This window comes from Trachurus japonicus, chromosome 12 (assembly GCF_045865225.1).
Source record: "Trachurus japonicus isolate A0001 chromosome 12, Traja_1.0".
NCBI lineage: Eukaryota > Metazoa > Chordata > Actinopteri > Carangiformes > Carangidae > Trachurus > Trachurus japonicus.
The window spans coordinates 25,567,566-26,669,652 of NC_140918.1; the positions used below are offsets into that span (position 1 = coordinate 25,567,566).

General features: G+C 41.4%; 29 protein-coding genes and 1 long non-coding RNA gene across 51 annotated transcripts; 17 read left to right on the top strand and 13 right to left on the bottom strand.

The window, feature by feature from the left end:
• The first annotated feature begins 3,902 nt into the window (after window positions 1–3,902).
• Window positions 3,903–5,287, top strand: LOC146977604 (uncharacterized). Its single transcript, XR_015037213.1, has 2 exons — window positions 3,903–4,064; window positions 5,168–5,287. It is a non-coding gene; the product is annotated as an uncharacterized LOC146977604 (long non-coding RNA).
• A 76,643-nt stretch (window positions 5,288–81,930) lies between these two features.
• LOC146977605 (uncharacterized) lies at window positions 81,931–87,425 on the bottom strand. The gene is made up of 6 exons (XM_085794333.1): window positions 87,103–87,425; window positions 86,080–86,266; window positions 85,873–85,968; window positions 85,536–85,647; window positions 83,593–83,597; window positions 81,931–83,494 (listed from the first exon to the last, which is right to left on the bottom strand). Exons 1-6 carry the CDS (start codon window positions 87,331–87,333, stop codon window positions 82,170–82,172), a joined length of 1,956 nt encoding a protein of 651 aa, XP_085650459.1. The 5' UTR covers window positions 87,334–87,425; the 3' UTR covers window positions 81,931–82,169.
• A 13,987-nt stretch (window positions 87,426–101,412) lies between these two features.
• LOC146977606 (uncharacterized) lies at window positions 101,413–104,189 on the top strand. The gene is made up of 4 exons (XM_085792446.1): window positions 101,413–101,969; window positions 102,095–102,295; window positions 102,463–102,573; window positions 103,869–104,189. The coding sequence occupies exons 1-4, from the start codon at window positions 101,664–101,666 to the stop codon at window positions 103,923–103,925; spliced, it is 675 nt and encodes a 224-aa protein (XP_085648572.1). The 5' UTR covers window positions 101,413–101,663; the 3' UTR covers window positions 103,926–104,189.
• Window positions 104,190–107,759: 3,570 nt separating this feature from the next.
• On the top strand, window positions 107,760–122,797 carry pip5k1ba (phosphatidylinositol-4-phosphate 5-kinase, type I, beta a). 5 transcript variants are annotated; one of them, XM_085793956.1, is made up of 15 exons: window positions 107,760–107,971; window positions 110,373–110,417; window positions 110,500–110,571; window positions 111,411–111,541; window positions 112,224–112,341; window positions 112,480–112,632; window positions 113,845–114,141; window positions 116,211–116,395; window positions 117,097–117,177; window positions 117,746–117,794; window positions 117,921–118,005; window positions 118,085–118,225; window positions 118,324–118,411; window positions 119,491–119,587; window positions 121,767–122,797. In XM_085793956.1, exons 3-15 carry the CDS (start codon window positions 110,500–110,502, stop codon window positions 121,767–121,769), a joined length of 1,500 nt encoding a protein of 499 aa, XP_085650082.1. In that variant the 5' UTR covers window positions 107,760–107,971; window positions 110,373–110,417; the 3' UTR covers window positions 121,770–122,797. The 5 variants fall into 5 exon arrangements, with proteins under 5 accessions (XP_085650082.1, XP_085650083.1, XP_085650078.1 ...); XM_085793955.1 differs by adding an exon at window positions 108,160–108,280 and having other exon boundaries at window positions 107,869–107,971; window positions 117,746–118,005; window positions 121,767–122,497; XM_085793957.1 differs by lacking the exon at window positions 119,491–119,587.
• Window positions 122,798–124,442: 1,645 nt separating this feature from the next.
• tjp2a (tight junction protein 2a (zona occludens 2)) lies at window positions 124,443–162,808 on the top strand. Of its 4 annotated transcripts, none has more exons than XM_085793962.1 (25): window positions 124,443–124,740; window positions 133,869–134,004; window positions 141,068–141,121; window positions 144,870–144,994; window positions 145,663–145,765; window positions 146,553–147,339; window positions 147,697–147,800; window positions 149,210–149,363; window positions 150,619–150,730; window positions 151,592–151,722; window positions 151,819–151,903; window positions 152,047–152,197; window positions 152,340–152,448; window positions 153,316–153,535; window positions 153,837–154,024; window positions 154,122–154,217; window positions 154,884–154,963; window positions 155,048–155,258; window positions 156,359–156,459; window positions 156,614–156,838; window positions 156,955–157,059; window positions 158,928–159,134; window positions 159,861–159,938; window positions 160,933–161,018; window positions 161,121–162,808. In XM_085793962.1, the coding sequence occupies exons 2-25, from the start codon at window positions 133,999–134,001 to the stop codon at window positions 161,275–161,277; spliced, it is 3,675 nt and encodes a 1,224-aa protein (XP_085650088.1). In that variant the 5' UTR covers window positions 124,443–124,740; window positions 133,869–133,998; the 3' UTR covers window positions 161,278–162,808. The 4 variants fall into 4 exon arrangements, with proteins under 4 accessions (XP_085650088.1, XP_085650084.1, XP_085650087.1 ...); XM_085793958.1 differs by lacking the exon at window positions 124,443–124,740 and adding an exon at window positions 131,127–131,319; XM_085793961.1 differs by lacking the exons at window positions 124,443–124,740; window positions 133,869–134,004 and adding an exon at window positions 136,859–137,169.
• Window positions 162,809–163,464: 656 nt separating this feature from the next.
• LOC146977609 (uncharacterized) lies at window positions 163,465–184,949 on the bottom strand. 2 transcript variants are annotated; one of them, XM_085793964.1, is made up of 14 exons: window positions 184,507–184,744; window positions 177,152–179,122; window positions 175,905–176,069; window positions 175,668–175,874; window positions 175,145–175,184; window positions 174,725–174,870; window positions 169,278–169,310; window positions 168,871–168,957; window positions 168,415–168,615; window positions 166,080–166,259; window positions 165,098–165,310; window positions 164,379–164,498; window positions 164,065–164,205; window positions 163,465–163,980 (listed from the first exon to the last, which is right to left on the bottom strand). In XM_085793964.1, exons 2-14 carry the CDS (start codon window positions 179,045–179,047, stop codon window positions 163,909–163,911), a joined length of 3,501 nt encoding a protein of 1,166 aa, XP_085650090.1. In that variant the 5' UTR covers window positions 179,048–179,122; window positions 184,507–184,744; the 3' UTR covers window positions 163,465–163,908. The 2 variants fall into 2 exon arrangements, with proteins under 2 accessions (XP_085650090.1, XP_085650089.1); XM_085793963.1 differs by having other exon boundaries at window positions 175,668–176,069; window positions 184,507–184,949.
• Window positions 184,950–190,575: 5,626 nt separating this feature from the next.
• LOC146977610 (MAM domain-containing protein 2-like) lies at window positions 190,576–208,930 on the top strand. Its single transcript, XM_085793992.1, has 15 exons — window positions 190,576–190,812; window positions 190,946–191,056; window positions 194,045–194,322; window positions 197,735–197,819; window positions 198,094–198,231; window positions 199,388–199,662; window positions 201,192–201,285; window positions 202,113–202,259; window positions 202,943–203,062; window positions 203,195–203,334; window positions 204,204–204,300; window positions 205,671–205,829; window positions 206,426–206,679; window positions 207,936–208,020; window positions 208,585–208,930. Exons 1-15 carry the CDS (start codon window positions 190,782–190,784, stop codon window positions 208,629–208,631), a joined length of 2,061 nt encoding a protein of 686 aa, XP_085650118.1. The 5' UTR covers window positions 190,576–190,781; the 3' UTR covers window positions 208,632–208,930.
• Window positions 208,931–210,615: 1,685 nt separating this feature from the next.
• Window positions 210,616–220,291, bottom strand: slc30a5 (solute carrier family 30 member 5). The gene is made up of 16 exons (XM_085793965.1): window positions 219,748–220,291; window positions 219,156–219,278; window positions 218,940–219,006; window positions 218,757–218,842; window positions 218,486–218,573; window positions 218,283–218,370; window positions 218,087–218,163; window positions 217,788–217,958; window positions 216,296–216,584; window positions 215,953–216,161; window positions 215,516–215,673; window positions 215,280–215,409; window positions 213,235–213,511; window positions 212,916–213,142; window positions 211,058–211,186; window positions 210,616–210,881 (listed from the first exon to the last, which is right to left on the bottom strand). The coding sequence occupies exons 1-16, from the start codon at window positions 219,816–219,818 to the stop codon at window positions 210,711–210,713; spliced, it is 2,361 nt and encodes a 786-aa protein (XP_085650091.1). The 5' UTR covers window positions 219,819–220,291; the 3' UTR covers window positions 210,616–210,710.
• An 819-nt stretch (window positions 220,292–221,110) lies between these two features.
• LOC146977612 (annexin A1-like) lies at window positions 221,111–227,962 on the bottom strand. The gene is made up of 11 exons (XM_085792447.1): window positions 227,746–227,962; window positions 227,497–227,602; window positions 227,292–227,386; window positions 226,067–226,180; window positions 225,667–225,757; window positions 225,271–225,407; window positions 224,433–224,526; window positions 223,317–223,412; window positions 221,914–221,972; window positions 221,374–221,496; window positions 221,111–221,288 (listed from the first exon to the last, which is right to left on the bottom strand). The coding sequence occupies exons 1-11, from the start codon at window positions 227,815–227,817 to the stop codon at window positions 221,232–221,234; spliced, it is 1,044 nt and encodes a 347-aa protein (XP_085648573.1). The 5' UTR covers window positions 227,818–227,962; the 3' UTR covers window positions 221,111–221,231.
• Window positions 227,963–230,236: 2,274 nt separating this feature from the next.
• On the bottom strand, window positions 230,237–242,398 carry tmc2a (transmembrane channel-like 2a). Its single transcript, XM_085794334.1, has 20 exons — window positions 242,389–242,398; window positions 240,943–240,981; window positions 240,362–240,839; window positions 239,975–240,127; window positions 239,772–239,862; window positions 239,580–239,661; window positions 239,380–239,486; window positions 238,967–239,065; window positions 237,461–237,603; window positions 236,956–237,103; window positions 236,609–236,797; window positions 235,565–235,744; window positions 234,895–235,053; window positions 234,511–234,639; window positions 233,874–233,941; window positions 232,852–233,091; window positions 232,652–232,777; window positions 231,368–231,446; window positions 230,654–230,769; window positions 230,237–230,357 (listed from the first exon to the last, which is right to left on the bottom strand). The coding sequence occupies exons 1-20, from the start codon at window positions 242,396–242,398 to the stop codon at window positions 230,237–230,239; spliced, it is 2,757 nt and encodes a 918-aa protein (XP_085650460.1).
• A 4,131-nt stretch (window positions 242,399–246,529) lies between these two features.
• On the bottom strand, window positions 246,530–254,780 carry zfand5b (zinc finger, AN1-type domain 5b). Of its 2 annotated transcripts, none has more exons than XM_085793966.1 (6): window positions 254,584–254,780; window positions 251,329–251,513; window positions 251,046–251,187; window positions 250,363–250,466; window positions 249,852–249,980; window positions 246,530–248,223 (listed from the first exon to the last, which is right to left on the bottom strand). In XM_085793966.1, exons 2-6 carry the CDS (start codon window positions 251,483–251,485, stop codon window positions 248,075–248,077), a joined length of 681 nt encoding a protein of 226 aa, XP_085650092.1. In that variant the 5' UTR covers window positions 251,486–251,513; window positions 254,584–254,780; the 3' UTR covers window positions 246,530–248,074. The 2 variants fall into 2 exon arrangements, with proteins under 2 accessions (XP_085650092.1, XP_085650093.1); XM_085793967.1 differs by lacking the exon at window positions 254,584–254,780 and adding an exon at window positions 253,239–253,358.
• A 1,350-nt stretch (window positions 254,781–256,130) lies between these two features.
• On the top strand, window positions 256,131–459,176 carry ccnb1 (cyclin B1). The gene is made up of 10 exons (XM_085794009.1): window positions 256,131–256,276; window positions 256,527–256,661; window positions 257,039–257,155; window positions 257,262–257,453; window positions 257,541–257,699; window positions 257,798–258,034; window positions 258,113–258,253; window positions 258,419–258,529; window positions 258,676–258,844; window positions 459,158–459,176. The coding sequence occupies exons 1-9, from the start codon at window positions 256,256–256,258 to the stop codon at window positions 258,778–258,780; spliced, it is 1,218 nt and encodes a 405-aa protein (XP_085650135.1). The 5' UTR covers window positions 256,131–256,255; the 3' UTR covers window positions 258,781–258,844; window positions 459,158–459,176.
• pmchl (pro-melanin-concentrating hormone, like) lies at window positions 280,771–281,299 on the bottom strand. Its single transcript, XM_085792448.1, has one exon. It carries the CDS (start codon window positions 281,252–281,254, stop codon window positions 280,862–280,864), a length of 393 nt encoding a protein of 130 aa, XP_085648574.1. The 5' UTR covers window positions 281,255–281,299; the 3' UTR covers window positions 280,771–280,861.
• spag8 (sperm associated antigen 8) lies at window positions 291,141–296,500 on the top strand. 2 transcript variants are annotated; one of them, XM_085792449.1, is made up of 6 exons: window positions 291,141–291,296; window positions 293,278–293,437; window positions 293,649–293,748; window positions 295,122–295,236; window positions 295,867–295,929; window positions 296,320–296,500. In XM_085792449.1, the coding sequence occupies exons 1-6, from the start codon at window positions 291,228–291,230 to the stop codon at window positions 296,437–296,439; spliced, it is 627 nt and encodes a 208-aa protein (XP_085648575.1). In that variant the 5' UTR covers window positions 291,141–291,227; the 3' UTR covers window positions 296,440–296,500. The 2 variants fall into 2 exon arrangements, with proteins under 2 accessions (XP_085648575.1, XP_085648576.1); XM_085792450.1 differs by having other exon boundaries at window positions 291,144–291,296; window positions 293,703–293,748.
• npr2 (natriuretic peptide receptor 2) lies at window positions 301,041–365,318 on the bottom strand. Its single transcript, XM_085793990.1, has 22 exons — window positions 364,299–365,318; window positions 354,845–355,026; window positions 351,253–351,366; window positions 350,731–350,866; window positions 348,649–348,743; window positions 344,943–345,078; window positions 341,788–341,872; window positions 333,680–333,800; window positions 332,816–332,890; window positions 331,751–331,828; window positions 328,717–328,821; window positions 326,856–326,927; window positions 325,901–326,060; window positions 325,644–325,799; window positions 320,846–321,014; window positions 309,388–309,534; window positions 307,679–307,802; window positions 305,657–305,725; window positions 305,377–305,551; window positions 304,010–304,108; window positions 302,440–302,531; window positions 301,041–301,639 (listed from the first exon to the last, which is right to left on the bottom strand). Exons 1-22 carry the CDS (start codon window positions 364,996–364,998, stop codon window positions 301,577–301,579), a joined length of 3,153 nt encoding a protein of 1,050 aa, XP_085650116.1. The 5' UTR covers window positions 364,999–365,318; the 3' UTR covers window positions 301,041–301,576.
• Window positions 368,913–375,253, bottom strand: alad (aminolevulinate dehydratase). The gene is made up of 12 exons (XM_085793968.1): window positions 375,204–375,253; window positions 374,045–374,170; window positions 373,841–373,891; window positions 373,228–373,324; window positions 372,801–372,936; window positions 372,601–372,684; window positions 371,355–371,443; window positions 370,797–370,852; window positions 370,614–370,701; window positions 370,435–370,521; window positions 370,108–370,237; window positions 368,913–368,973 (listed from the first exon to the last, which is right to left on the bottom strand). The coding sequence occupies exons 2-12, from the start codon at window positions 374,161–374,163 to the stop codon at window positions 368,915–368,917; spliced, it is 996 nt and encodes a 331-aa protein (XP_085650094.1). The 5' UTR covers window positions 374,164–374,170; window positions 375,204–375,253; the 3' UTR covers window positions 368,913–368,914.
• Window positions 375,540–378,433, top strand: tmem203 (transmembrane protein 203). The gene is made up of 2 exons (XM_085793969.1): window positions 375,540–375,639; window positions 376,209–378,433. The coding sequence occupies exon 2, from the start codon at window positions 376,471–376,473 to the stop codon at window positions 376,885–376,887; it is 417 nt and encodes a 138-aa protein (XP_085650095.1). The 5' UTR covers window positions 375,540–375,639; window positions 376,209–376,470; the 3' UTR covers window positions 376,888–378,433.
• Window positions 379,660–411,790, top strand: tprn (taperin). Of its 2 annotated transcripts, XM_085793971.1 has the most exons (6): window positions 379,692–380,087; window positions 380,124–382,054; window positions 404,973–405,174; window positions 406,878–407,002; window positions 408,135–410,795; window positions 410,857–411,790. In XM_085793971.1, exons 1-5 carry the CDS (start codon window positions 379,850–379,852, stop codon window positions 408,195–408,197), a joined length of 2,559 nt encoding a protein of 852 aa, XP_085650097.1. In that variant the 5' UTR covers window positions 379,692–379,849; the 3' UTR covers window positions 408,198–410,795; window positions 410,857–411,790. The 2 variants fall into 2 exon arrangements, with proteins under 2 accessions (XP_085650096.1, XP_085650097.1); XM_085793970.1 differs by having other exon boundaries at window positions 379,660–382,054.
• ssna1 (Sjogren syndrome nuclear autoantigen 1) lies at window positions 412,259–415,086 on the bottom strand. Its single transcript, XM_085792452.1, has 3 exons — window positions 414,811–415,086; window positions 413,687–413,886; window positions 412,259–412,497 (listed from the first exon to the last, which is right to left on the bottom strand). The coding sequence occupies exons 1-3, from the start codon at window positions 414,860–414,862 to the stop codon at window positions 412,405–412,407; spliced, it is 345 nt and encodes a 114-aa protein (XP_085648578.1). The 5' UTR covers window positions 414,863–415,086; the 3' UTR covers window positions 412,259–412,404.
• ehmt1b (euchromatic histone-lysine N-methyltransferase 1b) lies at window positions 422,062–452,353 on the top strand. 3 transcript variants are annotated; one of them, XM_085793989.1, is made up of 26 exons: window positions 422,062–422,115; window positions 433,194–433,281; window positions 433,372–433,913; window positions 434,727–434,967; window positions 435,085–435,221; window positions 436,515–436,670; window positions 436,808–436,879; window positions 437,044–437,146; window positions 438,150–438,290; window positions 439,984–440,252; window positions 441,049–441,281; window positions 441,372–441,587; window positions 441,667–441,749; window positions 441,899–442,005; window positions 442,158–442,280; window positions 442,537–442,638; window positions 444,496–444,600; window positions 444,700–444,854; window positions 445,681–445,851; window positions 446,005–446,149; window positions 446,247–446,324; window positions 446,547–446,662; window positions 447,384–447,470; window positions 449,811–449,889; window positions 449,983–450,158; window positions 450,981–452,353. In XM_085793989.1, exons 1-26 carry the CDS (start codon window positions 422,095–422,097, stop codon window positions 451,168–451,170), a joined length of 3,936 nt encoding a protein of 1,311 aa, XP_085650115.1. In that variant the 5' UTR covers window positions 422,062–422,094; the 3' UTR covers window positions 451,171–452,353. The 3 variants fall into 3 exon arrangements, with proteins under 3 accessions (XP_085650115.1, XP_085650114.1, XP_085650113.1); XM_085793988.1 differs by lacking the exon at window positions 422,062–422,115 and adding an exon at window positions 429,644–429,853; XM_085793987.1 differs by lacking the exon at window positions 422,062–422,115 and adding an exon at window positions 429,644–429,853 and having other exon boundaries at window positions 434,727–434,948; window positions 435,063–435,221.
• On the top strand, window positions 454,751–631,629 carry cacna1bb (calcium channel, voltage-dependent, N type, alpha 1B subunit, b). 6 transcript variants are annotated; one of them, XM_085793986.1, is made up of 51 exons: window positions 454,751–454,864; window positions 455,437–455,755; window positions 459,384–459,677; window positions 461,951–462,056; window positions 465,941–466,080; window positions 526,661–526,752; window positions 527,441–527,593; window positions 532,399–532,586; window positions 550,846–550,949; window positions 552,917–553,032; window positions 553,142–553,231; window positions 556,032–556,121; window positions 557,751–557,972; window positions 558,081–558,193; window positions 558,357–558,469; window positions 560,281–560,412; window positions 567,065–567,094; window positions 569,393–569,465; window positions 569,791–569,908; window positions 570,557–570,624; window positions 570,718–570,824; window positions 573,218–573,280; window positions 575,985–576,716; window positions 578,747–578,952; window positions 579,666–579,795; window positions 581,196–581,325; window positions 582,174–582,233; window positions 582,744–582,850; window positions 589,969–590,065; window positions 593,657–593,817; window positions 593,984–594,121; window positions 595,334–595,535; window positions 596,075–596,239; window positions 597,746–597,856; window positions 599,585–599,668; window positions 601,708–601,824; window positions 602,600–602,665; window positions 604,822–604,913; window positions 605,020–605,170; window positions 605,951–606,078; window positions 608,827–608,923; window positions 613,428–613,533; window positions 613,659–613,766; window positions 614,367–614,476; window positions 615,604–615,776; window positions 618,158–618,287; window positions 618,398–618,508; window positions 620,869–620,907; window positions 623,170–623,431; window positions 627,375–627,598; window positions 628,699–631,629. In XM_085793986.1, exons 1-51 carry the CDS (start codon window positions 454,804–454,806, stop codon window positions 629,266–629,268), a joined length of 7,599 nt encoding a protein of 2,532 aa, XP_085650112.1. In that variant the 5' UTR covers window positions 454,751–454,803; the 3' UTR covers window positions 629,269–631,629. The 6 variants fall into 6 exon arrangements, with proteins under 6 accessions (XP_085650112.1, XP_085650108.1, XP_085650107.1 ...); XM_085793982.1 differs by lacking the exons at window positions 454,751–454,864; window positions 455,437–455,755; window positions 459,384–459,677; window positions 567,065–567,094; window positions 608,827–608,923 and adding an exon at window positions 607,221–607,317 and having other exon boundaries at window positions 461,955–462,056; XM_085793981.1 differs by lacking the exons at window positions 454,751–454,864; window positions 455,437–455,755; window positions 459,384–459,677; window positions 567,065–567,094 and having other exon boundaries at window positions 461,955–462,056.
• A 2,655-nt stretch (window positions 631,630–634,284) lies between these two features.
• LOC146977625 (uncharacterized) lies at window positions 634,285–753,522 on the top strand. The gene is made up of 68 exons (XM_085793972.1): window positions 634,285–634,701; window positions 666,132–666,279; window positions 667,257–667,415; window positions 669,309–669,501; window positions 672,688–672,822; window positions 673,175–673,255; window positions 689,129–689,830; window positions 690,991–691,035; window positions 691,425–691,544; window positions 697,063–697,101; window positions 697,195–697,248; window positions 697,345–697,398; window positions 702,449–702,556; window positions 702,674–702,727; window positions 703,486–703,539; window positions 704,237–704,281; window positions 704,752–704,805; window positions 705,006–705,050; window positions 705,140–705,193; window positions 706,310–706,354; window positions 706,446–706,499; window positions 706,606–706,650; window positions 706,924–706,977; window positions 718,527–718,571; window positions 718,656–718,709; window positions 718,931–719,038; window positions 719,297–719,350; window positions 720,305–720,358; window positions 720,506–720,550; window positions 720,896–720,949; window positions 721,711–721,755; window positions 722,633–722,686; window positions 726,441–726,494; window positions 726,579–726,632; window positions 727,162–727,215; window positions 727,490–727,543; window positions 731,670–731,714; window positions 732,482–732,526; window positions 733,351–733,458; window positions 733,627–733,680; window positions 733,793–733,846; window positions 734,617–734,670; window positions 735,386–735,493; window positions 736,469–736,522; window positions 736,615–736,722; window positions 737,226–737,279; window positions 737,443–737,496; window positions 740,024–740,077; window positions 740,250–740,303; window positions 740,659–740,766; window positions 740,933–740,986; window positions 741,108–741,161; window positions 741,368–741,421; window positions 741,734–741,787; window positions 742,107–742,160; window positions 742,254–742,307; window positions 742,530–742,583; window positions 744,519–744,572; window positions 747,082–747,135; window positions 747,255–747,308; window positions 747,943–747,960; window positions 748,235–748,288; window positions 748,644–748,706; window positions 748,816–748,981; window positions 749,551–749,660; window positions 751,195–751,275; window positions 751,590–751,772; window positions 752,646–753,522. The coding sequence occupies exons 1-68, from the start codon at window positions 634,497–634,499 to the stop codon at window positions 752,793–752,795; spliced, it is 5,595 nt and encodes a 1,864-aa protein (XP_085650098.1). The 5' UTR covers window positions 634,285–634,496; the 3' UTR covers window positions 752,796–753,522.
• A 5,692-nt stretch (window positions 753,523–759,214) lies between these two features.
• On the top strand, window positions 759,215–776,930 carry man1b1a (mannosidase, alpha, class 1B, member 1a). The gene is made up of 14 exons (XM_085793973.1): window positions 759,215–759,479; window positions 761,135–761,272; window positions 764,474–764,582; window positions 765,552–765,757; window positions 765,956–766,101; window positions 766,315–766,427; window positions 766,981–767,172; window positions 768,355–768,503; window positions 768,675–768,863; window positions 769,378–769,568; window positions 770,094–770,214; window positions 770,782–770,976; window positions 772,279–772,410; window positions 772,805–776,930. The coding sequence occupies exons 2-14, from the start codon at window positions 761,171–761,173 to the stop codon at window positions 773,012–773,014; spliced, it is 2,055 nt and encodes a 684-aa protein (XP_085650099.1). The 5' UTR covers window positions 759,215–759,479; window positions 761,135–761,170; the 3' UTR covers window positions 773,015–776,930.
• Window positions 776,931–797,437: 20,507 nt separating this feature from the next.
• Window positions 797,438–951,674, top strand: whrna (whirlin a). 2 transcript variants are annotated; one of them, XM_085793975.1, is made up of 12 exons: window positions 797,438–799,175; window positions 868,972–869,190; window positions 876,231–876,356; window positions 908,799–909,007; window positions 914,906–914,942; window positions 930,913–931,125; window positions 932,943–933,164; window positions 937,343–937,417; window positions 938,874–939,480; window positions 940,445–940,611; window positions 943,353–943,475; window positions 950,961–951,674. In XM_085793975.1, the coding sequence occupies exons 1-12, from the start codon at window positions 798,432–798,434 to the stop codon at window positions 951,141–951,143; spliced, it is 2,925 nt and encodes a 974-aa protein (XP_085650101.1). In that variant the 5' UTR covers window positions 797,438–798,431; the 3' UTR covers window positions 951,144–951,674. The 2 variants fall into 2 exon arrangements, with proteins under 2 accessions (XP_085650101.1, XP_085650100.1); XM_085793974.1 differs by having other exon boundaries at window positions 797,534–799,175; window positions 908,724–909,007.
• An 8,472-nt stretch (window positions 951,675–960,146) lies between these two features.
• akna (AT-hook transcription factor) lies at window positions 960,147–982,006 on the top strand. 2 transcript variants are annotated; one of them, XM_085793976.1, is made up of 25 exons: window positions 960,147–960,267; window positions 960,662–960,771; window positions 965,816–966,440; window positions 967,338–968,013; window positions 968,146–968,449; window positions 969,940–970,014; window positions 970,812–970,874; window positions 972,239–972,395; window positions 972,636–972,700; window positions 972,787–972,846; window positions 972,931–973,049; window positions 973,155–973,326; window positions 973,720–973,898; window positions 974,137–974,268; window positions 974,978–975,227; window positions 976,145–976,251; window positions 976,487–976,731; window positions 976,906–977,056; window positions 977,740–977,889; window positions 978,061–978,200; window positions 978,542–978,670; window positions 979,507–979,623; window positions 979,735–979,830; window positions 980,092–980,215; window positions 981,619–982,006. In XM_085793976.1, exons 3-25 carry the CDS (start codon window positions 966,056–966,058, stop codon window positions 981,872–981,874), a joined length of 4,152 nt encoding a protein of 1,383 aa, XP_085650102.1. In that variant the 5' UTR covers window positions 960,147–960,267; window positions 960,662–960,771; window positions 965,816–966,055; the 3' UTR covers window positions 981,875–982,006. The 2 variants fall into 2 exon arrangements, with proteins under 2 accessions (XP_085650102.1, XP_085650103.1); XM_085793977.1 differs by lacking the exons at window positions 960,147–960,267; window positions 970,812–970,874 and having other exon boundaries at window positions 960,317–960,771.
• A 1,065-nt stretch (window positions 982,007–983,071) lies between these two features.
• stxbp1a (syntaxin binding protein 1a) lies at window positions 983,072–1,015,303 on the bottom strand. 2 transcript variants are annotated; one of them, XM_085793978.1, is made up of 20 exons: window positions 1,015,124–1,015,246; window positions 1,002,662–1,002,711; window positions 1,001,950–1,002,031; window positions 1,001,772–1,001,848; window positions 1,000,523–1,000,601; window positions 1,000,131–1,000,234; window positions 997,656–997,804; window positions 996,952–997,036; window positions 996,733–996,863; window positions 996,546–996,653; window positions 996,365–996,425; window positions 995,276–995,341; window positions 995,116–995,196; window positions 994,822–994,960; window positions 993,709–993,818; window positions 992,791–992,892; window positions 992,271–992,356; window positions 990,517–990,671; window positions 989,053–989,210; window positions 983,072–985,035 (listed from the first exon to the last, which is right to left on the bottom strand). In XM_085793978.1, exons 1-19 carry the CDS (start codon window positions 1,015,158–1,015,160, stop codon window positions 989,101–989,103), a joined length of 1,812 nt encoding a protein of 603 aa, XP_085650104.1. In that variant the 5' UTR covers window positions 1,015,161–1,015,246; the 3' UTR covers window positions 983,072–985,035; window positions 989,053–989,100. The 2 variants fall into 2 exon arrangements, with proteins under 2 accessions (XP_085650104.1, XP_085650105.1); XM_085793979.1 differs by lacking the exon at window positions 989,053–989,210 and having other exon boundaries at window positions 1,015,124–1,015,303.
• A 1,151-nt stretch (window positions 1,015,304–1,016,454) lies between these two features.
• Window positions 1,016,455–1,049,454, top strand: niban2a (niban apoptosis regulator 2a). The gene is made up of 14 exons (XM_085793991.1): window positions 1,016,455–1,016,871; window positions 1,021,673–1,021,803; window positions 1,025,376–1,025,504; window positions 1,025,600–1,025,705; window positions 1,025,895–1,026,062; window positions 1,036,233–1,036,348; window positions 1,039,218–1,039,322; window positions 1,039,420–1,039,582; window positions 1,041,491–1,041,678; window positions 1,043,586–1,043,741; window positions 1,043,996–1,044,109; window positions 1,045,240–1,045,347; window positions 1,045,752–1,045,863; window positions 1,046,731–1,049,454. Exons 1-14 carry the CDS (start codon window positions 1,016,817–1,016,819, stop codon window positions 1,047,591–1,047,593), a joined length of 2,514 nt encoding a protein of 837 aa, XP_085650117.1. The 5' UTR covers window positions 1,016,455–1,016,816; the 3' UTR covers window positions 1,047,594–1,049,454.
• On the bottom strand, window positions 1,049,445–1,055,671 carry slc31a2 (solute carrier family 31 member 2). Its single transcript, XM_085793995.1, has 4 exons — window positions 1,055,504–1,055,671; window positions 1,052,555–1,052,621; window positions 1,051,355–1,051,583; window positions 1,049,445–1,050,816 (listed from the first exon to the last, which is right to left on the bottom strand). Exons 1-4 carry the CDS (start codon window positions 1,055,507–1,055,509, stop codon window positions 1,050,651–1,050,653), a joined length of 468 nt encoding a protein of 155 aa, XP_085650121.1. The 5' UTR covers window positions 1,055,510–1,055,671; the 3' UTR covers window positions 1,049,445–1,050,650.
• A 984-nt stretch (window positions 1,055,672–1,056,655) lies between these two features.
• arrdc1b (arrestin domain containing 1b) lies at window positions 1,056,656–1,096,252 on the bottom strand. The gene is made up of 8 exons (XM_085793994.1): window positions 1,096,106–1,096,252; window positions 1,074,179–1,074,289; window positions 1,067,817–1,067,867; window positions 1,062,904–1,063,058; window positions 1,062,353–1,062,535; window positions 1,061,794–1,061,970; window positions 1,060,492–1,060,954; window positions 1,056,656–1,059,371 (listed from the first exon to the last, which is right to left on the bottom strand). Exons 1-8 carry the CDS (start codon window positions 1,096,221–1,096,223, stop codon window positions 1,059,307–1,059,309), a joined length of 1,323 nt encoding a protein of 440 aa, XP_085650120.1. The 5' UTR covers window positions 1,096,224–1,096,252; the 3' UTR covers window positions 1,056,656–1,059,306.
• Window positions 1,096,253–1,101,354: 5,102 nt separating this feature from the next.
• On the top strand, window positions 1,101,355–1,101,714 carry LOC146977633 (histone H4). Its single transcript, XM_085794005.1, has one exon. The coding sequence runs from the start codon at window positions 1,101,397–1,101,399 to the stop codon at window positions 1,101,706–1,101,708; it is 312 nt and encodes a 103-aa protein (XP_085650131.1). The 5' UTR covers window positions 1,101,355–1,101,396; the 3' UTR covers window positions 1,101,709–1,101,714.
• The last annotated feature ends 373 nt before the right edge of the window (window positions 1,101,715–1,102,087 follow it).

The following is a 1,102,087-nucleotide window of genomic DNA, read 5'->3' on the forward strand; positions in this document are numbered from 1 at the left end:
TGCTAGGGACTCCATGTTTGTGCTGCACTGATCAGAGCGGCGTCCCTAGCAACGGTCTAATTTTACATGAATAAAATCTCTTTTTATCATTATTTTGTGTTACATTATTGAATGATTTAGTTGTAGGCCGTGTTCTAAGCGGGATAATGTATAGTTGGTCGGTTGTTACGGAGAAATAAACCCCTTCAGGTTGTATGGAACTGTCGGGGTTTATTTCTCCATAACAACCGCCGAACTATACATTATCCCTTACATAGAAATGACAGAACACAAGTTGTCTGAGTTGTGTAGTTATTGAATTTATTGTATATGTATTTATTTTCCCATATGCTTGTGATTAATGATGATTATTAAATGCGGTCACCTGCAGTGTGGCATTGTGTGAGACCTTCTCATGTTGTTGTGCTGTTGCGTATTGTTGGTGCACATTACCTGCCCGACCAGGGAAACAGAAAAACAGGTGTGCATCATTAGGTCGACCTGGCAGTGAGGCTGCACTGAACCTGGCTGGGTAAAAGTGCAGCCAGTGATATTCATTAAAAGTGTGTGCACTCGTGTAAGAGCATGTGTGTCCGTAGTAATTGAGGGATCTTAAACTAATGTGACTCCTTTGTTCTCCTGTATTATATTAGTGATTTGGCTCAGCTCATCTTACTACCTGAACAGGTGGCTGGTTCCAGGAAGGTTAGATTAAGAGAGTGTAAAATCCCAGCCGCTGTTTGATAGTAAGAGCGGGGCTGGCAGCTTTCTGTTAGACTGTGTGGGTTCTTACATGAGTGCAATTTCACTTACAAAATTAGATCAGCCACTTTACTTTGCCTTAAATGAGGGTAACATGAAAATTAGGTGCATTACTTCACTTAACAATAAAAACTCTTTACTGGTCGCTCTGATTACAGTTAAATAGCTCATAAAATCCAGATGCAGGTTTTTAACAGCACGCAGTAAAGATGTGGTCATCCCGTCCAAGGCTACACTAAGTGATGCAATTGGGTTCATTAACAGAGAGAAGTAATCCTTGGTACACAACAAGGAAATAAAAGCAACATGCAGCTCAGACAGTAAGACAGACAGTGGCGCCCTGCAGGCAACATTAAGATTACTGAGGATACTCGTCATCAGATAATTCAAATAATTTTCCCCTTAACTTCTCACGTGGTTTCATTTCAATAAATGTGGAGATTGGTAGAGCACGTATCATTTTGGTTTACTGCAGTAACAATGGGTTCAAATCTGACCTGTGGCCTTATGCATATTAGTTTATTATAGATTCCCATTAGGGATAAATAAAGAAATAAAATGTCCAAATTATCCATTGTTTAAGACTTAAACAGATTCTGTATCAGAACTTCTTTTTTCTCCTTTCCTTTCATGTGCAATGTCACACAACAGCTCACATCATGTCACAGGTTATAAAACTGCATACACAAAAGTTCAAACGAGTTCCACATCCAGCAGCTGCTTATAAGCTTCAATGTTAAAATCTAATGACATCATGTATAATAATATATTAGTCATATGGACAAAACCAGATCTTTCATTTTAGATCTTATACTACATTTTGCTGCTATAGGATGTACGTATGCCTGTTTTCCAGACCCTCTAACATACAGGTTTCATCAGTGAAAAAAAGGCACAAGACTTAACAGCAGCGGTATTAAGTGGCTCTGAGAGTGGATTCACATGTACAGTACAGAAAAAAACCTGCTTATTCCTGTTAATACTGGCGTTAAAAGGATAAAACTCAAAAAGGATTTTCTTCCTCAGGAGCTGTAATGTAGTTTTTACTGCACTGATACTTGAATTTACATAGAGGATCTGAATCCTCCCACCACCGCAGCTATTCAAAGTCGTATCTTTCTGTCACAATCCAAGTCTAGTAGCTGTCGTAGCAGTCATGCCTCTATTCTTTTCCTCCTCCTCTCTCTGTTTTCAGCCTTGCACACCTGAAGGCTTGAAACTTTCCATTATGAAATAATTTTAGCTAATGATAACTGAAGTTTCCCTGCAGCTGAATCATTCCAGCATTTCCCATCAGTCAGTCGCTGCTACCTCCTGGACTTGAGCTGACTGATGTACAGTTGCACATATCTGCAACATCTCCCACCGCCAGTGTCAACTGACAATTCAGGGGACAGAGTATGTTCATGATTTTTATTAAAAGGCTGTTTTGTTGAAAATGTCACTACTTCAACCATGACAAATAAAATTAGGCTCTTGCGGCGCCCCCCTGACAATTTCCTCCGTTGGCCAAACTGGCCCTGCAGCAACTTGCTGTAATTATCAAAATGGATTTTCAGGGAACACATGAATGGAGACTCAAGACTACCAATTATTATTAATTTCCCCGGTTTTATAAGGATGTTACATCACATTTTAAAAGACCATCCTGTTTCCTGATGTGCCCCTGGTTTTCTGATGCAATTACTTAAAAGTTTCCAGTATTTTATTAGAAAATTTGATTTCTAAAAGTAGATCTAAAGTGAGAGACTGTGTATCTGTGTTTGTGTTTTTTAGCAACAAAAGTCATCTCTATCTCCTCTCAGGTTTCTCTCAAGACTGAGAGAAGTTTAAGCAAGAGCAGGTCTCGGAGGCTTTGAGCCTCTCTTCTGATTGGTTGACTGATTCCTGAGTGGTGCACTCAGTGATACAAGGTCAACCATTGGAAAAAGATGGGAGGCTACTGCTCTAGCTTGGTAAAGCTCAGAGGTAAATACCAATGGTCAGCCAGAGCTGAAATGAGCCTAACAGACGGTCAAATTCAGACTCAAATGCTGTGGGTGGATTCGGTGTGGAGCTGAACCCTGGAGCACTGGGCTCTGTTCAGGTAGTAAATGTCAGAGTGTCCAAGACTTTGCTTTATGAACAAATACCAGCTAAACTAATGGTATGTCCACATTTAGAACGAATTAGCATGCTAACACACTGTGAAGATTGCAAATATGGCAAACATCCATGCTAAAGTGAGGACTTTCACAAATTATCTAATTTTGCATGAATGCTTGCACACAGTATACTTTCTGTAACCTTCACCTATTCACCTACGTCAGCCACTGCCTAACAACACATTCTGCCTTTTATGTCGGGTGGAAGCAGCACTTTATTTGAAAACACCGTAAGGAAAATTCATCAGGGAATTTTCATTGCCGTACCCAGTTGGCAGCTGGGATGGACTGGCAGCAGCAAGGGTGAAAGTCCCTGAAAATGAAAATGAAGGAAACAGCAGGCTACTTTTTGATCAGCTATTGTAGACATTTGCTACCTAGCACCTGCAAAGTATTTTGTGAATATGTGTCTCTTAAAACACATGCTGTGTCAGGGACAAGCACATTTCACAGGCAGGAACTATGAAGTACCAGGACTGCAGCAAAGTTCATTCAGTCAAAATTAACATACAGCTCCTAGCAGATATTTTCTCGCACTCTCACTCTCCCCATTGAGGCTATTTGCCCTGAGAGTGTGGTGCATTTGTGTGACAGATGAAACAAGCCTAAACACAATGTAAACACCCATTACTGGCCATTTTCTGACTTCTGAAAGCTGTATGAGCAGAACTGTCATTTAGGCTTACTGACTAGATTTACATAATATTCCTTTAACCCCACAGTCTGCCCCACAAAGCTCTGCAGCTTCTCACCTAACTCCCCTCCTCGAACCAACTTTTCACTTGTCCTTTTTCCGTCTTTGCTTTGTTGTCGCACGCGCTTCGCCTGCAAATTCTCCCCCTTATTACACAGGTTTCACCTTACGAGCTACTTAAGTCTGACTGTCTGTCACGCATCCATATTCAACGCCCATCTTGAATAATCTCTTTTTTGAATCTCGGCCTCTCTGAGTGATGCTCGTCTCTCTTTCCTCCTCTCACCGCAGCCGTGGTTTTGGCTGGCGTGGCTGGCAGCTGAGGTACCCAGGTGTGGTGCTGGAGGTACCCAGCTGTGAGGCCACCAGCCCAGGCATGACTCGGAACAGCGTCCCCCTGTCATCCTGTCAGTCACGGCTGACAGAGGCCTCAGCAGGACACACAGCATGGAGGGTGACAGGGTGTCTGATGGCAGGTTTGAGATGTGAGAGGGCCACGTGATTTCTGTGTGTGTGTGTGTGTGTGTGTGGTCCAGAAAGTACATTCAGGATGTCGTGTGCGTGACTCAGAAAAGAAGTGTAGCATCAGGAGATGTCAGGAGAGGTGTGTGTCTCCAGACCTGCAGTGCATTATGGTTGTGAGTTACACTATCGATGCGTAACCAGGGATGGAGAGAAATTGCCTGGTCACTCTCAGCGTGAACACTTATCCCTCCTGTTCTCGTCCTCTTAATCTCTGAGCACAGCAGAGCTCAGGTGTGTTTGGTCCTTTAGAGAGAGCCACTCTGTGCACCGTCGTTTCAGGCAACAATTTCACTTTCCTGACTTTTACTGTATTATAAAACAGCAGTTCATATTCGTTACCATGGAAGCAGTTTGGACCTTTACTTGTCTGTTTCTCTCCATCCTTTTTTCCAAAACTGTTTTCTAATTTTATAAATCTCTATGTTCTAAAGCGCCACAAGGTCAAAGTTTTACTTTGTCACATGCTCACATATCTGACCACACAGACACCACAATAATGGCTTTTCTGTCTGTTTCAGTCCGATGTTTATGCTAAAATTGTGAAAACTATAAAACTATTAACAACGGCTGTGTATATAATATAACTCAAATGTTATATTTGAGTCATTTATTTTAAAAATCTTACAAAGACAATTAATCCTGATTTTTTTCTTAAAAATCTAATTTCTATTATAATTTATACCAACATGTATGTACAAAGCCACTTTAAAACAGGATAAATTACAATTTGTTTTATGTAAGTCATCATATTTAAGTTATGTAATGTAATAATTTGAGTTTATATGGAATGTCCTATAAAACAAATGAAACAAATTTAAAATGATGGATTTGTGATCAGCAATCAGTAATCAGTGAAGGCAATAATTGTGTTATTCAATTATATTTTTTCATGCTTTTAAAAGTAAAAATAAAAAATAAAAATAAAAATAAAAATGCATGCAGTGTGAGATTAAGCTTAACATCTATTTATTTAACTTACTCGCCTAGACCCTTGTCTGTCTCACCTCCGCTGTCCCTCCACCTACTGTATCTCACCCCTCCCCGTGTCATTCATCGTGTCCAGCCATGTGGAAGTGATGATCTGTGAGCCCGGCTCTGAATACATGTACTGTGGGAACGACCCATTATTCCACACTCGGGCGAGCAGCACGAGACCATATGAATAAAAGACTTCTCACACTGATACAAGAGGTTCACACCCCCTCTCCTCCTTTCACCTCTTTATTTCCTTCCTGTCCCCCTGTCGTCTCACACGCCCACCTCTCTGTCAGGGCAACACTGTAGAAGTGCCCCTTTCCAAGTCATTACTAGTCTTCACATAAATGCAGTTTCACTTATGAAAGTGAATCAGTCTTTTCACTTTTTCATTAGATGCATTATTTAACACTTACCAGTAAAAAAAAAAGAAAAAAAGAATAATGGTCAAAATAAATAAATAAGAACTTGATCATAAAACCCAGATGTAGGTTTTTACAACATGCTGTAAACTTAAGTAAAATCTGCATTAAATACATACAGCACTGACAGCAAAATGTTTCCCTTTTAGCTTCAATGGACTTTGATTGTGATAAGTGTGATAACAGGTGTTGTATTGATCCACTCAACCATTTAAGTTCATCAAATCAGTCCTATTATCTCCCTGTTGCAGTGTTGAGATGTAAACGGCCCTGAACTCCACAGTTATCATTTCATTTTCAAACTTTTGTGTTGGCTCCTATAATTTAGTGCAGTCAAAGTGTCACTGTAAATGCATTTGACAACAAAGAGCTTTCAAGATGTTTTTGTTGCCCCTCAGTTGGTGGACAGACTGTGTGACTCACTCTCACCGAGCACCTCACCGTACGAATGCTGAGCGGGGACCGACTTTGATCTAGAAAACAGTTTCAGTTCTTCGTGGCAATTTGACAAATTAAAACTTGAACTCCTTGACCGGCTCGAGTCTGTGACATAAACATCGGCTGACTCTTGCTGTCCTGGTGATGGGACATCTGTCTGCTTTTCAGCAGGTGACTAAGGTCAAGTTGCCGACTTTTCTGCTTAACAACAATCCATGGCAGTTAAATGAAACTTTAGCTGCAAGTTTAAAATCATAGCATGTGTTCAGATTGATTAAAAGTGGCTGCTGTGCAATTCACAATGTCTTTTTAATGTTCTCAGTCAGAACTTTAATCTCGGGCTTTGTTGCATTATCAACTCCAGTGCAGAATACTTCTGTAAGTACTTACAGTGCTAAGCAGGTCCACTTGGCTTGTGCCAACTTATCCAGGTGCAGTCACAGTTAGCCGTCGTAGTCCTCCTTGTTGGTGGGTGAGTGTGTTTTCATATCCCTCCATACAAGGCAAAGGACAGTTCTTACTTAGGACATACAGTACATACCAAACCAAACTTATTTTATGTGCCACAGGACGACCTGAGTGGGACACTGATCAAGCACCGCCACCCATCATGTCTTGTACCCAGACATTTCTTGGAACAAACTTTATTTTGTTTGTTCATGCATGCAAACCCAACAAAACCATGAGGCAATCAGCTCAAAATATCCTTGTTAAAACAGATGTAGAAGGCAAAAGAACTGGAGCTCATTGTGTAAAATCACACCAAGGGTGCAGGTGGTGTTCAGACACGGTGTAATGACTCTTCCTGTCCAGTACACTACAAATGTTAAATTGGCTTTGTTGAACTCTTCTTTCAAAAATATGTGTGTAACTGAACTATACGTATAAATACATACTGTATACTGAATATTGCAGCAAATTTCCAACATGACAGAAATGTATTTCAACAATTCCTTGCAAATGAATCATAGTTATAAATTTACCTTTATAACTGTATATTTCTTTTTAACTCAAGAACTCATCTCATGAGCACTGGGGAAGCTACTGACACATGTTTTTGTTTTTCTTTATTAGTCTCGACTGCTGTCTGATTTAACTAAATGCAGAGAGGATGGCTGGCAACAGGTGAGGGGAGGAGACAGGAGGATGTGAGGTGGCATAATTAGCTGATAAATAGAGCGGGAGCATCAAGCACAGACAGATATGCTAAAAGAAAAAAAAGAGGCATCTGAGTCTCATTAAGGAGATGATGATCATTTTCTACCGGCCTCATAGGTGCTCCTCAGACAGCTGCAGTCTGTTACTGTACGACTTCAAGCCTCTTAGGCCACAGACCCTAATACACTCAGGCGGAACATGAAAAATGAAAGATGGACGTCGACAAAAAGACATCGGTTTATAATATTCTCAGGTCTGATAAATATAACAACACACGTATAGGCTGACAGCTCGCTCGTAAATGATTTCACCCTGAATATTATAATTTACGACAACAAGCGGTTACAGGGGTTTGGGCTATTAGCACAAAATGCCAATCTAATTATGGTAGCCCATTATATGCCAGGTAATCCAGGAGCAAGCTGTCCTCTCTCTGACATGCATGAGACGCCACAATGCACCACAAAATAAGGTTTCAAGAGGCTTCTTTGTGGAGCGCGCTGCTCGCTGCTTTGAAAGAGGCTGTTCGGAAAAATAAATTGGAATCCTGAGTTGGTTCTTGAGGATGTGCAATTGCACGAGATATTTTCCTCCCATTTTTTTTTCTTTTCTTTTCTCAAAGCCTCATTGACAGGAAAATTAATTATGAGTAAAAAGGTTGTGTCTGCTCATTGCACTTTGATTTTATTGTCCTGCCGAGCCCCATTACAGGTAGATGGATGGATTCTTGAAGTGGCAGATGGAAAAGAAGGTTTCCACATTTTGAACACGAAGTCTGCACATGCACCCACCCACACACATCCACTTCTTCATTTTTCAGTTTCATCTTACATCAAAAAAATTGAATTCATTTGTGATAATCTTGATTGAGTGGTAGAAACCAGTTTATCAAATGGACCATAATATATCAAACAGCCTCATCTGCAGAGAGACCTTTTTGAAGCAGGCTTTTACGTATACTATAGAATCATGCACTCACAGTTTCCCCGTGAGTTATATCTTCTATCTTCTCATCATATTTCAATGATTCATTCCCAGTATTGTGATTTCTTTCTTTTTTTAATTGGTGTTATTGTTTTCTATTAATGCAAACTCAACATGTCGTCCATGTTTACCTGATTTGTTGATAAATGAGATTTTAATTAGATTAATCCACATTACAATTGCACTATTTCCAACACTTTAAGCACTGAATGACCACCCAGCACTCCTCACACTTTTTATTCACCACTTATCTCCAATAGCCTACATTTAAACAAGCTTTTGCTGGTGTAAGTAAATGCTAATTGTGCAGATATTTCACAGTAACAGCGTCACAGCAGGTCAGAGAGTGTGACTCCTCCCATTCCTGGTGCCATTCTAATATGAAACATATTCATCTTCAAACATCTGAAACCTCTACTTTGCTGCTTTTTCTGCTTACAGTGCTGAATCTCTTTGCATGTTTCAGCCATCAACAGTCAATCAGTGAAATATAGTGAGTGAAGATCAGAATGTGGGATTCGTAATATAATCACACTGTAAACAGTTTGATTCAACTCTTCCTGTGTCATTACCATCCAAAAAAGGTGAGGTTCCATAAAAAGCTTTGTTTCGCCAAATATAACGTGACTGTGAATAAAGCTGATCTGAAATTGTGTTTGTGTGTGTTTACTGCTGCTGCCCTGCGTCACAGACACAGTGTTCGCCAGATTTCAAATTCAAAATGCTGCAGACTTCTTTGGTGGGAACTCTTGATTTTGAATGTGGATGTAATTACAAGCTCCTTCATGGATTAGTTGTCAAATATTACGTGTCATGAAACAGTGCAGATTGGCCTCAGCTCTGGGAGAGGCTTGCTGAGGAGGCAATTAAACCCTAATCTGACACAGCTTCAATTTACAGAAAAGCTCAGCCCAAAATGAATTCACTAAAAGATGTTGTAATTTATGAAAACTGAGCACATGCACTCCTTAATTGTATCTGTCCCCCTCCTCTTCCAAACCAGCCTCGCTGAAATGATGAGTTTAGGTGCTGATCTTAAATGATAAATTCCATCTGCTTGGCTCATTAGGCTGGACATTTGGACATCTAATGATTAAGCCCTCCACCTGTTTTAAAAGCAGCAGAAGAATAGCACCTAGCTCGAGTCCTCAACATAATCAGTGGAGGTGTTTGAACACAGGACCTATTCCACCAGAACTCCTCCTGGTCCTCCTGACAGCTCTGCCACTGCACACCATACCTCCTCATTTCATTTCATTTTATTCTGATCCTATAGCACAGAGCATAGGATTCCTTCTCTCCTGCTTTGACATCTGGGACCCGTCAGATGTGCTGAGAAATACTGTGCTGTTGTTACAGTAACTCACCTATTGCCATTCCATGATGTACATGTGAATAATGTTCCCACTGTAGCTGAGAAAGGTCAACAAGCTACACATGAAGATTTTCATGTCCTGCACGTCAGTTGTACCTGGCGTACTATGCAGAGGTGGGTGGTGGTGGTGGTGGTGGTGTTGTCCTCGTTGTATAGGAGGATGTTCGCTGTCTGCTCATGTTTGGTGCATTTTTCCGTTCTGAGTCCATAATCTTAATGGTCTGCATAAAATTTGTTCTGATTTCATCAAGTGGTAATGAGACTCACAAAGACAAGTGGTGGAAAATTATCTTATTCAATGTGAAATAAATAATTTCTGAGTCAGGTTTTAGCCTCATTCAAGTTTTATCTTAAATGTTAAGCCTGGTGCATCAGTTCAAATCAGTACTACTAGATTGTTCTCTAATGTAAAAATGACAGAATTAAAGAAGCTATATGTAAGTTTTCTTATTGCTTTTATGTTACTGTGGTTTGTCATGTCCTCTATGTGTTCTTCCTGTGTGGTTTTCCTCAGGTTCTTGGTACCTGTGAGTTCTTGGTTTCGTCTTCTTTAGAGTTGCTCTGTTTTCCTTTGGATCCTCTCATTTTGGTTGTACCTTTGTGTTTGGTGTGTGTCCAGGACTTGGACCCACTGACCTTTTCTTTGATACTTTGGTTTTTGTTTAGAGACTTTTTGGCATCTGGTAGTCACCCTATGTTATTTGGGTCCAGTTCCTCCTAAATGGTGACAAGTTAACATGTTAACCACTGTAGCCTGCGACTTTCATTCATTCATTCATTCATTCAAACTTCATTTTAACTCTGAAGTGACCTCATTTATAATGTAGCTGAAGGAAGGATTAGGTAAATTATCAGAAACACAAACACAATGAAATAAGAAAAAATATTACGAATACATAAATAATTTGATTTGAACATATTATATATAACATCTTGTTTTATTTAGATAATGGTTCCTTAAACCTTTGTTAAGCAACAAGACCACCTGCTCTAAACAGCCCCAGAGAAATCTTACAAATAAGTACTTTCCAGCTCTGTGTCGTCCATGCTAAATGTGGCTTCACTGAGGGTAAGTATAACAGAAACCTGATGTAATATGCAGTTCAACTGCTTAATGTCATGTTTTACTTGGCAAGCAGTACACAGCCGTTCAACCAACAGAAAATCATTCTCATCTGGAAAGTAAGTAAGTTCGAGGGTCGCCTGACCTCTTGACCTCAACCTTTCAGCACAGGTCCCAGTTTCCTCTTTAGTGTTCTTTACACAGTGTGAGGGACGCAGGTGCACTGGACACTTTTCAAGAATTAACTTTCACCCTCAAAAAAGAAATTTCATGATCCAAAGACCATAGACTGCCAGAAATGCAGCACAAAGTCACTCTGTAAAGCAAAAGCAGCTATGTAACACTTTCAAACTATTTCTATTCTACATACAGTTGTAGAAGACTGATACATACAGTACTTGCTGCATTCCTTTTCATTTGCACATGTTGTTTAACATGCGTCCTCAGTGATCCAATCACAAATGGACAACTCTAAATCCAGCACTTCACATCTGGTATTAGAATGCTTCTCCACATGCGTCTCCAGTGCCCACTTGTGATTGGATATAACCTCCCTGCTCTATATGCAAAGAAACATGTATGCGTCGTTTTAAGCCGGTCTGACAGTGACTGACAGATCTGTTCTATTATGTACGTGGCAAAGAGAGAGAGCAAGGACAAGAGCTCTGTAAGGTTTCCTCCATTTGAAATAGTATTTTTAGTTCATTATGAAACTGGTGGGACTAATTAGACTGTGGCAGAGGGTGTCAGTATTGCAGGCGGTCCTTCGCCGTGGCCCAGGACACATTTGCAGTCAGACAGCTAAAGAACATGTGGACCTGACATACGGTGGCCCTGAGAGCTCAACACACTGCAACAAGAAAACACACAAAAATAAACAAAACACAAAGAACCTCAGAAAACATCCTCATCAAGTTGACAGCATGTGCTGCTAATGACTCTATAGTGCCCAATGCCCATATGCATGAATGTGAGTATGTGTAGTTACGAGACAGAGTTGTTTTCTAGGTAAATTCATGCAAAACTGCTGATGCGCGTTCCTCTCAAGGGCAGTTTTTCATCAAGCAGTCTCTGCATTTGCCTCAAAAACAACTCTGTCTTGCAATGTTCCGTTATTATCTCATAGCGTGGTGAATGTGCAGGTCCCAACTTGTCTTTGGATTTTGGAGTTGTTGGATTGTGTATTTGATGAGTTTGATGAGGGAAACCAAGAAATCCCATTAGCCTCCATAGCGTAGCTCTGATCAGCTCGCGGCTGCGCTCTGCCATTCTAAAAATAGCTTGCACTGACAATTAAAGGTAACGAACCTACTGCTACTGTATGACTATAGGGATAATGGCAATGGGCAATTTGTCAAAATGTTGAACTATCCCTTTAAATGAGCATGTGTGACATTTTAAGTTAACCCCTTTTCGCTCCTATAAATTCTGTAATATTGAATCCAAGGCTCCTATCCAAGGCGTACCCAAATTAAATTGAATGCTGTTCTTGAACTGTTTGGGGAATATGGATGGGCTTGGTCTCTTTTGAAAGGTATCACTCTGAAGCTTTTCCCTAAACTGAAATAATCACTATAAGTGCTATTATCATTGAGTAATCTAAGTTGGAACACACTGAATTAGAATGTCTTTATTCTCGCCTGAATTTTTTTGTTGCAATCAGATGCCTGAAGATGAGTGTAGCTGAGAATTTTAGCTGGAAAACACAATGGGACTACAGCATGAAGCCTTACCTGCCCCCAGTTCAAATTTGATAACAATTCTGCTAAAAATGAGTATTTTACACATGTTTTTCTAAGTGTATGTCTAGGCGTTTTCCTAAAGTTGCCATTGAGAAACAATACATGCGCCAAAGTGCAGCATTTGCACAGTTACGCATGAAGATGGCAGTGCTGTCTTTTCCCAGGGACCGTGAATGCAGCATATCGTTCGTTTCGTAATGTCATTGGCTATTCAATCCATCAGTTGGCATCGGGATCGGTCCCTATTGGCTGAAGCCATTCAGCGCTGTCGGAGGGGATGTTCCTCATGAGACACAGCTAGTGATGGGCAATCGAGGCTTTGTTGAGGCTTCAACACCTTTTTCGAGTAATGATTCATTACTCGCGAGGCTTCACTGACACAGTGCTCCAGTACGACATCTAGTGTTCAATAAAATGAAGTGCAATTGAGACGTGTCATTCATTGGTTCATTGATTGTTTGAGATTTGATTTGCCATGCACACTCCTATTCAACAAACGTTTCATGGTTGTATGGTTTCAAGCTGACACAATGAAAATAAAAATATAAAATAAACATGAAGTTTCTCATTTGGCATATGATTGTGATAGGCTTTCGGTATTGACTTAGCCTGATATAGCTATTAGGCTCTGCTATGAATTACATTCTCCTCTGAAACAAGTCTAAACAGTCTATGGCTTTATACGATGTGAAATGGTGTAGATGGCAAATGTGATCTCATTTCAAAATAGAAAAGAAATATGGCAAGTTCGGCAAAGGATTCGATCTCACGTCTGTGAGGTGAAAGCCTGATGTAATCACGGTGCGCCACCGTCAATTTCACGATATGTTACGGGACGTATTAAATATTTCTCAAGCCCATACGGTCGTTGACGCTTCAATTGTTACAAACATGCGTGTTACAACGCTTAAATAAATTATTTTTCCTCTGCTCCACATATCATGTTATAGAATTCCTGGTACTGAATGCTACACTTTCCAACCAAATCTCTGCCGCCTCAGTTTCTATGTGCTTCGAAGGCTCAGCTCAGCTCTCACAGAGAGCCGAGACAACCAAAACATTGACGGTGCTTCATGAATGACTGAACCACTCAACTGCTTCAAACGTCATCCAAGTGGTTCATACGTCACAAGTCACGTGACCAAACCACGCCTCAGCACACTGGTTCGATACAATTTGCTTCATGAGCTACGGCGCATGTGTCGGAGCCTCGGTGTCAAAGGACCATCACTAGACACAGCCACTCATTCGCTATTGCAGGCGGCAGCCGGGGACAGGGAGCTTGTGATTGGTCGAGTGAGCTGTCAATCGAAAGGTCAGAGTGCGCGGCCATTTTGAGAAGTGAAATAAACATTGTTTTCATGTAAACGCCGGACTTATGAGGAGAAATACACGGATTTACTGGATATACAATGCGGAATTTCATAAGATGCAGCAGCGGGATGAGGCTATCTACCGGTACAACCGTGTGTTTTGGACTAAATACTTTTCTGGATTGGATTTACTGGACTTTTCTGAATGTAACGACACCAAGTTTGTGGGGAAACCCTGTGATCCTGAGCCTGCCCTGACACAAATCGTGAGTTATATCGGCTTTTTACGAACTTTGTTAGCATGTTTATAGTCTGATTCGAGTGTTGCTGTGATGATTATATTTAGGAATGGTCGGCATATCTTTAATCACAAGAGTTTTAGCTTTCCAACGATATGTGGCATGACTATTTCAAGTGACTGGTGACATCCTCTATGACGCCTCCCTGTTTAAAACCCCCCCGGGGGCCCGTGGGCGGGCCGTTGGAGCGAAAAGGGTGGTCCATCACTTTTTTTTTCTTCTTTAGCCCTTCTGACGGTCAGAGTGAGACAGAGACAGGAAAGTCAGGGAGAGAGGATGATATATGGTGAAGGGTCAAAGGTCAGACTCTTTCTTGGGCCACAGTGGTCAGAACAACACTCTCATGGTACCATTGTGTTGTTATGAGTACATTTTCAAATTTTACATTCTGTTTGTGTATTTACATGGCCTGTAGTTTTATACTTTCAGGCCACCTCCAGATGTGGTCTGAGTGATCTGATCTCAGATAGATCCCTGTTGTGTCTTGGGTGTGTTCGCACCTGAGCTCAGAGCAGTCCACTCATGACAGAAGTCAATACAGTACCAGGTCTGAACAGGGCCAGAGCATCTCTCAGTTTGAACTTCAGCACCCAGAAACAACAGTGTGAACAGCAGCCATGTTTGTGCACACGCAGTTCTCAGAGTCCAACGAGGACGGGTCTCAGCAGATAACCGCAGAGAGGAGGGGGGTCAATGGGAAATTGATTTTTCACTGCTGTATTTCTCCTCAGAGGCTGACTGTCTTCAGAGACAGACTGTACTGTAGATGAGCTTACCTGCTCTGTGCTTTTGTATCTCCATCACAGTGTTCAGGGGACACCTGGGAAGGATCAGGAGGTGGGAGAAGATAGACCCAGGGGAAATCAATGTCACGTGACTAATAGAGGATTAGTTCACCTGAAAGTATAAAACTCCTTATATCATGTCAAACTGTTACTGAAAGGAAGACAAATGGCTCAGCCTCTAAACTTCTGGGAGGGTGGCTGATGTAAAAACCTTGTTAAGATCAAGTTAAAGGGCAAAACAAATGTCAAGGTTTGTCTCTTGTTAGATTCCTGTTTTATTTTGAAGTTATGTGTCTTGTCTTCCTGTGCTTGCCCTTCTGCGATGACCTCATGTGTCTCACCTGTGTTTGATTACCCCACTTCTGTCTTTTTCCTCCCTTGTATATTCTCAGTGTTTTCACATTGCCCCTTGTTAATTTGTATTCATTTCTGCTCAGTGTTCCTGCTTTCATCCTCAATGTTTTGGCTACTTGTTTTTTTTGTTTGTTTTGTTTCCATAAGAAAAATAAACCAGTTTTTCATCGTGCCATACCTGTCTACCACATCTGTCTGCATTTGGTATCCAGTAAGTTCCTCCAAAATCTTAACACAGAATACAGGCTCCCGTGCTACTCTTCATGCAACTGTTAAAGGGAACAAAACTGTAAACTGAACAAGTCCACAGTTTCCCTCTGATGTTTAGCAGTCTTAGTATCACACACACACACACACACACACACACACACACACACACACACACACACACATGCATATACACGTGTGTGTGTGTGTGTGTGTGTGTGTGTGTGTGTGTGTGTGTGTGTGTGTGTGTCTGTGTGGCTGTGTGTCTGTGTGTTTGTGTATCTATCTATATATTTGTAGGCCCTATAAATAAATCACCGTTAAGTAAGCTGGGTCATAGGCTAATTAGCATTTACCCACTTGTTGCCTAGCTTGTTCAGAAGTCCAAAGGGTAAAATTAAACATGTATCCATCATATTTTTCACACATGAACTTCAGAAGTTTCCTTTCACACATCAACTACCACAAGAGATTCATATGAGACACGTTCTCTGACTGGAAATACTGTGTTTAGTTGAGGCTTGAAGCTGTGTAGGCCTTTACCTGAGGAGAGGATGCAGGAGAAATGATGGACCTGTCGTCAACACAATCACTTGCTCTATCAGTCCTCTACACCAGAGGTCTTCAACAGGGGGTCTGTGACCCCTAGGGGGTCCACAGAGGTGCTGCAGGGGGGTCGTTACATTTTTTGGTTGATTAGACAATGTTTTATACAGTATCTTTTAGTTTTCCACATTTATGTTTCAAATAAAAATGTCAATTTGAAGAGCTTGTCTGCATGATTATAATGCAGTTGACAGACATAGTTGATATTGGCATTGGCATCAGTGAAAATGGCAGAGGGACGGCCCCCTACTCACTGTACCTTGTACACTTTTAGAAAAATACATGAATATGTGTATATTTGAAAAGCTTAGTATTGAATGCACAATAACAAGCTACATTTATACATGGTACTGGGTCCAGTTTAATATAATACACATTTTTTTAATATAGGGGTCCCTGCTCCATCTCTCTGTCAGTTTGGGGGTCCTTGGCCTGAAAAATGTTGAAGACCCCTGCTCTACACAGTGACCTGCTCTGATGCTCTCTTCACACATCTGCTCAATCAGACATTAGGTACTGGGGAGCTGGTGGGATGAAGTCTGCTTACTGTAATGTCTGGGCTGATATGTCCTGTAGCAGGAAAATGAAAAGAAAATCTTTTCATTCTCTAGTCTGGACATGGACTCAGTTAGCGAGGACATGAAATCACTGATTTTGGATTTTGCTGTGTTGAATAATGTATGATATTTAGATACAGTATGGCAGTGAATTGACACAACTCTATCAGTGCATAACTCCAATGGTACTAACATGTTGTATTCGTGTTTGTTTGAATGCAAATGTTTGATAGTGTGTGGGAATTTTGGTTTTAGTTAATAGGAGTCGTCTGTTGGACTGAGGTAACATTTCTACATTTCTTTTCTTTCGCTTCAACATACGAGAAAGAGAGAGATTTGGAATAATTGTGTATGACAGAGAAAAAGACAAGTTAAAATTCACACCTAGAGTTAAGGAACAAAAGTGTCATGTAGCTCTGTGAGTTCTGACAGTACTGACAATCTGCATGTTTGCAGTCTGGGTTGTTTGCTTCCAGTACTGCCACTCACATTTACCCCTGTACCCTGTCTTGAAAACTTGCAGTAAGAAATAAATGTATTAAGAAAGTTTTCCTGCAGTTGTAGGTGTTCTTCTCCGACGCACCTGTCAATTCAAAGAGCTGTGAAAGTTCTGCCTCTTGTAGTTCACGTTCGCCAAATTACTCTTTTCACATACAAGTCCAAAACACATCACGGCTGGAGAGCAGCAGTTCAATTTCTCCACAGAATGTCAACACATGATGACGCAGACAACCCAAACGTAGTGCTTCAACATTTAATTCAATTACATTTTTCTCAGGTTATAAGCTGTCTCAAAAAGCACTGGGTCAGCAAGGAGAAGCTGAAAATAATACATTTATGTAAATGTAGGTGGTAGGAGTATGTAGGAGGCTTTGAAATGGTTTTGGCAAAAAACTATGACAGGAAGGTCAGTTTGTACCAGGTGTACTTTGTTCCTGCATCTTGTCAGATTACAAATAAATTAAGTTGACAAAATGATTTTTGTATTTCTCATTTTGTTTAAAAGGAAAACTGGGATGTGCTTCTCTTTGTAGACAGTGACATGAAGCCATCCTCTGGTGGAACAAGACAGGACAAAAATAAAAGGTTGGAGTTTACCAAAGATGAAAAGATGCCTAGCAGCACATCCTTCGGTCAGATGAAACCAATAAATCAGTTCAGATGGGGTCCAGCACACTCACTGTGGACGGTGCCAGGAGTCACATCGTGACCGACTGTGAAACATGGAGGTGGGAGCGTGTTGGCATTGGGAGGTGTGAGTGCAAGAGGTGGAGGGGAGGTGGCATTTATGGAGGTCACGATGCAGGGTTGTTTACACAAATGCGGAATGAAAAGATGACTCCTGGTCTCAAGACACTCACAAGACTTCCTAGGGAGATTAAACCACAGATACTCCAAACATGTCCCCTGACCTGGATCCAACAGAAAACCTTCTTGAGTATTTTAACAAAGGCATTGAGCAAGGAGTAGCTGAAAAGAAATGCTGATGTAGAGCAGTGGCCATCTCTCCACATTCATGCAGTGTTATCGTGGCTCAGGAAGATTAAAAATAAAGACGGGTAAGCTATACAAATTAGTAAATAAATTTTTTTTTAAAAGAAAGAAAAAGACTCCAACAAGCCCAGTTTTTCTGTTTACAATGCATTGAAGGGGCTATTTGTACATTTTGTCTGCTACCAAATGCTGTGATACATCCTCAGGGTAAATTGGAGGTAACAGTGAGTCGCTGCTGGGGCTAGCAGCTTTAGCATGCCAACTTCAGTAGAATAAAAGACGTGATAGAGACAAGCTTGGTGTCTCCACCTCTGGGGACAGCTGTTGGTAAAGGAATGAAATTTGATGGCGAAGCAACATTTCTTCAACACGGGTGATGCTAACAATAGCTATTTAGGACTATAGCAAATGTCACAAATAGCTTTGGGTGACCAGACGTCCTTGTTTTCTCACTGGAGCTGTCCCCTGAAATGTCCTAATTTTTCTCCAACCAGAGGTTAAATTGGACCACAGCAGGTTACTCACAACATATTTCCTCTTGTGAAGAAACACAATTATGAGAACAGACATTCTGTGGTCTCACAGGAGAAAGTCTGGACATCAGAGTACAGTTGTTTTGCACTGCAGGAGATGCACTTTTAATTTTGTTGTTGTGGAAATGACAATGACAATAAACGTATCTATCTATCTATCTATCTGTCTGTATAGAGTCCTTGACCTGAGATACTGTTGGTTAAAATGATCTGTTTTTTAAGTTATAATTAGTGATTCTGTATACAGTAACAAGAAGCATAAGCAGCTAGTGGAGTTTAGCTGCAACAAGAACCGCAATAAAATAAAGACAGATCAGTTTTTTTTCTTGAAACAGGTTGTCAGAATTTGAAGACGACCTTGCGGGTGTTGAGAATAGCAACCCTCAAGTTTAATCACCCAAATCATAGACATGTTGTAGTTGTAGTGTGACTATTTCATTCAGGCTATATTAGATTTTTGTCTTGTTTGAGTTTGAATAAGTTCTGAAATTGGTGGCCTGCAACCTTCCATTTTAAATAACATGGTGTCTTTATAAACATTTTCAAATGAGACAGAGCTTCTTCTGATCCAGTAACAAACTGCTCCTGATGCATTCATGGTTTTCACAGCAACCCAGTCTGTAATCTAGAGACCTCTGCAGGGGGCAGTTCCTCAATCCACCACATCCTGATATAACCCCTGTCTCTTATTATCATGGTCAGAACATGAAATCAGGACTGTCTCCCTCTTTATTTTATAGATAAATAAAATATTTGATATTTTAATGATTCATTCACCAGCAAACTGCAAACATCCCTCGGTTTCATATCAGAAATCTTACAGTAGCTCCTCTGGCTGCTGAACCCTAACGAATACAACCTGACAAAAGAAAGACTTGAGGTTCAGTAGCCAGGATGCAGCTCCACCGCCTGCATCCTCTCTGTTCATCATGTTCAACAGTTGCCTTTATTTTATTTTTTGTAAGTTTGGTTTGTGAAAAGTGGGACCAGGTGTGGCCAAGAATTGTCACTGTATGGAGCCAATTTCTGCCTCCTCTTGTGGCTTTTGCTGTGCCTTCCTCTTCCTGACAGGGGTGCTTGTCAAACCCTCAGAAGCACACGGCTGTTTCCCTGTTTCGCCTCTTTCTGTGCTCCTGCAAACGTAGGAGGATGTTGCTCTGTTCAGAAATCAATTTGTCCACTGCTGCTGTATTTCCCATCCCCCTGCAGTCCTCATTAAGTCTTGCTTTTACTGTTGAGCCGTTAATGGTTGTAATTACGTTACTTTCAGAGCAGAAAGTTTGGGTTTAAAAGTGTGTGGTAGCTTTAAAATGACCGTGAAAAATGCTCATACCAGGAAAAGAAAAATCAGATTTGCATTTCTTGTTCCCTTGCATGTCACTATCTTTTGTTTCAGTGCCTTAAGGTAATCTTTAAATAGGAAAATAAACTATGAAATCACAGTGAGCCGTTTCACATGCAGTATTCAGAGATTTTCAGGTTAGAGGAAAAGCCTTTGGCAAACATCTGGCTTTCTGCATGAATCTTTAAAGTGAAAAAGCACGGCGGAGTTATTCAAATAAGTCCTGCACTCAGTATTTTTGGCACAGGAGAACAGAGAAGAGCCTCCGTCTTTGTGCTGCCACTCAGTTCTGTCATTAGAAAGCACTCTGCAGTACTCCCCCTCCCCTCATCACGATTCGAGGACGGAGCCCCCCTGCAGGTGAAAGCGACACACGGGTCCATCTTTGACATTCCCGTGGATGCTCCATTGCACCCCGGTTCTGGAGGCAAGATAGAGGAATAGTGGCAGCGAGGGGAAGCGCAGGATGACATCAGAAGGAATTACTGAAGGGGAAGAGGCAGGGAGGTGGAGAGTGTCACCTTATTATAACCTGACCCTAGGGCACTGGATTCCTACCAGCAAGAGCTCACGAGCTGGTCACTCATGTAACACACACACACACACACACACACACACACATACATGAATCTCTGATCAAGAAGGGAAAGTCTCGATGGGTAAAGTGAATTCTTGAGTTGCCCTTAAGCAAGGCACTGAACTCCATGCTGTTCTATTGAAGCTGTTCAGAGGCACTGAAAGTTAGAGGAAGGATTTCAACCACTGTAAATGGTTTGTTTAAACATGAGGCAGGACCGGTGTGAAAATGAACAAATACCCACCTAAGATTACCTACTTGAAGGGCCGATATTCAGTAGTAAAATAGTAGCCTAAATAAATAAACAAAAACAAATAACTCTATTTTCACAGCTTTATTGACAAATCACCAGTAGCCTAGGCCTATTCACAGAGATTACAACAGGCATGTACAGTATAGTGATGCGAATAATGGCATTATAAAATAATGGCGTTAGCCTACTAACAGCGTTATTTTTTTAACCAACTCATTTCTGTCAGGACCACTATGTCAAAATAATATTTAAAGCAGAAGTAAGTGGTCCGGTCGTTTTCGCTAATGCTGCGTTCCAGGCAGGCTTTTGAAATCGTAAATTACAGCTTCAAGTCACAACTTACGACTTTGTAGCGTTCCAGGCAACCCACTCGTGTTTCTCCGACCTGTTTTACCAGTGAAAGTCACTATAACGGCCACTCGTAACTTCCGACCGGTGAACTCGTACCAGATCGAACTGGTACCACTTCACGGTCGGAAAAATACGAGTTTCCTTGAATGCACCATAACAGTCCTCGTCCCTACGTCGCCACATTCACGGCGTTCCTTGGCTGCACACACAGCCCTGCATGCCGTTCTCTCTCCTCATTGGATAAAAACTGTAGGATACGATAAATGTTTTCTCTTCGGCTCAGAGCAGAGCAGAGGGACTGAGAGACCTGTGTTTCAGACCAAACACTCTATGTAAGTGATTGCTGTCGGAAGATATAACTATTTAAGACTTATATTAACACAAATATATCACTTACTTCTGCTTTAATTACTTGCACAAGTTTTATTTGGCGGTATGGTACTGTTCTGGGACCCCCTGCTCTTCCACGCGCTTGCATGGAAAGCCTGAGGCAGGAAGAGCACCTCCCTGCCCTTCACGAGCCATCATGAACGGCATAAGCAGGGAGCGCAGCAGCCAAGAAAACCCAGACAGAGCAGAGCAACCAACATGTACAATGACAGGAGGAGCTGGGGTGGAGGTGGGTTGCAAAAAGCCGGCAGAGGAAGCAGCAGCAGCAAGGGAGGTGACGTCGGGCTACAGCAGTTTAAATAGCGCGCTCTGAATGCAATTCCCCAATAGGAAGCAGCCACGGAGAGTCAGCTGAGCCATCAGCTGATCTGCACCTGTGACGACAGCTATGCTGTGCTGATTAAGAGCTTGACGTCATGGCCTGCCAGAACTAACGCTACGCTTAATTCAGTATTCTTCCGCACAGGCAGGCTTCGTGAAGGGCCTGTCTGTGCAGAGGAATAGGCTAATAATTTGACATATTTAAACATTTAGGCCTAATAAAAAAGTAGCCTAGCCTAATTCAGTTAGGCTACCTTTGGGGGAAAGTAACTAGTAACTATAACTAATGGGCTCTATGCACAGCTCCGCTACTTCCTGAACTTAATGCTGCTCCTTTCTTTCCTGTCTTACATTATTGGACAAACTGATTAATCCAGGTGTGTCTGAGTAGTCACAATGGTCAGACACACCTGGATTAATCAGTTTGTCCAATGAGCAGCATTAAGTTCAGGAAGTAGTGGAGCTGTGCATAGAAGCCATTACTTTTTAAGGTAGGTATAGGTGTAGGTTATAATAAATAAAAGATTGTAATAGTCTTCAGCCCCTTCCGCCGTTAATTGACGCCCCGTCACACCTGCCGGAACAGGAAAGATGGCGGCCGCTGTGGCATGGCGTGGCGAGGCGAGGCAAGGCAAGGCAAGGCAAGGCAAGGCAAGGCATCTTTATTTATCAGTCCCTCCAGGAATTCGCGATGTTGCGATCGCAACAATTAACGCAAATTCAGCCAATCCCCGCGAATTTTTGCGATCTTGCAATTTTGTACAATCACCGCAACTTTTCCGCAAATTGGACCAATTGTCGGTGCTTTCCGCGAGTTACACAGCAGAGGGTGCGAGTCTGGACGGAGTGGTTGAAAGTGAGTCCACGGAGGAACAGCGTGGCTGGGCTGACGGCAAGAAACTTGATACAATGTGCACAAAGTGATAAGTAAAGGAACACAAGCTGAGTTGAACGTATTGAGTGTGTGAGTTGTCCTGGTTGACCACCCGAGGCTGTGTCAACCCCGCAGCACTCCGAGGGGGAATCCAGTGAGTGCGCCACTGCAGGGCCGGAGCGGAGCAGCCGGCGGCCAGGTGCCCCTTCCCCCATCCTAAAGCCCTGGCCCTGGACTTGAGTAGCCACCCTCCCCTTTTTATTCAAAAACTGGACTGTTTTAATAAAACAGTTCTTTTACCACGATTTTTAAACAGACATTTTAATTAAAAGTAAAACAACTTTCAACTCTATATAATTTTCCTGTGCCTTTCTTAACAAGTGGAAAATTGCTGGTATAACATGACATCACATTAATTTGTGACATTTTAAAATTTTCAATTTTCCTTTGATTTTTAATTATTCAGAACAAAACTGCAACTTTTTTTTGCAACTTTCGCTGTCTCCCACAATTTAATCGCAACAAAAGGGCTTAAAACATCGCAACATTCACCGCAATTTTTTCAAAATGTGGCCGCGAAATCCTGGAGGGACTGATTTATATAGCGCATTTCATACCAAGGCAACTCAATGTGCTTTACATAAAGACAAACCATTAAAAAAAAGAAGCATAAGACAGAATAAAAACAAACAAAACACTAAAAACAGAGTTAAAAGCAAGAGCAAATAAAAGTAAAAGAAAGAAGAAAAAAATAGATAGAGTTTTAAGTTCTCAGCTATAAGCATGTGAAAAGAGAAATGTTTTAACCTGGATTTAAAAGTGCTTACAGTTGGGGCTGATCTCAGTTCTGCTGGTAGTTTGTTCCACTTGTGAGCAGCATAACAGCTAAATGCTGCTTCACCATGTCTGGTCTGAACTCTGAGCTCCACTATTTGACCTGAGTCAGTAGATCTAGGAGCTCTACTGGGTTTATACTCTACTAACATGTCATTCATGTATTCTGGACCTAAACCATTCAGTGATTTGTAAACCAGTAGCAGAACTATAAAATCTATTCTGTAGCTGACTGGGAGCCAATGTAAGGTCTTAAGAACCGGGGTGATGTGATCTGATCTCTTTGTTCTGGTTAAAACTTGAGCTGCAGCGTTCTGAATGAGCTGCAGCTGTTTGATGCTTTTTTGGGGGAGACCAGTCAGAAGACCGTTACAGTAGTCTAGTCTACTGGAGATAAAAGCATGAATCAGCTTCTCCTGATCAGTTTGGGACATAAAACCCTTAATTCTGGATATGTTCTTAAGTTGATAAAAGGCTGATTTGGTGACTGATTTGATATGGCTGTTGAAGGTCAGATCTGAGTCTATCAGCACGCCAAGGTTTCGGACTTGGTCTTTATTTTCTAAAGACAGTGACTCAAGGTGTTTACTGACAGCAACCCTCTTCTCTTTATTTCCAAAAACAATGACCTCAGTTTTTTCTTGATTTAACTGAAGGAAATTTTGGCTCATCCAATTTTTGGCTTGCTCTAAACAGTGACATAATGACTCTATTGGACTGCAGTAATCTGGAGACAGTGCAAGATACAGTATATCTGTGTGTCATCTGCATATATGATAGTTGACATTAGAGTTCTGTAGAATTTGACCCAAAGGCAGCATATACAGGTTAAACAGAAGGGGTCCAAGGACTGACCCCTGAGGAACTCCACATATAGCCACTCGATCGGATTGATAACTACCAATGGTCACAAAATAACTCCGTTCCTCTAAGTAGGACCTGAACCATTTTAGGACTGTCCCACTGAGTCCTGCCCAGGTTTCCAACCTGTCCAGCAGTATACTGTGATCCACAGTGTCAAACGCAGCACTGAGATCCAACATGACCAGAACTGACACCTTGCCTGAGTCAGTGTTCAGCCTTATTTCATTTAACACTCTAATAAGAGCTGTTTCTGTACTGTGGTGAGGTTGGAAGCCTTATTGAAATTTGTCAAAGAGTCCACTGGAGTTCAAGAAGTTGCTGAGTTGATTAAAAAACACTTTCTCAACGATCTTGGCTATAAAGGGAAGATTTGAGATGGGTCTGTAATTGGTTAAAATGGTAGTATCCAATGTTCTCTTTTTTAAGAGTGGCTTGATGGCAGCTACTTTCAGGGGTTTAGGAAATGTGCCTGATTGAAGTGAGCAATTTATTATTTGCTGCAGATCTGTTTGGACAGAGCTTATAATAGTTTTTTAAAAAAGCGTCAGTAGCGTCAGTGTCTGTCTCGCCGTATATCCATTTCCTCAGCCCGAGACTGTCTGCGGCTTTACAACACAGTCCGTGGTCACCCGCTTCCTGTGGAATATCAACCTGGACCCACGATGGATTACTGGAGCTACAACCCGGGTCGGGGGAGCACCTGGTGGACAGCAGTGAGCTAGCCGACTGACCGGCATCAAGGTAACAGGCCAAATCTTGCAAATTGCTAGCGGTAGCGGAGATCCTCTATGTGTTTGTTTTGGGAAGAGGAGTTACTCTTTTTAAAAAAACATGTAACTGACCTGAGCTGTAGTCTTTTTGTTGAGGTAGAGGGCTCACTTGGAGGGTTTTTTAAGCAACTTTCTGTTGGCTGAATTAAACTGCTTCTGTTGTTATTTCTGGTGTGGGACATTTTGAAGATTTTGCTTTGTGGTTACACTTGAAAAACACATTTTTGTTTGAGATTTGTGCTCGGACATTAGGATAACTGTGTCACATTGTCATCTGTCTTGCTTGTCTTCTCATGCTGGGTCTTGGTGGTTTGATTGAAGGGTCACAAGTTGCTGAGTTGTGTATCCATGTGGGGGACTGACCTGTCTGTAGCTCAGTTCAAATTGTTAGATGGAGGTCCGGCCGGCTCCTCTTCTAGATAATCTGCTACAAGCTCAAGGTTCAGTCTGTCACCGGCTGTGTTCCATTGTGTGTTATTGTTGTGACTGATTGGATCTAGGCCTTATCTGTACCCTGCTGAAGGGTTCATATTGAAGAAACAATAATTTGATGTGGAACTTCATCTGTAGTTACAATTGTTAGATTTTAAAGGTACAATATGTAAAATCTAAAGCAACTGGCTGTAAAATCATCCTAATATGTCACAGAGAGTCAGGAATAATGTTCATATAACATAGGCTACAGAACTCACCAACAACAATAGTACAGCCAGAATATTCGCAATGAATTGTTTTTTTTTTCAGACCTCAAATCATGTTTATGTTTTGAATTAACGTGTTGGCATGTTGCGCCACCCAGCGCTCTCTCCCAATCACAGCGTCAGTGGCATTTTGCCAGTTAAGCTTCCACTGAGCTTCAGCTACGGCTGGGAGATAAAACGAGATCGCGAAAAAGAAAAAAAAGATTGTTTTCTATTATCGGCTATTATGGTCATAATATTGCCTTGATATCACACGGTAGAAACAAGCGGATTGTCGCTCTGCCGTTTGAAACACAGCTTGCTGTTGTGAGCATAGCCTAGTTAGTTCGAGCAGCTAAAGGGAAGAATTACAAAGTGAAAGTTAGAAAAGAGGGAGGAAACGTGGCAAAATGGATGGATGAGATGAGTCCGGCCCGGTCAGGTCGCCTGTCTCTGCTCGTCATGTTTTATGATCCGACGTCAGAAAGTGGAGGGCTCATGTCGTTTATTCAGCAGTAAGGCGTCTTACAGTTATATGTTGGCTCATCTACGGCGTGAAGAACACGCACCAAGTTACTGAAATGTAACAATAACTTGCAGATCACCTGAGTGATGTGAACTCTGCTCGTACTGTGAGTCAGAGCAATAAAACAGTGAGGTTGTTGATGAATATTTAGCTTTTTACTCAACTTTGAGATTGACTGTGAATGACTGAATGAATGTCTGGCAACCTCGAGTCTGGAGGGTAGAGGAGGGGAAACAACGCACTGCTGTGTTTTGGCCACATTCTTTCATACCGATCCTTTAAGTCACATAATTGAAACCTATTCACCTGTGAATGAATTTATTTCGAATGTGTCTAAAATAAAAAATATATAAAAAACATCATCACGGTTAGACATATGATCAGAAAATCTGTAATGTACTTTTTTGTGCATTTGAATATATCCATCACGCTACTTATTATGTTAAGCATTCATGCGCAGGCTGGTGGTCTGCTGATTTCAGGGCTGCCGGCTCAGTGTGTGACTAATTATGACTGAAGTTACAGGCTGAATACGGCTTTCAAACACCACGAGCAGCTCACAGGCCACAGCGCAGGGTACAGTGAGCTCCTGTTGTGAACACAGGTCTGAGGTCACTGCATCAGAGCTATGTGCTGACACCGAACTGTCAGAGTTAGTGTATGTGTAATCTGTGGTGTTAATGCGAATCACACACACACATACACACACATTACTGCAAGTCACACAAGGATTATCGGTTTCTGTATTTACAGTACAGTGATTTAGCTCGAGAGTGTTGGATGTGATGGGCACTCACACTTAATGTGTAGCTGTCTGTGATGGGAACTGGGATACACAGAGTTCAAGGACAAAGTAACATCTTGCCATTTTACACATGGTCCATGCATGTCTAATTATTAATTTATTTAAAGCAGAAGTAAGCGATATTTTTGTGTTAATATAAGTCTTAAATAGTTATATCTTCCGACAGCAATCACTTACATAGAGTGTTTGGACCGAAACACGGGTCTCTCAGTCACTCTGCTCTGCTCTGAGCCGAGGAGAAAACTTTTCTCGTATCCTACAAGTTTTATCCAATGAGGAGAGAGAACGGCATAAAGGGCTGTGTGTGCAGCCAAGGGATGCGCGTGAATGTGGCGACGTAGGGACGAGGACAATAGATCCATGACGAGGGCGGGGGCTGCTAACTCCATCGGCTGACAAGACGTTATGGTGCGTTCAGGCAACCCGTAACTCGTGTATTTCCGACCTGTGAAGTCGTACCAGTTCGATCTGGTACGAGTTCACGGGTCGGAAGTTACGAGTGGCCGTTATAGTGCACTTTCACAGGTAAAACAGGTCGGAAAAACACGAGTGGGTTGCCTGGAACGCTACAAAGTCGTAAGTTGTGACTTGAAGCTGTAATTTACGGTTTCAAAGGCCTGCCTCGAACGCAGCATTAGCCAAAACGACCGGATCGCTTACTTCTGCTTTAACAAATCATAATATAGTATACAGGAAACAAAAAAATAATGTAATTTTAAAAATGATTTACCAATTAATGCACTTGCATAATGGAGTGGACAGTACTGGAAAGAAACAAAAATGAAAAACAACTGCCTCTAACAGACAATGATGATTAAATTGATATTTGTCATCACCTTAGACAGCTGAAATCTGTTGCAAGAAAATGTAGGTCACATGTAGCCTATAATGTACATCTTGGCGTCTTGTTCTGTAATACTGTCATTCTGAAGATTTGGCTAACAAACAAATGTAATTTAAAAAGAATTTCAAAAAATTTGGCTGGTCAGTTTCTGTACAGCTGTACAGGCACTCACTGATTGGTCTGAATTCACAGTTTCAGCATCACAGCTTAACTATGGCAGCACTGACAGCACTGTTGAAAGTCATTCACTACAGCAGTGGTTCCCAACCTTTTTTGGCTCGTGACCCCATTTTGACATCACAAATTCCTGGCGACCCACGTCAATCAAAATACGCCGGCTCAGATACTTTTATATTGTGAATTTTATTTGAACTTGATTTATATTCGAGAAAGTAAAAGTATAGAATACAGTTGTTTAAGATTGTGTGTGGTGTGGTGTTTTTATTCATAATTTTAAAAAGAATAATCTTGTTTTTTTGTTTTTTTTAATCAATTACTAGACATTTCAGGCCACCCCATTTGAATTCCAGGCAACCCCAAGGTTGGAAAACACTGAACTACAGTATAGAAAGTTTATGAAGCTGGATGACCACATAGAGGCTGAGCAGATACACCAGAGGAACCAGTCATATCACAACATGTTTTTCTCACTGAGGTTTCAAAGCCCCAGAAATGGGATTCGGGACAGCTAGTGTACTTTAGTACTCAAACTCAAGTGGGCCTAGTTATTTTGATGACTATTCTCACTTCAAATGGAGTACTTGTTTTTCCAGACTAACCATTCTGTGGCTTGAGCTCAGTGTTTTACCCCTCTGCACATCTCTCTGCCGCTGGAGCACAGGGCTGTGCGCTGATGTAGCTACTCGATTCAAACTGCATCATGTTTTTCCATGGACTGGAGCATCCTGCAAGGACATCAGCTAAAAATAATAAATGAAAAAAGCTTTGGTCCCACTAACAAAAGCTGCACAAGGACTTTTGAAAGGTGAAATTATCCTTGATTATATGAGTGTGGAGCAGGCTTTAAGAACAGAATGACATTCATCTGCCTGGAGAGCAACAGTGAATGAAGAATGAGAGAAACACTGGGCGAAAGCGTTGGGTGCAAATCCCTAAAAAATACCCCCAAAACCCTCCTTTTTCTCTCCCCTCTAATCCCTGAAGCTTCTCCTTTAACAACAATAGCTTGTGCCCACACAGATACACACAGAGGGAAAACACACAAGCAGACACTCACATGTGTAAATACGTAAACGCAACTCTCATACGTGCACAATTTCCTGTCACTTTACCACACTGCTCGCCATTAATCTCACCCTGCACGCCTCATCTCTCCCTCCAGCCGCCGTGTCTGAATGACAACCAGCTCGTGCGATGCAGTAATACGGAGGCTTTGAGCCCAGAGGCCCCTGAGCTTTATCTCCGGTCTGAGAGAAACTCAGGCAGCGGCGATGATAAAGCCAGACCTTAAAAAGCATGCATGTGCACACAGATGTGCGCGCAAACACAGCTAAGGCGTGCACACTTTTTTACAGACACACACACGCAACAACATAATAGAATAAATTCACCATGGCTGTGCCGCGTGGAATTGTAAAGTAACATCCATGGAAGACTGTGTGGCTGGCTACGAGTGAAAGATAATGGCACATTGCTTCTTCTTCTTCTCTGCTGGTGATTTACAAATGGCGTTGGGGGGGGGGCGACTCTCTCAGAGCAGCTGCATGTTTGTTTGACAATACTGTTTTATTTTCATTATATTGTCAAACCCCAACAGGACTCCAGACATGTGTACGCACGCTCTCCGAATACCAACAATGGGCAAATATTCATTTCCGTAAAGAAAAAAACTACATGTGCGCCATGTTTGACATGATGATTAATCGCGGATGAAACGGTCGCACTGCCATTTCCAGTTCACTGCTACCCGTCAGACCAGATGAACTCCAGATAGGAAATTCACATTCTGTCCACTCATGCACTAACGCCAGCGTCCGTCTGAATTGTTGCAACGAAATGAGAAAAGGGGGGAGAAAGTTGTGTTTAGAAGAAAATAGCGCTTGCTCTCATTTCTTCCGCAAGCGTCACGCGCCATCAGCTCCTCACCCAAAGAAAGCAGTGGAGAGGAATTACAACCGGGCCTGTCTTTTCCTACTTCCACATATCCTGAGGTGCATGGAGGTAATTGCAACTCTTGTTCCTGCTTTTATGTGAGTAATAAGAGACTCAAGTAATTTCCGACCTGGTCCTGCTCCCTGACTAACACGCCGGTCTGAAGGGATACAGCAGCTCCTCGTCATTAGTCATGTAATCTGCCGGAGAGGCTGACGGAAACACAGCAGACACTGTGGGTTCAGAGAGAACCCAGTGGACATCGGGACCGGGCCAACACCAGCAGGATGTGGAACCCCGGTTCATGAGGTGTTGCTGGACGGGGACAACAGGCTTCTGCTCATGAGGTCACCCCGCCGCGTCATGTCCTCGGCAAGTCGGCCTAGGAAATCTTGGCCATGGGTTTGTGGTCACAAGTGGTCCTGGTTTTGGAAATGAGTGCATAAATGACTTTTCCTCCTCCGCTGGTATTTCATGATTGAGCTGAAATTCTCCCCCCAAGGTACATGTGGGAGACTTTATTTTACCACGGAGGAGCATTAAGACATTTTCTGAAAGGTTCTCCGTCAACCTCCAAAACACCCGGTGAGCGGGGGTGGATGTACGGTGCACATTAGCGGGGCAACTGCCGACACCCTGACTTGGCTTGGCTGCTCTTGGCCCCAAAACAGATGGAGGGAAATACACACAGTATACTGTAGCTTCAAATGAAGAATCAATTATATTCATCTACAGAAGATAGAACCAAATATATCTAATAAATGTATGAAATGAGTCAGTAATGTACTACTGTAAGTGGCTGTGTGAAAGGTGGTGTTGTATGTTGCAAAATTAAATGATGTGGTGTAAGGAATGGATGGTCTTACAGTAGCTAGTCGGGCTTGACAGGTGAACCAGCTGCACTAACAGAGACTCCACCTGCCGGGTCCAGACCAGAGGCAACAACCAAAGACAAAACCATCCAAGAGCCGGGGGGTTAAATCTAATTGTCAGTCCTCACTTTGTTCCTAAGAAGTCAATACATAGAAATAACAATACAACACTGTGAGAACACTGTAGAGAAGTGATCAGTACAACTACTTCAAGTATCACAGTGCAGGCACTTGCTCTGCTGTCAAGTGTTCCTCTAATATAATTAAATACTACATTAGACTGTTTGTTGTGGAGCTTGTTTTTTTTCACGGCTTTACTGTATAGGCCCCTTCGAAGAGAGATATTTTAGATTTTTCTCTTTTTTTATGATTATTTGGCACTTTTGCCCTCATAATGTTTTTTTTCTCAATAAAGAATCTGAGGAGCCTGGAAGGAACGTACCAACAACTCATACACATCTAAAGGAGTAAATTAATTAATGATAATTATTGATATGTTTGTGAAGTATGACGTGTTTTACTCTAAAACACTACTAAATAGAATTTTCCACAAAGTTTGGGCTACATCGTCTGATAGATAAGTTATTACACTGATGTTAAGACCCATTGTGGGCTCAAAATCAATTTTCTTTTCTGTATACCTTTAAAATTAAAACATTTTTTGAAATAAAGACTGACTTGTACCTTTCACTGTAATAAGGCAGTGATAATAACTTTTATGTTGTTGTCAGATTGTGTCAAATGGCCCCATTGTCCTACTTGTTTTTGTGCTCTAACAGATTACATCAAAATCAATAGCTGGTAAACAACAGGAAGAACTAAAAGGAAAGTCAAAGAGAGCCAAGAGACGGATGATGAATTGACAAGCGTGAAGCAAAATGAAAAATTGAGCTTCTTCCTGCTTTCAGCGCAGTCCTGAATGTTTGACTGTTATCATTAAAACATGAAGTGCTCAGGAAACATGTTATTAAACTGATGTAATATTATGGGGTTAAGTGTGGGTTGCCAACATTTTTTGACAATTTCAAGTGGATGATAAGTTGGAATAGTTTGGAAACCACTGCTCGACTCTGTACTTAGTTACTTTTGACCACAGCGCTGCATCAGATGTGCACAGCTGTGTTCACTCACTGACACTCAGCCCACACACACAACAGAGCGTACAGGGCGTCTGAGAACTGCTGCTGAGTGTGGAGGTGAAGTCAGAGTCTGTGTGTAAGGCTGAACTCAGACCTGCCTCACTAATCAAGTTTCAACCACTTCATGTCTCAGTCCGTCATGTTCAGGATAGGCTGATGTTGGCAGGTCATTCTTAGGGAGTAGACTGGTGGTGTTGTAGTGGTGGGACCAGAGGATTCACTTCAGAAAAGAGAAAATATAATGTGTCATTTCTTTCAAAGAATATGGAGAGTTGTTAGTTTTTTGTTTTTGTCGTCAGAAACTATGTTGCAGCTGTTAATTTATCTGGAAAGAAATTGCATTTTTCTGTCTCCTTGTCTCTTTCTCCATCACCTGCTACTCTCTCAGATTCTGTCCCATCTTCCTTCACCCATTTGTCCATCCCTCACTTTCAGTTTTTCTTCACCTCTCTGATTTGTCTCCTTTCTTTATTTTTCATATCTCTGAGTCTTGTTGTTTGCTGGCTCTCCCATCAGTTTCTCTCCTTCCCCATTTCAGGTTATTCCCCCTTCCTTGCCCTTAGCCTCATTTTCACGATTTTCAATCAGATCAGCATTTTGAAACATCTTTTGTTTAAGATTTGAGTTGTATTTAGTAGGAGCATGTGATGAGAGTTATGAGTGAGCGTTAATGGGAGGAGTCTCCAAACAGCAGGGCACAGTTACAGGAGTTGGTTAAGTTGAGTTGAGAAGTTGAGGGTGTGCAGCCTGTCCTCTAACCGCTCACTGTGGCTGCTCCATGTTGTTGTTCCATTACTCTGCAGTGTTTCAAACTGATCCGCTGTCAGAAATCTGAAAATGACTCTTGAATGTCGTGTACATTTTTAATGAACAGGAGCAACTCAGCTCACTGACAAACACATTGCATTTCCTGTGACTGTTTGACATAGACACTTGCTGTAGTAATAAAAGTCAGCTGTGTTTCTCCAGTTAAATGCTTACAGGAGACATATCATGCCCCCTTTCCAAAAATTAAAATAGTTCCCAGGTGTCTTAAAGACATGTCTGTGACATGCTTTGGTCAAAATACCCCAAGGATCAAACATCACAGCTCTTTTCACCCTCTCAAAACAGCCCTGTTCAGAGCGGCTGGTTTCAGAGCCTGTCCCTTTAAATGCAAATGAAACACTGTTTGCCCCGCCCCCTTCTACCATCCCAGGTTGGGGTGGGGTTATGCAAATTTGAATCCTAGTTAGCTACATCGATAGACTGTATAGGTTATTGGAAGACAACTGAGGGAACAGTTCATAAAACCACGTGCTAGGGAGCCTGCACATGACAGATTTTTCTGTCAATTCTTATATTTTGGCAAGACAAACACCCAAATATCCACAAGTTTCCGAACGTCCATCCATGCATTTACCGCAACTAGGCTACTGAAACCATGGAAACGTAAACATAAAATTCCACCAGAAGAGCAAAACCGGCTTATGTTTTTTTTATTTCCATAATATGTCCCCTTTAATGTGAAGCTGCAGCAGGAGGAAATGTTCTGTTTGCATTAGTAGCAACTTTATACTTTCTTCTTTTTTCAAAGATGTTGCCATGAACAGTTCATAACAATGCATACAGTATGAATATTGTAATTCTTTGATCGGCGTCAGTCATAACTGAAACAAAAACTTCCAACTTCAACAATATGCTGTGTTTTCAAGACTTTGCCCATAAGTTTCTCCTGAAATAGTGCCTCTATGGTGGTAGGTGTACCAGACCATTATGTCACAATTATAATCATAACAGGCTGTAGCAAGAATCATGGTGTCGCCTAGCAACAAAACCTAACTATGGGTCCTAAAAACCTCCTGTATAAACAGCCTACAGCCAATATTGTTTTGCCTAATTTGTTTGATATATTTAAAAGATTTTTGCCTCAGTTGTTTCTATTGGGGAGTTTTAGATTTTCTATAAGAAATCAATGGATGTCCAAAATAAGATGCTGCTATATTTTATTGTAACCCATCACAATACAGAAGCCTTCGATGTGTTCACAGGCAGATACAACTAAGCACTGTTTTGTCAAGTAGGCTACATGTGAAATTTTTAGCTAATAAACAGACTGGGAAAACACTTCAACTTTGAATTTAAATTTTATGAAAAAGTCAAGACACTTAGTTTAGTGTGAAAGCACCTGAGCTGCAAAAGAACAAATCATTTAGAAAAATTACATCTGCTCTTCGTTTGCCTCACAAATTGCTGCATGGGGCTTTTAACATCTTGTCCAACACTGAGGTTAAGATTCTGTGGACAAAAGGGAAGTTTTTGTCAGCAGGTGTCTCATACTACTGCGTTATGACATAATGTACCAGTAGTATTGGTCCAATACGTCTGAGTCTTAATATTCTCTGACATTGTTCCCCTGCTCGACAATGACATTTCGGTACAAAGAGGGTTGTCACTTCACTCTGAACGCTGAAAACAACTCAGACTGTCAGACTTCCATTCAAGTTATGACATATTTTTTTTAGCTGCATAAACACTGCAGACAAATATGCTTTTGTCTTCTGAATGAAAACATACAGCGACATAAAACAAAAGGAAAACTCCAATCTGCACAAACGTCAATAAAAGAGGGACACTGAATAAAACATGAGTGAGGACGACAATGTCGGCTTGTAAACTGTAGTCACTGAAAAGTAAATTAAAGGAAATTATAATTATTATTATTATCACAATTATTATTTCATTATATGTTTTGTCAGATGACATTATCATGAAACATCAAAAAAGAAAAATCAGTCACTCAGGCAACAATCAAATCCCTCAGCGTGTGCCACAGAAACCCATTTCCCTAATTAGATATCAGCCAATAAAACAGCAGAGAGATCGAAGAGCAAGAAACATGACGAGCCTAGGTGTTTGCTTTTTTATGATAACAGTGACTATGAGAGACAGTTTTACGAGACAAAGAAGAATAACACATCTGTAGTGTATTCAAAGGTCCCCAGGAGTGTCCAATTAGACAAATATGAAGCTGGGCACGTTTAGAGGTAACAGTGTATGACACTGAGCCACCCTCTGTCTCAGGGAAATGAGAGAAAAGGTGTGAAACAAACAGCCAATTAATTTAATTGGATCTTTTGCACTGTCAGGTGCAAACGGCCTAATTTATCCCTTTTGACTGAAATACAAGGGTGAGAATGTGATTTTTTTTTTTTTTTTGGTTTCAACTGTAATGATGTTCAGTGAAGGTATTAAACCCATTATTCTACAGTCACCTTTAATATGAACAGAGTGGAACAACTTGCAGCTGTGGGGCCATTTAAAATTCAGGTCTGTCATATTATTATTATCTGTTGCAAGACATGCATTTTTGAACACTGTGTACCCTCTGGGTCTGTTTTCTTTAACATTAATGCACTGAGGTTGTGATAGTGTGGTAGGAGTTATGAGCTTGATAAGGATTAGCATCATCAACATTACAGACATTTTTGCGTATGTGCCTAAACTAACCAAACCTTTCTAATCATATTTTGTCAGGGTGAGAAGCTAAGCACTCTGGGTCTGAGTGATCAGACTGTTATGCAGCAAGCGAGATAAACCTCTTTGGTGAAGAAATGTTTTAACAAAAAAAAGTACAAGTGGCAGTTCTGATCCTTATCACACATGTTGTACTCTGTCAGATGAGGGTGAACTGTAGTGAAGACTTTGGACACGTCTGCAATAAAACAAGCAGCAACATCCAGAGCAGAAAAAATAAGCTACTAGCCTATTGAAATAACCGAAAACTGCAGTTCCTCTCATGGCCACTAGAGTCTGACTCCAACACTAAGCCAATCCCCATAGACTCCCATTGAGACTGGTGCTGGCTGCTTTGAGCAACCACAGGGTTGGCATACAGTCTCACCCTCTTTGTATATACTTTGTTGTTTAATTAGGTTTTGTGAAGCACTTTGTGACTTTGTGCTGCGAAAAGTGCTATATAAATAAAGAATTATTATTATTATTATTATTATACCTGCTACAAACCAGCATTCACCGAAGTCAAAGCCCCAATAGCTTTTAGCCCATTTTTAGGATTAGTTGCAAGTTTGGTGAAGTCGGTGCTAAGATAGCTCTCCATCAGAAAGCCAATTTTAGTCTATGGAAAGAACCAGGTTTATTATATTGACAAGTTGATAGAAACTGAATTTAAACAATAATAAAAACTTGATTTTCCTGGATGGTGGGTAGTTTTATTGTAACTTTCAGTTTAGTTTTTGTTGTTTTTAGAGAATCAGCGGAAATAGCCTTTGGCTTTAGGACTCAGACTCCAGTGGTCATTAGAGAAACTGCAGCTTTTGGCTTCATTTTTCAGCCCTTGATGTTTCTGTGTGCTTAATTAATCTCAACTGTCCGCATCCTCCGGAGCCTGTTTACTTCTGCTAAGAAATTCTGGGTCCTATAGGGCCCTATTTTCCTGGCGCAACTCAGGGGGGCGCAGCGAGGCGAGCCCTGACGCAGCTGGCGAAGTGGTATTTTCCTCCAGTGCAACAAGGTGCGCAGCGGATTCGGTAAATTGGCAGACTGCTGTGCGCTGAGATGGGAGTGGTCGCGCAGCAGGGGGAGGTGTCGACAGATTCGCCATGGCGCAGTGACAATTTGTTGCCGATAGACCGCGCGGAGAGTGCGCCGAAAGCTCGCCAGCTCCAACCTGGTCTAATCTCAGCGCAAGGCGAAGCGCAGCCAGCGGACTGGTATTTTGACTGCCCAGCGTGCAGTGCGTACACGTCACCAAGACCCCACAGGCAGATTTCCACACTTCCAGGCACATTTAAATGCAATTAACAACAATAATAATAATCATCATCATCACAATAACCCCTATTTATTGTATCTGAATCAGCACATACACCTATATCTATATAGATTGTCCCGTCACACTGATGGCAGATCAAAGGCTTGCGTAATGGAAACTCAGCCTGACTGAATTAACACAGATGAAACCAGGGAGGGACTGAGACAGCCGTGGATGTCCCAAGAGCAGGTGTTGACACTACACACTGTGTCGTTGCAGATTATCAGCTATTTATTTATTTATTTACTTATTGATTTATTAGGGGCCAGCGCCGCATCGTCACGCGACCATAACAAATAAAACTGAAATGCCTCCGTTACGCACAGCTGTTTGTTTATGCTGTGATCTGTGCACACGTGTTTAAATATAGGTTAGATAGATAGATAGACCTGGATAACATCAGTAACCTCCTCCCTCCCAGACTACTTTTGCATCATCAGCCCGTGAGGTCTGTTCGCGCGACCGGACACTGCCAGCTTGGACCGGACCAGAACATCAGTTTCCTCCCGTCTCACTTGCTCTGACAGATTGAGAGCTGTTGCCCAGTAAAAAAAAACAAAAAACAAAACACACACACCCCTTTTCCATTAATAAAGACACTCATATTTAGTAACCTATATTTAAACACGTGTGCACAGATCACAACATAAACAAACAGCTGTACGTAACGGAAGCATCATGGAGCGTCTCTCCTTTTCTTTTTTCTTTAGAATTTACCTGAGAGGGGAGTTGTGAATATCTGCTCACTATGATGCCGAGGCTGATTGTGGTTTGCTGTGAGAGATGATAGTTTATTTGTTTTCAGTTTTATTTGTTATGGTCGCGTGACGATGCGGCTCAATAAATCAATAAGTAAATACATAAATATAGCAGATAATCGTGTAGTGTCAACACAGCAGTAATCCATCCTCATCTTTCATCTGTGCAGCCTTTGATCTGTCATTAGTGTGACGGGACAGTCGATATAGATGTGCTGAATGTCTATGCTGTAATCTGTATGTGCTGATTCAAATCTTCTCTTCCACGGTGAAATCAAACGTCCGCCTTGTGCGCGCGGCGGATTTAAAGGCGAGGAGAGGAGCTCATTTGATTGGTGAAGATCTGACTCGGCTGTGTCAAACCCACTCCACGCCTTCTCTCCTCCCTCTATGCCATTTGCGCCGGTGGGAGGGAAGTAGGCGGGATGCGCTCCGCTGCGTTTCGAAGGAAAATTGCAATTTGCTCCTGACCACTCCCCGTTGGCAAAGCGAAGGCGAGGCGCAGGCCTGATCCGCTCCGCCTGCAACTAGTTCACGAAAATAGAGCCCAAAGTGTCCGTAGAAGTTACACATGTGTAAGTCATTATCGCTTGCAAATATTTTTTCATTGGTGGCTGCAAAGAAAACCAATCATGCAATTATAGTGGAGTTTCCTTTGGTTATCAACAGGCTTTAAAGTGATAAATGGTACCAATGTTGGTCCACGTAGATAGAAGATACTTTGTTTAGACCATTAGAGGAAACTTATAATGTGTGTATGATTACATAGTTATAAGAAAAGCATATAAGAATGTGTGCCAATCAGTATCCTCAGTAATCCCTCTGTGCAGAAAGCACTTCATATATTCAGTTGATTTACACAGGCACTGAAATAAATGCAAAGTAATGGGGTTGAAGAAAAAAATGATATTTGATATTTACTGACTACCATGTTGATGGATGTGCATATACAAATGTAATTATGTGTTTATGTTTTAGTTCTCACTTTGGAGTAAAATACCCTTCCCGCTGTTTAAAATAATTTTCAGTAAGGTCAATGCACAGCACAGTAATAATCTGTTGCTGACCCACCATCAGTATAAATGTTTGGATCAGAGTTCTTTTATTAACCTTTATGGCTCAGCTACATGAATAAATAATAATGATAACAGAGAAACACTGCATTGATTAAATCAAGCAGCAGGATGCAGCTGTCAGGTCACATCGTTTCTATGGATGTAAATACACAGGGGAAATCACTGCGGGTGAAAACCACTGCCGTGTCCACTGTCGCTCGCTGTGGGTAAAAACCATACGGGTGTGTGTGTCATGACCTTTGGATGTCAAAACAGGCCTTGATAACTGAGGAATAATTCTGAGAGCACCCTCAGAGAAGAAAATGATTTCATTCACTGAAAGAATTACATTAGCAGACGTGAGAATTTGACCACGAACAGCAAAAACTAATTTAGCCTCTGGACTGTATGAAGGCAGAATTGGAGTGGGCGTCTGTGGAGAGTATAAACCTGAAGGGAGCCGCAGTGTGTTTGAAGAAGCTCTACAGTAACGGGTCAGGCAGAGTCAGTCACAGAACAATGCCAGTCTGAAAGTTTCTGGAGTTCTGTGAATCGTTAGCTTCAGATTAAAAGTGTAACAAGAAACTTTGCTTCACTCTGCCTTTTAAATTATATTCATAATATAATAATAATTTAGATTATCACACATGAGCTCCTATAGGTCAAGCTCTCCTTGGTTTGAGTTAAACCATGTTAAAACATTATAACCATTGCAAGTGTTACTGTAAAATCCCAGTGTTCCTTTCTGAATACCTGCAATATGTGAAGTTGGGGCGCATACATACAATATTTGAATTATGGGCAATATGAGCAAGTTGTGTGTTATTGTGTAAGATTTTTGTAGTTTTTTTAGTTGTGTCTTTATACCATTTTTGAGCTACGAGAAGTCAACAGGTGTTTTTTGTTCCAATTCTTGTGAATGTCTCATTGCTTCATGGTTTCAGAACATGTGCTGTATTTAAACCATTAGCCTCACCAGTCATTATATTCGCCACTATTCCAACAGCATAGCTACTCAACCAACTGATGTAACATTTTGTTCAGATATTCATCATCCAGAGAGATTTTTAAGTTCTCTGACCTTTCTTTGGTGACACTTGTATTTTCCGTAGGCTACTTGAAATATGCTGTATCAACAAATGCAGATTACCATGAAATTTGTTGCACATATAGCCTATATCTTTGGTGCCCATAAGATGAATTCCTATGGTGGTCAACTACTTCTTGTACGACCAGCAGGTTAAATTTTGGACTTACATATATTCATGTTGCAGTGTAGCCAGAAAGAGGGTAATAATGGTTAGACCTAGAAACTTGGCCTTGATTTTTCTTTTAAAAAAAAACAAAAAACAATTTTACAGTATGAATGAAAGTGTACAAATATGAAATAACTAGGCAGAGATGTTAGTTAGTTAGTTAGTTAGTTTTATTTGTCCACGATGTGGAGATTTGTTTTTGGTCTCATAAAAAAAAAAAAAAAAAACAACAGGCAAGACAATAACAACAACAACAAGCAGGACAACAACAAAAACATCAACAACACTTACACACAGACATCTTCATGGCAAAAGCAGGACAGCAGTGGCAGTTACATTACAACACATCATCGCATCAACGCATCAACGGGGCATGGTGTTCAGTGCCCCAATTGCATTAGGAATAAAGGAATTTTTAAAAATATTACGATTTGCCCTTGGTACTTTATAACGTCTACCAGAGGGAAGAAGTTCAAACTCCCTATTGAGTGGATGAGAGGGATCATTTGCTATTTTGACAGCTTTTTTCCTTAGCACTTCCTCGTAAATACAACTTAATTGTTTCTGTCTTGTCCCTATGATTTTTGAGGCAAGGTTTACTATTCTCTGCAACTTGCTTCTTCCTTTAATATTTAGATTACCGTACCACATTGCCATGTTAAAAGTTAGAATGCCCTCTATCAGGTTCTTATAAACTGTTTCCATAATGTGCTTACTCACTCTAAAGGAGTTGAGCTTGAGAAGAGAAGAAGAACTTTATTTAAATTAATTAAATTAAATTAATCAAGGCTGTTATGGAAGTCAGTTCAATAATAGAAAATGTATTGCAATAAGTAAAAAGCAGCCACTTGATTGGTCTAGACAAGAAGAACCAGAGCTACACTGAGTTGTTACAGCCTGTAAAAAAACAGCCAACAGTGAGGTGGTGCAGTTTATCCAGGATCATGAAGAATAGAATGAGAGTTACAACCACACATATTCATTTGTTTATAAGAAATGAAAGCGCCTCATAAATTGTGAACAAATAGTTTGTCTGCGGGGTGTAAATAACATGTTACTGTACCACTGTCAGCTTACTTTCAGCTCCTCCTGCTCACACTGTCAGATTTTGCATAGATACAGTTCAGCCCCTCCAAAAAAACACACCCAGACAAACGCTCTGCAGATCAGTCAACATGTGGTCCAGATAGAGCTGCTGCTGATAGTCACACATGGTTCAATGGAGACTGAGAAGAAGGTGATGTGGTTTGATATAAGATTAAAAATGCACCGAAGGGGAGATGGAGCCCTATCAGTCTGAGCCTTTGGCCTTAAATTGCCTGTCATACCAGGATCCCAGCGACGCAGAGGCGGCTGCTGAAGTTTTGGTTTGGGATCCTCGATCAGTTGTTGCCAGGTTACAGACACTTACAGTCCGGCATGACGCATGGACTTCTTTAACTTCTGCCGGCTGATCAATGGCCTTCCTCCCTGTTGCTGTTGTTTCTGCAGCACCCTGGGCAGACTGGAATGAGGTCAAGTGGGATCGCTATGCAACTCTGAAGTCCAGGCTGTCTGAGCCATTAGATGTTTCAGATCAGTCCCTTCACCTTTGCCTTTTATTCTACTTATGTGACATTACCCTTTGAAATCACTGCTTATTACATGCAATGAAACTTTAATGTTGCCCAAGGGGGAAGCCGAGAGTGAGGGAAAAAAAGTGACACATCATTTCCTGCCGCTGTGATCAGGAGAAAACTGAGGAGAATATTACAGTTTTAAAGAAACATGAATTAAGTATGGAATAATATGGATTTAATGACAATATTTAAGGGATATTGCTTTTTTTCACTAAGCTATCAGCACTTGATTGGCTTCATTTGAATTGGCAAATGCTTTAGATGAAGGATGTCAATGTCTTTCTCAAGTTTTAGGAGGTCATCACCATCAAGAGCTGAGACTATGGAACGAGACGGCAGTCTCACACAGCGAGACTTTAGGTTACTTTGACTGATTCCAGTTGGAGAAAGAAGAAAACAAGTCACCATTTCTGCAGTGTATCACAGTTGTAAAACAATACAACAGATGTAATGTACGTATATGTATGTGTAAAAAAGAAAATCCCAATGAAAAATATGAAATCATAAAACATAATCATTAAAATACCACTGCAAGAAATAAAATCTAAATCTAAATTTAGCCCAGCATGACCACTGAAGAATTAAAAGTGTGTGGTATTAATTGTTTCAAAAATCATCAATCGTCAATTAATCGTCTTCAGTCTGAAGTAACAAGCCTTCATTGATATTATATTTAATTTCAACAATACAATACAAGAGGAATAAAAGAGTATGAGGAAGTAAAATGGAATTAATTTTGAAACAGAAGAGATACACTTTGGTGCTTTTACCGCTGCAGGAAGTGGATCAACCATAGGTAACAGAGTGAGGTGATTACACAGGAGCCTTGACACTGACTTTGGTGATGAGGAGTGGAGCTCGAGGTTGGGAATAGTTCAACATTTTGGCAAATTGGCCCATTGCCATAATCCTTATAGTCATAGCAGTAGGTTTGTTACCTTTAATTGTCGGTGCAAGCTATTTTTAGAACGGCGGAGCAGAGCCGTGAGTTGATCAGAGCTACGCTACGGAGCCTAATGGGATTTTTGGTTTCCCTCATCAAACTCATCAAATACACAATCCAACAACTCCAAAACGCTCTGGTGGACAAGTTGTGACCTGCACATTCACCACGCTATGAGATAATAACAGGACGTTACGAGACAAAGTTGTTTTTGAGGTAAATTCATGCAAAACCGCTGATGCACAGTCCCGCCGGGGGCAGTTTTTCAGCAAGCAGTCTCTACATTTACCTCAAAAACATCTCTCGTAACGTCTCATTCCGACAATTAAAGGTAACAAACCTACTCCTAAGACTATAGGGAGTATGGCAATGGGCCAATTTGCCAAAATGTTGAACTATTCCTTTAATCAGCCAGCTTGAATAGCGTAGATGGAAATAACAGTTATTTTTTAAACAGCAGTAGGCGACCACACCATTTATTCTAGTTGGTAAAAAAGGTTACTCAAGTCATGCAGTGACTCTAATAGGAGAGTCTAGCATCTACAGTAAGCCATGAAGGCCAAGGTGCGTATTTTTCTTTTTTTGTTCCAGTAGTTGTGTATCTCACTGAGGTGCTCATTCTCTTATTAACCTGTAGTCTAAGGATACCCTACAGTATAACAAGCTGCCCCAAAAGTGTTGCAGGAAGACGGGGGCACAACTCATCACATGTGTCGCTTCTGTTCTTGAGTCTTGTATAATATGAAGAATTCCCAGCCATCACCTCACATCCAGAGAATGACTCCCCTGCCAGGGAACATGGTCGACAGCGCTCTCTCACCTCGCTGAGTCCGAGCTGCCTTGTTTACAGAGACTCCACCATACATCGCAGCGAGGAGAAGGCAAGTGGGACATATTAAGGGGATTGTTAGAGATGCAGCTTGCATCTGATGGGAGGTAACAACACTTAAACAGCACTTCACTTCGACCCATTACATCCTACACAACTCTGAAGACCTGGTCAATATAATGAGAGCAGCACGGAGCTCAGCACTCAACACAATATTTATGGGCACATCTGAAAAACCAGTGAGCCATTATTATAGATAGCAAAATGCAGGGTTGCTTTACTGACCTAATGGCAAAAGCCAGTGTACTGTTACATTAGCACTGAATTTAATAAAGAAGAGTTGCTGAAAGCATTGCCATGTGCCAATTACTTCAAGGCCTGCTGGTCAGCTCACTGTAATTGAAGGTAATTTTCCAGCCTGTGGGGACAATCAGGAAGTGAAAACTACCATTGGACCTCTCTAGATTACAGCCTCCATCTACACAATCTGACATGCAGCGTGTCACGTAATTCACTTTCTTTGACTTTTTTGTGTTTGGACTGGCTTCCCATCCGTTTTTCACTCCACACCAAAGCAAAATTGGACCCCAGCTGTACACGTGTGATCCCTATGAGAGCTCAATGTGACGTAAAACGGGGGCATTAAGCTCCACAGTGGTCCGTGGTCCATTTCTGTCTTGCAAATTATGCTCTCTGCTTGACTCTTCTTGTTCTGGCCTCCACCGCTACATCACTGTAATTTCTCCCGTAATGTTTTTTTTTTCCACCCCTTTTCTTTCCTCCTGCCCATGCCTCTAATCATGTTTGTGTCATTCCTCTTTATTTCCCTCCTACACAAAAGGCAGCTTCTTGTGCACCCACCAACCACTCGCTCCTCTCGGTCTGTTTATCGTCTTTCACCCTGCTCCGTATCTCCTCATCTCTTCCTCCTCTTACCTTTTCCCCTTCTCGATCTGACGTATCCTTTCCTGCTGATGGACCCTAATTACGGTGTCCAGTCCGTCCGTGCTGCCTAATCAGCCCCAGGCACATAATGAGGAATATATTTAAAGAACAGGTTTGTGCACCAGGATGGAGCTGCCCCAAATGAGTTCCAGTATCCCAGGGTCTTGTTCATGAGTATAGATAAAGTCAACAGATTTCTGTCACGGTGAAGAGAAATATTTGTATTACCTATTGATTCACCAGTCAATATACTTTCTTCACCTCTGGTCATGACCTCTGTGTAATGAACAACACAACAACATCACGGCCATAAGCAGCTAAAATATATTTCCTCCATAATGGCCTACTGTACCTCCCTAATTAGCATTCTTTCCTGTGGAGTAATTTCCAGGACTCCAAAACATGCTGATGGTCTTCTACATCCTATCTGTTGTGAGGGCGCCTCAGGGTGCATCAGGAGGAACTGGTGGATGTAGGACTAAAGGGATAGTTCAACATTTTGGCAAATTTGCCTATTGCCATAATCCCTATAGTCATAGTGGTAGTTTATAACCTCCGTGGGGAAGAGACGCAAGCTGCTCAGCGAACACAATGGAGGTGAAAACTCATCATGCAAAATCCAACAACTCCAAAATGCTCTCGTGGAGAAGTTATGACCTGCACATTCACCACGTTATGAGATAATAATGTAATGATGAGACGGAGTTGTTTTAGAGGGAAATGCATAGTTGGAACTACATTCCAGTGATTTCAAAAGTGCAAGTAGTTCCAAGTATTTGCTTCATGTGTTGTAACGTTACATAATTATACATGATTATTTCATAGCGTGGTGAATGTGCAGGTCACAATTTGCACAAGACCCTTTTGGAGTTGTTGGATTGTGTATTTGATGAGTTTGATGAGGGACAGGGGACTTGTACCGTTCACCTCCATTGTGTTTGCTGAGCAGCTCACGTCTCTGCCCCGCCGATCTCAAAACAACATGCACCGACAATTAAAGGTGATGAACCTACCACTAGGGATAATGGCAATAGGCGAATTTGCCAAAATGTTGAACTATCCCTCTAACCCTGCGACCACCAGGGCCCAAACCTGGATCAGCAGATGGATGGAGCTGTAGCCACTACCACAAGTTTTTATGTCTTTAGCACCTGTCAATCAAGTAAAGACACCTCATAACATACCACTCTTTTTTAGGTTGTTTTTCTGACTTTTCATCTACCGAGTGACAGGAAGAGAGTCAGATGGATGATATCAGATAACTCCCCCAGAGAGAGCTGTATCAAGAAAAACACATATTTACACTAGTAAAAACATCACTTTTGTCAATAGCAACATTATTGCGAAAGGCTCCTTGCGTCATCTTTTCATTCTTTGACCAACAGAGGACACGATGAGCCTTCAATGCCTGTCATAACGTCTGTCACATTGTGATTGAAGCTCTCATTGGTCTTGCATGGATAATCCCTCGTAACTCAGCTTCTCCTGTGGTATAGTGGACATTAGGTATTTCTGTGTGTTTAACTTATCTTTCCATTTCCAGATTAACCGTATATAATCCTAAATATATCACATCATTTAATGAGGCTATGGTGGGCTGTGCGGTAAGGAGCTGTATGAAAGCGACTGAGGTGGTGTTATTGATGTTTTCTTTGAAAAATGGCCCAGCAGACACCCTCCGCACGACATGCCAAAGTATTATAACAGGGGTAGATTGTTGCAACTTGTTTTATGAAGTATCCCAGTTTAAATCTTAAAATCATAACAGAAAACACCTCGAACTTACCCCTGATACTGAAAAACAGAGCTGCTGCAACTTCATGGTTCCACAAAGAAATTTAGGACAAACAAACCGTCTCAGCTCCTCTTAAATAGGTCAGACTACTCTACTTTAAGCCAAAAAGAAAAAAGTATCCTCCCCTCCTTGGTTTTCTGACCCTCTCTGATAATTTTGGTACGGTCCCAAAGGTTTACTGGCAGTGCGGGGGGAGTCATATTTTAAATGGTATGTATTAGAGTACATATAATACATCTTCAGGTATTTTAAAAGAAATAAACACAAGGTTAAACCAAGGCCGGGGAAGAAAATATGAGTGTCGGCACAGCAGGTGAAAATCTGCACAGGATATGAAGCTTCCACTGGCCGAACCTGGGAGATCTGTGGCTCTCACAGAGCAGAAATACTCAAACTGGCCTGGGATGTTCAACAGTCGGTTCAGGGCGGATGTTTCAGCATGTGTTATTCCAAAAGGTGGTCAGGTCACTGTCATTTGACAAAGAGAAGTACCAGATGATCACATTCGAGAGGAAAGAACTAGTGATTTTTTCGATTCCTTGCTTGAACTTGACTATGAAGTAGTTGTAGATCTGTTTTCTTATTAGTTTCTTGTTAGTTTTTTTCTGAATGATCAATTAATCGACTGATTATTGCAGGTCTCTTTGATTTATGTTAATAATATTTATGGCCCTCGACTTCTGAATGACCTTGTCAACTAAGAAGTCAAGAAATTCATGAGTGACAGTAGAAAAACATCATCTGTCGTCTGCATCACTCTTCATCCTCAGAGATGAAAGGTCAGCTCAGGCTTGAGCCTTGAAGCTATTGTGCAGTCCAACACACTTTAAGCTGCACAGAACCCAGTGTAGAGCAGCGTCATTTGCACTGCAAGGCCAACCTAGTGTTGTGTGTGTGTGTGTCTTTTTTTTTTTTTTTTTTTGTACGGACTCCATTGCAGGAGACAGTGTTTAATGGGAGAAGTAGATTGCAGCAAGCAACACTGTGTAGGCCCCAAGTATTGAACGATTTCTATTCCTCACAGGCCCGTGGGAGGGCTGTTATGTATGGGGGGAGTATTTTGGCTTTTATTGTAGTATTTGAATGGATTCACAAAGAGATTGGAGGCCTTGAAAGAGGGATTCTCCCCACAGTAAAAAAAAAATGCTTTCAGTGCCTCGCAGGTTTTGGTGTTCTGAGGGAAATGGCTGCATCGATTTAACCAGGCCTGACTGAATTCAGGGGACGGTCCCAGTGGTCTGTCCTTCTACCACTGCTTTCATCTGCATTTTCCCCTCTCTGGCTGCATCTGCATGCATTCTGGGTGAAATTAGCCCAATGTGACGAGTGATGTGCCACTGGGACCCCGCTGATAGCTGCCAACCACCTCACCTGGAAGCAAGATGCCCAGACGGGAGGCAGCAGGCTTCCTTCCCAGCAGATAAAAACACAAACATGAATTGTTATTATTATTATCCTATCTCCCGTCTCTCAAATCGGCCGCGCATATTCAGCCACCCTTCCCCTGTGGGTTGTCAATAGAAGAGCCAAGAGCCTGCAAATCTGTCTGTTTATATACATCACATCAAGAGCAAATATTAATGCTCAATTTCCTAGCAGTGGGCCATCCCATAATGCATTTATCCTCTGCAAATAGCAATGTCACGGCAACTCTAGGGAGAGGCGTCAGCTGAAATGTTATGAATAACTTGATCAAATTACACAGTCAGAGCAAGAGGGGAATAATAAGGCTGGTGCTGTGGTGCTTGGCAGCCCTAAAGGGCCCAGCCAGGTTACGGCACCCAGCCAGACACCATGCCTGGAACTAAATGAAGCTGTTAGGAAATGCTACAGGTCGTTCAGAGGTGCACAGTGTGTTCCCCCAGGGTTCGCCATCTGCTGACACACAAAATACCAGGAAAATAAAAGTACCTTAGAACTTCTAAAGAGAAGTTGGACCATGGTCCTTACCTTTGATTAAAGCAGAAGTAAGTGATATATTTGTGTTAATATAAGTCTTAAATAGTTATATCTTCCGACAGCAATCACTTACATAGAGTGTTTGGTCTGAAACACGGGTCTGTCAGTCACTCTGCTCTGCTCTGAGCCGAGGAGAAAACATTTATCGTATCCTACAGTTTTTATCCAATGAGGAGAGAGAACGGCATGCAGGGCTGTGTGTGCAGCCAAGGGACGCCGTGAATGTGGCGACGTAGGGACGAGGACTGTTATGGTGCGTTCAAGGAAACTCGTATTTTTCCGACCGTGAAGTCGCACCAGTTCGATCTGGTACGAGTTCACCGGTCGGAAGTTACGAGTGGCCGTTATAGTGACTTTCACCGGTAAAACAGGTTGGAAAAACACGAGTGGGTTGCCTGGAACGCTACAAAGTCGTAAGTTGTGACTTGAAGCTGTAATTTACGATTTCAAAAGCCTGCCTGGAACGCAGCATTAGCGAAAACGACCGGACCACTTACTTCTGCTTTAATCTCTAATAATACAGGGTTAAACAGCCGGGTATTTCTCAAGACAATTTAATAAATCGTTATCGTTATCTAACCATCATACTGTCCCTCAGTAAAAACAATCCTGTATTTCAGGGGCTGCATTAATTGGGTGGTGAAACGCTGAACTACAATGGCTTGAAAAAATACATAGACCTCTTTGCACACTTTTCTTATGGATTGTGCTTTGTCATAGATGATCTATTTATAAATGGATATAATTGCTATTCTGTCCATCAGGCTACATTCAATACAACCTGGTAATAAAATCTAAATAAATAATACAAAATTATTGTAAATAATGATAATATATCAATTTTCAAACATGGATAACAGTGAATTATAATAGCCCAGAGGTACGTGATATGGGATTAAAAAGCCAAGAGTTTAAATAAATTAGTGTTAAGCATAATCTGACCTTTTGATTTTGATAACACTATACATTTCAGTCATGTGAAACCAGACAGATGTCCACAGGCAAAGCTTTACGAATGCCGTGGAGATTTTTTTTTTCTTTTACTGAAATGGAAAAAGGAGGGGGAGGGGGCACTAAATCATTATGTTTCAGCAAAATAGTTCTCTAAAAGTTTTCCCCCCCCTCACACTAATTCAATTATAAATCCAATATCTTTTCTCCCTATGCCAAATGTCAAGCTGTGCCTGAGTTATTCCTGACTACGTGCAGAATCAGTTGGTTTTGGCCAGAAAGATGTGAACTGAGGCATGCTGGGATACGGCTGGCCCAGCTGTGTTTCTGCATGCAGATTGATAAAGAGATTATCAACCCCCTACATCTGACCTCAGTCAAGGTCGTCCAGGGCAGGTCTTCTACTGTACATAAACTGTGGTGATGGTCTGCATGTCCTCTAACATCCCTGACTGATTATGTACAGAAAACACAAGACTTCTTCCCCTGTGGCAACTGGGAAGTGTTTAGGATTACTCCCTTGGAATGAGCGCTGATAAAAAACAATATTTAGAGAACAAAAATCAAAAGATTATTTTTTTTTAAAACTGCTTCCGAACCAGCTGGCTCCATATGAAAGGAATGCTTTGTTTGGAAGCGGCTCCAAAAGCCTGTTAATAAGGCTTTAAAGGGGAGTGGCCAGGGAGCTCGGCTGTCAGAGACCTCTTTAATTTCCTGTGAGTCATCACTGGACAAAATGTGCAGGGGTGCCTATCACACCATCTCATTAAACATCAAAGATATTTGCAGAGGATTTTATTCACTGTCTGGGTTATAGCTCACTAATCTCTGTCATATTTATATCACAAAGTGGGAGATGTGAGGCTGAGAACTGCTCTGAAGTGAACCTTTGCAACTTGGCATTTACTCGTTTGATGCAAATGACAATATACACCATCTAATATTGTGTTGGTCCCTTTTGCTGCAAACAAACTGCGCTGCGTGTATTCTGACAGCTTTCTGTCAGAACCAGCATTGGATGGGACCACATGGGCCAGCCTTCTCGCCCCACATGTATCAATGAGCCTGTGGCCGGTTCCCCACTTTTCCTTCCTTGAACCAACTTTTGATAGATCCTGACCACTGCAGACCAGGTACAGCCCACAAGAGCTGCAGCTTTTCAGATGCTCTGACCCAGTCATCCTTGTCAAACTGGATCAAATCCTTACCCTCGCCCATTTTTCCTATTTCTAACACATCACCTTTGAGGACAACATGTTCACTTCCCACCCACTAACAGGTGCCATGATGAAGTGTTATTCAGTGTTATTTACTTCACCTGCCAGTGCTCATAACGTTATGCCTGATCTGTGTACAGTACTGTATATTCATTGAAATCTTGACAATTCGAAAAACATCATCACTCATGTAAAAAGTCTTGGATGAAAAGGAAGCAAGTGTCGTCTCTCCTCACTCAGCCAGGCTGAGTTGGATGTGTTTTTGAAAGGAGTGAGGAGGTCACAGGTCAAACACAAAATATTTCAACTGCTAATTCTGCATTCAAATGATAATCTGCTCCACATCAGTTGACTAAATGAACACCCAATATTAACAACAAGTGGATCTTCATATTAGAGCTGTTGATCAGGGCAGTGTCATCTCTTCACCCAATGTTGAATTAATTTTTAATAAAACATCTGATAATCTAATGACCTTGTGCCCATTTCATCAAATTTGCAGCAGGGGATCATTGACCCTTACTCATTTTGATTCTGCATCTTCTTTTACCAGCTTTTATAATTGTGGAAATTTAAAGTATTCCTTTCTCCTCTTCCATGTTTTTCTGTCAGTTCAGAGAACAGCTCATTGACTAAAGTGAATTCCCTGAAGACATAACAGAGCCTTGACCAGAACCGCTGCAGGCCTAACCACAGTCCTTATACTGACCCCAAAGTGATGGTTTGGGTTGTTAAACTTGGCACAGAAGTTGAGCGATGTGCTGCTGCGGACAGGGACGGTAGAAAAAATGTGTTTCGAATTAAGTGTGCACTTAATTTTGAATATGATTTGATCACTGATACTTATCTCCTGCTGACTGAACAGCTCATCAATAAGATAATATTGCAGTGGAAATATTTAAAACACTGTGTGTACTTCAACTGATACTGGCCTTATTTGGTGGGTATTTTTTAAGTGGTTAACCTCTTAACCACTTCTTTCATGACATTTCTCCAAACTAGGAGTGCACCGTTCTGTATCTGCTACAGGTAGACTGTGTATCAGTGCCTCATACAAACCCATGGCAAATATCCCGACCTATCCTTTTTACTAATCTCACCTCAGGGACAAAAACCTGGTCCAGGAAATAAATATGAAATGACTCGATAATCAAATAAAAACAAATGATATATAGTTATTGCTAGGTTTTCTGTCATATAATTGATTTGTTCTGGTCATTTCTGGTTTATGCACTATATTACATTTTATGTCCCTGTAGCCCTGTTATTCATCTGCGTCTCTTTATCCATTCAGGCTGTTTTATTATTTTGGATTTCATATAAACAAAGATAATAGGGTAATCAGTTCAGTTATAGCACCTGCTCAAACCTGAGGTCTTCTGATCCCACAAGATCGCATGCCGATCACTGATTCGTGACCTCTTGACCTTTGATGCTCAGCCAGTCGTGCGCTCACTGATAATTATCTGTGTATGTGTGTGAAGACCAGAAAAGACAAATGAAAGAGTCCCATAAAGACTTCCTCCCCTTCCCCATTGTTTAAGACTCTGTCACCCTGATTATGTGCTGCTCCTCATTGTTATTCATGGGCTGTCTCGACATGTGTGAGGATGCTTTATTGCTACTCTGCCATTCTGGCTGCAATGACTCTGTGATGAGGCTGTGTAGCCTGTAGTCAAGTTCAAAGAGTAATTTGCCTGAGTGTTATTTCAATGGAGTGAAATGGCTTCTCATCACGGGCCTTTTCCCTCCCAATAATGCCAGGCCGGCAAGCTGCCGCGCTGCTAGGCACGCGCCTGTACCTCACAGAATGGTGATGAGTTGGCTGTTTAACACACATGATTACACATGCACAAACAAAAGGGTTTGTATGAGCTGGCACAAGCGCACGTGAAGCCCGAGTGGCTCAGCACAGTCGGCGTACGCAGCGGTGACATTGTTCACACAGAGATGCAAATGTGAGTTCTGACATTTATCACCGAGAGTTGGAGGTTTGTTGTTTTTAATCCTCTTGTTCGCCTTATCTTCAGCGAGGAGATATCAAACAGGAGGCAGTGCTGCTAAATTTATGTCTAGAAATGTAGAGAAGTCTCCTGTTGAGTTGGTGAAAGCCTCTTTGCTGCTACCTGCTAGCACACCGTGTAGCACCATATCAGTAGTATGTAGCTCTGAGCTTCTTCCTGTTTACTCCCCCAGCATTTTGTATTTAGGATTGCACATAACTTCACTTGATAAACAGTTTTATTGAAGAGGGTAAAGAAGCGCTTCGGGCTACCACGCTTGCTAGCTTTCTGAAATAAGCTTTCTAACTGTCAAGCTCCTTTCCTAGGTTGCTAATGAGACAATAATTCACGCTGTTTATTCATATGACGATCCCTCTTTTGTAAATCAATTTGAAAGCGGATGGAGCAACGCGTTCATAAGCCACAAAAGCTTTAGTCGGGGTGCAAAAACATGCCATTACAGACTGCATCCCAGATTTCTCCCCATCGTACAAATGAGATTTCTTGAAATCCCTAATAATGTTGCATTTGGTTGCACACTTTAGCTGTAACCCAGAGTTTAAAGAAGCAGTCCTTCAAAACTCTCTTCTTCTGTTAGCCCTTGAGTGAACTGTAGATCAAAAATCATTCCTTCGGGCTTCAGAATAATTCACTTATTCTTTGGTTTGCTCATCCATCCTTGAGCTTCTTATGCCTCTCGCTCTCTGTGAGCCACAACCGAGTTCATCAATCCCATGTAACAAATGATAAGCATTCACTTTGCTAGCAACAATGTACTGTTTATATTGCATGAAGGTGGTGAGCAAAGTAGTGGATTGCGTTGAAGTGGTGATAAAGGAGAGTTCTTTGGACAGTTTGCTGTTGGCGATGAGCAATGAAACTTTCCAAGTCCTTCAACACAAACTGTTATCAACTTTCGCAATAAGTCTGTTGTCCTGTTGTGAATCACCCTTAAAGGTTCCATATTTAGTCATTTTTCAATGTTTTATTGAAGTGTTGCTATTCATGAAAAGATATATTTGTGGATTTAAGGACAAAAATGAGAGCGCCATTGAATAAAAGTACAGCAGTTTTCAGATAATGAAAATCCTACAAGGTTGTATGATGGGTCCATGTGGACTGACAGCAGTAACCGTGTTGTCATGACATCAACTCAGTTTTTGAATACAGGCTGTGTGCATTTCTGTGTGGACATCTACCAACATGAGACCTTTAAGTATAGAGATGTTTATTTTCCTGTTAAACCATTTGGGCAATTTATGTTTCCATATGTGTGTTAATGTGCAGAGTGAGACGAGTTTCACTGTCAACTGCAGGTCAATACACAAACAGACAGATGACCTTTCACCTCAAGTGCCAGTGAAAGAGTGTTTCCTCCATACAGACTGTCAGCATATAAGTAAAGCTAAAATCAGACGGATAGGTGGCAGGAAAAAAGAAAATGCAGCGAGGCAGAAAAGTCAAAAGAATGAGAGAAAGAAAGGGGAAAGCATGTCTATGAAATCGCATAATTGCACCACAGGGAATTTTAATCAATTAGAGCTGCAGAGCTAATTGAAGGCGGCATTGTGTTTACTGACTCAGAGCGGAGAGCTCAGGGGGGAACAAACACAGCAACACACACCAACACACACATACACTTCCTATTGACTCAAATATCCCAGGCACATACTGAACCACGTACTTGTATGTCAATTCTGACTCACACCATTTTGTCATTTGTGCCCCAGTCTTTCCATTAAAGCTCACATCCGAAAGGCTTTTAAAATGTTTAAAAGCACAACAACACACAAGCGAAGGTGAACACACACACACACATACACACATTCACACAAATACACCTGCATGGCCATGGGCGGCCGGATCCTTTCATGAGCACAAAGCCTAGTCACGCTTTATCTGTCAGTGTTGAGCTAAGAGAGTTGACCCTCTCGAGCAGCCAGGCGCTGAATGTCTAATGGTGTCTGACAGTGTCCAAATGGACTCCCATACAGTTCAGAGAAGGTCATTTACATCATTTAGTGCTACTGATGAGATGAATAATAAATGAATTAGTGCCCTGATGGAAGAGCAGGGGGAAAAAAAAAGAATGGGTTGATTGAGACAGGAAGCTCTGCCGTTGGCTGTGAATTAGGGCGATGCAAACAGGTGCTGTGTTTACGGCACGTGCTCACCGAGGGGGCCGCTCTCTCCAGCTGTAACATTTTCCTGACATCCTCCAGAGTGAAGGTAATTTCATTACCCAGCATCCAAACTCTACATGCTTGACTAGTCGAGGGGAGAAAGGAAATCAATAGACACCATTACCATGGTTCTCAGTTGAGGTGTAATGGATATGCACATGGCCGGTTTGTGTGTGGGTGCTCCTTTTTGTGTCACAGTTGTGTGTGTTGCAGTGTAAAACAAACCTCATTTACCATTGACTAATGAAGATTTAAGAACCTACTGTTTGTCTTTTTGGGAGCAGCTGTCAGGGGTTGATTACATCTTCACATCATAGACCGGTCCTCGCCCAAGTAGAACGGCGTCGTCTTACGTTTCACGCCTGTCTCCTCCGTCGAGAGCCCCGGCTAAAGGATGGGGCCCGACCGCGATCCTGTGACCCCGAGGGCTGACAGGAGATAGAAGGAGGGGGAGGAGGTGTGGAGGGAGGAAGCGGAGGAGTCAAGACAGGTCAGTGGAGTGAATCGCACCAGGTTGGGCCACCACTCCTCCATCTGCTATCAGAACTACGTCTGACTGCTTGGTAATTAATAATAATTACCAAAAAAACCGAAGAAGTGCAGGCCCTGCTTTCCTCTGTGTCACAGCCTGCTCATGCAGATACAAGTCAGCGCAGACACACACAATACAAACAATGTGCTGCTGACACTCCTCACAAAGCTCTTCACTTATGACACCGTCCTTGATAGACATCGTGTCTGCTCCCTCATTTGTTATCCGTACAGCTCATCATCGTGAGCGTGTGGTGCCGCCGTTGTTTTTGTTTAACAGGCTTATCTGGCTCCTGCTAAGGCACAGACAATTTGTCTTTTAATTTTTGAGACAACATCACTTTGCATGTCTCATTTCAGAGACAGTGGGGGACTGTCTTTGCCTCTCTTGATGCTTAGCACCCGTCCTCGTGTCCCACTGTGATGTATGGATTTGCAAAAGCCATCCTGACAGTCAGCAGCACAACCAAGCGAGCAAACATCCTTGTATAGCCACTCACCACATGCTGGCCTTTGTGTAAAAATAAAAAACAATCTCCATAAAGTTCTACCAATGGGGGAAAAATAAGTGACTTATCTTCAAAGAGACTTTAGTGAAATTACCTCAATAACAATTTCATAAAAAGTTGTTGATGTTGTTTTTTCCCCTTCTTTTTCCTTTTACAGTCCTGGACTTATTTTCTACTTTTTCCGTCATTGCTGACAACGTTTCCTTCACTAAGAGCTGAATCTAAGGTCACAGGCACTCAAGCAAATCTTAGGTCATCTTACAATACAGTTTTTTCAATGTATTATAAAGTTGCTTGCAGTGCAGGACTGCAACTAGTGAATATTATCATTATTGATTAATCTATTGATTTACCGTTAAGTTCATAAAATGTTAGAAAATAAGAAGCCTACTGAACATCCATAGTCTCTCTAACCCCTCACTCCCCCTCTAAGTTATTATTATTACAAAAAACAGAACAAACAGAAACAGAAACCAAACATGGTGATATCTTAAATTACTGAATTACTGAAATACAGTAATACAGTATTTAAATTGATTAGGTGATTAGTGCAGTGCAGAAATAGAAGTCACTCTAACATTCAACTTAACTTTGAACAAAAAAAAGTTAGTCATACTACAATAGAGACAAAATCTATTAACTTGAATTTCAGTGTATTTGTGTTTGTTTTCTACATGAATGTCACAGTGACGTCACCACAGCATCTCATAATAATACAACAGCAATACAGTATACTGTACTGAGTCTGAGTCAAATGGTCAAACATTTGTTTACCAGTTGTGCCAGGGCTTTCCACATGACTCTAGTCCAGAGGTCTTCAACAGGCGTCCGTGACCCCTGGGGGGTCCGCGGAGGTTAAGTAAGTAAAACTTTATTTATATAGCACCCATCATAGTACGTGTACACAGAGTGCTTCACATTATGTAAAAACGACATTCAATCACACAAACAGTACACAATTGGAACTTAAACAATATAGATATGTACAATGCACAGTGGTAAATCGGCAGTGGCTCAACACTTAAAGGCTTGTCTGTACAGTATAGGTGTGTTTTTAATTGACCCTTGAAACTAGCAACAGACTGGGCTGATCTTAGATCGGGTGGGAGCACATTCCACAGCCTAGGGGCCACTGCCCCAAAGGACCCGTCCCCCTTTGTTTTTAGCCGGGTCCGGGTCCGGGGGACTGACAGCTGCTTCAGGGGGGTTGTGGAATATTTGGTTGATTAGACAAAATTAGTTAAATATTTTTTAAGTTTACGCATTTATGTTTCAAATAAAAACGTCATTTTTGAATAGCTTGTCTGCATGATGACCATGCTGGGATGGCTACTCTACTCACTGTACATACACGTTTAGAAAAAACATGAATATATCAACCTGTGTGATATTTCAAAAGCTTTGTATTTAATGCACAATATCAAGCTAAGTTTATACGTACTGGGCCTATAGTGCAACTTTTTAATATACAGTAGTAGGAGTCCTTGCTCCATGTCTCTGTCAGTTTGGGGGTCCCTGGCCTGAAAAACGTTGAAGATGCCTGCTCTAGTCTAATATATATGCTGAGCTAAGCTAACCTTCTCCTGGCTTTAGCTGAATATTTCAGATATGTGACTACTATTCTCTTCTGACTCCCAGAAAGGAAGCAAATAAGTATCTTTCCAATGTCAGATTGTTGTTGTTTGTTGCCTAGTGTGAAATGCCACATTTCAAAGTGTAAAAATCAAACTGAACACCATAAAGATGAGTCATGATGAATGTGAGCTGTCTTATGTTCTCACTTCCTGTTCAGTGCTCAACTTTAGTACTGTGCCCGGCATCATAGATTACTGCATCCCATATAAATTGCTTTAACTGTTAATTAGTTTACAGTACAACATGCTGCTATTACGCAAATGAGTTGTTGTGAACTAATTCAAGCAATAAAATCATAGTGAGAAAACAATTTACATTTATTATCAAGAGGTTCATGTGTCACTATTTTATCACTTGGGTAGAGTGACAGTCACCAATCATTCTGAACACACATAATTATTGGATTTACAGGCTCTATTAAAGTTATTTATAGCCTACATCATTAACAGTGTTACAGTTGTTGTGACAGTGTTGGAGTATCTGGGCATTAAAGCCTGTGGAGAAGGATGGATTGGATTCATAAAGATACGCTGAGGAACCATTCTCCAGACTTCTCTGAGAAATTCTGTGGTGCAGAAATTTGAAAAGCTCTGTGGTGCAGAGCTTCATCTTGACAAACGGTTTTCACTGTGAATCAGCAGCGATGACGTCAAATAAATTCACTTGGACGGCAATCTGTGTTGTGACCTGTGTGTCTGGAGCTGCTGCAGTGATTCAGATGTTGGCAGATTTGTCTAAAAAAAGGACAAACATTCATCACACTACTTCAAGGGAGGGTGACAGTGGGTACTAAGCAGAGCATCTGTTATCTGGTTAATTAACGTGTAATTATGGAAGCATGAGTGGACAACAGTAAAGTGTGACGCAGTCTGCATAAAGTGAAGAAGGTTATACTGTAAATTATAGGTCGTATTGAATGTGTTTTTTATTATTATTATTGTAACAGCAGATCCCAGAAAGAGATGCTCCCTACCACATCCATGACCCCTGGACAAAAATGTCCACCTATAGAGACATTTAGACATCAGTTACTCCCAAAATATTTGTGATAGGGCTGGGTCTTGACTAAACATGGAAGTCACTTTTGACATGGGTTTCAAAAATTTTAACCCCTTCCTGACCAGTTGTCTTGGCTGCAAAAACACATGATTTCTCTGTTGTCATGTTTTTATTTTATTAGTATTTATTCTTGTCTATATTCTGAAGGTTTTTGCAGAGGGGATTGTTGATATATCATTCATATAATATTTTATTCTAAAAAACATGGCAAAATTAGATTTTTTTTTTTTTTTTTTTAGGGCTGGTGACAGTATTTTTTCATTTACAGAGTGATAAAAAGAGATATCCAAAATCCCCTCTGTAAAAACTTCTGACTCAAATATGTCAACAAAATAAAACAAGAATTTTGAAAGGGGCTTTATCCATGTATGCAAATTAGCGCATATTTCATTAGATATTGCCTCATTTACATATTTAAACATAAAGTTTGACAAAACTTGTAATACAAAAAATATTTGTCTTAATGTAAGTAATAAACTTGGTAAGTTTCATGGTGATATCTGTTAGTTAACATTTTTACCTCAAAATACATTAAAATACCCATAGGCGGAGATGGACATTTTTGTCCACTTGAAGGGTCATGGGTGTTGTTAAAATGCATTACGAGTCCTAAAAATTGACTTTCATTCTGAAACTCGGGACATCCAGAGTTTACCCACAGATACACCTCCTTGCCAAAAGATCAGGCCCCAGTGACCTTTCATTTGACCGTGGGGAGTTGGGAAAGTGTGAGAGGGTGTGAGGGTTCTCACTCAAGTGTGTCCAGATTTTTGACAGGTGTTGTATATGAGCATCCACATGACCAGACATCTGTGGGTTTTTTTGTTTCATACAACCTACTGTAACGTGGAGTTGGAAGGAGGCCTATAGCCACAGTCACAACGAGCTGAGCTCTGGCAGAGAGGCGAGAGACGGAGAGAAGTGGAGGGATTTCCCCACTGTAGGTTTATTTAACAGATAGCCTATCGACCATTCCAAGCCAGTTCTCATACCTGTAACACTACACGGTAAATAAAAGAAGGCACCACCCTGTGATGTTAACTAGTATACTTATTTGATAATACCCTGGCTGTTACAATACCTACAGTAATAATTATTAACTTTTGTATATTAAACATTTATGTGTATTTATGTAAATTCAGGGGTCACCTGATCAGGATCATAGACTGTATATATTATTTGGACAGGATGGGATGGAAGCAGGAATACTAAAGCAACTAAATGCTCCGACTGCGAAATGGGGAGTGGGTGTTGTTATTTCTCAGACTTAGGTTTGATGTTAGAATATTTTGTTTCCACAGAATGAATATTTATTACAACCTACACAGCCCTGTCTGTGTAGGCTATGTGTTATTAAAGGTGTTAAGGTGTAGTTTGTTTTCCCCTTTTGCGTACAACAGATCAACCAGTATTTGTTTCTTTGTTTTCTTTGAGCCTCTGAGAGGTCATTGTTGCTCTGTTAGATGAGTTTGTTTGTTGTGCTTTTTAATCACATCCTGAATGTAGTTCTGTTCGTTTGACCTCCACCATGATCCCACAGCTTATTTGCTTGTTTTTTTTATATATATGAATTTTTCTTTGGTAAATAAAAACCTCATTTGCAAAATACACCTGTGACTCCTCATACCTTGCAGCCAGTTTTTGCTATTTGAAGCCAGACTGCGACTCAGCTATGGTTCGCCTGATGTTATTGTGGGTCATATCTTGAGTGCATGTGTGTCTGTGTAATCACAATAATGAATGAAAACTATGTTTGGGTTGTTGTATTCATGTTCAATAAGAATAAGCAGTATTGGTAAGTAAGCATGTGCTGTTGTGAGAAAAACAAATAGGCTATGTGGGTATAAGTTAATTAGCAGTAGAAGTCATAGTTTATTGGCAGGAATTCCTAAATCAATTGTGTGAAAATAATCATTCCTGCTTTGCAACAAAAAAGACGTTTTAGAAGTTAATGTTTAACAAGTTAATACATGTTATGTGTTGAGGGAATATAAAGGTTAATAAGCATTTAAGGTGCGTATTCATGTAGGGGAGAGTGGGGCAATGTGAGACACCGGGTAATGTGAGACACCCCCTATATCTAGAAAACGGAACACATTTATGGTCATCTGACCATTATGTTTTCAAGCCCCTTCCATTTCCCCATGGTCATGAAGGAGAGGACCTCATGATGCTGTGGAAAGCATGTTTTTTTCACAAAAATATGATTTTTGCATGTAAAAGTAAATTTTCTTGCGGTCAACTTAATCAACTGTTGTGCCAAAGCAAATTGATTCAGGTAGAAAAACTTCTATGATACATGATGATGAACTACCAACACATAAAACCATGTGATGATGCTGGCTGAAAATTAGCCTGAATTTCTAAGAGAGGTCGTTTTTTCTAAAATGGGGGTGTTGGGGTAAAGTGAGACAAATGCTGCGGGGTAAAGTGAGACCATGGATGCATTATAATAAATCAAAGAGTGAGACACTGTGAGCACCACACACAAAGATTTACACTAGAATCTCGTCCCCCAAGCCAGAAATCTTGCGTGATCAATGATCTGTAGCCACACTGCTTTGTTATGCTATGTGCTCTCAGTCAGCTCACTTTTTTATTGGTTATTTAACTCAATTTTAGTCATATTCCACTTTGTCGGCTCCCCCCACACACAAGAGACTTTTGATCAAAATGGTCACCATTGTCAGGGCCTACAATCTGACCCCCAGACTATCTAACTGGTTCTATCTGTCATTTGAATGTTAATTAAAACATTTTGTGTTGTATTTGATTTTGGTTTTGAGTCACTTTGCGTTGAGAAAACAAAAGTGCTTAATTGACCAATCCCCATGATTCTGCTACTAGTCCGACATTAGTTCTGGAAAGTGTGGTTGTCAAGCTAGCTGTCAGAATTCTAACTGTTACAACATGTGTTGTTATGGTAGTTTCAGAGTGGAAAAAGTAAGTGGATCAGTTTACCCCATTGATTTCTCTGGTTTGTCTCAGTTTACCCCTGACCTGGGGTAAAGTGAGACATGAGACCACTTTTTTTTAAAACAATCATATTTTCACTGTCCTTCATCCTAAATACATTCTGATAATTTCCATTGCTAGGCAACATCCTGAATTAATGGGAAATGTGTAAATTTTACTGATAAATCATTTTAGCTCGCTTAGAGGGGAGCAAATGTAAAAAGTGTCTCACTTTACCCCACTCTCCCCTAGCCCAAGAGAAGAAACCTGGCTGAATACAGTGTAAACTCTGAAATCTATCTACTTTTAGCTGCACGTCTCTGTGCTCAAGGCTGTTGACAGCTTCGCCCCACTGTCTAAATCAATACAAGAGGTTGTTTGAGTATCACATACACATACACAGAGCTGCAGTCAAGGGATGACCTTGAGACGGACCCCACGGTGGTGCAGGAGAAAGAGTGGAAAAGTGTGAGGAAAAGAGAGACGACGTGCGAGTGTGTTGGGGAGAGACGCAGGGGAGGCCGAGAAACAAATGGCTTTCCCTCCTGTCCGGCTGCTCTCCAGGCTGCACACACTCCTTTATAGAACAGCTGGTCGATCGTGGCCAGGGAGACTCTTCCAGACAGTAATGAAGCAGAGGAGTGAAGTGCAGGGAAACAAACTAAGAGTGTCCTCCAGCATGCTTGCACAACAACAACAACGGCTCTGAGGCTGTACGCGGACACACAAGTGCTAAATGCTAACTCAACTCAAACTCCAAATAACTTTGTATGGGTTAGAAACTTTATTTGTGTAAAAGCATCAGTGCAAATCAAAAACAAGTAGAAGTGGAAAACTACTGTAACAAGTGCAACTTAAAGGAGTCATCACCCGGAAATCGCATTTTTCCTTGTTAAAACATGTATACTGGTGTTGGACCTCAGTGGAAACTTGCCTGAAAACCTGGGGTTTGAAAGTGGCTGAGTTTTTTCGTTTGGGCTCTTTGTTTAAGCCAGAGCAGCTCATGAGGCTGCACACCACAACATTACGAGATTTCGATTCTGCGCCTACGGTGACGTCACCGCGGCGCCTGCTTTCATAAACACACCTCTCTTCCACCACCCCGACTTCTGCCGCGCCGCCATTACGGGTTGTTTTATTTCCCACTGTAGCGCTGTTATTTCGTCACTTTATTAAGTTTTAATAATTTTTCATGCGAGAAAGTAAGGGTTTAGATCCCCAATGTGCGGTTAGTTTATCCAAATGACGGCTGTTTAAAGTTTCCTCCGCGTTGGGAGAAGTGAGGTGCAGCCAGCTGCAGCCAGCACCAGAGGAGCGGAGGAGGAGTGACTCCTCAACCCGCCTGCAGCGCTCGTTTACCTGGCCGAACGACATCGTCATGCCGCCGAAAGAAACTATCGTTAATTTATTAAGTTTTAATATTTTTTCATGCGAGAAAGTAAGGGTTTAGATCCCCAATGTGCGGTTTATCCGAATGACGGCTGTTTAGAAGTTAGCTCCGCGTTGGGAGAAGTGAGGTGCAGCCAGCTGCAGTGAGCACCAGAGGAGAGGAGGAGGAGTGACTCCTCAACCCGCCTGCAGTGCTCGTTTAGCCGGCCGATAACAACGTCGTCGTGCCGCCGGAGGAAAGGGTCGTTAATTTATTAAGTTTTAATATTTATTCATGCGAGAAAGTAAGGGTTTAGATCCCCAATGTGCGGTTAGTTTATCCAAATGACGGCTTAGAAGTTTGCTTCGCGTTGGGAGAAGTGCAGCTCCAGCGAGGCAGAGGAGCGGAGAGTGACTCGTCAGCAACCCGCCTGCAGCTGCTCGTTAACCGGTCAAACTACGTTGTCATCCCCGCGGAGGAAACGGTCGTTAATTAACTTACCCGCAGGTTTGTAGAGGTTTACCGCCGACTGGTTAAATTCTTTTTAGGTGATAAACGTTTGTCTCACTGATGAAATCTAACAATTGTGGCAGTCGTATTAGTTTGTTTGAATGAAAAGTGAAGCTTCACGCAGAGCAGCAGCAGCTTTGCACCGGGGCTCTGTAGCCTACGTACAGAAATCACCACATTTGCATCAATAAATACATGTTTTACAATGAACCGATACAATTTTGTTTTATTTTATGAAGTTATAACATGGTTACGGTACATGACAGAGCAGCATAGGTATGCGGTTTCCAATACAGCCTGCATGTAGCCCACAGGGCTAGCCACCATTCCGGCTCTGTCCTCCCTGCGTCCAATCAATGCGCGCCTCATTACATATTAATACAATGAACATCCGGACCAGTCAAAACCTCGCGCCTACTCTCACGAGAGAAAGTTGCCATATGAAAAAGTGTCAGAACAAGCTCTATGTTTGAATTTAAAAAAAAAAATGTTTCCAATAAGTTTTAAGAACTGATTCAAAGCAATTAAAGGGGGATTGGATACATAAAAAACCAGGTGATGACTCCTTTAACAAGTACTCTAGTCTTGTGTAACAGGTTTACTATTTACCATCATTTATGTTAGCATGCTAATATTTACTAATTAGCACTTAACACAAAACAAAGCTCAGGCTAATGAGAATGTCATTAGGCCAAAAACCAAGTATTGGACAAATTAATATTGAGGCCTGAATTAAAGAATAGATGGAATCAAGTGATACAGTGCAGGTGGCACTCACCTCTCCATCAAATAATAATAGTCCATCAAATAGTTGAGACGTTTCAGTTTTGAAAAAAGTTTCTGTCTTGTGTTTGTCTGCCTCCACTTCTCAGATTATTGTTTCAAGTTATAGCCGTTATCTATTGTCACATCAAATATTTAAAGGGACTATGAGGAGTTTCGGAAAGTGAAGTGTTTTCACACGACATGAGCCTCCACGCGCACTGTGAAATTCTTGGACTGGCGCAAGATGGACAAAAGCGAAAACATTTGCCGAGAATGTTTTCATTAATCAAGAATAAAAATCAGAGGTTTGAAGACAGATACCGTCGTAGTTCCAACCATAAACAATGCCAATGGGCGAGTCAACCACTAATATCAAAATAACTATAAAGACAAGACGATATTTTTATTGAAAATGGACCCATTAACAAGTATGGGTTATGTAGATTCATCCACATTAATATGAGACTCTTTTATAACCAAAAGCAAACTCCTTGGGGTCTCTTTAACATTTGTTTGATATTTATAATAACTGCTGTGTGAAGGCTTCAGTAATGGCTGAAAAGTTTTTCATGAGTTCACTGTGAACTTTCTGATCACCAAAGTCTTATCAGTTTGTCATCAAGTCCAAGTGAATATTTATGCAAAATTTGAAGACATTCTATTAAGGCGTCACTAGGAGTGGAAACCAGAGGAGTTTGTTTGATAATTTGGAAATAGTAAAAGTTTATTTTATGAATACAAGTTTATCAGTATTGAAATAGCCTATTGTGTCATTATAAAGGATAGTCCTAGATACTATGATAACATGACTCATGGCAACCAGTGTGATGGAGAAGCAGCCAGTGAGAGCCTCAAATCAGACGTGCAGCAAATTCAACAAGTTTATTGTTGCAGTTAAAACCAAAGCACAGCTCCATTACTGAATTCATCCAACACTGACCCAGAATCTGAAAGTGATCTGACAAACTGCTGAATGTTTAATCGTGTTTCTACACAGCGCTGTGAAAAGACGTGTTAGCACTCACATGCAGCTGGGAGTTGTTATAACTTTTCATACACACACTTGTGTCTTTGATGGGTTTTCATCATCTGTATTGATGATCGAAGCAGCAGAGAGCTTCCACGTCCAACCGAGGGCTCCACCTGTCAGGCACTTAATATCATCTCAGTAGAATATCAACGGCATTTTTCACTTCACAACACACAAACAAAAAGTGTAATGAAACACCTTCAATCAAACTCCAAGCCTCTACAAACTGATTGATTCATGAACTTGAACTTAAGGAAGAAGGACGAGGATAAACACAACAACACTTCTGTATGATGACGAAAAAATGTGTCAACTTAAAGGAAGGTGGAAAACACACCCTTGTCCATGTCCTTTGTAGAAATTCTTATTGTGATTCTAGATTAAAATTGATGATGATGATGGTGAAATTTAAGTGATGAATCCAGCTGAAGAACTCACATGTCACACTTGTTCAGTGATTTCAACTCCAAACATCACACAGCACTGAACAACAGCAGGTTCATCTATTTTAAGTGTCTTCTGGAAGTGTTTACTTACGGTGGCCCTGAGAGCTCAACACACTGCAACTTGGAACTCATGCCAAGACACGAACACGCTGCAAATTCAGAAAATATCACATGTGCAGCAATAATCACAAAGCCCTCAAATACACAAACACAATTCATTCCCACAACACAACGGACTTGTTGATCAATGCCTACTAAATAACAACTGTGTCCCACTGCTGTGGCACTAAGATAAAGATTATACATATTGTTAGACTGAAATTGCAGTGTGTTCATCTGCATGTGTTGTGAGTTTTTTTGCAGTGCATGTGTGGTCAAATTGATCAAGATGTTTTCTGAGATTGCAGTGCATTGAGCTCGCAAAGCACTGATCAACTCCACATCTTGTCAGACTGGTGAATGTTTCGTTCTGAATTTGTTTGGTTTCATATCTGTACTGTGTTGTTTTTATGAATGAATAATTACTACATTATTCGGACGATGCTTTACTCTGGGAAGTTGCTCTGTTTATCGCTGTAAGAGTGATGACAGTATGGAGCAGAGGAGGACAGACTGGCTGGTCAGGGTTCAACCTACAGCAAGATAATGAGCCAAAACATTAGTTGGCTTCACATGATGAAGAGCAACACAAGTCTTCTGACTTAAACCCCGATGGAGCAGATTGAACCAGGCAGAAGGCGAAAGCAAAGTGCAACACATTAGTGGGAACTTCTGCAACAGTCCTCTGAACAATGTTTGATTTCAACTGTAGAAACTGTGTTTGGCTGCTCAATGAGTCAGAAATAGTTTATTTGTACTATTTTTTTATTTCAGAAACACTGAGACGTTTGAATAAAAGCTGAAAAAATTGAGCTGTTCTTTAACTTTTGGGCAGTGGTAAAGAGAAATATATATAAAGAGAGAGGTTTTCTTCATGTTGAAAGAGAGGGTTATGGTTCTCCATGAAGAGAGTCTTAATTGTTTCCTTGGAGATGAACAGAAGCTGCCCATGAGTTCAGGCTCTGACATCCATGCTTTTCTCATTAACACAGTACCTGACATCCGGAGCAGGAGAAGAAGAAAACAACTCTCTCCAGCGACTCTCCCTCACCTCTGAATCCTCTCGACAGTCAGACTGACAGAAACAGAAACGGCTTCTTCATTATCCTTTTGTAATTCTTTGTTCGTCAACTGAGTCAACAGTATTTATCTCTCCGCAGTAAATGGGTCTCTTTTATGTCTCGGCGTTTATGTCAGACAATCCCTGTTCATCCGGTGGCATTTTGTGGACTTTTCTGACAAACAGAACACAGAGGTGATTCTCAGCCGTGGCATCAGCACGTCTCGCCAATTAGGTTGAACATACAACTGTGCTGCAACCTATTTGGCTGCCATATGACGGGAAGCATCCATGGTTACCTTAAGATTATCTACCACATCAATCTGCTTCTGCTGTGTGGCGCGGTTGTTGTACAAAGGCCTCAGTGCAGTTCAAACACAGAGGTTCACAAATCATCTAAGAGTGTTTGGACTTGGAAACAGCTGGAGTTGTTTCCTACAGTGTCAATGCAGAGGAAACTCCCCTGATTAGCGCTTTTTTTCCCATATGAAACAACTGCATCATCATGAATGTTTCTGATGAGACACCTCCTGGTAGTTATCCCTATGGTAACATGCTGACACAACAAGATCCCTCCATCCATTGTCTAAAGTAATCTGTGCCGGTTCGTGGGGTGAGCCAATCCGAGTTCACACAGGGTGAGACCGGGGTACACCCTGGATGCCAGTCTATTGCAGAGCCCACAAGAAAATCAATGAGTTAAACAAAATTGTTGGGATGACAGTGGTTGAAACCCTTGATGACGGTTGAAACTGTGATGATGAGATATGCAGTGTGCTCTTCTGCTCACCCCGACTGACAGGCACACAGAGAGGCCTGATGCACTCTACAAATGACTTTTCTCCATGTCGTTTGGTCGCCCGATAATGACACATTGTGGTTGCCTGTCAGAGGCTCAACGCTGTTTTTGTTTTAAAGGGATAATTCAACATTTTGGCAAATTGGCCCATTCCGTATAGATTTGGGAGTAGGTTCATTACCTTTAATTGTCGGTGCAAGCTATTTTTAGAACACGAATTGCTACGAAGGCTTATGGGATTTCTTGGTTTCTCTCATCAATCTCATCAAATACACAATCCAACAACTCCGAAACGCTCTGGTGGACAAGTTGTGACCTGCACATTCACCACACTACAGTATGAGATAAGAACGTAATGTTACGAGATGGAGTTGTTTTAGAGGCAAATACAGAGACTGCTTGCCGAAAAACTGCCCCAGACAGCAACGCACATTAGCGGTTTTGCATGAATTTACCTTGAAAACAACTCTGTCTCCTAACGTTCTGTTATTATCTCATATTGTAGTGAATGAGCAGGTCACAACTTGTCCACCAGAGCGTTTTGGAGTTGTTGGATTGTGTATTTTATGAGTTTGATGAGAGAAACCAAGAAATAAGCGTAGCTCTAAGCAGCTTGCGGTTCTGCTCCACTGTTCTAAAAATAGCTCGCACCAACAATTAAAGGTAATGAACCTACTCCTAAAACTATAGGGATTATGGCAATGGGCCAATTTGCCAAAATGTTGAACTATCCCTTTAAGCCACTTGTTTACGTAAGATACTTTTTACACCATTGTCATTTTCAACTATATACTTCACTTCGTCTGAATTTAGTCATCAGTCATCTCAGTCTTACGAGTTACGTTACATAAAGAGAAAAAAGCAAGAAGAATGTAAAACCGATCCGCTCCAAGATATCCTGTTTCTGCCAAAGAGTGCTGCTTTTTAAAGTTTTAACTACTTTATTCAGCATTTCTACAGGTTTTAATCCTCTTGTCAGTTTGTTATGGAGAGGAGGACACCTCTGTGGATAATTCAGCTCCCAATAAAAACCTGCTGGACATCTGTTTGATGAGTTTCAGAGAAACAATTAAAAAAAAGGTTAGCAGTCAAACTCCCAGCTCTTCCCTGACTTTACTATCTTAAAGGTGATCCCCCTCTTCTGCATCTCACCGATGCACATGCAGCAAGTTAGCTGCTGTGTGGTTAGTGCAATGCTACAGTCATTTGACAGGTACTGAAACCTTTTATTGTCTCGCTGTCAGCACCTTCCTGGACACAAGGTTTAAAAATCATGGAGCTCTGTGAATGTAGAACAGATGAAAGCATGACTCTTTGCTGAAATGCAGTTAGTGAAGAAGACCTCAGCTCCTGGGCCTGCCTCAACAATGGCTCCTTTCTCTCTCCTCTGGGACTGTCGTATCCAACCTCCAGCAAAAAAGTGGGATACGAGCAGAATCTGATACTCAGGCGCTCGTGTCCCAGATGCATCGCACGACTGGCACTGCGTCTTGAACAAATTCTGCTGTTCCCAGAAGAGAGGGTAATTCCACAGGATCAAGACCCTCTACTTGGAAAAAGAGTGAACAAACATCTCCTTCTCTAAGAAAATTTGCCAAGAAATAATTGGGAGTCATTGCATCATCTGCAGAAAGGATTTTCTGAAAGGCAGGACACTTGGTAAGCCAGGGGAGAAGTAGAGCGGCGCACAGGAAGGGAAAAATGTAAACCTGTTATCGTCTCTGAATGAAAACCTCGAACTGAGAGGGTCTCAGCAGAGGGAACCAGGCCTCGGGGAATAGTTCCCTGTCTGAGGGAAAGAAGAATGGTTGAGGGTAGCTTCACTTTTGTTTAGTCATTTGCTCTTAAAAGAAAATGTATTTTTTGTCTCTTTACTCAAAAACATTTAATTCATGTATGTACATTTCCATTTCCTCTGGTAATAGAACATCATTACAATTCTTGATTTTCTTTATTCGCAATTACGTAAGTAATTACGTAACAGTGGCAAGCAAAAAACAAACTGACTTGATTATCTTTTGTTTTTGTGAAAGTGCGTTCAGCACTTACAAATTGTATGTAAGTGATGTTTCTGGTTATCTGGCATGTGGGGAACTTAGTTATGTAAAGTGAAAAGCTTTTTGTTTTATTTTTGTTTTGTTTTTTTGATAATGCAGCACATCACTCTCGTTGTTGGTGCTCTGGGCAGTACACTGACTTTTATCTACTACAAGTGATGACTAATGTGATGACTAATGATAGATAGATAGATAGATAGATAGATAGATAGATAGATAGATAGATAGATAGATAGATAGATAGATAGATAGATAGATAGATAGATAGATAGATAGATAGATAGATAGATAGATAGATAGATAGATAGATAGATAGATAGATAGATAGATAGATACAGTAGATAGATAGATAGATAGATAGATAGATAGATAGATAGATAGATAGATAGATAGATAGATAGATAGATAGATAGATAGATAGATAGATAGATAGATAGATAGATAGATAGATAGATAGATAGATAGATAGATAGATTAGGTCTGTTTGCACTTTCATGTGGGGTTTTTTTCTTGCTCCATCATTGAAAATAAAACCATGCAACACTGACATCACCGGCGCCTATCTGCTCTCCTCGGCCAGCTTCCACGTGTCCATGGCAACATTTCAGTTTAGTATTGATTTTACCATTTGAACACTTTGCAGATCTTGTTATGCCTTATTATTGCCAGAGCAAAATGTCCTCCTTCAGCCACTGGACTGCGCTTTCGGTTTAGAGACGGGCAGGCTCCATTAAGAGCAGGCCTCAGCCTATTTGGGCCTCGGTGAAACACTTTAATGGCACCATTAAAGCAGGTAGATTAGTCACACATGCAGGCACTCTCACATCTGCTTGCAGCAAGTTGTATGTTCATGCTGCGAGGGAAGTCACAGACACAGACGGAGGAAAACATGGACTTAGAGGTATTCCAGAAAAAGTCCTGTTATAGGTTCTGAGGAAAATGTCTTTAAGTGTTGTGGTGATACAAGTGAACTTGACAGTTGCTAATAATAATAATAATTGAGGCTGTGGTAATGGAACAGTGGAGGCAGAGCAAACAAACAACAAGATGACTCAGAGGGAAGAAGAAGAGGAGAAGGAGGAAGAGCTCTATTAGCACCACTATAGATAGAAGCATAATTAAATAAGTGCAGACAGATTTTAGAGAGGGATGATGGTGATTCCTCAAGCTTCTGCTTCTGAGCGAGAGCAGGTTCACTGAGGGCAAAGAGCCAAACAAGGAGCCAAACCTGCTTCTATGTTCTGTCTATTTTTAGAAATAACTTGTGGTGTGTGCCTGTGGACAGACTCAGTGCAGCTCGTATAGATGAAACACGCTTGAAAATGAAAGGTCAAACTGTGTTAAAAGAGGAGGATTACAGTTCTTATGTATGAAGGGTTATTTCAGCTCGCTGTAATGAGAAATTATCCAGTAACTACAGGTGTGACTTTAATGCTTCTACTGTAATACATTTATGGGTCAAAAAGAAGTGGTTATATTAAGACAGAGTAAGGAATATAGGATAAAGGTATCTGTGTGAATAAGAGCTCTGTTGAATTATTCTCTTCTCCTCTTGGCTCTCGGTGGATTACTATGACTATAGTACAGATTCTGTCTTTGGCATCATGTTTCACTGGTCTGCACCAGCAGTGGCAGCACTACAAATGTCAGTATCACTGACTGAGAGATTAAGTTAAAGGTTCAGTGTGTAATATGGGGGTAAAACTGTGATATCTAGCGTTCAGATTCTACTGTAGTTTGCAGCTCGCACTCGCTCAGAGGTGGCCTCTAAGGACAAAAAAAACTTGTTTACCACGACTGGGAGAGTGAGCTTTCCACATAGCACACATGGAAGAGCTGCAACTTTTCTCTGAGTGACTGAAATCAAGTCAGCAGAGACTTTGTCTTAAACTTCTGTGTATGTAACAAGATACTAGCAGCAGGTCTTGAGTAAATATTGGATTCATTTTTCACATCTCTTCTAAACATCTTGACGGGAAAGTGGCAAATTTCAGATGGATGAATCAGGAGAAAATGAACTTGAAAATGACCTGTCTCTGTCTCAACAACACTCTAGCAAGATTTGGCACACATCTCCTTGGTAACGTCAACTAACATTTGCAAACATCCATGCTAACTAATTTTCATAGTGCTTAATATGAATGTTAGCTGTGTAGATATTTAATGTTGTCATAATCCTCAACCAACAACTTTTATATGTCCACACACACGTACACAACATGAGGTGGGGTACGGGTGACCACGCCCACTTTGGAGACAGGAAATGGACCATTTCATATCATTGGCGCAGCTTGTAATGAGCCATCTTGTCATAGAGTATCTTTGGTTCCCCTTCAACATCAAGCATCAGAAGGGGGCAAATTTATGAGGAAGGATTGAGGGAGAAAAATTACTTTTTTTTTCAATAATTAGAACATTTTGAACATTTGAACAATGCTCAAATGAAATATTTCAAAATAATTTCCCACCACAAACTAAGTGGTTTTCAGTACTAACCTATATATGTTTTTTTATGTTCTAATAATTTGGTTTTGTATGCCATATTTTACTAACTTAATATTTATTCCTCTTTAATATTTAATGACTGAAGTTCTGCAAATACACAAGATATTTTTATCTGTAATGAGGATTTCCTACAGCCATTAATAATGTTTTTATATTTGCTTGCATAACAGATGAAATGTCTTCCACAGGTAAGCGGAAATGTAATGCAAGTGGGAAATCGCCTTAATGACAGTCAGAATGTCAGACTTGATCCCTACAGCTCTCGTTTCTGAACAAGCCTCATTTTTTCTTCTTCTCCTGTCAGTGGTGCAGCTGGGTCTCTGTTCCCCATAGGCTCCATTTAGAGGCCTTGTTTTGATTTCCTCACATGAAATATCACTCCATCTTTAAAGGCCCAGGGGTGGCATTCCCCCATTCTGACCTTTCCCTGTCAGTCAATAAAATGAGCCCTACTTTCATCAGAGAGACCCACAGGAAAAATTAATGCATCATTTGCTGCTGCATTTTGCGATAAAGCCATTGATTCTGGGCCATTTCATCACTGCTGTTTGGTTATTATTGGTTTCAGTGCAGTGCATGGAAGTGCAGATTGCATTCAAGATGACAAATGTTTCAGGATTGCATCAAAAAACATCCTTCTTTCAGTTCAAAGGCCGACTTTCTTTCTTTGCTTTTTCCTCTCTTTCCCTCTCTTAGTTCATTATTTCTTCTTTCTTGTGTTCCTTATTTAATATATTTTATTCTTCTTTAACTAAAAAAGCGTTTGCTCTTGATGCCAGCCAGGCCCAGGGTGTCAGGGGAGTCCTTGACATTTCTCTTTGTAAAGTCCACAGGGCTGAGCCAGCTGAGATGACCTGTCCTGTTCTTGCACTTTATCAAACTTGTAGTCCCTTAAGACTGGATATCACTTGATCCAAAGTATTCTCATACTCATCTTTATTCCCTTTTTTTTGGACTTATGAACATCAGGCTTTGTTTTGTGCACAAACTGAAATCCATGTCTGAACAACACCCTGGATTTCAGATGACAAACTGTAAGGCTTTGTTGTGGCAGGCCCACAGTTGATTGATTTTCGCCCTTCCTGCAGACTCAGCATTGATTTAATGTGTGCGAGCTGTGAGTCCACATCACCACTGACACCGGTTCAGCTCTGAGCTCGGCCTGCTGCTGACAATTTGAACCACATATGTTTGATAATGTTGCATAATGCAGTGATGTTGGCGTGTGCAATGCTTACATTACTCCTGCTCGGTGCTGACGGCCAGCTGCTGTCGCTGACTGATGGCCTGTCCACGCGAAGGGGGAGCAGCAAGTGATAAAGAGCTCGACTGAGTTTTAATTAATAGTGTCTATCCAAGGTCAGAGTCATGGTGTCAGTGAGCTGTGCCCCCCCCCCCCCCCAACTGATTGATCACACTCTGCTCCCACACTGTCACATGCCCAGTCAGGTGACACTCATTGATCTGCCGCTGTGGTCTGTGCCAGTTCTTCACAACATCCATCCATCCATCCATCCATCCATGCATCCATCCACAACCCATTGATTTGTTATCCATCCATTGTTTTAGCGGTTGTATCATTCTTCCATTCTCATATCTGTTTTTGTGACAATTCCACCATTCATCATCCATCCATGTCCATCCTTTACTCATCCGTCCACCCATCCATCCATCCATCCATCCATCCATCCATCCATCCATCCATCCATCCATCCATCCATCCTTCCAACCAACCAATCAACCAAACTTACCAGTTCCATTCATCCATCCATTCTTAACCCATTTGTTCATTTATTAATTTGTTTACCAATCCTACTATGCATTCATCCATCCATTATTTTACTCCTAAACACATAGTCACACTTTATTTTACATGTACAATCATCCATCCAATAATTTATCCATTCTACTATCTAACTGTTTATTCATTATCTTTTTATTTTGGCATCCAACCATGCATTATTTAATCCATACATCCATTCACCATCTATAATTTCAACCATCCTGCCAGTCATCCGTCCATACTGTACATCATCTATTCATTCTCCCATCCACTTATCTGTTGTTCCAGTACCATGAGCTTCTTATAATCATATTAAGGTTTTCTACACCAGTAATAAAATTAGACCAGAGAACTAAAACACATTTTTTCATGACAGAAGTAGTCGCAAATTTAATTCACAGCCTGTCTTGGCTCATGGTTTTGTGCTGCCTGTCTTTCCTGTGCTGGCAGTCTCTCTCCTGCATCTCTGCTGTCTGCTTTCACCTTTCTGCACTTCTTCCTGTCTAAGAAAGGATTATGATTATTCTTTTGAACTGACAAACATATCAAATGTGTAGTATAGAAGAAGGATATCTAGAAATCATGGTAACTTTAAAATATTTACCATTCAATGACAATGACTACAGTGACAATGCAGAATTCTTTATTTTCCAGTTTCAGACCAGCTGTTGATCTTGCATAAAGAACCTTACACCATGATTAACAGAAAATATATCATTACAGCATTCACTAACAAGAACAGAATTAGTTTTAATATTCTCTGCAAAATGAGTCATTGACTCTTTGTGATTACACATGTTGACCAAGGTGATTCATGAGAGACTGGGTGTTATAAAACAGTGTCATTTGCTTGTTTGTTTGTGTGTATAATATTGCATGCAATTACATTACTGAGTCAAGGGCAGGTTATCAAGGACACTTACCTGTAGCTAGCAACAGCTAGTCTCTCATCAAAGATCCCAGCAGTTTGCATCACTGCTTTCAGTGCTTTGCCTTACAGGCTCATTATCAGGTTTGTATTGGTTTGGGGCGGCAGTGGCTCAGGCAGTAGAGCGGGTCGTCCTATGATCGGAAGGTCGGCGGTTCGAATCCCGCTCTCTCCCAGTCTCTGTCGTAGTGTCCTTGGGCAAGACACCTTACCCACCTTGCCTCGTGTGAATGCGTATGAATGATCATGGTGGTGGTCGGAGGGGCCGTTTGGCGCACATTGTGCAGCCACGCTTTCGTCAGCATGCCCCAGGGCAGCTGTGGCTACACACGTAGTTTACCACCACCGGTGTGAATGTGGTATGAATGAAAGCGTCTTTGGGTCATTGAAAAGCGCTATATAAATTGAATGAATAATAATAATAATAATTGATAGGAACCCATCAGGCAGAAGAAAAAAAGTGGAGTAAACAATTAGTCTTTTAGTGTAATATTACAGAATGGTGTTGAACAGGGCTGGTTATGGCTATGAAGGCAAAGCAGGTAGATAGGTGAGGCAAACAAAATCAAAGGTGTCAAGATGGAGCTGTGTGGAGCATGTAGGAGGATAGCAGGAGTGTGGATGTGAGGCACAGTAACAACAGGACTGAAAAAAACATAAGAAAAGACACACAGGTAGCAAACTGAGCAAGTTTGTATCGATAGCACGACTACTGTATGAGAAAGAAGGTGAGTAGAACTGGTCCTTTGTAGTGCATGTTGTGGTGTTGGTTGCATCATGAGCACCATTGAGCCACACACACACACCCAAATACAATGAGTAAGAAAGAGGACGGAAAGAAAGGGACCAATATGGTGCTAATCCATAGAATACGCCTTCCAAGAGAGGATAGATGTTATGACTGATAGTCAACTGAACTATAGCCACAGGAGGGCAGTGGATTATAAGATGCATGCAAACAGGATACAGTTACTAGATGTAAGGAGAGAATTTTTTTTCCACTTTGGCATCGTTCTAATTGACGCCTGTCTTGAACTTTGAATGGTCAATTGTTAGTCTACTATATGTAATGTCATACAAACACATGGAACCAGTAAAACAAGTGTATCTGTATCAAATGAGCTTACATAGAGAAGAGAAGACAATACACACTAAAATGTGGACAGGTAAAAAAGTTTTTTAAAAAATAAAAGAATATTTAAAAAATACATTAAAAAAAAATCACAAAGAAAAATCCCCTGATTTGTAAAACTGGGTTTTCAGAAGAGCTGTGATGAAGAAACAGTATTTTCTACATCTGGATCTGCACAGACTGATCCCTCCAGAGTCCAGCAGCTCTGACAGTGAAGTTATGATTACCTGTAAGACTGAATCTGGACCATGGATCGAATGATTGTGGGGAGAGTATAGCTCTGCATGCTGATCGTCTGTTCTCTGTCTCTATGGTTCATCACTCTCCACTCAGTGACTTTCTGTCAGCACACAGCTCCAGCTGGACATCAGGGTAGTGACCCCTGAAACTGTCTTCTATTAATCACAGTTAGACAATGTACAGGGAGCTGGAGTTATTGAGAAATGAAAGCTGCTGGAGGTCGATCTGTCAGGCAGCAGGAGGTTCATTTGAAGGTATCAATTGTGTTGCTGTTTCTGAAATGAACTAAAGCAATAACTTATGTCTTTATGCAAACAGATCAATAGAGCAGCGCAGTCGACTGTGGGATCAAGCCCTCACAAACAGGCAATTTTGGCATAGTGGGCACAGCAGGACACGTGTCACCTACTGGGTGAAAAAGGTCTGTGTATGGTGGATGTGTGAATGGGGCATTATCAAAGAAAACACGATTCAGTTCTTGTGATGCATCTATGCTCAGTATGGTGCTGTTTGAAATTCTGAGATTTGATACTTTTTGTGGTTTAAGAACAAATGTTAAAGTTGATAGATGAACTTACTAGGAAATAACTGTTTATTTACAGATCCAGCATTACAAGTGCTGTTTCTGGCCACCTGACAAATACTGTACACTGTAAGTCATATATTGATTCTCTTTTAGCTTTGTTTTTGGTCTTTGCTGACTGAAACATTGCCTCTTGTTCACTAAATGTTTATTTTGTCTGTGGAAAGGAGCAGAAAAAAGCTGAATGCTGCAACACAAAATGATGCAGTGGGAGTGGAGTGTGATCACACCAGAAAACCAACAAGTTCTGTCAGGTGGAGGAGACACTGCACACTGCATTATTGTTGGGTTTTATCAGTGATCCCTCTTACATACAGTATATGCGTTATAATCCATTGTTATTACTGTAAAAACAATCATTAAAGATTTAAGAAAAGCTATGGGAATTTTAACAATGAAGTTCTCACATGTTAAATATCTAAATGCGATAATCCATACATTCAATATGATTGAATAATCTATGAACGAAAGCACAAAAGTCACCAGACACTTGATGCCACTTTTTAGTTCCAGAACAAATCCTGTCCCCAGGAACAGATTTGGGACTAGTTTGATTAACATTTTTAAAGCCTACACATTCATTATTCAGTATAAAAACTTTAAAAAAAGATAATAGTTCCAATTTATTTCATCGGTGTTGGAGAAAAAGTCACCATCACTTGATGAATTCCAGTAAAATTTAATTTGTTGCAAAGCCGTTGCATAGTGGCATTGTAAAAAAAAAAAAAAAAAGTACAACATGTTGATAAGCCTCCCACTGTTGCTGATATAAGTGGTCGGCCAACTAGCAATGACGTGACACAATAAGTAGCATGCTCCATTCAAAACACACTGAGCATGGATCAGGAATACTACAAACCATGGTAACCAGCTCCAGTTCATTCACGAAATTCCAACTATTTACCAACAAGAAGCATAAGACAACTGTCCAGGGATCTGATATCGGCGACTTTTCACTCTGAAATTACATTTAAGGAAAACATCAAAGGGGGCATTTTATTTTCTGCCAGAGCTCCATCTGTGTTCCTCCTGATATTTGCTGTCCTGTCTTTACATGATTATTTTTTAGCGGGTTTTTTTTATTTGTTTTGTTATATATATATAACAAACTAAATGACTAATCTTTTGAATGTCTTACAGAAGTGCTTTGAAAAGGCTTCCTGCAATGCGAGCCTCACCCCAGCGTGAGTTTAATCTCCATAAAAACACTGAATTCTTAGCAGCATTAAGGGCGGCTAGCCTAAAGGTTCAACTAAATGCAATAAACTGGCATTAGAAGTGTGTGACCTGCTTAGTGCAGCCTGAGACAGAGTCATGCAGGGCGGTTGTCAGTGCAACAGTAAAGCTCAACACGTTTCACATGAGGATGAAGGTTCGAGTTTATTTTTCCTAGAGTTAGAACTCTCCACGCACAGAGGAGGAGATGCCTATCAATCACATATAATCCAGTTTCAAAGGTTCTGTTTTTGGAAGCATTTTTTGTGATTTGATTTTTGAAAAATTGCTTGAAATTCTCTGTTTTTCAGATTTTGTTTTGCTCACATGATTTCTTTTGAAGCGGACTTTTATATATATATAAAAGATTCTATTATTTTCACCTCCCTGAGTGTAAAAGTTGATGGATGACTGAATGAGTAACACAAATTATATGAACACCTTAAAATTCAACATCAGTCTCTCATTCAAATCTATCACCAGCTGCATAAAACAGGAAATAAGGTCTCTTCAGATTCCCTTGAAAAAGAATTTGAAGGCAGAATCCATCCATCCATCCATCCATCCATCAGTAAGATATACATACCTGTTGATGACTTGTATGTGAGGTTTCATCCTGTAGCACCAACAGGAGTTGAGTATTGATATTGCCGTTTCACAGATGTTGATCCTCCAGCACCATCTAGTGGCAGCTTTAACAGAGTACAGTAGGTTTATGTTCTTGTCTGGAGCCACAGTCACATTTCTGATTGACAGAACAAGATGACACTCACATTCTCACCTGTACATGATGGAAACAGGTTGGAGATCATAAAGATGATAAATATGATGAGAGGAAGCACAGGACGTTCAAGTGTAATTAAGTGAAAATGTGAAAGGTGCAGGCGCACAAACAGGGAGTGTTTCTTTATAATGTGACTGAAACCAGCTGTACTACTCTGATATAGTGATGTAAATATACATATAAAATAACAGTAAATATGTACAAATCATATATAAAACCTATTGGGATTAGAGGAATTTCATATATTACTGTAACATGTATCTTGAGCCAAGACAAATTTTCATGTTTATGTATGGGTGCTATATGGTATCCCCAGGGATGGGATGTAGAAACAGGGAGGGTCATCACTTCCTTTTTTAGTAACTAAAGTAGATGTTACAACATATTTATTTCAGTATTTGTACATTATACATGGGTAGTTCACATTATAAACATGTTTTCATTTTATCCAGAGGCTTTGTGGCAGTATATCCCTAATAGGTAAAAGAGTCTGTGTTGTTGGTTTCATTTACAGTAATACATTTTAACAGATTTAACAGTTTTTTCTTGCGTGTTAGTTCAACACAAAAGCAATGACAATGTCAAAGAAAGTGTGATGTGTTGTACCGCCTCCATTCTCATTTCTTTACTCCAATCTTAAGATATTCCTCTGGTTTAATTCTTTACACTATATGTGTGACAGTGTCTCTGTGTTTCTCTAAGTCACTGTCCGTCCAGCTCTTTATTACAAGTCTCACAGTCTGATGAAGTGTTAATTATGTTGGGTTATCTGCCAACTTTATTGACCTCATTTACCTCCTCCTCCCCTTTTTGTGTTTAATGACAAAAGCAATTATCCACATGCAAGTCATTTGTGTGATTCCAGTTAAACCAGTCAAGTGGGGAAAAAAAACATTAAGTTGACAGTGAGTACAGCTTTAAGACAAAGCAATGAAGTTAAGAGCTGTTAATGAAGAACAACCTTTTCAGACATGTTGAACTTTTGAGTAGTCACTGTGAACAACAGGACACTTTATTAATATTCTGAGGTTATTAGCTTATTAGTTAAACTGCAAAATATTGAACAAATCTTTATTTTTCCAGGAGAAGCTTACTTCAACTTCACAGTCCAGAACAGAGTATGTTGATTCCCATAGTTCGGCCAACTACCAATGACATGACACAATAAGTAGTATTCCGCACGAGCATGGATCAGGAATACTAACCACCTCCAATTCCAGTTCATTAGTGACATTCCAGACATTTACCAGCAAGAAGCGGTAAGACAACTGTCCATCACCACTGATCTGACATCAGAGACTCTTCACTCTGAAATCACATTTAAGGATTTGAGTAGTCACTGTAAACAACTTAATTAATATTTTGTGGTTGTTATTACTGCAAAAATATCAAACAGATCTTTCTCTTCCAGTAGAAGCTAAATAGTGGGGCAGATAAGCTCATATATGGAAGGAATTGTGCGTTTTAATGACTAAAGCATGAAACTTTCAGCATTTCATCTACATACCCCAAGGTTTAATTTCAGACGTGGAACCACTTTGGTGGCTGACCTTTAGGGGTCTTAAGGGGTCTCTTTCCACATTATTCCATTATTCTCCATTGGAAACCTATGGAAATCTGGGAAGTAAATCATTACCAATAAATTTCTTCACCATTGTGTTTAGGAGGGTGTGTAATATCATGTAATAAAATGTTGACATTCAACTCCAGTGGGAAACCCCCTAAAAAACTACTCAAAATTGGGGTACCGTAACCAGATTTTGCGAAAATTCCGAAATGTTAAATTTGGCCTAAAGTAACTTGTGAGGGGTCAAACTAGGGGTTTTTCATGATTCTGAGTTGATCACAAACATTAGTTTTACACCCAAAGCATTCCTTGGTGGAAAAAAACAGCCACACCCACTTTTCCTGCTCATCGGAACCCCCACCACCACCAATAGAATGTATTACAGAGAAGCCATTCCTTAGCATGGCAGAGGCTGTGTCACATATTACTACTAAATACTCAATAATATAACTTATATTCTAGCCTTTTCTTGTAGGACATTATACAGACCCTCCAGGATTTTGTGATGTCGCTAAATTTATATAAAAAAAATAATAATAAAAATAAGAAAGCAACCTTTTAATTTACATGTAGGCTACCCAATAGTGAGAAGGGTGTGTGTATGTTTCAGTTTTTACTGGTATGTGAAATCTGGTGTGCACCTGATGTCTTTCCTTCTCTCTCACTCCCAATCTGCATAAAACTTAATGTTATATGAAAACAATAACTAGTAATAAAAACATAGACACGCAAAAAAACATGTAATGGAAACATTGTGACCACAGCGGTCTATGACAGTAAATTTGCAGAAAAGTTGCAGTGGCAAGGCCAAAGAATTCATAAATGAATTTGCATTAATAGTTGCAATCATGACATCACAAAATCCTGGAGGGTCTGTATAATGTCCTACAAGAAAAGGCTAGAATATAAGTTATATTATTGAGTATTTAGTAGTAATATGTGACACAGCCTCTGCCATGCTAAGGAATGGCTTCTCTGTAATACATTCTATTGGTGGTGGTGGGGGTTCTGATGAGCAGGAAAAGTGGGTATTAAAAACAAAAACACAAGTGTGGCTGTTTTTTTCCACCAAGGAATGCTTTGGGTGTAAAACTAATGTTTGTGATCAACTCAGAATCATGAAAAACCCCTAGTTTGACCCCTCACAAGTTACTTTAGGCCACTGTCCAGAACAGAGTGTGTTGATAAGCTTCCCACTGTTCAGCCAACTAGCAATCACATGACACAATAAGTAGCATGCTCCACTCAAAACACAATGAGCATGGATCAGGAATACCAACAACCATGGCAACCAGCTCCAGTTCATTCATGAAATTCCAGCCATTTACCAACAAGAAACATCTATGAGGCAACTGTCCGCCACTGATTTGATATCAGAGATTAATTATTTTGAAATAGCATTTAAGGATTTGAGAAGTGACTGTGAACAACATGGAAACTTTATTAATAATCTGTGGTTGTTAGCTTATTAGTTAAACTGAAAAATATCAAACAGATCTTTCTTTTTCCAGGAGAAGCTAAATAACTTCAACTTTTGTCACGGTCCAGAACAGTGTGTTAAAGGGATAGTTCAACCATTTTGACAAATTGGCCCATTGCCATAATCCCTATAGTTTTAGCAGTAGGTTTGTTACCTAATTGTTGGTGCAAGCTATTTTTAGAACGGCGGAGCAGAGCCGCGAGCTGCTCAGAGCTACGCTACGGAGGCTAATGAGATTTCTTGTTTTCCCTCATCAAACTTATCAAATACACAATCCAACGACTCCAAAACGCTCTTGTGGACAAGTTGTGACCTGCACATTCACCACGCTATGAGATAATAATGGAACATTACCAGACAGAGTTGTTTTCGAGGTAAATTCATGCAAAACCGCTGATGCTGATGGGCAGTTTTTTGGCAAGCAGTCTCTGCATTTGCTTCTGTCTCAAACAATTCCATCTCGTAACATAGCTCTGCGCAGCTCGCGGCTCTGCTCTGCCGTTCTAAAAATAACTTGCACCGACAATTAAAGGTAAGGAACCTACTCCTAAAACTATAGGGATTATGGCAATGGGCCAGTTTGCCAAAATGTTGAACTATCCCTTTAAGGATTTGAGAAGTCACTGTGAACGACATGGAAACTTTATTAATAATCTGTGGTCGTTAGTTTATTAGTTAAACTGAAAAATATCAAACAGATCTTTCTATTTCCAGGAGAAGCTACATAACTTCAACTTTTGTCACGGTCCAGAACAGAGTGTGTTGACAAAGTCCTTTAAAGATTTGGCTACACTGTCTGATTGTCTAACGTTGACTGGCTCTGTGGAGAAAGTGAGTGTTCAGGTTTTCACTGCAGCTCTTCCAGACTTCCGACGTCCTGCCTCCCCCGGCAGATGACCCCTCTGATGTTTCTTGAGGTCGCTGCCGTGGAGGAATCCTTTGTTGCAGACCAGGCAGTGATAGGGCCGCTCTCCCGTGTGGATGAGCCGGTGCAGTTTGAGGCTGCCAGACTGGGTGAACCTCCTGTTGCAGATGTTGCAGCCATACTTCTTCTCCCCAGTGTGAATCCTAATGTGCAGTTTGAGATTGCTGGGGTTGCTGAACTTCTTATCGCACTGCTCGCACGAGTAAGGCTTCTCCCCCGTGTGGATGCTCATGTGATATTTGAGGTTGACCGTGCAGCGGAACTGCTTCCCGCACACGTCGCAGACCGGCTGCTGGCCCGGCTTCTTCCCCGTGTGGATCCTCATGTGGTTCTGCAGGGCGCTGGCGTGGCCGCAGCGTTTGCCGCACGTCTCGCACACGAACAGCCTCTCTCCCGTGTGGGTCAGCATGTGGTGCTTGAGCGCGCTCTGGTGGCTGCAGCCTTTGCCGCAAACCTCGCAGGTGAAAAGCTTTTCCCCGGTGTGTTTGCTCAGGTGAGTTTTGAGGACGCTGGCGTCGCTGCACCCGACGCCGAGGACCTCGCAGCAGTTTTCCTTTTGGTTGTGGGTCACCCGGTGAGTGGCCAAGGACGAGGACGAGAAGAAACGCTCGCCGCACATTTCGCAGACGAAATCTCTGTCCCCCGTGTGTTGATTCTCGTGATCGGCCAATCTCTGTCTGCACTCAAAAGTCTCCGGACAGAGCGAGCAGACAAACGTCTTTTTCAGAGCAGAACACCTGTGCCTCTGGAGCGCCAGGTCCCCGGTGAACTGTTTCTCGCACAGCGTGCACGTGTGCGTGTTCGGCCTCCTCAGGCTGTGCTGACGCATGTGTCTCTCGAAGGTGCTCTTGTAGGCAAACTGCGTCCCGCACTCCGCGCATTTGTGCAGCTTCTCTCCGGTGTGCTGCCTTGAATGAGCGGTGAGCCCCGGGAGTCCTGCGAAACGTTTGCCACAGTCAGAGCAGAGGTGAGGCTTGGAGTGAGTCAGGTAGTGGCGGTCCATCAAACACTTGAGAGCAAATTTTTTGTCACATGAAGGACATTTGAATGCCTTCTTCTTCTTCTTCTTCTTCTTCTTTTTGATCTTGGTAGTTGAAGTGTTTCTGTCCGTCTCCATGACAGCCCTCTCAGTGACATCCGAGGCCGGCCCAGCAGGCCGCTCTGAGCTGGGCTCTGTTGACGCGGCTGTAGGTTCAGACTGGGAACCAGAGTTACTCTTTGTCTGTGTGGTCACATCAGCTGTAACAAAAACAACACTGTTTAATGGATCTGAAACTAAAGAAGAAGAAGCAGCGATCACAGCCTCTCAGTTTCTTTTTTGTTTGTGCACACTGCACAGTCACTGGAGTATATGCACACATCATTTCACTGCAATGATCTTATATTATTGTATGTGACAAATAAACTCTCTTGAATCTTGAATCTTGAAACTAATATTTGCTTTGGAAGAAAAAAACTGTGTAAAACAGAAAAACTTGTTTCTGTTGAAAGAGCCTGAAATCTCCTCCTCCACTCAGTCTCATTTTTAGATGGGCTAACCTGTTTATCAATAGTTATATAAAATATTCATGATTTGTGTGAAATTATGTTGTAATTGCTGTGTGAATTCTTGACAGGCCAGTAGAGATAGACAGGAAACTGGGAGGCAGAGAGGGGGAATGACATAAAATAAAATATATAGGCTATAGCCTACTATATAATGAGCTCCTGACGCTCATCTCAACGGGTGAGGAGAACAACTGTAGGCGGAGACAACACTCGGCGGAGACACTCAGAGAGAAAGTCAACAGCAGCGGATCAGCGTGATCTCTCCCTCTGTACAAACGCTCCGTTCTGATCCAGCTCTGGACTGTCAAAGTAAAGGTGACGCAGCTGTAAATGAGTTAAATAGTGAAACAGCGGCGCCTTTATCAGTCCCTCCAGGATTTTGCGGGCTTTTTTTGTGATTGTTGCGGCCTAAAATGCCTGATTTTGCGGCCACATTTTCAAAAAATTGCGGTGAATGTTGCGATGTTTTAAGCGCTTTTGTTGCGATTAAATTGCGGGAGACAGCGAAAGTTGCAAAAAAAAGTTGCAGTTTTGTTCTGAATAATTAAAAATCAAAGGAAAATTGAAAATTTTGAAACGTCACAAAATAATGTGAGGTCCTGTTATACCAGCAATTTCCCACTTGTTAAGAAAGGCACAGGAAAATTAGAGTTGAAAGTTGTTTTACTTTTAATTAAAATGTCTGTTTAAAAATCGTGGTAAAAGAACTGTTTTAAAATGCCATTAAAACTATCCAGTCTTTGAATAAAAAGGGGAGGGTGGCTACTAAAGGGCCAGGGCCTTAGGATGGGGGAAGGGGCACCTGGCCGCCGGCTGCTCCGCTCCAGCCCTGCAGTGGCGCACTCACTGGATTCTCCCTCGGTGAGTGCTGCGGGGTTGACACAGCCTCGGGTGGTCAACCAGGACAACTCACACACTCAACACGTTCAACTCAGCTTGTGTTCCTTCACTTATCACTTTGTGCACGTTGTGTCAAGTTTCTTGCCGTCAGCCCAGCCACGCTGTTCCTCCGTGGACTCACTTTCAACCACTCCGTCCAGACTCGCACCCTCTGCTGTGTAACTCGCGGAAAGCACCGACAATTGGTCCAATTTGCGGAAAAGTTGCGGTGATTGTACAAAATTGCAAGATCGCAAAAATTTGCGGGGATTGGCTGAATTTGCGTTAATTGTTGCGATCGCAACATCGCGAATTCCTGGAGGGACTGCTTTATAGCCGATTTTATGATTAAACTCTGAACATAACCTGGTCGGGACCAGGTTATGAGCTAAGCATAAGTTACCATGGTGATCTAGCCGGGTTAAAAGAGAGCCACCTTCATAGTAACAGGAGAGCCTGGCTTTAGACTCAACATACCTCGCTAACCCACTAAACTGGCTTTGCAGTACAGCCCTCTGCTCAACCCAATGAACTATCAGCGCCCCTTGAGTAATGTCTTTGACCATCAACATGTAATCAGTTGAAACTGCTTTAAATCGTTCTGAAGATGCTGTGTTCACAAGGCCAAACAACATATTGTGTGAGGTCACCATGATCTTGATCTTCAACCTTTGAACTTTAGCCACCAAAATCTCATCTGTTACTCAGTGAACTCTAGTGAATGTTTTGAAATTTAAAGATCAGCATTAATATCAATGGTAAAAGTCACTGGAGTGCACTGCACATGCATTGTACCTCACTACATGGGACTGACCCTGTCGACTATTCTATCGCTATCACTGACTCAAACTACAGTGGCAGATTACCTGGCTCTGGTTCAGCTGCTGCTGCTGTTGATGTTGTTGTTGATGGTGTTGTTGTTGTTGTTGTTGATGTTGTTGTTGCTTCTGCAGTCTGTTGCTCCTCTAAGGACATAAAACACAACATGAACTTCAGTCAATTTTGTGTCACGGTTTAATTTCAAAACAAGATTTGCTCAATGCCGCTGATGTGATCACATTGTATAGAGTGAGTGTTGTTTGTTGCTGTCTGAGAGGCTGCAACGGACAACTAATGGGCCTCCTCTATCAGAGTACAGCTTTTTATTCCTAAATGCAGCAATCATCATTCAGCAGCAGCTGCTTTAATACCTCGGTTACACATGTGGTTGTTGTCCTCTCTTATTTCTGGTTGAAGTTCTTCTTGTTTCTTCCTCTGACCACGGCTTCTGGTTACTGGCCCTGAGACTGACGGGAACATAAAATCATGTTAGACGTACCACAAAAAAAAACCAGGGTGTGAAGATTTGAAGGGTGTGAAGAAGTGTTTCCTTCGCTACTTGAGCTGTGCTAACTCACGCTTTTTGTTCCTGGTCCCTCGCCATGCTGTCGGCTTCTTACTCGTCTTTTTAGCCTCGCTGTCCTGTGCGGCGCTCTGCTCTGCAGCAGGACTGTCCTGAGCTGCACACACGGTCACTTTCAAGATCATCAATATTTTTTCCACTGCAGCTTTGGTCAGTGCTTCCATCAGCAACGTGAACTGTTTCTGTGAAGTCATGGGAGAGGAAGAATGAGGCCAGGGCACTATAACTAGTAGTTATAGTAGTAGTTAACTGATTTGTGTAACCACAGAAAATTAAAAGATAATTATGATAAACCAATAACTGTTTTAGTCAATTAAACAAATAATTTAAAAAAAGTTAATAGTTGATGTTCCCTTTCTGCGGGAGTCTGGCAAACTGAGCGAGATGGAGACCAATTTTATCAAAGTGATAAAAGAGGAAATTTGCAGCAAATACCTTAGGTCAATTAAAAAAGACATTTGACACAATGAATATTAAGTACTTTCTGTGAACTGTGAGTCCCATATGAGTCTCTCATATTCTGCATCTTTTAACTCACACCTTGTTTTTCTCTCTTTCTCTTTTTCCCATTCTCTTTTTTTTTTTCCTTGTAAATATTATCATTATTTATTTGAAATTGTTTTCTCTACATGAGTAACTGGTAGTATCAGGGTGGACTAGGACCTCACCCGCACATTCCCTTCTACTCTACAGGAACTATTTACTGTTTGTTTTTTTAGGCATATGTGCAAATAAATAAATAAAACATATATAAATAAAACTGCACTTTTCAATAGCAAGGCTATACAAATAGCACCTGGCTACAGCACATACAGAACCTGTGCCATGTTCTTTTGAATTTGGTTAACTTCTTCCTAATAATTTAACCTTCTCTTTTAAACTCTATGCTTTTAACACAGTTCATGGTAGCTGCATGGTAAGTTAAGCGTGTTTCCTAACTTACAAGAAAAAATGCTAACTACTGCTCCCCTAACTTTAGACGATAGTATATGTGTGCGTGCGTGCGCGTGTGTGTTACCGTTACAGCCGTGTGAGGCTCCTGTCTCTCCTCCGGTGGAGTCACTTCTCTCTCCTCCTCCTCCCGCTTCACCTCCGCCTCAGCAGCCGGAGCGGAGCGCTGCCGGGCGGCGGCGGCCATGGCTTCAGCCCAGTGGCCGTGCAGCAGTCCGCGGAGCTCGGACACCGCCGTGTCCACCAGCGCCTTCATGATGGCGCACGCGTGTTTCTCAAACAGCTCCATGCTGAGCATGTCTGCCTGTGTGCGGAGTGCGGACCGCTTTTATTCAGTTTGTCAGAGCGCTCGTTAAAGGAAATCCGCCTTTGGGTAAGTTGAGTTGAGCAACTGTCATGTTGTGGTTCCTCTTTCTTCTTCTTCTTCTTCGTGTGATAATAAACACCAAGCCAGTTGCATTTTGGGAAGACTTCTGTCCTCCACGTGAGGTGCAGTAACAGTACTACTACAGTACATATAATACTCCTGCTCCCATGTTCTTGTTCAACCGTGTTTTTGAACCCACACTTTAACAAATTATGTTCAGCACATTCAAATTCATAATGTAGCTGTTTATACAAGCATCATCCGTGGTTTGCTTGTTAAACTGTTTGCTGCTTCATTTTTGTTGGTTGTGTGTTTTCTGGTTTTCACCAGGACACCACAGAATATGTCACTGTCTAAATCTGAATATAATCGACATTTTGCTGTAACAGGTAGGCTATTAATATTGTGAAGTTGTACTCCCTCATTATAACCAATAGGAGGCAGCAAACACTCATAATCTGAATTGTGAACAACCATCAACTCCATCACATTTGGGGTTTTATATTTCTCTTTAGACAATCTTATAATAAATATGTTAATTTTAGATTTGTACATAAACTACCCTCGAATAATATAGGCTATATATAAATCACATTCAGTTATGTTGTCTTCACTTTTCCCCCTCAACATGTCTCCACGGTTCATCCCCTTGATATGAATGACAAAATGCTGTGTGTTGACTAGACTCCTGTTCCTGCTGAACTGAGCCAGTGTGTTTAATCAAACTGCTGTCAGTTCAGAAGGCACAAGAGGGAGGCCAGATGTTTCCTCAGACTAATGTCAAAGCCATGGTCTAGAGACTGCACATGTTGCATGAGGGAAATGAATTTCTATGTAATTACTCGCAGACAAGAGTCCTTTTTATTTCCATTGAACCCTATTTCACATTATACGATATTAGTTTATCCGCTGACATCAGCCCTAAGGAAAAGTGCAAACTATTGCCATTGAACGTGATTTTCTAATTGTTAAACAGGGAAAAGTTCAGCTTGAAATCACCCAGAACAACAAAGAAGAAAAGTTACAAAACTTAGAGTAAATATCAGATAGATGTGTTAATGCTTTCTCCGTCTCTCTCTCTCTCACTTAGATTAAAATAATTATCTTGAAATTTTCTAGTTTAAGCTTGATCTCATTTTTCTTTCTTTTCTCATTACCATTAGGACTGGTGGCTCTTTAAACTCTTTTAACACACTACAGTAATAATTGATGGGGGGGGGGGGGCGGTCAAAACTACAGTCAAAACTGGCACTGATTCCCTTTTGTTGGCATCAAAGGAAAATGTCACACCAATTCATAATCCTATTTTTGTGTTAATTTTACCACACAGCAGTAGCCTATGGAGGTGTTTTACCACCCATCATGACTGTAGGCTAATGTTACGTAGGCACCATAAGGAACAATTCCTTAAATACATTTACAAAATATACAGAGAAACTATATGTTATCTTTATTCATCTTTATTGTAGTAACAGGCATCCATTTCTGAATGTGTTGAAAAGCATACAGAGGAAAGCTATTTAGATTGGAATAATTCATTCCTCTTTTCAGCAATAGTTGATGGATTGTTGAGATCTTTTTGTTGTTGTTGTTTGAATGTTTTCCCCTCAGTAATTTCTAAACAAAATAATGAATTTTTAGATTAAAAACATTATTTTGTCAACAGGTTAGGGTTAATATAAACCCTAAAGTGGTTTTCTCTCCATCTCTCCTGATCCTGTATTATCCTGTATTAACTACTATATTGAGAGATTTAGACTATACATATACAACACAACACAAGTCTCCTTTCATTGACAGATCTTGCATCTACATCCCTACTTTTACAGTAATTAACAATGTACTCCAGTTGAAATTAGGATTTATAGTATGTCACACCTTTAAGTGTGTTTAACCTGACATCATGGTTGAATGGACAGTGTATATGACAATGAGGAACCTTTAAGGGAGAATCAGTTTTCTTCTTCTCAATCAATCAAAACTTTATTCATAGAGTACTTTTCCTACATAGCCATGTAACACAAAGTGCTTATCATAAACAAATCCTGTAATAACCGGTGATTAAAGATTTTGCAATGATACACAGATGGGCTCTGCAGTTTTTTGCAAACCTTACTCAGACAGTAGATTGTGAATGAAGCCAAAGCATTGTTGGCTGTATGTTCGAAAGCCTCATGTGCCAGTAAATTCTGCATCTGCCAGGAACTATTTTCAGTCATGGATTAATCCACATTTAGTCCTTTAGTGAGTATTTATAGCAGCAGGATGGTTTATGTGGGAATGAAACAAAATCAACAGTGTGTGTTTATAATAATGAAGGGACGCATCACCCAGTGTGTAGTGTGGCTTTGATGTGATTACAAGATAGGAATGTCTATTTGTACACAGGTGATACTAGTCACAGGGCATGCTACAATATTTGGCTACTCATGTCTGTATTGAACACGCCGTGGCTCCATAAGCTCTTATGTGCTGGTTTTAGTTGTGTTGTTTTTATTACATCCGCCCCATCAGCTTACAGATGTAGTTTGGTTAGGTTTATGGAAAGATAATAGTTTGGGTTAAAATTCACATTTCAAACCCAAATGCTGAAAAGACTTTCTGCCAGATGTTGCCTGGTGCAACTCATTGAAGATGTCCATGAAAGCCTAAAGCCTAAGTGTAAAAAGTCACACTGGCTGTCCACTGCAGGTGTAAATAACATTGTTGGCTGCTAACAGCATCGTTATCTCCAGCCTCCAGGGTGAACATAGTATTTTTTGGCTTCATATACACCTGCTAACAAATATAATCTGCCATTTCAGAATTTTTGGATCACAGTAGAGCTATAGATGTTGAAATAAATAACAATATACTAAATATATTGGCTCTAGACAATACATGTTTGTAGAATCAGTTCATCTTTTTCATTTCTTTAGAATAAGAAAACATTACCACTTTCACAACAAGAGAATAATCACAAATTAGATCAAAGACTTCAACACATTAAACAGAAGCAAAGAAAAATTCTCATAATCTCACACCTGATCATTTGAAGACACTATCTCCTGATTTTGGAGAAGACTTTAAACGATTACACCTATGCTGTATGATAGCAAGTAAGGACCTACAGGTTTCTTGTCATACTTCCTCATTATCTCTGTACAAGTGAAGAACTTAGCCACTGTGAACAAACTGGTAAGACTCCCTGTTCAGCAGTCGACTAAGCTCTGCACCTGATCAGAAACAGCAGATACACACATGACACAAGACATACACACTAATCCGCTGATCTTGCCTGAGAAGTTTCTCACTCAGTGAGATCCACAGCCTGATGAGCTCCCTCCTCTTATAAAATGTTTAATAAGAGCGGGACAGGCTAGAAAAGAAAAAAAAGTCTGATCACTGGTCTGATATGAGAAAACAAGTACCTGCGTATCCTCCTCCAGCTCCAGAAGCAGCTGTAGCAGACACCATAGCAGTGTAGTAATCCCTGGCAATGTGATTTTCATTTTCTGTCCCAAATCATCATGCCAGAGACCCACACGGCCACGGCAAAGACACAACCCTCCGTCCTCCAGGAAAACCCACAACTCTGCCCCTTCTTGTCATCTCTCTCCTTTCTCCTGCTCCTTTTTTCTCACGTTCCAGTCTCTCCGGACCTCCCTCCCCCACTCTACCCTCTCAGGCTCCCATGCTCGGTTTAACTTTGGGTATTTCCCTCATTAACTGCTACGCCTATATCAGGAACTCCGGAGAGGCCCGAGGAAGTCTGGCTCTGAAATAAAATGACAGCATGCTCCTCTGATAGTAACGAATGATAATCACCTCCTTGCTCTGCTGGGGTGGTAAGTCAGCAGGTGTGAGGGCATTTGGGGACACAACGCTTAAGAAGTCACTGATTACGCAAAGTGAGAGAACCGTTCATCTGCTGTTTACTGTTTCAATGCAGGAGGGGATTTAGATATGGGTTTCATAATGAATTCTTTAACTCAAAATAGATCCTTCAAAACATGTTTTGACAGTGGTGGGATCCGGAGTTGCTGTCAAAGTTGCCGGTGAAGATGCCTGTATATACCTGTAGTGCAGATCTTGAAGGGATAGTTCAACATTTTGGCAAATTGGCCCATTGGCATAATCCCTATCGTTTTAGGGGTAGGTTTGTTACCTTTAAATGTCGGTGCAAGCTATTTTTAGAACAGCGGAGCAGAGCCGCAAGCTGCTCAGAGCTACGCTACTGAGGCTAATGGGATTTCTTGGTTTCCCTCATCAAACTCATCAAATACACAATCCAACAACTCCAAAATGCTCTGGTGGATGTTGTGGTTGTTGGATTGTATTTGATGAGTTTGATGAGGGAAACCAAGAAATCCCATGAGCCTCGGTAGCGTAGCTCTGAACAGCTGCCGGCTCTGCTCTGCCGTTATAAAAATAGCTTGCACCGACAATTAAAGGTAACAAACCTACTGCTATGACTATAGGGATTATGGCAATAGGCCAATTTGCCCAAATGTTGAACTATCCCTTTAATTCAGATCAAACACACTGACAGCACCACAGTCCTACATGGACATATCACATGTAATCCCATCTTCTCCTGCTTTTATTGTGTCCTCCATAGTAATTGGACTTTTTTTCTGTTTTTCTTGGACTTGATTTACTGTATGCAGCTTCTATTTTACTTCTTCTTATCACAGTGACAGTGCAAAGGCTTAGATGTGTCATACTGAAAAGCAGAAGATTAAGTCTGTCTATCCCGTTTAAGCCTATGGGAGGATTCCCTTGTCCTCATCCCTCAGTCTCCATCCTGACATGCACTTACATTTTTAAGGTGTGCATCCTTAAGCAGCTACATAGCCTAATACAGTAATGTATGTAAGATACTAACACCTTAACCCTTTAACAACTATAAATCAAGATCATAGTCTTTTTCGGAGCTGAAGCACCATAGTAGGAATCCCTCACAATACCTTTGCGTCACCCCACAATGCATTACCTCACATTAGATTAATGGCTTCCTTGCAACATTTTCTAAAATCCCCCCTGGTCCTTAGGAAGAGTTAATGTGTTGGCCCAGTCCAGTTGTAATAAACTGCTATTTCAGTTTACATTTATCCTTACTATGATATCATAATCATAAATTAATATCCAAATGGTTAAAGGTCAACTTCACTGTGACCATGATGTTCTGTGAAAACACTTGTGGCCATTAACCGATGCTGTAACTCAGGAAGGGGAGACTGTCGCCATAACTTTGCTGGTTAATAGAAACATGCGGCAATGAGGTGCTAATTCCAGTTTGTACTGCTGCCTGCTGTGCTCTTTTGCACTTGTTATGATCATTTACATTTCTATAATCATCCCACCTGCCAAAATGAGCAGTCGGTTTATTCTGTCTTGATGTCCCAGTGAGAGGATAGCCTACTTGTACATTATGCTTGTAAGATAACACATACAGTAGCTACTAGCTACATGGGAATATGTACACAAAGTTAAGCTTCCCTCATTTTGTCTTTGGAGCACACTGTCATAAATTGTGCCATGTATTCAAGATAAGTTAGTGGAGGGTTTGAGTTGCAGACAGCATACTGCTCCTGTTGAGGGAATGTGCTTGTCATTAAGAAGGCGGTGATTTGTTATAGAGACTTGGCCTCGCACTTGAGCTATGGGCTACACAAGTCTTAAATGATATGAGACCAGACAACAAGCGTATGTCCCAAAATCCTGGATTGTTTATACAAACATGATGAGATATGGAGTGACAGCGAATAGAGGTGACTGTTCACTTAATGACAAACAGGACAAGATGCACTGCCAACACGACCGACACTGCTGCCACATACCAGCAATAATTCATCACGGAGTCAAATCCATCTGTACCTCCTCCTGAGTTCTCCAGCGAGAGGAGAGGCAGAGTGACGTGTCATGGTGTCCCTGGCTCCCATCACAGCCTTTTATTGGTGCTGACAGCCTGGGGACTCGCAGTGTAAAAGAGCCATAGCCACGCCACCCAATGAGAAATGCCCTCGTATAGCAACACATGTCTCTGACAAGAGGTTACTCCAGGCTGCAGAAGAAGAAGAAGATGATGAGGAGGAAGAATCGTCAATAACTTTCCCATGAGGGCATCCAGGTCACTCGCTATTTGAAGTCTGCGTGAAAGGAAATGACTCACTAGATACACGCCTGTATCTAGAATTTGCCAAACAAAACACATGCCCAGCAGAAAACAAAAAAAAGTGGTCATGTTTCAGGCTCTGATACTTGTTTTAGCTAGCTGTTAAATATGGTGGCTGCTGCTTTTTGCTCCCAGCTCAGTTCAGGTTCCTGCTTGTTGTTGAATTTTAGATTTTCTGGTTACGAAACCTGCAGCTCTGTGAGACTAAAGCACCACAAGTAAAATGCTAACATGACTTTAAAGGGATAGTTCAAGATTTTGGCAAATTCGCCTGTTGCCATAACCCCTATAGTCAAAGCAGTCGCTGCATGTTGTTTTGAGATCCGCGGGGCAGAGACGCGAGCTGCTCAGCAAACACAATGGAGGTGAATGGTACAGGTCCCCTGTCCCTCAAAACTCATTCATCGAAACAACAGTACGACACATGAAGCAAATACTTGGAACTACTTGCGCTTTTGAAATCACTCCACCCAGCAACCCTGTCTGAAATAGCTATGTATTTGCCTCAATAACAACTGTGTCTTGTAATGTTTTATTATTATTTCATAGCGTGGTGAATGTACAGGTCATAACTTGTCCACGAGAGCATTTTGGAGTTGTTGGATTGTGTATTCGATTAGTTTGATGAGGGACCAATACCGCATATACAATATATGCAAGTAGTGAGACTATATAGAAACACATGTGTGATTGTTGGATCTTGCAGGCCGTAATCATTTTTATCACTTGAGCCTGGAGCTAAATTATATTATGTGAAGATACAGTATGAGCGCACACAGTACTGTGCCAGCAGTGAGTAAGTCTCTCCTCAGCTAATCACTGATGATTTATAGTCAATGGCGGCTCTCCACAGACAGCTGCCTCTTAAAGCTGTCATCATCCCGGCTTCTCATGTCATATAAACACTTTTCAAAAGAAAGTCTCCGTTCTTATTCAACCCCAGTGACACATGATGGCCACAGTTTGAGCGTGCATGGTCCAGATAAAAGCGAACACAACATGCTAACCTTTAACATGGCCCTGCTTCATGCTGAATGTGTAGCTGTGTGTGCGTGTGTGTGTGTGTGTGTGTGCACTGGAGCTGACTTAATGGGAATCACACTACAATAACATGCCCGATCCTGCTTGCTGGGGTTTCAGTTTTTACATGTTTGATCCACAGAGGCATGGCATACCAAGCATGATCTTGGCATGTGACCCCCACCAGCTGTTCAGCCAGTCTACCTCTGACCTCCAAACCCCTGGGAGTCAAAGGCAAATCATGCTTGACTTGGTGGGGCCTTTAAGAGGTGGACACCCGGTGACTCAGAGACCGTGTTATCAGAGCATTAGAGCAACTTGGTGGAAGAAGAGGTTGAAATTCCTGAATTTGCACACCACCACCACCCCCACCAATATAAGTTTATGGTTAAAAACCAGTGTTGCAATCACAGTTGTTTCATTATTTATATGTGAGGCTACACGTGTGTATAATTACCCAACAGATGCTTACAAAATGTCACAGTGACATTTAGGGTTTGTTCTTAACCACGGACACAGCAGTTGAAAAACAAATATCCACAATTTGACTAAGCAAACTCTCTCTGCTGGTGATGATCATGTGATAGGATTGAAAGCTTTGTTTGATTGCTGTATCACAGTACAGTACAGTATTAATCAATGATTGGCAATCTTTTCATTATCAAAGGCTGGGGGCCAGCTTCATCCTCAGAGATTCTGACCAAAAAGCACATTAAAGAAACTTTTCTTCCTTTTTTTTCTTCCAACCATCAAAGGTCAGTTATCCTCACTGTGTCCTCCCTGACCTCCACACCCATCTGCACACCTGCTCCTGATTTCCTCATCAGCTCCCAGGTACACAGACCTGGCTCTTTGTCCCCTGGCAGCTGTACTGTTTCTCTTTATGATCAGTTCCTGCCTGTTTGGACGTCTTACGTGTTGCTTGTGCCATTTCACTTGATTTCACTCACTGTTGCCAAACCCTGTTTTCATCCTAGACACAGTAAACCTTGCTCCTATCTCACAAGTCAAACTCTTAAAACTCTTTTTGCATTTTATGGAACATTTTATAGAATATGGAGGAAATGGATTTTACAGTACAGCACAGAGCTGTGATAGATATTGTGTTTTTTGATTTGATTGATTTAAACATTTGTATGTGAGAATAACACAAGGGTTTGGGTTAAAGGAATAGTTCAGCATTTTGGCAAATTGGCCAAATGCCACAATCCCTATAGTTTTAGGAGTGGGTGTGTTACCTTTAATTGTCGGTGCAAGCTATTCTTAGAACAGCGAAGCAGAGCCACAAGCTGCTCAGAGCTACGCTAGGGAGGCTAATGGGATTTCTTGGTTTCCCTCATCAAACTCACACAATCCAAAAACTCCAAAACGCTCGCATTGCCTTCAAGGACAGTTTTTCAGCAAGCAGTCTCTGTATTTACCTTGAAAACGACTCAGTCTCTTAACGTTCTGTTACCTCCTCCTCCAGGTCACAACTTGTCCACTAGAGCGTTTTGGAGTTGTTGGATTGTGTATTTGATGAGTTTGATGAGGGAAACCAAGAAATCCCATTAGCCTCCATTGCGTAGCTCTGAGCAGTTCGTGGCTGCACTCGGCAGTTCTATAAACAGCTTACCTCGACAAATAAAGGTAACAAAACTACTGCTATGACTATAGCGATTATGGCAATGAGCCAATTTGCCAAAATGTTTAACTATCCCTTTAAATATTTGGAGGGGTTACGATCTCTGCCCATGTAAGGATTTCTTTAAGCAAAAATAGTTAGCATGTATCTTAGTGTGGTTGCAAAAATGTACTTTGATAAAAGGACAAGCCTAATGTCCTTCTTTATTTTGGCATTCCAAATGTAATCCTACCAGCAGATTGATTCTTTTTTTTTGGGGGGGGGGGTTATAACCTCCCTAACCCCCCCCCCCCATAAATGACGCCCATGGAATAACACTCTTTTCTCCCTCTCCAATCTGAACACAAGACACTGCCCTGCACCCATCATCAGCCCCTGTGGGCAGCGTGACATCGTGTGACAGCTCTATTACCAGTGCAGTTAATACATGCGTGCCGGCCTCACTGCTCTGCACTCCATCTCGCTCTGCTAATGTTCACCACACAGCTAGCCTGCGACATATACACACTCAAACATGCACACACATAAATGGATAGATTCACCAGGCTAATACACATGTAAGCATGCCTTTATGCATGAACACGCAGGATATTTATTGTGCGGGTGTTCTGGCCAAACTGCAGCAGTGCTCAGGCGTTTGTGTGTGCTCCTCCTAAAGAATCACAAATTGAGCATCACTTCCTGTGTGGCTAACACACTAATTTAATCCACTTCCTGTGCTCTGCTTTCAGATTAAAAAGTCACCACCAGCAACAAAGCAAGTATCATAAGATGCTATCATGGAATTAGATGGTTAAAGTGCACATCCACTGAGTCATGTCTGTAAAGAGATCATCACTGCTGCTGCTGCACGTCAGCAGGATGGACGACACATCTCCATAGCTGTAGAGTAGCCTACTTTACTGTACTGTAAAATGAAGTCAAAAGGCGAAAGCCAAAATATCAAGCGTACAGGGGTTGCAATCTTGTGTTTTGGTGCAGTTGCTGGATTCAGGAGAAACTGCAAGTCAATCACAGCTGTCAATCATGACATCATCTTTTTTAGCATTATGACAGAACATCAGACAAAAAACAAACATACCTACATCTGTATGATAAGAACTAAAATGATCGAACTCATCTTTGGCATCTACATCTACAGTATTATGCAACAAGCCATCAGGGGGATAATAAAGGTTTTTTGGAGCTGTCTTATCATGTTTCCAATTCTTCCTTCAGCTAAATTCTGTTAATGCAAATTAGCCGACCTTTGGCTGCACTGTGAAAATATCAGGCTCATTAGCTTCTAAATGTTCTTCCCTCTCCAATAGATTTTACGAAATTTGCATATCTGTTTTTTGGGGCTGGGCAGTAGTTATATATATATATATATATATATATATATATATATATATATATATATATCTAGTGTTTTTAAAAATATATATATATATATATATATATATATATATATATTGTTAAACACAGCTGTCTGTTGTTGCAGTCAAACTGAAAGTCAAGACACAAAAGTTTTCCAAAGAATTGAAAAGTTGGTGATAATTCTTGGTGGATTCGTCACCACAAGGGACACGGATCGCATTGCACAGTCATCGCTATTTCCATTTCCATTTCATAAACTTGCCGCAAAGCTGCTCTGCCCGTGGAGATGGCAGCAATAACGTAAGCACAACAGAAAATATTCAGAGACAAAGAAATAACAAATACATTTCCAAAATCATTTTCACTTACTGCAGAGCTTCAGTCTCCAGATGTTGGTCTTCATGCTCTGCACTGTTCCTCCCTTCTGACTCACCAGTGACTCAGAGAAACTAAAAAGTTATAGTTCAACCCCTCTACACACACTCTCACACACGCACACACACACACACACACACACACACACACACACACACACAGAAAGACCATCTGATGGTCATTTTGAAAGGGCATACATCTGTAGTGTCCTTTTTCATAGAAGACCAAGTGTCACTGATAATATTCGCCATGGCTTTGCTCTGCAAGGCCGTCGTGACAGTGTGACTATGAGTCAGCATGGGTTTTATGTACTGAACCTTTTTGCCCTCTTCACAGAAAAGTACAGAAACATGTTCCAAAGAAATACTTGAGAGTTCATTGGATGAGTAATCTGTCTATTGTGTGATGTCGTAGGAGAGCACCAAGGAGCAAACACAACACGCCACAGACAGAGCAGTTTATAAAGCTGGTTAGCATGTCGGTCGATGAGTCCTATCTTCCAATTTTCATGTAAAAGGTCACTTTAATTAAAAGTGAGAACAGCTGCCTCTGTCACAGGATGCCAACTAGCCCACACTACACCAGCCACAAGAGAAGATCTTGGAGACTCGTAAGATGTGTCCTCACTCGTATGAAATCCATCTGCCTGACACAGTTTTATAAACAACAGAGTGCAGTCAGCGTGCACCACTATCCACAATTGTACAACGGATCAAAGCTCACTTTCACCAAAATAGGTCTCCAACATGGTTAAACAAGACATTGTATGGATTATTTGGTTTGAAATTAACCAACTAGACAACTCTAAGTCAGACAGACATGATCAGGACATACTGTGGATATCTGCGGCAAATTTCAGGTCAAATGTCAACTGTGTCAGTCATTTTCACATTCATGCTCACATAAGGATGAAATCTTTTTACTCTGAAGCCTTTTGCTGAGATTATGGGAAATGGACTTATTCCATTTTGATTCCTTATAGCCATGGAAATACATTGCTGCAGCACACAACTTGTCAATAAAAAAATAAAATAAAAACTTGCATGGGCTTGGGGAAATTAATATCAATCCTTTCTAACTCTTAAAAATGAAGAAAAAAACGAACAAACATATTCCCCAAAGTGTTTAACCATTCCTTTAAATTAATAAAAAATGCACCAATGAGATTATTTTCTTTCTATTTTTTATATTTCTACATTGACCGGTCTAAGATTTGGTCACACATTTAAACTAAGAAATTTCTGTGATGTTTTGGTTTACTAAACCAAGCATTGGTTACATGACTCAACAGCTAAGCACATTAGTTTGTAGTGATATAGAAAGTCGCCTAAAGCATGAGGTAATATGTTGGCAGTCAATCTCATAACAATTACTGGTTTATCTTTAAAGAATTGTTATGACATGTCTTTATGTAAATGCCGTCACTGCTTTGAATCCATATCAGAAAAAATGCAAGGACAAAATCTTGATGACTTACTGTACAGTATGACATGGTCCTGTGGTCCCCTGTCTCCTGCAGTGACCCTGTGACACTGACTTCCTGCAGCTCTCTTGTGTATCTTGAATGCCAGGAGGAAGGAGTGGGCTGAGACTGACGCCTTTCTCTCCTTTATAAATCAGGCTTTATGAGTTGACATAGTGTCGCTTGTGCATTGGGCCGGCCCCAACTCCAAAACAATTCAAAGAGCAGTTTGTTGGTCTGTCCCTCAATGGCACAAAGCAGCTCATTCAGCCTGAGTCTGAGTGTAGGAAGTCATTTACCCCAATGCTCTCAATTTATTTCAATTTAATCCAACAAAGCTATATTGGCATGACATTTTGGAAAAAAAAATATAATAAGTGCATTTACAAAAAACAACAATTCACATTGAATGCAGACAGAGCACGAGCCAACCGCAGATTTATAAAAATAAAGAGGTGTCAAACGTGTGCACTAGGCTATATTTCAACAGGAAATGGTCAAAGCCTGGTGTCTGGCACGACTGTGTAAGGTCAGAGGTCAATGTGCTAAATCAAGGACGTAGTTGAAAACTGTTGTGGAACCACTGTAAACAACTGACATCATTGTGTCATAATTACATTCTGCCCACTGTCTGTCTTCAGCTCGTTATGTATTCACTTCTCTCTGTGTGCTCACATGTGCTGTCAGTTAATACTGGTGGGTTCCCAGTAGAGCTCCTCTATTGTACATGTTTTTCTGTTTCTATTGTCAGACAATGGAGCAACTGACAGAGGACATTACCAGAGTATCTTCTCTAAGTGGCTAAGGTTTGTCCAAAAATTTGCCATGAGAATGTTTTTTTTTTTTTAGTTGCTGGGTTAATGACATGATGCAACCCGATGTCAAATGGTGTAACCAGTATTTTTTCAGAAAAATCTGGAAAAGATCTGGACTTGAATGTGGAATAAATGTAATTCACTTGTGTTGGCTGCAATGCCAACACTATGTTTCTTGACAGATTTTACATAATTTTTAGGAAAAAAAAGTGGTGTTTTTAGGATATGTCCTGCTAAGTTACCCAAAATAATGTATATACAGTAGAAACTCTATTTCAATGTATTGTTTTAAAAAGAAAGTATACTTTTTACTTGAATTCACTGTAGGTGGATAAGATATTTAATATTTCTCATTCTTTGGTGGTTTTACCATTGGACATTTTCAGGGGCATTCAGTCTAACTTTTGTCGCAAAAAAATGCTTCAAATGACAGAAAACCAACATAAGTATACAAAATATACATTTTAACAAATCTGATGCTTTTCTGAATTGCTCATCTTGCCAACCCTTATTTGTCACTGACCCAGCTATAACACCATACTTTGGGAACAGAAACCAAAACAATAGAGGACATTTTCTATGTCTGATGAGGGGAACTGCAGTCATTTTCTGTGGCTGTCACAATAAGCAACTCCTTTCACATACAAGTATCTGATCTACTGGTAATTCAGCAACTGAATTTATTCCAGGTTATCTGACCCTTTTTAACACGTGGTAGGAGCAGAAGTGTTGCTTAGTCCTGGTGAGGGGAGGACTGGATTAAAAATAAATCCTTCACACTTAAAGCATTCCTGGGACAAGAAAGGAGCTTGTTGCAGCTCCTCAAACAGCCAGCAGATGTCTCTCTTGCTTCACTTTATTGTATAAATCTATAATAGCCTCATATGCCTGAGGAGAATCATGTGCAAAGTTGAGCAGTGTTGAATTCTGTTAATCTGCAGATTTCACTTCAAATTATGTTTTTGGTGAGGCATTTATCATAAAAAGAATTTAGTTGAACATTTCTAATCATTCAGTAATGTCTTGTGTGCAGACAATAGGATATGTGCTGTGCATGTGTACAATAAAGGAACTTGATGCAAGTGTATCATTATTATTTTATTTTTTAAATTGCATTTTATGATAGAATTTCAACACATTCCTGGTTGTGCTTTTGAATTAAATACTCTGAATTCACACTTTTCCTATTTTATAATTCATACGTCAGTCTGGGAACTGCCCCCTTGTCTCCGTCTGCCTCTCCTCCCTCTCCTCATCCCTCTATCCTTCACCATTCTGAGCCCCAGGGAACATCTGAGACACATCAGGACACTTGAAGTGGACTCATCTCTATACGACTTACGAGCATTCAAGCGGCCACCGCATACCGATCTGGTATGTGATCGAATCTGGTTACTTGGGCTCCCGAGGTTTAGGATCTGGATCTTAAGACCCAAGACTTTCCACCTGATGAAATCCTGGAGTACGAGGATGAGCCGAGTGCTGCAGCTGTCCATTTTGCTGGTGGGATTCTGTCAAATCCACCACGGCCTGTCAACAGAAGAAGTCCCCACATCGCAGGAGTCAGGACAGGTTCCCGTGTCCCAGCTGAGGATGCTCTCGCTGGGACTGGCTCACCTGCTGCAGGGGGTGGAGAGGAACGCCGAGCAGCTGAAGCAGCAGGGGGAGCAGGTGGCAGCTGAGCTGGATGGAGCTACCAGGGGTCTGGAGAGCCTTCATAAGAAGAGTTTACAGGCAGGACGGACCAACAGGCAGGTGAGGAAAACTTTAAAAGTACACCTTTCAGAACCAATCAGCAAAAGAATAGTCTAAAAGATTATTTTAAGATGTCTGGAAAACACCAGAGAGGACATTAGGTAACATATTGTGCTGTCCTACAGGTGAGGAGTGACCTGCAGATACTGAGTGCCCGGGGAGACAGGCTGTGGGCGGCAGTCAAAGAGCTGCAGAAGGGACTGGAGGATCTGGGGACGGAGCAGACCACCATGCAGCAGCGGATGAACCAGATCCTCCAAAGAGTGAAGAGCCTGACGAAGAGCTGGTCAGGAGGTCAGACTCAGCTCGGTGTCGGCTTCATGAAGGTGAGAGAAAACAAATCCCATGCCTTCCTCAAACTTTTGTTCAAGTGAATCCTGTAGTGTTAAGATGGTAAATAAGATCAGTGGATTCTGTTGTTATTGTCGTAGAAGCATGTTTGTCAGTGTCAGATTTCATAGTGTTTGTCCTTGATGTATTTGTCGTGTCGTAGGTTATAATGAATAAACAGGCCCAGCAGCTTGCCACTCTGACCTCAGTGGTTTCAGCCCAGGACAGACTGATCGACAGACGCCTGCAGCGCATTCAACATCTGGAGAAACAGGTTAGTGTCTTGTGTCTTATTCTATACGGCACTTAATCCAAAAGGGAAACAAGGTCAAAGAAAAACTCTGTGAGAAGTGAGGAGTTTCACATTGAACTGACTGTTATTGTCAGCAGAGGTATTGGTCGTAGTCAGTGGTGGACAGTTCGTGCACTTTAGTGCTGTAAGTATATTTTCTCTGTATTGAGTATTATTTCTTTTGGAAGCTCAAGTTTTAGGGTTAGGGTTAACTCCACTGTATTTATTCATCCTCACTTTGAAACAGAGCATTTAGTCAGTGGGATTAATTTTCTTTTATTTTGAAAATATGATGGAATCATACTTTTACAAATATTCAGTTTAGATGAAGATTCCCTTCATCTAAACTTCAAGAGACAGAAACATGAAAACAACATATTGTTAGGTCTTTTGGTTTTACAGTAAGTCAGTGACTCGTTAAGGTGTTTTTACGTCATTAAGTTATGTACAAACACAGTGGAACAGCTACATGTGTTGACAAAAATATACAAGAATACTTAAGTGTTTTTAAAACCAACCACTCCAGTAAAAAATGAAAAAAAAAAATGCCTGAGCCTATTGAAGCAGTATCTGACCAAGAGTATCTACACTGTCACTCAAGTGTGTGTGTGTGTGTGTGTGTGTGTGTGTGTGTGTGTGTGTCTGTCTGTCTGTCTGTCTGTCTGTCTGTCTGTCTGTCTGTCTGTCTGTCTGTCTGTCTGTCTGTCTGTCTGTCTGTCTGTCTGTCTGTCTACTGGACAAGCACACAACCTCAACTTGCTTAAATTTGTATGAATTCTGGTCCAATCTCTTTGTAGTCCATGTTAGAAAACAAAAAAATCAAAAGCAGTTGAATTTGTCATTTCATGAATTAGAGGAAGTAATTACTGTTTAATTCATTGTTTAAAGTTTTAATTCTAGTATTTCTAATAGTTTTTATGTTGAAAAGTTAGAAGGTAAAAGTTTGCCATGACTTCTACAGCACAGTTGTTTCAGAGTCAGGGGACACAGAATGGAGTCAGACGTTAACACTGAACACAGTGAACAAAACCCTAGGCCATGAAATGATCAAAAGAGCACTTTAATTAGTATTATAGATCACAGTCAGTCAGAGAGTTTAATTTTCTGCTCAGTTTACTTTTTGTTATACTTCAAAATGAACCCAGTCAGTGTGCATCTTTAAATTATGAAATAAAGTTCCTTCTTTTCAGTTCCGTTCACTGATAACAAGTGTGCTCAGGACGCTCCAGCATGAGTATTTTCTGACCGGTCTATGTGTGTGTGTGTGTGTGTTTTAGGTGTCTGACAGCGACCTAGCAGCACTGAGGGCGGATTCTGACTCCAACTGTGTCTGATGAGCACAGCTGCAACAACACACACACACAGACACTCAAAACAAGTTCACTCACAAGCAGCAGTGAAGATGAGTTTGTACAGACGACAAAGCCTGGACCACTGCCAGTTAAGTTCAGATAAATAGATATTTGGGTGACTTTCTAACATGACCTGTCGCGTGCAAAGAAAGAGAAAAGTGTTACAGTGAGAACTATTGTGACTACTATCATGTGTCCTGTCCTCAGTGAGATACGGCTCTGCTTATAAAGGGTTCCAAAATAAAACTCTCCTGGACTTGACTCATGTTGTGGCTCTGACTTCCACAATATTGTGGTTGACAATGGTGGTGAAATAGTAGTTTGCCCATACACACCCAAATTAACAGACACACACTGAAGGCAGCAAAACCTTTAGAGTTATTGTGTAAAAATGAATGATCAAACAGAGTTATAAGTCAGAATTCAAACCTGCAATATTTCATTCTTTCATAAAGAGTGAAAATTGTAAAAATGCCTGGTAATTTGAAAATTAAGACCGTGGAATAGTCTTATATAACATCACAAAAGCAAAAAAAAAAAACTTCTCCAGTCCTTCAATTGTTCTTAAGTCTACATAATATGACATGACATAAAGGTAACTCTTAACCGTTACTACTATACCAGCAATCTAAATGTAACTTAAAGGAAAGTTACTTGTGTATTTCAAACATAAATGCAATTCAAGCTACGTTGCATAATATAGGCTAGTACGAAATATGAAGGACAGTGGTGTGCACGGGGAGTGGGTTGAAAAACATGTGCTATAGTGTCCTCTTCAGTGGTGAGGACGTGCTATATGTGCCCTTTTTTCTTTTCGCCCCTGCCCTTCAAAAAGTCTGTTCACACCACTGATGAAGGACAAGGCCTACATGGAAATTAAATGAACACTTTAGGAAAAAGAGTAAAAAAAATACAACATCTAAGTGGAATATAGTGCCTTTTAAGGTTCAGTCAAAGGCAGGAAGCCACTCTGGCAGCCATTATATCAGCAGGCTGATCCATTTGATTTTCTTCTCACCCATCACCACTATCAAATTAACATTTTATTGCTTTGGAGTTTGACCAAAAAAAAACACGGTTCATGAAATTCCCATTAGCTTCATTTGTTCTTCCTGTTTAATGCTAATTAGCAACTAGCATGCTATTATGCTAACATATGATGCTAAAAGTCAATATGCTGGAGACCCTAGTCTGAATTCAAAGGATGTCAGGTTGGGCAAGTCATACAGAAAGTATCCTGTATACAGCTTTGTGCTGCTAAGAAGCTGCCTTCCTGTGTGAACAGTTAGCAGGCCACCATCAGATGACCTCAGAGGGCTCATACAGCAAAAGACAGTCAGATATAGGCCTACTACTCTGATGTCATCATAACACACACTACCCAGTGTTTTGCTCACTTTGCTTCTGAATAGCTCTTGTGTATTTTTCCTTCTCTGCCTATTGAACTGCTATCACCTGCCCCTGCTAATCAGCAAACTGCTCCACCAGTTGTTGTTGTTGTTGTTGTTGTTAGGAATAAAAGCTACAAACCCAAGAGCCATGGACTTACATAATGTTAAATGCTTACATTCCTTAACCACTGAGGCTCGTCACGCAGTTTTGAGCCATACTGAGGGGTACAACCAGGAACCCTGATGGTGTCAAATCCTAAAGCGGCAGCTCTGTAACTCCACAGCTGTGTCACAGCCAAATGTGGCAAAGGTTGTGTGCTGAATCTTGGAGGACTGGGCTGATATCTGATGGCCTCAAATCAGTGTCTTGCACCGTCTTGCAGGCAGTCTGTCCCCTCTGGTGTTCCCAAACAAACCTCCAACAACTTGAACTCTGGCCCACATAGAGGACTAACGACAAAGACCTGCGCAGGGAAAAAAAAAAAAAAGAGGAACAAAGACAAAGTGAGGGTGAAACACAGAGAAACGTGTTCAAGAGTGTATAATAAGGTGACAATAGCATTTGCAGAAAAAAAGAAAAAGGAAGTTAAAGAACAAAATGAGGGAAGAAAAACAACATGGAAATGTGAACTTACATGAAGGTAACAGGAACATGGCGCAGAGCAGCTCAGATTATTACAGCTCATTAACATACAGTGGTGTAAGTTTACAGTAAGACAGTAGGTGTGTCAGAGCTGCAATAGCACCGCCTAGAGGTCTGAGTGATACACTGATGTTTAATTCTCAGTCATTTTCTTCTTCTTCAGTGTTCTATTATTTTTGCTTGTTTTGAGTCTAACAGCTACATCTGATGACTGACACTTCATTAACAAAATAAAGATCAGAATCTATCAGGTTTTAGTAGAGATAGTTACTGTCCTACTATACTGAACTATAAACCAACAATAACCAACCAGGTATCCTATGTCACAGATGTGTGGTTTAGCTGACACCGATAGCATTTTTGGCATCTGGGTTTATTGGTCAGCATGTCATGGTTTCACACTGTGGCTTCTCATCATGTTTTTTTTGTTTTTTTTTACTTCACTGCTTCATTTTTGCTTTCACAGTACAGCCAGCACTGCAACAGCCATTAACAGTTCACTCTGTGATAGCCTACTAATCGTTAGTTTCAAACATTCATAGCCAAAGGTTTTGCAATGACGATGATTTGCTGCATGAATAAGATTAAACATAGTAAGCTGGTAACACATAGCCTGTGAATGAGCCAGTGATGGTGAAGCGCGAATGAAACAGCGTCGGGGACTCTGGTTGATGTGCTCTATTCAAGTTAAACTGAGGTGAACAGAGAGAGTAGGTAAGACAGAGTGAGAGAGAGAGACAGAAGATGAATGATCGACAGACAGAAACAAAGAAAAGGGGGAAAGGGATGTTGATGATGGTGGTGGAGTGGCTGACTGTTGAACAGCAGCTTTGATCATAAAATTAATAATTAAGTTTCTATAAGCCTGACAGCTGGTAAGTTTAACAAAAACAGACAGACAGGCAGGTTTAAACATTGTCTCATGTCAGTGAAGAGTAACTGGGCTGAAAAAGGCAAATGTGTGATGTATGATTAAACTGCTGTACAGTAGTACAAGTCCTGCATTCATAATCTCACCAAGGCCTCTGTAACATATGATCATATATGACAGTACTGGCTTCAATACAAACATATTGATGTGAAGCTATTTATTTAAACTATATACACTTTAGTTCACCAGTTCACAACCTCAAGGACTCCGTAATTATTTCCTTTGCGAAGGGTTTTGTGAAGGTTTATAGTTTGGAAGGGAAATCTCAGTTAGACACACTGTTTTTTCTGTATGGAGTCACAATCCAAACAGGTTGTGAACCACTGATTTAATCTGTAACAAAATGTTGTACTCCATGTTGGTATTATATGATGTTTTCATGTTTAAGATTTATTAGCTGTCAGGTCAATGTGATTTGTGCTGTGCATATTTACTGAAGTACCATAAAGTAGTAGAGTGAATGTTGGTAGTTATTATTACACCACTGCTGGGTCAGGTCCAGGGAACTGATGATGTCATTTCCTCTCTCCCTCTGTCGCCTCATTTCCTACCATCTACGGTAGTCTAAATTACTGTACTACTGTACTACTACCCTAACCCTGTATAAAGATATAAACTCCCTTTCAAAATCAACAGTTGTAAAAGCATATTCTGCTCATCATTATCATCTTGACGATAAACCATATAACACCATAAAGGCGTTGAAATAAAACAACATAACAAAAACAAAATGAAAAACCAAGTAAAATGTAATGGTCTAAGTTGTCCAGTAGACCATGAATCATGTGCAATACAACTGTACCTCAGCCTGACTTATAGGTGCCATGGAATAATACAACAGGTAGGCGGAGAGACAGAGACCTACACAGACAGACAGAGAGAGAGAGAGAGAGAGAGGGAGGGAGGAAGTGGTGAGGATGCTCTCCAGTCGTTGCAGCACTTCATCTCATCTCACCACAGCCAGTCAGTCTGCCAGAGAGTGTCTATCACACAGCATCTGCCTGTCATCGCCGTCCCACCGGGCTCCATTCACCACCATCTGTGAACGACCATGTGTGTTCAGGTAAGAGGTCCTGCTGAGCGTTGTTGCCCCCTGCTCCTTCTTACACTACTGTATGTGACTGAGAGGAGGATGGAGTCTGTGTCCGTGTCTCTGCACCGGCTGCTTGTTTGTCACTGTTTATCTGCCGTTGTGAGGAGTAACAGTTGCTGTCACGTAACCTCTGGGCCATTTTCGTATGTGTCGCTCAGGGGGAAGAGGAGCTCGGTGATAGCATCTGAAGAGGAAATCAGCTCCACTTCCCTTCACTTCAGTCAGAGAGAGAAAGTAAAATGTCGGCAGTGAGCTGGATGGGGCTCTCATCGTTTACATGTATGCAAAGAAGTAGCCGCAGCGTGCTTGCTGTGTGAGAGTGTGCATGTTTATGTAACTCAGTCTCAAGTAGGCTACACACTGTTGTACTGAATATGTCTCTAAAGTTAATGGAGCCCTATGATCCGGCCTTACAGTGAATCCTACTGAACCCATCCTGACTCTATTATGTTCACTTTATGTTGTGTTTCAGAGGTGTTACCTTTGCTTGTGTTGACTTTTATTATACTGAGAGGCGCTTCTAATGTTTTTTCTGGTGTATCCCATTGACAGTGTTACTATATTAAGAGTATACTGTATTAAAATGAAAGACTGTGGTCTCCACTGAGACTGGATGGAAGTAAAAGTAAAATTTCTAAACAGGGATGGCAATCTTAGCATTTTGCTTGGTCCTCCACTTTGGTCCACATTAGATATGTATTTGGTGGATTGCTGTGTTCACAGTCACACATTCACGGTGCTGGTCAGTTTGGTGATCACCTGACCTTTCATTTTTGTACCACCAGCAAAAGTTCTGACTGGTGACATGTCTTCAAATTGTGTAGAAACATCTACAGTCCTTAGATGTTGTGTTCAGTGACCTTGCACCACAATGAGGTCTACATCTGTGGTTTCAAGTTTCACATCTCAATAATGAGCATCCTCATTCTGATCGCAGCCTCCAGTCCTGAAGACCCTGCTCAGTATTTCAACCTATTGCATTACTATGTTCAGCAGCAGAGAAAACTCTGACTGTTTACATTTACTGTATCATTAATCTGATTTCTCATTAGTTCCACTGATCAGTAGTTAAAATTAATTCCTTTCAAGTGCTGAATGGAAAGCCGTGAATCTAATCTCTTTAAATACGCACAACACAAACTTGTGTATTTACAAAATACTTAATCCAACATGTTCTTGCCCACGTTGTTCTGTTATGTCACTCAGTGTGTTTTCAATAAGTGCTGCAGAGGAGACCTGAAATAACCCGATGAAGACTCTGTGTAATTAACCCTGTTCATTACTCAGACCACTAATCACTAAATCTTGAATAAGAACAATCTTTAACAAGTTCCCTGATCTCTTGAGCCCCTGATTCAAACAAACGTTCTCCATGAGTCAGACCACAAGACCACATCCTGAGGCAGTGCTTAAAATAAACAGGGGGCTCGTCTGGTGAGATACGTGCTTAATGTTGCAGGTTCACTCAAGACACTAAATGTTTTTTTCCAAAATATATATATATTTTTTTTTTTTCTACAGGCCATAATAATTAAGAATACCCAGAGGTGCAGGCAAGAATAGCAACGGCTTAGAGCCCCAGGCTGCTGACAAAATTCACTCCATAGTAATGTTTCATAATGTCTTTTTAAGTTTAAGTCCAAAGCTGCTCAGGATGGGGCTTTTTGTGTCGATGAGCAAATGGCCTTATAATGTGGGCTATTTGATAAACATTAAAATGTAAGTTATTTAACTTTCATTTAAATTCTTATTGTTCTTGAATATGAATATTGAAATGATGATGTTTTTAAAAATATATATATAACAGACACAGAAACTAATTCAGTTGTTTTTCTGATTAATTCACCAGAATGCTGCTTTACCACAATTAAAATACCACAAATACTCCTCAGTGAGTTATTTGTTGTTTCTGTGTTGGTCAGCATGTTGGTCATCACTGTGTCCCTTTTGGGAGCTGAGGGCCACATGTGTGTGAGAAAGCAGTGAGTTTCGTCTGTGTGCTGTTATAAAACAGGGGGATTTGGTACGTAATGGTTTTCCAATCCGTCTTAATTGGGATCAAAGGTTTTTGTTATGAGAGATTCTGGAGTTAAAGACTCACACAAACACGGGAGGTCCCTCAGACATTAGCAGCACCCCAGACAGACAGGTCTGCACATTATACAGGTCTGTACCTTACAGGGAGTAGAGATAGACAAACTGTTGAAGTTTTCTTCACTCGCTTCGATTGCTTTTAGCCCTGAGGAACATTAGTCATTTGTATAATCAGTCATGGTTGTAATTTTGTGATTTCTTACCAGCTGTGTTTGCATTGACATTCATGCAAATGCCACACACTGTGTAACTCCTCTTTCCTCTAACCCATCTGCAGGAGCAGTGTACCTGAAAGATGCAGTTTCGGTAAAGCCCATCCAAGGTAAATCACTGCGTCAGATCACTGGAAAAAAGGAACTCATGCGTCTGAGCTTCCGTCTAATCAAGTTCTCTTTGTCCAAAAGATGTCAACTACCACCACCGACCTTGTAGGAGGAGGAACCAAAACCTCCAAACCGTCAAAGGATAATAAAAAGGTAAGTGGATGTTACTATTTATCATCAAATCATTTTCAAACCTCAAACATCCTCTGTTTGCAGTTGATTAAACTGGACTTCCTAGTGGTCACCGCATATTTCATATCAACTGTATCTTACCATTAGTTTTAGTTTGGATATTCTAATGTGGGTCTTTTATTAGTTTTTTCCACCCAGGGTGTTTAATTCAGTAATCCAATGCTTTGTTTTCCTGGTGCTAAAAAAAAATCTGTTTGGGGACGCTTGGGTCATAAAGGACAATGGAAAATCAGTGAAATCCAGTCTAATCCAAGTTAGAGCAACACTGGAACTGCAAAAACATATTTGCTAATGTTGTTGATTGTCGTTGTTTTTGCTGCCAGCTAAAGATTCCAGCACATTTCTTTTTTCAGCTTGAAGTTTTACACTTCATCCAGTCAGTTGATTTATATTTATACTACTGTGCATTTAACGAGCCAACATGCAGGATCATACTTGTCTGAGTTAAAAAAGACCCAAAATGAGGAAGAAATGCTATTAAAAGTTTGCATACTTCCTCCACCACAAATGTTCTGTTTGTTGTGTCTGTGAAGTGATGCATGAGCTAAATGCTAATGCTATCATTCAAACATACTCAAATGCTAACACTTACACAATGATGTTCACCAGATAATATATAATTTGGGTGTAGCATTTGCATTGATTGTAAGAAGTGCTAAATGGTTGAGCTGGATCTGATAAAACTGCTCTTTCCATCATGAACCCAAACATTAGCAGACTGAAATTTTGACATGAATGGGCGGCAAATATTTTTTTCTATAATGAATGTGTTCTTTCTTTTTCTCTGTTTTGTTTGTTAGCCCACGGCAGCCACCCTGAGAGGAGCCATCCAGCTGGGCATCGGTTACGCTGTGGGAAACCTCAGCTCCAAACCGGACAGAGATGTTCTCATGCAGGACTTCTCTGTGGTGGAGAGCGTCTTTCTGCCAAGGTACACACTCATTTCAATATAAGTTTTATTTTTTCATTCAAAGTGTGCTCCGGATTAAGAATCTTAAAGGCTTTGTTTGCCCAAATTACAAAAAAGATGTAGGCTTTAACCCAAACACCCTAAAATGCACTGTAGTAATTTATTTTTCCTCACTGAGCTATCAAAAATGAATTTTAAGAAAGTCAACAACAACCAGCAGACATCACAAAGCATATTTTGTGCAATTTCAGGAGGAGTTGACTCTCAGATTGACCTCGATTTAGTCTCTACTGTCCATCCAAAACACACAAGTAAATGAGCAATTGTTCAGGGCGTTATGGAAACTGTTCCAGCCCATCAAAGAGCAAACAATATAAACTTTATACAAGTTTAATGTTCGATTTTCTGTAGTTCGACAAAGGAAGTCACTTTAGGAAGTGTACAACTTGAATATTTCCTGTTTATCAAACCACACATTGCTGCAATAGGCATTTTTGATCAGACATTTTGACACAAAAACTAGCAACATTAGTGATAGATCTGTTAAGCAGGGAAACAACATTAACGCAGCTAAATGGAATTCAGCCCACATTCATTTCTATTATTTATAATTTTGTAGCTTTTCCTTCTATGACATGCATCACTATTGTGACATTATATCTTGATTTACACAATAATTTGTTTACATTCATATATTCTCAAGTGACGGCAGCAACCTGACCCCAGCACATCACTACCCAGACTTCCGGCTGAAGACGTACGCCCCGCTGGCCTTCCGCTACTTCAGAGAGCTGTTCGGCATCAAACCAGACGACTATCTGGTGAGTTCAGGGACTCTCAGACACACGTCACATGCATCCATACCATCACTCTGTCAGCACAATTCAGCTCAGTGCGGGGAAATGTTTCCTCGTGGTTAAACAGCAAAACTGAAAGTGTCACATCATTGTGAATTTCAGTACTCCATCTGCAACGAGCCTCTGATCGAGCTGTCCAACCCCGGCGCCAGCAGCTCCTGGTTCTACCTCACCAGCGACGATGAGTTCATCATCAAGACCGTGCAGCACAAAGAGGCAGAGTTCCTGCAGAAGCTGCTGCCCGGTTACTACATGGTGAGCTCAGCTGTTTCCACCAACACGCACTCTCTTCTCAAAAGCACCAAGGCCGATATTTATCAATGTGCTACAAGTACGTGACTTAAAAATGCTCCGTGTGAAGTTCATGTTCAGTATCAGTATCACCACCACACACTGTGCTGAATGTTTGTGGTTCTCTATAAATTGCAGATGTTGTGCATAGTTTACATCCTTGTTTACTTATTTGTGGTCTCTGTTGAGATGACTGTGTGTTACTGTGGTCAGTTGACCAAAGACCTATCTATTTTCATTTGGTGGTAGTTGAGTGCCTTTTTTGATTAACTTCCAGCAAAAAACAGTTTTTGTTTTTTTAGCACACATACGTATGTGTTTGTGTATTTATCAGACGTGTGATAATCATCATCATCGTGTCCAGTGTATACTGAGAAACATCAGGCTGTGTCATCATATCTTATATCTGAGAACATATTCACATGTTGGGTTACTTGAGGGTATTAAGTCTCCCTGCAAGTTCATCTTGTTCTTCATAAATCCTCATCCTGTAAAGCAGTGGTTCCCAAACGGTGTGCCGCGGGACACTGGTGTGCCGTGAGGCAAGTCCAGGTGTGCCGTGGGATTTTGTGACAACCATACATTATTATTGCAATATACAACTACACAAAAAAATAATTATTTTTAATTTACTATCAGTACTTTGTATGCGCTCATTTCATAATACAGAGGCAAACTCTATACCTAAAAACAATTCTTAAAAAAAAAAATCCTCAGAGAGAACCCCATATTTCGCACGTGTTTCAATGCTGATCAATCTGTAGGACCATGGACGGTTATTGTGACCTGTATGGTTTAAATGGTTGTATTGCTGCTTTGATGAAGCCTAATTTGATAAAGTTTCAAATTAATCTTTGAAATATTTTGTTAATAAATATGATTTTGTGAGTAATGTAGCCTTTTCTTTGTCACATTTTATTTGGCATTATTAAATAATTATGCACATTTACAGATATTTTACATGATATAAGTGATAACACGTGTTATGAAGGCTATTTTGAACAATAGGTGTGCCTTGAGATTTTTACTTGTCCTTTGGTGTGCCTTGGCCACAAAAGGTTTGGGAACCACTGCTGTAAAGAATCCAAAGAATCAGGTTTCTCTTGATTTCATGTGAAGCATCTCTCTGTGTTTGATACTTTATTACTAAATAAAAACCATTTGTCCTTGTTGTAGAACCTGAACCAGAACCCGAGGACGTTGCTGCCCAAGTTCTACGGCCTGTACTGCATCCAGTGCGCCGGGATCACCATCCGCGTGGTGGTGATGAACAACGTGCTGCCGCGAGCCATGAAGATGCACTACAAGTACGACCTGAAGGGCTCGTCCTACAAACGCCGCGCCTCGCGCAAAGAGCGTGGCAAGTCCTCTCCCACCTTCAAAGACCTGGACTTCCAGGAGATGCACGAGGGCCTGCACTTTGACTCGGACACCTACAGCGCCCTGATGAAGACTCTGCAGAGGGACTGTCGGGTGTGTTGACTGAAAGATCTTACATCTATTAACATGGCCGTGATGTTGGTGTTCTGGGTTGTATGAAGCATTTCCAACATGTGGACCACTTGAACATGTTGCTAGTCTTTATCTAAATAAGGCTGAATACACAGAGTCTCCACAGTGGCAAATCACAATTTCCAAAGTAAGAAAAGTGAACAGATTTTAGGTTTTAAGCAGAGTTAAAAAATATATGTCATAACTGGAAAGGTCATTTGAACATCATAACTTCCCTATTTATTTCACAAGCAAAGTCCTAATAGATATTTAAATTTATACTGCTGCCACAACCAAACTCCATGTGGCTGATGATCAGGATGATTTTTAGAGTTTTTAGTAACACTTTACAATTAAGCATTAGTTAAGCATTAAATAATGAACACATCATTTATAACACATGGATACTCTCATTAGTATTCAGTTTATAAACACAGTTAAAAAAGTTTTACTCATCATTGATAAGCACTAACTGTATTTATAAACTATCATGCATTATAAATGAAGAATTCAGTATTTATTAATGCTTAACTAATGCTTAATAGTGTGTACCTATTATAAAGTCTTACTGTACCGAGTTTTTATTCATTAGTAACTCAAAATAGCAACTTTGTCCAGAGGATAGTACCAATCACCCAGATAGGAGCCATTACAAAGGTGCAGCATAGTCGCGTTAAAAGGAATTCCATGGCACCAAAATTCAACAATACTAAAATAAGTACAGATTACCAACATAGCTACTAAAATGAGCCAAGCATTTGCTGCAGAGACGTGGCTTCCTTTTTATGTTGAACATTATCTATTCTGATCCCACATATGAATACAATTCTTTTAGCCACTAAGAGAAGGAGGGAGGGTCTTCACTGCTTCAATTTAGTAATTAACTTACGGCTACAGCACTAAGGCCACTCACAGAGGTTTAAATCTTTCTCCATCCCAACCTGAACTGAACCACGCGGCTCCACCCCTCGAATGACTTTATGCAACCATGACAAACTCCCCTTCGTTCAGGCTGGAGCATGTTATGATGATCTCATTAATGGCTGCCTGTTATTTCATTAATGTGAAACAATAGAGGCCACTTGATGGAGGATTAACCCCCAGCATAGCGAAGCACCTGACTGGTGTAATCGGGCTGAGCAGCTGGACTCGGCAGCACAGCACAGAGAGGCCTGTCTGTGTGTAATGTGCTCTTATCAGGGCTCGGTATGTGACCTCAGTAAGTGTGTTATGTAACACAATGGAAAGTAAAGGCCTCTTTGTTTACAGGAGCTACTTCAGGATATCAGAGCCTTTGTCGGAGGGATTGTACTGTACATTTGGTTTGCAGATCCAGGTTTAGTCCCTTTGACTGGAATCTGTTGTTGTTGGCGGGAGAGGTCATTTTACAGCCTGACTAAGCAAAGTTAATTGTAGATTTCTGAAGAGAAGAAAAGTGCATTGATGTGTTATTTGACCTTATAAATTTCATGTTTTATTACAGTACATTCATTCAGATGCCCCTGAATTATAACTAATATCTATGGGTAAATGAGTTAGAAAAATACTTACCAACAGTGGTGTGCACAGAGGGGGGGCAGGGGGAGGCGCCCCCCCTTGTGGCCCAATTGTTGAAAAACACTTGCAAAAGTGCCCTCTTGGGAGCCAAAATGTGTGCGAAAGTGCCCTCTTCAGTGGCGAGGACGCGATGTGCCTTTTTTTTCTTTTCGCCACTGCCCTTCAAAAAGTCTGTGCATGCCACTGCTTACAGAATGACATAATACCCCCAAACCATGACCATTAGAGAACATTTACTCCCATAGAGAAGTTTTCTTTTGTCTTGTACTGCATTGCATGGAGGTCAGAGGTCATAGTTGCAAAGCTGTGTCCTGAGCCTGTACTGAACCAGCTACAGCGAGAAGTCTCACTGTGCCAGTATGATTTACAACCTCCAAATGAGCACAGGGCATTATCTTCCTGTATATCACTTTAACATCCCTTCCTTTTTCAATTAATCCTTCACTTTAATTGCTTCCCATAGTTATTTACATCCAGTTTCTGCCTCTCACCAGGTCCTAGAGAGCTTTAAGATCATGGACTACAGTCTCCTGCTGGGGATCCATGTGTCGGACAGGAAGCCCCTGGGCAGAGGAAGTCGATGTGACAGCAGGAAAGGACAGAAAGTCCTCTACTCCACCGCCCTCGAGTCCATCCAGGGGAGTGTGAAGGACCCTGAACCAGTGGCTGATGACGACACGTGAGAAAACCTCCCTTTCCATCTCTGTGAAGATGATCCCTCTGTTTGCTGTTTGTGTGGCATATAATGTAGATAGACAGTTCTCAACATCTCACTTGGTAGCTTTAGTTTACATCTTCTTGGCTAAAAATAAGAGTCAGCCGAACTTTTCTTCAGCATGTTTTGTTCCACAACAACTCTCAGATCTGTTTACTTTTTCCTTCTGTGTGTTTCTCTTATTTCTCATGTCGTGCGCTTGCTTTTATTGAGTCTCTTCCTCTAGTCTCTCTAGAGAGACTTCTTCTTTTCCATTTGAAAGTTTGCACAAAAGAGCAACAAGTGCAAAGTATAAAATAAACCTCCACCTTCTCACTCCTACACAGTAAGAAATACTCAACGTCTTATTTGTGTAGCAGTGATCTGACCTCAGCTGTTTATACAGGTACATGTGTGGTATGGTTTACCACCACGTATGCTAATCCTGGCTTATAACTGAAATGTGTTTGTTGTTTGGCCCATATTAAATGTCAAGACTATTTTAATGTACAGTAACTGTTACATCTACAAACTATTTGGGGCTATGCACGCTGCTGCTCACTGTATTTCTCTACTGATGTTGTTTCGAACATTTAAAACCTTAATAAGTAAAGTTGACAAGTCTGTGTTAATAAAACAGTCAAATTCATTCAACCTGTTTTTTTGTTTGTTTGGTTTTTTTTCAGATTGGGTGGGATTCCTGCCAAACATAAAGATGAGAGCCTGCTCATCTTTTTAGGAATCATCGACATCCTTCAGTCCTACAGGTAAGCATGCACACACACGCACACACACTGAGATCAAAAATTAGAGTTTCGGGTTATGTCTGCAATCACTCACTTATTCACTATTTCCTGCACAAAGTCTATGGAGCGCTATGTAAAGGACTATAAATCAGCACAATGAAAGAAACACTACACTAATTTAGAGTTGGACTGTATTTCACAAAGCTTCTTTAATTAGCTTTTTAGATTTTACTTAAAATGTGGAAAAATAAAATCTTCTTTAGACTTCAGATGTTCTTTGTCACCTGATTACATAGACTGTCAGGTAACACTTTATACAGTAATACATCCACACTATTAAGCATTAAATACTGAATGCATCATTTATAACACATGAATACTCATTAGTATGTAGTTTATAAACACAGTTAAAAATGTTTTACTCATCGATAAGCACTAACTTTATTTATAAACTATATACTAATGAGTATCCATGCATTGTAAATGAAGAATTCTGTATTTATTAATGCTTAACTAATGCTTAATAGTGTGTACTTATTATAAAGTGTTACCAACTGTCATTAAAGATTGTACATATTGATATTTGCAGGTTCATTAAGAAGGTGGAGCACTCTTGGAAAGCTCTTGTACATGATGGGGTATGTAACTTCACTATCTTGATGTCTGTAGTCTCTTATAGTATGTCCAACTACACAAATATGCAGCTGTATAGGTGTATGCATGTGTATATGTGTGTTTGTCTAACAGTTTTCTCTGCTTTTCAGGACACAGTGTCAGTTCACAGGCCCAGTTTTTATGCCGACAGATTTCTGAAGTTCATGAGCTCAACCGTGTTCAAAAAGATTCATCGTAAGTTGTTTCACCGCTCGACTCCTGTATTCTGATCAGTGAGGTTTTTATTTTAACACTGTCTTTCTTTGTCTCTCAGCTTTAAGAGGAGCATCTTCAAAGAGGAAGAGGGGTTCCCTCTACGCTCTAAAGTCGGCCTCTCAGGAGTTTCTGTCTCCACAGAAGGAGGAGAAGAAGGAGGAGAAGAAAGCTCAGAGCATGGACAACCTGGATGGAAACTGTAAGCCTGAATGACTTTTAAGATTCTATTTTTGGGGATTTCTTTGTTTCTTTGTCTTTGATGTGTTACAGTGATTAATGAACTTGTTGTTCCAACAGTTTACAGTTCCTCCAAACAACCAGATCTTCTTCCAAGGACTGCCGTTTCTTTTGAGTCCACAAGAAATGAAGAGGATCTAGAAAACAGGTAATGTGTGTGTGCAGCTCTCAGATCTAAGCCGAGCATCTATCTAAGCGAACTATTGCAGGATTTATAACATTCAGGCAGAGTTCCCAAAAGTCTAAGGTGCTTACTTGGGAAAAGGTTTAGAACACATAAAGACAAATCCAAAAAGACTGGAACCAAAACTCACAAAGGCTGGAGCACAGTTTTGGAGAAAGAAGATGAACTAGCACAGAGAGAAAGGACCCCAGAGATCAACACCAGTGTTTGTCCTTTAGGTCTAAACCCTGAACCCTCACAGACTAGCTGACATGACCGAGTGCAAGAGGCTCAGCAGCACTTTGTTATATATATCACGTTGCTGTCACAACGCCAAAACGTGCTGTGTACAACTGTGGGTTTAGGACTTTTGATTTTGCATTTTCTTTATTTCCTCTCTTTACTCCCTGTTTGCAAACAAAAAAAGTAACATTGGATAAGAGATGATGAAAGCAGATTTGGAACTCATCATCATGCCATCACAGTGGACTTTATGGATTTAAAGTGGGACAGGCCTAAACCCTTGTGGACTTAGCGGGAAGGCGCCTCGAAGTCTGTGGGTCTGAACATTGGGACTGGGCCTAAAAACACTGGGCGAGGGGACACAATGAGACACAGGTGCAACAACTCAGGGGTGGGGCAGAGGGCAGACAATCCCAGGGGCGGGAAACACACAAAGGCAGGAAGAAGGGATCTGAGAGGAGGGGAAAAGGTGAGTGGCCCAAAAATAAAACAGGAAATGGTCAGCGAAGCAGAGATATTATGCACAGAGATGTGGGGACATGTGCAAATAGTGTTTTGTCTTCCTGAGAACTGACTTCTTGCGGCTGCGTGACTTGTCTCTAAAGAGGAAGTGCTGCTTTTACATCAGCGCTGTAGATCTTGTTAGGGAGGGGGTCAGGGTGGAGGTTATTGCATAAAAGGCAGTCTGTCGAACTTGGAAACTAAATTGAGTGAATACACTCAAAATTTGAGACACAAGCTGAAACCATTTGATGTACTCAAATACATCACAGGACTTTTTACTAGTATATTTTATATTTACTAGTATTTCTATGTTGCAGTGAGGACCGACGAGCCTCCAGTTCAACTATCGCTCTGGACGATCCTCTGCCGTCCCTCAGCAGAAGCCAATCAGAGTCTGAACTGGACGTCTACTTGGTATGAAGTAAATCATACCAAAACAATCTGCAAAAAAAAAAAAAAAAAATCAGTTATAAGGTCTAAAAGGATGAGGCTGGTGTTACCCTGTATTTATCTTTCTTTTTTATCAGCAACACTTGCAAAATAACCAACAAAACAAAGTAATCTTCCATATTTTACTGCTTTTATCTGACTTTTACACTTTGTGGCTCTCAGTCCCAAGAAAAGTATGAAATATGCCCAGCCTTATTCTTTACAGTCCAATTGATCTGTAACCATTAATTTATAGATTCATTCAGTATTAACAACGCCATAATTTCCGCCAAAACTGCAATATGGTTAGTTAGTTAAATAATATTAACATGAAACCGTAATGTGTTTACAAAGACTGATGATGATAATGATCATTAAGACTATAACAACTCTTTAATTTAACTCTAACAATTTAAAGTGTCAAACACTGTGGCAATGATTTACGTGGAAAACAAACAAGCAGAAACACAATGTGGCAGCATATCTCTCCTTAAAAAACCTTCAATTGAACTACTCAGTCAACAAATAGCTATTGAGACCATAAAAAAATATTTTTTGAAGGGTTAAAAAAAAACAGTTTGCTTTCTTCAACCCTCTCTTTTGGGAATGTCAGACATTTTGGTAAATACACTGTGCCTGTTAAATTAACTTAGCTGAGCCAAGGGTAGTTTAGCACAAGACTGGATTCAGTGGGAAACAGATAACCAGACTACCCAAGCTTAAATAAATCCAGCTACCAGCAGTTGTATAGACCCCTGTTTGTCAACTTACTATGTGTTTAGTCTGTACTACAACCGAATGTTGTACAGTAAAATCATGGTCATAAGCCTCAGGAGGTTAACACGCCAGGTCAAGAAGCACATAACAACTTAACATTTTTGGGCAGCTTAAACAACAGTATATGACTTATGTAACTAGGAGAAAACTTTAGAGGTTAGTTGTTTCCCTTCTCGCCATCTTTATGCTAAGCTTCCTACTGTGATATAACATTACGTAGCTACATACTCAAGAGCAGTTAAATACTGTTTGCTCAACTGAGTTTATGACTAAAATTAAGTGATATAAATAATGATAGTGTACATTAGCTACAGGAGGCGATAACATTGCTAATGAGGAATTTATTCAATCTTCACCAAAGTATAAAGTCATAATCCTCCATTTCCATCACTTTCACATGTGAGCATATAGGCCTATAGGCTGCTCTGATGTATCTGATGGTTGGTCAACCCGTTCAAACTTTTCTGACACAATTCATCAACTCCATTCTCATTACTGCTGTAATCAGGTCAGACCATAAACTCAGGGGGTCACTGGTTGTCTCTGCATATTCAGCCTCACCCAGTCGACCCAGTTGGAGTTAATCATTGGTGTCCTTGGCTCCTAGAGGCCCCTTCTGTCCTGTGATGTGCACACTGTATGATGCAGCTATGTCCTGCACTTCTCTGTCAGACCTTACTGTACATGTGAGTCAGGCTGAGAAACCTCCATGAGTTCCCTTTTCTACAGAAGTTCTCTTACATAAGCACAAAATCCTTATTCGGGCTTATACGAAGCCGTTCTTCAGCTCACATTAAGCAGTCCTACTCTTTAGGAAGCCTCCCGACGTCACAGTTAATCTAATCTCAAAGCCTCTGACAGAAAACAGTGGGATTCATAAACTATAGTGACATTAAAAAGTAAGATCTAGGCCTTGAATTTATCTGCCAGCCTCCATTTGTCTCCTCAGCAGCCTTTTTTTTTGTTTTACCTGTTAGCTCCCATAGATGATCACCATGTTCCCAGTGGTTTTTAATCTTTAGCCACTAAATAATCAAGTCGTGACTGTCAGTAAGACAGCGGTGTCCTTAACTTGATTGAATTGATTAATGTAAAGGATCCTGAATATTTGCCTTGATAATTTGTGGAAAGAAAAAAAAAGTGATCTTGTCCTTTAAATTACACAACAATAAAATGCCAACAAAACCTATTTCTATAGAGACAGAAAATATATAAAATAATAAAAATGGTGCATGTGAAGCATTATGTAAACATTAAAATCCTGTAAAGATGTAATGCCTCATAGATGGATTATGAGACAATGGTCTGATTGATTTCAACTGTTTACACCCTTTTGTTGACCTTTGTTACCTAAAATGGAAAAAGTAATCTATTCTCTGTTTCCTAGTGAGGGGAAATGAGTGATGAAGTCTTCTCCAGCCACCTGGACTTCTGCAGACCCACTGCATCGAGACATCAAGACCTCACCACAGCGTAAATGTGACTCAAACTATGGGCAGTAACATGTTGATGTCAGTTTCTCCACAGTGAGCCTCACTCTGTGCCTCTGGCTTTCCCCTGGAAGTCAAACTAAATGTGCCAAAATACGTCAGTAACAGATGAGGAAACAGTCAACTGAAACACATAAACAGTGTGTGTTTGTGTGTGTGAGGTCACTGAACCCCTGTGTTAATATAAAACACTAGATTGCTGCCCATGCTGCTAACAAACAAATTGAGTTTCGGAGTGTCCTCTCCTCTTGGACGTCTGATTTTCAGTAAAAATGTTCAAATTTCTCAGTGGCTGGATCCCTGAGGAAATAAATTTATGTCTTACGTCTTGTTACCTAATCTGTTAATCTGTTACTTTACTGTTGTTTTTAAATCATATGTATATATATAAATATACATAACACCAGACAAACTTTGAAAAACCCATGTCTAAGTGGTTTTTAAAATCCCACTTTGCATAAAACAATAATATATTTATAGTAAGAGTTAAATCTCTTATTGTATTCTGATTAGAATACACAAAACCTGCTGCCGCCCAACTAGAAATATTTGTCCAGTTCACATCGCCATCACCATCATTTCTTTCATGGTACGATGCCATACTATAGCATGTAAGTTGATAAATGCCAAGCTGAAAAAAGAAAAAAAAAGCTACAATCATGTGTTCAATTCTTGACTTTTCACGGATTCTTATGTCGTTTCTCTAGAGAATGTACATTTGTCTTTATTGGGACTGAAACTGTTATAAACATCTGTAAACTCTGAATCTTTCTGGTAAATAACGACCACCCTGTCCACTGTCTTCTTTTTGTCCATGTGCCTTAAAAATGACAAATTGTGTGCTTTGATGTGATTATAGGCCTACAACTGTACTATAGCAATATGTTTAACTTGTATCTATGAAATAAAATAATATTTAATGTCAAAATGACCCTTATATCCTTTCTTGAAAATTATGAGTATTATTATCATAATCTACAGTATACTTAAATAAATAAAAACATATATGGTAAGTGTAATGTAAGTGAAAAAAGAAATGGTTATAGTAGGTTATGATAACCAACATGCTCTGTTTTTAATTATCTAGATGATTAAGTAAATGATTAATAGAAGTGGTAAAGGTCATAGGATGTGGAGAAAGTATTTCGAGGCAGAAGGCCCACATTTTTTGTGCGAGACGTGTCCACATCAGTTGTTGTATTTTATATAGACACAAGGGGGCACAGCAATGATACTGTCATACTCTGCATTAGGAGGTTACAGTGAGTTTTGTCTTGAGTGCCCTGTTCTCATTATTAAAGGATTATTAATTTTTTTTTTGCTGGTGAGTTTACAGAGTGATTGCACCATCTCTCTGGATAATATCAACATTTATGAATGTATTTTGGGCATTTAGTTTTTTGAAGTGTGGATCTGACCGCTTTCGTGAGTTTTCGCAGTAATACTGTGTATTAGTGTTCACTCTTTTTTATTGAGCTCAGCAGAGAGTGAAACCAACATTGCACGTGTAGAGGACTGAGTATTTCAACTGGAATTTAACTATGAAATTTATATTTTGTAAAAATCAAAGATATTACCAGAAGCAGATCCATAAAAAAAAAGCTACAACTGTCCATATCCATCCATGTCAAAAATTAAACATATCACAGATGAAAACCATCAGTGATCTACTTTGGCTTTTACTGTATCAGATGTGACAGTTGTTGTGAGTTGTTGAATGTGTGTTTATTCACCTCTTGGGCCTGACAGCCAGTTAACAGCTTCTCATTGGCTACTCTCTATGCCAGAGGGTCTCCACCACAACAGGTCTAACCGGTCAGACAAGAAGGAAAATTATAGCCCCAGTGTTGTGGTTCTGCGGTCATGTAGCTATAGGCTGCCTGGTTAGTGGCAAACAATGTCTAATGTGAGCAGAGGTGGTTAATGGATGTTGTTGTCACTATTAGTCTGTAATTACAGTTATATTAAGACAGATTTAAGAAAGAAAAAGAGCAAGAACAACAACCGATATGATCCTGGACTGTATTTCACATGTGAAATGTGAGACAACACATAGCCTACAAAACAGCTCACATGGGAACAATTTTCATAGGCTTACAAACATATTCTAAACCTGTTTCAATTTCAATATCAGTTGATTGTTTGATTAATTTCAAAATTGTAAAATCCTTTGGTTATTCCTCTTCCTATCGTCCAGTTATATACAGTATTAATCATAGAGAGCTTTATTATCATTTTCATGACACTTGTTGTCCTCCACACATGAAACACATTTCCCATGAGAAATTATTGTGACATAGCCTACATTTTGCAAAGGCAGTTAGGCTACCTGTAGTGATCTTGACACTAATTGCTATTTTATATGTTCTTTAGATGGACATTATAAAATGAAACATTAGGAAACAGGTAGCTATCACCTCTTAGTCATTTCTGGGATTAATAATAAACAGAGGACATTAGCCTGTCATGTTCCCTCACACTCACACTCACACTCATTACCTTTTCTGGTCAGCTCCTGATTTCCGCTTGGTTTACTACAGTCGTTAGTGAACTGAGTCATGTCACATTTTAGATTACAGGGTGAGTGACTCAGGAGTGACACCGCCTCTGCACCCACAGGGAGGGAGCCGCTGCGGCCTGCGCCACCAACACACCTGCAGTTTCTAGGCCACGCCCACATACCTGCGAGAACCAGGAAATCGCTTCATTGGGACCTGGCGAAATCAAAAATACTCACTAAAAATCTGCAGTTGGTGAAAAAAAAAACATCATCGTCCGCGTCAACCTGCTCACGCGCCTACCTGTGCTGCCACCACCTGTGTTGTCTCGCGGTGGTCACGTTCAAGCAGGAAGCAGACGGAGTTTCACCTGGTAAGTCGAGCCGCCGTGTTTCGCCCTGAATGTCGACATGTTTTCTCCGTGTGTCGTCGCGCTCTCTGCCATATTAGGACATTTCACTGACTACAGGCGACAATATCTGATAAACAACTCTATCTGTGTCTTATACACTCGGTCCTTTTCGTTGTTGCCTGAAAGTTTCTTTGGAAACAAACCCGAAATATAATGTACGGTCAGGTGTGTTCAGGCCCCAGTCTTTATGTTGTAGTTTCTGCTTGGTGTTCATGCCTTGCACCAGACCTACTACATACAGTACACGAGCTATTGTGTATTCCCAGTGTGTGTTGTATGTGTTCAGAACAGTATTTTCAGCCACTGAAACTGACTAACTCCTAAGAGCTGTAATAGTAGCTAATACGTCTTTGCTTAAGTTACTAAATGTATTGTTCTGGTTGGACTATTTTCCCTCCATTGTACTTAACAGGACACTATTGTGGTCAAGTGAAACTGGTTCAGAGAGGCTCAGCTGTAGGGTCATTGTGTAGCCTGTGATGCACTGAAGGCACCACCCTCATGTGGGGTAGACAAAATAAGAGAAACAATGAGTCTGCAACACAGTTAAAGGAAACTGAATGAGGTCGAAAGAGTTTAAACAAGAGCTGAACACAATAACCCTTGCAAAGGTAGAATTTATTGTGGAGCTGTTTATTCGATTCGATTCGATTAGAGATGTTTTAGCTGGGTCTAAACTTGCATCAGGGTGCATTAAATTATTTTTTCCCTATTTACATATTTGTTGGTATTACAGTGTAGTTGCAGTCAGGGCTGTGGGTACAATTTTATGTCAGGATTACAAATTCCTCCAAAGAAACCGCATATAGTACATATTTGACCTTTTTTGTTTTGTTTTTAATCAATTTGGCTGTTACACTATATTTCCAGCAAGAATAATGGTCTTAATGGTTGCTTAAAACCTTATCTGCAACTAGTATGTCTTCATAACAGACATTTATACTTCTCACTGCAGAATTGCATCATAGGTGTTACTCATAACATTTATAATGGCTCCTTTTGTAGGGTTTGGACAGATTACATTTTAAAGGTGAGCCAGTCTGCACAATACCAGTAACGTTCAACCGAAGTAGCTAAATGGAATTCCACCATCCATAAAAAGCCCTCTGTCCCTGATCAGTGTGTCCCACTAATAGCACGGTTTGACTTCTCCTGACCACAGGTTAAAGCGTCCCTGACCAAAGATCCTCTGAGTGACCAGGGAAGCTCTGTGTGTGACAGCTCCACCGTCTCTGGTAAGTGTGTAAATAAGAGACAATGCAAATCACTTTGTGCTTCCGTCTTATTTTCTAACGCTGACTCAAATCAGCATTTAAAAGTCACCTTGTGTAATTTGTGTGTAATTGTAGAACATAAATGCTACTGCATGTTGTTATAATCAACACCCAAGAAACAATAGAGCTTTTTTTTTTTTTACAGGCTGGCAGACATATTCACTTCTATGCAGGGTTAGTGGTCGGAGAAACAGTTTTCAGCAACAAAGGCTCTGTTCTATTCATGTGTCCCAGTTAGGTTCACTGGTGTGGCAACATGCAAAAGGTCCTGGCGCTAATTCACCTAAATGGAATGTGCCATTATTAATGTCATTAGTTTTACCTGCAGGTTTTCCTGCTCTGACGAGCCAAAACGTCTGCTGTGGAAATAAGTTTAGAGACTTAGACTGAGTAGCTACATGTGCTCACTCAGCTGTGGTGTTCAGCCAGGAAAACCTGCAGCAGTAGAATAAACAGGCTTTTGTTTTCCTCATGTCTTTTTCATGCTTGGATAGTGGGAATTTTTCAGTTTGCCTCTCTAGGTCACTTCCTGTTTCCTGACTCATACCTGGGTAGGGCACGTGCACACACTGATTCTCCTCAGTGTTTGTCAATCTCTCTCTCTCTCTCGTTCCTCCTCTCTCTCTTCTTGCTTATCACAGATTTGTGAGTGGCATGTGTCCCCTCCATCTGGCTTGCACATGCATTGCATACGGACATTGCATAATGGCCTTGGGCCTTGTAATGCAGCGTTGCAGCGCTACTCGCAACACGTGGGGAAGTGACAAGGGGCAGAGAAAACAAACTGCTTATGTAAAAGCATTAAGACGACCAAACAACTCCAGCGACATTTGCTCACCCTGCAGAAAGAGGGAGAAAATAGCAGGCCTCCTCAGAGTTCATTAAAAAGTGAAAACATGCAGTGACAAAGGGATTAGCTGCAGGAGTGAATCACTCTCTGCCTTCTCTCATAATTAAAATAGGAACCTCTGTCCCAACCTGCAGGTCTGATGGAGGCCAACCAAAAAAATACGCAACTGAATAATTTTGTCACAGTTTTAAAATAGGCTTTAACGTTTGCTGAAAGGGCACTCTGTAGTTTCTGTATCTGCACTGATCAGGCTACTGCTTCGGTGGGAGTGTGTATGCTTCGGGAGAAAAAATACCAAAAGATTAAAATGTTTCATGTTGCAGTTTATGAAAATGCAGCAGTAGCTGAGCCAAAAAAAAGCCAAGAAGCTTAACATGGTGCTCTTGATAAGTAAGATATCAGATCTTGGCCAGGATATAGCTAAAACTATCTATCATGCAACCATCTGTGCAAAGCTAAACTGGATGATGTGAATGTTGATATTGGTCAATCAGTGATTTTATGAGGTCTGATGATGGTACTTGTGTGGTAGCTGCAGACAGTTCTGGCTGTGTTTAAGTGCCTATAAAGTTAGTGTTAACATTAGCACTGAACAAGTAATCAAAATATCAATATAAAGCTAAAATATGTCAGAAAGAACATATCATAAATTAAGTGTTGTGCAGCAACTGACCTGCAAAATATTTAATCTATACTGAAAGGAATATTCTGTTTTGTTTTATTTTGTTTTTTGAAAATATATTGGAGAAAAAAAATCATCCCAACTGAGATGTTACTCATATCACAGTGGCTAATATCTGCCAAAAATAATCACACAGTGATATTTTCAGTCCGGATTCATCAGACACTAAGCAGCATTACAACCTGTTGAATGTAAATCCACCAGTGTTCTCTCCTTTTTGCTTCAGTCTCCTGCAGCTCCTGAGATTGTCCTGTATTTCTGTTCAGTTAAAGACAAAATATTGAAAAATCTTTTGTAGTTGTAGGAAGCAAAAACCGAGGCTTCACAGATCTATAGACTCTGGGTTGTTTACACTTTTGGTTTAAAAAAAAAGTGGACAGATGTGTGCACACACCAGATAGTACCTATGTTGTGTTTAAGCTTAGTGTGTGTAGTGTGGTAGCCCAGCACATTACACATACACACTCCTCTCTGAATGCAGTTTTGGCTGGATGAGTGTGCAGTGTGAGATTAGTGTAAGGTGTTGGATTATGATAAAAACCGCCTGTGAATGTCATGCCGCTGTGTGAATTTTGCAGAGCTTAATGGTTTGGTGTCCTCACCGCTCTCAGCCCAGACAAGGCTCCTAATCTCAGCTCCTGTGACAAAGACGACACACCAGGGTGAACTCAGAGAACCTCTCTCTCCTCCTTCCTTTGTACCCTTTGTTTCCCTAGTGTTTTTAAAAATAGACACTTGTTATTTTTGTGTCTCCTCCGCTTTCCTCCTGGTATTTTGCCCCCCCTCGCCTCCCACCCCTCCCTCCCACCCTCTGGAGTGCTGAGGGATTTCTGCTGCTCAGTGAAATCTGCAGCAGCTCTCATGGCACGACCCTCCAGAGCCGTAATCCAGACGTCCAAGCTGCTGGAATATAAATCCTGTCCAGAGTTTGCATTGGCTGGCAGCTCGTCAAGAGGCTGCAGAGATTATTTATTTATTTTCAAACCTCCCAGGACATGGCAGCCTGCTGTCAGCTGGTGACTCGGGGATGACACGATACAGACATTTAATCTGTGTGCCATGCACGCTGGGGGTTTTGTATAAATGTAACAGCCCAGGGTGCAACTCCCTCCTTATTAGGTGGGAAATTATACGGGATGCACCGTGGGAATTCATTAATGACAAAAACGTCAATCATAAACAAAAAGATATCAGTCTGTAAATCCAAGTTTGAGTGTGTACAAGAGATCAGATTTGGCCTGAAGTGGTCATCCTCTTAGAGACGGTCCTCTTAATAACATCAGGCTATTTTCCAGTGTGGTTCTGCAGGGTTTTTTTATGCCCCCCCCCCCCCCAAAAAAAAAAAAAAAAAAAATTGCCCTGAAAACTGACTAGTGTCCTGTTTGTGGGCATTTGTCTGAGTCAGAACGGCACAAAAATGCGATGCAGATTGGTTTTGATTGTGTTGTAGGAAGTTCTGAACCAGGTCCAAGTCTCTGGGGCGGCAGTGGCTCAGGTGGTAGAGCGGGTCGTCCAATGATCAGAGGGTTGGCGGTTCGAATCCCGCTCTGTCCCGGTTGCTGCCGTAGTGTCCTTGAGCAAGACACCTTACCCACCTTGCTCCTGATGGGTCGTGGTTAGCGCCTTGCATGGCAGCTTCCACCATCAGTGTGTGAATGTGTGTGTGAATGGGTGATGTACTGTAAAGCGCTTTGGGTATCGTTAAGATGGAAAAGCGCTATATAAATACAGACCATTTACCATTTCCCATTTATCTGGCGGGCCACCCTGTGTGTTGGCTGGAGCCTTTTGCATCCACCCCCCTGCTGTGTTATCTCCCTGGCCTTGTTGAAATGAATTAGGTGACAGCAGTTAAAGTCCCATTTTTTGTTAGTTTGTAGTAAATTGAAAATGTATTCTACTACAACATCTATATAACAGTCATAAAACAACCATTAACCACTAAAGATCAACTGTACTGGACACATATTGAAGCGACTTTGAAGAAAACACATACTGAGCCCTCTGGCTTCTTATTTACTGTGTTTAACTGTCATGACAGCCTCTCCTGTGTAGGAAAATATGAAATACCTTCAAAAATAAATACCAAACCAGACTTTTTAGTGTACGAGTAGATTAACAAAATGAAAACACACAGTGCCAAGAGCGCTGCAATGAAACCTCCTCCTCCTCCTCCTCCTCCTCCTCCTCCTCATCAGATAAAAAGTTTACTGAAGTTGCAGTCATATTTTTTAGAGCTTATACAATAACAGCAACTGAGAGACCGGTTCAAATGGTCCTGATGTCCCAGGATTAGACCATAAACAGTACTAAAATATTGTATCACAAAAACACTGCCCAGAATGATTATTATGTTAAAATGCACTCAAAATGTAATGAAATGACCTGAAATCATTTCACTAAGTGGATGTTTGAATTTAAACATTAAAATAGTAATATGTCAATGCCACAAGGGACCAATAGCAGCACTGGGTTTGCCTGCTACATGCAACAAGGGAATACAAAGAATTATTATTTTATTTTTCAAGAAAAGTTCTAGGAAACCATATTTCTTGGTCCTGTAAATCTACAACAACCAAACTATGAGCTGATCTAATACAGTTGCCTGATTCCTTTAATGTCACTGATCTGTGAGTGAAACCATGAAGCTAAGCTACACTACATATTAAGTTTTTAATCAAAGAACTATAACTCAGAATGAACATGGCATGAATAAACACGCATCAACCACAACGATGAAAACAGTAATCTGTTTTCATGTCGTAGCTGATCGATGTAGAGCACTGATGTCCAGAAACCATTAAAAACACATCAGTGAGCACTTAAACTGCGAGACCTGTCCGTACTTTATCGATTTTAAGTCAAGCAGATTTTAAGTGAAGCGTCCACAACGTCGGGACACCACTCCGAAAAACGTGTCTTGTACAGATCCGTCCCTGTGCAGAGCGATTACAGCTTAGATTAGTTTTGTCGTAGTTTTGTCATTAATGAACCTCCGCGATGGGGGCGAGACCCGGGGCGGAGGTGTGAGGGTATGTGAGGGTGAAGTAGATGGGCTCGTCTGGGTGTAAATGGCAAGAAGACTAAGCTTGGATGGGGGGATTATAGGAGAAGGGGCGGGGAGCATCCATGATCTGTCAGGGCTTAGTACCACAATTATCCCAGCGGCTACAGCTGCAGCAGCAGCAGCAGCAGCAGCAGCAGTGGTGGCAGAGGCTGCGTTTTCATTAATGTAATGTCCAGAGAAGATCTAGAATTATGTAAGAGTGACGTGGTGTCATCCCCGCTCGGCCGGCCCACCGCCTGACAGGAACGTGCCCGTTTGTTTTCCTCTTTTATCCTCCCGCGCTCAGAAAAGCAAAAAGGACATCTCAGAGTCAGGAGCTGTAGTAGCCGTACCACAGGGACCTCGCACCGCCTCGCCACACACACTCAAGCTGTGGCTCACGTGAAGAAACGCTGGTACACTGAGGCGGCGCCAAGAGAGGACAAGTTTTTCCAGCGTGATGTTGCCGAGGGAGATGAGCAGATGTGGAGATGCCGAATCTGCCTCTGGTCTGGAGCTTTGTTAGAAGATGAGATGGAGGTGTAGCAGCAGTCAGGAGCGTGCTGGGTGAGAATTAGAAGATGAAGTTCAAGAAGTTCATCACAATCATGCAGGCAGCCATGGGGATCGTACCCCTCAACAAAAGGGAGCTCCTGCCACCCGGCAGGAAACTGTGGAGACCCCCGGGGTGAGTTAGACCCGCGTGTGTGTGTATTCATCCATCACCAGCACAGTGGCAGTGAAATAGGTTTTTTAAATTGAATCAACACCAGTGTGAGAGGCAGTTGCAAAAAAATGTTGACACATTGTTCGACTTGCGACTGCAGGGAGACACCATGTATTTGAGGTGTCAGTTGTGTGTTACATGAAGGAGAAGTCTTTACATCACATGTCCATGGCGACAGTGTGCTACTACAGTACTATGCTTTTCATAGTACCAGCGGTGTCCTGTGATTGGACAGGAAAATGTTAGAGCAGTGAACCGATCTTTAGGCAAAGCAGTTAAGTTATATTTGATTTACTGATTATGTGACTTTTAGACAAAACAAATAACAATCTCTTTTTTTTATCCCTATCACCAGCTGTATCTTTTTTCCTCATTGTGTATCTTTGATACGAACACTTCCAAATACAAAAAGCCTAATTTCAGTTTCAGGTAGAGAACAGCAGCTGGACATGTGTCATCTTATTCAGCTATATTCCTCTTCTTTCTTGTAGTGGGTTTTAATTTATTCAGTTTTAATATTAATTGTGTCACTCATGTTCTTTTTTTTTTTTTTTTACACTGGTGCAGTTTATCACAGTGCTGTTTGACCACTTACATCTTTTAACACTCCACAGAGCTTGTTGTTTCTATAACATTACCTTGACTCCACTATATATTCTTTATATCGGTTCTATCCAAGCTGTGCAAATCATAGCTTTATCCACCCATACAGTACATTTTACATGTACACTCAGTTGACCTCAGCTCAACCTATTGCAGTCTAATACAGCAGTCCTGCAGTAAAGCCTCTTTATGAAGGGTATCATTTTTCATGTGTTGTCGAAACTACTACAGTCTTTTTTTTAAATGGTCAAAATACAACACTAATACTTACCTAACAAATTCAAGCGGCCGTGCCCATTGGCCAAGCCCAATGAGATCTAAACCTTTCTTTTGTCTTGGGATTATTTCAGTTATTTGTGAAGATACAAAGCCCTTCCTCCGGTTTCCTCCGAACCTACAAGTCTGTGCTTAATGTGTAAGGGGCAGCAGTTTTAGTCATGCAGAAACAATTTGCTTTCTTCACTCTAGGCACAGTATCACTGCAGTAAGTGCTCTGTGCTCTGTGTTCATTCAGACTGAGGAGTGCAGGAGAAAAGTCATATCTGACTCATCTCTGACTCGCTGCCATGAAGTTGCCTCTGCTCAGCATTGATTGCCACATGTTGGGACATGTTGTTAGCTGACAGGTCAGAAATAATGCACTTGAAACGAGGCTGCAGATTATAGTATTATAGTGAGTAGTATCCGTGTACAGGTGAATCTGGCTTTAGCGAGCTCTACATGGGTGGCTTAGTTTTGGAAAAACACGTGGCTGGTTTTGCTCACCGTTTATAGCCCTGCTTTTTTACCATCTGAGCCTTTGGTCTTTGAAATATTTGCCCTATATTTCCACAACAGCCTGGGTTGTATGTGTCATTCTGAGTGTTACGCAAAGGCAGGTTGTTACAATCTGTAATGGGAGTGCATGGAGAAGGTAGGTGGAGACATGTGAACAAAGGGTTTTTGAAAAATCGATTGCAACATCTCAGAGACGGGCAGTGGGCAATCTGAGGACATCTCTTTACGTGCTACTTTAAATATGACCAACTGTCGACTTTATTATCAGTTTACATTTCTATATGCATCACACACTGAATTTTAGAATCAAAAAATCCTCTGCTTGAACTGTCACAACAATTTTCACTGCCTCTGTCTGAACCCAGAGAACTGCATGCATCACTCTTCTGCTGATCTTTTTTTTGCTTCCATTTAGACATTTTCATTTATTTTTACCTCCAGAACTTTGGTTCTTTTTTGCCATAAAATGAACATTTTATAACGGTCTTGAAACTTGCTACAGTTGTATATCATAAGAGTGGTTTATCTTGTCAGTAAATGGTAACAATGTTTTGTTCTGGGAAAAAATATGCATTTATCAGCTAAAATGTTAAGCTGTGAATTTTCATTGTTTTTAATAATTTTCCTTCAACATACCATATAAAAAAGTATTGTAACATTTTTTAAAAATTAGTTGTAAACCTGCCTGTTGTATCGCTGTCCGCATCTATTGCATTCTATATTTCCTATATAGCAACAACAGGATAGTGTCTGTCATTATACCCTCTCTATGCCCCAAGTCTTTTAAACACATTTTGTAACTTTCTATTTTGTAGTCATAAGGCCCGAGCTGAGGTAACCCTGACTACATCAATCTGACATTATTACGGTTTTTTTGTATAAATGCTATGACTATTTTTATGTGTTTTTTTATTTTCTATCTCAGAGCTACTGCAAGTTAAAACCATTAGGAACATGCTTTATAAAGATGGCCTGTTTATGGGCAATAAAACTCATTTCATCATAACATCTCACACCTCCTCTTGACAAAAACCTCTGTGTGGATTTCAAATGAACTTGTTGAATTGAACGTCCAATATGATTTAGTGTCGAGCTATCAGTTAAATGTGTGTTTCTCTCTGTGTGCACAGGGACCAGCCTGGCTCTGACCAGACCAGCACTGACCTGCTCAAGTGTACCTCCAGTCGCAGATTCTGCTGGTCCAGAGAAGCCCAGTACTTGTATCTTCGCCGCCTCTCTTCACGCAGCTACTCGGCTATTATGATGGTATGTTGTTCACATGACGCTTGATGTGACATCGACTCTGGTTTGGTGCCAGCTTTGTCTGTACTGCACTTGTTGTCCCATTAGCCCCATACTGTGTTTAAACACGTCCACACTCACACTTCACCAGTTCTAAATATATTATGCTCTTACAGCGCTAGCATTCATTATACAGTAAACTTTTTCTCCCACTGTGCTGGTGACAGCCGTGGCCAGAGGCAGTGTGTTTTGCGACTGTCAGTCCGTATATTTTACATCCCATTTATGTGGGACGCCTCGAGGGATTTTCCTCAGATTTGGTACAAACATCCACATCCATGTGGTGGCCAAAGGTCAGAGGTTAGTGTAACCTCATAAAACGTGATTTTGGCAGTAACTCATTATGCTAATTATGGCACAAATTCCCAACAAATGTCTCATTGGATAAAATGAGTAAGTGTTGACATTTTATACCCAAAGCTTAAAAGTCAACTTCACTGTGAGATCAAAATGTTCCACAAAAACACTTTTCTGGGCGTTATTCAACCATATCTCACATTTGGTCAGATACTAAACCGGTGGTTCATTTTGTTACATGAAACTCGACAGGTGGATATAAAGTGAAGCTTGGCTGGTTGGTGGAGGTACACGGTCACGTAGCAGCAATTACCTCTGCCAAGGAGATTATGTTTTCACTCATACTTTTTGGTTTGTTTGTTTAATTGTCAGCAGAACTATGTAAAAAGTAGTACTCATGGGGTGGGTTGGGGCATGGGCTAGGAAAGAACACATTCGTTATTGCCTCTGATGTGTTTAAAGGGCGGATCCAGGAATTTTCTTATCACTTAAATTTGCAAGATTGGGCGTTGATGACATTTTCATCAATTTGTCAGGAAATAATGTTTGGATCTTGATATACAAAGTGTTGAGATCTATGACTTTATACTTTATAGGATCTCCCAGGTACTGTAGGCTACATAGGAGTGTTTGGCCTTGGCTGAGGTATGCAGCCTACTGAGTGCCATTTAAGCTCTCTTATCTTGTTGCACACAAACGAATCTTTCAGTAAAAAGGTTAAACTTTCTGTTAGAGGTTGTACATTGTCAGTTGCAGGATTTCAAAACCTCAGTTTAATTCAAAGAGTAATTTTCAGTCTTTGATGTTTGTATGTTTCTCCTTTGAAAGTTCTTTGAAACTCTTTCATAACCCAATCATTGGATAAGATGAAAAATGCATGCATTCATCTTTTTTTTAGTGGATCTAAAAATAGTTGTTGTGCTGTAAACAAGACTGCTTCTCCCATGACACAATTGTTATTGTGAAAGTATGAGTCACTCTGTGTCTCCCGAACTTCTTTCCTGTTTCCTAATTTTAATACAACTATGCTTTAGTGACGCGTCCTGCATCCAGGAAGATGATTAACATGGGAGACATGTCATGTCCCAGGGACTTCATTGTTTTAATGACTTGGTTGCACAAATTATTCAGGCCAGTGAAGCTGTTTTGCATTTGAGCGGCCTATTTTAAGGTCTGTTTCTCATATTTCAGTTAATGTGAAATGTGCTCATTTGAACTAATTGACCTTAATTTTTCTTAAATTGTCATCGTTTCATTCTCGCGTCATTGCTTTTCTGAAACTCCAAGATGTGGATAAAGTGTTTCACCAGCAGACGTTATTGTATCATTTGCTAAAATGGTGGTTATTGAAAGAAACACTCACATTTTGGTGGTATTAGGGATTTTGGAAATTCTCAGGGTCAGCTGGCGTTCTTATCTGTGATTTGTGTTGTGCTGATAAAATACCAGATAAAGACAGGCTTGAATGGATAGTATTACCCCCACACATGCGCACACATGCACTAGAACAAGAAAACAACAATAGGTTATTGTGGTCCAATTGCACATGTCTAGTTTTTCCAGACCTTTGCTTCAGCTGCTCATGTATTAGAGCCTCACATATTTCACATAGCTCTACAGTGCAGAACCACATACCTTGTTGTGCTTTTCTTCTGGTCTGTTACAATGAAAGGAAATCACAGCATGCAGTGCTAATTTAGACAACAGCATCTTCCAACTTTGTGGAAACATTTTGAGGGAGACACTGTTTTGTACATGATGTGTATCTTTCTGCTTTTGTTTTGTTAAACAAAATCCATAATAGTAATTAATGGCTGTAAATGTAAGTAAGAAAGATAAATCAAAAACTATCTAGGCTACTTTGCTCTTTTATAAGTAGGCTTATGGGCAGTTGCTTAAAATGAGGTTATGGATTTGAACTGTGTGTGTGTGTGTGTGTGTGTGTGTGTGTGTGTGTGTGTGTGTGTGTGTGTGTGTGTGTGTGTGTGTGTGTGTGTGTGTGTGTGTGTGTGTGTGTGTGTGTGTGTGTGTGTGGTGAGGTGGGGGATGGAGGGGTTGGTGAGACTTATCAGTGCTATATTTTATAGGCTATTTAAATTTATACACTAAACTATCTTTGTTGTTTCCTTTGGAAGGCAGTTCAAGTATGGGCCACGTTAAATGATTTATACACACAAATTGCATTTCCCGTTGTTTCCCTCCGTTTACACGCTACATGCTTTTATCTTTTGTCTTTCTCAGAATTATGAACTGCAGTTTGCCGTATTAAGTCTGTTTTTGTGTGTCTGTCTGGGAGCCTCACAGCAGGCTTCCTAAAAATCAATGGGAGTTTTGGACTGATCCATCCCACCGGTATCAGAGGTGTAATCCCGTCTATACTTAAACATAATGTAATGTTGTCAGTGTTTTTTTAATACTGATAACTAAGTAAGTTGTGTTTTAAATAAACCAGGGTGAGGTTATTTAATGTTCTGTCACTTCACTGGTATGAATCAAAGTTGATAAATTAAAATCGCCCCTCGCTCTCTTTTAGGACAGTCTGAGCCAAACAAGGAGTAGTCGGCGCTAATTTTTGCCCTGAAAGTCCACTCTTCATGTTTTTATTCTGGAAAGTGCGTAATTTAACGACAAGAAGACGATACTTTTACACTTTTTACACTCGGAACTTTTCCATTTCGTCACATTGTTGGTCTACATCCGACTGGAATATATTTAAGGACACAATTTAGCTGAAAATCTTGAGTCCAAGTCCCGGACAGTTCAAAGTGCGTGATGCCAGTGAACGGAGGGGGGCTGCTCTCTCTGAGCAGATATGCCACTCAGTATTTCGCCGTAAGTAGCCTACAGATACATTGAAACTATTGATAAATATACAAGACGTTATAAAGTAGCATTTACATACTCCTTTCACTGTGTTAAGTGTGTAACGTGGTAGTTTAGAGGGAAATAAGTTTATCCGGAGTCTCCCAGTTGAAGCCTGTTGCATCCTGCTGCACCTGCTGCTGTAGCTGAGCTAACGGGACACCGACGGAGGAAACACGTAACTTACAAAGTTAATAAATCCTGCTTAAAATGGTGTTTTTCCGCTTCTCCTTACTCCTGCTGATATCTCGCGTTTTAATTACAGTAATTGTGTGGTTTCTTTACAGTTCGCTGTTTGTCCGATGGGCAAAATAGCCTATTTGAGCTGCTTCTTTTTTATTTTTTATTTTATTTTTTTTTAACTTAATTTATCCTCAGAAATTTTCTAAACGATAGTCACAGCGGTACCAGACTAAAGGCTGCACATGTCCAAACTTAGATAATGGCCTTTGTGCATTGACGTGTTGTTGATCTTTTTTGTTTCTCACGTTGTAATGCAGCTCTGACACCAGTAGGGGGCAGACTAGACTAGTACAGGATTTCTGTTATCAGCGCCCAGCAGTGATCTCAGACTGCACGGAGGATTGAGTGTGTTACTGTTAAAAATGTTTTAATATTCTTTCTTTTTTGTACATTTCCTGGTTATATCAATATCATATCTTTGAACTATTATAACTGGAGATCAGTATCTTAGAATGTGAGAGCTCAACATTGTTGTTTTTCTATACAGTTTTCCTAAACATACTGGCTCTATTTTCTTTTTTGTACTTTCACCTGCTGTGGTTCACCTGCTGTGGTAATTGTGCTGTTTGTGTCTCACACACAGAAACCCTACCGAGGTCTGAAATAAGACGTGCTTTCTTGATGGGCAGAAAATAGTGTTACAATAATTTTGATAAATCACTAGTCATTTTCACAAATTCATGCTTCTACTCTCTGTAAGAGAGTGGCTTTTGGATTGTTTTCCTTACAAAACAACATATTGAGAGACTTTACTTAGGGCGTTTATTGACGTATTATGGCTAAAAAAATAGCAGTATTTGCAGCTCTACTGACTACGGAGACACAAACATCATATTCTGCATAAATATCACCACAAACATACAGCAATATAATGACATTTTCCCTGAAAGATTGTGTGGGAATGAAAGGGAAAATATTTAATAGACATGAAAATACAAAAGTACATGTCTTTTTCTGCTCACTAACTCCTATCACCATCATTTCTCCATGCACCACTGAGAATCACTTATGAAACCAAAGAATTAGAAAAAATAATTACTTGAATTTTGTATTGTGCTTGAATTTGAATGTCACTTGAAGGGGCTTTAATCGCTGTGTAGTTCACACAGCTTTGACTAAAATCTGCCCAGACATTCTGTGTTTCTGTAGTCTACCGTCTCTAAATAATTTGTTTTTCTAAGTCACGTCCTGGGAGGATGACCCAGTATTTCAACCTCCCTCCTCATTAGTTGAAATGTGCTTGTGTTTTGTTATGTAATGGCCCACACTCAGGAGACTTGGACTTATCCAGCAGGCCCTGCCTGTGAGCAGCCATCACAATCATATCACATCCTACAAGAAGGCGGTGTGATTAGAACTGGTCCGGCCTTGGCAGAGCCACTTTCATTGGCTGCTTCTGAGTAATTTATCTTCCATCCATGAGCTACATGTTTCTTCTATTCACACTTTGCAGTGTTCACCTCTGCTGCAGTTTTTTTTTGTGTGTGTGTGTCTTGTGAAGTCGCAGCACTTACATGCGTGTTTTCTTCATCAATACAGCTTAAGAGTATCGGTTTATGCATGGCTCTCAATCTGTCACTTGTGACAGAAAAAGGTTGTAAGATGAAATATAAGATGAAAGATGGAAGATGAAAAATCCTTGTCTCTATAGGTAACATCTGCCCTGTTTTCAGTCACACAGTCCTCTTTGCTCTCTGCAGAGACTCTGCTGCTGCCACTGGTCATCTGGTTTTCCCTTGTAGGCCAGAAGATCAAAAAAAGTGGGTTATGATGGGTGAGCTTCCAGCCTGAGTCGTGCCCCCATTTCACTAAGCCCGGGCCCGAGATGTCAGCAACACACAGATTTACCAAAAAAACCTCTGCAACTTAAAATCCCGTCCATTGTGCTGTCAGTGACATAAAGTTGCACTCTGGTGGTTTTGTTGCAGATGTGTAAATCGCCTCTAAAGCTTCTGCAAGTGTCTGTTTATAAAGCTCGACATCTGAGCAGGAATCAAACCAAAAAGAAAACCGTGTTGTGCGATTTGTTGTTGCGTTTGTGGATGAACACTCAGGAGTTTAATCACCGCGTGTCTGCGCAGGAGTTGGTGTGTCTGTATGTTTACACTGCAGACGGTGGGATTTGTGCTGAATGTAGGCCAGCAGAATCCCTCTTACGTCAAAGGCAGGCAGGCGGGCAGATGCAGGGAGAGAGCTGCTGGTGGTTGTGCAGCTGTGGCCATGGAGGAGGCTGTGGCGCACATCAGTCTGCCACAGCACCGCTGGCGGTGAACAGGGAGAGACGCAGATAGGAAACAACGGAGAGTGCCAACGATGAAGACCGTCCTCAGCCTGCACAGGAAATGGGCCCACGCGGTCAAGACCATTCGCATCCTGCAGGGACTCGTGAGTGCAATTCTGCGATCGCGGCTTAGATTTGATCTCTGACTTGGGCAACTTGACCCAGCTGGTGGTGTTAGGGATCTGAGTGCTTGTTTTTAATTTAGACCCAACTGGTTCTCCGAGGGATCTGAGAGTTTGTTTTGTTTCCTCTATTTATTTCTTCTACAAAGTTGTGTTGAATTTTATTGTGAAATTAGGAATCTGGAAGTGCAGTAAAGATGTAGCAACTGTAATGTAGTAGATACTTGGGGTGAAAATTAATAATGGTATTTTTAGAGGGTAGAAAATGATGCAAGGAGTCAGAATCAAAACTGAACTATGGTATTTTTAGGAGAATCTGTGGTGTGGTCTGTGGATTAGGATTTTGGAAATCAGCTTTTCACCTGGTTGTAAATGATCTCTGACAAAAGTTAGGTCTTAACTCCATTAGGACTGACTGGATTAGTTAATTTGTTGCTTATCATTGGTCATTAGGTCATGTAGCAGTGTGGTCACAAATTTCCAAACTGTGGACAATAAAGATTATTGTTGTATTATTATTATCATTATTATTAAGAAGAAGTGTCAGAATTTTTAGTTTGTTTTTCTCTGCTTCATGTGGTTGGAAGTTTGATTAACCATATGAGGGATTTAATTTTCAGACAGTAAAAGCAATTTCCAGACATTGTTTTAAGGTAAAGGTAAAGGTACTTTATTAGTCACATATACAGCTAGTACAGTGAAATTCTTTCTCTGCATTTAACCCATCCCTGAGGAGCAGGGACTCTTGTTAGTCTTGACAATTAATCAGGAGGAAAAAATGAAAAAGGGTAAATTGATATTGAAATTAATTGTTATACTTGCTGCCCTTACCCTTGCTGAGTCATCGTTTTTTTTTGGCTGTTAACTGTCCAGAGGTTTAACAGATGTGTATCTTCCGGTTGATTTAACCTGTTGATGGTTTCATTGAACCGTCAAAAGAAGAAGTGCTTTCACCCTGAAGTATTTCAAAGTGCTTTTTAAAGAAAGCCAGTGGATGTTCAAATGGTCTCATCAATATTTAATCAACAAGAGTCAGAAGTTTCTTAGTCAGACTTGTAAACACGCGGGCAGAGGCCTGTCATTGTTCTACTGGGAACCCCCCGTTGCCTAAGAACAGCGTAGGCTAATGAACTGGCTCTGTCGTTACATCATGTGATACATTATTAATCTGTTCAGTCAAACGAAACCAACCACCATGCTAATCTTTCCTTTCCTTCCACAGAACCCGGTCATGGAGGAGACTGTGTGGGAGCAGTACACCGTGACCCTGCAGAGGGTGAGTCCACCACATTTACAGTATGTGTGAAACAGGCATAAACCCAGGATGGTATTTCCACTGGTTCTCGAGGTATTTGAATTACCGGCTTGACACATACCAGTCAGCAAAGAGCGCCCAGACATGTGTACATGTAGCAGACACTCTTTTGTCGCCTGAATGAGAGCCGGGGAAAACGAAAATATCTGTAAGAAATGAGTCTTTGTTGGGCCACCTGGGACACATGAGTTATCCAGGGTCATAAATACCACCACACCAATCTCATGTCATCTGTCATATTTCTGGAATTCTGAAGGTTTATTGTCTAATTAGTAATTACACACACAACACATTCATTTAAAGGGATAGTTCAACATTTTGGCAAATTGGCCCATTGCCATAATCCCTATAGTCTTAGGAGTAGGTTTGTTACTTTTAATTGTCGTTGCAAGCTTTTTTTAGAATGGTTGAGCAGAGCTGCAAGCTGCTCAGAGCTACGCTATGGAGGCTAATGGGATTTCTTGGTTTCCCTCATCAAACTCATTAAATACACAATCCAACAACTCCAAAACGCTATCATGGACAAGTTGTGACCTGCACATTCACTACGCTATGAGATAATAACGGAATGTTACGAGACAGAGTTGTTTTAGAGGTAAATTCATGCAAAACCGCTGATGTGCGCTTCCGTCTGGGACAGTTTTTTGGCAAGCAGTCTCTGCATTTGCGTGCAGCCAACATTCGTGGCTCTGGAGAAGCTCACTGTTACAGGAAGTTCCCCAGAGACAGTTTTGAGTGGCATGTGTTTATATGCTTGTGTGTGTTGACAGAAAGCGAGAGTTTCACAACACTGCAAGATACAGTCACAGGTTTACTTCAGACTGAACTGTTACAGGTGTGTAGGTGAGATAAGAACAAAGGCAGAGTGGGTGAGGTTAGAGTAAGGGGGGTGGAAGGTGGGGGTTAGGTGTTGTTGGAAACCTTGTCGTCACTCTGTTGTACTCTCTGTACCTCAGTTTCAATCAGCCTTGAGAAAACTAGAAAACTGTTTGGCAAAGTGACCACACCAGTCACTACGCCTGTCAGCGAGTTCAAGTTCTGAACCGTGTGAACTCGTTTGTCTGCCTGTGGACAAATTCTGTGGTGGTATCGCAGCCATGCAAGATTGAGTCAGAAAACTTTACAGGTGTGTAGTTATCATCAAAAATAAGACTGAGTTCAAAAATAGGTGTGATCTGACTTAATGTACAAGTACTGACTGAGTAGTTATGTAATAATGTACCCTAGTCCTGATTAATGACTATCATGTCAAAACAGACAGAGATCCAAACATGTACTTTACTCATCCCTTTAGATATGCAGTATGTCAACACAACAACTGATGTGTGGTGTGGCTGCTGGTAGGAACTAGTCAGAGAACATGGACACAAGAGGCTCAATTAGAATATTCCTCTTTAATCAATGTGCTAATCAAGCCACTGTTTGCTGACAAATTTTTAAAATTCCCTTTTATAAGGTGATCGACACTTTCAGCTGTTGGTATTTAACAGCGGCTTATACTTAGTGATAGGTTTAAACTTGTAGTACAGTAGACATATTCACTGGTTCAGTCGTGCTGCTGCTTCACATCTGTAATGCTTTAGATATGTTAAATTTGAATATGTCATGTTTGCACCACATCTGGCCCGTCAGCTAATTGAACCGGGATCTGCACTGTTTGCTGTTGTTTAACACGTGTGTGACTGTGCGAGCAGAGCAAACCAGTTGAGCTTAGATAATCATTGTGATAAGCTCATTGTTTCGTGCTGCAGTTCGCCAGAGCCAGAAAAGCAGATTTAGAGCAAAAAGGTCCACTGCTGCAGGCGTGTGACCCCTGACCCCCAGCCCCTCCACAGCCAGCTGTCACACTGCCTCCACTTTTTATTCTCTTCTACCATTTGGCAAATTAGGTGCTCTCTTTAAATATGTCCTGTCTGCTGCTGCACAGCCGCAGACCCTCATGACAACTACTGTACCATCACAACTGCTACAGTACATAACACCAGTGACGGGAATGGAGTTATAAAATAACGGCCTTACTAATGGCGCTACTTTTTTCATTAATGAGTAATCAAAAAAAAGTTACTATTTCCCCCTTTATAACGCTGTTACCGTTACAGACTATAATGAGCCGTTACTTGACTCAAGAAGTCCCGTCACAAAATAATACACCCGTTAAAGTTTTTTAGTCCCATCAACTAGTCAGAAAAAAGCCATTTATCTGGATCTAACCAACTCACTCGGAGGGATACTGAGTGAGTTGGTTAGTTAAAATGGTAACACCACTGTCAGAGTGTGTGGTTGCAGCTTTGTCTGTGAATGTGTTTCATACTGAATGAAAGCAAGGACGAACATGAGTCTTTCAAGTCCTCCATGTTCAGAGGATTTCACAGTTTAATTGGCAAAGAAGAACTTGGTGTGATAAAAGTGTTTGTGGTTGGCACAGTGGAGTAGGTATTAGCACTAACACACTAATATATGCAGTATGTGGACACATCTGGGGGAGAAGAGATTTGGCAATCTGCTGCTTTAACTTCCCACAGACTCTGGGAACTGGAAACACGCCTGACAAGTCTGATCTGACTGATGAGAAAAAAATACAGCCAACATCCAACTCTAAAGATACACTGTTTATTTAAAAAAACGCACACAGATACAAACTGTTCCACACCATTAAATCCCATCATCTCTGCCTCAGCTCCGGCGGAAACAATAACGTAACGCAGTGGCAGGTTTTCCTTGGCCTTGACTGTTTCTGCTGTCACATCGAAGCCCATTTTGCGCCGCTGTGGTTATTTTCTTGTCAAGAAACTCTGTGTCTGTTTTCCCAGCGGGAGATGGGGAATTCACAGGCCTCTTGGGCTCATAAGACCTTTTCAAAATTCAGATAATGTCAGACATGCTGTACCGTCGAGCTCAAATCAAAGCTCAGCTTGAAAAGTTGACATTTTGAGGACATCTGACAGTGACGATCCATTTCTCTTTTTTTTCTGTGTGATAATTATTTAATCCGTCTTTTAATATTTTTTATGGTTTCTAATATTATTTCACAGTGAAAGAGCCTTTTATATGTGCTCCTTCATCTCGCCTGCGTCTCTCTCTCTGCTTGCACTTTCTCCCTCCCTCTGCCTCCACGGCCATCTGCTAGAGACAGAGGGAAGTGGTGAATATTGTGTGTGGTGGTTTTTTTTTTTTAAGTACAGATGGAAGGGAGGGGATAAAGAGAGGGGGTCATCAAATCTCTGTCCTAATCTCATCTGTGAAAACTGGAGCAGGTAGAATCACACAGAAATGTGTCTACATTTCCAAAGAAGGAGCCTTTAAAAGCAGTTATATGTAGATTATAATCATAACAGGAAAAGAAAAGTTTAGTACATGCCAACATGCACAAACACACACGTACTCGATGCTGATAAACCCCAGAATATTATCAAGCTAAGGATTAGCATCGTTGTTAAACACACACTCCAGCTGAAGCTACAGAAGACGGACACAGACACTGAAGAGGAATATATGACTCCAGTCAACACAACTGTAATTACAATCAGTGTGATCTGACACACACCACAGGGATTACAGGACTCTCTCTCTCTCTATCTCACGCACGCACACACACACACACACACACACACACACACACACACACACAGGCAGAGATAAACCGTCACTGTGACACGGAATAGACCCCACATGATTTACATGATTTCTCTCTTTGTCTCTTTGTTCTCAGGATCCAAAGATGGGCTTTGGCATCGCCGTGTCGGGGGGGCGGGACAATCCCAACGAGGAGAGTGGCGAGACGTCCATCGTAGTGTCTGACGTCCTGCAGGGCGGACCTGCTGACGGCCTGTTGTTGTATGTACTGTTGTTGAAATTCATTTCGTAGTTACATTCATAAATTCAACTCACATACTTTTAGTCTGGACACATTTACTTTTATGCTCTTTGTAGATATTCTTGCTGCATTATTTACAGTTGCACCTTAATTATCTCCGTCTGCATTAGATCATGAGCGACAGGAAACACTAGGCATTTTCTGTCACTACTGGATTTGGACTGAACAGACATTTCTCTCAGTTTCCTTCATTGTCCAAAACGCAATGTTTTATATCAGAATACAACATTAGATTAATTATCCAAGTCACACTAACTCTAAGAAAACAAAGTAATTCATCAGTAAAGCAGTTGTGACTTTCACATTAATTCATTTCACAAAGTTCAACTTAATCCCATAAATTCTATGCATCAAAAACACAGATTGTTTGAAATCTAACCAGGATAATTTTCTGGCTCAAAGGATTTCTTTGGCTTCTTGCAGCCTCATTGAGCCTCCAAGCAAAAGAGGCACAGTCATTATTGTTTATTTGTCATTTTAGATTTATCTGAATGAGGAAAATGCATTTACAAAGATTATGTCCTCATTGTTGGAGTGACCATTCACATGTAACCTGAAATAACTCTGAGTTCAGCTCATCGAGGTCACATCACTGTGTGTGTGTGTGTGTGTGTTTGTTTGTGTGTAGTGAGAATGACCGGGTGGTGCAGGTGAACGCCATCCCCATGGACGGGGCCATCCACTCCTTTGCAGTCCAGACCCTCAGGAAGTGTGGCAAAGTGGCAAAGATTGTAAGTAAATCATAAATAATGTGCAATGTGATCATGATGTTTTGTTGTTATTCACTTGTTTGATTTGATTCACCATTAAAAACCTGACTGCAGTTAATTTTGAAGAAAAGAAAAAAAATCTTATAAAAAATATTTTTGCTCTGGGCCAAGATGGAAAACATCTGATCTGTTTTTAGTGATTAGGAAACTCCAACCTCAAATAAAGAGTCATATTGTTACTGTTTGTTTGAGGTCTGGTGCATTCTCACTCTCCTGCCTTCTTCTTCTTTAATGACTGAATGGCCCCTGAGAGGAGAATTAGCATCACCTGCTGCTAATCCAGATGAACAGTGGCTGCATTCATTTATGTTTTCTTCTGACATTATTGCTTTAGTTGGATTGAAAATGATCTTTCTACTTTTAAGTCAAAGCCAAAAACTCAGAATAGAAAGACAGAGAAATTAGTGCTTCTTTTGGAGGGGGTGCTCTTTGGTACAGGGAAGATAAATTCCAGAAAAAACAAAAAAGGTGGCCAAGGCGCTTTTATGGTCCAAAAGATAAAATGCCTTTATTTGAAATGGCTACAAGGTTAAAAACTGCACCTGTGGCACATAGCCACATAGCTGTCTGCCGCTTTAACTATGTAGCCACTTCCAATAAAGGCTTTTTAACTTCCTTTTTTGCTCCAAAAACTCAATATTTTGTAATATATGCAAGAAATCTATAAAGTAGGATGTTATAGTTTGTGACGGTGACCTCTGACCTTTGTGTTTTAATGGAAACCTTGTTTGTCTGTGTTCACCCACAGACAGTGAAGAGGCCCAGGAAGGTCCCGGTCAATCTGCTGAACCGTCCGCCATCCCCCGATGACAGAGTCTTCAACAACGACTACAACGATGACTACAACTACGATCAGGACCGCCGCAGCGTGTACAGCGCCCGGAGCGGGCGTGACCACAGCCTGGAGAGGGAGCGAGGCGGCGGAGGCTACATGGATTCCGGCTACCAAACACGTGAGCGCGACTACGACAGGGACTATGACCGGCGGGAACGAGGCAGGAGCACGGAGCGAGACCTGAGCCCAGACCGGCCGTACAGGAGGGACGGCAGCAGAGGGCGCACTTTAGACAGAGAGCGCAGCCCCGACCGCCGCTACAAGAGCGAGCACGCGCTCGACCGGGAGAACAGCCCGGACAGGAGGTACCGAAGCGAGCGCGCCTTAGACCGGGACCACAGCCCCGACCGCCGCTACCGCAGCGAGCGCACCCTCGACCGGGAGTACAGCCCGGACAGACGCTTCCGCAGCGAGCGGACGCTGGACCGCACCAGCCCTGACGCGCGTTACGGGCGCGACAGTCACAGCCCAGGAAGAGGCCGCGGGCGTGACCACAGCTTCGAACGGGGGCGGGAACGCATCCTCAGCGACCCGCGGAAGTACGAGGAGCCAATGAAGCGGAGCGGGAGCAGAGATCGCCTGGACCGCTCGCCGTCACCTGCGCCCATGCCCATCCCCGTGGCCCGGCCCGCCTGGAGGGACCTGGACCCCCTGGAGAAACCGCTCAATGTGCTGCTCCTGAAGAACCGGCCCAACGAAGGTGAGGAACTTTAATTTCAACCCCACAGACACAAGTGAAAAAGTGACATTAACAAGAGCACGGAAACAAGAACTAAGTCACTTTTATGGAAGGATAGCGATAAGTTATCTTATAAGTTATAAGTTTTGTGCTGATAAAGTTGTATGTGCTCAAAGATTGATGCTCTCCTGCTTCAGCAAATCCTTGTTTTAAAAACAACATCCTATCCTACCTCTAACCCTAACCCTTAATGTGGAGGTGAGACTCCCTTTCCACCCAATCAGAGCTCAGTCAGGTAGAATAAATGTAGTTTTTATAACCTGTGTTGATACGACATAAAAGTTATGTTTTGTTTGTATTTTTTTCCCCTTCTTTCAGAGTACGGCCTTCGTCTGGGCAGTCAGCTCTTCATCAAGGAGATGACCAGCACAGGACTTGCCAGCAGAGATGGGAACCTGCAGGAAGGAGACATTATACTGAAGGTAGTGTCGACATAGTTCCTGTGTAGAGTAGTGACAAACTAGTGGAAAATGCTAAAGGTTTATTAAAGGTTTTAAGAAGCTCATGTTTGCCTGACCAATAGTTCAGGACTCAGAGATATTCAATTCACACTGATGTAAAATGAAATAAAGCAGAATAAACCTTGCATTTGATATGCTGCAAATATTTTAGGATTTTGTTGATCACCATTTCCATCAAATCAATCAATCGATGACCCTGTGGTTTCATTCAGATTGAGTCGTCTGGATGCATTTAGTTTGTCCATCAGTTCCAACCTTGTAAATAGTAACATGGACACATGGACATCAGGATGACCTTATTTGACCAGAATTTTATGGCCAAAGGTCAAAGGTGATCCATATGATGAGAGTGGTGGTGGTGGTGGTGCTATGAGCAAGCAAAGACGTGAGCGTTGCTCATCACGCTCACTGTTGTGACATAGTCATGTTGTGTCCGTCTGTCTATCAGTCTGCTCTGCACTGTTTTATTACAGCAAGAAACCTACACACAACAAACAGCATGTGTGTGTGTATGTGTCCGTCCGTAATTTAATATTACATCGATTTTTACTATTAACTTAATACTATAAACATGATTAACATCACCCCACCACAGGCGTAAGCTCTCAGCAGTTGCTGTCATGACTGGCAATCACTGAGCTCATCATCCATCAGCTCAACCCGAGCCACATCTCTCTGTCCTGATCACTCACTGTCTCTGTGTTAAAGGGATAGTTCGACATTTTGGCAAATTGGCCCATTGCCATAATCCCTATAGTTTTAGGAGTAGGTTCGTTACCTTTAATTGTTAGTGAAAGCTATTTTTAGAACGGCGGAGCAGAGCTGCGAGCTGCTCAGAGCTATGCTACGGAGGCTCATTGGATTTCTTGGTTTCCCTCATCAAACTCATCAAATACACAATCCAAAACTCCAAAACGCTCTGGTGGACAAGTTGTTTTCGAGGTAAATTCATGCAAAACCGCTGCTGTGCGTTCCCGTCGGAGGCAGTTTTTTGGCAAGCAGTCTCTGCATTTGCCTCTAAAACAACTCTGTCTTGTAATGTTCCGTTATTATCTCATAGCGTGGTGAATGAGCAGGTCACATGTCACTTGTCCACCAGAGCATTTTGGAGTTGTCGGATTGTGTATTTGATGAGTTTGATGAGGGAAACCAAGAAATCCCATTAGCCTCCGCGCAGCTCATGGCTCTGCTCCGCCGTTCTAAAAACAGCTTGCACCGACAATTAAAGGTAACAAACCTTCTCCAAAGACTATTGGGATTATGGCAATGGGCCTATTTTCCAAAATGTTGAACTATCCCTTTTACAAAACAGTTGTGACCTCATGATGCTCCTTCGATAAACATCTGACCGCCTCCTCTGTCTCCATCAGATCAACGGGACGGTGACAGAAAACCTGTCCCTCAGCGACGCCGGGAAGCTGATCGAGAAGTCTCGTGGAAAGCTGCAGCTGGTGGTGCAGAGAGACAAACAGCAGGTGCTGATCCGAGTCCCCCCGATGGTCGACAGTGACTCGGAGCTCGATGGTGAGAGACAATCGAAACTGAAAAGCAGCAGGTCCTATCCTGTGTAAAGGCACACCTGGCGAGTGGCAAATCATCCACATATATACACCCCACTGCATGTAAAACTTCATATGAATCAACTGTGGAAATGTTGTTGTTGTTGTTGATGTTGCTGTATTTGTCCATCAAATCTGTTTTCCCTTCATAAAATAAAGGTTTTACTCACTCATCAGTTTTTAGTTTTGATTTAAATATTTCATTTGTACAAATATCTTTACAAAGCAGGGAAACACACAGAGGTAACAGCAGACTCACAACCATTTTTCCTCTTCCTCCACCATCATGATCACTCACTCTTTTATACCTGTTTTTAATGTCACATGACTACACGGTGTGCTGTGATTGGTCGGAACCAATCTAGATAAGTGGTGTGAGTGGATTGTTCACTGACCAAATGTTTGTAGGGAGGGGGTAATAGCCGGAAGACTTGTGACCCACTTTGTCTGGGTTTTGGACTGTGTGTGTGTGTGTGTGTGGGTACATGTGTGTGTCTGTACGTGTGTGTCTGCATGTGTGAAAGTGCCCACTCGCCTTTGGCAGGGTGATCTAATCCCCCATCATAATCCTGCTATTGAATTTGACAGAATTTCATTATGTTAAGGTTTGCGCCGCTGCAGCCGTCTGCTTTCTGCCGTCCACGATCCGTTTCTGTGAAGATCTCTGGATCTGACTGTGTGTGTGTGTGTGTGTGTGTGTGAGAGAGAGAGTGTGTGAGACAGTTTCCACCTTAGTCAGAACCTCAAGTGTTTCTGCTTCATTTCCCTCTTGAATGGTATCGCACTGCACTCTTGTTGTGCACAGAAAAGCAGGCTTGCCCCCTTTTCTTGTAAATACCAAAGTTTAATCAGTGTTGAGTTTCCTTGTTCCTTGTAAATGATGAAGATTTTTTTGGAGCTGGTAGTGAATTTAAGCAGCAGCAGCAGCAAACTCAGATGTGAGTCATGATCTGACCTTCATATGTCCAGGTGTGTTTTTCTGCTCTCATGACCTGTGGGCACTTTGAGTCATGTAAATCCCATATTACGTCATTTAAAAAATTACGTCATTTTACACCTCTATTTGTGTTTCATTATTATTTCGTTTTTTTGTTTTGTTTTGTTTTGTTTTTATTGCCCGTCCCTAAAGATGTAACAAAACCGAAAGACCCACCCACTCCCATATTTATGGTCTTTTGCTGGATCAGAGCGGTTACAATATATTTGTTGTTGTGTTGTAGATATCTCAGAGATTGAGTCCTACCGCTCCTACTCGCCACAGGATGACAGGCGGGGCCACCACTCTGACTTGTCGTCCCACTCTTCAAATGAGAGGCTTAGAGAGAAGCCCAGGTAAGTTTCCGTTACAACCTTCAGTTCCCTACTAGGACGTAGCTGTGTTTAGGAACTACAGAAATCTTCAGAAGTTTAAATTCCCCCCTGAATTACCTGCTGAAATATCCTCTTTAATATGATTTTATAAAATAGAGCTCACAATATGCCGAATTTGTTTAACCGAACTGTCAACATTATGTTTAGATGATGAAAGCCACAAAAGAACTGAGTCCAGCTTCAGTGATGTTATTATCTGCACATCGTTAAATACAGCAGGAAAAATCAGGATAATGCAGGATTATGCTGATTTATGCTTCATGAAGCTCAGTCAGTCCATCATACTAAATTAAATTATAACAATTCCAGTGGTGACATTTTTTTTTTCTCTCTCTCTACACTTGGATTTAAATTTTAGGGGGGATTTCTCTGCATTGGTTGGGCCTGGGCCTCATATGAGTCCCCAGGATCTCTCAATAGAAACTAGAAACCCTAATTACGTCTGTTAAAATGTTAACATTTCTACACATGACTGCTCAGTAGCTGTTATTTCATTATTACATTGTAGTAGAGTAGTAGTAGTACCCATCTGCCTTTATTTTGATCTAAACAACACATGTACCGAGTACTCAGCACCGGCTCTGTTGTACTTCCTGCTACAGTGGGACCACATTTTTCTATGATGACGCATGCATGCACACATGCGCACACACCTAACCCTCATGCATATAATGCATCTTAACCATCACAAGCATGTGTGAAGCTCCACCCCTAACCCAGAGGAAACCAAGCCCACACACACGGTGAAAAAAAAAAAAACATGCATGCAGTTGCAGCAGGTTAGTCAACATATTCTGATTCCTGTATTTGTGTCCCTCCCAGAGAGGAGCCACCCAACCGGCTGGCAAAAATGGGCGCCATGCCAACACCATTCAGACCTCCTGACAGAGCCGTTGAAGACACGCCCCCTTTACAGGCAGAGAGGGAGGAGCCGCGAGCAGAAACGCCACCAGGTGAACACGGCTCTCCTTCTGCGTGAACGAGCCTCCAGTTCTGCACCAGTTGACTTTAGATCACTAACATGTTGGTTCACTGTTCTGCTTCTGTAGCTCCAGTTGTCACTCCAGCCCCAAAGGTTCACGCTCCTCCCAAGGTGCCGCTGAAGCCAAGCCTGGAGGACCAGGACATTTATGGGTCAGTACATCACCAGTTATTCACCGTCCAGACTGGACACGCATCTGTTTGTCCAGCTTGCGCTGGGTTCTTACTCTATACAACTGTATAGTGACCTGTTTTTTCTTTTCTTTTCTGACTGAATTGTTGTTGGCACGGTTCAGCCCGAACACAGTGATGGTGCGCTTCCAGAAAGGTGACAGCGTGGGCCTCAGGCTGGCGGGGGGAAATGACGTGGGCATCTTCATCGCCGGCGTTCAGGAGGACAGCGCTGCTGAGCAGGAGGGACTCCGCACTGGAGACCAGATCATGAAGGTGAGACATGCTGAATGGTAATTTTCACTTGGCTCACAGAAACCACCGCTTTCTGAATTGATTAACTGTTATGTTTTATCACATGTGACTGTTGTGAGTAATCTGGTGTTTGTTTCTCATCTGTCTGTTTTGTGCGATTCAGGTGAACAGCACAGACTTCAGAGGGATGGTGCGGGAGGATGCTGTGCTCTACCTCCTGGAGATGCCCAAGGGAGAGACTGTTACCATTCTTGCTCAGAGTAAACCTGAAGGTACCGTGCTTTATACAGAATGGCTGCTAATAAACAATGATGTTAAAATGGTTCCAAATTAAAGTAAAACTTCTGCTGTGCTAAAATACTCCAGCTGCACATTAAAGACGACAAACACCGGTGTGTTTGCTTAAAGCAGAAGTAAGCGATATTTTTGTGTTAATATAAGTCTTAAATAGTTATATCTTCCGACAGCAATCACTTACATAGAGTGTTTGGACCGAAACACGGGTCTGTCAGTCACTCTGCTCTGCTCTGAGCCGAGGAGAAAACTTTTCTCGTATCCTACAATTTTTATCCAATGAGGAGAGAGAACGGCATGAAGGGCTGTGTGTGCAGCCAAGGGATGCGCGTGAATGTGGTGACGTAGGGACGAGGACTGTTATGGTGCGTTCAAGGCAGCCCGTAACTCGTGTTTTTCCGACCTGTGAAGTCGTACCAGTTCGGTCTGGTACAAGTTCACGGGTCGGAAGTTACGAGTGGCCGTTATAGTGACTTTCACAGGTAAAACAGGTCGGAAAAACACGAGTGGGTTGCCTGGAACGCTACAAAGTGGTAAGTTGTGACTTGAAGCTGTAATTTACGGTTTCAAAAGCCTGCCTGGAACGCAGCATTAGCCAAAACGACCGGATCGCTTACTTCTGCTTTAACTTGATAATGGTAAAACAAAAAAAAGTTATGGATGGATTTCATCAGCACACACCTCTTCACTGGTGGGTTTCAGTAACAACAACAACAAGAGCTATATTCATTCATGCATCATAGATAGATAGATAGATAGATAGATAGATAGATAGATAGATAGATAGATAGATGCCTCATGATCCAGAATGATGACAACATTTTCTCATGTGTTGTGTATTTCAGTGTACAAGGACATTCTAGCGTCTGGCAGAGGCGACTCTTTCTTCATCAGGATGCACTTTGAGTACGAGAAGGAAGCTCCACAGAGCCTTCCCTTCTCCAGAGGAGAGATCTTCAAAGTGACAGACACACTTTACGACGGCAAGCTGGGAAACTGGCTGGCAATCCGCACTGACAAGGACAACCAGCTGCTGGAGAAAGGAATCATTCCCAATAAGAGCAGGTGAGTGTTAAAACTGACAGTTTTCATTTTCACATGTGAGTAACATTGCGGGAAATTAATTGAAACAGAGAGAAGAAACATTTGTAGATTCTTTCACATGAAAACTAGTCAGAAACTGAAGCCACTGCAGAGCTGGAGAACCACCCAGGATGTGGAGATGAGACTTTCCAGGCTTCATTCACTGTCTTAGTAGCATTTGATCAACAGCACCATTAACAGTCATTAACAGCATCTTAAATTGAGACATGATCACATGAAGCATGACGGTGACCGAGGCTCCTTTTTTCACTCGGTCTCACAGAGCAGAGCAAATGTCCAACGTCCAGAATGCAGCTCGGGCGGCGTCGGGCAACGACAGAGGAGACTTCTGGAGGCTGAGAGGTCAGAGAGCAGCCAAGAAGAAAGATCTCCGCAAGAGCAGGGAGGACCTGAGCGCCGCCCCCGTTAGCACGCGCTTTCCTGCCTACGAGAGAGTGGTCCTACGTGAAGGTACCAGATAAATGAACCATCAGCCAGTGATTGTTGCTGTGTTGTTTTTTTCCAGGAGGTCTGTGATTGAATGTGCTGTGTTTGATGTTTTCTTCAGCTGGGTTCAGGAGGCCTGTGGTCATATTTGGGCCCATTTCTGATGCAGTCAATGAAAAACTGGCCAATGAAATGCCCAACGACTTTGTCGTCGCCAGTAAGTGCTTACAACTTCACTTTTTTGTTGTTGTTGTTTCCTCGTGTTTGTATTATTTTCTACAACACAAAGGTGCCAGTAGCATTACAAGTTACATTTTTGTGTCAAATTGTGTTGTAAGAAAAGACATCACTGATATCAAAAGAAAACTAAACTAAACACAAATTGTACATGTTGTTAACCAAGTAATCATTATATTTAATACAAAGCCACAAGATTAAATGAAAAAAAAAAAAAAACACTAAATAATATAAACCCACTAAAGGTTCATTAATGTGGCAGGAGACATCACGTAGATTAAAGTTGTTACTCTGGATAAGGTTCAGAAACCAAGCTCTCAGCATTTCCAAAAACAAACATCACACTGTTTGACAATTGAACCATTTACAGCTCATGATTTTTTTAACCCATTTTGATGAAGTAAAAAAAAAAAAAAAGTCCTCCCAACTGTCGACTTACTGTTGATTTCTAACTGAAGATGGTAACAAAAGTTGTCAAATCTGCCTCACATTCTTGAACCTGCTGCGATTGCTGTAGGTTCATCCTGACAATCTGAAACTGCGTTAAAAATTCAACGCCACAATTCATCACCACTGGAAATGTTTAAATGATTCTTTGGACTGGAGCCAATAAAAGCAGCTTGTTGATCATGAACCCTGTTTTCAGAAACGGAGCCTAAGGATGCAGGAAGTGAGAAATCTTCTGGAGTGGTGAGACTCAACACCATTCGACAGATCATTGAACAGGTATGATACTACAGGAGCAGACGTAGCTTAGTGACGACTCTGGTTCACCATCTAACGTTTGACCTCTTCCCATTGTTTCCTCAGGACCGCCATGCCCTCCTGGACGTGACTCCCAAAGCCGTGGACACGTTGAACTACACCCAGTGGTATCCCATCGTCGTCTTCCTGAACCCAGATAGCAAACAGGGCGTCAAGACCATGAGGAACCGCCTCCTGCCGGGCTCCAGTCGCAGCGCACGCAAACTCTACGAGCAGGCGGTGAAGCTGAGGAAGACCTGCACACACCTCTTCACCGGTGGGTTTCAATGTGGCTGCTGCTCTGCAGCTGTAATAACAACAACAACAGTTATATCCATGCTGCATCTCAGTTAATTACTATGGTGCCATGCATTGGTAAATCAAGATTCTACAATTAGTGATTCAAAAAATAAGTATTGTTGCAACGCATTTTCATGTTAACCTTTTATGCTCATACTGATTAGATGTATGTTTATATCTGATTTGCAATGTGCAGCATGCATCACCTCTGTTTATAGACATTTAATTAGGATAAATAAGAAAACCTCCCTTACAAAACATAGATGAGACACAAATGGAATAAACCTCAGGAGGGATCCCTGTTCCTGGACCGACATGCACTGGATGTTGTGTGTACAGAACAGATCAACACAGTAATATAATACAATAATAATAATACTATCTTTATTTCTATACTACTTACCGAAATAAAAATTACAAAGTGCTTCACATTTAAAACAATAATAAACAAATAGAACAATAACAATTTAAAAAAGAGTACAATAAAATCTGAAGCAAATACAATGCAATCAAATTACAATAGGAAAAGGGAAAGCCAATCGATAAAGTGAGTTTTAAGAAGGGATTTAAAAGAAAATACTGAGGTTGCCTGCCTGAGATCCAAGGGGAGAGAGTTCCAAAGTTGGGGAGCACAGAGTGCAAAGACCCACTCACCCTTTGAGATAAGACAGGATTTTGGGACCGAAAGTACAGTAGGCCCTTACTGGAGGATCTCAGGCAGCGATCAGGCTCGTAGGGAGATAAAGGTCATATATGTATGCTGGAGCCTGACCATTAAAGGTTTTAATAACAAGCAACAAAATAGAATAGAATATAAATAGAATAGATATAAAGTATAAATAATAATGACAACATCCTCGGTAGATTAACGTAAACAAAGCACTGTTAGACTCAGCAAACCACAGTGTAAACAAACCTCTCATTCCTAAACACAATTTCAACTCTATCAACAGAAAGTTGGATCAAATAATCAGCTGAGGAGGAAAACAGAAATCCAATCTATAGGACGCACTGTTGATGTGTCAAAAATGTCGACTCAGCCTAACTCGTTGCTCTTCATTCTGTTTCTGTGTTCAGCCACGGTCGACCTGAACTCGACCAATGACGCGTGGTACGGCAGCGTGAAAGATACCATCAGGGAGCAACAGGACAGAGCTGTGTGGGTGTGTGAGGGCAAGGTGAGTCTCATTATCTGTGCGACATATTATCATCTTTACTGTCACAGATCGTGTATTTACAGGCAGCTTCTCCAGTCAGTTTATCAGACACAGTGTTGCTAGGATGCGGTTGCTACAGATCTTTTCTCCCTCTCTGTCCCCTTCCTCCCCTCAGCTCGATGGCTCAGAGGAGGACCTGGATCTCCACGACGACCGCATGTCCTATCTGTCAGCGATGAGCGCCGACTACCTGAGCATGGACAGCCGTCTGACCAGCGACTATGACGACACGGCCGACGAGGGCGGAGCCTACACGGACAACGAGCTGGACGAGCCGATGGACGAGCATCACCCAGTGTCGGCCATCAGCCGGTCATCAGAGCCCGTGCTGCCGGAGGAGGTGGGAGCGTCCACAGCACCACGTTCACATTCATGTCATACAATGACATGCAATACAATGTTATACATTATATGTATGTGTGTGTGCAATCTGACTCTGACTCTGTGTGTGTGTAGAAGCTTCACCCTGAACCGCGTGCTCGTATGAGGAGGACAGGGAGCAGAGAGGTACTGAACAGGGAGCCCAGCCCTCCACCTTCATTCGTTCCTGAGCCCCCGAAGGTGAGAGCAGCTCAAGTTTCAAGTTTCAAGTTTCAATACTTTATTGCCATGTCAACAACATTGTTGATTGGGATTTGTTTCAGTGGGCTTCCCACACTGACATAAAAACACAAACATACACCCAATACAATACATAAAATCAGAGTAAAGTGCACAATAACGGTAGTAATAAATAGATAACAATACCCTGCCCCCCAAATGAACCATGGTACCGGTATTTAAAATAATATTTCTAAGGTGTTGAGGAGTCTGACAGCTTGTGGGTATGTACTGTACTGTTCTGGAGTCGGGTTGTTCTGGATTTTATGCTCCTCAGTCTTTTTTGTGAGAGCAGGAAGTTAAAAAGGCAGTTGGCTGGGTGGGAGGGGTCTTTTAAAATCGCCTTTCTTCTGCAGTCTGGCCTTGTAGATCTCAGATGTGGATGAAACCTCACATCCAGTGATTCTAGATGTAGTGTGTACCACCTTGTTCAGCTCCTCCTTCATCTTCTGAAATACTCCTGAGATGAATTAAACCACAATGTGTCAACGTGAGAAAGGGAACTTGAAGAAGTATTGATTTGAAATGTAAAAAACAAAAACTTGTACTTTTGAAAGTGTTGCTTCTGTTGCAGAGTTATTATTGGTGATATGTTAGAGTTCTGGTGTCTGAATTATTCTTTTCAGTTCTGAACTCACAGAAAAACACAACTTGTCATCAACAAAAACTAGTCAGACTTCTCAAATGTGTTGAAGTCGTCTGAAGTTTGGGACGTGGATTAGCTCAGTGGGTAGAGCAGGCGCCCCGTCTGCAGAGGCAGTTTAATTCAGGGTTCCAACGCGTCCTGGAAAACCTGAGAAATGGTTGACCAGTTTACCAGTCATGGAAAACACATGGAAAAAGTAAAATGTCCTGGAAAAGCTTGAGTTGTCCTGGAAAATGATTTATCACATCATGACATCAGCAACCAGAGCCTTGTTTGACTTTTTCAGACCCCACCAAGGATTTCTTTTCCAAAGAAGTGCCTATAGCCAGAAAACTAGAGACTTTGACTTGATGAGTGTGTCCAGTGTTGGACCTATTGCTCAGTGACAGATAGAGGAGCAGCACAGAGCTGTAGTGGGTGTGGTTTAAAAACAAAAACAACATGTTTGTGTTGTTCTATGATACATTTGTCATAATTTCTAAGCACAAAATAATGGACATCGATGGAAAAAGAACACTTCTCCAACGGGACAGGGGATTTATTACTGTATGGCGTAATAACACATCTGTCAGACTGTAGCAGCTGAAAAAGTCCTGGAAAATGATTTCAAGAAAAGAGCGGGAACCCTGCAACTCCATTGGTGGCCATTTGCTGCATGTCATTCCCTATTTCCTGTCTCTCTACAGCTGGTCTAATAATTAAAGGCCTAAAAGCCCCAAAATATACTTTAAATAAGAAATTGTCTGAAGTTTGTGCGCTTTGGATTTGAATGTTTACTTCTGAGCAGGCCTTTCATACTGATTCACTGGACTCAACAGTTTGAGCTGTGCTACAGACAAAGTTTGTACTTTGTCTGTAGCACAACAGACAAAGTTTGTACTTTGTACTAAGTTTGTACTTTGTCTGTAGCACTTTTCAAAAAGTGAGAGATGCAGTCACAGATGACACAGTCTGAAAATCCGAAGCTGTGAATTAGTGAGGATACTTTTGATATTTTTGTTACACTTGACTGTTTCTCTCTGTGGTGGACGTGGCTGGATGTCTGGACTGTGCTGAGGCTGCAGCTCGCTGGTGTGAGGACGTGTTTTAACTTGAAGGAGTCGGATGCAGGAGCAGATCCTCCTTATAAAAAAGCCAAGGTTTCACCTCATCCATAATGTCCATCGATAATATCCTCCGACAGGTGCGGACTCAGACTCGGACCGACTCGTCGCGCAGCTACGACTCCCACTCCAGCAGCACCATCAGCAGCGACGCAGCAGGTGGAAACAAGCCGCTGCCTCCTCCCGTGGCCATGAAGCCCACCATCCCCCGCCTGAGCCATCCTCCAGAGGAGCAGAGCCCAGAGAGGGAGGGGGAGGACCCGGCCAGCAAATCCTTCCTGGGAAAAGTTAGAACCACTCTTTTTCTCTCTCTCTCTCTCTTTGCTTTTCCATAACTGACAAAATCTCTTCAGTTTTTGACATATTTCTGGCTCTTGCATCATTTAGAATCTATGACTCAGTTATTAATTCATTTTTATTTCATTTTCTTCTTCTCTGACTTTCATTGCTTCTAATATGAAATAGAAAATGGGTGACCAGGTAACTGAACGTGTCATCTTCAATGTTCTTCAAACCCATCATCACTCTGCATCCATGGTGACACTGTCCTGTGATCTTCATGTCATCACACTTCATTGACTGATTGATTGCAACCTTTATGTATCCCCATAGGGAGATTCAGGTGTCTGGAACAGCAACAGTTAAAAAAGGAGAGGCGGAACACAGTCATTTAAAAGAAAAATAATTGTCTAAGGAACATACGAAGACAAAAAACAACCTGTTCAAGACAAATATACAAAGACAAAGTGCAAACAGTGCTGTACATGTTTGATGTTGTGGTGGAAGTTGGTCTGTGCTTACTGTATGTATATGTTGTTTTTTTTTAATACTTAATTTTGAAGTTTTGAACGCATCATCACTCAGCGTCCATGGTGACACTGTCCTGTGATCTTCACCTCATCACACTTCCTTTAACAGTCACTTCCTGATGCATGGTGCCGTGTGGACGTATGACAACTGTTACCATGGAGTAAATCAGACCGGAAGTTAACACCAGTTCTGTTTCCTCCCAGATTAAAGCATTTGAGAAGATGGACCACCTGGCCCGGGCCCAGAGGATGCTGGAGCTGCAGGAGGCGGAGAACGCTCGGGTCAGTGCTGATGCTCTTATTAGTTATTTGTTTGTTGTAAAAGGGACAGTGCACGCCTCTCAGCCGTTCCAGAATTAGCTCCAGATAAATTTCATCTGAGGTCCCTGGGCAGGAAACAGAAAACATATCTGCTAAGACAAACACAAAACAGCATCTTCAATGACAACAACAAGATTTGACAACATTGAAAAACATTGCAACTACAGCAATGCAGTTTGACATGATTAAAGATAACGGTGACAACAATCACAATGATGACAACAATAACAACAAGATTACACTACAGTCAATGTCCAGTGTTTGAATGTACGATTAATAGGTTGATTTCTGCCATGATTTCATCTTGGTTTTATTTCAGTAGATGCTGACAGATGAAACTGAAGCTTCTTTCACAGCTAAATGTTTGGGAGTGTTTCTGCAGCAGCAGACTGACTGCTGGCTCCGCCCTCGTCCCTCTTGTGGACTCACAACAAACGCCACATTAGTTTTGTTCACCAAGCAGCACTCACAAATAATCTTTTAAGCCGTGTCCTTTAAGAATGTTAAACCCACGCTGACATGCACATGTGTCTAGTTCATACATGCACAATGTATAAAAACACATTATCACCTCAGTCAGCCGAGCTGAATGAGCTCCAGATTTGGTCGTCCATTAGAGAGAGGTGAGTTCAGGAGCAGTACACAGCCAGAACTGACCTCAGTTCAGCTGCTTGAGAAACACTCGCAGCCTCTTTTGGTTTGTGTCGATCAGCCATTCTCAAATATTCTCAGACCAAGGACGTGACCGCTGAAACAAAACTCTCAGACCACCTGACTCCCCGTGGTCCTGTGGTTATTTACAGACACATACAGTATCATATCTAAATATGAAACGTCCTCTCTTTGACAGAGGAAGTGGACTTCAGGAGAATCTGGTGGAGGGTTTGTTTGTTGTTGTTATTTAGTTTACATATCTGGCTCTTGATCTCTTGCAATATGTTCTCTACTCTCACAGCTGGAAATTGCCCAGAAGCACCCGGACATCTACGCCATCCCAGTGAAGCTGCCAAAACCCAACCTCAACCGTCCTCAGCCAATCGGGTGAGAGCATCGCTCCTCTCTCTAACACGATGCAACAATTTGAAAAGGATTAGTCTCATGAAGGCAAAAGCTGAACTGCTCTGTTTGTGTGTGTGTGATCAGATCCAGCTCCAACCCCGAGGCCCAGACCCCCTCCAGGCCACCGTACTCGGAGACCAGAGGACACGACAGCGAGGAGGCCGACTACCGCCGGCAGCTGGCCGACCAGACCAAGAAGGCGTACTACAACCCCCAGAAGTACAAGGACACGGAGCTGTAGGCCGCAAGACCAGGACCTGACATCATCATCATCAAGCAGTCAGAGCTCACACCGCGTTACCTGGATGTAAACACTTATTAGACTTATTAGACTTATTAGAGACACTTCTCAACACTGTGGTCTCACTACACGTCTGTACAGAAGGGACTTTCACACCCGTCCTGGACTCTCACACGCGATGCTTCAGTGTCTGTGTATATACATACATATATATATACATATTGTTTTTATGTGTCTGAGAATGTTTTTGTTACAAACCAGTCTTTATTTGAGTCCATCACACCGACACAGCCTCAGTTTGTGTCTCTCATGTGCTGCTGTTACATTCAAGACACCCATGACCGTTCAGGTGGGAAAATATTTATACATACATATATGTCGTCCACAGCACAATAAATAAATAGAAATGAGATGAATAGATAATTGAGTGTTAAGCTGGAGATACCATTTTTAATTCTCTGTTGTGTAGAAATAATAAAAACAAACATGACTGACAGATCGAGAGAGGACAAGCCACATTTATCTTTGTTGTGGTGGATGTGACGGTGACACATGAGAGACAGAACCTGGAGCTCATGAACATGGTGCACCCAGACCGTGGGTATGTTTCTGTAGCCTTTTTTTTTTTTTTTTACATCCTATTAGTGAGTGGTTGTGTGTGTGCACCACTAATGTTACATCAACCCCCAGCCCACACTCTCATAACCAGTGTGATTCAGACACTGAGGTGTAGGTGTTTGCTCGTCCTCTTCTCGTCACTCTCCTGCCAGATTCGCTGATTCACGCTTCTACATTCCTCCTGTCTGAGCACTGCGCTGTGTTTTTGTGTGCGTGGTGCTGCATGCAGCGTCTTCTTAAGTGCCTTGCAGCTCTGGATTCATTTCAGACGGAACAAAGAAAGCTCCTGACACACAACACAACACAAGCTTCTTAAAGTAACAAAAAAACAGCCTGGTGCTCCAACCGACAACGGCGCACGGTGATCAAATCAGAAATAGAAACAAGTTTTTAGATTTACACACCTGAACATTTCCTTCCTACTCTGTTTTTATTTTCCCACTGGTTCAGGAGACAAGCTGTGGAGGGAAAACTTGTCCTTGTGTTTTTTGTCGAAAGCGGTTCACTTCACTGCGTTTTAAGGAGGTTGTGCTGGTGGCTGGAAAACATCAGTGTTTACATCAGCAGGAAGACACACAACAGGTAAATGATGTCATAGATTTCACAGTTGAAAACGTCCACAACAGCACTGAGAGGTTTGCAGGCGTCAGAAGGAGCAGAGCCTCCTCACAGCTGTGTGTGTGTTTGTCTTCAGCTGCTCTCAACACAGAGACAATCACATTTTTAATGCGCGTAATGTTTTTATATTGAATATAAAAAGTCTTTGTACACAGGAGCGTTGGAAAAGTGGTGACGACAATCATGTTGGTTGATCAGTTTCTTTGAAATGTCTGTTAGTTTGTGATTTTCTTTTTCAATTTGTCTCCTGAGTGTTACAGGATTCTTAAAAAACAATAAATAAATCTCTTTTTTTACATCATGGTTTGTTTTTTTTATAAATCTCAGGTTCCTTTTTTTTTACCCACTGAGTATCAGTACTGTTTCTAACTGAGCACACAAACGGGTAAAATCGTGGGCATCACTCGAAAATCACCTTTCATATACAGAGCAGCATGTTTTTTCACTCATCCCGTCTGTGTGAACTCATTACCTCTGTATCGATCAAGGCCTTTACACTAGTTAGAGACTGAGTGACAGAGCTGCAGCTGTGATCAATGAATTATTTAAAACAAAGCTGTTTTCTTCCTGTGCACTTTAACTATTTTTGACCGTCAGATTTCTGATGTAGCCGGCGTGTGTTTGATGTTTTTAGCACAAAGACATTTTCTGAGGCTTTACTGTAGGTCAGGTCAGTAATCTGTACACACTAGTGACAGCGATTTTTTTCCCCAAGTTTTATTTTTGTCTATTTTTTAAGCATGAAATGATTTTTTCACCATCCTCTTGGGGGTTGTTTACCCAGATGAAAAAAAACAACTAATCCCAACGAAAAAGAAATCCTTTTACTATGAGTTGTTTTTTTAAAAATCAATGAAAATGTTTTATACAGACGTGTTCTTTGTGAAGCTCCATGCTCAGTGTTTTCTTGTCCTAAATCCTCTTGAATCAAACCAAACACAATGTTCCAGCCTTTTAGTTAAGAGTTTATTCAGCAGAACTGTACATGCATTCCTCCATTGCTTCAGTGTAGAAGTTGTTTATCACTTGGGTCGCCCTGACAACGTATAGGTCCAACATGATTAGAGTACATTCAGATATTACAGCTATTTAACCAAAGGTAATATTTACTCTATATTTTGCCACCTAAATATGCACAATAAAATCCACAATTTTTCTCTTTGGTCAAACATAACACGTCACATTAACACTCGGCCTAGTGAGATAATCTGCTTTCTGCTGTCATACTGTAGATGTACATGTTGACATGACAGTGCACTGTACAGATTAAGGCAAGTCAAGTGATATCAAACAGGATACAGAGAGGAGAAAGGTATTAAACAAATCAAAGGTGGTGGACTATCAGTAGTAAAGGTAGACTGAGTGAGTTGGTGGTGGGGGGTGAGAGGTGTGTGTTCAGATGTAGACGGGTTGTTCCTGTGCAGTCAGCAGACGGTACATGGCAGCAGGCATCGTCTTCATGTGGATCTGGAGCAGAGAGAAACAAAACTGTGAGTATTTAATTTATTTGTGTCCGATTGCTGCATCTCAACATGTCACTGAGAGCCTGACCTCTCCCATGGCGTTGGACAGGATCTGGACGATCTTCTCGTGAGGCGTTGCCACAACGCTCTGACCGTTGATCTCGATGATGCGGTGACCGACGCGGACACCCCCTCTCTCTGCGATGCCCCCCCTCATCAGGCTGCAGATCTGCACACAAACAGGAAGTGACGGAACTTGAGCGTCATCTAAACGACCACAGTAATCTGTTGCTAAGGAATTGATACTGACGCTGGAGAACTGATAACAAAATAAAAGCCCCTGGTCTGTATGTTATCTGGGAAGATCACCGATTCATGGTTCTCATCCGTCCTAATACTCACAATGCCGTTCTGGACACTGAAGCCCAGTTGGTATCTGAGGTCCGGCCTGCGAATGAGCACCATGGTGACGGGAGGACACCGGACGATGTTCATCTTGATCCTGGACTGAGACTTCAGACCCTGAAAGAAGAAAGTCAGGTTTGTTATGACAGAATACAGAGAGTGGAAACCTGAAAGTTTAAAATAATTTGTATTTTATCTGCTACAGTTCAACTTTGATTCAAAGGATATTATTTAAGTAAAATTTTGTATTTTTCAACACTTATTGGTATTTAAATTGATTGATTTAGATCAAGACTAATAAAGGGGACATATTATGGAAATACAATTTTCTGAAGGTTCTTTAACATATATTTGGGTGTTTGTCTTGCCTTCCGGACCCCAAAGTGCAAGAATTGACAAAAAAATCTGTCATTTGCAGGCTCCCTAGGTTGAAATCCATTTGCATTTAAAGGGACAGGCACTGAAACCAGCTGTTTTGAGCAGATGAAAAGAGAGCTGTGATGTTTGATCCTTGGGGTATTTTGACCAAAGCTTGTCACAGACATGTCTTTAAGACACCTGGGATCCATTTTAATTTGTGGAAAAGGGGAATAATATGTCTCCTTTAATGAATGTTTTTGTCCAACCAGACTATATTTCATCTTATTGACTGAAATGAGGAAAAAAATACAGCAAAAACTGAATAATGAAACAATCAGTAAACCAGACTCAAATACCTTGATGATGCTCTGGCAGGTGCTGAGTGGTAAACCCACCAGACTCGTCCCGTTGATGGTCATGATCTGGTCTCCAATGTTGAGCCGCCCGGACTTTTCTGCCGGACCAGCATGCATCATGCTGGCGATGATGACGGTGGGGAGGATGGACCCCCAGCCCGACTCCACTATCACCACCCCCAGGATCTCTCCTTTCTGCTTCTCGATGTAAACCTGCAGCGAGACACGGTCGAGCTTTATCACCTCGTTAACTTTATTAACTGGATTTCCCGTCCACACAGGTGAGATCTCTGCCAGCGGAGCAACACACACTCGTCCAAACAATGAGCCCGACTGCACGGCTGTGAAAGATGCGAGACGACAGGAGGCGTTCAGCACAGCAGCGAGAGGAAGAGAGGGGGGGGGTCTGGGGTCGGACCAGGCTGAGCATCTCAAATTCACCTTCACGCTGAGGATCTGGACTTTTGTTTTGTTTTTTGGGACGTTTTTTCAGGACAACTGTCACGCAGCTGTTACTCCAAGGCCAGATGCTCATTTGAAACCACTGGAAGGCAAAACTAACAGACCGAGCTGACACATCATGGCACTGGCTCATTCACTCAATCAAATATTAACATTACTGTCCTGATCGGAGGAGAGCTGTGGTTCTGTATCAGACCTACAAACTCGAGTAGTGAAAAAGGTGACAAGTTATAAAACTAAAACCCTCGTCATTCACTTCTACTACCCTGGTTGACATAAAAAAGGTGACTGTAGCCAAAAGGTGACCAGTTTGCAGGTGTGTATGGACAGAAGTCAAACAGTTCATACGACACATCCACGTCTATCAATATCTAAAGTGTGATATTCTTTTAAAGTCTATCAGTAGTTTATTTCTGGAGGTAAAACTGTCCCAGTGACGATGACAAACTAAAGTCAACATCGGTAAAGGCGGTGAATGAGGAGCGGCTGTGACTCTGCTGCCCCCTGCTGACACACTTACGTCTCTGCAGTTCTCGGACTTGGAGAAGTGGATGAGGTCGTCGTTGTACATGTCCTGAGTGTTGAGCAGGTCGCTGTACTCCCTCTGGCTCAGATCCTCGGGGTCAATGCCGTTGGCCCTGAGGAACTCCTGGTAGGCGACGCTGAAAGACTGACCGATGGACTGAGCTATCAGCTGAGCCTGAGAGGGAGAGAGAGAGAGGGAGGGAGGTAGGGAGAGAGGGAAAGAGGTCAGGACTAGAGCTTGTGAGTGACACTAACTTTTATATTTCCTGTGGGAATAGGACCCATTTACATATATATTTACATCCCTATAACAGACTCACACACTCACATACGGGTGGAGATGTGCAACATGATGATTAACTGTAACATTAGCCCAATAATTATGGTTTGATAAAACAATTAATTGTTGCTTATATTTTTGACCCTTAAAGGGATAGTTCAACATTTTGGCAAATTGGCCCATTGCCATAATCCCTATAGTTTTCAGGAGTAGATTTGTTACCTTTAATTGTCGGTGCAAGCTATTTTTAGATCGGTGGAGCAGAGCTGCTCAGAGCTACACTACGGAGGCTAATGGGATTTCTTGGTTTCCCTCATCAAACTCATCAAATACACAATCCAACAACTCCAAAACGCTTTCGTGGAAGTTGTGACCTGCACATTCACCACACTATGAGATAATAACGGAACGTTACCAGACAGAGTGGTTTTCAAGGTAAATTCATGCAAAACCGCTGATGCGCGTTCCCGTCGGGGCAGTTTTTCGGCAAGCAGTCTTTGCATTTGCCTCTAAAACAACCAAGAAATTCCATTAGCCTCCGTAGCGTAGCTCTGAGCAGCTCGCGGCTCTCCTCCGCCATTCTAAAAATAGCTTGCACCAACAATTAAAGGTAACAAACCTACTCCTAAAACTATGGCAATGGGCCAATTTGCCAAAATATTGAACTATCCCTTTAAGATTTCTTGTAGAAACATCACCATGATCCAGGATGTCAGCAGTTCTTATTACAGTAATATGATGTAAAATAATTGTGTAGTTTGTGTATAACAGCCAATGTAGACAAATAGGAAGCAGACAGAGAAAGCTTAGTGTCTGGACAGGTGTCTTCTAACAACCTCAAAGCTACATTAATATGTTTTTTATTTGAGACCTTTTAGAGCAGAAATGAGGCTCTGTGACTTTCTGTTGCTGTTCACTGACCAACAACTACTGGGACTGTGTGTAGCATCAACAGCTCTGTCCTCAGTGTAAAGTTCACTGTCTCACTCTCCCCAAACGTTTCACTTTATCTGGCTGATTCTTGGACATAGTGGGGAGTCGGGACCAGTTGGATTTCCAGTGTTTCTTTTAATATATCCTAGACAACAAAACAGTGTTATGTCACTGACAGAGGCAGGTCACAGAGAACTGCAGTGGTTTCTATTTGCTCCCTCACTCCCCACATGTAGAATTTCTGGTTTCACTAAGGGCCAATAAAACAGCAGACAGTGAACCCAAACACAGTGTATTATTTATAGGTTACCGTAATACGTGGTTTCTGCAGGATTCAATAAGTTACGTTCAAGATGTCTTCAAATTGTTTCCATCCTGCACAAGCTAAAATTTAAATCATCCATTTCATGATTATCATGCACAGCACTCCGCAGCAGTATTAAAGTATGTTGGAAAACAAGAGAGGATGACCTGATTATTTCTTATAAAACAACAATTCCTCATGATCAAATTTGTTTAATTAACACAACAGGGTCCAGATAACAAGCAAAAAAACAGATGATTAAAAAGAATCTCTTTATTTACTCTCCTATATGTTTCTGCTCAAATCAACAGTCAGTGACCTTGCTAGCTGCTGCAGTTAGCAGCAGTGACAGTGTTTGCTACAGGACTGATGATTCAGACTTGAAACTCACAAAAAAAGGATTACAGAGCCTCCTACGCACAATCCACCATCACAAGAATCCTTCTGTCACTTTATAGGTGTGTAATGACTTCTGACAGTCTGATACTGGATACAAATACATCTCATCCAACATCAGCGCCTGCAGCAGGCAAGAGGAAATATTTGAGAATTAAACTAAATATAGGGCTTTTTAATATCCTCTAGTCTAGGGCTTTGGGAAAAACAATTTGATGGTTTTTTAAATTGGAAAAACTTGAGATGAATTGACTGTAATTATAATGAATTGTGTAAATATATTTTTTTATGTGAATTTGGTTGGATGTGATATGTTATGTTTTTAGTGTACTTGTTTTTCGAGGCTGCGGAAGGTGAAAAATAACGTATTTTCTATTCTGTTCTATTTTATGCCAACAGCGAGGATCGAGAACTCACATCCTCGGACTCAAAGACGTGACAGATCATCCTGTACAGCCGTCTGTCGTCGTGCGTCATGGTGGTCTGCTCAGCTGTGTGCTCCAGGTTCTCCTGTGCGCTGCGGGACCGGACCATCTTCCCCCGGGCCATCAGCACCACCATGTTCCCGATGTCGGCGATGTAGGAGATGGTCCTCAGCGGCAGGTCCATTAACGACTCCTGGGGACAAAAAAGACATGAGGTGCTCACTTAATTGGTTTTGCTATGATTCCCCATGTAATAACTCTCCACTGTGGTGTTAAATAGAGACGATGTTAATGAGGTTTGGAGGAGCAGCTGGTGGGGGGGAGGAAATCGAACTTGTCATTTTTTTCTTTTTTTGGGATTTTCTCTCTTAGAATAATGACACTGCCCTACGGCGCTGCAGAATTTAAAGTCATTTTAACAAGGTGAGAACACATGTTATTATTATACCTGAGTGTCTGCATTGAGGACTTTGATCCTCTGTGTGGACATGAACAGGTCGACCTCGGCGGTGGACGGAGCCTCGCCGTCGGGGCTCTGCGCAGCCACGGGGGAGCAACCAGAGAGAACAAGTGAGCGGAGGAAGCGACAGATTTGTTAAAGCACAGCAGGTGTCACAGCTGTGGGAAGGCTTCAGATCTAACAGCAACAAACAGAGGATTTCAAACAAAGACACAACATGTGCACTGTGGCGGATGAACAAACACAATAAAAAGGTGCTAAATGCCAAACAAAGGCTTCTGCTTTAAAAAAAAAAAAAAAGCTTTTTATATAAAGACAGATGTAAAAAGGTGTCGCTGCAGACCAGTGGGAGTTATCTTTATCTACAGAGAGCAAAACAAACAAAGAGAACTCACCTTTTTCCTGTTCTTCGCCTGCTTCTGAGCAGCCTGCAGAGAGCAGAGAGCACAACACACACTCACACAGAGGCAAGGCAAGAAAACAGCATTTCTGGTGCGTCGACAAAAACTCAATCTCCACGGCTGACTGTCTCCATTCCAAATGCCAAATTAATGGACACGAGAACCTCAAAGGTGTATGGCGTGCGTGCGTGTGTTTGTTTTTGTTTGTATGTGTGTAAATGTGTGTGTGTGTGGGAGGACAGTGATGTTATTGTCTATCACATCTGACAACAGCGGACTGCTGGAGGCCTCTGCAGCAAACGTCATCAAAAGTTTGGTCTTCATCGATGTGACACCGGCCACCCTGAAGCCAGACGGGCGACCTCGTGATTGTGGAAGACGTGTCGTCACGGCTCAGGGTTTGTGTTGCCAGATGTCGGTGTGTGGCATCATTTCCTCTCTAAAATCTGTGCGTTAAAGGGATTAAATCTGTTAAAGCACAGACGATCATACTTCCACCTGGATTCAAACTAGTTTATTTTATCTCGGCAGAAGCAGCACTAATGTGTTGCACACTTTGTTTACAGCTATATTTAGACTGGTTCTATTAAAATCATACGTTGGAAGATGCAGTTTTAAAACTGCAACAGCTGCACACAGTTGAACTGTGCAAAAGGTTCTTGCCAGCAGCTCGATATAACGACCTGCAGATTTACTCAGACACAGCCAATCACTGTTGAGTATTTAATTCAAAGGTCTGGGAGCATTTTACTGACTTTCCTTTTTTTTTTTTTTTAATTGATTAACACTTGATAATAGTCTGCAGATTAATCAATATTGAAAATAATCATTAGTTACTGCCCTCAAGCTATATGTTAGCAGCTGGACTGTTAGGGTGCCATGTGTTCACTGTGGACAGCAGTGTTAGAGAACAGTAGGTGATAAGATGATTTTCATTCTTTAACTCTATGTAGCACAAACACAGGCCTGGAGGTTACAGATGAGAATCACAGTTCTCACAGTATTTTCCATAAATCCTTCAGCCCTGACTATATATAGACAAATGAATATGCAGCTTTTTGGAAACTAGGCTCACAAACCAAAAACAAGTTGCTCCGATCAAGTAATCCAAACCTCTTCTTTATTTTATTCAAGCTGTTTTCTTCTCAGGATTAGAAGCAGCACTGTACTGAACTCTAAAGACTGATGAACTGCACGTTATGAAACGTTTAACTGTGTGTAACTATGTGTGATTAATTCATCTGATTGTGATTAAAGGTCCCGTGTGTAAAATGGGGGTAAAACCGTGATATCTAGCGTTCAGTTCTAGTTTGCAGCGCTCACTCACTCACACTCACCCCTGACGTCGGCAAAGTGACAGTGGCCTCTGAGGACAAAAAAACATGTTTACCACGACTGGGACGACTGGGAGTATTTCAAGAGCATGGAGCAATTCTTTCCTTTCGCCTTCTTCTTCGAAACTCGCGAAACACGCTCTCTGGCTGGCTGGATTTTCCGTCCGGGCTTCCGTACAAACATGGCGGCGCAAGATGGCGACACTCTCTAAAGCAAAACCCTTGCTATGTGTATATATATATATAATAATTACTGTATAAGGCTACGAAAACCAAACAAATTTTATTTTTTATCGATTATACACTTGTACTAATACATGTATATTCATGGGTAGTATATTCAGATTTTGCCAATACACCTTGCCAATTATTACACACTGGACCTTTAAGAGTAAAGTCCCGACTACGGCTTTGTGCCAAAACACCGTGGTCGTGGTTGACTGAGCTGTAATTCTTCAAGCAGATAAATTAGTGCTGTTGAATCACTGTTTGTTTCAAGTTCAGAAATCAAATGACCGTGATGACGACTTTTTCTTGAACATTTCTTTGTGACATTTCTGTGACTGATGTAGCAGCCTCCTACTAACTAGTATTTATTTACTCTTCTAACAACATGTTTGTCTCTGTGGGGGCAGGGTTGCTGTAGAGACCCTGGAGCGATCTCACATCAGTCCGTCTGCTCTGCCTTGTTTCACCCATGATGCTCAGCGGCTCGTGTGGCTGTGCATCACATCATCGTGAGTTGGAGTGTGACCTGTGCTGAACGTCACTGTGTGTCGTTCCGTTAACCGCAATCACATCCACTGTGCTATTTTGGATCTGGGCAGACAGCTCCTGTAATAGTCAGTGTCCATCTTGCTGTGCCCTCCTAAACAGGCCTGCCTTCGCACTTTAGGGTGCTGAGGTCACTGAACATACACTGAAAAACTTGTTTTTCTTTAGTTTTCCTCATTATCTTATTGTGTGTTTGTCATGAGAAAACGTCGGCATCTGTCTGGACTGTTCAAACAGCCCATGGAGGTGGCTTCAGACTGACCCGACTGTGTGAGTTTTTTTGTTTTGGTTGTTTTTTGTTTTTTAAACTTCACTCTTCTATGAAGGATGATTTCTGATGTGCCTGTGCTCTTTTGAACTCATGAATATGACGAATAGTTCTGAAACTATAACATATTACTTTTATGTTTTATCATTACACAGTGTTGTTTTTTATTAGCATGTGGTATGACTGAAAAAAACAGACCATTAGCATATTAAAGGGACAACGAGGAGTTTTGGAAAAGCGAAGCGTTTTCACACTACATTTATGAGCCTCCGCACGCACCGTAAAATTCTTTGACCGGCGCAAGACGGACTCATGTTTTCCTTCATCAAGAATTAAAGTTTGGAAGACGATCACATACCCTCGTAGTTCCCACCATAAACGGCAATTTGGCGGCGTTATTCTCATGACTCGCCACGAAGGAAACGCTGGTCGGCTCGCCCAGCGTTTCCGCCACCACTAATAATAACAAAATAACGATAGAGACAGAACGATATATTTATCGAAAATGGGCCCATTAACAAGTGTGGGTAGCGGAGATTCATCCACATTAACGTGAGACTTTTTTATAACAGAATAGAAACTCCTCGTTGTCCCTTTAATGTGACCTATTATAAATTCACTTCATATATTTACATCAAGTTTCAAAGTAAAAGACATTCTACAACTGATTCTTTATGAGCACTTCAAATATTGAAGGTAAATAAATAATGAAAAATATATGAAAACATCATAATCTGCTCATAAATCCAATCCACTGAATGGATGTTGCGTCACACTGACACCAAAACAACACCTCCTGTATGTTCCACGTAATAAAGCAACATTTCAATGTGAAGTCGATCTTACGTCTTTCCTTGACCTCACTAAAGTGTCCAAATCGTAGCGCAGTTGGTGTCTGATCACTGTCAATCACAGTAGCATTGCTGTTTGTCAGGTTTGTCTCACAGCATCACTGACAGTGCAGCATGAGCTGTGTGTCCGTGCATTAGACAAGCTGAATGTGACAGTGGTTCTGCCAATATGAGTTTGCTGCACTGTCACAAGACAAATGCATAAACCTTCTAAACAACTGCTAGTTTTAGTAGCAATAACATTTGCAGAAATTGTTGGTGCACTGGTTAAGAATGATGTGTGGATAGATGCAGCCTGACATGAATTCATCCAGAGAAGATGAGTCTTAATCAGCTCCACACTGAGGTTAACAGATTTCCACATTAAGCAAAGATAAAGAGCACTGGTGTCAGATCAGGACTCTGCATCAGCCAGAACCCCGAGTCGGATCAGTGCATACCAACAACAAGTGAGATGTCAGCTCCCCCAGCCTGTTTGACAGCGAGCCTCCTCTTTCTTTGCCATTTTTGAGAAAAAAAAGAAGTATTCCCCTCATCATTATCCAGCCTCCAACCTTCTCCTCCCCTGTATGTTTCTCAGACCTTAACGGAGGCGATGTCCTGGAACTGTCAGTCAACCGTCCAAAAAGCAGAGTTCGCCTCGGCTCCTGTCCTTTTCCTGCCTCTGACTTCCTCCGCTCGTCTCCTCTAAATGGCAACATCTTACTGCTCGTCTCTCGCACTCGCGCACAGTCCTACATTGGAATGCCACGCTGTCGCTGTAAGACATCTTTCTCACCAACTCCCTGACACAACCTGCCCTCGACTCACTCAAAATACGACAGATTTTTGTGTGTGTGTGTGTGTGTGTGTGTGTGTGTGTGTACCAGTATCATCTCTGGAGTTCTCTCCTCGTGTCAACAGAATAAAAGCCCCCACCCTAAACCTGCAGACAATAAAAGCCAGATTTCTTTGTACTGCTGTTCTCTGATTGCTGTGATCAAAGTTAAAAGTATCTTCCCTGTGTGCCACCGATGTTTGACATCAGACGCTGTGATCGGAGCACAAAGTGGGGGTCTGCGGTCTCCAGGGTCTCACAGCCCTGAACAGCAGTTTATATAACATCCAGTGGAGCTGAGGAGAAGAAGCCTGTATGACTGGATCAGGGGCAGTGATCTGTGGATGATGCATTGTGCACAAACGCAAGGACTTTTTGCCCTCTGGCTGCGTCGCCTGCTGAGGATTTCTGACTTTAAGAGACCCAAATACGAAGTGAACCTCAGTTACATCACTAACGATGTGTCCGAGCCTGTTAGAAAAATGTAACTGTATCTCCAATCCAGGCTGCAGCTTTGATCTTTTACAGTAGCTCCTTCTTATCTGTTGTAAGTACCATTATTAATTCTAAACAGTGCACTCTTAACATACAGTTGAGCTTTCAGGCTGTTAAAACCATCTTACTCCACACTGTCTGGCAGTAACACACACTGTACATCTTCCACATCAGCTCAAAGCCCAACTCCAGTCTGTACTCTTCCTTTAGTATAAATATTCTAGATGTCTCATGCATCATTTCAGACATAAAATCCACCTGATACAATGGGTTATTACAGACTGATATAACATATCTTCATCTGTCCAAACAGAGACTACGTTGGACATCCACATGTTTACTATACAGTATCATCATTTAAAATTTAAAAGGGAACTATGCAAGTCTGGTCGCTTTTCTGCTGTGTTGCTAACCCTCTTCTTGGCCATGTGCATTTGTTTTCAACGACGCCTGCGAAAAATCAACCAATAGAGCGGTAGATAACGTAATAATAATAATATGGTAATCATAATATATGATGTTACAATATGTATATTTGTGTAGTCTTATCTGTCATAAACAAGAGATTATGATTACGGGGCACGTTTGTGTCACAGTGCCGCTGAGACGAGAGCTGGAACACCGGAGCAGAGGCTCTGATCTTGCAAAGTTGTTTTTCAGCCAGTGGAAGGCAGAGAGCCTCCATTGTTCCTCATAACAAGTTACATGTCATTTATGAAACCATCACAATTACTCCTAAGCTGTTTAATTAAGGTAAAAATGTAGCATAGTTAAGCTTAAAAAAAATCCTGCATAGTTCCTCTTTAAATTCATTTTTATTTACACTGTCAGACTGGGTGAGTGTTAACATATAATCTCTTCTTCATCATCACTAAATCAAAGAAGCCGTAGTTTGTTCTCACCCGGACTCTGTTCATGGCCTCCTGTGCCTGCTGCATGCGGGCGCTCTTGGTGGGCGTCCTCTCTGACAGCAGGTGGGTGCAGCCCAGGTAGGTCGCTGCAAAGATGATGCCGTCAATCAGGTCTTCGGGATCACATGGTCCTGGGACTGCATGAAACAAAAAGCACTCTTTAGACACATGTACACACATGCTTCCACAAACATAATATACTGTAGATTAGAAAAGGGAAGACACAGAAATAATCATGCAAACTTACATCCACCATTTAAGACACTGTACATTTTGTAACTATAAGCACAGAGCTGAGCATATGCAGTATAATACTAAACTAAACACATTGATAAATTACTATACATATCCTGTCCACAGATAAATACAACAGAGGGCAAAAATATGACTTTCATATGTGAGTCCACTCACCATCCACAAATGTAGGAAAGGGGGGAAGAGATCTGCGAATCTGAGGAGGCAGAAAAAAAGAGAAACTACATCAGCATCCTTATTATTTCCACTCACATACTCCAGGTCTCTCCTACCTCATCTAAATTCTGCAGGACTTTTACTGCTGTCAGCCGTTTGGCTGCTGGCAGATAAACACCTTGGAAAAAGATGCCTGCCTTTGCAGGATTTATCTGGGTATGTGAGTGTCATTCTGAGAAACCCGAGGCAGAGATAGTTTAAGGAAAGATTTATTCTATAGATTTCAGAAGGGTTTCACAGGAATCGAGGGTCAGAAGAGTGTTTGTACTTGAGAGGGAGAGTAAGAAGTGTGCTGCATTAGTGAATGTTGGTTCCAGTTTGAAATGTGCCCCTGGATGTACAGACAGCTAACACTGGATTTCTCTTCTACTGATAAAAACTTTTGAAAACATGATGTCTCCTGGGCGAGTTCTGGAGGAACTTTTTTTTTTCTTCTGTGAAATCCAAGCAGGAGTTATCTCACCTCCTGGACAGAGGGCTGCTGTGGAGGCGTCTGCGGCTGAACCTGTGGCCTCAGCTGTTGAGGTGGAAGCGGCGGCTGAGGCGGTTGCTGATGTTGAATCTGTTGTTGACGCTGTTGGTGCTGAGTAGGCGGCATGTGCCCGTACGGCTGCGGCTGCGCGTATCCCTGTGGCGGCCTGGCGCTCTCCCTCTGCTGAGGCTGGTGGGCTTGGTGGTGGTGGTGATGTTGGTGTTGGTGTTGGTGGTGGTGATGGTTGTGTTGGGGCGGCGGTTGGTGGTAATGTTGGGGATGAAGCGCCCGGGATGACTCGGCTCTCCGCGGACTGACCGGGTCTCGAGGCGGAGCCGAGTTGTAGCAGGACGGAGGTTCGGGTGCCGACTGAGAGGGGGACTGAGGAGAAGACTGAGAGAGGGAAACAGAGAGAAGAGAGAAAAAGAGGAGAGCATTTTTTTTTCAAATCACCTATTTGAAACTGCAATGCAGCAACTGATGCTTACACCTTACTCCAGAGAAACATGATTCAGGATTTAGGCACCAATCCAAGTAACTCAAAATGAAATGAAAGACAAGGATGTAAATCTTGCTGTAAAACTTCCTGGAAGCAATAAAGTCAAATCTAATTATTGCAACACTGCAGACCCTGGACAGAGTCACCAATCAGCACAAGCCCTATAGGAACAGGTCAGCATTTAGAGAAAGAGGTGAAAACAGCACTATAAATATTTAGAAATAACTCTGATACGTAATCCTAAAACTGACACTTTTACCTTTCTGTTCAAGTGTGTTACATGAGATACAAAAAAATGAAACTGCTTTTGTTCCCAATGCATTTTTTCCACTTTGGACAGAGCACATTTAGTTGTTTCTCTCTCTCTGCCTCCAGTCTTCATGCCAAGCTGCAGTAAATTGGTTCTGACTCCCGAGCTCCATACTGGGAAGTGAATAAGCATATTTCCCCAAACGCTGAACTCTTCCCAAATTCTTGCCTGATGCTAAACAACAACAATATTTAGCAGAGTCGTCGAAAAGTACAAGAAGTAAAGCTCAGCTATTTGTTTGCTTATTTTTAAAGCTGACGATCCAGGGATGCATTGTGAATGTTTAAAAAAAAAAAAATCCATAGGTGCACAAATATTTTGTCATTTCAACATTTTAATTTCACTATATCTCACTGTACCCATTGCTGCTCTCCTCTTTTCTCTTTGTTATTCAGTTCAGTATCTGTGCCTGTAAAACTGTGTATCATAAAATAACTGTTAAAAATCATCTAATCTTTCTAATAATCTGAGTATGAAAACACATGAATGCGTTCAGGTGCTGAGTTCAAAAATGCTACAAAAAATGTCTTATTCTTTACTCACTGAGGAAAATTGAAACATTTTCCAATTTGAGACATTTTCACAGAAGTAGAATTGTCAATCTTTTGGGAGACATTTTCAGCAAAAAATATTATACAAATTGATAATAAGTAGAGTCATACTAACATGGCCAGCTGTAGTCTGCAGTGGGAATGCCTCCTCTGTGGGGCTGACCTCCTGCCTCATCACCCATATCGGCTCTACGGGATGGTCGGGTGTGTAGGGGGAGCGTACCGTCTTTGTCTTCACCTCCTCGATCGCCTCCTTGATGTCTTTGATCGCCAGGCTGATGGCGTCGCCGGAGCCCCTCGGCCCGTCCTCTCCCGGGACGCCCGCCACGTTCCGCTCCTCCTGAGCCTCGCCTGAACTGCTCCGTCCGGATGAGGGGCTCTTGTCCTGGGCGTCTCCTCCGTGTCTGTTTCCATGCCTACGACTTTTGGAGACGGGGCTCTGGATGCCGCTGTCCCCCTCGCCGTCAGACTGTCCGTCGTAGTGGTGCAGCCGGCAGCCGACGGAGCGGTCCAGAGGGGAGTGATGCGGAGCGCGATCTCTGATCTGCCTTGGCAGTGCGTGATAGGAGCCCTTGGTGGGGGAGGTTGGAGCCATTTTCTGTGCACTCACCTCTCTGTGGCTGGTGAAGGGCTCTTGGCGGTACTCCTGCTCATTAGTGTCGGTCCTCCGATTCGGCTGCCTGCATGGTTCTCTATGTAACTCAGGGTAGGAGGTCTTCAGGGGTTCGGGGAAAGAGCTGGGATGCGATTTAGACTCTGAATAGGTCTCGTAGACGGGATCTGGGTAAGACTTTTGGTGGGACTCTGTATAAAAGTCTGCATAGGTTTTGGGATAAGACTCAGAGCAGGAGGTGGAGTGGGACAGGGAGCATGACTCGGAGTAATCCTCGTCGTCATCTTCAGGTAGGTCATTGTCAGGTACGGGGCTCATGCTGGCGTCCTCGCTGAAGTGGTCCAGCTGGGGGAAAGGTGGGACGTCTGGGGACGAAGGAGGGGTCGGGGACTGGAGCGGCGGCGGGCTGTGGAGAGGCCCGTCCATGCTGAGGGAAGCAGCGCTCTCCGTGTCGGAGCAGAGGTCGGTGATTTCACTTCCCTGAGCGGCGATGTCCTCCCCTACCTCATCCAGAACTTCCTCCTGATCCTCCTCCACCATCTCCGCGCGTTCCTCCGCTCCGTCATCGACTGTCTGCATATCGTTATGGTTACAGCCGGGGTGACCTGGGGGCGGGCGGCGGTCTAAATCGTCCTCCGTCTGCTCTTGTTCTTCATCCTTCTCCTTAACTTCCTCCGGTTCCTCCTCACACTCTGCTTTGTGGTCCTGGAGGTCTTCTTCTTCTTCTTCCTCAGGCGGAGGAGTGTACGGGAGCTGAGGTTGGATATTATGGGTTGTGGGACCGGGTGAGAGGTGGGTGGGAGTGACAACAGCAACGGGAGTGTGATGAGGAGACCCCCTGTCCTGCGACTGCTCTGTTACAGACTCATCGGCTGAGCGCTGCTGCACCTGCACCTCTGCCGGACCTTCTCTGTCGTCCACGCCGTCCTGCGCCTCTCTGCTCGGTGGCCTCTGTCTGTGACCTCTGTGCCTGGGGTTGGGGTCACCGTGGCGACGGTAGCGAGCGACAGCAGGACGGGGCTGCTGGACGGGATGATGTTCGGCGATGTCCCGGCTCTCCCCACAGTCCTGCGTGGAAGAAGAAGAAGCAGCCGGCGCCGGACCAGGACTCTGAGCCTGGACTTGACCTTGCCCCGACGGAGGGCGACGGCGTTGCCGAGGAGGTCCACGACCTGCTGGCGCATGATGGTGGTGGTGCGGAGGGTGGTGATGATGGTGGTGGTGATGATGATGGGGATTCACTTCCCCATCCTGGTTCATCATCTGACACGGCCTCCAGGACCGGCGGACAGGAGGCTCGCCGCGCGCCGTCCCGTTGGGCTGCCTGTTCCTCCGAGGCGCCTTGTGCTCCTCACCTGCCTCCCCCATCATCTCCTCTCCCTGATACTTGTGGCTCATCGCTGGGGGCGTGATCTGTTTCCGATTTTCAGAACATGCCTCTCGTCTCCAAGGAAACCCAGCTCATAGCGCAGCCTGAGAGAGACAGAATAGAAATGGCAAAAGTCAAATCACAGAAACAGTGGATCCAAAGGGAGATGAAGAGAGAAAAACTGAAGTGCTACTTGAGCTGCATATCAAACATCAATAATCAAAAACACACTCAGATGTTTCCATAGAACAAGGGCAACATTTATGTAAATTTGCTTTGTGTTAATACAATTAAAGGGATAGTTCAACATTTTGGCAAATTTGCCTATTGCCATAATCCCTATAGTCATAGGAGTAGGTTCATTATAGACGTGAGCTGCTCAGCGAACACAATGGAGGTGAATGGTGCAGGTCCCCTGTCCCTCATTAAACTCATCAAATACACAATCCAACAACTCCAAAATGCTCCCCGTGGAGAAGCTGTGACCTGCACATTCACCACGCTATGAAATAATAATGTACCACTACACGACAGAGTTGTTTTCGAGGCAAATATGTAGCCGGAACTACATTTCAGACACGGCTGCTTGGCGGAGTGACTTCAAAAGCGCAAGTAGTTCCGAGTATTTGCTTCATGTGTCATAATGTTACAGAATTATACATGATTATTTCATAGCGTGGTGAATGTGCACATCACAACTTCTCCACGAGAGTGTTTTGGAGTTGTTGGATTGTGTATTTCATGAGTTTGATGAGGGACAGGGGACCTGTACCATTCACCTCCATTGTTTTCGCTGAGCAGCTTGCAAAACATGGTAATGAACCTACTCCTATGACTAGTGATTATGGCAATAGGCGAATTTGCCAAAATGTTGAACTGTCCCTTTAAGGATTCAACCAATTGCTTGGTTATTATTTCAGTCACTGTAAATTGGTTATCTTTTGAGTTTTGGATCGTTGGTCACACAAAACAAGCAATCTAAAAATGCCCCTGGTGGTCTGACTTGTTGTGATTACTGTGACAGGCATTTTGCACCAATTTCTTACACCTCACGAAACACAACCCTGAGGCCTGAGCGTGCTGAAAAAAACTCTGGGTCCACCTATCTAGCAGCTGGTGGAGGTGAGAAAGTGAGCAGAGTTGAACTCCTCTTCAAATGCACTTCATTCATTATTCATGCAGCTACCTCCCCTGTGTCCCCATTGTACGCCTGTCTATTTAAATTGGGGGGGAAAAAGCTACAAAAGACAAAGATCTAACTGACAGTGTCCATTCAGAACAGTTTTAGCTCATTCTTGGAAAACAACAGACATCAATATCTTGTTTGTACCTCTGTCTGTAAGTGGATACGGACACTTACCCGCCCAACATCTCTACACACAGAATAATGCTAAAAGGAAATATTCCATTATCATGTGGAGTAAAAGGCCGGGGAGTCCCTGTCTCCATACTGATAATAGCCAAAACCTAAATCCTCTGGGATTCATCTGAGTATGCAGTGCACTTTAATCTGCACCACATTCATCCATCCACCAGCAGCTGGCAGATGGCACAGCACAGGACAGGACAGGAGAGAAAAGGACAAGGAGGAGGAGGAGGAGGAGGAAGGGCAGAAGGACATCTCTTCAGCAACAGATAAGACCTGACTGAGAGGAATGGATAGGGTAGCAACCTAAATAATTAATGCCTTCTGTGAGTGAGAAGCCCAGTTTTGATATTTATTTAATATGGCGAGGCTATCAGGGCATCCATCAGCCATCTCCTATCACAGGCCTCGGTGTACCTGAGGTCAACGAGCAGAGAAACCACACCAGAACACAACCCTACTGGATATTTCAGGAATAAATTAAGTGGTTCCAGAAAAGGTCAGAAATGGAGAAAAATGTAGAGCCTGGAGGGAAAAGAAAAAAGGAGGCTAAATCTTGTTTAGGAAGGTCTATATGAAAACTGAAAAGCCTTTTTCAGTATTAATACTCAGTATACTTCAAGTTATTTATCTGAGAGTAATGATCAGGGGAATCCATAAATGTCTGTATGTATGCATGAGAGGACCTCCCCCAAACACAGCTCTGTATGTAAAGAGGATTAAACACATCTATCTATAAACTACGCTGAAATAATCTCAGTTGGCATCCAGACAATTATTGTTATATTAATATTTTTTCTGCCATCATTAATGGTAAGTAAAACAAGAAACATTTTATTCATAGTAGATTTAAGTTGAACTAATTGGTAAACAAATTATTAATAATCAAAGAAAAAGTGGTAAAGTCCTGTCTTTTAACATGTTTTCCAGCAGTATGTGTTGTTGTGCAATGGAGAATTGTCTTTAAAAGGAGATATGTAAGTTTTCTCTGCTGCTGAATGTTGATCCTGCTGGGAGTGGGTGGTGGTGATAGTTGGTTGCCAGGAGCTTCAGTCATCTTTGAATCTACAAGAGAAGAGGTTATAATACTTCGATTTCTCCAGGGCAGTCTGGATGCTACAGTGTGACTAACTTTATGAGAAAAAAAAGAAGTGATAACAAACAACTCCCTGCACTAACCAGCTGTTGAGGGTGAGATGAGAGCATGGGGTGTATAGAAATGGCAAACTGAAATAACTAATTTAAATCTGCAATAGCTGTTTAGTTTGGTTTGTTTTTTTCAGCTACATGGAAGCAGCGAAAACAAGTGAAAAACAGCTTTTGGTCTGCCACCTACCATCTTGTGTGGCTCTAAATCGTGCACTATACGCTCACCAGTTAGTTTCTAACTGTCTCTCTCTGCTGTTTCTTGCTGAGCACGTAATGGCTCAGTGGGTTCTCAGAGCTTTTTCTCTGAAAATATCTGACTGCTGCAGAAAAACTGCGCTGTGAGAACGCACCAAAGCAGTCAAGTTGGGAGTCGGGCAGCAAAACAATGAGCTGAGACTGAAGCTCTGTAGAGCTGAGAGGAGTCAGATGAAGATTCTCGTACATTCATCATTAGTAGGAACTATTTTTTGACACTGCCGCTTGCTACAGTTTTGTATCATATCATTTTAATACCAATTATCGCCTTATGCTTTAACTGAGCATATAAAGAAAGAAAAGAGAAAAGATTATTCATGTTCTTTATAAGTATACACTAATCCTTTTTATAAGTTAATTCATGGTGAATATCCGATCCATTGCATCAGTGTGAGTGAGCGTGAGTAAACTCTTGAATAAATGAATATGAATATGAATAAATTTCATATTGGATTAAGAGACAACAGAAGGTTTACTAATGTGTTTTTCATCATACACAGATAAATTCTAGACGGGGAAATCAAATATGGTTGACAGAGGGAAGACACAGAGGGCAAAGGTTAATGCTGATCCTGTAATCTGAGCACAACCACAACTGCCAGGGAGTGAGCGCGAAGGGCCGCAGCAGGAGTGAGGGCGGGCTCCCAGGGTGGCTAATGTCTTGTCTCTGCCAAGAGTTTAAGACTGGGTGGCAGCAGCCGGGTGACTCGGAGGGGGAAGTCAGAGTAGGAGGAGTTGCCCAGGTCACAGATGGCCACGGGAGCCACGGCGGAGAGCCGGACCGCAGGCCTGCAGAGCTGTGAGCGCTGCGCCTCCATCTGTCAGGCTGCAGTGAAAGCTGCGGGGTGGAGGATTTACTAGCCCATTAACTCGCTGATCTTATACTGACAGACAAACAAACAGTGACAACAACACACGTGTGTTCTACGGACACACATGGACCTTCACTGGTTTATCTCTGCTCGCTGACAATTAACTACTACGTGCCTAAAATTAGGGTTTAATGATGGTGACAAGCAATTAGCACAACATTTATAACTGAATTAATGTTACCCTTTTTATTTTTCATTATGGGCGTACCAGTTATTTTATCAACGACAGACATAACCCTCAAAATTTCCCAGAGCTCAAGGCAATATCAATAATGGGATGATATTTACTAGATGAATGGTCCTTTTAGAAGGTATTTACACAAGCAAATAATCAATAGTGGTATTAATAGACATGATGACCAGACACGTAGAGCCATCCACATCCACTCAATAATAAGTGAGCTCAGAAAATTGTCAGAGCAAACGAGTTTTTTAAGCTTGTTGATTGAACAATCAGATCTGAGTTAGCTTCTTTGGGCAGGACACTTGCCGCCATAAATGTGACTCATACACAGTGTCTAAAATGGCAATTCGCAATGAAAATTAAAAATCCTCCCAGCCAATCAGATTAAAAAGTAATTTTGAGAGCAAATATTTAATATAATTCTGGACATGATTGTGAGAACTTCAGGCAAATACTTTAAGATGATGACAGTATTGCAGTGGAAAAGGCAAGATTTGAAGTAAATCCATTTCATGAACAGCCACATGCATTACACAGGTGGTATCGAGACAATCCAGAGTTCAAATTTCACTTTAAACCCAGACCCACTGCGCTAACCTTAAAATGATTACTTGATTAGTGATTAATCAACAAGTATAAAATCACACAATGAACATTTAGATAATAGATTGAGTATGGTAAGCAATAATGTGAAACATTACCTCACTCCAACTTCTAAACTGTGAGGAATTTCTGCTTCCCATTGAATTATGTAACACTGAACTTGAGTAAACTGAGAACTGCTCAGATTTGTTGTTGTTGTTGTTGATCAAATATAATCTGGAGAAATCGTCTTGGGCTCTGAGAAATTAAGAAAAGGAGTATTCACTATTTTCTGAGATGTCATGGACAAAACAATTAATCAAGAAAACATCTGACAGATTAATCAATCATGAATGTAATCGTTTGATGAAACTGTCCTCACTTTGGGAGATGCTCCTCATCATTCACGTAATTCATTCTCTCCCGCCCTCTCTCCCCCCCTCTCTCCCTCACACACGCACGCACACACACGCCACAGTGACGGATCCACTCACTCCACTCTGCAAGCATAAGGTCCCCGTTTGGCTGCATCAATAGTCGTATTGCTTACATTGTGTACATGTTGACTACGCCATTGCTCCAGAGGGAGACGATTAATCCATGTACATGTGCCAAACTGGCAAGTGCTTTTACTTTGAAGGCCACTGACTTCTCAAATCGCCTTCCATGGCCTTGAACGATGATATTATGTTAAAAGGCACTATCAGTTAGTGATCAGTCTCGCACTTGTATCGCCTCTTTGAACACAACCCGTTTACAACCCGGGAGCTTCTTAAATGACAGTGTCACTCTGGATACGATGGGCATTTATGATAGAAATAACAAACTGTATTTCATTGTATATCAATGTGTAAAATTATTTACATGTAACTGGAAATAGTTAATAATGTACAGTAAACTGTCAACTGTCTATATGCTCCCACCGTTCCCTCCTGACAGTCCAGATTAAATCTCTATAGGTATCGGATCCGCCATCAGCGGAAAACGACCTGAACAAATTCTCGGTCCGCCGTCCGTCCTGCCCCGCACTAAACCCGGCCTCCGGTCACCGGCTGCCGGACATGACATTCACTCATTTACCTGCATGTCAGTGGCGGAGAGGCCCGGGTCCGGCTGCTGCAGTACACATCGCCCCTGTCCCGTGCCTACTTGCCTGGTTCAGCTCAGCTCGGCTCGGCTTGGCTCTCGCTTGTCCCTCCAGACAACTTGCACGGATTAAAGCGGAGAGCTCAGCCCCTCCTTCTGCACCGTGACATCAGAGCGGATTAGCAATGCACAAAGCGCCTTTACAAACACTGCTGATGCTCGTAGCTCAGCGTCGTGGTCCCACCTCCTCCTCCTCCTCCATCAGCAGCAGCAGCAGCAGCCTGCGAAGAGCTGCTATGGCTCTGACTGCCAGCCCGCTGCACCACCGTCAGTTGTCATCCTCCTCCACTCCACCGGTGGTGTCGCTGTTATCTGCCTGTTCAACATACTCCCGGACTAGTGGAACACCTGTAAGAGCCAGACAGGTAAAACAAAGTGCTGTATAACCACGTATCTGTTGGTCTGTCCCCACGCCCCAGCCACATGTTAGCCTATCTAAACAATATTGACTAGCTCACGTTTAACCTATTAAATTACGTTAGCTAACTTACTTGTACTTTGACAGCTACGTTAGCTAACGATTAGCCGTTACAAGATAGCTACTGTTACACAAAAATATTTTAAGCCACAACAAAATGAATGAAAATTTAGAAAATAAATAAACATAGGTCGTTTAATGGCACCTGCCGCTGTTGCCTCAGTGGTCTCTACAGCTGAAACAACAAATATTCCTCCTGCTTTGGAATTAAATTCATGACTGGTAGCATCTCGGTAGCAGCACTGCTAATCAAAGACGGCGGCTCTTGGTTCCATAGCAACAACAGACCATTAGCAATCGCCAAGGAATTAGAAATAGGCTACCATTGAATATCATAAATTAAAATTGAAAAAAAGGGGGAAGGTTTAAAGTGCTGTTTGCTTAAGTTATTGGTAATGAAACAGGTTGTTTTTTGTGTTTTTTGTTTTTTTTACAGAGCTGTTTCTTACTGGAACACCTGAACCCAACAGCCATTGTTGAAATTAATAACACTTTTAGTAACACCTTACATGAAATAGAACCCGAAAATATATTTATGAAAGTGTTAGTTCTATCTCTTTTGTTTTTATATGTGGCAGATATGGTTCAATAATGTTGGGAGCCTATGAGCAAAAGATTAACCACACAGGGAAAAACAAAATAATTAAAAAATTGATGAATATTGCACTTGACAATCTACAATATGAGCTTGGAGCAACCACAGGCTTCCATCGAAAGTGAAAACATTGGGAAACAATAAGTCTATAATATTGTGCTTTTGGTGGAATACCCTCCGATTAATATTCAGATATTCACTCTTCAGCTGGCACTAATTAGATATATTTTATGACAGACACTTAAACATTTTAAGACAAAAATTACAATTGAAATAGGCATATTATTTATATATTTTATACAAATGACGCTCTGACAAAACTGTAAATAACATCACACAGCTGATGCTCAGATGGTTATTACTACTCTGTGTAAATTTTATCGAGGCACTCCTGTGCTTATTATTACAGTAATGTTTCATCATAATCACCAGGGATGTTTTGAAGTAATGAACTATACTCATTACAGTAACACAGTGGTTACTGACTATAAACACATTCACACAGAGGTAATATAACATTGATTTGTGTTTTAAGGCATTTTAAAAAGACAGACAGGTGAGAGCACTGTCAATAAGATCAGATATCCCAAAATTCAAATACAAATGTATGCTGAAAGCTTCTCTTTTTTGTTGTTGTCTGCTTTGTTTTGTTTTTTGTGTGTGTAACCTTTTCATCCCAGACGTCTTCATTGATAGTCGATATGAAATTCAGTCAGGGTGTGAACTGTGAAGGTGGCCCATGTGAGCCAGGCTCCCTGGCATAATAATCTAGTGTCACTCAAACCCTGGAAGAACAGATCAATAGCACTGTGTATCTACACAATCTTTAGCCCCTGTAACGTAGTCGCACTAAGTCACGTGCACCCATCCACTGAAGCAGCCGTTACCGTGACAACAATATGTGACGGAGGATGGTGATGCTGCGGAGTAGTAACCATGGCATCCAGTCTGTTATTGCCCTCTCTGCAGCCAACCACACATCTCTTATCCCACACAAACAGCACGCATGCTTCTGTGAAGTACAGGCTGTGAACGTGGAGGCGTGTATGACACATTTTAACGACCCGGGCCAATCAAACGCCTGCGAAATATAGTGCAATGTGCAGAATGAGGTCATCAGAGAGTATCTGAGGTAGCGTTATCACTGCACTGCTGGCGTTAACTCATGTCACCATATATTTCATGCCAGTCCAGTTCTCTGCTGCTCTATTTACTGAGAAGAAGACATCAATAATTTGTGGCCCTCCCTCTCCCTCCGCATGGATGAAGGTATACTGTACATGTTCTGTCAGTTGTATGGCATACAGCGAGCACAGACCGAAGCCATTACTGGAATTAAAACACATTAATGTTTCATCGTTTCCCATCACAGACTTATGATAGGGAATACCAGTGGCCTCGATTTAAATGCACACTGCAGACTCCAGTATGTTCAGGAGACTGTCAGGATCCACGTTCACCTGCCCACAACCTGTGATGTCAGCCAGTCTGCAGGTGGCGCTCAGCAGCAGGAGGATTGGAGGAGGTATGACACATCATGACACACATCCACACATTACTGTCACAAATGCCCCATAGGATCAACATTTAGAGATTGTAATTATGATCTTGTTAGTGTTCTCACATTAGCATTCAGCTACGTTGCCTAAATACAGCCAGTAGAGCTGCGAGCATAGCTATGTTGAACATGGTTAAAAAAACATTAGAGGGCGTGTGGACTTAAGTATATTCTAATTATAAAATCTAACAATAATTTATAAACTTTTGCTGCATCAACAATTTGTATATGATTTCTGACATACTGCATTTTCAACTATGCACATGCATGTCACAGTGTATGTATCAGTTGTTTTTCTTCTTGTCTTTACAGAAAAGGGTATAGTCCAAACATCTAGATCCCTTTTATGTAATATAGAAAATTACAAATAGATATTTTTTATTAATAAACCATAAATACATTAGTGATGAATCCTTGAGTAAACATCTGGTGAAATGGACTAGAATAAAATTAAGGAAAAAAAAGGAGAAATGACTCGAATGACAAGAGAAGCAAGGTGAAATAATGATGCACAATGTTGCACAAATACATCGGATTATTTTACAATTTTATTGTTATTACAGATCTTTATTTACCATGGAACTAGTAGGGTTTCCATAGAAAAAGACAGTAAGATATCAGTACTATAGGCTCTTTCTGCTACCAGAGTAAAACAATAATATCTGAGGCAGGTTTGTGTTCATGAAATCGTTTAAAGGTCATTCTCATCTCTGAAAAAAGAGTACATCAGTATTCGATGTGTGAAATATAGATTTATGCTGCAGTTGGATATTCTCAGTCAGAAAAAAAAAAGCTTTTTCTAGGATGCTTGTAGAGTTCTGGGCTGAGCCAGTGGTCTGCAGGGTTCCCAGAGGAAGGGTGGAGGGCCAGAGGAGACCAGAGCTGCTGCAAGTTACATACTGAGGAGGTACTGTCATAACTGTGTCATGGTCAAAACAATACTCTGCATGCGCTGCACATGACACATTCTGGTGCCCTTCGCTTATTTATTGAAGCTTCATATTGTTGTTTACACAGACACAGGCAACCAGGAAATTAGACAGATGACTGATGGTTTGTGAGAAATTTGAACTTTGTCTTTGGAACTGAGTGAATGCAGAAATCATTGGACATAGACTAAACCCTAGGAAAAAACAGGTAAGACTGCACTCATCTTCTCACTGACTGAGATCCTTGTTTGCTACACTGATGGCTGCAGTCTGACCATATGGACAAGATCATTTACTCATCCGGTTTGAAAGCGCCTATGGTGTCCATAGTTCCCCATTAAAATGCTGACAACTGAGTGAAGTGAAAGTAGAGGAACGGCCATGTTCGCTGCAAGACAACTGCAGAAAGGGAGAGAAAGAGAGAGGCAGCAAGTCGAACAGATGGATCACAAATGTGGATGAGAGAAAAAAATTACAGCAAAGTCTAATCTTCCATATCCAACATGGTACATTCTTTTCTTCTCTACCTCTCATTGTCATTCCCTTCTGCATTGTCACTACAAAGCGAAGGCGTCCAGAATTCAGATTCAATTTTTTTTTTTGCCAATAATAATCAAAAGCTTTTCTATTTTTTTGCATTTGGGAAGGACACAGTGCTTATGCTGTGATGGTTTTTAAATTCCCATATGAACATGTGTGGTCATTGTTTAAGTAAAAACTGATGTTAGCTGTATGTTAGGTGCTTGTGTAGGTGTAAACTGCCTGATGTTCATATTCAGAAAATGCAATCTATCGAAGCCAGTCGCAGTTTACATCATTTGTGTATTCAGGCCTCTCCGTAATCAGTGAAGCGCTTAGACACGCATGATTTTGTGCATACAGTACACACAACAGTCGATGATATATTGTACACTACTCATCTCAAAAGTATCCGCATATGTCAGACATATGTGGTTGTTGAACATGTCATTGATTTAAAGAAACGGATGTTAAATGCTGGTAGGAAACAGGGAGCACACAGTGATGTGTGTTGTCAGAGTCAGACCTACCCCAGCACCGGGCTCTCCCCTGAGATGTTTACTGACCATAGGACAACATCCTGCTGCCTCTGCCTTGGTGTTTGGGAGCACTGATATTCTTGTGGTTAACCGTTGCCTGGTCCCAATAGAGAGAGTTATTTAGTAAATGTGGGCTCAGAGTAAATGGCATTGACTTTCTGTTATTGGCACCCTTTAGCAAGGCACTTAACATCCTAACTCAGCAGAACGCCTGCAGGTCCGATTGTCACTGGAAAAGATTCCTGGCTGAACCTCTGCACACTATCATGTATAGTCCCTCAATCAACGAGTTTGGGTGCTGAGTGTTAGGGTCCGTTCTAATGAACACCAAGCAACGTCTTCTCTACCACTGCATGTCATCTACTCCTGGTTGAGACTCCGTCATTGTCAGTCTCTTCCAGGAGGATTTTACTCAAAGCTCAATTATCGGTGGAGATCTCTGTCTCCAAAACAAACAGACCCAGTGATTAGAGCAGAAACACTGAATAAAGTGTTGAGTTGAAGATCACTGTTTCTCATACAGGAGGGGATGGAAACCAGGCTGCCACTAGTATTTGCTCAACCTGTTTATATGATGACTTATGATCTAGACATTCCGATGACTAAAATCCTTCATCTGGCTAAAGGGATAGTTCAACATTTTTGGCAAATTGGCCCATTGCCATAATCCCTGTAGTTTTAGGAATAGGTTTGTTACATTTAATTGTCGGTGCAAGCTATTTTTAGAACGGCGGAGCAGAGCCGCAAGCTGCTCAGAGCTACGCTAATGTTGAACTATCCTTTTAATATATATCTGAAAGTGCATCTTAAAATGGGTCTTAAACCTGGATTTTAAAAAAGTTTGTTTCATCAAAACATAACTTTGATTAGAATTACAGATTTCTATAGGCTTGAAAATTGAGGATAACTCTTGAGATAATGTAAAAAGGTATTTTTTATACCTTTTAAAATGAATCAAAAACCTGAAATTTTGCACTGGCAGTGTGTCCAACATCACAGTTCCCACCCATTCCCCTCTCATCCTCCTCCTAATACATTACTGTTGTAGTGTTTGTTCTCAGCTGCCTCTCAGTAATTACTGCCTCGGCCATAAGAGGCCGTGCTCAAGAAATGTAAACATAATTTGCTTCAAGTGTTTGACAAAATGATCACACTGTTTTTTTTCTCTCAAGGACGCTTCCTCCTTCTCCTCCTTTCTAACTTTTCTTCTTCAACTCACTTTGGTCTCTCCTCTTCACACCTCCCACTTCTTCCTCTCATCAGCCATCCCTCCTCTCCTTCTCTCCCACCAGCCCATCACTCACCTTCTTTTTCCTCCTCCCCCTCTCCGTCCCAGACCTCCATTCCTCCTCTTCCTCCTCCTCCCCTCTCTGCTATCCAGACACACACTTCCCAGTGGAGAGTCTTGCAGTGTGCTGCCAGTCAGTGAGCTGGAGAGACACTCAGGCGACACTCACACCAGAGAAGTCTTCAGCAACAAACTTTGGTCGCAACTTCTTGTCTTTTTCCAAACTGTGGATTGAAGACCTACTTTTGCTTTTCTTATTTCATCTGAGAGCGAAGGTTTTATTTTTCTCCACAGAAAGCTGCGATGCTTCCATTCTACCTCTTGACTTTTGCTGGTGAGTAGGTTTATTACAGTAATGGTTGTGCCAGTGCTGGTGTATGAGGGCATGTTTCTGTTAATGCCAGTTGCTATGTACAGTATGATTCATAGTTACCGTTCCCTCTCTCCTTCTCTCTCTGTGCTCAAAGCCACCATCCAAGCCCACATCCAGCTGTTGCCAGGCTCCTGCAACTTTGAATCCAACACCTGCGGATACACGTCAGATGCAGACTTTGCGAGCTGGACCCTGCACAAAGATGGTACTGGAAGACTTTAATGGATGCCACACATACCTCATCTAGTTCAGGGCCTTTTGCGATGAGTCTAGACTGTATCCTGACTCTTTTTGGTCGCCGTTACGTTGTGATGTTGCAGTTGTTTTGGTGCTGACTGCGCCCGTACCACTGCACTCTGGTGCAAAGAAACCCATCTGGTCTTCATTGATTCCAGCATCACAGTGAACATCTGGAGTCAGTGAAATAACACATTCAGACTTTCTCTTTGGTTTGGTGGAGCAGCTGATACAGATGTGTACGGAGCACACCCACATCTTTGTTATGTCATGGTCTACTCATGTGATGTTACCAAAGCCGACACATGTCCGTAGATCGGATCATTCAAACATGATTTAATTAATGCCATGACTCTGTCGACAACATAGACAACATAACGTATTTAAGACTCTTATTTGCTGTATCTATTCTCTACTAATTAATATTTATTACGCATGTAGATCGTTTTTGGATAACAAAGCCCTTGCAGGAAGGGAACGGTCTGACTGCAGGTGTTTTTCAGGAGGTGGAGAATGAGATTTTGTTGATGTTACAGAACATTCTCAGATCTTAAGCCCAGTCTTAATCATTTAAAGCCTATCCCTAAATTTAACCATCATTCACCTGATATTTCTAAATTTGGAAGGGCTTTCGTGCCAGACCCATATGCCCGCTAAATCAAGTTGTAATCAGGCAAAAGCCAGAATACATTTCATCCCAGAACATATCTGGGTGCGCCAAGCCAAGATAAACTTCCATGTGTTTCAACTGAAGCCAGAATCATCATCAGTTTAGTGGTTTATTGTGTGTTTAATGTAGAGATGCAGTCAGGAAGTGATTGACTTTAACACAAAGACTGAAAGCCAGTGGGATATAGCCAACCGCACTCAAAAACACCAAGTAGAGTTTTTATATTTTTCTTAAAACAAGAAAGATAAAATGTGTTTATATCAACTCTAGAGGTGTCTGTGTGAACAAGCTGCGAGTCCTCGCTTCCAGTCTGTATGCTAAGTTAGGCCAACAGTATTCTCCAGCTGTGTACATAACCCACAGGCATCTAACCCAGTGGCACAGGAGCAGATTTATTCAAGTCACTGCAAAGTAACTGCAACCACACAACCACAGTCATATTCAGTAAATTTGTTGATCAATTTACTGATAAATCAATCATCACTTAGGTTGAAATTGTATTTAATAGTTAACAGAGTCCGTTTATTTAGTTTGAACAGCTGACATACTATAAATGTACAATAATTTGATAATTTGAGAAGACTGAACTGGCAAATGTTTGATAGTTTTATTCCTGCATTAAATGAATTGGACGAGTGTGGATCACTTGATTGACTTTCAGCTCAGATGTGCGCAGCTCACTTGGACATACCCTGCACTGTGGTTTATACTGTATGCCCAACCAACTGTCCTCTAAACCCTTTTGATTAGTGCAGATTTCCTCCAAGCATGGCACTGTCCTGCTGCTCCAATAACGACAGTGTCTGCAGCCAGGCTCTACTGGAAAAAACTTCCTAATAAGACTTATTTTTTTTCTTTTTTCTTTTTTCCACAGTTTCTTGCTCGTACTTGTCTAAAAATTGTTCTGCTGGTGCAGCCTGTCTCACTTTCTGTCTTTCCCCTGGGAAATGTCAACCACTTTCTCTTTTCCTGTTTCCATCCTTGTTGCCGTTGCCGCCAGCTTGTTAAAAAGATCAGGGTAGTTGGTGCGTTAATGGTGTGCTCAGCTCGCGCTCATTTATTCTCATCTCTCAATCCTCTTTTCCTTCCCTGGGCCCAGTGCTGCACTGCTGAAACTATGACAGAAGTGAAGTCATGTCTTATATATTTTCTACACATACACACTCTAATTAAACCAAGGAAGCTCATCAGTCTGAGTGTGAGTCAACGTTATAATTTTGTAGCTGTAAATTCCAATTCAGTGTTGGAGCACAAACATTTGCAAACAATTGTAGTTTACTGACAAAGAAGAAAAAAACATCTTGAAAGTAAGGTGAAATGTGCTCGGCCGTGGTGTGTGTGTGTGTGTGTGTGTGTGTCAGTGTATTTGAATACACATGTGTTGGTCAGGATATAGCAGCCTTGGGGCAAAGGGGCATTCCACGGGGACAAATAATAAATGACAGACCAGTAAGGAGAGCTCAGAGCCCCCTGGAGCAGAAAAGAAACTGAGATTTGCTGTTATTGTGAGAGCTGAGGTGGATTTCATGTTGCACCGAGAGGATTTTGACTAAAAACAAACATCCTGATGCTAAATGTCTGCTTATGTCAAAATGTGTAACAAATTTCATTCATATATTGTTTTAGAAAAATCTACCAGTAGAAACAAGGTCCTAATTTGGAAGACGTTGTGATTTTCTAGCATGTTAAGATTCAGCCCCACGCAGCTCTGAGCCTGCAGCCTCACAGAGCTGCTAGCAGGGCTGCAGAGGCACTGGTTGGCAATGTAAGTAAGTTGCTCATTAGTAATAATTGTGCAAATAAGCAAATTATGACTGACTAAATTAAGATGCTGACTGGTCGACCTCTCTGAAAAATGCTGCTAATTGGTATTCAGCAATGATGTGAAAATCCTCCTGTGTATTAGGATGCAGAAACTGATTAAAATAGATGCGGCGATGTACAGTAGTGTAGTAGAAAAAGGCCATATTTGGGCATGAAAAAGTTTTACTGCCTCATTAGTTTACAGGTAGGAAGACACAATGTTTCAAAGGTTTCACACAAACCAGGATTATTATCAGAACAAAACAAAAAAGTCTCTTGATGCACAACATTTATGTTATCAAATATTTTTATAACCCTACATATCAAAGTGAGTGGAAACTAAAGGCTACCTAAAAGATAGAAAGATGTTTTCCAGCATCCAGAATCCTTTTGATGTACCAGTGTTTGTCTTTCATAGGAAATGGGAAATAAAGTCTGTGTTAAACTAACTTTTCTAGCATCCTACTCACCTTTTTGTTTCAGGTCGTTTCGTTGCAGTGGACGGAGGCGTGGCCGATGACATAGGTGCAGGCGACAGGCCGCAGAGAGAGGTCACAGGAGTCCTGCTGAGTCCGGCCCTGGACCAGGACGAGTGGAGCTGCCTCAGGCTGGTCTACCAGATCATAGGGTCAGGAAGCCTGGAGGTCCTGCAGCGCATGGAGGGAAGGAGCTTTGACAGGCCACTGTGGAGCAGCCAGGAGCCATCTGACAGCTGGGTCATCTCAAGCATGGACCTGCAGAACAACACTGAGCCTTACAGGGTAAAACACTTTCAAGAGTTCAATCCTTGTTTAGGAAGGAGACCAGGTTAAGATAACAAGGCTTAAGTCTAAAGCTCCTGCGATGATCCCTGAAGGGGTTTTTTTATGTCAGATTTATTCCACAATATAAAAATGTTGGATGAAACAAATGGCATTCTGACAGTTTAACTGCTCCTACAGCCTCAACAGTGGCACTAAAAAATGTCATGTTTATGCTGATGATAGCATTAAAGAAAAGGTCATTCTAAAATGGAAAGTGTTGCAATTGAAAGTTTTGACTTTATGGCCAGAGAATGTCAGAGACGTTGAATAAATAGCAACAGTATGATGTAAGTCAGCCTCTTTTAGAGATATGGAGGAAAATAGATGAAAACCAAAATGATAAGAAATCAGACAGATGTGCATGTAGTGTAAGGGTCAGTGTAAGAAAACAAAAACTGAGAGTTAAGTTGAAATATTTTGAGAAACAGGCCATAATGTCAAGAGAAAAATCTATCAGTCATAGCATCTGTAGAATTTTTGTAATATTTCAACAAAAAGTAAATAAATCACAATTTCTCTTTCAGATAACTTTCTCACAGAAGTAGTTAACTAGGAAAACTGTATGGGCATCACAGTAATTTACTACTTATGTAGGGTTTATTGGATATAATCAAACATTAAACTGGACTGTGTAACAACAATGTATATGATGTTAACTTTCCAACCCTCTTAGTAGAGAGAAAAAAAGCAAAAGCAATATTTCATGCTGTTGTTAGAAGAAAGACAGATATAGGTTGACGTTACACATGCAGGCCCTCATTGAGGCCCAATATGAAGTGTGTTGAGTAACACACACACCTAAATTATCTAAACACTGGGTGGGAACAGTACAGCACATGTTTATATTATAAGCAGCGGCAGAGCTGACTCCGACAGGGTCATGGCCTACATGATTGTAAGCCAGGTCTCTGCTCTGTGAGGGCCCCTCAGCACATAAACATATTTCACTCCAGACCTCTGTGGAAAAAAAATCAATAGTTCAGACTTCACTCCGACTGAGAGAAAATGTTCTGATGTTTACTTTTACTGGATACAAACCCACCATTAGTTAATGCTCTACCTTTCAAATTTCAAATGACTGTCACAGAAATGTCCATGATTAGACTCTGCACTTAAAGAGAAACTATGCAGAGTTTGGAGCTTAAATATGCTACATTTTTACCTTAAAGGGCCCATATTATGCAAAATACACTTTATACTGGTTTTGTTGCGGTTATACAGTTTGTGTTCCCATGGCCTTTCTATGACGCCTGGAGGTAAAAAAAAAAAGTCTGTTCGCTCCCTAAATTGATTACTTGACTTTTTTGGAAATCTTGTGGGTCAGATTGATTTGGGGGCAATATGCTACGAATACAATGTGGTTGGACCACTTAGACCTATGTGAAATGGTTGAAAAACAGCATAATATGGGACCTTTAATTCAACAGCTTTGGAGTAATTTTGATGATTTAATAAATGGCTTAACTTGTTACAAGGGAGAATGGAGGCTTTCTGCCTTCCCCCTTTGTGTCACTTATTGCCTCTTGGTTGAAAATCAACCTTGCAAGATCATGGCCGCCGCCCCGGTGTCCAGCTCTTGTCGCTGCAGCACCACAACACAAACGTGCCCTGTAAGCCATAACATCGTATATGATATATGTAAGGGATAATGCCCGACGAGGTGTCCATTATCAGAAATTAATGGACGACGCGGAGGCGTGAACCGTCCGACGCTTTGCGTCGGACGGTTGCTTCCGCGAAGTCCATTAATCTCTGATAATCGGACACCTCGAAGGGCATTATCCCGCTTATACCATGGTCACTTACGAGATAAATACATATTAAATCAATTACTTGTAATTGAATGTTGTTTTTACCGTTAAAATTTTGTTTTTACCGTTAAAATCATACGTCTTTAAGCGGCTGAGCCGAGCGGACTATTTAATAAACTCGTCGGCGATAAAAGAGAAAAAAAGAGGGACTCGCTGTGACCGCAGCGTAACGTTACAGCCAGTGACTCTGCTACAGCCTGATAGTTGATCAGTGAAGGGAGGTGAGGTGACGGCTTAAATGTTACGTGACACAAAGTTTTTCAGAGGTCCAGTGCACTTCTTACCGCTGGTGTGTTTACAGACTCCAGTGCCGTGATGCGCTGAAAAAAAGTTGTTTTGGTCCGAGTGTCCGTTGCCGTGGTTACCAACAAGCGTTTGAGCCAGCGCAGTAATATTTAGAACGTAATCAGGCTATTTTACCGGAACATCTTTATAGGTGTCCATTATCACTTTTTAATGGACACCCAGCAGCCAATCAGAATCGAGGATTCACCCAGACCATGGTATAAATAACGTTATCCACCGCTCCATGGATTGATTTCTGGCCGGCTTTGTTGTAAACAAATGCACATGGCCGGGAGGAGGGTTAGCAAAACAGCGGAAAAGCGACCAGACTTTCATAGTTCCTCTTTAAAGGAATAGTTCAGCATTCAGGGACGCTAGGTGAACTTTTCTCCCTGTTTTCAGCCTTTAACTGTGAGTGACTTTCTTCTTAAGACCTACAACAAGAGGATTGCTCTTGTTGTAGGTCTTAAGAAGAAAGTGTAAGAAACAAGTGTATTTTCTGAATGTGTGTGGGTATTAAATATTGAAATGAAAACTAGCCACGGCTAAACCGTGTACAAAGCATCTCTTCCTCTCATTGCTTGATAGATGGTTTTGTACATAACATATGACAAGCTCTTAGTGCTACGGAGCTTTTGGCCCTTTTTAGATTTAGCTTGTGAGCTAGCCTTTAACATATAACACATGTACTAGATAGATCATTGTCAGTGTTCCTTAATTTTCTGATACTTAACCCAGTTAGTAATAATTGTGCAAATAACCAAATTATAACTGACTAAATTAAGATACTTGACTCAACATTTAGCAAATATTGTTACATTGGAGGAAAGTGGAACCTCTATTAGACAGATACTTTTCTCAGTTCAAAGTTCAAAGGAAGTTAATAAATGCATCTTCTTGATTTTGAAATAGGTAACTGTTTGTAACTTTGACATTTTTTGCTGTAGAAAATGTCTAATTTCAAACACATATATTTATTATCTAAATAAGTGCAAATGAAATCACAGATTGGACCTGATCTCCCACGCACACACACTCACATGTCCAAGCCCTGACCCTGTGAAATAACAAGTGTGTTTTCTCTCTGTGTCATTTCTTCTTTTGTAAGTCGCGTTGTAGAAAACCTGCTGCTCACAAGAGCTTTGAGTGTAAATTACACATCATTACATTTCATACATGTACTCTTTGCGACCTTCCATAGCATAGCTAACTGTCTATGATGTCACTCTGAATCAGTGGGTTCAGGTTGTTACTGAGCATGTGTTCCTCATTAGGTTGTCGTTGAAGGTAAACCGGGCCGGAGCGAAGGGAGCAGCGTGGCTATCTTTGAGATCCACATCAGCCCTGGATTCTGCCTGGGTCGGTGACATCACACATCCCCTGATCAGCCTGAAAATTGAAACCAGTCACTGATATTAATGTTTTGGCCAATCATTGTACATCATTCACATATTGTTATTTAAACTTAAATTTAAAAAAAGAAAAACATCCATGTACAGTTACGTATGGCTAGATAGATACCATCTGTGCCTGTTCCTTGAACTCACACGCAGACTCACATGAACCTATTTGATCATAAAGCATGAGAGCCCCACACCCTTAACAACTGACTTTTTTTTTCTCCTCTGTCCAGATTGTGATTTTGAAGAGTCCCATCTGTGTGGATACAGTAACCAGTGGAACGCCAATGTAAACTGGTATGTGGGAGGCGGTGGGGTCCAACTCATTCACAACAGCATGCCAAATGACCACACGTACAACAACAGGACAGGTGAGTGACAGTTACATTAAATTCATACAAAGGTGTTTGCAGGTTTTTATTTTGGATGAAGTCTGAGAGGTCAAGGCGACTTTATTTCTTCTTTTGTCTCTCTTTTTTATAGTTACCACCATTTATACCCCATCTAAAAAATATAAACAGTGTATCATCAGCAAATCCCAACAGTGCATTAGTTTATGTCTCAGTGCTTTCTGACTCAACCCTCTCTGCAGCCTCATTTGTCCTCACTTAAAGGGCAAATATGAGATTTTTTTCCCACCTTATTGGCTGTAAATGGTTGATGGGACAAAGATCAATATTTGTAATCAGTTCACTTTTTAGTAAAAATTGAATACTGCTAAAAAGTAGTGGTTTGCGCCTGTGCAAATCAATATTGGCAGTGTCAGGCTACATCCAGGTGCAGACTGAGAGAGTGTAGCTATTGGCGATGTTTATCACTGTCAAAGATCATGGGAAAGTGAATCGTGTCTGTGCAGGCTTCACTTTGTGTTGTGGGCTTCCTCTCAGTCTTGAAACCACAGAATGGTTATGGAGTAAATAATGAAATAAATAAATGTTCCAAACAGCTATATAAAGCCAATTTAACATAATTGCATTGTATTTTATGTATTTTTTCAAATGATGATAGCCCACCTATATTTCCCTCTCTGAACATATAAAGCTTTTGAGCAAAGTATTGATGTAGTATTCATATCAATGACACCAGTCTGCCTATTACTTGGTATCGGATCAGAAAGGAAATGAATGGTATTGTACATCATTGCAATGCAGTGTGTGTACATCCACCAAAAGTCCATCTTTTTTTGCCTCTGACAAGTTCCGATTATTATTATTAATATTAAACAACGTTATGGATAAGAATCCTACAAAGGTAGACCTCCATGTTAAAGAATAAGATCATATCCTGTGTTCAAAACCAACAACACACCAACAAGATTAAAGAAGATACTATGTTTGAACATGCAACCAGGACCTGCTTCAGATTGATAATATATTGTTTTAATGTTGTTGAAACAACAGTTACATGTAATCCAGACCTCCAGTATTGATTTTAAGACGCTGTTGTCCTGAAAATCATGACCTCAGTTTATATACTGAGTATGAATGAATAACTTCTACATCCTGATCATATTTCATCTCTCCTCAGGCCACTTCATGTACGTGGACTCCATCTATGCTAAGACCTTCAAAGAAGTGGCCAAACTGGTGTCGCCTATGACGACGGTGCCGCTGTCCGGATGCCTGAATTTCCAGTACCAGAGAAGCGAGGAGAGAGGGAACCTGTTCTCTGTTTTCACCCGGGACCGACTGGGCCAGTACCAGGAGCTGTGGAGGGCGGGCTCAGAAAACCAGACTGACTGGACGACGCTCAGGGAGTGGGTACCGGTGCAGGTGGACCTGAAGGCACCATACTCTGTACAGGTCAGCATGAATGAGTCATTTTAAAGGTCTACATCATGATTTTAACATAAACATATTATAAAGTAAAATGATGCACAGAACTAATATTAAAGACTCACACTAAGTAGACTTCACTGTCTGAATGATTCTTCCCTACCTATGCTGCTGTTGGACTATGATTAAGCTCAATCCACTCACCTAATGAGGAGAATTCAAGACTGACTCACAAGAATTATGGGACATGTAGGAAAACACAGTGTGGCGGTTCTCTGTAATTTCCACTTGTGGGGACAGTGCTGGCTGTTTGGCAAAAAATCTGTCAAATGCCACACTCACTTCCATGCAGTAGACTGTATAAACAGTATAGTTAATAGTGAGATGGTATCCATCAATAATAAGAAGTGTCTGTGGTTTTACACTCACTTTTGACCACTTCATGTGCAGTATCTAGATACTGATAGTGCCCCACATGTTGCCATTCCTGTTAAAGGGATAGTAGCATTTTTTTTAAAGTGGGGTTGTATGATGTACAAATAGCCCCTAAGTACTTTAATTGCAGTAGAAGACTCTCTGCACTCCTCCCGTTAGCAACGCCAGCTCATAGCCCTGCCCAGAGATTTACATCATACATTGTTGTGAATGGACCCAAAGAAATGGCCTGTTTTCGTGGCCTGCACTTTGAGGGGCTGGAAAAAATTATATTATAGCGAACAATGGAACTGTGTTTTTTTTTTTTCAGGTAAAACCTCTTTTAGGCCACGAAAATAGGCCGTTTCTTTGGGTCCATTCACAACAATGCATGTTGTAAATCTCTGGGGAGGGCTATGGGCTGGCGTTGTTAACGGGAGGAGTGCAGAGAGTCTGCTACTGCAATTAAAGTACTTAGGGGCTATTTGTAGATCATACAACCCCACTTTAAAAAAAATGCTACTATCCCTTTAATGTGAACACACTTATACACTCAAAATAGCAAGTATGAGTATGGAACTATGTGAATGAATTCCTGCTCTAATCATGATTTATTTACCAGTGTTGTATTTTATAGTCAAATGATTTCACAAACCACTTCTGTCACCTGAAGATATTTGATAATCTGATCTCTGTTGTGCTGGTATAAACCTGTTGCAGAGGAAGTTATCTGCTGCAGTGCTGTGTGGTTCTAACCCACCAATGATCATGACCTGATTAGATGACCTTTTGACCTTCTGTGTAGGTTGTTGCTGTTGTTGTGGTAACAAGACAAAGCTTCAAACACACAGTGGTTGTTGTCTTTTTAAGGTCATGCTAACTTCAATTTGCTCCCGTTTCACTTCTTTCTTATAGAAACATGTTGTTGGGTTCATTTTTTACACTTTTTCTCCCACCCAGTTACGCATCATGATTCAATAAAATACATGAAATAAATAGTGTTAGTACCATAAAATGACAAATTTAGATTTACATGTGTGTGTGTGTGTGTGTGTGTGTGTGTGCATCTGCATGCCATGCACTTGCTTGCATGCAGCTTTGTTAATGAGCGCCTGTCTCCATGTGTCCGTCTGCCCCTCTAGGTGGTCTTTGAAGTAGCATTTAACAGTCCAAGAGGCGGAAGAGTTGCGCTTGATGACATTTCCTTTTCTCCAGAGTTTTGCAGCACAGACACTGGTGAGCTGCAGCCACACTCACTCTCTGTTAGTTCTAAACAGGACCGTCTCAATGCCGCCATTAAAACTGTCAATTTTATGACAAGATGCTTTCTGGGTTAAAACATCAAGCCTTCTAATTATCATCATTTTAGAGTGAAGGGAATGAACTAATAGAGAGCACAGAAATGCCAGTCAGAGCTGCTTGAGTGAGTGAAGAAGAAAAGAAAGAACAAGGAAGGGAGAAAGGAACAAACAAAGGAATTAGTGAGAGACCTAAAAGGGGAAATGAAGGGATGAGTAAAGGGAGCAAAGGAATAAATAAGACAGACAGAGATGAAGGAGCGGAGAACTAGATGAAAGAATAACAAATAAATGAATAGATGAAAGGAAAGATCAGATCAGCTGAAAAATCTTTACCAGATCAAACAGTGAAGGTTAGAATGCAGTTTCAGTCCAGACAGACACATCACATGACTGCAGTCAGTTAAACAAAACGTTTCATCCCTAAAGATGAGTGTTCACCTAACAGTAACTTCCCTATGTGTGGTACAGTAGTGCAGCAGGTGGAGGAGAAGTCAAGGAGTCACTAAATATAAATATAAATGGTAAGATTGATCATAGATAGATAGATAGATAGATAGATAGATAGATAGATAGATAGATAGATAGATAGATAGATAGATAGATAGATAGATAGATAGATAGATAGATAGATAGATAGATAGATAGATAGATAGATAGATAGATAGATAGATAGATAGATAGATAGATAGATAGATCGATCGATCGATCGATCGATCGATCACCGTGGAGCCACAAACTGATTCCAGACATGTTGCTCCACAGAGCCGACCTTCGACCCCTCCATCGCCAATTGTGATTTTGAGTCCGGTTTGTGCTACTACACCCAGGACCCGGTGATCGGGTCGTCATGGAGAAGAGTGTCTGTGAAGCCAAACATATTCAGGAATGGAGACCACACCACAGGGGCAGGTGGGAATACAACCACTGCAAATGAATTTTATAACATTGAAACCTACATTAAAGTTGCTAAATAGCAGTGTGAGCATTAACAGGTTTTAATGTTGCAGGTTCATCATCAGACTTCACTCCTCTCCATCACTTTCAGAGAGCGACTCACTGCAGCCTCAACTCTGTTGAAGATGTAGCAGAGGATGTATTATCACATGTTGTATTATAAAGACACTAACTGCTAAAGCTTTTGTCAAACAACAATCGTCATCACCCACTTGCAAGAAGAAATAATATTTGGTAGCAGATACGACTAGTGTCAGCTCCTTCAAACAGCTAAGATAAATAGTTTTGCTATAACTTTAACCAGAAACAATGTGAAAGGTTTGTCCCAGAACCTTTTTTATTGGGAGTTAGACACTTTAAAAAAAGGACAAAGGACAGCTCAAAGTCCTGCTAACATGTCGTCCAAGTCAACTTTGTAGGCGGGTGGAAACTGGAAAGTGTCAAAAATAAAATTCACTGTTTGCACATTTTGAATGAAATTGGGGTTAAGTGAAGCAGGGACTCAGAGCTGGAAAACATTTGAAAACTGTTAAAGTTCAGATCGGTGCCCGATGTGAGTGGTGAAGGGAATATTCATGGGAAGCAGATTCCGAGGAAGTGAGAGTTTCTCAAGAAAATAAGCTGTGTTCTCCTTCCAGGGTCTTTCCTGTTGGCTCACTCGTGGCTGAGCCCGCGCAGTGGATACATGAGTCGGCTCATCAGTCCAACTCTTCCCGGGAACATGAAGTACTGCCTGAGATTTCACTTCTCTCTGAGGGGTGAGCAGCACCCTCACCCCTCCACATTCAAGGATATTCTGTCGTGTGGTGGTGGTGTTTGAATCGGTGTGAATTCTTCCCTGTGATTTGTTTTCCTGACTCACCGACTACAAATAACTCTGGCATCTGTAGGTTTCAACCAGACGGACCAGGCTCTGGCTGTGTATCTGCAGCAGAGCAGCAGCCAGGAGAAGATCTGGACTCAGGGGGAGAGGTCCAGAGGAATCTGGATCGGCACCGACATCACCTTCCAAACATCGCAGCCTGCCAAGGTCAGAGGACAGGAAGTGTAACTCTGGAAGGTCATCAGTGGGTGTGTGAAAAATATAAACAAGGGGATAAACAAACAGAGTGGGAAGAAAGGAAGAAGGATGGAAGGTGGGGGGAGAGGGAATTAAGGAAAGGAATGAAGGAGGATTTAGAAACTGGATGAATGAAGGAAAAACTGAAAAACAGAAGGAGAGATGACAAGAAATAAAGAATAAATGCAGGAATGAGAGACATGAGGAATTAATTGAGGAACTCAAGTAAATAAAGAAACAAATGAATAAATAAATAAAAAACAGAGGAAGGAGGAAAATTAAATCAATAAAGGCAAATATGAAAGAAGAAAATGTGAAAATTGATTATTTCTTTAAGAATAAAAAAAGCTAATAAAAAGTTAGAGCGATGGATCAATGATATGATGAGGAAAGAAAACTAAAATGATTAAAGAAAAGACAGAAAGAAGAGTCTAGACAGGAAACACATAAACTGGTCGTTCATTTAAAAGCATCACTGTCTGCTCTGATGTGTGTTCGAGCCTGTTTTCCTCACTAAGCAGCCGCTCGTCAGGGGACACAGTGTCACTGTCGAGTGCTGCATGACGACAATGATTGAATTTATGTTAAAGCCTTTCCCTGCAATTATTAGTTTCTCTCAAAGACTCAGCATTTGATTGATGCCCTCTCTCCTTCCTCATGAGGGACCACAGAGCCTCACACAAACATCAGAGCAGAGAGAAAACAACCACAACAAAGTATCAGATGCTTTCGTTCAGCGTGAGGCTGGTCTGTGAAGCATTAAAGGTCATAAAACTGATGTATTCCTGTTTGCGTTGGAACTGATGAAGACGCCTCTGCTCCTCTGTTTTGTTCCTCAGCTGGTTTTCATCAGCACCTGCAGGAGCTTTTGGGACTGTGGCTCCGTGGCTCTGGATGACATCAGTGTGAGTCTGGGAGACTGTGAGCTGACGGCAGGTAACAACATGGTTAACTCCCACATTGGCATATAGTCATGGATATATGAGCTTTGGAATAGAGCATCACTCCTGTGGTACTTGTTTATAGCTGCATTCACCTGTAAATAATACAGTTCTGTCTGCGTGGGTACTAGCGGCATTTCATGAATGAAATTAATCTAAACTACTATTTTGGTAACAGAGTCTTTTTTCAAATATGTCACACTGCGGTTGGTGTCATGCACATCAGCTGATGGCAGCCATTCATTCTGAAGAAGACCACGGTCTTCAAGGTTCAAGGTGTCTTTATTACCCCCTATGGGGCAATTTGTTGTGCAGCCAGCAGACAGAAGAAGAACCATGTCATACATAGTACAGTACATAGAATCAACATGAAAACTCACCAAACAGTGGACATAATAAATACAGCATGAGAGCATGATACAAAGAATAAAATACAGCATAAGAAACATGATAGAATAAAATTAAAAAGCAGCATAAAGATAAAAAGAGGAGCTGGTTAAAAGACTCACGTGATACAAGGAATTCTTGTATCTGTTGGTCTTCTCTTGGATACAAATCTCCGGCCAGATGGAAGCAGTGTGAATTCTGGGTGCAGGGGGTGACTGGGGTCATCCAGAATCGACCGGGCTTTCTTAAAGGCTCTGTGTTTATGTACGGATGGCAAGTTATTTAAAGCCATTCATTCTGGAGAAGACCACAATCTTGCTGGGGAATCCAGGCTGGACAAATGATTATTTATTATTATATATCATATTATTATAAGGTACCATAAGAAACAAACACAGTGATTAAAAAAAGCCAAAAGTTACGGAATGTGCACAACTAAAGTTTATCATCAACTACAAACGTCTTGTACCGTGATGTGTTTGGGAACAATAACTGTGCTGTGAAGAGAACAGCCACAGTGCTCGGGGTCAGAAGGGGAGGGGTCAGTGGTGGCTTAAAGTAAAGGGCCCCACTTCCAAAAAAAAAAATGAAGAGACATGAAGGGCCAGTCTGAGCCTGTTGTTGGCCCTCAGCAGATTCTGCCTCCTCCACACACCCTGATGGCCGCAGCACCCTGCAGCCAAATATGGATCATCCAGATGTTGTGGTTTGAGCAACACTTCAACTGTGAAGGAGGCGAAGACAAACTGATAAGAAAATAACCCAGACTGGCGGTTATCAGCTTGGATCAATGCCACTGCTCCCCTGCTGGTTTCCAAGGATACAGTATGGATTCTGAGTTCCAGGGAAAGGAAAATTAAAGAGAAGCAAGGAGTCAGAGGAAAAGGATTAAATAAGTTCAGATACAGGTTACAGGCTGCCTTCACATGATGGTTGTGTATTAACAATAAAATCCTCTCTTTTCATTTGCTGTTGCAGGTCTGTTGTCTTCAGCTCTGCCGGGACACTGCGACTTTGAGTCAGGCCTGTGTGGTTACACTCAGGACAAGCAGACCGATGCTGGGGACTGGGAGTGGAGGAGAGGACCCACCCCGACCTCCTACACGGGGCCCCGAGGGGACCACACCACAGGACTCGGTGAGAGTCTCCTCCTCATCAACTCTACCCTTACTGAATGAAAGGAAATATACATTAATATCCTCATTTTTATTTTATTTTAACTACACAAACTCATGTTTTTCAACTCAATTCAACTTTATTTGTCCCCGAGGGGCAATTAGAGGCAAGTAGAGCAGCAGTTCAACATTTTGGCTAATAGGCCATTGCCATAATCCCTATAGTTTAAGAAGTAGGTTCGTTACCTTTAATTGTCGGGGCAAGATGTTTTTAGAACGGCGGAGCAGAGCCGCAAGCTGCTCAGAGCTACGCTACCGAGGCTAATGGGATTTCTTGGTTTCCCTCATCAAACTCATCAAATACACAATCCAAGCCAGGCCCTGAGCAGCTCACGGCTCTGCTCCGCCGTTCTAAAAATAGCTTGCTCCGACAATTAAGGAATGTAAGGAACCTACTGCTATGACAATGGGCCAATTTGCCAAAATGTTGAACTATTCCTTTAAGTTAAAAAGGAATACAAAAACAGGATAAATATTTAAATGTTGTTTAGATGTTTAGATGTTGTGGAGACAGAGTGACCGTGGCTGTAACCAAAACCCACTGACTTTGATTGACAGGTTACTACCTGCACATGGAGGCGTCACCTATGCTGCCCGGTCAGAGTATCCGGCTGCTGTCCCGCCCTCTGAGGGGCTCCAGGGGGCCTCAGTGTCTGCGCTTCTACTACCACATGTACGGCTCGGGCACAGGCCAGCTCAGCGTTCACCTCGACAAGGACGGAGAGGACGTGTCGCTGTGGCAACGCAGCGGCGAGCAGAGCATCGCCTGGCTGAGGGCCAGAGTGGAGTATCAGTGTGACAGCCAGCACCAGGCAAGACTGAGAGCACTTCTATCCAAGCTGTTCTTTTATTATAGACTATTTTAGATTTTAACTTGTTAAAGTGCAATTTAATGTTTTATTTTGCACTAGTTCTCCCTCTGTTTGGCCCATAATCTGCTGCTGTTACGTAACAAACACTACAACTAAAGAACGTAGCTTGGACCAAGGCTGCATTGAATTTATAACTTAGGCTATAAAAGTGTCAGAGAAGGAAGCTACTGACTTTTTCAGAGCGTCTTTATCTGAAGAGGAATCTCAGTTCTACAAAACTCAAGTCTTCACCACTCGGCTCCACTGATATGGTGGGTGCTCTCCATTTGCTGCATTAGAATCTAACTAATAAAAAAATACCTAATAAAAAACATCACACACATTTAAACTGTGTGTGAAAGACTGAATGCTGTCTTGGTCCAGGCTAGATATTTTGGGACTACTAGCTGCTATGTGAAATATTAAGAAATATTAAGTATTGGAGCAAGTTTTGTTCTGGATGAGCCAAAACCAACTTGGAGCCAAAGATTAAACAAACAGAAAAACAGAGAGCGGGGGAGAATTCAGAGGAACCAGTAAAGAAAAGTTGGAAAAAGCAAAAGTGGTAAAAGTACATAACCATTCAAGAATTCTTATCAGTCAACAGCATGATTAGCCAGAAAGCTGCTGTGCTGTTTTTGTCAAGATTGTAGTTTCCACAGAAATCTGGCTGCTTTTACTTAAAAAAAAACATTTGCACAGGATGCACCTAATGATGTCTCTGTCTAAGCTGCTCCAACAGCCTCCTCTCAGTGCAGCAACAGGAATGTACTTTGTGAGGTAAACCTGGATCTGTTCACTGACTGAGGAGCAAAGACAGAGTTAAGCAGAAGAAGCAGAATGGAGATCAGCCTCTTAGATGCTGCCACAACAATAGCTGCTTTGGTTGTTGGTGGACAAACTGAGGCATTGAGAACCTGTTGATTTTGGGGCTTCACTCACCAACAACTTCAGTTTTCCCATAAACACATTACCCTAAACTCTAAGTGGTAAACATTGAGTGTTTGCTTTACTCTCTCATGCAGCAAACACAGCTTCCATGACCTTCCCTCTACTGTAGAGCCACTGTCAGACCTCTGTGGAGGTTTGTTCTCCACTGCTTTATGAACAAAATGTGTATTGTGTAAATGCACACGGGAGAAAAAGTGAGTTTTATCCTATAAAACCTTCTACACTCATCTCCATTATATTTGTTTCTCTTTGTGTCGTTGACCCAGATTGTGTTTGAGGCAACCAGAGGTTCCTCAGTGAGGAGTGACATTGCCATTGACGACATTGTCTTGGAAGGTGGACCTTGCCCAGGTAAACTATTTATTGAACCCTGCGTAGGTGTAAAAGAAAGAAAAACAAATAGGAACCCTCACACCCATTCCCTTCTATGGAAGAGGATTAGAGCCACTGTGGGAAAAAAAAGGGAATTCTGACTTTTTTTCTCAGAATTCTGACTTTAAACTCAGTATTTTGAGAAAATAGTCTGAACTTTTCACATTGGTCCTAATCCTCTTCTGCACCCTGCAAACAATTTACTTAGAATGATGTGTATTAAAAAAAAGTTGCCTTTAAGAGCGGGGAAGTTGAATAGATATGGGGATGGGATTGAGGGAGAAAGACAAATGAGGTAGGTTAAACATCAATAATAAGAATGATAAAAAAGAAATGAAGAAAAAAATTGAATTAAATTAAATTTAAAAAATAATTAGGCTCCTATTTGTCTCTCTGGAAAAGTGAAAACCCATATCTTCACATGTTACATGCTCTGTAATTCCTTTAATAAGGACATATATTTAAAAAAGAAGAAAAACACACACACACAGGAAGTTGTTTAGGATGTGGAGCAGCTCTCTGATCTCTTTACTCCCCCTGCAGAAAACGAGATCCGGGCCACCGTGGGAACCTCCAACGAGATCGAGTAGAGGGGAAGAGGACAGCTGCTGTGTAGGATGCATGAACCCTGTTTCTTTTTTGCACATTACAGATGAACCAAAGCATTGTCCACTCCCGACTCCTACATGTTAATCTGAACATGCAGGCATGAATTATGGGTAAACTTTTCACGTAGTTCTATTTTCATGGAGCAACACATATCAGTTGTGTCATAGTCAGCATTCCTCCGTGCACTGTAGCGACAGAGGGTGTTAAACTGTGTTCGTCTTCACATTTATATGCATTAGATTAATGCTCATTGCTCAAATAAAGTGAGACAGTTACTCAACATGTCTCTCTGTTTGTCTTCTCATCGCTAACTGCAAAGTCAGACACAAGACACAAAAAATAACGGTAACACTTTACTTGACTGGTTGGTGCATAGCACATTCATAAGACCTTTCATAAGGTGTTCGTAATGCATTCATGATGGCTTTATCACGCATGACTCAGCATTCATACATCAATTACATTGCTATGGAATAACAAACTGGGAAATTTTATCAAAATAAAAGTGCCCTAATTGCACCTGGAAACGCAACTTTCATGGATGGTTTATGAATGTTACTTTGCATGTCACTGTACTATACAGGTGGTGAAGCCAATTACAAATGGAATGGTTTGGTGTCAGGGCAACTTTAGGTGACAGGAACAAAGCAAACAGTTTCTGCCGTACATGACTTTAATGAAGCCTTTGTACGAGTTGGTACTTTGTCCCAGTAGGCCTACTTCCAGGTGAGATAAAGGGACTTTGATGAAACATCTGGGTAACACACTATGCATTTGTGACTGTTTTATGTGGCCTTCATGAACCATTGCAATAAAATGCTGAATAGGGGTATTTTGTTCTTGTATTTCCAGGTGGAATTAGGGGACTTTTATTCTGAAAAAATAACCCACCCGTCAAGTAAAGTGTTACCAAAATAACTTCACATCTTTATCTTCTCATCTGTGTGTGCTGCACTCTACAGAGGACAACGCTTAAATGAATAACTAGGGTAAACTCACCCTCAAGACCTTTTGGTAGCAACCACAATGTGTCAGTAGACCAAAATGTTCTTAAAACTATAATCAAATAGTGACTCATTTTCCTATTTTCTTTTTCTTTGATCTGTTTTTAACGTGAATTTGAATTTTGCATGTTTAGACAAAGTCCTTTAATGGCTGCTTGTGTTTAGAAAATAATGGTTTAGTGGGAAAAAAAACATTGTTTTGGATTACTGGAATCAAGATGTTGTGGCTTTAAAAAACTTCAAAAAGTTTGGACCAAATTACGCTGAAAAATGGCAGAACACATGTTAATACCACATCTGTTATTAAGATAACAAATAAATTTGTACGACAAAAACACTGCTTTGGTCAGGAGTCTTACCTGCAGGTATTGTATCTACAGCCTTCAAGGAGCTGCACGGTGGCTGAGAAAAGATTAAACAAGCAGCATCATGAATTGAATAACATTGAGTATGTCAACCCCAAAGAAATTTAAATCAAACGCAACTGGACTTGGTTATTTGTCTAGGAAGCGTTTGATTTAAATTTCTTTGGGGATAACGATGACCTGGACAAATGAGAATATTCACAGGCTGATTAAGTATGTCAGATATTAATCTATATCAAAATGTGGTGATATTTCACAGTTGCACAAGGAAACGTGTCAGTCCTGCCTGGTAGAAACAGTGTTGGCACCTAGTTTTATTTCTGGGATTTCTGTCATTAATTTTCTTGTTATTTACTGGCCGACACACTGGTCCCAGCTGCTGTCATGGTCCTCACAGCACAGAGATGAAAAAATAAGTATGAAAAAGAACAGATGGCGGACTAATGAGGAAAATGTGTGAATTTTACGTGATCAAAAGTAACTTCTGTTGTAACTTAATGCTAAAGTCAAAATGACGGAAATGCAAATATGAATGTTTAAAGGAGGGAAACATGTTGAGCCCTAGATCTCCACACAAACACACAACGACAGGGTGATAAAAGCAATATATTCAGATTTATTTAAACCACATACATACACTGTACATTTCCAAAACAATTAGTAAAGTTTCATTTGGTCCCACAGGTAGACGTTACATGATGCATGTCCCATCTTTCAGGTATTTCATTGACTCCATCTGCTGTGTCATCGCTAGAACTTCATGAAATCCTGTGCTGAGTCCTGACATGTGCTGGAAGTATGCCTCCTTCTCCACCTGGACTGACAGATTGTTCACCCCTGCGTCTTTCAAAATTGCCGTCACCTATGAATGAGGAGAATTACACAGTCAGACAGATCACAGCTACACTGAGGAGAACTTTTAGGGAGAAAGAATAATAATAAGTCAAAATTTCAAGGCGCTCCATCCCCACAGACGAATCAGACTGGTATGGACTGTGACAGCTCAGTCTGAATCGTGACTCCACTGTGTGTACCGACCTGCTGGATGATCCTCTGCTCCACCACATCAGACATGATCTGCAGGTGGATGGTCCCTGCGATCATGTTGGCCGAGTGCCTCCAGAAGTGAGGGTCTCTGTACGACAGAACTCCTTCAATCTTCTCGATCTGGAACAACAAAAACCGAAGTGTAAATGTCGGCGGATTTTATTTTCTGTGACAAAAGTTAAGTGTTCCTGAACGAAACTACTGTTTAATGTTAACTATGTGATTGACTCTGGATCAGAAAAATGGGAACTTTACAAGTTAAAATTCATAGTGCAGACTTCCACTAAAACTGAACACCCCTGTAAATCTGTCAGATAAAAGTGTAAAATTCTCGATCCAGATCAGAAGTCATGAGCAACCACTGGGCCCATGACATTTTATTTGTCCGAGTTGTCATCCACAAAATAGAATATACAATTTGTATTACAGCCTCTATAGCAAAGTAGTCATCAATACCACTGACAAAAAAAAAACACCCAGATTGAAATTAATAATATGCAAAGTTATGCAGAAAGATGCTTCAAAATTTAATGGTCAAACTATTCCACAGAGGTCTGTGTGTCTGCAGGTTTTTGTTCCAACCAAGCAGCAGAAACACCAGACTTGACTCATTTAAAGCAGAAGTAAGCGGAATATTTGTGTTAATATAAGTCTTAAATTGTTATATCTTCCGACAGCAATCACTTACATAGAGTGTTTGGTCTGAAACACGGGTCTGTCAGTCACTCTGCTCTGCTGTAAGCCGAGGAGAAAACTTTCCTTGTATCCTACAACCTTTATCCAATGAGGAGAGAGAACGGCATAAAGGGGCGGTCCTCTGTGTGTGCAGCCAAGGGATGCGCGTGAATGTGGTGACGTAGGGACGAGGGCGGGGACTGCTAACTCCATCGCTGACAAGAAGTTAGCCAAAACGACCAGATCACTTACTTCTGCTTTAATCAATTGATCTCAGACAGTTGATTGGTCAAACCACTTTCTCTTGATTGGTTGGAACAAAACCCTGCAGCCACACGACCCTTTGTGAAATAGTTTGGACATGCCTGATCAACTATATATGAGGTCTCTGAGGTAAAGTATGAAGTTTCTATCATGTATCTTTCTTGAGTTACTGTGTTCACACTGTTCAGTTACAGGTGTCACCATGTTTTGTATTATATTAGAAATATTCTGAGAGCAACCAAACAGGACTTAAAGGGATAGTTCAACATTTTGGCAAATGGCCAAAGTTTTAGGAGTAGGTTCGTTACCTTTAATTGTCGGTGCAAGCTATTGGAATGGCGGAGCAGAGCCGCGAGCCCTGCACATTCACCACGCTATGCGATAATAACAGAACGTTACCAGACAGAGTTGTTTTCGAGGTAAATTCATGCAAAACCGCTGATGCGTGTTCCCGACGGGGGCAGTTTTTCAGCAAGCAGTCTCTGCATTTACCTTGAAAACAACTCTGTCTCGTAATGTTCTGTTATTATCTCATAGCGTGGTGAATGTGCAGGTCACAACTTGTCCACTAGAGCGTTTTGGAGTTGTTGGATTGTGTATTTGATGAGTTTGATGAGGGAAACCAAGAAATCCCATTTGACTCACGGCTCTGCTCCACCGTTCTAAAAATAGCTTGCATCGACAATTAAAGGAAACAAACCTACTCTTCAGACTATAGGGATTATGGCAATGGGCCAATTTGCCAAAATGTTGAACTATCCTTTTAAAACACAAAAGAGAAAAAAGATTCACTTCTCCCAGAAAAGTACAACATAATTTTTCTCACAAATGTTTTTGTGAGCAGTGTCTGTGAAAAGTGCTATTTTATATCAGCTTTGCTTGCTCCTGTACTTTAATGTTGTTGTCTCACCTTCTCCAGAGCACTGTTCAGGTCCTTCTCCTGTTCTGGGGGAGTTCGCAGGAGAAGAACTTCACAGGCATCCTTCAGCAGAGGGATGACACTCAGGAAAATGAGTACGGCAATGAAGAGCGAGCAGATGGGGTCAGCGATCAACCAGCCGAATTGTCTGATGAGGATGGTGGAGATGATCACACCGACGCTGCCTAAAGTATCGGCCAGGACGTGAAGGAAAACACCTGGAGGAAAAAAAAAAACACGTCAGGACTCCACCTGGTTCATGCTTCCTCTAGGCCGGGTTTATTTCTTCCCGTTCCCTGAGCACACACACCTCTCATGTTTGCGTTCATGCCTCCGCCCCCCGAGCCGTGGGAGTGTCCGTGTCCACCGTGACCGTGGCTGCTGTGCCCGTGTCCGCCGTGGCTGTGCCCGTGTCCTCCGTGGGAGTGGCCGTGACCCCCGTGGCCGTGCTCGCTGTGGGAGTGGCTGTGGTGCGAGTGGCCGTGGCCCTGGTCGTGCGATGAGCAGCTTTTGCCGCCGTGGGAGTGGGCGTGACTGAAGGCGCAGATGCCCACCAGGTTGACCAGCAAGCCTCCGACAGACACCGGCTGCAGGAGACAAAAAAAAACGGACGTTACCCGGACGAGTCAGGCAGCTGCTGAGGCCTCGCACGCTGACTGATGTGTAGTGACAGGAGCTCAAGACACAAAACAGAAGCCAAACAGTGTCTACTCTACACACACGACAACCTGTACAGCTGATGCATCGCTTTGAAATAAGAATGAAAAGTGTTCCCTCTGGGGTGTTTGATTAAATGTTGATTTTAGCTCAGTGGGTGTTAAATTACCATCAATTCATGAGGATCTGCATGTTTAATTGGCTGTGTCTGATACTCTGTTCTCAAGTATTAAGACACACAGCACACTGTGTTTTTCTTGCTTTGCCCGTTCAGTTTATCTTGGCTGCAATATGAGTTGAGTCTTTTAATCTCCTGTTTATTCCCCTTCATTAATTCTTAAAGGGATTCCCTGGTCATTAGTTAGACCACATGTATTCAGCCGGGGGGACTTGTGAGAGAGAGTAAACAGAATGGTCAATAGGCCAAGAAACAAGGGCTTTCAGTCCCTCAACTGGGTCCATTATGCAACTCTGTGGTTGCACTACACCCACAGTTAGGAACACAGGCTTTTTGTTAAACATGTGTGGTCTCTAAGACGACGCAGACCTGATGACATTAGAGCTGAAAGCTCCAGAGCCACATAAAGTACAGTGCCAGCACCAAACACGGGTAAAGTGAGCTGCATGGGGACAAATGGTGGAGTAATTCTATTTTTTTTCTCTCAACACAGAGCTTTTACTTTGGAAATACTGCTTAACTCAGGGCTCAGGACTTACTGTTTTTTTACTAGGAGCACAGTGACTCCAAACTTAAACGTTTAGGATATTATTCACATTTCTGTCATTCACCTTTTCATTCATGGGGCAAAATGGCCCCATTTAGGGGCAGTCTGGAGCCCTGGCTTAAAGGGATAGTTCAACATTTTTGGCAAATTGGCCCATTACCATAATCCCTATAGTTTTAGGAGTAGGTTCCTTACCTTTAATTGTCGGTGCAAGCTATTTTTAGAACGGTAGAGCAGAGCCGTGAGCTGCTCAGAGCTACGCTACGGAGGCTAATGGGATTTCTTGGTTTCCCTCATCAAATTCATTAAATACACAATCCAACAACTCCAAACGCTCTCGTGGCACATTCACCACACTATGAGATAATAGCGGAACATTATGAGACTGAGTTGTTTTTAAGGTAAATTCATGCAAAACCACTGATGTGCGTTCCCGTCAAGGGCAGTTTTTTGGCAAACAGTCTCTGCATTTACCTCAAAAACAACTCCGTCTCGTAACGTTCCATTATTATCTCATAGCGTGGTGAATGTGTAGGTCACAACTTGTCCAGGAGAGCATTTTAGAGTTGTTGGATTGTGTATTTGATGAGTTTGATGAGGGAAACCAAGGAATCCCATGAGCCTCAGTAGCGTAGCTCTGAGCAGCTCTTGGCTCTGCTTCGCCATTCTAAAAATAGCTTGCACTGACAATTAAAATGAAGGAACTAACCTAAAAACTATAGGGATTATGGTAATGGGCCAATTTGCCAAAATGCTGACCTATCCCTTTAACTAAATAATTACTGAAGTGTGCAAGAAGCAGCTCTATTGTGTTTGACTGGTGAGAGCTGTATTAGCAGATACTCAGCGTCACATTTTGGACTGATTGTGAATACATGATCGGGACACACTGATTGAATGTGTGTTCAGTGTATCTGAGTAAATCATTTTAGTCACAGGGCTTTACATGAAAAGGTGACAGTGGTTCACTCACAGTCAGCATGTCTGTGTTGATATTAGGAGGGTCCAGTAAACGGGTGACCGACTCAACGAAGACAAAGAAGGCGATGACCATCAGGAAGAGGCCGTTGATGAATCCGGAGAGTATTTCAACACGTCCATACCTGCAAACAAACAAGAGTTCACTTTCCAAACATCCAGCTGAATTTCAAATAGTTGCCCCAGCATCTTCCCATCAAGGCCTTTTCACAACTTTTTGATGGACTTTACCCGTAGGAGAAGATCCTGGTAGCTTTCCAGCGGGTCATGAGGGCAGCAAACAGGCCCAGCACCAAAGCAGAGCAGTCAAATAGCATGTGGAAGCCGTCGGAGATCAGCCCCAGGCTGTTGGTCCAAACACCGTAGAACAGCTCCACAAAAGTAAAAGCCTGAAACAAGCAGAGCAACACATTTTTACAAAATAACAACAAAGTAGAAGAAGTTACATCCAACACTAGTGCACACCAGTCCCAAGTGTGAAAAACTGAACAGTTTCTCCAAACAAAGTTGAAGCTTCGATCGAGTTCTTCTTTCTCCCAATATGATCATCTCTAAGGGTTCTCTACACCACATGAAGGTTTTATGTAAAAAGATCACATTTAAACATGGTGCCGACCCTCCACCTGATGTCTAGCTGTGTGGTTTTCTCTTTGTGATCCTTAACATACCAGGTTGAGACACAGGAAGTAGAAGATCTGTCTGGAGTCGTATTCCTCCAGGATTTGTTTGAGTGAATCTTTGATGAATCGTGGGAGGGACTGCGATGTGTGCTGCAGGGCGTCACCCATGAAGTTGTACAGAGGAGTCCCTTCAGGAGAATAACCCACCAGGGTGCCCTTCTGACCTTTCTTTGATGGAGATGAGAGGATACTGGATGCTGCAGAGAGAGAACATGAGGAGAAAGGCTGATAAGTTGTTGACTGCAACCTTATACCATAAAAGATTAATCTGTACCTGTGTGGCCAGTCTATACTGTATATTAAATCATGCTGCTGACTCCCGCCTACTTACACATGATGAAGAAGACGGCGCTGACTAGCACTCCTCCAGAGAGCACATGCTCCGTGCTGACCTGCTGGGGCGGTTTGCTCATGGATCGTAGCTGGTCTGTTAGTGGGTGAGTCCAGAAGTTGGCCAGCAGCAGAGCGCTGAGGAGGAGGGCGATGGTGCCGTAGCGGGCGCACCTCGGCGTCTCCATCTTTGCGCTGCAAACGGCCTCCACGTAAAACTCCAGGATCATCACAGAGAAGATGATCATCCCGAACGGCAGGATGAGGGACGACCAGGATTCTACTTTACTCTGGTGATGAGACGGAGAAAGTCCAGTCAGGAGGGGGCTCAGACAGAGGCAGAGATGATTATGTGTTTTTAGCTGTGAAATCATCCAAGCATAAACCGACACAACTGAGACTGATTTACAGTAATTACAGGTCTGTTAGCTCTGGAGCTGAACAAATTAGGATGAGCTATTTCATCCAACTGGAATGAAAAAGCATCAATCTGCTGCAATCTTTTTTGGTAATATCAAATGTCCCGTTCAAATTCAATAGAAATCTAGATATAAGATAAAGATATTCTTTGTGTTGGACAAGGGAAATGTTTTATTCGAAGATATCTTTAAACCAAAACATAATGTTGTTATTAGAATCAAGGAAATCATCATAAATATCCACATTCATGGCAATGTGGATCACATTGTTTTTTTCTATACATAATTTTCACCTTTGTTGTATTTTTGTTGTTGTTGCTACTGTTTTTGTTCCATTGTTGTTGCTGTTTTTGTTTGTCGACTTGCTGTTGTTGTTTTGTCCTTCCCTTTTGGTTTAATTTTGCATGTATACCATGATGACCATATTTATTTGTTTATAACTATGGATTTGCATCAATGATTTTGATTTTTGTCTAATTAAATATGAAAAAAATAAAAATGAGGATCACAGTGTTGGACAGACTGATGGACAGCTATATGCTAGTGTTTTGAAGGGTGTTTACCATGTTTATATGGCATCTCACCAATGGTAGCATTCTAACATTTGAAAACTGGCAGCTGAGGCTGATGAGGCTTTCATTAGTTTTGCAGGCACTTTCCAACCCTAAGGTTCTTGACAGAGTGAAAGTGTGACCTGATTTTGGTGAAGAATATGAAGATAAGAACAAGGTTATTAGCATTCCTCTTGAGGAGAATGAACGTGAGGGACCAAATGTCATGATAACCTCCCAGTCATTGCCGAGACATTTCAATAAAAGCCACAAAAGCCAAACTTGTAGAGGTGGCAGATGAAATCTCACCGAGTCATTAAGTCACACAATCACACATGAAAGATGTCATGGCAACCCGTCCACTAAATGTTGAATTACGTCTGGTCTACGTGACAAATAAACTGGCAGACAAACGGTGACAGACCAACAGTACCATGGCCGAACCTCCTAAAACAGGACTGATGCCACATGCAGGTAAACATTAGAAAAGATTTGTCATGTTGTCACGTGGTCTGTCACTTACGTCTGTGGTCGCTGAGAGCACTATGACCCATGGCAGCAGCACCATGGCAGAAACCAGGTTGTCCAGGGCATAGAGGCGTTTTGCACCACCAATTTCCACTGATAATTTCCTGGAGGCCGTGTGGAAGGCCACCTTCAGACACAGTGAGGCCACCAGCAGAACAACTCCACCCTGACAGGATCAACAGGAAAATAGAGGGCAGTAATTAATTTAGAATCCAAAACTAATATGAAACTATTTTCTCTTTAGGCAGCAGTCAACATTAAATTAAATGTGGGGGCATCATAGGTGTTACTTACTTTGTGATCTGCAACCCCTAAAAATGCTATAGCAGTGTAGAGGAAGTGAGTGAGTGCACTGTCATGGTGTCCCTCAGCTTTAAGAAGATGAGTCAAGGCAAACACAGACATATAATAATGAACAACACAACCAGACTGGGTCAATAAACAGTGAAAATATATGTAGGTGTTTCGCATTATAAGGAAGAAAGGATACGGTGCTCAGCCATCTTTGCCATGAGATCATCATTGTCAAAGAGGAGGAGGCAGATCACAGCGATGATGAAGAGAGCAGCGCCTCTGGTCTGCAGACAAACCAACACAAATCCATGTTAAGTCAGATATAGTTTGAGGGAACACATCTTTAGACAAGTCTCTGACCACAAACTAGTTGCATGAATTTTTGTGTCCTCCTCCTACCTTGGACGGCCCACCTCCTGAGCTTGTGAATAAGACACCTAGGAGAGCGATGACCACTACGTCACTGTGCTCAAAGAGCAACAATGTCCTGTGGAAAGACATGAGCCAGGATTGAATTACATGCTGAGTAGTGTCTGTATGAAAGCAAGATGCAGACACATTGACACACAATCAAAACTACAAGTACGTCACATTCACATATAGACATCTCTGACAACTAAGGAAAAAACACAGTCTGACACAAATACAAGGTTATATTAAAAGATTTCACCTTAGAGGTCCACAGAGGGTTAGACCAAAGAATCCCAGGAGAGATATGACACAGCTGAAAACAGCATGCTTTAGTAACTTTATCCACTACGAAGAAAACAGATTTACAAGACATTAACACAATGTATTTCACAAGAAAATTACTCAAATGCAGGAGTAAGAAGAAGTAAGAAATCCAACAAACCTGTCTTTTTGAGATGACTTTGCCAGAGGAGAAAGGCTTTTGAAAGAAAAGCAGAATAACAGCAGTCCTGAGGAAGGCAAAAATCAGAAATCTGTCAGCATATGTCATTATCCATCGTTTCGGAAACACAGAGGAATAATAAACAACACCAAGTGCAGTTTCAATAAAATGTTTGAGATGGAATTTCAGCAGGTAAATAAGCTCAGGAGTACTTACCCTAATTTTAGTATGAAGATGAACTGGACAATGTGAACTACTTTTAGTATATCATACGACTCAAAAATCCCAAGCGCTTTGAGAACCTTTGAGACGACCAGTAAAACTATGTACCTGGTTAACCTGCGGAGGAAGAGGAGAAAGAAGAAGCTATATTAGTGATAGAGTTGGATGATCAGAAAAAAATCTTGTTAAACCTGTCCTCACCCATTGAAAATTAGATTTTTCTTTGCAGTGTTACATTAAATGTGAACTGAAATAATTCAATCTATACTGGGTCAGTTCACATAAAGTCAATAATAATTTCTAATACTTTGATTTAAATCATCTAAATTATCAATCAATCCATGATAGTGACTTGTTCTAGCTTCTCATATGTGCTTCTTATTTTGTTACATAACTGTAAACTGCATGGATCTGGTGTTTGAACATATTTATCACAGTTTTAATCAGTTTGCAGACTAAACAACAAAGTACATGTGGGCTCCAGCTCCAGTCAGCTGACCTTTCTCGCCCAGGGGCAAGAAAACAGTCAATACCTCACACACAGTTAGATGAGATTACAACACAATACACTACATCAGACACACACCTTGAGTTGGGCACTTCCACCATGCCCAGTTTGCCCCCTGACAGCACGTTGCTGCTGTATTTATCCTCCATGTTCAAGCTCCAACACTCGACCACTTACAGTATTTATGTTTCCGCTACCTCGTCATCACTGCTACCTTAACACTGGGACTGAACCGCGGTCCATTTACTGCTGTTGAATGTGAACAGGCTTCCCCTGCCCCTCACACACCCCGCGTTTTAACTTAATACCAAATATAAAGTGAGCTGTGTGTAAGTTAAACATGAGCCAACAGTCAGCTGGTAGCCTCTTAGCCTCTTAGCCTGCTAGCTTAGGAAGCTAACCATCCGGCATGTCAGTTTTTATCCAAAGTTTCCAGGAGCGACGCGTCCTGTGTGCGGTGGAAGTCAGACAAACACACGTAGTCCCTTCGTTAGACTAAAGCGGTAGTTACTGTTTCAGGTTTCGCTGACAACAGTTACCGGTAAAGTCCGTAATGAAAGAGTAAAACAATAAGCTGGGAAAAAGAGTCACTGTACTTCCGGACACGGTCAACATTCCACGTATCCACGTCACGTACGTGCTTACGTTCATGAGCGACGCTCCTGCGCAGTTCTGCGCGTGGACGTGTCACTCAGCAGCGGTGCTGTTCAAAGTGACCTGCTCCCATAATACAGCCATGCCTGCTCCAGGTGAGCATGGATCTATTATAATACATCCATGCAGGTGAGCTGTGTTTTTTAATAACCATTCAGTGTCATGACATTCATTAAAACATTTCAGACTGAACTCTGTTTCACCAGCTTTCACTACCCTGGTTTATTTATCATATATTTTACACTTTGGGGATAAAAAAAAATCATAAAGAGCTACGTCCAAGGATTTGTCATATGCTAACACAAACATTTTTATATTTCTCTTTCCGAATCTCTCATTTTATTTTTATTTCCATGGTGAAAATTAAATTGGCTTTCAGAGTTTCACTTTGGACAGTATGATTTGACCACCTCATTTAAAATTAAAACAACATTGCTGCAGTATTATAGAAGAGTTATAGCCTAGTATAATAATATCGTGATTATGTTATGAATTTATTGTAAAGAAGATACAAACAAATGAAGGCAAAAAGAGAAAAATTAAATAAAATATCAAAATAATATCAAACTCTTCACAAGAATTCAAAACAACTTGTCTTTATTGGTGTGGTATGATGTGCTTTGTCAGTCAACTGCTGAAAAGCCATCACTGAACCATACACAGAATCATATGAAACAAAAAAACATGTGCATCTGACTTTGAAGCCTGCAGAAAATGAATCATACTCCCTGTAATTTGCATCTTCTTCATCTTCAGAAGACAAAAAAAATCTTCAGAAGGCCTTTTTTAAGACCTTTATTGGAGCATCAACTCAAATAAACAGTTTGTTTGGGTTACACCAAATGACAGATTTCATTTGTATTAACAACAAGACAGTGTTGATTTCCAGGACAGTGGCAGAGAGAGACTCAGTGGGGCCCACACAGGCCTAGCAGGACCGCCTGATAATGCTCCTTAGTGTCTTTCTGTGAAACAGAGACAAATATGTGATCAGCAGGAACACATTGTTGATGATAGCCTACGTGATATTTAATCGTCGCTGCTGCTTACCAGAATGTGTTCCTGTAGAGTGAAGTCATACATGGCCCTGTATTCCTCCACAATCTTCTTCAGGTCGACCTCGGAGCGGCTCACCAGCACCCTGGTCAGCGTGTCCTCACATGTGCCATGGCCCTGAGAGCGCAGAGCATGTCTGGTTTAGTTAAGTGTTCCCATTCAAAATCACCCAGAAACAGTTTGAATTACTTAACATTATGTAAATAAAAAATCTGTCACACATTTTTTGACAAGATACTTTCCCCCATAGCTATGCTAATCCCAACCATCACAATTGGATGCCTAACCTTAATCCTAATCTAAACTTTATTCTTACTCAAGCCCTAAAACCAAGACTTAACCCTCAAAGTGTTATCTGAAGCTGTGTCAGAAAGTCAGGACTGTACAAAATGCCCTCATCTGTTAGGAATAAACCCTTTTATCCTCTCTCTGTGGCATTTACAAGTAGGTGTGTGCACACACATACATACACACACACACACACACACTCTGACATATGGTGGGAGACTGAAGCAGAGAGATATTCATACACACCTTCATGGCCAGATGGAGCTTCTCAGCAAAGAAAGCTGGTGTGTTCCAGGCACATTTCACTACACATCAAAGAGACACAGACACACGTCATGCAGTGTCCAGATGTACACTTCACACTGCTTCTTCATTCAAATCTCTGTCTGGTACAGTTTGTCTGGTAGAGTTTCCACACACCACACATTTTAGATTGTCTCTGTCCCCATGATTCATACACTTCCCTCCTTTCACTCTTTTTTTTCAAGGTGGCTTTAAGATATTTTGCAGTCCCTTAATGCACTCCCCCTACACTGTTTCCCACTAGACACTGCATTAAAACCATTATAATTAAAGGGTTTAGAAAGTTCAACTCTTAAAATCTTTTTCTTTCCTGTTAGTAGAGGTTGCATCCATCAGTTGATCCACCCCATCCATTAGAAGATGAATGTGAAACACCTTGACAACGACTGGCTAGATTTCCATAAATCTGAGAGTGGATGTTGAAGTCTTGAGTTTGGTGACCCTCTGATCTTTCCTGTACAGTCATGTTGGCGCCAAATTTATCACCCACAGGAAATATGAATCATATCACCATGAAATTCACTGAGCTCATTCATGCTCCCTAGAGGATGAATCCTTTTGATCTGATGATCTTTCATTCCTCTTCAACCACAGAATAAACCTTGACAGTTTGATCTTGCTCATATGTCCCACTCTTCCTCTTCAGTTGGCTGTAGTGTGGGTGACCATTGCAACAGATCCTCAACATCAGCAGAGTAGCGCTATCCCTGACAAAATACGGCTTTTAGAGTCTCTGACAGTATTTCTCTATACTATTAAATATAGGGATGCCGATGCACAATAACTATCAGTACCAATAATTATCAGCCAAATATTGGCCGATAATTATCAGCCAAAATACATAGATAAGTCAGTTAATTACATTATTAACGTTGCCTTGATTTGGCTCATTTCAGTCCATTTGCACCCTAAGTTGATTTGAAACAATAATAAATATTGTGAGTCAACTGTTCTTGTTTTGATGTTAGTTGTATTAATTTTATTATATTAGTCAGATTCAGAGTTCTCATGTCAAATTCATCTTTACTCACTACATCTTAGTCTTTCTTAACCTCAGGTGTGCATAAACTATTAAAAATGTTATCGGTTATTGGAATCTGCATTGGTTATTATGAGAAGCAGGAAGTTATGGGATATCAGTAATGGTGAAAAAAAACATATCGTGCGTCCCTAAGTAAATATTCATTAAAGGTGCAACCATCAAAATTAAAGTTAGGAAATTTAAGTTATATCGCTAAATCCTAATTGATGTATAAAGTTATGTGACATCACCATGCCACTACAGAAGCATCGCTAACTTTGGCAGACAGTGTTGTGTTCAGGTGGAGGGATGACCTCAGCCTTACCAATGTCAATGAGACAGTCTTCAATGTCTCCACTCAGCTCCATGTCCAGGGCTTTGGGTAGAGTGATGTCACTGACGCAGGCGTACTGCTGGAATGCTAGCCGGTAAACACACAAACAACATGGATTTATGGGTAAATGGGCTGTTGTCATTGTCAGACAGAAACCAGGCGTCTCTGCAAAGTGTTATTATCGTCAAGGCATGAGATTGTTGCATACACCGCTGAGCATCTTTGGAATTTAAAAGAAAAAAACAGTCTTTGGCTGCTTTGAAATGATGTTTGGACGTAAACATGCAGAATTCATAAGTCAAGCTGAACCACAAAACACGAGAAACTACAATTTAGCAGTTACCACACAGCATCTCCAAACAGACAACAGGGGAACCACTGGTTTTTAGACATTTTTCTTAAGCAGGCTTTGTGCTAGAAATCCAAACTAATGTTTTGTCTGTGGTTTAAAGTTATTTTTGCTGTATTCATCTTGTCATGTCAAAGTATGTGACATAATTAATCTCTGGTCTTTCTTGTTTCCACCCCTGCTGTCACCTGTGCTGCCTCGACCCTGTTCATTTGGCCCAGCACCTTCTGCTACACTCCATCCACCCACCACACGTTCTCTGGACTTTTCCCCCTTGTTTTCCACATAAGTGCTCCACCCATCCTCACACCTGTTCCCATCAGCCCTGCACCCACATGAGCTCTATCCACCTGCACTATTCTCTAACCTTGATCTACATAGGTCATTTCCTTTGTTCCCTTCTTGTCAGGCCAAGTCAAGTCAGTGTTGTTTATATAAGTTATCTCAAGGCAAGGAGAAGTAATAAACAAGTACAGGCAAAAGTTTTGTAGCAGGCATTAGACAGGATCAGATCTATGTGTCTCCCTCTGAAGCTGCTACCTGTGTGTAGTATCCTGTGTTTGCCAACTCGTCCTCTTCCCTCTCTCAGCACTGTACTGCTCCTATACTACTGGGTGTGTCCCACCTGTTGGCTGGAGGAGTGTGGTTCCACCTGTTTGCCCACATGTGTGTTTCTGTGTATTGTCTTCATTTAGCCTATGACTTTAAATCTAACATTCAGAGCATTCACAGATTCCACACGTCTCACACACACTCACTCTTAGAGAGCTGCTTCGCATTTCGTGTGGTCAGGATGTTGATGAAAGCGGTGATGTCGATTCCTGAAGTGTTTTCACCTGCCTCAAACAGAATCTACAAACAGAAAATAAAAACACTGTTAACCTGTGAAGGGTTAAGAGGGTGTGTACGCTGTGTGAAGTGTCCTCTCTTCTGATAACTGTTTTCTTTTAGTGAAACATGGCAAGTGGAACAAATGTTCAAATGGACTAAATGTTGCAACCATTCAATAAGGTTTGGCTACTTGTCTGTGCAATGACAATTTGTTTCAGTCAGTTTTGTATTATTTCATTCATAAAGTTGGGGCATGGCTGACTGAGTGAATGCGCTTTTCTAGTCTCTAGGACCACTCACAGTGCTTTACACTGTATGTCGCATTCACCCTTTCACACACATTCATACAGCACTAGACACAGTGGTTGAAAGCTACCCCATTCACACACCTCTCTTTGCCTCCCCATTTCTTGTCTCTCTCAACTGAACTATTTGATAAAGGCATGAAAAGCCAAAAAACATACTTAAAAAAAAGAAGCATTTTATGGAGCTAATTTATTCCCTCGTTCTAGGAAAGATGTGCTGGTGTGGGTGGAGTTGTGTTTTGTTTAAATGGACATATACTTTTAGACATTATGGGACCTTTAAAAACCGCAGCGCTGTAGAAATCTACAGAGCCCCTCTAAAAGTTGAGACAAATATCTGCGAGTAATAACCAGTGAGCTTGTGAAAGAGCAGACAGCTAGGATAGAGAAAAGAGAGGGGTTTTTTTGTATTTTCAAGAGATATTGTTGACAACAAAAAAAGTGATTTTCCTGACTTTACCTCTGCGTCCTTTCGGGCCAGATCCAGGTCCACTTCAGTAGTCTCGTCTTTGTTTGCCTTCAACATGGACAGAAGAGCTGTGGTGAAGTCGCCTCTGGTCTCATCCTCAAGAACCTGCTCCAGGTCCTTTCCATATTCTGATGGATCAAGAATATTTCAACACAAAGATGGCACACTGCGATAATGTAATGGAACCAGGTGTAACTGGTTAAAGCTTCTGCTTAGCGGTCCTCAATGATTACAGTTCAGCACTGTCAAAGAATTCACTGCTACACTGCACAACTATAGACACTGTCAGAGTCTCAGTTACACTAAGATGTTACATAGAGCTCTCAGGTGATTAGAACTGATGTACACCTACTCATAGTAAAGCAATGGAAGTGAAGCAAGGCAAACCTTCTTTGAAGACCCTCTTAATCTCTCTGATCTCTTGGTTTGATCTGGTTGCCAGAATCTCCACCAGGACATTCTCATCTGTGCCAAAACCCTGTTACAAAAGAGTGAATGTCAGGAGTGAGTGATTCAAGTGCAACAGCAATTCAAGGGTAAAATTGTCTTTATACAACCCCCAGTGTTATACAGGCTTTGAAAATATTAGTCAGAGAAATGATGTGTACAGAAAAAACAGCAGCACGGCACCAAGCATCCAGTTTGCCAGATACAACAAGCATTCACATCTTCTTTCTGTGTTTTTACTGATCTACACACACAAAACCATGCAGAGGACAGATCCAGGAGGAATTCACCGCTGGTAGAACAACAGAGAGAGTTACACAAATAAACCTCTGATATTTACCTTCGTGGCTCTCCTCAGCTCGGAGGCATCAAAGTGAGCTGGCGTCTTGAGCAGAGCCATAGAGACGTCCTCTAGGTCTGAGCGGAGAACGTCCTTCAGAGCTTCATCCAGCCTCTGCAACACACAGGGAGCAGCCACATGAACACACAAGGACGCCACTGCTCGTCATATTTATGGTATTTCAGAACTGACAAACTGTTGCAGAAAGTTAAAGCCATCATGTGGTGGTGACCTCCACTTTATAAAAACAACATTTCTTTTGAGGTATGATGCGTTTACTTGTCTACATCAGGATGTGACGAGTCATAGAGGCAACAAACTGCTAATCAATGTCAGTTTCACAGCAGTGGAGCCATCAGAGCCTTCAAGGCCTTCAGCGATGAATAAACATGTCAGCATCTCTTTAAATGATTACTGTCTTCTATTCAAATGCATTCCTCATATTTTATTAAAGGAAAGGTTTACTTTCCTAAAAACCAAGGCCTGAACCCCCCACAGCTGCATGTGTTTGTTTAAAGTGGCAGTGAATTAAATTAACCAATCACCTTTTGATTTACAGTGAGTGAGATCAATATCTGGCCAAGGCCCTGCTGAAAGTTCAGGGACAGAGCTTCTGCACAGGGGAAATCATTAATGGCTTTTGAATTATTGCACTTCCTGTCTTCACACTTCAGCTCCAAACCACAGATCTTCACTTGAGTCAGCATTAGCACCTCTGTTGAACACCAATAGCTGTTCAGTTAGCCACCGTGATGCTGGTCATACTGGTTGTTACCCAAAGTTGTAGCTGAGTGTGTTCAACAGATACATGTGAAGGACAATAGAATAGCTGGGCTGTCTTACAATTAAAAGACTCATTCTTTGGAAAGTTTCGCAAACTGGGTTGTTTCACCAGAGAGTCATGGGTTGGTGAACTTTTAGATCTCCTGAATATGGAACTGGCAGCGTGCCTGCTAAAAGACTTTGACAAAAGACCACTGGGACATTGTCTACAACAGCCTTATGAATTCATTTGTATGTCTTTCTTTTCTTTTATATGGACACTGGATGACACTCTTGCAACCCCCAAAATGCTCCAAACACTTTACATATATAGGGAGGTCAGACTGATGGCTGACATGAAATGTTTCAACATTTTAAAGACGTTAACTTAAGTTTTGTTTATGTTGCATTCATGTTTGTTACCTGTTGCTTGATCTCACTTGATATGACATAAACAACTCACCTCCCCACTGGATGCTTCATAAACCGCTTTGATCTTCTGCCTCTGCTCATTGTTCCTCCTCACCAGGACTGAAACAATCACATCCTCATCCACTCCTGTGAAGGACAAGTTGCACTATACTTGAGAGTGAGAAACATTTCACAGCATCCTAACCGTACGAACATGAGGTCATCGTCTTTCAGGTAACACGAGTGGGTGCACACACCTTTGCTTTCAATGGCACTCTGAAGAACTGAAGCATCACTGCTGGCATTGAAGTTGGGGTACGGGGAGACTGTTCCATAATACTTAGGCTTTGGCTTTCCCTTCACCTAAAAGAAACAACCAGAGGGACAGACATCTCACAAGTCTGGCTGATGCAAACCATCAGCAATTCAAAACAGTAGAAATTTTCATGTCACTTTTATTCAAATAAAATCCGATGACTGGTTCTTAAAGGCGAGCTGATACTCACAGTAACAGTGTCATCATCGTCAGAGTCTTTTTTGTCGATGATATTCTTGAAAAATTTCTTAAAGATGGACATTTTTTCCTTGTCTGGAATTTCTTTTTTTTTCTTCTTTTTTTAAGAAACAAAGACTGCAGAGGGGAAAAAGAAAAATAATAAGTTAGGGTGATGTAAAGTGGACTTTATAATATCTTTTTTTTTAAAAAGTAAAACTCACCTGTGCGGTCTGTGGATCTCTGGAGGTTAGTCACAGTGTTAAGTTCACACTGCAGTGTCTCCACCCAACTCTGTGCAGATGCTTTTCAGGCAGGTTGGCTATGCGTGCAGAGGATCAGCCAATGGTGTGACACCTCTGAGCACAGCATTCCTGCAGGGTGACAGTCTGAGGGTTGGACACCCGTCTGGTTGGGTGACTCTTCCGTTCAGACTTGTGTTGTAAATGTTATTATTCACGCAGACGTGCAGCAACCAGCGGCTACACAGATACAGGTCTGAAGGAGGTGGTGAAGTAAACTCACCGAAACATTGAGCTGAGACAACGTGTTATTGTTTTTGTACGGTTGCATGACTAAACCTGTTGTTCCACATTTTTCTTTTGGGCTGTGAAGAGGGAACTTGGCAGATTTTACACAAAGCCTGTTTAAAGGTCTTAAGGAGTTTAATTTCATTATCATTCATTAAAGAAAAGTTTATGAAGCCCTTTGTGGCACCATGAGGGAACTGCACACTTTTATCAAGCTACACCAGCTGCTACTATGTATTAGCTTCTGAATCCAATATACTTGGTGATCAAGTTGCTTTGTGGGCAACAGGTTAAAAGAAAAGAAAAGAAAAGTGATAAAAAATGATGTAGGATAACAACGTAAACCAGTCCGCTACAAAGATATTATTAAAAGATTTAAAACTTTATTGCAAAGTCAGGATTTTAGCATGGATTACAAAGACAAAGTAAAACAAAACAAAACAAAAACTGAGACCTCAGATGTGACCACACCATGTTTACACAAAGTACATGAAGAAAGTGTGGTAGTGGTAAAGAGTGATAGATGGATGAGAGAGTGAAGCCACATTCGGAATCAATCAATCAATGTAACAGCATGAAAAAATGACGAACCAACACAATTAAAGGTCCCATGTTGTAGAAAGTGAGATTTTCATTATTGATAATAAAGCTGGAAGAAACAAAAATCTTCGCACATCTATTTCTTAGGCAGGTGCGTCGGAGGGTGACAATTAAGTCCAAATTAGAAAAAGAAGAGTTCCCGCACACATGGCCAACTTGCAGAATTTATTGTATTGCAACGTTTCGGTGCTAGACCTTTTTCAAGCATTGCTTGAAAAAGAAAATGCAAATTCGGTCTAGCACCGAACGTTTCGGAACGTTGCAATACAATAAATTGTGGGAACTCTTCTTTTTCTGATTATAAAGCTGGTCAGGGTGCTACATAAACACTGTGAAAGAATTAAAGTGCTCAGTCAACAGAGAAATGCACACAGCCTGTATTCAGAAAATGAACGTTAAAATGAGCCGGCAGTGTTTGTGATGTCACAAAAAACAGAAACCATCTCCACCCTCAGCGTCGCCGAGTTTAAAGTTCAATGAGAAAAATGTGTCTATTTCTGGGTGTTTTAGCATCACTGAAACTACCAGTACTGCCAGTCAAACATGTTGGTGATTCAGCAAAGGTATTCCAATCAAGTCTAGTAACTGGGCTGGTGTTTGAACTCGATTTGGGAAATCTATCACAGTGTGCCACAGGGGGGACTACATGCAGACTATGTAGTCCCCCTGTATGTGTGCACTATTTCTACTAGAGACTCCAAATGCTAACAAAAGTCTGTTGGCCTGAACTATGTTTGGGGTGTCTTCATAATATTAACTTGTTGTCAGTTCGTGTCTGTGGCGACTGCACATATAACTAAAAATGTGTCGTACTCATGTAGAAAAATAACGGACGTCATCCATGTTTCTGTGCATACGTCATGTATCTATAATGGTAATCATAAACCATAGTAACCATTACTGTTCTTTCATTTATGTGTTGCACTGTCATTTGTACTGTAACACATGTCTGTGGTCTGTAGTACTGTGCTGCTGGGCCTTGATAAAGGTGACTCTGTCTCTGAGTCATCCCTATCCTGTGTCAGAAAACCAGTATTATAAGGTGCCATTACATAAGAACTATAGGGAACCGACAGGACCCACCATGGTCCACTCCCATGAGACCCTCAGGGCAGAGAATACTGATGAACAGTCCTTCATCATGAATTATATGTTGCTCAAGACAAAACTGAGGTTTTTGCAGTTCCAGTTTCCAGTTTAGATGCTTTCAAAACTTTTCAAAAATGACTTCTGACACATTTCAAACTGTTGATGTCAGTAAAGAAGCATGAAAGGAAATGAGGGCTCTTGCGAAACACCACTCTCTCAACGCTGATGAATGTGTTTGGGCTTTGAGCTGAACAGATATCTCCTGGGGGAGGAGGAAGACAGCCTTCAGGGAAGCAATGCTCTCACACTGTTATCTTGGAGGGCCCCCTCTTCCACGGCCTCGGCCTCGGCCTGGCCCTGGTCCTGGACCTGCTCCTCTCGGGCCTGGTGGTCTGTTGACTGGCCGCTGGGCATTGGGGTTAGGTGAGGCAAGAGCTACATCTTTCTCCAGGTTAACGCCTCTACCGGGTCTCGTCTTAGTTGGCTTTGGTTCTGGCTCTGCATTTTTTTCTGTTTACATGAAGAAAATCATAGATTGGTTGTTTCTCTAAACTTTCAAGTGTTTCTTAACCTCAACACTTCATCGGATGCAACTTCAAACACCCTTTTTGCATTCGACACAAAGTCAAGAATGGCACATTGGTCCTCCATAAACAGAAAGAATAGCATGTATACATGCAGAGGTTCAATGTGTCTGTGTACTGACCAGGTTCTGGTGGGGGGGCCAGGGAGCGGTTCGGCAGCAGGTCCTCCAAGTCTTTCATAACCTGGTTGGTGCTGTCAGTGTTGTTCCTCCGATTCTTCTCTTCATCTCGAGCCTGGACAGAGAGAGAGAGACAACATGGTAGACAGATACAGAAGGAAAGAGATGATAGATGAGGCAGACAGATAAAAGAGCGAGAAGGAGCACGATCAAGGAAAGAGAGAGAAGATAAAGAGAAGATACAAAGCAGATATGTTCAAAGTGATGTTAATTATATTGACGATGTGTCAAGAGGAAATTCAATATTTTTGTTGTTGTTAACAAATCTCTTTGAAAACAGGGAATGTTTATATTTCATTTCTTTAAAAAAACTCCACAATTTCTTCCTATGTATGGGAGTAAATAGTCAGTAAGACAGATGCATTGTTAGTTCCTTTTGACTTGTTTAGAGAAATTAAAATATAGAATCTCAGTAATTTCTCCTGTTAACAGCATCATCAGTGAGATATTTGACCCAAAAAAGGAAGAAATAGCGTGGATCTGCACATGACAACAGATGGTGACATGAGATGATGAGATGAAAGGAGGAAGACTCATTACAAACAGACTGACATTATACCAACAAATGATTCAGCTGTCTGTACGTCTGTGATAACACCCTGTGTGCACACATCCCACTGTGCGCTCCACATTTATTTCCATCCTCTATTTACCATCTGCATCTTCTTCTTCAGCTCCATGTTGGAGTTCTTGTAGGCCTCAGACACTGAGTTCAGATAGTAGATGGCAAGTCTGCAGGAGAGAGGACAGGGTGTCCTGTGTTTAGTGGTAACATAGGACAGTTTGCAGCTTTTTTAGATACAACAACAGACACAACATTATCAGCTCATTAGTGTGTACATTCATTGTGTCTCTGCTGTCCAAAGATGTGTATGTATGAATGTTAAATGTGCACCAATATGGAGGTATTATTGCTACATTATTATTTGCAAATGCGTATCTGAATCTGTGTGTGCGTAATCACATCCAGATTCTGAATACACATTTGCAGATTCATTTACACAAACACAAATGTCAAATAATTTAGTAAACTGAAATAAAAAAATAAAAAAATTCCAAAAACGAGAACTAGCTAAATAAAAACTACAATGAACAATGCAAAACTAACTTAAACTAAACTGCCGCCCCATGTAGAGGCTACAGTCCTCGCCGCAGGCGTCCCCGGTTCGAATCCCGCGTCGGGCAGACCTTTCCTGCGTGTCATTCCCCCTCTCTCTGCCTCCCCATTTCCTGTCTATCTCTACTGTCATCACTATCAAATAAAGGCAAAAAATATACTTAAAAAAAAAAAAAAACTAAACTGAATGTCAGATAACATCAGCTTAGTTTTAGTTTTCTAAGAGATGGCTAAAGCTGCAGGAAGAAAACGCCACGGCCCAATATGGGACGACTTCGAGTACAACCCACAGGTTGATAAGAGTGAATGTAACGGGATGAGGACTGATGGGAACATTTATGGGATGCAAAGGGGAAAAATCCCACAAATTTGGAAGTTCATCTTCAGAGGTCTAACAGAGGTTTTCTCCTAATACCTGAAAAACTGAAACTAAGAATAAATAAAACTAAATAAAAATTCCTCAAAAAATAAAAACTAAACTAAAACTGCTCAATCACTTGTTGAACTAACTAAAACGAAAGTGAAATTTAAAAAGCAAACTCAAAAATGAAAAAAAAAAAAAAACTACCGGTAGTGAAAATTTTAAAACTATAAAAAACTTGGTCAGTACACATTTACAGATTGTTTTTCACATCAACAGATCTGATTATGCACACAGAGATTGAAATATACATTTGCAAATACTAAAGTAACAATAATACCTCCATACATCAGTTAATGGAACCTCTTAGCACAAAGTGGGATCAATAATTAATATTAGCGTGTGTGTGTGTGTGTGTGTGTGTGTGTGTGTATGCATGCGTGTCTCTTCTACACTCACACCATGAGCAGCACAGCTGGTATGATGAGGCCTGGGTTGGCTGCATAGCTGAAGAGAGTCCCCAGGAAGGCTGGCAGGTCCAGGTCAATCGTCTCCATGATCACATCAAACATCTTGACCTTTCCACTGCAGACATCAACATGGTCAATACGTATGTTCATCATATTTCATATTGTATATTGTTAGTGAATTGTTGTTACCTGAAGGGTCCACAGTCAAACGAGGGTGGCAGGGTCATGATGGTGTAGACAACAGGTAACAGGCTGAGGAAGAGGATGAGGAGCAGCAGGCCCATGTAGAAGTTGTTGGACTTGGAGGCCTTGAAGACTCTCTCATGGGGGACGTTGGTGGCCATGACGGCCCAACACTGATAATACATGGAGCTGAGGAGGCGGAGCACGTTGATGCCGACCAGCCCGGGAGCATAAAACGCACCCATCCTGAAAACATGACATCACAAGGTCATTAAACATTGAAGCTTTTCTTTTAATTGATAACATTTTAATGTAGTTTCTGACATGTTTTTTCTGCCTTTAATGTATCATGTAATAACACACACGGGGCGATGCATGTGACACAGCACAATGTGATGTAACCTACTACTGCACACAGATGATGAATACAGAGCAGATCCAGTGGCAACCTGAACCCAAACACTGGCTGTACATTATACCATCTATTCAGGGATATTGGATACATTCAAAACACACCCATGTATTCAAACTCTCACACACATGCACATAAACATTAGGGCTGGGCCGATATGCTTTTGTGCCGATTCGATTCTCTAACGATTTTTGGGCCCGATTCGATTTAAATTGCGATTCTGATTAAAGAAGTATTGCGATCCGATTTTACCAAGCGATTTTATATTTCAATTATTGTGATTTTCTTTCCTTAAACAAGAGCAGGTTGAACCAAACACTTGATAATACATCATAAGTCATATTTTAAAAAAAACAATACACACATCACATCAGTTTGTGTGTTGTGTTCGTTTGTTCACATAGATATCTGTGAACAAACGAACAGAACAGGCCGGTTGGACTTTGTCGAGTGTAATGGCACAGAATGCATGATCGTACAATAAAGGTTGGTCGTCCCAAAAAAATAATAATAATAAAATTAAATTAAATAATTAAAAAAAATTAAAAATTACACACTACTGACCCCACACATGACTGAGTGTGAGCATGCCAGTGTATACAAATCAAGTTGGTACCAGATCATCCCTTGATTGAAGACTAATCCAAGAACATTGCCACTGATGTCGAATTCCCCATATGACGGCTAACAGAGAAGATAAAGAAAAAAAGGTTTACTGATACAGTCACAGTGAACTTGAAAGTGGTGCTTGGAAATCTATTTGTACTTTGTCTCATTTTGTTGTGCCAATAACAGCCCCACAAACATTATATACTGTATGCTTCATTTTGTCTGATCAGAACGTGGAACAGGGACTGTAAATAGGGTCCTATTGGATGTGAAATCAATGTGTTATGGGATTTTCTGCACAGAAAAGACACTGAACCTCCATTGCACTAGAATTAGATTTAAATACTGTTTGTCTATACACATGTAAAATACACAAGCTGAGCTATATAAAATCAACAGTGAACAATGAAATGCAAAGGTGCAAAAAGCCAGAACAGGCTTCAGGGATCTCTGCCATACATATTTACTCAATTTAAAATGTAACAGCAGACATCCAAATGCACAACTACACAAAATAATACAAATTAAAATTGCTCCATCAGAGAACAATTGAACCCCCGTGCTTCTCATCACTCACTGAGCTATGTACTTTTCAGACACATCCTGTGTAAACAGTTTAATTTAACCTTGAACCAGAAACTTACAAATCCGGCCTCCAGGTCCCAGCACCAGCAGTAGTTCAGGAAGCGCACGATGACGGCTCGGGCAAAGTCACCAATCAGGATGGTCAGATAGGTCACCTGGATGTCCGACACGGTCAGCTTTACAAACTCCTGGGATGGAGAAGAGTGGAGTGATGAATTAGTTTAAATAATTTCTGATATAAAAGAAGGGTTTTTCTTGTGTAACTCTTTTTCACTGTGTTAACACTTTGTATTCACTATGAAATTGGGTGATTCTTTGACCTGAAAAATCACTTTTTGTCAGATCATCACTGATGATGTCATCTGGTGAGGTCTAACAGAAAACACGTCATTTATACAAATGTATTCCAGGCGTATGTATGAAAGAGTTCTTATTTTCGTTACTATGCCAACAGCGGTTTCCCAGCACGGTCCTCTGATGACATCAGCGGGGCTCATGGGGGGTGGGGTGACCAGGGTGTCGTTGATCAGACGTGTGTAGTTGGCGTAGTACTCCTTCATGGCCCAAATGGAGGCGTTCATAATGGACTGCTCCTCCTCCAGCTGACAGCCAGAAAGCAAAGATTGTTGTTGTTTTTTTCACGTCAGCTTTTGATGTTTGAGCCGATAAACATTCACATAAAAGATTAGTCCAGACACAGCCACATACCAGCGCGTGATAATAACATTACCCGCAAAAATAGGATTTAATTGGACCTCGAAAAATGGTTAATCCTCTGTGGCATGTGAAAGAGCTCAGTGAATTGTATCACAGTGTGAGTCTTTGATTTGTTTTTTGTGCAGAAGTGGGATTTTTTTTTTTTTTTTTTTTTTAAAAATAGTGGTGAGAGAGGAAAGGTCAGCAAGGGTCAACATAACATGACATATGATAGCAGGTTTTTCACCCAAGGGCGAACGTATGGATATATTGACTGACTGACTGACGGCTGACTACCCAATCAACATGAAAAGAATAAGGGGGGGTTGGTCAATTCATCTTGATTGAGGTCAACTGTGACTAATGTGGAACCATGAGAACAGCATTCACACACACACACACATGGTGGAACCATACCTTAGTGTTGACCTCATCGAACAGGGCAAACAGAAACGTGTAGAGGTTTCCCAAGAAGAGGGCGAAGATTCGTCCCAGCTGCCACTTGAGGGCGATACGAGGGTGGTAGTCCTCCAGCTCAGCGATGGTCTCGAACAGAGGAGGACACACCAGACCCAGCAGAGACATGATGATCTCCAGCTGCACCCAAACAGCTCAAAATCACCACTGACATCATCAAGTCAAAAGACTCTATTCTATCTACTATATTTTTTGGTTTTCATTTTTCATGTTTTCATGTGCTGCATCCTGATTTCCCTTTACTGAGAAATTTTGTGAGAAAATAATGCAAATTGTTTTACTCAGATTAGACGTTAGATTAGTGGTTCCCAACTTTTTTTGGCTCGTGACCCCATTTTGACATCACAAATTTAATTTCTGGCGGCCGTCAATCAAGATGCGCCAGCTCAGATATTTTTATATACTGCATTTTATTTGAACTCAATTTATATTCGAGAAAGTGATAGTATAGATAAAGTTGTCTGAGATTGTGTGTGGAAAAAAGAACAATAATTAGTTTAAAAAAATTATCAGTCATTTTTTTTATCAATTACTAGACATTTCAGGCGACCCCATTTGAATTTCAGGCGACCCCACGTGGGGTCCTGACCCCAAGGTTGAAAATCACTGATTCACGCAGGAATGTGACAGTTACTGCTCTGTGTGTTTGGATTTCATTTGTAACCTTGGTTTAGTGTCCTATAAACCTGCTTGTATCAGAATTAATAAAAGCATACAGTGCTGTCAGCAGCAGTTACGGTAGAAGGTGTAGCAGTGGTAGCAGCTACTAATCCCTGTAACAGTTATAATAATAATAATAACTTTATCTATATAGCGCCTTTCAAAAACAAGTTAAAGGTGCTGTACAACAGAAATAAAACATCAAATGCAACTGCCTTTAATAAAATGCAACAACATAATAATTATTAGCAGTAGCCTACGTTCAGCATCACATCATCATCACTAGGACCTTTTTCCCTGGAGACACATGATGACCATTGTTACCTCGTTCTTCTCGTACCAGCTGAGGTCATCTCTGGTGGCGAACTCCTGAGACCTCTTAACCACAAAGTAGATGAGGTATCCACTGCCGCCGAGGCTGCAGATGATGAGGACGTTAGCCAGGACTCTGAGGAACCTGCGCAGGTGGATGTTCTCATCCTTCTGGTTCTCCTGCTCGTCCACGATGGACTCCTGTTCTTGGCAGGACGGGAACAGAGAGGATTTATGGTCAGTGGGGAACTTGGTCTTAGTCACTGATTGCATTACCAGTAACCTCAAACCACAGATGACCTGCAAAAACACAGGCATGAACGTACATTTGTTCCCAGTGAAATGGTTGCTGTGGTTACCTTAAAGCTGGTGGTAATGGAGGCATATTTGTTGTCAGCTGTCTCTGAGTTGCCGATGAGGTAATCCCAGCTGGTGAACATCTTCCAGGCAAAGGTGAACTCTCCGTCTTCTCCGTCTCCACCACCAACGTCCTGGTTCTTGGCCATTCTGGAAAATAAAACCAATGTACGTATGGGCAGACAAACCTGGAGGTTGTAGAAATAACTCTTCATGTTTCATATTCACAGTCATTTTCTTTTAATGACATTCACCCTGTGTTTGTTTAAGTCAAAGTTTATGTCCTGTGTTCTCACATTTAAGAAACTACATTTAATTAAATCAAATTAAAGACAAAAATTTCCAATTCAAATCTGGTGCTTAATGACAAGTAAGTCTTACATTATCATTAAGAATGACATTGCTCAAGGGCAGGTGGAGCAGGTTGGTTGAGCAGGTTCCGAAGTAAATGCTTATTAAAAACCAATCATACAAAGGCTCCTGAGCTTTGTGCTGCTTCAGACTCACGTGCGGATCACGACCATCAGGCTGTAGCCGAAGGTGCCGATCCCCACCATGAGGTAGGACAGAGGCAGCCTGAACTTGAGCAAGCCGATGGTCCTCTGGTTGTTGTAATATCCATAAAACAGAACTGAGTATTTGCAGTATCCCTGTCAAAAGACACAATGTCAGTAAAGGAGATGGTTATTTTACTAATGTCTGGGAGAACTGCCATGTTTTCCAGGATGCTTTCAAAACATAGAACACTGTAGTCAAATAAAGCACCACAGGGGTTTTTATTACATAATGAGCTGCTAAATATGTCACCGAACATTTATCTACAATCCAGTGATCTTAAGTGCCACAGCTAAGACTTGATTTTTTTTCTCTCTCTCTCTGAATCTTGTAATTGACCGATTGATAAATAACCAGGAGGGAAACAGACAAAGAAATGGAAAAGTCCTATTTCTGACATAACAAAGTTAACAAACAAAACGCTAAAAACTACTGTGTGCAGATCCTAAAAAACTTTTTTTTTAAAAAGTTTTTATGTTAACACATAGTATGTGTTAACGATTGTCTTTTCTACTTTTCTACAGTAATTTACTATCACATATGGTGTTACATAACCTATGATTGCATTGTAAACATGGAAATATGATTATGCAAGATATAGAAAGCTTTTTTTGTACTATAGTATTGTTTAAAGGGATAGTTCAACATTTTGGCAAATTGGCCCATTGCCATAATCCATATAGTTTTAGGAGTAGGTTTGCCTTTAATTGTCGGTGCAAGCTATTTTTAGAACGGCAAAGCAGAGCCGCAAGCTGCTCAGAGCTACACTACGAAGGCTCATGGGATTTCTTGGTTTCCCTCATCAAAGTCATAATCCAACAACTCCAAAACGCTCTGGTGGACAAGTTGTGACCTGCACATTCACCACGCTATGAGATAATAACGGAACATTACAAGACAGAGTTGTTTTCGAGGCAATGCAGAGACTGCTTGCCGAAAAACTGCCCCCGACGGAAACGTGTATCAGCGGTTTTGCATGAATTTACCTCGAAAACAACTCTGTCTCCTAACGTTCCGTTATTATCTCATAGGGTGGTGAATGTGCAGGTCATGTCTGATGAAGGGCAGACGCCCGAAACGTTACATGTTGTGTGACTATTAAATTCAGTCAGGAGCTATAGTCCAGTGTGTGGACTCCTTTCTTTTCATCATCGAATGTAGAGGTCACAACTTGTCCACGAGAGCGTTTTGGAGTTGTTGGATTGTGTATTTGATGAGTTTGATGAGAGAAACCAAGAAATCCCATTAGCCTCCGTAGCGTAGCACTGAGCAGCTCGCGGCTCTGCTCCGCCTTTCTAAAAATAGCTTGCACCGACAATTAAAGGTATTATGGATTATGACAATAGGCCAATTTGCCAAAATGTTGAACTATCCCCTTAAATATGTATGTCTTTAATTCATGATCCAGTTTATATGGCATTGTAGTGTCTGGCCATCTTCATCATTTGTCAAACTCACGTTGAAGTCCATGAGGACAGAGTAGTCCTGAGCGGTAGACTGCTCTGCTCTGGGGACAGTTTTCCTGGGAATGGACCCATAGGGAAGTCCCATCAGGACCTGCAAAATTAAGACATGGATATGTAAAGTTGAGTTTCCCCATCAGCAGCCTGGAACAACAAGCCTGGAGAAATAAGGCTGAGTCAAAGTCATCATTTGAATTTCTTTCTTCTTTAAACTTTTTCTCAAGGATCCAGATTTTACTTGATTAACTTATTTGCTCTATTCACACTTTATTTTTCATCGCATCTATTTGAACTTACATCTTAATATTAAAAACAAAACAAAAAACAGTTCTTCATTTCTTCTTTTTGATAATGAATGCAATATGGATCAGTTTTCTTTGAAGCAGAAACAGGACTACATCACCTCACCTCAGGGATAACCACCAGTCCAAACGTGAAACCAAAGAGGACGAGGTTCATGCCGTACATCCAGCGCAGGAAGATAAAGTAAGACGCCACAGATGACCCGAAGTGACCTGAGGACATTGAAAAGGTTTTTAAATTCAGCATCTGTCCACAAGGAGTCACTGTTAATCTGAGAGACAGCTGCTCCTTCAAACAAGACTTACTCTCCACCTCTTTGATCTTCCTCTCCCAGGGGATACAAGCTGTTCTGAAATTCTCAAAATCTCTTTGAAACTTGATCCATTTCTGAGATTGAAAAAGAAAAGATCCAAAATAAAATAAAAACACACACACAAACATACGCTCAAGCAACAAGCTACAAAAATAAGAGACTAAGTTTGCATTTTGGGTCTAACCTTTGTCATCATCACTTTGTAGGCGTACCACTTCCTGCCTTTTCCTTTGCCCAGGGCTCCTTCAAACTTGTCCACAAACTGTTGAGCCTCCCTGAGAAGAGACACAGTCACATGAGACAAACAAATTCAAATGAGCTGAATTTGTGTTTTTACATGTTAATTGACTCATAGATTCCCAACATAAGGACAAGGCAGACAGTTACTTCAGGTGTACGAGCCTTCTCTTCATCCTCCATGGCTTGTTCCTGATAGTAGCAATCAGTTTCTTCTTCTCCTCCACCTCCTCCATCAGCTGGGCCATCTCCCCCTCCGACATGGAGTCGTCCTCCTCAGAGTTTGTGTTGGAGTCAGATGAACTGGAGCAGAAAAAGAGCACAACGCTGGTAATTCACTTTGTGTAACAGCGAGATGTTTCTCTTAATGTGATAATGTGAAAATTAGTGTAATATACAGATTGCCTCCTTTGCCATGGACCCCCACATAGGAGACGAGCACGATACATTTGAAAGGCTGATAATATGGTGATGTAATCATGATTTATTACATTACAGAACTGTCAAAATAATCTGGCAGGTAGTTTTGCCTCCTACCTGTCGCCCTTTTTCTTCTTCTTCTTCTTCTTGTCGTCATCCTTGTCTTTTCCCTTGTCTTTCCCCTTGTCTTTCCCCTTTCCTTTGGCGTCCCCCTTCTTACCCTTACTGTCCTCTTCATCCTTCCCTCCTTTCTTCCCTCCTCCCCTCCCTCCTCCCTTCTTCCCCTTCTTTCCTTTTCCATCGTCGCTGTCGTCATCGCTTTCCTGAGCTTTCCCTCCTTTCTTCTTGTTGGCGGCTCCTCCTCGTTTCCTCTTGGGAGCTTCATCCTCGCTCTCATCATCCTCATCATCGTCACCGCCGTGTTTCTTCGCAGGCTTCTTCTTGTTTGCACCTCTGCGTCCCTTGGGGGCTTCATCTTCCTCCTCATCTTCATCATCCTCGTCCTCGCTGGCTGGTTTTTTGCCCCGGCCTCGTCCCCTTGCACCTCCTCTTCCAGCTGCCTGCTTCTTGTTCGGTCTCCTCCTCGCACCACCATCTACAAAGACATGAAATGAAACACACATGGCGTTTGTATTTGGTCACTCAAAACTACTGACTACTTAAGATCAGGGTCAAGAAATTCAGTTTTATCCACTCACCATCACTGTCTGACAGATCCCCGTCTACCTCTATCCCAACTGAGGAGGAACACAAACAACAGTCATAGGCTACTCAACAGACCATAAACACATCCAACACTTATACATCTGTTGATTGGCAATTTTACGAGTTAGTGAATGACATCAAAATCTCCACAATGACATTTACTACTCACTTAACTTTCTGTATTTGTTGTCACCAGTGTTGCCACCGTCTGTTTAACATTTGTGGTTTTGTGGTTTCACAAAATTACAATTTCTCTGGATAGCTACAAATTAAACTAATGAAACTTCCCATCAGCCTCAGCTATGCTCTGTTTAAAGCATTACTGAGCAAATGTTAGCATGCTAATCACGCTAACCTAAGATGGTGAACATGGTAGGCTAAAGTTTATGAGACTTATGAGACTATTGGACTATTGGTGGGTTTTGAGAGCGTAGCTACCTATGTTCCCCGGGTCCTATGTTCCCCGTTTTTTTCCAAAAAGGATGTTTCCCGGTCGCAATACATTCTGGGAAAGGACCCTTTTTCTGAAAAATGGTCCTATCTGGACTCTATGTGGCCTGTCTAGCCTCTACTTGGTCTTTTTTACTAAACTTAACCAACTCCTTTCTTCATTGCCTAAACTCAACCAATGGGACAATTACACTTATCACTCAAAGTCACAACTCAACTTCTCACTCAGAAATAGTCAAAAATCGGCAAAGTCACAACTCCATTTCCAGGTATGGGGCCAAAAATGACATGTTCCTTTTCAGGAAAAGTGGGGAACATAGGACCCTTTTTCTAATAAAGGATCCTATGTTCCCCAGTCACATATACAAAGTGGGGAACATAGGAACCTTTTTCTAAGGTCACATACAAAGGGATACATAGGGATGACCCCGCAGTGAATACCCAAGACCCAAGACCTTAAGTCTTGTTCAAGTTATTCAGGTCAGAAAGCCTAAATTAAGTTACAAGGCACATTTATCATCACTAATGTTTTGATCTTTTTAGTTGGAGGTCATAAAATGTATCACTAAAATTTGTGCCCAGTCATAGTTGGAGGAGCTCAGCCCAACAACAGGCAAAGAGCAGTGGAAACAAGAGCAGAACCCATGACAATGACTGCACGATAGGTTGAGCTTCATTACGCTCCTGTCTGTGGAAAGGAGCCATGTCACATGACCTGACTCCACACGTCTTGTGTCCTGGATGAATGTCATCAATTAAAGGATTAAACTGTACTTAGTCGTTCAATCTGTAAGTAGCCTATGAGTAGTTTTAAATCAATCATCAGCCAGTTGATAAAACATACATTTTTCAACACAAATTACTTTGACACATGTAGGAAAATGTGTCTCTCATATAAAATGACCCTGCTGCATCACACCATTACAACCTACACAGCAAATCCCAGTCCACAACAAATGACTCCTCCACTTGTCTAACCTTCATCTCACCTTCATCCATTGTAGCTGCATCAATTTTTCTAGGCATGATGGAAATAACAAGCGTCCGTCCTCTGCGTCCTCTGCAGCGTTTGACCAGTCTACCCCCCCAAAAGAAATTGGCTGTCCTCTGCCTCGGATCCCCGCCAGCACCCAACTCAGGTATCTGACGGTGCCGTCACTATGACGACTGCTGCATGTGACCCGCTCTCAACAGGTGTTCTTTGATAGGGACTGTGAATTGTGGAAACCAAAGGCGATGCACTGTGGCTTATCAAGCAGGAAGGATGTTATTCTCCAGTAGCTGGGACATTTATATTTTATTATCACTACATGGAGGTGTTGTTGTGCAGCTGTGGTTCGTGTCAGGCCCAAACTGATGCTTAGATTAGAGGTGAAAGAGCATTTTAATGTGACTCAGTCAGCTTCCTCTTTTCTTTTTCCTTAACAGCCAAAGACTAGATTATCTTGAAGTGCCTGAAAACACTCTCACTCATCTTGTTATTGGAGACCACTCACTCTCTCACCCACCCACACACACACACACAGGCACACACACAAACACACACACAGAGGAGAGAGCCAGACGCCCTAAAGATTTAATGAAGGCTTCGGTTTCTGTAAGCGAGGCTCATTAGGCACGCAGTAAATACCCCGAGATGACCTTGGAGCTGCAGTATGTGCTTTTCTTTACAGTACAAATACAGCAGGTAAGAGAGTCAGCCTCCATGAAGGAAAGAGGGACAGCAGCTACCTGTGTGTGCAGAGCTGGAAACTGTGCAGAGAAAACACCCTGGGGCCTCATTAAATAATAGAGTAGAGCTCATTTTTCACATCCAAAATGATTCTATTACACGGTTGTCAGTTCCTGCAGGTGAGATATGGATCACAGTGCTGATCTGTCGCATTGATGCTAACCTGGTCAACATGGACACAATGTACATACGTAGATCAATAAAGTGAATATGACAGAATTTTACATATATTTGATCACATAGGCTACTGTATCTTCAAACTACGTGAATTGATATTAGCATATATCTGTATGCTACACACTGGGGTTCAGAAGTCTAAGACCATTTTCCCAAAGAACAGTCTGAGGCCTTTGCATCCCACTGTATGTAGACACGGAGGCATACCTACAGATTCATGTAGAGTATATATCCATGTAACACATACCAAATGAATGTTTGTATATCATTATCTTCTTTGTGTTGGTTGTATTTTGGTACCTATATTAAAGGATTGTTGTTGGGATGTTGTTGGGGTATACATACATTTTTTCAGCCTTTGGTGTGATGAATGATTCATTACATTGTGCCCCTTAATTTTTAAGGGTTTTTTCATTGTTCATCAATGAATCGTTCATCACACCAAAGGCTGTAAAAATGTACATTACAATTTCAAGACTTTAAATCTAAAAGAAATAAAAATGATAATGATTATGATTTATTTTAGGAGTTTAAAAAAACTGCAACTGAATATATGAACGCAGAGAAATGGTTGAACAAAGACCTTCTCCTTTGTATTTTAGTATTGTTCTGGCCACTGAACTTACTTTTATCAATTGGTCTAACGTTGTATTTATGACATTTGACAGGGCAGTATGAAGTTGACAGCATTTTGAAGTTGTAATGTTGGATTTGAGACTAAACTGTGTATAACACAAAAATAATTATTTATTAAATTCAAATTGTTTTTTTTTTTTCTTTAATTTTGTTGGTTGACAGTATCCCTGTGCTCACTCGCTATATTCACCTCAGTCCTTCATCCCTGGACAGACTTGTGGCCATGACACACATTTCTTCACCTTCTTGTCCATGAAAACATCAGATCTGTCGAAATCAATATTTCATGTCTGATCACAATAAAATATGCACGAGAAATTAAAAGTTAATGAGGAGCGCTTTAATATTTCTGCACAACTGTGATGGTTCAGTACAACAGACTGAAGTCAAAGAGCTGTTTAACTCACACTTAAACATGTAACACCTGTTTCCTGTTACAGTCAGTGAGCATTAAGAAATGTAACCTTTCATTTAAGAAGTTTGGTAATAAATTAAGTCATTTTACATGTGTCCAAACTGTTCTGACTGTATGATATCAGAGTTGATCTCTGTTCTTTTAAGACTCTTTTTTAAATCTACAGTGTTAATGTTCACATTTCAGTGATAGTTTTCACTAAGGTTTTCATCTCTTTGTCTTAAAAAGTCTTGCACATGCATAAGCTGCATAATATGTAAAATCTAACTTTTTTACATCTCAGTGGAAGTTGCATGTGAGATTATGTTGCTCTTCTGCCACCTAGTGGTTGTTCACCAACAATGTTAATTAGAAAAGAAACCATCTGCTGAGTGTATTAACCCACAGCTACTGCAGGATTAGCTGCGATTATATGTCTAATTAGATTAATCTTACCTGTTTAACAACTACTGCCAGTTACATTTTTGTGTGAAAATACATTTAATTTATTTTCATATTTCAGAATGGCTTCTTATAATCACTGACCACATGAGAACAGAGTGTGTGCAAAGTTTAGAAATGAAATTTGAAAGTTAGACAAAGACATAATCAATAACAGTTTAAACTGATGAGGCGTTTTTTAGGCGAGTTGTTATCACTTTGAATAAACTTGTGACCACAGATTTTTTAGAAGTGTGTACATGATTTATACACTGTTGCCCATTGAGTTGGAATAATTTTGTTTTCAGACATATTCACAAGGTTAATTGTGGTTTAAGTGAAAAAATATATACATTTTATTCCAACTCTATGGGCAACAGTGTAGTTGTATGTAACTACTTTCTTCTTTAAAACGGGGTCAAAAATACACATCTGAAGTTGTGTAACATCAGTGTTGCACTGTGTGGTGCAGAGGTTACACTGGAGGGAATTTCACACTTGTGGTCAGATGCATTGTCCATCCTTCATATCACTTCTCAGCATTGAGAACCTGTTTTGAAGTGTCTGATTTCAGCAAAGGCTATGGACGGGTACACTGATCACACACACTACATTGAATTATTGTGGACAGGTTGCCCTGTTCAGCCTGAGTCCGCCTGTCCTGTGGGGGCGACTGGAGCTGGTGATCATCATGGTTCCTGACACCGTGTGCTTCTAGTGCTGATGAATGAGCTACGCTCTGCACGTGCGCGTGTATCCAAACATACAGACCTCAGAGTGAAGCAGCGGAGCAGGTGTCATAACGTGACCTGGGGCCACTCTGCGCTGCAGCAGATCCTGTTTCCCCTGCGGAGACAAGAGTCACATGGAGGCACGGAGCTGTGGCAGAGGAGCTGACACACAGCAGCCTGTAAATGTCAGCTGGGTGTTGTGCTCAACATCTGAACCTGTTCAGGACACACAGGGTTTCTGTATCATTACAAACTGTAGCTGTATCATATGATTACCAAGGTGCTGTGTTACTATCAACTATGTAAACCAGCTTTATATAGAAGAATTTAAAGGCATACTTCAACATTTTGGCAAAAATAATCCCTATAGTCATAGCAGTAGGTTCGTTACCTTTATTTGTCGGTGTAAGCTATTTTTAGAGCGGCAGAGCAGAGCCGTCAGCTGCTCAGAGCTACGCTACTGAGGCTAATGGTATTTCTTGGTTTCCCTCATCAAACTCATCAAATACACAATCCAACAACTCTAAAACACTCTGGTGGACAAGTTGTGACCTGCACATTCACCATGCTATGAGATAATAACTGAACGTTCCAAGACGGAGTTGTTTTCTAGGCAAATGCAGAGACCACATGCTGAAAAACTGCCCTCGACGGGAACGCACATCAGCGGTTTTGCATGAATTTGCCTCGAAAACAAATCTGTCTCGTAACGTTCTGTTATTATCTCATAGCGTGGTGAATGTGCAGGTCACAACTTGTCCACCAGAGCGTTTTGGAGTTGTTGGATTGTGTATTTGATGAGTTTGATGAGGGAAACCAAGAAATTCGATGAGCCTCCGTAGCGTAGCTCTGAGCAGCTGGCTGCTCTGCTCCACCATTCTAAAAACAGCTTGCACCGACAATTAAAGGTAACGAACCTACTGTTATGACTATAGCGATTATGGCAATGGGCCAATTTGCCAAAATGTTGAACTATTCCTCTAAAGTTCAGACCAGACGGTTCGAATGAAGAGTCCTGATTCTATAGTTTTGAACATAATTTATTTACATCATACAATTTATTCTGTATTATTGGAAGATTACGCGCACTGCAGTATATAAATAAAGATGTTTGTACAAACTTGCATAACTAAAGGGTAAAAAACAAAAACAAACATGAAGCAGCCAGACCAAAAATCATCAAAAACGGAAAATTATTAATAACCTACGCTCACTGGTCTCACTAGTCACCGCGGCACACAACAACTTCCAGCCTCATACCATAACTCACACACCAGCCAACCACATCTACTCCCACAGACACACACACCTGTGTTCGATACACGCGTGTGCAGCAGACGGAACGAAACACTCCCGATGTTGTGAATTTGTCAGCTCACATTAAAAACAGAACGAAAAACATTCAAGTGAAATAAAAGATGAAAATATTAGTGGAGCTAAACCCTTGGAAAGGCAAAAAAACAAAACAAGTGTAGGCTACTTGTCATACAACAACACACAGCATACAAACCACTTTTCAGGAAACAAACAAACAAGAGGGGGAAAAACAAAAAACAAAAACAGGAAACGTCACAGTCAGGTGACATGTCTCGTCATGTGACTTCAGTGGATGGTTTTAAAGACCTAAGAAGCACAAGTCCACGTGTCTGTCCTCCAGATCCCGGACACGGGGCGAGTCACAGCATTCAGTCCGAGATCAGCGGGAGAAAAAAGAAGTACACTGTCAAACTACATTGTGTTCCTAGTGCCACACTCACAGCAGGAGGGAAGGAATACGAGCCAGCAAGAAAAAGGGCCTGCGACAGAGTCTCTTTCTCAAAGTCTTTTTTTTAAGTAACACGTCTGAGCCGCGTGTTGCAGGCGGAGGAGGGAGGGGGTGAGGGTGGGGGGGCCAGAGTGGACGAGATTCTGGCGGCACAGAGAAGCATTTCAGGTTCATGATAACTTACCGGGAACTCGCTGGGACGCAGTCTAAAACTGAATCTGAGTTTAGTGGGAGGCCAAAAACAGAGAGAGAGAAAGGGAAAGAGAGAGAGAGAAAGAGAGAGAGATATCCATTTTGCTACTCAAGCCAGCAGAGAGCAAGCACGGCTGAGATGTTGCCGTCAGCAAACAGCAGTAACAGTCTGAGTCCAAAACGACGGCCCCCGAAATATCTGAGCGGCAGAGTTCAAGTGATCTCAGGAGGATCACCACAGACTGGACATCCATCCACAGCGTTTTCTAAAGTGGGGGCGGGGGGGCAATGACAACCTTCCTCAGTCACTTCCCATAATATCACCCAACCCCATGCCCAGTCCTCAGATAACACCATTCGCTTGTTTCGGTACAACCCTCGAAAATAAGTGTTAGACTCTCACACCCAAACAAGAACAAAGCAGAAAATACACATGAACTTTTCATGCACTGGGCGGGGGGGGAACAATGTCCTGAATGTGTTAACAAACCAGAAAAAGAAAAAACAGGATCCTTCTCAGAGAAGGTTTGGGCTCAAGTCTATTGTTTTTTGTTTTCACTCCGATCGCTCTGGTCGCTCCCAAGATTCAAAGTCAAACCGAGAGTCTTCATATTCTCTGGATCTTGTCGGCGACGACCACGGGGTTCTCTTTGCGGATCTTGGCAGCAGCTTCGGCTTTGTAGTCGTACGGACAGTTGTGCTTGTCGGAGTAGCGGTGGATTCCGCAGAACAGGTTCCCACAGCGGCAGTCGAAACCTGGAATGCCGGGGCAAAAGGACAGAGGGAGTCGGATCAATAACAAGAACTCACAGCGACAGCCAAACATCCCTCGACACAGACACATGTTCATGATCTTAACGTTTTTGTTGAATTTTGATTTGTTCTGGTCTTGTAAATGAATTTATATGGCTTGCTTTGATTTTGGATGATGTAATCAAGGTTGTAGATGAGGGTGAAGGTGACTGGAAGACTCTTTGAGTTTAAGGTAGGGGCAGACAAATTATTATATGCTTCTTATACCCCTTTCCCACTGGCCAAAAAACCCGTTTAAACCCGCTAACAATCGGCTTTTGGTGGCAGTGGGAAAGCGACGCGGGTTAAAATCGCCTTTAATCGGCTCGGCTCCGAACGGCTTGTAGTGGGAAAGCCAGACCCGGGTCAACCCGCTAATTTACATGATGACACTGAACGTTACGTGACGCTACGTCATCGCGCCGGTCGCGTCTCATATCACGTACCAAAACAAAGCTCTACTCCGCTCTGCTCTCATCCGAGACTGGGATCAAAAGATCAGAGAACACTGACCAAAAACGATAGAAAAAACGAAAAGAAAAGAAGCGACAGTCTGTTTAACTGACGTGTTGTGCCGCGGATGTCCATCATCCGGCCGCAGCAGACTCTCTGTCCTCCGCGGTCCTGGTGCTCCAGGTCAGCCAGCCAGAGAGTCTGCCTCGGCGGACGGACACTCCGCGGCGGGCGGCTGTGGCATGACTGTGTGTGTCTCTTGCACCGCCGATGAGAGCGGGGCGACTGGTTTATGCTCTGTCTGATCCCTCAGCGGGGGGTCAGACTCGGCTCATTTTGGTCAAAGGGGCCAAATGCCGATTGTTAGCGGGTCGACCCGCGTTTAAAAAACCTGCGTCGACCCGCTAATTTTAGTGGGAAAACGGCTATACTGCTCTTTTCCAAGCATGAAAGGTGTTGATTCAAATGTATTTCATTAAAGGAATAAAGAAAGAAAGAAAGAAAGAAAGAAAGAAAGAAAGAAAGAAAGAAAGAAAGACTCATCACCACCAGATTGGAACAGTGACTGGTCAGAGCAGGTGAGGACACAGGTCTTCTTCTGGAGGATGGAACCGGCTAAAACCGGCTGTAATGAATCACTGCTCCCAGTAGGATAGTCCACTACTTAGAAAATGACTGACTCATGCAGGAGCACATCAACACTCAGATATGAGATGAACCGTTCCCACATCTGTCTGTGCCTCTCCCCGTTTCAGCTCTTTACTGCTGATGCATTTTCACATTAAGCTGCAGCAGATTGTAATGAAGACAGCTGATGCTTTCTTTTGTTTTTTTAGTCCACTATTCACATTGTGCTGTGGCTGAGAAGAGTTTTCTGCGTGACAGCTCTGCTCTGACCAGACTCCACTGGTCTATTCAGCGAGAATTGCTGCCACTTCACCCGGAGCCATCTCATTATCCAAGTAGAGAAACTGTTCCAATGTCGTAGCATAACAATGACCCGCATTGTGAATAAGAAATTCAATTCATTTCGATTCAAGAAAGCAGCTTTAGTTGTCAGCTTGAAAAAATCAAGCTAGAGGAACATGAACAAACTGTTTCTAATCACATTAAAAACCATGTATGGTGTCGTTTCTCACCTGTAAGGCCGACCTTTTTGCGGCACATAAAGCAGCGATTCTTCTTGGGCTTTGGGGGCTCTGGGTTTTTGGACTCTTCACTGCCAGCAGTGGAGGGATGGGAGGCTGAGACTGTGGGCTGAGTCACCACTGAAGACACAAGACAACACCTCGCTCAGGAAAGTATCTCAACTCACCTACACATTAGTTGGTGCATTATCTTCATTTGAAAAGAGCATTTCTTGGACAACGAAGCCTCAGGGTTCAATTTTAACATTAAAAGTTCATGCACTCTGCTCACTGATTTACAGCTGAGCGTAACGTGCCTCAGAATGAACCAAATTTTGGTTGTCTCATGATAATAAGTAAATAAATTGCCTGAGTATAATGAACATGTTTCTGACAGTGAAAACAAAAGTGAAACATTCTAAGGAACATAGTTTGCTCAAGCACTGTTGCATTGGCCAACACTAGACTGCACTCTTTGTGTGTTCCCCCTGAGATAAGTGACTGGTCCATGTGTGGCACCCACCGGGCTCTGTGAGCTCTACTTTACTCCCTGAGGCTCCTTTCTCTTCAGAGGAGAGACTCATCTCAGTCATCTGTTGTGTTACAGAAATGGCCGTCGAAACCCCACTGTGGACCAAGACAAAGGACAAAGAGAATAAAATAAGTAAGACACTGCATAGTGCAGAATGAGTAGATGAATTCAGTGACCATATTCATTATATATGCAGCTTTTGCAACCTCAGGGGACGCCATATTGAGTGTCTAGTAAATATGTGTTGCTTCAGGATTAAATGGTGCCTTGAAGGGGTCGTGTCCACAGGAATGACCCACTGGCGTGATTATTTGGCACTCTGTACTTTTTTGTAGTATTTTGGTAAGTTGAGTTCACAAATTGAAGCAACTTACAAATGTTTTCAAAAAGTCAGAACCCATCAAAGTTGCTCTTGACTAGCAACAGTGCAGCCCTAACTTAAAGGAATAGTTCAACATTTTGGCAAGCTCTGAGCAGCTCGCGGCTCTGCTCCGCTGTTCTAAAAACAGCTTGCACCAACAAATAAAGGTAACGAACCTAACCTACTCCTAAAACTATAGGGATTATGGCAATGCGCCAATTTGCCAAAATGTTGAACTATCCCTTTAAACTATTTAAAAGGTGGGCTATTGTGTACTCCAATTTATACTGTGGCCCTGGTGGATCCTCCTCACCTGAGAGCCTCGGCAGCGGAGGCTGCGGCCGCGGCCTCGGCTGCCACCTCTGCAGCGGCAACCGCAGCAGCTGCAGCATTATTCAAGGTAGCTTCTAACCTCTGGATGGCCGAGGCCTCAGCTGTGGGGCCGCTGCTGCTGCCTGAGAGAGAAAGAATTTTCGCCACGTTAGTCTGACACTTGAGACAAAAGAAGCACAGCTGCGGATGGGAGTTTTCTCCAATGTGCACGCTGTGTCGCAAAAAAAAACAAAAAACACTGTTACAAACGCAGCGGTTCTTACCCACAGCACTCAAAGAACCGACTCCTCCATTGTTCTGTCTTGACAGGTGCTCCTTGTGGCACACAGAGCACATGCCATTGGTCCTAGGGTTGCCATAGAAGCCACAGCCAGTGGCACAGAGCATAGGTACTGGGCTCTGATTGGTCTCCTGAGCCATAGCGATGTCTGCTGCCTGGTGCGCTGACCTGGAGACATAAACAAAGACATACAGTGAAATGGTTAGTGTTTGTTTTTGTGCAGCCACTGGAAAATAAATCAGACCTGAAGCTCCAGAATTAATTAGTTTTGCTGAGTGGGGCACAGAGACACGTCATCACCAAAAGGCCACTGAGAGGTAAAGGGAGTACAAGAATTCATCAGACAAAGATGCCACTTCAGATTCTCGTTAAGATTTGCTGCTTTTTTTCATAAACACAATTTGGATTCTGAGCATTTACCATATAAAACCCAAAGCATTCCTGTGCCGCACTTAAAATGCACCGGTGATGTTTTGACACTAAGCATCATCTGAAATCCAGGCTGCTCTTCTATTGTGATTTGGTAAACTCAAATGGATAACAGCCAGCAGCCACAGTAAATATTGATTGTGTGTTTGGATGAATCTGCAGAATGAAAAATCCAAACAATCATCTGCAACTCATAGCTATCATCAATGCACAATAAAATGATCCATAACGTGAATGAGCACCGCATGAGTCTTTGTGCTAAATGATGCTCTGACCCATCACGGGGCCCTGCAGAGAGCATCAGGCTGTGCCGTCATTAACACAGGGTCATTTCACCTCTGGCTAAGGTCTGTCTGCTTTACCAAAATCACACTCACCTCTGGTTCAACTGCACTCCACACTCTCATCACACACTTATTCAACAGAGGGTTGCAATTATTAATGGGTTTAACAAGAGCTCATTATCACTCAGAGCCATTAACACATGCTCACATCTGACTTTGGCTTGTTCAGCTGCCAGGCTACTTAATGTAATTAACACAACATTATAATCTCATTTGGACACACTCGTCAAGCTACAGTGTGAAAGGGACCGACAATAACTGATCAGAGCTGACAGAAGACAGACACTCATGTCTTCAGAAAGCCAGAGTTGGCCTCCTTTGGTTTGACTGATACAGCCTGTGAGATATTGTTTAAGGCTGGAGTAGATATCAAGTGGTCCTTGAGTTGAGATGAATTAATCAAACAAATTGTAGACTGGATTTAACTCCTGTTGGGCTGCTGCTGTTTAAACATCTAGCACCTGTGAACCATGGCTTAAATTGTTTAAAAAAAAAAAAAAAAGATTTTATATGCATCCTAGAACTAAAACATAGATAAAAATGCATCATTTTAGTTTAAGTGCTGAAAATCAGCTAGTATAATTTTCTTTAGCCATTGTGATATCAGTATGATTGATTGATGATAGTATATCTTTTCTAAAAAAAAACCTTCTGCACACATATTTTTATGTTAAACACAGGTCTACAAACCAAAAGGCCCATTTACAATTAACACAAAATTGCTGGTAATTCCTATTCAATTTCTCTTTTGTGCAACCCAAGTTGGGCAAGCATGAGTTTGCACCAGTCTAATGAGATGCATTTTAAAGGAAGTGGTGAGGATATAACTCAAGAAGACAGAGGCCTTTACACTAATTGTTAAAACGTGGGGGAAGCAACAAAAAAAAGGAAGTATTCACATCACCAAGTTCTGGTTTCTTTGAACTGCCTCAGACACTTCCTCCTCTCCCCCACAGTGTCATCACCACACCAGGGCAATCTGCACCTTCACGTGTGCGTGCCTGCAGACTGCAGAGCTCCAGGCTCACATGGACCTGTGTATGGTGGCTTTCCTCTGTCACAGGAGTGCAATGTGACACTGATCTCCAAAGGCACACACACACACACTCTCACGAGTTACCTCAATACAGTAAGGCTGTGAACACATCTATTTTTAGACAACCTCGAGAGACCAGCAGTCAGCCAGAGCTGGCATCGTGCCAAGATTTGTATCCTCGTCAGCGTAGGCTTCCCTTTGAAGTTATCACCAGTTTTCTTACCCGATAAAAGAAACGATATTATCAAGATAGCGGCTGCGACCGAGTGGGCACGAAAGATGTCTACGTAGATTGTGACATCGACACAAAACTCAGCACAACACCTGTAGATCACGTTTACCACGGAGACAAAGATAAGACTCACTCCCTGTACTCGACGGGTACCTTGTCGTGTGGCAAGATAATCACCACCCGATGATCGATAACATACAGAGACGAATCTTCAGTTAGATGTCGTCAGTGGAGGCACAGACAGTATCCTTTACACAGACTGATGTCCTCCTTGGTAGCTCCCTGGCAAACAAACACCGGGCCACAGCCGTGTCACTTCTACAAATCCACTGAGTCATGCTAGCAAGCTAATAGCTGCTGCTAGCGTTTTCCTACTCAAAACCAGCGTAGTATCAGCCTTGATATATCCCGGGATACTATCCCCTTTCAGACGCACAGTAAATGTTTACAGCTTAAAAACACACACACACACACACACACACACACACACACACACGACTTATGTAAAGATAAACACTTTGGCGTAATGGTCCAGTTGTCTATAATGCTAACAGCGACTAGCCACAACAACCGTGTAAAGCAGATTCTCGTGATCTCGCTAATGTTAGCATGCTAGATGCCTTTGCTTTGTCTGTTCTTTGTTTTTGTTCCCACTGTAGACCAAGTGCCCGTGCTGACATTAACTCGAAATGAACCGTCTTCACCGCTGGTATTACAGTAATTGGGTTGGTGAATTAAAAACAGCGAAGAAGGTACGAGAAAATACGAGTTAATGAGAAATCTTGAAACATCCAACAAGAGAGTTGGTGCTGCTGGTGGTGCTAGCAGATTAACAATAGTCAGTGCAAACACATATTGTTTTTTAGTTTTGGTCGTTGTTGAAAAACATTGACATTGTCAAAAGTTAGATTCAGTAGCGAGGACTTGTAACATGTCAAAGTTGTGTTTTATTCACGACCTCACAGGTGGATGAGAAAAGTTTTCAGCTACACGTGCTAATCGAACCAAACATCTCTGAAATTCGATCGATTTAAGTAAATCATATCTAAATAATCGTCAAGTCTAATTACAAGGGGGAAAGTGACTTAAAGACTGTCCACGTTAACGCTGTTGTTTTGTTGTTTATCTAAAAGGAAAAAAAAACTTCCCCATCAACCCTCTTGAGCTAGCTCTCGATGTTTCTCCTAAAGAACTCACCTTCTGAGTCAGAGGAGCGTTTCTTTTCTTGAAACTTCTCGGGCCGAAAGGGATAACTCGGTGAACCTCGGGTGGAGCTAACTAACTAGGGCCGTCTAGGTCGTCTGTGCCTTTCTTTTCTGTCTTCTTTCACAAACGCAGGCTCCCACTCCACCCGGGAGTATTGCTGACTGGTTTAGTTGACGTCCTCTGTAGCTGATTTGTGGTGGCATCTGTTTTGTTTTACGTGGTGCGTTTGCGTCCTCTCTCTTTCCGGTGGACGTCACGGAAACTGTGATCCTGTGATTGGAAGGCAGGGGTGTTGGAGTAAAGCCATGAAAGATTTCAGGGTGTTACAGAACATTTAACCCCGGGGTTTCTTCTACCTGGTAGACAGACAGTAGTTTCGACCCTAATAATAATGTTAATGTAGAAATCAATGAAAGAGGCGGAGCAGTCTGGCTGTACCATAGGCTGCTGTACATTCACGAAAACAAGCTGGGGGAGATACGGCACATTCAATGTTTATCTTCAGTTTCACTGCAGCTCTTCACTAAAGGTCTCTCTACCCTCTTATTTGTTATGTAACATACAAATAAGAATAAAATGACTTTATTAATCTCCGAAGGGAAATTCAAGGACTGGATTTCTTGTCTGGAAGTCAGAGGGAACAGGTAAACTATAAAATCCAGATCATGTTCATGTTGTGGAACTGCTCTGATGATACCAAATCTGATTTGGTGTTTATTTTTGCTAACTTTTTTGTCATGTTTATTTTTAGGGGGACAGGCACATCATGTGGGCTGATGCCACATACCACTACATTTATAGAGCTTGTGTGCAATACCCATCAAGGGCCTGCATGTGTACAAATACACAAAACAACACATACAATGAAATTATCGTAAAACCAATAAAAAGCATCAGATGATCACATAACTGATCACAAAGCAACTTTAAAATGAAAAGTCAGTAATTTGAAGAGCTAATGTCTTTCATGTTCTGTGTCCAACACTACTTTATTGAAGAACATTATGATCCAATAGCAGCATAGGAAAACAAGCTGACATCTATAACATTCAACAAGTGTCTCATCAAGTTAAAAGACTGTAAACTGTAGCAAACTTTTTTTTAAAATGAGATTAAATATTTTTAAAACAAACAAAAACATTCAAGTGTTTAGTAAGGTGCAGGTCTATACTGTGATAGCTATGACAGTGTGAAAGACATTATACATATAAAAAGGCCATGTTAGTAGGAAATGCATATAAATTCATTAACAAGGGAAAAAAATAATAGTAAAGGTAGGCCTATTGTTTGTTCTATGCGGATTATTTATTGTTTGTTTGCTTTTAGTGTGTAAATATATTTTATACACGAACATTTTAAATCCGTTCAAAAAGCATTTAAATCCTATGAAGTGTGTTTTTAAAAACAGAAATAGGTCATAACAGGAAACGGAAGTTAAAAAAAGAAAAAGAAAAAGGATCGCACGCCACGTGACCACTAGTTGTCTGGGGAACGCATTTGAAACACATGCGCTCGACCAATCAGGTGCTCGGAGTATTCGAGACACAGCCAATCAGCGTGTAGCGGACGAGGATTTAAACCAGGACGCTGAATCTCAAAACTACTCCGCATCCGTCGTCATTACAAGTCCCTGTCCTTTGGTTGAAGCAGCGAACATTTCGACATGGCTCTTCGAGTGACCAGAGTAAGTTTTTTTTTTCTTTTAGTATTTCTTGGTTTCTTCCTAATATACATATACATTTAAAAGAAACGTTGCATTATTGCGTTTTAGGTTTTTACATGCATGCACTGTAAAATGCCCTCGTGCGTCGCAGGCATTAGAGTCTGCCCTTGTCTCTTAATGATGAGAATTCGACGAAATACACATTAACCCTTTATAATTCTACAACATTCAACATGTTTTGTTTTGTCATTTTACTTTTGCTTTTCTGCAGAACCGTTTGGCTACTGCCAGGGCCGACCTCGGTGGCAAGGCCTGCTCGGTGACCGGGCCCGCACTGAAGACACGAGCGGCCCTTGGCGAGATTGGAAACATCGCAGTTAACGCTAACAAAGAAGCACAGAAAAAGGTACGAGTGTGAATTATGGAAATCAACGAGTCTTCTGTGCTCAATCTGCAAAGGAAGGGCGGTTGTGTGCGTTTGGTGGGGCGCCACTGATCAACACAAAGGCATTGTATCTTAAACCATGTTTTCAATTTAATAGCTTTTGCGTGCAGATGTAGTCTTTAATGTGGGCTATCTGAATGTTGTGGGGATTTCCATGTATCAATAGAAAGATCAGTGGCTTAGCTGCTGTTGTCTTCAGGCCTAGATAAAGTGGGAACAAAATGGTGTTAAATGATTTACTTTATCAGCTGGCCTCAAGTTATATGATTTTTTTTTTTTTTTAAAGTTGGTTACTACTATAATGTAAAGCCTTCAATGAGCCCTCTTTCTGTTTTTAGAATGTCAAGACAGAGGCAACCAAGAAGACCAAAGTCACCAAAGTTGAAAAGGCACCAGCTGTTGAACAGCCTAAACCAAAAACTGAAGTTCCTGTTGAACCTAAGCCTGAGGTGAAGGTGAGTTACCTGCCCACAACTATCTGGCTATTAAACACAAATGTCTGTTGGGTGTGGTGTTTGTTTGAACTCAATGTTTGGACCCCCCCCCCCCCCCCCCTTTCAGGCTGTTCCTGAAGTACCAGCCTCCCCTACTCCAATGGAGACTTCTGGCTGTGAGCCTGCTGACCTCTGCCAGGCATTCTCAGATGTTATGCTTCATACTGCTATCAGGGATGTGGATGCAGATGACTATGACAATCCCATGCTCTGCAGTGAATATGTGAAACAGATCTACAAGTATCTCAGACAGCTCGAGGCAAGCAGTGTTTTTTTTTGTTTTTTTAATATTCAGGTTTTACCCTTTATCCCATCTCTGGGTTTAATCCGTTTATTTTCTCTGCAGGTTGAGCAGAATGTCAAACCCAGCTACCTGCAGGGTCAGGAGGTGACTGGGAACATGCGAGCCATTCTCATTGACTGGCTCGTGCAAGTGAGTCTGAAGTTCCGTCTACTGCAGGAAACAATGTACATGACCGTGGGAATCATCGACCGCTTTCTTCAGGTGCGTAACTTCCATATTAAACCTGGATCATTCTGTCACATCTGCCCCTGCCTTAATTAACACACGTTTCTTAAATGCACTTGTTGCTTCTCCAACAGGACCACCCAGTCCCCAAGAAGCAGCTGCAGCTGGTCGGCGTGACTGCCATGTTCCTTGCTTCTAAATATGAGGAGATGTATCCACCAGAGATCTCAGACTTTGCCTATGTGACAGACAGGGCCTACACCACTGCCCAGATCAGAGAAATGGAGATGAGCATCCTGCGGGTGCTCAAATTCCAGCTGGGCCGCCCTCTTCCCCTGCAGTTCCTCAGGAGGGCCTCAAAGATCTATGAGGTACTGATGTCTTGGTACAGCAGAAATTCAACTAGTAACATGTAGAAATGTACTTGACGCCAACATCTCTTACCTCAGGTGACTGCTGAGCAGCACACCTTGGCAAAATACCTCCTGGAGCTCACCATGGTCGACTACGAGATGGCTCACTTCCCACCTTCCATGGTGGCTTGTGCTGCTTTGGCTCTCACCCTCAAGATCCTGGATGCTGGAGAGTGGGTGCGTGGTGTCGCATCTGAAATCTCAAAACTTGTCTAGATGTTAAATATCCAAGCTGGTGCATTTTGCAGAAGCTAATGCTACGCTACCTCAGTCTGCCTCTTGGGTCTTATCTTCAGGGGAAATAAGACCTGTTGACTTGACCATGTTTCTCAAATCCCTCAGGATGTGACGCTGCAGCACTACATGGAGTACACAGCAGAGAGTTTGATTCCTGTCATGGCACACATCGCCAAGAATGTTGTGAAAGTGAACGACGGGTTGACCAAGCACATGGTAAGTACTAACACAATGTCACAAGATTTCACTAAAGCAGCTGCACGTCAACCATATTGCCCATTTGGATTAAACAAATCTGTAAACTCTCAGCCACAAGTTGCACAATTGAGCTGTAATCATCAGCTTTTGTGCCTTTGTTTCAGGCCATTAAGGGCAAATACTCGACTTCCAAGCAGATGAGGATTGCCACCATCTCACAGCTCAAATCATCAGTTGTGAAGGACTTTGCAAAGCAGGTCACCCAGTGAGATGACTGAATGTTTTTTTTTTTTTAAGCACCATGTGCTGATTTTGTACAGTTGTAACTTAAACTTTTAACGTGACTGAATACAGCACGTGAGGGGACCATGTTTTGCATGTTTTAACTGAGATCATGCATATTTTCACTGACCGTTCTCCAAGCATGCCACAAGTTTAATTCCTGACAGAACATGGTGGCCATGCCACCTTAGACATCTTTACACCACATGACTCAGTCAGCCACCTGAGACTGTAATGCTACCGACTCACTATTTTCACTTTGTACAATATGGATGATTCATGCACTACTTATTGTTCGCAGACTGAAGTCTTCATGTGGTGTAGCTAAAACACAATGGACAGTTCTGCACTCTACACAATTTGCTACACAGTATGACCATTCCTATTTTCATAAAGTTATTTTTATAGCTTAATCCTTACTGAATCTAAAACTTGTTGCATGCTTTCAGAATGATCAGCCATGTAAAAGGTCCAGTGGGCAGGTGGGAGCCCTTTCCAGCCTTTTTAATATTTTAATGTGTGAAATGTACAGCAATACTTTAAATTTTACATTCTTAAATGTCTTGTTCTTAAAGTGTCTATTAAATGGTTTTGACCAGATGTTTGCCTCCTTGCAATACTTTATCCTCACCACTAGAGACTGCTGTAAGACTGAAGGCCACTGTAACTTGCAGTCCTTTGCCTTGTCAGCCTGTATCTACTGTTTACAACTACATTGCATTGCCCTGGGTCATGACATGGATGACCTTTCAGGAATGTCATTCAATATTACTTTAAGACATTGCACACTAATTCCTTCTGCTTGGGCTGATTACATAATTCCCATCACTCTTTACTATGAACTTGCTAAATGGGTTGAGTACTAAAATGGTCAGTTCTTGTATCTTGCTGTTTGCAACCCTACAGACCTGAGAAATCTTATTCCATCTTAATTTCAAAAACTCTTCTAGAGCCCCCTTAATGGCCCAGCTCTCCACTGAGATCAAAAACACCAGTGATTTTCCAGCAGACAATATTGCCTTGGTTAGATATCAGTGCAAGTTGCAGAACTGAAATGCCAAAAATGCTTCTCAGTATTGGTAACACAGCTTGTCCACCAGAGAGCACTGACAAGCTAAAGTATCAGCATGAAAGCTGGTACAAAAGACATGACTGCAGTGTTGCACAGTGCTAGGCCATTGACATATTTTGACTTGCCATAATGGGAAACATGGTTTTGCTGGTAACATGGAGGACTGTTTTATCACAGTGCACATTATCATGACCCTGAAACCACAGCAGCCAAATTTCAAATGTGATTATTTACACGTGTGCTATTGTCTGTCAAAATGTTTGTCAATGTGTTTTCTAAAACAGCTTAAGTTTTTTTCCTTTTATGATTCTGTACCCTGACTTTACTTTTGAAGTCAATTTAAATTACAACTAATTTGACTATATCTGATGGAGTACAATACTCCATCACCCACCCCTTCAGTCTTTAATATTGGTCAAAGACATGGAGAACTCATGTAGCTGCAGATAGATCTCTCACAGATTCAATTACATCACATTAAGCCGTGAGTATTTAAAGCTAATGGACAAAGCAGAATGGGAGCTATTATCACTATAACCCATTCACAGCTGAGACCCTGGGGGACCAGCCCCCTATCCATCCTCACACCCCCAGGAGGACGCCTGGGGAGCTCTGCTGTACAAGACCACCTGCCATCTGCATGACGTGAGTCGCTGTGTATCATCGGGGTCATAAGGGCATCGCTCCTTCAGGCCGTCTGGATAACACTTGACTCCATCTTTGACTCCATCTTTCGCTGCAGAGGCCCAGACCAGAAATCATCTGCTGTTGAAAGGGGAAAAAGATTATTTGGCATATTGGGAGTTTGGGTTTATTGAAGTTCATGCACAGAGTTCATACAGTGAAATATGACCTGAGTTCCACATAAAAGATCAGTGGTGCGTTCACTGTCTTGTGAGGTAGAAACCCAGCCAAACCATGCTTTGATACTTTCAGATGTTATATAATCCTAAATTGTTTGACACAACCCTCATCTGAGGTTCCAAGCTGTTGCATCTGTTACCTGACATAATAACATACAGGCAGTAACACTGACACCTTAAGAGCACATCCCTTTCATCCATCTCGTTTTCCCTCTGTTGTTTTCCACAGAGACACATGATAATTAGTCTCAGTTATTGTGGAAAGCCGGGCTTTTAAACCCACAGATCATACTGAGAATTCATTCTTGGAGGCTGAGGTCATGACTGAGCAGCTATATCAGTTTACAAGAGAGATTCCTCCTGTTCAGGCCTCCAAACCATACACTTGCAGCTGCCTGGAACACAATTTGGCCTCTTTGACACGGATTCAGCTGTGTGACATTTATTATGATGGAAAATTTAACATAGTGGCATTGCAGCTCAAGACAACTCAGCAACTGAACATTGAAACTCCACATTTGCTAGTGCTCCTTAAGCGCTTAAAGGGCAAGTTCACCTACATTACAAAAAAAGAAAAGAAAAAAAACATATTTCATCATTCAACCTTTGTGGTTTAGTGCAAATAGTTTTGGTTTTACGTGCAGGGTGAAAGAACGGCCACTGAGATTTCTACCTCCGCCCCAGAGAAGGTGGATGGAATTTATTTATGGCGCTCCAAGCATTAGAAATAATTGCATTTGAAAGATCAAACAGACAATTAAACATGCCTTTTACTGGTAGCAAAATGATGTGCTACTGGTTATTGAGCAACCAGGTGCAAAAACAGCAACAGTGCATGTTATTTGTGCTGCGTGTCACAATTGATGTCTGCCTCAACAGATGTTTTTCTCCTGGGATGAGACTGACGGGGAGTGATCAGAGCTGATCAACAACTCTCTTGAACACACACAGATACAAAACCTCCTGCAGCAACTGGGCCTTACTTGGGCTGATTATGATGACACTGAACGTTATCCAGACCAACACCTGAGTCAGATCTTGGATTCTGGGAATTTCCACACTTGTGAAATCTCAGGTTGAATGACTTTGTTCATGTAGCACCACCAGCAAGTTCACATCTGTGCTTCACAGTGAAACATCTCAACATCATACACATTCATAGTCCCCAGACGATGACTTTAGTTATCTCCTAAAATCCATCTAGGATGACCATGTAGGGGGAGCATGCTGGTAGCAGTGCACCAAATTAACCTAATGTCTTTGGAGAGTCAGAGAGAAAGGGTTTGAATCAGAACCCCCTCACTATGAGGCTTTAATGAGGAGGACTGATCTCTTTTCTTTTCTTTTCGGTTCTTTTCTTTTCTTGTAATTGAATTATCAACAATATTATCAGCTAATGGATGGACGGCCAATTTGGTTCATATATTCAAGTTGCCCTCAAGATTAACCAAAATAACATCGCTGTGTTTAAGACCAAACACTCTATATAAGTGATTGCTGTCGGAAGATATAACTATTTAAGACTTATATTAACACAAACATTCCGCTTACTTCTGCTTTAATGCTTAATGTATTTTAAACTGAAAATGACATGTCCATCAGTCTCTGCTGTATTTTGTGTTTAGTGCTAGTGACCACACTAGCACAGCAAAGGAACTATTTCAAAGTTTTTGCGTTGCTGCACAGCTAACAGTAAACAGCTGTTTACTCACCAGTCTTGCTCATAGTCTGGGCCATGGTGTTTACAGTACAAGAGCTTAGACACAGAGATGATGGACATACAGTGACTTGGTTTGAGAAACTGACAACATGGACCTTGATTTGGTTAGCGCGCTGACATCGGTAGACCAAGGAGGCCTGAAGCCAATAAAGGTAACCGTTGATAGTGAGCATGACAAACACTGAAATATGAGAGTGCAGCTTTCAAAACCCACTATGGCCCCTCGGCTTGTTCTAGTGTTTTGAAAGCCAGTTTGTCCAGTAAAGTATTTTATTCTTGTTTTCTTGCATGGTGTGTAATATTCAAGGATATGTCCCTGGTTTCTTTAAATAATCTACAGCCCTTTTTACAATACCAATAATTTTACCTCAAAGGTTTGCTGTCAAAGTGATATTCACACAATGGCAGGTGAGATGGAGATGATAACTCTTGTTGAAAGAGTCTCTGGTGTTAGATGTAAATGTCAGCGTTAATCTTTCTGCGTGCTCCCTCTGATTCCTGGTCAATGACTTAAACCCATTGTCAGTAGATGGTGTAACCACTTTTGGTTTGTCTGAGGTTTTTCCTCCGTAGTTGAGTCACCAATTTGGTTTTCATGGGAACTAAATCTTTGGTATGAAGGAGTTTTGGCAAAAACAGTTCATGGCAAAATGGCATTTTCCATTACATGTTAGCAACTTAACCATGATGGCACCGACATAAACAGAGGAGGATATCAATGGGATACCAAGCATACACCGCCTCAATAGAGTGGTTTTGTGGTTACAATAATTAACCGAAATAAACAAAAATGTATGCTAAAGCAGTGCACAGTCTGTTTAAAGGTAGGCGAGTGAAGAACTGTAGAACCATCTCACACAACGATGATACAGTAGTGATGACTGACTCTGAGCAGTCTGCAGTGTTTTCACATCACATTTTGGTATTGCCTCAACTTGCAGGGAACCTTGGTGGAGGTGATACCAAAAAAGTGCAGGAGCCAGGCTCAGTCAACAATGACAAACCAAAGAAGGTGATTTGAGATGAGTTGAGACGATTGTTTTCAGTGTTTGCCGCAGTTCCATTCACTTCCACTGTATTGACTTCATCAGAATATTTCAAAGCCTGTGAATTCAAATGAAACCAAAACTATCTGCATGGCTAGACAGCACGAAAATTGAATGATAAAATATGTTGGGTGAGCCGACCGCTTCAATGACAGAAATGTACAGTCATGCAAACTTGATGGCCGTTTATGTATTTTTGCACATTTCAGTATCCTTAAAGCCCAAATCCTTCTGTCCTTTTCCATGTTTATTCAAGCTCTCCCCATTAAGTGAATTTGCGAGTCAGCACTGAGGTCCAGAAAGAATGCAAAGCTTGGCTTCAGCCTGCTCAGTATTTCAGCATCACAGATCTCACCCACAAGCAGATCGTCCAAGACCAGAGTCAAAAGTTTGGAACTCTTTCCCAGTCTAAACATCTTCCAAGATGGCCAGAGATTTAACAAGTGCACCCTTCAAAATGAGTCAATGCCCATTCTCACCTCCCGTCCACCGAGCCTGCGTGTCTCAATTCAATAATGACAAAGTCAAACAAACAGTCGGCCCGTGGCAGTACTGTTAGGGTTTCTGTGGGGTGCTAATAGGCTGGCAGCTGGCATGCAGAGCGAGGCCTCTGGGTTCGAGAGTGGATTGAAGCACAAATAAACACAGGGTCATTCATTTTCACAATTTATGGATTTTCAAATAAAAATCATGTGCTTCCTGAACTTTACTGACCTTTGACGCTCAATGTCACATGGAGGAAATAAAGGCTGCCATTGTGGCCTGAACAGTGGAGCGTTTGAACCAGGTGTGAATAGGATTTTGTCCAGACCACCTTAACCTCTCTGTGTACAGTTTGAATGGAGAGCAGGAAGTCATCTTCTCCTCATGATCAAGGTTACACTTACATGAGTGTTGTATTGCTGCAGACAGGAGTGTGTATGTATGTGTGTGTGTGTGTGTGTGTGTGTGTGTGTGTGTGTGTGTGTGTGTGTGTGTGTATGTGTTTTCTTTGCAAAGACACTGAGACATAAGAGTAGTATACGCTTATGCATTTTAAAGCCAACGTCAGTGATGGTTTGAATAATGATCAGTGCAAATTTGATATTGAAAAGAATATTTTAGAGCAGTAGAATGTGTGCTCACTGCTTTATTCTGAGTGGATATTGATGTCTTATGTGTCATATCTCACCTGAGGGTCCTGACGACCTGTCCAGGGTGTATTACCCTGCACGGATAAGCCTGTATGGAGAATGGATAGATGGATGGAAAAATAAAATGGGGATTTGAACATCTTACAAGTCCATCACAACTGGGCCAACACAAGATCATGTGCTGTGATTGAAAGTTTCACAGCTGCTCTATGAACAAGGCAATGAAAATAAGACCAAAGTTGTGATTAACCAAACTTATCCTTTAAATCAGCAAACCGTCGTACGGCACACGTTGTAAACAACCGCCTGGTTACACAAACACAGACATAAAGTCAAGTTATGCAAAATAAATCCACTTTCGATATTCCAAATTTTATTACATGCATGTTTTGGCAGGAGATGTTGTTTTGGGGAGACAAAAAGAAGTTATTATCTTGTTTCAGCTCTCAGAGGTTATTTTTGGCCACTGAGCAGCTCGACTGGACCAGTTCAGGATACACTGTGGTTGCAGAGAGACGAAGACTCTTGGTTCTTCGGTTCCCAAACTGATTTTTCCACTGGCTGTCTCTACACATGTTCTGGGGATTAAGAGGTTAGTTCCAAAAATTTTAAAGCACCAGCATAACGGCACGCTTTTTAAAGGCAGGCATGGTTTATACTGGTTCTACTACTGGGTGTATGAGACCCAACGCAAAGCTCACAGTTGGATTTGTTTTTGTGGACTTATTATGGGATGGGGAATTGTTAGCTGTTGGAAGACTGAATCTCAGATCTATACAACAATTCAATAAATGGAGGTGTTGGGCCTTTTGACGCTTGTCATCTCCACCTGGATAAACCATCCACAAACCAGCTCTGTCTGTGGGGTTAAAAGCTAGCTCACTACGCAGCTACACACATGACAGATAGCAGCACAAAAACGTAAACAACACGATTGTACAGGCTTTGTGTAAGCCATTTTTAAGAAGTGTGGGTTTGATCCCCATGCAGGCCTGGGGCCTTTCTGTGTTTCTGTGTCTCTGCATTCTCCAGCCTCCTCCCACAGTGCAAAGACATGCACCAGGTTGATTGGCGACTCTAAATTGCCCATTGGCGTAAATGTGAGTGTGTGAGATTGTTTGTCTCCCTATGTCAGCCCGGTGATAGACTGGCGTATAAGCAGTATCTCTAATGGATGGATAGAATAATAAAACCAGCATATTTTTTTTTATCTTTGTGAAAAATCCCTGTAACTGATACAGTACCTCCCTTGTTTTTCTGTGGGGTTTTTGTTCTGTTATGTTTTATTTTAGTATGATACGGGAGGCTGTGGTGTTATCAAAGACTTTTAAATTGTATGTACTGTTGTATGTTTGAATGCTTAAAATGTTGGCTAGCTTGCAGGTGTTGATTTTGAGCTGTTTCAAGTATTGAGACATTTCATTTAAGGATGAATTATTAGTTGCTGTATCAAATCCCTCTCTATCTTCCCAGTGCATAAGCAGAACAAAATCAACAGTTCCCACCAAGTGCAAAAAATGAATGTCCAAGTGGACTTGAAGCTACCACAGGGAATCAGCAGGATTAATTAGCCACATTCACAGAGTGAGTGATCATCTTTTAAGTATGAATTCCACCTTTTGTCATTCTCTAACTAACGCAATCTGGGAAAAAACTAAAAGATTTGTCATCCTTGTGTGATATTATTCTGGGCAACCTGGCGGACTATTTAAGAATTTAAGTCCTCATCTCATCTCTGAATAACTCCTCTTGAGATTTCAGCTCTGGTTAACTGGCTCATTAAAAAAAACAACTCACTAAACGTCCTGACCAGCAGTCACGTACACTACATCATGATGTTCACATTACATCATACCGACCCAGGCACCAACAGTTTGTACTTGTCAAACTGCTCCCCGCTTTTTTAACGTAACCTCAGCGTGCAACATAATAATCACTAAAGGGCTATTAAGTTAATGTTACCACGCACCGTGACTATCAGAGGTTATATCACACTGTTTTACTTAGAGGGATCCATGCCAGTGTTTGTGTTTTGATTTACGAGATCAGTAATAATGAGAACAAGACTGCTCATGAAACCTGTGCCCACTGCTATGATTACGCTTTATGTGCTATATTCCTTCCTTATGTGATGACTGATGATTGGGATGATTAACTGCTATAGGCTGATTTGTGAGCCATGTAATGTTATATTGAACTTTTTATGGTTGGGTTTCTTACTGTGTTTTAAAACATTGATTCCTGAAAAATATTACTTCACATATTTAAAGCTCAGGTCAAAAACTAAACTAAAAACAACCTTTAAAGGTTTGATTTTTTTTCTTTCTCCACACTACATATCAATAGCAGCCACCATATGCTGTTCTTTAAAGCTGCTGTCTGCTGGTATCTACAGTGCATTGTAATCTGACCTGTTTGGTGAGTCAGGCTGCCTGGCAAACATCACCTCTGAGCTGTGATAAATCCTCAGTGTGTTGGGAGGAGGGGCGGGGGGGTGGGGGGAGTGTGGACACTGCTGGTCCTGCTGACACGTTGTAAATCAACCTCTGGGGTCACTTGGCCACCTCCTCTGCTCTCTGCATGCGACACACAGATTGACAGAAACCGTCCGACCTCAGCACCTTTGCTCTAAAGCCACGGGAGAAAAATAATTTACTTTGTTCATAGCAACATACCCCATGATTCTGACACACAGTTTAACACAAGACATATTGTATTTCATTGTGGGATGTTTGCTGAGGACTCTCTTCCTCCCGACTGCGTCCCAGGGGTTATTAATTATCGTCCCAAATATACATTTTTATGTCCCCGGGACGGCGTTGGTCTGGAGCCCTGTGCATTAGACTACATTTGTATCGCGCATTCCTAATAGGCCCACTACAAGGTCTCGCCCCATCTGCATGAACTAGTCAGCTACGCCACTGGCTCTGTCAGTTTGATTAAGAGCTACTTCGCTACCTCACTACATCCATGAACAATAGCAGCACAAAAACAATGACAACACAGTTGTACAGGTTGTGTGTCCACTTCTCTGAAAAACAATATTTTAAATCATCCCACCATGTTTTCTCCTCTGCATCGGTCACAACCAGAGCTGTAGGTTAAATGTTTTCAGTGTCTGGTCAGTGACACCATGATGCTTTTTTTTTTTCATTTGGACTCAAGGGTTAGACAATCAAAGGTCAGAGGTCAAGTTCCCAGTGATGTCACAAAAGACTTATTAGCCATTAAACTCGACTTCACACAGCAATTATCACAAAATTTCAGACGAATTATTCTTGTTTTAAATCATTCTGGATGAACAGGGATGTAGAAACTGGTGTGTGAGGCAGAGACATTCAACCATGAGATGCTAATTCCAGTTTTCATTTGTTATGACATGCTAACAATGACGCGGCTAACAGGCTGATTTTAGAGGGTTCAGGGGTTCATCCAAGTCAATTGGATTAATCGAGCCTTAAGGTCATTTATCACCCTTCACCACTGTCCTGAGGTTATTTCCAGAGAACTTCCAGAGCCATTTGGATAAAAATATATTTAATTTGCTGCATGATTTAAAAGATTTAGACTATTTTTCCTAATCCAGATAAAGATCTTCTCCAGGAATATGTCTGTCCTCAGTGTGCATGAATCATGAACCAAAATGAGTGATTTTATCACACACATTTGCTTGTGCACTGTATGTTTTTCTTTACATGAACGAGCATTTTGTTGTACACAGTGAGTCATTCTCAGCTGCATGTGGAAATCTTATAAATTGTAAAGGAGGTTCATGTATTGTTTTTAATCAGCATAAGAATAATCTGATAAATTTTAGAAATACCTTCAAAACAGTCTTGTTTAAGATAGCTTTTGGGTTTCTCAAAGATCAGCAAGCAGTTCATAAAGAGAGAATGACAATAAACAAAGAAACTGAATATCCAACCTATTCAGTCACTCTGTGCAACCAGATGCTTGTCCTGTTTATTTCCACCGCTGTTAGCAGCTCTCTTTCTATACTGCTGAGTAAGCACTTTGTTAAATTAAAATAGAGTCATTTTTTTCCTTCAGCTCTCACTCATGAAGGCGAGCTCCTCCTCTGTGTGAATATTTCCATTTCTTATCGCACTGAGATGATTACACCATTTGTCACGTCACTCTCCTCTCAAAAACTGACACTGAATTTCTGTGATCACGGAGCTCGTCCCTCGTTACATCTGCTCCCTCAGACACACTGAGAGGAGGAGGATGTTTTGGCCTCACTGTGCTGGGAATTGTGTTTCTGATTGTAACAGATGATTCCTCTCTGAACAATGTCCAAAAAACAAATTAATGAGTTAAATTGAAATGAAATTACTCATCAGCTCTTTCCTTGGAGTCAACATCTGCTCATGATTTCACAGAGAATTGGGGATGAACCGATTTCCAGTCTCGGCGTAATTACATGAGGTTATATTTTTGGCGTTCTCATGAGCGTTCTCTGGTAGTTTGGTTCATCATCCCACACACACAGCAGCAGCAACCTCCAGGGAGTCGACAGCCAACAGAAGCACAGTTATTGATTATATTAGTCAATAACGGCTAGTTTCCTCCCCGACTATTATACTAATGCACTTAGGGTGAATGTCCCGGCTTGCCTTGCAGGCCAGGTTATAAAGTGCACCAGAGCTTCTAAATTATTCACAAGGCCCCTTCACCAGCTCTGGGCCTCCATTAGAGACAGCAGAGGGAAGAGGGGAGAGTGGAGAGGGGGGTGACGATGATGTCACCCGGCCCCACGGAGCCAGACAAGGACACCTGGGACCGAATGATGGAGTCAGCTGTGGACGACCGCAGATCTGCCGGAAGAGTCTGTCTAAGCAGACGGCCGATCTGCCTCTGCAGGTCACTTCACCAACAGACCCTGGTGGTCAAGAGGGAACACTGTGAATACAGCGTGAGTGTGCGTCTGTCAATACAAGCTTATGTAACCACGGTTCATAAAGACCTCTGACTGCTGAGGGAGAATAGAAGTCGAGGACTGAAATGAAGAGATGTATGTGAATAAAAAGAGGAGACGTGTTTCTATTCTAAACACTGAAGCTGTAACATTAAAGAGCAGTGATAAAGTGTCTCAGCGAGGTGTTTTCCTGTCAAACACCTTCAAGCTGCTTCAGTGCTGTTGCGTAGGAAAGGTGAACTACTCTCTCCTGTGGTGTTTTGTTGATGGTGAATGGTTGAGCTCCGGTCAAACACATTGTCACCATGGGTGGGTACCAAGCTAAAGGACCCCCAGGAACCTCCTTGAGGTGAACTGGAAACTCATTTGTGCAACTTTGATTCTCCTGAAGGATCCTCAAATCACGTACTGATCCTACCTAACCCCTGTCTCTAACTACCAGGAACAATACACAACCACAAACTCAGCAGTGCCTGAAACCTGCTGGGGGACCTTCAGAACCAGAGGACCCATTAGTTCTCCTTAAAGGGATAGTTCAACATTTTGGCAAATTGGCCCATTGCCATAATCCCTATAGTTTTAGGAGTAGGTTCGTTTCCTTTAATTGTCGGTGAAAGCTATTTTTAGATCAGCGGAGCAGAGCCACAAGCCACTCAGAGCTGTTGTTGAGAGTTGTTTTTGAGGTAAATTGCTGTCGGGAGCAGTTTTTCGGCAAGCAGTCTCTTTTCGGCTCTGCATTTGCCTCAAAAACAACTCTGTTCTGCCGATCTAAAAATAGCTTGCACCGACAATTAAAGTTAACGAACTTACTCCTAAGACTATAGGGATTATGGCAATCAGCAAATTTGCCAAAATGTTGAACTATCCCTTAAAGGCAAACTGAAACCTTGTTGACACCTAAAACACAAAAAAAAGTTCCTAGAACCCCATCAGTGATTAAACGATTAGATTAGCTTGTGTAATGTGAACTCATCCCTATTTTTTTTACCTTCCACAAGCAAGACTTTGTTCCCCAGTCTTCCCTGAATGAATAACTACAGTTGTTTTAATGGTGAAATCAAATGACAAGAATGTGTGTGGGGTTATTTACATGACTGGGGTCAAGATGTGGTTGAATGATGAGGGATGGGGAAACAACTTTACTCCATTCACAACACAAAAAAATTCACCTCCACGTCATGACCAATTAGAGAAGTTAGATTATCTCTTGCAAAAAAATGTTTTTTTTCCTAATATTTCCCAAAATGAGTCAAAAGTCTGACTAAAGTCAAAAGATTGGTTTTCCCAGACCAACTCATGCGTCAGTCTGTGTGTGTATATGCTCAAACCAACCAGTCTGATTGCTTTGAAGAATAAAAAGCCCACACATTTACACTTATTGAAAAGACTGAGACGTTCAATAGTTTTGACATCGCACAAAGTTGTTGTTATTGAAGTTTTCATCTAGTCTGCTGGCCTGCTGTCAGTAGAGTGACCAACAACAAAATGTTTCTTTTACCACATTCAATCATATATTTGTCCTTTGTGAAAAGGCATGATGGAGCCATGTTTCTTCATATGCTGGTGAAATGAAACTCAATCCAGGATGCAACCACCCTGTCCTCATTCACAACAATGAGAAGCAATGGCATTTGTGTGAACATACATGTCCTTATGTGTCACAGGCTGAGTGGGGGCTAAAGGTGTGACATGAGAAAGGAAGTGAAGGAGAGGAAACGACTGTATTCACTCAACTGAGAGTGTTTCTGTTGCAGCACATACAATCATTAGCTGGTCTCCGCAGGAAGAACACATATTATTGTCCTGTGCCAGTGACTTGTATTAATGAGTCACCGCTTTAGAACAACCTCCACATCTCCCTCCTCTCAGCCGTGAAGCCACTGCCCTCCACAGGGTGAACTCACAGCGGCCTTGTGACAGGCTATGAGAGTGAGAGAGAAAAAGAAAGGCAATTAAACTTGAGCAATAATGTCAAAACAAAAGCAATATTCTGCCGCTTATCAAAATTTAAAAGCACATGAAATAAGCCGTGCATGTTTCCAGCGTAGTGTGAGGTATTCCCGCTCTCCCGCTGGTCTGCGTCTGTCTCATTTCTGGGAAGATCAGCTCATACTATGCAAAGCAAAACACTAAAACACCGTGAAAAATCAACACGCTCAGCAACAAAGTCAAGAAAGAAGAAAGGAGCCCAGCTGCCAGGAGTCATCTTTCTCTCTCTCTTGCCCTGTGAGCGAGGGGCTTCAGGAGAGGGCTTCAAATCACTGGCACGAGCTGACATGTGGTGTGTCACAGCTCTGATGTCTGTGGATGAAGACAGGCCACACTAACTATCAGCATCATCAGATATTGGACTGAATATAATTTGCAATGTCCGGAGACCAGAACTCACTGTGAGGACAGCTTGTAATGTCAACGTAAAAAAAAAATACTGTAAATAATCCAGAGCAAAAGGAAATAAGTTTAAGAGAATAAACCACTTCCTTGAAGCTCATGAAGCTCTAAAACTAACTCTTTGCCAGCAGCACTGGCAGGATCATCAAGAGTTGTACTCACACTGGCTGATCTGGGTATTATTTTGATGAACTAATACTTTAATTTCTATCACTTCTATGTTCTGCTTGTTTACGTGATCAAATCAGGAATTAATATGAGAGGATGAAAGAAACATGTAACATGTTTCTCAATACTGTAATGGATGAATGGCGATAAATAGAGTGATTTGGATTAAAGGGCTTGGCGTGATGTACATGTTGATTCATTCATCATTTTCTATACCGCTTATCCTGCATAGGGTCACGGGTGAGCTGGAGCCTATCTCAGCTGACTTTGGGCGAGAGGCGGGGTACATCCTGGACAGGTCGCCAGTCTATCGCAGGGCCGACACATATAGACAGACAACCATTCACACTCTCATTCACACCTATGGGCAATTTAGAGTCACCAGTTAACCTAACCTGCATGTCTTTGGACTGTGGGAGGAAGCCGGAGTACCCGGAGAGAACCCACGCATGCACGGGGAGAACATGCAAACTCCACACAGAAGGGTCCCAGCCGGCCGGCGGGTTCGAACCCAGAACCCTCTTGCTGTGAGGCGACAGTGCTAACCACTGCACCACCGTGCCGCCATGTAGCCTACATGTTGAACTCCATATAATTTGTGTATTACAGTGGAGGAATGTACATGTTGAACTCCATATAATTTGTGTATTACAGTGGAGGAATGCAGAAAGGCACTGCATCTGTTTTTGTTCAGCATGTAGTAGAGACCCCTCCATTAAAGGCCCCACACCTTAAAAAATCTCTGCTCCATCTCTGGAGACGACCCTGAGCCAGCGCCACAAATCTGCTGCAGTGAATGAGTTTGATGAATTTCAAAGAGTGTCACATAGAAACTAGCTGAAACAAAGGCGCTGTTCAGACCTGACATCAATATGTGGCATAGACATCTCTCAGCACACCAGTTCATACCCGCTTTACAATACATCTCTGGCTCGAGTGGCCACTTGTCACCACATCTCACCTCCACACTTTATATGCAAATAACAGGTTGGTGTTGTTCCTAATCAAAGTCGACAATCGCTCTGCTCACAGTTTTATAATGACATACGGTTTTATCCATTTAAAATACTTCAATATTTCAAGTTCATAATGAATCTGGGGCAGAGGATGTCACTTGAGTAGTTCAATGTGGCCATGATGCATTTGTGTTCATGCTGCTACTGTAAAAGACTGAACAGATCCCACCTGTGATTGGAGTGAACAAATCTAAAAAGCTTCTTCCATAAGAGCTGTTCACCTGAAATCAGGTCACTCAAGACTGATGTTTATATCAGAGCTGATCATGGCCACTGGTCCGTTCTCTTTTTTCTACATGAACATCACATCACTACTCCAACGTGTTCATCCAGAACTAAACGAACCCATCACTGTTTGTAAAGCTGTGATATTTGGCTGTGATTCTGATGGTAGTTTATTCAAGCGCTGAAATTTAGTTCACTGAGAGAAAACCAGGCCTGTAAAAACACTGATTATAAAGTTTACAGCTCAGCAGCCACCCAGTATCAACACAGTTTACACGTCGTGTTTGTTTCTGTGGTGTGGTGCTTTTAATAACCTTAAACGATGAAGTCACACACTGCAGCCTATATTACAGCCGGGCTATGAGGGGAGCTCCAGTGCTAAAAAAGCCACTGATTCAGTCACTTACTGAACTCCTCATCACTTCATCTCTCTCTGCAAAGTGTGTAAGTGTAGAGGCATGTGAACTCTGTCTGTGTGAGTAGCACAGTCCTAAAAAAAAAAGGAAAGTCTCCTAAATAATTTGAGCATTTAAACATCTCCTTATCAGCCACCAGAGCCGTGTTCAACATCTTATCTCATACCTCGAGGCCTCTGGTGACTAACAGCTCGTCAGGCTTGAACATGTTGGGCTGTTAAACTGATTATTCAAACTGACTGAGAGGAATTCAATTAGGACTGGACGTCGGAGGGCCCTTCGGCGCCAGATGCCATGTAACCGGTTGACCAAACTATTAGACTGATCGTATTATAGGGAACGAAGAATTGAGATGGCAAATTAGATTTCGATATCAGGTTTCACTCTCTGAGACAGTCGCTGTCACTGCGCTTAATGCAATAAATCCAGTGATAAATATAACGTTTATGGCTTGAGACAGATGGTGGAGCAGATGTTCACTTTTTTGACTTCTGGCTGTAAAGTGACCCATAATTCACCATGAAACATTAATGTAAGCACACCATACTTCTGTCTACTTAATAGTGAAGAACTGTGTATGTATATGATGATAGTTATAGCTAATATAGAAGCAGCTATACTCTATGAATATATTAATGTATTGGGGAAAAAAGCTACTTAAAATAAGATAAATGAAGAAAGAGAAAATGTAATTACTGTGGATGATGAACTGGTAGAAGAAGTTTATAGAGAATTTTATCATAAAAATTGGGTTCATTTAATTTATCCAGTAGACAGTTTTGTTTATTCAGATTGGAGACCATTGAATAAATGATGTTTGAATCACTTCCTGTTTGTCCCAAGTGTTTGTTTTGTTTTTTTGCTGCCAGCAATTGTCGGGCTAATGGCTGACTCCCTCGCATCGGGGTCTCTGCGGTCCGAAACGACCCCGGCCCTCTGCGCTCTCACCCTCCATGGAGGAAGGATGTGCGTTTCCTCCTCAGGGATCAATAAAGTGTGGCAGGGGAAAACCACAGTTTTCTGCCGTGACCTTCTGCAATTGTCCAGGGTTAAATTAAGCAGCAGTTCCCCCATCGTACATGATCTCTAAGTCTGAGAGTGCACTTAATTATTTCCAGAAATCTAAAAAAGAAAAAGATGTAGGCTACCTACCGGTAATACAGTGGGGATTGGTATGACACATGGGCGTGAATGGCATGAATGGATTTACTTAAACTGTTTACCTGTTTTCCATATTTTCCCTTGGTACCCTTGGTCTTTCCGATGTGTTCCTGTCTTAATGTGTATATTATATATTTGTGTATCCTGTATATTGAGAGAGTCTGAGCTGTGGATAGGCTATGTACATTTGAAGAGTTAAACAGGTTCAGCAGCACAAGCCAGTGCCTGGCTGTCATACAGTGAGATGCTCATGTTGTCATGACAAAAAATAAAAATAAAATAATATAAAAATACATAACTATTTGTGGGGACTGTTGCTGCTGAACCCATGTTCCATGTGCTCCATATGTATGAGATGTGACAGATTTACTCACTTTCACAAGTAAGCTAGACATCGCATAAATAAATGAAAAAATACTGCCTTTGCAATTTGCTAAAACAATGTACTGATTTTTATCTTGACAGCCCAGACATAATAATCTCTTTGCCAAAAATGGCTTCCAGATGTTCACTTTTTTTCCAAGGTACCCCGTTGAGGGTGAAAGCCATTTGTTGTAAACTGTGCAAAACGGGCGCTGTTGAACAAACAGAACTGTGGAGAGAGCGTACACAGATGACTCTTTTCTTGCTATAATTAGCCTTCATGCGTTCACCTCCTTTCACTGTGTCAGCTGTTTCAGTCATTTCAGACAATTGCCGGCCTTCGCTGCCACAGCTTGAATAGTTTCCCTGAGTCCACAACATAAGCATGTTAAAACCATCCACTCTCTCCTTGTGACCGTAAAATACAACGAGCTCTGCTCTGTACATTGCAGAGCCACAACTGGGACTGATGGAAGTTTAAAATGTGCCTGACGCCCAAAATGATTCAGTCTCTGGTTTACACATCAACATGAATGGTTGCCTTGTGTGCACAAGGTGATAACTTGTAATCATGAGATGTGATGTGAATATTAATTTATGCACACTTCATTGGCTCTGCAGTTTATTTAAAAATCATTTATATGCATCACAACCATAACAGAGGGATGAATGCATGGATGGTTTGATGGACGGATGGAAGTTGCAATGATACAAAATTACAAATTAAATAATAATAATAATAATATAATAATAATCTATTGTGTAACATTGAACATAATTATGTCCCCTCACTGTAGTTGTGCCTGCAATTAATGAGTGATTCATAACTAATTCATTCTAAGTTCGGAGGTTTCTTGAAAGCCTTATCATCCCAAATGGAACTGTTCCGGTGAAAAGCGGGAGTGAGTGTCGTGTAGCATGACAGACAGCCGAGCTGTGTTTGCCACCCTTTGATAATGAAGTCCAAGACAGTTTCAGTGGATGGCTAACCTTTCTCCTGCTGTTCCTCAGCTATTAATAGTGCTATTCTTCCAGAAGAAAAGACAGGCAAGCGATGCAAACTTATAATACCGCTTTGCAAAGGATATAAAGTGACACAACTTCAGCATTATTTAGTGTGATAGTAAAACTTAAGAGGAAATCACCAATAACTAATGGTCTTCATAAAGGCTTTAGCTGAGGCTTGATAATATTTAGAGGTTTTTAAGATCATGTTTACCCTCACATTGTCATCATTTCATGACATTTTTATAATTGTTATTATTTCAGAGTAAAAGCAGGTAACGATACTAAATAAAAGCTCGGCAGCACATTTTATGTTTATCTCAGGCTTTTTGCCAATTATTGCTCAGTTTATGGGTTACAAAGATGTGAGACAAACCTCTGCTCAGCTGTGTTTCAACGATGCTGCTCTCCAGTTGCCATAAATTATGTGTAAATTCTAGCTGTAGCCAAATGGAGCCAGTAAACTTGTGATTCATATTGCAATGGTATTATCTGCCCAATAATGGCAGTGTTATTTGTTTTACATATCACCTAACATGCATGCTTTTGTTCCCAGAGGAAACACATGAAGTGGAGATCAGGCTCTGTATCTGGGCCTCAGGTTCAGACTAACCAGGAACCTTGTTGCTGTGAGGCCGCAGCACTGTGTGCCCCATATTATATGTGTCATACTGGCGGGTGGTTATCTTCAGTTGTTAAGAAATGAAGATAACAACTTGCCTATTACTTGGATAGTCTAGGGGAAGCTGATAAGGATTCATCTGTCCTTTGGAAGTTTTCTGTGCATGTGCAACTGGGAGGAGACCCGGGGTAGACCCAGAACTCGCTGGAGGGTTTAGGCCTACTTATCCCATTTAGCCTTGAAACTCCTTCAGATCCCTCAGGAGAAGAGAGATGGAACTTCCAGAAATTGGATGGATGATAGAGTACAGAAAAACATTTATTGACTTACAGTGATATTAATCGAGTCTTAAAACCATGTGTTACACCAACAATGTTTCAACATTGTTCTAAGGGTGTTTTTATTCTTTTAATTATTAGAATTTAGTATTTTTGGTGAACACAAGGCTCATGTCAGCCGAGTTAATAAACGATCTAAATGATTTATTCCATACTAGAGCATAAACTCTATTTGAGAAACAGAGTTCAAGATTCATGGCAAATTAAATTATAAACCACATATAACCAACCACTGATTAAATATAAAAGTTGCACAGCCTCTTGTTCAACAGTTTCCAGATGTTGCTCCCCACAGCTATCTGTAAAACAAAACACCTTCCCATAAAGCGTTTATCTGAATTGCGTACTCTTATGAGGTATGTAAATGCCAAAAGGCTCCCCTTGTAATTTGTCATAATTTTAAAGGGCTTTCGCTTTAAAGCCAAGGCCTTGGAGCATTAGAGCATGACAAACAGGAAATACACAGCGCGGTAGGTATTGCTATCAGACGGAAATTGCTTGTTTAGCATAATTCCAGTAACACTAGATTGCTTAATTTTTCCAAGCATTATGACTCAACACCTAAATCACCTTTTGAGATCCATCATAGTTCACATGTTAAAACCATTTCTCCACAAAATAAATAATTAAATAAATGAAAGACAGATCCCAACCTTTTCCAACACACAGCCACTTAAGAAATCACTTGTGGATTTACCATTTGTCTCCAGACTTTGTCAACCAGCTATACATCTTCATGTTATGTAATCTTGTAGAATATAAACAGACACGGAAAACAAGCATGGTATTGGCTGGCAACAACATAAAGTTTATTTTACTGAATTATCACACTAAAAGGCCTTAATAAGGGGAACAATTATCAATTATTCTCAACCATATCGACCATCTTGTAATAGGCCTACCGTCAAGGTCCACAGTTGATCCAAATCCATGCAGTACATTTATTCTAATAATAAATAATAATAGTTCAGATTTATAGAGCGCCTTTCAGGACACTGAAGGATGATTTACAATAACAACAATAGAAAACACCAACGGACAAACACAACCAAAAATTAGCAGGCAAAAGCCTGCAAGAACAAGTGCCTCTTCAACATAGATTTAGTCCAGTGTTTGTGCTTGGCGCAGCCAGTGGGAGCGAGTTCCACAGAGTGGGAGCTGCCACACAGACACACTATTCTTCTCTTTTAATTTCTTAGATACAAAATGTCATTAAAGTCCACCCAGTAATGTGCAAGACACATAACCCTAACCCTAGCCGTATACAAAAATGGCCACCCAACAGTGACATTAGAAATAGGAATATCAAAATCAGTGGTTCATCATCTGGGATCATGAACATATACTGGGTAGTGAGTTGTGTAGAGATTTCAGTGTGGACGAAAGAAGTAGACAGACTGACAGACTGACCAGCAGTTGCCATCCCTTATGCTGCACCACTGGCATGACTTTTTTTTCTTTAAGTTGTAATTCAATAGTAATCATCATTTAAGGATTTACTTTGCAAAAGCTGCTCTCATGTTGTCAAACGGTCTATTATAACTTGTAAAGTACCACAGTTTTCCAGATTGTGGCCGATGAGTCGTTTTGTCAGAGTAGGCATCCCATTTTTCACGTTGGATATCTGCCACTGTCTTCAGCCTAATTGTTTTTCCAACCAGAGGCTTTACTCAAAATTCCAAAAAGGTGCAGACATTCCCAGAAACACATCCTCCTTCTTTCTGCTGACTCACTGCTCTCACTCTGTATTTTGTCAGGAATGCTCTGCAGTTGTTGGCTGAGCCACTTTGACAGACCCACAACAATCAGGCAGCAGAGGCTTTTTAAACCAGTGTTTCCTGGTAGGGAAGGTGCTGCAGGAATTCACACTTCATCTGGACCACACGCACTGATAGGCTGTAGCTCCACACATGAACTCCCGCACGACCAGATATCCATCAACAGCCTATTACTAGACCTAATGTGTTAATGTGTTGCCTTTGATGGTTCAAAGACTAATGGGTCATAGGTCATAAACAATGGAGGTCTGGAAGAAAAAGGAGATGGTAGAAGAAATCATCTTTTTTAAGATGTGTGTCTGATCTGTAGCTCTTCATTATGGTCTGCATTTGGAAAAAGCTGGAGTCACAGCAGCTAATGAACCAAACCATCTGTAATTGATTTTATATCAAACATCAGGAAGCTTGATTCCCATCCTGATTGATTGAAAAGGCAATTCCTATTAAATCCTGGCTCTGCGGTGCAGGACACATCTGTAAAGCTCAGGAAATCACTTAGCTTAATGCTCTGGCTTTATTACAATACACACCTCAAGTCTCAGATGTCACAGATGTTTTTGTTGCATCAGATCTTACAGCCTACATGCAGACCTACTGCAGCTACCGTGACCTTAAGAGCTACTACAGTTAAAGGCATTTTGAATGAACACTTTCCTGTGTAACTTTATGATTCCATGATGCTCTGGAGAAGAAGAAAAGTCAAAGTAAAGAAAAACATAATTTCACTTGATGGTTTCCACCCACGGTCATAGAGGGTGCTCCATCTTCTAGCATCTGGTTATGAGTGTTAAAGAAGAAGTTCAGTATTTTGTGTTTTTACTCGCTTTCCAAGTCAGATGAGACAATCAATGAATCACTCTCATGTCTACACATTTTACAGAACTGAAACTGACAAAGATGGACCACTCCATTACTCCACTCAAAGTAGGCTTGGTCAGATATTTCTCCACTATAAGTGAAAGTTCTCTGCTCAAATGTTTTATTTGAGGTCAAGTATTAAAGTACTTGCAGCTCTACTTTTCTAGAACTTGTGAACTGTTGAACTGCTACATTTCTACTCACAGGCACTTCTATGTGGTTTGCTGTATTCCACAGATCAGCTGTTTGAGTCAGACAGAGCTAAGTGTAGGTGAGTTTGTATGTAGGAATACGGCAGTTCAATGGCTGAGAGAATGTAGCTCCCAGAGAGAGGGTTTTTTGGCGGTAAGATAAAACAGAAAATATTCAAAATAAACTTTACCACTTCAACTGGGGGTTGCTTTATTCTCTGGACTTTTTAAAGTGACTAAAAGCACCTCACTCAGCTTCAGTCCCACTGCTCCTGGCTGCTTTTCTAAACAGGGCGGGTGCTGATGTGGATAAACTGTCACCTAAGACAATACAATGCCAAATAACTCAAACGATAAAGCCATGGTGAAGAATCTCCTGTCTCATTTTCATCTAACAAAGCCATTATTAGGACAGTGCCAAATACACACTGAGCTGTGTAGGAGTTTGGCAGTGATTGTTTTTCCTCCAGTGATGAACACAGTGGTCTATCACATTGTGAGATTAAATTAAAATGAATTCAGAAGACTAAAAGCAATAAGTAAGGAATAGGATAGAACAGAAATACTAGAAATTACCTTCAATAAATTAAATAAACCTTCAACTGTAAACCTGCCAACACCTCAGCTGGACTCCTCTGTCATCAAACATGAACAAATCTAAAAGAAGAACTCAAACTAAGGATATAAGGCAGAACAGTTTTTTATTCTCAGATATGCAATAATTGAATTATAGATACACAGGGTTTTGGATTATGTTACAACTCAGTGTGAGCTGTAAACTGTCCTAGACTTCCCAGCATGGCCGGTACACTCGCCCCACCATGCATCTCATGTTGTCCCTCCTCAGGATGGGGATGGCCTGGTCCTGGCTGTGCTCGGCCCCATTGGAATCAGCTCTCCGCTTGAAGAGGGGAAGTCCATTGTGCAGCACCCGCAGGTCCCTCCACAGGCTCGGGTCGGCGACGACGATCACCCTCGGCCCTCTGGCTTTCCCCAAAGTGCCCATTTCTGCGTCGTTGAGGCTGGTTTCCGTCGCTTCATCACTCAGCAGAGAGGCAAAAGTGTCCTGCTCCAAGGAGGCGTCCTCGGCCTTGGCCATGGGCAACGCTCGTGACAGTCCGTAGCACTTGAACAAGAGCGCTATGGCAAAGATGATGGACATGAGTGACTGTCTCATGGTGAAGGTCTTCTTAGAAGGTGCGAGGTGTCGGCTTAGTGGATGGATTGCTTGGATGAGCTCTTCCTTTGCTGGTCTGATTCTTTGACAGTATCGTCGTCTTTTTATACCATTTCGGACACAGGAATGGCCACGTTAAATCATGTTCCATCATAGCTTCTCCTGTTGTGTTCAGGAAATTAGGTAGTAGCATTAAAAGGCAGTTAAGTAGAACTCTTACGGTGTTCAAGTGTGTTGTTTTGCCAGAAAGTTAATTAAAATCAACCCCAGTGTGGTGGCTGATATTGGACTCATCATGTTGAAACAGTGGGAATTCTTTGAACAGGTGACGCAAAGAACAACATTAATCCAATATTGCTGCCCTTTAAAACAACAATGATGGATTACCCACCCGTGAAGCTCTTTGTGGTGTGAGATACACCTTGATGAAAACTGTCCTCTCGTGGCATTGTTGTTACAATGTTCAATAAGGGATTTAACCTTGGATTAGTGCAAAAGGAAGAAACAACAACGACTGATTCCTGAAGTGTTTATTTGCGGCAGCAACTCTTTGCAGACGTGTCAAAGACGAAGATGATGAAGATGTGGAAGTTAGGAAATGTTTCTTTGAGGAGGATATAGTTGATCTGCTCCTGAGGCCTTAAAGGGGGAAGCTACCTTATCTGCAGTATAATTACAGCCCTGACTAATTAGAGCTGCCAGATGGGTGCTGCAGGAGCTATGCACACCTGCGCCTACATAAGATCCATATTAAATTAGTAAATGTAATTTATGCAGGTGACATTTCAGATGAACATGTTGACAAATCAACAAAGTTTTCATCTGTGTTTTGGATAATTCAATGTCATCTGCTGCTCCAGAATGAACAGGTTTCTGATTAGACTGACCCCACTATCATGTGTCTTATTTCTTGTTCTCTTGTTGGTCTCTTACTTTGTATTTTTATGTATTTTGTTGTTGTTTTTATTGGTTTGGTTGGTTTGTCTGTTTTTCTTGATCGAATGGAATGATGGTCCTCGTAACAACTAGATGGAGACAATTTTCTTTTAAGCTTTTTTTGGCTGGACCAGACAGGAATGGCTAGCCCCATCATTACAATTTGTTGCTGACACAGAGGCACTCTGGTCTCCCAGCTGTTTGGAAACCGTTTGGAAGCAGAGGAGCAAATGAATGTTTTCATTAAAAATCATTATTAGGGGCAGAGGAGTGACCAAACATAAGATATACTGGGTAAAGAGAAAGGAAGGGAGAGCATGAGCAGCTCTTGGAGAACATGAATTCCAACAAGAATAATCCTAGTTCTTCTTCTTACTTTAGTAAAAGTAATACATTAATAAATGGCACTTGTTGAGTTGCTGTAATGGAGGTGAGGCTCAGTGTATCAGAAGTGTTCCTCCTCTTTCCCTGCAGTTACAGAGTATCCAAGAAGACGGACTAGTTCTGTAGGCTTGGCACTCTGCTGACCAGTGGTGGAAACTTCATCACTCAGTCAGTCAGTCAGTCAGTCAGTCAGTCAGTCAGTCAGTCAGTCAGTCAGTCAGTCAGTCAGTCAGTAACGTGTGTGATTATAGGGCTGGCCCCATTGTTGCAGTCCAGCCAAAAAAGAAACAATGCACAATGTCTGAATTCAACACTATGCCAATCAGTGTGTCATTGTCGAGGCTGTCAGAAGCCTGTGAGTTACAGGCAAGCATCATCGGTTATTGTCCTGGTTAGCTGTCATGCTGAAAATCTCCAGGAGGCTCACTCCAAGATTTAAAATGAAAATCCCTAAAAGTTGGAAAGTTAGGCATGCAAAGGAATTGTCCCTCATCTTGATGATCTTTTGTATTACATTACAATGTACTCACAAACATGATTGTACATGTAAGTTACCTCACATTCTTACATAATGTATACTTTAACAATGCCGAGCACAGTACTTTAACAGAGGATTTGAGATTTAACCGATATGATTTGCAGCACATTACAAAACTTTGATGGCTAGACTTATAATTTGGTGTCATTAAATTGTTAAGGTTATTTTAGAACTGGTAATGTGCAGCTGGGCAGTTCAGATGGGGAGTGCTGTGGACCATTTCTTATTGAAAACCATGTCTGTGGTTTCTAAAAAAGTCTGGCATTTGAGAATTATCTACACCCTGTTTTTATTGCTGTCTGAAAGGCCCTGTGTGGTTTGCTGGAGACAGACGGTTTTGTTTAAATCTTATCTTTCATTCCTAGATGTCAGATATATTCATATGTACAACTGATGGGACGGGTGGAGCTCTCCCTATGCAGGAGGTGCAAAAGAGAATTTACCTGACTTTGATAAATACCATATGGATGTGGAAAAGAAAGGTGTCTTAGGATTTTTCTTTTTTGCCAACACTTCAACTCCACTTTGACAGACTACCAGTGAGAGGAAAAATGAAAACTAGCACATAATCCCTCATCTTGAATATATTCAGAGTAGTTTGTCATACAGTTACATGAACTGCAGTCGGTTTGTCCATTTACAGTGGGGACTGGAGTAATAATACTGACTGGCATCCACAGTGAAAACAACATAAAGGGGCCACTATTATACATTTTAGGGATCCTAATGTACAAACAAGCTGGTTGCATGGAGCATGATGTCCATGGCAGGACATTATGGAGGAAGGCGTTTCTCTCCAAAGGAAACATCACCACATGCCTGACAGCTGCCAGAAAGCAGCTTGACTCTCTTCAACACTACTGGGAAAATGTTTTATGGACTGATGAAACTAAGGTTGAATTGTTTGGCAAGAACACGCAGCTCTATGGTGTAGAAAAGACACTGCATACCAACATGAAGACATCATCCCGATGGCAAAGGAAGGCTGAGGGAACATCAAGAGTCTGGGCTGTGGTCTGCCTCCGGACCTGGACAGCTCTCCATCATGGAGGGGAAAATTAAATCTTACAGGATATTGTCAGGGTGTCAGGGTTGGGCGATCCAGCAACATTAAAGTAAATCTACTACAGATTGACTTCAAACAAAAAAAGGGGGGAGAAAAAAGTCTGGCTTTTGGAGTGGCTCATGCCGTCAGAGCACAGACCTTAATCCAGCAGAGAAGCTGTGGAATGACCTACACAGAGACGTTCACACCAGAAATCCTAAGAATTTGTTGGAGCCGAAGCAGCTCTGTAGGGGGAAAAAATCTTCCTGAAAGCTGTGCAGGTCTGATCAGCAGCCAGCAGAAGAGTTTGTTTTATGTTATTGATGCCAACCAATTACTAAATCTGAGGGTTGACTCACGTTCCTCACCAGCATAGTGAATGTAGCCTATAATGACATGAAAGTTTAAAATTGTTTACATGTTTGTGTTTTATTGATGAAGAAAAACAGATAACTTTTTCACAATGCTTTCAATGCTAGACTTGAATGGATAATTTATAGTTTCAGAGCTGGGATGATTATGTATAAAATCAATATAAGAACATCTCCACTGTGTTTTCTTTGTGGTTATTGGACTACACCTGCATGCACTGCAGAAATTACATTTTTAGTCAATATTTTCCAACTAACATTCTACTTTAAATGTGTTATAAAAGAGGTATAATGTATGTTGATTAAATAATTCAATTACTGACTTTCCTGGAGGTCAGAGAAGCTGTAAGAAGTAAACATTTTCCATGGCTCCCCTCAGGTGTGAAGGATGAGCTGCCCGCTGAAGGTGTTTATGTGCCACAGACAGCGCTACACCTCAAAAAGAGAAAGAGGAGAAGGAGAGGGGGATTTCTAAAAGCAAGAGGTGAAGATGTGCTGACCAGCTGACTACAGTACACTGGTGGACGCCAACGTAAACACAAAGCCCCGGTACTGGAGTTTAAAAGAATTGAAAAAAAAAGACCCATCTGTGTGCTGAAGGAAGACAGTGGCTCTCACATAACACCGGTACCTTCGGCACACAGCAGCGCTTCTCTTTATTATGGTACTGAGCAGTGGGCTACGCGACGAAGGCTCAGTGTTATTCCAGCTAGGTAAATACAGAAGACAGATCTAACAGCAGTGAATGTATTAACAGGCACAAATTGAATTATGTTGTTGAAATTCCTACACGGTGCTGCACTGCCAGCCCATCCTGAGGTCTGACCAACTGAGTCCTGTTTTCATTCGATCACAGACAGGTTCAGGATTGCTGCACCGCAACATGCACAGAGGACTTCCCTTACAGGGACAGGAAGTTCTCCTGCAAATTCACTGAATCTTCGGAAATAAGTTGTTAGAAAGTCCTGCCTCTACACCAAGGTAGGAGTGGAATAAAACTTAATGTCTTGCACCCAGCTCCTGAAACTTACGTTTAAATTTTATTTGAGTATTTCCATTTAGGTGGACTTAACACTTTTACTTAAGATTTCAGATGGAATTTGTGTTTTTTTATGATAGAGTTATAACTTCAGGTTAAAATCTTACACTTTTCTTCCTTCACTAGTTTATTTCTATTCATAATAAAAACAAAATATAGGATTATTTGAATAATGGCACATTTTATACAAATATGCCAGATAAAACCTTAGAACTATGGTATGTTTGTCTTCTTCATAGTCATTGTCTGTTTTATCCCTTTTCATTTAGAGATTCAGAACCTTTTATTGGACACCTGCTTGTGCCATACAGTAGTTACTGTAGTCCATTTAATTTCCAAGAACAAAAGTAACATAAAGGCCGCTATTGGTCGCTGCCTTGAATATTTATATTGTACAGTTACACAGTGATTACAGAATATCTTCATCTTGCTTTTATTGGCCGCATTAAATCTTTTACCTTGTAAGGAAGATGCCTATGAACCTTTGGAACTTTTCATTTTCCACTGGTCAACATTAAAATTATAATCAATCAATAATCATCTCTATCTTACACAATGATTGACATTACCACAACTCAATGACAATTAGGGGGGACACACAGGGTGGCCAATCAGATTGCCCCCCTGTGCCAACATGGAAGATCCGCCCCCATGGGCGTAATATAATGGACATTCATTCAAAGAACTCCTGCTTTAAATGTAGCATGTTTGTTTTGATACCTGGGCCTATTTTACCACCATTACATGATTACCTTTGCACATTTTTTTCTTAATTGAGATAGTTTTCAACACTATAGGGAAAAAACATAACAATTTACAGACACTTAAAGAGGCCACATGGGTGGTGGTGATGGTAACTTGCCAGGAGCTGCTTTCACAAGACGTTCCAATACGCAGTCTGAGCAGCTTAGCTGATTGTTGGCATGTGATGAGATGGGTCAACAGAGTCAGAGGTAGCTGATTAGCATGGTAACTTAAAGAGAAGAGAAGTGAATGAGGAGAGGGGTGAAACAGGTAAACATGGTTTGTTCTGTCAACCATTGGCAACAGACAGCTCATGGTGAGATGAGGAGGGCAAATATTCCTTTAACCCTGACATGCTGTCTCCATAAGCTGATGTGACAAAATTATTAGCGAACAGTAGGCTATGCACCATTAATTTCTGCCCAACTGATGAATGTAATTCGGGTCGTTACTGCTGATGTGCTAATGTGGATGCATTATCAAATGTTATGACTATTTACTCTGTCCCAACAAATGCTCTGGCTTCCCCACCAAAATGACTTTATTCCTATTACGTAAGGTTAAAGGGTTGGAACTAGATAATAGAGTGAAGTATCATTAGATTCTACGGCTTTAGTTTTATTTAACACAAACAGTGGTATCACAGTCCAATCACAGTCCTGAAGACCCCAAATCAAAAATGTCTAAAGCTGGGCCTGGATGCACAGTTAAAGCCAGAGTAAACCTAATTACCCACACACTGTTCCTACACTGACATGTGTGGAAAATTTCACTCTGAAATTATATAATGAAAAATCCTGCCCATTGGTATACTGCAGATAATAATGACAGCACACAACTCCAAAAACACCCAAAGGCCCAAGATGAAAGCCAAACACTACTTTGAGTCATATTAAGTGAATACAGTTAATGGCACAGGGTGTTTGTATTGTTGGTCTGGTAGTGGGGTAGGGGGTTGAGGGTCAGGGTTCGACAGTAGGGAAGATGAAAGAGAAGAGATGAAAGCTGATGCTCCCTCTCAGAACGAGTATGAAATTCCCATAAAGAAGTGACATCTTCAAGGTGGGTGTCGATCACAGCTGCAGGGTTTCCAGGAGAAAAACAGCCCAGCACTTTTCTATCACATCACTGTATCTGCAGAGATATTGGTAGTCATGGAGATGGTCAGTCAACATGTAATCACAATGCATTACAAAAATAGTAACATTCACTCTGTGTTGGTTAGGACACAGAGAGTGCAAAGAAATTCTCTTAGCTTCATGTTTTTTTCGATGGAGGAATGGTTTAATGGACCACATGGATGTTGGAGAATCTGATCCCCGTCCAGCTTACATTCGCTTCACTGACCACACGTCAGCCGCAGTGGTAAAGCTGGGTGGGGGAATGTTGCTCCAGGTTTCAGGAATTTGAGCTTTGGAGATGCTGCGCTTTGAAAAGCTCCTTCCACACATCTGCACTGGGAATAAATCTTGAGTTATTTTTGAAGAATGAGCATTTACAGTATTGTATGTATGTTAATGTATAGGCCTCAAAAACCTAATTTCAGCTTCTTGCTCTAAGTGACTGAATCTCTCATGAGCACAACGCTCAGAAAATACTGATTATATCACCTCAGAGATTTCTGTATTTATGTTTTTGTCTGAGCCTCTGTGTCTGGTTTAAAGTGGGTGTGGATCTTTTGGTAAAAGGTGATGTCAGCTATCTCCATGCACCAATCAGAATTTAACAATAAGAATCAAAAACAGGCTGTGTGAAGTCACTCCACATTTACTACCTAAGGCGCTGAGTGAATGAAGGAGAGCTTTCTGACTCAGATGACTCTTATTTTTATTGGACGATCCACTGTCAAGATTGTGTGAAAGAGAAATGCCTACTATTTTACTGCTTTTTTCAAATGAGAGACTGTTGCATTCACGTATGTGTACCATCTGAAAATCACCTGTGCCTATAACCTGACATATTATGGTATGTCATCACATCACATGTGGCCAGATGTGAAATTTCACATTTAAAAAATGGTTCAAGTGGTTAAAGTCACATGTGATGGATTCCCATGTTGCAATTTCACACAACACCCAGAATGAGCAAAACTAATGAGTTTGTTTTCTCTTAGCATTTAGTTAACAATGTCAAGTAAAGCCTACTAAAGAATGAAGAAACACAACTCTACACTCTGCTTCTAGTTTATATTTATGGATGTGTGTGGGGACGGTGGGCTGTGTGAAAAATAATTTTCTTTCTGTCTTTTGTTGATGTTGCTCTGGTATTTTGTGTCTTTGTGAAAACTGGAAATATACAACTGCAAAACAGCTTTTGGCTCTTGGTGACTGTCTTAACCAGCCGCTGACATAACGTCAACATCACATTGCTGGTTTATTGCAGCACATACTACAGCACAAGTGGCATTTACAGCCAAGATAATCACAGATCACTGTTAAATAAAGGGTGGACACCCATTAGTTTGCATGGCAAGACAGGGCACAGTTTGACAGTCTAGCGTCTATAAAACATTGATTAGATTTCTGACTGTGCTTCATGCTGAGGTGTTAGACTGTTCCAGACGCCCTGACAGTGAAAACTCCTCTGCTGTTTCTCAGCAACAGACTCACTGGTTTGTTTCTGTGCCTCACTGATATGAATAAATGGTGTGCGATTCTCAATGAGCAAGTCATTCAACAAGGTAACTGAGCAAATAACTTACTACTTACCTACTTACTTTTTTTCTCCCAGTGATGATGATGATGTTATTTTTTTGGTTTGGCAGCAAATTATGCTCTCCGTCAGGGTAATATAAGAGAGCTGCAGCACATACACAATGAACATTTGAGGTGATTGTAGGTGAAGGGAAAACAAAGAGTAAAGCTCAAATCCTGCTAGAACTGTACTGGATTTTTTTTTTTAATGCTAGAAAACTACAGTTCATTTTCTTTCACATTAAAGCCTAACTGCTTTTCATGTTATAATAAAGCAGTGGTCTCGTGATTTTAAAAGCTATTCTTTACAACGTGATTCACGTTCAGTGTAAATGTGAATTTCTGTTTAATATGACTTCATTAGGTGCCAATATAATTTTCAAATGAAGAAAAGATGCAAAAACACTCTCAGAGGAAACCTCTCATAGAAATTCAAATTTACTTTTAAATATGATACTGGCAAAACCACTTACAGGAATAATTCAACTCAGGGTCAATCATATGGTTGTCATCAGAGACCAGCTGTTGTGTGGGACTATAGGCTAGATGGAGGGTGGGAGAGGGTCCTGTGTCTGTTGGTTTACATTTTAGACCTTTAAAATTTTTTGGGAAAAACATTGTTAAAGAAAAAGAAATCTGTTGGGTTTTTTGTTGTTGTTGTTGTTGTTGTTGTTGTTGTTGTTGTTGTTGTTGTTGTTGTTGTTTTTTAACATTTTTCCCTTGTCATCGAAATGTAACTTCATGTAGGCCGGGCCCATTTCAAGCCTAAATGTAACTTCATGTAGGCCCATTTCAAGCCTCTTTAACTGTATGGAAAACCATGATGTTTCTCTATTTTTGTCATTTATGTTAGTTGCCTTACTTTAGCTTTTCTCACTTTGAGTAAAACAATGCTCTTTGTAGGAGAGGAAACTATGAGTTCAATAGAGGCAAAAAGTAGTGTGACTTGTGAGATTTCTCCACCTCAACCCTGGTGCATCAGGATGGATGTAACAATGGGTGATGATTGGATGGATCAGACAGTGCTGGATGTAAAGACATTTTTACCAGGTGATGAAATGACTGAGTATCATCTTTGTTCACTTTAATTGCTTCTCAAGGGACAATGCCTTCACCCACAGCTGTCTCCTGGAGACCAGAAGATGTGCTGCTCTGCTCACCCAAAAGAACACGTGGAAAATTATTCATCCCTTCACCTTCAGTTCTGAAGAACTCTTTCAACTCTTATATAATTGCGACAGTATTTCCTATACAGCCAGGTAGGCTACCTACTAGGCTACCTCAAATGTACATAATCATATGGAAATCCAGTAATAATGTGCTCTGTATTAGTTTGGAATGATTAAAATCAAACCACCAAGGATAAAGTCTTTCCTGCAGGCCTGTTCAGGCCTGTTACATCAAAATGTAAAAATTAGCCTATGGACAGAAAAATAAGAACACATAGGCTACAACACAAAATGAGGGAACTAGAAAAATACCAGTGTGATAATGCAGTGGGAAACTATTTCATAAGAATACCGTATCAAAAATATTTATTTTAGAGAGGAGAATTTATTTGTAGTTTGCTTCCAGCCTCATTAAGTTCGACACATTAGCCTATGTTTAATGTTGAGATGTAAATTTCCTACAATTAAAGAACCCATTCTCTTCTACTGAGAGAGGAAACTAATGATCCATCCTTTTGTCTTTTCTTTGTACCAATTTTATTTTTCTGAGGAGCCTGATACATTTTCAAGTTGGTGTTTTTTTTTAACAAACTTTATTATCAAATTTGAAACATACAAACATGACATTATACAAACATGAAACAACACTAAAGTACAGAGTGCACAATACATATAGCAGAGCTTGACAAAAACATTTCTAAAGTTAGTTTCTTTCTGCTCGTGTTTCTTCTGCTGTCATGGTGATACTTCCGTCAACAGAGTCCTGTTGCTGAAGTCATGTCTTTGTCATATCATCAAGTGAACAGAGGATTTAACTTTTATCATTGATTTTTCACCTTCCTTTGGGCATTAATCGCGTAGGCTCGATCCCCCGTTTTCAATCAGCGACAGCAGCAACAACAACAACAACAACAACAAAGTTACCGTTGTCATGGCGACACGTCCGTCAACACAGTGCTGTTGCTAAGTGAAATGTCTACAGAGGACGGAGGGTTTGGAGTTACGGTCACGTTTTGTCACTGTAGTGCTGTGTAACAGTTATATTAGTCCAACAATGGCCGAACTGAGGGACAGCCGCCAAAATAAAATGGGAAAGTGTCTGTTGCATAACTGGGCTGAAGAGGTGAGTGTGGCTCATGGAGCTGTGTGGCTGTTGGAGATAGACTTTAACTGTAACGCTAGCCAGCACAACTAAGTTAGCACTGTGCCTATGGCACTGTGCTAGCTAGTATCTAACACTGGGGACATGTTTTCAAGTTAAACATAAATACTAACGTTACTTTGTGACTGTAGAAAGTTGAAAGGACACTTCCTACCTTCATGTTTTATGCTAACCAGCTGAGCATTAGGTGTTAAAGGGATAGTTCAACATTTTGGTAAATTTGCCTATTGCCATAATCCCTGTAGTCATAAGGGTAGGTTTATTACCTTTAATTATGGGTGCATGTTGTTTCGAGATCCGTGGGGCGGACACACGAGCTGCTCAGCGAACACAATGGAGGTACAGGTCCCCTGTCCCTCAAAACTCATCAAATACACAATCCAACAACTCCAAAACGCTACCCGTGGAGAAGCTGTGACCTGCACATTCACCACGCTATGAGATAATGTAACTTTACAAGACGGAGTTGTTTTCGAGGCAAATACATAGCCAGAACTACATTCCAGACATGGCTGCTGGGTGGAGTGATTTCAAAAGCGCAAATAGTAGTATTATTTGATTCGTGTGTCATAATGTTACATAATTATACATGATTATTTCTTAGCGTGGTGAATGTGCAGGTCACAACTTGTCCATGAGAGCGTTTTGGAGTTGTTGAATTGTGTATTTGATGAGTTTGCTGAGGAACAGGGGACCTGTACCGTGGCAAAAGGCGAATTTGCCAAGATTTAGCGTTTGACTTTAACGCTGTTAGCACACTGTAAAGTCGTAGTGTGAAAACTTATTTTACAGCAGACATGTTGACATGTCACTGCAGAACGAGCACTGGTGGTGTGCCATAACTTGACAATATTAGGATGAGGGTGAGCTGGTTCCAGCTGGTTCCAGCTCACCTGCTGCTGTTCATGGTGGCTCACCAGCATGGCTTCTGAAGTGATGCTCCATGGACCTGAACCACCGTTTCACCTGTGCTTTTCCTGCAGTGACAAGTCATAATGTAGATGTTGTCAGGGTACAAGATATGCAGGTGTGCACATGTGTATGTGTCACATATCAGTGTGCCAGCATGCAGTCCAATGATACGTCCAATTCATTCATGACTGATGTAATTAGTTGCACCTGTGTTTGAGAAGGTGCGTGAGAGGTCTGATGCTACAACCAATGGCACGCCACCTTGTTTGTGTGTTTTATTCTGTTTTGATTTATTTCAACCATGCTCACATGCTATATTTTGATAGCTGATCCAACTGTATTTATGTAGGGTCACATGGAGTGCATCACCAATTAACACGTTTCAGTGTCTCTACCACTCTTTTTGTGTGTGCACAAATATGGGTCATTTGTGTAGTTTGTAGTTTGAGTTTCATGGTACAGGATCAATGTGTGATTGTACAGGATATTTTCATTTGTCTCTCTTTTTTTGCATATGTCATTTACTCGGATGTAAAATATTGTACCTACCTATCATTAGATACAGAAAAGCACACAGAAAAATCCAAAACACAGATGCCCTCAATATTCAGAAGATGCAAAAAATAAATCATTGAAGTTCCCAGCTATACCAGCTACACTTCGAGTTTTTTTTAACAACAAAGACAAAGAGAAAAGCAGGAATTCTTTGCACTCGAGAAGCCGAGGCGTTTTCTTTATTTTCCTTACAATAAACAAACTGACAAACAATCTTTTCAGATCTAATTTTAAAAGATAAAACACAAACCCAGAGAATGTGGGTATGTGTACAAAACGAAAATAGAAAGAATTATAAATACCATGAAACACACAAATATGTTATTGATTAAATCAGAGCAAGACAGTGTCTTTTATTGAAGGCTACAACAACTGAGTGCTGTAGGTTTAACAACGGCCGTATTTATCTGCATTGCTTTTAGACTGTAACATGTTTGTTTCTTTTCATGTAAACCCTTTGCATCCATTCACCCAGCTGGCTGTTGCAGCTCTTGACAATGAGAGGACAAAGACACAAATCCAGAGACAAGGGCACAGAGGGATTCTCACAATTGATCAGGAGTCTAAAATGGAGACTGTCACCTCACAGAAAGCAGCTTATGTCCCTCCAAAGAGTCCAGGGGTGAGGCTTAAAGGTATGTGTCTTTGTCCATCAGCAGCCACACAGAGAGACTATTTCATCTTGTGCCATTGTTGCCTCCGTATGGATCAGAAACATGTTCCATGAGAGCTGAAAAGACTTTATTCAAGTCTGTAAAGCATTCACGTAGATGCTGAAGCTGCTCTGACCTTTTTTATATTTAGTTTCTCTGTTTTATATTTTACTGTTCAATAAATCTTTTGCAGATGATTTGCTATACATGCTCAGATCATCTCTTCTTTTATATTTCCATGGTTCAGGCATCAGGAGCGAGCTTTTGGAAAAACATATTGCCCAGATGATAAGGTAAATCAACTATGAAACAAGTCTTTTTGATGCTAAATAAATTACTGTTGAAAGTGGTTTGTTTATGGAAACGGAGAACGCTTGCCTGACCATGTCTTGAGGGGAACATAGTGGAGCAAAGTGATGTAATATTTATACGTCTGGGTTTGTTTTACCGTTCAATCACAGCTGTAATACCTTTTAAATCAGATTTTATGATGTTATTTTACGTGGAGGCCAGTCATCCTAATGGGGTTTATAGAGTCTATCCCCACAGATGTGGTTATTAACATCCCACACAAGTTAACTGCTCATAAAGAATACAAACCATGTCTTCGATGAAATCTGTTCCTCCAGTAGTAGACGGTGTCTCATCACTCAGCCCCAAAGCCATACACTAAATTTCCTGGACTTTATAGGTGCACACCAACGCTGCTTGATTCAGACTGGGTCCCTTTCCAGCGAAAGAGCTCAGAGGGTTTTTCTAGGCTGATCAGTTGTTATGTTAAACACAACGCACATTTTGATTAAATGAATCAACAGAGTCAGCCAGATGAGGGGTTTGTGGAGGGCAAGGGGTTTTTTGTTTTTCATGGCTGAGGTATCACATCAGTCTCTATTCCAGTGCATGACAAGAAGCCAGTGATATTAAATAATATGTGAGGAAAACATTTATTGTACATAACCGGTCTTTAAGGTCACACACACACACCACTGCTTCTCCCATATAGTTGTTTCCACTAATTATACTTATTGTCAGGACTGTGTGGATCCAGATTGTGTATCATGAGTGGTGTCTGACTCACTCTCTTGATAGTGTTGCTTCACCTTGGGCTCAGACAAGTTACATGTACCATTTCTGTGGATACCAGGTCACTTGTTTCCTCTCATGTTATGCTGCATTCAGGAGCTGTTTGTAGAATGGGAATAGAAAGCGTCGTAGTAATCATCTTACCATCATGTGGGCTAACACTTGTAACACAAAGTAAATGTATTAGACCAGTGGTTCTCAACCTTTTCTGGCTCGTGACCCCATTTTGACATCACAAATTTCTGGATGCATCAGCTCAGATATTATTATACAGTATGCTACATTTTATTTGAACTCGATTTCAATTTGAGAAAGTGAAAGTATAGAATACAGTTTTGATGTGTATGGTGTTTTAAAATAATAATTTTAAAACGAATAATAATTAGTTTAAAAATTATTTTTATCAGGAATTCTTTTAATCAATTACTGGACATTTCAGGCGACCCCATTTGAATTCCAGGCGACCCCACATGGGGTCCCGACCCCAAGGTTGACAAACACACTGATTGGTGCTCACGTCCTCAGATATACTGATACTGTACTAATAACAGTAATAGATATTGATCTTTGCCTGTTTTTACAGTGACAAGTTTCAGTCTCAGAAGAATCCACCAACGCCCAAAACTGACTTCTGCTCCACTACACAGAAGGATTTCTGTGTTGAGGGATTTGTGTCTCTAAAACCTGAACCAACCCAGGTATGTGGATGTGCTGTACACAAGATACTCTGTGTGTAACTGAATGTTTAAATCTCCTCCACTGAATTAAAAAATGCTGGTTAGTGCGGTAGGCTAAGTGTCTAAGACTCTACTTCACTGCTGTTCTGTTTCAAATTAGTGGTTTATTTTAAACGTTGATTGGATAAGACACTGTAAGACTGAAATAGAAAGCAGTGGAGTAGCCAGCAACATTCATGATTCAACTCAGTAACAATACCAGAGGCCTGTGTCACCAAGCAGCTTCCGATTGGCTCGATTTGAGCTACAAGGCCTCATTAAGCCTGACATTGGTCAAACTGGTAATCAGCCGGTTCAGTCAACTGTGGGTGGTTTTTAAGTTAAAAGGCCCAACATTTAGCGTTGCCAGCTTTTTAAATGTGGTGATTAGCTTTTCCTCCCGTGTCTTACATCAATGTAAATGAAAGCTTTGTGATTTGGACTAAAGACGACATGACGATTTCATTTTCAACAGGTGGAACTTCACACATGTCATCTATTTGAGATTTGTAGACAAACATAAGATATTCTGTGTTTGCAATGGTCTTTGAATGCTTTAAAAACAGAAGTAGAAAGAGGAAAATCAGACCCACAGTGTTTCTCTGTTTTCAGGCTCATGATTATAAAACTGACCAGGCAGTTTCATTTTGGAGTGAGAACTACCAGCGGGTGCAGGTGGGTCATAATGTTTCATCTCAGTGTTTGTTGTTGTCACTATATTTTAGTTGGAGTTTTTACTAAAAAACCACGTTACATATCTCTAGTCCCTTTTAGGAGATTTAATTATGGTATGAAGTAAATCTATCTCTGATGTTGAACGAAACTGTTTGTGCTCTGTCTCTTTGTGTTTTTGTCATTTGTTGGGTCATATTTTGCACTCACAGCTCTCTCCCTTAATTTCCTCTCTGCTCTGTACAGAATGTCCTCAGCTGAACTCACAGCACTCAGAGAAAGATTCACAAAAGATTCACTGATTAATCATGATTTAACATCCCTTATCTTATCTTATTTTATCTTATCTCACCTTATCTTATCTTATTATGTTTGTGTTGTTTTGTGGTGCAGGGTGTGACGCCCGTACAGACCCTGACAACACCTTTCAGGAAGTCGGCTCTCTTCAGCACACCTATCAGCGAGCGCCTGGATGAGATCGAGCCGTCAGCTGACAGCTCAGACAGTATGTGACATTGCATCACTTCATGGGCAGATGAAAACTAAGTGGTCCACTAAAGGTTTACCTCTCTGATGATCAGCTTCCATTGTCACGTGTTGTTCAGCCTGAGACACATTATCCACAGCACATTTCTGTATAAACATTTATTAGAAATGGGACAACTGTTGAGTGACTGTGAGAAAAAATATGCATCAGTAGCAGAGTTGTGAAAGCACAGACAGCACTACACTGACATCTGGACTGGGAATCTGCAAGCTTTCTTTACATCAATGAGGCGCACTCACAGGTTTCTGATGTACACATCTACTGAGAAACAACCCCCCCCCACACACACACACACACACACACACACACACACTTACCAGGAATGATCATTTATTGTCTGTGGAAGCTCTGTGTGTAATTCTGTTCAACACTCACCCAAAGCATTGCTTTGGTGCAGCGTGCACATTGCATTAGTGAACCATGACTAAAAGGTTGCAGAGATGGAGCTGCTTCTCATTCTCTCTTCTAGTTTCTTAGTTTTTGTTCTTCCAGAAAACCCAAGTGTTGAATGTTAACTTGAATATCCTGTGGTCCTCCTCTCATCTTCATCCTTTTTCTTCTCTGGACATGTAACACTGTATGTTGTTTGTCTGGTCGGCCACAGTAACAGTTTGATGCTGTCACTTTTGATAATAATATCCGCATTTTCTCCAGTGCATACAGTACACATGTAAATATTATCAACCATAAGTACAGTAACTTTGACAAAGTAAAAGCAGATTGAATTAGTGGATGAGAATGAGTGGAATTTAATTGCATAGAAAGATCCTGAATTAGAAATGTAGTGGGGGGTTTTTTTGCCTTTCCTTGTTCCCTTGTTTTTGTTTCCTTGATCCTAGTTACACTTTACTTCACAGTCTATGATTGATTTGATTGATTGATTTATTCGTCCATTCCACAAAACATTAACATACACAAACAAGTCAAAATTTCATGATCAATATGGGCGAAAGGGCGAAGGCAGAAGCAAAGCTTATTAATGCCTACCCTGTTTACAGGAAGAAAAATTACAATAACAAAACAAAACAAAATTTGTAGGAAAATTACACTCGAAGAGAGTAAGTAAAGTGAATAGTATCATGATAGGATGCAGCATTAGTGCATCAACAGCAGCAGATCCAGAGAACAGCTCCAGCTCAGCACCTTAACAATGTTCATTATGGCAATCATTAGACAACAAGATTTTCTTTGTTTATTATTCAGTGGTCTTTGATTTGTGTGTGTTGTGCTTTTTGACAATGGGATAAAATCATGAGATATAGTGTCCACTTCAATTCACATTTTGTTTTTTGATTTACATTGTTTTTAAGTTGCTAAAATGAGTCTTCCTGTTGACCAGCAGTACATCATTCTGTGCTGATGCTGATACTGCTGCTGCTTTTTTTCCAAACTGGGAGGTTGCCAAAGTGAGTCTACCGCAGGTGATACACTGACTGTGGATCAGCGTCTCACACAGCTCCACATTAGAGAACCTGAACAATCACTTGAAGTTGTGAAAGAGAGATCTGACTTGAAACGAGTACTCCAACTCACACCCCGACAGATTGATTTTTCTCTCAGAGCGACAGCTGTTTGTACTGACTCTCATGCTGTCTGTGCTTTACCAAGGTGTTTGCTTTTGTTTTCAGGCCCCATTCATCTTTTTTTCCACTGTTGCGTTTCACAGCCTCTAATTATTACAATCAAACTGTGCAACAGAAAAGCCACATTTTTCCTCCTACGCAGAGTAAATATCTCACCATTATCCTCGAAGAAAATAACACGAAAACCAATGAAATGAAAATTGCACCTTTACCGACGTGTGTTCACAGTATGCAGATGTAAAACACAATGCGTTGTTGAGAATCACACAGTGTACACTACAGATTCACATATGTACTCTGTCAATCAGAGGACAATTCCAGGCGCTGCTGATCCTTTCTGAGCTTTCAGCAGGGATTAGTAGGCGGTAGCTATGGCGACAAGTAATTTTAGCTTATATTTATGCAGCTTTTCTCTCCAAACATTTCATTATCTCATGGGATGATACAGGGAAACCAATTTGCCTCTGAAACACGGGGGCTTTGAGCAAATTTGTACTTAACATTTCAAATGAAATGAGATACAGCAATTTTCATTTTGTTGCTTTAATTTTACTAGTGCCTCTCTGTTGTGGGTCTGTGTGTCCTGTTGGTGTGTTTCTGGGGTAAAATGAGCTCTAAAACAAGCAGCTGAAGGCACACAGTTCTCTGAAAAATAATTAACCTCTGAATTTTGTAAATCCAGGTTTACCAACACCCAGTACTGTTTATCCCAAATCCTCAAGACTCTCGTTAACATTTAGATAAATGTTACTTTCATTCATACTTTGCATGTTGTGAGAAATAAGCAAATAAAAGCTGTATAACAAATTGTATGTCTCTATCTTAGTTTGCAGTGGGAAATAGAGTTGCAACTTGTCAAACTAGTTAAAATAGTTTTCTATTGTGCTGCAGATGTTTGGAGAATCTTCAGGAAATATCTTCAGAGTAGCAGATTGTGACCTTATGGGTTTGCCAGATATTTATCTTTCAGAAAAACAGATGCTCAGCCCTACAGTATGTCTGGACTGCAGTGGTGAGACACAAAGTATTTTATTGTTATATAGATTAGAGTTAAGTGGGGTTGGAGGAGGCAATTTACCATTTTGAGTACAAAAATACAGGAACCAAGAATGATGAAATAAACGAAATGATAATGTGGCCCAGATGTGTAAAAGAAGTCCCCCCGGTGAAGGCGTCCTAATGGTCTCAAGGTCTGCTGATCATCACACAGTTTGCTGCTGGTCGTCCTCTCTCTCTCTCCCCTCATTCACTGTCACACCTCCGCTGTCTGCAGTCCAACACACATCAAAGTACAGTTTGTAATCTGCTGCTGGAGTCATGCAGTCATCAAACAGTGAGATATTCATTTGATTTTAAGTGATTTAGAAAATGACTGGACTGGACTGACTTCAGTTTGATGCCTGCAGACTTTGTACTTCAAGGTCAGGGCTGAAAGACAGAGGATAACAGACAGACAGAGAGAGAGACAGACAGACAGACAGACTGGTCAGTAGAGAGGAGGTGGGTCAGTGGAGACCTTCACTCTGCTGCTGCGCCTCCAACCGGTGCTGGCCGTGTGTCAGTGCTGGGGGACGTGGGTGGTAATTACAGCTGTGCAGGAGGGGAAGATGTCCTCCCGCAGAGATGAAAACACACAGTCTCACACACACAGTTGCACACAGTGGTCATGCCCCCGGTCCACACACTGATAATGAGCATCTAATGAGTGGTGATGTCATTACAACAAACACACAGCTGCCAGCTACCGACTGGCTTCTCCCCACCTCTTCCCTTTTCAGCGCAGCTAATTAGGCTGTAGATACTTGATGCTCGGCTTTTATAAGACACACTTCCTATGCACTAAATGATAATAATGATAAAAGAGCCCTGGCAGGATCATAAAGTGTGATCGTAAAGGTGACACGACTGCTGATATACGTTGGATAAAGCTGAACTAATTGTCACGACTTGGAACTCGTGTTTGATCGAAGATAAAAATAGGAAATAAAGTCTTCAAGGTGCAGCTTCATTTCAACGGACGTTCCCAAAAGGTTACAGACGGCTCCTCTGCTGGACCGGCCGCCACACTACTGTAGTGGTGGTGGTGGTGTGTGTGTGTGTGTGTGGGGGGGGGGGGGTTCAGCACAAGGTCATTTATAAATTCTTTCTGGGTTAAATTTGGATGAAAACATTTGGCTGAGTATTGTCAGGAGGATATGGCCCAGATACACAGAGTTAACACGAGCAGCGTGATGGGACTTTAAAGAGACCCCGAGAAGTTTGCTTTTGGTTATAAAAGAGTCTCATATTAACGGGATAGTTCAACATTTTGGCAAATTGGCCCATTGCCATAATCCCTATAGTTTTAGGAGTAGGTTCGTTACCTTTATTTGTTAGTGCAAGCTATTTTTAGAATAGGCGGGTCATGGGAATAACGCTGCCGGATCGCTAGTTGACGTTGTTTATGGTCGGAACTACGACGGCATCTGATCGTCTTCGATCCTCCGACTTTCATTCTTGATTAATGAAAACATTCGGTAACTTTACTTGAAGGTCTCATCATAAGAGTGACATGACACTGTCATAAGAGTGAGATGTCACAGTCATGAGCCATGTCATAAACATTATGTCACTGTTATGGTGTGGGTGTTATGACATTGACATAATTTTTGTTTGTGAGGGTTAACTAATGTTTATGACATGTTCATGACTGTGACATGTCACTCTTATGACAGTGTCTGATGAGACCTTCAAGTAAAGTGTTACCACACATTCTTGGCAGATGCTTTCGCTTTTGTCCGTCTTGCGCCGGTCCAAGAATTTCACTGTGTGTGCAGAGGCTCATGGGAAATGTAGTGTGAAAACACTTCCGCTATCCGAAACTCCTCGTAGTCCCTTTAAAGTTCAGCTTGTGCAGGAACCCTAAACAGAACAGACTGATGTGGAGACAGATATCGACCACACTCCAGCTACTGAAGGCAAGGTATGAAATACTAACAGCGCCATAAATGGAAAAAAGAGTATTTTACTCAGTTTATTGAACAAAATATCTTACAGTATCTTGGATATACATATATACATATTATTTTGTACTGTGTAACACGGTTGATGAACCCCTGCAGTGACGTTGATTGTAGCTGTGCCTCCAAACTCCAATGGATGTTTCAAGGAAATATTAATACATCATTGACTTCCAAACACATTATACAAATCTTAATATAGAAAGCACAAAAAATAAGAATTTATCAGTGAAAAGTACTCACTCTCAGGACAGAAAGGTTCTTCATACAAAAAACGACTTTAACATTTTCTTTTTCTCTTTTTTTTCTTCTTGTTTTTTTTTTTTTTTTTGCAGTTACAGTATGCAGGTAATAAATATACCTGGAATTCCCTCTGTTTGTGTCACATGGTGTCGTTCACTTTTCCTCTGCACGGAAATCACCAGTAAGGACTTATTCTAGAACAAATAAAGAAGTGGCTCGGCCACCGGAGCTTCTGCTGTCGTCTCCACTGCTGCTGCTGCACATTATCTGCAGGCTTCTCAGATAACATACACATCAGTCTTCTCCCCGAGAAGCCAGTACGTTCTCATTTTGCCTTTGCCCTGGAAAAAAAAAACAGAGAAAATCAATAGGTTCATCAATGGAGAAGAAGTGGGGGTGGTGGGAGGTGGGGGCAACATCCTCTATTAGGCTACCCTTCTTTAAGGGTGACCCTGATGGTTACTGCGGCTCAGCTTACACCTCCACCTTCTCCGCTGATGAAGCATCATATAGGAGCAGAACAACAGTAACCACAATGTTAGAAGTCTATAACTGAGTCTCGATTGGACATGTGTAGTGTCTGTAACTGTAGAACATGAACAGGTATCGCAATGTCCAAATACACAGAAACAATCCTCAGCGGAAGTCACAGACAAACTCAACTAAAAACTAAAAGTCAATATAATTCTTCTCAAACTAATCATTAATGAAAATAATCAGTTGTTGAAACCTGAGTAGGTCTGTATGGGATGGTGGTCCTCAAAGTGAGGTCCAGGGAATAACTTGTTCTTAGTATTTCACTTTAAACCCATCCAAAGTAAGTTTCTGTAATAAAACGTCTAAAGACAAGCTGTGGTTTCATTTGTGTCAGTTTAGGGTCATTGATGTAAAAAAAAGAAAAAAGTTTGAGAGCCACTAACATGCTATTTGGTTCACCACTAAAGAAAATGAGAAGCTTTTATTTGATCTACAGCAGCGCCTATAGAAATCTTTCATTTGTATAAAGAATCTTTTTAATCAGCACAACAAAATGAATCATTTTGAATCACCTAATAACTTCATACATATGTTTTGTGCAGTGTGAGGAAACACCGGCTTCGGTTTGTACAACGATATTCATTTTGAAAGGAACAGGTCTCACCTTCATTTCTACATCTCCTCGTAACTGGAGATCAAAGTAGCCAAACTCATCCAGAACTTCTTTGGTGGCTGAGGATAGGTGGATTTTCAAGGCTGCGAAAACACACGAGAAGTTTGTGAATGGCACATGACAACTCTGAGTATGTGAACGATTTCAGGCCTGAGGACAGAAAGCAGACGAGGAAGCTGAAGAGTGTTCTCGCTCTCGACAGACGCCGGCAGCTGAAATGCAAACGATGATGAAAATCTGTATTGTTTGGTCCAATTAATGCTCAGTGTGCAGAGATATGAGATGTGATTCCTGCCTGTGAAGCTTCAGGCTGCACAGTTTATCGCTGGCTAAGGGCCCTTAGCTGTAAGTGCTATCAATTATTTACCAGTGGAGGCACAATACAGGAAGCGACTCTGTAGTTAATCAATACATCTGATGATCCACTCGCAAAATATCCAACCACAGTTTCATAACACTAGTTCCTGTCACTGCCGGTTAAGAAATGTAAGTGTAGAAAGGAGAATGCATTCATGGATTATTCTTTTATTTGGACTCCATTAGTTGTTACCTTGGCAACCACTACTCTTTATTGCATAGCTTGCCTTCACATGCATAATCAGTCATTTCATTCTATTAGCGTTTTTGTACTTTGCTTTTTTTTCCAGGTATATATTCACCAAGTAAATAAAAACCCTAAAGAAAACAGCCAAACATAATATACTCCTGTTTCTGAAAGGTGCCATATTGTATAAAGGTAGATGTCCTTGTCATGTTTGATTATAAAACAGCTCTAGGTTTTATATATGCACACTGTACCAGAGACTGAGCATTAAAACAAGCTGTCAGGACTGCTGTTACTTTGTGATGTCACAACAAAGCAGCACAGCTTAATTAATACAGATTAACATATTTTCACGTTTGCATTTCATACAATAAATAATACAGTTATAAGCCAGAACGAAACACTAAGCCGACACATATGTTGTCCGTTAAGTATTCAAACGCATCAGTGAGACGTGTTCTGCTGATGTCAATACTCACTGTTAAAGAATTAGTACAAATGTGTACTAATCCACAGCTGAAAATAGTTCCCAACAAATGCACTGTTGGCTCCTATTAGAGTGCTGGGCTGCTGAAAACCACAGAGCCCCGTGGATCTTATTTTAAAAAATGAAATTATATACTTATGAGCTGGTTTTATAGATTTACATCTTAAGTAGAAACCAAAGTGCTGGAGGCTGAGAGCCACAGACAGAGGAGAAAGCTGCAAAGAGAGCAGCAGGAAGAACCTCATCTGCTACTTTAAAATTCATCAAATGTAACCCGAGTGAGAAGTGTCTCACAAAAATGTACATAATACAATTATTAATCAGCTGACAAAGAATTATATTGTGATTCCAAAATAATATGGTCAGTGCTGATGTTTTGATGGAAATCAAGAAGAAGGAGAAATATTTTACAGCACATCGATAACAAGCTGGACCTTCTTGTCACTTGTTGTGGTATGTACAACTGTGTCAAACATGTTCTTCTTTACAGGAAGAAATATTGAAGAGAAACAGGTGACGGTGACACTCACCCTCTCCGTTGGACTCCATTCGAGATGCTGTGTTGACAGTATCTCCAAACAAACAGTATCTGGGCATTTTCAGCCCGACCACGCCGGCGCAGACCGGACCTGGAAAAAAACAGGAGCTAAACATAGTCACATTTTACAGTGGAAAAAAACAATAACATGTGGAATGCTGGGAGAAACGCTGCTGTCATTATCACACGACCACCTCAATGAAAACGTGTTTAAGTAGTCGGACAAAGGTGTGAGCGAATTGAAACTGTGCTGAGAATGTTTTTAACTGACTCAGTACCAGCCTACGCATACTGGTCTGTCTCTGCCGCATGTCAAGTGCCTGAAGAAGAACATAAACAATTCCACCATGAGCTGATGAAGTCTAAATAGCGTGTCAGAGGCCTCTCGGAAATTACATTGGACCAAAATGCCGTAGACGGATGAGGATTAAACATCCTGAGTGGTTATATCCACTTGGTATGTTGGTATCCGGAGGTGGGAATTCACAGGCCTCCGCTAGAAGTGCACTCAAGTCACCGGTTTATTAGATACACCTCACCAAAATTAAAGCGGGCCAATAGACAGAGCATCTATTAATTATTAAATATATTCTAATGAAGCAGTTTGTCATGGTGATGAGCATGTAGAGTCTTTCACAGTTATTAAAAATCTGACTTTAATATGATTGATAAAGGGATATTGGTGCTGATTACTGGAGACGGACGAGACTAATTTTATTGGAGGGAAAGTAGCAGAGATAATTTATTCTACATTTACTCATTTTAAAACACAATTAATCCAGCACAAGTTGTCACTTCACACATTTTGTACTGTAATTATATTTTATTTTAGACAGAGCAGATGGAGAACTGTGTTCTAGTTAGCCCAGGGAATTATTGCTCTTAATGGCAAAGTTGTTTCTAATTAATTCACATCAAAACCCTGGTGCAGGGGAAATGGAGGGGTCACACAGGTTCACGCAACCTGATGCTGCTTAGATCCGTGTTCCCACAGAAAACATGCCCAGACAGTTAAGTCTATTTCCTAGTAACAGGGAAGAGGAACTGATTAAGTTCTGGTAATTACAAGATTCACACAGCCTGGCTCAGACCTCTGAAATCACTGCCTGCATCTATGATGCGTTCAACGATTCAAAAAGCTCTGGTGCTGAACTAATTTCCAGCCATTTTCTCGTTACTTGTTGATGGACACAAGGCAGAATTAAAAGTGATATTCATCTCCCTGTGAAACATCTACATCTGTGAGAAACTGCCACATAAATGGGTTGAGATAAACTCCATTGCACAGTTTGTTAAAGGTGGACTTGCTGTTGAAAAGTGACAACATAAAGGAAACACATGATGGAGCTCCAGACTCACCTGTGTGTATACCTATCCTGAGTCTGAGCTGGTCGTTGGGTCTGTGTCGGATCTTGAAGGTTTTGACCTGCTCTAACAACGCCAGCGACATCCCGGCAATCTCTCTGGCGTGGAGTTTCCCGTTCCGCACCGGCAGCCCCGACACCACCATGTAGGCGTCGCCGATGGTCTCCACCTGAGGGACCAATCACAGGGGGTCGAATCATCAGGGCGTAAGAAAATAAGACATAACTCAGTAATTAGTCAACAGGATGAATGAACAGCGATCGTCCTGGCTCACCTTATACACGTCAAAGTTATCGATGATGGCATCGAAACAGGTGTACAGGTCGTTGAGCAATGTGACGACCTGTAGAGACGGATGAGAGTCTTGATTATTCATTATGTAACTGCAGTTAAACGACAGGGCTGCAACTAAGCTGTGCGTTTTAGTAAAAGGCTGCCGGACTGGAAGTAGACTGTGTCTGCACAACCTCAGTCTCTCACATTATCTGTGTGGCTGGACGTTTGCCCAGCGAGGCTCCCTGACAAACCCATTTACACCATCATACATCAAACACACAGATGGAGTAGCACACACACAGTCTGTAACGGAGGAATTACAGGCTGGTCATTTACTCAAAGAGCGATCATTCACCAGTCTTCATCTTTGATCTTCATTTCGTGTTCATTGTATAAAAAAAACTGAGCAGTTCTGTACCCGTCATGGTTTATGTCTCTCTCATCCCGTTTAGTCCCTGTTTTATTCTGAAGTTCTGTGTCCTGTCTTCCTGTGTTCCCCTCCTGTGATTACCTCCTGTGTCTCGTTTCCTTGTGTATTTAGCACATTTCCTGTTTTCGTGAGTCTGCATTTTTGGATCCAGTTCTTACAACACCTGACAGTGTCTAGCTAATACATTCTCTCAAAGTGAGCAGTGCTAAGGGAAGGTGAATATTTGACCTGTGATGGTTCAGCATCAGTGAGGTCTTGTTGTACAGACCGGACCCTGTCGCTGCCAAACTACCACTGGTTTCTGATGCTGTTGATGGTTTGTGAACATACAGCTCTACTGGAACATCCAGTATTTGAATTCATCTGTTATTTATATCTATGGAGTGATTAGTGACTGGGCCTTTACGGGTATCCTGTGGAGTGTTACAGTGTAGCTCACCAAAACACACGCTGAGCCGAGTTTCAAACCTCCATTATTTAAATGAGCATTTACACTGGTTAGACGTCATCTTCACTGAAGAAAAAAACAACTGCCCCTGCCCTAATTTGTATTACATGATAAAAAAACAACATTTGAATTGTGTTTTGATTTACAGTGCTGCATTAATGCTGTTTACTCTTCACAGCAGGGAGCTTTTAAAGTATCAAAACATCTACCACTCAAACCTTAATGTACTAAATTATACATTTTAGCCCTTAATTTTAGGGCTAGTACATTAAACTATGCACACCTCAAAAGATAGACAGATGCATAGGAGAGGACTGGACGAAGTTCAACAGAGAAAACTCCTGCACACTGTCTACCTAGATACTACCTGATGAAGGACCAAAACGTTGTGACCCCATTAAACCTGTTGCAAGTGCTCATGCATTCATAATAAAACAATTTTAAATAAAAAAATTCATTATTTATTTAATTAGATCATACTTTACTGTTTTATATGTTTGTTTGTTTTTTGCCTCCTTCATATGGAGCAACATGTTAATTTCTTTTAACTAAACTGATCAATATGTGTTTTCTGTAGTGTTTGGGTTTCTGGCCTCATCAGGAGGAAAACTGGGACTTCTACAGAAGTTGATAAAGGAAACAACGAGAATGCATGGAACGTGTTTTTCTCCTGGAGGTGACTGCCGTTCATCTGAAGGTGTCAGATTGTCCATCGACACCGACGACCCTCTGCCTGCATGTGACATCATGATCAGGTCTTTGGTGTAGAAACCTCCCCCTGGTATTCAAGCGAGAGCGAGATGTGGAGTGGCATTATGTGACTCAACTCTGCGTCAACGCTCCTCACTCTTCCATCTAACAACTGTACTATTTTGAGTTGTAGCCCGTGTGTGGGAGCGCACTGTGGGAACTATGAGACACACTGTAGGAAGAGACCTGATACTGGTGAGCACTTTCATGCATGAATAGAGAAAGAGAATTCAGCGTGACTGTGATCACGACCAGTGCTTTTTAATAAGCTTTCAGAAACGCTTGGGAGACGCTGAGGGAAAAAAAGAACCCAGGAAACAGAAGCTGCTACTTCAAGATACATGTGAGAGAAGCTGGCGAAGGGCTGTGGTGACATATGAACTGCTGCGTACCTGTAGCGGGGTGCTCTCTGCAGACATCGACGTGAAGCCCACGATGTCGCTGAAGTAAATCGTGACGCTGTCAAAAGCCTCCGCCTGCACCGTCTCCCCTCGTTTTAGCTGCTCTGCTACTGAACTGCATGAGGAGAGGGAAACACCAGGTCAGATCGACCAGAAGCTTTACAGAGAAGAAAGACCAAGAGTAAACAAGCACCTGCAGGTGATGAGATGATTGTTTTTAGAGTTGTTCCAAGACCGATGTGTATCAGAGTATCAGTCTATGCGCTGATCCAGTAACATGTCTCTAAAAGTTTCACACCTGGATAAAACAGCTGTTTTCCCAGGAATCAGTCGCTCTAGTCTGTAAGAGCAGCCTACACAGGAAGTTGGACCGTGCAACCACTGGCAACTGCTGTATCAGAGTGAAAGCTTTAGCTTGAACCAGGTCATGTAACAATAGCAGCCACATGCTTACAGTACAGCGTTAGTAGTATACAGCTGTGAGTTCTGTTTGTTTTGTTGACATCATGTCGTCAGGTTTAAAGGTGACATATTATGAAAATATCACTTTTTGAAGGCTCTTTATATATATTTGGGTGTTTGTCTTTCAGCCTTCCAGCCCCCAAAATGTGAGAATTGACAAAAAAATCTGTAATTTTCAGGCTCCCTAGGTTGAAATCCATGTGGTTTTACGAGCTGTTTTTGAATTAGCATAACACCACCCCTATCTGTGAGTTGTTTTCGGGGCAAATGCAGAGACTGCTTGCTGAAAAACTGCCCCCGACGGGAATGCGCATCAGCGGTTTTGCATGAATTTACCTCTAAAACAACTCTGTCTCGTAACGTTCCATTAATATCTCATAGCGTGGTGAATGTGCAGGTCACAACTTGTCCACAAGAGCATTTTTGTGTTGTTAGATTGTGTATTTGATGAGTTTGATGAAGGAAGAAGAAATCCCATTAGCCTCCGTAGCGTAGCTCTGAGCAGCTTGCGGCTCTGCTCCGCCGTTCTAAAAATAGCTTGCACTGACAATTAAAGGTAACAAACCTACTCCTGAGACTATAGGGATTATGGCAATGGGACAAAATGTTGAACTATCATTTTAAAGTAACAAGGGTTCATCTCTAAAACTTAATTACTCTGCGCCTGGCAGGTTCAATTACCACTCGTCAAATTATCTGTGTTAATTCTGCTCACATTCATTTTCTCTCAATCAAACGGCACCAAAGGCAAAAAACACTGTGGCAAAGTCAGCCCCTCTAATTCTCCAGCGTGGTGAGAAATGATATCTGTCCTTCCTCCCAAGCTCCTCTCAGCCTGGCTGTCTTTGAAGGAGAGAGGGAAAGGAGAAGAGGATAAATGGGGGAGAAAGATGGGATTTGCCGCTGCAGTGTTATCCAGAAGCCCGAACTCTCTATCATGTCGGTTTTTCTGTCTCACCCTTAATGAGCGGTTCGCCTGACAGCTCCCTCCTCTCTCTTTCATCTAGTGCGAGATCGCACCGTGGGGAAATGGGTATGTTAGTCAAATGTGATGTCAGGAGTGATTTCGAGTCTTTAATTAATACGAGGATTTAACGCGATTGACAACATGTCATTGAGCCACACTGGTAAAGTGCACCCCCTCAGCCCCCGCCTCATTCCCATTTGCTGGGCTCAAGTTAATTGGACTCCTAAGCTTTTGGCTGGAAGGACAAGAGCGCGTTTTTTCTTTTTCTTACTGCGGTAAAATTTGGTAGAGGAGGTTTTCGGCTTTTCTCTTCTCCTCCAGGTAGGCCTGCGTTCGCTCCTCCACCAGGTTCTCCAGGTTGTTGGCGTACTGCTCCATCCTGGACAGCAGGTTGTTGAGAATACTGGTGCTGCCCTCCCTGTGGGAAACACAAACATAGAGGAGCATGAGGACAGATCCCCACAGACTGAAAAACAGAACATGGAATCACTTTTAAGCACTACAACACAGTTATTCTGCTTTTTCACAACTTGGGTCTTTGGCAATCATCCATATGTGTAATAATAACACAGTAGCCACACAGCAGTCAAAGAATACACTATGAGATTAGTATTCTCCCTCTGAAATCAGATACCAGAGAAAATCGTCAGATAGCGATGTCCATGTCGACCATCTTCTGTAACTTTCTGAAACCGTCGACTTGACATTTACACCCACTTACTGAAGTGACTGACCAGAGGTTTGGAGGTGAGAGAGGAGCCGTGCACTGCACCTCCACCTCCAACTCTCCGCACAATTACTGTTGCCCTTTTTACAGGAGAACAACTGAGTGCTGCTGCAGCACGAGTGTCTTCTAGGAGAGAAATGTGTTATCATTTCAAACCATATCACGTCTCACCCCTTCGTTTGCACACACACAATTTGAAATCTGCTTTGGTCAGACAGCACATGTTCAAACAATCTTCAGACAAAACAAAAGGTGTTTGAGAAAACAAAGATCTGATCATCTTTGTTTTCACACCTAAAGTCATTACACAAGCTCCAGCTGCTCACTGTCAATTTTTCCTCCAAATAATATGAAATTGAAAGTCTGGATAAACTGACTTCTTTTTTTTTAGCAATGTTGTGGTGAAAACAGCTCAATTACTTTGGCAAAAGTAAAAGTTATTTTATCAGATAGAAATGATAAAACTACAAAAAGCAGATTCAAATTGGAATAAAACAGAATCAGTCTTTAACAGGAGAACTACAACAGTTTAGTGTTGAACTCCTGTAACACTATCAGATTCATAATGGAGAGGGTTTTTTTCCATGCATACTTTCTCCTTGTTGTCACAGTATAAAACTGGGATGTGTTATGTCAGGCTAGTTGGAGCAGAAATGATCTTGTCCTCAGATTTTTATCCTTTGCAAACCTGCTGTTTTCACCATTGACTGACACTGACTTGTGACATCACTAGACACTAGAAAATGTGCGTTAAAAGTGTCAAAAAGTGAGAAAATAAGTAAATCAAATATCATATCATATCAGTGTAAATGAAACGTCCTTTACAATTAGCAAGGTAAACTCTACTGCTTTAACTGTGTGTAAACGTCAATGCCAAGTATAAGAGTGACCCCTGAGGAACCTCGTTCTGAGCAATTTACAGTGATTGGCAGAAACATCAATAGAGGTTTGTGTCCAACTGATGAAAGCAGCAGACGTGAGAGGGGAGGGGGAGGTTCCAGTTAGCGAGGGGCTGTAAATAATATTCTGTATTGTAAAAGGAGAAACAGACTCAAACAGAAAGTGAGCAGTGGGGTCCAGAGATCAGCTTGAAGACTTGAAGCTGTTTGATGACTTCACCTGGAGTATAAGGTGTCCCAGCCTGTGTTACCAAAGACCTGGGACACTGTGCTGCAGCTCCACACACACAGACCCAGCTTTCTCAGCTTCACATCATTTCTGCAGGGACTCCACAGGCTGAATGTCACTGACTGACTACCTTTGTATCATACATCTCGACTAAAAAATGCTCTGATCACAAAACATTGTTGCATATGATACTGACTTTTTCTAATACCTTGTAATCTGTTTTGTTTTTTGGTTCGTTTGTTCCTATTATTATTTGTGTATATGTGTATGTATATATATTTTTTCTCTTTTATTTAATTCTATTTTGTATTATTTTGTTTGTAATGCTACTCAAGATATATTAATGTTTCTTTTGTTTGTTTTGCTTTGTTATTTGTGCAATTGCTTTTATAGGTGAGGTTTAAATATAAGCCTGTAGTGGGTTTCTACCTCACCCGCACATGTCATTTTTTTTTCAATTTAATTGTTTCCTTTTATTGTTGCTTTTATAATCGTGCAAATAAACATAAACTAACAATCTATTCATTCAGGTCTCACGTATTTGAGGAGCTCTTCCCCACAACTGTCACTATTGGCAACCACTTTCCAAAAAAAGAACAGATATTTGTGTTTCCTATTTACATTTTGTACACTATGTTTTACATAAAAACAGCTGTTGGCTTTCCTGCTGCCATCCCATCATTTCACATACAGTATATTTTCTAATTATATAATCCGTGCATTGTATAACGTGCGTGTCTCAGGATATTTCCACATTACGCACACAGACAAACACACACACGCATGTACACGCAGCTAACGGCAACGGAGCGAGCAGGTGAGTCATCCACACCACCGTGGCGGCTAAAAGCATCAATGCCTGGCGTCCTGCCACGTTTCTTCTTCTGGGTCACAGATCCTCCACACGCCCACATGTTGTTTAAGTTTAAAGAAGAAAAAACATCAGAGACGCGCATGAGTATCAATACACTGGATGCAATCACACAGGCCAGGCACTGTTTACTGCGGCGCACATCACACACGTCCATGTTTTGCCACCATTCATCCAAACTAATAGTGATGGTGAAGACTGAGAGCGAGCGGCCTGTTTGGTGAGTGTGAGTTTAAGCAACTGAGGGGAGAATTGTCAAATGGATGAGATAACTCACTGGTACAAATTGTTTTTATCTATAATATATCTTTTGTTGCCACTTTGTTGTTTCTACTGTAATGTAAAAACGACGGCAGCGCTGCCACTGAGGTTGGCAGCAGAGCAGAGAAGAGAGAGGAGAGTCGCTGCTCTTGTGAATGTGCAAGATTGTTTGCCACCGAGTTGTCTATGATCGTACTCTTTCAATGCGGTTGCTGTGTAACCATGGCGACCACAGGAACCGGACAGAAGAGAACCATCTGTGTACCTGGATTACATCTGGTTTACACCTTTTCAGCAGCTCCGAACAAACAAGCAGTCGAATGTTTTTTCTTTGTCATCAATCTAATCTCAATACATCATGAAGATGAAGCTAATTTATAAAGAAAAAACTGAAATAATACAGAAATATTTTTGCTGTGACACTTGATATTTAACTCCACAGCCTCCAGTTTCTCTTGATCATCTTTGGCATGTCTCTACACCTTGTTTGGAGTCCACCTGTGGCCACTTCAGCTGATTTTGAAATGGTCTCACAGCTGACAATTCATATCAGAGGGATGGCGAAGCCGGGAGGGGGGAGCAGCTGCCTACAGTACAGAGCTCGGGAACAGGACTGCGTTGGGGAAGGCTACGAAAACTGTTTCTGCTGCATTTCTAGAGTTTGAACAACCAGGATTTCTCTCAGAGCTGCTGCCACGGCGACCGAGTGCCTGATGGGATCCCTGTGTGGAGATGGAAGAAACTTCCAAAGGGACAATGATCACTGCAGCCTCTCCTCAGTCAAAGTCATGTCTGCAGTGACTCAGACATAATGGGCACAACAAGATCTCCTTAAAGGGATACTTCACCCAAAATCGATAATTCATCAATCATCTACTCACCGTCGGGCAAAGGAAGTTATCAGAGTTATCAAATTGCTTTTGGAGTTCCAGTGGGGGTCCGGCTGGCAACAGATTTTCGTATAATGGCGGCGGATAGAGTTCACTTTTGAATCGTCCAAAACACACACTATGAAACATCCAAATACTGTACCTCCATACTGCTTGTCCATACTGACCCAAGTGTCCTGAAGCTGTGACATGAAAAAGTTGTTTGGAAAAAAACAATTTGATCTTTGTTTTTAGCCTTGTTGTAGTAGCAGCTCCCAGTGGAGACGTTCGTTTGTCCTTGTAAACCATTGGATGTATGATGTAAACATGGAAGAACATCTCACAGCAAATCTCGCTCATGCGCACAAACATCAACGGAACCACATCAACGGAGCCACTTTCATGTGGCGGCTTCAGGGCACTTGGGTCAGTACAGACGAGCAGTATGGAGGTATCTGGATGTTTCATAGTGTGTGTTTTGGATGTTTCAAAAGTGAACTCTATCCGCCGCCATTATATGAAAATCCGTTGCCAGCCGGACCCCCACTGGAACTCCAAAAGCGTTTTGATGACTCTAAAAGTTCTCCAAACCATTCCTTGGCATGATGGTGAGTAGACAGTTGGCGAATTATTGATTTTGGGTGAAGTATCCCTTTAATCTGTGAGATGGGAGTTAAGTACAGTACAGTAGGAACAGTTGGTGGATAGCAGATGGATTCTTTATTTCAAGCTTCCTGTAGACTTTTACTTCCAAGACAGGAACTGGTGTGTGACTGTTAACACACAGGAAGCCTCCTCCAGAGCTAAACTGTAATTTGGTACCAACTTTGGTTTCACATGAACAGTTTTAACTTGGTAAATTCCCAATTACTTCATTTCAATCAACCTAATCGAGATTCCGTCAGTGGACGGCAGGTCAGCTGAACAAACAGTATGAGTATGATATTAGTTTACAGGCCGTTTATTAAAAGTTGATAGCAGATCTTATGAGTGTGAGTCACTTGGACAAAGCTGTTATTTTCCCAGAGAAGATCTATGGAGTTTCAGGAAATCAAGTCCTTCATCAGCCAGTTTGTCCATCACTGTGTGTGTGTGTGTGTGTTGATGCTGATCTGGATCCAGATGCTGATTAACAGTTGAAAACACTGCGCACTATTTAAAAACAAATCAAGAGGACTGTGCAGCCTTGGCCGTTATGTGCACACTCTGAGGATTCTCTTGTTTACAAAGCAGCTAAACATGCATCAGGACGTTCACATATTTTCCTCCAAAAACGCGAGCTGATGTGAAAAGCCCAGTCAAGAATAAAAGAAAAGTGGGGTGCTCGGTGGTCGAGTGGTTTTACAGTAAAAGCACGTCCTACGTTGGCAATGCCTGACGCAGCGATCACCGGTTTGAATCCCGACTGTGCTGATCTGTACTGCGTGTCGTTCCACCCAGTCTCTCTTCCCTCTTCCAATGGAAAACATGGAAAAAAAGGCAAAAATACCCCAAATATATATATACTATAGCTCTGGAAAAAATTAAGAAATCACTCCCAAAATTATCAGTTTCTCTGATTTTACTGTTTATAGGTATGTGTTTGAGTAAAATTAAATTAAACAAAGGTTTTGTTTTATTCTATCAACTACCGACAACATTTCTCCCAAAATTGAAATAAAAATATTGTCATTTAGAGCTTTTATTGGCTGAAAATGACAAAAAATATCAAGTCTTTTCAGACCTTGAATAATAATGCAAAGAAAACATGTTCATATTTATTCCTAAACAACACAGCAAGAATATTTTAACTCAGGAAGAGTTTATGAATCAGTTTTTGTGGGATAATGTCAATGTTTAATCCCAGCAGTAGTTTTTATAATCTTCCTATAAAATCAGATGTGGTTCAGGTGATGACCTCATCAGTGTCTCATTAAGTAGAATGAGTTGTGTTTGTGTTGGTATTTAAAAAAGAAAAGAAAAGAATGACTGTCATACTGTAGAGATGCTTTTAAGAAACATTTGTGAAAGTGGTCTCTTATTTTTTTTCCAGAGCTGTAGTATATACGTATATAAGAATAAAAGAAAAGTACAAGAAAAAAGACAACAAAGTGAGCTGATTTTTTTTTTTGTGATGGCAAACAGTGACAGACTTGAGGTGCAACGGTGAGAGGTCAGCTATTCATGGCAAGTGGAGTGTCAGCTCCTCGTGCAGGGGTTAAACCGAACTGTTTACTGCTGAACACCCCTCTTGTTACGGCGCCCTTCAAGCCCGAGCCCGTGCATACACCAAAAATAACAGCCCATCCATCACATCATGTCAACAACATACATTTACCTAATGAAAATAACCGGCAAACAGTGCATTAACGCACAGGCCGCCGAGGCAAAACGGCTTCATACACATGAGCGGGGACTTAGCTTGTCAAGAGCATCCTTGAGTGCTTGGGGGGATATAAATCATACAGAGCTCTCGACTCCGAGCTCCTGCAAATGGATAGCTATACATCACTGGGCTCATCCTGCATTGACTTCCAGAGATAACAGAGAGGTCAAACTGAGGAGGAAAACACACTGACAACAACCACACAGATCTGTTCACAGATCCTCCTCTACTAAACCACCTGTTTTTTTAAGACTGCTCCAACATCGAATCTACATGTGCACGTTTGCAGCTGTCGCACCAGCTCTTCATTATCTTATAGGGCTCTTAGAGCTTGAGGATGTTGTGCACAGTATTTAAGCAGTGACAGGCTTCAATCTGTTTCAGGCAATTTTCATTTCTCCTGTTGAGGTACAAAATGGGCTGACATCCAGCACTTGCATTTCAGCTGAGAGCAACAAGCTTTCAATAGGAAAAAAATGACACTGTACTCCTCTCGTCGCATCTCTGTGTGAATATTGTTTGCTTTAGAGGTTCAAGGCTCAGCGATCATTATACAACGCAGGGTTACACAAAGAAATGCAGCTCCAGGCTTATGGATTTTATTATATGGAAGTTATGAATATAGCGGTCTTTGGTGTCCAACTTCAAATGACTGACGGCCTTGAACTCACCAACAAGGAGGCGATGGTAATATACTTTGATGGAAAAGGCGATGAGATGGTCACTGTGATGGATTTCCTGTTTCCAGTAAGATTTTCATATCGTGTTGAAGTAGATGGAAACAGTGAGTGGATGGAAAGTGGTTGGTACAAATGTGAGGTATATTTGTGATTAATAAAACGGATAGAAAACACAATATCAGGCTTATAATTCATGATGATATAACACATGATAAGAGCAAGGGGCTGAACTGGGAACCTTGTGGTCAAAAATTATTCATTTGTTCATAATAATAGCTCATGTTTCAGACTTAACCTTCACAGCACTGATGAGGCCGCTCATGACAGAACTGTGTGGTTATTGGAAAATAACTAGAACAGATTGAACTATTGTATCACTACACACAAGATCAGCTAAGCCTTAGTGTGTGTGTGTACAGGAATACAGTTTCAGTTTGTGAAAATATTCAAGATAAAATTGAATTTTCTTTTCTTTTAGTTTTTTCAAGAGTCTGCGCTCGTAGTTGTGTCTCTGCACTGGTCTGAATGTTCTGTTCTGGTCTGAATCCAAACTATCACTTCATCAGCAAATTCTGCTTTGAAATAATGAAGAATAATAAAATTGAAAAAGTTAATATGAATATACACTTCCAGCAGGTTTGAAAAATAGAGTGGAAGCATCACTGGTGCATTAATTTGTCGTGTACCTCCCCCAAAATACTGTGTAACTACATGTGTGTGTTACCATGGCTACCCTTTGGAGACCAGAGGAACTGCCTGTGTCTTGGTGGACAGAGCTGACAGTGAGGAGCAAACACAGAGTGAGGGAGAGCTCAGCGACTTTCTTCTTTTCACTAACACACATTTAACAAGGCCATCTCCGCTGCAAACCTCCTGCTCTGAGCGACTGACACTCCATTAGAGAGAACGCAATGATTACTTCCAGTATTGATTGCATTGTTTGTGGTGTGATGAGGTGAATCTTCCCGTGGTTGCTCTCTATCACAAAGTGAATGAAGGAATGTAAACACATCGACTGTGAGGTTTATAATTAAAGCACAGCACGGCTCTGATCACATGTGCAACATCCGTCCGGTGGTATCATCAGGTGAACATCAGCGCCAAGCCGTAAAATCAGCATCTTCACCTTGAGCCGGAGCTGTAAAACCGGATTGAAGCGAAGCCAGATCCCACACAACACGACCACGTTAGCGGCTCCAGGTTGCCATTCAGAGTCATGAAGCGCGACCTGCGTTTTGATCTCCCTGTCACAACTCACGGGACGGGAGGATCGACTGCAGCTGGCAGGCACAGCGTTACAACCTCTGGCACCGACAAAAAGCAGCCGCTTGGGCACTGAGCTGAGCTTCCTGAACGCTGATTCTACCTGTAAATCCCCATTAAATGCTATGGCAGCTAAAAGCAACACACCATACGTACTGTGAATCTGTATCCGCATGTTAACACAGGTATAAGACACTTTGAATGGGTACACTACTGAAAGCTAAGATGCCATGTTTATTTTGGCTGTATTTGTCACATCAAATCAATATATTCAATTTAGTCTTCATGCTCGTATTTGGTGTTTTTGGAAACACTTTGAGATGTTGAGACTAGTCGATCAAACCACACCCACACAGTACTGATGGAGAAGATTAATAGAGATTGTTGACCCAGGTTTTTGTTTCGACACTTAAGTCTTCCTCAGAGCAAACAGAGCTGTTCCGTGAATGGGAGATTTAAATCCTGTGCCTGCGTCCCTGATTGGGAGAGAGCAGGGAAACACATCATAAACAAACGGCTCACGTGATAGGCTACCACATTGCACAATAATACAAGTGTTATCAATACGATACAATGTATACATATAGGGACATGATTCAAATCCAAAAACATGATTAAATATACAAACTTACAACAATACAATAATAGAAGCCATGTTTGGGCACCATTCATAAAAGACAAGACAGATTCATTTCCTCATTAAGACCATTTGGCTCCATGGTAAAAATCCGGAATTATTGTATTGTTGTAAGTTCGTATATTTAATCATGTTTTTGGATTTGAATCATGTCATGATTTGAATCATGTCCCTATATGTATACATTGTATCGTATACAAGGACGCAGGCACGGGATTTAAATCTCCCATTCACTGAACAGCTCTGTTTGCTCTGAGGAAGAATTAAGTGTCGAAACGTCAGCAGCCGCACCTTAATACATTTGTATAACCCGACCGTGTGCTCCAGCGTCCTCCCTTTGTACTGCGAGTGAGTGAGTGAGTGAGTGAGTGAGTGAGTGAGTGAGTGAGTGAGTGAGTGAGTGAGTGAGTGAGTGATGCTGTTTTTTCAGGAAAACATAATTTCTTGGTGTTGACTTGAACCTGCATCAGTCTGCTCTTTGTCGACTTCTTCTACCTCAGTGTTCTCACACACACACACACACAGATGTATGGTGCATCAACGTGCATTGATGAATGACAGTTTTTGAGGGGTTCACATTTCCCTCTATGGGATAGGGGTCATTACACACATGGATTTGACAGGACTGAAAAAGCTCTGCCAACACAACTTGAACTCTGAGGCACAACAACCATGACACTGTGTTCTCATGACATCAGATGTCTGAAAAATGAAAAATAAAATAGTGGACCTATAAGGGGTCAACAACTCAGTCACTGATACAGAGCTGAGCCAGACTGTTTAAAAAAGTAGAGCACTGATGTCATGATTCAATTTACCAAAATTAAATTCATTTCATTCCCATTCTTGATGATTCAGTCACATCCAGTAAAAAACAGTGCACATTCAGAATTGATCCTGGGGACTTCAACATGTGAACAACACAGTTGTTTCCTTGAATATAACAGTGTATAAAGTTCACATTATATTTATTTTTGTCCTTCATTTCCTTTAGTAAATGTAAAACAACTAAAATATGCTACAGTGGAGCAGCATTAAAAATACCAAACCCGCACACATTTATCTTGGCCTCATTATCATGCAGTTTTTAAACAATAAGCTCTATCCCTGAAAGCTGTGTGGGATAACGCTCGTGTCACTAGCAGCTGCTTCAACAAAATGCGTCAAATCCACTTTAATCATCACTCTGGAGTGCAGACAACAGTCTGTCACAAAATAAAACTCTGCTCTGTTTGTTTGTCTGATTTCTGCAGGCAGACGTTGGCAGCCACCGACTGAATCAAGCAGAATCCCAACACTGTTCACTCAGCGTCTTTGGCTTCACATATCACAGCCAGGAATAACAACAACACACAACAAACACAAACCCAGAGTTCAGATCTGCAGAGTCTTTTTTTTTGAGCATATCTCTCATGTAGATGTGATCTTTAGATCTGCTACTAGATAGTCAGAGTCAGCCAACCATCCTGAGTCAAAACAGTCCTGTAAACTACAGCCAGTCTGCACATAATGTAAATGCTAAGTTTATATTTAAAGTGAGCTCAGTCAGAATAACTATGGAGGGTTCAACAGGGAGACCTTTGATATGTAGACGTGCTGTTCAAAAACAAATCAAAGCTCTGATTGAACCACAACTTCATTTTTTTTCAGGAAACGTCAGTTTTGCCAAATTTTAGAAGAAATGTATCAGATTTCACAAATAGATACAGCTGGATATATTTAGGAGAGCTGTCAACAAAGAGGTCAACATGTGCCATCAAACAGTTGAAACAGAGTAGAGCCATGAGGACTCCACAGGTCGGAGGAGCACAGACACTGACAGTGATGAACACAGGTTGATGTATCGAGTTACGATCAGTGTTGTGATAAATCCTTTGAAGATTTTCAGCTTTGAGTCCAGTTCTGTATGTGTAAAGACTTGAGTTTAACACGATTTCTACACATTTTCAAAAGGCTTAGTTACTTTTTAATTTACATATAAACTGTTTCACATGTAGCCGCTCATGTGAGCCAGAAGCCACTTTCTGAAAACCTTCGTGCATTAATGCGAAACTTCGAGCGAAACTTCGAGTGTTTTCACTCAAGGAGAACAGTGGGTGCAGGATTTCTCTATGATGGTCACTACAACTAATACAAACTGTGTTTTTACAGAGGGAATCATGCCTGTACATACACAGTAGACCTGTATTGTAGAGGCCTTAACACCTCCGACCGGCCTCTTGTGTTTCCATGTGTGTTTCAGTGTGTGTGCTCCGGATTCACTTTGTATCAGCAGGGATGCTTCACACAGCACCTCCCTCTGTCAGAGCTGCCCTCCTCATGGGGAAACATGCGTGCCTCCCCTCCTGCTCCAACAGAAAACTCAGAACCAAAATATGCGCATGAATGATTCATGGGATCATTCAAAACAATACCAGAAACACGGACTCGAACACACGCTCGGAGATGGAAAGGCAACAAAGAGCGCTTCCTGTCAAGAGCTGCCTGTCAGGAATTACAAGCAGCCTTTTATCTAAAATTGCCTTGGTGATTTCCAAAACATGATTCTTTTATCCTGTTTGCCTTTTTGAACTTCTTAAACAAATCAGCTTTCGTGGCAGTCGGAGGGACACGGAGCTGTCAACGCCGGGTTCGTGTGTTGAACTTGGCAGGAACGACACTGATAGCGTGGGGGGAAAAAACAGCCTCTCTGTCGCTTTCAATTTGTCAAATTATCTAAGTTTTGAAAGAGAAGGGTGGAGGTGTAGAAAACGCTAAACGGATCAGGAGTGCAATCAGCTAAGGGCAATTTAGTTTGATTTAATGCCGTCAATTAAAGCGTCACTCCACCGAAACTACAAGAAAAACAAAACTTCTTCATCACTTTGCATATTGTGAAGGAGCCTGACTACCCTGGCTCATGAAAAGATGTGAAGTGTTGGGTCTCACTTGTTGAGTTTTGCCATGTAGATCTTGATGTGTCCGAAGTCGGGCCTCTCTGCGGGGTCCTCGGCCCAGCAGCCCTCCATCAGGATGGTCAGCTCCTCCGAGTGGCACCTGCTGTCCGTCGTCGGGCGGAAGTACGGCTTCTGACCGTTCCTCACCTTCTGGATGATCTCTGCGGTGGAGAGGGCACAGAGGGAGGTGTGAGCTTTGAGAAACAGCCTGAGTGTGTGTTGGATGTGCAGGCTCGTATAGGTACTGTCATTGTGTTCAGTGTGACTCGATGCAACCTCCTGTGCTGCTGTAACCAGACACCACTGTATTACTGTATAGGGCAGGAAAAATAATACAACAACCATGCTTTAAAGGTCCAGTGTGTAGAATGGGGGTAAAACCATGATATCTAGCGTTCAGATTCTAGATTGACTGGGAGTATTTCAGGAGCATGGAGCGATGAGGTGAAGATCTAAACCATTTTACAATATGTATGTTTCCTACTCCTTCTTCTTTCCTTCCGCCTTCTTCTTCGTTGGTTTATTTATGAACACGAAACTCACGAAACTCACGAAACTCGCTCTCTGGCTGGCTGGATTTTCCGTTCAGGCTGCCGTACAAACATCGCGGCGCAAGGTGGCGACACTCTCTAAAGCTAGACCTTTGCAATATGTACATATATATATAAAAAAAAAAATTACATAAGGATACGAAAACCAAACAAATTTTATTTTATAGCGATTTTACACTTATATATTCATGATTTTACACTTATATATTCATGGTAGTATATTCAGATTTTGCCAATAAACCTTGCCAATAGGCTTTACGCACAGCTCCACTACTTCCTGAACTTAATGCTGCTCCTTTGTTTCCTGTCTTACATTATTGGACAAACTGATTAATCCAGGTGTGTCTGACCATTGTGACTACTCAGACACACCTGGATTAATCAGTTTGTCCAATAATGTAAGACAGGAAATAAAGGAGCAGCATTAAGTTCAGGAAGTAGTGGAGCTATGTGCATAGAGCCCATTGCAAGAGACACTGGTTTTTATATATTTGTAAAGCCCTTTTAGGCAAATTACCATTGTATGTTTGAATGGAACTCAGGTACTTATGTGACCCGTTCGGCTGAACTACTGCTACTCAAAGTTCCTCGAGTCTATACGAGTATTGGCAAGACTGCTTTTTGTTGTGATGCCCCTAGCTCTTGGAACGCGCTCCCTGAGTTTAGGACCTTGGTCATGGATAGCTTTGTTTCCATTTGCAACTGTTTCAGATGATTGTGTTTCTTGTTTCTTGTTAACTGTGTATTGTCATGTAATCACTTCAAATGACTGTAACCACTGTCAATATTTTAACTGGTTTGTGGGGCAGTGCGTGGCGCAGTGGTTAAAGCGGCCGCCCCATGTAGAGGCTACAGTCCTCAACGCAGGCGTCCCCGGTTCGAATCCCATGTCGAATTCCCCCTCTCTCTGCCTCCCCCTTTCCTGTGTATCTCACTATGAGCTATGAAATAAAAGCAAAAAAAAAAACTTTAATATTTTAACTGGTTTGTAAACTCAACAACATTGAAAATGAGGGTAACCTCAATGTCTCTTGAGAATAAATAAAGGTTATAATAATTATTATTATTATTACACACTGGACCTTTACATGCTTATTTAAAGGAATAGCTCAACATATTTTATTATATCCTTTTCTGTCTTGCCAGCAAATAAATACCACGCTTGTACCTCTCAGAGACAGTCCAGTGCATAACCTTTAGAAACGCCACAACATGTCAGTGAGCAGATTTTGTTTCCTCCGGACACGGCCAGGCAAGCCCCAAAAGCCTTTGACTCAACTTTGTACTGACAGGATGAGTCTCCTGGCAGAAAGCTCCCACCCTCTCCTCAGCCTTTGAACTCTGGGAGGCTCTTGGAAAACAAAAAATGTATTTAAAAAGCCCTTCATCCCAAACGCCATCAGTATTATTAACTGTCTGTGAAGGATCTCAGTCGTCAGGCCATGGTTATCCAAGACGAGTTGAACTGAGGGCAACTGGACTGCCAACTCTCATTGAAGAATCACCTTTCATCAAAAGGCTTCTTCTGTTTTGAATACAATGAATATATGAGAGTGAATATTCATAACTCTACAAAGTGACTGATGAGATTTCAGCCGTGTCTGTGGTTGTTTTTCTGACTGCTGATCTGTTTCTTGTGTCGTTCTTTCTTGTGTTTGGTGAGCTGAAGACAAATTTCTACCCTGGTGAAGAACAAAAATATTCTATTCTGTTCATTTTCCAGTCTTTGTCCCTTTAACCAGCTGTTGTCTATGTATATTTTTTGCCAATGTCAGCTGGCTCAATATGCTAAACTTAGATGGAAACAAAGTAAACACCAGCTTAACATAAAAATAGTATTGTGTAAACACGTTAGCATGCTAATGTTCCCTTAAAGCACAGCTGTGTTTAGGTAAAGCCTCACAGAGCCTCTAGCACGTAGCAGTAAATGCCCTTTATTGCATTTAAATGTGTAAAACCACTTTTTGTGATATATCTGTAAATTGAGTTTGAGTAGTAGTTTGAAAACACATGGATGGATGTGTGGGCTGCCGCATTTGCCAAGCTGAAACCAAACATGTTTTACACTTAGATTTACACTTGTGCAGCTGAAACACATTTGCTGAACTCATATTCAGACTCCGTACTGCCATCAGGATGCTGCTGCAGTGTTACATGTCTTAAGGGAGCTCACTGTGGCTTCTGATTATTCCTGTTTTATTTCAGTGGCAGTTAATCAGAGCCTAGATTAGTATTTCGATAGTCAAGTATCTCTGGCATTGTGCTATTTCTGGAGAATGAGCCTCAATATATTCCTCAGTGCGGATAAGCTTTTTGCTGTATCGGATTTCCTCTCTTTGCTCCATTAATCATGTTCATTTACAAGTTTGTAAGCGACATAATTCCCACAATTATTCCTCCACATCCTCGTCTCTCTGTTAGAGGTATGATCATCTCACAATTACACTACTGTATAGGCCAGCGTGTGGGTAAGACACATTCAGGCAGCAGAGAACAGGTGACGGCTTTCACTGCTCTCAGTCTGTTAATGGATAAATATCAGGCACTTGTTCAATCAGCACTGAGCATGACTGTGAATAAAAAAAGCCAATGAAAGTCCTCACATGGAGGAAGCTCCCCTGGAGGGTTTTTTACACATCTACTAACTTTGCATGTTTAGAAGCTGAAGTCAAGATGTTGAACGGCTTTAAAAGTTTAAGTTTTTTTTTCCCATCGACTCTCAGCAGAAGCAGCAGTGGAGGTAGAGGAGTTTTGGTGAAGAAACCGCAATCGGCAACATCTGTGCAGGAAAGTGACGAGCCAACATGTCGGCAGTGATTAAACTCAGATTTTCTTTAAGTTTCAGTGCATCTAAGAAGATAACAACAATGTGCCGGAGTTTTCAAGCAAGAGAAGGATACTGCAGATTTATTCAGAGGCGCATCTGAAGCTAATCGTCTTGAACATTGTGAGCTGGATCGGTTACTGCCTTAGCACCTCGTTTCCTCGTTGCATATTAGAGCTGTGTTTCTTTACTGAACTAAAAATAACCATTTGATTTAATTTGTATTACTTTAAGAGGAATTTTTTCCACATAAATGAACTGTAGAGCTGATCCCTGATCACCTGGAAAGGATCTCGTTGCGGCCAGTTAGGGAGCGGAGGCTAATCAAAGTGGCGAGCGGAGCGGTGCCTTGGAGCTACATGTGGGCACGAGAAGATTGTTTTCATTTTAAAAAAACATCAACCTTTCCTTTCATGTATTGTTGGGCAAATACCTACTTGCCTCTGCAGCCATTTAGCTCCTCATTTTTTCCCAGACCAGCCCCAGTAATTACATTCATAACAGAGCATCAGCACATAATTTAAATTAGTGTCAATACAGGTAGTGTTCCCCTTACAGTGGCCAAACATGAAGTACAGTCAGGGAGTGGAGGTGCTGAGGCAGCATTCACTTCAACCTGAAATATTCTTTATGGTGACAAGCTGCTGTTTACTATGGTAGAAGCTTTGTTTATCCTATACATTGTAAATATATTTATTCTTTAGAAATAGTATTAATCTAAAGTTATTTGTTTTTTTGAATCATACTTTTAATCTCATCTGTACCTTCCAAAATCAATTACAGGCTAAATAAATACAGTATTTACAGTTTTCAGAATCACACATGAATGGAATCTTTGAAAATGCCTTTAACGTCTTCTACCAAAACACAATAACCGCTTCAACCACTTCCAGACAAAAACACATTTTATATCTTTTATAGGGTTAGATAAAATATTTTATCATCTGTTATTATCAGTGTTACTGAGCTTTTTGTTTGGTTTGTGTCTGAGTAGGGGTCAGACATTTTCACGTCTCAGATAGAAGCTGTGTGGTTTGTGGTTTGTGTGACTCCACCTGCCTTTGACATCTGGTTAACATGTGTCCTTTGTTTGTGTTCACGGCTGCAGGGCCACGATATAGTAGTCTGACCTTACAGAAGTCCACTTTGAAATGTCAGAGAAAAGCCAATGAATGGTGTTGCTATTATGCGAACTTCCGTCTTTTCTGTCCCTGTCCTTCAAACACAGTCCTCCCTGTTCCCAGTTTCTTATACAGAAGCCTTGTGTACATATGAACTCGCCTGTTGGTTTTCTTTTCTTTCGTTCTCCATGTAATACACATTAGTTTGCTGATTTAAAGGCTCCGGGTCATTCGATGCCTCAGGGGGGCCACATGACCTTTGACCTTGGGTCTATAAAAGACAGTTGTGTTTACCTTTGGGGCTGAGGTCCATGCCCTCCACGTAGAACGGCCCGTTCCTCAGGGCGATCTCCTGCAGTATGATGCCGAAACTGTACACATCGCCCTTCTGAGTGCCCTGAGGAGGATGGCGGTCGTATATGAGCAGCTCAGGAGCTGTCCAGAGCTTCTCTGAAAAACACAAGGAGCAGAGTGAAACAACAGTAGCCCGTGTTTTCACCGATGAAGAGATCCCGCGCCGTGGCCCCTTACAAACTTTGAACTCGACTTACTTGCATAGAGAGCGTGCGAGTCATCGTTTTCGCAGGACGAGCGGAAGCTGGCCAAGCCATAATCCGTGATTTTCAAAACAAATCGACTGTCCACCACACAATTAGATGACTTCAGATTTCCATGGCAGCCGATGTAGCTGTTGTGGAGATAGTTCATTCCCTGGTGGAGAGGAGCGTTAAGTCAAGCATTAAAGGGTGTTCTCCCCCACTCTTTACCCCCCCTCCCCTCCCCTCTACTGCAAATCATACATGAAAACACACAAATCCAGACATATGGAAATAATATGCTTTGACAAGTGGATGTATGCTGCAGCTTTTGAAAAGATGCCTTGTTTCAAGGACGGCACAGTCATTGGGGGAATTTCTGTGAAATTACTGTTAATTCCTTTGGGAGGGGGGGTTAGGGCACGTACTCTACTCATGTTCAATATTTTGTGGAAACGGTGAGTCAAACATCCCTCAAAGCTGCAGCAGCGCCTCTCCGCTGCAGAACGCTGCTATCTGTGTGGAGCAGTTTAGCCGCAGCGCTTCCTCACACATGTAGTTCAATATCAAATCCAAAGCTCCCGACAAGGAGTCTCTTTATTAGGACGGATTGAAACTAATCTTCTGAGGAACGGCCGTGATTAGTTTTGATTAAAGCTGGAAGGAAATTTCCGCAAAGTTTATGATTTTGTTTCTGTCCCGCTTTACACGCCATAATAGCAATATTTACAGTAGTTTTATACACTGACGCTGTGCCAGGCCTCGCTCACACTTTCCCTGTCTGTGTGAAACCATGGCAACCCAGACTTTTTGTGTGTGTGTGTGTCTCTGAAGCACACAAAGCAGCTCATTTAACACTGAAAAGTAACCTTTTCCGCAGCATTTAGATAAAAACAAGAGATAAATCGATGTCCCTGTTCTGTCGTTGACCCCTGGGTTTTGTTTACAGTGCAGTCTGACCAACACGTACCTTCACAATGTCATTGATCAGCGAGTAGCGGAACATCCAGTCCAGGTTGATGCTCTCATTCTCCAAAATGTCCTGACAAATCAAAAATAGAGGAAACAGTTATAGACAAGGAGAAAAAAAATCAAGTTTCTGCTCCATCTTTAGAAATCTCAGCAGCCATTTGAGCAGGAAAGTTTATTTTGGGGCTAAACACAGAACCACCTTCAGAGCAGGCACCATACAGTATATTCCTTTTTTATTGTCAGGGTCAGGATGTTAATGAATAACCCTGAAAAGGCCCTGCAGCCAGCTGGTTACTGGAATCTGGGCCCAGCTTTCAGCTTTCAGCCACATCACATCAGCTGTAACTGTTTGTCTTTTTACGTCGAAGTCTCTACGAGTGCGAGTGATGAAGTCCATGGCTGAGTCTCCCATTGTTTCCAGCTCCTCCACTTTAAGAAGCTGCTGGCATGTTGGGAACAGCCAGAACAGTCCAAGAACAATTTTACTTGGAGCACCGTGTGCTTCTTTAGACAAATGACAAAGATTAAATATAAGACAAAGACAAAAAGATGTCAAACAAACTGTGAACACACTGTAAATAAAGTGATTTCAGGCGGTGGTGTGGAGCTCCAGGGGCAGAGCTGACAAACTGAGGGAAAGGCTGTCCATGACAAACTGTTTACTGTGGTGCCACTACTCTGATCTATGATTTGTTTTTTCCATTTTTGTTGATTATTATCATTTCAGCCTGTTAAGTGATTCCAATTAAATTTGATAGAAAATGATTTCTGGAGTTGTCAGGAGATACTGAAATATGCCGAGGAGATTTTCCAGAGTGCAAAGTTGCTTGTTTTGTTTGACCGGTCGTCCAAAAGCTGAATATGTAAAACAAAGATCGACTTATCTTCACATTTGAGAAGTTGAAATGTTTGGCATTTCACCTAAATAAATGACTTCTGACTAAATCTGATTAAAATTGCTGTTGCTGTGGCTGCATCTGTTTCTCAGTAATCACTGCACAGACATTTTACAACTGATTTCAAAATAAATAACATAGACTTGGACAATCACTGAGCTTAATGCTTGCTGAGATCTTTGAACTTTCAGACACACCCTGGGTAATTCCAGTCTTTATGCCAAGCTAAGACATCTAGCTGCATGCTGCAGGATCATATGAGGGTGGTCTTCATCTTGTCATCAAATGCTCAACAAAAAAGGTGAATGGATGAAAAGTGTTGAACTGTACCTTTAATTTTCTCCTTATTCAATTCACAGAATTACTTTTTCTAATAAATCCTCTTTGTGTTGACTGATTGATGTAGAGAGGGATTGTACCTGGGCCTTGGCAGAGGTGTGGATCATCTGAGACTTTTTAGTTTTTGTAAAATTGTTCACTTTTCAAGTATAATATCATTAGATTTATGATTAACGCGGTGCTAATTAGACATTTTCAGGACATAAAAAACACTGCTTTGAAAAATAATTTGTCTGAAGTGGGTTTTTTTTCCCACTAAATGTTAAATAAATAAGAAAGAAAGAAATACATCCCCACTTCTTGTTCTAGGAACATGGAAATCTTATTTATTTTAGACATTTAACCACTGGATTCTAGATTTAAGATTTGCAGATGTGAGGTTCATGGTCAGTTTACAGTTCATGCACTGAAACTTTTAAAGCAAAACATGACAACAGCAATTTACAAACATCCCTTTGCACAGTGAAGGTTTGAAGTAACAATAAGGAAAATACAATTTCTGGTGACAGTGGCGTCAAGCAGCAGTTTGACGCTGATGTAATGTCATGTGTCATAATCCTCTTCAGCACTGTATGTGTGTGTGTGTGTGTGTGTGTGTGTGTGTGTGTGTGTGTGTGACTCTACCTGCAGGCTGCCTCTGGGACAGTACTCCGTTACAATGCAGATGTTGGGAGGGTCAATGCAGGCCCCGATGAACCTGGTTAGATGGTTGAACTGAACGTCTCTCATCTGAAAATAACCACACAAACACACTGCAACTGTGAGTGCAACTCTTTCCAAACATCACATTCCCAAACCCCATGGAAACAGAGGGACGGGGGAGAGGACTGACGGTTCATTTATATACAAAGTTTTGAGAATAACGCTGCCAGCATTTCATCAAAATAGTCTATTTGCAGTTGGCTAGCTGGCACCGGCTCCTTTTTCTACGTGTTGAGGCACATTCCTGCTCAGGGCACCCAGTTGAAACATGTGCATGTGCATAAATTGCCCTTGGAGGTTATGAATGAGCCAGTGTGCTGGGGATGATGAAAAAAAAAAAAAAACGTGGAGGTGTTGAGAGGATGTACGAGCAGGAGTATGAGAGCGAGCGGAGCGGGCAAAACGTGTAAAAGTGCTCTACATGGAAAATAATCACTAATCACACACTGGTTTTTACGATAGAAAAAGTCTTCCAAAGCATGAATCACTTGAAATGTAAAAAAAAGTATGAAAACAAAGATGTTTGAGGTTAAGTGATTAAGAGGGAACTTTGGAGAACATTTTCTGGCAGATTCCTTTTTATGAGAAAGTGTGAAAAAGCCCAGTCATTTTCTTTTATAGAAACAAACTACGGTACATGGACGATGTCCTCCTTCATTCCAGCGTGATGCAGCACTGACAGAAGCAGGAGCATGAAAAAAAAAAAAAAAAAAAGCATGAAACTTCAAAAACACTCTCCATGATTTCAACAGTGTACTTTTCTCTTTGAGCTGAGTGAGTGACAGCTGCCCTCACACCAAAACCCGAGAGTCGGTCGCTCCTGTTTCACGGCTCGGGAGATGTTAGCCTACCCTTTGGCCTATATAATTTCCCCTTGCTGCAGACTGCTGAGGGGGGGGGGGGGGGGGGGCGCTGGAAGACAAGTGGTTAAGTTTCCACTGGCAGATCCGTCTCTTCCCCCCATCTGGTTGGCTTTTTCATGAGCTGAGGTTTGACAGCCGATCAGGCCCCCGGGGGCATGTGAGAGGCTGCCAGCTCAGACAGAAGCCTCTCTCCCCTGTGAGCCCGCCGACTGACCGAGAGGCCACAGAGGCAACCCAGACGCCCCAGCTCCTCTCCTCCAGTGGACGCCTGCAGCTCGCTCACATGAGAGGACCAGAAACACAGAGAGCCCAGAATCGGGGGAGATAAAGTTGGAGACTAAAAGATGTTGAAAGGGAGGAAATGGCTAAGAATCTTCCCCCCGCGAGCATCCGTCTTATTCATGAGCGCCCGTGTAATTTCAAAATTAGGGGTTTCCTTGTGCCACACTGCGTTTCCATCACCAAACCACATAAATTGTTTGTCCCTCAGCTTCCTTATAGCGCTCTCGTAAATATTTTCCACCCAGAGGGACCTCTTCTCCAGCAGCTGCTCTCCCTGATGTCGAGGAGACACTTTGACGATGTTAATTCTTTGCTGGAAGCGAGTTAACAAGTGACATCCTGCAGCGGAACTGGTCACCGCCTCCGTTCGAGCATGCGAACAAGGAGCCAGGTTCCACTTCTTTCAAAAAATAAAGCTTCACTGTCCTCCCCGAGTCAGAAAAACACACTCCACGCCAGTATGCTGAAACAGTTCCATTTTTTTATGGAGCCTGTTTTGTAGCAGATGGAGCGACTGAACCTTGTACGAAGGTCTTTCCCCAGCAGTGCTAACAAGCACAACAACGTCAGTTCGTGGTTGTTTCATTTCAGCGAGATGGGAAATGATTTGATGAATTGAACTCGCTTTTCCCCGGCTCCCACCAGACCTCTATCGGGCCCAAGCCACTGAAAACACTCAGCAGAACAAGCCAATGGACAGATTGCATGGCCAAATGCAAGAATGTAGGATTATTTTTCTGAAGAAAAAAAAATAAAAAAGGCAAAAAATAAAAGTTTGAGTAGCGTTAAGTGTTAAAACAATGATGAAAGTTAAACCACAAGCAAAGCTTCCACTGAGCTTGGAAACTTTATTTACATTCTCCTAAAACACATGTTTTTATATTATACATATGTGTTGTCCAGGCACATACATATGTGTTGTCCAGGCAGAATTCTCACTTGACATCTGGATTCATCCTCTGGGGACTGAGAACACTTGGATTTCACAGTCTGACCACACAGACACGTGTTGAATGAACCAGATTGTATTTTATAATGTAACCCTGAACTGAATTATTAATTGGCTACTTGTTGGAAGAATAAACTAAATGGTATTACGACAAAACTGATCAATATCTTCAATACCAAACTTGGTAACAAACACTAACTTGTTTATTGATGTCTGCATTAAAATTTGTTCTTTAATTCGTTTTTTATCCTCCAGCATCTTCTAAAAATCAGATAGTCGCTGATAAATCATCTATCTGTGTCTGGAAACATCTGTGATGAGAGTGAAAACAGTAAAAATCTGAGACCAAAACATTGAGCTGAAAGAGGCTAAAACACTTTGTATATCTGAATGAACGCCTCACATGTCATATGAACCTCTATTAATATAAAAACATCAAACAAATGGAAATCATTTCACCAGATGAGTAGCTCTGAGAATAATATCACTCATATTGTGATAAAAAACAAAGTGGTTGAATACAGAGCAATTAAATGGCATTACATCTCACCACTTTAAATTATGTAATAAATTAAAAGAAATGTATAAAAGATGTTTTATACTGTAGCTGCCACAACAGTAGATTTTCAGCCACCCGTAGTAGCCAATTTAGATTTATGGGGCCTGTGAATAGCTTTATCAGTTGACATGACATCAATGCTCATCCATTGTACCGTATGATCAGCAAACATACATATCAAACACATACTCAAAGAAGTGCCTTGTGTGTTTTGTGTTGTGCAGATGAAAATGCTCCTGTTTGTGAGTCTGAATAAAACTGATCTAAGTAGGAAGTTTCGGAGGAGTTTGAATGAACACTCACATGTTTGAGTTCCAGTAGGACCTGTCTGGTCAGCTCGATCCTCTTCTTGTTGACGTGCTTGATGGCCACCAGGTTGCCCTGTGAGCAACACAAGAAGAGCCAGAGACTTCACTTCACCTCTGATCACAATGAGGACTGGCTGTAACTGAGGAAAAACAACTACACAGAGATACTAAAAAAAAAACTAAATACCAATAAGGGCCATGAAAGTGGAGAGAGGAAATCATTTAGAGGTGTGAACGGCACCGTGGAGTTTATCCTACAGGTACATTCGGGGCCTGTTTCAGTCTGCTGCAGGAGGAGAGCTGCCTCTGACTGTTTCATTATGTGAGGATCAGCAAAACAAAGGTGAATCCCTCAGAGCTACAGATGTGACTCTGTTGTAGCAGCTTCGAGTCACAGCTGATAAGTCATGCATGAGGCCATGTGAGAGCTTTACATTTTATTCAGCATGAAATATGCAGATGACTGTAGGTCAGATACATCTGGCATCTGAATGCTTAATCAAAATGCAATCACCCGGTTTACTTTGCTGCATGTCACACCTTACATCTCACAGTTTGAGCTTTGGTGTCAGATTACATCACCTGGCCTGTGTTAAATTTGAGACGTCTATCAGTCTTCGGCACGAGACGTTCAAGCCGTATACCATGACATCAGCAGTTTATATAAAACCCATGTTATGGGTGTTAAAACAAAGACAGTTATCTCATTATTCAGCAGTTTCTTTATGTCACATTTCCTCACACCTCCTCCATCTTAAACGGAGAAATCAACAGCAGCAACAACTGGATGGTTCTGGCCAGACTGCGAGGCGGGAGAGTAGAAACAGCGAGAGAGAGAGAGAGAGAGAGAGAGAGAGAGAGAGAGAGAGAAAGAAAAAAAGACGAAGAAGAAAACTGACACATTCTGCAGCTCACATTAAAACCAACTACCTAAATGCGCCCACACTCCCTCATTCTCTCTCCTCTGCGGCTCTCTCCGGCTTTCTCGGCGAGTGTGCACATGTGTGGGTGGGGAAGGAGTGCGCAGGAGTTGAAAATGTCAGAACTCACTAAGCCTTACCTTAAAATAGCCTGTTTTTGCAAATAGCTGATATTTTCCATGGGCAGTTATCAAGGAGCCATAGCTGGAGCCTCTCTGAGAAAGTGGAAAGGAATAGTGAGGAGAAGAGAAGAAAAAACTGTCAGTTAGATGAAAGAAAAGAGGATTAAATCTCGGTCATTTAAGAATGTGCCTCCACTTCATCGCAGCAAACCCCCCCTCCCCCCAAAAAAGAGCTTCATCCACTGACATGCATAAAGTACTTTACTCTAGGCTACGTGAAATTGCCTTTCACTTGTGTTTGAGAAAATAAAGCACTTTCAGTTTCCTTAACAGCAACTGGAGGTGAACGAATGCAGTGCAGACAAACAGCCAGCACTAACTACACATTTGTATAGAATGCAAATATTACCAACACATGGCACACTGGAAAATACATTGGTCTGGAAAATTACTGTGTTTTCCACACACACACATTATCCCAGGAATTGGACTGGAAACCAGTAATGAAAAAGGTGTGTGCATATGCTTTTCATGAACGCTAGCACGTGTGGGACCAAACGCAGCCCAGAGGAGAAACATTTCTACGAAAAACCTCACACCGAATTGTAATACACAGCTGACAGTGTGTAAACAGGGTGGAAATGTGAAAATAGCCTTTTTTATTCCTGTGGGTCCAGTTTCACGGCAGCATCATCTCAAGACTGATAATCAGCGCTGTATGAATGAAAGCTGTCGACCCCAGTGTTGAGTCCTTACCACATCAACATGGCCGTGTGTTACTCACACACTGCAGACTGACGGGAGGATGCAAACTCTGGATTATTAAGAAATAGTCAGAGCCTTTGTTAAGTGTGTAGATTATCTTGGGAAGACGGTCCGCACCTGTGAGAGGGTGAGGCGACTACCAGCTCGTTTGTGGTATTTATTGGGGCTCTCGAACTGAAGGTCCTCCCACCGAATCCTCCACAGCATTCCAGCCAGCTCCTTCTCCAGCTTCAGTTTCCTGCAGCAAGGAAAAAAGAAAAAAACAGGTGGTGAAATCAACAAGGACGGCAGCACAAAGAGCAGTGGAGCAGTCTCACATGGAGCGCGTCGGAGCGGAGGATGTTGCAGGGGTTGTGAGCTGATGTTTTTACCACAAGGTTGTCAATCTGGATGAAGAGAGAAAAAACAAAACTAACCAAATAACACTCCTTCAGAGGCCAGGTGGTCTGTTGACTCACCGTTTTTTACTTTGAGGAATTAGTTCATGAAGTTTAAAACAACATAGATTTTATCAGACAAGTTGCCTTCGACAGAGAGCTAATTGCTCCGCTTGCGCAGTTGCATCCAATCTCCATCTTTACTGGAGGTATTTCTTGAGATAGCGGTGATTGCAGAACGCTTCATGTGCAGCGAATAGTCAGTTGCATTCACAAAGTGTTCAGACCCTTTCACGGTTCATGACGACAATGTGAGAACTATTTTTGCATTTTTGCTTTTGCTATGACATTTGATATTTGGCTCAGGTTCCTCCTGTTTAGATTCCACCTGCAATAAACATGATATGGAAAGACACACATCTGTCAATATGATGTCTCATAGCTTCAATGATTATGACGGTAAAAACCATGAGTAGGAGGGAGCTCAGAGACAGTCCTGTGTTGAGGTTCAGATGTGGGGAAGGCTACAAAAACTATTTCTGCTGCATTGAAGCTTCCCAAGATCACAGTGGCCTCCAGGAGGACCTTGGTAACAGATGAGACCGAGTACCCGGCGGTCCGTCCCTGGAAGAGCTCCAGAAAGTCCTGCGTGGAGATGGGAGAAAGCTCCAGAGGAACATGTGTTGATGCATGCGGGCTCGTGTGTTTGTCTTTTATTAGATTTTAACTTCACAGGTGCAGATGCTTATTGAACTTTGGCGAAGTGGAAACAACTTTTTAGGTGAGACAAAGGGCTCCTTCTTTCAAACACGCGCTGAAATGAAAAACATCGGCGAAGACCATGCTGGAATTTTGTGAAATCAGCTGATTTGTAATAAGTAACTCAGCGCAAATAGAAATGTTGTTCAAAGATCAAATCAATATTAAAAAAAATGCTTGTTTGAAGCGTTGGCCAGTTGTTAAATTGTGGATCTTATTTCTCCCTGCATGCTCTGTGCTTGAGGTAAAACTACAGAGAGCCTTCTGTCTTCCACTTTAAATAAAGATATGTGGACGGAGTGTTGTTCTGATGACTCATGAGATTTTCTTCTGTGTAAAATGAAAAAAACAAAAATGATAAATGTGATGAAGATTAGAGTCCACTCCCACTCCCACTTTATTTTTAACAACCTCACTAAGAGCGGACTCAGATGTTTTAACCTTATCTTAGTCCTAACACTGGCACAAAAATAACTCCCTATTCCAAAACTGTGAAGGGTTGTGGTTCCTTAAAACTCAAGGGAGTACTATAACGAAAACATTGAAACATACATCTATGTTTTATGGTTACTTTGGCTCCGTTTTAATAATAAAGATCCAATGTGTAAAACTCAGAACACAAAATGCCACAATAACTTAATAACTTGTTATTTATTCTAAAAATCCTAATCCCTAACCCTCCATAATGTGCTACTACAGCAAGAAATACATCATAAAACATGTTTACCAGACAATCAGAACCCTGCATCAGTGACTTTCAATCTCTGTTGCATTAAACTAATATGTTCATAATCATGTACTGCTGTCAAACAGTCTAATCAGGTCATTTATTTAAATACTGTGCAGACAAGGAAAAGCAAGGGAAGGAAACAAGCAGCGAGGGGGGAAAACTTTTTGTGATCATGTGTGATCAATTTAAGACTCTGGCACTGAAAATACATTAAGCTCATATTGTAATGTTTGAATGCATATAACAGTAAACCACAGACTACACTAACACAAACTCAATGTGACATTACAGCGGGGAAAGAAATGCGTTGCATTTGGGGAAGTGATTAGCCATAATGTTTCAATGATGCTCATCTCCATAATGTTGATACAAAATATAATGATATCTGAAAATACTGTGATTTGGGGATTTTAGGACAGTTGTTTTCTAAGGACTGAGCGTTTTGCAAATCTGTTTTGTTTGAAATGTGTTGAGATATTCAGACTCTGTGTATTAACAGTCTATTAAAGGTCTTCATGAAAAGTGATAAAAGTCATAAATATAATGTAACAAACTTGTGAAGATCTTTTACATCTACTTATGAATAAATTAGAGACAAACCTTAGATTTCAAGTAATACTTGGTAAGTTGACGAAAGTGAAAGTAAAGTTTGTGATTTGGTCGGAAATTTCAAAAAGATACATACGATCAATACGATTACAAGCTGTAGGTGGAGCCAGAGTTGGATTTGGTCCTAAATTACCCATTTCATGTCCTACTATCAGAATATAGTGACAGTTCCAGCAAATATGACTGAATAGTTCTTACTAACTGAAGCTTTAAAGGAAATGACTATGAATATAATTTTGATATCTTTTATTTTTTATCAGCAACCTCCAAAACTGATCAAATGAAGCTAAAATGCAAGTACCAACAACTGCAGTTCCTCGTATGGCCACACGAGTCTGGATCCAACAGTGAGTCAATACCCATAGACTCTCCAACTTTCCAACAGAAATTTAAAAAAAAAAAAAAAGTTTCTCCTTCATGACAACTGTACAGGGAGTGAATTTTTATATAACTCGGCCATTAAAATTTTATTAAACTTTTGAATAATTGATGGTGTGATGCTTTAAGTGACAGTTGGGTGAGTGTGCGCCATCAGCACACACAGGCCTGGAGATGTGGAGGCTTTATTTCAGTGTCTACGAGGTGAAAGAATGGGTTATTATTTGTGATCATATTCACTTTTCCCATTGGAACAAACAGACTGATGCTGCTGCTGGTCTCCGGTTGGGAGGGGGAGGTGATGGAGACATGGAGACACAGACACATTTAAAGCAAATGATGGTAAACGTGTTAGGGTTCGTCAACTACCTTTAGTCACATTTTGTTGCATGTTACTGTTTCACCTGTCACGTTGTATGATATATTGAATTGCGTTGCTGCACACGATCATTACGTGGTGTCACTGCATTTGGTTGTTGTATAGCATTGCTGCATCACATCGGTAATTACATGACACAACCTTATGTAATAGGATGTAATTACAGACGATAAAGTTACATGCATTGGATTATGCATTATCGTTTATGTAACATTGTCTGGTTTGTTGTGCTATGTTCAGTCCTGTTACATTGTGTTAGGTTTGTTTATGTGATGTTTGTGTTTTAACAGTGTGAACAGGTTGCTGAGTAAAGGTGTTGTGGTTGATTCAGGTGTAACACTTTAAATGCTACTAAAATGTGTCACTCGGTTTCACCCTGATCACTGTGTGATGCAGATGGATAAAACCAGACGGGGATGGAAACGCCCACAAAGTTTTTAACCAACCTCTAAATATCAGCAGAGCCAAACCACATTAATTAATCAAGTAATTAACATGTCAGTGATATTTTTGACATGTTTAAAGTGTTATTTTTGAGCATCAGTCTGTCTGGCAAACACCAAGAACCACAGAGGGTAAGAGGAATTCCAGTGAATCAACACATCTGGGGCAAATCTCAGAGGAGCTGCTGTTTCTTCACACTTAATGATTAACAACAGTAACACGTTCAAAAATAAAACTATTAGTCCAGGCTTGTGTTTCTTTTCTTTTTTGGGGGGTGGAGGAATTTCATTTTCAGTTTTAAACACTTAGAAAATGAAAAACGAGCAGAGCCCACACATTCCAATCCAATCTAAAAGGTGTAAAACACTTCCAGATGGCTGCAGGAAATTATTGCAGTGTTTGCATATCACCGTGCTTTAGCCTTTCCCCGAACCATCCCAGCTGGCCCCAAAAGTGCCCCCATTTACTTCCTCTCTTTTTCTTTTCTGTTTTACCTCTTTTTCACCAGGACGTAGTGCGCTGGTGGACCCAGAAAACTTAAATGGGACTCTGATGCTTGTTTGCGTCTACAAATACTCCAGACCCTGCCTATGTGAAACCATTTTCAGGACAGGAAACACCATTAAACCACCGGTGCCCTCCAGCCCCATCCACCACCACCAAAAAAAAAAGGGTATTTTTCTATTTAAAGAGCCTCGTTTAGAGACCTCTGGCAGCCAGAGGGCCAAAGTGTGGGGCTTCACACTGGGCCTATTGTTTCATAACTCCCATATGTGAATACCTCTGCTGGACCAACCCCTCCATTAAAACAACAGAGCCACTGCTGCTCTGCTCTACATCCCCTCACACTGCTGCTGCTCAGCAGACGCCAAAGTCAGATGAGAGCCGCCGACCGTCCACCTGGTGAGATCTTGGGTGATATTTAACAGTAGCTAAACACAAAAACAACAAAGAGCATTACTTTATTTTTGCAGTTTTGCATTTGTACATTGTAGAAAGTTTGACTTATGCTCTAGTTCTTTTTTTTAATTAGTAGTAGTAGTAAAACAAGTGATACATTTGACAGTAAATATATATTTCTCATAGAAATCAAATGTACCACAGCGCAGTGATTTACCTTATTTCATTTATCTAATTACTTCTACTTTAAATGGCATTTTCAAACATTGTGTTGCACTGCAGATGTTTTAAGAAAAAAGGAATACAAAGAAACAGACTTAATCCACCTGTTGCTTTTTATTAAACTGCATTTTCAACACATCTTTACGTTATGTGTACATTTCACACAGGGCAACAGCTGCGAGGTGTTTACATCAGTGGAGTTATCAATTACAAAAATAAAGAATTACCCAACCAGCCACCATTTGTTATACAAAATACACCAATAATTTAAAGTATAGTCTACTCATTACAGAAAGTGAGCATGTTTTGCATCCTTTTCTGCTACCTGAAATAAACTTAAGACCCCCAAATGTATCCCAAAAAAAGACTAAATTACTCTGTGTATAAAATATTTTCTCGTATGTATTAAAGAACAAAACACAAAAGCAGCAGCAAATATATCATTCATAGAAATTATAATATATTTTCTATTTCATTTTTCTGATTAAAAAAATATATTAATAAAATATATATCTGTCCAATAAACTGCAACCCTATCAAGCGAACCCAAGCTTGAGAAAATTGTAGACTGATTGATCTGAGAATAACCTCCAACAGTGAAGAAACTGCAAACATTTTAGTGGTGTTTTTGTAAGGCAAGTAGTGAACATGAGGGCCTTTCAGCAGCTGGTTGATCTCGTAGACGGTTGTAAAAAGCTCTGCTGTCTGCCCCTCCGTCCATCAGCAAGGTTCCACTGGTGTCTGCAAAAACAGGAAGCGATTTGTTAGCCTTTGGTATCAAACAGAGCCGTCACAGAGAAAAGCCCCCCAGCTTCTGAACGTGGTGTACTTTATGCTTTTTTTTCTTTTTTTTAAAACTTGAACAGAGGGTTTAAATTTATAGTTTCATGGCTTTGGGCTGAAAAAAGTTGACCCAAAATCCTAATAAAAAACAACATGTTCAGGTCTGTGAGAAATGACTTTCCATGTATAAAACTGTCATTGATGTAAATGACGGATATAAATATAGTCTGACTGGGGCAGAGAGTGAAAACTGTGGGTCAGGACCAAAAACGCATCACAGAGATTCCCTGTTGGGGCAGAAATAGATACTTGCTGCTATAAATTGCCAAATGTTTCACTTGGATCTCAGATTTTTTTTTTTTCTTTAAAGCATGTTTCAGTAAACTTACCTGCTGAGAGACTAGCTGGTCAGGAAACCGTGCTGTGCTTGCTGCGCACTGAGCTGAAAAGAATGGAGAGGAAACTCTTAATGTTTTCACATTTGCGTGCATGCTCTGCATCTAATCAATGATCTGGTAGTAATTTGATACTAAACATGATTAACTCAGATTCAGGTTTAGTGGATTTACCTCAGGTGGATAGCCGCTCCTCCATCTTTCTTCCACCATTCGTCTGATCAAAATCCATTCTGATTGGCTGGTGATTAACACTGGTTTGTGTTAATAGTCAGTATTAGACAGGTGATCAGATTACCGATTATTACCGTGATTTGTTAGTTGGAGCTGTGCAGTGACATAAGAATCAGCTCCCAGTTCATTGAAAATCACTTTTTTTATTAGTCATGAACACAATTAACGCGTAGAGGGAGAAGACTTTGCAGAAGTGATTATGAATAAGAGAAAATAAACATAAAATTTCTTTCATTACATGCAGATTTTTACCCATGACATTAAACAGAATTAAGTAAACTTCCAGTAGCTTAATTGCTTAGAGCATGCATAATTAACTTGTTGAGTTATTAAACGAGGCTAAATCGAATTCTCAGAATAATTTCCACAATCATGTCATCTGGGACACTAACAGTTTCATTTGAGCTGATTTCTACAGCTGAATAGAAACCTCAACACACACAGCTGTGCGTGGCAGCGATTAACTAATAAACACCATCCCTTGTTTAAATATTTAATTACATGTCTTCTAGTCCCATTCATTTTTAACTTCACACTCTCACACACACACAACCTGTAGGATGTGAAGGACCTCTAATCCCAGCTACAGTATCAGCCCCTCAGTCCTATCAGGCAAACCTGACACTCTATTTTGCAGGTTTTTACTGACCATTGCAAGATTTTTTTTTTTAGATTCAGTAAATGATACGCCGCAAAACATCTTCATCCTATCACATTCTCATATTTTTATCTGCTGTGGTGTCGTAAAAGCATCACAAATCAAGAGTCAGTTATAAAAGTCAAGTGAAAAAAATCTGCCAGGGGCCAGGGCAGCGAGTGATTTAACCTGGTTTGAATTTTATTCAGCGCGTCTCAAGGCTGTAGCCCGGACTTTAGAGACACAAAGGTCATGAGTGCAAATTCCTCCAGCGTGACCCCTACAACCCCCAACAAAACATATCACTCCACAGCAAAACTCCACATTATTCTCCACATAAGTGAGGTTTTGATTTAATCTCACTACATGACAGTCTACTGTCGATGCTGCTTCATCTTTTATCAGTCCTATTGGTAGGAAACGCAAAACCAAGTATATTTTTGCCAATATATTTGGTTAAGGCAGATACTAAGAGGTCGATATCTTACCAGTAGACCAATAACCAATCATTGTAGAACATAAAAATGTTGTTAAATCCTGAAAATTCCCTGAAACTATGCGGATTGTATTCATATAACCTAAATCACGTCACAGTGTCTCTATCCTGCGTGAGAGAAATCTTTGCTCGTATTCTTCTTGAAACATCAGAATAATCCACATCGCTTTAGTCCTATACAGAAAATAAGATTTGATTCAAGAAAGTTGATTTACACTAGAAGCGCATTCAATTTGATCTTACCACAGTGGCAGATGTTTTCAATTGCACAATTTAGTTCTTAATTTCAGACTAAATGACTTCACCGGGTTGAGATTTTTGCTGTGTAAAGATTTGTTTTGCGGTGTAAGAAACAGGTTTTGTTTTTCGATTGAAAACCTTTTTATGTTCTTCAATAGGATTTTAAAGACTTTTCTGTGCCAAAAGATTATAAACAAGCAACAAGCAAACATGTAAAGCCTTTGAAAGAAGTACAGACTGATGTTTTCCACCTGACATCAGCAGTGTGTGGATTATTAAAATGGGAGGCATTTAGCTTTAATCCAGAGCAAAGAAAATAAACTTAATGAACACACTAATGATCATTAAATGAGAATAACAGTAAGGGTTGTTTGGGGCCAGTATATGAGCTCACTTGGCAGCTTAAACACACTTCACCGCTGCTTTAACGCCATCACCTGCTGAGCTGTTGCTGTGGCAACAATCGTGTAAATACCACACTGGCACCTATAGCAGCACGACCCATAAATCCTGTTTCAAACATGTCTCTCTCTCTCTCTCCCTCTCTCACTCACTCTCTCTGAGACAGAAGCAGACCGTCTGCTGTTGGAGCTAAAAGCAGTACAGACAGGAAGCGTCAGCTCGATGAGATCAAAAACTCACCTGTAAATGAGGAAGCTGGAGATTCCAAAAATGATGAGCGCTAGGCCAGATCCCACAGCTACGATGCCCAGAACTGGCAGATGACCTGGAAGCAGGAGACGGATTCCACACTCAGTTGTCTCTCATATGCTCAACAGATGTTCACATTCATATCTTTCAAAAAAAGAAAATTAAAAAAAAAAAGCGTGCGCTGTGAAAAACACAGCTGTGACTTCCTGGAGCACAGCTGCTCCGCTTTAGCAATCTGTCAGCTGTGAACACCAGCAACAAGCTCATACAGTTGCATCCATCTGACATTTCTGATTCTTATTTTAAAACCTGATGGAAACCGATTATCCCATCAGCTGCACCGGATAAGCTGATCACCGTCATCACTGGAGAAATATATTTTCTAACTCTTTCTAACTTACATCAGCTACACTCTTCTATATTATCAATCAAAGATGAGATTTTTTTTCTCAGAAACATCTGCATGCCCTTTAAAATAAAAACTTAAGAAATCAATTAGACAGATGCTATTATATGAATAATAACAATCAATGATCTCTAAATGTGGATTTGTCAATATCTCAGCTTCTTCATGCTCTACAGCATCATTATCTTTGCCATGTTGCTCTCTTACTTGCGAAGGCAGCATAAAAGAAACAACTACAGGAGTCGTTCAACATTTGCTTCTCTGGTTTCACAGTGGATGAGAGGGACCTGCAGCATCTGCGCTGCTGCTTTCCTGACATGCTTAACCTAGCTTAGCGTAAAGACTGGGGGCCGGGGGAAACAATTAGCCTGTCTTCTTTTAAGGTGAAATAAGGGTGTACAGCAACGTTAGCTGCTGTGATCCATGAGGTTGTACTGTAGCCACAGTCTATCTTTGATCTAAGTGATAAAAACGAAATAACCAAAACTTAATCAAACATCTGTCCAGCAGTTGTGCAGGCTTTTTTTTCTTTTCTTTTTCTTTAAACCAAAAGTGTCAAGTGTGTGGTATTGCTAAAGAAAAAGTCAAGGGGTCACCAGAGCCATTAGGATTCATCCTCTGGAGACATGGATGTGCATTTCAGTGTGGACCAAAGCAAGACAGGTAGTGAAAATATGTGGCAGCACCTCTACAGCTGTCTGTATTACACATTGAGTGTTTGTTTGATCCATTCATAAACCTGTAAAATGATCATTTGTGATTTTAAGGGCAGTGGACCTACAGTATTTCTTCACTACGACTACAGCTCATCCACGCAGCACCTCTGAGCAGAATCCAGACACAGTCAGTGAGCACCGGTCCATGAAACACAATTAACATCAGTGTCAAACCTGCTATGCAGTTTGTAAACTTCATCAGTCGTATTGTTCTCAGCTGTTTTGTAACAGTTTTGTAGTAGTAAACCAGGACACATAACCAACAAACATCAAGACAGCAGCTTAGGGAGAATGAACATAACAGAATCAGATTATTTTGTTTCTTTGTTTGTGGCATGGGTGAAATGAAAAATGTCACAATATTTTTACTTGTCCATATTTAATCACAGTAATTTCCTCCGAAGCTGCTCTGAATTGACTTCTTTGTTGTTGAGATTGCAAAGTCTGACATTACTTGCAACTTCCCTAAGCTTACGATTGATTTGCGTGAGCTTGTTCTTCAAAAAACATGACACTAACAGTAGAAAAATGTTGTCTCTGATTTCTTTATTCCGTATATTAGTCATTTATTCTGTTTTGTGTCTGCACTGGTGTAAAACTGTTTGTCATCAATATGTTCCTGCAAATTCTAGAGCATTCATCGTGTCAGTGGTGAGAGCAACACTAGACGAGGCGACAGACAGACGCTAAACTCTCAAATTATTTGCAGACGGATTCACAGTTTTGGGACAGCGTCAGATGCATCGCTCCTCAACTCATTATCTGTCCTTCATGCCGAAATGTATTTATAATTGCTGTGGTTTTCCTCCGCAGTTTATCATCCGTGACACTTCCCTCTGAAACTGTCACTATGTTCATACAGCAAAGACCATTCCCAGCATTCATCTTTCACACTTGACTTTATTCAAATAGATATCGCACTTCAAGATTAGCTTTCCCCCTGGTTGAAAGAGTTGGGATGAAATGAATGAAAAACAGCACATTAGTGGAAAGAAATTAGTTGAACATGAAAATATCACAGGCCCTGTAGAGACTGATGATATAAGCAAAGCATTAGTGCTCATATGAATGAAGGGTGTTTCAATCGTTCTCAAAGTCAAACATATGCCATTAAAGGCACTATATGAAATAAATGAATATGTTATGCATGACAACTAAACGAACATGGTTTTTGAAATGGGATTTATAGAGTCACATTGTTGTCAGATTTCTAGCTGTAGCACAATATAGGCCTGTGATGATGTTGAACTACATTGTTTCGCAACATTAGCTAGTTAGCCAACTTTGCATTTCACTGTTTGACTAGCTTTCACCGAGAGGATCAGTGGTGTCAGCGCGCTAGGTGATAAATAGCACTAAGGGTTAGAGAACTAGATGAATATTATGTGCTGCCATGCCGTCAGCCAGTGGTGCACACACCGTAGGGGAGCAAAGGGGGAAACTGAGCTGAGGCACTTGGGAACGAGAATTAACGTCACATCCTTTGGATTTTCCAGGAACATTTGTCTGGTGTCCTCTCAATCAGTCTACAGCTTGTTAGGCGAGAAAAATGAACCTTCTGGTCCAACATGTCCACGTCTTCCACCCAAGTCCGGCCCACGTACTTGCAGATCTGGGCAGATTCAAGCTTTTATCCTCTGGTATTGACTGACAGCCAGAAGATTTTCTGTGTGTGTGCCCAAATTGATCCAGATGTGGAAATAGCATCTCATAATCATGCAGTATTTGGGTCAGATTTAGACTGCGGAACCTGGCATACATTGGGTGAGAAGAAAACAAGCATGTTGCCCAAATATGGGGCAGATTTATTTTGGTATCCGGGTTAATTTTAATGCTGTGCATGAGTGTCCCTGTCCAATTCTTTTGCATGCCATTTCCCAATCAATCAACCAACAGTCAGCCGACCCCAAGTTGTTTATTTCTAGGGAATATTTTACTTGTAAACAGAGAGTCTAAAATCATCCGTGGGCAGACTGACTCTGAGCAGAGTCCTGTTATGATAAGATAAGACAGAGCTGTCATACCGTCATTGCAGGAGGGGTCGTCTGTGGAGAACACACAGGGGGGGTTGTCCAGTGGTGGGCCGCCGCTGGGCCAGTGGATCTTCTCCGTCTGCGACCAAATGATCTCTCTTGTGGTTCCATTGTAGTCCGCAACAATCTGCAAACACAGAGGAGCAAATGGAGCAAACTATGGATGATGATTTATAATTCATTCATTTATTCCTGACACATAAGTGCTCATTGACATCAGCAGGTCAGTTATAGTTTTCATCTTGTGTGCAATTAACCAAAATGTGGTGGAGATGACGACCGTGGCAGGAACCAACACAAGTGGTGTTGAGTCATTTAGTAGATGTGTTGTACACTGTGTCAGTGGTCAGATACAGTCACATATCAGATATACATATCAGCAAGTGTACATTTGAATAATTAACATGTTTTGTCTTAATTGTTTCATGGACACATAAACAGTCTCCTGTGGTTGCATGGTAACCTCACGGTGACAAAAGGTTTGTGTCGCTCCTATCATTATCAAGTTTGCTTGATTTACCGTATTTTCTCATGGTGACCATTTTTAAACTTAATTATCTGATAAGAATAAGAATATGTAAAGGTCTGTTAAATTCCAAATTAAAATCTTGAACATTTGACAAAGACAACACGTACAAAAGAAGTCAGTAATTAATAGTTATATTAATTAGAAATTTTAACAGAATGTCAATAGAAATTTAAGACCACAAAACAGTTGTAATAAGAAAGTAAAGCAACAAGGCTAAAAAACTAAAAACTAAAAAAAAACAGCTTGCTGTTTCTGTGAACCAAGATAAAACATAGAAGCTAATCAGGCAGTACATTTACAAAAGCAAAAGTTTGACCATCATCATAACGTGTGTGTGAGCTTTATTTTGATGGTGCAACTTCCTGAGCAGCATCTGCTGTCGTGCCTGTGAAACCTGACTCTGGTGTTTCTGACTAGCTGGAGGAGGTTGATGTTTTCCTCCCTTGCTCCCAGCATGTCGTGTCCCCTCTGCTCAGACCTTGAAGGCCGTCACCCCCACAGAGGGTCATCAAAACAATGCAGAATTTGACGGGTGGAGGGGCAGAGGCTGCGCAGTCTGAAATAGCTGCAGTATTTCAGTTCAGGGACTATGTTTACTGCAGTCCACTGCCAAAAGCTCTTTTCCAACAACTCACTTCATCATGTGTTCACTCTTAAGACCTTGAATAGCTCTTAGCCCGAGAGCAGGAAGAGTTTGCTCATTTTCAGTGCAGCTGAGTAAATGTTTTGCAAATAGATAAATGTAAGAGTAAATATATGTTGGAAGCATGAAATATACACTGTGGACAAAGGTTAGGGGGCACATTTTAAACCCATATGTGACAGACTGGATTTATGCCATAATAGAACAGTTTTCACATTCAGAACTGGTAAACAGATACAAATTTAACCAGAGACCCTGGTTTAGTAAGGTTTTTTCCTAAGATCTTTACTTTAAGATGTGTTATTACAGAGAGTGTTTGAAACCAGTGACCAGAATAATCATAGATTCTGACACTGTGCCACTGATGGATGGACTAATGGTGATAAATAAATAATTCCCCCATTTGCCTTGTCTCTGAACACACTTCGAAAACCAGTGATCATCGTGTAACAGGCTGCTTTTGCATAAAAAAAAAACAACAAAAAAAACAATTTCATGACAAAGTGTAAGAAACACAATGAACTGTACATCTAAAGAGTGCAATGTCAGATCAGCAGCATTATACAACTTCTCCTCACAAGACCAAAACATGACAAATAAAACCACACCAAAGGATTAAGACTGTATTTTTAAGTGTAAGGACATAAAATAATAAAAACGGTGCAGTCATCCAGAGAAGTGTTTATAATAATCTTGAATTGATAGTGATGGAACATTTATTAGTTATTCTGATGGATGGACATTTTGTTTTGAAAGTGAAGTTCATCCATCGTCATCTACACAACATGTTCCACAGTCTGAGGACCTGGAAGCTAAAACTGTTTCAGTGTTTGTACTCAGGTCAATTGGCCATCTGAATCAGCCAATTAAAAGCTGAGGATAAATGAGAGCAGGAAGTCACGCTGACGGCCTCTGAGGACCACTGTGAAACTCTAACTGAAGTCAAGACTGCTAACCCACTTCTGCTAAAAAAAAAAAAAAAGAAAGCTACGGGACACCAGTGGGTCACAGCAGTGAACACGGCACACACAAATATTTTCATCAGGCTGGGAGGAAAATTTGAGGTTTTATGCATCTGATCATTAGAGAAATCAAACTTGCACAATATCTCAGAAATGGTCGTATCCATTTGCCTTCCATGTATAAACAACTGACACATCAACTTTAACAAAGTTATAACAATTACAGACACAAGCCTACATAGTGAGACTACATATTGTTTTAAGGTCCTCATTAGAATAGCTGACAACAAATAAAAAACAAAGACTTTTTGTTTTGTGGGAGACGAGTTACATATTACTACTCTAACATAATCATTATAAAAGTTATGGGCAGTAGACTCATGCTCATTAACTCTCACGAGACTCTGCACATTCATCAATAATGATCTACTTCATATGAAATTACATTTTATAGCACATGGAAATGTTGCAGTGCATAAAAAGAGCAGTATTGTATATCACAATAACATCTGCATGACTTTACTGATCAGTCCAATTCATGTATTTTTCTGCAGTCTCCTACTGTCCTCAAAAAACTCTGTACTCTTCTTTTCTCTTCATTTCATTACATAGTTCCTGGTTTAAACAACATTTTAGACTTGGATTTTATTTTTGACCAAGTTCCCGAGCAGTTCGTACACAGCAGTTGGTCCGTGTTTAGCACCTTAACCTCCCTGTCCCTCTGCCCCACTGCTCATCAGTGGTTTTTGCAGAACAAAATATGTGGTGGTTGGTAATGAAACAGCACCAACATGGAAAGTGTTAGGAGCAGAGATAAGGTGGTAATAGCTCTGTTAGAATAACATGGTGTGAAGTAAAAAGGTCGACCAAGTCCCTCTCTTCCACTGCCCATGAGTCCATGACAACAAAAATATTCTTATAAACTGCCCCTGAGTGCATGGACCCTCAATCTAAACTTTCTTGCAAAATATTTCAAATTTGGTTGAGGACCACTTTTGCTTTTTCAGCATTTATAAAAAAATTCAATCCAATAAAATGTTAGAGAGATTTCAGCTGATCCCTCTGTTCTGTACTGTAGGCCTAAAACTAGCGTGGCCTCCTCTCATGGATGAGACTGCGCCAGTGAAGAGGTGTGATGATGACTATCAACAAAGAGGAACACTCCACTGCAGAATGTCTGTTCAGTCATCCATAAAATGCTGCAGGAGTGAGTTGGCAATGAGTTAGCATTTTGTCCCTAAGTCAATGGGTGTCTTGAATGGGTTTTTGTTTAGTTGTCTGAAATAAGGTCTGTGGTGAACACACAAACTGAAGAAAGACATGTTTATTTATTCTAGGACATGATATCTATCTGAATAAGTATTTTTTATTTGTGAGGATTATCCTGCTGAACAAACATACAATTATCACAGAGCTTATTTTCTGCAATAATCCACAAGCAAAGCGAGAAATCCCATTGTCTTTTAGTCGAGGGATGCCGGGTGATGCCAACTTCCAGGTTGGCCTGAAAAGACACATCAACACAAAGCAGATCAGCCACAGTACGAGTCAAGTTTTACTTACCCCGTACTCCCCCGTCTCCTGGTCGGTCATCGCCCACAGGCTGACGTCTATGTCCCTGGCGTTTTTCTGGTCCGTCTTAACAAGTCCTGTCACTCCTAGAAACACAGACAATACCTACATTAAGGGTGTGATTCAGCATGTAACCTCACACACCGTCCGTCCTTGAGATGTGCTCTTATCATCTGCTCCCATTCAAATTTTGATGAATCAGTATGTGCACACAGCCTTGTTCTGTCTCATCAATTTCTACAATGCAGGGTCAGACTCTAGTGCACCAAAAGGGATAGTTCAACATTTTGGCAAATTCCTCTATTGCCGTAATTCCTATAGTCATAGGAGTAAGTTCATTACCTTTAATTATAGGTGCAATAATAATGTAACATTACGAGACAGAGTTGTTTTCAAGGCAAATGAGTAGCCGGAACTACATTCCAGACACGGGGCCTGAGCAGAGTGACTTCAAAAGCGCAAGTAGTTCCAAGTAGCTTCATGTGTCGTAATGTTACATAATTATACATGATTATTTCATAGCGTGGTGATTGTGCAGGTCACAATTTGTCCACGAGAATGTTTTGGAGTTGTTGGATTGTGTATTTGATGAGTTTGATGAGGAACAGGTGACCTGTACCATTCACCTCCATTGTGTTTGCTGAGCAGCTCACGTCTCTGCCTCGCGGATCTCAAAACAACATGCACCGATAATTAAAGGTAATGAACCTACCACTATGACTATAGGGATTATGGCAATGGCACATTTTCCAAAATGTTGAACTATCCCTTTAAGTTATAGGTTATAAATACAGCACAGAGCACAGAGCTAACATTTGACAGTCTTGCATGATGAAGACACAGGTCTTGCACATGGTCAGCAAGTCAGATTGATGTTGACTCACTGTTGGAGGGTTTTATAACCCACCCACCCACTCACTCCACACTATCTGGATATCATACAATACAGTATGGATGGCACTTCATGTGGCAGACCCTCCACACAGATGTACAAACGGAGTGGAGGTGGGTAGAGAGAGGCTGCAGGGTGGTTTGACAAGAGCCTTTAAATTTCGATTCTTCGTCCCTTCCCATATCAAACAGACACCAGAGAAGTTTCTACAACACCCCTCCTCTTGTGTTACCTGAAGACTTACAGCAGGAAAACAGGTCTTTACAAATCAACCTTCAAGGGACAGAGTTTGACTTTACTCTGAGCTGGTTCACACTGTTCAAACACAGACGCTCAGAGCACCCATCGGGCACACAACATTCATTTCTTCACCACTCATACTGCCGTTTAAAATGGATTCAACACATAATGATGAAAATGGGAGTACCACCGTCATTTTCAGTATCATTTGCAATTTACATGTCACGATTTTCAGCTTAATTTCTATGTGGAAAATAGCTCCATTAGCACGGAGCATTACTCTGTGCCAAGTAAAGGTTAAAACGGAGTTGAAAGGTAACCTCTTAGAAAAATGCATTTGCTGAGTCAGTGCAGGATATCTGAAAAGCTTTTCCTTCCATAAAAACAGATAGCATTAAACATTATCCAAACAGCCACAGTAATGAATTGAAAGTTTCCATTCTTTGTTTGAAACGTGGGCTTTCCTTTTCTTGTTTTCTTTACCAGAAACAAAAAGCAAAACAACCCTCATCAACACTCTGGAGCTGAAGCTACAAAATCCCATTGTTCTGCTTCTTCCAGCCTGATGTGAAAGCAGATCTGGCAGGCAACAACATAAACAAGCAAGTGTACGAGCACCCACATCAAGCATCAAATGGACTATTAACTGGAGTGTTGTGTGATAACTGTTCAATAACACAGTAATTATTGTGTTGAAAGGGCAAATTTTAATCACACTTTGGGTCAATGGTGCTTTCCAGCGCTGTGCAGCTGGGCCGGTCACTTGGCCCGCACGGCATGTTTACTGGCGAGGATTGCTCCTGGACTGATTTACACTTATTTTCTGTGCTTGAAAAACACAAGGTCACATATACACATATATCTATGTGTAGCTGCAAGTTTGTAATCACTGAGAGCATGTAAAACAGGGAAAAAAAGACACATTTCAGACTTTTGCTCACCCCAGAATTGGCGATTCTGCGTCCTCATGGTGATGTTAATGCCGTCGTTCTGGGCTCCACCCTCCGCCAGAGTCTCCTGCAAGGCCTTCGCGTACAGCACGAAGCCATCATAGAAGCTGCCAGCAATGTAGTCCATCTGCAAGAAGAGGGACGAAATTTAGATGCAATACACAGGGTTTTGGCACGGGACCTTAATGATGTCATAAAAAGTTACTTAATATTTCCTTAAGCCAGGCCTCAAGAGCCTGCTTCTATGAAATGATACGATATTTGGCCAATCGGACAAATTATAACTTCTTTCAAAATTACAGTTTATTTTACTTTTGTGAAACTCACGTACTTAAACGGCTGAGATGAAAGCCGTCGTAAAAGTAAAAGTATTAATTGCTAACATTATTGTAAACATCATTCCTCATTAACTGCTGACAATTACACAGCACAGTGGGGAATTTTCGGCACAGAATATCCCATAAAAGATTAAAGAGGTCATGATGCACGGGGTTTTCATAGGCTATAACTTACCAACGATGGCTCCAAGTGCACACCGAAATCCTTTTTAGCCCTGGCATGGAGTCTCTTCTGGAAGTCTATGTACTCTGGATTATCAGGAGCCCGGTAGGTTATGATGAAAACAGACTGGAAGAGACACAGACACAGATTGAGAAATGCGACTTGAGGATTGAGCCATGACATGTGTTAGTCTTTTTCAGTCTGAAAATGACACTGGGAAATCTTGTGAAAACGTTCTGACTGTGAATTATAAATTGCTATCTCTCATTTCCATCCTTAATGTTTTCAAAACCGTTTTATTCCACCCGATAATGAAGTTATGGATGAAAAACTTGATCTTGTTTTTACAGTTAGTAGTCAGTGATGTTTCTTGTCACTGTTTTTGAGCACAACAGATCACTCTGGGCATGCACCACTGTCCACAAGATCTTTTTGTTTTGTTTTTTGTGTGTCTGCAGCTAATTTGTGTAGCAGCTAATGTTTCAGCATGCTATTTCAGGCAGGCTTATTTCTGCTATTTCTTCATATTAGAAACAAACAGACCAAACAGTTGATGCGGTGTGTAATAACTTTCATTAATCCAACATAAGGTAAGTTCGGTTAAGTGGGAGGATGCTAGCTGTTTTTCAACTGTTTTTAAAATGTCTGTTTACAGTGAAATTTTCCAAGCTGTTACTGCAACCTTATAGAAGCCATTGTCAGTATAAAATGAAAAATAAATTACATAACTTAAACATATTTATATATAACACCACAATGGGTCAATTAGCTTGTATTTCAGGGTAAGGATTCAAAATATACTGGTATTGCATTCGATCATTTCCATAATTAAGTGTCTATGGTATAAAATGAAAAATACAGTTGATTTTCAAAGACTGGGTGTCTGTGCTACTCAGTTTAAGCACACCTGTCTAAGCCAGGCCAATGCCAAAAGAAAATACTGTATCCATCATCTGATGTCAAAGCAGACAGATGGTTTATTTCATGCCATCTGTTGTTTCTGCTCTCAAATTTCTGAGTGTCGCTATCTTAGGATCATGTAACACATTGTACTAGAAAGAAAAAAAAATCTATTCAATTTGTGAAGATTCTTACAATAGGTGTCTTTGTATGTATGATGTAAATATTCTTCTGCCTTTTTAAGATCACATCTAGATTTTCACATCCAGTTTTACAGATAAAATGATGAAATTAAGTAAACTGAAAACAGAAAATTGCCCAAAAATTCATTCAGAAAGAGTGACTGGCAACGATCAATTCCTTCATGATTTTTCACATGGTAAATGTTAGAGTCCAACCACAAACTTCCACAAGCAACTATCGCTCTGAAAGAAGCACATTGTTATAATGAGCCTTGTTATGACTAACAGCCAAATAATGCTTTGCAATATCAGCAAAATTGAGACCAAAGTTTGCTCTCCAGCCAAGGTTAGGAGCAGTTCAACTAAGGGTAAACATATTCTGAGATTATTGAGTATTTTTTCGTTTAAAAAAACAAACAAACATGTGAATTAGTCAATAAATCTAGTCTCCAGTCTCTAAATGGCTTTTTTTCTTGAAACAGATCCAAACCCAGAGAACATTTATGCATCATTACTGTTGAATGTACATTAGTAATTTTTCTAATTAGATGAAAAAATATATTTTTAAGTTGCAAAAAATCTTGGATCTGTTAGAGCTTCTATCCTCAAAACCAATTTTCCCATCTTAGACAGATCCAGTTAAATTATTAGATGATTTATTATTAAAGTTGACTTTTCTAATCCTGTTAGCTAATAGTACTCACTGCAGAGGGATGAATGGAGGGAATTTCCAAATGCGCTGAGATAAATACTGCATATACTGTAACTATGCCTACAGGCACAAAAGTAAATCACCTTTAAGTCTAAAAATGACAAAAAATGGAAGACATTAGTTTCTCGACTGTCTTAAGTTTATGTTTCAAATGCATTTGAGACACTTAAAGCAAACATATATTACATCTGTTTTGACAGAGACTGACTTAATAAATTCATAATTATGTTGGATTTATAGCAGATAGCTGCTCTCCTGCAAAACTTCAGTTAAGAGAAGCCACAGTGACATTTAGGGTAATACATTAGACGAGCAGCACATCTGTGCCCACTCTGTTATGTCTCATTGTACTAATTTGTAGGACTAAATAGCTTCCGGGGAAAACACATCCCCCCAATTCATTAATGTCACACAAGAATTTCACTCCTTGAAGTGGCTGAAAGGGTTTGGGGGGTGGAGGGGGGCCTCTGGGAAGAATCAGCTTGCCTGTCCCGTAGAAAAAATGTTGCAGCTTCTTCGATCACGTGAGTGAACATGAGCTTTTCAAATTACCATAAAAGCTTCCAACACCGTGTTTTGGCTCACTGTCACCTCTCTCAACGGACATGTTAATTGAAACACAGTCACTACTTCATGTAATGTAAGTCAGTTGGACAAAGACACCGGGACCTTGAATCACTGCCCACGTTCCTGTATTTTTGTAGTGATTAGTCTTAGATAAGTCTGTTGAATTTAACATCGGCAGTGAGAACACGCTATCTTAAAACAATGTCAGAATAGAAACTGGCAATTCACTCTGATTGTGTTGGAAGCAATTTGTTAGCTTTTCTGATTTGTACACTCAATGGTTTAGAAACTGAGAGGCTGAATAAACACATGACAAGCTGTTTAAAAGTAATTTTTTTTTTTTATCATAAAATCCTATTTCATTGTTTTTGATTGCAGTGCTGCAGGCCCTGTCATTATTAACTGGCATAAGACAGAGACCCCTATTTAAAATATATTCTTGAACAGGACGTTTTGTGTTAGAAATAACAACTCTTTTCACTGGTTTTAAGAAAACACAGCTTTAATGACTCTACTTCATAAAAAAAATACCAAATAGTGATGGGCTTGGTTTCAGGAGGATTTATTTAAAGGTCCCATAATTAACATCAGATGGTGGGTGTGGACGGGCTGAAGGACAGTGACTGCTCTGTTGTGACATCACAAAGTTACAGACGGCTGGTTCTAAGGATCAGTTCCTGAATACAAGCTGTGTGTACAAGCTGTGTGTATTCCTCTGTGTGGACTAAGACTTTGACATCAGAACCAAGCCCCGCTCTACAATCAAAATGGGCATGGACATCTCTCTTTATACGATATGGGACCTTTAAGAAACTTCTTGGAATAAGTGACACTTGAGTTAAAACAATTGATGAGTATCATATTTGAGTCAACTGTTGGTTTTCATCAACGTTTAAGAACTTGGTTCTGTGTAACTCAGTGAACAGAGCCCAGTGAAGATTATGGGATTTAGAGAGAAAACGAACAGAAACGGGGAATTAAATATCCATTCTCTCAGACATCCATTTTCCATGCCAAATGGTGGTTTTGGTCTTGTATTATTTCCTGCCTCCAATTACAAAGCGGATGAAACAGTGACAGTCCATACTCAATAAATCTACAAAGAATCTGAGCACAGTCTCAATTTATCAAGAGTGATAATCTAACAGATCCAAGTTTGTTTGTTTGTTTTTATTTTTACATAAACTCTACGTGTGTGCATGTATGGGCATGCATGAGTATGTGTGTCCTGCGTTCATTGTACCTTAAAGACCTTAGTGAGATTGACCCTGTCAGAGTCAGGGGTCTTCCATGGTTTGCGATCCGTCAAGCTCTCACCGAAAACATCCAGATAGAAGATGGCATAGTTTTCTGGGTCCTGGATTTCACTCTGGAACAGTTTCATGATGTTCAGGAAGGTCTCCAGAGGGCCGCAGATGTATACGACTGCAGACACAATGACAATAACAAAGACCTTTATCTTTATTTCTAAACACTGTAAAAATCCATCATATTTAGTGTTACGATTAGTCCAAAAATACATTTCTCGTAAAACAAGTGACTAAATCTGCCAGAACTGTTACATTTCAGCGAGTTTCCAGTATGAATCAACATGTGTCAACTCTCAAGAATTTTCTAGACTCAAGTGTGTTGTTTTTCTTTGGTTTTTGTTAATGCAGCAATCAATCTGCTTATTTTGTCATCTTGCAAAACACTGACTCTCCAGAAGTTCCAGAAAATCATTGAAACATGTTAACTTACACTGGGGAGCGGACTAAAATAACCATAAACACTGGCTGAGGACAACAAGACATTTAGAGCACAATAATAGACAACACGTGTGTGATAAAAATAGAAATCGTTGGGACTAAAACATTCATGAGTTAAAGGAATAAATTTCACACATCAGATTTCATCTGCAGCGGTCACAAACAAGCAGAGGGTGGAGGCAGCCTTGGTCTGGTCCGGGGCTGGAGGTCTGACCACAGCAGTGGGAGGTGCCTGTAGCAAGGGGGCGGGACTTTACTTGCCCTTTTCTTGTATATACACTCGTTGATTTTGTTGTAACTTGCCCAAATCCTCAAATTTCCTTTCAGGCAGCACAGTGTTGACGTTTTAAAGCTCAGCTGTGACCTGTGTTGAATTTCACAACATCAGTGAGCTGGGCGTAAAAATCCCTCTTCCTACAGGAATCTGACTTCTTTTTCTTTAAACTATTGGGAAAATGGAGCCTGGAGTTGTTAGACAACCAGATCCACACATTTACTGGGGCTGAAAATCTATATATCTCTGTAATACCAATCCAGCTGGAAATACTAATAGTGTCTGTTAAACTCAGAGCTGTGGGTCACATTTTCTGCTATTTTTTGTAGTTTTACAAAATAAGATAGTGTCAGCTATGTTTAACACACTGAAAACTAGTGGATATTTCAACTTTTGCAATGATTCGAATAAAAGTTAGGCTCTGACACACGTTCCCATCACTGCAGCAGATATGACAAAAGGCAGCAAAAAGGTGAAACTGGAGACAGAAATTATTCAAGGTGAATATTAGAGGAGATTTCATCATATAGTGCAAACTACCAAGGTAAATAATAACAATTCAAATTCAAAAATAAGGCTGGATATTAGGCTACTGAAAACTTCTCAGGTCAACAAGTGAAATAATATAATTAAATTAAAATAAAGGGCAATTTTAAAATGTTAAATGTACGTTAACACAAGCAAGAATTTGAAAACTTTGCCTCAAGAAAATGATATCAAAAAACCGACTGTTACTTAATAAATTTAGATTTTGGTTTTAAATCTGATGAACAGCTCATTAAAATGACACATCTCAGCAAATATTCATTGCCAACTTGCACGATGTGACAGCCTTCGATATTAAGTACTTCAGACACATTTTGGTAAGCGCTAAGTAAGTGCTGGGTTTCAAAGTCTGAGGTTTTGGCTTTGATCAGCGACCTGATAGATATTCACTGTCTTGCACAAAGACACTACACTTCTGAATTTGCGGGACTCAAACCTGAGACCTCTGTTGCAGCCTCTGACAGTGTCTCTACTCACTACCTTCACCCGGCCACCTCCTGTCATTGAATCAATAATTTTTATTTTTTTTTTAAACGTCACATTATTTCCATTTGTAGCGTATGTCAGAGTGGCTGCTGCCAGCTCCGAGGCAGCACTCCCAGTTAGCAGACATTTCCTCATGTGTTAGACCAAAGTTGGCTGCTGCTTAGACCCCAACTCTCATCTCTTCCAACATGGTTCGCCATGCCAAGTAGTCCTGCTGTCTCCTGGACCGCTCCCAAAGTAAATGCTGCTACACAGCCGAGGGAAAATGTCCTCCTGTGTTGTAGCGGTTGTACAGTATATGGACCTGCTGAGGCTTTACACAAAAGCACATTAAATTGTTTGGTACAAGTTGTTCCACTTCACAGACTTCAGGATGGTAATCAGCCCTGCTCTGCTCTCTACACTGCAGAAAAGCTCCTTCTTACATAATTTGGCCTGTCATTAAAGGTCCAGTTATTGTATGAAGTGAGATTTTCATGTCTTTTTGGATTATAAAGCAGGTCTAGGTTCTACATTAAAGCTGTGAAATCATCAAAAGGCTCAGTCCACAGAGAAGTGCATACAGCCTGAATTCAGAAACCGAGCCTTAAACCGAGTCGTCAGAACTTGTGTAACTTTGTGATGTTTACAACAAAGCTGTCACTGCCCTCAGACCCACCATGAAGGCTTGCAGGATTTGGTTTCTCACAGTGTTTACTGGAAATCTGCTATATTTTAATTCCATCACTCAGAAAACAATCAGCCAATCAGAAGAGAGACTCTGAACCACCTGACCTGCTGTTTGTAGAGCTCCAGAGAGAGGCCTGAGAAAGAAGATATAACAACACACCCAGAACCACAAATATACCATCTTACAGTAATAATTCAAATAAAACACAAGAAAGTGTAAAATATTTGACCTATAAGGACAAGACTGTTTGAAGGATTTCCTATTATCAAGTCTCCTTTTTTACCCCGTGTTTTCATTTCATCACTCGTGTTTGTTTTCAGTCTGATAGTTGCAGGTTGATGGAAAGCTGAGCCAAGAGGTTTGTGTTTGATGTAGATCCAGAATTTCTCAACACCGCAAGATAGCATACGATGCAATAACACACACAAATAGAGGACGGATGCACAAGCTCTGGGTACTTCCTCCTTGATAACAGCGCAGGTTGCCGTTTCAAGATAATGACACTTGAGAAATGACATTTACAAAGAGGCCTAAACCAAGAAGAGTGAAGCAAGACAAACACAGAAAAACTCCTGAGAGGTGAACAACTTGTTGTTTTTTTTTCTTCTATGCTCCACGCTCGTTTTTCTAAGCATAGACCCTCCTGCCATCGCGTAATACCGCTCTGACCACAATGCATGCTTGTTTCTGATTGGCTGGCATTTGTTAATGTGATAATCCTTATGATTTTCACTGCCTCAAACCCTATGTTTTTAAAGACTTTATGACTAATTTTTTCAGCAGTAGCCACTCAGTACACTGTAGTTTTCATTGTTCCTGGCAGAGTCAGGCTCCTCTGGCACACGGTTCAAATTGCATAACCACACATAAGGGATTCACAGGAAACAGCACACGCAGGTACTAGATGTGATACATTAAGTTTCGAACAGCACATGCAGGCATTTCAAAACCATCGACTATGTTTCCAGCTCTTTTTTTATCAAAACAACATGAAGCAATGACTCTTTTCAGCACATTTTTTTTTCCTGTTGTAAACAGAAAAGCTCGTCTTTTTTCTGTTGCCTCTATGACGGAGGAGCTCCTTACAGCGTGTGCTTGATACCCGTGTCGTTTTCAGTGCCACTCTGGGGCTTGTATTATTGAAGGGCACTCGCTGCTACTGTGGGTGTTGCCAAAATATTCAGGACTGGTGTAATTTAAAAATTTTATATCACCACACATCGTTTTACTCTCTGTACGACTACATTTTCTTCTGTATACCCAAGCCCTAATACAACAGCCCTACATACGCCTCTAAGTGTAACACAATACAATTCAACAGGAGCACAAGTGTTCATGATGTTCATTCAATTATTATTTATCATATAGACAGAAAGTTAGAGAGAAAGAGAGAGAGAGAGAGAGAGAGAGGTTTCATTTTGCTTAAGGAACTTGGAGCTGAGTTTGAGTCTCTTGAAACAAGGCAATAAAAAGACAGATAAGTAAATAACACTTAAGACTGTAGTAGCTTGGATGAAGATCGCTTGTTTGTAGTTAATGTGAAGGCCGGTGATACAAACTCTCTGCACCAATGAAAATAAGTCTTGTTCCTGCACATCTGTTCCATTTGCCTCATAATTAAAATGATTTAAATTCTTAATCACACTGTGTTTGGTTTGGTTTGTAAATTGGGACATTTTGCTGTTCTGAATAGCTCCACAGATAATCACATGCAAGTGCACATACAAGAAGCGAGCCAATTACTGCACTCAGGGTGATTTTGTCGTCTTCGCAATTGGATTAAGAAGGATTTTCTAACATGACTCTGTGTCATGTTTGTGTTATAGCTGGATCTTTCTAAGAGAAGATTATCCTGTGTTTTCATGTTCTAATCTGTCTGGGAGCCTTTTACGACTTGTAGCTTCGCCTATGTGGCGTTCCTTTGTGTGGAAAGCTGAATCCATGTGAGCAACATCCAACATCCAGTTCATCTAACCTGCTCCTGCTGCTGGTGCATCCTGGGAATGTTTTCACTCAGGAAACAGGATTTCTGTAATTACTCCGAGGCACTACCTGAGCTTTATTGTGAAGGGACACGCTTTTCATTATTCACTGGCAGCGACAAAACCCCTGGCATACGTAGTGAAAAGAGAGAGAAAAAAGACCCAGCACACAGCCTGATGTATTCTTCCACTCACACGGCTGAAATTTTCCCTCTCGTGTGCCATTCACGGAGTGAAAGGCATCAAGACGAGAGTGTCACTCAAGAATGTGATGGGAGCTTGAATACATTCATAGGGTTGTTCATCTCACACTGGACCAGAGATGGAAAATGAGTTTGAAACCTGTACTTTAAAATAAAAAAATTGCCAAATTGCAAAAAAGAAAATGAAATGAAATGAAAAGAAGAAAAAAAGAAAAAGCGATCTGAGATTTCTTCCTCCATACCAATATAATGCAGGTGAATGAACTGTGGTCAACACTATTTTTTCAATAGATTGTAGTTCCAATAAAACATGCTGATATGCTCACATGTAAGGACACACTGTTACGATTATGCATTAATGTTGTTTGTTTTGTATCTATCTATTTTCTTATTAATATTATAGTTGGATGAGTTAACTCTTCATGTCAAAACCACAAAAGAATGATATGTCAACCTCCTGGAGTCAATCAAATAATGATCAAGTAGATTTTCATGTTTTTCAGATCAGGTGAAAGGTTATATGCTTCTCTCCAGGATGAGAAAATAGTTTGCATCACTTTGGAGCAGATCTAAAAAAGAAAAGACAAAAAAAAACCACTCAAATATTCACATGTTGGTGATTTTGAAATTTTTTGCTTGGCAACTGCAACATCCTGTGATCTTATCCATCAAATCACAAAGGACTGGTGCAAAAACATTCCCCCAGTCCCAATTGACCCCGATAACTTTCAAATGACTGTAAATTCAGTGATATATCGACTTGATTTGACAAAACTACGGCTCTGATTTGTTTTGTTTTGTCGTAACTAATCAGTAACAAGTGTATCTGTTCCATCTGTCATTTGCAGCTGCCAGTGAAGCCATGGAAGCGGCTGGGAGCGAGAGAACTGTGCCAGTTTATAAAGTTATTTCTGAAGTTTCGACATTCATCTGACTGCATCTGCATCAGTCTCATTTATGATCGGCACCATTATCATGCCAATTAAACGAGAAGATTGCATCCACACTCTTAATCCCACCTACAAAGCTAATTGGCTTCACTGCTTTTAGCTCCAGGGATGGAAATGTTAAGTCGTTCAGACTGCCTTCCCATAGATCATCTTCATTTTCACCATCACCTCTTCATGACCCCATACTTTGTTTTTGATCAACAGATTGCGTGATCTTTTTTTATGTTCCTTAAAGAGATTTGTAAAGGCTCCAACAATGTGTGGCTTCACAATAAAACCCCCGGTTTTACACTTTCTTCTTCGGCTCAGCCTCTTGCCAATCGTGTGACTTCTCAGCCCCGATGGCCCGGAGGTTATCTGCCGGGAGAAAAGTGAGCCGAACGCGGAGCCAGGACAAGCCCTGACAAAACCATTAGCTCCCGTGACCTCCAGCTCACTGCAGCAGCTCCATAACTCATCCTGGGAAAAGGGTGGGGTGAGGGGTTGGGGATGGGAGGGGGGCATTTGGCTGCTTGCACCTTTCACCTCTTTCCCCCCCGTACCACCCTTTAATTACCTTGACACTGTGTTTATTCCATTTGTTGATGCAGTTACTGTAACAACAGATTAAGATGTTTAAAGCTCAGATTGTTACCGCTGTGCCAAAAACCATAATACCAAAAGATTTACTGGTTGGAGGCAGATTTTGCTCTGAGATGTTGAGCCGCTTCCAAAACTGATTCCCCTTCGAAACACTCCCAGGAGTATAGGCAGATAAATATTTGCAACACACCCATGCACTATCACGATCAGCCACACATTTCAGAGTCCAAAGACCACGGGCATCACAATTTGAGAAAAACGTCGGGCTGACATAACTGTGTGTCAGCCTTGTAGCGAACAAGCAACAGCGGGAAGGCCATGTATGTAACACAACATGAAGGTGCGTTACATTTCAGAGGGAAATATTGTTCTTGAAACTAAAAGACAAAACATGTAATTTGTAATTGGCTTCCAAAAGTCCTGTTTTCTTATCAGCAGAAGGACTTTGTTCATCTGCGCCACAAATCACCATTATAAAAAAATGTGAAAACATTTATGCTGGTGTTTTCTGATCCGACGTGACTGTAATTAAGGTTCAGTCAGGTTTACGCACAAGACTGACTGGCTGGAAAAGTGTGTCTTGAGAGGAGCGTGTAATCCCTTTAAACTGCTCTGAGAGCATGAACATCCCCGGAGTTAGAGATTTGTTTCTTTTACACCCACATTTCAATCAGATTCAATCATCATCTTGCGCTCTTGGTTTATGTAAAACAGTGAGGGGCATCACTGATACGACTGTAAAGACTGCACTTTAACTCAGCTCATTTTTCATTGTGGTATTGCACCTTGGATTTTAGTAACTTATCCCTCTTGACAAACATTTCTGAGCGTTAGGAATATGAGAACAGAGGTTATTAATGACTTCATTCATTGGAAGTAAACAACCTACTAATACAAAATAAAACAAAAAAAAACGTTTAGGTTAACCATGGTGTAAAAAATCTGTCTGTTTATCCACCTCTAGCCTGACACTTTCATCTCTTGAAAAGGAATATGAAACGAGAGCTGATAAACAACGTCAGTGCCACGTGTGTGTGTGTTATATGCTGCACTGGAGCCGGGACATGGTTTGTCTCACTCATATACAGACACAGAAGCAGAGGAAAACAGCCCAGTCCTTCCTGACATTCTACCAACACCTCTAAAACTCACTAATGAACACATTTCATCTGGTTTGATTCATTAGACCGTGAGCAGAAATATAAAACGGCTATTTGTGGTTTTTTCGAGGGAGTTACCTGCTGGAACTATCTCCTGCCTAAACTCTGCCAAGTCCTGCAGCCCAGAATCTTTGGTTATAGTGCCGGGTTGCCAGATGCAGTGGTGAGCTGTGGGGTTTTTTTGGTTTTTGATGTCGGAGCGGGCTCAGTGGTGCAGGTACGCTGACTGCACTGTGACCGTGAGGACTCAGGAAGCTGTACACACTCCCTGAGCCTGGCTGTGTTTCATCAAAAAAGATAACTTACTCTAACTGGTGTTTTTACTTTTCTGCATATGTAGGTTAAATAAAAGAATAAGTGTATTAATTGATGAGAAGTTTTATTTTTGGACTTTTGACAGAGCCATACGAGTTGTTTTGACTTATTTATGCAAAGCTAAGCTAAAAGCTAAAAGACATCCTGACTCCGTCTCGAGACGTGAGATCAATATCAATCTTCTCTGCAACTCCAAGAAACAAGGCAAATAAAAGTCATGTATTGAAGATTATTAGCATTTGTTACTTCATTTTTACCTTATAAAAATAAATTAAAGGGATTTTTTTTTTTTAAAACCTGGCAACCCAAAACCTGGCTCATTAACGTCTCATTTATAAAATCAAACATCAGCAGTTATCCATTTAGCTTGAATAAAGACATCTATTACAGCTGCAGAAATGCAGGAATGTCACTTTACACACCTCGCTACGCAGCCATCATCCAATTAACGTTTCAGCAGTAATGAGGACATCTGCCTCACAATGCTTCCAGTTAAACTTCAGTCCAGAACAGAGAGGAGAGATTAACTGCCTTTCTGCTGTGTGATCCGCGTCTCATCAAATAAATATGTTCATAAACAAAATCTGATTTATTTATTTTTTTACGTTTTAAAAACCAAACAACTGCTTTGCAACTTGAGAAACTATTTAGAAATGAATTACAATTACACATTCAGGGGCTGGAAAAACCGGCTCATTCCACACTGCTGAGAGCATCATATGTATATTCTGTATCATCTCGTTCCAGCTCTTCACTCGGGCTATATGATGTTTCCACTGAGTGACACGTTCAAACCCAGAACTCCATGTTTATGTCTCCATCACCCCATCAACTGGAAATGCTGCACACATCTCCCCCACCAAAATGCATATGACACATTTGATATCTTTGGAAACTTCTCGACTAGGATTTAAAATAAACTTCTGCGGCTTTGGATAGAGTTTGGCTTCGCAGCATGACTTTGTAAAGACCTGACCAGACTGATCGAATAAACCCCTTCTGGATCTTGAACAGCGGCAGGAACGCACGCAGACAACCACTCACACAAAGCCTGTTTTGGCTGAGAGGGCACCCACTGGATCACGACCTCTGCGTGCATGTGTGTGCGTCTGTGTCTCCCCTCTCTCTCTCTCTCTTTAAAAATCGCAGGTGGTGGTCCTCCACAGGCAATAAACCAGCAGCAGCAGCAGACTACCCACAGCCTAAACATTCCTCTGTAATAACTCCGGAATAAACAGGCTTTTCCCTGCACCTATTCCAGTCCACCTCCGTTTGGATCTGCTGGGAAAAACCTCCACTGTGACCTCATTCTGTGAACCCTGGGATCTCCCAGCAACATTGTGTGTAAAACACCTCAAGAGTGCTCCATGCAGATTCAATACACATTTTTTAAATATGTCTCCTCCCTTGCAGCAGAAGGCAAAGACCGATGCACTCAAGTCATTAAATATTTTTACCCTAGAATAAGAGATGTAAATCTGAGCACCAGCGTGAGACAATTCCACTGAAGTGATTCCCATGCCGATCGTCTACTCTAGTGAAAGGGAATTTCCTTCTCCATCCACTGACATTATCTTTACCATAGCCAGCTGCTGGCCTGCTTTATTTTTGAGATAATGCCACATGCCTCAAAGACAAAGTAGCAAAAACAGCTCGTGTAGGCTACAACACTTAAGGTGAATTCTGTCTGACACCACAGGCCTGAATAAGTTGTTAGCCCTTTCTCAGATTTAAAACTTTAAATCACACGTTTTTTTGTTTTAATTTCAGAATGAACTTACTTCTCCCGCGGTCCTTCATAAAACTGATGTGATCTTTGTAGTACTTGTAGTCGTCCGCGTACGGCTGGGCCTCCACCGTGATGTTCAAATCCTCCTTCAGGTTGAGGAAGATCCCCTCCGAGAGGAAGTAGTGCGGCCGGTCGTCGACCCGCAGGTCGTGGAAGATGACCACGGCCCGGGACGTCCAGTTGAAGTGCGTGTGCAGGATGTTGGTGAACTCCCCCAGCTTGGTGGTGGACGGCCCGCTGCGCACGATGGTCCGGTACTCATCCCGCTTGTCGAAGCCGTACGCGGGACCTCCGGCCGTGATCAGCGGGAGTTTCCAGTGGGACGCGAATCTCCCCACGGAGGCGAGCGGGTACACGCACCCGGGTCCGAAGAAAGCGTCCGGCTGGATGTAAAGCTTGGCGTCCACGGCCACCACCTGCGCGCGGCTCTCGGCGCACGAGCCCGCGGCGGGGTCCTCGGTGCTGTAGTTGAGGATGTTGATGGACCGGCCGAGGAGCAGTCCGTGTTTGCCGTGCAGGTCCTCGTGCGCCATGAGGATCGCCGGGAAGACGCGCGGCAGAGCCCACGGGTACTTGTGGTGATTGTCCGGGAGCATCACTGCCACGGTGATGTTACCTGTGCAGCCAGGGAGGAGGAAACAGCAGGACAACGCCGCGAGCAGGCAGCATCCCAGCGCGCTTCTGCATCCCATGTCGCGTCCCAGACGCTTCAAAGTCCCGGAGAGCGGTTCGGGCCACGGAGAGCGCACCGTTTGGAGAGGAGACAGGGCCGGCTGCTGTGGCACCCTGACACCGAACCATAAGTATCCGTCTCTCCCTCACTGCAGTCTTCCTTCAGTCTCTCTCAAAACTCAAACAAAAGTCGGTAAACGCACCATCACGTCGTGCCAGCCGGCCAGTGCCATGCGTGTGCGCTGCGTAAATCCACGTGAAAACGAAGTTGTTGCACTTCCAACAGACACTTTCCCAGCGCGGCGCGGTCCTCGCGCTGATGGGTCTCGCTGAGTGTGATAACATCCATCCAGATGACTGCAACTTAAATCAGTGCAGCCCTCTGCTCTGCCCCCGCACGTCACACACTGCAAGAAGTGCGTGTGCGCTCCCACCACTGCCTATACTGTCAAGAAATCACCAGCGAGTTAAATAACTATTTCTCTTTAGGTAATTAACCAAATGTTTCTGGTGAATTGACATGACTTCGCAGATCATCTCTGCACATTATTCTGGATTTTCTGCGACATTTCCTAAAATATCTGCTTCCTCCTGCCTCCTTACACAATAAGACCGACCCAGACTGAGATTTGTCATATAAATCACCTAAACATAGAACCTGCACCACAAAACACAAGGAAGGCACACCAACTTATTTACATTTCAAGTTAATAAAACAGATTGTAAAGCAAAGTGAGAGGCAGAGTGACTTGTTGAAATATGTGACATTTTTTGCAGTGTTTAACTAAACCCTCTGAAACGGGCCTGAGTCGCCCCCTGGCCGTCATTCATTATCACCTTGGAGGTTTTCCAGGGTCTTGGCCTGCTCTTGCGTGCATACAGTTGTGCATTGTGCTTGAGATCCAAGCACGTGCAGCTTTTAACTGTATTGTAATAGTTTCTAAGTCAGTGTCAGCATGTATGAAAATATTGGATTTTATACGTTTCTAGCAGTCTCTTTTTGGATGAAGCTGTTGACCTGTTGATTAATCTGATTTGTATGCATGGCAGCAGATCATTTACAGGGACTGAAACGCACCATTCTTCATTGGATTATGGCTCCAGGGTCTGATTCACTCAAAGAATGTCACAGTTGATCTCTGCTCGCTTGAATCTGCCAAGCATTGGTTTGACAGTCAGCTGAAAACCGTGTCAGGTTTATTACTTCTCTGTGCAAAGCCCAAAGTTTCCAGCTGCTGAGTTGATGACTCAGTTAAAGAGTAAAAATAAGAATGGGATTTAGTGCCTTCTCCTGTTCAATTAAAACATCCCATGACAATGTGATGGTGGGCCAACTCACACAAAACCAGGACCCTGAAACCAGAACGGTTTAGATGAATTCAGCCACGATTTATGTATTGTACCTGTGCTTATCTTACTGTGATGTCAATGTGTTTAAAAGACTACTGACTACTTGCCAACACTAGATTATTTTCTGAGTGATTCTAATCCAGAATTCACATTGAGTAGCCTACAATTAAAGTTACCTTTTGTAAGTTCAACCTTGTGCAATGTTTTGTTGGTAAGACTGATATTTACCACTAGCACTAATAGCACAGCACTGATGATCAGAGAGATAGCCTAGGAGGCCCTACTCCAATCTTTTAGCAGAGGGACAGAGGAAACTTAAAAGGACATTTCTGTCTTCTGTCTACATTCAGTGAATGTATTTCCTATACTTTAAATGTCAAATTTTCCTACTTGTACCTACTGTCAGAGACCACTGCCACAAGATGTCCCACTGGACCACCAGCAACCAGTCAGACCACAGCCAGTCAGCCCACCTTGGTAATCAGGTGCCCAGGTGTTTCTGGAGTCCAATTAATTAAGCCACTAAACACACAGAAGCAACACACAGTTAAAAAACAACCCTAATAACACACACACACACACACACACACACACACACACACACACCCCACACACACACACACACACACACAGTTGAATAAAGGTACACACTGAGTGCAGGAGAGGTAACAAAAACACAACCACAACATTTTAGCCCAAGGCAAGCTAGCCCTTTCCATGGCAATGCTAACAGTTAGCCGACTAGCGACATTAGCCGAACAAATTAAAAATATATATCAGAAACTGAAGCTAGCTAACAGTATAGTGTTGAAAGTATTAAACAAAAACAGATTTTTAACATTGTGTGACCAACATGGTTCTCACAATTGAAGAAGATGAGTCATATCTGAACCGAGCCGGAGCCTTCAGCAGCTGGTGAAGCCCGCGAAGTTCTGGCTCCGGTCCCATGCTCCGGTCGGACTGGGAAGAAACTCAGCTTTGGACCAATGATACCCTCACGGCGGCTGCACAAATGACTGAAAGGAATGACTTAATAATACATCAATAAAATAAATGTTCAAAGGTGACTTACCAGGATTTGGTCCAGTAACGCCCACCACCAGGCACCAGCCCACCTGCACTCAGGTGTTTCAAAGGAGGTTAAATCGAAAGCAACTGGACTTAGTTATTTGTCTGTTCATGTACGCAACTGACCAGTACATGAACTGATGAAGCCTCTTGGATGAGAGGTGAAACGTCTTCCTAGACAAATAACTAAGTCCAGTTGCTTTCGATTTAACCTCCTTTGAAATAATGAGAATATGCACCGGCTTACTGCACTCAGGTGGTTTCCTTCCCAGTAGTATCAGGCCTGTTTTCCTATGGAGGGCATCCTGTCATCTTTTTTTTTGCCTAGCCTGCATAGTGCATGGTGCATACTGGTATGGTGTTATGCAGTATGTCATAGGACATGCACATGCTGTCAGATTAACCAAAACAAAGAGAAACTCAGACAGCCTGACACAGATGAGTGAGTTTATCATCTGTTCACTCTACTAGATGTTTACATAGAAAACAGTTTCCTGCTACATTTTTGTCCAACACCTTCAATGTGAATTAAGTACATGATAAATGTCAGTGTTCACATGGTATTTGCTCCTTTCTCTAGTGCAGTTATACTCAGGGTGCCCTGCTGATGACATTACTTGGAGTGACACTGCCACCTGCAGTCAGAGAAAGAAAATCAATGGCAAGTATGTTGGTGTCAGTGGTGTGTGACCCATTCATAAAACTGCACAGAGCACCTTTAACATTTACTTAATTTGACTACAAATACTTGACTGTTCTGTAAGGACACACCTTTGATCACACTAAATTTAAATTCATTTTTATTAATGTAAAACTTTTAGTATGCAGTTTGCGTACACATAAGGTGTTCAATGTTTTAAGTAAAGCCTAGGCTAATGTGTGACTTCTATTCTGCAGCAGAGTCATTCAGCAACATGAACCAAATTTGAATTTAGACACACACACTTCTGACTATTAATTGCTTTATTTCCCTCAGAGAATAAGAGCATGTTAGAGGATGATAGTGCTTTAGCTGAGATAGTTGTCATATATATTATCAGACATTAGTGTGGCCCAGATTCATACAAATATACATTCCATAATCACATTAGCTGAGAGACTTAAAGCTGATCCCAATGACACACAGGAGACATTTCCTGCTAGAAAACACCTACAAGATTATCAAGTTTTTACATTCTCAACGCTCATATCACCATTAGCCCTTCAATAGCTTAAAAGGAAATACATCTCATCTTCTTTTAAGCAGTATCCAGTTGGATTCTGGACTCCTTTAAAAAAATAATCACTTCAGCAAACCAGCCATTACACCAATAAACTCACAGCCCATCATTTGAATTGCCAACGCAAGACTGAAGAGAAAGAGTATAACAGAGGGCTAAAACTGGCAGATTACTTGTTTTCATATGTATATTTTCCTTAGTGCTCTTTGTTAGCATGACTGAGTCTCCGGCAGCTTTGTAGTTGTCTGTTGGTCTGTTTCTAGGTCCATTCATCCTTTGGCTTCAGATATTGGTTCCTCTACTCTTTCAGCCAGGTGAGCAGCTGAGGTGTGTAGTAGGTGATGATGATGTCAGCACCTGCATCACAGGGTTAGGAAAGATGAGTCAGATCACACCTATCTCCAAACTTATAATATGCATTTGAATGCACAAAACGTTTTAAATTGAAGAGAAACTCCATCCACATTTTCATTATTTACTTTAAACAAGTGTGTCCATTCTCTGATAAAGTCAGAGAATGAGCAGTCAGACTACAACTGGGTTTACACTAGACACAATGGGTTGATGACAGTTAATGGCAGTCTCCTGGTTTTCAGTTTATACTGTCAATCTAGATAATAGTGCAATATTTCACTTTAAATGGCTGTATCAAGTATCAGGGCATATCACGCTTTAATTATAAACAGCACAATAACCATTTTTACAGTCTCTGATTCAGAGGGATACTTGAGTGCTGTCCTCTGTTTACATTCTTTCATTCACTGTAAAATAAAAATACCATAATCACAGTGAGTTCTCCACTACCAGGTGTGAACAGCAACAGCTCAGTGTGGAGTGTATAAAGAGAATCAAATTTGAAAATATGCACTTGAAACTTGCCTGGATGTTTAATTTTTGCTGTTTTCATCTTTAAAATTAACTTATAAGGGTTATTTTGTTTTGTGTTGATGTAATTAAGGGCGTAGGTAACAGGAAGTGACAGACCAACTAAGATTCTTTGTGTTCAAGTAAGGGTTGGACATAAATAAGAATTAAATTCTTCTTATTACTCCTTTTCAATCAAGTGTTGATTTGAATGTAATGTATTATGAATTTGTGTGCCAATTATATATTGTATTACTGCAGAGAGAGAAAATTAAGGGGTAAAAATCAACTTGCAAGGCAAATATTCGTATTTCTTTCTCATATATGATCCTCGCACACATTGGCCTGCCATGTACAATGACAGATTCCAGATTTTTTGAGTCGTCTCGTCCACATCTCACCAGTGTAAGGTAAATTTACTGCATGCACATGTGCAAGTAGATGAATAATTAACTTGTGCCGTCTCAAATTTCAGGTGCAAAATGCCCCAATTTAGGTGCAGTCTGGAGTCCTGTAACTTTACACTTTCATGAATGAAAAAAAAATAGTGAATGAGTAAGGGTCTCAGTGGAGAGTTCTATGTTGAGGTGATTGAGTGTTATCCTCTTCTCTCTTCACGTATCTCACCTGCCCTGCGAAAGGCGGTCATGGCCTCCATCACAGCAGCCCGTAGGTCAAACGCTCCAGCCTGCGCTCCGTGCCACATCATGGCAAACTCCCCTGACACGTTGTACACCGCCAAGGGGTGGGAGGGGAACTAAGGGGGAGACATATGAGGAGAAGTGAGACACTTCCTCCAACAGCCACAGTGAGTTTTTAAAAAGAATCTCTGATATTTTGCAGAGTATGCTCGTGGGACCTTCCCATCTGTGTTTCATAGCGACTGAGCAAGTTTCCCCAAAAATGCAAAGCTGCAGCAGCACTGTTCCTCGCTGAGCTGATTTAGTTACAGACCTTGTCCTTGACTTCTCTCACAATATCCAGATACGGCAGACCTGGCTTCACCATCAGCATATCAGCTCCCTCTCTCACATCTCGCTCCTGCAGCACACAACGACAGCAGCGTCTCCCACAACCGTGTCAACAACATTTTCATCCCCCACATGTACGGTACACACAGAAAATCAACATACCACAGCTCGAACAGCGAGTCCCCTCGCTCCGGGAGGCAGCTGATAGCAGCGCCTGTCCCCAAACGCAGGCTTGGATTGTGCAGCATCTCTGTACACAGACACAGCAGGAGCTTCAGTTCACTCACTTCAGCACACCAGTTCACTGCTCCTTCTTCTACACATGATCCAAAAGCCATTACTCACCGGAAGGGACCATAGTAACAAGAGGCAAACTTTGCACTGTAGCTTAGCACTGAAACCTGGAGAAGGAGGAAAAGAAAAATGAAAGCAGCTGTTACAAAAACACACTTTGGCTATATTTACATACTTACAGGACAACAATCGAATGGTTCCACTAACAAGTCTGATTCCTTTGACCCGATGAAGGTTCAATTTTTCCAAAAACTATTAAAAACACATCATTGAGCCACACAGTTGCAGTGGGTGGTATGTTTCATCATTAGCATTGACTGTGGTTTATTTACACTTGCTTAAATACAGATTTGCTGCCATGAAAACCCAACTTGAGAAACCAAATATGGATCCATTTTCTGCTGAAAAAAGTCACCAACCGGTAACTCTGATTATATACAGTATCTGTGATTTATTTATTCAGCAGGAACCAGTGGGTCTGGGGCTGGATGCCATCGGCAAAGTAGAAAAGCCAGAAAGTAGTGAGGGATGGACTGACACACATTGTTAGTTTTGGTTGGGATTTGTTGGCGGTAAGAAATGATTTCTGAATCATTTTCATTCATTTACCTTGTTTCCGATACCATTGGATATCAGCGCCTGTTTTATAGCTCTGACTCTTCCATCCATCATATCAGATGGGGCGATGATGTGGCAGCCTGTGGAGCACATGACCAAGACAACATCACTGGGGATGCTCCAAAGTTTAGTCAAGTTTAACTTTCAGTATCTGGGTGAAGTGGAAGTGAGTAAAAGGCCACTACCAGAATTTCAAACATCCTGACAATCCCATGACCTCAAAACACTTTAATTTGACACAACAAAAAAACTTTACTCCTTCATGTACTACAAATCCTTTTGTTTTTTTCATAGCACCAGTAGCCTTATGTGGGAAACTAAACTTTTCTTTCATTGAGGAGTTGCATTATTTTTTTTTTAGTTTATTTACTTTTTCTTTTTCTTTTTTCAATGAATAAAACAAATACATAAACTAAACTAAACTAAACTCTATATACTTTTTGTCTCAAGATAATCAAATTTCAAATTGTGAAGGAATAAAAATATAAGAACCAATGAAAAATATACACAAAAGAAACCTCCCAAGATGCCAGAATACAATATATAATATAACAACCTTCATATTATGGCAGCAACCAATACAGTTGAAAGTTAATTTTAAAGGGATATTTTAACATTTTGGCAAATTGGCCCATTGCCATAAACCCTATAGTTTTAGGAGAAGGTTTGTTACCTTTAATTGTCAGTGCAAGCTAGAACGGTGGAGCAGAGCCGCGAGTTGCTCAGAGCTACGCTACAGAGGCTAATGGGATTTCTTGGTTTCCCTCATCAAACTCATCAAATACACAATCCAACAACTCCAAAACACTCTGGTGGACAAGTTGTGACCTGCACATTCACTACGCTATGAGATAATAACTGAACGTTACGAGACAGAGTTGTTTTAGAGGTAAATTCATGCAAAACCGCTGATGCGTGTTCCCGTCGGGGGCAGTTTTTTGGCAAGCAGTCTCTGATCTCATAGTGTGGTGATTGTGCAGGTCACAACTTGTCCACGAAAGCATTTTGGAGTTGTTGGAGAAATCCCATTAGCTAAAAATAGCTCACACCAACAATTAAAGGTAACGAACTTACTCCTAAAACTATAGGGATTATGGCAATGGGCCAGTTTGCCAAAATGTTGAACTATCCCTTTAAAGGATTATCAATGTTACAAGAAACAATGAGGAGTAAGAAGAGCAGTGACAGTCACACTCCAAGGGCAGAAATGACAATGAAAATGAGAAACAAGAATTACCAGCCTGGGCGTAGGTCAACGCCACCTCCGCCAAACGCAGGCAGCTGGCGTCATTGTTCAGAGTGCCGTCATCATTCAAGATACCTGCAAGAAAAAACAAGTAGTAAAGCTCAAATGTGTGACAAACATTATCTCTGACCTTTTACTCTGTTCTCAATGTGACATAAAACAGGAGGCAAATTATCTGAAGTGACACTGACCACAGTGTCCATGTGACGTGTAGGGGCACAGGCAGACGTCACACGCCACCAGTAGCTCTGGAAACAAAGATCGGATTTTCTTCACTGCCAGTACAGCCGGCGTATCGTCTGTGTCGGCACCCGAACCCCTGTCATCCTAATGAGGAAAGACCAGGTCACAGAGCATGTCATTCCTAAACCGCTGACATTATTCTGCTGTTGTAACAGACTCCACTCCACAAAGAGTTTAGAAACTGGTGGCAGTTCGGCCACAGCAGCATTAGTGACATCCAAAACTGATACTGGCTGATAAGGCTGCAGTGTGAGTTAAATATACATGGACTACTAGACCATCAGAAAGCATATCTGACCGTATACAAGAGAAATTAAGTTAAATATACGCTCATTTAAAAGTGATAAACAGAACTTACTCCTCTCTCAGACATACCTTCTCTATTTTTGCAGGCACACCAAAAATCAGCACACATTTCAATCCGTTCTCCACAAGTGGCCGCAGCATGCCTTCCAGCTTATTCACCCCATATCTATTGATGAGAATACATAAACATTCAGTACACAACACATGATATGCTACATGTATGTAAAGAGAAAGTAATTCAAAATCTCAAGTAAAGTTTGGTTTGAGACAAACTTTCAGCCATGAAACCTGGACTTTTAAGCTTTTGTTTCTTTGTGACTGTTTAGAGTTCAGCTTTGTTAAGTTGGGAATAAAAGGTCTAACGGATTCTTTTCTTATCTTGGTCCAGGTCCAGTGTTTGGCTCTGGGTCCACCCTGCCTGCTTGCTTTTATCTAAGGACAACACCCTCAGTGGGGGTCACAGCTGCGGGGTGACATTGTGTGTGTGTGTGTGTGTGTGTGTGTGTGTGTGTGTGTGTGTGTGTGTGTGTGTGTGTGTACTCAACACTTTAATCACCTTCGTCAGCACAGTGCAATTAGAAATTTTCCTCAAGAGCAGAAACTGATACCTTGTTGTTAAATCTGAAGTGTGCAGTTCTGAGATGATGACTATGAAAGTATTAGTGGATGATGTCATTCTCACCTGGCCTGTCCCGGTAGGCTGCCAATGGGCTCCACTGCATCTGCACCGTCTCTGTAGAGAATGACAAATACCAGAGTAGCACAGTTTAGTTTACTTCTTCTGACCATTATTACATCAGCCAAGCTACTATACACTCCATTTTTTAACCATTTTATCTGACAGTAATTTGGATTCATTTGAAGTAAACTGAGAATTCTTATTTACGTGATGAAGATTGGGTAGATGAGGTTGTCAGGTCTTAAATCTGCAACACAGGTCTGCCAGTATCTGAGCGTTGGGTGGAAATAGCCGCTGTGGATGATGGACTCGGCCGGTGTCTGCATCTTTACCCTGAAGCAGAGAAAGGGTCAGTGTTAAAACACAGACAGAGAATCAGGGAACAGGGCAGGTTCTTCTTTGTCTTTAGTTAACAAGCAGAGCAAAAATATCAATGTCACGCTCTGGTGCTTCATCACAGCTCAGTCACCGTTCAAACTGACCAAGCATGCGTGACACTGCTTCTCCAAACAACACCTTGGCTCTGTTTCATAGCTCAGTCAGCAAGCTGCAGGATGTCAAGCTACCTAACCTTTCTTTTCATCATAATAAAGTTTGCATATTTCTTATCCACGTCTTTTTTTGCATTACCATGACCTCCCATTCCTCTGCATAACCCCTTACCACGGCATGGCACAGATCATTTTCTTGATTTAGGAGAACATTTCTCCAAGGGATCAACCAATCTGGGTTTATTATAATCATTAACTGACTCTGGTTAGAAGCACATAGTGTTAGCATGTTTTGTTACGTTATGTCCCAACAAAACAACAAATATGAAAAGTCTGGACTCATATACAACACAACATTTAAAAATAACATGACCAATTCATATGTGATTGTGAATACAATGTGCATTCGTCATATCGTTGTAACATACATAATACTTGATCTTAGCTTGTTCAGTGACATGAGTCAGGTCACGATTAGAAAACACAGTTACTTACTAATGCATCAAATGACGTGTGTTGTTTGCAGTGCTAACATGACCCTGACCACAATCATGTCATTTCCTTAAACCTAAATCCACTGACATGAACGAGAAGTAAATGCAACTTTCAGATTACAACTGGTTCTGTGACACTTAGCAGTGAGTTAAAAGGTGACATATTTTCAAACACACAACTCGTGTCCACTGTAATTTTCATTCAACGATCACATGTTATGTTTTCAGTAGGCTGCATGACATTTTATCACATTGGCTCAAGGCTATGTGATAAACGCGGGTTTAAAACCCAATCATAGTAACTACATTCGGAATATGTGACATTACACTCCAAAGAAATGTTTAAAAGTGCAAAAATAACAAATGAACACAGTACAGTACCTGTAAGTATGAGTGTGCGACTTCTCTACACTTCAGTCAAACCCAACTATGTCCTTATTCAATCGACGTTTCGCGGGCGACATGGCGACGCGCTACCGCCACCTACCGACTGGAGTCTCCAAAACTCCCCTTAAAATTGAACCGTGTGAAGAAACAACCGGAGCGGAATTGTTTATATTTTAGTTATACGGACTATACAGCCGTGTTTATGGATATTGCAGGTGTATAAAAAGGGGGTTTCGTTCAATTTACAGTGGATATGCCAAATGAATAGGCCACTCGGCCACCGTAGAATCTAGGTTTTGTCATCTCGCGATAATTCCTCAACCTAAAGGGGAAAAAAACCGAAGCTACGATGCTAAGAGTTTGGTAGCTTTGTGTACTGACAGTTTGGCGACCACCTAGATGGAGGGGAGAGCACCAGACTGCTGTTAAGGTAAAACAACACGGCGTCGCAGTAAAAATACACCTCAAACACATCTTCGTATATGCGTGTTCTGTCGTTGTGACCTTATTACGGGCTCTGTATCATGTCTGACTGTGGTTAGCTTGCATTGTAGTGGTAGGATCGGCTACATCATCTCCGTCTCTCTGTGGCTCGTCTTGACCTGTAACGTTGATATTACAGCGTATGTCGGTTTATGTTCTGTCTACTAATATCAGTCGGTATCTAAGTGAGTTGAATCCGCCTAAATATTGAACTGACACCCGGGTGAAATGATTGAGAAAGCTGGATTCGCTGGCTGCATTCATAAGTACTTTCATTACTCATTGAGACGTGATTTGGGCCTGGTCCACTCTGAGTAACAGGCAGCGTGTGGTGTAGACCTTATTCTAGTTTTCTATCAGTGATGTTATGTGTCAGTTTGTACTTTCTTTTTCTCATGTCTGGTGGGGTTTGTGTATTATGTGTTTGTATGTTGGACAGACTGTGAGACCATTCCCCATGGGACAATAAAGGCTGTCAGTCTATCTGATCTTATTTGCTGTCTTTATTCATTATAGGAAGGAGGGGTTTCCAGAGAGGCTGAGAGTGAACTGCCTGCAGTCATCGACACCAGTCTGTCTCCTCAGGGTGGATTTGAAGATGTAGCCAGGAGGGTCGGCTCTGTGGTACCCTGCCATTTGTGTCCAGGCATAATCAGTGACACCCCACGGCCACCCTCTGCTATCCTGGAGCACTCCGGCATCTAAGGGGCTTCCCAGTGTGTGACTTGGTCGTCCCCTGTCAGCCAGTCCCTGGTAGAAGACCCCACTGCGCTCAGCCATGCTCTTCTCCCTGAGAGAACTGGTCCAGTGGCTGGGCTTCGCCACTTTTGAACTGTTCCTGCACCTGTTAGCTTTGCTGATCTTCAGTATGCTGGTCGCTCTGCGAGCTGACATGTTCACGCCCACGCTGAGCTGGTGGCTGGTCTTCGTCCCGCTGTTCGCCGCCGACGGCCTCAGCACCTACTTCACAGCCATCGTGTCCATCCGTCTTTACCAGGAGAATGAGAAGCGTCTGGCCGTCCTGCGGCTCCTCTGGGTGCTGACTGTCCTCAGCCTGAAGCTGGTGTGCGAGGTGCTGCTGTGTCAGAAGTTGGCCGAGCAGGAACAAGCCAGAGACCTGTGGTTTGGCCTCATTGTCTCACCGCTGTTCATCCTGCTGCAGCTCCTGATGATTCGAGCATGCCGCGTCACCTGAGAGGAGGCAGTCACTGGTTTAGATTTCACATCACAGAGCAGTCTTCATCTGCCATTTGAGATTTAAAGCATAACAGTGTAATCTCTTTTCTGGCACCTTTTTCATTTTTTTCCACCCACATGCTCCAAGTCACACCAGAATCCAATTTTCACTAATTTGTTTTTAATAGGCTCCCAATTAAGAGGCATGTCCATTGCTTACCTGAAGGAGTGGAGGATTTGATGTGTTCCCAAATGCTAAAATGCACTGCATGGCCAAAAGTATGTAACACACATTCTGTATACATTTGTGTGCATTTTGTCTGCACGTCTGTTTTTTTGTTGGTTTTTCTGGTTTCCACATTATAGATGCACTGAAAGGAACTCTTGCTACTGCAATACAGTAATATTTTTTACTACCGAAATTGTGGCAACAGTTTATTGACTTCATTTCCCTTCATACACAAAGCCAGAAATGGTTTTCTCAATCTGGTGTAAAGAACAGGTCCCACCTCAACCTCATTCAACAAATTTGGGAACACTGAGCTGAGCCTCGGTGACCAATTTCACTAACGCCTATGAAAATGAAAAAGAGCATATCATTGCAACCAGCCTCCAAAATTTAAAGGAGACTGAAACAGAACGAGTGATGGCTCCTTTGTTTCAGAGTTGCTTTGAAATGAGAACAGTAACATATTAGAATAATAAAATGATCACATACTTTTGTCCATGCAGTGTGAACATATGTAAAGTTGCCTGTTACAACAGCCACATTTTTTTAGCCCCTTATTCATGGAGATGGATTATGGCTGTAAATCGTTGTGATATTTTGTAAGATTACAAACGGATGGAGAACATGTCAGAGCAGTATAGTCTGTATTTTGACCATGTGTGCTGCTACCATGGTAGAGAATAGGCCAGAGAAATTTATACTACAGTTATGTTTTAATGCACATGTGCACACAACACAGAATAAACAGACAGGTTAAACGTAATGGCAGTAGTGCCCAAGGCAGTTTGTGGCATCTTTCGTAGATAATGGAGCCCGAAGAACTGCTTCAGCAGCACTGATGCTTTTTCCCAGAAGAAGCATTTGATCGCCAGCAGAATACGATTAGATCTATTATCTTTTGTGTCACTCTGATGCCTGTTACCGGGAGTGTAACTCATGCACCAGATTGCCTAATTTTCCAGCTCCACTGGTGAGATCGGTCTGGACAGCAAGACGCTGGTTCTGTAACTTGCTGTCAGCTCAGTCTTGCACTAATGTTGAAGAACTGAATGTGATTTTCACTACAAGTCAATTGTGTGCACATGTCTTCCCTGAATATTGCTGTTTATTTGTACAATATGTAATGTATTTGACCTTACCTTGTGTATGGACTGCATGTATTATGTATTGTACTGTGTATGTGTGCCTCATTTTAAGGTAATTCCAGATGTGAGATTCTGTGTAATATGTATATTTTGATTTTGGAAAGAGAGAATCACCAAACCTTATTTATGTTGTTGTTATGGCACATTTATTGTCATCTGTATATACATGTAAATAAACCATCAACATTTTACCTGTGCTGTATAGAGAGTATGATTTTATTTATTTATCTGCTAAGTGTTGAACAGAGAGCTACCACTCTTTTGACAGGGGTTTAGTCAACTCAGCCGCAAGGTGGCGCCACCACCTTTTATATAGGAACTAGAAAACCACAACCTGAACAACATCCCAGTGTTTTTGTTTTGTCTGTCATATCCTCCCTGTAATGTTCCCCATACACCAGTCACGAGTTGCCTATACAATCTGCTTTTTTTTTTATTGTCACTGTCTCTTGATAATGGTTTACAGCCATGATCATGTGAAAGTCAAATTGCACACCGAACAAATCAGAAAACGACACATTTTATTCATCACCTTTGGTGGTTGACATTAGATTCCATGTAAATTATGCGAGGTTTTGCTTTCTATTTATATATTTGATTATTTTACCGCAACCTTTTAAATTTCAGATTATAACAGCAATATCAGCATAAAAATTTAAATATAATTTAAACTTTAATTCCCGTCTAGTGTTTACCAGATTCAAGACGAGAGGGTGAGGGTGACCGATTCTTTTTCCGCCACTGTGCTCTTTAGCTTTGCTGCTCTTAATTGTAGTTTGGTGATAAATGTTTGATGAGGTACAGTAATCTGTTGTAGTACCCAAGAATAGCCCTCTAAGTGCTGATTCATGTGCAGCAGACTGCTCCTCGGCTCATGTGTTTACTACAGCCGGATTATCGACAGGTGGCATCACCGGCGAGTGTGCTGCTGAATGAACAACCGTCCCGTCTCCACCCGGCTGAGGACACTCTGCTCATGACAGGCCAACACTTACCTCACTGTATCTTCACACTGTATCTTCACACTGTAACACCGTGTTACAAAACACTGACTTTAATACAACACTGGCAGTCCAGTATAGGTGCTTCTGATAACGAAACAGATGAGTATAAACAGTTTCAATGATATCACCTAATGATATGAGACATCCTTTCACGACGTTAATTATAGTCTTTATTTTGAAGGTGCGGTTTGAACGTGAACGCAACACGTTTGATTGACAGGCCGTCTTTGCCCAGTCAACAATAGAAACGGGAGTGGCTTGCGTCAATGTGCGGCGGTCTACAGAGAGAGGAGGGGCGTGTCCGTGAGTCGTGACGACCAATCACGAAGCGGAGGGGACTGCCAAGGCCGCTCGTGCAGCTGCGGAGGGGCGGGGCCGCGTTCAGGGGCGGTGGGGGGAGAGAGTGTGCTAATGAGAGGGCGAGAGGCTGAGGAGAGGGAGAGAGAAAAAAAAGAGACGGTAGGGATGTGTTTGAGTGAGCGGTGATCGGTGCTGCAGGTACACTCAGAGCCGGATACAGGTTTTTATAGCCGCACAGACCGCGGCAACACCACCGCCTCGGAGCCTCCGTTCCCCCCTCATCCCCCCGAACAACCCTCCGCGATGTCCGGCGGAGGAGAGGTGCGCGTCCTCCGCCAAGAGGGTGGACAAGAGAGCCCGAGGATGCCGGCCTGGAAGAGAGAGATACTGGAGAGGAGGAAGGCGAAGGGCGGCGGGTCTGGGGGCGCCGGTGCCGCGGAGACAAGCCCCGGCGGTGCGGGCCCGCAGCGGGTTAACGGCGAGGCGACGGGAAACGTGAACGGCAGCGGCGGCAACGGCAGTGGCAGCAGCAGCGGCGGTGGTAGTGGTGGTGGTGGACCCAAAAGAGACAGCGGAGCGAGCGGCGGCGGGTCCGGGCGGAACTACACCATCACCACGGCCAACCAGCACTTCGCCACTAACAAAGAGACACGACCGGCGGCCGCGGAGAGGGCGACGCTGAGGGAGGACGGGAGGCACGAGAGCCTAGTGCTGCAGGAGAGCCTGGGCCCGCTGGAGGAGAACCCGTTCATCAAGCTGGAGAAGGAGCGGAGGAGGCGACAGGACCGAGAAAACGCCGCTCGTCCGGTGCAGCACATCCTGGAGCTGTACGGCAGCGTCCCCGGCATACGGACTATCCGTGCGGAGAATATCATCATCATTGAATCGGATCCAGATTACTTCCCGGAAGCCGGAGGGGTTAAAACGGGGTCCAAGTGGCAACAAAACGGTGTGAGTAGCTACAGCTCCCTGAACGACCTCCTGGACCGGAGAGGGAGCGCTGTTACTGAGATAAGAGCCAAGGAAGTGGTCATTTATGACACCACGTTGAGCAAGAGCGAGGAGAACCTGAGCACCCTGGGCCGCTGCGACCATGACGCCCCATCCTACGAGTCGGGTGAGGGTCAGGGCAGGGTGAGCAGGATGCTGCAGAAGTTTGACAGCAACTATGGGAAGTTACAGAAGAAGTCCCACAGCACAGAGAACCTGCTGGACCTGGATTGTAGTGCCAGCAGCAGGCCAAGACTCTGGCCCAAGCCAGAGCCAGATCTGGTGCCAAAGCCCAGGCCGGGGCCCTCGCCCAGCAGCCCGGGCAGCAGCCACCCATCTTCGCCCGTCTTCCAGAGCCACTGGTCTTCCAAACCAAAACCCCAGCCTGCTGCCTCTGAGCCAGGCAGCCCCCAGCGCCTCCCCGGCTCCCCACAGTCCGTGTCTTCCTTCCGTCAGAGGTTTGACAGTGGGGGACGAGGTGTGGCCAGAGACGAGACAGACAGGGGGGTCACCAAGCCCACCAGGGAGAGAGACTGGGAGGGCGCCGAGGTGCCACCCAAATCCAAGGTGCCATGCTCTCCGGAGACCCGCCGTGCCCGTGCCGAGACCCCCTCAAGCCCCGTCTCATCCAAGGTGGCTCGCTCCTCACCTGACTTTGAGATCCGTCCCTCTCCGAAGCCGGACCTTGACCGGATCCCTGACGGGGACACCCAGGCCCTGGCCCTGGCAAACCTGCGCCTGCAGTCCCGAAACTCCTTCACAGTGATCCCCAAGCGACGCCTGCTTGCTGCCTCGTCCGGAGCAACCGGTCCCATCAAGTCTTCACCTTCACACAGAGAGGCAGAGGTGCCCACACCGGGAGTGCCAACATCTCACACCCCTACTACACCCGCTGTCCCCCCCTCAAAGAGGAAGGAGGAGGAAGACAAGGAGGTGGAGAGGGTCGTAAGGCCATTCAAGCCTGAACCACCTCCTTCTGCTGCCACAAGTTCTGCACCTCCTCCCACTTCAGAACCTTTGTCTCCATCTCCTGCTCTCGCCCCATCTCCCTCTCCTCCATCTGGCCCGTCCTCACCCCCCTCCTCTCCCCTGGCTGTCCCCACGTCATCTCTCCTCCTCTCTCCACCTGCTGCGTCTCCTGTCCCCTCAGACTCCCCCGCCCCAGAGCAACCTCCAGTGGATCAGCTGCCGGTAACAAACATCGATGACATCGAGGTGGAGCCCCCGCAGCGCGTCCCCGTCCCCAGCCCCATGGTGCAGAGGAAGAAGGGGAACACCTTCACTGTGGTGCCTAAACGCCGGGCGGAGACCGAGGGCCAGCCCAGCTCACCCGAGCCCCAGCAGGACGCCTCCACTGCCGAGGCCCCGCCGGGGTCCACGCCCCCGCAGGCCCCCTACGCTCAGCTGGGCTCCCTGCTGAAGAAGCGGTACCCCGCTGTGGAGGAGATCCAGGTCATCGGTGGGTACCTGGCCCTCGAGAAGTCCTGCCTCTCCAAGACCGGCTCCACGGGCAAGAAGGTGAGAGTCCGACTTTGTGGCTTTATTGACAGGTGTTACAGTGGTTCTGTGGGCACATAGGAAGGAGACTGATTAGTTTAACACATTTGATTGATTTGCTGCTTTTTAACTGAATGTTTTTGGCTTTTCAAACAACATGAAGACATTGCCTTTAAGTTTTTAAATTTTATGGCACTTGAAAGTCTAATTGAATCATCAGCTCATCAAAAACACATTTCAGAAATTAACCAACAACTAAAATAATCATCATTTGCAGCCCTCCTTCCTTATATCATCTTTGAGCGGAAAAACACAAACACACACTGCAGCACTGCAGGAAGTATTGTTGTATTATTAGGAGTTTTAGTGCAGAACGTGAGCTGAATCATCCCAGTGGGGATCTTTAAAGTTTTCCTCTGTTCTAAATTTAGCAGTGAAGCGTCACACAAGAAAAGGCTGTTTCATCTGTGTGTGGATCTGTCACTGTTATGTTCTTTACCATCACCTGAGCTCTCAGCCTTTTTCCACCTTATGCTTAATCCCCACAGTGTGAGTGAGTGAGTGTGTGCGTGTGCATTTGCTATTATAAATCTCCACATCCTATCACTTGACCTGCTCTCAGGCCTCAATGCCTAAGTGGATTAAAAGCGTGTGTTTACACAGCCTCCTGGAACCAACCACAGCTTATTTTTTTTCCTGTGGGTTGCCGTCCCACAGAAGCATGTTATTTGTTGTAGAGCGCATTATTGGGTTAGGTGGCCCTCCAAGCCTATTGACTGAACAATCTCATCAAGGCTGTATTCAGTGCTCAGGATTTGGCTCAGGGACTCTGAGGAACACTTTTTTTTTATTTACAGTAAAATTCATCTGTGTTTTTGTATAAAGCCGAGGTTTCCCCAGGCCTGCTCCGAAATCATAATTAAATGATAACTATGTGCGTTTTTTTTTGGACATCACAGTAATCTTGCAATCATAATCTGATATCTGGCACTTCCTTGGAGAAGGTCTTGCTGTAAATTGCTCCTGTCTGATCTGTATTGGGGATTAATTAAATATCAGAGAATGCCTCTAATTAATTTTAACCAGTGCTGGAGGCTGTTTTCAGACTCTGCTCTGGATCTGCCAGCATTTTTTTTTTTTGCATGTGTTGGTGTTTGTGTGGCTGTGATTGCAGCCTGTGGCTTGAATTCTTTACCTTACATAACATAATGCATCTCATGGAGCTGGTTTGGAAGTCCGCAGGGTGTGGAGCGTGGAACCACCGCAACATCCTGGGTTTGAGTCCAGCGACGCATGTTATCCCCCCCCTGCCTTCTTCTCCTGGTCTACTGTACTCTCTCTGCCAAGTGGAAATGTGTTTTTAGGATGCGTTCAGTTACATCACAGCCCTTCTCTCTTTTTTTTTTTGATCTACAAAGCACCACATTGCCTTTTAATGCTGAGTATTTTCAGCCTCTTGGCAGCTCTTCAATCTAGGCCGGTGTCTCAGCCTCTCAGACTTTGGCCCACAGTCCTGTTTCCTTGACCTGGTCTGCTGTAATCCTCTGCTCTCCAAGGAAATCCAACTACCTCTTACAGCCAGGGCAAGAAACTCAGCCCACTCAGGATTTGTATCTAGTGCACACTGCAGCCATCTAGACTCATACAGCCCCATTTAATTGGGAATGAAATAGAGAAGTATAACCCAGTATGTTTATTAGTTAGTTGTCTCTAATTGATAAAAACATGTTTAATGTGTCCAAAAAGTGCAGTGTAGGGTTTTGGGATATAAAGTCTTAGCAGTATTTTTAAAAACCAGTTGGTAAATGTTTCATCATTCCACTAAATGGGAATCTGCTAATGTGTTGTGCAGCATCTTTTCAGCATTTCTCAGTTGCTCGGCGGCCAATCGGTGGAAAGTGTGGGATTGTGATGACTGCAAGGTTTCAGAATAAAGTTTCTGTGGGCTGGAGCCATGCTTCCTCTTCACATCACGACTTTATAATGATTTATATTCATGCTGCAGACTGGTCCATGTGACCCGGTTGTGGTTGTGCATGATTTTTTTTATTTATTGTGTGCTCATGTGCATGCAGACGGAGCAGCGAGACCCGGCCATGAGACGTGAACACATCCTGTCTTTTGTCCTTGTTGCTCAACAAACCAAACAGTTTCTCCTTTTGTTGTCTGTCTGCTCTTCTTGGTCATCATCAAGGCCCACGTTTGTTGTTTTTTTTTTCTCCCTCTCTCTCTCTTCTTTTCTTTTCTGGGCAGGGCTGCGCAAGCAATTACAAAAGCATCGAGGCTTGGCCTGGCCTGTATAATTTGTGTGGAATTTTTTGTTCAGTGCTGCTTCTGTGTGAGAGCAGCCTCCGAGAATGGCCTCGGCTCAGCCCTCTGGTCTGGGATTGGGCTTTTTGAGCCTTCTTTTTTTTCTTTTTTTTCCCCCCTCTACAAACCCTAAACCATTTTTTTATGAGGAAGTTGGCGAGAAAAGAATGTTCCATATGCACATCAGGACTGGAGAACCAAAGCAGATCATCAACTCTTCCTCTAGATTTTCCAAAAATATTTGACTCTATCCGCCCTCTCTCCTCCTGCTGCTGCTGCACGCTCTGATTTCTGAGCGCTCTCATCATGACTTGTACGAGTGCTGAACGGCTGGACCGCATCCAGCACAGTTTCCTTCAGTGGTGCTCATCTTTATCGCTCCACGGGCGCCACTCTTCTTTGTTGTCGTCCTCCTCTAGCCACAGTAGCACTGCTTTTATTCTTGTGCGGGCGGTGGTTAATAAGGCCTGTCCCCTCGCTTCCAGCTTCCTGTGATCTCCTCCTCTGTATTGGGGAAGGAATTGTGGAAGAGCTATGTAGGTCAAGTGCAGCTTCTTGTACCGCATCACTCTTGCATTTGCATAAAATCGACACGGGCTTTCTAGTGAAACGCGCAGGCCAGGACTGACTCAGTTTCCATCTGCACTTTGATTGGATTGGGCTCTCTTGACTTAGCCCAGGCAGAATTGGAAGGGTTTTTCTTTTTTATTATTTCATATTTTCTCGTGGCGGACGCTCTTTGTCAAAGAGAGGTGCAGCTGGCGACAAGACACGGGCAGGGGCAGAGTGGTTTGTTTTTGAAGTCTCTGCTCCCTATGACCGGTTATTATGGGAAAATGGAGACAGACCCATGTGTTTGTCAGCACAACATCCAGAGAGCAAAAAGAGAGAGGGAGAGGGAGGAAGAGATTTTCTGGTGCACCCCGCCTTTTTCCAGTGTTCATAGTTTGCACAGAGGAAACACTCAGATTACTCATTTCTAAATGGCTGCAGCGTATTTGTGTGTCATTGTGATCATTCTGTCAGGCTAATGATGAGGTTTAGTGAAGAGGATGATGTGTTTGTTACTGAAAGTGGTGATTATTCAGTTGAGTGACTATTATTCTAATGGAGGATGATTAAGGATGGGGTTAGGTATCAGTGTGTTCAGTTCCTATTAATCTGAAATGACTGTCACTGTAACTGAAATAATGGCTTTTTCACACTTAACCTTGTTTGGTAGGGTTCGCTCTAATGTTTCTTTGACCCATGTGGGTGTGTGTCTGTTCAATTCATTCAAGCAAACAGTCAGAGGCAGTTGAACTAGATCAGTTTAAAGGGATAGTTCAACATCCCAGAACGTTACGAGACAGAGTTGTTTTCGAGGTAAATTCATGCAAAACCACTGATGTGCGTTCCCGTCGGGGGCAGTTTTTCAGCAAGCAGTCTCTGCATTTACCTCAAAAACAACTCTGTCTCGTAATGTTCTGTTATTATCTCATAGCGTGGTGAATGTGTAGGTCACAACTTGTCCACCAGAGCGTTTTGGAGTTGTTGGATTGTGTATTTGATGAGTTTGATGAGGGAAAACAAAGAAATCCCATTAGCCTCCGTAACGTAGCTCTGAGCAACTCACGGCTCTGCTCCGCCGTTCTAAAAATAGCTTGCAACGACAATTAAAGGTAACAAACCTACTCCTAAAACTATAGGGATTATGGCAGTGGGCCAGTTTGCCAAAATGTTGAACTATCCCTTTAAGTGTGATGCTGATCATCTGTGTGGATCCTGCCACCATAACCAGTTTCAATAGTCTCATTGCACGGGAGGCTCCAGGGTTTCACACAAAAAGCTGAAAACACCCGGCTGAGATTTTAGGAGAAGATGGTGGAAATCTAGTAGAAAAATAAAAAACTGTCAGCTAAAATAAAAGTGCTGGATAAATGGTTGAAAGGTCCAGTGACTGTAACATTACATTACATTAGTTGTAGTATAAATGCAAACAAATAAAAGAGGAGAGAAGACTTACTGAAGGTCAATGCAGTGCAAAGTTCCCCATTTGAATGCATTATGGGATACCAGGTGACGCAGGACGGGGTATAATGCTAGAATTTTTAACAATGCAAATGAGAGTTGGAAAAACCGAGGACAAAAACACAATGTAGTGGTGAGAGAGGGCCGGGTTAATCTTTACTGTCGGTGTCAGTGGATGAATGTCTGTGGTGGAGAAGGTCATTATTGTTCTTCTGGGATTATAGCTGCAGACAAGGCGATGTGTACAGTATGACTCGTTCAGTTCTCACTGGGTCTTCTCCTTTAATACCAACACGTCTGCTGTCACTATACATTATATGGACTTCAGGCCTGAACTCTGGAAGGAACAGAGAAATGTGTTCTCTCTCCCAGGGCTGCAAGAAAAAAATGATGTCATTCTCTTGTTGCAGCCCTGGTTTTATTTGGGAGTTGTTGCAGTTTGTTGTTGACACATCATCTGGGCAGAACCTTTTTGTTGTATTGTGTGATTGGTCAGAAATTTTAAGTTCTGCACTTGAGGTTGTCGTGAAGTATGAAATGTTCTGGTCACAACTAACTTTGTTCTTGTTCTTGCCACCTTCAGAAAACGAACAAATGTCTCTGTTCGTGCAGAGTATGTACAGGCCTTTACATGTGCAGCTACAGATCCACCTCATCCTCTCTTCTCTGGCTGTGAGACATTACTGAACATTTTCATTGAGAGCTGACTGAGCTCTTTATGACACCACAGCAGATAGATAAACGTATAAAAGTCAGATACTAGGGCTGTAATCAACCAAAGAAATTCTTGGTCGACTGAAGCCCTGAAATTTCGGCACAGTGCTTGGTAGCCTTGTCCGCCTCAATTTATTATAAATAAACATGAAGACTAGTAGTCTATTTGCTTCGTATTAAATTGTTTTTGACCTAATTATTTTTGCACTGAAATTAATTACTCGCTGTCTTGCAGCACGTGCGTCTGCGCAATATCATAGCCCATGAATTCCAAAAATATACTATGTCAACTAGTGATATCAGCACAAGAGCTGTTAAAGAATATTTAGACAATTGTTTTTGTCATGTTATAATAATTGACAGACAATATCATTTTGCTCTGTGCATTTCCTCACACAGAGCGAGACTGAGCATAGGAGCCCAGTCTCGCGACTGAGACACAAATAATAGCTGGTATACACGGTTTACACAAACAAATAAAGGCCAGCCCACAATACAGGCCGGGCCAAAAACTCAGTCGCCTGGAACAAACTGACGAGGATTTCATCAGAAACTCTTTCAACTTTGTGGACTGTCCGTGAAATGCTCTGATTGACTAGAATGGGAGTGAAGCGCTACGGCGCAACGGAGACAGAGACCCTGATCCGACAGCGCAGTGAGGAAGATGAAGATGAGCTACTGAATGATGTGGAGGGATTTAGAAATAAAAGCCTCCCTCAATTAAAGCATCCCTTCAATAAAGGCTGGGTCTCCTGGGCAATGGGCTCTATGCACAGCTCCACTACTTCCTGAACTTAATGCTGCTCCTTTATTTCCTGTCTTACATTATTGGACAAACTGATTAATCCAGGTGTGTCTGAGTAGTCACAATGGTCAGACACACCTGGATTTATCAGTTTGTCCAATAATGTAAGACAGGAAATAAAGGAGCTGCATTAAATGCTGGAAGAAGTGGAGCTGTGCATAGAGCCCATTTTGTAAATAAAGGCGCCGGTCCTCAGAATTTTTGTCAAGCCAGAACGTATCGACCAATAAATCGACCAGTTGAATGAGAGGTTACAGCCCTATCAGATACTGGTATTTAACAGTGCCCTGTAGGTCCAGGTCCTGCTTATGGCGCATGATGATGTCATTAATATGACTAATCAAATATAGTCCAGGATAACAAGGCATAAGCCTAATTGATTGTTCTTTGAGTAATGAACTGAACTACAAGTTTAAAAACACTCGGTTACTGTCGACCAGAGGTGTCAAACTCATTTTAGTTCAGGGGCCACATAGGAGCGTAATGTGATCTCAAGTGGGCCGGACCAGTAAAATGATAACATTATAACCTATGAGTAACGAGAACTCTAGATTTTGCCCTTTGTTTGTTTTAGTGCAAAGAAGTACAGACGGCTGCATTATTAAGATGTTTTCATTTATATCAAAACTTTTATTTACTTTTTTTTTATTACAAAACATTATGAACAACCTGAAATCTCTGAAGAAAAATACATCTAATTTCAACAATATTATACCTGTTCTTCTATGCAATGTTCACACAATTTTTATCCCCCTGGCCGGAGTGGGCCCTTTGGCGGGCCGGTTTTGGCCCACGGGCCGTATATTTGACACCCCTGCTGTAGACTGATGTGAGTCTAAGAATAGCAACCACCATGAGACTGACTGTGACATTATGTATTGATACTATCTGCACCTATGAATAATACTTGTAAAAGGTGCCGTATAAATAAATGACACTTCTCCCCCTCTGCACTGTTATCATATCAAAGTCATGTTGTTGCAGCGCGAGGAGAAATCCCTCTGCTCCCCCAACATGAGCATGAAAAATGTTTCCTCCATCTTTGTTTGGAGGCCACACAGTACTTCATGGTTAAATGTCATATGTAGCAGCAGGATAAAAATATCCAAACGTAAATGGTTAAAAGCTGTGAGTAACACAGGAAGGCCAGAGAAAGGGCACACTCCTACATTTACATTGTGTGCCTGGGCTACAGGTGTGAAAGTCCATTGTGTTTAATTATTTACCAGCCAGCAGACATTCCCCATCGCTCCTCTCTTACACTTCCTGAAACCTACTACTCCACCCACTTGCTTTTTTTAAATTTATTTTTTTTAAGTCCCTTTCAAAATAAAAGCCCCTGAGCGAACCTTTTATCCTTTCTTTTTTTTTTCTTTTTTTTTTTTACCTCTTAGACACAAAGAAAAATATTTGCATTTTATTTCATTCTTTTTACGGTCTGTGAGTTAACACTGAATCGTTACTTTAATATACTGATTTGAATCTGGTCTCGGTTCACTAACATCACCACAATAGCTGATCCTGTTTTGTTTTCCAGTGAAAGTCGAGTAATGCCTTGAGCTGCCCTCTAGACTAAATGACTCTATGTCCCCAAAGCAGCAATTTCTAAGTGTGTGTGTGTGTGTGTGTTTGTGTGTGTGTGTGTGTGTGTCCAATAACATAAGATATGACATTCTAACATTATCAGGCAGCTGGCAGAGTTTATACAGTCAGGACTGGTTCTATACTAACATGTTATCACCTTTATGAAGTTGTGTTATGTCAACACTGCAGCAGATGAGTACGGTATATAATTAGTATTTACACGCCCTGAACATACACAGTTACATTAGTGTTCATGTTTCGACCTTCCCAATGATTATTCACTGTCTTTCTACTTGGTCTTTGGTCTCCACCTGCTCCTGAGCTGCTAAACGCTCCACCCTGTTCACCTGTTACTCACTCACTGTGTGTGTGTGTGTGCTGTTAGGACTGGTGATGTGCGTGAGATAATCAAATCAGTGAGACTGATCCGAAGCAGCGAAGTTGTGAGCTATAAAACCAAAAGAGCGAGCTTATACTGTAGGTACATTGTGTAGGAATTACTCCCATCTAGCCTTGTGGTTGTATATCGCAAGGAACTCAGTTGTATTTTTCATGCTGCATTCACGTGAAATTGGGCAGACGGACGACAGCTGCTGCACGTAACGGCTTAAACAAGCCTCTATGTAAACAAGTGGTCGGTCATCACGAGGCAAAACAATACACGTGACAATATGTTGTCACGGCGATGTCGTATTGTTTACCTGACCCACGTTTTACCGGCTTTCTCTCCACTTCTGTGACTAAAATGACATCTGGTTTGTTAGCGACGGCCGTCTGCCCGACTGCATGTGAATGCAGCATCAGTGTAACGCTCCATTCCTCCTCACTGCGTTACCGCGGTGACTTTTCACAGACGCCACCTCGACCTGAGCCGACAGCTCCGGTGTCTCCGCTGAGTTTCCGTGGTTTCCTACCGTCACGCTGCCACTGAACGTAAAAACATGGCGACACGACATGGCAGCCAGCACCGAGCTTACCCGCTCCATGTAGATATGAATGATATGAACGGTAAATTCAGAGCTGAAAGGAACACTTCAGTTTGTTGATGGGGGGGATTACTGGTTAATGAAAAACATACTTTTGAATGAAATAATCGATTTTCGTGAATAGATAACAGGAGAAGTTACACTATGTCCCTTTAAAGAGGCTAAATTGTCGCACAGAGCTGACGGGAACTGAAAAGCTGCTTTGTGTTTTGTCTGTTTCACTCCACTGGACTTAACATGTAGCCTAGTCACATTGAGTCACAGTCCCATCAGCAACTTTAAAAAAAAAAAAAAAAAAAGTTTTTAAAACCCCTCTAATGCCTTTGTCACCCAGCCGGTCACAGGAGAGAGGAGCTACTTCTGTTTTCATTATTGATATCGCTTGTGGTGAAAATATGGTTTCCTCTTTAACAAGCTTGTCATTTCTTCCGGGTGCTCTGTTGCTGTAGGATGCAGACACACAATCACTCTAAACACACACATACAGTTTCTGCATAAACACCCACATATGGAAATGCTGCTTTCCCACACACACACACACACACACACACACGCTCATAGCCCTTCGGCTCATGCGCTACCCTGCAACGTCGGTGTAATTAGAATTCAGCCAGCAAAGCCCCACTATCATAGTCATGTTTAATTCAGTGTGCGTGTGTGTATGGGTGCGTGTGTATCTTTAGAGTGCATGAGTAACCAGATGAAGAGGCTCAGAGCAGGGCACGCTAAGAGACGGGGCTTTTTGAAAAGTTTATAAAAAGAAACAGAGTGGGCGAGTTGAGAGAAACCACTGACTTGTCATACCTGTAGTGTTGTTTTTTTCCCACAGTCTGCTTTGACAAATGCAAAACACTGTTGGGAATATGGGGCCATGTGCTGCTTTTTGTCCGTAATGTAAATTTCATTCAAATGCTTTCTCCATGGACGGTGCATGATGCGCTGAGTAATCCTCCGGCTCAGGCCTGAGACGTGCAGCCTGGAGATGATATTTCTGTTGTGGTTTTTGTTTTTTTTGCCCCGTGTGGCGTCATCGCTGCTCTTAATAATGAGCGTTTTTATGTGAACCTGTCTGTATTACGGCTACATTGCTTCTCCGTGTCTGTCTGTCTCCACCTCTACTCTCCCGTTTCCCTACCGTCACATATCCATGGCGCCTGTCTCCAGGGCAACACGACCCGTGGCCATTCTATCCTGTCATTAGGACTCTGGGATAAGAACACACACTCTCTCTCTCTCACACACACACAGACTTTGTGACGTCAGTGTTTTTGTTTTGTTTTTTAAATACTTTATTGTAAAGCTTCTTTCATTGCCTTCACATGTACAGTCAATCTTTCCAATCTCTTTGCATCTTGTGCAATTTTTTTCAAGTACATAATCACAAAGTAAACAACAAAAATGAATGAAAGCAGACAAACAAACCAACAACCTGAGGTACTACCCAGATTAGGGTCTCCAAGAGAGAAAGACATCAGTGTTGATGCTGTAGATATTGCTGTCAGTGGTAGGTACAAAGCTGTGAGGAGGAGCTGCATCAAATTGAACTGTCTCATCATCTAATAAAAATGTTTTAATGAGTTTCCCGCTGAGCTCGTTCTGTAATCAGCAAACCAAAAATCAGCGTTTCTGTGGGTGGAGACTCCAACATCTCTGATGTTTAGGGGAGGACCGGAGTGTTTTCATGAGGCCCAGTGTGAAGCCAAGGTCAGTTATTTCAGGACAGGGTTGAAAAACATGTTTCTGTTTTCCTTCGGTTTTTCATCCGTGCGTCATCTCTGGCTCATAAGATCTGATCTTTAATTTTACAACTGTTTCTCAAACGTATCTCTGCCTTTTAATGCAGTTTCTTTGTAGTTACGGTATCAGATGACATGGGACACTGCTGGTATGTCTCCATGTTTTATGGCATCAATTAAAAAAACATGCATTATTCCCTGGTGGACATTTTTATACATAGCTCATAACAGCGTATATATGCTGCCTGAAACAGTCCCCAGTTCAGTGCGTAGTGAACTGAATAACACGTCATCATTGTGCTGGAGATGCAGCTCCCTGGATGATTGTAAGAGGCAACATATCTCAACTTTATAGGACGGATCGTTGTCACAGGGGGAGTCATGATAGAGGACGGTCTCAGTTTTATCAGAGAGATGAACCCATCCATGTTTAGCCTAGCTTAGCATAAATACTGGAAGTGGGGGGGGGGGCAGCTAGCCTTGTTTGTCTAATGCTGTAAAACTCATATTTACCTTTTTGTATTTGCCTTTACTGTACATTTAATATGTGGACAGCAGAGTCCAGTGTTTTGCACATGAACGCATGTCAGTTCTTTTTAGAGATTTTATTTTCCATCCTTTGACAGAAGTCAGATTTCACCCTTTAGAACAGCACAGACATATTTCCCTATATGTCAGCACCTACCTTTCATTCACAAGTTTGATTTGGATTTGTCAACTAGCATTTTATGAGCTGTAATAATATTTTCCAGTCATTTTTTACACTCTATAAATAAATAAAAAATAAGAAATCATTCAGCCTCGTCATCATCATGCTACATCTATCCAGAATGTCACACCTTCTTTACTGTGTGCCTGCAGTGAGACTGCGTCGATCATTGACTCATCTTTAACCCAAAGTTCACTGAAACGGGAGCGTTATCACTTCTGGAAGTCCAGTCGACTGCACAGCCACTCAGTGGGACACGCCCATCACCTTTCTGTCTGTGCTTTGGCATTTGTCATTGGGGACAGTTACTCAAATTGTTGCATCAGGGGTGACGGTGTAACAGTGGTCCACATGTTGACGCCTGAAAACCAGGTACAGACATCCCCGTAAAATAATTTACAGGTAATCCAACAATGATTTCACCCCCTGAAAGTTTTTTTTGAAAGATTTTACAAATGGACTTGTAAAAAAACATTAAAGGGATAGTTCAACATTTTGGCAAATTGGTCCATTGCCATAATCCCTATAGTTTTAGGAGTAGGTTAGTTACCTTTAATTGTCGGTGCAAGCTATTTCTAAGAATGGCGGAGCACGAGCTGCTCAGAGCTACGCTACGGAGGCCAATGGGATTTCTTGGTTTCCTTCATCAAACATTCCGTTATTATCTCATAGCGTGGTGAATGTGCAGGTCACAACATACACACATTTTGGAGTTGCTGGATTGTGTATTTGATGAGTTTGATGAGGGGAAACCAAGAAATCCCATTAGCCTCCGTAGCGTAGCTCTGAGCAACTCACAGCTCTACTCCACCGTTCTAAAACTAGCTTGCACCGACAATTAAAGGTAACAAACCTACTGCTATGAATATAGGGATTATGACAATGGGCCAATTTGCCAAAATGTTGACCTATCCCTTTAAACGAATAAAGATCCTAAGTGAATTTTCCCACAAGAACCACCCTGGACCCAGTGGACCCCACTCGACCCCACTGGACCCTTTGTCCTGATTGTTGTTTTTCAGACACACCCGACCATCCCATCTTTCACACAGGAGTCTAGAAGTGAACATTTATGTATTAAACGCCCTAAACGCTGCCACAAAGACTGTGTGTGTGTGTGTGTGTGTGTGTGTGTGTGTGAGGAAGGCTGCTGATAGGGTTGGATCCCCACCCTGCTGGTCTCACCTTACATATACACCGAGTGCAGGCCTGTCAGTCTGAGCCAACAACACTGCTCTAATCAGGGAGGAAATATGAAAACATCTCTCACTGATCTGTTTGAGGAGCTTGTTGATACAAACAAGTTTTTGGTAATGTGTCTCTTCTCCTGTTCATGTGTTATCAGACAGACAATACAACCCAGCACTGGGAGAAATAACACACGCTCACACTCACACACAGTTACAAAGGGCATACTATTACAGCCGTGACTCACACTATCTGGAGACATGGCAGTGTAAACACACATTTTCACATTTGGCTCTGCTGCCTGCCCACACCAACCAACCAACCAACCAGCCAGCGCCAAGCACCATCATCCACCATCCACCTACGCGGGAGGGTAGAGCTTTTCTCGGTTGCATCTCTGTTGTGATACTCGCTCATCAGTGATCGTAGCACTCCGAGTTTCTGCTAAAACGCTGAACTGATTCGTGATGAGAGATCTGACGACACCCACACAAGAGCTTGTTCATTTTTTGACCTGGATCTCTGGCACAGATTCCAGCTGCAGGGGTTTTCAGTAGGTGTAGCGTGTGTAGCTGTAGCTCTGGTGGGCGCTGACCTTTTATTGAAGTGTGTCAGGACACTGTGGGCCTACAGGTTTTGTAAGTGGGAAGGGGGTGGGGGGATGGGGGGGGTGGAGGAGGACACATTTTCAGCACTGAATCCCTGCGTCCAGCAACAGATGTTGTTGGGTCTGTGTGTGTTGTCTGTCAGCTGCTGAGGTGCATCTCCTCTGCAGCTGGATGCTGTTTGCTCAGCAAATGACTGTACATAATGACTCTAAGTAATGTGCTTACAGCTATGATCACTGTGCTGCAGCAGCTAACACAAGCTCATGATTTATATCCAGTGTCGAAAGTTGTGGCGTTATGGTAGTCGGTAGAGGAGGATCCAGTCTAAACTGATGAAGACAGTTAAAGGGATAGTTCAACATTTTGGTAAATTTGCCCATTGCCATAATCCCTATAGTCTTAGGAGTAATTGTTGGTGCAAGGTAATTTTAGAACGGCGGAGCAGAGCTGTGAGCTGCTCAGTGCAACGCTACGGAGGCTAATGGGATTTTTTGGTTTCCCTCATCAAACTCATCAAAAAAAACGACTCTATCTCGTGACATTCCGTTATTATCTCATAACGTGGTGAATGTGCAGGTCACAATTTGTCCACCAGAGCGTTTTGGAGTTGTTGGATTGTGTGTTTGATGAGTTTGATGAAATAGCTTGCACCAACAATTAAAGGTAACGAACCTACTGCTAAAACTATAGGGATTATGGCAATGGGCCAATTTGCCAAAATGTTGAACTATCCCTTTAAATATAACAAATTCAGATGCGTATTTGTCATTTTTGTGCATTTTATCAGACTAATAGTCACTGTAGCTGTTTCCTAAATGATTCTGTATATTGTTTACTGGTATAATTATTAGTAGGGATGCACTGATCCATTTTGTTCAATCCCAATGCCGATACCTGGGTTTAGCGAATCAGCCGATACCCAATACCGATTTGATATCACTGTTACTTTACTTTTACTCTATTTTATTATGGATCCCCCATTAGCACTTGCCCAGTACACACCAGTCCAGTAACCCTTCCTTCTATTTATTTATTTAATTATGTGTCATGGGACCACGGATGGAAATTAGCTCCCAGCTAAATCCGACATATTTACTGCAATTAAATGTTGTGTTTTCTTGTATGTTCATGAATATGTGAGGTCCCATTTCAAATAAACCTTTAAATAAAAAAATTAAAAAATTGCATAACGATATATCTGCCTTGTGGAAGAGAGTGGCTTGACTTTAACTTTGTAAAACATTGTTGCTCTGTGTTTGATGTCACATGTGCTGCTGACACGTGATGTAGCCAGCGTCACAAACATGGATGGATCAGCTAGCCCCATTATCCAATACCAGATCTAGCTATTTCGTCAATATCTGGGGCCGATATCTGATCTTAATATCTGATCAGTGCATCCTTTATTCTTACACACTGAAGGGATTTCAGTACGTTTAAGTGGAACTACTTAGACTGTAATGATTAAAACTGTAGATACGGTGTTGGGGTGAACAAATAATTAATCAGGAGAGACACTGAAGCTTATTTCACAGCTGTTGTTCTGTTTCTGTTAAAGTCTTGAAAGTAGGACATGATGAAAAATGGATGGACGAGAGAGCAGCCTTCTGAAATGTGAAGTGAATCTCCTCTGGGTGTGATGGTTGGTGCATCATGCTGTTTTGTTTGGGATCATGTAGTTGACACTGGTCCTCTTGATTAAGCAGCAGCAGCAGCATGCTGAGTTATACCACATGCTTTGTTTAAGTCCATGTATGTGTTATTATCCCTCTCCTCAGGCACTAATGCAGCTGCAGCTCAACTCCTCAGCCGGTTCATTGTGGTGCTGTTCTAATATTACCTGCCTGGCTGGAGATTAGCTCTAATCAGGCACCTGGTCGGGCTCACACACACACACACACACCTGTAGCCCTGTTCACACACTTAATTATCCCACATTTTGTTACACTGTTCCTGATTTAAAGCCACTGATTTAATTGAGGTTCCTCCATGCACCACGGGCATCAGATGCTTAGCCACACACACACAGAGAGAGACACACACAGTGTATGAGCAGGTGTGCCAAAAGCGCACCACGCCTCGTGGCACCTGACGATACTTGGATAAATATAGAAATGTATTTTAAAGAGACGCACGCCCAGTGAGAAGCATGTAAACACAAAACGCTGGCATACTGCTGCGCCCACAGTTGTTAGCTGGAAGTGCACTGCTGCGTCATAGCTTTACTGTAACAGCTTTCAGCTTCAAGTCCATCAGTGTGTGTGTGTGTCCATTCAGCAGGAGCCACTTTTCACCAAACGAGGACACGCCATGCTGGGTGGCCTGGAAAAAATTCCTGGCGCTGCTCCCATCTCGCCGATTGGCCAAGGCACATTCATGAAGACATAATCTCATCTGCTGACTCTCCTCTTCCCCTCTCGCTCACTTCTCCTTTTGTCCGTCCCTTCCGTGTCCTTTTTTTTTAATGCCTCCTGCAACAACAACACGCAAACAACAGACAAACACAGCTGATGAAAATGAAGCGAGGAGCTTCAGCAGAAACATGTGTCTCTCACCACAGTGTCTTGTCCCTCTGCTCCACAGACCAACCACAGTCCTGACATAAGTCAGCTGCAAAACTCCCCTCGAATAAATGAGCATTCATGCTGAAGTGACTGGACTTTCTAGTGTGACGCAAGAATTTCTTCCCCCCATGAATTCCTTTTTTTCTCTTAATATCTCCCCTCCCATTTTCTTAGTTTCCACATTTGAACCCGTTTCATTCTTGATAGAGAGATTTTGATTTTAAAAGTAAAGACCGAAATGTCCTAAAATGTCAACAGTTTAAAAACAAAAAAAATATTACACACAAATATCTACATTCCACCTTTTTGCCATATGTATAATTAAGATTTTCTCATATTGTCACGTAACCCAGGTCTATAGGCGAGAAGATTCTCAGCGTCACTAAACCTCGAAACATAATCAAATGCATCCCAGATTTCTTTATCGGCCTCTCAGAGTGGAGGTATGTTGATGACATTTGTAACTGGACAGTTCAGGTCAATAAGTAACCTGTGACACACTCGTCACTGAACTTGGATACTGTTGCTCTTCACATCTAGTGAAAGTGAAAGAAAAGCATTTTTTGATAGAGCTGACTTAGAACAAGACTGACATAAACCACAGACAAACACACAGATGTGTTGAAACCAGTTATATTTAAAGACTACATCCGTTTTGATAATAATAGCCCAAGAGCTGTTAAAACAAGTTTAGTTTAATTTCTCTATTTGTGTCATTCATTGAAAAAAGAAAATAAACACAGTTTAATACAAAAAAAATGCTACTCCTGAATGAAAGGGGGCAGAAAGAAGCAAACGTATAGTCTACCCCTTTTTTCAAGAAATCCTTCTACAAATGAGATAATATACAGGTTCTACAAAAGATTCTTTTTTTTTTTTTTTTTACATTGTTTTACTTTGATTCAAGACACAAAGTATCAGCTCCTCGTACACACACATAGTTGGTCTTTGATGAACATGAACCAAAACCAAGATAATTAGTCAGTCAGCGCGGCAGCATTGTGTCTGAGTGAACAAGAAGGACAGCAGGCCTGAGTCGGGCCCCCGTTGGCCTGAATCGGGCCCCTGTTGGCCCGTCCCATAGCCCCAGGAAAGAAGACGAATCGCTTCTGCCTCTTTAATGCCGCGTTTTCAACATCATCTAGATGAAAAAGACTTGAAGCCGAGGCTCAGACTTGAGCACCAGCAGGCAGGGAGAGGTGCACCGCAGATAAAGATCACAGCTCTGTTGGCCCCATTATTTATGCTCTTCTTTATTTCACTCTTAGTCGGATCAGCGCCGCAGCTAAACAGGCAGAATGTGAAGTCAGAGAGGCCGTCTCATCTAACGAGAGGCTGATATGAGAAGAGAGTGAAAAGTGAAAGACAGTGTGGAGGGAAGTGAAGCCAGCGGCTAAGTCTGATTTATTGATAGACTTGCATTTGGCAGCCGGTGACTTCCTTCAGTACAGGATGCCAGGTTAGCAAGGAAACGCTTTTTGTGGTGTAAGTTTAACACAGGAACTAAAAAAAGGAAGTTGGGTGGGGGTGGGGGGGCCTAAAAATAAGCGACGTCTGGGACAGAGGACTCGTTTTAAAGATGTTAATGCAGTAGCAGAGTCTGGATCTATACACAGGATTTGATTTGTATTGTGGGTTGTGCTGTTACGATGGCTGAATGCTAATGGGGTTTTTTTTCTTCCTGGTTGTCAGAAGAAAAAAGAAACTGTGATGTGTTTTTTTAAAAATCCAAGGAGTGGGAATAGTGAGATCGGTCAGGGTTGAAACAGAATTTTTATGACTTTCTGTTTGTTTCGTCTTGAAAGGTCAGGGGTGTTACTTGAATTTCTGTTCTTCTCTGAGAGAAACTCTTCATCCATGAGTTTTCTGTCAATTTTCCAACAAGCCAAAGAGGGTGGTAGTGCAGTCATTTCATCAATACCTCCACTGAAACCGTGACCAACTTGATGGATCTGTGGATGGATTTATGATGTGTGTAAGAACAGGCTGGACATTAAAGTATTTAGCATTGGATAAATGAATAACTGGTTAAAGCTAACCTCTTTGTTCAGTTGACATGGTTCACTAACTGGTCTGAACCCTGGTCCTTCTCCGTACCGCCACCTGTCATGAACATCAGAGAAAGTGAAACAAAACAGCCACTGATATCGTTATCACTACAGATACTCTTATCCCTATTTTTATTGCTCAATTAGATATTATCAATCAGTATGATAGTGGAGATCCAGTCGACAAACGGAGGAGATCACTAGAGTATATTTCTGGAAATGTCCAACATTTTGGGTAACACTTTATAATAAGTACACACTATTAAGCATTAATAAATACTGAATTCTTCATTTATAATGCATGAATACTCATTAGTATGTAGTTTATAAATACAGTTAGTGCTTATCAATGATGGGTAAAACATTTTTAACTGTGTTTATAAACTAAAAAGCCACGCTGGGAGGCAGGCAAGCACATAGATATATACACATAGATGCCGCCTCTGACGCTGCTGTCCATTGGAACGATACGTCAACGCGGCCGCCATCTTGGGTCAGGGGGAAGCCGTGTCTTACTGCATTAGTCAACAGAAGCAGAGGTCTATCAACCATTAAAATCGCCATAACTCACAGAATATTCCAACTGATTTTCAAGCCGTTTGGTTTATTATAAATGTCAGACACATATTTATGATACAACAACAAAATATAAAAATATATTAAACATACACTTAAATACTCAGACACACACTCACATGCATACATACACTGAAATTTTTTCTACAAGGGTCTGCTGGTCAGACGTATATAGTATCTATGGGCAAAACCCCGTCCCAAGATGGTGGCAGTGTTGACGTGCCTGACAAGCCCGAATGTGGCATCTACGTGTATATATCCATGGGCAAGCCAATGGGCAAGCCAATGGTGTCCTATTAAAGGTGTACAGAAAAGAAAACTGAATTTGAGCCCACTCTGGATCATAAAATTAATGTGATAACTCATCTTTCAGACGATGTAGGCCAAACTTTGTGCAAAATTTTTGATTAAATCCGGGATGAAAGTGTGTATTTTTTTTTTCGCATTGGATAATGCAGGCGCACGGATTATACGTCAGCCTGTACACGATTCATCAGCCACTGATATTGGATCTGTAATCCGTCATTCAAACGTCTGAGACACGCACACACACACGGTGCTCGGTCTCGCCCCAAGCTTTGAATATCCCGCCCGCTTGATAACGACCAATCAAATTTGTTTTCCTTACTCGGGTAAACTCGTGTTGCAGCTCGTGACAACTCGGCGCGACAAACAGGACAAACGGCCATTTCTGTACACCTTTAACCGATGTTCTGTTCTGAGTCCGTGGGTCTTAGTTTTCAGTCTTTAGGCCCTTTTATGGACCTCTGACCTTAATCTGCAGGCAGTTGTCTTGAATCCACAGACCTGAGCCTATCCAGTCCTTGGTTTATTGACCGTCATCTCTTATCAATAGGGCCCTGTCTGGAATGTCCAGGCCGTCACCTCTAATCTATTGGCTTTAGTCTCTCACCACCGTCTGAGGAAGTCAGGGCAAGCCAAGACACCTGTCCAAGGTTCATAGTAGCCTCATCCCTCATCTGTAGACCTAAATTTAGTGGCCGACTTTTAATCTGTCAACTATTATTTGGAATTTATGGACCATTCATTGTCTATATTGTATTCACGTCCTGGGTCTATGGACTATCAAATTTAATCTGTAGGTACAGATCTGCAGACCCTTACTGCGAATCTAAACCTGTAGATTTTCTGCCATGGTAGGATCCTTCCTTGAATCTGTAATTTGAAAACCAAAGACTCTTGTTCCTGCTCTGGCGTATACCCTCATCCTTAATATAAGGGCTCAGCACACAGGACTGGAATCAGTAGGCCCCTCACCCTGAATCTGTCTGTTTTTATCTGTCAAATTTCATTTGGAAAGTGTGGACCTTGTCTTTAAAGTTCAGACTCTCATCCTTTGTCTATAGACCATTGCCTTTAACTCTAGACCACTGTCTTAAACCTGTAGACCTGTGCTTCATCTGTAGATCCTCAAACTTCTTTGAATATTGGACCCTTGGACTAAATCTATAAACTCTCATCTATAATCTAGTTTCTCAAACTTTTAGACTCTTTGCCATCTATAAATTCTGGTTTTATCCTTTGCTTTTACTCTATAGATCCTTATTCAGAATCTGTTGATGCTCAGCCTCAATCATAAATATCTTGTTGCTCAATCTATAAACTTTTATTTTGAATCCAATGAGCCTTGTAATCTACAGACTCTTATCTTTGATCTGTTTACTGCTGTCCAGAATCTATAAACCCTTGTATGTCGGATCTATAGACCATTAGTCTCTGATGTCTAGACTCTCATCCCTAATCTACTACCCACCTACTTCTATACCTGTTGTCTTTGTTTGGAATCAATAGACCATTGTCTTAGGCTCTAAATCTTTATACTGTCATCGAGAATCTGTTCTCAGAATCTATTCAAATGGTAAATGGACTAGTCTTATCAGCCGCTGAAAACACTTTATTCACCAGTTCTCCCACACATTCATTCATTCACCCAGATACACTAATAGAAAAGCCATTGGAGGCAATTTAGGTTGCAGTATCTTTCCCAAGGATGCTTCGAAATGTATCAGAGCGTCAACCTTCTGTATGGCTGGTTTACATGCTTCAAAATGTAAGTGTGATTGTGAATATTGTGTAAAATAGTGGCTTTTTTCAGTCTTACACCTTTATCGGAAAATTTATGTCAGTTTTTTTTCTCTCCTACGTACATAAAGAACAATAAATTATACAAATGCAACTTTCCCAAACAAAACATTGCTATTATGTACAGGAGTGTTTAATTTTCCAATTTGTCACGTTCAGGAATGGGGCTTAAAACTAAAATGTTGGTAAGAAAAACGTGGTTTTATGCACATGCTCTGACACACGAGTTCATACAAACTGACATACTGCTAAAAGAGAGGTTTCATTTTGCTTAAGGAACGTGGAGCTGAGTTTGAGTCTCTTGAAACAAGGCAATAAGAGAGAGGTGGGGCTGCTGGCTTGTGGCCTTGTGATGGAGATTATGGCAGATTTAGATCAGGGCCTACAGAGTAGATGGAGCCAGGTACAGTGAGTTAAGAGCAGTCAGCTGACGACCTCGGGGAAGACACGGGCAAACCCTGCTCTTATATGAGTGTGTATGGGCTGTCATCTCCATGGCAACTCAGGAGGAAGAAATAAAACTTTTTTGCGGGTTAGCACAGCCTGTGTGTGACCAGAGCACATGAATAGTAAGTTATTACAAACCATTTATGGTCGCTCGTTCATCTTTAAACCGTAACCCTACGATTTTGCGAGTTTGAAGAGAACTGCAGACTGCACAGAATGAAATCATAGAAAACTCAGGCCAGGAAAACTTGACAGCAATTGAAATATAACAAAAAAAAAAAACATGCACAAACTTTGTTGCAGCAGTGACCTCTCTCTGAAGGTGTGAGGTGTCTCCTTGGAGAGTAACCGTCAGCCAGCATGCTGAGCTCTCTGGCTGCACCTTTGCCTCTCATGTTGGATTACACGGCGCAGCAAAGTGCAAGGGCCCGTCTCACCCCACGGATCCGTGTTTGCAGACCACTGAAGCGATGCCAAACAGACACGTCTTAGAGCAAACGCTCTGAAACGATCAATCACAGGCTCCCTCGAGCTCCTGCGAGGCTGCCACCTGTCCCACTCAGAGGACACAGCAAGAGCAGCGCAGGCGCCCACTGACAGCTCCAAACAAACTGCAGCTGTGCTCTCCAAGACAATCCCTATTAAAAGCCCTGCTGAATAAGTTATGAGGTAGTTGATTCATGTTGAGCTTTACGGGCGTTAACTGCAGTGCAAGCAAAGGGCCCAGACGTGTGACAAGCATCTTTGTGGAGGGGGTAATTACACAACAATGAGGAAGTTATAACCTGTTAATGTTTACTCATATAAAATGGGAGCGGACTCGAAAATGAGAAGATGTCTGATACTTTGAAATCTTGGCTGGTGGCTGTGAAGTTTGGCCTCTTCAGCAAACAAACAGTCAACAGCAGGAGGTTTGTTTTCCTGGTCAACAAATCTGGGTTGTAAACAAAGAGCTGCACCACAGAGGGCGTAAATGGCTGCTTACCACCCCGCAGTTACAAGCCAATGGAAAATGTGAATTCACACTTGCAAAGTATTTTTACTTTTCAATCATTCCATGATGAAATGATACACATTACGCACTCAAAAACATTGAAACTACAAATCAAGTTTCAGATCAAAGAACTCATCATACCAACTCTTAAGACCGGCCATGTATTTCAACAGTCACTGATTTTAATGTAAAGGTTGATTGGTGGGTGTTATTTAACCCTCCTGTTGTCCTTCTGTGTCACATTGACCCAACCTGTTCCCTTCCGCCATCCTTCCTTCTTTCCTTCCTTTCTCCCTTCCTTCTTTCCACAATCCTTTTTCCCTTCCTTCCTTCCTTCCTTCCTTCCTTCCTTCCTTCCTTCCTTCCTTCCTTCCTTCCTTCCTTCCTTCCTTCCTTCCCTTTGTTCTTACTTCTTCTTCCTTCCTCTTTTGATCCAATTGACCTGATCTGTTCCCTATCCCTCCATCTTTCTTTCCTTCCCTTTTCCCTTCCTTCCTTGAACGAATCTGTTCCCTCCCTCCATCTTTTTTTCCTTCCTTTTTCCCTTCCTTCCCTTCGTCTTTACTTCTTCCTTCCTTTTTGACCCAATTGACCCAATCTGTTCCCTCCCTCCTTCTATCTTTCCTTCCTTTTTCCCTTCCTTCTCTCCTTCCATCTTTCCCTTTGTCCTTCCTTCCTTCCTTTCTTCCTTTCTTCCTTGACCCAGGAGGACAACAGGAGGGTTAAGCATTTTAATCTGGATGTTTTCTTATTGGTGTCCTTGAATCTGAATTCAAGAATAACTAAATTGGGTTTATCATTAAATTAGACCAAAAGCATGACACAGTGGGGAAAATAAGTATTTGATCCCTTGCTGTTTTTGTAAGTTTGCTCCCCCACAAAGAAATTGACGGTCTATAGTTTTTATGGTAGGTTGATTGTGACAGAAAGAGACAGGATATCGACAAAGAATCAAGAAATAATATCAGCATAAAAAGGTTATAAATGAATGCACATTTGATCAAGTGAAACTCTATTATGCATATTTATCCATATATATATGGTTGTTATAGGTTTCTGCTGTATCTCCAAAAATGCTTAATTTCACATAAATTGAACAGTTTCCTGGGTCAAATCCTGCGTTGGAGTCCAAAATACTTGAACCAGCCACGTGTAAACAAATAGCATCAGAACACCTTTGTAGCTAAATCAGGTCACCTAGATTTTTATAAATATAGTACTCACTCTGAATCATGAGCAGGCACCTGCCCAAGTCTCCCAGTCACAGCCAATACTCACTGTCTTTTGGCTGTTGACTTTGTGCTGTCGTCCTCAGTCCAGAGCCAGTAAAATAAAAATAAAGTCCTGCACCCAGGGAAGTCAGTGTTGCTGTGTATTTGTAACAGGAATGGGAACAAATGATATTGTTTACCCATTGGTGCTATTTGCCACGTTTCTGTTTTTTATTTCATTAATTAGGGGAAATAATGAACAGAACAATAAAGTCAAATCAAAGCAGTTTGAATACATGTCGAAGATAAATGATCATTTACACAAATATGTCTGTGTCTCCTCCAGCTCAAAATCTCCTTCAACGAGTCGAGTCTCCAGAGCACGTACGAGTATCCGTCAGAGAGCAGCGTGTGGGACAGCGGGGAGGAGGACGAGGAGGACAAACGGGACGGGAAGGTAGCGGACGAGCAGCCGAGCATGGTGGGACGCATCCACATCCCTCGACCCAGTTTCACCAGCTCGCCCACACACTCGACCAACAGCAACGGTGAGGCCACATGAAAGGAGCAGTGATGGAGTGGAGGAGGCGGGGATCATTTAATTTCTGTGGGGGGGGGTCATGCAGGTTTAACTTTTCATCCAACCGGCAGCTCAGAAATGTCAGCCTCCTCTGTCCATCGCTTTGGTTCTGATGATTGTTTCTGGACATTTTTTCACATGTTGCACAAAGATTAAAACACATTTTCACAGCAAGTCCCCTGACAGTGAATGGTTCAGTCTGGTTAACATCACTGTTAATACTCCAGGTCCTCTGGAGATGAACCTTAACATTCCTGTCTTTTGAAGCAAAAACTAATGAGCTAATTAGCTATTTAAACCTTTCTGACATTCTGGTCATTAAATGGACGCTGCACGATCCTGCTCTTCGGAGGATACTCCTCATCTTCGACTCATCAGATGGACATTGGTACAAAACCATTTCCTGTAGTGGATTTGTGTAGCACTTGTGTAAACAAAGAGATTTGAATTTTGCTCGTAGGACCACAAGATCAATAAAAACTAAATACATAAAGAGGAAGTGGAAGCATTAGCAGGAGAAATAAAAAACATAGTGTTGAGATTAAATCAATAAGAACCAAAACATTAATACAGAGAAGAATCAGCTGCACATATGGCAGAATGGAAACATGACATGTATTCACTTTTCAGATTGTATTATGAAAACCTGCAGATCTTTTCAGCACGAAGGAAGTGAAAATTGGCTTTTTGCTTAACGTTTCAGCACTTCCCAATAATGCACCATTAATGACCAAATAAAACGGACCGTGCAGGCAATAGAAGCTGGTTTCAGTTCATCTGGTTTCATTCATTCTCTCACATTCATATGGAGGCACTATCTATCCTTTTGGAGGTGAGGAGTAAAAGAAGAGAACTGATCATCTGACTGTGTTTTACTTTAAATCATTTAACTAATCATGAGAATCTTAGCCCAAACCTGTGAAGCTTTTAACATCCAGCTGTTTAGGCTGAGTGAGTCACAGAGGTGTTTGTCATCATTTTTTGCTTCTTGTTCTATGGTTTGTTAAATGTCCAAATGTGTCCACCACCTCGTTTCTCAGAGCTGCAGCATTCATTCACGTTTCCTCTTTCCCACCTAGAAAAAAAATTCTTTCATTGTGAAACAATTTGATTTCTGACAGTTCATGTGTATGAGGAAATGTATATTATGACTAAAAGGAAATAGATGTCTAGAAACAGAACACCTGGACAGTCTGTAGTTGGAGAGTTGAAATGACGAAAACAAAGGAAGAGGAGACGTGATGGATAGGAAGGAGAAACACTGCTCAACTACACTGTCATTATTATATCAGCACTCTGCCCTTGTTTGTATGGAACAAGTGTAACCCAGTGGAAAAGTATGGTGACCGAGACCCCTACTGGACAAACTGTGAACTACACTTGGGGAATATGTAATGAACCAGCTGATGCTCTGGAGCATTAGCGTTCTTTAAAGTGCTCACAACATGCAGCCCTATTTTCTCAATAGAAAAGTAACTTATGAATAATTAATATGCATGCATGCTATTGAAAAATGCAGGAATGGTGTATCTTAATGGATGCACAAAGTGAAGGGTGCAATGCATTTGAAAGCCTAATTGTTACGATGAAATCACAGTGAGAGTCTGCGCAGAAGAGGAATGATGCTCATGTAGATAACACAGTGTGTGGTGTGTCTTTATTATCTTGCAGACCTATCCAGCTACATTCCCAAGCACTCAGTGGACTTCAGCGCCTGGCAGGAGCACAAACATGACGACAGTGTTTACCAGGAAGACTCCTCTTCCCAGCAGACACAGATGACAGAGGAAGTTATGGTGAGAGAGCTCCTCCCTTTAAAGCTGTCCACTCACTTTAGGTGTCGGTGCTTCTCACTGAGGTCACTACAATTCAACAACTTTGACATGAAATGGTTTAAATACAATTAAAGGTTCCTCTATCTATTTTTTTTTTACCACATCAATATCAATATGATTCAGACCCAACCATAAAATATCCAATAAATTTTATATGATGTTCAAAAGTAATAAATATAGGAGTTACTGTTTATAATTCTGCTCAATGCTTCTCCAGTTACTCAAGGAATCACATAGTCTATTGATAATTGTCAGTCATCAGATGTCAATCAACTAGATCCAAAATTGTGCTTTGATTGGTCATTGTGGTCTTTCATGATTTTCCATGTAAACCAGCATTAAAGGGTTAGTTCAACACTTTGGCAAATTGGCCCATTACCATAATCCTTATAGTTTTAGGAGTAGGTTCGTTACCTTTAATTGTTGGTGCAAGTTATTTTTAGAACAGCGGAGCAGAGCCGCAAGCTGCTCAGAGCTATGCTACAGAGGCTCATGGAATTTCTTGGTTTCCCTCCTCAAACTCATCAAATACACAATCCAACAACTCCAAACGCTCTGGTGGACAAGTTGTGACCTGCACATTCACCACACTATGAGATAATAACAGAACGTTAGAGACTGCTTGCCAAAAAACTGCCCCCGACGGGAGCACGCATCTGCAGTTTTGCATGAATTTACCTCGAAAACAACTCTGTCTCATAATGTTCCATTATTATCGCACAGCGTGGTGAATTTGCAGGTCACAATAACAATAGGGATTATGGCAATGGGACAGTTTGCCAAATGTTGAACTATCCATTTAAAGGGACTAAAATTGGTTTAGATGTTTAGTGATAAGTCCTGTCAGAAGTTTGTATATGGAAAGACATGAAAAATCAGATCCACATGTTACTGAAAACAAAGATTCCTGTTCCACATAAGGACAGCAGGGCCACGGGATGTGCAAATCGCCTTATCTAACCAGAGAACATATTTAATTTCCACTCTTTATCCATCAAAGACATGCAAATTGTGTATTAAAGTAGGAATAAAGTCACAATTACAAACTTGCAGTTGAAGTTCCAGTGTTGAATCTTGTGCCTTGTCTCCTCAGCTGACGCCTGCAGACAGCTCCTCGCTGTCTGACTACAGCAGCGAACCTGCTCTTTACTTCTGATTGGTCAGACCGGTCGGCTGTGCAGCAGCTCTGCAGCATCACACCTGTGGGACCAGACTGCAGCCGGGGGCCCCGGTGGAACGCCCGACCTGCCTCCAGCTCACACACTCCAGCCATCTCCAAGCACATCCTCCTGATCAGAAAGGACAGATTGTTGGGGTTTGATTGTTGTTGTTTTAGGTTTTTTTTGTTCTATGGGCTGATCTCCTGCCACGGTACCACAACACGCCACGTTACCAACTGTATATCTTGAGCAGCACAGCTTTTTTTTTTTTGCCAGGTGGCTGGTGTTTGATTACCACCTCCTTTTGTGACCTGACGCAGCAAAACCCCCCAAAGCAGCTGGACTGTCTTTTCCCCGCTCTGATCCTGGACAGTTGATCTGTCACCTCCCTCCCTCCCTCTCCCCGATCCCTGCCCCCACCTCACTTTACAAGATGAACCTGACAGAATCAAACCGATTGTGAAATTCTGGAGAGATGTCCGTCTTCCTCTCCAGACTCTGGAAGAAGCCCGCTGTGGGGCTTCGTTGTCTCTTTCCTGCTTCCAAGTCAACATCTCAGCTTCAGACGTTTGCTTTCAGGTCTCCTTTGGGCGAAGGTTGGCGAGCAAAAAAAAAAGGGGTTTCAAGCGAGCGACCCAAACTCCTTAAAAAAAAAAAAGAACAGGAAGCCGCCAGTGCCCACGTGTAAGTATCGCCACGGTGACAGAGTTCAGTGTTAGCATGGAAACATGTCTTTAGGACGACGCTCTCCAGAAATGTAGGACCTGGAGGACCAGTCCGCTTTGCGTACAGTAGATCAACAGCAGACTCAAATACATGACAACAAAAAACCTGGTTAAAGGGTGCCACAAGTGTAGTTTATTTTTGTCTTCTTGTTTTTGTACCTGCATGTTTTGATTTCAACCAACACCTCCTTTGGTTCTTTTACTGTAAAGCTTCTGTATGCCTTTTTTTTTTTTTTTTTTTTTTAGTTTTGTATGTTTTCTGGCAAACTATGCTGTATTGAAGCTGCTGGACGTTTGGTAGAAGAGTCTTTACAGCAAGCGAACTTCAACACGCTTCCCCTCTTTGCGACGAGGGAGGAAACATTATGCACCCTTGGGGAAGATCTCTGTCAATCAGTAGCAACTCTGATCCCTGATCAAAATGCTTGAAAAAGTGACCTTGGCCAATAATGTCTGTATGTCCGTATTGCTGGTGACAAAAAACTAAACATCACGCTGTTGAATGTTTCTTGTATATCCTCTTATCAAGGTTTATCTGTGTCACGTTTATCCAGAGCTGTTTGACCTCCCGTCACCTTTTTCTCTCTCTGGCTTCTTTGTGTATTTATTCCTGCTTCAAGTTGAAGTTTTGCATGTCTCAGACCTGTTCATGTACAAAAAGAAACGTTTTTTTTTTTTGTAAAGAACCCTTTGCTGGTAATGGAAGGAGACCGGACGGGTCCAAAAACAGCCCCACCGGACTTTTTAGTTTTAGTTTAGTTTCCACCCAGTCGGACCTCATGTACTTTGACATTCCACAGAGAAAGAAGCCGGTCCGTTGAAGTAACGAAGGCACCAGTGATAATGATCATTCATGATGTGGCATGTTTGTGAGAGCGAATGCTAGATTGTGTGTGTTTTGAAAGAATATGTAATGATTTTTTTAATTAAGATTTTTTTATATACAAAAATGCACCAAGTTTCCAGATTTTATTTTTTTTTTTTACGCATAATGCCAACTGATTAAAGTGTTGCTGTATTAACAGCCTCACATCCATTCTTTACACTCCCAGGATCAACTCTACGGCCAGTATTGTTGTACAGTTTCCACCAGATTGTCGTAAATATGAAGATTTATTTCTTATTTCTATTTTTTTTTTTCTCCAACTAGATGAAGGTTGGATTTTGCTGTTAGGAGATGAGATATTGTCTTTTTGGTCTTTGTCCCATGAATTTAAGTATCATCTGTTTCGTCTGGAGTCGTGGACGTCGAGTGTCTTTGCACTGTCATGCTTTTTTAGCTTTGTTTTGCACCTCATGAGAAGGAGCAGAGTCGGCGACAGAGGGAATGTGCACTTCAAGAACAGAAAGTGGAGTTGGGGAGTTTGGTTTCCAAACAAAAGCCACTACTGACACCTGCTATTACACAACCATGGGCTGTGTGTCAGACAAGATGGATGAGGAAGAACTTTTTATATCAAAAGTGAACGAGTAGCGTTTCGGAATAGAACTCTTCAATTGTTCACACGATGAATGCACTGCCGATGAATGCCATGTCCATGTTTTTTTAACTCTTTGCCACAGCCTTGCATTTGAAGTCTTATGATTGTCGGCCTTGCCACCACAACAGTCGTCCACATCCACACAGGTCCAGGCTCCATCTTTGATGTAAAGTTACCTCAGAAATCCCCGTGAACATCCATCATCACCATCATCATCCTCCTCACTGTTATTATTGGCCAGTTCAACTGATTGAAATGCATATATTTTACAGTACTATTTGCGAACCATGAAACTGTGTTTTAGAAGTTTGAATGTATTTTTTAACAATTCCAGGTATCCATTAGTTTCCAATTGATTTAGGTGGTATGATAATTTACAAGACTCTTAGTATTGATTTCATTCAACTCAATTCAAACTGGATATTTCGTAACACGACTAGGTTTTACAGTGTAAATTTGAATTTAAATCACAAATTGTCTCATAAAAAAAACACAGACGCTCAAGTCATGACCCTTACTGTATGTTTTAGTACCCAGCTGCCTGGACTTCCTGACATTACAAATAATCCACACTGAAAACCATATTACCATAATGTAGTGACTGACAAATATGAATACAAGTTTGATGATCACTGTGACGGATTATAATCAGGTTTCCAGAGTCTCATTTTTATATCATGAACAATTGAATGGAAACTAATGGCTGCCTGACAGAACAGAAAATAAACCAACCTGTACAGCATGTATTTGAAAATATTCAAGCCGAAATGTGAATTACATACGATGTGTAGTCATGGAGCTTAAATTTCCAAATGCATTCGTGTTCTGTGTTTTAATCTGGTCCACTGCCCCACCGGGACCTGCTGTGGAGCCGTGGTCACACGACACACCTGTGGATTCACCTGTGGTAACCGCTGCCTTCAACAAAACAAAACCCCACAAAGAGGTCACAAGCTCTTTGTGGCGATGTTGTTCCCTCCCTGTCCTTCTGTGAACTGAAGGACAAAAAGAGGCAGAACGAACTGTGGGAAACTTCACTGACCGTCTTAATTGACACCAGCAAGAACTTTTCTGATGGCCACTACCGGCACATAGAGACACATTCTCTCACTGCACTGTTTTCCCATCTGTCTCCTCTTGTTGCAAAGTGAGCAGTTTGTGTTGGTCACACTGTAGCGACTCTGTAGTAGAAGCTCCGTCATGTTCCCCCTTTAATTTCCCCCCTCCCTTGTCTGTAAATCTACATCGCAGCAGATGTGCTTACTGTAAAGTTATCGTCAATGATTTGGGCAATTGCAAAAAAAAAAAGAAAAAGAGAAAAAGAAACAAAGTGATGTCATACTTGTACAAATGAAAGCTCAATAAATAGAAGACTTGAACAAACGTCCAGGCTGTGTGTGGGTCATAATGATAAAAACAAGTTCCACTTCCATAAACTAATAGGCACGCATTACAAATCTAGCCTCGTAAACCAGCCTCTCGCGGAAATGCATTTCATTTCATTTCTTGGGAGAGTCTGGCCTCATCCCCCCTGCAAGCGTTTGGGGTGGGCGGGAGCTGGGCGGGAGTAGTAGCAAAGACGGTTTAATATCTTTGGTAGTAGCGTTGACAGACAACCCCATTCAGCCAATCAGCAAGTTGGTGTAGTGACGGGGCTTTGCACCAGTCGGTCCCTGATTGGCCAATGTGCTGTGTCAATCACAGCGGGCGACGCTGATTGGCTCGGCCTTCTGAGGGTTTCAGTCCAAACGCTTAGAATGGGGATGAGGCCAGACTCTCCCTCGGAATGAAATGAAATGCACTTCCACGAGGCTATTACAAATCTGCACTTGTGTGAAAAACAGAGTCATAGGAGTGAAAAGAAACACATTTATTGGAATAGAAGAATTGCAACAATTTGCTCACATATTATAAATAGTCCGGGGTGGAGAAGGAACTGCATTAAAAGTGCAGAGTCAAGTGCTGCTGTGGTCAAAACAAGTGACCTTTCACTGCCATTAGTGCTCCTTCCTCCGTGGCTCTGTGGCTTTACTGAGATTTCCTGCCTCCTGCTTCAGGACGCTCAGAAGAGACTGGGAACTCTCCAGGATCTATAGGAGCAAGACAAAAAATATATATAGATACTTCAGAGCATGAGCTGAAACCGTGCATAGATGATGTACAGCTGATAGTGTGGTGTGTCCTGTAAAAGTAATTTAAAAAGGGTCCAGGCATTGCTGACTGTCTTGTTGTTTTTTAATAAGAGCAGCTTAGGAGTGTGCTTGCACTGATTAGTGAGCGTGCTCAGGGAGTCCAGCATCAATAAGTGGGGAGAGTCTGTGTGAGCTGACGCTGCTGCACCAGGACCCCTCAAGTACAAACCAGGAAACCACAAAAATGTAATGTATACAGCAGAGTCAGTTCTTCAGGCTGTCCACAATAAATGTGTTAAAATGTTGGCTGAATTTACAATAAAAGCCTCAGAGTGAGTTATGTTTTGACCCATCATTGTCAGGATGTGATGTCACAAAGCTACTGAGACATCATTCTTAAAGGGATAGTTCAACATTTTGCCATAATCCCTATAGTTTTAGGAATAGGTTCGTTACCTTTAATTGTCGATGCAAGCTGTTTTTAGAACGGCAGTGCAGAGTTGTGAGCTGTTCAGAGCTACGCTACGGAGGCTAATGGGATTTCTTCGTTTCCCTCATCAAACTCATCAAACACACAATCCAACAACTCCAAAATGCTCTCGTGGACAAGTTGTGACCTGCACATTCACCACGCTATGAGATAATAACGGAACGTTACGAGACGAAGTTGTTTTAGAGGTAAATTCATGCAACAACGCTGATGTGCGTTCCCGTCAGGAGCAGTTTTTCGACAAGCAGTCTCCGCATTTGCCTCAAAAACAATTCCATCTCGTAATGTTCCGTCATTATCTCATAGCGTGGTGAATGTGCAGGTCACAACTGGTCCACAAGAGCATTTTGGAGTTGTTGGATTGTGTATTTGATGAGTTTGATGAGGGATCCAAGAAATTCCATTAGCCTCCGTAGCGTAGCTCTGAGCAGCCCGCAGCTCTGCTCCGCCTTTGTAAAAATGGGCCATTTTGCCAAAATGTTGAACTATCCCTTTAATGCAAAACCACCTGTCTGCCATCAAGAAGAACCTCAACTTAATAAAGACCGTCAGGTGGGAATCCTCTCAAATACAAATGTTTCACCAAGTAAGACGAACTGTTCCAGCATCAACCTATTTCAGTGTCGTCAGGAGTTTGAATAACGGCTCAACACACACCTTGGTGTAGGCAGCCTCTGTCTCAGCAATGGTGCGGTCGAAGGTTGCACGAGCGGCCAGTCTTTGTGCCAGGCTCTCGTTGACTCTGCTCAGCTTCTCTGACAGGATGCGGATGTCGTGCTGCAGTCGTTCCTTCTCCTCCTCCTCCTGCTTGATCTGACGGTTCAGCTCGTCCCGCTTTGAGCACAGCTCCTCGATACCTGACAGGGACCGAAAAGGGTTAATTACACCAGAGTCTCAGCGTGAGGATGAGGCTGTTACAGTTTCAGTATTGATGCAATCACATGATTAGTCTTAAACAGGAAGTAAATCAACAACAATCTGGATAATTGGCTGTTTTTCTTGAGTTATCATGCCAAATGTCAAATGTCATGTCAAATATGATCTAGTTCCAACTTTTCAAATGTGAGGATTTTCTAACATCCACACACATCACTATTATCTTATCATGTTTACATGTGTCATACTGTAAAATACACCCTGAGCTGCTGTCCTCAACCTGACTGTGTAAAAACATATCTGACCAGTTCTGTTTCAACCAATCATAAAATCCAATCTTCAAATGTGCTGTGGTAACCTGGCAGGGACACTGGCAGACTAGAAACAGATTAACCAGCATCTGACGAGCAACAAGTGTTAGCTAACTTAATCGCATCATTCATAGACACGAAAAACACTCAAGATGTTGTGGGTTTTGGGAGGAGCACGATCAACACTTTGAAACTAATTTAAATTTGCCAATCATGTGTGATAGCTTGCAGCTGTAACACCGCGTGGTCTGCAGAGATACGGCTTGATTTCCAGTTGATAGACAACATAATCTGTGAGTTAATCTGATTCCACAGTGTAACTGTTAATCTCAGAGTTATCCTGGGAGCTGGTCACAGCACCAGCAGCTAGGGCAAAAAGCAGTGTGACACACTCATAGCTGTTCAGAAAGTATTGGAGGGAGAGTTTGTGCGAGCCACTAAACACAAGAGGAGACTATTAACGTTACAGCACAGTCGTCGAAGTATCTCTGTGGTTTAAGCAGACTACTGCTCACCAATGAGCAACTCAACACCATTATTCAAGGACTGGTGGTCCGTCACATGAGCCTCTACGAGCAGCAACATGTCACTTACATTTGACGAGTTCATTGTTGTAGGTCTGTAGAGCAGCAGCCTGTTGGGTCATGATGCTAAGCTAACGGTGGCTAACGGTCACTGCTCGTCAGAGGTCTCCAAACTGTCCGGTAAAACCTAGCTGCTCATCCGTGTCTCCGTGCTGAACGAGCCGGGCTTCAGACATCAAACCATTGACACAACCAGGCGCCACTCCTCCGCTGACTGTTTTCACACCGACCGCTCGTACATGGCGGGTTTCCCTGACAACACCACCGGATTCAGCGCCGCCCTACGTCACACTTCTTCGTCCTCTGGTTCTTCCGCCGCTTCATTCGTGGTCTGTTGGGCTTGCGCCCTCCTCTGGCCATCACTGCCGATTTTAACATTTACTTTTTTGCGATCAAATGTTTTTTTTTCATTTAACAAATTAAGTCCAACAGGTATTTCAGGGGATACAATTAATTGTAATTCAACTCAGTCTGTGTGTGTGACTTGAACATGCCAGACATTCATTGAAGTAGGCCTATGGTCACAACAACAAATAGGCCTATACAATGAAAATAGAAACACATTTGTGATGTTTTGTGAAAATAATGTAGGATGGGACACGAGAGTCTGGATAAAAATTAAATTTTCCTCATGTAAATGTCCATTATGTTGGGGTATGTTCTCAAAGCATGATTCCCAGACCCAGTCTTTACAAGATCTTATGATGTAGCCTACTAAGATTAAAACTCAGAAAGGTGGAGTCTGCAGGATTTTCCTAAAAAATAAATTATTGACTTATGCAAAAGAAATCCAGCTCAATTATCACCTTCGGGCTTCCACTCATGTGTGGTGGTGACTGTTCAAATTAGGAGAACTTGGAAGTAGAGAAGGGTTCAATGTGAACAGCAGCAGAACATGGGTCAGTCCTGACAACTGCTGTCAGGGGCGGGGGGCATGCACAGTTGAGCCCAAGAGGAGGGGCCCAAACTGAATGTTGTGTTTACAAACTGCAACAAACAAACCTACAGACTCTACCTTTAAACCTTGTCGATAGATATGAGAGGTTAACTCGTCTTGTCAGAGTCCCCCAGGTGTCACAGCTGATATGGACCCTACAACTGAAGGTCTAGTTTGATCGTGAATTCATGTCATTTACTTAGGCTATGTAAAACAAGTAGGCTAAAGAGTGAACCACGCTAAATATTGTCCCGGTGGTATAGGGGTTAAGAGTGCTGGCCAGTTTCCTTGGATGAAGTTGCCCTTTACTCTCCCCTCATTTCCTGTCAGCTCTCTACGATCCAGTAAAGTCAAACATGTTGGTAGCCTACATACTTAATATAAATGGGGCCTTGTGTCTGTTGTTCTGTGATTCAGCTCCAGCCCTCTTATTCTCTGTTTGGTTAATCTTGCATCAGTAGTTCATCCTGGTTCAGATCAATGCACAAACTCATCTGAGTCCTGAGGTATACGTCCTAACTTTTTATATGTTGATGATTCAAAAATTGGTATGTTTTTGTTCTCCAGTATAGCCCCACTGTTTACGTCCATGTTCTTACAGTTCAGCTACTCCCAAATCATTATCCATTCAAATCACAGCTGCTCTGTAATTGTTTCCGTTTTTTCTTTATTTCCCCTGTATGAAATTACTAAACACGACCCACCAACTACCTGTTGAATACTACAACCGAAAGAGTGAGTCTTCAAAGACTCATTTGCCTTGCACAGACATGGGCCAGTGTGATTCTTCCCTTTCGTGTCCATGTGTATTGACCTCATTTATTGAGGTAGTTGTTAAAACTGTGTGTTGGTTTATGTGCAGTCTGGTTTATATGCTAACATAACTGATAGGAATTAGGTTTTAGTTTAAGAGTTTATTTTGGTCATGAAAGCAGAGGCTGTACAAACAAGTGAATACATCTGGTACAACATACAAATACTTAGAAGACTGAATGCATAATTGTTAGACTTGACAAATGAGGACCCCTGGTGGTGCAATACAGTCATGACAATGAGACCTACAGTGAGAGCAGATCACAGCTCAACCAGTCAGATCTGAAGAATGCCTCTTATCATAAATTATGTTGTTATATCTACTCTGTAAAACATAATGATGCTTGGAAATCATTACCATCAGCTTTTTATACATTACTCATACTGGTGCTGTGTTTCTCATATATATTTGACATTCATGTATAGTCAAGGATGTAATATAGATCACTAATAATACCAATAAAAAGCGATGTGATTCAAGATTCCCTTTATTGTCATTCTACAAAACCATCAAGGATGCAGAGAAATTGCAAGCACAGATAAATAAATAAAAATATTTAACAACATAACTATATTAACTATATTAGTTATGTTGTTATATATATATTTTTTTATTTATACATCGCTTTGGTGCATTTCTCACCTCTCTATTTAACATTTGCACAATAGTGCTAAAACAATTAGCACAAACTGCAAAACCTAGTGGATAACCTGTAAAAGCGTGCCATTTGCTCAAAATGGATAGTTCATCCCTCAAAAGCAAGTATTCATGTCGATGAAACCGTCAGTGTCGTCAAAATGAAAAGTCCTGACACCATTGTTTATGAACAAGATAGTCAAACGGCTTTGTCATGTTTTCATTATGATAGTTTACTCTGTAAGTGTTTTCCAATACAAAAAAATCAGGTCTTGGTGACACTACCTGAAAATGCTCGAGACTACTTGTACAGCCATGAAAACTACAGTAAAGTTACACATTACTGTATTTAGTAGAATAACTGATACTGAATACGTATGTTTCACATTTTTACTGCATGCTCTTTGCAGTTCGAATTTGTTCACAGCATTGTGCAAAAGAAAAATACACTCCAGTCATCTATTTACAACAAACATAAGAAACACCCTTTGAGTAGAGCTGTGCACAACTGTAAACAATATTGCAGTATATATTGTAACTGAACCTACAGAGTACTGTACAGTAAATCATTCCCCCACATCAGATGTTCCTGTCTGTCTGGCCACATATTTTCATCTACATCTCTCTGACTGAAACGGATTCAATATTCCCAAAGATATTGTCATCCTTGGTTTGTATCTCTCTCAGCCTGCATTGTTTGCAATCACCATTGCACAAATGGCCTCTTCTTGTTGCAGAGTAAAAAGGGGCCCTCTTCCCTCTTCCACCTCTCTCAGGTTGTCTTGCAATCCCATGTGGTGCAGAGTAAAATTACAGTAATGTACAGTAAACATGAGATGTACTGCATCAACCCATATTACTATAGTGTATGATACTGTAAAAGTTATCCCACATGTAAAATGCTGTAGTACAACTGTAAATATGGCAAATCTGAAATACACTACAATAGAGTAAATCTGTACTGTAGTAAAGTTGTAAGTCTAAATGTAAAATGTAAAAAGTGTAAGAGAGGTAATTCAAGTTTTAACACTAAAGGCACAACCGGCATTTATACATGTCATTATAGGAAGCACTGATGTTGTTAATGGCGTCAGTGACATCAGCAGTATATTGTGTTCTCTTCAGTTGTTTCAATCAGTCGTCTTCTTTCAGTCTCAGCTTTTAAGCCAACATGGAAGTGAAGTGCTTGAAGGGGAAATGTGAACATCCACATTTCCATGACAACTGGGAAACTTTATTTGCTGAAAATGACCATGTGATCTAGTCAAGAATGAACTGTCAGAATTATTCATCCTGATTCTCCATGACTACATGAAGCATTAGACTGTATAAAATAGATAAAATACACCCTGGACCTACAGAGATTTTCTCGTTTCACACCAGAGCACCTTGATTTTAGCATTTCATATGTTCAGAAACATTTGAGGAATGTTTCTACTAACTTTTTATGATGCAAATAAATTATATAAATTATATCTGGTAGATCTACATTTAATGATTGTCAGCAATTTGCTCTATGCCCCAATATAAGTGTAAGTTAAATATAGTTAAAGCCTCAAATTTTTAAATATTCATGATGCGGTAAATGTCTTTTATGAATGACATTTTATATTATATTACATTAATGAGGCCCTCCAAATGTGAACAGCTGTTGCAAGTCTCTGAGTTTGATTAGAGCTTCAATCAGAGGTATCACCAAACTCAATGGACCAATAAGACTGATGATGATATAGGTTCTACATGTTTTATGTTGTAATGAGTGTTTTGTTTTGGAGATTGTACAGTAGTACAGTTTTTATTGTACATTGGGAGGAGCCAGGGACTAATTTCTACTGAGATAACAAAGTCAATCAATAACAGTTGTAACAGGAGAGAGAGACGCGCGCACACACTCTACATGGTCGAATCAGACTACATAAATGAAAGCACCTTTCGTGCAGCAAGGGTGTGTACAGGGCCTTTACTGCAGCATTTTTGCAAGTCAAGCATTAACTACTTTACATACACAGGCTACAGTTAGATAGTCTGGTCCGGGATTATGAAATGATTAATAGTGTTGAAAGAATAAAAAACAAGGTCCTGATATAAAAATTTACATTCTGTTTTTTTCCTTTCTATCATCCTTTGTATGATACTGAATAGATTATTTGTCTTGAAAAAACTTACACTGCCCTTTTGTAGAGAGTCTCAAGACAAATGACATTGTCAAAGCATGACGGTATTAATGGGTGGTATTAGTGGTGTTGGCAGTTGGCACTATCGCCTCATAGCAACATGGCTCTGGATTTGTTTGCATGTTCTCCATGTGCCTGCATGGTTTCCTCTCACAGTCTAAAGACATTCACAATAGGTTGAGTGATGAATCTAAATTGCCCATAGATGTAAATGTGAGTGTTCATCTTTATATACAGTATATCAGCCTTGTGGTAGACCTGGTGACCTGGCTATCCAGAGTTGACCCAAGCCTCATATATCAGCTGGGATTGGCTCCAGTCGCCCACAGCCCTTTGTGGATAAGAGGTATAGACAATGGGTGGATGGACAGTGATTACAGGGTTCAGCAGATGTGATGATGCCTCCAGTCTAATGATCTAACTCAGTGTTTTTCAACCTCGGGGTCGGGACCCCACGTGGGGTTGCCAGAAGTGTATAGTAATTGATTAAAAAAAAGACTGATAAAAATATTTTTTTAACGAATTATTATTCTTTTTAAAATTATGATTAAAAACCCCACAGACAATCTTAAACAACTGTCTATACTTTCACTTTCTCAAATATAAATCGAATTCAAATAAAATGCAGCATATAAAATCTGAGCTGGCGCATCTTGATTGACGCGGGTTGCCAGAAATTTGTAATGTCAGAATGGGCTCATGAGCCAAAAAAGGTTGGGAACCACTGATCTAACTAGTAGTAGTTGGTCAAACTTTAATGGATTTAAACACTGCTGTTGCAGTTACATAGCAGCAGTTTTATCATAAGCTCATATGTTTGTTGTCAAATGTTAATTTGTAATGTAACTGTTGTATGTTTATGACAGATAGATGTAGGAAATGCAAACCGAAACCTCTACCACTGATTACATCGTCTATCAAGACAAGTTTGTTACCTCAGCACTTGTTGCATCTATACATTAATAAAATAACTGCCACATATGATGCTGTAATTGCCATTTTAAACAGCCAGTACGATGGTAAATAGATACAAAACTCATGCATGTTTGTTGAAAGAGCCACATGTGGAGGGACCATGTTGTTGCATTTCTTCCTCTTTTCTTCTCTATCTGTTGAGCTGTTCTTCACAGATCCACTTGACCACAAGCTTTAAAGGCTCCTATACGTTCTCAGGCTGGCAGGCTGACACCTGTGAAAACCACCAGCACGTTAGTGAGACATGAGAGAAAGTTTCATGTCAAGGCTTCCTCTCTAATGTGCACCACACAATCCACGAAGGCCAAGTGTAACATTCTTCATTCTCCTTGTGACCTCCATATGACAGTTTACTCAGTTTCTTTGTTCTGTGAAGGATTCTTATTTTTCACCCAGGTGTCATTCACATATAAGCTCCAGACAGTGACTGGATGCTGTTGCTTTGAGGAAGCTGTAGGGTCCTTGTAATAGGAAGTGTTGAGGCAGAGGCTAGGTATAGGGCACATGTATGGTTTGAGGTCAGTTCTGTGTCCTCTACCAACGCAGTAGTCAGCTTACTTTAATTGTTTCAATGCACAACATGGACAGCTAATATTATGATCATATTTTTTGTGTGGTGCATCAGTGATATGATGGTCTTGTCTTAAATGTGTCAGTATGTATCATGGTTTCAGCAACCTAGTCTCAAAGTGCATGCATAATAACATGGTTCCAAGTTCAGCGAGTTTGCCCAAGATGTTGACCCCTAACCCCTGAAATCTGTGATTGAAGTGCACAAAGTCATTCAGTACCATGAAAAATACATCTGACCTGCACAGAATCTTGATGTTCACCCTTGATTTTGAACACTGTCTGTGAGTAAAGTGCCAAATATCCTTATCAATGAATATTACTAGCCTATCTGATGTGCTTGTGGCTCAATGGGAGAAAATCCCTGCAGCCAGGTCCAGTCAACGTATGATGGAAGGACACTGAGGTGGTGCACACTTATATAAATACTGAGCACGTGGACGGTAAAATAGACTGTTCCCTGAACACTGATACCATCTATTCTTTTTCCTCAGGAAGCTCGGGTCCTCTAACGTCTGCAGTGAAATGCTGCACATGTTTTCTTAGTCAGAGCCGATCAGTGAACTGTTTTATGCTGCAGTCTGCCGCTGCTGGAGCAGCAGCCGTCTGACCTGAGCACAGGGAGATACTGGTTAAAGAGGCTGAGACTAGCAGGAGTCTGGACTGTAAGGACTACAGACGCAGGACAAAGACAACACCAACCACCCACCTCCACAACACTATAGGACAGGTCAGAGAACAGCAGCAGCAGCAATGTCTCCTGATGTTCAGGAGATCATTTGTCTTCACTGCCATCAACACCTACGCCAAAGAAAGGGACTCAGGAATGGACTCAGTGAACTATTATAATTATTATGCAATTATCAACCACATACTAGGGCCATATGTTGTGGCATGTAATGCTCTTCCACGACTTTGTTCATTATACAGACTAGCTGTAGGCCTACTATTCAGGTTTGTCAGTCAGCGTGGGTTTGGTTGATTTCACTCTAATAGGACACAACTATGTCTGTTTAAAGAACAGGTTGTTCCCTTTGAATCCATAAATGGTAAATGCATGCTTTTAATATCAAAGGGTTATTATCATTATTGTTATTGACAATCACACTCCCAGGTGTGGTATTACACCGTCTGCAAATCAATAAGTGTGACGTAATCGCGGGTGGGCGGGGTTTACGTCCAGGCACCATGGCTTCGGTAGGGACCGAGGTGAGTGTGTGAGTCTAATCTATGCCAAGCTTGTTTTACTTCCATACTGTTTTCTGCGCCGTAGAAAATGTGTTCCGGCCCGGCAGCCCGGACTCCGCTCGGGAGCGGGCGAAATGTCGGCGCGGAGGTGCCGGTTTGTCGTGAATTTCCCGCGGCCAGCCTGGAGTCTCTTGCTTTTGTGTTGGACCGGAGGGCAACTGAATGTGCAGGAAGATGCTGCGCCCCGGAACATGAATGGTCCATGCGGGCGCGTTAGGGGCTCCTCGCCGGGGTTTAGTCATACATGGTCCCGGCTCATGTCACTGTCCTGCTTCTGTCCAGCTTTAGCGCTCCTAAATAAACCTCAGATAGATGTGCATGCGAAAATTTCTTCCACCGACAGTATTGTCTGTTGTAGCCGCGCTGCCTGTCACCGGCTCACTGGCGGCTAATGTGCACACTGCTGTGTAGCTAGCCGCTAGCAGCCGCGCTAATTAGCAGACTGTGCACATTTGAATCACAAATCGACACAAAAACACATTTCGGAGGTTATCATCTGGTTCAAACGACAGGGGGCTGGCCTCGGTGTGATTTGGGGGCAGCAGGACTGGCTGCTCGGCTCACAATGTTATCTCCTGTGTGCAGTGCAGTGTGTTAGCTTCATGATAAATGATGCAGTCAAATGAAGGCAACACTGGCAGAGCTGCCTACAACCTCCCACTGTAAACATATGGCGCCAGTTCCTGCACCGGCTTTCATTGCCCTGGCCGTGATGAAATGTTCACGTTAAACTTTTATCTGGGATGATTTCCCTCCGGTGCAGGCTTGTCTTGTTTTAGCTCTCTACTGTTAACACTGCTGCTGGCTTTCAGTCGGTGTAAACCAGACCAGGGGCTGGCTGGGACCAGTTGCATTGTTTTGCCGGGGTTTCATCAGTAAAGATCAGATTGATTTGGCTGTGATCGCTCGGCTGCAGCAGCACAGACTTGTGCAAATGTATCAGGGATTCAGTCTTTTGTTTCTCTGCTTTCTTTTTTTTTTCTTCCCTCCCGAGTGATCTGATCCGGTGTTGTTCGGCAGAGGTCGCTCGCGCAGCGCTGTGTCGGTGCTGTGAGTCTGTGAGTGTCTGGGCTCGGAGCTGTGAGCTCTGCAGCCGCCTCCATTGGCACTCACAACTTTGTCATGTGTGGTATGTTGATGCATTTGACACATTGATACAATAGATCGCCTTAAAAGGTCAGGTCACCCAAATGACCCCGAATACCCCCCGGTGGTCGATGGTGTGGAGATAAGTTTTGGTTGTTGATTTGTTTTTTATGTCTGTTTTGGGTTTTGCGTCACATGGATTTATTGATGATACTAAAGGAGGTGATTGACAGAAAATTCTGCAGCAGCTATCTTGAAGATTGTTGACCTGTTGTTTTAGGCTGTAGTTCCAGCTTCTCAAATGTGAGGATTGAACAATTTCAGTACTTTGAGCTCTGGCAATAAATGCCAATTTTTCACATTTTTGTCTGTTTATCACCCAAAGAACTGATCTAATCAATATATGACAAGGGAGGAATGATGACTAAAGATTGCCAGAAGTCACACAATGAAAGTAGCCACTGATTGCAGTAATATTGACCACCAATTGGCACAAGTGAAAAGATATGCACTAGGGCCATCCATCTGCCTCATTATTCACATTCATGTTCACATGAAAGGACCTTAGCTTCTGAACCACGTATTTACTTCTAACTACATCTTTGAACGGTAAAGATGGTGCGTTGCTAACAAAAGCTTCTTCTCTATCTAGTGCACAAGTGTCAAACCCTGCAGTTTAGTTGAATGAGCCGTTGCATAGAGGTTCAAGCCAACTACTGAGGCTTTATTATTGATTTGACTGCTTGAAAGTGGGAAGCATCACTTCCTATTATAGAGCTGTAGGTTGAACAAAGTTTGCATTGTCACACACAAAGCTACTGGCTACGTAGTGGCTTAACAGCATGGATGTTAACAGGAAATGCACAGTACCAGCCTTATTGGTTAATTACACTGAATGAAATAATTGACTATAACAATAATTCTTATCTTTGAAGTCGATTTCAGTTTGAGGTGAGGTGGTGTCTGCAGGACTCCTGCCTCACATCACATTGTGGGTAATTTCCTGGTCTCAGTGTTCGCTGTGTGTGTGTTTCCATCAGCATGCAGTTTGTGGGTTCATTCAGACAGGAGATGCAGCTCAGGTGACTGTCAGGCAGCGCTTTGGGCTCATTAAGGTGAAGTACATTGTTGAAGTGAAATAGCTAATACTGGTCTCATGACAGATAGTACATGACCTGATGCCATGTCAGTGTCTCCATAGAATGTTGCCAACAGCTGTGTGTAATAAACAATATGTAAGTAATAATTGCAGAATGTAAAAGGCCTTGTACCGTCGCTCATTACATAAATATATTGGAAACGTAAACTTATTATTTTCTAACTTCCTAACAACAAAAGTAAATACCTTATATTATACTATCCAGCTGTCAGCTCTGTACAAGGTGTCTTTAAACACTTATAAATTGTGGACCCACCACCAATCACATCTTTTGTGTTTAACACGTAGAATCACAAAATGATGAGGATACCCAGTCATGTATTTTTGCCATTGATACTAATTATGTCTGAGTGTGACTGGCCGATCCGTGACTGATTACCAGTCAGTGTTGGCGTGCCTTGCAGATGGCATACATTATATCAGCCTCACACACTTGAATTGAACCAGGTGGCAAACGGAGCGACTCCACATGGCACACAGTGCTTCTCTCAGCCCCAGTATTTAGGTGATTGGTGATCTGGTGATTGGTGATTAACTGTGATCTGACTGCAGGTCATAGATTTTTAATGAAAACTGATAATGATCAGCAAAAAATGACATTGCAGGCAGCCCCCACAGTTGGGAGGGACTGACCATCCAGGAGCCGGCTCAGCTGTAGTGACTGTGGCACTCAGGCTCTCAGGAAATGCAGTCACACACCCTCCAGTTGTAAAACCGGAGCAACATTTAAATCAGACAGTTTTGGAGCTGCATATCTCCCACAGTCCAACCTGTGGTTCAGCCATGTCCTGGACCTGTCCGCCCACTGAGCTCATGTCAAACCCTCTCCAAACACTCAGTCAGAGAGCCAACAAGCCAACCCACTGGTGTCAGAGTCACAAGGTGTACCTGTGATTAGAAACTGTGATGTAATTACACCTTCGTTTCACGTGTGCATGTGAAAATTATAGCTAACGTAAAAGGTTGGGGTTTTTCCTGGTTTCTTGATGTTAACTTTGACTCTTCATTTGAGAAGGCCGTGAGCTTGCTCTCATTTAAGTTGATCAAATTACTGCATTTTTTCTTTTTTAACTGCGTCATTGCGCTCAGAGCCGAGCAGCAGGATAACATCATGATAGGCTAAGAACTTAAACAAAACAAGTCTTGTCTCAGAATGACCCAACTACAAAACTAACGATAGAAACGGAGATGATGACGCTGCACAGAGTCAAGAGGGGCGGAGCAGTATGACTTGTTTCACCTCCTGTGTGGGATGTTTCACAAACCGGCTTAACTACTCTAAAACTAGACCCTGGTGCAACTAGTTCATTGCCTGATGCCCAATACTTATAAGGACTCTAATTGAGGTTAGATCCCCAAAAAAAGTTGACATACGTCGTGAGTGTGGCCACAAAACTGCTGAAAAAGTTTGTGCTGAATACCGAGACAAGAGGAACTCTGAAGAAACTGCCTTGTAGAAACTTTGAGGAACTTTGGCCAGAAGCCCCTGGAGATTACAGTGTTTATTACAGCTCGAATTTCAAGCTTTCAACTGTTCATTACCAGACAGACCTAACATACCAAACACTTTACTTGTTGCAGGGACCTACCTTTTGTCATGTGGACCGCACAAGAGAAACCAAACAAAGTGTCCTCTATTTAACAGCTGCTCGGTAAACTTCTCAGCAGGTTGGATTTTGATGTGTGTTGGATTATTACCAGTTAAAATGATCACCACATACGTAGCTGATGATATTCTGTAGTGACTGAATTGACAACTTTCAAGGAGATCTGCTTTTTAGACCTGTTAGATAAGCACCAATGTAAATGTGCCGATTAAGCTAAACATTAGTTATGCATGTATTTGTTTGTCCATCAGTAATTTATTATTCTTATCTCACTGTGTCAGGATGATAACCCTGACCCTCAGAGTGTTGGGCCTGGTGGTGCTCACACTCAGTCAGTAGAAGATCCCACCGTCTTTCCCTGTTATTTATCTTTTCATCTCAACCATCGTCACATTTCTTTTTGATTAAGAGAAATGATCATTGCTAGATTCCTAACCAAATCTTCTGATAATGTAAATATTGTAACAAAAACCCGACATAGAGTGTATGATGGTGCCGTCACCGTACAGGATGTGCTGCAGGGCTTCTCCAGCCACCTGACACCACCTGCATCCATCAGCTGTGAAAATGAGAGCAGCACTCGTGTGCTGGTTGTAAATGGAGTTAAATGGTTTTAAGATGAATTGTAAATGTTGACGTGGGTGAAAACTCATCCAAACTGAAACTGGTGAGGGTGTTGTCACCTTACCATCCACGTGCCCCCTGTAAATCCTGTTATTATCCTATTGGCTTGGCTCAAAACTTGATGGGTCTTTAGTAAGAAAGGACAGATTAAGGATTTGATCATAATTCCCCGTGCTGTGTAGGCACAGATCAGATTGATGCAGCTCTACAAGCTGCTTTAAGTCATTAACAGATGAAACTTAAGAATTGATCCGTGTAAAAAGCTGAAAAAATGATGATGTCATTATTGGAAAAATAAAAATGTCCTAATGATGGCAATCAATTAAAAGTCAAGGCATTATTAACATTATTACAGTCTTGTGGGGGACTTGAATATCTCTATCATATTAATATCAGTTCATCTATTAGATTAGCTGAGAGAGGGACGCTCTGATCAATGTTTTTTGCTATGGATACCGATAATCTAAGAGTGAGATCTGCCAATCCACGACTAATACTGATCATCTTGGCTACATTGACGGTGTCCCCTTTACCACTCATTAGGTGAAGGTGACTAGAAGCGTAAATGATCAACTACCAGTCATGCATGTTTTTATCAAAATTGGCCAGTAATGATGGTGGCCGATCAGTCAGGGCATCCGTGGTTGAGATTGAGAAACTGTCAACGTCATGGCAGTGTGAGAGGAAGTTAGGGTCATTAGGAGTCCTCCATCGTCAGAGAACATAAAGTATGTGTACCAAACTTCACAGCAGTCAATCCAGTCGATGTTTCACTCCAGCCCAGAAAACACAACCTCCTCCCCAGAGAGGATCACCAGAATCAACGGGCCTCATGAGGACCTAACTGTCTGTGGCAAGCAACGTCACGGCAACTCCTGACATCAGTCCAGTAGTTGTTGGGATATTTCAGTCTGAGCCACAGTAACCGACCAACAGGCTGACACTGCTATTCCTAGAACCACGCCGCTAGCGTGGCTAAAAAAACTCCACTGAAGAGTCCAGGTCTGTTAGCATGGCTCCAGACAAGGCCTCAACTTTCTTGCCATTAAACAAGACAGCTGCTCTGTCTCCTTATTGTGTGAATTAAAATATGTACAATCAGCTCAAAAGCAATATATAACCAGAAGCCGAGATAAGCAGCTATGTTTTTCATGCTCTGGTTAAATGAGTTTCACGTTACAGAGTTGCACACACAGGTTTTCTTGTGTACAGGAAGAGGCCTTGTCATGGGCAGCTCCTCCTCGTTCAAGTGTTCTTTGCTCGTGGGTGGTGTCCTTTTGTGTCTTGTGGGCGTTTCGTCGCTGGTAATGAATTAACTATTTCTGCCAGACCGCATTGTCAACGTGTCTTTTACCTACACTCGTGGCTTTTTCAGTTTCAGTTTTTACTTTTCCTGCTCCGCTGGCCTTGTCGGAGGGAAGAACTTCCTTTTTTTTTGTGCATTGGCTCCTGAAAGCTGAGCAACCTGAGCTCATGTGTCAGGACAAGGTTGTTTGTCATTTAGTAGTGAAACGAGAGAGGCCACCAACATCTCTACATCTGCATTCCTCTGTGTCTGAGGTGGGCCCAGAGGAGAAGAGTCATTTCACCGTAGGAAGCGACACAACTCGACCCCGCCAGTCATAAATTAATCATTTAAATCATTAATGAAGCAAAAATGCCAGACATTTTACTAATCCCAGCTCTTTGACTGTGACGATGTTTTGCTCATTTGTACACGGTTCCTACACATGTATGGAAAGTAGCCTATGGAAAAGTATGGAATTTGATTTTATACATTTCCAGGTCTGAAAAAGTATGGAAAATGGAAACTATTGTATGGAAATATATTCATCTTAACACTTATCTGGGTTTGGTTTAGGCTAATTGGGTTAATTATTGTGTATGCGCTATTGTACCTAGAATCCCCTGGACATAATGGCATACACATTTATTTACATGATACACATGTATTTACTCAAATATTGGAAATTATTTGATTTTTTTTTACAGACTGGAAATTAGGGTCTGGAAAAAAGTATGGAATTTGGAAATTTCAAATGTGTAGGAAACCTGTTTGTATTTAAGAACCGTTGGCCAGACTGGCTCAGTCTTTTGACACATCGCAAATATTTCTGGGATCTGGTAATGCACGTCTCCGCTGTAAAGGAAATAAAAACTCATCAGAATTGTGGTCCTGATTAGGAATCTTGTGAAAATAAACCGAAGACCCAATGAGAACAGAACCACACCAGACCACATGTGGATCAAAGCGCTGACAACAATACAAAGTCTCAGTAAAGTTGTGTTATTGTGTGCTTATTCCCACTCTGTTTGCAGCCACATGCTTCAGGTTATCTGTTCTGGTCCTTTTGTGGTGGTTGTTGCTGTTGGAGCTTTGTCTCAGGCTCTTCCCCCCCCTCGCTCCTTCACTTCTCTGACTTAATATGTGTTGCATGGCCTGGCAGTGTTGTGTTTTACTGCCTTCACTGGCTCAAAGCTCAGCGGGTACAAAAGACTCTCCTGTTGAGAGGTTTGGACGTGGCCTGATGTCCACGGTGGAAAAACGTTCGGGGCCTTCAGGCTCCTCAGCGCCGTCTGATTTTCCCCCTCTGGGCCCTTTATCCCTCCACTTTAATACTGCTATTCCCTCCCCAGGTGCTGCAGCCTGCAGCATGCACACTTGATACGAAGCTTTTATTCTCATGTTTTTTCGCTTTGCATTGAAAAAGGAACAGAGCACAACAACAACAATAAAAATAGACAGAAACAAAACAGCAGTGGAATTGGCAATGTCAAGCAACAGAGGAAATGGCTGAGTGGAAATGTACTCGACAGAAGTCACAACACGAGGTGTGAATGTGTAAATGTAAATACAGTTAGTACTAGTCTGTGCGGTCCTGCAGCAGTTTGCATGGTGGATGTCTTCGGTGGCTTTGAGGTCTTCAGGCTCAGAGAGAAGCGAGTGGTGCTTCTGTCTGAGCAGACTGAGCATGCTCTGTGGAGACCCTCTGAAGAAGAGGGCCGACAGAGGGAGCCACCAGGTCACATGACCGGCGAGGTGAATGTGCATGCGGGGAAAGAAAAGGAAAAGAGGAACAATCTGTTCGACACATTCTCTCGCTCTCTCTCTCCCCCCTTCCCTTCCCTCCCTCCCTCTCTCTATCTCTCTATCTCTCTCTCAAACACACACGCCCTCTCTGACGCCTTCTTCTTCTCAATGGAGGCCATGAGAAGAAAGCAGGTATGATGCTTCCTGGAGGCACACAAGAGAAGAGACATGTTAGCTTTCTACTCTTCACCTCTGGTTGGGTTTGAATGGTCTGAGGAGATGTGTAGTCTTTACTTCTCAGCTCATTTTGGACATGTTATGTTTTCTAAAAGTTAGTTTAGATTTGAACTCTCTGGCTGTCTTCTCATTGAGATGCTTTCTCAGTTTGTAAGATGTGCTTCTCTCTCAACACAGCAGCCGATTTGCTCTTGATCCCTGAAATTCGAGGACTTGTGCTCGAGGAGCAGAGGTTTGTTTGCTTGTGTCTGAGAGAGATGTGAGCGTGGTGTCATGGATTAGGATGACTGCTGTATTTAGAGTAATCAGCACAGGAAATATGATGTCACTCTCATTATGGCAGGATGGAAACCTGACCTCCTGAACATCTGGAAACCACCCTAACAGCAAGACCGTTACGCTCCCTTTTTCTTTACCTGGTCTTTCCTCCCTCCTCTCAGCGTGTGCGTGTGCCCCCTCATGGTTGGTACATAATGATGATCCTGGGGACCGGATGCATCAGGAATATACTGGAGCAAAAGGCTGCAGTGCCAGTGACTGCTTTTTAATCTGGAGCTTGAATGTGAGGCAGCAGTGTGAGCCTCCACAGGTCCTCAGCAGCTCTCATTTGCATGTTCCTGAACATGGTATGAGATTATGTACTAAAAAAAAAAAATTTTTATTGTTGGGTATTTCTTTATTTGGAGCATGGACAATAGAGAAATGGCAGGAAATGAGTGGGAGAGGAAGGATGGCATCCTGGGCTAACGTTGTTGTGATTGCATGATCATGTTGTGTCATGTTGTTAGGCCACCAGGAAGCCCCACATTTGTCAAACGTGAGGTTGTGATTGTAGGCAGTTTGGAGACAACCGTGCGCTTTTTCAGCTTCATTTTCACTTTAATCTTTTGCCTTTTTTCTTCTCCTCGTGAGATAACCGACAGTTTCACCTCTGTAGGCCTCTCGAAAAGATACAAACCAAACAATCCGACGAAGCGCAGCGGCCTGGACAAACAGCCTGTAGTGGAGAGTTCACAAGCTTCCTTTTTTTAAAGAGACAATGCGCAAAAATTAAAAGGAAAAAAAAAAGCAGTGCTTCAGAGATCAGGAATGCGTCCCATCATGCCTTTGTTCTCTCAGGCTCTCATTTCTGTACGTAGTCGCTTCATCTCATCTCACCGGGCGGGCAGTTGACGATCTTATGCTTCTCACTCACAGTGTGACAGCTGTTTGTGTGATGTGTTTGTGCTTTGTGTTGACTTGTATTCAGGCCTCTGAGATCTAAAGATAGGCCACATCACTACCAACGTCCAGGCCATCTCATATACCAGCGTCTCTTTATGCCGTAGGGGCAGTGGATGGTTGATCCGATGGAATATTTTACAGCTTTAGGAATATCAGCTATATTATACAAATTATTTATTTCTAATAATTAAAAGGCTAATTGGTTTTCCACAAAACAAAAAAAGGTCCAATCTGGACTGTAGCATGTGAACCACTGGAGCTTTAATCCTGCAGTCATGGCTGAAGCTTTGGTCCACACTAACATTCAAATTTTTTTTTTTATTAATGTGTCACTTAAGGTTCCTGATCAGTATTCAAAGCCTTTAGCTTCTTATTTGGAGCTTCTCTCAGCAGCAGCCACATCCATCCACCAGCCTCCAAACCCCTACCTTCCCCATCTAGTGGAAAACTGCTGCAATGGCCGCGTTCTGTCAGTAAACAATCTGGTTGCGAAATGGCGGAGATCTGCAGACAGCCTTCTGTGCCTCCCTTCCCCCCCTCTCCTTTCTGTCTCCAGGTTGTAGGTTCCACTTTCCGCCACTAGGGGGAGGGATGAGGCTGGTGTGCTGGTTTTTTGTAACTGGCTTTTTCCTCAATCCATGAAAACGAAGGAACTAAAGGATTCTTCTTCTCCTCCTTCCTCACCCCCCTGGCATGTGCTCACCACCTTCACCTCCTTGAGATCACACATCACATTGATTGTCCCAGACTAGATGTTCTTTGCGAGACACCCTCAGTTCCTGGTGCTCACAGTCAGACCTGCTCTTGGTCCTGACCTCGCTGCTGTTTGACAAGGTGCACGTCCTCGTCCTGCTCAGGGACTCGGCAGCACGTGATTGGAGGAAAGGCTCTTTGGGTTGGGGTCTGGGTTGTGTTTGCAGGCTTCAGGACTCATGCTCTGTTAAATCTGAGGATTTGATTGTCAGCCTTTTGGAGAGGAGAGTTTAACTTGTTTGTTAAAGTGAAGCTCTCTGTGCCTAAAGCAGTCTTTATGATTGGAGAAGTGTGGAGGAGCAGTGTTTCCTCTGCTTTCTGGGGGACAGTCAAACTCGGTACCTGCCTTTTACCATGAGAATCTCTGTCCCATCTGTTTGTGCTTGTACTCTGAGTGTGCTGGGTGTTGGAGGCCGAGGAGCGTGCTAGCTCTGCTGCTCTTCAGGGGGTAACCCCCACTTCCCTTCAACATTTGATCCACAGAGGTTGAAAGGCCTTGGAACAAAAGGGGATGGCAAAAAGTTGGACCCAGAAAAGAAAGCAAAAGTAGGATTCATCATGTTTTTGTTTTTTTCTCCCAGACCTCTTCTGTTTCCTTTGGGCCCATTCTCCCAGAGTGAGCATGAGGCTTGTGGTCGGCAGTTTTTTTTTTAACATTTCCTGGTGTTGCCTCTTCAGCTGCCTCCCTCCTGTGTAAGGACGATCCGTGGGTGGTTTGAAATTTCTCTTTTGAAGCTGCGGCAGGGATCTGCTGCTCCTTTTGGTAAAGAGAGAAGACAGACAATCAAAGTTCACGGAGGTCAGCCTCCTTTCTCTCAGCTCACTCTGTAATCTTTGACTGCTTCGCTCAGAAGGACAAGCAAAGAGGGGTTTTCCTTGCCTCGTAAGATGAGAATTGGTTCGTCAGTTGCCAGAAAATGAATGATCATCAATTTTGTTAGAATATCAATTCTTTGTCCAAACACCGTCTGCCTGTAGCTTCTCAGATTGTGAGGCTTTGCTTCTCTTGCTTGCTTTATTCGGATACAAAGAAGTAAAACTGAGAAAGACAGCAGCTCCTCACATCGAGCAGTGACTGAAAGCACTGACTGACGACAAAAATTGTCAGATAATTAATGATTCTACTTGAGTAATTGTTTCAGCGTTGATAATTGTAAGTGGAATCTCTGTGGTTTTGATTATTGAGTTATGATCAGCCTTTTCGGTTTTAGATATTTGACATGAAGCATTTCAATGGAAAAGCTATCCGCAAGTTAATTCATGTTAATAACGGCTCTAAATCTGATTTCCCCTGACGTTTGTGGTGTTTTTTCATCAGCCGGCTGGTCTAGCCAAGGGCAGTGCGGATAAGGGTGCATCTGCAAAGAAGGAGAGCCTCGATCCGGCAAGCAATGGAGATACACCAGGTAGTAGTCAAAGCAAACCCCAAATGATTTTGTTGTTTATGGAACTGACATTGTACTTTTTGAATAATCTCTTTGGTTTTGGTTCCACAGACGGAGACAAAGACGTAGCAGCCAGACTGGCCTCTTCCCCCGCAGCAGAGGCCATGCTCAACGGCACCGAATGTGACAACACCCGGCTCAAGAGCCCCACACACGGATCCACCACGAGCAGCAACAAGACTTTACTGTTGGTGAATGAAAATGGTTTACCAGACATGGAGCCGCCGCACGGTTCTGTCACCGGAAGTAATGGATTCATCCTCACAAAGCAGCAGCAGCAGCAGCAGCAGCTTGAGGGCAGCTCTGCAGCCATGCCAGGTTTGGGGGTTTCCCCCCCCAGGACTAACTGGTTGCCTTCGGGCACATCAGCAGGGGGACATGTGGTCAAACCCCTCCCCGCCTCCTCGGCATCGGGGTGCGCGCAGCCTTCTGGCGCGTTAAGGACTGACCCCAGTACAGGGACTACGTCGGGACAGGGTATATCAGACACTAAAAATGGCACAGCCCCGTCTCCTGCACCGGCTCCAGCGCCCGTCACGATACACAGAGCACGCAAGACCATGTCCAGACCTGCTGTCAGCCCGGCACAGAAGGTAAACTCATTAGGACCTCATTAGTGTTTTCTGCTCCCTTTACTCTGATTGCCTTTTAGTGGTATCACTGAACTATCACCACAAGATGATAAGAAAGATTGTTTGGATATCTGTACACATGACAAAAGTATGTGGACATCCAAACACAGTAGGGGGACATGCAGTGCACCCACATGTGATGCTTATGTAACGGCCTCAGCTCCTGTAAGAAGACTTGACACAAGATTACATTAGTAGTTTGATCCCATTCAGTCACAACAGCATTAGTGAGGCCCAGCACTTAGCAGTGCAGTTCATCCCAAAGCTGCTGGATGGGGTTCAGGTTCTTCCACACCAACCTGGGGGAAACCATCTCTTTATGGAAGAGATCTGTCATGTTGAACTAGGCAGTGGCACATAGATGGAAACAAATTATTGTCTTATTGCAAGTGTTATTGTGTCCTGTGTTGTAAATATTTTATTTGTATTTTTAACTAAGCTTTCTTTGGAGCTAAGAAACCCAAACAATTAGAAAAGTCTGTGTCCATGTACATGTGGCCGTACAGATGAGGCAAATATATGTAAAATCACATGCAAAACAATCAAACTGTTGTTCTGCATCATGGCCTGTGTTCCTTTACATCACATGACATTGGATTTTTTTTTTTTTAATGGCTATTTGCATGTCACTGATTTGTCTAAAAATAAGTTTAACTGCTCTCTTCTTTAAAATCAAAATCTGGGTGTTTTGTGGAAAAATTAAACAGTGAGCTTCAGCAGAAATGTGTAGACTGACACTTCATCCTCAAAGCTTTCGGTTCTTGTCATCTGCAGCTTATTAACAGGGAATTAAGAGAAGCAAAAAGTGCCAAAATGGAGAAAGTGGAGACTCACGTTGCGCCTGATGCGCAGAACTCCACGCAGCAGTCCTCTTCCCAGAACCATCTACCTCAGAGTCCACCAGACACGCCAGCTTCAGCACAAACTGCGTCATCCGCTTCACCAGCACCTCTGCCAACTCCAGCTCCTTCAGCTACTTCGACTCCTACTCCAGCCCTAAACAAGTTCCAACTAGGTCAGACACGTAACAAAACTTTGACCCACTGTAAAAAAACAAACTGACTTTAATTCTCAGATTTCAGAGCATGATCTGCACTCATATGTGTAAACGTGTTGTTTGGCTCTTCCACAGGAGCGCTGTCGTCGCGTAAGAAGAAGAGGAGGATGGGAACATACAGCCTGGTCCCCAAGAAGAAAACCAAAGTGCTTAAGCAGAGAACTGTGCTTGAAATGTTTAAGGAACTACAGCAGTCTGCCAAGAGCCAACAGGTCTCTGCTCCACTCATCACTATCAACAACACTAAACACAAAGCTTCATGTGGCCACTTGGTGACAAAACTTTATATAATATACATTTAATAGTGGATCTCCTAACAGGGAAAGACAGTGTTGTGGAGCTCAGGGTGGGCAGCACCACTGTTGCCATCTTGCCAGAACCTGATGCCAGTATAAACTCCCAGCTAATGCAAAAATTGGCAAAGAGGGAGGGCGTGAGTGGAGCCGAGACTTCAGTGCATGCTGGCCTGTGGCAACAATATGGCATGCATTTATCCAGAACTTTGAACCTGTAGGCTTTATACATTTTAAACGAGCGAGGTGTATTAAAACCCACCCACTGTGCAGTTGTTATGAAGGACGAAAGCAGTCATAGAGACCAAACCTGTTGTTTGCAGCAGGCTTTAAACATGTTTATTTCTGTTGTCAGGTAACATGGCAGTCTGTGGGGACTGACTCAGTGTTGGAGGCAGACTCTAGTGGTCATTCAAAGAAGTGCATGCGTTGGTACTTCCGTGTTGGCCTCATACTTTAGCCTCACTCACGTCACTTCACATCAAAGTCTGTTTGAGCAGAATATATGAAAACAGCTATAAAGAGTCTTTCATGGATCCGGAGGGAGCTGTGTGCTCTGTGCTAAAATAAAAATTGGATATGGTTAGAGACAAGAGAGCCGACTGCACCTCTGTAGTCTGCTCCTTATCTCTGCTTGAGGCTTCATCAGCCACGACTAGTTTCACAGTCGGCTCTTCATTAAAAAGATGATGTTTCAGGCTCTGCCACGTTGATTTTGATATTTTAAGATAATGGCGGTGCAGTGGTCAGCGCTGTCGCCTCGTAGCCCGGAGTTTGCCAATCTGCTCGAGTCTCTGTAGGTTTCCTCCAAGACAGTAACTCTACATTGTCCATAGGTGTGAATGTGAGCGTGACTGACTGGTGATCTGGTCCAGGGTGTAGGACCCCTGACTAGGACCAGCTCCAGCCCCTTTTGACCCCCCCCCCCCCCGAGCCGACTGACTGATGAATGAGTGAATATAGAACTGTTCATCAGTTCAACAGTAACATGGAAGTGCAGTGCTAAATCAGTGGTGAACTTTTTTTTTTTACTTTATAAATATTCAAAGCACTCTGTAAAGAAAACTGTTGAGATTTAAATCGGGAACTGATCTTATGATCTCAGGATCTCATCACAGGAAACCATGTGATGTCTAGCATCAGTTAAGTATGAGATATAATATGACCTTTAGAAATTGCAGTGAACATCTCGGTTCCTTTCTTACCTCACAGGCTAAAGAAGTAGCAAACATAAATGGGGAGAAGGTAGAAAATGCATCTGAGGAGGAAGAGTCAGAGGAGGTGGAGTCTGAGGAAGAGGAAGGACAGCAGCCAGCAGAGGAACCTGTCGGTGCTGCGCAGGAGGCGACGTCCGAGTCCATCTCTCAGGTTGGAACATGACACGTTTCTTTCACACTGTCCCAAACTGACAATGTGGTGATTTCTATCCTGTGTGAAATGTGGCGCTTTTATGATTCGTCAGTTGCAGTGTTGAGTGTTTGTTTTTTTTTGTTTCTGTGGTGGAGGTGGGAGATGAGCAGGACTCTGAAGAGTCAGGAGAAGAAGAGGGAGAGGAGGAAGGCACAGAGTCCGACATGGTACAACCCGCTACTCACTATCATTACTCCACCTAACTATGTCAGAGCGCTAGAGCTCATTTCACCTCCTTTTTGACAGAAGACAGTGAGAAGTGACAGCAGTTAAATGATCTCTCGTTGTAATTAAATGAACTCTGTGAATGAACTCGGCCTGTCTGTCTCAGAGCACAGAGTCCGGTCTGAAGAAGAAGCTGAAGAAGAAAACAAAAGGAGACAGCGCATGGCTCAGGCCGTCCAGGAAACGGAAGAGGAGGATAAAGACCAAAGGTGAGAGTGTAGAGTCATCCAGCTGCTCACCTCTGGTCCACATCCCAGCTGTCAGGAGGGAATTACCTCTGTGTTCAGCAACAATAGTTTATCAGTCAACACTGAAAGGGTTCTCTCATTGCTCACAGTCAACAGGTGTGTGTTGTTGACACTGAACATGTTTGTCTGTTTGAAGAAGTTAAAAGAGGAAGTGATTTTTTGTTTTTCTTTCAGATCTGAGGGTTCAGATCTTCAAAACACACGTTTCAAACTGTGTTCTTTTTTTTCTTTTTTTTTATTAAAGTGGAACTATGCAAGTCGCTTTTTCGCTGTTTTGGTCGCTTTTTTCTCTACGGAGCTCCCCCTACAGTGTCGGAGTGCATGTTGTAAAAACTATTAAGTCATTTAACCATCACAATTACTCCAAAGCTGTTTAATTAAGGTCAAAATCTTGCACAGTTCCTCTTTAAATCCTGATGTCAAGCCACAGAGCTGGTGTCAGGACCCAGTAGGTTTTATATTATACCGAAAATAACATAACCTCTGAACTGCATTAGGTCTGAAAGTTTAGCACAGTGAAGCCCTAATGACACAAGAACTCTACGTACTTTTGCTCACCGTATTTCGATCGTTGCAAGTTAGACAAATTCAGGTCCATTAAGAATTATGTGGAAAAGTCTAATTAACACTTTAATTTTAAACTTTTTATCACTATAAACTTTACAAAACCTCAAGAGGCATCTGTCAGTGTCTGAAACTATTCCTTCACTTTATGTAAAACATGATATTAAGAAGATACGACTCCTTCTCGGTCCTATCCTAAGAACTTTATTCTCCGTGCCATCATCAGACCTTTCTCTCAACTCAGACACTAAAATCCAGTTCCAGTACCTCACATGGTGTTGTGTTGCTTCCTTTGTCGGACATGTCATAGTGTCTTAGAGCATCTTTTCTCTTGCATCATCCCTCAGTTTGAACAGCGAAGTATCTAATGACTCTTCTCTCTCTCTCTTGTTCCCCTCAGACCTGGAGGAGGTGGTCCAGCCTCAGGCCTCAGCCCAGGCCCTGGTGGGTGAGAGGAAGGAGTACACACAGGTCCTCCCCCCTGCGCCTGTCAACCTCAACAAGCCCCAAGACCCAATGCCCCCCACACAAACCACCAAAGGTGAGCGCAGAAGAAAAGAGGAAACTCTCTTTTTACCCACCAGAGTGACAAATGAATGTCTTCTTACCCTTTTGCATTTGAATTTAACATTTCCATGTTGACGACAATTTGCATAATGTTAGTGGTTAAAGCAGGGTCACTCTGTCCTGTAGCTCAGGTCAGATACTTCACCTAGAATAAAGACTGCTCCCAAAAGAAGCAGATAAAGTCTTCACAGGCCAGTGGGCACTTTTCTCTAACCAACCAGTGACTTCTACATTATTGACATGGAAACTGTACAGTGGTTGCTAAGAGCACTTAATGTTTGTCATATAAATAGTTGACATGCTATATGTCTGTTAGTTAATTTATTAATTTATTAATGTGTTGTGGCTGTGGCACAGGAAGATGACATCACCTTTGTAAACCCCTGTCACAGGCTCTAGTTAGTTTCTATATGACACCAGACCCGGTACAGTCACTGAGGAAACAACAGATGTGAAACCAGGTTGATATGTGCACTGTATATACTGTAATTAACTCTTTTAAAGTATTCTGAGGGAAAGTTTTTGTCTGTGTGAAATTAAATAAGTCTGCTGAAAATGTTTGTTTGACTACTTTCATTGTAAACCCAGGTCAGATTCTCTGGTGGGTGTCCCCAAAGTATCCAGTTCGTCATATACACTGTCGCTGATTCAAACAACATATTTGAATATTTCAAGTAAAGATATAAATGAGTTTTTCCCCAATATCACAGCTCTTCCACTCAGTGCAGGCAATGATCAGTCACATTGGGTATCTCAGTGTTTTTTTGGTATCATTCTACACATGTTGGTACTGTAGAGCGTTGTAAGTTGTCAGTATTGGCAGACTAAAACTCAGCTGTTAGTTAAATGAATGAAACATGTATTTTTGTGTTCATATTCCACAGGCTTATATCGATTTAGTGTTGCTCCAAAAAAGTCATACTGGCACTGTCTCTGAGGTTTTGTCAATTTGCAGCTTAGAGGGATAGTTCAACATTTTGGCAAATTATAAAAAAATAGTTTTAGGAGTAGGTTCGTTACCTTTTAATTATCGGTGCAAGCTATTTTTAGAACGGCGGAGCAGAGCCGCGAGCTGCTCAGAGCTACGCTATGAAGGCTAATGGGATTTCTTGGTTGTGACCTGCACATTTGCCACGATATGAGATAATAATGGAATGTTACAAGACAGAGTTGTTAGAGGCAAATACAGAGTCTGCTTGCCGAAAAACTGCCCCCGACAGGAACGCGCATCAGCGGTTTTGCATGAATTTACCTCAAAAAACAACTCTGTCTTGTAACGCTCCGTTATTATTATAGTATTTGGAGTTGTTGGATTGTGTATTTGATGAATTTGATGAGGGAAACCAAGAAATCCCATTAGCCTTCATAGCGTAGCTCTGAGCAGCTCTGCTCCGCCGTTCTAAAAATAGCTAGCACCGACAATTAAAGGTAACGAACCTACTGCTATGACTATAGGGATTATGGCAATGGGCCAATTTGCCAAAATGTTGAACTATCCCTTTAACTGTTATCTAGATCATTGAGTCAGCTGATTTAGCAAAGACTGAATTGAGTCACTTAATTCTAATAATGATAACTAAACATACTTCTTACAATATAATAACTTAAAACTAAATTAATTTAACTTGCAGCCAGACTTACAGGCAGCTTCTCTACACACGTTTCAGGGTCGGTGGTGGAGGAGGCTCAGGAGCTTCCTCTCTGCAGCTGCCGCATGGAGACGCCCAAGAGTCGAGAGATCCTCATCCTGGCCGACAGGAAGTGCATGGCCACGGAGAGCGTCGACGGACAGCTGACCCGATGCCAGGGCGCCGTGCTGAAACACGAAATGATGCGCCCCTCCAACTCGGTCCAGCTGCTGGTCCTGTGCGAGGACCACCGCAACGGCATGGTGAAGCACCAGTGCTGCCCCGGCTGCGGCTTCTTCTGCAGGGCTGTGAGTACAGTCACTGGAGCGGTGTCCTGTGATCAGGCCTCACAGGAAAGCTCTCGAGTGTTGTGTTAACTGGGAGGTTCCCACTTTATACACAACTCCACACAGTATGTCTTTTTTACCCTGGTTGGACTAATCCAAGTGACACACAACCGTAAAATACTTAGAGGCAAATCCAGTTTGACTCAGACCTGGAAACTTTCTCTGTGACCTTTAGTGTTCTGACACACATAACCTCTAAAGTCTTGGTTTGTTTCCTGTTCGGGGTCAATAAAATGCCAGGTGATGATGTTACTGTTCCTGCTGAGGATCAGGAAATGTTACACTAGAACCAGACAAGTTAAAGAATGTCAAATCAAATGTTTCTGGACTGAAACAAGAGAAGAGAAAGAGAAAGAAGAGTTTGAAGAGTCAAGCAACCACCTTGTTGCATATACAACAATGCTTTCTTCAAAAAGTGTGGAGAGCTGAGGGTAAAATAAAATAGAGCTTATTGTGTGGTCATCTTTCCTCATTTACCACACATATAACAAAACAAGATTTTTTTTACTGGTATACTGCATCTCAGGCAGAAAACAGTCACAAATGTATGTTGATTGTTCAAATCTGAGGGTTTCAGTCCACATTGGTAATAAAATCATACCTCTGAGTTTTTAGACCCAACCTCGTAGAAATCAGGGTATTACAGCAGATGTAAAGGTGTTTTTTTTGGTTCCCCGGCCCGACCTGACTTCTCACAGTTAACATAAACACAGCTGTCTATGTGTCTCACTGAGGCCGTGTGTTTATGATTGTGAAGGGGACCTTCATGGAGTGCCAACCGGACGTCAGCATCTCTCACCGTTTCCATCGCGCCTGTGCCTCGGTGCTGAAAGGTCAGAGCTTCTGCCCCCACTGCGGAGAGGAGGCCAGCAAGGCCAAGGAGGTCACCATCGCCAAGGCCGACACCACCTCCACTGTGCCGGCTGCGCTGGCACACGGACCCGCCACACCTGGAGCCCCTGAGGGCAGAGCAGACACCACCACCGGCAGGTAAACCAGTCTCCCCCAGAGCCTTTTTTTTAGACGGGATAAAATAAATAAAATAACAAGCCCTAAAGATTAACGATGTTTGCTTTCCAGCTCTTCTCGTCTGGCCGTCGGGGCCGAGGCCAGCGGCCGGGCCGACAGCTCGCTCTCTGTTCGTTCTTCACACGGACTCGACGCTTCTGCTGTTCCTGGGTCGTCCAGGACCGCGACACTCCAGGCCAGTATGGGAACAACGGCTTCACCAACAGCTACTCAAGGACCACCCAGAGAAACTCTGGAGAGCATCCTGGTCGCTCTCGACACAGAGAAGTAAGCGCAAACTGAATTTTTTTTTAAACAACCAAATATCTGGACAATTAAAGTGAACTTATATTTCTGTTCTTTTCAGACCCAAGAAGCTGCGTTTTCATCCAAAGCAACTTTACCTCTCAGCCAAACAGGGAGAACTCAAGAGGGTCCTGCTCATGCTGGGTATGTTAACCCCACCAGGGCCATTTATAAATACTATAAATGTTTCTACAGCTACATGGTTCATTGTAGAACAGGCATCTTCCCTCCGTTTTTATCCAACTTGTATTAGAGCTTTAATCAAATCATTTCCTTCTCCATTTACCTTCCAGTGGATGGCATCGACCCAAACTTTAAGATGGAATCCCAGAACAAACGTACACCGCTCCACGCTGCAGCTGAGGGAGGACACAAAGACATCTGCCACATGCTCGTACAGGTACAACTCTTTTTACTTTGTTACCACATGGAGCAACGACAGGGCAGAGCACAAAGAAAAATCAGGTTTTAAAATGAAAAGAGCCAAAAAATATGACACAAGTTGACCTGATGGACCTCAGTAACCTCCCTGTCTGATGTGTCCTGCCTCAGGCCGGTGCAAACTTGGACATGTGTGATGAAGACCAGCGGACGCCGCTGATGGAGGCCTGTGAGAACAACCACATGGAGGCGGTACTGTACCTGCTGAGGGCCGGAGCCAGCGCCTCGCACAAGGTAAACCCCCAACAAGTCTCATCAGGTCTGAGATGTTTTCTCAGCAGCCGAAGTCAAATCTCAATGTAATTTAACCTCTGAGTTATTTTGGCAGCTCACGGATCTTAAAAGTTAAGAATCATTATGTTGTTTCCTGTTTGTTTGGAATAAAAGAAAAAAAAATTGAGAAAACATATTTATATATTTATATTTCTGTGAGATGTTTGACTACTAGTCTGTAGAAACCATCAATAACTCAACTCTCTCCTCCTCTCAGGATGTTGAAGGGTTCACGTGTCTCCACCTAGCAGCCAAGTCTGGACATTACAACATTGTTGAGCACCTTCTGTCCACAGGACTGATCAACATAAACTGTCAGGTTAGTGTGATTTCTCAGTCATTTCAGATGAAAATACATTTCAGTATAATTTACAATTATTTAAATCAGTGGTAATTAGTGTAATCTAATAGTCATTACCCAATAGCATTAAATACATTTGTCAAATTACTGTCTCCTCTGACTGATCACATGTCAAACTTTTTCGTCATAGACATTTACCAGTGTCCATTCAGGTCGTTGTAAACATGTGATTCTTATTAAAGTCTCAGGATTATTCTCTTCTTGACATTTGACTGTCGGGCTGATGACGGCACGGCTGATTGAATTTTATTTTTTTTGTCATTCAAATTTTTATTTGTTTTTTTTACATATCTTTACAAACATTTCAAATGTCACAGATATGGCATAAACAACTTAATAGCCTGTTTAAGAAAATAATAAGGAGAAACAGATAGATGGGACGAAGAAAAAAAATCTAAAAAAATTAAAATAAAATATAACATTGATAAAAATAAAACGCTCATCTTACAACTTAAAGGCAGGCCCCCCACTCCTGGCTCTTGCTTCAAACACATTAAAAGCATACATAGATACAATCACATGCAACATAACTATACAGCTGATTGAATTTGAATAAGTTAGTCAGTTCTTGCTTTTCCCATCAAAGGGGTAAAATACAGAACCACTTTGCAGCGTGGTCGTGAGACTCACAGAGACACTATAACCACATCTAGAGGCACCAGGAAGTCAGAGCACCCTGAGAGAAAAGAACCAGCTCTGATGTTATTCTGTTTTATTCTGTATGCAGATTAAAGGATTAAAGAAAAAGATACAACATGTTATTAGTGAACGAAGAGATGCTGGTAGCTGTTTTTTTTAATTATGTATTTATTTTTAACTTTTAACTATTTTGTGTTTATGCTAAGCTAGGATATGCTAACTGTCAGAGGTGCAGTGACTCTAATTAGTCATTTCACACATGCAGTTCAACCTGAGTTCAAGTGTTTTGATGGGAGCTTCCAGAAAAAAGATCGTAGGTTTGAAAGCCTCAGAGTTTCTGTTTAAGTGAGATTTGAAGAAGTGTAACCCCCCCCCCCCCCAGGAAGCTGCTTCACATGCACATGTGTTTACGTTTGTTCCTCACTATCAAAACAAAGATTGTGAACAAAGATGAGACCAAACTGATAGAAGTGAAGGAAGATGACTAAAGAGTGACTCCTTAATAAGCAAAACTAACCTGGGTGGTTTGTGCAATTCCATTTAAACATATCAGATTAAAGAAGCAACGCAAATGAACTAGGAGGAGTGGTGCTCTTCTCTCCAGTGTTTCAGCTCTGGGCCTTAAACGGGGAGATTTACAGAACAAACCACAGCTGATACAGATTGTACAGACTTATCCATGGTTACATCACCTTGTTGTCAGAGAAATTCTCAACAGCTGATGTGAGCAGAGTATTCACAACCATCCCTCAGAATCAGCAGCAGGAGGTGTGTGAAAACAACTATCTATGACTCTCCCTTGTTTGTTTTTCTACACAGTCTGTATGTGTCGGTGATGAAAGCCCAGCACTGAAACACATTTATGAAATAATGAAAACTCTTCCATGTAGTCAGCTGGTGTCGGTGGAGTTGTTTCTCTCACTTGGCTCTCTGTCGTTGCAGAGGAGGTGTCAGTCACTCACTCCTGTTGCACATAAATAAGATGTAGTCAGGCTGTACTGAATGAACCCTCTTTGTTTTAAATGTCTGACCCTACTGCTCCTCTGTGACCTGTGATGTGATGAAATGACACATTCTCTCCTTAGATGAACCTTTGTTTTAAAAGTATTTATCAAAGAGGAGTTTGTAGGAGTTGTTTTTTATAACTTCACTCTGCTGCTCGTTGTTTTCCCTCAGGATGACGGAGGCTGGACCGCCATGATCTGGGCCACAGAGTACAAACATGTGGACCAGGTGAAGCTGCTTCTGTCCAAAGGAGCCGACATCAACATCAGGGACAAGGTCGGCTGACACATCTGTTCCCCCCCATGTGTTGAACCTGCGGTACAGAAGAATTAGGCATAGTGTAACTGTCGGTTTGTGTTGTTTCCTTTTCTTCAGGAGGAGAACATCTGCCTCCACTGGGCAGCGTTCTCTGGCAGCGTGGAGATCGCCGAGCTGCTCCTCAACGCTCACTGTGACCTGCAGGTGGTCAACATCCACGGAGACTCTCCTCTACACATCGCCGCTCGAGAGAATCGCCTGGACTGTATCACGTGAGTCTGCAGCACCATGAAAATCAATGATTAAATGAATTGAAATGAGTTGCTCTGTCAGGTCTGAATCAAAAGAATAATTGAAAATGTTGGGACTGGATCAAAGTGGTTCATAATGGAGAAACTAATATTCATTCTTAGGCTTGAACAGGATAAGTTTTAAAGTTACTGGAGAATCTGATAAAACCCCCTAGTTTTTGACTCCACTCATCTGCTTCTGTTTTCTTTCTTTGTTTCAGTAATTATACTGTTCTCAGTCAGAGTTTTACATGTATGCAGCAAACTATCTTTATTTGATTTATAATGAATATTATTTGTGTTGTTGTTCTTGTCGTCACAGTTATTATCACCCCACTCTCAGATACTGTTTGCAGGAGAGGTTATGGATAAAGGAAGGTGCATATGGGGCAGACAAACAGCTGTTATTGATTATTTTTATTTACTACTGTTTATTTACATTTTTTTAATTACATTTTTATTTTTCTAGTTATCATTATCATTTCTAATTTTTTGGATCCTTAAGTTGCCTATCAGTTCAGATACAAGTATACCTGTACAGGAGGACTGTGATAGGAGAGAGTGTGGGTGCTTTTGTAATGATGTGAATTTGTCTTTCTTTTTATTTATTTATTTATTAATAACTATTTATCTATTTTTCTTTCATTATCTGCTTGGATGATAAGACTTAATGGCGTGTATACAAAGAGCAACATGTATAACCTATTTTTCTTCAAATAAAAAGTTTAATAACAAAAAAACAAAAAAAATGTTGTAACAGGCTGCCTGTTGGTCTGCCGGTCAGTAAATGTGTTCTTTGGCTCGTCAGGCTCTTCCTGTCTCGGGGAGCAGACGTGTTCCTGAAGAACCGTGAGGGAGAAACTCCTCCAGACTGCTGCAGCCACAACTCAAAGGCCTGGGCGGTTCTGCAGGCCAACCGCAGGGAGAGGGACGCCAAGAACTCCAGGCTCAGTCAAGCAGAGGAAAAAATCCTTCACAGGTTGACTGACATAGTACAGGATGACAGTGGGCGGCCAGTTTCACTCATCCGTGACTTAAAGTCTTATCAAAATGGAAAAACACAGTCATTTTTTTTCCTCCTGACTTGGGAAGCCGTGACAGCCTCTAACCTGCGCGTCTCCTCCGTTTACAGTGACATCGCTCTGGGCCAGGAGAGAGTTCCCATCCCCTGCGTCAACTCGGTTGACAGTGAATCTTACCCAGACAACTACAAGTACATCTCTGAGAACTGCGTCACCTCCCCCATGAACATCGACAGAAACATCACACACCTACAGGTCAGTGTGAAGCGGTTTCATCAGCCGCTCAGAGAGAAAACAGACAAACGTTTGACGGTGTGGAGTGACCATCTTTGTTTTTTTTTCTGTCTCACAGTACTGTGTCTGTAAAGAAGATTGTTCAGCAAGCATCTGCATGTGTGGACAGCTCAGTCTGCGCTGTTGGTACGACAAGGTGAGAACAAATCACTATGCATCCGTAGCAAAGAGATAAACCTGAAAGTATGTGGATACCTCAGTGAAGTAAGAACCCACTGGAGCTAAGGGACCGAAGCATGAAAAACAGCACCAGAGCGAATGTGTGTGTGAGCAGGGGGTTCACACACAGTGGTAGTAGTGTACGGTATATTAATGAATCATGACTTAGGACTTACACGTTCTTCTTTGTCATGTTCAGACCGGTCGTCTCCTCCCTGAATTCTGCCGTGAGGAGCCTCCTCTCATCTTTGAGTGCAACCATGCATGTTCCTGTTGGAGAACCTGCAAGAACCGGGTCGTACAGAACGGACTCAGGTATTCAAACTTTATTATTAAAGGGATACTTCACCCAAAATCAATAATTCACCAATTTTCTACTCACCGTCATGCCAAGGAAGGGTTCAGAGAACTTTTGGAGTCATCGAAACGCTTTTGACAACATGAAAAAGTTGTTCGGGAAAAAATTATTTGATCTCCGTTTTTTGCCATTTTGTTGTAGTAGCTCCCAGTGGCTGCGCAAGATTTGCTGCGAGATGTTCTTCTGTGTTTACATCATACATCCAATGGTTTACAATGACGAACGAACATCTCGCAGCAAATCATGCGCACAAACATGAACATCTCCACTGCCAGCTACTGCTACAATGAGGCTAAAAGCAGAGATCAAATTATTTTTTTCATGTGGCAGCTTCAGGACACTTGGGTCAGTACGGACGAGCAGTATGGAGGTATTTGGATGTTTCATAGTGTGTGTTTTGGATGATTCAAAAGTGAACTCTATCCGCCACCATTATATGAAAATCCCTTTCCAGCCGGACGGCCCCCTGGAACTCCAAAAGCATTTTGATAACTCTAAAAGTTCTCCAAACCTTTCCTTGGCATGACGGTGAGTAGATGATTGGTGAATTATCGACTTTGGGTGAAGTATCCCTTTCAGTTAATATGAGAAAGAAAAAGATATCAGTGTCAGCCCCAAAAGTGCCTTGAGAAACTGTCATTACCTACAAGTTAAAGTTGTTGTGTGTTGATCTTCCAGCACCAGGCTTCAGCTCTTCAGGACCAGTACGAAGGGCTGGGGTGTGCGCAGCCTGCAGGACATACCACAGGGGAGCTTTATATGCGAGTAAGTCCTGTTCACAAATAAAACACTGTTTATACTTGCAGTTAACTCTTTTTGTCCCAGGATTCAGTCAGTTCATATTTCTCAGCAGTTTCTAGGTCCTAGGAGAAAACAGTTTGTTTACTTGCAGAACTGTGAGTGTTTTTAACGTGGGTCGACCTGGAGTAGATATTTTGTCACTTCTCTCTGCTCCTCTCACACACGGCGTCTGGAGCTCCTGCCAGATGGTAACAGCTCAAGAGTGTGAGCGCCGCAGACGAGTCCTGCTCAGAGGTGCTTGTCGGTGTCTCCGATGTGTTTCACTGTGGTGTCACTCACTCTCCCGCTCAAGTATTGTGACGCTTTTCAACAGCTTTTCTAGAAAGTTGTGACACTTCGGATTCTGAGCGCACCATTTCAAAAACCTGTTGAGTAACAGTCGTCTTTAGAAACTGTTCACTAAATGTTGTGGCTGCAAGCTCCTCACTGTCTGCTGCCTATTTTCATCTTTATGTGTATGCTTTTTTTAAAGTATATTTTTGGGGCATTTTTGCCTTCATCTGATAGTACAGTTTAGAGCAGTGTTTTTCAACCTTGGGGTCGGGACCCCATGTGGGGTCGCCTGGAATTCAAATGGGGTCGCCTGAAATGTCCAGTAATAAAAACACCACACACAATCCTAAACAACTGTATTCTATACTTTCACTTTCTCTAATAAAATGCAGCATATAAAAATATCTGAGCTGGTGCATCTTGATTGACGGGGTCGCCAGAAATTTGTCAGAATGGGGTCATGAGCCAGAGAGAGGGGGAATGACATGCAGTAAAGGGCAGCACGATGCAGGATTCGAACCGGGGCCAACTGCAGCGAGGACTGTAGCCTCTACATATGGAGCGCCTGCTCTACCCACTGCGCCCCTTTACTTGTATGTTCTGACAAAGAAAGTAAAGTAACTTTAAGCTTCAAGCTATTCTTTATTTTTATAATATTCACTACATTCAAATTAGGGTTAGGGTTGGGTCAGGGTTCAAACCAAAGGTGTTTTCATGTCAGAACTTTCCAACCTCTGTCTGTTACTCTCACCCTATTGCTTCTTACTGAAGATGTAAATATTACTAATCAGTCCAAACATAATGTTTTTATTTCAAGATAACTCTCAGTAAACTCTTTAAACAGCTGGACACTGTCGTTTTGAGCAAATATCACTTACAGAGGAGTGAATAGTGAGTTTGTTTGACCGTTTCCTCCGATGTTGCAGTATCACTGTGTTTTATTACAGCAGCAGGACAGCGCATGGCGCATGCTGGTCTGACTTTAAATAAACCACAGTGTGACTTCATAGTCATGAACCAACATGTCAGCCAGTTTAACAGTGGAGCTCACTGATGTTGGATCTGTGTGGCTCCGTGTAGCTGTGAATACTCCACCTTACATCAGGAATCAGACGCACAATCAGCACTGTGATGTAAGAAAAGCAAGAAAACAATCAGACTGTTGCTTTATAGTTGGAATGTGGCACTAATAGCTATGCACCAGCTTTTAATTAGCACATCAACAGTTAATTGATGTAGCCTCTACAGTTTGCATTTGCGATTTTGTCACTTTAAGCAACATCCCATAATCTGCATGTCTGTCCACCGTGTCCCCTTCATGTAACACCTGGTTTTCTTATGCCATCAATGAAGAAAACAAAGAAATTAAACAGTAAATATATAATATATTTGTATTGATATATTTTTCAATGCGTTAATTGGTTATGATTTAAAAAGTCTCTCTCTGCTGATGGCAGCATCCAGACTGTGTAGTAGTAATGAGCAGCTCTAACAGCCGTGTGTTCATCAGTCTGTGATGTCACCGTTGGTGCATGTGCGGGTTTTTTGTGGTGAAGTTTACAGTTACAACAGAACAGACTGTGTCCTTGGTGCTGATCGTATGACCCACACCACAGCAAAGCAGAATTATTAAGATGATAACTGATAATCTGACAGTGAAATATCTTGCAGCTCAGACATTATCCATAATCCAGAGCTCACTGGCTGGTAAAATGTTCGTCTTCTTTTTTAATTAAAACTGAGTCATCCACTTACTCATGGTCTCTCTGTGCTGAATAATGTGTGTGGTGTTAGTTATTAAATTAAAAATAACCTTTTGGGTTAAATATTTGAAAAGATGTGAAAATACATCCCAGGTTTACCAGCAGGGGTGTGAAATCTTTGATGCTCAGTATCTCAGACCTGCAGTTTTTCCAAATTAGTAAAATAATAACAGTAAAAAAACCAAAACTCCTGGTTCATGATGTGTTGAGAGCAGCAGCAGAGTAAAATCTGATGTCTGCAGCTGCTGACGTCTCCTCTCTTCAACAGGTACGTAGGTGAGATCATCTCTGAGGCAGAGGCAGAGATGAGGCAAAACGACGCCTACCTGTTCAGTCTGGACGACAAGGTAACGCATTGACGACATCCAGAATGAACCAGAGCTACGGCAGATTGGTTTCTCAGTATAACAACATGTGTTTTCATTTGTTTCCCCTCACAGCCACAAGACCTGTACTGCATCGATGCCCGTTTCTATGGTAACATCAGTCGCTTCCTCAATCACATGTGCGAGCCCAACTTGTTTGCCTGTCGAGTGTTCACCACGCACCAGGACCTTCGTTTCCCACACATCGCCTTCTTCGCCAGTGAAAACATTAAGGCTGGAGAGGAGCTCGGGTGAGATCTCTTTGTCTCTTTCCTCATTTTGTGCCACTTTGACGTCAAAGTCTTTGTCCCTGCTCATCACGTCTCATGGTGTTGAGGATCCCTTTATGAGTCTGATATTAGTGTCTATGTATAGATTTAGTGGATATTGATGACAGAGGGATGTGATACAGTCTGACATTCATTTTAATGACACTTCCTCAGTGCAGTAGTCACGAGTTGTGAATCAAGTGTTGTTGTTTTTTTAAATCTGGGTTTATTTGTATCACTCATCTTTATTCATTTTCAACTTGATATATCATTTTCTTGGTTTGGTTTTCTCGTTCATGTCCCACCAACCCCTCACCTGTGAACCAAATCTTGAACCAAATGAGACGTAAATGAGTAAAACAAATAAACTAATGTGAATGCATGTATATACTAGATATCCATATATCTGGATATCTAAAGGAAGAAAAAAATAGAAAACTAGAAAACATTTAGAAACTCCACATGTAATGATATGGTTTCTCTCTGATCTGTATTTTGTACATCTGTCTGGGATGATATGATTGAATTTATTAGGTTTTCCAGGAGTTACTTCCTCATAATCCAAATATATTGGATCACTTTAAATCTACAAGTAACAGATGAGTTTTGTGTTTGCACCTTTTCCCACTCCTGTTCTGTAATATCTGACTGAAGATCCTCTGTGCATTCTGCTTTGATTTGAAGTTTCCACAGACACACGTTGCAACTTCCTATAAACGACTGACCTCTGTCCTTCAGCGTTGATGTCTGGTTTTCATTAAATGACATTGCTGTGTTTTAATCACCTGCCCCCCCCCCCCTCAGGTTTAACTATGGCGACCACTTCTGGGAAGTCAAAAGCAAGCTGTTCAACTGCGAATGCGGCTCCTCCAAGTGTAAGTTCTCGGCAGCGGCCATGGCATCGCTGCAGGCCGACAGCACGCCAGAGGACCAGCGGCAGCCCAGTGTGTCACCTGACACCAGCTCTTCCAACAGCCCCCCCAGCCCCTCATAGACCCCCCCCCTCACACTAAAGCTTCACTACACCCACAGGACTGTGTCCATTCTCCATGAACTTTCTATCAGTGAACTTGTACTGTATCTCCACTTCTTATTCAATGACCTTGGACCATAGACCACACACACATATACACACACGTACAGAAGCAGATGCACAATCAAATCCTGGAAGAAGTGGTTGCTCCTTTATTCCACCTGAACAGCAGAGGGCAGCACAGTGAGACTGTCTTTACATTTCATATACAACGTTACTGGGAGGGAGAACTGTGCATTTAGTCTTTGTTTTTTTTTAAAGATAACTGATTGACATTGTTAAATGGCTTCTCTTAGAGTCGTGCTCGAGGAGTGTCGGGGGTTCAGGACGAGCAGATCGTTGTCTTTTGCAAAGGCAACCTCGGCATACAGCTGTTTAACCTGTTTGACCGCTCTGATCATTTATCACCAACCATTCCAGCAAAATTAGCTGATAAATATATTGGATTATGTTGCCACTTTTTGTGTCATTTCATCTTTGTTGCAGTGTTTGAATGGATGTCCAACATTTGCCACCGAGGTTGATTATGAATTGATGAATTAATTGACATGATGTGAAAAAGGACTTCTTTTTTTTCTTTTTTTAAAATTTGCTACTCGAGTGAGTATAGACTGTCCAGTAGAAAGATGCTGTACCATTCCTCAACAACGAGGCGTTTCTAGTCTGAATAAACTGACAGAGCTTGTTCTTTTTTTCTATGAAGCATGGGGATCTTAATGTGTCAGATGTTTCGCTCCTCGCAGATGTGGACGAGTTAAAATGGTTGAATTAAGAGAAGAAATAACATGGTGCTGACAAAGGTTTTTACTTTTGTTTTCATTTGTATTACCCAAGTGAACATAGTTTGTAAAATAAGAGAACATTTTAAGTTTTTTTATGTTTAATTTTTCTAATTGTAGTTACTGTAGTTAGCCTGTTTTTAATTTTGTCTCTTGATTTTTGCCGACAGACGCCAACCCATCTTTTTAAATGTTGTTAGTAAAGCAGTGGCTGTTGTGCAAAGTTTTGAAAGGTATAACTGAGAAAAAAAAGGTTATAAAAATGCACTTCCATTATGTTCTGTTACATATTTCTGGACCGTGAACCATCCATCTAATTGGTTGTATCTTTTTCAATAAATTTACTACTAATACATTTATTCCGATAGACTTGTTGCAATTTCTCTTGCTACCTGAAAATTCTGCTGCAGATTCTAAACATTAGGTCTTTCCCCGGCTCATCATCTTTTCAACCACAAACACATCACTGAAATATCTTCAAACTGAAGCCTGCAGTTAGCCGGACCCTGCAGCAGCAGCAGCAGCATGAACACTGACAGACAGGCTCGCGGCCTGGCACTGAAATATTTGAGCAGCTGTGGCATCAGAGAGGCCGACACGTCCCACACTGCATTCACTTTAATGAGTTTAGATTCTCAGAAGCCGTGATGTTTGGAGAGAGGAGCTCATTTCAAAGTGACAGAGGCTGAGGAGGCATTGATGCCACCATGGAAGGTACCTCATATTACAAGTAAAAGACGGTTTGGATTCAGACTTCAGGCTCCACTGTCTGAAGCAGGAGCTCCCAACCTGACTGCCCACATCCAACCCTGAGCAATCTGGAGGCCATGTAATTAGTTCTCAGCGCACTTTTAATTAGGCGGGTGACAACATTCAAGTTCCTGTCATTGACTTATAACACCGCTGGGCCCTACCAAAATAATAATCATTATAGACGTCAAAGTAAAGATACATATGGTAAAAAATTGCTTACTTTACTACTTTAAAATTAGAAACAATTTTGTTTATGTAAACATGTTGCATTGTTCCACATTTACAGAACCTAATGATTATTAAACAAAACACTGATTGAACCTTTTGAATAAAAAGCTAAGTATGATACAAAGTATTGAAATGGCTGTGAAACACAGTTTAATCAATTAATTCGTTTTCATACAAACATTTAAAACTAAATTAATTCTTCATTTCTATGTTTCAAACACAGACTGTGGTCTCTAATGAGACTCACTTCATCTAACGAAGCCTCATTAGGACACTGACAGTTGGACATGAATGGCGGTGGGGATGTGATGGGGGTATTTAGAGGAACTCAGCTGTGATGACAGGATTTATTTCACCTGTGCTTTTCCTGCTGTGACCATCAGCGTGTTGAGGCGACCTCCTAACTCCCAGCTCTAATCAACCAGTTGAACTCAGTATACCTGTGTAAGTCTGCAGAGCACTTTGATATGTGAAAATTACAAATCCACAACACGGTAGATAAAAGGGGAAAATTAAAAATGTTCAACTCCTAAATGCAAACCTTAAAGGTCCAGTATGTAAAGTAAAATGAGGGGAAAACAGTGTCGGCAGTGGCTCAGGTGGTAGAGCGGGTAGAGCGGGTCGTCCAATGATCAGAGGATTGGCGGTTCGAAACCCGCTCTGTCCCGGTTGCTGCCGTAGTGTCCTTGGGCAAGACACCTTACCCACCTTGCTCCTGATGGGTCGTGGTTCGCGCCTTGCATGGCAGCTTCCGCCGTCAGTGTGTGAATGTGTGTGTGAATGGGTGAATGTGATGTACTGTAAAGCGCTTTGGGTATCGTTCAGGTATAGTAAAAGCGCTATATAAATACAGACCATTTACCATCTAGTATTCCAATTCTGTTATTTATCTATCAAATAATTCCATTATTTATGAACGTGAAACTCTTGAAACGTGCTCTCTGGTTGGCTGGATTTTCCATTCCGTACAAACATGGCAGCGCAAGATGGCAACACTCTCTAAGCAAGACCCTTGCTATAAAAGAAGAATCATAAGGCTATGAAAACCAAACAGATTTTATTTTATAGCAATTATACACTTATATAAATATATTCATATAGTATATTCAGATTTTGCACCTTGACAGGTATTACACACTGTCCCTTTAAGAACACTTGCTTGAAGAGATTTTTGATATAATGTTTCCCCCCCCCCAACAACATATTTAACAGAACCTAAAGTCTGAATTAATAACATTAAAGTAACTTGTAGCCTAAGTGCAGCTGCTGGAAAAACGTAAAAAGAAGTAAAAGGTCCCTTGCTTTTCAGTACCCGAGTGAGTAGGCCTACATCTCGTCACTTCCACCCCTACAACTTAACCTAGTCAAGAAGGAAAGGTGTAAAAACATGGATAAAATCAGCAAAAAAAAAGAATGAAAAAAAAGGGAAAAAAAAGCCAGTGGGTTTGGTTAGAAAATGTCTGCTGTACCAGGGAAGGAGGGCACAAAGAGTGGGAAGTGAGGGGCTGTGCATCTGCAGGGCCTTTTAGGTCCGCTGATGATTGCTCCCTTCCTGATTACCAGGGCAGGCAGCGAAAAACAGAGTGGATAATTGAATCAGAGAGTTTTTTTCCCCTCCAGCTTCAAAGATGGCCGCTCTGATAACGAGCTTCTTAACTGGCAGCACAGGAAACAGCCTTTTCCGCATTCCTAGGTGGGAGCAAACCTCTGGTGCCCCCGGCCCCTGGAGCTTTGGAGGGGAGCCTCCTGCAGGCAAGTGGCACAGCTCAGGTCCCACAGCTGCTTCACCATAGAGCACAGCTGGACGCACCTCAGCCACCCTGGAGAAGCAGTGATGAGGAGATCAACTCCATACAACTCAAGATGGGCAGAGAGGCTATCCACTGTGATCTATGGTACGTTCACCCGGAGTTTGTTTACATCTCTTTATTGTATGAATGCACATCAGGCGGGTAAAGGGCTTCTTAAAGTTTAACTGGTGCGCAGACTGAAGGTCAGGGTCTCCTTTCATGGGGTCGAAAGTAAATTCTGGGGTCACGAAATGATTAAGCAGAAAAGTTTTTGATCTCTGCAACACTAGAAATATGTGTGTTCAATCCTTGAGTTTTTCTTGGAGAATATTTGTTCTTTTTCTTGACTGCTGTTCAAACACACACCAGTGGGGCTGGAGTCTGTTTCAGGGACCTAGCATGGAAAATTAATGAGTTATGACTATCAAGGGGAATTACAGCAGTTCATAAAAAGTCAGCACACTGTGTCTTGAAGTGGTTTGTGAAAATGAGGCATACCTGTTGTTAGTCTGAAAACCTGATGGCCAGAAAACTTAAGACCAATAAACGCTTGAGATCCACCGCTCAGGCCTTCAGGCCATCTCGTCAGGTCAAGTCATCTCACCACCTCTGATGATTATCATCAGTGCTCATGTTTTTTTCTGTCTGTTTTTTTTCCCCTCACGTCTCCTCTCCAGCCGTGCGCTCGGCCACCTTCGGCTCCTGGAGGATGCTGACCCTGGGGGCAGAGTACGAGGACACCTGGGCTCCATCATCTGACAAGAAGCAGCACCCCGGGAAGGGGGCACAGGGGGAGGCCGGGTCCAAGAAGGACACGTCTGACCCCGGTGACGGGGAGCCAGAGGAGGCGTCATGGAGAGCTACTGACCCCGACACTGTGCAGAGGTATGACACAGTTTTACACCTGGATGGACTGAGCAAAGCAGGGAAGAAGGACGGAGTCCATCAGCTGGTCAAGAAGCACGAGACCCTGAACAAAATGCTGTGGCCCGGCAGGTGAGACACACAAAACATAACAGCAGATACTAACACTTACAAATCCTGCATTTACCTGAACTGTTGCTCCTTCTTCCTCTCACTTTAACACAGTAATATAAGAATTCAGAAACATAACATGAGACAAGACTGAAATAATGAAGGCATGATTTATTTTTGTTATTAAATTATTATCAGTCTAGCTGTAAAATAGAAATGCAAAAACACCAAAACCAAAAAGTTTAAGACTGTTGTTATTATTAATAGCATTAGTAGTGGCAGAAGTAATAATAATAGATAGATAGATTATCTATAGATAGATAGATAGATAGATAGATAGATAGATAGATAGATAGATAGATAGATAGATAGATAGATAGATAGATAGATAGATAGATAGATAGATAGATAGATAGATAGATAGATAGATAGATAGATAGAATACACACTCCATGGTGTAGAAAGTAAATCATCGTATTAAATGCAGCCAATAACCAGTATGTTGTGCTTTATTGATGCATATGAAATTGAATTAAAATAAAACAGCACACAACATAAACACTGTCAGAGATCTTTCAGGGCCCCCGAGGGTCTTTTGACTCTGTCCAGTTAGTGATTTGGCCTTTTACTGTAAGTTTGGCTTTTTTGTAAAGACAGGCATCATTCTTCAGTGTTTACGAGAGACGGCCATAACTCTCTGCAGCATTCTGGTTAAGATCCACTGGAGATTTTATTGCTTCCACAACAGCTGCTGCAAAATCAAGACTAGAGAGATAATAAAGTGGCTCTTAGTCGAAAACTCTGAACACTGGTGCTGTTATCGTCGGTCTAACTGCAGTACATCAGTTAAACCACCGGATGGCTCCTCTGCTGTATCCAAACCTTGATGACTTGGGCGCAGATGATGGTGATGATGTACTGTATAGATGCTGAATTAACAATGAGCTAAATCAATGTGTAAACAGCCTCTGGATGTAAGTTTGTTAACAAATGCTCTCTGAAGCAGCTAAATTAGAAAAGAATGAATACATTACATTTGAAAAGGGAAGTCCATGCGGTCAAGATAGACATGTTATGATAAATGGCATCATGTTCCTAAAATGAAGATATCTGCAGCCAGATGAGACAACACTGTAGAGATCACAGACACTCTGTCAGTACTCATGCTGTAGTGTTGATGTCATGTTTTGGTGTCTATAGAAAGCTGCAGAGAAGCCGTCTGTTATCTATTTGTTTATCTGCAAAACAGCCCAGAACAACAGATTTTTGAATCTCTGAATATTAACATGTCGTTAGTCACAACTTGAAGCTGAAGTTGTGCCCCGCAGTTACGACACTGGCTCAGACTATTTTTATAATGTGGCTCTTTGAGGGGGGAAAAATAGAGAGAGAAAGAAAAGAAAGAATGAAAACAAGTATAAACTTTACATCAAAGTGAACTTTTGATGCTGCACTCCAGTCAGTTTTTTTTTTCTATTGAATGTCAAACGTGAAAATATTCCCAATGATAATGAAGGTTCAACTGAACAGAGTCAAACCTAAAGTCACAGAGCTCTGAATCCCTGTAGCCATGAACACAACTTGTTTATGTGTCTTTATGGTGCTGCCAATGGGCTTTTCAGCAACTGACATAAACAGCAACAGCATATTAAGACATACACACAAAACACATCACACACACAGAGGGAGAGAGAGAGAGAGAGAGAGAGAGAGAGAGAGAGAGAGAGAGAGAGAGAGAGAGAGAGAGAGAGTTCACTTTAAAAACAACAGTGACAGTGGGAAAAGTGTAAATAATTAAATACCATACACAAAAAAGAAGCAGAAAAACCCCTCCCAGGACTGAGTCATTTGTTTTTATTTTAACCACGATCAAACATTCACAAAGAAACTGTTTATTCCTTCAAATCATCTCCAGTGGCTTCAGTCCTGTTCAGAGCAGAGAGTCTGTAATGACTCAAAGCCTGGAGAGGAGTCACAGCAAAGGTCACAACATCCACATGTTTGGATGTTTCTGCTGCATAAACCCTGTTTCCTAATCTCATGTCACAAAATGAGACATGTTCCTCTACGGGGCCTCTGTCTTCACTTCTGTATGAAAGCACTTATTATTAGAGGTCTGGCAGACTCAGGTCCACCTTATTGCTATAATTAACAATCTAAGGTGTTTTTTTTTATTATCATTTGTAAACACATCTTCAAAAGATGGGTGATGTCAAATACCCTGCACAGTCTGTGAATGACTTCTGGACCAACACATTTATATGGAACATGTCCTCATGTGGAACATGTGAGGAAACAAAGCAGAGGTTAAAAACATTCACATTTTTATACATTTTATATCCAAAACAGGTGAATTGTACAAACAAGGTAGGTTTTCATATGTTTACATTTATGACAAAATATATTTTATTGACATTATAGATTACAGATAGTGTTCTTTCTTTCTTTCTTTCTTTCTTTCTTTCTTTCTTTCTTTCTTTCTTTCTTTCTTTCTTTCCTTTCTTTCTTATTAATCACATTCACATATTACCTGTGTTCTTTTTGTACTCCTCTTCTATATCTATTGATAAATAAATAAATAAGGTAGGTTTTCATATGTTTACATTTATGACAAAATATATTTTATTGACATTATAGATTACAGATAGTGTTCGTTCTTTCTTTCTTTCTTTCTTTCTTTCTTTCTTTCTTTCTTTCTTTCTTTCTTTCTTTCTTTCTTTCCTTTCTTTCTTATTAATCACATTCACATATTACCTGTGTTCTTTTTGTACTCCTCTTCTATATCTATTGATAAATAAATAAATAAATAAATAAATAAACCACTCATTTTTGCCTGACTCCAACATAACTGGCTCATAAACCTGCTCTAAGCTGCAGTGGTCTTGTTGTTGGAGCTGAAGGAAAGATTGACCATGGCTCGTGTTGTGACCCTCAGGGCTTCCCTGAACTTCATTAGTTTCAGTCTCTTCTGAGCAGCCAACAGACGGGGAGCGCGTCCGTCCGTGCGCTCCAGTCGCCGATAGGCTCGCTCTGGTCACATGCGCTCCTCCTTTATTCCGCTGAGGACTTGCTATATAGCCCTCAGCCCCCATACAGCGATCAAACACAAATCAAAGGATAACTGCTCGTGTTGGATTGGCTTCTTTTACTGTTGCTCTCAGCTGAAAAAAAAACAAAACAACCAAAGCAAAAGGGATTTCAGTGTTTTCTGACGCCCCTGCTCGTGCTTTTTTTCCTCTCTCTCCCTGACTGACATCCTCAGCGCTTCAACTGGTGTTTGGACGCTGACACGATGTTGTCAGGATTTTTCTCTGAGACAGGCTGATGTGATTCTCTCCACTCACTCTCTGGCTGATATGGACGCAACAGCCTCAGTGAAGTGAATATTTTGTTTTTGCAACTTCGTCGCTTCAAACTTAGATGTTTTTAAACGTGACTGAGGATGAATGAATGGAAAGGGTCCAGAGAACATGGTTTTCCATGAGGCCACCTTGTTTTTTCATCTACCCAAACGCAGCGCTTTTCCTCCGCTCTCCAACGCTAAGCTGTATGGTGTGGTCTGGATGAAGTGTGTTTGTTGTGATGCGCCTCTCCTCCATTTACACTGACACCAGTTTGGATTTTCCCTTTTGGATCTGTGCGTTTCCAGAATGGCTCGCTTCGCAGAAGATCTACCCACCCGCTATGGAGGAGGAGGCGCAGGCGGCGGAGGGAGAGGCGCGCCGGGCGCCGGGAGAGGGGGAGCCCGGGGTGGCGGCGCCGGCGGCGGCGCTCCGGGTGGCCAGAGGATGTACAAGCAGTCGATGGCTCAGAGAGCCAGGACAATGGCCATTTACAACCCCAATCCTGTCAAACAGAACTGCTTGACTGTCAACCGCTCCCTCTTCATCTTCCGAGAGGACAACCTCATCAGGAAGTATGCGAAGCGGATAACAGAGTGGCCATATCCTTGCGAGCCCAGAGCAGGTGCATCTGGAGCCTGTAACCTGGCTGTCCTTGCCTGGCAGCCGCGCACAGATGGTTTAAAAAGCAGACACACACTATTGCCTGCAGGCCTGCTGCCTGCACGTTAACTTTAGCTCTTGTGTTGTGTTCACTTGCTCATAGGGTTAGGTTGTAGAAGAAAAAAAAAGACCAGCTGTTTGTGCCTGTGTAGCCGCGACCGGTGTCTTTTCTTTTCGCCCTGGCCGCGCCGCGCAGCGCTGCCTGCACCTGTCGCTCTGCTCTCTTATCTCCATTCAACACGACACAAAGATGTTCTCAGTAGGTGCGGACACTGAAAAGACTTCACTTCCGCCCATTGTGCTGCCTTTTCTATTCCCAGCTCAATACACAGCCTCTGGGCGTCCACGTTCACTGATAAGTTCTTTTGTCAAAATGTCAGCTGTGAAACTGTCTTCCGGGCAGCAGCGTCGTAGTTAATAATTATCAAACATCATTACTGATTGATTACCGCAGCTATATAGAAGTCAATAAAAAATCTGCTTGGGTTTAGAGGGAACCTGTAAAGTCATGTAGGCCTAATACTGATTACTAAGAAAAAAGCGCAATTTTTTATTTCGGTGAGGGAGACCGCTGGTCGGAGGTTGCAGCACCGCCTCGTTGTCTTAGTTGGAGCCCTCTCCATGGTGCTGAAGTCGCCCACGCTCATCGCTCCATGCCGCTCTCTCTTTTTGCCACTACATAAAAAAAGAAAAAGAAAAAAGTCCACTTGAACCAGTCACGGTCACCCATCAAGTCTCAATATTTTCTATCAGGAGACAGATTCTGGGGGGAGGGGGCCTTAATGGATGTGTGTCACTCATTTTAAAATGGAAAAAGTGTCACAACCCATGAGGAAAATTATGTGATAGAAAAAAAATGTCTGAAAACCTGTGTTTTACCCTGAAAACAGTAAGTTAAATACTGTCAGGTCATGAGCATGTTGAGTCTGGGTTGAAGTTTTATGAGGGGTTGAAGGCTGTTGAGTCGATGCTGTTCAATATGATTAACAACAAGTTCAGTGACACATGGTTTTCAACCTGTTTTTACAGCACTATAATGGTGCACTATAATGCAGGTTACATTGTAAAGCAGCTGATTTGAAACAAGTAAAAAAACATTTCCCATCCATAGTCTATACCACCCATAGACAGTCGCAGAGTCTGGGGCTAATCCCAGCTTGACGCAGGGTGAGGGTTGGGTAGGCTACACCCTAGACAGGTCACCAGTCTCTGACAGGGCCCACATATAGAGACAAACAACCTCACACGCTCACATTCGACAGGGGATTTAGAGCCTCCAATCAACCCAGTGCGCATGTCTTTAGACTGTGTAGACGAAGGTGTTCAGAGAGAACATGCACTATAGATAGAAATAGGTTAAAATCCAGAATCTTCTTGCTCTCAGGCCGTCCCTGAGATACGTAATGAACTGAACTGTAAATTAAATGTATATCTTTTTGCAGTCAAGTTGTAAAGTCTAGAGAGCTGCTGTAGAACTTGTGTAACAAACACAACGATACAAGTGGATCTGCTCTGTGGGCGACAGTGGGAACAGTATTAGCTTTAATCAAATAACAATGGTTATCCCTCTATAAGCTGATATGAATTGAATTTCCACTCCACAGGATCAAAACTGAAAAAAAAAAAAAAAACGCATGAAAATAAAAACCACAGCTGAAATGAAGTAAAAGTAGCCATTACACCAATTTCCTTTAACGATTCACTGTCAGGAAAAACAGCCCTCTGTTTGCATGATGCTGATAGCCGGGTGTCTTATGGAGAACTGTTTTACATCTTGGCTTTAATGGTAGGCTCCATGTTCCGTTACGTTTCACAGGCCCTCAATAGGCCCTGACCTGCGGACATTGACCCAGCAAAAATAGACTGCAGAATGAGCCAAGCATTGATAATGGTTGGAAATGGTCAGCCATCTGGAAGGATCATAAGCGCATGTATAGGATGCTTTCTTTCTAGAGAGAGCCTTGAACCAGAGCATGATGGGAGGTTGATGTTTTTAGTGTGATGGCATTTGTCATACAGCAATAAGCAGGATGATTTGCTCTCTGTGCAATTCATTGTTGTCATTATCTATATTGTGTTCACATTGCACTCATGTTTCAAAGTATCCTGTTTGAACACAAGGTCTTCTCACTTCTCAAAGCAAATGATATGATTAAGCTGTGAAATGAAATGAATGCATCTCCGCTTTCAAATGCTCCTTAACCCCTAACACTCCATTTGAGTACATGATCCTGGCTACCATCATCGCCAACTGCATCGTCCTGGCCCTGGAGCAGCATCTACCTGCCAGCGACAAGACGCCCATGTCGGAACGCCTGGTGAGTGCATTTTCTTTGAGATCACTTCCTTTAAATAAGGGCTTTTACAGGGAGTAATCAAAGACTTTGATTCCCCAACCCCTGCCAGCAGCACCAGCCTCCTAGAGTTAGAAGCCAATGACCTACAGCAGCTTAATTGTGGTAGCACCTTTCAGCCATTGTGCCGGGAGCCACCCTGTGTGTTTTACTGTGTTTGTCCCCTGCAGCTCCTATCTTGTAAGCCATCAGAGCCTCTCAGTGGGCTGGCTTTGATCACCTGCTCTGGCTCCCTGCTCCCCACAGCTGCTCACATATGCATTCACTTTAAACCAACATTTGAACTCCAACAGTCACGTTTGCACTGCTAAATAGCCTTAGAGAGAAAGCAAAGCGACTGTTGCACGTTGAGGTCAAGTGGCAGATCCTGCCTTGTGTAATGGAAGAAAAAAGAAAAAAAAAAAAAGAACAAAAAAACATCTGAATAACATGATGTATCTTCATGCTTCAGCACTTTGTTGTTCTTGTTTCCGAGGGTGTTGCAGCTGAGGGGAGTTTGTCTTAAAATAGAGATCCAGAGAGTGTTACAAAGAGCAACAGCTTGATGTGCAAAAGTCAATTAATTCCTCCCATGTCGTACCACCTGCTCCTGTTTTAAATTATCTCAGTGGCGGTGGCGAAAGGAAAAAAAAAAATCAGCAGTGGAGATGTTACTACTAGGAAAACAACAAAGTAGCTTTCAGCACCTGCGAAAAGTGATTGGAGCGGTTATACAAAGGAGGAAACAAGCATCCTCTCCCCTGCCTCCTCCACCTTGAGGATGCAATACAACAAGAAGCCTTTTAATTAGAATGAGGGATCAGCTTTTATTTATGAAGCTCTGTCAACAGAGTAGGAGGCATACTGTAAGTGGAGGCGCTGATAGAAGCTCCTCACGAAGAGTATTTCAGATCCAACGCAGGTCTTAAGCAATGTGCGCCTCTGGGATTTCCCCAGCTGTATGTATTCATTAATTATCTGTGTTAGTGATATATGTGTGTATAATAGATGTTAACCCATGTTAGTATAGACAGTTATCCAGGCAGCCCTCCAGCTCTGATATTACATAAGACATTCAGTTGTTTTGTCTATGAATCGTGCCTTTTATAGCGCACCAAATGAATGTACTGTATGCCACGCTGAATGCCTGTCCTTGTTATTTTAAAGGATGCAGGGTCCTACAGCTACGTCTGCTGGCCAGGGACAGCTTATCTGCTTCTCCATATAACAACAATAAACTGCCATTATTTCACCACCACAGCCTTTCATGCTTCATACAGTAACTCTTGTCCAACATATCTATTATCACTGGATGTTGACTGTAGTCAGCCATGCAGCCCTTTAGAAAAGGTCACATTTCTTATAGTGCTCAGGCCTGTCACACTGCTTTTACATGATTATTTATGTTGGAGGCTGGGTGATGCTGGGGGTTGGGGACACTGTCTGTCAGGTTGTAGTATGCTAGGAACGAGAGAGAAAAATTGAGGGGGAGAGAGGTTAGTGTAGGCATGAGATATCCACAGCTCATGCCCTGTGCATCGCCCGGGGCTTTTGCAGATATTAATGGAGGCAAAGAAAAAGTGTCATGTCATACGCGCCTGATCCAACTCCCTTACAGCGAGGCCCAGGGTTATCCCAGCCACATAGTGCAAATGATTTAACAGTGACATGTTGATTGTTAGACACTTTTAGGAAATAATGCAGAGTGCCCAGATCAATCATGTCCAGTCATGTGTGTTATTCATGTGAATCAATGGAGTGCCATGGTTAGACAAATGCCCCTGCTTTTCATACTCTCAAAACAGCCCTGTTTAGAACGGCTGGTTTCAGTGCCTGTCCCTTTAAATGCAAATGAACCACTGCTTGCCCCGCCCCATCCCTTCTACCGGCCCCAGGTAGGGGTGGGGTTATGCAAATTCAAACACTGGTTACATCACTGGAAGACAACTGAGGGAACAGCTCACAAAACCACTTGGATTTCAACCTAGGAAGCCTGCACATTACAGATTTATTTGTCAATTCTTACATTTGGAGGCCTGAAGGCAAGCCACCAAAAGAGCCTTTAAAAAGTGATATTTCCATAATATGTCCCCTTTAAAGTTTGATTTTAGAAACTAAAACTAAACTAAAAAACACCCCAAACACCCAAAACTTGGACTTAAGCCTATATAGCTTACTTTCCTGGAAAATCTATGCAACAGGTGGGGTCAGGAAATTAAAGAAAAAGTAAAATGTCCTCCTGGAAATTGGAAATTATTTGCTCCTATCCTAAGTTTAAGGTTATGTTCAGGGTCATACAGTAGAGTGGGGGTATCCGGCACAACTTCACCAGTTAACAAAGTGCATGGAGAACCGAGGACACTTGAACAAAATACAAAACACTCAAGAAAAACAACATGTTATGTTCAAGGTCATGTTGGTAAGCTTCTTTACTGAAGCCAGTATTTTGAACAGGCTGCCATTAGATTGTATGTTTTGTAACGTGGTTTGTAACGCCCGTGAACGCAGCACGGAGTCACGTCAGGCTCTGCAGCAGGTGTGGTGACTGACCGTTTGACAGTCAGTCAGTCAGTCAGTCAGTGTGTCTAAACTACGAAGAATGTGAGTCATATTATCCTTTATATGTATCCAAGTCACGTCTGGCTCCTCGTTGTGATGTTTATTTTATTGGGTTACAGATTTACCGTGTTCTTCCCTCCGTTTTTGAAACTGTTATGATAATAATTAGCCTGTTTGGTTTAGTTGCTGAAGTGTCGGTTAGCTTGTTTTGTGTGGAGCTGAAGGTTTGTCAATGAACTCTGACTGAGCAGCCATGGGCTTAAATTAAAATTAGGCTATGTTGGTTCAATCGCTAAATAATGGGTGTAGTCAGTTAAAAGAATGGGGATTCAATTTATGTGTTATACTGGCTAACGCGGTATACTGTTTACTTTGTTAGCATCACACAGACCAAAAATATTTATATGAACTGTTGAACCTTTGCTGCTCAGTGGGTGTGTAACAACTCCACCTGAAAGAGTGAACTTCTCATTACCAGGAAAGAGGCTCAGGTGTGATTTAAACTGTTAAGACCCAGACAATGTAGCATACACTGTTCAGTCTAGATTTGTCATGAAAGAAACTGTAGGCAATAGTTATTGGCGTCATGTCCACTTAGGAATATGTCTGAACCAAGTTATAAAACAAAGTTTATTCCAGTGTAGACTACATTTATTTCAAATCAGACAGATAGGAATATATTGGGGATGATTCCTGTGTGTTGTGTCCCTCTGGTAGAGCAGCAGGACTCTGGTTGGCTCATGGTCGGTCAGAGAGGCCTTCCTTCTGTCAGTGCCCTTTGCATGGCCCCAGTCTCACCTCCATTAACTTGTTTCATGTAGCATTTGGGCCCATTTGAACCCTGACCTCTAACTAAAAGTTCTGTTCACCAGGAGTGCCCCTTATACATTTTGTCCCCTGTCCAATATAGAGTCTGTATCATCACAGATCTTATCAAAGGTGCCAATTAGACAGATAACCTTCTCCTTATTATTCCTATTCTGTACAATTAGGGGTCTGCTCTCAGTTGAAGTCAATTTTTGTTATAATTTCTGAGCAGGCCTGAGAGTACACTGACTTACTGTGTCCTCTGAGATCATGCCATGTGTGTGAATATTTATTTTCACTGTCATTACTCTGTTTTCATCCAAAGAAGAGGGGTTCCACTTCTTGCACTTGTGGTCATGCTGGTGCAAGAAGTCAAAGGAGCCATCTTTTACTTTACCCCCTCTCTTTCACTGAATGCTTCATTAAGCACTCTATTATGTCTCACAAAAGGATCTCCCTCTGTCATTCTCATCATCTCTCCAATACTCTCTGTCTTTCTGTAGGATGACACAGAGCCCTACTTTATTGGAATATTCTGTTTCGAGGCTGCCATTAAGATCATCGCCCTGGGCTTCGCGTTTCACAAAGGCTCCTACCTCCGCAACGGCTGGAATGTAATGGACTTTGTGGTCGTCCTCACGGGGTGAGTCCCGCGCCCGCTGGGTGTCAGCTTGAGATGGAAGTCATAAGTGAGAGAGTGGTTTCTTTTGTGTGTATCTGTGACCGCCCTGAGTGAGATTGTAGTGGAATCAACCCTCCTCCGGTTAGAGCATCTGCCTGAAAGCATCTATTTGTTATTCAACAAGTAACACAAGCCTGTAAAAGATGTGAAAAGACTGTCACCATGCACATTTATTGCTTTAGCCTTTGGTTTTCTCTCCTTGATTTTAGTTCACCCTGTGCTCACACACACAAAGCCAGTTTTCCCAGTTTGACACGGAAGAACCAATTTGTCCTCAATTTTTTTTTTCATACTCAATTTTGTCATCACAATTGTGTGTTTGGTGATAATCCTAATGTTTAACTTTGTGATAGATTCAGAAACCTCTATACATCTACTTCATACTTCATACTGACCAGTTTTACCCCAATGACCAGTGTCTGCCCTACAGTGGCCCTGAGAGCTCAACACACTGCAATACTGCAGTGCAATAAAAAACATCTTTTTCAATTTTACAACACATGCACCGGACATTCACACAACAGAAGTGTTTCCAGGGAAACTAAAAAGTGATCAACCTGTTGTTCGATGCCCATTTGTAACTTTTGAAACTTAAAGCATTTTGTCCCAGCTGGGTTCATCACAAGTTTTTTTTAATATTTTTATCTTAAAATTAATTACACATTCATGGCACACAACAGAAACACTTCTGTTGTGTTGTTAGACTGAATCTGCTGTGTGATTGTTTAATTCAACTTTAATAATCCAATATCGATTCATAACACCAAGTATTCATCAGACAATTTTATTTTTTGAGATGCACATCAAACTATTGATCAGGTTAAATAGAAGAATGCATCAGTGTGTAACTGCTTTGTGTCAGTGTTTTTAATATTGCTCCATGTTAGAGGAACACTTTACAGTGTTAGTTCTCTGACAATCTCATTCATATTCAAGCAAACAGATATTGTATGTGAAATATCTCTGATTAAATTAACCATTGATTAATTGAACTGAATTGGGACCTTGTGAATCAATACTGAACCAGTTGGAAATCAATAGCCCACCCAGCCCTAACTTACACGTGTTGTACAGTTTTTTTTTTTCCATGTGTTTTCTTAAGTTGCAGCGCGTTGAGCTCTCAGAACCACCGCACTGCACGGCAACTGGAAGATGCAATAAATACATGTTCGTGATGTAATTTTCAGAAGAAAAACATGTCGGCAGTACAAATTATTAGCTAGGTGGACCACTGAGTTCCTCTGTGACAGATGCTTTTATGGTTGGAAGTTGTATATTTTATTCTCAGCAGCTCTTAGTGAGTCTCGGACAGGAGTGGAAGCTGTCAGATAGCGGGGCTTTGGCGACATGTAATGGCCTGTGTGTCGTATTATCAGTAAGGAGCCATGAATGACAGAGCAACAGTCAGGTCAGTAGTTCTGAGTAATTACTGCTGGGATTTCAACTTAGGCAGAACAAGGTCTTTGTGTGGGAGGCAGCATGGTGCTCCCTCCCACCAGTAGCTGGATAGTACAGTAATATCTAACATGCTTCTCCTACATGCTTTTTTCCACTAATATCCTGATCTTGAATCTTGATAACTTAATTATAACATGGAAACCATACTAATGAATACATCAGTTGTGAAATTCTTGACAGTGTTGAAGGATGCATATTTTGATGCTGTTGAACTGTATTGCAGCATACAGGGTGGTGTGTCTGTTAGCTGCCTGACTCCATAGAAATGCCTTGTTGGTCAGTGTGGGCAGAGGAAGCAGCTCACGTCCTTTAGAGTCTGCTCACACCTCTGACTGCAGGATACAAGTACAAAGAGTCTTCCAGAGTCACCACCTCATATTAAGCCTTGTCAAACCTTGGACAATGGTAGTAGAGTGGGTGATTTTTGGTCAGCTCGTTCCCAACTTGCTCCAAGTGATGGAGGAAACATCATATTTTCACTTAAAGTTACCATCCCAGGCTGGACTTATGATTTTTTTTCGAATTGCACAACTGATTAGCACCCTCCCACTCCGTCCAATCAGGAATCACCAAAACCGTTAAATAGACCGTTGCTAAGTTCAATTTCGTCATTGATATGTCAAATCACTTATGTCATTGATTACTGTGTAATACATATACTCAGATTTTTATAATTTTACCAAAATTTTGCCAAAAATTAGCCACCTGGGATGGTACCTTTAAAGGGACAACGAGGAGTTTCTAATCGGTTATAAAAAAGTCTCACGTTAATGTGGATGAATCTCCGCTACCCACACTTGTTAATGGGCCCATTTTCGATAAATATATCATTCTGTCTCTATTGTTATTTTGTTACTATTAGTGGTGGCGGAGATGCTGGACGAGCCGACCAGCGTTTCTTTACTTTCAGTTTCGCAACGAGTCATGAGAATAACGTAGCTGAATCGCCGTTCATGGTCGGAACTACGACGGTATGTGAACCTCTTTGAACCTCTGACTTTAATTATTGATGAATGAAAACATGAGTCCGTCTTGCGCCGGTCAAAAGAATTTTACGGTGTGCGCGGAGGCTCATAAATGTAGTGTGAAAACGCTTCGCTTTTCCAAAACTCCTCGTTGTCCCTTTAAGTCAAGGCAGAACTGTAACAATATAAAAGCAGTCAATTTGTCCTGACAGAAAGTTTCCCGCTCTGACTGAAAAATAATCTGCCTGTTTCAGTTGATGCAGCAGACAAACACTCTTCTTTGCTTTGTTAAATTCATGAACAGAGACATATTTTACCTCCTTGACGCTGTATGAGGACCAAGATTGGATTTGTGCTGTAAATAATGACTGTTTCAGAGTCAATAAACAAATGAATCAAGGTGGATATTGAATGAGAAACACAACAAAGAGAGGCATGTCCGCGAGGTGATGAGAAAAACAGAGCAGTCAAACTGAAGACAGGGAAAAACGGCAAACAGGGAAATGACTAATTTTCCTTTTTGCGTGTCTTTATAAATAAATATCAGAATCAGAAAACTGTTTAAAATGAAGATGTTTCTTCTCCTGTCTCACTTTTCTTTGACTCGGCACATACTGTCAGTGAGACATTTGTGTTTGGATTGACTGTTCACCCTGAAATACCTACACAGCGTAGAGACTGATGTGTGCTGGAAGATGAAAGCAGGCGTTCTTTAAATGTAAGACTGGATCACACAGAAGCACGTCGCTTGGAGCCAAACACTTGAATTCTACTGTCTTCATGCAGAAAGACGCACCAGCTGCTTTCAGTGTCATGTGATACACCTTGTGTGCTGCAAGACGCTCCAAGTGTGTTTTTGTCTGAGCTTATACATTTCCAAACAGCAGCGGCGTTTAGCAGCTTTATGGGATGTAAGGAAGCAACATGTTATTTAATCTTCTGAAGGCAGAGATAGGAGCCAGTTATTTAAATGTGCCTGTATCGGAAAAAAAGCAGAGACAGAATTTAAAGGGCTACATCAATATTTGCTTGTTGACGTGGTGACGTTTAAAATCGCTTTTTTATTCCAGTGTTTTTCTTCTCTTCAAAAACTAAAGCTTGAGGAATAGGGCTTTTCAGTTTTGGCTACCCACTGCTGACACAGCTGGATATAAATGAACTATTATGTTGTGTGTGTGTGACTGTGTGTGTGTCTGTGTTTGGTTGCCAAGCAACCACAGTAGGTAATGTGCCTCGGCATGATCAGGGGTTTCTGCATGTGTGTATGTGTGTGTGTGAGAGAGAGAGGGAGAGACGTTGTGTTTGCTTTGTGCTCGATATGCTCCTGTGGGATCAGGGGTCTAAAGGTGTCCGGACTGAGCCCACGTCAATGCACAATCAATCAGATCACCTCTGGGTAAGGCTCGGCTCACTGGCTCGCAGTGTGAGCTAAATCCATCCCTGTGAGATTTGGTCCTGATGTCAAACGACAAAAGATGCAAAAGTACATTCAAACCGCGTCCTTAGATGTTCATCTTCCCCGTGTGAAGTGAAGAGGATTAAACAGACTTTACCGTTCACCTGGGTGTTAAAACCTGTTCCTGTGTAGTCCACAGAGGGAACGAGCAGCCCGCAGATAAGAATGAGTGATCATAATTAGAGTTTAGTGTGGTACCAATGATAAAATGATATCACAGAGAAAATATGTTTATTAGCAGGGGAATTACAAATTAGTAAGCAAGAAACCCACAGATAAACAAAACACTTCTACTGTTGCATGCTATCAATCAATGCAGGAATGGATAAAATATGTATTTAAAATGCTTTGCAATCAATCAACAGTGACTGGTCAGGTTTTTTTATTTTATTGATCCTTCTGGTTAAAAAATGTAATTTATAATCCAGGCTGAGGGGATGTAATTGTGGTTGTGAGGAGGGAAATCATCCTGCTCTGTTTGAAATTAAAACATATTCCGTTCTGCTCTATAAATCTTCTTATATTACACAAGTCAATAACGCATCTTAGGCTTTTTCCACTTTGGTAAAAATCAGCATTAGTTCTCAGGCTGCTGTACAATTCCAGTGCTCAGTCCTCAGGCTAATTATGTCGATACAGCCATCCAGTCCTAATGAAATTGTCTAAATGATAGTGTAGCTGGAGGCAGTGGCAGACCTTTAATCTGTCCTGATCAGGCATTAGGACCTCTCTAATAAGAGAATAAATCTGCCCGGGTTGCCAAAGGCCTAATCAATAGCCCACTGAGCTGGCCAGCACCAGGAACACTGAGATGCCCGACACGGCCAATCACATGCTGAGCATGACGGCGTCCATGAGCAGAAAGGGCGAGGGGCCCGTCCTGCTTTGAGCGAGCATTTCTATCATATGTTAGTATGAAGCATCTGGAATCTGGGGATTAATGAATCAGTGGCTTGAAATAAAAGTAAAAATGAATCCAGGATGAAAGGCATTTATGACATTAATGCTGCTCTTAGTTTCACAGGTGAAATTAAGCAGTTACCAATTTCTCCTACTGTGTGTAACCAATGGGTTTTTCTTCCTTTTTAGATAAGCACTAAGAGAAACAAAATATGTTAAGGGGAAAAGAAAAGTTTTAAAATTTAGTTTTTTGAATGCCAGACTTCTGGAGGACTGCTGGGTGTTTGTTGTTTTCAGATAACCCCACCAGATATTGTCAGATATGATCTCTAATCCTGATGTTAAAGGTACATTGTGTAGAAATTATTCCCATCTAGCGTTGCGGTTGTATATCGCAAGCAACTCAATCTACTTTTCATGCTGCATTCACGTGAAATTGGGCAGACGGCAGATGGACGACAGCCGCTGCACGTAACGGCATATGCCTCTATGTAAACAAGTGGTCCGTCAGCACGAGGCAAAACAATACACGTGGCAATATGTTGTCATGGCGATTGTTTACCTGACCCACGTTTTACCGGCTTTCTCTCCACTTCTGTGACTAAAATGACACCTGGTTTGTTACCGACGGCCGTCTGCCCGACTGCACCTGAATGCAGCATCAGTGTAACGCTCCATTCCTCCTCACTGCGTTACCGCGGTGACTTTTCACAGACGCCACCTCCACCTGAGCCGACAGCTCCGGTGTCTCCGCTGAGTTTCCGTGGTTTCCTACCGTCATGCTGCCACTGAACGTAAAAACATGGCGACACCACATGGCAGCCAGCACCGAGCTTACCCGCTCCATGTAGATATGAATGATATGAACGGCTAATTCAGAGCTGAAAGGAACACTTCAGTTTGTTGATGGGGGGGATTATTGATGAATGAAAAACGTACTTGTGAACGAAATAATCGATTTTCGTGAATAGATAACAGGAGAAGTCACACAATGTCCCTTTAAATTAAAGGGTTGTCCATCAGTTTTACATATGAGTGTGGGTAACTAGTCACAAGGGGCTTCTACTCAGGCTGTGGAAACAGCTTTCCATGTTTTCCTGAGGCTGTGGAGGAGCTTTGGGAAGTCCTAGAAAAATACCTGGTGACGTCACCTGGCTATCTGAGCTCAGGCTTGGAAAGTACAATACACAAGAGAGCCTGTGTGACAGTGTGGGGGTGGAAGGAGCTAATACTGAATTCATGTCTCATCTGAGGCACTGTAATTTTGTAGTATATTGTGAGTTTCAGAACTGTAAACACACATCATGTCGACGTGCAAGTTAAGTAATTCATCATTGTCATCACCTAAATTAATGCATATAAGTTAATTTTGTCAATACAGTATATTTTAGCTCTCAGCTAAGTGTATGATCAACATCTTAAGTCTCCAGATGACACATGTCAACACTCTTTCCATCTACCATCCACCCTGTTTGATGAACTGTTTGATAAAAGACTCTCTCATGTTGCATTCTGGGAAGTGTATGATCCAGTTCTTGGTCCAACCTCATAGAAATGCAATACTTACATGTGCTATATATAGACAGATAGTGGTGTTGTCTGTGTATTCATGCACCCTGTATGTGAACACTGTCTCCATTTAACATTCATTCAGTATTCACGTTGTTTGTTGTTCATGCCTTTGTTTTACTCCCATATGGGGAATTTGACTGTGGTTTTTAAGTTGTATGCTAAAGTACTCAATATTTATGAAGCATTTGCTGGAATGCATGAAAACTGAAACATTATAGTTATTGTTGGCCATGCTGTGTTTTTTTTAATTTTTTTAATTTTTTAAATATAGTTATTGATTGAGAGAGTCCATACAGGGAAAAGATATTATCATATGTGGAAAACATTAAACATATACATGTTTAATGTGTTTCAGTAACGTCTGAACAGTTGGCTTGTTGTCTAGTTTACCTCCTCTGCCTCTCAGCCTTTGATTGTAAGTTGCACTGCTGTTATTGACCAAAACCTCACCTTTTACTGCCCGTGCAAACGCTATGGCAACAGCAATCTGAGGCTCCTGGCTGAAGCCACGGAGAGCAATACTCCCACTGTCAGCACCAAGGAAACAAAGCCAGGGCAGTCGTTTTCATGTATTTATCTGTATGTTTGATTCACGAGTCCCGGTCGTAAGTGGTCAGGGCAAGAGTCGGTGCTCGCGTCTGTACTTCAAAGTTGTGCTTTCCTTTCATGTGCCTCTCAGACGATGGGGTCGCACAATAGGAGGCTTCAAAGTAAAGTTGCAGACATAACAGAGGTCGGGTCACTTTAATATGAACAAATGTTTCCTTTGAATGCTTTGACTGATCATGTTGGTCTGACACTCACGTCACACATGTGCTTGATAAGAGCTCGGTTTGTGTCTCAGCGTATGGTGTGTGTGTGTGTGTGTGTGTGTGTGTGTGTGTGTGTGTGTGTGTGTGTGTGTGTGTGTGTGTGTGTGCTGTGCATTACTTAAGGTCTGAGATTAATATCAAGGTAAATAACATTTTCATCATATTTACCACTGAAGCAGAAATTCTCCCTTATCAAATCTGTTTCTGTGAATTCATAGTCATGCTAGTGATGTTGCCGGGGTGATAGTGACTGACTTCATTGATCCTCTGATTTTTGCATCAGGTGGTTGTTTGATGTTTGCAGTGTTTTATATTGGCAGGATTGTCATGACATTTGAAACATTCATTGCCCCCTCAGTGTTTTAAGCAGGGAACTGATGATTTGGGTTTTTATTGAGCTGTTAACTTTTTTTTGAAGTGAGGCAACATTTGTTATGTAATGTTAAAAGCACTGCCACATTCAGTCTGTGTAGTAAACATCTGTGTCTCATACACATTTTATCACCACATACTGACAATGTTATGAAGCACAAGATGGAATGAGACGGTAGCTTTTGCTAATCAAAATATTCCAGTGGTATCACAAAAATGCAACATATTGCCAAATTTGCCAATTTCCAGTGATAATTAGGGGTTTTTCACTGTGTCGTCATTCAGACGCTCTCTGAGCATGTTTCCCTCAATCTGGGGGTTGTTTTCTCTGAGGTGTTTCAGTTGATCATGGAGCTTCATTCTCACTCATGTTATCAATCCTTTCCTCAATATCTGCTGTTTTGACAGATGTAGTCAGAGAGCTGTCAGCTGTGAGGTTGTGTTGGTTTGTATCTGTGTTTGTGTGTGAGTTTGTGTTCTTGGAACAGGCTGTTCTGCTTAATGTCTTGAGCCAGTTAGCGATCTCTTCAGTGAGTGAACACTGTGTGCTCTGTGGGGCCGGCTGAGTGCTGCTGATGCTGAGGCCATGTTGTCCACATAGTAGCAGACTGATAGCAGCTCCGCTCCGTCTGACGGCAGCGACACCAGAGCTCTGAGCAGCGGGTGACAATCCAGTCTGCTCCTTCTCTTCCCGCTCATGCACACACACACACACACACACACGGTTATGGTCAGCAATACAAAACTGAAGCAGAGCTGCAACCAACAAGTATTCCAGTGTTTCTGTTTGGAACGAAGGTTAAGAGAGATAAAAATTGCATCTTTGAGAAGAGGAAGGAAGTCATTTTTCATTTTTAGATGACGGCATTAATGACTTAACTAATTATCAATATTAGTGTAAATTAATTTCTATCGACCAACAAATCATTTCTCTTAACTACAGAGTAAATAAACCTCAGCTGCGCTTCGGACAGTTACAATGATACAAATATGAAGATAAAGGTAATTCCAGATGTGTCTGTGCCATCCACAGTTATTCTGATCCTGGTAAAAAGATGATTCTCCTGCCAGCCAGGGTTATTTTTCCAAATAAGGCAAACATTCATCCATGAATATCAGACTTTCCTTTTGTGTTTTAATCGATACCAATCATGACTATAAAACTGACTATATCATTAATCACCTGTTCTGCTCTATTAGTCAAAGAATAAAAGGACTATTGTAATTTCTTATGGCTATTTTGGGAGAATTGTATGTCTTTATTATATGACAGTATAGAGACATAAAGGAGACGAGGTATGGGTCTCCAGACAGACCCTTCAGTCCATGGTCAGCCCCTGATCCCTGTGCCACCAGGGCGCCCTGCGTGTTGTCAGTTCTAACTTATATTTTGATGTGGCTGTGACACTTGTTACATTTGCATTAGCATGTTTGGACATGACAGCTGACTAATGACAGCTTGTGCCAACTGGCAGACAAGCCCTGGCCCATGAATATTTATGAGAGCAGAAATACAGTAAAGCCAAGGTGACTCAGTCTAACATCTAACAAAGCCAATCTGCTTGTGTCCCACCGCCACCATGCCCACAATATTCATGTGTCTGACTAAAATGGCCGCTAGCTAGATGGCTTCACTGGAAGTGGCTCAACCAATTATCATGATGACATATATCTGGCAGGTTCTTGGCAAGTCAGTCACATTTTGCATCATCTGCTCCAGTTGTGAGACACAGCCCCCCGGTATGGAGGCACGGCTCATGATATAGATGCTTCTGAAGAATAACGCAACTTCATTAGGCTCAGTGGGAAGTTGGCGAGCACGGCACACGTTAATCACAGATTTGTCCAACTAATTGATGTGCACACACGTGTAAGTGAAGCACACATAAGCACTCGTGTCTAGACACACACACAAAAAACCCCACACAAAAAAAAAGGAAAAAACGTGAGTAATTGCTCGCTTGCTCTAACACACACACACACACACACACACACATATACACATGCAGTCGAACACACAACTTTGTGTCTCTGTTGGCTCGGCTGCCAGGGTTCCAGTGGAGCGTGGCTGAAAGTGATGCTTGTCATTTCCTGTAGGCAGAGGAAGTGCACTACACCCCAGCTGATGTGGCAGACTGGCAGGTTCTCCCTCTTCACACATGACTCAGTCTAGAGCTAATTAAAAAACAACATGTGGTCTGTAAACATCAGTAGCTTCACAGGTAACACAACTGCATTCTGTTGGAGAGGGACAACTGTGTGAGAGTGACAGTGGTTATTTGTTAATTCTTTATTGGAAAAGGACATACAGTATATGTATCTAGGGCTGCAACTATTTGTTATTAATGCAGAAGTAAGCGATCCGGTGGTTTTGGCTAACTTCTTGTCAGCCGATGGAGTTAGCAGTCCCCGCCCTCGTCCCTACGTCACCACATTCAGAGAGGACCGCCCCTTGCTCTCGGATAAAGGTTGTAGGATACAAGGAAAGTTTTCTCCTCGGCTTACAGCAGAGCAGAGTGACTGACAGACCCGTGTTTCAGACCAAACACTCTATATAAGTGATTCCCGTCGGAAGATATAACTATTTAAATAACTTATGTTAACACAAATATTCCGCTTACTTCTGCTTTAATTATTATGCATCTATAATCTAAAAGTGTTTAATATGATGCCAAAGGGCAGTCTGAACTTCACCAAAATTTCACTCCCATCCTCTCTCATAAATGGCTAACTCATGTGTGCACGGAAGCGTCCCAGGCTGAGCCTTAAAAGGCCTTGTGTGTAGTGCCCCCCCTGCTGGGAGAGGGTCAGCTTTCAACGTGGGCGCTGGGTTGGCCAGGCTCACACAGCTCACAGTAAATAACAGAGACCTTTGAATGTTGGAGCCTGCGGTCAGCAGCACTAAAGAGAATGTCAGCGTTTATCAGGCCGTGTGAGTGTTTTGACTGTCAAAGACGAGACAATGACATGTTGGCCTGCAGGAAGTTCACATGACTGACACCTGTGACACACAAACTTTCTGTGTTGTGTTTGGTTTCTTAAAAAATGTCTTGGGTGCAACGTCTGCAGGAGCTGCCCTGTTTTGTAGCCAGGAGTTCTCAGGTTCAGAAGGGGGTTTATGCGCCAGGGAACCTACAACCGTGAATAAAATGATTTAGCTTTAAATGTCACCATTGTTAAGTTAGTATTTACTGCGCTTTTCCATCCTGACTAATGATGTGTTCTTTCCCACTGAGATTATGTAAAAAATGTTAACAGGATTTGCCTCTGTCTTTCCCTCTTCTTCCAGTCGTTTACTGCAATCGATTGTCAATTAATCACACAGTATTATGTATCATTTATTCTACATATTTATCAATTCACAGTGTTGTCATGCTGTGTCTGCTATATATTTTATTTTCTTATGAGCCACATCAAAGATCAAAGTTTGTCCAACTGTAAAACCGTAAACACCAGAGAGAGAGAGAGAGAGAGAGAGAGAGAGAGAGAGAGAGAGAGAGAGAGAGAGAGAGAGAGAGAGAGAGAGAGAGAGAGAGAGAGAGAGAGAGAGAGAGAGAGAGAGAGAGAGAGAGAGAGAGAGAGAGAGAGAGAGAGAGAGAGAGAGAGAGGCGTCCATTAGAGCTCTTATGGGAGTGTAAAATAGGATGATATACCTTGATACCTGGATTAGTCACTTTTTTAAAATGTAATTTTCATCTCCACATTTATATTTAAAATAAAAATGTCAATTTCAAGCTTGTATGCATGATTATCATGCAGTCGAGACATTGTTGCATTGGTATCAGTTAATATGCTTAGTTTACCTTTAAAAAAAAAAAAGGAAAAAAGGGCGGCACGGTGGCACAGTGGTTAGCACTGTTGCCTCACAGCAAGAAGGTCCTGGGTTCGAATCCCGGGCCGCCCAGGGCCTTTCTGTGTGGAGTTTGCATGTTCTCCCCGTGTCTGCGTGGGTTTCCTCCGGGTGCTCCGGTTTCCCCCACCACTAAAAACATGTCGGCTAGGTTAATCCTCCAGTCAGTGCCCCTGACCAAAAGGCACTGGCTCATAATCTGGAGTTGGTCCCCGGGCGCTGCACCGCGGCTGCCCACTGCTCCTCAGGGATGGGTTAAATGCAGAGAAAGAATTTCACTGTACTAGCTGTATATGTGACTAATAAAGTACCTTTACCTTTACCTTTAAATGGCAGTGGCCACCCTACTCAAGGTCCCTTGCACATGTTTAAAATAAAAACAAGAATATATGAACCTGTGTAATATTTGAATAGCTTGAATGCATAATAACAACGTATTTACATGGTACTAGGCCCAGTATTTAGTATGGGGTCCCTGCTCGTTCTCCATCAGTTTGGGGGTCTAAAAAATGTTGACAAAAATAAAAGTGCTTCCTCCATCAATCTCACAAGCTCTTTAGATATCTGTAGAAAGAATTTGATAAAATGGTTATTTTGCCCTATTCTATGTTAGAAGAAATTTCATCCTCCCTATAAAAACCCTCCCAACATTCACCTCCTGGTTACGTTTTGGCAAAAGTCGGCAACATATGTAGTTGAGAGAGACCTGGATCTGTGTGAATGTTTTTTTCAGTCGGTGGCTGGTGTTAATGTTAAACAATTGTAATCTCAATATTTAACAAAATAATTGTGGTTGGGCTTTGTGCCTTTATTGCACAGCCCTAACTTAAACCTCTTAGGTAGACAGAGTTACGATATTACCATGATTGACTACATCCCTTGAAATGTCTGTCTTTGCCTTTATTGTTGGCAGTCAGACGGTTTCCTGCCTTTATTATGATTTGTTGCCTTGTTGCTGGAGTCTTGCACCCCATTGACCTCCAAGACCTCTTACAGCCAAATGCTTGAAAGCTGACACAGGCTGAATATTGAATCCAACTGCGTCTCGGTTTAGTCGCTCAGTCAGCGTCCCTGTCTTCAATCCCCTCTGAGTTCACCTGCAAGGGCAGCAGCTGCACCACAAAACTGGCCCCACTTGCTCATATTGGTGGTTTAATGGATGGATTGGCTTCCCTTGCTTTTTTTCTGAGCCGTATCACCAGCACCTAAAAGGGCTGGAAAGTGGCTCTTCGTGGTGTCCCCTCCTGTTCCCAAACATCTTGCGTAATGGAGCAAATTCTGGCACACGGAGCATCTCCTCCTCACTGCCTGCTGTCTCCGGCTTCAGGCCGAGGCAGAAGGCGTGGGGAGTTTTGTTTGCACCGTGCGGTGCGAGAAACAGCATTCCTCCTCCGGTTTTTCTTCCCTTATGTCTCATTAGATCTACCAGGAGGATGCTGCTGCTGCTGCTGTTGCTGCTGCTGCTGAGGCGCTCGCCGCCACCTCCTCCTCCTCTCCACCTCTCCACCTCGTCTTCTCTCCGTCTCGCCTCAGTGGAGAGGTGCTCTGTTTGTTCACCCTCCCCGGCCCCCGTGTAAGCTCTCTCACTGTGGAATGACTGATGGAGTCACACACAGAGAGGTGTAGGGCACAACAGAGAGGAGTGAAAATGAGGGAGATGAGAGAGGCTGAGATCAAAGTGCTAAAGTATTAGCCACCACAATAAACAGTATACATAACCTTGTGTACTTCATTCTTTGCATTTGAGCCTTGCTGTGCATTGTTCCCTCATGTTCATTTTCCATTTCCTGCATATTTGTGTAACCCTCTCACATTTAAGTGGACGAGTTACCCAATACAAAGCTGTCTACATGTCAAGTGTACTGTATAGCAGGCCTATATAATGTTAAGGCAGGGAACAGAATGTACTGTACCATCTACTGTCTGTGTACGGTTGATACCACATGATGGTGTTTTTGCCGTCACCAGTGTGCTTCCGCTATCTTTGGACATCTGTGCCTGTGTACTTTCATTTTTGAAATTTGTCCTTATTTATTCCAGTGAATTATTCTAATTTAAGTTATTAGATAACTGGCCGCTTTGTTGTCTCAACTTAAACTGCACCATATATGCTCTTGCTGCATCTACTACCTGAAAACCTCCAAAGGTGAGAAGAGACCTTGATGTTTAAACTTACTGTAGATGAGACTTTTGCATTTTGTTTCCACAGAAAGAAAATGTAAAAATATTGACATGACTTTTGTTGGTTCATGTACCAACCAACAGGCTCCTTTGTCTGCAAGACATGATCGTTTGGCTGGTGTGTCTCAGGGAACATCTTAGGAATCAGCACCATGAGTGTGTATTGCTAATTTGGAAATGCAGTGGACCAGTGACAGCCTCGTAGAAACTGATTCAGACACTGCGTCAGCCACAACCTAAACAACGTGAACAAAGAAAGATGCTAACAACGCTAACCGTTCTGATACATCTGCTCAGTCTCTGACATGTGGCTGAGTCTCACTGACGTTTCCTTTACCTGTCAACCTAACACCAGTAGTGATTTATCTATTTTGTATTTGTTGTGTTGCATCTAATTAGAATAATCATCTAATACAAAAAAATATGTTTTAGAGTGAACTTCCTCACCACAGGTTGTAGTGCAGGCCTCTGTCTCTGTGAAGGCTCAGTAGTAACGCACCTCACTGTGACTTACCAGCAAACCAGCCAACCCCATTCAAATAACCAGAGGTGTATTAGAAGAACAGAGCAGGAAAAAACAGAAACATCAGTATATCTGTGTGGGTGTACCTACCTGTAAAGTTGGAGGTTTAGTGCATGTCCTCCCCTCTGTCTTTCTGTGTCGGCTTGTTATGCTCTCCAGCTATTGATCCTGGCAGTGGAGTGTATTGATATGACGACCAGCTTGTTCTTCCTTGGAAGGAACCTTAGGGACCACATGACTGACTCTGGGATGTTTGGCGTTGGTGTCAAAATGTAGTTCAGCCTTTGCTCTGGCTTCTGCAACATTGTATTGCATTATACCACCAGGTGTTTAGAATTGTTTATTAGAATTGTTTATTAAGGATCCCCATTAGCTGGTACCTTAGTAGCCAGCTAGTCTTCCTGGGGTCCAGGTGTGTTTGCTAAACCCAGGATGAGACATTGTAAGAACTCCAGTTTGCTCAGTCGGACACATTTTTTTTCTCCATTTTTCTTTTTCTTTTTGTTGTTGCCTTGTTTGTTTTATTCGTACAAATAATTAACATCTAACCCCTGAAATGTGTTCCCAGTAATGAGCAGAGATGTTATTTCAGATGGCACTGGTGTAAATTGTTGTCTCAAGTATGTCTTCCTTAGACTCATTAATCCAGTGGGCGTTTTCAGCTTTGCACAGCCATTACTGCAGTTCGAGTGCTAATGTTTTCCTGCTGTTAATTCGATGCTCTGTAACGCCACAATTATCCCATCTCTTATCTAGGCAAATTGAGCAAACAAGATAAGAAAAGCTTGTATCTTTTTGTTTTTGAACAAAACACAACCTTTTGACGTTTCGGCTGAACCCATCTGACAACGTGCTTGGTTATCTGACAATTCACCAATTTACAGCCAAGTCAATATTGACTCTAGAGAAATGTGGAGACTGGGTTAGTCAGGTGGGAGCAGAGAATTAGTGATATCTCTTGAGTAATCTGCCGGCTGAGTATCTCTTTCTCTTTATTGGTCCATATGGTCAGGCAGGCCTTCAGGCTAAACGTCTACTCAGCAGTGTGGGCGACTGAACAAGCCTGTTAACAATCTGAGAGTGGCGATGTTGAGGATCGATCAGGTCCCTGACCTCGTTTGTCCTTCACAGTTGAAGGCCTTGCACAGCTGGAACCGCTGCAACGCTTTGCCCTTCACCAAGACTGACTGTGAAATGTAAATCAGAAAATCTGAGTCACTTTAAATTCTGAAACACACAGATAGTTTTGATTTTCTAAGATCTTCGGGTTTAAAGAGTTTATTTCTTTGACATTCAGAAGTGAGAACTGCTCATTTTGAATTCTTGAGTACAATGCCGATGTAATTGTGTTACAAGCACCAAGCTCACAATGATAAGGTCTCCAGACTTGTATTGGGCTATATGCGAGAAAGGTCAGTGGGTCACTGAGAGTCTGACCTTTCAGACTGTTGCAGGTTTCAGCTTGATAAGAAGACTGTCCCGCACACAGCTCTTGCTCAGCATCACCATTTATTGATCATCCTGAACAGGGCCATGTAACTAGATAGCATGTAGGAGTCTTGTTCGTTATTGAAGGCAGTTAACCAAGCAAATGAGTCCACCAGCTGAGAACAGTCGTTTGTTACTGAAGGCAGTTAACCAAACAGATGAGTCCACCAGCTGAGAACAGTCGTGTGCAGGATGATCAATAAATCATGATGTTAAGCAAGGATGTATGCGTGATGTTCTTCTTTTTAAGACTGAAGAGACACTTTCCAGTGTTCCTGCAACTAAGATCTCTGGATTTTTGAACACTTTAAATGCACAGCAGCAATAACAAATGCATGGATTTCAGCTCTATAGGCTTTCTTGAGCTTTTCATTCATTCATTCATTAGTCAAACCACTTCTCTTGTCAGGGTTGGGGGAGGCTGACCAGAGCTAATCGGCTGTCAGATACACAGACACAAGCAACCATTTATCCTCACATTCACACCTATAGGCAATTTAGCGGTGCTGATGAGCCTAGCTTGTGTGTCTTTGGATTGTGGAAGAGGACTGAGAACCCACAGAGAACCCAAACCGTCACATAGAGGGGATTCAAACTCCACACAGAAACGCCCCTGTTGATTCTAAGCTAGAACTTCCTAACTCTAACCACTGCAACACTGTGCCGTGTTTGATCAAAAGACAAATATGAAAGTAAAGTAATTTAGATCTTGTAAAATGGATGTTATGGAACAAGAATTGCCCTCTGTGGCTCTATTTATGAAATGGAAATAGATTTGAGTACAAAACACACAGACAGGAACTCCCAGTGTCCTTTCAGTCAAATCTATACTAGTTCATGGTAAAATTTGAGAAAGATTGTGTTTTATAATAACTATTTTTTCTCCTGTGAGGTGATGGTACAAATATAGGAATAATATGTTTTTGTATTGACTGGTACAACCGATAACTGGGTGCCATTTAAGGAGTATTTTTCACTGATTTCGATTTGTCACTGCCCACTACAGTCTTTGACAAATAGACAGTGGAATAACTATTTACATTACTTAGGTTAACGTCCACAGAGGCACGCCTTGTGGTCAGCTCTCTCAAATAAGACTTTGAAAGACAGGCTTATGACCTGTGTGTTTGTTATTGAGAGAAGAATTATGACCAAGGAACTTCAAATGTTTGTCCAAGGCTTGTGAGAAAGACAGAGATAGCCCTTTAGCACTCAATCATCCTCCTCCTTACCACTGTATCCTCTCACCTGTATGTTCTGTCTATTCTGTCTAGTGAGCCTTTAAACCCTCTCATATTCATTACTAAACGTCATTTGAGGGGCCGAGTCCTAAAGACAGATCTTTATGTTACAGTATAACTACAGTCTTCCTCAGCTCTCTTCACCTGGGGGATTTCCTTTATTCAGATTCTGTGAATAGCACTGCCATGATTAAAAGGAACTACTTTCCACATCCCCTCAGAGAGAGAGAGAGAGCTAGAATCACATATCAAACCACATAGTCTTCCAATTGAAAATCCTAGATAGTCTTATTGTGTAGGTAGGTCTAAACTAAATTGGATTCAGGATGTTTGAGCATTGAGGGTTTGTTAGCTCATGAGGCAACAGGCCACTATTTTATTTTATTTTTTGGGCTATTTATGCCTTTTAATGGATACAGTTGAGAGAGACAGGGAATGGGGAGGGAGAACAGGAATGACATGCAGTGAAGGGCCGCCAGATGTGGGATTCAAACTGGGGCTGACTGCAGTGAGGACTGTAGCTTCTACATATGGGGCACCCGCTCAACTTACTGTGCTACTCGGCGCCCCAGCAATAGGCCACTACTGAGGGGAAACCTATTGTTCCCCAGAAGTTTGCATTTTTATTTGGACTCAGAAAACGCTCAACTGCAGATGCCATCACATACTGTATATCTACATACAAACACATCACATCTTATCCCTGTTCTTCTGTTAAAGTGTCAGGACCTCTGTCTGAGAGAATTCAATGGCTGATTGTGTGTTCTTAAAACTTTTTATGACGCTAAGCTCACTCTTAAATCCTTGTGTGCAGTGTATAGGCATTTTTGTGGATGATCTTATACTTTTATTGTTTTTTATGTCTACCATTTGTCTTAATTGCCCATTTGTCTTTTGATGATGATGATTCATTGATTTCTCCATGCTGGTTACTGTCCATTTAACAAGAGTCATACCTGCACGTGTCTGAGAATCACTGAAGAAAGCCTGTATTAACCTTTAAAAGTGTTAAATACTTGTGGTGGTGACTTTTTTATTTCTGAAAAGATTGAGAGAATGTCTGTTTCAGAATTCCCGGGTGTGAATTTATATTGGAAAGATTGCTATCTAACTTGGCAGTGAGCCTTTTGTAATAAGCCAAATACAATTCAGAACTATTTCCCAGTCCCACATGGAGTAAATAGACCTATCTAAGCTATAATTTAAATTACTTAACTGTTGGCACCACATGAAAGGTCGGAGGGCCACTGAAGTAATCAGAAGTCATCCTCAGGAGGCCAGGAATAGATGTCAGGACACCAAAATAGTGGATGAACTCACCAACCAATCACAATTTCAGTGTCTAGGTCCTGCTGCAGGTGACACAGACACACACATACACAAAAAGAAAAGCCAGTGCAGTGGCACATAAAGTAACCCAAGATGATAACTGCTATTATCTCTGTCCCAACACCTGCATTTCAATCCCAACCGGCCCTGACCCCTGCTGCCTCTGCTCCAAAGATAGAACACTGAATAACAGACAAAAACTAGCAAAGAGTCTTTGTTTCTGTGCGCTCAGACTGAACGTCCCCAGAGAAGCAGGTGAGGTGTGTTGTGTGACTCCAGGGCCATCTCTAGAGAGCCATGCTGATACTGGAGTGTAAATGGGAATGGAAGTGGCCCACCCTCCCTTTACAGAGGGGAGCTGGAGCTTTGTCCTTCAGGTTGCACAGTCAAGGTCTTCAACTCCCACCACCATAGAAATAGCATCTTAACTGTCTACAGTACATCATGGTTACTGTAATCTACCAAGGATTTATCTAAAAGACCCTAAGAACCTGGGTCGCATCAAAACACAACATTACCTAAAACATGCAGGTGCTTCTTTTGCTTGGCCTGGAGGAAGACATTCAAAGGGTTTTTCCTTTTCCTCTTCCAGAGATGATAACTAGAAACAAACAAAAAGACAAAACACTTACTGAGGGGTGAAATGGAAACCTGAGCATGCCTACTGTTTATTACAGTAACAGTATGTTTCAGTTGGAGCAGAGGGCACTGACCATACTACTGTAAGGAACGTAGATTACAGCTTTAACTCATCTTTAATTCATATCCACATCTTTGGATCAAATTTGAAACAGACAGAAAATCCTGCCCGAATAATGTGCATAAATTTAAAAAAAACAGAAAAGGAAAAACTGATCCAAAAGAAACCCAAGTACAATCAAGAGACTCAGACCAGAGGATAACTAGACCCAATCCAAGATACAGCCAACCAGAACAGACCCTAATAGGCAGAGAATACCAGCAGCAGCCATTAACAAGCAGGGCAGACAAAAGAGCAGCAGCCCATGTCCTAAGAACCACTGTAGAGTCATACTAACTACTCCCAACTAATGAGCAATAACTGCAGTGCTTAAAGTGAATGTACTCTGCTCCATTTTGTCATATTAAGGGCCCTGGCATGGACAAACAAACATGTGCAAGTTCACATTCCTGGTAGATTAAATGGTAACAATCCAAAGGATGAAGCAGTCAGTGCTGTGTCTGTCTGTTTCTTGTGTTCCAGCAGACCTTTGTATTCTTTAGGCTGTTTTTGATGCTACCTGCTACAGTACACTGAATATAATGTAACTTTGGACCCGTCCACTCAGTTACAGTTTAATTGCTTTGACATGCAGCCCACTGCACTTTTATATTAGCGCATACATGGGCATTTTAGGGCCGCGGGCCACACCCGGCCCGCATGCCGTCTCAATCCGGCCCGCGAGCCGAAGTGCGAGCCGAACTGCTATTATGACCCGATTGCTTTTATTACGTTGATGCGCACTAATCAGCTGTTTGAAACTGTGACAGCCCTGTTAGAACAGGAGCCTGCACATCACAGACAGAAAGTAGCCTCCTCCAGGTAGAAGACAGATGGCTGCTCAGTCTCTTTCTCTGTCGGACACTGGAGCTCCGACGGAGGAGAGAGAGGAGCCGCTCTGGTGCAGGTTTTCGGAGTTTCTGATCACCGCGACCTGTCAGCGGTAGCCTAGACCGCGGGACCAGGCCGGTGTTTCACAACCCTCCGTCAGCCGAACCATGTCATAACTTCTGACGGTTATAAAGCAACATCGCGGCACCTAATTATTATTTCCCAAACACTGAAGTTTAGCAAACTGTGATTAAAAGAGCATTTTATGAGATCGCTGGGTTTTCTGACGTGATCGACCATATGACTGATTGTAGCCACGTGCGTCTGAAGCCTCCATCCACCAATGGCTACGCTTGTAATCAAATCAGTCTTTTTTTCTTCATGTTGGTGCTGTTAGGCAGCAGCAAATGAGTATTGTGTTTCTTCATAAATAAAAAGTTATCTACCGGTACATACAAATAGAACAGTCTCACTGAATCAGAACTGAAAAGGATCTGAGTGCTTAATTATAATATTCAGGTGTCTTGTGAACATTCTTAATTGGTGCAGTCATTTATGGTCAGTAAGTTTTGATAAAACAATCTGCCTTGAGTCCATATTTATATCATATTACAGCATGTTTCTTCAGTGATCTGTGATGGATATAACTTGAAAATGCGATTACATGGATTGTGGGCTGTCAGCCTTGCAATCATTTCCACCAAATATATGTAGGCTAGTTATATAATATATAATTATATACAATTCAGCAATAAATATTTGATGTTTCAATTTGATTTCAAATCGTGTGGCCCTTCACTCACTTTATCGGAGTCAGTGTGGCCCTCTGGAAAAAATAATTGCCCACCCCTGTATTAGCGTCTCATAAACTTTAGGACATCACATATAAAGAACTGTCTAGAGTTGGAGAAAGTGTAAGTTAGTTATAAATACAGACACGAGTAATACATCTTCTAATACATCTACGATCTTTATACATCAGTGACTTATTACTAGGGCTGCCACAAACGATTATTTTGATAGTCGACTAGTCACCGACTATTTCTTTCGATTAGTCGACTAATCGGATCATACGTAAATTGAATGTAAAACATACAGATTATCGCACCAGCATGCAGCTGCTCTTATATACCATCATTAGCTTTCAGCTTGAAGTGTTTACGGTATATGCTAACTAAAAATAAAGACAATTAAGATGATAGTTCATTAAACATTTAATGAAATATGCAGCTTTAACTGTAGCATAAAGTGCAAACAGCTGAGTAAAATAAGGATAAGGCACTGGCCTAAACAACACCAAAATAAATACTTAAAGGTTTTTTAGGTTTTTCTTTCCTTCATTTGTCTCTGGCATTAAACATAGCTACATTTAAATAAAATGAGGTAGACACCTGAAACTAAGGAATTATTCACAATAATAAAGTTTTGGTAGGCCTATCATTCAAATATAACTTGCTCAGTGTAAATAATAGTCGTTCTGTTAAAAAAAATCGAATAGTTTATAAGACAATCGTCTTGTCTGAAAAAAATTAAATGTCCCCTTTTTACTGTCACAGAGGGAGAAACATAGAAAGACTCCACCAGAAAGTTCTGTGTGAAACTGTCAAATGAAAACAAGTGAAACTGAGGTGCAGCTCAAACTCTGCAAGGTGCAGACTGTGATGAGAAGCTACCGTAAAATGTAGTTTTACGCCGGGAGAGAAGACTTCCTCGTTAAGATGAGCGCTCATTACGTGACCAGGACGCTGTGACCAGACGCGGTAACGTTCCAATATTCTCCAACACAGAGTCTCAAAGTCCGCGGTTTTATTTTTAAATGAGGAACGGCTGTTTTTCAGTCCGTGATTTAAAACGATAGAGCGGCGGTACCGCTCCTAGTAGCGCTTCTCATTTAAAATGACAGAGAGAGAGAGAGAGAGGAGAGAGAGAGAGAGAGAGAGAGAGAGAGAGAAAGGAGCGGCGGCGGCGGCGGGGGCGGGGGCGGGGGGGGGGCTACACCGGTGCCGCTTGATGAGGGACAAGACAGGTAGAGAGAGAAAAGAGAGAGAACACCTATGTGTACTGAATGAGTGAGTGCATGTGTGTGTGTGATGCGCGGTAGTGATGTTCGATACCACAAATTTCCTTTCCGATCCAATACTGAGTAAAATTCAGGCTGGTATCAGCGATACCGATCCGATACCGATACTTTGTGCAAATGCACCTAATGTGCCGCGTAAATCTAATAAAATAAAATAAAGTCATAGCTTCCTAAGGATGCAAGACTTAAGAGTAACGTATTTATTTTAAACTCTGAACTATATTGAGGTAGTGGCCTTGTTTAGAATATAGCCGAAAATAGTGTTTTAAACACTAAAAAAAGAACATATGTGAAATAATAAAACCATAAATTAAATAAGAAATTGATAAACATATTATTTATATTATTTTTTTTATGTATGTATTTATTTATAATATTGTTTATAAGTTTCCCACAGATATTACAGACTTCGGCTTCACTGTCTGTGCCGCTGAAATTGCTCCACACATGACTCGTTTCCACTCCGCCATTGACTCTACAAGACTAGTCTGGGGCCGTTGACTCGCTGTTTTGGTAGGAAACGGATCCAGGTCGAGAGAGACAGACCTTTCCTTCAACATAAAAGCACCATGCTAATAAAATGCGGTAAAACTCTTTAATTTCAGGAATATAATTTACAAGAAAGTCCCCGAGCCATTAAGTTAACATTTTGCTTTTATTGTTACAAGTTAATGTTTATTTTATAAGTTTTATGTTGGTGAACACTTTTATTTTGGTGAATCTGGTGATTTCGGTATCCGCTACAGACAGGAACCAGAATGCAGACTAATTCGGAGGTAACAGACACCAGGCTCTTCGCTTGTCTGAAGAGCCTGGTGATGCGAGGCTACTACAAGACTGACTTTGTGAGCAGCATGCTGCTGCGCTTACACGTTACGCACTTACCCGGGCGGAAGAAAAAGTAGTACCTACCAACCGCGTGTCATTTAGACAAGATCTCAATAGTTTAGTTACTTTCCACTGAGTTTCACTGTGATATGCATTACCACAAATGACTGAAGTATCAAAAGTATCGATATTTTCATTTGAGTATCGATTCTAGAGCATACAGACCTGGTATCGGAAGTATCGATATTTTAGTATCGATCTGCACATCACTAATGCGCGGCTGCAGCGGCGGGTGCGTGTGTGGAAGGTGCGGCAGCAGTTTTGAGAGAAAAACAAAATTAAAAAAAACAAAACAACGACGCATCGACTATTAAATTAGTTGTCGACGATTTTAATAGTCGACGTAGTCGTGACTAGTCGACTAATCGTGGCAGCCCTACTTATTACACCTGATTCAAGATGTATCTTATACAAGCAGCTGGGGAACATCCCCTCAGTCATGCAGCTACAGCATGCAGCAGCCTAAAGTAAAGTACGGAAGAAAGTTTAGATATATAAATTAGAGATAGCCTTGTTCAGTTTGTGAACATCATAGCCTCCTCCTTGGTGGTTGTAAGTGGGCAGAACAACAAAGGCTCTCCCTGTGAGTGTGGATCTTAAGTCCCTTTTTCCTCTTGTACATTGTTTTTCTTAAAACAGTCCTTCCTGGAAGGCCTGGGAGCTCAAACAACGTGCTTCTGACCACAATGTGTTCGTCTTTTAATCAATATCTTTCTCCACTGCCTCCATTTCCACCTGCTTCCCACTTCCTCACCACAATATCTGCCTGTATTTGAGCAAATGTGGATATTTACTTTCAGATTGTATGGGTCCATTTTAGTAACCACAACGACCAATTTACTACTGTGTCGTCACACTGCATTAAAAAAGGCTGTAAAGAAACAGATGGGAGGGGGGGTAGGCAGTAATGAGAGAGACTGAGAGAGGACGGGTTGAAGGTGGAGAGACATCCAGACACAGAGAGAGGGAGAGCATGTGGCAATAGGTGAAGGGATGATTCAGAGAGAGCCGTGCATGATTTTCACTTATGGCAGTGATCAACAGCGTATAGAGGGAGAGTGGCCAATAATGATCTGGAGATGAGTCTGACTCGGTTGTCAGATGTAGCCAAGAACATCATGAAAAAAATATTCATATTCACAACAGCCTCAGAGCAACGGACTGATTGGTGGACTTGTATATTCTGTAGATAGAGATGTCTATATGAAGATGTTTAGGTACACCACACTCTAATAGGCCTTCACTACCAGTCCAGTGGTCTAACTGAGGAGGTTTCACCTGCACCAGCTGTTTGGAAACCAGCTGATTGTAGCATTCAGTATTCATGCAGGTGCATTGTGCAGCTTTTCTAACCTGATAGTCACTATGTGCTCATGTTTGCAGCCATGTGTGATCACTGCTGCAACAGCTCCCTCCACCATCTACACCTCACCTTTATCTACCAGTGGTTTCTGCATTTTTGCATATTATTTTACACTCCACATTCTCTTTTTAATGATCCGATATTCAAGCGTGTGTATGAAGACTGCAGATGAAGCCAGTCTTATTGAGCTGCTTTTTTCCCCTCAGGGTGATAAAATCCAAAATGTGTCCAAATGCTGTTTTCAATGAAGATGGGGCAGGTTGAATTACGTAATCCTTTTCATTTTCCATTGCTCACAGTCTCTTTGTAGTTATGAATTAATTTCAGATTGGTGGAGACTGAATGCAGCTCAGATGTTAGTGTTTTATTTATATGAACAGGAGTAAGAAGTAAGTTAAAGAATTGTTGGCTTTAAAAGAGAAACTGGTCTTCTTGACTGCTGTGTACAGCCAAATAGTGCAACTATAGGTCTACTTCTGAGCAGCCTCTATACAGTATATGTGAACAGTAGGGCGGGACTAAGGAAGAGGCTATCGCTTTAGGCTGTCTCTTTTGGATGCTGCGGGCTAAAATCCTCCCGTGTCCATCTTTTGAAAAGCACATGTATTTTTCTATATTTGAACACCAGTTCATATTCTAAGCTCATCTTACTACATTATAACGATAGACCTTTATAAAACACACACATGGCTTATGTAATGTACAAATTAAATAAGGTGGTGTCATATTATGTACAAGCAGTTATATGGAAAAATCAAAATATGAAGTACCTAGGCAATTAACATGTTGTCAAGGTACACGGACAGTATCTGACAAGATGAGGCGTGGAGGTTAATGAAGTTTGACATGCATCAAATTTTCTTTTGATGCTCTTTGAACTTCTTTGTTACACTTCCTTTCTATTTGACATCAAGTGCAGAATTATAATTTATCTAAAAAAAACAAAAAACATTTTTTGTGTGTTGTCTATATTTCATCATGCTGAAGATTACAGTCGACACAGTGGGCACCCTCTCTTATATAAACATATACTGTAATGTGATGTCAGTGTAGTGTCTGAGAAATGTTTATGTTGAGGACATTATTGCACTGACTTGATTACTTTGTAAGGCATAAGTCACAACAAATGTTGTCAGAATGGCTCCTGTGGGGAATCAGTCTTTATTGCTCTGTAACATTGAAGTTATTGTCTTCCATCGTGCTCGGGCTGGATTATATACTGTGCACCGCGTCTCTTTTCATCAGCCTCTGTCTGTGTTCCTTTCACTCTTGATGACCAGCAGAACTGGCTCTGATCTGTTCATGCAGCCATATTCAATCTCAGATCAACTCTACAAAATGACGTTAGCAAGAGGCGTCTTCAGACTGTGTTCATTGGTTCAGTTAATGTGGAGTGAATGAAATTTTCAAGTTTGCTCACAAAAAGTGCAGTTTGTTCCTTTGCCTGGTCTCTTTTATTGTTTCAAAGAAATAAAATTACAAGACCTGTTTTAAAAAAGTGAGATTGAGGTTTTCTGAGTTTTTAATTACTGCTCCATCGGGCTGTTTGCTAAAATAAAATACCATTGGGTCAGACCTAACCTTTAAGTTTGGTTTTACCATATGGAGATGGTTTAAAAGGAAATTATAGATACAATATTGCACAGCAACAGACTGGGGAGTTTATCAACAGATGCCAGTTGTGTCACTAGCAGCAATAAGCAACATGCTATTTTGTTCATGGTAAATATTATAGCTGTAAAATGTCTGTATTGTTGCTGTAAGCATGTTCATGCTGACTGGAGTATTTAGCTGAGAGCAGTGCAGCGCCTGCAGCCTCAAGGAGCTGCAGGCACGTACACTGAGTCATTTTCAATTATTGCCTCTTCATGCTAACTTGCTTTACAGTCTGGGGTTATAGTGAAACCTCTTTGGTGTTACTTTGGGAGTTGGTTTATTAGAGTCTACGTAACACAATAAAGCACCGACGTCAGTGTAAGTCATGAAACCTCCTTCCATCCTGCTCTCTGTTTCTCTTCTGTTTTTCTGCTTCTTTCCTTCAGCTGCTCTCTATCCTTTCGTCTGTTTGTCTCTGTTTCTCTCTCTGTCTCTGACGACCACCCCGGGGTCATTCGCTGCCAACAAGTCCTCCCATCCAAGCAAATGACATTTAAATGTTAACTCCGCCTCACATGTCCCCAGACCCCCACAATGCACTGTGTCACTTCCCACCATCTCCACTCTGGCCCGTGCCATGGTCTCTGTGTCTTAACATGCTGGTTTCACAGACATGTTTCAGCTGCCTGTTGCAACAGTTAGTGAGAGAAGCCATCAAGTCTGTATTATCTGCTTTGTAATAGCAGCTTCTAGTCCTAATGTTAACAACGTCCAGACTGCAACTCTGTAATTACCTCGGAGACATGATAGTGATACTTGCTTGTTCCTTTATTCCTTTAAGCATAAACCTGCTCTGAATGCAGAATCTCACCTATCTTGGTGCCTTTTGGAAGTCGAGTCAGGACACAGCTGCTGTGATTTAAGCCACTGAGAATCCCTCGACAATACATAAAATGAAATGAATTATAAATCGCTCTCTTTATATGTACTATACTGTGTGTTGTCACGTCTCCACCTGTCCTTGGTTTCTCTCTGTTTTCCTGTCTGTTCGCTCTTTTCTCCCTGTCAGTAGAGGATTATCATTTTCTGCTCTGTCACCATCAACACATGATTTCTAGGAACCGTGGCAGCATCAATGCTCGGATTTGAGAGAGTGGGAGAGAGTGTGTATGTTTCTGATTTCTACCACGTTCTGGGACAAATGCATCATGAGTTAAACCTGTTGATTGGGAACAGCTTGCTTGATTTGAAAATGATATTTTCAGTCTGTTTTGGAATGTGTGATTGCATTTAGCATGATTTTTTTTTTTTTACGATCGTGCCTTTGTCTCTCTCTCTCTCTCTCTCTCTCTTCCTCCCATTATTGTTGTTATCTCTGGTGCCATTCTGGATGTTTCAGCTGACATACGGAGGAGTACATTACTGAACCTGCTTATGTAGTGAAATTAATGTTGTCCCTCCACTTAATTTCATAACCAACATCTGGACAGAGACTGCCTGAATGTAAACAGAGCCCCTGGACCTTCATTAGTGGTTTCATGTCTCATTAAATGGATCCATATGTCCGGGCATCACGGAGTTGAATTAACAAAACAAACAGAAATATATGATTCATCCACCGCCTCTTTTCTCTCCCACCCACATCACATCTCTCTCTGACTCTGACTCTCGTACTCGTTCCCCACTCCTGCGGTTTATCTTCCACGAGCCATTGTCATGTCGCCTTCCTGTTTCTATGGTGACGAGGTGCGATCTGTCGCCAGCGAGTCTCTCGCCTCGGTGCTCCTCACTTGCCCCAGTGACTTTCAAGCATGTCCACTATCTTATAAATGGCAGTGGGGTCCACCAGGCTCACGCACACATGCTCACTGTGCCTTTATCTCACGCACACTCAAATAGACTTTTAGACTAAGAGCTGTGATGCCAGCGTTATAATGTAAAGTAATAATGTAGGATGTAAAAAAGGTTAAAAGTTTTGGACCTGAATAGGTGTTCCTGCTGTTCTTCCAGCAATAAATTTAATCTCTATGCTCTGCTGCTGACCAAGTCGTATTTAGGCAAGAAGATATATAGCTCATTCTAAAACACAGAGGTCATTCAGTTTGTTCTTAAAGGGATAGTTCAACATTTTGGCAAATTGGCCCATTGCCATAATCCCTATAGTTTTAGGAGTAGGTTCGTTACCTTTAATTGTCGGTGCAAGCTGTTTTTAGAACGGCGGAGCAGAGCGGCGAGCTGCTCAGAGCTTCGCTGCGGAGGCTAATGGGATTTCTTGGTTTCCCTCATCAAATACACAATCCAACAACTCCAACGCTGTCGTGGACAAGTTGTGACCTGCACATTCACCACACTATGAGATAATAACGGAACGTTACGAGACAGAGTTGTTTTCGAGGTAAATTGCAAAACAGCTGATGCGCTTTCTTGTCAGAGGCAGTTTTTCAGCAAGCAATCTCTGCATTTACCTCGAAAACAACTCTGTCTCGTAACTCTCCGTTATTATCTCATAGCGTGGTGAATGTGCAGGTCACAACTTGTCCATGATAGCGTTTTGGAGTTGTTGGATTGTGTATTTGATGAGTTTGATGAGGGAAACCAAGAAATCCCATTAGCCTCCGTAGTGTAGGTCTGAGCAGCTTGCGGATCTGCTCCGCCATTCTAAAAAAAAAAAAAAAAGAACCTACTGCTATGACCAAAGACGGTTAGTCAGCTTCCTTCCCCTTTAGGGAGACCAGAGGCAGCATAGAGTGTATTGACTCCAATGGGACAATTTAACGTGAACACCGATTATTATGGTCGATTCTTTCTCCCCACAGCCTCTGAAGTAAATTTTGGACTCATTCTTCTGAACAGTTTGACACGAAAATGGCAATTTTCAGACAGACACAACAGGAGAAAATCCGCTTTGTTCAAGACCTGTCTCTGTCTGTACGACACACTCTTGCGAGATTTGACACAGATCTCCTAGGCAATGTCAAACAAATGGCCGCAAACTCCTGTAAAGGGACAACGAGGAGTTTCTACTCGGTTATAAAAAAGTCTCACGTTAATGTGGATGAATCTCCGCTACCCACACTTGTTAATGGGCCCATTTTCGATAAATATATCGTTCTGTCTCTGTCGTTATTTTGTTATTATTAGTGGTGGCGGAAATGCTGGTCGAGCCAACCAGCGTTTCCTTCGTGGCGAGTCATGAGAATAACGCAGCCAAATCGCTGTTTATGGTCGGAACTACGATGGTATGTGAACCTCTTTGAACCTCTGACTTTAATTATTGATGAATGAAAACATGAGTCCGTCTTGCGCCGGTCAAAGAATTTTACGGTGCGCGTGGAGGCTCATAAATGTAGTGTGAAAACGCTTCGCTTTTCCAAAACTCCTCGTTGTCCCTTTAAATTATTTTTGTCATGCTAAATATGACTGTTAGTAGTGTAAATATTTAATGTTATCATAAGAAAATATAAACATCTCACTTTCATCTACCTACAAATTGTATAAATCCACAGACACGTTCACAGAACTAGGTGGGGTGATGGTTGACCACGCCCATTTAGAAAGACAGGAAGTGTATACCATTTCTATCATTGGAGCAGCCTCTCATGGAGTATTTTTCCATATATTGAATATCTTTGCTAAGACTATTAGTGCAGCAGATTAATTGCATATTTCAATAGAATCGTTCATTTTGGTATAAAAGCATGAAATTTGGTACAGATACTCTCTAAGGGTCACTTTTTGGGAAAAAAGTACTGTAACACGTCCATCTCAACATCAGTGGGGACAGATGCACCGGAAGCCAGGCAGTAGTAGTATTGCAGAATCCCTGGGAGAAGACCACCGCGCCACTCTTCTTGGGTTCTATGTGTTCAGTGGAGAAGACTGTACCAGTGCCATCAAAGGGAGAAGGAAGGTGAGGCCTTTGAAGAAGAATCCCAGGTTTCACGTATTCAGTCAACTCTGCTAGAGTGTAAAGCCTGAGATGCCGAGGCAGTTGGAGCAATTCACCTGTCTGATGTCTGGACAGAGTCGTGAGTCTTCAGTGGTCCTGTGGTCCTATCCTACCAACTTCACTGGTTGATCCCCATGACACTGGAGAGCATGAACAGGAAGAGGAGGAGAAAGAGGAAGAAGAGGATGAGTTTAACTCTGATGATTTCAGTGAAAACGATGATGAGTGATGCATAGTGGAGAACCATTTACTTGACTGTTCATCTGGCATGGGAAAGAGAAGAGTGGTCACATCAAGAAGAGTTCTATTATGATGTTTGATCCAAATAAACCTTGGTTAAACACACAACAACCTCCGTCTAGACACCTTATTTGGTATCTCCAATATTGGTGTCTTGTAATTGGTAAAAGGGTTAGGTTTGCTTACTAGCATGGCACCAACATGTGATCACTTTATGAATAGTTTTATTATGATCTCTGACCCCCAAAACATGGGTCTAGACACCTTATTTGTTCAGTTATCTGCAATATTGGCTGAGATATAGTGAAATTAGGTTTTTACAATAATGGCGGCACTAATTTGCATAAAAATGATACATGGGACATTCTGACAACTTTTTAACATAGCTCATCATTTTCTACACATTTTTTCCAATCTAGAAACACTGTTTAGAAGTATATTTTCAGGGGATACATTTTACCCCCCTCTTCCTACTAGACTAAATACAGAACATCTTGAAAAAATGGCCGCCATTTTGAATTTTTGCGTGGCCAACATCTTTTTCCCAAAAAGTGACCCTTAGAGAGTATCTGTACCAAATTTCATGCTTTTATACCAAAATGAACGATTGTCTCACTAATCTGCTGCACTATATGGAGATTATGTCAATGGGCCAATTTGCCAAAATGTTGAACTATCCCCAGCAATAAAGTAAAAAGCACACTCTGTGTAGAATTACACTACCTGAGATTTGTTGAAGGAATAAGTAAGGTTTCTGACTGTGACTGATACCAGAAGCAGTCACAATAAACTCCAGTAACAAACCCACTGTACCCCCCCCACCCCCCTCCTCTGGAAGATGTGTTTTTTGGTTGTTGTTTTTTTGCACCAGCTGTCGTTCAGCCTCTGACTGATCTCTGAACTCACCAGTTTTGACCCTCCAATCCCTTTTTTCCCCTTTGTTCATTTAGGAAGAATTTTCTCTACAAGTTGAAACATTTTCAGCTCATGTGAACCTGTCTTTGAGTCAGTTGTCAGGGGTGAATTATTTGTCACTGACTATATGCTTCCATGCCCCCCCACCCCCCCAAAAAAATTGCCTTGCATAACACACTTTATCCTGCATATCAACAAATAGAGTTTTGGTGTTGTGTGTGGTGCAGCATGATAGTCTCAAGTCTTTGCAGCTTTACTGAAAAGACTAGGTGATTACTATAATATATCCCAGAGGCTGCTCGTCGGGGGCTGTTGAAATTACACCAAGACTGTTGTTCTGTTGTGATGTGTTTTGACATATTTAGCTGCTTTCATTGTAAATGCCACGTTGCTTTTGGTCTGATAGCGTGTCCAATTCTTAGTATTTGGGTTGGATGTTGGTGAAGAAGTCGATTTTCTGTGTTCAGTCTACAGTGTAGCAGGAGTGTTGCTCTTTTTCTGCCTCTTGTAGTTGGCAGAGCTGACAGTCTCATTTTTCTCTGTTTATTCGTGTCATTTGGAAACAGAAAGGTAGATTCATCAAACCTTGTGCTGCCTCTAGATGTATTTGTAGTTTTAGATGCTGTATGTTTAGTTATGTTTTTCTCATCTCAGTGAAACCCACTAAAGACCAGTTTGGAGACTATTTTCTCTCCACCCATTAAATGATGCGTATAGGACCCTATGTTCAAAGAGACGTCTCTTCAGCTGCAGCTATGAGCTCAACACACACCTGCTCTCCCTCGCAGACATCAGGCTGTGAAATGACTTTGGAGCATGTTACATTATCACATGGCCAGCTCACACTGATCCTGGGGCAGCTGTGAGCGGACATGATTGGCACCAACACATATGTGCATGTTAATATACCACCATTTCAAACATACACACACACTGAAAGCCTCTGACAGAGCCTGAGGAAGTAACAACACCATGATAAATTACACATGCTTACACATGCACACTGCAGTCATCACAGACACGTCCAGTACATCATCCAGTTCATCTACTGAAGGACAGATGTGTTTGTAGATGAGAAGATGAATGTTTTCGTATGTACGTTATAAATATAATATGAGTTCTGGGAAGGCACACAAGTGTGAAATGGTCTAAAGATTTCAAAATTCTTTTGACATTTTTTTTTATCAAACAGAGGAAACTGAAGGCAGGACTGAGATCTGATTGCATAGCTGGTAACACTTAAGATATATTTGTTAAGATCCAATGCTAATGAGGTTTTTAAAAAAGCTTTTATCTCAGTTCAGTTCCTATTAGCAAAGATCAGTGTTTAAGACATAAAGATAATAATAATTAGCATCATCATCATGGCCATCACTTGTTGAAATAACAGATTATAGAATAGATTTTCCCTTTTACAGATAATGAAGTAACAGCTACAATGAAACTGTGATCTCCTAAGCCCAAAGATAACTCTCTAACATCTGTCTACAACAGTGATCACAGTGATGATATCAGCATGTTAACTATTGCTTTTTATGCATATCAAATCTAAAATAATCAGCAATTAACATTTCACATCATCTGTTGCTTAGATAATTTTTAGGTTGAAGCTACAGGTTGTGAAAAACCCAAAATCTAATTGTCTCTGGTTGCTCACTGAAAACACAGGTGATGACAAACCTAAACTGAATCCTAGAGCTGTGGTTATTTAACTTAAATACTTACAAATGGTGAAGTTAATGAGATTTGTTAAGGGATTTGAAAGGATTCAGATGGATTTGATCAAATCGATCCCCAACGCTCGATAACACAAATATTTTGGTCTGAGATGTTTTTCAGTTGATCTGTCTTACTGAACTTCTGTGCTGTCTTCAGTCCTTATTTGCTAAACAGATGTCACCATTACACTCATTTCATAACCATTGCTTCTACTTTGGTTAGTGTTATTTTAATGAGACACACCCCTCTGTGTGTCTGTGTCTGTGTGTGTCTCACTTTTTCCCTCAAAGGGGTCAGCGTACTTCATCCAAAGTGCTTGTTGCATCATCAAACATTTCTCAAACCACTTTCCTGCCAAATATTTCTAATCCTGGTATTGTGGAGGCACTGCATCTAAATATTTTTTGACTTTCCAAAGTAAACAAACCAGACAAGTCACTACCTCCCTCACTTATCATGTGAGCAACGCAAGTGCAGCTCGTGCACACCGGACTCAACACTCACATTTCAGTGAGTTTACATCAGATTTTCACGCAGTCAGTAAAACTAAAAATGTGTGTTCTGGTTTAGTAATAAAATGCAATGCGCTGTGAAGTGTCTTTCAGCACCTTCCATCATCATGGGTCAGACCTACTAAATAGCATACGTACACGAGTGGATGGTTGTCACGCATCCCTGTTACTCCTGTGATTCATTTTTTGACCATTTATTTGGTTTAGAGCAGCACAACGTGGCCATGAGAGTAGCCAGGTCTCTCCCCACCTTTCTGATGCCACCAGCATTTCCTGTTTTTCATTCATTCATTTGTTCAAGTGCTGTGTTTGTTCGCCGTTTGTGCTGCTGGTCGTTTTCTAAATTGACAATTTCTTTCTCCTGAAGCTAAAATCTCGTTTTGCAGTGAAAGTCTCAATGTATACATTTCCGATTTTATGGCCGTGTGTGTTTTCAAACAGCGTGACAGGCAGCCTGTCAGACAGATTGAAACAAACACTCACTCACTCTGGCACTCAGGCATTGTGCCAGCTGGTAAACAGGTCCAGCTGATTGAATTGATTCACTCCTCTAAACCGTCTCTCCTTCTTTCTGTGTGGAAGTATTGTTCTCTCTTAACCTTTGTCTCTGTCAGTCGATGTATCTCATCGTGTCTGCCTCATCCTTCCCCCCTCCTTCCCTTCCTCCCTCCCTCCCTCCATCCCAGACTTTCTGCCCTCTCCTTGCTTACAGTATACTCCAGCTGGTTTGGAGCAGCTCTGATAGATCTCTAAATGAACACCCACTGACTGTATGGTGCTGGCTTCAAATCATTTTAGACAGGAACCTATGAAATCCAAATTTAAACACAACAAAATATAATTTACAGTGCCGGTGTGGCACTACAACTCATAGTCACTACACGATCAAAGCACAACCACTCCATAAATGTTCCAAAATGATGTATCTATGGGGCTTTACAGTATGATGCCATGGAAGAGCTATAGGCTAAATGAATAAATCTATGCCCTGCACCTTTTGCATCAGAGTCATCAACTTCCAGTGACCTGGACTCCAGCTTCATCCCTGCAGCTGGACCTGAACAGATGTGACTTAAAGGAGCTAGTTGTAAGTTTTGCTATTAGCCAAACTAAACTGGAGTTTGGTGCTAAACTCACCTTTCTTGACTGGTTAGTGAATTGCTGTCAATGCAAACCAGTCAAGAAAGTTGAGTTTAGCACCAAAGTCCATTGACCATATTCACAGCATCGCCATCTTTGCTTACTGTACGTCGTCACTCGGGGTGGGAAGATTCAATGCCGTCACATAACGTTACCGTTTACGTTAGCAGTTGCAGCTAATGTCGGCTAACTTATTTCAAATGTCATTTTACTTTGAAATATGGCCCAATGTCCTCTCGGGCGTTAACAACCCATGCCTTCCTTAAATCTGTATCAACCGGGAATCGATGAAAAGAAAGCAGTTCATCTGACATTTGTACGGCTTGCAGCCAGGGAAGCAGCAGTTATACGGTTTGTTTACCCACCCTGAGTGAGGAAGATGGCCACGCTGTGAATATGGTCAATTCCTTTAGTTGCCAACAGCTGCATCCAGAGGTTGTGAGACCTCCTTTACTTCTTTTCTTCTGCTGATGTTAACATGTTAACAACAACCATGACCTTGGGTCACCTTGTCACCCTCTGGCACCATGTCACAGTAGCAACGATAGGTGAAACTCTTGGCACAACTAAGTAAACAGTGCTGTAGAAATACCAAAACTTACTTGTACTGTAGCTCCAACAATGTCGTTTGTGAACATAATGCTCTTCTGCAACAGAATTGTGAGGCTGTGACAGACTCACAGTCATGACATGGTGTTATGCACAAAGTTGATATTTTCTCAAACAGCTACTCAGAATTGTTTGTTATTGATGTTTCTCTCCAGGATGTAGCAGTTCCATCAACTGCTGAGGAAAAGAATGTTTCACTTTCTTTAGCAGATAGTTTCGAACTTTATCTGCTGTTTGATGCTGAAGGCATTGACTCGGTTTATTAGAAAGCTGTGACTGAATCACACAATGAATGTTCCTGCGGCTTCAGCACTATGAGCAGCACCTTTCACCTTTGAAGCAGTGACTTGATCTATTATAGTCTAACAGATACTGATAAGTGGAACACAGTCACAATGTGAAGGTCCTCAATCCCTTCAGAAACTGTTTAAATATTCTTTAGAAATACCATATTTCAGCTGCGTCCATGAGCTGTGTTTTGTTGTGGCTGCGTTTGTACTACGTTGTTGCGTTTGTAAAGCCACTCAGGGGGATTAGAGCGTGCATTGAATGCAGTGTTAGCGTCGTCTATCCCTCACTGTCCTGTAGATGTGCTCCCCGACCGTTCACACAACGTGTTAGTGTAGCGGCTCTGCATTAGCAGCTCTGTGTCAAGGCTTCCCGCTTTCTCTTCAGCTCCAATTCACCAACATAATAGTGAGACATCAAGAGTGTAAGAGGGGGAGGGAGGGAAGGAGAGAGGGAGGGAGTCTTGGTTTGGCAAAAGGAGACGAGATGCAGTCGCTGACAAGTTGTTTTCGTGCACGTGTAGATAATTTTCTCATGCGCTTATGCTCGTGTCGTCCTCTTTATGACACAAAGTGCCCGGGGCCGTCTCAAGATGGATGATGTATTAGCACTGCGCTGCTGCTGGTTTGTAAATAATACACTCATATTGAACGTAATTAATCATGAGGGGACGGGAGTCCGTTCGTATACAGAAAACGTTATGACATGCAACAGTCAGTGTGTGTGTGTGTGTGTGTGTGTGTGTGGCTGGTCCCCGGGCCCCAGGCTTGGCAGCACCTGTCTAGACCTGTGGGTTAAATGCAGGGGTGGCACAGGTGTGGACTTACCAGGCCGCTCCTAAACATAACCTGCTCATTTTCTACCTCATTTATCTCGACCTCAATCCAGACCCCTCCTGATGCCACCACCACTCATTTCTCTCGTTTCATGACCTCAGTCTCCATTTAGCATTTTAGCGAAATGCTAAATGGAGTCTGAATTATGATATTTAAATGTTGATTTAAGTGCAAACAACACTTTGACCTCCCTCTACTGGAAGCAGATGCACAAACATGGCTGCATTACATTATTTTTTATGAATAATGAATAACCATCCAGAGTTGAAGGTATTGCTTTAATTCCTTTGACGCATCGTTTTCCACTGCTAATCTACCTATACAGCATTCCCTTGCCAAAACAAGAAATTCACAAATTCATATTTACATTACATGTGAAATATCATGTCTGAAAACCACATATGTCTATGTGAATTCACAACTTACTGGCACACCGACAAAAACTAAGAGGCTCATCAGAAGCAGAAAACAGAAAGTGACAGAGAAGTGTGAAAAGTGTTTGATCACAGCGATATCATCAGAGCCGTAATTCAAATCTCGTCACACTTCTAATACCATATGTGAACTCATCAAGTGAAATGCTGTTGTATTAAACTCAATTATGTGTGAAATAGTTTTTATTTCACATGTGCTGTCTCTGATTTCATATTAAGTACATTGACCTTCTAAATACACCAGTTACATGTAAATCACATGTGGGCAGTCCTCATAAATTTGCTCGGTTGTTGACAGATTTTTCAGTGCAAACCCTTGTTTTAAGATATCTGCATATATGGTAGACCATAATGAAAGTATTTCTGTTCATTATTAGAGACAAAATGCTCTTCACAATACAAATTGTTAGTTAAAGCTTCAGCTTTCAGTGCCCTCATGTATCTGTACAAAAATGCATAATGCAATAATAATAATAAATAATATAATAAATTTAAGATAACTAGTGTAAATACAACATAAATACCCTAACCCTAACCCTTCACCTCAGGAATACAGTACTGTATATCTGTTACTGTTTGGTCATGATTAAAAGATAATAATGAAATGTCCAGTGTATGTGATACTGTATCGTTTTGAGAACCCTCTCTTTTTTTTTTTGCACATATAAGTCCTGATACTAATGTTTGCATTAACCATTCTTCTGTCATTCTTATATAAATACTGAGTTTTGAGCTCCCTGATTTGGTAAATTTGGTAAATGAACTTTTCAGAAAAGGGTGTGTCTGTAGCTTCAAGCTGTATCACGCCCTCTCTTTTCCAAATAAGCTGCTGACTGAAGTGATAAGGCCTCCATTATGCAACAGCCACTGTGTTGATTTATCTTCTCATTGCTAATGAGTTGAAGGCTGATTACTGTGTAGTTTAATAGCTCCCAGTAATGGCCTGGTATAGACAAGGTGATTTATGGGTGATGGTGTTCAGAACAGAACTGGCCACACAGGTTCATTTTCGGCATTGATTAGCCATAGCCTGCATCCATAATTTTATTGAGCTGTGTGTGTGTGTGCGTGTGCGTGTGCGTGTGCGTGTGCGTGTGCGTGTGCGTGTGCGTGTGTGTGTGTGTGTGTGAGAGAGTGTGTAAAGAAAAGCCTGATCTCCTTTACCAGCCTTGAACCAGCCAGCAGGACTCTGTCTGAAGATCTGAAGTGGTGCTAACTGGGGTCAGTAAAATCTTAAATCAGCTCTATAGCTGACTGCTAGTCAATGAAGATTGACTAACTCAGCAGTAATACAGTGTGATCTTGTCTCTCTCTGATACTGGTCAAAAATTTACTGGCTGCATCTTTTACTAGGTCAGGTACATCTGTATTACAGCAAACTGCAACAGTGCAGACATGAGACTGTAAAGAGATGTTCAACCTCTTGAAGGTGAGCACAAGAAAAGACCTGATTTTGAGATGCTGCTCAGGTGAAGGAAGCATGAGTGAATTACTAATGCGACTTGTTTGTGAAATAAAACATCACTGTCAAAGACCGCACAAAGGTTTGTGGCTGCCAGTGGAATATTAGCTGACATCTTCCTCTGTAAATGTGGATGGATTTTAAGGAGCAAACACAATTACTTTAGGCTGCAGAAAGATCTGGGACACCCAATGCTTGATTTCAGAGAGTCAAGAAGGCAGCTGATCAGCTTGAAATTGGATTTTGATTGAACATAATGAATGTTGTAATTAGTTATTTTGTGACTCAGTGGAAAACCAAAGGATAAATCCAGAGGTCCAAGCAACCACCGTAGAAAAAAATCTGACCTTTCAGAGTTTGCATAACACCTGTGATTTGTCCTCTAGTGCAGCAGGCTCCATAACTGATTTAGATGCACAGATAGTAGGTATACGAAAGTCAAGTCAAGATTTTGTTGATGCATCAATGAAGAGGACCTGTGAGTCAACTGTTAGACTTTTTTAAAGGGATAGTTCAACATTTTGGCAAATTGGCCCATTGCCATAATCCCTATAGTTCTATGTTCGTTACCTTTAATTGTCAGTGCAAGCTATTTTTTGAATGGCGGAGCAGAGCCGCGAGCTGCTCAGAGCTACACTACAGAGGCTAATGGGATTTCTTGGTTTCCCTCATCAAACTCATCAAATACACAATCCAACAACTCCAAAACGCTCTGGTGGACAAGTTGTGACCTGCACATTCACCACGCTATGAGATAATGACAGAACGTTACGAGACAGAGTTGTTTTAGAGGCAAATACAGAGACTACTTGCTGAAAAACTGCCTCTGACGGGAACGCGCATCAACGGTTTTGCATGAATTTACCTCGAAAACAACTCCATCTCGTAACGTTACGTTATTATTGGAGTATTTGGAGTTGTTGGATTGTGTATTTGATGAGTTTGATGAGGGAAACCAAGAAATCCCATGAGCCTCCATAGTGTAGCTCTGAGCAGCTCGCGGCTCTGCTCCGCCGTTCTAAAAACAGCTTGCACCGACAATTAAAGGTAACAAACCTACTCCTAAAACTACAGTATAGGGATTATGGCAATGGGCCAATTTGCCAAAATGTTGAACTATCCCTTTAAGCTGCCTTTCAGTGAACAAAAGGGCGCAGGAGCAACAGTGTGGCAGGCTGTGGATTTGTCTTAAAATGACTGAACCAAGTGTGATGGAAGTAGAGATGGTGATGGAGGCAGAGGGCAGAGCAGCACCAGGCAGCGTGACTCGTTTCTGTTGGCCGCTCCGATTCTCTCAGCAGCAGCGTCCGGCTGACAGGCGAGCAGCAGCCCCGACAGGACACAACGCTCCCCCAGTGCAGGAGGATTTCATAACTGACCACGATGCCAACTTTTACTCACATACTGTGTCATCACTAAAACTCACACCAGTGGGTTTTCTGATTACCAGATCTGCATGAGAAAAATCAAAGGTGTGGTTCAGCCCTGGTAAAGATGCAGTAGAGACGGCCTCATGGTGTTAACAACAGCAAAGGGAAGGGCTGAAAACAGAGCAGTGGCATTGTCAACATGCTGATGTGCAGCAGGTGTGAGTTTAACAGTGTTCATCATGTTCACTGACAGCTCACTGATTCGCACTAAACACAATGAATGGCTGAGGCTAATGGGAGGTTTTGCAGGTAATTGGTTAAAAATCAAAGAGTTGATCATGCAGTAGGCAATATATTACAGAGGGGGTCAAAAATATTTCTGTAAACTGTCTGCTGATAACAAGCTTGTAAAAAGTCCACTTACTATTTTGAGGGCTTCCAACTCATGCTCTTGATCAGCATATGGTGGATGCTCAGTTGTTGAGATGACTCACTTGAAAGTTGTGAGATGCTGTTGAAAGCACTCAGTACGAGAAAGTTAGTGTTGAGTGAAGATGGTCACGGCACTTTGATGTGAAGTTTCACACCCAGTATTTTCTAGTGCACATTAGTTGTAAATGAACTTAATTTCATGAAGAAAATATGCAGTCCTCCTGGACTGGCGTAGATTTGCAAAATCTGTGGCTGAGAGTTTTGAAAAACCTGTGTTGTTCAGTGCTGGTGAAATTGGCTTGTTTTTCCAATTTCAATTTCTTCAGCAGCAGCCAACAAATACAACAGAATCTGTGACTGTTTCCCTTCATTTTCACAATTTGACCAACATTATCATCACAGAGCAGGTACTTATACAGGAAAGCAGGTGCATGGTGGGACTGACTTTTCCTGCTGAGTGGTTTGACATGGCTCCATGGAGGATATTCAAGTTCATTACAGTAGTGCTGTTTTGCAGCAGCTAATCTATGCATGTCTCTCATTAAAACAGTCATGAAAAATCTCATTTTAAAAAGTCTTATTCTCCCCTCTCTCATCCAACAGTGGAATGAAAATGATCATCTACTTCACACACCCGTGACTGTTAATGGGTAATATGCAGCAGAGCCAGAACAGGGAGCCGGCTTTTCATGGAGTCAATAATTCAATGATTTTAAATCTCACTTTGCCTTGTGAGAGAGGTTTAATTTCAGCAATAAAGAGCTGCACATGCGCCGCAAAGCTTAGGCATGCTGAGCACTGACGGTGCACAAAGGCGTGTTTTGATGTTGAGACCATATTTTCATTTTTCACTGGCTCAACTTAATAGCGCACACATTTGCAGTCGTACTCTGAAATGATTTTCCACATGAGAGGAGAAAAAAACTTCTCTGCTCTCTGTTTAAAATGTGCTATTTTTCTTCTGTGAGTGGATAAATAATAATAGTAATAATAAACCTGGATGTTAGAATAAACAGCCTGAAAAGGGGGAGTGGACATGAAATCAGCAGTCCACGGCATGTAAACAGATTAGAGGCTGGTGAAGCAGGAACAGGAAGTGTTTAGTAGATTTTACAGTGTCTGTCCTGCTCATTTCCTGCATCAAAGATGACTCATTATTTGTTCCTGCTGATGTTACATTGAGTGAGTGTGTCAGTGATGTTTTTAGCAGAACAGCTGGGAGCAAGGGACTGAACCGATTAGCTGTTAACAGCACAGACAGATGTGAGGAAATTAGTTAATGCCAGAAAAATGGAGGCTCTGCAGATGTGTGCAGAAACAGACAGCGACTAAATTCAGGTACTGTACATGGATATTTCAGTGAGATGTTGTGTGTGTTATAAATAGGTTGGAATAATAGAGGAAACCCACTCTTACTTGTGATTGTAAATTTTACAATATATTGTTATCTATATTAACACCTGGAAGAATCCTAAGTGGACAATACCATTTCCTACACTGGGTTCACCTTTGTCCCAGATAAAGAGCTGATACCCCCCCCCCCCCCCCCCAGGATTCACACCCTGGTCACACCTGAGTCTCTCCTGCAAAGACGAGTCAAAGCACCTGCTGTGAAAAGTCCACTGGTTTTTCATTTTGGTGTATAATGGTCTGTGGCTGTTTATGTGACAGTCTTGCAATACAAGAGAGTATTAAACATTGTTTTACTCTCAGACATATTTTATGACTTTTATATCTGTTGTTTTTGGCCGCGATGCAGCAATCATTATGTTTGCTTAAAAACTTAATTTGTCAACAGAGGCTAAATTGATTAGCATAGATTAGATCCTCTCTCACCCATAAAACCCTGGGTGCCTGCAGCGCAGCAGATTTTTATTTAACTTCACTTCACTTCATTCTTTATTCTCAGTCAGATCCCACTGAGACTGAGTCTGTCCAATGTCTGGTTACCAGGAAACATGAATATCTGATGATCAGTGACTGGAGCGCTGAGCTGTTTATGTTCACAGATGAATCCTATGTGAAAACTGGTCTTCACTGACCTTAAACATGCTCAGGCCAGCCCTGCCTAATGGCTTCATCATTAGTGAACAGATCATTGATGAAGTATTAACAGGGACGCTGAACCCACTGACATCTGGTTCTTCTCGGGATATTTTTCTGATAAGTTCAAGAAGTAAAGAATTGAACGTCCTCTGAAAAAATCCCAGCACCAGTCTGTCCCTTTTCTGTCTCAAGAGCATAAAGACGCAGCGGTCTTATAAGTGGACGCATGGGAAGCTCATGCTCTGAGCTCACATCACTGATCTGTCTCCTCTGCTGCTCATACACTTCTAATGGAAACAGGATGAAAGCAGTGACACGTCTATTCATCCTTTCCTGTTGTTCTCTTTGTTTTATAAGTTTTTCTTTGACCCACTTTAACAGCCTTCAATATCTATTCAGATATAAGTTTTCATGGACTTATTAGAGGCCTGACTATATGTTTTACTACTGTATCATGCTGTTTGTGTGCTCTGTCCTCCAGGATCTGTATGTGACAACATAGATATGGTAAAGATGATGAAGAGATTGTAATCACTAGTGCTGCACGATTTGATAAAAATGTGCGATTGCGATTATGGTGGAAAATATTGCGATTTGTGATTGCGATTACGATATTGTAAATTAATGCTGTAAGGAGTCTATTTGTTTGATTATCAAGCACAGCACAGGAAATAACCATATTTTAGGAGTGTATTTCTCAAATAATAAGTGTTTCCTTACAGTATCTTTGTATTAAATAAAAATAGGTAACTTTTTGTGCAGTTTCATAGTCTACTGCGATGCCATCATTTATTACAATGCCTTTCTCCCCCCTCCCTCCTCTCACAGCACACAGGTACACAGGTAGCACAGAGACAGACAGACAGACAGACACACACACGCACGCACGCCCGCACGCATGCGCGCGCGTGCACACACACACACACAACGGAGGAGACGAGAGGAGACGGCAAATGAGTGTGGCTGTTACGGTAAAAAAAAAAAAAAAAAGACAGTTAAAAGAAAACCAAACACCGGAGCTTTCTGGTCACATACCTCCTCGTTTTTTAAACGCACTGCACATGTTGCGGAGGAAAACACAGTTCGCTCTGTGACGCTAAAGCTCCACACCTGCTGTAATCACGGTGGTCACGTGATCAGACCTGCTGGTCACATGACTACTGACGAGTCTGCTATGCTTGCACACATTAGCGGCTCCACTCCACACACTACCGGAGTTAAAGTCCCGTTTACAGGCTCACGCAGTCGCACATTTATGTAGACTTTAAATCGCCAATCGCACTCTTTCGTGCGATTACGTAATCACACGGCGTGACATCGCGATTGCGATTGCGATTAGATTAATCGTGCAGCACTAGTAATCACCTCAGAAGCGTGTGCGGATGTGGGAAAGGAACAGGCTGGAGATACTTTTATGCTGAAAAGACAAAGTTTCAAAATAAAAACTGTGTCCTCCATCACAACTATATACAGTATGCCCTCGAGAGCAAAGGACAGAAACGTTTTTTGTTGTTGCCGTTTAAAATGCACATCACTGTCACAAAAACCATTTATACGGGAATCATCTGATCGGCAACCTCAGTGCTAAATGGCTGAGTTCATAAAAGCCCTCAAAGAGCTTTTACAGTTTGCCTTTCATTTACCCTTTCTCTCTCACACACACATACACACACTCGCATACTGATGGCAGCAACCCGCCACACAAGGTATTGACCGCCATGCTTGTTTGTTCAGAGTGAAGTTCTGGGGCCCATGCTGCTGAGGCCCAACTCTTTTATTGTAATTATTTGCTTCTCCACAGATGGCTTATTTTATCACCTATTAAGATAATCAGCAGTAATAAATGTGGATATTTTACCCAAAATCGATAATTCACAAATTTTCTACTCACCGTCATGCCACGGAAGGGTTCAGAGAACTTTTGGAGTCATCAAAACGCTTTTGGAGTTCCAGTGGGGGTCCGGCTGGCAACGGATTTTCATATACTGTAAAGGCGGCGGATGTTGCTCACTTTTGAATCGTCCAAAACACACACTATGAAACATCTGATCCAAATACCTCCATACTGTTCGTCCGTACTGACCCAAGTGTCCTGAAACCGCAACATGAAAAAGTTGTTCGAAAAAAATAATTTGATCTCTGTTTTTTTTTAATTTTTTTAATTTAAAGCAGAAGTAAGCGTTCCAGGCAGGCTTTTGAAACCATAAATTACAGCTTCAAGTCACAACTTACCACTTTGTAGCGTTCCAGGCAACCCACTCGTGTTTTTCCGACCTGTTTTACCTGTGAAAGTCACTATAACGGCCACTCGTAACTTCCGACCCGTGAACTCGTACCAGATCGAACTGGTACGACTTCACAGGTCGGAAAAACACGAGTTACGGGTTGCCTTGAACGCACCATAACGTCTTGTCAGCCAATGTAGTTAGCAGTCCCCGCCCTCGTCATGGCTCTATTGGCCCTCGTCCCTACATCACCACATTCAGGCGCATCCCTTGGCTGCACACACAGCCCTTCATGCCGTTCTCTCTTGTAGGATACAAGAAAAGTTTTCTCCTCGGCTCAGAGCAGAGCAGAGTGACTGAGAGACCCGTGTTTCGGTCCAAACACTCTATGTAAGTGATTGCTGTCGGAAGATATAACTATTTAAGACTCATATTAACACAAAAATATCGCTTACTAGGGGGAGGCAGAGAGAGGGGGAATGACATGCAGGAAAGGGCTGCCCAACGTGGGATTCGAACCAGGGCTGCCTGCGGTGAGGACTGTAGCCTCTACATGGGGCGGCCGCTTTACCCACTGCGCCACGCACCGCCCCTTGATCTCTGTTTTTAGTCTTGTTGTAGCAGTAGCTCCCAGTGGCTCTGTTGATGTTTGTGCGCATGCGCGAGATTTGCTGCAAGATGTTCTTCGCGTTTACATCATACTGTACATCCAATCGTTTACAATGACAAACGAACATATCGCAGGAAATCTCACGCTTCCTTGGCATGATAGATTTTCAGTGAAGTATCCCTTTAAATGGATATACAGTATATGTGGTGGGATATGTATGATAGATCACATCACCTCACCTTTGTTTGGTTAAACGTCCGCCATCTTTTCTTAATCATGTTTTCCTGTAGCTATTTCAATTAATCCAATACTTAAATTAGTTTAATGTCTTTTCTTCTGCGTTTACCTTTAGGTTTTCTTTCTTCGTGCATCAGCTGCAAGGACTACTGGACATTTCCACACTCTCTCTCTTCCCTGGTTTAAAACCATTACTATTCTCAATTGATTTAATGGATTTGCGCCCAGCTGTTCTGCTAAAATCATTAATATGATTTAATTGTTCTAAATGAAATTGTCATGCTCGGTCACTGTGGATGTTCATCTGTGTGTGCTATTACACACCTTGACAGCTGCATAACCAAAGAACCCAGTTATTTACCATCCAGTTTGTATCATAGTTATTTCAGCTTTTAACACATGTACACTTGAGAATAAACTCTTTATCTCTGATATAATCCTGACATTTAGAATTAGATATTCTTTCGAGATAAATCACATTATGATGTGACACACATTAGCAGGAAAGTACAGTGTTGGTGCCGTCTTGTCAATGTGTTGTCATCCAGAGTAAGTTTATGGAGGGAGAGAGTCTGGGAATCTGTTTCTGACAGAGTTTGACAGTGATCCAAATTCAGCAAGTGGTGGCTGCACATTAGGGAATTTTCCTTCCAAGAAAGTCAGATCTCCCCGCTGATTAGACTTCTGTGAACGACAGCCTGGCTGTTAGCATGTCAGCAGGCCCGCAGTTTTCCTTTCACCACGAGTAGCACGAAAAAAAATCTGCAACAAAGACCCTGAAATACACAGACATAAAAATAAAAGACAGTGTGTTCAGGCCGAGCTGGTAAAAAATATGAAAGGGTTAAAACATTTAATATGTCTTGATCAGATGACGCCGAGACGTGATGATTGCTGCTTGGATGAAACTGCCTCCCTCTGTGATCACAGGAGCCAGAGAGCGATGAAAAACAAATTAAACCCCAAAATAAATGAAGTTGAAAAAGTATATTGAAACCAATAAGGCAATCAAAACAGTCAGAGAGCAAACACAGAAATAGACTCTGAGTTTTCAGCATGTGCACCACAGCAGAGTCCTGTTATCAGCAGCAGATAGACAGTAGACCTCTCACTGGAGGACTTTCATTATAAATCACAACTAATTCATTACCAGGTTATGATTGGATTAATAAAGTCACGTTAAAGATCGTATCTAGGATATTTCTTCCTGTAAGTTATGCAGTCAGTGTACAGTTGGATCCTGTCTTTTAACTGAATTCATATTAAATTATTACATTATTACATTCTGTGGTATCAGCAGGTTTTACTGCTCTTGATTGCTTTGTTGTGTTTAAGCTCCCACCACAGTCAGTCTCATACTGAAACAGCACATAAACAGAACTCACTGTATTCCTGGGAATAACATCCATGTTGGATAATTCAGCAAGTTATGATTTACTCTGTTGCCATGTTCAGTCCCATTGCAGTGAGCTCTCCATGTAGCGAGCTGGAGATTATATAGCACCTCTGACTGTAATGCAGGAGACCAATATTTGCATGCCGTCACAGACCTGTAATTTATGTTCATCTTATTATAAACCGTAAATTCTTTTCCTAACATTGCTGCAGTTACCATGTGCAGAACTAGTCTGGCAGGCGTGAGAATTTAAAAATATCATTGTAAATCATACAGAATTTTGCTGAACTATCCAGTCTGTACACTCTTGTCTCGTAGCTCAAATATATGATCTCCTATATATTAATGAGTGGATGTCTGTAAAAGCTGAGGCTGTTTACTCTCAGTTTCAGAGCAGTATTCCTGTCTGCTACTGGCTGCAGACCTGCCTTTGCACATTTGTTTTCACGTCCCCATAATTATCAACCTAATAGTATAATTGCTCTAATTTGTCCGCCACAATTAGTACCCTTTTATATTGTGTTTTAATTTGATTGAAATTAAATTAAATAATTAGTCTATAATTCAATTGAAGTTTAAAATTAAAGCCACAAATTAAATGCTTTTAATTAATGACTTGTAAATTGTGTCCTCTCATTGCAGCACCTGTTGTGTTATTTGCTTTCAAAAACAGAGATAAACTTGACTAGACCAATTTTGCATTACCTAAATTAGATATTGTTTATTAAGAGAGAGACCCCACTAACCCACCTGTGAGTCAGTTATTAGCTCATGCTGTGCAGCCAAACACTGAAACTCACAAAACACTGTTAAAAACAGCTGAGGTGAAGTCAGTGGTGAAGCGGTGTGTTGGTGGGTGGAGTCAGTAAGTAAGTAAGGGGATTTTTGGAGAGAAGTATAGTACACTTATAGTGTTTTTGTTAATGTTTAAGGGGGGTTATAATTCCAATAGAAGGGATCATCGTGGGCGAATATTCACCCCCAAGGACCCCTAGCTTTTTCCTGGTTTGCCCCCCTGATGGTGCATCTAAGTAAATGCCACACATTATTACACATGATAGACTGTGACCTGATTGCCTTTAGTGTGCAAGGTGTGCACTGATTCGTAGCTGTAGCTATTTTTAGTCAGGTATATGGCAAACCCTCCTGCGCAGCGCAGAGCTGGGTGGCCTATACACCATATACCTGCGTTTATGCACCACTAAACCTCTGAATAAAATGTGTAGAAAAAGAAGCATCTACTGTAGAAGCTATGTGATATTTATGATGATACATGATACTGGCAGATATTGTGGAATAAATGAGTTTTCCAGCCTTGAAGCTGCAAAAGTTTAGTCTTTGTTTCAGAGTTTGTTTGCAGGTGGAGGAGACGTTTGGTGTTTACTGATCTCATGTTGTGTCTTCTGACAGAGAAGAAATTCAGTTGAATATTTTGAGCAATACCTTTACTGTCTAGCTTTATATTAATCTTTCCTTTTATTAATGTTTGTTGTGTACGTTTGTGTCCACTCTTCTCTCTCTGTATTTATTAGATTCTTTTGGCGTGAGCAGCACACTGGTTTTTTAAAAAGCACAATGGAGAGAAAAGGTTTGCTGACTTCCTCTCTGACTGTACTTATGTACTGTACATTATTGAGCCAGACAGGAAACACTGTTTTACATGAAGGTCCAGATTCAACAAACCCCTGCGGCTACAATTCCAGTGATGTACCTTCAAGATCTATACAATGACTTATCTACTCATGCAATGAATTTGTGCCATGATGTCGTGTCCATGCAGCTTTCCAGACGGCGCTCAGCTGAGTTCAGACCTCATTGCAGTCCCAAACATAAATCACGGCACATCTTGTCAGGATGTCTCCTTGGGGGAGTTGTCCAACAACAATAGCTCTCACACACTGAAAATATTGTCTTCTATCTTATTCAATAGCTGGGTTATGTACATGCGGTACTCCTGTTGCACCGCTAGTTTTACAACTAATAATAATAGTATTTATAAATGTATGAATGAACTATAATATTTGAACATCAAAACACAGATTTCCAGGCTCCACTTGTGGCTGAGTGCCATGACGTCCCAAAAAAGAACATCACACCGTGTCCTGGCGCTCTATTTTTGACCGTTATAACACCTATGCTGCCTGCAGGCTGTGCATCTGCTTCCTGTTTGGATCCAGGTGTGATGATAGGTTATCTGATCTGCAGCGCTTTTATTGAAACACCTGGACTGTGGGTGTGTTAAGTTTTCCAAACACAATCTGATGTACTGAGATTCCAAAGACAAGTTCAGCTGTAGCTGTGTCCCAGTTTCCTGTATCATATTAACACACTGCAGAGTGTATTTTATACTGATGCTCATTGTTTTTGAGGTTTGTATCAAAGATTTTACTTCTCTGAACTAACAAGGAATATTTCTAGACAGACGTCAAAACTTTTCATGCATCGGTTTGTGTGCATTTCCCACAATGAGCAGCACTTGTGGGGAGTATGGGGATTTACAATACTGTCAAGATAGGAGACGACAGGACATTGACTGACGTGACGTAGTAGAGCTGTCAGTATCAGATCAGTGGTGTTCGCCCTGACCTGAGTCACACCTGTCTAAGGATTAGCAGCTCATCTTTTGACTGCAGCACAACCGTTTGGGTATACATAATAAATATTTTAACTGTTTAAAGCAGAAGTAAGTGATATATTTGTGTTAATATAAGTCTTAAATAGTTATATCTTCCGACAGCAATCACTTACATAGAGTGTTTGGTCTGAAACACGGGTCTGTCAGTCACTCTGCTCTGCTCTGAGCCGAGGAGAAAACATTTATCGTATCCTACAGTTTTTATCCAATGAGGAGAGAGAACGGCATGCAGGGCTGTGTGTGCAGCCAAGGAACGCTGTGAATGTGGCGACGTAGCGACGAGGACTGTTATGGTGCGTTCAAGGAAACTCGTATTTTTCCGACCGTGAAGTGGTACCAGTTCGATCTGGTACGAGTTCACCGGTCGGAAGTTACGAGTGGCCGTTATAGTGACTTTCACCGGTAAAACAGGTCGGAAAAACACGAGTGGGTTGCCTGAAACGCTACAAAGTCGTAAGTTGTGACTTGAAGCTGTAATTTACGATTTCAAAAGCCTGCCTGGAACGCAGCATTAGCGAAAACGACCGGACCACTTACTTCTGCTTTAACTTTTGCTACTCTCATAGTTTGATTATCAGCCATATAAAAAAAAAACACCCACTGTTCAATAAAAACACCTCACAGACACAGTTAGAGACTTCCTGAGGACGCATTTAACAGCTAAAGAGACAGATATGTCCCTCAGGAGCTGGTGGAATCCAACTTCATTGGCAGATGACCATCATTTATATTCATTCGTTCCTTACTGCCTCTGCTTGCACATTGGTAATATTTCTTGCTGTGTTGTGTATTTCTGGCCTGAAACCTACAGTAACTTGTGATCTGTGTTATGTCACTTGCCAACACGTTCTGTGGGGAAAAAAAAAGTTAAAACCTACATGTTCATTTTTTTCCCCATAGCACTACTAACACTGTTGTGGTCACCTCTCACTAATTTTTTTAAATTGTCCTTTGTGGTCACAGAATTAGCATGTAGCACAGTGGCAGCACACAGCACTAATTAGAGTATTGGCTGAGATCCAAGCTGACTGATCCATGTTTGCCTTGTTGCTTCTCTGGGGGAGGCTCATGACAGTTCTAATGGCGATTATTACGCAACCCTCTACATGACGTCTTCATGGATCCACCTCATTAATAAGCACAATCTGGGTGGGTCCAGATGATATTCTCAGGTGGGCGTTGAGTCTGTGTGTCAGTGTGTCTGTGTTGAGCTGCCACCGGTGTTGGTGCTGCTCTCCACCACGGCCTTTTTCTACGTCATTTAGGAGCAGGTCTAATCGTCCTCTGGCTGTCAGAGGTTTCCTTTCAGTTCTGGTCTCTTAGACTCTTTCTGAAAAAATATATTGTTTGTTACGTTATGTTGGACTCTCCACAAGTCCATTTGAAGTCAGACCTCTAGGCCTCCCTGCTTTGATTGTTTTACTTTTCACTGTGTTAATTATGTGCTCGTATTAGACCGGCACACGGCCTGCAGAGATTTTTCATCGAGGGTTATAGAGGAAAGCTTTGCAAAGATGTTTTCTGTGGTCATTAATCATCAGGTGAGGCTGAGGTGTGGCGGCTACCCAGTGGCACACACACACCCTCTGAGGGGCAGAGGCGAAAATTAAAAATGCGCCGAGTGGAGAGACACATGGCTGAACTTTGATACCCTCCACCACGAGCACCAGCTCGCCTCCCCTGCAATAGCCTTTCACTCCCACCCTCCTTCTCTCTCTCTCTCTTTCTTTTTTCTCTCTCTCTCTCTCTCTCTCTCTCTCTCCCTCTTTCTCTCTCTCTCTCTCTTTCTCTTTCTCTCTCTCCATTTCCTCTCTGAGATTCTGCCATTACTCATGTCAGGCACCAATACCAACCAGGGATCTCAGTTATACTTTCTCTTTAACTAACATTGTCATGATGGTGCAGGAGAGCATTTGTTATATGATAAGATGCTTGGTCATGTAACATCATTTAATGCTTGACATGTGCATTAACCAACTGTTATGATCTATTTCCTGTCTGCAAAAGAATCAAACTCTTGGTCACTGCTGGATACTGGGTCCTGGATTGTGTGTCTATGAGTTTTAAAGTTCACTCTTCACCTTGGAATGAAGAAACTGTCTTAATTAAAAATGAGATGTAGAAGAAGGGGAGGATTAGAGGGGAGGAAACAAACTGCTGTTTTGCTCAAACCTGCTTTTATAGCTGAGTGTAATTTCATGAAGTAAGTGATCATGCATTTTCATCAACTATTACCAGTCAGATACTAAGCTAAAAAAAAAAAGGATATACCTTATACCATAATTTTGAAAGACCTTTCTCTGCAAAAATACCTTAAAGTATACAGTAATATATGCAACATAACAATGTCCATTTAGCCTAATCATCAAGCATTTACTAATGTGAATTTATTTTTCATGTTTCCTGAAGCATACGGACAGAATATAAAAAATGAATTACTGCTCATAGAATGATTATTAACAAGAACACCCGCCTCAACATTTAATGAAACAGTATCTTTTTTCCATCTCTTCTTGGTTGTGAAGGAAATGAGAGATTGCCAGACGTGAACTGATCAGGAAAATCAGAGCTTGGTTACCTAGCCTGAGGATGTGAGCAAGTTAGTTTTTTTCCAGTCCCCTGCCTTTGACTTGTTTATGAGTCTAATAAGGAGTAAGCTTGTATGTGTGTGTGTCTGTATGTGTGTGTGTGAACCACAGCACTACAACAGCAGCCATGTTTGACGACGAGTAGCTTTGGCAGCCACGATGAGTTCATGCGTACCCCCTTCTGTCCTCATGTGCATTGTGGGAAATGCTTGCTCTCCTGACTCTGTCACAGCTGTATGCTCACATTGTATAATGTCATGGCAATACAGCCCAGCACCATCCATACACACACGCTCACACACACACACACCCTCCAGTTTTTGCTCACAAAACAGGATGCGACATGCTAAAGCCTGTTTCATGATTGGTTAGCTCGTTTCCCATTAGATGAGATGGTAGAAATGAGGTCTAATTGGCAAGAAATGCTCTGTGTGTAATGATGAGGCCTATTTTCTAAGCTGTGTTTAGAGTGTTTTATGTGTGCGACTGTGTGTGCGTCTGTGTGTGTGTGTGTGGAAATTTCCAAGATAATTGTTGTCTTGCAAATTTAGTTCTAAAACCTAAGTTTTGAAAATAACACACACAGACCGACCCTCAGACAGGTGGATGTCCAGCAATACAAACAGTAACCAAATTGTTGGGATGGGTGATTCAGATAAAATCATCTATGCTGTTCCTGTACTTTTATAGCACAATATTAAAATATGTGCCGGGAGTTAATTTTACAGTTACAGAATGTCAATTGCCTGATTACCAAACTAATCCTTAGCATATTTGTTAAAATCTTCTAAGTGGTTTTCAAAATGCTGTGACATGGACCAAACAGATGGAGAGGAAATAGTGACTCACCTGTGGTCCTAGACAAAAAGGGTTGTTTACCATAATCCTCAAGGGAACATGAATGTCAATCCCAAAATCTATAGCAATCTGGTCAGCATTTCAAGAGCAGATGAACCAGTCAACCACCAATTTCATCCTTGGGCCTTTGAGTCTAAAGCAAACAGCAGATCAATGCAAATTGACATGTTAATGGTGGTCCACTAGACTCAGAGAGACATACTGTAGTGTATAGTGTGCGATATGTGAAAAAAAAAAAAAAAACAGAGGGGGAGCTACATAGGGGTGGGCTACCATCTCCAGGTTGAAGACCTGTAGTTAACAGCCTAATAATGTCTACCAACAAATCTTATGCTCAATAAAGATGGAGAGTAATACAATCATATACTTCCTCTTACTGTTTAAAAGAGTAATAAGAGAAAGAAAGAGCCAGATCTGCAGCACACATTCATTTAAAGTTCATCAAAAGTTAACCAGCACCAAAGAAACTTATTCTGAATACATGTGTGTTCTGGCCACAGACTGTAGGCTCCGGCTCTTTCCCTGGGTCAGTCAGAGTTCTCAACACGACCGGGTTCGGATCAAAAACTCTTTATACTCGGGTCAGGTCTTTTCTTTCTTTCTTTCTTTCTTTCTTTCTTTCTTTCTTTCTTTCTTTCTTTCTTTCTTTCTTTCTTTTGAACAGAAAGAAAGACTGAAAGAAAGAAAATTCTCGGCCCGACCGAAAGCAGAGGAGGGGTAAATCCCCCCTGGCAAATTGCACCCTGGAGATATGTATACCAAAGCAGGTGGCAGACTGTAACAATTCAAAATGAGTTGTCTACATATGGTGCTTTCTGTACTTTATTTACTAAACCAGTGTTGAACCGTATATATCTAGATATGTGTATCTTAATGTTTCCCCTCAGAGTGCTCTGTTTCTCCTCATTTTGGCAAATGTGACACTTTTGTCCTTTTTCCTTTGTCTGCATCAGTGTTGTTGTGTTCTGTCAGGCGATCAAGTGTTGTCTCACATGAAAATAATAATAACCTTGCACATGAAGAAAATAGGATCTGCACTGCAGCAGTTTTACTTGGAGATGTTTTTCCCAAGAACCCAGAGTCTGAGGGGCTGGTAAGGGAAATCTCCCACATTAAAAAAGAAGTCTTCAACTAAGCCTTCAGTGTGTTCGACAGGTGTTGAAAGATCTATCTTTTATTTAGCTTCCAAAGGTTTATGAAAGAGCCTCCTGGTGTGGATGATGGTTGGCTCAGGTTTAATGCTCACCCCTCCTTCTATTTGCTGTGCAGAAACGGCGCACATGCATAATACATCAGCACCAGTTTTGCGAGCAGGTATTGAATTAAAATATTCACCGGTTGGTGCCGTTCAAATGTGAAGCAGGAGAGCGAGCAGAGAGACGAGTGGAGGGGCAGACAGCCACGCCGCGACCAGCTGGTCCTGTTCAGACAGACAGGCAGGGAGGCACTTATTCAGTCAGGTTGTCAGCACCATGTTCTCTTGTCTGTCCTCTGGGAGCTCCAGTCTCCTCTTACACACACATTCTGGATGTGTGAAAAACTCAATCACAGCCCCCGGCCCCCAGCTGGGGAGGGTCGCTGTAATTAAACTACATCACTCAGCCTCGCGAGGAAGCGCCGTGTCTCCATTTTCCTTTCTTTCTCTCAGCCTCATCTCAGTCCATCTCTGTTGCATTTTGGTAGTTTTCTTTTTTTTCTTCTCCGTCCATCTCGTTCTTCAAACAAGATAGAACTTGAATGAAAAATCAAATCAGAGCTTTTCCCAAAATGGCGAGTTGTTCTCTCAAAGCTGAATTAATCATGTTTTAAATCTCCCAAACAAGCTGCCAACAAACAGCTCTTGTTGTTGGCTTCAGAAGGTGCTACGTTGCTAACCTGTTGGCAAACAGTATCCTATTCACACATTCTATAGCAGCATTAGCATTAATCAGGAGTCTTGAATCTGTTCACCTGATGAATGTGAACTCCAATAATCACTATTAACTCTGATTTGATCTCTGACTCCTGAAGAAAAAAATCTGCTGGAATGTTCCACTACCTGTGTCTGTGTTGTTTGCTACAGCGTCTTTATCAGGGCTTCTTTGCAGACTACAGCTGTAGCTGCTGCAGGAAGAAGAACAGTGAGCCTGAACTGTGAAATGAACCAAAACAATGAGCTAAAAGAGGCTTAAAAACCTCCACACAGCTGCAGAGATATAGATAATTCTCTGTGGGTTAATTACTGCCAGCAACCCCCCCTTTCACATTACATGCTCCCTTTTGATTAGTGTAGCTTGAATTTCTGCCAGAGAAGCGTAAAGTTGTTTTCACTCAACGGCCACTTCAGACTTCATTCATGTTTATGAAAGCTCACCCGTCGAAGCGTGAGGAGCGAAGTGTAATTCAGTTTCTAAAAGCATGTCCATTTAGCAGGGAATGAGCACGATGATCAGCCACGCAGTCACGTTTCTCATGCTTTTTTTTTCTTTTCACCATTAGAATAGAAGTGTGTGTTCCTTTCTATAAATTTTGATGGACAGCATGAATCACTTTGATCTCTCTGTCTTGTTCTGCTATTGTCTCTTCAAGGTTAAATTAGTCCAGGTTCTATTTTTATTCCAGGGATAAAGGCTGAATCACTGGATCCTGAGATGTATTTGATGAACCACAGAGGAAGTGGCTTCTTGTATTGTGAACGTGTGAATCTGAGCACCTGCAGGATGTAAAGAGCAAATCATTCCAGTGTTTTTTGCCTTTATATCAGAGTGTGTTTGTGTGTTTTCTCATGTTATTTGAGTGTTCTCATGCTTGAACAACATACATGATACCTGTGTGCGACGATACAGCTCTGTGTGTGTGTGTGTTTATGTGTGTGAGCAAGTGACAGACGATAGCATCACCCTCTGTATTTCCTGTGCCAGCGTCTGGCGCCCACATGGATATATTGTGGTGATGATAAAGGGATATTAAAACTCATAGCTTCTTCTTGAGCCTGCTCCCTGCCCGACCGTCTGTCTACACAGTCATCAAATCATCCCTTCACAGGCAAATGCACACACACATATACACACACAGACACACATGCATGTGTGCACTTAGCAGAACAAAGTGAGTTATTGATTGTGAAGGGCATTAAAACAGCACTGAGGGATGATTCATGTTTTTATATCCGCTTTTCATTCTGTGTCTTCAGGTCACAAATGCTTTATTCACCGTGAATAGACTATTCTTGTGCGCCTCTCGTTTCTCCATTAACGTCACACAGAGAACAATAACATTTTTCCGGCTCACTCTTTAATGTGGTGTAATTGTTGGCAGATGTGGGCTGGCAGGTGGTTGTTTTGGAATGAGGGGCATTAAGGTGACTAATAATTATTTTGATTGGTTGTTGGGGTGTTTTCAAATAGTTGTACGGTTGTTTCACGGGTACATGCCATGGTTAGTCAGTCTGGGTGGTCATAACGTCAATAAGGTGGTTTCTATGGTGACGCAATATGGTTACAGTGACGTACAACAGGACTGGGTGTGTTGTGTGTTTGCTGTCACACAGCACCAGTGGAGCTAGTAGCAGAAGAAACAGGTAGTAGTGTATAAAATGATCCATATTATTAACAGTGTTCCCATGCGTCCTGGAAAATCTGGAAAACACATGGAAAACACATGGAAGATGAGAAAAAAAAGTCAAATGTCCTGGAAAAGCTTGAGTTGTCCTGGAAAATGATTTATCACAGCTACCAGAGCTCTATATACTATATATATACTCTATATACTTTTTCAGACCCTTTTAAGGATTTAGTTTCCAAAAAAAAAAGATGTTTATGCCGTTCTATGATAAATTTGTCATTATTTCTAAGCGATTATTTCATAAATTAGAGCTATAGACTGCGCTTTGAGTGGTCCGAGTGACTAGAAAAGCGCTATATAAGTGCAAGTCCCAGTCCAAGTAGACTGCGCATTTTTAAATCAGATTTCTGGGAGAGAGAATGAGAGAGAGGAATAAACATAGAAACAAACTGATTAAATTTACAAAATAAGGTACCATTGTTGAAAAGAACACTTCTCCAAAGCATGAATGGGACAGGGGATGAATCAGTGTATGGCGTAAAACTAATGTCCGTCAGCTGAAAATGTCCGGGAAAACGATTTCAAGAAAAGAGTGGGAACCCTGATTAAACAATCAACTATAATAATAAACATGGAGAGATACATTATAAGCATGAATGAGAAAGAAAATCCCGCTGTGCTGTTTCTTTACCTAACATTTATCATCTTTATTTTCCGGTTCAGTGTCTGGGTTAAAGCCTGGTCCAAATAAGGAGCACCACCTGGGCATCTGGTGATGTGTGGTTGACAGTCATTAGTCTGATTGGAGCTGACAGAGGATGACCTCTGACCTCAGCATTGTGGTGCAGTGTCACCTCACAGCAAGACGGCTCTGGGTTTGATCCCCCGGCTTGTGGCCCATTCGTGTAGAGTTTGCGTGTTCCCACTGTGCCTGCGTGGGTTCTCCAGCCTCCTCCCACAGTCCAGACACATGCACTCCGGGTTAACTGGAGACTCTAAATTGCCTGTAGGTGTGAACTGAGTGTGTGAGGTTGTTCATCTCTATATGTTGTCCTGTCAGGAGTGTACAGTACCCAACCCTCACTGGGTCAGCTGGGATTGACAAATCCCCACCTACAGTACGATGGATGGATGGATGGTGAAGTGGTAGACATTTGAATTTGTCACCTACACAGACCTCACTGTTGGAATAAACATGTAACATTTTACAGCTTGTTGATTCAGTAAATTATCCCCGTCTCTATTGCTCTCATCCTTTCTAGGGTTGTTGAATGGATTGGTAGTCTGGTTCTTTATAGTGCATCGGTGTCAAGAACAAACATAGGGTTTTATTTGAAGTTGGTCTGCTGTGTCTGGCTAATTTGGTCTCATCCAGGTCGGATATTTTAATATATTTGTCAGAAACCCATTTTATCTTTCCTCTTTGCTGCCATGTTTGTGCTCATGCTCCTGTGTTTGGAAGAATGAAAGAAAAATCCTTATTGTCTGTGATTATTTTAGTCATTATTAAGTTTTCCCATCTTAACTCTAAGGTTTCTGCAGATTTCATAGATTTGGTGAGGTTGAGCTGAAAACGTAATTTCACAAGTGATGGGGGAGATGCTGCGATACCACAAATATACTGGTTGTGAAAAAAAAAAATCCTTGGCCGCAGAAGGATGAACCTTTGATTTTCACAGAGTGGTGGATCTCTTATGTCTAGACTAGAGCCTCTGGACAATGAGCTAAGACGCAGCCACTGTGAGTCAGTGAGACTGGGCTTACATGTTCAGCACCACGGACAGAGACAGAGACAGTCTGCAGTTTAAATGTTCATTTAATGTTGAACAGTGACGTCACCGTGGCTTTGACTGCTGATGTGCAGGTGTTACTGTTGGTATGTGGTGTTAAGACGCTTCTTTGCTCTACACAATGTTTTGCAGTCCTCATCAATACATAATGTTCTACATCATCCTTCAGCTCTGCTCTCCCACTTCACACTGCATATTTTTTAATCTAGGTTTTCCGCATAAACCTGAAAATGAAAGAACACTATGATAAATAAAAATCATAAGTTGCATGTGGGAACAGTAATGAGAAAATCATTTGGAAATCCATCACTGTCAGAGAAGTTGATCAGCTGCAAAGCCTGAGTGTGAAATGTGTATAAAACAATACATTCTTTATTACTAAACTGACACTTTGAACCCAGCAGACTGATTTCACCCATAATGATAATTCCCATAAAGCACAGATGTGCTATATCAGTTACCATGCCAACTGGTAACCAGGGAGCAATAAGCGACCTTTCTTGTGTTCTACTGTTTCTCTTTCTGTGTGTGTGTGTGTGTGTGTGTGTGTGTGTGTGTGTGTGTATTTGTGTTTGTGCTTGTTTGGAGATTGTATTTCAGTTAGTCATCAGTGTGCTTCCCTCTACATAAAAGCTGCTGTACCCTTGAGGATTCTCTACCTGCTTTGGGACTCCCCACAGTGCTTAACTGAGAGGTTTAAAAAGCACAGCCATTTGGGATGTTATAAATAATATCATTTACACTCTAATGGAATAAAAAACACCTGATGAATTCAGCGTCCAGTAAATAAAGCAGAGGCGGAGGTTTATTTTCCACGTTGTTGGGACACACACAGTGAAATTGACCACAGACGCAAAACAAACCACAACAGCACGACTCAAAATAACACAACCACAAGGAGACACACAAGTCATTTGCACTGTGTTCCTGTCTGGATGTCTTGCTCTTGTGTTGGAGCAGTGGGGGGGTCTCACATGTCTTTTTCCATAGACCCATTGTCTCATTATCCGTCCATGGCTGTAGGGTGTTTGTTACAAATAGCAGCTATTTGTCCATACGATTTCATATCATAACGGTTAAAGTTGTTATTTTAGAGTTTATTTATTACGCTCAATAAATACTGTTGTTGTTGATAATGCACGGTTGATTATTCTATGGCTTTAATACATTTTTACTTTTGCAAATAAGCCTCCTTCTTTAAAACTGTGCATCTATCTGAGATTCAAATGTTTTCAACCCTCTCCTCTTCAGACCTGCCTTGTGTAACAAACAAAGTTCTTGAATTATTTAATATAAAGTCTTGTTCTGGTTGTTCAGACATCCCACCCTACAGACCTGAGGACGTGTCCTCGGCTTCTTCAGGCCTGGTTCCAGACTCCTGGACACCACCCACAGCACCCACTGTTTTCAGCCAATGAAATAGTTATGGGGCAGTTCCCACTGGTGGCACACCACTGAAAACTGAAAACCTGTTTCGGCCCTGTGTTTACTAAACAAATATTTTAGCCTCTTTAGAAGCTTTTTGGGTGCTGTGGCTCAACCTGTACAGCGTGTAGCATTTAGGCTTATAGTTCGCAGCATCCACAGGTTCAAATCCATCCTGTGACCCTATGCTGCGTCTCATATCTTCCTCTCTCCTCTAACTCTCTGTCTGTGTCGAGTGTCCCATCTAAATATGCAAAAATGGTACAAAAATAAATTAAAAAAGAGTTATCTACATCATCTCTGTTCCAATTTTCAACAACAAACAAGGCCTCACAAAGCAGTGAGTGTGTAGGTATGTTTCTCTCTGACATTCCTGCTGGTTCACTTATCCTCTGCGTCTCAACAGTAATTCTTACTTTCATATTCCTCCTACTCTCCTCCTTGTTGACCTCTCTTCTGCATGTACTGCATCTCTCTCTCTCTCCCCCTCTCTCTCTTTCTTTCTCTTTTTCTCTCTTGCTCTCTCTTTCTCTCCTTAGCCTAGAGCGTGTTTTTTTTCTGTGTGTTTCAGTGGAGCACTTAAGTCCCCCCCTCTGTGTACAGCCTGTAATGAGGGCTGCCAGCTGTGGCCAGTGCGCGCACACGCACGCACGCACACACACACACACACACACACACACACACACAGACAGACACACACACACACACACACACACACACACACACACACACACACACACACACACACACACACACACACACACAAGGACCAGCCACAGTCACTCCTCCACTTAGGTAAAAGCAGAGATAAACAGCACATCATGATGTAATCAGCTGCATATGCAACCAACCTATAGGATTTGTGTGCGTGTGTGTGAAGATGTTTTTAGCGCTAAAATGTTTTTCTGTTCTCTGCTTATATCATCATGATCTGCATATATTTTATATTTGTGCTACGGAGAGAAAAAACAAAGTGAAGTGAAGACGTCACTCTGGCAGTCGGCCCGACTCACTAGTTTTTGAAAATGTATGGAATATAAATAGATTACAGAAAAACAAAACAATGAAAGTAATTATTTGAAGCAATGTAAAATGACATATGGCTCATTAACTAAAATATAATAAGACACCTGAAGTGCTAATGTTTTCTTCGCTTCTCCAGAAAAAGTCTACTGCCTCATTATCTTGTCATTGTTTCAGTGCGACAGTGATTAATTTACAATTTATGGAAGAGTAATCAACTCTAGTTTTGGTTACTGTAAATTGAATCGTACATTTTTCACAGTTTTCAGACAAGATAATCAAAAGATAAGGCAATAATGAAAATGGAAGCTCCAGTTGCAGCCTAACAGTGATCATTTCATCATCATTAATCAGCTACAATCTTTATTATCAATCCATTCTTACAGTCATTTGTCAAGTAGAAGTACTTACACCTTAGAAATGGTTGCTTTTCTCTTTTACGAAGCAGGACATCACTTTGTGCTGTGGGAACCTGCTATTTGTCATTTATTTCAGTAGAAAAATGTGATTCTATTCCCTATTAGATGATGACAAAAATATGTTAGTGGCTGACTTTTTATGCGTAGTGTGTGAAGATGAATTATTTAATGTTTGCATGTCTGCGTGTGTTTACAGAATCTTGGCCACGGTGGGTTCAGACTTTGACCTGAGGACACTGAGGGCAGTGAGAGTGCTGAGACCCTTGAAACTCGTGTCGGGAATCCCAAGTAAGTTACTGTAGTTAGTCCGCCATTGTCCGATGATGTTTTGTTTTATTCCTACAGTATTCCATTACTTCCCCATTTTTAAACATCTCATCATGATGTGAATTTGTTTTGATAAGTGCTATATGGATCAATATCACAGCAAATTGCTCTCGCTCCTTTTGATTGGTTAGTAGTGTCAAAGAAGAGAAACCTGACGTAAACCAGTCTTTGATTCATGCAGAATGACCTCAAATCAATATCATGATTCATTGAACATTTTTACCTCGATTGTGATTGATGAGTGATAGTTTTCAGGGTTTTTTTGTTTGTTAGTTGTCCTCATGGTTCCTTGACAAGGTTTGTACTGTTTCTAATGAAAGGCTGCATATCTTATCTCATCTGTTATTTTAAAATACTTGAAGGAAACACACACAGATTATCTACCTATGGTTATTACCTGCATATTTCAAACAATTGAAATCAAAGTACATTTTACTTTTGATGTAAAAAGTCAGTTCCCGTAAAAATAGAAAATAAATAATAATAATGTCAGTCTATCCTGTTCATACTCAGTAACATGATTGTGCTTGAGTGTTGAAACAGATTGGTGTTGTCCTCCTCAGTAGAAGTAAGAAAATAAGTGCCTTGTGATAAGACTCTCTCTCCCTCCCTCTGCCCCTCCTCCTCTGTCTGTCTCTCTCTCTCTCAGGTCTCCAGGTGGTGTTGAAGTCCATAATGAAAGCCATGGTTCCTCTGCTTCAGATTGGCCTGCTGCTCTTCTTCGCCATTGTCATGTTTGCCATCATCGGGGTGGAGTTTTACATGGGCAAATTCCACCACACCTGCTTCAAGATCGACACTGGTGAGAGCAACAGCTTGACGCAATGTGTTTGTACAATAACACCGATTATCATGTGAGCTGACGGCAGGAAAACTTTTTTCTGTCAGCTGTGTTCTTGTATTTTCTTGCGGATGAGAACGTATATTGCATTGCATATTGATGGAGGTGTGCATAAATGATTCATAAGTTCTGTATGAACACGTAGCTTATGAGTAGTTGCGTACTGGCAGTGTTGGCAATCTCTGCGCCTATATCAACGTAACAAACAAGTGCACAGCAGAATTTTTGACGTCTGTTTTTCACATCTTGATTTTGATGAATAGAATTTTCACAGTCGTCAGGTTTTGATTGATAGCTTCTGCTCTAACTCAATAGGGATGCTTATGCACTTGGCCTCCCGATCGAACACTAACTCAGATGGCGTTAATGAGGTTGCAGTTCACCGGTTCCATCTTTCACCTGCATCAGAAATGTTTGCCAGTGAGGCAGCGATAAAACCTGACGGGGCGTTCTTTGCTGTGTGAGCTGCCGAAGAGCAACTTAGATTTATATCACTGTTTTTGCACGTTTTATGTCCTCAGATACAAATCATGCATTACTGTTGAACATCTTCCAGGGTGTGCTGTGGAGTTACAGACTTAGGGTCATGTATTTTAGTGGATAGTGGAAAGGGGTCGGGGAAATCAAGTGTTCATTTAGATCATGTTGACTTCATTGTAATTAATTGCAAATCTCTTTTTAGTGAACTGAATACCTGTTGTAGATTACAGGTTACCATTACAGAGGGGAAGAGATTATATGGAGAAAAATCATGTTTAAAACTTGATACATTTAAAATTAGATTTTTGTTATATTTTTCATATCAATGTTGGACAATTGATGCCGTGGGTGTGTGGTTAATAGAAAATTAGATCACAAGGAAATCTAGCAGTATGTTATTTATATGTTAGCTAACTCTGTGCTCATTTAGCTTTTAGCTTACAGTAGCTCATTAACTAGATATTTGCCCTTGGGTTAGGTTTTGTCATCCAGCTATGCTAATGATGCTGAGAGGTGTGTATGCTTCACACCATTATTGAACTAGTATCCACCAGTCTTCTATTTCTATTTTGTCTATTTTTTGGATTTGTTGATAGATAGAAGTCAGGTGCTGCCAAGATGGTGACAGGGGAGAAGCCCACTCTTCATACCTGAACTTCGGAAACATCATGGAGGTTGCATCCAACTTCATGGACACTTTATGTAGTTTAAATAGATTTTTTTGTGGTCAGAGCTTCAGACAGAACTCATCAGGAGAGCCATGACATACTGTAATGAGCATTGTCCTGACCTTCTGAACTTCCGCTACAAGCCCCAATGAGCTAACTAGATTAATAATAAGAATAGCATCAATGCAGTTTTGTATTCCCATTACTTCTATATTACCTGGTGAGGATCAGTAGTAAAGGGATTGTTGAAAGCAATAGCAGCCTGTCAAGTTGGAAAATCCGTTCAGAAAAATACAACAGCACAACTCGTAATGGTTTGCTGCTTTAATGCAAAGTATACTATACATGAATATAAATCACCAAAAGCTACAGTCCTGTAATAAGTAGAAATTAAAGGGAGCATGTGGTCATGTAAAAAATGTTTCTGAGAAACCACAGCCAGGGTACTATTCCAGATTTATTATTTTATTACAACATTATAGCAATTATAGACAGTCAGATTGCTTGACTGAAATTACCTATTGTGTAATGCACTGATGAAAATTACTGTATGAGGAGGTTTTATTTCCCCACCACTGGTGTCAGATAGAGTGTGAAGGTGTGACTCGGGGGTTATTGGCTGGCCCAGCTGTAACATATGTACATCTATCAATGTGTGCGCGTCTAAATGAAGCAGGGTGCTCGTAGTGGTGTGAGCTGTTGTGACAGCCTGCTAATGTACAGTACATGTGTTAGTGAGTTATTTCAGTCAGAGACACAGCAGGGTTCAATTAAACTGAACAGCACCCCTAATGACTTTGTACATGACCACTGCTGTGTTGTTTTTTTCTTGTGTGTGTGTATTTATATATAGTGACATTTACAAAAGAGCGTATCATACTACTGGTATGTTGCTGACCGTAAGATATGGTAAGTAAATAAAGAAAAATATGTATTTAATATAAATAAATCAACAATTAAATCAACCTTTGACATACAATAAAAGGCAGAGTTAACACACTCTCTAATCTTTGCACACAGAATTCTAAAATTATCAACCCATGATTTTTTAATATTCACATACAGTATGATGTCTTCCAAATCATTTTGTAAACTGTTTAGTTTCATAAAGTAATTGCACCTACAGTAGTAAAAGAAAACAGAAAGGTGTTATTATCCTGACACTGAGTCCAGCTGACACAGCACCTGTCGGTGGAAAGGAGGAAAGGATGCATCTTACTGGAGTGACACCCGAGAGATGTTGGCTGTGCAGTCTGGCTCCGCAAATCATCGTTAAAACTTGGCACAGCCCGTGATCGAGGCACTGCCCCTCATGAAACGCTGGTTGCACAAGGCATCTGTTATACTCAGCACATTTCTTCTTTATTCTGATCCCCTTCTGCTGACATATGTGCCTGCACATCCTTTAAACAAACTCTCAGCAGCCTCCATGTGCTCTGGTACTACATCATCTCTTTGTCACTTCATGAGCCGCCCCAAAACTCAAGCACATAGCCATCTAGATGAGTTCATCCTTGCACTCTAGCCCTCTCTGTGAAAATCCATTTACAATGTCAGTATAGCTGATCTCACTCTGACTACTTTGCGAACAACAAAATTATGATTTTGACTTTTTGGAAATCCAGTGTACGTGATGGTAGAAAGCCTGAATAAATAGCACAAACAGGATTGATGCACATAAAATCCTGTCTTATTTGATACTCTTGGCATTCATCACTTCTTTTACTTTCCGCGTATATTGTCAGTCCTGAGATTGCTGCTTGGAAGTTTTATTTTCTGTACGTGCATATGGATGCACAACGCAATTATCTTTCCCAAGCAGCCGTTTTATAAACAATGCCCATTAGTGTGTATCATCTGTTATGAATAGTTGTATTTCACTGTCTCGTTTGTTAGGGACAAAGTCACAGAACAACCATGGAAGTAAACAGGGCACAGACACCAAGAGCTGAGCTGTGCAGTGAGGCTGGCAAGATAAACAGACTTGAGAGAGATGCACAGTGTGGTAGCACTTACTGTTAGCCTGCTGTTATTTGCTGACATCAAACTAGGAGCAGATATAACAAGCTTACCTGACTGTTGCTCCTACTAACCATTCTCATGTTTTTTTTCCTCTCTTATTGTGATCAAAAGGACAGTTCCACTTCTTTCCCTCATTAAAGATGTAAAACGTGGAACCCTGGAATAATTTGCTAAGGCCTATGCAAATATTATTTTTGTTTTTTAATACTTCCATAGCTGTGTTGTTGTGTAGTGTAATCTTTAAATGTTGACGTCTGGGTCTATCTTCTTGTGAGGTGAACATCCTTGATGATGCTGCATCCTTGTGAGTTAAGGCTGGATTTCCTCACAGTGAGGCGTGTGTGTAGAGACCAATAAGCATCACTTAAATCTTGGCCTGAGTCAGGCCCTGTAAGCCAGAGTGGTCTGTGGTGTGTATGCTCTGCTGGTTTATATGAAAGATGCAAGATAAACTGTGGCCACAACAGAGATCTTAGTTTGTTTGAGCCAGGGGGGCAGTGGCACAAATAATAGGACATCCAGGTCTCAGGCCGACTTTTCATTATAGTATCTGAGCAGAATGTGGCCAAACACTATCCATCCAAAACCTAGATAGCATAATGTGCATCTTCAATCACATTCAGCTTTTGCTGATTGTCTTTTAATTTCATCATTTTATCATTTATTATCATATCATTTTCTTTACTGTTTCCCTGCAGTTTTGCCATATGGCACATCTCCAGCTCCCCTACTCACTGTAATAACAACGTTTTGTGTCAGATTTCAGGGCTTTGATGGATTTCATAATCAATCATTTTCAAGGAAAAAATGCCAAACATTCACATTTCAGTGGTTTAAATGTTGCAGTTGTAATAGTATAGTGGATATTGATTTGATATATGGGCCCTTGAGGTCATGTAAAGGCATGATCAGCCTGGTGTCACCATCTAAAAGGACCTGGAACAGTGTATTGGTGTCACCTGCTGAGAAAAGGCAAACTTTATTTAGGAGAACTTTTCTCAGGAGAACAGTGGGGGGGGAAACCAAGAGAAAAGGAGCATGTGACTCAACGTCTAGATTTCCTGTGTGTAGACGAGTGGCTGTGACACTGGCTACTGGTCGGCTCACTCAGCTGTGGTAACAGTGCCGCTCTGCTGGAGCATGCTGCTGCTGCTGCTGCTGCTGCTGACCGCTCGATCGCTGTACCGACCTTCACCTGTGGTCCCTAGTTTTATGTAATGCCTGGCAGAATCAGGCCGCAGCCTCACTCTGCATGAAAAGGTCAGGAGGTCAATGGGTTTCACTGAGAGGTATCATTTGAAGTGGGTGGGGAACTGGGGATGGATGCCCCTGTGCTTTTCCCTTTAGAAGTGTTAGAGTCATGACTGATGGGCAGGAGATAATGGGACTCTCTGGAGCAGTTACAGTGTAAAAGTGACGTTTGGCCGCTGCAATCTCCCTGCTGCATCTCTGGCCCACATAGCAAAAAAGTAAGCATTGATATGTGTGAGGGGTTCCTCTGTGTGAGGATTAGTGGGCAATGGTTTCAGCGTAGAGTCTTTGAGATCTATGAGTTATTCTTTCATGTCATAACTCATTCGTTTCTCCTCTGTTCAGGTGAGAAAGCAGCTGACTGGCCTTGTGGTCAGGAGCCTCCTGCCAGGACGTGTCCCAATGGGACCCAGTGCAGAGAGTATTGGACCGGACCCAACTTTGGTATCACCAACTTCGACAACATCCTGTTTGCAGTGCTGACGGTGTTCCAGTGCATCACTATGGAGGGCTGGGTGGAAATCCTCTACAACGTGAGTATAATAAACACTGAAGACTTCAGATCTTGATTTTTTTTGCTTTCTTTCATGCCTCACATTTTCTTGTTCATCATCTCCTGTCATCATCTTTGCTCAACTGATTCTCACTCAGCTGGGAATGAGGGTTTTGTTTCAGTTGTGGTCGTTGGTCAATTTACCAAATATTCCTCAGAGAATGAACCCTGTTGTTTTTTTCTGGCAACCTCTTGACCTTTCTTCTAGTGCTGCCCTCAGGCAAAAATCACGTGCACGAGAACTATCAATCTCGTAGCCTGAGCACAGAGAAAATATCTGGAGACCTTGTGTTCTTCAGAGCGTTAACATTTTCTCTGTGGAGATGATCTTCTTACCTAATAAGCAGATTGTAAGGAAATTTGTTGAGTCTTTGTAGCTTTTGGATATAGAAACCATGTCGATTCAAATGAGTTTTAACACTGGAGGTTAAAGCAGAAGTAAGCGATCCGGTCGTTTTGGCTAACTTTCTGTCAGCCGATGGAGTTAGCAGTCCCCGCCCTTGTCCCTACGTCACCACATTCACGCGCATCCCTTGGCTGCACACACAGAGAGGACCGCCCCTTTATGCCGTTCTCTCTCCTCATTGGATAAAGGTTGTAGGATACAAGGAAAGTTTTCTCCTCGGCTTACAGCAGAGCAGAGTGACTGACAGACCTGTGTTTCAGACCAAACACTCTATTGCTGTCAGAAGATAGAACTATTTAAGACTTATATCACAAGCATTCCGCTTACTTCTGCTTTAAAGGGATAGTTCACCCTAGAATGATAGTTCTCATTATCTACTCACCCTCATGTTGACTAAGGGCTGGAAGAATTTTCAGAGTCCACCGTCCCTTCTCTGAGTTACAGGGGGTCTTGGCGTAGCAGTGCATTTCAATGCAACGGTTGCAAAGGGACACCAGAGCTCTTCGTAAAAAAACACACACAAAAAAACATCCAAATACCTCCATGATGCTCGTATGTAATGTCCGTCTTGTGCTGAAGCCCCAAATTGCGTAATTGTCCCGAAAAAAATTAAATAAGTCCACATTCCAAGCATGTTTGCAGCATTAGCTCCTAGTGTCTGTTGTCCTTCTCTTCCGCTGCTAGCGCGCATGCGCAAGGTTCTGGCTCGTACAAATACGGCTCAGCAAAGAAATGCAGCTCGTCCTCGACATCAAAATCTTCAGCCATGGCTAAAATATGTTTTAAGAGGCCAAAATTGCACGAAAAAGTGTTGTCCCGGTGCAAGGCAGGCTATTACGGACTGCTTCTAGTCCTTCGCCGGGGTAAACAAGGAAGCGAGTCGGTCTCAGTGCGAACCTTGCGCATGCGGCCTAAAGAAGATAACCTGTATTCTGAAAAGGAAAAGTCAAACCTTTGACACAGTTTGGGGCGTCTTTACTTAACTAGTTAGGAATATTACTAAAGTCTGATATGATCTACAAAGAGGGGACTACATATGATCACTGATTGGCTCTCAGCAAGATACTACACCAATTTATTTGGACAAAGAAATATTATAAGCATTATGATGATTTGCATCTTTTAGATTAGAGTTGTTCCATTCTCAGGTATATGAACCCTTGGTTGCAAATTTGTGGATCTGGTATTATGATTTTAAGATGTAATATGCAGTGTTTCTTATAATGTGATTTATATTTTTATGTATGTGGCATATCTCAGTATGTAGCATCCTAAGTCTGGACTGCACAGATGTTAAGCCAATGTGGCCTGTGTCTTAGTCTTAGACAACTGGGTCACTGGGACGAACCCCCCCAGCCGTTCAAGTTTTTGAGTTCCTTTTCTCCATGTCACCAGCCCAAACTGTTTTGTTATCTAAATGCCAGCACCTATCTGGTTCTTTAGGGCAGCCAAACGCATGACAGTGTCTTTTAAAAACACACAATCTCAGAACACTTACAAGAGAAATAGGAATCGCTAAAGGATGAGGGATGTCCAACCAAGCAGAACTAAAAAATGGTGAAGTCTCGAGGCCAATCCCATAATGGTCTGTCTGACTCAGAGCTGCAATTTTTTAAACTAAATGATGTTTGTAAAATCAAACACAAGCCTCACATATTGGACTGGTTGTACATGCTGAATGAGAAAATACAGAGGTGTCAGAAAGTTTTTTAAGACATCTTGACTTTTTGGACATTTTATTATGTTGTGGATTTACCTGTATTTATTTATTTTTTACCAAGCTATACTCAATAAACCATGATGATAACACAAAGCACATTTTAAAAATAGTTTGCAAATGTTATAAAAGCTAAAAAACTGAAATCTCTCATGTCTTAAAGTGTGGTCAGTGGATCATTTGCTTGTTTTGCTTGACTTGATCTTGAGATACCTGAGACTCCACCTCTCACAGACTGAATCTATTGGACACACCCGAGGAATCAGTTACAATTGCTGTCAAAGTTAATGCTCTACTCTCAGCATGAAATCAATTATTATTGACTCATTGAATTTTTTTTTACCAACTTAATTGCGGCATAATTTGTACGTGCCTCTATACCTTTTGCATTTCCCTCTCACTCTCTTTCTGTCGTTATAATTTTTGTTTTTTTACTGTTGTCTCTCTTCCTTTGCATTTATCTCTTCCTGTTATTCCCTAAACACTCATCAGTTTCCTCTTCCTGCCTTCTTCCTCCTCCCTCTGCTCCATATTTCCTCTCCCAGGAGAGAGCAGTTAACTGGCACTGTATTTTGAGCCTCTTATAGAGCCATGTTTTCTCCATCTTCTTCTCCTTCTTCTCCTTCTCCTCGTTTCAATCTGTACATCTCCCATAGCTTTTTCTGGCTCATTATCCTAAGCACTGCAGATCCACACAGCTGTGATCCAAGCATGTCTTTTCTCTCAGTTGGTAGTTTTTTTTTTTGCATTTTGTTCTTTTTCTTTTCTTCCTGCTTAAACTTGCTTCTTTTCACCCCGAGTTATTTTTATTTCACACTTTTTGTGTGTCTGTTATTACTGTCTATCCTCCTGCCCACCTTTCTCAGTCTCCCATATGGCAGTTTTTCCTCTGTGTCTTTATTGTCCCTGTCATGGTTAGCATATGTAAAGCGGTGTTTAGGTGGCCTTGTAGAGACAATTCAATTCACTCATTCACAGACTGTTTTGATTGGTACGCTGCTATTGAGGTCTTACCACCAAATGCAGACATTAGTCCCTTTTAAACAGGAACCACACAATTTTGCCATGAAGAAGCCACTGCATTATGCCGGCTCTGGCTGTTTACACTGAACCAAGCAAAGCCAGCCTAATGCTGCTCCTGTGAGTTTAGCTAACGCTCCCCTTTACAGCAACATGAGTCCCAGTCCTTCCCTCTGGCGCCGGCTGGAGCAACAACCATACAGAACGGATAAGGCAGGGTAAACGTGCCACGCTCTCGTCTTGAACAGGCTGTATGATAGGAGCTCAGTGGAGCTCACTGAAGAGGGTTTTTACAGTCTTTGAAGAGCTTCACTGTGGTTTAACACCTCTCTGACACCTGGCTCACTCCATCTGTCTGTTGAAGCCTTTGGTGACTCATTTTCTGTGCCAGTGGATCGTCACCCTGTTGGCTTGTGTGAGTAGCAAGTGCCAGTTATCCATTACAAGAAGCACAGCTGTGGGGGTACTTGTTTTTGACTAACTGGTATGGCTTAAATGTAGCCTGCTTATTCAGCACAGTGTCAGCCATTTACTTATTCGGAGTGGGGGTGGCCTTCTTTTGTTTGGCCCTAATCAATCAGAGGAGGGTGATGTATGCCAATTTTAGAGCTGTAATTTCTGTAAGTTAATTGACATCAGCCTGTACAGTTGTGTCAGTGTGTTGTCTTTTCACCATTTTTGTCACCATGTGTCATGGACAGTACAGTAGCTGGGTAGCTAACTGAAGGAGGATGTCAGTGGAACAGACTGTGCCTCCTCCTTGTCTATAGCTTTCTATATCAGGACACCTCAGTATATATTATTGCTTGCTTGCATAAGAACCCCAGACATGAAATGTTTCATAACCTGCACTTTAAAGAAGTTTTGGTTCTGTCTGGCTAACTCAGGGCAATTCTGAAGTTAGAAGAAACAAAACAGTTATTACAGATGGGTCAGTAAATAATAATTGTTTTGTCCTTTTAATAGTCCTTATGAAGACTGACACTTCCTTGACTCACCTTGATAGACTCCACTGTTATCACCTCTTTTAAAGTTCCTGTGAGTCACCATCTGAGCAGGGCTGAAATGTAAATGAAATGTCCCCCGAGGCATGTAGCAGGAAATAAAAGGAGAGATCATGACAATGTTATGAAGTGGAACAGCCATGAAAAAAACAGCCATAGGTGTATTTGTGTGAATGCAGTGGAGCGCGCATGCATGTCATGTAAGCATTAATATCCCGAGTCCACAAATGAGGATGCACTCTTGGCACAGATGCAGGGGGGGAGGGTGAATTCTGTAACATCAGGAAACCAGAATAGCGTTCAGGCGGGGGTTGGTTCTGTTCTTTGGATTACATACTTTCCTGTAACCCAGTGTTAACCTTGCAGATTGATGACTGTGCTACCGCTTCCCTGAGGGGGATCTCTCAGACCCTGCTCTCTAATGGTGCAAAAGAAAATGCCATGTGCCTCTCCCCATCCTCCCAGTCATTACCATCCTGCCTCCTCTGCTTCTCCTTCTCTCAGTATAGTACATCCTTTCTGCCTCCGTCCAAACCCCCCCATTTACCGTACGACTTCAGCCCCCTCAGAGAGGCCACACGCCACGACCCTGTGGTCTCCAAGCAGCTGAGGTAGTGAAACGAATCACCGCTGTCTGCCATGTTATTCTTCAGCTGGAGGGAGCGCTGACAATGAGGCTGCATTCAGACTGACAGTAACACCACCTACTGTATGACGGTGTAAGCATGTTTCTACAGGTACCGGTGAGAAGATGAAACACAGACCAGAAAGTTCGGCTTCAAGGTCGATCAGACAGGAAGACTTAAATTTTTTACCATGAAGATTTAATATTTAAAAAACTTGCTCAGAAAAGCTACTTTTATGTGCATGACGCAAACTGAGTGTAAAGACACCAAACGATGGGTGTTCAGACCAGTAGCACTTTGTACTTTTCATTGAGACGTCTACATTTGCACAGGTCCTGAAGGTCCTGAAAAAAATTGCAGGATTGTCTTGCAAATAAGTTAGTCCTCGATCCTAAACAACCCAATACAAATACCACAACATGCTGTGTGGAAACAGTTTATGATGTAGCATTTCCATAGTCCAGTCCTGGATAATTTTAGGCACAAAGACAAAGGTATGAGTTCAAATAAGTACTTGGATAAGATTACAGGACCTTTATCATCACAAGATTACAATCTTAAACACATGGTTGTGGTTGTTCATGATTAAAAATCAGTGATGGTCAGAGTTAAGAGAAACATTAAGTGTTGGATTGGTGGAAAAACAACAAAACTCTCCTTAGCAGAAAAAAAAAACTGTACATGGTCATTTTGTTATACGTAATGACTTTACTCTGACAGTAATGTTAATTGGTTTGACCACACAAGTCTGCAAGGTGTTTCCTGTCTCTTGCGGCAATTCAGTGAGTTAGTTTGAGCTGTGAAGGCAGTTTCCCTCCACTAGACCAGTACAGAGACAGGAACCTGTCGTATAAATAGCTCTTACAATGATCTTCAGGGTCAATTGGGAAGGCAACAACAAACAGCCAGTTTTGTCAATTATCCAAAAAGACTTGTTGGTTGGTTGGCATTTATTTCCTTGCACACACCTTGCAATACTCACATTGCAACAACACATAAGTCTTGTTGAAAGGAATGGGTAGGTATTTAGTGAAGTCTTCACGCCCTATGAGGGATCCTGGAAAGGACAGAGTGTCACCAAACTGAGCCGACGCTCCTTCTTGATGTTTTAATCATGAACAGTCCAGGGGTAAAAGGAAGGGAGTGCACATGAAGAGAGATTTCAGCTTATGCTAATGACCATAATGTTGCCAGCTGCTGCAGAGCTGTGCTTTTGACTTGAGCAAAATGTCCTCCCATCAGTGTCGTCTTTAGCGGCTAAACCACACGGTGGATGTTACTGATACGCAACTCCAGAACGTCGGAGGCCAGATTACAGTGGAATACACATCCAGAAGTTCAAACCACGCATGCAGAGAAAAATAATGAGCATTATCCTTCCAAATTACTCTGTCATTTGCTGGCTTTTCCTTCATATCTCCTCCCTCCCCCACATCCACTAAATTTCTCCTGCTGTGATAGTAGCAGTCAGCTCTCAAGGAGAAAACTGGATATTAATACGAGGACAAATTACTGACACAGTACAGTACTGTTTTTCTATCTCTCTCACAACATTTATCTGAATTGCTTCTTGTTCTCAACAGACCATGTTATCTGTCACAAAGCATCACACAAAACACAATTCACCTTCACTTTCACATTCACATTAAAGGAGAATTCCGGTAATTTTTGACCCCTAAATTGTTGTCCTGATGGTCACCCAGTGTTGGGGGGGGAGCAAAAACCGTGACTAAAATTGATGCAGGCAAACCAGAGTTACACCATAGCTACCCGGCGCTTGGGTCAGCGACAACGTTAAACTATGGGGGCAATTCTTTCAACCACAACAAACACTCAAAAAAAAAAACAATCAAATATCTATGGTACATGACTCGAATCCGTATGACACACCACTGAACTCCTATAGTGTACACAGTCAGTATAAACAGTGTAAACTTTGTGTTTTTGCATGTAATCACTCACCTCACTCTGAAACATCCTGGAAAGACATTACTATCTGATCACAGAGCACCTGCTCCCCCCGCCACAAAAACAAACACTTTTTCCTTGTTGTGATGATTTCTTTACAAAAATAAACGGTCGGGGATATTATGGACATTACCACTGCACTGCTCCACCGTTTATTTTTGTAAAGAAATCATCACAACAAGGAAAACGTGTTTGTTTCTGTGGCGGGGAGAGCAGGCGCTCTGCGATCGGACAGTAATGTCATTCCAGGATGTTTCAGAGTTCAAAAACACAAACTTTATACTGTTTATACTGTACACTATATGAGTTCAGTGGTGTCTCGTAAGGATTCGAGTCATGTACCATAGATATTTGATTGTTTTTTGAGTGTTTATTGTGGTTGAAAAAAATGCCCCCATAGGTTAGCGTTGTCGCTATCCCTAGCGCTGGGTAGCCAACTAGCCATGGTGTAACTCCGGTTTGCCTGCATCAATTTTAGTCACGATTTTTGCTCCCCTCAACACTGGGTGACCATCAGGACAATGATTTAGGGGTCAAAAATGACTGGAATTCTCCTTTAAGATCCCAGGTTAGATATTGTTACCATGTTACCACCAACTAGAAGCAACTAGGTCAGATCTGACTCACTGATTCAGACTGCATTAACTATTTGAAGTTGATTTGTTCTGTGTTTTGCTAAGGCCAGAGTAGAAGTATAACCCTAACCCTGAAACGATGAGCAGGAAAGTCAGAGAGAGAAAGAGGGGATGATATGCAGCAAAAGGTCATGGGTCAGACTCAAACCCATGGCTACTGCGGTCAGGACTGTAGATCCATGTGGTACGCAATCTACTCGAACCACTGAGGTGAACCACTGAAGAGCAAGTTGGCTGCACACTGTTGCTGTCTCACCAGTAACTGTCTCCACTGAACTCCAGGCTAATACAAAAATAATAATTGCAGTGATTATTTCTGCATTTCTTCTTTTAAGATGCTTGTGAGGGCAAAGAGAACAATTTATTTGACAATAGCTTGACTTGACGTGTTTTTCCCCTGGAATCACAAAGCTGTGCAGCCCAGCAAATTTAACTGTAAATACAGTAGTGTATCAGGAGAAATGGTCACTGCGTTCAGAGATGACACCTCCATACATTTCACCAAAAGTTACTTGAACCCCTAGAGCACCCAACATTAGACTCCTTCTTTGGCTGAGCCGGCTGACTTGATGTGCACACACCAACGGCACAAATATAATATCTACAGCTTTTCAAGTCTCCTCAGATTTATTTAAGAATACTAAATCAAATCATAATAATCACAGCACAAGACTTACTCTCTCTTTAATCAGTAATGCCATGATAATGATCTACAAAAGGACAGTAAAGCCTCGCGCTGATTCGCACTGAGAGTCCTGTCCAATCAGCAGGGGAGTGACTCTGTTGTAGCAGCAGCAGGGTTGTGTGGGTGGTTCCTCAGCATTGATAATGTGGCAGTCTTCATTTCATGCCCCATGATTTTATTACATTTCCTCTGTCTCTCCTGGTGACCCAGTGGCCGCCATCAGATTGGGAGCGGCCCTAATTACCTCTGCTGTGTCATGTTCTGGCTTCACACTAAAAAAAACTGTATTTGTTTCACTTGAATCTTGTAATTAGATCTTATGTTTCTTTTTTTTTAAAGGAACCTAAAGGCAGGTTTTGTCAATCAGTCCTACATGAAGGGGTGAAGGTGTGCTGTTCACGTCACATGGGAGATGTGTGTTGTTTATGATCGGTGCTCCTCTGACTGGTTGTGAGTTAGTGAGGCTTTCATTGAAAAAGTTGTATTTGTGTGTGTGAAATGCTTGGGGTCTCGTACACTGCTTTTCATCTCACTTCATTAGAGCAGTGTGAGTCACTCAGGCAGGTGCACCCTGACCCTGTCAGCGCAACAACGTCTTGTGCAGTCAGGGCAGGCATGGTGCTTGTCAAAGTATAAATAGAGCAGCACTGAGAGAGACAGTTACATTTTGTGTAAATTCTTGAACGTCATCATGAACGATTGTATGCAATTGGTGTAATAATAAAAGAAACGACTATCAACGCACAAATGTTTTATATTTTAAAGGGATAGTTCAACATTTTGGCAAATTGGCCCATTGCCATAATCTCTATAGTTTTAGGAGTAGGTTTGTTATCTTTAATTGTTGGTGCAAGATACTTTTAGAACGGCGGAGCAGAGCCGTGAGCTGCTCAGAGCTACGCTATACGGAGGCTAATGGGATTTCTTGGTTTCCCTCATCAAACTCATTAAATACACAATCCAACAACTCCAAAACGCTCTCGTGGATGAGTTGTGACCTGAACATTCACCACGCCATGAGATAATAACGGAATGTTACGAGACAGAGTTGTTTTGAGGCAGATGCAGCGACTGCTTGTCAAAAAACTGCCCCAACGATAACACGCATCAGCGGTTTTGCACGAATTTACCTCGTAACGTTCCATTATTATCTCATGGCTCTGAATATCTTGCGGCTCTGCTCCGCCATTCAAAAAATAGCTTGCACCGACAATTAACCTACTCCTACAACTACAGTATAGGGATTACGGCAATGGGCCAATTTGACAAAATGTTGAACTATCCCTTTAACAAAATCTGCTGGGTAGGTACGAGTAATCATAAAGTTATTTATAAAATTTTCTCTGTGGCCAAATGTGGTTTCCCGGAAGCAGTGCTTCAGCCCTCATTGTCTTTATAAAAAGGTTGCGATCCACCCTGTGAACACTGCGACATCTTCAGGGCAGATCTCTCAGAGAGTGGCTAGCTGTTTAGCATGGCATGCTAACTTAAATTTAAAAAAAAGACATGTTATAGTGAAGAGTTAACTTTGACAGTGCTTTCCACACCTGGAGACAGCTGCTGGTGAGTAAATGAATGAAGTTTGATAATGAACTCACAATGTGTTTCCTTTAGACTGGTGAGTAAAAACTGTTGATGCTAAAGTTGGCCATGCATTTTCTAATAGGCCTCCTGTTGCTATGAGGGGAGAGAAAATGTTTGATAGGGAAAGATGATGTGTGGTCTGCAGTTATATGCAAAGGCACTGCAGGTTGAATCAGAGGGACTGAGCCATGGACATTCTGATTTACAGCGGATGGGTTGCAGGCGAAATAATATACAGTATGATGTCTGACAGAAATATTAATTATGTTCTCTAAAATATGAACATATTTTAATCCTCATTTTTATGTCAGCTACAAATTAGACGCTGCATTTGGACCGCTCAACTCATAGTAACTGATTATTTATTTTGGCCAGTGGCCAAATGCTACTATGAGCTTTTAAACAGTATTAAAAAGAATATTTATGTCATCCATTTTTACCTTAAAATAAATGTGTTTGTTTAAGACCATCTATACGTCAGCGTCATATACTCCGCTGATAAATGATGGCAATGTTTCTCGAAATTTCTCAGAATTAAAAAAATAATTGGCTTGGGTTGATGGAGATTGGATGAATTATGCATGTATGCAAATTTAGATGACATCATTGCATCATTAACAGGGAAGTACGATGCCTCTGAGGCCTCATACAGGACAGTTTTGTTATCACTCACGTAAAAGCGCTGAAAATGCTTTGGTGTGGATATCAGACTTTCTGTGAGCCTGTGGGACTTGTACTTTGAAGTGAGAGGAACTTTGTGTCCAAATTGAAGCGGTCAGCCTTTCAAACTCAAACTGCTGATGAAATATCACTAAAATGAGCCTGCAGCACATTAATTCAAAGTGTCAAAAGAGAAAAATAGTTGACCGAGAGAGACGATAAGAGCCTCAAATTCAATTTATCCAGGAAAGTGTTTTGTTATATTCTTCTTCTTGAAGCAGCTCTCTGAAAACCCTTTGCTCTGTGTGCCACCTGAGCTGTTGAGTGCCGTCTGCTTGGTGTAAATGTTTCACGACTGTAAGGATCTGCAGAATTGATTCCGAGTGGCTGTGTTCATCACAGCAGGCTTTCTTTGCCATCAGAGAAAATTAGTTTGTGTGAATGTTTGTGTGTGTGTGTGTGTGTGTGTGAGTGCACGTATGTCCGTGGTGGCAGCACTGTGAGCTGCGAGTGGGAGTAAACTGTCACACTGCAACTGCATGATGCATGACTCCAAATTCTCTGGCAGCTTTTTGCTTTTCACCTCGATGATCATTCAGAGCAGCCAGCCAACGATGACTCATGGGAGTAACAGAGGTGGAATAACAATATTACGTGAATTTATAAGAAAAATATCAAGCTGTGGATATAAGTTATTTCCTTAAGTGTATAAATCCACGTGAACCTTCTTATTCTTCACAATTCTCAAAATTTCATAAAAATGGCCGAATCTAACTTTTGATATGTTACTTGTAGTGGTATTTAAAACATGCACAGCATGGCCGTGGTGTGATATTACCACCTGCAGCTGTAAGTGAAGTCGGTTGCTGCAGCTGTGTAGTTATTACTGTAGATGATCCTTCATAATGTGATGGAGGTTCTTCACTCTGACAGGTTTTTTCCTCTCATTCCTTTTCATCAAAGAAGATTTCCATGCTGTTTCAGCTCAGGCACGGTTAGTCACAAAGGGAGCGTTACGTAAGAAAGTACAAATACTCATGTGGGCAAATACTGTATCAGATGGCCGACCAAACTTAATCACTGAATTAGCTGCAAAGTTCTTCTTGGCTTCTACATTTAATTTTTCTAGTTTGTTACAAACAGATGTGACTTTTACACACTGTGCTATTCCAATACATCTTCATTTGAAACTTTCCACCATGTTAAGTTCTAATATTCTTATTCTGTTAGGCTAAGTTTCTTAGTGAAAAAATTCACCTTTCAAAGGTTCCATAATGCATTCAGTGAGATTTCAATGTCTTTCTATATACTGTATAAAGCAGGACTAGGTTCTGTATTAATACGGTGCAGGTGTCAAAATGCTGTCCACAAAGAAATGTGTACACCCTGCTGTATTCAGACAGAGACTAATGGCTCTCAGTCACGCCCCAGGCCCCGCCCCCTGGACCTACCATCCAAACTTTTGGGATTGGGTTTCTTTGACTGTTTACCTGACACTTTTATATTTTTTATTTACTAAACAGTCAATCAATCAAACAAGAGAATCATAGCCTCTCCTGTGATTGGCTGACACTAACCTGTTGTTACTAAAGCTACAGAAAGAATCCTGAGAACGATGTAAAAATTACACTGAGCTGATCTTTGGTTCTTAAAACCACAAACACTTCTGCTTGTTAATCAACACCAGAGAGGTGTAACCTATAGGACCTTTAACTATTGTTTAATTTGTTTTCTTTGGTTATCACATTGGTTTAAACAACATCCAGGGTCATTTCAAGTACCTTGCTGAAGGCAACATCATGCATCAGCAATTTTGTAATGAACTAAATTAGTATAGCCAGTGGCCTTAACTGCCATATGCCCTGTATTTTCTGTCCTACAGTGTAGACAGTGTGTGTTTACCTCATTGCATTGCTTCATACCCAGAGTACTGAAAGATGGGGTGAACTAATCGGCCCACACATAGAAATGACATATTTATGTCAAAGTTTCAAAACCAAATCTGTGGCGACATAAAAGTGATAGTAAATGGAAATAATTACACATTCTCTCTGCTGCTTTATCAGATTGGAGAGGGTTGGTAAGAAACACACAAACACACACACATGCACAAACACACACATCTTAGCCTAAATATATGAATTAAATGTAGATGGAACCACAGATGTGTCTGCTTGTCAGTGCCACAGGCTGTTTGTTATATACAATACTGGATCACACCTGCCATCCAGAAGTGACATACGGTTTGAAAAAATGAAGTGATGGATGTCCTTCCGTTCTGCCCGGGGGCCGTCATACAGGTCTCCTGTCTTCTCCCACACTCTCTCTCACAACCTGCATGACATGCAGAGGTTGATGTCCAAGGGCGGCCAGAGAGAGGTGTTCAGGATCAGGACTGTCAAAAACCATGGTGTCCATTCTGTGAAGTTAATGTGATCCACAATAGACAAGAGGAAGCAAAATGAGTAAATCAAAAATCTGACATGCTTGTCTTTACATTGAGGTCTCTACAGATAAAACTGTTAAGTGACGACAGTCTGACACTTGTATCCAATATTCTACTGCAGCTGATGCTGCTGATGTCTGATCCTACCCTGACTGTAACATATCATTTTTATAGCTCCTATCTTTTTTATGCTGATATTACATTCAGTTAATTTGGGTGGCTGATAATTAGCCTCAGTTAAGCAAGTAGATGTGGTCGTTAAGTGTTTATATTCGGTATAACCTTGAAGTGTCACCTTTGGCATTTTTTTTTGATGATCACATCAGCCAGCTTGTTCAACCATGCTTCCCTCTATTTGAGAAGCTTCTGCCAAACTAACATCTATTGATTGAGATGATAATTCATACTTTTATTTCTTTTTATTATGATAGAACACTGTTTTTACCTGCAAACTTAAGGTTGCTTTCACACCTAACCAAGTGGACTCGAGTTCGCTTGGGGGGCTGAAAGTTGCAACATTGTTGCATTATCACTTGGTTCGGTTCCGCGTTCACACTGCAACTTCTGAACCGCACCAAACTTGCGCCCCAAGCGCACCAAACATTCTGAGCGTCAAAAGTCGACGTCACTCCGCTCGCGACTGACAGACCTGCTGGGTAACAGTAAACATGGAGCAGCATGTGAAGTTGGCTGTTTGGGGGATGTTGTTTCTGTTTGGGGGATGTTGTTTCTTTTTTTTATGTACCAATTGCACTTGGCTCAGCAAGCCGTGCTGTACGACCACCATGTAAGGCAGCGAAGCAGAGCGCATTTCGCTCTTACTACTGCACTGAGGACGGAGAAACAATATTTCATATGAGGCCCTGCCCTGTTAAACATCAAATGATTTTCCAGCCATGTGCCCATGTGTCGCTGATGCTTTAAACCCTGAAAGGACGCAGTAAACGCACTATCCATGCATCCCAGGTACGCACAACACATTAAGTGTTAAAATCACTATCAGGGCAAGAAACCAGGACTTAGCAGAAAAAACGAGGACTTTCATCAAAAAGCAAAATCATGTACATTTTCAGACAAACTACAGGCTTTAACAATATTCTGAATTTAAATTGGCAACAAAAGTAATGAGAGCAAAGTGCTCCGCGTTATTTCAGCACCACGGACAAGGAAAGGACGAGACATGCGGACAGACAGACAGACAGACGTAGGCCTACAGGTGCTGGTCCTGTCGGTGCTGCGGTGCTGGAGCAGCAGACAGACAGCTGTCTCCTCCATTAGTAAAATCTGTAAATAAGCTGCGAATAATATCACATTTTAGTTGTGCTCTCGCTGTGTTTTATTTCTCTGTTAAGTTAGGACGTACTCATAGATCGCCTGTTTGGAGGCATTTTAACCCGAGGAAAAAAAGAAAAGAGGAGGAAAGTGATTGACAGACGTCAATCATCAGGTTACGCAAATGGGCGCACGTCAGGAGGAAAGCAGGAAAAACAAAGGGACATTAGAAACGCTAAGAGAAAAGGAATAATACTGGGAGAAGGAAAACGAGGGTCTATTGGTAGTTTGCGGGCCGTTTTCAAAGGTAATAGCCTACGTTGTTATTGATATTTCCTGCCGTTATTGTTAATTAGGAGCGATTAGTAGGCTACAGTGTCGCTACAGTGTCGCGGTGTGGCATGATACGCGCATCAGTGGTTGTAGAGCGGATCAGGGGTCGAGTGTGTGACCGCACGGTGGACAGAGCTGTTTGTGTGTGTGGTGGATGTAGGCCTGTGTGTGTGTATGATAACGGTTGAAACATAGGTAAGGCCGCCTATGGTGTTTAGTCCGCTGAGCTTTCACACTGCATACGAACCGAACCAGGGTTCACTTGCAAACGGACCGAGACCCCCGTTTTCAAGCGGACCAGAGTTCGTTTGTTTGATCCGCACCAGAGTTCGTATGAGCTTTCACACCTGCCCAAACGAACCGGACTATCCGAGCAAACGAACTCTGGTCCGTTTAAAGCGGACCAAAGGAGGACAGTGTGAATGCACTGTATTTGATCTGCATCAATTTTAAAGTAGTGGTGCTCACCTTAAGAACTTTGCATAGTCAGACATACTAGTATATTGCTGACCTCCTCCTCCCTTATACAGCCAACTGGCCTCTCTGGTCTGCTGGACAAAAACGAATGGCTCTTGAACCTCCTATAAAATCAGAGGTGACCGTGCTTCTCGAGCTGTGACACCCAATTTATGAACTAGGCTACTCTGCCCTCATCGCGATCCATAGACTCCTGTGAAATCTTGCTGAAAATCTCTTCATAACTTCATAACCTCCATTTTATCTTATTGCCTTTTACTGACCTCTTGTCTTTGGAGCCTTTGTATTTTCTTACTGATGTAAAGCACTTTAGTGTCTTTGAAAGCTGCTTAATAAATAACAACAGTGTTTTATGACAGTGACATTGGCAGTCCATTTACTCAATCTTACATACTGTGTCTTTGTTCTTTTGATAAACCATGAAGTAGTTACTGTGAACAAGGTAAGGTACATCTCAGTAAAACATCTAGTAATAGAAAGAGAAAAATGTTGAGAAAATGCTGTTGCTGATTACTGTACATGGAGTGTTAATGCGGCATTTTAACATACAGAGTGATATTCAGAATTACGTTTAACAAATTCCCAAACCTAGTTTTCCCGTGAGTTTTCAATGTGTTCTAAATGATGTCACAAAATCACATTGTTTGCTCACTTGCTTTAAGCTTGTTCAATGTCTTGAATCTTAGAGAAGCAGCAGCTCGGAGGCTTCCACCGTGAGACCCTGCCATGTTTCTGAATCAGGAGAAAAAATGCACAAGCACGACTGAGCTCAGCTCGTCTGCCTGAGCTGTCAGCCAAAGAATGAAGGCCGTGTCCACAGGAGAAGAGTCTTCCCTCCTCACCAGCTCACTCTCTGAAAGCTGATGCAACAGAGCGCATGTCCAAATCATGTTCTCCTCTACACCAGAGCTGCCGGATTCCCCAGAAAGAGAGACGTCAATTTAACTAAGCAACAATGAGCTGAGATACTAATAATATACAGTACCATAAACACATCCCCTTGTGATGCTAATATGTTAGCAAAAAGTTTGCCACTGGTGTACACAGAACAACAGCAGCATTTCTTTGCAAGTGAATCTAACTCTGTTTTGGTCTCTACCAACTGAGGGAAATATCTCTTTAGCCAATAAATGGCAGCTATATTTAACGCTCTGTCACTTGGGACTATACAAATAGCATTCAGGTGTTTTTTTTTCACTGAAAACAGAACCTTCAGTGATAGTGTTAAAAGTTAAAACAAATGATTGTTGTGAAATAGATAAACAAAATACGTTGTTATTTCTGCTACTATCTCCTCTGTGCACACCTTTTAAAACTCATTAACATGTTTATTAAGGGTTAAGCTGGTTCTGTATGCTAAGCTAGGCTAACTAGGTCCTGGTTTCACCTCTGGAAAGAAAACAAATAAGAATATTTTTCAAAATGACCAAACTACTTAAAACTTAACTCAACTGAGGTGAATTGAGATGTCAGAGAAGAAAATAGGATGTCCATTTAATGTTTATATTAATGTTCAACAAAACAGATGGAGTGATGAGGTGATGAGACGGTGATGAAATGTTTGACATGTAGCAAAAAAATGATGCAGAGCAGCAAAGTGAAGCGTCTTCTGCCCATTTATCTTGGTGTGTGGGCTCCTTGTCTGACAACTGACACAGACGGTGTGTGTGTGTGTGTGTGTGTGAGATCTATATTATACTCGAGTGTATAATATAGATCTCCAGTCTGCTTATTCAGCCACCCTGAACTTCCCATCACAATTACAGCCAGCATGTGGCAGCGCTTCAATACTGGCGTCTGCAAAATGTCACTGTGCTTCACACAAGCCATCCGTCTGCAGGTCTGTCCCCTGCTAACAGGCCGCTGTGTGGGAGCCCTCTCAGACACGCAGGGCGGTGACTCCCAGCATCCCCTGGGGGAAACGAACATGAACATCAGCTCTGTTGTAGCTCGATACAGAGGAACATAGTCAGTGGGTTTTGTCCATCATCATTATCTTAAGGTATCCAGCCAGGACTAACAGTGCTTTGTGTGAAGTCGAAGCCTCGTTTGTTTTTGTGGCTGCATTACTTAGGGAAAAAAAAACATATACTGTGCTTATTCTGAGAATTAGACAACTAGTGAAAATCTGAGTTTTTGGCTACTTGGACAAGCTATGAACACACACTGTGATACTATAAGCTTATAACATTGACATCACCAATATGTTTATTTGTATGAACCAGTAGTATCATTCATTGGTAGGTGGCTTTTTGCCAGCAGCAACATGTTGTCTTTTTTAGCTTCTTTTTGGTCTCTACCATCTCTAAAGAGGAATAACTGTCATTGTAAGTGACCCATTTCACTTCATGCAGCCATTTGATCCGTGGTTTACATAAATAAATCATAAATCATTGTAACTGAAATACTATTTGTACAGTAGCCTAACACGTTTCTGTTAGATTAGCTTTGGTTTTGTTTACTATGAAATTACTTTTCTTCAGCTGGAAGAAAAACAAGAGCTTCTGAATGCACAGGCGCATAACAGGGTGAAATTTAAGGTAAACTGACTTGCATCTTTAAAATAATAGGAGAATTTTTATTAGAATGTTGTTTAAGAAACTGTGAGCGAGCCTTTTTCATGGAGCATAAATCAAATGTAATGGGTCAGTGCAGCTTGCTGTGTGGGTTTGGGTGTAGTGTAAGTCATTTAATCACCCGAGCCATGACAACTCCAATTGCAAGACTGAATCGTCACACCTATTTGTCTGTGGACAATTCATTGGAAATAGATGTTTCTGAGCTGTAGCTCATGCTGAATTAAACTGTTGTTTTGCAGTGATAGAGGACGGGGCGTCAGTTAATGAGTTTGTGTGGCAGGAAGCGCACAGAGATGAGGGAGAATCTCTTTAATTGCTTTTTTAAAACGGGAAAATATTCAACTCTAGTTGGCAAAAGTTTTTTGTTCAGTTTTCCAAGTTAGTAAAACAAAATATTTCTGTTTACAGCTGTGAATGAGAGATGGCAAAGTGGGTGAAACACATTCTTGCACTGTCATCTGAGCTTTTTCATTCGAAACTAAACATCATTTCATTGATTTTTTATCTGTGAGTTATGATTCACCATTCCTGACTAAAACAAATTTCAAGTGACACACAATACATGACACATTTTCACAATTATTTTTAAAAAGTGATTCCAAGAAAATGAAACTGACAATCCAGGTATTTATTTGCATGAGTGACCTTTTGCATTTTGATTTGGCATCAGTTTCTTGTAAGCCGTTTGTATTCATACACAAGAAATAACTCTGTATATTACTAATGTAATGCTGATATTTTTTATCTGTGTACTTAAAGCTGTAATGTGTGGTATGATAATAACATTTTGTATGTATGTGTGTGTGTGTCTGTGTGTGTGTCTCCAGACCAATGATGTGGCAGGAAACACGTGGAACTGGCTCTACTTCATCCCTCTCATCATCATCGGCTCCTTCTTCATGCTCAACCTGGTGCTTGGTGTCCTCTCGGGGTAAGTCAGCTCCAAATATAAAAAGCACTACTCCATTTCTAGTTAAAGCTGGATACATGTGTTCCAGATTGATTATTGCTGGTTAGGAAAACCTGTGCAACTATTATGACTAATTTACTGAAATGTAATTTTGTTCAATTTTGTGTATAATAAACTAACAAGTTGTATTAGTTGATCAGCGGTTTTCAGACAAATTAGCAGTTAGATTGGCAACATGATGCCTTCATGAACCAGACTCTGTGCTTTTTCAATGGGTTACTACTGGATTTTTCTTTTCTGGCAACACTTGAATACTACCTTTGTGTTGAGTGAAGCTTGAAACCTAGCCTACCTAGATGAAAAGAGGCAAACTGTCACCATGTTGTGGTTTATCTGTTAACTGCTGTTCATAGAAAGGTTCAATCATATCTTGGTAGGAAATTCTGAGTTGAGGATGAAGTGTGGAAACTTACCCGCTCTTCATTTGGTCACATGTTTTTGTTGCTGCTGGACAACTTTAATTTCCTTCCAGGGGGATGGATAAAGTATTTTTCTATTCTATTCAATTATATTCTATTCTTCATCATGTAGCGTCTTCCTCTTTTAATGCTGGGTTTCTCATCAGCCTTCCTTGTGTCATGAAAAGGTTTCCGTCTGTGGTTTTTATCATCTTTGATCTGACGTGTGCCCATCTCACTGAGTCTGTGTTTGCAAAAGGCCTCCTCTCACCTGCTGTGACTCACAGTTCTTATCTCACCAGCATCTGGATAAAAGCAAACATGTGTGCGGCCATTACTCTTCAGGTGACATGAAACCCACCACTGCAGGAGGAGCAGTTTGTTTTTCTGTGTGGCCTCCTGGCACAAGCAGAAGTTGAACATACGTCATACTTCATCAGTTGGTCTTACAAATTATAGGACTTTTATCGAAATAGAAAGAAAACAAAGCCAGTATTTGTTAATATTATTCAAAAGTGGCCCTTTCAATGTTGTATTTTCATTGGCTGCTTTAAGATGATTGGTGATCATCAGAGCGATTGTTGACAGCCTGTTCCTTTGTCAGGAATATATTTGGCTTGTTTTCCAATTAATGTATTCAACCATCATTATTATTTGCCCTGCCATAGCTTAATATATACAATATAAGTGTGAGTTGTTGTGCTGCTTGTTGTGTGTAGGTGCTTACACAGCAGAGGAGATAGAAGTTTCTTATCCTGCTGTGTTTCGTGGTTGTAAATAGAACTTTTAGTCAGAGAGAGAGAGGAAGAGAGAACTGAGAGCCAGTTTCTATGCACCTCCCCCTGCTGACTGTTGTGAATGCTGTGATTATTAAATGAAAATAACTAATGATGTACTTGTGATGACAGTTTCGGTTTATTATCACCATGAAATGTATTTGTCACCCTAGTGTTATCACTCAGAGAGAGAGGGAGAGAGAGGCAAACTCCACATGGTCTTTAAGTGCTGAAGTGAAGGCATCTGGACTTCTTTATGGTTTCTTGAACCAGTTTTTAGAACTGAAGGAGCCTTCTGGATGAGAGTTGAAATGCCTTCAAGGGACTAAAAAGAAGTCCAGCCGTCACTTCAGCACTTAAAGAGCACAATGACCTGGACGACTGAGAACGTACACAGACAGAAGTCCACATGCTTGCTCTTTCTCTCTTATTCATGATTTAATATAGATATTCCCATGTGTTCATTTTATCTGTCAACCATTGTAGAACGGACTTTCATGAATATCAACCACATCACAATATCTATTATCTCAAGATAAATGTGCCTATAATCTATATGTGCTATATCTGAATGGTTTCTCCTGCTTTTTCCTCTTCACGCACACATTTCGCTTCTCACACTTTACCTCAACACAGCCATCACCCGAATCTTGAAGCATATTTGAACCTGAGTATCATTTTTGTGATACAGCATCAATTTGTTCCTCCTGAAATGTGCCTGTACAATATAACACTTCTATATGTGTTTCAACAGAGAATTTGCCAAAGAAAGAGAGCGCGTGGAGAAGAGGCAGGAGTTCCTGAAGCTCCGGAGGCAGCAGCAGATTGAGAGAGAGCTCACCGGGTACTTGGAGTGGATCTGCAAAGCAGGTTAGAGTCGTCTCTGAAACATTGTGAGCAGGCGTTCGTGTGGTTGTTAGTGCTGTTGTGAGAAAAAACATTACAAAGTCAAGTCTTTCTCCGCCTCTCCCCGCTGCAGAGGAGGTGTTACTGGAGGAGGAGGATGAGATTGCAGAGGAGAAGTCCCCGCTGGACGGTGCATGGTACAAGAGGAAACAGAACCTTCCAGGTGAAAACAGGCTGAGTATCTGTTTCCTGCTTTACCATGGTCCATCTCTTCGGGAGGCCAGTGGTAAAGCAGGCACAAAGAATAAGAGCTCATCATTTCCATTCACAGGTTGATGCTGTTTATCAACAATGTCCTGCACATAAAACCATCAGTTACTTCATCATGAATGTGGCCTCTTTAATGTGAGGAGTGGAGTACAGGAGCGATTTTAATGTTCCAACATGATTTGTCCAGATTTTCCTTTTAGCAATTGATAATAAATGTTCTAATTTGATGTTTCTCAAAACGTAATAATAATTCACCGGGCTGTTATCTTGAAAAAATGATAGAGGAGACACTGGCCTTTCTAGCTAAATAAATTAATGTAATATAACTGTTTGGTCAATAAATTCTTTCACCAGCTAAAGTGCAGGCTTTTTCACAGATAGCTATGTAATTCCAATGGGTCTAAAGTTCAGTCTAATATTCATTTATGACTTATTTTCTTTCTGCATATTGAGAAATGTTGATGTAGTATGTTTTGTCCTGAAAAAACGGACAGATACTGCTGAAACAATTAATGTCTGTTTGCACCCACTGAGAATGGTGTTGAGTTGCATATACTGTAAGCATATTTTATGTATATATATATATATTATTTTGAATACATATTCCTTTGAATTGGATGGTCTTCATACTCAGAATGAATGAATTATCATCATAGTATGCATACGACTATAACTAGGCCTCATGGGCTTATTCATGTGCAGTGATTTCATGACCGCCTACAGTATATTTCCTATACTAAATCTGCTTAGGTGCAAATTATAAAAAATCCAATTTCAGACCATCATTGTCTACAAAAAATGTATGAATCACTAGTAAAATAATACTAAAAGTAAGTAAAATGGTCTATCCTAGTCTCTCAGGTTAAGTGACCAAGCCAAAACCTTGTACACCAGAATATTTAAGGGTTTTCAAACCATTTTCTGGAGAATTCACACTATTAAATCACTATAGTACTGTATGATCAACAAAGAAAATAGGACTCACTCTCTACAGCTGATGGATGAAAAAAAAGACACTGACACTGTGACTGTGCCCACATTTGATAGGGTTAAAATTACAATACAACATCACAGTTAACATATGGTTCACATTAACAGTAACCCCTCATTGTGTGACTGCAAACTGGGATGTTTGTAGCCAAGCCAGCCAATTACACAGCAAGTGTAATCATATAATCAGCACTTACGATCAGCCTGTTACTGGGGTGCTAATCATGGTTTTCACACTGTACTCCTGTTGCCTTTATTGCTGAAAGAGCACAATGTTACTTCTCTCTCACTATCTGCCTGTCTCTCTCTATCTCTCTCTCCCCTGTTGTCTCTCTCTCTCTCTCTCTCTCTCTCTCTTTATCTGTCTCTCTGTCTCTCACTCCCTCACCCTCTACCACTCACCATGATGCCAGTGCATTAGGCTGGTGTGAAGAGGGTTAATTAGAAAGATTTACAGCTATATTCTAATTGGATTCGTAAACATAAATTCACTGTACCACGCTCCCCAAGACACACACACACACACACACACACACACACACACACACACACACACACACACACACACACACACACACACACACACACACACACACACACGTGGAGACACATTTGCCAGTAAAAGGGACACAAACCGAAAACAAATCCGAGCTGACAACTCCAGTGAAGTGACAGCAGCCAGCGGCCTTATTTCTCAATTAGTTACATATGAGGGATTAAAATGTCTGAATCCACAGACGCAGAAAAAAGCCATTCTGATGTTGTTAGAGCAGAAAATATGGAGTTGGGCTTCTTCAGATGAATGACAGGTATGAGTGGGGTGGAGTGCCAATCATAGCTGATTGGTTGAGTATGTAAACCAGCTCATCCACCATCGACTGTCTTTTTTAACAAGAAACTGAGGAACTCAACTCACTCTTTGTATTTTCATATTTATATTTTTGTTGGATGAAAAAAATAGTTGCTAGATGTTTTTAAACAAACACCAAAACACATACTAATCTACATACAATATATTTTTTAAATAATAATTTTTTAATACTGTTCATCATGTTTCATGTCTCCCTCGACTTCAGTTGAGTCTTAAGGGTTTATTAAATTAAAAAAGTGGGGGAAAAAACCTGCTAATACCATGAAACTACTCAAGTTCAGTTCAAGAAATGTCTTGAGACTCTTTGAGAGTCAGCTCCAAACACAAAGGATCTGATAAGGACGAAACCTTTGCAGCGTTTCTCAATCTCACAGCACTCCTTTATTCTGCAGCCCCGTTCTGCGTCCCAGCTGCCCTTTCGGGTGGAGAACCAGGGTTGTAGATCTTGAGAACGAGCCCACAGCTCCGGCGAGATGGAGCTAGCTGTGGTCACGTGACGATCACATTCATGTCATGCTGGCAGTTTTTCATTTCCAAGGCTGGCTTCAAGCAGGAAGGCAGAAAATCTCCAAATGAAAAACATGATTGATGTCTGCTATTCATAGTTTCCAATTAGCTCACCCCTCCACTTTGCCATTCATACACACACACACACACACACACACACACACACACACACACAAAGCATACAGTATATATCCTACATTTGGATGAGAGTCAGTTTGTGATTGCTTGTTTTGTCTTTTGACAGTGTGACAATAACAAGTGCCGTTTTGCATGACATGACAGCACAGAACCGTTTCTACATTTACTATTAATGACTATTTCTAAATTTGAGTATATTTAAAGACTCATGCATGATTATTCTTCTCCTGTGCTCTTCTCTTTACAGTCCTGAAACGAGGCAAAGCCAAGAAAGGTAAAAACGACCTGATCGGCGCTGAGGAGGGGGAGGACCCCTTTGCTGACATCTCCTCTGTTGGTAAATCTCGCATCTTTTCATCCACAGCCTCCAGCAGAGCACCTCTGACCTTCACATGCTGTTTGTCCACACGGTCGACCTTTACAATAAAAGCTGCTGTAAAAGCCTGTCTTCCACACCGAACATAGCCAGTGTCCTGTCCTCTGACTCTCTGGTTCCCATTTGTCAGATTAGTGTGTCATGTCACCTCAACACTATAAAACATGGTGTTAAATGTCTCACGCCAACTTCACCATGTTCATTACAGATGCAGATTCAGCACCGTGCGGATCAGGGGACCTAAAACAGTTTCTCCTGGCTGTGGAACTATATCACCTTGAGGGAAAAGAAGTATAATTATCTTTCCCTAATTAGACTGTAAAATTAAAATAGCAGGAGAATCACCTGCAGCATATTAAAATTAGACATTTAATATTAATGGAATTAACAGACAACATGTAATTGCTTGTCTGTGGGTTGGAAATAAACAGAAGCATGGTAATTGAAACCATTTTGTTGCCTTCAATTTAAAAATGCCACTTTTTTCCACCGACTATCTCATCCCATGATTGTTCTCCATCAAATTAAGTGCCAGGGGAATAAGTGCACTGCACAATCAAATGTAGTCTCATCTCACTTGTTTCACACATTACGCCTGCAGTTCTGCTGCACAGCATACACATATTAGGTGCATATTTTTTTAATGAGCAGCTGCAAGTAAAATTCAAATTCAAGGAGTGTTCAGGTGATTTCATGCTTTTATTCGTGTCCCTTAGGTACATGTTGTTAGCAGTTTATAGTCCTGATCACAAACATCTATCTGTGCATAATCACAGATGTTACTAAGTGGAATGGTTTCCTACTAAACTGCAGCATCTCAACCCGTTAACATCCTGTCACTTGTAGCAGCAGCTTCACACAAATATTTGGAGGTGTTGGCAACTACTGTAATTTGTGTAGCTTTTGGTGACCTGAGGCACAAGTGCAATTCTGGTGCAACTCGGGAAAACTGAAAGGCAAAGAGTCTGGAGCAAAGATGAAAATATCAGTGTTTGGCGGAATACAGCATCAGCAGGAGGAGTTGGGTAAACAGAAAGTCCCAAAACACCCAGCTCTGCCTGTTTTCACTGGGAGTTACTCGCTGGCACTGTTTCTTGGCTGGAAGGAAGACAGAGAGCCACCATGTTAATGATAAGGACTTAATATAATAGCTTCATATTTACCATTATGAGTTAAGATAGTAAGTATTTCCCCTGTAAATTGAAGGCATACTGTGACATTACTGCTGTTACAGGTACAAAAAGACAAACTCAGCTGCACCCATCATGATGCTAGTGTGGTCAGTGGTGAGACAGACCTTAACCTGTGTTAAAGCCAAACCCATTAACGTGCATTAATAGGTTAGATTCTTGTCCTCACAGATAGCCTGCTGTGTCTACAGTTACAATAAAGCTGTACTGATCAAGCAGAAAATCTAATGTCATTTTAAGATCTTGATTAGAACGTCGATGCTGGGGAAGCTGTCGTCTATCTGCTGTTGTGATGAGCAAAGAAAGCACACACACAGTGATTCACTGTGTAAACTGGAAGCTGACAAATATTTAACCCACATGTCCTCTGTTCCTCCCGCCTCTTCGTCATCTCTCCCAGCCCCTCCCGGCTCTCCGTTCGGCCGAGCCAGCGTGAAAAGCGGCAGCAAAATGGACAGTTCCTCGTACTTCCGCCGTAAGGAGAAGCGGATCCGCTTCTTCATCCGCCGCATGGTGAAAGCTCAGAGCTTCTACTGGATCGTTCTGTGTCTGGTGGGACTCAACACTCTGTGTGTGGCCATAGTTCACTATGACCAGCCTGAGTGGCTTACAAGGGCCCTCTGTAAGTCACACGTACTCAGTCACACATAGACAACATACCCACACACACTCGGTCATATGAAATATGTGTAAAACTCCATTCTCTTGGTTTTGTCCTCGCGGCAAACAGACACAGCAGAGTTTGTGTTCCTGGGTTTGTTTCTGACTGAGATGACCATGAAGATGTACGGCCTCGGAGCAAGAAACTATTTCCATTCCTCCTTTAACTGCTTTGATTTTGGGGTAAGTTACTGTCAGTTGTTACACTCACAAACATATCAGAAGTCAGTGCCAGTTCTGTTTGGTCATCCTTTAGGTTTAGAGAAAGATTGGATCCATTTTAAACTGCTTTAAAAGATTGAAACAGATGATGACTAATAATGTTACCCTCTGCTCTCCTCTCCAGGTGATCGTGGGAAGTATTTTTGAGGTGATCTGGGACATGATAAAACCAGGAGCATCATTTGGTATCAGTGTGCTCAGAGCACTGCGACTGCTCAGGATATTTAAAGTCACCAAGTGAGTTAACATCAGAGAACATGCACACATGAAACACATGAAGTCAAAGATCCTTGTTTCCATTCTTTAACAGATCTACAACTGTCAGCCTTTAAAGATAATATCTCATTTTGGGATTTAAAAAAAAAAGGATCTGATTATTTTAACCTGTGAATTTTCTTTCTCAGTGACATAAATCAGACACAAAGACATCATTCATACACTGCTGCAATCAAAGCAGAACTTTTGACTGATATCTGTATCATGTATGCATACCTTTTCATGTTACAAGTGAAAGATTCAGTTAAAGGAGACATATTATGGCCCCTATCCACAAAATAAAATAGTTCCCAGGTGTCTTAAAGACATGTCTGTGAAATGCTGTGGTCAAAATACCCCAAGGATCAAACATCACAGCTCTTATCATCCTCTCAAAACCATCCTATGCATAACGGCTGGTTTCAGTGCCTGTCCCTTTAAATGCAAATGAACCGCTGCTTGTCCCGCCCTTTGAAACCTAGTTACATCACTGGAAGACAACTGAGAGAACAGCTCATAAAACCACATGGATTTCAACCTAGGGAGCCTGCACATTACAGATTTTTTTGTCAATTCTTGCATTTTGGGGGCTGGAAGGCAAGACAAAAACCCAAATATATGTTAAAGAGCCTTCAAAAAGTGATATTTCCATAATATGTCTCCTTTAAAGTAAATTTGCAAAATGAAAATGCCTAATAGGGTTTGACCAGTTGTCCTAAATTTGAATGGTTACATTGTTGGCTGAAAAATATTATATAATAATATTATTATTCACAAGATGATTGTTACGACAGCTGTGACTCTGATTTAAATTTTTTATTTTTTATTTTTTCTTCCCTGTATTTCCTGCATTCTGGGATACGTAGTGAGCACACCAGTCAGCCTAAGTCCTAAGGTCTCCTCTATAAGATCAAGAACACTTACAGTGACTGCTGACACTTCATAAGAGAACAAAAACAGAGATTGACTATGTGAAAACATCCTGTTTACATCAACCAAAGCATGCTGGGAACTCTCCCAAACCTCCTTTTTTGGTAATTTAATCATTTTTGACAGAGCTGAGGCTCAGGGCTAATAATCAGTGGGTTGGAGGCCAGCAACACATCTAAGGCTCATAATGATGGTTCTTATGTCTCTTCTCTCATTTCATTCAGTTTGTTACTAACATGTAAGTTAAGAATATAGACCAGAGATGAGCATTCTGTGTTATATCAGTAGCCTGACCTCTTCTAAAAATAACAGCATGTGATATGCGTAACCATGACAGTGCAGTAGCATTAAAAATGAAAGAAGTGAGAACCATGCAAAAACAGTCTTTGATTAAAAGGGCCATATCACAGCCACAGTCACTTAGTGGTCGCTGTAAGTACAACTAATGAGCACGTCTCTGATCTAAAACCCAATGCACTTGACTTGATTAAATGTTCAGGATTTCTGTGACGTGATTACAACTCCGCATCTCTGGGATTCGAGGTTTTTCTGTTACAGGAGCATCACTTTTGTCTTAATTTCCTTTTCTCTGAACTGACAATCCTGTTAGAGTTTGATGGAAATCCCTTTATATCATTAGATGAGCTGTAATCCTGTGATTCAGTAGAACTGGCAGCTATAGACCCTGACGCATTGATTTGTTTTATGCTCCCCACAGCTGGTACTGCCAGTGTGGCCTCTCTTCCTCCTCTGTTTGCTTCTTCCTCTCTCTTTACTCCAGCTTTGTTATGTTGTTTAGTGTTATTTCGTGTCCCATCCATCACTCCTCTGAGCCTCTCTCTGTGTTTGCTGCTCCCTCTCAGATACTGGAACTCGCTGAGGAACCTCGTGGTTTCCCTCCTCAATTCCATGAAGTCCATCATCAGCTTGCTCTTCCTCCTCTTCCTCTTCATCGTGGTCTTTGCTCTGCTGGGCATGCAGCTCTTTGGAGGACAGTGAGTACACTCTCTAACCTGTCCTGTTCTCTGACCGCTCTTTTCTCTCCTTCCCATCCATCCATAAGTCGTCACAGACAAACATGTACTCACACACACACATACACACTTGCAGTGTCTCCTCTCCTCCTCGTCTCTGTGTGTGATCTCTGGCCCGGCGTGGTGGTGGTGACAGACGTGTTGACACAGCAGGTAGCTGGCACAGAAGCAGTGCCGACTGCAGCCCTTTGATATCACTCTCAGCAGGAGCCCCGTGTTTTCTAATGACAGGAACACCTCATGATTCTGGGCTGGCTGCAGATTATCAAAGACCTGGCATCCAGCCCCATCTGACTCAGCTCTCACACACATTTCCTTTCTCTCCCCATCACCTTACATCACGCAGACACTGTACGGCCGAGCAGGTTGATCACGTGATCACATTTTGTTTTGTTTTTTATTTTTTTATTATATAACACATATTTACTGTTATGTCTGTACAGGTGTTAAGTTCACAGCCAACTGGTCTGTCTTAGTCCTGTGAGGTCTGAGATAATGTTTATTGCTTTGCGCTGTTCAGTAGGAAAAACGATTTTATAGCTAAAAGCCCCGAAAGGATAATTTGGTTTCATTTAAACTTGGATCACATTTTCCTAGTCAATCTCATCTCTTGAAATATTAAATTCACAAACGATATTTTATTACCAGGATCTGGGAAGAAAAGCAACACTGCCACTATGAAGTCCAGCAGGACACAACATACAAGCCGGTGTTGTAAACAAGATGTTATCTCAGATGTTACCAAAAGTGTACGCATTGGAAATGTCTGTGATAAACCTTAATTGCAAAGCTTAACCAGGAAGTCAGTCTGTAGACTTCTATTTATGTTTATGAGACACAACTGGGTAATAGTTTTTCATTGGCCCTGTGTCATTGATTCCAACAAAGTTTCACCAGTTTGTTTTTAACAATCTCCCCCGGCCTTTTACATTTTTATTCATTACCTTATTTTTAGTTGTTATTTATTTATGTCTTCTCCCAGATCCCAGAGTTTCACTGATGAGGACACAATGTGGACTTGCTGCATTTGTCTCCTCTCGTTTAATGAGTCACATTTAGAATAAAATAAGACAAATAACACTTGAAGTGTGCAGTGTTATTACTTCCAGAGATACTAAAACTATGAAAATAAGATCCAAAACCAGAATCTTTTTCAACCTATTATCCTGAAAGCTAAGTGGAAGATTAGAATAATTTGAGAGAATGACAAACGCTGCAGACCCATCATCGACCTACTGTGTGACCCACGTTGACCTCTTGTGGTCACATGAATAATGATTGTTGTTACAGGAGCAAAGCAGGAAGTAGTTCAGCTTTGTCAGGGAGGATGTTGGCTGCTGTTAGCATCCTGTCTCCTTTGATCATCACCATGATCTTTCTTTAACCCTAACCAAGTAGGTTTAAGTTCACTAATCTCCACCATGCCTAAACCACAGAGGTAACAACTCAATATCTTTGAAGCAGCCGGCTGTTGCCATGGCGGCAAGTCTTACATCAGTCTGCGCCATCATTAGCATCGCATCGGTCTCTGGTGATGGACAAGTGTGAGATGAGTCTGACGTCCACATGGTGCTTCCAGCCAGCCGAGCACATCGGGCTGAGCACACTGCTCTCTGCAAATAACATCTGCTGTAACATTCAAGCTCATTTGCGTCTAAAAATGTTCTGAAAGGTGTCAAATAATTTCAGATTTTTCCAGAGCTGAATATCACTAAGTAAATAGGCAATCTACCATTCAGTACAGATAATGTCACTTTGTGTTTCAGAAAGTGTTGAATTACGGTATATCAAAAGCAAAGACAGCAACCATTTTTCAAACAGACAATTTTAGCTGTTTGATGTAAAACAGGTTTGCAGCTTGTTAAGAACAAGAGAAAATGCTTTGTTGGATCCAGACTTTATTTTTGGCTCAGAAATGATGTTCCTTCTCTCAAAACACCTAAAGTAATCTCCTGGTAAAATTGTGAGAATTGAAAGATAAACAGCTTGAGGCAGAGGAGCGTCTCCCTGCTGAGACTCACAGGACATCACTGACTGTTTGGACAAAAATATGTGATAAGCTCAAAGGAAATGTGCAGGATTTACTGTAATAGAATAAGGATTTCTACTGGTTGCAGCTCTGTAGCTTTCAGTTTGCAGACCTTTGTTGATTAACTCTGACTTTGTCAGACACAGGAGAGATGGCATTTTATATTTTCAGCTCCGGCATCTTTAGTGTGTAGGCTTAGCCGGTGTCCAACCTCCTGTTTGGGCAGTTGCTTCAAATGTTTTTTTTTTTTTTTATGTAACTCTAAATAGCAACCAGTTCACATCCTGGTTAGCAGTAAATATGAAAACAGATAAATGTAAGACAATAATTTTTCAGTCCACCCATTTATAATCTTGCTGTAACTGTAACACAAATTCAACAAGTCCGCAAACGTCCTCACACTGCAAACTGGAAGAACATTACTGTCATCAATCACTCAACACTTAGCATTTTGAACCACTGTAATGAGCCATTGTAAAGTAAAAAATCAAGCCCCAAAGTCTGCTTCTCCAGAACTTCTTAGGTTGTACTACAGTAACTATCAGCTAATGTGTAACTGTTGTAACCCTATAAATTGAATACAGGTTAAAAATAAATTATATTAAATCAGGCCCAAAGTGATTGGCTAACAAAATGAATGCTTTTAAACTAATTTTTGCTCTGTAAGGCAAACATTAATATACATTTTGGAAACAAACTATTTTCAAACATTGATACAATTTTTTTCAGTCTAAGTGTTTTAACATTTTAGTGCAATTATTGGAAAAAGCTGCTGCTGTTTCAGCCATTTAGCCTGGTTGCAGTCTGACTATATACAGTGGACTCCCTCTTTGTATTCAGCTGCATTTCTCATTCAGTAAAAGCCAGTTTCTTTTCTTGACTTCTCAGAAAGCTGCAGTATGCCGTGTGTGTTCTGATTCATTCCTGACGCTCTGCAGTTTCCCCCCTTTTTATTATTATACACTACAGCAGTTATCTTCAGTCCACTTGTACATGCCCATGTGTTCTCAGAGATATGTGTTGTCGTCACTTAAACAATGTAAACCTGCTGCTATTGTTTGAACGATGCTGGGGTGAGGGCAGGAGCTTGTGGAGGAGTTTGGCCTCACATGACTCTTGTTTTCAGGATTGATTTAATGAAGTCCCCGTGGGTGCTGCATGGAAGCCAAGCAGCACGCTTCCAATCCCTATTATCAGAGTAAACAGAGGTCGGCACACACAGTCGCAGCAGCAACCCACCACCGCCGCTCCCTGCGCTGGGCCCGCTAATCCTCAAGGAAGGAGGGGAGGATGGAGGGAGAAGTGTGGGAGAGAGGAAGAGATGGGGGGAGCAGGGAATACAGACAGGAAGGAAAGGAGGGAAAAGAATGAGTCTTAAGTGCAATCGAGAAAGTGATGGAGGGATGAGCAACGAGTGGAGAGGTGGGTGGAGGGTGGGTGATAGAGGATGCAGTAATGAGACAGAGAAGGACAAAGGTAGAAGGAGAGGAGCATGGGGAGAGAGAATATGATGATATACCAAGGGAGAAAAAGCTTATTGAATTAGTTGTTCCTCCCCCCTCTCCTCCAGCTCTCTTCCCTCCATTACTCACGCCCATCCTCCCCCAGCTCCCTCATGCATGTACAGTACATATTAGAGCCAGACTGATATATATGCTGGCTGATACAATCGGTTGATATTGGGTTTCACAGATTCACTACGTGGCCAAAAGTATGAGGACACCCAGCCATTAAAACCCATGTGTGACTGCTAAACATCTCATTCCAAAACCATGTGCATTATCCCCTGATGTAAGAGCCTCCACTCTCTGGCTGAAGAGATTTGATTCCTTTCAGGCTCCCGATCATTAGTGTGGTCTAACACCGGTGATTAGGTCAGGCTGTTTCAGTTCATCCCACAGGGGTCGGATGGGGTTGAGCTCAGTCAAATTCCCCCACATCAAACTGGGAAAAGTGCTTCTGTCTGGACCTGGATTTGTGCACAAACAAACACTGACTGTTACTACAACACTGGGGAACACTTAAAATTCCCTTTAACTGGAACTAATGGGAGAATAACCTGAGACAAAATATATGCCATTATGTCCACATACTTTTGGCTATATTATGTATGCCTGAAGCAAGTACTGTATGTTGACATAGAGGCACAATTCAGTGGAACAGCTGTGCATTGGTGGCATTTTTACATACAGTAAATTTGATTTTTTCCCCCCCCTCTATTCAATTTATTATGAATATAATTTTGTTACAGCTCTTAAAATCACTCTAAAGTTTTTCTCCACCAGTATCAACTTCAAAATCCAGAATCAGTCCAGATCTAGTATAAATGCATACACCACACACACACACACACACACACACACACACACACACACACACACACACACACACACACACACACACACATAAACGCATCAGAGGATCTGCTCTGAGGAGGAGAAACCAGCTTTCATTTGTGCAGACGGTCACTGTGGTAACTGTGCTCTGCATCCTCCCCTCGTTTTTAAAGACCCCTCTTCTTCCTTCATCTTCTATTCCATCATGCATTTTTTTTGTCCCCAAATACTGAAGGATGTTTTTCTCCACTGTTGCACTGTCACATATCACATGCTTATAGTTGTTTATAGTGAAAGACATTCCACTTCAATCTATGTATCAGAAATCATGATGTTCCCATTCGAATGTACACTCTTTGATCTCCCATGAAGCCTTTTCATTGGTTAACGTTAGTACTATGCTCTGGAAATACATTCAAGGGGACATTGCTGTATAATTCATAAGCTGTTGCATGTATCTTCTTGACTGTGTTCTCTGATGTCAATTCAATTGTGAACATATATTTTTGATTATTATTCCTTCTCTCAAATGGGATCATTCAAACTACACCTGGTGTCAAAAGTTACTCAAGATGGATTTTTCACATGTGGTGTAAACTGACATTAGACACTGAAACACTGAGTAGCTGTGTAAACAATACTCATGCCCATTGGTTATTATGAATTAAATGGGCTCTGTTTTTGTGATTGTGTGGAAGAAAAGTTATTTTTTATCTTTAAAGATGATTTAAAGATAAAGATAATGTCTCAGGTTGTGAAATGGCTGAAGAGCTACGGGTGCTTTGAATAAATGAATTTAGTAATTTTGGATTAGAAAGCACAGATTAGTATCAGTGCATTAGACAATGTTAACCACATTAGGTGTAACATAAAGTTGTAATGGTTGGATAGTCAAAGACACAGCTGGATGTAGAGGTGATCGTGTGCACATAGTCTTCGGTCATTTAAAACAAGGCTCAGGTTTAAAAAGTGACAACCAGAGAATCACAGGTAAAGAAGAGAAGATGGGTAAGAGGTTTGTTGGAGTAGAATTAGCGGACGATGTAATGGTGTCGTCAGCATAAAACGTGAATTGAATACACCGATTTGGTAGAGTGATATTTTAACTAATAATGAAATGGTTTCACAATAATGGAAAGAGTTTGGACCGAGTCCAGACCCTTGTGGTTTCCCATCTCATTTTGCAAAGGGCTTTTACATGCACTATGTGTGCATATTTGTATGTTGCCATAACAATGTGATGTTTCCCTTTAAGGTAAACATGAGCCATAGTCTGTGCTTAGACTGCAGACTATATCTGATCATCTACAGTAAGGCAGTGGTTTTTGTCTGAGGCAGCCCCAGCTCCCATTCATCAACAGCAACACATTAGTTCAACTGTTAATACATAACTTTACCACTTTTGCCATCTTTCATCTATTAAAACTATTTATTTATTTACTCTAAGTTAATCAATTAAAATTTTCTATCCTTACAATTCAGTCACGACATGCAGTGTTCAAATTAGCTGAAATTGCTCCTGTACTATTGTGCCATGTGCTCCCCTGCAACTGCAATTTCCTCCTAATTCCATTATGTTTGCAATGGCACCACTGTTGCACTCTTCATGCTGTGTTCATTAAAAACACACTTGTTATTCCAGTTTGTGCAGAGTGGCATTGCATCACAAAAACAGAGCCCTGACAGCTGCATCTCAGGTCACAGTTATTAACTTACCCAACACCGACATCTCCCAAATTTATCGAACAATAGAATGAAAAGAATGATTTCAAGAGAAAAGCAAACTATTCATTTCTATTCATATCCCCTTTCAGCAGATAACAATAACAACAAATTATGTGGTAGAAGTTGAATGAACATCATATTTTCTTAATAGATAAAGTCACATTAAAGAACAACATTTACATTTTTGAATGTGACACAGGTGAAATCACCAGCATGAGTTTTCACATTTTAATAGAAACTCATAATCATCATAACTTCATTTGTTGTTTGTCTTTTCCATCTCCTACAACAGTACACATTCAAAATGGTCTGTACAGTTTTCAAACTTGTCGTCATTGTTGCCTCAGTCTGTAACATGTCCTTCTTCTGTCCAACCTTCAAAAGTATTTATTCTCTTCATTTTTGAGATGAACTGACACTTGACAGTTGAAATGATGAATGCTCAGCGGTGTAGGTTATTTCCAGTTGAGTGACGAACCCATCCTTATACATCTCTGTGTCATTCTCTCATTGTCTTCTTCAGTTTCAAGACCACGGATACAGGTTTTGGCAGGTTTGTTGGGTCATTTGGGGGCTTTCTGCAAACATTTAGATCCTCTGTGTAGCAAATGTGCATGTGTGATGAAAGTAGTGATTGCATCAAGCTGGATCCTAGTCTTTACTCTCAATTGAATTCACGACATGTTGACAAAAAGTAGTTCCATACATCCCTGCTATTGTAAATGTTGTGAGCTTTAAACCCCATAGTGTTTCAGCTGTGTGTGAACTCAGTAGTACAGTAGGTTCAAAAAGCTGAATCCACTTTGGATCCAGTTTGGTTGAAAACTCAAGTCATGGACCTTTGAGACTAACAATTTTTCTCTTATTTAGCAAACAACAGTTGTAAAAGTTGTGTTGTGTTGTGTGATTTTTGTCAAAGGGAGAAAGGTTGTAAACATTTTAAAATGTCAAGGCCAAATTTCTCATAATTTGTTCCTAATCTGTTTTTCCATCATTGTTTGTGTTTCCTGTCATATTATCTTTTCCTCGTGTTGAAGTGTGTTTCCATGCAGGAGTGCTTTTGTGTTCAGCCCAAAACATACTGGCACTGTAGGGGTGCGTGTTCAATTCTGCTTCACACAGCTCTTTTGAGATGCCCAACTATCGACACCCCAGAAGAGCGCAATCTTCTTTCTCACTCCGCTGCTTGGCATATCCAGGCTATACTTGTCAACTGAAAGCATGTCTTCTGTGGTGTTGCAACTGTCACAGGGCAAGGAGAAACTCCAATATTCAGATTCGTCAAACTGCCAGTTCTGAAAGTATAAAGGATTTTTTTTTTAAAAACAGACCTTTCCTGGTGAGTTTGTTTTGGGTGAGGAATCAAATTAATAGAGGAGAAAAATTCTGAATCGAGGCGTCACTCCGAGAGCAGATTGTTAGGATGCTGTGTGGATTTATTGACATGCAGTGTCACAGTTCCTCTTATTTGTCTATATGATGTGTGACAGTGTGTTTTGGACTTGAAAGTTGGAGCCATGGCTCCCTGGTGACTGGTGTTTCCTGCTGCTGCATGTCTCTCTCCCTCTCCTTCTGTCTCATGCATTATCAATACAAGACAACCTCCCTCATATATGAATATGCTGTTCTCTACCTGAAGCTGTGAAGAAATCTGATAAACCTGCCCCTGTACAGTACTTGTGTTGTACTTCTGTGTTTGTGATGACCGATGTGAGTTTTAGACATTTTGGATGATGAGGTCACAAGGGTTCCTTTTAGGGTCAAAGGCCCCATTTGAAGCTTTGATATCCATAAGAAATATCGATGTGTAGTTCTATATCTCCTCCATATCTCCTCTGGCAACTACCATTTGTTAATCGATCAGTTTCTGAGAAATAAAGCTGATATCAGGTAAACACAGGAATTAAATCCTGCGAGGTTGGACTTTTTTTTTTCTTTTTTTCTTTTTAATGGGAACAGGCATATACAATGTATAAACCGACAATACACTGATCAAAAAACAGACAGACAGAAGATAAACAACAGAGCAAACCCAACAACACAACAAAACATGACCAAAACAGGACAGAAAAGTAAAAAACACACACGGGTTGGACTTTGGGTCAGGATAGCTCATCAACTGCTTTGTGACATCACCGAGTCACAAAAGTCCTGACAGCTCAACAGAAGATACAGTCGTTGACTACAGGTTGTGTGCATGTTGTCTGTGGATTTCATGTTACTAGTATAGAACCTAGCCCTGGTTGGATGATACAGTATAAGGAAAATCTTTGTTTATTACAAGGTAGAACCTATTTTTATGGTGTTTTACCATCATATATTGCATTAACCAAGATGTGTCTGGACAAAAGAACAGATAGAAAAAATAGACACAACAGTAAAGACGAGATCCAAGTTGTATTAAGCTAGATGTAACCTTGAAGGTAAGCACTGAAGGCAAGGAACTGCATTGTGCCAGTGAAGGTCGTCACAAGCATAGAAGTGCAAATGTGTGTGTGTGTGTGAGTGTGTATGCCATGTGAATGAACCGTTAACAGTAAAAGAGCTGCAGACAGGAGAAAAAGAAGCTGTGATAAGAGTGTGAATGTGTCTGTCTCTGTACTGTCTCATGTTTCCCTTGAACAGAAACATATATTGTTGCTTAGATTAGTTCAGCAAGAACCTCCTAACATATTAATCCACATGCTTTTTCGTATGTTCACATTTTAATCCTGATCTTTAAAATAATGGTATTTCTGTATCCTCTCTTGAACTGCAGGTAGAAACCATTAAGATGTGACTGGGGCTACATATTAGTTGGGGCTTTTTGTCTTTCCTCTCGTTGTAACAATGTTCTCCTCACTCTTTTCAGGTTTAACTTTGAAGATGAAACCCCAACAACAAACTTTGATACCTTCCCAGCAGCCATCCTCACAGTGTTCCAGGTACGGCCCCGCGACACACACCTGCACAGTCATACTTCCATTCACACACACAGACACATAAGGTACACTTCACACTTTCTGAATAAATGAGCGAATATGGACTTTATGGCAAAAGAACGACTGTTATCAGTCATTTTAATTAAAGGAAATGACTAGTCTGTGTACCCTCTGTCCCCTAATGAGCTCGTTGATAATCCTTCAATTAGTCTGTGCTCATAACCCTTCACTCTATAAAGTAATTTAATTCTGCACTCTGTGAGATTTGCAGGGGCTTTACAGCCCACCCGTGTCCCTGGCACCGCTCTGACTCTCCTGTCTTCCTCAGATTCTGACTGGCGAGGACTGGAACGCCGTGATGTACCACGGGATCGAGTCTCAAGGAGGCGTTCGCCGCGGCATGTTCTCCGCTGTCTACTTCATTGTCCTCACACTCTTTGGAAACTGTATCCTCTTTAACATCTTGTAATAAAAACTGTGATGTTCGTGTGAGAGCCAGGAGGAGCTGGTGACAACGTGAAAATGGTTTTAGGATGAAAATGGTTTTAATTCTTTCCAGGCGTGATTAGATGTTCCATTTCTTTTTCTGGTTTGAACTGCGTGATACAACGTCTTTGAACAAATCACTCAAAGTCATCTGTTAAACTTCGCAACTTTTAATGTTTAATTTGTTAAATCCTCAAAACTCAAATCCTCAAAAGACCATAGAGTAGGTGAAATCAAAACAATCTTTTTTTATGGCAGTCTTCCCTTGAGATTGTGGGATGCAACATACACACAAATATAGCTCCACTATCTGTAATTATAAAAGAAAATACATCTCTATCTACATATCTTTGAGTGGAGGAGAAAAGAAGGTTACAGTAGGGCTTAGAAGTTATTTCCTAAGTTAAGAACAACAAAATATACAGTGTATGTATATATATATATATATATATATATTGATATACGTAATTGCTGTCCTAAAAGGAGGAGCCTAGTTCTGACTCCTTTCTTATTCCTTCACACTAGGAGGCTTTGTTTCTAGTATGGTGTTTCTTTACAGGATGTATATTTTCCATCTGTATTTTCTCCTGAGTCCTGTTGTTATTCAGATACCCTCCTGAATGTCTTCTTGGCCATCGCTGTCGATAACCTCGCCAATGCTCAGGAGCTGACTAAGGTGGCCTTAGTCCCATAGTTGAAGACATTAATAACACACAGATATAAATTGTTTCCTTCTCCTTACTTATGCCTTGGCTGTCTTTGGCTACAGGATGAGGAGGAGCAGGAGGAGGCAGCCAATAAGAAGCTGGCCCTGCAGAAGGCTTTGGAGGTGAAGGAAGTCAGCCCCATGTCGGCTGCCAACATCTCGATCGCTGCGTAAGTATCTGAACATCCTCCTCCTCCTCTGACAGCAGCTCTGTTCAGTCACACACTGGAGATACATGTCTTATAGTGTCTTGTTGTCCCTCTGTATGTTCTTCCCTCTTAGTCTGAAATGTCTGTGTTTATATGTACTGTGTTTGATCTGTGTATGTTCTGGACTCCTCATCCGCTGTGAGAGTGCTCCCGTGGTGCTGCCGTGTTTATAACACCCCACGTTTCCCTTCTTCACTAGGAGTGGCAATTAAGGACGCTTCAATCCACAGTTTATGTTACTAGCTTCCACTAGTTGTTTTCTATTTCATTCTTGGCTTGTTTTGCCAGTGTTAGTACTGTACATGTTCTCCAATTTTAGTGGCAAAGTTGCACATTTAAATTGAAGTTTGGAAGCTTTTGTGGAGCCTGAATACAAACTTTCAGCTTTGCAATATGACGTTTAAGTGTTTTACTGAAGGTCATGAGCCTTAAAAAAAAAAAAGCATTTCATTTTTAAGCATTTGTTCTAAGCCTGAACAAGTAAATCATGGGTCCAATGTAATTTCTATAACAAAACACCTCCCAGCTCATTCTCAAGTGTACTTTAATTATTTATTCAGCTTCAACTGCAGACATACATACATACATGCAGTACTTTTTGTAGTTTTTGACCACTAGAAGACCAGTAGGACTATGGAGCAGTGTTTCAAGAGTGGGCTGATGTAGATATAAACAAAGCACAGTTTTACATATGTAAAGGAACGAATTGTTTTTCAATTGCTACATAGCTTAGCATGAACAGACGTTTACTGTACTGTACCAAGAGTTTCAGCTATTGTTGTATTTACAATATGAAGGTTTGCACATGTCCTCAGAGCAATAGAAAATAAATTGTTATGTCTACTGTAAATGCTGCTTTGTAAACAGCCTATAATTCTAACAGTGGCAATGTAGTGATGGCAAAACTTACACACAGCTAAAAAAGATAAATGCAGCACTGACAGGTCAGTATAATACAATCAGCATTTTGGAAAGAAGCATTGACTGTAAATAAACCTGTAAAGGAAAGTCTACGGGGCATCTTTAATTTAAAACCAGTATGGATAGCCCCTTTTAAAATAATATTTCAGAATCAGTAAAAAAATATGACTCTAAATGTGTATCTGCATCCTTTCGATGTCTAAATAAGAGTTCCATTGTACATTTATTTTTGATCCTCTGGCCTTATTTTGAAGGTCGAATAGATGAAAGCTACTATTTGAAAGAGAGAGGAACAGCAGAAGCTTATGAACAAGACACAAGAAAAGCTTAATCTTTACTGTCAGTCGGCCCCATTTTCGCTAATGTGATAATGACGAAGATGTCTTTATGAACGCAGATACCTCCTGTCATGCTAAAACTTCTGACCCGCCCCCTCTTCACCACAAGCCCACGACTGACAGGTCTGGGGTCTTGTGTCAACCAGGAATTAATTGCGCCTCAAAATTCCACCTATTTTTAGAGCTTTGATGAACACTGAAATTATGAGAGTCTGTCAAGAGAAAACTGGTGTGAAAACGGGAGCGTTTCGTCCTTACCAGTGATGATTTCTAGACACATTATGTAACACTGGAGGTTTCAGTGAGCCTGTTTCTTTGATACTCATCTGCTCTGTTAATGTGGAACAAGAGCAATAATGCACACTGGCTCTGCATTTTGCCCACATCAGATGAGTTTCACTGATTGCCTGTTGTGTAACTCTGTATAGCCCTTTATTTTTTTTTGACAAAGTGCTCATCCTTGATTCATGCTGGCTCCTTAATTGCCGCCCTCCTCACTAAGAAAGAGGTCGGTCAGACTGTAGAAATGATCAGCTCTGGTTAGATAAATCTTCAATCCTTCACCCTTTTTCACCATCATTACTGTTATTATGTGATCCTGTACTTTACTTTCAGTGCTCTCTCAATATTTTAATTTGTACCTTGAACAGTGTGGTAACCAGTGAGCGAGATTATAGACCTGCTTTTATTTTAAATGAACTGTTGTATGTGGATTCTGTGTGGTGTTTCAGCGAAGCTCAGAGTTTCATTACAAAACGACTTTTGAGGTCTGAAAAACGTTATTTTTTTTATAATCTAAGTATATTTGATTTTCTATGAAATAGTCCTATTAACATATCATTTCAACTTCAGTCTTCAGTTTGTTTTGGAATGAAACTCCTGAGTGTTTTTTCAGTTTCAGTGTTTTTTATAAGAACAATGTACCAGCTGACGAACACGCTTTTGTTGCTGTTGTGTTATTGAAGTAGTTGCACATATTAGTTCTTTGCTGTAAAAGTGAAGGGGACAGGTGGACACACTGATTAACAGCCTGTCCACCTGTCCCCCTCAGGTTTGTGTCTCATTTTTTCTTTTGTTTTTGTTCTGCATGTACAGTTTTGTAAAGCAAAATCGAGATGCACTCTCTCGCAGGTCGTCCATCAACAGCATTCAGTCACCGTGAGTTATCACTCTCTGTTACAATATTGTCCTCCTTTCCTTTCTTTTCCTCTCCTCTCCTCTCCTCTCCTTTCCTTTCCTTTCTTTTCCTCTCCTTTCCTTTCTTTTCCTTTCCTTTCCTTTCCTTTCCTTTCCTTTCCTTTCCTTTCCTTTCCTTTCCTTTCCTTTCCTTTCCTTTCCTTTCCTTTCCTTTCCTTTTCTATCCTCTGGGCCTCCATAAAACTAAATTACAGTCTGTTATGTCTTCATTGCTGGTTAAAATGTATTATTAAAAATAAACAGAAAAACACACGCATATATAAGTAGCATAAACGCATGCAACACTTAAAGCTGTGGGGTCTGTGTGAGTATAATTGAGTGTAAATTGCTGATGCATTAAACACATTATTTACATCTCCCTCTGGCCCTCACCAACCATTGTGTACTTCGTTGATGGCTGGAGATCTTCAGCGTTGGCGCCTACACCAATTCACCCTGCGCACTGTGCTCTCTGATGTGAATAATTTGTGTAGAAATGTTTAATTTCTCTGAGCGTTGCTATCACCACAGGCAGTTTGGCATTTCCAGTCTGTTAGTTATCGTAGACCCCAGGACATCACTTTAAAAGACAATATGATCTGAGGCCAAAATGAAAGGCAACGGCCAGCTGTGAGTTTACTCTCCTGCCCAGGAATCTGCTGTCTCTGTCGATTAAATTGCAGACGGTGGTTTCTTTAACATCTCACCTCCTTGAGATAACTCAAACTCTATTCTACTAGACATAACTTAAATTTCTCTGACATTGCCCTTGTGTGTTTTTCAGTGTTTGCATGTGCTTTGTTAATATATCACTACGAGAATTCTCCGTCCAGCGCCTCATCACTACCTGTACGTCTGTTGCTCACTTGTCTGTGGACACCTGTCCGTTGTCCTCTGTGTCTTCTGTCTGTCTATGTCCTCTGTCTTTTAGGAGTTATTCTGTCTACTCCTCCCCCGCTCGACGAATCTTGAGGTACAGGTGACCAGTTGGAACAAACTTAACTAACCCATAAAGTCCCATGTAAATGAGTCCATACTGTGTGGAAGCAGAAGCAGTATGCAATGACTTCACACGTTAGGTGGAAATGTGAACACATCAAAGGAGTTTTGATTGTGTTTTGGACTCCTGTAGAAAACCTCATGTTCAAAAAGACCATACTACATATCAAGAATGGTCCATCACCCATAGCATGTTGGTCCTGCCTGTATCATTTACACATGAGCTGGTTCAAACTGATTACATCTGTTTCAGTTTACCTGCATGTCCCATTAGATCCAAGCAGCACATGACAAAACATGACACTCATGAACTTCTGAAGAAGGTAAACATCAGGTGTTTTTGACAGCTGTCAAACTGATGAAGACACATTACACAAGACGTCTGTACTACTATCCACCAGCCTGTGATACAATCTCTTAATGATCAGTCATTTTATTTGGGACAAATAATTTAATTTCTGGGTATAACAGGTATTGTACAGTAGCGGTCCATCACTAGTTTATTTTTCCAGGCCGATATAATAACAATCATTTGGAGCATTGAAAAAAGCAGAAAGCCGATTAATCAGCTGATATCCCACAAAAGAAGCACATTTACGAGTCAGTCACAGTCAGCACGGGTGACACAACACATTTTAATCACAATAACATCTTTTGTCCCTAGCTGTCTCCCATAGAAAATACCATAACAATGCAGTCAGCATTGAAAAAGCTCCGCTCCTGTGATATAGGAGGCAGTTTATTTCGTGTTTAGTTTAGTTGACAAGTGTTAATATCAAGGCCTGTTTAAATACCCGAACCTCCAGTGTGGAGATATGAAGTAAGACGATGTATCCTGACTGTGCTATGGTGGAGGGTGCACAGCTCTCAGCCAATAGGAGCCAATAAGGATAGTTTATAAAATGTCCTGTTGGTGTTGATTCATTTGGTTTTGCTGATTAATTGTTCTTCCTCAACGGTACATACAGTAGTAGTTGATCTGATTAAAACTTCATACTCAACCACATCAGCAGATTTACAAGCCTGTTTTTGTTACATCAGGATCATCACATGAGGTGATTCCTCTGCTGTTTTTGTTGCCTTTCCCCTGAAATTGTATTTTTGGTAACACAGACACATAGCAGCTTTAATTTGAGCCAGCGCATCCTGGTTTTTCACATCCTCTGATGGCAAATCTTAGTTTTCTTCTGACACATTTTGATGGACACTGTAATTGACTGGCACCACATCGATCAATAACATTATCAGTTTGCTAATCAGGGTGGTTATTGGGCATTTTGCTTTATAAAGTTTAATTCCTAGGAGGTTCATCATGTAGAAAGATTTATATCATAATCAGGTCAAGACAATGAGGAGGAGGAATTAATGGAGATGGTATGGAGACAGTAAAATGAATCATAATTTTGTTACTGACGACTGAACTACTTGTCCATACAACACTCAGGCATGGTAAGTGACTGCTTTACCATGGTGGACATTTGTTGAAGCATCCATAGACTGCCTCAAGTCTAGATCTTTCTCAGTTACTTTACCTTACTTGGGGCCTGATGAGTAGATGATTGTGTGGCTATGGATGAAGCTGTTGATGAAATTCACCACACAAAAAACTCATGAAGTCTAGATAAACAAAACCTGCTTCTGTGTCTTTGTGCCTGATGTTTTCTGTGGGTTCGATTCCTGTGTGCAGTAAGGAGCAGCAGCGAACATCAAAAACCATGTCAGTGTGGGAGCAAAGGACCAACCAGCTGAGGAGACACAATATACGGGCGAGCAGCGAGGCCCTTTTCAATGAGCTGGACCCAGAGGAACGCCTCCGCATGTCCTCCGCCCTCCACCTGCATCCCGACATGAAGACTCACCTGGACCGGCCGCTGGTGGTGGAAGCCAGGAACGGAGACAAACCCAGCAGACCTCCTGAGGGAGGACGGGAGGAGGCGGGGGATCCCCGGCAGGACGGGGCGGGAGACAACCTCCACACACACTCCAGGAAGCATCACCGCCACCGAGACAGAAACGGGGACAGCAGAGACGGGGGCGGCGACGGCCGGGGCGGAAGGCACCACATCCATCACAGCAGGAGCAGAGATCACAACGCTGATGGCGCCCAGACAAAAGAGAGGAGGGGGGAGAGGAGCCAGAGTCATGACGGGCAGGGTCACAGACACCACCACCAGGCTGGCTCCCCCGACGAGGAGACCTACGACACGGGAGGAGAGGACAGGGGGCACCGCCATCACCACTCCCATCGTCCACCAAAAGAGGGAAACGGGATGATAGCGAACGGTGCACAGGGAGAGTGCAAGGGGAGGGGGGACAGTAACGGAGAGAGGAAGGGACGCTGCTCTCGTATGGTCAGAGCTCAGTCCACTCTGGACGGAGATGACTATAGGAGGAACAAGAACGGGAGCAGAGGTCAAAGGTGAGGCTGCACGTATTATATTCTTTGTATTCAAGCTGTTTTTGATTTGAACATGGTATTGCTGATGATAACAAGTTTTTTCATATGTAATAACTTTAAAGAAGCTTGGCATTAGACCTGCATATTAAACTACACACACCTTTTTACCTCAAACCTTATACAGTATTTACAGCCGTTTTTTTATTAAAGCTGTAAAACCTTGTGCCATTTCCCCTCAGCAGTGAAATCATATGATCAGTGCTGTGATTTGTACAAATAATGTTCCAAACTATGAAAATAAGATGCAGCTCATTAAAAAAAACAGCAATCTGGGTCAATGAACAAAACACAGTTGCGTATAATATAAATGATGTACTTCCAAAAGTTCTCAGCTCATGGCCTCGTTCTGAATACAAAGTGACGGGATTGAATAAGAAAATAAACAAGCACTTGTTACTGTAGCTAACGTCTGCGTGATCAAACAGGAGACAACCTGTCCTAGTTTCACTGATGAAAGTCTGAGACATGTTGACAGTCACGAGGAACACCTTTTGGGCTGGGATACAAATGCTGTATGAGCATGAATTTAACCTAAGGCAGATGTTATGAAGGATTTATACCTCTGGCAACCAAATTCTCAAATATCAGATTACAGTATGTGCTTGGTTTAAATCATACACGACAATGCAATTAGCAATGAAATTCTTAGTTCTGTCCTAAGAAAGCTATCTTCAATATTTTGAGATGAGGTATGTGTCAGGACCTCAGGACAAACCTACAGAGGATTAATTTACCACCTACCTCTGCTGTTGCCGTCAGCTCTGTGAAGCTTTATAGCTTCATAGTCTTTCAGCTCATAGTTTTAGTTGTTTCCCAGAGCTCTTATCAGCAGTGTTTCCAGACACAGCAACAGCTGAGCAGTAAAAACAAAAGAACACAGACACACCCACTGTACACTATCTACTTCACAGCAGACAGACGCAGTTAGAGACCAGCTGATAGTAAAGCATTTAGCAGCTAAAGAGTCAGATATTCCCCTCAGGAGTTTGGGCCCAGGAACAGAGAGTGGATGCTGGAGTTAAATCCATCAGATGGACAGAAGCACGACACCGAATGAATACTAATGTTGCTCTGTGTCTGCTGGATGAGTAAATAAGCAGCTGTTTGCCGGCCGCTTGGCCCTCTCAGCTAAGAGTCAGTGCTGTGATTGCAGCTTGTTTCAGTTGCTGCGTGTGGATAAAAATCAATCATCGGGGCTTAAAGGTACAACCACATCTCACCTCCGTCTCCAGTTCACTTCTACTGAAGCTCTCCAAATGCAGTTGTGGTGGACTTGAAGTCACGTCAGGTCACCGATGCTCTGTTTTTGAAAATGGAGGAGGTTATTAGTTTTTCATCACCATATAAAGTGCAGCATGATGACACCAGCAGACGACAAACCGCAGCCTGACTCTCGCTGCTGTGATCATTCTGCTCAATATTTATCTGGTCCTCATATTGGAGCCGCAACCCAACATCCTCTCGCAGGAGTGAATGTGGGCAGTTAAATAGAACAGAGGCCTAATATGACTGCACTGATTGGACTAACAACTATATGGGCTGTATATTGTATATTTGTGATTTATGTGTAGTGACAGGTCTGGAATCATCAAGTATCCTATAAAACTGTGTCTGAATGAACCTGAGGTTAGAGACGCTTCATTTTATATCGTCACCGCCTGTTATACATGTCTGTTCATGAGGTCCTGATGTAACCGTGACGTGCTATAACATCATGTAAACACTTTACAGCCCTCAAGGTGCCTGGTGTGCACCTAACTTGGCCGGTGGATTATTGGATTATTTTCTAGACTTTGTGCAACTGTGTGTTTGGATAAAATGGCAGTAAAAGGTGAATTCTGGTTGTTTGCCAGCCACATAAGTTGTGGTCTGTATCCCAGGAGGGCAGACAAACGTCTCTCACATGGAGCTCATTTGGCAGAAAACGCTTGGAGCATCCTGAGAGCAGAGTCTAATGATGCCTGTGATAAGAGCCACATCTCTCTCTCCAGGGAGAGGCAGCCAGATGCTGAAGACAACGGCCTGGCCTCCACTCCTCTGCAGCCGATGCACAGCAGCCTGAGTCTTGGGGAAAAGCAAGAGGACGCCGACAACCAGAAGAACTCCACCAGGGCCAGCCAGGCCGGCCTCAACAGTAACGCCATCCACATCCCTGTCACCATCACCGCCCCACCCGGAGAAACCACCATCATACCCAGTGAGTACAGCACGGCGTGGTCCTTTAATAGAGGAAGTTGGAGAAGGCTGGAGGAAAAGTTTTGACCATTATTGGTTAAATTAAATGATGTTATATGATGTATTATTATTATATTTCCACTAGTCATCAGTTTACAAGAGTTATTGGGTAATTAAAACTAATGAAGAATGACTCATCATCCTTTAGAAACCAGTAAATAAAATGTTGCTGTCAACACTATCGCTGACATCCAAATGGACCGAAATAAATAACGATTGTGTTGTGAAAAACTGAAATGCCATGATAAAAAATATATCAACTAGAACACTAAGCAGTCTATTCTATTATAAGACAGGTTAGATTTAGATTACTTTGTTTCTTAAGTGAATATAGGAACTATTATTTATCATCGGATTAAAGAAAGTCAATACAATTTTAACACTACACCAAATTTGGAAGATGAAAAATATGTTTCCCAAAACCTGCAATCATTTATTCTATCTGTATTATAGCAGCATCCTCCTCAGTATTTATTGTATTTATCCACTGATTGTATTTAAGTTGTTAAATGATTGTTTTTGTACAAAGTTATCACACCTCTCCTGCTTAGACTTGACCCTGCAACCAGCGTCTCACGAGAAATGTAAATACAAATGAATCCAGAAAGCCTGCCTCTTGTCACTAATATTTGTGCCTCTTTGAGCCAAATGAATATATTTATTTTTCCACACCAGTGAACAACATCGACTGTGACAATTTCCGACTCAGTGAGGAGAAGAAAGATCTGGAGGAAGAGGAGGCAGCTAATGGGCCTCGGCAGATCCTCCCCTACAGCTCCATGTTCGTCTTCGGGCAAACAAATCCGTGAGTCACAACTGGGAGGTGGCTGAGAAGAAAGACATGGAATTAAATTGATAGTTTGGGTTGAATTAAGAACAAGAGGAAGTTCATGAAGTCCATTCATTGCTAACAAAGTCTAAAAATAGGCACATAATGAATTGAAAATTGTAGATGATTAAGCCCCAAAATTACCAAAGTAGTTCTGTTGAAAGTAAGGGTCATATGTTATACAACAAATGTGTTGTTTATTTCTGAGACTGAGACCATTTATTTTGGGCTATTTGCAAAAATCTCTGCAAAAAAAACATTGTAGATTTGTATTTAATGACAAGAAGAGAAGGTGACAAATGACAGTCCTGATCTTTTAAAAAGACAAAATGTATATAATCTGAAAATAGCTCATATAATATCTGAGTAGAAGTCTGGACTTTAGTAGAGATGGAGACAGAGCTGGTGCAAGCTGGAACCTCCTGTTCTCCAGACCTGGGCTGAGGGGACCAGGCTGATGGTGACACACGTGTGTTGAAAAGTCTATGAAAACATTCAGTCCCTCACATGGGGCACAAGGTCACACGGAGGTCCAGCAGAAAACTGAACCAGACCACAGTGAGGCATCATTCAGAAAAGGCATGGTGCTGGACAGTCTGTGCAGGTTTTTGGCATCTCAGCGTCTCATTTGCTCCACAGTTCTGCTGCTAGACTTGAGCTACTTGAAACACTTGACAAACCTGAGGTGGTTCATTAGTAATAATAACCCACTTCTGATATGATCTTGGGTCTTGGTTTGTTACCAGACTTTGGTACTTTTGCTACTTATGTATTGACCATCAGAAATTTCATATTCAAGTCTGAGGTACAAGAACATCTTAAGGTCCTGAAGTTAATATATTTTGGGTTCATGCTGTCAAATCCTCCATCACACAGGTAACTGTTATCCTGCCACTCTGGTTTTTGCTTGCTCTCCTTCATACTGTACCAGTGATGTAGTTGTATTGACTGAAGTTGATGTGACTTCACACTGTAGCAAAGTGTAAAGCTGTTGAGAGCTCTTCAAATCTGAAGCCTTGATACTCTCCTGGAAAATAGTGGATTGAGCTCAACATTCTTCATGAGTCACCTTCCAGAAAGTGCAGAGTCTTTTTTTTTTTTTTAGAAACATGCAACATTTTTCATACTTCAGTAATTCTTCATAGCAGTTTACAGGTTGATTGAGTTAAAACACACTGAACCCAGATGACTCTGAGTCACGTGGTGTCACTGAGGCTGATGCATCTCCTCTGCCGTTTATGATTGTACCTTTGTTTTCGACATGGAGGGACATGCGAGTTGTCTGTGGCCTGTTACTGGATGACTTCACCTGAATATATCTAACAAGCTTCCTTTGTGTATGTGTGTTTTCTTTGCGTGTGTGTTTGATCTTGAAGGGTGCGGCGGCTGTGTCACTACGTAGTCAACCTCCGCTACTTTGAAATGTGCATCCTGATGGTCATTACCATGAGCAGCATTGCGCTGGCGGCCGAGGACCCCGTGCAATCCAATGCACCGCGCAACAACGTGAGTCAGACCGGCGTCCAGACTTCATAAATAAACGTCTGGAAGTATACAACGAGCACACTGGTTGCCAGACACACAAGCACACAGATCAGCGTTTGCATGATAATGTGCATGCTCAAATAAGCGCATGAAGATTTTGCACAGAAGCATGTGACATTTTGCCGGCCGAGCTGATTCATTCAGACTGATTGAGAAGTCCTTGTTAACAGGGCTTGACAGTTTGCCCATATTAAAGAAGAAGCAGTAGGAAGCACAAGAAAAAAGCTTTTTAAAATCATTTTTGGTAAAATACTGACACTGTGATGCATGATTTTTAAAAACAAAACTGCACAAAGTGTTTCCACACTCTTTATATTGGTACATGACATGTTGGCTCATGTCGGGGATGAGGAAGTAATATATGCACATAGACACAAGACTTGAGTTTTTGCATTTTGACAGACAAGCACAACTAATTAACATTCAAGTCAGATGCACAGAGGGAATCTGAGGTGATGGTGTGTGTGTGTGTGTGTGTGTGTGTGTGTTGTTTATATATGTGTGTGTGTGTGTGTGTGTGTGTGTGTGTGTGTGTGTGTGTGTGTGTGTGTGTGTGTGTGTGTGTGTTTTCTCGAGTGGGTGCTCAGGCGAAGTGTGCATGTGCAGGGGAGTACAAAGCTGACAGAGTCTGAGACCCCTGACAGGGCAGGGGAACATGTTGTGCATATCTGGTCCATTCATACACACACACACACACACACACACACACACACACACACACACCAAAGTGTCTTAAACTGGAAGCATCTGTCACTGCATCTGTAGATGAGTCATCTCACAGCATATTTTCATGCGCTTTGCTTTTGCAGGTTCTGAAGTATCTGGATTACGTCTTTACTGGAGTCTTTACTTTTGAGATGGTGATTAAGGTGAGAAGACTGGAGGTTCACTTTGATTTGAGCTCTGAAATAAAAACCACAAAATAAAGTTTTGGTATTTTGCAGGTCAAAGAAAATCTTGGAATTGCGGTTGAGATGAAAGCGTTCAAAAATTAACTAACTTTTTTAGACATTTAGGTCAATCAGTTTTGAGTTGCTTCATGTTGAGATGTTTTGAAGTTTAGCTTGACTTTAGCTTAGCATAGACGTCTCATCGCGTTTTGACCCTCACATGTGTGATTATTCAGAAGGCGAGCACACAGCAGACAGCAGCACTGGCTCTGCAGACCTAAAAACCTGCAATAATACCAGACACTTTGGTTGATAATGCGACTGGGTCACAGCAAAAAGATGCTGAATTAAAAAAATCAGAGGCAGATTTACACAGGCAAACAAAAAGGGAAAGGTCATGTAGTAAGAAAGGAAGAAAGAAAGACCCCTCAGTGACAGATAATATGATTTTCTGTATTTTTCTGTTCCACTTTTTTTCTGTGGCTCTAGATGATTGACCTGGGACTGCTCCTCCACCCTGGATCTTATTTCCGTGACCTGTGGAACATTCTGGACTTCATCGTGGTCAGTGGAGCTCTGGTGGCCTTTGCCTGCTCGTAAGTCAATGTTTCCTTTTATTTACATCTTCCCTAATCACAGCAAGGCTCCAAATATATATATCTCACAGACAAGGCAAGAGCAAGATACTGTTGTTATGTATGCGTGTATGTGTGTGTGTGTGTATATATACAGTATTAGCTGCTGTTACCTTCCCTCCACCCTCTATCACACGATCAGGCCAGCAGTCTGCTACTGTGTGTTTCTCTGACAAACACATCTATTGTGTTCATCCAATTACTCCCCATGAATTCTTCTGAAGGCTTTTGCGCAGCCTGGGGTTATTTTGCCGACATGACTATGTCAAATACATCTTTCACTGTTACATAAAGTCCCTGTGCCCCTCCCTGCTCGTGGGCTAATGGGCCATGTTCAGTTTGGCTGACAGGTTTAACGTTCAGGAGAGGAGCAGATGTATGGATATATTTTTAACTGGAAGTCTCTAAGATGGCACATTATTTACACATTGCACATTTTACTGCTGAAATAATTGTATTTGATTATACAGTATGACTGTGCAGTAGTTGAACTGAACCTATGAAGTTTTGTTGTTTTTATATACAACTACTAACACATGACATTTAGAAATGTTGTTAGACAGCACCAGTTTTTGTTAGATCTAATGTACGTATCCTATGTTGTGCGTCTCTGTCAAGGTATTTATTTTGTATATTCATACACAAAGTGCTTATTGTCACAATACAACTTGAGTATCTACATTTATCATACAGTAAAGTGGCAGTAATGTAATTCCAATGGAAGTAGTCCATTAAGAAATCTGTCTGGTACTTTTTATGAGTGAGAACTGGTTCAAATCAACCACTGGTTGATCTGTTTTATTTATCAGAGTAGTGTCAATAACATGACCTGCTGTTCAGGACAGATTTCTAAATTATTAACAAGGTTTTTATAAAATTGAAAGAGTTTCCTACCTTGGAAATAAATGGTATTTTTAGCTCCACATCAAAATGGGAGGTAACTGAGGCGTAAAAGCCTCCATCTTCGGTCCGTGGTAGTCGCGTTTAATGACAACCAGCACCGTCAGTTGTTTGGTGTCTGCCACTGTTTTCACATATCGACATATCGTTCTGAAACGCTGCACTTTGTCTTCTGTGTGTTTTTCTGTGTAACGCCTTGTGTTGCTCTGATTTTCTCTTTGGCCAGCTCTAGACTGATGCTTCTCTTTGTCTTTTTATCTGTTGCTGACTCTGTCTCTCTCGTCTTTCTTTCACCTTTCTCCTCCGTTCGTTGTTTTCTGGCTTGGATATCTTTCAGGAGCCTTATGGGGTAATGCTTGCTCTCTCTCTCTCTGCCTGTGAATCACTCTATCATGTGTTTGTCTTCCTGTTCATGTCTCCTCTCTCCTTCCTGTCCTTCTTAGCCAGTGTATATTGCAGATTTTTTTTTGTTTTTACAAGTGTCTGCAGCAGTCTTTGAATAAAATGTCATATTTTGTTATTTGCTATTCTTATCATCACCACCACAGTCACGATCAAAGATACTGGCATTTACTCTGTTTGTGTTACATAACTGTGTTTATGGTACATCTGGGTTCAGGTTGCACAAGTGCAATTACCTATTTTAATTTATTGGATATCTCCCATGTGTGTCAGTAGGAACAATATACATAATGCACATTGGGGCAGCTCAATGGATAAGAAAAATACTGAAATGTCAAAAACAACAAGCTTTCATAAGAGTGAAAGGTGCTCAGGATATTCATGAGCACAGAGCATCTGAGTGCTCCTGTCTGGAACAAATGAAACAGCTCTCATTGAAAACCATTAAACACAGGGAATGGCAGCTATTAACCATTTCTTTGTCATTATTAGAAACAACGACTTATGTAAAGTGTAATACATACGCAGGATAATGTAAACTTTCAGCATTCTGTCAGTATCTTGCATTTATAAACATTAATAATACTTTTAAATTCTTTTAAGTATGATAACATCATCCCATTTATTAGGCATGGTCCAGTATGTTGTGGCCGTGTTTTGATCCATGGAGAGTGAGCTTCACTCACATCAGATCAGATTAATCCATTTCCCCCTCGTTCACTTCCTGTCCGACCTTTACAGTAGTCGCTCCTATCACCGCCATCATCAGCTCACTGTCATATCACATGAGCATGTAACAGGCCACGTTCACACAGATCACAGAGCTTAAAGCAGAAGTAAGTGATATATTTGTGTTAATATAAGTCTTAAATAGTTATATCTTCCGACAGCAATCACTTACATAGAGTGTTTGGACTGAAACACGGGTCTCTCAGTCCCTCTGCTCTGCTCTGAGCCGAGGAGAAAACATTTATCGTATCCTACAGTTTTTATCCAATGAGGAGAGAGAACGGCATGCAGGGCTGTGTGTGTAGCCAAGGAACGCCGTGAATGTGGCGACGTAGGGACGAGGACTGTTATGGTGCGTTCAAGGAAACTCGTACTTTTCCGACCGTGAAGTGGTACCAGTTCGATCTGGTACGAGTTCACCGGTCGGAAGTTACGAGTGGCCGTTATAGTGACTTTCACCGGTAAAACAGGTCGGAAAAACACGAGTGGGTTGCCTGAAACGCTACAAAGTCGTAAGTTGTGACTTGAAGCTGTAATTTACGATTTCAAAAGCCTGCCTGGAACGCAGCATTAGCGAAAACGACCGGACCACTTACTTCTGCTTTAAAGGATCATTCTGGTTTCTTAGAAGCGTCGATCTTCTTTTGGTGCAGATTTTATTTGCTGTTATGATAACACAGTTAGTCACTGTGATCTGGGAGGGTGGGGACTTTGTTAAAAAAAATTCTTGGATGTACCCACAATTATAAGCAATCAGACTGATCAAATTTTACAGATAAATGACAAAAATGACTGAGCCAATAAGAAATCAAGAGAGGAAAAACATAATGTCCAAGAGGCTGTCCCGTCCTCACTACGTGAGCGACGGAGGATCGAACGGTGGCACAACCGTCACCGTCACTGTCAGCTGCTCATCTCACAGCAGCTCCGCTCCACGCAGCCACTTCACTAACTTTATTTTGTAAGGACAGACGTTCACTTCGTAAGTGGCGTGTTGGATATAAACTCTGAACACTAGTCTCACCTTCGTTTAAAAATATTATGGAATCATAAAAAATTAAAAATTAAAAAAATTAAAAAATCACTAGTTTATTTCCAGCGGGTTGTTTCATGCAAGCACAGCAGGTGTAAATGCAGATATCAGATATGGGTCACTTCTGATAGAACATGTAAATAGACAGTCAAAAAAATCAGATATAGGCAACAAATCAGAATTGGGCATCAAGGCCTGCAGTGTAAAGACAGCCAGATTAACACATCAACTTCTGTGTGTAATCCAAAGGCCATGGACACATAACGTCAGTGTTGTTGTCAGTTGATCTGTGTACCAGCACCAGTCTCTGTTAGAGAAAGATCATATTCTTTTTGATACGTCCTAATTTATAAAGCTCTGACTGACTCTCTTAACAGCTGTCAGTGAGTTTTACTACCAACGTGGGAATCAGTGAGATACCGAGGTCTGAAAATCATCAAATTAGAGCTTGCCTTGAGTTACATAAGCTCCTGAAAGTGTGATTGTTCCTGAGCTGACATCAGGACGTCAGCCCTCAGCGTCGAGAGTGGCTCACATCAGAGCTGATTTATTCACTGTCATTTTTCTGTCATTAAAACAGATCAGATCAGATAATAGGTGACTTTATTTCCCCCTCTGCAGTGTGAACGTAGTCGTTCTTGTTCTCATCAACAGCGTCCTCTCATCCTCACCTCCCTCACTATTAAACAGTTCACTGCATCACGATCATCCTCTTGCTATAGATTTGATTTATCCACATACCCGCTGACATAATCACGACTTCATTTGAATGTTTTATCCGACTTGTCTGGTGCTCTGCTCTTCGGCAGGGTAATTAGTTTTAGTGCTTTTCATTGTGCATTGATGTTGTCAATTTATAGGTTGAATAATGTCACTGTACCTTTGTGCCTGTGTGATAACTGCTCAATATGTTTACTTTGCTCCGCCTTTCTTTATATTCTTGTTTGCTCTGTTTATGTGGGTGGTGTGTGTCTTTTTGTACTATGTGTGTGTCTGTGTGTCTCTGTGTGTGGGTGTGTGTGTGTGTGTGTGTGTGTGTGTGATTTTCATTGCTTTTTCTCATCAGATCGCAACAAAGCGTGGCCAGGTGGGAACTGTCCCTATCTAACTTTTGCTTATTGACCCACTTGTCCCTTTTCCCCTACATGTGAAACAGAGAACCCTCCTCTTATCAACCTTCCCAAACAAATCTCAAATCCCAAGGTGATTGGGATGTGACCATGGCTTCCCTCCCTCCCCCTCCCTCTGTTCCCTTTTAGAAGACTAACCCCCTTGCCCCCAATATTAGGACTAAAGAACAAAAAGATAATATTGGGAGCTCCACCTCATAGCTTTCAGAAGATAAACATATAGCTTCAGACATGTTAATCTGCACTCAGTCTTTCCACCTGCAACCTCAGGTATCTGCTGTGTCAGAGCTATCGTTTTATCCGCATGTAAATCTCCTTTAATCGTGCCTAAAGTGAGCTTAATTGGTCAAATTTCCAAGAGATTATAGCCTGCAGCTCGATTCGCCTCCCTGCCCTTCACCTACAGCTCTCCTTCTTTATGCAGCAGCAGATCGATAGAGGATTATAGCTGCTTACCTGGATTCACCTTGACTGTCTAATCAGTGAATGTGAAGAAATTGTACAAGAAAGCTCTTTGTTTTTTTCATAAATACCATAATGTGTGGAGGGGGCATCATTTTTAAAGGGGGTGGGGAGAATATAAAACCACCTCTCACCCAGATTTTTTGCTCCCAGTAATTGCAGGAGCAAAATGGAGAAAAAAATTGCAAATGAGCTGCTGATTATGCACGACAACAGTTGTGTTTGTGCTGCAAATAATATTTTTAAAATATGAATTTTAAACTGGATTTTCATATCGTTCTAATCATCATAATAAACTCTAACAAAGTAATATTTTAAATAAATAAAATAAAATAATGAGCCCTAACTATTTACACATACATTATTCAGAATCCACCATGTAATCTAATCCTGTGGAAAATGCGAAACTACTCAATAGTAGGAGCCTCGTGCTTCCTGTTTTGCTGAGCCAGTAGACTGCTTCTGATTGGACATCAGCTGTTTTGTCCCTAAACAGGAAATGCTCCTTGCTCTCAGGACGGGGCAATCAGTGCTGATGTGAACACACGACCTTGCACCCATACTCACACACACATGACATCCTTTTTGCCCACGACCCTTCTGAAAGCTATTGGGAGACTGTTCTTGCCGTTTCAATGTGTTGAGGTCCTTGAATAGTGAGGACTGGCATTGACTTCATAGATTGCATGCCAGGGTAACCGAGTCATCTGAGCATGAGAGCTGCATGCCATCTTGTTAAACGTATGAGTTTTACTCTGAGAAAAGAAAAGACCCCCAGGGCTTAGGGTTAGCTCCATGCTACTTCTCCACTTTATAGACTTTAACACACATGAAGTGTAAATAGAAGTCACAGTCTCCCCTCGTCAGCCAGTGTGTGTTTCACATGAGAGCTTCTGCAGCACTGATGGACAGATCGAGGCCTGTGTGAGTGTGTGTGTCCCTGTGAGGTTTAAAGCAGCTGACTTTGCAGGGGGGGAACACAGTGTTGATAAAGTACAGTAAAGTTTCATTGCAAATAATACATAAAACTGCCTTCATTTCATATCAGTTACTCTAGTAAAGGGCCATGTAAAACAAAGTGTTACTTCAGATACTGTGACACCCCCAACCTTTTACTGAACTCCCGTATGAGTGATTGTGAGCAGATGTTGGACGGACATATTTAGTGGCTCTGTGAGGCCAAATACACTTAAAGCACTTTGCTTATACATTATTCAATAGCACCTTTTTACAGTTGCCATTCATCTGTGTCCCTTGTGGGTGAAAACACTGGTTGGTCACTTCCTCCACCTGAGTGACATGCTGGTTCGGAGCAGTGGGGCCTCTCGGGGCCACTGACAGGGCTTGCAGACTTCATTTGTCCCTTCTCCACATTCTCCACATATGAAACTGTTGCACATCCACAGATATTTGCACACTCACAATTTCAGCTTTTTTAAAGTCAAGATGAAACAAATGAGAAATCCTTTTTATGGCGAGTGACAGCCACATTGTTCGTGTGACTAATTAATTAAAAATCCCTCTCCCACCGTCCTTGGCCAATGTCAGTCTCTGAGTGAATGATGGCTCAGCTGTCTGTTATTAGCATAACTGCTACTTTTTAAACCCCCACACCCACCTCCCACTCTGTGACCAGTTAGCACAACTTGCAGCATCAGCAATGACTGACAGCAGTTGTTTCTGCAAAGAAGCTGCCTCCTGCACCAGGGGCCGACTCTTTGTGCATTTACTGTCAACACATCTAAATATCTGATGTTATTCTACAGAAACAGTGTGATGATGAGAGAGAAAGAAAGAAAGAAAGAAAGAAAGAAAGAAAGAAAGAAAGAAAGAAAGAAAGAAAGAAAGAAAGAGACAGAACAAACTAAAAATGAAGAAAAACAGGATAACATAAGGGAAGATAATAATAATAGTAATAATGATGAAATATAAGAAATTACAGAAAAAGGGACAGAAGAAAAGGAAAAAATTAGATTTAGAAGGAAGAAAGGAAAACTGGAGATGGAAAGGAACAAAGAGCAAAGACAAAGGTAGATGTGAAAACAACCAACAGAGAATAAAGGAAGACAAGAAAAAAAAAGGGAGAGACCAAAGCAAAGAATGAAAATGCATGGGAGGAAGGAAACCTTCATTGCCTGTGTCAGACAGTGTAGTAAAAAACCTGCAAAAAAAGAACCCGAGTAAATGCATTTGGTTGCCGTCCATGTCTTAACATACAAGTTGTATGTTGTAGCTGTGTCTGTAGGATAACATTACACAACCACATGCATGTTCTCTACTAACAGAATAACAACTATTCCTCTTACACAGTGTGCTTAACATGCTACAGTCAACTCTTGTTACTGTGGGATTGGATGAGAGGTTTTACATGATTATCGGTTACACTACATCACCCAGACTGATTGTACTCTCGCTGTGCACAGAGGGACAAAAGGCAAGGACATCAACACCATCAAGTCCCTCAGGGTCCTGCGAGTCCTGCGGCCACTCAAGACCATTAAACGTCTGCCCAAGCTGAAGGTAAAGTAATCCAATCTGTCATCCACCCAGTCCACTCTGAGAGAAAAAAAAAACACGTAAGAGAGCAGCAGATGCAGCAGCTGGTGACAGTCGCTCGCACTGTCATGAATCAAATGCATGTGTAGGACTGTTTATCAAACAGGAGTGGGCATCTGTATCTGATCATCTATTATAGTCACTTAACTTTTGGAGCATTATGAGCTGTGGGGGGTTAGGAGGAATTAAAGTCAAAAATTGGATGTAAATGACAAAATATTGTTTCCTTTATTGGAGCAGTTCTGTGCCCATCTGTGCAGAGTCATTAAGACGCTGTATGTCCCAGAGAACATAGTCCTCCACTATACAGTAAAAGACACAGACACATGAGGCAAACCACTGAAGAAATGTGATTCAAGCAGCAAACACTTACATGTGTAGGCTTACAAGCAAATTTAAAGGTTTACTGCTCCTCTGTTTACTTAGTTAAACACAGCAACTCTGCTTTGTACTGCTCACAGTCGTTAGCATAGGTCTAAGTGGAAAGCTATGTCAGAAAAAACTAAATACAAACTGAGTAATAATTCACGTTTGTTTGACTGTACCATAGTTACCGACAGCTAGCTAGCTAATTTGGAAAAATCTGGATGGAATGAGGCAAACTAACACATAGGATTGGATTTTACTATCATTCCACAAGTTCAGATTTACTTTGCCAGGAAACTGTGTATATACAGCATATATAACCTACAAATATGTAGAAGTGTGATAAATATATATATAAATCTATATGTATTGTCACAAAGGTGGCTGTGTGCTGGTCAACAGTCAGCTGCATTTATAGTAATAATACATTTTATTTATAGGCCCCTTTCTAACACTCAAGCACGTGAATTTATAGTGAACCTGCCTGTGATGTAGCTTCGATGTGTAAAAAGTTGTAATTTGTCTGTGGCAGAAGCTGGCATCTGAGGTCGGTTTCGGAGCAGTTTTTCATTTATTTGTCCTATTTGTAGCTCAGTTAGCTGTGACATTACAGTGTGTTGACTGCCGTTCATCTCTTACAGCTGACAAACTGGCATTCATTGGAGTATAGTGGTGTAACTGTTGCTGCACAGATGGAGTCTGATTCTGTCTGGTGTTTTCATTCATTTGAGCTTCTTGTCTGCCATAAAATATGATGAATTTACCCACATTGACTTGATTTACAACAAAAGCAAAGCCCAGAGTGTAACTACAGTATATTAGAGAGAAAGATACTTCAGCTGTACTCAGAAGAGGGCCATTAAATATAATATAATCTCTGATATGGTATGAAAAAATGGAGGAAACATCACAACCTCACGTGTTCTCATTCAGTGTACAGAACCTACAGTAAAATTGAAGTATTTAAGTTTAAGTTTATTGTCATTACATAGACATATACATATTAGTTTGGCAGTCTCTTTCCTGTAGTAGCAAAGAACATGTAAAAAAGTTAAAATAAATAAATAACAAAGTGTAAGGTGTCAATAAATGATTAAATATCAACATCTTTTTTAAAATTTTATATTTATGATGACTTGCACCTCAGCAGAACTGTGGATGGCCTGTTGTGATCTGTCAGATATTCAGAAACATTTTTAGGTTTTGGAATAATTAGCAGTTTCTCTCTTAACACAGCCAGTGGGGGGTGTCAAATGTGGAAATTCAAATCCTACAGAGTGGGAAAGAATCTCAAACAGAGTTAAGTGAAGAATCTGATAATGAGAATATGCTGATCCTCGTGACCCTCATCAAGGCGAGACCCGCAACAGATTCCTCTGATGCAGAGATGACAGCTTCCCTCTGGTGCGTGAGGCAGTTGATCATCCAAAAGTGATGGACCTGACAAAAGATGAGAGATCTGATTGGAGTAATAGAAGTGAGATGATTGAGACAGATCAGAGCTGGCAGACAGACGCTTCACACACAACTCTTCTAGGATACTTGGACAGAGGAGTTTGACGGACAGGCTGGTGGAGGAGCGGAGAATTACACTCCCCCCTCACTGTGGTGACAGAAGCTTGGATGGCGATCGTTCATGCAGCAGCATATTTATTGGTTAGATTGCATACATGTCAGGATGGATAGACAAAGCACTTTGTCTCATTGAAAGATCACAGCACAAACTGACAGAGGGAAATTACTGGAGAGAGAGAGAGTGACAGGTCGAGAGACATAAAGACCAACTTTGTCCATGTCCTCTGGAAGTACTGATTATGTAGCTTGTAGACTGTAAGATGTCTGGATGTTTACATTAAAGGAGACATATTATGCCCCTTTTCCACAAATTAAGATAGTTCCCAGGTGTCTTAAAAACATGTCTGTGACATGCTTCGGTCAAAATACCCCAAGGATCAAACATTACAGCTCTTTTCATCCTCTCAAAACAGCCCTGTTCAGAACGGCTGGTTTCAGTGCCTGTCCCTTTAAATGCAAATCAGCCACTGCTTGCCCCACCCCGCCCCTTCTACCAGTCCCAGGTAGGGGTGGGCTTATGCAGAAAACTAGTCACATCACTGGAAGACATTTGAGGGAACAGCTCATAAAACCACATGGATTTCAATCTAGGGAGGCTGCACATTACATGCACATTCTTTTGTCAGTTCTCGAATTTTGGGGGCCAGAAGGCAAGACAAACACCCAAATATATGTTAAAGAGCCTTCAAAAAGTGATATTTCCATAATATGTCACACTGTGAAAACAGTGGATTTCAGTTTATACAGTACAAGCACTTGAGAACTCTAGACATCTTTTGGCCAACAAGTCCATGAGAGTGAACAACAAACTATGCTGTTGTTCTTCAACATGACCAGAATTTGTGTTTTCTGAAACTACAAGGGTTTGTTGTTTGAAGTTGAGAGACAGGTCACAGTCATGGTTAGATGAAACCAGTGTGAAATGTTGGCAGTAGACAAAGTCTCTGGTGAGTCAGACACATTCTGAATTCAGCCAGTAATCCACACATCATGTCACTTTGACTCTCTACTGAGCATATTAAACCAGTTGAAGGATTTAACAGTCAGTGATGGTGAGTTTTATTTTGGCCAGATAATCACAGATGTATCCTGTATGTTTACAGGACGGTAATGTAGAGTGAAAACATTTACATTTGAAAAACCTAAGTGACACTACAGCTGATTGGGAAAGGGTTTCTCAATCATCCACAAAGCTTTTTAAACAAATAACCAGATTTAATTACATCATGCTGCACTCAGTTTGATTTAAATGTACTGGTTATGCTTAAAACTCATAGAGCTTCCAGTTTATCCTCCAGTGCTTAAAGCATTTTTGATCAACTGATTCATTGATTCCTGTGGGGCCAAGGAAAGCTGAGGATATAAAGAATGAAAGTGGGAGTTTGTGCTTCAAGTGGTATCTTTAAAATATATTTTTCAGTCAGGTTTCAGCTCTATGAATTTTTCATTTCACTCGAGTTTTTATCTGCATTGAAATGAACCTTGACAGAAAATAAACTAGTAACCGTTAGCATCAGCCTCCTGAGACTGCAGTGACTGTGCATCAAAACAATGTGCAGCTATATGTGTATTTACTGTGTGTGTTTGTTTGTAAATTTTTTTTTTTTTTTTCAGGCCGTGTTTGACTGTGTTGTGAACTCCCTGAAGAACGTTCTCAACATCCTCATCGTCTACATCCTCTTCATGTTCATCTTCGCTGTTATAGCCGTGCAGCTCTTTAAGGGCAAATTCTTCTACTGCACCGACGAGTCCAAAGGTCTGGAGAAAGACTGCAGGTACGTCGTCCAAACAGATACGACTGCACACTGACATTCTGACTTTTTCTTTTCCAATTTGGTGCCTGGTTGCTGTCTTTCACTTTTTGTCTCCTTCACGCCTTTTGATCTCATTACATGTCACATTTCACTTGAGATCTGTTTTCTCCATGTGTGTCTCTCTCAGGGGTCAGTTTCTGGAGTATGACAGAGACGAGATAACCGCTCAGCCCAGAGAGTGGAAGAAGTACGAGTTCCACTACGACAACGTTCTCTGGGCCTTCCTGACGCTTTTCACCGTCTCCACTGGAGAGGGCTGGCCACTGTAAGTCAGCACCACCTCTTCTACTTTATGTGGGCACCACCTGTCCTACTGAAAATATCACATGAAAGCAGCGGCATACACTGTGAATATTATACTGAATATGAATAAGCAAAGATGGCCAATTTAATGCTGAAAATCAGTGACTGAGTTTTTGAGCCACTGTTGGATCATTTTATCTTTCCATGTTTGACTATCCTTCAGTGGTTTGTCCTGAAACACACCTGCAGGCACACACAGCCCAGCACAGTGCAGATTAAACCCAACTGATTTCAAACAGCCTTAATTACTGTGCCTACTCTAAAGATGCAATCAAGACCCATTGCATCCCTGTCCTCCGTCTGCCTCCCTGTGTCTCAGCTAAAGCACCAAGAGCGGATTCATCGACATCACCATCATCTCTGTCGAGGGCCATTGACGGCTGTTTGCTTATTTCTTTCTTGTAAATTGTTAAACTGACTGAGCTCATCTTGATCATCCGCAATCACACACTTCTAAACAAGCAGTGACAGAGCAATAACACGATGACCAGAGCCGAACTTCACATCAAGACAGACTTTATTTACTGCTATTAACAGTTTGGCAAACGTAGGAAATTAAATTTTGCTTTCGATAAATATTCATTGACTTGCAGCTCATACCTTTATGTAATTAGAGTGCTTGGCAAAATAACAAACATACTAAATAATTCCAGTGACAGTCACAGTAATTCTAATACATCAACATATTTATTCATAGAGCACTTTCCAGAATCTACAGTGCTCCACTCACAGCAACATATTATAAAGCAGCTTATGGAAAGTGTAGAGGCAGAGTTCAACAAGTCTGATCCCACAGCGGGAGAGTCTCGCTCCTCTGGCTCTCGTTGGCACCTGTAATAATCTGTGAGTGTGTAAAGGTAGACTTTGTAAAGAGTGCACCAGCGTATCCTCTGCTCAAGGCGAGCGCGGCTCCTGACTGTGCCGGGAAATGGAAAATATGGAGCTCAGTAGCACTGGGGAGTTATGAAGTGTTTTATTGTACAAGTCTGATAAAATAAACAACCTGGGACACGCAGCCTCCAGGAAGAGAGGAGTGGAAGGACATGAATTCACTGGATCGCTGAGGATACTTTACAAGGTGTCGCTCTGCATGTTACAGGCTGGCGTGTATTTTTTGCAGGGTCATTTCATTTGTGGATGAATCTCATGTCAGGTCTCTCTCCCCTTCTCCCAGGGTCCTGAAGCACTCTGTTGACGCTACATACGAGGATCAGGGCCCCAGTCCGGGCTTCCGCATGGAGACCTCCATCTTCTACGTGGTCTACTTCGTGGTGTTCCCCTTCTTCTTCGTCAACATATTCGTGGCTTTGATCATCATCACCTTTCAGGAGCAGGGAGACAAGGCCATGTCGGAGTGCAGCCTGGAGAAGAACGAGGTGGGCGAGCGGAAACACACGTAGCTTCTTGGTTTTGCTCCTGGAAAACAATCAGCAACTCACCTCCACCTCCACCCCAGATCCTACAAGAACACCTACTGATTGTCTCTCAGAAACACTAGTATCTGAAAATGTTTGTCTCATCCGTCACCAATGTTTTCTTCATTAGGAATCAGAGCACATGCTGATCCTCTTCTAAATATCACTTGCAGGCAAATTATATCTAACAAGACTTACGATTCACTCGAAACAGAATGAAGTAGTAAAAAGGAAAGCAGTGGGGTTTATCTTCCCTGTTCTCTTCATCTCCACTTCACAGAGACTTTGTTAAAATCATGCTGGTTTTTTTGTCTGTAAAATATTGGCCGGCGATCAAAGAACATCTCATCTTTTGATATTACAAAATGTTTAGACAATCCTCTGGTGTGTCGCCAGCTGTCTTTCATGTTATTAGACTTAATTTCCAACACTTTCTCCTTTGATGAAAGGTGTGAGAGGATTCATGCAGCCTGTCTTTGTTTTTCTAATTCACCCAACAGAGAGCTTGTATCGACTTTGCCATCAACGCCAAACCGCTGACGAGATACATGCCAGAAAACAAACAGTCCTTCCAGTACAAGATGTGGAAATTTGTGGTGTCGCCTCCGTTCGAGTACGCCATCATGACTTTAATCGCCCTCAACACGGTCGTGCTGATGATGAAGGTCAGTGGTTCCTCCCGTTAATGAGGCGAAGCACCGATTCCTCTCAGATACTTCTCAGGCAGAATAAAGTAGTGCAGTGATACTCATTCAGCTCCCAGTGTGATACAACACACTGCTGAAATATTAAAAAAGATTGCAGAAGCTGTTTCCATAAATCTGAACTATTTAATAATTTAGTTGTTAAGGCAGAGATGCAATTACAACAGCAGCAGTGATCTGGCCTTGAGACATGGTCAACAATTAAAAATCAAACAGCACTAGCGCCAACACACACCACTGTGACACTTCTGCCAAACACGGCCTGCTGCTCTCAGAGAGAGGAGCTCGTGCCTTGGCAGCCCCTTTATTCATCTAACTCAGAGGAGAAAACCTCTGAGGGAATGAAACAGCCAGTCTGTGGAAGACAGGCTGGTGACAGGGAGGAGCTCACTGAGTGAAAACAACTTCTACATTATCAAACACTTTTTCAAGTTTACTTCTTTTTGTCAGATCAGATTGATATTGTAGCATCCTAGGATGTTTTCAAGCTGGGAGAGGGGAGCAGTGAGGAGAAATTAAGCTAACTTGTAGTCCATGTTTATGCATGTACTGTATCTGTCTGTTAGCAATTTGAAAGACTCACATTTTCTGTTTAAAGGAAGGCATCTGATGTCTGTCCTTTAAATCTTAAACTAGGAGAATCTGAACACTGGAAAAAGAGGCAGACGGTTAATCTGGCTCTGTTGAGTTGTAACTAAATCTGCCTACCAGCATCTCTGAACATCTTTAATTAATGCACTATATCTTGTTTGTTTAGTGTGTACAAAATAGGTTTAAAACTGTAACATCAATTATTTTTTCTTGACCAGGCACCGTAGCCTCCAGGAGTTTCCTTTTAGCTTAGGCAGATAATAATCCAGTTTCACCGAGACACATTTTTACATTTAATATTTGAAACAAAATGAACTATGGAGATGAGGCGTCTCACGACTCATAACTTTTCATGAGGGAAGGAAGTAACAGAAATTCTATTATAGTCATTAAAAACCATGTAAAAGTGAAGATCGCTGGCGCCTCTCAGCATCAATGTGTCCAGTCAGACCGAAGCTTTATTCCAACATATGCTGATGTTTGTACCCTTACATCACTACTGCTGCAGTTTTCATTTTCTCTCTTTATGTAAGACATGAGTTCCTGCATGGCTAAAATGCTGATCTTCCCTCTGGAACATAAAGTCATGACAATCCTACAGACAAACAGAACACACACACAGTTTCAGTGTCACAATCACCTGTAATTATCACAGTGGCAGGACTCAGCCGCCACCAATGGTGAGGATTAAATTTATGCAATGTATGCAGCTGGGATTGACAGATGCATTTGCACTTTTTGGAGTAGTCTTTTGTCTGTGATGCACCTTGGTTGGTAACATGGCATCATACAGTGCTCTGATGTGTCTGAGTTTGCAGTCAGAGGGGCAGAAGACTGTGGTCCATATCCAGTGAATCTTTTTCCCTTTGTCCTCAGTTCTACGGAGCTCCAGACCTCTACGAGTCCATGCTGAAATACTTAAACATCGTCTTCACAGCCCTCTTCACACTGGAGTGCATCCTCAAGATTATTGCCTTTGGTCCGCTGGTGAGCTGTCAAGACCATATGCCGCGCAACACTCTGTAAACACCAGACAATTATTCACTGTTTTGTTTCTGTTTACACACATGAAAGAAAATCGCTCTTTGAATATGCAAAGCAGCCAGAAATATCAGACTGAGGCCGACTGCATTAAACCGCTGTAAATGGGCTCATAGTCCTCTGATAATTAAAGCCTTTTGAACATTAAAATCATTTACAAGGTTTTTGAAATGTGGTCTTTAGTGTCAGCCGTCAGATACAGATACACAGAAACTTAGATGAATGTTTGTCGAAGGATTTTGGTTTTATTTGTGAGGGTTACATAAAAAGAATCTGAGGGTGTTTAACATGTAAAGAACACTAATTAACGGGGTCAAAATAATGTTTAGTCTGAAATTCAGGAAGGTGAACTAGTTTGAAAGAGAGAACGAACAGATTTGTGCACAAAAAGAATAAATCTTATCTCAACATGAGGCTGTCTGGCCTCCAGCGAGGCATTTCATCTCTGGCTCCGTTCCATTTACGAGGCCCATTTATTAAATAGCTTTTCTCACACACCACTTACCTCCACCTGTTTAGCTGTTAAGCCCAGACGGATGGGCTCGCATCTGCTGGTATCAACACCGGGCTGCTGCATCTCTTCAGACTGCAGCTGCAGGGCCTGGCAGGAGCCTGTGCCCTCTGGAGCTGGATGATTGACCAGTCTGAGGGGATCCAGGCTGCAGGCGGAGGCTCAGCAGTTGGTTTATGCAGGAGACTGTGTCAACATTTGTGTGTGTTCCATGTGCACATACACATTTTGTATGCCCTAGAGGATGTTTGATCTGTTTTTCCTTCCCTCACTCTATGGGAGCGTGTTTGTGCACCACTGCAACTTTTGCATAGCTAGATTTTTCTTTCTGGTGTCGACCCTTCATTTGATTGGATACACAGATTGTCACTGTGCTTTCATCTTGGTATGCTGTGCTGGTCCTGTGCCACAGGCAATGCTGTGTGTTCTTCCCACACAAATGAGCCGTACTGTAGTCCACCAAACGTTTTCCCAGTAGTGTTGACAAGTGTCAAGCTGCTCTTTGGCAAACCTCAGGTGCAGTGGAGTGTTTTCTTTCAGAGAGCAGCAGCTTCCTCTGTGGTGTTCTGCCATGGACACCAGGCCTTAATGAAGCTGCACACACACCATGATTAATATATGATAGACTCATAAACACAGATATTAACCAGCTCCAATGATTCCTATAAGCCTTCAGCTGTTACTCTGAACTTCTTTTTTTTTACCACACTGGGTTGTGTGTTTGCTCTCTCATGTTAGCTGGGTTGTCTCTTCTACAGAAGCAACAGAACTGACTCATCTCCAGTTTGTCTATTGACTGAAGACATCGCAAAATGTTCACATGCTTTTTCCAAACTGCACTGTGAATGTTTTTTTTTTTCAACACAAACAGGAACATCACAATGATACTGCACATGAATGGAATCAGACATATCCACTCACTTTGTCTTGCCAATGTATATGTTTTAAATTAATTTCTCCTATTGAGTCTAAAAGTGTAAAAGATGTGAAACACATTTAATAACAGAGTAAATGTACTTTGTAAATGTAAATGTACTTTATTTATACAGCCCTTTACAACAATCCTTTCTGTGTACCAAAGTGCAAAGCCGTTAAGAGATTTAAAAACAAACATTAAAAGTGTGTCTGTCCAGTCTAATCTGTGTGTCCTCTTCATCTCGTAGAATTACCTGAAAGCAGCGTGGAACGTGTTTGACTTTGTGACTGTGCTTGGGAGCATCACAGACATCGTGGTCACAGAGGTTAAGGTAAGAGATCGCCAGCGGGCGGCTGCTGTCCGCGGTGCCGCTACGCCAAGCAGCCTTGTGTGGGTCACTGTGGAAATCAATGATGAGTGATCAGTCTCAGCGCACGCTCTGAGCTGCAGAGACAGGAGAACTGTGATGCTACAAGTGTGAAGTTGTTCATATGCAGATGCTATGTATACAATTGCCATTTACACTGAGCTTTCAAGTAATATTGTGTTTTTTTAACTGATCAATTGTGTAGTGTAAAGTCAGAAAAAGTGAAAAATGCCCATCAGTCAAGCTGACCTCCTCACACTGTGTTTTATTTTTCAAATTAACCGGGAATAAAATCAACAAGGTCTCACAGTTGTCCAATTACAAATAGATTAACATTCAATTATTTGGCATTTAACTGAAAAATTATTATCTGTCTAATTATTTCCACTCCAGTTTACGTGCAGTTGTTGTCATTCTGGATGGGCCTTTTTCATGTCTGACAAATTGCTGCAGCTTCTAACCATGGATGTAGAAGTCGTGCTTTGCTCTCGTGCTCTCAGTCCTCGAATCATGAGCTCAGCCGAGCAAACCAAGAGCAGAAAAATGAAATCCTGAAAATCAATACTTGAAACAAAGGCAGACGGAGCAGCAGGAGGAGCATTACTGCCATTACAGTTTGGAGCATTTAGTTCCTTCTATTGAATTACAGCAGAAGACAAATAGACAAACGTATTTGATTATGGAGACAGAGGACTGAGGCCGGGCACTGTAGCTTTCTGTGTGGCAGAGTCTGTCTCTCTCTCTTTATGTGATCATTAGTTCTCTTTTCTGTCTCTTCCCTCTCGCTTTCCCTCTCTGCTTTTTTTCTCCTCTTTTGCTGTTTCCATCTTCTGCTGTGTCTTTCCTGGCGCCTGTGCCGTCACTCTGTCACATCTGACACCTCTAGACGGTAAGTGGCTTTTCTTGTTGGCCGCTGATTTTGTCATTTCCCTCGTCAGTGTGTGTTGTACTCTCACTCGCACTCTTAGTGTCTACTGTACCTGCTGACGTGATAGAGAAGAAGATCACCTCTAAGACTGTTAGAAATGTCGATTATCACATCATATATATATATATATATATATATATATATATATATATATATATATATATAATATCATATAGAACAATTTTACTTATGTAAGATTTGATGTTATGATATACAGTGTAATAAAAAACAAAAAGTTCAACTTAAGTGGTTTAATAGTGAGTCCCTGCACTTCAGAGCTCAGATGAGATCAATGCATCAGTATGAAAAAGTCTGGATTTCAACTACATTTCTTTATCTTATCCTGTGTTTTTTTTCGGTACCTGTTGAATTCAAATGAATCATTCAAGCAAAGAGTAAACAAAAGACTTTTACATAAGGGATCTAGTCATTGCCATCTGGGTTGCTTGGGTTTAGTGAACTGAGGAGAGACAGATCAAAAATCAAGGTGTTGAATTGTTCTACATTTTGTAAGAACAGGCTTTATTTTATTTTATTTTATTTTACAGTATATGCATCTGATATAAACAATGAGAATAATGAAAGTTTCAACTTTGTGCAGGAGAGGTGGAAGCCAAAAAAAGGCTTATAAAAATACCTCCCCTTTGTAAAAAAATAATAATGGTCATCTTCAGAGTCAGGAATATATGATAATACAGAAATTCAGTACATTGGAAAAATAGCAATTTATATACAAAATGAAAGAAAAAAAAAAGAACAGATCCATTAATGTGCTACCAATCTTTTTTGGAACATGATGGTGTAGATGTTGATTGTAATGCTGCAGGTAAATTGTTTTATTGCAACTAATTGATGTATTCCAGGATTTTGTTCATTTATATTATCTCACTTAATTTGATTTAAAGGAAGCTTATGCTGAGTATTGTCCACCATGGCTGCTAGATCAAGTAAAGGTCACAGAGCAGCTTGTAGTTTACATGTATTAGCCAGCATGAACTACTGATCCTACCAGAAGTGGCACAATGTTTAATCTGTGTGTAACACCACGCCTCACGGCCGCCGCTTTCTCTCCCAGGACAAGATGATCAACCTGAGTTTTCTGAGGCTGTTCAGAGCCGCTCGTCTCATCAAGCTGCTGCGACAGGGCTACACCATCCGCATCCTGCTGTGGACCTTCGTTCAGTCCTTCAAGGTGATGAGACTCATACAGGCACCTTAACATGCCGACTGTGTGCTGTGTGTGCATCTGGATAAGTAGATAAAACATGTTAGTGAGTAGGTCAACTGTATGTATGTGGCACGTGTCTTACAGAGATATGAGAGAGTATCTCCGTAAAGAATAGATACAGATGATGGAAAGCTTGAGAGCAGGCCGAGACACACTGCAGAATTCCTCTGTTAGTGTTAAAATCGAACCAAATAGCTCTCAGCAGACAGCAGTTCGGATTTTCACACAGTGCCGGTTTGCTCTCCAAATCCCCTGGGACAAGTTGAGTTAAATGCAGAGCGCTGGGGCGCAGCCGAGGGAATTTGTAGCAGCTTTAATGTCAGTGGTGAGAGCTTTTAAGCCCAATGAAAATGGACAGTAGCTACAGAGTGTTAAAAGGTGGCTATTTAATTACAACAAATGTTCACCTCCTCCTCACAGGGATAAAAATAGATGGTTGAAAGAATCGACCCTGCAGGTCAGGTTGACTGCTCTGTTTCTTAAAGACGACTGTAAAATCTTACACAAGCGCTATAGTCCTCTGTGGAGAATCAGCTTGTTGTGTGTTTGTGTGCGTGTGTGTGTGTAGAGAAAGAGAGAGAGAGATCAAAAGAGTGCTCAGAGGGTTTTGTGCATGTCCAATGCTACAGTAAATGTGTTTGTGTGTGAGACAGAGGAGCGAATGTGTGTAGATTTGTGGCGACGTGTATCTGTTTGTATTCTGAGAGTCTTTAAGCTGTGTTTACATGTTTGCTTTCAGGCCCTGCCGTATGTGTGCCTGCTCATCGCCATGCTGTTCTTCATCTATGCCATCATCGGAATGCAGGTGAGTCTGGAAATCACCATCTGCACGAAAAGCAAATCTGAATGCAATCCTCTACAGTGGATGTCTCCAAGAAATGTTGCATTTCTCAGTAAAACCTGAAAACCAATGGGTTCCCCCAGTTCCCCCTGTCAGGACTATTAGAATGAGTATGGGCACATAATCCTCAGCATCTAGTAGTAGCGAGCAGTCAGGGCTTTGAAAGTTAGATGAGAAGATCAAAACCTCACTCATATCTGTCAGTTGTATTTAACTGACTGATGGATGAATCTCTGGCTCCAATATAAGCAGCGTGCACAGAGTGAGGCCATCTCTCCTCAGGAGGCATATAAAACAGGAGGAAAGTATAAGTCACAACTGCACAATATCAATCCAACACAACGGTTTTTGTCAGTCGGGTTGATCCAGTTCCTTTGTAAGATCCTAGTTTGCTCTTTTGTTGTGTGTTTGTGCTGTATCCTCCACATCCACCTCTTATATTACCACAGAGCTGAATCAACACATCTTAATAAAGATTTATTATTGTAGTCTTCGCAAACCAAGTATGTATCATATTATACAGATATTTGATTTAGTGACGGCACTATATATAAAGGATTGCCATGGCCTTCTTCCCCTCATAGTGCATGTACTGTAAGATTATGGTGTTTGTGTAACCAGTTGCTGTTGTGTACAGGGTCACAATGCTACATACTGTACATACAGTACAGTATCTGACTGTTGTCATGTCTCCTGGGTGCAGCAGCCATGTTTATAGGTCAGCAGGATGGACACGCCCAGGGCTAAATAAATATTTAAAGAATGGCCTTAGGATGTTTTACTGGACTCATAGTGCAACACACCATCCATCATCCATACTGCTCCTTGTGTTTATACTGGAGGGTCACAGGTCTGACGTAAGGCAGTGGCATGGTGTACAACCTGGACAAGTCACCAGTCTATCACAGGGCTAGCATACAGAGACTAGCAACCATTCATCCTCACATTCATATCTATGGCCAGTTTAGTTTAATCATCGTTGGACTGTAGGAGAAGGCAAAGTACCAGGTGGAAACCCGCGTAGATACATGAAAACATGCAAACTCAACACACAGAGTCCCTACAGTAGGGTTTAAACCCAGAAGCCACAGCACTAACCACTGCACCATAAACCATCTGCATACGACACATGCTAAACTTTAGATTCCCTGCCTGAGCCCAAGACTGGACTGAAACGATCTTGTGTCAGTCCAGGTCCAGTCTAAGGTCAGACAGAAGTTGGCTTGATGACTGGGGTGGAAACTATTGTGTGATAATCAGAAATATAATATGTATTGACAATGTAACCGTAGCCCACTGTGACTATTACATAATGAAGTTCCAACAAAGTCACAGTGTTATAAATTGCAAAACTGCTCACAGTCTCTCCTCCATGTTGTGCTCTGAACAGATTTCTGAGATTCAAACAACTCAGAGCTGTAGTTTCAAACTTTGATTATAAAAGCTACTTATTAAAAAACATGTAGTTCCAACTGGGCTCAGGCCCACATATACATATACAGACAGGCCGGGTCAGTCTTGGACAGAATGTGTGTGGGCTCAGGCAGGGTCGGACTGGATTTGTACCACATGTAGTCCCAGAACCTTCTGAACCTGCTGAATCACCAGTGGGACTCACGTTGAGGCTCGGGCCTCTCACCAGCTGGATTCAGTTTGGCCAGGTCTAAAACCAACGAAAGATTGGTTTAATATCATCTATAACATTAGATAGTTAGGCCAAAATCAATCAACAATCATATTCCAAGAAGAACTGTAGAGTTTAAATAAATGACAAACTACTGATAATCTTCTTGATTAGGAAGCCGATCACAAAACCAGTCAATGACAGTCATCAGATACTAATTAAAAAGTTACAAAGTCCTGACTGAAGCCCAGGAAGTACGTCTGTAGCTTCACATCTTCCCTACTGAATCTTGCTCACTTCAAATTAGAGATGAGTGAAGAATGTGCAGAACTCTCTCATGTGGAGAATCTGAAGGGAGAAGAGATACATAAATTCTTCATCTTTACAGAGCTTTTAAAAACAGTTTTCACGCTGCAGTTGTTTATTCTCACAGCAGAGTATCACAGCTTCACAGTTTCCTTCCATAAACACGACCCCCTCTCTCCCGATGTCTCAGGTGTTTGGAAACATTGAGCTGAACGAGGACACGGCCATAAATCACCACAACAACTTCCAGACCTTTTTCCAGGCCTTGACCCTGCTCTTCAGGTAATCCTGCTCCTTGTGTCACCATTAATCCACTAACAGCTGATAATGTTCACTGTTGAGCAGGATTTACACTCATTTTGTGTACGTGTGTGTTTGTGTCTCTCAGGAGTGCGACAGGCGAGTCGTGGCATGACATCATGTTATCGTGTCTCAGTAACCGACCGTGCGATAAGCTCTCAGGAACTCTGGGGAAGGAGTGTGGAAGTGACTTTGCCTACTTCTACTTCGTCTCCTTCATCTTCCTCTGCTCCTTCCTGGTCAGTATGAGGAAACAGCAGCTTCATGTCCAGTCTCACAGCGTTGTTACTGATTCTCATCTTTTTTCTTAAAGGGAGAGCAAACTTGTTCAAATTTATTTCAACCCCAGCTCCTTTCCCATAAACTCAAAATGTTTCCTGCTGTGAGGAGACCCTGTTTGTACTTTATAGTAAATACTGTATTATCATCATACACTGAGGATGACTCAGAAAATTCTGCCAATTAGAGAAAGTAAAGAGAGGAACGAGAAGAAAATGCAAATTAGTTGCTGATAATGTGAGAAAATCCTTAGACAACTTCCATTAGTGTTAACACTATAAACAGAATTTTTAATCAGATCACCTAAATTTGGTATTGCTGTGTTATTATGTAATTAAAGTATTTTTATAATACAGTAATCAAAGTAAACCGAGGACAGATAAATTCATGGCTGCTCACAAGATGAAGAAAATTGCAAACAATAGCAAAGTGGTGTTATGTAGATTTTTTTTTGACTCTCCAATTTTTAGTTACAACTGTAACTACTTAGTGGAGTTGTAAGTTTGCTCTGTTCTGAAAAAATATCTATGTATTAAATGTAGGAAATGAACCAATTCAGACAAAAAAAAGTTAAAATACAAACTCATCAATATGTTCCTTTAAATAGCATACCACTGTCAATCTTTTTTCTTCAATCATTGTTTCGGTTCCGATAATACTTTTTGGTGTTATTTAATGTGCAAACATATATTGCTGTGTATTACTGATTTATTTTACACGCTTGTGTTTTGACTCACCAGATGCTGAACCTCTTTGTCGCTGTCATAATGGACAACTTTGAGTACCTGACCAGAGACGCCTCCATTCTGGGGCCTCACCACCTTGATGAATTCATCCGTGTGTGGGCGGAGTACGACCCTGCTGCCTGGTAGGTGCTGCCGCCACATGACCTCTGATTGATATGATCGTGTTAAACAGGAGAGGGGAGGGTGATTTTAAGAGAGAGGGAGTGTAAGGAACTACGAAAATCTTTGAGTGGCTTCCGAGTTCCAGCAGGGTGACTCTGTGACGTGGAAGTGGAAAAATCCCGTTTTAGGAGTGCGGGGTGAATGACATTAAGCCTGAACCCGGAGCGCCGGCTGAGGCTGGTGATGAGCCCCCTGTCGGCCGGACTGATGCATGTAAATCCAGCGTTCCGCTCGGCGTCCACTCAGCCCTCCTCTCTGCTATAAGCTCCAAAGCTCCTCAGTCTGTCACAGCGGTGTGAAGAGAAACCATGTCTATGCCTCCAACAAGGGAATACAGGTTTATGTCAACGCCCCTCTGCCCCTTACACCCACACTGTTTAACTCCACTAAAGCACAATGCAAGTTTTGAGTGAGACGGTGTGAGGCGTAATCTGTCCCAGATTATGTAAGGCTCATTAAGTTTTAACGAAGGCTTCGTAGGAGCCTTGTCAGTGAGTCAGGACTCCAGGAGAGGTGTGAGATGTGAAATTGCCATCACCTAACAGACATAATGGGGGAGGAATTATTATTTATACTCTTGAATATAAATGAGCTGCTCTCAGAGGTGTCTACAGTAACATTCAGCATATTTCCAAGTGCTATAACTCATCATTATGTCGGATTGCAGAGAGGAGTGTATTTAAAGCTCAGGAGCAGGTGGTTTAACCTGGACTTTTAAGACAGTAACAGGCATCCTATATTTTAGATAATGAGAATACCTTGAGGCTAAAAAAAGTGGAGGGAGCTTTTAAACTGCATTTAGACTTTCACTTTGAGAAATTATAAAAACAAAACATGCAGAACATTTATTCTAGAAGAGATAAAATGTAAAAAACTAAAAATAAAATAAAAAGAAGAAGAAGAAGAAAAGATCTTAATGTTCCAGCACATTCTCCCAGTCAGGAAGTAAAAGTTGAAACTAAGGTGTATTGTATTCTTCATGCTGCTCTTTTTTGATCTGTCCCTGCCTGTTGATGCCCTCTCATTTATTACAGACCATTATAAACAGATGTAATGAAATATCCTGTGACCTAACCTCTTGAACATGTGTCGTCTCTTTCAGCGGGAGGATATGCTATCAGGATATGTACAAATTGTTGCGTTTTATCTCTCCTCCTCTGGGCCTGGGGAAGAAGTGCCCTAACAGGGTGGCTTATAAGGTTTGCACTCCCACACAGTCCTTTTGTTTTCAAAGGGACTGTGATGGTTTCAGACTGTGAATGTCTGTTCTCATTCCCTGCCGTGCCAGAGAATGACCCGAACACTTACGCATATAAACACGCATCGATCCTCCACTAACCAGCTGGCAGATAACCACGGCGAGCGCAGGAAACAATGCCACAAGTCAGGCTCAAACAAATGGCATCGTATGCGATGTCGAACATTTTCCTGCCTCTAAACACAGGAGTGACAGAGGAGTGGGTAGTGAGGGGAGAGCATTGTGTGCTTTGTTTCCACTGTGGTTACTGCTGACGTCTCTTAGCATGCAGAAACAGAGGGAATCTCAAAGGGATATTCCACCAAAATGTTCTCAGTCTGTTGTTTAAGTGTGACGTACCGAACCCCTCCGAAGGTGGCTCTGAAAAGTTTGTAGCTTGTTTGTTTGTTGTGGCAAAAAAAGAGGAGAATGAAAAGAACATGAAAACATCCATAGAGACTTCTCAAACTAGTCGTGCAGAAAAATGCATTTATCCCCGGTGGAAGTGTAAGAGAAAAAAAACACACACAAAAAAAAACCTAACGTTTGAAAAACATTCAGACACTAGGACAGTAAGACAGACACTGGGGGAAGCTGTTGTGATCTTTTACCACATTGTTCAACTGAAGAAGTCAGAGTCTAGATTTCTGCTCATCTGTGATCTTTATTCATTTTGATGTTGTCTTGCAAGTTAAAGACCAAAGAATAAAACAGACCCACTAAAGAATTTTCAAGTCCAGGTACCTTTAACTTTCTACTGCCTCTACTTCATGTCCTCTGATGGTGAAGAGAGAAAAAAGTAACACAGATGGTGCCCCATTATTTTTTATTGAATGTTGCTATAGGCGTGTAGACCAAATGAGTTCTTGAGGTTTCATTACTGGGTCTATTAGACTCGTTTTACTGTTTGTGACATTCAGAATAGTCTCTGTTGTTTTACTTGTTATATTCAGTTACATCACAGTACAGCAAAATCACTGCACAGCCTAGTGCTGTTGGTGAGGGAGAAAGAGAATAATATTAACATGCTGCTATCTTCTTAGAGCCATCTTTGGTGGGTGGTGAGTGTTTGATTTTCAAAGGATCTTTTTTTTTTTTGGTGTCATATTCCTTTAGAATACTGTAAAATGCACTCTCATTCCCAAGTGCATATCTTCCACCGGGATCCCTCCATCCAGCACCTCTGTGCAGGGAATCCTCTGGAGCATCCTCTCCTTCTTCTTCCTTTTGGAAACCATTCCTGAGTCTGTGAATCCGGCTAGGATGGCATTCCAGATCATCATATCCTGGAAATCTTATTAACAAGGATTTCTGTGTCTCCCTCTTTTTTCTCTCCCATTCTCTCTCTTGGGTTTTACCACTTTTTGTTCCAATGCCATTTCCCCCCTACTCCTTTTAATCCCTTTACCTCCTCATCCGGAAAATCTTCATCCCTCCTTCCATGGCCTCCCACTGCCTTTCCCCTGGGAAGCGGACGCATGAGTTACCGCGATATGTACAAGATGCTTCGCGACATGTCCCCTCCACTAGGTTTGGGAAAGAAATGTCCGCCCCGAATCGCCTATAAGGTAGAATCACTCCTTCCTCCTCCCTTACTGCTGGTTCCCCACTTCCACCTGTCAAACATCTCCAGGCTTCTGTCAGTGTGTTGCAGTCAGTATCTTCTTGTCTGCCGCTGTGTCGTTCTGTCTGTTTTATCTGTGAAGCTCTATGGTCTTTTCCTGTTCTGTCTGTGGTAGGGCTATAACACTAATAAATGAAAATAGATCAGAGAGCAGAGCAAAGCCATAATATTTGACTCCACAATGTCATCTTGGTGAGAAAATAGAAGGTGTTGGTTGTAGAAACAACAGCTCCGGCTGCTGTTGCAAAGCAAACTGAAAGAAAAAGGGCTGTTACGTGTGTTAGGTAGTTACAGCTGCAGTAAATGGCCTTGAAAGAGGTCAGCTGTTATGTCAGACAAACAGAAAGTAAACTTTATGACAATCTTAATGCTCTCCTCAACACCTAGAGGAGCTGCTAGCAGCTAAAGCACCAGGGATTATTTTGCAGGAGTTGAAGTGTGCATTCCTGTGTGATAGCTTTCCCAATGCAAACCTTAGGGTTAAGATAAACTGACACCCAGAGCCTCCGAGTTGCATCTCACACATGTTGTCAGTCTGTCTGAGGTGATGCAGTATATATTTGCTAGGAGGTAAACCAGTCTTTCCACAGCCACATTGTTCTTCTCTGGCTCTTACAGTGGATTTAACATACATCCAGCTAAGAAGAAGAAGAGCAGAGAAGATTTAAAATGTGCTCTCACCTCAGGCACTTGTTTGATTATTCTGAGCTGACTGCAGACATCTGTAAGATCGAGAAAATCCATTTGAAGATGCTATCCAATGGATGACTGGCCAAATAACTGCTTTGTGATTTGTGGGGACGTCACGGCCCCCAAGGGAAGACCGCTACTGACCGGTCATCTCAAGAAGTTTCATCTAGCATCACTACAAAGAGACAGTTTTGGCTCAGAGTGTGAGGTCATAACAGCTTCTGTATGCATTGCGTTGACATTTGGTGCAGACATTAACGTTCCCCTCAGCATGAATTGTAACAGCTTTAGTGAAAGCACCAACCTCAGGTCAACATTTCACTTTGTCACACACTTTGGTTTATGACCAGATATTTTCAGAACCTCTGTTGTTTGGTCAGACCTGACATCCCATCAGCCTCAGCCCACTCCGTGTCCTAATTCATGTTAACATGCTAACATGCTAAACTATGATGTTTAACATAGTAAGAGACCACCAGCATGTTTACACTGCCTGTTGATGTTAGCGTTTAGCAAAAACGTCACAGTGCCTAGCAACGCAAAATACAGCTAGCATGGCTGTGTTCTTCTTCCCCCTAAGGTTTGCCTCAGGAACACTATCTGACTGACACATGGAGTCACGCATGAAATGTAGAGTCCTAAAATGAGTCCAGAGGAGCTAAAAGGAGAGTGAATGTTGGAGTTGTCACAGATTCATCATGTGGAAATGAACTGCAACTCTCACTCTGGCTAAAATTTCATTTGAGGAGCTGATTCAGAATATCTCAAAAACATGAGCTTTCAAACTAAACTTGGTGTCAAATTTGACAAATTATCAAATGCTTTAGTTGTCGATCACTTCTGGATTCAGATTCTAATCACGATTTACTGAGATATCTGTAAGTGCTGCAGGCTGAGGCATGTAAGGACATTTTCATCTTCGTCTCATCAGCTCATTCAGCAGCTTGAAAGAAAATGACACTGGCACATGTCTCTCATGATTATATGCAAGAGCAGAAATATGAGAGTAACATATACAGTGCAACAATCCTCAGGTAGCATCTGTGCCAGCTGCTTACCTCTTAGCATGCAGACTTAATGTGAGTGGTTCCAGTGCGTGCACAGCTGTCGAAATGCATCACGTTTAAAACATCGCTGCCCTCGCCCCAGTTAAAAATGTCTGGGTCTGACGTGGTGGCATCTCCAAATATAACTCCTGTTTTTGTGAATCGACAGGGAAAGACATGAACAAAGGCAGAGAGAGAGCAGCGGTGCACATGAGAGCATCTTTCCCACAACCCTTCTTTTTCTGTTTCGTCCCTCCCACCACCATGTCATTGATGTCCCTCCTCGTTACCGTCCCCTCCTAACGAACACATCTTCACCTGAGAGTTACCTGCTTCCCTCCAGTTTCCTGTTTGAAATTCTGTCCTCAGGCTAAGCTTCACTCTCTCCTTTGAACGATCTTTATTTCACCATGTCGAGGGATTTCTGTCCTCTCTTCCCCATCTTCCACCTGCACTGTGTGTGTCTTTGTGTGTGCGTGTACATATTTATTCTTTGAGTGTGTCCTCTGCATGTGTATTTTAGAGATCTGTTCCTGTCTGTCTGTTTGTTGCTGCTTGTGTCTGCTCTTTGTCTCTCTTACTACATGCAGAGATATTTTAGACGCTCACTACCCGTCTCTCTCCTCTCACTGCTCCGCCTCTTCTTATGTGTTGTTATGATCCCAGAGTGAATGCACTTTCTCTTTCCCCTCTCTCTGTTTTGCCTTTACTTGGTTCGAATCAAATGGGAACCATCAGCTGCAGTTTTCCCCTTTTTTCACAAATGTCTCTGATGTTTCTCTGTAGCTCTTGTTTTTTTTTTTTTCTTTTTAAAAGTTTTATTTCTGGTACAGTACATGTCTGCGCCTCCATCCAGCCTCAACGTGAATGTGTTGCACTAATTCAAGCATGCGTTTGTGTATGAGTCACGTCGCTGCAGCATTGATTCAGTAGTTCTGCATGGCATGGATTTATCCGTTCCTACTTTTTACAGTCAAACTCTGATGCACTTTTAAGTTTCATACCATACTGGAAAAGCAAAAGAAGTGATGAATTAATGATAACTGAGCCTCTTTGCTCATGGTATCTGTTACTAAAAAACACTGCAGCAACGCAAGGCCAATAACTGATATAACTTTTTTAATGAACAGATTCATCGTTTAATCTAGAAACTAAAATGAAAATGTCATATTGCTGCTCACGGTGTGACATTTTTAATCCGCTTGTTTTGTCTAGTCAACAGTCCAGAGCAAAGAAACTGAGTTTACTTCAATATGAATCAGAAAAAAACACCAAATTCACATTGGTGAAGCTCAAATGTTGTGTATTCTTGCTTGATAAATGAAAGGATGAATCATTTCACAAAATTGTCAGTGACTCATCAGTTAACTGACAGCAAATATTCTAAAAATAAATCAGGTGTTTTCTTGATTCCTGTGCAGTGACCTACTTTATTCTGTCACAGATTCATTTTTCCAGAAAACCTTTTTCTTTCATTGTGGTCAGAAATGATGCACTACAGACAGGTTCAGGTTATGTATGATCTTAGCAGTGCGCTAAAAGGCCTGTATGTATAACTGGTCACTGTAACCTGCCTTCCCACTACTTAATGATTACTGATCATCAATGTTACAGATGAATCATTCAAGCTTCATATTAGCTTCAGTTGAACTCTGCATCATGGATTTTCTCCTCCTATCTTTACAGTGTGCTCTCCCTACAGTGGAATATTATAACAGGCAATATGGAGGAGTGGAATGATCACAGGGCCCAGCAGCTTTTTCAGTACAAATATAACATGAATATTGCATTAAGATCAAGTCTGTCAGTTTTGCAGTAACAGTTTGGTGGATAATGTAGTGTCTCCATCCACAGCTGTGTGTCTTAAAGCAACCTGTCCTTTTCACTCCAGGTGTTTTAGAGTGATTCTTTTCTGAAAGAAATGAGTCTGCTTCTAGTTTACTGTAACAATAAGAGCTTATCATGTTCACAGAGCTCACAGTGCTGAGAAACACAACTTTCACAAGTTAAGTGGATTTGTAATAGTGTCATGGAAACAGCAGCAGCAAGAGACAGATGCTCTGCATTCATCTGTGTGATGCTCAGACAGGCAGCAGAAGAGCTGTTGTGGACACAGAGGCTGAAGTCTTTGTCTACACTGAACTAGTTGATTGGTGAATCAGTTAATGTTTTGATAGCAAATGACAATTAATAGTATCTATTATTATATCATTGATCAAGCAAGAATGCCAAACATTCAGTGGCTCTAGGTTCTTTAATGTGAGTTTATCTGTTATGGTGAGCATCGTTGGCCATGTGTGAATACTAAATAATTAAGGATGTAAAAAGAAAAGAAAAAAAAGACAGATGATGAACAAATAATTGATGTAATTATAATGATCCTTAGTTAATGTCCACACATTTCACAGTGGATCTTTTTTTCCTAGATGATTTATTTTGTTTGTAAAAATTCTCAATACAAAACTATTATTGTTACTATTATTACTATTATTATTATTATTATTATTATTATTATTATTATTATTATTATTATTATTATATATTTATTAAAGCTTTATTAACCTGGCTGTGAACCAAAATTGGTGTACTTCAAAGCCATTATCTATCATTTGATTGAACTCATAATTCCATCTTAAATGCAGCCTCTTCTCCCTGAGCTGATTGTAAGTTCCTGGTTCATGGCCCCTCCTCTCTTGCTCCTGTTCCTCTCAGCGCTTGGTGAGGATGAACATGCCTATTGCAGATGACAACACAGTGCATTTCACCTCCACACTGATGGCCCTGATCCGCACAGCCCTGGAGATCAAACTGGCATCTGGTGAGAGACTGAAGCTACAAAATCCAGAATCCCTCGCAGCCGAACCAGCAGCTCTGACGTTAATGTGAATGCTGGGATCACTGTGGTGCAGATTTGATGTGACATGTTTGTGGGTGCGTCCCCAGGGGTCCTTGCGCAGAATTTGTGTGACGCTGACCTGAAGAGGGAGCTGAGCCGGGTCTGGCCCAACCTGTCGCTGAAGACTGTCGACCTGCTGGTGACGCCACATAAATGTGAGTGAGCCATGTTCTGTTTAGTTGAGTTTTTGCTGATCACTTGAATTCTTCTATCATTCGATGTATTTTGGGAACTAATTAAAATAATTATAATTGGCATTTTGAAAAGACACATACTCGTTTATATCAATAATATATTAAATACAATCATTCAAAAAAAAAAAAAGAATTCAATAATAGATGAGGAAAAATCCATAATTATTTTTTACCAGTGGTGGTTGAGCCTTGAAAGTCTTAATTATTAAAAACGCGTCAAAAAGTCAAATAGAGTTGTGAAGTCATTTCAGCTTGTGTCAAATAAGAGAAAAGTGGGCTGTCTTCATGTTGCTGTAGTGATGTGTAATATTATGTGTGTTTTCTAGATATCAAATTATCAACACTAGTCTGTAAAAACAAATGAAACATGACTGATTACTCTTAGATAACCAGTAATGGAAGATTCACTGTTTCCTGGAGAAGATGTGGATTTAACAGCACAGCGCAGTTCACACCCTCACCGGCCAGACTCACACTGTTCACATCAGCTGCTCTGAGCTGTGGCACCATCTACTGTTGTGATGTAGGAACTGTGTCTCCCTCCACTCTCTCCTCCTGTAGACAATGAGCTGACGGTGGGGAAGGTCTACGCAGCGCTCATGATCTTTGACTACTACAAGCAGAATCGTGCCAAGAGGCTCCAGCAGCAGAATCCTACAGCAGGAACTCAGGTACAGTGTGTTGACAACATGTCAGTGTGAACAGCTCTGTGTTCATTTAGACACCAACAAACCTCAGTGAGAGAGATAATCCTATGTTTAAGACATAAGACTTTTTATTGATCCCACGTGTGGGAAATTCACTTGTAACAGTAGCAAAGAGAACAGGATGCGTAAGTAAGGAATAAAAATATAAAGAATTTACCCTACTATGTATACCGCATACCTGTGAGTTAACTGCAAGAAAGCAAGCATGAAAAAACTACAGGTTGCTTATAACGATGCATTAAGAATCTTACTTAAAAGAACTCGATGGCTGAGTGCGAGTGGAATGGTAAAGTTGTCTCTTTTTTACTTTGTAGTAATTTCTATTTTTGATATGAACTATGTAAATCCATATTTCTATGTTTTAGCTTTCTCTTTTATCGTTTGTGTTGTGTATCTGTTCTTGTGTTTGTCTTGCTATGGACCCTGAGTCTGAAATAAAGATATACTGTATATATATGTTGAAAAATATACTGTATATGTAAAAAAAAAAAAAAGATATGTAATTGTTTAGAGTTTCTAATGCTCCATAAACAAAACTAAACCCTGTGATATTTAAAGTGACACATGTTTCAGTCTCTCTGTTTTGTGTTGTCTTTATAATCTTCCCAATGAAATCCTGCGCTGAACTGAAACTAACACAAATACTCCGTTTTCAGCATCACTAATATTTTAATCAAGGACAAAATGTTTAATTCTTTTGTTGGATTTGAAAAAAATGTATATTTCATGATAAGGAGAAAACAGATCAAGTACACCTGTTAATGAGAGGAAAATTTAACTTTATATGCAAAGATATAACAATTTGAATCCATCTCGAGAAATTGAAATATGATTTAACATTTATTGTCTTGTACAAAGTGAGTCGTGGTGCTAAATATAAGAAATAAAAGGTAGGATTGAATAAATAAAAGTATCAAGACAGATGTTTTTTTTTATGTTTGACCTTTAAGAAGATGGGTGAGCATGTAATTCATATAAACTGATTTGATGCTCCACTGTTTATAAATGTCTTTCTGCTGGGTCTAAAATCCATTTGTCAATGTCCATATAAAGGCTCCATTTGTGACGACTGCTGTTGATCTGTCCTGCAGAGTAAACTGGGGGCGCTGTTCCGTCCTGTGCTGCCCCTCACTCACCTACAGCAAGCAGAACCACCCATCTGCAGCCCCAAACAGCCCCTCCCACCTCTGCCTGAAACAGACGCTAAACCAGAGGCCCCGCTCACCACCACCATGGCCACCACTTCAATAAACAGGGACACAATGTAAGTACAAGCAGTATTTAACATATTACATCCCCAGTCTAAGGGATACCACAGTATTACGTCATTGCGTCACGGTGCATTTTGTACATGAGTGTCTTCCCCTCTGTTGTTCTTGCGTCTCTATTTAACAATTATTCTCTAAATGCTTTTATAAGCGCAAGAGCTACATGTCATAACAAACTGATTTCAGTGAGGGGTTTTATCAGTAGCACCTGTCAAGTCTGGATCATGATTAGTTCAAGTTTGTGGTGACAAAGATTGAAAGTAAATATCATCTCTCCATTCGAAGATAATAAATCTAGAGAAATGCTATGAGGTGTGGCAGTCGCTTACTGTAATTGACAGTGTATGAGTGAGTGAGAGAGTGATCCTGGTGTGTCACACTCCTAGCTCTAGTTTCTGGTTTTCTTTTCCTTTTTACCAACACGTCACCCGACATTGTAGCAGATTTTCCCCTTTCTCTTTCCTCGTGGCATCAGAAAAGGTGTGTACTTTCACTGTCACACCCACCGTGTCCAGGTGTTCCCAATAACCAGGACCCCACCACACAGACAAACATGTGCACAGCAGCCAAGAGAGGCAGGGTCTTCATAGGTCAGAGCAGAGTCGAGCCACATATATACAGTAGTTCCCATCACTGTCCTGAATGTGAGCTGCTCAGGAAGCTGGTGAAGTGACTAGAGAAGTGTGTGGTAATGGGTTGTAGAGCTGTGGAGGTCTGGTGGCAGACACAGGGAGCAACAGTGATTCAAACAGGAGATTAGCAGATCATTTTAATGTTGTGCAGGAATAATCTTCAGGAGCAGGTTAATGTTTACTGAAAACCAGGGTCACACTCAGGTTCACTGCCTGAGTACCAGACTGTCAGTACTGTCAGTACAACTGGGGGAGTTGAATCCAGGTTGAGCTGTTGTTGGAGTCTTGACGTGTCTGCTACAGTAGGTGAGCAGAGATGTTCTCTGTCGCCTGAGTGTCAGACAGGGACATGTGTCATCATCATGGCAGTGGTATCAGAGCTCTTTTATTCAAACACCAGCCACAGTCAGTAAGTCATCTGGATTGGAGGATTTCATTTATCTAAGACAGCGTTGTTTCACTGTATTAACGGGATAGTTCAACATTTTGGCAAATTGGCCCATTGCCATAATCCCTATAGTCTTAGGAGTAGGTTCGTTACCTTTAATTGTCGGTGTAAGCTATTTTTAGAATGGCGGAGCAGAGCTGCAAGCTGCTCAGAGCTATTGTAACGGATGTGCACTCACTCCACCCATAAAAGACGTGCTAACCAACCCGCCAAGTGGTTGTCAACCTCTTGGCGAAGAGGTTAGCATTGTCGCCTCCGGTGCGGGAGGTCGTTGCTGAAAAACTGCCCTCAGCGGGAACGTACTGTACATCAGCGGTTTTGCATAAATTTACTTCAAAAACAACTCTGTCTCGTAACGTTCCGTTCCAAATGTTGAACTATCCCTTTAAACTGATTTATCTTAAAGGACTATTCAACTTGTTTTTTACAACTCATGGTATTACCTGAGTTTATAGCTAGAGGAAGTTTCATAAAGACTTCAGCTCAGAGCTCACTGACAGTCAGAGTTCTGAACTTTCTTGGCTTTGTGAAGTACTAATTTGTCATGAATTCTGGTTAAATTAAAGCAGAAGTAAGCGATCCGGTCGTTTTGGCTAATGCTGCGTTCCAGGCAGGCTTTTGAAACCGTAAATTACAGCTTCATGTCACAACTTACGATTTTGTAGCGTTCCAGGCAACCCACTCGTGTTTTTCCGACCTGCTTTACCTGTGAAAGTCACTATAACGGCCACTCGTAACTTCCGACCCGTGAACTCGTACCAGATCGAACTGGTATGACTTCACAGGTCGGAAAAACACAAGTTACGGGCTGCCTTGAATGCACCATAACAGTCCTCGTCCCTACGTCACCACATTCACGCGCATCCCTTGGCTGCACACACAGCCCTGCATGCCGTTCTCTCTCCTCATTGGATAAAAACTGTAGGATACGAGAAAAGTTTTCTCCTCGGCTCAGAGCAGAGCAGAGTGACTGACAGACCCGTGTTTCGGTCCAAACACTCTATGTAAGTGATTGCTGTTGGAAGATATAACTATTTAAGACTTATATTAACACAAATATATCGCTTACTTCTGCTTTAAGAAAAATCATAGTTAACAAAGCACCTCTCAATTGTTTGACTTCTGAAAGAATTCATTTACACAGGCATTTTGAGTGTTACGATAAAGAAAAAACTTCCAGTGTTATTAGACCTCAGCACAGTCTTTAATTTTGTGAAAACATACTGTATGTGCACCAGACTACAGTGAGAGTGAAATGGGAATGTTCCAGTCAGAGCTGTTGAATGTCTGCTCACAGATCAAACCAGAGGAGTGCAATAAAACACTCCCAGTCTGGAGATGTTTCTCAGACAGCTCAGAGACCCAAAGGTCGAAGGAAACTACAGAGGGGCCAGTCAGAGGATGTGCCATATTCCACCAGACCCCAGGTACAAAAAATCACCAAGAATAGTTCTTCATCTAATTGTTATTTTACAGTCTTTTGGTGGAAAAAAAATTGGTGAAAGTGTCATCTTTGTTGCCTCCACTTTTCTTTCAGGAGGTGGTGGAGCTGAAACAGGTGGAGAACATCTCCGACACAGAGGGATATCCCAGCCTGGAAGGACACTTCAGAGCAGCTTCTCTGCCCAGACTCAATGCTGAGTACTACGTAAGCTCCTGAGTGCTCATCATGCCTCTTTTGTTTTTTACAGCTCACAGATAAAAGATCCGGTAACACTATACTTGAAGGTGTCGTCATAAGAGTGACATGACAGTGTCATAAGACTGACATGACACAGTCATGAACGTGTCATAAACATGTGTCATTCGGTTAACCCTAACCCTAAACCTAACCCTACAAAAACCGAATGACACTTAATGACAACGTTGTGACATTGACATAATGTTTATGACACGTTCATGACTGTGTCATGCCAGTCTAATGACAGTGTCATGTCACTCTTATGACGATACCTTCAAGTAAAGTGTTACCAAAGATCCTTGTTTCATTCACAGTTGTTTTCTTTGAGTCGCATCCTTGTGATAGTCACAGGTTTAGAGAATCCGGACGCTGTGGATACCTGTGATTTTTCCTTGATGAAGTATTCAAACAAAGAGCTGAGGTGGGAGACAGAGAAAAGGGCGGAAAGTGGCTGATGGGAGACTGAGAGGTAGCCAGTTAGGGAGAGCAGCCGTGAGCTAACTGAGGCAGAGTTGCTCTCTGTCAGTCTGCATCAGTTCATCCAGATGACACTGACCTCTCTAATCTGTTTGTCATCTTTACTGAGGAGGAAATTCAAGATCCAGGCTAGAGATGGACACAGCAGCAACATGGACGATCAGTAGCCAGTGATCGATTTAGAAATGTCTGATTATTAACTGAATTATGCATTACGTTACATTACATTAGCCATATACAGTAATTATTTAGAACTGCCTTTAAAGTGACTGCTGTTTCTACAAAACCTCACATATGTCTTGGTTGATTATTACCACCTTCATTATCAGAAACCTGAATTTCTGCCTGTGTCTGCTTTAGGTTATGACAAATGGTATTTAATTGAATAATTGATGAAGCTGATGAGAACAGCATCAGATGTGCTAGAGGAACAAACTCAAAATGAAATTTACTAACAGCTGTGATTGTTCTTTTAAAGGAATAGTACAACATTGTGTGTACAGTAATTTGCTTATTTCCAGTCTTTCTGTGACAAACATGAGAAGATTGATGTCTGTGTTAACTATGGAGTTGGTGCTGGGAGGCAACGTGACAAGAAATAGATTTTGTACAAAATTCTCCCTGAGGGTAAAATTGCTATTTTTGTGAAGACTAAACAGAGGAGATAGAGCAAATTTAGAGCTGCTGTGGATTTGAACTCTAAGCTGCTGTTTCGCACTGCATCCAGTCTGTTACACCCACAGCTCCTGATATTTTAATTGCGCAGTTCAGACAGACAGCCCTTTTTTCATGAAAATATAAACTGATGAAATTATTTGTGAAGTTCTGCTCTTTTTTGAACTAACCTCATCATGCAAATACAATATTCTGGGAATTATTGTAAGTTGTATGGGGAAGTACATTTGGTTTTTGTAGCAAAACAATACAATAAAACGTCATAATATCATCCATCTTTACATTTCATACAATCTTCTTCCAGTACATTAGAGTCTAATCTAACACCAGAGTTTGCATGACTTCAATAATCCTTTTGTTTTTCTGAATTTCACTTGTCATTCACCTTAAGAGATGTTCACTTTTTACAGTTGCTGCTCTTCTCTGCTGCATATGGATATCATGTCAGATGATTTTTCTGTCCATCACTCCTGTGTCTCCTGGATTGTAGCACCTCTGTGATCTTGTCTGTTTAGCTTCACTGTTTATCTGCCTCTGTGTCTTTGTATGTCTCTCTCTGTCACCCTGCTCTGTCCCACAACACTGAACACGTGCTTTCCTTCTGTCTTTGTATGTTTACGTTGCATTTGGATCTCTCCCTCTCTCTTTCTTTGAAAGGATGCATCTGGCGTTATTCCATATTTTTGTTAGTGCCAAAAATCCCATGAATAGACCAAAAACTAAACGGTGCTGCTCCCTCACTTACTTCTCTGCCCTGTCTGCAGCACGCAGCCAAGTAATTATTTTTAAAATAGAGCAGGATTTATAGTTTCATGATGTATAAAAAAGGCTCAGGGGTACAAGATGCTGCTTAGAGGTAAATGGTGCATTTTTAGGAGATTATTTTCAGAGCAGATGAATGAACATGTGGTGTTTCAGTGAGTGTATCCAACAGCAGGAAGGTGAATGTGTTTTAAAGGGTTTTGGATAATGACAGAACTAAAGGGAGGCAGATGATACCTGATCAGTTGGTTTTGGTGTTTTCATGAGATTTGGTTGGTGAAAGGACAAAGTTAGAATAACACCAGAATTATCCCTCTGGAGTCTTTTCCTCCTCTCCTGTCATCCCTTTCTCCTATTTCAATGCCCACTGCTAATGTTTTGCCCACCTCCCTCTTGTGTGTGCTGTCTGATAGCGGAGCCACCCTCGCCACGCCCCTGGGACCCACCTGGCAGTATGTACCACCTGTTGTGCCACCTTTCTCTTTTTTCTTTTCCTCTTTACTTCTCTTGGCTCCTCCTCTTGTCCTCTCCCGCTTCTTCTTCTTTCTTCTTTCTTCTTCTCCTCTCATGTCTATGTTTGCCTCCATGTGCTCCTCTCATCTCAGTGCAGGGTTCACACCCTCCCACCACCATGGACAAAGTGACCCTCCTACACATGCACTACACACTGCTCATCCCATGCAATTGCTGATGGACACATTACATGCAACACACAAATTTACACCCTATACAAATCATACTCACACCCCTAGAAAACTATCTCAGTGCGGGGGTTTGTCGAGCACTCTGTCCTGCTTTTCAGCCATTAACTACAGCAGTACAATTCTACACTTTGGTACAATGTGGTCGTGCGTATGTGTGTGTTGTTATGTAGTAATGTAGTAGTGTAGTAGTGTGTAGTTATTTTGTGAGTAGGTGTGTGATTCTGAAACAAGGCAAGGACAGTACTGCTACTTTCCTGCTTTGAAGTAACTCTTTTCTTTTGGTTACACCACTAAAAACCCGCCCTGCCTTATTTGTCATTTGATTTTCAGTCTTAAAATCTTATTTTATGCAACAAACACTAAAGCAATTCAAACAAGGGATTTATCTCTTGAATCTTTTACCCCCTTTACTTCATGTCTCTTTCAGTCACATGAAGGAAAGAGGGGATTTATTCATTGCAATTAATGCCAGATTTTAAGATTTTAAGACTGTGTACAAGATAAAAATTACTTAGTAATATTAATTTTTTTTTTTTTGCAGTGTTGTGATATTGTTCTTTGACTGTAGCTACAGGCTAGACTGTGAGGTAGGAACAAAATGGACAGCACAGACACCCAAATCTGCTTACAAAATAGGAAGTGAGGAACATTTAGATTATTTAGTATTAAGATACTCACAATGACTAAATGCATTTTTAGCACTAGAGACCCCTAAGCTTTGGACCTGTGCCTGTACAGTACCTGTTATGAATCAAGACAAATAACATATCCAGAAACGTTATAGCTGGTTTACAGAGTAACCAGCAGGTGGGGTGCTGTATTAGCTGCTGTCCCAGGTCCCTATCACACCAGTTTGTGGCCTGGTAGCTGTACTGGTCAGTAAGATAAGAATCAGGCAGGGTGAATGTCAATGTCCTCAAAAAATAAGTAAAAGTATTAATCCGTTGAGGAAAAAGAGTTAATATGAAACATTTAAGGAATGTGCCACTGTTTGATACTAAAGCTGCTGGAATCATTTTTAGACTTTTTATATATAAAAGGTGTCAACTGACTCACGCCCTCCGGCTTTACACAGCTGTATTGTTTTGATCTCACGGCCCACACACATCATGTTTCATGAAAAACTTGCTGAGTTATATTAGTAGTGACACACACACAGTAGTGGAGGATTTACTGTAGCAGCTATAGGGCCAAATATTTCCTCAGGACTTGGTGGAGTCCAACAAATATTGTATGTACATTGATCAGGTAGAACGAATAACACCTGTTACTGATAGTTAATGTGCTGTTGATGTTTAAGATGGCTATGTCTCAACTGCAAAACTTACAGATAGCCCCCCTTAAATTATTATCTTATGTGTCCCATTCACTTTAAACTTAACTTATCTGGAACACAGGCAAAACAAATCAAGTCATGCTAAAGACAACAGTCTCATTTATATAATCTATACATCCATCTGCTGAGTTTGTATTTCCACATTCCCTCTGACAGCAACATGAATCAGGCCTATAGACGTTTCTGAGCCACATTTCATCCAACATGGGTTTGATACTTAAACATATTTCTGCAGTGACATATTCCTTTAAGTAAAACACAATGTGATGTTTTGCAAGTATTAGCTATTTACAGAGGGATTACACTTCTGTCTGAGGACAGAAGCAGCATATTGCAAAAAGCTTCATAGAGGCCAATGACAACACCCCTCCTCTTCTTTGCTCACGAGCAGAGACGCCTGCTGGCTTACAAACTGTGTAAGTTCCTGAAACGTAAGTATTCAACTTTGTCACAGATTTGTGTTCATTCTTCTCAAACATTTCCAACATCTCTGCCTGGAGAAGAACGGGCTGAACGTCGGTCTTTAGACTAAAGGTTGCCATCCACCGGTTGTGTCATTTGTGTGTCGTGGATATTTTGGTGATCCAGTTCAAGGGCTTTGGGTAAAACCACCACAGCCGCTCCTCTGCTCCGCTCTCTCATCACGCCTCTCCACGTCTCTTCTCCCCTCGCAGCCGATCGTCGACCTCAGTCCCATCAGACGCTCGGCGTCCTCGCTGACGCCGCAGTTCTACCAGGAGGTCGGGCTGAGGGAGTACGACCTGGAGCGGCCTGGCTTGGCCCAGTCCTCAACAGGACCGGGGCAGGTCCAGGGCCAGGACCGAGCCCACCACCACCACCACCACCACCGCTGCCATCGACGCAGGGACAAGGACAAAGACAAGAAGCAGAAGTCTCTAGATAGAGCTGCATCAGTGCAACCGTCCAGCACTGTCGGTGAGACAAAAACACACACAGTACAGTACATGCAAAACCTGAAGTGCATCATGGGTCATGTTCAGGGTGACATAAACAGTAAACACTGCATGAAAATATATAGCCCCTTATTTATTTAAATGAAAAATTGGTGTATACAGTTTTTTATACAGTAGTATAATCAGCTTTTATAAAATATAAGTAAGATAAAAACTAGACTTTAATGTTTGTTGGGTCATCGTTGACAGCTACACATGGCAGTTGTAAATGGTAACTGGTTTTTCCATGACTGCTTTGCTAACTCCATCCACTGAGCTAGACCTTGTGTTGGAATTATTGTTTGTTTGTTGTTTCGTGCCTGTGGTCCTGTTTCCAACCACTCCGAGTCAGGTAATCATGAAGCGTGAAGGAAATAGAATGCATCATTATCCTGTAATTACTGTATCACTTGTAGACACAGTTCATTTAACAGTCTCACTTTGTTGATTTGTTACATTCTCCAGCTCTGACCTGCAACATTAAGTATAAAAGAGCTCATGGACAAAGAGCTTACAAATGTCTATTCATGTTCAGTAGCATGTTTTAGCTTGTTACAGGAATTAAATTACATAACACATCAATTTTAATTCATATTAGTTCTTATAAAACAGGGAGGAAATGTTCATAGGAAGTTGGCATCCCTTGCATGAGGCAGAGATAGCAGGCCAGGCTTTCCCCGCAGATCACTCGGATGTCTTAACAAAGCTGCAGACATTCTTTATAGGATTAAAGTTCCATGATCAGGTTATGTACGGAAGGTGAGGGGGTTTCTGCTGCACACAGCCGGGGATTTTACTTGTCAGGCTGATTAGCAGAGAGAGGGAGTCGTGAGCTCTGAGGAAAATCTGCTTTGCTGGGGATTTTTCCTTTTCTTTATCGGCTGTTCCCTCTGTTCCCTCTGACCTCCATAGTCACATTTATACACTCAAGACTGAGTAAGTGCCGGGATCTCTGAGCCGCTCACAAACTTACAATGAGAGTCAAAAATACAAGTTTTATGTACAGTATGGTTCTCTGCTCTACACACAGGAGGCACACACATTTTGTACAGTACATCTGAAGTCCCTTTTTGCAGGGCTTCTGACACACAAGCAGGGTGGGGCAGCCGCTATTGGCCGTTTGCCATCAATGAGGTCACGTCTCACACTGGAGCTGAACTTAGAGGTCATCTCAAAGTCCGCAGTTAAAATCCATAGAAATAAAATGACCTTCTGGTGTTTCATACTCAGTCAGATCATTTGTTCTTGCACATGACATCACTGGCCTTTGAGAACTGTACAAGAGGAGGAGGCACGACATGCAGTCATCTACGTATGGCCGTGAATCAAACCATAGACATTTATTTGATAAGCATTTAAACACTAGACCACCAAATGCCCGGCTGTGTTACCTTAGTGCCCATCATTATACGTTTTAATCAGGTCATATCAATGAGATGAAAACAACTTTTTCAAGAGAGGTACAGTAGTTGAAAATCCAGACAAAAGAAAAGGACAAACACACTCAGAAGAACAAAAGCTCACATACTAAGACCAGAGTCAGTCATAACAAAAGCATATGCAGCATCAAAGACAATCATAAAAGTGATGTACTGGGGCAGCAAGAGAGCTTTTATCAATAAAAAATAATATGATGTAGTTGTCCTCTTGTTTCTAATCAGGCCCAGCTCACCTATTCACTCAATAACAGCAAAGTTTCCATTTGCTCTTTTGTAAATGAGGCTGACATTTATCTCAGTGAGATGCATCAAGTTGTTTTAAGGTGAAACAAGAATACTCCTACACTGAAGAACAGACATAGACACACAGTCCCATAGCAACATGTCCCTGTCCTCTTGACAAATCATGCTTTACTCTAGTATAAAATCCAGTTGTATTTGTGTTTTATTTCTAGCACCAGTGCCAGGTGCTCAGCTGTCAGCCTAAATCCTCAGATATTTATAAGACAGCGAACTTGCACATTCTGAACCGTTTAGTGCGGATGGCCGGGAGACGGTGACTGGAATGGTGCGTTGGTTTATTGAGAGAAAAACACATTTTGTTACGTTGGCGTTCAGTACAGGCCTGAGATTATGCAGAGATGCCTGAATAACATTAAAGGCAGATTGTAATCTTGAAGCAGTTTGAGTTGAAGAGGAGCCAAGTGCACACAAGACTGTGTCATCTGCTTAGAAATGGATATCACCATCCTCCTGCGCTGCACTGATAGTATTGTAATAGAGTGTAAACAGCAAAGGACGAGCACAGAACCTTGTGGTACATATCTCACGGGAGTCGTGCAGATTGCCTCTGTTCAGTCTGATAAATATGCATGACACCAGTTCTGTACCTGTGGCGGTGCATTCAAGTGTGCCTCAGATACCTCCGATTTGAAAATCAGCAGTGCAGCAACATCTGTACTTCAGGTATTCCCTTTCCCACTGTCCATGTTGCCTTTTTTGTTTTTCCACTGGGTTTGATTTTATGGCAACTTTTCCGAGCTGGCCCGTAAATCTAAGATGTCACGTCGCAGTGTCCATGAGTGCCCATGAATGCACCGTAAAGGATTTTCAAAGTGGTACGACAAGAAAACAAGAGCAGAAATGTGAAACGGCTTGGTATGTTGGTTTTTATAGTGTTGAGTTAGCAAAGTTTTGAGTATAAACAGCGGTGGTCACAGTCGTTGTTAGCAATAGGGGCCGTCTGCTGGAGCGATCAGAGGCCGAGAGCAGGTGTCAGGGTGTTTTGTGTGTTAACACTGGAGGGCAGCAGCTGGGCTTTATTGCTGAGATAAAAGGCCACAGTGGAGAGAGCCAGCACAGGGATTTACGGGCACCTCTTGGTGGGATAGCAGAACATCCAGCAGCTCTCTCTACATCTATTAAACTGAGAGAAAGACGTCCACTCCTCAAAGCCTGTCATTCTCAAGGCAGATCTGACACATCACGATGATGAATAGGGTTCTGTGCTTCTGTCATCGCACTTTTAATCTCAAAACTGGAATTATTCCAGCACTGAAGAAAGTAATTCCACCACAGTGCTCTGCTTTATACCACACACACACGCAGGGTGTATGTGTGTGGATGAGTTATTTGCCTTTAATCAGACATCTACAGAAATATCAAAGCACCATATTTCACTGTATGTGGAAAAACATGGTGATACTGCACATGTCACCGACCTAAAATATGAATCACAATATGAGTGTTGGAGGTGGAGTGCAGCCGCTCTCTGTCCATGATAACACACAGGCAATAAACTAGAGGAGAATAAATTTAGATGAACAGCTTAAACCTCCATCTACTACCAGAATAATGTAAAAAGGAAATCACATAAAATCCTATAGTTTTACATTTAAAAACCCTATAAAATACACCAGTCAACAAGTGACTGTTTTTATTGTTGCAGCTGACCATTTATCCTGTTTTAAGTGTTCATTTTGATTTGATTTGATTTGATTTGATTTAGATGATTTGAACTTACATTTATTCTAATTCATAATAAATCATGATAAATGATAATAAATTAATGAGAATTTACATTTACTCCATTAAAATCATATTGTTTAATCCTACACTTAATCTGAAAGTAGATTCTGGATTATTTAATAGTGCCTTATCTTCCTACATGTGTAGACAACAAATATGAAGCTGCAGTCAGGAGACAGGTTGCTGTGGTGATCACACAGCACTGTCATGGAGTTTCCTCCACTTTAAGCTTTTCAATAGAACAACAATCTCCCAGTTTACTGACAGAGCAGCAGGTCATCCAGTAGTTCAGAGTAACTACATATGAGGAGCGTCTCCTCCTGCAGGACAAGTTCCTATTTTACATCTATTGAGATTATTACAGATCAAATATTGATTTTTATTCCACACTGAATATTATGGTTGCATATTTCGTATTTCCTGATTTTTGTCTTTTCATTCCATGATGTTGTCGTCCAGGTTCATTCACAGACCCCTCAGCCGAAGGTCTGTCCAGAGAACGAGCGAGGGAGCGGGACCGCAGCCGGCCTCACGAGAGGAGGCACCACTCGTCAGCAGGAGAGAAGCAGCGCTACTACTCCTGTGAGCGATACGGCAGCAGGGAGCAGTGTCACGCCAAGTCAGCCGGTCCCAGTAGATCCACGTCTCCTGGAGAGGGACAGGACGTGGGTTTGCTCAAACAGGTTCAGTTGCTCTTTAACCTGCAAGTCACGGTTTCATAACAAATCCAATGTGCAGGGCAAATGAAAGAGAAGCCAATCTGTTATTACTCAAGACTTCAGCATGGGAATACAGTGGAAACCGCTTATAGTGATCACGTGGGTCCAGAGTCAATTTGATCACATACATGTTAAGCACTTGATTAATGTTGATTTTTTATTATTTCACTTAATTTTTTATGCAGATCATCATCTAAATATCATTTGTATAGTTTTTCAATGAGAAAAAAATGTAACGAAACGGTCGTCAGGGCGATCCTCTCGTCAGCTCGAAACTCACCCGTCTGCACCTCGATCACGGACCACAGCGTGGTTTTCCACACAGCAGTCATTTAACTCACGTGACAGAATAACAACAGTCTCAGTACAGATCTGGGCGCTGCTGCCGGTTCAGATTTCTCATTCGCCACCTTGTTTGATTGAGGGTGTTGCTGGATGATTTCTCATGAATGAACGGGCATTATGTCACTGTCGGGCCACCAGGCAATAAAACAAAATGATATCCCGAAATAACTTTTCCTCAATAGAAATACAAGACGCGATAGGTCGATAGGTTTCATTCATCCATGTTTTGACTGACAACACAAACAGCCAGTGAGTTGCGCCGCACCGACAGTCATGTGGCTCAGCCAGCCAGGTGACGCACACAGCACAACAAGACACAGCGCGGCGACATGTGCGGGCTGCTGCAGCAGTGCACGTCAAAGGGACACTGCCGAAAATAAAATAAATAGGCTACACATATTTTTGAAATTGCTTTTGCACATGTTTTCATTCATAAAATGACCAAAAATGAACACTATAAGCGGATTTCTTGATCACTATAAACAAATTATTTAAACAGCATTTGTATAGAAAAGATTCTGTCCCAAGTCTTTTGATCCATATAAGCGGTTGATTACTATGTCTGTGATCACTATAAGCGGTTTCCACTGTATATACTATAGGGCTAAAACCAGCATGATATTGTGACTATTGAAATTCTCAAAAGAATTGATTTAGTCTCAATCTGTTGATTATATGAGAGCAAACGGACCAACTCCAACTTGTGTTTTCTTCCTCAGTATGGTAGCAGTGTGGTTAAAGCTGTCCCAGGAACACTCCCCTCTGGTTCCAGTACGCCGGGCCGTGGTCGCAGGCAGCTGCCACAGACGCCCCTCACCCCTCGTCCTGCTGTGGCCTACAAGACCGCCAACTCCTCGCCTCTGCCGTCCAGTGCCAGCACCGGTACGACAGCGCACCAGACTCGCTTCAGCCGTGGCCTTTCAGAGCACGATAGTTTACTCGGAGGCCGCAACGAGTCCCCGATACCGGTCACCCGCATCAGCTCGGACTCTAATTTAACCCGGCAGCTGCAGGACACTTCTCAGCAGGCCCTCTTCGAAGAGACAGAGGACTTCCAGGACGCTGTGAGCAGCCATGGAGCGGGACACTCAGCCAGAACCACTGCCTCAACAACAGCCTCAGCTTCACACGGAAGTGCTGCTGCGCCCGCCACAGTGGCCGCCACGCAGGCCCGGGCCGGAGCGGTGCCCAACGGGTACCACTTCACCCTCGGGGTCAACTCCATGTCGGGACCCGGGAGCAGAGGAACAGGAAGTCTCAGGGAGAGGGAGGAGGAGGACTGGTGCTAACATGGCAGAACACTTGAGAAAGATGTTGATGTTAGCAGAGAAGGCTGCGGCTCGTCAGTGTTGTACAGCGCTCATGTCAGGTCCAATAAGCTGAGAGGAAGCCAGAGGATTGAAACAGAAGGGAGGAGACACCAGTGGAACGTGCTGTTAAAGGGGATCAGAAATCATTCCAGCTTTGTAGTGTTACTCTCCTTTTTTATACAACAAACTCTTTAAGGGAAAAAAGACACCGATCACTTTTCTAGCCCCTTTACTTGCACTGAAATTATAGCACATGTGAAGACCCTGAAGTATTTTGCCTTGGCCAGTAAAATCAGTGTTGGAGCAGAAGACAAAAGCCAAAATTCTGTCACTCATGAACTGATCTGAATGCCTCATCCCTGGTATTAGTGTGGCTGCTCACAACACTGTTTTTATTACTGTATGTTCCATTTTCTGTTTGCCATGTAGGTTAGAGAAGAGTATAACTTGATCATACTTACGCTGCCACCAAATTATTTTCCTCTCTTTTGATTTTTTTTTTCCATAAGCTATTCAAAGTTATCACCAAATCATGACAACAAGAGTTATTAGGAGAACAGATCTATTTCAGTCTTAAACTTCTGCCATGACACTTAACGGACACAGCAATTAATGTGACAAAAACCAAACAAAGGGAAATATTAGAATGGAACTAGAGCCGAGTTTTAATGATCACGTCTTTTGTAAATCGTGCCAGATTTCTGGAGCGCACATAGGGACTAGGTCAACTCTTTTCTGACGTCATGTGGCTGAATACTAAGTGCCTCGTTTTCCAAGATGTGTTGACATGCAGCCTGGCTTTGTGTCAGACGGACTTGAACTGATGTAAGTATGTACACAGCTGAGGAAAAGTGGACAGAACAAAGCTCCCGTTTGAATCTGGTATAAAGAATAGAAAGCAAAAAAAAGACTTCTTTTGTACTGAATCTTGTTGTAGGTAAATCAGAATTACAGATGCAAAGTAAGCAATGTAGTGCATGCCAGGGTCTTGAATTTGTCAAAAAAAAAAAGTGTCTGTACTTTTGCTTAAGGATGTGTGGTAAGCATTTGCCTTTCTCTTTCAAATATACTGCCAGTCAGTTGGTAGAAATGGTCTCTGGATGGAGAAAAGTGCCATTTTTTGATGAAAAATCAACAGATATTTCTCATATTCAGAAACACCTGTCTCCTGAAACATACCGTATGTCTCACGTCTGCCATATTTGCCCAGATTTCATGGGTTTCCTTTCTTCTCACCTCTCTCCACTGAGAGCAGTAACATGTGAGGGTTTGTAGGTGAGGTTACATGTACCTGTGTGTGTATTCACCGGTACACTTAGGAGTTGTGTTGTTGCTGCTGACTGTTGACCTAAAGTAGGGCTATGCAACAAGACGACACTTCATCTGCCCTGTAGCTTTACCCTCTGGAATCTCCAGGTTCAGGCTTTAGTGTGACTGCGACCAAATTTTACATTTACGTGTGAAGAGTTGTAAATTGTAAATAAATGATATGATGTACAGTGAACTGAAAACACACTGGGGCACAACTCATATTAAAGCTGATATTTGTGAATCACAGGGCATTTTTGAGGTTGGGAAGTTGACTGCATGACTCCTGCCCAGATAGAAACACACAAAATATGAACCTGTTCTTTCCAGATTTGGGTCAAGTTTTATTTTTTAAATAGTTTTCAGTTGCCTTTAATCTTGTCCAGAGGAGCATATGTCAGCTATTGTGTCCAATCACAAACGCCTGAACTGACTATGAAACATTTTTCTGTCTCATAGCTCTGCGTTGGCCCCAAACCTGCACCAGTCCTGCAGCACCTCCTTTAGACATGGACCAGATTAACCAGCCTGGTTCTGCCAGATCAAAGACACAAGGCTCTATTTGTGCCATATTTTATCTGTGACTGACTATTTATGTGCCAGACTACGTGTCAGCTATACTCTGACTCTGACCCTCTCCCAACTGGGCATAACATATCTACTGATAGGACAATGGCTGTTGTTGACAACAAATCTCTAATATGACATTTATCCTGCCCAGCTACCTGGCTCTCAGCTGCAAGCCTATTAGTTCTTACTGAAGATCAATTCCTTTGTAAAAAGATCAGAAATACACGTCAGTGTATAAATTAAAGTTAAAGTTTTGGCATGGACAGGGTTTCATAGGAGCTATTTGTAAGTTTTGGTATTGCTGTCTAGCTATTGGTAGTGAGAGTAATTGAAAACAGTATAAAGATCTTTATTATTTATATTGTGAAGTTCAGGCTTCATTTCTTTTAAGAGCAGCACTTTACAACACTCAGTTACTGGTGCGTCCAATCTTAGCAAGTAGTCGTGCTCAGTGCTCACAGGGTGTGGTACAGTATAATCTCTTGTATTGTAAATACGGTAGTACAATAATTGAAGTTCTTTGCAAAACTGGTAAACAAATAACTGTTAATGCTAAAACTGGCTACAATACTGTATGTAGCAATAGCAAAACTAACAGATGGCTCCTTTAAAGGGATTTTTAACACACTGTTGTTTAATCTATTGAAGGATTATCTCTTATGTGTTTAAAATCAAAACACAGACTAAATCAAAATAGAGACTGGTGGCATTCTAAATCTTAGTGCACATTGGACAGCTCATCCTTTAAAGGTTTAAAGGCATGAAAATGATTTGAAAATGTCACTTGATCCAAGTCTGACTACTTCCTTGTGTTTTAATTTACTTCCTGTGGTCTCATATTTGTGCAATCTATTTGATGGACCATCTTAAAGGAGACTTTGTGGACTTTAAAGCAGTGAGGTCAAACTGTAGGTGTGACTCTGCTCTTCGTAAAGGTAATGTAATAGATTGCGTGTCATCTTATTGTCTTTAAACGTTTCTGTAAGTTGCCATATTGGAACAGAGATTTGTGTTCATCTCTACAGTAGATTTGAAAAAAGATGCTCCATTTTCAGACCTCCAACGAGCCCCATGTTAACAGGGTGCCAAGTTTTCCTCTGACAGTTTTACAGTGGCTGACCCCTCCGGACATGTCCTGTTTGCATGTTCTGAAAAGAAAATGTGCATGTGAAAAAAGAGGCATTGTTTGACTTCATTAAGTCCACAATTTGTACAATTTGTTTCCTGGTTGTATTTTCTGATTATCTAAATACACATGTATCTGTTTCAGGTAAAGAAAAAAAAAGAAAAAAACATGAGCTTGAATAACATTTTATCACAGAACCACCAAAGTGGAAACAAGGCTCTTTCTCAGAAAAGAGGTTCTGGAGTGGCTGAATCCTTCGCTGCCTGATCTGTTACTTGACTGTCTCTCCCGCAGTCATTTTGACTGTACCTATAGATTTTGTATTAATATATGAGTCCTTGAATAAAGAGGTATGATTATGAAAACACATGATGTAGATTTCTGAATATCTGTATTAGAATTATAACAATCATGTTCACGATTATATTTTCTTGGTACGATTATTGTCACAGAAATAATCACAGTATTTCAATTATCACAATTATTATGCATTACCAGTGTAAAATCAAATATAGTCAAAATATAACTACATTACGAATTATTTACACAACCCTATCTATTAAAATATGGCCAATTATTAATACCCCAGGGGAAGTGTTTGAAATACAGTATTCAAGTCATCCATACCAAATGTTTAAGTTTGTTTTAATCTTTTTTGTTATTACAAATGACAGTCTAGCATTCAGTGTTACGTACAGTACTACGTAAATGGACCAATATCTGTATATTTACCTTCACTTTGGCGCACATCTGCCGATACGGTTCCAACATAATCTTTTTTGGAAAGTGACGGTATTAGGAATCTGTACGATTAATTAATTGTGGCGTTTAATACCGCGATTAATTGTGAAAACAAGTAATTGTGACATCCCGCGTCATGTTTTACGCAAATCTTTTTCAATCTGAATTTCAAACCTCAGAGATGGCCAATGTAACGTCACCCAGGCTTCTGAAGAAGAATTTCTGAAGCTCATAGAGAGCTGTCCTGCAGTCTTCTTGGCAGTGCTGGTCTCTTATGGCTAACACAAAAATGTGTAAAGACGTGGAGCATGTGGAACAGAGATGTTGGGAGATGCCATTTTGTGGTAGTAAGGGTAATTGACACATGTGGATCCAGTCTCCAGTGGCCAAAATGTAATTATCCCATGTAGCTTTCATATTGCTCATTGCCAGAGAAAAGTAGGTACAAATTCTCATTAGATTTTGATTAAATTTTTCACTAGGACCTACTTTTGACCTTTAAATAATATTAATGGCAACGGAACAAAAACCTAATGAAGCGACTCATATTAAAGATCAGTACCCAGCCTGTCATGGTCTCATATTGTCTTCATTTTGTCCAGGCAGGCTGAGAAAATAACTTGATGGTGTTATCAAATAAGAGGAGCCATAATTAATAATTATGACTATGACTACCTGAGAGAGGAACCTCTCATATAATTATGAATTCTTCAGTGAATTATTATTAAGCCCTGCAGTTGCTCTCAGCTCAATGGAGCATACACAGTCTGTCAGCGACATTGTTTCAGATTTCTGCCCTGTCTTGTTTTGGTTCACTCACTCTGTCAGTTTAATTAAGTGCAAATGACAGGAAGACCTTGTTGAGCTGAGTTGTAAGTGTAAGTGTGGGCTTGCATAAAACCACACATTTCCTGTGTTTTATGCCAACACCAGTGCACCACTGATGTCTGCAGGTGATCTCTTATGGGGGCCATCAGGGGACTGGTCATTCACCTACTGTACACAATACTACTGCGTCCTCTGCTGCTGCAGTATGATCAAACCAGAAATGATAAAAGGTCCAAATCAAGTGCAGCTGAGAAAACCGCTCAGTCTTTCTCAAGAACTCTGATCGGATTAGCTGGGAAGCTGCAGACAGGGTGGAGGCCCTGCAGGGTTTTAATTGGTCCACATTAGAGGGGAGGGGCGGGGCCAGTGATGGCTCGTTTGGCGCCTCTGTGATGTGACGCAGCTGCTGGAGGAGAGAGGGATGAAGAGGAGAGCAGAGGTGGAGAGGATGAGGTGAGCTGCTCTGAGTCTCAGTCCTGCTCAGACCTCACAGACACTCTGCAGACTAAGTCCAGACATGTTCCTCATGTTCACTTTACTTCAGTTTAGTTCAGTTTAACCGCAGCTCGAGACAAGTTTGACCCTCGTCCAGTTCCTGTCGTCAGACCTGAGCTACAGAGGTTGATTTGACGTCATGGAGAAGATGTTGCGTCGGCTGTTGAAATGGACGTTTTGCCTCGTGTGGCTCCTGGCGACCAGCACCGCCTCACCGGGGGACTCACCGGGGGACACACCGGGGGACTCACCGGAGGACACACCAGGGGACTCACCGGGGGACACACCGGAGGACTCACCGGAGGACTTCGGAGGCGAGTCCGGCTCCGGGATGCTGCAGACAGGTAAGAGCCCTCCAACACCTGTGGAGCCTCAGAGCGGAGCAAACCTTGTGCTGTCAGCTACAGACAAACTTTTCTTGCTAATATTAGATTCACAAATGCTAGTGGATGTTTTAAAGAATTGAAAATCTTAATAATTGTAACTTCCCAAAAAGCAAAGTAAACCTGCATCATCTCGGCTTCTACAGAGTGACTAATTAGTTTCAGCTGGTGTGACCTTGATTGAGACAGCTGATGAAATGTTAAAGTGTGTTGTCTGTTGCTGGTCTTTATACAGCACCATCAGTAGCCTACCACTGCATACAGGTTTAGAATAAAGTTTATTATGTTTGTTTATTAGTATTATTGCACAAGTATTTATAAGACATTAATGTGTTTATTAAATAAACACATTCATGTCTTATAAATACTTGTGCAAAACATGCAGTTTCCACAGTGAACTCCATATCCACCAAATGTTGTGCAATGTAACATAGACAAAGTTGTGATTTCTGTAGAAACCACACAGCTGAAACACTGTAGAGGCTCATTTAGAACAGCAGACTGATATATACATCAGATTTGATCAGCTGGAGCTCATTACATCATTTCTCCAGTGCAGTCTGGGGGCTGATGAAAAATCTTCCACTTCTCTCGAGCCGCTCCTCTGACATTCAGACCCTCCAACTTTGACGTTGTAACTCTCTTTATATTTCCCTCTGGTCGCTCCCTGGTGTGAGAGTGAACCTCCGACACAAGAGCTCAGACTACAATGAAACATTAGGCCTATTTTCCACTACTGGACAATTGCATTTAATTACTTTTTTTCAATGACTCTAACAGCCTTTCAAAGAAGAAAACACTCATTAAGAATAGTTTTTTAGGCCACATCTGTAATTCAAACTACCATCCCACTGATATTCCATTTATCATCAACAGGTCTCATAAATTTGAAACCCTAAAACCAATCAGTAATACATAACCGATGTTGCAACCAAAAGCAGCCGTACATCCAATATGGTTGGTGTTGTCTCTCTGCACCCTACAAAGTAAAGTCGTCAGATCTTTTTCAATTGGGCGTGGGATCATTCAAGTCAAGGATATTTTTTATTTGTGCATTAAATTGAAGACAATGAGACGTGTATGGTGGAACTTATTTGATGGATGTGTTTTCCTTTATATGGCTCAAAAGAGATGTTGGGACTTGCTGGAAGCATCATGTGCACAAAATGTTTTTAGTTTGCATAAAACACATGTGGAAGCCGAAGCCAAGACTCATCCGCAGTTATTAAATCACATGGAATGCTTTTATTGCGCCAAGCAGACTTCATGGTCCTCCACAGGCAGCCAACTCTGTTGTCTCATCAGTGTTTTCAGTGTCTTTGTTTAATCAGCACACTGTGGATGCACTGACAGCGATGGGTGTACATGCTGTAGCTTTACATTATCGTTCTGAGACTTGTTTAATCCATCCCTGATCTGTTGAAATTGATCTCAGATTGGAGTTATGCCAGGCGCCCGAGTGTGTCACGTCTGGATTCCTCAGCGTCACACCGCACAATGTTTATTTTAAGTGTTATCACATTTCCTCGCTGTTATCGTGTGTGTGCGTGTGTGTGTGTGTTAGAGCCACAGAGGAGACCCAAACAGAGATGTGTGAGGGCAGGGAACCAGCTGAGAGTTTGGCTGAGACCGGCGAGGTGACAGACAAATCCTGTTTTCACTGTGTGTTTTCATAGAGTTACTGTAGATGGCAGAGTGTGAAAGCCTTGTGTAAACTTTGACTGAATAGACGGCTGGTTATGTAATGCTGCAGCAATAATCTCCCCTGCGTTAACTCTGTTGTCGTTGGGTTTCCTCGGTGAAATCTCGCCCTCTTCCAGATGTAACCGAGCTGAGGGAATTTGTGATCTCTGCAGATACAGTGAATCAACACCTGAAAATGAGATGGCGTTTAAAGGTCCAGTGTGTAAAATGAGGGGAAAACAGTGACATCTAGCATTCCGATTCTATTATTTATCTATTAAATAATTCTATTGTTTAGTTATGAACGTGAAACTCTTGAAACGTGCTCTCTGGTTGGCTGGATTTTCCATTCCATACAAACATGGCAAGATGGCGACATTCTCTAAGCAAGACCCTTGCTATATAAAAGAAGAATTATGAGGCTATGAAAACCAAACAGATTTTATTTTATAGCAATTATACACTTATACTAATATATTAATTGGTACTATATTCAGATTTTGCTAATAAACCTTGACAAATGTTACACACTGGACCTTTTTTTTTTTTAAACACTTTATTTGTAATTTTCTGTTAACATATAAAACAATCATATTCTCTGTATTACAAATAACTATAACAAACAGTCCCGACAATAGACAGAGACATTTCAAACCCCAAATAAACGTGACAAACTAGTCATAGACAATAGACAGGCAAAGACAAGAGAAAAAAAGAAAAAAAAAAAAGGACAAACAAAAAAAACAACAACAAGTACTTCTTATTATAGAATTTGTTCAAGGGCAGATGTAATGATTCAGAGTTCCAGTTCCAGACCAGGTAAATTGTTCACATAAGTTATTAGAGAGTCCCAGGTTTTGTGGAATCCGTTGAGGGTACATCTGATCTTTTCCAGTTTAAGGTTCTGCATAACGTCCCGAATCCAGTGGTGATGAGATGGAGGAGTAGCAGCCTTCCATTTGAATAAAATCAAGCGTCTAGCTAATAAGGAGGAAAAGGCAATGACCCTCTGTAAATGAGCAGGGGGAACAGATCCCGTTGGGTCAGAAAACAAACCAAAAACAGCAACCAACGGAGAAGGTGAGATGTGATAAGCATAAGCATTAGAAATTACTTCAAAAAAGGATGACCAGAAAGGGACAAGTTTTGGACAAGACCAGAACATATGATAAGAAGTAGCTGGGGTCTGTTTACATCTGTCACATAGTGGGTCTACATTCGGAAATATTCTTGCTAATTTAGCTTTTGAGAAGTGTAACCTATGCAAAACTTTAAACTGTATTAAAGCATGTCTAGAGCAGATGGAAGAAGAGTGGACCCTAGTAAGAGCCATATCCCATTCCTCGTTGGACATCTGAGCCCCCAAGTCATTTTCCCATTGTTCTCGTATATGTGAAATAGAGTGGTTGCAGCAATCCATAATATGGGAATAAATAAATGATATTCTGCTTTTGTTCAGCATATTAACCCTTAATAGGGAATCCACACAGGAAGAAGGGGGAAGAGTAGGAAAATTAGCAAACTTTTTACGAGTAAAATCTCTAATCTGCAAGTATCGCCAAAAATGATTATTGGTCAGACCAAATTTTCTGGATAGCTGTTCAAAGCTAAGTGTTATTAACATACAAGTCCTCAATACTATGAATACCCTTATTATACCAAATTTTGAAGCCATTGTCCAATAAAAATGGCTGAAAAAGGTGATTATGTATTATTGGAGAGTGAATAGAAATACACACACTGGACCTTTAATATCAGCGACAGGAGATCATCTCCGTTGGAGCTCACCTGGAGCTACTGCAGCTCATTTATTTAGTGATAATTTGATTTAGTTTGTTCATTTAATGATAGTTTTTCGTCAGGTCGACCTCGATCGGGTGAGATACATTCACCTCATTAATCAGAGGTGAGCTAGGCGTCTGACTGCAAGAGCTGGATGGATGGAGTCTGGTTGTCAGGGAGATTCAGCTCACCTGGCCTGGCTGCAATATGTAAGCTGGTGGCAGTCAGCCAGTGTCTGTCTCTCAGGCCTCCACCCTGTTGGGTTTGGTTGTATTTTATTTGCCTTTAAGATTTTCAGTTATGTGCCATGAACCTACTTGTAGTTAAAGCTCAGGTGTGATCCGCCCTCCTTTGTCCAACCTTGGGTCGGGTCGTGACAAGTCTTAGACCGGTGAAGCTCTACTGAAGACCTGCCGGGATTTTGGGAGGTGTTCATGCGTTGGTGCTGACTGGACTGCAGTTATTCATTATGCAATTAGTTTACAGGGCCATGTGATTAGATGCCTGCTTTATGTGTTGGGAATGGGCACTTGTTTTGATATTGGCAAGGCAAATCAGTCCTTACTCCAAGTTGAATCAGTTTCAGATGGCTTGGAAGAAATCCATCCTCCATAGTCTTTGCCATCGAAGAGAGCAGAATAAAGACAGACTGGCAGAATCAACCAGGTATCGTCTGAGCTGTTGCACAAGAGTCGCTCATCATCTTCATATTTGAACCCTGTGTGACTGCAGTGAATCACGTTCACTGCACATGAAGACATTCCTTTCCCTCAGGTTTGATGAATTACCTTCATTCATACTATTACATTTAAAACATTCCCCTGCAGGTGATTTATCTGTTCTACAAAGGTGTCATTGTCAAAGCTGCTCTGATTTGACTTTGAAGCCCCTGTCTCTGGGTGCTGGGTGCAATATTCACCCACCACCAGTGAGTAGATAACTCTGTGCAGACATTTAATCCCACCTGAGCTGTGTGTATGTGTGTCCCATATGTGAGACATCCAACTGTACAGCTGAGGGGGAGACAAGTACTTGCCATGAGCATTCATTATGGACGGGCGATGAATTCCATTGTTATTTGGGACATTGAGCAAAACTGATGTAATACTGTAAAATAAGAATTAGATAGTGACAATACGATAAATTTGGTAGTTGGTGTCAAATCTAATAAACAATATGTACATTTCAGTATAAACTCCTTGGTTGATTGATTGATTGAAAACTTTATTGAACAACATTAGACAAGTGTTCAGAGGATTAAAAACACAATAAAGCCCAAAGGCTTATTTCCATTGTGGTCCTATTTGATGGTAGACAGTACACATGGATTTAAAAACAAGGAAGACAAACACACAACACATGGACTAAAAACATGGGAGAAAGACACTAGGGCACATAGACTACAACATTGAAGAAAAAGAACAAGATACAAAACATTTAATAGACACACAAACAAACAATACAATAATCTAGTGCTTCACGGCTCTTTTGATTTAATTTATCGGTTGGCTAACCATTTTTTTTATTGAGGAAGTAAAGTCCTTCCTTGGCGCCATGGATGAGGAGGAAACAATTTTCTAAATCCACTTTTGAGGACCTTGTGGTTCTTCTCTGTATAGTAAAGCATGAATGAAGGACAGACCTGCGGTGCTGTAGCTCCGTAGCTCCTTGACTTTAGCATCAGGCATTTCTGTCATCTCCAATCCATCCATCCATCCATTCATCCCTGTGTCCACTCATCCCTCCAGTCAGCTATATCCAGCTGTGATATGTGACTCCCATATGTCTGGAATAGCTTACTGTAACCTCTGACCCTATGAGATGGGTATCGGTACAGCACTGTATCCAAAACAGCTGTTGAGAAGAGCTTTGTGATGTTTAAAAGACATATGCCGATGTCTGAGTGTCTCCATATCGCTCTACATCACCCACCCACTCACCTAACTGCTACCATGGCACCAGCACACTTTCCTCAGAAGTGGAAATTGCTCACTAACCCTCTTGACCCTCTGTGAGTGTCAGTGGTGCTCCGACAGTGAGAGGAACTGAGTGTCCTTATCGTGTGCCTGAAGTGCACACTGTGGGATTTTGGCGGGGCATCGTTTCACAGACATGGCTGTAGCCATTTTTTAAAGCATTTTCAATCACATATACCACAGATGACATAAATGTGCTTTTGATTATCCAGCTTCAAAAACTGTCTGCCCCGCCCTCAGTGGGGCCAGAGGATGTCTGTCTGTCTGTCTGTCTGGGACTTTGAAACCCTACAGATGATATCTCCAAAACTACCAGTCAGATCGCCATAATATTTTACTCATGATCCCCAGAGGATGATTATCTGTTATCTTTAGGTGGGATCCTTATTGAAGCTGAGGACATGTTTAACTTATTATTCTCAATTTAATGTATCAAAGTACCAAGAGGATAGATGTTTTCTATGGACCATCTGACCTCCCGTCTCCTGTATTATTGCCTCTGATGAAAAGTTTTCAACTTGTACATAATGTGTCATCTAATAAGCACATTTGCATATAATTTTCATTGCACTTTCATGCTACTAATGACAAACTTTTATTTAATAACCTTGTAACCTTTCCTGTACTTAATATTTTTAGCTCCATTACTGGTTTGGGAGTGAAGTGTCGTCACTGTAAAGTTGCTAAGTTAATTAGGTAAATACGTTCCACAGCTCACAGATGAAGTGTCACTTTAATGAAATGCCACCACATGCTCATTCTCATGCAATCACAATAGCTTATGGATGACACCACTATAACACATCTTTTTTGGTACATTTACATCTGTTTTGTTTTGTGTGTTTTTTTTGTTTTGCTTTTTTTTTTACTACACCAGATTTCTCAACTCCCTAAAACCTGTTTAGTGGTCTGGATGGGCAGAAAATACTTTTGGAAACAATGAAGCTTCCTGATTGGCTCCCTCAGCCAGGACTTGTAGACAGTGTTGAATGCAGCATGGACTATGACCAAACATCACACCACCAATTTAAGAGAGACTGATAACCACCAATTTCAATCATGAAGGATTTGAAAGTTGATGACGGATATATTGATTGAAGTCATATTATGCAGCACTAGTGCAGCAACAGCTGAACTGTCAGTTTTTCTGAATGGTAAAGTGTGATCAAGCTGCAGGCTTTATGGACGGCTAATTTATTTTTGCTTTATTACAAGCAGTGGATCAGGGAGGTGTGACAGCCAATAAACACTATAATAGTATGTAGACCAGAAATCTGGCAGACACTGGATTGTCTTGTTTTTTTGTCTGTGGTCCCATCACCATGTCCTCGAGTCAAAACAACCAGATCAAAAGCAGACTGCCAGTGCTGTCAGAGAGACACTTTTGCTCTTGCAGCAAGGTGAGCTCATGATGTCATTGCCAATATAATGCCAGATCCATAACCAGGTGTCTGCATCCAATGAAACGTGATCTAGGCCTTAGTACTGGGTGAGCCCAGATCTGGAGCCCATTACCAGCCTTTACCAGGCGGAGGCCCACATGCTGTGGCATGTGTTGGTGCAACACTCTCTACAGTATACACAGGCCGGGTCACCGGTCTGGTTGTGGGAACGGAGTGGGTCACAGCTTGTGGTTAGCTTTGTGTGAACAAAAGCGGGTGAGAGAGGGTTAGGTCTGAACCACATGTTGCACGAGAAGCTCCTTTCTTGTCTGTAATCTCCTCTCCAACCAACTGGAACCAGATGGCAGATAGACAATGCTCCTCAAATGTTTGATGTTGGTGATGAATAAAAGAAAGGGCTTTTTATTTTATTTTTTCTTTACAGCGTTACCTCAGTGACCACTTTGTAGTGTAATTTCTCAATGTGTGTCCCATTGCTCAGCCACCACAAAGAGCCTGCAGACGCAGTGCAGCCTGTAGGACACAGACTCACATTTATGTGGAAATTTAATGATCTGATGTTTTGTCCCAAATGATGCCGTTTGTGGTTCCGCTTTGACTGAAGTGTTAAAGTAAATAATTGTGTCCATTCTGTTTGCATCACTTGTAAGTTTCTTTGTAGCTCCCAGATGTTAAACACCTGCCTTGTAGTGCTGCATTAAAATACCAATGGTTACAGCTGCACCAGAGTAACAGGAAGTACCTGTTGAATCTGCAAGTAGTGATGGTTCTGTTCGCTTTGATTGCAGAGGTGTCGGGTCAGTTCTTTTTTTTAAAGAATTTTAAACAGCCATTTTAGTGGTTTGACTTGAAACATTGGTGCATGGTGTAATTATGAACAACTGCTGAACTAAAAATATTAACAAACTAATGTATTTCACATGATATTATTCCCTCTTTATCTTAAATGTTTATGTAAAGCTTAGTTATTATAAAATACCAGTGAAATCCCTTGACTGTTTACTTTCAGAGTCCTGGTTTGGTGCACCATGTGTATGGCACTTAGAGCGGAGCTGTTGTTAATGTTATTAGTAACATCTGTACCTTTGCTGCTATGATGAATTAACATTCCTGCTGAGAGAAATGCCTCTTTAACAAACCTAGAGTTTAAAGTTGGCTTAACATTAGCAAGTTACTGTTTGTGTTATAATAGCCATTTTAGTTACTGGCATTATCAACAATTAGCTTGGTAATAGCAGGGAATGGCCTAACTTACCGAGCAAAAATACAAATGAGCAAATGTTAGCCTGGTCTAACTTCAGTTAATGTTAGCCTTCTCCCACTGGGTGAAAGAAAGCTAAAGAAATCTCAACAAACCAATGGTAAAATGACTGCAAAGCCAAGATCACCAGCAGTTTGTCCAAATAAAATCCAGTATTACCACAAATGCAGTAAATGTAATGTAGTCAATAAAAACAGATCTACAAAAAGTGAAACCAGTTATGCATAGTAAAGAGTCAAATTTGGCTATTTTCAATTTCATCTTGGAATAATGTTTACTGCTCCCAGGTGAGAATAACAAGATTTTCCAAACAATAAAACTAGTAATAACTGACCACATGGGGGCAGCAGAAAAAAACTGTGAACACAACAGTAACTATAAATAAATAAATAAATAAATAAATAAATAAATAAATAGCAAAGAGTTGCTTATTCATACATCAAGCAGTTTGTGTTCATATAAAGCCTCTAAGCGCTGACAGGAGCTGCACATTCAGCTGGTAACTGTGCAACTTTCAGCACTTGCACATATTCACATATAAAGTTGTCCTTTGATACCGTTACAAAGCCACTTTAAACAACAGCACAGTGGTACTTCATCATTATGGTATTGATCAAATTTCATTTCATACACGTGTTATTCTGTGTAACTATGGTAATGTTTTGTGAGAGGTTGTGGTCTCATTTTTGTGTCTTTGTTCTGGATGATGGGCTGTGTGTTGCTTTGTCATGTGCTGCTCATCTTGCCAAGGTTAAGCCACGCTGTCTCTCTGCCTCCAAACAGAGCTTATGAGCACAGGGTTCGGTAACAGCACTTGGCATGAATCTGGCTGAGGGTCTTCAGCCTTGGCAGCCGTGCAGACCTAAATCTGGTGCCAACCGGTGTCTAATAGCAGGGTCTGAATTTATTTGGCAACCATTTGCCCTGTGGGACACATTTAAACTATCATATTATTGTAATTCATCATTAAAAAAAAAAGTCAAGGTGGAGCCAGGAGGCCATTTTTAACTGCTGCAGCTGCTACATGTATAACTGCCTTAATACGCTTGTGTTCCGCCAAATAGATGCCAGGTGATGCAATGTTGTTTCATACCAGTGAGACACGCGCACGCCGACACAGGCGCACTTAATTCCTGTCCTTGCCAGACTCTTTCCTGTTTTACCTCATAGTACAGGAACTTTTTTCTTACCACATAAATTTTTTTACAGATTTTAAACCTTCTTAAAATTAATTATCAAAGATTCATGGCACGCACCCCTGTGATGCCTCTGCTCTCACACAGACGCCCTGACACACAGACACTCTGTTCCATTCACCATCTGCAGTTTCACTGACCCCTGTGTGACATCAGCAAGGTGCGCTGCATGGTAAAATAAACCATGAACTCTGACTGCCCCACCACTGTTGAACATGCAGCTTTAAACCTCTTTTATGACAAAGTCGGACTGCTGCAGCGTAGCCAGACATAAAAAAAAAAACTTGTTTATAATTTCTAACACTGGACATTGTCCCGATATATAGAGCCTCCATTCCCATTTTCTCCCCTTGCTTTTATTTTCTTTGTGAAACACATCTTAGCTTTGTGGGTTTGCAGACTGATATTTGCTGTTTCCAACAATGCAGCCACACATTTTCAGATAAAACTGTGCTGACTGTGTTTAGTGTAAGGAGGGAATATGCCATTAAATGTAACGGTGAGATGATAGGACAGTTGTGACACATAAGCATGAGCTCTGTTTTTGCCTCAGTGTTATTGTCATTGGTTTTAGCTTTTGGATCAAATAGATAAAATAGCACCACTTTTATTCTTGAATGTTTGTCACAATCAAGAAGCTGAGAGTCTTTCTCTCACCTTAAATGCTGTTACTACCTGGTTGTGGCCTTGTGGCATTTGAATTGTGATTTTTCTGCATTCCTAGTTAGAGACTGTTGCTTCAATGGAGGTGAAAAGCGGCACTCTGATGAATTGAACGGGTCTGTGGGTTCAATGAAACGAATAGTCCTTGACATGTTCATAAACGCCCTCCGTCATGATGAACATGTGCAGATGCTTATCTTTATTGGTTTGGCTGAAGCTGACTGATGAGGGACTGGAGGTGACAACTGTGTTATGACTAACAGAACTCGAGCAGATCCTACATGGGACAGCCAGAGGGAGAGCTGAGCTCCACACGTTACTGTTGTTTTCCTTCTTTTTTCTTCTCTACCTTATGTGGGTGAACCATGCCCCTGCTTTCAAACTCCTATATCAGCTGCTATGTGTCGGGACCCGTTTGACCTGCTAAGCTTTTGTTTACTTTAATGTGATTGATTTGTTTTGAAGCCTGGGCTCAGTCTGGTGTGTCGCCCTCACTGCTCACGTTTTGGTTCAGACTGCACAGTGTCGATCAGGCCTGGAGGACTTGGTCCTGGGACCACAGACTGCTTCTTTGTCTCCATTCATCGGCTGCATAGAGCTCTGCCGCTCTAATCAAAACAGTCCCCAAACAGGGACATTAAGCATCGTCTTCATGCTTTGTGTATGACAGATTTGTTTGCCACATGTTTGTCTGTTGACCACATTAGGCTGTGCTGTAGGGATGAGGGTGATTATCAGTGTCGCAGCCTGGACTGGATAAAGATCATTGTCAACATCATGAGCAAATCTGAAGGTCACTGTAACAATATACTGAAACAAGCTGATTGGCTTTGGAAACAAAGTAAAATTGTCTTAGTGCAATGCCAGATTTGGGATAATTGTTTAAAGACAATGCTGCTTCAAGGACTCACTTACACAGAGAAATGACTTGATAAAGACTTTTTGCAGGGGGCTCACATGTTCAAGTAATAATCACATACAGTATACATGCTGTTATAGGCCAGATTACATGTGAGATTTAAAGACGTCTATATGTCATGAAGGGTCATTCTGTTAGAAACATAAACTAGCTGCTATTGTCTTCAAAAAATTAGAAATCAAATCTTTGTCTTTGTGATGACCTCATACACTGGCACAGTCTTTAACTGTAGAGACAGTGTCTGTAAATTGTAAGTGTCTTTACTGTAATTGTAAAGACACTGTGGGCAGCGCAGTGTGCTGCACATGCTGACAAAAAGCCTGGGAACAATGAACAGAGGGAAGACGCTGGAAACGCACACAATGCAACTGATTGTGCCTCTGTCAGTCTCTCAGTCTGCAGCACATACCCAAGAGACATGAGAGTGTACCTGCAGACTGACATGGTACAGATAAAGGCTCAGCAGGCTGCATTCCTGTCACACTTTTTACTAGTATAATTTGCATACATATGAACCCCCCAGACTCAAAGAGTGGCCAAGTGAAAGGATGCATTCATTTTTTAATTGTACCTCATATATATGACATAATATGACATGAATTAAGGCCTGTTTCACAGCAAATGTGATATATAACGTTAAACCAGTAAATGAAATAGCCAGAATGGAAATCCTCCATCCTTCACCTCCATACTGTCAGGTTGCAGGAAAGATTATTTATTCAAAACACAAGAAAAGAACACAGGGAATCACAGGTCACGACACAGGGTGGAGCGCAGGGTATAAACGCAGACGATCGGACAAAGACAAAGGGAGACACTGGGGAAGACACAGGTGGTGCAATCAGACACAGGTGAGACACATGAGGTAATCAAACGGGCGGTAAACTTAAAGGGATAGTTCAACATTTTGAAACGTTACAAGACGGAGCTGTTTTAGAGGTAAATTCATGCAAAACCGCTGATGTGCGTTGCGTTCAGGGGCAGTTTTTCAGGAAGCAGTCTCTGTATTTACCCTGTATTTACCTCGAAAACGGCTCCGTTTCGTAATGTTCCATTATTATCTCATAGCGTGGTGATTGTGCAGGTCACAACTTGTCCACGAAAGCGTTTTGGAGTTTTGGGATTTTGTATTTGATGAGTTTTATGAGGGAAACCAAGAAATCCCTTTAGCCTCCATAGCGTAGCTCTGAGCAGCTCACGGCTCTGCTCCGCCGTTCTAAAAATAGCTTACACCGACAAATAAAGGTAATGAACCTACTGCTATGACTAGCGATTATGGCAATGGGCCAATTTGCCAAAATGTTGAACTATCCCTTTAACAGGAAGACAGGAGTTAGACAGACTTCAAAGTAAAAGAGGAAACAGGAACACAAGACACAGACCATGACACACAGGAAAACAGGACACAGAACTTCAAAATAACACATGAAACAAATATTCAAAGGAACCCACAGAGGACGTAACACTAAGACAAGACACAGGGACACAATGGGGATCCAGATCCTGACATATACCTGCTGCTGAAAGTGTCCAGTCCTGCTGAATAACTAATACACCCAGAGATGTTAATGATAGATACCTACTGCCAAGCTGTGAGAATCGATCATATCATCATTCATCATCATCATCATCATCATTATGTCGCAGGCTGAGGTTTTTCCCCTTTTTTAAACCTTAAATGAAGTGAGGATAACCTGGTTCTCATGACCCGGCTGTGTTCTCCTCTCTGCTGATTAGGTGAGCGTTACGTAATCGACTGTGGTCTGCGCTGCTGACAGACATGAAGAGAAAAGCACCAGTATCTGTGCTGCTGGCGCCCTCACACACAGACACACGCCTCTCAGGATGGCCCAGTGTGGTTGTCATTACTGTGTTGTAGACCTGAGACTTGATGTGGGCTGAGTTTCCACCAGCATATGCAAAACAGGTCAGTTTGAGGACACACTGTACATGAAAACTCATTTTCCAGTATTCATGAGTGTCTGTCAGAGTGACAGCCCATTACATGTTATACTGGGCCCAATCTATCATCCTGCAAACAGTGGTCTCTGTGGGCTTCCTTTTTTTTATGTAGCTGTGTGCTGTTGTAGTTTGATGTTGAGGGGGTGGGGGGTGGATGTGCAGGGTGCATCTACCCTCCATCTGCAGCCACCAGGGCTTACTGAGCACGCATCCTGGAGATGGTATTCACATTTACTCTGTTAAACTGTGTTAACTTGTTGCCGTGACACTGACTCGACCACAGAGAACAAACATGAGGCTGGCAAAAAAATTTTGGATTAATTGGCTTGTGTGCAGTCTGTGGGTGCGTGCACTGAATTTCGGTCACCTAGATGTGAAGTTTTCAGGGGATGCCAGTTTGTAAATACAGTACTGGAGACATGGAAACCACAAGTTGGCAGCTGTAACTGAAACACAGCCTCCTGCCAAAGCATCTGGTTATGTCATATCTCTCAGACTTCATCACAATAACTTTAGAAGTGTCATTTTCCTGCAAATGGATTTGACTTGTAAGTGTGCAGTCATGCATGGAAGACATTAAAGCACTAAGTCTCCCATAGGTGTTCAGTAGATGTAGTGACTGTAAAGGCCGTGGCATGAGATTCACATCATTATCATTATCATTGAAGCATTCAGTGAGCGCTTTTGCCCTGTGGGGAATCACCTGCATTTGTTCTTTCGCTACTCATTATTGAATTTTTCCTTTCATTTGTCACTCATCTATAAATGGACAGATATGGAGACAGATCCTCTCACTGTGCCAGACATCCCTATTAAAAGTCACCACACTGGGTCAGTGACATGTCTTTTTCCCCTAGTTACTCACTGGCATCATAAATAGAGTGCATCATTAACATCACTAATGAGGAAGACTTTTTGCCACCTGCTCAGTCTCTCCTCTGTTGGTGTGACCTTCCAGCCGGTTTGTAGTTGACTGAAGACCTGCAGAGAAACATCCTCAACTGAACTTGACTGTCGGGGTCAGGATTCATAGAGCACTCGGCCATTTACCAGAACTGAGCTTGTCTTGTAAAGGTTTTTACAAGAGTTTTTACAAGCAGTCTAATGACTTTGTCAATGTAACAGTGGTGTTGTCTTTCCCTGGCCACTGTGGCCGACACGATAATGATGACCCTCACAAGACACGGTGCTGGTCTGCTGCTTTAAAGACAGCAGACCAGATTTAGTCCTGAACCAGTCCATCCTTTCTCTTTTTGCTAACCTTTTCAACCCCCACCCCGCTAGTTATTAGCCTGTCTGTCCTCATCCTGCTTGTGGTTGTTGTGACATGATGTGTAAAGATGGTAAACTTCAGCAAAGAATAGCAGAGAGCGAGACAAACATCTAAAAGCACCACGGAAAGATACGATTTACAACTTCCAGTCAGGATGCAAACACTTACTTGTATATTAACAGGGTATTTTCTGCCCATCTAAGACCATGGACTATGATTTCCCAAGAAAGAATTGTGTTGCTAACATTGCTAGAAAACATTATTCCCGTTGTGAGAGGGTTGTACAAACGTTGAGCTGAGTGAAAGCCCTTAAAACACACTTCATATGCTCTGTAACCATTAACAAGGCTGTTAAGTCGTATTTTAAAAAAGGTGGACAAGTTTGCGATGCAGGGTTTTCATCTGACAAACAGTGTTAGGAGTGTTTGACACAGACCACGTCTATCTCACACAATGTTTAAATGAAATCCAAAGTGTTTGCCACATGAAGACAGATGCAGCACAGTAGACGTGTCGTGTTTGTACAGAGGTGACAGCAGCCAGAGCTACGGGGCCGTTCCCATACGCTACCATAGGCCTGGATCCTATTTAATTTGTCAGTCTGAAAACACATTCATGTTCCAGCTTGAAAAGAAGGGCTGCTTACAGAAACGTAACATGAAACATGGAATAGATACACTATCAGTTATGTAATTTGGAAACTCTGATCTGTTTTTCTGCTGTGGCCCGTGGTTATATGTTTCACAGATAACAATATTCATGAAAATATAAACAAACGTAAGGGAGCTGTAAATTAAAATTTAATTTCACTCTGTTGAGAGAGCGTTTGACGCTGTTTATTAATGTTTTCTGTGGAAATAGAGTGGCCTCTTTCAGTTGGAAGTGATTTTTTCCCCATCCCCTGGTCATTTCTCTGTGGTTGCTGGGGTCGGGTGGTTTGGGCACCGTCCAGCACACACCCTGTTTTACTCCTCGCGTTTCCACTCCGCTTGAGATGTGTTTCTCCTTCAGTGTTCCAGCAGGCTCGTTATCTGACTCACCAACTCCCTCAGACGTCCAAGAGCCCTTCTCTGCTTTCCTCATCTCATGTAAAATACTCATTTACAGGCCGTTCTGCCCTCCCCGCCCTCTGCAGCTTTATTTTTCTAACTGGTATGTAAGACACATGTAGCAGCACAAAGGCTTTCTTCCTCCATCTGTTTGCATGTTCAGCCGTCACATTCCTCATCTGGCTGTGTGGTTCCTGGAATTGCAAAAAGCCGGGCAGGACATGGCAAGAGAGACACAATAATGTTGATAGTGTTAATGAGGATGTAATCACGTATAACTGCCTCATAGTAAAGCTAGCTAAAGCCTTTGAATAAATCTCCCTAAATACCTGGCTTGACATGGATAAAGAACTTCTCATGTTGCTTGTGGGACACAGGCCAGAGGATTACCACAGGTGCTGTTTGTGCGCCTGGTTAGAGTCCAGCTTTGGGACCGGCTGTCTGAAACATCTACAGTACTTCTCCAGATGTACGAGGAGTTTGTCTGTTAAGGCCCTTTCACCCCTTTCATCTGTTTTGCTGCTTCCTCAGGTGGGGTCCAGGGATGTATCCTGTCCCAAGAGCTGTATTCGTATTGTGCGTGTGTGTCTGCTCAGTGAGAAATGAAACCTCTCTAAGGCTGAGCAAACTGTCAGCCTCACATCTGTGAAAACAGAAAAACTTATTTGCTCTCGCTGAAATCTATGAATCTACAAAGAGAGTTCTTAGAGGTCTAATAATTTCAGTTGTCATAGATGCTCAGTGTCGAACATGTATCTAGAGCTGCAACCTGGTTGTTCATTACTCATACATACAGCCGGTCTTTTTGTAGTTGGTATTATTACAACATCGTTACCAAACAGATCTAATAACACAATTTGATCCATCACACCAGAGTGGAAAACAGCACATTTTCATATTTCACGCCGTCTACAAACTGCTTTATCACCTGGTCTGTTGTTACAGTACATATATAGGCTCTATCTCAACAACTATTGGATGGATTGCTATGAAGTTTGGTGCAGATGTTTTATACAGACTTTCTCCTCCATGGGTTTGATACAGTAGTTATGACATTTGAATCAACTGTCTTAACAACTGTTGGATGACTAGCTGTGAAATGTAAGTTGATAAACATTCATGCACCTTGCCCAGCACTGTTGTTTAGATGGTCAAGTGTTGGAGTATTACTTTATTAATTTTAAATCCAAAGTTTGACAATTGAAATAGTCAAAATGTATTGTTTATCTTCAGTATGACTATGAGTCAGAAGACTATCCTCCTTAGCTATAGTGCATACTAAGTGGCTATATTTAACTTTCAGATATCCTTTAAATAATAACCTTTAATATCCGCAGCTTTTCACTGATAAACCATTAGATCAGTGTTCACTGTGTACTGTATGTGCATATGCTACTAGGGAAGAACTGCAAGACCTGACGTGTATACCATATGCGAGACACATACTACAAACAGGTGACTGCACTTTATACACTATAATGTAGTTTCAGTGTTTTGTTTTTACATTATATCAAAAATTCACTTTGGTTGTCTGTCTTCTCACACTAACATTGACCTTAACCAAAGTGACCTGGGGGTCTCCATGCTTAGAGGGAGTGTGTCAAACAATGGAACAAACCTTTGACGGATGGCCTGGATTCCCCACAGTCAGACTGACTCACCACTCTGTCTCCTGCCCTTTGCCCTGATGTCATTTGCTGAACATGAGAAGCTAATGTTATGCTACGCGCAGCCATCTCTTTTGGCACTTGGATGTCTCAAGTTCAGGGCCTGTCAGTACATTATAGAGAGGGAAAAAAGTTAATTATATATGGTGCTTGACTTAAAGAAACACTGCCTGTTGCTGTCAGTTAAGTGTGACTTCTACAGGAGTAGTGAAGGAGAAGTGTCTCTCTCACTCTTCTGGTGAAATGAATTTTTGACACTGTTCTCCGGTGTGACCTCTGCAGTCTGCATTGTTTTGATGTGCAGAAACATTTCCAAGCTCTAAATAGCTAAAACCATGTCATTAGTGCTATTCACTGCTGCAAAGAACAACAGAGAATTAGACCTGGGGGCAATTTCACCCCTCCATTCACTTCCTTTGGTGGCCTCTGATGAATTTCCAAACAGGCCATTTCAGAAGCAGAACAGGGCAAGTGCTGACTAGTGCTCTTCAGTGTTTCCTCTCCCTGAAGGAGGGTTGTCCTGAGGAAACTGTAGCGTTGTCTCAGGGAATCTGTTCGGTGTTGAAAGCTTTAGCGAGTCCGTAAGCATAAAGCTATAGCTAAAGCTGAAATGGCATTCAGATGTTAACCAAAAATATTTGGATTGCTTGCACTCGTTGGTCAAACTTAAATATTATTCATCACAGAGGGGAAATGAGAAAATGTTCAAGGGGGGGCTCAGCATAATCTTGTGAAGTAAACTAAGTTTATTATTCTCATTTTGGTTCTTTCCAAATGTGTTGGATTTTATGTGATTCTTCAAAAAGTTTAAATCCTTATATAAAATGTTTACGATTTCATCTGCAAAATCTTTTTTTTTTTCTCTTTACGTTATTAGTGATGTTTTCTATGAACCAAGTGAACTTAATGACCTTATACTCAATACTAAATAAGAATAACAGAATTTTACTCGGTGAGTTCAGCCAGAGCACAAATAACCATCCTTTCTGGTGTCTAGCCATGCTGAGGTGTTGCCTCCACCCAAACACAATGTAGGTCAGTGGAGTTTTAGAATGTTTTGTGCCAAACCACAGTTAAATGGTTGGTGGCTCTGAGAGGCTCAACTAAGGCCCAATGCCTGGAGCCAAACGCAAACAAACACGCAAGGACAGTGTTAATAGCTGGTGTGACTTACGCTCCAGCAGGATATCATTACTTGCAATGTCTTTGGTGATTAGATGTTCATAAATCCACTTGGGATGACAGAGACGTTTCTCATAACTCCATAACTGGTCAGATTGAGCCAAATATAAACAAATGACCGAAAAAACACAGCAAAAGTCTTTGTGCTTGGAGCATATGTCACATTATGTCAGTGTGCAGAGATAAATCTCTTACTGTGGTGTGACTCTAGCCCAGGACTTTACAGATGTAATGCACTTAAAGCATTAAGCACCACACAGGGACCCTCCCTTTCCTGCAACTTATGCCACCATAATGTTTAATTTACTTGGCTGATGACTGGCTCCGGTGTTCTTAAGGCTCTGTCTTGAAGGGATTACAACTGCAGTTAAGAGAGAGAAAAACAGCACAGGAAGTTTTTATGTCTCTCAACCCTCCAGGACTGAGTGATTAGTTGCTCTGGATAACCACCCTGAATGAGTTGAGGAAGAGACCTGGTCCTGCAGGCTTGTTACCCATTAAAAAAGGTCAAAGGTTCTTTAAGATTTATTCACAATATAGTTGTGCCAATGTGATCAGCTGGAACAAAAGCACACCGAATCAAAATTTACTGTTTCCAGAAGTTGGATGAGTTAATGTAGTGTAAATGTTGAATGTCTTGCTACTGCTGGATTCAATCTGTGCCCAGATCTCTCTGGTCTCTCTAACTGCACCTTTCTAACGTCATTCCTCCTAACAGTACCCCTGGTGGCACTGTAATTCTCCTCTCCTGACTGCACATATTTCCTGCTTTTCCAGACGAGGAAATGTTCTCAGTTTTCAAGACAAGAACCTGAGTCCACTGTGTTCTGTGTTGGTCCCTAGGCCATGTTGCATTCAGGCTAACAGCATCGCTGTTATAGCCATTCACTCCACCAAACTCCCTCTGTGTCCTCCATTGGGCCGTAAGCCCAGTTAACAAGCCTGTCTTCACACAAAACACAGATTTGACTTAAGCTCTCTATATCCTCTGTAAGGGACACCTCTTGAAATAATATCCCAGCATCTGACAGAAGGTATTTCCATTAGGGTGCTGCATGTATGAGCGTTTCACAATCTGCTCTACAGGTAAAGTGTAGTGTGGCAGTAGGTGTGCTCATCACTCATAGCTTTGTTGATGACTGACTGATTGAGATGTTTAGGAGCAGAGTTTCTTATGTTTCCTGTGTTCACTCCAACTTTCCAGCTCTCATTTCCTACTTATCTGGCCCGGTGATTCTGCCGTCGTTTTCCACCAGCGCAGGTGGAAGTCTTTAATCTTCTGCCTGTTTGGGCTGCACACTGCTGAGCAGAGGCCAGTAATTGTAGCAGCACAGTAATTGAGCTATCTGTTGGTCCATCCCAGCTCATTAGAGTAACGTGATCCCACCACAGGACGGCATGGCAGCCGGCTCTGATTCCCCTGATTACTGCTGCTGGAGGACGGCCAGAGCAGGAGGACAGTGGTGGACGGGCAGGGCTTGATTTAGATTGGTGGGAGGATGTCCTGTCATGTCCTTGTGGTTATCGCCGCAGTAACCAACCACCAATGGCTGACCAGGGACAAAGGAATACCACTTCAACATACCTCAGTTACTTTAAAATGGAGTAATTGTTAATGTATGTCTTTGAAATCTATATGTATACTATACATTAACTTCACAGGAGGTTTATAGAGCACTGACATATTGTCTCCATATGAGGTTGTTAAGGCTTCTGATCAGGCCAATTCCACCAGCCCAGGCACTTTGTTCACATTAAGTTGTTAATGCAGTTGGAAAGTGCAGCTTGTCAACATTAGTACCGTAACCATTAGCATGAACTTTAAAACTATTTTCCCAGTGTTGCTTTATGTTAAGGGAGTTGTTGACACATTACATGTGGTAGCTTAGTGAGGGGAGTTTGTAAGCCCCCTGGACCATCACACTGAGCACAGCCAAGCGTGATTATTTTTAATTCTGGGAAGGCAGTGGAAGAGGGGCGCTCGTATATTCGATGTGTGCGGTCAGTTAGGCAGTCAGCTCACACACCTGTAACTTATGTCTTGGCAAACAAAAGACGTCTATTAGGTATTTTCAGTTGGTTGACACTGCAAGTATGAGTGTGTAATATATATATGTTAAGTGTTAAGTTTTTTAGGAGGTGCAACATGACTATATCAAGTAATAGCACCCATTTTGCAAAAAAAGAACCCACAATCAAAACACGTCACACGAGTCGTCACACGTTGTATATAATCAAACCTCGCAGGACAGAACAGACCGACAGACAGATAACCGGGCATCCTGCAATAGATTATAGTGGTAGCCCAGTGTAGCACCCTATACAGGCACTTTTCCCACATACAAATGGAATTTTTAAATAATTAATCATGTGTCATCCCAAACCGATAGCCTTTGTTGTGGTGCATTCCTTGTGGTGTTATGGAAAGTACTGTAATTTATTGTCCTTCCTTCCTTCTCTTCTGGTCTTTTATACACCTACTGTACCTGCCCATGGGACAGGAGATGGAAATTAGCCGTACGGCTACAATCTCTTTTCATTACATTTTCTTTTAAAATGTTATGTTTTGTCCCATTTCTAAATAAATAAACTTGTAAACACATGCAGCGTTCAGCATCACTACAAACCCTGATAATGTAGTGAATGAACAGCATCAGGAGACAAAACACAAACAGAGAAATGGATGTTATATTTATTTGCTGGATGTGAATCATCCTAACTTGGCTCTAAAAAGACAGTTGCTGCTCAAATTATGTTTGTCTACAAACTATGTTGGAAAGCTGCTGCCATTAAAGTTGCTTGACAACTAACTTATTTCATCATCTGTCAGTTATCACTGACAGAATATGAAGAGTATGAGAAGCTTCAGGAGCCAGCGGTCAGTTAAGGTTTTTGCAGAAAACCACACTGCAAACTTTGGCAGAGTCATTGGAATGACTCAGTTATAAAGACAAAAGTTGTTGCTATAAATCTCATTGACATGTACTATATAAGCAGTACCGCCTCTTATTAAGGCATTTTCATTTTTTAAACACATTTTTGAGGGACAAAAAATATTGTCAATTACTGTTATCAACAAAATCCTCCAACATGTCGAGATTTTCTTTCTTTCTTACTTTTTCTTTGTCAGTATTCCCCTGAGCCCTAACTTCAGGTCTTTCATCTTCATCATTTAAATCATTGGTTTGTGTAAGGTTCATACGTTCTGATGATAGAAATCAATCTCCCTTCCCTATACTGTAGCTGCAGACAACAGTCTTCAGTTTGCTAGAATCACGTTGCGCGCCCTGCTCAGGGTTATTTGGCATGGTTTACTGGGAGCTCTGTTCCCTCAGTGTCCCTCGGGATTCCTCACAGTGCACACTGAGTAGAGGAAAGTGTAAACAGTAGAAACGTGCCTGTCTGTGTTTGAGAAGGAAACGGGCCCCACTGATCAGCTCACAAAGTCAATGTGCCGTAGAGAGAGTTTGAACCTCTGGACTGAGCGTGTCCCGTCCCAGTGACCCTCAGTGGTCCCTGCCAGGTCTGACCCTCGCTGACAGATGGCTCACATCCCATAATGACCAGTGATCCCACTGGATGAGCACTGTGTGGAAAATCTCAAACATGATTTAGGTACATGCCACAAATCTGTAACATTCTTGTGGTGTTCATGTGGTGTCATCATATTTTCAAATGAATAGCTTTAGGGTTAGGAGACTGAGGCTACTCCTACTTGTCATAGTTTTTGATTAATATGTATTGCAAAGCAAAGTCATCTAAATCAATGGATTAGTACACTGAATAAAATGTACTTCAATGCTACTACTGTGCACAGTGTATAGAGTGCAGTATGGATGATGCATTATTGTAGGTCAGCATAGACTTTGATTTTTAATCGAGTGAACCACGATGACTACAGTACAATGGGCTTTGGGATTAATACTGGCTGGGAAAAACAGTTTATGACCCTTAAACCTTCTCATTCAACAAGATAATCCTCATTAAGGAACTTAAATTCAGTTGCCACAAGAAAGAACTAAAGTTCTGTTATAAGCTTTAAATGAAGGACAACATGGTGGCATGACTTCAGTCACCTCCACGTGTAATATGATTTACCTTCACATACATATCTCTTCTTCAAAAGCCTTTCTTCTGGCAAAGGTTGGCAAAAGTATGAGTATACAGTACATATAACAAGACTGTGAAGGTGAAGTGGTGAGTATATTATTATTATTATTATTATTATTATTATATATTGATTCACTTGTTAGTGTTTTTAGTTTTTAATGCCTCTTAAAAAGGAGGAGGTTTCTCAGGACCCTGGTATTTTCTGCTACAAATTATGTCACAGTATATGAACTATGCAGTGTGCGAAATACCCATCAATATTCGGGGGGGTCCCTAACTCGCGATTGTTGCGCAATACCGTTATTTTTTTTTTCTTTTTATAAAGTAGGACTATAACATTACAATAAGCCAAGAAAATTAGCCTATAGCCTAAAAAGGAGAGGCAAAGTTGTGCACTACAATGCAGAAAGTAATTGACAATAAATAGACGATAATTCAATAAATAAAAGACAATAATTGGCACAACACTGGCGCACTTGAACAATGAATAAATGCCAGGTATAGGAGACTGGCGCGATCAGGGCAATGCAGAAACGAATAGACAATAAATAAAATACAATAATTAAAATGAATGAAAGACACCAAACTCGTGCACTCGAATAACAACCAACTGTATAAATCTGGAGATCTGAGACTGACGTGCAATTATGTGCACGAGATCCTCAGCCTGCAACTATGACCGATCATGTAGCCTTATCTAACCATCCATCTAGCAAATACGTTTAAACACAGCATTGAACACATCCACAAATCACATTCGTATAACGGGCCATCATGAAAATTGAAAAAGCACAGACACATAGCTCACAACAGGCGCCTGGCCAAACAACACCACTGGGGGTTCAGGCCATCGTATGCTGAAGCAGGCTAGCCTCTTACCTTAAGTTATTTTCCTGCCTTAATGTCAAACCAAGGGTTGCGGTATTTCCATTACCCCACCTGCTTAGGTGTAAAAAAAAAAAAAAGAAAAAGAAAAGCGGCCAATCACCAGTGCTAGCAGCAGGGGCTGCGGCTACGTCTTCAGAGCATTCGGCCTCAACTTCACTTTCTTCGGCAGAGGGTGGGAGAGGAACGGGATCCTCTGTTCTGATAGCGAGTGGGCTCGACTCCTGCGCTGGGCTGGCGCACATGGCTAATTTGCATAATGCGCAGGTGACACGGCTCAGCTTAATGTTAAACGAATAAATGTTTTGAATTATGAATACTGGACATGGTGATCTTAAACACATTTAATTGACCACAATAAAATTATTATATTATATTATATTATTTATTTTTTGACAAGATTGAGACCCCCCTCAGATTTTGCTTTTGAGTCTTTCAGGGGGTCTCAAGGGGTTAATCAGGGGGGTCCGACCCCCCCAAACCCCCCCGTATTTCGCACTATGGAACTATGTCTTTATAGCCTATCTTAACCACAGAGCTCACTTCAGCCAACTTACCAAAACTAATTTGAAAAGCAGACAAACCTCAGTACAGATTCAGATTCAGATTCTTTGTCATTCATGTTAAAAACACAGAACAAAAAGTGTTTCCCAGGACCAGTGAGATAAAAGATAAAAAGAAGACAATAAATAACCTAAGAACCGATATTAGAAACTAAAAACTTGTGTAATATATAGAGCATATTGTCATGCAGCGACATATTAGGTTAATGTGCAGTTGTGATGTAAAGTTCAGTAGCCTACAGTGCAGAGGAGTACGAAGGAGCCAGAGGAACAAGGACTCAATCCTGCTGCTCTCAAATTTGGTAGTAATTTGGAAAATTGTAGCTTGTCGGTTTAACTTGTGACCTCTTTAAAGCATCTTTTAGTCAGTTCTGACTAATTGCTAACTGTTGGGTTATGTCTGTGCTACAGTACAACACCTTTCTCTGAGGGAGAGCCTGGCAGCTGCTGCAGGCTGACTGACTCTGGCTCAGAGCTGGGCATCAGCCAAGCCCCATAATTGCTGCCACTCCAGAGAGTTGGAAAATTAGAGGAAGTGTGGACCGGCTTTATTCTGGCCTCATGCTATTCTGTATTGTTGGCTCATGGAGAACCAGAGCCCACTATACCCGCTGTAACGGTCTGACATAAAGTCTTTATGTTCTTTACCTGCCTCACTGATGTCTGAGCCAAGAGAAATTAGTGCAATCAAGAGAGGCGTGTCCATGGCCTGACGCTTGGGATTTATAGCTGTGGAGTGTAGGGGAGTGTCTGGCTTCTCTCTTTGACCTCAATCTGCTCTACAGTCACTTCCAAAGAAAACCCTGTTCACGCTGGTCCTCGTGTTCACGCTGAGGCGTTTTCCTCTGGAATGAGAATATTTAAATGTTTGAGGTTTTTCACTGTAACACATGCTTAAAGTTTTTGTTTTCATCCACTTACGTAAAACTCACTCCATCTGTTGAATGTTTCCACAAATCATCTTTCAATGCTGTCAGAGATATTTCTATCAAAGAATGGATGACAGTGTTGGGAGACAGTATTCCTTTGAGGCTAATGAGGTGGATAGAGTCTATGTATGATTTAGATGCAGTGGTTACTGAGGAATGACTAGATGGATACTGTGTGTAGCCAGCAGCTATACAGTGAACATGTGAGGAAGAGCCTTTCACTGTGGACCTCATCCCAAACAAACAAATACTGTATGCAGCAGCACGGCCAGATTATACACTTGTTTGTTTTTGGTTTGTGGATATCTTCCTTTTTAGCATGAGACTACCATATGTGTGTATATGATATTCTAGTGTTTAGATTTGCACACCTGTCTGGAAAGTGCACAGCTGTGTGGATGAGAGCATCTTCAGTTGTATATACAGAGTACTTCTGCTGCCATATGTGGCTACCGCACACCTCTGGCAAAGGAACTGACATAGACTGCAGTTTAGCATCAGATCTCATGCACTGATCGCATCACAGTAATACTGACTGAATGTGTTGTGTGTGTCATGTCTTCATTGTCCCAAAGTTATTTCCTTCATACACTTTGTGACACTGAGCAACAATGTTCTGCGAAATTAAATCAAAATCAGCCAAAGTATTGATTTCATTTTATTCTCTCTTAGATAGATGGTACTTTATTAATCCCTTGGGGACGGTTCCCTCAGGGAAATTGGGGAAATAAAGAGGGATGGTAAATGACTATGCTAGATGTTTTACTGAAAGGAGGAAATATAACTTTCTGTTTCCACTGACAGTGGAAATTAAAAGAACACATAAGATACAGTACAGAGACAGGTGTAACAGGAGCATGGCAGAGGCTGATGTTCAAACGAGGTGAAGTTAATTTAAATCTCGACTAGGGCTGTAATTAATGATTGCGTTCATTAATCTTTTAATCTGATTTGGTTTGAGTTTATAACGGTAAATGTGCAGCACTTTTATGGAGCTTTTCTTGTGTTATCACACTTTACACTGCAAAGGTCACACAAAGTCATTGGTGTCCATAGAATGAAACAAATGACCGACAACAGGACTAACGAAAAGAAATCACATTAAAAATCAAATCAAAACAACGTTCCACTGTACACCGATATTGAACCAAGTGTTTCCACACTTTAGGTAAGAACCTGTCGGAGCTCAGTTCGCAGCTACAGCTAGTTAAGGCAATCACTTCCTGTTGTAGGCTGGATACAAAACAGACGTGTTAACTTTACAGCCAAAGTCCATACAGAAAGAAACACACACCCGTATGTGTGTGTTTGTTCACACTCAGACAGAGAAGCATGTTCCAGCAAGTAGCTCAATCTGTGGAGGCTCCATGCATTGACTTCCTCACCTTGACCCTCTGAACGCTAAAGTACAAACAGACCTTTGGTCATCATCAGCAGGACACTGATGGATTTAAAGGCAGGAGGTGAGGAGAGGTTAAGGCGTCATGCAGCTGATGAACTAAACTTTGCTCCTTTCATGGTAACTGTGTTAAACCAAAATGCTGGTTTGCTGACGTCTTTTAATCAAGAAGTCCTGCTTTGAGGGTGCAGCTCACTATGTCAGACAGCAATCATGTAACAGTCACGTCCACAACCATCAACACATGGTGACTGGCTCTGACATGTGAAGGAATCATGGTGAATGATGGGATTTATGTAATATCAGAGTTCACAATGCATGAGAACCATATGTGCGTCTCATACACACAAAACCATTTTCAAAAGAATGCCTGATGAGTAACATATGATGATCCTCACAAAGAGCCTGTCCCACATTGTCAACTCTGCATTGTGTTCAACCTTAAAACAGGAACACACCAAGTTGTTATCCATTGTAATCTGAAACTGATTTTGAGTCATTGTTAGACATCCATTGTCAGCACTCACCAAACTCTGAACTGTTAAACTCAACTAAATCAAAGTTGTTCTGGCAGATAGTAGTTCCAGTAGCTGTTGAAGTGTTTTAATACTGAATTACTGAGGCTTTATTACTATTTTTCCTCTCTAGAGGCTTTTGATTGTTTTGTATGACAATGGATCATCATTAAAGTCTTTATTTATCACACATATTAGAAGACAGCTGAGGAGATGTTATACTACACAAGAGATGCTTTACATTAAGAGCATGTGAAGAAGATCACACGGCTTGTTCTTTGTGTTTGTGCTTGTCGGCAGCTTTTCCCTGCTGCACTGTTTTGGTTTCTCCTGGAGTTAATGTCTTGCTCACAGTCCTATTCAAAGTGATGGGTTGGGAAACATTAGTCTCCTGTCTCATGCACAGCTACTGTTCTACATTGATGCTGCAGGCTGAAGGAATGCCAGAAAAACAACAACAACACTATCACCCAGGTAACTCGGCAGCTCAGTACTTACCGATGCAGATTTACAAGGTGCTCAAACCCAATCAGTTTTCTTCAATCTGCACTGGAGTCTTTGCTACTGCTTAAAACAGGCACAGGCTCCAAACAAAGGCAGTGGTGTTTATAGTTAAGAGGATTAAGATCTACTTTATTGCTGAGAAATTACTGTGTCACAGCAACAAGCAATAACACAAAGTGCAAATAGAAAAATAAGAGGATAAGATAGAAACAATTTAACTTAACTTAAGCAAAAGTATTTACAAATTAGAAGAAATAAGTACAAATGAAAAAGAAAAAGTACAAAAGCAACATGTTACATACTGTACTACAGACATACAGTGTGTTTTTGTTTTTACTGTACTTCATAATGTAACAGAAATAACTGTGCCACGTGAGTACAGGAGATATGTAAGGTGCATACAGGTGTTATGGAAACAAAGACGACTAGCTTTTTGTCGAGAACAGTTGTTCCTAGGGACGACATCTGAACATAGGGTTAAAGACCCTAACAGACAATGCGGCCACGATAACATGGTGTTACCAACTTCTGCTGGAGATGGCATCACTGGTTACTGAGACTAAATATATATTAAAAATATATTATCATAAGACAGATTTTGTCACAAGCCATGAGTTCAGATGGAAAGGTGATTTTTTTTGTATTTTGTTTTGACACAGAAAAGATTAGAGAAAGAGAGCAAAAATATGAAGCAATTATGTGCCAACAGAAATGTTCCCTTCTTTCTGGAGAACAGTATAGACTGCACAATGGTATTTATGTGTTAGCAGTACGACTGGTAAGAAAGCTGTCCACGTTTAATACTACAAACCAACCAGCTGGTGTTCATTTGGACAATTTCAAAAATCGGATGTGGACAAGTGCAGGCTCTTCAATTTTATTTTGCATGTTCTGACACAAGTTCAGTTCAGTTAATTTGGGGGATTTTCCTGAAAGAGATCTCATGTACAATCTGAACAAATTGGTTTGGTCAACACACAATTTTAAGGCAGTTTTTATAGAGCCCAAAGAGAGACTTAATTGTGTGTGTGGGTAAATAAGACAAACAGCAAAATTATCCAATGACCGAGCTAACCGTGAAAGTCCTTACTGTTCACACATTTCTCCTGATACAGGGCTCAAACATCTGTTTTGCTTTTGCAGGAAACAGAACAGGCATGACTGGAACCCCCCCCCCCTACATACCCTCTCCCCCTCTTAATGGCTTGATCTTTTGATTATAGTGTTGGGAGAAAAGCACATGAGTATGTTCCGAGGTTTTCCTTGCGGGCACATCGTTGGCACATGAAATGTTCTTTCATGAAAACAAGTGGGGCCTAATAAAGACCATGAGAGCATTAGATCAGTGTGTGTGAGAGAGAGAGAGAGAGAGAGAGTGTGTGTGTGTGAGAACATTTCCCAGCTCCAAATTACTGCTCATTTAGATATTGTACCAATGGCAGGAGTTTGTGCATTGTGTGATTGATGTTAATGTTGTTATTATGGTTCACTGCAATTTGTAAATTGTTAAAAGCTTGTGCTTGTGCGTCAAGACAACAGCTGATAAATGAGAGCTTTTCGAATGAGCTGTGCACACTGGACTTCTCATGTCTATATAAATATACATTTCTGGAGTGGCACAATATAAGTGTAATATTTCCTTTTTAGTTCTTTGTCTATTTCATATTTTAAGCCTGTTTGCCGGCTCTGAATTAAAAATGAATGTTCAGTGTGACCACACATTGTTGAGGTCACACTGAAATTTATTTCTCTGAATTAACTTGTGTGTTGTTGCATCCTTTGGTGCTGAGGCAGTCAAAAAAAAAAAATCTCCTAGTTGACTGACAGTATTTTGATTCTCCATGAGGTTTGGTGTTTCTCTCTGTTTTGTATCCAAACAATGGTACCCTGGACTCTGGGAACCATGACAGGCATTTTCCACCAGTCGTATCTGTATCTGACTCTTTCCTCCACCCTTCATTTGTTTTCAGTCCAGTGATTTTACCTACCAGAGTCTCCAGGACAAAGCAGACATGACGTATCTCCAGTCACTGTAGAGCAGCTGTTTCTTTCATGTACATCCGATCCTAAAATGCCAAACCAATGTTAAATAACCATAAAAGGAAAAATACTAATGACAGTGTTTAATCAGTGTGTCTTCTGGTTAAATAGATGACTCATCCTGTTTGATGTAGCTATGGGAAGTAGTTGTTCTTCTTATTGTCTGTGCCGCATCTAAAATACACTAGAATATGTTTTGATCCCATTTCACTTGAAATCATGACAGCACAGTGATCATAAATTCATCCTCTTGTTACTGTTCGACCTACTGTTATTTAATTTAATTTTCTACACTTCATAAAATACAGCCACTATGGGCTTAAATCACTGTGTCAGCAGGGTTGTTTGTCTTAAAGTCAAAGCCACCCATTGCTTAACATAATTCATTGATCTAATGCTGTTTGTATTTGTGAGGAGAAAGGAAACTGGACTGAGCAGATGTTGTGTTCATCAGCTGGGTTCTTTGTGCATTTAGATAAAGAAAATAACTTGGCATTGGTGTTGTTTGGCATTGTCCTTTCATCCCCCTTTACAAACCTGAAAACTGACGTCTTGTTTACCTGATTAGCAAACTCTTTGACTTCACGTCCCTCACAGCTGTTAGCTAAAGGTTAAAAGTGCAGTCTAAACCATCATTCAAATCACATTTTCTCTCTAAGTGGTCCTCCTCCATATATCTTTGAAGATTCCTGAAAGGCTGGTATGCTGGAATTTTTAGTGCAACTCCAGATACGACTCACATGGGTCATTCCTGTGGGCAGCAGAGTGTGACCACACGGTAGTGATTTGTATGACACTGCCGTCTGGAAGAGAGAACGAGCTGCTAAAGAGCTGAACGATGTAGATTCATTAATAAAAGTGCTTGAGAGTAATAGGGTTAAATCTGCGTGAGCAATCCCATGTCTTTGGAACAAGCCTGGAGGCTCTCAAACATGTTCCCAGTGCTTAAATCCCACATATTCATGTGTGGTTGCTGTTTCGGACCACCCTGCTGCCTGTGCAGATCATTGTAAAATCGATATTCTTTCTTTTAATTGTTTTGTTTTTTTTGCCTCCCATGTTATGCAAATGCTCCTTCTCTGTTAGCTCACTTTGTCTCAGTACCAACTCTTCCATAATGAGGTTTGAAGTTCAAGTGTAAGTGAAGGTGTGAGCAGCATACAACAATACCGGCCTGTGAGCTGTGACTCCCTTTTACCAAATGATGCAGAGATGTTTTCATAATCCTCAGAGCAGTGCTCAGTAGGAGGAAGGCAAAAACACCAATTTTACCTTCTCACATGGGGTGAAAAAAGTTTCTGCCTACTTCTAATGATGGGAAACATGTCAGTGGGTGAGGGGTAAAACAGTGATCTGTACTGTAGGGCACCACAAGAGGGAAAAAACAAAATAAAATCTTAAAACGGGATGGAATTTGCAGCAGTCCTCAGCGGTGGCCCTATAAGTGGTTTTTTGTAATGCCATCAGTGAGTGGTGTGTTCACAGAACGTTAGGGTTTCTCCTAAGTGCCAACAGATGAATGATTTGGTTTGGTTGCTGCAGATGGCAGCCGCCTGAGTCCCCTTAATCATGACACGGCACTGAACATACACAACATGGCCGAAAGTATGTAGACAGCTGAACATCAGACCCTAAAGAGTTTTATTCTAAGCAGCCACATGCTATAAGAGCCTTCACTTCTGTTTTTGAACCTTGCTAAAGAGATTGTCTGTCAATCAGACTTAAGTGTTGGTGAGGTCGACCACTGATGTTGGCGTGATATGAGCCTGAGTCGGTGTGGAACCTGTTGGACGAGGCTGTGCCGATCTGTCAAAAAAGGAAAAAGATTCCTCATAGATCTGGCTTCATGCATGTGAGCATTGTCATGTCCAAAGTGTTGTCTGAATTATCTTTGTATGTTTTGGCAAAATTTCACTTTATTGGGGCCTCAGTGTAGGATTCTGGGGTAGTTGGGGGAGAGGTGGGTGCAGAGAAAAAGAAGTGAGGAGAAGCTACTGTATGAGGTGAAAAGCACTGCTGAGTCAGACGGCAGCTGGTACAGCAGCAGTGGCTGTAAAATACAATGTTCAATACAATGTACACACCTCCTTTGAGTCATCATAACTGAACAGCCAGACAATGTTACTCCATTGTCGGATTCAGTGCAACTTACATGGATTCATTCATTCTGATGTCCATTAATCCACTTTCTTTGAGATCAGAATCAAGCTGCTTGTTACCAAAGAAATTGCTTAAAATTGTTACTTAGGTGACAGCTGTCAGTAGCCTACTTTTAATTCAGCTTGATTTAATTGTGGACAATTATTGGTTAAAATGGTTCTCAAGCTGTGTCCCTCAGTTAACTAACTGACTTCATAGCAGCATGAAGGAGGTTGCACCGTGGCAGGACATATTTACTCACGTTTTTTTTCCTTCACTGTCTCACTACAGATGAGGTGAACATCCTGCAGGAGCTTTCTCTTCAAGTATCGAACAGCAGCAACACCTCCATGACCATAGATGACAGCAGGTGTACAGTTCTGCAGATGGGACAGTACTCCACCTTGGCTCTGCCCCTACGACAGCTCTTCACTGATGGGTACAGTTCCTTCTCTTTATTATTCTTATTTACTTTTGTCACTAGTTGTACTATTTCATAGGGTTGTTTCAATTCCAATACCAATACCAATACCATGCCTCCGATACTGTGGAAAATGCTGCATCAGTATCAGCAAGTACTGAAGTCCAGGCACCGATCCTATACCACATGTATTAGAAACAGGAACCTGTTTACCAGTTAGCTGTGTTAGCTCTGACTGACGCTGGACTCAGTTGTTCTTTGCCGCTCTTAAAACAGTTGTGCTGTAGATGCAGCTGGACCTCGATCCGCTCCACCTGCCCGGGGTACGGCACAAGTTTGACTTTAAAAGGCTCCTGTAGGAAGCTGGGCAGCCGCACTTTGGAAACATGACACTCTGCCAGTGATGCAGCATTTGGACTAGAGTGAAAACAAAGTGTGTGTGTGTGTGTGTGTGTGTGTGTGTGTGTGTGTGTGTGTGTGTGTGTGTGAGAGTGAAAACAAAGTGTGTGTGTGTGTGTGTGTGTGCTAACTGAAAAATGAAATAAGGTATCACTATCTACCACCAGTAAGTGTGTGTGTGTGTGTGTGTGTGTGCTAACTGAAAAATGAAATAAGGTATCACTATCTACCACCAGTAAGTGTGAAAACACCCACTGTGGCTGCACTTTAAGAGTTTTAAAGGAATTGTTATTCATTCCTAGATTTATTTATATTCCTTTTCAGTTGTGTCTGACTGTCAAACTAGACAATAAAAGAAAGTTAAATGTCTTTCTTTTGCTGTATTCCTTCATGTTTTACAAAGGGTTCAAGGGGTTTTCTTTCTTTCAACCTGCTTGTTTCTATTTCAGTATAGGGGGACTGTCAATGGAAATTAACTTTTTAGCTAGAATTGAGTACATTTACATTTTATCTTTTATCTTTTAAAATGTTTATCAATGTACATTGTCCCTCTTTATCAAATAAAAGGAATTGAATTGAATTGAATTTGTATTTAGATTTTCAGATGAGTTCAGTTTACTGGTGGAGCTGCGGAGTCCTCAGATGGAAGAGCGCAGTGTCCTCACCATGCTCAGCCCCGACAGCCACGTTATGCTGCAAGTACGGATCAGTGCTCACGCCGTCATCTTCATAGGAACACAGCAACGGCACTATGAGTGAGCCCACTTCTTTATTTTGTTTTTCCTCTTCCCTTCAACCTCTGAATAAATACAACTTGAGTGACACTATGTCGTTTATGTTGCAAAAGCTCTTTGGCAAACAAAATAAGCTTTTATACATCTAACATTTTTATGGATTACCCATCATTAAAAAAAATCCAGATGTCAAGAGGTGATTGATACAGCCATCTCAGGTAATTCAGGACTCATGCCCATTCCTGCTCTTGGCTCAATGTATGCAAATGTGTCTTTAAGATCCAGAGGGGTTGTGTGGATGTGTATTTGTTTGCAGCCTGTGTGTATTGCTTTGACTGAGCATTGCATTTGGCTGTCCCTTCGGTCGGATGATTTATTAGGCATCTTTTGGCAGTTTCCTCCTCCTCGAGAACCACAGAGCTCGAAGCAATACATCACTATAAGACAGCAGACTGAACTGAGCCAACACATATACACACACTGATACTGAACCTATCATATATTTTTGGCACATGACTGATTTTATTTTAAAATTTCTGAAAAAAAAAAGCTGCTTGTCCATCAAGCAAGTTGAGTGGCAGCGTCCTCTTAGTTTAGTTTAGTCGTCTTTCGACATCTACAGAATGTTTATGGGCACAGTCACAGTCACAGACATTAAAGCTTCTCTGGTTAATATTTACATTTTTAAGGGAAACTTCAATAACTTTGCAGGACCACCCATAGGTCTAGAGAGACCTACTACAGTACATACGTTATGTAGAGAATTCAGTCAATGTCTGTGTTGGTTGGAGCTGAAAACAACTAATTTATAAATGACCAGGATCTGGAGATGGGGAGTGTAGAGGAAGAAGTGAAGCTCACTTCCCCACACCTCTCCCAGACTGCTCCTTATCTTAGCTTGAAGACTGCAGCTCAAGGCTACTTTAGCTGCTACCAGCAATGATTTTCCTGTGGGTGAGTTGGATTTTAGCTGATTTAGGCACCAGGTTTTGACAAAGAAGAAGAATGTGTGTAGTAAAACAGACAACCATTCTGCTGCATGGATTTTGACACTTTTATCTTCCAACTCTCTGCCAAAAATTCATCATTGTAAGATTTCAGTGGAATAAATGGGTTAGTCTAATTCTCATAATCTCTTTAGCGTTTTAGTGTCATTTAGCTCATTGTTTTAGTTTAGCATCTACATCTCTGTGTACAGTGCTCTGAGTCTTCAGCAGCAGCTAAAGCTTTAATAAACCCACAGAGTAGAGCCCTTAATTTTAAATAGTCCAATTTTTCTCCAGACATGACGAAGACTAGAGTAAAACTAAAAGCAGAGTGAATTTTGGACTTTAAATTCAACAGGTAGACGTAAACACCAATTTGCAGTTTGCATGTTAACGCCGTTTCTGGACGTGTAAATGGGCTAACATTTTAGCCATAGCAACTTTATAAGCTGATAATAGGCCACAGGTGTGTTTGACAACATTTACGTTCTGCCCCCAAGGGTTCAGAACAAAGAAAGTTTTATCAAGCTTTAATGCTGTAAAAGTTTTTTTCCCTTTTTTAATCACTGTTATATAGACATGTTACAGAGTGTTTTGTACATTGATTAATTTCTACCAGCCCATTTTGGCTACAGTATCTAATACTACTCAACAGCCTCCCTGGAGCTGGAGCTTTGTCAGACCAAATGTTTGCCATAAAAATTGGGTCCACAGTTTTTCTGATTGTGAAGTCATGTTAATGAGTTATGAGGAATAAAAAGCTTTTCATTTCTACAGGCATCTGTATTTTAATTGTCTTGTAATAGTCCGAGGGCCTGAGCATGACTTGAATTTATGTCATAGATTAGTTCCTGGACACATTGATCTCTAGACGAACAAAAGCAAAGACATGATTATGTGTATAATGTCCCATGTGTTTCTCTGTCAGGTTCCCAGTCAGCGGTCTGTCAGATGGAAAGTGGCACCATGTGGCGGTCAGTGTGTCTGCCAAGCGGCTGGCGGTGTACATGGACTGCTCTCTGCTGGAGAGTGTGGACTGGGTCTACCACGGCATGGGGATCAGCACAGATGGGCTGCTCATGGTTGGAGGACTCATCGAGGGATTTGAGACTCCTTTTGAAGTGAGTGGTTTCCACCCAGTATCATGCGTTTGTCCAGCTCCACAACTTTCCTTCTCTCTTTGCCATGGCTCATAAAAACGTAAAGTCAAATGAAACAGCTCCATCCACCATCATCTATCATCAAACACACCCCCTATCACCTATTCAGTCAGTCCCCACATTTCTTTCTAAACATTTACAAGAAGCTGAATTCATTAAGTAGTTTTCTGCTAACCGCAGGTCAGACCCTCAGCTGACTAAACAATGAACTTCAGGGGGTCTGATAGCCCTAGTGGGATTTTGAATGATCTCATTTTCAAGTGTTATGCTATATTGCATGTGTGTAATAGGACACATTTTATGACCGGATGGTTATACCACAGCCAAATGATATTTAACACAACTTTGTCAGGATAATAAGTCACATGTGTAACGTCTAGTTCATTTTTGTCCAATTTTGACCAAAAAGACATGCATGTCTTCTCATCTTCACACACACATACAAACACCCATTCACAGGAGAGAACACCCAAGTAGATACTGTAGCTCCATGGCCCAACCTTACCCCAGTCCCTTTTCATCACAGACTCAAAGACGTATTGTCTGTGATGCTTAGAAACCACGTGTTTGTTTTGGTAAAGTATGCATAGAAATCCCTGTAACCTGCCCACACCACAACTCCAATTACCCCCCCAAGCACCAGTGTTATGTAAAATTACAGAGGAAATGCTGATGAGTGTTTGGACAGAGGATGAGTTCAGTATCCTCATCCCCCTCCCTGTTCTCTACACACCATGAAGACATCTCATTTCCCTTTATTTGATTGTTAACCAGACCCGTGTGTGTTCAGACACTGAGAATAACCCAGAAGGAGAACATGTAAAGTTCAAATCATGTAAATATTTACATTAAATTCCAGTTTTAGATGCATGTATTTTTTTATGTCCATTTCAGATACCTACTATTTTTTGTTTCAGTCTTCTGTGAATGAATTGAGTTGTGTAGATTAAGTGCAGATTGAAAAGTCTAAAGAACTGAAAGTCTTCTATTAAAGGCTGTGTAGTTCCTGGCCTATATTCTGGACATAAGTTGTGACTGGGCTCCAGTCTGAGGATCAGAGCGTACAGTGTGACTGTGTCACAATGGGGGTGAAGAGGCTACATCTGGATTTCTTTTTAGCACCAGATAGACTGGATTCTCCAATGACTTGTTTCCCCTGATGACAGCTTTTTACTGAGCTCCAAGGACGGAGCACTTCCACACCCAGATGTGGTGACAGTTCTTGTTTGTGGACTTTCTTTTGTCATGGACAGTGCTAAACCATTCATTACTGTACCCTGCTTTCTTCTATTACTCTAACTGTCATCCACCTCAGAGAGTGATTCTAAATAATTGTTATGATTGCATGTGAAAAATTGTTTCATATTACACACATTAAGCAGATTTTATATTGGATGTGTGTTTAGGGCCTCAGAATCACACTCAGTATTTTCAGTAATGTGGGCTTGAATTCATGTCTTTGTGGTATCATGTCTTTCCTACCTTTCCCATCAATTTCACCTTGTAGTTTAAGGCCTTTGATGCTCATTAAGTAATAATGTTTTGAGCCACATGAAGTTTCCTTATAAGGTGTTAAACACCATAAAGACCCCTTCCTTTATTTGATATACTAATGGACTGGTTCTTGTCTGACCAGAGTTTTTTTTTTTTTTGACGGTTTTCTGGCTGTGATAAATAAATAAAATTATAAAGATTTGTTTACTTGACACAGTCTTTCTGCAGCAAACAAACTAGTTGTTCAGTGCTCACTTAAATGCTGAATCTTGTTAACATGTAATGAAATGCAATATATACTCTTAATTGAACTGGTTTAATAACCCAAGATCAATGACCAATAACAATCAGTAGAAAAAACTTTACTCTCATGAAAGTGTTCAGCAGATGTGTGTTGAGCAGACACACATGATATTTTGTTTACAGTCTATTTTTAGACCACATCATTCTCTAACAGAGGTGCCCAGGAATCTGCATCAAATAAGAAAACCACAGTTCTCAGATGTAGTTGCTTGGAACTTATTATGTGTGTCTGCAACTTTCCACCTGTCTCAGGGTTTGATTTAAAGAGTGAGATCAGACGGCTTGTTAAAATGAGTCAGTTCAGTCTTTTCTAATGGGTCTGATTAATCCATTAGCTTTGTGACAAGCACCAGCATGTTTGAATTTGGCAAAACAAGGGGAAATTTGCATTTTATTATTATAGATTAAAATCTGTGTGTGGTTTCACCTGTCTTTAAACAAAGCAATCAATGTCAGAGTGCACACACACATATATACAGACAAACAGGCACAGACTTTATCACCCACCATCCCCTTCTTCGAAAAACACCAGCCCGAGGACACAGGTTTTTTTAAATGTCTGGTAATGTTTTGTTTTTTCATGTCACTGATGCAATCACAGAGCACCGTGACCTGCAGTAACCTCCCTGTGTTGAGTGTGAATGTTAGGAACTTGTGCTTCCATTCTGTGTGTGTATGTACTGTATGTGCATGCATGGAAAGCTGCGTAGTACAGACAGAAGCTGAAACTACCAGGACACAGTTTCAGAATCTGTGTTTCCATGTCAAGAGAGCAGTAGAACATATCTATTCACTAGTCCTTTTTGCATCATTTATTGATTTACAATTTAACTCATAAAATGACATGATTTCCTGCGTTGTACTCAGAGGAATTACATCATTCAAAAAAGAATAGATGTCTGAAGATATGTGTGACTCACTCAGACCCTGTGAAGGCAAATTTCTTTTGTACTGATCCCCATTTGACCTTTGACAACAGCTTTGACACTGGATTTTACTGTGATATTTGGATTTTATGGAGATTCATGAAAGTAGAATTGATTAGAGCAGAAATCTGTGGCTTCTACTTGAAGAAGCAATAAACTATGTTTATTGTAAAGTTGAAATTTATTGCCGCAGTTGGCACAGTCCAGAAAATCTAAACCTTTCAAAAGGACAATTTGATGTAGCGTGTTATGGGTGTACAAAGGCAAACACTTCAGTATCTGTCTGTGACTTGCAGCCATTCTCAGACTGCAGCTGTAAATCAAGAAAAATATACATTTCCTATGAAGATGGTGTCCTGTCTTTACATCGAGTGTTGTGAGTGTTGTTTGCTCACCCTATTAGTTCATGTCTCCTTCTCCACAGGGTCATCTCAGACAGCTGACCTTCCTGATGGGTGACCCAGACGCCGCCCAACAACACTGCAGCAAGCACCTGCCCCGCTGCGGTGAGATGGCCCCCAAGCCTCCCCGCTCAACACGCAACCAAAACAGCCTGGAGGTGAGGAAAGTTGGGTGGAAAAGAAAAACGCAGGATCAGGAAATTTCAAGTGATATTAACTTGTAGTATGGTTCCTTTGACTTATGTAAACAGCAAGACAAAGCAAAGTCTTTTTAAACCACAACCCAGACACTCAGACTCCTGCAGTTAATACCTTGAATGCTGAACGTGTCATATACTATGAAGCATGATAAAATACCATGAGAGGATTCAAAAGCATTCCGACTTGGTTTTGATCCCGTCTGATGACTTTAACAACTCTGTGTGTTTTGGTTATTCATTAGTTCAGCCCTGAGCTGTGTTTGTTTGTGGTTTTTAAATTTAGAAATTGTCGCCTCTTGTTTCCTTGCAGAATATTCTGCTGTCCTCGAACGACCTGGAGGACCTGCTGGGGAATCCTGAGGATGAGTCATTATTCAGCCTTGGCAGAACTGTGAGTGAAAGATATTGGTCCCTAATTGCTGATAAACATCAGCAGTGCTCTTTAAAGCTGTGTTGAAAATCCCCTGCTCATTAAGGTGTTAAAAACAAAACAAAAAAGCAGGCAGCTGTGTCCTGAAGCTGTAGTTCAATAGTGTGGGCAGCTGACCAGTTGTCATGGTGATCATATCCAGCTGTGGGCAGGCAGGCAGCTTCAGTCCGGTCCATCAACCACTGGTCTGGTTTCACTGTCTGTAAAACCACCAGTCAAGTGTCTGTCATTAATTAGTGCTGTGGTGCTGAGCCTCAGGCGTCAGAGGCCCCGACCAGCAGCCGCACCTCTCATGTTTGGCTGACTGGCCCACTTTGCTTGTGTGTGTGTGTGTGTGTGTGTGTGTGTGTGTGTCTGCTTTGTGGCCCATCAGTCTGTGTCTTCTCACTGGTCTTTGTTGTTACTTGCACAAGGGTTCATGTGGGTGTTGAAACTGAAAACCTGGTTTGATTAATTACAGGTAGGGGTCCTTTTGATTTTTTACCAAAAACAGCTGGAAATGTATCAGTTCAGTTACATGTTTTATTTAGAGGATTAGAAACACTGGGAAAGTTTAGGGGGAAAATGACAGCAAACAAGGATTCAAAAAAAGAAAAGAAAAATCACACTATCTAATTTTAGCTTTTGCTTTACTCATTGTTTTTTCTCATCCTCTCTGTCAGTGGTTAATAACTAGAACCAGAATTATTGAGTAATACTCTATCACTGCAAGAAAACAGTGTATAATACATGGTGGTATTCTTTGTTCTTTCTTTGTTAACTTTTGGAAAATATTTTTTAAAAAGTTGATAAATAAAATTATATGAGGTATTTTAAAGCAAATTTGCACAAATGCTGGATTCAACTTCTTAACTACATAACTGTTTGTGCTGGTAATCATCAGATTAATCAGTAATGAAAAGTAATGAAAGTCATTAGTGTCAGTCTAGAGTAGATTGTAAAACTAAAAGGATCAGCCTGAGGAAGTGGAGAGCTGCAGCACCTTAACTCTTCTACTTTAACCTAGACATGAACAGTGCTGCATCAAGTCTGTTTGTTTCTGTCATTTAAAGTCCAATGGGCTCTTGGACTTACTGGAAATCACTTTTTCACAGCAACATCGCAATTTTTAGTCATCTCTTGATGCATCAGTGGGTGTCTTTATTCTGATCAGCAGCTTCGGTGAGTTTGGTGTAGCTCCACATCAATCGGTTCTCCACCAGAGCCGAACCAGGACCACTGCCAACAGCTGCAGGGAGACAAGACGGGAGGAGCCAAGATAGAGCTAGCTTGTCAGCAGCAATTGACCTTTCATAATAAAACAAAGAAGCATTTACATATAGCACAAATAAATTACTGCACCGTCTGAATGAATACCCCATATGAACTGAACAAAGGTGTTTGACATTTTCTAGTCATACAGTGTCTGACCAGCTCAGTCTTCTTAAGATCTATGATTGTTCCCTCACACTCTCTCTCCAAAGCTGCCAACACAATGGTTAGTGTTGAATGTTATGTATCCCACCTGAAAATCATGTTTCAAAAGGAAACATGAAACATAAAACATTACAGGATGTCATGACAATATTTCATTTTTCAAACTTGTGTGGATGAAACTGATCGGTTTTTAGTTAGTTTGTAGATTTAGTAGCCCATCTTGTTATCACTACACACACACTGTAGTCTAATACCTCAGACCAAACAAAACATAGTTGCTCATATACATAGGATTGTTTACATTGGCAGTTGTAGAATAAACCATGTTTCAGGAATCTGCATTTAAAATGGAAACATCGGCAACCATATGCTTGGACATGAAGGAAAAGAAAAGCTGGTTTGAATTTACATTTTCGTGTGCATAGAAAAATCTCTGAAATAATCAGCTAGGGTCTGGTTCTCTTTACAGCATACAGTAGTGTGCAGCCAGAGGAGTGACTACAATCCTGAGTATAAAACATAGCAGACGGTGCCGTGCCATGCCAGCCCCACCAGGCACAGAGCTCCTCCATTAGGATGGCACTGGGATGCCTTTGCGATGATGTAGACGACAGAGACCTCTCCTGCTGTTTTGTGTTGTTTGTTGTTTGCAGGAACAAGCCGCAGCAGATCTGTCTTAATAGTTGGTAAAATCTTCCTCAGCGGGCTGCATCTCCTTCTTATTATCTGTCGATCTCTGTTCATCTGTTTCTGATTTCAGTTTTTTTTATTGCGCCTGAATCCGTCTCCTCTGGCTGTCCATCTTTTTATGTTTACATGTCTCCCTGTATCTCCGTCTCTGTGCTCCTCTGCTGTGTCAATCACTTACAGTATCAATCACCCTATGCATTTAATATGATCCACCTGGATCAAAACCAATTGACCGTTTTGAATCTGTTATGAATTTAAATAAGAATTTTATGAACCACCCCATTCATAACAAAAAAACCCCAACAACAACAGAAAAAAACACATTTCTATGATTAGCAAATCGCCAAGAGTTACATACCTGAGGAATTCAGTATCCAGTAACCTCTTACAGTAGTCTCTGCTGGTTGCTGCAGGAAAGGTGCAGGTCCATAACACTGTTTTTGGACTGTAAAACAAGATATAACATGTTCATTAGTGAGCTTTACAGGTGCTATGCTAAGCTAAGTGCCTGCTGGCTCTGGCTACATACATACAGTTACCTTGAAAACATAATATACAGTGGCATCTGTCTTGTCACATAAATGTCCAACAGTTGTCAAACATTCACTATTGGTTGAACAAAACAAGCAGTTTGAGGTTGTCAAGTTGGACTCTGGCAGCTTGTGACAATTTATGAACTGAATAACTAATAGTCAGCAGATGAACAATATAGATAGCTGATTATTGCGTAATTCTCACTTATCGTGTAGGAAACAACAAATGATTAGATGAATAAGTACTGTAGGTGATATTGGACGCAGCCTGTTTCTCATTAAATCCACACACAGCACTTCATTAACAAGATCTATTTCTCCTTCGCTAAGGTCTGCTGCTGTCGTCTTTGAGGCGGAACATTTCAAACTGTGGGGCCACGTTGTTGGGGTTTCCTGACGCATGTCCTGTCTGGGGCCAATAGCTCCCTTGACAGGTGCTCTCTTCAGAGACATGGTACTTGACCAGTTAATGTGCAGTTACTCCAATGTGCTTGGTGATTTTAAACACTCCTGGAGGTCAGGAACCTCAGCTAAATGTGTGATTACAAAGCCAGAGCTTAGTGTGTCAATGGCTTTGAACCCCCATATTCAGCATGCTCAGTGTTAGTCAGAACTACTTTCTTCTGGAAACAGTTTTCATTGTACTTTTCCTCATTAAGTGAAGGTTTGTTGCTTTTATTGATTTATATTGATTGCAAATTTATCTTCTTACCCAACCAAGCAAGTAATACGATGATTTTTATTTTACATTAGGCTAAGACAAATGATAAGTCAATTTTATTCATATTGTGCTAATTCACAAGGTATCTCAAGGCCCTTTACAAAGAGAGACGATATAGACCTTCTCCTCGTAGTATTTACAGAGACACAACAGATTGCACCAAGAGCAAGTGTACATGGCAACAGTGACAGGAAAAACTTCTTTTTAAGAGGCAGAAACTTCGAGCAGAACCAGACTTGGGCGGTGCCTTAATCGGCTTTAATAAATTGAAACTTAAGCATGCGATCAGAAGTTGAGTGATCAGAATTGTTCCTTTTTGATTAGAAAATGTATTCTCCAAAAGGATGGTGGGTAAGAATGTGGGCTTTCTCAGTGTCTGGAAAAAATGTGTGTCAGTGACAGAGGGAGAGACTGTGCATGACAGAGCCATTTGGTTTTCTACATTGAGTGTCGCCACAAGAATGAATCCAGTTCTTCAGAGGCCACTCACTTTTATAAATGGTTTTATTCACTTGTTCCCTAAAGCTGCATCTGTCAGAAAGAAGCAGACACACACACACACACACACACACACACACACACACACACACACACACACACACACACACACACACACACACACACACACACACACACACACACACACACACACACACACACACACGCCTGTGGTTGTAATATTCCCTGTTCCACATCCTATCACAACCAAGTGTTTTCCACTCAAATCTCCAGAGAGCCCTCTTTCATAAAACTTGTTGAACAATAGCGTTTAACTGGAAAGAGACAAAAAACAAAGTAGTGGGGGGAAAATGATTCATTATTTTTATACTTTTCCATGACTCTGTCAATCCACCAAGGTTCATAAAAACCTTTAAGTAAAGTCTGGGTGGAAATTTCATGTCTAAGACAAGTTTAAGTGTTGAGGTGATCACGCATTGCTGATTGATAAATTACCCATCAGATCAAAAGTCTTTACCAAACAGATGATGTTCCAGATCATTACCTTCAATATTAATTGATCATTGGCCTATTTACACATCGAATACACACATTAACTTAATGTGGACTCATGCGTTTCTGTCACATTTTTACTCTCACTCTCTGGCCTTGCTGCGTACTTGGCCAGAGGCAGCAGCTGGCCGCAGCTGAGGTCAGAGGTCAGGTCCAGGTCAGAGTTATCCAGCTGGGTTGTAATGAGTCGGACAGGCAGCTTACCCAGCGTTCACCCCTCATCCAGACTGCTCCTACACACCTATCATTACGGACTTCATCACTGATCATCTACCTGTCAGGAGAGCTGAACCAGTGCAAACTGTAGACTGCTGTGAGATCATTCCTTCAGCATCAGAGCGGTTACATCGTTGGCCAAAAACAACATGTTTTCGTGCCAGAAAGCAACAATTCAATACTGCTCAGCTAATTCTTCTGCCCTCCTGTAAATGGTGCTCTGTTGGAGGATGGGGTTGCTTAACAAACAAGTTTGCCAGGTTTCCAGGCAACAAAGACTGCAGGAAGCAGATGTAATGGTAGATGTGCTGACATATCTCCTGAAATGATAGACTCAATATCTGCTGGAGGGGGCCAGAAAAAGCTTGAGTCGAATATTATGTCTGAAAATGGACGTCCTGCTGTGGTTGGCTCAGAGATGATGGGTCTGCCGATGGAGTTTACTCACAGCGCCAGCGCTGCTCCTGTGTCTGCAGAGCTCTGCCATTAGTGGAAGTCATCCTATATGATCAGGAAAGAAAAATAGAAGACAGTGAAGAGGTTCTATTTCTATGAATGTCTCTCTCTCTCTGTAAAAGTGTATAAAGTACATGAGTAATATGGTTTTCTAGTCCTTTGTGTTACAGATTTACGAACAGTTAAGTTAACTCTTTTAAAAGGTCAGACCAATCAAATAATAGTCTCAAGAGACACTCTGACGTCGGTTCATGCTGGGTATTGCTCAACCAAACTGTTGGCATCGCAGGAAGATGACACACAGCAACACAAACATGTCAGAGCAGCAAAAGAACAGAGTCAGCAGAATACAGAGCTCTCGTTCCTCAAGACAGTGTTAGGAAGAAAAGTTCAATATTATTATTATTATGACAAACCCTCAAAATCCATGTGGTGGATGGAAACTGGGGCTAAAACATCTTTTCTGGGGGTTTCTTAGTTGCATGATGCATTAAAGAGCAAATAAAGGCTTTACAAGAGTATGAATGAACAGTCTGCTCAATTAAAACAAGGAAAGGGAGTCATGCTTTGCATTTGCTGTAAAAAGTGAACGAGCCTTTGGTTTTAACACAGGAAGTTTCTGCACATTGTCAAGCTTTTCTTTTACGCACATGGCCACAGACAAGTAGTAACTTCTCATCTGCCTGGCAAAGTTTATCACTGCTTCCAATATAAAATAAAGTAATTACAGACAAGCCAGGAGGCCCTCAAATCATGGAGGACGGGAGGAAGTGGGTGGTTGAAAGAGGTGATGCACGGATGAAAGATGTGGAGGTGGAGGAGATCAAGAATTTGGAAATAAAGGATGGAAATGATGGAAAGGAAGAATTCTTGCCTCATTTCTTTCTTTTGTCACTAAGCAGCGCAGAACCAATTCTCAACGTGAGACGCCCCAACACGCTCAAACTATTAATTTTCCTCTCCCAAACCATCATTTAGAATGAGGCGTCTACTGTATGTATGCTGTGAAGATAAATCATACAGGGCTGAATGCCAGATGATGGAAAGTTGTCATGAGACTGCTGCATCAGCAACATACAGCCGCTCTCCTCTCTGTGCCCTCACTGTGCTACAAACCCACTGCGAGGACTGAAATCCTCATGTCGTCAGATCTCTGGAAGAGATTATGTGGCGAGGAGGATGTAGACGTCCTGGGAAGTTGTTTACAATTTTTTTTAAAAAGGGATCATTGATTCCCCTGTGCACATCTGCCCTGCAGTTTTAAAGCTGCTCTGTTCACCCTGACTCAACCTCCCTCTGCTCTCATTTATTTATATTGCTGTTTATGCTAGACCACCTCTCCTTTTGTTCCTAATAGAAATGAAGTAACACTTCCTGTGACACTGAGCTGCCCCATTGTGCTTGACTTTTCATACAGAGGAGGTCTCCTCCATGTCCGCCCACAGGTGTAAATCAAGCCAGTGGTGAATATTTCCCCCTCTAATGTCCTCTGAACTGTGGTTCTTTTGCTGAATTTGGTTTATTTCACTGTGGCTTTCCTCTCCTCTTATTCCCTACCAGAGATTTTTTTATTCACTCTGGTGTGCAGGCTCCCTTCAACCAAAACCCACCCATGTGTGAAAGCAGTGGGGATTCCCTCACATCATCCGCGTCCCTGTTTTCATTTGTTCTGCTTCCCCTCAGTTGGAAGGAGCAGTTACTCACCAGTGCAGAGTTTTAGTTGCCCATGATGTTGCAGTTAGCGTTGTGCCAATATCTTGCTGTGATCAGATGTTCACTCTCACCCTCAATCTAGTTTGGCTAGCTGAGTGCTGACAGTAAATGCTGCGTGAATCCAAACTATCTAAAAGACTTTGGGTTGTTTTGAAGTTTAAATTATTCCAGCTTTGACGACACTGTCAGTTTCAATCTCTCTGTTAGTTGACTGTTTCTCTCTGTTCAGAGGCCTCCCCCAGGGCTAATGGGCTGGGCTACATCTCCATCCAGATTAGGTGTATTGTTTGTACAAGATGTATGGCTTGTTAAAGTGGAAGGGTGTGTATCCAGTAGGTGTGTGTGTGGGTGTGTCTGCTCAGAGCTGGATCAGCCTCCTGTGCAGAGGTCTGCTTGTGGGCACATGAGCAGAGCTGAAGCGTGGACAGACTCAGAGTGTCTCCTGCAGTCATGCTCTACCATGGTGGATGGTACTTGCTCCTGGGATGTCTTATGTTGGATTTAGATGGATTGCACGTGAAAGGTCAAAGGCGACAGAATGTAAAGGTACGGCCTGTTGAAACACCACACACTGTTTTTCCTTTTGTATCTTTGGATTCTTCTGCACCTCATTGACTGACTGTGTAACAGTCACTGGTGCATTTGTTAATTTTACTGGATGAGGATGATGATACGCATTGATTATATCTGCGTGAGTTACACTGTTAACAGCCATTTTCTCTTGAGGATTTGATTCTGATTTGGCTTACAGCACAAGGGTTGCACCTGCTCGTCTTTTCAGTGTAGAAACAACCAGATGTGTTGTCGTTGACATCGTTGTCATGGATGTCATTGTGTTTTTTTGGGGGGACTGAGAAAACCAGTTAATAAGAAACTGCATCTCTAAGCATTTGGGAGATATATGGGTTTCACCTAACGTTGATTATGGAAAAGACTAGGAATAAACAGACATACATGCTGAATGTGATTGAGAGCAGCCCATTTGTGATGCACAGTAGCTAGCTCAGCAGCATTTGTGTGACTGCAAATTCATAGACACTGGGGTGGGTCAGGTGTATAATTTGTTTTGAGCTGATTAAACTAACAAGGAACTGAAGAATTGTGCGCTGCATTTACCAGCTTGTTTCAGTCCTCAGACTTTGGTGGACCAACATTAGACAGATGCATCATCATGCAGCCCTCTGGTTTGGGGCTCGCCAAAAGGGAAAATGAGAAACCCGCAGAGGCAACAGTCCGTTGGTTTGCATAGTAGCCAGCGAGAAGGGGCGGAACAATGCAAAGCGCTCTTTCCATCCTACATGCTTCATGATCTTTCTATATATCCCAGGACCACCACTGGCGACTTGGTGGCCACTTTGATCCCAACCAATAGCGGCTTTTCAAACATGGGTGGTCCAATCCCCAACCATGACAGTGTTAATACCGCGCTCAGCCTCCTTAGCTACCCGACAACACGGAGTCATAATAAAGAGTCACACGCTCACTCGTGTGCACATGACAGTGCTCTGATGAACGCATGAACACATGCATGCTTATAGTGCGGTGCCTTGTAGTCCACATCACTACAGGCAGTGCAAGCATTTTTGGAATTCACAGGTACACACACACACACAGACACATGCACACACACTAATAGAATTCTTTGACCCACGGCCCATTTGTTTCATCAGGCTGCTGTTGCTATTTTCCTCATATTTCTGTCAGACTTCTGGCCATAACTGCAATGCTTATTGTCATTTTTTATAATCATAGAAAATAAAAGCAGCCGTCTGATTGCTAATTTACCTGGGATCAGGCTTTGCCATGCAAAGTGTTCCGTCTTTATTCCTGAACCATCAGACTACTCCCATTGTACATTTTTCCAGGTTAAATTGCCTACTGCTCCTGCAAGACTCAGCCAGTCTGAGAACATTTGCATACCTGTGTCTTGGCGAGATTTACGGACCTTGCCATTTGATTAGCCCTTTGTACGAGCGAGTGTTCATTGTCTGTATGCTGCGTGTGTATTTGTGTGCACGTGTGTGTGTGTGTGTGTGTGTGTGTGTGTGTGTTGATTGTGCTCTAGCCTGCAGCGCTTGTAACAGACTGTGAGGCCTTCACACATTTCTCTTTGGTTTTACCAGAGGATCTGTCAGCTACACACAAAGACTCCTGAGAACGTACAGTGGTTAATGATGAACATTAATCTTGTCCAGGTGTCAACATCTGCCCTAATTAATTTTTTATTGCTTTCCCACAAATATTTGTTGAGAGATGCAAAGAAGTTGAGTCATGATCATCATGTTCTCTCAGCATAATACTCATAAATACTTTGTTTTATTGGAACTTTACTTGCACTGTGTTATTATCACATGCAGGTGATATGTACTAGTATCCTGTTGAAGTCAGTATTTAAGAATATATTCTGTGTCAGCACTATTTCATGTCACTTTCTCCTCCCTCACCATCCAATGATATTGTAACTGTGGGAATAATAAAACATAGTGTGACAGTGTGATGGATTGAGAAAAAAAAGAGGAAGTTTCAAGTCCTTGCACGTTGGACCAGTGGCAGACTTAAGTGTTGGAGACACACTGAAAAAAAATGCACATATGGCTCAAATGTTCGGTGCAATGTGACAATTTTACCCAATTTACTGCACTTAAGCCTGCAACTTTAATAATCTTTATAATTATTAATCAATGTGATTAATAGTTTGATCTGTAACTCTGTAACAGGAATAGAAATGTAAAAATTGAAAAATGTATATTTTCCCAGACTCAAGGGTGAAGTTACTTCATAAATGATTAGGACACATTGAAAAAAAAAATTACTTACGGATTCCCAACATATTCCCAGAAAATAGTGTGACAGTGTTGCAGTGTTACTCCAATTCACCACAACTGTCTAATGAACAAGTAGCCTGTCAGTCCTTTAGCTTCTGTTGACAGTATTGGCTTCACAATATGACTGCGTGAATCCTCAACAAACTAAAGTTGTCTTATTTTTCATTTCGTACAACCTCATGTGATATGATCAGTAATTGGACCAAAAAAGGACAATAGCTAACACTTAACTTACACGCCTGTCTCTATAACGCATTATAACAATACTTACAATGAGTTATAATGCAGTTATAGCACTGTATAACTATAGTTATAAACACTCATAAATGATCATAATACTTTATAACAATAATCATAACACACTATAAAGCATTTTATCATGACTTATACAGTAAGGTCAGGTATTATAATACGTAATAATTGTTAGTAACTCGCTGAAAATGCCCACATCGATAATACATTATAAATATAGTTATAATGTGTTCTAATTGGCTTATAAACATGTATAACCATTATTATAAACACTCATAAATTATCATAAGGCTTTATAACAATAAGCATAACACATAACACATACACGTCTATAAGCCAATTATAACACATTATAACTATATTTATAATGCATTATGGATGTGGGCATTGTCAGTGAGTTACTAACAATTATAACGTATTAGAACACGGCTCTCTTGAATACTCGCGTGTTATGATTCCATAAAGCATTATGATCATTTATGAGTGTTTATAACTATAGTTATACAATGCTGTAACTGCATTATAACTCATTATAAGTATGGTTATAATGCGTTATAGAGATAGGCGTCAAATAAAGTGTTACCGGACAACATGTCTACACCACAAGATGCCCGTCAATGTTTAACATGCCTCCACTCATCCAGAACAGTTGGATTGGAAGACCTGACTGTAGGGATTTTCTATCATTCAGCCACAACAGCATTAGTGGCTAATGAGACCTGGTTTACACTCAATGTTCCACTTCATCCTAAAGATGCTGGGTGGGCTTAAAGTCAGGGCACTGTGCAGCCACAAACCAGGAAAACCATTTTTGTAAAGATCTGGCTTTGTGTGTGGGAGACTGTTGAAATGGAAAAGGGCTTTCCCCTGCTGCGGGAAGCTTGAACTTTGAAAGTCATTATTTATTACAAAAAACAACAACCCCACACATACAGTACAGACCTTGAACAAATACAGTGCCCTTGCTTGCATGAGCCTGCTGCTACAGAGCCAGACAGTGATCCTAAATGTTGCCTTGGCACACGATTTAAAGGCCTGAAGAGATACCTGCTGGGATTAATAGTTCTGTTTGACAGGATAAATACTCAGTTTCATGTTATGCAGTGCCTGTTCTGCAGATTGGTTTGTTGTTGGGCCTTTGGTGTTTTAAACTCAGTAATCTACGGTATGGAGCTTGTACAGTAGCTGTGTCTGCTGTCACAGAGTCTCCGACCCAGCAGTGGTCTGGATGCTGAAGACTCAGAGGTTTGCCATTCTCCGTTAGATTTACACACTGTCATGTCTGTCCTGAAAGACTAGAGTAGATCTGAGTCTAAAAACAACCTGTCAGCTGGTAAATGGTCCTCCTAGTACGACTGGTGACCTGACACCTGAAGGTGCTCAGTTTGGTCAAACTGGATTTGATTGGCAGAATAAATGTAAATAGGAAAAGGCAACAGTTGGCCATCACTCATTACCACTTAGCTTAACCTCCAGCTGCTCAGCGGAGCTGCTCAGTAAACAGATCAGGGGCCTCATTTATCATTGTGGATACACGCTTTTTTACACGCTCTTTCCCCCATTTTGTGCGTACGCACTTTTCTCCGCCTAATTTGGGATCTATCAAACCAAAACTTGTCGGGAGTAAGTGCAAAAATTTACGACCAGTCCGACCATGGCGTACCGGCATTTACACGCTTTTTGAAGAACAGGAGGAATTGGCGACGCCGCTGCAGAGTCAGAGAACTGCAGTAGGCTATGCGAGGGAGAGAGGAGCGCGGACACTGTTTGAAGTAGCAAGTGGTGGTGATGATGACCCCCCCCACCCCCCCACACCACCACCACCACCACCACCACCACCACCACCACCGCACACGTGTTGACGTCGGCACTTTACATGAAAAGCACAGCGACTCTGATTTTTCCCCTGTGCATTTACACTAGTTTGCTCCTAAATACTGGCTTTATAAAACGAATTTCGTTTTCTTTTGATATCATATTGATATTTTTCCCTTGCATGTAGGCTACACCTCTTCCACAACCCGTCTGTCCAGTCTGGAAAATAATTTCTGCGACGTGCGTGTGTTACGTAGCCAGACTGGACACACACAAGCAAGCAGCAAGCCCAATAATGTCGGAGCAAATCAAAGCAAATGAGAAAACATGATCGATATTTTTTGTGTGAATAATATTTATTGTATTTAACAAAAATGGGTGCTAGCTGCCCAACATCAGGAAAAGTCACAGACTGGTGGACTTCAATGTTTTTTTTTTGTTTTTTTTTAATATATAGCTATGCACAAATGAAAATCAAAGTCTTCCAGTGAACGGAAGTTGGGGGTTAGTGGAAAGGGGTGCAAAGTAGTACTGACTGGCAGTGGAAACCCTGCTTTAAATTATTATGACATAATCTAAAATAAGGGGCAGAATAAATATGATTCTTCTTCTTTCTGTTCTGTTTCATTTAGATTTGGGAGTTTTTTTTTGTATTTATTGAAGCCTTTCAATGCAAGATGATGTTTCTGACTGATATTGCCGTGTTACCGTGTATCTCGCTTTCAGAGAAATTCCGCTTCTTTCTCCGCTCTCCGTCCGTCTGTTGTCTTCACCGTCTTCCACTGACGTCATTCCACACGTTTCCAGAGTGCACATGGCTACTTAATATGCACGTAACTGATTTGCATTGACCACATATGGTTGTGTGGGGCTGTTTAGGGGGCTGGATATGAGGCGTGTTCTCATCCACGCTTTTCTCAGGTCCGGTGTGACTTATCAAGGGAAATACCGTGCAGCCGTGTGTACGCGGAGTTTGATAGATCTGAAAAGAGTGTATATTTTTTTGGTCGTACGCACATTTTGCCTTTCCGTCGTACTGAAAATTTAAGAGGACTTTTACACGCTCTTTGATAAATGAGGCCCATCAGACTGGGCAGTTTCCAGATGTGGATACATCTGACTGTAAGATTGATCATTGCATTCCTGCGAAGCTGAGCGTGACTTCTCTTTCATAAATTAAGTTTAAGAAACATATTGATCTAGTGCTGTGGTGAAAACAGTGGGTAAAATTCACTGTGTAACCATAAATCAACTCCTCCAGTGGAGGCATGGCTATGATGTATTTCTCTTATTGTCTGCAGATTCTGTAAAAAATAATGCTTTAATTGCCATCCAATTCTTTCTGAATACTCTGCCCTGTCTGTGACGTTCCGCTTTGGTCGCTCTGGTTTATAGTAAAGACATTGTTGTGGCTCACGAATGTACGCTGACCAGATGCAACACTTGTACACCTGCTTATTCCTAAAGTTGTCAAATCAGCCACACTCAGTGACTTTGACATTTCTGTGATTGTTGGAAGGTTTTTCTGAAACTGCTGATCTCTTGAGACTTTCACAAACAACAGTCTTTTAAATTTTTACTGAGTGTGGCGAGAAAAGCACCCAGTGAGAAGCAGAGCTGCAGACAGAAACCCCATGTTGCTGCTGTAGTAGCAGTACTTAAAATTCTTAGACAGCAAGATAAGTTTAAAATATACAGTAATATAACGTGGAGATGTTTTCATGGAGCATGTCTTTCTCCTGACTGACTGGCCAACGTGTTGTGGTTCTCCCGCTAAGTGTGGCCTGGGCTGGCGCTCACAGAGACATGTCACAGACTGGAGGGGAGATAAGCTGAGGGGAGCATGTTGACCAGAGCAGATCCAGTGTCAGCTTATCAACCAGGGCTGGCTGCCTGACTGCAGCCTTGGATAAGAAACAGAGAGAAAGGGCCTTTGTTTGGAACTGGGGCACTTTGTTTGGTCTCTTGCCTATCTCATTCCTTCACTGGCCCCTGTCATACCCAGCCAGCGCTCCACCACTGGCTGGGTTTCATTGCAGATACAGTATTTTAGACGGACTCTTCTAATGTTTCAGATTTGATGAATGAAAGCCAGGTTCAGCAGGGTATTTCTGCGTTGTGTCTGGGCATATCAGTCTTTCTGATAATACAATCAGACCATGCTCAATTGATTTTTGCCTTAACAAATGTCTGTAACCAAATAGGAAACCTGAGCTGACCGCTGTGGTAATTGCACTAATAGATAAAATGTGTATGATATAATTTCTCTTTTTACATTTTGTACACACATCTTATATACCTATACCTTAAGATCTCTGTGCTTTTACGGTGGACACTTTTGTGTAGTCCTGCAAGACCATGAATTTATGGCTCAAAAAAATCAGGCTGTTTAAGAGGTTAAACTAAATGTTAACTTGTTTAAAGTAGCTAGATATACATTACAGAACCAGCCAATAATAGAAAAATGGTTATTCAACTTCAAACAGTGCTGCACTTATGAGAGCTGATGAAAGATGTTGTCCATGTCCGCATGCATTTAACGTCATTTTCTTTTCTGTTCTGTTGTTTTCTGTGTACAAAACATAATTAAACAACACAGCAGGGTAGTGTGGTGTCATATGTCAGCTCTCTTAACTTGTATATTGTAAAATATGCTCCACTAAATTCTCTGAGCATGCACGCTGCTTCCCTGTCCTCCTCCTCTCCTCCTGCTCTCCATATGACTCGTAGCTCCACTTTAGTGCTCTTCACTTCAGCCCATTAGGGTCATCAAACCAGATTTACAGCCCTCAGGTCCCTTCCCCTCAAAGGCCTCTCTCCCTGTGCTGCTCTTCTCTGCACTCCAACATTTTATTGTGTTTTGCTGCGTTTGTGTCCGTGTGGCAGGGCGTGAGTACTTGTGTGTACTACTTTTTGTCCCTGTCACCCCTAGTAAAACCGCAGCGCCCCATTAAGCAGGGGGTTCATGAGACTCATTAATAAGACGTTCACAGTTTTGAAAACCCTGCTCTGATTTAAATGGAAGCACCTCCTCCAGAGGGGTAGATGAAAGAGAAGACTGTTGGTGTTAGATGTATTGAAGGGGGCTGAGAGCAAAGCTGTCCAAAGTACCAGAATAATATGGGGGGCTTTATGATGGCCTGATGTTTTGGAATTGAGCTTTGATATGATGCCAGGAAGGGAGTGCTCCCAGGTGCCTGCAGGGGCCATTCCACTGTCAGTTGCATAGTGGAGTCGAGTGTCTGCTCTAATTGGAGGTTTAGTTTAGTTTAGTTTATTTCATTCATTTATCGAGCATAAAAACAAAAAAATAAAACTCATTAAAAAATGACAATACTGTAACTCTTGAATGAAAGGGGGCAGAAAGAAGCAAACTTATATTGTCTACCCCTTGTTACAAAGAATTAATTCACAAATTAGATAATATACAAGGTGATTTGAAGTAAAGTAGAAAAAAAGTAGTAAAGTAGGTGATTTAAAGTAAAGTAGGAGCATTATGTCTTGTCTTGAACCACAACTCATGATATGTAAATCACTGTATGTTGACACTGGGTGGTGATAAGGAAGACGTCTCCCAGAGAGATGTTAAACTTGCACCATGCTTTGATGAAAATATTACATGATGAGGGAAGACAAAATGACACAGTTTACAGTACTGCGGATTGATTGAAAAAACAAGAGTAGTATCCAAAACACACCGCAACATGGGAAAGCATGATTCCATTAGATCTATGCAAACCAATGACACAATTTGTCTTGGAAAGAAATGAGACAGACTCAGGAGTGGCCTGCAGGTTTTGACAGCAGACAGGTCAGGGGTAACCGCTGAAGAGCTGAGAAGCTAATTGACTCGAAGGCAGATGAACCAACACCAGATGTCAATGAAAAGTTGATGACAGTTCTCAAGAAGGAAGATGATTGTGTGTACAGTGGTTTCTCTGTTTTTCTCAATTGTATTGTGAATCTCAGATTATTCCTTCTGTCTCTATAATCTCTTATCTTAAATCATTTGTACTTCACCATTCTACTCCTCAGACAAGCTGCCTTTACAAGTCCACCACAAAACATCCATAAGACATACCATTGAGCTATTGAGGTCTCAACATGATAGAAATTAGAAAACCACAAAGGGGTCATCTTGACTATTCTTGATTGATTCTCAAATTCTTGTTTTTTCTCCCGACAGAATGAGTTTATTCGCCGAGGGAGCTCTCGAGGGGATGGGACGCTGCTTACAGGACCCAACCGGAAAGGGTCAGTAGTTCGTGGGGATATCTTCGTAGTGGACGAGGACACTGACTTGTTAGATCCAACTTTCCAAACTGGAGGACAGGTGAACCCCCAGTGGAAGCCCCCGAGAAATGGCCCTAAAGGAAACCAAAAGGGAAAGCCTGAAGTTTCCTCTAAACATTTGGACGAGAATATTACCACAGAGAAGAAGACAGATTTGAGTGCTAGGACTTCATTGCTGTTCCCCGGAAAACCCTCCGATGACATAATTGAGCTTGACACCGGAAACACACCCAAGAAGCCCTCAGCAGGGTTTCCTCCACTTCCCAGGATCCCTTCAGATCCTAGAACATCCACAAACTCCAGCAAACTAAGGAAGAAGACAGATGATCCGGCCAGGACTGTCTCACCTCCACCTCATGTTGTTACTTCAGACCCGTCTGCACAGGCTGTAGTGGAGCAGGGGGAACGCAACACCACACAGAGCACCCCAGACTCGAATAATAGCTCCAAGCACAACGGTAAACAGCTGGACAGGGAACGCCCTGGAACTGTGACTATTGTATCCAGAGATGGTGATCTGGTCCGGAGCTCAGACGGCAAAACATACCGGCTCCAGAGAGGACCACCAGGCCGAATGGGCCCTCCAGGACAGGAAGTGAGTGGTCTTGTGGTGCCCTTGTTGATCCAATGCTATTGTTGTGATCTCTCACTTACTAAACAAGTGATTATCCAAGTGAGAAATTCTTGTTTTTGCATATTCCTTCATTGCTTTTTTGAGGATATTGATAGCCAAGCCAAGACTTGTTCCAGAACAAGTGAAGTTGATGTATCAGAGGTATCTGTTAGATGAGGGGTTTAGAAAAAGGGAGGAAGAACCTTGTGAATGAAACATCTGTTTATGCTTTCCAGCTTACAAGAGCTGTTCTCCATCAGCTGCCATCTGAATCTGATCAGCAGAGGTTACGCTGCTCAAACACATGTTGATCCACATGTCTTTGATGCTGCGATCTCAGCCCTCAGAACTGCATAGTGAACAAGTCTCAGCAGTTTGTCGTAGCATTACTCAATGTGACAATCTTAACCTCTGGCTGCCAAGTCATCTGGCTGGTGCCAGTGAGGAAAGTCATTTTATAAGAAGGTTTACCTGGTGTAAGAGGTGGGCAGGAACCCCAGGGTAGACAGAACCAGAACCAGACTGCACATCTGGTCCTGTCTGGGCCGTTTTCTGGAGTCACGCTGCCATAAAATGCACAGGATCACTCAGCACGATTACTGTGATTGGACCCGGCTGCAGGGAACATGAAGGAAGACCTGTTGGCTAACAACTCAGGTCTTGCTTGCTTAGCGTGTTGTAGTGTACAGCCGGCCTCTACAAGTGTTTTAGCAAACTCATTTTATTTGAATAAAAAGTACTTATCTACAAAATATTTTTTCTATACCATGGCCACAGAAAAAAAACTCTTTGCTGACTGGTAGGCAGGTGAGTTAAAATCATAAAGGGACGACCCAGGTAACAGTTTAAGCACTGTGCAAGTTGGAACTTAATAATTGCATTCAGCATCAATCCCTCTGGCTGCTCTTGCAAGACCTCACTCACTAAGATAAATCTTTTTTAAGTTTTAACATAACATCAAGGCATAAAGGATAATCCCATATCCCACCCTGAAAGAAACAGGTCACTGTTTTTGCCCACAGCCAGTAGTAGATACATAGATAGATTTCTACACACAACTTTTCACTGATAAATAATATTTGTCTCTTGAGGGATACTTCACGTGTTTTACAGCAGATAATTGTGTTGTTGTCTTCCCACAGGGCTGTCATGGTGAGCCTGGCCCACCTGGGTTTAAAGGTGATAAGGTAAAATAACTTTGTTTAAGACATTATAGCCTATGAACATGTGATAAATGAGTCTACTTGACTCTTCAGGGTTGAGGTGCAGTGTCCCATGTATGAGAAAAAGCATCCAAAGCCATTGTTGTAATGCTCAGTTTCCCATTTTAATACATACAGTTGTAAACTCCTGCCCCTTTCTCCATTATGCCTACATTTATATTATTAAGTGCATGAGCTTGAGTGCTGCAACAAATCACTCTTATGACGTAAAGCTGAAATCAGTGCTGTACTATAATAATAAGTATCCGCCCTTGTACAGTAAATGAGATCTCAAACTCAGTGGGCCTCTATCTGGTTAAATCCCATATAAATTGATTTGTCGTGCATAAATGTACCTTTTACTTTCGTGACAGGGTAAAACGGGCCCTGCAGGTCATTCAGGAAAGAGGGGAGAGCGAGGACCTCCTGGACCGCCAGGTTTACCAACCCTCTACCTGTGGAGGAACACTGCTGAGGAATGGGCTGCCTTCCAGGTAAGATGCTAATCACAGTGTCTTCATCATATTCGGTGCAAATATTTGCAGTATGTACAAGATTCCTCTGTTTGTGTAGAGTCTTTTATAATTTATAATAATTATAATTTGATATAATTTATTTGATTTGTTTGAATGGCTAGGAGGTATTGTTATTGTATAGATTAAATGTTTCCAGACAGCCAGTCTGGTTCAGTCCCATAACAAACTGTCATCCACTTCTGAACTTAATCCTAATTAGGGTTAAAGGGTCAGGGTTGAGTCCTGAATCAGCTGATCTCTGAACTGTGAGATTACACCTGCATGATTTGTTGCTGTCAGCCAAGCATGTAAGAAAAAGTGGACCTTTCACATGATCCTCCATGATATTTTACAGTTTAAGAACAAGAATGTCTGAACACGTAGAACCCATACTGTAGACTGTATATAACAATGGACCTAGCCTCTGTGATGTCACCCACAGCGTGATAAAGAGTCATTTTGAAGATGAGATTGGGCAAGACATTTAATGGACAAATACTTTATGGGAGTTACAATCTCAGAAACAATAGAATTGTCTATAATTTGATAAAAGTGTGATGTAGATTTTGCACATCAGAAGCATTTTCAGCTTTGGCCTCTTATTGCAATGCTGGTCTAGCATTTCCTCAGTGGTTCTGGACTAGAGGGTCTAGCACTAGACTTAGATATGTAATTTATCTCAATTTCAAACAGGTTTCCATTAGAAATGCGTCGGAAAATCCTCTCAGGATGAAGTGTTAAAGATATGGTGATCCCAAATTGAAATGTCATCAGCACAAAAATGTAATTAATCCCATACTTTGATTTGGGACTAAACAGCAGAATTGGTAAAACGTGTATTTAACACATGAAGAAATTCAAACTGACATGTCATGGTTTTCTCAAACTGTTACAGTACCATGCCAATTTGACATCTGCACTGCCCTGAGCACTGAGAACACATTACATCTTTAAAGTCCATCCATCACAGAGAAGTTACCAACGCTGCATTTTCTGAACTCTGAACAACTGTTTTATCTAAATCCTGCTGAGCTATCACATCCCTAAGCGTTGGCATCCCTAAAACATCTCACCCAGTTGAAGTGAAGATGGCTTTTCCTTCCTTCTCTCTCTGCCTAAGCATTTGTGTAATTCATTGTCAGTTACCTAAAAAACACATAAAATGTTCTTTGAGGCAAAGCCAGTTTCCTCAAAAAGGCCATGTCCTCTATCAACTCTCTGTAAAACCTTTGGCTCTGTACTGTAGTTATAGTGCTTGCAGGCTGTTGCTCTGTCCTCATCTGTTTAATATAGCTGCTGTGGACACAGCTGTTTGTCGTCCAGTGTGTCAGCATGATGAAGAATTGTCCGTCACTGAAAAAAGATGACAAAAGATAAAAGTCTGCTGGTAGTTTGCGGTGGCGATTTGTTACTTTGTGTGCTTTGAACTTGATGTCTCTCTAGGCTACAGAGGTCATTGTCATACCTTCACTCATTTGGAAGGTCAGGTTTGCTATTTAAACTGCAGGGGCCAACTCCGGACTTTGAGAGAGGCTAATGTTTCAGTTTAAGTTATGTTGTCACATTTCAGTGACCTGTCAAAAGAAAAAAAAGAAAGAACAACTTCATCATTTAAACCTTTTTTTGGGGGGGGGGGTTTGTCTCTTAGCTCAGTGTCAGTGTCTTACATTTCCCAATAGGGCTCAAATCTGACACCCTGCATTTTGTGATTATTTTGTTGAGTGACCAAAGTAAATTGGGAAACGCAAATGGGGAACCTTTCTCAGAGAAAACTTGGGATGCTGTAGTGGAAATAAAAAAAGAAATGAAGGTACCTCTTGTGCTCGACCAGCCTGATTCAATTTAAAGTCATCCATCGTATCCACTATTCAAAAGCCAAACTGGAGAAAATAGATCCTAATTTAGACAAGACTTGGATAGATGTCATTGGCTCCAGCAGACGGGACTTGCATGTTCTGGACCTGCTCTCTCACTGGGTAACTATTCTTGAATGTGTGTTTGAAACGACTGGCAGAAGTTTGAGGAGAAACGCTACGTTGGGATTCCAGCACATGATCACAACAACCAGCAAATATTGAATTAAAGAATATTATAGCATGTAGTAGTATTGGAGAGAAGATTTACATGAAACCCCACTCAGTCGTTTATTAATCTTGATAAAAATGCAAATAACCAGAGGTTTTCTGAGATGTTCTGCTCAGAGGTTTTATTCCACTTTTTGCCTCAGGAACTTATACTTTAGAAATAACCTGACTCTATGTGAAGGAATTTGTTATTTGAGAATTCATCTTTTCAGCTGTATCTCTTTACCTATTTATTGCATGTGATTATTTAATGTAATTTATTTCTCTCATTGGTAACTACATGATTACATTTTAAAATGGATCAGCTGGAAGTCTGTGTTGTGTCATTAATAACAGACATGTTGTGTATAGAGGTTTGAGTTGGTCTATTGTTGTTGTTGTGTTTAAAGCAGAAGTAAGCGATCCGTTCGTTTTGGCTAACTTCTTGTCAGCCGATGGAGTTAGCAGCCCCCGCCCTCGTCATGGATCTATTGGTCCTCATCCCTACGTCACCACATTCACGTGCATCCCTTGGCTGCACACACAGAGAGGACCGCCCCTTTATGCCGTTCTCTCTCCTCATTGGATAAAGGTTGTAGCATACAAGGAAGTATACAAGAAGTTTTCTCCTCGGTTTACAGCAGAGCAGAGTGACTGACAGACCCGTGTTCCGGACCAAACACTCTATCCACCTTATTCCTGGGGTCGTTACTGTAGAAACGGTTATGGGTGGAACTTCCGGTCAGCACCGGAAGTAGCGGTGAGCCATTGGCTAACAGCAGTGGTTGCTAGCGGTCTTCATTACTGTTAGCGGGTTATTTGAACGTTTTCACATTGTTTTCTGTTTTCTTAGTTAATTCGGTAGATGAGGTAATTCATGTGGTGATAATAGATCGGTTATTGATCCATGGTGGTGAGCCTCGTAATTAAAAAATCAGCTGAGTGAAGAGAGGGAGTAGCGCTGTTTGGTTGACCCGTCTGCAGCTTCTGGGGGCTGCGGGTGGAGGACTGGACTGTGTTGGACGAGTCAGACCAACAGGTCCGCTTGGACCGTGGCCACTCGGACCAACAGGTCCGCTCGTACAACGTAATCTGGGCAGGAGACCGAGAAGTGGACGGGGCTGAACCGGGAGAGAGGCAACCACTGGGCGTGTGCGTGTGTGTGTGTTGTGACAGGAGTGAGGGGGCGCGCCGCCCGTCACAGAGGAGAAATGCATTGTAATGAATGTAACAGCCCCCCCCTCGAGGTTATTGTTATTCTGACACATGAGTTAAATAACAGCTGTTTGAAACCACGCTGCGGTTCGTAATCGCGGTGCAGAAGAGTGAGTTTGGAGCTGACGAAAGGAGAGAAAAAAGAGAGTCGGTGGAAAATGCTCATTGATTAGAGAGACAGCGATCAGCTCCGCGGTGCTGACGAACCCGCTTTAATATGACAAACTATGACTGTGATTAAAAGAACCTAAACAAGTGGAGTAGAGCTGAGCTGTAACTGTGTAGTGGAGAAGGGGCAACAACACACGCTATGCGCACACACGCACACGCGCCATCGTCCCCTCAGATGCGGCTGCATCTCTCCAGGACACTGGTGTGTGTGAGTGTGAGAGAAATAAAAGCTGAAGTTGCTTGGGCAAACGTTGTTTGGTGTCACCCGCTGATTTGCATAGGTACATAAATATCTAGACCCCGAATCTATAAGACTATATGTATACAAATATGTATAAAAAATTGCGTGTATCATTTAGGGGTTTTTATATCCCTAAATGATACACGCAATTTTATGTTTACTGTTTCATTCCGTGTAAACGTTGTGTACACTGACCAGTGGCGAACCGTGGACCCAGACCCTGGGCCTTCAATAGGACCATCTAGCAATAAAAAATTTAACATAGCAATAGAAATAATAGCCAGGGCCTTGTCACATGGATGGTCGGCATATTACATGTTTCTTTGCCCTAACTGGCTTCACAACACACAAGGTGATTCTGGAAAAAGCTGGCTATCATGAATCACTTATTTTTAAAAAGAAAAAATGAAACAAGCAAATCACACATTCACTTATTTGTTTAGCTGGAATGAAAGTAAAATGTCAATCATGAGCTGTTCAACAACTAAAGATGTATTTTTGATAATGTTTTTTGTGTTTGTTTGAGCTTAGACACAGTTGAATTTCACTGTAGATTTAATATTTCTGCCAAAAGTGGCTATAAAACAAACACCTCCTGAGGTGACATGGGAAAAAGGCACAAGCTCTTTGTAAATGCTCAGCCATTTTTCACTGGCCTTAATGGCTATCAAACTACCGGTATAAAATTGTAGGTTTACACCAGGGGTCCCCAAACTTTTTGCAAAGCGGGCCAGATTTGGTGAGGTCAAAATGTGTGGGGGTCGAGTCGGCCGACCTTTCAGCCTGACATCCTTTGAACCATTAACATTAAATGCAAATTAACTATTTAATACTTTTTTTTCATTGTAAATGGAATATATTATATTATATTTTCAAAAATCAAAAATTGCACTTGAATAAAAATCACAACCAAAAACAAGAATAGACCCTGTCCTCTGTTAAGAAAAGATGCACTCAAATATAAAACCACGCACAACCAAAACAATAAATAAAATGGCTTATCAAGTCTCAACAAAACTGCACTTGAATAGATATTGACCGTGTCAGTAGATGAGGTGAGTAGTGATGTCGCTCTAAGACGGGGTGGTGGGGGTGTCAGCGGCGTGGAGCAGGTCTCTGTAGCAGCTCCGTGACACCGCCGGTGGAGGCTGTAGGGACGGGGGCGGGACTCGGGAGGCTCACGGCAGCACCGCTGCTCGGTGAAAACAGCAGTGATGACGTGCTTTCACGTCCGAGTCTCCAAACCAGAAACGTTTGTAGCAGTAACAGCACCGGAAAAACCGCTAGATTCAGACATTCATCTTGTTGTTGTTGTCACCGTGGCAAAGTGCCGTGTGTGTACGGAGGAAGGGAGGGGCGGGGGGAACGGGGGTGACACATCCAGCAGGAGGACAAACTATCCTGCGTTTAAATAACATGTCGAAAATATCTGCTTGACAACTCATGGAGCTGGAAGCAGCCCTAAATAAGTAACTACACTTTAACAACAAGCCCAAAAACCCGCAACCCACGACTACCAATATAAGCGACTTCACAGAAAAACAAGCCCAAAGTCACGTATAATAAGCGACTTTAAATTGGCCACTTTAAATTGAATCAGGCTTTTGGAGAAGGCCAGAGCACCCATGAAGGTGCAAGGAGAACTTGCTTCTCTCACCGAAAGTAGGTGGGGGGTGTGAGGCAACAATGCTAACCACCACTGTGCTGCACTGATGTCATTCACATCCACTTTATTTACTTTTGTGTCATTTTCTGTCTCTTAGTTCCTGCATCTGTAACTCATCCTGTGTATTCATTCTCCCTGTAGCAAACCAATTTCTACCAGCTGCTCCGTGCGGGTTGGCCTGTAAGTATGCTGTGACAATTAATAACCTCTCCTTAATGGAACTTAGTTTGTTTCTGTTGACCTGAGACTGGATTCTTCTTTGTGAGCTTGCAGAGTAAAGAAGGTCCTACAGGACCACCTGGAGAGGTGGGCAGGCCTGGCATGCAGGTTAGTGATGGGCTTCATCCACAACTTTGAAGGTAGAAAATTTATTCAGTGTTGATTCAGCCTCAGTTTATAAACGATCTGTGTGTTCTCTCTCAGGGGCCACCTGGTGAACCTGGGGACCGTGGGCAACCAGGGATTCCAGGAGAGATGGTAAACTTATCAATTAATACTTGGTGCAGGAATTATGTCAACAGCTATTTGATGGACTGCTTAGAAAAAATGTGATCTATACATTCAGGATCCCAAGGGAGTAAAACTAATGCCTTATGTATGATCCTCTAATCCAGGGCTGCCCAATTTGGGGATTGGCCTGCGACCGGTTAGTTTTTAATTTTTGAAATTTTCCCACTGTATGTTGCATGTATGACTCCAACCACTAGGTGGAGTCAAACACAGCTCCGAGCTCCAAGAGCTTTAGCACCGGCAACAGTATCACCCTTGCCGAGAGCTTTAGAACTTTCTCCAGTGCTCTGGCGAGCTCTGGAGAGGAGGCTGCTGGCCGGCCGCGTGGCCCAGCCCAGGGCACTCGTGTGGGTGAGAGGAGCAGGGAGACTGGGCATGAGGCCACAACAAATTCACATATTAGAAATAGGCTTTGCTCAGGGTACCAGGCTAACATTTTTCACTAGGAGAACACACAACTTTTAGGGGCGCACACTTGTAAGTCGACTTGCAAAGCAAGTATTCGCAATACTCATACATTCACCTGCCCAAATATGACAAATATCAGCTTTTTTGAGTCTCCCCTTCCATGTTTCACCACCGTTACAAAATAAAAATTGAGGCAAATTTACTGGTTGCACATGTGCAAGTAGATGACAAATTTTCTTGAACTGTCCCAAATTTTAGTAGCCTCGTAAACCAGCCGCTCCCGGAAATGCATTTCATTTCTGAGGGAGAGTCTGGCCTCGTTTGGCCTGAAACCCTCAGAAGGCCGAGCCAATCAGCGTTGCCGCTGTGATTGACACAGCACGTTGGCCAATCAGGGACCGACTGGTGCAAAGCCCCGTCACTACACCAACTTGCTGATTGGCTGAATGGGGTTGTCTGTCAACGCTACTACTCCCGCCCAGCTCCCGCCCACCCCAAACACTTACAGGGGGAATGAGGCCAGACTCTCCCGAGATAAGAAATGAAATGCATTTCCGCGAGAGGCTGGTTTACGAGGCTAAAATTTTAGGGGCAAAATGCCTCTATTTAGGGGCAGTCTGGAAGCCTGATTTAACAGTGAAATGCAGTAATCAACAGTATTTCAAAATTACTTTGAGTGTTTATTTTGCACAATTAGCCTATGTTATAGGCATATTTAATTTAATGCACTGCAACATGAATGCTTAGTTTTGGCCCATGACGCTCCACCACGATCATTTTTGGCCTTTGAGAAGCATTTGGGCACCTCTGCTCTAATCCCTCGAGTCAGTGGTTTTACTTATTCCATGAAATGTATGCAAAATGTCTTCCAAGTCAAGATTATGACTTGTTATGATTTTGGTCACAGTGAATAACAAATTCACAAGCCTCCACTGCTGCCGTTGTGTCTTGATTTAATACCTCTGTCATGCCAAAACTTGGTTGCATTACAGTTGATGAAACAGTGAAAAATAAAAACATTTTTATGGCTGTGTCATCACTTCAAAAGGAAATGTTGTACAGTATATGTTCTATTTCAGTCTGATTAAATTTCGCGTGGCTGCAACTTTGCTGAATGCTGCATTGGTCAGTGCCACAGAGTGCATTGAACGTTGAACGTCAAATTTAAGTGTAATGTACTGTAGCTACAGCAGTGTGTGGTTAAAAGAAGTGGGTGCTGTCTGTATATGAAACCCTCTATGATGTAACCATTCCCAAATTGAGAGAATAAGCAATCAAAGTTTTATTGCTATATGAGTTTCCATATTTCTTTCTATTTTGAACAGACTAAGTCATAGGCCTAGTTGATCAAGTTTTCCTAATTTATATAGTGTAATTTTATAAGTTTCACATTCTCTCACCGAGGCCTCTCTTACTCTGCTGTAGTGTCGAGTTACATAAGATTTAAAAAGGACTGATGTAATTTGTTTGGGTGAACAAGTTGTAAAGGTGGAGGTAATTTAAGCTGTGGTACATCCATCTCAACAACCATCTCAAAATACATAAACATGAGTCCTGCAAGTCCAGTGTGACCGTATGGAAACTGAAAGCCTGGTGCCAGTATTGTGTGAGGTCTCAAGTCTGGTAATGAGTTGGTACTAAGGACCAAACACTGAGGTTAGGGATAGGATAGTTGGAAACACTCAATCGCCTGTACAACAGCCCCTGGTGACTGTTCACATGGTACTCAGACAGCTTCACATTATAGTGTTGTATAGTTAACTGTACACATAAATGAATGTACTTTTTCCCTTTAGCCTCAACTCAATAATTAAAAGTAAAAACATGTTTTAAATATCAAAAACTTAGATCTTGCAATTGAAAATGTATTCAGAGCCTGAATTTTAGCACTTTCTAGGAGTCTCTTTACCAGAAGATTTGATTCTTCTTGGGGAAGTCTCTACAATCTTTACACCCTTGGATTTGAGCAGTTTATCCCATTCTTCCTGGCAGTGTCTATGGACTGTCACCTTCAAGGACAGTCAGACTGGTCCTGAACCCTGCAAGGACCTCTCTGCTGAACTGCACTCATCCTTCCTCCATTCAGACCAGTGTTCCTGTCTCTGCCAGTTAGATCCTCACAGAGCATACAGTACAGTAGCACTGCCACCACCATGTGAGCAGTGTAGAGCTTTGTGGAAATGTCAGTGTCAGAGTGTAACTCATTCTCTCTGTGGCTAAGTTGGGTTGTGAACTCTGCGCCAACTTGGCCTACATTTTATTGTCGGTCAGTGAATGTGACTTTGTGTGACTCCCGTCCAATACAACAGGGAAAATAAGTATTGAGCGTGTCAATAGACTTGCATGGTGAGCATGCATAGTGAAAATAGAAAAAGCACGCACATCCCTAAGTCTAAACGCTGGGTGCCGGACAACACAAGTAAATCATAAGAAAAAGGAAAGTCCGCACACCAACAACAGCTTCAGAGCAATAATTTATTATCACCAAAAAGGGAGTGTAACGTTTCAGGTTAGAGGAAGAGAGGAAGGGTTTCTAACCCGAAACGTTACACTCCCTTTTTAGTGATAATAAATTATTGCTCTGGAGCTGTTGTTGGTGTGCGGACTTTCCTTTTTCTTATAGAAGCCATGGTGGTTAAAAGCCTTACTCATTGTTTTTTTTATACCTGGCTGTACCTGCTAATTGCAGGTCTCTCTAAAGATCTCTGTCAGTGGTCCTTTGTTCTTGGACAACTCTTCTTAGTATTCTTTTGACTCAGAATCAGAAATCAGTCAGAAATCTTGTGGCCACGCAATGTTGTACTTTTTAGTTCTGGATAATGGCACTAACGGATAAAATGATGCATTCAGACACGTCTGTGTCCGATGCCATCAGTTTGTTCTGCAACATAAGTTTCTGAAGATCTTGAGAAGCTCTTTGCTTTTTCCCATCATGAGATGCCTCTTGTGTGACCTTGGTGATGAGAAACCATTTTATGGGCGTCAATTTGGACTAAACAGCTGATATTACTTTGCACTGTAGGGGGCAGGATTACTTTCTAAATACTGATAGACTCCAGCTGTTTCTTGGCTTTCTAAACCTTTTTGCACCTCATTTCTTCATGCGTTCAATACTTATTCCCTGTGTCATTTCACTTTATTACGAATTACTTAATTTATGGACATAAATGTTTGGATTTCTTTGTATGTGTGGGGTGTATATTTGGGTTGTTGCCGACATCTGGTCAATATTTCAATAGCTCTATTAGAAATTTATTTTCTGAGAAAAATGTTGACATGTTCAATACTTATTTTCCCCGCTGTATATGGTGCGTTCAGTCCAGTGGGCCAGAGCCACATGAGAAATCATGAAGCCAGACACACTAGAACTCCCCTTTTTTCCCACACATTTTGATTTTCATAATGCAATGTATTTATTCATGTTTGTTTTTTAGATTTCCATTATCTCATCTAATGTATAATATTACTGTAATTTCCCAGCTTGAGATCAATAAAATATATCTATCTATATGACAATCCTACTGTCCAAGGCCCTCCTGCCCAGTCATCCAGTTTGTTTGGTCAACTCTAGGAAGAGTCCTGTTGGCTCTAAACTTCTTCCATTTCACAATCATCGAGGGCTCAGAGCTCCTGGGATCACTCACAGCTTTAGAAACGGTTTATACCCTCTCCCTCTGATCTATGCCTCATCACAAAGTGTTATTGTGGAGGTTCGTGAAGAGTTCATTCTTGTTTGGTTTTGTCATGACATGCAGTTTGAATTGTGGGACTTTATATGCACAAGTGCGTGTGTCTCTCTAAACTATAAATTAGATTCTAGCGGAATTCCAGTCACAGCTCAAGGATAATTAAAGCAAACTGGATGCACTAAAATTAGCTCCACAGAAAAAAAGTCTGAACAACAATATTTTTGTTTGTTGTGAGTGTCATGGATAATAATGGCAATTTGCGAACACTTAGTTTCAGCTTCTCAGATGTGAACAATGGCTGCTTTACTCATTTTTATATCATTGTAATAAACAGTGAGTTTTGGACTGTTTTGGACTGTTGCTTGTACACAACAGAATATGTGAAGATACTGTAACATGTTTGGCTCTGGGCATTACATGATTGCTCAATCGCTGAAGTGGGTAAGAGGGGAAACTATGGCAGTTGAACAATAGTTTAAAAACTGATTCATCATGCCAGTCTCCACATGTATAACTCCATATCCATCATTGCAAAATATATGATTGTCCAGTGCCAGCACAGGTGGTTTAGCTGTTCATTATGAATCTGTTCACATTTCCCACCTGTTTTCAGGCAGAGTTACTGCAGACAACAGTCTCCTACACACTGTTGTTGCTCAGGTGATGCCCTGCATGTGTGATGAATAGCTCTGCAGAGTGGTGGAGAGGCGTCAGTGTCTTCAGAGTGCAGACATGTAATTTATGATGTAACCATCAGGGTGGAAAGCTTGCACACAGCCAGTTTTTATATCCCCATTCTGTTTTTCTTTTTCATCTGTTTGTTCTACTTGTTGGTATGTGTTCATGTTGACTCACAGGCTGATAGAGTAGCAGTCAGTATCCATAGCGGCCCACCTCTGATGATTTATGTTACCTGACAGGGTGAGCGGGGTCCCAGAGGTCCTCCAGGACGAGCTGGTGCCCCAGGGAGAGACGGTGAAAATGGAGAGGATGGTCAGCCCGGGTCAACTGGTGCTCCTGGATCTCAGGTGGGCCCATTCTGTGTAGAAGACAGAACACTGTCTAGAATAAGTGTGTTACAGCGAGTTCATTATGTGTTGTTTCACCTGTTTAAATCATTCCATCTTGTCTCTAATTGACATCAGGGCCCCTGGGGTTACAGGGGAGAACGAGGGACCAAGGGGGAAAAAGGTGATGAGGTGAGGAATAAAACAGCACAGCTGTTTTTGTGGGCAAGAAACGTCAGCACCATTTAAACCTTTGATTTACTGTTGTGAAATTAAACATGTGTGGAGTGAAGAACACGTTGCACCCTATAATGCATATTCCTATATGCTTTTAACCACTATGCATTTATTCAGCACTTGTGTTTTCACTGTTATTGTTTATTAGTGGTAGTGGTTGTGGTAATACAGTATTTATCAGGTAACACTTGTCGAAACCAGATTCAACTGTTTGGTCTAATTACATACTTAGTAACTTTGAGGAATTTTTCAAATATTATATTCTACTAAATATGTTTTTCAATTAATTGAAGCTGTAATTTAATTTAATGTTTTATTGGCCACTATGGGGCACTGTGGAGAAAGAAGCTGGAGTTTATTTCTGTTTGATTAACTTAATAGCAAGTTTGTCAATAAACCATTATCTGCAGAGCAGCATTAGCTTTACTGTTTACCAGGTAGGTACACACAACAAAAAGTAAAATTAAACATCCACCTTCCTTACAGCTCTGGTTTTGCTCTTCCTCTGATTCTTCTGCTAGTTCCTCATTTGATGATTGGGCAAAGTTACTGTAAGAGTGAATTGCTAGACAGGCCATTGTAGAATAAAGAGGAAATGGAATACATTCATTGATCTATTTAAGTGGTGTCAGTTGTGAATCAATGCTTGTGTGAATAGGATAAGGGTAAAAAAAACAAACTTGCAGAAAGTTGTCTTTTCTCTTCCACAACAGGGTCTCATTGGCCTTAAGGGGCCAAAAGGGGAGATTGGTGAACCTGGGGAGAAGGTACTGTGATGCATTTATTTATCATCCATCATCCAACAATGTTTAAGTTTTAAATTTTTCCATCGGGAGCTTGTTTGTAACCAAAGAATTTCCCTTCGGGGATCAATAAAGTTATTCTGATTCTGAGTTAAAATTAAAGTAGACTATGTGATTTATACACAGTGGTACAAAATTGAAATGAATGACCTCTGGTGTTCTGTGGCTTACTGTTATGAAGTATGGAGATGATGATTTTTAGATGGCCTTAAAACAGACAGACCATGCAGCCTGTAGCTTTTGATTTAAATAACATCAGACAAGAGATGTGTAGTATTGCTTGTGGTCTAATACCTACAACTCAGCCATGCTCCATGGTTTTTCTGCTGTCTGTGGATGATCTGCAGGAACTTTTTATCCTTCCTTCCCTTTATCCCTTCTGACGACCACCAATACCTTATTTCAAATGTTATTTCTGGAAATTATTTCATCTTTACAAAGGTCTTTACAGTCTGAGATAAGTTACACCCATTAATGTAACGCTTAATAGAACACTAGTTAACAGACACAGCGTCGTCTCAGTTATGTTGTACAATATATCAGCTCTCACAGAATGACTCGTCAATCAAATTACTTGGTCCAAAAAAAATGTTAAGTAAATGATTATTTCTCTTCGTGAACAATTCAATAAGTTGAATGATCATGTTCTGTCTTTGTTTAGGGCTCAACTGGTTTACCTGGCCCACCAGGTCTTGTTGGACCACCAGTAAGTATCTCTCCTGTTACGGCGTCTTTTTCAATGTGAAGCAAAAGAGAAATTTGACATTCTGTTCATAACCATTGGTAAAGTAGGTGCATTATAAGCTATGAACATTTTCCCTTTGAATTTACACATATGTTTAATATGAAAGTTGCATTATGTGGACGGACAATGTGCCGGATATCATATGTCCTTGTAGATACTGGTATAAAATAAGAGAAAAAAAAAACGAATTTACCTTTTGTGGGAAAAAACATCAGCTTTTGAATCCATTTGAACTCCAAAGCTGTCTCTGAACTTTGAGGTCTGGGCGGTGAAGCACTCATTTTCACTGTAGTCTTTTCCCAGGTTTATTCTGACTCTATGTGGCATCAAGAGTGTTTCACAGTTTTCTGTGTTATGAATACAGCACATTTTAATGACTTATTTTCATTGATTTGACATTGAATACAGTACATCTTTTATTTTCTCTGCAGGGATCTCAAGGGGTCCGAGGTGGTTACGGGCTAGAGGGACCACCTGGGCCAGACGTAAGTGATGGGCTTTCCAGAAATAAAGAAAGATGGATAGAAAACATTCTGTGCATTCTTTGCTGCTGTAGCATTTTGGGACAGTAATGTGCATGAAGGATGATACTTCATATATCTTATATTTTATTCACATGTGCACTGAAAATGTGAACTGATGAACTGTGAGAGCATTCATGCTATTACTTTCCTGTTGTCACTAGGGGGAGAGTGGGCTGGACGGCCCCCCAGGTCTGCTAGGGCCAACGGTAAGAGGACAGATGCTAAATTGTCTATTTGTCTATTAGTGCCAATTATTAATAATTATACTTATTATTTACTGTTCTGCGTGACACAGGGTGCACCTGGAGCTACGGGACGTGTTGGCGCTCAAGGGGTTAATGGCTCAAGGGTAGGATCACACTAAACACTTCCACTGAGGGGGGGGGGGGGATTAAAAGTACAGGGAAGTTCCCAAGGATTCCTGGGAGCAAGAGCTTGGGCCTACACTGCCCGATGATTATTGACAACAAGTTTTACGGTTGGTTCACTCCTCTTCAATCTGTGCGAGGCACGGCCTCCTACAGTGTAAAGTTGTACACAAAGTTCATTACACCAATTTGAGGCTATCTCGGATTTATCCCAATGTAATTGATTCATGTACTAGGTGCAAACAATCTCCAGCCGACCATTCCCATATGTTTTGGTTTTGTCCCAAACTTGCCACATTTTGGTCTGAAATCTTTAATACTCTTAGCACAGCATATAACACTTCTATATCTCCTGATCCTCTCTTGGCCCTATTTGGTTCCGTCCTGCAGCCTCTTGCCTCTAAGGTTATGTGTGCTGTTCTTGCCTTTGCCACCCTGTTGGCCAGGTGACTCATACTTCTTAATTGGAAACTCCCTCAACCTCCATCTCACAGTATGGGTGAAAGAAGTGCTACTGTCCATTAAACTTGAAAAGCTTAGATTTTCCCTCAATGGTTCCATTTTGAAAAGACTTGGAAACCTCTCTTAAATGATATTGAATCTTTGACACCTCTGCCTGATTGTGACGACTGAGCTATTTATTTATTTATTTATTTAAATTTCATTTATTTTATTTTATTATTGTTGTTTTTTTAAAACATTTTTATTTAATTTGCTTGTCTACTTTATCATTTTCCTTATTCATGTATTTGTTGTATGTATTCTGTACTGTTTACATGTTGTTATTGGATTCATAGAACTGTTCACCTTTGAGTGGGTTGGGATTGTGGGAGGGATAAAAAACGGGGAAAAATGATAGAATGGAAGTCTGTACTGACATGTTGCTACCTGTGGAATTGCTTCCAATAAAGAAAGTCATTAAAAAAAAGTACAGGGAAGTTTCCAGAGAAAAAGACATTTCTGCCATTGGATGGATTATGGACATATACATCAAAAATGATATTCAATTATTTTTCTGTTAAGTGAGAAATGTTGGATGGATGAATGCTGGCAGATATTTTGGTTTAAATGACAAATGACTGTTAAATGTCTTTCAGGGGGATTTGGGACCTGCTGGCAGCGCTGGTCCCACAGGCCCACAGGTATGCATTTAGTTTGATTGTAATTATGCTGCAGCTCCTCCATTTCTTTTTTGTGTGACATAGTATGTTGCCGTCTTTTTCTTCCAACTAGGGGCCTCCGGGTTTAGATGGGCAGATCGGACCTCCTGGACTCAGAGGGCCCCAAGTGAGTACAGTTCAAGACAAGACTATTAATGGAGACTGATGATTCATTGAGCTGCTTTGTATTCAGGAACTACAGGGGGTTAAAGTCAAACTGTGCATCTGAACAGGGACATCCAGGACTGACCGGCGCTCCTGGTCCTAAAGGAGATCTTGTGAGTTTGTTTTCATCATTTTATTTTGTATTTTGAGATTTTTGATCCAGTTAATTTCAGTTGGAATAAACTGGACAAATAATTGAAGTAACAGGGGAAAACAAACCACCACATGTCTAATCAGACATGTAAACCTAATTGTGCATGATGAGGAGCCTATGATAGTGTATCAACACATGCAGTTCAGACCTGACCATTTAAACAGAGAATAAACAGCATCTCACCACTGATCTACTGTTGGTTTTGTTTGTTTTTCTTTTGTTTTCTCACCAGGGGCCCGTGGGACCTATGGGTGCCCGGGGGGATCCTGGCTTTGAGGGGCCCATGGTGAGTAGCACTCGTACATATTCACCAGGGTATTACATCATGGCAGTCCTACATGCAGGTTCACTATACAGCACTAAGGAGGAAGCATGTGAACCCATGGGAATTATCTGTTTTTCTGTAGTAATTGATCATAAATGCAGCGTTTCCGTTTGTCACAACCCAGCTCAAGGCTGGACTAATGAGAGAAGACCAAACATGAGTTGTACCTAAAAATATGTTTATTATATACACAACTAAAAGGAAACTAATCTAAAGACAAACAAAAGTAAACCTAACATGGGCCGTCGAGTGGCGCAGCAGGTTGAGCAGGCGCCCCATATGTAGAGGCTACAGTCCTCACTCCAGGTGCCGTCTGAGTTGCCGTGGTGCAGCGTGTGTGAGATGTTGAGCATATCTGACTGTAACCACAGAAATGTCCTGGGTTTCGCTCTTACCCACAAAATTACATGAGTCTCTGCATGCACAGTGGTAACACTCTGCACCATTCACCACCAAAAGTAAAGTCTCACGTTGCTGGAAACACCAAAGTGTGATCAGATCTCATCAGATCTTCATCCAAGCCACAATCACATACAAACACAATGTAGTAATACCATATAATTATAATCTTTGGTGTTTTCAGTGAACACATCCATCACATTCACAGTGCTAATGGAACTCTTGGACCTGATAACAGGCCAATCCTTCTTTGACACCAATAACATGAAACAATCTGTTGATCAGACCTGCAGCACTCTTCCTACAGAGCTGCATACACATTCTCAGGATGTCTGATGTGTGAGCAGCTCTGTTCAGGTCACTCCACAGCATCTCTTCAAGATTAAAGTCTGGGTCACTCCACCTTATTTGGACCTTGTTTTTTGAACTTGTTCCCTGTCGATTTACTTTGATGTTTTGGGTCTTTGTCCTGCTGCATCACACAACCTCTACTAATCCACAGCTGGTGGACAGCCACTCTGACATCATCCTGTGAGAGACCTTGATAAACCAGGGATTTAATTTTCTCCTTGATGTTAAGGTTCAAATCAGGGGCAAAAAGATTTTGGTCTTGTGATGTGATGTTCACAAATAATTCTGTGGTGTGGAGATGTAAAGTCCTCTTATCTGTTTTCTAACTTCATATCAATGCTATTGACTGAGACTGTTTCACAGCTCATACTGGAAATGCTTGATTTGTGTTTTGTTATAGACTATATTAAACTATACTAAATGAATGGTGTTGCCACTGTGTGTGTGTGTGTGTGTGTGTGTGTGTGTGTGTGTGTGTGTGTGTGTGTGTGTGTGTGTGTGTGTGTGTGTGTGTGTGTGCACTGTTGTTCCTATCTAAGAGGGGACATCGGCGTCGTTACACATTCACCAACAGGGGACCAAGCAGCCAACAGGGGACTTTTTTTAGGTCCCCTGTTGGACATGCTTTAAATCAACTTAAAATCATGTGAAAAACCTTCTGGTTAATTTTTTTTAACTTTAGCCAAGAGGGGACCTGAGTGTGTGTGTGTGTAAAATACCATATTCAGCAGTGCCCCGGCAGGCTGGAGCAGGGGTTTTAACGACTCATTCACACACGTCGTTTCTTACACTCCTCCATAGTGTGAACGACTTGCAGCCCCGGCAGCCTTTCAGACTGTAGAGAGGCTATCAAACAGGCTCCTTAGTGAACAAACCAGTACCTTGAAACATAATTTGTTATTCTTTGTAACAAAATATAAAGGTTCCGTTTTCATGGATGTCTTAAGTTTAAACTCAACACTGTATTAGGTATAATAGAAATTTTAAAATATTGAAAAAATTGATCACCCATAACAAAATTTTAAATAAAATGGTCATTTAGATCATTTCTGTTGAATTCTGATTAAACATTAAAAATAATTGGCCTTGTTATTGTTGCTTGTCCAGTTTTTTTAAGCACAGGGTTTCAATTTTACAATATACATGTGTTCTCAATCTGTATAGGAATTATTAGTTGACTTACATTGCAGAAAAAGGTCCACACTTGGTTTATATGGAATGACAGGGGTCCACTGTTGGTTGATGCATAATGACACACGATCCCACTTAGTTAGCATGGAGTGACATACACACTCCATCATGTATGAATAAGAAAGAAATAAGCAAAAGTGATAGTTTTTAAGAGAAAACTTTCATCAAAACTTAAAACAAACATTTCTAATAAAGTAGCACCAATAATGTTGTAATATTTTTTTTTACTGTAGGGTGTACTACTGCAACACACATTTCTACAGTCTATTCATTTTTTAATAGAGGGTTTTAGGATTTAGGGTAATCTTAATGTACTTGCATCATAAATCTGTATTCATAAGGATGTATTTTATTTACAGAAAACTCAATGGCAACCTATGATGATATATTATGTAGAAGTAAACCATCAAAGAGTAACTGATATTAAAGTATTGGCACGGCAATTTGTTATCTTTGACAAACTGATGATCTCCCAAACCCTCTGTATTTTCCCCAGAGATACAAGGGATAATTCATTGAGAGGATTAATCTCACAAAGTCCCTATTTTAAACTATTGCCAGACACATTTCTACAGTCTATTAATTTTTCACTGTACTGGTGTTTTATACTACTTAACTGCATTGTTGTCATGGGAAAATACTTAAACTACTCACAGTTTGACATGGCCTGATGGCTCAGAGCCACAAAAAGTTACTTTTTGGCCACGTACATCTCATATAGATGAAGCTCTGTTGGGGCCACATATGGTCAGACTTTTACTTTTTAAATGCATGTGATTTCAATTAATTTTAATGTATTTGCGTCATAAATCTGTATAGGAATGATTCGTTGATTTACGTTTTAGAAAAAGGTCCACACTTGGTTTATATGGAATGACAGGGGTCCACTGTTGGTTGGTGCATAATGATACAAGTGCCCACTTAGTTAGCATGGAGTGAAATACACACTCCATCATGTATGAATAAGAAAGAAATAAGCATAAGTGATCATCCGTAAGAGAAATTTTTCATCAAAACTGAACACAAACATTTCTAATAAAGTAGCACCAATAATGTTGTAATTATTTTTTAAATGTAGGGTGTACTACTGCAACACACATTTCTACAGTCTATTCATTTTTTAATAGAGGGTTTTAGGATTTAGGGTAATCTTAATGTACTTGCATCATAAATCTGTATTCATAGGGATGTATTTTATTTACTGTTTTATATTACAGAAAACTCAATGGCAACCTATGATGATATATTATGTAGAAATAAACCATCAAAGAGTAACTGATATTCAAGTATTGGCACGGCAATTTGTTATCTTTGGGGAAAATACAGAGGGTTTGGGAGATCATCAGTTTGTCAGAGATAGAAGGGATAATTCATTGAGAGGATTAATCTCACAAAGTCCCTATGTTAAATTATTGCCAGACACATTTCTACAGTCTATTAATTTTTCACTGTACTGGTGTTTTATACTACTTAACAGCATTGGTGTCATGGGAAAATACTTAAACTACTCACAGTTTGACATGGCCTGATGGCTCAGAGCCACAAAAAGTTACTTTTTGGCCACGTACATCTCATATAGATGAAGCTCTGTTGGGGCCACCTATGGTCAGACTTTTACTTTTTAAATACATGTGATTTCAATTAATTTTAATGTATTTGCGTCATAAATCTGTATAGGAATTATTCGTTGATTTACGTTTTAGAAAAAGGTCCACACTTGGTTTATATGGAATGACAGGGGTCCACTGTTGGTTGGTGCATAATGATACAAGTGCCCACTTAGTTAGCATGGAGTGAAATACACACTCCACACAGACACACAAACACATGCAAACACACATATTTCAACTTAAGTAGCACTGGTAAAGTTGTAATTGTAGTTTTGTTTTTAAACATGGGGTTAGGGTTAGTTACTGTGAAAACTCAATGGCAACCTATCATGATACTTAAGGGAATATTTCAGTTATTGACATTCATGGATCAACAATAAAACATGTATGGGAAAATAAAAGAGGAGCTGGGGGGTCATCAGTTTGTCTGAGATACAAGGGATAATTCTTCTAGAGGATGGATTAACCTCAAAAGCTCAAAACTTTCATCAAAACTTAATACAAACAATTATAATGAAGTAGCAACGGTAATGTTGTGTTTTTTTATGTAGGGTGTACTGTGAAAACTCAATGGCAACCTACGATGATATATTATGTACAAGTAAACCATCAAAGAGGTACTGATATACGACAATTTGATATGGGAAAATACAGAGGGAATGGGGGATCATCAGTTTGTCAGAGATACAAGGGATAATTCATTGAGAGGATCCCTATGTTAAACTATTGCCACACACATTCACACAGTCAAAATGTTTTTAAACTGCCACGACCACGGGAAAGCCATCCATGTGTTGCAGTAATCAGTTCTAGATTGGACTATTGCAATGCACTTTATGTTGGCGTCTCCCAGTCTTCGCTCAGTCGCCTCCAACTTGTCCAAAACGCTGCTGCCTGTCTTTTAACTAACACTAATAGACGTGAGCACATTACTCCTGTTCTTAACTCCCTTCACTGGTTCTCTGTCCCTTACAGAATTGATTTTAAACTTTTAATGTTTGTTTTTAAAGCACTTAACGGCCTGGCCCCACTGTATTTATCTGAGCTACTTTATTGGAAATGTTTGTGTTAAGTTTTGATGAAAAATTTCTCTTAAGGATGAACACTTTTGCTTATTTCTTTCTTATTCATACATGATGGAGTGTGCATTTCACTCCACGTACTTACATTCAAAACAGACTGACTGAAACATGGGTACATGCAATATACAGTCACAGAGCATTTTTATGAGCTACCATTCTCTGCCAGAAATGTTGTCTGGGAACAACATCTTACTTAACATGGCACAAGAAATTAGGATTCATCATATTGTCAGAGATACAAGAGATAAGGCATTGTGTGGATGGAATAACCCCAAATAGCTCAATGTTGAACTGCTGCAACACAACTAAAAAAAGTTAACAGTGGTGTGGACCGTGTCTGAGGAATATAGTTCTTGCTGTGTCCTAATTGTCCTTTACAAGGCTTTGTAAGGATTTGCATGTGTTTTTATATTTATGCGTTCCTTTGTTTCCCTTGACTTTCTAAATACCTTTTAATGAGTAGTTTAACAGGGGGGGTTTTGGGGTTATTCCGTCCACACACTGACATATTCCCTGTATCCATGACAATCTGATGAATCCTAATTTCTTATTCCAAGTTAATTGTTGTTCTCAGACAGCATTACTACTAGCAGACAATGGTGGCTCATATAAAGGCCCTGTCACAGAATATTATAACAGGTAATTACACACCTTCACAAAACTCATCAAAGAACTGACAATTCTTTAGACAAAATGGAATATTGCTGGTACACCTACTCTTTACAGTTGCCACAGAAGTTGAGTCACCAAAGGCCATAGGTGCGTATGTAGCACATGGCCAACCTAAGACCTGGGACGGTCTGATTTGGATATAAGATATTGGCTGAAAGAAGGTAGAAACTCTGAAGCCCAACCTGAAAATACCTAACGACCATCGTCAGCTACGACAAACCATCCCCCACACTGCCCACACTCAAGGACTGACACAGGTCATCTGGCACTCACTCCGCTCTCACTCCATTCACTCACTTCTCAGATCCCAGTTCAACAACTCTACCTTAAAGTTAGGATCTGTGAAATACATGAGTGCTGTTGACTTAACTACTTCAATGTAGAGGAATGTTTTGTGCCCACATAGACTGAAACCCCATTAAAAATGTTCAACTCTACTTAGAAAACTGTGTGTAAATGTAATGAAGTCGCATTGCTTACTTCAACATGCACAAGGTTATACCTAGATAATAAGGAATATACACACTTGTGTTTAGCTGGGTACTGAAACGAAAGAAAATCATTAGGAAACAACCAAAATAGATAACAAATTAATTACTTAAAAATATAAATAAATTAGATAACGTTTTACCATCTTCTGAACACAATTAATTGAATTTGTTTATAATCCACTTCAGATGCTATGAATAAGGTAATATGGGATTGTTGAATGTACAATCCACACATCCTGAAAGCAACCAGACCCATTTCTGCTGAGCACCAGTGTGAACTGAATACAGCTTTTATTGTGTACTTCCCACTTAATGTAAACTCTCTGATCCTGTGCCAATCCTGTACCTTTTGACAACTTTAAATTAGGTTTCAATTTATACACCAATTTCATCTATAGATGTGTATGACTATGTGATACAGTGTGTAATATACTAGTGTGTAAAAAAAACACAAATTTAGTTTTAGTTTTCTTTTTTGTTGGGGACCAAAAATATTCAGACAGGTATACATGAACTCCAGTAGAGCTAATAGTTTGGTAAGTAAAAATGTGTGTTGCAGTAGTTCAACAGTGGGTATTTTGGAGTTATTCCATCCACTATAGCTGATTTATCCCCTGTATCTCTGGAAATCTGATTATACCTAATTTCAGACAACATTTCTATTGGCACACAATGGTAGACCATATAAAGGCTGACAAAATATTATACTGATCACAAGGCATCACACACCTTTACAAAACTCATCAAAGACTTGACAAGGTGGATTATTGCTGGGACACCCACTCTTTACAGTTGCCACAGAAGTCCATAGGTGTGTAGCACATGGCCAACCTAGGACTGGGGAATTCCATTGTCTGTTAGTCTGATTTGGATGTAAGATCTTGGCTGAAGGATGTTAGTCTTTTCCAGGTTGCCCTTCAGAGTTGCTAACGACCATCGTCAGCTACAAGAAACCATCCCCCACACTGCCGACAGTCAAGGACTGACACAAGTCGTCTGGCACAGATTTAAAGCCCTCACTCACTTCTCAGAAGCCAGTTCCACATTTAGAGTGGAGAGTGGAGGTAAGCCTACCACACACATAAAGATAATCGGGCTGATTTTGCCCCGATTTTCCCCCTTCCGACCAAAGACAAAAATCAGCCGATTATCCTAAAGTCTTAAGATTATTTTATGAGATTCTCTTGTAGTGTGTGGTATGTTAAGAGTCAAAATTCTCACAACAATCGCCTCGGAAAACGTTCGGCGCCGATAATCGTAAATATTAAACATGTTCAATATTTCCGAATCAAAAGTCATCTTGCGTGTGGAAAGCCGGTGTTGTGCTGAGAAGTGCCTGCTTGCCAAGCTCTGCATGCTGCTCGCGGCAAGCCACTTCTCGACACAACACCGGCAATCCCACAGAGAGCCACGGTGCAGCCCTGGCAATACATGAGGTTCACACAGACATTCACGCATACACGGGAGATTTCCTGGTGGCCGATAGCAAAGACGGTAGCGATCATAGCCAGCAACAGCCGGCAATAGAGCAACCATGTTTAAACGATCATGTGACCGCCGCTCACAGCCGCTTTACTGCTCAGCGTCCGAAGCCACAGACACACAGACACACACAGATGGTATCGTTGTAAAGGCTGAAGTGTCCCGCTTTCATTTTTAAAAAATGACATCGCTCTCATTGTCCATTCCGGAAATAGACCGAAAGAGTAGCTACAACAATACTGATCTCTTTCTGAGTTTTCTGACCGGAGGGTCAAGATTCTGAAAAATCTTAATGTGTGTGGTGCGCTGTGTTTGGAATATCACAGCACACCACACACAATACAATCAAAACTGTTCAATCACAGATTTTTTATCTTCATGTGTGGGGTCTTTCACAGATAAAAAAAATTGGTTGAAATTTAGAGAATCTTTATGTGTGTACCAGGTTTTAGGATCTGTGAAATACATGAGTGTTGATGACTTCACTACTTCAATGTAGAGGAATGCTTTTGTGTCCACATCATAGACTGAAGTCTATGGGTGGGAATTGAGAACCGGTTCCTCTTCAGAACTGGTTCCCACGTGATCATTTCCTTGGGATTGTGTGCGTGCATGCTTAATGATTCCGCTAATCAATTTTGCTTTTTCCTTTGCAAATGTGCATGTTTCTAACCCAAACAACACATGCTGTATTCGGGTCAGAACGAAGGCAAACACGGCGTCGAGACAGAAGCACTCTAAAGTGTTGGGGTAGATGTGATGTGACAAAAAATATTCAGATTTATAAAACACTGCATACACACACTTGCAAGTAAAGTGCCTACAAGGCACATACATACTGTAGATATTAAGGAATACACACTTGTGTTTAGCTGGGTACTAAAACATCAGAAAATCATTAGGAAGCAACCCAAATGTGTAACAAATTAATCACTGAATCAGATTGCCATTCTACTATTTGTTTTCAAAATAAATTTGATTAGAATTAGATTTATTGTGTACCTCCCACTTAACTCATTGAGTGCCATTGACGTACATATACGTCAAACGCAGTTTTCTGCGGCTGGTAAATGGGGACGCTGTCGCCCACACTGTGAGTAATTTTGGGGATTCTGGGATGTGTAGAACGAATGAGACTGTAGATCAGAGCAAGAAGTGAAGAAGAAGGAGAAGACGAGTGCGATCGCTACGGAGATAAAAAAGTTGGAAAAGTTTCTATTTCTAGAGAAAAACGACGGGCAGAGCCTGGAACAAGTGTAACGTGGAGCTGTGATGAAAAATTTATCTTACGGATGATCACTTTTGCTTATTTCTTTCTTATTCATACATGATGGAGTGTGTATTTCACTTCATGCTAACTAAGTGGGCACTTGTATCATTATGCACCAACCAACAGTGGACCCCTGTCATTCCATATAAACCAAGTGTGGACCTTTTTTTTCTGCAATGCAAAACAATAAGTAAAATGCATCCCTATTAATATAGATTTAGAATGCAAGTACATTAAAATTGATTGAAACCATGTGCTGTTAAAAAGTAGAAGAGTGACAATAGGTGGCCACCACAGAGCTTCATCTATATGGGACATTAGGTGACTACAGAATAACACTTTGTGGCTCTGGGCCATCAGACCATGTTGAATCCTGAGTTTAGTTATTTAAAGTAGTTTTCCCATGACAACAATGCAGTCAAGGAGTATGAAACTTCATTAAGTCAAAAACTTGACAGACTGTAGAAAGGTGTGTTGCAGTGGTATATCATATTACTTAGTGAGGTTAATCCATCCTCTAGAAGAATTATCCCTTGTATCTCAGACAAACTGATGACCACCCAGCGCCTCCTTTATTTTCCCATACATGTTTTATTGTTGAGCCATAAATGTCAATAACTGAAATATTCACTTAAGTATCTTGATAGGTTGCCATTGAATTTTCACAGTACATCCCATGTTTTAAAAAAACTACAATGAAAACTTGACCGGTGCTACTTTAGTTTAAATATGTGTGTTTGCATGTGTTTGTGCGTGTGTGTTGTGTGTATTAATAGTTACAAATGTTTGTATTAAATTTAGATTAAAAATGTATCTTAAAACTTAGCAATTTCTCTCATTTCTGCTTATCCACCCATGCTGGAGTGTGTATGTCGCTCCGTGCTATCTCAGTGGGAGCTTGTGTCATTATGCCCCAACCAACAGTGGACCCCTGTCATTCCATATAAACCAAGTGTGGACCTTTTTCTGTCATGTAAAACAGTAAATAAAATACATCCTCATAAATACAGATTCATGATGCAAGTACATTAAATGTGACCTAAAACCCTGAGTTTTAATTCAAATATTTTTCCTATAACAACAATGCAGTCAAGGAGTATAAAACTCTTGTAGGGGAAAAATTAATAGACTGTAGAAACGTGTGTTGCAGTAGTACACCCTACATTTAAAAATAATTACAACATTATTGGTGCTACTTTATTAGAAATGTTTGTGTTAAGTTTTGATGAAAAATTTCTCTTACGGATGATCACTTTTGCTCTTTCTTATTCATACATGATGGAGTGTGTATTTCACTCCATGCTAACTAAGTGGGCACTTGTATCATTATGCACCAACCAACAGTGGACCCCTGTCATTCCATATAAACCAAGTGTGGACCTTTTTCTGTAATGTAAAACAGTAAATAAAATACATCCTCATAAATACAGATTCATGATGGAAGTACATTAAATGTGACCTAAAACCCTGAGTTTTAATTCAAATATTTTTCCTATAACAACAATGCAGTCAAGGAATATAAAACTCTTGTAGGGGAAAAATTAATAGACTGTAGATATGTGTGTTGTAGTAGTACACTCAACATTTAAAAATAATTACAACATTATTGGTGCTACTTTATTAGAAATGTTTGTGTTAAGTTTTGATGAAAAATTTCTCTTACGGATGATCACTTTTGCTCTTTCTTATTCATACATGATGGAGTGTGTATTTCACTTCATGCTAACTAAGTGGGCACTTGTATCATTATGCACCAACCAACAGTGGACCCCTGTCATTCCATATAAACCAAGTGTGGACCTTTTTCTGTAATGTAAAACAGTAAATAAAATACATCCTCATAGATACAGCTTCATTATGGATGAGTAAAGACAGACAAGCAAATTATCTTTGTTAAGAAAAAAGGAATTCATTAATTAAAGCTGGTTTTAAGTAAATGTTGTTGCTTATACTGCAGAACTTGATATTAGTGCATGCAGCCATGTTACTTCTGAATTGCATGCAATTCAATAAAAAAATATTTACTCTCAAATGTGGCCATGATTATTTAAATATATATATATATATATATATATAATATAAAATTTGTATTACAGAGACTTTAAAATAAGTAATGATAACTCTCAAGTTATATTATTCATTCTTGAAAGAAACTGAGAAAGTCATTGTTGTAAACAAAGACTCATTAGGTGAATGGGTCGTTAGGTAAATGAATGGGTGCAGACAGCTCCACTGCAGTATGTGGAGGTCCACTCTTTGATAGGTAAATGTCGCTCAGAGATCCAAGTCCCCTCTTGGCAATTTCTTTAAAAATAATTAAAAGTCACATTTTCAGTAATATTATGGTAAAACACCTTAAAAGTCAATTTTATATTCCATTTTTGGTTTTTCAAAATAAGCAGACACGTAAGACCCCTCTTGGCAGCTTGGGATGACAGGTCCCCTCTTACCCCTATTGGTGTGTATGTGTGTGTGTGTGTGTGTGTGTGTGTGTGTGTGTGTGTGTGTGTGTGTGTGTGTGTGTGTAAGGTCACAAGCAGACGTTGAGTTTAGTCTCAGTTGTGTGCTGGGTTTTCTCTCATAACGTTTGTTACCACAGTAGCTGCACCTCACTGTTGACACTGACTGTACAGTGACATGTTTCTCCTCTGCTGCAGCCTCACACTGCCATCTACTGGTTGTGGGTGTTTCAGTTGCATGTGACACTGAAATCACATCTTCACTCTGCTGTCATTCTTCACAGTTACTCATTCCAACAGATTAAAGTTTACAGCTTGATGAAATTAAAAATAAATGTCATCTTTACAGTACCAGCCATTCAGTCCTCTAGCTATCCTTCTACTGTATATTTTAGGTATTGTAATTTTGCCCATAAATTTGCTAAATTAGCCCTTAATGATGACATTACCCATTTTCACCGGCCAAGTTTTAAATCATGTATCTCATAATGTTTCATTTACAGGGCGCTCCAGGGATACAAGGTCCTACAGGTTTCCCCGGGATACTGGTATGTGCTCAGTGTAGATTACAAACATAATTACTCCAAAACATTATTGGCTAAACCTACTTATGACCTCTTTGTTCTTCACAGGGTGGCAGAGGACCGGATGGGGACAAGGGGGATCCAGGACCTAAAGGCAACAAAGTAGGAAACAACATTTTCAGCTTGAAGAGAATGTTATAGAGCTACTTGAAAGGAAACTGCTCAACATTTTGAGAGAAATTATTCTATGTTTCACTTCTTTTGAAAGTTAGATGCAAATTGACACCACTCATGTTTTGTACAATTGTACGTTGAGTATAAACCTATAATAAGGAGCTGGTGAGTAGTTTCTGCTCCCAACAACGTCTCTGTTTTTCTCTTAGGGTATTAAGGGGGCAGCGGGCATTAAAGGTCCTCAGGGAGAGAGGGGCCCCATCGGCTTCCCAGGTTTCCCCGGGAACAAGGGCCAGCCTGGCCCCACAGGCACTGAGGTACACTTTACAGCACTGTGTGTAACTGGAAGTATTTTTAAAAAAAATTTATGGATCTCCTCCTTGTTTTCAGATAACACACAACTTGTTTCAGATTTACGCTGGCAACAAATGAAACATTACCATAGATTTAACCCACTGTGATTGCAGAAGTCTGTTTCATGGTCTTTTAAGCTTGACAGAGAGAGGTGAAAGAGGGTGTGTGGTGAAGGTGAAAAAACAAGATAAGCTTGACTGATTTTATATTTCTTCATTCAGGGCACAAGTGGAGAAACAGGCCCCCAGGGGAAACAGGGCAGCCGTGGGTTGAAGGTCAGTGATGATTTGTGCCTCTGAACACCATGAAATGTCAGATGACTTCATATGTTGTTCCAGATTTAACACCAGATTTAACAGTGTAACGTTAGAGCATCCAGTGGCCTAACATGTGTATTTAACAATCCAAGTGCAACGACACAAATTTATCACACTCCAGTTTCTACATTCTGCAGGAATATTTAATGTTTTGAATGAAAAATGTCTTCTTTTTGCGGCATGCAAATTAAATGAATACTGTGAAAGAATCATCTGTCAGAGCTGGAGGCATTCGCTGCCTTCTGTTAAATATTTAACCCGTTATTAAAGAAACACCAACTCTATGCCGTTTATTTGACACACAAGGTAAAACATGATTGTTTAAATGGTTTCAAGACCCACTCAGTAATCCACAATTTACCTTTTCACTGGTGACTCCAACTGTTTTAGCAGATGGTTGTTAATAACCAATACCTAAGAGTGCTTTCAACCTTTAGGAATTCCAGACACTCACATCAATATGCATGTAGGATGACTGTCTCTGAACACACTGCACTTTAATCTAGCAAGATACAAATCCCATTGATAGCATCCTTCAGGGACATCATCAAGGTTATTTTTCAAAACTTGACAAAGCTCCTCCAGAGTCACAAAAGACAATTATACAGCTGTTCTCTCAGGCTGAGAGCTGCTAACCATGATGACTAACCACTTTAAAATGCCAATATGTTTGTTTTAACAATGAGGAAAAAAGTTTTACAATCCAGCATTTTGTGACCATGTGGGTATGAAGCTCCACTGGTCTAAATTAAGTAACATCAAAATTTGTCATGAATGAATCATCTGATATTTCTGTCTCGTAGTTTTTAATTTAAGTGTCTTGGCAAAATGCTTCTTTAAAGATGATGACAAACACTTAATACTGGATACTGCTGCTCAGCAACACACACTAACATCTGAACCTCCTTAAAGGGGAACAGGGGACCAGATGGACGTAACGGCAAACCAGGACCCAGAGGGAACAAGGTATTAGACTGATTTCAGTTTATTTATGGGCTTCATCTCAATACCACACAGACATTTCTATGCCATATTAGAGGTAGTACAGTATCCACGTAGTTTTAATTTATTTAGTTTATACTCATTCTGCCTTCTGCCTTTTCTTTTCTTCAGGGTCGGACTGGACAGAGGGGCCATACTGGCCAACCAGGCCCACTGGTAAACCTTTCTACTGTCAGACATGATACATAGTGTAGTCAACACTGGACTCTGATGTGGTCATTTGTTTAAAATCCAGGTCCTACAAAATCTGAATATGGGTTAAATATGAGACACAAAAACTATAGTTAAATTAGAAATGTATGTTGTAAAAAATCTATGTTATTTCAGTTGACACACCTGTACTGAGCAGCAGAGAAGTCATGTGTCATTCTTATTTGCTCCCTTTGAGTGTCACATTTTGAGAGTACTAAACAAAAAAGAAGTTTGCATGAAGGATGGAGGATGAACTGTCTGCATGTGTGTGTGTTGTGTCTCTGTGTGTGTTTTTGGATGATTCCTCAGGGTTTGCCGGGGCCACCTGGACCAGAGGGAGCAGAAGGAAAGCCTGGTACACAGGTTCCCATTCTCTATCATATTTCAATCCTATCACCTGTAAATGCTGATTGTATGTCTCTGCCACACACTTGCACCACTGTTGATTCAAAGAATTAATTCCTACCAACATGTGTAAACCTATTCCACACTCTTCATCTCTTGGCCTGATTCCCAGCTTTGCAGAGTGATGCTTACAGAAAGAAGAGACGTTACACTGCATATATTGTAGTCACACACCTCTGTAAAGAAAGTCTTCTCTGAATACAAGATTAGATGACTGTTGAGTGACGGTTTAGAGGAGTGACATACTGAAACGCTGCTAAGATGGAAATGCCCCAAAAATGTCAAAACTGGCTCCAGAGTTGAGTTGAGTTGACTCTTCTGTAGTAATTGTTGGTTTGGACAGCAGGAGGCAGTCTATGTACAGGGCTGTGGTGAGCTGTTGTAAATCTATAGTAAGAGTTCATGGTGTATCTCTGTCTCATTTATCCATCAATGAACTGTATCCAATATTGAAAGACTGTGCTTCACATGGCTGAGATATGTTGTATTGGATCAAAGGTGTCATATACACCTCATATTTCCCCATCTTTGTCATCAGATTTACCATGTTTGTTTATTCAGTCTGAAATCTTACTTTGTGAGAAAATATGCGCTAACAATGCTAAACGTTCTAATGAAAATGGTAAAGAGATTCAATATTGATTAAACATTAATTCCATAAATATCCTCTGCTGCTGGGAAAAATGACGTTTCTGATATTTTCTCTGTCTCCGTTTCAGGGTCCCCAGGGTGCAGCTGGCAGTGCAGGCAGTAATGGACTGACGGTAAGAGTGTTACCTACAGGACGACCTCAGTGCTCAGTTTGTGACATCATCCCTGCACCTCGGCTCTGTTTGGCTCTTTGCCACATGCTGCAGGGTTCGGATGAACACAAACACATTATTACAGTTTTACAAGACGTCCCAGGTTCAAATTATGGAGGATTTTACAGATTTGTGAGCAAGCGAACACAAGAAATGTTGCCAAAGACAGATTTTTACAGGACACAAAATAAAGTACTACCAGCCAGTGAAACATATCAGGTGTGTTAAGTAAACATTTCAGAGGCTGGGGCTGATCATAGTGCAAGTACATCTGAGTTCGTATCACACACATGCTTACATATACTATAAAATATGTGGTATAGACAAACTGGTTCGCCAAAATGATGTGGATACCTTCATATTGCCCATGTTTACATTGTGTAATTTGTGTTAAAACTTCTAATCTCCTGAGAAAAGTGGATTTACTGCTCCAGATGTTCTGCTGCTGACGAACAAGCTCTATATTGACAAATTTACAGTCTCCTCACTATTAATTGCTTCAGTTAACAAAGACAAATGTAGCCTGTTAAAGAGTATTAAATTAAATTCTTCATTACCAATACATAATGACATTTAGGCAGCAGCTTCATGAATTCCATCAAATGAATGACCAAGACGCAATTAAATGGTAGATTAAGTAACTGATTAGTGAAATACTGAATCAACTCATTTAAAAACCAAATATGTAACTGTTTAGTGCAACGCATGGCAATTTGTTTCACATTTGCACTTCTATACTGTATATAATAACAGCTTTGCGACTCCCATGTTTTCTTTCATTCCTCTTTTCCCATTTCACTTCTTTTTCCTCACAATTTTTATTACTGTATTTTTTCAGGGTTTTCAAGGGATCGCTGGGGAGAGAGGAGCAGATGGTCCACCAGGTTCTCCGGTATGCCAAATTGTCACTCTGTGGCTTTGTCATCTGAAGGACAGAGGATTTGAAACTGACTTCTTCAGAGTTGAGGCAGCCAGGCAGCAAATTTGGAGATGAACGGATCCATTAAGCATATAGCACAAGAGATAGTAGCTGGGTTCTAGCAGCTGTAAATCTGTGTCATGTGAAGTAAATGAGAGAACCTGGAAAGAGCTGGAAAAAGGAAGCCAACACACAAGTGCCAAAAACTGCACCTTATTTCCTCCTTCATGACAACAGTATGGAGAGTGATTTTTATTTTTTTTTAAATAATCAATCACAATTTTATTAAGGCTTAAAGTCATGAATAATTTATACCATACTGTATATACATGTTTGTGCAGTCCTGCAAATAGATTAATGAATTGCGTCTTAAGTTTCAGTTTCAGTTTAATTTATTTGTCATGGGACAATGTACATTAATAAAACATTGTAAAAAAACAAATGTAAATGCACCCGAGTTAGCTAAAAAAGCTAGTTTTCATCGCCAGTCCCTCTGCCTGATAATAAAGGGCAACCTTAAAAAAGAGCAACAATGAGGTAAAATACCAAAGACACATTCGGTACACATTAATAAATATACATTTGTAAGGCCATAACACACATTTGCGATGGCACAAGGTAGTTAGTGCTCATAATATAATCAGTTCTTAGTGCTCACATCATAGGGCATCAGTAATACATAGTATTAAGGAATGGGATTCATTAAACAAATCACTATAACTATCTGGTTACTATGTACAGTAATAACTATCTGGTTACTACATATAGGAAGATACATGACAGAATACTCAATGCCTATACTACATATGCAGTAACTATGAGGGGCCGTACAAGCCATAATTCATTCTTTCACTCACACATACATACATTCTCCTTACACATACATACATTCTCCTTACACATACATACATTCTCCTTACACATACATACATTCTCCTTACACATACATACATTTTCACTCACACATACATACATTCTCCTTACACATTCATACATTCTCCTTTCACATACATATATTTTCACTCTCATACACATACATTCTCCTTTCACATAGATATATTTTCACTCTCACATACATACATTCTCCTTACACATACATGTATTTTCACTCACACATACATACATTCTCCTTACACATACACATACATATATTTTCACTCACACATACATATATTTTCACTCTCATATTTATACATTTTCATACTAAAAGTATGTATGTATGTGAGAGTGAGAATATATGTATGTGAAAGGAGAATGTATGTATGTGTGAGTGAAAGTATAGTGGAAACGGAAGGAGTATAGTGGAAACGGAAGGCAGCATTTATCGTCTACATACTCCGGTACAGTAGGTGGCGGTATACACCTAATAAGTAATGGTTGCAACCCGAAGGAAGAGGGAGAAGAAGGTAATTTAGAGTTTACTAACAATGTTGGCATTTCAATTTACAATTTCAACCATCCTTCAATGTTGATTCAATGTCATATTTTCAACATTACATTTTTAGAACGTTGATCTAGCATTGATTTTTCAACCATAACCAACAATCAACCTCTGACCATAATTCAACGTTGATTCAATGTCATTTTGCTATCTGGGAAAGGTCTTGTTGTCTTTGTACAGAGACAATGCTTGTAGCCACAGCACCTAAAAAATCCACTGTTTCCATACGCACATCCAGTCTGGCCACTACTTCTTGCGATCAGTGAAATAGGCTATTTGAAAACAATAGCCTATGTAACACAATTTAAAATGACAGTTGTTATTGCTCTAGTTTATTGAATAAATCTTCAGCCGCTGTCTTAACCTAGCTTCACCATACACTCAAAAGAAAGTCAACAGCAGCGGATCAGCTGATCTCTCCCTCCGTACAAACGCTCCGTTGATCCAGCTCTGGACTTTCAAAGTACAGGTGACGCCAGCTGAAAATGAGTTAAATAGTGAAACAGCGGCGCCTTTAGAGCCGATTTTATGATTAAACTTGTTATATCTATCGCTCTGCACAGAGCCTATCACAGAGGGATAAATTACCTTCTTCTCCCTCTTCCTTCGGGTTGCAACCATTACTTATTAGGTGTATACCGCCACCTACTGTACCGGAGTATGTAGACGATAAATGCTGCCTTCCGTTTCCACTATACTTTCACTCACACATACATACATTCTCCTTTCACATACAAATATTCTCACTCACACATACATACATTCTCCTTTCACATACATATATTCTCACTCTCACATACATACATACTTCTAGTATGAAAATGTATAAATATGAGAGTGAAAATATATGTATGTGTAAGGAGAATGTATGTGTGTGAGAGTGAAAATATATGTATGTGAAAGGAGAATGTATGTGTGTGAGAGTGAAAATATATGCATGTGTAAGGAGAATGTATGAATGTGTAAGGAGAATGTATGTATGTGTGAGTGAAAATGTATGTATGTGTAAGGAGAATGTATGTATGTGTATGAGAGTGAAAATATATGTATGTGTAAGGAGAATGTATGAATGTGTGAGTGAAAATGTATGTATGTGTAAGGAGAATGTATGTATGTGTATGAGAGTGAAAATATATGTATGTGTAAGGAGAATGTATGAATGTGTGAGTGAAAATGTATGTATGTGTAAGGAGAATGTATGTATGTGTGAGTGAAAATGTATGTATGTGTAAGGAGAATGTATGTATGTGTGAGTGAAAATATATGTATGTGTAAAGAGAATGTATGTATGTGTGAGTGAAAGAATGAATTATGGCTTGTACGGCCCCTCATAAAGCAGATAACAGCGGCACGGCCGTTTCGGCTAATGCTGTGTTCAAGGCAGGCTTTTGAAACCGTAAGTTACAGCTTCAAGTCACAACTACGACTTGGTAGCGTTCCAGGTAACCCGTAGCTCGTGTTTTTACCGTCCTGTTGTCTGTGAAAGTTCCCTATAACGGCCACTCGTAACTTCCGACCCGTGAACTCGTACCAGATCGAACTGGTATGACTTCACAGGAAGGAAAAACACAAAGTACGAGTTTCCTTGAACGCACCATGAGTTAGCAGCCCCCGCCCTTGTCAGGCATCAATTGGTCCTCGTGCTACGTAACCACATTCACGCGCATCCCTTGGCTGCACACACAGCCCTTCATGCCGTTCTCTCCCCTCATTGGATAACACTTGTATCCCACAAGGAAAATTTTCTCCTCGGGTTACAGCAGAGCAGAGTGACGGAGAGACTCGTGTTTAGGCTGAAATACTTCATGTAAGTGATTGCTGACGGAAAATAGGACTATTTAGGACTTATATTAACAAAAACATTCCACTGATATCTGCTATAAGTAACTATCTTGTCACCACACATAGGTAAATACATGACAGAATACTCAATGCCTGTGGTCCATATAGGAAAATACATGACAGAATACTCAATGCCTATACTACATATGTAGTAACTATCTGGTTACTACATATGGGAAAATACATGACAGGATACTCAATGCCTAAACTACATATACTGTAGGAAAATACATGACAAATACTCAATGCACAACATAGTTAGTGCTCACATTTTTGGTTGTCAACAAGCTAGTTCTTTACATTAACTTTAAATGAGTGAAATGACGGTGATTCTCTGATCGATTGTGGAGTTCCACTGGTGTGACGCTTTGAGGGAGAATACAGCCTGGCTGAATGAGGTTTTCCTGAATGGGACTTTGGTAACAGAGTGTTTTCATCTGAAAGGGGCCACCAGGGAAGACTGGACCTCCAGGCTTACCAGGACCCCCCGGGGAGAGGGTAAGCCCGCAGGCGCACAGATATCTGTGTGTGTGTTTGTTTTTCATAATTTTGTGTTGCATAAATGTGCGTGTGTTTTCTCAGGGTTTCACAGGGAAGCCAGGCATGGAGGGACCGCAGGGCCCAATAGGCATGTATGTAAGTGATTTTTCAGCCGGGCAGATACAAGGAATGCACCTGCACCACCTTTTCATAGCACATGCACACTGTACACAGAATATACAGTACATGATCAATGAAGGGCACTGTTGTAAATTAAGTCTTAACATATCTGCCACACAGTGGAATTCACTCCCCAAACACATCAGAGACTGTACAGACTCCACACCTTCAAATCCCCTCTAAACCCACCTTTTTTAACTGGCTTTTAATGTGTAATTAAATGTGTCTAACTTCCAAATTGTATCTGTTTCATTTCATTCTATTTCTTTTTGATATTGTACATTGTTCTATTATGTAAGCGTCTTTGAGCACTTGTGAAAGCACGTTATAAATAAAATGAATTATTATAAGCACTGATATAGAACCTTGACAGAATGATCAAGATGTAGAACAAACTGGTAGCAGGGTTAGGGTTGTTTTTGTCTTGTGGTGCTGGACTAGCTGCTTGATTTGTGAGATGAACTGATCATTCACTTCTTCCATCTGTTGCTTCTTGTCCAATCAGGGCATCCAAGGGAGTGTGGGAATGCGTGGGCCTCCAGGTGTCATCGGAGAAAGGGTATGATCATCTTTGTCTCACCTGTCTCTGATCTCAAAGCTTTATAAAGGCAGCCTGTGCTGACTGCGTTATATGTGATAATCTTAATCGTCAAAGATGTTAAAGAGCTCATAAAGGCATGTGTGGCAACCATCCAGCCAGGAGAGTGAAACTGATTTTTGCTGACATTTCTAACAAAGTGCCGATATTTTATATCAAGTTTTATTCAGAGTTGTTAAAATTAACTGTGACAAGATGAATCTAACTAAAAATCTCTTCTTTTCTTGTCCTTCAGGGTGAGCCAGGTTTACGAGGTTTACCTGGACCTGTTGGGAAGCCAGGACCTCCAGTAAGTGTGAACAGTCTATTTTTGTTTTTCATTTCCTATCCACAGACCCCTGGGAGCTGTTAGGAGTATATGAGAGAGGGACTGAGTATTGTTAGGGAGGATTTGATTAAGACAGCACTGATGATGGGGTCATGCCAAGGAGGGTTTGCTCTATAAACCAGTGAAGTGTGCAGCTGGTCTACTGGGACTGCCAGTTTATGAAAGCGAACAGGACACAGTGATTGATTTTCTTGGGGGCACCGCTGGCAAATCTAATGGCAGAGTGATGTGTCACGTTCAGCCGATGGAGGATAAATAACTGTGTTTCTCTGTTGTCCTGTTCAGTGTGAGGAGAGCGCCAGGAGAAATCCCCAATGATAATGATTTTTTTCTCCACATGTTGCAGCCCAGCTCCACTGTGCAGTGTGTGTTTGACACTGTTCTGCCTTATGTCTTTACTACAGGTCTACACGGTCTAAAGGGGTATACGAGTGTTTCAGTTGCTCACTGGATATGTTTTAGTTTTTGACTGCATACGTAGGAGTAGAACTCAGACTGTATGAAAATTCAGGAGATCGGAAGTTTCAGAAACAGCTCAACCGGCACCAACAATAATAACACTGCTCATTACAGCCGGCTGATTGGATTATTGCATGGATGAGCAGGTGTACGCTATGGTTGACCTCGAATAGTCGACTATTCAGGAGGTCTGATTCAACTATCAACCTTGTGTGATGTGGTTATACACTGTAGGGCTGCTCCCTGCTGCTGAACATCTGATTTTACAGAGAATTTCTTTGTTTTATTATAATATAGGCGAGACTGTTTTGATAGAAACATCACCGTGAGTGGTCGAGCACCGACGCACCCGTCTAACAGCGCTGTCCATGGTGCTGTGACACTCGACCTCTGAACCGTCTACAAGCACTGATGCACATATCATGGTCACACAATGATGGGACTTCATGTTTTCATTCTCCGGTCACACTTGTTAATTCACAGCACATACTCATACTCATCATCGCTACACCATCCCCAAAAGAGAGACGGTGATGTCGTGCACGCAAGCTTAATGAATGAGATCAGGGAAAGGATGGATGAGATCATGAATCAATGAGGGAAAAACAACATGTTTCAATGATTAGTTGACTAAAGGCAAAATCTGACAAATCATATTAGAAAATCCTTAGTGGAGGACACCGCTAGTGTACGCACACATGAACCTCAGTGCCAGCATGCACTGTCCCCACAGATAGATGAAGCTTTCTCTTGTTGTTGTTTCTACTATTAGACAAATTGTCTAAGCTAGTTTCTTTTCTAAGTGGTGAGAAAAGCTGCAAGGTCAAACTTTCTTCCTGAAACTGTTCAAAGTGTGTGCCCCCTATAAATCAGTCCTGTCTTTTGGTTGGTTGGATTTGGGAATAGGAAAGTCCCTCTTGCATGGAAAGGGTTAGTTTGAGCAGTGGAAGTGGTGCTGTTGTCTGAAGTTCACTACTTCCTCCTTGTGGTGTCATTGGCTGCACAGTGCACACTCTGCCCACTCACATGGTCGCCCACTGCTGTACTGAAATCCATCAGTCTGACATGGAGTGAAGTCATACAGCACCAAGGAGGTGGATTGGTCAGCTGCAGGCTTGAACATGGAATACCGTGGTAAACTGGATGCTTTCATTCACTTCAGTGAAGGCACTGAAAGCTAAACTGTAGAAAATAATCCTGTCAACAAAAGCAGGGCACGGGCTGTCTGAGTCAGGTTACATGCCAACAGTTTCTTAAAATCATGTCTGTTCTTCATCCTCAGAGGGAATAAAATGAAATGTCAAAAGAAAAGAAAAAAAACCATGTGACAATACAGTCCTCACTGTCTTTGACATTTGACATACAGGAACTGTTCTGGCTTACAGTTTTTTTAGACTATTTTTTATTAAGGTTCAGATTCAAATTTATTTTCATTTCAAAGGGTATTTTCACAAACAAAATGAAATGGAAAAATACATGTTTCTCACCAGCTCCTTTCAGTGCAAATAATTGAATGATGACTAACCCTCCGGCTGATTGCTTATTGTAGGCTGTTGAGCATCCTGCTGGATCGGCAGCAGATGCTTCTGAACCTTTTCTGAGACAAGAGGGAGAACATGGCGTGAGAAGGGTGGTGAGGGTCCTAAATGATGGAGGTGGCTGGTAATTGCAGTGCTGCTGATAGATCCTTATCAAGAAGGGCAGAGAGGTACCACTGTTCCTGCTGTCTTCACTGTCCTGTTTAGCTACTGTTGTTCACAGGTCTTGCTGCTCCTGAACCTGAACGGTTTTCTAACTTTCATTGTGGTCATAGCAGCAGAAAGAAGATTGTACTGCAGTAGATACAGTGATGATGGAAGATGATCAAACAGTTCAAACAACAATTAACAAAGGCAGATTTATTTTATTTTATTTAACTCGCAGAATGTTTATCCAGTATTCACTGCACATAGCTCACTGAGCAACCAGTAATAACATCTCTCAGTGCAGATAAGGCACTAGACTTCTACTTATCTGGACATTTTATATTCAGCACAATTCAAAAATTTGGCCCTAGAGAAAAATATATCGACTGGAATAAGGAACTGAATGAATTTACAAATGGAGTCTCAGAAAGTTTCACACTGCATCTGACTTCCCAATCCCATGCCTATCTGACATTACCACTCAGCTGGAGCAATCAGGCCTCCACAGGACACCTAATCTTAATCTCCATGTTTTATAGAGTTTACATAAAAAAAATAAAATAAATGGTATGTTGTATAAACGTGCATCTGAACTGCATAAAATAATGTTGATTTAACCCATCCAACCCGTAAAACTTGATCACAGTGAATGACAGAAGCACTGCAATCATACATTCTGCCACAGTTTATGTTTTTATTAGTGCCACAGGCCTCAGCTGTGAGGCACTGACAACTATAGAGGTCAGTGCCTCAGGGCATAGATTTTAAGTTACAAAAAACAGCAAGAAAGAACAGAGCCATTGTTGACCATTTTCTTTTTTAGACTTGTTATGCTCCACTGGGAGGTCCCACCAGCAAAGCGGTGATGTGTAGGCCTACAGGATGATGCACTGCTGCAGCATGAAGTGTAAATGTTGCTGATTATCATTTTATATTATAAGTCTAACACTGAGACATGCCTCATGACAGAAAGCCATCATGTCCCTGACTCTCCATCGGCTGACATGATCAGATGATGTGAGTGAGGACATCCGTACTGTCCGCGTGTACCTGAGTGTTGGTGGAAATTCGACCTCTGACTAAATGAAACTTGGAACAGACCTGCTCGGGGCGGTGCAGCAGACCAGACTAGTGACTTTACAGTCTAGGCAAACAGCAGGAGGGACATGTCTAATACCTTGAACATGAAGTTACTTCCCTAAACTGTTGCCATGGCAAACTCTGAGCTTCAGGCCAGAGCCACAGCTGAGGCCAATTGATGAATTAGGAGCTTCTCTGATATCTCTGCAGTTTATCAACTATTGCACTGATAGTTCTGACCCTGAGTCACATATAGTTATATGGAGTCTCTGAGAAACACACACACGCACACGCACGGGGATGTTTAAGTTGCAAGCCTGAGTTTGAGAGGGACATTTCAGCTTGATCTAACCCAGCAGATAAAATCACCATAGCAACCTCCGGGGGCAGGCTTACAGGCAGGTGTTTTAAATCAGATTATTATCGGACATCTAGGATGTATGTGGTGTTTATCACCTACTGTACTGTCAAGTCCAACACACACACACATACACACAGGTTGACAGCTCATTTCTGTTCGGGTTCAGAGAGAGATTATCATGTGGCACTCTCGAATATTGTTTTTTTATTGTTATTTTCCCTGTCATCCCCTTCATAGTGTTCCTTGACCAACAAACCTTTTGGCAGGTTGAGTTCAACAGGCAATTGAGAAAAAAAATATATATATATACAGTATATATATATATATACAGTATATATATATATATATATATATATATATATATATATATATATATATATATATCAGTTTTACATAAACTGAAACCTATTTTATTTCCCCTTTGTGTGCTCAGACAGAAGTGTGAGTCGTAGGTGGGATTAACGTGTTCTAACTTGCCTTGCCTGTTTTTGTTTTTTTTTAGGGTCTGCTAGGTCCTCCTGGAGAGAAGGGACTCCAGGGACGTCAGGTGAGAAAAATCTTTAATTGGAGAGTCTGTTAATCAATGAGAAGTACTGTAGATGCTTTCCTCCCACCACATTTTATTGATGAACTTAAACTGTGATGCTTTTAAATTATTTAAATTCATCGTTTGATTATGGACTGAAATATCTGATGAATAAAACCTTAATTCACTGTAGAACTTTGAGCAATGTAATGATTGGTTCCACCCCCACCCCATGTTAAAAACAACTCATATGTGTTTGTTTAAATGTAGCCTAATGTAGGGAAATTAGACCTGATTACAAATAGTCATTTGACACATGTGGAGATGTCTATTGAAATGTTTGAACAGAGCCACTGTCTCTGAGGGAATTCATTTTTAAAAAGTAATTTGCATGTTAACATGAGCGTGCAATTTTTCGTTTTCTGTTTTAATTGAAGCTTAGACAAAAGACCAGTGATCATGTTTTTGGATCACCAGAAAAGATCACAGATTTACAGATGAAAATCTATCCATAGAGATAGAGAGTGATGCAATTCATTTAAAAGTTAACAGTAACATGTACTATGTTCCAAATTGCTCTTTTGAACAACATTATTTGACAGTAGAGTGATGCAAAGGGAGAAGGTGAAAGTTTAGGGATGTGGAGGCAGCTGGCAATCTGCCGTTTTGGGACCATTTGATACAGTTGAATCTGCTGAGAACCTTTCAGAACTAAAATGCTGCGTCTTACAGTTTTCTGTCTCCTATTCAACCAGTGGATTAAGTGAAATTCGTGTTGTTTCTCACAGGGTCGACCTGGAGATGAAGGACCTAAAGGGATACACGGCCCAGTCGTGAGTTACACCTTATACTGAACTATTTTCACAAAGACTTTGTTTGTATTTGCGTTGCATTCAAGACGATGCATGCAGCTTTTTACCACATGTTTTAATCTTGATGTCATTATTTGACTCATGAAGTGGGAGTGTGTACAGCAGGGTGGTGTGTGTGTAGTTATGAAGCAGTGTAGGTGTGTAGTTTTACAGGTGCTTTCTGTCTGCACAGAGGAAGAAACCTATTACTCATGTAGTCTGCACTAAAACAGATTCCATTCGAGGCTGTGTAAGTTCAGCATGAACTAATCAGTCATTTTCATGATGACACTGTCTTTGTTGCTGACCATAACAACAGTATCCCAGAGTGATACTGTGCAGACAGGCATTAATTTTACTCGTGGAACAGATGACATGACACTGTTGGTCACCAAATGTGATTTAATTGATTTTCTTTCAGTGAGATCTCCACAACACCTGTTGAAAAATGCAGGTCATTGATTGTAAACCGATCATCAAAACTGATACTCTCAGTCTTTGTTCACCACTGATTCATAAAAACACAACAACCACATGTGTATGCATCCTTCAATTTCCTCTCTGAAGTCATATTGACTGACTCAGCTGCGACTCACAGCTCATTGGGTGTTACTGATAAACAACAACACTGTGATTTAATATGCTGCACATTTTGTGTCTGTTTTTGCTTCAGAGTGAGTCTTGAATTTGTGAGACTCCAAAATGTCTTTCAAACACACTTGTAAAGTTAAAAGAACCGATTAGATTTGTTTTCACACAACAGTTTACGGCTGATCTCTGTTCTAACAGCTGTTTGTGATATCTAGGGCTCTCCAGGTGTTCCAGGTGCTGATGGGTCGATTGGAAAACCAGGACCCAGGGGAAGTATAGGACCCCCAGGACCTCAGGGGCCACAGGGGCCAGCAGGAATCCCAGTGAGTGGGTACTTACCATCGACTGCTGATTTATTTTATGTAATTTATGCTGTCTGGAAAAAGGCTCACCTCTTTGTGTTTTCAATTGAACACATCTGTGAGAACCTCTGATTGACCCGTCTCATAAACACATTAAAAAAAAACAGCTTGTTTGTTGGATCTCCTCAGGGTTCACAGGGTCCTGATGGGTTTTCAGGAGCAGCAGGGGAAAGAGGACCCAAGGTAAATTACAGAACATAGAGACGCATGAAATATCAGCTTTTATGATCAAAGTTAAGTCTGTGTGTAAGCTGTATTATCTTGAGTTGCTGAACTGATCAACTACAATCTCTAGGGCTTACCTGGCGTACCTGGTGATGCAGGTCACACAGGACAAGATGGACCACAGGTTGGTTAAGTTTTATAATGAAGAACAGTGTTTTCTGTCGTCTTTTTACACACACATTGTGTGACTAAAAACATTTCTAAATGAAAAGGTCATTCATTAGAGTACAAAAAAGTTTTTGACAGCACTCACTATAAGATTAACACTTTTTAATTCATGAAACTGCACAGCAGCAAGAAAAACGGACGCGTTAGACAGTCAGCCGTCCTCAGCACTGCACTCTGTTGATTTTTTGGACTGGTACCCGGTTTACTTTACTTATACGTGGAGTTGAGCACGCCGAGTCTGCTGAAGGTCATTCATTAGCCTGTAATCTACATCTAGCCTAATATCATCTGGCGTATTTATCTGTTAAATGTCTTGTATGTATCATATCTTGATCGAGTACGTACGTATATTTATAGACCAAAGTTTGGAACAGCTGTCATATGATCATGGGCTGACATGTGCCCTGCCATCAGCAGCTTCTCAAACATGAGCCATGCGTGTGTTTAGTAACATCCTACTGTAAATCCAGTCTGGATTTGACAAGCAGCTTTTGCGGAGAAGCCACATCTATATGTCTGTTGTATTGAAATACAAATACAAATTTGTATTCTGTCTGTGTTGGGACTGACAACAGAGAAAAAGGGAGTTAATATGGTGATGGTAAAGTCCTGATCACCTTCATGCTGTCAGATGGATCAAATATACCGTCTGTCTACATTGAGCTCTTCTACCACAGAGAGTTTTGAGCTGTCAGCTGATGATTGTTTTGATTTCTGACACATCAGGGTCTCCCAGGCCAAACAGGAATCGAGGGCCCACCTGGACGGAAAGGAGATCAGGTTAGTGATTGTTTTCAGTTAAGATTCATTAGTTTCATACAGGATGAAGTGGTACTGACTGTGTTGGATGTAGTGGAACATTCTGCACAGGGTTCTTACGGATCCTTAAAAAGTCTTAAAAGGCATTGAATTCAGTAATCTAAAGACAAGGCCTTAATTGGCATTAAAATGTCTTAAATTAATTTTTCAAAGGTCTTAAAAACGTTAACACATGGTAAGTGGGATTTTATGGTTGTAATTAGTCTCAAATCTCAAAATAATTGGTAACATTCCGACATAGAGAAGTTAGTGGCGGCCGTCAACGCTAAATTTCTCACCGCCACCAGCTCCCAAATCAGTGTTTTTTATTTTTTCAGACTTTTTATGCATTTATTTTGAAAGGACAGCTGGAAAGAGACACAATCCAATGTTCATGTAGCAGTCACTTTACCTTGGATCACATAGGAAAGTGGGTAAAATTGTCCCTAACCCTATGTAATTGATGTGGTGTTTTTTTTTCTTTTTTCTGCATTTGCGTTTATCATGAAGTCGGTCTTAAATTTCATTTCAAGTGGCTTTAAAAAAGTCTTAAAAAGTCTTAAATTTAACTTGGCTTAAGCTGTGGGAACCCTGCTGCAGCTTCAAGTTTGGAGAGAGCCAGCAGTGTGCTCTGACTGAAGGACCTGCAGTTAATATCTGTCTGATTTTCTGCCGCCAATGCTGTTGTGTTTGACAGGGGGACCTAGGGTCTTGTGGGAAACTTGGTCCTCCAGGGCCCGCAGGAGAGAGAGGACTTGGGGGCCCGAAAGGTCTACAGGGACCAGCAGGACCAGCGGGTGCAGAGGTAGGTGCATTTATTGTTGTTGCAGCTGTGAATGTTTACAGATGCTGACACACATGTTGAACTGCTGTCTCATAAATGACAACAGCTTCACAAGAGGTGATTTTCCAATTCAGTGAAGAATTCCAGGACCAGATCACCATCACCATGTTTACTTTATGACATCACACAAATAGTCTAAAGTGTGTGATGGTGAACAGATGTATTTGTCTTTTATTGCTGGTATTAGATGGTTATCAGTCTATAAAGTTGAAAATGATTCCAGGTTCACCATGACAAAGCTTTAAACAACCACCTTTGAACATTCAACTTTTTTCTGACAAACTGTAAATGTACTTTCTGCCTTGAAGCATCTGGTTTAAAAAAGCAGAATAAAATACAGGAATAGTGAGAGTATCTCAAACACCACCAAGAGATAGTGCCACGTGCAACAAATCAAACAATCCAAACAATTCATTTTCCTAAAATAAATCAGGGGGCGCAGAGTGGCGCAGTGGGTTGAGCAGGCGCCCCATATGTAGAGGCTACTGTCCTCGGGCGGCCCTTTACTGCAAGTCATCCCCCCTCTCTCTAAACTGTACTATCCAATAAAGGCATAAAAAGCCTTAAAATATACTTTTAAAAAATCAGTCTTCAGTCAACAGTCTATGAGAGAATACAAAGACCAAGGCCTTAAAATATTCTGTTTACTGATGAATGGCAACACATACACATGCTTGTGACTGATCTCACTGTGCATTAGTAATTACAAAATAACACCAGTTAAACAAGGTGTTTGATCTGTGATGTGCTTGTCCCAAAGTCTGACACGAACCAGCTGGCGGCTGTTGTTAGGATTCTATCTTGACTGATCCATACTGATCCAGCTCAGGCAGGCTCAGCCTTACCATGCACACCTACTAATACCACACCAAATAAATGCATTGCTTGTGCATAGACAATTACTCATCCCCGGCCTAATGAACTCCTCCTCTACAGGGAGATGCTGGGCCTCCTGGTGAGGCTGGAGATCCTGGTCCCAAAGGGGAGAAGGTACAGTAAGCATCACTACTACTGTACTTTAGTTTGTTAGAGGTAAAACTATGAGAGCGTTCACCCTGTTCACAGGTGCTTTCTGTCCACAGGGTGAGGTGGGACCTCTAGGTCTGTCTGGTCGTGAAGGCCCCTGGGGAGCCCTCGGAGAAAATGGAGAAAGGGGTCCTAAGGGAGAGAAGGGCCACATTGGACTGATGGTGAGCATTTTTACCCCTCATGGATGTGTGGCAGTTATATTATATTTTTGTCATATTTGAATGAAACCTGAACACACCCCCAAGAAGGAATTGAGAGACTATAGTGGTGATATTTGTCCTTTAAAAGTTTTGATGATATAATGTCTACAAGAAGAATATTACAAATGCAGGACTTTTCTCTGTAGTGACTATGCAATTCCCCTCAAATAGGAGAAGAGTTTTGTTAGACCAAATGATTTTTAAAAATGTATGGATTAAAAATAGAAATGTTATCTTATGTTTAGTTTCCCTGTAATGGAATGAGAAGAAAATAAGTGAAAGTGAAGTATGAAACTAGTGAATGAGATTGAGGATGATCAATCAAATCAATCAATCAATCTTTATTTATAGAGCACCTTTCATACATGGGAATGCAACACACAAAGTGCTTTACACACAGAAAAAAAAAAAAAAACTGAACTGAAAAAAAAATCAACTGAAAGAGTTTCATTTGTGTTGAACAGGGTGAACCGGGATTGATGGGTGAAGTAGGACCTGGAGGCCTGAGAGGGTTAAAGGTGAGTTTGTTGCAGGATGTAGCATTTAACCTTTACTCAACAGTTCACCACTGTGATTGACATTTATTGATCCATATGACACAAATGTTTGTCACAAATCTTTAGTCCTGTCTCTACAGATATTCAGACCATTGATTTAGTTCTGTGTGTGGTGTGTTTGTAGGGAATCCCAGGCTCTCGTGGACCTGTGGCACCAAATGGACCTCCAGGACAGAAGGTAAAGAAAAAAAAAACAAGTTGCTGACATGCACTCAGAGTTTTAAAATAGTGTTTATTCACTATCAAGGACCACACCACAACATGTGCCGTTTTAATGGATGAAATGAATTAATATTGTACAGAGTGGTAAAGGTGAAGGGCGGATCTGCGCTGCTGGTACTGGAGACTCAGAGTGGGGGTTCCGTCCGAACTGGATTCATGCCCCCCAGACAGTACATGTACCCAGGAAGGAGATGTGCTGGTTAAATAGAGAAGGATGGGGGAAGGGGGGGAAGGATGGAGGGATGAGAAGAAGGGAGAGGGAGCCGAGAAATCTGAGGCAAACGGAGGAAGAAGGGGTTGACCAGGTATTTGTAGGCTTCACTAGTGATTAGAGGTGTGGTTGAGGCGTGGCCCTTCTCCTATTATTATTATTATTATTATTATTATTATTATTATTTTACTTTTTAAATTATTATTATTTATTTCTTCCTTTTATCTTATTTTTATTTTTTTATTTTTTTATTCTACCCTTTATTTTACCTACCCCCCCCCCCTCTTGTTTATTTTTGCTTCCACCCTTCTTTATTTTTTTTTCTAGCTTTATTCAATCATTCCAGTTTAACCTCAGGTGCACACAGAACAACACACACACATACTCACATACATTATGTACCTTCCACCACAATATACGTATGTACAGCACCACTAACGTCACAGCCCATGTCTTTGTTATTTTGTCTCAGTTGTCTTGTCAATCCTTTTAATAAGTTGTTTTCTATGTCCCTCTATGTTGTGTTTTTTCCCCACCTGTCCGGTAACCGTAGCACCTAATAAAAAAAAGAGAAAAAGGAGGTGTGGTTGAGGCCTGGCCCTGCTCCTGAACATAAGTTAACCAGTTAACTCCATTTCAATCAGGATAGACCATTTACGACAAGACAGCCAGGTTTGAGGATGAAGATGAAATGACATTTATTGTGCACGAAATAGACTTTGGCGCTTAGACCACGGGTGCAGACCAGCTGAGTAAACTGATCTGGGGATGAGAAGCTTGCATCTGAAGTAGTTATATCCCCCCCGGGCCTAGACACTGGTGGTGGTAGGGAAGCTTGAAGTCGCCTGATGAGGGAACTTCTCGGTTGAAGATCCAGGTTAAGACAGTCTGTATCTTGATGGAGGTGGTGCCGGGGTGGAGGTGGGCTGAGAGTTTTGCAGGAATGACGGCTGGATGACAGGAGAGAGAGAGAACTTTTAAATTTGACGCTAATGACTGATTGGTGGAAGGGAAAGAGGATGGCAGACTGTGATTGGCTGAATTATGAGAATGAGGGTGGAGCGAGAGGATAGCAGGAAAACAGGGAAAGGGCTTTGAGGCGTGCTTAAAGAGATAGTCTTCGGCCCAATTCCAATCCGACCCCTCACGGACTCACTGACTTAGAGGCGCGTTCACGGGAAGTCCGTGAGTGTGTGAGGGCTGTTCCGTTGTCAGATCATCAAGTCAGTGAGTCAGTGAATGAGCCCTTAATGCCCCCTTACCGTAAGTCAGCACCGATGCTGACTTTGGGTAGGGGAATTACCCACAGTTCATAGCGTTGTGAAGTCAAACCATAACACATGGGATGCCGTCGGAACGCAAGTGTTAAAAAAAAAAGAAATTAACACAAGTGGACAGAGAGAGCTCCGCCAGTCTCTTTATTGTTAATGGACAGGAGCCAAAAAAAAGGAATAAATAAAAAGAAAAGAGTAAGTTTACTGTCAGTGTTAATGTGCAGTTTGTGATTATTGATGATGATTTGATCAGATCTGATCCAGTAATATTTTGTTTTGAGTCCGCCTCCCTCGCACACCTTGTGCGTATTGAAAGTACAGTAAATTTATCGGTCCAAGGGCAGAGTTAAAAACATTTTGTTGTCAAGGTAACGTGTCGTGAGAGTGGGTAAGTGCTGTTCCATTCATGTTTACAGCATCTGGACCCTCACAGACTCTCACACTCTGTCACTTAGAGCTGACGTCACTTTAGTCAGTGAGGGGTCAGGGCTTGAGTCTTTAGGGGGCGGATTGGAATTGGGGGATAGTCTTCCTGTCTGAACTTTCGCTTAGCTTCATTTGTTGTTGACTCCATTGATGGCAATTTAAGTAACATAAATGTCTAATCATCAGTCATGATGTTTGAGACAAAACAAAGCCAATGGAAAATGTCCCTGTTGTTCTGTTATTGTAACCCAGTCTGCACAGTCTGTTTCAGTCCTGGGTGAAGTAGAAAATGAAGGAGATTTTCACTTCCTTGAGAAATCCATGTTAAATATCACTTTGAGCTTAGAGTTACTCGCTGAGAGTTTGAGTGAGGTTGTTTGAGGTTGTCAGCGTTACAGCTGCTGATGACGGGGAGTGAGGAGCTGGTCCTCAGTTACCACCTGATTGAGAGGACTTGAACCCTGCCCCTGTCACATACTGTTCTCCTCCTGATGAGCTTCACTTGAATCCAATCAGTTAAACTAGAAGAAATATCCAAGAGCAACAATAAAGATTTTCATTAATCTTTCCAGGGAGAGTCTGGACTCTTTGGAATTACTGGACCTCCCGGATCGAGGGGCCCTAAGGTAAACTCTGATTCCATGTTGTACAATACTATATGGAGAGTGCATGTGAAAATCCATCCATCCATCCATCCATCCATCCATCCATCCATCCATCCATCCATCCATCCATCCATCCATCCATCCATCCATCCATCCATCCATCCATTTTGCTCTGTCTTTATCTCCTTCATAGGGAATAAATGGCGCACGTGGTGTCAGAGGAGACATGGGGAAGCTGGGGCCACCTGTAAGTGTTCCTGTGTCAGGACATGGTTCACTGTGTTTGGTTTGTTTTCCATCAATATTTAATCTGTTATTTTCACAGTTCACATAGACTGAACTTTTAAAATTTTGTCCAGGGGACAACATTTCTACGATTATGTGTTTTCTTTTATTCTGCAACAGCAAACTTTATTAAGTGTCCATGGGAGGACTACACCTTTTATGTTGGGTGATCAGACATCCATGTGAACAGTACTGTTTTTTGTGGCCTATCCCTGGCTGGAGCTGTCCCCGGAGCTGCCCCAGTTAGTTTTTAACAGGGAATTAAAAACTGACAACTTAATATTGTGTTGTAATTTGTATCCTTTGCAACATTATAGGGTCCAGTGGGACAGGTTGGGCCACAGGGAGACCAGGGAGCTAAAGGGGAACCCGGGCTACAGGGACTGAAGGGAGAGCCAGGAGCTCCAGGCCCACCAGGGGAGCAGGTTAGTGTGGACTTCTTGTACCCGCTATATGACAGTGATAAATAAACACAATATGGCCTCTGTGCACACCGACTGTGCCTTCTTGAAGAATACATTAATTGAAAAAACAGAGAGCTGTGTGCATTTATCTATAAATCTACCTCAATGATATTGATTACCTGTGCAGGGTGAGGACGGTCTGCCAGGAGTCCAAGGTCCTCCAGCTCTCCCTGGACTTGAGGTGAAAACTCAACCACTATCAAGCAACATCAGCTCTTTGTTTGATGTTGATAACCACTGCTGAGGGCTGCTGTTTCCCCTCTACAACTACTTGAGTTGTGTTTCTTCCATTTCTTTTTCAGGGGCCTCCTGGAGAGATGGGACCCCAGGGGCCACCAGGACCCACAGGGGCTCCTGTAAGTATGCAGATGTGTACAGTATAGCGCAGATGATGACATTGCATTTTTTGCTGCTGCAGCAGTTGTTTGCTGGTGATTAATTTTTAACAGTAAACCACACAAAACATTAATATTGTAAGGATGTCTTTGTAATGTCTGTCTGAAAACAAATGTTCTAGACAGAGAAATAATTAGAAGAAAAAAAAACTATTATTCCTGTGCAGGGAGTCAAAGGAAGACCAGGACCTGAGGGGAAACAAGGCATGAAAGGGGAGAAGGTAAAGTGTTTCCAGCCATAATGCTAAGACATGCTAACCCCTTGGTGCTTGTAGCTTTATATTTGGATCGTGAATAAGCATTTACTATGTCCTTAAATCCTGCCCCCACCTCATCGTGCATGAGGTGAGGTGGGGCCTATGCCGACTTTGTAGCACTCAACATACCCCTAACTAATTTTGCACACGTTTTGTTGATTTAATGGCAGATTATGAAAGACAGAAATGACACAGAAATGACTGCAGGTGCTGAAAATCCCACTTTGCATTTAGAGATGCTACAGATACTGATGAGTTTTTGTTTTACTCCTGCAGGGAGAGGATGGCAGCAAAGGAGCACAGGGGAGGACTGGTCATGTAGGCAGGAGGGTAAGAGATTTCTGCAGGTGCAATGCCTTTCTAAATAATGAAAGTCAGCGTTGCAGGAAATCCACAGCGGTGATGAATCTACTATTAAAATCCAAATTTGTGGAGAAAAGCTTTCATTTAGTGTTGAATACAGGAATTTTCATATAGACATTTGTCGTCATGTCTTCATGTACATGGGATAATAAAGGGAGGTGGCCAGAAAGAAGTCATCCTGAAAGACATGAACCGATTCATACATTAAATATTAGGTTGTTTCGTATATGTGTGTGTGTCTTGCTTTTGATTGCCTCATTGAAAAACATGGCAAACTCATCCCCAGGGGAAACGAGGGAAGGCTGGAGTCAGGGGGACCAGGGGAGACAGAGGACCAAAGGTGGGATATATGGAAATGGCACCTCAGGCTTTGTGTACACTCAGTGTAATTATGATGTATGAGTCAACAGTAGATTGTGTTTCGGTTGTTCAGGGCGAAAAGGGAGACACGGGACTGGGAGGCGTCTCTGGGTGGCCGGGTCTCATCGTAAGTCAATTTATTTACTCACTTAACATCACTTCATCTGTTTTCATGTCATAGCTGAACATATCCACACATTAGCCTGACATTGTCCGTGCAGCAGTCTGTCTCCCTCAGTGATTTAGAGAGAAGACATCAACAAAGCAATGAATTTCACAGTTAAAATGCATTTTATCAGACTGTGAATTGAGCTGTACTTGATACATGTATTTATTTTCTCTCTCCAAGGGAATCCCTGGGTTACGTGGAGAGTCAGGGGATCAAGGTGAAAAGGGAAAAGAGGTAAACAAGAATAAAAACAACATCACACAGATTCATTGAAATGTTTCCATTCACTGACACCTCAGCCTGATCTTACTGGATTCAATCAGTTGAAACTGACCCAGGTTAATTTGATTTCTCCTGAAATAATAATAGTGATTTAGATTCATTACAACACAATGTTGCTTCCATTTCTACCATAATCCCTTCCTCTGAAAGACACATTAACTTCAAATGTAAATGTAGTTTATTCCAGTTTCCATCAAGCACTGAATCATACTGTGTGATACCATTACATATACATACGTACATACACATCCCCAGGAGATTTAAAACGGAATTAATTTGAGAACCAACAAAAGATCCTTCATTGCATAACATTTGCATGACCACATACAAACATTAAAGACAATTGCATTTGAGAAGAATTAATGGAAAAAAGAATAGAAAAACAGTAAAATGAAGATAAAAATCAATCAATAAGAGGCAAATACTAAATATGTGATATAGGGCTGACCAAAAAAAATCAAAGCTTCGAAGCTTTGTTCGTTGCCATGGTAATCGATCATGAAGTCTGTGATCGATTGTTTTGTTTTTTTTCTTCCTTTTTTCCTTTTTGACACGGTTCTCATCTGCAATTGTTTTGTTTTTTTTGTCATTTAAATTTTTATTGAACTTTTAAGAAACATACAAATAAGTACAGGTTCAAGATGCACATGTTTTCTTTTGTGTGTTTTGGTGATCACATCCTCTCACATACAAAAAGGAGAGATTATGAAATCCAAACAAATATGACACATAAGGAATCCACATGAGAAGAAACCGAATCCACCAAATAAATGATACAAGGTGCTGCATTTAGTCTCTGGTCTGCTTTGTGTAACTCCAAAAAAGTTCCCAAGAGCTCATCCTGTCTTCCTCTTTGCCTTTCAACCTACAGAGCATAGCTTCATAGGATGCTGTCTCCACCATTGCACCCAGCCACTCCCTCAGATTAGGAGACACAGCCTTCTTCCAATGTCTTAGAATCACTCTGGAAGCTGTAATCAGGCCCACCATGATAACAGAAAATGTTCCTTTAGATATATCTGGTAACTGAGACCTGTCCCCTAGAAGACACATAACAGGAGTCAAGGGGACTGCTGAACCACACCATTCACTCAGGAAGTCCACAACTTCTACCCAGAATGGAGCCACTAATGTACACTCCCATATACAGTACAAAAAAGTTCCCAGTCCTGTTTTACATTTACAACACTTATTGTCATTCAACAATTTCATTCTATGTAATCTCACAGGAGTGTGGTAATATCTGTGTATAATCTACTGTGTGAACTTCCCTCGCGCCTCTTTTACATACTTCCCACAGCCTGCCAACATATCCAGCCATTTCTCCTGAGCAATATTTGTCCTCAGGTCCCTCTGCCATAGCAACTTCACATTAGTGCACTCCTCACTTACTGAAAAATTTGTTGATTTATAATTTTGTGAAGCTGTACAGCGTTCCAGTGGCATATTCATATAGTCCATAATAGAATTCTCTGAGGAGTTACTAATTCGAGATTTTACACAATCCCTGATTTGTAAATATTTCCAAAAATGTTGTTTCCCTTCAAGTTTAACTCATCGGCAATTGTTACATTAAAATGAGTAGGCTACTTGGCACCTGCCTGATTTTGTAGATATGCAGTGTTTTTTTTGCCACCCCCCCCCCCCCGTCAGACGGTCGTCGCCGCTCATAATTAAATGTCAAGCTTTAATGTTGCTCTGATTGTCATAGCAACTCGCAAGGCAGGGTTACAACTGATGGGGTTAATAAGCAGAAATAAAAAATGGCGTTACTGAAAGCTGCCTCAGCTCATAAAATGTGTTTGTTCCCTCTGGGTTTAGTTTGGTTTCAGCAGATTTGAACAGTTTGTTATTGTGGAGATTAAACTGCGTTATCTGCCTCCCCAGGGTGAGAAAGGAGACATGGGGCTGCCAGGACCACCTGGAGGTGATGGCATGAAGGTAGGAGCTGCCAAGGTGTATTGTGTTAATAAGGAGATAAACATAAAGTCTGCAAAATCAAATAATAATAACACTGATAGTTAATGTGGTAGCTCTGGGTGGGCTGTGGGTGTGATGATAAAGTAGCAGCCAATGTTCATGACATCACTTTATCAACAACTGTAGGAAAGGAGAGGATACAGTGGCCCTGAGAGAACACATGCAAATATACAAACACCCTGCATTACAAACATCTTCATCATTTTGACAAGTATTGAATGTGTGTCCAAGAAGGTTAATCACTTCTTTCTCTCTTAGTTTATATACAGTATATATATAGCCTTATTCTGAGAAAGGGCAGTGCGGGAAAATAAGGAAGAGACAAAGAGACACTGTATGGCTGACATTTAGGATTATATTTTATGCCCCCGACCTCCTCATGACATGTTGTATGTAAACAGTAATATGAGTTACACAGATATTTAATGTATTTCTGTCATTTCCTACAGAGGAGAGTGGGTTGTGCCTATTATTTTGCTTGTGTGACCGATGAGCCGAGAATGTTTTTAGTTATTTTGAAGGGATGAAGTTGTACCAGGTTTTGTTGGGTCATCTTTTACACAGTCACTGTGCTGGGATAGGAACAGGACCATTAAACAGTAAATGGTGTGAGATGTCCCCATGATTTATTTACTGTTATCCGGCACACTGGGGAAAAAAACACACTCTCTGGATAAGGCTTTTTGCTGTGACCATACTGTACCAAACCTGATGGCTTGTTGAAATGCAGGTGGGGGAGTGGAGTGGGGTCAACCCATTATCACCCAGAGACAGTCAGGGATTAACTGTCTGCCCTACATGTCGCTGTGCAGATGAAAAGGATCGTCCAAAAAACTCTTGAGCCTGGGAAATGACCAGAGACGAAGACCTAGGGTCCTGTCACCTCACTTCCACTTATCAGGGCAGGTAGCAGAGATAGAGGGAGAACCTCTAACCATTCACTGTGGTTGTGATGAAGTGCAGACAATGGCTGACTTTAAAGTGATTAAGCTGAAGTCTAGCATTAATAGAACATGCATTGATCCCATCTAAACCCTTTCTCCCACAACTCATCCAAAATCTCCTAATCAGTTTCTTTAATCCAGTCCCTTTTAATGTGCCTGAGAAAATAGGCAGACAAACTGTGAGATTAAATGTTTAGAGAGAGAGATTCTAGTCTTAAGGTCATAGTTGGACAAGCTGTTGCTCTTTGCACACCATATTGACAAGAGATTTGTAATTTGCAGATGATGAAAAAAGTTGCACATTGATTGTTAATGAAGGGATCCTTACTAGTCTGACCGATGTTGTCTGGCCTGTCCTGAGTGGGTTTTGAACCAGGGTCTCCTGCACCGCGGGCGACGATGCTAACAGTTTCTTGGCAAGTGGGTTTGCACGTCTTTTATGGACGAGTGAGTTTAACTTCAGTACCGCTAACCGCCACACGTTGTCACTTCTCCTCACTGGTACCTCGTGACTGTGGCTATACCCACAGACCTCCATTACACTAGTAGACAGAATCTTACCTGACCTCATATAGGAGCATAAGTTTAAACCAGCTCTCTTTGCTTTCTGACAGCACATCACTGTATCCTCCAGCCTGCCCTGAACACATGGCTGCTCTGACAGCATATTATAACCTCTTGTATTATGAAGACAGTGATGGCTCTGCTCTTGACAAGCAGATAGAAGTAACAATAAACATCACCCTTCAGTTGTTTAATAGATATATTCGTATCTGTATGGAATAGAATAGCAACAATAATTGGCACCGTGTTCAGGCTGGGGGGGATACAGGGTCCTGCCCTTCCCTGCCACAGCTGGAACACATTCCCAGAAAATCCTAGCCCTGCTATTACAGACCAAGAAAACAAGAAGGTCATCTTCAGCGATGAGCTTTTGAGAGTGCACCTTGAAGATGCTGGAAAACCTGTTTGCACAGATAAGAGGCATAATGATGAAATATATTGTCACAGAAGGAGGACATGACAGAAATGTTATAAAGATAAACACATTTAGGTAGTACAGAAACCTCCATCTTAATGATAATAATTCATCCTATTCAAGAACATTGTTAGAAAGTCAGAAAATAGTTGTTTTAAAACAGCTTTGGATCAGACGGAGGCAAGAACAAACTTTTTTCTCTCAAATTACAATAAACCCAAAAAGCTGGCTAAGGTTTCAGCAGCTCTCTCTCTCTCTCCCCTCATCCAGTTAGTTACATCTTCTATCACAGTGCAGCACTGCTTCAATCACACATTAGTGAGAGATGTATGTTAACTACTGACTCTGATAAATGTGTTGTGTATGTTCTGATTTCTGACAGCAGATTTGAGGCTGTGAAGATTACTTCACTCTTGTGTGATATCTCTGGTTGAAACAGTCCCATAAAGAGAGTGGAAGAGGAAGCCTTATATGGCCACATCAGTGGTGTTAGTTATGCTAATAATCAAGTCTGCCCATTGTGTCATTCTTGCTGTTTGTTTTTCAGGGAATTCGTGGTCCTGATGGGTTGCCAGGTCCACTGGGCCCAAAGGGAGAGCAGGTACGCAGTGTAAAGTTTGTATTCTGCCCGTTTCTTTTCCAGATTTGTGATTAGAGGCCGGAGTTTTTAGTAGACATTAATATGCTGTGATGTTCTGCTCCTCTTTTTTCTTATTTAAGGGGAGTATTGGTTTTCCAGGGCGGAGGGGAACACCAGGGATGCCAGGACTGCCTGTAGGTTTTCATCCACTTTGTAAAACAGCATACCGTACATGTTCACAGACTTGTTTATTTTACATTGTTATTGTAGCCACCTGTCGTATCTGTTTTCATTTGTTTGTAACCAGTAGTTTGCTTCTCAATTTGGTTTTTATATTGTTACTTTCATTGGAAAAACCTCTGCAGCTGTGTAATGCCCTCTGGATACACAGCATTTATTCATGCAGAACCTTTTTGTTTTTCTGGGATATTCAGTATTTTAAAATCAGCAGATCATCTCTATACTTGCTTCTAGATTGTGTTTGAAAAATGGAGACGGCAGAGAAATGGAACATGTGATGGCAGTGTTATTGTTTTATAACAAAACCCAGTCATTCCTGTAAAGTAGCAACTGCTATCTGTCAGCCAACTAATCATCTGCCAGTCTCTTGAATCTTTCACAGTTCAGCAACACATTATGACTGTGTTCAACCCACTGTGTCCTGCGGGAAAAGAATCCATTGACTTGGGTTATAAAATGTGTGTAGCCGTGGCTGATGGGTTCGTAATGCAGTAGATAAAAGGACTCGGAAGCTCTTTGTTGATGAATGCACGTTGTGTTGAAAAATCATGCTAATGCCCTTTTCTTGTGCTGTTCTCTCTGTTGCAGGGTTTGTTTGGATTAAAGGTATGAAATCCTCAACTTCTCTTGTCCCTCCACTTCAGCTCTCTGTGTGTTATCTGGAGCAAACACTTCTGTGGCTTTTTTTTTTTTTTTTTTACATCAACATCATTCTGGCTTATGTTGATAGCACATATAATCATGAAGCTGTCACACTGTGGAGTCGGTGTTGGACTGTAATGGGATTTTGCAGGAGTTTTTATTTTCATATCAGTATTTTCATATAGTGTGGCATCACTGTGCAGAATCACATGGTCATCTCACACTCTCCTCTCTGCAGGGTTTGAAAGGATACCAAGGTTTGCCTGGTCTGCCTGGCAGGAGGGGCCTCCCGGTGAGTTTATAGCAGTCAGGCAACACAGAAGGGTTGGAAATTCATATTTTATGTTATCAAGTTGCTGTAAACCTCTTTCAAAACACAACACATAAATTCCTAGAAATTATTTCAATTAAATATGAGCACAGTGATCACACTTCTCATGTGTCTGGTTGTTTGCTGAAATTAAATTTTGACCAGCTTCTGTTTCATTTTCTTTCTTTCTTTTCATAGTGACATCATTATTTTGAATGTCATTTGTTGAACATTATATTGAAAAACTGTGAAAATGTACATCCTGTGTTTGAATATCTAAATCGATGTTATTACATCTTATGGATTCCTCCTTTGGTGGTGTAACCTTGTGTTGTAGGGTCCACCTGGCATCCCCGGACCTCCAGGACAGTCACTTAACATGACTTTGACTCAACTCAAGGCGAGTTAGTTATATGCATTGCAGTTTTCCATCCAAGTCAAAAAGACACAAACATTCTCTCATAAAACATGAAATGAAAACACTTGTGTGTTTCTGTCTGTGTGTCCAGGACCTGATGTATGTGGCCGATAAGCCCAACTATCCCCTGATCCAGACTCTGCTGGATTCCCTGCAGCAGGAGCTCCGGCTGCTGGTGGATCCTCCTGACGGCAGCAAGGAGCATCCTGCCACCAGCTGCCTGGAGCTCTGGCTCTGCCACCCTGAATACAGCAGCGGTCAGTTCCAGAGACAATCAGATACAGTAACACCAATCCACACTTGATTTTATTGTGGAAATTACTTGTCTGACACAATAAATCCACCTGGTAACAACTGTGGCCTTACCTCCCCTAAATATGTCTAGACATTGATAGTGATAAACTCCATTCTTAAAGAGTAAGCAGCTTTATTATTTGTGAATATTCTCATCAACCCCAGCAGCGGCACATCCAGCACACATTACACCAGTGGGATACTTAGAGCACCACAGCACCTTTTTTACTTACTGCAGATTTTTACACTTAATTAAACATCAGACATTCAAAGAATCCCTGCACTTTTTCTAACTTTCAACAGTTTATTGTTACATTTTTGGACCGAGACCTTCAAGAACAATCCTCTCCACTTATCATATTCCTCCACATTTGCCTACATAATAATACTGTATGTAAAGTTTTCACCTGCTTTGAATACACTTGAACATTTGTAATCTCCCTGTATGTTGGAGTGGCTGCTCAGGTCCTGTCAGGGCGGGGTACAGTACTTTGATCCCTGTCACTAAGCTTTCACTGACCTTTCTCTGCAGGTATCTATTACATCGACCCCAACCAGGGCAGCTCGGCTGACGCTCTGCTGGCCTACTGCAGCTTCACCTCCACATCAAAACAGACCTGCCTCCACCCCCGAGACTCTCAGGTATAGAGATATCACCAGAGAAGGGCCACAGGAAATTGCACCTCTGGATCAATGACATGCCCACTAACCTCACACAGCTGTGTTGTACGACCTGAATCTCAACTCGATGCATTATCAGTCAGCTCACATGTTCACGGTGTTGACTAACACATCTGCAGCAATGACTTCAATTCAATCTTATTCTTGGTCTTTTGGACAGCATTGCCACTGTCACTCTTGGGATCTGCTGCCTGACACACACATTGAAATGCCTGCACACCCACAATCAAACACTATTCCACCTTACAGTTGTCAGGACTCACTACCAAATTTCCATGAATATAAAATTTTGGTCCTTAAACTGTATAAGATAAAACACAGTGATTAATATCAGGAAAGATGATCTACATCAAGAAGACCAAAGGTCCTGAAATCCAAAAGACTGGAGCAGATTAGTTTCACCATTTACATTTTAATGTGTTCCATGCTTATACCAAGAAAAGAAACAAGCCCAAGATGAATCCACATTAGGAAGGGCAACACTGCATTTAATCTTGCAAACAGACAGTACATAGATCCACAGGGGTGGAAGTAAAGAGAATAGAATACATGATATTCACTTAGTCTAACAATACATTAGTGGTTTTCAAGACTGCTGTATTAAAGCTAAGTAGCAATACACCGATTAGCTTGATTAGCTGCAAACTGTTTGCAGAAAAACTAATTTAAACAACAAAACAATAAAAACAGCAAACTAATGGAGTACCCACAAGTCAATCAAAGGCATAGGGAGCATAGATAAGAGATAGATATCATATTTATCATGGATAAGATCAAATCTATCAGGCAAACTGTAAACTGTCCAGAAAAGTGCCAGTACAATGAGCTTGAAGGATCTCACATCTTTTCACTTAGCAATCCATTAAATGTGTTATATGTATTATTAGACCAAATAAGTCTGTAAATAGAATAAATGTAGAGTGTATGTATAATGGGCAGGAAGTGGTGACATTTATTACTAAATGTATGATTCCATTTTTAATTAGGCTACATAGAGGTGTGTACATGCTTTATTAGGAATTCAGTAACTATTTGCTGTATTTCTCAGTTAAAATACCTCAAATTCTTAGTTTTGTGAAATAAAAATGAAGATATTCCCCTGCTGTGGAGAAGGAGCAATGAGGCATTCAAAGTCATTCAGAGGGCGTCTGAATATCCAATACAAGCTATCATTCCCCTTCTCCTTTTCTGTGCTGCAGTGTGGATGAAAACACAAGACACATTCACCTCTCACCCTCTCCACTGTAATGCAGTCAATACCACAGAGAACATTGACTCATTCACCTCAAGATAATGTGAACTGTTGACGGGCTGTGTGAAGTGGATGCATCTTTTTCTAATGTAGCCAATTTAGCTCAGGATCGTGCTTGAGCTGCATGCTAATCCAGAGTTCACCAGCCACTGCCTGCGCATCACTGATGTTCACAGGTCTCTTACATGGAAATGAGACTTGCATTCAGATTTAAAAATGTGTCCTTTTCCCCTCTGCTCACAGCTGCCTATGAAAGCTTGGTTGGAGGAATTTTCTGAGGAAGAGTCCTTTGAGTGGCTCAGCAGGCTGGAGCAGGGCTTTCAGGTGGGTGGATCCCTCTGGAGAGAACTACTGTACCAAAATAAACACTGATTAATACTTTAAGTAGGCATTTGGGGGCAGTCTGAAAGATCTAAAAAATTGGGAACTAACATATCACAGTATATAGCTCGTATAGTCTACGTGTTTGCAAGGATTCTCACCTCAGCTTTGTTTTTGTCTTATTAATGTGATGACAATTTGTTCATTATTCATTTCATTAGTTTTTGAACCTATTTGTTTTGTATTGTTGTTGTTGATGTTGTTGATCGGTAACCATGAACTTATAATATATTAACTACTACTATTCTTCTCCACAGTTTTCTTATCCAGGTGCTAATGTGGTCCAGATGCGTTTCCTGAGGTTACACAGTACCACTGCCGTCCAGAAAGTGACCTTCTCCTGCCACCCTGGACACAGACTGGGCCAGACACAGAGAGACATTAAGTTTCTCACTGACACGAAAAAGCAGAGTTACCTTGGAGAAATTCAAGACTGCATGGTAAAAACAAAATCTCTGAACTTCCTTTTGCAGCTTTACTCTTCAAAGCTTTGAGAAAGCACTAGTCAAGCTACTAATGTTAAATCTCTGATGCGAGAGTTGAGGATATATAGATCATGTATTGACTGACAGACATGAGCTCTCTCTTCTGACTCTTTAATCACAGAAGCTTTGACAGCACCTCTCCACATTTCTGCAGAACATATTTTAACTAAAATATATCAGAAACGAGCTAAAGCTTCAAGTCCAAATATATAATAGTAAGTCAAATAGTGACAAAATTACTACACGTCAATAGAACAGTTCTTTATCATTATTATTATTATTATCATCAGCTTCTTATTAATAGCAGTAGTTGTTATGAAAATGGGTGGAAGGGCCTGCAGCTGTGATAATTTGAGGTTGAATGGTAAATGGACAGCTCTTGCATAACTCTCATCTTCTCACCACTCAGGCACTTTATATATACACTCCACACATTTATATATCACAGCCATTTGGATTCAATATCTTGCCCAAGGATACTGTAACACACAGACTGGAGGAGCCACTGACCTTTCAATTAGTGGATAACCCACTTTTACCCCTTGAGCAACAGCCACCCTAGACATCATATTTATGGAAATTTTTAAAAAATAGTCACGGATGTATCCTCGAGCATCACTGGAAATATAATTCTGTTATATGTATGAATAGAGCAGAGAAGGTGTCACACCGGGTTATTTAATGTTTTCAAACATTATGTAGAACATATGAGGAATTCATTAAAAAAAAAGAATCAACAGATCGTGGAAATGTTCATAAGTTACAAACCTGGTAATGATTCATAACATTTAGATGTAAAACATCTGCTTTGTGTTTCCTGTGTATCAGCCTGGAGAGGAGACGGATTCTGGAGCTCGAGAGTCTGTGTTCGAGTTTGAGGATCTCCAGCTGCTTCCTCTGAGAGACTTGGCCCTAATGGGAGGCGGAAACATCACGCATCAGTTTGGCTTCACTATCGGACCTGTGTGTTTCAGCTAGAGGTGGTATAGAGCTGTGCCGTCCCAAAGGACTCACTGGTCCAGGACACAAACCTCTGTTTGAAACATGGACACTAAGAGGACACCTGGAACACATCCTCCAATATCTGAGGACGTCGTTTGCTTTTCCTGTTTTGTTTGGGGATTTGATCTCTCAAGTTGAGTGACTCCACGTTATGAATTTGAGAGGGCACAACGGCACCCAGTCTTTTCTTTCAAGGAGAAGTCAATGTTGTTTACAGAGACATTTATCTTATATTGAATAATTTAAAAATGTATGTTTTTTATCCTTTTTATATACAATGTGTTTTTTCTGTGTTTGAGTTTTGTTATGTATTCAGGGCCTCTGATGTAGCCTGCCCATTGTGTATATAAAAGTCAGACTGTCCCAGTTCACATCTTAACAATGTGTTCTGGATGAGGACACAGCTACTGTCGTCCCATTGGCTGTATGTGACCAGGCCAGTACTGTACATTATCTCATTGTACTTCCACTACTTTAGTACATCAAGTGAACTCAGAGGTGTCACTGTTATCAAGGTGCTGATCGTGTTTTCTTAGACCAACATTATTTAATCCAAAAATCAAAGTGGACATCTTATCTTATTCATCCGTGTTGCTGTTTGTTGTCAACAGTGAGACTAAATTTAACACCATTGTTTTTACAGTTCCTTATAGTGGTATAATGTCTTTTCACACCTCAGGTATAATGCTTTCATGATCTTTACATGACATGACTTTACAAAACTTGTAAGTTTTGTTATTGCCACATAGCTAGCGTTAGCATTAACAGCTCCTTATCCACCAGTCTAGGAGAAATGTTGGTTCAGCATCACACTTCATTCATTTACTCTCCAGAGGTGGAAAGCAACACTTTTGTTTTGCTTCTTCTCTTATACTGATAGCGACAGTGTTAGCAAACCAACCACCTGGACCACATGGTCATGTTTCAGAAACACTGTGGTGTCCAGTCTGCCCTGGAGGACGTATTATAACTACTTGTACTGTAAACACAACAATGACTCAAGCTCTTCCCAAGACTGGTAAGTAAACAGCTATTAATGCTAATGTTAGCCAATACCACAACACAAACATAATGCCTGTAAGTTAAGATTAGAAATAATACATGAGAAGTCAACATGAAATGACAAAAACCAACAATGAACCAATTTATTTTCAACTGTATGTGTTGACAGCGCCTGGTTGATCTTATTACTCTGTAGAGCTCCAGTGTTGTTCCTTCATTATAATGAAGAAACTCATGTTTATTTTTGACTCAGTCCCACATTCACTGTCCTGCTGTTGACAAGTGTGCAGCTGAAATGCACTGGCTAGCTCTCTTGGCAATGGTTTTATAAAACTAGAAATGAAGCCTGACAATACTAGGTGTTTTTAAAGATTTAAATTTTCAAGGTAAATGGGCTTTGGAAAACATAGCCACTGTTGAGGCAGGGGGGTCAGAGACTATTCAGAGTTGGACCTGCCCATTGTTGGTTTTGGTCTTTTAGTGGGACTTGTTGACATAAAGAAAATAACATACGTCCTGCCGTACCCTATAAAGTGCTGAATTTCTGCACATTCATGATATAGGTTGAATTAGGCTTGAAACAACACAATAAACAGTATCTCTCTAAAATTGCCTCAGGCTGCATCAACCAATCTCCAAATAACCAGAGTGTGAATATTCAATAGCCCCAGTCGGCACACCTCGTTGAGGAAGAAATCAATGAAAACCTGAGATTACAAAGTATTAAAAAGGGCAGCTTTCCAAGCAGAAATTGGACTGTATGAACACTGAAGTGAAACAAAACAGCATTTCACTCTGGTTATTTCATTCTCCCTCACAGCTGCCCAACAGGTGTACATTACATTACATTATTTAGAAATGTTACTCGAGTCTATTGAGGTGTTTATTTTTAGTTGGTCTCATGTAAACCAAAGACAAGTCAAGCAGCCAGAGGGAACAGATCCACTTATTTCCTCACAGAACAATACTGTAACTTTTCACTGTACTGTAATGGTAATGTATCAGTTTGGCCATATGGCAAGTGCAAGATTCGTAGCCCTGCAGAGCTTCTTCGGCCCCCAGTGGAAAAAACAAGTGCCTATTACCACCCACTTAACATCAAGTAATTGCTGTCGGTCTGAATTTCTGCTTCATTCAATCTGAGAAGTGCTTGGGTCCAGAGAAAAGAAGCGAACCTTGTATCTTCTCAGCAGAATCAGAGTGTGGTGTTTGTGTCCCAGAGCATCGCTGAGTAGTGACTGATGACTCGTACAGTGTACGGTCTGCAGGGAGGAGAGGAGGCACTGGAGTAAGATCTCAGGGAGTTTGTGGTGAGAGCACCGAAACAGCAGCTCTGAAGCTGGGAAAACATCAATTCTTCATTTTTTCATAATAATTTACTTCCAGGGTTTTCACAAGGCTGAGGCGTGCCATAGTGATCAAACAGGAAATGTGCTTGACCTTAATGTCAGTTAGATTCAAGTAACCACAGGTCTGCAGATTCTGGCCAAAGATTCTTGTTTTTTATGTTTACTATATGTATTTAGATTTTGTCATATCACCGATCCACATGACTGCCTTAGCTGGCTGAGACTGATCATTGTTACGTTTCTTGTTTTGTACGAATTGTCATTTAAAAAGAAAATAAGAAATGACATGCTGGACATCTGTCTTTTGTGATCCTGCCGTCAGCTCATTCAAAGAATTGTGTCAGCTGAATTAAAAAAAAACATAACCAAGTGTTCTTAGTTCTCAGTGTCTTTTATCTGTTTTATTTTTGGTCATTGATAAAATTACATTTAGGCATGATCACGGTAGTGTATGGAGAGTTGAGGGAAGCATGAATGTCTTTGCCTCACAGCAAATCCAGCCAGTTATTGTGCAGTCAAAGCGACAGGATTTTATTCATTTTCACTTCAAACAATATCTTGTTCAGGTCATCCACTGCTCAACAGAAAACATAAATATGTTTTAAAAATATAATTAACAAAATAGTTTTCAAAAGCAGGTTTTTACATTATATCATAGGTGCTCCATCTGATTATGGTTAACCACATATATTACAAAAATAAGTTTGTCATCACACAAGATATTTCCCCTTTGTGTTTCCATTTAGGTTCCTTCTCTTTTAACAGGCTGATAGAGACATTCATCTGTCTTACAATTGTAGAACCTGCACTTACCACATGAACCATTTGTCAGGTTCTGCTCCAACTGTAGCTTTAAAAAACAACTTTTATGTAACCTGAAACTTTAAAATTATGATTATAGCTGCTGCGCAGCAATGGGTCGGGTCCGGGCTACTTTTGGGCAAATTTAGGCAATTCTGAGCAACAAACAGGAGAATAGGGAGACAAGACAGTTGACCTTATAATGTCCAATTTGCGTCATTTGAGGATTGAACCCACAACCTCAAGAACCAAAGACCGTTGTTTATCACACTGAGCTAATTGCCAAGTGGCATTTAACAGTGGCTTCACAAATTGAGTAAGCCATTCACTGTCGCGCAGGCAGATTTGAAACCACAGTAAAAAGAAAAATCCGTTTTGAGGTAAAATAATGATATGTATTTGTTAAACATCTACTGTGACTCTAAGATGTTAGGAGCCTTCGGACATGGTCCAGTCCAAACTATTTGGATTTTTAAACTTAGAGGCTTGCTGTGATGCCACCATCAGTACAACTGTCTTGTGTTTCGTGTTGAGGACAACTGACATTTTGATCTGTCATCATCATCATCATCACCCTTGCTGGGTCTCGAACCCACAGCCTCTGACACCAAGAACCAGCTCCTAACTCACTGAGCTAATTGGCTGGTAGTGAGACCTGCTGTGTAGCTTCATTTATCCACTCAGGTGAGTCAGTGCCCGGGCAGCTGTTGTCAAGGCAGATTTAAGAAAGTCAGAAATTCTATTAAACAAAAATCAGTTAACACATAAATTGCATCTAGACAGCAAAACAGCTTGCGGACATGTGACATTTTGAGCCGTAATCATCATCATCACCCTCGCTGGGTCTCGAACTCACAATCTCTGACACCAAGAACCAGCTCCTAACTCGCTGAGCTAATTAGCTGGTGGTGAGACCTGCTGTGTAGCTTCATTTATCCACTCAGGTGAGTCAGTGCCCGGGCAGCTGTTGTGATGAAATGGTCAAAATTTCAGAAATTCAGTCATCTAAACAAAAATCTGATAATACATAAATTGCATCTTGACAGCATGGAAATGTTGGTGATTTGTTTTTAATGATAAGTGTTTTGCTTCATAAGAGAAAATATGATGTTTATAAATTCCAGTCTCACATTGACTGCAGTTGTTCCCATGAGAGCAGAAATTCAAATGTTCTAGAAAATTCAGTTTTTGAGATAAAATTCTGATATTTGCCAAACTTCATCAACCATGACTCCAGAATATTGTCATTTTTTTTCAGGAAGATTGAAAATGTATTTATCAAGAATTTGATGGTATATGTTTACAGTACTGTTTACAGTCAAACGTTTTCATGCACTGTAGGCTCAATTTTTGCTTAATCAAAAATCCGAGAAACAAGTTTTGTGGAGGACAGTCTGGAGATGCTCTGTAGCAAGTTTGGTGTCAATTGAGCAAAAATTGTGGGAGGAGATACATTTTAAAAGTTTTACAGTTATTGAAAAAAACAGAGTGATGGACTTCATAATTTGTAATAAGTTTAAGTGGACAAAAGTTTCAGCAGTATTGAGGCTACATTGTGGTGAAGTTTCAACACTGTAGCATCTACCGTTGGTTTGGTAGGAATTTTTAAAGTTTTTAAATTTAAACGCTTATTGTGCCCCCCCCTCCTAGGGGGGGCACATGTCCTTGGAGTTGAGTGAATCTGGCATGGGGTTGGATGTTTCTGTGAAGTTTGGTGAGTTTTCACCCATGGGAAGTATGACTTCCTTGGAAGAAGAAGAAGAAAGAAGAAGAAGAAGAATTCCTAGGAATACAATAGTGTCCCGGCAGCTTAGCTGCCCGGACCCTAAAGAAATAGAGTGGCACTCAAGCGCTTACAGTACGTCAGCCAAAGCCAGACAATCCTACACAAGATTGATTAGATTATTATCTGGATGTGCCCCAAATTGTACAAAGTCATAGATCTAACCACCATTAATGTCTGATTTATACATAAAGGTCAAAATGTTGTTTTATTACGTTTTTGTTTTTTGTTTTTTTTAAAAACACCGCCTTGCAGTATTGAGAAAAGTGATGAAGGACCCTGGATTGACAATAGAATTGGATGGGCACTCCTACACAGCCAATCCCTCCAGGACGTTTGGTGCAAATCGGCTCAGTGCTTTTTAAACCTGCTAACAAACAAACAAATGAAAAATGTATTTTCCTTGGTTGAGATAAAGAACTAAACTGTAAGTGGTGCTGGTCAAGAGTCAGGATCCTGGCATTGGTTCTTCTACCTGGTTCAACTCTTCCTGTGCCTCTGGCTGCTGGGACTCTTCCATGTACAGAGAGAGAGCACAGTAAGCAAAAACAGAACGATCAGCCTCAGGAGCTGGGTGCCAAGATGCAGCTGTATACTCAAGGCCTCCAGCTGCAGGACTTGTTTTTCTCAACTTCAGTCTCCTGTTCAGTTAGAGTTCTTTACTTTACTTTTCTCCATCCTCATTGTGTTTACTCCAAGACCCAGACTCTCTCCTCTGCAGCAGCTTATCTCTTTTTTGTGAATGGCTCTGAGGATTTCAGGGTTTCAGTATTGATCAGTCAGATGTTGGACCATGAGCACTAACAGAGGTTAACGGGGGCGGTAGCAGCAGCAGCAGCAGCAGCCACACAGTTAGTTGAAACAGTGTAGTCTTGCGTACATAGTCACAATAAGAACCATATTAGCATTAGCATTAACATTAACAGTAGCCCACTGTAGAAAAAATGGCAGTAAAGGGATTTCAAGTGTTGCATGGTTTCAAGCTATATAATTCAGTTGTAACCAATTTGCTTGATCTATCTATCTATCTATCTATCTATCTATCTATCTATCTATCTATCTATCTATCTATCTATCTATCTATCTATCTATCTATCTATCTATCTATCTATCTATAATGAAAAAAAACATAAAGATATGCCACAGTTCTGAGGGCATAATTTGTGATTAAAGCAACACAGCAAATGAAATCAATAATTGATGTGTATTTACAGGTGGTGTGCACATTATAAGAATGGTAAGTCAACGGTCTAAAAAGCACCTCTAAATGAATAAACAGCAGGTATTTACTCAAAGTAAACAGGTCTTTTGAGAAGAAGAGATGGTGTCTGAATCAAAATACATACAGTAAACCGTCTTTGCTTCACCTGTGCAGACCTGCGGCACCAAAACGTTGAAGGTTCACAAAGGGTTAATTCTCAAGCTGTCACAATACGTGAAGACGTCACGTGACGCAGAGCGTCCCCTTCTCCCCAGCTTTTGCATTTCCGCGTTTGTCCGTGGTTTCCCAGGCGCTAACTATAGCCATGTTTCTCCCACTTTAGTTGGTTTGACATTTCATGTAGCAGCGGCTCCTTGTACGTGACAGTCGGACGAGCTGCTGTGTTACATGCTGCTCCTCCTGACGGCTCCGCAGCGTCACTGTCCGTCCAGAAAGCAGCGAGCCTCCGGCGGCTACGGGAGCTAACAGCTGCTCCGCTGTGAGGCAGCCAACCAGGCACAGAGGTGAGGGGTGTGTGTGTGTGTGGGGGGGGCAGCTAGCGAGCCTCACTGTCTGACTTCACCTGTCATTTGTAGGAGTGTTTACACTGCAGGTTAGTGATAAAATATGCGCCCTAAGACTACGCATTAGCCCAGTTAGCCTCTGTATTAGCTTGTATAGCGGTATGAGCAATGGTGGCTGCATTAGAGCCTTCTGAGATGTTATCTGCTGATGGGAGGGAGACTTTTAAATAGCGTTCACGTTTTATAAAGCAGCGTGTGTCATTGCTTCGTCAGAATGATGCTATCTTTAATTTAAGTTTTATACTTCAATAACTGATAACTGGTGTACATGAAGTACACACAGACTATTAAAGAAACATCATTTCAGTGGTTGACAAGCATCAGTGTGTTTCCCTTCCTAAAACATCCTTGGAACGGGTCGGGGCTTGTTGTGTCAGCTGTCCATGGTGCTGAAGGACTTGCTGATTAATTGATTTATAAGTGAAATGAGGGGGATTTAAATCAACAGTATCTGTGCAGCATGCAAACCCTGATGTCATGCACTATCATCAGTCTTGCTATATTTGCTTGTGGTGAATGAGTTGTTTATTTTGGTCAGTCCACCTGCTGCTAAGCTCAAGTAAACTTCAGTGACAAGCCCCGGCTTCCTCTATGGAAATCTCTAACAATTTGCTTAGGTCTTAGTCTAGATCATTAACAGTGCAGCAGCTGGACATTGTAGGTCACTGAAGGAAAAGCCCTTAAACAGAAAAAGTAAATGGTTCTCAGCTCAGGCAAATTGTAATCAGACAGATTAAGTGACAAATAGTCTTGAAACTCAATCAATTGTTGTAGCTAATTGTTGTCTGGGAATCCCTCAAAGTACATATTCAACCAACAGTTTTAATACACTGATACAGTACATGCCCTAAACCTCTATAAACACTGGTTTTAGTTTACTGGGGAAGATATATTTGATCCCCTGCTGATTTTGTAAGTTGGCTCCCCCCCAAAAGAAATGGGTGGTCTATAGTTTTTTATGGCAAGTTTTATGTGACAGAATATTGACAAAACATCCAGAAATGATATCAGCATATAAAGGTTATAAATTAATTTAAATTTGATCAAGTGAAATAAGGTCAAATATTTATTTTCTCCACTGTACTATAGACAGTAGACATCATATAGTCATTTTCTTAATGGTACTTCCCATCATGCACAGACTCCACAGACACCTGTATCATCATATTGTATTATTCAGGACTCAGGAGTGTATTTTTTTTAAATTTTTTTATTTATTTATTTAAAAAGGACAGTGTGCAGTGACATTAATTATTGAGACAATAAAAAGATGGCTGCACCAGATTTAGCGGGGCCGCTAAATTTAGGTGTACTACTAACCACTGGCCTCGTAATAGCCACAGTCCAATAACCTCAACAGTTTATATTTACAATACTGTAAAAAAAACAAAAACAAAACAAAAACAACTGAAATAGTTGTGAGAAAGTTAAAATCACTAAAAGATTGAATATAAAGATAATGAGCTAATTGTATGTCTCTTCCCCCGAGTCCTTTCAGCACAATGTTGGCATCAATCCTGCTTTCACCTTTCATGTTTGACATTAGTAGTCATAGTCGTAGTCTTAACTGTGGCTTTCATCTTGTCTGAGTGCAGCTTCTATGAGCTACGACTGTCAGCCCCGATCAGAGGATGTATCCACCGTCCAGAAAGGACTTCATCTCTCTGACACTCAGTGATCCGCACAGCCACTCCTACAACAACGGCAAGCACCGCAGACAGTCCTGCTGGAGGGTGAGTGGTCCTCCGTGCTCTACACGTAGCTGTAGCTGAGCGTGACCTGACCACCACACACACACACACAAAGCCCTGTGTGTGATGAGCTGTCACGAGTCGCCATAGTCACTCCAGGCTGTTCTCCACATCTGAGGTCCACACGCTGCTCGTCCTCAGGTTCATTCTGGGAAATTTATTGATAAACTGTTTTAATGATCAGTAATGCAGATACTGTAGCGAGTTGCATGCTGGAGAAATCAAAGCATCACATTGATTCAGTGATCTTGTAAATTAAATTTAGCCATAAAACAGTCATCCCTCATTGATTTGCAATATTATCCATCATGGATTGATATAATACAACCAGATGTTGAAGGGATAACTGCAAAATCAAATTGTCATGTATCTCCCTGTTTGTATTTTCACATGTCGTAGACCTACTAGTTGATTAGGTTGCTCAGTTGCGAGTGGTTGTGAACACTGCCTAAAGGCTTCACCTGCTGCTGCCAGCAACCTGCCTGCTTATGTTTCCAATGACTTCACTGAGATAGATCATCTCTGTCTTTATGAAATGTATCTGCCTTTGTGACAGATCGATTCTTGGATTTCAGTCTTCCTTTCTTCCGTTTTCTTTGTTGTGGTGCAGCCTGAACCTTCAGACTGGGCAGATAAAAGCCTCCCCTCAGCGCACGATGTGTCTGTTCACAACAGGAGGATAGAACGAGCTCTGTTCATCCCACCGTCTCTCTCTCTCTCTCCCTGCGCATTTTCTTTAATCTTGTTTTCTTTGTTTTCAATATCCTCACATCCCTCTCACCTCCTTTTGCCCTCGGACTATGGGCTACCTCATTTTCCCACTTTGTTTTGATACTAAGGTCTATTATGTTGCAGTTTCTGGACACATGCTGCTTTGTTCACAGGTTTCCACTTTCACCCTTGTTCAGCCTGTCCTACAGCCTCCCTCTTAGTGAAACTACCTGGTTGTTCACTGAATGTTTCTGTGGAGTCAATTCAGTTCTAACCTCATTCAACCCACTTCAATCCAAGACTGATAGAAGTTTACAGAGCAATGGCAGCTTTCTCTGCTCTACATGTTCACAGCTGTATGTTCATCATTCACCATTCATGTCATTTACCATCTTTTATTCGATGCACATCATCTGACAAGGGCTAGACAGTATGCAAAAATCATCTTATTGCAATTACATGGCCAGATATTGTGATATGTGATGATTTCACAGGAAGGGTTTCTTCTGCTTTTCAATTTCACTCAAGAAATTTCAACATTCACAGTGCTAGCAATGCACAACAATGTTGAGACTCATTTAACCTTTATTAAAAAAAAGAAAGAAAGAAAATAAAAGAAAAATGCAGCTACTGCAGTCTGGATTTTGCACTTGGCCGATTTATTGCAATTTCAATTTGCTTGCTATTAATTGTGCAGCCCGACATCTGACTCTGCTGGCATCTATTTAATGTTCCATACAGGCAGAACTAATGGTTAGGGAGCAGTAGCTGGGACGTGCTACTCTCCGGGACAGTTGCGAAAGCATTTAATATTTTCTGGAGAGTCAAAAATGTGTCGATGTTGAGAAATCAGACAGTGATGTGTCTGCAGTGATGCATATCAAGACACTACAGCAATGTAGTCTGCATGGAAAACAGTGTTTTCACATGCAGACTTTATTGCTGCTGCCAACTCCAATGAATCTGCTGCATTTCAAACAGAGTTAGACCCTGTGTCCACACTTAACTGTCTCATCAGTGTCTACTTTTTTTCCTAGAGTTGGTATAGAACACAAGGGATGATCATGTTTTGATTACTGTTGTTTTACTTTCAAAGATGTCTCCAGATACTAGCAACCAGCTTCATTATAAGGAATAGTGCTTCTTTAATCATCAGCAACAATCATCTTTTCATCAAAAACCATCAAATCAAAAACAGCACGGTCAGCCCCCATCAAAGAAATTCATTCTTTATGAATTGAAAATGCGAACTAGTGTTCTCACTGACTGATCTATAACATTTTATTTGGGCAATATATCAATCGACATTTCTCCTATAAATCCAGCTTTATAGTAGAGCCGTGGACCGGGCTCAGATCTCTCCTGTGGATGTGGTGATGAGTGTTTACGGTTCCTGAGAGAACCTCTCTCTATCGTCATGCTGCTCTGAGTGGCTTGTTGGCTCTACGCTTGCTACACACACACAATGAAAAGGCCGTGAAGAGCTGCTCTCCCCACACACACACACACACACACACACACACACACACACTTTCTTCAAACATACATGTCGAATGGAAGCACACGAAACTCTCATTGGTATGTGGGTGTGAGTTTGGGGCTCAGTGCGTCAGCAGCAGACAGCCTGCAGCCTGCAGCCCAGTGCAGATGGAGAAAATGAATATTTGTCTCTTCTTCATGTTGCACTGTGAATTTCTAAGAGTGAAATATAACATCCACGGAGCCGTTCACGTATTCAGTTGACGTAGAGGCCGATACACAGTCGTGTTGATGCAATACGCCACAAATAAGGTTGATTAAACTGTGTTTCCTGTAATAGAATATTCACCACTCAGGGTTTAGTAGCTTTAGAGCTTTTGGCTGCATGGCTTACCACAAATCTGAGTATATCAAACCTCGTCATAAAGTACAGTATAACACTGGATTACAAGACTTCTGGTGAGACCCAAGTATTCAGAGGAAAAGAAACGAAAGTTTTAAAGATCTAAAATGAGGCTGTACTGAATGTTCTCATGCTGCTGTGTTTAATGAACTATTGCAAAGTAAAATGAAAACGTCTCCAGAGATGAAGTCTCTGTTGTGTCTTCCGTCACAGCTCGTAGACGATGGCTCAATAGTTTCATGGTGTTGCACAGGTGTTAATTAGAGAGGGTAACAGAGTGGTACCAGCCTGCCTGCTCGTCTTCTCTCCTGAGACACGCCTGGCTCTGTCCCTCCCTCTGCACTGCCGGCTTTAAATGGTTAGTTTATTCGTGAGCGCTCGCTGAGCTAAGTGCATCAGGTGGAGAGAGATGTTTAGTTTCAGGGTAAGGCAAAGAACGAAGGCCGTCAGGCAACTCCGTCTCCAACTCAAGCAGATTGATGATATTTTAAGAAAAGGGAGGATGAAAGAATCTGCTGGTGATTTAAATTCAGAGTTGTTGGACATGATTCGGTGAGGTAAGTTGTGTTTGTTTGTTTGTCTGCCTACAGAAATGGAAGCAGCTGTCTCGCCTCCAGCGAAGCCTCATCCTGTTCCTGCTGGCTCTGCTGCTCATATTTGGACTGCTCTCCTATCCAAGCATGGCAAAGCAATGGGGAGGTAAACAATACCCACACTACACCGCTCACAGGGAGAGACAAGTCTGACATTAATTTGAATGTCTCGCTCCATGACCAGTTGAAGCTGATGAGTTGGATTGCCTGGTTTATTGTGTTTGGACCCTTTTTTATATTTAGATTAGTTTTCCATGCACCTGCCTGCCTCTGCTGTTGAGTACTTCTGGAAGTGTGGTTAGTGTACACACCAGGATGGGTAAATCTGAAAATACTTCTATTTTTTAGATATTCCATTCAAACTCTGTGCCAGTTTTATTTTTTAGGATATTTTACACCCACAAGCTTTTCAAAAATCCCTCTCTGGAGCAGATAAATGTGAAAAAGCTCCATGAGTTTTAGAGCTTCAGTACAGACTGGAAAAACTCAGCTTTGGGAAAAGTAATAGATAGATAGATAGATAGATAGATAGATAGATAGATAGATAGATAGATAGATAGATAGATAGATAGATAGATAGATAGATAGATAGATACTTTAATAATCCTTCACAGGAAATTGCAATTGTTACAGCAGCTGTGCACTCAATCATTCATTCATTGTAACAACAGAAAAAAAAGGATCTATCTAAAGAATTACAGATTTATCTACAATATAAATTAAGCTAAAGACACCCAATAATCTAAAAAAAATACATAGGTATAAATACTAAATGCATTAAAATACATATGACTAAAAAATAATTAAAAAGCTACGACTGGAGTAGTAAAGTGCTGGGATATTGCACATGAGTGGGACAAAGCACATTGAAGAGTTTGATGTAATTTCCGGCTGCCCAGACTTGGCCGGTGTCCGTGCGGTGGCCAGGTTTGGAAGACAACTTCTGTTTCCATCTGTGGCCATCTCTGTGATGAGTAAATGTATTTTTAGTCAGACAGATCTTGAATTATCTTAGAAAGTGGCTACAATGCTTCATGTAGCTGTGTATTAGCTTTCTTGTTGATTCTGTGTGTAGGACTGTCGGACAGGGAGGACTGGCTGGAGCTGAACGACCGAGAGGTGAAGGCCGTTCCTCCGGGTGCCAAGCCGGTGTTGGGTCCAGTTGCAGATAAAGCTCCTGCTCCGGTGGTGGGGCCAGATGTTGGCCCAGCTGTAGGTCCAGATTCTGTGGCGGAGCCCAAACGACCAAACATCCTCATGTTGCCAAAACCTCCCACCAAGGTTCGACGTGTGTTTGTGTGTATTTATTTCAGCGCTGTCAATCAACAGCCGTTTGCTGAACGGTTGAGGAGTGAGGATGTGTTTTGATGTTGTTATAACAAATGTGTGGCTCTTACACTGACGTATTTATCAGTCCTTTACCGTGAGGTGTTCATGTTGTCCCCTCGTTTCTAGCTCTATCTGTTTGTTTCTCCACAGAAGAAGACATTTCCAGTTAAGAGAGGGCCTCCAAACCTGCAGAAAGATGGAAACGTCTCAGATGTAGTCGTCGGGGAAAAGCAAGAGCAGGAGGTGGTTCAAGATGGAGGAGGGGAGGATGAGGACAAAGAGAAGAAGATTGTCAGGTGATCTTTTTGTTTGCTCTCTCCTATAAATAAATATACTAAGCAGCTGTTTTGGAACAGCTGAGAACAGTAGCTGATGTGTTAACACAGTATTGCTCAGAGGATAAGAATCAGATCCAGGCCCTGTAGCGGATGTTTGTGAAATGCGTGCTTCAGAGAAGCAGTTTATTAATAATTCAGGTATCACACAGGTTTTTATCTTTTGTTGTGCAGCTGGAGAGGAGCCATGATTGAAGCTGACCAGGCCACGGAGCCCCCACCCTCAGCCAATGAGAAAGAAGCTGCAGCGCCCCCAGCTAACCCGGCCAACACCGTCCCACTGGAAGGTCAGTACTGAACTGCTGGGAACCGTACAAGAGCTTCATACAGGGAGCGAACACAAGAAGTGAATAAAAGAGGCCTGCAACTACCGATTATTTATTTAGTTTATTAAAATATTCATCAAGTTCATGTCAAATGTCTTGTTCTGACCAACAGTCCAGAACACAAACAGAGCAAAGATGTCAAACAAGCGTTTGGATGTTGTCAGTAGAAGAGTTATGTAGGAAGGAGATGAGGAAACTTCAAACTTTCAAACTTGGGTCTTAAATTCGCCCTCAAACAGATTATTTAACGGAGCTTTGGCCAACTCTCCTGCTATATGCTCTTTTAAAGTCCAGCACCTTTCTCTGACTTAAAGTTTGAACATTTCTAACTCGTAGGATAAAGCCCTGCTGTGCTCAAAGCGGCAGAATCGACACACGACACAAAATATTCTGTCTGTTGAAAATAATTAGAAAAATAGGACGGGCACCGTAGAGAGAGACTTCCCCTCCTGCACAGACTTTTAAGATCACACGCTCCTTTCTTATCCATCCCTTTGTGGATTTTTGTTTGTAGTTTCAACTGGAACAGTGGACAGACTGGAGGCAGTACGTGACGCCTTCAGACATGCATGGAAGGGCTATAAGAGTGACGCCTGGGGTCATGATGAGCTCAAACCCATTTCCAAGTCTTTTGGCGAGTGGTTTGGACTCGGGCTGACGCTCATTGACGCTCTGGACACGATGTGGATCATGGGCCTAAAAGAAGGTACAGGATTGTATGACGCCTATTCCCTGTCATGTTTAAATTCTGTTGACAAACACAAATACGAGAGAGATAGAGTTTTGTTTCAGAAACTAAAAATGATGCATCTGTCCATTTTGTACACTATAGAGTAACTGTGCCGTTGCTTAGACACAAACTTTAAAAGGGATGTTTCACTGATTTAATGCATCAGAGTCTGTTCCAAGTGGGAAAGTGAAGTGAATGTGAGGAAAATGTATAAAACATCCTGTTACTGGCTGCTGAGAGAGCCGTGTGTGGTCAAATGTGTTTGAATGGTAGAATGTGAAGATAAGTAAACCTGGCCCATTTCCATAACCCACTCTTCATTACTGCATGAGGCTAGTATAATACTGTAAGATACTATAATACTAATAAGAACAATTCTGGTTCATCTGTCCCAGTTATCTTCCTACTTTACATAGTAGGGATGGGCATTTCAAGCAAATGCACTATTCGATATTCACTGGGTACTATTTGACCATTCTCCGCCTATTCGCCCCACCACCCCCACCCTCGGACTGAAAAAAATCCATCCGACATTTAGAAATGAAATCACAGACTGTGATGAGAAGTGGTACCGGAGAATATTGTAACGGTACTGCTCTGACAAGAAGTGGTACCGTTCAATTAAGTCCTGGTCATGGAATGAGAGCACATCTAAACGGGGACGGTGTCTCCTCTCTCGGCGTGAAAATTCTCCGGGACCGCTTCTCATCAAAGTCCGCACCTTGCAGAGTTTGTACTGCACCTCGGTTTCATTTGTATTTTATTCGACAGAGTTCCACACTTCTGATGGCTGTATGAGTCTTTTCATGTTTCTCCTTCTTCTGCTCCAGTAAAAACAGAGAACATTTAAATTTTTTCAGACAAGACAATTAAATAGTCTCATATACTATTCAGTTTTTTATAATTTAATGACTATTCTTGAAAAAATCTTTGCCCATCCCCACCATAGAGATAATACTTTTATTTAACTGCCAATTTGTAATCTGTTAAGAGTTTGATGCTGATTAAGGGAACTGGGCGACAGGGATGGGAGCTGGTTAATGAGTTGATCCCCTGACTTGAGCCCTTTAAACCACCTTGCCATGCTGAATTAAGGATGTTCTTTGTTGTCCTCCCTCTCTCCTCCCTCTCTCCTGCTCTCTGCCTCGCTCCACACAGAGTTTGAAGAAGCGAGGACCTGGGTAGAGAAAGAGCTTACCTTCAGCAAGAATGTGGACGTGAATCTTTTTGAGACGACCATCCGCATCCTGGGGGGCCTGCTCAGCACCTACCATCTCACAGGGGACCAGCTCTTTCTAGACAAAGCAGTGAGTCAGCACACAGCAGAAAACCACTCTGTCTGTGGCCTTATGCACTGTGGTTGTTTAACAACATAATGACGCAGTCTTATAGAGCTTGGAGGTTTTCTGGAAATACATGCCACAGTTCCTACAAAACAGAACTAGTCCGTGAATCCCTGTTCTCTTTTCCTCTTAAAGAAAGATCTGGGGTCCAGGTTGATGCCTGCGTTCAAAACTCCCTCAAAGATCCCGTTTTCAGATGTCAACATCGGGAAGGGAACGGCCCACCCGCCTCGCTGGACGACAGACAGCACGCTGGCCGAGGTGACCAGCATTCAGCTGGAGTTCAGAGAGCTGAGCCGCCTCACGCAGGAGCCGCAGTATCAGGTCAGGAGAACAGTCTATGTAATAGTAACGTGTGTCATATAATTAGGTTTGGTATTATTTACAGCTTTCTGGGATGGAATGAAGAAGATTGGAGGCAGTTTTATAAAGTTGTATTATTAATGTTTCCAGGGTTCAGACGAAGGTTTTTTAGGTGAGACGTTAAGCACGGCTCACAAACACTTGTGTGATTGAAGTGACAAGCATAACCCAGGATTTTCTTTAAATCCATCATGTCGTCAGTGTGTGAATGATCCCAGAAAGCAGAGCTCGTGGCTGAAGATTTCCAACCCGGTCTGACAGGAATTTGAATAATATCTGTCATAACCTGAGCCAGGCCTCTGAGACATAGCTTTTGATGAGCCCAGTTTCATCAAAGTGTGAAATTGCTAATGATCTTCCAATGCTAAATAGCTTAAAACCATCTTTTTCAAACACACTGAGCTGTAAGTGAAGCGAGGCTTTGGGTTCATTATCTCACGTCCTGGCTGTAATGTGGTGTTTTCTATCTTCCCAGGAGGTTGTCAATGAGGTAATGAAGCTGGTCCACAAGCTGCCAGGCAAACACGACGGCCTGGTGCCCATGTTCATCAACACCAACAGTGGCCAGTTCACACACAAAGGGGTCTTCACGCTCGGTGCCAGGGCAGACAGCTACTACGAATACCTGCTGAAACAGTGGCTCCAGGGAGGCAAGACGGAAGACGAGTGAGTCCAGTTTTCTGATTCTGAGAAGGATTTGCAAAACGTTGTAAAAGCTGCAACAGCAAAGCCACAGAGAGGAAAACTTATTTACAAAATCTGACTCACTTAAGAGACAGAATGTATCACATTAATGTGAGACGGGATACTGATAATTCAAGCTTCACATGCATATCAAGACTAGTCACTTGGGATAATATTATGTATATGACAATCAGTGTAAATTTACTTTACATCTTAATATAAATATTTAGCGGAACCGAATTTGTGATAAGATAGTTTTATCATCTGTTCCAAGTAAATTGGATTTAAAAATGTGACAACACCAAAAACTCTTTGAAGTTTTTGTTTTAAACAAGCGACTTTTGACGGATTTAATTGGTAAAGTATTTTGTATGTGATCTTTCTTGTGCAGTAATCATTGTTTTGTGATACACTGTCATTCTGTCTTCTCTAATGAGCCTGAGTGATATCTATATTTATTATAATCCCCACAGCTCATATTTCCATGTGGTTGTGTGTTCTGTGCAGCCTGTTGGAGGACTACGTGCAGGCCGTGGAGGGAGTGAAGAAACACCTTGTGAGACAGACGGGACCCAGCAGACTGACCTTTGTAGGAGAGTTGTCCCACAACCGCTTCAACCCTAAAATGGTAGAGATGCTCCCTTAAAGTCAGTGTGTGAGAGACAGGGGAGGTCAGCTGTCACTGGCCCTTAAAGAGGAACTATGCAAGTCTGGTCGCTATTCCACTGTTTTCTAACCCTCCTCCTGGCCATGTGCATTTATTTACAACGACGCCAGCGAGAAATCAATCAATAGAGTGGTACATAAGATTATATATCATGTATGATGTAACAACGTGTATATTTGTGTAGTCTTATCTGTTATAAACAAGAGATTACGATTACAGGGTGCGTTTGTGTCACAGTGCCGCAGAGACGAGAGCTGGGACACCAGAGCGGAGGCACTGATCTTGCAAAGTTGTTTTTCAGCCAAGAGACGCTAAGTGGAAGGCAGAGAGCCTCCATTCTCCCTGTAACAAGTTACATGTCATTTATTAAACCATCACAATTACTCCAAAGCTGTTTAATTAAGGTGAAAATGTAGCATAGTTAAGCTAAATATCCTGCATAGTTCCTCTACAACACATGGACCTCTGACTGTCATACTGGGGTGGTTCTCACTCTTTGTAAAGCTGCCCTGTGTCGTTCCTGTACAGGATCACCTGGTGTGCTTCCTGCCAGGAACCTTGGCCCTGGGGGCCCACAACAACCTTCCAGAGGACCACATGGACCTGGCAGTGCAGCTGATGGAGACCTGTCACCAGATGTACGCGCAGATGGAGACCGGGCTGAGCCCAGAGATCGCACACTTCAGTCTGCAGGGCAGTGACAGGGGAGACGTTGTTGTCAAGGTGAGGTTAATCACAGAAGCTTTTTAGCAATTTTAGGTGTGTGTGTACTACAAATTATAGCCTGACTAATGCTGTACTGCTTAATTTCAAAATTGAAGTTATTTTAAACCTTGACTAAAAGCAGGAACTAAGCTGTGACTAGTAGCTGATGTTTTCATTGGATAAAGTAACAGCAGACACTGAAGTCTTCAGGAATGGTTGAAACTTCTTTTCTGCCTCAGTGACAGGTGCATGATCAAATGTTTTGTGCTGGCCATCACACATTTATGACCTTCTTCACAAATTCATGTGCTAATTATGACATGATGAGGCATTGTCTATATACATCATGAGTCTGGACTGCAGAAGATTTGAACTGCTGCTTGACAGTCGTTGTAGGTGTAGAACTATTGCAATTATTGAATTTTTCCATTTTCCCTGTGTCTACTGCACTGCTGGCTTCATTTACCTCAGATGTAAATATGAAACATTTCAAAGGTTTTAGACTTAGCCTTAATTCATTCAGATTGTGTGTAATTCAGTGAGTGAACTAACCATGACCATTTCTGAAAACACTGCCTCTGGTTAAAAACATGTTGGTCCTGTGTTTTCATGTCCTTGCCTGGATGTTTGGTTTTCAATCAACAGAAAGATGTAGATGTTTTATTCATTTAAAGTCAAACAAAATAAGAAAATGGAGGAAAAAAATGAAGAAATTAGAAAAAAGAAAAGTGAAATCATCATATAAAGGTGAAGGTTGTTCCAGAGCCTTGGGGCCTGACAGAGTTGGTATTAGTGTGGACTCTTACTCGACAGCTGAGGGATTACTTGTACAGACAGGCTTTTCATAAGCTTTATTTATTAGAGTTTTTTTTCTTTCACTTTTATGAAGTTAAATCTCTTTCTGAGATTTAGGCAGTGCTTCCATTAACTGAATTCTGGGATGGGGAACTTTTATAGTTTGTGTCAAAGTTAGGAGAGTCATATCTAGCCTTGGGATGTTTTCAAAGCATTTGTTTTTTTCTTGTTTCTCCTTGCTTGAAGCCATAACTAATCTCACCAAGATGTTCTGCATTTTATTTCACTTCTCTGTCAACATGCTGTGAAGGAGGCGCGTACATCTGTGCGTCCTACTGTCACACACTGAATTTTGAATTAGTTTCGTATTTAATCTTAACTCACTGGCGTTACTTTCTTGTAAATGCATTTTCGGTTTACTGGCTGTGCCCGGTTGAGTAAGGTCAGACTGAAAAAAAAAAGCTCTTTGTGTGATCACTGTGATTAATTCTAATTTTTAATGACACCTTCCTCTGCATCATCCAGCCTGCAGACAGACACAACCTGCTGAGACCAGAGACGGTGGAAAGTCTCTTCTACATGTACAGATTCACCAAGGACACTAAGTACAGAGACTGGGGATGGGAAATACTGCAGAGCTTCAACAAGTACACTAAGGTACTTCAGTTTAATTACTTCTTTTTAATGACTCAGCTTGTTAAATCATAAAGATGAGCCATATTATCTCATATCGAGAGTCAACTAAAGTGTTTGTTTTAATATTGCTTTGTTTGGCAGTCCAGGTGTCGTACAAAAAATTAACATTCAGGTCAGCAAGATTTATTCTGACGGCAAAAAATCACTCCGGGCAGATTTTTGACAAGGAAGAGAAGAGAAACAGGTCAACATGTCAGCGCAGAGATGAAAAAAATATGACTGTCAGGTTCATTGACATTGTTGGCAGGAGGTCCATGTGTGTTTTTTTTCTGTAACACATCTGGAAGCTTTGGAAAATACAACTTTTCTTATCGATTTTTTCTGCTTCATTTAACCTCTGACTAAATACCCGCAGGTTCCTGGAGGCGGCTACACATCCATCAACAACGTCCGTGACCCCGTTAACCCCGGGCCCCGGGACAAGATGGAGAGTTTCTTCCTGGGTGAGACGCTGAAATACATGTATCTGCTCTTCTCCGACGACATGGAACTGCTGAGTCTAGACAAGTACGTCTTCAACACGGAGGCCCACCCCCTCCCCATATGGCCCTCTCCACCCAAGTGATGGGTCCGCACAGTAGACGTCAGCAAAGATCAGGCCCGTGTGAGTCTAAAAGACTGTTACTGCTGCACAGTCGGGCACATCTCTAAGCAACCGTCCAGGCTGGGCCGCTGTGTGCAGCAGCAACGCAGATCTGTGCCCTCCACCTGTACTTTGATACATTTCCATGTGAAGGAGCTTTTTTTTTTTTTTTTTCCTTTCTCTTTACATTTTTCTAAGGCAGAGGTTTGTGTTAGAGCTGGTCTCTAATGATTTAAAACTTTCTGGAATCAGTCCTGAGGAGCTGGAGCTGACGGGAAACAAGAGAGAACAAAGTGGGAGTGCTTTATGAAGAGCTCTTGTATTTACTGTATGTGTGTGGTCACAGCAAACATGTTTCCCCTCATGTGAAGTGAAAACCCTGGTGACTTCCTCACAGTCAGGTGTCATGGCCGTGGAGGAGTCAACAAAAGCGACGTCTGAAGGTGCAGTAACTTGTTATAGAAATGTATGGGGCATGTTAAGCTAAACATCTATTTAAACATTATTAGTCTAATGGAGTAATTATTGTTTGCCCCTGCTATAGCAACACTGAGTGCACTTGTTGATGTATTAAACTGACATAAAATAAGTGAAGTTAGGTCTAGTTAGAAGCTTTTCAACCTTCTCAGGGCTTTGTCTCCCTGTACTGTCCCGTCCTGAGTGTTTAGGAGCAGTGAAAGTGAAAGTGCAGCATCCAGGGACCAGTTGGCAAAGGCTGCATCTAGTATTCCTAACAGCTAACATGCAAGTCTTTAATGGGGTCAAAACTTTAAATCAAGTATCAGGGAAGATGAGGCCAACAGATTAAAACACTGGCTAGAATGAAGACGGGACCGTTAAAGAGCTGTGCAACCCCCCAGAAAGCATGGCACTTAAGACTGATCACTTATTGGTTCGTTACTTATTGGATCACTTTTGCACATATAGCAATAATGGCTTCGATACTGAGAAAAAAAGCTCACTGCACACTCACACCTCGTGATGTAATCAAAGGGAAATGTGGTTGTTGTCTGATCGTTACAAAGTCCTGTTTTTTAGGTCGTGTCCACATGACCTGGACGTTTGAAGGAAATGTATATAGACATGTAATGACTGAATCAGTCCTGAATGATTTTCAGTCTCAACACTCAATGACACTTTGTTTTATTGATGAATGTAGACATTTATTCTGTAAATGTTGTTTTTTTTTTTTTTTTTTAATCTTTGTCACAGAACACTTAACATGCACAATTGTATCCTGGTTTTCAGTCCCATCCTGGTTTGGATTCATTCACTCTTGTGTTATATGAAATGAAGGGGAATGATCAGAAGCTCCAGTCGGATCAATATAAACCAACCAGGTCCATGATGGTGAGGGACAAGTTACTCTACACACAGACGCCATTCATCCTCTTCCCTAAAACGACTTGTTTAAGAAATGAAGTTTGTTGAATTGTTTTCTTCATACTTGAAGGAGTTTGATTCATTGCTGTTAAGCGATCCCTGACTCCCTGTCAAATGTGATGAAGAGCAGCGTGCAAGCTCTTTCTCTTTCTTTTTTCCCCCCATACGGTTAATGTTGACAAATCAACATGAAGGACGCATCCGGCCTCCCGTGCGCGCTGCTTTGAAAATGGTTCGATTCTTCACCGTAGAAAGGATCTGGAGTTTGTGTTTTGACAGACAGCAGTGTTCTGCTTTTCACCATCTCCTCTCGCTAATGAAGTCCGTCCCACAGAGAGCCATATGCTAACCCACGCCATTGAATGTGCACCACGTTTGCCAACGCTCTGCTGTGCCTGTTGAAATGAATATTGTGCTATGGTGGATTGGTTATTATTTTTGTTTTATTGCTGCTGCATAAGTGGTGTTTATTTGTGAAGTGCTATGCGTGACAGTTTGATTTATGGCTCGTATTTTTTACTCTGGATGGGTGGGTGACAAAACAATAAGGGTGTACATATTCTGTGTAAATTGTTTCTACTGAATCAAACCTGTGTGTCTGCTGGTGACTGAGCTATTTCCAGTCTTTATGGGCTTTGCTATAATGTCAAAGAAGCAGGCCTATTTGTTTTGTCTCTACTCTTCTGCTTTTCCACTATTTCTTTTTCTTTTTCTTGATATCCTTCATAAATATGATCATTTTTATTTAAAAGCCTCTCTCACACATGGAATTTGTAGCATCTCTGCTTTCAGCTGTCTGTCAAAGCAAAGGTCTGTTCAATGGGTGAAGCTTCACACACTAATTGGCACTTGTAATTTATTTTATCTAGTGTAAATGCTGAGTGAGAATATGCTCAGATACAGGTGTATATGAAGTGCAGGCTGCTGATATTAATGTTGGGTTAACATTTATGACAAGTGATGACTGATGATTGTGTGATTTGTTTTAATTGTTTTGTTATTTTAATTTTTTTTTTTTTTAATGTCTTTTGTTTACAGACTGAATTCCACACTTGGGTGGGGGGTGGGGGGGCTGCAGATGCTCCATGACTCTTACCTAATTCTTAAATGGCTTTGATGAGTTTCATTTTCTTAATGTAATTACACAATAACAAAATCTGTCAGCAACCCTCCACACTTGACAGGATCAGTCTCATATGGTTTTCCTAGTTGTCATCAAATTCTGCAAAAATCAGCAATAGTCAATTAGTCTCAGCTTTGAGTGCCAGTGCCAGTCTGTGGTACTGGAGCTTTCTGAAAATATGCATCTTCAGAAATGGCTCACAGATTTATATAAAGATTTAAAAGTCAGAGTAATTTCCTCAAACAGCTGGGAACTGTAGTTTTTAACAAATGTGGATTTGTTGGGGACTATTTTCAGGTGTGGATTAATAAACATTTGGGGTCTAATGAGCATTCGCAACAGGGCAGTGTATGGGGGCTTGAATAAAAAATAACTTGCAGTGTGTTACTGTATATTAATGAAGGAACATTTCACCCAGTGCAATAGTGCTGCTCACCGATGTGTCCTCAGTGGTTTATGGAAACAGTGGAGCTGCACAGAGGAATCCCTCATGTGCAATACTTACAGTAGATGGGATTTATTGACCATTTGAAATCTGTTTTTACAGTTGTTAATGTTGCAGATGCATTTGCACAGTTGAGCAACAGTCCAAGCCTCAGGAGATCAATACATGATCTCTTTGTCTCATAAGACGTTCACTAATATTTTGCCTTTCCATTTTTACAATGCCAGAAAAGCAGCTTTATTTTTTAGCTTGACCATGTAGTAAGCAGTTATACTGCCAGAGACTGTGAGTGGCAGGTTCTTCATATTGATAATTTATCTGCTTTCTCCATATTACGGTCTCTCCTATTAGCCTTTATGTCACAGGATCCTAATCACTCTTTTGTGATGAGTAACTAATGGTAACAAAAAAGATAAAAGAGCCGAAAAGACCCACTCGGCTCCGCAGCCAGCTCCCAGCAGAACCTATTTAAATTCACTCAGCTCTGGCATTTCATATTGCAATGTGTTTCACAGCTGATTGCTCCACTTTAAATAATTATTTCTTCTTAAATGAAATTAGACAGTCTTATCTAATCTGACTTTTTATTTTATTTTATACTGTATAAAACTGTTAGAGAAGTAGAACAGATTCTGCAGAGGGCGTTTTGCAAAACCCTGTCAAGAATTTTAAGGTTTTCTAAATGAGTGGAGGGTTTCATGTACAGTATTTGATCTCCACTCTTGCCAGCTGATTGGCCAAATCTCCCTTTTTTGATGTGATTGATGATGAATCTTAATGTAATTAATTACTAATGAATCCAAGCCATATCAAAATGACAGCTCTGCTATTTAGATGTATGTGGGCTACAGAACGTCAGTGTTGCTAACAGAGGTTCCTGCTGCAGTGGATGTGACTCTGTGTCAGGGACCATCAACATGGATAAATAATGTCTTTGTTTTTCTTTTTTTTTTCTTTTTTTCCAAATATATATAAACTAAAAACCCATCTTGGCACAGGACTCACTTCTCCATGATAACAGTGGCTCTGTTGGCCCACAAGACAGTAGACTGTCTAAATATTTTTTTAAGACATGGGAAGTATTCATTTGAAATTAGAAATCATTATCACTTATTCTGTTCACTGCTGTTTTGAGAGCTGACACAGTTTTAGCAGAACCTCATTCATGCTCGTACTTTTCATAGTTTGCTAAAGTTTCTTATTTGCCACCAAATCCATGTTCACTGCACAGATGACTGAGCACTTTGTGGCTTATTGCTATGTTCACCAAATTCAAACTATTTTCCTGCCAACAATGTTTTTGAATAAAGCTTTTCAGTGAATGTTTTGTACTGTATCTTGTCCTGAATTGATTTTTTCTCTGTGAAAGAAGTCTGAATAGGATCCGTGGCTTCGGCACGCTTCACTGCCTCCCCAGCGCAGTGGGGGCTGTTCTAATAGCACATTAATACCCACGGATTTAAAATGAGACATTGAAGTATCACGTGCTAAATAATACATGAAGTCAAGCTGCCTTTTGACTCAGTATGTTGATATTTTCGGTTCTGCAACACCAGAGGGCAGCAGAAATCATCCATCACTGTCTAAACTGCAGGAACTTAACTACAACTAATGACTCTAATGCATGGCTTCAATTTGCTCGACAAGGAAACATTTGCCATCTTCAAATAACACGAGTCTGCATCAGGTTCATAAGAAGCTAATGGACAACAGGAGCAGACTCATGCTGCTGCAGCACTGTGCCCACCACTGCATCAGCAACATGTCTATCTTAAACATGTTTTTTGTAGGTTTTCACTGCAACCCAATGGAGGAGTGAGTGTTATAATGGCTGTAGCTCAGCTGGATTGTAATGTGTCCTCTGAGCAGCTACATCTTCAGGACACAGTGGAAGCTACTGTGACTCAGTTGGAAAATAATGAGCCAGTCTCAAGCAGCAGAAGCTAAGCAAAAGTTAGCTGCTGTTGCTTTCACCCCTGGAAAACACCGCTAGGCCTAGTTGTTGTCGGTGAAGGGATGAAGTTTGATTTTGCAATATTCTTGTAGCCGATGTGAGCAGATGTAGGACAGTTGGCCTACCTTGAATAAGTTTAAATTAGTTTATTAGATTTTTGACAATACCGGCTTCTTTAGCTTTTATCAGGTTAACAGATAGTTGCAGACTCTTTGCTATTTTCTTTTTCTTTTCTTTTCTTTTTTTGCAGGCTCAGTCTTTACTATGAATATCATAGACTGTAAAAGATGAATATTCAAGTAAAGGAGCAATGACGCCATTACACCGGTAGGAGGCAGCAGTGTACCCAACTGTGCATATTCTGCCGGAAAGAAGAAAAAACAAACGGCTCTAGTCTGGGCCAGAGCGATAGATATAATGTTATATCTATCGCTCTGGTCTGGGCGTGCGCAGAAGAGACTATTTCCTACTTCACCGTTAAATAATGGCGCCAACTGGAGACTCAAGGAAACCGGTGAGTTTTTAGTTTTTACAAGGACGGTTTTGGTTTTTATCGTGGAGAACTTCGCTGAAGGATGAGGAGAGACCGCAGAAACAGTGAGTGAACGGGTTTGTAATGATGGCCAGATGAAGCCTTCAATCCTTGAGGCTTCATGTACAAACAACCAACCCACCCACACGACGCTGAAGTTAGCCTCCGATTCGCCAGCCTCCGATTCGGCACTTAAGGGGAAAGTTAAGAGGAAATTGACGTAATGAGCAGAGCGACTGTTTGTACAATGATTGCCTGGTTTTTGTGACACTTCCTGCTGTAAAAACATTTTAGACATTTTAGGTTAGTCATAATGCGGTCTATACGATGAAAAAACAGTGAAATGTGCCTTTATTGCATTTTCACACATAGAATAAATGTTTCACAGATCAGAAACTGTGTCTGAATGAATGTTTAGCCTCTGTAGATTAATCTAGGCCAGATTTGAGAAGTCTAGGCAAAGCGGTTTTTGACCTGGACCAGGTCTAATGCGGTCTATATGATGAAAAAACAGTGAAATGTGCCTTTATTGCATTTTCACACATAGCATAAAGGTTTCACAGATCAGAAAGTGTGTCTGAACGAATCTTCATTACCTGTAGATTAATCTAGGCCGGATTTGAGAAGTCTAGGCAAAGCGGTTTTTGATCTGGACCAGGTCTAATGCAGTCTATATGATGAAAAAACAGTGAAATGTGCCTTTATTGCATTTTCACACATAGCATAAAGGTTTCACAGATCAGAAACTGTGTCTGAATGAATGTTTAGCCTCTGTAGGATAATCTAGGCCAGATTTGAGAAGTCTAGGCAAAGCGGTTTTTGATCTGGACCAGGTCTAATGAGGTCTGCAGGTATCAAACAAAAACGGTGAAACCTCCCCTTAGCATTTTCACAAATAAAATAAACGTTTCACAAATACAATAGCGGGTGTCAGGCACAATTAATGACTAACCTAAAATGTCTAAAATGTTTTTACAGCAGGAAGTGTCACAAAAACCAGGCAATCATTGTACAAACAGTCGCTCTGCTCATTACGTCAATTTCCTCTTAACTTTCCCCTTAAGTGCCGAATCGGAGGCTGGCGAATCGGAGGCTAACTTCAGCGTCGTCCCACCCACCTGCTGTCAAAACCTTTTTAGTCAAAAACCATAGCAAAGTCCTTATAGAAGGTCTCTGACCATAGCATTGGTCTATTTCTATTATAAGACATCCATGGACCATAGTCATTTCATTTTAGGATGATGTAGCATTTGCAGTGAAGTTGCAAAATTGTGTATTTTTCTCATATTATAAGCTAATGCTGAGGCTCGTCAGTTCAATTATTTATTTATTTTAAATCTTCTGTTTCAGCCATTTCTCGTATTTATTTATTTTAATAATAAACTTTATTTGCTCTGAATTAATGGGAAATCACAGGACAATGTCAATGGGAAAGGATAGTGCAAAAATATACAACGCCAGTATGATATAGAAATGAAATGAAAATGGTGCAAAACATAAGAAAATATATTAACATTATAGGAAAACACTGAATTTGGAGAACACACTTAACATTTTCACAGATTTTATGTTGCAAGTGGTGGTTATTGTGTTAGGATTCAATCTCCTCTTTAAAGGTCCAAAAAGAGGGTTTCTTTTTTAATACACAGACATATGAAGGAATTAGAAAGACAAAATCCATTGCCTAACTCTCTCTCTCATAGTTTATGAAACCAAATAATACATAGTTCAAGCAAAGGCATTTATAAATATAGTCCAGTATAAAACCGTGCCATACACCCTGAGTGTGTTCACACAAGTCCAGAATAAGTGGAAGACAGTCTCTGGGTTTCTTGTATTTATTTTTGTCTTACTGTTCCTGACAACTCCAGCATCACTTTCCTAAATGTTGTTTCCACCTGACTCCAGGTTGACTGTTTGAATGAAACACCATTCAGAGTAAGCAGCTTCTATTCATTCAGCACCAACTTTCACTCAGAAAGGGTTTGCAGGTTGCTCTGTTGTTTGTCTCAGCTAACGCCTTCTCAGGCAAATATCTGATGAATGAAGAGGTGGAAAATCTTCACCTTCTGAGACAAAGTGCATTTGAACCAGTTTAATTAATGTGTTGTTAAAACAGATCCACACATAAAGGTTGTTTTCCTCGTTCAGGGCCGTGGTGAAGTCGCTGCTGCTGCGCTCACATAAAAATGAAGATCGCACAATAACATGAGATGGAGAAGCGGTGAGGAGACGCTGCAGGTGAGACATGTGCCATCCCTGACATTTACTGCACACTCTGTCATTACAGCAGCTGCAGCAACACACAGGCTGCAGCATGTGACATTTCACATCTTTAAATCACAAATAACAGTGATGGTACAGTGAAGACATAATAAGACACAGATGCTGTTTGTTTGTTTGCTGAGATTTTTATTTCAGCCTCATGTTTTATATATCACAAGATACAGAGCATGTATTTCATTATTTTGAGCAGGAGTTTTATCTGGAAGACAAACATGGTTGTGTTGGAGGCTGCAAGTGATGTATTTCTGATTTTAGATAAAAATGAACAAACAACCTGAACATTTGCCACTGACTTTAGTCTTATAGGCTTTCCAGCCTTTTGTGATTCTTATGTGTACATAAATGTAGGTTTTGATGTAAACAAACCCTTGACCGTATGAGGAATAACGAGTGTAGTTCTTGTCATCTACCATTCTTTTAATATGTCAAACTTTGTTTATTTATTTATCAGTTCAGCTGTATTATCTTCAGCCTCAGTGATGTTTTAAAGGCAGCTTTGTCCTTGACTTCTGAATCCAGTGTCTTGTGTTTTGATTACGATTACAGGCTACGCTGCTTTTCATTAACGTTGACATGGAATATTCTCCTCAACAGAAACGAGGATTTGGTGGATTTGACAGTCAGAATAATACCGAGCAGCCTGCAGAAAAGGTAGATGTCAATATAACCCTCTGACTCTGTGCAACCATGAATCTTTCTGCATTGATCCTATTAGAGTTTTTAACAGCTACCAGTGTGGGATTTACTGCTACAGCCAGACGGTTTAGACTCCTGATATAATCCAAAATTCTTTAAATCTTCAATGGATAATTAGATTTGGGTATTTCTCAGATCTGTGCTGGCTGTTGTTGACTTGAGGGATGCTGGGTTGGTAGCACTGTAGCAGTGTATGGTTTGGCTGTGAGACGCAGCCTGAGGCTTAAAGCTGCGTCTCTCTCCCGAAAGACTACGAAGAATAAGTTTTATACAAACTAATTGTTGCCCGAGGGGGAATTTAGGGAGATTTTCACCCAGAACTCACCAGCTGTCATTTCGCCTTTTGCCAACAAATTGGACTGAAAGAGTCTTATGAATGTTTCAGTTTCCCTACACTATATTCAAATTCTGAAACTGTGCTGCTCTAACTATTTAGCATTTTGCACATTGTGTTGGTCTGTATTTTCTCCTCCGCCCGTGGAGGCTGTGTCTGAATAGGTTTCATTTGAATCTGGGCAAAGCACCTTTCCAGGTAGATCATGTGACCTTTTGTGTTTTTTTTTTAGATTCTCCCCCTCATTGGAATACAGTAAGAACTGGCTCATGTTTATTGTGTTGTTTGTGACCAAGAAGAAAAAAATAATGTGACATTTTCACCGTGACTGTCAGTTATTATGTGTTTTAAGGAACTGAGCATGTGATCTAAATATTCCCTTGTCACAGGTTTCCTGTCAGGCTCAACAGTGAAGAAGACGGGAGGTCTGGACGCCTCATGGCCGTGACTTCCTCTGAGGACACACAGGTTGTATCCTTGGTGATGGCTCTGGGCACGTGGGAGGTTTTTTATAAAGAGGTATCTAATTCTAAGATTACACACTGTCTCTAAGGCGTTGAGGCATGCTGTTATTCTTATCGCCGCTCTATGAAAGCTCAGTCCCTGGTTTCTTAAATTGGCCGCACTCCCTGATTAATACACTGCTGTGGTTTGAATGTGTTTATTCCTAATTATTGCAGAATAACAATATGAAGTCTCAACAAGGCTGTTAAGGGAGGGTCAGCAAACAATTGCGCGGTAAATGCCACAGTAGGCTCTTCACACTCAACTAGGTTATTATGATCATTCTAAATAAATCTGAGTGTGCTTGTGAGAGTCGAGTTGCACATGAGAGTTTTTAAATTCATCTGATGTAGCACGTTTCAGATACTGTGCCTGTTTCTAAACCGCTAAAAAAGATTAGAGAGCAAAGTGACGCCCCCCCGCCCCCTGAAAATCTTGTTTTTTTGCCCCCCAGTGGTTGTAAATCCCTTCTCGCTGCTGTGGTGTAGAAGTACACTGCAGGACATGTGACAGTGCATTTTAATGAGGGACCTGACATGTAAACATAATCCCACAGGGCACCTTAAAGTAGCTCCTCAAAGCTGGTGCCTGAAACCCGTCAGTCAGAAGCCAAGAAGAGACAATAAATCATTAGGAGCCAAAGGTTTAAATGTTTGATTTAGATGCGTCTTTTAATAAATCCAAACCCAGGGAGGCACTAAAATAACTTCCAGTGTGTTTGGTTTCATAAGCAGGTGAGACAGGCTGTTAGCTTTCTTTCCCCTGTAGGCGTCTGAAAAAGGTAAAGTTGATTATCTTTCCTCTCCATCTTCCTTCCTCTCCTCCCGCCTCGGTGTAGTAGTAGGGTGATCCATGGACGGTGCAGCCTGGCAGAGCAGTGTGACTCCTCTGATCACAGGGAGCTGGATTCATCGGAGCAGCTGGAGACCTTGGCACCAGCCTGTGCTGCGCGCTGTGAGCTGTTATCTATCAGCAAAATGTCAGCCGCAGCCCTGTGGTCTCTCAGATGAGAAATGAAAAAGAAAGAAAGGCAAGGGGAACGAAGGGGGGGAAGATGGAGTTGTGTCTCCGCTCGCTCTTTCCCAGAAATGATCGTTGTTAGTTAATGTTGAATCTGTTTTTACCTCAAGTGATGCTCTACCTCACAGTTAGAAGACTTAGACCGGCCTGAAAAACAAAACAAACTAGTACACCAGGTTAGTACAAAGCAGCAGTGTATTAACCTTTGTATTTTTACTGCAAAATATATCACACTATTTCTGTAGTGCTCAGAAACAAGACTTTCCAAACTTGTTTCACTGTTACATGTTGCTGACAAGAGCTCACTCTCCACGTCTTTGTCTTTTCATGACTTTGCTGAAACTGAAACAGTCTGATACAAGAGTCCTGTGGTGAATCATCTGTCTGAAGGTTATACTGTAATCTTTAGTCTGTGTCTAAACTGTTTCAAAGATGTGCTGATTCAATTCCACAGTCGTTTTGGAGGCTATACAATAGTTGTGTGGTACTGTTGAATTGCAGTGTGTTAGAATGGCAGATATTTCAATCAATTTGTCCACCCCTGTTATATTACTGAGGCTGAATGACAAGTGGGAGCAAGTAGGATTTGTTGAGGGACTGTTGTATTAGACTGCATTAGTTTTATCCATGTTTATGTAATGATAATAATATTTTTCTAACAGTAAGATTATATGTGACATTTTAAATATCTCTTTAATCAGCATGAAACCTGAAAGTGCCTGCTCTATCAATACACAACACATGTAAAACCTTCATCTAGATTTCCTGTAGTGTGTATCATCAATGTTGATTTTTTTTTTATGATGTTTGTACAACTTCATCTTCTTTTTTTTAAACATATTTTTTTTTAACCCTTCTTTATAGCTGCACTGAGACGGGACAGTTGGGGACAGTTGGGGACAGTTGGGGACAGTTGGGAGGAAATCCAACAAAGGGTCTCGGACTGGACTGGTACCAGAAAGTGTGTGACAAAGACTCTACCAGGTGTGTTGTGTTGTTTTCTACATGGAGAAATTTAACTTCAGTGTTTTGTCTTTCTTTGTTTTGTTGATACAGTGTGATTTTTGGGATTGTTTTATTTGTGGAAACTACTGTGGATCCAAATGCCCGTGGAAGGAATGTGTTGCTATGCGCTGTGTTTTATTGACACAGGTTATGAATGAATCTTTTGTGACAGCTGAGCTCATCTTTTTGTTGACAGGTGTACTAAGATGCTCTCATGCTCTTTATTTACCTCCGTGGTGAAATATGAGCTGCCATGTTTGGATGTTTGCTGAGCTGGGTTTTTCTGCCACTGAAAACTCTCAGAGTGATTGCAGAAGCGATTTTATTTCATTCAAAGCGGCCAACCCTTTACAAGACACTAAAAGTACAGTTACGCTGATCATTTCATTACATTTTAATTCATTCCAAAATTATAGGCTCTTTTACAGCTCAGTATTAAACCAAATACTCTGCCCTCTCCCTCAAGCCATTAAAATCTGCAAAAATAAAGCATGACTTAAACATTTCATCATCATCCAGCCAAAAGAAATGAACACAAACGGAGGATGTTTCACTGATTCGCTTCTCTGTTCTCATCAGCAGGTGAAGAAACAAAACACAGACCTCATTCACACATAGTCCGACCAGCAGGTTCAATGTCCAGGGCTTTGTTGTGTGAGCTATGTTCTTTCTTTAACCTTTATTTAGATCTCGAGGGGCCATTGATGGTAAACTCTCGTTTCCATGACGTCGAGAGCACATCAAATCAAAACAGCAGTCACATTGAGCACAATCACACATAATCAACAATGTTAGGAGTATTTTTTAAACGGTTACATTCATATCAGAAGAGTGCATGTTTATAACAACGTTTTTAAACTGGCCCAGGGTAACAAAGGGTTGATTTTCAGAGATCGTTGCTGAGAGTTCCAGTTGTGAGCAGCAGAGAAACAGTTCTACCGAAAGCTGAGTCTGTCCGGGGAACATGAAGTGTTAGATAATCATTTGAGCGTGTTGGGTAATTTTGAGATGGCCAGTTCAGTAAATTACTAAGGTATGGTGGTGTGAAACCTGTTCAAACTTTATAGATAAAAAGATAGTAATGTATGTCTCTTCTGTTTCTTATACAGTGTGCAGTGATGGGTGGAATAACTGGAAGCGGTGATACAGCGGTGTTTGTAAATAATGTCACCATAATCCAGAACAGGCATAAAAATGGCCTCTGTTATGCCTTTTTATGTAAATCAGTGGAAAGTTAGATTAGGGCTGGACAATATAGAAAAAAAGCATATTGATAAAAATGTTTTCATATTGATCGATACCGTTTTATGCCATTGCTTGATGACCTACTTTTAATAAAGAACACACAAACACTGAATTCAAATCCAACTCTAAAAATTTTATGACTTCTGTGATCCAGAATATACATACATGGAAATATTTCAACTTTTTTAATCAACAGACACAAGCTATAACTTGTTCTGTATTATGATACACAATATTTGACATGTTAAGCATAAATTGGCCTTTGGTCATCCCTATATATTATATTAAGTAATGCGTGAACAAATTGATGAATTGAACAATGAATTACATCTTTTTATTTAACTAGGCTACACAGTAGCATATACTGATTTGTTGAACTTACAAGCTAAATATGTACATGTATTATTATCATGATTAATGGAGACACAATAGAGAATTGTATCATCGGCATGAAGATGGGTGTGACAGTTATCGTGGATGTAATATCATTGATATAGATTGTCAATACTACAGGTCCTAGTATGGATCCCTGCGGAACACCTTTTGTTAAGGGCCGGTGTGAAGAATGATAATGGCCCAGTGTCTCTGACTGCTGTCTGTTAGATAGATGATCCTTCAACCACTTGAGTGAGTTTAAATTGAAGCCAGTATCAGTTAGTCGTTGTTGTAGCAGCATGTGATCAACAGTATAAAATGCTTTTGATAAGTCCACTCCACAAATAGATCACACAATATTTTCCTTTGTCCAGCGCACTTATGATGTCATTAGTAACAGATGCAATAGCTATGCTTTGCTGGGAAACCGGACTGGTGAGGACTCAAAACAGCATTATGTGAAAGAAATGATTTTAGTTGGTGACTGACAAGTGATTCTAAAATCTTTGCGATATGGAGATTGGCCGATAGTTGTTAAGATTTGATTTGTTGCCATTCTTGTGGAGTGGTGTTACTTGTGCGGTCTTCCAAATTTGTGGTACTATTCCAGAAGAGATTGAGTGATTGAACAAATATGTAACCAAATTTACAATGAGAGGAGCAGAAAGTTTTGGAAAATAAGATTCTATTTTGTCCTCACCAGGTGATTTCTTACAGTCTGTACCTTGAAGAGCGTTTTTGACCACAGATATTGCAACAGGCTGTATCACAAACATACTGTAGTTGTATTTGAGGAGACATGAGACAGCGACTGCTTATTATACTGAGCATTAAGATGACTGTATCATGTTTATGATACAGTCATTGAGCATAATGGAAGGAGGAGCAGAGACAGAACATTTGGTTTTCTGTGTATTTACAGCATTCCAAAATTTTGATGGGTTTGTGGATGAAATAGCAAGCAAATCCATGTGAAATTTAGCTTTTGCATTTCTCATAGCTGAGGTGCATTTGTTACGGAGTTGTCTGAAACTCAACCAGTGAGCAGGGTCACCAGTGAGGTCTTGTCTCTTGCTCTGAACAACAATGAGGGTTCGGTCGGTGCTGACCTGTTCTTAACCCTGTGCATGTTTATTTACAACTGTTAAAAGAGCATTTGTAAAATGATCTAGGGCCAGATCTTGATTTGATAATTCACATGTTTTATAAATATTACTCTTGGCAAGGTCCTGAAGAAAAGCTGCTTCATTGAAGTGTTTGACATTTCTTTTAACAATGATTTTGGAGCAGAATCTTTCCATTTTGGTTCTTCTGACACAAGCTACTGAACAGTGGTCACTTCTGCCAGGGCTAAAAACAGCAGAGTGTATTACTCCTGTTACACAGAATTAAATCAATCAGGGATGACTTTAATGGATCATTAAGGTGTGGTCTGGTTAGAGCATTAATCAGTTGTATTAAATTCAGGTTATCACACTTCTCTTTCAGACCATCTGTGTCAGATTTTAACCAATTTAAATTGAAGTGATCCTGAACGTGACACACAGTGATATGTCTTCCTCCAGTAGGTGTTGTTGTCATCTGGCTTTAGAAATGTAGAATGAACTGTCCTTCTGCTCACAGCTGAATCTCTGTTAAATAGGTTTCATAGTACACTCAATGTGGCTTTGTCACACACACCAAAGGTTTTTTTTCTTCTCTCTTTTTCTTCCTGCACAGTGCACACGCTTTATATTCAGCTGAGCATTAAAGAAAGGTTTCAGCTCAGTGGTTTTCAAGTCAGCTCATCATGGGAAATGTGTTCACTTGTGAAGAAAAAACTATACCGGTTTCACTGAGGAGGTGGTGACTTTTTGAAGTTTTTATGCACGATACACGTCGTCGGAACAAACTGACCTCTGGCTTTCAGATCTCAGTCTGCAGGTATGTCTGGTCACGTGTCGGTGCTGCAGAGCTGCGGGGGCTTCAGCTCCACAACATGCAGGGGAGGCCGGCCAGAGATCTGAATGTGCAGATTTCACAGCACGCGCTCAATACCGCAGCCATTTGTGATTGATGTCCAGCTTATCCCTGCAGATTATGTGACTAGTCATTTGCAGTAAGCCAAATGATAGCCCTGCACGCTGCCCTGCATGTGTGTGTGTGTCGCCGTCTGTGTAAATTGTTTAGAAGTGTATCATTTGTGTCTGTGCCGTCAATGCAGCAGCTCAGCTAGCTGTGATCCCTCATCAGATCAAATAATCAATCACAAACAAACACAGTGGAGCTATTTTTAGACGTCAGATCAATGTTGTGCTGAGAATTGAGATGAACGAGGAGCGGGTCTGACAAGTCAAAAGACTTCTACCATAATCTTTGACATTTGACATTTTAATAACATAATGGCCTCAACAGAAATGAGTTGCTGTATTTAGTTGGATGTCCTCAGCACTTATTTTCATTATGTTTGCATCAGAAAAGTTTTGCCTCAGAAGACAAGTGACATCTTAAGACTTTATTGACTGAAGGTTTTATATATTCATGTGACTTTGTTAACTTTGGTGTCTGGGGTCACACCAAAGTTATGAAAGACACATCTTAAAGTCCTGCAAGGAGCCCACAAATGCATTAGATTGTTTATACGGTGTATAAAAGAAAACATCAGACCAGTTGCTGATGACAGCCTGTATGCATCTCTTTATTATTGTGCTTTGATTTGATTGTTTGTCGTGTCTGTAACTCACCTTATTAGAAAATAAAGGAGTGTCTCTGCTTCTGGTTTTCTCTTTAAACACCGTGAGAGTTTCTCAACAGGGGAGCTATTCATGTAGAAAATTGGAAATTGGATAGACTAGAAAGCAAATCACACAAGTGCTGCCCTTTTTTATCTCCAGATCTGTTCACAGAGATGAAAGCAGTAATTAACAACTGAGAGTTGTGTGAAATCTGTTTGTGTTTTATACGCAGGTTAAGAAGGCACAACCCTTGTTTCTTTCTGTTAATCAAATTACATACACTTAAATGTTGAAAGTGTTGTTTTAATTCTTCATCAGTCATGTTTGGCTCATGTTGGCTTAGTCCAGACGGCAGTGTTGCACTCGCCTCTCTTAAGGAGGAGAAGAAACACATTATTCTTCTGATTCAGTGCTTGAGCACGTACAGTCACAGTTAAATGAGGTGGACACTATAAAAGTAACACCTGTACAGTCTGACTCCATCAATATCCCAGCGCTGAAACTAAATATAAAACTGTCACAGGGTCTCAACCTCAAGACATTTTTACTGCCAAACTTTGTCCACCAAGTTTTTAGAACTCTCAAGTAGGCCTACCAAACACCGGATCTGGTCTTGTGCGTGCAGTGTTGCCCACTATCTCTAAGACCCACCATCTTTTTAATTTCCTCATCCAAAGGCATTTCTCTCTCCGCTCTCATTTCATGTAGATTTGATTTGATTTCAAGAGCCACCATCCAACTCCATCCCATCACCATCTCAGCTGGTGGGATGGTCAATCAAACCCTCTGATCAGAGGTTCCCGTCCTTGAGCTCCGTTAACTCATCAGCGCCATTAGCTCCTCAGCTGTGGGGAAAGTTTCTGCTAATACAATTTGCATACATTTGCATGCTCAAATGGAAAAAGGCTATAAGAGGAGAACGATAAGGCCAAAAAATACTTTTGTGAGACATCATTTGGTTTGGATACATAGCGACTAAAACCCAACATAAACTACAAATGTGGTGTTTTTTTGGTCTTCATCTGAAAAATGTTATTTATCATTATTTATTTATTTTTTCAATAACTGGATAAACTTTAAAGAACTTCCAAAATAATGATGTCTGTTGAACAAACTGAGAAAAACAGAGTTCTATCACTTTACTGTGTCTGCTCCCATTCTTTATGTGTGTGCGTTTGTGTTTGAGTACCTGGGTCACCTCTTCCTCATCATGCAATCAAGCTCAGCATAAAAACCCCACATCCTTTCACTGTTCCCCTTAAAGGGACATTGTGTAACTTCTCCTGTTATCTGTTCACGAAAATTGATTATTTCGTTCAAAAGTCTGTTTTTCATTAATCAGTAATCCCCCCCATCAACACACTGAAGTGTTCCGGTAAGCTCTGAATTAGCCGTTCATATCATTCATATCTACATGGAGCGGGTAAGCTCGGTGCTGGCTGCCATGTCGTGTCGCCATGTTTTTACGTTCAGTGGCAGCGTGACGGTAGGAAACCACGGAAACTCAGCGGAGACACCGGAGCTGTCGGCTCAGGTCGAGGTGGCGTCTGTGAAAAGTCACCACGGTAACGCAGTGAGGAGGAATGGAGCGTTACACTGATGCTGCATTCACATGCAGTCGGACAGACGGCCGTCGCTAACAAAGCAGATGCCTCGAAGCAGCTGTCCACGGAGCTGCTCAGACCTGTCACTCAACGTTTCCGTGCCCTGATTGGCCAGAATTTTAACCTAATAACAGTAAAACTGTAGAGTTAAAAAAAAATTCACCCCCCTCAGAGTGTGTGCGGGGGTAGAAACTATCGATTGAGACGAAAAAACGTTCTGACACCAGGCTTTTAACATGTTTACTGAGGATGTAAAGTCGGCGATTTTAACACGGGGGTCTATGGGGAATGCTCCCTTCTGACACCAGCCCCCAGAGGAATCCGAGGGGATTGCAGTTTTTTGAACGCGGAAGTGAGCTTCACTTCTCAGACCGACAACTGCCCCCTTGAGCAGATATCATTTTAGTCACAGAAGTCGAGAGAAAGCCGGTAACACGTTGGTCAGGTCAACAATACGACATCGCCATGACAACATATTGTCACGTGTATTTTTTTGCCTCGTGCTGATGGACCACTTGTTTACATAGAGGCTTGTTTATGCCGTTACGTGCAGCGGCTGTCGTCCGTCTGCCGTATGTCAATGTACCTTTAATGTCATGGTAACACGCTACACTTCAGTGCTTCCAGTGTTTTCCTCACTTTGTTCCTGAACAACCTCTTACCTGTGCTTTCTTCTCTGCCAGCTTACTGTAACTGCTGTCGCCTGCAAGCCGCTCCACCACATCATCCACCACAGTGCTCAACTGCTCCACAGATGCCGTCTGCCTCCTCACTGCTCCTGCACCTCCTGGAGCTCCACTCCCACAAGAAGCTCTCAAGGTTTGTCATTGCACTCCTAGTTCAATTCTACTGGTTGTGTGTGTGTGTGTAAGTGATTCTGTTCTGGGGTCTGAAGACTCCCTGAGCCTCCATGTACCGTAATGCTTTACACCAGTTGTGTAAAGTGCGGTTCAGATCTGAGGACTTACAGTACAGTATGCATAAGAATATTTAGAAGCATTTATTTACACATGCCAACACACAGACACTAATATACATACACACCTATGTTTTTTTTTGGGTTATTGCAAATTTTCCTGTGTGGAAAACCCAAATTAACTTCCATTGAATCCCCTGTGTTTTTGTAGCCACGTTACTGCCAACTTCTTTTTAAGAGCATCTAAACATTAAACCAGGCTTTACACCATACGAACAAGACAGGAAGTGTACTCGCATCCAAGTCAGTTTTGTTACTCTGAGCAATGAGGCGCACACACAGTAAAACTCTCTTCCTGTCGGCTGAATAACCATTTGCTGTATTCTGATGTTAATCAGTGGGAAAAGTTCACTGTTTCATTGCTCATCAAGGCACGACTCCAATCTGAGTGCTAATGTCCAGACACTCCCTGCAGTCTGTCCACTCGTATAAACTGTCCTGCTGCAGCATGCTCACCTCAAATCCTCTCATCCAGGACCTTGTGTAGCCGAGCACATGTTTCACTTTTTTTTTTTTGTGCCGATTGTTTCTTTTGTTTTGTTTTTCATCCTTCAAGCTGAGTGCGTGTGTGTGTGTGTGTGTGTGTGTGTGTGTTTAGAATATAAAATATATATTTCATAGAACATACAGTGTTTATCTGAAAGGATGTGAATTTGCATCCAAGCTGCTTCCTGGAAACAGAGGTCAGATAAAAATAATGAATCATTATAGCCATATATTATGTGTGTGTCTGAGTGTGTGTATGTGCGTATGATTGTTTGTAGTTTACATCTGACCATCATGGGTGGTGGAGTAATGAGAGGTAGGGTCTGTGTGATCACACCAGGCACACAGAAGCTAGTGCCGCCCAACACACCATCATATTTCTCCTCCCTGCAATAGAAAAGTGATTTACTATTAACTGAATTCTTTATTAAAGGGAGACTTCACCCAACAGTAAACATTACCTGTACATCCATTCATGGAAGGGGTTTAAACCAAGGACCCAGCTGGTCAACAGAGTCACTGCAGATGGTGAAGGTTTGGTTTCTGAAGTGCAGGGCAAATAATTCACTCTGTCCCCAGCTAGTCCAGCTGTTTTTCTAGTGGTGTGCAGTGGATTTATTGGTTTAGCGTTGTGTGAAGTCGGCTGGAGCTGCAGACTGAACCAAGTAGTGACAGTGAGTGTGGCCTCTTAAACCAAAACAATGGGACATAAGATGCAGGAAAGGATTTACTCTGTGAGCCCATTCTCACTGCTCACAGTCATCGGACTCATTGTTAATATACAATGATGGAGCCGCTTTAAACATAATTGCCTTTTGTTTTTTAATGCCCACCTGTATGGAGCTTATTTATCTTCCACTTGATGAAAACTGATGACTCTGTTGAGCTTTTGGTCATGAGCTGTTAAGCCTATTAAGTGAAGTATTCAAGCCTTGTTAAGCCTTCAAAATGATTACAGTTAACCATGAAACGTGGTAATTTCCTCGTGGGTAGGTAGCTTATTTTATTTTGGAAGATCTTTTCCAGAGGCAAAATGCTCTGGTCACACTGATCAGCCAAGGGGGGAGGCTTTGGGCCTTGAGTGCAGCCGTCTCTCTCTCACACACACACACACACACACACACACACACACACACACACACACACACAGATCTGTGATGCTCTGTGATAATGCAGTAGTGCAGTTCAGAGCAGCCGTCTCTTCATTAACACATTATTGTTCTGCCTCCATGAGAAATCCGTCTTTCTAAGTCCCTGGGATTGCTTCGTGGGGCATTGAGCTCAGTGCTTCTGCAGTTAAAATTGAAAACTAGGATAATAACCAAAATCATTAGCTCAGTGGGTGTTCTTGAAGAACTCATTGTGTTCATTCCCCCTCTCTCTCTATCTCTCTTTATCTATCTCTTTCTTTCTCCCATGCTGAATATTCTTTATCTTGCTCTTCTGCTGCTCTGCTTGTTTTGCAGTGTGTGTCCAGTTAATGCTGTTTGGCTTTTCACTGTTTCCCACTGGTGAACTCCCCTAATTACTGTGATCGATCAACTTCGAACACACACTCACATACGTAGACATGCACATGCTTACCTTGTACACAGTCTCTGTTTGACCTCCTTCTCAGCAGCAGGCGGAAAAAGCGCTGTCCAAACGCTTTTTGTTTCACCTTGTTTCATTCGCTTGTAGCAGACTCAGAGTGTCATTGCTGTATTGCTCTCCTTTCCATGTACACCAGCTAGTATATGTCAGCTCATCAGCAGCAGGTGCCAGTCTTAGAATTTGCTGTTGTCTTTACACAGTAAATCCGGTATTGTATGTTGCAATTGGCTGATTCTATGACAGTACATCACAGCTAGTTAAGTTAACCTTTCACAATTTTCTTTGCACCCCCACCATAAAACCATAAAGGCCGTAGAGCAGGGGTGTCAAACTCAAATATGCCGCGGGCCAGAATTTAAAAAATGGTACAAGTCGAGAGCCACATGGTTGTTTATTGAGAACTTATTGAAATGACCTTTTTGCACATATTGAACCTAAAACTAATAGAGCTTGTAAGTTATTGCATAGAAAACAACAATAATCATTATATATAAAAAAAAAAAAATCAGTTGCATTCATTTCTAATGGCTCTATCTGCAGCTTTTTCATAGTCGTTTCTAATTAGGGATGCACACCAATATCAAGAACTTTGACTAATTAATATCGATTTTTTAAACTTCTATGTGTCAACTTATGGGGGCTTGACGACACGTGCAGACTTACACTCGTGCCTTCAGTCATATCAGTCATTCGTTTCTCAGCAGGAAGTTAGACATATGTGACAGTTATGCAGCGCAGTCCAGTGACAGACGGTCAGACGACAAACGTACAGGCACGTCTGCGTGTGCATCACCTAAAAAAAAAAAGAAAGGTTCCCCAGTGTTCACCTGCAGCTCCAGAGAGGAGCTGTCAGAGGAACTCTGCTGTGTGCTGTGTGTTTCATAACGGCAAGAAAAAAACAAAAAACATCGTCGATCACCCTCTCAATTGACAACAGAGGATCAAGTTGCTGGTGCTAATGAACAAGTGGGACAAGGACTCGCGCTCGCGGCCCCGATAGACGTGCACTGGCAGTGCATTGTGGGATTTGTAGTTTTAGTGGTACGTGCAACATACCAGCGGGCCATAATTAGATATTATCATGTGGGCCAAAGATAATTGGACATAATTAAGCGGGCCCCATAAAATGACGTGGCGGGCCACATCTGGCCCGCGGGCCTTGAGTTTGACACATGTGCCGTAGAGCATCAGCTGGTCTTTAACATCAGTATTGAAAAGAAACAAAAAAAGACCAAAACTGAGCTGACCAACTTGTAATTTTTGTCTCATATCTTAAAATGACTGCTTTCCAAGTGTTCACTGTCATTGTAATTGCACAGTGAAAACCAGATTCATATTTACCTTTTTTGTTTGTCACTGTAAATTGTAATTCAAAACATTTCACTTGTCCTAGACTGCAGCGTGCCACTTCAGCTAGACAGGATTATTGGCCAAAGACACTTCTCAGCTATGCTGGTAATTTAAGCCTAGTTGACCCTGCAGGCTTCAAGAGGCAGCTGCTGTCATACACACAGAGCTTGTTAAAATGTGTTCTGGTTTGTGGTGTTAGACAAGGAGTTTACTGTGCTTATTAAATCTTCTGCTCTCCTGCACATTACCTTAAGTTAACTATTGTGCACTTGCAAACAGGGCTGAACAGAACAGCTAAGCAGTTCATTAAGAATTTGTGTAGTGAGAGGGCTCAGTGATTTTTATTCTACATTTTTTGATTTGCCTTCTAGCCTCAAATTACATTAAATGTACCACTGCACCGACAATCACCACCCAGAATACTCTCTCTGGCAAAGTTCTTCGTCATTTTAGAAAAAGCTTCTCGTCAGTCCTTATTTAGTCACTTGAGGTTTTGCATATTTTGTCTCCACAGAACCACTTGCATCAGCCAGACACCCAAACATTACCTCCATATTTGGACACGTTCACGTACAGCTACAACAGCAATTGTTCTCCTGAAGGGATTGGATGTGGGAGCTCTAATAACAGGTTGGTGAGCTGACTGGCTGATGCAGATTGGCTGACTTTTTTTTTTTTGAGTGATGGAATAAAAACGGCAAATTTCAGGTAAACACTCAGAAACTAAATCCTGCAAGGTTGGATGGTGAGTGTGGATAGATCAGGCTTCACATTTTAAGCCTAAAGTTCTGAATACAGGCTGTGAGGGTTCCTCTGTTGAAAGCACTGTGATACTTTCAATACTCATTGAATTTCTTTGGGATTTGACCTGTTATTTGGACAAAACAAGTAAGTTAAATACATCACCTTAGGCTTGTGAACATATTTGGTCACTGTGACTCTGATCATCATACAATTTATTTTACCACAAACCAAATTGAACCTTCATCACCATGGACAAACCAAAGAAGCTTTGGGTGCTTGTTTTTGAGAGGAAGATAGAAAATAAAACGATCATTAACTGAAACGGTGCATATGCTATCAGATGCTGTTGCTTTTATCTGGGCTGCTCTGCTGACACTTCTGCTCTGTCACTTTCAGCGCACACAGCACTGACTTAATCAGTGAATTCAGCCAGTTCTGCTCTAACCTCATTTGCTCCTCCGTGTGTTTTCTATGCATTCACCGTTTTATTGATTCATTTCCAAAGACAATTCCACTTTCCAAGTTCGTTTTCATTTTCACAGCCCACTGATCTTTTTTCAGTCACAATAATTGCTCTGACATCTGTAATTGTATCACACAGCAGCACATACTTGGTCACAGTTTTGAATGAAAATTATCCTGCCCCGAGAGCCTCCTGTCCTCAGTTTGCCCTGGTCAGCTGCTCAAATGCTTCAGTTAAAGCAGGGGGAATATTTGGCTCCAAGAGGCTGCAGATTTTAAGGAAAGCTCGGCTTTGAAACTCTGCCAAACCCACACAGTGCCATTTGTCAACACAGCAGCCTCGGAGTGCAGGGCTTCATCTGTAGCTGACATCGTCACCATTTTACACCTGCAAATGATCCCTTGGGCGCCTGAGTTAAACTCTTTGCTCCTTTTGGCTACAGCTGGGGAACCCGTGGCTCAGGGAATGCAGAGGGAGATGTGCAGGCAAAGACAAATGTTTGTCCAGAGAGATGGAAAAGAAAAAAGATAAGGGAGAAATGTACTAAATGAATGTGATATATTGTAGTACTGCACTTAAGGGAAAACAGCAATACAATAGTTCAGCACAAAATGTAAATCAAAGACTGTAGTGTCTTTTAAAACAAGCTTTTATTCCAACATCAGCTATTAAGCCAATGGATGCTAAAAATTAATTGTTCTGGTGTCTGGGGGATGCTCTTATTCACCATTATTATAATAAAGTTATTTCGGAATATAACATTAAGGCGCTCAGTGGTGCCACTCTGTGGTCAACTGGTAATTAACCACCAAAACAACCTCTGATGATTACATCTAGTACATTCTTTTTTGTTTTGTTGTAGTCTTGTTTGATTGAAAACAGAAGGAGCAAAAGATATTTCTGTAACAAATGTATCTGCCACAACACAAATAGTTGACCTTTGAGAATTGCTACAAAGTGAATGATCTGTCTTGTTTGATGCACTGCAGGTCGTCATTATGCATTATTTTCCTCATTTCTTTATTGCCACAAACAAAACTAATTCAGTAAAAACGAGTAATACATATTTGTCACAATTCTTTGCCTAACTTTGTATTTCTCTCAATGAATGTCATATTGGATATCCTGCGGAAAAAAACACTTGAAAACTATTGTGTCCTTTGGTGGAAAAGCACAGGTGTAACTAATTGAGTAATTACCTAGTTCAGACTGACTTCAGTGTGCAGTACTACTATGTTGGCTCACTGTCAGTGTGAGCACATAACAGGGTCGTGTTTATGTTGTTAGTAACACCAATGTCTGTCAATGAAGATCTGCTGGAAAAAAGGAATGAGGAGAAAACCTGACAAAACAAAACAAAGGACAAACAAACATGTCATCAAGGTGACACACTTGTTGCTAAATTAGTGAAATATTCAGTATATTATATAAAAGCCAGACTAACTAAAACCGTCATGGATTACTTTTGCGTTTACAGGACATAGTAGCAGCATGATATACCATACAAAAGTGTGTTTAGTGTCATATAACACACTTCAACCGAAACAAACTGTTCACTGTTTCGTTCAGGTTTAGTCCTGTTTGGTTGTGCCAGTGCCACGAGCGCATGTTGTTGGTCTGGAGCTACGCAGGGGCTGCACGCGGCTGCGTCATTTCCTGACAGGACGGTGAGAGGCGCAGGAGCCGCCACTCTCCACTCAGTCGCTGTAGTAACGTCTGAGAAGCGGAGACACCGAGCAGCAGGTCACCTCCACACGGTACCGGACGGATAAGAAAAACACAACCGACAAACACATGCAGCTTCGGTTGGTAAACAATCCTGGATATATATATTTTTGTGAACTTGACGTCGTTTGGAACTAAAACCGTGAGCGAAGCGGGATATTATGAACTCCTCGGGACGCTGGGCAGGAGCTTAAAAATAACTTTTTTCCCCCCCTTTTCTTTTTCTTCGTCGAGGAAATAGTTTGTTTTGCTTGTTGAATTGGCTGCGCAACAGAGGACCAAGTACAAGTAGTAGTAGTTTTCGGTCCTGGTGTTGTTTATCCCGCCCCGTGCGGCGGAGCTGTCGACGGTGAGGCGGACACCGGAGAAGCGGCGGCTCGGCAGCCACCTGACCTCCTGGAAAATAAGACCGCGGCTAATGACACGGAGTCTGAGATCCTTACGCGGCTCATAAGCTCTCCGACGGAGGGAGACGACTTCTCCGCGAGGCCGTTGCATGTCCAGTTTTGACGCAACGTTTCACACACGAAGTTTGCAGAATCCAATTAGACCTATGATAGGTTATCTTAATTATGGTAAGTGCTGATTAATTTGTGTCAGCTGTGAAATTGAATTAGTGGGACTTAATTGCCCGTTGAAGTTGCCAATTTCTTAGCTCTGTCCAGCAAATTGCGAGTAATAAGTGCAGCATCTGTCAGAGCCGGACAGCATGGATATAACCGGAGTGCACGTCCTCCAGCGGTAGTGATGCCCAGCGCCGGTCTGAACCGCGCCGCCAGCCCGTGATGCTTGTACTCTAACCCCGCACCGGTGTGGCGCCGTGTCCCGGTCACACAGCCAGGATGAGCAGCACCGACCTGGAGCGCATGTCGCTCAGCTCCTCGGCCAACTCGGTGGCCTCCAGCGCGCGGACGCTGTCAGCCAACGTGAGAAAGCTGCACAACGCGCTCAACCTCCTGCTCAACGACTTCGAGAGGGAGCAATTCATCCACTGTCTGAACGTCTACCACTCCAAACGCAACGTGTACGACCTGGTGCAGACCCTCAACGTCATCCTCAACGCACCCAGCAAGCGGCAACTTCTACCCATGCTGCGGCTGGTCATCCCCCGCTCCGACCAGCTTCTCTTCGAGCAGTACACCTCGGAGGGCCTCTACTTAAAATCGGATTTGGTTGCAAGCAATGGCAACGCCGAAACTCCACCGGGCGACTTCCCCAGCGCCAGCCCGACTCCCCCAGGGCATTTCTCGCCAAACAACCCACCCGAGTTCCAAGTGGCGTTGCGGGACTCGCCGGACAGTTTCAGCACCAGCAGCGACGGGACAGCTCCCCTGGTGCCGCTGCTCGGGAGGAACTTTATCCACGAGCCTCCGGGTGAGCTGCGGCAGGTCACCATGAAGCGGCACAAGAGCAACGAGGGCCTGGGCTTCAGCATCCGCGGTGGGTCGGAGCACGGGGTCGGGATCTACGTGTCCCTTGTGGAGCCGGGCAGCCTGGCAGAGAAGGAGGGACTCCGGATCGGTGACCAGATCATGAAAGTTAACGACAAAGTCTTCGAGAAAGTCACTCATGCTGAAGCAGTGAAGGTAAGTTTGTCTTTTATTTCCTCCACTACGCTAAACTAAACCTGCACATGCGCTGCTGTTACAGTCTGCACATTTCATCCTGGCAATAGAGGGTATAAATCAAGCAGCCCGCAGCGATTCAGTGAACTGGCACGAATGTCAGAGTCATGGGGACTATTTGCACTAGCCTTGTACTCATAACCCACATCTCGTGTGTATAGTAAGCTCTTGGCTCATATTAATTATGTGTTTGGCCTCGGTGTCTAAGGCTGACCTCTTGGAGCTAACAAGCCCCAATTGGTTCAGGGGAAATAATTTTATTGGCTGAAGGCAGCTTTCCATTATCAGTGAGCAAAGTGTTATAGCATCGCTGTTGTGTAAACCGACTACTACTTCTAGGAAGCGTGCAGGTAACTAGACACCCTGAGAGCATCTGGTAACCATAGAGCAGAGTGCGTGTGTGTGTGTGAAAGTGTGGAAGGAAGAGGAGGTCGGTACCACTGCTCTCACACTATAAAGTAAGAATAATGACTGGGACCACTTAAGCCTTTTGAACTGTTGTCAAGGCCACTGAGTGTAAAGAAACCCTATTAGCAAATGAGGCGATAAAAGAGCATGTCTGATTTGTGTACAGTGAAAATTGATTCAAGAGGAAGTCTTGGAAGGTCCTTGGTTTTATGAGTCCATCCTGCTGTCTATCATGCCGAAAATGAATATTGGCTTTGTCTTCCCTTTCCCCTCACTGTTTTTACCTTGCGTTACCCACACATTCATAATGGGGGGCTCACCATCAGTTGTAAAGTGTCGCAAATCACACCATTGAATCCTTTTGAGCCTTATTCATAGTTTTTACTTTTATATTTTTAATATTTATATTTGATAAAGTTCATATCTGTTTATTAATAACATGTTACATAATGCTCCTGTATGCAGATATATAACTATACTTACTGTTGTGGTAATCTTTTGAGATTTTCCCTTTACCTCTAAGGAAAAAATAAATAAATAAAAAGGTGTAGTTGAAAGGTCAGTGGCCTGTTCCCTGTGTCAACCGTGGATTATAGCTCAAATTAAGTCTGTCTTAACCTTCTCTGATCTTGAAATAGTCATCCATGCTTTTATGTCTTCCCATATGGACTTTTGTAATTCACTTTATGCAGGGTTCAGCTGTAAGGCAATCCCCCTACCCCCACTGAATCCAAACTGCTCCCCATACAAGCTTTTAACTAATAGAGATGTGAACACACGCTATACCTGTTTTTTGTTTGTTTAGTTTAGTGTTTTTCTCATACCAATCTTTTTGGATAAAATTTTGTGCTTCACAAGGTCCCGATAGTTTTTAAACTGTCATCCTCTGTCGTCTATTGATCCTCTGGATAGCTGTGTTTTCCTTTTCCTCATAGCATCTTTAAGATACATTTTGATGATTTTATTGTTATTATATGCTTACATGTTTTATTTGTTGGTGTAAAACAATTTGTAACTTTGTTAGCCTAGTCTGTCAACACATCTGTGAGGAAAACTCTAAGGCTTGGTGTGTTCATACATTGTTTTGATTTTTTTTTTTTGTTAGACTTGTGATGGAGTGAATCTTGAATCTTGGCCCCCACTTGTCGACTTTTGTCTTTGTAGTTCTAGTTTCTCTGAATCTGCTTCTCAGACTCAGTTCTCTTATGAGACTACAGCAGGACAACTCTGAACCATATATTGAATGCAATCTCAAACTGTGTTGAATAGAATACTAATGATGGAGTTAACCATCCATATTTTTCCAATCAATTTTCTTAACATTTGTAGTCATCTCTGGTCTGTAGTGAGAGGCTATCGATCCCTGTTAATGTAAGTGAATGATTAGAGAGTTTGCTGAAGTTCCTTTCAGAACGGTTGTTTTTTATGTGAGCAACTGAGACTATGAGGGAGTGAATCCAAAGATGGTTGAAAGACATTCTGCTTATACTGTCATGTCTACATCTCTCTTTAATATATTATTCTTTGATTAAATGTATTCCCACTGTCAGTAAACGATTGATCTGCAGCGGTTTTGACCATGCAGTCACAATGGTTACACTACTATAACTGCCATGTGGCTCACTGCTGTTATTAGCCTTGACAGGACAGGCACAGGAGAGACAACAAGAGAGGAGCCTTGCTGAGATAAAGTCCCCCTGGTGGTCATTAATGCTTCAGTTATTTTTATGCCTGCTAGGTTTAACCTAAATGATAAGAATAATTTTAACCCTTTAAATTCTGCCAGACCTCCTAATTCAGTTCATCGTTACAGATTTTGTTGTGCACCCAAACTTGTCTGGTTACTTTACAGTATATCCATATATGATATTTCTACCTGATGTGATACTGTAGCATCTTAGGTTTGAATTTTCCACTCACAGAGCACTGTGTCTGTTCACACAACACATCACTAATTACACACTCTGTTGTATAAACGCAATTTAAAGATATTCAGCTTCCATCATGTTATACAACCCCTTTTCACTCTATGGAGTTGTGGAGAGGTTATTGAGTTGTTGATTGATTCATAAACACTTAGTTGTTAGGACACCCTGAATACTAGATTTTTAAGCAGTGATTGCACCAGTAATGGCCATTACATAAAAAAAAAACTACAGCACTTTCAACGACTACATTTCTTTAATGGATAAATGACAAACTGACGTAGGGAACATCTGTATAGTATCTGTAGTATCTGCCAATAGTCTGCACATGTGTGCATGTCTTTGATGGACGTCTTTGCCTGGGGCCACTTAAAGTCTACAATTGCCATTGTTTATTCATTACAGTTTCTTATTAGAATTGCTTCAACCCAAGTTTTTGCGATAGCTCAGTTGGTAGAGCTGACACCCCATATACAGAGCCTATAGTCCTTGCTGCAGCCGGTCCCGTATTGAATCCTGACTCAGGCGACCCTATGCTGCGTGTCATTCCCCCTCTCTCTCTGTCTCTGCGCTATCAATTAAAGGCAAAAAGCCCCCCCAAAAAATACTTTAAAAAAGAAAAGGCAAAAAAAAGAAAGAAGTTTTTGCTACAAGCTACTATCCAAGTCATCGAATGGTTGAATAGATTTAAGTTAATTTGATCCAGAGTCTTCACCTGTTTCTATCCAACTCAGAGCTTTGATATTTTCATATTAACTTTCAATCACATGATAGTGTGACATTGCGGGACCAAATGATAGTTATCACACAACTCTACAACTTTTCAGTGTATTTTTATCCTCATTTTTCTCGGTTTTGGGGTTTTGGCATATTTAGTTCATGGGTTGATGCGAGTGTGCTCATCGTATCTGTGTCAGCACCAACAAGCAGTTGTTTTCATTAAAAGGTGCTGATAGCCCTCTGTATTTCACGTATTCAGCATTGGATATCAGAGGAACAAGGCTGGTGATTAGATAGGAAAAAGGGAGGGAATCCATAAGAAAGAAGAACCAGATCTATTTTAAGGGCTGAATTTGAACCACTTAAAAAGAGAATAAATATAAATAGTGTTGCTTGATATGTGAACAGGCTGCTTTTTTTTGTAGCACACAAGTCAGAATTGAGTGAACATAGTTTTAAAAGACAGCACCATACACCTCAACCCCAAGTGTTGAGTGATTTGTGATTCTGTCAGCAGCTACAACTACTCATTCGCTCAGCCAGAATGTTATATGAAAGTCACTTATGTTTATCGCACACACAAATAAGAAATCACTAATCCCACACAAACAACAAGCTTGGCTTCAAATAGGTCTTTGAAATGCATTTTGTTTCCAGCATATTACTCATTCACACTGTTTTCTCCCTGCTGTATACCTCTGCTTAGGCTTAATCCGCTCCACTTTAGCAAACCTGTGTTGCCTGATGAATTCTGGGATGGCCTCTGAAAGCTGGAGGTTGTTTTTTTCGCCCAGGGGATGAGTCAAGGGCTTACAGCTGTATATCTTTCTGTCTCACACCCTCCTCCTCCTAAGAGGCTACCCTGGCCTTGGTCCCTGGAGCCACTGCTAAGGTTGCCTCCCCAGTCAGCATTTAGACCTTTTCTGTATCATCTTCTTCGTGATGTTGTGGACAGTGAGGAGATGTGACAGGATGAGGATTGGGACATAAATTGTGTTGTCTTGGAGCCAGAGCCAAAGCATCAACAAGACAAGCAGCCTTGCCTCATCATCATCCACAGGCTGTCTGTCTCTCAGACTTTTTAATCTGATTGGTTTAAACTCTAAGGGAGTGTGAGAGGGAAAACAAAGGCAGAATGATAGTGTTGTGCCACAAAGACCAACGCCAAAGAGACACAGAAGAGAAAATACAAGACAGGATGGCTATGGATGACCTTGTTGGTCATGTTTCCATGTCTTCCTTATTAATTAGTTGTGAGTGCTGTCTCCAGTGATCCAAAGAAACACTGTAGTTTGGTGTCAGTTGCTGACATTTGCAATTGCTGCAATGACCGGCATGTTAAAGGACCGGAGGGTGAGGAGATTAAAAAAAAAAAAAGTTGGGGACTGGCTGGTCTAAATTCACTGGGTCGAACCTGGGCTGCTGCCAGCCACATTGACATGCAAAGAAAGAGTTGGCCGCAACTCAGAGGAATGGGAGCTGAGTGGCCTGGAGTAACTCTGCACACTGCTAATGGTTGGCGTGTTGATTAGATGGCGGGAGGCAGATAGAAATCTTGTTAAACTTAAGGATGGTATTAATTGATTCATAGCTTGGAGCTGATACCACGCTGTGACAGAGTTCTGCTGCTGGATGTTGTCAACATGCAAGCCTGTGGTTGGGAGCAATTGCTAAGCCCACTTATCATGTTATTATGCACTGGTCACAATTTACACCTCTTCAGCGCAGACTATTTGATCCTCAAGTGCCCCATGAAATGGCATGTTTAGTTCCTCATCCTGATTTTATCCCTCTTGAAACAGGTTGTTGGGGTGGGACAAGTATTGTGAAGGAGTGTGTATGGTTTTTCATAGCAGGGGTTACTTGTGGAAAACGTTGTCTCTATTTTCAATCACTTTACCCAGTAATCCATCCCAAATTGAACCTAAAAGCTTTTGTGACCCTTATATTACAGACATATTTCACTTGAGGTTAGGCCTCTCACGATTATTACATAATTGCCTAATCAACAATCATTTGAGCTGGCCACAATCATTTTGTGAAATCATTAAAATCGTTTTCATTCATCTGTATAAGAACAGTTGGATGAAACTAACAGAAATGTCATATTTCATCACTATTTCCACGTCATTTCCCACCGTTTGAGGTTTAAATAATGCTCTTTTAATAACATCATCAAGCTGTACCCTCTTCTTCTTCTGCTGTGGTTTAATTGCACATGAGTGGAGCGCTACAAACTGTTTATCTCGAGACGCTGAATTTCTAATATTCGACGACGGCATTTTGATGAGCATTTATTGACATTAGCAATCATGGATTTAGTTGCAAAGCCAATACATGGCTCTTCTTCCTAATACAGTAAGGTGTATGTGTATTATTAAACTAGGTTCAGGCTTATACTAAATATTGTCATAAAATGATCAGAAAAAGACGATTAAATCGTTAATCCCAATTATTTGTTTGGCAATTAATCGTCAACTAAAATTGTGACAGCCGTACTTGAGCTCGCTTATCAAAAAAAGACACTAATAAATCGTATAGCAGGAATGCTGGAGTTAGTCTAACCTATGAGATTTTCTTTTTACTGCTTGTTTAACGTGTTACCACAGAGGAAATTAATTCATGATAATGAAAATAAGTTCAAGTGTTGTTTGGAGACTGATTTACTGCAGAGGTGGACGAGGGACTGAATCATCAGTCTCGCTGCCAAGAGTCACTGCTCTCACAGAAAACCAGGATGAGGAAAAGAGCTGAACAATGCAAACAGTAACAGAAAATCACTGTGACCGCTGCAGCTGCCTGACATAGGACTGATAAATAGGCAGCACAGGATTTACATACTGCCTTAATGGAAGTATTTCATGTTTCACCTGAAGGATGAGGACTGTTTTGTATTTCAAGGAAACTTTTGCAACAGAGCGATTCTGAGAATATTTAACATAAAAATGTCCAAAGTGCTGGGATAAAAATCACTTGTGGTCATGGGATTTGGGTCTATTTACTTTCTTTAGCATAAGTTCATACATTTTACATGTAGTTCTCTGCCCCAGTGCAGCATTGGATACAACTTTTGTGTCACTTGAGCATCTTAGGCTCTTGCAAAGACACTGTGAACTTATGCTGCCGTAGCTGATTAAGCACTGCAGCGAACAGCCTGGAATAAATGAGGTACAGTGCCTTTAGGCCTGGCCTCGGGGTTTGTGTTTACATACTTTTGTTGCTGTGTGTCTAATAACACTGAGCAGCAGATTTGTCTACAAACTATCCAAATAAGTTTGGAGTGCATCTCTCTGTAAACAGGGGGCTGATGGTTGCCTAAAGCCAGCCTGGAGGTTGACAACTCCACAGCAAGTGGTACAAACGTTGTTGTGGTAAAATCACAGCAAAGGTGAATTATTTTTCCTGTCTTTTTCCCCAAGTCCTCAGTAGCTAACATGAACGGGACACTTAGCCCCTAACTGATCCAGTGGCAAGAATTGGTGGATTTGCTGTCCTGTGGTGAGTTTGCTATAACTGTAATGTGTTGCTGAATATGGAGAAGGACATTGCTAAAAGAACATGCATGCACAACATCTTCCTAAATAGACTAAACCAGTCTATTAACTTGTTTTTGGCCTCTTTCTGCCATGGTTCCATTTCTTACAGCCCTCTGCTTTATATAACCACTTCCCCGGGGTTTCAAATAGCATTTCATATCACAAGAGACTCATTTTGGTGAATGTGTGCGCACATGCAAATTATTAATGTGTAAAAAAAAATCACAATGTTCTTTAGGGCTGTTATGAATGTCTCCAAGCTTCGCCCATGACCACACAGTCCCAAATACCCCATGAAATAAGAAATTGTAGTAAAACATTCATTATCTATTCATTTTAATCACTATCACTATTATACTACCCAAACATTTAATCTTCGTGATGGGCCACAGCTCTCATCTACTATTACCATCAATGGCATGTGACCATGTGACAGGCTTACAACTTGTGAGGATGACACCCACGATAATTCTCACTGACGCTTGTTGTGTTCTGATGTGTATGCAAGGTGCTGTAGTTGAAGGAAACATGTGGTTGCTGTTCGGAAACATCATCTCTGACTTGTAACGAATACTTTTTATTGAAGTGTTTTTAAAATCCCCAGAAAGCCTGTGTTCATGATGAAATAAAGGAACCTTTGGTTGGCTCTCCGATGTTTCATGTTGTGAAGATTTGTGAGCTTATGTAACCCTTTTTAAATCACAGCACTTGTTGGTTCAGCCACACAGGGTTTAATTATTATATTTGCCTTTTTAAACACAGACATTGTTAATGAGATTTGCACAAAAATCCCACAACAGCAACTAAAGCAAGGCTCAGTAATTTGTCCCCGAAAGACTTTTTTTTTGAAAAAACAATTACCTCCAGCAACAACAAGCAGCCAGTAATACAATTTACATCAGTGAAATCAGTTCATCAGTGAAATTTGGTAGTATAATTGAAGTACTTTTGGATTTCAGTCATCTGTAATAATTAATTGAACCTCGGATTGTTCCCTTTCATAATCAGGATTTAGCTTTATCTCAAGACAGCAATTTCCATTCACTCTCATCTCATAATTAGTTTCCATATTATTTCATTTTCTTGAAATGGTTTTCTATTTGTCCTAATTTGGTATTTTTCACAATGTGATGTGCACATAACATGACCATATTTAAATTGGCATAAAAGCTGACTTTGCAAAAAGTTATGACCATAGTTACCTGCAGTAAAAAACAAAAAACAACACCCATGGGAAAATGCATTCGAGTGCTTGTAGCCAGTGTTTGAAGATTTCCAGTGCACAGATGATGCTCCAATGTTTTTAATGTAGCTGAGGCTGGTGACCACTTTTATTATGATGTTACACTTGACATTATGTTAATGAGAAATCTTGGCTTATTGTTGTTTTTGAGCAAAGAATAGTGTTGTTAAAGTGGTTGCTACTGTAATAAAATCAAGCTCTATATTTTTTAGCATAATGTATTCTACTGTAAAATGCTGATTTTTCTATGTGGCCAACAGCTGCTTATAATTGAGGGGAGTGAATTGAAGTGTTGGATCAGCCAACCAGAAACTCTTGATTAAACAAAGTGCGGACTCATGGTTAGCTCCAAAACTACCCTTGCAATGCCCTTGAGTAAGACACTTAGCACCTCAACACTCCACTGGCCAACAGTTATTTGGCCACCAGCTTGTACTGGCCGGCTTCCAGTTATGACAGTGTGTGGTTGTAGGCATATGAAACAAGTCATGGCTGACGTTTGGAGGATCAGCACTTCTTCCTATTCTCCTTTAATGCTTGGCAGCTTGAACCCTCCGCCTCAAGGACAGAAGGAAATTTCTTTCAACCGTATCCAGCCTTTTGGTGTGAAACATTTCCCTTTTTCATTAGTTACGAGTTCTCATATCAGTCAGAAGTTTGAGAGGAAGAAATCTCTAAAAAAAACCATATTGGACCATCTCAGAACTGCCACATTCACTCGAGATGTACTAGGCATCCATGCTTTGAAACATTTACCCACCCACAGTGAAGAAATGTTGGGATCTGGATCCATCGTCTTCTCATCATTTCCTGTCACACTACTACCTTTGCATTTAATGTAATACTTTTTAAAAAAGAATACTAGAGCAGCAGAAAAGTGTTTTGTGTTCAGTTCAGGTAAGCAACTACTCAAAGTGGAGGAATGCAGGTCTCTCATGCATTTAATCAGCAGGGAGGCCAGAGAAGATGGAGTGTTGGTTAGGTGCTTTGGCTCCAGTCTAAGGAGTTGGCAAAAGAAAATGGAGGGAAAGGAAGCAGAACCATAATAGATGGATGGAACCAATGAATAATGAAGCTTTGTCTATAGTGCAGAACAGTGGAACACTGCTCACTGCATGAACTGATTCATCATTTACATGTGGTTTTTCTGCTTACACCAGCCATATTGTGATGAATATACTGCAGATATTGGACTAATATTACATCACATCATTGATTGAAATCATATTCTTAAGCCCTTTCAGCAAACACTGCACCTCAAGGTTGAGCACAGCTCCTCCATTCTATTCCTCTCTCTAATTATCAAATGAAATATTTATAAATTGCTTTAATTAAGTGGGTGGGTGCCAAGTCTCACTAGCTTTGTGTTGTTCTATGTCGTACTGATGAATATTGAAATGTTTACTGGTGTTGGAGGAGGCTTAATGGTGAAGAGATGGCAGACAGTGGGATCACACTGAGAGGCGTTCTTATTGTTATTTATATGTTGTGTCAGTCAGGGCAGCATTTTAAATCTATAATTTTTCATACTTTATTTTGTACCCCCCCTCCTTTATCTTTGTAAAATGTTTTTTTTTCTTTTCTTTTTCATAAAAAGCTACAATCTACGACGGAGTATTAGGGCCACATTTAAGGAAAAAGAAAAGTCACAAACTTCGAGAATAAAGTCGTAATTTATGAGAATAAAGTCATAATATTACGAGAATAAAGTCGTAATTTATGAGAAAAAAATCATAATTTTATGAGAAAAAAGTCATAATATTCTAACCTGTTGTTTAAGAGGAAGACAGTTGGTAAAATGGGGGCCGTGGAGGATTTTGTGGCGTTGTACTTTAGGATAGGTTTTACAAACAAGGAGATACTTAATCTTTTGGCACATCAGCATCATATCATCATAAGTATTAGGACTTTATATGCAAGAAAATGCATCTTTACGGAGAAATAACCAGGCGGACTTGGAGGAAGTCGCTGCTTTTGTGGAGGGGGAAATGGCTGGAACTGGTCAACTGCAGGGTTATCGGTGGATGCATCAGCGGGCCATTCAGAGGGGTTTCGTGGTGTCTCGAAACAATCCGACTGATAATTAAGATTATGGATCCAGAGGGAGTCGAGCTCCGGCGAGCACGGCGTCTCCGGCAATACACTTGCAGAGGCCCCAACGCCAGAATAAAATCTCTTCATACAAACATCTGCAAGTGACCTCAAGAAATCCAGTGTCTTTGGCTTACTTTTGTAATCCATGACAACATGATCACAAATGATCAACACATACGTTCTGTAAACAATAATAACCTTGCTTTGATCACAACAGATCAATACATTTTCTGTACGACTTCTTAAACAACATGTAATGAACGTTAACCTAGGTTAACTAAAACCTAGGTTTGCTCAGTGAGCAGAACAGTTTAATAAACGTTTTTAGCCGACAGCAACATTACCCTGCTCACTGTGGTATATCACCTTTTCTCGTCTCGACCTACTTCCATTTTACTCAGACTTTTTTCTCATAAAATTATGACTTTATTCTCATAAATTACGACTTTATTCTCGTAAATTACGACTTTATTCTCATAAATTACGATTTTATTCTCAAAGTTTGTGATTTTTTTCCCCCTCAATGTGGCCCTAATACTCTGTCGTAACAATCCCACCAGTTATTCATGCAGAAGATGATAGGTTTTGCCTTTTTACTTCCTACCTCTTCACATGCGCACATCAACAGAAGCATGCAGTCTTATCCCTGCAAGCTTTTTCCTGGCACTAAATCGTGAACGTCTCTTCTCTTTTGCCTCCTTCAGTGTCAAATATCTCATCATTTTATCCATCTTAAGGGAGCATTTTTATTCTCCTCTGGTTGGCCCACCTGGGGTCCCTTGAACCGATCTGCTGCCAAAGTGACTGTATTGTAACGGTCTAATTGCTTTACAATGGAGCCACCGAATGCTTCAGTTCACAGCGAAGGTGTCCCCAATCCATCACCTGGTCTCTGCAGCACTAAATCACCGGAAGCAGCCATTAATATCCGGTCAATGAGCTGAATCCCTCTATTTCTGGTCACTTTGTCTGCCAGCAGGAAATGACTTATTCTATTAGTCCCCGGGGTGCTCTCATTTTAAAGACATGAGATTTTATTATTTAAGGCCTGTGGTGATATTTGCGCTTTGTGCAAATAAAGTTGTTTGAATGTGTAGTAGAGGATATACAGTACATATCCAATTGTCTGTTTATTAGTACTCCTAGCTAAAACTAATGGAGTCTAATACAACGGCCCAGTTGTAAAACTCTCATGACGGTTATTGTTTGTAGCTTTTGTTGTTAAGAGGTGTTGATTCAGCTTTATGGTCGTTTTGAGATTGTGCTTTGCAGTGTTGTTGTTACAGTGAGATCTGCTCCCACAGATACAGCACTGTGTTCATTTGAGCCAGGTATAAACATTTGATACAGCTGTAATATCAACATACACACAGTATAAAGCAAAATAACATCCATACATAGAGCTGCCACAAAAACTGGAAGAAGTCAACTCTTATCTGTCACACTGAGCTGCACAACAACATTTTGACTGCAGGGCTGATGCATTATGCATTACATTGTGCATGTGCCTGTAAAGGTCTTAATTTAGGTTGACACCTGAAGTCTGAGGGAACGTCATAAAACATTGGTTGTTCAGGGTCCCACCTTTTTATATTCATTTCTATTATTTTAGTGCCTCTGCACCGGCACGTGACAGAGTGGAGGCAAATTGTTTTTCGGGTTGTTACGTCTGTGCGTTGCTCTCTTGTAGAAACAATATCATAGAAACTCCTTGTTAGAGCTTTTTCAAATAACATAAATAGACCTGACGTGTGTGAGCTATTGAGTGTGTGCCTGCAACAAAGAATTAAAGGTGAAAACTGCATGTGAATGAAGGCGATCGAAACAACAGTGTTGAAATTGTGTTGAGCAATGCAATGTGTTGTTTAACGTTTAGTCAGTCGGTGATGTTTTTGATACCCTCCAGACTCTGAGCTTTTTTTAAACACAGTGTGATAATTTTGATCAGAGGTAGCACCACGAGCGTTCAGCTGTCCTGCCCTCAGAGGGGATTCATGGTTGAATTGAGCTTGTTGCGTATATTTTCTCTGAAGCTGTGCTCAGCCATCGTGGGAGTCTCAGGACTGCAGGAGGTCTCTTTTATATCAGTGAGGATTTAGAAGATTCATTGTCACTCCGGTTTTGTCTGTTGCTCTTTGACAAACTCATGTACAAAAACACAACACAAGCTTAGTGATTATTATCCTGCTCACAAAGAGGGAGAGATGTTTGAGAGGTACACAGACGTTTCTGGGATGATGGGATGGTGAGGCGAGTCTGTAATACAATAGTCTACAGTCCGTATTAACATTCTGCAGGGTGTCTTAAACACTGATCAGGCTGTCAAATCAAATGCTTATAGATAGAGCTGATTTGGATGTGAAATTTAAAGAAAAACCTTCATTGTTGTCCAGTTTTTAACCAGACTGGGTGTCTAGGACACATCTAGTCTTAAACCCAAATTATGTTTCAGCACTAAGTATTTCAATTAAGACTAATTTTCAGTAAAATGGTTATTTCTTAATCTCATGTGGATCTGCAATAAACTCATTAAATTATAATGTAGGGCGTTTTATGTGTCCCTGGATATGTGGTGCTGTGCTTCTACTGCAACGGTCAAGTCACAAGCTGCCAGATCCGTGTGGATCGTTCCATTTGGCAACTCTCTTGGAAAGTAGCTAATGGTTTTCCAAAGAGTCAATAGAGTTGTCTGTAGTTGATTTTTTTTTTTTTAAAGAAGGTTTTTAAAAGGATTGTAAAGGCTTTAAATAGCTCCCCAGCTAAACCCCTTTGTACCAGTTCTTTTTGACAGAACCATGATGGATGGGGAAACTTCATCCCTCTGAAACTGAGCAATGGCCATTCAATCATGAGGTCAGTCAGTGACACTCAGGTTTACAGCACTCGTCCTGTGGTCTAGGTTTTTCAGGTAGTAATCTAAAGAAATCTTATACAATTCAATTTTTTCATACACTGAGTCTTATATTTTTGTGTACATTATTTTAACTGCCTGCACTTCTCTGCTTGTGAGGTGAGATTTTTCCTGCATCTGACTGAGCTGTTTTCTCTTGAGCTTCTTCATGCTGACGTGTCTCATTATCAACTTAATTAGTAAGTGATCTTCTAAACAGGAACATAACTTTGATGAATGAGTTGCGCTTTCTGACAATGGGTGCAGGCTCTGTTTTTTTTTATATACATATATTTTGCCTTACTAAATTCCTCATCACCATTCAAAACAATTCCAACTGGTATTTAAAATCAGCCTAATTATGAGTAGTCATGTAATTATTTACTGTATATAGAGGTTTAGTGTAATCAAATGTAATTAGATTGTGAAGAAGTGGGATATTTTATAAAAAAAACATGATATGATGAGATAACCTTTATCTGCTCCCTATTGGACATCTTTATTTTTATAAGTCACTACAGTGAATGTAGGAGCTGCTGGATTCTCTGTTTCCCTTTGATTGAAGCTCTGTTGTTTTTCTGTGGTTTGTAATCTGCAAACGTATGAGACGCACACATCTCCTGCACCGCCTGATGTAAGCAGCCATTCAATGATTGCTCTTTTGGAGGAGGAGGAGGAGGAGGAGGAGGAGGAGGAGGAAGGGGAATTTAACAGAGTGACGTAAGCACCAGAGAGGATGATTTAAATAATCTCCCCCTGTGAAAACAAACTTCCTGGGAGGTTGTGAGTTCCTCTGATGTGCGTCTTATCAGAGCAGAAGAGAAGCAAAAACACAACAGAGCCCTCAGAGGAGAGTGACAGGCCTGTGTAAATGGCACGGGCGTAGTGAAGATCTTTATAATTGCCTGGTTTTAATCACTAACATATTGGGCAAGCGACCACCAGCAGAACTCTAAATCCTCTTTAGTGTGTCTGTCAGATTACATTATTTCCTTCACAACGCACACAGAGCGAGGCCCAACGGTGATCCGTTAGCCGGCCCAGATGTCTCTTTTATGCTCAGGAGTCGGGACATCCACCAGAGAGGAGCCCTGCCGTTATTTGATACTGTGGAGCTGCCTTACCTATCTCCTGCCTTCACACACACACACACACACACACACACACACACAAGCATGCACACAAACGCCCCCTTTCTCTGTGCCATCTGCTGGCTGCCTCTCTTCTAACACCTTAAAAGAAGCGTTTAAACCCGAGGAATGATTAAAAAAACATAAAATAAAAGAGGAGGAAGGAGAATGTAGGAGGAGGTGTGAAGTAGCTTTCTTGCACATTTTAAGTAATGTATTTCATTATTTGATAAGGTGTTGATTCCAAGTAAAACTGACAATAACAGATAATGGACACTGAGCATGGACCGAAGGGACATGATCAGTAGCTGAGCCTGACAATGATGCTGAATAATTTAACAACAAGCGAGAGCGTTGTCGCCTTGTTGTGCGTACAGTCGATTGATGTCTGTTTTATTGGTGTGGTTTTCAGTCTGAAGAGGCTGAGCATTGTGCAGCATTAATTGCACTTGTTAAGAATTAATGCGAAGACCTTTGCCTTGTGAAGAAATAATAGAAGTTAAAGTTGTAATTATCCTTTATGCAGTAAGAGGTGAATAACAATAGGAGAACTTCAAGGTTTAGATGGACATGGATCTGGTTAAATCATCAGTAAAAAAGCTGAACAACTGTGGTTTGAAGTGTTTGTGTCTTTATTCAGTGAAAGCCTCTGTGTACAATATGTGTTGAGAAGTTAACTATCAGTCAGTTGGAGCTTGAGGTTGTGCTTTGTCGAAACCTAATAAAGCAACCTTTAAACTGAATCCATTTACTAACTGGCTTCTTCTATACAGCAGTAGAGCAGCTGAGGCTCATGAGTTAGTGTTAGCACCATCGTCCTCTCATACTGATAGATAAAAATGTTTCTCAGGAACGGGTTAGAAGTATTTGGGATTTATCACCATAATATTATCGAAACTTAAAGAGCAGAAAGTACTTCTGGCACCAGTGTTTTTTATCCACTGTGTAGTTCTATTACTCAAGTATGTCAGAATGGTATTTGACACCGGCTCAAACCATGTTTCTTTTTTAAAAATTAGGATGTCAAGCCTTAAAACTTTTGGCTTTACTCACAGGACAGAAATCCATTAAAACTGGACTTGTGGAAAATGATCAAGGAAATGACAGAAAGGGGGCAAAGCCTTTTATTATACACAGGCTATTTTCTTTCACCATTTCTGCTTATTCTGTGCAACCAGTTTGACAATTTGACGTCTGGTTTCTGCTCTGCTCACTCCCTCTCTCTCTCTCTCTCTCTCTCTCTCTCTCTCTCTCTCTCTCTCTCTCTATCTGCCAGTCACTGCGTGTTGATCTGAGCTTGTAAACTTGCATGTGGGCCACCTTAGGAATAGATTTGTGTGTCATCTCTTTGAAAATAACACTTCCTCAGGTGTCTTGAATGTGAACAGCAGTACATTTTATCTGCCTCTCATGGTCTCCAAATGTGGTCTCAACAACCCAATAATAATACTAATACTACTTACAATAGCAATACAACTACTACTATGTACCACCACCACTACTACGATAAAGATTATGTATTTATAAGGTATTTTTTAAGATACTCTAAGGGGCATTACCCTACATGCCATGAAGATATGAAACACAGTGGAAAGCAGAAGCAGATGACTATAATCATATATTAGAAGCAGGTTTATGAAGGTGAGATATGATTCATTTCTTAAACACAGACAGTTAAGTGCAGTCATGAATGTTGCTTCTGGCCCAATTTGCTTCTTTAAAGGTCACATATCGTATAAAGGTAGAGGCTCATGTGTAATTTAAATAAAGCAGGTCTGGCTAATACTGTGAAAGCATCAAAGGGCTCAGTCCACAGAGAAATGCATGCAGCCTGTATTTAGAAACTGAGACTTATAATAAGCCGCTACCCCTTCTGTAACTTTGTGATGTCACAAAGCATTTGCCCTCATCCATGCTTTGCAGGATTTGGTATACTGTATCTTGGAGTTGACCCTCCTGTCCTCTGATTTGCCCACTACCTATTGTTGTTGTTGTTGTTGTTGTTGTGGTGGTGGTTGTGACAGGAGCTCCAGAGAGAAGCCTCAAAGATGTTGAAGTAGATTGAGATTGTTTTTCAAAACCTCAAATATATATCTTCTTATGAATCAACACTTCAAATGTAGAAATGTACAGAAAACGTACAGTGATAACAGGCGGATGTAGCATGGCAGTGTGGCGGATGTAGCATGGCAGTGTGCATGATGTTTGCAGAATGATTTATTTTGGATGAGGCAAGGAAGACGTGACAAAACATTGTCTTCTGTGCCTCTTCATAGCCACATAAAATAATACAACACATAGTACAGTTGACACGAGAAAAAATGAATCCTGAAAATGATTGATAAGCCAGAGTATCTTTCTTTTCACCTCTTATGTGTGTGTTATAATTGGAATGGCAAAAAACTCTTAAGAACACGTAAAGCACATTCAAGAAAAGATATTAATGAAAGTTAAAATAAATTGGATTTCTGTATCCTCTTGCTTTATTCCTAGCAATGTGGAAGAAGCGTTGACATATTGCTGTGACCCACCCTTATGTAATTGGATTCTGTGTAAAGTATTATGTAATGTTTAAAACTTCCATTTCAGGTAGTAATTCATTCAAAATCCATATCTTTTCCCCCTTTTAAACCATCAGAGTCAAGTCTGATCTCTGCCCTGCAGAGCCTCTACAATGACAATTACCCTGGGAGAAGAGGATGACCGCAGGGTCCTAGAAAGATTGAGGGCTGAACAACAATTTGGACGACCTCACGCAATTCATCCATGTACTACGAAACTATCTGCAGTGACGCGCCATGTTAATACCTCTATCATGTCCTCCATCAACCTATTAGACATCAAAGTTATGATTTGATTGGTTCATGGTAGTGGCGGGAATATGAGAGGCATTAAATCTCCTCTGATATTCCCAGTCAAACTAAAACTAAGCTGCTGTCTTGCTACAGATGATAATTCCTGACAAGGGGACATAGATGAAGTCTTACCAGCTGCAGACGGATAATTGACTCCATGTTGAGGGGAGATGATTATTTCATCTCTGGATTGTTTCTGCTTCTGATGCAGTTGTATTAGCGTGGATTGAGGTGGAAAAAGTGAAACAGGAGGGGAGGAGGGGGGCAGAAGATTGAGTGGGACCTTTTCATCCGTACACAGCTGCTGTGTTTTGTCAGAATCCAATACACAATTATCACTAGAGTCCTGTGCAGTCCTCTGTTTGTCCTCTGCTGATGTGATCCATTTGATCTCTGAAGAAGAGAGAATTACGTGAAAGAGAAAGGCAGGAAGATAACCAGAGTTTTATCCTACCCCCCCCCCCCCCCCCCTTAAATTCACTTCTGTTTTAATTTCAACAAACCTTTTATCATTATTGTCAGTCATTCTGTTTATTTGTTTAGCCTATACGGTGTTTAAAAAATGGTTAGATTTAGTTAGAAAATGACCATCACATGTTACCAGATCTAACTAAAAAGTCGTCCTCAGTTGTCCATTTTATTGAACCAGTTCCTGTTCCTGTTCAATTTTCAAAATAAAACACCGCGAATGACAAACACGTGAGGCCAATGTGTCTACGTTTGTAGCCTATTTAATAATCGAAACAGAACGCGACAGATGAACACACACAGAGCTGAGATGCGAAGCGCTTGTCCCCCGGCCGCCACAGAGTCGTTAATTAATGGTATAACACTGGATGCGCTGGTTGATAAGTTTCGTTTTTAATGAGGAGGAAATAAAGAACTCAGCTGTGATTGAAAAGCATGAGTCGAAAGTTGTAACTGTGTAGTGGAAAGGGCTGCAAAGTAGCTACCTAATGGTAACTGGTTGTGGAAACCCTGCTTAACATTGTTTTAACATTAAAAAATTAAAAAAAAAAAAAATCATCATTCTGAAGGTGTGGCGGCTTTTATTTTGCCGTGGCGGTGCGCCACGATCAATTACATGTAGCGGAAACCCTGCTGTAGGTTGTTTTAAAAATCTCTTCATAGCCAGTCACTCAAAGTCGGAAATAAATATGGAAGCTCAATCCAGTTAATCTTATTTAAAGGGTGAGCCCTCACTGTTCCCACTTGGGTGAGCATACCTATATATAACACTCATACACGTTCCTCTCTCAAGGTCCTTTTTTTTTTTTTTTAACAGTGCTGACTCATATAACTTCTATTTTGGAGGTGGCAGACATTGCGTTGTCGCTGCCTTTAGTCCTTTTACACAGAATAACAACAAAGTGTGTATGTGTTCCAGGCTAACATGGCCAGGAGCCCGGGTTGTAATGCAGGCCTCGCCCTCAGTTCGTCACCCCATTAACCCCAACTGTCTGTGTGTGTCTACTGTAAGTGTGTTAAGCTTAGTCAGCAAGCTGCACTGTACCTGCAGACCCGGAGCTGTGCGTTTTGTGCAGATTTTGTACTGCAAGTGTGTATGTACGTGTGTGTATGTGTGTGTGGAGGGTAGTTAGTCTGAGTCAAGTTCAGATGCAGGACATGTCAAGTGTGGGGGGATGTAACGGTCTTTGTGGTGCCTCTGTCAGAGCTGGGCGAGTACTCTTTGCTTTATTACCTTCATTCTCCAGGCCCGAAGCTATTGGCTCTCCCAGAGTTATTACACCTTGTTGGCAATCACACACACACACACACACACACACACACTCAGACAAGACACTGGATTTGCAACACACAAGGTCCCTCCGCACATTCTCTGTTTTTGGTCATTCTGTTTGTGTCTCTGCGGGACACTTTCTCATTTGCGTCTCTCACGTTCAGTTGGTGTGTTATGAAAGCAGCTGGATGTCTCCTACTCCTGTGGTTTTAATACATCAGTGCTTGATATTCTGCTTTGACCTCTGCCGGCTGCCATTAGCGCCTACTTGTCTGGAGAGCCCATCACACTGTGAGAGGCCAGGGCCTTCTGTCAGCTCTCATTCTCTGTGTGAGCAGGAGAGGAGGTTTCATGGGAGCAGTTGCTCTCACAGGGACTCTGATAATAGCTCAGTGGACGTCTGATCATCGGCTCTCCTGGTGGGGCCGTTACACTATTCACCACCCATTATACCCTTTCTGCCCCAACTTTGTATAAACTGTGGTTAGACATAAAGATGTGAGAACGCACACAGATGTTGGCTAAAATATATCTATACTGAGAGAAAGCTTGTCCATCATATTACTTATTACTGATTATTCTGCAAAAAAAAAATAAAGAGAAACTTTTAATTCTACTTTTGGCTAAAATAATACAATAACACAATAATACAAAAAGAGGTTTATTGTTGCTTTACAATAGTAAGGGTTTACGGTAAAGATCAATGTCATTTAGTCTATAAAATCTTGGAAAATTGTGATACAGTAAATGCTCAATCCATTCCCACGTCCCAAGTTCACATTGTCATGTGTCCTTGACCAGTAGTCCAAAAGCCAAAGATGTTTAGTTATTAATGATCTAAAATAGAAAAAAACTGTAAATCAACATATTGGAGAATCTGCTCCACTAGGGTTGCCCCCAAATAGTCGACCAAGCACTGGTCCACCAAAAAATCATTAGCCGACCAAAATTTTATTGGTCGATTGGTCGCAGGAAAAAAAACCAACAAACATTTGGAGTCACGTCTTGTCAAAATAAGGTCAAAATCAATATGACTGAACTGTATATGAAAGGCTATAGGGATTTTAATTTGAAGGGCCAGATACAGGAAGTTGTGACACTCACTTGCTGTCAGTTTTTTTTTTTTTTATTGGTGATAAACGGGCATACTGCCTGTAATAACTGTAAAACCCGACCACCGGTGTGTTGAATCCTGGACCCAACACGGCCGCACTCACAAGCATTAATTCACAACCCCACCGCAGGCAAAAAAAAAGAAAAAAAGAAAGCCAGTGACAGCACTGGTTTTGAGACAGTTAACTAACAAAGTCCTTATAGAATGTCTCTGCTATTAATCAAGTTCATAAGCTGTGTGATGTGTGTGTGAGTGACTATGGCGGAACGTGTCTGTCCAGTCGACTAATTGCCATAAATGACGACTACTGGTCGACCAAGAAAATCTTTGGTCGGGGGCAGCCTGTAGCCACAAACTGTCAAGTTTTTCTTCGTTAGCCATGCCACTTAACCTTATAGGGTCGTGGGGGTGGGGAGTTGGGCGGTGGAGATGATCTCAGCTGACATTGTGAGAGGGCAGGGTAAACCCTGGACATGACGCCAGTCAATCACACAGCTGACATGTAGAGACAAACAACCTTTCACACATAGGGGCAATTTAGAGCTGCCAGTTAACCTAATGTGCATGTGTTTGTGAGGCAGCAGCAGAACCCAGAGGGAAGCCACAAGCAGGAGGAGACGATAACCACTGCACCACCATTAGTTTTCTGTTGATCACCTAATCAATTCATTGTTTACATTTTTCATCAATCTTGCTATAGTATCAGACCCCAAATTACTGCTATTTAAAATAACAATAATAACATACAATACCATTAAAAACAGAGTTCACAAACTGCTTTGACAACAAAGCAAAGAAAGCTGGGTGATGAGGTCAAATAAAAACTGCACTCAAATAAGGTTAAGTTAAATGGCAATGGCATACAATATACTTGAATAAAAACAATTGGACAGGAGACAAACAGTTTTAAAAAAACAAAAGACAAGCAAAAGCAAAAAGATGAAAATCAATAAAGAGACCATATCACATAAAAGCCAATCTACAGTATAAAAGGGGTTTAAAGTAGTGATTTAAAGGAAGTATCTGATTCAGCTGGTCTTATCTCCTCCTGCAGGTTGTTGTGAAGCCAAGGGGTCCTGATGGTCACCTTTATATGAGGTTAACGTTTCTGTTATGTAGTGTGGGGGTAGCCTTTGGTGTTAAAGTGAAAAGTGAAACCTGAAACTGAATTTTAAACTGGACAGGACAGGTAGCCAATGAGGAGAAGCCAGGATTGGAGCTATTATACTGATGCTTTGCAAAGTTGTTTCATTCAGATATTGACTTCAGATCAACACAATTACTTTATCTCCAACATACTTGAGCCTGACACAAGGGCTGCAGTTACTTTTCTTTAAAAACCCAAAATGCAGTATCCTTGATGCCACTTTCCCTGTGTGTAACAGTCATTATATACACAATGCTGAGGATCAGGCTGCAGCAGTCACACACACACACACACACACACACACACACACACACACACACACACACACACACACACACACACACACACACACACACACACTTGATCGTTAAGAAATAGACCCGAGCCTGCAAAGATGCTCTATGTCAGCATGATGTGTGAAAATGTGAAGGATGGGGTCACTGAATAGCTAAGTGTAGACAACTACTACAACAAACACACATGATGACAGATGACTGAAAATCATGAATGAAGTGTGTCTAGCTGTGACGGGGAGCTAGCAATATGCTTTATTTTAATCCATTTAGCCGATATGAGCACACACCTCTGCATTTTAACCTGTCCACTGTAATTAGAATCCACCAGAGTAAACAGAGCGAAGGCTTTATCCACAGCTGATGATTCAACACCAAAGGGGGGGAAAGGTTGCAGGTGGCAAATAAAAATCCATCAGCTGTGTTAGAATGAATTCACTTGAATGAAACTCAAACACACATACAGCAGCCGAGCAGCTGCTCTCTGGTAGTTTGACACCGGTTTAAGTTCTTTGTACCCAGCGCTACAGCTCTCTTTGTTCGGCTTTCTTTCTTTCTTTCTTCATGATTGTCTTGACATTTTGCCTTTTGTCTGAAAGTGACAGGAAATGCAGCAAAACCTGAGTATGACATCAGCAGCGGTCCCTGACCAGCCTGTTCTCATTAATAGTGAATCTAATTAAGTCTCTTCAATCTAATGTGACTAAATAGAAAGCTAGAAAATTTGCTCAGCAGAGCACAGACCTCTGCCAAGCTGGCGTCAACTGTGTTGAGTCTTCTTTAGTGCTCCGCTGTAGCGTGCAGGCTGATAATCCTTGGATTGAACTCCATCCCCATGGGGTGCCAGTTTCACAGTTAATGCCATTTATGTTTTCTTGTTTTTTCATACATGTTGGTGTCTTTTGACAGTGAATTAGTATTTATCAATTAACGTTAACATGACTGAAGTATTGTAAATGATTCGGTCAATGTCATGATGATTCAAGCTCTTTCATGGTTTGCAGTAATCTGTCTGACGTGTAGTTTATGTGATTTCCTTGATGATTAGCTTTATACATTGAGTATGATATCATGTATTAGATGTATTTAGACTCTGAGATGAAAGTCTTAAACATAGGCAATGATTGACAAAAATGAACACGGCAATATTATTATGATTGGGACTAATAATTGAGTATACACTGATTACTTGTGTTGAGCTGCATATTTGTGAAACCCTGATTTTTGCTACCTTTCAGTCAAAGGTAAAATGAATGTAGTGTGAATGTTGTTTGTGCATATGAAGGTATTTGCAACATCGATAATTTGAAGCTGAAATAAACAGTTATCAGTCTTTCTGCCTCTTATCACAAAATAAATTGCACACATTTGAGTTATATTTGGTATGATCATGTGATCTATGGCATTCACTAACCTGTCTGCCTGCCTGTCTGTGTGTTGCCTTTTTTGGTCTGCATAAGTTTAAAAAGCCTTACAGTACATGACCTCTGTCGCCATAGTCTCAGGACCTCTCACTTGCTTTGTTGACAAGCTGTTGACACTTTTTTGCTTTTGTGCTACTGGCCCTATTTGCAGTCCAGCCTTGTTTTGTTGCTTCAGTGGTGAGTGGAGGCAGAGCACTACACACATACACACACACACACACACACACACACACACACACACACACACACACACACACACACACTACCCTGCAGTTTCACATTGATGCAACTCATAGAAAATATGGCCCCCTATTAATACACACATCATGAGTAGTGGTATTTGCGGTATGCGGTACTTTTGTGTGTGTATAGTATGCAACACTAGTCATGTGTTGTGTAGTTGTGTTGAGGGACGCTGCTAACCTTTTACAGCCTCGTTGTGGGTGTGCTTTCTTTTTGACTGGATGCCTCCGTCACAGGGGACTTGAGGGAGAGCAGAGACAGCTGGGTAATGGGAGGCAAGAAGTCCAGGCGGCTGTTCGTGTGTGTGTGTGTGTGTGTGTGTGTGTGTCCATGTGAATTTGTAAGCGGGCAAACACACATGCGCGCACACACACACACACAGCTCTGACATGTCTGCCGGGAGGCGTTTGTAAAGGACACCTCTGGGAGAAAGAGAGAAAAGAGAGAAGGGAAGCATGAGGAAACATTTAGTCAGTTTCTCTGCCACTTTGCACCGTAGATTTCCTCTCGACTCATACCTGTTATCTGACGCCGATTACAATCTCTCTCTCTTTCTATCACACACTCTCACATGCACACACAGATACACACACAAACCTCATGTTTTAAGGCCGACAGCAAGGCAGCAACTGCTCGACAGATAACGGGCTTCAGAGGGGGAAGGATGGACAGAGAGTAAAGGGGAAAAGAAGTGAATGAGAGCATATGGATGATTAAAAGGATAAGAGGGTGAAAAATCAGCCAGCTTTTAATACTGACACATTCACACACCATTGCTCTCAGCATCGCTCTGTACGGCTTTTATCTTCACAGCTCTACAGTCAACATTTGCAAATGACATCAAATCTTTTCTTTCACTCACATCTTGCACATATCCAGTAATTACTCAGCTGTGAATATTCCATAGTACACTCTAATATTCATAGTACTGTATCCAGGTCCTCTGAACCATTTCAAATGAAATGAACTGTAAACAACTACTGGATTAAATTCTTGGCTCTATATGATTGTTTTATGACTCATTGTCACAACAGAGTTGTAAAAAAAAAATAAATCACATTTATTCACACAAATGCCAAATACATCAACTAAACACATGAAATAAGCAGTTAGAGGATCAGTGGTGTTAGTGGGCAGATGTGTGAAAGGGAGGTGTTGTATTGTGTAAAATTGGAATAAGCAGTCAAGGAGAACTAAACCTAGAAGCCGTGGCACTGAGCTGTGACATCTTATGTAATGTTGACTGTAGACATTGTTCATGAACTATATGTTGGTTTTGTGGCTGTACTGTATGCACAATTGTTTCTCAAATGAGAGCCACACCACATTGGGACAAAAAAACAGTCAAACATCTGTGGCACGGAGCAGGGGGGAGCAAAAATTAATAAGAGGACAACTCCAACACTGGTGTCTAATGAAAAATGGAATAAACAACAGTTAAATTAGATGTTGAAAAATTGTCTGAGCTGTGGCCAGTGGTGCATGTCGTTTTGTAGAAAACACACCCACCCACTGGTCATTCAAAGCCGCCACACCCTGAGTTATGCAGAAATGTAATCCTTATTAAAACTTCAAGTGAGTTATAAAAAAATGGACCTGTACAGACATCATTAAGGAGGACATTGTCTATTAACACCAGTTTATTTTTTACCAAGCTGTAAACATGTTTATTCCTGCTGCAAAGTTGGACTTTTTTACATGGGAGTCTATGGAGACTGGAACGGTTTTTGTGCTTTGCATTGGCTTCATTTTCCAGTCTTAGAGTTTGGCACTTGGTCAGGGGTGGCTTTGTCTCTTCACTATCACACAGGAAAAGCTAAATTAGAAGAAAAAATGTCCAGAATATGGATTAAAGAATGTTGTTTTAAATTCAATCAATCAATCTAAAACAGAGGTTTGGACATACAGTATGAAAGATGACGTTTTGAATGCAGACATCACATCACAGCTCATATCTGCAGTAATACAGACAAGCTGCTGGTTTTGTACCTGAGGGATGTAATAAATGCAAAGTGATGCAGTCGTCAGGTTCATTATATCATAAAAGCTCCTTGTTGGCACTCAGCCCTGTCGTCACCCACTCAGCACTGACTCATGGTGTCAGTCTGTTTCCCTGCTATCATGTAACAGTATCAACATTTAGCTTTCACCGAGTACTTCTCATGTGAGTCATGAGATGGGGAGCTGGGTGTGTATTTCTGTCAAGAAAAAGCAGAGATTTTGAAGCTTAAAGCGTGAGCTAGTGCAGGTTCACGCCTGAGGCCCTGACTCCTCCATACAACTAAACGGCAACAACAAATAAGTTTTGTAGGAAATGTAATCGCTGACTCAGGGGTGCCCAACCCCCCCCCCCCTCTCCTTCTTTTTTTTTTTTCTTAATAAAGCACTACATTTATCAAGAGCAGTGCAGTTTCCAGGGGCTGGTTTGGGTGGATGGCAGCTGTACAAAGCTCACAACTGTTCACATCTACAGTTCAGTGTAAAGCACTTTGTTTAAGGTTTTTGCTGATGTAGATGCTAGGTTTGTATCAGTGTAGATAAAAAAAAAAAAAAAAGTTGTGTTGGAAGTTTTTCTCTTTTCATGAACCTGGACCAAAGGCTCAGAGAGTCTGAATACAACTATAAAAATGTTAACTAAATGCTGCTGTCATTACAAGTGGATGTTGCACTGCAGCATTTGGATATATGTTCAGAGACGATGCATTTGTGAGTAGCCTACATAAAATCACTTTAGAAGAGAATGGAAATAGAATAGAATGAACTTTAAAGGGAAATTCAGTTGTTAAAGTCCAGTGTGTACTAATATTTATCAAGGTTTATTGGCAAAATCTGAATATACTACCAATGAATATATTTGTATAAGTGTAAAATCGCTATAAAATAAAATCTGTTTGGTTTTCATAGCCTTGTAATTCTTCTTTTATACATACATATAGTAAGGATCTTGCTTAGAGAGTGTCACCGTCTTGCACCGCTATGTTTACAGAATGGAAAATCCAGCCATCATAAATAAACAATAGAATTATTGAATGGATAAATAGAATCGGATCATTTTACATACTGGACCTTTAAGTAAAACAACAACCACATTTCCATTCATCCACAACAGCACAAGCCAATACAAAACATAGAAAACACAAAGATATAACATAAAACAAGTTAAGTGCAAAAATAGAGCTTAAAATTAATATTAAACTCGCCCACTCCGCAGTCTATTCCCATTGTGGTAGGGATGTGTGTGTGTGTATGTGTTGGATGAGTGTGTGGGTCACTGCCAAAGTGCGGGTGACACAGTCAAAATTGTGTCTTAACTGCTCTATAGACTCACATCGAGCACTGAAGCGGCTGCTTCTGCTTACGCTGCAACTCCAGTGTTACTTAACCAGTGCTAATGGCTTCAGTAACATTATGAACTTGTGCTAGTATGATGAGTCAAGATATCAGCTGTAGTAATGCCAAGTTAAGCGTAGTTTACTGTATATGTGTATAGGTCGTTGATGGACTGGAGGTCACTGGATCGTTGCTGGAGCAAAGAACAATTCAGAAAAAGTTCCCATACGTCTCATTGACTTTGAGTAAGAAGGGGCGAAGTCCTGTAGCTGGAACAAGTAGACCGGAAGGGATGATTTAATGACGATAATGTTGCCCTGTTCTGCCATGCTCTGTATACAGTCCAGCTGAGTAAGGCTTACTCTGAATGTGTGTGTGTGTGTGTGTGCGCGTGCGCTCTCAGTGCTTGTAGTTGAGCAGCCACTCAGAGTTAAGTGGTGCAGTAGAACCAGTGGAGCAGCCCACTCTTTCTCTCTCTCTTCTCCCTCTCTCCAGCTTGCAGATGGTCCTCTTTTGGCTAGCTGTCTCCATGACACACACACACACACACACGAACAAACAAAAACAAACATGAACGTACAAGTGTCAAATGCAGAAATGTACCTCTTCTATCTGCGTTGGATAGAAGCAGAGGAAGAGCATGTTTTTGGAGATGACAGCACACACATCTGTCTGCCTTCTCCCACTGTGTCTGCCGTGATGAAATGTTGGAGGATTAATCAAACAGGATTAGGACCAAAACCAGGGAACTGGCTGCTTCTTTATTTCTCTGTTCCTACCTTTTCTGCCCGTCAAACACCTACCTCCCATTTAATTTTCCTCTGTGTTTTTCCTCTACACAAATTCTTCATTTTAAAATTCGCCCTGTAGATAAATGTCTTCTCCTCCTCTCTGTGTTTTTTTAAATCTGTAATTATATTTTATCATATTAAAGTGCAGCAAATTTTGAGGTAGACTTAAGTGATAATAAGGGACTGTTGAGAGGGAATATTAATCAAGTTTTAAATCCTTATACACAGACACACACGCACAAAACCTACACACACACACACAATAACAGCCGGCAGCTAATCAGCTTAACTCTTGAAAAACTGGCTGAAGGAGCTTTGTCTGGGACAGTTTTTTATATTTTTTGTGTGTCAGTGGTGTGAGATTTTTCCTCCAAGTGATTTCTCTCTTCTTATAAGGATTGTAATTGTGAAGGTGACAACATGTTAGTTATTATTATTATTACTTCAAAAAGACTGGGAGTTTTGGTTATGTAAGCAAACAAAGAGAGGGATTAAGAGGATGACTTTTAAACCGCTCAGTCGTTTGTGCATATGTTCATACACACATTTTTAAAATCCCATGAAGTAGAGAATTCAGGGAAATTGTCACTTCTGGGAAAACAGTTAATCTTTAGTGCTGCTGACCTCATCCTGCACAAGCAACAGGAACCGGAACAATAAAGCTGTCAAACAGTGAGAGATGTGTCCCCTCCGTCAAATAAAGAAATCAGGCCTTTTTCTTGTTGACTCACAGATTCTAATGACTGATCGTGATGCTCTTTCATCAGAATAAATATATTCCAGAAGAAAGCTTCAGTTTCATAGAACCTCGAACTAAGTCTTGTGTGTTGTGCATATGAAGCAGTTTCAAGGAAAACTTGCTTCAGCAAAACCTCTACTGCTGTATTTTTCATGTGGTCCTCACTACAATCTGTAGGGTGCATCTACACTCTGAAAGCTACTATTATCAACATTTTTATATTAACAATGGAGTACTCCACACCAGGGAAGGCTGTGATGAATCCATAGAGAATTATAACCTGACTCTGCAGTTCCTCTCACCTCTTTGGAGCTTTATAGCAACTTTCATCTCATTATTTTGATTCTGGTTACGGTTTTTCTGTTTTGGTCTTGGTGCTCTCATCAGCCACGTTTCCAGCTGCAGCTGGCAGCTGTTTTTCACCGAAAAGTGTAGATAAAACCAGATGAACAGAAGGGACATTAATGGCTAGATGGTAAACATTTTGGAGATATACAGTACTTTTTTTTTTCAACAGGAGTTAGTCGAGGCTGAAATTTAGAGCTTGAATGAATATTGCCAGCATCATAATTTTAATGCTGCTCCTGAATAGTTAACGGTTTCTATTGTTAACCATATCATCTATATCAACTTGAAAGTTCACCATCTGCCTCTGCTGCCCTCCAAGTGGCAAATAAATTGCAGCTTTTAAGTACAATAAAGCTTTTACATTCACTGTCCAGCTAATGCTTGGGACAGATAATGGTCACCGTTATTGGACAGTGAATCCAGTAATGTGCACTAGGTATTATATTTATCTTATTCTGAAGATATGTTTTCCAATGTCCATGTTCATTGTGGGTGTTGGAAGTAGTGAGCCCTTTCTTGGGAGATGGAAACTAAGGATCTGGAGGTCAGCATTGTGCAGGCAACTTTAATTTGCAAGACTGAATTTTGCATCTCATCCACTTTTTCCCACTAAATTTAACTTCTATACAATACAGTAAATAGATTTTAAATTATAAAAGCCATAGCAGTGAGTCTCAAATAGGTTGAACATAGGGATGCACATGATTAACCGTTTAACCGTTAACCGATAACAAGAACATTGACCGATTAATACTATCGGCTATTTATTTATTTTATTAGGTGCTTATGTCGTCAACTTATGGGGGCATGTCGACACGTGCCTTCAGTCATATTTCGCAGCAAAAAGTTACACAGGAGGACTGACAGTATGTGCAGCAGCCCCCATGAAGGAAGGTCAGACAATAAATGTAGCCTACACTGGCATAGATGTGAATCACCTGTAACTACGGCGCTGAGGGAAAAAAAAAAAAAAAGAGGACGAGGCCGTCGCTGCTCTCCAGCCTGTTCACCTGCAGGAGCTGTCAGAGGAGCTCTGCTGTTCCTTCAGCCTGGTGTCTGGCTGCACTTTGTATAAAAACAGTTCTACATTGGACGATCTAACCTCCATATGAGCGCGATCAGCTGAGACAGAGCACAGTGGATGTGGATGTGGCGCTGCTCTGTCGCAGCGCACGTGTGTATTTAACGAAAAAATTGGAGCGATAATTTTTTTTTTTTGCCATGTGCCGCAAGCATCTTAATCTTATCGGTTAACGGTTAATAATCGGTTAACGAGCGTTGGTTATCGGTCAGAAAAAAAATTCAAAATGTGCATCCCTAGTTGAACATAATTAATCACAATGTTTAAGCAGTAGTCAGTGAAAATATGAGTGCATATGAGAATGTGAGTGGCCTTGTTGATATTTTACTGTTTGTGAGGACTGTGTGAGTGTTACAGTCATCATCTTTTCTCGTGGAAGGGAATACAGCTGAAATATAATTAACGGTTGGCTATGTGGAGACGTTGCAGAGTCCAATAATTATTTTAAACTGATCAGCTCATTTTTTAAAATTGTTGTATTTTTTCTGAGAATGTTTGCAAAAAAACGAAGCAAAAACAAAAAGCATATTTAAACACCACAGTAAGGCCTGAATACACTGCAGAGTTTTCTGTCTGAACACAAAGCAAGAAAACATTTCTGTGCACACGTCCTTCCATGCATATCTATTTGCAGATGCACATGCTTGTCTAGATATCAATACGTCATGGGCCTGTTTGTATAGCAGAGTCAGTCACATGCTTTGTTGGTTTTTTATTGGCTTGCCCTGTGAGCCATGCAGCTTCTCTCTAAATGCACACAGGAGAAGTAGGCCAGGCTCTCAGGCCACTGTTTGTCGATGGAGTCGATATGTGCCAGTGCAGAACATCCCCTCCACACTGCCTGCCCCGCGCGCGTTGGCCCATTAGAACCCACCAGCATGGTGAGAAATGGATTAGGCTGTGGCAATGTGGGCCATAAAATCATAACACCTTGCCGCAGCCGAGGCCAGTTGTCAATACAGACAAAACTCTCACGTGCAAACAAAAGCACACAACATGCAGATCACACAAAAACATGTGCATGCCCCACTCACAGTGTCTCTATATCTCAGTCTGAGGCTGGTTCTGATGCAGCACAGCCACAAGGTGTTATATTGGGTTGTGTAGTAGTCAGTCAAGTGTTGTCAAAGCTTAATTAGCTTTAGATAATCACTATTACCAAACAGAATGACAGGGAGGACAGCAGAGAGAGAGAGAGATCAATGGCCCACAGGTAATCACATGAGATCAGTGGGACATCGTCCTTCACAGTTAGGCTGAATACAGATGTTGAACAAAGAGCTGCAGTGATTATGTTTGTTATTTATTGATGTATTTCCATTTTATAATGAATCGGTGTAACATTGTCAAAAGAAATGTGGAATCGATTAAAAAAACTAAACAAACTTTCAATAAACATACCATAAACAAAAAAGAAATATGGAATCACAACTTGCCACAGCCAAAGTTGATGGATTTAAATCAAAGAAAAATCCTCACATTTGAGCCTCTCCATATTTGGGATTTCTACTTCGTAAAAGGATTGAATAGATGAGTTGATATTCTGTAGTTCTGTCATCAACCAGTCATTTTGGAACTGATTGCTACTCTCATGGTGGTTATTTTACACTGGGTAAATAGAGTCTCGATCTTTGGATGTTTCACCCTCACTCTTTTAAGTGGTTGTTGGGATTTTGAACTGAAAGTCTGTAATTGCTCAGGAGTTTCAGTACTTGACTCAGAATTGGATGCTTCTGCTCCTCTACCTCTCATTTAACATCTCAAATGCCGTCTCTCTCATAACGACTTCCCGTCAACACCGATGCTATGTGTAATCTTATCTCAGGTGTGTACGAGTAAAACTCTTTGGATGTTGTTTTTGTTCTTTGACACTTTTCTTTACCCTCTGCTGGACTAATGCTGCTGTGGAACCTCTTGATCCCACTCTGTATTTTCCCGCCTGGCAGAAGAGGGGCCGAGCTCAGGGGTCAGGAGACATGCCTCCGCTTTAACACAAGAAATCGCTGTTTACACAGACACTGAGCTAGAAGTGAGACGGATAAAAATGAGACCCTGAAATGAGAAAAAGTCTCCATAATGGTTCATGTAGCACCTGCACACCAACCATACACTTGTCTCCCATCCCTGTTATGACAGCCGTTTAAATTACTACAGATGTTTGTTGAGGCGATCTGCAGAGTCTGTCAGGGACATTTCCTGAGGAACAGATTCTTCTGTAGCATCAGTGTATGTTGCATTGCAGGAGTTTTAGTCTGGCCTGTAATATAAAAGCATGGCTGACCTTCCACCTGATGTGTATGCAGCCTCAGAGCCCGGCCCTGTGTGTGACTTGTTTGACTTGAGGGAGTACCGCGTCTCTGAGGACATGGTCTGTTTTCCTGTTTGACTCAGTGTTGACATCTTCCTGCAGGGCCTGTGGTGAAAGTAGAGATCTGGCTGGTAGAACACTTCTGGCCTTGGCAGCTAAGTTTGGTCTTGATGTCAGTCATCAAACAACAAATAAGTTGTTTTTGCAAATTATACAGTACAATTATCCTTGTGTTGTATTTGACTTTCAATATCCCCACCTTCTTCTCTTTTCCTCTGTCGGTAATGATTCATTGAAAAATTTGTTACCCAAACCATTGTCAGACATCTTATCATTCACAAAAATGTGTTTCAAAACATTTAGGATCATGGATTTTCTACTAGAAGATTTAAATATGTGAGCATGACACTACACATGGTTCAGTATCATGTCACCATAGTGAAAACCAAATGGATCAAGCACAGAATTTCACCTGGTGAAGATAAAGTGAAGTGTTTTTTTTTTTTTTAATGTTGAATAAAATTGAAATATACCGTCCTTTTTTAAAAATCTGAATTCACCTCTCATATTGCTCTTTCAAAAAATCTGGATCAAACACAGGGAGATAAATTGGTTTATTGCAGACGGTAATGTTGCCTCTGGACTGATACATTATTCTGCACCTCCTCTTTCCTGCTGGCAGAAAAATGTGAAGCCTGGCTCTGAGCCACAGGTTTTTGCGATGAGACACCTCAGAATTACTCCGAGCCACAGGGCAGCGTATGGACACAGACTTACTGCAGTGACACTTGTTTACATTGAGTCCAACGGAGCTGATGCCTCAAAACACTAAGGACTCTTCTTACTTCAGACATGGCAGTTATATAAAACACATAAAAGACAAAGTTGTACCAGAGAAGTTTAAAAAGCCTCCTTAAGGGGAATGCCACTAAATCACAGAGGAGGATGTTCTGTCTTCTACACAGTCTTTCAACAGCCAAGCAGAGAAAAATTTAAAAAGAAGAGGCTGTGGGTGAAGACAGATACTTATTGTCTCCCATGATCTAAAGCTGACTCAGGTGAATATCAGCAGAAAATCAATCCGAGGGCTCCCAAACTCATAAATCATCAAGATCTGATAAAATGCTGTCTAAAAACTTTGTGACAAAACCCTCAGTGTCTCCAGTTTGTTACAACTTGGAATTTTTTGGCTCATAAATACTGGAAGACTTACTGTAGACATGAGTCAAAATGATTTTTAATGTGACACTCATGTGACTACGTGAGAGATATTGTCAGTGCTGTTGGTGTGATCATAATGATCTAATGATTTTTTAGATATCTCCATATCTAAGAAATTCACTTTTTGACAGACCATATTTCTCTTATAGCCTCATTCAGCGTTGATGGTAATTTGCCATCCTCCAAGGACTTCTTATACATCCTGAGAAGAAATAAAGATATTATATTGCCAAATTTCTTATAAAACTCATTACATATCCTATCTGGTCCTGGGCTTTTGCCATTCTTCAGGGAACTGATTGTTTTCCTTATATCTCTGTAATTTCCATTCCTAGGGAATTCTGATCACTCTCCGACAATGTTGGTAATTGACATGCATTTAGGAACTGTTTCACAGTCTCAGGTGCATGTGTCTGGGAGCTGTATAAAACTTCATAAAATTGGCAAAATGCATTATTAATATCGTTGTGCGAAGTGACAGGGGTGTCAGTGCCTGATCTTATCAAATGAATAGCCCTATCACTTTCCCTTTTCCACAGTTGTCTTGCCAACAGTTTATCCCTGAATTCAAAAAAGTCTGTTTAGTAAAAGTCAAGGCTTTAGAAATGCTTTCAGAGCCGATACAGTATTTGAGGGCTGAGATTTTATTGTATTTTTCTGTGGAAGGCTGGGCGGCGTTTTCCTGCATCTAAATTATTATCTGCTCCTGCATCTGTCTGCTTTTGATTGTTGCGTTTTTTTGTGAGGACTGATATGAAATAATGCATCCTCTTATATATGCTTTGAAAGACTCCCATAAAAGAACTGGGGAGATGTCATCTTTATCATTTGTTTCAAAAAATAATTCTATGTGAGTCTCCAAATATTCACATAATCGTTTTCTTGTTACCAACTGTGGATCAAGTCTCAGGATCTAAAATTTCTCCTCGGCTCAAGCAGTTTCAGTGAGACAGAAACTGGACAGTGGTCTGAGATTATTATGTTGTGGTATTTCTGGCTGGGGTGAAGGCAGCTCGGCGTCTTGCGACTTCAGGTGGCAGATCAGTGAAGATCTGTATCCGCTGGCCCCGGTACGTTTGATCTTTGATGGACATCGCCGTCTGTATTATATCTTTATAAGCGTGGCAGTAATGTAGCCTTGCGATAAAGTGCCAAGGGGGTTCATCATTGCCAGGTCGTTTCCTCAGGGCTCCAAGGGCTCGGTCTATAACTGGTGCATGTGTGAGGTTTAACTTTTTTTTTTTAACAATGGAGCCCCAAACTCCCTCGGTTTTTGGCCATTTTCATTCCTCGTTTTAATTCCAGCCACTCCAAGATTCTGTCGCTTTGAACGGCCTTCCAGATCAAGGCATTTATCTGATAGTGATTCAACTTGCCCAGAGAGTCTCTTAACTTTGTCTTCCAACTCTTGTATAGTGTCTGAAGTGTCGTTAGCAGCATCTGCTAGCTCCTTCAAAGCTTGGTTTTGTGCACCCATTTGGGTATTAAGTGCCGATATTGCTGTGTCACTTCCGGTTTTCAGCGCAGCTTTCTTTACTCTCAAGGTGGTGAAGTCTCCTTGTCCAGGTCAACTTTTGCATTCGTTTTTTCTGCATTTTTGTCTCGTATAAAAGTTCTCAATCCGTTACTTAAATTCCCCAAAGTTGTTTTGTTGTCACTTACCGCTCAGCATCACCCCCTCTGTGAATTTGAGATTTAATGTAAATCTCAGAATAGATGTTTTATAGAAAGGGCCTGAGAATCGTCCCCTGCAGAACCCCAACAAAGAGAGGAATAGATGAGCAGGAGGGATCTCCAAGTACAACACATCTATAAGATGAACCATACAGAGCCACATCATTGATGTCAAACTGATGTTTTTCAGAAAACTAAATAAGAGTCTGAAGAACAGATGAGTGTGGCAGTAGAGTGCACTCCAGAGTGAGTGAATCGTAGTTTAAGATGAGCCGGAGTCAACATCGAGATCTCTGAATTCTGTGTTAACGTGCAACTAAATCTCCAACATCTTGTAAAAATAATGAAGAAAGTCTTCACATCTCTCTGGGGAGGCTCCAACTGGCCGACTAAATGCGGGACCAATTGCATAGTTTATGGTTTTAAAGAGGATTCAGGGGCTATGGCCCTGTAAAACTGAGAGAAATAAGAGTTGCTTCCTTTTTAACTGCACACTGATAAGTGGACATCAGCTGTTTAAGAGGAGCGAGGGAGTCAGTGTACGCTTATCCTTGGTCCTTTTCCAATCTGCCCTCCTGTATTGTCTTAACCATGTTAGTAAAGAAGACCTTGACTTTCCATTTGAAAAGAGTCTGGATTATCTGTGATGTCCTCGTGTTCATAAATGATTAAAAGTGTTGTATCACAGAAACGATGAATGAAGAGTTAATTTCGGATCAGGAGTGAATCAGTGCAGCAGGTCTAGGGTCAGGAGAGATGGACAGAACTGCTTTATGATTGGATTGCTAAATTGCTAGGGGCTGTATGTGTATTTTTTCAATAAAATTAAGACTCAAAGTTAGAAAAACAACCAAGTAAGTTCATGAAAGTATTTCTTTGTAAGCTCTCAAGTTAACTGGATCTTTCAATCCGGGCTGATGGAAGAATAATAAATCTGGGGAGGGGGCAGCATAATCATCAAGATATATCCAAGGCGTAGAGGTAAACTGGGAATGGAAAAAGTGGCTTAAACTGTGGTGAGATAGTTTCAGTGTGTGTTGCAAGTATATTTTAGTTAACCTCAGGATGCAATATTTCAGGATGGCATTAATGGAGAGTTAATGAGCTGGCTGAGCTGAGTGACTGATCACCTGGGCTGGGAATGGTGAAGTCAGGCCAGGGACATCATCAGCCTCCAAAGCCAAAGGTCGCCGCTGGCTACTGGCAGACTGGCAGACAGACAGACAGACAAGCTGTGAGCAGAGCTCTGTCTGCTCTGTTACAGTTCAGCTGATGACCTGATTGGGATTTCTCCTCCAGCAACAAACTATGGCCATGATGGAGAGGACAGACGTGTAGTTTTCCCAGCAGCAGTCAGCACATCAGTGGGACAGGGAGAATACTCTGGAGCCCTCGGCTGTGAAACAACAAAGGTCCACTCCAGCTAAGGAGTAGAGACTTGCTGTCGCAGGCTAAGAACCACTGAGGGGGAATAACTAAGTGGTGGCCTCCCTTTCTAGGAACATTTGATATCATGACGAGTAGGGAAAGGTAATTCAAAAGAATACAGCATTGTCCAGCAGTTGACAGACTGGCCAGGCTAACAGCTGGTTGGTCCTGTAGATATGCTGCTCATCTTATTTGTAAATCTGCTTGCATGAAAAATAAGACATCTTATTTCCTCTTTTGATCAAACTGCTGAAAGGAGGAAACATCTTGACATTCTCAGTGGGTTATCAAATGGAGCCTCTGAAGTGTGTGTTAGAGTGTGTTGTATACCTCTGCTCTTATCACCTCAGAGATTAAAGACTTAAGTTATTTTAATTAGCCGCCTTGAGAGAGACGGGTTTACTAGCATACACGCAGATCTCTCTCTCTCTCTCAAACACACACACACACACACACACACACACACACACAGAAACGACCAACAACACAATCGCAATAAGACATTTAATCACTCAGCTTGACAGACGTAGGTGCGGCTGGTCAGCAGTTTCCTGCTGGGAGAAATGACCCACAACATTCATGCTCATTGTCTCAACATCAAGATGAGGAGGAAGCAAACAGACCATTTGCTGATCTCCTCCTCCTCTTCCCCTATTTGGATTGAAAGTGTCTTGCACAGGAAAGTCCCTTCTGCAGTCTGTGCAGGTAAACATTTCACCCTTGGGTCTGAACACTGAAGACTCATAGTAGAGTACTGATCAGAAACCAGGATAATGTGACTACTTCATTGTGTGGGGGGGCTGCATCTGTTAGGTGCAAAGTATTGATTCAGTAGCAGAGTGAAATATAAGATAAAATCAGTGATATTATTTTGCAGAAACATTTTTTCCATCTCCTGTCCCATTGATCAGACTTAGCATTTCTGTGGGCCCAGAGCATCAGGGAACCACAGAATTAGCACAGCTTATTTCAAGCCTGTGTGTCAGCAAGGAGGGAATCTAAAAGTAAAACAGCTGAGGTGTCCTTCAGGTAAACTGGTTTCTGATCCTGCCCTCTGACTTCCCTGAGGAAGAAGCCAAATGAAAAGACAATTTCCCAAATGGTGTCACATTAATCATCATTTTTAAAACAGGAGCTCCTCAATCATTTATAAAAGACTTCCCTCTGAGGTTATGTAGCTGACGGGTTGCTAGCAGGCGCTCTTACTTGTCTTGACTGAATTAAAGAGGTCACACAGTTGACTCCACAGCCTGGAGTCATTTCATGTTGTTCCAGCCACATTAACAAACACCCCTATTTGTAACATTTCATAAAGCAACTGGGCCAATCCGCTTCAACAGAAGTGGCAGTTTGGTCCTTAGTGGTTTTCAAGTTGGAGCTCAGACAACTCAGGGTCTGTGAGGTTGAAGTGTGAACTGTTGGATTTTCTGCTGTTTGTACTTCTAATGCCTCTGCAGCGCATGTTTTCTGGTTGTTTATACGTCTGATATCTCGGCAACGCCTTCAGGGAGCTTCTTCAAATTTGGCTGAACAATTAATCCTTGAGTCATTTGGACTTGAGGATTAACCGATCAGATTTTGGTAGTGAATCAAAGGCCACTTCAAAGATCACTTTTTTTTTTTTTTTTTTGCAACAAAAATATCTGATATTTTTTAAAGGCATTTTTAACACTCAAATATTAAAATCAAAAATACATTTAAAAAAACTTTCCATCACATGGTTAATGTTGTGAAAGCATCTGTTTTAACCCAATCATAGTTTTCTGCAGTATACAGTACCTGTCATTTTGCTGCATAAACCTAATCAAACTACAATGATAACTGAACATGATGGTTAAAATAGTAAAAATCATAAGAGTAAAAACAAGTATGCACAAACCTGAGTCTCCTGGGGAAAAGTCATGAGCTTGATCCAATCACCATCGTGCCCATATGAGAACTTAAACACTGACTTCCTGTAGCCGTCCTTCTGTATTATTTGACAACAGCAGACAGCAGCAGGCGTTAAGAACACAACCCAGCTTATGGCACTTTATTAAATGCAAATTGCATCAATTTGTGCTACCCTGCATGCTGTGGTGCAAAAAACAAGGCACTCAGAGAGCCATTGGGTGTTCCATATCGATGTAAATGGCCAAATAGATGCTGCGTGACTAACATCATCCAGGTGCAAATAGACACCCTTCTTTTTGTTAAAGGGAACGATTTCCATTCTAACGGTATCTCAACCTGCCCAGTTTAAATAAAGTTTGGCTAATTCAGCAGTCTGAGATGGCCACACTAAGTGGATATCTAACTGTTTACAGGTTTATTGCAGCTGCTGTGTCCCAGGAGGCTACCAGCAGCTAGCACCAAGGTGTCCAGAGACACATTTGGAATTTTGTCTTCTAAAATGTCTGGACTTTGCAAGAAGGATGAGCTCAATGATGACATATAACAAATAACAATGCAGAGAAAGATTCTGACATCCAGCTGGGGAATGTAGACAGAAAACAACAGGAGTACTTACAGTTTTTCTCGATTGTTTACACACAATTTTTGGTACTTGAGACACAATGGCCTCAACATCTAACTCATGCACCAACTCCCTTGACCAAATCTGCTAAACTACAAGCACAATTCCTGCTTTACACTAAATTTGCAGTTCTATAACACACTTTTGCCCATTGTGTGTGTGTTTTTGGATTTGTGTGTAGAGTTCTGAGAGTATGAGGCATGCTTTCAGAAAATGTGTGTAAACAATCGAGAAAAACTGTAATAGAGAGAGAGAAAATGAATGGCATACCTCGAAATGTGGTTCATACTAAATGTAAGGGACAAAGATGTGTGTGTGTGTGTGTGTGTGTTTGTGTGTGAGTCACTGGCCTTGCTCTTCCGAGGAAGTTGAAGTGATTTGATTGAAAACACTAATGTAATGCAGGACTGTATCACAGTGAGTGAGAGGTCTGTTATTGTGTGTGGCAAAGCTGTGAACTGTTTTCATGAGTTGTCAGAGTCAGATGAGAAATGCAGCAACACAGTCAAAAGCCGTATTCATCAGTGAGGTGTGTGTGTGTGTGTGTGTGTGTGTGTGTGTGTGTGTGTGTGTACAATGGAAGTGTGTACAAATACTAATGTGAGTGGAAACCGTTGTGAGAGCTGCTTTTATAGAGGTGGGAGTCACGTTTCTGTTGTGAGAACTGCATCAAAGTGATTCAGAAACTTGTAAATATCTTGGTGTCATGATGAATTATAATGGTTCATTTCAGATTTACAATGAAAGGCTGCATAAACAGCCCACCTGTGCAATGTGTAAATATAGAACATTTGATTTAGCTGTAAAAAATAACACAGTTTAGTACATATGTTTTTGATGAATTAGCTACACCAGTCTTAATATATATATCAAGTGTGGTGGATTGGACAATTAGATATTTGCAAAACTACACTCAAATTCCTTAAGTAACACCCCAAGTTAAAACGACAGTCTGTGATCCTATAGTCTATGGTCGAGCTGGGAAGCTGTGCACACTGCATCACAGTTAAAGAGAGAATTACTGACTGCTGGTAGAAACAAAGAAACTAAACTCAGACAATGTACAAGTATTTGTTCGCTCTGCATGATAATGTGAGTCTATATGCGTCACCATGGGTCGTGCAGGTTAAGCAGATACCGGATGACAGGGATTCGTATTAACTCTGACTCACACAAAAGTGTGACAGTATTAACTGGTTGAAACAAACTCTTGAACAGCGGATGAAGGACAGTTCCTGCAAGAGCGAGGCAAAGTGCTCAGAAGTCTGATGCTTTTGTGGAATTTAAACAAGAGCCTTGATGAGAAATATGTGTGTGTCCAGTGTGTGGGTAGGTAGGTTGTTTGTAATTTCAGAGCGAGTAAAACCAGAACTCTTAAATTCAGTGGAAGATATGAAACATTGGAACACTGCAACCGTTGTAATGGTGTTTTTTTTAGTGTTGTCATCATATATTTTTGAAAATGCCAAAGTATTCTTTAAACCAATTTAAGCCAATAACTGCTAAATGTCATATTGTCGATACACAACTGTTTCGGAGAATGCTCTTCCTTATTTACTGCCGTCTCCGTTAGTAATATGTGATCTGTTTGTCCATAAATTGTTGATGATTCACAAATCACAAATATTAATATTATATACCACAGTAGAGGATTCACACACTGGTTGTAACACGTACTGTATGTGAGTGTGAGGCAAGCCAGAGGGCCAGATATTGAACAATGAAACATGAAGGTAGTTGGCAGTGTGATGCAGGCCAGCAGGCGTACTGTGGCTAATTTCATGCTACTTTTGGAGTGAAAAAGATTTGTTCTGGACTCTAACCCAGGACGGTGCCTCGCCTGGGTAGCTGTAAAGTGAAGCAGTGTGGCTCTAATTCCCCTTTGAGAAAAGGCTTGTACAGGTCTCATTAAAAACACTGTCGGGAGCTCTTTAGGCCAATTGTTCCAAATGTTCGCAGTACATGCTCTAATATTCTCATAACTGGAAATCATAGTGACATATTCACTCATCGATTTTCCACAACATCACGACGCTCTGCAGGCAGGAGGACGCCCATTCTTCTCCCCCCAGTGATCTAGTGCTGGAATAAGCATTTCAGGGGATGTCATGAATTAAATTGAAATGTCTGAAAGAGACATTTGAAAATCCCACGGGGCATGAAAAGCAGCTTGATGCCGACTTGGTGTTCCTATGTTATGTTTTCACAATTCATTTTAATTGGCCATTGTTGTAAGACTCTGTTGTCAGGACACATAGATCCAACGACAGCATCGTTTTCTGTTTTACTTTACTTTTACAAACATTACCTTTCAAGTAAAACCAAGCTGCTCTCTCTCTCTGTTTGCATCAGAAATGCTCAGCTGCACCTTTTTCTTTCTTCAGCACTCATGTGGCTTTGTTCAGTGCTCATCTATTAAACTGAGGCATGTTTTGGCAAGATGTTGCTTCTTTTTTTTTTTTTTTTTTTACTACAGTAGGTCACTGTGTGTACAGTAGTTACAGTAATCCACTCTTTACTTACAAAAGCCATTGTGTAGTAGGAAGTTCACACTTTTCATAAACAGTCAAGATTGTGAGAATATCTGTTTAGCCACCTCTGTACCATCACAGGATACAGAAGGAGTTGTTTCCTAAAATATCCTTTGTGGCAGTTGAGCTGAACGAGTGTATTAGAAAACGACTTTCTCTGCAGCGTGTCATGAAGGTGAACAGACCAACCGTCCATGATGTGGAGCAGTTTGTTTGGTGACCTCCTGTCCCTCACCGACTCCAGCTCTCTGCCCTGGCTCTGACCAATGACGGTCCTGGCCTTGTGAATGAGTTTATTGATCCCGTTGGCAACTCTGGCCCCATCAGCCGACCACAGCACAGTAGATGGCTCTCGCTCCATCAGCAGGTAGAGGATAGGAGATGTTGCTGCATGTATTGAGAGATCTGAGCTTCCTCAGAAAGCAGTTGTTTATTTGGGCGCTGGGCTCCACAGTCCTCCTCTGTTTCCACACCCATCATTATAATGAGTTTGGTGGCAGCCGCTATCTCCATGGTCTTGTTCATATTTAAGATTAACTGGTTCCTGCTGGTTTTAGCTAATAACCTGTTGAAATATTTCACACTCTCTGTAGGCAGACTATCCATATAAATTGTGAGCCCGTGTTGTACTGGAAATGTGAGGTGCAGAGAGTGAACGGAAAGACATTTATTTTTTAGCAGATTACCTGGGAGATTAATCAGGTTTGTATTTTATTTGAGTGGCTGAGGTCATGCTGTGGTGAGTCACAGCGGATGACGTGTGTCCTGTTGAGTCACATCTCTGGACAGACTGTAACCTCACTTCAAAAGGTCACTACAGACCACTTAGGACGGTCAAGACACAGTCTGTCTGGTCGCTCTGCTGAGCTGCTCTGCTCAAAAAGTGTTCTAAAACAGGAATGTTTTTTTCTTTTTATCTCATATAGATCAAAAGTACAGAAAACAACTTGATGACATTACCTCTGTATGATACAGTAGTCGTGTATTCACATCCACCTTTGTTTATGGTTCCATAATATTCCCTTTTCCATTGTGCAGGGCTTAGTGAGATTAATGCACCTCCACTTCACATCATCAGCTTTCATTGCTTGATCTGCACAGTCACAGACAGTTATCCAGTCATCCAATAAAACAACACAACAACAAGACAATACACATTTCTGCTGCTGTTATTGGATAATACAATTAATTAACCACCAGTGCTCATTTGTTTTGCGCTTCAGTAGCTTAAATACTGAATATTGATTGTTGCAGCAAGTTTTTGTAAACACATGTCTCAACAGCATTCTGTTAATTGTGCAGATTTGTATCAATGCTATAGTATCACTGCTCACATTTTTTTGTGAATGACAAGTTCAATTTTACAAATTCAGTTACAGTAACACCGACTCTCTGACATGGTATTTTTTACTGGTTGTTTTCTGCGTTCCAGTTTAAACATTATTGTGAACATTGTAGTAAAGGTGATGATGGTGATGTTTAACATGGGGTTGTGATGACATGCAGGTTTAACATTGTAGGTAACATGATACTAATTAAAGATGGATCTGTTCTAATAAGCCATGACAGTGAGCCAATAGGAACCACACCAGGCCAGGAAACTAAAGCAGCCAATTGTAATTCAACCATTGTTCTTTTTACTATACACTTGATGATGTTCCCACTGTGACATGCCAGAATGAATTCTTTGGCATATTTAAGGAGCTCACCAACTGTTTAACTACAGTATCACTTACTGAAGAGATATAATACTCAGTACTTACATCAAGGTCTCCCACTGCACCGAGGCTGTTCTGTCGTCCTTCACTGTAAGCCGCTTTGGATAAAAGCATCTGTAAATGTAAATGTAATGATATTCAATGTGTTTAAATGTGAATGAACAGAGCAGGAAGTAAAATACATCTCTGCGCTGCTGCTTCAACCAACCTAAATGGAGAACATATTTAGTCCTCTGAGTTTTGACCAGAGCCCTTTACTTTAACTATAAAGGATAAAGCTTTGAATTTCTCCGCTGACAGACTGATAGCTTCCTCGCCATGATGAAATCACCCGACATAGTGGAGCAGATTTTGACCCAACCCTTTTATCACTTTCCCCGTGTGCCCTGCTCGCTGACTGATTCCCAGATTTAAAGGGAAATTAATTTTTCCCTCTAAATCCATGATCACATGATTTCTATTGAGCGAGGTTGCAGTTGATGATACAGTAGTAAGTATGGTAAGCCTCCCTTCTCCTCTCTGCTGTTTGGGGTCAGTGTTGATAGATATTACAGAAATCAGGAAGTGTTCCAATTACGAGGCGCTACCAGACTTCTGATTAAACCCCTGAATGCATAGTGTTCACGTTATCTTGTTTCATCACTGTAAACCCTGGAGAGCAGCAGCTTTCTTTGTGTTAATGAGGAGAGATATTAACATATCTTCACTATATCAATTTTCAAATGAATTTCATATCAAGGTTTCGTTTATTATTCCCTCTCTCTCTCATATACTGTACACACTCTATGAGCAACATAGCTGTTAGCAAAGCTATCTGAGCAATAATATGCTTCAATAGTCCTTTTAATTATGTTTTGGTTAATTAAGTCTCCCCTCTGGATTGCATCCGCTGAGCTAATGAAGCAATTTCAAAATTACTCTTCATACTTGTTAAGGTATTTGTCAAATTTGTACGTGTGTGGTTTTGTGTACATTTGTTTACGATGGATGTCATTTTATCGTTGTGGTTTGAAGATACATTGTAGATTTAGAAAAAATGATATGTGGTATTAGTCCGAAATAATTGAATTTACAGACTTTTAGTTAGTGGGAGTATTTTTATGGAGAGGAGGTGGAAACAGACCTGCTGTCATGACTGTGCTGTGTGTGTTGGGTACTGATTACACATACTATGAAAGTAAAATCATATTCACCATTTAGGTATATTTATATTTCAGTCAAGAACTTTTTTGGTCTCCTCAGTCTTTCTTCAAATATTAAGCCAAACTGCACCTGAGTGTTGTTCCTAAGCCCAGTTAATCAGTCCCAGTGCACTTCTGCTTCTATTGTTGTCAAACCTAATAAGATCACTTTTACAATAATGAATGAAAAACTATTTTGAATAATAATGGTTGAATTCCACTGGCTGATCTGTTTTTGTAAAAACAATGATAATACTTTATTTATATATAACTTTTCGGAACAAAGTTACAAAGTGCATTAGAAGAAATGTAAAAGCAGAAGAATCCAGTGTGAGGAGTGTACTGTAGAACAGCAGAATATAAAACAGCAATAAAAATACATAAAAACAACAATAAGAGATGAACAATGCATTAAGAATACTGTATGCATCAGACGTTACAAAAGGCTCAGAAAAAAAAAATGTGTCTTCTATATCTTCCACTAGATCTGGGGGAATCCGGCTTTAGCCCATCCATCCTTCTCTGCCTCTGGGTTTTGAAATGCTGGCTATTAAAAACAAACAACAAACAACAACAAAAAATTGTCCTCAGTTCCCCCAACACGACAGGGAGTATCACTCGCCACTCAAAGCCACTGACATCAAACCTTCACGCTCATGCCAGGAATCCATGTGTCATCTATGGCTTGGCACTGAAACTTGACAAACAGATTCAGTGGTGAAAGGTTGGTACATCAATCTCAGGGTCTTCACTATACTGAAGTCCTTGCTCCTTCTTAATGATATAAAGACCGTTATCACCACATTTATCTCTTCAAAGCCAGAGTACTGTGACTCTCTCTACCTGAGTGTTGGGTGTTTTCAATCAGACATCCCTCCTCCCTTGGCTTTAAAGTAAAGCTCCAGCATGTTTTCAATGGTCTTTTGTCGCTCTTAATTGTTAAAGGACGGCATTACTATAACACTTAAATAGTCTTATCGACCACTTGCAGTGCTTTACGCCACCAGCCTCAGTCATCCATACACTAACACATTTTGTGATGCATTTATTTCTTCATCACACACACACATAGCCAATGCTTTAGCAGCAATTTGGGGCTCAGTTTCTTGCCCAAGGGCGCTTTGCAGACTGCAGACTGGAGGAGGTGGGGATCGAACCACTAACATTTCCTCTCAAACCGCATTACATTTAGATTTTTGCATATTTTCCACTGTTGTTCAGGCCTTTGCCATTGCTGCCTTCGCTACTGTCATTTTTCTCTGCGCCGTTTTGCCTCTAACTAAAATTTATACATCACTCTGGTCAGAAGTGGTTGGCTGATTTGATTTGATATGTGATGTGTGAACCTGAGGTGGAAACATTCACACACCCTCCAGATTTATAAACTCACACACTTGTGAAATCAAATTTGGGGGCCAAGACTTTTCTGTAAATCAGATCAGAAGTGCGGAACAGTTCCGGCAGCCCGACTGCCAATGGGACGTTTCATTGTCTTCAAATCCGTGTTTTGCCGGCGGTTGGTTGAGCGGCATCAGACCCAGATGGGGCCGCCCCTCTCCGTCTCTCCCCGGGCCATTAGTGTCAGGTTTCAGCCGGTGCCAGTCCCCATCTGTTTCTACAGCCCCTGTCCTCCCACGTCTTTTCTAGACCTGCCACTGCCACGAGTGAGTGTGGAGGAAGGAGCTCACAGTGACACAGACAGCTGACAGCAGACTGAAACACCTTGTGTGTGTATGTGTGTGTGCTATGCCACTGATGAAGACTGGCCTGGCATTGCTCTCACCTCTGATGTTAAATGTTTCAGAGCAGCTCCAGTGGCTGCACCTCAACTGGAATTTTTCCACGGTGAATCAGATGTGATGTGCTGCTGTTTCTTTCTTGTCAACTCATTTATGAATTTACTGCACCTGGAAGTATAAAAAACAACAACAAGGTTTTTCGCCCCCTCAGTGCCTCATTTAACAGCTGAAGTAGTCTTCATCAACATGCAACCCAGAGGTTGGATTTGAGCGCGGAACATTGCAATTAGTGTACATGGTCAGTTGTTTAAGCCCCTGACCAGCGGTGTCTCGGTTTTTCATTATTTTAAAGGCTTATTTGGTTGGAAATAATGGATGAGTCAAGGGCATCTGACCTCAATGTCCTGAAATCTACTTGTCACACCTGGTAAGTTATATTGTGCTGATGCATTAAATAATAATAATAATATTAAGAAAGTAAAGTAAGTAAAACTTTTATGCTTTAACTGCTATCCTCAACGGGCTCTTTGCACAACTCCACTACTTCCTGAACTTAATGCTGCTCCTTTGTTTCCTGTCTTACATTATTGGACAAACTGATTAATCCAGGTGTGTCTGAGTAGTCACAATGGTCAGACACACCTGGATTAATCACTTTGTCCAATAATATAAGACAGGAAACAAAGGAGCAGCATTAAGTTCAGGAAGTAGTGGAGCTGTGCATAGAGCCCACTGATGAGGCTGATGAGGATTTTTAGGAGGCAGACCTGGTGAGTATTGAGCAGATAAGAACTAGTACACAGTGTGAGAGACTTCATAATGAGGAGCCAATCCGTGCAGCAGATGAATCCGTGCACAGCACAGGTGATCGTCTGCTGCTGGTGTGGATGTTTACATGGACATTTGATGGAAAAAGGGCGCACAGGTAATGTCACCTTGATTATGTGTGCAGAGAGAGAAAAGAAGAGCGATTGATACAGAGGAAACAGAAAGGTAGAGGTGGAGACTGTGTTTCGACGGGTGCGTGTGAATGGGCTGTAGCCAGTGGAGTTAATTTTCTGCATAGCTGAGCACTGAAAGCATGAAAAACAGCTGTGTAGTGCGGGGAGATAGCCCGCTCGTGAGACAGAGCAGCACTGCAGGATGCCGGAGGGGCTGTTTGACAGGATGCCCTGAGGAGGTTACCGCGGCGATGCTTCCACTGAGGCCTCTGAATTCCCAGGACAGTGTCATGGAGTTTGCAGAGGTACATGTCAAATAGGGTCAGAGAGGGATTTTGACAGATGTTTTTTTTTTTTTCTTTTTTTTCAGTCATGAAATATTTGTGGCAGCGGAGGTCAGAATACTGAAAAGCATCTGAATATGTATTCTTGCTCATCCGGATGACACATACCGTTAAATAAATAATACACAAAATAATGCTTGAAGGTTACAGCGCCATCTTCGTAATATAGTAAAAATACTGTGTCGGTGGGGAATCAGTCAGCCGGTGGGTTGTTACGTAAAAGCAGAATTTGAGTTGATATGTGGCATCTACGCTCTGACATTGTCACTCCCCATTAGACATGAGGCTCGGCACAGCAGAGACCGGGGTCTGACAGTAACATCACAGCCAGAGTGAAGTTGGTCTCAAACTCTTACAGGTGGATGCTGGGGGCGGAGTTGTCGCTGCTGAAATACTAAATGAACAGTGACAGTGGCAGCAGTGTTTGGTGCAATGCATAGGAAAGTAGTGAACAGGGAACTGAGGGCTTAAATACAATCCATTGATTTATTGAGTGGATGAATAATGCACTGACTGAGTGTGAGAGTCAGAACACTGAACATATCAACATGGACTAACAACACAGGCTTTGCTTTACTTTACTCAGGGAATCTTTTAATAAATAAGCTTTGATACTACCGCTGTAAATTAGCTGTAATTATCTTGTTTAAGATATCTCATTTTTCTCTGTGCATTTGAAACAAAAGCCAGATTTTTTATGTATTTTTGTCACTAACATTTGAAAGGATTTCTCTCTCTGTCTCGCTCACTCACCGACCCTGTTTGGTTTTGTTGTATTTTCCTTGTGATTTATGTGTAATGAACTCATTTTTTTAGTTTTAACTCTTGTGTGGTCTCTCCTTCCTGTCTGACCTTGACTTGGGTTGTGGCACATTGAAATATCAGAGTTGAAATCAGAGTGAAATATTCACTCCTCTGTAATCCAGCTCATTGTTCTGTGTGGCATTTTCACCGTAGTCGGTAGCAGATTGAGTTCTACAGGACCAACAAAGAGACAATTTACTACCTGCTGATTCCAACAGCACATTTAATGAGTTTTTGGCTCCTCGTGGTTTTAATTCCTTTTGTTCTTGTATTGATTCCCACATAGACCTGCATGGGGAGTGTTCATACCCATTTAGAAGTAGGAAATGCTGCTATTCCTGTCTGAAAAAAAACTCAGACACGCTTCAGAATATGAGAATGTCACTGACCGTCACATGAATTTGTCCACAGATATGACATTGGGCTTTCTTCATTGAAGATATTGACTTCTCACAGAAGGCAGCAAGTGCAAATAAAATGTATTTATATATTCCAGTTACAAGGTCCTGGTGTTTCGTGCGCTGACACTGTCTGACTTTCTGGGCTTTCTGAACAGAATGAAGTCAGCACTAATGTCATTAGGAAGTCCTGTGCTTTTATGATTATTATGAGCCAAAATAGCTGCTGGTATGAATGCATGTCTGAAGTGCATCAACAGCAATGCTGGTTTTTGACGTTTCCTTATCGATACATTTTTCATATCAAAGAAAACAATCCTACATGTATAGAGCTACAAGAAAGAGGCTCTTGTGCCTTGTCAGACCATTAAGCTGTTTATTTTTGCCAAGTTTGACTTGAGCTGATAATAGTCAGCCCAGGAACGAAACAGGAAATGAGACAGACAGGATAATGAAACATCTCACATTTGAGAGCTTGTGTCTGTGGCAGGGAACATCACTCTTTCCGCCTCGCTCGATTGGTTGTAAGATAGAAGATGTACAACGTAGATGGAACGGTTGAGTTGGGTATTTGAAATCACTGAGGTCTTAAATGCTTCCTAATGGGAGGACAGAGAGGATAATTACCTCAATGACAAATGAGTTTAAAGAACACAAAGACAAAATCTCAGGAATACCAATATGGGTCTCTGTGGCTGTGGTATCTTTGCAGAAGACAACAATGATAGATTTAAAGGTCGTTATGCACAATTTGCATAGTTTGCAAATTGTGCATAGTGTTTATTTTTTATTTGTATGATGGCACAAATGTAGGTTTTGTATTAAAACTGTCAAAGTATTAAAATGCTCAGTCCACAGAGACATGCATACAACCTGTAGCCAGAAACTGAGCCTTCAAATTCAGTAACTAAGCAGCCACTTCTCTCAGCCGTGGCCCCAGATGATTTGATTGATTTTTCTGAATGTTTACCTGAAATCCGCTGTATCGTTATTCAGGCACTCAGAAAACAGTCAGCCAAGAGGCTCGGGGCTTCTCTTCTTCTGGCTCAGAGAAGAGGAGCTGTTTAACTACTTTGAAAGGAATTTTGGTTCTAAAATATAACATATCTCATCCCTGGCATCAATACAAATATAACAATACTGAAGTGAATTAGTTTTAAAAACAAAACATGATATTTCCTTCACCAAGCAGTTCTTTCCAAACTTTAACTTCAGCATTATGTCATCAGATTTGAACGGATTTATTTTCAAAACAGATCACCTTTCTACAGAGCTCATTAACTTCCTAGCTACATCCATTGTGAATAGTGACTGAAAAATAGCAACATACACAGGTAAGACAGGTATTGTTAAAGCAGAAGTAAGTGATCCGGTCGTTTTGGCTAACTTCTTGTCAGCAGATGGAGTTAGCAGTCCCCGCCCTCGTCCCTACGTCACCACATTCATGCGCATCCCTTGGCTGCACACACAGAGAGGACCGCCCCTTTATGCCGTTCTCTCTCCTCATTGGATAAAGGTTGTAGGATACAAGGAAAGCTTTCTCCTCGGCTTACAGCAGAGCAGAGTGACTGACAGACCCGTGTTTTGGACTGCTGATTGCTGTCGGAAGATATAACTATTTAAGACTTATATTAACACAAACATTCCACTTACTTCTGCTTTAATTCAACATGACTGATAAAACTGTGCAGAGACTGGAACTTAATCACAACTAGTTTTTAAAACATTTTGAAGTCCTTCTACTAACCATGAGATACTGTACTGCCTGTTTGATTCACAGTTGTCACCTGAGCCACCACCTTTATGGTTAGAGTTTAATTAAATGATTGATGCTACATGGTCTGTCACTTTTCTCTAGTTAGAATAAAGAGTGTCTGAATCAAGATGAAGACATGAACTGCTATAAAATCGCAGTTATGTCCCTCAGTGTCCATTGTATTTCAGCCTGACGCAGCAGCTTGATGAACACAGGTGGTAAACCTGTGTAAAGAAATGCACCGGTTTCTGCAGCATTATTCATGACCACCTGTCCCACTTAGCTGTATATTTTTATTGGCCGCGACCCTTAAGCATCCTCCGTGGACACTTGGCATCGTCACCTCCTTGGTCCTGAGCCTTGGTTATTTATTGGTGCTGACTGCAGGATGCTGACGACTCGCCCAGCCTACTACTAGCCTCATAAAAAGCTTCAGTATGTTCATAAACGCATATTGAATGAAAGTGCTAAATGGCTTTTAACTTGCCAGACACAGCGAGCCCATAAAGAAAGTGTTTTTCAAGGATCTCTTAGAGAAGGTACTCGTTCTCTGCATTTTGCTTCCACGATGCAGCTTTAGCCCATCACAGCTGTTGATGCTTCAGAAAGACATTCCTGTCGAGAACGCTTAGCAGAGAGTAGATCAAGTAGACTTTGATAGCAATCTTGGACGTGGATCATCAGACATGTTTATTACATGAAGGCTTGTGTAATGTGTGGTTGTCCTGGTTCTCTTTATCCTGAGTTTTGAGAAGACCTGACCATTACTTCTCTGGAGCCATTTCAGACCTCTCTCTCTCTATGCATTAACTGCAGCTGACAGGAAGGAAGGAACGGGAGGAAAAGTGATGGGCAAAAACATGAAAATAAACCGACTGATGCTGAATCTGTGGGTTTAGAGGAGGCTCTGGGTCTCCATTCAGTCATCAGTGCTGATGAATTTACAGCACGGCCGACTAGGTATCCGATATGTTACAGTAAATGTCACATGTGCCGGGGAAATGCACTCACAAGGATGATCTTATTTAAGAGATTTAATCAATAACCTATAGAAAAACAAATGTGTAATCTATTTACTATTAATGTTGGTGCAGTGTTTCAGCTCATACGCACGAGAGAGAGCTCTGTTGCTGCACAGCTACTCTGCCTATAACAGCACACATTTGGTAAATGATGCAATGTTAATGCAGGATAATGCAGAGGCTGACAGTTTACCGCTGAGTGCTCCATGTGCCTCGTCATTTTCTCTGAAACAAAAGACACGTACAGTAAGACTTCAGGGAAATAAAAATGAATGTCTCCGCTCTTCCTCCCTCGTACTCATTTGCATCCACTTCCATCTCTTCTGTCTCCACACTCCTCTCTGCTGCGTGAATGTAAATCAAACACAGCAAAGCAGAACAGTAAATCAAATACTGTCGAAGCTGCGGAGGTTCACGTTTCAACGTGCTTTCTATTACTGTATGTACTGAAGGAAATCAAATTTGTTCAGTGCGGTAGGTTTTCAATCGTTTCCTGCTGTATGTTCTTTCATACCACCAACCATTTCAATTTTCCCTGGAAAAGACTCCGATTTTTGTAAAGGTTTAACTGTGCCAGTAAAACAGTACTTTCCACCTGAACTCACACCAGCATGTCAGTGTTTTCGTTAGTCGCTCCAACGCTTTGATCTCAAATGAAAAGTCTCGACAGCTATTGGATGGATTCATCATCCATCGTCTTGGAGACATGAATTCCACTGACTTTGATGATCCTATCACTTTTACTGTCACATAAATTTTTTCTTTCTTTTAATGTTTTGGTATTTGACCAAATCCCTGTAAAAAAAAACTGGCATTCCCATAAGTCACCTGTTCTTACTGCTTCCAAGTAGAAATTGTCAGAATGCCCAAACTATTAAAGATAGTGAATATTTGGAACAGTACACCTGATATACCTGTTTATTTGGAAGATAACTGCCTAAAATAATGAAACTATGTTTCTTATTGACAAATTAAGGAGTGTTTGATACTGTGTATTATATAGCTTGAGGTTTCATTAGAATTTTAAAAAAAAGTTTCATCTGTATCAAATATTTGAGCAAGTGCTTTTGAAAAAATACAGACATTTTGGGCTCATTTAATTTTATAAAAAGTCACCCACTCTTAACCAAGGCCTTAAAACTGATGCACATAATGAAACTTTGTGCACAAGAACCCTTTGGTTATTTCATCGTTCACTGGCTTGCATTATTGTGTTTTAATAATTATTTTTTGTATTATCTGTTTTCAATGTCACATGGCAACGGTGCTGTGTGCAACATCAAAGGTGACCGCTGCATATAATATGCATGTGTAATAGTTGAGGTGTGTGTGTGTGTGTGTGTGTGTGTGTGTCTGCTTGCATTCATAAAGGAACATTGAGAGGCTGATCTTCTATTTTTGTGGCCCTTTGTATCCAGTGTGTGTGTGTGTGGGCCGTTCTCCCCAGTGATGTCAGACCCCAGGTACCCCTGTGGGCTCTGCTTGCTATTTGACAGGAATGTTGATGAGAAGCCTGCAGCTGCTTATTTCCTTTCTGCTCTGTGGGATAAAAGAAACCGCAGTCATCACAGCTATTTGAAATGTTAAAAATGATATTTCTCATTACAGACTAAGGTGGACCATTTATATCATCAAATATTATGTAAATTGTACTTTCTTACATTTATTGTAAGAGAGAGAAGATAAATAGATACAACAGAAAAGCTCCCTTAGGCTCCAGTGCTGTTTACTTTTCCTCACAAGAAGTCCCAGAGGAGTTAGCCTTTTACACAAATAGCACACAACAGGAGACGCTCTCTGTCAGACATGTGCTCACCAATTGGAAGTTCTCTGTTTGGTTCAGGTGGGGGGCAGTGCCCGGGTGAAAGCAGTACATAAAGTTATCCAGTGTTTTGTGTCTTGTCCTTCCCTAGAATTTGTCAGACAAGTGACGTTACGTTGCGTTATGTTGTATTTCGTGGTGTTGTGTTGCTTCATTTTGTTACATTATATTGTGTCACACTTTGCATTTTGCTGATTTTCTTTGCATCACGTTGCTTCGCAGTTGTGTTGCATTGTGAAAGGTGTGATGCCTGTTACTGTGCATGTCATGTGGATCTGGAGCAGGTTTAAGGCTCAGTTCTGGATTTGTATAAAATAATAATCCGGTTTAAAGAAATACTTGGTTTTGGTTGAGTTTGGCGGCGCCAGTGGACCAAAGCTGTAGTGTTTTGTTCTTGCTGCTTCTGCCATGAAAGCGGTAATCCCACATAGGCGTTTGCATCGACTTCCGTCTTTTTAACGAATGGGGAAAGGGGGAAGTGACGTCTGCCGTAAAGCAGTCGGCACATTTGTAGTTTTTTCGTGTGGAGCGGTTCCTACCCGTCTAGTTATTAGTCATGCAGCAGCTCTTCGGGCATGAAAAAGTTCTTACCCAGGTAACACAGGAGAAACTTTCCTGCCTCCACAGTCTTGTGATCTTCCCACACACAAACAGACTTGCCTGAAAACAAAGATAAACACACATTCACATGCAGACACAGGAAAACACACACACAGACATACAGTAAAATACTCACAATTTGCCAACGCTCACAGCTCAGTGGTGCGTAATGAGACCATCTTATACACTATTCAGACATGCACTAGCTCCTGTCTAGGTGCTGTAGTTCCTGTTTTCCATAATTTATGTCCGTTGCCGGCAGAGGTGTCTCTTAAGGAAACAAGGGCAGATGAATAAAACCTTCTGATGGAGAAACTGTTGGTACATTTGTGGGCGGCGAGGCAGTTAGAAAGGCCACCCACCGACTGGGATGTCACTTGTGTGACCTCTAATGTGTGCTGGTCATCTTCAGCTGTGAATGCAGATGTTCTATTTGAGGAAAATGGCCTTCTGGGCCTCTTTGTACATACAGTAGATGCAGCATTGGTTGCTTCAGCCCATCGCTGTGATGTGTCAGTGTTGCTGCCACACTGGGCAGACTGGGCTGAGAAATAAAAACATGGAGGGTTTATCTGAAGCAAGAAAAACAGCTCCTCTGTTCACTAGTTTGTTCAGGTCTGTCCTTGTTTACAGGGCAGTTGTTCCTCGGCCAATCTATCTATATATCTATGAGCTTTATCCTCCGCTTCTCCAGCAGCCGAGTGTTCCCTAAATGGTTACAGTTCCCATATATTTTGAGATCCGTAAACCCAATAAAAGTGTTCGTGTTATCACAAAAATGCTGACAGTAGTTTTTACCTCGTATTGTCTCTGCTGTAAGGTTCCACAAATATCATGTTACAAATATAGACTACAAAGCATGGAGCTCCACAAGCGCTGCTGGCGCTGCTGGCAGCTGTGTGTTTTGCAGAACACCTCAATCCTGTCTGTGAATATTCAGCTCTAACAAGGATGACCTGTTAAACATTTCAGGCGACTCAGACTCATGAAGTTGTGACTGTTTGAATCCATCATGTTGATCTAGTGCCGTGTAGCAGTGAAATGTCATCAAATTTGGACACATTTGCAGAGCTGATAGTTTGGGTGTCTCATCAGGATTCGCTTGTTTCACCCTAATGTCAGTTAATGTTAAAAATGCTGCACTCATAACGGTGGTAACAAATGACAGAAAATGGTCAGGATTGGGTAATCTGTTTGCCGACTGTTGAATGACATTATTATATGGTACAGTACTGTATGTTTCTGGTGATCTAGTTTTCAAGGAAAAAACCTCTTCTGTCTCCTGGTTCAATAGTTCTGAGTAAAAGCAGTGTACTGTACATGTATATATGGTGAAAAGCTCACCATGGCCTGAATTGTCCTACTCTGTCCTGCTGTCCCTCAAACAGACCAATGCTGAGGTAACGATAGCGGGATATATTTGCCTGGAGGTTATCCTGTGTGAATGTCAGTTGCATTCGTTTTTATCTCAGATGATTTAAGGCATAATCTGATGCCCTGCAATATATTCTGGTGCCTGAAGCCTTAAAATGAGACAAATGAGGCGTGCGGTCTTGTTCCACTGAGCTTCTGGAAGAACACGTTTGGTCAAAAAAACATTTTCACTCCAAGTTAAACACCCTCACTTCTTCACCACTCTCTGAATTATTATAAGTGTTGTAATTCATTTTGTGCAGGTACATCCTTTAGCAAGGCTTCGAGCTGACATGCTGATAATTACTTAAAACCATTCCATTGGATATCTCCAGACACTTTTCTGATGGCTCCAGGCAGAGCGGCTACGTTGATGCGTCTGAGAGTGGAGGAGCGCTTTAATTGATTCAGTGTGAGCTGCGGAAACGGACGACATTGGCAGCTTCAGTCACCTGCAGGCACAGAATCCATTTTTTAGAACAAGAGAAGGCCCATTAACACGATGGTGAGGTTGATGCAAAGAGTGATGGTGACGCATACGTGCACAATACATGGGAGCTTGAACAGCAGTTTGACTCATAGTTTTTTTCATCATTTCTTTATGTCCAGATGCAAAGAAGAACAAAGGAAACAAAGTAAAGCAGAGGCCGAGCAGTGAATCAGCATTTGCTGCTCTCGTTATCAGTCCTCTTTCTCTCTCCGGCTCTCTCTCAGTTTGGGTAAATAGTGAAAGATGCCGGGCATCTATGTCCGGGAGGGAGGCCTCGTAAATAACAGCCGCTGAGAGATATGGAGTTCAATACAGGAGATATGAGAGAGAGGAGAGGAGCTATAAGAGGCCAGTGTGATTAATGGGCTGCTGTAAAGGAACGAGTGGGGGGTGGATTGATCCATGGCCACGCCGGCCGTCCTGACACACTGTTGCTTTTTGCACATTTCCAAGCACTTTGGTGTCCAGGCTGACGACTGTGCAATTAGAACTTAATAATCATTTTTTTGTGTGTGTCCTTTCAAAACTTGTGTAGCAGACAGCAGTGTCGTTAAACAGCAGGGGACCTCATCCTCGGTTCTTTTAGTTTGGAGTTTGTTTTTGTGGCTTTTCGCCCACATGGCCAGACGCTGTATGCACAATGTTGTATCTTGGACCTGCAAACTTTTTCTCAAAATATTATCAGATTATACAAACCCTTTTTGACTTTTCCAGAAATCCACTGTATCTCAAGTCAGGTCAATATGAGAAAACCCATTATCATCTGGTATGCATTAGGAGCTGTTGCTGGGAAAAGGCAGTTACAAAGGATTTAAAGATAATTTGTAACACAGAGTACAATACAAAAACCAATGAACAATGAGAGATACATCGATTTCTATAGCCGTGTTTCCACTAAGGAAGTTCCTGGTAGGTGGGGGTGTGGGGAGGACTTTACAGGAACTGTCCTCTCACTCAGCCCCTTAACCACCATGTCTCCACTGCAGAGTAGGACCCGCCGGACTCTTGAGGCTAAGTAGTCATGCAACAGTTTGGATCATCACCCAGTTGTTGTGTGACAGTTTGTTTTCTTCTGCTCTGTTGTTAATGTTGTTGTTGTTGTTGTTTTTTCGGCCAGATAGACGCTTTCTGCTAACGCTTTTCTTGTGCCGCTCATTTTTGCACTTTCTGTCGGCATCACATCCCGCTCCGAGTGTGTCCAATCAGCATAGAGTAAACCTCAAGCTCCATCCGTGAGTTTTTGGGGGCCTCTCTGAGGACCTACCCCCAGGCAAGGACTCGTATAGCCCCCGTAAAAGTTTGAGAACAGATTGTCTGTAGGGGGCGGGTCCTCTGGTGGAGACACGCACCAACGTCCTTGGCCCTGTAAAATTTCCCTTATGTACCGATGAAGCCATGTAACACAGGATCTTTGTATTTCCTGTCATGATAAAGGTCCTCACCACTTTCTCACTATTATAGAGACTTGCCTTTTCATTTCTTAATTTTCCACCTTCCCACTTAAAAAATGTAAAGTATGTGTTATTAGGATGAAAGTTTGTGACAGGTCTGTTTTGAAGTCTTTAATTAGATTTTGCTTTGTTGCCGACTCTCCTGCCGTCACAGTGACAACAGCTGTGAAGCGTTTCTATAGCCACCCCATCGTTTGTAGAAAAGCAGCATCAATCTCTGTCTCTGTTCACCATAAAACATTAAATAGTAATGCTATAGCTGAATGGTACACATCTTGTGGCGTGTAGTGGGAGGATGGGCTCAACAGCAGCAAACATTCAAATGAAACAGTTAGTTACAGTGGGGGGTTGCATTGATCTGTTAATCACAGCATTTTGATGCTTTTCCTGTACATTTGCTCTCGGTCATATTGTCTTGTTTGTATCGCGTGTGTGCGTGTGTGTCCATGCACGAGGTTCAGGGCATTTATTCAAGTTACAGAGAGTGAGAGATGGATTGGGGAATGGGAGGATTAGCTGAGATGGCTTGGGCAGAGCATTGTGAATGTTTTCTTCTGGCTAATCCCTGTGATTGATGACTTGGCTCCATTAAGTCTCTGTGTTGGCGGCCTTGTCAATTGCTCATTAATCCCTCTAAGTGTTTACTTCATTCGGGGTCTAACCACTTCCGTGTGTCCAACAAATGTGCATGTGCAGGCTCATACACGTGGTAAAACGATATGCAAGCATGTAAATCAGTGTACAACAAGGTGTTTAGTGATCCTGTGGGTGAACTACTGTAGACTCAAGACAAAGTTCACATTATCTCTTCATAAACTGGGTTAACAATGTAAAAATAACTATATGAAGTCATAATGGACAAATATTAGATAGTTACACCTATTGTAGGCTGACAGAAGCTGGTATTTCCCTCTAATTTGAGAACATTTACGCCTTCATCAAATGAGCAGAGAAGGAAATATGAATGCTTTATACATAATCCTGCAAATTTCCAGGACAGAAAAGTAGTGAATAAACATGTCACATTTAGAATGTATTGTTTATTTATTTGCAGTTTAATATCTCCAAAAACCTCTGCAGACATCTGGTATTTTCTAAGCTGATGTTCTGCCAGGCCGCTACTGTGGCCAACTTTACTATCTACTAACTCTAAATCAGAGAGCTCAACAAACTGCAACTTAAGACAAACATATGCAAATAGAACATACTGATATATTAAAGAGGAACTAAGCATGATTTTCACCTTTTACCTTAATTAAGAAGCTCAGGAGTAATTGTGATCGTTAACTACATGACTTGTAACTTGTTAGGAATGAAATGGAGGCTCTCTGCCTTCCACCTGGCGTCTCATGGCTGAAAACCAACCTTCCAACATCAGTGTAGTACTTGCCCCCCCCCAGTGTCCCAGCTCTCGTGTCTGAGCACCGCGACACAAACACGCTCCATAAAACTAGACACTTACATTGTGTTGTGAGTATTTGCAGTGCATGTGTTGTCAAATCAGTTGTGATGTTTTCTGAATTTGTTTGTGTTTTATTGATCTCTCAGGGCCACTGTATGTGCTAATTAAACCCGTTTAACTACAATCATCATAGCAGCTGCAACATTTCATATTGAATATTCTTCATTCCAAATAATAAAAACATCCTCATGCATTGTGACTGATGTGTGCCGTGGACCCGGTGCATTGTGGGTCTATTTGTCAGAGCAAAATAACTGTACCAATGTGGAAACAAGCAGATGAGATTCTAGTGTTTATTCTTTGTCGCTGAGTGTCACTTCATCGGCAGGCTCATAGGGACGCTCGCCACTGGTTACACGCTTTGACTTTTCCCCTGAAGGCACAAACACACACACACACACACACAGCTGATAGATGGATTGGACTTTGAAAATTGTGCCAACGCTGCACAGCACCGATGGCTATGATCCATTCACGCCGCTGACAGATCTGCTTTCTTCCTAGCCGCACTTGCATTTCCAACAAGCCATCAAACAAACACATTCCACTTTTGTTACAGCTCGCTTGTTCTCCAGTTGCTCACAAGGCTTGCTGTCACTGCAGGATGTTGTAATTGAACAAACACACAAAGGCCCAACCCACAACACAGCCGTGCCAAAATGAGTAATCACTCATTTTAATCTGCTCACCCGTTTTAAGCCGATATGAGCACAAAATTACAGCTAATTTTGTTTTGGCGTCTTTTTGTTTTATACTTTGTTTGTGTTACCACAGACTTTGTGTGTTTGTGTGTTTACAAAAATACAGATTGAGCCAAAGTAATGATTCCCCCACAGTCCTGGTCAAAAAGATTGGCAGCCCTGAATATTATCTACAGGATTTAGAATATCCTTACAAATAAATTCATGAAACAATTTTGTGTAATGTCAATGTTTGCTCAAATATCAAAGTAAAAATAAAAAGTCAGAAAACAAAAAAGGCTTTTATTGAGAAATGAAACACAGATGCAAAATGCAAATGAATTTAAATCACGTTCCAACCAATGACTGATTGAATTCACTGTGCCTTTAGTTTGGTGGTTTTAGTCTCTATCATTAACTGAAGACAAAACCAAGTAGGGCCTCATGTGTGAAGGAGCAAGCAGGATAACACTATGGAAACACAGGTACAAAATCAACTTCAGTCAACTTTATTTATACAGCACATTTAAAAAACCACAGGGGAAGCCAAAGTTTTTTACATTGAGACATAAAATAGGTTTAAGATTAAGATAAAAGGCATAAAGACACAAACAAAATCACTTCAAAAAACAGAATATAGTAACAAACAAGCTCACTTGCAAGTGCTTTTTAGGGAATGACAGACAAAAATTAAGGTGAGTTAAAGGCGAAGGAGTAAAAGTCTTCCAAAGTTTGGGTGCAGCAGTGGCAAATGCTCTGTCACCTCTGAGCTTCAGCCTTGTTTTAGGGACTTTCAGCAGCAGCTGGTTGGCTGGTCTTAGGGATCGGGATGGGAAGTAAGGCTGAAGCAAATCAGATAAATATGGTGGAGCAAGGTTGTTCAGGCATTTAAAAACAAATAACAAATGTTTAAAATTGATTCTGTGGTACACAGGGAGCCAGTGTAGAGACGCCAGGATGGGAGTGATGTGCTCACGCCTGCGGGTCTGGGTTAGGAGGCGTGCAGCAGAGTTCTGCACAAGCTGCAGACGGGCAAGGGAAGCCTGGCTGATCCCTATGTACAAGGAATTACAGTAGTCAAGACGAGTCGTAATAAAAGCATGGATTCATTTCTCCAAGTCAGGTCTTGATAAAATAGGTTTTACCTTTGCTATTTGACGTAGTTGATAAAAGCTTTTTTGTACTACACCACTGATCTGTTTCTCAAATTTAAAATCAGAATCAAACTTGACCCCCAGATTAGTGACACAGTCCTTGAGATACAGTGACAGAGAGCCAAGGTCAAAGTTGGTCCGAACATGATTACTTCAGTTTTGTTCTCATTAAGACTAAGAAAATTGAATGATAGCCAAGCTTTAATGTTGTTAATGCTGCGTTCACATGGAATCTGGTAAACGGCAGACGGCATGCTGGACTCCATGTTAGTGGACGAGAGGACGACGGTAAAACTTGGGGGAGGCCGGCAAAAAATACCGGCAACGGCAAACAGCAATGCCGTCCTGAGTTCAAATATTTTAACTTTTGGCGTCTGCCGCGACGGCAAACTCAACCGAATGTGACGTGTGAGTACGAGTGTGTTGACGTTGCCATAGCAACATGGTGACGCGTCTTGCCGTTGTGCCGTGCCGCCTGACTGTTGGTTTATTTTTACCGTTCCATCTACCGTCTGCCGTTTACTGGACTCCATGTGAACGCAGCATAAGACAGTCTATGAGTGGTTGGACTGAGTAGGCATTGTTTTGTGCCAATGGAACATACATCTGGCAATCATCGTAATAAAAAAATGAAATGAGATGCTGTGTTTCCTAAAAAACGAACCGAGGGGGAGTAAGTAAAGAGCAAATAAAATCAGCATTTGCTGCTCTCGTTATCAGTCCTCTTTCTCTCTCCAGCTATCTCTCGAGGGGGAGTAAGTAAAGAGCAAATAAAAGAGGGCCGAGGATTGGGCCCTGGGGGACCCCATGTGGAAGAGGAGCTGTTGAAGACACAAAATTGTCAAATTTTACACAGATGCTTCTGTCAGTTAAGTATGACCGGAACCAGTCAAATGGAAGACTTTTTAAAGTATATTTTTTGGCTTTTTGCCTTTTTATTGATAGCACACAGTAGAGCTAGACAGGAAAGGGGGAGGCAGAGAGAGGGGGAACGACACGCAGGAAAAGGCTGCCTGACGCGGGACCCGAACCGGGGCTGCCCGCGGTGAGGACCGCAGCCTCCACATGGGGCGGCCACTCCAACCACCGCGCCACGCACCGCCCCCAAATGGAAGACTTATGTCTCCTGAGTGTTTCATGAAGCCACAGGCTTTGTGGGATGATATTCCATGGACAGATGAAACATAAAGTAATACAGGGCATCTGTTTATTTATAGGCAACATAATTACAATACACTCAAGGAAAAGAATGCCACCCCTCATGTAAAACACGGTGGAGGCTCTACCATGCTGCGGGGTTGGTCTGCTGCCTTTGGGACTGGAGGTAGTGAATGTATCAAAGGAATGATGAAATCTGAAGATGACTGAGACATTTTAGTGAGACATGTGTTCTTCAGGCCTAATTTTGTGTCAAAAGTCCCCCCTTGGAGAGAGCTGATATGTGCCACTGCCAAAAGAAGTCCTGCAAACTTGAAAAGAGCACGAACAAATATCCACAGAAGAGGCAGACAGTACAGCAGACAGATGCTGGAAGTGTCTAGATAACTCCAAGAAACATTCAGAGACCATCAATGCATCAATGGACATTCTCAGATATACACATTTATTCTCAATTATGTACTTGTCACTAAGAGGGACCGAAAACTTTGGCAAGGACAATGTGTGAAGATACTGTGACCTTTTATTTTACAGATTGGCACAGTTATTTTTAGAGCCAGAAAATCTGAGTCCGAGCAAAAAGTGTTGCAAAAGTCACCAACCATAACTGAGAGTGATAACCTACAGTACAACCTGCAAATGTAGCCCGCAGACACAGATCTGTAATCCTTGAAGGCTTCTTAATGGAGCTGCAAGTTTCAACAGTGCAACCATCATTTTATATGATGTGAGAGAACGTCTCATTCCCATTACGCCTCTTCCACACATATGGATTCAAGTGACACACTCTGTCTTGTCTCCATTAGTTTGCAAGCTTGTGTTGGGGGGGGGGGGGGGGGGGTCATTTACATACTGAGCTCTGTTTCATCCACTGTATTTCATACTGAGCCACACTGGCTGTTTGGTGGTTGTTCTTATGCATCAGACGTTTTTATATTGAACCTTTCTCATGTTTTGCTGCTGAGGGCCATTTCCGTCCTTGAGTAGTGTTTGGCAGCACCAGTATGTCTTCAAGGTTGAATTCACAATGAATGGCATCCTGTTGTGTCTCGGGTGTTTGAGTCCGTATGTGCGTACAGGACATTAGAGACAATTCATCTTACCATTTCTATAAACTAGCCTCAGTATTTGGCCATGGAAGTTCCTGCTTGGTCAAAAGAAGAAAAATAAATAGTTTTCCCTTCCCAGATAATTGATCATTTAGATGGTAATAAATTAAATTTGAGGTGCCCAGCTGAGTCAGACCCTCCTCGCCAACCTACTTTTGGGGCATGTTTGTTCAGTTTGCTTGTTCATAATTGCTTAGTTTGTGAAGTTGTTCCAAAAGCCTCCAGTTTTCCGTCCTAATTCAAACCACAAACGTCCAAGGCTCAAGGAGAAAGAGAAAAGTTTAGAGGTCAAAGCTCCAGCAACACTTTAAGTAAAACAGAAGAATTTTCTCTAATCAACATGTTTTGGCTGTGGTTGCCACCTGTCCACCTGTTTTTCCAAGACTGTTCTCTTTTTTGCCCAACAACCCTTTAAAATGAATGTTCTTTCCAAACTGTTTGTTTTGTTTTGTTTTCTGTGATAATACCCTTTTTTAGACAAACCATCATTTGTTTCCTTCTACTGCAACTTTGTTATGTAGTGTTATCTTCCTGGTTATATTGAATTCTGTGTTTATAAAGACCCACTCCCGTGAAAATCGTGTTTTTTGAGCTTTTCACATGTTCCTGTGGCATTTTTCTTGTGTTAGAGCACTTATCAGCAGAGAAGGAAGTGCAAAATTGCATTTCAGAGTTTTTCTGCCTTCAAACTGCTGTGAACCAATGGCAGACTCAAACTGGCAGTTTCAGGAAGACTGGAGTTGAGGGTGTCACAGCTCCAGGGGAGGGCACTAGTGCTACAAGCTCCCGCCCCGCTCTGCATCTGGCTCAGAGGTGAAAGCCTTCACAGCTCGGTGTAGCTGTCAAGGTATAATAGGTATAGCTCACCTGGTAGAGCAGCTTGCACTGTGAGCAAGGACTATGCACCAGTCTGGGATCGAATCCCAGTGTGGAGTTTTACGTTAAACGCGCTGAATCTGTAATTGTACAATGTCCAGCTGTCAGCAAGCGGGGGGGTGGGGTGCGAGGAGGTGGCTGGGCGGGTGCAGAGCAGCGCAGTCTCCGCCCACCCCCCAGAGGTGCATTGCTAATGTGCATGGCTAATGAGCTGGTTTTAAAATGGCCGAAAAGGGTCGCGGGAGTGGGACTTTAAATGGATGAAAATGGGAAACTGCCTCCACACTGGTCTCTGTGACCCCACCTTGAATTCAGGGTGAGGATTGAGCAGGGTGTCAGCAGGAGTTTTAGTAAAACAGAACACACTGCATGTGGTTAGCACACATACCTTTAAAGCACACTGAGCCCCTCACAGTGAGTCTGGTTCAACTCCTGGCTGACATGCCTCAAAATAAAACCACCTTGTGAATGTCCCAGTGTTTCACTCCATCACGGTAAACTTAGTTTAAGTTTGTGGCTTTCATTGGAATCTTCACAAAACACAGTACACATGTTGGGCAAGGTCCCTTTAGGTGCACTTCTTCACGCGATGAGCTGAACATGGTGGTAACTATGGTGCACAATTGTGTCAACATATGTCTTTACATATGATTGGCTCATTTATATTCTCTCTGTCCAATACTTACCCTATTGAAATGTTTCTGTATTTTGTTTTATGATGACTGTGGTGAAGTGATCATCTGAACTCATAAACATGACAGTTTAAAATGCAATATTTTGGCATGGTGTTGTTTTTATAATAGAATAATGAGGGTGAATTCAAAACAGTGGATTTGTATGTGTGTGTGTTTGTGTGTAGTGATCTCCTGTGTGCTGACAGATCTCTTCTGACAGCAATAAATGAGCAGGGTGAAACCAATCTGCCCGGCTGCTTTTTTGGTTTCCCTTCGTTTCCATGCCGGTATCTTTTTCATACATCACATCTGTGTGTTTGTGTGTTTGCTTGTGTGTGTGTGTGTGTGTGTGTGTAACTGAGGTGCCACGCTTTGGTGCACTTGTGCTTGCCTGTGCGTTTTGCGTTATGTGTTTTTATGACAACTTATCAAATGTTCAATTAGCAGGAACAATTAGAGCTGAGTGGTTTCAGCTCTGAAGCCAAATCTTCTGCCAGCGGCAAAGAAGAAATGCTTCCAGTAGAACACTGCTGGAGTGTTTTCTTCATAAATCCACCTGTCCAAAGGAAAACCTTAGTTGAACCCTCAGGAAAGCAGAGACTTTGTGTTCTTGAAAATGGCATATGGTAGAGCAATGGGATTTACGTATATTTGGGGCCCAGTGTTATCAACTAAGCATTTTTATTACATTTTTGGTGACATTTAAGACACGTATAGGGATTACTTATGCATAGATATCATCATTGTCATATCAGAGTACTAGGGTTAGGGAAATCTTTACTTTTCTCACTGTAAACTTGAACATGTGTGAGTGTAACAAACTGTTACCTCACATAATTTGCTGCCTTAATTGTTGTCGATGTTCTACATGACACAGTAATTCATGTTCACTTTGTACAGCGTCCGCCACACGCCTCATTTCCTTTCACTACACATTTGGTTACTTAACTTTTAATGAAAAAGCTACAGTGTTGGAATACACCTACTAGAAATGACAAGATCTTGAAGTATAATTAACCTGCAGCACCTAATCTGTTCTTTATAAGATGTTATTGTGACTGACTGGATGTTTGACAAGTCATAAATATGATGATACTGAATGTGTCAGTGTCTTTAGACTCTTGCAGCCACTGGTTAAAGGGATAACGAGGAGTTTCTATTTGGTTATAAAAAAGTCTCACGTTAATGTGGATGAATCTACGCTACCCACACTTGTTAATGGCTCCATTTTCGATAAATATATTGTTTTGTCTCTATCGTTATTTTGTTATTTTAATTAATGGTGGAAATGCTGGGCGAGCCGACCAGCGTTTCCTTACTTTCGGTTTCGTGGACGCTCATGAGAATAACGTCGCTGTATTGCCGTTTATGGTCGGGACTACGACAGTAACTGAACCTCTTTGAACCTCTGACTTTAATTCTTGATGAATGAAAACATGAGTCTGTCTTGCGCCGGTCGAAGAATTCTACGGTGCGCGCGGAGGCTCATAAATGTAGTGTGAAAACGCTTCGCTTTTCCAAAACTCCTCGTTGTTTAAGTGTAAGGAAAGATCATGATCTGGTTGAATACGGAAAAGGTTCAGTGACTTATGTACCAAAAAAACGTTCTTTAACTCGCACTTTTCTTTCCTAGACCATAAGCAGGAGTATGGACCTGAACCCTCGTCTCTGTTGTGACAGTTACATGCGTTGCCTATGTATGTGTGACCCCGTTTACATGTACGAGTGTGCGTCTGTACATATATGTAAATGGTCTTAGACTTTTGGACGTCAGGTACTTTTATAGTTTATATTTGGTGGTTAAAGACATAGGAGGTGACTCATAACCAAATGTTCATTCTAACAGAGCCTCTAGAAGTTGCCAGAAAGACGACCATCTCAACAGCACTCCATCAATCAGCTGGAGTGGCCAGAAGGAAGCCACTTAGAGTTATGACAGCTTGCTTGGAGTTTGCCAAACAACATTTAAAGGACTCTGAGAGCACAATGAGAAGGATTCTCTGCTCTGATGAGACAAAAAGTGAATCCTCTGGGCAGAGCTCCAGACAGGCGCTGCTCATCACCTGGATAATTCCATGGAGAAGCATGGTGGTGGCAGCATCATGCTGTGTGTGTGTGTGTGTGTGTGTGTGTGTGTGGGGAGCTCTCAGAGGTAGGGACAAGGAGACAGGTCAGAATTGAGAGAGGGAAGGATGAATGCAGCAATTGGAGACTGAGGTGACAATTCACCTCTCACTATGACAACGACCTGATGCGTAAAGTCAGTCAAAGCTCAGACTTGAATTGAAGATCTAAAGATTGCAGTGAGTCCTCAGACGTTTCTGATCACCTGAGTACTGAGTACTGAGTACATTTGAAAATGAGAGATTTCCATTTTGAGTGTTTAATGAAAAGTAATTATATTGTAATTATAAGGCAGTTATTGCAATTACACCAATTACATAAATGTGTTTTCACTTTGTCATTATGGTTTATTGAGTATAATGACTAAAATGGCAGTGTTATCCACTGACAGTTAAAATTACTACAGAATTATTTAAGGACCCTCCGTGTGTGTGTGTGTGTGTGTGTGTGTGTGTTGATATAAGTTGATATTTCATTTACTATGTATATCTGTATGTTTCTATGTATTGGCTGTGAAAACAACCTCCCTCTGGGACTGTAAACACTCTGTATCTTTTAATTAATTCTTCCCAGCTGTTAACTGGTGAAAACCTTTTCAGACTTGTTAATGTGCAAATTATCAGCTTGTCTGAATTTCTTTCTCATTCTGTAATCAAAATTTCCAGCACATTTTTAAGTAGTAAATAGTTGCATGGTCATGTCACCCATTTGCATATTTAACACATGGGCCCAGCTAATTAATTCTATTCACGGTACTTTTGTGTAGACTTGCATGTTTGCAGTAGTATTGGGGCCATTCAATAGATCCTCTTTACATAAACAGACTGTACGGTTTAATCCTTCATGCCACACGTCAAGTCTCTTGTTCCGCTGTAATTTTCCTGACACCGGCGGCTACCTTTAAACCTCCTCCATTATATGACCATGCATTTCTAAGTGATAGAATTGGATGGCCTCTACTGCTTGGCTTTGTGCAGTCAGCTTTTCGTGTATGAAATGGATTGCCTCGACTCTCATGAGAGCGTATTGTTTTTTCCGCAGCATCGTCTGAAAACAGCTTACCTGCCATCGCCATTTCCCATTACGTTCCGCTGTATATCCCAATATTTTTCCAGTGCGGTTTGTTTTGATTGCATAGTAGAGCCTATAGCTTCACCAGCACAGTGTGACGCGATCAGCACTTTGCTGCAGGGGACAATGCATCAGGACCACGGTACCAAGCCTGCTTCGTCAATTACTGCTGTTTCTTATTCACAGGACGGAGCAGCCTGTTAAACATGCTGCCCTCCCTTCGCCGCCCCCATTACCCACTGTCTTTCCTTTGTCTCCTTCAGTGTCATGTTGCCCCTAACTCCCGGCACTCCCCCTTCTCATTGCATCTAAACACTGCTCATTTAACTTTCTGCCTCCATTTCTTCTGAACGCAGTTAAATTTCTCAGACCAGCACTCACCATGATGCCGTCTGTTTGGAGCTGTAAATCAAAGTGTTGCTATTTAGCTGGTTGGCAAAATGTCTATGTGAGAAACTGTGGCTGTGTATTGCCGTGTCCCAGTTCCATAATAATAGTGTACAGTGTGTCCCACATACTTCAGATTATGCAGGTTTTGCAGTTAGTGTAGGATAAATCAATACACTTTGATACCGTTTGATACTAACAAGGAATCAAGTAAAGTGTTGACGGATGTCAGACTACCAGCTGAGCTCTTGAAATATTTAGTACATTAGCTTTTGTATTCTGCAGTCAGTCTTCCTAGAGCTCCTCTCCACCTTCTTTGTGCCACATGTGCAGCGTGTTCACTCTGCATTAAGCGCAGTCTTGCTTTTCCCATGACCCCCAGGTGACGAGTGGTGCTTCAGATGGATGTGTCACTTGTCATGTATCCTGTAGATGACCTTTACTAACAGCCTCAATTTAGAGTAATGAAACCAAAAGACAGGCAATTACACTTTTTCACTTCATGTTATTTCTTCTTATTTCCTTCTTTGAGATCTTATCTGAGTTTGCAATATACAGTTTGGCATTTGAGGAGAAGCATCTACTGCTTCCCTGTGCGCACTGTGGGAAGAAGACTGACGCGTTTCTTGATTTGGTTCACTGAAGGCGGGAATGGAGGGATTACTGTATGTGTTTAGTTGCCAGTCTTAGTTTGATTTTACACACACAGCTACTTTGGGTAGTTTTTTTGTTTTTTGCACTGCCCTTTCACAGAAGAGTCAGCACTTTCAGCATGACTGTTTTGATTGAATAAATATAAAAGCTAAAGAGAAAGTATAAGCATAAAAGTAATAACAGATTTCAGATTGAAGTGGGCACTTCTGTCCTCTAAACACACACACACACACACACACACACACACACACACACACACCCACACTGATGAACAATGCAGCATCAACAGCAGAATCTTTTTCTTGATAGTAACACTGAAGTTGCACAAACCTTCAAATATAAAATGACAAAAAAAATCTTAAATCTAGAAAGTGATGGAGAGAGACATGTGTTCATGGGGTCTTGGCCACATCACTCAGAATCAAAAAGAGATGCAGTTGAGATGTGTCTCCTCTTCTGTTTGTTGTACAGCAGGCATGTACAAACTATGGCACAACGGACCGTGTGGCTGCAGGTTTTTGTTCCAGTGAATCAAGAGCACACAGTCTGAGCAATCAACCATCTGAAGACTGAGATCAGCTGATTAAATGTGTAAAATCTAGTTTGGAACAGAAACCTGCAGCCACACAGCCCTTTGTGCAATAGTTTGGACATGATTGAAGAGCTCCAAAGGGTCCTGAATTTGGTGATGGTTGGCTGAAGCCTCACCTATTTATCATCCTTTTTGCTATAGAACGTGATGTCCGCTTAAACATCAATACAATAATACAGTATGTTGATAAAATCATTGTTAAGTGAACCTTAAGCATCATTTTTTCCACCTTACCAGGTCCCTTAAACCTTTAAATTCCATAGCTAGTTAATTTTTTCTCTCTCTACAAGATTTGAGTTGAGAAGCTTTCTCCAATAAGCCAACATCAACCTTCATGAGACTGTGACACCCAGAAATTTGACCTCCACAATAACATGGATCCACTTGGTGGTTCATGAACCTGTGTAGGACATGAGGATAGGAGCTGCAGGACGGTACTGGATAAGAAGATGTTTGACCTGTTACTCAGTGGGGATAATTAATAGTGAAGAACATTTGCAATTAGTATAATGCATTTAGACACATTGTGATTTTGATATTGATCCTTGATGCATGATTTGACAGTCTATAGTCTTTACTACACTAACACACCGTGTCAATCCTTTCAAAACTCCAAATCTGTTAAAACATGACATTAGTGCACGATCTTCCACAAAGGTCAATAATGTCAGTTTTCAAAGCATCAACGTTTGTGATCATCATGGAAATGAAAGCAAAGGTCTTGTCTGTTTGGCGGCACACAAGGATTATTTGATCAACTCCATTCAGTTTGATTTCAGCAGACCTCCAGGAATACATTGATCCTGCAGAGGGATTGCACATACACAGAGCGATCAGAAGGCAATGAGGCCCAGTGAAGAGCAGTTTTTCATTAAAAATGTGTTAGAAATGTGTGTGTGTGTGAGTGTTAGGTCATTTAGATTTTTTTTTTTTCCGAGGAGTGAAGCGCTGAAAAATTGGTTGCTTCTCTGTGATCTTTAATTTTCTGCCAAAATAACTCTCAGTCTGTTGTAATGTTGTGTCTCTGTAATTTTTTTAATAGTATATTTTGTAGAGAGACAGGAAATGGGGAGGCAGAGAGAGAGAGAATAATATGCAGCAAAGGGCCGCCCGAGTCGGGATTCGATACGGGCCCGGCTGCGGCGAGGCCTGCTCTACCAACCGAGCTAAACGACGCCCTGTGCCTCTTTAATATTCATTGTTATAACCTCTATGTTTGTGCCTGTGCTTGTATGTATGAGGGAGTATGTGAGGGCCTCTTAAAATCAAATTAAATTGACTGAATCGTGGATTCATGCATACTCTTTGCTCTTTAAACTTGAAGTCTTGAATGACTCTTTTTTCCCTCCTCTCCTCTCCTCTCCTCTCCTCTCCTCTCCTCTCCTCTCCTCTCCTCTCCTCTCCTCAGGTGCTGAAAGGCAGTAAAAAGCTTTGTCTATCTGTGCGTTCAGTCGGACGGATTCCTGGCGGCTACGTCACCAACCATGTTTATACCTGGGTGGACCCTCAGGGTCGGAGCGTGTCTCCTCCTCCTGACCTTCCTGAACATCGCAGTGCAACACTGAGGAGGAATGACAGCCAGCGGCGCAGCAACATGCAGCTTCTACAGGAGGGAGATGAGAAGAAGGTGAGACTTGATGTGGAGAGCAAAACAATGGATCATAGATTTCAGGGCCTTCTTTTTTAGAACAAATCTTAGTTGTCTTTTCAAAGGAATAATGTTATCAGGGGAAGTAAATATATTCAAATTTTGAATAACTTGTCTCCAGCAAAAGAAGTTGCAGCTGTAATTCTTTTATAGGTGGCCATGACATAAATTCATTCAAAACATTTGCACACCCTTGTACACCCTCATTTGCACCCATTAGGCACTTTTAACATTTGCTGTTACTATCATCAAATGACTTGCAAATGAAATATTCATGAATATAAAAACGGCAAGCTAAATTAAGCTGCACTAAAGTAAGCAACACAGTCTAAAAGCGTTTCATCCATACATCACACATAACAATTATCATAAAAAAATGATATCCAACTTTCTCTAAAGGCACAGACTAAAATGTAGCTGCTGTAACAGGCTTCAAGCTGTGAACCGACCTTAAGACTGAGACAGGGAAGTCTCATACTCACATTCAGCACAGTGAGTTTTCACTCACTGTGTCTCTCCACTGTACTTAACAGCACAGTGCAGCATATGGCGCATATGTACCTTATGTAAATTTGAATGGAGGGATAAACCATCCTGCAACTTTTGTTACAGTACTTGTAGTCTGACATGGCTATTTTTATCCTGGAAAATACTGTGGTTGTTTTTCAAACAAACTACTCACCAAAACCATTTACTGTATATTTAAGATGACAGGTAGATTTTATTTTTATTTGCAGAATCATTCTTTAGCTTTATCTGCTCTGCAAGCCCAGGCTTTACAGTTCTTTCTACAATAGCTGAAACACAGTTCTCACAATCACAAATACAAAAGCAACATTCAAACTACATTTACCAAGCTACTGATTCATCATCCAAAAGGAAACAAACACCTCAGAGCAGTTTCATATGTGATAAAAAATTAATCACTCCACAATACAGAGATAATAGGCAACACAGAGTATGTATAATGTTTTCTAAGTCCTCACAAACACTAAAACATCACACGACACGAGGCGAAACGGACAAATAAAAAGCACATGACACAGTGAATCTACAAAATCAAACTCAAGATGTTAATCATCATTCATCAACGGTGCACAGTGTGTTTGACTGAGTGAAAATGTGTTGTGCAAAAAGGTGAATTGAGGACTGCAACTTGACTAATCAGATGAGACCCGTTTATGGTTTTTACCAAACAAGTGATTGATTCAATAAATGGGTTCAGGCCACTGAGGATGTGGTTCAGAGAGTGGGATTTGGTGTTTTAGCAATTCAGACAAACTGGAATTGATTCAAGTGGAAAGAATATTTCAACTTCTCCACACAGTGTTCCCAAGTGGTATCATGCAGTCAGTGCTATGAAAAATGCAGAGAAAAACAGCTGGTTGTATTGATAAGATGGCATGTTACTAATATAATAGAAATACAGATAAATGTCAAATTTGACCCCTCTCAATTCCTGCAGCTCTATTGAACCTGACATTGGGACCGCTTCAATAGGCTGTCATCCCTGAGGATCATCCATTCAATCCATAAAGATGTGCATGCATGTTCTTATAGCGGTTACAGTCATATATCTGATACCTTTAAAAAAAACAATGGAGGGAAACTATAGAAAGCCAAAGCACAATGCTCTGTGTTGGTTACACAATAGCACACTTACTGTAATTTCCCGGTGAGATTTCATACTAAGTGACAGAGAAATTGCAAGGTAAAAGCAAGGCTTATAAGGGACCAATAGAAATGCCAGCAGTGTCATTATTCTATAGCCATTAGATTGTGTAATCACCATTTACTTCTTTATATAATGGCCAATTAAATCTAAAAACCAGTTTATTGCCATTTTAAACAGCTATAGTGCCTCCCATGAGTCAGAGAGTCATGTGATCATCTGGTTCCAACATGGCTGACTGCAACAGTCGGGCAAATTATTATAGCTAAACTCTGTAATGGACAAAATATGATGGACAAAATGGACAAAAACAAACAATAACAGTAATTGGGGGTTAACTCCTGTAGACCTCCACCTTCCCACCACCTCAGGGCTCGCAGGAAAGGAGCTGTCAGAGCTGTTTGAAAGATTTATTACATGAGAATTTTCAATTTTTCAGCAGCTGAAAGCCTCACATTAATCTTGACTGCTCCAGCTACATTAATACCGGCTGTAGTTAATACCATGCAGATAGCGTTTCAAAAATATTAATCCTACAGATAGTTTGCCTATTGTACCCTCCATACTTCTGTTTAAAAAAGAAATGAATATCCAATTCTGATATTGAGGTTCTTTGAGTGAGTTGGTCATTTAGAATAAGACGAGGTAAAGCTAGTTTTGTGTGTCTGCATTTGAAAGGAAACTCTCTGAAGTTTCCAGGTGGTTGCTGGAATTTAAATCTCTGCGTTAAGCTACAACACAGAGTCTTTGATACACAGGAACCTGAAGGTCAAAACTGCTGTTGCTATTACATCCATATACTGCAGCTGATATAAGCTGGCATGTGTCAAAACTGGCCTGACAATGACGGAGCAGCCTGTGGGGAATCTGCAGTGTGCTCAGCATGCAATCGTTTGAGAATATGTATAACCCTGACCAATGACATGCTTCAACATCAGCAACAAAGGTATTCTTGTCAGGTGGTAACAGGCAGACACCACATTTATGCCTTTGGTGCTTTGATTCGAAACGCCATCCAAGGCTACCACACTGGTTCTTCAACATGCAGTGTCTGTCATCCTAGTTCCAGGTCTTGCTCCTGGCATCACGGCATTAGCTGTTGATACAGCGCTGATTTCCCTCATAACGTATAATTTGAGAATCTTGTCTGTGGTTAAGGCGAGACACGGCAGGCAAAAACATCGTTTTTTCATGCACTTATCAATTTTGAGATTTTGGGCTATTTTGCTTCCATAACATGTCTTCTTTCAGACTAATACAAAAAAATAGTCTAAAATACACATTATGGGTGTTTATTTTACTTCACTTTGACTGGTGTTGCCTGTAGATTTCTCCTAAATTCACCAGAACTGAGCGTTCTATCGCGGAGCGAGCCGCGTCTGTTCAGACTCCTGTCATATCAGGTATCGCTGTGAAGCTCTCTCTCTCTCTCTCTCTCTCTCTCTCTCTCTCTCTCTCTCTCTCTCTCTCTCTCTCTCTCTCTCTCCTGCACTAATGTGTCGGTTCCAAAAATGGTCATTTCCTTTGTACCAGCGACGAATCGTAAAAGTACGAGGGAGGGTCTCATTGGCTGGTGTCGTTTTCCGACAGCGTGATTCGTTTAGAAGCATCACGTGATGCGCTCTGAACAGCATGGAGGGACTTTTAAAAACGGGGAAAGGAAATCGATTTAAATCCTCACGTAAAATAAAACAGCAACTCTCACTTGCTAGACAACAAAAGACACAGCACAGAAACTCACCGAGCCATAAGATCCCTTTACAAAGTGCGTCATCGCGGAAGCTGTCACCCGTAAAAAACGAGTGTTTGCCGCCGGAGACCAGCGCGATACACAGCGGTGGCTTTTTTTTTTTTTTTTTTTTTTACACATCAGACGTCTGAATGAACTGATCGGAGATTTAATATGTCCCTGCGCTGGTACAGGGCTTAAAATGAGCATCGATCCTCAGAATCACGTGTTGTGCAGTAGTTTACTTCTCAGTGACAGAGGTGAAACGGATGTGACACTGACATGGGCCAGAGATGATTTTTAGCCAGACAGAGAGAAACTGAAAACATTGGTTGTCATACAGATGAGCCCAACAAGGCTACACCTAAAGTGTTTCTTATTTTTACTTTTATTTTTATTTATTTATTTTTTTTCTCTGACCTACTGGCCCACACACCTTAAAATTCACAGTGGCCAGGCCAGACACTCTTGTTTCCAGTAACAATGGGCTCTATGCACAGCTCCACTGCTTTCTAAATTCAAGGCAGCTCTTTTATTTACTGACAAACTGATTAATCCAGGTGTGTCTGAGTAGTCACATTGGTCAGACACACCTGGATTAATCAGTTTGTCCAATAATGTAACACAGGAAACAAAGGAGCTGCCTGAAGTTCAGGAAGTAGAGCTGTGCATAGAGCCAATTTGTGGAATTTTTGCAATAGAATCTTTAAAGGCCGTTTTCTCAAAATGAGCTTTTTCTTATACTCTGGACCCGAAATCTCCAGTTCAGCAGCACTTATAGACACCAAACCTTCCAGTTGTATTCCTGCCTATATTCTGAAGGTTTTTACAGAGGGGATTGTTGATATATCATTCACAGCCTCATTTATACAACAATTTATACCTAAAAACAGGGCGAAATTTGATTTTTTAGGGCTGGTGACAGTATTTTCTCATTTACAAAGTGATAAAAAGAGATATTCAAAATCCCCTCTGTAAAAACTTTTGACTTTAATATGTCAACAAAATAAAACAAGAATTTTGAAAGTGGCTTTATCCAATCTTCAGATTTCGGGTCTGGAAATGTACACAAATTCACGCATATTTAATTATATAATGTCTAATTTCCATATGTAAGCATAATATTTAAGAAAACATGTAATACAAAAAATAATTGTCTCAATCTAAGTAATAAACATAGAAAGTTTCATGGCAATAGCTGTTAGTTAAATTTTTTACCCTATTCACCTGGGGTGTCTCGCCTTAAGTGCACTTGTCATTCCCAGACAATGTCTCTATGAATCCTGCATCTGATTCCACCGCTTAGAAAACAGACACAGGGACTCCTCTTCGATAGAAAGATCATATTATATTGAATCGATTCCATAACAGCTGATGCCAGGGAACACTATGAGCCTAAAGAGCTGCCTTGTGCTACTAATAAAAGAGGGATGAGTCTGGTAATTAAAACTATTCTCCATGCCGTGCATAAATGTCAAAGGGAACACCAATGCCTCCGTATTCCCACTGAGCACTGGCTCACCTCCAGTAAGCAGACAGTTATTAAAGGGCTACAGCATCATATGCACTGAATGAAAGTTAGATTTCTACACCAGATGCCAACCTTGCAGCAGCAGGAAAATGAGAAACAGACATTAGTTCATAGAGATATTTGCATATGTGTCATCTTGTGGCCGCTAGGGTGCAACTGATTCCCCCTTTTCAATCTTGGCAACGGACGGATGCATTAGATCAAACCCAGTAACGAAGGGGCTTATTGTGATGAAGGAAGAATATAATTTTGGTTTTGGCCCACGACTCAACGTCTCCCAGTGGACAATGTAAACTTTAATGCAGTCTCTTTGCTTTCTCAATGTACATATTTTGGAACTGCTGAGTTCATCCAAGTAGCCATTAGTGAGAGGGGGGATGTTTTTTAAATGAACCCTGGATAATAGCTTCATTCTAACAACTTGTTGATGTCTTTGAGAACTACAGTATGCTTTATTCCTCCAAGATAAAGAAATCTTTGGATATGATCAAGTAGTAACTGAGTAAATGAAGTACAGTAAGCAAGTAAATACTTGTAAGTAAAGATTTTGGATTCACGCTGATGATTCTGACAGGAAATAAGGCAGCTAAAGGCTCCAGGACCAAAGCAAATAGCTGCAGAGTTAAGGGACACTTGACGAAATGACCCAGAAGCACCAAACACAGATGAGCAGATTACACCTGCCAGTGGGTTAAAATACTATAAGCAGTTTTTCAGACAAATGAACCCTTCATCAAACTCTGTAGCCCCCAGAACAGACTGCAAATAGACCTTAGTCTTCAATCAGGTCTGGAAGCAGAGCTTAATATCTACAATATAGCTTCTCCACAGTATATGTATGAAGCAGTCATCTTTCATTGTGTGCAGAAATTACCTTGGGCTGAAGCGGCTTCATCACAGCAAATCAGGCAATTCAGAAAAATCTATAAATACAAGTAGCATGAAGACACAGTTCCAGGTAAAAACGTAACCTCAGACATTTGTGTGGGGCATTTGAGGCTGGATTTTAGCAGCTGTTACAAATGTTCAGGTCCTTCTTTAGAGAGACGTAACTTGAGGGTGACTTTATGTTGAGCAATAACGCGTCTAGTGGACCCTAAAAGTCACAGAAGAAGTATTTATTGATGCTTTTAGTCAAGGTCATTTCCTCTTCTTTATGTCAAGTGATGCTCTGGTTTCTTGTTACAGGGTTTCTCAGGGGGATGTGTCTTGTCCACTCGGCTGTGAAATGCATCATATTTTACTTTGTAAAAGTTGTATCTGATTTGTGCAGAAAGCAGGTGGGAGGGGACGTTGTCATTAATCTATGTTGGTATGGTTATAATATCTTCAGCCCTCAATTTAATAGATGGATTATCAGCAAATTACTTTTTCCTCATCACAGGGTCCTTGTTGAGGTGGTTTTCACTGAAACATATGTTTTTTAAATTGTGAAGAAAAATGCCTAGATAGCACAGCCTCTGAACATTCATCCCAAAGCTGTTTGTCCTCTAGAGAAGGGAAACGTTTTAGATGGAAATGTTAGAGATGCACTGCTGGATAGACGCCATTACAGCTTCTTTCACCCCAGTTAAATACTGCAGTGTTTACGCTGAACCTCCAGCTTTCTTTTGAATGTTGCTTCATTGTTTGGGCCTCCACTGCTAATGACATTGCAACGATGATTGCAGCAATAACACAAATGTTAATATAAATAAAAGTAATCGATTTTTTTCAGATTATAAAAACGCGCCCTGTAAACAGACTTGATTGACCAATTCAAAGCGTCATTCCTCCAGTCAAAATGGATTCGGCTGCCTCATTACTGGCTCTGAGTAACCACATCTAAGTAGCTCCTGAAATTCTTTATTTGCTGCCGACAAATCCCGGCTCAGAGCAAGGCTGTCATTTTCTCCATGCATTGTGTTTCACATCTCCATTTCGCTGTGAACAGATCGACACCAGAGGAAAATCTGGCAGCCTGTCAGGCAGCACAATTGAGTCTGCAAATGTGGTTTTAAAATCTCGATATTTAAAGAGCGTCTGGTTCACACTATTTCAGATATTTAACTTCAACCTCCTGTTTTCTCTGTCTTGTTTTTTAACAGGTCAACTTGGTTTTGGATGACGGCCGCTCACTTGGTCTAATGATCCGGGGGGGAGCAGAGTATGCTTTGGGTATTTACATCACTGGAGTGGACCAGGGATCAGCAGCAGAGTGTGGAGGACTCAAGGTATTGGTCTATCCTTCACTCACTGTCACACTTTGATCTACCAGATAAAATCCGTGACACTTTAAAGTGGAGTTGTTGTTTGTTTGTGAGACAGCTGGGGAATACACATGATAACTCTATCCTATACTCAGCCTTTGATGCTTTCTCTTCTGAGACCTTATACACTTAAAGGGATACTTCACCCAACATTGATAATTCACCAATTTTCTACTCACTAGGCTTCCAGGGGGGGTCTGGCTGGGAATTTTCATATAATTGCGGCAGATAGAGCTCACTTTTGAATCGTCCAAAACACACACTATGAAACATCCAAATACCTCCATACTGCTCGTCTGTACTGACCTAAGTGTCGCGGGATTTGTGGCGAGATGGTCTTCGGGACACTTGGGTCAGTACAGACGAGCAGTATGGAGGTATTTGGATGTTTCATAGTGTGTGTTTTGGATGATTCAAAAGTGAACTCTATCCGCCGCCATTATATGGAAATCTGTTGCCAGCCGGACCCCCCCTGGAACTACAAAAGCGTTTTGATGACTCTGAAAGTTCTCCAAACCCTTCCTTGGCATGATGGCGAGTAGAAAATTGGTGAATTATCGATTTTGGGTGAAGCATCCCTTTAAGGCATTTTAAATCATTTTCTATTAATGTTGCAGAAATAGAGGGCTAAGACTCAAACTTTAAGTTGATGCCACATGTACAGCAGCATCTTACCAACCAGTGAATAAAATCCCAAGAAACAGAGAACGAGAGCAACACCATGGCAGACCACTGGTCACTAACGCCCAACGGTACAATCTCAGCAACAACCCACTAAAACCCCCTGCTGCTGCTTTGAAACATATCATTAGTTGGTGATAAACAGTTAGTACGAAACTTTTACTAATTCAACATACACACATAATATGATGGTCATTTTCAGAAAAGCTGACAATTTGTGGTTACTAAAATTTTGTATTAGCCTTTTTTTTTTTTTTTTTTTTTTGCTTGAAAAAGGGCTAGTACCGAAACGTTGCATAATAAATTCTGCAAGTTGGCCATGTGTGCGGGAACTCTTCTTTTTCTAATTTGGACTTGATTGTCGCCCTCCGACGCACCTGCCTGAGAAGTGGATGTGCGAAGATTTGTGCTTTTTCTGTATTAGCAGAGAGGAAAATCATTCTTTTCACCTGCCGCCCTTACAAAGAGGTGAGAGCACAGGGTCAGGTACAGAAAAGCTGGTAGAAATGTAATGCACTATATTAAAAATGCCAAGCAGCTATCTGGGATCAAGGTTTATCAGCACTGGGCCTGTCAGTGGTTTTATAGAACCAGATTAGAGGCAGTGGGACAACCTGTATTCCTGGATCACATTTGCTCCTCACATCTTTTGTTCACTCTGTCTGGCGTCTCTGACCTGTGGTGAAATTCCCTTTCTGTCATAATGACAGTACAACAATGGGCAAAAACATGCCCAGTCTTTGCTTTAGACACTCTGTTTCCTGCTACTTTAGGCTACTTCTTGTCAAATTGCTATTGTTCTTCCTCTTCGCCATATGGACTGTTAAAACCAGTTGCTTTAAGGAGTTTGAATAAGTTAGAGAGAACATATGCTATTTGGAGGCTATGTCGTGATGTGAGTGTACTCACTTAAAAGTGGGAATCAAGTTCTGAGAAGTAAACACTGTGCTCATAAAACAGCTAAGACTTATTTACCTTATTTACCTAAAACAAACTCTTGAAAAAATAGTTGTACCATTTGAATATCACAGAATGATTGTCTCGTTGCCTGGGAGAGATGGCAGTTGGTAGCGAAAAAATTAATGAAAAGAAAATGAATGATTGATTTTCAAAACATCAACAATGAGCTGGAGGATATGTTAACAAACAGGATGCTATTAGACATCATGATGAAATCACAGTAAATATTTTGAGTTCACAATGTTCTCCGGGTATTAGTGAATATTATTGCAAGTGCTCTCTATCCTCCTGATATTAATTGTTTTCTCTTTCAATAGAACTTCTATTCTGTTGTTATTATGATAATCGTTGCAGCAAAGACAATATGCCACTTTCAGTTTCACACATCTGATTTACACTTGATTGTTTCAAAAGAACAGACTGGTTTACAGACATAAACCGAGTACACACTGATCTTAATTTCAGATAGTAAAGGATCCTTTTATTGCGCTGCTTGGTTCGGTTTCCTCACAGATGTGATTGTCATAGTGACATGACAACAGGCGAGTTGGGTTGGACATCTCCTCTCTCTGAGCTGCTCATCTCATGCTTGTTAGTGATCAGCCCATCAACCAGCCAATTACAGACACCTATTATAGAAGGGCCACACCGACGCACGCACTCAGCAGAGTGTCTCGATGTGGAGTGTTGTTAGCGACTAGAAAGATTTCTATTATTAAAAAGAGAAGGAGAAGGAAGACAGCAGGCAGAAAAGGTGTTAATATATCATGATATGACATGGGCTTTTCTTGCCTTTTTCTGTCTCTGCATTTCCCCTCAAGGCCTTTTCTTTATTTAATGTCTATGAAGTACCTGAAACTGCAGTTTGTCCTGTGCTGTGATGTGCATTTTCAGGAATGTGTTTTGGAAACGGATTCCAGTGCTCTAAATGTGTTGTGGAAACTGAGCTTCAGCAGGTTTTTTTTTTGGTTGTTGTTTTGCCTCAGTTCCTCTCTCCTTTTTTCTGGCTTGGTGTGCCGTGGCCAGGTATTCAGACTGGAATTTCATCGTTCGGTAATACTGAAATAAGTAAAGCGCAGTGGAGCTTCCGGTTCAAGTGTGCAGATTCAAACTTGAGTCAGAGGTTCAGTGGAGGAAACAGACTTTTAAAAAGCACATCGGCGTGTCTGGGGCAGTGTGTTTCACCTGAGCTTTTGTTGATATGGATGCTCCACTGGACACCTGGCTTCACCTGCAGGGCGAAATGCCAGCCGCTGGCTCGACAGAATGAGCAAGAGGCCAGTGAAACCGCCCTCATTCACAGACACGGTTTGCTTTGTGTGCACGCACTCACTTGGGTGGGCAGGAAATAGGTGAGTCACACTAATATGGAAAAATAACACTCAGAGATGAGTATTAATATTTAAAATTCTGAGTTTCGATGGCCATTAAAATGGGCCAGGAACAAATGTGTATATCACATCTCCAGGGGGCTAATTATTCTTTGTAAACCGTCCTGTTGCTATGAGCAGCATGGTCACTGGTGTTTTTTTGCATTGTTAGCGCCCAAGGCAAGATCATTAGAATATGTGCCCAGTATACGATGCCCTCCAATAAATTTTAAAAATACACATGAATATATATTAATTATATGTAAATATAAGATTTAACGACAGAAAAAATTTAAATCTAATGGTCCAGTGAATATGTGCACACTTAATGTGCCATTGACCATTTCTCACTTAGTATGACACAAATGAACAACCTACAAATCACATCAATGAGCAATAATGTCTCACACCACAGGTTACATTATGTACAGTTTAGATAGCATGGCATGAACAGTGGCTATTTATGTTAATAAATGCAACTTATTATTTCACCATTTTGTTGATCACACATTGTAAGATTGAATTGGATTTAATGGTCAGTCAGTGTTGCAAGACGATATCTTAGGCATCCTGGATCATTAATCCTACATAGCAAAAGACCATTGATTTGGCTGAGGCATAAAAACATAAATGAATACAGTACACTTCTATTCTATATTTAAAGAAAGGTTAGATGATATACCCGTAGAAGACTGGGGTTAGGGATTAGAGTTTACATGTTAGGTACATATTAGATAATCCGTGTATGAGAGCTCAAGTATAAATGACTAATTATTGTGACAGAAATGTTATAAGTATAATGTATGTATGTATAAAATGAACAACCTCTTTTCAAAGAAATTTGATGGGATGTAAAAAGATGTAAAGCAATTCTATACAATCTCAGTCCTGACACGGAGCAGTTAGCACTTTGCCCTGCTACTGAATTTGATGATGGGGAATGTAGAGAAGCCTGTTGCCTTGGTGTAAAATTAAAAGTACATTTTTAGAAAATGTGTAACTACTGAAGTGATGTTAATGCTGATTTATTCATGCCCTTTCGCCTGTGTTTCTATTTCTGCTCTGGCAAATGGCAACACTGCAGATGATGAGCCTCTAGAGGCCAGGGTTCAACTCACAGCAGGGAGCCAAGCTGCACTACTCTGAGATTAGACACATCATCCTCTAAAAGGACATCAGATTGCACCTAACAGGCTGATGCTGTGCAGCTGAATCTCTGCGTGGTCGTATCAGTCTTGCTCTCCCAAAGGAAATCTCAGATAGAGCCTCTTAAACCAAACACCAATGTAAAAACAAATCAGAAGTAGGTTTCACACCATGTGAATTCAAACATCATCTCAGTGAAAAATTTGCCAAATCAGATTTGACAGTTGAGCGTTTTGGCACAGTTAACAAGGACTTTCAGAATAAAAAATACTTCTTATCAGGCTCACGCATGTCTGGATGTAATTCAAACATAACAGGGACCATTGGGAAATCTTAAAAAGATAGTGTTTTTTTTTATTATTCTTTTTTTGTATCGTCAAAAAGAAGTTTAAAGGAATAAGATTATATATTATAGATGATTATCATTACCTTTTGAGAGAGAAAAATGGAAACAGAATACACTGAATACTGTAGTTCTTTACACTGGACACATATTTCACTCTGAAAGACTTCCAGTACAGGGTTTCATATCTTATCAAACACACTCCCTCTATCTTCATTGTAAAATCTCAGCCTCCATGGGTGTTTTCCATTTCTACCAACCACAAATCAAATGGAGAACAGAGTCCAGCTTCCACATTCATACAATTCACATTTTTGCAGCCGCCATTCCAAACAAGTCAGAAAATATTGTTCATATTTATTGGTAAAACATAAAGAGCTATTTGCTCCTAGAATTGTTATTTGTGGATCTGCCTCCTGTGCTTTCATTGATAGCATGACCAAAAAGAATGTGTCGGATTACTAATCCTAGATTTATACCAGTTACAAAGAGCTGAAACTTAAAATAAAAACTGAAAAATCAATCAGATGTGCTGTGAGGCTGAAAATCTGAGTTACTGCAGGGCATTTATCAAGAAATAACAAGCATTCAGCCCTGGAAATATGAGAGTTTACTTCTGTTCCCTTTTTCGGAGATCATTTTGAATTAATAATTTTTGTGCTTTGAACTCTTCAGTTAATGTTTAGTTTTTGTGGGTATTTTTATTCTCTGACAGTGATTTTTCTTTTTTTTAATTTTAATAAATGATTTACTAAAAGCTTTAATAAATAATTTGCTAAAAACATTCGGCTGTGGAAACAAGAGACTTGGCCCAGTAAGATTTTACAGACTCTGTTTTAACGAACTTGTATGTCCATGAGGATGTGACTTTGAATGTGCTTTACCTTATAGAAACAGTTGGATTGCTTTTACACGCATACTGTATGGTGCTAACTCAGACAGATGTTTTGGCATCTTCATGGGATGGAAATGTTGTGAGCTGAGGGAAGAGGTTTTCAGGAGATCTCAAGAGGCTTAAAGTTAAACATTTTCAGAATCCTGGTGTATCAAGGAGCAACATAATGTTAACAGGTTAACCAGCGTACTGACTCAAATCTGTATTTAAACCCCAGTAGAGTCTTTAGACTAAACACTAGACAATAGACTATAGGTCAGTTCCTCATTGAGTCATATCACCTACATCGTGCTATGTGTAATGCACCTAATCCTCCACATAACACACAGTTTACATGACTCACATTATATACTTGTGTCCTTCAATGAAAGAACTTGTGTAACCAAGTAGCCATGAGACCCTGAGGCACTGGCTGCTTATCGTGGCTGTTTACCTCCTTCACCGGCCTCCCTGTCCTCCTTGTTTTGTAACGGCCCCTGGTTGCTATGGCCACTCCTGATGGAGAGTAAGGAGATGTGTCTGTCTACACAGCGACTGCAACATGCTTGAACTAAACAATGAGCTTCTGTCAATAGTTAGTGAACCGAGATGAATTAAATGAAAGTAAAGAGACTTAATGAATAGACACTAGACCTAAAGATGGAAAGGTTCCTCTCACACCGTATTATCCTCTCTTTATAGCTTTGTGCCACTGATGTGTGCTGAAGTGGTCTAGTGTCAAATATGATTGATTTAGCAGTAATAGCTGAGGGTGTTATTATAACTTCACAATTTGTTGATTTTTGAACATGTTCTCTCTTCCTGCTATCTTTAAATGTACAGTAGCTCAGTTTAAAACACTGTGTGACCAACCTTTAGTTTCATCAGTATGTGGCGCATGTAAGTCTCGTAAAATAATTAGCATGGACGAGGTGTTGGGTCACTGTCCCTTGTGATCACACATGATTATCTATTAATTGTTAATCTTATTGCCTGGGACGAGTCTTTAGTTTCGATAAGTAATCCCATGACTGTAAAGAACAAGGTCAAGGTGAACCAGGGGGTGGGCATCATAAATATCAGAAAATCAATGAAGTGATATAAATATTAATGTTCAGTATAAACCACCTAATCGCTTCTCTCAGTAAACTTTTTTCTCCCAACCACAGAAAGAGAGGAAGGAGCTGACTCTTAGTATTAGCCCTCTTATAATTCAGCAGGATCCTCTGTGCATCCTAAATAGTGTCGCAAACATCCTCAGGGCTCAAACTCTCACATGCTAAAGACGTCTCTGATCGTCAGGGCTCAGCAGGAGGAGATGCTTCCTCATAACTGTCTCTCCTACAGCTGACTGCCTTCGCTGTCTGTGTCTATATGCTGGTTTTCATCCGGCTAGTATGACTATGATGGATGGCTTATATCACTCCCAGGCTTCTATAATCATCACACCACCAAAGATGTCACTGCCTCGCCCTTCAGTCTCAGAGAAAATGAAAGCTTGCCTGTGTAAATGTTACAGCGATGCTTTGTGGGATGCCTCGTGAAAACCTTTGTTGTTCGATTTTTGGTGAGCGTTTATGCGACACTGGGGCAGGATAACAACAGCAGCAAAAACAAATGAAATGAAGCTCCTTGTGCAGATGTATGCATTTTGAATATATGTGGGAATGTTTGGCTGACTCCAGGGCAGACTTTGTCTAGTCACTGAAAGCCCCCCATGTTGCTCCTCTGCCTCCTCACTGCAATCTAAAGGAGGAGAAAGGTCAGTCCTGCCCAGTGCCCTTTTGTTGACATCTGCCTGGTTCAGTTTAATGTAATTAAAACCGAGGGAAAAAGGTCATGGCTCCTGTGATGTCAACACATAAGAGATAATCAGAGAGGCAACTGGATGCCGTTCAGATGTGTTTAACTGCTTCTTTCCCTATTGTTGTTGGTTCATTAAGCTTTTGGTAAACTCACAACTGAGGTGATTTAGCTTAAGTCTACAAATTAAAAGCACCATTTCCTTTTTTCTCCTCCACTTAAATCCACACACACACACACACACACACACACACACTTTATTAACAGCGTATAAACATGGGCTGCATCTGAACTGAATAGAGAGAGCACCAAACGCTTGGATGGATTAAGGCCAAGTACTTTCAATTTGCACAGAGGTGAGTCCATCCTCTCTGATGATAAAGCAATCCTGCTGAAAGAGCACAAAACTAATCGGGGCAGAGAAAACACTTGGCAAGCTGTTTGAATATGTGTGCATGTCACTTTTACTAGGAAAAAAAACAGATTTGGTTTTTAAACTATCTTGACAATGAATAATCATAAGTGACAATAATCATAACGTTACATCATAATAACTGCAGACAAAGTCAAAGTTAAAGGAAGGTGACTGGTTGGTTACCGTATGGTATAAAAAAACGATATATTGCATAAATTCAGTATGTCAAGTATTTATTATTTTAAATAATTTACTGAAAACAATACAATGATACGTACTTAAAGCCTTGCTGTTATGTGTTTGATGTTTTGATCTAAAGGCAGACATGGATTAATGCTACACAGCAGTTCAAAACAAACTTTGGTTGCCGTTGACTAATAAAACGAGAGCAGAGAACCATCTTTGATCATATCTGATGCTGGCCAGCCTTTGATGTTAAAGAGAGTCGAAACTCCAGACAGAGCAAACATGTTAGAGCATCGAAACAAACATTTAGCATGGTTCATTTTATCTCCAGTTCATAGAAAAAGATAAAAGGATATGGAGTAAAATCTGAAACACAGTGACTTCTGGGTGCTGCAGCAGGCTCAGTGGCTGTAAATTGACCTGGATCCTTTTGTTGCTCTATTACATTTGCTCTCGCCCATTTTTCCTGCTCCTTTTCAGTGCGAGCGGCTTAATAAAGCAGAAATGCCATGAAAAGTAATGTATAAAAGAGCATCTCAGATATTGAATGTCTGGTATATGACACTCCCTCAGATCATTGCAGGTGAAACTCTCACTGAGGTATCCACATGCTCTCTGTTGAATGGAAAAATGTACTGGGGCTACATTTGTGAGTTTCCATCAAAGCTGGTGGGTAATCCAATCTGCAACAGCAAGATGTTAAACAAGTTGGAAACATTAAATATGACTCTTACATGTAATATCTTTTCCCACTTCCTGCTCCCATGCAAGGCTGTATCAAAAGTGAGCTAGTTTTATCCCTCAGTCAGACGATGTACTCCTTTAATCTCAACTCTTACAACTCTCTCTCTCCCTCTCGCTCTCTCTCTTTCTCCTTCCTTTATAGACTGATTCAGAAATTTCTTTCATGCATGCAAGGCTTAAATGCCTGCATTAGTTCTTGCATATTTCACTAATCACTTAGAATATTCAAAAGAGCATGAGCTTTACTGAACGACGTAATGTTTAACACACAGGTTCAATAGAATTTAAGTTATCATCATATATAGGCAATAGTTGAAATGTACAATCTACACATGTATGATAACTAATGACTGAGAAGGCTTTTGAGAAATTTCAGTGCTTAATTATAAGTGTAATTTAATTGTCCAAACCCTCAGTGGGGGTCAGTGTGGATGGACTGGATGAGACAACACTGGGAGGATTACTGTTTGTTTCCAGTTTCAAACCAACAGTCAACCTTGTTGCTTTTAATGATGACCACAATAATTCTGCAGCGTAATATTATCGCTACAAATGTCCTCTAACCTTTCCAAAAATCTAACTGTTGAATCATTTGAGAGCCACCTGAGTTAAGTGAAGTTGTATCAGTAGGATAGGACAAATGGCCAAGGACCTTATTAAATGTTTTGCATTGGCTTCACCTACAGCAATATGAGGAGCAGTGACCTCCAGAGATTCAGCCTCTCTGCTCTGTCATTTGCAGTGATAGGACAGAGAACAGTGCAAGAGGATAATTTCCTTTAATCGTGTACTACCTCCAGTGCTGCCATTGTTTCTGTTTTATATTAAAAGAGCAGAAAAGAAAAGAAAATCATTTATGTGCCATTTGTTAGAATTTCCATGATAAAAAGCTAAGGTAAGGTAAGGTAAGGTAAGGTAATGTGGTGTAATAACAGTAGGAAAGGAAAAGTACAGTAATCTACTGTCATTTCTTGACCTTGTGTTACTGCTGTTGAAGCTGAAAATCAAGAGCAATTCAAAAGATAGAGAGAACACACTACACTGATCAGCAGAAGTATCATTTTCTGACTTTTAGGTCTTCACACAACTGAACTAACAGTAACAAACTTTAGAGAGTCATTATTTAAACAGCTTTCTTATTTGCACCAAAGGTCATTTTACAGTATACTTCAATGAGTCATGAACTGTTTGATGAATGTTTGAGAAGAATGAGATAATATTTGGTGAGGAGACAAGTTTACTGTGAGCATCTCTGAACCAACAGTAATTCATGTTCCAGCCTTACTTTGTACACTGACCATAGGAAGTCATCTGATTAGACAACGTATTTCCATAGCAGATTTAACCACAGTATACAACACAACTGAATCGACCTCAGTGACAGTATCACCTAAATGTTAAGTAATCACAAATCCTGTCATGTAAAACAAGTTTAGTTGTTTTTGATCAAAGCTCAAGTAGGATGAAGCCAATTAATTTAAGTATTATGAAAGCTCCACATCAGACAACCAACTGCAGCAAATGTCAGTAACACCCTTCATTAGTGAGAATCCATTCTGTTGTTTTTGGATAATCTGTTTATCTGCCTTTGTTTGTCATGACAGATTTGGCCAGTCTTGCATAAATCTGTGGAGAGATTTCCAGCCTTTCTTCATTGATTCTTTTGTTGCTGGTCCTCCTTTCAGGGCTTTTTGTTGCTTTACCTTCAATTTTAAAATACTCCAGTGCTTTTCTATTGGATTCAAGCGAGGGGAGATAATTTTCCAAGTCATAGGTTTTACTATTTTCTATTTAACAAACTCTAATATGATTTTTTATTTTTTTTTAACCTGTGTGTGTCGGTGTGTATGTGTGCTTGTTAGATCATTGTCACAGCAAAAAGAAAAATCTCCTGTCTATCTCCTTGAGACCAGGAGTCATCTTTCCATGCAGTGTCTGAGTAAACAAACCTGGGGCCTCATTTATCATTGTGGATACACGCTTTTTTACACGCTCTTTCCCCCATTTTGTGCGTACGCACTTTTCTCCGCCTAATTTGGGATCTATCAAACCAAAACTTGTCGGGAGTAAGTGCAAAAATTTACGACCAGTCCGACCACGGCGTACCGGCATTTACACGCTTTTTGAAGAACAGGAGGAATTGGCGACGCCGCTGCAGAGTCAGAGAACTGCAGTGTGAGAGGGAGAGAGGAGCGCGGACACTGTTTGAAGTAGCAAGTGGTGGTGATGATGACCCCCCCCCCCCACCACCACCACCACCACCGCACACGTGTTGACGTCGGCACTTTAGCCTACATGAAAAGCACAGCGACTCTGATTTTTCCCCTGTGCATTTACACTAGTTTGCTCCTAAATACTGGCTTTATAAAACGAATTTCGTTTTCTTTTGATATCATATTGATATTTTTCCCCTTGCATGTAGGCTACAACTCTTCCACAACCCGTCTGTCCAGTCTGGAAAATAATTACTGCGACGTGCGTGTGTTACGTAGCCAGACTGGACACACGCAAGCAGCAAGCCCAATAATGTCGGAGCAAATCAAAGCAAATGAGAAAACATGATCGATATTTTTTGTGTGAATAATATTTATTGTATTTAACAAAAATGGGTGCTGCCCAACATCATTTTAGGAAAAGTCACAGACTGGTGGACTTCAATGTTTTTTTTTTTTGTTTGTTTTTAATATATAGCTATGCACAAATGAAAATCAAATCTTCCAGTGAACGGAAGTTGGGGGTTAGTGGAAAGGGGTGCAAAGTAGTAGGCTACTGACTGGCAGTGGAAACCCTGCTTTAAATTATTATGACATAATCTAAAATAAGGGGCAGAATAAATATCATTCTTCTTCTTTCTGTTCTGTTTCATTTAGATTTGGGAGTTTTTTGTTTTTATTGTAGCCTTTCAATGCAAGATGATGTTTCTGACTGATATTGCCGTGTTACCGTGTATCTCGCTTTCAGAGAAATTCCGCTTCTTCCTCCGCTCTCCGTCCGTCTGTTGTCTTCACCGTCTTCCACTGACGTCATTCCACACGTTTCCAGAGTGCACATGGCTACTTAATATGCACGTAACTGATTTGCATTGACCACATATGGTTGTGTGGGGCTGTTTAGGGGGCTGGGTATGAGGCGTGTTCTCATCCACGCTTTTCTCAGGTCCGGTGTGATCTATCAAGGGAAATACCGTGCAGCCGTGTGTACGCGGAGTTTGATAGATCTGAAAAGAGTGTATATTTTTTGGTCGTACGCACATTTTGCCTTTCCGTCGTACTGAAAATTTAAGAGGACTTTTACACGCTCTTTGATAAATGAGGCCCCTGAACTGATGCGGCCATCTATAAATGCCATCTCCCTTCCACCTTTTGCATTCATGCAGTTCCACACCTCTACACTCCCACCTGCATGTTTCACAGTCAGTCAGCACTATGGAGTCACTGTGGTAGTTCTAGCCAGGTTCACGCTAAATGAGCCGGTGCTCTTCTGATCCAAACTAATTTATTTCGGTTTGATCTGACCAAGGGATGAGCTGCCAATATATTCATCAGGCTTCTCTTCATGCTCTTTGGCAAAGTTTGTTAGTGCAGTTTTGTGAGCAACAGATTTTTTTCTTGGACACCATCCGCAGAGGTTAACCTCATGCCGTGTCCTTCCCAGTGACACTGAAACACCACTTTTGTGCCAACGAGAGGCACCAACCTTGTTTTCAATACAAAGTTTGGTAACACTTTATTTGATGCCTATCTCTATAACGCACCATAACCATACTTATAATGAGTTATAATGCAGTTATAGCACTTTTAGTTATAAACACTCATAAATGATCATAATGCTTTATAACAATAATCATAACACACTATAAAGCATTTCATCATGACTTATACGGTCAGGTATTATAATATGTTATAATTGTTAGTAACTCGCTGAAAATGCCCACATCGATAGTGCGTTATGAATATAGTTATAATGTGTTATAATTGGCTTATAGACGTGTATAACTATCATTATAAACACTCATAAATTATCATAAGGCTTTATAACAATAAGCATAACACATCATAGAGCATTTTATAATGGCTTAGAAGGTCAAGTATTATAATAGAGTTATAATGCTCTATGATGTGTTATGCTTATTGTTAGACTTATGATAATAATGAGTGTTTATTATGATAGTTATACACGTTTATAAGCCAATTAACCCACATTGTTGATGTGGGCATTGTCAATGAGTTACTAACAATTATAACGTATTATAACACCAGACCTTATAAATCATGATAAAATGATTTGTAGTGTGTTATGACTATTGTTATAAAGCCTTATGATCATCTATGAGTGTTTATAACTATAGTTATACAGTGCTATAACTGCAGTATGTTATAATGCGTTATAGAGATAGGCATCAAATAAAGTGTTACCCAAAGTTTCATAAATAGTGAATAGTGCAAGGTGTCATTTTTGATGGCAGCTACTCCTCCTTCGTTTTTTGTATATAACAAAAACAGAAGGAGTAGTAGCTGCCGTTCTCCCTCTACTTCTTCTACCTAACCATTGACACAACTCTGTTTCTGCTAATGTTGAGTAGACTCACCCAGCCTGGTGCAGGCTTACAATCTGGTTGTGTTTCATAATGCACTAGGCGTGTTCCAGGCTGAATTAAGGAAGCTATTAATGTGCTGACAAATTTAATCAGTGGTGAAGAGAACAATGAAGACTGCTGAGCACCAGACATCAAGTATTTTGTGAACCCACCTGTATCAAGGACAAGTATTCAACACAAGCTGACGTTATCTAAAAATAATTTTTACCACAGTGCAACAGGCATTAACTTCCTGTCCTTGTGTCTCCATCTGTCCTTGTAAGATAAACACTCATAAACTAATTTTCACTGCCGATCCCCACAGAGACTATAAGATACGAAGGCCTTGTGCCTCCAAGATACTTCCAGGCTGCAGGTTAGTGTACAGTGGGAGTTGTCAGTGAAGTGGAAATGGGCTCTGCATTACACTATTTCTGGCTGCACAGCTGGAAAACACTTTAAAGGCAAAGCAAGCCATTTATTTCTACTTATTTTAGATATATGACTGTGCCCACATCAGTAGAAAAACCCTGCTGTGCTGGAAGAAAAGAGAAGGCAGTTCCTTGTTTTTCACTTTAATAAACATGAGATTCAAACAGGAAATGCGCAAACTGTGGACCCCACAGACAACAGAAAAGTGTGATTGCTGCCGAGAGGCTCATTGATCAAAGTCTGGCCTGTTGACAGGCACCTGGGCTTCCTCATTTTCACAAATCCGAGTGACCATTGAGGAGTAAATAACTGCTGCCGTTCTTTACATAAAAACATGCCAGTGTGCCCACTCTGCTGCTGCTTTTTTCTGGCCTTTTGATCTGTTTTGTTTTCTTCTTCATATTCACTGCTCTGTATGTGAACATAGTGTTATAAAGCATACTTAATCCAATATCCCATCCATCCATTAGGGTTATGTCTCTAGGTCACCCTATGTAGCTTCTTTATTTTAGTTTTAACTTAATTTTATATTTAAATCAACATGTTATTCATATCCTCTGTTGCTCACCCTGAGGTTTCTCCTATTCTTCCCTGTTAAAAGGGTTTTCTATGGAGTTTTTCCTCAGTGGATGTGAGGGTCTAAGGACAGAGGATGTTGTTATGATGCCATGTAAAGCCCTTTGAGACAAACTGTTTGTAAAAACGGGCTATACAAATAAAATTGCCTTGCCTTGCCTTGGGCGGCATCCAAGTGCCATTTCACTACTCGGATACCCCACCCGTCGGACGGTCACATTAGCGCGATTTAGCGTGTTTGTGTGTGTGTGGATAGTAAAATATGCCACTCGTTGCAGCCCTAATTTGCAACAAGTGACAAAACAATCTGAACAGCATTATGACACCTGTGGTCCTGAGAGCCTGCGTCCCTCCACCAAGACAGACAGACAATAGATGTGTGCCAGCATAGAGCAACAAAGTAGAGTTGAGTTGTACAATCAGGAGTCGATATTATGGATAATTCCCTTGAATACATGGAACAAGGACAGACTACACAAACACATTATTCACACATATAGAAGAAAACAAAGACAGAGGGCGAGATGAGAAGGAGGGGGAGGAGGCTGGGCCCCCTGAAGGAGGAAAATGCAGATGCTAAACATCTGGAATAAGGCACAGCCTTTCTGGAGAGAGACCCCAGTGTGGTGGTGAAAAGAGAGGTGCAGGGAGGAGGAAATAGAGGGATAGAGGGTTCTGCTCTGTTGCCTGTCAACCTTGTGTTGGCATTGGAGGGTGCACGGGGCAACGGCCTGATCCTGAATTTCTCTATGAAGAGGTCAGACTTAATGTGCCTCCAGCACCAGTGTTTCTTTTTTTCTTTTCCTAAGGTGGGAAACCAGGTTAAAGATAATATTAATCAGAATATTTAAACATAAAACATACCTGGGTATGAACTGTAAAAGTTAGTGCAGCATATGTTGTATTAAAGGGATGAACCCACAGAAAACCATCTTTAAAAAGTCAGTGTGAAATGTCAGAGTTTAGAGGCATTAACTTCACTGTACGTCTCCTATAGAACGTACAGTATAAGCCAGTGCAAATTAGTCGTGTTGAAACATTCTTAAGGTAATTGATCTTTTTCTACACATCGTTTTTTTGATATTGTTCCTTTGTATTCTCCATATCGCACACACATACTGTAAACACAGACCTGCTCTGACTGGTATGAATACACGTTCAGATGTTGTCTCACATTAGGAGTCAGGAGAAAGGAGTGAGAGAGAATACAGCCCATCTGTTTCCCTGTGATGTGGCTCCTGCAGAGCTCTCTCCACATTATCAATCGCCCCACTGCGCCAAATTCTAGTAATTGTATCGTATCCGTTGGCACAGACTACAAAGTCACAGCAACTGCTCTGTCATACAAATGGAACAGAGGACAAATGGAAAACGCTCTGAGGATTTGAGTAGGTACCGTTTATAAATACAAACTGCACATTTTCTCTGGAAGTGACTGTCAGTAACTGTTCATGTTTGCCAACTGAACTGCAAGACACACACACACACACACACACACACACACTTGAGTGCATCTCTCTGACATCCAGCAACACAGATGGAACAAACACTTGCTCCATTACATTTTTGTCCTTTGTGGTCATTTTTGGGATTCTGCTGGACAGTGCAAAGTCATGAACCTCATGTTTGTATATTTATCTTGGAGGAAATATTCATTTAAAAATATTCTGGAGTGTCCTTCACTGAAATCAGAGCACAAACCTGTCAGTGAATGTGCCATGCTTTCTCATTTCAACCACATAAGCTGGAAATTACATGTTTTCCACTCAGTACTTGTATGCATATTAACTGAATATGCTTGGTCAGATTGCTACAGTCAAAACACGGTGCTGAAGTGTGAAAAGATTGGAAATTTGAATATGGACGAGATATGTAGTACTGTATGTCTCTGCATAGGCTACTTCAGTCCAGTGGAAGTACTTAAACGTCTTATATTATGTGAAGTGAGATTTCCGTGGCTCTTTTGGTTATAAAGCAGGTCTAAGTTTGACATTAACACTGTGGAAGTAGCATTGTGCTCAGTTAAAAAAAATGTTCACAGGCTGTTTTCAGAAAATGAGCCTTAAATGCAGCTGTCAGCCCTTTTGTAACTTTGTGATGACTCAGACATTCCCCAAGTCCCGCCCACCTGGACCCACCATGCAACCTTGCAAGATCTGGTTTCTCAAAATCTGTTTATTTTTGTTTCATCACATTTAGAAGAGTGTCCCTTCTGATTGGTTCACCGACCCGTGGTTTCGAGAGCTCCTGAGAGATGTAAAACTATACTGAGATGGGTTTGTTCTTAAAACCACAAACACATCTTCTCTTGGATCAACATTTCAAATTAAACACAGGAGAAGTGGAAAAATTAAGGTTGTTTAATGATAGAACATCATAGATCATAGAAAAGACTATAGAAAGACAGTGGTGCGTTCAGGTGGAACTCCATCTGTTATAGTAAAAGGCTGATTAAGCAAATTGATTTTCGGGGCCTGCATTAACCTCAACAGTTGTTCCCAGAAAGCTCGTATTTCTTGCTGAATGAGATTAAACTGATTGGTTATGGATGACCCACATTTGTGGTTTAAGTGGCCGTCACTTCGCTGTGTGACGACTCATTCTCAGCAGCACTGAGCTCACTGCGCAGCCAATCATAGAGGAGCTCTGTCGCACAGACGATTCTTTTGTTAAAACTGCTTTATTAAACAGAGCAGAGCCGAACAGGGAATAGACAATGAAAGTTCAACGCAGAGTTTCCTGGAACGAACAATTTGGCAGGTAAACAGATAAAATGCACTGACTGCACAGAAAATCATCCCGAGGCTCTGACAGAAAGCAGCTTACAGATCTCGTGTGTAATTTATTCTGCGTATAATACACTCTAAAAACAGTAGATCTAACGGGAACATCCCTGATTATTGTGCTACACTGATGCTGTGTCCCTATTTCTTCTTTTTGTAAATGTATTGTTGCCTCTTCATCAAATCCAAAAATTATCCTTGTTTTCATTCTTCACAATCCTTGAAAGGGTTCTTTTCTTTCTAAAGATTTACAGATTCAATACACAGTGACTAGAAAACAACACACAGGAATTTTAATTCTGTTCTAACTTTCTTAGTTTTCAATGAGCCAAGCGATGAATCCCCTGAAATGTTTAACAGGATTATTGGTCAGAGTGGGTGATCAGCACACTGGTCTGTGATCCTATCAGGTGAGGTCTAAACTACTAAAACTCTCATTAAGAACTGTGTTCAGGGGATAAGGTTTTAGACGCTGCTTAAAAAGGGAAATTTATCTAAAAATCAGGCTTCATTCAGAGTCATGAGCTTGTTTGAACGAGATGGCAGCTGACGCTGAGCTGGAGGCCAAAGGCTCATCACTCACTTCTTTGTTTCACGGTCAAAGAGCTGCTTCTAAACCTGGCTTCTCTCTCTGCTGCTGAGGAAATGTGTCATTTCAGGAAACTTGTGGGAGATCAGGCTGTCAGGTCTCCATCAACTATACAAGGAGAAAAGAAACGTGATTTGCAGGCCCGGCTCTGTCATGTTCTTTTGGCCTTCCACACTGTGGAGGATTATTTGTATGATATTTGGTCTTATGTACAAATCTTAACAATTTTCTTAAGTCGTAACAATTAAATACATTTATACACTGACATAAAAAAGTGTTTAGAAATAACATTCGTCTGACTTTCCCTGCTGACTTTCATTAGTAGTGTTTTTATGTTGATGACATCTGTAGTCACAACTAAAACAAATTGATAATTAAAAAAACGTTACAGTGATTTGTCTTTATTCATTGGCAGAGTCTTGAAAAAAATCTAATTCAGACCCTTTAGACATTGATGAATAAAAAGATTGTGCCGCCACGTTAGCAACTCGGTGGCTCTCTACTCAGGCACAATGTTACTGAAAGGATTAGGCTCAAGGATAAAGTTTAGCATGCTAACATGCTGAGTTCTTTCTCAAGTATTTTGTCAAAAAGCAGAGTATCAGACAAATGACATTTTAACATTTTGATAATGAAGTTTAAGTTAATGGTCAAAGTTATTACAGTTCATTCTCTGTGGACCATGATTTTCTTTTTTCACATTTCTCTTCAATCCAACCAGTAGTTGCTTTAATTTACTGGTAAAACACAAAAGTCAGGGATCCCTAAAGTCACTGGTAATTGTCCAGTGGAAACCATGAATGCCGGGATGACATTTTATGCCATCTACAGTATAATAGTCTGGACCAAAGTGGTGGAAAGACTGACTGAAATCACCCAGAGCTATGCCACTAGCGTGACTAAAAATACATCAGTGCATATCAGCAGACTTGCTTCCTCAGGGTGTCTCAATACATAATAAGGCCACACCAATTTAAGAAGGAGCCTGAACGGTCGTGAGCGACTGTGGGTTTAACAAAGGAAACACCCTGGGCAAACTACAGTACTACAGAGAAACTCTGTGTGTGGAAGATGAATAATTCATTATTGAAGCTGATTTCACCTGTTAAACATCAGAAGATATAATGGAAATATTTAGCGGTGTTTAATCCAAATCAAGCTTTAATTTGTTTCCAATGAAAGTGAAAAGTAAGGAGATCCCCCGTTATTGTGTCATAACAGTGTGAAGTAAACTTCTTTGAGTTGATCACAACATTTTCTAGATATAAAACAGTGAAACGTTAATAAATGGTCACCTGTGAGGCGTCATGTGGCGCAGTTGGTAGAGCTGGCACCCCATATGCTGAGGCTACAGTCCTCGCTGCAGTCGGCCCCTGTTCGAGTCCCGCATTGGGCAGCCCTTTACTGCATGTCATTCCCCCTCTCTCTGCCTCCCCATTTCCTGTCTCTCTGTACTATACTATCCAATAAAGGCAAAAAATGATCAAAAATATACTTCACCTATCACCTGTAATAATAAGATACGTCATGAATCTTTCTACCCACCAGTTAAGCGCCGTTTAACACCAGATGCTATCCAATCGTTTTTTAATTTGCTCTTTTACAAACCCCACAGACTCAGGCTGATATAATGGATTTGTTTTTGTGAACTACCAACCACATGCCAGCTTGAATTCCTATTTAAACCCCAATGACAAGAAGCAGAAAGATTTCCTGCTGGTCCGGTACACATGGCCCGACTCCTCAAACTGATCTTAGCTTTGGGCGACTCCATATGATGCAGTTTAACACACCAGTGTGTGGTGGTGGAGGGATTATTTGATGCAGTCTGGATGTGTGAGTCATTAGTGTTCTCAGGCAGGATCAGTCCGTCAGGCTTAGCCACTCAGCTTTCACTCAACACGTCTTGTTTCACTGCACATCACTGCTGTCAGAGTTGCATCATCAAGCTGTTCTTCATGCTCAGCAGATCCTCTTGTTTTCAAACAGGACCAGTGGTGGAATGAATTCCAAAGACATTGATCAATATACAATATACAAATACATATTGTGTATTCTGTTTCCCTCTCTACATACTCAAGGATGAAACAAACAACAAAAGGCACTCATTGTTGACCATCATGGAGGATAACATTTCAACCTGGACCACATAGATGATATATTTTATATATATATATATATATATTTTTTTTTTTTTATTGAACTTTCACAGGTGGAATGGGACAGGTTCATATGTTCTACTTAATAGTAGTGCATGATGTATTGTTTTCTCAAATAAATGAAATAATACAAATTCATAGTAATGTAATAAAGATAATACACAATGATTAAAAACAAACAAACAAAAAAACAAAAGAATATAATGATTTTTATGTTGAAAATACATGAAGAGCAAGGAGTGTGCTGCAATAAATCACAGAAAGCTGAAGGTTGTATGCTTATCAGTTGGCTCTTTCATCAGAGATCAGGGTAGCCGACACACTTTTGTTTTTGCTCCCATTTTTCATGAGCTGAACTCGAACATCTAAAACTTTTTCTATGTACACAAAAGAACAATTTCTCTCAAATATTGTTCACAAATCTGTCTAAATGGGTGTTAGTGAGAACTTCTCCTTTGCCGAGATAATCCATCCACCTACAGGTGTGGCACATCAAGATGCTGATTAGACAGCATGAATATTGCACAGGTGTTGCTTAGGCTGGACACAATAAAAGGCCACTCTTTTTTACTGCGGCGAAAATGCTCTCATTGATCAGCTGTAACTGTGTAGTGGAGGGGAACACACACGCTACGCACACACACGCAATCCTCCTCAGATGCGGCTGCATCTCTCCAGGTCACTTGTGTGTGTGAGTGTGAGAGAAATAAAAGCTCTGACTTGCTGGGGCAGACGTTGTTTGGTGTCACCCGCTGAAAAATATCCGTCTTTTTCAGACTTTTTTCAATGGAAAAAAATATATTCGGGTCAATGTATAAAAAAATAGGCTATATAAAGAAATGTATGTATCGTTTAGGGATTTATATTAAACTCTACTGTTTAATTCTGTGTAAACGTTTACAAGTGTACACTGACACACCCCTCCTTCTGACCAAATCTGGAAATAATATTTGATCTCCTCTCCCCAAGTGTTGCTGCCGCTCCTCTTTTTTATGTTTATTTACTTTTTTCGGCACGAGCGAGCGAGACGGGCAAATCTGACGTGACTTCCTGTATTTGGTCTGATAGTTCGAACCTTCCAAAAAAAATGCTTTCACACTACACAGCAGCAGACCTTGGTCCAGGATAGTCCGGACCGAGACCACCTCCTGAGGCTGGACCAAAGACTCAGGGCGTATTCACACCAGGAAAGTCCGATAGTTCACTTGCTTTGGTGCGGACTAAATTTTTTTTTACTTGGTGCGGTTTGTATTCACATTGCATTTTTTCACAAGCGGATCAACTTTGTAAACAAAAGCACGTGTGTCCCACAGTCGCTCAGTCATTGGATAAAAATTATCAGCGTACTCAGACCAGGGTTTTTTCTGCATTATAAATTTTGAGGCGGCCGCCTGTCTGCGTTTGTAAGGAGAGATCAGCTGATCCGCTGCTGTTTACTTTCTCTCCAAGCGTCTCCGCCTGCAGATGTTCAGATGAGGGAATACCTACGCTCCTCGCGTCAGGAGCAAGTTGATAACCAGCTTCGTAACCTACCGTGTTAACTCGGGCCGGGGCCTGAGGTTTTGTTAAGCTGGAACATGAACACAAAGCCTGGCGATGTTGAGCCTCCTTCGCAGTACAGGCTGGAGGAGTCGGTGTTTTGTTTTTTTTCCCCGGCCTTTATTTTGAAAGGACAGCTGGAGAGAGACGGGTAGGCTACGTGGAGATAAAGTGAGGGGGGACTGACACGCAGTCCATTATTATCTGAAGCTTTCAGGCAACATTATCACCCCTAAAAATACTATAGCCTATATATTGGTGAGAAATGAACGAGGAGGAGGGGGGAAAAAGACGTGTAAACGGCTTATGATTTGTACCCGTTTACATGTGTAGATGTTGACACCTAGTCTGGTGCGCTAAAAAAAAAAAAGAAAAAAAGGACGGCACAGCAAAAAACAAACAAAAAAACATAATCATTCTCTCAGGATGAAGAAGTTAAAAAAAAAAAAAAAAAAGATCCTTAACAGCGACGGGTGCGCCCTCTCCAGCATCTGATAAATGTTTTCCACTGACCAGATATCAAGGAGGCAGCGTGTCTATCTGTGCTCCATGTTGACCCACGGCTCATTGTTGATAATTTCCACATTTTCTGACAACAACGGAAGCCTGTTGAATCCAAAAAGGCGCTTGGATTTTGCATTTGGTTCGGGAAAGGTTCGGTTTGCATTCACACTGTACGCGAACCGCACCAGGGTTCGTTTGGGACTCTGGTGCGGATCAAACAAGTGGACCGAGTCCCAGCTGCAGAGGTGGTCTCGGTCCACTTGTTTGATCCGCACCAGAGTCCGCTGGTTTGTATTCACACCATCCCAAAAAGTCCGCACCAGAGGAAAAGTCCATTTTAAGCGGACCAAACGGGCCTGGTGTGAATACGCCCTCAGTCTTTAGTCCCGACCGTGGTCCGGGGGAGCTTTCACACCTGTCACTTTGGTGTCGAACTATCTGGAAAATGTCCGAAAGTCCGGACTAAATGAGATAGATGTGAAAGCCCCCTGAGTAAATATCCTCTGCTGTGTTCAGCATGGTTTTCCCACATAAAAAGTGAAAACAGGGACTATAACCTCATCTACTCTACTCTCTAGTCTATTTCATCACTGAACAATCTGCAGGTCTTGTGCCCAGACCACGACCACTGTTTACTTCAGGCTGAGAGGTCAAAGACCAGAGCGCATCATGAGAGTAAGAAGAGAAAACACCAGAGAGACCCAGCCATGTCTGAGCCTCAGCAGACCCAGACTCAGGAGTTTGTTGAAGGGATTATTGTGATCAAAATCAGTGACAAGAAGACAAATCAGAACGGTAAGCCTAGTTATTTGTTAGTGCTGTTTGTGAGCTTGTAACTGGCAGCTGCTCAAACAGTGTTATTGGCTGTGCTAATGCAAACTCTCTATTGAAGGTTTTCAGACGTATTTATTTCCCACTCCCTCATCCCTGCACATTTACAGGGCTGGTTGTTTCGGTTTTGTAACATATTTTATCCCTGGTTGTCTAAAGCTGCTTTCAATAGTCTGTTGTTGTGTCGCTGCAGTTCAAGGTAGAAGCACTCGGTCATGGCATCAACTGATTATTTCACTCATGATCTTGTATTATACACCATGTGAATGTTAACAAGATTGTCATTGGAGGAGTCTTTAAGAGGTATAATAATACACAGGTTACTGGTTGAAGGTATATTCTCTTTATAATATATATTTCCAAAGCATCACAGTGTTATGTGACACAATATGTCTACATTAAATAACCTTATACCTACTTGGTATGAAGACATTATTAACTTTTAAAAGGTTTAGAGCTGACACTATTCATTTCTCTCCACATTTTTCAAAGTGCTGTGTTGTTAAGAGTTTTAAGTAAGTGATGTGACAGAGGTCCGCAACTTGGTTACAAATTATCTGCTCCCTGGAGTGTTTCTGTCTGTGAGGAAAAATGTCGTGACCTTTTTAATAAAGCATCATACACTGAAGATCATTACACCAGAAAACAGTCAATACTGTTAAGAGCTTTCTCTTTCTCTCCACAGAAAGTCTTGTCAGCGTTGTTAGGATGTGAGGTAACAGAAATGCAGGATGGACTGGCCGATGGGAACACCTGATGGTGAATAATTGCAGTGGAGCTTGGTAGATGGGCAGGAAGTGGGCAAAGGTGAAGAAATATAATTAGAGCAAAGAAAGGAAAAGTGTGGCAGGGAAAGAGTGTATGAGGGAGATGTAGAAGCTGATGAGGAGGGAAAGACAAAGTAGGACAGCAGGAGGAAAGAGGGTAGGGAAGAGAAAGAGCAAGGATGGATAGCTGGAGGAGAAAATTATGTTTAATGAGAGGTACAGTCGACTGCTTAACTAGTAAAAGAAATCAAGAAATGACTTGTTGAAAGCTGCACAGATAATACTCAGCAATACAATGAAATGTAAAAGAGCCAGGGGGTCCAATTAAAGTTTAATCATCTCCAGTGAAGGTCTCAAGCTGAAGATAAATGTGTTGTATGGACTTGTAAGGACTTTTGCACACTCCATGTGTTCATCCATCCATTCATTTGGAAAGCAGCTACAGTTCATCTACAAACTCTAATCTGTTACAACTTCTGCCCATTTGAGAAGACTAAGGTACGAGGATTTGGACGGATGCATGCGAGTCGATATCTAATCTCTCCACTGCTCTGCTCCCACTGCCAAGGGACCGAGGCAGAGAAGGGGAAACGTCATGAGATCTCAAGTATATGAGAGGCAACGACCGCAGACCGGCAGCCCACGCACTGCTCCTCACTTTTTCTAAAAAAAAAGTGTCCTGAATGATTGAACAGCTGTGATTGAGATAGATCACTTGAGACAGATTCAGAGCTGGTTAGAGACACACAGTTATAGTGCCTTGTGAATGTCCTTGACAGAGCTGAAGTTACCTTTATGAGTTCCCAGCATAAAGATCCCACACAGACTGTACCTGACGTCGTCCAACAAACAACTGCATCGTAAATCCTGAGTGATTTTTATTAATGGGCAAAGGAAATTCGCATTTGTACGTGTTTCCATCCTCCACAGTTATTTGCGAATTCTCAGTCAGCTGTCAATCTGCAGGTGCACGCAATGACGTCATAAGCGTGACGACAAAAAGGTAAAGAAAAGAGAAAAGATACAGTAATGGAGAGATTTAAAGAAAGATTACAGTAAATTGCAGATGTCCAGTGGTCTTGGAAGAGTTATGATAACAGCCATGTCATGTGACACCAGTCAACTGACAAAACCAATTTATGTAATGCACATATATACAAAACTTCAACCACATTAAGATTTTAGATCTTTTTGCTTTGTTTATGCGGCTTTAACTTTGAAATATCCATCAACAGCCACTGCAGAGGAGGACAATTTATTCTTGTCAGTAGTAGTCACAGCAGCTTCCAATGATTTTCACCCCTGGGACTGGTTCCACAAAGAGACTCAATCTGGTAAATAGTCAGACTTCAGTGGTCTGCTCCAGGAAGTGGGTTTAAGGAATTATCTGAATGACTCTGCTGAGTAAAAGCCAGACAAAATGATGGAGTCTCTTGTGTTTTTCACTCAGCTAAGTTCTCTGGATAACTCAGACAGATGTCAACTTTACACCCTAAAACAAAGACTGGTCATAACACAGACTGTATGTGTTATATGCCTCTTTTCTTTCTTGCAAACTGTTTATCATTAAGCTCTTATACATTGTGCAGCACGTTGTGAACAGTGAATGTTGTTGCAGTGAAAACTGGTTGTGATGTGGCCTTTGTGCAGGGTGAGTAAGTTTTTAGGCTTAACATTAATCTCTAGCTCCTTTCAAATCTCTCCCTCATATTGGATTACACTTCCCAAAAAGAGGAAAAACATTACAATGGCTCTGTCTGATAAGGGGTTGAATGAATTGCTATGGTTTTTTCTCTTTCTAGAAAGATGAATCAAAACAGACAGATTGATCAGAGGGATTCTTTTTCAGAGAAAGAACAAAACATCCTGGACCTAAGACACCGTGTCAGAGATTATTGTAAACACTCCCCATAACCACTTAGATAAGGGTGAGAAACTATCTAATGACATCTGGCATTAATACCATTTGTGACACATTCTGAGTGTGAACTGCTAGATTCAGATCAGTTGTGGATTTATGTGAACACAGTGTGATAAGTCTCAACAGCAGGACAAAGGGAGACAGTGCTATGGAAAGAAAAGGAAGCATTTAAGTGATGGAGGCACCAAAAGGCCAGATAAAACTGCTTCACTTCTTAATGTAGCTTTAGAGATCAGTGGTCCGGAGCTGCCACTTTATCCCTCTATCTCCCCTCGGTGAGCCCCTCCATTCAGCCCCGAGCCGTCTGACCCAGGCTGTTCGTCACACAGCGCTGATAGTGTCAGAGGAGTCACTGACAATAGTTCTGATCAAATGGTTCAAGTAATACAAGTCCAGGGGAGTGTAATGGTCCATCTGCTCATCTCTCTGCTGTTTACTGTCACTGCTCTGCAGCAGATGTCATAGTCTGTGTTTATACTGTACAAGACACATTGGCAATTTATGAAATGTTGCAGCGGATGAATGAACACATGGCAACACATGGCTATTGTGTATTCATGGATTACAAATAATAATATGCCATATTTTGTTTGTCTTCATAACATTTTTTTTAATTGTCAGCACTAAAAAGCTTAGTTTTGTTTATTGTTGTACGACATGGCACACATTATCATATCCTTGTATCACTGGGATGTCTGATTGAAATAGGCCGTTTCTGTTCACTCTGTGGGAGAAAGCAAATAAGTTAGTCTAGACATTTTACTACATTTAATAGACTTAGAGGGATAGTTCAGGCCCATTGCCATAATCCCTATAGTTTTAGGAGTAGGTTCGTTACCTTTCATTGTCAGTGCAAGCTATTTTTAGAACGGCGGAGCAGAGCCGCGAGCTGCTCAGAGCTACAGTACGCTACAGACAGAGGCTCATGGGATTTCTTAGTTTCCCTCATCAAACTCATCAAATTCACAATCCAACAACTGCAAAACGCTCTAGTACACAAGCTGCACATTCACCACCACGCTATGAGATAATAACAGAACGTTACCAGACAGAGTTGTTTTCGAGATAAATTTGTGCAAAACCGCTGATGCGCATTTCCATCAGGGGCAGTTTTTTGGCAAGCAGTCTCTGCATTTGCCTCTACTACTACTACTACTCAAGTACAGGTATAGGGATTATGGCAATGGGCCAATTTGCCAAAATGTTGAACTATCCCTTTAACAACATGTAGCCTATAGTGCCACTTGGAGAAAAAAAACCCAAAGATGGCCTTACTTATACGTAAAGCTGCTTTACTAAGAACTGATTACATACTGTGAATCATCAGTACACTTACTGTAGATGAACGGTGACTCAAGTACTAATTTTTCCATGAATCGGAAACAACATACTGGAAACAAATTGTAATTCGGTGTGAAACTATAGCCGTTGCTGAGGCGACCAGATATCTGTGCCACCCTGGTGTTGTGATCACAAAGTCATCTCATGAAGGCAGAAAGAAGAGAGAGCTGAGGAAAGAGCCAGAATATATTTTTAGGGTCAATTAGTCTGAGCAGAAGAAGACAAGAATATGATTCATCACTTATCACTTGCCAAGCGATGCACTTTAATTTGCATTTAAATCTGCCTACAAATGGACAGGATCTTTTTCTTTTAGGGATTATTTGTAAGGCAGAGAGAGATGATAATTGTTGGTGGTGCTGCAGTTTGGTTTTTTCTTCTTTTATACTTTTGTTCTTAACTGAGAGACTTCTATTCCAGAGTTTACAGCTTTAGTGGCATTATCATCGTGGATTACGCCGCAGAGTTTATAGACTAATCTGCCTGCTGATTAAAGTGTTGCACTCTCTCCCCTGATGCTGCCATTACTGCAGTGACATAGTCCAGCAAAATGCAGGTTCACTGACATTATGAAGTAGATGGCTGAACTGATCCCAGTAATTGCCCCTTCCCTTTGATGAATGAGAGTGGCCTGCAGTGTGTGACTGTGGATGTTAGCTCAGCCTGAGAACATTAGTATGAAATTAGTTCTGACTTTGTGTTCAGCCAGTGGATCCTGGAAAAGATGTAAATCTAAGAAGAAGGAGAGAGAGGGGGAAAAAAAGCTGCATTATGTAGTTTCTAAAATAAATAAATAAATAAAAGCCTCAGTTGTTTCCTTAAACAGCTGGTCGTTGTAGTTTTATTGTTCACAGACATGTAAATGGGACACTGGGGACTATTATTCTAGGAAGACACATTTGAGGCTCTGGTGAGTGTTAATGACAACAGGAAAGTGTGTTAGGGAATCAAAATGAAGTGCTGTTTTTGGCACACAGTAATACAATGTGAAATATTGATGGTTATAGTTTATATATCAAGATGTACTGGTAAATTCTGTATAAAAGTTGGTCTTACCCTTTATATGTGACAAATGTGAGTGACGACAGCTTGTTTACATATTTCCATAGATTTGTCTCAAAAACCACATAAGCTCTCCTGTCTGGTCCTGGTGAATCTCCAGTCACATGCAGGTGTGTGTGCTCACAGCTGCAGTGAGAATCATTTTGGATATCCCGGGTTTGTAATTGGGAGAGTTTCAGTAAAACTGTGAGGCATGTCACCACGGTCAGTGGAGCTCCAACTCCTCCTGCCGCCTCAGTTGTTTTCCTCTCCCTCCGTATGAAGAATGTGTTATTATTGCGAAGCAGCATTGATTAGAGTTTTAATCGTAAACACCATGGCCACTGCTTGTTGTTTAATTGCCCAGAATGCCGCGATGCTGCGGCGCCTCTGGTGCGACACAGAGATTGATCATGAAAAAATGAAGTGGTGGTGGCTCAGGACAGGGCCCATCTACTCTCAAATAGAGGCATAATGAGAGAGAGAGAGAAAGGGAGAGCGGAAGTGCAAGATGATGATGGCAGGAGATGCAGCAGCACAGTGAGCACGTTCCCTTCTTGTACATAAAATTATGGAAGAGAACAACAAGTATCTTATGAAGGAGATCGTGTTATGAGGTATTGATGATCTGTCCTAAAACATTAAGATGATAAAAAAGTATAGTGGAAGATTAATATTGAATATTGACGTTATCTGTTATGCTGGTCTGTAATTACCAGTGTGGTTTTAAATGAGGCCAGCAGGGTCATAAAACTTCATCAGCTAGTAATAAGAGCCAGAATCAAAGTGTGTTCATTTGTCAAAGACAACAGGTGCAATAATGTGACTTGATTAAATGCTGCTGACAGGCCGTGCTTCAGACTGCTGAACAAAATACAATGTGGACTGACATTTTTAATTTCTCTACATAAAACCATCTGAGAGGAAACAGAAGACAACAAATAACAGCTTAACTTTAAAGTGGCTGCTTCATATTCTACTCAAGCAAAAAAAACCAAAAAGCCAGAAATAAAACTAAAGAAAAGGAAAGAGTGGGTGTACCGGGAGTGTACGAAACTTCAGCATCCACCAGTCTGATTCTACACCCTGCTGCATATCACCCCCCCCCCACTCTCTATCACCATAGCAACTAATAGACCTTTTTTCACAGCAGACGTTTTGACTTGTCATAGCAGGAGAAGCACAGGTGTTAGTGATAACATTAACGACGGCTCTGTTCCATTAAAGTGTCGTGGTGAAGTGACAGTGTGACGGAGCCGGGCCCTGAAACCGACTCGTTAGAATTTCATCATTTACACCTGCGCGCCCCCACTGTGACACTTCTACATGCGTATAGGAACGCTACGGGGTGCATGTGGATCAGAGAAGACATTTAATTGATTCATTTATGTATCAGGTTCTTTCTAGAAGCAGCTCAAGCAGCAGTTACAGCCTCAAATCCTCTTGGGTGAGTCTCTACAAACTGTATATACCTAGCTGGATTTAGCCGTTTTTCCCTGCTCTTTCTGGGAAATCCTAGCGGGCCTATTGGATGGATGATACAGGTGTATCATAAGGCCACCGCAGCATTTTCTTGACTGTGTATTTCAGGTCCATGTCACTGAAAGGTGAACTTTGACCCCTGTCTGAGGATGTGAGCAGGTTCTTTTCAGTGACGTCTGGGTATTTAGCTCCTTCAGTCATGTTGCCTCTGACCCTGCTCTGCTTGATAACATCACAGTGTTGCACTTTTCACTGAGGCGTCGATAAAGACTCTGCAGAGCACTGAAGTTACAAATGGTCACTGGATCTTGACCAAAGCTCGTCTGGCCAGTTACTGACCGTACTGCTTTAGTTTCAGAGTCATAGGCTGCAGCTACTCCCTCATTCACTTATTCACTGCTCCACATTTAGTTTAATGCTTAAGTTAGTGTTAATTCATATGGCACAAAATGACAACAGAAGTTACCTCGAGGCCTTTTTCCAATAGAGTAGAGTATGATAATGATGATTGTAATACTAACAATGATAATAATTATTATTATTATAATAACAGCCACCCAGTGGTGCACACAAAAGTGAGCAGTGAAATCAGCAAAATAATTGAAAGCAATTTGTGTGATCACTAAGTGAGGTGTTGCGCAGCTGTCATTTTTCTTCTGCATTGTGTAAGCAGAATCTGCCAAATTAATAACTAAAAGTAGATTTCATTCAGTTTGGATGAAAAATATGAAACAGTTAAGCAGGACTCTAAATACTTTGACAGGAAAGCAGTTTCCACTGTTCACTGTTTATTTTGCAGAAATCTCAAATAGCATTTTAAGAAACATAACATTCACACATTGGCTGAACATAGTTTGGAGAAAGCTGTCTGTGACTGCGCGCACACTTCAGCTTCATGGAGACAAAAAAATATGTGGTAATGTAATGATTTTCATGAAGTGTCTCAAGTCAGAATTTCATGTATCTTAAGGGACAACGAGGAGTTTCTATTCGGTTATAAAAAAGTCTCACGTTAATGTGGATGAATCTCCGCTGCCACACTTGTTAATGGGCCCATTTTCGATAAATATATTGTTCTGTCTCTATCGTTATTTTGTTATTATTAGTGGTGGCGGAAATGCTGGTCGAGCCGACCAGCGTTTCCTTCGTGGCGAGTCATGAGAATAACGCAGCCAAATCGCCGTTTATGGTCGGAACTACGACGGTATGTGAACCTCTTTGAACCTCTGACTTTAATTATTGATGAATGAAAACATGAGTCCGTCTTGCGCCGGTCAAAGAATTTTCCGGTGCGCGCGGAGGCTCATAAATGTAGTGTGAAAACGCTTCGCTTTTCCAAAACTCCTCATTGTCCCTTTAAGTGACAGTGATCGCAATAGACAGGATGGTGTGTCTATGTATCTGTGTCAGCCATGTGTGTTCTCAGACTGTGTCAACTCCAAGTGAAAGTGAGATAAACGGCTCTGAGCTCACATGAAACTGAGCTTCAAGGTTGTCAAATGCTGTAAAAAGTCGATAAGAAACAGATAATTGACTCTTTTTAGTGGCTTTATGTTGTGCATACAGCTGGAACAAACAGCTTGTAATCTGTCTTAAAATCTGTCTCTCATCCCTGAGGATTCAGCTCAGCCTGACAGCACGAATAAGAAGTGTTTGCTGTGGCAGGAGTGTGTATGTGTGTGTGTGTGTGTGTGTGTTCTCGTGGTGCTTGTTAGCATGGATTGATTGATTGCATTTTTAAGTACAGCTTTGATTATGTGCCTCTTATTTGCAATTAAATGGCCCCTACGACAAATGATTACACATTGTGCCATTGCAGGGGCTGATAAAGGTGGAGGTTTATGTGGAGGTGCTGCACTGTGTGTGCATTAGCAGCAACATATCTGCTGCGAGGGCACCTCAGGTTGTTGGAAAAGACCCAAGAAACTGAAACATATGAGATTGTGAATGTCTAGTTTGCATTTTCTGCTGCTCAGAGAGAGAGAATGCTGAAATGACTGTGAGACATGGTTGGCTGGCCACGGTAAATTGGGAATAAAACAAAGAAGGCAGAAAATGACATTTAGAGAGTTTTATAAAATGCTAAACACTATATCAAGTCTAAATGCCAGATAAATTAATGTTCGATAGCAGCAACTCTGTGCTGTTTTGTAAAGGGGGAGTGGTGAGCCCCTCCTCCCTGACTAATTTGTTATACAACCATAGTGACAGTTACAGTTAGGGGAGTAAATAAAGTGAAAGGCACCAAGATGACCTGACTACCTGACATTTATTTCTTTACCTAAGGGGATACAAGTTTTCTGCAGTATGACTTTCACATTATTGGTCACTTATAATATAAAATGTTGAAGCTGAAACCTTTTGCAGTGTGTTGTATGCTGATTGATGAGCTCTCTGTTCAGGAACAGAAATATTGGAAGTGGTGCACAACTCTATCACAGAGATAGGAGGAGACTTTATTAATCTCAAAGGGACATTAAAGTGTTTCAGTAGCTTACATTCAAGAGAGGCACAAATAAATAAAACGGAAATAAAAAATATAATACACATAGATAAAACTGGCATTATCTACAATGGGATATAAATAGAAAAGGTGTACAGTGTTGATGTTATATGTTTCCAAGTACAGCAGAAACATATGTTGGATTGTCCACAGCAGTAAAGTACCTATGCAGTGTCACACAGCACTATAGCATTTGGCCAGTGTGGATGTTGGGCTGTGGTAGACGGCATGGCAGAGCTGAGCAGTAAGTAAGTCAGTGCAGGTGTAATACAAATGAATTAGTCCAGAGTGGTTGGATAGAGAAGTCAGAGATACCAGTGAGGTTCAGCCAAGCGAGGCGGACATTCAGATCCAGAGCAGTGGGGCAGGAGGTGAGATGGTGCTTCAGCTTCATGAGTACAGATGAGGGTCTCTGATACACCTCAGAGAGTCGACCTTGTCCAAGGTGGGCTTTGGTTTGGACTCCATTATACTCCCGCCTGCAGCCTCAGCCCCCTGATGGGATGTGAAACTACATATGAAAGCGTTTTCAATTACATATTAAAGAGTTCTGTTCTTGAACCCTGCTGCGAGCACGCTATACTTTCATCTTTGTGTAATTATTTCTGCTCGTTGCCTAACTTGAGAGACCCACAGCTTCCAACAAGAAACCTACAACCTCATTATCTATCTCTGATCCATTCAATAATGTATACGCCTCCACCACCTCCATCCGTTACATCACCTGTCTGTGACCCTCGCTCTATGAACCTGTGTATGTGACAGTCTCTGCCTGGTCCGTCCTCACTACCTTGCTCAGCCCCTCCCGCCACGCCTCTCTGTTCCCTTCCTCCCCTGCAGGTCGGCGACCAGATCCTGGAGGTGAACGGCCGCAGCTTCCTGAGCATCCCGCACGACGAGGCCGTCAGGGTCCTCAAGTCATCGCGCCACTTGATGATGACGGTGAAGGACGTGGGCCGCCTGCCCCACGCCAGGACGGTGGTGGGAGAGACCAAGTGGATCGCCAGCTCACAGATCGCTGAGAGCTCCGCCAACAGCAGCGTGGCAGGGTGAGTTTTCAATGCCCCCCATGAAAAAAAAAGAAATGGAGCAAGTCCTCTTAGAAAAACTTAAATTCGTACTAATTATTTGACTTTCTTCAAGAGATTAACTTTTACATTGTGTCATTTCTAAGGTTACGAAAACAAACTGTCATATCATGATGAATGCAGAATTATTATCAACTCGCAAAAAGGAGCTAAATGAAAGAACAAGTAATAAATGTAACCCCCCCCCCCTCCTCCAAAACTAAACACATAAATCAGACTCTTTTTTTTCACACTGATCTTGTGTGACGGGAAAATAGATAAATAATAGAATCAAAAGAAACACAATTCAAGCCAAGGGAAATTAGATTAATAGTTTGCAATTTAAGCAAAAAATATAAATTTGCTTTCCTAAAGCAGAAGTAAGCGGAATGTTGTGTTAATATGAGTCTTAAATAGTTATATCTTCCAACGGCAATCACTTACATAGAGTGTTTGTTCTGAAACACGGGTCTGTCAGTCACTCTGCTCTGCTGTAAGCCGAGGAGAAAACGTTCCTTGTATCCTACAACCTTTATCCAATGAGGAGAGAGAACGGCATAAAGGGGCGGTCCTCTCTGTGTGTGCAGCCAAGGGATGCGCGTAAATGTGGTGACGTAGGGACGAGGGCGGGGGCTGCTAACTCCATCAGCTGACAGGAAGTTAGCCAAAACGACCGGATCGCTTACTTCTGCTTTAACATAAACAGCTCCATAACTCTCCCCCTCTGCCATGGTTAACATTACCTGATAGACGGTTAGCCTAGCTTAGCAAAACAGCTTGCCTGGGTTTGTCCAGTGGCAACAAAAGGCACCTGCCAGCAGCTCTAAAGCTCAACACCTAACATGTTAAATCTCATTTGTTTAATCTGTACAAATACCAAAGTGTGAAATTGGCATCGTGCAGGGATTACAAGCCCCCCACCTTGTTTCAAGGTTCTGTTTCCTCTGGAGAAGTGAGAGTGGTATTGATCTTCTCATCTCACTGTCAGCAGAAATCAAATCAAGATATTTCCCATGTTGAACTAGTCCTCCAAGCCTCCATTATCCACAATATCAATAGAAGAGCCTGGTCTTATTTTTAACACAAATGGACTGAAGCCAAATAGATTGTAAATACACACACCAGCAACAAGAGAGAAGTGATATTGCAGATGTCCCATTAAGTAATCAAAAACAGTTCAGGTCAGCACTGAAGAAGTACTGATGAACTGAATTCAGTGAATTTGCCTCCAGGATTTAGACTGCAACCAGTCATTGGTCCATGTAACAGTTCATTAAGTGAACACTGAAGAAATGTGTCCTATTGTTGTGAAGACAGTATCTTAGGAACAGCTAAAGGGAATCTCTTCAAATTTATCACAAATATCCTTTGCCCTCAACGATGAAGTGTCAAAGGTTAAAGGTCAAGGTCACTGTTTTATGGGATATTTAATAAGGACACAATTAAACACAGATGTCTAAGGATAAAATGATAATGTATTTATATTATATATCTAGACAGTCAATGGTCAATGTCTCTGTGACATAATAATAATAATTCTTTATTTATATAGCACTTTTCGCAGCACAGAGTCACAAAGTGCTTCACAAAACATAATAAGACAACACAACAAAGTGCAGCAGAGTGCTTCACAAAACATAATAAGACAACGCAGTATACAAAGATGAAGAGCAGCAAAGAATAAAACAACGACAGTAATTAAGTGCCATGCAGTTCAAAGGCCTGTCGAAACAGGTAGGTTTTTAACTGCGCCTTGAAAGCTTCAATCGACGCAGAGGCTCTTAAGTCTGGGGGAAGAGCGTTCCAGAGTCTGGGGGCCACCGAACGAAAGGCTCGGCCCCCTTTCGTTTTGAAGTTGGTCCGGGGAAGAGCGAGGAGCCCCTGGTCGGAGGACCTTAGGGACCGGCTAGTGGAGTAGGGCTGGAGGAGGTCGGAGATGTAGGCCGGGGCAGACCCATGCAGGGCATTGAAGGTGGTTAGCAGAATTTTAAATTGGAATCTAAAAGCTATGGGGAGCCAATGTAGGGCACGGAGGATAGGTGTGATATGGCAAGACTTCTGTGAGCGAGTTAGTAACCTGGCGGCAGCGTTCTGTATTAGTTGTAGACGGTCCATCAGGAAGGGAAAACTGTAACCAAAAAGCCTACATAAGGCCTACCTCTTTCTACACAGAAAATCCACAGGAATCAATAAGGGAATTGGAAAAGAATCAGATCAGTAATCATGATGACATTCATATAGACAAAATCTAATTGATTCCGATCCCTAAACGTGAACGATGAAAAGTGGAACATGAGAAGAGCTTGAGACCTGAGAGCAGAGCAGCAGGAAAAAGACTTCACAGAGCTACAGTAATGAAGTGAATCCTCAGAAAATCATCCTCCTCTTCTCAGGATGAAGGAGACGCCACAGTCTTAAACCGTCTAATGTGATCAGACGTCTGTCTCTGCGATGGCTGCACTCACACTCAGCCTTTTTGCAGAAGAAGATGCAGCTCTGTTGGAAAACTGCCAGAGCTCTTCTCAAAATGCCACACCTGAGCAACTCATCTGCAGCTCACAACCTGGAATAATGTGATCCCTAACAACCAAATTAAAGTCTGATTATAAATGCCAGACTAATTTACTCATCAACTCTATAAAACCCAACACAACAGACCAACAAGTCAGAACTTGTAATTCCTTTCCTCTCCTCCAAAACAAACAGTACTATAAAAGGTATTTAACATTTACATTGCCAATTCACTTCTTCTGAACCTCCCCAGAGGCGTCTTGTCATGGTTATTACAGCGTTTGCTGTACAGGCAGCACAGCTGAGACAGATGGTTGCTCTCTGTTTGTGTTCATGTTTTACTCTCCTGTGTCTCCAGGGTTTTTCCTGTTGTGCCACTCTTATTTCAGTGAATTAACATGAATGACATGATGAATTTTCATGATTCCCAGTGTATTTAATTTTAATTTCAAATTTCAAAATGTAAAAATTGGAAAATGCAGCATGAGAAAGGTGAAAAAAGTTGACTGATTCGACAGATCAAGTAATCTTACTGAAGAAATCTCTCTTCTCAGCCTGTCTTTAGTGACTTTACTGCTTACATTTACATAAATTCCATAAATAAATTTCCATAAATTCATAAGTTGTGTTTCACTTTCATAAAATGTTGAGAAATAGTATGGGATACACACCAGGAAAAAAAAGGATCACCCCGAGGTGATGTTTCACTAATCATTTTCTGTCTTCATTGCACGTTGCATTAACTTATGTAAATTCCAAAAATAAAATTGTATTATCCATGGATTTATTTCATATTCATCCCCATATGAATAAGACAACTTTCACAAAGAGTAGAGAAGTTGAAATGTTGGGGGATTTTACATTTTTAAATAATGCTTTACTGACAAACCAGCTTTTTTCTGTTTGTGTTACTGCCATGTTGCATATTTTAAATCAGTGAAATTACACAGCTTTGCACATTAAAGTATTTAATTTAGAATCTTGTCAATTATCTAACACTTCACAGAACAGCCAGAGAAAAGACATTTCAAGATCTTGGGGGGGGGAATAGATCAGAAGATAAATAAAAAAGGAGAATAAGTGGCTGAGCTGGCCTCAAAGGTCAACGGGGCTAATTGAATTTAAATCCCAGAACAGGTTCCCATGCTGAGCTTAATGTACCATTGTAGGTAGAGGCTGGTTTTTGGCTGTTTTTAGACAGACTTAGGATTAAATACATATTTTATATATTGTTTCTGGCCCTGAAGGCAGCACTTTGAGCTGTCACATTTACTGATTAGATTTAGAGCCGGTTACTTCATGGGCACTTGAGGGTATAAAGACATGCTGGAATCATTTCACTCAGGAAAGAGAGGACAGAGCTAGAAAAATGACACACATTTCAAAAATACCCCCTTTTGTGCATTCAAAGAGAGTGTGTGTTGGTGTTGGTTTGTGACATGCATTTCAATGTCCATGCTTTAATTTTAGTGAGAAGCCTGACATGCACATTTCACATTTTCCTGTAGAGAGGCCTGTGTGTGCAGCAGCTTCTCCCACAGCACTGAGGAACACGAAAACCATGACAAACATTTAAAATCTGTGCTATTGTGTATTTATCAGCCGCCGATAAAAGAGAAATATATTCAAAAAGACGAAATGCTGTCAGCAGGGTTCACTTAACTTAACTTTTTTGCTCACTGGCCAACTGGCTAGTGAGCTTTAAAAATCTACTGGCCAGAAAGATTTTTTACTGGCCAAAAATTATGTATAGCTGTTTTGTATATTTTTCATTGTGTTGAACTGTTATAATACACTCATAAGCATTTTTAACACATATCATAGCTATTAGCATATTTTTGTGTGGAATAAAGGAGTCAAGTTTGCCTTTTTTCCCTAAAAGGTTTATTTTAGGGATGCACATGGTTAACCGTTTAACCATTAACCTATAACAAGAACTTGACCGAATAATACTATCAGTTACCGTATTTATATTTTATTAGCTCCTTATGTCGTCAACTCATGGGGGTGTGTCGACATGTGCAGACTTCCACTGCCTTCAGTCATATTATTTAGTAGCTAAAAGTTTCACAGGAGGACTGACACTGTGCACCATGAAGGAAGATCAGACAATAAATGTAGCTACACGGACATAGATGTGCATCACCTGTAATAACGGCGCTGCAATAAAAAAGAAAAAAGAAAAAAAAAGAGGTTGCAGCTTTCCTGCAGCTCCACAGAGGAGCTGTCAGAGGAGCTCTGCTGTTCCTCTCTCTTCAGTCTGGTGTTTGGCTGCACTTTCAATAAGAAAAGTTCCATATGAGCGCGATCAGCTGAGACAGAGCACAATGGATGTGGCATTGATCAGATATCGCAGCGCACATGTTTATTTAACGGCAAAAAAAACATCGCTCCAATTATTTATTTATTTATTTTTTTTGCCGTTAAATAAACATGTGCGCTGCCAAACACCAGACTGCTGCCAAACACCAGACTGAAGAGAGAGGAATACACACGTGCGCCGCGAACGTTGTAATCGGTCACAAATCATTGCTATACGGCATGTTGTCATGTTGTGAGCTTTAAGATCTGCACGACACCGGCTCACAACCCAAGCGTCAGAGCCGGGTCGGGAGGAACAGTAACAACAACGAAGTAGTTGGATTTTTTTCACTCGCCAGAGTGGCCAGTCAGCCGGCTTCCTTTACTCGCCAAAGCATCAAAGTTAGTCGCCACTGGCGACTGGCGACCGCTAATTTTGAACCCTGGCTGTCAGTCAAGATATTTCAAATCCTCTTTTCTGTTCCCAGCACCAAAACATGTAAAAAAAATATATATAAATAACTCATCACATATTGTGTGTGTGTGGGTGTGCTTGTGTATACTTGTGTGCGCGTGTGTGTACAAGTCATCAGATGCAGGTTATAAATAAGTAAGAAACGTAGAAGATCATGTACACACCGTAAACACGCCATGAGAATATTGTTGCCAAATAAAGGCCAATGAGATCTTTCCACTTGCTGTCAGATTACTGCAGAAAATATGATACTTGGATGTTTTGTTCAGCAAGATGATCTTAAAATCTACAATATGTAAACTCTTCCTCTTACAAAGTTGTTTCAGAAAGTAATAGTATTTCAGTAGTTTTATAAAGAGAAGAGAAAGCTTAAAAAGTCTCTATCATAGATCAAAATAGATTGTATGAGAAAAAAACATGAAAATGTCCTCAAGCTAATTATTTTCAAGCATAAAACAACTCATTTCCTTCTTAGTCATTTTATATTAATGACTAGATTGTAATTAACACACACAATAATATTATATGTGTATTTGAATGAGGACTCAACTGTCCCTCAGTGATTAATTTGCCCTTTCCCTCTGTCTCTGCAGCTTCTCAGTGGACCAAGGAGCGTCTGCAGCCGGAAAGGTGAGACTCACAAACATCATTTCTTCATCGTTGTGTGTACACACTAGTACAGGACTCTGTGTTTGTCTTGGGATATAATTATCTGTCTGTCTGTCAGATGATCTGTTAACACCACCACTGGCCTAGAAAAGGCTCCTGCAGAGGGACGGTGGGTCAGTGCTGCATCAGTTCAGCAGCACATGATGTTCAGATATGGGCTGAAGAGACGCTTTGAGGTTTCATATAGGTTATCCATAGGATCTGATGGTATAGTGCTTCACTCTCAGGGTTGTATGTTGGCGTGTGTTTGGTTGATCAACTCTTTACTAAAACTCCAAAGCTTTGTAACACACCCCATCATCAAAACCAGGCCTGGTACTACCCCGTACTATGAAGTATCCTCAGGTCACCCCTCACTCAGAGAACTTCCATGGCCTTTACCGCTGACTTTGACCGTGACTTTGCAAAGCAAGAGAGAGTGGGTTAGGATAGAGAAATAAGAGGACGAAAGTTGGAAGAGACAGCAGCTGATGGTAGGGGAAAAGGGGGCGGTGAGCGTGAGGGGAAGAAGGTGAAAGAGAGAGCTCACTTTTCATTACGGAGGCTCTGCTGGACAGCCCCCACCTGACAGAGGGGGGGGCAGGGCAATGTAGAAACCTTGTAAAGCTGAAGTGAGTGAGTGGAGATGGAGGTGAGAGATATTTTGTGGAAAAGAGGAACACATTTCACACTGACTGGGTCCAAAGAGGGCTTAAAAGAAATAGATGTAGTTTTAAACCTGTTAGCCATGTAGGACAGCCTCTGGTGTGCACAGTGGTGGCTACGACTACCTGCTCTTTTTGTCTGACGTGCCCTTTTCACACAGAAAAACTAAGATGGATCATATTGGGAGATCTTCAAGCTGTGAGCTCAAGGCGTCATTCTGCAGGAATTAATAAATAATGCAGGTTTTACACCACAAGAAGGTAGATTAAGTAAGAGGACGACATTTCATTTTCTGTTCACTCAGAGCACTTTACAGCACCCATACACTGACATCAGGGGGAATTTGGGTTTCAGCATTTTGTCCAACTACAGATCTAGACTGGAAGAGCTGGGGATCAAACCACCGACCTTCTGATCTACCTCCTGAGACACAGCAGAATCTAACCTATCCAGTCTAGAGCTATCAACTTTTACATGCACCAGATTGACAAAATATGTTGTTTATCAGTCCCTCCCATCAGTATGGTTATGTTTAAGTAATTTGAGCAGCTTGGTAAAAGTCTGTCCTCTCTCTACTCTCTGTTGTCCTTCTCACTGTCTCTCTCAGTACTTTCATTTATTTCTCATCTTTTCCCTCTTTTCCCTGTAGATGCTACAACTTCAAAATGAGCAAGAGCATCTTGCTCATCATGAGCATTCTCAAATTGTGTGATTGAATCAATAATTCAGCTCATGCTGCATCCTCAACAGTTCACACAAACTTGTTTTGTTTTTACGTAGCCAGCGTCAGCATTATCTACTGTTTATTTACCAGTCTAGGAGAAACGGGTTCAAGCATCACACTTGATTCCTTTACTCACCGCGAGCTGGCTCCAGATCCGCTAGAGACTCACCGGTGCTTCCAATCTGCCCTGTAGACTTAGAGCTGAGAACAGTTTATAACCTTTTGTCCTCTGAAAGAAATGATCATCACCAGCTACAAGAAGTGAAACAGAAAATGTGATGGCATCAGAACAACATCATGCTACAACCAGTCATACTTGCACAGCCACCAGAGGAAAACGTTGTATTGATCATTTTAAAAGCATTTGAACTAAAGACCAGAGTTGTCATTTTTCTGGTGAGGACAGCTTCACACTGATACTGTACTGTAGTAGCGATGGCAGTTAAATCATTGCAGCCTCAGCAGCCTGCGTATGAATAATATGATTGGAGGATTTCGTGGTTGCAATGCCTGCAGCATTACAGACACTTTCACTTTGTGGTAGTCGTGTGTGAAAAGGCATTTCTCCTCTCCAGCAGCCTCCACTAGTCAGCCTGGAGAATTTATGACAACTTGGTTTCCTTCATCCTCTCCAACAATTTACAGGACACTTACCTTCCCATCCAGTCTCTCACCCAGTGTGCAGAGAAATAAGTCAAGCTTCTTGTGATGAAAAACCAAGCTCTGCTGAGAGAGGTGCCACATTGCGGCTGCTGAGCAGGGACTGGATTACATTCAGTATTGTAAAGAAACTGAGGACTGCATTATCAAGAGGGTTAGAAATACTGGTTGACACTGGTTTTCACTATTTAAAAGTCCAGTGAACTTAAAATATTTAGCATTGTAAACCCTTCCTTTGAGGATGCACTGTTTTTGTGGAAATGCTCTTTAGAGTCTTTGCTCATTTCCACTTGATTCTCTGTGAAATTGAGGTGATTTGACAAAGGTCTCAAGTTCACTCCAACTGTTTGATGTTGCAGTTACATGACTGGTGTCTTGAATTGACAAAACAGTGTGTTGTAGGAGAGACACACACACAGACAAGACAGGATTTTACATCAATGGAAACATACAGTGACATTGCTGATTGTGTGATGTGCTGATGTGTTTACTGCACACTACCTCATCCGTCCTTTCATTAGTCTAATGCAGAAAACACATGGACGCTGTCGCTGATACAGGTTGGTCTATGCTTATTTCCATATTGATCTATGTGGTAGGAGATCAATAACCTTCATGTGAAACCACTTAGATTGAAAAGCAAAAGCATCAGTTGCGAGTCATTACACTGAATACTGAATTAGAAAACTCTGGATGAAGGGGGAGCAGAGCACAAGCTCAGTATGTGACTCAAAGGAAATCATTGTCATGCTCAGCTCATACATGTGAGATTTCCTTGTAAATGGAGATGAAGAAACATCAAGACAATTCAAATGGTTACCTACTTAATTTTGCTCTATTCTTTGGCCATAATTTGTCCCAGCCCTGGCAGAGCGGGGCGAGGGATAATAAAACAGAGATGTGCTCAGCCTGTAATGCCAAGACAGTTTATGTGAACAACACAGGCTGTGCCCCCTAGACTTCACCTCCAGAGCAGCACCTCAGCATTCTCTCCATTTAACAGACATTTTTACTCTAACAGGAGAGGTCACAGTGCCCTGCAGCAGGACTTTAAAATACTGGGTTCTCTGCCATGTGTAATTAACACAGATTTCAGTATTAGAGTGAGTACTGGTTTATAACAACAGTAAAGTATTTCATTGTCTTGACCACTGGTGCTTGTGCACAGCTGTGTTTTAGCCCTGTGCCCAAAGGGGGACAACAAAATGTAATTATTATCCATCTGATAAGTGTTCAGATAGTTTACTTTAGCTTTCCCTTATTGTTTTACCCCAGGAGAAAACCAAGGACAAGCAAACTCATTAGAATTCATCCTCTGAGGACCATGAATGCAAAAAACTGTGATAATCCATGATAGTATTTAAGATAGATATTTCACAGAATAGGAGAACGTAAGTCATCATCACAGCCGTTCATGAATATCTGTGCCAAATGTTCATCCAGTCGCTCCAGTTATTGAAATATTTCAGTCCAACACATAAGAAAACTTTAAAAGCGCCCGGCAACTGTCAAGTTCCCTCTGACATGCACAGTGAATTAAATTGTTAATTAGCAGAGATGAGAAGACAGAAAACATTCCTCATTCTTTCCTTCATCATTCAGTCGTCTGTCTGTGTCTTAATCTGTGATGCATTCAGAGACATGACAAAGTCAGTCTGTTGCACTTGGAGAGCTTGAGCTACTTCCACAGCGCTGCTAGAGACAAAATGTTTTCATAGCTTCACTGGACCTGTCTGCACTGCAGCTTTCCCTCACTACGTAATCAACCAGCACTCCACACCTGTACATGAGACAGAAACATGATGAACACAGCTCCTTGACGTCACCACCAGCAGCTTTATAGGCAGATGTGGCTGAATTTCAGATTTAATAACTATGAAAGCATTTAAGAGCTGAACAAAAGCAAAGCTGTATGCTACATTAACAAACTGAAGCTGAGAGTGCATGTTCATACACAGTGTGCTGGCAAATAGGCTACATTAACAATGCACATCTTTTACTTCTAGAGGTGCGTGTCTGAACTGTTGGTCATGTTAAATAGAAAGTGCTTAATGTAACTGCTTTGGGGCCCATTTGGTAATGTAAACATGAATATTTTATTTTTATTTATATTTTATGAATTAGAGTATGAGGTCTTTGAGAATCTCAAACTGAATTGATATTGAATAGAACTGAATCAAGTAGGGACCTTGTAAATCAAAACTGAATTGATTCAGGTAATCAGTGTTAATATCCAGCCTTAATAAAAAAACACATGAAAGTCATCTACACTCAGAGTCCTGCACAGGGTTATATGAATATTAATCAAAGGAGAAGTTCATTTAACTGTTAGGATTTTTATTGCTGGATTGATACTACACATTTTTTCATTAATCAGTCAAAAATTGGTTACTTCAATAGTTAGCTTGTCAGTAATAAAGGCATGTATTTAGGAAATAACAACATTAGCCAATCAGTGTTGATAACTGGAACAGGCCAGTCAGTGAATAGGTCAGTTGGTGAGTCGGAAAGTTAAAGTTGTAACTTTGCCGTTCACACTGTGTAATTTTTTTGTAATTGCTTTCTCCTCTCCTGACATTAATTAAAAACAAAATCGACATAAAAACATCAAGGGACATGAAAACAATTATTAAAACTATTAACTGTAAAACACTCAGGGGCTATGTGAGGTTTTGGTGCGGGTAATCTCTGTGACACACACTGTCAAACTGTGCGCCATCATAAAAACACCCACATACTGTACTACAATACAGATATGAAACAACCTGATTTAAACAGCAGATGGATTTTCAGTGACAGTGAGCACAGATGGCACAGTGGTGCTGCATCCTTCCCTCTCCATGTGTGGCAGTGTCAATACTTGTAAACCACTCTTTACCCTCTGCATTGTCCACTACAATCCCACAGTCCTGGAGTGTTTTTGATGTCGGCTGTAATCAAAGTGTCAACAGGATGATATTATTGGAGCCATGCTGGGAGCCTTCTTCCTACAGTCTGACCTTGAGGGAGAAAATGTTCACTGAGAGTGGAGCCTTTTGATGTTAGATAGTACAGCACATGGGTTTGTTAAGATGCTTTCCAACATGTTTGTTGTGAGAAGCAGGCTGTGGAAGCTCGTCTTCTACTGTGCTTTTATGGTTGTTGACCCTATTTCGCCAATCAGCTTCTTGCTTGCTTTCTATTATTTCATGTTTGTCTTAACCCTGTTTTCATTTTGGAATAGTTTCCCAAAACCACAAGTCTGTTCTTTGGTTGTGTTATCACGGACATGCTGCTGTCCATCAAATCTGGTAAATCCACACGGTGCTAAAGAAGCCTGTGGACTTTAATTTTGGTTTGTGATTATTTTCCATAGTTTCAGCTTAGCTCAGTGGAAATGAAGGGATATGTTTGAAGCTACAGCATACAATGAAATTTCTCTTCCAACTGCATGGCAAACGTTTGGGCTAGATGTATTGGTTATGACGTCCTTGTGCACAAACACGTCCCCCTGTTTGTTTTGGAAGGACTTGGCTGGGCTGTACAGAGTTCTGACCTTAACAACGTCCAACACCTTTAGCACTGAATGGATTGGTATTTTGTTTTTAAGGCGCTTTTATACAGTATGACAAAGCCCTGCTCTGCCCTAAGGGTTTATCCTACAGCAGCTGCCCCAACAAAAACTGTGAAGCAACTGGAATGAATACCAAGTGCTATTTAAGAGTAGAAGAAAATAAAGAAATAAAACTGCATTTTTTTTAATCTATAGAGTCAAAGTGTACAAACTCCAAATGAGCCAAAACAACTGAAAGACCTGCAGGTGGATTGACTGCTGCTCTGTGCTCGTGAATGAATTGGCCCGCACTGTGTGATGATGTGTGTCTGTGTGTGTGAGATACCCACAGCGAAAGAAAGGGAGAGAGATGGGGCATTAGGTTGGAAAGATATGTGGCAGCAGAGCTTTAGGGCTCAACAACCAGGGGGGAGGTAATAATTCACAGCTCTGCAGCTCCTCCATGTGATCCTCTGTTAGTCGACCCACACTGCCGGCCTCACACAGCGTCAACACATCCTGGGAATAAATATGCATCTGGATGATCAGCAAGTGATTGTGCTGATTAAACAAACAAAAGAGGTTTGTGTTTGTCTTATAATCTTCTGCATCCTCCTGCCGTCGCTGCTGGGGCTCGTCCACACGGTGACAAGGCCCGTCCTTCCACACTCGCCCCTCCTCTCTCCTCTCCCATCCTGTAATTGAAGCCCAAAGGCCAAACCAGACCGATAAGCTAATTAATTAAGGATAGGTCACACAGCAATTCTCAATCATTAATTCTGCTCTGACCCCATTTGGGCCCTGATCTACAACAGATGAATCTAGTTTGAGAGACAGCAAAATGTGTTACAGCAAATAACCGAGGTAAATGTTGCTTTTGTCTGTCAAAAACACTTTGGAGTTTAACCCGGTTGAGAGGCCCAGTGGTCAATAAACTGCTCACAGATGGAAACAGCTCAGGAGCAACAATATAACTGTCGGCACAAATTAACCTACAGTAGTCACAGGCCAGCAAAACTGAAAAGCTACTGTATAAACTCCATAAATTCAAAAACTGCTGATACTCAAAACTGGAAGCTCAAGATGAACTTAAATTTCAAAAACTGATGGCTCCCAAAGCTTTGATGTCAAACAACAAATATAACTCCCAGAGCTCCCTTTGGTTTTGCGGCAGTGAAGTTCTTTCGATCACTCCATATCTGCTAGCAAACAGAATTCATGATGGATCAATTGTGTTTCCCAGAGGTTTTGGTTTTACACAACAGCACAGGAAAATAAACAACATAAACAGTGTGATTACGCTTAGTTCGCACCCAGAAAAGCGAGGCTGAGGTGGTATTTACTGTAAAGACATAGACATTTTTCTGAGTCCTGGCTGAATGCCACCATCATGAATGGGATGATAGACACACTCAGGTGGGAAGTAAATTGTGCCACACTCTCAATCCCAATGTGTGTTTACTGTACCACAATGCTGAAAAAATATATATATTCTGAGATACACATTAAAAGTGCAGAATACGTATATTGTATGTGGTAATGGAAGGTTTTACAAACAAAGTGAAATGAAGCTCAGTAAGTGGAGACGCAAGGTCACACTTATTATGTGATATTATTATGATTATACTTAAAGCAGAAGTAAGTGATCCGGTCGTTTTGGCTAACTTTCTGTCAGCCGATGGAGTTAGCAGTCCCCGCCCTCGTCCCTACGTCACCACATTCACGCGCATCCCTTGGCTGCACACACAGAGAGGACCGCCCCTTTATTCAGTTCTCTCTCCTCATTGGATAAAGGTTGTAGGATACAAGGAAAGTTTTCTCCTCGGCTTACAGCAGAGCAGAGTGACTGACAGACCTGTGTTTCAGACCAAACACTCTATGTAGATGATTGCTGTCGGAAGATATAACTATTTAAGACTTATATTAATACAAATATTCCGCTTACTTCTGCTTTAACCACTCTGTCCTCCTTTCTCTACTGCGTCATCACTGTGCGAAACTAGACTTTCTGAACAAACCCACAATGTTGAAACAGCCAGGTGACTGTTGAGTACTCATCATAGCTCATAATTAATATTTCTGTTATTCATTGTACTGAACCTTTAGTGTGGCAGCTGCAAAATCATGTTGTGGTCAACTAGGGATGTGCTGACATTTCACTGTTTGCTATCTCTTTGATACCCTCCATTGTTTGTGTGTGTCTTCTTAAAGATAATGTCAGCTTTGTATGTTGTTTCTATAGTAACGACACCAAATTGTGGCCGTACTGTCTGCAGTGGAAACAGAGGTGTCTGGTACCAAGAGTGGAGTTGAGTAAAGTGGGTTGGAGTTACACTTTTACATTATGGCACCATTGTGCTGCTGCGACTCTCTGTCACTCAACAGTTTCTCCAACAAAGATCCAAGCAAGACGGCCTGTCTGGCCCCAACCTCCATTACAGTTAGACATTTTCTAAATTTCCATCTTCTCTTACAGACTGTCATTATTTGCCATTAGAGGAATTTTCATGGGTATTTATGAAAGTGAATAGGACGGGCTGTGAAACGTTAGTTAGTTTGTTAAAGGGACATTGTGTAACTTCTCCTGTTATCTATTCACGAAAATCGATTATTTCATTCAAAAGTATGTTTTTCATTCATCAGTAATCCCCCCCATCAACAAACTGAAGTGTTCCTTTCAGCTCTGAATTAGCTGTTCATATCATTCATATCTACATGTAGCGGGTAAGCTCGGTGCTGGCTGCCATGTCGTGTCGCCATGTTTTTACGTTCAGTGGTAGCGTGACGGTAGGAAACCACGGAAACTCAGCGGAGACACCGGAGCTGTCGGCTCAGGTCGAGGTGGCGTCTGTGAAAAGTCACCGTGGTAACGCAGTGAGGAGGAATGGAGCGTTACACTGATGCTGCATTCACCTGCAGTCGGCCAGACGGCCATCGGTAACAAACCAGGTGTCATTTTAGTCACAGAAGTCGAGAGAAAGCCGGTAAAACGTGGATCAGGTAAACAACATTGCCATGACAACATATTGTGACGTGTATTGTTTTGCCTCGTGCTGACGGACCACTTGTTTACATAGAGGCTTGTTTATGCCGTTACGTGCAGCGGCTGTTGCCCGTCTGCTGTCTGCCCAATTTCAGTGAATGCAGCTTGAAAAATACGATTGAGTTGCTTGCGATATACAACCACAACGCTAGATTGGAGTAATTCCTACACAATGTACCTTTAAACTACAATTTTCTTTTTTTATGTTTCTGTAACATACTGTTTGAGAGGAAATTATAGCTAGCTTTATAAATCAGGATATTTTGAGCTTGTATATTCATTCACTTAAAGCAGATATCATCGGCACGGCCGTTTCGGCTAATGCTGTGTTCAAGGCAGGCTTTTGAAACCGTAAGTTACAGCTTCAAGTCACAACTACGACTTGGTAGCGTTCCAGGTAACCCGTAGCTCGTGTTTTTACCGTCCTGTTGTCTGTGAAAGTTCCCTATAACGGCCACTCGTAACTTCCGACTCGTGAACTCGTACCAGATCGAACTGGTATGACTTCACAGGAAGGAAAAACACAAAGTACGAGTTTCCTTGAACGCACCATGAGTTAGCAGCCCCCGCCCTTGTCAGGCATCAATTGGTCCTTGTGCTACGTCACCACATTCACGCGCATCCCTTGGCTGCACACACAGCCCTTCATGCCATTCTCTCTCCTCATTGGATAACACTTGTATCCCACAAGGAAAATTTTCTCCTCGGGTTACAGCAGAGCAGAGTGACGGAGAGACTCGTGTTTAGGCTGAAATACTTCATGTAAGTGATTGCTGACGGAAAATAGGACTATTTAGGACTTATATTAACAAAAACATTCCACTGATATCTGCTTTAATTTGTACAGAGATTGTTGGCATCTCCCAACATGAGTGTATTCAGCCGTTTACATTGTTCTGGCATCGAAGAGCGACTCAAAATCATCCGTTGCCATTTCTCTGTTGTGAACCATTCAATCACAAAATTTAATTTGAACAATTACAAATATTAATGAGACTAATGCCTACACAACAGGAAAACAAAGGTGAAAAGAGGTGTATTTCAAGTTTGATTTCTTGAACTAGAAAAACAAACCTGCCATGTATCTGCAAGAACAGAAACCATGACACAGCTGATGTTGCATAACAGCACACAAAGATACCTGGCAGCCTGTTTGATGTATTAATATTAATAATGAGAACATGCAATCCAGATACAGCTCTGGCGGCTGTAAGCTGTGGCTGTTGAGTGTGATTTCAGAAGCATCAGATCCTACCTGCCACCCAGCTGTGCTTCCTCTGCACCGATGCACACCGATACATCCAGTGTGACTGCAGCAACAACCCAAAGCCTGAAGCTGAAATATGTCTACGCACAACTCATCAGACCAAACCAAAGAGTAGAAAGCACATCAAGAGAGACAAGAGGGAGCTCAGGAGCAATATAAATACTTTATAAATACCTTGACAGTGCAACTCTAGCTGCGTTTCCATTACAGATTTTCGCAAAATAAAAGCGATATTTCTGAAACTTCGAAAAAGTGCAATTGCTATTTGCGGGTGTTTCCATTGAAAGGTATTTTGCGAATGAGCCGTAATGCGTCTTGCGTTTCTATGGTGACGGCACAGCGATCTCAGCTGCCGACAGCTGTTGCTGTTATTGTTTTTAACAAAGACAAAAACAGCGCTTGATTGCTGAAAGGCAAAGCCCGTGTGGCGCTGCAGCGGCCACAAATAAGGACGCACTCGCACGGGCCAGTTGTTCCGTACCGTGCTGAAGCTCTAATGCCCCCCCCCCTCCTCTGTCCCCCGCTGGCCCGCACTCACACCACCTCCAACCCAAGCTGCTCAGCACGGCTGCCTCCGTTGATATAGAGGGTTGATTATTTGTTTACCAACACGGCGGATGTGCGCATTAACCTGACTGCAGAAAGAACGGAGCCTTTTAACACCAGTGGTGATGAGGCGCTGACAACAATATACGGGGTTGTGTCCACACACCCGTACTGGTTTATGTGACTTAAGGTGACATGTCGGTGCAGGAGGGAGTGGGAGCGTGGATGCGAGCCAGTCTCCTTCAACCATGCATGGTAAAGGGGAACGATAGGAAAGGTTTTTTCTAATTTTAATGAGAAACAATGCCCAGGTCAGCAATGCATGACAATAAACATGTGGTTCATTTGTCCCCTCAAGTTACGTAAACCAACACAGCGTGGACACACACAACTCCGGTGACGCCGGTGACGTGTAGAAAAGCGAAAAAAGTGTTTCCATTACACTTTTGCGATACACTTTTGTATCGATACGTCTCAAAAACCACCTCATGAGAGCGCAAAAACTTTTTTGCGATATTTGAGAGTTTTTTCGAAATGTAGGTGTTTCCATTACCAGTTTTTAATTTCGATATTTAGGTTTTGCGCATTTCAAGGGGTAATGGAAACGCACCTATTGAGAGTTTATAGAGCCCTTAAAAGTCTCTCTTAAGAAATGTTGGTTCACTGGTGTGGCAGCTTTGTGATGTCCTCACACGGAAGGTTTGTGACTGTAACAAGACAAGAGTCTGGCCTCCTTCACAGAGAATTTCCTGAATCTGTTGTCATTTCATATCATATTTTGGAAAACTGGAAAACAAAAATCAGTCCAAAGTGCATTATTGTCACAGTAAACGTTCCCCCACCTCATAGAGATTACAACATGTATTACAAGTTTGTGGCAGTCGAATGTAAAAAGTGATGATCGTGCAGACCTGGCTGCAGCTCAGGTGGTTCACCACACTGGTCCAGACTGAAAGAACTCAACTATTGGATGGATTACAATTGATTTTTTTTTTTCAAAAGAATGATTTGATGAAAGCCACTTTGACTGTGAAGTGTAATCATGTAGTTGACATTTTAGTTTTTAATATCTTTAACTATCTGGTGGATTTGACTCTGTATCTGACATTCATGTCTTCACTCGGAAGAAATCTCAGTGAGTCAGTGAAGTATAGAAAACCCTCCAAAGATCTGGATGTAATGAGGAGTAGACTCTGATTAGCTCAATCAGGTATTGGTTATGAAGACGGGAGGTGGATGGTGTGGAGAAGAGTCGCATCATACACACTGAGATGACAGCTGACCCCAGAGGAGAGAAGAACAGAGTCAGTGTAAAGTCTGAAAGTGACAGGGAGAGAAAGAAGTGTGAATCAATGAGGCATGAAGATCGTCGTCCTGATTCACTCTGATGAGCCCTCATTTTTTATCATCAGATCAAAATTTCTGTTTGTTCAGTATTTCGGTTTGGGTCTACAAGCTCTCAAAACCAAAGACATTCCCATCAGCCTCAGTCCTACTTTCATGCTAATTAGCACCACTAAATGTCAGCATCCTAGAATTTAGCTTAATGCACTGCTGTGTATCAAAGTTGTCTTTAGTAGAATATATTTGCTACTTGTAGCCGACTATTGAGTTGTATCTATACCGGTGCTGTGTGCTGATTTGAAGATGTTAGAGGCTGGTTTACAGGATCATGACATATTTGTTATTTATGATATATACGTATATATATGATTGATGATGATGATATAAAGGGAAGCTGTAATGCACCTTCACCACTAATTCAATGAAACTGCTTCAATCTAATTTACAGGGAACATCTGTTATTACACATTTAAAATGTGTACAAAATGATCTCCATGTATATTTATTAGTCAATTATGTATTAAATCCGTATAGGTCACCAAAAGGTCATTTACACAAAGAATGTCAGGTAATTACCTAAAACATTGAATTCTGATCCAGTCACAGATATTCAATCAGTTTCCACTAATGTATTTTCTGGTATATTGAAGAGTTATGCAGATGTGGCCACTGAAGGCAAAAGAATAAAAAAAATGTTATTAGTGCAGACCAGGGTGAATATTAGCTGGTGATGTGTGCAGGATGAGATCTGGGCTGGTTTGAGCCTCGTCATGAGAGACGGATGAGATCCGACTCAATGGCTTGAACATATTTCTTTTATGGTTATTGTCATCAGACATGGACTCTTATTTCTCCATCTGATGGCAGCATTAAGTCTTGTAATGTGATTAAATCAGAAGACAGTCACCTTGATGTCTGCCAGCTTCATTGTGCCCTGAGCCAGTGATGTTGTAAATACGTCTGTTGTTATAACTTTCTTCTGGCTTTGCAAAGATGCTCATAAAGTTTGCATACAGACCTTACAGTTCTGACAGTAAACAGGATAGAAATGAGAAGAAATAATTGGATGGATGTTTCAATGATGGTAAAACCACAACATGATGAGGTAGAGTCTCAGGTTTTACAGTAATACCAAGAAGATCTGCCCCAATCTGTGCCACCGTCATGTGCAATTGATTTTACAGCACTGAGATGACGATCTCTACTCTTCTTTATTTCCTGTGGTTATTTCCACTATTTTCAACAAAAAGCTGAGTATAGGTGTGTGTGTGTTTGTGCGTCAGCTGTTCTAATCTTATACTGTCACAGCAGTGCTTTGGTGCACAGACCCCGGCCCCTCATTACAAAGCTGGTCTACAGAGTAGAGGAACAAAGTGATGTGGTCAGATGAGCCAGAACAGTTGACCTCCACACAGTGAAGTGATGTGGTGAATCAATGGACAGCTGCTCTCAGTTATCACCTGTGATGAAACCCTCCTCTCTCCCGGGATAAGGGCCGCAGCCACAGGGCAAGACAGGTCACTGACCAGTTTGATGAGTATGACAAAGATGTGAATTATACACCATGACCATCATGGTCACGACATGTCAACCATGAGATTTTGATCCCATGTGTTAGAGATGGCACTCTCCACCGCTCCACAGCAAATGAGGGAATATCGTATCTTTTTGAGAAATGGTGTTCACCTCTCTAGCAGAGTCCAGAGACCTGCAGAATCGATCTTCTGTTGGTATGAACGTTTGGTGCAATGCATGATGTGTGGGTAGAAAGTGTGTATGTGTGTGTGCGTGAGTGTTGTAGAATGGATAAAGTAAACAAAGAATAACAAAAAGGCTGCCTGCAGAGAGAGGAGGGAGAGAGTGAGAATGAGTAACAGGATCTAGATTCATGAGGCGGTGAACACCGGGCCCAGGTGTCACCAGACGGCTCTGATGAGCCTGCCGCAGGTCGCCAGATGGATAAGACGCTTTCTCACAAACAACAATATGGGCTGGAAAATACAACATTTTTCATAACCAATCCAAAATGTACAGACCAAAAGAAATAAAAACAAAAAAAAACAAGACTTGCATAATAGTGACATATCATGAAAATGGGGCTTCTGACAGCTGTGTGCGCTTGTTCAGCTCAGCAGCTCAGTTGCTGCTCCTAAAGCATTTGCAAAAAGTTATTAGTTAAAATGTTGAGAGCTAAGTGAGGTGCAGTGGAAGTTCAGTGAGCTGTACAGTTTGACCCTTAGGGCAGCAGAATGCAGGGCGTGAGAGGTTTATGTGTTCCAGGACTCAATTTGGAAATGTGATTAAAGAAAACGCAAAAAAGAATAGTCCTATATCTTTTGGGGAACTGCTTCTTTTTTTTTTTTCAAACTTTATCTCTTTGTCAAATCAAGTCAAGCTTATGGCAGAGATAAAGCTCATGACATTTCCAGGTCTTAACTCTGCAGCTTTATGATCTGACTTTATCTGATTTGCTCTTTACCAATCGGATGTCGATGGTCGTAGTTGTTGTTGTTGTTGTTGTTGATCCCTGCGATAAAAGAGCCAAATAGCTTATCTGGCTTTGATGGACAAACAAATGGACCGGCGTCACCTCACGTGCATTAACTGCGATGTGGTGGTCGTACAGTAGACGCGTCCTCTCTCCGTCCTCGTGCAGCGCCTTCTCCAACAGACCTCATTAGCAGGAGACCGCAGGTGTTCCACTCCAGTTGAGTGACGACCGATTTCATTAGCTCCCTCAAGTGCCAATCTGTCCTCTAATACGACAGAGAGCGACGGACTGACTGCTCGCATGCCTCGTGTGGTCCTGTCGGTTCACTCCGCGGCGCCCTTGACTTAAGTAACCGAGACACAAAATGCTTTGGAGAAATTTTCGCGGTAGGCACCGAGGTGATTAAGATTCAGGCCGGGTATCACCAGAGTTCACCTTGGGCATTAAACAGTTGTTGGCTCTGCCCGTGCCCGGGACACTAGAACAACTACGGCTGATAATACAGACGGACGAGTGCGGGCAGGAGTTGAGGATGAGGTGAAGGCAAAGAGAGGAGGTGGAGGAGGGGAAGCGGGCGCCGGCGCCTGTTTCTTCCTGCTGCTTCCGTCTCATACAAACGCAGGCAGACACAGACCCTGGAGCTGTGACTTTGAAGTGGTATCTTTGATTAAGGAGTTAATTAAAGAAAAGCTGCATGGTAGACAGCAGATAAGTGAGAAAAGAAAAGAAAAAGGGACAGGCAAAGAGGGGAAAAAAAGGAGCAGATATGGAGCTGAGACGTGGTATTGACAGCTCATCAGTTTCTGAAGTGTCAGATTGTCCTTCATCTGATTGGCAGAGCAGCCAGCTGGCTCACAGGAAATGGACATGGAAGCTGTAAAAGTGTGAAAGGCACAGTTTTCTGTCCTGCTGCTGCTGCTGCTGCTGCGGTGTTACTGTAGCACCACAAAGCGTTAATGATGATGGCTGATAGTGGGACAGCGGGAAGACGGATGATAATTTATACATCTGGGATGAAAAGACCGATGGTTGGTTCAGAGTCTGTGGGTGTAATTTATGTTCTTTCCCTGTCCACCCTGATCAGTTTCCTTTGTGTCCTCACCCTCCTCCTGCTCCTCCGTCACCTCTGGGTCTCGGTGGTTATCTCCCTCCATCTCCTCCCAATCCATCACTACTTCCTCCTTACATTCTCATGCTCTCCTCCTTCATCACCCTCCTTTCTCCTCGTACTTTCTCTCCACCTCCTTCATCTAGCTCCTTTCTATCTTCCGCTTCCTTTCCTAATTTCATTTCCCGCTTCCTCTCCCTCTTGGTCCTCACATCTTCCTCATCTTTTTACGACCTGTCTAATTTCTTCCACCCTTGAACTTCACAATCAATAGTCATCACCTCTTCCTTTTCTTTTACTCTCCTCATTCTATTCTTATTTTTATTCCTCCTTTCCACCCTCACCCTCCTCTTCTTTCATCACTTCCTTATCTATGTCTAAAATATTATCTAATCCCATTTTACTGCTTCCTCCTCTCCTCTCCCTGACCTGTCCTGTCTCAACTTTTTTTCATCTTTCCATCATATGCCAAGAAAGTGTTATAAATAAGAAATATAAATGAATATTAAAATGCAATCAATCTTAAATGCCCATATCTTGATTCCCCCCCCCCTCTTTTCTCCATCTGCAGCCTGGGTTTTACAAGGGCGTGGCTGGCTCACAGGTGACCCTGTCCAGCCTGGTGAACCAGTCCCGGGCCATGCTGGACGAGCAGGCGCGGCACCTGCTGACGGAGGTGGAGCGGCAGACCATGAACTACTACGTGGAGGAGTACAGGGACGGACACATCGGTGTGGAGCAGCTGGTCATGGCGTTGTTTGAGCTGCTCAATACGCACGCCAAGGTAAGGCTGGTGTGGACGAGGCTGAGAAAAGAAGGAAAAGGATTAAGAGAGAATCAGTGTTCTTTGTGGGGGGATCTGCTCCCCGGCACAGTTTGTGTGTGCGATTGCTGTGAGGTTTAAATTGAAGTTTTGAATTGAAGATTTATTCCCAGGCTTTTCGTCGATGCCCACAGTTCCGTTTTGTTTTTCCTTCCTGGCTCTTAAAAGCCTTTTGTCTTTTTTTTCTCACAGTCTGCAGTTGTTCTCCTTATAAAAAGACACAATAAATCAAAGGCATTTTATTTCCAATTTCTCAAGCACACTGCTGTATCATACTCCCACAGAGAGCGTTTGCAGCTGCCTTTGTGCATTTAGAGTCACTGTGCAACTTCCTTATGGGAATGGTTGTTTATGATAGAAGTTTTTTTTTAAATTGTACAGAACTAGAGCAGTATGTCTGTAGAGGTTCTTCGTCATCCAGGTCATGGTAGTCAGTAAGCGTTGAAATCAAAGGCAACTAGACTTCTTTTAGGCTCTTGAAGACTTCAGAAGCCAAAAAGAAGTCCAGTTCCCTTCGATTTCAGCACTTAACAACTAGAGCAGGAGCTCACTTAAAATAAGTTTGATCATCTTGATGATAAACTCAGACTGGTCTTTTGTGTGTGTAATGTAAATACCTACCTGTACCTGCATTATTATAAGATGACCTTGAAGAAGCCCATAAACCAAAACAGGTCCATCTAAGATAAAGTTCTTCTCTACAAGTGCTCTGGGAGTTTTGACATGACTTGTTCCATGCATCTTTGTTGTAGGTTAAAGGACAATTCCGGGTGAATTCAACCTGGGGCTATAGTTTCCTAATATTTTAGGTCTAAAAAAAGGATTCTGAAGATGTTCTTTTTACTGTACTGTAATTGCTCCTCTGTCCCCGCATCACCACGGCAGCGATGGATGGGTGCAGACCGATCTTACACTGGTTAGGCTGTTTACATCCTAATTTACATACACAGAGCTGTTTGTTTACTTCAAGCAAGCAGACATGATGTTTGTAAACGGAGCTGTAATACAAAGTCTCGCGCGAACTGGCAAAGTCTCGCGTGAGAGTCAAGTTGATGGCTAACTGTTTACAGGTTGTCTGAAGCTCTCCCGTTTGTTTTATCAACAAAGCAATATCAACTTAGAGCCACAACGTATTCATAGCAATAAAAGTAAGTCTGTATATTGTTTATTCTACCTGTAAACATACTGAGTGTGTCAACTTGACTCTTACGTGTGACTTTGTATTACAACACAAACATGTCAGCTTCCTTGAAGTGAACAAACCCCTTGGTGTATGTTTGAGTAGCCATCTGACGCTGTCTGTGGAAAAAATTGCAGTTTTGAGGGACGTAAACAGCCTAAACAGCGTAAGATCAGTCCGCTCCCATTCATTGCTGTCATGGCGATGCGGGTACAGACAGAACTACTGCAAAACAGGAGCAATTACAGGAGCTTCACACAATTACAGAAGTGCTGACAGCTTGTTTAAGGGCTTGGTTTCTGAATACGGTCTAAGTGCCTAAGCACTGAGGAGTTTGATGCTTTGACAGTGTATAGTCTAGTATTATTATAATCTAGTGTAATCAAAGACATGGAAATGTACCTTCATATAAGATGAGGCCTTTAAACAAACCCTTCAGTTCAGTTTAGAATGATTTGGTGCACCAGATTTCTAAAATAATCCCTCCTTCCGTCCTGGTTTGAAGTTCATCCTGTTTGGTGAAACCCACCCATGTCTGTTGCATCATACCCACGCCTCCCCTCCTGTGTCTCCCCCCTCTGTGCCTCCCTCTCCTCAGTTCTCTCTGCTGTCAGAGGTGCGAGGCCTGGTCACGCCGCAGGACCTGGAGTGTTTTGACGGGATGGTGCTGCGACGTGAAATTCAGGCTCTGAAGGCGCGGCAGGGCACAGCTGGAGCCACAGCCCTGCAGCCAGATGCCTTGTCTATGGTGTCGTACCCAGATACCCTGACCTCGTCTTCAGCCAGCTTCATGACCAACACCACCCTCAGCTCTGCGCGGGTAGGCTCGGTGTACTGCAGGAATTATTGTTGACTCTGCCTCACCGTTTGGAGCTTTGAGTTTGTTTTTAGTTTTGATATTTTTGTTCACCTCTCCTCCCTGCTTAAAGTGAATATTTCCACTGCTGCAGTCATTTGGGGTATTTCTGACATCCTTTAGAATGCAGCAGCAGTTAAACCCGGTACAAAATGATGACGTCTGGGCCTGAGTGCTACTATTTTCTGGTCTCCCTCGCCGTCTGTGTGTTTGGATTGTGATTGGCTACTTCTCTGTTTGGCTGTCTGCTCTCGCTCCCTTTTCTTGGCCTGAGAGAGGGAGGGAGGGGTGATGGTGGGGGCAGGGCTGGGGTGGATGGGGGGGGGTGGTGTGATGTATTTCCACGGGTTATAACAGATTCTGCTGTAGAAAATATTCTTTTGCTTTGGTGTGGACTTTGTTGGGCTGAACAATGACACATTTCACTGCCTCGCCGCTGAGATTGAAAAGTCTCTCTGCTGAGATTTGATAGGTTGTGTTTGTCTTTCACCTCACGCCCCAAATCCTCCCCCCTCTCCCCCACTGTAGGAAAGACTGCTCTGGCTGATAGATATGATGGAGGTAGGAATCACTGCTGAAAGAGATGAATGCTCTGCAACATAAAGCCACACATGTGGGGTACACACTAGAGCAAAGAAACATAAAGTTGACTGTGGGCAACACACACACACACACAGTCCTTGGTTTGTGGTTTTTGCAGTGTGTGTGTTTGGAGTGTTTTTCTTCTTTCTCGTTTCTGCTTTCACTGTCTGGATTTAGAGTTTGTCACTCCACCACGGTGTGAGGTGTTAACAGTTCAGAGTCCTGACAGTTCATGTTGTGAATGTGAGGACTGTGGCTCTTCTCCTCAGCCTCATATGGACCTGAACAAAGAGCTGGATTAGGTTGAAAATGTATTTGTTACATATTGCTTATTGCTTATCTTTGACCCAGAAGATGAGGGCCTTCTTTATTACAGAAATATTTTTTTGAGCTGCTTAGTTCCTTTGCAAAAATGTGGATTCATGGATGAATGAATAAATAATGAACATTCATTGTATCAGTAACAGCAGGTTAGCCGACAATATCACAGCCAGTCACTAGTGTTATTCTTTAATCATCTAATATCCTATAGTCACCTTCAGGTTTCTGTAAACATGTAGCAGTAAAGCCAATTTGGAGTCGAGCTGAATCCTTTAGCAGCGCTCAGGTCTCTGAGTGTCAGTAAAGCCAGAACAGTATTGACTCTGACGGAGCTGGAGCTGGTAAAGACTTTTAAAATGTTCTGGATGTTTTGACAGGCTCCTGGTCAGCTGGCATGGCCATTGGCCAGTCCACCTGTGTTTCTCTGGTGCATTTCATTGCTGCACATAAGATAATCAAAGTTGTCTTTTTCTAAACTGCTGCTTTTGAACTGAGATGTTGTGGTTTAACAAGCAGCCAGGCTGTTTATAACCACTTTAAATAGTTCAGCAACTCCCACAAATGTGTTAATATGTATACATGCAATTGTCTTACACACACACACACACACACACACACACACACACACACACACACACACACACACACAGAGGTGTACACCCAGTGTCTAAGCTGACAATGGAGATAAGCTGTTGACTGTCTGCAGATTTTTGCATCAGTCATTCTCATTCAGGTGCCTCAGATGGGTTTCGCCTGCCTTTCTGCTTTCCCCTTCTAAAAGCGACATTTACGTGTGTGTGTGTGTGTGTGTGTGTGTGTGTGTGTGTGTTGGTCTGTATTCTTCCTGTATGTCTATGTGTGTCTATTTGTGTATATTTGTGCTGTTTTGGACCCATGGGTGACTGTTACCACTGCTGTGTAAAGCAGATTAGAGAGCTGGGTGGGTTTGAGAGGATAAAAATACAGAATTTCCAAACCGCACTCAAAGCCAGGTATAGAGTCAACTGCATACCAATGCATGTACACACACGCAGGCAGGCACACACACTTTATGAAGATAGACACGTAAACACAGTAGCTGTTGGAAGAATACTAACACTCTGACTGTCCAAACACAATGTTAGTTTTGAATGATTCTGCAAAAACTCAGACAAACTTAAATTGTAGTGTAATTTTTCGTGAGATTATTCCCTCTAATATGTGGATATAAAGTGCTGCATCAGTGAGCTATGATGAAGGTTAGTGTTAAAAAGTCCTAAAAAACAAGCAGTATTAATTACTGTTCTGAAACAGATTGTAAGCACAAGGCCCTGGTGTCTCGTCAGACAGACCTCATTAGATTGAATCAATCTGAACATACATCACAGGGAGAATGTAGCTTGGACGTAGTAAACTCTGCTTCCTGGACAGTATTTTATCTTTTTCATAGAGGATTGTCCCCTGTATGCCAACACCATTGCAGCACTCTGTATTTTTTTGGCCACAACAGTGAAGTCGGCTCTCGAAACACGACTGTTCATGACAGATGAAGCTACGCCACTGCCTGACCAGCCAAGTGCATGAGTTTCCCATTTGGCCGTCAAAAAAGCAGCGAGCAACAAATTTATTGACTTTTTAGAAAGAAAAAAAAAACATTTGCTACTTTGGCAGTGCAGTCCCACAAATGTGAGGCCCGGCTTTCAGTACAGAGAAATGGTTTGGACGTGTCTTCTGATGAATATGCAGTCTTAATGTTTCTGTCGCTGCTGAAACAGGAATGTAATAGGTACAGCTGTGTTGTAATGTGCTGTGTATTATGTCAGCGCAGAGAGCAGGATAGAAGTGAACACCAGGCTGAATACAAATACATTTTTGAGGACATCATGGATATGCTAATTCATGTTTTACGTCATTTAGACATATTTAGTGGCTTTTCAAACAGACTTTTCACTGAAAGTAGTGACAGCTGGTTGTGTCTATGTTTGATTAACAGTGTTTGTAATCACGTTGGAGCGCACAGTTTTTGTAGTTTAGGGTGAGTTTTATTTTACTAATAATTAACAAGCCTGCAGGATCCTATAATCCTCTTTAGTCAGTCGCATAGAAAATGAATCAGAGCTGCAAATTCAGCACGTGTTCACCGTGCACTGCACATTCCTCTTTAAAGTTGGTCGTTGGGCCCGTTTCGGTGATCATGGCGCCCTCGATTCTTGCGGTGACTGAGCCGAGAGACGTGCCGGTTGTCAGATCACGTGTAGAACCCGTCAGCTTGTCAGCAGGGACAGACGGGGACAGACAGGGACAGACAGGGACAGGCCTCCAGGACCAGGACTGTTGACAAACCACCTAAGTGTCACGTCGTCGATGTTGTCAAAACAAGCAAGAGAAGGGGCCAAGCAATCTGACACTGAGCCCCCATGAGGTGACATAAACAAAGAGTCAGTAACAAACCATGACACTGCTTCATTTAATGCTATTGGATGTGCATGTTAAGCAGAATTGTCTAATGCTGCTCTGGGTAGAGTGAGACACACATACCAGATACACACGCACACACATTGTGCATGGAAGCTAATGAACACGGTCACACATACACAGAAACACAGCGTGCTCCGACTGGTTACAGCGCAGAGCAGCGTCTCTGCATGTAAAAAGTTGATAGACTCATGTGATAAATAAATTGTCTATAAGTGCTCCCCATGAGGCAACGAGGGGTAATTAAGCTGAATTGATGGGGCTTTTGTTCTGCGTTAATGGCGGAGTTAAATGAAGGGCGATGTTTCTGTGAACTCGGCTCTGAAATCCCTCACAGATCTGCCACAAATTACCTCCTCTCCACCACACCGGTGGGATTGAGCTGCCAAATCCAGCTTTGAACTGAGCTGATGGTTCTTTATCGATTTCACAGCATGTGCGTTTTGCTTGTGGAAGACAACATGACGGCTGTGTGTATGCGAGTGTGTGTGTGTGCGCGTGTGCATGACTTATTTGCTTGCCTTCCGTGTAGGCTCTCAGACTGGCAAGCAAATGCGAACAGTTATTGACATCTTTTCTCCTTTCTGGGAGATGTGGAACATCCACCAAATCTAATTTGGCATTTGTTTTGGGATAAACACACATCTGTGTTTAACATCTGCTCACTGGCTTTCTCCCTCTCACTCTGTCTTTCCTTCCTCTTCTGTTTTTCTGTCTCTGCTGCCTTTCTTCAACCCTCTCCTCTTCCTTCACCTCTTCCTCTGTTTCTTTCCTGCATTTCTCAGAATAACAGTGCGGTGGAGAGTAATGAGGGGGATCCTCCGGAGAGTCTGAACACGCTACTGACCGACGTCTCTCTGGTGAGCCTGGCTGGCCCCGGCTCGGGCCTGATAAAGATGGATACAGCGCAGGGGATAAGTGAGGAGGGGTGGGAAGAAAATGATGGATTAAAAACAGGAGGGGAGAGCAGTCAGGGTGGACGGAGGTTCCTGAGACGTAGCTGACCTACAGGCTTTGTGTTGTAGACTGAGGTGGGCTGAAAGTGTTTGCAGCAAGTAAGAGAAAGAAAGAAAAATGGAGTGTTTAGAGATGAAGTGCTGGTGTAGCCTTTCTTTATCTTTGTTGCGTGCAGATAGGAGAGGGGATACTGATCACTATATGCCACCTGGCCTGTCCACTTCTCTTTCTGCCTCTTCGTCTCTGCAAGAAGGAAGAGCCTGCACCATAGGTTACAGACAAATAGAGATGTATGGCTGCCTCGGTTTCCAAAGCAACCAATTGAGGGGTCTCATTTGTTTATCTGCAGGTCAAAGAGAAAGCTTTTAGTCTGCTCACCCAAGTCATACCTTACTTTTCTTTTTTAAACTTTATTTTATGCTCATTGTATGTCTCCCTCCATACACTGGCAAGCCATCCACGTCTCAGTGTTCATTTCACTGTCCAGTTTTAGTGTGAGTTTGTTTTTTTTTACCTGGAGAAGCCAGCGGATACCAACAGAAACACACCGACAAACAACGACCTGGTTTGAATGTTGAATGTTTTTTTATTAATCTATTATTATTCTATTAACAAAGAAATATTATGAAAACTGGGTTTAAACTTAAAGTGCATGTTGCATTATAGACATGTGACAGTTTTGTTGCATTTAATAATGATGCGTCTCGATTGTTTGTTTGTTTTTTGTTTTAAACAAAAGCTGCAACTGTAAAATGAATTACACTTTATATGTAAAATGATTTTTCTACTATGATGAAGTGAAAAATGCAAACAATAGATTCTCTTGAAAATAGATGGTCTTAAACAAACACTAAAACTTGTTTTGATAAAGCATCTGCCAAATTATATAAGATGTAACACAGTAAATGTAGCATTTCATCATGTTATGTTTGCCTGACATTTTAAAAATAATTCCGTATCAGTCTTTACAAAATGACAACATATTAAACTCCTGTGTTTAGGCAGAAATCTCAGAGAGAGAAATCTTAAAAACTGGACGAATAAATAAAATAAGAACAAAATCGATATGACACCAACTTTAACTTTACATCTGTGACACAGCATATTTTCAAGGCTTAAAACTATTTGAACATTTTTAGGCAGGTGCTGAAGCCTCAGTTGACACAGTTAATGAGCGAATTCCATTTTGCCCTCTGGTATTTAACATTTACAAACCAGAAAAAGGTCACTCTCTGAATCTGAACTGAAGATTTCAGCTCCATGATACGTATGGTCACATTTTCTATTGCAGTGTAATGTGCTTCAGTAGATATTGTCACACCCCTAATCAATGATGATGAATATATCCTCTCACTTCAGGATGACGTACAGTCCGCCACCGCTGAATCCCCCCCCTCCTTCAAGCCTCCACCCCCACCGGGGGTGCAGAGGCGCCCGAGTAGACGAGATCAGCTCAACAAATGCCCCTCGTCCGAATCCTCGCACTCCGGCTTGTACTTCACAGCCCCGAACTCCCATAACCCAAGCAAAGAGCCAGGACACGCCCCCGCCTCGCCCTCACTGCACCACAAACGAGAACACCCCAGGGACCCGTCTCGGGAGTACGCAGCCATCAGAAAGAGAGAGCCTTCGGTACCGTCCAAGAAAGAACCAATCCCAGCTCCTCTGTTGTCCATGGTCGCCCAGCACAACATCGGCCCTTTCCCCAGGGTCCAGTCCCCCAACAGAGGCACCAAACCTGCTGCTGCCCCGTCCCCTTCCCCTCCGCCTCCACCTCCACTCCCTGCTCCTCATCCACCACCATCTCTGCCCTTTAAGCCAGTGTCCATGTCCAAAGCCTCCAAAGCCTCCAAAGCCTCCCCCGCCTCCTCTCCTGGCTCTAAACAGCAGTTTGTTACAGTGGAGGTTCACAGGCCCAACGCAGAGCCCGATGTCAACGAAGTGCGGCCGTTGCCTCAAGCCCGAGGTGAGAACATAGATCGCAGGAGGTCGAACCAATAAACCCCACATGTTTCAAGGACAAAGTTTATGTCATTTGTCAACCCTTGAAATTAGATGTTGCAGCTAATAAATGTTTTACATTATTAATTAATCTGCAAATTAGTTTTTAAATACTTCATCAGTCATTTGGTAGGAAAAATGCAATCACAGTTTCCCAGAGCCCAAGCTGACATCTTCACACTGCGTCAACCCTCTGAGAAAAAGAGCCAAAGTAAACATTAACTCTATGAATTACTAATTGCTGTGCAAACATTTACCTCCTGTGCTCCATGAGAGAGTTTGGCCCAGAGACTGTTTTTTTTTTTTTTTTTTTGCTTTTGTAAATTTGGTATTGGAATTGATACTAGAGGAGCAATCCTCACCAGATTGGTACATAGTGTTGTTGATGGATAACCAGCTCCAAGAAGAAAGGCAAACTTTCTTTCTATCAGAGCACTGGAGCTGCACAGACACGGAACTTGTTTCCATTTCCAACCTTTCTTTTTTGAAGCATTTCTAGAACAAAACATTGAGATTAAACACAGCAGTTGGGATCCAATTACTGATACCAGTCATATGATGATTGTCCCTGATCAAGATGAAGAAATTTGCAGTTTGGATTATGAAGAAGATGAATTTAAATACATTATATATAATCTCTCTCAAATATGTATTTACTTGGACGTAATGTGCTTAAATGAGCAATTATTCAGAAGATGGTGTAATATTCCTACTGAATGTACTAATCTTAATAAGATTTTAATCCTGTGTTCAGTCCTAAATGTATTTATTTATTTATTTTCAGAAAAAAATCTAAATCTCTATCGCTGTTAAACCAATGACAAAGTGTTGTGATTGCTTACACACAGTAAAACTTAAAGGCGACACATCATCTGCAATGTGTGAGAGTCCCTGACATCATGTCTGCCTGTCCCCCCCCTCCCCCCCAGGTGGTGCCCTGTCTCAGCTGTCAGACAGCGGCCAGACCCTCAGTGAGGACAGTGGGGTGGACATAGCTGAGTCAGGACACATCAGCAAAGACAGCAGCCCTCATTCCTCACGCACTCGCCTCCCCCGAGACACCCAGGGGGGCGGGGGGGACAATCCCTCCAAACCGGTGAGGGGTGTATCAGAATGGGCTGTGAATGATGGATGACTGGATGAACAGTTTAACTGCAGGGAATGAGAGAAGTGTGCAGTGTTGTATTTCTGTCTTTGTGAGGACTAATTAAAGTTTGAGAGCCACATGTCTGAAGAGTAAGAACAAAAAATGTGAAAGGTGAGACTCTGAAAAATGAAGACACTTTTAGATGGTGGTAACACTTGGAAATTTAAGACCTTTTTGGAAATTGAGGGCGTTTAAAAATGAGGTAGCGTTTTGGATAATTGAAGACCTTTCTGGGAAATTAGGAGATTTTTTAAAAGTAGGGCCATTTTTTGAGAACGAGGACATTTTGGAAAATAAAGACAGATTTCAAAAGTGATGATATCATGTCTGAGCCTTACTCTGGCTGAAGGGCTCTCTGAGGGTTCAGACCTGGTTTGAATTTTGAGGGGAGATTTAGAGATTTAGAGTTTGAAGCTAGATAACGCATTGTTAAATCACGGTGGATTCACACAAGTGTAGTAGTATACAACATGTGTGTCCTTGTTGCACTATATTTATTACGTCTGGAAACTAATACTTGTGGGGTCTGTGGTGCATCATCTGAGGCCTTGAGCGTTTGGACTCAAATAGACACTTCAGTCAGGACACTCATTTGTACCACACTTAGAGACTGTCATAGTGTGTGCATTACAGGATGGTAGTGTTGAGTTGTTGTTAAGTGTAGTGTGCTGTGATTGTTTACCCACCTGCTGGCTGCTTCACTCACTTGACTTCAAAATGAACGTTTTCTTTTCCTTTGTCTGTTCCTTGTGTCATGTGAAATTGGGCCACCATCACTGCTGATGACGTGTCTTCCTTCTGTGTTCAACTGTTTCACAAGTTTGACAATAAACTGGCAGTCCCTCCCCTCTGCTACATGGCCACGATGATGACCACTGAAGAAGTATTCAGTGTTTTATAGTAAATTTTGTCACAGTTTTTGACTTAATCTGGGTGACATCTTTGCACGGCATATTACATGGGTGTGAGCACCAGTTAAGACAATTAATCTAAGGGTTTAGGTTAGATATTTAGTTGTGATGGTTGAGGTTGGGTGTAGGGGCTTGGGAATGCATTATGTCAATGATGGGTCCTCATAAAGACAGCAATGCAAACGTGTGCATGAATGTGTGTGTGTGTGTGTGTCTGTGTGTGTGTGTGTCTGTGTGTCTGTGTGTGTCTGTGTGTGGGTAAGTGAGCTGAAAATAAACCACGAGTCTTGTACAAGTTGATAAATCAATGTGTGTTATTGCCGATCCTCCTCCAGAAATCGGGCTCAATCAATTCTAACCATGGTCTCTTCTCTCCTCCCTCTGTTTGCTCACACAGACTTGTTTCCTTTGTTCCGCTCATTTCTTTATTTATCACTCATGTCATGCATTCAGTCACATGCTCCATCATTTATTTCATCAGTCGCTGCAGTGTTGCTTAATGAAAGTTTCAAATCGCTCTCTGGTTCTATTGATTGATGGAAAAAATAACAAGTGTGGATGGGAGTAGCCAGATCGTTTATGATGTAAGGGCTGTTTTACCTGAGAGTTACTACAGGCAGGAAATGTGAAGGCTGAGTGGACTTTGTATCATAAAGAACTATCTTTTATTGCTAAAGAGCAAAGCATTTAGCTTCTGTTTGTTCCCGTTCCGCTGTGTCAAGCTGCTGCTGAGAACAGTGAAATAGTGTGCTGATCAAAAAGAGAACATTTGTTTAAACCTGAATACTGTATAAACCCCCCCATCCTCCTCATGCAGTTGCTGCTGTGGGCAGGTATATAAATGTTGCCCAGAGTCATGAAAGAAAATAACCCTAAATATTGTGTTTTATGGAAGGCTGGAGTGAAGGTGAGGTAGAGCATCACTGTTAGTCCCCCGGTCCCTTCTGCCGCCCGGTTCCCACTAACTTCTGTTGCCTGTAATTGACTGTGTTGTCTGCCTGTAATTGACTGTGTTGTCTCACAACGTTCCTGGGAAGCTGAGCACGTTCCAGGAGTTTTACATCCATATTCCAAGATAAATAAACATCTGTAGGAGTTCATCTTTACAGAAACTATATATATATAATATGATTGTAATGTCGTTATGGTCAGTAATAGTGACATATTTGCAGAATTGAAAAAATTAACAAAAGGGGCTGAAGTTCATACTGTAGTTTTGGCTTTCTGGAGCAGAGGGCAGCTGTTTGAAGCAAACACACTCACATAAATCCCCCGTGCACCACCTGCCAGCTCCATATGACAGACAGACAAGGTTAGCGGATAGCAAACGGATAAACTGTGACAGAAAACAAGGGGCACAGAGGGAGAGAGGAAGGTATGGCATGCAACAAAGAAATGTCCACGTCTGGAATCAGACTGAGCATGCTGAAGTTACAGGCTATGCATCTTAACTAGACCACCACTGGCATTTATCTTGCAATATGGACAAACATACAGATGAGAAAGCCCCCCCTGTGTTACAAACCAGTGGGACAGAAGCTTTACCAGAGCTGAAGTAGAGGCTCAAGAATGGAGGATAAAGAGTCCTGCCCTCTATTAATGTGTAAATCCACTGGGGAAACTCCTGAGCATGTGAGCCCAGAGACAGTGAAGCTCTAACTTGGATAAATAAAGACAAAAAAGGGGCATAAAAAGCAGAGGTAGACAAAAGAAGAGCTGTGTAATGTTATGAATAGATTTGGTTCATGAATATGAATTAATAATGTTCTTCTTACGTAGCCGGGCCTGTTGGAGCCCACCTCTACGCTAGTGAGGGTGGCGAAGAGTGCCAGCACCCTGGGTATTGCCATTGAAGGCGGAGCCAACACCCGCCAGCCGCTGCCACGGATCGTCACAATACAGGTGAGTCAGGTGAACAAAATAATTACAATCAATATTAAAGATAACTATAAGTTAGGCTCTTGCTACATAGCCAGTGTTAGCATTAACAGCTATCACCTTTCTACACAGCAGTACTACTAACACTGGCTATGTAACAGAAACTTGTATAGCATATTTAAAGGGACAACAAGGAGTTTTGGTTTTCACACTACATTTCCCATGAGCCTCCGCGTGGACGGTGAAATTCTACAAAAGCGAAAACATTTGCCAAGAATGTTTTCATTAATCAAGAATGAAAGTTGGGAGTTCGAAGACGATACCGTCGTAGTTCCGACCATAAACAGCGATCCGGCGGCGTCCACGAAACCAAAACTAGGAAATGCTGGGTGAGCCAACCACTAAAAAATAATATCAAAACAACAATAAAGACAAAATGATATATTTATCGAAAATGGGCCCATTAACAAGTGTGGGTAATGTAGATTCATCCACGTTAATATGAGACTCTTTTATAACCAAAAAAAAACAAAAAAAACTCTTTGTTGTCCGTTTAAGTCTGCCCCATTTTTTGTGATTTTGTCCTTGGTATTGTTGGCCGTGTGTTTTTGTCTTTTTCATCCCCTGCAATGAAACTACTCACCCACCTTCCAGGTGGGTTTTGATGTCATTTAAGGCTTTATTTGGATTCACACTGCAGCTGAACTCACACTGAGACTCCTGCTAATTTTGTCCTTGCTGGGGCTCTTACAAAGATGATTACTACATTAATGGCCGCCATGAAAAGGCTTGACTGTCGGGAGTCTCTGGCAGTTTGCTGCACTATGAAGCAGTTGGTATAATGTGTTTGTGTTGATGTCTGAGGAGGCAGAAAGCAATGTCAGCTGCAACACATAGGAGATTAGATAGTACATTTTATAAAAAGCTTACACTCAATTCAGATGTATATGAGTGATTGATTTAATGATGAAGCTGAATAGAAATGTGGATAGTACATTTGCAGCATGTGTATATTTAAAAATGGTAAGCATTTGTGCATTTGTCTGCATCCCATGGTAATTTTCAAGTCAACAAAGCCTTTCATTAGCTCATGACTATCTGTACCACTAATAATTTCCTAACCACAGAGAAGCAGAGAGATACAATTTATAGAGCAGAGCTGTGGGCAGCTACAGACTGTAGTCCACACACTGTTCAAAGCTGTCACTCAGCCTCCGACTACACAGAGGAGGTGATTGAAATAAAAAAGGCTTGCTGATTGCAAAGGGAGGGATGAAAGGATTGGAAATCAGCACATTCAAAATCAAAGAGTGCACTGAAAGAAAGGAGGGCAAGTGTGAGTGAAGGATGCAAAAGGAGTGAGAAGGTTGTTACTAAGCAGAGGAGGGGCCAGGTGTTGGCTCGGTGCAGTGCTTGAGTGGTTTGATGGCTGTGTAGGAGGTGAGAAGGTTACTGTGGGAGGAGCTGATTTGGGAACCATGTCAACAAATGTGTCTTAATCACAAACCACTCTTTTTCCACAAATGCAGGACCCAGTTTTACTCCCTTTTTAAAGTTTTTTTTTTTTTTTTTTTCGCCATATGTTTCTGTTTTTGTCTCCAAAACTTGGATCATTTTATGTGAGAGCTTCTCTTTCCTGGATAATTGTCTGTGGCTCAGTGGGCCAGCTCCATTCACTCACAGATCACAAAGCGGCAGCTCTTTAATGAAGAGGAAAATCCCAAACTTGAAGATGAAAAACATTAAAGAAAAGTGCCGTTCTCAGATCTGTCAGGTGCCGTCTCTTTCACTTGAGTGCAATACTGAGACAAAAACAAATGTGGTGAGAGTATATGGATTAAAGAGATAACAAGCTACAGGTTCTCCGTATGTCTGTTCACATCTTTGAACAGACATATGTGTATGCATTTATTCAGGGGCCACCCTGTTATGTACTAATGAAACGTGTGCAGCTCAGGATTATCTGAAATACTGAACGCTGTCGTAGTTGATTGCAGTTGATAACTGGATTGGAATGAGTGCTTTCACACAACTTTCCCCTTCTGGCATTGAATTTCATGGACAGAGATCTTGAAATAAGGTTAGCTCATTTCATTAATTCAGTTTAACAGAAATAAATCCATTTACAACAGAAGTAGAGCTGGCTGAAATGTTAAATGTTAAGTAATGCTCCACATTATTTTTAATTTCACAGATTTCATTGAACTTTATCTTGTGGTGTATAGAGAGCCAAACCAAAGCAATCGATCATGAGCCACACACAGCCACAGGTTACATGACACCACTGCTGCATCCTTGAACAATAACACTGAATCGCTTCACAGTTATTTAAAGACATTAATAACATGGCAGCCTTGAGGTCACTTGTTCCAGAAATAGAGGGAGACTTTCTGCATGTTCAGCTTTCAAGGTGGGAAAGCGAGCAGTTCAGACTCTGCTGTGTCACCTGGGGAGAGCTAACTGAATGTTATTAGGCCCTTGAGCAAGGCATGCAACCTCAGCAGTCAGGAACCCAACATCAGGATGATAAATCTGCTTGGGGGGAAAAAAGAAAAAGTTGGTTTTGTTCCCGGCTTTCAGACGAGCAACTGCTCTATCCACGGGACAGACTGTGGCATCACATCAAAGCCAGGGCCTTCAACAAGACTGCCCCGGTGCTGTATTGGAAGTGATCACAGAGGTACAGCAACCCCCTGGCTTCTCTGTTCCCTCTCCCTGTCGGCACGAGGGCCGTCTCCTCAGGACGCCTCGATCGCAGCTGCAGGGGATGAAGTGCAGATGAGTAAGCCACCGCTAGCCAGCCAGCTGTTATCAGTCCCCATCACCCCTCTGGAGGCGACAGGCTGTTATCGCTGCCATCATCCCACCGTGACGACAGACTGCTGCTCTGGCTCGGGGTAACTGTTGCGGGCTCACTAAATAACGATGCTTTCCTGTTGTGGAGGACACTTCAGCCGTGGTAGCTGTAAAGACATCAGCTGTCAGAGGCACAAGGACAACATGACACCGAGGAAACTGATTTCGTGGAAGTGGAATTTGTGATTTGTTTTTTAATAGATTTGTTCTTTTAACAGTCTTGGTTTATTTTTATGGTCACTCGGTGGTGGCCCAACTCTACAAGGTGCTGGCAGGCACACTGTTCTGATTCTGTTCTGAGTTTATGGACTTACAAAGCTGCTGTTGCTCACATTGGACAAGGCAAGTTTATTTGTATAGCCCATTTTTACAAACAGTCTCAAAGGGCTTTAGATAGCATCATAACAACATCCTCTGACCTTAGACCCTCACATTGACTGAGGAAAAGCTCTTAAGAAAACCCTTAACAGAAAAAAAGTTGGTCAGTTAATGAGAGCTGATGAAGGCAGCTTCTGGTGGGCAGGAAAGGCAGGGAGAGCAGGCCAGCTTACTGGGAGTAGTAGATGGCAGACTGGTTCATGAGCAGTGAGTCCAGGCCGGTATAACAGCAGGAAAGGAGGTGATGCAGGCAGCGGTTGGTACAGAGGGATGAAGGAAACACAGGTTAGTAAAAAGACATCCTGCAGATACAGAACCATATTACTAATAAGTTTAATTTCAATTTGTGTTCATTTGATGATTGTACGTTAAAGGGATAGTTCAATATTTTGGCAAATTGGCCCATTGCCATAATCCCTATAGTTTTAGGAGTAGGTTCATTACCTTTAATTGTCGGTGCAAGCTTTTAGATTTTGATCTATTGTTGTTTTATCTATTTCTTGTTGATTTTTATAGTGGCTTGTTGCTTTTTACCTGCCATCATTGCTGTAGTGCTGTGCTCTTTGTCTCTATGTCTTTCCATCTACTTGTCATGTATTTTAAATGTGTGGCGTATTGATGTGTTGATGAAAAGAAGGGATCACCGCTGACACGTCTTCGAGTTTATTAACAAGAAGAAGAACAGTGTACAAAGAATGCCGAATCCTGGAGCATCTCTGGTCCAAAATGAGATCTCTCTCTCCTGGCCCAAAGCTCTGACCTTATATATGTTTCTAACTCCAAACACTCCACCTTCTCCAAACTAAGGAATGCAACTAGTCAACAAAGACAACCTTGATCTGGATCATTTACTTTCTGGTATTTAACCTCTTGACCAAATCGATAACTTTTGGGCTACCATAGGTCAACAGAAGAAGATGCCCTTGACCTAAGGTTTCAGCTTTTAGGCTAAACAAAACAATCATCAACTTTCCAACAGACCAAATTGCTTCTAGGCAGGATATGGAACCCATGAAGCAAAGCATCAGTTCACACATTCCTTCAGTTCAGAGAAAGCACACACACAAAGAAGAACATAAGACAATACAAGATATTTAAGCAAGAAGGTTAAGGTGTACACTACAAATGTTGAAGCAGTTGCTGCAAAAACACTTGCCCATTTCGGGACAATAAAGGAATTTACTTACTTACTTAAAAAGCTATTTTTAGAGTGGCGGAGCAGAGCCGTGAGCTGCTCAGAGCTACGCTACGGAGGCTAATGGGATTTCTTGGTTTCTCTCATCAAACTCATCAAATACGCAATACAACAACTCCAAAATGCTCTCATGGACAAGTTGTGACCTGCACCAGAGCGTGTTGGAGTTGGAGCTGTGTATTTGATGAGTTTGATGAGGGAAACCAAGAAATCCCATTAGCCTCCATAGTGTAGCTCTGAGCAGCTCGCGGCTCTGCTCCGCCGATCTAAAAATAGCTTGCACTGACAATTAAAGGTAACCAACCTACTCCTAAAACTATAGGGATTATTTGCCAAAATGTTGAACTATCCATTTAAGTATAAATTATCCTTTTGGCTCCAATTTGTTCTCTACCCACCTCTGACAAATGTCAGGCGCTTTATCAGCCGCTGTATGTTTGAGGCCACTTTGACATTAGAGGTTTCCTTTGTTCACAGAAGAGAAAGTGCTTGCTCAGGGGGCTGGGCAGCCAATCACAAACCAGCCACCAACAAAGGGCCACGAGCAGAATCCTCGCCCAAGCTGCAACCACTCCTCCCAGAGGTCTGCAGTGGCTCTGTGCAACACTGAGAGGTCTGCAGAGGTCATTACATTTTGCTTCTCAACGTGGAAAAGCACAACACTTGATCACGTAAATCTGTCACTGCGGAGACGTTGAGAATAAACGTGTAATATAAGTCATTTTGATGAGGACTGGTCCGTGATTAAAAACGTGTGATTTCCACTTCAGATTGGAGACGAGGAAAGACAGCAGCCGTGACTTCTTCACTTCGTTGTCCTCTGGGGATGTGAACAGACAAGAGAGAACAAATAGGACATGGTTGTGCTTTGTGAGACGAGTCGTCTCGAGCAGAGTGGTCCTCACACAGAATTTAACCCCTTCAGTGCAGCAGCAGCAGCTCAGGCTGTGTCTGAGGATGATGAAACTGATGAGTCTGAGGCTGCTCGGGTAGAGATGTACTGGTTCTGTCAGGACTCGTCTGATGTCACTGCCAAAGGAGCTGAGACTTAAGAAGTGAGACCTGAGACCTCATGTGTTTCTGAATATCTACCAAGATGTCAACATTTTTTCTGATAACAGATGAAATGTGTGAGGATGTGACTGCGGCAGTGGGGAGTCGGCAGGTCAGGAGAGAGCGTTTCATTTTGTTGATCACACTCCTTTGTAAAGGCATGAGGCTGCATACATTTACTGCCTCTGAGGGCCAGACTGCAGAGGTGTGTGTGTGTGTGTGTGTGTGTGTGTGTGTGTGTGTGTGTGTGTGTGTGTGTGTGTGTGTGTGTGTGTGTGTGTGTGTGTGTGTGTGTGTGTGTGTGTGTGTGTGTGTGTGTGTGTGTGTGTGTGTGTGTCTGCATGTTGTATGCGAATGAAGTACCCATTGCATTTATGGCAGAATGTTTACATTTTAGTTGGGTCACTGTGGCGACTTCATTTCAGTGGGTGTAATAGAAACAAAAGCAGGGATCTCAAAACCTTTGTCAAAGTCTTTGCTAGCTCTTGACGGGGAGAGAGAGAGGACTTCTCCTGACAGGACGGCCTACTCCTGAGCTGCAGATAGTCCCAGGCCTTTGATGTAGTGATTGGTTTTACCTTTGAGAGTTTTCACAGTGATGACTGCATTTGATCACAGACAAAAGCTTTTTTGTTTTTTCCTCCAAGAGAAACACAAACCCAACATTGTAAAAGCCCCACACTTAGCTTTTTTTGATGACATCTCCAGACCAAGGGGGCAGTTGTCGGTCTGAGAAGTGAAGCTCACTTCCGCGTTCAAAAAACTGCAATCCCCTCGGATTCCTCTGGGGGCTGGTGTCAGAAGGGAGCATTCCCCATAGACCCCCATGTTAAAATCGCCGACTTTACATCCTCAGTAAACATGTTAAAAGCCTGGTGTCAGAACGTTTTTTCGTCTCAATCGATAGTTTCTACCCCCGCACACACTCTGAGGGGGGTGAATTTTTTTTTAACTCTACAGTTTTACTGTTATTAGGTTAAAACTCTGGCCAATTAGGGCGCGGAAACGTTGAGTGACAGGTCCGAGCAGCTCCGGAGACAGGCTGCTTCGAGGCCAGTGGGCGGGTTCTCGGCCAGCCAATCCAACATGGCGCTGTTCAGGCCGCCATATTTGAGTCACAAAAACGACTCCCCAAAACCAATGGGTGACGTCACGGACGCTACGTCCATTCTTTTTACAGTCTATGCTCCAGACCCAGCAAAGATTGTTCTGTCCCGCTGCTATGGAAATATTCAGTGAGCTGCAAAGTAATACCAGAAATAATAGTGTGTATATGATGCTGGTGTTGTATTTGATGAGACTGTTTTTTTTTTGTTATTCTGGTGGCGCTGCTGTGGCTTCTCTGTATTTTGTTCTTTGTTTTTTTCCCTCTTGGCTTTGATGTGCTGATCATTACAGCAGTTTTACTCATGCAAGGACATTTTCTTATTCTTATCCCAAAGCCGGTCCACAGCCTCGTATGGACGGATGGTCCAAGCCAGATTTAGAAAGTTGCTCATTTCAGCTTTAATGAATCCCACCTGTTCATGAGTAGGCACACATTTGTGAGATGTGATTGTGAGTATAAACAACAGCTCCACATGTCTGCATCAGGCTGCCTGTTCTGCTCCATTTGTACCGGTTTGAAATCTGCATTCACAAAAATATCACTTGAGAGCAAAAATAGGAATTTCAGATTGCAGAGCTTCTGCGTTAAGTCGCCATCACTTTACTTGATGAGTGTTTTCACACCATCCGCACATGACCTGTGCAGACCTGAACACCTCATCAGCTTCACTTGTGTTCAAGAAATGTCTCTAAATCTGAAGAAACTGGTGAATCAAATGGGTTCTCTGTCTGTGTAGCACTTTGAAAAGATGAAAAAAAACATTTAGAATAAACATAAAACATAAGAATATTACTAATAAAAGAGAAATAATGTTCAAGTTAAAATTGCAATATAATACAATTTATTATATTAAAGCATTAGAGCAGTCAAGCTCTTCTAAACTGCACCTCATCCTTCTCTGTCTGGTTCTGTTTTCCAGAGGGGCGGTTCAGCTCATAACTGTGGCCAGCTGAAGGTGGGTCAGGTGATCCTGGAGGTGAACGGGGTTTCCCTGAGGGGCCGCGAGCACAGGGACGCTGCACGCCTCATCGCCGAGGCCTTCAAGACCAAAGAGAGGGACCACGTGGACTTCCTGGTGACGGAGTTCAACGTGGCGCTATAGCTGAGAGGAGGAGGAGAGAGGACGATCACGAGAGCAGCGAAGGCCAAGTCAAGAGCAGCGACAGGAGACGGAGAGAGGAGCGTCTGTTCTGATTGAAATGGCACAACTCTTTTAGATAGACATAAACACACCACCACCTGATCTCTGAGCCTGTCTCCCATCAAACCCCATGAATATGGACACGTGAAATTTGTAAGGTATTATCTCCACTGTGGACTTTGTTCAGGATTCTCCTCAACGTGTTACCTCCCCACTGTGAGACCTTATGCACTACAATGGAAAAATAGTGAAACCTGTTCATCTTCTTTGTTAAGAATTGTGGATTTGCAACCATTTGAAAAAACCACTGGAACTTCTTGTAGCGCGCCCACGTCCCATGGTCAGTTGATTTTTCGTTCTTTCTTTGCTTCTATCTGAGAGACAGCTGCACATGGAAGACTGACTCTGGCTCTTTACGAGCTCAGATTTCTATATGTAAAAATGAACAAATGTAGATACAGATGCATATATACTGTACACATAAAGATACTCTATATGAATTATAAAAACCCGTAACCTCTGTTGCATCATCAACATATATTAATATATTTCCAAAATGATGCTGATGATGATGATGATTCAGGCTTTCTGGCGATATTGGACTCTACACATTTTACAGCGATGCTATTGGCCTAACTGCACATTATCACCTTCTCACGGAAATGAAATGGATAGATGATTCGTGTCCGGCTCACGAAAACACTCATCACACACTCATATTTGTATGATTAGGAAAAACAGTATATGTGAATGACTGAACCTTTCATATGGCGCTTAGGCAAAATGCTCATCACTCCCTTTTTTCCCTATTTACTTTCCCCCTCCCCATGTGTATCTGTATCACTATGTCCACACTGAGCCAGATGAATTTGACAATTTTGCTTCTCTTTTCTATTTCCCTTGGCAAGCAAAACATGTCTGCATCATAGTTTTCCAGACAGCAGCAGGCCGCAGTAGAAAGAGCTGTTAGGCCTGCTGAGGAGTTGGATGGATGCAGCCTGCTGCCTGCAGCTCCTCATCGAGCTGCTCGCTGTGGTCGCTCCTTCTTCTTAAAGGACTCCCAGCAATAGTTTAAACTGTTCCACTGACAACAAATGATCATCGCCTTGTTTAGAAGACACATTTTCGGTGAACAGTCATATTTACCTTCTGTGGCAAATACACTGACTGTTTCACAATAAAAGACCCACCCTGTGTTTGGCCAGGTGAATGTGAAGCAGAGGCAGGAAATACTAAAGATTCAGTAACAGTGAAGCTGATATCAACATAAGAATAATGGCAGATTACATTTGTGCATCATCCTGTGAATCCCTCACAGGTGATCTGAGTCCAGTACATGAAACTGACATATGAACTGCATGAAGGAAGAAATTCATACAATGAAAGGCTATTTCCAGCACTAAAATTAAGTTTGATTAAGTCAAATTTAAAGGAGTTGGGGTTTGCACACTTCAGACAAGGCTGTCATGTTCACATTCAGTCACTTTTAAAACAGTTTTGGTGTCAGAATCAAAGATCAAAGATCTGTTTTCAGAGTTGGCCAGTTTATGTGGAAGTTCTCACAGTGCAGATAAAGCCCCTTACTTGCTCCCTCAGACCACTCAGATTTCCTCCTGCTGCTCACCCAGCTGCATAACAATTGATGATTTTATTTTGTAATTTTATAGTTTTTAATTATATTCACCCTGGGGGGCTTACTGAAGCTGTGCTCGGTGCAGCAATTACACCCAAGTGGGAAGTAATGAGACATTTAGAGGACGACACTGCCAAAGATTTTAGACAGACTCTTCCACACATGCTCACGCATGGAACATGTGTGCACACACACACACACACACAATTCATCCATTTATAGAAAAGCAATTAGGAGATAAGCAATCAGGTAGAGGGAGAGACGGAGCGAGAGAGAGAGAGAGAGAATGAGAGAGTGAGTCAAGTAACAAATGAGAAGTGATTGTTGGTGAGGAGATGATTTGCTTCCTCTCAGGAAGAGTGCAGGCATGGGCAGGATGTAGAGCACAATCCTCCATGTGTCACTCCAGAGACTCACATTAGGCTGCAGGCAGAAATATGAAGTAATTGGAGTAATTAATCTAAGCACGGATGTGTGTTATTTATGTGTTTAATGTGAGTGGTGTGTGCCCATCTGCAATTTAATGAATGCAAAGAGAGGAAATATGCTCAAAACAAGGAGACAGCAAATAAAGATAGATGTAAATGTCATCAAGGGAATGAGACTCACGCACAAACTGAAGCAGTAGTCTGGGCTGTTTGACGAATGCGAACAGAACAGTTCTGTGAGAAATTGCTTTCAAACACTCTTGAATCTTTCCAGTGACAACACAGAGGAGAACAACATGTCCATGCTTTGTTTTTACAACCTCTCCCTCCTGTGTACCTTCAAAATACCACCTTTTAATGAATAAAAAGCAATGTCAGGGATGCACTGATAGACTTCTTTAAAGGTCATACTCATGTCCACTATGCTTGTACCCGTACTGTCCAATTATAAGATATCTAAGATATATTTTTTGAACCAATCTTTGGTTTTTTTAACAGTAAGATGATAGAAAAAAACGACCAATTTTTTTTTTTAAAGACAAGTAAATAGATTTTGTACACAACTCTAATATTGTCTGACTTCAGTCGATGAAAGTTAATCCAATCTTCATCTTCCTTCTAGCTCAGGTTTGGCCTTCACCAGTTTGTGGGGAAATTATCTGGCTTTTTAGCCACTAATTGTTCTTTTTCACCAGTTAGCTGTAAGTTTGGTCTGTCTGTTGCTTGGTGCTGGGCACATAATAGTGTACAGTGGGTGGTTTACTGCATACAGCTGCCTGCTGCTGCAGGCAGTGGGGTTGATGAGAGGCCTGAGACCGACTTGTCAGTTTCAGACACAACACAAAACAAAATTGAAAGTTAAAAATACTTCGACTTAAAGCAAAAAAAAACAACTTTGTGTGTATCCCAGGGCTCTATGGGATAAACACACTCGATAAACATACAACAACAAAAGGAAAACAGAGATAGACCGGAGGGAAATATGAGAAACAATCAGAGTATCTGATGAGTTCTTCCATCAGTTAGAGGCTGAACTGAACACAAACAGAGGAACATCATCACTCGCATCACATTGTTGGTGTCTGGTGGCCACTAGCTAGCTTACAGCTAACATACATTTTGGTAGTTTCTCTCTAAACACACCTCAAATCTAACAGTTATGCTGAAAGACTAGAGATGTGTGTGGCCTCATCTGTTCACACTTATTTGATTCATTCTTAAGATAAAGATACTGAAGAATCCAGTAACTCACAGTTTCAGTGCATCCCTAACAAAGACCCTAAGTGTAGAGAAACATTTTACACACTAACTATGGCCAACATGCAGCAGTAGAAGGGAACTTTACCAAGGGAGGGGATATAGTTCAGGTGGCCGCTGAGTTTCATGAATACATAAATTTCGTTCTGCCTCATGGAACAGGGAGTTATAAGACAGTCCACATAAAACCAGTGACACGACACGACTGAAACAGTAAATCAAGATAAGAGAAACAGACAACACAGAGCTGTAAATCATAATAAAATTGTAACAGGTAAGGCTTTACCAGTAACTGTTAATCCTGCTGCAGGCTTTATGCAGTGTTTTTGTGGGTGATGTCCAGTAACGTGTCCACAGGCTGATGAGAACACAGGCAGCTGCTGCATGGAACTGCAGCACCAGCTTATATTGAGGGGAAAGATGGAAAATCTCATTTATAAATGCAAATAGTCCGAGTCTGTTAAGATTTCTGAGGCGGTTGAGTGCATCCATTAATACTATTAGGACGAATGTAAACTGTGTTCATAAATGATACAAACAATATCGACTGCAGTCACCATCAACAAACTTAAAATTCAGGATGCATCCGTGTGTGTATGTGTGTGAGTGTTCCTGTAAGAAGGCACAATTATATAGATTGGAGGATAAAGAAACATTCAGGCAGATGAGAGCTAGAGAGTGCGTCCTCTCAATGGAAATACTGGCTAAGCTAATCGCAGCCACACAGACGAAGGCCTTTGTTTTCTGAGCATTTAAACATCACGCGTGAGACGTCCCGGCCGTCATGGAGACAAGAGGAGACAGGGAGAGAGGAAAGGAGGAGAATGTCCGTCGGCAGAGATAAAACTGGTGTATCTATCCAGTGACGACAGGCCCCAAATCTGATTTCATTTCATTTTCTTGTCCGAACCGTTCAAATAAACTGAAGGTTGAAATGTTTTTATAAATCCTTTGGACTTAGTCAAAATGCTTAGCTGCAGGCAAGGCAGGTCTAACAGTACAATGCTCTTGCTGAGAAAAAGAATTCTTAATACCCAACTTAGAGAAATATAAATATGCTTTTCCACAAAAGCCAAGTCAAGGCTGATGTGGTTTTGTGTATGTGTTATTGTCAACAAATCCCATAAAAATAGACCAAAATCAACAATATTGTAACTTGTTTGTTTTTTTTATGTGTTCTTTTTGGGAGAATTTATTTATATACCAATCTTCTCAGACAAAAGTCTCAAAGTCCTGTACAAGACAGCCAACCTCAAATGTGGCAGATAAAAATAAGACAATAAAACAGGTAAAACAACAATACACAGAAGTAGATCTTAGACAGTCAAGCTGCTACGGTAGCTTTTCTGAACAAGCTCCACATGGGAACATGTTGATATGTAGTCGGGGTGTGACAGTGAAGTGCTCTATCAGTAAGGATGGGGATGTTAAACTATATTGGGTACAGTATGTGTGGGGCAGTTTGTCTGCCTTTATGTGAGAGTGAAGAGAGACATGTGGTTAAAGGTCTGGCTGGCCAGGACTTGAACCAGGGATGTCACCATGTTGGTATGAACCAGTGTGCCAGTGATGTGTTGTTACTAATAATGGAGCTCTGTGCCGCTGAGGAATAAGATATATCAGGCTTTGGATACACTTGTAAACTTATTAGTGAGATGTATTTGTTGTTGACTTTTTTTAATGGGATTTGTATAATAACCTAATCCTTTAACAAAAGAAAACATTATCGTCGAAACAAAAGCAGCAACAGAAGAGCTTTGCCTAAATAAATAAATGAAAATCTGGTGAATCAGGATTTATTTTCCAAACTGTGTCATCAAGAAGAAGAGAGCACATTTGGAATATACAGTACTTATAATAATATAGTATTTAGGACAGTACCAAAGTTGAGCTCTTCAATAATAACAAAGCTATGAGATATGAGAAGCTGAGATCTGTAGATGTTTTTCACTGGCAGTCATAATTTTCTTACTCATTTTTTCATCCCTTTATTAACATGACGTCTAGCGTGGTGATTATTTTCCAGCGGCCTGGAAATCAATCACTTAATCAGACTCAGTCTCCTCGACATCTCCATATGTCCTAAATGCCAAAGTTCCCTTTAGCAAGACATTGCCCCCCTCTCTGCTGCTGGCTCCCTGCTCAGGTGAAATACAGATACACACTAACATGTCTCAGAGAAAGTGAAGCGTGAACCGATGGAATGACCAGTCATTATTACATGAACTCTGCATTCCTTGGTTTAGACATTCATAAAACATGTTTTAACAGCAGAGTTGTTTGTCCTTGTCACGGAAACTTCCTGTGACTGAACTCCAGTATGACCGCGTTATATAGACATGTGTCGATAGTGGCTCGGCCCCCTCTTTGACCTGATATTAAAGGGCCATCCAGGAGGGAGGGATGATGGAGGGAAGCGATGGAAGCTGCTGACAGTCTCATTAATCAGGCGCCGAGACACAGAGGTGCTGGCCTTGGCTCCAACAGGAGACAGGACAGCTCAGACATTGACTTGTGCTGCAACAAGGCGCGACGGTTCGCCCCCCCACCTCCCCTACACCCGTGAACCACGGCTTTCCTGCAAAGGTCAGACACAGAGCAGCCAACGCCGCCGTTAACTCTATTGATCATGTTTATTTGTTTCACTGAGTGTGCCTCCTGCTTTATTAGCTGCACAAGTTCATTTTGGTTGGTGTTCATTTCCCTGCTATGCTCTTCAGCTGCCTCCTTTTTGCTTTTGCTCTCCTGTCATTCATTCACTCCATCCACCTTTCGCCTGCTTCCTGCACATTTTAATGAGGAGTGTTGTACAATGACATGCTGTTTATACAGAAAGTGTGTTTAATTTTTCAATAAAGATAACTGCACAAAACTATTAGGCTGTCTGCTTTTATTTTGGAAGTTTTTTGTTTTGTTTTGTTCTACATAAGTAGCGGTAAAGTGGGTAAAGACGTTCTGTGTTCAGCTCGGGGCCTTTCTGTGTGGAGTTTGCATGTTCTCCCCATCTTCTCCCTACGTGGGTCCAGACACACACTTTCCTCTGTGATAGAGACCAGGGTGCACCCTGCCCCCGCCCTGTATCAGCTGGGATTGACTCTGGTTATGGGTCATAGATAATGGATGGATGTTTTAAATGACAGTATAGAGGAGCTGCTGCTGCTGCTGCTCTGTACTGTAGGGCTACAAGTCTGGTCTGTTGTTGTTGTTTTGCCCCTTAGTGCCAATCAAGGTAAATCAACATTGAATGGAAAGAAATACTTGGAAGTGGATTGAAAAGTCTGTAGGAAAACATTTGCAATGTATTTGTGATATTGGAGCAACATTTCAGCACCATTTTTAATTAAGTGTCCACATAATCATTTGTTTTAAATTTACAGACAACTGCACACAAACATCCTTAATATGCTGTTGCTTAATATCTCTCCTATTCAGTTAAATTCTCATTTCTCCTTTGCCAAAGCAGCAATAAAACATAATTGCCCAGAATACAACAGATGCAATCAAGTTTAACAACACATTAATTTGATCATTCAGTTGAAAAGTACAGCTTTCATATTTTTAAGTGGAATATACAAAACTGAACAGCACCACAGCCCATTTACTGCACCACTTATCTCGTTCAGGGTCACAAGGGAGAGAGCCTCTTCCAGCAAGAGGCAGGGTGCATCCTGGGAGGTCACAAATCCAATCCTGTCTACTGATTCGGTTCACTTGTTCTCCCTGTAAGGATGGTGAATGATTTTGCATTATTTTATTACATGTCCATGTCTATACTGAAAGAAGCAAAGACTGAATAAGGTTTCCTTGAGAATTGTAAACCTGTCTGAAGGAAAATTTATAGATATAGAAATAAAACTGACTCGACTCATTGCCTTCAAAATGTCAAACGTTACAGCTTCTCTAATGTGGAGATTTACTTTGTAAATTGTGTTAATAGAACTAAAGACTTCCCTCTGGATTCTGGGAAATTACATAAAAGGCATACAAATCACAGATTGATAGGCAATGAACACATTTATTGATTACAGTCCTAATTTGGATTCTGTGCATGATTGGAGCTGGTGTCACCTGGTCCTGAAAAATATTTTGATTAAAAGTCATCATGTCATCAGCGTGTCTTCCTGATGATTGCGCTCGAGAGATAATTGTAGCGAGATAATTTTCTCTACAATTTGTTTGTCATATTTCATTTTTTATAATCAGAGAATAGCTCTGACATATATTTTACCTGGTGCAACAGAGCCCACAGCTTTGTCTTGTGCTTTGTGTTTTCCCTGAAAGCAATGAACACACAGGTTACTCCCCCTGGCAACCAGGTCTTCTTACAATAGCTTCATTCAGTGCCACTGACCACATGACACTCAGCTCTTACACTTTCTATTAATGCCAAATAGCAGAGAGCTCTGCTCTCACTTTTGCCGTTGCTTCCTAACAAGATAGAAGATGTTTCCCATTTGTGCAAGTATAGCAGTGTGACAGACTGTTGTAAGGATATGACAAGGCTGACTGATGGTCAGCCTGTCTCTGATTCGCTCAGACGTCTCTCCGACCCTCCTCACACAGCACTGTGTTTGAGGAAGCTAAGACAGTATTGATTTGCTGCATGTAAAATTCTTAATCAGTTTAGCCAAGACAATGTTTCAGGCTTATTGTTGTTACTAGAGCATTTTATTTGACCATGCTGTGGCCAAATAAAATTGTGTAAGGTCAGATCAAACATAGACCATTGACCTGGCAATACCTTAAATGACTTTGTTCTTCTTCATGTTGTAATAAGCAATATTGAGTGAATTTAGAATTGGCACGACTCAATCTGATTTATATTGTAAATGTGCATGTAAAAAAATGCTTTTCATGCTTTGCATCACATTTCTAACTTGTTCAATGCTTTTTGGCATTTAAATATGGAGAATGATGTTGTGCGTTATCTGTATCACACAGCTGATATTATATACTGTCATTTTTGGCTAAAAGTAGGCTATGTGGACACCCAAATGTTATACCCCTTATCATCCAGAATCGTGGTCACTGATCTTCTTTAGCAGCCCCCTTTTCTGCAAAGGCTTTCCCCAAGATTACCTCAGCCAGAGACTTTAGTGATGTTGGCCACTGATACCGTGTGATAAAGCCCGGCTCAATGTTGGCGCTCAGCCTGGAGGTGTTGAATGGAGTTGAGATCAGGACTCTGTGAAAGCCAACCACGTTCTACCACAGAAAACTGGAGAAACAATCTCTTTATGAATGTGCACAGGAGCATTGTCGTGTTGAAAATGGAAAGGGAAAATAATTGAATATTTTGCACATCAACGAGTCTTTAAAACACGCTTTGGTGAGTTACAGCAGAGACGTTCACAAATTGGGTTATATGGAAAACTTGTGAGAGTGTGCCCCCTTGAGGTCACTATTTCCAACTACACCCAGCAATCTGGATAAAGTCCTGCCCCTGAGCAGCGTCATAACCAATCACAGCTCAGTGTTTGGTTCCAAGCGCCCCTAAAAGCCTTTGTTAATATTTTAACCTGAGCTCTGCCTTCCAGGTTAAATCGATCGCAAATAATGCCATAAATTAAATGAATATCTTTGGACTAACGTTTGAAAATGTTTGTATAATGGTAAAGGGGCCTTTTTTGGTGAAAGCCACAATTTATTCGTGATTTCATAGCAGGGAAGATGCCTGAAAGACTAAACGCAGGATATAGTACTAGCATTTATTTTCCCTAAAGTAACTCCTCTGCCAGCTAAATCAGTGCCACACTCCACAAAACTGGTAATTAGCTTTATAAATATCACAAACTCTGGCTTTTTAGTGACAAATATCCTCGTGTCACACTTCCTAATTAAGAGGCAAACGCAACGTAGCTGTAAGTCGTCTTAATGAGGGTTGTTTGCGTTTGTTTTGAGGTGTTAGTGTGAGTGATGGGAACCATAACGAACTTTTTAAACTGGCACGGGCTCAGTTAACGTTAGCTAGCTGTCCGTTACCAATAACAACTGACGTTGCTCTGGCTAAATAGAATTAAGTTGCTAAATGCGGTTTTTTAACAAACGTACAAGTTTGAGGAGTCACAGGAAACCTAAATAACCTGTTGAGTATCGGTGGTGGTTTGTTGTGGTGTGTGTGCCATGGTGACACAGGGGTGGGTCTCCTCCTCTCTCGTTAGTTTTGCGGTTTTCAAGGCAACCGGCCCGTGTTGCTGTGAGGTCTGCCAGTGAAACCTCTGCCTGCTGCTGTGTCTGTCGACCACGGAGAAGTTACCGTCAGTGAAATCAGGTAAGTTTGCAATGTAGTGTTTGTGTTTCCCATCCAAGAGTTATGGTCCATCCACAACTGTGTTGTATTGATTTTAGTGGATTTTGTGTGTGTTTCACCTCAGAAACTGTGATTGTCAGCCCACCAGCCGGACTGGTTGGACTTGGTTAACAGATGGTGTTTGGATGCTGTTGAGCAGGTCCTGCTTTTACCCCTGTGTAAAGGGAGCATGTGTTTGAAGGCAGCTTATTTGGTACAGTATACTTTTAAAAAAGGGCATTGTTGCTGTGGCTCTTCCTGTCTGAAGCTGCTGTGTCAGACAGACTGCTGGCTTCACTGGACCAGACTCACATCGCTCTCAAGGCAAGAGGCCTTGTTTTCACATGGTCTGTGCAGGAAATAGATTTTTTGGTGAGACAGACAGAGCAGCTCAAAAAAAAAAAAATCCACTCCAACTGGCTGCTCAGATGTCTGGAGCACAGTGTGACCTCTGATGGATTTGCAGTTACCAGCAAATGTAGGTGGAGAAAAACCTGTTGTCAGCCAGCAGAGCTGAATTTCACTCATTCCAGTGCGATCCAAGTAAACTTTGTATTTATGCAACAGCACAGCTTGGTGTTGATTTCAGTTTCTTGTTTTTTTCAAACCATGTCAACATGACGATAAGAGTGAAAGGGCAGTTTTCTTCAAAATCAGTTATAGCAGCTTATTATTTAGCAGCGAAGGCTTTGTAACTTGCTGAGTACAGTAAATGGTACTTGACTACCTGAAAGATGTTAACAATATTTGTTAACATTAACATTGTAATAGCAGTACTTAAATTGTATTTTTATAAGGGCTGCAACTGAAAGTTTAATTGATATCAATTTATAGAAGTTTATTTTTATTCTTATTGTTTTCTTTCTTGTTGCTTGATCAGTTAATTGTGTTGTTCACAAAAACTAAAAAAAAAAAAAACAGTGAAAATTCCCATCACAATTTCTCAGACTCAATTTAAAAACCTTGAGCAGTCTCTCTCTCTCTGAAGTGCTCCCTGTGTCCTCAGCTCACCATTTTAAGTAGATTAGGTGTCATGTCTTAGTCACCATCCCAACAGTCTGCAGTAGCCCTGCCAGCCTCTGGGGCGGCCTGCAGCCCCAGCTGCACTTCTCCATATTGTGCTCAGAATTCAGCTGGTATCACCCTGTCAGAATTCAAGTGGCGTCCCTGCTGGCCACACCAACTGTTTCCGTGACAGCTATGGTGGGGCAAAGAATGACAGAAGAGCCTGGCAGAAATTCTTCCTCTCTCCTCTGTCTATCTTTGTATCTACTCTTCTCTCCCTTCCTCTCCCTCCCTCCCTCCCCCTCTCTGTCCCATTCTGTCATTCCTCTGCTTTCTCTCTCTGTCTGACCTGGATGCAGCCTTAGCTCACCTGACGGTCAGGTGATCACAGCCCTGCTGTCTGTCTGTGAGGAACTGGACTAGCTTGATTGCCTGAATGTATATTGGCGATCATCATCTGTTTACAGTGGGTGAAGCCCCCTCTAAGGGCTTGAGAGCAGCTTAATACCCTCCCATCTGGCAGCTGAGATAAACCCTTAGCTCCCCCTGGGAATAAACAGGGAGCATGAGCAGAGCAACAGGTGAGTTGTTTATTCTTACCAGAAAAGCTCAGAATTTCAACAATTATGCAAAATCTTTTGGATCTGGGTTTTGATTTCACTCTAAAGTTTATTGCTGACTTTACTGCTGATCTTCTGTATTTGAGTCTAAATGTAGTTCCTGATGACACATCCTGTGAGACAGACACTTAAACTGTAAAAGGTAGCAGGGCCGGTGCCGCTGGTTACTGCGAGTATTTACAATCTTTAGCAAAAGTAGAAATATCACGATGCAGAAATAATCAAATGAAAAGTAAAGTGTTTCCAGTATTTTCAGTCACATGTATGTAAAGCCCATTTTAAGAATGTCAGACTTGTACTGAAGTATTTGAGTAAATATATCATTTTGCTTCTTTTTTTGCCACTAGTTGCAAATTATAACTGAACAGCAGCTTATATTTCCGTGCTTGTCTCCTGGCAGGGCTTTACTGGAGTATGCGTTCCCCTGCGCAAAAGAGAAATTACAGCAATAATGTCATAATTACTCTGGGATGTTTCAGTCTTCCTACTCTAAAGTTATTGTTTTTCTGAACCTACCTCCAGTTGTTTACCCACAGGGCTGTGCACTCTCATTCCTTGTGGTCTGCTTTAAATGCATGTTGAGTTTGCCATGTTGGCCAGCAGTAGGAAGACTCGATGCGGATTTGTTTATAAAAAGCTTGTGGAGGGAGCACGATGTGAATCTGTCAGTCACACACACTCAGCCTTGTATTTGTTTTTGAACACAAACAAGACAAGTGTGAGGGGATGCACATGAATGAGTCTGAAAACACACTCTCCGTCCGTGTGAGTGAGGTCTGTGGGAGGGATAAGAGACATTGTACGAAGCAGCAGGCAAATAATCTTCTTGTGCTAATCTGGGATATTAATGAAAGAAGACGAGACGCATGGTAACCACTTTTCATAATGAGAGTCTGAGAGCTGCAGTACTGTGAAGAGTGTCTTTCTCTCAGTGTGTTGTTTTTAAAGCTGTATTGCTTGAACTGAGGCTGACAACGTGTTTCTTCTGATGCTTGTGTGGGTCTTTGAACTTTGTGATGTGGTTGTTTTACCCTTCGGGTGCCAATGCTGCCATAGCACAACCTACAATTCAGTGTTTAAATGCACGCCTAGATTTAAAGGGATAGTTCAACGTTTTGGCAAATTGGCCCATTGCCATAATCACTATAGTTTTAGCAGTACTGTAAGTTCACTACCTTTTAATTGTTGGTGCAAGCTATTTTTTAGAATGGTGGAGCAGAGCTGTGAGCTGTTCAGAGCTACGCTACAGAGGCTAGTGGGATTTCTCTCATCAAACTCATCAGATAATAACGGAACGTTACGAGACAGAGTTGTTTTTGAGGTAAATTCATGCAAAACCACTGATGCGTGTTCCAGTTTTTCGGCAAGCAGTCTCTGTATTTTCCTCGAAAACAACTCCGTCTGGTAACGTTCTGTTATTATCTCATAGCGTGGTGAATGTGCAGGTCACAACTTGTCCACCAGAGCGTTTTGGAGTTGTTGGATTGTGTATTTGATGAGTTTGATGAGGGAAACCAAGAAATCCCATTAGCCTCCGTAGCGTAGCTCTGAACAGCTTGCGGCTCTGCTCTGCCATAAATTAGCCTGCACCGACAATTAAAGGAAACGAACCAACTCCTAAAACTATAGGGATTATGGTAATGGTCCAGTTTGCCAAAATGTTGAACTATCCCTTTAACAACTTAACACTTGTGTGATCTCGACAGCAGCTGGTTTTTCAACCACTATAAAAGCATCTGTACTGAAGAGTGTTAAACATTCCTTTAAGTATAACTATGTGCTTGATGTGTGTTTATGATAAATGATCATTTTCAGATGGTATAAATGTATGTAAACTCATTAATGATGCTCCTCTTTGTAGCACAGTGCAGCCGGGCCACAGTATGTCAGGGTTAGTCAGAGATGTTTTATTGGAGACACTGAAAGCTCAGCTCAGTGTTGTGGAGTTGCCATAGTGAGTGTTGCAGCTCCAGGCAAATACTTGGGGAACCTCATGTGACATTGTAAACTAGTAGTCTGATCTGTGCTCTTATAGCAGCCTTGCAACATGATGGCACAGGATGCCAGAGTGGTGTAGACATGTTACCTTGGAAACAAGTCAAGAAACAAGAGGAATATTACCAGTTTTTAAGATGGTAGCTTCTTTGTGCTTTCATGTGATGAAAGCACAGAGAATGATCTAACAGCACAAGTTAAACAATTCTCATACAGTGTCATCATGTGTAAGCATTGTGAGATTAGTATGTGCTGCTCAGTCCACCTCATCCACCTCTGCTCTCTGTCTTTACACCTGTTTTAGTTTGAAAATCACAAACACTTGTGGAGTATTAATGATGCCTCTGTACTGACTGAATATTCCAGTAGAGTGAATCTGTCAGAAATATGATCTTCTATTGGATTTAATCAGCCAGTAAAATCACTGACTACTTGTCTATAAATGTGATGGAAGCCAAATTAATGTTATAGGCCACAGTTTACCCTGATGCATTTCAAGACCAAGGCTTCAGAATTAAAACACTAACGTGATATTGATTGTTGAATTGCTTTGGGGGTTTTTAACTACAAGATGACAAAGTACATTTTTGTGGTTTTATGGCTATGCACGTCATTGAGTTTTTGAAATGACTGCTTTTTCATATTATTGGATCTAATTGTATTCATTGCCCCCTTCACACAGCAACAGTTGCTCCTGTCAGAGTATAATACACAGAGTATTTATTAGTGGTGCAGAGGGACACAGTTAAAAACTGATATATGGAGTGTAGATGTTTGCAGAGGAGAGCAGCTGTGTGTGAGTAAAAAGGCAGACTGATGACTTCTGCTGCTCCTAAATCACTTCATTAGAGTTTGGCATGTTTGTGTTATGAGAACACTGTCTTAACCATCACCTTTCATTTTTCTGAATCAAAATCTCTAATATGCATTTTGTATGCAGACTTTCTCCTCCTATTTATTGTGGGATGACCATCTTCATTATCATGTAATTGATAAGTCATTTGATTTATAAAATGTGGTTAGTCCAAGATGGTACATGTATCTTCATATTGATGATTTAGCAAGTTGGAATAAAATATGTATTTAGCACTTATGAAATGATTGTGACAATGTGGTTTATTCTTGATAGATAATGTGTATATCTTCTCAAAACTTAATTGATCAATCTCTTCCAAATATATCACCCTGAAAATTTTATCAAAATTAACCTTTATAAATAGGAATAAAAAGAGGAATGTGTCTGAAAACAAAATTATTCCAACTTTGAGAGCAATCGTGTATAATAAGGTTTATTTTGGATTGTGTTGTCTTTGTGTTTTTGTGTTTTATTTATGTTTTATCGAATGAAATTAGTACATGCACATTTGTTATTTCTGCTCAATAATTGGTACTTCTCTCTGTTTCAGGAACTGCATCAAAGAAAATCAGATCTTGTCTTCATTAAAACTGAAGAGGGACCGATGAGACCTCCTTAGCTGTCCTGCTACACTGACACCAGCTTGTTGACATGGCCTGTGATTTGTAAACCTGTGTAGCCATGGCTTTGAAAGTGGACCTCACCGCAGAGGCAGCACAACAAGAAAGGATGCAGAAGGTTCCTGTTCCCGGCTGAGACCACAGAGACGCAACAGTTGGCTGAAAGGTGAATGGAGACAAGAAAAACCACCACAGCGGGGGTTCTGTTCTGGACCCCTGCCCCCGCCCGCACCTCACCCCCCAGCTCTGTAATATCTGAGGATGGGTGGGAGGATGAGGATGGAGAACAGGCGGGGAAAGAAGATGACTTTAGCAACCAGATGGATGACAATGGCATCATTGGACTGGCAGAGGCACTGGACACTGTGGAGTTTGGGGGGTTTTGTAGTGATGCAGGTGCAGAATATGATCCCTCCTGCTGCTCTAGCCCCCCAGAGGAGGCAGACCCTAGTGGGTGTGAGAGGGACACACCACCTGAAGAGTGGAATTACAAGCTGGATGAACCTCTGTCCTTCACTGAAGCAGCAGGAGACGATGTACAAATACTGTCGCCCTGTGAGTCTTTGATTATCTATCTTACCTTTTAACCTTGCCTGTCTTTTCACTGACTTTTAATGTTGTTGTTCCGTTTCCACGGTTCCTGTAGGGCTACATCACTAGTTTAACATTTTACATATTGGCCTTTTGATACTTCACCTCATAACATTTACAAACAACAATGACGTGTCTTAGTAATTGGAATTTACAGTATTTGTTGTACAGTTACAGGGGGGAACATCTTCAGGTTGCTTGTTGTAGTCAAGTCCTGCCACTCTAAAACCTATACCTACCTGTATCATTTATGAACTCTTTTTTCATCTGTAAAGGAATCATTGAATCGACTAATAGCCTCAGCGTTATGGATCCCAAAGAAGTTGATGTTTTGGTTTTAAATGAAGACATAATGACGTTTTTGCCATTTCAATGTTTTATTGTGTTTTCATTGTATTTATGTTTGTAGTTACAGTTCGACACAGCAGATACAGAGAAGAAAGCATCGATTCATCATTGTTATATACATATATATATAGTATAGTCACATACTGCACATGTGAAAAAAGATAAAACAGGAACTAAATTCTTCAGCTTTCTTGGCTCATTACTTTTTTGGCCCAATTTATGAATCATCCTGCTCCATCCCCCAACAACAATAATGTCACTGTGATGAATTATGAGACCATTATAGTTTCAAGAGATTTCAAAATGCATTTGCATGCAGTATGGAAATGAGTGCAAACCGTATTTCTGCCTGGAGCAGCATGAAAAATTACTCAAAATCTCAAATTATTCACAACGTTTTGGAAAATATTTTATAAAAATGCAAACTGGTATGGTTGTGAGAGAATTCATGGCTGTATTTAGTTCTCTTCTATATTTTCTTGCCATTGCTTCATACCATTTTGTTTTTGGCAGGTGATGACATGAGGAGTAGCTTTACAGCACAGGCAGCAGGTGAGCAGGATGTGATGGAGGAGGAAAAAGATGGAGAGCAAGAGATGAAGAGGAGCGACAGCAGGAGAAAGACATGTGAACAAAGCAGCGCGTTATCAGAGCTGTCCGTTAACAAAGAAGAGAGTGAGGAGATCAGAGCACGACCCTGTGTTTCTGAGCTGCTCGTGTTTGAACCTGCTGAAGTGTCCGACCCTCGACGCCCAGTGTCTCAGGCTGCCTCAGATGTCGCGGCCCCCACCTTCCCTCACCTCCTCCACTTCACCGCTGAGGAAATTGCTGCCGCTCCAGGGATCGAAGCTGAAACCTTTCCAGAGATGGGCTTCATAGAAAGTCGTCCAGAATCACACAGCAGCCACATAAGCCTCACTCCCAGGCCCAGCCCTCGTCGTCCAAAGTCTGGCCAAGAGCTAACGGAGCTTCAGACGTCAGACGTCCCTCCTGAACAACTGATGGCAAATTGTTACAGTGGATTCTCTAATGGGCCTTTAAAGGGATCAGTAAAGTCAGATAAGCGACTGAGGAAGATGAGGCAGGGCTCTCCTGAAACTGCTCTTTCAAGGAATCATCCCCACACCACTGTCGGTGCAGACAGGACACCCAGAGCCAGGACTCGTGCCGCAGAAGGGACTGAACCCAGGTGAGAGACATTCCTGCAGACACTTCTGCTATAGTTGTGTCTTTCTTATCTATCTGTCTTGAGTTTTTATTAGTCACAGTTGTAGGTTCATTTATAAAAAGCACTAACCATGAATTTTTATTTTGTTCCTAGAAACGGGCCTCTGTGTTACCGCACACCAGATTTCTCTCAGGTGGAGCCCAGGGTGCGTTTCCCCAAAGGCGGCTACAAGCCCCCAAAGAGCAGACGCTCCCCCAAGAGGGAGTCCCTGTCCCCTCAGCTCCCCATGGTGTTCAAGTCTCCTGCTGACATTGTGAAAGAAGTCCTGCTGAACACCACTGATGGGTCTCCTGTCCCGTCAGACTTAAACAGAACACTAATCAGCGCCGCCAACTCCACCATGCCTCAGGAGTTCAGATGCCGGCAGCAAGCCACCACACTGCTGGAGCAGCTACAGGTACTGGTGGAGACTGAGTGAGGGGGTGGATAAAGGGCTTTTCATACATAACAGTTTCCAATATGAGCCTGCTTAGCGTCTGAAAAACAGTAACTCACACTTAATTGAAGTCTGGAATAAGCTGCAATGAAACTAGAAACTTTTGATCCCTGTCAGGCATTTGTATTTGAAGGATTTCCTACCCTTGCCTGAATATGATAGCACCAGGCCGCGAGCTACAATTCTGATAAACCACTAATTAGACATATTAGGTCATATTTGATTCCTAATAGAGCAGAAACACATTTATTTACTTCAAAGGTTTATCCTCCCACTTACTGGGATATTTTACAACAAAGATTTCATCTTTCACTTCATTTCAGAAGCTTCAAATTGGGCCCTCATGTCTTAAACAAAGTAGCGCTTGCAGCTTGCAACCACTTCACTGCCATCCCTGGTCTCTCCCAGAGGCAGCAGTGTGCACTAACTGCTCCACTTTACATGCTCTGTGTTAATGATGCTATATTGAAGTCAAGTAGCTAGATATTACAGTGTGTGCTGAACAGGGAAGGCACAGTTGAACAAAATTAAACTTCAAACGTTTGTTTAATATTGTCTGCTGAAGAGATTTGGTGTTGTATAAAAAGAGGATTAGACCTTCTTCTTTCCGGTGCCTGTTTTCATAGAAATTTCATCAACCAGAGGCCGTAACTATGGTAACCGGATTCCAGTGAATTTAACTTGAAAGTCTTGTATGGCGTAGAGATTTTTTTTTCAAGCAAGGTTTGGCCCGTGTTCAGTATTTCATTGATCATCAGTTTACTGCACCGAGGTAATTGCGAAGCCTAATGTTTATACAACAGGGATTCTGATTGAAAGTTGGAAGTAGGATCAGGTCTGCAGCTCATCGACCTTGAGACAACACAAATTACTTTCGTCTCAGTCAGTGAGTACCGCAACATATCAATAATATTCAAATGATGTGTCCAAGAATAGATAAGCCTTACTTCAGAAGGTGACCTTTTCGTGAATGTACTTCACATTGCAGAACAGTGTTGGATGACATAAAGATTTCACTTCTCTTGGGCCAAGAGGTCCAAACTGTGAAAACAACTCCAGACCTAAAATACATAGAAGTGCAAACACAGGGCGTCCACTTACATTTGATCTACTCGACTTTGCCAAACATATCAGTTCAGTTCAGTTCAGTTCAATTTTATTTATATAGCACGTTTTAAAACAACCATTGTTGACCAAAGTGCTGTACAAGTCATATCAGACACATTATATCAAAACACATTCAGCACAAACATATGAATTAGACCCAGCGGTGCCATGACCGTGCTCCATTCTTTCTGTCTTTGCCCTGACCTCTCCTCCCCCTTCTTTATTCAACTTTGTTCTCCTTCCTTTCTTTTTCATTCATATCCCATTTTTTTTCTCACAAACTTATTTCCCCTCTTTACCCTCCTCTTACTTTTATATTTCCTCTCTCTCTTCTCTTGCTGCAGGAGGACTATAACAGACTGCTGACTAAGTACGCTGAGGCAGAGAACACCATTGATCGTCTGCGTCTGGAGGCGAAGGTAGTTGATCTAGAGATCAGGCTATAATTTATCAGTGACTGCTCACAGTGGATCAGGGTTTTAAAGAAAACACACGCATACCAGTACCATATCAGATTTATTTAGGATTAGTTTTCTGTTATTCCATCACATGAGAATGACCTCAAAATGAAGGACAGTTTCATTCTTCAAATATGTACATTTTTATGATTTAATCTTAGAATTTTTACACATTTTTTAATTTAATTTAATCTTAGAAATGAGAGCACATTCATTACTGGTACTACTACATTCATTACAGCACTTTTTCAATAAAGGAAAAACGCTGCATAGCAACAATGAAAATTCCTGAAGTGTCAGTTTGAACTTTCTCCTTTGTGTTTCTATAATCTAAGAAAATTAGATAGTCCAGTTTATCTCTCATGTTTCTTTGAGCGGCGTTGTGTGTGTGCGTGTTTCTGCTTGTGGTCAGTACAAGTTTACTATGCTCTTCTTTGGGAGCTTCAGTGTTCAGTTTTAACAGGAGCTTTAATACTGATTTGTAATGTATCTGCTGCTCTAGGTTTTAGCTTAAAACATCGTTCATTGAACCAACTATTATTATATTTCCTTTATTTTGGGGCTTTTAAACTATACATAGAGCTTTTCATTCAGTTCCAGTCATTGTTGTGTTTGTATTGAGCCAAACTGATATAATTTGAAAGTGTTAGATGAAAGTCTGAGACATACAGCCACAGATTATTCCAGATTCATGAAATATTTTTTATAAATCCTCATATTTTTAGCATTGTTTTTATTCCCAAACTTTATTTTCACAGGTCAGTTGTGTAGAGAAGGAGCAGCCCTGGCCCAGACAGCATGAGCACATCACAGAAACAGCAGTATGTCAGGACCAAAGATTAGAAGACTTTGAGAAAGACATGAAAGAGAGAGAGAGAGAGAGAGAGAGAGAGAGAGAGGCTGAAGTGTTATCAAGTAGCTCTTTCAAAGAATTATTGGCCCACTTGTGTTTGAGCAGCAGCGCTCCTCAATCAGCACCAATTAAAATCAGCGTGCAGATTTCTCCACCTCCTCCTCAGCTCTGAACCTCCATCTGTCTCCGGGTCCCTCTGCACATGGAGCCTTGTACAGACAGGGTGGAGGGAGTGGCTTTACACTGAAAGCTACTGATCAATTTCAAAAGAAGAGGTTTTCCTCCTTGAATGTTGTTGCAAATAATTTCAAAACAACATGAAATGCAAAATTATTAAATGAAGCTGCCCTAGATGGGGTAACATTCAGAGCATCACCTGTTTAGACTTGAACCAAGCTATCTCATAATTTGAACACAAATTCAAGTAATTTTCTTGCTGCTTTAAATGACCAACTTATAAAATGACTCAAGAAAATATTTAGTCTCTAATGTTGTAGGTTTTATATCCAGTCTTTCAGTATCTTTTTGTGGCCTAATGTAGTGTGTGTGTGTGTGTAATATATCAGAGAATTGATGGATTCTAGTAAGATTTATGATCTTAATTTAGTTCATTCCATCTTTCTGACCCATTTTCTCAGGTTCGGCCTCTTTAGTATGTAGTAAATTGGATAAAGCCTAAAAAATAATAGCAGCACAAAAAAAAACAAAAGCCTAAGTGGCTCCTCGGGTGCAATACGACTCAAGCTTTTATGTCTGCTCCGCCCTTTGTGTGTGCATGTCTGTGTGTGTGTTCATGAGGACTGAGGTCAGTTTAAGGTCATTAAGATTTACTGCTTTAAAGGCTGAGTGGGTTAGGACATCCATTCATTCTCATTCTCATTAATTCTGTGTGTGTTATCAGGGAGGGGGTGTGACCACTCACTGTTTTAACCCTTCATCATACAATCCAGGTCAAACTCACATGCACTAAAATGGCCTCAGTCACGTTCTGTGTTGAGCATTCACAATCTGCTGCTTCATTAACACTAAAAGAGCCAAGATAGAAAAAGTGAAGACATACGATACAACATGGGATACAGGGATGTTAGTTTTCTCTGCTACATCTCTATATCATAGTGAATCCAGTGTCTAAGGGAATTGAATATATTTGTGTCTTTATGAATCATTTAGTTATGAGTTAACAGTAACTCATTTATTTTTTCCCTTAAAGTATAAATACAAAACGAAACAAATGTAACTTGACTGAAAAGGTGTAGGCTGAAGCTTCGGGTGGGCTAGTGACATGGATCATGATGTGTTGAAGCATGTTCTCACTCCTAACGTGTCCTTCAGGTGAACCTGTACTCTGACCCACCAAAGCCCGGCCACTTGGTGCAGGCAGGACTGAGCCGTGATGCTTCGAGGGTCATGACCCTGGACTTTCCTCAGGCTCAGAGACCAGAGATCAACTCGGCTTCTCCTCATCCAAACGGACATGGCAATAATCAGAGTATGTTCATCTTATTCAATATCTACCTCTCTGCTCTCAGATTCATTATTTTATACATATTAGGCGAGATTATCTGAATCAATGAATTAGCCTTTTTGATTTACCTCTCTACCATTAAACACTGTCACTGAAAATGTTCATCATTATGCAAACCCAGCTTTCACATACTAACATTACATACTCTGCACAACTTGCATCATAAACTCCTCTGTCCTCTGCACCTGTCTGTCACATGATCAGGCCTCCAGGTGGGACAACATTTGGCCAAGATTCTCTACAACCAGGCCGACAAGTTCCTCCAGCAGGTAATCGAGCTGTTTAAACTATCCACAGTGGTGAAGATTGATCTGTTTGCTGGATGATAGTCAAGGTTTTTGTGTTTTTCATTCAGCTGCAGACTTTTGAGGATCTTCTACAGAGAGGAAAACTCCAACCCTCTGAACAGATGAATGTAAGACCAACAAACAACTAATCCCTCAGAAGAATATCTTCAAATGGCCACCTGATATTTAAACTCATGCTGTCTGTCCTTCAGGGTCTCTCACAGCTTGGCGAGGGGCTCAGCTCTTTAGAAAGAGGCTACCTATTAGCGAGGGACGAGCACAGACAGATGCAGCAGAGAGGTGCAGGACTCAGCAACTTTGACCCTGAAAGGTGAGAGTTATGTCCAAGATAGATACGCCGCCTTATAGTCATTAGTTCATTATGTTGTTTGTATTATATTTGCTGCATGTTTGTGCTTGCATGGCTCTGTATCAGGGAGCTGGAGAGGCTGATCTACCAGTGTGGACTGCATATGGATGAGCTGAAGGAGCAGGTGGAACAGATGCGACAGGAGCAGCCTACCTGTGAGGCTCCTCCCTCTCCACCCCCTCAGCCCACCCCGTCATCTGTTCCCTCTGAGAGGGGAGCCACTCTGACTCAGCCACAGGTACCAGCGCCATTATACCGTGCTCTGTCCCTGGGCTGTCTGTCAGAAATGGCCCCAAAGCCTATTTGACTTCTGCACCTGTTCGTGTACAGAAATCTAAAATGTGAAATGTTTTTCTCTGCATATTGATTCCAACTTCATCCTAAATTTTCAGAAAAGCAAGTGCAACTCTTAAAGGGTAATTGCTGTTTTTTACAATCTGGACCTTATACAATCTGGGAATAATAAGGTTCAGATTGTAAAAAAAACGGCAGTTATCCTTTAATATCTAACCCTGACCATAACAACCAGAAGCAGTGTAGCTGTTAGCCCAGTGTCACTTAACATCACATAATCACTGTTGGCTTTGATATGACAGGACATCTCCAAATCAGTGTTTTCATTTCCTCCCAGATACCTTTGGCTTTGCTGCTTGATCCAGAAGGAGCAGCAGAGGTGAACTCAGCCAGAAAACAAAGTGATGAAGAGGAGTCAGCGATGGACGATGAAGACATTCAGAGTTTTCTTTATTTCACACCTCAGAATGGCAAATACAGACGCGTTGAACAAGACTTGGACACATTAATGGATCAGTGAGTGTTAATGTTTGTCTTTTGAAATTGTTTTAGATACCCAACACTTGAACATATGAAGAGAGACCGTCTAAGCATCAGCGTCTTTTTATTAATGTCAGGAGTTAGCCTTTCCCTTACTGAAATGCTTTTGATCGTTTTGCCCACTGTCAGAAGTAGAGCTTTAAAATGAGCTGCTCAGCCTGCAGGCTGGGCTTTTCATGATTTTATCCTTGGTGCTTTTCCTATTTCTGTCTAGTTACCAAAGCTTCAAGGAACTTCCCAAAATGTTTGATCAGAACCATAGTGACATACAGCCCAGGGAGGATGATAGAATGAGGCGGGGTGCAGAAACCGGGCATGTGCAAGTCCAGAAAAGTCTTCCACAGAGGTGAGTGTCATCAGAGAAACAGAGACACAATTTTATCAGCTGCATTATAACTTTTGCTCTCGTGCTGGGAAACTGGGGAGACTGGGAGATGTACTGTATTTACTTTCTTTTAAAACATAATTGTGTGTGTGTGGGGTCATTTAGCTCAGTGAGTTGAGCATGTGCTTTATAGCTGAGCTCTTTTTAAGAACTTTATATATATTGGTTTTTTTTCTTCTACTTTTTTCTTCTTTGTTCTTGCTTTTAACTGTGTGTGTGTTTTTTTAAATTGATTGTTTTTATGCTGTTCTTTTTAAATGCTTTGTCTTTATGTACCCTACCTCTCGCCTGAAGTTAGCTGAGATAGGCTCCAGCTCACCCATGACCCAAGTGCAGGATAAGCGGTATAGAAAATGAATGAATGAATGAATGTCTTTATGTAAAGCACATTGAGTTGCCTCTTAGCACGAAATTTGTTATATAAATAAAGATGCCTTGCCTTGAGCAGGCGCCCCATGTGCAGAGGCTACAGTCCTCGCTGCGCCCCTTTACACCCTTTACTGCCTGTCACCCCCCACCCATTTCCTGTCTCTCTCTCAACTTACCTGTCAATTAAAGCCAAAAATATATACTAAAAACAAAAACAAAACATGATTGTTATCATCTTATGGTAAAAAACTATTACTGTGACTAAATTAGCTTGTCTGTTCTTGATTAACTCTAATTTCAGAGCAAAAGCCAAATCAGGCCGTCAGGAATCTCCTGCTGGGGTCAGCAAACAGCAGAGCAGCAGGTCCAGTCCACCGTCACGGAGGGACTCCAGCCAGTCCACGCTGCTCTCCGTTCATCCTCCCACTGGCCACCAGAGGTTAGAGATGGGAAAGTCCCACAGTAGCAGTCTGAGCAGCCTGGGAGAGATCGCTGCAGCAGAGAGGAGGAACTCCAAACTCCAAAGTGGGAGCAGCAGAGTGCTTTCTCAGGTCAGTATGTTAGAGACTGTCAGAGTGAAATAACAATTAGTCACTGATGCTGCAGTTACCCCGTCACAGTTTGCATGGATAGGTGATGCAATTCCACAATATTAGCATATATGCACAGTCTAGACCCCAGAATGTTTTTAACGCTCAAAGACTCCACAACTTAAAATGCTTCTAAACTTTAAAACTTCTCTCTTCAGTGACTGATCAAAGGACTCTGAACTTTAAGAAATATTGAAATAATTTATTAAGTCCTTTTCTGTAGTCGAAATATTGGTACATCATCTCATTAAAGCTTAAACTTTCTGAAATATTCAAAACTTTATATAACAGAATCAAAATGATTTCTGACTGAGCCCATTATCATTCGTCCCCACATGGACCTTTTAATTCTACATGTTTTCAGCCAAGAAACTCTTGGCATGTATGGAGAATACAATTAATAGTTGGTCGTCTCTTTACTTGTAAAACGTGCAAAAGAACCATCATTAGAGCAACGTATCACTGACACTCCATCTGTATGTTTTCATATCAGATATACTGTACCTCCCTGAAGATACAGGTGCAACATTTGAAGTCATTAAATTTTCAGTGGCTGCAAGAGTTGTTTTGAAAACCAAAACACTGAGCTGCCAAGTACCTTTGAGGCTCTCGACAAGCAGCTGACAAACAGTCTGTGTATACTTACATAATCCAATTATTTGACAGGCCAAAAACATGTCTGTATACCTAGCAACTCCTTCTTAAAATAAAGCTAACACCCAGTCTTTTAATTCTTTCTATAAAACAGCTATTGAACCCCATTCAACCAAGCCTTTTGATTTCACTAGTCTAACTGTCTAGCATGAATGAAAGCAATCTCTATACTCATATAGCCTGTGTAGATATATGTTGTGTAATGTTTGTGTTGTGTTGATCAGGATGGGATCATCTCTCCAGAGACAGACAGTGGGTTTGTTGGCTCAGAGAGCAGCCACCTGACTCCTGCAGCAGCTCCCAGTCCTCTCCACCAGAGGGCCTCACAGAGGTGAGTGTGTCCAACACAGCTCTCTACATCAACACATGTAACCTGCTATAAATCTGACCTCATGTCCCACCCCCACCTCTATAACATGCACACACAGAGCACACTGATGTGTGATCCAACAACTCTGAATCCTGATACGTTTATTATCATTCATTTCATCAACACTGACAGGGTCAATAATGAAACATTCCTGTTCTGATTTTACATGTTTGAATATTTTACCTTTCTGTGACAGTGTTGCAGTGCATCAGGAGGGGAGCACAGGGAAACATCAGGCAGCTCCAGTCTCAGCACCATCTCCTGCTTCCTCAACATCACACAGTTGCACAGCTACGGAGCCAAGAGGGGCCCCTCACCTCGGCCCCCAGCAGCGATACAGAAGCAGAGAGAGGAGACGCACCTTCTCCTGCTCCCCGCAGCGCTGGGACAGTCAGACAGAACAAACCAGGGCCGACAGCGTCGCCAGTGAGAACGACAGTAGTGAGTCTCTCTCAAGTTTTTCTATCAATTGAGTTTTTGTTGTTTTTTTAAGACACATTCTCAATTAAAGATAACGAATGTTTATCTCTTTAAACATTATGAATGGTAGTCACTTGTTAAATGCTTGTATTCATGAGTGTTTTCTACCCCGCTGTCCTCCTCTCGGCCCTGCAGCTCACACTGTGTCTGAAGACGGACAGAGTGACCAGTACACAGAATCCATCACCTCCCTCCACAGCTCCCAGCCAAGCTCCTCCCCCACTGCATGGTATCACCATGGCGATCCTCTCAGAGCCCTGGGCTCCAGACAAGTGGCAAATCGCAAGTGAGTGTGTGTAGTGTAGCAGCAGCAGCTGCTGCCATGGTTTATGTCTCCCTGCAGAGACTCCTGGATGGGACTTGGTGGTGAAAAAGCCGTGTTACCACACAGCACGAGTACACAATGTTCCAGAAAATGTACAACCGCAGCTAAGAGTTACTGTAACGTCCAGTTTCTGCTTCCTGAGCCGAGCAGAAATAAAACTTTGTGTCGCTCTGAAGATATGAACAGGCTGATGATTTCTGATCGATAAATTTCAGACAATAATTCAGTTCACTTTGTAATATCAAACTTTATAGCCCTTGAAATGCTGAACATTCTTCATACTTCTGTTATACTGTCATATTCTTAATTCATATCTATATTTTATTACAGAATCTGCTGCTATTGAATGTGGTTTCATATTAGGAGGTATTGTTTGTTTTTCTTGCACGGTGTGGTGCTGCATGATTTTTCAAAGAGTGTGTGTGTGTGTGTATGTATGCATTTGGACTGACACCTGCATAGATAAATCACCTGGCTGGTCTGTTTTTCTAGTGCAACACCTGACCAATCACATTTCCTGGACTAAGGTGTTTGACCTTGAAGACGTGCGGTGGTGAAAACACATGATGCGTATTTTATGCAGAATTTCCAACAGTTTGATTTCAAACATTTGTTGTGTTTTTCTTTTATTTCTGCATTTCTAGAGAGGCGATCCAGACCCTGCAGACCGAGGTCACCACACTCAAAGAGAGACTAGAAAGCTGTCTGAGCAACAAGCCTCTGAGCCCCATGAGAGCTGCTCCTCCAGCTCCAGTGAAGGACACTCACCACTACACCTCTACACCTCGCATCAGGTTGGCAGAATGAAGCAGCAGCACAAAGCTCATAGCTCTGACAAAGAAACCTGCAGAGGAAACCTTTATTGATCCTGTGAACACCGTTGACCATGAAACATAACCTAATACATACTGTATATCCTTTACTATTTGTCTGCTTCCTCTTGTTGGCTCCTCCCTCAGACCCAGAGAGAGACGTCAGAGTGATGTCAGCAGGGGAAGAAGAGAAAGACAAACGGTTGTTGAGGTCGAAGAAGAGTCTACAATACGACGAGCAGCCAGAGAAAGGTCACCCTGTGTGGACAGACACAAAACACAACGGGACATCAGTAAGTTGTTCTCTGAACCCAACTGGTCGAGTCAGACAGCTGCCCACCCTGAGCCTGTTTCTGCTGGAGGTTTCGTTTTGATATAGGGGAGTTGTTCCTGCAATAACAGTAGTAATGTACAGTATATACATATACACATTTGACCTTAAACATGGTCAACTATTCATCAGGTATACAGCTCTGAACAAACACGAACAAACAAATGATCATGTTGCTCTTGTCTGTACTGACAACAATACTTCTACTGTACTGTAGCTGTTGTGTGTTCAGTGCTACACAGAAAACATAACCACTTTGATTTGTATCCACATTACATGTGATGTTTTTGTTTTCTGTGGCAGGTTCAGAGCTGAAGCCTCCCACACCTCAGCCTCAGCCTCGGGTGTCCAGATGTACACAAACATCCACTGCAGCACCAAACAGCTGCCGTTCACACACAAACACTGTCCACAGCGAGAGAGTACGCCCCAGTAAGTAGTGATTATGATTTTGGCTTCTAAAGACAAACAAATCAATGATTTGGTGCAACAAATTTCATCCACCCTTACAAAAAACCATCCCACAGGACTGGGTAATAATAGGAATGTTAATTTAGTACAATGTAGAGCAGCATGTCAGGTTCTCAATTTGTTTTCCTCCTAAAAAATAACAAAAAGGGCCAATAAGAGTAACATTCAATGCTGTTCAATGTGAATAAATGTGTCACATTTCTAAAGTGAGTGATTAGTAAATGAGTAATCATGTGAAATAATAGTGATTCTCAATACTGATCAAAATAATTGATATAAAGTATGATAGGAGCAGCTCTCCCACCACTGCTGACTTACCTGAGCAGGTTGAAGAGCAGTGTTAGGATTGTTGTTGCAGGGTCTTGTGCTCGGTTCCTCTGAACAGGACAAAGCAGTGTGAGCTCTAAAATGATTGAGACTTCATAATGGCTGGAAATTGTTATGTCATAACATTGTGGGACTTAATTCAGTTAATTGCAATGCAGTGTTTCCTCCTTTGTTGTTGCTTACAGCGACACACTGCTGTATCACAAACACAGGACTAGTTTCATCAGCTTTCCTTTCATTCTCAATCCTATTCAACACTTTCTATAGACACAGACACTCACAGAAATAATAGTTGTGAACAATTCATAGCTACATGTGTTTGAACCACACTTTTATGAGAGAACCATTTCATAATGCACCCTGTTAAATGAAGCATAAAGGTTATCTTAATGTATTTAGACCTTGCCAGAACAGAGTGTGTCTACCACCTGGTGAGTGTGTTTCCCTGCCAAACCTTTCCTCTGTTGCAGGGCAGCGTCCTTCTGTGTCTACACAAGTGCCCGACAGAGCAGATGAACCCGATGGTAAAAGCCATCAACCTCCTCTTTGTCCCCAATGTTCATCAAGTCACCAAGGACGATCTGAACGTAAGAAGGCTGCTCTCATCCTCAGCAGGACATCTCTGTTTTATTGACTCTCCTGAGTAAGTTGTTGATCAGCGTCCGTATATTCTCCCTCTGTCTGTCTTGTGCTGTCAGGACCAGGTGGTGGCAACAGAGAGCCGGCCCACTCCCCTCACTGCCGTCTCAGTCCTGTCTGTGGACGCCCGGAGACACACGGAGGCACAAGGCCAGGTCTGTCTGATGTGATGCTGCTCAGACACATTGATATGGAGAACTGAGTCTTGTGTACTCCACATACTCTTAGGCATTTGCTCTTTGTGTGTTTGACAGTATCATTAATCCATGACTTGGCAAAAAAGTGAATTTGTTGTTCAGCATGAGGCACGGTGCAGTCAAAAAGCTCAGCACATAAATGGTTTCAGTCTGCAGTAAATGGGGTGAGTTTAATTATCTAAAGTGTTGATGGAGCTCCTGACCCGCTGTGATTCACAGACTGTCGCAGAGACTCAGACGCTGCCACACACACACAGTCTCCTGACAGAGTGGCCAGGAGCCGCTACGCTGCAGCTCCTCCTGCACTGCTGCAGTGTATGCCAGTGTGCACGCCGCCCCTACTGTAAGTAACACACACACACACACACACACACACACACACTCTCTCTAGACAATATATTAACATTCAGTTGATTCTCATTAGGGCTGTCAATCTTCCCCCCAAATCAGGTTTGAATTTCTAACCCATCTTATGTTAAATATTCTAATCATATTCAAATTTTTAATGTTTTTTTTTTTTTTTAGCTCATTATATCCACCTTTACCAGCTTATTATTACATCCCACGTCCACTAAAGGACATTCAACCAAATCTGTTACGTAACATTTGCAGCACACTTAAGTTTTACCAACTTAATATAAAACTTCAAGAAGGGAAATCGAAATATAATTAGTGGTGCAACAGATCACAGTTGATCCGTGATCGGCACACAAGCGGTCCGCTGATCGATTAAAAAAAAAAAAAAGAAGAAGATGGTGTGTGTGTGTAGTGTGGGGACACATAGGCGCACAGTGGCAGCCAAATGAACGGGCAATTAAAAAAACTCTGCTCGTATATTTGAAGCTGCAGCTCTAGCTTGTGCACAACAAAAACAAAATTGTTTGTTTTATCAACATGTTTACTACCACGAACGTCGTGACGCACTTTTGAATGTTCTCATTTTGACAATCATTCGAATTCTGTTCGAATAGCTAAGTTCGATCTGACGCCCTAACTCTCATATTGATCGATTCCACCAAGTGATTATTTTCAAGCACAACTATTGTGTCCTAATTCCACACTACATATTGTTATTGAACATCCCACACCAAACAAAAATTGTCAGAGCATAAAGCTTTTGGAGTTGGTTTAGAAATCAGCACATTTTGCACCAACAGGAAAAGTGTTTGTATGATGGGACTTTTTCATTTTTCAAAGTGTAAAAGTGTCGACTGCAGTAAATGACAAACTTCATGTAGGTGGAGCAGCAGTGGCCATGGTTGTTTACACAGAGGAGGAGGTCCGAGTCCTCACACCTGCAAAATACGAAGCTAACTGTGGTTGGTGACACATGTTGATATGGAAAAACACAATTTTTAAAGTATATTTTTGGGGCATTTTGCCTTTAATTGATAGGATAGTTGAAAAAGGCAGGAAATTGGGAGGCAGAGAGGGGGGGGCATGCAACAAAGGGCCACCTGATTCAGGATTTAAACTGGGGCCGGCTGCAATGCTTGCTCAACCTACTGAGCTATACGGCGTCCTGAAAACACTTTCTTTAAAAAAAAAAATTAAACTGGCGGTGGCACACTGGAGTTATAGTTTCACATCCATCAAAGCACAAGTTTTTTTTATTTCCCAACAGCGCAAAGAGAAAAAATAATTTGTGTTGTACTGCAAATATCTCTTTGAATACTAAACATTCTCTCAGTTTCACCAAAACTGTCCCACTAATTTAGGGTTTTGTCAACCTTACCCTCTCTTCAGGTTGTACTCACTGCCGCTCCACATGTCTCCTAGCAACAGCACTGGCACATCATCAGGGGTCAGAGGTGAGGAGGAGGTGAGGGGGAGGTTGAGAGTGAGACGCAGCCTGTCCAGCGCTAAGCAGCCGTGTTTGGACAGCTCTCTGAACAGAGCCATCAGAGCAGCTCGACACATGAAGCACACGTCTGGACACATGGCTCGCTCTCTGGCCACTGGGCTGCAGTACCACGAGCTGCTGACTCAGTCCTACAGCTGATCTCAGCTCAGCTCAGCTCACACGAGTTTAGACTCAGCAGCTTCTCTTCTGCTGCAGAGGGAGGCTGCGGACGTCACCGGCAGAGACGAGCACTGAATGAAGGACCAAAGTGAATAAAAAATCGAAACTCTTCTTCTTCATTGTAACTTTTCTTAACTTCCTGCTTTTGGAGAAAAGCAGGTGCTGAAGCTTCTCTATTTTAAATGTTGTTTCATATCAACATTTCTGTCTCAGGTCAGCAAACAAGCAGTTGTTTCTTCCACAGACAAATATTTATTCATAAAGATGCTGATTACCTGGATAATGATAAAGATCTTGTACTGTAGATCAGTTTGATTGAAACTGTAGTTGATCATATTGATTTAAACCCATGAAGTAAAGAATTGTGAAATTACAGCTGCCTGGATAAGGCAGTTATAATGAATTAATACACAGTTATTTTTGAGCTATTTATTGATCATGTGATTATATTTTTAATGTGACTATTTTACTAATTTGTAGGAAAAAATAAGTTGGATTTCAGTGTTATGTTTGTTGTGTATAAACCTTGTATCTGTTTATACAGTAGCATGTTAAACCGTAAATGAAATGCACTCGTTTACTGCACCTGGTCATACTGTAAAACATCATGAATCTATTTTGGTAATACTGTAGTCATTTACTTGTTATCTTTTAGCTCCAGATTATTATCAGTGGAGTCATGTGACCACCGAGACCTGAGGTGCTGGGTATCTTTAAAATGAGTTTGTCTTCTGTGGTGATGTGAAATCATTTTCTTTGCATAGACTCTACACATTTTAAATTGTAAAGGTTAGAATGATATTTTGTACAGTGTTTTTCATAAGCTTATATGAGCCAGAGGCATAACTATTGTAGCTGACGAGCTTCATGTGGATCAGACACCAGGGGTGAATGTAAGATTGTTTTTTACAGATGAAATTATGGATTATGTTTTGTGGAAACGTACCACACAACTGGTGAATGTTTTAATGAATTCTGTTTTTGTTTGTCTCTAATCGTTTCTTTTTTTTTTTTACTTTTGTATGATTATTTCTCAAACTGTTTTCTAATATTTTGCAGGGATTTTATTTCAGTTGTCTTGAAGGAGCCAAATAAAAGTGGAAATGAACATTTACTGTCACTGTGCTGGTAAGATTTTTTATTTTTTTATCTTCAAAAAGGGAGTTGAGTCTTGAATGTAATGGAAGCCAATTTATTAGACAGCCTTAGTACATAGTAGGTACACATGGAAGTATTGTTTGTGCTTCAACACTGGCAAACAAACAATCCCAATAAGTTAAACAGTTTCAGGACAGACTAATGTTTCATCATTATTTTTTCTCTGATAAATAAATTTGATATAAATCAATGGATTTAACAGAGTAAACCCTATACAACAGCAAATTATAATAGAAAAAATAAACACAAAGTCAAGCGTTTGCATCACAGAAAACGCATTATAGTGCAATATACAACTTGTTTGGCCAGGAAAGAGGGGAGGAAAAAAAGTGAAAAGGTTGGGTTTAAGTGTTTGTTTTTTCTTTTATGCAAAGCCATTCACCATTGGAGGGTTTTACATTGCACCAGAGGAGGAAACAGACAAAGAAAATATAGATAATAGTCTTTTTCCCAGCTGACCACTAACAGCTACAGCTAAAACATCACAAACACGGCGGCTTCACATTGGCATTTTTAAAAGGAAAAGGATCACTACTTCACAGTCAGAAATATCACCAGTCAACAGTGAGACGCTAAAACAGCAACATATGGCAGATACACAACACTACTCAGTGCATGGCCCAATTAAACATCATTACTAACCAATGAGATAAGACTTAATCTGACAGGATACAATACTGAAATACAACTGGCCCTTTTTAAGATTATTCTTTAAATATCAGCAAGCAACGGCCTCTTTGACATTAAAACGTGAAGTTTCTCTGGAGAAAGGAAATCGTTTGTGGCGGGTCAATACTTCACAGTCTCGGCAGCCGGAGGAGGGATGATTCTGGTTTTTTTTACAGAGCGCTTTCTCTTTTCATCTTCTGCTCTGCCAAGGAGTTTTAAACAAATACTCCACTGAAACTTTAACTGTTCTGTGTTTTCAGTATCAAACCTTCACCAGCTTTAGAAGATGAAGCATGATCAGATTTCATACACGATGGCTTCACCGTGAAAAACGGTATCAAAACATCCATAGGAACTCATGAGACCGGTCACATATAGTCAGTCCACAGCTCCATCTGTCAAAACGTGTTCTAAGTATGTTACAAAGCTATATTTCCATCAAATTATGTCTGAAAAAAGACATCTAGTTTTTCAACAGGAGGTTTCCACTGCCCCAAAATATGACTGATGGATCAAAAAGCTTCAATGAATGTTTTTTCTACTTTGTGATACTGAAAACACAGGGTTTCTGTGGAGTATTCAAGCTCAGCATCTTTGGAAAAAGCTAAACGCTAACTCTGCAGCTCCCAGAACATCCACACTGGATACAAACACATTGACAGTCCACACAAGTCCAAGCATGCTACTGAATATGCACATCTCAAATGGGCAGGGGGGGACGGGGGGGAGGGGGACAACTCCTCTCTGATGAAATATATTTATATATATATGTATTGCATGTTGACTGATATGATATATTTTACAACATCAACCTCTCAAACTGCACATCCCTCCTCCACCTGCTTCCAATAAAACTCACACCAAGGAGGTAATCCAAAGGAACAAATGAGAGAAAATGTCTACCTGTTACACATTCTAGCAGGTTTCTTAGCATACAATGTTACATTTTGGTACTTTCAGTTCTAAATGGCCTTCTGTTCTGATATTTAAACCTTTTTCAATAAGTTTATTTAGTTGCATCCATTGTAAAACATGAGAATACTTGCAACAATTTTATTCTTTGATACAACATATATTTTTTTTATCATCTGTCTTTTTTTCTTTTCAAGCAAGATGCATACACAATTAATGGATAAGGTTGGGAGGGGCAGGGGGGCGATGGCGGTAAAATGGGTAGAGGAGGGGTGTGGGTTAAGGGTTTAAGGAGGAGAGAGACGTGATTGGAGGATTTTAGCTTGTCACTTCCTCGTCTGGTTTGTTCATGGCCTTGAGCTGCTCCAGCAGGCTGGTGGGGGTGAAGATGTGGGTCGATCCTGGAGACACGCACAAACACACACGCACACACACACACACACATACAGAGCGTTAGATCTGAACGTTTGGAGAGAAACATTAAAAAATGTGTTTTCAGCTCTTGCTATGAATGCCTATAGTAGATGAGGACAGTCTCACATAATGTTAGGTCTTACAGCTGCAGTCCCTGGTTCTCTGCACATTTAGATCCTGCATCATTTAACACTCTACCTGCTAAAATACCGAATACCAATACTGATATTTTAAAACTCAAATAATTTGAGCCACAGTACTGTGTCAAACTAATAACTAGAGATGCACTAAACTAGTGTTATGACTGGAAAACCTCATAAATCCAAATTTGTTCATATTTAATCTATCAATCAATATCTAGCTTTAGACTTTAAATATCTTAAATCTTCTTTGACTTGCATAATGTATGATGCAATATTAACTTTTCCCACTTAAACGTCTCCAATCTTCAGATAGAGATACTGAATCATGGCTCTGTGCTAAATCACATGCAGCTGAACATTATGGAAGCACACAGATCAGTGATGGTGCCACACAACTGACAAGACTCTGAGCTGCGAGGAGCGGCAGGTGATTTTAGACCAAAAAAACAAAAAACAAACCTGCAACACCAAACCTGTCTACAACAGCACAGCCAATCGGATGTTAGAAAAATGTGCACATGACCGAGTGAGCCTTTACTTAAAGAGCATGCAGGAAGCTGGAAAATACTGGTAGAAAAAAAGCAAAAAATAGACAAAAGCAGATCTTCTCTACGTGTTATGAAATCTCAAACCAGAGAGTTCGACCTATTGTCTGTTACATATGGATGAGAAAGTGAAACTCAGTAACCTTAATAAGACGTGGATGAACTGGTGTGACAGCTGAAGACACATTTCAAACATTGTAAAACTTGAAAGGTGCTGATTGAAGTAAATCAAACTTTTTGCCAAATTAGTTTTTCACGTCTTTATGGATGGCCATCTCTGGTCGGCCATCTTCATTTACAAACATACAGAAAGGAAAGGAGACTGACTGTTTGATTTACCCCACACACCTGTTCAACATCAACAGTATTTGTCCTACATCGGTTTGTTTCTGTTGCAAAGCTGCATGTTTCTTCCAGTTTGGTCTGATTAGCTTTACCTCAAAGACATTCACCTACAATTGAAAACTAAAGTTGATCCTGAGAGGAAGTGGAAGTGGTTGAAGGTAAAAACAGGAGAGAAAGAGGCAAGCCCATCTCGATTTGGGGCGTTATGGTGATGATGCAGGGTTTTGTGGGTGTCGGGGATCGTGGGTGGGTGGGTGGGTTTAGTGTGGGTCACAGAGGTCAGTGTCAGACTGGCCTCACCTGCTTCTCTGCTGTTCCCCAAAACACACAGCTTCGTGGGCCTTTCAGCCCCAGAAACACAACACCGTGACGTGGATCTCCAGCGCCACTCAGTAACTCTACATGGTTGGTTTAAGACCAAAATAGCATAACAAAAACAAAGAGTTGTTTTAGTAGGTGATGGCCATTTTGCTCAGGAAGTGCTGAATGTGGCAGTATGTGAGGGAGCAGCCATACTGCTTAAGGTGAGAGCTGCTTACTGAGGAAACCATAAAACCAAAAGTTTGTTATAAACGATATCGCTTTAGCAGATTAGTCAGGAATGAGATGGATGCCCAGAGATACAATACTCTGTCTTTATAGGTGAGAATCCAGCTTTTAATGGCAATATGTGTGTAAAATTACAAAGACAATGACAGTGTCAGGGACATTGAAGTATTTACTGCCTCCAATGACGAAATGTTTCAAATATTCTCTGACACATGTTTGTCAGCGGGGGGTTTCAGAAACTATGAGTTAGAACTGATAAAAGCTGGTGAAGAGAGGAAGGATTGTTTTGGTGCAGACAGCTCCACCATGTGGACAACTTCTGAACCAAAGCAATAAAAGACAAATATTTCATGTCCCTTCACCACTTATTTCAAAAGGAACTTACAATACACATCAAATCTAAACCAATTTCTTTGTATTCCACACATTATTTAAAAGTTTTGCAGGTGTAGCATAGTTTATGTCTGTATATAACACATGTACACAACACATACCGATGTACACTGTAATCATGTACTGTGTGTTTTTGTTTGTGTGTTCTTGTACTGTAATAACATGCTGACACTAGTTGTGTGTGAGTGCCTTGTGTAATGGATGAGTTCTGGGAGGAATAAGAAGAAGTAGCTACTCTACATTGAAGAGGAGGGGGAGATTAGACGTAGCTGGTTGATATGGGTGGCATCTTTATTTTTGGATAGGTTGCTAAAGCATATCAGGTGGAACAATGCTACAGTCTCAGACTGTGTCAGCAGAGAGACGTCACGGAGGCAGCTTTCTGGGCAAGTCAACTGCAGTGGTTATTATTGCCCGACTGGTTCCCATATTGTTGCCACAGAAACTGCCCCGTGTGTCAGCAGCACCCTTTAACCATCATCATGATGATCAGTGATTAATATCCAGAGAGAGCCCTCTGCAGACGAGCCATGAGGCATGTGAGCATGTGATGGTGGGCTGAGAGTCAGGGATGATGTACGGAAGCCCTGAGAGGCCAGTAAGAAAAACAATACTGGTGATTCAGTTTGTAAGTGGGATCAAAATTGTTTTCTCTCCTGTGTTTAGGATTTAATAACAGGTGATGTTATTATCACTAATATGTTGTTAGAATTAGCTAGACTGTGGTTCCCACTCATTAGCTGAGATGTTACTGTTAAAATGACCACACTACTGTGAACTAGTGTTAGCTAGGCAGTCATTTTAGGGTAGGTTGTAGCTTTTGGTTCGCCATAAATTAACTGTTATTCAATTGTTAGATAGCAAGCTAATATCAGTATAGCTACATGAGCTACATTAGTAACATATTTTTCAAACTCCCTCAACCTCTGTTTCACAGATAATTTTAAAAAGTCAAAACAAATATATTATTCTACAAGGTTCAACTGTTCTCTCAGAAAACAGGAGAAGAAAACTATTTAGATCAGACATAGAAAACGGATCACCAGATATTTATTTTGTCACTTGCCCTCTGGGCTTCTGTAGATTTGAGTCAAATGAAAGAAAGAAAGAAAAGAAAAACAACAACACACAAGGAACAAAAGGAGAGAATCCTTCTTTGAAATCCAGCATCAACTCAAGGACCTGTCCTGAAAGAAACCGGTAACAAATCAAGGGGATAGTCTTTAGCAAAGGATTAATTAGAAAAATAATTAGTTAAAAAGTGATAAAGATGGACCTCGGGGGTAGATTAAATCTGGAGTGTGGTCAGCAGGCTCAAAGGGCCTTTGGGTGACAGTAAAAGGGGCGATTTAATCCACCCAGTTGAGATGATGGGAGGAGGCAGCAGGGATGGGGTCACAACCCCCTCAGGCACGGCCACTCCACAGCACAGACTCTACTTGGGCTGTGAATCCAAATGTTCAGCCTCCAGACTTACAGACAAGACTCTTGTGGACTTCAGACATATACACTGTGACGTGTCAGCATCAGCACGTCAGGTTTTTGGGAGGCTGCGTGAGTGAAAGGCTACATAAGATCCAGTTCTTGCACTTCACTGCTCTATGCATCACACTTTTTCAACGTGTCTTATGTTTTTTGAAGATTTCTTCAACACTACGTGGGTGGTTGTTGTTTTTACATGACTTCTCACTTCTTACATTTTATATTCTTCTTGTGCCAGAGAATTATAGTTTCACATCCAGTCCACCGCTCTGCAAAAGTAAAGAAGTCTGGACATTTGGATTCAGCCTTCGAGCTGATTGATCAGCAGATTGATGAATTGAAATCGGATATATAGTGAGCAGAGCCTGATGGTGGTCCATGCACTGGGGAAAGGTTGGAGGTGCCCATCCCCGAGGGACACGGGGAGGAGGAGGGTGGAGTTACATAAAAAACAATACTGAGTGTTCAAAGAAGAGAAAGAGGAACAAGGTGGAAGCCCTTGTGCTGTGGAAGTTCAGAAAGGGCTTCTTTGTGCGGCTGCCTTTACTTTTTTCAGTGTGATTTCTCTCTCCCTCCCTCCCAATCTGTCTCTGCCTCACTCGTCTGAGGGTTCTGCGTCCTCAAAGGACACCCTAGTGGACTCTCGGAAGTCGGGGTGCTGCAGGTCCGATAAGAATTTGGTGGGGGTGAGCAAGTGGGTGGAACCTGTGGAGGAACAGAGGCGGCTTCACCACTCGTCTCTCAGCACACGCCACGCCCCCTCCCCCACTCGCTCCCAGAAACAAAAGGGTTAAAAAAAACAAGCAAACCTGTCACACGTACACACAGAGACACAATCGCCCACACACACAAAAAAACACACGTGGCATGTTGCACAAACATAATAAACTGGGACGCACACACACACAGAAAAAGACATGGCGTGGCTGCAATTTAAAGACAACAGTTGTTTTTAAAGACAACAGCAGAAGCAGAGCACAACAAAAACTAACAACACACTTTCCCAGTTATAACACAGACTGGCTGGCAAAGCTTTAGGACATCAAATAAACAATACAGAGGGGCATAACATAAAGGGCTATTTAAACAAAACACATTGCACACAGTAGGCAGGTTGTACCAGCTATCTGCAGCTAGCTGTGTTACTGCTGTGCAGCTGATGTGGTCGTGGTGTGTGATGTTTGTTAGTTAGTTTATTTCGCATATCAAAAATGTTAAGAGAAAGATGTAACATATAGAATCCAAGACGATGTGAGGGAGAAATGCTGAAAAACCCCTCCAGGGGCTGGATGTGAGATTCACTGTCTGGGTGCATGGAGGTCAGAGATGAGATTCTGCTGAAAGCCTAAACTTTGATTCCCAATTTTTGTGCTTAAAAAAGTGAAAGTGTATAAAGTTATAGATGCCCCGAACGTAAATTAATTTGAATTAATAATCAAGCTGTATTCAATCTTCTGTTGGTTTTTAGTATTTAGTGTTTTATAATTGAATAGTTGAATAATTTTCTATATCTATATCTTGTTTCTACCTGCTTCAACAAATGCAATTCAATATCAGAAAGACATGAATACATTTTTTTTTAAAAACTCATATTATATCATCAAAAATTCACCCCATGCTTGGTATAGAAAAATCTGGTTCTTATTTCTCTTCCGCAGTGAATCTGCACCTCTACCTCAGGGTTACACTCGTCCATTCGGTTGACTCCCTGTGTTTGACTCCCTCCATGTTTTCTTTCCCTCCATCTTTCCTCTGTAGCTGTGTTCCAGTTCAGAAGCTGTGTCCTTCTGTCACCTTCAGAGCGTCTTAACACCTGCTGCCACTCCGCCCTCTGAAAGCACTTCAGAGAACCTGGCCCCTGAATTAGGACACAGCTCATCAGCATGTCCACTCAGAGACACATCCACGCTGCGTTCAAGGTTGTGCCGAGTGTATCTTTGAGTAGCCATGTCCTCCACCTACACATTAACCCTTCCTCTTGTTCTCTGCCTGCCCTCAGTGCATTACTCACCAATGATGGCTTCCCATTTCCCATTGGCCTGTGTGACCTCATAGGCGCAGCGCATCTCACTGAAGGACACGCCTCCGATGATAAAGACCATGACACGTGGACCGGTGCGGTATTCTCCAGGTGTCTTATTCTTGTGCCAGTGGCCGTACCGGGCGCTACCAGGGCAGAAAGGTTAACATGGTCACATTATATTACATCGTTAGCTTGGCATGCTGTTACATTTCATTCATTCTCTCACGAAACACATTGTCCATTGAGAAAGATTTCGAAAATATGTGTAACCGTGGACACATTGATGTCAGATTTTTGGTTTTCAAGCTCATAATTCTTTATCTTGACCTTGAAGGAGCATCAAGGGGTTAAGGAAAAGTATGAATGAAAATTCACATGGACTTGAAAAGGGAAACTATAGGGCTGTGATAATCTAATTGCACTTAAATACTTTTTCCAAGCCAATTTTATTTGAAAACATTGAAGATACAGCGAGCACAGTGACAAACGCTGTTGTAAGACGTAAGTAAGATTTCCTGTCAAGTCAACCAAATCAAAACAAACCAATTACTCATAGTTTGTAGCATTAAAATACATATTGTTGGACATTTACATTATTTTCTTGGTAACTGAAACCATATAACCTGAGCTGAAGTCTGAGCTGCTCATGTAAGACCAGATTGACACATTCGAGGGTTGAACTGCATCTGTGTGCTTTTCCTCTGACTAACCTACATGCATCCTAAGGGTCTTCACAGCGCAGGGTGAGTCTGTATTTGTGGGGGAGGGACAGTAAATGAGGCAGATCAGTTTGTAATCAATACACACCAGCAGTCCCACACACACACACACACACACACACACACACACACACACACACACACACACACACACACACACAGACTGGGGGTGTAAATGGCAGAGGAGCTCAGTGTATCTCCTCTCCACAGACAAACACACACACTGATGACTTGTATTCAGGTCAGCTTCATTAAATTTCGGTCAAGAGGTGTGATGTTTAATGTGATCTATTGCTTCAATGACATGTTTGACTTGTAAAATTTTGTCTAATCTCCCATTCTCATGGAAATTGAACAGACTGTTGTATTTTAGACAATTTTTCCATGAATCCAAAATGGAAATTTTAAAATGCAAACAGTCATTTTCATGTGGAAACTTAAAAGGTACATTGTGTAGAAATTACTCTCATCTAGCGTTGCGGTTGTACAGTATATCGCAAGCAACTCAATCGTATTTTTCATGCTGCATTCACGTGAAATTGGGCAGACGGCAGACGGACGACAGCCGCTGCACGTAACGACATAAACAAGCCTCTATGTAAACAAGTGGTCCGTCAGCAAGTAAAACAATTCTGTGACTAAAATGACATCTGGTTTGTTACCGACGGCCGTCTGTCCGACTGCACATGAATGCAGCATCAGTGTAACGCTCCATTCCTCCTCACTGCGTTACCGCGGTGACTTTTCACAGACGCCACCTCAACCTGAGCCGACAGCTCCGGTGTCTCCGGTGAGTTTCCATGGTTTCCTGTCTTTGCAGTGGGATCTGTGCACGCCTCACAAACCTCAATCAACCATCAATCCATTTTTCTAGTATTGATCAATCAGAGTCATCTCTCTTCCAAAATGACTATTGATCCAACACCACCATTTCTGTTTTCATCATTCAGAAAGGGGCTACAACCAGCCTATCAGATGCAACACTTGGTGCAGATGTTTTCATGTGTGTGTTTGTGTGTCTACCTGACTGCAGTGGTGCTGAAGGAGGCAGAGGAGCGGGTGGAGATGTATGGATAGTGCTTGGTGTCCAGCTTATCGTCAATAGCATCCTGCAGGGTGAGAAGAGACACACACAGATCTCTGTCAGCCACATTATCTGTCTTACACACACAGAGACACTTGAATAGCAGCTTCACAGTTTACAACATGTCTCTTAGCAACCATGCGCGGTTGCATCATGGAGGTCCATTGAAGAACTGGCTTTACACAAATACGGAGTTAAACACAGTCGATAAGCGGCGGGCTGCTGAAATAGATGTTTGACTCAGGTTGTGGTGTCGACTGAAAAGTAAACAGTTCTGCTGAGGGGGATTAGATTAGTTTCTTGTTTCTAATCCCTGTTTTAGCTTTACAAGAGGAAAAATAAACACATCTAGAGTGGAGACAGCAGGTTAAATAAAACTGTGTTTATGTAAAAATGATTAACATGGACCAAGACATGAATCTAACAGGTCAAATGGTGATTTATGTCCTGCAGACACACCTCCATGATGTCCTTGACCAGTGGTGTCCAGCGGGACAGCTGATAGGTCTGCTCGCTCACACGCTCCTTCCTGTCCAACTTCTTTCCTCGGCGGAGGGTGGACTGAAGACGGAGAGAAGATACGAGGGAATAAAAGAGTCACCGGTGTCTCTAATCTGATCTGTGAGTACATTTAGTAACAGAAAACAAACTGTTCTGTCTAACCCACTACAGTCTTTATCAGCTGCTGGGTGTCATGTATCCAGTCATTCAAATACAATGTAAACATGATCTTGCAAAGATGTGTGATTATGAGAAGTAAAGTAACACATCACTGGAAACATTTAGTCCTTTTCTGTTCTGCCAAAGTTACATAATTGTGTGTGGTGAGTTAGCAGTAGAACTCTCAGCTGGTGCATTCATGTGCTGGATGGAAGCTCAGACATTTGACAAAGCGTCTGATTTTTAACATTCCTCGGATTGAAAATGTTTTCTCACTGGCCACAACTTCTCAAGTGTCAGATGCAGAGAATTTGACATAGCTTGTTCTTTTAACTGCAGTTTCATATACACTATCAGCAGGTAACTAATTCTACATCATTTAATGGAGACGCATTCATCTCGAGGAAACTTATTTCCATAATATAAAGTAAGAAAGTAAAGAGGAAACTAAAAATAGTGTGTTGATTAATTCAAAACAGCTTAAAGCTACAATTTGAGAATTAAATTGAAATGTAAAACACTGTCCCATGTGGTGAACAAGACTGTAACAACAACAATGTAAATCTAAGTATCTCTGACTTAATTAGGACATCAAAGATGGGAAGTGAACAATGAGATTATCTAGATAGATAAAACCAATAAAAAGGAGGAATAAAGACTGAGAAGGCACATCAAAACGAGGAAGAAAAGATAAAGGAGGCCAGTTGAGCATCTTACATCTGTGATGATGGGGACGCCCAGGTGAGCCATGTTGGTGATGATCTCACTGTCCTCAGGGGGGATCTGAGCGTGTTGGATCAACTTGTTCAGATTCTCCTCCGTAATGCCTGAACACACACACACACACACACACACACACACACACACACACACACACACACACACACACACACACACACACACACACACACAGTCATCTATCTTGTTTACATTTAATATGCTGCTCAACATGTTATGACTTGACTGTTATGAAGGGGAATTCACGTTTTGCCACTTGAGCGCAAAAATAACTTAATATCAGTTTAATATCGCTGCCGTGTGTTACGTAACTTCAGCACTTTATTACAGCAGAGTTGTTCTGTCTGTATGCTCCCTTTATGGTTCATGGTGAAAAGCTGATTTTCTGAAGCTCTTTCAGGCTGTAGTGGTTCACTTCTCTTTTTTGTTCATAGAAAGATGTTTATTATTTATAAATAGAAAAGTAAAAGATTATTATAAGGTTTTATAACAATAAGCACAACACATCATATAGCATTTTATAATGGATCATAAGGTCAAGTATTATAATAGAGTTATAATTCTCGATGATGTATTTATGCTTATTGTTATAAAGCCTTATGATAATTTATGAGTGTTTATAATGATAGTTATACACGTCTATAAGCCAATTATAACACATTATAACTATATTTATAATGTATTATTGATGTGGGCATTTTCATTGAGTTACTAACAATTATAACGTATTATAATGCCTGACATTATAAGTCATGATAAAATGCTTTATAGTGTGTTATGATTATTGTTATAAAGCCTTATGATTATGAATGTTTATAACTATAGTTACACAGTGCTATAACTGCATTATAACTCATTATAAGTATGGTTAGAATGCGTTTTAGAGATAGGCGTCAAGTAAAGTGTTACCGATAAATCTAACAATGATCAAAATGTTCAGAAAATGACTGTGTGGTGGTGATTTACTACATTCATTTCCCTGTGCTCTTTTCAACAGTTCTATGTAGAGTAAATAATACTCATAAGTCTAGGTTAATATATTATTAGACTAGAGAGCAGATATCTTGATGTCGTCTGTATCCTGCTCCTCACCGTTCTTGAGGAAAATGTAGAGCAGGATGATGCGGATCTTGTCATACGTGCTGACGTTGGCGTCCAGCAGGATGGGAACAATAGCCCTCATGGGGTCTTTGATCTTCTCTCCCTCAGCGTCTGTCCCCATGGCCAAATCCTGCAACAGAGAACTCCACTCTCATACAGTGTTTGTTGTATAATTGTCTGAGGAGCACCATTTTTTCTTATAATACGCCAACAAAGAGACTGATTTTGATCTCTGAGGACTAAACAAAGTCTTCAGCATCTAAAACACTTTGTGTTCCCTGTCACCTGTTCCACGCGGCACAGCTTGTCCACCGTTCCCTGGTAATGCTTCATGCAGTCCTCAGCCAGCTGCAGGTGAGTGGAGTACTGAGGAAACACAACACACCAGGGTCAGTATACACACTCACACACATGCACAGGAAAACATACATGTGACTACACACACCTTGCTGAGCTCCTTCTGGTACTGAGGCATCTTCTTCAGCATCTGGGACAGATCCCTCATTGTGGTCTGTTGAGACAAAGAGCAACATGTATGAATTGGTAGTGGACTATGTTTACGAGGAGAGTTTAGTTTTATAAAGAAATGTTGACCATTTGGAAACCGAAACAGCTCATAGACACAGCAGGTCTGTTCTCAAGTATCTGATGACCAACTGGACTGAAGGTCATAACACTGGATGATGAACTCAAGATAATCCTGTGGTGAAGTTTGCTCTTAGCTGTGTGTAACAAACTAAAACAAGAAGAGTAACAAGGAGCAGAAACCTCATGATTCATTTAGTTTCCTCCACCAACTAAAAAATGAATAAGTAAAGACATAAGACTCAACTTAGTCCCAGACACGTTTTTGAGTCCAACAAGGTAAACTCAACATTCCATCTATCATCACACTGATGAAGCATCGTTGTTTTTTGAAGGAATAGTTAAAAATAAATATATGCAAATTTGCTGTCTTGTTGACAGTTAGATGAAACTGATTCTACTTTCATGTCTTTACTTTAAATTTGCAGCTAGTTCGACCAGGCTAGCTGTTTTAAGTTTAATGTAAATGTTCTGCCAAGACAATTACCTGCATATTTAATCCCTCTCAGTGTTTTCATCTCTCAGTCAGTAGATATAAGATATTATTTATAAGAATATTTCAAAAAATACATTATTATTCCTTTAAAAATGTGGAATAGATTTTTTTCACCTGCTGTATGTTTGAACATATGTACCGGAGGTCCGCGGGTATAGTCACAGTCATGAGGTACCAGTAAGAAGTGACAGCGTGTGGCGGCTAGCGGTACTGAAGTCAAACTCACTCACCCATTAAGGACATGCTAATCCACTTGCCAAGAGGTCAAATGGATTAGCATGTTGAAACGGTTAGCATCATCGCCCGTGGTGCAGGAGACTCGGGTTCGAAACCCACTCAACATCGGTCACACATACGACCTGTTTGCATACTGTCTAACTATCTAGTATATAAAGTTCAATAATGCTCTAGTGACAATGCTGTATGTTCAGATAGCATCAGCTTCCTCTTTACCTTCTCTCCAGTGTTCATCCTCTTGCTGGCAGAAAACTCCTTCAGCTGACGTGTCACTTCCCTGCAGACAAAGACACAAAGAGCAAAGGAGGAACATGAGAATGTTTGCATAGATTTTGTTCAGTATCGACAGACTTTTTGAGCAGATGTGAAAAGTGCGAAGTAAAACAGATGTACTCACTGGGACACCTCAGCTATGTGTTTGTGTCTCAGGCTCACCCACAGGTCATCGTCTTCATGCAGCAACACCTCCTTCTCACGAGAGTCTCCGACGCCGCTGGATTCATATCTGAGGGAAGGAAATGTTTATCAAAACCTGAACATAGCCCTCACAAGTCATCACTTATCTGTCTTGTCTTTTTTTGTACTTGTAGACGTCGTTCTCGATGGGCAGCAGGTCGTAGCCCATGGCCTGGAAGGTGAGCTCATGCAGGACGGGTGAGACGGGGTCAAACGCCCGGTCCAGGATGATCAGCTGTGAGCGAGCCTTGTCTGGACCCTGTTCAGAGAGAGAGAGAGGCGATTGGATACAAGAGTGACGAGAGAAAATGGAGAAAATGAAAATGGATGAATTCTGCTGAGCTCACCTCTCCCATGGTGGGGTCATCAGCCTTGTAGGCGTCCAGTTTGTCTTGGACCAGCTGGGCCAGGGTGGCGTTGTCCTTGTACTCCCTGACAGAATGACAGACAGATGGACGCATATGGAGGTGGACAAGGAAGGACAATGCGGCAAATAATTGTGATGAGGAGAAGTGAGGAGAACAAGAAAGACGTTCACTTCACACAGCCACATGAGACCATAGGAAAAAGAAAGGAGGGTAACAGCTCTCAGGTCCCAAAATACGCTTGATCTATAGCTACTATAGTTTATATTTGCTGACTCTCTACAAAAAGGATATTCAATTGTCTATAACTCATTTTGAGCCTCTGCGACTGAAGATTAATATCTGCAGCACTGTCAGTTTTCTCCTCCCACACAACTCCTTTTATATTACAGAGGCATGCTACTGACAAAAAACAAAGACACACAGTCATATCTATTAAAGAGCAGAAGAAGTGAATCACAGCGCAAAACAAAACACATCATTGATGAGATCACAGCTAATCTGGGTTATGGGACAGCAGAAATGTTCCCTTTTTATGTTTAAATGGACAAAATAAAACAGATAAATAGAAACTCCTCCTCTCTGCAGCACCTTCAGCGACCTTTAACACCTCATCTGTCCACATAAGCTATTTCCTTGAACTGCTGACACACTGAGTCGTGGGGTCTGTGCCCCCTGCAGCTCACCCTCGGTATCTGACGGCGGGGTATTCCTTCAGGGTGGCGCAGAGCGTGGCCAGCTGCTCGGCCAGCCTCTCCATCACCGGGTTCTTCAGCTGGGTCTTGTGGGGGCTGTAGAAACTGTGGAAGGCATCTGGGTTGTCCAGAGAGTACACCTGCACACACACACAAAGATATTGTATTGTATTGATTCAGAACAACAGAACTGTGTTTGTGTTTTTCTGACTGAAGCACTGACTTCACCGCGACAAAAGATATTTAATGTCACACACTCAGCAGGTCAGTGTATTGTTTTCTCTTTCATGATCTCCTTTCCTCTCCTCTTCCTTCTTTCCTCTCTGTTCCTTGTCTGCCTCCTCTCCTCTCTCATCCCTTGTTTCCCCTCCTGTCTCATTGTCTTTTCTCCTCTGTCATTTCCATGTTCCATGGTTCCTTATATCCCTTTTCCATTTTCCTTTTCTCTCCCCTCCTCCATTTTCCCCTCCATTAATTTTCTTGTTAATGTCCTTAACTTCTTCTCTTCTCCTCTCCTCTTTTCCTATTTCCTTGTTTAATCTTCCATCTCCGGTTATCCCCCCTTTCTTTCTCCCCTCTTTCATTTCTTTCATCTCCTCTCCTCTCACCTTCTCTCCTCATCTACCTCCAGCTCCTCTCTCCTGCCTCCTCCCTTGTTTCCTACCCTTCTCTTTTTACTTGTTTTCTCTTCTATTTTCCAATCCTCCTTTTTTTACCCTTGCATGTTTGTTTTTCTCCTGTACTCATCTTTCCTTGTTTCCACTCTGATTTCCTCCTCTCCTCTCTCCTGCATCACTCACTACCACTCCCTCCTCCCACCCCATCTGTCCACGGTCACATGACCACACTCCTGCGCTGCAGAAGGGTCCCTACGCTGCCATTGGCTCCCGTCTTCTGTGTGGATCCTGACTCATCCAATGGGGAGTGAGCATCAGGTTGTGGGGCGGGGCTATACGGCAGCATTTTGCCTGAAGCAGAAAACCACTGACTCTGAATTAATTATAGTAGACAGGAGGAGAGCAAAGCATTGTGGGCCGTGCAGCATCTTCAGATACTGAGAGAGTGGAGGATGGACAGAAGAAGAGGTGAGGGAGATAGAGAGGGGAGGACAAAGGGAGGGGGGAATTAGGAAAATATAGTTGGGGGAGGAAAAGAAAAAATATTATGGAAATAAAATATTTTAAAAAAGAGCAAAAAAGGCTGATGACAGCAATGAGCAGGGAGAGCAGAAGCGACGTGCAAAGGCAGGGGTGGAGGAATGGCGGGATAAAAAAAGCAGACAAGGGGAGGGAAAGAGGAGGAAAGATGGATGGGGATGGAGGAAGGAATTTGGAAATTTAGCGAGGGTGGAGAAGCAGGTGGGAGGGAGGGCAGGGCCATGTGACAAGTGTGAGTGTTTTCTGGTGCCGTCTGGCAGTAAACAGAGTGAGTGGTGAGTCAGCAGCATCGTGCCAAACCACCACCTGAGTGTGTGTTTGTGTTTCTCCCTCTCTCCCTCTCTCCCTCCCTCCCTTCTTATCCATCCCATAACCTCACTGTTGCTATTCCTGTCTGTGTCCTTTGCAGCATCTCTTTCCTCCCACCTGTCTTAATCGATCGCTCACTACTCTTCCTCAAGCTTTCTCTCTCTCTCTCTCTCTCTCTCTCTCTCTCTCTCTCTCAGCCACTAAGAACCAATAGAAGTGAACCTTTCATTCACTGCCCTAAGAGGAAGAGAAGAGGGGCAATAATCCAGGGCCAGGTGCATAAAACCATCTGTTTAATGAATGAATGAATTTTTTATTTTCGTGTCATGCCACCACTGTGGCCCATCCCATATGGGATTACAAGACACATTTAATGGCAAATACAAGAAAAAAAAGACTAGACAGTCCTTCCTGTTGGTGTTCCCTGCCACACAGGTGTGACACTTAGATAAACAATTTAAGATTACTTTCAGTACTCAACTATATATCGCTCTTCGTCTCATTGCCCAAGCCTTTTCAAGAAATAAAGAAAATGCAAATATATTCAACTGAAAAAGATCTTTTAGCTTCTCAGCATCGTCTAACCACACAAATTCGTTATTTGCATCTACCTTACTAAACAATTTTTGTCTTATAGAGTCATAGAAAGGACAAATAAATTACAAATTCTGCTGTGCCAATATCTGCCTGTCTCAATATGAAGACCAAGTATACCAGCTCGCAATTGAGCACACAGGGATCTTTTCTTTTTAGACAAATTATACAAAACATAATACTTTTCTGGGCCAAATACCTGCTTTATTTCACAATTAGTACAGAGTTTTGGTTTGCCCCAAATACCTAATGCCCATCTATCTTTACTTTGTTGTTTACATATCAATACTTCCTTGTCGATGAAAAGAGCAGCAAAGACGATATTCCATTTCACTGATTGTGTCACACTGATTCAATACACGATGCAGAACACACACACACACACATGGCTGGATGCCTACTGTACCTGAGACTCGTAGGGCAAGAATGCAATGTTGATCTCCGTCAGAGTCTTGATGGTTTTGGAAGCGCGGCTCTTCACCAGCTCGTTGAACAGAGGATCAGGGCAGGCTGGAGTAGAGAGACACACAGAAACACCAGTTACACTGCTGACCATCTCTCTCTACCTATTATCTGAATGAGAAGCACTGAGGAAAAGGAGGACTATGATGAAAAGATTTGCATTTTTAGAAAGGGAGCGCTTCACATTGGTTTCATTAATGATTTCAGAGGTTGTTTGGTCACAGAGACATTTCTGCTTTGACACATGTCATTGATCTATGATGTTTGTTAGGAGATACACTTTCATGCATGGTGGCTCCTGACTTGGTGCTGAAGCAACTCTTCATAAATACTCACAGTCGGTGAAGAAAACATGGGCGGCCTTGTATTTAGCTGAATGAGGGTCTTTGAAGTCTGCGATGAGGGTGTGGACAGACTGACGGAGGAGAAACAGAGTCAGACTGTTGTGTTCTGCTGAGTATTGATCACAGCATATGCGAAAACTCAATTAAGTTTTATTGGCAGGATGTTGCTGAAGCATTTACATTAACAGGACGGCCGCCTGAGCAAAATGAATACATTACCAGATGAAATCACATTTTTAAACTTGCTAGTGTTGTGGACATTTCCTTTAACTTGTGAGAGAGAAAATCATAAGTCCAGCAAATTGAGGTTTCACTTTAAGTACTTTATTTTATCTTGCAAGAGGTGGACTGTCATACACACAAAAGTTTGTACGAGAGTGCACACTGAGATTTGGTAACGTCAGGTTACATAGGCACAAGAGCAGGAAGGAGCCATGTGCTCCTCCTTGGAGGCGGCATCATACATTGTCCAATAACATTATTGCATTCTTGCAGAATAAGTTTGCATAGTACAAGTTTGCACTTAGCGCTCATGACATACCATTGGGCTATTATAAGGTTAACTCGTGAAGGCAGGAAGCTAGTGGTTGTCTGTAACTTAAGGTTTGTTGTGGTTTTTTCACACTTCGGCATGTTGACATTTCGTTGACATCTCACTGTGGTTTTGGATATGGAGACAACTGCTTGCTTAAGCGTAATTATCATAAAATAACAGGAACCAAATCGGACACCTGCATACTGCTCTATGCACAGCAGACAAGTGCAACTTGCGCTATCTTCAAAGTTTAATCAAGGGTCATAACATAAAAATTTCCATTACACTAGTCACGCCAATTAAGCTTATTAGAAATGACCACAGAGACCAAACAGAGCAAAACTAATAATGACGTGAGGAAAAGAAAAGATGAAATAAACAATTTGAAGCAGAAAAACATTGTCATATTTCATTTTGTAAATATTAGTTTGCAATTATTTCTGTTTCTTTCACAAAAGCAAACTATGAGCAAAGTAGTTGTATTTTTCTAAGTTGTATAATTACATTACATATTATATTACCTCATACTATACTTTTGGTACATTGTAAACCTTCTACAACCTGGACTTTTTGCACTCTAGGGATGGTGTTGCCAGGTTAACTATATATTATGTGAGCGTGTGTGTGTGTGTGTGTGTGTGTGTGTGTGTGTGTGTGTGTGTGTGTGATCTATCGTGACTGAGTCAGAACAGTTGTGTGTTCTTACCTTCTCTGTGGGTGTAATCAGGAAAATGGCCTCCAGGCTTGGAAGAGGCTCTCGCCGCTTGTTGATGTCCTCCACAACTACAAGGTCAGAAACAGATACATAAACAGTAGCAGAGCTACACATGTAAACACAAGTGTCAGTGTGAGGAGGAATCAGCTAAGTGACTGTGGTGTCTTACTGGTGATGCCCTCTGTCATGATGTCTGTCATCTTGCAGCAGGACGACAACATCCTCATGCTCAGCTGGTCTACAATCAGCGCCTGGCAACAGTGGAGAAGACGGGTGACTATACAAACACACTTTATTACTTCCATTACATGTGGCTGACAGCAAAACTGTCTCATTTGAGGAAAGCTCTACCGTACATTTTGACTTTTAAACTTATCCAATCACATCATTTACATCCAGGTTTTAACTCCTTGTATACTGAGGATCAGATCTGTTTATATGACTTGCTACTTGCTTGATACTGTTTACACATGCTGTCAGTGTATTTGACGCTTGTGTTTCAAACACTAATCATGCCTTTATTCTCTATTTCTTCCTCATGTCCCAGTAAAACACAGTTGACACAAAACTTCATCAAAACTCTGTTTGGAGTTTATCAAGGAAAAGGTAAAAATGACAGCTGGCATGTGAGGTACGGTACAATATCCAGACGAGTCAGGAAGCAGCTGGAAGGAATTATATCCTGCACACTGCTCTTGCTTAGTGTAACCAATGGTATGCTCATCTGAATGTCAACAGAACAGTGACAACAGGTCTTACATTGTGATCTTAAATAGATAATGTTCCACCAATCGTCTGTGCTCAGTTGTGGAGTGCCTTCCAATTATTTACAGTGATTTATGTACATAAATCATATTATATTCCACATGTTGATTTCTTACCTTCCATTCTCCCTTCTTCTTCACCTTCTTGATTACATCATTCATAATCTCTGTAAAAGAGAAAAACAAAACAAACACCATCAGGAATCAGAGTGATGCATCATGATGATCTGAGACGTTTTAATACATGTTGCCATAGCGAACATCCATGAAAAGATGCACACACACACACAGACGTCTGCTATTTCCCCACAGCTATGTTCCTTATGCATATGAATAAATATTGATTGAATAAAAACATTCAGGAAGATACAACTAAACTGTGTGACAACAGCTGTTTGGTTCCAATGACCTTCAACACCTATAAGTCCTTAAAGACTTCACATTCAGTAAGTTTTATTTAGTAAATTATTTCATACTATTGGAATAACAACTGAATTGTAATTACAGTAGACAACATATCATCTCTTTATATAATAATGATGCTAACCATGTTTTGAGTATAGAGCACAGTTGCTCTAAGAAAACAGCAAAAACAATTGTCAAAAATCAGAAATCCATAGCGCACAAGCATTGTGTTAATGTTTTGCTGTATACAAAAAAAAGGAAAAAAAAAAAGTCCCTTTAAAACACGACAATGAAATTGTGCTGTGAGATATTTTACAGTAGTTTTAGGGATCACAGCAGTGAGTCAGATTAAATGCGCTTATTCTCCTAAATCTATGGATTTATAAATTCTACAGGCATGAATAAAAAACCAGTGGCGATAACCAACATCGTTTCCCCTAACTGATATAGGTTACAATTCCCATAATGCAATTCCTTCACTGGGGGAAAAAACGTGACAAAGTCAAATGGGACCTGCAACAAGGTCACTGACCACACATCTACACCAGTGGAATAAATCCTGTTGATGAGGAGAGAACAAAAACTGCTGGGAAGTGACTCTGCTTTGATCTCAGAGAACCACACTGGGACAAATAATCTCTTCACTGTGAGGTCACATCGCGATGGCCATGTTTATACCGCAACACTGATATTGGCCTGATCAGTGTGCCAACAATCTGCCAGCCGTATTAGGATAAATCCATTTAGGGTGAATTACTGTTAAACATCATGCTGGATCACTGTGAATATAACCCGCTAAGCCCTCCGGCTGGTCGCTAAAACCTGAGGCCACAAAGATACTGATGGATTATCACAGATTAAAAAGGACTCGCGCAGAAAAGATTACAGATCACAGAGAACGCACATCGAATAAAGATAAGGGACGTGTCTATTTCAGTTGGCCCTTCTGATTTGCACCGCCTAAGAGAAAACAGCTAATTTCTTCCACACAATGAAGATGCTAGTGGCTTATTGGCTCTTTTCATGGGGAGGAAGGAGCTATAAGGAGGTGATAGGGTAGATAGTTAGGAAGCTCAAAAAGGAAACCTTGGCTGAATGGAAAAGGAAGTTAGATAGACAGACAGACCTCACCTCCTGTGAGTCAGAGGAACTGTATCTGACCTCCTGTGGGACATATGGTCTAGGAATATAATTCTCACTAAATGGTAGAGATTCCCTGACTCAGCTTCAGTCTATTCCCAGCGTCTTGTGTCCTGTTCTCCCAGCCGCTGTCTCAGCAAATCAGCAGCAAATACAATACAAACTTATTTTACTAAGGACAAAATACTTTGGATGTGGAGCTTTTGACAAATATGTGCTGCACGCTCAAAGAATCAAAAAAATAAATAAATAAAAATAAAGCTGCTTTGCATTAATTATTTCATTCCTAAAAAACTTGTTTTTCATCCAGGAGCTCCTTTCGGGCCACAGGATGAGACACTTTCGACAAACAAAGCAGTGGCGGGGATATCCGTCACACGTGTTCCCTTTTCCTCTGCTGCAGCAGCTGATGTGTTTCCTCTCGCTTGTTCTTTGCTGCAGCATTTCGAGCTGCATGAATGAAAGGTTCCAGTCCCTGATAACAATATCAATCTCAATATAATTAACATGAACTAATATTTAAAAAGCTGAATGTTTCATGTCCACACTGTACACACAGATGTTCATCACAGGGCTTTCTGTGCTACTTTAGTTTGAACAGCTCTGATAGACAAACTCTATTGTTTATCAATACAGATCAGTCTGGGAGCGTACAAAGAGAATGTAGTCTGCCAGGTTGTGTTGAGCTTTAAAAGCTGCTCTTAATATTATTTTTTATATCAATAACAGGTCAAGTAATAAAAAGATGTCATGTGACAATAGATAGCGATAACTACAACCAAACTCTGCAGCTCCCTTTAACACTATGCAGCATGTTAGCATCTCACTGTTGTAGTTTCCTAGCCCATAATCTCCCCTCTCATCTCTTTTGTTCCCCATGATACCAATAGTGTCAAATAAACATCAGTATGGCACAAGAAAAACACACAAAAACAGCTGGTCACCAGTGTGTCAGTTAACATGTCACTTAAAGTGTCTGCCAACACAACTGGTAAATGTGACAGTCTTTTAAATGGAGGTTGGTGGAGACCCGAGATGAGGTAATCTCTACAGATATTGAGATATAAATATTTTCATCGTGGAAATAGGCACAAAGATCGGCTTTTATAACACAACTAAACTAGATGTTCAGGCCGAGTTTCATGAAATATCTCCAACAATGTCAGCCACTGTTGTTCACATGACATTGAGTAAAAAAGTTGTCTAAAAGTCACTAATGCTACAACAAAAACACAACATTTCACACACAAAATGATGCTCAAGAAATTACAATTCAGAAATGCTGCACAGATAAACTCTCTTCTCATCATGGAGCTTCAAAACATCTGCTCAACGCTCCCTCTTAGAGGAATTTAAGCAGCTATACCACCAAACTTTAAACACAACGCTTGTTTTCCTATATGGAAATTAAAATGTACATCCTTACTCATACATCCTAATAAAAGCTCAAAGATGAGTATATATTAGTCTTGAATTCATCTGGTGGAGAATTATACTGCACATTTTCAACCCTATTAATCTGCCTGAATTTATGGTCAAATACAAACTATAACTGATGTCAAATTTTTGAAGCACATCGTATTTTATTCTAGTTTATTCTCGTTCATTGTAGACATCAATAACTGTCTGAAACATTTCAGCCAAACACTTTTTTTGTCTCCAGAGATGAGCTAAGATTGAGCTAATTCCAACCCTCTCTTTTCTCAAAGTCCTGTAGATATGAAACTAAAATAGTGACGTAACTGATAAACTGGGAGCAGAGACAGCACTGTGGATTTTTCCTCTCTGACCTCCAGATAGAGGCACAACAATACAGAAACACACCAGTCAGACAGAAGGGAAGGGACCTGAACAAACAGCGCAACAGCTGTGTCAACCAAACACACACACACACACACACACACACACACACACACACACACACACACACACACACACACACACACACACACACACACACACACACTCAGACGCCTTGCTCTCTAACATCCAGTTTAACAGGATACACATCCTCATAGTGGAGCAGGGAAGAAAACGAACACCAAAGCCACAACAGGATTTTAATGGCCGAGCTGTAACACACTTCTAAAAGTGTCAAGTACATTTAAACATCCTATTTATTAATACTAGCCCTTTAAATTTACAGACACCCAGTAACTTTCAATTGCATTTTTTTCTTTTGATTGACCAGACATGAATTCACCCACATGACAGCAACATTTAGGCCACAACAAGACCCAGTGTGATGTATTACTATGATATTGCTGATTAGGTCAGTGTACTCTCCTTCAGGCCTTGATGCTACGCATTCAGCACTGAAGAGCTGGCAGTTTCTCCCTTTGACTCGTGGTTCTCCCCCTTCAGGGACTTTCACCTATGAGTACATGACCCATTTTTTTTCCTCTGGATCCACGCTTCACCGTAGCATCACTCCCCAGAGACGCAGATACTGACGATCTTAAAGTGACAGGCAGACATTTCAGCCAGGCTCACGCTAAAATACAAGGACAGCCTTCACTAAGGCTCAGCTGAGAGACTTTTTTTTTTATCTTGCTAGACAGAAAAACACTTGCAGCTTCACTAAGAGGGATTCAAGTTCAAAGCTTCCACTGTGAGAAATAAAGGACACATGGAGCCAGCCACATCTACATCATTGTCCACCAGTAAATCTAGTAGACAACAATGAGGTGTCATAGAGAAATGCACAAGAACATGTGCAGTATTTTGCCAGTGGCACTGTTATTTTTCTACTGAGATGAATTGAATATAACCTTGTGTTAAAATGGAACTAAAATGATTAGAAAATTCGTTTTAATTATTTTCATGACTGAAAATGTATAGTTGTTTTGTTTTAAGTCTTAACAAACTGATTACATTACAATTTTAATATTTAATAATGAAATAATATATAATCAGTTTAAGACTTTGCTTTGGGCTATGAACATCTGTCATTCTGAATTACATTTTTAAACCAGCCTTCAATCAACTGATCCAAATAATCAGCATTAACTGATTATTGAAATAATAGGTGTATCACATCACAATTGTTACTACAGTTCAGTATAACTTGAATAGAAAATTTGAATCAAATGGAGTCAAAATGTAGACTAGACATAAAAAACTACATGCTGAGCTTGAAACCAATGGCCTTTCTGCTATTCACAGCCTGCAGTTACATAACAGCCCCAACCAGCCACAACCAGAATAAGTGGCTTCATGGATTGTAAGAAAAGCATTAGATTTTATGTAGACTCCTATATATATCCACTCCAGAGGTCAGAGGTCATCTAGGCTCAGGAGAGGTCACAAGGAGCCTTTCCCATGACCTGAGATCAAGATGGATGGAGATATAGTAATGCTGAGTCATGAAACCTCAGTGCAGAGACATGAAGAAATTCTCCTGCCACAGACCCTGGATATTTATTATAGCAGACTGATCTCTGGTGACTGTGTTGCAGCATGTTGACCTTTTCTCATGAAGTCCAAGCAAACAAGGTGTGGGCCAATCGATAACATCAAATCATCAGTCAACATCAGCAGGAATCAATGTATTAAAGCAGAAGTAAGTGATATATTTGTGTTAATATAAGTCTTAAATAGTTATATCTTCCGACAGCAATCACTTACATAGAGTGTTTGGACCGAAACACGGGTCTCTCAGTCACTCTGCTCTGCTCTGAGCCGAGGAGAAAACATTTATCGTATCCTACAGTTTTTATCCAATGAGGAGAGAGAACGGCATGCAGGGCTGTGTGTGCAGCCAAGGGACGCCGTGAATGTGGTGACGTAGGGACGAGGACTGTTATGGTGCGTTCAAGGCAACTCGTACAGTAACTCGTGTTTTTCCGACCTGTGAAGTCGTAGGACCAGTTCGATCTGGTACGAGTTCACGGGTCGGAAGTTACGAGTGGCCGTTATAGTGACTTTCACAGGTAAAACAGGTCGGGAAAACACGAGTGGGTTGCCTGGAACGCTACAAAGTCGTAAGTTGTGACTTGAAGCTGTAATTTACGGTTTCAAAAGCCTGCCTGGAACGCAGCATTACCCACAACGACCGGATCGCTTACTTCTGCTTTGATGCCTAATGTCTACAGATATTGAGATATAAATATTTCATTGTGTAAAGACACAAAGATCGGATTTTGTAACACAACTACACTAGATGTTCAGGCCAAGTTGCATGATACAACGTCAGCCACTGTTGTTCACATGACATTGAGGAGCTTCTCTGACAAACAACTGAATTACCTATCAGCTAGAAGTCACTAACGCAACAACAAGAAGAAAATATTTCACCCACAAAATGCTGCTCAAGAAATTACAATTCAGAAATGCAGCCCAGATAAACTCTTTTTTCGGGGCGCTGTTTAGTTGAGTTGGTAGCACAGGCGTCCCATGTGCAGAGGCTGTAGTCCTCGCTGCAGCCAGCAGAATGTCATTCCTCCTCTGTCTCTGCCTCCCTATTTCCTGTCAGTCTCTACTAAACTATCATTAAAGGCAAAAATCTCCAAAAATATACTTAAAAAATGAAACAAACAAAAAAACTCTCTTTTCATCTCTGACAACAGCTGACTAATCACTGATCACTGAGCAAAACATGGAGCTTCGAAACATCTGCTCAACGCCCCCTGTTAGAGGAATTTAAGCAGAAATATTGCCATTCTATATCGCTTGTTTTCCTATAATGAATTTAAAAATAAATGTAACCCTAATAAAATATAATCTATTGATTTTTAAGTGCAAGGTGATGACCACAGTCAATTCTATCAGTCTCTAAATACCAACAATACAACAATACCCATCCTTTTCTTTTCTGTTCCTGGACATTGGTTTTTGTTGACTCATCGTCCACTCATAGACGCATTCATTAATGTATCCAGTCAAATCTAATCTGGATCTAGCGTAGGCTACTCCTTCCATCCAATCACTTCACTTTGGGCATCCATGCTTGTAGATGATAGTATCTAGAGGAGAGAAACTGTGTACTGGCATGTCAGGAAAACAGTTTAGATCTCCAGTGGTGTGGTTGTGTTCTATTTTATTTATTTCTCCCTTGTTCTCCGACTCCTGATAAATCTGATCTGTAAGGAAGTGTTGGGGTGGAGGCCCACATCCCTCTACAGAGACTCCCAACTCACTAAAGCACACACATTATGAGCAATCAAATAAAATCCCCGAACAATTTAATCAAATCCCTCTTGTAATTATGCCCCAAATATTCTAATATTAATATGAAATAGCTCACATTATGGAGACTAAAGATGCCGTTTTATTGTCTTGACTAAATGCTTATCAGAAAGGCCAGTGAATTTATTAATAAACTCAAGTGGTGTTTAATGTATCCTGTTTTTCAGCTCTGTCGATGGTGCTTGTGGTGCACTCTAAATGAAAATGGCAGACTGTATATAGTAGACTGTAGAAGGCAAGTGATGCATTGTGATATGGCAGGCTGCAGCGACCTGGCCGGAGCTCTGTCTGACAGTCTGAGTGCGCTGCAGTCTCATCCAGCTCAGCTGTGCTGTTTAATGTACAGCAAAGACGGGGCCAAAATCAATACCATTTGTATTCTGCATCCTACAGTTTGCATTACTACTTCACACATCACCATCATGTCATGCTATCCTCTCCCTTTCCCTTCTGTCCTTAATCTGCTTTCCCTCTTCTTGTTGATGTAGCGAGAGCATCTTGGCCGACGTTACTTGGCTGTCGTACAGCACCGACCTTCTATAAGTAGATATTTCTGCATCACAGTGTTAAATTTGCCTGCACTGTATGTGTGTGTGTGCATGTAAGAGGAGGATGGAGAGAGAGCAGTCACGTGCTGTTACAGAGTGGGAGGAGGAGGAGGAGGAGGACGTCTGCCAGCTCTGACACAGCACTCTTCCTCCGTGAAAGAGAAGAGGAATTCATTAAGATTGTGAGCCACTGTAACCCTGCATTAGAGAGCTCTATTTCATCCAGTTCTTCATGCTCTGTAAACACTGCGACGTGACATTTCGGCATGGATTTATTTGAGTGTGTCTGTGCGTGCAGCATGCCCGTGTGTTTGTTGTGTGCGTGTGTGTCTCTTTGTGTGTGTTCTGTGTAGGCCCAGGGGCTGCAGGCACTGCGTCAGACACTGAACCCAGACGAGAGTGTGACGCTCTGGTTCAGTGATGCTTCCAAGGTCAACAGTGCTTTGTGTGTGTGTTGAATGTGTAAGTGTAGCCTACATCTGTATCTGTATCTGCATCTGCATCTGTAAGTGCATGCACGTGTCCTTCTCTGTTTCACCTTGCTGCTTCCCTCTCTTCACGCTGAGAGGAGTAAATACACACCAGCGCGCTTCCAGAAATTTCCGCAGGAGAACTTACTTATCACAACTATAAAGGAAAGGCTGAATATTTTGGCAAACCTGCACATTTGCAGCAATGTGTAAAAAGTGAAGATCAATGGCAGTCCTGCGTCTGTATTGTAAGTGGACAGCTCAAGTAAGGACAGTGAAGAAGAAGAAGCTTATCTTAGTATAGCCTTTAGATTGACAAAACAAGAGACAACAGCTACAGTAGCTGGTGTGTTTAAATGTATCTGCTTGCACCTCTAAAGGCTGCTAATCAACACTCCCATCTCTCACCACTGAAGGTGTTGATTTTTTTTCTTTGTAAAAGAACAGTAAAGTGAGATCTACCAAGACCTTGGAGGCTGCACAGTCACTGTGCTCAGCTGTTGTTTACCAAAAACTGATCTCTGGCCAGAGCCGAGCTCGCTGTGCCCAGCTAGGCTAACTACATCCTCCTAAAGCTTTCTCTAGGAGCAAATACTTTTTGTTTTGGATATCTTAAAATGTAGCTCTTTACGTATCACTTAAAATCTTCAACCATTGCTGAATAGTACAAGAGGTTGTAATATAAAATAATTCTGAACACTTTTTCAGGCCAGACTGGACACCACAGCGGTTCACTATCAGGAAATGACGAGACGGTCTGGCCCGACTGGAGCTAACTGGTCAGCATGCTAACAACAGAGGACAAGAAGTGATAGAAATAGACAGTTGCTTTCCACCACTGTATTCAGTTCTTGACAGGTTGAGGGAGGGTGTTTGATACTGAAATTATAGCCCCTTTAATGCAGACTTCTTTAAATTTCTCACAAAAAAGAAGGCACTAACATTTCATATTTTTGAATATCAAAATGTCTTGTATCCTAATAGGTTACATTATACATGACATATGCTCCATACATAGGCTACATGTATTTACAGTATTTACTAAAACAGTGTGACAAACCCTGTTAGCATACCTTTCAGTTTAGCTCTGCACTCATAGACACATAACCTTGACCCATGAGAACAGCTATAGCCTACGTCACTCTTATTACTATTGCAGGTGTGATATGCTTTTGAACGGACTGCTTTCAGAAATATGATAAAAAAATAACACAAAGAGAAAATAGTGTCTATGTTTACAGTGCTAGGTTCAATTAAAAGAAAAGAAAAAGCCAAGGACCGTGTGATCGCGGTTTACTGTTGCATGTTAAATTCAAACCCATCAAATCAGGGCAAAAATGCACATAACCCACTGATAATTTCCACAGTGTAGCTGTCACAGCCATGATCGAAGGCTACCTCCACATGCCATTTACAACACAATAAGGCTAGACTGGACTTGAACAGGGTGATTACTGATGACTTCTTTGTCACCTGGATGAAAATGGGCCAGTGATTCACATAGATATTTTTAACATCCAGACTCTGTAGTTACATCACTGTGTGCAGATACGTGTACAGCAGAGGATGTATTGGCAACATTACAGTTAAATTGATGTATTGCACAATCACATGCTTGTAACAAATGTGCAACTACAGGGCAGTGATTAATATGTACGCTGAACCATGAGTGTCAATTCAACTTGACTGCATGTGCAGTATGAACCTCATGACCCTGAACAGGAATCAGTCGACTGAAGCAGGGTTTGGTAACGGAGAATACACTCTTTGGGCAGAGAAATCCCACAATGCTTCATGGTGTTATTGCATTTGTAGGGGTCTTGCAGGACTGTGATGAAGTATGTTGCTTTGTAAGTGATTTATTTCAGTTGATTAGCCAAAAACAGACAATCCCATCTGGTTATTTTATCTATAAACGGCTTCTGAATTAAATTTTCAGACAATCTACTGCAGTACATGTCAAGATTTGATCAAAGATAGGAAATTACATGCACTGTGATACAAGATGTTAATCATATAACCTGCTTCTAAATGAGTGGATGAATGACTGAAAGTTTGGATTTGGACTTTCTTGGGTAAATATAAATCACGACAGCAGAGAATAACATGAACACCTGCATAATGCAGTGATACCCAGTGCTACAGAACTGAATGTATCATACAGTACTAAGCGTTCACCTCCAGAACATCCACTCGATAATATTGTTTCTTTGTATTCACAGGAGTGTAATTGCAGCGCTGCCTTGGGCTCATCAATCTGAGCAGCACCGTCATTTGGAAATAAATCTCCTCCGGCTCAGGTTGAGGGTGACTGATGACAGCCTCCTCATCCACCCTTATTTTCCTTCTGTTGCTCTCTGGGACTGATGCTCTTATACAGTCATGAAAGGGGAGGGTGAAGCAGAGCCCGCTGCCCATCCCCCCTCCTTCATCCTGGCTGCTACATCCACTGCTGCAGAGAGGACCCATGACGGTGTCGCCCTCCCTCTCTGCCCCCACCACCTCCTCCACCAATCCCATCCCTGCTTCACCTCAGCCAAACGGAGCACAGGTGTTGCATGCTGCGTCCCTGCCTTTACCTACTGGGAGACATGCACGGTGTGTTTACGTTGTTCTAGAAAAGACGATCCACTCCACAATGAGAGCATGCATGTGCCCGCCGTTAGTTTTACAAACTGGGTTATGTAATTGCCAGTTACAAGGCCTTGAATAATTAAGTGGAACATGCACGGATATTTGGCCTGTGAAGCTTTATTGTGTAACACAGTAGGTGCACAAATTATATCACTTTAACCAATTTTCAGTCTTGTGGCCTAAGAAGAAATATGTTGAAAAGGAAATATTACAGAAAATCATAGACACAATAAACAATCATTCAGGGCTTGCAAATGTAGATCTGTGCTCCCATTATTTCCAATTCTCGACTACAATATAGCACGAGGCCAAGCGCTATTCCCCAGTCATATTACTGTAAAAGATCTGCTCCAACTCCACAGAATGACTGGCCAATATTTCTTATCATGACAACATAATCACATCGTGTTTCATTGTTAAAAATCAATGATTGAAATTTTTTAAAATAAACAAAATATATCAATATATTGAAATGGTTTTTCTACATCTATAATTACTGTATTCTTATTTTACATGGTGAGATAATATGTTATCCTCTAGCCCTGGTAGTCACCACTGCCTAATTGTCACAATATGTCATTATATTCATTACAGTAGCCTTCAAAGTGAATATGCATTTTGGGGGATTTATAATCATTGTTGGGTGTTAGATCAGCTGCTACTCCATGTGGGTTGATTATGGGCCAGAGAACAAACCTTTTCACCCTCCATCATATCATATCATTTCACAGCAGAAAAGGTGTGTGACTACAGGGAGGTGGATGTGTGTGGGGGTGGGGGCCTAAAAATTTGCAGCAGTGCCCATGCCCAGCCCGATCAGATTTAAAAAATGTAAGAGACTGAGTATCCAGGAGGTGAGGCATTACTACAGAACGACCGTGTGTGTTTCAGTTAGTGAAATGTGAAACCGAATCAATAAGATGAACAACAGATACCAAGTGAGGCAGATCCTGCAGCACGGGCAGGGCACGTCCCCCCCTCCCCAAAAAAAAAAAAAAAAAAAAAAAAATTAGGAAGCGTGCAGCTGAGGAAACCATCGCTTCTATGTGAGACACGGGCCTTTACACGAAGTGCTCTCAACGTGTTTCCACAGAGCAGGCCTGTCTTGCATCATCATGACCACCGACACTTGCACCTAGTTGACCCTCCTGAGGAGGATGGAGCTGAGGCCTGAATCAGCACCACACACCGACACTAAACCTGCACTAAAAGCCTCTAAATGAGCCAATCAGACACTGGACAGTCGCGTCCACAGCCCTAACGATGCAGGATTACACAGACTGGCGCAACACCAGGAAAGGGCATGATGATGCTGATGATGATGGTGGTGGTGGTGGTGATGGAAGGGCATTCACTGGTCGTTAGTGGACGACGGCAGCTCGTGTACAGATAATGCGGAATTTCTCGGGCAGCGGCCTTTTGAGGCAACTTTCCCGTCTTGGTCACAATCCGCCATTAGGGTGAAAGCCAGCTGACAGCGGCTGGTTTCAGCGCTCAGACGCTCCGGTAGAGGAAGGGTGTTTTACGCAACCGCTTCAGCTCCATCAGGGGGGGTGAGGCGCTGCTGAAATCAGGGAATCCCACGGATGGCGAGTGTTAATGTCCGATCACTTCACAATCAATAGCATGGCATTAGATTATTGGCTACAATTAGCTAGCCGAGAGGCGTGAGAGGCAGGAGTCTGCAGCATCGTGTGCCACAACATCCATGCAAGACATGGTTTATGATGCAGCTCCAATGCAGCGCAGCTTTCCTGAAGGAAACGCTGATTGAGGCTAAAAGGGCGTATATGTGGGCTGCATTTGCCTCCGGGCTATCAGCATCCTTCTGGAGAAAGCAGCCTTCATCCTCCATCAGCGGGCTAATCACGGCTTGTCAAAGCCTTTTTCAGGTCTCCGCAGCCTCAACACACAATTGCGCATCCGCGCCGCAGCAGCCCGGTGAGACAGCCCAGCCTCTGCAGATCACCTACAGCTCCCTCACTACACGGCTGGGCTTTACAATAGGATACAATGAAGCACCGACAGCACCACCTTCATCATCATCACCCAGATGCGCTACCAGCTATCCGCATCCTGCAATAAAAAAATAAAACACACACACACGCAAATACACACGCATTTGCGCGCACGGCGCAGCGCAGCAGCGGAACAACTCGCCAAATTTAGAACGAAATAATAAAAAATAATCTTACTTTCGCCGACCACCGCCTTTAATCCGATAGGTGCCATGATGCTGCTGAGTGCTGGACCGAATGATCACTCTGCTTCCTTCCTTCCTCTCTCTCTCTCTCTCTCTCTCTCTCTCTCTCTCTCTCTCTCTCTCTCTCTCTCTCTCTCTCTCTCCCTCCTCTCACCTCACATCGCTGCGGAGGAGCCTCCAGCAGGAAACGTCACTGCGTATCCTTCCGCATCAGCCCCTCATTGGTGGTGGTCGACGTTTGGCTGCAAATGCCCTTTATTAGCTGTAAACTATTTACTGCAGCCATAGATTAGGTCAATGTTGTTCACAAAACTTCACTTACTGTGTTGTTCATGTTCTCACGTCCCCGACTTGTCCTTACTCAGCTTTGACATCCTAATGTTAAAGGTGAGTTCATTGATGAGTGTGAAGCTTTTCTTAAATTCAGATAATAGAAAAACAATCTTTGTTATAGGTCATTAAAACAACATGAGTAATTGCAAAGAGAAAAACAACTCTTTGCAGTTAGCTACTCATGTTGTTTTAACGGGTGAAGAGGTGGAGATAAGGCAGAGTGATTGTTTTTATTTTTGATCTGTGACACACTGTATTTTGTGTCAAAATACCTACAGTACTTTGGCTGAGCAACGTCTAGATTATTATCATTAAACACAGAGGAGCTCCACGCCCTCCCATCTGACAGGCTGGAGTCAGTCAAAATTGTTGCCAATTAATTTTCTTTTGATCACCTAGGCTATTAATTTATCGAGTAATTAATAATCCCTGTTTAATAAGTTTAAATATAGCCTATATGGGCCTTCTTGATGTAAACCAAATGAGGATCCAAACACTAAACTCCTAACTTGTTCGTTTGGCTAATGCCTATTAAAATAATGGGCTATTTTCACATGTTTCACACTTACACACGAGAATGACATTATACGTTTAAAATAACCTGCAGACATTACGAGAATATTACTCATCATCAGCCTATTTTTAATCTAGAAATAATAGTAATACATACCAGTTTCAATATGAAAGTGTCCACGCGGGGGCAGCATGGACCTTCATGTACAGTAGGACACACCAACACTGGAGACCATGGGAAACTTTGGTCCTCAATGGACACTAGAGCCTCCGATAGAAATTAGTTAATTTGACCTCTCTGAATTTTATTAGAATGCATTACATAAATATGGATTATCATGTCAAAATGAGCCTCATGACTAAGGAAACATTTTTCAACGCATGCAGGTTTGTATTTTGACGTCATCTTGATGAACCATAAAGTTAAATTAAGAAAATTCCACAGTTATTATTAAATATGCTTTATTGTTACTGTAGCTCCTGGTGCTGGCCACACCCTTGGCAGGGCCGACTGAACACGTTGGACCAGTGATGACTCCCAGAGGGTGTGTCCTACCGCTGTGAACCAGGCCAGTGTTCACCTCCCTAGCACCGGTGGAGAGTCGCCTCGCCTCGGTCCGCCTCCTCCTCCTCCTCCTCCTCCTCCTCCTCCTCCCCCACCACAGAGAGCGGGAGAGAAAGAGAGAGAGAGAGAGCCGAGCGCCTCTCAGCAGGACAGAGAAGCACTTTCCCCACGGACATCTGAGACCGGATCACCAGAGCCTCACCAGATTCACCTTGGAGGACAAGCCCGTGAGCAGCTCGGATACCTGCAGGATCTGTTCGGCTCTCCTGGAAACATGGGGGACGTGGTTTCCTCTCACCTGGATGAGAGCAGGCGGGAGATGATTACAGGTAAGAGGAGAGTGTGAGCTGCACACACACAGGTTCTCACACACTAGTTAATATTTGCTCAGATCCAAAAACAACACTTGAAATTGCTTATGACAACTTTATTACGTTTTTATGTTCTCTAACAGCCTATAAAACTCATGGTTATGTTCTAATACTTCTTCATAAAGTATTAAGTTGTATTTTAGATAGAAGTAAACAGTTGGGAAGTCCACTGAAACCTCTGTGGAACAGTTTATAAGTCTGACTGTAATATGTGTTGAATGACTTCTCCCTGGTCTGCTCTCTTCATTTATTACAGTGTATTGTTACTCTGATCCACTCACCAGAGCTGAATCTGAATCCCAGCTCTGCCGCGGCCCTGTTTCTCAGAGATAATAAGTAGGTTTCCCAAAGGGAAGCGTGTTTGTATAAGTTTAGGACCGGCTGCTATTTAGGTCTCAGATTGCTCCAGCCTCCCACTGTGCTCTGTGCAGGTCTCTGTGATTATTTCAACAAGGCAATGGGAGCAGAGGGAGGCAGAGGAAGAGTGCAGCGGCTGAAACACTTCCATGGATGTGTAGATGCGTCTTTGAAATTTAAAGATTATCATTGCTAGAAGCAGTTTGGCTGTGAATCATAGGGACAAAGCAGCTCTGGAGAAGGGACAAGACTGGTGTGTTTTTGTGTTTGAGTTGGCATTTGGATCCTCCAGACCTTCCAAATATTTTCACTTTAGGCAGGGATGTGTTCCTACAACTTAAGGATTGTAATTGTGTGTGTGTGTGTGTGTGTGTGTGTGTGTGTGTGCTGGCATGCGCACTTGCACAGAGAAACCACTTCCAGAAACCATAGATTATGTCCCTGAGGTCCAGACACTCTGTTTGTTGCTGGTGCTTTCTGTGAACGAGACAAATACTGTCAAGAATAGTTGAATTGAAAACAGGAAGAATAACAGTGTTCGAGGCTGCCTCATGTGGCGATGGTTTGTTTCTCTAGTTTCATCAGTCGTGTTTGTTATTGTGTATTTGAAGAGACTGAGCCCAGTAGCAACAGAATTCATTCCTGACATGATCCAAAAACAAATAGTTGGAATCACTTAAAAAAAAGACAAATGCCAAACATTCTCTGGTTCTGTCTTCTCAAATCTGAGGATGTGTTGCTTTTTCTCTGTTTTATATAATTGGAAATTACATTTCTTGACCATAAACAAACTTTGTGAAAATTGTGACATCATAATTCAATTAATTTATTATTTGAAATAATGAATTAAAAATATAAATGGATATTATTTGGAACCCTGTTGCACCAATGCTGCTTTACATGTCAAGTCACCATCACTTAAGAAAGAGAGAGGGATCTAAAAATCAAGCATTACAACAGTGAGCCAGATTCAGAATGAGCTCGAACAAATAGGGACAACGTATGTGCAGTATTATCTTATATTAAAAAATCAATTTATTAGATTTCATCTGTATCTTCATTGGTGAACTGAGCTGCCTCAGGTGTTATCACGTGACCTGTGTTGTTAGTAATAAGAGAAACATTTGGCCTATTTGGGAAAACTGTGACTCTGCAGAGTGCTGACAAAAAAGGAGGAGGGTGTTATAAAAATAAACTTCTCTTCCAGTATTCAGTTAAAATCCCTCAAATTGTGCAATGTTTCCTGTTCCTCAGTATGTTGAGAATGAGATATGCACAGAGTTGAGTCAGAGGAGGAGACTTTAGCTGGAGCTGCCAAGGTTAAAGCAGGTACCAACATGTTGGTAGGATCAATAGAAACTGCTGTCTGCTGCCTCACACCCTCCCTCTGTGTCGTCTCTCTGAACACTGTCTGTTGTCTCCTTTGCATGGACAGATGAAGAGCATGTCCTTTAAAGTGCTAGGCACAAATCTCCTTTGTGTGTGTGTGTGTGTAGACTACTCAGCATTTTATGCTTTGGGAGTTTTATTTGGAGTGTGTAACTCCCTGCAAGGTGATTTCTTCATCCTTGCTGCCTAAGCACATTCTCACAAAAATGATCTCCTCCCTTATGAGCCTACACAACAGAGACACAGTACGCACACACACACACAAATTCAAATCATAGCTGCACTGGTCACCCACACAGTTAATGCCCAACCATCCATGCTCAAGAGAAACAAGGTTGTCTGCTTGTTTTTCTGCTGCTGCTGAGTTTTAATGAAGATCTTGCAGAACAAGAAAGAAAACACAGGGAGTCAATGATGCAGGCGACCTGAGCCGACAACTTAGGTCAACATCTTAGTCATGCTTTTTAATGAGTGCTGATCATACTTTAGTAACATTTCTGAAGACAGGTTATCTGCCGAAAATGCTACGTCTATGCTGTGACGCAGTTTGTGTAGCAGGTGCTGGTGGATCACAGGAAAATACAGGATTCAGGTTAATGCATCCATAATCCCAAAAGACACCTGAAGTCCCCCTCTCTTTGCTGACTTAATGAGTCTAAGCCATTTGCAGCTATTTGGACTGTAGTTGTCTGTATTTACGATCATTGCAGGGACAATAAAGGGCAAAGGAATCTGCGTTAAATGTTATACAGTATGCCTGTGTGTTTTCCAGGCTTCTAAAGGCAACCATGGATCGAGATTTCAGAAACACTATACGTTTGTAGGAGGTCACATTGATCACATGGATGTAATAAACTTGGATATGACATCAGGTTTGATGTATGGACTGTCCAATGAATTATAAGCTACAGTGCAAGTTACTTTACAAGAATAAAACGTTGTGCATCATCTGTTCTGCTGCAGTGGTCAGCAATGAATGCACCATTTCATCCTGCTTTGCTATTGGTGGATTTGTAGATCAAAAAGTATTAAGATTGAGGTGTTAGTTTGTTTGAGTCTAGGGATGGTTGGTCAGTCACAGTTGCCATGGCATTTGGTGCAAACATTCATGGTTCCCAGAGGATGAATCCCACTGATATTTGTGATCCTCTGTTGTACCACGAAGATGTTCCATTCCATTGACACATCACATCACATCAACAGAAAGAAAAGAAGTGCTGGAGTCGATAGAGGGATATGGCAGAAGTCTTTTTCATGCCTACACAGGTTGAAACAGAGGACTGGGTGTGTGTGCGTTTTATGATGTGGTCTTTGTTCCCTAATTCCAATTTCCAAGTGCCTAGAAGGCTGTCCGTGCACAGCTTCCCAGGCTGCTGACTTTGGCACAGCAAGACGACCAGTGGAAAGTACCAGCTCTTTCCACGTTTGCAGCGAAGGCCCCATTAGGCAGCACTTATCTGCTGGTGGAAGTTTACACAGCACAGACAGACAGACAGACAGACAGACAGAAGTTTTCGTCAAATATCCACAATTTCAAACCAAAAAAGTGACAAAAGGATTTGAAGCCAGAAGTCCTGCACACTGTGCTCAGAGCTCTGGTTACATTTCATGGGAAAAGTCCATTTTAGGACAGATAATGTTATTTTTAGTATCATAATTGCATTATTAGCATTTTTCTGCAAAAACCTTTCTATTACAGAGATAGTATTGTGTTTGATACCCAGCCTGACTAAACACTGCATTCAGGAGGTACAGAACGTCTCCCATCGTTTCCAGTTTTTTTCAGCCATCTCGCTCTCTTCCTGTAAACCTGTCCGCTCATCTCCTCCTGGTATGACACAGTGTTTTTAATAGTGTGTGTCCCTGACTGTCCCCCGTTCCCCCATGTCTCCTCCACATTCCCTCCCTGTCTGTCCTGTCAGCTCTTTCCTTCCTGCTCTCCCACTGCAGGCCAGGCTCCCTCCTTCCTGTGTCGTCCCTTCCATAAACAGATCATAGTCAACACTGTCTGCCGCTGACCCAGTCAAACACGCCGATCGGCTCGCAAACTCACTTTTTTTTCTTTCTTTTTTTTTTCTACGGCACTGGAATGTGGGAAAAACTCATATCCCCTCCACTGCATGTTCTTGCACAATTTTATTAGGATGCTTTTTGCAGAGAGTGGTGGGAAAGAAATGCTGAGTCAGTGAAAAGATGATTCAATTCAGCTGATCCCAACAGGGAGATTCTGATCTGACTGCCACTAATAATTATTTTAATTATCGACTAATCATTCAATGTCTAAGAATGCAGAACAATATGAGGCACGATCTCTCTGTGCTGCATGTTGAAGTCTCATTTTGTCCAACCAACAAGTCTAAAATACACAAATCTTCAATTTATAACAATAATAACTTGAGGCTCATGCTGAATTTGGCAGGACATCTAGAATATTTCCAGCTGATGCAGTGGTGTGATTATAAAACCTTATGGTCTTATGGTTGAAATGTTTCACTGTGAGAAGATCGAGGATTCACTTAAGAGCTGCAGTGAGATGAATGTGAAATTTAAAACTGGAAACTGATCATCAATATTAACTTATAATGTTTGCCAAGCAGTAATTATGTCTTTATCAAGTTTGACAGGCTCGTGGCAGTCAGCCGTGAGAAGTGTTGATAGGACATGAAAGGTGTGTGCTGCACAAAAGTCATTTGGAAATTTTATTATATGGCACTTTTCATAAAGATCTGATATGACCATCATGGCAACGTGTGAAAGGACAGTACGTCTTCACAAGAGAGCTGCAGGTCTCCATCCCCACTGTGAATATTTAACAAAGACATTTAAATTACTGCAGGTGTAGAGTTGACATTACCAAAACATTAACCAGTACAAAACTGTGGTACATAAACTTCTGCTCTCTGCTGCATTTTAATAAAAGTGAGATAGAGACATAAAACAGTCTGTGTCACTTATGTAATGATTAGTCTGTCTTGTAAGAGCATTTCCTCATGTCATGTCTCTGTCTCTGCAGCTCGGACCAGCGCTGTGATGAAGGAGTTCAGCGATGTGTACGAGCAGCAGTACGCCGTCGCCCTCTTCAACAGCGTCCGCTTTGAGATCGAAGGAGGAGGAGGGACGCAGTCACAGCTGCTGCACAGAAAGGCAAGTTCATTGTCTCTGCGTTAAAAGAGAGCTTCAAAGCTGCTCGTTGGACAGACATCAACAAAACAAGGATGTGGGTTCCATCTGTAACTGTGCTTTAATCTCTGGAATGATGTTGGTGATGTCTTTATTGGTAGATGTTTAATGTGTAGAGCATTTTCTAGTTTTACTGACCACTCAAAGCACTTTACAGTCCATATTCACCCATTCCCATTCAGTCATACAGGGATAAATCAGTCAACAGGGGAATGGAGGGGTTCAGTATCCTGCCCAAGGTCACTTCAACATGTGGTGTGGAGAAGGCGGGGATCGATTCACCGACCTTCTAATTACAGGACCATCCCTCTGTTTTCTATCCCATTATGAAAATGGATATTCAAGAATAATTCCAGTCGATTACCACTCGGGTCTTGTTTTTCCATTATTGTTGGCATCATTCACAGCGTAGTGGTCACATAGATTGTAAGCAATTGGCGGCATCTTGGGATGCAGTTCCTTCAAAGTTCAATGAACAGAAACAGTCAGATGCTCAGAAGGGTTTTGTGTGTGTGTGCCAGTGTGTGTCTTAACAACTGGGATGTTTGCTACAAGTTAAAGGGATAGTTCAACATTTTGGCAAATTGGCCCATTGCCATGATCGCTATAGTCATAGCAGTAGGTTCGTTACCTTTAATCGTCGGTGCAAGATATTTTTAGAATGGTGGAGCAGAGCCGTGAGCTGCTCAGAGCTACGCTACGGAGGCTCATGGAATTTCTTGGTTCCCCTCATCAAACTCATCAAATACACAATCCAACAACTCCAAAACGCTCTGGTGGACAAGTTGTGACCTGCACATTCACCACGCTATGAGATAATAACAGAACGTTACAAGACAGAGTTGTTTTAGAGGTAAATTCATGCAAAACCGCTGATGCGCGTTACCTTCAGGGAGCGTTTTGGAGTTGTTGGATTGTGTATTTGATGAGTTTGATGAGGGAAACCAAGAAATCCCACTAGCCTCCATAGTGTAGCTCTAAGCAGCTTGCGGCTCTGCTCCGCCGTTCTAAAAATAGCTTGCACCGACAATTAAAGGTAACAAACCTACTGCTATGACTATAGCGATTATGGCAATGGGCCAATTTGCCAAAATGTTGAACTATCCCTTTAAAGCAGGAGATGTTTTTTTTTTTTTTTTTTTGCAAGTTGTTGTGATAGATGTTCACAGACAGTTGAGTTAATAATTATCTGACTGTTGTTTAGTGATGATGTGTTTCAAGTAATTACACAATTATTCCTATTATTTGTTTTAGGTTCATTTTGGTCTTTTTGTCTGTGTGCATGCGTGGGTTCTCTCCGGGTACTCCGGCTTCCTCCCACAGTCCAAAGACATGCAGATTAGGTTAATTGGTGACTCTAAAATTGCCCATAGGTGTGAATGAGCGTGTGAATGGTTGTCTGTCTATATATGTTAGCCCTGCGATAGACTGGCGACCTGTCCAGGGTGTACCCCGCCTTCGCCCAAAAGTCAGCTGAGATAGGCTCCAGCTCACCCGTGACCCTAGTGCAGGATAAGCGGTATAGAAAATGAATGAATGAATGAATGAATGTCTGTGTTTAATAGAGACAGTAGAGAAGGAGAGGAACTAGGGAACATACGTGCAGTAAATGATCCAAGTCAAGCTTTTTAGCCCATGTTGTATGCTCCCTAAGAATTTAGCCATCACCCAAAAAATGTGATTCCAATGATCACAATATGCTATTCAGAATTACACTTATTTTTATTTCACCCAGCTTCCTTTCATGTTTACAATATGTTTCTGAGGTCTAAGATGAGCAAATTCACTCTGCTGTTGTAGCTAAATGACTTGTGTGTAACATAAACCTGCATCAATACAGGCTTTGTTTGTCCACCAGAGCCTGATGCAATGCATGCTACATGAATGAGCTCATTCTTGGGTCTATGCACCGGTACATCACCTAATGAATGAGCACTCTGGTTTTTTGTGTGTTCCCCTCGTCTTTTTGGACCAAAGGTCTCACCTTTGTCCATGTTTTCAGTCACTGGAGGGAAAGTGGAGCAGATTTCACACATGAGCAGAGAAGCTGTTTGGATTTCTGTTGCTGCAGCTCAGCTTCACCACGAGTAGGACGGATGTCAGTGTGTGCCTGTGACAGAAACACAACATGTGAACCAAAACTATACACACACACACACACACACACACACACACACACACACACATGCTAGGGCTTGTTTTACCTCACCTGCTAATCTATCTAGACACATTTTTAGGACTGTGTGTATTGAGTTTCAGTACTTTATGGGATCAGTTTGATACTACAGAGGATGAAGAAATGCCATGTCACTTGATACCAAATTTTGATACATAAGAAGAAAATGAGTAAATCTGATTAGCAAGCAAGATCCAGTGAGATAGAGTAGAGGCTGCGCTTTAAAGTAAAACTCAATTAAAACTAAAATGTTTACTGTAATGTTAATTTAATTTTCTTTTTAGAATTTGATAAAAAAAGAAAGAATTGTGGATAAAATTTGGGATAGTAGAAGTGTATCAGTATCAGTGTCACTATCAAGAATTTCTATACAATACCCAGCCCGCCTGTTGTAATAGACATGTATTGAAAAATTGATGAAGTTATAAGTTTTCTTTTGTTCTCACAATACCAATGTATGTGATTTCATTGAATAATTTCCTAGTGAGAAACATGCTGTCCTCTCTTAGGGCATCATCTAAACATCATCGAGTCCAAGAAAACATTTCCCTCCAGGTGTTCCTGGCATAATCCAGACAGCCACAAAGAACACAAAGCCTCCTCCCACAATGCCAATATGGAGGAATAAAATGTATCATTCTTTTTTAAAATTATTTGTTTTGTGTTGTGAATCTTTTCTGATCTGATCAAACTTCTGTGTGTTGTTGATCAGTGTGCCACTACATCAGCAAACCAGACTTTGGGTTGCAGAGGTTCATAAAGTTCAAATGAACACAGTCTAAACTAATAACAACCTTTTCAGTGTTTCTATTAACAATCAGACTCAATCTGTATCATTATCTCCCATATAATCCTGTGCAGGATCATCACTTTCTCTCTGCTCCACTTTGATATAATTACTATTATAGACAAGGGAACATGTCACTCATGCACATGAAATCAGGTAATTTAACATTTCACAGCAAACCAACAAACAGCACTCAGTCTGCTATCAGACTGAGTGTTTCAGCCTCTCCCCTCCGCCTGCCTCCTTCTTTCCTTCCTCTCCGAGTCTGAGTTACAGGATTATTTGATCTACGACAGGAAATCTAAAAACAAAGTGGGTGGTGTGTATCCGTATGTAAACACTTGTGTTTACACGTGTGATTCTGGGCAAAAAATTTCCACCTCACATATCTGGAAACCAGAGACTTCAATCTCATGCATATGAAACATGTGATTTAATGACTGTGAAAGTAATGATCTCATGAATGAAACATACACACCTATTCTGGTTAGCCTCATAACATATAATGACATAAAACTATGACAGTGCTTCATGCCTTAGTGCTGAGTGTGTGTTGTTGTTGTTGTTGTTCAGGACCCTCTGGCAGGAAGGATGATCTTCTCAGGGAGTCTGTTTCAGTACCTGGAGGAGAATCGGAAGTGGAGGAATCGCTTCGTATCCGTGCCAAACAGCTACACCATCAACCTCTATGAGAGTAAAACAGTGAGTTATGTCTTACTGAAACAAACTGCTGTCTGATTGGGCAATTTGATCGCGTGCCTTAAAAGAGCTTAGCGTGTTTGCCGTCTCTCTAACAGGCACATGACCGGGGACTGCACCCAAAGGCAACCATCAACTGTGCTGGCTACAAGGCTCTGACTTCAATGGAGGAGTACATAGAGCTGATGAACACCAGTCTGCCAGGTGAGACAGGGACAGACTGTATTAAACTGTAGATACGTATTCATCAATCAACCCTAATTGACTCAGTATTGTTGCTTTTTGTTTCTAGGTTTAAGAAACCACATTCTCTTTCCAATATGTCTGCAGTTCACATTCTAAACCCTCTTGTTTCTCATTCTTGTCTCATTCTTGTCACGTGACTTGTCGTAGGCATTAAGGCCAAAGTGGGCAGTAATCCTTTTATCAAGTGTGCGTCCCAGTTCCCGCTCATCCTGTGGCATCCCTACGCCCGTCACCACTACTTCTGCGTGATGACAGAGAAGGAGCAGAAGAAGTGGCATGCTGTGCTGCAGGACTGTGTCAGACACTGTAACAATGGTAACGACACATACACACATACACACATACACTCATACACTCATTCACTCACACACACAATGACTTCACTTCCACGAGTAGATGTGAAGCAATAATACATCCAGAAAGCTCTGTGACATCCTCCATGATTCAGACGAGGGTGTGTGTGAGTGTGTGGCGGTGTGAAGCCTGAACATACCATCTGAGTCGGCTGATTGATCTGTGAATATGAGATTCTGCTGAAGGAATGTGATGTGTTTGGTTTAGGTTACACTGTGACATTTTGTTGTCATCAGATCAGAGCTGCAGACGTCACAGCCCAGACAGAAACTGAATCAGTGAGGGAGTCAAACAAAGGGGAAAACCACACTTTATTTGAGACAGGCGATGATTACAGACAGGATTTATGTCTTATTGTGCACTATATTTGATCAAATTAAAAAAGAATCTCACCTTTTTTAATTTGCTGTTCTAATAATCCCCTCTAGTGTTGAAGCCTCAAGTGATTTAAAATTTGACACAAGAATAATTCAAACAAAATGTCCAATTCTCTGGTTTCAGCTCTTCAAGGGTGATGGTTCGCTGCTTTTTACTGTTTCCAGTATTCACTCAACAGAGGTCAGATACATTTTGAAGATGTCGTCGCTCGGCAGTGATGGAAATTTTTAACACAAATAATTAAGTGAACAGATTGACAACAGACAGGTTATTTATTGTTAATAATAATCCTCTCCATGAGTTGTAATTAGCCTTAGCCTTCCTGGGAGGCTTTCATTCTGAAATAATTTAACAAAGTGTTGGGTTTCACTAAAGCAGATTCTGCTGCTTAGTGTAGTATGTTGATGGCATCTTCTGGAGTGAGGAGTTTGGCAAAAAAATAAAATAAAATATGAGTATAGTATAAAAAGATACAGTTAAAGAAACGTGGGAAAGAGATCTAAAAGTAAACCATGTTACGTTAAAGGAAGATATTTAGCAGTAATCCTCTGCCTGCCTCTCCCTTTCAATGACATTGTCATGTCAAAGGTTTTCTTCCAGCCACCATTATTCAAGCGATGGCTCATGCTGGTGAATTGTATTTTGGAGGAACCTTTGATGTGTTTTTGCATTTGATTGGATGTTTGTTTGATCTGGGTGGAGATGTGCTTTCTTCTTCTGTTAGAGTTGCTTCTTGTTGTGGTGTGACTCATGTGTCGCTGTGTTGAGACACTGAAAGCACAGACACGCCAGAGGATGTGAAAACATGATGTCAACCATTTTTATGTCACGTTGTCATAATGTATCTCTCATCTTAGCTTGACAACTGTGAGCAACACCTTTGGGCTTGGCGTACAAGAATAAAATGGCCCGCATCCAGACTTTGTTTGCCAAATGACGCGTCAAATGCAAAGCGCACATTAGGTTTTAAGGGGCAGGCTCATTTACATTTGCATTGTGCAGCACAGGTCAGTGAGGCCAATTAGCTGTCTTCATTTGAAGTATGTCAAGTGGCATTTTTGTGGTGATGTGCATGCATGCATGCAGGTGTGATCACATTCATTGTGCTTTATTTAGACTAGAGAGTATAAGAGTGAACAGGGAACCTGGAGATGTTGAGATTAAAAGACAAAACTACAGAGATTGAGTGATATACTGTACTGACGATGATGTTTGCTGCAGCAACGTGATCAGGCTTGTTTAAATCCTGCTGACTGTGAAGGCAGGTGGTGTTGACTGTTACTGATAAAGATTCACATACAGATAATTTACCACATTAATAAACATCTAATTTACAAAACGTATAATTCTTTAATTTACTGGAAAGATTTTTTGTTTTCTGATTTTGCAGTTACATAAATATTTCAGTCTAAGGTACATACAGTTCAATTACATATTGATAGATCCACATTATTGTATTTCCCGCATGAAATAATCCAACCAAATGTCAGCATCTTTATAAGGTAGTGCCTAGATAATATACAATAATTGTATGTGAATGTATGAATTATTTTAACCAAAGTATATTCTCAGTGAATAATACATTAGACAAATAAAAGCTCTATATATTCGAGGAACAAAGTACTCAACACAACATCAATCCACGAAGACAACACGTTACCTTAAATAGCCCAGACTTTCAAGTTCATAGTCACAGTGTGGATGCATGTGGTTTTATAAGCATGTAGGTGTGAGCATATAATTATCGTGCTGCTCGAGCTTTTAGGCTCCAGTGGCTGAATGCTAATGCACATCTTGGCTTTATTGTTTGTTATTGAGCTTGAAATGCTTGAGAGGATGGATCATCACACATAAGGAGTCTTTGTAACTGCCAAGTCAGATGCATCAAATCACTCAGCACCTATAGACACACACAAACTTCCATGAACTATATAAAAGTTAAAGCCAAAACAGTTCTGTGTCATGGACAATACAATCAAAATTTACAGCGTGTTTTCCATTAAACTATGTCCTGGTCCCATGGTCCACATTACAATGACAAAGTTGCATAACCTGATTCAACTTTGTTTTGCACCTAGACAACTATTGTGCGATCCACCTGTGCTATGTCTACTTAACCACACATGACAACGCCGGCTGCTCAGATATCAGTGTTAGTTCGAAAACATCCAGTAAATCAGAGGAGCAAAATCCACAGAGGCTTCATTCGTTTGTTATTTCACGTGCACACGGTGAAATAAAACCAGCCTCTCTGAATATCAAGCCTTTTCTCAATCTGAACTTCTCTAAACTACCTGTTGGGGCATGCTCAGTGAACGCCAGAGTCCTTGCTGTACATTCCAGCTGTGAGGCAGCGCTCCAGGCACATGTTGTAAGAAACAGAGCCTGTGCTGCTGTTTTATTAGTGTCACCGCGGCTGGTATGAGTGTGGACTGGCATTCATGTTTTCATTTTGACCTGCGTCGACACGCCCAGTCTCACCTCTTGTCTAGTTAGCTGGTGTTTTGAGGAAAACCAGAACCAGTAAAAAACTTTTCCTCAGGGTGATGAATGGTTTTTCAGCCTGACCCCTGACCTCTCTGCTGTCCCTCTCACTTACAGGATCTGTGACTAAGTTGAACACTTTCGGATGTTTTTGGACCACTTTGTATGACAAGTTAATGGTTTCTGAAGAGCAGTTTTGAAGCCCAGATAGGGACGCTCTCATGTGGCCATCTTGCCGGTACCAGATGCCACCGAACTCCCAGTTAGTCCAAAACTGGAGGTTCCAGGTGGCTTGTGTCAGACATACTCACACCTACCAGTCACTCAAAAAGTGGCACACTATAAAGAACTTTAATCATTAATGAAATATCAATCAATCAAACTTTTATTTAAGTGATGTTTCCCTCATTTGCAATGATGTTGAGATACAGAGAAATATACAAATTATACAAGGAAACCATTCTCAGTAAAACAGTTGCACACTGAACTGGGGTGGTTTAAAAGCAAAGTCTTAAAATGTCCAGGAGTAGTGAGAGTGTACTGTAGGTCTTGAGTATGTTTTGAATATAATTTCTTGCGGTTGGTGGATCAAAACTAAAAGCAGATTTTCCAAGTTCAGAGTAAACCTGACTTGAAGCGTAATATAAACAAGTGAGTTCTATAAGTCCTACCCATACAGTTAGAAGGAGGAAGGTAGTTTTACCGGCCTGTAAACATGTTTATTGGGAGCCTATAGTACTGTATGTCAGACTGTTGGAGGCAAACTCAAGCAGCCATTCAAAGTAGTGCTGCTGACTGTCAGACTCTCCACCACCACCATCACAACACCAAACACATGTAGAGTCCAGAGATGTTTGCAGAAACAGTGTTCTGGCCCGTTGTGGCCCACACCTTTTGACAACATGCGATATATATAATACCTTAAATCGCAGAATAACACTACGGAGAATCCTTTCTGGATCTGGATTAGGATAACATAATGTATCTGACTCTTTGCTCATGGTTTCCTAAAGCACACAGACTCACACTGAGCATGGTGCAGTCATGCTGCAGAAAATGCCATAAAGGGTAAACTGGTAGCATCACAGAAGCCTCATGCAAATCAGCTCTTGTGCTGAACACAGACACCATTCACTCAGCTTTGATAAAGAGAAACCACAGGTTAAATGTTCACAGTGAATCTCCTGAAGCTTTTTGATGGTTCTCCAGTAAAATGATCAGTTGCTGCTTTGCATCGCTTTAACTGGCTGATTTGCAACAAGGCACGCTGCTGTTAATCAGATCAGTTTAACAGGTGACCTCACCGCAGTGTTGTGCAAACCCACAGGCAGACATCTGATCGGTCTGACTGTCAGTCTGAATATTTACACCACAGTAGGTGGATACAGAGAGAGTGTGTAACATCTCACACAGGTTGTGTTGCTGAGGTCTTGAGACGTGGTGGTTGAGCAGCAGACAACAGGAAGGGTCAGACAGTGTTCCCACTAATCACATTTTAAATCATATGGAAGTTTTTTCACATTACAATGTCTAAAGATGACTAGATCTGTGTTTTATAGGTTGTAGAGTCTTACATTGCCCCTCTACCAGCAATTTTCAAATCTAGACAAATTTGTGATTTAATCATGGTAACAGTGCGTATCATTCGGTCGCCTGTCGATGATGTCACATCCCCTATATGCATGGGTGGCATGTGTAGGCCCCAGCCAGAGGGTCAAAAATGAAAATTTTAAACCACATATATGAGATTGACTTTTTACACCTTGGTTATCAAAAACGATGTATTTTAAACGAGATGGACAATTTCAGTCAGTTGACATAATGTTAAGCTGTCAGAGAATGTCCTTTTATATTTCCACCAGTTTAAATCCCCTTTTCTTGACCCATAGTAAAAGATCATTGTAAAGAATAGAACAAAGTCTTAATGTCACTGTACTTTTGTAATTAACCTAAAGTGATGTAATAACCAAATGGACCTGCTAGGCTTAAACTGAAATCAAATTGACAGGTAAACATGATAAGGCAAAAATTAGCAACAAGCACACATCTTTTTTAGTGGTGAAATGAATTTATAATGAATATAATTCTGAGTAGCTGTGCTTTGCTGTGTGACCAGCAGGCAGCAGCTCAGCAGCCAGTCGGAGGCAGGCTGCAGGGCAATACATTAGTAGTCAAGGACTTGCCTCAAGCTGCCGCTGGCCCACCAGAGAACCATCAATCACTGGCCAGTCTCCTCCCCCACAGCAGCCCCCTCTGCTCCCATCCACAGACCTCAGACTGACTCCGCTCAGCAAAAAGAGACCTGCAATGACGCTAATGAAAGAATTTTTCATCCCAGGTTTATGGCCTGTCAGCAGCGTAGCAGTGTGTGTCTGGGTATGATTCAAAGTTTTGACATTTATGTACTATACGGCATCTTAATCAGATAATACAGTGTTTGGTAATATATAAAATAACCCACACTGCGTCTCCAGCATTGGCTCCTGTGCTGCCAGTGGAGGCAGGGATCTGCTCAAACCAGTATGTTTCACCGAGTGTTTATTGTACTGTGGGTTTTGCTGGCTCCATAGGGCTGAACCATATGGGGAAATCCTACTCATGCATGTCGGTGGCAGCAGCAGCAGCAGCAGCAGCTGTGTGTGTGTGTGTGTGTGTGTGTGCTTGAAGGAAGTGTTAAAAACGTGCTTCGACATGACTGCAGGTGACTTGATGCTGACGTCTCAACAGACTGTATTTGACAATCACACACTTTATAGGTTTTGAATGTCAAAGGTACACAGTGTAGGAAGCTACCACACACACACACACACACACACACACACACACACACACACACACACACTTGTGGACGTGACGGCCTGGGAACTGGTCCCTGGCTGCTGCTAAAATCCCACCAACCAGAGCGTGGTGAGCAAGGCAGGGAGGGAAATGCCTCAAATAAAAAGACCATGGTAAATGCTGCCACATGTGCTATTTATACAAACACACACACAGGCGCGCACGTACGTACACACAGTGCAGAGAGACTGTAATCAGCTCCTTGATCTAGCTTGGTTCAGACACATAGAGAATGTGAAGGCCTTTATGGGCACTCAGTTAATCAAAAAATATTTTCCTCCCTCTGTTGGCACCAACAGGAAATTTCTGAAAATGTACAAGAATTCACCTTCAGGCATTTCACACTGGCGATCTGGGCCTAGTGTGTTCACTGCTTCATCCTCAGAAACACTTCCCATCGACTTTTTGTGTACGTCAATACACACTGTGGATTTCCTATTCAAGTGAATGGGAAAGTGCTCCTAGGCTTTTGGACCCTGTTGTACATTTTAAATTCAATTAAGAAGACAAAGGTTTGGATTGTGGAGAGTGAAAACCAAACAAGGACCACAAAAGGCTGTTGAAGCCTGGTGGTTCTCGGCCTTTCCCTCATAACTTCCTCTCATACCCACAACAGGAACTACATTAGGTCAGAAGTCCGTCATCGTTTGCTTAACTGCTTGATCTGTATGTGCTGTGTTCCTGCTCCAACTATCTAGCTATCATGAGTAACATAGAAAAACGTCAAGATTGCAGGCGCTTTAAGTAGAGAAAAACATAATGTACTATTTATTGTAAAGGTTAGGTTAGCCTACCACTGCTGGGGCCAATGTGGTATGTGTCTTGAGATGCAGTTCCTCTAATGGCCACTAGATGTTAGCTTCAATTTAAAGAAAGGCGTGTTTAATCAAAGGCGAGACTTTTTGTTCCTAAAAGTGACAAATATGATGCAAAGCCTGCAGAGCTAGTTCAGGCACAACTCAAGCAGCTGATCAGTCACATGCCCTCCTCCTCCAATAGGGTGGGCTACTTAAAACCCCCCAGCTTACTGCTCATCCCTGGCCATGCTGCTGCTGCTGCTATTTCCTGCTCTGCTGCCTTGCTGCTGCTTCTGCATACATCTCGCTGCTGCTGCTGCTGCTGTTTCTGTATCCATCTCGCTGCTGCTGCTGCTGCTGCTGCTGCTGCTGCTGCTGCCCATAAGGTTTTGCAAACCCACCTCCTCCCCAGCATCCACCTGTGGGTTCTGTCTCTATGATCCCCTGGGGGGGTCTACTTCATTCCCTGAAATGTCTGGCAAACCAGATCATTCAGGGAACGAATAACTGAGACGGAGCCTGACGCCAAACCTGCTGCAGCCATGCTCAAGGATATGCTACCTATGCTGTGCTTCAGCTTGCAATGCTTATACTCAATAAGATTTGCTCTCATTTCAGAGTTGTCAGACTGAAGTAACTTCCAGTACCTGATTTCTTTTCTATTGTGCTTTTTGTTTGTGGTTTGGGGAGTCACAGTTCCATTCAGACAATATTTTGACTTAAACATGTGCATGTCTATAGGGCAGGTATGCTGCATGGACAGACTAAGCTGTGTTGGGTGATGCATGTTCTTCCTGCCTCAGCTCCAGACAGTATGAGCCTCCTCTCTGTCAACATTTGGATTGGATGTGCTCTATTTCACTGTGCTAGTGTTCTGCATGATACGTAGCAGCGAGGGTGTGAAGGCCAAGGAGCCAGGCAGGGTGTTCATCAGATGGAGATCAAACAGTAACAGACCGTACCAACTTAACTCTACAGGATGAGTTATGTTGAGCTTAACCAGGAGTAGACCCTGTATATACCAGTTTGAAGGCTACAACGTCAACATGTGTAGAAGTTATGCAATCATGATGCATGGTAGTTATATTTTTCCATTAGTATTCATGCATGTATAACCATCCAAGTAAATTATACACATGGGAAAGCTGCCTGGTCAGAAACACTTGTTATGATGAGTTATCGTCGGTGTCGTCCAGTCTGGTATGAGAATAGCAAGTCATCAGTCAGCCTGCTGCTCCACATGATGGCCGCTCACCTACCAACAAGCAAAGTCCTTCTTTTCCCACTGTGCTTCTAAACGTCAGTGTCCAGTGAATTCACACGAAGCCCTGTGCCAAAACAAGCTAACACACCGACCCTCCGCCTGTCAGCGCAGAGTTACTGAGCCTGGAGCGGAGACGGCTTCCCGTCTGGCTCTGACCCCCTCCTCCTCCTCCTCCTCCTCCTCCTCCTCCTCCTCAACTAGCCCCCCCAACCCCAACCCCAACCCTCACTGCCCGGCCACTTCCTGTCTTTGTCAGCCTCCTCTGAGTCACAGACAGACAAAACAACCTGACAGACACTTGGGCAATAAAGACGCACACGTTCACATTGGTGATTGTGCATGACTGACTTTACATACAACAAACGGATGATCGCTGCAGGCATGCTGAGGGTAAACCATCCAGTCATGCATTATGTCGTTCAGGAAACTGCATTTCTGCCACTTCAGGAACTAGCAGCCTAAAAATAACAGTGTGGACACTGCAGTGTGGAAACCAGCGTATTTACTGTGTGTACCCATCAATCACCTAATGAGGAACACCGACCCACCTGCTTATTCATGCAATTATTCAATCAGCCAATCACGCGGCAGCCGTGCACTGCAAAAAGCCATGCAGATACAGGTCAATTAATGCTCACATGAAAGATTAGAGTGAGGAAAATAATGTGTGACTGTTTTGATTGTTGGTGTCAGAGAGGCTGGTTTGAGTATTTCTGAACCTGTTGATCTCCTGGGATTTTCATACACAACAGTCTTTTAGAGTTTTTACTAAAAAAGAGAGAGGTGGAGAGACTGACAGAAAGGCTACAGTCACTCAGATAACCACTGTGCTGAGCAGAAAAGCCTCTGAGACTGAACAACAACCTTAAGCGAAGGAGTTACAGCAGCAAAAGATTACGTCAGGTTTCACTCCTGACGGCCAAGAACAGAAACGTAGGCTGGCTTGGTGGATCTCTGGATCTCTGCTGCTTGATACCAATCAATCAGACATTGTTTGAATGCCTCAGTCTGTCTGTCTGATTGTTACGTATCGTCATGCTTCTCTGTAGGACCACAGGTCACCATCTAACGGCTACTTCCAGCATGAGGCAACGCACCATGTCACAAAAACATTATCACTCCATTATCACCACATCTGAATCCAGTAGAAAAAACACGGACATGTGGAAGGACAACAGGTTGAATGTGCATCTGAATAATCTAAGGACAGTTTCTAACCTCTGTCTGAGTCCATGCTGCACAGAGATGAGGTTACTTCTAGAAGACAGGGAGCAGAGGCTGTACCCAATGTCTTAATAAAGTGCTGGTTGACTGTTTTCTTTTCTCATTCTTGTCAGTGTGAAGGTGTTAGACCCACAGGGGCATGTCTGGGCCCATTTAGCTGCCATTCAACATAACAGCAACACATTTTTTTGTGATGTCAGTGGTTGTCTCGCCTGCAGTGATTTATGTCATCATAAACACCGGCAACAACAAACATTGTTTAATAGACACAGGTTGTGGTATGAAAGGTTTTCTTCTACCACTGCAAAATGGAAACATGCAGAAATTGTAGTGTTTTCTGCAGCAGAGGTCACACATTATTAGCAGTGCACCGCTACAGTTGTTCTACAGTATATCTTTGTTCACAATAAATAATGGTGTGCAACTTCTCACTAAGGACTGGGTTGGTGGACTCTTTGTTTTTCACAACTAAAACATGAGTCACTTTAATTTAAAAGAAGAATCGCTCTGAAGGACAAACAGCTAATTATAGAGATGCTTTATTCCATACACCTGTTTATACTCCTTTGTGAGGGATGTACGACTTTCAGCACTCGGTGTCCCTCAGTGCTGTGGCCTTGACAGTGGCACAGCTCTTCAGCTGCTGATGTATTTTTATAACTTAAACAAAACCAAACGTTAAGAACCAACTTCCTAAAAACGCGCGCATGTCACAGAGCGCTTTTGTGAGCTGCTTCTATTGTCCTGTCAGCTGGGAGGGGCAGTTACCATAACAGCCATATGAAATCTGTCCGCTAACAAGCCAACATCTTCCTGTTTTGAGGGATGACACAGCTGTGTGTGATAGTGTGTATGAAGTGTCCTAGACTCCAGCAACTGTCACTGACCAAAATTACTCTCTCAGGCCGGCCCACAGAGGTGACTCACATGTTACGGAAACTGTTGTTACTGTGGGATTCAGCAAAACGCCCAAGCAGCTACCGAGTAAACATCCATTTAGTTGTTGCAGAGCATCCTGAGACAACAATAAACACACAACACAGAAGAAAGCATTACGCCATGTTGCTGTTTTCTTTTGAAATGGGAGATGGGGGATTATTTACTATGTTACCAAATGTCTGATTCACTCTCTCCTGCCCCCAACAGGTCTGCCAGAGGACTGCACTGTTCAGACGCCAGCCTTCACTGACGCTGTGAGACGCCACAGACAGGCCAAAGGACACTACGGGACCTGGGACATGATGTGCGGAGAACCCCCACAGGTCAGGATCTCCCAGTGCAGAGGCGGGATTAGAGCCAACTGAGTGATGTGCAGAGAAAATATAGGGCATGATATTAGTGAGAACGTTTCATTTTCAATGGAAAATATTTTGCTGGGGACAAACAAGAATGTTCCCCTCCATCTTCAGACTGATTGGTGGGCTGGATTCTTTAAAGTCAGTGTTTACTGACTGAAAAAAGGCTTATAGGCTTGTTCCTTTTTTATAAAGAATGGAAACTCTTTCCCACTGGCTGGTTAATGCCAACCTCTGAATAATCCACTTGGAAATATTTGACATTACAAGTTGATGAGGAGAACCTAAATGCAGCTGTTGTTTCAGACTTAGTCATTTTTACAGGCTTTATGAAGGAACCACCTTAGCAGCCTACAACATCCAGAAGAACCAGCCCTAACATAGCTTATGTTTCCCTCTAGGGAATCATATTTACACTGAGGATGTTTTCACTCTAAAAGGTGAGGGTTAAGGTTAACCTTTTGGCCACAGGTGACAGTTAAAAGAGATTTTCAGGAATTCCTTCCACACAAACACCATGAGAACCTGTCCAAAGTTCATAGCTGAACTACTTCAGATGCCACTGTGATGGATGACATGCACTGTCTGAAAAAGATGTTTCACAGTCGGGGCTGCTCTCCAGAGAAAAGCTGTCTCTCAGTGCGTGTAACTCAAGAAAACACTCTGTATTATGAACGCACGCCCTTCCCTCACACTTCATAACAGGAACGCACCTACGCAAGGCCTTCAAAGAGACAGCAACAAGACCCCACCCCTCACACACACCCATACACACACACACTGTTGACAGAGGTGCCCCCTCTGAATGAGTCTCTTTCAGTCTCCTGCTAGAGCTGCACAGTCGCTCTGTGTTTGTGGCAGTCACCTTCTCTCCATTAAATCAGTTTCCTGTTTGGATCTACATTTCTTTATAGGTCTTTCATAGTTCACATGAATATTTACTGGTCAATATATTATTATTTTTATTTATTATATAAACTGGATACATATACATACAGTATATATGTTGCCACAGTGTACGGTTTTCAGCAAAACCAGCTTTATTGCATTTATATAAGGGTTTTCCACCATACACACACATTTCCACACTGGTGATAGATCTGTGTGAATGTGTGTGTCTGGCGATTGAACCATTGACCTTGTGACAACCTGCTCTACCTCCTGAATGAGCCACAGCCACCTCAAAATTGTAAAACAGTTGATGCCACAAGAAAATTAGTTACCATAAAGTTGTTGACACTAAATGCCACATTGAGTGTCAGCTGTGACTTACAGTAGCTTTAAGTTGCAGGTCAACCGATACAACCAATAACCGACAGGCAGAATGGGTAGAGGTAGAAATGATGAAATAGTGTGTTATAGATATATTATAGTTGTTTGTGTACATCTAGAGACAACTGCCAGGTTTGACATCATTTTAGAAGTAGACTCATCAATTTTTTTTTATAGTTGTACTTTAGACAACTTTACCTAGAAAACAAAATCTTCAAAATCAGCAAACCAGTGCAGTGAATTTCTTGGTATACATTGATGGACTCAGACAGTTATAGATTCCTCCTGTCAAGCTCCATCAGATTGAATGGGAGGAGTCTGTGAACTGCCATCTTCTGGTCTGACCTCAATTGTTCTTTGATGTCTGTGTCTGGGCTTTGGATTGGCCACTTAAGTACAATCAGACACTTGCCCTGAAGCCACCCCAGTGTTGTCTTGGCTGTATGCTACAGGTCATTGTCTTGCTGAAAGATGAACCTTCCCCACAGTCTCAGGTCACACATACTCAGGAGCAGCTTTTATTCAAAGCCCTCTCTGTATTTGGCTGCATTCACTGCCTGCTCCCCCCTCCCTGATCACTCAGCTTTAGAGGCTGTTTCACAAGCTTGTCCTGATCTTTACCACAAATTTGCAGAAAAATCCAATCTCTAATCAACTCAAACAACGAATAGTGATTTTGTCGTTGGTGTAGATCAATGGGGAAAAACGTATCCATTTAGAATTGAATTTGCCAAGCAATGAAGTGTGTACAAAGGTGAAGGGGTCTGTTCATAACAACCAAGTGTGTTAGAGTTGAGTAGGTTTATTTAGCTAATAATGTACCTAATCTTTGCCCAGATACACATTAAAAAGTGGCACAAAAAACATTAATGCATTAGACAGGAAACACTAGTCACAGCCAGCAATGGAACAGCAATACAGAGAAAACATCATTTCATTTCCAGGCAAACAAGGTTTGAGACAAATAAGCCACAATATACCTTTTGTTTGACAAGCCTTTCTATTTCTCTGTGGAAAATGGCTCTGCCTTTGTCAAAGCCATTTATTTCCCAGCAACATGTTTTCCAAATATTTAGTTTAGCTTAGTTAAAACCTCATGGAGGTGTGGAGCTCTAAGTGAGCGTGTGTGTGTGTGTGTGTGTGTGACTTATGAGGGCAGTGCCACTACGACCAGCCTTCCTGCTTCTCTTTTTCCAGCTGTGTATCATCTCAATCAGCCCACTGTGTCCATGTAACCACGCAGCAGAGGCTCTGCTTTTATTTTTTGTTTTTCTATGGGTGGAGGATATTGCTTGTTTTTTGACTATACCTCTGGTGCTGGCATGTTGCCATAGTAACTATAACATCCTGTAACTAGTCAAAAGGCGGGACGAACTTCACATTATGAACTACAAAAACATTTGGGAGGAACTGGTCTTGTACAAGTATTATACTGCTTTGCAAAGAAAGCCAGGCTGGATGTTTATTTGATCCTATTTACCTACACATAAAAGGATAAAACAATACAAATGCCAACATATAAATGTGTGCAAATACATTAGTGCTGTATGTTGTGTGTGTTCAGATTCTAGCTAATCTGGTGATGGAGACCCTTCACCCCGACCTGAGGAATGTAATTGGTCCTCGTCTGAAGGGGAAGATGCAGCAGAGGCAGAGGAACTGGATGTTGGTGAGTTCCTGTCATAAAAAAACAGCTCACTGCTGAACACAGGAGAGAAATGAACAAGTACAAACCAATGACGTCCTTGAACGACTCTCTCCTCCAGATCTCTGATGCTGTGTACAGGCAGGTGTTGTCCCAAACCACTGCTCACTATGACGCACTCCTGCAAGTCTGCCAGACCCAGAGAGCTTCACTGGACGCTAGGCTGCGAACCGACATGGACCAGATCATCACGTCTAAAGAACATGTCAGCGGAAAGATGCGAGGTACATATGAAAGTCTTTTCTTCATGAGTTTTGGACAGTATATAATATTATTTTTATTATTTTGAAGATATGGTCATAGTCAGTTTCCCAGTCAGACTCATTTATCGAAAGGTATTACGCTATTCCACTCTGCAAGGAGTGAAGTTAAAGGTCCTATATTGTGTAAGTGGGACTGAATGTTTTCATTAAATTAATTGTAGACCAGGTTTAGGTTAGTTAGAAAGTATCAAATCACTTGGTCCACAATTAAATGCACACAACCTATATTATTGAACTGAGCCTTAAAATGAGCTGTCAGGACTTTGTGATGTCACAACAAACCAAACCACCTAACCCCGCCCACCTGACCTTCTGTTTGACCTTGCAGGCTTTGGCAGCAGTTAGTTGTGACATGAAGGTATTGGCAGGGGTTAACTGATCATGCTCCACACCTGGGTGGATTTAATTGGAATGTTCCACCTGGTAACCAGGCAACAGACGAATGATTGTGAAACGTGAATGAAGCAGCTGATGCTAATCTCCCACTGCATGCGGGTCTATATCGATAGCAGCTATCACAATGCTCCATATGTTTCATTATTGATGATATATTGTTGATTTTTTAACTCTACAGTCTGAACCAGCACTACAGTTAGTAGGGTGTGAATATAAGGCAGGTAACCACAGCCATTACCTGGAGTTTTGTTCTGCACTTAGCAGTAGAAGTTTGTACGTTTTATTCCACTTTTGTATACTATAAGAAACCCAAAACTATTGGTTTGTATAACATTCAATTTTTTAAAAGTGTTATTTTTGTTTTCATATAAAACAATAACTCTCCGAGAAGGTAATACCTAATCTGCTCTATCAAATCTGTAAATACTAATAATAAGTAGCAAGGAATAGTAACTCCATTTGAACAAATTCAAAGCAGTGTTTATTTATATGTATTTACATTAATCCTTTAAGTGAAGACCACCTCAGTTTACCACACGCCCATTGTGCTGTACAAAGTGACTTGGTTCACGTGTTGCTTGCTGTGCTGTGTAACATGATCTTCTCCTGCGTCATTGTTCGCCTACTGTTTGCCTCAGTGAGATGTAGCTGTGGTTTCTCTGGCTCAGAGATTATTGGCACAGCAAAGCCATCAGTGTGGTCAACTGCTCAAGTTTCCAATGAGTTTGTTTGGACGTTTAGACTGACAGGGCCTCTCGAACCAAAGGTCCCTCTATCTCTGACATTCTCCACCTCTTGTTGTCGTCTCTGCCCTCACTGCTTTTTCTTAGTATTTCTGTTGTTTCCCCTTTTCTTTCTTTTTTTTTCTTTCTTCTCTTTTGTCTCTTGCACATTATGTTTGATTTGCTGGCTTCTCCAGCAATAGAGCATCCACCCCTTCAGTGTTGTGCTTGTCAACACTGTATTCAAAGATTAACTTGGCACAGGCTGCTCATTTTCATTTCATGTGTACTCTTTCCCATTGAGCTAAAGTGGCTGAACTGCATTCCATCATCTGCATTATCTGAGCTGTTTGTGACTTTATCCCACAGATAGGACTGGAAAGTACAAGTCAACAACACAAATGACGCTGGTTCACTTTTCATGAGAATAATGCAGGGGTCTGAGAGGTGTGATCCTCACCTTGAGTTTCATGTGTTTCTTTTTGCTCAGAGGTTACATGTCCAACAAGTGGGCGTATCTGAGAGGGCTTACACTGAAACAACAACACATGCTTACTTTATTATCACTTCATACATACCAACCATTCCAGCTTGGTATTAAATAATACTCTGTATGTTGTGAGAGGACGTCAGAGCCATGGCTTTTTAAAATTTTATTTTTCTTGCTTTGATTTTGTCTTCACATGTTACTTATTTACAAGTTGCAGCAACTAACCACAAATATGTTTTTTCCCCATCCCCCCATGTACAGCTCTGGTTTTGCCCAAAGCTGAGCAACTTCTACGCAACAACGTCCAGCCCTACATCAGCTCCATCCTGGAGGCCCTGATGGAGCCCACCAGCAGAGGTTTCTCTGAGGTCAGGGAAGTCTTCTTCAGAGAGATGGTGGAGATCAGCAAGAACACGCTCAATGGAGGGGGCAAGGAAAAGCTGGGAGAGGTGAGTGAGGCTTTTCTGCCTCAAATCTTTGCTCCTGTATGTGTATTTATATACATATACATACAGTGGCATGCAGACGTTTGGGCATCCCTGGTAAAAATTTCTGTTCACGTGAACAGTTAAGCAAATAAAAGATGAAAAAGATCTCCAAAAGGCATAACGTTACAGATACAGACACATTCCCTTTACATTTTAAACAACATATATATTTTTTAATTTTCATCTTTTACATTTTCAAAATGAGAGAAAAGAAAAAGCCCCCCTCCCCCGCCATGTATGTATAATAGTAAATATCTTGTCTGGTACCTTGGTCAAAGTTATCTGAGAGCTCAAGACTCCCGGGTTTCCCATTCTTTTGCAGACTGCTCATTTGTTTCCCTTTTTCACTCTAAAATTGTAGAAAACAAAAATAATACACTGTATTGCTTACAATGTTGCAAAGGAGTGTTTCATGTTTAACTTAATGCCTTTTGGAGATTATTTAATCTTCCACTAAATGACTAAATGATATTGTCACAATTGTTTTATGAGAAGAGTTTAAAAAAATGTTTTATTCAAACTGGGCAACAATGTGTATATACAGTATATATGAAGCGTTCATTTGCAAAAGCAGGTAAATGCCATTTTGAGCTATGTCTGTTTTGTTATGTCTCATCTCCTTCGTCAAAGCCACTCAACTTTGGTTTGACTGATATCACCTTAAATTTGTTTTGAATTAAAAAAAAAAAATTGAGTTATCTGCTTTTGCAAATGAACTCTTCATATGTAAACAGAAAACAGCTGCCTGTTGTGGATGGAAACAAGGTTGTTGAGGGATAGGACACTAAACTAGTTCATGTGCTCTCCATTCAAAACAATGGGCTGGGAGCCTGAAAAAACACTTCCTGGATAAGCATCTTACTTCCACAGACCCTTTATTTTTATTTACATTAACAAATCATTGGAGCAGCTATTAAGTAAGTTTTGCTACTGCTGCACAGCCAACTTTAGCATTAACATCTGTTTACTTACTAGTCTAAAAGAAAGGTGGTGGAGGGCAACACCATTGTTAACTGTTTTTTTTTTCTATTGATAACGCATGCTAACCAGCTAGCCCCAATTCAGCCAGACTGTCTCATGTTCCCAGTAGTGGGTCAATGTGGTGCCCAAAAGAGGAAGTGCTGCTCACACAACTACTATAATGGGATGAGGGCTGAAGCGCTTGGCAAGCAACCATCAACAGCATCTTCTCCCAGAGAGAAACCACGGCCACAGAGAAAAAAAAACTACCAGTAGTCCCTTTAAGAAGGATAATGAGAAGAAATGAAAATGGATTGTTTTACTTCAACAATATAAAATTGTTACACAGAAATCAGAGTGTTGTGCAACAGTAAAAAAAATATGAAAATAAAGAATAATCATCCAAATAAACTTTGTGGAAAATTCCCAGTACCATCATACACGAATATCACCAACCTCCCAGCTGATGTTACTCACAGCATTTGTTGCAACAGGAAACTTATTTTGCTGTGACCCAGAAAAGCCTTTAAAAAAAACAGTAACATAAAACTTTGGATGGTCACAGGATCAAAGAAGAGGAAGAAACCTCACCAAACCATACACATGACAGGAACAGCTGCAAAACGACGAGTAATTCAGTTTAACTTGGTCACTTAGACTCCTGATAAGGCTCAAAACTATTAAGGAATATGGATAAATGGTTGTATGTGGGAATTTGAGGAGTATTGTCTAATATGGATTAAGATTCTCGGTCATGTTAGTGCTAGACTTCACTGATCTCAGTGGCTGAATCTGATCAATCAGCGTTTGTATTTTTTAAAGTAATTTTTTGTGTGTTTTGGTGTAAATACTGCTTTAATGATACATGTACGATCACCATTACCTTCCTCTGTCTTTCTTCCCCTCAGCCGATGGAGAGACTCTCGATGCTGGCCTTCCACCCCGTGAAGATGCAGAGCTGCTACGAGAAGGTGGATGAGCTCAACCTGGAGGGGCTGCAGCAGAGGTTCGACGTCTCCAGCCCCTCCGTGTTTATCAGCAGATCTCAGATCCTCATGAGGGAGGTGAGGTGTCACAGCCCTTTTCCCAGGTTTAACAGAATGAACGAGCATGTACAAAGAAACAGCATTACATGGCAGACAGCCTGAAAACACTCCCTAGTCCTTAGCAAGACAGCAGCCTGTCCCGCCTGTAGCCAAGTCTCTACTCCCACCTGCTGGACAAAAAGGATATGACACGTTCTAAAGAAACTTGAGCTGAAGCTGTGTTCAAGTGCATCTGTATAACACATTTTTTGTTTTGTTTTTGTTTTTTATAGCAAATGGACAACTCTGTGTACACATTCGAGCAGCTGCTGCACCAGTCTTTGGAGACCCAGGGAGAAGACGACCTGTGCAAGACCATCCAGAGATGCCAGGACAGAGTTCTGAAGGTGAAACAGACTAAATTAATAAGATTTGTTTATTTATTTTTATTTGTTTATTTATAGGATCCCCTAGCTATTCTTCCTGGGGTCCCCACTGCAATTTAAAAAGAACATAGTACATGCTCACATTCATCCCTGTTACAGATCACTGGTCTAGTCTAACTACATTATTAGGTACTACATTACCACAACAGTTCAACCCACAAATAATTCCTAGAATAAATTATTATGCGTTATATATTTCTTATTCATTGAATTTACAATTTATTTAAATAGTCTATTACTACCTTTTTAAAATGTGTTTTGAGGTAATATTTTTGATGTTATTAGGTACGGTAATGTGTTCCATCCTATAATGGCTCTGTATATTACAGTACGTTTTAAAATGTTTGTTCTTGGTTTAGGTGCCAGTAAGTGATCATATCTTGATTCTCTGGTTGCATATTTGTTGACATTACTGGTGAACAGAAATCTGAGAAATATTGTGGTTTTTTATTGCTAATCAAACTTCTCATGAAAGTTGAGGCTTCATTTTAGTCCGACTTCAACCAGAAGCCATGATAAATTCCAATGCATTTTTAAGATATTTGCATGCAGTGAACAATTGAGAGCAATCCTAGCTGCTTTGTTCTGTGCAATTTGAAGTTTTCTAATATCTTTAGTGGCTGCAGATGACCAAATAATAATAAGATATAGAGAAATAAACAGAGAATGAGGAATAATAATAGAAGTGTCAGAATTAGTTCAGCTAACTCTAGTGGTACCTTTACATGCAGGTGTTTTGCAGTTTTCTTCCTCCACCTGAAAACACTGAAGGTTATTTGAATTCCATTTGTAGTTGTCTCAGCTGTACGTCATCTTAAAATGATGTTTTCAAGGTCAATTCTTGGTGTGATGAATGAGATGCTGCGCTCAGGCTTGATTTGGTCAAAGTAATTTAAATGACTCACCAACAGAAATCTATCAGAGGTTCATTTACAGAGACAACGTGCACAGTGGCATTTACATATCTCCAGGGAGGAATAGAAGATTCAGCAGAGGTGGATGAAGTTCACAGATAAATACTGTTTACTAGACAAATAGAAAAGCTGTTGAGTCACTGAGCTCTAGATACATTTCTGCTCTCTCCCTGTCAGAAATACGACTACGACAGCAGCACCGTGCGCAAGAAGTTCTTCAGAGAAGCTCTGCTGCAGATCATCATCCCGTACATGCTCCAGCAGCTCTCGCCATCCTGCTCACCTGTGAGTTGCACCTTCAAAAACCCTGTTTGTCTTTCACAACACTTTTTTATCACAGCAATGTGACTTTTTCCCACCCGATTAAATTAAGAATTGAGACAGCTAAGTCTCAGAAACCTCCCCTGTGAGGGTGGACAGAAAATCATAAGTTATGTCAACAGGCCTGATATCAGTGCTGCTAAAATGTGTAAGTGCATGTATCAATACGAAGATGCGTGGTATATGTGGAATTAAGTACTTAGTATGTGTCCCTTCCCAGTGGATGATTCATCCCTTCCTGAAAACACATGCAGAGATGTCAAGTGATGAATGCACACTGCAGGGATCAGAAAACATTAATGGAAATAAATGACACTTAGCAGAAACTCATTACTGTCCTCTCCCTCCCTCCCTCCCTCCCTCCCCAGGAGCTGCCGCGCTTTAAAGAACTGATATTCGAGGACTTCTCCCGTTTCTTGCTGGTGGAGAATATCTTTGAGGAGGTGGTGCTGCAGTCGGTCACCAAGGATATAATGATGGGTGAGTGCCAAGCAGCAATGCTGGTTGTTAGCAAGAATTTGTCATTTACTGTAACTACATGCTTCTTCTCAATCTGTTCCCTTCCTCCACCTTCCTTTCTCCCTTCCTTCTTTCCACAATCCTTTTTCCCTCCCTTCCTTCCGTCCTTTTTGACCCAATTGGACTCTTTTGATCCAATTGACCTGATCTGTTCCCTTCTTTCCTCCCATCTTCTTCCTTTCTTGAACGAATCTGTTCCCTCCCTCCATCTTTCTTTTCTTCCTTTTTCCCTTTCTTCTTTCCAAAATCCTATTTCCCTCACTTCCTTCTTTCCCTTTGTCCTTACTTCTTCCTTTCTTTTTGACCCAATCTGTTACCTCCCTCCTATCTTTCCTTCCTTTTCCCCTTCCTTCTTTCCTCCCATCTTCCCCTTTGTCCTTCCTCCCTTTCTTCCTTCCTTTTTGACCCAATTGGTCCAATCTGTTCCCTTCCTCCTTCTGTCTTCCCTTCCTTCTTTCCTCCCATCTTTCCCTTTGTCCTTTCTGCCTTCCTTCCTTCATTCCATCCTTACTTCTTTTGATCCAATTGACCTGATCTGTCCCCTTCTTTCCTCCATTCTTCTTCCTTCCTTGAACAAATCTGTTCTCTCCCTCCATCTTCATTTTCTTTCCAAAATCCTTTTTCTCTCCCTTCTTTCTTTCCCTTCGTCCTTACTTCTTCCTTCCTTTTTGACCCAATCTGTTACCTCCCTCCTATCTTTCCGTCCTTTTCCCCTTCCTTCTTTCCTCCCATCTTTCCCTTTGTCCTTCCTTCCTTGACCCAGGAGGACAACAGGATGGTTAAATTGAGATTTTGTTTGTTTGTTTCTTTCTTTCTTTCTGTGTCCAGCCGTGAAGGAGGCAGCTGTCCAGAGGAGACACAATCTGTTCAGGGACAGCATCGTTCTCACAAACAGTGACCCCAACCTGCACCTGCTGGGAGAATCCCCCTCTGTGGACTGGGCCTCCAAGTTCGGGGAGGATGAACCGGACGGCGAGCTTGAAGGCGGAATGAGAGGAGGATCCATCGGGAAAAGACGTAGGCAAGTGGTGTCCATGATCCAGATGGACGGGGTTCCTCTGGCCTACGAGTCGTGTCTGGAGGTTCCTGGGGTGGACCTCATCCCCGAGGAGAGCGCCGAGGTCTCCGGGGGGAAAACGGAGGACGAGGAAGAGGATGAGGAGAACCCTGAGGATCCCAAGTCTCCTGACAGCGTGACTGAGATCAGGGACCTAATTAATCCGATGGTGGAGGTGGAGCCGGAGACGGATGAAGAAGAGAGCGACGTGATCAGGACGGAGCCGACCAGCGGCCGTATCATCGTGGACGACGGGCTGCAGGAGGAGGTCACGCACGTCACCACCATAGTAGCAGATCCCAGCAAATCTCCAAGTGCCAAGATGTCCCCGCAGACAATGCTGCAGCACCTGATGGGAAGCAAGAAGGAGGCTCACAGCGAGGAGACGGAGACGGAGACGGCGCCACAGGAGGACGACAGCGAGCGGGTGGCCGAGGGCTCGGCGACAGAGTCGGATTCCGAGCTGTCGTCGCGGTCGCTACCGGCTACGGAATCCGGCTCGCGCAACGACAGCGGTTTCCAGTCGCCGACCCAGGACAAGTCGGAGGAGGGCAAAGCCCCGCTGATCACTAACGGTCTGAACGGAGAGAAGAAAATCATCGACCCGGTGGAAGTGGAGGTGATTTTAGCGTGAGAAGACTGTGGACAAGATTGAAAACATCAGCGTGTGCGTGATATGTAACGGGAGAGCGGTGGAGTGAATTTTGATTGGATCTAAAGGTAATTCAAAGCGTTGCCTTGGCTTTATTATTGTTGATATTGCACGCCAACCAAAACCAGCTTTGCCTTCCTCCCCTGGACTTTGAGACATCTCAGTGGTGAATGGTTCGTCTCTATGCAGCTTAATGAGTCTCTACGTCTTTTGTATATGACACTGACTTCTACATATCTGATTTATATAAACAAGGCTCCTTCGTGTATATACCAACAGGCTGAGAGTCCATCACAGTGAGGGACAAACACTAAACAACAATGTGTGTGATGTGAAGAGCGGAAATCCGGCCTGTGTTTCTATTAATATGTCTCACACTCATGTGGTCAAGTAAGTTACACATTGTGCCTTTAACTCTAATGCAGGTGAATAATCACAGCCTCTACCTGGGCAGCAGGGGGTGCTATAATCAATCTTTACAGGTTTCTGGATTTCTATGTTTGTTTTAACTACTATATTTAGTCAAACATTGCTATCTATTTTTGTAAAATGTATTTTTTTAAGTATGTAATTTCATTTCCTATATTTGCAAATGGCCTTTACGTTTCAACACAGACTGTCAGGGAATGATTATTTCTTCCTCAGTGATTTTAAAGGTAAGATGTTTTCTTTTCTTCATTTTGAGCGGATCTGTACGCATTGTTTCTTGTGAAGATGATCAAGATACGTTGTGTTGAATCACAGATGCCAGTGACTCCTCTTCTATTTAAAATCTGTTTTATTTCATTCAACTAATTTCACCCAAAGTCACATAATGTGGTGTCAAGCTGTACAGATGTTTGGTTTCATGTGACAGTGATAAACTGCCCTTTACAAGAGTCTAATGTCCTGTATCAGTGACTGTATCACTGATATTTATCCTTCCTGATGAAAGTGTTTTCATAAAAGAGGTTTGATAAACTCTAAATATCAGGCTTTAATTCCTAAAATAAACAAGTCTGGAACTGCTTCATTTTAAGGTTGTCAAATTAACTAATAATTTAAAAATGTTTCCTGGAACCAACTATTTAATATTAAATAGAAATTTACAGCAGAGTACAGACATAAGATGAGTGTTGTTTTCAGCTGTTTCACAATTTGCATCAAGAGCTTCTAGCTAAAATCAGAAATGACAAGTTGTCTTTACAAGTCTGTACAACAGATGGCAGCCTCTGGCCATGCAACATTAATATAGACTGAAATAATAATAAATAATATCCAAAAAAATATTTTCAATTGCTCAAAGAGGAAAAAGAAGAAATTTAAGAATGAATGATAGATGGATGGAGGAGGGGTCGCTCTACAGGGATGAAGATGTGACAGAGGTACCAGTAGTAGAATTACAGAGTAGAGACAGACTAATGTTAAGTAAATAAATACGTACATGCTATAATTGTATGCCTCCCAATGTCACAGACCTGTCCAGGAAACTTCCTATAAATCTTTATTTACATTTGTTTTTTGTAAAAAGTATAGAAACGATCGGACCTGCCACATTTTTGTTGTCAGCATCATAATGGATGAATTGTTTTAACTTCGATATGTAGTTGACAGACCAAGCTCCAGTTTAATTCTCAGTGTTGACAGTGGTTGCAAATCTCTGTCATGTCTATTGCCACTGCATCCGAGGCACATTGTGAGTTTGCTGCCATTGTTACCAACAGAGAACCATTGACAGTCACCGTCTCCTGTTATTTATTATAAAGCCTGTTCTGTGTGGTGTCAACAGCTCACCTTTGTCTTCTTGAAATATAAATATATTATATTAAAAAATATATGGATGAAAAAAAAAGTATTTCACTTTTATTCTTTATTATTATCATCAACTGTCTTTTGAGATATTCTTCATTCACAAAAATACAACAGTAAACAAACTCAAATGATCAGGATCAGTTACAAAAATAGTTGGAAAGACTCCCAGAAGAGAAGAGGAGCACATTTCATTAGAAAATATCTGAACGAGTCAGTTACAAGGCAGGTTTGTGGTTGGTCAGTGACAGAACCACACGATCTCCTCTCACTCTCCTGGTTTACACGTGATTATGACCTCAAGATGACACACAAGGGCAGTTTACAGGCTGAACATGACTCAGTTCCTCAAACTGGCAAATTAGTCTCATGACTTGTGACTGAAAAGCTCTGTGCAGAGTGCAAGTCTCTTTTTAGGTTTCTCTCCAAAGTAGTGCAAGATTGAAATTCAAATCTGAACGCTGTAAAAATATTGGTTCCATCCCACAAAATGTTGATTTTTTTTAAGTAGTAAAAAGTGTCAGGTTTTTCTTTTCCTTTTACTGATGAGAAATGTCAGAACCATCAGTAGTGTCTTAGTATATACAGTAAATTTCAGTTGTTTTTAAACATCTGTCTGTGCTGAACAGGACAATTTAACATTATGGAAACAGTAGGTAGAAAGACTTCCCATTCAACTGCATTTCTACTTTTCCAATCCTTGGATAGTCTTTTAGGATAAATAAACAAAAGAGATAAAGCAAGAAGCACTTCTCACCTTGGAGACTAGAACTTTTTTCATATGCATTAGTGAAGTCTCTCAGATTGTTTACTGTTTGAGAAGAGAAACTTCAGCAGTGTCTTTTTAAACACAAAAGAACCAGCTCATGAATCACTACATTACACATATTATCCTCCATGTTGTCAGAGACAAATGTTAAACATTTGTACGCCCTGTTGAAGTGTTTAAACATTAACAGTCTCAGAGAGAATCAGGTTTTGAAACTGGTGACTGGTCAAGACCCAGATCAATTTCATGTAACACTGAAGTGTTACACAGCTCAGCACTGAAATCATAGAGTTCCCCTTTTCATGCTCCCAAGTGTTAGAAGAAGTTCACAAATGATGTGCTGAGAACGACGGAACATGAAGAAATTAGACAAGTGGTTTCCCATTTAGTATCCAGAGCATGTGATCCTTTAAACACACGGAGGAAACGACCCTCTCTCCTCTCCTCTCTCCTCTCTCTCTGTGACTCAACTGTCCACACCATCAGGTTTGACCCAACAGAGGAAATGAGATGAAATAACCGAGGACAGAGCCCACGATGACCCCGAGGAAGATCCAGGTGTTGTAGGACATGACACACAGCATCAGCATGTAGCCCAGAGTCACCTGCAGGATGTGGAGGACTGTCTGGATACAGTGCAGCAACCAGCTGAGGAGGAACGATGGGAATATACGAGTTAAATCCAAATGAGAGGGTCAGTTTTGTGCAAAATACTACTGAACAAGATCCATACAGCAGGTCAGAGAGTCAGCTCCCTTATTGTTTTGGGTTATGGATCAATATGACAGTATAGGTGATATTTAATGGAGACAGTCAGTCACTAAGGAATAAATATATCATAAATGGAGGTACGTGAACAAACCCTACAAATACATCAACCTAAAAAACTAATACACAGCTACAATAGAGAGCAGTGGGACTGCTAGAAAATGACAGCAATAGAGCAGCTCAAGTCTCATGACTATGGAGAAATCACTGAGCTCTGTTTGCTTCAATCAAAAGGTTGAGAAAGAGCTAAGAAAACAGCTTTCAGGATTTTTCTTAACTGCACTGTTTAGTTGGTAGCAGTTTATTTCGGACATGCAAAAAAGAAATAAATACAACACATGAAAAATATCCGAAAAGGATAAGGATCTGCTTCCTGAGTGTTTTATTCAGCTTGATTATATTTCAACAAGGTACTGACCTGTTCCTGTTGTTTGGAGCTGGAGGGTGTGACTGTATGGGGGTCAGTGAGGATTCAGACGGGCTGCTCTCCAGCACAGAGATGCTCTCCTGGGAGGAGGGTAAGGCGGTGGCGTCCGGACACTGATCCTGGGCCAGCTTGGAGCCGTTTCCCAGCCAAACCCTCCACACTTTGAGCACCTCGTAGAAAACAGTCAGCAGCAAGACCACCAGCACTGACAGCACCATCCCTGGAGACACAGACACACCGCACCCTGTGTCAAACGCTCTCACTTAAAGGAATAGTTCCACATTTTTTATGACGCTAAAACCAAAACCAACTAGTTTAGCTTAGCTTAGCATAAAGACTGGAGACAGGTGTCTGGCTTTGTCCAGAGGTAACACCATCCACCTACCAGCATCTCTAAAGCTAAAGCAATGGTGGCTCCTTCTTACAGGAGGTGAAGGCATACTGATAATACACTGGGGAATATTGTTGGACAGTTTCAGCTCAACACAGATGGTACAATATACCAGTATACAATGTGCAGTGCATGTTGGCCCACTGAATCTAAAAATCTAAATGAAACAACAAAAAAAACAAAATAATGCAGTATATATTACGGCTGGTTATGAAGTTAGTCTCAATGTCTTTCAGTACAGATTGAATTGTGTCTTACTGAGTAATGGAAACTCCCAAATAAATGCTGCTGGGGTCGGAGCTCAATCATAACTTAGTTTAGTATTTTGTCACATGATGGAAAATAGTTTTTTAGTAGAAAACCGTGCTTCATCCTGTAGATTTTTTAATTAAACAAATATGGTAATGGATATTTAAAGAAATCATCTTATATCTTGATATTTGTCTCAGTTTGGCGCTGACACTGTGCAGACCAACTGACAAGTGAGAAAGTTCTGCTGCTGAGAAATGTTGACACTATTTGTATCCAGCTAAGTGTCAGGAGTCCAAACTGCTGCTCTCCACAAAGTGAAAGTTTCCAGCATTAATCTCTCAAGCCTACGGGCTGTAAACATACGTTAAGTGGCTACTCAGGTTTGACGTGACATTACAGAAACTTTACTTAGCAATCAGAAAACATAGATGCTGGTACACCTCCATGGTATGTCATGTATGCTACGACCAATCCAACTTGTTCTATAGCGTCCCCATGACTGGGAGAAGTCCCTCTGAGGCAGAGGTGCTGTTTGTGTCTTAGCCTACCTGCTGGTCCATGCACATCCCAGAAGTCAAAGAGCAGCGTCACGCTGCTTGACACCCCAAAAGTCATCTAAAGGAGAAAAAGAAAACGATTAAAACATCCACACAGCTGAGAGAAGTTCACTACTTCACTGCTGCTGAGACATTTGTGATTGTGAATAACTGATACAGAAACAGGTGTTACAACAATGCCGACCTCAGTCCTCTTTCCCAACAAGATCGGTTATCCAAGACCTTATTTTCTGCCAGCCTGACTCTTTGTCTAAGATTACACATTTGTGCAACCTTTCCTCGCTCCAGTGGCGTGCACAGACTTTTTGAAGGGCAGGGGCGAAAAGAAAAAAAAAAGGGCACATACAACACGTCCTTGCCACTGAAGCGGGCACTTTAGCACACACCACTGCCTCTCTCTTTTACAGGCACCAAACCCTCACAAGAATAAAATGAACTTCCTCATACAAATATTTACACCTCATAATAAGATACAGGCAAAAGACAAGGCCTGATCATATAGAGCTGATCAGAGGCAACTCAGCACTCGTCTTGTAGAAAATTCTTCATATCTGGGTGTAAAATTATTATTCTTTCTTATGCTGACCTCAAAACCTCCTCTGTTCAACATATAATCAGATTCCTTAAACACAGAACAGTATAATTTACAATGTTACATAGAAACATCTATTCAGCTGATTTTGCCTCACAATTACAGGAAGTGCTGTCCCACAAAAGCACCCTCTGTTCTGCCCTGCTGCTGTAGATGTGACTGACAGAGGAATGTACTGTTTTTGTGCATGTCTGTGTGTGTGTGTGTGTGTGTCAGCTGCCCAGTTCCTGCCAGACTCTCATCACCTCATCCCTGCAAAGTCACCAGCTGCCCATGCATGTCTGTCTCTCGCCAGCTACACAATGTTGTAGGTCTGACTGGAGTCTGCCATGTCCATGTCGATGCTGCAACAACTGCTGATGAATCTCATATTCTCGAGTCATTATTAAAGTATTTATCAATGATCCATCAATCATTCACTTATTCAACTCAATTCTCCACATTCTCAACATAAGTGACATTTCTCTCAGGTATAAGAAAAGTGCTGCAGTAACCAATGACATAAATAAAGGGAGGAAGCACTAAGTTGTGAGAGGCCTCCTGGTTTTCAGGTCTTAGCCAGGTGCATAATTGTTTAAGCAACATGTCATAGTACAATGTCACTAAAAGGTCAAAACCATAATAGGATAATTGCAACGTGGCTCTTATTTTCTAAAGCTTTGGTCCTCATAATCATAATAATAACATTGCACTGACTGTGTTAATTGCTGGTTTTGGCAGTGACATCAGTAAAATGTCATCCTGCAGGAAAGAAATGACAGTCAGATGATCCAACAGCTTGTAAAAACCCTTCATCAAGATTAGTTTGGCTGTGAGGCAGTATAGGCTAACAAACAAAGAAACACACTGAGTGGATGAATACAAACTGGAAACAGTGACAGGTATCCATTACGATCTGTTTGGATATGATTTTAGCTTTCACCTCAGGTGTCTCTCCTCAGCACATTGTCTAAAACCTGTTGGTGTCTTTTTAGTAATGTCTTGATACTCCCAAATCTTAGCTGCTATCTTAATGTTATTATTGGAAATGGCAACTAAATTTATAAATAATATCTAATGAGAGCTGGAATAGAGGAAGAACTGGTTCTCTAGAGTTGTGAAAGTTATGACCTTCATGTCACCTTACTATGTGGTATTAGTTCCTATATCTGGTATATAGGCTAAATGGTAAAAATCTGGTTCTTTTGACCCCATTAAAAGTAACAGTAAAAAAAAAAAGGCAACTGTTTTTTTTATTGTTAACTGATGTATATAACCTTTGACTTGTTATTGGAGTTTATTCTAAACATTGAAGTAAGAAAAAAAAGGGAACAAAAGCATCAGCCAACATATCAGAGTCTGAGTGAATAATTTGGATTACATACAATACAGTAATCTATGCTGAAGGAGGAGAGGGAAGAAGTTTAAAAATCTTTATACCTATTCACTCTTTTCTGGGTCTAAGATGTGTATACTTATAGTAAATATAGAGAACATAGTTATTTGAGGAATTTGGAAACAATGAAAGTCAAGTGTAGTTTATGCAAGTCAAGTCTGCCTGAGCATTGTGAGCTTATCTCAAGAAACTAACTCAGGTTAGTGTTGAGACCACAAACTGAGACCACTGTTTCCATGACAAACAGTGTCCTCTCAAAAGCCTGTATGTTAACTAACCCTTTGACCCACATGGACTTTACATTCATGGCAAGTTCTCAATGCATTTCATAACTTTTTTAGATGATTTACGAAACTGCCCAAACTCTTAGTTACCACTGGTGTCAGAATTTTTAAAACCAGAGTGTTCTACTACAACTAGCCTATAAAATGTTTCAAGTGAAATAAAGCATTATTTTATTCAAAGAAAATGCACATGCACTGAGTCAATACAATGTTTTCAAAAAAACATTGAATGCAATAAAAAGTCAGTTGAATTCAAATAAAGTAAATATTAATATTATAGTAGGCTAGATGCATGAAGTTTATTTGAGTTCAATGAGCTGCTATCGTACCTTCTTAGAGATCATAGTGAAGCTTTTACTAACATGCAAATCAATTTTAATGTCAATGCAAATTGGCCGTGTTTGACTAAAGCGATTAAAGAGGCCTTTTATAACAAGCTTGTTTTGCTCACAGGTCCTCTGGAGCTGTGACAGGTCGCTCCAGACTCACAGCCAACAAACCTGTTCTAAACTGGCTGCACCGTCTAACTGGGTCAAACCCGAGCAAGTCGTCCAAGTCCTTCTCTGTTGGCCAACTCCCTGCAGAGACTATATCACAAGTTGTCCTCTCGCTGACTCACTCACATCTACAATGCTACACAAACAGCTGTGTAGGTGCTGCAGTGACAGTATTTAAAATGCGCAACTTACCTGCATCTTGGTGAAGTTGATGAGCGGAGATTAACGACACAGTTTCAGCAGCTACTCGCTCGTGCTCCCCATCACACAGCTGCCGTTCAGCGCGCGGGCTGGAGCTGCCGCTGGCACGAGCCTCCTGTCCGGTCGTAGCACCACCTCGGTAACCGTGGCCAGAGACCCAGAGACCCAGAGACCCGTCCTGCAGACTGAGCTCAACAGCCGCTACACGACCGACCGCGTGACTTCAGACAATAAAGCGAGGGCTGACGGTTAGTGGAGTTTTTACCAGCAACTGGACACAAAGGACCAGTGTGGTAATAGTAGCTCTAAAAGGTGATTTGAATCATGCTCCTGCTACCCGGAAGCCCAAATGCTTTCGCAGCATCGAGCAGGGTGGATACATCTGATGAAAAGTTACATTACAGCCCGTATATAACGAGCATTGTCTGAGGAATGTAGTCAGCGGACATTTTTCAACATGGTAGTGCGCATGCGTGGTTTGGGGTACGTGATGTACGGACGGAGACAGCCGAAGTAACTCGTAGCTTATTGGCTACTGAAGTGTCAAAACCAAGCGAGAATATGAAACTATTCAGTGAAACCTATACATAATTAACATGTACTAGGTAAAAAAAAAAATATTTTTAATTTTTTCATTCCGATATGTCGCATTGTCTGTATTATTCAACAAAGAGCTGCCATCCAATTGTGACATCTGTGGCAACATGTACTGTCACTTTTTTTTTTTGCTCTGCTCTTTGCAAACTGCAAATATGAATCATTGATGGTCTCTGTGTTTGTCAGTTTAGCCTGTGCTGAATGCAATCACTGCAGTTTCTATCAAAATGGATCAAGTGCACTGCTGCAGCCTCCTGTGATCTCAGCTTCAGCAAACATCTTTATCCCAGCCTTCTTTACTCACTGGTTACACCTGAAGCTGGCTGCACTTTTCAACACATGCAACCATGAGCTTGCCAACTGTGTTTCTAAATATACAGTACATGTCATGGTTCAGATTATTGACCCTTTACACTTAGATCTGGCTTTTGCCCAACTGCGTACACGTTGCCTTGTTGAAAGGTGCCACACAAATAACATTTCCTGTTATATAACGCTCCCATGTGAAAACCACAAAACTGACTCTGACATCATAAACAACACAGATGCATGTCATATAATTTTATTGTTATACTGTACAGTACAACTTTGATTCCGCACTGCAAGTTGAAATATTACATTTACTGGTTGAGGTGCTACCATTAGTATCTGCATACTGCACCTGTAAACAGTTTACAAGTAGAAAAATACAAAACCAGACACCACTCATCATTATATGTGAGGAGGGGAGGATGAAATAAAAGTGGGGCTTCATACTGTAAAGCTATTGTACCTTTTGGTGGAAAAGAATTCAACAGAATCAGGGTTGATAAAGGCAGCATGAAATTACTTCAGGGAACCAAGCTGCTGCTGCTGCCGCATTGTTCATGAAGATGAGAGGAATTGCACATATTGTCTAAAATAAGTATAGAAAAAAACGTTCAACAGGTCCAAAAGTCCAGTGTCCTCACTGTTTTTTAAAAGCTACATTTGTATACATCAAGTGCATTCAGCACAGTCCACAGGAGGCGGGACAGGAAGAGCTGCGGGAGCACATCCTGATGTCCTCCCTGACAGAGAAGAGGAGAGAGGCTCCTGTAAGGGGAGGTGGGAATCCAGACTGTTTAAGGCATGCAGTCACAATAATAGAGCCATAATACCATTGTTTGGGATGAGTGCTAGATTTCTAAGGTTGAAAGCAGTTTGTCTGTGAACATTTCTGAATCCTTAACAACACGTGGCGACATCTTCTGCAGTCAGGAGAAAACATGTTTGTTTTTTTTCTTTCTTCACAGGTTTGAATGTTGGCTTTAAGTTGAGATTGTACTTAAATGTGTTATAATAAGACGAACACAGCGACAGTCACACAAACATTCAGTACAGCAATTGTGCTTAAGATTTTCAGTGGTATTGTTTTCCCCACAGGAAAGTGACAGCAAATGTGTGCTGAAGGTTTTTCAACACAGTTGGGGCTGCAGCCTGTGTGACAGGGTTTAAATCATCTTTATAGAATTATTTTCTGTCATCAGTATTTTCACATAATAAGACGAGAAGAAGTGTATGCAAAGTCAGATACAAACCAAACTGATGCTCGAAACAATGAACTGTTTTGCATTACAGGACCAGTTTTTCTATGTGCAAAACAAAAACTACAGTAAATATTTTTGTTGATAAATAAATTTGCAGTTTGATACATGATAGGATCACTATATGATTACACTATAAATGATCACCCAGCCCTTTCTACACAGGCAAAGAAACACCCCCCAACAGACAATGTTACATACTGAATCACAACTCTATTTGAGTAGGTTAGCATCATCCAAACAAACAAACAAACAATATTTTACACTCATACTTTCATACACACATGTACAGTAGATGTGCACACTCACAGAAACCCATGCACTCCAACTTTCTTCCCACTGATGCAACACAAAAAAGAAAATTAAGGCAACAAAGAGGAGGAAAACTACACACAATCTCTTCCCTACTCACACTGAAAAGATGACACGAAACACGTTAAAACACACATCTTAACCCTCGATTTGTCAGTTTCTGCTCAACAGACGTGTGAAAGACAATAAAATGGCCTCAGCTGGTGTGTTGCAGAAGCAGGACTAAAGCGTTTCAGTTGGTACCAGCAATGACCACAAGAGGGCAGAGACAGACTGCGTCGGTTCTGCAGTCCTGCATCCTGCTGCAGGAAAAATGAGTCTCACTTGCAGGTAAGCTGTCCCCTGAATACAAAACTGGCCTCAGAGCAGAACCTCTCAGTTATATGAGGCAGCACAGACATTCAGATCATGTGCTCCTCTATGTGTGGGATTTGACATTTTTATATGAATTTAAAATCTTATATTGACAGAACTTTTTTTTTTTTTAAATTCATTGGCATATGTTAACGATCCAAATAGATAAAAATGTTTTAAAATGTGTTAAAAGTATTGTCTTTGTTTTTTGAGTTACCCGTGTTTCAAATCATAGAACTGAGAGGTTTTCCCCAAAGACATTATTTCTCTTTAAATCCCCTGTGTACAGGATTAAAAACCACGAACATGACTTTGAAAGTAGATCAAGAACAGATGCTGCACACAGTGGTTCTCATTTGTTTCACAGACAGAACAGGACGTGTGCCTGTACGCTCTCCTCTTGATACCCAGCATGAAGACAGCTCTGCCCTGCTGATGATGATGAGGACACACACTCAGATGCAGTTGACCGACAACAACAACAATAACGACAACAAGTGCACAAAAAGGTTTGACACCACACACAAAAGGCTAACGTTTGGTCTGGTCAAACCGGTGCCTTCAGCCGGCCATGGTCACGTTCAAGGCATCACAGATGCAACAATCAATTTGAAAAACAAAAACCAAACAGACTGCCCCTACCACCCTGCCTCCAGAAGGAAACAAGTCCTATCACCGAATGTTCAAAACGCTGTGTGACAATCCAAAATACTTCTTTTAGGCACAGTGATATTCACCCATTCTGTCTGACATGACCTGCAGGGACATGAGGTGAAAGTAAAATTCTTATATCCGATATAAGATATGATCCCTTTTTTAATTATCTGAGGACAAAGAAAAAAAAGGGAGGGGTGTTACTGTCCATCTTCTTTCACCCAGCACGTCTGATTGTCCTGATTTGTCGAGAGGCCGTCGCAGACAGGTGTGGGTGGGCGTGGCCACGATGTCTCATCACCTGCCTCTTCTCTACTGTCTACTGCTGAAACTGGAGTTGGCGCTACTGCAGCTTTCCTCATAAGAAGGTGGGGGCTCTGAAACACACAAACAAGGGTCAATAATAGCCACTGTACCACCAGCTTCTGTGAGTCAGTGAGTATCTGTTATACAGAGTGTGATTCATGCACCCATCTGTTCATATGCCAACCACTACCGTGCTGGACGGCCAAATAATACAGCACATAAATAATACAATATGTTTTTATCTTGTGTCCACTAGGTCAACATTATTCACGTAACCTGGCCTAAATGTGATTTTGACCCTTCACAGATTTGTTAGGAAACAATAAATGTGGATTTCTGTGGTAACTAGATATTGATTTACTATAGGTCTGTTACATAATTAAATACAGTAAAGACCGAAGCAACCACATTTAATGAACTCACATCTATTCTAGTGTCACTAGTTTAGCAGTAATTTGTGTGGAGGTATCTGCAGTGACAGGTCATCCTTAACTTGATTTCATTTGAATTTTAAATGTGGTTATCTTCATTAACTCGGAAGCCGAGGCTAGAACATTTAGGATACTAAGACGTTTGCAGCGTTTTAAAAAAAAAACACAACCAGTGCCCAATTTTCACAGTGTCACGTTATCCCTCAACAGAAGTGTAATTTCAGTTGCCAGCTATTGTGGAGACATCAGGCATAAAGTTTGGGGATTATGGTAATCCACAGAAAAAATAGAAAATCCATTTCTATTTTTCCAAAGACATTTTGGGCAGTCCTGTCATTGTCAGGACTTTTCTATAAGAAGAGCTGCATTACAGGATTTTTCTGGAATGTCTTTCAGGTTTTGCCTTTGACAAACTGATATAACTTAGTGTTCACAGCTGCGGTGAGCTACAACTTGGCTGTAACTTGGTGATTACTTTACCTGGTTTACTTAAAAGGGAGGACACATAAACACTACTACAGGAATGAACTGCTGACTCACCATCAGTCAGGGTTTAATAGTTTTTAAAGACTGAACTTCAGACAACTTTTTGCCAGACTTGACTTTAGTAAAAACATAAAAATGCCTTGACTACTATTAACTGTGATTATGAGTATAAAATTGGTCATCACATCAAACCAATACTGTCTATGCATCTGTGTCCCTGCATGTGCATTAGTTTGCCTGTTTGTCAGTGTGAAAGGTTGCACGGATGACACACCATGAGGGTAGTCACAGCTGCTGTACTCCGGAGGGAGAATGAGAGAACAGGAAGTGGGTACAGGAGTCACGTTTCCCTCGGTGAAGAAAGGTATGGTGGCCCCGGTGGACACACAGAACAGAGGTGCGGACACGTCGGGCCGTCTGTGGCTGGGAGGCAGCGCTGCGCCCGGTGCGTGGCTGAAGGCGCTGGGGGACATGGTGACCGGCTGACATGAGGGATCCTGCTGAGAGTGGCTCTTGGTTGGGATCTCTTCGCTGGCCGGCCCCCCCGCACACAAACCATCCTCCGGGTCCTCCTCTGCCGGCGGGGCACTGGGAGTCACCCCCGAAGCTCTGGGTACGATGGAGACACCGCAGTGTTCTGGACTGGAGGGAATGGTCCTCGATGGAGACAAGTTGACAGCGATGTTCCCAATGTAGATGGGCAGAGTGACGATCGCCTCTGGAGATTTTAGCGACACCTGTAACACAATAAGAACTCATGAAGGGAGAATATTTCTATTACTACAATACTTCTACTGCAGGGCTCATTCTAATGAATTAAATTAGATTTAACCTGAAGATTGAACAGAAGTTTGGGGAAATAAAACTGGGTGAAAACCTGAACTACTGAAATATCTATTTTTACCATTTATTTCCAGCTTAAAATGAGATATGGGAGGGTGTCATTGATAATTCTTTGGTTTGAATGAATACACTTAAAGGGATAGTCCAACATTTTGGCAAATTGGTTGCCATAATCTCTATAGTTTTAGGAGTAGGTCCGTTACCTTCAAGCAATTTTTAGAACGGCGGAGCAGAGCCGCAAGCTGCTCAGAGCTACACTACAGAGGCTCATGGGATTTCTTGGTTTCCCTCATCAAACTCATAATACACAATCCAACAACTCCAAAACGCTCTGGTGGACAAGTTGTGACCTGCACATTCACCATGTTATGAGATAATAACGGAACGTTACGAGACAGAGTTGTTTTTGAGGTAAATTCATGCAAAACCACTGATGTGCGTTCCCGTCGCGGGCGGTTTTTTGGCAAGCAATCTCTGCATTTACTTCGACAACAACTCCGTCTTGTAATGTTCCAACAATGTTCCTATAGGGATTATGGCAATGGGCTAATTTACCAAAATGTTGAGCTATCCCTTTAACAAATATATTACTCATCAGGATGTAAATAGCTCGCTTGTTGAACAAATAAAATGAAGTTATGTAAAAGGTGCTACTGAGCTGGTATAATAACAGGCACACACACACACACACACACACACACACACACACACACACGCGCGCACACGCACAGACCTGGATGAAATAGTCGATGTCTATGAGGCTGCAGCCAGCCAGCGCTGACTGAGGAAGAGGAGGGACGATGATCTGCTCCCTCCACTCTGCGTGTTTTCCTGCTTTCACTCCGGCTCCCTCCACCTCTGCAATGGTCCGCAGGTCAAACAAAGGCCGCTTGGTCTTATAGGTCACTTTCTGGGGTGTGGGAAGAAAAAAAAAAAAACATAGACATGAAAAGATGTGAAAGTGTCTTCACACCATTTCACTCACCTCTTGATATTACAGAGAAACCTGCTCCTTTGAAATAGATGTGGAAACCCGTTCTTACTGAACAGAGATTGCATGTGCTCACATGAAACGATCAATTCCACGAACGATTGCGGCTGAAGCTCCACAGCCCAAGCAGAGATTTATAACACATCTCTAAAAGGTCAATACCTACTAAAATGGAAATTTCCAGTGGGCAGTGCACACTGGTTGTGATCCTAATAATGGTATATGGGACAGAGCACAGAATATGGGGACACATGTCTTTTTCTAATTTTCATTATATCCAATAATCCACTTTGCACTGTACCTGTATGAGACTGGCCAGTACACATCCTGTGTCCTTCCCAGACTTGTTGTGGATCTCAGTGGCTAACTTGATGACCTGACCTGGGATGTACCCCCTCAGGTCGCTGCGAGCTTTCAGCATCAGCGTCCCCGTCTTCACCAGGAGGTAGGTGAATTTCTTGGTGGTCACAGCAGAGCTGGAACGCTGCAGAGACAGAGACAGAGTCACGGGGTAAATGTTTTGTTTGTGCGTCGTTAGTTCTCAAGAAGCCTCATTAGCCGATGCTGTGCTGATAATCTGTTCCTGCGACGGAAGGGGAAACTGACAGCCATGACGGGAAGAGAGTGAATGATAAGTCACTAAATCAGTGGAGTAAAGGAGAAAATGAATTAGATGCAGCTCTGTCATGAAATCAAATAAGTCTTGATCAAGACAAAGGCTGATCAAATAAAGAGATACAGTGCATTAGAGCTCCCATCTCCCCCTGCCTGTCTCCAGACTATATATATATAAAAAATACAGTATCAATCCAGTGCCAGGTTTACTCAGCAGAACAGAACAGTTATACTTACTTCAATGTCGGGCACCTCATTGAGGTTCAGGAGGTTGAGTAGGTAGAAGGCCCTCTGGGCTTTGTAATCCTTAGAGAAGCGGGGCGTGTCGATGGCTGCCCTGACACGGTAAATTATCTTCCCAAATGGTCCCTCGAAGGACGTCGGGACAGCAACTGAAGAGAGGAAGAGGACAGCAGAGATAATACTGTGACACAGAGGACAGAGACTGACATTCCTGGTGAGGTCAAGACCAACACTGACACTTTTTTTTTAAATAATAAAAGGACTAGAAATCAAACAAAAATAGTAGAGATTGTGTTTTAAAGTTATTAATAATCTAAATGCCTCTGGGGAGCCTTTGATAATGGTCCCTGCACATGGAAAAAGGACATTGTTTTAGTGACTCAAGCAAAGGACACAGAAGAGGAGGGAACAGAAAGGAGAAAGTCCGGAGGGCAGGAAATTTAAGAAGAGGGAGATAAAAATAACTATTTGGGGAGAAAGCAGCCAGACTGGAGGGGAGAGGAGCTCAGAGCCAAGGGAGAGAAGAAAGGAACGACACATCCGACTTCAAACCTCCTCTGATATCATGATCCGTTCGAACAATCTGCATATAAATAACCAGACAGGATGTACGAAAAGGTGATTAATGTGTTGTCAGAAATAAAGCCCGAGCCACCCTGTGCCAACGTTCCTTTCCCCCCCTTCATCCTCATTCAGATGTTAATGTCAGCACGGCTGGTGGCTGCTCCGGGGACACGTCTGTGCTGCTGCTGTCAATAAGAATTAACCAGGGGAGAGGAGGGATGTTGTTGTTTTGCTGCAGACAAGACTTGGCAGCACAAACAGAGCGGTGGACGGACTGACAGGGGACAGACTGATTCTCCCTGGGGACACACACACACACACACACCAGACTGAGCTGCTGAAGGTGGCTGGAAGACTGTGTGGCCTGACTTGTCCCTCTGGAGCTCACTCAGTCACACACAAACCTTTCTCTGACTTTTTGAGTTTCTGTTGTACATCAAGATGCTAATTTCACTCCTAACGTTTCCTCATCAGTGAGGACGTGTGTGTCCAGGAACCTTGTGAGCATTTGATTTATTTTTAGAGAGATGTCTTGGCTGCTTCTTGACCCCGACGCTAACTTGAGCTAAATTTGTTTTTAAAAGTCACTGTTCCATGATGATGTATCCTACTGACTCCTGTGACCCTTTGCCATTTCCTCTAATGCCACCATGAGGTTAGCATTTGTGTTTTCTTTTGGAAGTTTCAGCAGCTTTCAGATGATATTTAAAGCAGATATCAGTGGCACGGCCGTTTCGGCTAATGCTGTGTTCAAGGCAGGCTTTTGAAACCGTAAGTTACAGCTTCAAGTCACAACTACGACTTGGTAGCGTTCCAGGTAACCCGTAGCTCGTGTTTTTACCGTCCTGTTGTCTGTGACAGTTCCCTATAACGGCCACTCGTAACTTCCGACCCGTGAACTCGTACCAGATCGAACTGGTATGACTTCACAGGAAGGAAAAACACAAAGTATGAGTTTCCTTGAACGCACCATGAGTTAGCAGCCCCCGCCCTTGTCAGGCATCAATTGGTCCTCGTGCTACGTCACCACATTCACGCGCATCCCTTGGCTGCACACACAGCCCTTCATGCCGTTCTCTCCCCTCATTGGATAACACTTGTATCCCACAAGGAAAATTTTCTCCTCGGGTTACAGCAGAGCAGAGTGACGGAGAGACTCGTGTTTAGGCTGAAATACTTCATGTAAGTGATTGCTGACGGAAAATAGGACTATTTAGGACTTATATTAACAAAAACATTCCACTGATATCTGCTTTAATACCATCAGTCAAATTTCACTACTGAAGTTATAAATTTCCACTTTAAATGCCTAAAAATGGCCGGATATACAGGTATGTTACCTACTGTTTTGAATTGTGTACTTATACATCATCCCAAACGATCGAAGCGATTCTCAAACGTAGAGAAGCACTGCATGATAGCGGTACACATCATCATATCCCCTGTGTTCTTGTCAGAAGCTTAAACTTGGAAGACATACTTACTTTTTACACCTTGGTCATTTTGAAAACTATAAGGATATTATTGATTGGAAGTCTGGATTTTATGTTATCAGAAGAAAAAGACAAGCAGATGTTTAGCAGATCAGTCTCCAGTGATCACTGACAAAGGTCGTGAGGACAACAACTCCCATGATCCCATGCTACTTCGCAACATTTTGATTGACACGCCAAATACCTACAAAGCAAGTATTAATTACCAAAATGCTCTCATGCTAACACACTAAACTGAATGATAAAGATGTGTCAAACTTCATCTAAATTAAGTCTGGTTTAAATCTTGACCTTTACCAAACTAAACTGCACATACATGTAGTTTAACTAAAATCACTCTTCAATTCACAGACTGTGTAGATGTCTTGTTGACTCAATAAAGAAATGAAATTCTAGAGAGAAAGAAATCAGTGTAACGGTTCAGTTGTCTGGCTTGTTGAAGGACGCAGCAAAGATTTCACACCTACAGACTTTTATCTGACAGTATGTTCCCAGACTGAGTTTTAACATACCCACGTCCAAACCCCCCCCCCCCCCCCCCACAGCTTGTGTCTTAAAATGGGTCACAGCTGACAGAATATCTGGAGACTTAAAGACTTGTCTTTATGGGTAATAAACTTCAGTTTTATATGCATTATATATAGTGGCTCATTCTCAAAGGATAAAACTTTACAGCACTCTATTAAAGTCTATCACTTTTTAATCTCCTGCGTTTCCCTCCATCATCGCTTCCTGAACTCGTATCTCATGTCCCTTTGGAATGAGGCCATCCACCTTTTGATCGAACCTCGTTTCCCTCCCCGAGTGTCCTTGTACAAGACAGGACAACATCTGATGCCTCGACTGACACAGACGATGTGAAAGCTTCTGTCTCCCTGCTATAAAGCACAGCTACGAGCCCCATCACTCTGAACCACAGCACATTCAGCCAGAATCAGAGCATTTCTATGGAAGAGGAGACAGGTAAATATTAAGGTCAGCTCTTCTGTGATGTTAACGAAATTGCACTGTCTGGCGTCGGCTCGTATTAAATGCTTTAATCTGACCTTTAGTTACAGACAAACTGACACGATCACAGACACAACTACTAAACTACTTGCTAATATCCTGTGCACAGTGGCTGCATTTATCTAGACAGTTAGAGCCTTAATTGGCAGTTTATTAGATACACCTATGTTCTTTATGGCTTTCTGCATTGGTGAGCGTACAACATTAGGGATAGTTCAACATTTTGGCAAATTGGCCCATTACCATAATCCCTATAGTCATAGCAGTAGGTTCGTTACTTTTACTTGTCAGTGCAAGCTATTTTTAGAACGGCGGAGCAGAGCTGCTAGCTGCTCAGACCTATGCTACAGAGGCTAATGGGATTTCTTGGTTTCCCTCATCAAACTCATCAAATACACAATCCAACAACTCCAAAACGCTCTGGTGGACAAGTTGTGACCTGCACATTCACCACGCTATGAGATAATAACGGAACTTTACCAGACAAAGTTGTTTTCGAGGTAAATTCGTGCAAAACTGCTGATGCGTGTTCCTCTCAGCAAGCAGTCGAAAACAACTCCGTCTCGTAACGTTCCGTTATCTCATAGCGTGGTGAATGTGCAGGTCACAACTTGTCCACTAGAGCGTTTTGGAGTTGTTGGATTGTGTATTTGATGAGTTTGATGAGGGAAACCAAGAAATCCCATTAGCCTAGAAATACCTTTTGTGTATTTGTGGTGGGTTTTAATGTATTATTAACTTTTCACTCTCTTTAAAATATCTATTTTGAACCATTACAGTCAGCACAAATACATAACTGTTCATTTAAACAAGATTTAAAATGTCTATCTCTCTGTCTCTTATGTTGCTCAGCATTCACATGTAACTTGTGACACTGCTTTCACTCAACATGTCTGCTCAGTTGAAATGTGACGTTCATATTGTCTTGGTTCTGTTTATTCCATTTCATTTATATATACATTTTTTTAACATTATGAACACTTCTATCACATCTATCATTATTCTTTGTTTAACTCTTGCCCCCTAAAAACTTTTCTCTATACCATCTACAGTATGATATATAAGAGCGCGTCAGTCTGTGTGCTGTACCAGCAGGGGTCAGTAGGAGACACATCATTCTCCAGTGAGTCAATTACCACTACATGATAGTTAACATTGCCCTGTGCTGACGCTCCCAACTCTGAGGGCCCTGAAAGGAGGGGAGGGCGAAGCACGGGGGCATGAAGACCAATTAAACAGTGACTGCACAACAGGAGAGAGGACTATAAATAACCCAAACCACCCTGCGCTTCAACCCCTCGCCAGAGAGAATGTAAGATACCAGACAGACAGACACGGCACCGTGTGTGTCCGTTCACCTGGTCTTTGCGTTATCTGCAGGGCTGCGGTTTCGTAGCGTATTGGGATTTTTCACTTGTGGAATGTTTCTGTTAAGAAGCTGAAGAGGAACATCCAGCAGCATTGCAATTTTAATGACACATAGGATTTTTTAATCTTTTATCAATTTATTATATTTATTGTTATTATTGTACATAAGAACACTGATCTATTCTATTGAATGTTCCTCCCAGTCATCACAGCTGTACTTTCCTGTAATGTAAATGACCCTTCACACAGTTGGAGTGCCACATACAGTATCTGCTGGTCGGCTTTGTGTCACAGACAAAAGGCAGAATGCAAGTGCACAGCAAGAAAAAGAAACACCTTATCAGGAGTCATCACACCTACATGCTCCATTTGCTGACGTCATGTGGCCCACACTGATAAAGTAGGTTCATGAGAAAACAATTATGGGAACCGAGGGCGCGCCCTTGTTACGAAGGAATGAGCAGTGTCACTCACCTGGAATAAGAAACTGGAAGGGGAAGCTGTGTTCGCCTGCCGCCAGAGTTCCTGTGAAAGAGGAAAGTTAATCAGTGACACTGAAAGAAAAACAAAACATTTTTCATTTACTGGTACACATACGATGAACACTGTGTGTATAAAATGTAGGTTTACTTTGAAGACAAATGCCTCTGTAAACATTAGATACCCAGGTGAGGCTCTGCGCCTGTGGGGCTCACCTACTTTCCCACTGGGATGGAGTTTCGGAGACAAACAGGCTTTGTGGTTCAAAGACAGCTGAGACAAGAAGTCTCTTTTTTGTGGTGAATGAAAAGCAACAGAAACCGATCGGCCTGCGTCACAGTCAGGAAGTGATAAACTGTTGGTCGCATGACGACACAAACACATGTATCTGGCAAAGTTAGAGCTTTTCTCACCAAAGCTAATCAATGATTTACAAGCAGAGTGAGGCCAGCGGTGATCGACCCAAGACTGAGTGCAGTCATACTCTCTGATCCGATACAGGCCGGTATCGCTGTGCCAAGTCTGACTGAAAAAGGACAAGCATTAGTATGAGCCATGCTACATACTTTGTTCTTGTTGACAACACAAACCGACAGCCCTGTCCACCCAGTCTGTAGCTATCAGACTGTGTTTTACACATGTTGGCATCAACAAATAGCACACACAGGCTGGGTGGGAAGGGAATATGAACACAGAATAAATATTTATTTATCTTTCTTATCAGTTTGACACCTGTACAACCATATTAGACAAACACAGCAGTTATTATACCATTATTCATTTCATACAACATACTTCAGGTTTATTTTGTATTTATTGGAAAGACATTTGCTCTACTTGTAGGACACACATTAAAAAAAGTTATGTCTATTTATGATATTCTATATTATATGTGCATTTTTCTGTTATACAAATACAGGGGTTGCGCCTCACTTCTGCCACTGGGGAGATCTGACACACAGGGGCCAATAAAATACATGTGGGTTATTTTGTTTCAATTTCTTTTGTGTATTTCTTTATATATATATATATTTTTAATGAATACAATATTAATTTCAATATATATATATTTTTAAATCTTAGTGTCATGGTATTTATTTCTACTTATCTTATCTTAGTAGGAGCCTGGGAAATTGTGTTTCGTTCCTACCAACGTGGTATGAATGACAATAAACGAGTCTGAGTCTGATATACATAACAGCTGCCTTGTTTTATTTCTTTATTGTTACAGTGTATATCAGCCATAACTTGTTAAACATGTTCACTTTTGTTGTGTTTGCAGATCAGTTGAGATTTGTTGGATCATTTAAACATATTGCTGTGTTTCTTGTCTTGTAGTGACAGAACTTTGTTGCATGTTTTTGTAAATTCATTTGTCTCATTTTGGGTAAATAAAACACTGATTATCAAACTCCACCTGTGACCCCTTCATGCCCTCCAGCTCAACCCTCACACTCTCTAAAGTGCAAGTGTATCAGTCTGCGAACGTTTCACTGTATTTCTGATGTTATCAGACATCTGCAGCAGACTTCAGTGCCTTCTGAGAGCCTCAACAGGAAGTGCTGTGTGAACTACCAAGAGGTGTTTTGAAATAAAACACTCAAACTGGAGTGAAGTGAATTTGTCTCCATGAAAACATTATTTGTCTCAGTTGTTCACACCGACTGGTTATTATACCGTCTGCAGCGCTCAGATAAAAGACTGTCTGGCTGCAGTAACTCTGCTCAGAAAGCAATTTTAAAACTCTGTGTTGTGATTTCTAAATTTACCAGAAAACTAGATCCCCATTGCTCCAGTAGGCCATAAATACCCCAAATCCTTCGATTCAACAAAGCTCTCAGATCTCTCAGAGCCACGAATATGACAAATATAACCACACAAATATAACTGATACCTCACCAACTGATTGTATTTCTCTGCACATGTGTGTTACATTAAAATCACACCTGAGATATGAGCAGAGGACCATTGTCTAGCTTTGTAATTAATTATCATGCCATTCAAGTTAACTTATTGCTGCTTTAATGACATTACATTACATTGATTTTCCATACTTGTTTACTTCACAAGGTCAGATCAAATGATAACAGGAGCACAAGGCACCAATAATAGCCTCTCTATCCCAGTCACACTGGGAGCAGCTTGAGAAAATCAGGTTAATAATTCTCCAGATGAGCTGACAGCCAAATTAAAGTCTTCCAGAAAGCAACATGTCTCTCCTCATTAGGGATGGGCACAACCTTTTCCGTTGCCGTTGGCCTTGGTTTCCTGAGGGGAAGTGCTCAGACTGTGTGTGTGTTCATTTGTGTGTTCTAGAGGAAGCAGTCATGATCTGAACCAGGCCTGTGCAGGTGCAGCAGCCACAGCAGATACTCAGCTATAGAGAGCTGAGCTAAGATCACAGGGACAGAGAAAATTTACTTTTTTTTTTACAAACATTATGCATTAAAGAATACTAATGTTACCGCGAGAGGAATCAGTAGTCAGAGTATTGTTAGATCAAATGTCCAGCAGGGACAAAAATGCACACACACCTGGCTCACAAAAGGTGATAATTGCCGTCATGTAATGGTATTCAATTCAAACCCATTCTACATGGATGGTATTATTACACCAGAGGGCAACTGACCTGGACTTGTAATGTAAATGTAATACAAAACATATACTTCCATATAATATGGTCCCAGGAGCATAACTTGTGATATTAATGATGATCACTTGACTTCATTTGGTCCAATTATTAGGATGCTTGTAACCTGTTTCAGAGGTAATAACTGCTCATTCAAAGTCATATTGACATTCATAATAACGCTAATGACAAAACCAATGCCACTGTTTGACTTTTTAAACTGGGGATGAAATCCCTTAATGATTTCATTTCATTTCATTTCTTTATTTATTGAATTGGGACAGTGCACATTCATCAACACTGACGCATTAAGTACCAGTGTAAATGTGCCGGACTTAGCACAACTGCTAAATTTCAGCCGCAGTCCCAAGGCAGGTTTCTAAAAAACATAACACAGAAATCAAAGAAGCAAGTGAAACAATTCTCTCTAGACTTTCTCTGCTTTGTTTGGCTTTGTGGCTTTAGTTTCCTCACATGCAGTATGAAAGAACATAGTGGTCCTGAGGCGGGAAACACAACAGCAAATGGGAAAACACAACAATCAATCAGACAACACAATGTTATGTAGGAAGTGTCAGTGTGACAAATATGGAATCATAATGGCACACAAAAAAACAGTGGAAAATAGCAAAACATGTCAGAAATGGCAACCAAAACGCAGAAGTTTCAATCACATAATTAGAACCTACTATCAGCCAGGGTGATGAAAGGAATGTTAAAAAGATGGACAACACGTCCATCCAATCACTGACTATCCTCATTGACAGAAGAAGCTTTATTGGTATAAAGTGATGTTCTGTTTCCTTTTTTCATTGTGATTCCCTTATTGTCATCATTTTTGTTGTTCTATTTTCCCATTTGTTATGTTAATTTGCAGTTTATGGCCACTGTAAACATATTAAACCTTGTGTTTTCAATTTTGCAATCATAATAACAATGCTACTCAAATTATGCCCCCATTAAGTTATCTAATATGTAACAGGAATATAACGCTAACCCATAATATGATAAATAATACTGTCCGTTTCTAAAATGACTCTTTGTGAGTCACAGTCACAGAGCAGCAGTGGAGGAGAGACCCTCATTTCATGAAGGTCATTAACTGACAATGGTGGCAGGATGAAGAGTGGACTCTGACATCACTGGTCTTTACTCCTCCAACCGTCAAGCATCTGTGGCATACCACATTATCAGTGAGCCACAGCGAGCCTCGCTAGCTTTGTCTAAGTGTGTGTGTGTGTGTGTGTGTGTGTGTGTGTGTGTGTGTGAGCTGTATGTGGTGGTCTTCTGTCACCCTCCTGTCTCTCTCTCCCTGTGCTGCTCAGCCCTTGGGGGCAGAGCTGCCCATTTTTGGAAGAGAATGGGATCCGGAAAAATGTCAGAGATAAAGGGGAGCACAGAGGGCGGGTGTGTAATGAATTATTTATGTTGTCTGGATGTGCCTGGTGTTTTACAGCATGTTCTGTGTGTGTGCATGTGTGAACTGAAGTGTTGTTGAGTGGGCTTTACTACTGTATCTCTTCAAAGAAGCATTTGGGGTAAATATTTCCATTGTCATATTTATCACTACAAAGTTTTTAACACCAGAAAACATTAGACGGAGGAGTGGTGGCTCAAAAGAAATGCTGCAGTTGTGTGACAACCACCTGTTGACAACCACCTGCTGCCACACAGATTCAGACTCATTTTAGAAACAAATACAAGAGCTTATTCATAATAAGTTCATTATGAATACTAAAAAAAACTGCTTTGACTGTAAAATCCTTTTCATCTAAGGAAAAGAAAAACTACCGGTAACTATTGTTTAGAGACAAGCAACTGTAAAAGAATTGAAATATTGCATAACATGACACTAACTATATTTAAAGCAGAAGTAAGCGATATTTTTGTGTTAATATAAGTCTTAAATAGTTATATCTTCCGACAGCAATCACTTACATAGAGTGTTTGGACCGAAACACGGGTCTGTCAGTCACTCTGCTCTGCTGTAAGCTGAGGAGAAAACTTTTCTCGTATCCTACAAGTTTTATCCAATGAGGAGAGAGAACGGCATGGAGGGCTGTGTGTGTGCAGCCAAGGGATGCGCCTGAATGTGGTGATGTAGGGACGAGGACCAATAGATCCATGACGAGGGCGGGGGCTGCTAACTCCATCGGCTGACAAGAAGTTATGGTGCGTTCAAGGCAACCCGTAACTCGTGTTTTTCCGACCTGTGAAGTCGTACCAGTTCGATCTGGTACGAGTTCATGGGTCGGAAGTTACAAGTGGCCGTTATAGTGACTTTCACTGGTAAAACAGGTTGGAAAAACACGAGTTACGGGTTGCCTGGAATGCTACAAAGTCGTAAGTTGTGACTTGAAGCTGTAATTTACGGTTTCAAAAGCCTGCCTGGAACGCAGCATTAGCCAAAACGACCGGATCGCTTACTTCTGCTTTAACTATTAGACACCAACTTTCATTATGTGGTAGTTTTCAGCATTGGCTGTGTTGTGGACATTTTGGTCTGTACCATAAAAATGGTAATGTTTCACCCTCTGGTAATGTTTTACTGCAGGTTCAATAGTAGTTACACTGCATAGTTGTCACCTGCTGATAATGAACATGTTTCCCTTCCTTTAGGTAGGCCTGAAAATACCTGACACCTGAATCCACTCAGTTAATGTAGAAGCAGTCTAACAATGCTACTGATTTCACTAACATTAGTATTTTATAATGCTAATCTAAACTAGTTAATTTGTAATTTTGTTATTAATTAATTTGTTGTTTGGCAACTTATGCAAGTTTCCTACCAAGGAGGCTGCATCAAAGCAGAAAGCTCATCAACAGTACTTGAGTAAATGTACTGCCCAGCAGTAAATAGTATGTATATAGGTTGATGTTTATACCACATGCTGCAGGAAATAGTCCTTAGAGTTAAACATTGAACTCCTTTGTGGGTTTTCAACCAGTGTGGATTACACGCTCTAATGACTGCCATTAACCTCTGCAGAACGATTTGCATATATAACAAATTTCACGCATGCACAGCACATTTCACCTTCTGGCCGTGGGCAGTATCTGCAACGCATACAAAAGATGGAAGATCACGCTCTCAACAAAAGGTCCTGTAATCTCTCGCTTCCGCGGGCCTCACAGCTGCGGGGCGGGCTGGATGTCCAGAGACCGGAGGAAAATATTAAACCCTCTTCTCTGCGGAGCGTGTCCAACCTTCTCGTCAGACACTGTCGGACACTGATAACCGAGTCTCACCTCAGAGAGACAGCAGGCAGAGCGGGGAGGCTGCAACATCCCCGCAGGAGGCTGTTACTAACCGACTGTCTGACTGATTAAGGCTTTTAACTACACTCACTACAGGAATGTGAAAAACTTGCTGGTGCCATTGTGAGATTAAGCCGCTGCAGCAATTTCCCATCAACCAAAGGGGCGGGAGCCATCAGTCATATTGCATTTCTGACATTTCAGCAGTCTGAAATGAGAAAGCTATACCAGTTTGTTTGTTGAATATTAGCGGACATGCTGCACAGTCACACGGCAGCGATTTGCTTTGCAATTAAAGGACCATGTCACTGTTGTGTCACATTGTGTGCATGTAAACAACTGCCTGGCAGGAAACACTCATGCTGTTGAAAATTGCGCATGCACCAAATGACAAAAACATGACTATTAATTTATGATGGGGCTGAATGAAACACTAAAAATAAAGCCATCACACTTTTACTGTCATCACCTTTATCAGCAACAGACAGCGTGCTGTTGAAGTACTGCTCCTCCATAGTCCAGGAGGTGTCGTTCACCCTGTTGGAGATCCCACATGATCCTTGGCAGTTCACCTTGATAGCTGAAAGAAGAGGAGAGAAAGAAAACAGTCAATCCAGAGTCAATTTCCCACGTACCCATTGAAAATACATGTAACAAAGTGATTCATAATCAGTTAGTCATTCAGTCTTTTTATTTCCTGTGCATGCTGGTACAAATTAATCATATCACGATGCCTGACGCTTGTGACTTGTTCAATCATGTTTTATCTCTTTCACGGCACAGAAAAAAAAAAACTGTGCAACTGTCATTTCTTTTACTTAAAAAATAGAAGGCCATACTCTGTGAGGCACACACACACACACACACCGCAAAACATATGCTAAAACAGAACAGCTGGGTATAAGCAGTTGGAACAACAACACAGTGTTGAAAAACACAGGGCAGCCCCACAATATACACTGATTAGCATGACAATGAAGCACACAGAGAGATGTCCCACTAAATCATTAAGAGCCTGTGTGTTTCCAAGTGTGCATGCTGCTGCGGTGGTAAATCATTTGTCAGAAGAGGATTGAATCGTTTCTGTCAACAGGTGGAGAAGAGGAGGAAGAACTGTGCCAAGGAGCTGCTGTACACTAAATAAGTCACAGTGATATTCAAGTCTGACTGGTTTAGATCACAACTGATCACGCTTCATCTACTGGGTCATGGTGTTAGACAAACATTTTTCAGGAGTGATGATGATGACCAAGGTGCAACAGGTGAGATAAAAGCTGAGGTCACATCAAGATAACTGATGCTACAGCACGATGAAGAAATGAGACAAGTTATTCTCAACTGAACTCAAATGTGTTTTTTTTTAAAAGGGATAGTTCAACATTTTGGCAAATTGGCCCATTGCCATAATCCATATAGTCTTAGGAGTAGGTTCGTTACCTTTAATTGTCGGTGCAAGCTATTTTTTGAACGGCGGAGCAGTTGCTCAGAGCTACGCTATGGAGGCTAATGGGATTTCTTGGTTTCTCTCATCAAACTCATCAAATACACAATCCAACAACTCCAAAATGCTCTGGTGGACAAGTTGTGACCTGCACATTCACCACGCTATGAGATGAGAAAGAGTTGGTTTCGAGGTAAATTCATGCAAAACTGAGGCAAATGCAGAGACTGTTTACCGAAAAACTGCCCATGACAGGAACGCACATCAGCGGTTTTGCATGAATTTACCTCGAAACCAACTCCGTCTCGTAACGTTCCATTATTATCTCATAGCGTATATGAAATAAAGTTTTCTTGCCAGAATTTGAACGTCTGTTTGGCTCATTGCAGTGATGCATTTATCTATGACCAAGCTAAAGCAGTATGATACAATTCCTTCCTAACACTCAGAAAACAGACAGAAGAGAGGCTAGACTGACAAAAGCTCTATTCTTGCTAGAGCTGCAGAGAGATTTTTTTTAATGTGCAAACAGCAAATGAATCTTCTTCTGAATACCCAATAAAACGCTGGAGAAGTTTTAAACAAAGGACCTTGAACTGTGAGGAAGAAATGCAGGAAAAGCTGATTTGGGAAAAACAAAAACTTTCAATGAACCACAGAAACACAGTGACCAAGAGCTGTTAAGAACAAGAGTGACAGCAAATCAAATCGTTGCCTCAGTAGATTAGGTTAACACAAGTGAACCAGTGAAGGTAATCAACAAGCTCTTGTGTGCCACTGCCTATTGATTCAAATGTCAAGATGATAACATCATTTTTGACCTCATACAAAAGTCATGTAGCTGCTCTGAGACAGAAACCAACAGTCCACCTGTCCAGCGAGACAGCTCTGCTGAAGTGAGCAGTAGGAACAGCACTGCAGTGGACTCAGCCCGTCTCTCTCTGTGGATCACCCCCTCCTCTCTTTATCCCTCTTGTCTTTCTGTTGATCTGTCTGTGAGGAAATGAAAACCCCCTGATAATACACACACACCCACACACACACACACACACGTGACAGAAGCCAGAGGATTAAACACAAAGATGGCCCAGCCAGTATTATCTCAATACTTTGATAAGCAGACAGACAGACTGATAGGACTAAGTGTTGCTCTAAATGATTGTTGTGGTCTCATTATGATATCGCCGTCTATGTGAGCGCTTTTGTCCAGTTCTTTAAGCTAAATGCTAACATGCTTATACCATATACACCATCTCTGGCTAAATTAAAATACCATTTTCCCTTTTTCTTTTTGTCAATTTTGAGAGTTTGTGATATTTTGCTTCCTAAACATGTCTTCTTTCAAACTAGTGGTAATAGAACGTCAATAACACACAATTTGTTGCTTATTTAACTTCATTTTGCCTGATTGCGTCCGTAAATTCCTCACAAATTTGCCAAAAGTTCGTACTTTTCGCACAGCTGTACTACATTTTATGTTCTTTTCATTTCATATGAATAACTTAATGCTGTGTTGTTCAGTTATCAGTCCTGTCTGTTACTAATGGTTTGATTGTTGAGTTTGTAAATAGCAGTTTCAAATAAAAATGTATGGAATTTTACAATACAGAACTTTCAGGCCGTTTTCTCAAAACTACGTTTTTCTTACACCAAGATATGAAATACCAATTTCCCTATTACCTAACCAGACTTTCCACATTTCTTCCTATCTATATCCTGCTTCTTTTTTACAGAAAGTTTTATATCATTCATAGCCTGGATTGAAGTATATTTTATAAAAAAAAAATAAAAAAAAAGCTAGCAACCAAATTGCACTTCAGTCTGGACCCAGAAGTCATGGCTAAAAACCTGTAACTCGTCGCTCTGCTGTCATACTTCAATGATGAAATCCTCCCATTAATCCAATAGTATCAAACTATGACATCGGTCAAATACAAGCAGAAATATACACAGACACATAGAGTGTAACAAAATGTCATTGTCTACCTGTTGCCATACTATTGCCCAACGCTGCATGACATGATTTCTACAGTGGCAGAGTCACTAATCAAAACCAGAACATACACAGACACTGATATAAAATATTATATACCATGCCACAGACTGTGTTCAACCGATCACAGCTCACACCCACGCGGTTTCCTGAGATCCTGTTCTGGCATCACAGAACACACACACACACACACATTATTACACGCACAAAGTGGCAGATGGCTGCGCTCTCCACACCGGCAGGACTGCTGGCACAGATCTGGGGAAGAGGGAGGGTCCTGTGCTGCCGGCAAAAACAAAAACTAAAATCTGCGCCTCGTAAAAAACGGAGCGGTGTCCTTCAGCCAGCCACAGTCACATCCATTCATTTTGGTCATTAATTAAACCCTGCAATCTGCTTCGCCTCGGCCATCTGCCTCATTCATGGAGGAGAACAATACCTTCACACTCGGCATGAACACAACCTATGAGCTTTTCAGGAGTCATCACACTTAATTACAGAAGCAACAGTAGAATTGTAAAAAAAGTGCACAAATATGAGAGGAGAGCCATTACTGTGACGGGATACTGTTCACAGCTGTCTGTTGTGGGAAAGTGAAGAGCTCAGCCCATGAAAGGTCAGAGCAGGGTAATCTGTTAATATCCCAGCAGCAGCAGCAGCAGCAGCAGCAGCAGCAGCAGCAGCAGCAGCAGCAGCAGCAGCAGCAGCAGCAGCAGCAGCAGCAGCAGCAGCAGCAGAAACGTGAATAGTCGGGTCACAGGAGATGGGGCTGCTGGCAGAGCGGCTGGATGCCTGTGGCTGAGTAGTGAGCTGCTACACCCTCCACAATCACATGACCAGATGGAGGAGGAGGAGGAGGAGTGGGGATGATGTGTCTGATGATGATGAGACATCCATCCAGATGTGATGTGTCTCTCCACCACTCACAACAAGACACGCCAAAAAAAAGTCTAAAATCTAAACTTGACCTTGAGCTGGTGAAATGAAGATTTTGTGTGGCGAGTGTCATTTCAGAGTCTGGTGTGATATTTGCAGAGGTCGTCCATGATCTTTATCCCGTATCAATCCATCATCTCAGAGATCTGTAAAGTTAAAATCACTGCAGCTTAGTGACAATATTTTGTCACTGCCTGATAATACTGTCCTTCTCTGCCTTTACAATCCCCGCTACAGAAAATTAATACATTCACGTTTTTTTTTTGTGTGTGTCAATCTGTCATCTATAATGTCAGGTATACCTGACACCTCACTTTATTTAGAGGATGGAAATAGTGAGTAGCCAAAACTCATGTGCCATGTCCATGCCAGCAATGTATTGAATGACAGGTCAATACAGAGCCATATCTATGTTTTCAAAATAAACATAATGAAATCAGTGCATTGTTTTATAGTCTAAATAAATAGAGCTATTTAAGTCATTTTGCATTTGCTAATACATATTTGGTTTGATTTATTTATTTACTTATTGATGAATGGCGTCATGTAACTACTCACAAAAAGTTAGGGATGTTTGTCTTTTGGATTAAATTTCAGAATGTACCTAAATGCGCTATAACCTTTACAGGTGAACTTAATTTAACCTTCTCTAAACTTTTGAATGCACATGTTCAATGTTTCAGTCCCTATTGAATAACATGCTGTTCTCTACCAAGGTGATTAACCACTAAATGTTCTGGTTCAATGACAGTTTGTCTACAGTCCTCTTCTCTCTCTCCTCTCCACCATGTTGCATGTTGACATCATGAGACCAAGACAACACTTTGATCAAACTGATCAAGTTATTGAGACACTGAGATTTTTGTTGTGCTATAGCCACCACTGTTGTTAGCTTTTGTTTGAGATAGGAAATGACCATTACATCCTTCTACTTAAAAGGCTTTCATGATAGAATATCACTGTAGCATGAACTTTTTATAGGGATATTCTTGTCAAATATCTCTAACTTTTTGTGAGTAGTGTATAGTACACAATATACTGTAGCCTACCCTCGGTTGAACCCTTAAAGGGATACTTCACCCAAAATCAATAATTCACCAATTTTCTACTCACCGTCATGCCAAGGAATGGTTTGGCATGACGCAAGATTTGCTGCGAGATGTTCTTCCATGTTTACATCACAGATCCAATGGTTTACAATGACGGACAAACTTCTCGCAGCAAATCTCACGCATGTGCACAAACATCAACAGAGCCACTGGGAGCTTCTGCTACAACAAGGCTAAAAACAGAGATCAAATTAATTTTTTCATGTCGCGGCTTCAGGACACTTGGGTCAGTACGGATGGGAGGTATTTGGATGTTTCATAGTGTGTGTTTTGGACGATTCAAAAGTGAACACCATCCACTGCCATTATATGAAAATCCGTTGCCAGCCGGACCCCCCATGGAACTCCAAACGTTCTCCAAACCCTTCCTTGGCATGATGGCCAGTAGAAAATTGGTGAATTATTGATTTTGGGTGAAGTATCCCTTTAAGGAAACAACAGTGCTGCTGACTTATTCAACATAAAAGAAATTTAAGATATAAATCAAATCAAATCAAAGTTCATTGCAGATGTCTAGTCCAACTAAACATAAAACGCTTAGGGCTGCTGGGAATCTCTGAAATCAAATAAACTGGAACTTAATCTAATCTTTGTGTGTAATAATTAAGCACATACACCAGAGGTTAATCACTGAATCAAACGAGGGCCATTCCTTATTTTACAGCACCACAGCATTAGGGGTTTAGAATCACAAAACAATAAAACACTGTGAGCACTGTTTCCACACAGCTTGTACACAAATGTCACTTCATTCTCTGAAGTCTAACAACGTTCATGCTTTCACTTTGTATCAAAGTCTGTCATGGCACTAGTGATTGCACAAAATGACCACTCACCAGGCTGCCATTTGTCTTTCTGATCTTTCAACAGGAAAGAACAAAACGCTGCGTAATCAGAGGTCTTAAAGATTCTGATCTGCATGCTTGGTGCTAGTAGCACTTGATAAACGTGTAAAAACGAAACTCCTGCGATGCAAAGTCAAGTCACACAATTTGAGGCAAACAACTTCTAACTTGCCCTCACACCAGCAGCTATGATCACTGTTGAGAAGTGCCAGCACAGGAATCTTTGCCAGAGGCCGGCTCTCCACAGAATAAACCACAGCCTCGGGGAGGCCGGCTCTCAGCGGTGAGGGAGGCCGGCAGCCGAGCATGCTCTGACTCAGCAGCTGTCTGGATCTGCTGCCAACACACTGGAGTCGGTCCAGGTCCTTTCCAAGGTTCAATGAAAGTGTGTGTAGGCGGAGATGATCCTGGTGCTACTACTCATTAGATTCTACGAATTAGACGGCGTGGGGCGACAGATCCAGGAGAGAGGATGTAATCGATAGCGCTTCCAGACCTGGCTGCCTGAACACGACTGCTGTGTTTTATTGTATCAAAGGGCTCTCTGATGTGGGCCAGAGCGGGGTGATGGTGGCTCACAGAGGATGTGGGTGGGAGTCGAAGGTGTGGTACTCATGAGTGAGCGGATCACTCAGGAGAGCGAGCACACATATCAGGTTTTATGAAGTTTAATGACACTGTAAAGAAGATCCCAGTTTGACTGCAAACTTGGCCTTTATTTTTGTATATCAAGAATCATGCTCATATTTGGGGTGGTTGTTGTTAAAACTTTGCAGTAATGGTGCCGACCAACATCTAACTTTCAGTAGGAAAACAAATTATTTTCTTTGAGATATAAACATTTTTTTACAAATCATTTTTAATTTAAAGAGACCCCGAGGAGTTTGCTTTTGGTTCTAAAAGAGTCTACATTACCAACTTGTTAATGGGTCCATTATAATGAATATATCGTTTTCCGATATATTTTTTTATATCGTCTTTATAGTTATTTTGATATTATTTAGCGGTCGACTTGCCCAGTATTTCCTAGTTTCGGTTTCCCGGACACTGCCTGGCGTGTCATGGAATAACGCCGCCGGATCGCTAGTTGCTATCATTTATGGTCGGAACTACGATGATGTCTGATCGTCTTCCAACCTCCGACTTTTTTTTTTTTTTTTTTTATAATTTTTTGTATTTCTTTCTTCAGTTCATCCATCTCATATATATACAAACCCACACACCCCAAAAAACAAAACAAAAAACCTCCGACTTTTGTTCTTGATTACTGAAAACATTCTTGGCAAATGCTTTCGCTTTCGTCCGTCTTGTGCCGGCCCAAGAATTTCATTGTGTGCATGGAGGCTCATGGGAAATGAAGTGTGAACGCTTTCCGAAACTCCTCGTAGTTCTTTTAAGAAAATTTCTTGATTTATTCCACTTACTATGATGTAAGAGAATAAAAAAGCAGCGATCTAGTTGCTGTTTAATTTTCTGACCTTTTCCAAAACACTACCCTTTAAATGAAAGTCTTATCTGCCATTCTGAATACTTTGTGAATTTCACCAACATTCAGGTCTTCAGTTTCATCAGATAGCTTTCATGTTAGCATGAAGCAAGTAACCATGGCAAGCGCTGTTTTTTTTGTTTTGTTTTTTTTTAGCAAAGTTGTCGATACAACATTTCTCCTCCGCTCTCTCTCTTCTTTGGAGAAGTGTTTTTCCTGAGAAAATATGTGACAGTTACGCAATTCTGTTGTTTGTTCTGTCATCAGCTTCTCCAAACAGAGCCATTTTCGGTTATTATTCACTTTCTTTTTGCATTTACATGTGTTTGTGGACAACGACATGTGTAGTGTTCATAGAAGACTCAAGACTGAGAAAACCTACATTGCAAAAATGTTGAACTTCTCCAGGAAAAACAGCAGAAAGTGTGTGTGGTGGGTGAAACCACTCAGCCAGAGCTTGCTGCCTATTACATCAGTAGGCTACATACGGAAAATGAGTCAGCTCGGGGGTTATTGGGAAGCATGCAGGGAAGTTGGGCTGATAATGATAGTCCCTTATTTACACTGATTATGCTGATTCTAATTTCAGCTGATGGTCTGAAGCACAAAAGAGCCTCAGTGTGTTTGTTTGAAGGTCTGGATTGCACAAGAAACAAAAGCCTGAGCCTCTCCAGAGAATAACGCTGTCTTATAACAAATAGGATTTTATTTGAGGTTGGTGAATGACTTGAATTGATCAACATTCCTCACATGCACAGAGAGGCTCCTCGGACGTCACTGATACATTCCAGCATAATAACTCCCAAAGCAGTGTCTGTGTGATAAAACTGAATTGTTTTAAACTGAAACATCTGTGGAAATGCTAGAAAGTGAAAAAAACTGAAAAAAGAGGCTGAAATTGTCATCTATATACAGTAATCAGTAAGGATTAGTTGTTGCAGTGCATCTAATTGACATGGATCTTCTTGCACTGCTGATGCTAATTGTTATCAAAGGTCCTTGAGTGAAAAGCAGTGCTACTAACTAAAACACCCAGATAATGCGAATGGAAACCGATGTTCTTCTGCATGTTTTCACCTTAATCTGACTGAAACTGGACAATGCGTGTGCGCATGCTTCACAACAGTAGCGACAGCACAAAGTGTAGCACAGAAGCTGGCCTGAACCCGGCCCCCCAAAAAAGCGTCTGGTCTGATGCGGCCCGAGTCATTTGTAGCTATGTATTTTCAGCCCAAACCCGGCTCAGACCGGCACGTCCGGTTGGGACCTGAAGTTGAAAACTCCAACTTATTTATTTCCAGTTGTTTACTAGGTGAGAGAAAAGTAAACCAGAAAGGGGTCCATGTTAACCTGCTGAAATGATGCATATTGCCACCTAAGTTAAAGAGGCGGATATGTTTCCATCGACTATTCAATTTTCCCTGTTGTATGTAAAGTGGACAAAAGGACAGAATTCAGATGAGATGCACAACTCGAGCTTTCAGCATCACTTAACTTGGCTGTGCAAATGCAGTGACTGTTAAATTATCAAAGGGCTCATTCCACACAGTAATGCACACAGCCTCAGAAACTGAGCCTTAAAACAACCTGTTAGGAGTTCTGTAACTTTGTGATGTCACAACAAAGCAGTTCATGTCCCAAGCCCCAAGCCCAGCCCACCGAACCCACCATCCAACCTTGCAACATTTGGTTTCTCTGTTTACCTCAGATAAGAGCCAGCCTATCAGAAGAGAGGCTCCGAGAGAGGAAATGTAATCTTACACTGATATCATTTTTGTTACATCAAACCATAAATCACAGGGACACCAACACAAGAAAGATGTCAAATATGATACCTTCAAGGTTAAATATGCATTTCCTTGGCAATTCTACTCTGTTTTGATGGGCAGACCATAGTATGATGGAATTATTCATGGAGAAACAACATAATTCTTTTTTTTGAAAGAATGACACTGGACAAAGATGTTCTCAGAGACAAAGGATATTTTCTGGGGAGTTGGAGCATTACCAACAGTTATGAATGGCATGTGAAGAAATATTTCTAGTTTCCTCCACAAAGGTCAGAGCCTACACTCTGTAGCAAAGGACAGACAAGTAATCCGATGCTACACTTAATACCTTCATTAAATCTTTAAGTGCTGCAAACAATTAGTCCCTCTCACTTTTCCAACGTCTCCCCTTGTCTCCTCTCTAATGCCTCTCAGTGAGACATGTCAAACATGGCCACCTGATCTTATGATCTATCACTCCTGGCTGTAAGGGAATCCCCTGCAGAACAGAGCCTTGGCTGTTCGCTCAGACATGTCCTGAGTAACCTCTCTGCACGAGCTGTAACGCACAAAGGCCCTGCATGGAAAGCCTCAGTAAAAGAAAGATAGAAATCTTCATGGCTGCTATTGGAGCGCTACATGTGAACAGTTTGAAGACACTAAAAAGATACAGGAATCAAACTCACTCACCTGTCTTCTATCTTAAGAACCGACCGTAAGAAAATGCAAATTAGGCCAACACATGACAGTTTTAAAAACCTGTTTGGCATAGCATGACAACATAGGGTTGTCACATTCTTCTTTGAAATGTACTGTTGTGCAGACACGCTGTTTGAAAAGATACCAAAGACAAGACCTAATTAGGTGGAATATGTAGAATACCCTTTATCCAAAGGTCAGCAAAATTGAGACGAGTTGCAGATACTGATACAGTCAGTACACAAAGATGTAGTAAATTGTCTATATGATATACTGACTGTAGGAAATTTGAGTGTGGTGTTGTCCCAAATAAAACACTGCTGTTGTGCACTGATCGGAAATAATGGATCGCAAAATGTGGATGCCATCGTTGCCCACCAGCCGGCTTCTGCACTCACTTGACTTATATTGTGAACAGAAGATTGTACATGCTGTCCTTTCATGGTCACCATTCCCACTGGTTTCAATATACTAGTATCTCTGTCTTGACGCGTCTATGGCCACTTCGAGTGGACCATTCGAGTGTTTATAATTGCCATACTTGTCAGGGTGAACACACACATACATAACAAATAAGTATGGAGGTACACAAACTGGGAAACAGCACAGGCTGCTTTGCCAGAGCTACAATGTCTAGAGTTATATAAATGAACTGGAGCAGCTCCTGGTATATTGTTCACCATCTCTATAGTTGCTGACAAGCTTTTCACACTTCAATGTCATTGACCATTAATTGTTTATGATGTTTGGGTTTGTTGCGTGTGTTAAACAGCAAACACATCAGCATGTAACAAACCCCTGCATACAGTGCGTTTGCATGCATGTGTAAGAGGCTTATCCCTGCAGAAGTTGCATCATAAAACAATCAGCAGACATGTAATCTGTACTCTCAATCTGCACACTCACTCCAACATTACCCATGATGCTTTGAATTTTCCACATTTTACTGCATGAGGCTCCAATCCAGACAGACTCTGTGTTCAAACACATCAACGATGCTCATACAGTACAGCAGCTAAATGAACGACTGGTTTATCCTAACATGAAGCAGTATGGGAATTAATCCTTTCATTATTCAGATAATTAAATTTTTTTGACATCTGTATGAGCCTTGGAAATTAAGACATGTGAACACTGACTCTCCACTTGCCTCCATCATTTTTGATGTTATCCCTGCGGCAGAGACCGACATTTTTTTGTGATCAATTTTTTTTTCTTTTATGGTGGACAGTACTGCACAGCACAGCTGCAACACACCCAAACAACACCATATAAGGTTTCAACGTCCACCACCACCCACCCAAGCCCCAACCCCATGGTCCGATTGAGGACCAAACCAAAACCCCCGCCCCAAGCACCAAAAAAAAGAAGCAGAGCCCTACATTTAAGCATCAGCTTCTCCCTTGTGGCAATCAGCAGTGTCCTCTGTTGACCTGATCTCATTTTACTAATTTCAGATGCAAAGCGGCTTGTTTCTGTGCTTGAATCAAGTTACATCTTTGAAAAAAACATCAATAAAATCAAGATACTCAAGAAAGTGTGAGCCAAAACTAGATACTGTTGTTACACAATGATGCCAGCTGAGGCCAGGAGATCTGGTTGTTTTAAAGAATAGATCAAAGTTCATTTACTATAATAATCAAGTAATAAATGAGATGGTTTCACATGGGTTACTGCTATGACGACACGTTTCACTAAAACTGACCTGTACTGTTTTGCATTCAGGTACCTATCTGTGGATATGAGTTGTGTTCAAATTCACATCCATTTACTTCTCCCTCCTCACTATCCAGTAGAGGACAATAAAATGAGCTCTTCAGTGCAGTGGACATTTCTGGACACCACTTGTCTGTCTTTCACTTTGAATGTAATCCATGGTGGCATATTGCTTCTCATGGTACACTGTGGGATGCTATCAGTTCACAATAACAATAATCACTCTTCGGACAGCAGTACAAATGGGTAACTCTATATGGTAGATTATGTATTGAGTGGTGACTTTGGAGATCGGACACAGCCATGGTCAACTCCAACTCCAGGCCGAAAGTCGTTGTCTTTGTTTGATTAGTCATTTAGAATCAGCTGACGCCTACCAATGACCTTCAGACCCGTGTCACTCCCTCTGAATGTAACGCTCATTAAATCACAGCTGACTCCTTCGGTTCGAGCTGCTACAATCATCCTGTTTCAGTATCTGCAGCTGGTGTGGAAATAAACAGTGATATCTGACTCATCAGGATCATCCAAAGGAAGTGTGATGAGTGGATCTTTGGGAGTCATGCTCCATTTTTTCTCAGCTCATCTGCTTTGGAGATGGTACATGAAGCCGAGTTAGATAACAAGACGTTACAGACTGACACATTTCTCAAGTGTTTCGAACTGACCTTTCCTTTGGAGATGAAGAAAGTTCAACAATAACGGCTGCCAATAGCCCGAGGCTCCTGGGAAACCAGCACAACAAACCTGAAACCCCCCTGTCACAGACTCACAAGAAAGAATAAACATATACAGTCCTTCAAAAACAGAACCCTGCAATGTGCCAGACACATGCCAACCGCCTGCATCGTGTTTATCTTTAGCGACTCAGAGACTTGACATACAATGGAGGCAGCAGCTGTGAAAGAAAAGAGAAGAATGTATATTTGCTCAAGTATCTAATTCCCTGAATTGAATGTGACACTGATCAAATGGTGAGCATCTAAAGATTTTTTCATAATCACTAAATAGCTGATGAGTTTTTTTTATAAACCAATTCATTGTTTTTTTATAAACCAATTCACCTTGATGTAATAAACATTACATTACCTGTTTCGCTTGGCAAACTATCCAAAAACAAATAAACATTGGCTTTTAAGTAATATTATATCTTGATGAATTACAATTAATCACTTAATCAAAAACGTGATTGTATTTTCTACCATTTGACTTTCATTAATATTAATAAACAACTACATACAGTATATTGTGTGGTATATCGGTTTTCCCCACCACAGGGTAAGAAAAATGTTTCTTTATAACATACACTAAAATGGAAGCGACAAGTCTTATCTAAAAATATAGTTGAGAAAGGAGAAGTCTATGGGGGATTCAGAGCACGTAGGAAAAGATGGAATGAGGTTTGAAACCTCTTGTGACACCACAAAAGATGGACGAAACACACACACACACACAGAGGTTCAGAGGCTATAAACAGACATAATCTGTGTCCTTAAGCGAGTTATTCATTGTGGTTTCTTGCTTCACACATAGAAACAGAAAGTCTTTTATCTCAGAGGGATTAGTTTGATTCCACAAGAAGATAAATCTACAATAATTAATGTTTTTGGCCTTTTGGGTCACAACTTGCTGATAACAGTAGATTTTCAGAGCTTGCTTGTGAAAAACAGCTGCCTCATGCTGATGTAAACGAGAACCCTGAGACCAAACCACACAGTAAATGTAACTCAAACCGAGGGAAAAGAGTTCTTCAGAGCTGCTGGTAATTGTCTGTGTCCAGCTTCAAGCAAAAGGAGCTGCTTTCACACCGCCACGTGAGCCTGGATCACCACATCACGTAACATTTCACCCATCCCAACAACATACCAGTGCAGCCATAAAGCAACTTGTTATCTCTCCCATCTGAAGTTTTCTATCTTTAGTTTCCTCTTTCTGACGTTGTGCTCCATTATCACAGGAGATTGACATCCTCTTTGCTAACTGATTTTGCTCTTTCTCTTATTTTACGGCATAAGGAAGTGGGACAGCGCTCTAAAGAGGGGGTGTGGGGGCCATCGGGGGGGGTGTGTCTATGCTTATCAGGGTGAATGAGACAGAATCCTCTTATGACAGACCTAAATAACCAGCCGTGGGGTTAGACAGGGTGCTGGTTATGCAGGTCAAAGCATAGTTATTATTAACATGACTAAGTCCAAGGGGAGAGGCAGCAGCTGGCGCAAAGACTTCCAGCTGACGATACCAATTCTATGGGCACTGCATGCACGCTGACTGATGATGTACGTGTGGATCAATGCCGCCCACCCACACTGAAGGGCGGCAGAGTGAATGGTGTTCCTCTGAGTCACTGTTCATGCTCTTCATTTCAGGACAATGAAGAAAAAAAAAAGTAATTAAAAGACCTTTCTTCTTCGAGTTTTAGATCATTTACGCAATCAGTTCTTCTAAGAGGCAGGTCTCAGAGGACAAAACAAACCACGAGTATGAGTAAAGTCGAAATGAGAAATTTAACACGAGTAAACAGTAAATGGTGAAACATAATGGTGCCTATCAAGACAAGGGGAATCTGAAAGTCTGTATTTGTTTGTTTTGTGTCACTCTGCCTTTTAAATCTTTATATTTAGCTGCAGTATTAGTGTTAGGACCGGTGTAGCAGTGGCTACAATAATGCCAGTATTAGTAGCAGCAACAGGAGCAGTACAGTAGTTCAATCTAAAACAATAGAACTTTGTTTCTCTATAAATCACTGAAGGGCTGAGGTGTAGGAATCTGGAGGCCTGGATTGGTCGGTTGGTTTCAGTGCAGCTGGTAGACAGATCTCTTATCAGTGACACTTGGGGCAGTGATGTCATGATTTACTCATTCCCTTAGGTCTAGACGGTCACACAGGAAAACACTCAGCCTGCAGGTGTGTGTGTGTGTTCACAAGCCAGAGTAGATAGATACTCATACACTGGATTCATTGATTTATTCTGTATCTATTTCACCTCAATGTTGTGCTTAATAAACACTATTGTTTCCCTCAAGGAGATCAGATGGATTCAAAACAGTGATGAGTAAAATCGCTGTTACAGATTTAATCAGGCCTGTAAGCACCTTCTAAAAAAAATCACAAAGCGACTCTTGGCCATATCTTTCTGCTTCGGTCTATCTACTCTCTCTTCATACTGTATGCACAAAATATATGCTTTTAGCTGAACAGTGTTGGAGGACAGTAACCAAGGTGAATCTGGTTGATAACACAATACTTTTCTCTTGAGTAACATCCCTGAGTCCTTCAACATAATCTCTCTCATTGGCTCACAAACTCCACGCACACAGAAACCACAGAGGACATTATATGGCTGTTTCTCCCCCCTCAGGCTGAATAGCACTTCTGATAAGTAAACCAGGCAATTTACCCTGCTGCTGCCAACACCATGTAGAATATTGAACTGAATTAAGTAGGACTGCAGATGAGAGATCCACAGCAAATAATGTATGTATGTAAGAAATGTCTACAGGCAGTGGTGTCATGGACTTATCCACTGGAAGACACATGCTGTCACAGAGGACTGGTACCATGGGACAGTTTAACTTGTATGGACATAGGTTGAACTCGGTGAGACGACAGTTTGACAGAAGAAATTTCGTTTGACTAGACAGGCTTCATTATAAGCTGTGTTGTCTTTGACGTTAGCAGATTCTGTTTCCAAGCTGACGTTTGTTGATGTTGTGCACCGTCGGTGCTGTAGGGAGTGGGAGAGGCAAATCACTTAGCAGCACAAACATACCTTCAAGTAGTCTACATTTAAAGCACAAGTAAGCGATCCGGTCGTTTTGGCTAACTTCTTGTCAGCCGATGGAGTTAGCAGCCCCCGCCCTCGTCATGGATCTATTGGTCCTCGTCCCTACGTCGCCACATTCACGCGCATCCCTTGGCTGCACACACAGCCCTTCATGCCGTTCTCTCTCCTCATTGGATAAAGGTTGTAGGATACAAGGAAAGTTTTCTCCTCGGCTTACAGCAGAGCAGAGTGACTGACAGACCCGTGTTTCAGACCAAACACTCTATGTAAGTGATTGCTGTCGGAAGATATAACTATTTAAGACTTATATTAACACAAATATTCCACTTACTTCTGCTTTAATAATGGAACCAAGCTCTAAGATAAGACTGTATATGAACATACACGATGTTGTCACATGTTACCACTATACAACTTTCACTTCTACTTATCAAAGCTTTATCAAACACCATTTTCTATCTTATAGTCAGATATTCTGTTAATATAATCCATATTTATCACCTGATCAACTTAACCAAAGCAATAATATTAAGAAAGAAAACTTGTATTTTCTACCTACGTATATGCTTTATACAGCAGCCTTTTGGACTTACAAACAGCTTTGTAACACAAACCCAATGATTACTGTTGACACACCTCTCTTATCAGTTACACACTTTATAAATTCTTTGCTGAACCCCTTGCTGAGGGCTAGCGAGGACTTGTCCTGTATAAAACAAACATGGTTGTAAAACCCACAGATGTGGAAGAGAAAAAACCCGAAGTGACATTAAGACTAAAACCATATGTAACAGGATTGGTTAGTCATTTGTTGATTATGCACAAAAACAGGAAAAGATTTTCACCATGTGATTCACAAACCACACGTCTTAAATACAAGATAAAAACAGCACACTACAAAAGGACAAAATGTGTGTGTAGACACGCAACTGTGGCCGACTTCACGAGGACCTGAGGGGATGTCTTTGTATTACCACAGATCATGATTGGGTTACAGTGAATGTGTCCCGCGTTTCTGTAAACTAAGGTGAGCTCCACTGTTGTTATCTGAGGTACAAAAGAACTACGTACACATCCAGATGTCTCATTTACACTGTTTTGGAGTCAACTTTCTCACACAGAAAAAGATAAATGAGAGTACAGTCAGGAAACATGTCAAATGGATTTTCACTTCAAGTGACTAATTTCCTGTTTCATTTGCTGCTCCTCCCGCCTCTCAGTAGCGAAACAGTCACAGGGCTTTACATCTTACTTTGTGAGAGTGTTGGAGCCTGAAGTAAACAGAGGTATGTCCCATATGAGTTGAAATGTCCACGCCGGCTCATAGACCGGGTCAATGCAACAACATCTCCTGTATCATTGTGCAAAGAGCCAGGAGGCTGACCAAGAAACAAGAGGAGGCTAAACAGAACAGACAGGCTGGCTACGCCCTTTACTTCAAATCTATAACTCATCACCATTAACACAGAGGGATCCCCTGTCCCTCACCGAGTCTGGTTTCTGTTAGAGCAGAAGATAAAAGCTAGTTTAGTCCTTTAACTGTTGAATTCTGAAACAAAACTCGTTATGTCATCTGTCATCTTTTTTGGACACTTTTGCACTTTTTCTGCACCAACTAATGAGCGTATTTTCATTTTGCATATGCATCTCCACAGTGGGGTCTAAAAGTCTGAGCCTTTGGGACACGAGGGTTAAAGGAAATAATGCTGCAAACTGTATGTTTTTACCTCTTGTATCGTAATCATCCGTGTCAATAGCTCACTGTTGACTCCTCTTAGGTTGTTTTGGATACAAACATTTCCTATTGCTGTTGTTTCACATCAAAAGTGTTCAAATGGCAGAAAGGGGCGTTTTTTTCCTGTGAAACAGCCACAGGAAACGCATTAACGTTAACACCAACTGTGATCATTCATCAAATATGCATTGACAAAACAATTGTAATGTTGTTTTTTTACAGTCACTTTCAAATATGTCAGTCAGTGAGTGATGAAACAATAACCTGCAGCCACAGTGAGCTTCTACAGCTGCACACCTCCAACTCCCATAACTGACTGATTATTGTCGTGTTCTTTTCTTCAGTTATTTGTTTATTTGTAATGGGACTCTGCATATTATTATTTAATTATTTTCTTGTCTAAATTGTAACAAATTTGTTTTTTGAATATGTTCTTTTTGGGTGAGGTTTTCATATAAGGCCTTTTGGGTTTCATACCTCCCCTTTGCACATCCCAATCATGATTATTCATACTATGTTAAATTATATGTTCGTGCAAAATAAAAATAAAAAACATACAAAAAAATTGTTGGAAATGTGTCATATTTAGCTCAAGAGCTAATTTCCATCTGCAGTCCCAGTCCCAGACCTTAAACAGAAATCATCCGTTCAAATAATGTCTGTTTTTTTGGTTTCACTGTACAAATGTGCAACTCACAGACTAACCAGTTGGCCTTCACAGAGTTGCTCATTAAGTCTTGCGAAATGAAACAGAGCTGAAACTTTAAGAAAACTTCCACTTTACATTTTAAACAACTGCAACACTGTGGCTATGGTTCACAACAATAGCCTTGCTTTTTGGCAGATAAACTACTTCCTGTATTGTTATTGCAACGCTGGCATTGGCCATAACTCATATGCTGCTCCATTATCCAACATGGACATCATGTCTGGGGATACTGTTAAGACTTTCAACAGACCTATAGGCCATGTCCAACATTATGTGTAAGCAATGTGTATGAGAGACTTATCCGTGTACTTTCATTCATGCATTCATGACTCTACTTATACTGCCGTCTCTGTAAGAAGCTAAATCAATAGAAATGCTGTCTAATGGTCTCCATCATCAATAATAGAGTGAGGCAGAGAATTTGGCTTCTTCAATGTTCAGTATCCTAGAGAGCCTGCATCTGTTTATTAATATCTTTCTGTATTTATTCCAACATACTACTTGGTAACCATACACACCTAACTCACACTGCACTGTAAATAAAACAAGGATACATGCAGATCATATGGTGCCACAATCTATGTAATGGATAGCCTGTGGCTGGCTTATCATCTTGCAAACAGACACACATTCAAAAACACATAAAACTAAACTCCAGAGTCAATTTCGATGTAATGCAGACATCCCTGTAGAGCTGCTCTGCTACAGGGGCAGATATAGAAAGTACATCCGTATCAATCTGTCCTACAGTAAGTATTTTGTCTTAACTGTGCAAACCAGTGGTGCCCTCATAGATCTATAGCGGCACTAAATTAACTAAGGCAGTCGGATCCAGCAAAGCAGTAAGTAGCTACTGTGCCAGGTCTGTCAGAAAGGAAAAGCCTGCACCAGTGAACTGTCTGGAAAACTGTGAGAGCTCATGCTGCTTTGTTTGGAGCCAAAAGAAATGGCTGAAAAGTGATGCACATGATGAAGAGGAGGAGGAGGAGATCGCCACATCCTCAACAATGAAGACATGGGCTAGATTTAAAGGTATTCAGAACAGAAAATTGATTTTGAGCCCACTATGGGTCTTAAAGTTAGTGTAATCACTCATCTATCAGATGATGTAGCCCAAACTTGGTGCAAAATTCTATTTTCGAGTAAATCCGGGGTGAAAGTGGGGTAGTTTTATTTCGCATTGGATAATGCACACGAAATATGCGTCACATTGCTCACGATTCATCAGCTAATGATATTGGATCCGTCATCCATCAATCAAACGTCTGAAAAAAACGACTACCATTGACACAAACTCTCCTCCGTCCCGACTCCACTTTCCTCCTCCAGATCTCCATAGCCTACGTTAGCAAGCTATAGCGTAGCAAGCTATAGCGTAGCAAGCCTACTAGCTAATAGTTAGCTACAGTACGTTAGCTAACACACACACATACACACACCAAGCTCTGTCCCGTCCCAAACATTGAATATCCCGCCCGCTGGATAACGATCAATCAAATTTGTTTTCCTTACTCGGGTAAACTCGTGTGGCAACTCGTGGAAGGAGGTGCGGAAAACAGGACACGCGGCCATCTGAACATGTTAAAACGCCAGATCAGAGGAAAGGGAATAGCTGCAAATCATATAAGACAATAGTGGTTTTGACACAAACAAATATACTTTGATATATGATGTCATATACTGTAACAGGCAATGTGATTTGCAATATAACTTTCAAGGAATACCACCTATCCTGCGATTTGACCTTTTATGGATGCTGCTCTGGCAGGAAACAGCAGCTGTCATGAGCTGGAAGGAAGAGGAAATGTGACTGGACCAGAAGAAATGCTAATGATTAACTTTCTGTTGATCGGCTAATTAAAGCACCATAGTGTGTTCAAGGCAAAATGCCTGGTGTCCAGATTTTGCTGCTCTGCTTAATCACACAATCAGGATGGAAAACCTGCCTCAGAATAAAAGATTGTTCTTGTTTGCACTGATATCCATAAAAGCAAACAAAAACGCCTGTAGAGTGTGTCCTCTGTTAACCCCCATCATTTGTGCAGTGCCATGTATTACCCTCATAACTCATCCATTGACTTAATGAGACATCCCTAATGAAATCAATGAAAAAATGTGGAACCTACTCTAAACACTGAGGACAGTAAAAGTCTGTTTTGCATTAGCAAACCGATGACTCCTGTCTTATCTCTTATCCTGAAACAAAAACAGGAAATTCTCACGCTTGAACTCAGCACACACACACATTTTCACATTACACATACTGCAGCATGATTTAAGCCATCTGATTAATGGCATCATCAACAGCCACGGTTAAAAGGGGTCTGTCTGTCACTGGACACATAATGCAGCCTCCGCATTTACAGTACATTAACGGACACGCTGCTGAAAGCCCCGGCTGAAGCTCAGGTCTCTTCACTTAGAAGCTGGTAAAAACAAACACCTCCCCAAAAAATACTGTTTGAAACTTTAATATTCTTTACAGGTACTAAACTGCATGTAGCCTACAGATGATAATAAGTGGAAGGCCAACCTCAACAGCAGTGGGTGGTGGTGGTGGTGGTGGCCGTAAGGCCGATGTCAGGCCAGCCAACACTGCTGAATTCATGCTGTTTGTGAACCGGAGGCACTGTGGTTTTTCACACTTTGTTGCAGGTGTGAAATCTGACTTTTTACATATTACTGGAAAAATGAAAACTCAAGCACCAACCAGCAGTAAATGCAACAGATACTGTTCATGTCCTTGCAACTGGTCCAAACCCTCAGGTAACAATCACCAATAGCACATAACATCACACATTCTCTGCTGAGCCTCTGAGATTTTTATTGAGCTGTTCACCTGACAAGAAGAAGCAGCTCTCCTGCTGGCTCTTCAGCCACAATTCACCGCAGCAGCTACTGTACTGGCCACAGGGGTTAATTTGGGAATAACGCCCAGTTACAGACAAGCCACAACCATGTGATCTTACAGTGGAATGGAGCTCAGCAGGAGCTCTGACCTCTGCTGTAGGCCATCTGCTGCAGGTCAGCCACTGCATTGTGGTAGATTAATCTCACCATGTCAGGTAAACAGGTGGAAGTAGTGCAGAACAACTGGAGAAAAACCTCAAATTGTCTAGAATTTCTATAGAAAAGTGTTTTTTCTACTATTTCTGTGCTACTGTGCACAAATGGAATAAAAAGCTCTCTTGTTTTAACAGTGTTGTTCATTCCCTTCAGATGCTGCAGTGGCCTATGGTGCCGCACACTGAATATATCACTGCAGCTGAGCAATTGTTGTCAATTACTGATGATGAAACATTAACTTTAAAGCACACACACCAAAGAAAGCAACTGTGCACTTCACAGCTGCCCTCTTTATTTACAGACTCTGTCAATTAGCATTCCTCTGTGCCAGACTTCCCTTGAAAAAGTGCTCCAGTTAAAGTTGGGAATGATCAGGGAAGAGTCCCCACCAGGTTCACATAGGCTACAATGGATTCTTTGTGTACTTCCATGGCAACTCGAAAAGCTGCTCTCCCACCTTGCTAACCCACTTTAGCCCCCCCCCCCCCCCCCCCATTATTATCTGTTTCCACTAGTCAGTACTTTGTATGAGATGTTGACAGTGAAAGCCTTGGATTCCCCCTACACACTGTAAGACATGACAGAAAGGAAATCGCTTTTCAAACACAACCAAGTGTCTTTAACACCTGTTGTTCTGCTTTTTAAGGGCGCCTCTCTGTTCAAGCAACATCTCCAAAATAATTGCTAAGCTTCGTCAAAAAACAATACATGGAAGCAACATGTTGTGACAAGCAGGATGTGCACCAGGATGTGGGTTTTAAACAGCGTGACTACCGAGCCGTGCCAACGAGCTGAAACGGGCGACAACCGAGTCCACGGCGGCAGCTTGTGTCATGTCGAGCGTGGAGAGACGCTCGGTCCACTCCCACTCCCACAGCCGCAGCAGCAGCACCAAACCGTGATGTCCTCACCACATTTTCAGACGGTGACGGTCACTGAACGAGCCGTGAAACCTCGCCGCGGCCACACAACTCCGCTCATGTTTCTCGAGTCCACCGTGAAGGAGGAGAAAAGTTTATTTACATCGCGCCACTGAACCAGGAGGCGAAAGACGCGCTGGCACCAAACAACTCCCTTCTTGACGGAAATGTTGAAGGAGAGCTTTACCTTTGTACTGCAGCGAGTTGCTGGTTCGTATCTTCACAGTCCCGCTTATTGACTCTCCCGGACCGTAAACGACCTTGTTGTTGGTAAAAGTGATATCAAATTCTTGAAGCTTTCCCATGGCTCCGCTCCTCTACTCCGCTGCTCCGCCGCTCCGCGTCTCTGAAAGCGCGAGGAGGCGTTGCTGCGCTCTCACCTACTGCCGCGAGCCCCCTTGGAGACCGGTGACGTCACTCTGACTAAAACCCATCGAGAGTTAATGGGAGGGAGGATATCTCATAAACACTGTGGTTTATGGGTAGGGAGTGGAAATCTTTCAAAGTGTTGCAGTATAGTTTATTTATTTATTTTGTTAAAAATTTTGAATCAATCATGAAAAAACAATAAATAAGTACCAGTAATAGAATTATCATCCTAAAACAGGGCATGAAGTCATAAAGGTCAAAGAGGTCAAGTGTCATTAAAAGTAAAATCTTTATCCTATAATGTACACAACATAACATATGACAGCATACACTGGTATGTCCATCATACAATTTGTGAGAAATGTTGTACATTGTATCTCTTCTCACTTTTCACCAGTGCATTTCCTGCCCCCATGAGACTACACGTGTGGTATCCATGGCTGCATTAACCTGTTGCCATAATTTCCCCAGGTCCCGCTTCACTGTGTGCAGGTTTTCTGTACTTGAAGTGATTACATGAGGAACAATCTGGATATGTCAGATATAAGCACAAGGTGACATATAAAAGTGATGTAAAAGATAAAATAAAATAAAAATACTTGCAGGGATGACATCACAGCATGTTACCCGCTGATTATGGTAAAACCAGATCCTCTGCGATTCCCAGTCAGTGAAGAGGTTCATCATCTGAGAATCCAGCCATGCTGGTGGCTAATTGTATTATATTTGGGTTCATCCTTACAAGTCAGACTGAGGGTTACACACCTTACTTTCTTAGAGTGCAGTCAGTTAATATCTAGCCTGTAATAGGCTACTTCATATCCAGCAAGGTGAAAATGTAAAGGGAAATTGAAATTATATATAAAACTGGTTACATTTATTTCCAGAATAACCATATTGAAAAGAGGAACAAACTCTGCTATTCAATTGTAGACTGGCAATGTTGCGATTCCTGTTTTTTATTTAGTGGATAAATAATCACATTACCATTTGGTATGGTACTGGAAAAACAAGTTGTGGACCCGACATCATTGAAATTGGTTTAGAAAAAATGATTAAAACTTCACAAATAAATGTTGCGTCAAATATTTAGTATGACAGCTGTCAGTGTCAGTCAGTGTTGCAATGCTGTCTGATAGCTTTCATTTTTTTCAACTCTGTGTTCCTTCTTTGTGCATTGTTAAACCTCAGTATCCTACTACACTGTTGGTCTGACTAATTTTAGTCTGCACGATTTTTAGCCAAGTTTAAACACAGCACTGAAAACACAGTATGACTTAGCATAAAAATGTCTCACAGTAGCTACTTCATATGGCTAATACATTTTCTATCTCTTTGTGCACTTCCTGTCTCTCAAGTACTTCCTGTCTTGGCATGCATCATCAGTTGCTTGAACAGCAGTTCTAGCTGCGGTGCACAGAAAGCTCACAGAGAAGATTGTTTGATTATATTGACCTGACTTAAGACTTCACTGTAGATCTTTTAATACAATACATTTACTGAACAGACAGAGAGACAGCAGCTTGCTCTCTCTCTCTCTCTCTCTCTGCCTCCTTTCTGTCATCATCTCACCAGGCTGCGAATATTCTTGGTAAAAGCTATGAGACAGATGTTTCCATGACGACAGACAAACATAATGGTTGCCAAGTTACTGCCTGTATCCATGGATATCTGGTATGCCATGGCATCTGATCCGGTCTAAAGAATCCTTTTTTGTTTACTCCTGTTGTGAAACCTCCATTAAAACAGTTTGAATATGAGACATTTTGACTCTGTGAAGCTCAGAGTGAGAGGATCACATGTCAGGAAGTAACAGGATAGGATGTCAACGCCAGATGTCAAGTACCTACTGTCAGCATCAGGATGATGTGAAACCAATGCTGCCACTAAACAGTCTCATTCATGTCGGTCTACAACATTTAATTAACCCCTTCCTAAACTGAAGCACAGTCTGCTCTGACCTTCTGTCAGGTGCTCCTGGCTGGTGATTTTCACATTTTTTTATTGTACAGCCACAGTGGTATGCAGTGAGATCAAAACTACTGGTATGTGAGTAGCTCCACCTAGTGGACAACTGCCAGAAGCAACTCCCATCTGTTCCATGGAACAGTTGCAGGTCCACTTATCCCTTCAGTCATACCACTTACCTGTGCAGTACAGGGCAGACAGAGAGAGATGGATATCTTCACACAATCACACATCCGCCAGTCACATCTATTGGTAAATTGGATTTGCCAATCAACCTGGTGCATGCCTTGGCCTCTCTTGGCCCCCGGGGCAAGCTGGGGGTCTAAAACATAATGTTACTCCCTATTCTTACTTACGAGACTATTTTACTTTTTCCTGTCTCTCATCTGTCTCTTCCCCCTTGTCTCCTCCTCCTTCTCATACTTCCATCACATTCTCTCATTCCCTCTGCACTTTCTCTGCAATCTTACACAAGAAGTCATTCACACATGTGCACGCACGCACACACACACACACACACACACACACACACACACACACACACACACACACACACACACACACACACACACACACACACACACACACACACACACACACACATACATACAGTACATGCACATGCACACGTACATGCACACTCTCACAAGAGAAAAATAAACCTTTACCTACCTTTTATTCCTTATTTTCGCATTCTATTTGTATTTATTTCTTCATTATATATACTTTTTTCTTTTCTTTTTTCATTTTACTAATGAAATTTACTAATTTTATTACTATTATCATATGTGTCTTGTTTTGTTCGTGTCTCCTTTCTGTTTGCCTATTTGAAGTGAGAGATTTCATTGTCAGTCAATTCAGTGTCATAAAAGCAGAAGTTTTGTTCGCCTCTACACTTGCATAGACTGGAAGTGAACAGGAATATGCACGTATGGCCTATACAGTATGTGATGGGAACCTCAGCCACATTCAGAGGCATCAAGAGCTTATCCTCGTAGGCAGGGGTGCAGACATTGCAAGACATTTTTTGCATTTGTTGGAGGCAACCCTGCCCACCATCCAAGAAGCCAGACAAATGATCAACACCCCCCTGTCATTCATCCTCCAAGAGCCCCCTCTCCATCCCCTAATACCCCTTCCTCCATGGCCGAGTAACTCAACACAAAACACAGACAACAACCAAACACTCACACATGAACATACGAATAGCTCACTTATGACACACATACACACAAGCCTGCACTAAATGCAGCAGCAGAAGATCTTGGCTCTTAGGGACTGTTCAGGACAGCCGTCCTTTTCAGTCCCAGTTTCTCCGTGGGAGTGGGGAGTGTAAAGGAGAATAGAGAATTACTCAATCAATTAATCAATCAATCACCAAGACACCATCACAATCTGTTTGCAATGCTCACTCAGTATTTTAAATGTTTGTTTGTTTGTTTGTTTTTCTTGTTCTTTGTCTTCCTTTAACTGGCTGGTTTTAGGAAGATATCGTGACGACTGGATATCAGCAGCTACAAGACAGTAAGATATGATGATAAAACATAATATCAAAAGACATAATGATGACAGAACACAATAATAAAGTGCATAATGATAAAACAGTGCAGAGGCTTTACTGTCCTATCTCAAATAATCTAGGCAACTAAAATAACTAAGATGTATTGTGGTCATGTAAAGTGATAATAATGGAAAGAGGAAAGAGAGGGAAAAAAGAGGATAAAAGAAAATAATAATAATGATAATAATAATAATAATAATAATAGTGATAAAAAAAATAAAAATAGTACACAAAAGTATATAATATTATTATTATTAATAATAATGATAATAATAGTAATATATATCAGTAACTCAATAAAACAGACAGGGGTGTCGTGCATATGGTCATGGGTGGGTTTGTTGCTTCTTCTTCAATAACTGATTGGAGTGATGGATTATTTTCAGCTCTGTGGAGATATATTTTTTCCCGAAATGACCATTCTGTCTTGGAACGTCATGAGACCACAAAGTAGGTGGGTGAATTTGTTACATGTGTATTTTTAGTTATCGTGAAGCACATCTTTATGGCAACAAAGGTCGAATATAAGATTGGTACACCTTCAAAGCAGTCTCTGGATTAGCTCCTCCCAGCACTTTCAGGTGGTTTAGTCTGCATTTGGCTTCAATTTCTATATCGGCAATGTGAGTTGTCCACTGCATGTTTTGTTGGAAGGTGACTCCAAGAAATTTTGCTGTTGAGGTGACCTGGAGGGTTTTGCCATACAGTTTTTAGGTTGAGGTTTGTTTGGTCTTTTTTGCGTGGGTGTCTAGTGGTTAGATTTAATTTTATTCGCCACATATTAGCCCATTCTTCAATGTTATTGATGCATAGCCTGCCTGGAGCTTTTTGGCAGCGTATTTTGAGTTCTTTGAGGAGGCCCAGTAGATCATCTGCGAACTGGGAGACTTGTCCCTTACCTCTAGGTGGGTAATATATAGGCCTATCACAGATGTAGAGAAGAAACAATAGAGGGCTGAGGGCTGAACCTTGTGGCACACCTGCTTCTGGGATAAATCTAGTGGAAACTGAGGATCCAACTTTTATTGCGATTTCTCTGTCGTTTAAGAAAACTGTTTAGTAGCACCACCATTTGATGGGGGAGTTTAAGGTTTTTGTCCAGCAGCCTGTATATGAATCCTTCGTGCCACATTTTATCGAAGCCCAGATTACTCAGGAGGCTGATTGGTCTGTAATTTATTGCCAGGTGGGGATCTTTGTTTGGTTTGTGTATCATTTCCAGGGTTTAGGGAAGTAGCCAGCATGGAGACAGATAGTGAAAAGGTATGTAAGCTGAACCAGGAATTCAATTGCTGCTCCTTTGATTAGTTTGTTGTCAATTCCATCTTCAGCAGGGGCTTTTATTTTGAGTTATTTGAAGTGTTGCTGGAGTCTTTCTTTCTTTCTTTCTTTCTTTCTTTCTTTCTTTCTTTCTTTCTTTCTTTCTTTCTTTCTTTCTCCTGCCTTGGTCCACTCACGTCCTCCTCCTCCAGAGTCCTGCTCCTCCCTCTCGCCGCTCACCAAGCTCCACCCACAGTGGGTAGAAAAGGACAGACGCGCTGAGCCTGCAGCATTGAGTAGACATCTACTGAACTGACAAGATGAGTGGTCGAGGAAAAGGAGGAAAGGGACTCGGTAAAGGAGGCGCCAAGCGTCACCGTAAAGTTCTCCGTGATAACATCCAGGGCATCACCAAGCCCGCCATCCGCCGTCTGGCTCGCCGCGGCGGAGTCAAGCGTATCTCCGGTCTGATCTACGAGGAGACCCGCGGTGTGTTGAAGGTCTTCCTGGAGAACGTCATCCGCGACGCCGTCACCTACACCGAGCACGCCAAGAGGAAGACGGTCACCGCCATGGACGTGGTGTACGCTCTCAAGAGGCAGGGCCGCACTCTGTACGGCTTCGGAGGTTAAAGTCTTTACCTCAACAACACAACAAAGGCTCTTTTTAGAGCCACACACACTCACTGAGAGCTCTGTCCTTTTCTTATGATGATTCTCTGTTGCTACATGTAGCGACACAGTATCTAACCGCTACTGTGATAAACATGTTGCAAATTAGCCTACTTCTTTCCACTGATGACAAAAAGTGTCATAGGCTACAAAAATATTTTTAAATTGTGCTGATGCCATTTCTGTCGTTTGCCTATAGCTAAACGTTACCGTTTAGTCATTATTGATTAATTAGCATAATTATTGATTAATCACTCCAAAGTTAGAAATGGCTATCAATTTTCTATTGATAATATTCTGATTTTGTGTCATCATTGTAAAGGGAACCTTCTAGGCTTTT

What these genes read in the sequence shown, in the direction of transcription:
- LOC146977605 (XM_085794333.1), bottom strand. Translation starts at nt 87,333, where the DNA reads ATGCTCAGCATGGAGCTGTTTGAGAAACACGCGTGCGCCATCATGAAG. An exon ending in AGCCTCACACGGCTGTAACG is followed by an intron (nt 86,267 to 87,102) that starts GTAACACACACG and finishes ATGACTTCACAG; the next exon opens with AAACAGTTCACGTTGCTGAT. An exon ending in AGGGACCAGGAACAAAAAGC is followed by an intron (nt 85,969 to 86,079) that starts GTGAGTTAGCAC and finishes TGTTCCCGTCAG; the next exon opens with TCTCAGGGCCAGTAACCAGA.
- LOC146977606 (XM_085792446.1), top strand. Translation starts at nt 101,664, where the DNA reads ATGAAATCCTGGAGTACGAGGATGAGCCGAGTGCTGCAGCTGTCCATT. An exon ending in CAGGACGGACCAACAGGCAG is followed by an intron (nt 101,970 to 102,094) that starts GTGAGGAAAACT and finishes GCTGTCCTACAG; the next exon opens with GTGAGGAGTGACCTGCAGAT. An exon ending in TCGGTGTCGGCTTCATGAAG is followed by an intron (nt 102,296 to 102,462) that starts GTGAGAGAAAAC and finishes GTCGTGTCGTAG; the next exon opens with GTTATAATGAATAAACAGGC.
- pip5k1ba (XM_085793952.1), top strand. Translation starts at nt 110,500, where the DNA reads ATGTCAACTACCACCACCGACCTTGTAGGAGGAGGAACCAAAACCTCC. An exon ending in CCAGTGGCTGATGACGACAC is followed by an intron (nt 116,396 to 117,096) that starts GTGAGAAAACCT and finishes GTTTTTTTTCAG; the next exon opens with ATTGGGTGGGATTCCTGCCA. An exon ending in GACATCCTTCAGTCCTACAG is followed by an intron (nt 117,178 to 117,745) that starts GTAAGCATGCAC and finishes TGATATTTGCAG; the next exon opens with GTTCATTAAGAAGGTGGAGC.
- tjp2a (XM_085793958.1), top strand. Translation starts at nt 131,213, where the DNA reads ATGAAGTTCAAGAAGTTCATCACAATCATGCAGGCAGCCATGGGGATC. An exon ending in ATCATTCCCAATAAGAGCAG is followed by an intron (nt 153,536 to 153,836) that starts GTGAGTGTTAAA and finishes TCGGTCTCACAG; the next exon opens with AGCAGAGCAAATGTCCAACG. An exon ending in AACCGTCCTCAGCCAATCGG is followed by an intron (nt 161,019 to 161,120) that starts GTGAGAGCATCG and finishes GTGTGTGATCAG; the next exon opens with ATCCAGCTCCAACCCCGAGG.
- LOC146977609 (XM_085793963.1), bottom strand. Translation starts at nt 179,047, where the DNA reads ATGAGCCACAAGTATCAGGGAGAGGAGATGATGGGGGAGGCAGGTGAG. An exon ending in TGCAGACTACAGCTGGCCAT is followed by an intron (nt 176,070 to 177,151) that starts GTTAGTATGACT and finishes TCCCTCTCTCAG; the next exon opens with TCTTCTCCTCAGTCCCCCTC. An exon ending in TCAGTGTCCAGAACGGCATT is followed by an intron (nt 164,206 to 164,378) that starts GTGAGTATTAGG and finishes GTTTGTGTGCAG; the next exon opens with ATCTGCAGCCTGATGAGGGG.
- LOC146977610 (XM_085793992.1), top strand. Translation starts at nt 190,782, where the DNA reads ATGCTTCCATTCTACCTCTTGACTTTTGCTG. An exon ending in CACGTACAACAACAGGACAG is followed by an intron (nt 198,232 to 199,387) that starts GTGAGTGACAGT and finishes ATCTCTCCTCAG; the next exon opens with GCCACTTCATGTACGTGGAC. An exon ending in GTTTTGCAGCACAGACACTG is followed by an intron (nt 201,286 to 202,112) that starts GTGAGCTGCAGC and finishes GTTGCTCCACAG; the next exon opens with AGCCGACCTTCGACCCCTCC.
- slc30a5 (XM_085793965.1), bottom strand. Translation starts at nt 219,818, where the DNA reads ATGGAGGATAAATACAGCAGCAACGTGCTGTCAGGGGGCAAACTGGGC. An exon ending in GGCAAAGATGGCTGAGCACC is followed by an intron (nt 218,164 to 218,282) that starts GTATCCTTTCTT and finishes ATCTTCTTAAAG; the next exon opens with CTGAGGGACACCATGACAGT. An exon ending in CATGAACGCAAACATGAGAG is followed by an intron (nt 213,143 to 213,234) that starts GTGTGTGTGCTC and finishes TTTTTCCTCCAG; the next exon opens with GTGTTTTCCTTCACGTCCTG.
- LOC146977612 (XM_085792447.1), bottom strand. Translation starts at nt 227,817, where the DNA reads ATGTCCATCTTTAAGAAATTTTTCAAGAATATCATCGACAAAAAAGAC. An exon ending in ACGATGATGACACTGTTACT is followed by an intron (nt 227,603 to 227,745) that starts GTGAGTATCAGC and finishes TGTTTCTTTTAG; the next exon opens with GTGAAGGGAAAGCCAAAGCC. An exon ending in CTCTACAGGAACACATTCTG is followed by an intron (nt 221,289 to 221,373) that starts GTAAGCAGCAGC and finishes TCTGTTTCACAG; the next exon opens with AAAGACACTAAGGAGCATTA.
- tmc2a (XM_085794334.1), bottom strand. An exon ending in GCTGGTACGAGAAGAACGAG is followed by an intron (nt 235,745 to 236,608) that starts GTAACAATGGTC and finishes GTTTGGGTGCAG; the next exon opens with CTGGAGATCATCATGTCTCT. An exon ending in TTTGACTGTGGACCCTTCAG is followed by an intron (nt 232,778 to 232,851) that starts GTAACAACAATT and finishes TGATGTCTGCAG; the next exon opens with TGGAAAGGTCAAGATGTTTG.
- zfand5b (XM_085793966.1), bottom strand. Translation starts at nt 251,485, where the DNA reads ATGGCTCAGGAGACCAATCAGAGCCCAGTACCTATGCTCTGTGCCACT. An exon ending in TCCGCTGCCGAGGCTCTCAG is followed by an intron (nt 250,467 to 251,045) that starts GTGAGGAGGATC and finishes CTTGGTCCACAG; the next exon opens with TGGGGTTTCGACGGCCATTT. An exon ending in AGTAGAGCTCACAGAGCCCG is followed by an intron (nt 249,981 to 250,362) that starts GTGGGTGCCACA and finishes TTGTGTCTTCAG; the next exon opens with TGGTGACTCAGCCCACAGTC.
- ccnb1 (XM_085794009.1), top strand. Translation starts at nt 256,256, where the DNA reads ATGGCTCTTCGAGTGACCAGA. An exon ending in ACAAAGAAGCACAGAAAAAG is followed by an intron (nt 256,662 to 257,038) that starts GTACGAGTGTGA and finishes TTCTGTTTTTAG; the next exon opens with AATGTCAAGACAGAGGCAAC. An exon ending in TCATCGACCGCTTTCTTCAG is followed by an intron (nt 257,700 to 257,797) that starts GTGCGTAACTTC and finishes CTTCTCCAACAG; the next exon opens with GACCACCCAGTCCCCAAGAA.
- pmchl (XM_085792448.1), bottom strand. Translation starts at nt 281,254, where the DNA reads ATGAGACAGTCACTCATGTCCATCATCTTTGCCATAGCGCTCTTGTTC.
- spag8 (XM_085792449.1), top strand. Translation starts at nt 291,228, where the DNA reads ATGGCCGAACTGAGGGACAGCCGCCAAAATAAAATGGGAAAGTGTCTG. An exon ending in TGCATAACTGGGCTGAAGAG is followed by an intron (nt 291,297 to 293,277) that starts GTGAGTGTGGCT and finishes CCATTCACCCAG; the next exon opens with CTGGCTGTTGCAGCTCTTGA. An exon ending in AGAACTACCAGCGGGTGCAG is followed by an intron (nt 295,930 to 296,319) that starts GTGGGTCATAAT and finishes TTTGTGGTGCAG; the next exon opens with GGTGTGACGCCCGTACAGAC.
- npr2 (XM_085793990.1), bottom strand. Translation starts at nt 364,998, where the DNA reads ATGGGATGCAGAAGCGCGCTGGGATGCTGCCTGCTCGCGGCGTTGTCC. An exon ending in CGACCCCTCCTGCAATGACG is followed by an intron (nt 341,873 to 344,942) that starts GTATGACAGCTC and finishes TCCTGCTTCCAG; the next exon opens with GTCATCTGCCAGTTCTGGGC. An exon ending in AATGGAGTCCAACGGAGAGG is followed by an intron (nt 302,532 to 304,009) that starts GTGAGTGTCACC and finishes GTGTTTTCGCAG; the next exon opens with CCTTGAAAATCCACCTATCC.
- alad (XM_085793968.1), bottom strand. Translation starts at nt 374,163, where the DNA reads ATGCAGACACCGGCCGAGTCCATCATCCACAGCGGCTATTTCCACCCA. An exon ending in ATCTACCCAATCTTCATCAC is followed by an intron (nt 373,892 to 374,044) that starts GTAAATAAGAAT and finishes CATTCTCTACAG; the next exon opens with AGACGGTGCAGATGCAGTGG. An exon ending in CACGTCACATGGACACTGTG is followed by an intron (nt 372,685 to 372,800) that starts GTCAGTGTCACT and finishes TTTTTCTTGCAG; the next exon opens with GTATCTTGAATGATGACGGC.
- tmem203 (XM_085793969.1), top strand. Translation starts at nt 376,471, where the DNA reads ATGCTCTTCTCCCTGAGAGAACTGGTCCAGTGGCTGGGCTTCGCCACT.
- tprn (XM_085793970.1), top strand. Translation starts at nt 379,850, where the DNA reads ATGTCCGGCGGAGGAGAGGTGCGCGTCCTCCGCCAAGAGGGTGGACAA. An exon ending in CCGGCTCCACGGGCAAGAAG is followed by an intron (nt 382,055 to 404,972) that starts GTGAGAGTCCGA and finishes TGTCTCCTCCAG; the next exon opens with CTCAAAATCTCCTTCAACGA. An exon ending in ACACTCGACCAACAGCAACG is followed by an intron (nt 405,175 to 406,877) that starts GTGAGGCCACAT and finishes ATTATCTTGCAG; the next exon opens with ACCTATCCAGCTACATTCCC.
- ssna1 (XM_085792452.1), bottom strand. Translation starts at nt 414,862, where the DNA reads ATGACCCAACAGGCTGCTGCTCTACAGACCTACAACAATGAACTCGTC. An exon ending in CAACAATGAACTCGTCAAAT is followed by an intron (nt 413,887 to 414,810) that starts GTAAGTGACATG and finishes GGTCCCTGTCAG; the next exon opens with GTATCGAGGAGCTGTGCTCA. An exon ending in CAGAGGCTGCCTACACCAAG is followed by an intron (nt 412,498 to 413,686) that starts GTGTGTGTTGAG and finishes TTGCTCCTATAG; the next exon opens with ATCCTGGAGAGTTCCCAGTC.
- ehmt1b (XM_085793987.1), top strand. Translation starts at nt 429,659, where the DNA reads ATGACCGGCGAGGTGAATGTGCATGCGGGGAAAGAAAAGGAAAAGAGG. An exon ending in CTGTCAGCCCGGCACAGAAG is followed by an intron (nt 433,914 to 434,726) that starts GTAAACTCATTA and finishes TGTCATCTGCAG; the next exon opens with CTTATTAACAGGGAATTAAG. An exon ending in GTCGTACAGAACGGACTCAG is followed by an intron (nt 446,663 to 447,383) that starts GTATTCAAACTT and finishes TTGATCTTCCAG; the next exon opens with CACCAGGCTTCAGCTCTTCA.
- cacna1bb (XM_085793986.1), top strand. Translation starts at nt 454,804, where the DNA reads ATGAGGAGATCAACTCCATACAACTCAAGATGGGCAGAGAGGCTATCC. An exon ending in AACGGGAGCAGAGGTCAAAG is followed by an intron (nt 576,717 to 578,746) that starts GTGAGGCTGCAC and finishes CTCTCTCTCCAG; the next exon opens with GGAGAGGCAGCCAGATGCTG. An exon ending in GCCTTGACCCTGCTCTTCAG is followed by an intron (nt 604,914 to 605,019) that starts GTAATCCTGCTC and finishes TGTGTCTCTCAG; the next exon opens with GAGTGCGACAGGCGAGTCGT.
- LOC146977625 (XM_085793972.1), top strand. Translation starts at nt 634,497, where the DNA reads ATGGAGAAGATGTTGCGTCGGCTGTTGAAATGGACGTTTTGCCTCGTG. An exon ending in ACACAGCAACGGCACTATGA is followed by an intron (nt 667,416 to 669,308) that starts GTGAGCCCACTT and finishes TTTCTCTGTCAG; the next exon opens with GTTCCCAGTCAGCGGTCTGT. An exon ending in CTGGTCATGTAGGCAGGAGG is followed by an intron (nt 741,788 to 742,106) that starts GTAAGAGATTTC and finishes ACTCATCCCCAG; the next exon opens with GGGAAACGAGGGAAGGCTGG.
- man1b1a (XM_085793973.1), top strand. Translation starts at nt 761,171, where the DNA reads ATGTATCCACCGTCCAGAAAGGACTTCATCTCTCTGACACTCAGTGAT. An exon ending in CAACACCGTCCCACTGGAAG is followed by an intron (nt 766,428 to 766,980) that starts GTCAGTACTGAA and finishes TTTTGTTTGTAG; the next exon opens with TTTCAACTGGAACAGTGGAC. An exon ending in GCTTCAACAAGTACACTAAG is followed by an intron (nt 772,411 to 772,804) that starts GTACTTCAGTTT and finishes AAATACCCGCAG; the next exon opens with GTTCCTGGAGGCGGCTACAC.
- whrna (XM_085793974.1), top strand. Translation starts at nt 798,432, where the DNA reads ATGAGCAGCACCGACCTGGAGCGCATGTCGCTCAGCTCCTCGGCCAAC. An exon ending in AGGAGGGAGATGAGAAGAAG is followed by an intron (nt 869,191 to 876,230) that starts GTGAGACTTGAT and finishes GTTTTTTAACAG; the next exon opens with GTCAACTTGGTTTTGGATGA. An exon ending in CCACCCTCAGCTCTGCGCGG is followed by an intron (nt 933,165 to 937,342) that starts GTAGGCTCGGTG and finishes TGCATTTCTCAG; the next exon opens with AATAACAGTGCGGTGGAGAG.
- akna (XM_085793976.1), top strand. Translation starts at nt 966,056, where the DNA reads ATGGAGACAAGAAAAACCACCACAGCGGGGGTTCTGTTCTGGACCCCT. An exon ending in CGCCAGTGAGAACGACAGTA is followed by an intron (nt 976,732 to 976,905) that starts GTGAGTCTCTCT and finishes TCGGCCCTGCAG; the next exon opens with CTCACACTGTGTCTGAAGAC. An exon ending in CAAAACACAACGGGACATCA is followed by an intron (nt 978,201 to 978,541) that starts GTAAGTTGTTCT and finishes TTTCTGTGGCAG; the next exon opens with GTTCAGAGCTGAAGCCTCCC.
- stxbp1a (XM_085793978.1), bottom strand. Translation starts at nt 1,015,160, where the DNA reads ATGGCACCTATCGGATTAAAGGCGGTGGTCGGCGAAA. An exon ending in AAAGGCGGTGGTCGGCGAAA is followed by an intron (nt 1,002,712 to 1,015,123) that starts GTAAGATTATTT and finishes TCTCTTTTACAG; the next exon opens with AGATTATGAATGATGTAATC. An exon ending in CCCGCCGTCAGATACCGAGG is followed by an intron (nt 997,037 to 997,655) that starts GTGAGCTGCAGG and finishes TCATTCTGTCAG; the next exon opens with GGAGTACAAGGACAACGCCA.
- niban2a (XM_085793991.1), top strand. Translation starts at nt 1,016,817, where the DNA reads ATGGGGGACGTGGTTTCCTCTCACCTGGATGAGAGCAGGCGGGAGATG. An exon ending in ACCTCTATGAGAGTAAAACA is followed by an intron (nt 1,025,505 to 1,025,599) that starts GTGAGTTATGTC and finishes TCTCTCTAACAG; the next exon opens with GCACATGACCGGGGACTGCA. An exon ending in TCTCGCCATCCTGCTCACCT is followed by an intron (nt 1,045,348 to 1,045,751) that starts GTGAGTTGCACC and finishes CTCCCTCCCCAG; the next exon opens with GAGCTGCCGCGCTTTAAAGA.
- slc31a2 (XM_085793995.1), bottom strand. An exon ending in GGATGTGCATGGACCAGCAG is followed by an intron (nt 1,051,584 to 1,052,554) that starts GTAGGCTAAGAC and finishes CTGTGTCTCCAG; the next exon opens with GGATGGTGCTGTCAGTGCTG. An exon ending in GCTCCAAACAACAGGAACAG is followed by an intron (nt 1,050,817 to 1,051,354) that starts GTCAGTACCTTG and finishes GTTCCTCCTCAG; the next exon opens with CTGGTTGCTGCACTGTATCC.
- arrdc1b (XM_085793994.1), bottom strand. Translation starts at nt 1,096,223, where the DNA reads ATGGGAAAGCTTCAAGAATTTGATATCACTTTTACCAACAACAAGGTC. An exon ending in GCTGTCTGTTGCTGATAAAG is followed by an intron (nt 1,067,868 to 1,074,178) that starts GTGATGACAGTA and finishes CCTCTTTCACAG; the next exon opens with GAACTCTGGCGGCAGGCGAA. An exon ending in TACTGGCCAGTCTCATACAG is followed by an intron (nt 1,061,971 to 1,062,352) that starts GTACAGTGCAAA and finishes CCCACACCCCAG; the next exon opens with AAAGTGACCTATAAGACCAA.
- LOC146977633 (XM_085794005.1), top strand. Translation starts at nt 1,101,397, where the DNA reads ATGAGTGGTCGAGGAAAAGGAGGAAAGGGACTCGGTAAAGGAGGCGCC.